Source organism: Ambystoma mexicanum, chromosome 11 (genome assembly GCF_040938575.1).
Source record: "Ambystoma mexicanum isolate Mex_15411 chromosome 11, UKY_AmexF1_1, whole genome shotgun sequence".
In the NCBI taxonomy this organism is placed as follows: Eukaryota; Metazoa; Chordata; class Amphibia; order Caudata; family Ambystomatidae; genus Ambystoma; species Ambystoma mexicanum.
Window position 1 is genome coordinate 35740973 of NC_090934.1, and position 922557 is coordinate 36663529.

The following is a 922557-nucleotide window of genomic DNA, read 5'->3' on the forward strand; positions in this document are numbered from 1 at the left end:
ACTCAAGTCATTTTCTTAACACAACGGGTGTATTGAAATGTCCAATGAAGATGAAAGAGCACTAACCCTCCACCACCCTCACCCACCACCCCCTCCCCTCCCCTCACAACTCCCCCACACACCCACACCCCACTCCCCCACAACTCCCCCACACATGTCCCAACAAGTGTCTATTGCCTTCATCAGGCTGGCCAGTCTACTTCCTGACACTCCCTGAACCTGGTGGCGGCATGTCTGGGTGGCACAGGATGAGCAACGACCTGCAGAGTGGGCTGGTCTGGGTTCAGCTGGAGGGCAATGGGGTGGCCGCCTGCTCCATCTGGGGGGCTGGACGTTCTGCCTCCATAGCATCAGCGATGCGGCCGAGGACCTGCCGCAGGGCTGATACATCCTCGCAAAGTCTACTGGTATTCTCTGCAAAGATCTTGCCCAGATAGGCAGTGTTTTCACGCCACTCCTGTCTTGGTTGGGCATTGTCAATTACAAATTGTCGCACCAGGGCAGTTAGCTCCTCCTGCCGCTGCACCCCCGCTGGTACACCTGTGGAGGTGGAGGGTGCTTGGTTGTCATGCTCAATTTCTATTGCCTCCCCTATATGTACTCCCCCCCCAGACTGCTCCATGGCGGTGGCATGGTCGGAGTCTATCGATGTGAGCTGGGGGGATGGTGCCGGACTTGGTGTGAGAGGCAGTTCGGAGGAGTTGTCCTCCACAGGCACCCACACCTCTTCCTGTGCCTCCTCCTCAGCCAGGGGTGCTGTAGCTGCCACCTCCCCGACTGAACTGGACTCTGCTGAGAGTGCAGCTTCAGCTGTGTCCTGTGCCAGAGTGACTGGAGTTGCGGGTTCTGTCTCGACGGCCCTTGGCGGCACCAGTGCCGTGGCATCCGGAGGTGGTTTCCTCTGTGGTGCATGGCGAGCCTTGTGTTGGGCTTTTGAGGTCGAAGCCCTGTTGCCCTCATCCCGGGCCCTCTTCCAGGGTGTGGTTGGCTGTAGGTGTCATGAGCAGCCGACCCTGGCGGGTATGGAGGAGGTGGAAATGGTAGACGGACACCGCCTTTGTAAACATCAGGCGCAGTCTAGTCTTTCAGCCTATAAATACCCGGAAGAAGCTAACGCGCATGCGTTGCAACTTTCCAGTGCTACGGGAAAGTTTTTCCTAACACTCCGTGTGTTTTCCTTTCTTCCCGTTTTCCGACGGGATCCCTTCCTTCTCCTTTCCCGGCTTTCATGCCCTTCCCTCCTTCTGACTTCTTCCCAGTACGTTGTTCCCTGTGTCTCGTACTTTCTACCTGTTCCGTGCTTCCTTGTTCATTTAGCCGTGTGCTATGCTTACCTTCGTCTGACCACTCCTCTGTTGGATTCTCCGCCTGCCAATCTTTGCTGTACTGTTGCTGTTCCATTTCGCCGAACTCCTGCTAATGCTCGCATTCGCATCACAGTGCATCCTGGGAATTGAAGTCTTCTGCTGGTATACGCCGTCACAACTTACCAGGGTTTTTTCGACAAGCTTTTTCCCTGGTCTGGGGTGGGCTCCCTGGGGTCCCTGCTGCCAGATTTACCCACATTTCTGGCAGAGTGGCTTCCGGTGGAGCCCATACCTGCAACTACAAGCAGAAGGGAAGAATTTACCAGAAGGAGACCAGCGAAACTTGGCGACAAAGAAGGAAAGGACTCTCCTCAGGCGAGACGGAAGAATCCTCTACGGCTCATACCAGTTCAGGTGAGGAGAGGGTCGGGGAACCTGGTGTTACCACACAGTCCATATCTGAGAGATTGCAACGCCCAAAAATGGCTTCCCTTGAACAGTTTCAGGAAATGGTAAATGCCATTCAGGCTCTGACCACAGAAGTGCAGTCCCTGAGAGCAGACAATTCCGCACTCAGACAAACAGTCCAACAAATCCAACAAGCAGGGCAGCATGCCCCACAACAAGATAACTATCGTGGAGAATTGCCTCCCATTCCATTACCTTGTGGGAAATATGACGGTAATCCCAAAAAGATTAAAGAATTCTTGGACGCTTGTATTATCCAGTTTACCTTTCGGCCTAGAACCTATGATTTAGATAAAACAAGGGTGGGATTTCTGGTTTCCAATTTGACAGGAAATGCCCTTGCATGGGCCACTCCTCTGGTGACAAGTGCAGATCCGATTCTCACTGATTATTCCGGTTTTGTCCAAAGATTCCGGAACAGATTCGAAAGACCCGAAGTAGGGTATTCGGCATATGAAAATCTGTTGGACATCCGCCAAGGTTCTTTTGATGTCCAGACATACGTCACGAGTTTTCAAAGGATAGCTGCCGAAGCTGGATGGCCATAGACGGCCCAACAAACCATCTTCAGAAGAGGACTCCGTGAGGATATCAAGGATGAACTGGCGAGAGTAGCCAGACCGAATACCTTTCAAGAATTGATTTCACTAGCTCTACAAATAGAGTTTCGCATGGCCGAAAGGAAAGCAGAAAGAAGAAGACCAAGAACCTTCATTCCAGGTCCAAACCCCTCCTCGATACCTGAAAAAGGATCCATGGAAGAGCCGATGCAAATTGGATTCACCACAAGAGGACCGCTTTCCACCAGTGAACGCAAGAGACGGAAGGACCTTGGGTTATGCATGTATTGTGGTTCAAATGGTCATCTGTTACGGGACTGTACGGAAATCCCTCTCAGAAGACAGGGAAACGAAAGACCCCAACCTTAAACAGGGAAAGGGAAGGGGTGAATAACGTAAATCCCTGTCAACCAGCACAGCCTCCGGTTTTGAACAATAACTGTTTACTGGTTATCAAGGTCCAGATCGAGTGGGTCGAACATGAACCGGTGACATGTCTAGCCATGGTTGATTGCGGAGCTGCCGGCAACTTCGTGGACGATAAATGGGCTCTGGACCAACAGATTCCTAGACACCCCAAGATACGACCTATAACCGTAGAAGGGGTAGATGGTAGCCCATTAACCTCCGGTCCCATCAGTCATGAAACTCAGGATCTTAAGATCACAATGGCTTCCCATCAAGAATATCTAACTTTCGATTTGATCAGGGCGGCACATTTTCCAGTGATACTAGGCATACCCTGGTTGAGGAAACATAACCCGTATATCGATTGGAGTCTTAACACAGTGGACTTCAGATCCCAGTATTGTGAACAACATTGTCTTACTGCAGAAAGTTCAAGGTGCGTACAAGCAGCACTACACCCTTCTAATAGTATTCACATGATCCCAGCACCCTACCAAGAGTTTGTAGATGTGTTCACTGACACACAACCCCGCCTACTACCTCCTCATCGCAAGGAAGATTGCAAGATCGACCTGATTCCAGACGCAGTTGTTCCTTTCGGAAGAATGTTTCCTTTGTCCTTACCCGAGAAAGAAGCCCTAAAGGAGTATCTTGCAACCAATTTAAAGAATGGTCTCATCAGCGAGTCGTCTTCATCAGCTGGAGCTTCACTTTTTTTTGTGTCCAAAAAAGGGACGACTGAGTTAAGACTCTGTATAGACTACAGAGGCCTGAACAGTCTTACGGTGCGGGACAGATACCCTATGCCCCTAATTAAGGACATCTTAGAAGCGGTTCAGGGAGCTCGAATATTCACGAAACTAGACCTGAGAGGGGCTTACCACCTCTTACGTCTCCGTGAAGGGGACGAGTGGAAGACTGCTTTCCGGACACCACTAGGTCATTATGAATATAGAGTTATGCCATTTGGCTTAGTCAATGCACCTGCTCAATTCCAGCGTTTTATGGACAATGTTTTTGCAGATATGCTATTCTCTTCAGTAGTAGTCTACCTAGACGATATATTGGTGTATTCTACAAACCTGGACGAACATCGCACGTTGGTTATAGAGGTTCTACACAGATTAAGAAGACACAGTCTATTAGCTAAGCCCGAAAAGTGCGTCTTTGAAGCAACCACGGTACATTATTTGGGTTTTGTTTTATCCGCTGACAATGTACAGATGGACCCAGCTAAGACTAAAGCAATCACCCAGTGGTCCGTACCCTCCAACGTGAAGGAAGTTCAAAGATTCCTAGGACTTGCGAACTTCTATAGAAAATTCATACCGAACTTCTCAATGATTGTTCTACCCATAACGAATTTGCTAAAGAAAGGAGTCAAATTTATTTGGGACACAAGCACCGAACAAGCCTTCCAAGTATTGAAAGAGGCATTTGTAAGTGCTCCTATTTTGAGACAACCGGACCAGACTAGACCGTTTATCGTGGAGACCGATGCATCCCAAGGTGCTATTGGGGCTGCTCTTCTACAGAAGGAAGAAGATGATTTGGAACACCCTGTCTCCTATTACTCACGGACGTTAAGTCCAAGTGAAAGGAACTATTCAGTCCTAGAAAAGGAGCTTCTACCTATTCGTCAGGCCTGCAAAGAATGGAGACATCTTCTCCAAGGTTCCGTGGTTCCCTTCCTAGTTCGCACCGATCATCGAAACCTTAAGGTCTTACAACAGATGGAGTGTCGTAATTCAAGACATGCCAGATGGGCCTACTACTTTTCACAGTTTGATTTTTCTATCACCTATCTTCCAGGGAAAGAGAATACTCTAGCAGATGCCCTTTCTCGCAGCTTTTGCGAAGAAGCAGAAGAGCAACACGAACAGGAACTCATACTAGCAGGAAAGACATTCATCAACACAATCAACTCTTTTCTACAGAAGGTACAGGCAGGACAACAAAGAAACCCCAGTACGGAAACAAGTCTTAACAAGAAAGGTGGCTTTCTCTTCAAATACGATGCCCTGTTTTTACCTACCCGAGACCTACAAACACAGGCGGTATCATGGTGCCATGATATCCCGTCAGCAGGACATAAGGGTCAGAGGGCCACGATAGAACTTACATCCCGTCATTTTTGGTGGCCTTCTCTGATCAAAGACGTAAAAGAATATGTAGCGACTTGTCCAGTGTGCGCTCAGAGTAAATACTCCTGCCATAAACCTTTGGGTCTTCTTCAACAAGAAGCACCTCCAGGTGGTCCATGGCAACACATTTCTACGGATTTCATTGTGGATTTACCAGACTCATGTGGATACACCGCCATAATGGTCACAGTGGACTCCTTTAGTAAACTGGCTCACTTTTCTCCACTTAAAGGACTCCCTACTGCCAGTGTTACCGCAGAAGTTTTCTTGAAGGACATAGTGAGGCTGCATGGGCTCCCCAACATTATCGTCTCCGACAGAGGGACACAATTTACATCCAAGTTCTGGACCGTTCTGTGCAACATGTTAGGAATAACGAGAGCACTTTCTTCAGGATTCCATCCAGAAAGCAACGGACAAACAGAACGTCTAAACGCCACCTTAGAACAGTATGTTAGGTGTTTTTGTAACCAGGAACAGGATAACTGGCTCCATCTTCTGCCGCTGGCTGAATTCTCATATAACAATGCCATCCATACATCCATTGGAATGAGTCCCTTTAAGTGCACCTACGGATACGAACCCAAGCATATACCACTGTCTGGTTTGCCTCCTACCAATACACCTTCAGTAGATCAATTACTGTACACGATACAAAGATTGCAGCGGGAGACGTCCACTAATCTCAAGAAGGCCCGACAAGACTGCAAGAGATGGGCGGATCTCAAAAGGAGCCCGAACCCTCAGTGGGAAATAGGAGACCGCGTATGGTTGTCTACTAAATACTTACCCAGATGGGTTCGTCCAGGAAAGTTTGCACCCAGATTTCTGGGTCCCTTCCGGATAACAGCTAAGATCAATCCAGTAGCATTCAAGCTAAATCTCCCATCAAGTCTCAAGAGGGTTCATCCAGTCTTCCATACGTCGCTTCTTAAAGCCTACCGTGAAGATCCCCATTCTAGAAAGATACAAAGACCACCGCAGAAGACCCCAGATTCTACAAAGGAATATGAAGTATCCGGCATTCTCGATTCCAGATACAAGAAGGGAGTTCTGCAGTACCTGGTCTTTTGGAAAGGGTATCCAAAGACCGAATGCACATGGGAACCACTTAGGAACATTTCTGCTCCTAAATTGCTTCGGAAGTTCCATTATCTCCATCCCGGAAAACCGGGAGGGAGAGCACTGAAGAGGGGTCATACTGTCATGAGCAGCCGACCCTGGCGGGTATGGAGAAGGTGGAAATGGTAGACGGACACCGCCTTTGTAAACATCAGGCGCATTCTAGTCTTTCAGCCTATAAATACCCGGAAGAAGCTAACGCGCATGCGTTGCAACTTTCCAGTGCTACGGGAAAGTTTTTCCTAACGCTCCGTGTGTTATCCTTTCTTCCCGTTTTCCGACGGGATCCCTTCCTTCTCCTTTCCCGGCTTTCATGCCCTTGCCTCCTTCTGACTTCTTCCCAGTACGTTGTTCCCTGTGTCTCGTACTTTCTACCTGTTCCGTGCTTCCTTGTTCATTTAGCCGTGTGCTATGCTTACCTTCGTCTGACCACTCCTCTGTTGGATTCTCCGCCTGCCAATCTTTGCTGTACTGTTGCTGTTCCATTTCGCCGAACTCCTGCTAATGCTCGCATTCGCATCACAGTGCATCCTGGGAATTGAAGTCTTCTGCTGGTATACGCCGTCACAACTTACCAGGGTTTTTTCGACAAGCTTTTTCCCTGGTCTGGGGTGGGCTCCCTGGGGTCCCCGCTGCCAGATTTACCCACATTTCTGGCAGAGTGGCTTCCGGTGGAGCCCATACCTGCAACTACAAGCAGAAGGGAAGAATTTACCAGAAGGAGACCAGCGAAACTTGGCGACAAAGAAGGAAAGGACTCTCCTCAGGCGAGACGGAAGAATCCTCTACGGCTCATACCAGTTCAGGTGAGGAGAGGGTCGGGGAACCTGGTGTTACCACACAGTCCATATCTGAGAGTAGGAGTGAGTCCCTCACCTCGCTGTCATGGTCTGAGCCTGTGGGGGTCGAAGAGAGGGACGGCATGAGTGATGGTTGATAAGCATCATGTATACATTTGTATAATTTCTCATCTACACAATAGAGGGTAATAGGCAGTGGAGTTTGGATGATCACGTTGCTTGATACATGGGTGGGTGATGCAGGCATACATCAGGGTCACTCATGTTGGGGCAGACGTATGCTATGTGACATGCATATTTGTTGTGGTCTGCATGCAGTGTGACTTATGCCATTAACATCTTAGTGTGGTTTGTGTAAGGTATGGCATTGCCTTGCTGGAGGCATCTGCATGCTTCTGTGCTGCGTACGACAACTATGCTGGGAATGTGTGTGTATTGGGCCTTGGCTTGCCTCTTTAGACAGACATATTGGTGCACTATCATCAGACTCTGCATTACAGTGCTTTCTTAGGACACTCACCCGCTTCCGCCGATGATGTAGCACCACACCATGTCTCCCACGCCTTCAATGGCCTCCATGCCGATCAGGCTTGCACATATGTCCTCCCACCGGGACATCTTTATGGGAGAGCTTGTTCCTCCGCCAGTTGCCCCGGCCTGGCTCCTGTTTGCCGAGAGGATGTTGCGGACTCGCAGGCGCAAGTCGTCCCACCTCTTCCTGCAGTCCTTGGTTGTGCAGCGGGTGTTGCCAACCACGCTTACTTTTTGTGCCCCTAGTGCCCAGATCTCCTTTTTACGGATTGCAGCCTCCCTCTTGAGGCTCAGGGCAAACACTACATCAGCATTTTCTGCCAAGGTCTCCGCGAGCATGGTTAATTTGTCTCCATTAAAGCACTCCTTGCGCTGGCGGGAGGCACCCTTTTTCACAGCCTTGGGCATAGTGGTGTTGTTGTGGATTGGATTTCACACACAGCAATATCCTACAGGTCCTGGCTGCTGAGTATGGCAATGGATTGTGTTTTTAAAGATGTCCACCGCGCTCTTTCCCGTTCCTGTGCGATGACGTTCCTTCCGGTTCCGCTTATTTACGGTGACCGTTATTAGCGGTGACCGCTGATGCCGTCTTGATTCATGCCGGTAATGCCAACTGCGCTCTAATTGATGCCGCTAAGGGCCATTTTCGGGACTTTAGCAGCATGCCGGTAATGTCGTTATCGGCATGGCGCAAAGCTTGTGCCCGCGAGGTCATAATAGCCCTCTATTAGCGGGCTCTAACCTACATGGACATGGTATTTGCTCCATGCCGGTAAGGACAGTTACTTATCTCCAACCTCGGAATTACCCCCAATGTGCTGTTTAGACATCTATTTCAACAGCTATGAAGATTTTCAACTTTCCTATGCTGTACTGCAGGAGTGCCCATATGAAGCATTCCTCCTTTGAAGTGCTTCTCCCAACTTCCTTCCCAAGTGTGCTGTGCTGTCCAGGTAATCATTTAACTCATAATTATCTTCCTGTGTGCTTCTTGTAGGTCTCATTCCTTTCATGTGAGTTCCATAATCATATCATAAAGTCTACCTACATAGCTTCTTCTTTCTGGATTATTCACAGGAACATCTATTAGTGGACGGGGTACACCTACATATGCTCCTTGAGTTGGAGAAAGTTCAGAACGTCTCATCTGCTCAGCAACCCATTAGGCATGAAAATGTTTCGCATAATCCCCATCTGGGATCTTCTTTTTAAACTGCTTTTTGGTCAATTGTCACTGTACCAGGTGTTCTTGCATGTGTTACTTGTGTAGGCTCGCCCTCTGACAAGCCCTTGTCATGCCTGGACCAGGTGTTCTTGCATGTGTTACTTGTGTAGGCTCACCCTTTAACAACCCCTGTCATGCCTGTCTTGCCAAGCCTGTCTCTGGTGTCCAAAAATAAGTTCTGAAACACTCTTTGCTTGTGAATGATTGTTAATGACATCCATCTGAAGCTCAGGCACTTTGCCATCTTTCTTTGGAACAGGAATGATTACATAGGGGCTAGGCTGCCTAGTAGTTGTCACGCATACAGTTTCCCTCTGCTCAGGAGCATGCACAGGAGTCTTAGCTCCATTTGCACCAATATAGAACGCTCTTCATACAGTCAATGGAAGCAATATAAGTAGGAATACAATGCAAGTGTAAATGACACAAAGATATATCACTCTACAACATTTACTTCTAGGACAACGTGAGCGGCTCTCTTCATGCGGTAATATGACGTTTCTGCTGAAATTCCCTATCTTGATTACCTAAGGAAGGAAAAACTCAAGCTTTAATACATCAGCAATGTGAACTGCTTCTGGAAGCTGCTGTCCTGACTCAACAACTTGTCCTTGATCAGTTGTCTGCTTACTCGATGACAAAAACAACTTTCTCTATATCTCTGGAATCAGTATTTCACCAGCCGAACTGTAGATGCCTCTTTAGTATGAAGAAAAACGACTTCAGTAAGTCTAAACGAGCCCCAATCTATGCCTCGAATCTGCTTCAGCCCAGACGAGATGTCGAATTTTTTTTAGCATGAACCAAGAGTCTTTTCACATCAGCAACCTTTCGATCTGTCCCTCGAAGGAAAGTTTCTACACCAACCTGTGATTTCGCTCAGAATAAATGCTCACTTGGATAATAATGCCTTAGAAGATCACATTCAGATTTGCAGTGTTTCTCAGATCCCTTAGAAAGGTGAGCACATCAGTGTGCCTTCCAACAAGATGTGGGTACTCCTCAATCAGACGAAAGAACACCACACTGACTAGTCTATGTGCTGCATCAGTTGATAGGGGTATTTGTACTCTCCTCACTGTACTCAGGTAGTTGCAAGAATTGTTCAATGATGACTATGAGCAATCTTCTTATAAAAGGGCCATTCTTAGGATCTCGCAAGAAAGCTGGTATGCGAGTGGTTCTCTCTACCAACGAAGGGAATGAGCGCAACAGCAACTCAAAATATGTAAGAACATGCCTACAAAGGTCATCACTGGGTAACACCACAGGTAAATCCAAACAGGAACTCAGTGTTAAACGAATCTGGGTACTGTACCCTTTTTCAAGTGCTGTATCCACGATCAATCAGAATCTGGCATAATCCTCTTCTTATCAAGGTTTAAGCATGCCTCAGTCCAAAGTCAATAAACTACTGTGGCTTCACAAATACAGATCCTCCCTTAACCCTGCAACTGATATTCACAGAGTGTTCCGATTTGCTTTCGGTAACCCTTTTATGAATGGCTTAAAAGGAGCGTCCCGAACCAATCCACAGTCCACTGAACTCTTTGTCTTTCTACTTGTCAGCTTTGGCGTCCTTCTTCCTTGTCATAGATCTCGTCTGCATGTGCTGTGGTTCTTCCGCAATGCTTGTACTTGCTTCATGTAGGGGTGCGGGCAGAGGAGTTTCGCCAGCAAATATTTTAACGTCCCCAAGGAAAATGCAAGCATGACTGCCCTGCACTTTGACAGCAGATGGCGTGACGCCTTCCACAATGAACAGACTGTTAAAACGGGGTTCATTCCACTTTTTCCTTACGTGGTTGAAGATTAGAACCATATCTCTGGGGAATAGTTGGGGAACACAACGTTTCTGAGATTGGTCTGTCGAAGCATCTCCTTCTGTGTTCTGTACTGCCCTATGCCCGTGTCGCTGCAGCTGTCCAGAAATGACAGAAATACTGGAAGTCATACAATTCAAAGAGTCATGCATTTACATTTCTAACAAATCTGCAGTTGGCTGAGCATCACTTCTAACTCTGGATGAAGGCATTCGGGGTGTTCTCATTTGCCTCCTTGTCACTATTTCGTGGGGTGTGAGATGGTGGTCAGAACCCGGTTGTTTCCTTAAAGCATATAATGCCAGTGGTAGGCAATACAACCACCCTTTCTTCAAGATAAGCTTCAACTTGGCTATTCTTTCTTTTAGCAGGCCATTGAGCCTCTCACAGATCCCATTTCCTTGTGGATGATAAGCCGAAGAAAACTTGTGCTTTATCCCAAGCAACAAGCTGATCTGTTCAAATACCTAATTCACAAAATGAGGACCATTATCTGACCTCATAACTTCACATCCTCCCCATCTAGGAAATACTTCTCGCACTAAGAATTTTGCTGCACAAGTGGAATCTGGGTGTGTACATGGACCTGCTTCTATCCATCTTGAGAAAGGACACACCATTACGATCAGGTATCTATATCCATTAAATACTTTTATCATGTCGACATAGTCGATATGCAAGTGCTGAAAAGGGTCATTAGGTCTCCTAATGACTCCTCTAACTGTGCACAGTGTATGCCCAGCCGTGAATTGTTGACACACAATACAGTTCACATGTCCTGCTAAATTTGGCATGAACCAATCCTCAGCAATAGTTGCAGCGAGATTCTCCTTAATCGTGTGCATGGGGTAGTGTAGCTGTTCCTGCGCCACCTTAATAAGGCTATAGGCATCATCGGTTTACCACTGCTGTCCTGTCACCACAATTTGTCAGAGGGGTTTAAAGAACCCCCTCTTTGCGTCCACAAATTATTTTCCTCTTGAGGTGCTTCACCCTGGACCTCCATTAACTGCGTTTTTGACAAGTGGTTGTATCCTTCAGATACAGTCATCATAACAATAATTTTTTCATTCACATCAAAAGTCTCAACATTCATCATCTCTTTATCTGTAATTGCTACGCGCTTGGCCTCAGCATCTGCTGCTTCCTTTCCACGTGAGATCAAATCTGCCCCTTTAGTGGGGGCTGCACATTTAACAACTGCTATGCCCACTGGGAATTGTAGTGCCTTAATAAGCCTATCCAATAAGGTGGCATGCTACACTGGTGTGCCATCCGCTCAGAGGTAGCCCCTCCTTTTCCAACGTGCTAACCCTGCGTGCACCGTTGACGTCACATAGGCGGAGTATCTGAACACTGTTACTTCCTGGTTTGCGTGATTCCCGATCACGAGTATCAAAGCCATTAATTCTGCAGCCTGGGCTGAATAATGAGATGGCAATCGAGTACTAATAAGCACCCGAAATTCCCCATTTGCTGTGTGCTTTACCACACCGGCATCTGTATACCTCTGTCCATCATTTTGATCGATGTTTGAAGAACCATCAATAAAAACAATCTCTCCTCCTGCTAATGCACTCTCTTTTATTTTAGGGAGTTCTTTATAGAACTCTTCATAGTTTGCGTAATCGTGTACAGGTTCTCCTTCTGTCACTGGCTCAGCTCCAAACATGGCAGGAGTCACTATTTAACATTGAACTATTTTGGTTGCTGGGTTTGATTTACTACCTTATAGGCAGAAGCCCTTTGAGAAGTCAACGTGCATTTTGGTTTTTCGAAAATGGCAAATATTGTATCATGGAGCATCCCATCACTATGCTTGCAGCTTTCTCTATGGTGAACGCGGCGGATGCTAAACTTGCACGGGTCTAAGATTCCACTGTAATATGCAGGGGGCTTGTACGCAACGTGGTTCTCTGCGTGAGCACTGCTGTCATAACAGTGCCATCTGTATGTGAGAACAAAAAGAATTCCTCAGCATAATTAGAAATCCCTAAAACTAGAGCCATGAAATTGCTTTTTTCAATTCATCAAACCCTTCTTCCATTTCCTCAGTCCACACGATTTTATCTTGTGTTGCCTGTGCTTTTTTTAGAGCCTGCAATAAAGGGCTTATATATGAGCTGTAGTCAAAGACCCATGCTCTGATATAATTACATAATCCCAAAAATCTCTGCATGTGTTTTATCATGTGTGGTTTTGCTGTTTTCAAAATAGCCTCAGCTCTCTCAGGAGTAACTTTCTTTCCCTCATGTGTTATCAATTGGCCTACATACAACACTTCTTGATGACAATATTGTAACTTTTCTTTGTCAACTTTATATCCTTTGTCAGCGAGTATAATCATCAGCTGGACAGAATCGCGCCTGCACTCTTCCTCTGAGGTGCTGAAAACTAAAATGTCATCTCTGTATTGCAAAACAACGCTTTCTAAAGCAATATCTGAAGAACTCTATTGAAAATAGATGGAGACTCACAATACCCCTGTGGTAAACGAGCGCTTTTCAGCCATATTTGTCTGAACGTAAATTACGTCAGATCCTGTGAGTCTTTGTGCAATGGGATTGAGAAAAATGCATTTTTCAAGTCAATCACCGTGAAATATCGTGCTTCAACAGGTATATTACATAGGATCGGGTTAGGAAATAGAGGACCTACATACCTACATACACAAATCTTATTCTTCAAAAACATAAGTCTGGCAAATAAAGCAGACGTCAATAAAAAAACAGAGGTAAATACTTTATAAAATTCCACTTTGGCTTCCCTCGACCAGTTTCCACCAAAGGATAAGTAAACAGCTTGATGTCTTCTGTTAGACACAATGTAAAAGAGAAATCCCCTAAAAACACATAGAATATTAAAAGAGATGAGGCATCCATGTACATCAATGATTACAATGCGATATTCGCCCTCTTGTGGAATGCAAATATAGAGATTCAATACATTGTAGACAATTCCACTGCAGTTGCAAGATATGTCACAGCCTATCTCAGCAAAGCTGATAAAACCGAGCTAAAAGACCGTTGGGATGATAAATCACCTGACAACAACCTGTGACAAAAATTGTACAGCTTTGGTATCAAAATGCTGTCACATAAAGAATGCGGGTCCTATGAAGCTGCAAACTGTTTATCCAACTTGATGGTTTTAAACGATGCCATGCCTAAGACATATAAAAAAGCACTTACGCCTTTATTGACGTGCTGTCTAGCTTCTTCCTATTTGAGGACAAAAAAAGTTTTGGCATCTATTTGATTGATTTCAGAAAAAATAATCTTCGCAGCTGGAAACAGTTCCATTAGGCTTTTCAACATGTCCTTCATGTCAAACTGCAAAGATCCGGCAGTCACATAGCCAAAACACATTGCACAATAATAATATCCCGACAAGGGGGGAAGTTGTGCTTTATGCCACAGGGAGTCTTGAAGACCCTTAAGAATAGCCAGGGTTAAGTGCATGAACCCTCCCCCCAGGTGAGCGCCAGAACCCTTTCAGCAGCAGGGTGCAAAGCTCTTTAAAGGCCACCTGCCCCCTTCCTGCAGGGCACCTCATCCTCCTCCAGTCTGGGTGGGGTGGCGAGTGGCGAACTGTGGGGTGGAAGAGAGTCTGCAAGCCAGTCCAGGAGGAAGGTGCAGTGGGGAGAGTGTCGCATAGCATTTGTGTCCAAGAGGCACAGCAAATAATCCATTAATAACCACTGAACAGGTTATCAAGTCTGTTCTTTCAAGAGAGGGGCGCCCGCTACCTTTGCAAAACTATTTTTCAAGGAACCTGGGATTGGTAACCCTAGGTCTCCTGGGGGCAACCAGACGTGGTCTCCCTCTCACTGTGCTTAGAGAGGCATCAGCTTCACCTCACTGATGATCCCCAACAAGGGTGAAACACGTGTATGGGGTTGCTGGTGGTACTCTCGTTCAGGTTGGAATTGCCATTGCATTTCGGTGCTGGACTGCCCCTGGGCAGGACAAAGATTGATATGCAAATGGGTATTTCCCATCTGTGAAAGGCACAGTGAGTAAAAGCAGTGGCTGCGAACTCTCAAGTGGTTAATAACCACTGAACAGGTTATCAAGTCTGTTCTTTCGAGAGAGGGGCGCCCGCTACCTTTGCAAAACTATTTTTCAAGGAACCTGGGATTGGTAACCCTAGGTCTCCTGGGGGCAACCAGACATGGTCTCCCTCTCACTGTGCTTAGAGAGGCATCAGCTTCACCTCACTGATGATCCCCAACAAGGGTGAAACACGTGTATGGGGTTGCTGGTGGTACTCTCGTTCAGGTTGGAATTGCCATTGCATTTCGGTGCTGGACTGCCCCTGGGCAGGACAAAGATTGATATGCAAATGGATATTTCCCATATGTGAAAGGCACAGTGAGTAAAAGCAGTGGCTGCGAACTCTCAAGTGGTTAATAACCACTGAACAGGTTATCAAGTCTGTTCTTTCGAGAGAGGGGCGCCCGCTACCTTTGCAAAACTAATCCATAACATGCCCACTGCCTCATTCCCCAAAGGCACCCATTCTGGCTGAAGACTGCTTCTCTGCTGGACTGGGGAGGGATGGGCAGTGCTACAGGACTTTGCCGGCCCTTCTCTGCGGAAATTCTATATGGGAACATGCAGACATTCTTAGAAGGGTACCTACACCTTAAATGGGGTGGTGCCAGAGGCAGCAGGGCTGCTATACATGTTTAATGGTATAGTGCTTGCACTTCTCACCAGAGCTGTTATACTATTAATTTGGCAATACTACACTTCTCAGCGGAGCTGCTCTACCCTTCATGGGCTGCACTCATCAAGGTGTCAGTACTTCTAATGGGACTGCACTGCCCTGCTCTGCTATGCATTTAATGCACTTCTCAGAAGGGCTGCTCTATGTTTCATGCACCATTAGCAGCACTTGGGCTTGGGCCTAAGCAGGGCTGATATAGGTATAATGGGCTCATGCCTGCACTTCCTGATGGGGCCTTATTGCTATTAATGGACGAGCATCTACACTGCTCTGCAGGGATGCTGTGCATTTGATGAGGTCATGCAAGCACTTCTCAGAAGGACTGCTCTATATTTCACTTGGGTCCATGCTTGCACATCTAAGCAGGACTGACATACACAGGCCTTTAAGTGGCCTGGGGCTAGCCAGAGCTCAGCGTCAGCCGTCTCTGAAAAAACACACATGAACCGACTTCCTCAACATTATTGCCAGCCAAATCAAATGAAAAGATGATGGGTGACATTATTTGTTTTTCCCAGTAGATGTCACTACCAGCCAAGTTTAGAATCACACCATCAGTTACAGACCTGTAGAATTGGATTATTTTCTATTATTATTTTTATTATTTTCTGAATGGAAAGTATAATATAGACAATAAATACATTGTTTGATTCATGCAAACTGCTTGAATATATACTGCACTGAAGTTTTGTCATTACTATTAGTTAATAAAAAAAGAAAGCAAAAGAATTGTGTATTTTCAACAGAAGATATTAGAGTCGGGTCAGTGATTGACCAGTTTTGAACACAGCTTTAACAATACATACTAGTTCCTTTAGGCATCTTCTGATGTTGCTGAGAAATAGTTTTCCCTTTTCTTGCACATGAGAGTGAGAGACCTTGTTTCCTTAAATGTGCATCCATTTTAGGGAAGTCAGTAATTTGTATCTCACTCTGGGAACTATAAGGGCTGGTGTGTTCAATTGTACTATGAAACATAGACCTACCCACCCTGGGGGCAGCTGCATGTGTGCTTTGCTACCACAAGCCCAATAGTGGTCCATCAACACTGCTGTTCCTGTTTTCATGCCTGATGCATCAAAAATACATTTACACTGGATGTTTCTCCCAGCGTTGATTGTACCATTATTTCGGAAACATTGGGGGGTGTTTTTTAGGGGTATTATTTGGATCGCCCTGCCCCCCCCATCCGTTATGCACCCATGTGACTAATTCTGTGATTTCGGGCCATAGGTTAAGACATACAGGGCCACATTATGAATATGGAGGCAGCCATGCCCTTGATACGGGCATGGCTGCCTCCATACCGGGTCCCAGTACCAGGTTCCTTCAATGAGGAATAACCGGGTCATTCCGACTTTGTAGGACCCGGTAATTCCTCCTTGAAGGAACCCATCCCCATTCCCATTTGAGCCCCCATAGGGCTCAATGGGAATGGGGAGGGAGCTAATAACGAACCGTTATTAGCGGCCCGTTATTAGCTCCCTGTTCCCCTCGCAGGACCAGCTAAGGACGTCTGGTTTTACCAGGCGTCCTTACCGAGTCCCGCAAATGGAACCTCGTAATAGGTGCTCCCGTAATGAAGGGTGACGTCTTGTACCGGCACCCTTCAATATGGGAGTGCCTAGGTTATAATGAGGCCCACAGAGTTTACATTTAGCACTATTTCTTCCCAGTGTCCGTGGAGTGCAAGGGTTCTGCTTTATTTCTTACTATGACTAATGGCATTACGAAAGCTTTCAATTTCCTTTTTTCCCCTTTTTTCTTTCTTCTTTCTTTTTTCCTTCTTTCTTTCCGTTACCACCACCTGATGCATTTACATCATAACTAACACAGTGTTTTGCTACACATTGAAACCAAGAGCGAAACGTTATAGTAGATCGTAATAAGTTATAAGCTTACTGTGAGTCTTTAATATCAGGACACAAATACTGATCCCTTGCGACCTTTCCTTACTACTTTTGAGCACTTTGAGATCCATCCGACCCCCCCGTCCTACAGTCGGCATTTTTTCAAGCACCCCTTTTCCGTGTGTTAATGGTAGATTCCACTTTCACCGACAAGCTCGCTCTGCTGTAAGCCATGGGATTTGCCACATAGTAGCATAACAACGACTCTCTTTTTTCATTTTTTTATAATATTTAGTGAAGTCAGCCAAAAGGGAGGTCCATGCATCTCTGACGATTTGAGGTTCTCATTGTTATAGGACTTAATTTTTACAGGAGAATATTGCACTTAACGAGAGAGAGTTTATTTTCATTTATTTTTTGCAATTGGTTTGCGGTAATGTTGATGGAAATTACTATTCCTTCAATATATATTATATGTTTCACTGGTATTCTAAAGAAGTCGGTTTCATTACAAAATGGCCGCCACCTTTATTCACTATTCTCCTCCTGTTCTCACGTAACCATAGCAACTTGAAATAACTTAGCTGCTTGCAAAGTAACGCGCGTCCTCGCGGTCTCACTCAGTCTTGTGATCGTTCCGAAGAGGAAAGGTATGAATGAGCATTCCTGTCAAGTTCTTTTGTTTAGCCCGAATATTCTATAGGCTAACAGCTGTCATACACATATATTTACAGAGCGTTCTGATGAGTGCTAGTTTTATGCACGTACACAAGACATCGCGCAGGGAGATTCTCCAGTCAGCTCTTTTCATGCACCGTTTCAATAAAAGGGAAACCAGGTCAGTTTTTATTGCAATAAGCTTGTAACGATCATGGAAACGTTCTTTTTTAGAGTAATGATTCATTTCCGTTCATATTGCTTTTTTCTTCTTTCTTTTTTCCAATGGTGATTCACAACTTGTAATTGCTGCGTTTTCCTGCAATTTATCCGTATGTATATATTTCTTACCTTATACACAATGCATGATTATGTATGGCTGTTTTCTCTGCTCTGTGACATACACTTATGTAATGGACAAAAAATGGTGTAAATAATGCTGGAATCCATGTGACATACTAATATTATGCGCGAAATTGATATATACAATGCGGGTCAATACTGTTTGATCGCAATGTTGTTTTACAATGGTGATGTCATTGTGCTGTATTTTTGTTATGATGACCCTTACTAGGCCCTGATGAAGGAAGTAGTATTCCGAAATGCATTGGCCACCCCTATAGGCACCTGCATGAACAGAGTTTTATTTACCTCACTATATTGTGAATTAAAGCTAACTACATGAAAAAGAATTGTAGTGCATATAATTCTTAAATTTTTGGGACTCAAATCCATTACTAACTAAAGGAATCCACTATTAAGTGGGCATAGGAGTGCAGCCCACACCGCTGGCTTCACGGCCAAGGTCTTCGAACATAGTTTTGCACACCACCCATGCCTCAATCCACCCTTCAGGTGTGAGCACACATCCCATTATTTGTAATTGACCTCTTTCCCAACACCCGGGTATTTCTTTTCCATTCTTGTCGTTATGAAGAGGAGTAGTTGGGCATGTCATCCCGAGCTCCCGCCCCCTCACCTCCATCATATTGGAACAGCAGGAGAAGAGCCCTATGTGGGACACACGGTATCATCCCAATACAGCATAGAGTGCATGAGTGATGATATGCACTCAGACAACCGTATCGAAAATGCGCATGCACGAAAGAGTGGAAGGGTGTCTGCCCTGTAAGGAAGGCATGGTATCAAACAGTGAAGACAGACACAAGGGTGTTTTTTGAACTTCATCTTGGTTTGAAACAGACCTATCTGAACCTAAATCTAAAGATGGGAGCAGGCTATGACCATCAAACAATAATAACGCTGTCCTAGTCACCTGGCCTAAGCCCTGCCCACCTAGTGCCTTCCTGCTTGCCGCTCTTTTTCAGCACTTAGCATGCGCCGCCCACCTAGTGCCTTCCGGCTTGCCGCTCATTTTCACCACTTAGCATGCCCCGTCCACCTGGTGCCTTCCTGCTTCCCGCTCTTTTTCACCATTAGCATGCCCCGCCCACCTGGTGCCTTCCTGCTTCCCGCTCTTTTTCACCACTTAGCAAGCCAAGCCCACCTGGTGCCTTCCTGCTTGCTGCTCTGTTTCCCTACTTAAGGAGCTCTCCAGCTTCTTTTCGTTTGCAGATGGGGAGCAGGTGGAAGTGGATCTAGGTCACCTGGCCTAAGCCCCGCCCACCTGGTACCTTCCTGCCTGCTGCTCTTTTTCACATCGCATAAGTCAGAGATGTTGCTTGCTAGAAACAAGTTTCGCAGGTCTCTTAATTCTGTGCAAAATAACACTAAATGAATTAGAGATTCTTCGCTTCTTTTGCACAGTCTGCATTTTGTACATATTTCCTCTTTCGTATATCTTGCTTTTGTTGTCTTGTTTTGTAGAATATTCAGTCTCAAACGTAATAACAGATCCCTTTGTTTCGAATTTGGGAACTTTTTCAAATAGTCTGGTAAGATAGACATCACACCACAATTCGATTTCAGAAGTGTATGTGTTTTTGACAAAGCTCGTTTCATTTCAGTATTCGACCAGTCCTCAGCCCAAAGCGCTCTTTTTACAGCTGTTGGTTTCTCCGCTAGTGTTTGAGTTTTAATGCCAAATTCTGTCAGGGTTTGTTCGTTTCCATATTTCCAATCTTCTACTACTTTTTCTTCATAGTTGTTGGATTTGCCCAGTATTTCGAATTGGGGAGGTGTCAAATTAATCATTGTTTTTCTATACAGCATCAATTGATTGTACCGGATGTGTATGTATATTGATGTTAGGCCTAGTTCATGGCGAATTACCGAGATTGGGATCGCTTTTGGTATAGGGAGGACGGTTTTCCAAACAAGACATTCTAGAGTGGTCCAGAATTTCTCTGGGATATTTGTACCAGTTTCTGCTCCATATATTAGTGTAGGAATTACTTTGAGCTTATAGAATGTTATCACTGGACAGAGGGAGAATTTTCTGTATCTTTTGTTGATGATGATTGCTTGGGCTGTTAGCTGTTTAATTTTAGTCTTTAGCATCTTTTTCCAGGGTTCTTCATTTTTTATTCCGCTTATTTGTAAACCCAAGTATCTCATTTCATCACATAGTTTTATCCAGATTTCGTTCACTTTCCATTCTTCATTTTTGGTCTTTTTCCATCTTTTATCACCGATTTTTAGTATTTCGGTTTTATCTGGATTTATTTCTAGGTCATTATTTTCTATGTATTTTTCAACCTGATTTAATGCACGTTGCAGACCAATTTGTGTATGGTCTAAGATTATCAGGTCGTCAGCATAGAGCAGATGGTTGACTGGTTTACAGTTTAATCTCGGTGGAAAAGTCCTGATGTTTTCAAAGCATTGTTGCAGATCTTCGATATAGAAGCAGAATAAAGTGGCTGCTAGCGGGCATCCTTGTTTAAGGCCTTTTGCTGTTTTTATATCCTCAGATAAGTTTCTGCCTTGATCTGATTTAATTCTTATTGAAGTTTCGGCGTACAGTTCTTTGATCGCTTTCAAGAGATCAGAGGGGCACCCTTTAGAGGCCAGTTTTTCCCAGAGCCGACTTCTGTTCACACTATCGAAGGCTTGTCGAAGATCTATACTGGCTATATGCAGTTTTTGTTTATTTGTGTAGGCCCTTCTTTTCATCAGACTTAGGATCAGGAGATTTAAATTGCACCCCACATTTTCGACAAAGCCTGATTGTCTTCTGTCATAGGTATTCGAGGCCTTTATCCAGGTCTTTAGTTGTTTTAGCAAAATAGTGGCAAAAATGTTCCCAACACAATCTAACAGGGCGATTGGTCGGTAATTTTTAGGATCCATTCTATTACCTTTTTTAAAAATAGGGACGATGATAGCCAACTTCCATGATCTTGGTATTTGGCCTTGCTTCACAATTCTCTTAAAGAGTCTTTCGCAGAAAGTTGCCCATTTTTCTGGATCTTCTTTTAGCACTGCATTTGACAAGCCATCTGGACCTGGAGGCTCTTGAAGAGCTTGCTCTCAAAATCAAGGACTTTATCTCTTCCTTATCAAATTCAATTTCCCAAGGACATGGTGGTTCTTCTTTAATATTGTCCTTATCCGGAGTTTCTGTCTCGTTGAATAGTTTTGTGAAATGTTCTGACCAAACATTTTCTGGTATTGGATTCGTGAGCCCTGCCATTGATTGTTTCTCATTTAGCAGGTCCCATAATGATCTACTATTTGCATTAGATATTGCTTTCTGCCTGGCTTCAGCATCTTGTTGGAGCAGTTGTGAGTTGTGGGCTTTCTGCCAGTTTTTGTATTTTTGTTTTCTTTTTTGGATCAGTTCTTTCAGGTCTTTGTTCTTTTCATTTTTTAATGAACATATGTCTTTCCTTAGAAGTTTCTTTTGTATCACTACTTCTGGGTCATATACATGTAACTTTCTGACTCTTGGTTTTATATTTTTTCCAAGGCTTTGTTTAAATATCTGTAATGATGTCTCATATTCTACGGACATTTTTTCTTTAGATTGCCACTTTTCTAGGTTCTTTAGTACAACATCAAAGTCGCTTTTTTTCAGCCTTAGGCGATTTAGGCCATGTTCTAACTCTATTTTCGTATCCCATATTTGATTTGTTCGAGTTTCCCAGTATAAAAATTCAGCAATGATTGGTTCATGATCACTGTAGTTCGAAGGTGATATCCTAAAGCTTTGTGCCTTTGCTAGTAATCGTTCGCACACAAACATATAGTCAAGTATATTACTCACATTGCCATTTGACCAAGTCTTTGCAGGTGGGATATCACCCTTCATATTACCATTAAGTCTGTGCAATCTTCTTGCTTCCATTTCTTCATTCCATATTTTCCCACGTTTACGTTTATAGTCGTTTTTGTTTGTGTCAGTTTGGGGAGCTTTGTTTTCTTCGAAGCAATTCGCATTCAGATCGCCACAGATGATAATATTTAGGTCTTTGTATGCTTCTATTTTTCCATCTAAGTATTCCGTTATTTGGTCTATGAAGTGTTCATCTTCATTTTTTGAGGGGTTCCAATAGACATTTAGTATTAACATTTTTTGGTTGGCTTTTGGAGCTTCTAGCTGAAATTGTATGACTGTTGCTTGTGTATGCGAATTAACATTTTTAGATTCAATCGCCTGTATTCCTGACCCATTTTTAATTAGGGTTAAGAGACCTGCAGATGGTCTTCCAATCGAGCTTCCTTTAGCGCGATTGCATAACACAGTGAATCCTTCCTTAAAAGGGGCTATTTTTAGCCAGAATTCCTGTATGCATATAATATCTAGCTCGTTTAGAAGAGGATTGAAATCATTAAAAAGATGTCGGAAACCTCTGGTGTTCCAGCTTCCTATTTTCCATTGGTTAGTGTGAGTTTGTTTGAGTGGCTACAGTTTTGGTTTGGTGACGAGAGAGCCTGCTAACCAATTCCAATATTTCGGATCTTCTTTTGTCGTTTGTTGCATATTTATTAGTTCACTTGTTTTTCCATTTCCTCTTATTGTTATTTTTATTTTATTTAAATGCTCTTTTTCGCGCATTTGTATTTGTTCTTTATTTCCATTTTCCATCGCTGTACTGTATGGTGATTCTATAGTCAATCCTGATTTGTTTTTATTTTCACTCATGTTACTCTGGTCATGTTGATAATTCTCTCTTTGATTTGCCTTTCTATTTTCGATTCTCGAATTGATAAGGTGCGAGCCTTCATCTCCAGAGAATGTTCTCTCAAAGTGTACGGTTTTCTTTTTTTTTTCACTAGTTCCAGGCTCTTCATATGTAATTTGAGCATCAGTTAGTTCAGAGATCGTAAATCCCAGTGCTCTGAAATTCTCGTAGGCCTCTAGCATAATCGAAGCAAGTATCGCTGAGTTTGTCACAATTTCTACCAAGTCAACACGCGCTTCGTCCGGAAAGCTTACTGACAATAGTTCTTCTGATTTTATTGTTTTTAATTGAGGGATGTATTGAAGAAGTCTCATAATTGCTGATCGGTTTAATGTCAGTCCATCCAAATTTTTTACCGTTTTTTCAATTATTACAACCGTGTTTTTCGGTGTTTTTGGTTTTTGCTTCATCCATTTGGAATTCAGGCCGGTGTTTCTAAAATTTCCTTGTTTTCCATTCAGGGGCCATGGCTCCTTTCTTATATCATTTTGTTGTGCATTTTTCGGGAAGGTGAATTGCAGTTCTTTTTGTGAAGAATATCCCTTCGGTTCTTTTGATTCGAAGTATTTAGCTGTGCATTTTTTTAGTTTATCGCTTAGGGTTAGAAAATCTTCTTCATCAAGTGCCTTGGGATCAATGCTTACTTCTTTGGCTTCGTATGCATTGAAATCCATGATCACTCGTTCCTGTATTTCATCTGTTTGGACATTTTCGTCATCGTATACCGAACAGTCTAGGAGTTCGTGTATACTTCCGTCTTGTGAACTATCTTCTTCTGGTGACACAGAGACTGTTGGGATCTTTTCAGGGATCAGCTGGGTAGGTGACTCTATGAGTTTACTGCAAGAGGCGGCGCTAAGCGGCTCTTTTTCCACTATGTCTTTTACATTTCGTAAAAAACTCCTTGATCCACATTGCTTCTTCTTTTCTTTGCTGGTCACGTTTTTTGTTTTACTTAAACTTTTTTGGCTTTTCTTTTGTGTGTTATTTGTGTTTACTACTTCTGACTTCTTATTTGCATTTGGATCGAATATTGGGAAAGCACTTGTTTTTGCTTTCTCTCCATTTTCAGTCGATTTTTCAGCAGTCTCAGATGTGGTATTTTGGCCAATTTCATTTTCAGTTTGTGTTGGAGTAAGGATTATTCTTGCATTCAGAGGCACGATGTCAGAGGCTCCTGGATGTATTGATTCAAGTCCCGTCATATGTGGAGCACATTGGGCCTCGCTCTGTTCTTCGCATGTGCGAGGCCGCATGGGGCTCAGTCTTGGTTCAGTCTTTTTTGATTGAATGGCTAAAGTTGTAACAATTTCTCGAATTCCTTCTAAGAAATGATGTTTGTCGGTTTTAGCTTCTTTTAGTAAATCAATCAAGGTTTTTAGGACCACTCCGTCCATTTCTTTCTCTCGACTTCGCTTTTCTTTAATTTGCTCCATGACTGATTCCACGTAAATCATTTTGCTATTCATTAAAGCAATCATTGTTGATTGGTCTCGTTGGTTTTCATTTAAAGCTTCATAAAGTTTTAGGAAAGGGGCCAATGTTATTGATACAGATGCTATGATTGCTTCCTGTGTCTCTTTTAACCACCTCACTTCATTTGTTGATCCATGGATAGTACTGTTTGTACGTCTTTGTAAATTTGTTCTTTTCTTTCTATCGCTCTCATTTAGACTGGACTCTGAAGAGGATGAAGAATTGTCCTCTGATGTCATGGTTTCTATTGGGCCTTTTTTGTGTGTGGTAAGAAGTTTTTAATTTGATCTTGTAATGCTTTTATTTCCAGATCACGATTTTTGTTTATCTCTCTCTCTTCAAAAGTCCGTTGTCTGTGATTTTCTAGTTCGAGCATTATTTTAGTTGCAGTGTCACTAGTCGAAGGTTCTTTATTAACAGAATATGCAGGATCCTCCGGTGTATTGTGCAGAGAGATTTTCTCTGGTGAGTAGATTCGAGGGCGCTAAGGTGCCCAAGAATCATTTACTTAATTCTCTGTGCTTCGTTTTGGAGTAGATTCTTTCTGATTTATTTTCACTGCACTTTTCTGTGCGTTAGTATTCATAGCATTCAATTTTTCTATGGTTGGGTTTATCGTCTGTGTGTCTATGATCTCTACTATATTGTTTAATAGGTCATCGTCTGTTATTTCAGTGGTCACGTTTCCTATGAGAGGTGTATGGCTTTCTTTTGGCGCGGTTCTTGCACTGGCATCTTCGTGGCTCTTTTTAGTCATTTCGATTTTGTCACTATTTGCAATTTTGCTTTTTTCCAAGGGTGCAATTTTTCCATTAAAGTGCCATCTAAGAGTGCCAATCTCTGATGTAGAATAGCACCTTTTTTTTTGTCTGCTTCTTCAGGTTTTGCATGCCGTAAGCTTCCAATCCTTTATCTTTGCCACCATCTGCACCAGTGACCAACTTTTTTATGCTGATACTTTTTTTTGGAACTTTAGGATGTGTGTTTTCGTTTGAAGATTCAGGCACTTTATTTTCGTTTAGGACATTTGTTGGAGGGGGGGGGTTGAGAGGCTGCTTGAGCTATCTCCGGAGACATTTGAAAGGTCAAGTTATTTGTTTCAGCTAGGCCTGTTTGCCTGTGCTTTTCTGTAGCTGGGAGCCTTTCATTTTGGCTTTCCTCGTCTCCGGACACGAGAGAGTTAATTCCTCTCTCTGCGTCCGCAGCACACGAAGCCAGTTCGGGCTCCTGAATGACTCCGCCCATGCCTGGTAACGAGCCGCACGGCCCCTCGCAACTACGGGGCTCAGCGTTTGCCTCTTTAGGGCTATCCGCTTTAGCTGGCCGGGAGGCCGCGGCAGAGCACAAGGGGTCCGTGCATGGCACACAGCGCGTCTCCTCTCTCCCGCGGGGAGCCACATGGACGACGCCCGCGCCAACGCTTGCCATTGACTCGGCGATCGCAGGCGGCTCTTCTACGCCCCTGACTACATCCCCCCCGGCCCGCTTCTCTCGCTGGCCGCGCCGCTCACCGACCACAGCCTCGGCGAACACCTCATCGCAGAGGGCGCCGGAGCCACGGCGACAGTCACACGCCTCTTCAAAACATGCCGGCGACCCTCCAGGCGCTGCACAAGCATCCGGAGAAGGTGGGGAGCAATTGTTTAGCGGGATTGGGGAGGTGTTTCCATTTGTGATGGTATTGCAAACTTTATTGAGGCTTGAATTAGATGGCAGTTTTTTGCATTGTTTCCCAATGCCTTTTATGCCAGTCTTTGTACTAGATGGGATAAGAATAGTGGCTAATGATGCGCTAAGAGACTGTTTTTCTGCCAAGACATCTAATGCACGTACCTTACTCCGTGTTCTTGAGTGCATGTCTCCTGATGTCTCAAGTTCCATTTGCTCGCACATCGGCGAACACTCGGCAAACACTCCGCTACGCTCCGCGTCTGTGGGTGGTTCTTAAGGGTTCCAGTTGTAGAAACAAAGAACAGACTCCAACAGAGCTTCTCCTTCTCCTTCTTTGCTGCCAAACACTCGGCAAACACTCCGCTACGCTCCGCGTCTGTGGGTGGTTCTTAAGGGTTCCAGTTGTAGAAACAAAGAACAGACTCCAACAGAGCTTCTCCTTCTCCTTCTTTGCTGCCAAACACTCGGCAAACACTCCGCTACGCTCCGCGTCTGTGGGTGGTTCTTAAGGGTTCCAGTTGTAGAAACAAAGAACAGACTCCAACAGAGCTTCTCCTTCTCCTTCTTTGCTGCCAAACACTCGGCAAACACTCCGCTACGCTCCGCGTCTGTGGGTGGTTCTTAAGGGTTCCAGTTGTAGAAACAAAGAACAGACTCCAACAGAGTTTCTCCTTCTCCTTCTTTGCTGCCAAACACTCGGCAAACACTCCGCTACGCTCCGCGTCTGTGGGTGGTTCTTAAGGGTTCCAGTTGTAGAAACAAAGAACAGACTCCAACAGAGCTTCTCCTTCTCCTTCTTTGCTGCCAAACACTCGGCAAACACTCCGCTACGCTCCGCGTCTGTGGTGGTTCTTAAGGATTCCAGTTGTAGAAACAAAGAACAGACTCCAACAGAGCTTCTCCTTCTTTGCTGCCAAACACTCGGCAAACACTCCGCTACGCTCCGCGTCTGTGGGTGGTTCTTAAGGGTTCCAGTTGTAGAAACAAAGAACAGACTCCAACAGAGCTTCTCCTTCTCCTTCTTTGCTGCCAAACACTCGGCTGATATCTTTGTATGCGTCACCTCGTCTTGTTAACCCATTAATTATTGAGTCCATAATTGGCAAGTATGTTTCTATGTGAAACTTCTGCCGTCCTTGAAGGACCGTGTCACTAGCAGCTCCTTCAAAGCCAGTTAGACGAGAGCTTTGCTGTTTCACACGTTACCTTGGTCACTGTAATCTGCCTCTGGCGCTTTTGCCTTCGCCTTGACTTCATATTCATTAAATATGTCTCTTATTTCTTGTACATACAACTTCAATGACTGAATGATATTAACTGCAACAGAGAGGTTGATATCTTCTTTCTGAACAGTTTTGCTTGTTTCATTGAAACGTAACAGAATGTCATTCCAAACAATGGTTAGAAAAATGGTTTCCAGCTTCTCCATTTTTTTAAGAAGACTTAGTGCATCGTGTGTGGTGTCTTTTGTTTGTGTGTTATCACTACTCAGTGAATCAAGAGCAGCTTGAATTCTTTCATAGCCATCACACAGAGCATTAACTGCATCTGCATGAGCTGACCATCTAGTGTCAGACAAGCGCTTCACAATCTTGTGAGCTGGACCTACAGAAGACACCAACACATTCCAGCGATGAGTAGAAGCAGAAGAAAATGTGTACAAATGTTGAACAAAGTCAAAATAAGAAACTACCTGCATGTTGCATTCGGCAGCCTTGACACCAACTAGATTCAAGGAATGTCCTGCACAGGGAACATAAACAGCAAATTTGTTGATCTCTTTTATCCTTGCCTGCAAGCCTGAGTACTGTCCTGCCATATTGGATGCATTATCGTATGACTGGCCACGGCAATCTGATATGGGGATCCCTGTCCCTTCCAAGAACTGGACGACAACATCTGCAAGGTACTCTGCTCCATGGCCATGAATTGGGAGAAACTCCAGAAATCTCTCCTTTGGAGCATCATCCTTTACATATCGCACCGTAAAAGTCAACTGGTCGATGTGACACACATCTGGAGTGGAGTCGACGCTAAGTGAATAATACTTTGCTTCTCTCAGTTCTGAAATAATAGCAGAGAAAACCTTTTTGCTCATCAGTGTGATGAATTCTTCACAAATATTTGCTGACAGATAGGATGGATTTCCCTTACCAGCATTTCCATATTTTTTGATGTGTTCAACCAGGAAGGGATCAAATTGGCTGATCAGCTCCAAAATTCCTAAATAATTTCCATTGTGCTGTGATCGTATAATCTGATTTTCTCCTCGGAATGCTAGACCCCGCGATGACATGAACTTTACAACTGCTACAACTCTTTTAAGCACATCCTGCCAGTAGGTTTGTCCATGTTTTAACTGTTCAGCTAATGCTGAGTCAATGCGGCCAGTTTCCTTTGACGTTTCCAAAGTATTACATTGCACCTTTCATGTTCAGGAGCATGTTCATGTTCATGAATGCGGGAAGATGCACGCTTCCAGTCATTACAACCAGTTGTACTGAATGCGGAATCAGTACTAGAAAACAAACGGCAGACAAAGCAGTAAACTGAACCTTGTGATGGGGAGTATACCAACCATTCGCGGTTTACAAGTTCGCCATTCCGCATTTTTCGCTTAAATAATGCTTGTGTTAAGCATCTTTTTATTCTTTTGTCACCAAGTACATAAACACGGGTTGACTTGGAAAAATTGCTGTTGAGGTTTTGACAGGCTGCCGAACCTTTTTTAATCCAATAGTACCGCAATTAGTTTGTGATAGGATCCCATAGTGCGGGATCTGTGGAAGAACATGTGACGCTTGGTTGTCATCTTCTTCTCCTCCTGGTGCAGGGGAATGCTGCTCAGCCACTATTTGTAGATGTCCACTACTGCTCACTGATGCAGTTTCCAATGTTTCTGCAGGCTGGTTGTCATCTTCTTCTCCTCCTGGTGCAGGGGAATGCTGCTCAGCCACTATTTGTAGATGACCACTACTGCTCACTGATGCAGTTTCCAATATTTCTGCAGGCTGGTTGTCATCTTCTTCTCCTCCTGGTGCAGGGGAATGCTGCTCAGCCACTATTTGTAGATGACCACTACTGCTCACTGATGCAGTTTCCAATATTTCTGCAGGCTGGTTGTCATCTTCTCCTCCTGGTGCAGGGGAATGCTGCTCAGCCACTATTTGTAGATGACCACTTCTGCTCACTGATGCAGTTTCCAATATTTCTGCAGGCTGGTTGTCATCTTCTCCTCCTGGTGCAGGGGAATGCTGCTCAGCCACTATTTGTAGATGACCACTACTGCTCACTGATGCAGTTTCCAATATTTCTGCAGGCTGGTTGTCATCTTCTTCTCCTCCTGGTGCAGGGGAATGCTGCTCAGCCACTATTTGTAGATGACCACTACTGCTCACTGATGCAGTTTCCAATATTTCTGCAGGCTGGTTGTCATCTTCTTCTCCTCCTGGTGCAGGGGAATGCTGCTCAGCCACTATTTGTAGATGACCACTACTGCTCACTGATGCAGTTTCCAATATTTCTGCAGGCTGGTTGTCATCTTCTTCTCCTCCTGGTGCAGGGGAATGCTGCTCAGCCACTATTTGTAGATGACCACTACTGCTCACTGATGCAGTTTCCAATATTTCTGCAGGCTGGTTGTCATCTTCTCCTCCTGGTGCAGGGGAATGCTGCTCAGCCACTATTTGTAGATGACCACTACTGCTCACTGATGCAGTTTCCAATATTTCTGCAGGCTGGTTGTCATCTTCTTCTCCTCCTGGTGCAGGGGAATGCTGCTCAGCCACTATTTGTAGATGACCACTACTGCTCACTGATGCAGTTTCCAATATTTCTGCAGGCTGGTTGTCATCTTCTTCTCCTCCTGGTGCAGGGGAATGCTGCTCAGCCACTATTTGTAGATGACCACTACTGCTCACTGATGCAGTTTCCAATATTTCTGCAGGCTGGTTGTCATCTTCTTCTCCTCCTGGTGCAGGGGAATGCTGCTCAGCCACTATTTGTAGATGACCACTACTGCTCACTGATGCAGTTTCCAATATTTCTGCAGGCTGGTTGTCATCTTCTTCTCCTCCTGGTGCAGGGGAATGCTGCTCAGCCACTATTTGTAGATGACCACTACTGCTCACTGATGCAGTTTCCAATATTTCTGCAGGCTGGTTGTCATCTTCTTCTCCTCCTGGTGCAGGGGAATGCTGCTCAGCCACTATTTGTAGATGACCACTACTGCTCACTGATGCAGTTTCCAATATTTCTGCAGGCTGGTTGTCATCTTCTTCTCCTCCTGGTGCAGGGGAATGCTGCTCAGCCACTATTTGTAGATGTCCACTACTGCTCACTGATGCAGTTTCCAATATTTCTGCAGGCTGGTTGTCATCTTCTTCTCCTCCTGGTGCAGGGGAATGCTGCTCAGCCACTATTTGTAGATGACCACTACTGCTCACTGATGCAGTTTCCAATATTTCTGCAGGCTGGTTGTCATCTTCTCCTCCTGGTGCAGGGGAATGCTGCTCAGCCACTATTTGTAGATGACCACTACTGCTCACTGATGCAGTTTCCAATATTTCTGCAGGCTGGTTGTCATCTTCTTCTCCTCCTGGTGCAGGGGAATGCTGCTCAGCCACTATTTGTAGATGACCACTACTGCTCACTGATGCAGTTTCCAATATTTCTGCAGGCTGGTTGTCATCTTCTTCTCCTCCTGGTGCAGGGGAATGCTGCTCAGCCACTATTTGTAGATGTCCACTGCTATGTGAAGTGGGAGCAGCAAATAACCCCTCAGTGGACTCTTCTATGGACTCAGCATGAGCCTCAGTGTGCGCACTTTCGCTTTGTGGTTGCTCCTCAATAGAAGTATCACTACTAGATGGTTTTGGCTGTACAGAGAAAAAGGAAGACAGTTTTTGTTGATTAGCATGCTTCTCTTTTCTTTCTGCTTTTTTCCTTTTGGCAGCTCCACTTTCATATGAACGCCTCATTGTGAGATCATGTATTGATTGGCTTTTTTTTCTTTGCTAAAACTTAACTTAGCAGGAGCAGAGCCTTTCATTCAGAGCATTTCATTCAGATAGACTTGAAAAACGTTGGCTTGTGGCATCCTCTTTTCGTGGATTGTGAACCTGAAAAGGCAGAGTACAAGGAAATAATTTTAGTACTGTACCTTTGAAGTTTAAAACATGCCATGAATTAGAATATGGCAATACTGCCGTACATTGGCACAGCCAGCATTACAACACCTTGAAATGGTGGTATATGCATTTTACTGAGGGGCCACTCCAAAGGCAGGGCAGACAGTGCATCAGAGCACAGGGAGGGGAGCCCTGCCTCTGTGCACTGCTAGGTGGTCAAAGGTGTGAGGCACAACCTGCGGACATCTGTTATCAAAGCAGGTACCAGCCCTGTGCATTGGCTGACATGCGGCCAATGTGGGGTATTAGCCAAGGCCCAAGTGTGGACAGGTCTGGCCAGCCACCCAAGTACAAAGATGTCCTAGGTGCCACTGTGAAATGGCCCCTCTGCGATTCCCAGAGCTTTTAATCTGACAATATATTGGGGATTAATCATGCCCTGTGATATATTGGGTGTGAAATATGTCAAATCCATGAACTCATCCCATTGCCATTAATGTATCTTTCGGGGGAGCACCGCCGAGTGCCAGCTGCAAAGAGGCACAAACACCAGAGTCACCCCCACCCCGTAGGAAAGCTTGTGGGTAAAGCCCCGTTCCCCTGCGAGAAATGTTTTGAAAAATGGTTTCCAAAATGTGCAATTTACTGACCAAACCCGGAGGACCTCTTGGCAGCCCACCCCTGTGACTGTTCAGAGCGCCCAGCAAATCCACCAGCCGGTCCATAAAACAAGCGGCGTGTGGGACCACCCAGGTTGAGACAGTAAGCGGAGAATAGTGTTTTCTCCAAACCCAAAGCACAAAAAACAGCAGCATTTTAGAGTGCTATAAAGGACTCTCTTTCAGCACGATATTCTCACTCACCGTCGTCTGAGCCTCGGAATGCTACCATACGCGCTGCCTGCTGCTGGCTTGTTCTGAAGGAGGAGGCTGCAAGCTGCGCAGCAGTGCACTGCGCACTCCAACCCAGTGGGCTGGCACGTGCCGCCCGTATTCCCTGGGGGTGGGGGAGGGGAACAAACGCACAAGCAAGAGTTGTTGTCAACAACTCTTGCTCGTGGTCCTGCGTCGTTCTCCTCCCCCTCCCCCACTGTTGTTGTTCAGAATAAAATGAATCTGGGAATCGAAACCACGGGCACGCTGCAAAAAAAAAGAACTAAAAAAAAAACACACAACTCAACTTGCTTCTGGGGGCCCCCTCCAGGGCCACCAGGATGGGGGGGCCCGGTGCACGTGCCCCGTCTGCCCCCCCATAGAGATGTCCCTGTTCCTGCCTGCCTCTCTTTTTCACCACTTAGCAAGCCCCGCCCACCTGGTGCCTTCCCGCTTCCCGCTCTTTTTCGCCACTTAGCAAGCCACGCCCACCTGGTGCCTTCCTGCTTGCCGCTCTGTTTCCCTACTTAAGGAGCCCTCCAGATTCTTTTCCTTTGCAGATGGGGAGCAGGTGCAAGTGGATCTAGGTCACCTGGCCTAAGCCCCGCCCACCTGGTACCTTCCTGCCTGCTGCTCTTTTTCACCACTTAGCAAGCCCTGCCCACCTGGTGCCTTCCTTCACCATCACTGTGGCCAATGCTGGATTTGGTTTTTATGGACTTCATTCACGGTGCGTCACTCTTTCTCAACTCTCATGCTGGACTTCCTTTGCATCTTGTACTCATGGTGGCCCTGAATCACGCTGCTCCCATCTTCATCTTGTATTCTGGTTTGCGACATTATGTGTTACTACTGACTTCTGCAATTGTATTCGCTCTCCACTCTTGCTTCTCCACTCTTTTTGACTGATTACTCTCTTTTCTCGCCTCCTTTCCCTTCTCACTTTTCCTATCTTCTCCCCTTACTTTCTTCTATGCACTTACTCTATCAGAATTGTCCCTGGAACTAATATGATAGCAACCTCGTCTGTATCCTCCACCCTCCCATTACTGTTTTTTTCCTCCCCACAACTCCTCCAGCACTATCTGAAATGTCATCAGGCCTAGTATGATAGTCGCTTGTTTTGTTCCTCCCTTCCCTTTCTGCACCCCTCTCCCTCACCTTTTGTTTTTCTCCAGCTCTACCAGAAATGTCGTCATGCCTAGTACGGTAGTCGCCTGTCTGTTTCCATTTCCTTCCCACTCTCCCCCTCCCTTCCTTATGTCTTAGCTCTTGCACTATCTGAAATGTCGTCAGGCGAGTATGATAGTTAATTTCACATCCTTACTGTTCATGGCCTGTAAGAATGTGGTTGTATTTTCCCTTGTTCCCTCCCTTGCCTTGAAGCGCTTTGAAACACATTGTGTATAGGCGCTATATAAATAAATTATCATATCATATCATAGTGGTGTCTTGTCAAAATAAAATGGCTTATATTAACAATCCTATTGCCGATCCTTACTTCTAAATACAAATAGTGTGGGAACAATGTTATAGAAAAGAAATTATATGTCAGGATATTCAAGCCGTTGGCTTCCCTTCTTCACGTTTTCAGCACAGGACAAGGCGGCACACTCGAGCTTAGCACAGTCGCTGGCTTCTCTGGCATGAGGAAGCAGTTCAAATCTCAGTATCACGGCCTTCTGTACCAAAGTCTATTTGCCATTCAAAGTCTTTTACTTCAGAGGGCCTGATACGACAAATAAACATTCAAAAGTTCCTTTCTCCTCAGGATTCTCATGTGAAACTTCTTGGGTGATTTTCGATTCTGCCCGAGTCCCCCTTCACCGGGCTCAGACCCACTTTATTACAAAACCTTCTTGGGTGATTCACTGTTCACTCCGGATCCCCCTCTGCCGGGCTCAGACTCAATGTAACACCAAATCTTCAACTGGTCTCCCTCTGCCAGGCTGGGACCAGATATGTGTATTTCTCCAAACTCTCTCTCTATTTCATCAAAATCGAAGATTTTTGATTGTGCATAGAATTTTGCTTGACCCGTCGCAGGACCACTTCGATTCACATTTATTTGTTCACTTTTAAATGATCTCTCTGTGCCGGGCTCAGATCAAATTGATCTACTTACGTTACTCCTCAGCTGGATACCTTACAGAGACCTTCGACTGAGCACGCAGGCGGTGCTGGACCACTCTCTCAAAGGTGTTGTAGCTTGTTTTAAAGTTCAATCACTCATCAGCAGTTTAACTTCACTTGCATCTCTTATCACACGCATTTTAACAATGTTCCTTCCAGCGCTCACCATACAATGTTGCTGTTTGCAACCTTGGCTTCAACAAAGACCAGCATTGTATCAATCTCCCCAACTCACTGCCTGTGTTGTTTTCACTGAAGCGACTTTGTTCTTGGAGCCAAGGAAAGTACCACGGTGGCTGGTGATTCTCCCCATCTTGATTATTGATGCAGGAGGACCCCGGATATCTCTGACACACAATGCAGGATTCCTCGGCCTGTTTTACTGGTCTTATGCTTTCCAGTTTCGAGGGCTCATGAAATCAACGGTCCCTTGTCAAAAAGTGCAAGGTTACTTCACTCCTCGTGATCCCTTGCTGTTTCGCCATCTTTCTTCTCTTGTTAAACTGCCATCTTGTAACTGCTGTTTCCTCGTGTGTTTTGCTTCGCTCAGAGTGTGCTCTCGTTCTCCGCCTTTTATCCATGTGGGGAAGTGTAATGGAAGTCAGGTGTGAGTGATAGTCGATAATTGCCTGACCTCGTCTGACCATACTATTGGGACATGTCAGGTACACGGTTCTGGTGTTAGTCTGTTTTCCCTTAGAGGTGGCTGTCAGTGAGAAAGTGTTTGTGTTGTAAAAAGGGAGTGGGGGCTGTAGAGTTCCTAAATATCCTACTTGGTAGGATGTGGTAAAGGTGTTACAGGGAAGGGGATACCACGTCTCACCATCCGAAGTCCCACTCCCACTCCCCGAAGACCCCTTACCCAGGTGATCTTCCCACATTGGTCCAGCCCCCGGAACTGGATCCAAAAGCAATGGCCGTGTCCTGGCTACCTGGATGACAGATCCCCAGGGACTAGTGGGTGAGACACCTTCGGACATTGAAGAGCTATAAGTGAAATTGGACGAGGGCAGAGTGACATCATGAAGGAAAGACACGACAACGTACTGAAACAATATGCAAATACTCGAAGAATAAAAGTGTAAGTGGAGTTACAAGAGAAACTTAATTTCATTTAAACTTCCCTTCATTTAGCAATACCTGATGGGTATGCTATGTCACATTATGACAGACTTGAGGGGAGAGGCGGCGCGTTGCTTTTATTTTTAAAAACGCACTTTCCATCTGGGAAGTGCAAGGCCAAATTATTGAAGGCAATGAGTCTATTGATATTAAAGTAGGCATGAATGCATAAACTAAAGTACATTTTTTACTGAGTCCACCATCACTGACTGCTCATTTTTCTGTGGCCCTTTCCAATTATCTGCTACCGCTGCTAAAGCCCAATTTGCAATTCATTCTCCTCAGAGATTTTAACTATTGGCTTGGCCATAATGATGACCCTTTAGCGGCTGAACTAGAACAGTCTCTCTCCGACCTTGGTTTTATACAACAGATTCATGTCCCAACTCAGTTATTAGGCCATACCCTGTATTGGGTCTCAGTGGCTAACGTTACCTGCCAAGATACCCATATCAGTCCCTGTCCATGGTCTGACCACGCCTTTGTGCGCTTTTCCATCATGGTTGCCTTCCCTCTTAAAATTAAGAATAAAACGCTTGGCGTTATTCAGGTTTGTAATTTGAAACGCCTTACTCTGGACAAAATTGAACCCCTTCTTGACCACGCAATTAATTTCTTAGAGCCGATAGCCCTTCAAGAAATTTCTAGAAGTTAAACTGCTAACCTAGACCGCATCTCTACCCCTCAAACCGTGGAATCGGGTAACATTCTTAATGAGCGTGCGGTCCACTGTGTATGCCACTAGGGGTGTCAACACTGTCACAGGATCACTTGGTTCAATGTTTTCATCTTCTTCTTAGACCACCCTGCCGGGCAGGAAGCTGCTGGGACATAAAAGTGACACTCACCATCATAGCAGTCAGATAACCCCTTAAGTGCCATGGGTATTTCTCCCCAGTGCCAGGGCCTTTTTTGGTGATTTCGGTATGTGCCCATTCAATGGCTTGTAACTTTTTTGTTACATGAGGTATCTCGGCCAAATTTGGCTCTTTTTTTTCCCACATGTAGGCGGTCGTAATGCCACCCAGGAATCCTAGGTTGCTGTAGGGGGGTGAGAGAAAATAAGCAAAAAGGGCGAAAATGTTGGGTTTTTTCAAAAAATGCCAATAAAATGATGTACAAAGAAGCCTGTGTTTTTTTCCTTGTAAGAGCTAGGAACAAATGGTTTGCTGTGCTGCATTCCCCAATTTCCTGGCTTTCAAGGACAGGTTGAGTGGAAACGAAAAGAATTTATTTTGATGTGGTTATCAACTGTTTTGTGAGTGGTAGGCGATTTTGGCCATTTTTGCCAATTGGACATGCATGGGCGGAATGGAAGAAAAGGGTAGGAAAGCCGAATTAGAGGACAGAAAGGCAAGTATTTCTGAAAAGTAGACAAAATTCCAAGTTTTGGAAGGGGTGATTTGCATAGGTCAGGCAACAACTAGGTAGGGGAAGCTGCCATAGATTGGGGGAAAAGCAGGAAAATGACCGAAAAAAAGGTATGTGTTGGACATGGTTGGCTTGGTACGGCAATGGCTTCTATGAATTTTGAGAAACGCAATGCTCCGCTACATTCCCCCGACTCTTGAAGTTAGGAGAGCACACATTTTTTGTAGTGTTTTACAAAACAAGCAATACCACAAGCCAAACACTGAGCCATGGTACACAGGAGTCTTACGCTCACGGCCTGAACAGACGCACTTAGCATGTGTAAATCGGGAAAACCAATATGGTGAGGAACGGCAAGCATACATTTTTTGAAAGAGCACAGGCAGACCTTTTTAAGGGTAGGTGACTTGTGCAGGTTACAAAAGTGTATGGTGCCTAAAGCAGTGACAAAATGTAGGTCACATTTGGGAAATGAAAGGGTTGTGTGACAAAGGCCACCAGCAAATGGGTCAAAACGTTATGAAAACCACACAAACACAACACATGGTCTAGCGTCCCGCGTTCCCACAGGTGTCTCGATGAAAACGGTACCTCACATGTGTGGGTGCACCTACCTGGCCGCCAAGGGGAAAACCTCAAACACAAGTAACCCCAAGTCTGTTTTCAGAGCGGAATTTGAGACGCTCTGCCGACCGGCACAGCATACATATATGGGCCTCAGGTGTCCAAGCCACCGATGAAAACAGGGAACTCCATGCATTTTGAAAAGAGGACACCCGTGGGAATCCGCAGAGGTATGATTTGCGCAAATCGCCCCAGAATGTATTACCCAGACACCCTCACAAAGTCCGAAATGTGGGGAAAAAAACGAATTTTTGCACATTTCGCTCGGCTCACCCATCGAAACATGCCCCCAACAACACATGGCCTACCGTCCCACGTTCCCACAGGTGTCCCGATGAAAATGGTACCTCACATGTGTGGGTGCACCTACCTGGCTGCCAAGGGAAAGCCTAAAACACAAGTAACCCCAAGTCTGTTTTCAGACCGGAATTTGAGACGCTCTGCCGACCGGCACAACATACAGATATGGGCCTCGGGTGTCCAATCACCGAGGAAAACAGGGAACTCCATGCATTTTGAAAAGAGGACACCCGTGGGAATCCGCAGAGGTATGATTTGCCCAAACCGCCCCAGAATTTATTACCCAGACACCCCCGCAAAGTCCAAAATGTGGGAAAAGAAACGCATTTTCCGCACATTTCGCTCGGCTCACCCATCGAAACACGCCCCCAACAACACATGGCCTACCGTCCCGCGTTCCCACAGGTGTCCCGATGAAAACGGTACCTCACATGTGTGGGTGCACTTACCTCGGCGCGAAGGAATAAGGCTAAACCACTACTATCCCCCCCAAAGGTTTTGGGGAGCCAACCTACAGATTTAGGCCTGGGGTGTTGCAGCCACCAAGAAAAACAGAGAACCCCATGCATTTCTGAAAATAAGACACCCGTGGGAATCCGCAGAGGTATGATTTGCGCAAATCGCCCCAGAATGTGTTACCCAGACACCCCCACAAAGTCCGAAATGTGGGGAAAAAAACGAATTTTTGCACATTTCGCTCGGCTCACCCATCGAAACATGCCCCCAACAACACATGGCCTACCGTCCCACGTTCCCACATGTGTCCCGATGAAAATGGTACCTCACATGTGTCGGTGCACCTACCTGGCCACCTAGGGGACAGCCTAAAACACAAGTAACCCCAAGTCTGTTTTCAGACCGGAATTTGAGACGCTCTGCCGACCGGCACAACATACTGATATGGGCCTCGGGTGTCCAAGCCACCGGGGAAAACAGGGAACCCCATGCATTTCCGAAAAGAGGACACCCGTGGGAATCTGCAGAGGTATGATATGCTCAAATCGCCCCAGAATTTATTACCCAGACACCCCGGCAAAGTCCGAAATGTGTGGAAAAAAATGAATTTTTTAACATTTCGCTCGGCTCACCCATCGAAACATGCCCCCAACAACACATGGCCTACCGTCCCACGTTCCCACAGGTGTCCCGATGAAAATGGTACCTCACATGTGTAGGAGCACCTACCTGGCCACCAAGGGGACAGCCTAAAACACAAGTAACCCCAAGTCTGTTTTCAGACCGGAATTTGAGACGCTCTGCCGACCGGCACAACATAAAGATATGGGCCTCGGGTGTCCAAGCCACCAGGGAAAACAGGGAACCCCATGCATTTCCGAAAAGAGGACACCCGTGGGAATCTGCAGAGGTATGATATGCCCAAATCGCCCCAGAATTTATTACCCAGACACCCCAGCAAAGTCCGAAATGTGGGAAAAGAAAAACATTTTCCACACATTCTGCTCGGGTCACCCATCGAAACATGCCCCCAACAACACATGGCCTACCGTCCCGCGTTCCCACAGGTGTCCCCGATGAAAATGGTACCTCACATGTGTAGGTGCACCTACCTGGGCGCGAAGGAATAAGGCTAAACCACTGCTATCCTCCCCTAAAGGTTTGGGGAGCGAACCTACAGATTTAGGCCTGGGGTGTTGCAGGCACCAAGAAAAACACAAACCCCATGCATTTCCGAAAAGAAGACACCCGTGGGAATCCGCAGAGGTATGATTTGCGCAAATCGCCCCAGAATTTATTACCCAGACACCCCCGCAAAGTCTGAAATGTGGGAAAATAAACGCATTTTCCGCACATTTTGCTCGGCTCACCCATCGAAACACGCCCCCAACAACACATGGCCTACTGTCACGCGTTCCCACAGGTGTCCCGATGAAGACGGTACCTCATATGTGTGGGTGCACCTACCTGGGCGCCAAGGGGAAAGCCTAAAACACAAGTAACCCCAAGTCTGTTTTCAGACCGGAATTTGAGACGCTCTGCCGACCGGCACAACATACAGATATGGGCCTCGGGTGTCCAAGCCACCGGGGAAAATAGCGAACTCTATGCATTTCCGAAAAGAGGACACCCGTGGGAATCCGCAGAGCTATGATATGTCCAAATCGCCCAGAATTTATTACCCAGACACCCCCGCAAAGTCCGAAATGGGGGAAAATAAACACATTTTCCACACATTTCGCTCGGCTCACCCATCGAAACACGCCCCCAACAACACATGTCCTACCGTCCCGCGTTCCCACAGGTGTCCCGATGAAAACGGTACCTCACATGTGTGGGTGCACCTACCTGGGCGCGAAGGAATAAGGTGAAACCACTGCTATCCCCCCAAAGGGTTTGGGGAGCCAACCTACAGATTTAGGCCTGGGGTGTTGCAGCCACCCAGAAAAACAGGGACTCCCATGCATTTCGAAACAAGGACACCCGTGGGAATCTGCAGAGGTATGATTTGCGCAAATCGCCCCAGAATTTATTACCCAGACACCCCCGCAAAGTCCGAAATGTGGGGAAAAAAACGCATTTTCCGCACATTTTGCTCGGCTCACCCATCGAAACACGCCCCCAACAAACACATGGCCTACCGTCACGCGATCCCACAGGTGTCCCGATGAAGACGGTACCTCATATGTGTGGGTGCACCTACCTGGGCGCCAAGGGGAAAGCCTAAAACACAAGTAACCCCAAGTCTGTTTTCAGACCGGAATTTGAGACGCTCTGCCGACCGGCACAACATACAGATATGGGCCTCGGGTGTCCAAGCCACCGGGGAAAATAGCGAACTCTATGCATTTCCGAAAAGAGGACACCCGTGGGAATCCGCAGAGCTATGATATGTCCAAATCGCCCCAGAATGTATTACCCAGACACCCCCGCAAAGTCCGAAATGGGGGAAAATAAACACATTTTCCGCACATTTCACTCGGCTCACCCATCGAAACACGCCCCCAACAACACATGTCCTACCGTCCCGCGTTCCCACAGGTGTCCCGATGAAAACGGTACCTCACATGTGTGGGTGCACCTACCTGGGCGCGAAGGAATAAGGTGAAACCACTGCTATCCCCCCAAAGGGTTTGGGGAGCCAACCTACAGATTTAGGCCTGGGGTGTTGCGGCCACCCAGAAAAACAGGGACCCCCCATGCATTTCGAAAAGAGGACACCCGTGGGAATCCGCAGAGGTATGATTTGCGCAAATCGCCCCAGAATGTATTACCCAGACACCCCCGCAAAGTCCGAAATGTGGGAAAATAAATGCATTTTCCGCACATTTTGCTCGGCTCACCCATCGAAACACGCCCCCAACAACACATGGCCTACCGTCACGCGTTCCCACAGGTGTCTCGATGAAGACGGTACCTCATATGTGTGGGTGCACCTACCTGGGCGTCAAGGGGAAAGCCTAAAACACAAGTAACCCCAAGTCTGTTTTCAGACCGGAATTTGAGACGCTCTGCCGACCGGCACAACATACAGATATGGGCCTCGGGTGTCCAGGCCACCAGGGAAAATAGCGAACTCTATGCATTTCCGAAAAGAGGGCACCCGTGGGAATCCGCAAAGCTATGATATGTCCAAATCGCCCCAGAATTTATTACCCAGACACCCCCGCAAAGTCCGAAATGGGGGAAAATAAACACATTTTCCGCACATTTCGCTTGGCTCACCCATCGAAACACGCCCCCAACAACACATGTCCTACCGTCCCGCGTTCCCACAGGTGTCCCGATGAAAACGGTACCTCACATGTGTGGGTGCATCTACCTGGGCGCGAAGGAATAAGGTGAAACCACTGTTATCCCCCCAAAGGGTTTGGGGAGCCAACCTACAGATTTAGGCCTGGGGTGTTGCAGCCACCCAGAAAAACAGGGACCCCCATGCATTTCCGAAAAGAAGACACCCGTGGGAATCTGCAGAGGTATGATTTGTGCAAATCGCCCCAGAATTTATTACCCAGACACCCCCGCAAAGTCCAAAATGTGGGAAAATAAACACATTTTCCGCACATTTCGCTCGGCTCACCCATCGAAACACGCCCCAAACAACACATGGCCTACCGTCACGCGTTCCCACAGGTGTCCCGATGAAGACGGTACCTCATATGTGTGGGTGCACCTACCTGGGCGCCAAGGGGAAAGCCTAAAACACAAGTAACCCCAAGTCTGTTTTCAGACCGGAATTTGAGACGCTCTGCCGACCGGCACAACATACAGATATGGGCCTCGGGTGTCCAAGCCAACAGGGAAAATAGCGAACTCTATGCATTTCCGAAAAGAGGACACCCGTGGGAATCCGCAAAGCTATGATATGTCCAAATCGCCCCAGAATTTATTACCCAGACACCCCCGCAAAGTCCGAAATGGGGGAAAATAAACACATTTTCCGCACATTTCGCTCGGCTCACCCATCGAAACACGCCCCCAACAACACATGTCCTACCGTCCCGCGTTCCCACAGGTGTCCCGATGAAAACGGTACCTCACATGTGTGGGTGCACCTACCTGGGCGCGAAGGAATAAGGTGAAACCACTGTTATCCCCCCAAAGGGTTTGGGGAGCCAACCTACAGATTTAGGCCTGGGGTGTTGCAGCCACCCAGAAAAACAGGGACCCCCATGCATTTCCGAAAAGAAGACACCCGTGGGAATCTGCAGAGGTATAATTTGTGCAAATCGCCCCAGAATTTATTACCCAGACACCCCCGCAAAGTCCAAAATGTGGGAAAATAAACACATTTTCCGCACATTTCGCTCGGCTGACCCATCGAAACACGCCCCCAACAACACATGTCCTACCGTCCCGCGTTCCCACAGGTGTCCCGATGAAAACGGTACCTCACATGTGTGGGTGCACCTACCGGGGGCGCAAAAGGAAAAGGGTAACCCACTGGTAACCCCAAGCCTTTCGCCACTGCACATTTTGTTCATGTGGGCAACCTACAGATTTGGGCCTAGGGTGTCGAAGCCAGCAAGGGAAATAGGGAACCCCATGCATTTCCCAAAAGAGGACACCCGTGGGAATCCACAGAGGTCTGCCTTGCTCAAATTACCCCAGTTTTTATTAGCCACAATCCCCGACAAAGTGTGATATTTGGTGGGGAAAAAACAAAATGTTCACTTTGTCTGGCATTCTGGGTAATAAATTCTGGGCCGATTCGCGCAAGTCAGACCTCTGTGCATTGGCTCCCTTAGCTCCCTTGGCTACCTGGCCTACAGGCGCTGTCTCTCACACCAATTTCAAGTATGTCCATAGCAAGATTTTTACAGCACTCATATGCGCAACCTTACCCACACAAAGCTAACACCCTCTAACATGCTACTCATTTCTGCAGTGCTGGGAAAGTGCATTCACAGAAATGGCATCTGCATGTTCTATGTTGCTATACCTCACTCACACACCAATCGTATCCAAGTCATTCCTACAGAAGACATTTCAGCTACACCACACATACCACAAGTTACGGTAAAACAATAAAGAGGGCAGGGTGGTACGAGGTACGCAAGACACCACTGCCATGTAGGTGTCCAAGTACCACTTTCATGACACTTCGACCTCAAGGGAGGGAGCCAAAGTGCTGTGTACTATTTCTAAAATACACCCCTTGAGTGAAGGGAACTGAAAAGGTGCTCCCATCTTCACCAACGCAGCCCTCCAGTGGAGGAAGCAGCACTAGCAATGCCCGTGAAGGCACGCTAAATGAAGTGACGTGAGGTGAAATGCTGTTGCATTTTCATTGATGGTACACCTCCAGTGCAGGGAGCAGGAGTGCTGTCCCTTTGTAAGAGGTGCACGAAATCAGAGTCCAAGAGTTCCTTTGAAGGGATGATGGCCATTTCCGGAAATCAGTCCATCTCCCAATACTTTTCCTTTGTATGATACAAAAGGAAACAAGGCTGTAGGCAGAGGCCTGGATTGGAAGGGCCTTGGAGACAGTACACTCGAGTATCCTTCCTCACTCCTTGTTTACTACACACCTTACATCTTCTGTAAGGGTCTGTCTTCATTGGTGTGGCAGGAACAACATCAGCAAAGTGTCGATCTTGCAATTTGGCCACATCTTCCAACTCTGGAACGGAGGAAATTTCTACATGGACTATAGTCAGCAATTGAACAATTTCTATTTCAAAGTTCAATAAGGACAGGTTGTTTTGTAGAGTAGCTGCACGGTACACGACATAAGCATGGAACGTTGCTATATGCATAATGCGTGTGGCCAACTTTTTGTACCAGAAGCGCGACTTGCATTCAGCCTTGTATGACTCAAGCACTTGGTCGGTTTTATCTACTCCACCCATGTACTTGTTGTAGTCCAGAAAGCAGTTGGGCTTCCACACTTGCTGAGTATGCCCGCGCTCAGTGACTGCTGAAGTACTTTCATCATGAATAGTACTCAGCATGTACACATCCCTTTTGTGGGAGAATTTTACTGCCAACAGTTCATCCCGCTGCAATGCCATACATTCTCCCTTGGCCAACTTCTTGCACACAAGTTTTCTGGGGAAGCCTTTGCGGTTACAGCGCATTGTACCGCATGCCAATGTGTCCACATTGAACAATTCCCTGAACAGTGGAATTCCTGTGTAGAAATTGTCCACATACAAATGGTGACCCTTGTGGAGCCATGGTGTGAGAAGATCCCAAACAATCTTCCCAGTTGTCCCTAAATGGGCTGGGCAGCCCGGAGGGTTTAGGGTAGAGTCTTTTCCAGTGTAGACTCTCATGTTGCTACATCCCCAGTGGTTCTTTCACACACCATGTAAAACTTGATCCCATATCATGCTCTCTTGCTAGGAATGAATGGCTTGAACACTAGCCGGCCTTTGTACAACATCAATGACTCATCAATGGATATGTTCTGGCTAGGAACATACACCTCTGTAAATCGCTGAGTCAAGTGCTTCAGAAATGGCTGAAGTTTGAACAACCTATCAAAGTTTGGGTCCGTTCTGGGTAATGCTGCCGAGTTGTCATTGAAATGCAACATACGTAGCAGTGCTTGAAAGCGATTCCTACTCATTGTAGCTGGAAAAAACGGGGTTGCATGAACTGCTACAGTAGACCAGTAAATTGAGACAGACGGCTTCGGCGATATTCCCATGTTCAGAATGAGACCCCAAAATTTTCTCATCTCAAGATCGGTTGTTAGAACCCATGCTTGTGCTCTGAAATGGGGTTTCAGAGTGGGACCCCTTGACCGCAAGAACTGTGCAGCGTACAAATTCGTTTGCCTAACCATATCTGCAATTAACCCATCATCAACAAAAAGGTTGAAAAAGTCAATAGGCTGAAACCCCTCTGTATTTACTGTGCACCCTGATATTCAAGTGAAAGGTGGCACAACAGGCTGAGCCATTGCTGGAGGCACCCACTCCGACTCATCATCCATGACAGGAACTGGCACATGCCTTGCACGTCCTGCTTGTCCCCTCCCCCTTCCAGGTCTCCTGCGTGTGGGAAGGGTGGGAATAGGTGCATGTACTCTTTCCACCTCTGCATCCTCAGATGACGAGCAGGAAGAACTACCATCCACGGAGAAATCACTTCCCCAATCACTTTCCTGCTGACCCTCAGAAGCAGTATCTGTTTCAGATTCCATATCCACCTCTGTGCCATGCTCTGAGCCAGATTCCATCAGTGCAGCTAACGCCTCTGCACCAGACAGGGATCATCGCCGAGAAGCCATGACTACTGTCGCTATGGAACCCTTCACTGTCCAAAGAACAGAAAAAGACTGAAACAATAAGTATGTGTGCTTCTCAAAGTGTGGAACCTAGTAGAGTAAGTGCTATGCAATGCCACAAACCTACACCACACAAGGACGCCAAAATGTCCAAACTCTGCTCACAAACTGTAGCAACCCTCTGCAATATGACGTACTCTGAGCACGCTACAAAAAACGGAGTACAATTTTGCAAACACTCACGTGAAATGCTAAGGACCAGCTCACTGCTTACTTACAAGTGGGTAGACAGCTACAACACACCTGCACCTAAAACAAAGACAACAAAAAATGTAAGGAAGATGTCCTCTTCCACTATACATTACAGAAATACAAGTGTGGAGACAAGGATTGCACCCACAGTACCAATTCAGAGACAGCCAACGTGCGTTGCACCCTCCCCTCCTCCATGAAATGCTGATGCATGGGAAATGGCGTTGAGAAGCAACCATGTAAAGTATTAGTGATTGGGTGACTTAAAAAGGCAGAGGCGATCAAAACTCAGACAGGGAACAAAAGGAAAGTACATGCCAGACCCTTCCAGACAATTGCTGGCACACTTTTCAACATGGCAGAGAGGCGGCCAGAGTCACACATATCAACCACAACCACCCTACATCTCTGCCTGGCCAACGCTACAGCTTTCCCCTCCAGGAAGGGATGGCGACCTTGCTGGGGCACCCTGCAACCACTGCTAAACTTGGGGGACAAAATACCCACATAGGAGACGGGCGCCCAAGGCCAGTGACATCACCCCCTGACTGTCCTGCCACTCTGGCTACCCTGCGCTACAGCTTTGCCCCCTGTGAAAGGATGGGGACTCTGGCGGGTCACACTGGGACCACTCCTGGACTTGGACGACAGAAGTTGTGACCATTACAATAAAAGAAATGAGCTCCGTACCACGTGGGCATTGCATGCTCAGAAGAAATGACCATCTGCATTACTACTGCAAGCATTTTTGTGACACTGCTGCTAGTTATCATTCCCCATTTGTATTTCTGCAAAGCGACCACCTTCCTCTATGCAAGCCACAACCATCATTGCCCCCAGGACCTCCCCACTACCCATTCCCACCCATACCACTGACACTGCAGCCACAGTTCCTCCCACCACAGTAACCATCCACCTTCACATTACAATGGATATCTACAAAAGTAATATATGCAGTACTTACATCAGTCAGCGAAAGCTTTCCAGGAGCCACAACTGCAAAGCAAACACAAAATAATTACATTCAGTACTTAGCCTACCAATAACACATCTAAACTGTCTTGGGGGTTTCTGCTAACTTTTCGATTTCTACCACCCGATACATGGCACATCCCAGTCATCTACCACCACGGAAGGCTACACTGCACACTGATAGGAAATGGAAATAAGACGAATAGGCGTATGGCTACCCCCAGCACAAAAATAAAAACATGTACAGATAGCTACGTGGCAAACTGGTCTCCCAGGGAAACAGCACTGTTTAGCTGCTCTGGGGGGAAATTTGTGACCTACCACAGCGACTGTGTCCCAGGCCACCCCAATGCCTCCCCAGAGCACCCAATCCCGTTCACACCACCAACACTACAGGGCCAGTTCCCACCCACCCGAGTAGCAATCCGCCCCCCGCATAAACAATGTACCCATAACCAAAAGTCAATACTTACATAACAAGGGAGAAGCTTGAACTGCACAAGACGAGTAAAGGGAACAAAGGAACACATAAATTATCTGTGTCAGCCCAGCCAAATACCAAACCACCCAGACAGGCCCCCCCATTGCATGGGGCAGTAGTGTTTACCCACCTTGGGGGAGATGGGCACACTAATGTGGCCATCTGCGCCAAGCGAAGTTGGGTAAACAAAGAAAATAATACAAAATCGTAGGCTGCTTTTTAGGGGGTGCTGAGGGGCACCCTACATTGCCGGCAAATGTTATACTGTAACGGGGGGTGGCCCTCTCCCCCCCACCCCAAATGGAGGTCCCCACCTCATGCATCCCTCCCTAGCATCAGATAGGGGAGGCCCCACCTCATGCATCCCTCCCTGGGGTCAGATGCCCCTTCCTAGGAGCAGATATCTGCCCCCAGGGAGGGTTGCATGAGGTGGGGCCCTCCATTTGGGGTGGAGGGGGTGAGTGCCACCCCCGTTTCAGTACAACATTTGCTGCCAATTTAGGGTGCCCCTCAGTCCCCCCTAAAATGCAGCCTACGATTTTGGATTTTTTTTTTTTACCCAAGTTCGCTTGGCGTAGATGGCCACATTAGTGTGCCAATCTGGCCCCAGGGTGCCCAAACCCTACTGCCCCATCTATTGGGGGTCCTGCCCACCTTTTGTGGTGGCCCTCTCCTCACCCACACCGAACGGAGGGGGGCACATCATGCAGTCTTTCCTAGGAGGCTCAGGGAGGGATGCATGAGGTGTCCCCCCCAGCCATTTGGGGTGGGAGGGGAGCGGGCCACCACAAAAGGTGGGGCAGGACCCCAATAGATGGGGCAGTAGGGTTTGGGCACCCTGGGGCCAGATTGGCACACTAATGTGGCCATCTGCGCCAAGCGAAGTTGGGTAAACAAAGAAAATAATACAAAATCGTAGGCTGCTTTTTAGGGGGGGCTGAGGGGCACCCTAAACTGGCAGCAAATGTTGTACTGCAATGGGGGGAGCACTCTCCCCCCCAGGACCCCAAATGGAGGTCCCCACCTCATGCATCCCTCCCTGGCATCAGATAGGGGAGGCCCCACCTCATGTATCCCTCCCTGGGGTCAGATGCCCCTTCCTAGGAGCAGATATCTGCCCCAGGGAGGGTTGCATGAGGTGGGGCCCTCCATTTGGGGTGGGGGGGTGAGTGCCACCCCCCCGTTGCAGTACAACATTCACTGCCAATTTAGGGTGCCCCTCAGCCCCCCCTAAAATGCAGCCTACGATTTTGGATTCTTTTTTTTGTTTACCCAAGTTCGCTTGGCACAGATGGCCACATTGGTGTGCCAATCTGCCCCCCAGGGTGCCCAAACCCTACTGCCCCATCTATTGGGGGTCCTGCCCCACCTTTTGTGGTGGCCCTCTCCTCACCCACACCGAACAGAGGGGGGGAACATCATGCAGTCCTTCCTAGGAGGCTCAGGGAGGGCTTCATGAGGTGTCCCACCCAGTCATTTGGGGTGGGGGGGAGAGGGCCACCACAAAAGGTGGGGCAGGACCCCCAATAGATGGGGCAGTAGGGTTTGGGCACCCTGGGGCCAGATTGGCACACTAATGTGGCCATCTGCGCCAAGCGAAGTTGGGTAAACAAAAAAAATAATACTAAATGGTAGGCTGCTTTTTAGGGGGGGCTGAGGGGCACCCTAAATTGGCAGTGAATATTGTACTGTAACAGGGGTGGCACTCCCCCCCCACCCCAAATGGAGGTCCCCACCTCATGCATCCCTCCCTGGCGTCAGATAGGGGAGGCCCCACCTCATGCATCCCTCCCTGGGGTCAGATGCCCCTTCCTAGGAGCAGATATCTGCCCACAGGGAGGATTACAAGGGTTGCCCCCCTTTCTACTTTGGTTGGGGCAAGGGCCACCCCCCCTTTCAATCAGTAAATCCATGGTGGCTAGTGGCCCCCCACCCCTACCCTCACCCCCTTTTCCCATCATTTTTATTTTTATTTTTTACATTCCCTTGGGGCAGATGGTCAGCCATCTGCCCCCAGGGTTCATGTGCATGTGCCCCCATGCTTTGTGGGCCGGGGGGGAGAGGGCTGCTTACTTGTAGCAGCCTCCCTCCCCCCAACTCACAAACAAATCAATGGTGGTCCAGTGGGTTGCTGCTGCGGGGAATTTACTTTCAGTTTCACGCCGACGTGCATTACGCACGCTGACGTGAAACTGAAGGTAATCCAGCCCCCTGGAAGTGAGGGGGGACCTCCCCCTCACATAGCCCGGGGGTTGGATTACAGTTTTGCTCAATCCCTGCTTTGCAGGGATCGAGCAAAACAGAGTGCCTAAACCGACAAGCCGGCTCGTCGGTGGCAACCTGGAGCGCCTGCCACCGACGAGCCGGCTCATCGGTGGCACTTAAGGGGATAGTCATGCATTTCAGTACTGAGAACATTTAACACATTATGGGCATCAGTTTGCGCTCGAGTGAAAGGAGCAAGAGACACACACATACAGCGTCTGAGCCGTGTTGATTATATAATGCAAATAGGGCTAAGGGTAGGCAATGGAGCCATCCTTTTTTTAGGGTCACCTTTAATTTGGCAATGTATTCTTTAAGGAGGCCATTGATGCGCTCATGTATACCATTTACTTGCGGGTGATAAGCAGAAGAGAACTTGTGCTTAATACCCAGCAGGATTGTAATGTGCTCAAAAGCTTCATTTACAAAATGTGGTCTATTGTCAGGACTGAGCAGTTTGCACACTCCACATCTCGGGAAGACCTCACATACAAGGAACTTCGCAGCACATGTGGCATCAGGATGTGTGCATGGACCATGTTAGGAAAGATTTCTCTTTACTGCACCTTTCCATCCATCTTTATGAAACCCCCAAACTGTTTGCTTTTAATTTTTAATCTGACCTTTACTTTTTACAGTTCATTGATACCCTATGTTTCACTGCACTGGCCTTTGCTCATATGTTATGGGGAAACTAATATGTCCCTAAGGCTGTCAGTACTGGGAAACATTGTTTCCCTTAGTCGTGTTACTGTGTTACTACGTTTGGTCACTTTTGTGTCACTTGTGGTAACTTTTTATCATTGTACAATGGGGTGCATTTTTGTTTTGCCCTAGACTAACACTCAGAGGATTTTTGGTTACTCTAGATGTGCTAAAAGGATAAACTGGTAGCAGCAGTGACATTTCCCCACTTTTTGGGAATTTTCATTTTAGCCTTTCCGCGTTTGGCTACTAAATGTGGCTACTGGTCAAACATGGCTGTGCCACAAGATTTTTCGCTTGTCCTTTTGCCATCTTGTTCTTTAGCCTTCTTCCTGGCCTGAGAGGGCAGGAAAATCCTTGTAAGGACTTCCAGTGCCCAGGAAAGCAGAGGCTTTTGGCGGGCTACTGAAAGGCTGTGTGTGTTTTCTGGCAGGATGTGGGCTGGGACTGTCTGATCCCAATCCACAAACTGGTTTCAGTGTGTCTGAGTGGTATGCATGAATGTTCCTACCAGTGGCCCAGATTGTACCACTGCTGGGGTGTGTGTGTGGGGGCTAGTCCTGCTATTGGCTTGTGAGGGCAGCAGCTCTTACCTGGCGTTTAGGATAAGAAGAGGACTCCTGTACCCATTCTTCAGGGATCCTGGAGAAACCTAAAGGATCCTGTCCAGCTATGAGACCCACAAAGAAACCTGAGACTTAAACTGAAGGAGGCCTGGCAACCAACTTCTGCTGCTGTCCTGGAGGAGCCTTGTCTTTCTCTTGATCTTTAGCAGTCCTGCGAAGGAGCTGCGACCCTTGGAGTGGAGGGACCATCCATTCCTGATGTCTGCTCAGTGTCCTTCGAAAGGAAGCCTTCGGAAGTACCCTGGAACTGTCCAGTGCCTGACCAGCTTTGTTTTTGGGCTACCGTGCTGCCGGTGTCACCGTACTGAGTTTTGGCATGAAACTTGAGTGATCCTCAGCTGGCCCTTCGAGACTACCTCCTTCAGAATTTCAGCATCCTAGCATTGAGGGGATCCAAGATAAGTCTGACCGCAGCTGCTGAGTACTTTTGCGTCACCATGCTGCGGTGACCACCGGCAAATTAGCTTACCTGGCCCGAGTCCATTTGTGAGAGGGGTCCTGCATCGAATTGTGCTGCATTCTTCAATCGAGAGTCCTTGCAACAGTGAAAGACACCAACCGGATATCCGCTCGAACCTGCAATCCCTGTGAATCGAGGACTGTGTCTTTTGGTGGAAAAAGCAATATTGGACCCTCTTCCTTTGTCCTGCCAAGTCTGGGGAAGAATCAGAGTATGGGGGGTACGTTACAGAACTTCTAACCTACCCCTATACTCCCATTATAAGTCAATGGGCTTATAATAAAGCTTAATTCTAACACTTTTGGCTTTGCCATTGCTTGCTTGCGCAAGACATGTGACTGTTGGGGCTACTTTTGGGCATTAGTCTAAATTGAACCCCAACCCTAAGAACCCTTCACTGGACCCCAGAGACCCTACCTGCATTTTTTCCTGCTTCATAACTTGTGAACTAAACTATTGGGCAAAAGGCCTCAGACAACTTAAAGCTGAACAATTTTAGTTAGGGAACATCTCTGTGGGCCTGGTCTGCATAATACTATTCTAGCCTTTCCTTTGCAGAAGTTTCTGGTTTGTATTATGCCCTATAACAAAGTGAATGTATATATGTGTTTAGTTTAATAGTCTTGTTTGATAACTCTACCCGCTAGTAGTAATTTTTCATAGTGTCTGTTTGGCCAATAAATAATAACTGTATTTTTATACATCCTGTCTAAGTGTAATCTGTGATTCCCATTGTGTGACCTCATCGTGGACCCTTTACAAGCTCACCACCTCTGAAGAACTTAGCCTAGACCGCCTGTCACTGCTACTAAACCTGGTTGGCTACAGCTTCCCAGAGTTCCTCCTTTCACAATATAGGTTGGCCTTCTATACATCTGTGCACCAGGCCAGAGTATAGGAAGTATAGGAAATCAGTCTTAACAGACCGGCCTCCATCCATCGAGAAATAGGACATTCGACTGCTAGCATATATCTGTAACCGTTACAAACTTGGAGCATATCTACATAATCAATGTGCAAATACTAAGGTACAGTAGGATGGGGTATTGCTCCTCTCACCGTTCGCAGTGTGTGCCCTGCAGTGTACTGTTGACAGACCAAACAATTTACAATAAAGACTCTCGCGTGTTGTACGTGCTGGGTAATGTAGTTGGTCTAATATACATTACGTAATCCAAGGGGCATTACTGGGTTCCTGGTGCTGTCCTGCCACCACATTGATTCTGTGGGGGACAATGAGCACCCCCTCCTCTTCCACAACTCCTGCTCTTCTGGTAGCGCTTGTCCCTGTAACTCGATAATTTGGGCTATGGGCAGTAAATTAAAGCCTTCTCTCATTACCATGTTTCGGATTCATACGCATTTATTTGGAGCAGTGTCAAACTTGGATATTTCAGGAAAATATGCAGGTTTTTTAACTTCTAGGTCAGTGGCCTTGTAGCCGTGGGAGACTAAATCTGTATCTTTAGTGTGGGCTGTGCACTTCACCATGCCAATGGCTGATAAGAGTTGTCTGTCCAATGGTTGAGTATGTTGCACTGGTTTGCTGTCTGTGCGTAAAAAGCCACGCCTCTCCTACCGTGACAGTCCTGCATGCGCTGTTGATATCACGTAGGCGAAGTAGAAATACAGGATTACTTCCTCATCCTCATGCATTTCAAGTGCTAAAATAAGCACTACCAATTCTGCTGCTTGTGCTGAAAACTGTGATGGCAATCTCGCCCTTGACACTCTTTCAAAGTTGGCATTCAGTTTTACTTTACCTTTACCACTGCGGTTCCCGTGTGCCTTTTGTAGTAAGGCAAGTTCCACGCACACTTAGATTACTTCCGGTAAGTTTATTGATAGTTCTTAAGTTACAGTTAGATAGACAACAACACTGGCTCCCATCACCCAGGCAGGGACAGACCAACTGTCTCAAGATAGAACACTCACATCAAGCATTTTCTCACTCACACACCAACATTCCACATGACATCATAAGTCACATCACTACATCAGCAGACTCAGATAGGCACAACACAACACATCTCCCTCCGTTACTGGAACACACATGCCCCAGCACACCAGGGACAACCACATCCTAACACATCTCCCTCCGTTACTGGAACACACATGCACAGGCACACACATGCCCTAGCACACCAGGGACAACCACATCCTAACACATTTCCCTCCGTTACTGGAACACGCATGCACAGGCACGCACATGCCCCAGCACACCAGGGACAACCACATACTAACACATCTCCCTCTGTTACTGGAACACACATGCAAAGGCACGCACATGCCCCAGCACACCAGGGACAACCACATCCTAACACATCTCCCTCCGTTACTGGAACACACATGCACAGGCACGCACATGCCCCAGCACACCAGAGACAACCACATCCTAACACATCTCCCTCCGTTACTGGAACACACATGCACAGGCACGCACATGCCCCAGCACACCAGGGACAACCACATCCTAACACATCTCCCTCCGTTACTGGAACACACATGCACAGGCACGCACATGCCCCAGCACACCAAGGACAACCACATCCTAACACATCTCCCTCCGTTACTGGAACACACATGCACAGGCACACACATGCCCTAGCACACCAGGGACAACCACATCCTAACACATCTCCCTCCGTTACTGGAACACACATGCAAAGGCACACACATGCCCCAGCACACCAGGGACAACCACATCCTAACACATCTCCCTCCGTTACTGGAACACACATGCACAGGCACACACATGCCCCAGCACACCAGGGACAACCACATCCTAACACATCTCCCTCCGTTACTGGAACACACATGCACAGGCACACACATGCCCCAGCACACCAGGGACAACCACATCCTAACACATCTCCCTCCGTTACTGGAACACACATGCACAGGCACACACATGCCCCAGCACACCAGGGACAACCACATCCTAACACATCTCCCTCCGTTACTGGAACACACATGCACAGGCACACACATGCCCCAGCACACCAGGGACAACCACATCCTAACACATCTCCCTCCGTTACTGGAACACACATGCACAGGCACACACATGCCCCAGCACACCAGGGACAACCACATCCTAACACATCTCCCTCCGTTACTGGAACGCACATGCACAGGCTCACACATGCCCCAGCACACCAGGGACAACCACATCCTAACACATCTCCCTCCGTTACTGGAACGCACATGCACAGGCTCACACATGCCCCAGCACACCAGGGACAACCACATCCTAACACATCTCCCTCCGTTACTGGAACACACATGCACAGGCACACACATGCCCCAGCACACCAGGGACAACCACATCCTAACACATCTCCCTCCGTTACTGGAACACACATGCACAGGCACACACATGCCCTAGCACACCAGGGACAACCACATCCTAACACATCTCCCTCCGTTACTGGAACACACATGCACAGGCACACACATGCCCCAGCACACCAGGGACAACCACATCCTAACACATCTCCCTCCGTTACTGGAACACACATGCACGTTACTGGAACACACATGCACAGATACACACATGCCCCAGCACACCAGGGACAACCACATCCTAACACATCTCCCTCCGTTACTGGAACACACATGCACAGGCACACACATGCCCCAGCACACCAGGGACAACCACATCCTAACACATCTCCCTCCGTTACTGGAACACACATGCACAGGCACACACATGCCCCAGCACACCAGGGACAACCGCATCCTAACACATCTCCCTCCGTTACTGGAACACACATGCACAGGCACACACATGCCCCAGCACACCAGGGACAACCGCATCCTAACACATCTCCCTCCGTTACTGGAACACACATGCACAGGCACACACATGCCCCCGCACACCGGGGACAACCGCATCCTAACACATCTCCCTCCGTTACTGGAACACACATGCACAGGCACACACATGCCCCAGCACACCAGGGACAACCACACCCTAACACATCTCCCTCCGTTACTGGAACACACATGCACAGGCATACACATGCCCCAGCACACCAGGGACAACCACATCCTAACACATCTCCCTCCGTTTCTGGAACACACATGCACAGGCACACACATGCCCCAGCACACCAGGGACAACCACATCCTAACACATCTCCCTCCGTTACTGGAACAAACATGCACAGGCTCACACATGCCCCAGCACACCAGGGACAACCACATCCTAACACATCTCCCTCCGTTACTGGAACACACATGCACAGGCACACACATGCCCCAGCACACCAGGGACAACCACATCCTAACACATCTCCCTCCGTTACTGGAACACACATGCACAGGCACACATATGCCCTAGCACAAAAGGGACAACCACATCCTAACACATCTCCCTCCGTTACTGGAACACACATCCACAGGCACACACATGCCCCAGCACACCAGGGACAACCACATACTAACACATCTCCCTCCGTTACTGGAACACACATGCAAAGGCACGCACATGCCCCAGCACACCAGGGACAACCACATCCTAACACATCTCCCTCCGTTACTGGAACACACATGCACAGGCACGCACATTCCCCAGCACACCAGGGACAACCACATCCTAACACATCTCCCTCCGTTACTGGAACACACATGCACAGGCACGCACATGCCCCAGCACACCAGGGACAACCACATCCTAACACATCTCCCTCCGTTACTGGAACACACATGCACAGGCACGCACATGCCCCAGCACACCAAGGACAACCACATCCTAACACATCTCCCTCCGTTACTGGAACACACATGCACAGGCACACACATGCCCTAGCACACCAGGGACAACCACATCCTAACACATCTCCCTCCGTTACTGGAACACACATGCAAAGGCACATACATGCCCCAGCACACCAGGGACAACCGCATCCTAACACATCTCCCTCCGTTACTGGAACACACATGCACAGGCACACACATGCCCCAGCACACCAGGGACAACCGCATCCTAACACATCTGCTTCCGTTACTGGAACACACATGCACAGGCACACACATGCCCCCGCACACCAGGGACAACCGCATCCTAACACATCTCCCTCCATTACTGGAACACACATGCACAGGCACACACATGCCCCAGCACACCAGGGACAACCACATCCTAACACATCTCCCTCCGTTACTGGAACACACATGCACAGGCACACACATGCCCCAGCACACCAGGGACAACCACATCCTAACACATCTCCCTCCGTTTCTGGAACACACATGCACAGGCACACACATGCCCCAGCACACCAGGGACAACCACATCCTAACACATCTCCCTCCGTTACTGGAACACACATGCACAGGCTCACACATGCCCCAGCACACCAGGGACAACCGCATCCTAACACATCTCCCTCCGTTACTGGAACACACATGCACAGGCACACACATGCCCCAGCACACCAGGGACAACCGCATCCTAACACATCTCCCTCCGTTACTGGAACACACATGCACAGGCACACACATGCCCCAGCACACCAGGGACAACCACATCCTAACACATCTCCCTCCGTTACTGGAACACACATGCACAGGCATACACATGCCCCAGCACACCAGGGACAACCACATCCTAACACATCTCCCTCCGTTTCTGGAACACACATGCACAGGCACACACATGCCCCAGCACACCAGGGACAACCACATCCTAACACATCTCCCTCCGTTACTGGAACACACATGCACAGGCTCACACATGCCCCAGCACACCAGGGACAACCACATCCTAACACATCTCCCTCCGTTACTGAAACACACATGCACAGGCACACACATGCCCCAGCACCCCAGGGACAACCACATCCTAACACATCTCCCTCCGTTACTGGAACACACATGCACAGGCACACATATGCCCTAGCACAAAAGGGACAACCACATCCTAACACATCTCCCTCCGTTACTGGAACACACATGCACAGGCACACACATGCCCCAGCAGACCAGGGACAACCACATCCTAACACATCTCCCTCCGTTACTGGAACACACATGCACGTTACTGGAACACACATGCACAGATACACACATGCCCCAGCACACCAGGGACAACCACATCCTAACACATCTCCCTCCGTTACTGGAACACACATGCACAGGCACACACATGCCCAAGCACACCAGGGACAACCACATCCTAACACATCTCCCTCCGTTACTGGAACACACATGCACAGGCACACACATGCCCCAGCACACCAGGGACAACCACATCCTAACACATCTCCCTCCGTTACTGGAACACACATGCACAGGCACACACATGCCCCAGCACACCAGGGACAACCACATCCTAACACATCTCCCTCCGTTACTGGAACACACATGCACAGGCACACACATGCCCCAGCACACCAGGGACAACCACATCCTAACACATCTCCCTCCGTTACTGGAACACACATGCACAGGCACACACATGCCCCAGCACACCAGGGACAACCACATCCTAACACATCTCCCTCCGTTACTGGAACACACATGCACAGGCACACACATGCCCCAGCACACCAGGGACAACCACATCCTAACACATCTCCCTCCGTTACTGGAACACACATGCACACACATGCCCCAGCACACCAGGGACAACCACATCCTAACACATCTTCCGTTACTGGAACACACATGCACAGGCACACACATGCCCCAGCACACCAGGGACAACCACATCCTAACACATCTCCCTCCGTTACTGGAACACACATGCACAGGCACACACATGCCCTAGTGTTAGGCGGAAACCTGTGCAGTTCCCTCTGGGACCACTGCAAAAGATTTAGGACTACAGGCGTTTGGCGGTGAACCCACTTGGTAGCAGTCTGCACCACACAGATTCACTTGGTAGCTGTGGCTGAGCAGTCAGACTTCTCTCAAGAAAAGTTGAGCAGTATGTGGAGTATACAAAATAGGGCAGTTCTTCACCGCAAGACAAGCAAACAGGCAACGAGGCTTAGTGTAAAGATATTAAGGTATTTATTTATAACAGAACATCTATGAAAAACACTATAGCACTATCACGGCAAACAAATCAAACACAATTACTCTACGAAGAAGAAACTATCAATCCCCCTAGCAATGTTTCGACAACTCTAGGTTCTACCGGTACCACTTCTTTTCAGACAGCGGTGTATACCTCAACCTAGATGACACTCGAATATTAGTTAGGACGGGAGAGAAAAAGATAGGCAGGTTATGAAATCAACACAGTTCAATCTTTCGTGGTTAAAATGCAAGGCAGGAAGGCAAGAATCACAATAGGTCAGAAAGTTCAGAGGCCAGGCCCACTCGGAGAGAGGCAAGGCACGATGTCCCAAAAAGTCTCTAGTGGAGATGCATTCAAGTCTTTGTAGCAAATTGTTATCGGCAGATTGAACCAGTTCAGAACAAATAAATGAGAAACGCTTAGAGGCGACCCAACGGAACGGAGAGGATTAAGACACCTCGCTCGAACCGATCGAAAGGGAAGCCAGGCGGACATGGTACCTTGTTGTGGAGGGCAGCTCCGGTGGGGGCAGTTGTTCCTGGTGGTGGATGCACGTCGGGTCTTTGCCAAGAGTAGAGATGTTCTCGTCGTCGAAGAAAAGTGAAGTCCGGTGCACCACCAGGGAAGAGACCAGCCACGGAGAGCTCCGTCATAAGGCACCACCTTTTGGTCGCGGTACAGGGGTAGTGGCTATCCGGTTGCCGAGGTGCTCTGCACGGGCAATTCGACCACTGCGTCCTGAGGCGAATAAAAAGCAAAGGGGACTGGTTGTTCCCACCAGCCAGGGGAAGAGACTCTCCGGCAGGGAGATCTCCTCTGTCATCGGGAAGTGGTGAGTCGGTTCCGCAGGGCTCCACCGGAGGTGTCGTCGTGCAGGTCGGCTCAGCATTACCCTCGTCGGATTCTTAGGTCCTGTGGCGACTTCTGAAGATCCAGTCCCAAAAGCCCTGCTTTTATGCAGAAAACCCCCATTCATTCAGCCTAGCTGTCAATCAACACACGCTAAGTGGTGAGCGGGGTGGCTCACCACTTGGGCCAATCACTCCAGAGTGCGACCGGAGTTGGCAAGGCAACTCGGTCCAGGGTGCCTAAACCCCCTCCCATACCCCTGTGGTAACCCAGACAGAATGGCACCACTTTGGAGGGTCTCTGTACAGAGCCCGCCAAAAGTGGAACAAAGGGCTCGACCTTTGGTTTAGGAGTCACAGAGACGAACACAGACGCCATTTTACAAACCGGGTTCTGGCAGAAAATACCATCCGATAAACTTATTTAAGATAAGTAGATCGGTGGTACGTTAGAGATTAACGAGAAAAAGTATCAATCTCCAACAATGGGACGAATCCCATAGGGTTATGTTCGGGGTCGAATATAACAAGTAGTTTCCACTGCCACCAGCCAAAACTCGACGGGAGGGGACGGGACAGTGCCCCCTCGAGTAACAGATCCAGGAGTAATCGAATTACCCCTACTAGTGCGTCCACAATAAGATGGTTTGCACTAGTTCTATTAGTAAATTTAGGTCTAGTAAAGCCAATGGTGACTTTACATGCCCGGGGAGACAGTAGTCAGTCCCCGGGTATGGAGTCTATGGTGGGGGTCCGCTAGGACGCCCCAGTGTTACGGCACGTAGGGTGCGGTGTAACACACATAGAAAAACATATGAGACCCTATGGAGTAAAAGACCCCATAGCCCATCGAACACATTGACCTTTCAAAGGAATTACACACATACATGTCCAAGAGGGGGAGAAAAAGAGTCTCACTCTTGGCAGGATGGAAAAAACAAACTCCAGAAATCCAGCAAAGCTGCTGGGGGACTCACTAGGTTAGGAAATTCAGCCTAAACAGAGAATTCTCCCTAACACTCGCCCCCCCCAGACTAAGGGACAGGAGGATTTAATCCACTCCTGGATGAATCTCATACCTCTAGTCGATGACATACATCCTAGAGAGACCATCAGCATTTTGGTGGTGACACCCTGACCTGTGCTCAATGGTGAAATCAAACCCTTGCAGGCAGATCGACCATCTCAATAGTTTTGGGTTTTCCCCTTTCATTTGCATTAACCATCTCAAGGGTTGGTGGTCAGTCTGAATGACGAAAGTAGAACCATACAAGTACGGCCTAAACTTCTTCAGAGCCCACACGATAGCAAAGCACACTCTTTCGATTGTTGCCCACCTTGTTTCAGGATACTTCAGCTTGCGGCTGATGAAGCAAACGGGGTGCTCCCTACCTTTCCCATCCAGTTGACTTAGTACGGCACCTATCCCTACATTGGAAGCATCTGTCTGCACAATGAAGTGTTGGCGGTAATCAGGAGCTCTGAGTACTGGGGCTTGGCATAGAGCCTTTTTTAGGTTTTCAAAAGCCTGATTGCACTCCTCGTTCCACTTAACCTTTTTAGGAAATTTGGGCGAGGAGATGACATTCAGTGGAGAAGCTATGGTCCCATAGTTCTCTATGAAATTTCTGTAATACCCAGTGAGGCCTAGGAAGGCTCTCACCTGGGTTTGAGTAGTCGGTGTTGTCCAATTTTGCACAGCTTCAATTTTACTGAGCAAAGGCCTTATTTCTCCACCGCCTACCTCATGCCCAAGATAGACTACCTTACTCTGTCCAATTTGGCATTTGCTCGCCTTTATGGTCAGATTGGCTCGTCCAAGAGCCTGCAAAACATCTCTCAGGTGGGTTACATGTTCTTCCCAGGAATTGCTGAACACTGCGATGTCATCCAAGTATGCCATGCAGAAGTCCTCCATCCCATTCAGAACCTGGTTTACCATCCGTTGAAACGTAGCAGGTGCATTTTTCAGTCCGAAAGGCATTACCTTAAACTGGTATAAGCCAACGGGGGTAGAAAATGCAGTTTTCTCCTTGGCATGGTCTGTCAGGGCTATTTGCCAATAGCCTGACGTCAAGTCAAATGTGCTGAGGAACTTGGCAGCGCCAAGTTTATCCACCAACTCATCTGTTCTTGGCAAAGGGTGGGCATCAGTCTTGGTGACTGCATTAAGAGCTCTATAATCCACGCAGAATCTAAGATCTTTAGATCCGGCCTTTGGTACTAACACAACTGGGCTAGACCATGGACTAGTAGAGGGCACTATTACCCCGAGATCGAGATTACCCCGAGATCGAGCATCTTGCTGACCTCCCCTTTGATGCGGGTTTGTACGTTTTCTGACATGCGGTATCCTCTGCTTTTGACTGGCAGACAGTCACCAGTGAGTATGTCGTGCTGGCCCCAAGGGGTCAAGCCTGGTGAAAGCGAGAACAGAGAGGCAAACTGATTCAACATAGATTTGCACTCGTCTTGTTGCTTGGGTGTCAGATTGGAGGAGAGATTTACTCCTTCAATTTTTTCGTCTAAAGGTAAGCTTCTGAGGAGATCCGGAAGAGCTTCACTCTCTTCTTCTTCCTCGGATGACTCTAGAAGCAACGCTCCTACATCAGGTCATGAGACATACGCTTTAAGTCGGTTGGTGTGGAAGACTGTCAGAGCCTCCTTGGGATTGCCCAAGTCCACCAGATAGTTAACCTCTCCGAGTTTACCCACTAATCGGAAGGGTCCCATCCACCTATCTTGCAAGGCCCTCTGCCTTGTTGGGATCATAACGAGAACGAGCTGGTCTTGAGCGAACTCAACCATGTTAGCCTTTTGTTCGTGCCAGTGCTTGACGAATGCTTGTCCAGCTTTCAAGTTATCGCTTGCTTCCGTCATCATGAGCGACATTCTCCTCCGGAGACCTATCACGTAGTCAGTCACTCTGACCGGCTTGGGGGAAGGAGCACTCTCCAACCCCTCCTTAATCAGGCCCAATGGACCTCTGACGGGATGACCATAGAGTAGTTCGAAGGGCGAGTAACCTACGCCTTCCTGAGGGACTTCTCTATAAGCAAAGAGAAGGCATGGCAGTAGAAGGTCCCACTTACGCTTAAGGGGTTCCTCTAAAGCACCTATCATGCTCTTCATGGTTCGGTTGAACCGTTCTACCAACCCATTGGTTTGTGGGTGGTAAGCCGTTGAGAACTTGTAATTAACTCCACAGGTTTTCCACATGGCTTTCATATAGTGGGACATAAAGTTTGACCCCCTGTCAGAGATTACTTCCTTAGGAAACCCGACCCTAGTAAAAATACCAACGAGGGCCTTAGCCACAGCCGGAGCTGTAACAGTCCTCATAGGAATTGCCTCAGGATACCTAGTAGCATGGTCTACTACAACAAGTATAAACCTGTTGCCTGAGGAGGTTGGAGGATCAAGGGGACCAACAATGTCAATCCCTACTCTCTCAAATGGGACTCCCACAACTGGGAGAGGCACTAAAGGTGCCACATTCTTGGAGCCAACCTTACCAGAGATCTGGCAGGTGTGGCAGCTCCTGCAGTGTTTTCTACTTCGGCCACCATCTTTGGCCAATAGAAGTAGAGAGAGAGCCTTTCCTTAGTCTTCTTGAAACTCAAGTGACCAGCCAAAGGAATCTCGTGGGCTAACTGCAAGAACTGTGGTCTGTTCTCTTGGGGTGCTACAAGTCGTTTGTAGTCTCCAGGTGCAGACTCGGTCGGTTCACTGTAGAAGAGGCCATCTTCCCAGTGCAACCTGTATTTCCCAGGCTCTTGCCCTTCAGTCTGAGCTTCTGCCTGGTGGTGAAGACCTTCCAGAGTTGGACATTCTCTCTGTCCCTTACTGAAGTCTGCCCTGCTGGGTCCACCTTCTGCCAGTAAAGACTGCAGCTCAGGATGGTCAACAGGATCCAGATCTCCAATGAGTTCCTGGCCTTCCATTAGCTCTTCCTCAGAGTCTAATTCTACCACACAGGGTTGTACCTCCCTCTCAGCCTCGGCTGGAGGGGGAGTTACGGGTGTAACGTTGGACAACCGCGGGGAAGTCCGTGTTGGCTGTACTGGAATGCTGGCTGCTGGTTTCGGGATAGAAGTCTTAGGTTTCCCTTTCACTTCTGATTTCTTGGAGACAGCGGCCGACAATTCCAGTGGAGCAGGAGTGATTTCTTTCTTCATCATCTCCTGGAGAGTACAGCGCATGGTCCTCTCTCTTGCGGGTCTGGTTAGCTCCTGTAACCATTTACTAGGAGGTCTGGGAGTATGCGATACAACTCCGAGAGTTTTTAAATCGTTACCCAACAGTACGCGTCCTGGTACCTCACTCTGTATGCTGACAGGTATCTTCACAGTCATGTCGTTACACTGGATGAGAACTGGTAATTGGGGAAGCATCTGCACAGGCCCTCCAGCTAACTTGGTGAGGCGTTTGGGTGCTTTAGCAACATCCTCAGCCTGAAAAAACGATTTATCACCACAGTTATGCTGGCCCCAGTGTCCCTAATGGCAGGAGTCTCCTGACCATTCACCTGGACACTGTCCTTATAATACTCTTTAGTATTATCGGGGATAGAATTATAGACATCTAAATTCTGTTGTTCCCACAACCCCAGAGATACTAAAGAAACACTGGCTGAGACTCCAATGGGTTCGTCAGCTAGCAGTAGAAAGTTTCCACTTGCCATTTGGACTTCCTCCTCTGGAGCGAAGGCTAAGGAGACAAACTGGACCCCTGAAGGTTTACCCTTACATCTGGGATCTTCTTTCACGTGGTCAGTCGAGCCACAAACAAAGCATTTACCGAATGCTTTCTGGAATGGTGGCTTGTTCTGACCTCCTTCCGGTTTGGCACCAGAAGAGACACTATTCTGCTGTGGCTTACCCTTCTGGTTTTGTTTGGGGCCCTCTTTGGAATGTGAGTTATTCGAATTCTCTTTTGAGTCTTTTTTAGGCTGTTTTCCCTCATCCTTTTTCTGAGTTGCCCCAGAATCCTTATGAGTAGCCCTGTTGGCAACCCACAAGTCAGCAGCCTTAGCTAGCTCCCTGGAATCCAACTCCTTCGAATCAGCCAAGTGCTGTCTGAGCTCAGGGGAACAGGCATCATAAATAGACTCCAACATAAAAAGATTTCTCATACCCTCATAAGTGTTCACTTTGTAACCCTTAATCCATCCCTCTAAGTTTTTCAACCCTTCACTCACCCAGGTAGCCCAAGGGGTACCATCATGCTTTTTGAGGGTTCTAAACCTCTTAAGATACTGGGAAGGGGTCTTCCCGAATCTAGCTATTAAAGCTAGTTTCACACTTTCGTAATCCGTCTTATCCGCCTCCCCCAACTCCATTACCACATCAGTCGCAACAGGAGGGAGCCTAGAGAACAACCAGGGAAGCAAAGCATTCCCGGTGATGTCTTGGAGCCCATGATTGTATTCAAACAGTTTCAACCAATCCAACACATCCAATCTCGGTTCATACATACCCACTAATTCCTTCGGCATCCGGGGTCTTTTGGGACTGGAGCTCCTAGAGGAACCAGAGGAGAGAGAAGCATTTTCCATAGACAACTTTTTCATCTCTAACTCGTGATTAAGTTCTATTTCTCTGAGTCTCAACTCAGCCTGCTTCTGCTCAGCCTGGGCATTCATCCGTCTGAACTCGAGCTCTTGGTTTCGTTCAGATTGAGCCAAGAACCGTTTGTATTCTAGTTCGAGCTTCATTTTTTCAAGTTCAAAATAAGCAGGGTTACTTGTGGGACCTGGTATGGGCCCCGTAGGCACAGCTGGTAAGGCAGGTAGAGGAGCAGGGGAGACAGTTTCGTTAGCCTCTCCGTCCTCGTCAGCCTCTTCATCGCTATCATCAGAATTACGATTCCGATCAACACCATCACTGTTATCTACAGTCGCTGGAGAGATTGGTTCCTCTGAACCAGTACCCAGACTTTGGTTCGCCAGCAATCTCTCAATTAGTTCTAACTTCTTGCCTCTTACAGGAAGATTCGCTTGCCTACAGAGAGCTCGCAGACTCTCAGTATTTTCACCTTACAAGGACTCTTGACTGTAAGTTTCCATCGTAGACATGTTTTTTGAAAGTTGCTTTTTGTGCAAAGTTTTGTGGTTAGTTATCCTACAGTGTCGAAAAGCACTCTAAACTGTATACTCGATACAAATCCCACCGCTGTACACCAGTGTGCAGTTCCCTCTGGGACCACTGCAAAAGATTTAGGACTACAGGCGTTTGGCGGTGAACCCACTTGGTAGCAGTCTGCACCACACAGATTCACTTGGTAGCTGTGGCTGAGCAGTCAGACTTCTCTCAAGAAAAGTTGAGCAGTATGTGGAGTATACAAAATAGGGCAGTTCTTCACCGCAAGACAAGCAAACACGCAACGAGGCTTAGTGTAAAGATACTAAGGTATTTATTTATAACAGAACATCTATGAAAAACACTATAGCACTATCACGGCAAACAAATCAAACACAATTACACTACGAAGAAGAAACCATCAATCCCCCTAGCAATGTTTCGACAACTCTAGGTTCTACCGGTACCACTTATTTTCAGACAGCGGTGTATACCTCAACCTAGATGACACTCGAATATTAGTTAGGACGGGAGAGAAAAAGATAGGAGGTTATGAAATCAACACAGTTCAATCTTTCGTGGATAAAATGCAAGGCAGGAAGGCAAGAATCACAATAGGTCAGAAAGTTCAGAGGCCAGGCCCACTCGGAGAGAGGCAAGGCGCGATGTCCCAAAAAGTCTCTAGTGGAGATGCATTCAAGTCTTTGTAGCAAATTGTTATCGGCAGATTGAACCAGTTCAGAACAAATAAATGAGAAACGCTTGGAGGCGACCCAACGGAACGGAGAGGATTAAGACACCTCGCTCGAACCGATCGAAAGGGAAGCCAGGCGGACACGGTACCTTGTTGTGGAGGGCAGCTCCGGCGGGGGCAGTTGTTCCTGGTGGTGGATGCACGTCGGGTCTTTGCCAAGAGTAGAGATGTTCTCGTCGTCGAAGAAAAGTGAAGTCCGGTGCACCACCAGGGAAGAGACCAGCCGCGTAGAGCTCCGTCACAAGGCACCACCTTTTGGTCGCGATACAGGGGTAGTGGCTATCCGGTTGCTGAGGTGCTCTGCATGGGCAATTCGACCACTGCGTCCTGAGGCGAATAAAAAGCAAAGGGGACTGGTTGTTCCCACCAGCCAGGGGAAGAGACTGTCCGGCAGGGAGATCTCCTCTGTCGTCGGGAAGTGGTGAGTCGGTTCCGCAGGGCTCCACCGGAGGTGTCGTCGTGCAGGTCGGCTCAGCGTTACCCTCGTCGGATTCTTAGGTCCTGTGGCGACTTCTGAAGATCCAGTCCCAAAAGCCCTGCTTTTATGCAGAAAACCCCCATTCATTCAGCCTAGCTGTCAATCAACACACGCTAAGTGGTGAGCGGGGTGGCTCACCACTTGGGCCAATCACTCCAGAGTGCGACCGGAGTTGGCAAGGCAACTCGGTCCAGGGTGCCTAAACCCCCTCCCACACCCCTGTGGTAACCCAGACAGAATGGCACCACTTTGGAGGGTCTCTGTATAGAGCCCGCCAAAAGTGGAACAAAGGGCTCGACCTTTGGTTTAGGAGTCACAGAGACGAACACAGACGCCATTTTACAAACCGAGTTCTGGCAGTAAATACCATCCGATAAACTTATTTAAGATAAGTAGATCGGTGGTACGTTAGAGATTAACGAGAAAAAGTATCAATCTCCAACAATGGGACGAATCCCATAGGATTATGTTCGGGGTCGAACATAACAAGTAGTTTCCACTGCCACCAGCCAAAACTCGACGAGGGGGGACGGGACAGTGCCCCCTCGAGTAACAGATCCAGGAGTAATCAAATTACCCCTACTAGTACGTCCACAATAAGATGGTTTGTACTAGTTCTGTTAGTAAATTTAGGTCTAGTAAAGCCAATGGTGACTTTACATGCCCGGGGGAGACAGTAGTCAGTCCCCGAGTATGGAGTCTATGGTGGGGGTCCGCTAGGACGCCCCAGTGTTACGGCACGTAGGGTGCGGTGTAACACACATAGAAAAACATATGAGACCCTATGGAGTAAAAGACGCCATAGCCCATCGAACACATTGACCTTTCAAAGGAATTACACACATACATGTCCAAGAGGGGGAGAAAAAGAGTCTCACTCTTGGCAGGATGGAAAAAACAAACTCCAGAAATCCAGCAAAGCTGCTGGGGGACTCACTAGGTTAGGAAATTCAGCCTAAACAGAATTCTCCCTAACACCTAGCACACCAGGGACAACCATATCCTAACAAATCTCCCTGCGTGACCGGAACACACAGGCACACACATGCCCCAGCACACCAGGGACAACCACATCCTAACCCATCTCCCTCCGTTACTGGAACACACATGCACGTTACTGGAACACACATGCACAGGCACACACATGCCCTAGCACACCAGGGACAACCACCTCCTAACACATCTCCCTCCGTTACTGGAACACACATGCACAGGCACACACATGCCCCAGCACACCAGGGACAACCACATCCTAACACATCTCCCTCCGTTACTGGAACACACATGCACAGGCACACACATGCCCCAGCACACCAGGGACAACCACATCCTAACACATCTCCCTCCGTTACTGGAACACACATGCACGTTACTGGAACACACATGCACAGGCACACACATGCCCCAGCACACCAGGGACAACCACATCCTAACACATCTCCCTCCGTTACTGGAACACACATGCACAGGCACACACATGCCCTAGCACACCAGGGACAACCACATCCTAACACATCTCCCTCCGTTACTGGAACACACATGCACAGGCACACACATGCCCTAGCACACCAGGGACAACCACATCCTAACACATCTCCCTCCCGTTACTGGAACACACATGCACAGGCACACACATGCCCCAGCACACCAGGGACAACCACATCCTAACACATCTCCCTCCGTTACTGGAACACACATGCACAGGCACACACATGCCCCAGCACACCAGGGACAACCGCATCCTAACACATCTCCCTCCGTTACTGGAACACACATGCACAGGCACACACATGCCCCAGCACACCAGGGACAACCGCATCCTAACACATCTCCCTCCGTTACTGGAACACACATGCACAGGCTCACACATGCCCCAGAAAACCAGGGACATCCGCATCCTAACACATCTCCCTCCGTTACTGGAACACACATGCACAGGCACACACATGCCCCAGCACACCAGGGGGACAACCGCATCCTAACACATCTCCCTCTGTTACTGGAACACACATGCACAGGCTCACACATGCCCCAGCACACCAGGGGGACAACCGCATCCTAACACATCTCCCTCCGTTACTGGAACACACATGCACAGGCACACACATGCCCTAGCACACCAGGGACAACCGCATCCTAACACATCTCCCTCCGTTACTGGAACACACATGCACAGGCACACACATGCCCCATCACACCAGGGACAACCACATCCTAAAACATCTCCCTCCGTTACATGAAACACACATGCACGTTACTGGAACACACATGCACAGGCACACACATGCCCCAGCACACCAGGGACAACCACATCCTAACACATCTCCCTCCGTTACTGGAACACACATGCACAGGCACACACATGCCCCAGCACACCAGGGGGACAACCACATCCTAACACATCTCCCTCCGTTACTGGAACACACATGCACAGGTACACACATGCCCCAGCACACCAGGGACAACCGCATCCTAACACATCTCCCTCCGTTACTGGAACACACATGCACAGGCACACACATGCCCCAGCACACCAAGGACAACCGCATCCTAACACATCTCCCTCCGTTACTGGAACACACATGCACAGGCTCACACATGCCCCAGAAAACCAGGGACATCCGCATCCTAACACATCTCCCTCCGTTACTGGAACACACATGCACAGGCACACACATGCCCCAGCACACCAGGGGGACAACCGCATCCTAACACATCCCCCTCTGTTACTGGAACACACATGCACAGGCTCACACATGCCCCAGCACACCAGGGGGACAACCGCATCCTAACACATCTCCCTCCGTTACTGGAACACACATGCACAGGCACACACATGCCCTAGCACACCAGGGACAACCGCATCCTAACACATCTCCCTCCGTTACTGGAACACACATGCACAGGCACACACATGCCCCATCACACCAGGGACAACCACATCCTAAAACATCTCCCTCCGTTACATGAAACACACATGCACGTTACTGGAACACACATGCACAGGCACACACATGCCCCAGCACACCAGGGACAACCACATCCTAACACATCTCCCTCCGTTACTGGAACACACATGCACAGGCACACACATGCCCCAGCACACCAGGGGGACAACCACATCCTAACACATCTCCCTCCGTTACTGGAACACACATGCACAGGTACACACATGCCCTAGCACACCAGGGACAACCACATCCTAACACATCTCCCTCCGATACTGGAACACACATGCACAGGCACACACATGCCCCAGCACACCAGGGACAACCACATCCTAACACATCTCCCTCCGTTACTGGAACACACATGCACAGGCACACACATGCCCCAGCACACCAGGGACAACCACATCCTAACACATCTCCCTCCGTTACTGGAACACACATGCACAGGCACACACATGCCCCAGCAAACCAGGGACAACCACATCCTAACACATCTCCCTCCGTTACTGGAACACACATGCACAGGCACACACATGCCCCAGCACACCAGGGACAACCACATCCTAACACATATCCCTCCGTTACTGGAACACACATGCACAGGCACACACATGCCCCAGCACACCAGGGACAACCACATCCTAACACATCTCCCTCCGTTACTGGAACACACATGCACAGGCACACACATGCCCCAGCACACCAGGGACAACTACATCCTAACACATCTCCCTCCGTTCTGGAACACACATGCACAGGCACACACATGCCCCAGCAAACCAGGGACAACCACATCCTAACACATCTCCCTCCGTTACTGGAACACACATGCACAGGCACACACATGCCCTAGCACAACAGGGACAACCACATCCTAACACATCTCCCTCCGTTACTGGAACACACATGCACAGGCACACACATGCCCTAGCACACCAGGGACAACCACATCCTAACCCATCTCCCTCCGTTACTGGAACACACATGCACAGTCACACACATGCCCCAGCACACCAGGGACAACCACATCCTAACACATCTCCCTCCGTTACTGGAACACACATGCCCAGGCACACACATGCCCCAGCACACCAGGGACAACCACATCTTAACACATCTCCCTCCGTTACTGGAACACACATGCACAGGCACACACATGCCCCAGCACACCAGGGACAACCACATCCTAACACATCTCCCTCCGTTACTGGAACACACATGCACAGGCACACATATGCCCCAGCACACCAGGGACAACCACATCCTAACACATCTCCCTCTGTTACTGGAACACACATGCACAGGCTCACACATGCCCCAGCACACCAGGGACAACCACATCCTAACACATCTCCCTCCGTTACTGGAACACACATGCACAGGCACACACATGCCCTAGCACACCAGGGGGAACACCACATCCTAACACATCTCCCTCCGTTACTGGAACACACATGCATAGGCTCACACATGCCCCAGCACACCAGGGACAACCACATCCTAACACATCTCCCTCCGTTACTGGAACACACATGCACAGGCACACACATGCCCTAGCACACCAGGGGGACAACCACATCCTAACACATCTCCCTCCGTTACTGGAACACAAATGCACAGGCAAACACATGCCCTAGCACACCAGAGGGACAACCACATCCTAACACATCTCCCTCCCTTACTGGAACACACATGCACAGGCACGCACATGCCCCAGCACACCAGGGACAACCACATCCTGACACATCTCCCTCCGTTACTGGAACACACATGCAAAGGCACGCACATGCCCCAGCACACCAGGGACAACCACATCCTAACACATCTCCCTCCGTTACTGGAACACACATGCACAGGCACGCACATGCCCCAGCACACCAGGGACAACCACATCCTAACACATCTCCCTCCGTTACTGGAACACACATGCACAGGCACACACATGCCCTAGCACACCAGGGACAACCACATCCTAACACATCTCCCTCCGTTACTGGAACACACATGCACAGGCACACACATGCCCCAGCACACCAGGGACAACCACATCCTAACACATCTCCCTCCGTTACTGGAACACACATGCACAGGCACGCACATGCCCCAGCACACCAGGGACAACCACATCCTAACACATCTCCCTCCGTTACTGGAACACACATGCACAGGCACGCACATGCCCCAGCACACCAGGGGCAACCACATCCTAACACATCTCCCTCCGTTACTGGAATACACATGCACAGGCACACACATGCCCCAGCACACCAGGGGCAACCACATCCTAACACATCTCCCTCCGTTACTGGAACACACATGCACAGGCACACACATGCCCCAGCACACCAGGGACAACCACATCCTAACACATCTCCCACCGTTACTGGAACACACATGCACAGGCACACACATGCCCTAGCACACCAGGGACAACCACATCCTAACACATCTCCCTCCGTTACTGGAACATACATGCACAGGCACGCACATGCCCCAGCACACCAGGGGCAACCACATCCTAACACATCTCCCTCCGTTACTGGAATACACATGCACAGGCACACACATGCCCCAGCACACCAGGGACAACCACATCCTAACACATCTCCCTCCGTTACTGGAACGCACATGCACAGGCACGCACATGCCCCAGCACACCAAGGACAACCACATCCTAACACATCTCCCTCCGTCACTGGAACACACATGCACGTTACTGGAACACACATGCCCCAGCACACCAGGGACAACCACATCCTAACACATCTCCCTCTGTTACTGGAATACACATGCACAGGCACGCACATGCCCCAGCACACCAGGGACAACCACATCCTAACACATCTCCCTCCGTTACTGGAACACACATGCACAGGCACACACAAGCCCTAGCACACCAGGGGGACAACCACATCCTAACACATCTCCCACCGTTACTCGAATACACATGCACAGGCACACATATGCTCCAGCACCCCAGGGACAACCACATCCTAACACATCTCCCTCCGTTACTGGAACACACATGCACAGGCACGCACATGCCCCAGCACACCAGGGACAACCACATCCTAACACATCTCCCTCCGTTACTGGAACACACATGCACAGGCACACACATGCCCTAGCACACCAGGGACAACCACATCCTAACACATCTCCCTCCGTTACTGGAACACACATGCACAGGCACACACATGCCCCAGCACACCAGGGACAACCACATCCTAACACATCTCCCTCCGTTACTGGAACACACATGCACAGGCACGCACATGCCCCAGCACACCAGGGGCAACCACATCCTAACACATCTCCCTCCGTTACTGGAATACACATGCACAGGCACACACATGCCCCAGCACACCAGGGGCAACCACATCCTAACACATCTCCCTCCGTTACTGGAATACACATGCACAGGCACACACATGCCCCAGCACACCAGGGACAACCACATCCTAACACATCTCCCTCCGTTACTGGAACACACATGCACAGGCACGCACATGCCCCAGCACACCAGGGGCAACCACATCCTAACACATCTCCCTCCGTTACTGGAACACACATGCACAGGCACACACATGCCCCAGCACACCAGGGGCAACCACATCCTAACACATCTCCCTCCGTTACTGGAATACACATGCACAGGCACACACGTTCCCCAGCACACCAGGGGCAACCACATCCTAACACATCTCCCTCCGTTACTGGAACACACATGCACAGGCACACACATGCCCCAGCACACCAGGGACAACCACATCCTAACACATCTCCCACCGTTACTGGAACACACATGCACAGGCACACACATGCCCTAGCACACCAGGGACAACCACATCCTAACACATCTCCCTCCGTTACTGGAACACACATGCACAGGCACGCACATGCCCCAGCACACCAGGGGCAACCACATCCTAACACATCTCCCTCCGTTACTGGAATACACATGCACAGGCACACACATGCCCCAGCACACCAGGGACAACCACATCCTAACACATCTCCCTCCGTTACTGGAACGCACATGCACAGGCACGCACATGCCCCAGCACACCAAGGACAACCACATCCTAACACATCTCCCTCCGTCACTGGAACACACATGCACGTTACTGGAACACACGTGCCCCAGCACACCAGGGACAACCACATCCTAACACATCTCCCTCTGTTACTGGAATACACATGCACAGGCACGCACATGCCCCAGCACACCAGGGACAACCACATCCTAACACATCTCCCTCCGTTACTGGAACACACATGCACAGGCACACACAAGCCCTAGCACACCAGGGGGACAACCACATCCTAACACATCTCCCACCGTTACTCGAATACACATGCACAGGCACACATATGCTCCAGCACCCCAGGGACAACCACATCCTAACACATCTCCCTCCGTTACTGGAACACACATGCACAGGCACACATATGCCCCAGCACACCAGGGACAACCACATCCTAACACATCTCCCTCCGTTACTCGAATACACATGCACAGGCACACATATGCCCCAGCACACCAGGGACAACCACATCCTAACACATCTCCCTCCGTTACTGGAACACACTTGCACGTTACTGGAACTCACATGCCCCAGCACACCACGGACAACCACATCATAACACATCTCCCTCTGTTACTGGAATACACATGCACAGGCACGCACATGCCCCAGCACACCAGGGACAACCACATCCTAACACATCTCCCTCCGTTACTGGAACACACATGCACAGGCACGCACATGCCCCAGCACACCAGGGACAACCACATCCTAACACATCTCCCTCCGTTACTGGAACACACATGCACAGGCACGCACATGCCCCAGCACACCAGGGACAACCACATCCTAACACATCTCGCTCTGTTACTGGAACACACATGCACAGGCACACACATGCCCCAGCACACCAGGGACAACCACATCCTAACACATCTCCCTCCGTTACTGGAACACACCTGCACAGGCACACACATGCCCTAGCACACCAGGGACAACCACATCCTAACACATCTCCCTCAGTTACTGGAACACACCTGCACAGGCACACACATGCCCCAGCACACCAGGGACAACCACATCCTAACACATCTCCCTCCGTTACTGGAAAACACATGCACAGGCACACACATGCCCCAGCACACCAGACACAACCACATCCTAACACATCTCCCTCCGTTTCTGGAACACACATGCACAGGCACACACATGCCCTAGCACACCAGGGACAACCACATCCTAACACATCTCCCTCCGTTACTGGAACACACATGCACAGGCACACACATGCCCTAGCACACCAGGGGGACAACCACATCCTAACACATCTCCCACCGTTACTCGAATACACATGCACAGGCACACATATGCCCCAGCACACCAGGGACAACCACATCCTAACACACCTCCCTCCGTTACTGGAACACACATGCACAGGCACACATATGCCCAAGCACACCAGGGACAACCACATCCTAACACATCTCCCTCCGTTACTGGAACACACATGCACAGGCACACACATGCCCCAGCACACCAGGGACAACCACATCATAACACATCTCCCTCTGTTACTGGAACACACATGCACAGGCACACACATGCCCTAGCACACCAGGGACAACCACATCCTAACACATCTCCCTCCGTTACTCGAATACACATGCACAGGCACACATATGCCCCAGCACACCAGGGACAACCATATCCTAACACATCTCCCTCCGTTACTGGAACACACATGCACGTTACTGGAACACACATGCCCCAGCACACCAGGGACAACCACATCATAACACATCTCCCTCTGTTACTGGAATACACATGCACAGGCACGCACATGCCCCAGCACACCAGGGACAACCACATCCTAACACATCTCCCTCCGTTACTGGAACACACATGCACAGGCACACACATGCCCCAGCACACCAGGGACAACCACATCCTAACACATCTCCCTCCGTTACTGGAACACACATGCACAGGCACGCACATGCCCTAGCACACCAGGGACAACCACATCCTAACTCATCTCCCTCCGTTACTTGAACACACATGCACAGGTACACACATGCACCAGCACACCAGGGACAACCACATCCTAACACATCTCCCTCCGTTACTGGAACACACATGCCCAGGAACACACATGCCCTAGCACACCAGGGACAACCACATCCTAACACACCTCCCTCCGTTACTGGAACACACATGCACAGGCACACATATGACCCAGCACACCAGGGACAACCACATCCTAACACATCTCCCTCCGTTACTGGAACACACATGCACAGGCACACACATGCCCCAGCACACCAGACACAACCACATCCTAACACATCTCCCTCCGTTTCTGGAACACACATGCACAGGCACACACATGCCCTAGCACACCAGGGACAACCACATCCTAACACATCTCCCTCCGTTACTGGAACACACATGCACAGGCACACACATGCCCTAGCACACCAGGGGGACAACCACATCCTAACACATCTCCCACCGTTACTCGAATACACATGCACAGGCACACATATGCCCCTGCACACCAGGGACAACCACATCCTAACACACCTCCCTCCGTTACTGGAACACACATGCACAGGCACACATATGCCCCAGCACACCAGGGACAACCACATCCTAACACATCTCCCTCCGTTACTGGAACACACATGCACAGGCACACACATGCCCCAGCACACCAGGGACAACCACATCATAACACATCTCCCTCTGTTACTGGAACACACATGCACAGGCACACACATGCCCTAGCACACCAGGGACAACCACATCCTAACACATCTCCCTCCGTTACTCGAATACACATGCACAGGCACACATATGCCCCAGCACACCAGGGACAACCACATCCTAACACATCTCCCTCCGTTACTGGAACACACATGCACGTTACTGGAACACACATGCCCCAGCACACCAGGGACAACCACATCATAACACATCTCCCTCTCTTACTGGAATACACATGCACAGGCATGCACATGCCCCAGCACACCAGGGACAACCACATCCTAACACATCTCCCTCCGTTACTGGAACACACATGCACAGGCACACACATGCCCCAGCACACCAGGGACAACCACATCCTAACACATCTCCCTCCGTTACTGGAACACACATGCACAGGCACGCACATGCCCTAGCACACCAGGGACAACCACATCCTAACACATCTCCCTCCGTTACTTGAACACACATGCACAGGTACACACATGAACCAGCACACCAGGGACAACCACATCCTAACACATCTCCCTCCGTTACTGGAACACACATGCTCAGGAACACACATGCCCTAGCACACCAGGGACAACCACATCCTAACACACCTCCCTCCGTTACTGGAACACACATGCACAGGCACACATATGCCCCAGCACACCAGGGACAACCACATCCTAACACATCTCCCTCCGTTACTCGAATACACATGCACAGGCACACATATGCCCCAGCACACCAGGGACAACCACATCCTAACACATCTCCCTCCGTTACTGGAACACACATGCACAGGCACACACATGCCCCAGCACACCAGGGACAACCACATCATAACACATCTCCCTCTGTTACTGGAACACACATGCACAGGCACACACATGCCCTAGCACACCAGGGACAACCACATCCTAACACATCTCCCTCCGTTACTCGAATACATATGCACAGGCACACATATGCCCCAGCACACCAGGGACAACCACATCCTAACACATCTCCCTCCGTTACTGGAACACACATGCACAGGAACACACATGCCCTAGCACACCAGGGACAACCACATCCTAACACATCTCCCTCCGTTACTGGAACACACATGCACAGGTACACATATGCCCCAGCACACCAGGGACAACCACATCCTAACACATCTCCCTCCATTACTGGAACACACATGCACAGGCACACACATGCCCTAGCACACCAGGGACAACCACATCCTAACACATCTCCCTCCGTTACTGGAACACACATGCACAGGCTCACTCATGCCCCAGCACACCAGGGACAACCACATCCTAACACATCTCCCTCCGTTACTGGAACACACATGCACAGGCACACACATGCCCTAGCACACCAGGGACAACCGCATCCTAACACATCTCCCTCCGTTACTGGAACACACATGCACAGGCACACACATGCCCCAGCACACCAGGGACAACCACATCCTAACACATCTCCCTCCGTTACTGGAACACACATGCACGTTACTGGAACACACGTGCCCCAGCACACCAGGGACAACCACATCCTAACACATCTCCCTCCGTTACTGGAACACACATGCACAGGCACGCACATGCCCCAGCACACCAGGGGCAACCACATCCTAACACATCTCCCTCCGTTACTGGAATACACATGCACAGGCACACACATGCCCCAGCACACCAGGGGCAACCACATCCTAACACATCTCCCTCCGTTACTGGAATACACATGCACAGGCACACACATGCCCCAGCACACCAGGGACAACCACATCCTAACACATCTCCCTCCGTTACTGGAACACACATGCACAGGCACGCACATGCCCCAGCACACCAGGGGCAACCACATCCTAACACATCTCCCTCCGTTACTGGAATACACATGCACAGGCACACACATGCCCCAGCACACCAGGGGCAACCACATCCTAACACATCTCCCTCCGTTACTGGAATACACATGCACAGGCACACACATTCCCCAGCACACCAGGGGCAACCACATCCTAACACATCTCCCTCCGTTACTGGAACACACATGCACAGGCACACACATGCCCCAGCACACCAGGGACAACCACATCCTAACACATCTCCCACCGTTACTGGAACACACATGCACAGGCACACACATGCCCTAGCACACCAGGGACAACCACATCCTAACACATCTCCCTCCGTTACTGGAACACACATGCACAGGCACGCACATGCCCCAGCACACCAGGGGCAACCACATCCTAACACATCTCCCTCCGTTACTGGAATACACATGCACAGGCACACACATGCCCCAGCACACCAGGGACAACCACATCCTAACACATCTCCCTCCGTTACTGGAACGCACATGCACAGGCACGCACATGCCCCAGCACACCAAGGACAACCACATCCTAACACATCTCCCTCCGTCACTGGAACACACATGCACAGGCACACACATGCCCCAGCACACCAGGGACAACCACATCCTAACACATCTCCCTCCGTTACTGGAACACACATGCACGTTACTGGAACACACGTGCCCCAGCACACCAGGGACAACCACATCCTAACACATCTCCCTCTGTTACTGGAATAAACATGCACAGGCACGCACATGCCCCAGCACACCAGGGACAACCACATCCTAACACATCTCCCTCCGTTACTGGAACACACATGCACAGGCACACACAAGCCCTAGCACACCAGGGGGACAACCACATCCTAACACATCTCCCACCGTTACTCGAATACACATGCACAGGCACACATATGCTCCAGCACCCCAGGGACAACCACATCCTAACACATCTCCCTCCGTTACTGGAACACACATGCACAGGCACACATATGCCCCAGCACACCAGGGACAACCACATCCTAACACATCTCCCTCCGTTACTCGAATACACATGCACAGGCACACATATGCCCCAGCACACCAGGGACAACCACATCCTAACACATCTCCCTCCGTTACTGGAACACACTTGCACGTTACTGGAACTCACATGCCCCAGCACACCACGGACCACCACATCATAACACATCTCCCTCTGTTACTGGAATACACATGCACAGGCACGCACATGCCCCAGCACACCAGGGACAACCACATCCTAACACATCTCCCTCCGTTACTGGAACACACATGCACAGGCACGCACATGCCCCAGCACACCAGGGACAACCACATCCTAACACATCTCCCTCCGTTACTGGAACACACATGCTCAGGCACGCACATGCCCCAGCACACCAGGGACAACCACATCCTAACACATCTCGCTCTGTTACTGGAACACACATGCACAGGCACACACATGCCCCAGCACACCAGGGACAACCACATCCTAACACATCTCCCTCCGTTACTGGAACACACATGCACAGGCACACACATGCCCCAGCACACCAGGGACAACCACATCCTAACACATCTCCCTCCGTTACTGGAACACACCTGCACAGGCACACACATGCCCTAGCACACCAGGGACAACCACATCCTAACACATCTCCCTCAGTTACTGGAACACACCTGCACAGGCACACACATGCCCCAGCACACCAGGGACAACCACATCCTAACACATCTCCCTCCGTTACTGGAACACACATGCACAGGCACACACATGCCCCAGCACACCAGACACAACCACATCCTAACACATCTCCCTCCGTTTCTGGAACACACATGCACAGGCACACAAATGCCCTAGCACACCAGGGACAACCACATCCTAACACATCTCCCTCCGTTACTGGAACACACATGCACAGGCACACACATGCCCTAGCACACCAGGGGGACAACCACATCCTAACACATCTCCCACCGTTACTCGAATACACATGCACAGGCACACATATGCCCCAGCACACCAGGGACAACCACATCCTAACACACCTCCCTCCGTTACTGGAACACACATGCACAGGCACACATATGCCCAAGCACACCAGGGACCACCACATCCTAACACATCTCCCTCCGTTACTGGAACACACATGCACAGGCACACACATGCCCCAGCACACCAGGGACAACCACATCATAACACATCTCCCTCTGTTACTGGAACACACATGCACAGGCACACACATGCCCTAGCACACCAGGGACAACCACATCCTAACACATCTCCCTCCGTTACTCGAATACACATGCACAGGCACACATATGCCCCAGCACACCAGGGACAACCACATCCTAACACATCTCCCTCCGTTACTGGAACACACATGCACGTTACTGGAACACACATGCCCCAGCACACCAGGGACAACCACATCATAACACATCTCCCTCCGTTACTGGAACACACATGCCCAGGAACACACATGCCCTAGCACACCAGGGACAACCACATCCTAACACACCTCCCTCCGTTACTGGAACACACATGCACAGGCACACATATGCCCCAGCACACCAGGGACAACCACATCCTAACACATCTCCCTCCGTTACTGGAACACACATGCACAGGCACACACATGCCCCAGCACACCAGACACAACCACATCCTAACACATCTCCCTCCGTTTCTGGAACACACATGCACAGGCACACACATGCCCTAGCACACCAGGGACAACCACATCCTAACACATCTCCCTCCGTTACTGGAACACACATGCACAGGCACACACATGCCCTAGCACACCAGGGGGACAACCACATCCTAACACATCTCCCACCGTTACTCGAATACACATGCACAGGCACACATATGCCCCAGCACACCAGGGACAACCACATCCTAACACACCTCCCTCCGTTACTGGAACACACATGCACAGGCACACATATGCCCCAGCACACCAGGGACAACCACATCCTAACACATCTCCCTCCGTTACTGGAACACACATGCACAGGCACACACATGCCCCAGCACACCAGGGACAACCACATCATAACACATCTCCCTCTGTTACTGGAACACACATGCACAGGCACACACATGCCCTAGCACACCAGGGACAACCACATCCTAACACATCTCCCTCCGTTACTCGAACACACATGCACAGGCACACATATGCCCCAGCACACCAGGGACAACCACATCCTAACACATCTCCCTCCGTTACTGGAACACACATGCACGTTACTGGAACACACATGCCCCAGCACACCAGGGACAACCACATCATAACACATCTCCCTCTCTTACTGGAATACACATGCACAGGCACGCACATGCCCCAGCACACCAGGGACAACCACATCCTAACACATCTCCCTCCGTTACTGGAACACACATGCACAGGCACACACATGCCCCAGCACACCAGGGACAACCACATCCTAACACATCTCCCTCCGTTACTGGAACACACATGCACAGGCACGCACATGCCCTAGCACACCAGGGACAACCACATCCTAACACATCTCCCTCCGTTACTTGAACACACATGCACAGGTACACACATGCACCAGCACACCAGGGACAACCACATCCTAACACATCTACCTCCGTTACTGGAACACACATGCTCAGGAACACACATGCCCTAGCACACCAGGGACAACCACATCCTAACACACCTCCCTCCGTTACTGGAACACACATGCACAGGCACACATATGCCCCAGCACACCAGGGACAACCACATCCTAACACATCTCCCTCCGTTACTCGAATACACATGCACAGGCACACATATGCCCCAGCACACCAGGGACAACCACATCCTAACACATCTCCCTCCGTTACTGGAACACACATGCACAGGCACACACATGCCCCAGCACACCAGGGACAACCACATCATAACACATCTCCCTCTGTTACTGGAACACACATGCACAGGCACACACATGCCCTAGCACACCAGGGACAACCACATCCTAACACATCTCCCTCCGTTACTCGAATACACATGCACAGGCACACATATGCCCCAGCACACCAGGGACAACCACATCCTAACACATCTCCCTCCGTTACTGGAACACACATGCACAGGAACACACATGCCCTAGCACACCAGGGACAACCACATCCTAACACATCTCCCTCCGTTACTGGAACACACATGCACAGGTACACACATGCCCCAGCACACCAGGGACAACCACATCCTAACACATCTCCCTCCATTACTGGAACACACATGCACAGGCACACACATGCCCTAGCACACCAGGGACAACCACATCCTAACACATCTCCCTCCGTTACTGGAACACACATGCACAGGCTCACTCATGCCCCAGCACACCAGGGACAACCACATCCTAACACATCTCCCTCCGTTACTGGAACACACATGCACAGGCACACACATGCCCTAGCACACCAGGGACAACCACATCCTAACACATCTCCCTCCGTTACTGGAACACACATGCACAGGCACACACATGCCCCAGCACACCAGGGACAACCACATCCTAACACATCTCCCTCCGTTACTGGAACACACATGCACGTTACTGGAACACACGTGCCCCAGCACACCAGGGACAACCACATCCTAACACATCTCCCTCTGTTACTGGAATACACATGCACAGGCACGCACATGCCCCAGCACACCAGGGACAACCACATCATAACACATCTCCCTCTGTTACTGGAACACACATGCACAGGCACACACATGCCCTAGCACACCAGGGGGACAACCACATCCTAACACATCTCCCACCGTTACTCGAATACACATGCACAGGCACACATATGCCCCATCACACCAGGGACAACCACATCCTAACACATCTCCCTCCGTTACTGGAACACACATGCACAGGCACACATATGCCCCAGCACACCAGGGACAACCACATCCTAACACATCTCCCTCCGTTACTGGAATACACATGCACAGGCACGCACATGCCCCAGCACACCAGGGACAACCACATCATAACACATCTCCCTCCGTTACTGGAACACACATGCACAGGCACACACATGCCCTAGCACACCAGGGGGACAACCACATCCTAACACATCTCCCACCGTTACTCGAATACACATGCACAGGCACACATATGCCCCAGCACACCAGGGACAACCACATCCTAACACATCTCCCTCCGTTACTGGAACACACATGCACAGGCACACATATGCCCCAGCACACCAGGGACAAACACATCCTAACACATCTCCCTCCGTTACTCGAATACACATGCACAGGCACACATATGCCCCAGCACACCAGGGACAACCACATCCTAACACATCTCCCTCCGTTACTGGAACACACTTGCACGTTACTGGAACACACATGCCCCAGCACACCAGGGACAACCACATCATAACACATCTCCCTCTGTTACTGGAATACACATGCACAGGCACGCACATGCCCCAGCACACCAGGGACAACCACATCCTAACACATCTCCCTCCGTTACTGGAACACACATGCACAGGCACACATATGCCCCAGCACACCAGGGACAACCACATCCTAACACATCTCCCTCCGTTACTCGAATACACATGCACAGGCACACATATGCCCCAGCACACCAGGGACAACCACATCCTAACACATCTCCCTTCGTTACTGGAACACACTTGCACGTTACTGGAACTCACATGCCCCAGCACACCAGGGACAACCACATCATAACACATCTCCCTCTGTTACTGGAATACACATGCACAGGCACGCACATGCCCCAGCACACCAGGGACAACCACATCCTAACACATCTCCCTCCGTTACTGGAACACACATGCACAGGCACGCACATGCCCCAGCACACCAGGGACAACCACATCCTAACACATCTCCCTCCGTTACTGGAACACACATGCACAGGCACGCACATGCCCCAGCACACCAGGGACAACCACATCCTAACACATCTCCCTCCGTTACTGGAACATACATGCACAGGCACACACATGCCCCAGCACACCAGGGACAACCACATCCTAACACATCTCCCTCCGTTACTGGAACACACATGCACAGGAACACACATGCCCTAGCACACCAGGGACAACCACATCCTAACACATCTCCCTCTGTTACTGGAACACACATGCACAGGTACACACATGCCCCAGTAAACCAGGGACAACCACATCCTAACACATCTCCCTCCGTTACTGGAACACACATGCACAGGCACACACATGCCCCAGCACACCAGGGACAACCACATACTAACACATCTCGCTCTGTTACTGGAACACACATGCACAGGCACACACATGCCCCAGCACACCAGGGACAACCACATCTTAACACATCTCCCTCCGTTACTGGAACACACATGCACAGGCACACACATGCCCCAGCACACCAGGGACAACCACATCCTAACACATCTCCCTCCGTTACTGGAACACACATGCACAGGCACACACATGCCCCAGCACACCAGGGACAACCACATCCTAACACATCTCCCTCCGTTACTGGAACACACCTGCACAGGCACACACATGCCCTAGCACACCAGGGACAACCACATCCTAACACATCTCCCTCAGTTACTGGAACACACCTGCACAGGCACACACATGTCCCAGCACACCAGGGACAACCACATCCTAACACATCTCCCTCCGTTACTGGAACACACATGCACAGGCACACACATGCCCCAGCACACCAGACACAACCACATCCTAACACATCTCCCTCCGTTTCTGGAACACACATGCACAGGCACACACATGCCCTAGCACACCAGGGACAACCACATCCTAACACATCTCCCTCCGTTACTGGAACACACATGCACAGGCACACACATGCCCTAGCACACCAGGGGGACAACCACATCCTAACACATCTCCCACCGTTACTCGAATACACATGCACAGGCACACATATGCCCCAGCACACCAGGGACAACCACATCCTAACACACCTCCCTCCGTTACTGGAACACACATGCACAGGCACACATATGCCCCAGCACACCAGGGACAACCACATCCTAACACATCTCCCTCCGTTACTGGAACACACATGCACAGGCACACACATGGCCCAGCACACCAGGGACAACCACATCATAACACATCTCCCTCTGTTACTGGAACACACATGCACAGGCACACACATGCCCTAGCACACCAGGGACAACCACATCCTAACACATCTCCCTCCGTTACTCAAATACACATGCACAGGCACACATATGCCCCAGCACACCAGGGACAACCACATCCTAACACATCTCCCTCCGTTACTGGAACACACATGCACGTTACTGGAACACACATGCCCCAGCACACCAGGGACAACCACATCATAACACATCTCCCTCTGTTACTGGAATACACATGCACAGGCACGCACATGCCCCAGCACACCAGGGACAACCACATCCTAACACATCTGCCTCCGTTACTGGAACACACATGCACAGGCACACACATGCCCTAGCACACCAGGGGGACAACCACATCCTAACACATCTCCCACCGTTACTCGAATACACATGCACAGGCACACATATGCCCCATCACACCAGGGACAACCACATCCTAACACATCTCCCTCCGTTACTGGAACACACATGCACAGGCACACATATGCCCCAGCACACCAGGGACAACCACATCCTAACACATCTCCCTCCGTTACTGGAAAACACATGCACAGGCACGCACATGCCCCAGCACACCAGGGACAACCACATCATAACACATCTCCCTCCGTTACTGGAACACACATGCACAGGCACACACATGCCCTAGCACACCAGGGGGACAACCACATCCTAACACATCTCCCACCGTTACTCGAATACACATGCACAGGCACACATATGCCCCAGCACACCAGGGACAACCACATCCTAACACATCTCCCTCCGTTACTGGAACACACATGCACAGGCACACATATGCCCCAGCACACCAGGGACAACCACATCCTAACACATCTCCCTCCGTTACTCGAATACACATGCACAGGCACACATATGCCCCAGCACACCAGGGACAACCACATCCTAACACATCTCCCTCCGTTACTGGAACACACTTGCACGTTACTGGAACACACATGCCCCAGCACACCAGGGACAACCACATCATAACACATCTCCCTCTGTTACTGGAATACACATGCACAGGCACGCACATGCCCCAGCACACCAGGGACAACCACATCCTAACACATCTCCCTCCGTTACTGGAACACACATGCACAGGCACACATATGCCCCAGCACACCAGGGACAACCACATCCTAACACATCTCCCTCCGTTACTCGAATACACATGCACAGGCACACATATGCCCCAGCACACCAGGGACAACCACATCCTAACACATCTCCCTCCGTTACTGGAACACACTTGCACGTTACTGGAACTCACATGCCCCAGCACACCAGGGACAACCACATCATAACACATCTCCCTCTGTTACTGGAATACACATGCACAGGCACGCACATGCCCCAGCACACCAGGGACAACCACATCCTAACACATCTCCCTCGGTTACTGGAACACACATGCACAGGCACGCACATGCCCCAGCACACCAGGGACAACCACATCCTAACACATCTCCCTCCGTTACTGGAACACACATGCACAGGCACGCACATGCCCCAGCACACCAGGGACAACCACATCCTAACACATCTCCCTCCGTTACTGGAACACACATGCACAGGCACGCACATGCCCCAGCACACCAGGGACAACCACATCCTAACACATCTCCCTCCGTTACTGGAACACACATGCACAGGCACACACATGCCCCAGCACACCAGGGACAACCACATCCTAACACATCTCCCTCCGTTACTGGAACACACATGCACAGGAATACACATGCCCTAGCACACCAGGGACAACCACATCCTAACACATCTCCCTCCGTTACTGGAACACACATGCACAGGTACATACATGCCCCAGTACACCAGGGACAACCACATCCTAACACATCTCCCTCCGTTACTGGAACACACATGCACAGGCACACACATGCCCCAGCACACCAGGGACAACCACATACTAACACATCTCGCTCTGTTACTGGAACACACATGCACAGGCACACACATGCCCCAGCACACCAGGGACAACCACATCTTAACACATCTCCCTCCGTTACTGGAACACACATGCACAGGCACACACATGCCCCAGCACACCAGGGACAACCACATCCTAACACATCTCCCTCCGTTACTGGAACACACATGCACAGGCACACACATGCCCCAGCACACCAGGGACAACCACATCCTAACACATCTCCCTCCGTTACTGGAACACACCTGCACAGGCACACAGATGCCCTAGCACACCAGGGACAACCACATCCTAACACATCTCCCTCAGTTACTGGAACACACCTGCACAGGCACACACATGTCCCAGCACACCAGGGACAACCACATCCTAACACATCTCCCTCCGTTACTGGAACACACATGCACAGGCACACACATGCCCCAGCACACCAGGGACAACCACATCCTAACACATCTCCCTCCGTTACTGGAACACACATGCACAGGCACACACATGCCCCAGCACACCAGGGACAACCACATCCTAACACATCTCCCTCCGTTACTGGAACACACCTGCACAGGCACACACATGCCCTAGCACACCAGGGACAACCACATCCTAACACATCTCCCTCCGTTACTGGAACACACATGCACAGGCACACACATGCCCTAGCACACCAGGGGGACAACCACATCCTAACACATCTCCCACCGTTACTCGAATACACATGCACAGGCACACATATGCCCCAGCACACCAGGGACAACCACATCCTAACACACCTCCCTCCGTTACTGGAACACACATGCACAGGCACACATATGCCCCAGCACACCAGGGACAACCACATCCTAACACATCTCCCTCCGTTACTGGAACACACATTCACAGGCACACACATGCCCCAGCACACCAGGGACAACCACATCATAACACATCTCCCTCTGTTACTGGAACACACATGCACAGGCACACACATGCCCTAGCACACCAGGGACAACCACATCCTAACACATCTCCCTCCGTTACTCAAATACACATGCACAGGCACACATATGCCCCAGCACACCAGGGACAACCACATCCTAACACATCTCCCTCCGTTACTGGAACACACATGCACGTTACTGGAACACACATGCCCCAGCACACCAGGGACAACCACATCATAACACATCTCCCTCTGTTACTGGAATACACATGCACAGGCACGCACATGCCCCAGCACACCAGGGACAACCACATCCTAACACATCTGCCTCCGTTACTGGAACACACATGCACAGGCACACACATGCCCCAGCACACCAGGGACAACCACATCCTAACACATCTCCCTCCGTTACTGGAACACACATGCACAGGCACGCACATGCCCTAGCACACCAGGGACAACCACATCCTAACACATCTCCCTCAGTTACTTGAACACACATGCACAGGTACACACATGCACCAGCACACCAGGGACAACCACATCCTAACACATCTCCCTCCGTTACTGGAACACACATGCACAGGAACACACATGCCCTAGCACACCAGGGACAACCACATCCTAACACACCTCCCTCTGTTACTGGAACACACATGGACAGGCACACACATGCCCCAGCACACCAGGGACAACCACATCCTAACACATCTCCCTCCGTTACTCGAATACACATGCACAGGCACACATATGCCCCAGCACACCAGGGACAACCACATCCTAACACATCTCCCTCCGTTACTGGAACACACATGCACAGGCACACACATGCCCCAGCACACCAGGGACAACCACATCATAACACATCTCCCTCTGTTACTGGAACACACATGCACAGGCACACACATGCCCTAGCACACCAGGGACAACCACATCCTAACACATCTCCCTCCGTTACTCGAATACACATGCACAGGCACACATATGCCCCAGCACACCAGGGACAACCACATCCTAACACATCTCCCTCCGTTACTGGAACACACATGCACAGGAACACACATGCCCTAGCACACCAGGGACAACCACATCCTAACACATCTCCCTCCGTTACTGGAACACACATGCACAGGTACACACATGCCCCAGCACACCAGGGACAACCACATCCTAACACATCTCCCTCCGTTACTGGAACACACATGCACAGGCACACACATGCCCCAGCACACCAGGGACAACCACATCCTAACACATCTCCCCCCGTTACTGGAACACACATGCACAGGAACACACATGCCCCAGCACACCAGGGACAACCACATCCTAACACATCTCCCTCCGTTACTGGAACACACATGAACAGGCACACACATGCCCCAGCACACCAGGGACAACCACATCCTAACACATCTCCCTCCGTTACTGGAACACACATGCACAGGCTCACTCATGCCCCAGCACACCAGGGACAACCACATCCTAACACATCTCCCTCCGTTACTGGAACACACATGCACAGGCACACACATGCCCTAGCACACCAGGGACAACCACATCCTAACACATCTCCCTCCGTTACTGGAACACACATGCACAGGCACACACATGCCCCAGCACACCAGGGACAACCACATCCTAACACATCTCCCTCCGTTACTGGAACACACATGCACGTTACTGGAACACACGTGCCCCAGCACACCAGGGACAACCACATCATAACACATCTCCCTCCGTTACTGGAACACACATGCACAGGCACACACATGCCCTAGGACACCAGGGGGACAACCACATCCTAACACATCTCCCACCGTTACTCGAATACACATACACAGGCACACATATGCCCCAGCACACCAGGGACAACCACATCCTAACTCATCTCCCTCTGTTACTGGAACTCACATGCACAGGCACACATATGCCCCAGCCCACCAGGGACAACCACATCCTAACACATCTCCCTCCGTTACTGGAATACACATGCACAGGCACGCACATGCCCTAGCACACCAGGAACAACCACATCATAACACATCTCCCTCCGTTACTGGAACACACATGCACAGGCACACACATGCCCTAGCACACCAGGGGGACAACCACATCCTAACACATCTTCCACCGTTACTCGAATACACATGCACAGGCACACATATGCCCCAGCACACCAGGGACAACCACATCCTAACACATCTCCCTCCGTTACTGGAACACACATGCACAGGCACACATATGCCCCAGCACACCAGGGACAACCACATCCTAACACATCTCCCTCCGTTACTCGAATACACATGCACAGGCACACATATGCCCCAGCACACCAGGGACAACCACATCCTAACACATCTCCCTCAGTTACTGGAACACACTTGCACGTTACTGGAACACACATGCCCCAGCACACCAGGGACAACCACATCATAACACATCTCCCTCTGTTACTGGAATACACATGCACAGGCACGCACATGCCCCAGCACACCAGGGACAACCACATCCGAACACATCTCCCTCCGTTACTGGAACACACATGCACAGGCACACACATGGCCCAGCACACCAGGGACAACCACATCCTAACACATCTCCCTCCGTTACTGGAACACACATGCACAGGCACGCACATGCCCTAGCACACCAGGGACAACCACATCCTGACACATCTCCCTCCGTTACTGGAACACACATGCACAGGTACACACATGCACCAGCACACCAGGGACAACCACATCCTAACACATCTCCCTCCGTTACTGGAACACACATGCACAGGCACACACATGCCCCAACACACCAGGGACAACCACATCCTAACACATCTCCCTCCGTTACTGGAACACACATGAACAGGCACACACATGCCCCAGCACACCAGGGACAACCACATCCTAACACATCTCCCTCCGTTACTGGAACACACATGCACAGGCTCACTCATTCCCCAGCACACCAGGGACAACCACATCCTAACACATCTCCCTCCGTTACTGGAACACACATGCACAGGCACACACATGCCCTAGCACACCAGGGACAACCACATCCTAACACATCTCCCTCCATTACCAGAACACACATGCACAGGCACACACATGCCCCAGCACACCAGGGACAACCACATCCTAACACATCTCCCTCCGTTACTGGAACACACATGCACGTTACTGGAACACACGTGCCCCAGCACACCAGGGACAACCACATCCTAACACATCTCCCTCTGTTACTGGAATACACATGCACAGGCACGCACATGCCCCAGCACACCAGGGACAACCACATCATAACACATCTCCCTCCGTTACTGGAACACACATGCACAGGCACACACATGCCCTAGCACACCAGGGGGACAACCACATCCTAACACATCTCCCACCGTTACTCGAATACACATACACAGGCACACATATGCCCCAGCACACCAGGGACAACCACATCCTAACACATCGTCCTCCGTTACTGGAACACACATCCACAGGCACACATATGCCCCAGCACACCAGGGACAACCACATCCTAACACATCTCCCTCCGTTACTGGAATACACATGCACAGGCACGCACATGCCCCGCACACCAGGAACAACCACATCATAACACATCTCCCTCCGTTACTGGAACACACATGCACAGGCACACACATGCCCTAGCACACCAGGGGGACAACCACATCCTAACACATCTCCCACCGTTACTCGAATACACATACACAGGCACACATATGCCCCAGCACACCAGGGACAACCACATCCTAACACATCTCCCACCGTTACTCGAATACACATGCACAGGCAAACATATGCCCCAGCACACCAGGGACAACCACATCCTAACACATCTCCCTCCGTTACTGGAACACACATGCACAGGCACACATATGCCCCAGCACCCCAGGGACAACCACATCCTAACACATCTCCCTCCGTTACTCGAATACACATGCACAGGCACACATATGCCCCAGCACACCAGGGACAACCACATCCTAACACATCTCCCTCAGTTACTGGAACACACTTGCACGTTACTGGAACACACATGCCCCAGCACACCAGGGACAACCACATCATAACACATCTCCCTCTGTTACTGGAATACACATGCACAGGCACGCACATGCCCCAGCACACCAGGGACAACCACATCCTAACACATCTCCCTCCGTTACTGGAACACACATGCACAGGCACGCACATGCCCCAGCACACCAGGGACAACCACATCCTAACACATCTCCCTCCGTTACTGGAACACACATGCACAGGCACGCACATGCCCTAGCACACCAGGGACAACCACATCCTGACACATCTCCCTCCGTTACTGGAACACACATGCACAGGTACACACATGCACCAGCACCCCAGGGACAACCACATCCTAACACTTCTCCCTCCGTTACTGGAACACACATGCACAGGAACACACATGCCCTAGCACACCAGGGACAACCACATCCTAACACATCTCCCTCCGTTACTGGAACACACATGCACAGGCACACACATGCCCCAGCACACCAGGGACAACCACATCCTAACACATCTCCCTCCGTTACTGGAACACACATGCACAGGCACACACATGCTCCAGCACACCAGGGACAACCACATCCTAACACATCTCCCTCCGTTACTGGAACACACATGCACAGGCACACACATGCCCCAGCACACCAGGGACAACCACATCCTAACACATCTCCCTCCGTTACTGGAACACACATGCACAGGCACACACATGCCCCAGCACACCAGGGACAACCACATCCTAACACATCTCCCTCCGTTACTGGAACACACATGCACAGGCACACACATGCTCCAGCACACCAGGGACAACCACATCCTAACACATCTCCCTCCGTTACTGGAACACACATGCACAGGCACACACATGCCCCAGCACACCAGGGACAACCACATCCTAACACATCTCCCTCCGTTAATGGAACACACATGCACAGGCACACACATGCCCCAGCACACCAGGGACAACCACATCCTAACACATCTCCCTCCGTTACTGGAACACACATGCACGTTACTGGAACACACATGCCCCAGCACACCAGGGACAACCACATCCTAACACATCTCCCTCCGTTACTGGAACACACATCCACAGGCACACATATGCCCCAGCACACCAGGGACAACCACATCCTAACACATCTCCCTCCGTTACTGGAATACACATGCACAGGCACGCACATGCCCCAGCACACCAGGAACAACCACATCATAACACATCTCCCTCCGTTACTGGAACACACATGCACAGGCACACACATGCCCTAGCACACCAGGGGGACAACCACATCCTAACACATCTTCCACCGTTACTCGAATACACATGCACAGGCAAACATATGCCCCAGCACACCAGGGACAACCACATCCTAACACATCTCCCTCCGTTACTGGAACACACATGCACAGGCACACATATGCCCCAGCACACCAGGGACAACCACATCCTAACACATCTCCCTCCGTTACTCGAATACACAGGCACAGGCACACATATGCCCCAGCACACCAGGGACAACCACATCCTAACACATCTCCCTCAGTTACTGGAACACACTTGCACGTTACTGGAACACACATGCCCCAGCACACCAGGGACAACCACATCATAACACATCTCCCTCTGTTACTGGAATACACATGCACAGGCACGCACATGCCCCAGCACACCAGGGACAACCACATCCTAACACATCTCCCTCCGTTACTGGAACACACATGCACAGGCACGCACATGCCCCAGCACACCAGGGACAACCACATCCTAACACATCTCCCTCCGTTACTGGAACACACATGCACAGGCACGCACATGCCCTAGCACACCAGGGACAACCACATCCTGACACATCTCCCTCCGTTACTGGAACACACATGCACAGGTACACACATGCACCAGCACCCCAGGGACAACCACATCCTAACACTTCTCCCTCCGTTACTGGAACACACATGCACAGGAACACACATGCCCTAGCACACCAGGGACAACCACATCCTAACACATCTCCCTCCGTTACTGGAACACACATGCACAGGCACACACATGCCCCAGCACACCAGGGACAACCACATCCTAACACATCTCCCTCCGTTACTGGAACACACATGCACAGGCACACACATGCTCCAGCACACCAGGGACAACCACATCCTAACACATCTCCCTCCGTTACTGGAACACACATGCACAGGCACACACATGCCCCAGCACACTAGGGACAACCACATCCTAACACATCTCCCTCCGTTACTGGAACACACATGCACAGGCACACACATGCCCCAGCACACCAGGGACAACCACATCCTAACACATCTCCCTCCGTTACTGGAACACACATGCACAGGCACACACATGCTCCAGCACACCAGGGACAACCACATCCTAACACATCTCCCTCCGTTACTGGAACACACATGCACAGGCACACACATGCCCCAGCACACCAGGGACAACCACATCCTAACACATCTCCCTCCGTTACTGGAACACACATGCACAGGCACACACATGCCCCAGCACACCAGGGACAACCACATCCTAACACATCTCCCTCCGTTACTGGAACACACATGCACAGGCACACACATGCCCCAGCACACCAGGGACAACCACATCCTAACACATCTCCCTCCGTTACTGGAACACACATGCACAGGCACACACATGCCCCAGCACACCAGGGACAACCACATCCTAACACATCTCCCTCCGTTACTGGAACACACATGCACAGGCACACACATGCCCCAGCACACCAGGGACAACCACATCCTAACACATCTCCCTCCATTACTGGAACACACATGCACAGGCACACACATGCCCTAGCACACCAGGGACAACAACATCCTAACACATCTCCGGTGTGCAACCACATCCTAACACATCTCCCTCCGTTACTGGAACACACATGCACGTTACTGGAACACACATGCCCCAGCACACCAGGGACAACCACATCCTAACACATCTCCCTCCGTTACTGGAACACACATGCACAGGCACACACATGCCCCAGCACACCAGGGACAACCACATCCTAACACATCTCCCTCCGTTACTGGAACACACATGCACAGGCACACACATGCCCTAGCACACCAGGGGGACAACCACATCCTAACACATCTCCCTACGTTACTGGAACACACATGCACAGGCACACACATGCCCTAGCACACCAGGGGGACAACCACATCCTAACACATCTCCCTCCGTTACTGGAACACACATGCACGTTACTGGAACACACATGCCCCAGCACACCAGGGACAACCACATCCTAACACATCTCCTTCCGTTACTGGAACACACATGCACAGGCACACACATGCCCCAGCACACCAGGGACAACCACATCCTAACACATCTCCCTCCGTTACTGGAATACGCATGCACAGGCACGCACATGCCCCAGCACACCAGGAACAACCACATCATAACACATCTCCCTCCGTTACTGGAACACGCATGCACAGGCACACACATGCCCTAGCACACCAGGGGGACAACCACATCCTAACACATCTTCCACCGTTACTGGAACACACATGCACAGGCACGCACATGCCCTAGCACACCAGGGACAACCACATCCTGACACATCTCCCTCCGTTACTGGAACACACATGCACAGGTACACACATGCACCAGCACCCCAGGGACAACCACATCCTAACACTTCTCCCTCCGTTACTGGAACACACATGCACAGGAACACACATGCCCTAGCACACCAGGGACAACCACATCCTAACACATCTCCCTCCGTTACTGGAACACACATGCACAGGCACACACATGCCCCAGCACACCAGGGACAACCACATCCTAACACATCTCCCTCCGTTACTGGAACACACATGCACAGGCACACACATGCTCCAGCACACCAGGGACAACCACATCCTAACACATCTCCCTCCGTTACTGGAACACACATGCACAGGCACACACATGCCCCAGCACACCAGGGACAACCACATCCTAACACATCTCCCTCCGTTACTGGAACACACATGCACAGGCACACACATGCCCCAGCACACCAGGGACAACCACATCCTAACACATCTCCCTCCGTTACTGGAACACACATGCACAGGCACACACATGCTCCAGCACACCAGGGACAACCACATCCTAACACATCTCCCTCCGTTACTGGAACACACATGCACAGGCACACACATGCCCCAGCACACCAGGGACAACCACATCCTAACACATCTCCCTCCGTTACTGGAACACACATGCACAGGCACACACATGCCCCAGCACACCAGGGACAACCACATCCTAACACATCTCCCTCCGTTACTGGAACACACATGCACAGGCACACACATGCCCCAGCACACCAGGGACAACCACATCCTAACACATCTCCCTCCGTTACTGGAGCACACATGCACAGGCACACACATGCCCCAGCACACCAGGGACAACCACATCCTAACACATCTCCCTCCGTTACTGGAACACACATGCACAGGCACACACATGCCCCAGCACACCAGGGACAACCACATCCTAACACATCTCCCTCCATTACTGGAACACACATGCACAGGCACACACATGCCCTAGCACACCAGGGACAACAACATCCTAACACATCTCCGGTGTGCAACCACATCCTAACACATCTCCCTCCGTTACTGGAACACACATGCACGTTACTGGAACACACATGCCCCAGCACACCAGGGACAACCACATCCTAACACATCTCCCTCCGTTACTGGAACACACATGCACAGGCACACACATGCCCCAGCACACCAGGGACAACCACATCCTAACACATCTCCCTCCGTTACTGGAACACACATGCACAGGCACACACATGCCCTAGCACACCAGGGGGACAACCACATCCTAACACATCTCCCTACGTTACTGGAACACACATGCACAGGCACACACATGCCCTAGCACACCAGGGGGACAACCACATCCTAACACATCTCCCTCCGTTACTGGAACACACATGCACGTTACTGGAACACACATGCCCCAGCACACCAGGGACAACCACATCCTAACACATCTCCTTCCGTTACTGGAACACACATGCACAGGCACACACATGCCCCAGCACACCAGGGACAACCACATCCTAACACATCTCCCTCCGTTACTGGAATACGCATGCACAGGCACGCACATCCCCCAGCACACCAGGAACAACCACATCATAACACATCTCCCTCCGTTACTGGAACACGCATGCACAGGCACACACATGCCCTAGCACACCAGGGGGACAACCACATCCTAACACATCTTCCACCGTTACTCGAATACACATGCACAGGCAAACATATGCCCCAGCACACCAGGGACAACCACATCCTAACACATCTCCCTCCGTTACTGGAACACACATGCACAGGCACACATATGCCCCAGGGACAACCACATCCTAACACATCTCCCTCCGTTACTCGAATACACATGCACAGGCACACATATGCCCCAGCACACCAGGGACAACCACATCCTAACACATCTCCCTCAGTTACTGGAACACACTTGCACGTTACTGGAACACACATGCCCCAGCACACCAGGGACAACCACATCATAACACATCTCCCTCTGTTACTGGAATACACATGCACAGGCACGCACATGCCCCAGCACACCAGGGACAACCACATCCTAACACATCTCCCTCCGTTACTGGAACACACATGCACAGGCTCACTCATGCCCCAGCACACCAGGGACAACCACATCCTAACACATCTCCCTCCGTTACTGGAACACACATGCACAGGCACACACATGCCCTAGCACACCAGGGACAACCACATCCTAACACATCTCCCTCCATTACCAGAACACACATGCACAGGCACACACATGCCCCAGCACACCAGGGACAACCACATCCTAACACATCTCCCTCCGTTACTGGAACACACATGCACGTTACTGGAACACACGTGCCCCAGCACACCAGGGACAACCACATCCTAACACATCTCCCTCTGTTACTGGAATACACATGCACAGGCACGCACATGCCCCAGCACACCAGGGACAACCACATCATAACACATCTCCCTCCGTTACTGGAACACACATGCACAGGCACACACATGCCCTAGCACACCAGGGGGACAACCACATCCTAACACATCTCCCACCGTTACTCGAATACACATACACAGGCACACATATGCCCCAGCACACCAGGGACAACCACATCCTAACACATCTCCCTCCGTTACTGGAACACACATCCACAGGCACACATATGCCCCAGCACACCAGGGACAACCACATCCTAACACATCTCCCTCCGTTACTGGAATACACATGCACAGGCACGCACATGCCCCAGCACACCAGGAACAACCACATCATAACACATCTCCCTCCGTTACTGGAACACACATGCACAGGCACACACATGCCCTAGCACACCAGGGGGACAACCACATCCTAACACATCTCCCACCGTTACTCGAATACACATACACAGGCACACATATGCCCCAGCACACCAGGGACAACCACATCCTAACACATCTCCCACCGTTACTCGAATACACATGCACAGGCAAACATATGCCCCAGCACACCAGGGACAACCACATCCTAACACATCTCCCTCCGTTACTGGAACACACATGCACAGGCACACATATGCCCCAGCACCCCAGGGACAACCACATCCTAACACATCTCCCTCCGTTACTCGAATACACATGCACAGGCACACATATGCCCCAGCACACCAGGGACAACCACATCCTAACACATCTCCCTCAGTTACTGGAACACACTTGCACGTTACTGGAACACACATGCCCCAGCACACCAGGGACAACCACATCATAACACATCTCCCTCTGTTACTGGAATACACATGCACAGGCACGCACATGCCCCAGCACACCAGGGACAACCACATCCTAACACATCTCCCTCCGTTACTGGAACACACATGCACAGGCACGCACATGCCCCAGCACACCAGGGACAACCACATCCTAACACATCTCCCTCCGTTACTGGAACACACATGCACAGGCACGCACATGCCCTAGCACACCAGGGACAACCACATCCTGACACATCTCCCTCCGTTACTGGAACACACATGCACAGGTACACACATGCACCAGCACCCCAGGGACAACCACATCCTAACACTTCTCCCTCCGTTACTGGAACACACATGCACAGGAACACACATGCCCTAGCACACCAGGGACAACCACATCCTAACACATCTCCCTCCGTTACTGGAACACACATGCACAGGCACACACATGCCCCAGCACACCAGGGACAACCACATCCTAACACATCTCCCTCCGTTACTGGAACACACATGCACAGGCACACACATGCTCCAGCACACCAGGGACAACCACATCCTAACACATCTCCCTCCGTTACTGGAACACACATGCACAGGCACACACATGCCCCAGCACACCAGGGACAACCACATCCTAACACATCTCCCTCCGTTACTGGAACACACATGCACAGGCACACACATGCCCCAGCACACCAGGGACAACCACATCCTAACACATCTCCCTCCGTTACTGGAACACACATGCACAGGCACACACATGCTCCAGCACACCAGGGACAACCACATCCTAACACATCTCCCTCCGTTACTGGAACACACATGCACAGGCACACACATGCCCCAGCACACCAGGGACAACCACATCCTAACACATCTCCCTCCGTTAATGGAACACACATGCACAGGCACACACATGCCCCAGCACACCAGGGACAACCACATCCTAACACATCTCCCTCCGTTACTGGAACACACATGCACGTTACTGGAACACACATGCCCCAGCACACCAGGGACAACCACATCCTAACACATCTCCCTCCGTTACTGGAACACACATCCACAGGCACACATATGCCCCAGCACACCAGGGACAACCACATCCTAACACATCTCCCTCCGTTACTGGAATACACATGCACAGGCACGCACATGCCCCAGCACACCAGGAACAACCACATCATAACACATCTCCCTCCGTTACTGGAACACACATGCACAGGCACACACATGCCCTAGCACACCAGGGGGACAACCACATCCTAACACATCTTCCACCGTTACTCGAATACACATGCACAGGCAAACATATGCCCCAGCACACCAGGGACAACCACATCCTAACACATCTCCCTCCGTTACTGGAACACACATGCACAGACACACATATGCCCCAGCACACCAGGGACAACCACATCCTAACACATCTCCCTCCGTTACTCGAATACACAGGCACAGGCACACATATGCCCCAGCACACCAGGGACAACCACATCCTAACACATCTCCCTCAGTTACTGGAACACACTTGCACGTTACTGGAACACACATGCCCCAGCACACCAGGGACAACCACATCATAACACATCTCCCTCTGTTACTGGAATACACATGCACAGGCACGCACATGCCCCAGCACACCAGGGACAACCACATCCTAACACATCTCCCTCCGTTACTGGAACACACATGCACAGGCACGCACATGCCCCAGCACACCAGGGACAACCACATCCTAACACATCTCCCTCCGTTACTGGAACACACATGCACAGGCACGCACATGCCCTAGCACACCAGGGACAACCACATCCTGACACATCTCCCTCCGTTACTGGAACACACATGCACAGGTACACACATGCACCAGCACCCCAGGGACAACCACATCCTAACACTTCTCCCTCCGTTACTGGAACACACATGCACAGGAACACACATGCCCTAGCACACCAGGGACAACCACATCCTAACACATCTCCCTCCGTTACTGGAACACACATGCACAGGCACACACATGCCCCAGCACACCAGGGACAACCACATCCTAACACATCTCCCTCCGTTACTGGAACACACATGCACAGGCACACACATGCTCCAGCACACCAGGGACAACCACATCCTAACACATCTCCCTCCGTTACTGGAACACACATGCACAGGCACACACATGCCCCAGCACACTAGGGACAACCACATCCTAACACATCTCCCTCCGTTACTGGAACACACATGCACAGGCACACACATGCCCCAGCACACCAGGGACAACCACATCCTAACACATCTCCCTCCGTTACTGGAACACACATGCACAGGCACACACATGCTCCAGCACACCAGGGACAACCACATCCTAACACATCTCCCTCCGTTACTGGAACACACATGCACAGGCACACACATGCCCCAGCACACCAGGGACAACCACATCCTAACACATCTCCCTCCGTTACTGGAACACACATGCACAGGCACACACATGCCCCAGCACACCAGGGACAACCACATCCTAACACATCTCCCTCCGTTACTGGAACACACATGCACAGGCACACACATGCCCCAGCACACCAGGGACAACCACATCCTAACACATCTCCCTCCGTTACTGGAACACACATGCACAGGCACACACATGCCCCAGCACACCAGGGACAACCACATCCTAACACATCTCCCTCCGTTACTGGAACACACATGCACAGGCACACACATGCCCCAGCACACCAGGGACAACCACATCCTAACACATCTCCCTCCATTACTGGAACACACATGCACAGGCACACACATGCCCTAGCACACCAGGGACAACAACATCCTAACACATCTCCGGTGTGCAACCACATCCTAACACATCTCCCTCCGTTACTGGAACACACATGCACGTTACTGGAACACACATGCCCCAGCACACCAGGGACAACCACATCCTAACACATCTCCCTCCGTTACTGGAACACACATGCACAGGCACACACATGCCCCAGCACACCAGGGACAACCACATCCTAACACATCTCCCTCCGTTACTGGAACACACATGCACAGGCACACACATGCCCTAGCACACCAGGGGGACAACCACATCCTAACACATCTCCCTACGTTACTGGAACACACATGCACAGGCACACACATGCCCTAGCACACCAGGGGGACAACCACATCCTAACACATCTCCCTCCGTTACTGGAACACACATGCACGTTACTGGAACACACATGCCCCAGCACACCAGGGACAACCACATCCTAACACATCTCCTTCCGTTACTGGAACACACATGCACAGGCACACACATGCCCCAGCACACCAGGGACAACCACATCCTAACACATCTCCCTCCGTTACTGGAATACGCATGCACAGGCACGCACATGCCCCAGCACACCAGGAACAACCACATCATAACACATCTCCCTCCGTTACTGGAACACGCATGCACAGGCACACACATGCCCTAGCACACCAGGGGGACAACCACATCCTAACACATCTTCCACCGTTACTCGAATACACATGCACAGGCAAACATATGCCCCAGCACACCAGGGACAACCACATCCTAAAACATCTCCCTCCGTTACTGGAACACACATGCACAGGCACACATATGCCCCAGGGACAACCACATCCTAACACATCTCCCTCCGTTACTCGAATACACATGCACAGGCACACATATGCCCCAGCACACCAGGGACAACCACATCCTAACACATCTCCCTCAGTTACTGGAACACACTTGCACGTTACTGGAACACACATGCCCCAGCACACCAGGGACAACCACATCATAACACATCTCCCTCTGTTACTGGAATACACATGCACAGGCACGCACATGCCCCAGCACACCAGGGACAACCACATCCTAACACATCTCCCTCCGTTACTGGAACACACATGCACAGGCACGCACATGCCCCAGCACACCAGGGACAACCACATCCTAACACATCTCCCTCCGTTACTGGAACACACATGCACAGGCACGCACATGCCCTAGCACACCAGGGACAACCACATCCTGACACATCTCCCTCCGTTACTGGAACACACATGCACAGGTACACACATGCACCAGCACCCCAGGGACAACCACATCCTAACACTTCTCCCTCCGTTACTGGAACACACATGCACAGGAACACACATGCCCTAGCACACCAGGGACAACCACATCCTAACACATCTCCCTCCGTTACTGGAACACACATGCACAGGCACACACATGCCCCAGCACACCAGGGACAACCACATCCTAACACATCTCCCTCCGTTACTGGAACACACATGCACAGGCACACACATGCTCCAGCACACCAGGGACAACCACATCCTAACACATCTCCCTCCGTTACTGGAACACACATGCACAGGCACACACATGCCCCAGCACACCAGGGACAACCACATCCTAACACATCTCCCTCCGTTACTGGAACACACATGCACAGGCACACACATGCCCCAGCACACCAGGGACAACCACATCCTAACACATCTCCCTCCGTTACTGGAACACACATGCACAGGCACACACATGCTCCAGCACACCAGGGACAACCACATCCTAACACATCTCCCTCTGTTACTGGAACACACATGCACAGGCACACACATGCCCCAGCACACCAGGGACAACCACATCCTAACACATCTCCCTCCGTTACTGGAACACACATGCACAGGCACACACATGCCCCAGCACACCAGGGACAACCACATCCTAACACATCTCCCTCCGTTACTGGAACACACATGCACAGGCACACACATGCCCCAGCACACCAGGGACAACCACATCCTAACACATCTCCCTCCGTTACTGGAACACACATGCACAGGCACACACATGCCCCAGCACACCAGGGACAACCACATCCTAACACATCTCCCTCCGTTACTGGAACACACATGCACAGGCACACACATGCCCCAGCACACCAGGGACAACCACATCCTAACACATCTCCCTCCGTTACTGGAACACACATGCACAGGCACACACATGCCCTAGCACACCAGGGACAACCACATCCTAACACATCTCCGGTGTGCAACCACATCCTAACACATCTCCCTCCGTTACTGGAACACACATGCACGTTACTGGAACACACATGCCCCAGCACACCAGGGACAACCACATCCTAACACATCTCCCTCCGTTACTGGAACACACATGCACAGGCACACACATGCCCCAGCACACCAGGGACAACCACATCCTAACACATCTCCCTCCGTTACTGGAACACACATGCACAGGCACACACATGCCCCAGCACACCAGGGACAACCACATCCTAACACATCTCCCTCCGTTACTGGAACACACATGCACAGGCACACACATGCTCCAGCACACCAGGGACAACCACATCCTAACACATCTCCCTCCGTTACTGGAACACACATGCACAGGCACACACATGCCCCAGCACACCAGGGACAACCACATCCTAACACATCTCCCTCCGTTAATGGAACACACATGCACAGGCACACACATGCCCCAGCACACCAGGGACAACCACATCCTAACACATCTCCCTCCGTTACTGGAACACACATGCACAGGCACACACATGCCCCAGCACACCAGGGACAACCACATCCTAACACATCTCCCTCCGTTACTGAAACACACATGCACAGGCACACACATGCCCCAGCACACCAGGGACAACCACATCCTAACACATCTCCCTCCGTTACTGGAACACACATGCACAGGCACACACATGCCCCAGCACACCAGGGACAACCACATCCTAACACATCTCCCTCCGTTACTGGAACACACATGCACAGGCACACACATGCCCTAGCACACCAGGGACAACCACATCCTAACACATCTCCGGTGTGCAACCACATCCTAACACATCTCCCTCCGTTACTGGAACACACATGCACGTTACTGGAACACACATGCCCCAGCACACCAGGGACAACCACATCCTAACACATCTCCCTCCGTTACTGGAACACACATCCACAGGCACACATATGCCCCAGCACACCAGGGACAACCACATCCTAACACATCTCCCTCCGTTACTGAAATACACATGCACAGGCACGCACATGCCCCAGCACACCAGGAACAACCACATCATAACACATCTCCCTCCGTTACTGGAACACACATGCACAGGCACACACATGCCCTAGCACACCAGGGGGACAACCACATCCTAACACATCTTCCACCGTTACTCGAATACACATGCACAGGCAAACATATGCCCCAGCACACCAGGGACAACCACATCCTAACACATCTCCCTCCGTTACTGGAACACACATGCACAGGCACACATATGCCCCAGCACACCAGGGACAACCACATCCTAACACATCTCCCTCCGTTACTCGAATACACATGCACAGGCACACATATGCCCCAGCACACCAGGGACAACCACATCCTAACACATCTCCCTCAGTTACTGGAACACACTTGCACGTTACTGGAACACACATGCCCCAGCACACCAGGGACAACCACATCATAACACATCTCCCTCTGTTACTGGAATACACATGCACAGGCACGCACATGCCCCAGCACACCAGGGACAACCACATCCTAACACATCTCCCTCCGTTACTGGAACACACATGCACAGGCACGCACATTGCCCAGCACACCAGGGACAACCACATCCTAACACATCTCCCTCCGTTACTGGAACACACATGCACAGGCACGCACATGCCCTAGCACACCAGGGACAACCACATCCTGACACATCTCCCTCCGTTACTGGAACACACATGCACAGGTACACACATGCACCAGCACCCCAGGGACAACCACATCCTAACACTTCTCCCTCCGTTACTGGAACACACATGCACAGGAACACACATGCCCTAGCACACCAGGGACAACCACATCCTAACACATCTCCCTCCGTTACTGGAACACACATGCACAGGCACACACATGCCCCAGCACACCAGGGACAACCACATCCTAACACATCTCCCTCCGTTACTGGAACACACATGCACAGGCACACACATGCTCCAGCACACCAGGGACAACCACATCCTAACACATCTCCCTCCGTTACTGGAACACACATGCACAGGCACACACATGCCCCAGCACACCAGGGACAACCACATCCTAACACATCTCCCTCCGTTACTGGAACACACATGCACAGGCACACACATGCCCCAGCACACCAGGGACAACCACATCCTAACACATCTCCCTCCGTTACTGGAACACACATGCACAGGCACACACATGCTCCAGCACACCAGGGACAACCACATCCTAACACATCTCCCTCCGTTACTGGAACACACATGCACAGGCACACACATGCCCCAGCACACCAGGGACAACCACATCCTAACACATCTCCCTCCGTTACTGGAACACACATGCACAGGCACACACATGCCCCAGCACACCAGGGACAACCACATCCTAACACATCTCCCTCCGTTACTGGAACACACATGCACAGGCACACACATGCCCCAGCACACCAGGGACAACCACATCCTAACACATCTCCCTCCGTTACTGGAACACACATGCACAGGCACACACATGCCCCAGCACACCAGGGACAACCACATCCTAACACATCTCCCTCCGTTACTGGAACACACATGCACAGGCACACACATGCCCCAGCACACCAGGGACAACCACATCCTAACACATCTCCCTCCGTTACTGGAACACACATGCACAGGCACACACATGCCCTAGCACACCAGGGACAACCACATCCTAACACATCTCCGGTGTGCAACCACATCCTAACACATCTCCCTCCGTTACTGGAACACACATGCACGTTACTGGAACACACATGCCCCAGCACACCAGGGACAACCACATCCTAACACATCTCCCTCCGTTACTGGAACACACATGCACAGGCACACACATGCCCCAGCACACCAGGGACAACCACATCCTAACACATCTCCCTCCGTTACTGGAACACACATGCACAGGCACACACATGCCCTAGCACACCAGGGGGACAACCACATCCTAACACATCTCCCTACGTTACTGGAACACACATGCACAGGCACACACATGCCCTGGCACACCAGGGGGACAACCACATCCTAACACATCTCCCTCCGTTACTGGAACACACATGCACGTTACTGGAACACACATGCCCCAGCACACCAGGGACAACCACATCCTAACACATCTCCCTCCGTTACTGGAACACACATGCACAGGCACACACATGCCCCAGCACACCAGGGACAACCACATCCTAACACATCTCCCTCCGTTACTGGAATACACATGCACAGGCACGCACATGCCCCAGCACACCAGGAACAACCACATCATAACACATCTCCCTCCGTTACTGGAACACACATGCACAGGCACACACATGCCCTAGCACACCAGGGGGACAACCACATCCTAACACATCTTCCACCGTTACTCGAATACACATGCACAGGCAAACATATGCCCCAGCACACCAGGGACAACCACATCCTAACACATCTCCCTCCGTTACTGGAACACACATGCACAGGCACACATATGCCCCACCACACCAGGGACAACCACATCCTAACACATCTCCCTCCGTTACTCGAATACACATGCACAGGCACACATATGCCCCAGCACACCAGGGACAACCACATCCTAACACATCTCCCTCAGTTACTGGAACACACTTGCACGTTACTGGAACACACATGCCCCAGCACACCAGGGACAACCACATCATAACACATCTCCCTCTGTTACTGGAATACACATGCACAGGCACGCACATGCCCCAGCACACCAGGGACAACCACATCCTAACACATCTCCCTCCGTTACTGGAACACACATGCACAGGCACGCACATGCCCCAGCACACCAGGGACAACCACATCCTGACACATCTCCCTCCGTTACTGGAACACACATGCACAGGCACGCACATGCCCTAGCACACCAGGGACAACCACATCCTGACACATCTCCCTCCGTTACTGGAACACACATGCACAGGTACACACATGCACCAGCACCCCAGGGACAACCACATCCTAACACTTCTCCCTCCGTTACTGGAACACACATGCACAGGAACACACATGCCCTAGCACACCAGGGACAACCACATCCTAACACATCTCCCTCCGTTACTGGAACACACATGCACAGGCACACACATGCCCCAGCACACCAGGGACAACCACATCCTAACACATCTCCCTCCGTTACTGGAACACACATGCACAGGCACACACATGCTCCAGCACACCAGGGACAACCACATCCTAACACATCTCCCTCCGTTACTGGAACACACATGCACAGGCACACACATGCCCCAGCACACCAGGGACAACCACATCCTAACACATCTCCCTCCGTTACTGGAACACACATGCACAGGCACACACATGCCCCAGCACACCAGGGACAACCACATCCTAACACATCTCCCTCCGTTACTGGAACACACATGCACAGGCACACACATGCTCCAGCACACCAGGGACAACCACATCCTAACACATCTCCCTCTGTTACTGGAACACACATGCACAGGCACACGCATGCCCCAGCACACCAGGGACAACCACATCCTAACACATCTCCCTCCGTTACTGGAACACACATGCACAGGCACACGCATGCCCCAGCACACCAGGGACAACCACATCCTAACACATCTCCCTCCGTTACTGGAACACACATGCACAGGCACACACATGCCCCAGCACACCAGGGACAACCACATCCTAACACATCTCCCTCCGTTACTGGAACACACATGCACAGGCACACACATGCCCCAGCACAAAAGGGACAACCACATCCTAACACATCTCCCTCCGTTACTGGAACACACATGCACAGGCACACACATGCCCCAGCACACCAGGGACAACCACATCCTAACACATCTCCCTCCGTTACTGGAACACACATGCACAGGCACACACATGCCCTAGCACACCAGGGACAACCACATCCTAACACATCTCCGGTGTGCAACCACATCCTAACACATCTCCCTCCGTTACTGGAACACACATGCACGTTACTGGAACACACATGCCCCAGCACACCAGGGACAAAGACATCCTAACACATCTCCCTCCGTTACTGGAACACACATGCACAGGCACACACATGCCCCAGCACACCAGGGACAACCACATCCTAACACATCTCCCTCCGTTACTGGAACACACATGCACAGGCACACACATGCCCTAGCACACCAGGGGGCAACCACACCCTAACACATCTCCCTACGTTACTGGAACACACATGCACAGCCACACACATGCCCTAGCACACCAGGGGGACAACCACATCCTAACACATCTCCCTCTGTTACTGGAACACACATGCACAGGCACACACATGCCCCAGCACACCAGGGACAACCACATCCTAACACATCTCCCACCGTTACTGGAACACACATGCACAGGCACACACATGCCCGAGCACACCAAGGACAACCACATCCTAACACATCTCCCTCCGTTACTGGAACACACATGCACATGCACACACATGCCCCAGCACACCAGGGGCAACCACATCCTAACACATCTCCCTCCGTTACTGGAACACACATGCACAGGCACACACATGCCCCAGCACACCAGGGACAACCACATCCTAACACATCTCCCTCCGTTACTGGAACACACATGCACAGGCACACACATGCCCCAGCACACCAGGGACAACCACATCCTAACACATCTCCCTCCGTTACTGGAAAACACATGCACAGGCACACACATGCCCTAGCACACCAGGGGGACAACCACATCCTAACACATCTCCCTCCGTTACTGGAACACACATGCACAGGCACACACATGCCCCAGCACACCAGGGACAACCACATCCTAACAAATCTCCCTGCCTGACTGGAACACACATGCACAGGCACACACATGCCCCAGCACACCAGGGACAACCACATCCTAACACATCTCCCTCCGTTACTGGAACACACACGCACAGGCACACACATGCCCCAGCACACCAGGGACAACCACATCCTAACACATCTCCCTCCGTTACTGGAACACACATGCACAGGTACACACATGCCCCAGCACACCAGGGACAACGACATCCTAACACATCTCCCTCCGTTACTGGAACACACATGCACAGGTACACACATGCCCCAGCACACCAGGGACAACCACATCCTAACACATCTCCCTCCGTTACTGGAACACACATGCACAGGCACACACATGCCCCAGCACACCAGGGACAACCACATCCTAACACATCTCCCTCTGTTACTGGAACACACATGCACAGGCACACACATGCCCCAGCACACCAGGGACAACCACATCCTAACACATCTCCCTCCGTTACTGGAACACACATGCACAGGCACACACATGCCCCAGCACACCAGGGACAACCACATCCTAACACATCTCCCTCCGTTACTGGAACACACATGCACAGGCACACACATGCCCCAGCACACCAGGGGCAACCACATCCTAACACATCTCCCTCCGTTACTGGAACACACATGCACAAGCTCACACATGCCCTAGCACACCAGGGACAACCACATCCTAACACATCTCCCTGCGTGACTGGAACACACATGCACCGGCACACACATGCCCCAGCACACCAGGGACAACCACATCCTAACACATCTCCCTCTGTTACTGGAACACACATGCACAGGCACACACATGCCCCAGCACACCAGGGACAACCACATCCTAACACATCTCCCTCCGTTACTGGAACACACATGCACGTTACTGGAACACACATGCCCCAGCACACCAGGGACAACCACATCCTAACACATCTCCCTCCGTTACTGGAACACACATGCACAGGCACACACATGCCCCAGCACACCAGGGACAACCACATCCTAACACATCTCCCTCCGTTACTGGAATACACATGCACAGGCACGCACATGCCCCAGCACACCAGGAACAACCACATCATAACACATCTCCCTCCGTTACTGGAACACACATGCACAGGCACACACATGCCCTAGCACACCAGGGGGACAACCACATCCTAACACATCTTCCACCGTTACTCGAATACACATGCACAGGCAAACATATGCCCCAGCACACCAGGGACAACCACATCCTAACACATCTCCCTCCGTTACTGGAACACACAGGCACAGGCACACATATGCCCCAGCACACCAGGGACAACCACATCCTAACACATCTCCCTCCGTTACTCGAATACACATGCACAGGCACACATATGCCCCAGCACACCAGGGACAACCACATCCTAACACATCTCCCTCAGTTACTGGAACACACTTGCACGTTACTGGAACACACATGCCCCAGCACACCAGGGACAACCACATCATAACACATCTCCCTCTGTTACTGGAATACACATGCACAGGCACGCACATGCCCCAGCACACCAGGGACAACCATATCCTAACACATCTCCCTCCGTTACTGGAACACACATGCACAGGCACACACATGCCCCAGCACACCAGGGACAACCACATCCTAACACATCTCCCTCCGTTACTGGAACACACATGCACAGGCACGAACATGCCCTAGCACACCAGGGACAACCACATCCTGACACATCTCCCTCCGTTACTGGAACACACATGCACAGGTACACACATGCACCAGCACCCCAGGGACAACCACATCCTAACACTTCTCCCTCCGTTACTGGAACACACATGCACAGGAACACACATGCCCCAGCACACCAGGGACAACCACATCCTAACACATCTCCCTCTGTTACTGGAACACACATGCACAGGCACACACATGCCCCAGCACACCAGGGACAACCACATCCTAACACATCTCCCTCCGTTACTGGAACACACATGCACAGGCACACACATGCCCTAGCACACCAGGGGGACAACCACATCCTAACACATCTTCCACCGTTACTCGAATACACATGCACAGGCAAACATATGCCCCAGCACACCAGGGACAACCACATCCTAACACATCTCCCTCCGTTACTGGAACACACAGGCACAGGCACACATATGCCCCAGCACACCAGGGACAACCACATCCTAACACATCTCCCTCCGTTACTCGAATACACATGCACAGGCACACATATGCCCCAGCACACCAGGGACAACCACATCCTAACACATCTCCCTCAGTTACTGGAACACACTTGCACGTTACTGGAACACACATGCCCCAGCACACCAGGGACAACCACATCATAACACATCTCCCTCTGTTACTGGAATACACATGCACAGGCACGCACATGCCCCAGCACACCAGGGACAACCATATCCTAACACATCTCCCTCCGTTACTGGAACACACATGCACAGGCACGCACATGCCCTAGCACACCAGGGACAACCACATCCTGACACATCTCCCTCCGTTACTGGAACACACATGCACAGGTACACACATGCTCCAGCACCCCAGGGACAACCACATCCTAACACTTCTCCCTCCGTTACTGGAACACACATGCACAGGAACACACATGCCCTAGCACACCAGGGACAACCACATCCTAACACATCTCCCTCCGTTACTGGAACACACATGCACAGGCACACACATGCCCCAGCACACCAGGGACAACCACATCCTAACACATCTCCCTCCGTTACTGGAACACACATGCACAGGCACACACATGCTCCAGCACACCAGGGACAACCACATCCTAACACATCTCCCTCCGTTACTGGAACACACATGCACAGGCACACACATGCCCCAGCACACCAGGGACAACCACATCCTAACAGATCTCCCTCCGTTACTGGAACACACATGCACAGGCACACACATGCCCCAGCACACCAGGGACAACCACATCCCAACACATCTCCCTCCGTTACTGGAACACACATGCACAGGCACACACATGCTCCAGCACACCAGGGACAACCACATCCTAACACATCTCCCTCCGTTACTGGAACACACATGCACAGGCACACACATGCCCCAGCACACCAGGGACAACCACATCCTAACACATCTCCCTCCGTTACTGGAACACACATGCACAGGCACACACATGCCCCAGCACACCAGGGACAACCACATCCTAACACATCTCCCTCCGTTACTGGAACACACATGCACAGGCACACACATGCCACAGCACACCAGGGGCAACCACATCCTAACACATCTCCCTCCGTTACTGGAACACACATGCACAGGTACACACATGCACCAGCACCCCAGGGACAACCACATCCTAACACTTCTCCCTCCGTTACTGGAACACACATGCACAGGCACACACATGCCCTAGCACACCAGGGACAACCACATCCTAACACATCTCCCTCCGTTACTGGAACACACATGCACAGGCACACACATGCCCCAGCACACCAGGGACAACCACATCCTAACACATCTCCCTCCGTTACTGGAACACACATGCACAGGCACACACATGCTCCAGCACACCAGGGACAACCACATCCTAACACATCTCCCTCCGTTACTGGAACACACATGCACAGGCACACACATGCCCCAGCACACCAGGGACAACCACATCCTAACACATCTCCCTCCGTTACTGGAACACACATGCACAGGCACACACATGCCCCAGCACACCAGGGACAACCACATCCTAACACATCTCCCTCCGTTACTGGAACACACATGCACAGGCACACACATGCTCCAGCACACCAGGGACAACCACATCCTAACACATCTCCCTCCGTTACTGGAACACACATGCACAGGCACACACATGCCCCAGCACACCAGGGACAACCACATCCTAACACATCTCCCTCCGTTACTGGAACACACATGCACAGGCACACACATGCCCCAGCACACCAGGGACAACCACATCCTAACACATCTCCCTCCGTTACTGGAACACACATGCACAGGCACACACATGCCCCAGCACACCAGGGACAACCACATCCTAACACATCTCCCTCCGTTACTGGAACACACATGCACAGGCACACACATGCCCCAGCACACCAGGGACAACCACATCCTAACACATCTCCCTCCGTTACTGGAACACACATGCACAGGCACACACATGCCCCAGCACACCAGGGACAACCACATCCTAACACATCTCCCTCCGTTACTGGAACACACATGCACAGGCACACACATGCCCTAGCACACCAGGGACAACCACATCCTAACACATCTCCGGTGTGCAACCACATCCTAACACATCTCCCTCCGTTACTGGAACACACATGCACGTTACTGGAACACACATGCCCCAGCACACCAGGGACAACCACATCCTAACACATCTCCCTCCGTTACTGGAACACACATGCACAGGCACACACATGCCCCAGCACACCAGGGACAACCACATCCTAACACATCTCCCTCCGTTACTGGAACACACATGCACAGGCACACACATGCCCTAGCACACCAGGGGGACAACCACATCCTAACACATCTCCCTACGTTACTGGAACACACATGCACAGGCACACACATGCCCTAGCACACCAGGGGGACAACCACATCCTAACACATCTCCCTCCGTTACTGGAACACACATGCACGTTACTGGAACACACATGCCCCAGCACACCAGGGACAACCACATCCTAACACATCTCCCTCCGTTACTGGAACACACATGCACAGGCACACACATGCCCCAGCACACCAGGGACAACCACATCCTAACACATCTCCCTCCGTTACTGGAATACACATGCACAGGCACGCACATGCCCCAGCACACCAGGAACAACCACATCATAACACATCTCCCTCCGTTACTGGAACACACATGCACAGGCACACACATGCCCTAGCACACCAGGGGGACAACCACATCCTAACACATCTTCCACCGTTACTCGAATACACATGCACAGGCAAACATATGCCCCAGCACACCAGGGACAACCACATCCTAACACATCTCCCTCCGTTACTGGAACACACATGCACAGGCACACATATGCCCCAGCACACCAGGGACAACCACATCCTAACACATCTCCCTCCGTTACTCGAATACACATGCACAGGCACACATATGCCCCAGCACACCAGGGACAACCACATCCTAACACATCTCCCTCAGTTACTGGAACACACTTGCACGTTACTGGAACACACATGCCCCAGCACACCAGGGACAACCACATCATAACACATCTCCCTCTGTTACTGGAATACACATGCACAGGCACGCACATGCCCCAGCACACCAGGGACAACCACATCCTAACACATCTCCCTCCGTTACTGGAACACACATGCACAGGCACACACATGCCCCAGCACACCAGGGACAACCACATCCTAACACATCTCCCTCCGTTACTGGAACACACATGCACAGGCACGCACATGCCCTAGCACACCAGGGACAACCACATCCTGACACATCTCCCTCCGTTACTGGAACACACATGCACAGGTACACACATGCACCAGCACCCCAGGGACAACCACATCCTAACACTTCTCCCTCCGTTACTGGAACACACATGCACAGGAACACACATGCCCTAGCACACCAGGGACAACCACATCCTAACATATCTCCCTCCGTTACTGGAACACACATGCACAGGCACACACATGCCCCAGCACACCAGGGACAACCACACCCTAACACATCTCCCTCCGTTACTGGAACACACATGCACAGGCACACACATGCTCCAGCACACCAGGGACAACCACATCCTAACACATCTCCCTCCGTTACTGGAACACACATGCACAGGCACACACATGCCCCAGCACACCAGGGACAACCACATCCTAACACATCTCCCTCCGTTACTGGAACACACATGCACAGGCACACACATGCCCCAGCACACCAGGGACAACCACATCCTAACACATCTCCCTCCGTTACTGGAACACACATGCACAGGCACACACATGCTCCAGCACACCAGGGACAACCACATCCTAACACATCTCCCTCTGTTACTGGAACACACATGCACAGGCACACACATGCCCCACCACACCAGGGACAACCACATCCTAACACATCTCCCTCCGTTACTGGAACACACATGCACAGGCACACACATGCCCCAGCACACCAGGGACAACCACATCCTAACACGTCTCCCTCCGTTACTGGAACACACATGCACAGGCACACACATGCCCCAGCACACCAGGGACAACCACATCCTAACACATCTCCCTCCGTTACTGGAACACACATGCACAGGCACACACATGCCCCAGCAAACCAGGGACAACCACATCCTAACACATCTCCCTCCGTTACTGGAACACACATGCACAGGCACACACATGCCCTAGCACACCAGGGACAACCACATCCTAACACATCTCCGGTGTGCAACCACATCCTAACACATCTCCCTCCGTTACTGGAACACACATGCACGTTACTGGAACACACATGCCCCAGCACACCAGGGACAACCACATCCTAACACATCTCCCTCCGTTACTGGGACACACATGCACAGGCACACACATGCCCCAGCACACCAGGGACAACCACATCCTAACACATCTCCCTCCGTTACTGGAACACACATGCACAGGCACACACATGCCCTAGCACACCAGGGGGCAACCACATCCTAACACATCTCCCTACGTTACTGGAACACACATGCACAGCCACACACATGCCCCAGCACACCAGGGGGACAACCACATCCTAACACATCTCCCTCTGTTACTGGAACACACATGCACAGGCACACACATGCCCCAGCACACCAAGGACAACCACATCCTAACACATCTCCCTCCGTTACTGGAATGTTACTGGAACACACATGCACAGGCACACACATGCCCCAGCACACCAGGGACAACCACATCCTAACACATCTCCCTCCGTTACTGGAACACACATGCACAGGCACACACATGCCCCAGCACACCAGGGGCAACCACATCCTAACACATCTCCCTGCGTGACTGGAACACACATGCACCGGCACACACATGCCCCAGCACACCAGGGACAACCACATCCTAACACATCTCCCTCTGTTACTGGAACACACATGCACAGGCACACACATGCCCCAGCACACCAGGGACAACCACATCCTAACACATCTCCCTCCGTTACTGGAACACACATGCACGTTACTGGAACACACATGCCCCAGCACACCAGGGACAACCACATCCTAACACATCTCCCTCCGTTACTGGAACACACATGCACAGGCACACACATGCCCCAGCACACCAGGGACAACCACATCCTAACACATCTCCCTCCGTTACTGGAATACACATGCACAGGCACGCACATGCCCCAGCACACCAGGAACAACCACATCATAACACATCTCCCTCCATTACTGGAACACACATGCACAGGCACACACATGCCCTAGCACACCAGGGGGACAACCACATCCTAACACATCTTCCACCGTTACTCGAATACACATGCACAGGCAAACATATGCCCCAGCACACCAGGGACAACCACATCCTAACACATCTCCCTCCGTTACTGGAACACACATGCACAGGCACACATATGCCCCAGCACACCAGGGACAACCACATCCTAACACATCTCCCTCCGTTACTCGAATACACATGCACAGGCACACATATGCCCCAGCACACCAGGGACAACCACATCCTAACACATCTCCCTCCGTTACTGGAACACACATGCACAGGCACACACATGCCCCAGCACACCAGGGACAACCACATCCTAACACATCTCCCTCAGTTACTGGAACACACTTGCACGTTACTGGAACACACATGCCCCAGCACACCAGGGACAACCACATCATAACACATCTCCCTCTGTTACTGGAATACACATGCACAGGCACGCACATGCCCCAGCACACCAGGGACAACCACATCCTAACACATCTCCCTCCGTTACTGGAACACACATGCACAGGCACACACATGCCCCAGCACACCAGGGACAACCACATCCTAACACATCTCCCTCCGTTACTGGAACACACATGCACAGGCACGCACATGCCCTAGCACACCAGGGACAACCACATCCTGACACATCTCCCTCCGTTACTGGAACACACATGCACAGGTACACACATGCACCAGCACCCCAGGGACAACCACATCCTAACACTTCTCCCTCCGTTACTGGAACACACATGCACAGGAACACACATGCCCTAGCACACCAGGGACAACCACATCCTAACACATCTCCCTCCATTACTGGAACACACATGCACAGGCACACACATGCCCCAGCACACCAGGGGGCAACCACATCCTAACACATCTCCCTACGTTACTGGAACACACATGCACAGCCACACACATGCCCTAGCACACCAGGGGGACAACCACATCCTAATACATCTCCCTCTGTTACTGGAACACACATGCACAGGCACACACATGCCCCAGCACACCAAGGACAACCACATCCTAACACATCTCCCTCCGTTACTGGAACGTTACTGGAACACACATGCACAGGCACACACATGCCCCAGCACACCAGGGACAACCACATCCTAACACATCTCCCTCCGTTACTGGAACACACATGCACAGGCACACACATGCCCCAGCACACCAGGGGCAACCACATCCTAACACATCTCCCTCCGTTACTGGAACACACATGCACAAGCTCACACATGCCCTAGCACACCAGGGACAACCACATCCTAACACATCTCCCTGCGTGACTGGAACACACATGCACCGGCACACACATGCCCCAGCACACCAGGGACAACCACATCCTAACACATCTCCCTATGTTACTGGAACACACATGCACAGGCACACACATGCCCCAGCACACCAGGGACAACCACATCCTAACACATCTCCCTCCGTTACTGGAACACACATGCACGTTACTGGAACACACATGCCCCAGCACACCAGGGACAACCACATCCTAACACATCTCCCTCCGTTACTGGAACACACATGCACAGGCACACACATGCCCCAGCACACCAGGGACAACCACATCCTAACACATCTCCCTCCGTTACTGGAATACACATGCACAGGCACGCACATGCCCCAGCACACCAGGAACAACCACATCATAACACATCTCCCTCCATTACTGGAACACACATGCACAGGCACACACATGCCCTAGCACACCAGGGGGACAACCACATCCTAACACATCTTCCACCGTTACTCGAATACACATGCACAGGCAAACATATGCCCCAGCACACCAGGGACAACCACATCCTAACACATCTCCCTCCGTTACTGGAACACACATGCACAGGCACACATATGCCCCAGCACACCAGGGACAACCACATCCTAACACATCTCCCTCCGTTACTCGAATACACATGCACAGGCACACATATGCCCCAGCACACCAGGGACAACCACATCCTAACACATCTCCCTCCGTTACTGGAACACACATGCACAGGCACACACATGCCCCAGCACACCAGGGACAACCACATCCTAACACATCTCCCTCAGTTACTGGAACACACTTGCACGTTACTGGAACACACATGCCCCAGCACACCAGGGACAACCACATCATAACACATCTCCCTCTGTTACTGGAATACACATGCACAGGCACGCACATGCCCCAGCACACCAGGGACAACCACATCCTAACACATCTCCCTCCGTTACTGGAACACACATGCACAGGCACACACATGCCCCAGCACACCAGGGACAACCACATCCTAACACATCTCCCTCCGTTACTGGAACACACATGCACAGGCACGCACATGCCCTAGCACACCAGGGACAACCACATCCTGACACATCTCCCTCCGTTACTGGAACACACATGCACAGGTACACACATGCACCAGCACCCCAGGGACAACCACATCCTAACACTTCTCCCTCCGTTACTGGAACACACATGCACAGGAACACACATGCCCTAGCACACCAGGGACAACCACATCCTAACACATCTCCCTCCATTACTGGAACACACATGCACAGGCACACACATGCCCCAGCACACCAGGGACAACCACATCCTAACACATCTCCCTCCGTTACTGGAACACACATGCACAGGCACACACATGCTCCAGCACACCAGGGACAACCACATCCTAACACATCTCCCTCCGTTACTGGAACACACATGCACAGGCACACACATGCCCCAGCACACCAGGGACAACCACATCCTAACACATCTCCCTCCGTTACTGGAACACACATGCACAGGCACACACATGCCCCAGCACACCAGGGACAACCACATCCTAACACATCTCCCTCCGTTACTGGAACACACATGCACAGGCACACACATGCTCCAGCACACCAGGGACAACCACATCCTAACACATCTCCCTCCGTTACTGGAACACACATGCACAGGCACACACATGCCCCAGCACACCAGGGACAACCACATCCTAACACATCTCCCTCCGTTACTGGAACACACATGCACAGGCACACACATGCCCCAGCACACCAGGGACAACCACATCCTAACACATCTCCCTCCGTTACTGGAACACACATGCACAGGCACACACATGCCCCAGCACACCAGGGACAACCACATCCTAACACATCTCCCTCCGTTACTGGAACACACATGCACAGGCACACACATGCCCCAGCACACCAGGGACAACCACATCCTAACACATCTCCCTCCGTTACTGGAACACACATGCACAGGCACACACATGCCCCAGCACACCAGGGACAACCACATCCTAACACATCTCCCTCCGTTACTGGAACACACATGCACAGGCACACACATGCCCTAGCACACCAGGGACAACCACATCCTAACACATCTCCGGTGTGCAACCACATCCTAACACATCTCCCTCCGTTACTGGAACACACATGCACGTTACTGGAACACACATGCCCCAGCACACCAGGGACAACCACATCCTAACACATCTCCCTCCGTTACTGGAACACACATGCACAGGCACACACATGCCCCAGCACACCAGGGACAACCACATCCTAACACATCTCCCTCCGTTACTGGAACACACATGCACAGGCACACACATGCCCTAGCACACCAGGGGGACAACCACATCCTAACACATCTCCCTACGTTACTGGAACACACATGCACAGGCACACACATGCCCTAGCACACCAGGGGGACAACCACATCCTAACACATCTCCCTCTGTTACTGGAACACACATGCACAGGCACACACATGCCCCAGCACAGCAGGGACAACCACATCCTAACACATCTCCCACCGTTACTGGAACACACATGCACAGGCACACACATGCCCGAGCACACCAAGGACAACCACATCCTAACACATCTCCCTCCGTTACTGGAACACACATGCACATGCACACACATGCCCCAGCACACCAGGGACAACCACATCCTAACACATCTCCCTCCGTTACTGGAACACACATGCACAGGCACACACATGCCCCAGCACACCAGGGACAACCACATCCTAACACATCTCCCTCCGTTACTGGAACACACATGCACAGGCACACACATGCCCCATCACACCAGGGACAACCACATCCTAACACATCTCCCTCCGTTACTGGAAAACACATGCACAGGCACACACATGCCCTAGCACACCAGGGGGACAACCACATCCTAACACATCTCCCTCCGTTACTGGAACACACATGCACAGGCACACACATGCCCCAGCACACCAGGGACAACCACATCCTAACAAATCTCCCTGCCTGACTGGAACACACATGCACAGGCACACACATGCCCCAGCACACCAGGGACAACCACATCCTAACACATCTCCCTCCGTTACTGGAACACACATGCACAGGCACACACATGCCCCAGCACACCAGGGACAACCACATCCTAACACATCTCCCTCCGTTACTGGAACACACATGCACAGGTACACACATGCCCCAGCACACCAGGGACAACCACATCCTAACACATCTCCCTCCGTTACTGGAACACACATGCACAGGTACACACATGCCCCAGCACACCAGGGACAACCACATCCTAACACATCTCCCTACGTTACTGGAACACACATGCACAGGCACACACATGCCCTAGCACACCAGGGGGACAACCACATCCTAACACATCTCCCTCCGTTACTGGAACACACATGCACGTTACTGGAACACACATGCCCCAGCACACCAGGGACAACCACATCCTAACACATCTCCCTCCGTTACTGGAACACACATGCACAGGCACACACATGCCCCAGCACACCAGGGACAACCACATCCTAACACATCTCCCTCCGTTACTGGAATACACATGCACAGGCACGCACATGCCCCAGCACACCAGGAACAACCACATCATAACACATCTCCCTCCGTTACTGGAACACACATGCACAGGCACACACATGCCCTAGCACACCAGGGGGACAACCACATCCTAACACATCTTCCACCGTTACTCGAATACACATGCACAGGCAAACATATGCCCCAGCACACCAGGGACAACCACATCCTAACACATCTCCCTCCGTTACTGGAACACACATGCACAGGCACACATATGCCCCAGCACACCAGGGACAACCACATCCTAACACATCTCCCTCCGTTACTCGAATACACATGCACAGGCACACATATGCCCCAGCACACCAGGGACAACCACATCCTAACACATCTCCCTCAGTTACTGAAACACACTTGCACGTTACTGGAACACACATGCCCCAGCACACCAGGGACAACCACATCATAACACATCTCCCTCTGTTACTGGAATACACATGCACAGGCACGCACATGCCCCAGCACACCAGGGACAACCACATCCTAACACATCTCCCTCCGTTACTGGAACACACATGCACAGGCACACACATGCCCCAGCACACCAGGGACAACCACATCCTAACACATCTCCCTCCGTTACTGGAACACACATGCACAGGCACGCACATGCCCTAGCACACCAGGGACAACCACATCCTGACACATCTCCCTCCGTTACTGGAACACACATGCACAGGTACACACATGCACCAGCACCCCAGGGACAACCACATCCTAACACTTCTCCCTCCGTTACTGGAACACACATGCACAGGAACACACATGCCCTAGCACACCAGGGACAACCACATCCTAACACATCTCCCTCCGTTACTGGAACACACATGCACAGGCACACACATGCCCCAGCACACCAGGGACAACCACATCCTAACACATCTCCCTCCGTTACTGGAACACACATGCACAGGCACACACATGCTCCAGCACACCAGGGACAACATATCCTAACACATCTCCCTCCGTTACTGGAACACACATGCACAGGCACACACATGCCCCAGCACACCAGGGACAACCACATCCTAACACATCTCCCTCCGTTACTGGAACACACATGCACAGGCACACACATGCCCCAGCACACCAGGGACAACCACATCCTAACACATCTCCTTCCGTTACTGGAACACACATGCACAGGCACACACATGCTCCAGCACACCAGGGACAACCACATCCTAACACATCTCCCTCTGTTACTGGAACACACATGCACAGGCACACACATGCCCCAGCACACCAGGGACAACCACATCCTAACACATCTCCCTCCGTTACTGGAACACACATGCACAGGCACACACATGCCCCAGCACACCAGGGACAACCACATCCTAACACATCTCCCTCCGTTACTGGAACACACATGCACAGGCACACACATGCCCCAGCACACCAGGGACAACCACATCCTAACACATCTCCCTCCGTTACTGGAACACACATGCACAGGCACACACATGCCCCAGCACACCAGGGACAACCACATCCTAACACATCTCCCTCCGTTACTGGAACACACATGCACAGGCACACACATGCCCCAGCACACCAGGGACAACCACATCCTAACACATCTCCCTCCGTTACTGGAACACACATGCACAGGCACACACATGCCCCAGCACACCAGGAACAACCACATCATAACACATCTCCCTCCGTTACTGGAACACGCATGCACAGGCACACACATGCCCTAGCACACCAGGGGGACAACCACATCCTAACACATCTTCCACCGTTACTCGAATACACATGCACAGGCAAACATATGCCCCAGCACACCAGGGACAACCACATCCTAACACATCTCCCTCCGTTACTGGAACACACATGCACAGGCACACATATGCCCCAGGGACAACCACATCCTAACACATCTCCCTCCGTTACTCGAATACACATGCACAGGCACACATATGCCCCAGCACACCAGGGACAACCACATCCTAACACATCTCCCTCAGTTACTGGAACACACTTGCACGTTACTGGAACACACATGCCCCAGCACACCAGGGACAACCACATCATAACACATCTCCCTCTGTTACTGGAATACACATGCACAGGCACGCACATGCCCCAGCACACCAGGGACAACCACATCCTAACACATCTCCCTCCGTTACTGGAACACACATGCACAGGCACACACATGCCCCAGCACACCAGGGACAACCACATCCTAACACATCTCCCTCCGTTACTGGAACACACATGCACAGGCACGCACATGCCCTAGCACACCAGGGACAACCACATCCTGACACATCTCCCTCCGTTACTGGAACACACATGCACAGGTACACACATGCACCAGCACCCCAGGGACAACCACATCCTAACACTTCTCCCTCCGTTACTGGAACACACATGCACAGGAACACACATGCCCTAGCACACCAGGGACAACCACATCCTAACACATCTCCCTCCGTTACTGGAACACACATGCACAGGCACACACATGCCCCAGCACACCAGGGACAACCACATCCTAACACATCTCCCTCCGTTACTGGAACACACATGCACAGGCACACACATGCTCCAGCACACCAGGGACAACCACATCCTAACACATCTCCCTCCGTTACTGGAACACACATGCACAGGCACACACATGCCCCAGCACACCAGGGACAACCACATCCTAACACATCTCCCTCCGTTACTGGAACACACATGCACAGGCACACACATGCCCCAGCACACCAGGGACAACCACATCCTAACACATCTCCCTCCGTTACTGGAACACACATGCACAGGCACACACATGCTCCAGCACACCAGGGACAACCACATCCTAACACATCTCCCTCTGTTACTGGAACACACATGCACAGGCACACACATGCCCCAGCACACCAGGGACAACCACATCCTAACACATCTCCCTCCGTTACTGGAACACACATGCACAGGCACACACATGCCCCAGCACACCAGGGACAACCACATCCTAACACATCTCCCTCCGTTACTGGAACACACATGCACAGGCACACACATGCCCCAGCACACCAGGGACAACCACATCCTAACACATCTCCCTCCGTTACTGGAACACACATGCACAGGCACACACATGCCCCAGCACACCAGGGACAACCACATCCTAACACATCTCCCTCCGTTACTGGAACACACATGCACAGGCACACACATGCCCTAGCACACCAGGGACAACCACATCCTAACACATCTCCGGTGTGCAACCACATCCTAACACATCTCCCTCCGTTACTGGAACACACATGCACGTTACTGGAACACACATGCCCCAGCACACCAGGGACAACCACATCCTAACACATCTCCCTCCGTTACTGGAACACACATGCACAGGCACACACATGCCCCAGCACACCAGGGACAACCACATCCTAACACATCTCCCTCCGTTACTGGAACACACATGCACAGGCACACACATGCCCCAGCACACCAGGGACAACCACATCCTAACACATCTCCCTCCGTTACTGGAACACACATGCACAGGCACACACATGCTCCAGCACACCAGGGACAACCACATCCTAACACATCTCCCTCCGTTACTGGAACACACATGCACAGGCACACACATGCCCCAGCACACCAGGGACAACCACATCCTAACACATCTCCCTCCGTTAATGGAACACACATGCACAGGCACACACATGCCCCAGCACACCAGGGACAACCACATCCTAACACATCTCCCTCCGTTACTGGAACACACATGCACAGGCACACACATGCCCCAGCACACCAGGGACAACCACATCCTAACACATCTCCCTCCGTTACTGAAACACACATGCACAGGCACACACATGCCCCAGCACACCAGGGACAACCACATCCTAACACATCTCCCTCCGTTACTGGAACACACATGCACAGGCACACACATGCCCCAGCACACCAGGGACAACCACATCCTAACACATCTCCCTCCGTTACTGGAACACACATGCACAGGCACACACATGCCCTAGCACACCAGGGACAACCACATCCTAACACATCTCCGGTGTGCAACCACATCCTAACACATCTCCCTCCGTTACTGGAACACACATGCACGTTACTGGAACACACATGCCCCAGCACACCAGGGACAACCACATCCTAACACATCTCCCTCCGTTACTGGAACACACATCCACAGGCACACATATGCCCCAGCACACCAGGGACAACCACATCCTAACACATCTCCCTCCGTTACTGGAATACACATGCACAGGCACGCACATGCCCCAGCACACCAGGAACAACCACATCATAACACATCTCCCTCCGTTACTGGAACACACATGCACAGGCACACACATGCCCTAGCACACCAGGGGGACAACCACATCCTAACACATCTTCCACCGTTACTCGAATACACATGCACAGGCAAACATATGCCCCAGCACACCAGGGACAACCACATCCTAACACATCTCCCTCCGTTACTGGAACACACATGCACAGGCACACATATGCCCCAGCACACCAGGGACAACCACATCCTAACACATCTCCCTCCGTTACTCGAATACACATGCACAGGCACACATATGCCCCAGCACACCAGGGACAACCACATCCTAACACATCTCCCTCAGTTACTGGAACACACTTGCACGTTACTGGAACACACATGCCCCAGCACACCAGGGACAACCACATCATAACACATCTCCCTCTGTTACTGGAATACACATGCACAGGCACGCACATGCCCCAGCACACCAGGGACAACCACATCCTAACACATCTCCCTCCGTTACTGGAACACACATGCACAGGCACGCACATTGCCCAGCACACCAGGGACAACCACATCCTAACACATCTCCCTCCGTTACTGGAACACACATGCACAGGCACGCACATGCCCTAGCACACCAGGGACAACCACATCCTGACACATCTCCCTCCGTTACTGGAACACACATGCACAGGTACACACATGCACCAGCACCCCAGGGACAACCACATCCTAACACTTCTCCCTCCGTTACTGGAACACACATGCACAGGAACACACATGCCCTAGCACACCAGGGACAACCACATCCTAACACATCTCCCTCCGTTACTGGAACACACATGCACAGGCACACACATGCCCCAGCACACCAGGGACAACCACATCCTAACACATCTCCCTCCGTTACTGGAACACACATGCACAGGCACACACATGCTCCAGCACACCAGGGACAACCACATCCTAACACATCTCCCTCCGTTACTGGAACACACATGCACAGGCACACACATGCCCCAGCACACCAGGGACAACCACATCCTAACACATCTCCCTCCGTTACTGGAACACACATGCACAGGCACACACATGCCCCAGCACACCAGGGACAACCACATCCTAACACATCTCCCTCCGTTACTGGAACACACATGCACAGGCACACACATGCTCCAGCACACCAGGGACAACCACATCCTAACACATCTCCCTCCGTTACTGGAACACACATGCACAGGCACACACATGCCCCAGCACACCAGGGACAACCACATCCTAACACATCTCCCTCCGTTACTGGAACACACATGCACAGGCACACACATGCCCCAGCACACCAGGGACAACCACATCCTAACACATCTCCCTCCGTTACTGGAACACACATGCACAGGCACACACATGCCCCAGCACACCAGGGACAACCACATCCTAACACATCTCCCTCCGTTACTGGAACACACATGCACAGGCACACACATGCCCCAGCACACCAGGGACAACCACATCCTAACACATCTCCCTCCGTTACTGGAACACACATGCACAGGCACACACATGCCCCAGCACACCAGGGACAACCACATCCTAACACATCTCCCTCCGTTACTGGAACACACATGCACAGGCACACACATGCCCTAGCACACCAGGGACAACCACATCCTAACACATCTCCGGTGTGCAACCACATCCTAACACATCTCCCTCCGTTACTGGAACACACATGCACGTTACTGGAACACACATGCCCCAGCACACCAGGGACAACCACATCCTAACACATCTCCCTCCGTTACTGGAACACACATGCACAGGCACACACATGCCCCAGCACACCAGGGACAACCACATCCTAACACATCTCCCTCCGTTACTGGAACACACATGCACAGGCACACACATGCCCTAGCACACCAGGGGGACAACCACATCCTAACACATCTCCCTACGTTACTGGAACACACATGCACAGGCACACACATGCCCTGGCACACCAGGGGGACAACCACATCCTAACACATCTCCCTCCGTTACTGGAACACACATGCACGTTACTGGAACACACATGCCCCAGCACACCAGGGACAACCACATCCTAACACATCCCCCTCCGTTACTGGAACACACATGCACAGGCACACACATGCCCCAGCACACCAGGGACAACCACATCCTAACACATCTCCCTCCGTTACTGGAATACACATGCACAGGCACGCACATGCCCCAGCACACCAGGAACAACAACATCATAACACATCTCCCTCCGTTACTGGAACACACATGCACAGGCACACACATGCCCTAGCACACCAGGGGGACAACCACATCCTAACACATCTTCCACCGTTACTCGAATACACATGCACAGGCAAACATATGCCCCAGCACACCAGGGACAACCACATCCTAACACATCTCCCTCCGTTACTGGAACACACATGCACAGGCACACATATGCCCCAGCACACCAGGGACAACCACATCCTAACACATCTCCCTCCGTTACTCGAATACACATGCACAGGCACACATATGCCCCAGCACACCAGGGACAACCACATCCTAACACATCTCCCTCAGTTACTGGAACACACTTGCACGTTACTGGAACACACATGCCCCAGCACACCAGGGACAACCACATCATAACACATCTCCCTCTGTTACTGGAATACACATGCACAGGCACGCACATGCCCCAGCACACCAGGGACAACCACATCCTAACACATCTCCCTCCGTTACTGGAACACACATGCACAGGCACGCACATGCCCCAGCACACCAGGGACAACCACATCCTGACACATCTCCCTCCGTTACTGGAACACACATGCACAGGCACGCACATGCCCTAGCACACCAGGGACAACCACATCCTGACACATCTCCCTCCGTTACTGGAACACACATGCACAGGTACACACATGCACCAGCACCCCAGGGACAACCACATCCTAACACTTCTCCCTCCGTTACTGGAACACACATGCACAGGAACACACATGCCCTAGCACACCAGGGACAACCACATCCTAACACATCTCCCTCCGTTACTGGAACACACATGCACAGGCACACACATGCCCCAGCACACCAGGGACAACCACATCCTAACACATCTCCCTCCGTTACTGGAACACACATGCACAGGCACACACATGCTCCAGCACACCAGGGACAACCACATCCTAACACATCTCCCTCCGTTACTGGAACACACATGCACAGGCACACACATGCCCCAGCACACCAGGGACAACCACATCCTAACACATCTCCCTCCGTTACTGGAACACACATGCACAGGCACACACATGCCCCAGCACACCAGGGACAACCACATCCTAACACATCTCCCTCCGTTACTGGAACACACATGCACAGGCACACACATGCTCCAGCACACCAGGGACAACCACATCCTAACACATCTCCCTCTGTTACTGGAACACACATGCACAGGCACACGCATGCCCCAGCACACCAGGGACAACCACATCCTAACACATCTCCCTCCGTTACTGGAACACACATGCACAGGCACACGCATGCCCCAGCACACCAGGGACAACCACATCCTAACACATCTCCCTCCGTTACTGGAACACACATGCACAGGCACACACATGCCCCAGCACACCAGGGACAACCACATCCTAACACATCTCCCTCCGTTACTGGAACACACATGCACAGGCACACACATGCCCCAGCACAAAAGGGACAACCACATCCTAACACATCTCCCTCCGTTACTGGAACACACATGCACAGGCACACACATGCCCCAGCACACCAGGGACAACCACATCCTAACACATCTCCCTCCGTTACTGGAACACACATGCACAGGCACACACATGCCCTAGCACACCAGGGACAACCACATCCTAACACATCTCCGGTGTGCAACCACATCCTAACACATCTCCCTCCGTTACTGGAACACACATGCACGTTACTGGAACACACATGCCCCAGCACACCAGGGACAAAGACATCCTAACACATCTCCCTCCGTTACTGGAACACACATGCACAGGCACACACATGCCCCAGCACACCAGGGACAACCACATCCTAACACATCTCCCTCCGTTACTGGAACACACATGCACAGGCACACACATGCCCTAGCACACCAGGGGGCAACCACATCCTAACACATCTCCCTACGTTACTGGAACACACATGCACAGCCACACAAATGCCCTAGCACACCAGGGGGACAACCACATCCTAACACATCTCCCTCTGTTACTGGAACACACATGCACAGGCTCACACATGCCCCAGCACACCAGGGACAACCACATCCTAACACATCTCCCACCGTTACTGGAACACACATGCACAGGCACACACATGCCCGAGCACACCAAGGACAACCACATCCTAACACATCTCCCTCCGTTACTGGAACACACATGCACATGCACACACATGCCCCAGCACACCAGGGGCAACCACATCCTAACACATCTCCCTCCGTTACTGGAACACACATGCACAGGCACACACATGCCCCAGCACACCAGGGACAACCACATCCTAACACATCTCCCTCCGTTACTGGAACACACATGCACAGGCACACACATGCCCCAGCACACCAGGGACAACCACATCCTAACACATCTCCCTCCGTTACTGGAAAACACATGCACAGGCACACACATGCCCTAGCACACCAGGGGGACAACCACATCCTAACACATCTCCCTCCGTTACTGGAACACACATGCACAGGCACACACATGCCCCAGCACACCAGGGACAACCACATCCTAACAAATCTCCCTGCCTGACTGGAACACACATGCACAGGCACACACATGCCCCAGCACACCAGGGACAACCACATCCTAACACATCTCCCTCCGTTACTGGAACACACACGCACAGGCACACACATGCCCCAGCACACCAGGGACAACCACATCCTAACACATCTCCCTCCGTTACTGGAACACACATGCACAGGTACACACATGCCCCAGCACACCAGGGACAACGACATCCTAACACATCTCCCTCCGTTACTGGAACACACATGCACAGGTACACACATGCCCCAGCACACCAGGGACAACCACATCCTAACACATCTCCCTCCGTTACTGGAACACACATGCACAGGCACACACATGCCCCAGCACACCAGGGACAACCACATCCTAACACATCTCCCTCTGTTACTGGAACACACATGCACAGGCACACACATGCCCCAGCACACCAGGGACAACCACATCCTAACACATCTCCCTCCGTTACTGGAACACACATGCACAGGCACACACATGCCCCAGCACACCAGGGACAACCACATCCTAACACATCTCCCTCCGTTACTGGAACACACATGCACAGGCACACACATGCCCCAGCACACCAGGGGCAACCACATCCTAACACATCTCCCTCCGTTACTGGAACACACATGCACAAGCTCACACATGCCCTAGCACACCAGGGACAACCACATCCTAACACATCTCCCTGCGTGACTGGAACACACATGCACCGGCACACACATGCCCCAGCACACCAGGGACAACCACATCCTAACACATCTCCCTCTGTTACTGGAACACACATGCACAGGCACACACATGCCCCAGCACACCAGGGACAACCACATCCTAACACATCTCCCTCCGTTACTGGAACACACATGCACGTTAATGGAACACACATGCCCCAGCACACCAGGGACAACCACATCCTAACACATCTCCCTCCGTTACTGGAACACACATGCACAGGCACACACATGCCCCAGCACACCAGGGACAACCACATCCTAACACATCTCCCTCCGTTACTGGAATACACATGCACAGGCACGCACATGCCCCAGCACACCAGGAACAACCACATCATAACACATCTCCCTCCGTTACTGGAACACACATGCACAGGCACACACATGCCCTAGCACACCAGGCGGACAACCACATCCTAACACATCTTCCACCGTTACTCGAATACACATGCACAGGCAAACATATGCCCCAGCACACCAGGGACAACCACATCCTAACACATCTCCCTCCGTTACTGGAACACACAGGCACAGGCACACATATGCCCCAGCACACCAGGGACAACCACATCCTAACACATCTCCCTCCGTTACTCGAATACACATGCACAGGCACACATATGCCCCAGCACACCAGGGACAACCACATCCTAACACATCTCCCTCAGTTACTGGAACACACTTGCACGTTACTGGAACACACATGCCCCAGCACACCAGGGACAACCACATCATAACACATCTCCCTCTGTTACTGGAATACACATGCACAGGCACGCACATGCCCCAGCACACCAGGGACAACCATATCCTAACACATCTCCCTCCGTTACTGGAACACACATGCACAGGCACACACATGCCCCAGCACACCAGGGACAACCACATCCTAACACATCTCCCTCCGTTACTGGAACACACATGCACAGGCACGCACATGCCCTAGCACACCAGGGACAACCACATCCTGACACATCTCCCTCCGTTACTGGAACACACATGCACAGGTACACACATGCACCAGCACCCCAGGGACAACCACATCCTAACACTTCTCCCTCCGTTACTGGAACACACATGCACAGGAACACACATGCCCCAGCACACCAGGGACAACCACATCCTAACACATCTCCCTCTGTTACTGGAACACACATGCACAGGCACACACATGCCCCAGCACACCAGGGACAACCACATCCTAACACATCTCCCTCCGTTACTGGAACACACATGCACAGGCACACACATGCCCTAGCACACCAGGGGGACAACCACATCCTAACACATCTTCCACCGTTACTCGAATACACATGCACAGGCAAACATATGCCCCAGCACACCAGGGACAACCACATCCTAACACATCTCCCTCCGTTACTGGAACACACAGGCACAGGCACACATATGCCCCAGCACACCAGGGACAACCACATCCTAACACATCTCCCTCCGTTACTCGAATACACATGCACAGGCACACATATGCCCCAGCACACCAGGGACAACCACATCCTAACACATCTCCCTCAGTTACTGGAACACACTTGCACGTTACTGGAACACACATGCCCCAGCACACCAGGGACAACCACATCATAACACATCTCCCTCTGTTACTGGAATACACATGCACAGGCACGCACATGCCCCAGCACACCAGGGACAACCATATCCTAACACATCTCCCTCCGTTACTGGAACACACATGCACAGGCACACACATGCCCCAGCACACCAGGGACAACCACATCCTAACACATCTCCCTCCGTTACTGGAACACACATGCACAGGCACGCACATGCCCTAGCACACCAGGGACAACCACATCCTGACACATCTCCCTCCGTTACTGGAACACACATGCACAGGTACACACATGCTCCAGCACCCCAGGGACAACCACATCCTAACACTTCTCCCTCCGTTACTGGAACACACATGCACAGGAACACACATGCCCTAGCACACCAGGGACAACCACATCCTAACACATCTCCCTCCGTTACTGGAACACACATGCACAGGCACACACATGCCCCAGCACACCAGGGACAACCACATCCTAACACATCTCCCTCCGTTACTGGAACACACATGCACAGGCACACACATGCTCCAGCACACCAGGGACAACCACATCCTAACACATCTCCCTCCGTTACTGGAACACACATGCACAGGCACACACATGCCCCAGCACACCAGGGACAACCACATCCTAACAGATCTCCCTCCGTTACTGGAACACACATGCACAGGCACACACATGCCCCAGCACACCAGGGACAACCACATCCTAACACATCTCCCTCCGTTACTGGAACACACATGCACAGGCACACACATGCTCCAGCACACCAGGGACAACCACATCCTAACACATCTCCCTCCGTTACTGGAACACACATGCACAGGCACACACATGCCCCAGCACACCAGGGACAACCACATCCTAACACATCTCCCTCCGTTACTGGAACACACATGCACAGGCACACACATGCCCCAGCACACCAGGGACAACCACATCCTAACACATCTCCCTCCGTTACTGGAACACACATGCACAGGCACACACATGCCACAGCACACCAGGGGCAACCACATCCTAACACATCTCCCTCCGTTACTGGAACACACATGCACAGGTACACACATGCACCAGCACCCCAGGGACAACCACATCCTAACACTTCTCCCTCCGTTACTGGAACACACATGCACAGGAACACACATGCCCTAGCACACCAGGGACAACCACATCCTAACACATCTCCCTCCGTTACTGGAACACACATGCACAGGCACACACATGCCCCAGCACACCAGGGACAACCACATCCTAACACATCTCCCTCCGTTACTGGAACACACATGCACAGGCACACACATGCTCCAGCACACCAGGGACAACCACATCCTAACACATCTCCCTCCGTTACTGGAACACACATGCACAGGCACACACATGCCCCAGCACACCAGGGACAACCACATCCTAACACATCTCCCTCCGTTACTGGAACACACATGCACAGGCACACACATGCCCCAGCACACCAGGGACAACCACATCCTAACACATCTCCCTCCGTTACTGGAACACACATGCACAGGCACACACATGCTCCAGCACACCAGGGACAACCACATCCTAACACATCTCCCTCCGTTACTGGAACACACATGCACAGGCACACACATGCCCCAGCACACCAGGGACAACCACATCCTAACACATCTCCCTCCGTTACTGGAACACACATGCACAGGCACACACATGCCCCAGCACACCAGGGACAACCACATCCTAACACATCTCCCTCCGTTACTGGAACACACATGCACAGGCACACACATGCCCCAGCACACCAGGGACAACCACATCCTAACACATCTCCCTCCGTTACTGGAACACACATGCACAGGCACACACATGCCCCAGCACACCAGGGACAACCACATCCTAACACATCTCCCTCCGTTACTGGAACACACATGCACAGGCACACACATGCCCCAGCACACCAGGGACAACCACATCCTAACACATCTCCCTCCGTTACTGGAACACACATGCACAGGCACACACATGCCCTAGCACACCAGGGACAACCACATCCTAACACATCTCCGGTGTGCAACCACATCCTAACACATCTCCCTCCGTTACTGGAACACACATGCACGTTACTGGAACACACATGCCCCAGCACACCAGGGACAACCACATCCTAACACATCTCCCTCCGTTACTGGAACACACATGCACAGGCACACACATGCCCCAGCACACCAGGGACAACCACATCCTAACACATCTCCCTCCGTTACTGGAACACACATGCACAGGCACACACATGCCCTAGCACACCAGGGGGACAACCACATCCTAACACATCTCCCTACGTTACTGGAACACACATGCACAGGCACACACATGCCCTAGCACACCAGGGGGACAACCACATCCTAACACATCTCCCTCCGTTACTGGAACACACATGCACGTTACTGGAACACACATGCCCCAGCACACCAGGGACAACCACATCCTAACACATCTCCCTCCGTTACTGGAACACACATGCACAGGCACACACATGCCCCAGCACACCAGGGACAACCACATCCTAACACATCTCCCTCCGTTACTGGAATACACATGCACAGGCACGCACATGCCCCAGCACACCAGGAACAACCACATCATAACACATCTCCCTCCGTTACTGGAACACACATGCACAGGCACACACATGCCCTAGCACACCAGGGGGACAACCACATCCTAACACATCTTCCACCGTTACTCGAATACACATGCACAGGCAAACATATGCCCCAGCACACCAGGGACAACCACATCCTAACACATCTCCCTCCGTTACTGGAACACACATGCACAGGCACACATATGCCCCAGCACACCAGGGACAACCACATCCTAACACATCTCCCTCCGTTACTCGAATACACATGCACAGGCACACATATGCCCCAGCACACCAGGGACAACCACATCCTAACACATCTCCCTCAGTTACTGGAACACACTTGCACGTTACTGGAACACACATGCCCCAGCACACCAGGGACAACCACATCATAACACATCTCCCTCTGTTACTGGAATACACATGCACAGGCACGCACATGCCCCAGCACACCAGGGACAACCACATCCTAACACATCTCCCTCCGTTACTGGAACACACATGCACAGGCACACACATGCCCCAGCACACCAGGGACAACCACATCCTAACACATCTCCCTCCGTTACTGGAACACACATGCACAGGCACGCACATGCCCTAGCACACCAGGGACAACCACATCCTGACACATCTCCCTCCGTTACTGGAACACACATGCACAGGTACACACATGCACCAGCACCCCAGGGACAACCACATCCTAACACTTCTCCCTCCGTTACTGGAACACACATGCACAGGAACACACATGCCCTAGCACACCAGGGACAACCACATCCTAACATATCTCCCTCCGTTACTGGAACACACATGCACAGGCACACACATGCCCCAGCACACCAGGGACAACCACACCCTAACACATCTCCCTCCGTTACTGGAACACACATGCACAGGCACACACATGCTCCAGCACACCAGGGACAACCACATCCTAACACATCTCCCTCCGTTACTGGAACACACATGCACAGGCACACACATGCCCCAGCACACCAGGGACAACCACATCCTAACACATCTCCCTCCGTTACTGGAACACACATGCACAGGCACACACATGCCCCAGCACACCAGGGACAACCACATCCTAACACATCTCCCTCCGTTACTGAAACACACATGCACAGGCACACACATGCTCCAGCACACCAGGGACAACCACATCCTAACACATCTCCCTCTGTTACTGGAACACACATGCACAGGCACACACATGCCCCACCACACCAGGGACAACCACATCCTAACACATCTCCCTCCGTTACTGGAACACACATGCACAGGCACACACATGCCCCAGCACACCAGGGACAACCACATCCTAACACGTCTCCCTCCGTTACTGGAACACACATGCACAGGCACACACATGCCCCAGCACACCAGGGACAACCACATCCTAACACATCTCCCTCCGTTACTGGAACACACATGCACAGGCACACACATGCCCCAGCACACCAGGGACAACCACATCCTAACACATCTCCCTCCGTTACTGGAACACACATGCACAGGCACACACATGCCCTAGCACACCAGGGACAACCACATCCTAACACATCTCCGGTGTGCAACCACATCCTAACACATCTCCCTCCGTTACTGGAACACACATGCACGTTACTGGAACACACATGCCCCAGCACACCAGGGACAACCACATCCTAACACATCTCCCTCCGTTACTGGAACACACATGCACAGGCACACACATGCCCCAGCACACCAGGGACAACCACATCCTAACACATCTCCCTCCGTTACTGGAACACACATGCACAGGCACACACATGCCCTAGCACACCAGGGGGCAACCACATCCTAACACATCTCCCTACGTTACTGGAACACACATGCACAGCCACACACATGCCCTAGCACACCAGGGGGACAACCACATCCTAACACATCTCCCTCTGTTACTGGAACACACATGCACAGGCACACACATGCCCCAGCACACCAAGGACAACCACATCCTAACACATCTCCCTCCGTTACTGGAACGTTACTGGAACACACATGCACAGGCACACACATGCCCCAGCACACCAGGGACAACCACATCCTAACACATCTCCCTCCGTTACTGGAACACACATGCACAGGCACACACATGCCCCAGCACACCAGGGGCAACCACATCCTAACACATCTCCCTCCGTTACTGGAACACACATGCACAAGCTCACACATGCCCAAGCACACCAGGGACAACCACATCCTAACACATCTCCCTGCGTGACTGGAACACACATGCACCGGCACACACATGCCCCAGCACACCAGGGACAACCACATCCTAACACATCTCCCTCTGTTACTGGAACACACATGCACAGGCACACACATGCCCCAGCACACCAGGGACAACCACATCCTAACACATCTCCCTCCGTTACTGGAACACACATGCACGTTACTGGAACACACATGCCCCAGCACACCAGGGACAACCACATCCTAACACATCTCCCTCCGTTACTGGAACACACATGCACAGGCACACACATGCCCCAGCACACCAGGGACAACCACATCCTAACACATCTCCCTCCGTTACTGGAATACACATGCACAGGCACGCACATGCCCCAGCACACCAGGAACAACCACATCATAACACATCTCCCTCCATTACTGGAACACACATGCACAGGCACACACATGCCCTAGCACACCAGGGGGACAACCACATCCTAACACATCTTCCACCGTTACTCGAATACACATGCACAGGCAAACATATGCCCCAGCACACCAGGGACAACCACATCCTAACACATCTCCCTCCGTTACTGGAACACACATGCACAGGCACACATATGCCCCAGCACACCAGGGACAACCACATCCTAACACATCTCCCTCCGTTACTCGAATACACATGCACAGGCACACATATGCCCCAGCACACCAGGGACAACCACATCCTAACACATCTCCCTCCGTTACTGGAACACACATGCACAGGCACACACATGCCCCAGCACACCAGGGACAACCACATCCTAACACATCTCCCTCAGTTACTGGAACACACTTGCACGTTACTGGAACACACATGCCCCAGCACACCAGGGACAACCACATCATAACACATCTCCCTCTGTTACTGGAATACACATGCACAGGCACGCACATGCCCCAGCACACCAGGGACAACCACATCCTAACACATCTCCCTCCGTTACTGGAACACACATGCACAGGCACACACATGCCCCAGCACACCAGGGACAACCACATCCTAACACATCTCCCTCCGTTACTGGAACATACATGCACAGGCACGCACATGCCCTAGCACACCAGGGACAACCACATCCTGACACATCTCCCTCCGTTACTGGAACACACATGCACAGGTACACACATGCACCAGCACCCCAGGGACAACCACATCCTAACACTTCTCCCTCCGTTACTGGAACACACATGCACAGGAACACACATGCCCTAGCACACCAGGGACAACCACATCCTAACACATCTCCCTCCATTACTGGAACACACATGCACAGGCACACACATGCCCCAGCACACCAGGGGGCAACCACATCCTAACACATCTCCCTACGTTACTGGAACACACATGCACAGCCACACACATGCCCTAGCACACCAGGGGGACAACCACATCCTAATACATCTCCCTCTGTTACTGGAACACACATGCACAGGCACACACATGCCCCAGCACACCAAGGACAACCACATCCTAACACATCTCCCTCCGTTACTGGAACGTTACTGGAACACACAATGCACAGGCACACACATGCCCCAGCACACCAGGGACAACCACATCCTAACACATCTCCCTCCGTTACTGGAACACACATGCACAGGCACACACATGCCCCAGCACACCAGGGGCAACCACATCCTAACACTTCTCCCTCCGTTACTGGAACACACATGCACAAGCTCACACATGCCCTAGCACACCAGGGACAACCACATCCTAACACATCTCCCTGCGTGACTGGAACACACATGCACCGGCACACACATGCCCCAGCACACCAGGGACAACCACATCCTAACACATCTCCCTCTGTTACTGGAACACACATGCACAGGCACACACATGCCCCAGCACACCAGGGACAACCACATCCTAACACATCTCCCTCCGTTACTGGAACACACATGCACGTTACTGGAACACACATGCCCCAGCACACCAGGGACAACCACATCCTAACACATCTCCCTCCGTTACTGGAACACACATGCACAGGCACACACATGCCCCAGCACACCAGGGACAACCACATCCTAACACATCTCCCTCCGTTACTGGAATACACATGCACAGGCACGCACATGCCCCAGCACACCAGGAACAACCACATCATAACACATCTCCCTCCATTACTGGAACACACATGCACAGGCACACACATGCCCTAGCACACCAGGGGGACAACCACATCCTAACACATCTTCCACCGTTACTCGAATACACATGCACAGGCAAACATATGCCCCAGCACACCAGGGACAACCACATCCTAACACATCTCCCTCCGTTACTGGAACACACATGCACAGGGACACATATGCCCCAGCACACCAGGGACAACCACATCCTAACACATCTCCCTCCGTTACTCGAATACACATGCACAGGCACACATATGCCCCAGCACACCAGGGACAACCACATCCTAACACATCTCCCTCCGTTACTGGAACACACATGCACAGGCACACACATGCCCCAGCACACCAGGGACAACCACATCCTAACACATCTCCCTCAGTTACTGGAACACACTTGCACGTTACTGGAACACACATGCCCCAGCACACCAGGGACAACCACATCATAACACATCTCCCTCTGTTACTGGAATACACATGCACAGGCACGCACATGCCCCAGCACACCAGGGACAACCACATCCTAACACATCTCCCTCCGTTACTGGAACACACATGCACAGGCACACACATGCCCCAGCACACCAGGGACAACCACATCCTAACACATCTCCCTCCGTTACTGGAACACACATGCACAGGCACGCACATGCCCTAGCACACCAGGGACAACCACATCCTGACACATCTCCCTCCGTTACTGGAACACACATGCACAGGTACACACATGCACCAGCACCCCAGGGACAACCACATCCTAACACTTCTCCCTCCGTTACTGGAACACACATGCACAGGAACACACATGCCCTAGCACACCAGGGACAACCACATCCTAACACATCTCCCTCCATTACTGGAACACACATGCACAGGCACACACATGCCCCAGCACACCAGGGACAACCACATCCTAACACATCTCCCTCCGTTACTGGAACACACATGCACAGGCACACACATGCTCCAGCACACCAGGGACAACCACATCCTAACACATCTCCCTCCGTTACTGGAACACACATGCACAGGCACACACATGCCCCAGCACACCAGGGACAACCACATCCTAACACATCTCCCTCCGTTACTGGAACACACATGCACAGGCACACACATGCCCCAGCACACCAGGGACAACCACATCCTAACACATCTCCCTCCGTTACTGGAACACACATGCACAGGCACACACATGCTCCAGCACACCAGGGACAACCACATCCTAACACATCTCCCTCCGTTACTGGAACACACATGCACAGGCACACACATGCCCCAGCACACCAGGGACAACCACATCCTAACACATCTCCCTCCGTTACTGGAACACACATGCACAGGCACACACATGCCCCAGCACACCAGGGACAACCACATCCTAACACATCTCCCTCCGTTACTGGAACACACATGCACAGGCACACACATGCCCCAGCACACCAGGGACAACCACATCCTAACACATCTCCCTCCGTTACTGGAACACACATGCACAGGCACACACATGCCCCAGCACACCAGGGACAACCACATCCTAACACATCTCCCTCCGTTACTGGAACACACATGCACAGGCACACACATGCCCCAGCACACCAGGGACAACCACATCCTAACACATCTCCCTCCGTTACTGGAACACACATGCACAGGCACACACATGCCCTAGCACACCAGGGACAACCACATCCTAACACATCTCCGGTGTGCAACCACATCCTAACACATCTCCCTCCGTTACTGGAACACACATGCACGTTACTGGAACACACATGCCCCAGCACACCAGGGACAACCACATCCTAACACATCTCCCTCCGTTACTGGAACACACATGCACAGGCACACACATGCCCCAGCACACCAGGGACAACCACATCCTAACACATCTCCCTCCGTTACTGGAACACACATGCACAGGCACACACATGCCCTAGCACACCAGGGGGACAACCACATCCTAACACATCTCCCTACGTTACTGGAACACACATGCACAGGCACACACATGCCCTAGCACACCAGGGGGACAACCACATCCTAACACATCTCCCTCTGTTACTGGAACACACATGCACAGGCACACACATGCCCCAGCACACCAGGGACAACCACATCCTAACACATCTCCCACCGTTACTGGAACACACATGCACAGGCACACACATGCCCGAGCACACCAAGGACAACCACATCCTAACACATCTCCCTCCGTTACTGGAACACACATGCACATGCACACACATGCCCCAGCACACCAGGGACAACCACATCCTAACACATCTCCCTCCGTTACTGGAACACACATGCACAGGCACACACATGCCCCAGCACACCAGGGACAACCACATCCTAACACATCTCCCTCCGTTACTGGAACACACATGCACAGGCACACACATGCCCCATCACACCAGGGACAACCACATCCTAACACATCTCCCTCCGTTACTGGAAAACACATGCACAGGCACACACATGCCCTAGCACACCAGGGGGACAACCACATCCTAACACATCTCCCTCCGTTACTGGAACACACATGCACAGGCACACACATGCCCCAGCACACCAGGGACAACCACATCCTAACAAATCTCCCTGCCTGACTGGAACACACATGCACAGGCACACACATGCCCCAGCACACCAGGGACAACCACATCCTAACACATCTCCCTCCGTTACTGGAACACACATGCACAGGCACACACATGCCCCAGCACACCAGGGACAACCACATCCTAACACATCTCCCTCCGTTACTGGAACACACATGCACAGGTACACACATGCCCCAGCACACCAGGGACAACCACATCCTAACACATCTCCCTCCGTTACTGGAACACACATGCACAGGTACACACATGCCCCAGCACACCAGGGACAACCACATCCTAACACATCTCCCTACGTTACTGGAACACACATGCACAGGCACACACATGCCCTAGCACACCAGGGGGACAACCACATCCTAACACATCTCCCTCCGTTACTGGAACACACATGCACGTTACTGGAACACACATGCCCCAGCACACCAGGGACAACCACATCCTAACACATCTCCCTCCGTTACTGGAACACACATGCACAGGCACACACATGCCCCAGCACACCAGGGACAACCACATCCTAACACATCTCCCTCCGTTACTGGAATACACATGCACAGGCACGCACATGCCCCAGCACACCAGGAACAACCACATCATAACACATCTCCCTCCGTTACTGGAACACACATGCACAGGCACACACATGCCCTAGCACACCAGGGGGACAACCACATCCTAACACATCTTCCACCGTTACTCGAATACACATGCACAGGCAAACATATGCCCCAGCACACCAGGGACAACCACATCCTAACACATCTCCCTCCGTTACTGGAACACACATGCACAGGCACACATATGCCCCAGCACACCAGGGACAACCACATCCTAACACATCTCCCTCCGTTACTCGAATACACATGCACAGGCACACATATGCCCCAGCACACCAGGGACAACCACATCCTAACACATCTCCCTCAGTTACTGGAACACACTTGCACGTTACTGGAACACACATGCCCCAGCACACCAGGGACAACCACATCATAACACATCTCCCTCTGTTACTGGAATACACATGCACAGGCACGCACATGCCCCAGCACACCAGGGACAACCACATCCTAACACATCTCCCTCCGTTACTGGAACACACATGCACAGGCACACATATGCCCCAGCACACCAGGGACAACCACATCCTAACACATCTCCCTCCGTTACTGGAACACACATGCACAGGCACGCACATGCCCTAGCACACCAGGGACAACCACATCCTGACACATCTCCCTCCGTTACTGGAACACACATGCACAGGTACACACATGCACCAGCACCCCAGGGACAACCACATCCTAACACTTCTCCCTCCGTTACTGGAACACACATGCACAGGAACACACATGCCCTAGCACACCAGGGACAACCACATCCTAACACATCTCCCTCCGTTACTGGAACACACATGCACAGGCACACACATGCCCCAGCACACCAGGGACAACCACATCCTAACACATCTCCCTCCGTTACTGGAACACACATGCACAGGCACACACATGCTCCAGCACACCAGGGACAACATATCCTAACACATCTCCCTCCGTTACTGGAACACACATGCACAGGCACACACATGCCCCAGCACACCAGGGACAACCACATCCTAACACATCTCCCTCCGTTACTGGAACACACATGCACAGGCACACACATGCCCCAGCACACCAGGGACAACCACATCCTAACACATCTCCTTCCGTTACTGGAACACACATGCACAGGCACACACATGCTCCAGCACACCAGGGACAACCACATCCTAACACATCTCCCTCTGTTACTGGAACACACATGCACAGGCACACACATGCCCCAGCACACCAGGGACAACCACATCCTAACACATCTCCCTCCGTTACTGGAACACACATGCACAGGCACACACATGCCCCAGCACACCAGGGACAACCACATCCTAACACATCTCCCTCCGTTACTGGAACACACATGCACAGGCACACACATGCCCCAGCACACCAGGGACAACCACATCCTAACACATCTCCCTCCGTTACTGGAACACACATGCACAGGCACACACATGCCCCAGCACACCAGGGACAACCACATCCTAACACATCTCCCTCCGTTACTGGAACACACATGCACAGGCACACACATGCCCCAGCACACCAGGGACAACCACATCCTAACACATCTCCCTCCGTTACTGGAACACACATGCACAGGCACACACATGCCCTAGCACACCAGGGACAACCACATCCTAACACATCTCCGGTGTGCAACCACATCCTAACACATCTCCCTCCGTTACTGGAACACACATGCACGTTACTGGAACACACATGCCCTAGCACACCAGGGACAACCACATACTAACACATCTCCCTCCGTTACTGGAACACACATGCACAGGCACACACATGCCCCAGCACACCAGGGACAACCACATCCTAACACATCTCCCTCCGTTACTGGAACACACATGCACAGGCACACACATGCCCTAGCACACCAGGGGGCAACCACATCCTAACACATCTCCCTACGTTACTGGAACACACATGCACAGCCACACACATGCCCTAGCACACCAGGGGGACAACCACATCCTAACACATCTCCCTCTGTTACTGGAACACACATGCACAGGCACACACATGCCCCAGCACACCAGGGACAACCACATCCTAACACATCTCCCACCGTTAATGGAACACACATGCACAGGCACACACATGCCCGAGCACACCAAGGACAACCACATCCTAACACATCTCCCTCCGTTACTGGAACACACATGCACATGCACACACATGCCCCAGCACACCAGGGACAACCACATCCTAACACATCTCCCTCCGTTACTGGAACACACATGCACAGGCACACACATGCCCCAGCACACCAGGGACAACCACATCCTAACACATCTCCCTCCGTTACTGGAACACACATGCACAGGCACACACATGCCCCAGCACACCAGGGACAACCACATCCTAACACATCTCCCTCCGTTACTGGAAAACACATGCACAGGCACACACATGCCCTAGCACACCATGGGGACAACCACATCCTAACACATCTCCCTCCGTTACTGGAACACACATGCACAGGCACACACATGCCCCAGCACACCAGGGACAACCACATCCTAACAAATCTCCCTGCCTGACTGGAACACACATGCACAGGCACACACATGCCCCAGCACACCAGGGACAACCACATCCTAACACATCTCCCTCCGTTACTGGAACACACATGCACAGGCACACACATGCCCCAGCACACCAGGGACAACCACATCCTAACACATCTCCCTCCGTTACTGGAACACACATGCACAGGTACACACATGCCCCAGCACACCAGGGACAACGACATCCTAACACATCTCCCTCCGTTACTGGAACACACATGCACAGGTACACACATGCCCCAGCACACCAGGGACAACCACATCCTAACACATCTCCCTCCGTTACTGGAACACACATGCACAGGCACACACATGCCCCAGCACACCAGGGACAACCACATCCTAACACATCTCCCTCTGTTACTGGAACACACATGCACAGGCACACACATGCCCCAGCACACCAGGGACAACCACATCCTAACACATCTCCCTCCGTTACTGGAACACACATGCACAGGCACACACATGCCCCAGCACACCAGGGACAACCACATCCTAACACATCTCCCTCCGTTACTGGAACACACATGCACAGGCACACACATGCCCCAGCACACCAGGGGCAACCACATCCTAACACATCTCCCTCCGTTACTGGAACACACATGCACAAGCTCACACATGCCCTAGCACACCAGGGACAACCACATCCTAACACATCTCCCTGCGTGACTGGAACACACATGCACCGGCACACACATGCCCCAGCACATCAGGGACAACCACATCCTAACACATCTCCCTCTGTTACTGGAACACACATGCACAGGCACACACATGCCCCAGCACACCAGGGACAACCACATCCTAACACATCTCCCTCCGTTACTGGAACACACATGCACGTTACTGGAACACACATGCCCCAGCACACCAGGGACAACCACATCCTAACACATCTCCCTCCGTTACTGGAACACACATGCACAGGCACACACATCCCCCAGCACACCAGGGACAACCACATCCTAACACATCTCCCTCCGTTACTGGAATACACATGCACAGGCACGCACATGCCACTGCACACCAGGAACAACCACATCATAACACATCTCCCTCCGTTACTGGAACACACATGCACAGGCACACACATGCCCTAGCACACCAGGGGGACAACCACATCCTAACACATCTTCCACCGTTACTCGAATACACATGCACAGGCAAACATATGCCCCAGCACACCAGGGACAACCACATCCTAACACATCTCCCTCCGTTACTGGAACACACATGCACAGGCACACATATGCCCCAGCACACCAGGGACAACCACATCCTAACACATCTCCCTCCGTTACTCGAATACACATGCACAGGCACACATATGCCCCAGCACACCAGGGACAACCACATCCTAACACATCTCCCTCAGTTACTGGAACACACTTGCACGTTACTGGAACACACATGCCCCAGCACACCAGGGACAACCACATCATAACACATCTCCCTCTGTTACTGGAATACACATGCACAGGCACGCACATGCCCCAGCACACCAGGGACAACCATATCCTAACACATCTCCCTCCGTTACTGGAACACACATGCACAGGCACACACATGCCCCAGCACACCAGGGACAACCACATCCTAACACATCTCCCTCCGTTACTGGAACACACATGCACAGGCACGCACATGCCCTAGCACACCAGGGACAACCACATCCTGACACATCTCCCTCCGTTACTGGAACACACATGCACAGGTACACACATGCACCAGCACCCCAGGGACAACCACATCCTAACACTTCTCCCTCCGTTACTGGAACACACATGCACAGGAACACACATGCCCTAGCACACCAGGGACAACCACATCCTAACACATCTCCCTCCGTTACTGGAACACACATGCACAGGCACACACATGCCCCAGCACACCAGGGACAACCACATCCTAACACATCTCCCTCCGTTACTGGAACACACATGCACAGGCACACACATGCTCCAGCACACCAGGGACAACCACATCCTAACACATCTCCCTCCGTTACTGGAACACACATGCACAGGCACACACATGCCCCAGCACACCAGGGACAACCACATCCTAACACATCTCCCTCCGTTACTGGAACACACATGCACAGGCACACACATGCCCCAGCACACCAGGGACAACCACATCCTAACACATCTCCCTCCGTTACTGGAACACACATGCACAGGCACACACATGCTCCAGCACACCAGGGACAACCACATCCTAACACATCTCCCTCCGTTACTGGAACACACATGCACAGGCACACACATGCCCCAGCACACCAGGGACAACCACATCCTAACACATCTCCCTCCGTTACTGGAACACACATGCACAGGCACACACATGCCCCAGCACACCAGGGACAACCACATCCTAACACATCTGCCTCCGTTACTGGAACACACATGCACAGGCACACACATGCCCCAGCACACCAGGGGCAACCACATCCTAACACATCTCCCTCCGTTACTGGAACACACATGCACAGGTACACACATGCACCAGCACCCCAGGGACAACCACATCCTAACACTTCTCCCTCCGTTACTGGAACACACATGCACAGGAACACACATGCCCTAGCACACCAGGGACAACCACATCCTAACACATCTCCCTCCGTTACTGGAACACACATGCACAGGCACACACATGCCCCAGCACACCAGGGACAACCACATCCTAACACATCTCCCTCCGTTACTGGAACACACATGCACAGGCACACACATGCTCCAGCACACCAGGGACAACCACATCCTAACACATCTCCCTCCGTTACTGGAACACACATGCACAGGCACACACATGCCCCAGCACACCAGGGACAACCACATCCTAACACATCTCCCTCCGTTACTGGAACACACATGCACAGGCACACACATGCCCCAGCACACCAGGGACAACCACATCCTAACACATCTCCCTCCGTTACTGGAACACACATGCACAGGCACACACATGCTCCAGCACACCAGGGACAACCACATCCTAACACATCTCCCTCCGTTACTGGAACACACATGCACAGGCACACACATGCCCCAGCACACCAGGGACAACCACATCCTAACACATCTCCCTCCGTTACTGGAACACACATGCACAGGCACACACATGCCCCAGCACACCAGGGACAACCACATCCTAACACATCTCCCTCCGTTACTGGAACACACATGCACAGGCACACACATGCCCCAGCACACCAGGGACAACCACATCCTAACACATCTCCCTCCGTTACTGGAACACACATGCACAGGCACACACATGCCCCAGCACACCAGGGACAACCACATCCTAACACATCTCCCTCCGTTACTGGAACACACATGCACAGGCACACACATGCCCCAGCACACCAGGGACAACCACATCCTAACACATCTCCCTCCGTTACTGGAACACACATGCACAGGCACACACATGCCCTAGCACACCAGGGACAACCACATCCTAACACATCTCCGGTGTGCAACCACATCCTAACACATCTCCCTCCGTTACTGGAACACACATGCACGTTACTGGAACACACATGCCCCAGCACACCAGGGACAACCACATCCTAACACATCTCCCTCCGTTACTGGAACACACATGCACAGGCACACACATGCCCCAGCACACCAGGGACAACCACATCCTAACACATCTCCCTCCGTTACTGGAACACACATGCACAGGCACACACATGCCCTAGCACACCAGGGGGACAACCACATCCTAACACATCTCCCTACGTTACTGGAACACACATGCACAGGCACACACATGCCCTAGCACACCAGGGGGACAACCACATCCTAACACATCTCCCTCCGTTACTGGAACACACATGCACGTTACTGGAACACACATGCCCCAGCACACCAGGGACAACCACATCCTAACACATCTCCCTCCGTTACTGGAACACACATGCACAGGCACACACATGCCCCAGCACACCAGGGACAACCACATCCTAACACATCTCCCTCCGTTACTGGAATACACATGCACAGGCACGCACATGCCCCAGCACACCAGGAACAACCACATCATAACACATCTCCCTCCGTTACTGGAACACACATGCACAGGCACACACATGCCCTAGCACACCAGGGGGACAAACACATCCTAACACATCTTCCACCGTTACTCGAATACACATGCACAGGCAAACATATGCCCCAGCACACCAGGGACAACCACATCCTAACACATCTCCCTCCGTTACTGGAACACACATGCACAGGCACACATATGCCCCAGCACACCAGGGACAACCACATCCTAACACATCTCCCTCCGTTACTCGAATACACATGCACAGGCACACATATGCCCCAGCACACCAGGGACAACCACATCCTAACACATCTCCCTCAGTTACTGGAACACACTTGCACGTTACTGGAACACACATGCCCCAGCACACCAGGGACAACCACATCATAACACATCTCCCTCTGTTACTGGAATACACATGCACAGGCACGCACATGCCCCAGCACACCAGGGACAACCACATCCTAACACATCTCCCTCCGTTACTGGAACACACATGCACAGGCACACACATGCCCCAGCACACCAGGGACAACCACATCCTAACACATCTCCCTCCGTTACTGGAACACACATACACAGGCACGCACATGCCCCAGCACACCAGGGACAACCACATCCTGACACATCTCCCTCCGTTACTGGAACACACATGCACAGGTACACACATGCACCAGCACCCCAGGGACAACCACATCCTAACACTTCTCCCTCCGTTACTGGAACACACATGCACAGGAACACACATGCCCTAGCACACCAGGGACAACCACATCCTAACACATCTCCCTCCGTTACTGGAACACACATGCACAGGCACACACATGCCCCAGCACACCAGGGACAACCACATCCTAACACATCTCCCTCCGTTACTGGAACACACATGCACAGGCACACACATGCTCCAGCACACCAGGGACAACCACATCCTAACACATCTCCCTCCGTTACTGGAACACACATGCACAGGCACACACATGCCCCAGCACACCAGGGACAACCACATCCTAACACATCTCCCTCCGTTACTGGAACACACATGCACAGGCACACACATGCCCCAGCACACCAGGGACAACCACATCCTAACACATCTCCCTCCGTTACTGGAACACACATGCACAGGCACACACATGCTCCAGCACACCAGGGACAACCACATCCTAACACATCTCCCTCCGTTACTGGAACACACATGCACAGGCACACACATGCCCCAGCACACCAGGGACAACCACATCCTAACACATCTCCCTCCGTTACTGGAACACACATGCACAGGCACACACATGCCCCAGCACACCAGGGACAACCACATCCTAACACATCTCCCTCCGTTACTGGAACACACATGCACAGGCACACACATGCCCCAGCACACCAGGGACAACCACATCCTAACACATCTCCCTCCGTTACTGGAACACACATGCACAGGCACACACATGCCCCAGCACACCAGGGACAACCACATCCTAACACATCTCCCTCCGTTACTGGAACACACATGCACAGGCACACACATGCCCCAGCACACCAGGGACAACCACATCCTAACACATCTCCCTCCGTTACTGGAACACACATGCACAGGCACACACATGCCCTAGCACACCAGGGACAACCACATCCTAACACATCTCCGGTGTGCAACCACATCCTAACACATCTCCCTCCGTTACTGGAACACACATGCACATTACTGGAACACACATGCCCCAGCACACCAGGGACAACCACATCCTAACACATCTCCCTCCGTTACTGGAACACACATGCACAGGCACACACATGCCCCAGCACACCAGGGACAACCACATCCTAACACATCTCCCTCCGTTACTGGAACACACATGCACAGGCACACACATGCCCTAGCACACCAGGGGGCAACCACATCCTAACACATCTCCCTACGTTACTGGAACACACATGCACAGCCACACACATGCCCTAGCACACCAGGGGGACAACCACATCCTAACACATCTCCCTCTGTTACTGGAACACACATGCACAGGCACACACATGCCCCAGCACACCAGGGACAACCACATCCTAACACATCTCCCACCGTTACTGGAACACACATGCACAGGCACACACATGCCCGAGCACACCAAGGACAACCACATCCTAACACATCTCCCTCCGTTACTGGAACACACATGCACATGCACACACATGCCCCAGCACACCAGGGACAACCACATCCTAACACATCTCCCTCCGTTACTGGAACACACATGCACAGGCACACACATGCCCCAGCACACCAGGGACAACCACATCCTAACACATCTCCCTCCGTTACTGGAACACACATGCACAGGCACACACATGCCCCAGCACAGCAGGGACAACCACATCCTAACACATCTCCCTCCGTTACTGGAAAACACATGCACAGGCACACACATGCCCTAGCACACCAGGGGGACAACCACATCCTAACACATCTCCCTCCGTTACTGGAACACACATGCACAGGCACACACATGCCCCAGCACACCAGGGACAACCACATCCTAACAAATCTCCCTGCCTGACTGGAACACACATGCACAGGCACACACATGCCCCAGCACACCAGGGACAACCACATCCTAACACATCTCCCTCCGTTACTGGAACACACATGCACAGGCACACACATGCCCCAGCACACCAGGGACAACCACATCCTAACACATCTCCCTCCGTTACTGGAACACACATGCACAGGTACACACATGCCCCAGCACACCAGGGACAACCACATCCTAACACATCTCCCTCCGTTACTGGAACACACATGCACAGGTACACACATGCCCCAGCACACCAGGGACAACCACATCCTAACACATCTCCCTCCGTTACTGGAACACACATGCACAGGCACACACATGCCCCAGCACACCAGGGACAACCACATCCTAACACATCTCCCTCTGTTACTGGAACACACATGCACAGGCACACACATGCCCCAGCACACCAGGGACAACCACATCCTAACACATCTCCCTCCGTTACTGGAACACACATGCACAGGCACACACATGCCCCAGCACACCAGGGACAACCACATCCTAACACATCTCCCTCCGTTACTGGAACACACATGCACAGGCACACACATGCCCCAGCACACCAGGGGCAACCACATCCTAACACATCTCCCTCCGTTACTGGAACACACATGCACAAGCTCACACATGCCCTAGCACACCAGGGACAACCACATCCTAACACATCTCCCTGCGTGACTGGAACACACATGCACCGGCACACACATGCCCCAGCACACCAGGGACAACCACATCCTAACACATCTCCCTCTGTTACTGGAACACACATGCACAGGCACACACATGCCCCAGCACACCAGGGACAACCACATCCTAACACATCTCCCTCCGTTACTGGAACACACATGCACGTTACTGGAACACACATGCCCCAGCACACCAGGGACAACCACATCCTAACACATCTCCCTCCGTTACTGGAACACACATGCACAGGCACACACATGCCCCAGCACACCAGGGACAACCACATCCTAACACATCTCCCTCCGTTACTGGAATACACATGCACAGGCACGCACATGCCCCAGCACACCAGGAACAACCACATCATAACACATCTCCCTCCGTTACTGGAACACACATGCACAGGCACACACATGCCCTAGCACACCAGGGGGACAACCACATCCTAACACATCTTCCACCGTTACTCGAATACACATGCACAGGCAAACATATGCCCCAGCACACCAGGGACAACCACATCCTAACACATCTCCCTCCGTTACTGGAACACACATGCACAGGCACACATATGCCCCAGCACACCAGGGACAACCACATCCTAACACATCTCCCTCCGTTACTCGAATACACATGCACAGGCACACATATGCCCCAGCACACCAGGGACAACCACATCCTAACACATCTCCCTCCGTTACTGGAACACACATGCACAGGCACACACATGCCCCAGCACACCAGGGACAACCACATCCTAACACATCTCCCTCAGTTACTGGAACACACTTGCACGTTACTGGAACACACATGCCCCAGCACACCAGGGACAACCACATCATAACACATCTCCCTCTGTTACTGGAATACACATGCACAGGCACGCACATGCCCCAGCACACCAGGGACAACCACATCCTAACACATCTCCCTCCGTTACTGGAACACACATGCACAGGCACACACATGCCCCAGCACACCAGGGACAACCACATCCTAACACATCTCCCTCCGTTACTGGAACACACATGCACAGGCACGCACATGCCCTAGCACACCAGGGACAACCACATCCTGACACATCTCCCTCCGTTACTGGAACACACATGCACAGGTACACACATGCACCAGCACCCCAGGGACAACCACATCCTAACACTTCTCCCTCCGTTACTGGAACACACATGCACAGGAACACACATGCCCTAGCACACCAGGGACAACCACATCCTAACACATCTCCCTCCGTTACTGGAACACACATGCACAGGCACACACATGCCCCAACACACCAGGGACAACCACATCCTAACACATCTCCCTCCGTTACTGGAACACACATGCACAGGCACACACATGCTCCAGCACACCAGGGACAACCACATCCTAACACATCTCCCTCCGTTACTGGAACACACATGCACAGGCACACACATGCCCCAGCACACCAGGGACAACCACATCCTAACACATCTCCCTCCGTTACTGGAACACACATGCACAGGCACACACATGCTCCAGCACACCAGGGACAACCACATCCTAACACATCTCCCTCCGTTACTGGAACACACATGCACAGGCACACACATGCCCCAGCACACCAGGGACAGCCACATCCTAACACATCTCCCTCCGTTACTGGAACACACATGCACAGGCACACACATGCCCCAGCACACCAGGGACAGCCACATCCTAACACATCTCCCTCCGTTACTGGAACACACATGCACAGGCACACACATGCCCCAGCACACCAGGGACAACCACATCCTAACACATCTCCCTCCGTTACTGGAACACACATGCACAGGCACACACATGCCCCAGCACACCAGGGACAACCACATCCTAACACATCTCCCTCCGTTACTGGAACACACATGCACAGGCACACACATGCCCCAGCACACCAGGGACAACCACATCCTAACACATCTCCCTCCGTTACTGGAACACACATGCACAGGCACACACATGCCCCAGCACACCAGGGACAACCACATCCTAACACATCTCTGGTGTGCAACCACATCCTAACACATCTCCCTCCGTTACTGGAACACACATGCACGTTACTGGAACACACATGCCCCAGCACACCAGGGACAACCACATCCTAACACATCTCCCTCCGTTACTGGAACACACATGCACAGGCACACTTATGCCCCAGCACACCAGGGACAACCACATCCTAACACATCTCCCTCCGTTACTGGAACACACATGCACAGGCACACACATGCCCTAGCACACCAGGGGGACAACCACATCCTAACACATCTCCCTACGTTACTGGAACACACATGCACAGGCACACACATGCCCTAGCACACCAGGGGGACAACCACATCCTAACACATCTCCCTCTGTTACTGGAACACACATGCACAGGCACACACATGCCCCAGCACACCAGGGACAACCACATCCTAACACATCTCCCACCGTTACTGGAACACACATGCACAGGCACACACATGCCCGAGCACACCAAGGACAACCACATCCTAACACATCTCCCTCCGTTACTGGAACACACATGCACATGCACACACATGCCCCAGCACACCAGGGACAACCACATCCTAACACATCTCCCTCCGTTACTGGAACACACATGCACAGGCACACACATGCCCCAGCACACCAGGGACAACCACATCCTAACACATCTCCCTCCGTTACTGGAACACACATGCACAGGCACACAGATGCCCCATCACACCAGGGACAACCACATCCTAACACATCTCCCTCCTTACTGGAAAACACATGCACAGGCACACACATGCCCTAGCACACCAGGGGGACAACCACATCCTAACACATCTCCCTCCGTTACTGGAACACACATGCACAGGCACACACATGCCCCAGCACACCAGGGACAACCACATCCTAACAAATCTCCCTGCCTGACTGGAACACACATGCACAGGCACACACATGCCCCAGCACACCAGGGACAACCACATCCTAACACATCTCCCTCCGTTACTGGAACACACATGCACAGGCACACACATGCCCCAGCACACCAGGGACAACCACATCCTAACACATCTCCCTCTGTTACTGGAACACACATGCACAGGTACACACATGCCCCAGCACACCAGGGACAACCACATCCTAACACATCTCCCTCCGTTACTGGAACACACATGCACAGGTACACACATGCCCCAGCACACCAGGGACAACCACATCCTAACACATCTCCCTCCGTTACTGGAACACACATGCACAGGCACACACATGCCCCAGCACACCAGGGACAACCACATCCTAACACATCTCCCTCTGTTACTGGAACACACATGCACAGGCACACACATGCCCCAGCACACCAGGGACAACCACATCCTAACACATCTCCCTCCGTTACTGGAACACACATGCACAGGCACACACATGCCCCAGCACACCAGGGACAACCACATCCTAACACATCTCCCTCCGTTACTGGAACACACATGCACAGGCACACACATGCCCCAGCACACCAGGGGCAACCACATCCTAACACATCTCCCTCCGTTACTGGAACACACATGCACAAGCTCACACATGCCCTAGCACACCAGGGACAACCACATCCTAACACATCTCCCTGCGTGACTGGAACACACATGCACCGGCACACACATGCCCCAGCACACCAGGGACAACCACATCCTAACACATCTCCCTCTGTTACTGGAACACACATGCACAGGCACACACATGCCCCAGCACACCAGGGACAACCACATCCTAACACATCTCCTTCCGTTACTGGAACACACATGCACAGGCACACACATGCCCCAGCACACCAGGGACAACCACATCCTAACACATCTCCCTCCGTTACTGGAACACACATGCACAGGCACACACATGCCCCAGCACACCAGGGGCAACCACATCCTAACACATCTCCCTCCGTTACTGGAACACACATGCACAGGCTTACACATGCCCTAGCACACCAGGGACAACCACATCCTAACACATCTCCCTCCGTTACTGGAATACACATGCACAGGCACGCACATGCCCCAGCACACCAGGAACAACCACATCATAACACATCTCCCTCCGTTACTGGAACACACATGCACAGGCACACACATGCCCTAGCACACCAGGGGGACAACCACATCCTAACACATCTTCCACCGTTACTCGAATACACATGCACAGGCTCACACATGCCCCAGCACGCCAGGGACAACCACATCCTAACACATCTCCCTCCGTTACTGGAATACACATGCACAGGCACGCACATGCCCCAGCACACCAGGAACAACCACATCATAACACATCTCCCTCTGTTACTGGAACACACATGCACAGGCACACACATGCCCTAGCACACCAGGGGGACAACCACATCCTAACACATCTTCCACCGTTACTCGAAAACACATGCACAGGCAAACATATGCCCCAGCACACCAGGGACAACCACATCCTAACACATCTCCCTCCGTTACTGGAACACACATGCACAGGCACACATATGCCCCAGCACACCAGGGACAACCACATCCTAACACATCTCCCTCCGTTACTCGAATACACATGCACAGGCACACATATGCCCCAGCACACCAGGGACAACCACATCCTAACACATCTCCCTCAGTTACTGGAACACACTTGCACGTTACTGGAACACACATGCCCCAGCACACCAGGGACAACCACATCATAACACATCTCCCTCTGTTACTGGAATACACATGCACAGGCACGCACATGCCCCAGCACACCAGGGACAACCACATCCTAACACATCTCCCTCCGTTACTGGAACACACATGCACAGGCACACACATGCCCCAGCACACCAGGGACAACCACATCCTAACACATCTCCCTCCGTTACTGGAACACACATGCACAGGCACGCACATGCCCTAGCACACCAGGGACAACCACATCCTGACACATCTCCCTCCGTTACTGGAACACACATGCACAGGTACACACATGCACCAGCACCCCAGGGACAACCACATCCTAACACTTCTCCCTCCGTTACTGGAACACACATGCACAGGAACACACATGCCCTAGCACACCAGGGACAACCACATCCTAACACATCTCCCTCCGTTACTGGAACACACATGCACAGGCACACACATGCCCCAGCACACCAGGGACAACCACATCCTAACACATCTCCCTCCGTTACTGGAACACACATGCACAGGCACACACATGCTCCAGCACACCAGGGACAACCACATCCTAACACATCTCCCTCCGTTACTGGAACACACATGCACAGGCACACACATGCCCCAGCACACCAGGGACAACCACATCCTAACACATCTCCCTCCGTTACTGGAACACACATGCACAGGCACACACATGCCCCAGCACACCAGGGACAACCACATCCTAACACATCTCCCTCCGTTACTGGAACACACATGCACAGGCACACACATGCTCCAGCACACCAGGGACAACCACATCCTAACACATCTCCCTCCGTTACTGGAACACACATGCACAGGCACACACATGCCCCAGCACACCAGGGACAACCACATCCTAACACATCTCCCTCCGTTACTGGAACACACATGCACAGGCACACACATGCCCCAGCACACCAGGGACAACCACATCCTAACACATCTCCCTCCGTTACTGGAACACACATGCACAGGCACACACATGCCCCAGCACACCAGGGACAACCACATCCTAACACATCTCCCTCCGTTACTGGAACACACATGCACAGGCACACACATGCCCCAGCACACCAGGGACAACCACATCCTAACACATCTCCCTCCGTTACTGGAACACACATGCACAGGCACACACATGCCCCAGCACACCAGGGACAACCACATCCTAACACATCTCCCTCCGTTACTGGAACACACATGCACAGGCACACACATGCCCCAGCACACCAGGGACAACCACATCCTAACACATCTCTGGTGTGCAACCACATCCTAACACATCTCCCTCCGTTACTGGAACACACATGCACGTTACTGGAACACACATGCCCCAGCACACCAGGGACAACCACATCCTAACACATCTCCCTCCGTTACTGGAACACACATGCACAGGCACACTTATGCCCCAGCACACCAGGGACAACCACATCCTAACACATCTCCCTCCGTTACTGGAACACACATGCACAGGCACACACATGCCCTAGCACACCAGGGGGACAACCACATCCTAACACATCTCCCTACGTTACTGGAACACACATGCACAGGCACACACATGCCCTAGCACACCAGGGGGACAACCACATCCTAACACATCTCCCTCTGTTACTGGAACACACATGCACAGGCACACACATGCCCCAGCACACCAGGGACAACCACATCCTAACACATCTCCCACCGTTACTGGAACACACATGCACAGGCACACACATGCCCGAGCACACCAAGGACAACCACATCCTAACACATCTCCCTCCGTTACTGGAACACACATGCACATGCACACACATGCCCCAGCACACCAGGGACAACCACATCCTAACACATCTCCCTCCGTTACTGGAACACACATGCACAGGCACACACATGCCCCAGCACACCAGGGACAACCACATCCTAACACATCTCCCTCAGTTACTGGAACACACATGCACAGGCACACAGATGCCCCATCACACCAGGGACAACCACATCCTAACACATCTCCCTCCGTTACTGGAAAACACATGCACAGGCACACACATGCCCTAGCACACCAGGGGGACAACCACATCCTAACACATCTCCCTCCGTTACTGGAACACACATGCACAGGCACACACATGCCCCAGCACACCAGGGACAACCACATCCTAACAAATCTCCCTGCCTGACTGGAACACACATGCACAGGCACACACATGCCCCAGCACACCAGGGACAACCACATCCTAACACATCTCCCTCCGTTACTGGAACACACATGCACAGGCACACACATGCCCCAGCACACCAGGGACAACCACATCCTAACACATCTCCCTCTGTTACTGGAACACACATGCACAGGTACACACATGCCCCAGCACACCAGGGACAACCACATCCTAACACATCTCCCTCCGTTACTGGAACACACATGCACAGGTACACACATGCCCCAGCACACCAGGGACAACCACATCCTAACACATCTCCCTCCGTTACTGGAACACACATGCACAGGCCCACACATGCCCCAGCACACCAGGGACAACCACATCCTAACACATCTCCCTCTGTTACTGGAACACACATGCACAGGCACACACATGCCCCAGCACACCAGGGACAACCACATCCTAACACATCTCCCTCCGTTACTGGAACACACATGCACAGGCACACACATGCCCCAGCACACCAGGGACAACCACATCCTAACACATCTCCCTCCGTTACTGGAACACACATGCACAGGCACACACATGCCCCAGCACACCAGGGGCAACCACATCCTAACACATCTCCCTCCGTTACTGGAACACACATGCACAAGCTCACACATGCCCTAGCACACCAGGGACAACCACATCCTAACACATCTCCCTGCGTGACTGGAACACACATGCACCGGCACACACATGCCCCAGCACACCAGGGACAACCACATCCTAACACATCTCCCTCTGTTACTGGAACACACATGCACAGGCACACACATGCCCCAGCACACCAGGGACAACCACATCCTAACACATCTCCTTCCGTTACTGGAACACACATGCACAGGCACACACATGCCCCAGCACACCAGGGACAACCACATCCTAACACATCTCCCTCCGTTACTGGAACACACATGCACAGGCACACACATGCCCCAGCACACCAGGGGCAACCACATCCTAACACATCTCCCTCCGTTACTGGAACACACATGCACAGGCTTACACATGCCCTAGCACACCAGGGACAACCACATCCTAACACATCTCCCTCCGTTACTGGAATACACATGCACAGGCACGCACATGCCCCAGCACACCAGGAACAACCACATCATAACACATCTCCCTCCGTTACTGGAACACACATGCACAGGCACACACATGCCCTAGCACACCAGGGGGACAACCACATCCTAACACATCTTCCACCGTTACTCGAATACACATGCACAGGCTCACACATGCCCCAGCACGCCAGGGACAACCACATCCTAACACATCTCCCTCCGTTACTGGAATACACATGCACAGGCACGCACATGCCCCAGCACACCAGGAACAACCACATCATAACACATCTCCCTCTGTTACTGGAACACACATGCACAGGCACACACATGCCCTAGCACACCAGGGGGACAACCACATCCTAACACATCTTCCACCGTTACTCGAAAACACATGCACAGGCAAACATATGCCCCAGCACACCAGGGACAACCACATCCTAACACATCTCCCTCCGTTACTGGAACACACATGCACAGGCACACATATGCCCCAGCACACCAGGGACAACCACATCCTAACACATCTCCCTCCGTTACTCGAATACACATGCACAGGCACACATATGCCCCAGCACACCAGGGACAACCACATCCTAACACATCTCCCTCAGTTACTGGAACACACTTGCACGTTACTGGAACACACATGCCCCAGCACACCAGGGACAACCACATCATAACACATCTCCCTCTGTTACTGGAATACACATGCACAGGCACGCACATGCCCCAGCACACCAGGGACAACCACATCCTAACACATCTCCCTCCGTTACTGGAACACACATGCACAGGCACACACATGCCCCAGCACACCAGGGACAACCACATCCTAACACATCTCCCTCCGTTACTGGAACACACATGCACAGGCACGCACATGCCCTAGCACACCAGGGACAACCACATCCTGACACATCTCCCTCCGTTACTGGAACACACATGCACAGGTACACACATGCACCAGCACCCCAGGGACAACCACATCCTAACACTTCTCCCTCCGTTACTGGAACACACATGCACAGGAACACACATGCCCTAGCACACCAGGGACAACCACATCCTAACACATCTCCCTCCGTTACTGGAACACACATGCACAGGCACACACATGCCCCAGCACACCAGGGACAACCACATCCTAACACATCTCCCTCCGTTACTGGAACACACATGCACAGGCACACACATGCTCCAGCACACCAGGGACAACCACATCCTAACACATCTCCCTCCGTTACTGGAACACACATGCACAGGCACACACATGCCCCAGCACACCAGGGACAACCACATCCTAACACATCTCCCTCCGTTACTGGAACACACATGCACAGGCACACACATGCCCCAGCACACCAGGGCCAACCACATCCTAACACATCTCCCTCCGTTACTGGAACACACATGCACAGGCACACACATGCTCCAGCACACCAGGGACAACCACATCCTAACACATCTCCCTCCGTTACTGGAACACACATGCACAGGCACACACATGCCCCAGCACACCAGGGACAACCACATCCTAACACATCTCCCTCCGTTACTGGAACACACATGCACAGGCACACACATGCCCCAGCACACCAGGGACAACCACATCCTAACACATCTCCCTCCGTTACTGGAACACACATGCACAGGCACACACATGCCCCAGCACACCAGGGACAACCACATCCTAACACATCTCCCTCCGTTACTGGAACACACATGCACAGGCACACACATGCCCCAGCACACCAGGGACAACCACATCCTAACACATCTCCCTCCGTTACTGGAACACACATGCACAGGCACACACATGCCCCAGCACACCAGGGACAACCACATCCTAACACATCTCCCTCCGTTACTGGAACACACATGCACAGGCACACACATGCCCTAGCACACCAGGGACAACCACATCCTAACACATCTCCGGTGTGCAACCACATCCTAACACATCTCCCTCCGTTACTGGAACACACATGCACGTTACTGGAACACACATGCCCCAGCACACCAGGGACAACCATATCCTAACACATCTCCCTCCGTTACTGGAACACACATGCACAGGCACACACATGCCCCAGCACACCAGGGACAACCACATCCTAACACATCTCCCTCCGTTACTGGAACACACATGCACAGGCACACACATGCCCTAGCACACCAGGGGGACAACCACATCCTAACACATCTCCCTACGTTACTGGAACACACATGCACAGGCACACACATGCCCTAGCACACCAGGGGGACAACCACATCCTAACACATCTCCCTCTGTTACTGGAACACACATGCACAGGCACACACATGCCCCAGCACACCAGGGACAACCACATCCTAACACATCTCCCACCGTTACTGGAACACACATGCAAAGGCACACACATGCCCGAGCACACCAAGGACAACCACATCCTAACACATCTCCCTCCGTTACTGGAACACACATGCACATGCACACACATGCCCCAGCACACCAGGGACAACCACATCCTAACACATCTCCCTCCGTTACTGGAACACACATGCACAGGCACACACATGCCCCAGCACACCAGGGACAACCACATCCTAACACATCTCCCTCCGTTACTGGAACACACATGCACAGGCACACACATGCCCCAGCACACCAGGGACAACCACATCCTAACACATCTCCCTCCGTTACTGGAAAACACATGCACAGGCACACACATGCCCTAGCACACCAGGGGGACAACCACATCCTAACACATCTCCCTCCGTTACTGGAACACACATGCACAGGCACACACATGCCCCAGCACACCAGGGACAACCACATCCTAACAAATCTCCCTGCCTGACTGGAACACACATGCACAGGCACACACATGCCCCAGCACACCAGGGACAACCACATCCTAACACATCTCCCTCCGTTACTGGAACACACATGCACAGGCACACACATGCCCCAGCACACCAGGGACAACCACATCCTAACACATCTCCCTCCGTTACTGGAACACACATGCACAGGTACACACATGCCCCAGCACACCAGGGACAACCACATCCTAACACATCTCCCTCCGTTACTGGAACACACATGCACAGGTACACACATGCCCCAGCACACCAGGGACAACCACATCCTAACACATCTCCCTCCGTTACTGGAACACACATGCACAGGCACACACATGCCCCAGCACACCAGGGACAACCACATCCTAACACATCTCGATCTGTTACTGGAACACACATGCACAGGCACACACATGCCCCAGCACACCAGGGACAACCACATCCTAACACATCTCCCTCCGTTACTGGAACACACATGCACAGGCACACACATGCCCCAGCACACCAGGGACAACCACATCCTAACACATCTCCCTCCGTTACTGGAACACACATGCACAGGCACACACATGCCCCAGCACACCAGGGGCAACCACATCCTAACACATCTCCCTCCGTTACTGGAACACACATGCACAAGCTCACACATGCCCTAGCACACCAGGGACAACCACATCCTAACACATCTCCCTGCGTGACTGGAACACACATGCACCGGCACACACATGCCCCAGCACACCAGGGACAACCACATCCTAACACATCTCCCTCTGTTACTGGAACACACATGCACAGGCACACACATGCCCCAGCACACCAGGGACAACCACATCCTAACACATCTCCCTCCGTTACTGGAACACACATGCACAGGCACACACATGCCCCAGCACACCAGGGGCAACCACATCCTAACACATCTCCCTCCGTTACTGGAACACACATGCACAAGCTCACACATGCCCTAGCACACCAGGGACAACCACATCCTAACACATCTCCCTGCGTGACTGGAACACACATGCACCGGCACACACATGCCCCAGCACACCAGGGACAACCACATCCTAACACATCTCCCTCTGTTACTGGAACACACATGCACAGGCACACACATGCCCCAGCACACCAGGGACAACCACATCCTAACACATCTCCCTCCGTTACTGGAACACACATGCACGTTACTGGAACACACATGCCCCAGCACACCAGGGACAACCACATCCTAACACATCTCCCTCCGTTACTGGAACACACATGCACAGGCACACACATGCCCCAGCACACCAGGGACAACCACATCCTAACACATCTCCCTCCGTTACTGGAATACACATGCACAGGCACGCACATGCCCCAGCACACCAGGAACAACCACATCATAACACATCTCCCTCCGTTACTGGAACACACATGCACAGGCACACACATGCCCTAGCACACCAGGGGGACAACCACATCCTAACACATCTTCCACCGTTACTCGAATACACATGCACAGGCAAACATATGCCCCAGCACACCAGGGACAACCACATCCTAACACATCTCCCTCCGTTACTGGAACACACATGCACAGGCACAAATATGCCCCAGCACACCAGGGACAACCACATCCTAACACATCTCCCTCCGTTACTGGAACACACATGCACAGGCACACATATGCCCCAGCACACCAGGGACAACCACATCCTAACACATCTCCCTCCGTTACTCGAATACACATGCACAGGCACACATATGCCCCAGCACACCAGGGACAACCACATCCTAACACATCTCCCTCAGTTACTGGAACACACTTGCACGTTACTGGAACACACATGCCCCAGCACACCAGGGACAACCACATCATAACACATCTCCCTCTGTTACTGGAATACACATGCACAGGCACGCACATGCCCCAGCACACCAGGGACAACCACATCCTAACACATCTCCCTCCGTTACTGGAACACACATGCACAGGCACACACATGCCCCAGCACACCAGGGACAACCACATCCTAACACATCTCCCTCCGTTACTGGAACACACATGCACAGGCACGCACATGCCCTAGCACACCAGGGACAACCACATCCTGACACATCTCCCTCCGTTACTGGAACACACATGCACAGGTACACACATGCACCAGCACCCCAGGGACAACCACATCCTAACACTTCTCCCTCCGTTACTGGAACACACATGCACAGGAACACACATGCCCTAGCACACCAGGGACAACCACATCCTAACACATCTCCCTCCGTTACTGGAACACACATGCACAGGCACACACATGCCCCAGCACACCAGGGACAACCACATCCTAACACATCTCCCTCCGTTACTGGAACACACATGCACAGGCACACACATGCTCCAGCACACCAGGGACAACCACATCCTAACACATCTCCCTCCGTTACTGGAACACACATGCACAGGCACACACATGCCCCAGCACACCAGGGACAACCACATCCTAACACATCTCCCTCCGTTACTGGAACACACATGCACAGGCACACACATGCCCCAGCACACCAGGGACAACCACATCCTAACACATCTCCCTCCGTTACTGGAACACACATGCACAGGCACACACATGCTCCAGCACACCAGGGACAACCACATCCTAACACATCTCCCTCCGTTACTGGAACACACATGCACAGGCACACACATGCCCCAGCACACCAGGGACAACCACATCCTAACACATCTCCCTCCGTTACTGGAACACACATGCACAGGCACACACATGCCCCAGCACACCAGGGACAACCACATCCTAACACATCTCCCTCCGTTACTGGAACACACATGCACAGGCACACACATGCCCCAGCACACCAGGGACAACCACATCCTAACACATCTCCCTCCGTTACTGGAACACACATGCACAGGCACACACATGCCCCAGCACACCAGGGACAACCACATCCTAACACATCTCCCTCCGTTACTGGAACACACATGCACAGGCACACACATGCCCCAGCACACCAGGGACAACCACATCCTAACACATCTCCCTCCGTTACTGGAACACACATGCACAGGCACACACATGCCCTAGCACACCAGGGACAACCACATCCTAACACATCTCCGGTGTGCAACCACATCCTAACACATCTCCCTCCGTTACTGGAACACACATGCACGTTACTGGAACACACATGCCCCAGCACACCAGGGACAACCACATCCTAACACATCTCCCTCCGTTACTGGAACACACATGCACAGGCACACACATGCCCCAGCACACCAGGGACAACCACATCCTAACACATCTCCCTCCGTTACTGGAACACACATGCACAGGCACACACATGCCCTAGCACACCAGGGGGACAACCACATCCTAACACATCTCCCTACGTTACTGGAACACACATGCACAGGCACACACATGCCCTAGCACACCAGGGGGACAACCACATCCTAACACATCTCCCTCTGTTACTGGAACACACATGCACAGGCACACACATGCCCCAGCACACCAGGGACAACCACATCCTAACACATCTCCCACCGTTACTGGAACACACATGCACAGGCACACACATGCCCGAGCACACCAAGGACAACCACATCCTAACACATCTCCCTCCGTTACTGGAACACACATGCACATGCACACACATGCCCCAGCACACCAGGGACAACCACATCCTAACACATCTCCCTCCGTTACTGGAACACACATGCACAGGCACACACATGCCCCAGCACACCAGGGACAACCACATCCTAACACATCTCCCTCCGTTACTGGAACACACATGCACAGGCACACACATGCCCCAGCACACCAGGGACAACCACATCCTAACACATCTCCCTCCGTTACTGAAAAACACATGCACAGGCACACACATGCCCTAGCACACCAGGGGGACAACCACATCCTAACACATCTCCCTCCGTTACTGGAACACACATGCACAGGCACACACATGCCCCAGCACACCAGGGACAACCACATCCTAACAAATCTCCCTGCCTGACTGGAACACACATGCACAGGCACACACATGCCCCAGCACACCAGGGACAACCACATCCTAACACATCTCCCTCCGTTACTGGAACACACATGCACAGGCACACACATGCCCCAGCACACCAGGGACAACCACATCCTAACACATCTCCCTCCGTTACTGGAACACACATGCACAGGTACACACATGCCCCAGCACACCAGGGACAACCACATCCTAACACATCTCCCTCCGTTACTGGAACACACATGCACAGGTACACACATGCCCCAGCACACCAGGGACAACCACATCCTAACACATCTCCCTCCGTTACTGGAACACACATGCACAGGCACACACATGCCCCAGCACACCAGGGACAACCACATCCTAACACATCTCCCTCTGTTACTGGAACACACATGCACAGGCACACACATGCCCCAGCACACCAGGGACAACCACATCCTAACACATCTCCCTCCGTTACTGGAACACACATGCACAGGCACACACATGCCCCAGCACACCAGGGACAACCACATCCTAACACATCTCCCTCCGTTACTGGAACACACATGCACAGGCACACACATGCCCCAGCACACCAGGGGCAACCACATCCTAACACATCTCCCTCCGTTACTGGAACACACATGCACAAGCTCACACATGCCCTAGCACACCAGGGACAACCACATCCTAACACATCTCCCTGCGTGACTGGAACACACATGCACCGGCACACACATGCCCCAGCACACCAGGGACAACCACATCCTAACACATCTCCCTCTGTTACTGGAACACACATGCACAGGCACACACATGCCCCAGCACACCAGGGACAACCACATCCTAACACATCTCCCTCCGTTACTGGAACACACATGCACAGGCACACACATGCCCCAGCACACCAGGGACAACCACATCCTAACACATCTCCCTCCGTTACTGGAACACACATGCACAGGCACACACATGCCCCAGCACACCAGGGGCAACCACATCCTAACACATCTCCCTCCGTTACTGGAACACACATGCACAAGCTCACACATGCCCTAGCACACCAGGGACAACCACATCCTAACACATCTCCCTGCGTGACTGGAACACACATGCACCGGCACACACATGCCCCAGCACACCAGGGACAACCACATCCTAACACATCTCCCTCTGTTACTGGAACACACATGCACAGGCACACACATGCCCCAGCACACCAGGGACAACCACATCCTAACACATCTCCCTCCGTTACTGGAACACACATGCACGTTACTGGAACACACATGCCCCAGCACACCAGGGACAACCACATCCTAACACATCTCCCTCCGTTACTGGAACACACATGCACAGGCACACACATGCCCCAGCACACCAGGGACAACCACATCCTAACACATCTCCCTCCGTTACTGGAATACACATGCACAGGCACGCACATGCCCCAGCACACCAGGAACAACCACATCATAACACATCTCCCTCCGTTACTGGAACACACATGCACAGGCACACACATGCCCTAGCACACCAGGGGGACAACCACATCCTAACACATCTTCCACCGTTACTCGAATACACATGCACAGGCAAACATATGCCCCAGCACACCAGGGACAACCACATCCTAACACATCTCCCTCCGTTACTGGAACACACATGCACAGGCACACATATGCCCCAGCACACCAGGGACAACCACATCCTAACACATCTCCCTCCGTTACTCGAATACACATGCACAGGCACACATATGCCCCAGCACACCAGGGACAACCACATCCTAACACATCTCCCTCCGTTACTGGAACACACATGCACAGGCACACACATGCCCCAGCACACCAGGGACAACCACATCCTAACACATCTCCCTCAGTTACTGGAACACACTTGCACGTTACTGGAACACACATGCCCCAGCACACCAGGGACAACCACATCATAACACATCTCCCTCTGTTACTGGAATACACATGCACAGGCACGCACATGCCCCAGCACACCAGGGACAACCACATCCTAACACATCTCCCTCCGTTACTGGAACACACATGCACAGGCACACACATGCCCCAGCACACCAGGGACAACCACATCCTAACACATCTCCCTCCGTTACTGGAACACACATGCACAGGCACGCACATGCCCTAGCACACCAGGGACAACCACATCCTGACACATCTCCCTCCGTTACTGGAACACACATGCACAGGTACACACATGCACCAGCACCCCAGGGACAACCACATCCTAACACTTCTCCCTCCGTTACTGGAACACACATGCACAGGAACACACATGCCCTAGCACACCAGGGACAACCACATCCTAACACATCTCCCTCCGTTACTGGAACACACATGCACAGGCACACACATGCCCCAGCACACCAGGGACAACCACATCCTAACACATCTCCCTCCGTTACTGGAACACACATGCACAGGCACACACGTGCTCCAGCACACCAGGGACAACCACATCCTAACACATCTCCCTCCGTTACTGGAACACACATGCACAGGCACACACATGCCCCAGCACACCAGGGACAACCACATCCTAACACATCTCCCTCCGTTACTGGAACACACATGCACAGGCACACACATGCCCCAGCACACCAGGGACAACCACATCCTAACACATCTCCCTCCGTTACTGGAACACACATGCACAGGCACACACATGCTCCAGCACACCAGGGACAACCACATCCTAACACATCTCCCTCCGTTACTGGAACACACATGCACAGGCACACACATGCCCCAGCACACCAGGGACAACCACATCCTAACACATCTCCCTCCGTTACTGGAACACACATGCACAGGCACACACATGCCCCAGCACACCAGGGACAACCACATCCTAACACATCTCCCTCCGTTACTGGAACACACATGCACAGGCACACACATGCCCCAGCACACCAGGGACAACCACATCCTAACACATCTCCCTCTGTTACTGGAACACACATGCACAGGCACACACATGCCCCAGCACACCAGGGACAACCACATCCTAACACATCTCCCTCCGTTACTGGAACACACATGCACAGGCACACACATGCCCCAGCACACCAGGGACAACCACATCCTAACACATCTCCGGTGTGCAACCACATCCTAACACATCTCCCTCCGTTACTGGAACACACATGCACGTTACTGGAACACACATGCCCCAGCACACCAGGGACAACCACATCCTAACACATCTCCCTCCGTTACTGGAACACACATGCACAGGCACACACATGCCCCAGCACACCAGGGACAACCACATCCTAACACATCTCCCTCCGTTACTGGAACACACATGCACAGGCACACACATGCCCTAGCACACCAGGGGGACAACCACATCCTAACACATCTCCCTACGTTACTGGAACACACAGGCACACACATGCCCTAGCACACCAGGGGGACAACCACATCCTAACACATCTCCCTCTGTTACTGGAACACACATGCACAGGCACACACATGCCCCAGCACACCAGGGACAACCACATCCTAACACATCTCCCACCGTTACTGGAACACACATGCACAGGCACACACATGCCCGAGCACACCAAGGACAACCACATCCTAACACATCTCCCTCCGTTACTGGAACACACATGCACATGCACACACATGCCCCAGCACACCAGGGACAACCACATCCTAACACATCTCCCTCTGTTACTGGAACACACATGCACAGGCACACACATGCCCCAGCACACCAGGGACAACCACATCCTAACACATCTCCCTCCGTTACTGGAACACACATGCACAGGCACACAGATGCCCCATCACACCAGGGACAACCACATCCTAACACATCTCCCTCCGTTACTGGAAAACACATGCACAGGCACACACATGCCCTAGCACACCAGGGGGACAACCACATCCTAACACATCTCCCTCCGTTACTGGAACACACATGCACAGGCACACACATGCCCCAGCACACCAGGGACAACCACATCCTAACAAATCTCCCTGCCTGACTGGAACACACATGCACAGGCACACACATGCCCCAGCACACCAGGGACAACCACATCCTAACACATCTCCCTCCGTTACTGGAACACACATGCACAGGCACACACATGCCCCAGCACACCAGGGACAACCACATCCTAACACATCTCCCTCTGTTACTGGAACACACATGCACAGGTACACACATGCCCCAGCACACCAGGGACAACCACATCCTAACACATCTCCCTCCGTTACTGGAACACACATGCACAGGTACACACATGCCCCAGCACACCAGGGACAACCACATCCTAACACATCTCCCTCCGTTACTGGAACACACATGCACAGGCACACACATGCCCCAGCACACCAGGGACAACCACATCCTAACACATCTCCCTCCGTTACTGGAACACACATGCACAGGCACACACATGCCCCAGCACACCAGGGGCAACCACATCCTAACACATCTCCCTCCGTTACTGGAACACACATGCACAAGCTCACACATGCCCTAGCACACCAGGGACAACCACATCCTAACACATCTCCCTGCGTGACTGGAACACACATGCACCGGCACACACATGCCCCAGCACACCAGGGACAACCACATCCTAACACATCTCCCTCTGTTACTGGAACACACATGCACAGGCACACACATGCCCCAGCACACCAGGGACAACCACATCCTAACACATCTCCCTCCGTTACTGGAACACACATGCACGTTACTGGAACACACATGCCCCAGCACACCAGGGACAACCACATCCTAACACATCTCCCTCCGTTACTGGAACACACATGCACAGGCACACACATGCCCCAGCACACCAGGGACAACCACATCCTAACACATCTCCCTCCGTTACTGGAATACACATGCACAGGCACGCACATGCCCCAGCACACCAGGAACAACCACATCATAACACATCTCCCTCCGTTACTGGAACACACATGCACAGGCACACACATGCCCTAGCACACCAGGGGGACAACCACATCCTAACACATCTTCCACCGTTACTCGAATACACATGCACAGGCAAACATATGCCCCAGCACACCAGGGACAACCACATCCTAACACATCTCCCTCCGTTACTGGAACACACATGCACAGGCACAAATATGCCCCAGCACACCAGGGACAACCACATCCTAACACATCTCCCTCCGTTACTGGAACACACATGCACAGGCACACATATGCCCCAGCACACCAGGGACAACCACATCCTAACACATCTCCCTCCGTTACTCGAATACACATGCACAGGCACACATATGCCCCAGCACACCAGGGACAACCACATCCTAACACATCTCCCTCAGTTACTGGAACACACTTGCACGTTACTGGAACACACATGCCCCAGCACACCAGGGACAACCACATCATAACACATCTCCCTCTGTTACTGGAATACACATGCACAGGCACGCACATGCCCCAGCACACCAGGGACAACCACATCCTAACACATCTCCCTCCGTTACTGGAACACACATGCACAGGCACACACATGCCCCAGCACACCAGGGACAACCACATCCTAACACATCTCCCTCCGTTACTGGAACACACATGCACAGGCACGCACATGCCCTAGCACACCAGGGACAACCACATCCTGACACATCTCCCTCCGTTACTGGAACACACATGCACAGGTACACACATGCACCAGCACCCCAGGGACAACCACATCCTAACACTTCTCCCTCCGTTACTGGAACACGCATGCACAGGAACACACATGCCCTAGCACACCAGGGACAACCACATCCTAACACATCTCCCTCCGTTACTGGAACACACATGCACAGGCACACACATGCCCCAGCACACCAGGGACAACCACATCCTAACACATCTCCCTCCGTTACTGGAACACACATGCACAGGCACACACATGCTCCAGCACACCAGGGACAACCACATCCTAACACATCTCCCTCCGTTACTGGAACACACATGCACAGGCACACACATGCCCCAGCACACCAGGGACAACCACATCCTAACACATCTCCCTCCGTTACTGGAACACACATGCACAGGCACACACATGCCCCAGCACACCAGGGACAACCACATCCTAACACATCTCCCTCCGTTACTGGAACACACATGCACAGGCACACACATGCTCCAGCACACCAGGGACAACCACATCCTAACACATCTCCCTCCGTTACTGGAACACACATGCACAGGCACACACATGCCCCAGCACACCAGGGACAACCACATCCTAACACATCTCCCTCCGTTACTGGAACACACATGCACAGGCACACACATGCCCCAGCACACCAGGGACAACCACATCCTAACACATCTCCCTCCGTTACTGGAACACACATGCACAGGCACACACATGCCCCAGCACACCAGGGACAACCACATCCTAACACATCTCCCTCCGTTACTGGAACACACATGCACAGGCACACACATGCCCCAGCACACCAGGGACAACCACATCCTAACACATCTCCCTCCGTTACTGGAACACACATGCACAGGCACACACATGCCCCAGCACACCAGGGACAACCACATCCTAACACATCTCCCTCCGTTACTGGAACACACATGCACAGGCACACACATGCCCTAGCACACCAGGGACAACCACATCCTAACACATCTCCGGTGTGCAACCACATCCTAACACATCTCCCTCCGTTACTGGAACACACATGCACGTTACTGGAACACACATGCCCCAGCACACCAGGGACAACCACATCCTAACACATCTCCCTCCGTCACTGGAACACACATGCACAGGCACACACATGCCCCAGCACACCAGGGACAACCACATCCTAACACATCTCCCTCCGTTACTGGAACACACATGCACAGGCACACACATGCCCTAGCACACCAGGGGGACAACCACATCCTAACACATCTCCCTACGTTACTGGAACACACATGCACAGGCACACACATGCCCTAGCACACCAGGGGGACAACCACATCCTAACACATCTCCCTCTGTTACTGGAACACACATGCACAGGCACACACATGCCCCAGCACACCAGGGACAACCACATCCTAACACATCTCCCACCGTTACTGGAACACACATGCACAGGCACACACATGCCCGAGCACACCAAGGACAACCACATCCTAACACATCTCCCTCCGTTACTGGAACACACATGCACATGCACACACATGCCCCAGCACACCAGGGACAACCACATCCTAACACATCTCCCTCCGTTACTGGAACACACATGCACAGGCACACACATGCCCCAGCACACCAGGGACAACCACATCCTAACACATCTCCCTCCGTTACTGGAACACACATGCACAGGCACACACATGCCCCAGCACACCAGGGACAACCACATCCTAACACATCTCCCTCCGTTACTGAAAAACACATGCACAGGCACACACATGCCCTAGCACACCAGGGGGACAACCACATCCTAACACATCTCCCTCCGTTACTGGAACACACATGCACAGGCACACACATGCCCCAGCACACCAGGGACAACCACATCCTAACAAATCTCCCTGCCTGACTGGAACACACATGCACAGGCACACACATGCCCCAGCACACCAGGGACAACCACATCCTAACACATCTCCCTCCGTTACTGGAACACACATGCACAGGCACACACATGCCCCAGCACACCAGGGACAACCACATCCTAACACATCTCCCTCCGTTACTGGAACACACATGCACAGGTACACACATGCCCCAGCACACCAGGGACAACCACATCCTAACACATCTCCCTCCGTTACTGGAACACACATGCACAGGTACACACATGCCCCAGCACACCAGGGACAACCACATCCTAACACATCTCCCTCCGTTACTGGAACACACATGCACAGGCACACACATGCCCCAGCACACCAGGGACAACCACATCCTAACACATCTCCCTCCGTTACTGGAACACACATGCACAGGCACACACATGCCCCAGCACACCAGGGACAACCACATCCTAACACATCTCCCTCCGTTACTGGAACACACATGCACAGGCACACACATGCCCCAGCACACCAGGGACAACCACATCCTAACACATCTCCCTCCGTTACTGGAACACACATGCACAGGCACACACATGCCCCAGCACACCAGGGGCAACCACATCCTAACACATCTCCCTCCGTTACTGGAACACACATGCACAAGCTCACACATGCCCCAGCACACCAGGGACAACCACATCCTAACACATCTCCCTGCGTGACTGGAACACACATGCACCGGCACACACATGCCCCAGCACACCAGGGACAACCACATCCTAACACATCTCCCTCTGTTACTGGAACACACATGCACAGGCACACACATGCCCCAGCACACCAGGGACAACCACATCCTAACACATCTCCCTCCGTTACTGGAACACACATGCACAGGCACACACATGCCCCAGCACACCAGGGACAACCACATCCTAACACATCTCCCTCCGTTACTGGAACACACATGCACAGGCACACACATGCCCCAGCACACCAGGGGCAACCACATCCTAACACATCTCCCTCCGTTACTGGAACACACATGCACAAGCTCACACATGCCCCAGCACACCAGGGACAACCACATCCTAACACATCTCCCTGCGTGACTGGAACACACATGCACCGGCACACACATGCCCCAGCACACCAGGGACAACCACATCCTAACACATCTCCCTCTGTTACTGGAACACACATGCACAGGCACACACATGCCCCAGCACACCAGGGACAACCACATCCTAACACATCTCCCTCCGTTACTGGAACACACATGCACGTTACTGGAACACACATGCCCCAGCACACCAGGGACAACCACATCCTAACACATCTCCCTCCGTTACTGGAACACACATGCACAGGCACACACATGCCCCAGCACACCAGGGACAACCACATCCTAACACATCTCCCTCCGTTACTGGAATACACATGCACAGGCACGCACATGCCCCAGCACACCAGGAACAACCACATCATAACACATCTCCCTCCGTTACTGGAACACACATGCACAGGCACACACATGCCCTAGCACACCAGGGGGACAACCACATCCTAACACATCTTCCACCGTTACTCGAATACACATGCACAGGCAAACATATGCCCCAGCACACCAGGGACAACCACATCCTAACACATCTCCCTCCGTTACTGGAACACACATGCACAGGCACACATATGCCCCAGCACACCAGGGACAACCACATCCTAACACATCTCCCTCCGTTACTCGAATACACATGCACAGGCACACATATGCCCCAGCACACCAGGGACAACCACATCCTAACACATCTCCCTCCGTTACTGGAACACACATGCACAGGCACACACATGCCCCAGCACACCAGGGACAACCACATCCTAACACATCTCCCTCAGTTACTGGAACACACTTGCACGTTACTGGAACACACATGCCCCAGCACACCAGGGACAACCACATCATAACACATCTCCCTCTGTTACTGGAATACACATGCACAGGCACGCACATGCCCCAGCACACCAGGGACAACCACATCCTAACACATCTCCCTCCGTTACTGGAACACACATGCACAGGCACACACATGCCCCAGCACACCAGGGACAACCACATCCTAACACATCTCCCTCCGTTACTGGAACACACATGCACAGGCACACACATGCTCCAGCACACCAGGGACAACCACATCCTAACACATCTCCCTCCGTTACTGGAACACACATGCACAGGCACACACATGCCCCAGCACACCAGGGACAACCACATCCTAACACATCTCCCTCCGTTACTGGAACACACATGCACAGGCACACACATGCCCCAGCACACCAGGGCCAACCACATCCTAACACATCTCCCTCCGTTACTGGAACACACATGCACAGGCACACACATGCTCCAGCACACCAGGGACAACCACATCCTAACACATCTCCCTCCGTTACTGGAACACACATGCACAGGCACACACATGCCCCAGCACACCAGGGACAACCACATCCTAACACATCTCCCTCCGTTACTGGAACACACATGCACAGGCACACACATGCCCCAGCACACCAGGGACAACCACATCCTAACACATCTCCCTCCGTTACTGGAACACACATGCACAGGCACACACATGCCCCAGCACACCAGGGACAACCACATCCTAACACATCTCCCTCCGTTACTGGAACACACATGCACAGGCACACACATGCCCCAGCACACCAGGGACAACCACATCCTAACACATCTCCCTCCGTTACTGGAACACACATGCACAGGCACACACATGCCCCAGCACACCAGGGACAACCACATCCTAACACATCTCCCTCCGTTACTGGAACACACATGCACAGGCACACACATGCCCTAGCACACCAGGGACAACCACATCCTAACACATCTCCGGTGTGCAACCACATCCTAACACATCTCCCTCCGTTACTGGAACACACATGCACGTTACTGGAACACACATGCCCCAGCACACCAGGGACAACCATATCCTAACACATCTCCCTCCGTTACTGGAACACACATGCACAGGCACACACATGCCCCAGCACACCAGGGACAACCACATCCTAACACATCTCCCTCCGTTACTGGAACACACATGCACAGGCACACACATGCCCTAGCACACCAGGGGGACAACCACATCCTAACACATCTCCCTACGTTACTGGAACACACATGCACAGGCACACACATGCCCTAGCACACCAGGGGGACAACCACATCCTAACACATCTCCCTCTGTTACTGGAACACACATGCACAGGCACACACATGCCCCAGCACACCAGGGACAACCACATCCTAACACATCTCCCACCGTTACTGGAACACACATGCAAAGGCACACACATGCCCGAGCACACCAAGGACAACCACATCCTAACACATCTCCCTCCGTTACTGGAACACACATGCACATGCACACACATGCCCCAGCACACCAGGGACAACCACATCCTAACACATCTCCCTCCGTTACTGGAACACACATGCACAGGCACACACATGCCCCAGCACACCAGGGACAACCACATCCTAACACATCTCCCTCCGTTACTGGAACACACATGCACAGGCACACACATGCCCCAGCACACCAGGGACAACCACATCCTAACACATCTCCCTCCGTTACTGGAAAACACATGCACAGGCACACACATGCCCTAGCACACCAGGGGGACAACCACATCCTAACACATCTCCCTCCGTTACTGGAACACACATGCACAGGCACACACATGCCCCAGCACACCAGGGACAACCACATCCTAACAAATCTCCCTGCCTGACTGGAACACACATGCACAGGCACACACATGCCCCAGCACACCAGGGACAACCACATCCTAACACATCTCCCTCCGTTACTGGAACACACATGCACAGGCACACACATGCCCCAGCACACCAGGGACAACCACATCCTAACACATCTCCCTCCGTTACTGGAACACACATGCACAGGTACACACATGCCCCAGCACACCAGGGACAACCACATCCTAACACATCTCCCTCCGTTACTGGAACACACATGCACAGGTACACACATGCCCCAGCACACCAGGGACAACCACATCCTAACACATCTCCCTCCGTTACTGGAACACACATGCACAGGCACACACATGCCCCAGCACACCAGGGACAACCACATCCTAACACATCTCGATCTGTTACTGGAACACACATGCACAGGCACACACATGCCCCAGCACACCAGGGACAACCACATCCTAACACATCTCCCTCCGTTACTGGAACACACATGCACAGGCACACACATGCCCCAGCACACCAGGGACAACCACATCCTAACACATCTCCCTCCGTTACTGGAACACACATGCACAGGCACACACATGCCCCAGCACACCAGGGGCAACCACATCCTAACACATCTCCCTCCGTTACTGGAACACACATGCACAAGCTCACACATGCCCTAGCACACCAGGGACAACCACATCCTAACACATCTCCCTGCGTGACTGGAACACACATGCACCGGCACACACATGCCCCAGCACACCAGGGACAACCACATCCTAACACATCTCCCTCTGTTACTGGAACACACATGCACAGGCACACACATGCCCCAGCACACCAGGGACAACCACATCCTAACACATCTCCCTCCGTTACTGGAACACACATGCACAGGCACACACATGCCCCAGCACACCAGGGGCAACCACATCCTAACACATCTCCCTCCGTTACTGGAACACACATGCACAAGCTCACACATGCCCTAGCACACCAGGGACAACCACATCCTAACACATCTCCCTGCGTGACTGGAACACACATGCACCGGCACACACATGCCCCAGCACACCAGGGACAACCACATCCTAACACATCTCCCTCTGTTACTGGAACACACATGCACAGGCACACACATGCCCCAGCACACCAGGGACAACCACATCCTAACACATCTCCCTCCGTTACTGGAACACACATGCACGTTACTGGAACACACATGCCCCAGCACACCAGGGACAACCACATCCTAACACATCTCCCTCCGTTACTGGAACACACATGCACAGGCACACACATGCCCCAGCACACCAGGGACAACCACATCCTAACACATCTCCCTCCGTTACTGGAATACACATGCACAGGCACGCACATGCCCCAGCACACCAGGAACAACCACATCATAACACATCTCCCTCCGTTACTGGAACACACATGCACAGGCACACACATGCCCTAGCACACCAGGGGGACAACCACATCCTAACACATCTTCCACCGTTACTCGAATACACATGCACAGGCAAACATATGCCCCAGCACACCAGGGACAACCACATCCTAACACATCTCCCTCCGTTACTGGAACACACATGCACAGGCACAAATATGCCCCAGCACACCAGGGACAACCACATCCTAACACATCTCCCTCCGTTACTGGAACACACATGCACAGGCACACATATGCCCCAGCACACCAGGGACAACCACATCCTAACACATCTCCCTCCGTTACTCGAATACACATGCACAGGCACACATATGCCCCAGCACACCAGGGACAACCACATCCTAACACATCTCCCTCAGTTACTGGAACACACTTGCACGTTACTGGAACACACATGCCCCAGCACACCAGGGACAACCACATCATAACACATCTCCCTCTGTTACTGGAATACACATGCACAGGCACGCACATGCCCCAGCACACCAGGGACAACCACATCCTAACACATCTCCCTCCGTTACTGGAACACACATGCACAGGCACACACATGCCCCAGCACACCAGGGACAACCACATCCTAACACATCTCCCTCCGTTACTGGAACACACATGCACAGGCACGCACATGCCCTAGCACACCAGGGACAACCACATCCTGACACATCTCCCTCCGTTACTGGAACACACATGCACAGGTACACACATGCACCAGCACCCCAGGGACAACCACATCCTAACACTTCTCCCTCCGTTACTGGAACACACATGCACAGGAACACACATGCCCTAGCACACCAGGGACAACCACATCCTAACACATCTCCCTCCGTTACTGGAACACACATGCACAGGCACACACATGCCCCAGCACACCAGGGACAACCACATCCTAACACATCTCCCTCCGTTACTGGAACACACATGCACAGGCACACACATGCTCCAGCACACCAGGGACAACCACATCCTAACACATCTCCCTCCGTTACTGGAACACACATGCACAGGCACACACATGCCCCAGCACACCAGGGACAACCACATCCTAACACATCTCCCTCCGTTACTGGAACACACATGCACAGGCACACACATGCCCCAGCACACCAGGGACAACCACATCCTAACACATCTCCCTCCGTTACTGGAACACACATGCACAGGCACACACATGCTCCAGCACACCAGGGACAACCACATCCTAACACATCTCCCTCCGTTACTGGAACACACATGCACAGGCACACACATGCCCCAGCACACCAGGGACAACCACATCCTAACACATCTCCCTCCGTTACTGGAACACACATGCACAGGCACACACATGCCCCAGCACACCAGGGACAACCACATCCTAACACATCTCCCTCCGTTACTGGAACACACATGCACAGGCACACACATGCCCCAGCACACCAGGGACAACCACATCCTAACACATCTCCCTCCGTTACTGGAACACACATGCACAGGCACACACATGCCCCAGCACACCAGGGACAACCACATCCTAACACATCTCCCTCCGTTACTGGAACACACATGCACAGGCACACACATGCCCCAGCACACCAGGGACAACCACATCCTAACACATCTCCCTCCGTTACTGGAACACACATGCACAGGCACACACATGCCCTAGCACACCAGGGACAACCACATCCTAACACATCTCCGGTGTGCAACCACATCCTAACACATCTCCCTCCGTTACTGGAACACACATGCACGTTACTGGAACACACATGCCCCAGCACACCAGGGACAACCACATCCTAACACATCTCCCTCCGTTACTGGAACACACATGCACAGGCACACACATGCCCCAGCACACCAGGGACAACCACATCCTAACACATCTCCCTCCGTTACTGGAACACACATGCACAGGCACACACATGCCCTAGCACACCAGGGGGACAACCACATCCTAACACATCTCCCTACGTTACTGGAACACACATGCACAGGCACACACATGCCCTAGCACACCAGGGGGACAACCACATCCTAACACATCTCCCTCTGTTACTGGAACACACATGCACAGGCACACACATGCCCCAGCACACCAGGGACAACCACATCCTAACACATCTCCCACCGTTACTGGAACACACATGCACAGGCACACACATGCCCGAGCACACCAAGGACAACCACATCCTAACACATCTCCCTCCGTTACTGGAACACACATGCACATGCACACACATGCCCCAGCACACCAGGGACAACCACATCCTAACACATCTCCCTCCGTTACTGGAACACACATGCACAGGCACACACATGCCCCAGCACACCAGGGACAACCACATCCTAACACATCTCCCTCCGTTACTGGAACACACATGCACAGGCACACACATGCCCCAGCACACCAGGGACAACCACATCCTAACACATCTCCCTCCGTTACTGAAAAACACATGCACAGGCACACACATGCCCTAGCACACCAGGGGGACAACCACATCCTAACACATCTCCCTCCGTTACTGGAACACACATGCACAGGCACACACATGCCCCAGCACACCAGGGACAACCACATCCTAACAAATCTCCCTGCCTGACTGGAACACACATGCACAGGCACACACATGCCCCAGCACACCAGGGACAACCACATCCTAACACATCTCCCTCCGTTACTGGAACACACATGCACAGGCACACACATGCCCCAGCACACCAGGGACAACCACATCCTAACACATCTCCCTCCGTTACTGGAACACACATGCACAGGTACACACATGCCCCAGCACACCAGGGACAACCACATCCTAACACATCTCCCTCCGTTACTGGAACACACATGCACAGGTACACACATGCCCCAGCACACCAGGGACAACCACATCCTAACACATCTCCCTCCGTTACTGGAACACACATGCACAGGCACACACATGCCCCAGCACACCAGGGACAACCACATCCTAACACATCTCCCTCTGTTACTGGAACACACATGCACAGGCACACACATGCCCCAGCACACCAGGGACAACCACATCCTAACACATCTCCCTCCGTTACTGGAACACACATGCACAGGCACACACATGCCCCAGCACACCAGGGACAACCACATCCTAACACATCTCCCTCCGTTACTGGAACACACATGCACAGGCACACACATGCCCCAGCACACCAGGGGCAACCACATCCTAACACATCTCCCTCCGTTACTGGAACACACATGCACAAGCTCACACATGCCCTAGCACACCAGGGACAACCACATCCTAACACATCTCCCTGCGTGACTGGAACACACATGCACCGGCACACACATGCCCCAGCACACCAGGGACAACCACATCCTAACACATCTCCCTCTGTTACTGGAACACACATGCACAGGCACACACATGCCCCAGCACACCAGGGACAACCACATCCTAACACATCTCCCTCCGTTACTGGAACACACATGCACAGGCACACACATGCCCCAGCACACCAGGGACAACCACATCCTAACACATCTCCCTCCGTTACTGGAACACACATGCACAGGCACACACATGCCCCAGCACACCAGGGGCAACCACATCCTAACACATCTCCCTCCGTTACTGGAACACACATGCACAAGCTCACACATGCCCTAGCACACCAGGGACAACCACATCCTAACACATCTCCCTGCGTGACTGGAACACACATGCACCGGCACACACATGCCCCAGCACACCAGGGACAACCACATCCTAACACATCTCCCTCTGTTACTGGAACACACATGCACAGGCACACACATGCCCCAGCACACCAGGGACAACCACATCCTAACACATCTCCCTCCGTTACTGGAACACACATGCACGTTACTGGAACACACATGCCCCAGCACACCAGGGACAACCACATCCTAACACATCTCCCTCCGTTACTGGAACACACATGCACAGGCACACACATGCCCCAGCACACCAGGGACAACCACATCCTAACACATCTCCCTCCGTTACTGGAATACACATGCACAGGCACGCACATGCCCCAGCACACCAGGAACAACCACATCATAACACATCTCCCTCCGTTACTGGAACACACATGCACAGGCACACACATGCCCTAGCACACCAGGGGGACAACCACATCCTAACACATCTTCCACCGTTACTCGAATACACATGCACAGGCAAACATATGCCCCAGCACACCAGGGACAACCACATCCTAACACATCTCCCTCCGTTACTGGAACACACATGCACAGGCACACATATGCCCCAGCACACCAGGGACAACCACATCCTAACACATCTCCCTCCGTTACTCGAATACACATGCACAGGCACACATATGCCCCAGCACACCAGGGACAACCACATCCTAACACATCTCCCTCCGTTACTGGAACACACATGCACAGGCACACACATGCCCCAGCACACCAGGGACAACCACATCCTAACACATCTCCCTCAGTTACTGGAACACACTTGCACGTTACTGGAACACACATGCCCCAGCACACCAGGGACAACCACATCATAACACATCTCCCTCTGTTACTGGAATACACATGCACAGGCACGCACATGCCCCAGCACACCAGGGACAACCACATCCTAACACATCTCCCTCCGTTACTGGAACACACATGCACAGGCACACACATGCCCCAGCACACCAGGGACAACCACATCCTAACACATCTCCCTCCGTTACTGGAACACACATGCACAGGCACGCACATGCCCTAGCACACCAGGGACAACCACATCCTGACACATCTCCCTCCGTTACTGGAACACACATGCACAGGTACACACATGCACCAGCACCCCAGGGACAACCACATCCTAACACTTCTCCCTCCGTTACTGGAACACACATGCACAGGAACACACATGCCCTAGCACACCAGGGACAACCACATCCTAACACATCTCCCTCCGTTACTGGAACACACATGCACAGGCACACACATGCCCCAGCACACCAGGGACAACCACATCCTAACACATCTCCCTCCGTTACTGGAACACACATGCACAGGCACACACGTGCTCCAGCACACCAGGGACAACCACATCCTAACACATCTCCCTCCGTTACTGGAACACACATGCACAGGCACACACATGCCCCAGCACACCAGGGACAACCACATCCTAACACATCTCCCTCCGTTACTGGAACACACATGCACAGGCACACACATGCCCCAGCACACCAGGGACAACCACATCCTAACACATCTCCCTCCGTTACTGGAACACACATGCACAGGCACACACATGCTCCAGCACACCAGGGACAACCACATCCTAACACATCTCCCTCCGTTACTGGAACACACATGCACAGGCACACACATGCCCCAGCACACCAGGGACAACCACATCCTAACACATCTCCCTCCGTTACTGGAACACACATGCACAGGCACACACATGCCCCAGCACACCAGGGACAACCACATCCTAACACATCTCCCTCCGTTACTGGAACACACATGCACAGGCACACACATGCCCCAGCACACCAGGGACAACCACATCCTAACACATCTCCCTCTGTTACTGGAACACACATGCACAGGCACACACATGCCCCAGCACACCAGGGACAACCACATCCTAACACATCTCCCTCCGTTACTGGAACACACATGCACAGGCACACACATGCCCCAGCACACCAGGGACAACCACATCCTAACACATCTCCGGTGTGCAACCACATCCTAACACATCTCCCTCCGTTACTGGAACACACATGCACGTTACTGGAACACACATGCCCCAGCACACCAGGGACAACCACATCCTAACACATCTCCCTCCGTTACTGGAACACACATGCACAGGCACACACATGCCCCAGCACACCAGGGACAACCACATCCTAACACATCTCCCTCCGTTACTGGAACACACATGCACAGGCACACACATGCCCTAGCACACCAGGGGGACAACCACATCCTAACACATCTCCCTACGTTACTGGAACACACAGGCACACACATGCCCTAGCACACCAGGGGGACAACCACATCCTAACACATCTCCCTCTGTTACTGGAACACACATGCACAGGCACACACATGCCCCAGCACACCAGGGACAACCACATCCTAACACATCTCCCACCGTTACTGGAACACACATGCACAGGCACACACATGCCCGAGCACACCAAGGACAACCACATCCTAACACATCTCCCTCCGTTACTGGAACACACATGCACATGCACACACATGCCCCAGCACACCAGGGACAACCACATCCTAACACATCTCCCTCTGTTACTGGAACACACATGCACAGGCACACACATGCCCCAGCACACCAGGGACAACCACATCCTAACACATCTCCCTCCGTTACTGGAACACACATGCACAGGCACACAGATGCCCCATCACACCAGGGACAACCACATCCTAACACATCTCCCTCCGTTACTGGAAAACACATGCACAGGCACACACATGCCCTAGCACACCAGGGGGACAACCACATCCTAACACATCTCCCTCCGTTACTGGAACACACATGCACAGGCACACACATGCCCCAGCACACCAGGGACAACCACATCCTAACAAATCTCCCTGCCTGACTGGAACACACATGCACAGGCACACACATGCCCCAGCACACCAGGGACAACCACATCCTAACACATCTCCCTCCGTTACTGGAACACACATGCACAGGCACACACATGCCCCAGCACACCAGGGACAACCACATCCTAACACATCTCCCTCTGTTACTGGAACACACATGCACAGGTACACACATGCCCCAGCACACCAGGGACAACCACATCCTAACACATCTCCCTCCGTTACTGGAACACACATGCACAGGTACACACATGCCCCAGCACACCAGGGACAACCACATCCTAACACATCTCCCTCCGTTACTGGAACACACATGCACAGGCACACACATGCCCCAGCACACCAGGGACAACCACATCCTAACACATCTCCCTCCGTTACTGGAACACACATGCACAGGCACACACATGCCCCAGCACACCAGGGGCAACCACATCCTAACACATCTCCCTCCGTTACTGGAACACACATGCACAAGCTCACACATGCCCTAGCACACCAGGGACAACCACATCCTAACACATCTCCCTGCGTGACTGGAACACACATGCACCGGCACACACATGCCCCAGCACACCAGGGACAACCACATCCTAACACATCTCCCTCTGTTACTGGAACACACATGCACAGGCACACACATGCCCCAGCACACCAGGGACAACCACATCCTAACACATCTCCCTCCGTTACTGGAACACACATGCACGTTACTGGAACACACATGCCCCAGCACACCAGGGACAACCACATCCTAACACATCTCCCTCCGTTACTGGAACACACATGCACAGGCACACACATGCCCCAGCACACCAGGGACAACCACATCCTAACACATCTCCCTCCGTTACTGGAATACACATGCACAGGCACGCACATGCCCCAGCACACCAGGAACAACCACATCATAACACATCTCCCTCCGTTACTGGAACACACATGCACAGGCACACACATGCCCTAGCACACCAGGGGGACAACCACATCCTAACACATCTTCCACCGTTACTCGAATACACATGCACAGGCAAACATATGCCCCAGCACACCAGGGACAACCACATCCTAACACATCTCCCTCCGTTACTGGAACACACATGCACAGGCACAAATATGCCCCAGCACACCAGGGACAACCACATCCTAACACATCTCCCTCCGTTACTGGAACACACATGCACAGGCACACATATGCCCCAGCACACCAGGGACAACCACATCCTAACACATCTCCCTCCGTTACTCGAATACACATGCACAGGCACACATATGCCCCAGCACACCAGGGACAACCACATCCTAACACATCTCCCTCAGTTACTGGAACACACTTGCACGTTACTGGAACACACATGCCCCAGCACACCAGGGACAACCACATCATAACACATCTCCCTCTGTTACTGGAATACACATGCACAGGCACGCACATGCCCCAGCACACCAGGGACAACCACATCCTAACACATCTCCCTCCGTTACTGGAACACACATGCACAGGCACACACATGCCCCAGCACACCAGGGACAACCACATCCTAACACATCTCCCTCCGTTACTGGAACACACATGCACAGGCACGCACATGCCCTAGCACACCAGGGACAACCACATCCTGACACATCTCCCTCCGTTACTGGAACACACATGCACAGGTACACACATGCACCAGCACCCCAGGGACAACCACATCCTAACACTTCTCCCTCCGTTACTGGAACACACATGCACAGGAACACACATGCCCTAGCACACCAGGGACAACCACATCCTAACACATCTCCCTCCGTTACTGGAACACACATGCACAGGCACACACATGCCCCAGCACACCAGGGACAACCACATCCTAACACATCTCCCTCCGTTACTGGAACACACATGCACAGGCACACACATGCTCCAGCACACCAGGGACAACCACATCCTAACACATCTCCCTCCGTTACTGGAACACACATGCACAGGCACACACATGCCCCAGCACACCAGGGACAACCACATCCTAACACATCTCCCTCCGTTACTGGAACACACATGCACAGGCACACACATGCCCCAGCACACCAGGGACAACCACATCCTAACACATCTCCCTCCGTTACTGGAACACACATGCACAGGCACACACATGCTCCAGCACACCAGGGACAACCACATCCTAACACATCTCCCTCCGTTACTGGAACACACATGCACAGGCACACACATGCCCCAGCACACCAGGGACAACCACATCCTAACACATCTCCCTCCGTTACTGGAACACACATGCACAGGCACACACATGCCCCAGCACACCAGGGACAACCACATCCTAACACATCTCCCTCCGTTACTGGAACACACATGCACAGGCACACACATGCCCCAGCACACCAGGGACAACCACATCCTAACACATCTCCCTCCGTTACTGGAACACACATGCACAGGCACACACATGCCCCAGCACACCAGGGACAACCACATCCTAACACATCTCCCTCCGTTACTGGAACACACATGCACAGGCACACACATGCCCCAGCACACCAGGGACAACCACATCCTAACACATCTCCCTCCGTTACTGGAACACACATGCACAGGCACACACATGCCCTAGCACACCAGGGACAACCACATCCTAACACATCTCCGGTGTGCAACCACATCCTAACACATCTCCCTCCGTTACTGGAACACACATGCACGTTACTGGAACACACATGCCCCAGCACACCAGGGACAACCACATCCTAACACATCTCCCTCCGTTACTGGAACACACATGCACAGGCACACACATGCCCCAGCACACCAGGGACAACCACATCCTAACACATCTCCCTCCGTTACTGGAACACACATGCACAGGCACACACATGCCCTAGCACACCAGGGGGACAACCACATCCTAACACATCTCCCTACGTTACTGGAACACACATGCACAGGCACACACATGCCCTAGCACACCAGGGGGACAACCACATCCTAACACATCTCCCTCTGTTACTGGAACACACATGCACAGGCACACACATGCCCCAGCACACCAGGGACAACCACATCCTAACACATCTCCCACCGTTACTGGAACACACATGCACAGGCACACACATGCCCGAGCACACCAAGGACAACCACATCCTAACACATCTCCCTCCGTTACTGGAACACACATGCACATGCACACACATGCCCCAGCACACCAGGGACAACCACATCCTAACACATCTCCCTCCGTTACTGGAACACACATGCACAGGCACACACATGCCCCAGCACACCAGGGACAACCACATCCTAACACATCTCCCTCCGTTACTGGAACACACATGCACAGGCACACACATGCCCCAGCACACCAGGGACAACCACATCCTAACACATCTCCCTCCGTTACTGAAAAACACATGCACAGGCACACACATGCCCTAGCACACCAGGGGGACAACCACATCCTAACACATCTCCCTCCGTTACTGGAACACACATGCACAGGCACACACATGCCCCAGCACACCAGGGACAACCACATCCTAACAAATCTCCCTGCCTGACTGGAACACACATGCACAGGCACACACATGCCCCAGCACACCAGGGACAACCACATCCTAACACATCTCCCTCCGTTACTGGAACACACATGCACAGGCACACACATGCCCCAGCACACCAGGGACAACCACATCCTAACACATCTCCCTCCGTTACTGGAACACACATGCACAGGTACACACATGCCCCAGCACACCAGGGACAACCACATCCTAACACATCTCCCTCCGTTACTGGAACACACATGCACAGGTACACACATGCCCCAGCACACCAGGGACAACCACATCCTAACACATCTCCCTCCGTTACTGGAACACACATGCACAGGCACACACATGCCCCAGCACACCAGGGACAACCACATCCTAACACATCTCCCTCTGTTACTGGAACACACATGCACAGGCACACACATGCCCCAGCACACCAGGGACAACCACATCCTAACACATCTCCCTCCGTTACTGGAACACACATGCACAGGCACACACATGCCCCAGCACACCAGGGACAACCACATCCTAACACATCTCCCTCCGTTACTGGAACACACATGCACAGGCACACACATGCCCCAGCACACCAGGGGCAACCACATCCTAACACATCTCCCTCCGTTACTGGAACACACATGCACAAGCTCACACATGCCCTAGCACACCAGGGACAACCACATCCTAACACATCTCCCTGCGTGACTGGAACACACATGCACCGGCACACACATGCCCCAGCACACCAGGGACAACCACATCCTAACACATCTCCCTCTGTTACTGGAACACACATGCACAGGCACACACATGCCCCAGCACACCAGGGACAACCACATCCTAACACATCTCCCTCCGTTACTGGAACACACATGCACAGGCACACACATGCCCCAGCACACCAGGGACAACCACATCCTAACACATCTCCCTCCGTTACTGGAACACACATGCACAGGCACACACATGCCCCAGCACACCAGGGGCAACCACATCCTAACACATCTCCCTCCGTTACTGGAACACACATGCACAAGCTCACACATGCCCTAGCACACCAGGGACAACCACATCCTAACACATCTCCCTGCGTGACTGGAACACACATGCACCGGCACACACATGCCCCAGCACACCAGGGACAACCACATCCTAACACATCTCCCTCTGTTACTGGAACACACATGCACAGGCACACACATGCCCCAGCACACCAGGGACAACCACATCCTAACACATCTCCCTCCGTTACTGGAACACACATGCACGTTACTGGAACACACATGCCCCAGCACACCAGGGACAACCACATCCTAACACATCTCCCTCCGTTACTGGAACACACATGCACAGGCACACACATGCCCCAGCACACCAGGGACAACCACATCCTAACACATCTCCCTCCGTTACTGGAATACACATGCACAGGCACGCACATGCCCCAGCACACCAGGAACAACCACATCATAACACATCTCCCTCCGTTACTGGAACACACATGCACAGGCACACACATGCCCTAGCACACCAGGGGGACAACCACATCCTAACACATCTTCCACCGTTACTCGAATACACATGCACAGGCAAACATATGCCCCAGCACACCAGGGACAACCACATCCTAACACATCTCCCTCCGTTACTGGAACACACATGCACAGGCACACATATGCCCCAGCACACCAGGGACAACCACATCCTAACACATCTCCCTCCGTTACTCGAATACACATGCACAGGCACACATATGCCCCAGCACACCAGGGACAACCACATCCTAACACATCTCCCTCCGTTACTGGAACACACATGCACAGGCACACACATGCCCCAGCACACCAGGGACAACCACATCCTAACACATCTCCCTCAGTTACTGGAACACACTTGCACGTTACTGGAACACACATGCCCCAGCACACCAGGGACAACCACATCATAACACATCTCCCTCTGTTACTGGAATACACATGCACAGGCACGCACATGCCCCAGCACACCAGGGACAACCACATCCTAACACATCTCCCTCCGTTACTGGAACACACATGCACAGGCACACACATGCCCCAGCACACCAGGGACAACCACATCCTAACACATCTCCCTCCGTTACTGGAACACACATGCACAGGCACGCACATGCCCTAGCACACCAGGGACAACCACATCCTGACACATCTCCCTCCGTTACTGGAACACACATGCACAGGTACACACATGCACCAGCACCCCAGGGACAACCACATCCTAACACTTCTCCCTCCGTTACTGGAACACACATGCACAGGAACACACATGCCCTAGCACACCAGGGACAACCACATCCTAACACATCTCCCTCCGTTACTGGAACACACATGCACAGGCACACACATGCCCCAGCACACCAGGGACAACCACATCCTAACACATCTCCCTCCGTTACTGGAACACACATGCACAGGCACACACGTGCTCCAGCACACCAGGGACAACCACATCCTAACACATCTCCCTCCGTTACTGGAACACACATGCACAGGCACACACATGCCCCAGCACACCAGGGACAACCACATCCTAACACATCTCCCTCCGTTACTGGAACACACATGCACAGGCACACACATGCCCCAGCACACCAGGGACAACCACATCCTAACACATCTCCCTCCGTTACTGGAACACACATGCACAGGCACACACATGCTCCAGCACACCAGGGACAACCACATCCTAACACATCTCCCTCCGTTACTGGAACACACATGCACAGGCACACACATGCCCCAGCACACCAGGGACAACCACATCCTAACACATCTCCCTCCGTTACTGGAACACACATGCACAGGCACACACATGCCCCAGCACACCAGGGACAACCACATCCTAACACATCTCCCTCCGTTACTGGAACACACATGCACAGGCACACACATGCCCCAGCACACCAGGGACAACCACATCCTAACACATCTCCCTCTGTTACTGGAACACACATGCACAGGCACACACATGCCCCAGCACACCAGGGACAACCACATCCTAACACATCTCCCTCCGTTACTGGAACACACATGCACAGGCACACACATGCCCCAGCACACCAGGGACAACCACATCCTAACACATCTCCGGTGTGCAACCACATCCTAACACATCTCCCTCCGTTACTGGAACACACATGCACGTTACTGGAACACACATGCCCCAGCACACCAGGGACAACCACATCCTAACACATCTCCCTCCGTTACTGGAACACACATGCACAGGCACACACATGCCCCAGCACACCAGGGACAACCACATCCTAACACATCTCCCTCCGTTACTGGAACACACATGCACAGGCACACACATGCCCTAGCACACCAGGGGGACAACCACATCCTAACACATCTCCCTACGTTACTGGAACACACAGGCACACACATGCCCTAGCACACCAGGGGGACAACCACATCCTAACAGATCTCCCTCTGTTACTGGAACACACATGCACAGGCACACACATGCCCCAGCACACCAGGGACAACCACATCCTAACACATCTCCCACCGTTACTGGAACACACATGCACAGGCACACACATGCCCGAGCACACCAAGGACAACCACATCCTAACACATCTCCCTCCGTTACTGGAACACACATGCACATGCACACACATGCCCCAGCACACCAGGGACAACCACATCCTAACACATCTCCCTCTGTTACTGGAACACACATGCACAGGCACACACATGCCCCAGCACACCAGGGACAACCACATCCTAACACATCTCCCTCCGTTACTGGAACACACATGCACAGGCACACAGATGCCCCATCACACCAGGGACAACCACATCCTAACACATCTCCCTCCGTTACTGGAAAACACATGCACAGGCACACACATGCCCTAGCACACCAGGGGGACAACCACATCCTAACACATCTCCCTCCGTTACTGGAACACACATGCACAGGCACACACATGCCCCAGCACACCAGGGACAACCACATCCTAACAAATCTCCCTGCCTGACTGGAACACACATGCACAGGCACACACATGCCCCAGCACACCAGGGACAACCACATCCTAACACATCTCCCTCCGTTACTGGAACACACATGCACAGGCACACACATGCCCCAGCACACCAGGGACAACCACATCCTAACACATCTCCCTCTGTTACTGGAACACACATGCACAGGTACACACATGCCCCAGCACACCAGGGACAACCACATCCTAACACATCTCCCTCCGTTACTGGAACACACATGCACAGGTACACACATGCCCCAGCACACCAGGGACAACCACATCCTAACACATCTCCCTCCGTTACTGGAACACACATGCACAGGCACACACATGCCCCAGCACACCAGGGACAACCACATCCTAACACATCTCCCTCTGTTACTGGAACACACATGCACAGGCACACACATGCCCCAGCACACCAGGGACAACCACATCCTAACACATCTCCCTCCGTTACTGGAACACACATGCACAGGCACACACATGCCCCAGCACACCAGGGACAACCACATCCTAACACATCTCCCTCCGTTACTGGAACACACATGCACAGGCACACACATGCCCCAGCACACCAGGGGCAACCACATCCTAACACATCTCCCTCCGTTACTGGAACACACATGCACAAGCTCACACATGCCCTAGCACACCAGGGACAACCACATCCTAACACATCTCCCTGCGTGACTGGAACACACATGCACCGGCAGACACATGCCCCAGCACACCAGGGACAACCACATCCTAACACATCTCCCTCTGTTACTGGAACACACATGCACAGGCACACACATGCCCCAGCACACCAGGGACAACCACATCCTAACACATCTCCTTCCGTTACTGGAACACACATGCACAGGCACACACATGCCCCAGCACACCAGGGACAACCACATCCTAACACATCTCCCTCCGTTACTGGAACACACATGCACAGGCACACACATGCCCCAGCACACCAGGGGCAGCCACATCCTAACACATCTCCCTCCGTTACTGGAACACACATGTACAGGCTTACACATGCCCTAGCACACCAGGGACAACCACATCCTAACACATCTCCCTCCGTTACTGGAATACACATGCACAGGCACGCACATGCCCCAGCACACCAGGAACAACCACATCATAACACATCTCCCTCCGTTACTGGAACACACATGCACAGGCACACACATGCCCTAGCACACCAGGGGGACAACCACATCCTAACACATCTTCCACCGTTACTCGAATACACATGCACAGGCTCACACATGCCCCAGCACACCAGGGACAACCACATCCTAACACATCTCCCTCCGTTACTGGAATACACATGCACAGGCACGCACATGCCCCAGCACACCAGGAACAACCACATCATAACACATCTCCCTCCGTTACTGGAACACACATGCACAGGCACACACATGCCCTAGCACACCAGGGGGACAACCACATCCTAACACATCTTCCACCGTTACTCGAAAACACATGCACAGGCAAACATATGCCCCAGCACACCAGGGACAACCACATCCTAACACATCTCCCTCCGTTACTGGAACACACATGCACAGGCACACATATGCCCCAGCACACCAGGGACAACCACATCCTAACACATCTCCCTCCGTTACTCGAATACACATGCACAGGCACACATATGCCCCAGCACACCAGGGACAACCACATCCTAACACATCTCCCTCAGTTACTGGAACACACTTGCACGTTACTGGAACACACATGCCCCAGCACACCAGGGACAACCACATCATAACACATCTCCCTCTGTTACTGGAATACACATGCACAGGCACGCACATGCCCCAGCACACCAGGGACAACCACATCCTAACACATCTCCCTCCGTTACTGGAACACACATGCACAGGCACACACATGCCCCAGCACACCAGGGACAACCACATCCTAACACATCTCCCTCCGTTACTGGAACACACATGCACAGGCACGCACATGCCCTAGCACACCAGGGACAACCACATCCTGACACATCTCCCTCCGTTACTGGAACACACATGCACAGGTACACACATGCACCAGCACCCCAGGGACAACCACATCCTAACACTTCTCCCTCCGTTACTGGAACACACATGCACAGGAACACACATGCCCTAGCACACCAGGGACAACCACATCCTAACACATCTCCCTCCGTTACTGGAACACACATGCACAGGCACACACATGCCCCAGCACACCAGGGACAACCACATCCTAACACATCTCCCTCCGTTACTGGAACACACATGCACAGGCACACACATGCTCCAGCACACCAGGGACAACCACATCCTAACACATCTCCCTCCGTTACTGGAACACACATGCACAGGCACACACATGCCCCAGCACACCAGGGACAACCACATCCTAACACATCTCCCTCCGTTACTGGAACACACATGCACAGGCACACACATGCCCCAGCACACCAGGGACAACCACATCCTAACACATCTCCCTCCGTTACTGGAACACACATGCACAGGCACACACATGCTCCAGCACACCAGGGACAACCACATCCTAACACATCTCCCTCCGTTACTGGAACACACATGCACAGGCACACACATGCCCCAGCACACCAGGGACAACCACATCCTAACACATCTCCCTCCGTTACTGGAACACACATGCACAGGCACACACATGCCCCAGCACACCAGGGACAACCACATCCTAACACATCTCCCTCCGTTACTGGAACACACATGCACAGGCACACACATGCCCCAGCACACCAGGGACAACCACATCCTAACACATCTCCCTCCGTTACTGGAACACACATGCACAGGCACACACATGCCCCAGCACACCAGGGACAACCACATCCTAACACATCTCCCTCCGTTACTGGAACACACATGCACAGGCACACACATGCCCCAGCACACCAGGGACAACCACATCCTAACACATCTCCCTCCGTTACTGGAACACACATGCACAGGCACACACATGCCCTAGCACACCAGGGACAACCACATCCTAACACATCTCCGGTGTGCAACCACATCCTAACACATCTCCCTCCGTTACTGGAACACACATGCACGTTACTGGAACACACATGCCCCAGCACACCAGGGACAACCACATCCTAACACATCTCCCTCCGTTACTGGAACACACATGCACAGGCACACACATGCCCCAGCACACCAGGGACAACCACATCCTAACACATCTCCCTCCGTTACTGGAACACACATGCACAGGCACACACATGCCCTAGCACACCAGGGGGACAACCACATCCTAACACATCTCCCTACGTTACTGGAACACACATGCACAGGCACACACATGCCCTAGCACACCAGGGGGACAACCACATCCTAACACATCTCCCTCTGTTACTGGAACACACATGCACAGGCACACACATGCCCCAGCACACCAGGGACAACCACATCCTAACACATCTCCCACCGTTACTGGAACACACATGCACAGGCACACACATGCCCGAGCACACCAAGGACAACCACATCCTAACACATCTCCCTCCGTTACTGGAACACACATGCACATGCACACACATGCCCCAGCACACCAGGGACAACCACATCCTAACACATCTCCCTCCGTTACTGGAACACACATGCACAGGCACACACATGCCCCAGCACACCAGGGACAACCACATCCTAACACATCTCCCTCCGTTACTGGAACACACATGCACAGGCACACACATGCCCCAGCACACCAGGGACAACCACATCCTAACACATCTCCCTCCGTTACTGGAAAACACATGCACAGGCACACACATGCCCTAGCACACCAGGGGGACAACCACATCCTAACACATCTCCCTCCGTTACTGGAACACACATGCACAGGCACACACATGCCCCAGCACACCAGGGACAACCACATCCTAACAAATCTCCCTGCCTGACTGGAACACACATGCACAGGCACACACATGCCCCAGCACACCAGGGACAACCACATCCTAACACATCTCCCTCCGTTACTGGAACACACATGCACAGGCACACACATGCCCCAGCACACCAGGGACAACCACATCCTAACACATCTCCCTCCGTTACTGGAACACACATGCACAGGTACACACATGCCCCAGCACACCAGGGACAACCACATCCTAACACATCTCCCTCCGTTACTGGAACACACATGCACAGGTACACACATGCCCCAGCACACCAGGGACAACCACATCCTAACACATCTCCCTCCGTTACTGGAACACACATGCACAGGCACACACATGCCCCAGCACACCAGGGACAACCACATCCTAACACATCTCCCTCTGTTACTGGAACACACATGCACAGGCACACACATGCCCCAGCACACCAGGGACAACCACATCCTAACACATCTCCCTCCGTTACTGGAACACAAATGCACAGGCACACACATGCCCCAGCACACCAGGGACAACCACATCCTAACACATCTCCCTCCGTTACTGGAACACACATGCACAGGCACACACATGCCCCAGCACACCAGGGGCAACCACATCCTAACACATCTCCCTCCGTTACTGGAACACACATGCACAAGCTCACACATGCCCTAGCACACCAGGGACAACCACATCCTAACACATCTCCCTGCGTGACTGGAACACACATGCACCGGCACACACATGCCCCAGCACACCAGGGACAACCACATCCTAACACATCTCCCTCTGTTACTGGAACACACATGCACAGGCACACACATGCCCCAGCACACCAGGGACAACCACATCCTAACACATCTCCTTCCGTTACTGGAACACACATGCACAGGCACACACATGCCCCAGCACACCAGGGACAACCACATCCTAACACATCTCCCTCCGTTACTGGAACACACATGCACAGGCACACACATGCCCCAGCACACCAGGGGCAACCACATCCTAACACATCTCCCTCCGTTACTGGAACACACATGCACAGGCTCACACATGCCCTAGCACACCAGGGACAACCACATCCTAACACATCTCCCTGCGTGACTGGAACACACATGCACAGGCACACACATGCCCTAGCACACCAGGGACAACCACATCCTAACACATCTCCCTCCGTTACTGGAACACACATGCACAGGCACACACATGCCCCAGCACACCAGGGACAACCACATCCTAACACATCTCCCTCCGTTACTGGAACACACATGCACAGGCACACACATGCCCCAGCACACCAGGGACAACCACATCCTAACACATCTCCCTCCGTTACTGGAACACCCATGCACAGGTACACACATGCCCCAGCACACCAGGGAGACCACATCCTAACACATCTCCCTCCGTTACTGGAACACACATGCACAGGCACACACATGCCCCAGCACACCAGGGACAACCACATCCTAACACATCTCCCTCCGTTACTGGAACACACATGCACAGGCACACACATGCCCCAGCACACCAGGGACAACCACATTCTAACACATCTCCCTCCGTTACTGGAACACACATGCACAGGCACACACATGCCCCAGCACACCAGGGACAACCACATCCTAACACATCTCCCTCCGATACTGGAACACACATGCACAGGCACACACATGCCCTAGCACACCAGGGACAACCACATCCTAACACATCTCCCTCCGTTACTGGAACACACATGCACAGACACACACATGCCCCAGAACACCAGGGACAACCACATCCTAACCCATCTCCCTCCTTAATGCATACATCATCACCAGCACCACAATCTACCGTGCTAAACCGCCACAATCACTGCATGCATCCTAATCACATACACATAAAAACACACGGATAGACTCAGCCAATCGCGCCAAGATATATAAATCCTCCAACTATTTAAAGATGCTGGCCAGCCTCTTTCTATTTCCCTGTCTTTCTTCCTCTATTTCCTTCTCTCTCTCTTTCTCTACATTCCTTTGCCTTTCTTCTTCTTCTCGTCTCTTCACCCTTTCCCGTTCTTCTCTTTGTTTTATCACCCCTTCCTTTTCTTCTTTTTGTTTTCTCACTCTTTCTCTTTTTTCGTTCTCTCTTTCCTTTTCCTCTAGTTTTCTTCTTTTCATTTTGTTTCCTCTCCTTCTCTATATCTGCCTCACATTTCCCTTTCTTCCTCATATATTCTTTCCCATCCTCTTTCTTTCTTTTCCTGCTCTCTTCTTTCTAATTCCTTTTACTCTTCATTATCTTTCGTCTGTCTTTCTCTAACTTTCCCTTCTCTTTCATTACATTCATCCATGTTTCTTCTGTCTAATTTGAGCAATATTTGTCCTCCCACCCACTGATTCGGGGTAATCGCTGTCTCTTCCCTGTTGCCCTGCCTGCCTCTTCGTCTCTGAATATCGTCTTTGCCCTCTGTCAGTTTCGCCTGCAGCTTGCAGCGTTCATTATTCTCATCGCGTGTGGAGACTTGATTTTGTTTGTTTCTCTTAGCTCCGTTTATAACATCTTCACTACTGTAGGCGGGGTCTGCATATGTGGGGAAAGTGTACCTTGCCACTGCCCTTAGTTCATTCAATGGATATAATCCTTGTATTTTGGAAGAAGGGTCAATGTTCTGGAGAGGAGGAGGATCCGAGAGTGTTGTGCCCTCCCTTCATGCTGATTATGCATTCACTCTCTCACGGGAGGCTCTTGCATCTCACCCCCATACATCTTCCACAGTTCTAGTACGGCTAATTGCTTTTGCAACCTTTTCCCTTTGTGTGCGGCATGCAGATATGTTGTCATGGGTTGCAGCACTGATCTCGAAAGGATTCCCTCCTGTGTCTAGGGCATAAACATTTTGCCTGCAGTGTTACAGACCCACTGTGAATGATACTTCAGTATGTTGCCTTTGTACCTGGGTAATGCTTTACATAAATGCATGAGGGGGGGTGTCTCCCATGATGGCATGCCACACTTTAGACTGCCGATACTTACCAGACCTTAATGTAACTTCAAACTTACGATCTCCCCACTCACTCCTCCTTCACACTCTACTTTCAACAATAGGTCCCTCTATTTCCAACACGTCCACGTCTCCTCCCAATACCTTCTTCGCTGCAACAACTATTCGGGCAGGTACCACAAACGCCGCCCTCGGTCTGGGCCCCGCCTTTTGGTCCAAACCACAGCTACACGTGCTCTACGGACTTCACCAATATACACAAGGCCTTACTTTCCACAAATTGAAACCACCATTGGTGGCCTTTTGGGGTTGCGTTTCTACGTGAATAAACTATCTGCGTATCTCGTTTGTGTTGCGATTCAGTGTATACATTGCTTGTGTTATATTCGTCATGTCTTTATGGTCATGTCTAAATGCACGTTTGACCTAGTGTCTGCATTTCTTCATGGTGAGTGCGTATTTGCTTCGTGTCTATTACAAGCGCGTATGTCAGTCTAACAGCAGGTCTGTTTATTCTTGCCCTTTTTTGGTGACATCAAGTCCATCTCTTTCTGTATTGATACGGGATAAGGCCTGTACGGTGGCCTTAGTGCATAGCGTTTCTCTCCTTTACGATATTGGGGTGAGGGAAGGGCAGTTGCCATTAATGACGTAGTCATCTTTCTTTCGACAATACCTTTAATGGGCCATGCCTCACTTGCCAGGAGGGCTGCAATATGTTTAATGTGCCGCGTCTGCCTGTCACAGCCGATCTGCTAAATAGACCAACACCTACACTTCTCAGAAGGGCTGCTATATGTTTTATGGCCCTGTGAGTGTGCTTTTGAAAGGGCTGATATACATGTAATGGCCCTGCACCAACACTTCTCAGAATGGATGGTATATGTGTCATGGGCCTGTTCCATGGGTGACCAAGCAGGCTACCTGCAGGCTAGCAGGCGTCCTGCCATCACACTACTAGGCCGGCTACCACCTGTCCACCAGACGGGCTCCGAGACAAGAAGAATAGGGTCCACACTGCTGTGAAGTTCATTTGAGAGTAGTTTTGGTAATAGTTTAATTAAGAAGTGTATCAACCTGATTTCACTAAACCAACAAATTAGTGGCTGTAGCAAACTCTGAAAGCAATCAAGATAATCTCATGGTGAAAAAGAAAAAGAAATGTGTTGCCGTGAAGATTGTATTTCAAAAAGCATAATGACAAATGAATAAAACAGTTTTGTAGATAATTAAACAAGTCTGAAGTTAAACAAAGAAGCAGAAAATCAGAGAACAATGAGTTTGAACAATCATTTTGCTCATCACAATGAAGTAAAAAACAGAAAAATGAGCCATAAATAAATAAATAACAACTCCAGGTATTGGCTTATATTCAGTCAATACTCTAATTATTAGGTTGATGAATTTTAGAATTTTTCGGTTAACAAATTTTTTCTTGTTTGTTGAATTGACAGGTCTGCCAGACGGGCTCCTACAAGGCTACTAGGCCGGCTACCACCTAACCACCAAGAAAGGAAGGTGACAGGAGGGCAGCATGCAGAGCACCACTCAGACACATCTTAATGGGAGGGCAAAAGGGGCACTTGCCCTGGGCCCCCACCTTGGAAGAGGCCCCAGAAGGCTGCCTCATCTAAAGAAGTCCGTTCCCATTATTCACCAATCGTCAATAGCCCGTGCGTGCTGCTGAGGCTCTAAATCTATTGACTCTCTGTTGTGCAGAAGTACATTCTGCTCTGATCAATCCATCCGGTGATACTTTGTGCCTTCACTAAAGCACAGCTCCTGTTGCAGCATTCTCACCTTTCTGTGGGGATTATAGTGATCATGTGCAATAGCCAAAGTTGAAATGCATATTGACAAATGTGAGTGCCGCAATGGTTCAGAAGATAGCTCAGTGTGTTAAGCACACATTGCAGAGATGTGTGTTCATATGCAAGATTACAGTACCGAATTCCAGCCAGGCCGGCTCAGCCTTTCCGATGTCTGAAGTTGATAAACCTGCATGTATATGTACTTTGTTTTGTAGCACAGCAGGTGCTATTATCAGCAGTGCACCTGCACCAGATAGTGGCTGCTATAAAAACAGACATAGCATCAGTGTGGTGAAGGTCTAGAAATTGATTTGTTCTGATGCTGAGCTGTAACACCTGGTCAGCCACCTCCAATGATGAGCATACAATGTTAGTCCAGAGAGGTGATTGGCTATCTAAATTCAAGACTGTTGAACCACCGTGTTCATGCTTGTATCCTGTCTTTGCCAGCAGAGAATACGGTGATCCTGGAAAATCCTCTTATATCACTGACGTTGTTACTGTGATGTCTTCTGTGAACAGGTTTGCCTTCTCACATGCTGGACGCATTGTCTAGCCCATTAGCAAATCTTTCTTTTGACTTCGGCCATTTGAGTGGAAGAGGTTCTAGGCAGAAGGAAGTGGACCAGATATCACAGGCCTCCCACAAACCTATTTTAAGGTCTGTTCATTTGACACAAAAAAACTGTTTGCTTTTTTGTGCAAGCCAAAGGTTTTTGTGCATGTTTACAAATAACAATTTCATAGGCCTGTGATTTGGGCGTTTTTAAATCTTTAAAATATAAAAGAGAACCCCAGATAAAATCCTTAAGGATTGCATTAATTAGTATAGTGGTACTGATATATTTCTCTTCTTGGTGGACAGAGTGAAGCCAGAATCCTTCCCATGGGCTTGCAAGCAAAGTGCGATGAACTGTTGTAGGTGGAGGTCTCTGTCACAGAGGGTCCCAGATTATGAGACATGGGGGGAGGGGGAGTGTGCATGCCTTTTGTGGGGGAAGAGATGAGCGGGGGTTGAAAATGGAAGTAAGATTCCTTCTGTCTTCGAGCCACAATCCATGATGCAGGAGAAGAGTCCAGGAGCAAAGGTGAGAAGGAGATTAAGAGTTGAGTGTAATCAGCAGAAAGACAGCACGTGACAGGGTCAAGGCCATGAAGCTGTTGGTGGGGGAGGGGCGACCGTAACCCTTCAACTTGGGACAGGAGGCTCACCAGGACGAAAGCTAGAGCCAGCACTGTCCTAGATGGGCAGAGTGGGAGTTGGTGAGGCCCCAATCCCTGAAAAATACCCATGTGCCACAAATGTCATCACTGGTGTCACTTTTGATCAACCACTGCAACCCAGTACATTTTTACCTGTCTCAATTTTTCCTAAAGTGTACCTAGGAGCAACAAAGAAAACCCGGACCGGAATCAGGAATCAGGAATCAGGATTGCAGAATCAAGCACAGCCAGGGAATGGACCTGGAAGCTCCCTGTCGAGCAGGAAGGAACACCTAGGACTGAAAATCCCAGGTAGACCCCAGGTGAACGGGGGGCCAGCAGAAAATGAACTGGGAGTGAGGAGAGACTGCAGGGGGACAGGAGAGACCCTGAATCCCTCCTAAAACCGAAATGGCAGCAACACTCACCAATGCCTGACGGGAGCTACCAGAAGAATGAGCAGCCGGAGCACAGCTAGTACCACACCAGAGTCTGTTTCCCAAACCGTGCTCGAAAAGGGGGAGGAACTCCAGAAGGGTCTTTACAGCCTCTCTCCTGTGTAACACAGTCCCTGGGGAAAGCACAGGCATGGATTGGTTCCTAGAGTCGTGTGGGCACTGCCGCCAATGGAGGGGGAGGAGGAGACAGAACCAGCAGGACCACCCTATGAAAGGAGACAGAAGCAGAGGAGGAGTGTGGGCTGCAGGGGTGAGATCAGCAAATGGGGTGAAGTTGCACCGTGAGACCAGGCAGAGGACAGACGGAGGAGCGGGGTGCCGTGGATTTGGTGGCAGAATGTAAGCAGAGTGCACGTGAGGTATTTGTGAGAGAGAATGGTCCCAGGTGTGTGTAAGAGTGGAAGACAGGAGTATAGGGACTGAGGGTAGTAGCTAGAGTGAGGGGAAGTGGGGATTGGGAGAGAGTATAGTAGAAAGGGTTGTGGGAGTGGGGTGAGAGGGCAAGGGTGTGAAGGGAAGTGAGAGGAGTTGTGAATACGTTGTGTGAGTGAGTGTATTGGGAGAGTGAGCAGGGATCTATATCCCTGGAAGGGTGAGAAGAGCAGCAAATCCCTTAGCATGGGGTGTAGTGAGACGTGAGGAGAGAAGTGCAGTGTAAGGAAGGCATGGAATCAAACAGTGAAGACAGACACAAGTGATCACAGTTCAAGGGTGTTTATTGAACTTCAATGAGTTAGTTGAACGCCTGTCTGACCCTAAATCTAAGGATGGGAGAAAGCTACAACCATCAAAAAATAATAGCGCAGTCCTGGTGCAGTCTCTGTCAAAATAAAAGGGCCTTTACTAATAAACCTATTGCCAATCTTCACATCTAAAAACAAAATGCGTGGGACAACAATGTAGACAAAAGAAAAGTGTTCAAGAAATGATATGTCAGGATAGTTGAGCAGTTGGCTTCCCTTCCCCACGTTTTCAACACGCACAAGGCGGCACGCTTGAGCTTCACACACACTCTGGCTTCTTGGCCACGAGGAAACAGTCCAAAGCGTAAGTATCAGCGCCTTCTGCCAAAGTTCCTATCCCAATGACAGTCTCTTATTGCAGAGGGCCTGACGTAACAAGCAAACACCAAAGTTCCTTTGTTATCAGGATTTTCACTTTCACAGGTTCGCAATTGGTCTCCCTCGTTGGGCTCGGACCACGGAACCCCTTAATTCAGGCTCAGGTCCCTTTAGCACAATGTTCATGATTGACCTCCCTCATTTGGGTTCGAACCACGAATCCCCCTCATTCCGACTCAGACTCCTTTGTGTAAAAAACCAAAGACTTTTGATTGTGTGATGGGTTTTGCTTAAACCATTGCAGGACCGCTTCGATTCACGCCAATTCATATTCCTTATCTTTTACTTTTGGTTCTACCAATTCTTGGCTGCACAATTGCGGTGCCAGACCACCCTGTCACGAATATTGTATCTTCCTTGCTACAGTTCAAACATCCACTTTATTTATTTATTTGTGTATATAGCGCTGAAAGCCCACAGTCATTGGAGCGCTCAAGAAGACAAAAAGGTGTAAATGAAAAAGAAAACATACAGTAAATTAAAACAGCAAGAAACAAAAAACAGAAACCAACATAAAACAAATGGCCAATATTGTTCAGTTACAATTAATCACGATCAAAACCCAAGACACACGTTTACAGTCAAGGACCTAGCCCACAATAAGGTTTAAGTTCAAAGAGCCCTTGGGCAAGTAAGTGCAGTGACTAAGAAAGAGGGGCAAGTTACTGGCCCCACATCCCACCAAAACACAGTACATACATCAGCTGTTAGGCTGTTCTCGTGTCTTTCATCACATGCGTTCAGTAATCTTTATCCTTGCTCTTTGTATACAATGCTGCTGCTTGCAACCTTGCCTTCAACACAGACCGGTCTTGCATCAGTTTCCCCAACTCACCGGCTGTGTTGATCTTTCTTTGATCTTGGAGCCAAGGATGGTACCACAGTGGCTGCTGCTTCTCTCCTACTCAATCAGCCATGCAGGAGGGCCCCGGGTATCTCTGACACACAATACAGGATTCTTCAGTCTGTTTTCTTGGCCTTATGCTCTGATATTCAAAGGTGTCTAGAAAGTAATGGCTTTCTCCCTGAAAGGTCAAGGGCATCTCCCTCTTGTGCAACCTTTGTGGTTTGCCATCTTTCTTCCCTCGTTCGGTTGCCATCTCGAAACTGCTGTTCGTTTGTGTGCTTTGCCTCCCTCAGAGTGTGCTCTCCTGCTCCACCTTTTATCCGTGTGGGGAAGTTTGATGGAAGTCAGGTGTGAATGATTATCATGAATTGCCTGACCATGGTAGTTGGACATTTCAGGTACACGGCTCGGTTGTGAGTCTGTTTTTCTCCCAGAGCGGGAGGGGGGGGGGTTGAGTTTCCATATTTCGTACTGGGTAGGATGGGATAAAGGTGTTGTAGAGAAGTGAGGGATACCACATCTTACCATTAGGTGTCTCACTCCTACTCCTCAAAGACCCTCACCCAGGTGATCCTCTCGCACTGGTCCACCCTCAGGCTCGGGATCCAAAGCCGGTGGCCGTGTCCTGGCCACCTGAGACAGAGACCCCCGGGGACCAGCGGGTGGGACGCCTTCTGGTTTCTCACAGTAGTGACTGGTGCGGGAAGAGTAGTAGTGTGGAGAGGGGAGAGCAGTAGTAGTAGTGCAGAAAGAGTAGTAGTGTTTTGAGGGGCAGCAAGTGCTTCTTGAATTTTGGAAAGCATGGAGGTGAGGTAGGAGGCAAAGTCATCAGCTCAAAGTGAGGAGGATTGGGGAGATAGTAGCTAGAGTGAGGGGAAGTGGGGATTGGGAGAGAGTAAAGATAGTAGAAAAGTTTGTGGGAGTGGGGTGAGAGCTGAAGGGTGCAGGAGGGAAGTGAGAGGAGTTGTGAAAACCTTGTGAGTGTATTGGGAGAGCGAGATGAGGCTTGGAGGGGATGAAAGAGCAGACGAGATAGTGTTGTTCAAACAGATTAGCTAGTGGTGAGCCGAAGTCTAGGAAATCCTGCTTGATGAAGCCAGGGAGGACTTGACGCCAGGGAGGTCTTGACGTTGCTGATATTTGGGGCCAATGCATTAGGTTTGAATTTGTATTTTGTGATAAAAACAAACGTCCCCCAGCCAAAAACCATGTCATCAGTTTGTAAAGGACTTGACTCACAGAGAGGTCACATGACACTCCTTTATTGCAGACTGCAGGTTAATAGCTGTGGAGGATAACGTTTTCAAATACAAAGACAAAATACATCTAGAAACATGAGGCACAGCCATGAGGGATTTACTTGCTCAAACTTTAGCCAATAACTTTGCAGCGATTTCGGAGAGGAATACATGTACCCGGATCTAGCTACAAAATTCTCTTACATAAGGGCCATGTTTCGAAGGATCTAACACTTAAGACAGTCCCCCGTACATCTCCATCCCTGCTGCATGCCCCACTTCCAAAGACCCTTATCCCTCCATCCAGCCCCCAGTCTCCTATCCCGTGCTGGCCCGACCAACGCCATCGCCAGGGAGAAGCCGAGCACACTCCTAGACATCGACCTTGGAACAATGCTCCTTTGTGAATCATGCTTCTACCAACCAACTATTCAGCCGTCCATCCATTTATGGAAAGTACACACACACCTGGGAAAGATATGTTGACGATATATCTGTTATTTGGTGTGATAGACTGAGGTCATTCCTTTTATGGCTCAATAGCATTGATCTTTTTTAAAATTTGATATGGATTACAATAAAACCTTTATGACTTGATAGATAGAAAAAGAGACAGTGATTACAAAACAAGGAACATAGGAATGCATAAAACTTGCATAAAATGTGATCCCAAAAACCAATCAATCAGATGATTCAAATACAAATATGCATAAAAATCCATTAACCAGTCTAAACATTCAAAACAGGATCACATATACCAGTTCATTGAACATATTTTTAAAAGATAGAAAACACATATAGAACAATATATTCAATTGTTAAAAGAACCTAGGCACTATATTACTTAAGAGTCATTCATCCAATACTTCTTACAGAGTTATACATCAGATATACGGACGGTTAGATGGACACCACATTAGTCTGGAAGCTAATAGACCTTAATACATTGCATAACGCCAGCTAACCCGTGAAACATCTTCAGAGATAATCTTCCATTTGGAGAGATGCTTACACTCAGAAGAAAACACACTCTCCAAGAGGATTTCTTGTAGGAGGCACTAGTGATCAAATCTCAACTAACGGAGAATGTTTATCCCACACGTCTATAAATGAGCGTGGCATTATGATAGTCAAACACTATTTACATCCAAACAGCTGGTACCCACATATGTGCCTACGCTTTCCCCTTTGAATATCAACATGAAAAATACAGTAGAAAAGGGTAAGGTATTTTTGGAAGATTTGGAAGTAGAAAAATAACTACAGGGATTTGCCTTCAAGAACAAGAAAAAACAATGTTATAATTTAGTACATGTTCGATGCTCAGAATCTACCGAAGAACCCTTCATTATAGATCTTTGGGGACTGCCTAATATCACAGGGCATTACCCTTGCAGCCTTTATAGTGAGTGTCCTTTCACAACAACAAAAAATGTGACATTCACAGAAGAGCATTTCAATGAGCACTGACAAACTATTGAAACTGGCAGACAGCCAAATGTTTGTAGTAAAAACCACTACACCCGGCCAATGCCCGAATAAATTGACATGCTCAAGAACCAAGACCAAAGATTTGCAAACAGCAATGATCACACATTATAATCAACAAGGTCCCACAGATGATCATTTTGAAAGGTTGGCTCTAGAAAAAGTTAAATCTAATGCGGAAATGACAGAAATTCTGCTTTTAAGATTAGAACAGGGCTGGATCTTAAGATGCCAAAACCATGTGCAGGGTTTAAATGAGGCTATAGAATGGCCAGTATTATTGTAAGTGATTAATCTGGCTTGCGTCTCACCAGATGATTGAGACCTAGGCCTTACATTGTTCTGCTACACCTTGTACAATCAGAGTGTCGGTCAAGCAACTTCCCTAAACACATTGATATGATATGATATGATATGATATGATATGGTATTTGTAACGCGCCTATACACAGGTGTTTCAAGGCGCGACGAGGCAGGGAGGGGAGGAACAAGGGGAGACAGACAACGATCATACTAGGCCAGGTGTCATTCAGATCGCGCAAGTTCAGGGGTAGGGGAGGGGGAAAAGTGCAAGGGGAAGGGGAGGGGGGGAAGTGCAGTACAAGGTAAGTGGCGTAAAGTAATAAATAAATAGGGCCAGCTGGTGGCAAGTGCAAGATAAGTGCAGAACAAGTGCTGGGGAAGGGGGGGGCTGTAGGGATACAGAGACAGTCCCGCAGTGCAGAGGGGTTCCAGGGCATCAGTGCAAGCGGAGAGTGGCTGGGCCCAGGACCGAGGCCGTTTAGAGCGGTCCAGTTGCAGGATCAGTGCAGTTTCAGTGAAGAATTAATTAGCTGTTCAGCAGGGGAGAGGGAGAGAGAAAGCAGAAGCAAAGAGGAAGGTTTTGAGGTGCTTCCGGAACCGGAGATGGTTCTCCTCAAGTTTCAGGGAGGCAGGAAGGCTGTTCCAGAGGGAGGCCCCTGCCGCGGAGAGAGATCTACCCCCAGCTCGTTGCTTCGAGAAGCGGCTAACCCTGAGGGAATTGGAGGCGGATGAGCGAAGGGCTCGGGAAGGAAGATATTTGGGAAGAGAGAGTTGAAGGTATTTAGGACCAAGGCCCCAGAAGGCCTTGTGGACAATGCAGAGGGTTTTGAACTTTATCCTCGCAGCCACTGGGAGCCAGTGTAGAGATTTCAGTCCTGGAGAGATACGGTCCCTGGGCTTGAGGCCAAGGACAAGTCTCGCAGTTCTGTTCTGGATGAGTTGCAGAGGGCGGAGAGTGGAGGCTGGCAGATTAAGGTAGAGGCTGTTACAGTAGTCCAGCTTTGAGAGAACCAGGGCTCGGGAGACAGTGAGCTTCTGGGGGAAGGAGAGGAAGGGAAGAATACCTCTGAGGAGGTGCAGCTGGTAGTGTGACTTCTTAGAGACGTCGGATATATGCGGAGAGAAGGAGAGTGTGGAGTCGAAGATGACCCCAAGGTTTTTTGCTTTGCAGGTAGGAGCAGGGAGGGGGCCAAGGGAGGCAGGCCAGAGAGCTGCAGGGAAGGAGGGAGTGGGAGTACCGATGAGTAGAATCTCAGTCTTACTGGCATTAAGGCAGAGATCATTGGCGGCACACCATTCTTGGATAGCAGACAGACAGTCAGAGATGAGGGAAGGAGAGGGGGAGGCTGAGGGTAGCCTGAAAATGAGCTGGGTATCGTCCGCATAGCACTGGAAATTAGGGCAGAGAGCGGCGATGCGGTGGGCAAGGAGTGCCAGATACTGGTTGAACAGCCAGGGAGAGAGATTAGATCCCTGGGGGACACCACAGGTGGAGAAAAAGATGTCGGAGAGGAAGGACCCCAGTTGGACCTGGGAGGGTCGATTTGAAAGGAAAGAGGTCAGCCACGCCAGAGCCTGACCAGTGATACCCAGGTTTTCCCGGAGACGGTTGAGCAGGATGGCATGGTTGACAGTGTCAAAGGCAGAGGAGAGATCGAGCAGAATGAGAACACACGGAGTGTTGGAATCGAGGTTCAAGAGCAGGTCTTCACGGATGTTCAGGAGAGCAGTTTCCGTGCTTCTGGCAGCTCTGAAGCCAGATTGATGGTCATGAAGACTACCAACAGATTCAGCATGGAGGTTAAGCTGGGAGATGGCCAGTTTCTCCAGGAGCTTGCCCAGGAAGGGAGTGATGGAGATAGGGCGATAGTTAGCCGGGCAGGAGGGGTCGGAAGAGGGTTTCTTGAGAAGAGGGTGCACAAGGGAGTGCTTGAGGGGGGAAGGGAAGACTCCAGAGGCGAAGGAGTGGTTGCAAAAGTCAGCCAGGGCAGGAGCCAGGGAGTCGATGTGGTCCTTGATAGTTTTGGAGGAACAGGGGTGAACCTGTTTAGACGAGATTTTCATTGATCGGACTTGTCTGGAAACCTCATCAGCAGAGAAAGGTGGAAAGGCAGAGAAAGAGGGAGGAGGGGTGACCACAGAAGGGCCAGAGGAAGGGCCGGGTAGGGAGGGAGGGAGGTGAAAGGAGGAGAGCGAGGACAGGATGTCCTGAGTTTTAGAGATGAAGTGAGAGGCCAGTGCAGTGCAGAGGGCCTGGGAGGGGACAGGAGAGGTAGAGACTGCAACAGGGTTGGCCAGCTCCTTGCAGATTTTAAAGAGTTCGGCGGAGTTGTTTGATGCCGCAGAGATGCGGGCTTGGATAAGGGCTCTCTTCTTGGTGAGAACGGAGAGCCGGTATTGCCTTTGGAGCAGGCGACAGGCCAGTTTGTCAGAGGATGAACATGAAGCACGCCATTTCCTCTCTGCCACCCTGCACTTGCGTTTTAGGGTGACGAGATCCGAGTCATACCAGGAGTTACATTTGGCTTTGGGCTTCAGGCGGATTCTCATGACGGGGGCAAGGATATCAAGAGTAGCAGATATAGCAGAGTGGAGAGGGCTGTGTCAGGGTGGGAGTCAGCCGAAGGGGGAGGAGGGGGCAAGAAGGTGGCAGCGAAAGCCTCAACTGACACGCGCTTCATGGGTCGGATGACCGAGAAGGAAGGTGGCAGTGAAGAGGGTGGCTTTGCCTGTGGGGTAGGGAGGGTGAGGTGGGAGGATAGGAGAAAGTGATCACTCCAGGAGAGAGGAGTGGAGAGAGGGACGGAGAGGGGAAGGTCAGAGGAGATCAGAGCATCAAGAGTGTGCCCAGCAGAGTGAGTAGGCCCGGATGGGAGAATAGAGGGTGAGAGAGAGTCGCAGAGGTCACGAAAGAGAGCAGTGGGGGGACAGGAGGCATCAAGGTGGATGTTGAAGTCGCCAAGAAAGAGGAGTTGAGTGGTTGAGGACAGGAGTGAGGAGGAGAGGTCCGCCCACTCAGAGAGGAAGGAGGAAATTTGACCAGGTGGCCGATAGATAGTAGCCGCGGTAAGGGAATGGCTAGGAGAGAGAGAGAGTCGGCAGACAAGACATTCAAAAGAGGAGTAGGTCTGCATAGGAGTGACAGTGGCAGGAATCCACTCAGGGAAGATAAGGGCTACACCCCCCTGCACGGTTAAGCCTGGACATGGAGAGGATCTTGTAACCGTCAGGTAGGAGTGTGTCAAAGCTGGTGGCAGAGCTGGCTGTGAACCATGTCTCAGTGAGACAGAGGACGTCGAGGTCCAGTTCCTCAAGAAGGTGACAGATATCAGAGGAGTGCTTGATGGCAGAGCGAGTGTTTAGTGTGGCAATGTGGAGAAGGTTGCCCTCCTTGAAGAACTTCCGGGGAGGGGTACAGATCAGAGGTACGCCCTGCGGAGGTATTGAAGAAGGAGGTGAAGAAGGAGCACGAGAGGGGGCAGGGAGGGAGGGTAGAGGCAAGGTAGCCGAGGACAGAGGAGGGGGGACAGCAGGAGAGGAGAGGAAGTTGATGAGGCGTGGGAAGCGTCTATCAAAGAGGAGAAGGTTGGCCTGAAGGCCTTGGACCAAGATGGTCCCATTAGCGTAGACATTAATGATGGCCTTAGAGGAGCGGAAGGGGGCCAAGAGGACATCCCAACGGGTGCCACCATTAATGGGAGAGGAGGAGAAAGGAGAGAGCACAGAGACCATATGAAGGGTCCATAGGTCAGGCGAAGGCACGAAAAAGAGGATGTCAGTGAGAGTTTCCTTAGAGCAGGCATTAGTGTAGGTGTCAGCGATAGGGAGGCCTGGGTTGGAGACCAGGATGTCCTTTTTAAACTTTTTCCTACCAGATTTAGTGAGGAGAGCAGGATAGTCAATGGAGAAGCAGTTAGAGAAGATAGGCGAGACAGAGAGCACCATGGAGTAGGAGGGAGGGGGGGGGACAGACGAAACGAGAGCACACAGACAGGAAGTGAGCGGCAAGCACAAGTTACCACAATTAGAGCAAACAAACAGTAAAGCGTATTAGGTACCGGGCCACCTAAGTTTGAGAATCCTGCGAGGGGAGAAAAGCACCCTAGTTTACCACAACTGTGAATACAGTGAGGCAAGGCCCCATGCGGATGTAACCAGGAGTAGGAGGGGTGGGCCGGGGAACGGAGAACAGGTGGAACTGGCGCCTGGCGTCCCCTGCGGACACCTGCAGACACACAGGGAGCCGCACTGTAGGAGTCGCCCTTGGCCTGGGACCCTTAGCCGCGGGGGCTGCCGGGCAGAGGGCTGCCCAGGAGGGGGGAGGTTATAGGCAGAGGGAGAGGAAAGGGGGGGGGTGTGGGCGGGCAGGGAGGGAGAGGAAGACCAGGAAGTGGGAGGGGGGAGCAGGAGCAGGCCAAACACTGCGCTAGGAGCGCGAAGAACAATTAAACTATTTTTGCAAAACAAAACACTCACAGAGGCCCAGGCAGGGCTTCCCAGGCCTGCTGTTCCCCTCAGGCCACCGGCGACCGCTCTCCACGCTCAGCTGGAGAAATGAGAGATTGTTAGGATACATTAAGCCTGTTGCAATATTATTCTAGGAATAGATGTTTTACTTGTACATTCTTGTATCTACTTGACTAAGTCATTGTTTGAATCAAAGAATTTACAAAAATATACAAGTTTTGGACATAATTAAATTGATATGAGCCAAATCATATATGTTTGTGTTGTAAAATGAATACATGTGTTTGTGTGTAAGACATACTTCTAGTAGACTCGAATATGATTACAATGGTTTATAAACTTGACATAGACAGTAGACACTCTCTTTGGTATAGTGCCTCCTTAACTGAGTCATCTGGCGATTCTGTATCCAACCATGGAAACTTCATTAAAACAGGGATCACATTGATGCAACATGCCTAGATGGCCTAGATGGCTGTTGGACACAGATAGGGTGTCCTGCGCATAATGACGTCATCACACTGTGCAATGGCCAGTTATGCTTTACGTGGCAATGTGACGTTTCCCAGCGGGTATAAATAAACCGACATGGCACCACTGCTATGAGCTGGCAGATGCTGAAGTGCCATTGGTTGGAAATTAAGCAGATGAGATGAGTCAAATACTGGCATTGCCACATAATGAACCTTGAGCCAGTGGATGTTCTGTAGGTGGTGTCCGGTTGACTCCCCTCCAAGGCTTTGACCGCCACTGGCCTATATTCTGCTTTCAAGGGCTCCCGTGGTCTGGCGTGGTGGGTGCAGGTGCCCGATCTCTGCCATGCTGGTTTCACGCCGGCACGCATTCTAGTTAATCATTTGGTTTTGCCACCCCCCACCCTCCACCCTCCACCGCCCCCACGCCGGACACGGGAGGGTGGGTCACATTTTGTTGACTGGCCCCAGGCGCTGCCAAAGCTAAGGCCGGCCCTGAACTTATGCTCTCATGGTCCGGGAAGCAGGTCCGGCTGATTGGTTCCCTGTTAGACATGGAGCACGCGCCCTCTGGCGGCAAACATAGGAACTGCATCATGTTCTCTCTGGCTGCACCTGGTTCCCACGTGTGTCACTGTCCTGCCCAGACCCCGTGCACAGGACCTCTGGGCGCTTTCCCGATGCAATGAACACTAACCCCCGTCCCCTCCCCCTGTAATGCCCAGAACCCGTGCACAGGGCCTCTGGGCGCTTTCCTGATGCAATGAACACTAACCCCCGCCCCCTCCGCCTGCAGTGCCAAGAATCACAGCATGAAGACACTGGGTGCTTGCTGCTCAGTCCCCCTGTTCCGTCCTCTCCGTGCCCCCGCCCGCCCGGGGCTCGGACTTCCCAGATTTGCACACACCACATGAAGTAGCACCACACCCTCCCGACCCCCCCCCCACCCCCTCTCAGCTCTGGGTTTCCCCATTTCTACCCTCTGAGCACTCCCAGCATGCCTCGCTGATTGGCTGATGGGAGTCCAGCTGTGCTCGGAGTCCTCCCTCGTCCTCCGGAGCCCCAGACCACAGCTGGGCTGATCTTAAGATGGAATCTTCGAGAAACAAGTAAGACGCGAGAAACGAGCCACGCTCTGTCCAAGTGGGAAGGAAGCTTGCGCGCGGGTGTCAGGGGGGTGGGGGGCTTGCACTGTTGCTGTCGGAAATGTGCCCGTTCTGAGGGTACAGTCTGATAGTCAAGGGGCGCTGCTGCTCCCACGACCACACTTGATGGATGCTTGCCATGCCGGCTGCCGCCCGGGAAGCTTGCCCTGCCTTTGCAGCCCGGGAAGCTTGCCCTGCCGCTGCTGCCCCTTACCCTGCCGCCGCAGCCCAGGAAGCTAGCCCAGAAAGCTTGCCCTGCCGCTGCAGCCCAGGAAGCTGAAGCTTGCCCTGCCGCCGCAGCCCAGGAAGCTTGCCCTGCCGCTGCAGCCCAGGAAGCTTGCCCTGCCGCTGCAGCCCAGGAAGCTGAAGCTTGCCCTGCCGCCGCAGCCCAGGAAGCTTGCCCTGCCACAGCAGCCCAGGAAGCTTGCTCTGCCGCTGCAGCCCAGGGAGCTTGCCCTGCCGCAGCAGCGCAGGAAGCTTGCCCTGCCGCAGCAGCCCAGGAAGCTTGCCCTACCGCTGCAGCCCAGGAAGCTGAAGCTTTCCCTGCCGCCGCAGCCCAGGAAGCTTGCCCTGCCGCTGCAGCCCAGAAAGCTTGCCCTGCCGCAGCAGCCCAGGACGCTTGCCCTGCCGCCTCCGCCCAGGGAGCTTGCCCTGCCGCCGCAGCCCGGGAAGAACCTCTTCTGAGGGTTTAGGAAAACTCTACTCGTGCTGTCGTCCGTGTTTCTATCATGTCTGGGCGACGCAGACTCGCATCACTGCTGCTCCCCCTCTTTGGTGTGTGTGAGGGGGGTTTGCTGAACCTGTTCTGAGTGTGAAGGAAGCTTGCTCTGTTACCTCCCATCCTGATTTTGTTGTGAGTATGAAGGAAGCTTGCTCTGGCCGCTCCCATGCTGAACCATTTCTGATTGTGAAGGAAGCTTGCTCTGTTACCTCCCATTCTGAACCTCTGATGAGTGTGAAGGAAGCTTGCTCTGTCACCTCCCATGCTGAACCTGTGCTGAGTGTGAAGGAAGCTTGCTCTGTTACCTCCCATGCTGAACCTGTTCGGAGTGTGAAGGAAGGTTGCTCTGTTTTCGCCCATGCTGAACCTGTTCAGACTGTGAAGGAAGCTTGCTCCGTTACCTCCCATGCTGAACCTGTTCGGAGTGTGAAGGACGCTTGCTCTGTTACCTCCTATGCTGAACCTGTTCAGAGTATGAATGAAGCCTGCTCTGTCACCTCCCTTGCTGAACCTGTGGTGAGTGTGAAGGAAGCTTGCTCTGTTACCTCCCATCCTGATTTTGTTGTGAGTATGAAGGAAGCGTGCTCTGGTACCTCCCATGCTGAACCTATGCTGAGTGTGAAGGACGCTTGCTCTGTTACCTCCCATGCTGAACCTGTTCGGAGTGTGAAGGAAGCTTGCTCTGTTACCTCCCAGGCTGAACCTGTTTGGAGTGTGAAGGAAGCTTGCTCTGTCCCCTTCAATGCTGAGCCTGTTCTGGGTGTGTATGAAGCTTGCTCTGGTACCTCCCAGGCTGAACCTGTGCTGAGTGTGAAGGAAGCTTGCTCTGTTACCTCCCATGCTGAACCTGTTCGGAGTGTGAAGGAAGCTTGCTCTGTTGTTGTCCATGCTGAGCCTGTTCTGAGTGTGAAGGAAGCTTGCTCTGGCCCCGCCCATGCTGAACGTGTTCTGATTGTGAAGGAAGCTTGCTCTGTTACCTCCCATGCTGAACATGTTCTGAGTGTGAAGGAAGCTTGCTCTGTTACCTCCCATCCTGATTTTGTTGTGAGTATGAAGGAAGCGTGCTCTGGTACCTCCCATGCTGAACCTATGCTGAGTGTGAAGGACGCTTGCTCTGTTACCTCCCATGCTGAACCTGTTCGGAGTGTGAAGGAAGCTTGCTCTGTTACCTCCCAGGCTGAACCTGTTTGCAGTGTGAAGGAAGCTTGCTCTGTCCCCTTCAATGCTGAGCCTGTTCTGGGTGTGTATGAAGCTTGCTCTGGTACCTCCCAGGCTGAACCTGTGCTGAGTGTGAAGGAAGCTTGCTCTGTTACCTCCCATGCTGAACCTGTTCGGAGTGTGAAGGGAGCTTGCTCTGTTGTTGTCCATGCTGAGCCTGTTCTGAGTGTGAAGGAAGCTTGCTCTGGCCCCGCCCATGCTGAACGTGTTCTGATTGTGAAGGAAGCTTGCTCTGTTACCTCCCATGCTGAACATGTTCTGAGTGTGAAGGAAGCTTGCTCTGTTACCTCCCATGCTGAACCTGTGATGAGTGTGAAGGAAGCTTGCTCTGTCACCTCCCATGCTGAACCTGTGCTGAGTGTGAAGGAAGCTTGCTCTGTTTCCTCCCATGCTGAACCTGTTCGGAGTGTGAAGGAAGCTTGCTCTGTGACCTCCTAAGCTGAACCTGTTCGGAGTGTGAAGGAAACTTGCTCTGTTACCTCCCATGCTGAACCTGTTCGGAGTGTGAAGGAAGCTTGCTCTGTTACCTCCCGTGCTGAACCTGTTCGGAGTGTGAAGGAAGCTTGCTCTGTTACCTGCTATGCGGAACCTGTTCAGACTGTGAAGGAAGCTTGGTCCGTTACCTCCCATGCTGAACCTGTTCGGAGTGTGAAGGACGCTTGCTCTGTTACCTCCTATGCTGAACCTGTTCAGAGTATGAATGAAGCTTGCTCTGTCACCTCCCTTGCTGAACCTGTGGTGAGTGTGAAGGAAGCTTGCTCTGTGCCCCCTATGCTGAAACTGTTCTGAGTATGAAGGAAGCTTGCTCTGTTACCTCCCATCATGATTTTGTTGTGAGTATGAAGGAAGCTTGCTCTGGCCGCTCCCATGCTGAACCATTTCTGATTGTGAAGGAAGCTTGCTCTGTTACCTCCCATGCTGAACCTGTGATGAGTGTGAAGGAAGCTTGCCTTGTGACCTCCCATGCTGAACCATTTCTGAGTGTGAAGGAAGCTTGCTCTGTTTCCGCCCATACTGAACCTGTCCTGAGTGTGAAGGTATCTTGCTCTGTCCCCTCCCATGCTGAATCTGTGCTGAGTGTGAAGGACGCTTGCTCTGTTACCTCCCATGCTGAACCTGTTCGGAGTGTGAAGGAAGCTTGCTCTGCTACCTCCCAGGCTGAACCTGTTCGGAGTGTGAAGGAAGCTTGCTCTGTCCCCTTCAATGCTGAGCCTGTTCTGAGTGTGAAGGAAGCTTGCTCTGTTGCCTCCCATGCTGAACGTGTTCTGAGTGTGAAGGAAGCTTGCGCTGTTACCTCCCATGCTGAACCTGTTCGGAGTGTGAAGGAAGCTTGCTCTGTTGTCGCCCATGCTGAGCCTGTTCTGAGTGTGAAGGAAGCTTGCTCTGTTGCCTCCCATGCTGAACGTGTTCTGAGTGTGAAGGAAGCTTGCTCTGTTACCTCCCATGCTAAACCTCTTCTGAGTGTGAAGGAAGCTTGCTCTGTTGACGCCCATGCTGAAACTGTTCTTAGTGTGAAGGAAGCTTGCTCTGTTACCTCCCATGCTGAACCTGTTCTGAGTGTGAAATAAGCTTGGTCTGTCACCTCCCTTGCTGAGTCTGTTCTGAGTGTGAAGGAAGCTTGCTCTGTTACCTCCCATGCTGAACCTGTTCGGAGTGTGAAGGAAGCTTGCTCTGGTACCTCCCATGCTGAACCTGTGGTGAATGTGAAGGAAGCTTGCTCTGTTACCTCCTATGCTGAACCTGTTCGGATTGTGAAGGAAGCTTGCTCTGTTACCTCCCATGCTGAACCTGTTCTGAGTGTGAAGGAAGCTTGCTCTGTTGCCTCCCATGCTGAACGGTTTCTGAGTGTGAAGGAAGCTTGCTCTGTTACCTCCCATGCTGAACCTGTTCGGAGTGTGAAGGAAGCTTGCTCTGTTGCCTCCCATGCTGAACGGTTTCTGAGTGTGAAGGAAGCTGGCTCTGTTGTCGCCCATGCTGAGCCTGTTCTGAGTGTGAAGGAAGCTTGCTCTGTCACCTCCCATGCTGAGTCTGTTCTGAGTGTGAAGGAAGCTTGCTCTGTTGTCGCCCATGCTGAGCCTGTTCTGAGTGTAAGGAAGCTTGCTCTGTTACCTCCCATGCTGAATGTGTTCTCAGTGTGAAGGAAGCTTGCTCTGTTACCCCCCCATGCTGAAACTGTTCTTAGTATGAAGGAAGCTTGCTCTGTTACCTCCTATGCTGAACCTGTTCTGATTGTGAAGGAAGCTTGCTCTGTTACCTCCCATGCTGAACCGGTGATGAGTGTGAAGGAAGCTTGCTCTGTTACCTCCCATGCTGAACCTGTTCGGAGTGTGAAGGAAGCTTGCTCTGTTACCTCCCATGCTGAACCTGTTCTGAGTGTGAAGGAAGCTTGCTCTGTTGCCTCCCATGCTGAACGTGTTCTGAGTGTGAAGGAAGCTTGCTCTGTTACCTCCCAGGCTGAGCCTGTTCTGAGTGTGAAGGAAGCTTGCTCTGTTACCTCCCATGCTGAACCTGTTCTGAGTGTGAAGGAAGCTTGCTCTGTTACCTCTTATGCTGAACCTGTTCTGAGTGTGAAGGAAGCTTGCTCTGGCCCCGCCCATGCGGAACGTGTTCTGAGTGTGAAGGAAGCTTGCTCTGTTACCTACTATGCTGAACCTGTTCTGAGTGTGAAGGAAGCTTGCTCTGTTACCTCCCATGCTGAACGTGTTCTGAGTGTGAAGGAAGCTTGCTCTGTTTCCGCCCATACTGAACCTGTCCTGAGTGTGAAGGAAGCTTGCTCTGTCCCCTTCAATGCTGAGCCTGTTCTGAGTGTGTATGAAGCTTGCTCTGGTACCTCCCATGCTGAACCTGTGCTGAGTGTGAAGGACGCTTGCTCTGTTTCCGCCCATACTGAACCTGTACTGAGTGTGAAGGAAGCTTGCTCTGTCCCCTTCAATGCTGAGCCTGTTCTGAGTGTGTATGAAGCTTGCTCTGGTACCTCCCATGCTGAACCTGTGCTGAGTGTGAAGGAGGCTTGCTCTGTTACCTCCCATGCTGAACCTGTTCGGAGTGTGAAGGAAGCTTGCTCTGTTTCCGCCCATACTGAACCTGTCCTGAGTGTGAAGGAAGCTTGCTCTGTGACCTCCTATGCTGAACCTGTTCGGAGTGTGAAGGAAGCTTGCTCTGTTACCTGCTATGCTGAACCTGTTCGGATTTTGAAGGAAGCTTGCTCTGTTACCTCCCATGCTGAACCTGTTCTGAGTGTGAAGGAAGCTTGCTCTGTTGCCTCCCATGCTGAACGGTTTCTGAGTGTGAAGGAAGCTTGCTCTGTTACCTCCCATGCTGAACCTGTTCGGAGTGTGAAGGAAGCTTGCTCTGTTGCCTCCCATGCTGAACGGTTTCTGAGTGTGAAGGAAGCTGGCTCTGTTGTCGCCCATGCTGAGCCTGTTCTGAGTGTGAAGGAAGCTTGCTCTGTCACCTCCCATGCTGAGTCTGTTCTGAGTGTGAAGGAAGCTTGCTCTGTTGTCGCCCATGCTGAGCCTGTTCTGAGTGTAAGGAAGCTTGCTCTGTTACCTCCCATGCTGAATGTGTTCTCAGTGTGAAGGAAGCTTGCTCTGTTACCCCCCCATGCTGAAACTGTTCTTAGTATGAAGGAAGCTTGCTCTGTTACCTCCTATGCTGAACCTGTTCTGATTGTGAAGGAAGCTTGCTCTGTTACCTCCCATGCTGAACCGATGATGAGTGTGAAGGAAGCTTGCTCTGTTACCTCCCATGCTGAACCTGTTCGGAGTGTGAAGGAAGCTTGCTCTGTTACCTCCCATGCTGAACCTGTTCTGAGTGTGAAGGAAGCTTGCTCTGTTGCCTCCCATGCTGAACGTGTTCTGAGTGTGAAGGAAGCTTGCTCTGTTACCTCCCAGGCTGAGCCTGTTCTGAGTGTGAAGGAAGCTTGCTCTGTTACCTCCCATGCTGAACCTGTTCTGAGTGTGAAGGAAGCTTGCTCTGTTACCTCTTATGCTGAACCTGTTCTGAGTGTGAAGGAAGCTTGCTCTGGCCCCGCCCATGCGGAACGTGTTCTGAGTGTGAAGGAAGCTTGCTCTGTTACCTACTATGCTGAACCTGTTCTGAGTGTGAAGGAAGCTTGCTCTGTTACCTCCCATGCTGAACGTGTTCTGAGTGTGAAGGAAGCTTGCTCTGTTTCCGCCCATACTGAACCTGTCCTGAGTGTGAAGGAAGCTTGCTCTGTCCCCTTCAATGCTGAGCCTGTTCTGAGTGTGTATGAAGCTTGCTCTGGTACCTCCCATGCTGAACCTGTGCTGAGTGTGAAGGACGCTTGCTCTGTTTCCGCCCATACTGAACCTGTACTGAGTGTGAAGGAAGCTTGCTCTGTCCCCTTCAATGCTGAGCCTGTTCTGAGTGTGTATGAAGCTTGCTCTGGTACCTCCCATGCTGAACCTGTGCTGAGTGTGAAGGAGGCTTGCTCTGTTACCTCCCATGCTGAACCTGTTCGGAGTGTGAAGGAAGCTTGCTCTGTTTCCGCCCATACTGAACCTGTCCTGAGTGTGAAGGAAGCTTGCTCTGTGACCTCCTATGCTGAACCTGTTCGGAGTGTGAAGGAAGCTTGCTCTGTTACCTGCTATGCTGAACCTGTTCAGACTGTGAAGGAAGCTTGCTCCGTTACATCCCATGCTGAACCTGTTCCGAGTGTGAAGGAAGCTTGCTCTGTTGTCGCCCATGCTGAGCCTGTTCTCAGTGTGAAGGAAGCTTGCTCTGGCCCCGCCCATGCTAAACCTGTTCTGAGTGTGAAGGAAGCTTGCTCTGTTGACGCCCATGCTGAAACTGTTCTTAGTGTGAAGGAAGCTTGCTCTGTTACCTCCTATGCTGAACCTGTTCTGAGTGTGAAGGAAGCTTGGTCTGTCACCTCCCTTGCTGAGTCTGTTCTGAGTGTGAAGGAAGCTTGCTCTGTTACCTCCCATGCTGAACCTGTTCGGAGTGTGAAGGAAGCTTGCTCTGTTGCCTCCCATGCTGAACGGTTTCTGAGTGTGAAGGAAGCTGGCTCTGTTGTCGCCCATGCTGAGCCTGTTCTGAGTGTGAAGGAAGCTTGCTCTGTCACCTCCCATGCTGAGTCTGTTCTGAGTGTGAAGGAAGCTTGCTCTGTTGTCGCCCATGCTGAGCCTGTTCTGAGTGTAAGGAAGCTTGCTCTGTTACCTCCCATGCTGAATGTGTTCTCAGTGTGAAGGAAGCTTGCTCTGTTACCTCCCATGCTGAAACTGTTCTTAGTATGAAGGAAGCTTGCTCTGTTACCTCCTATGCTGAACCTGTTCTGATTGTGAAGGAAGCTTGCTCTGTTACCTCCCATGCTGAACCGGTGATGAGTGTGAAGGAAGCTTGCTCTGTTACCTCCCATGCTGAACCTGTTCGGAGTGTGACGGAAGCTTGCTCTATTACCTCCCATGCTGAACCTGTTCTGAGTGTGAAGGAAGCTTGCTCTGTTGCCTCCCATGCTGAACGTGTTCTGAGTGTGAAGGAAGCTTGCTCTGTTACCTCCCAGGCTGAGCCTGTTCTGAGTGTGAAGGAAGCTTGCTCTGTTACCTCCCATGCTGAACCTGTTCTGAGTGTGAAGGAAGCTTGCTCTGTTACCTCTTATGCTGAACCTGTTCTGAGTGTGAAGGAAGCTTGCTCTGGCCCCGCCCATGCGGAACGTGTTCTGAGTGTGAAGGAAGCTTGCTCTGTTACCTCCTATGCTGAACCTGTTCTGAGTGTGAAGGAAGCTTGCTCTGTTACCTCCCATGCTGAACGTGTTCTGAGTGTGAAGGAAGCTTGCTCTGTTGCCTCCCATGCTGAACGTGTTCTGAGTGTGAAGGAAGCTTGCTCTGTTTCCGCCCATACTGAACCTGTCCTGAGTGTGAAGGAAGCTTGCTCTGTGACCTCCTATGCTGAACCTGTTCGGAGTGTGAAGGAAGCTTGCTCTGTTACCTGCTATGCTGAACCTGTTCAGACTGTGAAGGAAGCTTGCTCCGTTACATCCCATGCTGAACCTGTTCCGAGTGTGAAGGAAGCTTGCTCTGTTGTCGCCCATGCTGAGCCTGTTCTCAGTGTGAAGGAAGCTTGCTCTGGCCCCGCCCATGCTAAACCTGTTCTGAGTGTGAAGGAAGCTTGCTCTGTTGACGCCCATGCTGAAACTGTTCTTAGTGTGAAGGAAGCTTGCTCTGTTACCTCCTATGCTGAACCTGTTCTGAGTGTGAAGGAAGCTTGGTCTGTCACCTCCCTTGCTGAGTCTGTTCTGAGTGTGAAGGAAGCTTGCTCTGTTACCTCCCATGCTGAACCTGTTCGGAGTGTGAAGGAAGCTTGCTCTGTTACCTCCCATGCTGAACCTGTTCTGAGTGTGAAGGAAGCTTGCTCTGTTGCCTCCCATGCTGAACGTGTTCTGAGTGTGAAGGAAGCTTGCTCTGTTACCTCCCAGGCTGAGCCTGTTCTGAGTGTAAAGGAAGCTTGCTCTGTTACCTCCCATGCTGAACCTGTTCTGAGTGTGAAGGAAGCTTGCTCTGTTACCTCGTATGCTGAACCTGTTCTGAGTGTGAAGGAAGCTTGCTCTGGCCCCGCCCATGCTGAACGTGTTCTGAGTGTGAAGGAAGCTTGCTCTGTTACCTCACATGCTGAACGTGTTCTGAGCGTGAAGGAAGCTTGCTCTGTTACCTCTCATGCTAAACCTGTTCTGAGTGTGAAGGAAGCTTGCTCTGTTGACGCCCATGCTGAAACTGTTCTTAGTGTGAAGAAAGCTTGCTCTGTCCCCTTCAATGCTGAACCTGTTCTGAGTGTGAAGGAAGCTTGCTCTGTCCCCTTCAATGCTGAACCTGTTCTGAGTGTGAAGGAAGCTTGCTCTGTTACCTCCCATGCTGAACCGGTGATGAGTGTGAAGGAAGCTTGCTCTGTTACCTCCCATGCTGAACCTGTTCGGAGTGTGACGGAAGCTTGCTCTATTACCTCCCATGCTGAACCTGTTCTGAGTGTGAAGGAAGCTTGCTCTGTTGCCTCCCATGCTGAACGTGTTCTGAGTGTGAAGGAAGCTTGCTCTGTTACCTCCCAGGCTGAGCCTGTTCTGAGTGTGAAGGAAGCTTGCTCTGTTACCTCCCATGCTGAACCTGTTCTGAGTGTGAAGGAAGCTTGCTCTGTTACCTCTTATGCTGAACCTGTTCTGAGTGTGAAGGAAGCTTGCTCTGGCCCCGCCCATGCGGAACGTGTTCTGAGTGTGAAGGAAGCTTGCTCTGTTACCTCCTATGCTGAACCTGTTCTGAGTGTGAAGGAAGCTTGCTCTGTTACCTCCCATGCTGAACGTGTTCTGAGTGTGAAGGAAGCTTGCTCTGTTGCCTCCCATGCTGAACGTGTTCTGAGTGTGAAGGAAGCTTGCTCTGTTTTCGCCCATACTGAACCTGTCCTGAGTGTGAAGGAAGCTTGCTCTGTCCCCTTCAATGCTGAGCCTGTTCTGAGTGTGTATGAAGCTTGCTCTGGTACCTCCCATGCTGAACCTGTGCTGAGTGTGAAGGACGCTTGCTCTGTTTCCGCCCATACTGAACCTGTCCTGAGTGTGAAGGAAGCTTGCTCTGTCCCCTTCAATGCTGAGCCTGTTCTGAGTGTGTATGAAGCTTGCTCTGGTACCTCCCATGCTGAACCTGTGCTGAGTGTGAAGGAGGCTTGCTCTGTTACCTCCCATGCTGAACCTGTTCGGAGTGTGAAGGAAGCTTGCTCTGTTTCCGCCCATACTGAACCTGTCCTGAGTGTGAAGGAAGCTTGCTCTGTGACCTCCTATGCTGAACCTGTTCGGAGTGTGAAGGAAGCTTGCTCTGTTACCTGCTATGCTGAACCTGTTCAGACTGTGAAGGAAGCTTGCTCCGTTACATCCCATGCTGAACCTGTTCCGAGTGTGAAGGAAGCTTGCTCTGTTGTCGCCCATGCTGAGCCTGTTCTCAGTGTGAAGGAAGCTTGCTCTGGCCCCGCCCATGCTAAACCTGTTCTGAGTGTGAAGGAAGCTTGCTCTGTTGACGCCCATGCTGAAACTGTTCTTAGTGTGAAGGAAGCTTGCTCTGTTACCTCCTATGCTGAACCTGTTCTGAGTGTGAAGGAAGCTTGGTCTGTCACCTCCCTTGCTGAGTCTGTTCTGAGTGTGAAGGAAGCTTGCTCTGTTACCTCCCATGCTGAACCTGTTCGGAGTGTGAAGGAAGCTTGCTCTGTTACCTCCCATGCTGAACCTGTTCTGAGTGTGAAGGAAGCTTGCTCTGTTGCCTCCCATGCTGAACGTGTTCTGAGTGTGAAGGAAGCTTGCTCTGTTACCTCCCAGGCTGAGCCTGTTCTGAGTGTAAAGGAAGCTTGCTCTGTTACCTCCCATGCTGAACCTGTTCTGAGTGTGAAGGAAGCTTGCTCTGTTACCTCGTATGCTGAACCTGTTCTGAGTGTGAAGGAAGCTTGCTCTGGCCCCGCCCATGCTGAACGTGTTCTGAGTGTGAAGGAAGCTTGCTCTGTTACCTCACATGCTGAACGTGTTCTGAGCGTGAAGGAAGCTTGCTCTGTTACCTCTCATGCTAAACCTGTTCTGAGTGTGAAGGAAGCTTGCTCTGTTGACGCCCATGCTGAAACTGTTCTTAGTGTGAAGAAAGCTTGCTCTGTCCCCTTCAATGCTGAACCTGTTCTGAGTGTGAAGGAAGCTTGCTCTGTCCCCTTCAATGCTGAACCTGTTCTGAGTGTGAAGGAAGCTTGCTCTGTTACCTCCCATGCTGAGCCTGTTCTGACTGTGAAGGACGCTTGCTCTGTCCCCTTCAATGCTGAACCTGTTCTGAGTGTGAAGGAAGCTTGCTCTGTTGTCGCCCATGCTGAACCTTTTCTGAGTGTGAAGCTTGCTCTGTTACCTCCCATGCTGAACGGGTTCTGAGCGTGAAGGAAGCTTGCTCTGTTACCTCCCATGCTGAACCTGTTCTGAGTGTGAAGGAAGCTTGCTCTGTTGTCGCCCATGCTGAACCTGTTCTGAGTGTGAAGCTTGCTCTGTTACCTCCCATGCTGAACCTGTTCTGAGTGTGAAGGAAGCTTGCTCTGTTGTCGCCCATGCTGAACCTGTTCTGAGTGTGACGCAAGCTTGCACTGTTGTCGCCTATCCTGATTCTCTTGAATGTGAAGGAAGCTTGCTCTGTTGTCGCCCATGCTGATTATGTTGTGAGTGTGAAGGAAGCTTGGTCTGTCACCTCCCTTGCTGAGTCTGTTCCGAGTGTGAAGGAAGCTTGCTCTGTTACCTCTTATGCTGAACCTGTCCTGAGTGTGAAGAAATCTTGCTCTGTCCCCTTCAATGCTGAACCTGTCCTGAGTGTGAAGGAAGCTTGCTCTGTCCCCTTCAATGCTGAACCTGTTCTGAGTGTGAAGGACGCTTGCACTGTTGTCGCCTATCCTGATTCTCTTGAGTGTGAAGGAAGCTTTTATGAAATGCATATCACATTATAGTGATATCGTAACAACCATATTTTTCGTAGTGTACTTAGGAACAATGCTATGTGATGCCACTTCCTGCTTTGTCATGGAGTGAAAAGTCGTGTTCCACCGCTTCCCGCAATATCTTTTCAGGGTGGGGTCAAATGACATCACTTCCTGTGATGTCATTAGAGGTCCAGGGTCGTGTGATATCACTTCGCTCCCCCTGGCATTATGGTGAAATGACGTCCCTGCTGTTGCTACCTGTGCTTTGTCTAGTCTGTATGTGTGTGAGGGATGTGTGCTGTACCGTGTATGTGTTGCTACTCATGTGTACTTGTTCTGTGAATGAGGGAAGCTTCCCCTACTTCTGTGGGTGTTGTATTTGGGGAGGGAGGTGGGGATAGAGGGTGAGAAAAGCCTGCCCCTGCTGTCCTGTCCCGTATGATATGTGGGAAGCTTACACTGCTGCTGCTGTGTGTGTGTGTGAGAGAGAGAGAGAGAGAGAGAGAGCCTTGCACCGCTGCTGTGTGTGTGTGTGTGAGAGAGAGAGAGAGAGAGAGAGAAAGGGGGGGCTTGCACCGCTGCTGGCTGTGTGCGAGAGAGAGAGCCTTGCACTGCTGCTGGCTGTGTGTGTGAGAGAGAGAGGGGCTTGCACCGCTGCTGGCTGTGTGTGTGAGTGAGAGAGAGAGGCTTGCACCGCTGCTGGCTGTGTGTGTGAGAGAGAGAGGCTTGCACCACTGCTGGCTGTGTCTGTGTGAGAGAGAGAGAGAGAGAGAGAGAGAGAGAGAGAGGCTTGCACTGCTACTGGCTGTGCGTGAGAGAGAGGCTTGCACCGCTGCTGGCTATGCATGTGTGAGAGAGAGCCTTGCACCGCTGCTGGCTGTGTGTGTGAGAGAGAGGCTTGCACCGCTGCTGGCTGTGTGTGTGAGATAGAGGCTTGCACCACTGCTGGCTGTGTGTGTGAGAGAGAGAGGCTTGCACCGCTGCTGGCTGTGTGTGTGAGACAGAGAGAGGCTTGCACTGCTACTGGCTGTGCGTGAGAGAGCGAGAGAGGCTTGCACCGCTGCTGGCTGTGTGTGTGTGTGTGTGTGAGAGAGAGAGAGCCTTGCACCGCTGCTGGCTATGTGTGTGAGAGAGGGGCTTGCACCGCTGTTGGCAGTGTGTTTGAGTGAGAGAGGCTTGCACCGCTGCTGGGTGTGTGTGTGTGTGAGAGAGAGAGGGGCTTGCACCACTGCTGGCTGTGTGTGTGAGAGAGAGAGGCTTGCACCGCTGCTGGCTGTGTGTGTGAGACAGAGAGAGGCTTGCACTGCTACTGGCTGTGCGTGAGAGAGCGAGAGAGGCTTGCACCGCTGCTGGCTGTGTGTGTGTGTGTGTGTGAGAGAGAGAGCCTTGCACCGCTGCTGGCTATGTGTGTGAGAGAGGGGCTTGCACCGCTGTTGGCAGTGTGTTTGAGTGAGAGAGGCTTGCACCGCTGCTGGGTGTGTGTGTGTGTGAGAGAGAGAGGGGCTTGCACCGCTGCTGGCTGTGTGTGTGTGTGAGAGAGAGAGCCTTGCACCGCTGCTGGCTGTGTGTGTGAGAGAGAGGCTTGGATCGCTGCTGGCTGTGTGTGTGTGTGAGAGAGAGAGCCTTGCACCGCTACTGGCTGTGTGTGAGAGAGAGAGAGAGGGAGGCTTTCACCGCTGCTGGCTGTGTGTGTGTGAGAGAGAGAGAGCCTTGCACCGCTGCTGGCTGTGTGTGTGTGAGAGAGAGAGATCCTTGCACTGCTGCTGGCTGTGTGAGAGAGAGAGGCTTGCACCGCTGCTGGCTGTGTGTGTGTGAGAGAGAGAGAGCCTTGCACCGCTGCTGGCTGTGTGTGTGTGAGAGAGAGAGAGCCTTGCACCGCTGCTGGCTGTGTGAGAGAGAGAGGCTTGCACCGCTGCTGGCTGTGTGTGTGTGTGAGAGAGAGAGGCATGCACCGCTTTCGGCTGTGTGTGAGAGAGAGAGAGGGAGGCTTTCACCGCTGCTGGCTGTGTGTGTGTGTGAGAGAGAGAGGCTTGCACTGCTGCTGGCTGTGTGTGTGTGAGAGAGAGAGAGAGAGAGAGAGAGAATTGCACCGCTGCTGGCTGAAGGTGTGAGAGAGAGAGAGGCTTGCATCGCTGGTGCCTGTGTGTGTGAGAGAGAGAGAGGCATGCACCGCTGCTGGCTGTGTGTGTGAGAGAGAGAGAGGCTTGCACCGCTGCTAGCTGTGAGAGAGAGAGAGAGAGGGAGGCTTGCACCGCTGCTGGCTGTGTATGAGAGAGAGAGAGAGAGGCTTGCACCGCTGCTGGCTGTGTGTGAGAGAGAGAGAGGCTCGCACCGCTGCTGGCTGTGTGTGTGTGTGTGAGAGAGTGAGAGAGAGAGAGAGAGAGAGAGAGAGAGAGAGAGAGGCTTGCACCGCTGATGGCTGTGTGTGTGTGAGAGAGAGAGCCTTGCACTGCTACTGGCTGTGTGTGAGAGAGCGAGAGAGGCTTGCACCGCTGCTGGCTGTGTGTGGTGAGAGAGAGAGCTTTGCACCGCTGCTGGCTGTGTGTGTGTGAGAGAGAGAGACTTGCACTGCTGCTGGCTGTGTGCGAAAGAGAGAGAGAGGCTTGCACCGCTGCTGGCTGTGTGCGAGAGAGAGAGATGCTTGCACTGCTGCTGGCTGTGTGTGTGTGAGAGAGAGAGAGGCTTGCACTGCTGCTGGCTGTGTGTGTGCGAGAGAGAGCCATGCACCGCTGCTGGCTGCATCTGAGAGAGAGAGAGAGAGAGGCTTGCACCGCTGCTGGCTGTGTGTGTGTGTGTGTGTGTGTGTGTGTGTGTGTGTGTGTGTGTGTGTGTGTGTGTGTGAGAGAGAGAGAGAGCGAGAGAGAGAGAGAGAGACTTGCACCGCTGCTGGCTGTGTGTGTGTGTGTGAGAGAGAGAGAAGCTGGCACTGCTGCTGTCTGTGTGTGTGTGAGAGAGAGAGGCTTGCACCGCTGCTGGCTTTGTGTGTGTGTGTGAGAGAGAGAGAGAGCGAGAGAGAGAGAGAGAGAGAGGCCTGCACTGCTGCTGGCTGTGTGTGTGAGAGAGAGGCTTGCACCGCTGCTGGCTGTGTGTGTGGGAGAGAGAGGGGCTTGCACCGCTGCTGGCTGTGTGTGAGAAAGAGAGGCTTGCACCACTGCTGGCTGTGTGTGTGTGCGTGAGAGAGAGAGAGAGAGAGAGGGGGGGGGGGCTTGCTCCGCTTCTGGCTGTGTGAGAGAGAGAGAGACACTTGCACTGCTGCTGTGTGTGTGAGAGAGAGAGAGGCTTGCACCGCTGCTGGCTGTGTGCGAGAGAGAGAGAGGCTTGCACTGCTGCTGGCTGTGTGTGTGTGAGAGAGGGAGAGAGAGAGACTTGCACTGCTGCTGCCTGTGTTTGTGAGAGAGAGAGGCTTGCACTGCTGCTGGCTGTGTGTGTGTGAGAGAGAGAGAGAGAGAGAGGCTTGCACTGCTGCTGGCTGTGTGTGTGTGAGAGAGAGAGAGAGAGAGAGAGAGAGAGAGAGAGAGAGAGACTTGCACTGCTGCTGCCTGTGTGTGTGAGAGAGAAAGACTTGCACCTTTGCTGGCTGTGTGTGTGAAAGAGAGAGCCTTGCACCGCTAATGGCTGTGTGTGTGTGTGTGAGAGAGAGAGAGAGAGAGAGACTTGCACCTCTGCTGGCTGTGTGTGTGAGAGAGAGAGCCTCCATCGCTGCTGGCTGTGTGTGTGTGAGAGAGAGAGGCTTGCACTGCTGCTGGCTGTGTGTGTGTGTGTGAGAGAGAGAGAGAGAGAGAGAGAGAGAGAGAGAGAGAGAGAGACTTGCACCGCTGCTGGCTGTGTGTGTGAGAGAGAGAGTCTTGCACCGCTGCTGGCTGTGTGTGTGAGAGAGAGAGCATTGCACTGTTGCTGGCTGTGTGTGTGAGAGAGAGAGGCGTGTACTACTGCTGGATGTGTGTGTGTGTGTGAGAGGGAGAGATATGCACCGCTGCTGGCTGTGTTGTTCTGAGTATGGCTATATGGGGGGGGGCTCACCCCAGCTGTCCTGCTCTGTGTGAAGGACCCTTGCACCGCTACTGACTTTGCTGTCTTTGTTCTGTGTGTATGTTTGTGAGGGACACATTGAAGATAAGATTGACCCTGCAGCCTTGTTCTGTGTGAGAGACGCCTGTCTCTGCTATCCTGTTCTTTTCAGGGGAAGCTTGCACTGCTACTGGTTTTGCCGCGTTTGTTCTGTGAGCATGCTTGTGAGGGACATATGGAAGAGACACTTGACCCTGTTGTCCGGTTCTGTGTGAGTGAAGATTGTCTCTGATATCCAGTTTTGTGTGACGGAATCAGTGCACTCTTCCCTCACACAGACCATGACACCAAGGGCAAGCTTCCCTCACACAGACCATGACACCAGGGGCAAGCTTCCGTCACTCAGAGCAAGACAGCAGAGGCAAGCTTCCCTTACTCAGAAGATTACACCAGAGGCAAGCTTCTGTCCCTCAAAGCAGGGCAGCAGAGGCAAGCTTCCCTCACACAGACCATGACACCAGAGGCAAGCTTCCATCACTCAAAGCAGGGCAGCAGGTGCAAGCTTCCCTCAGTGTTACTCACCACTCCGAGTAGGCCGAAGGTACAGAGATAATGACCTTGGAGATGTTGGTGGTATAAGATTCCAAACTCAGCCTTCCATCCCAGCTCCCCTGAGTACAAGACTCAGGCTTCCTCAAAGAGCGGCTCTTTTCCACAATGTACCTCTCTGCTGTTTTAGTTAGAACAGACAGAGATGTCAATTGAATAAAAGAGCGGGGAGAACACACACCGCCAATACCAATGCTGCAAAAGAATACCAAAATATTAGACAGTGTTGATATTATGCAAGTAATTAGAACAGATGAAATGATGGGACAACTACCTATATAGATATTGGAGTGGAGTTGAATTTCCCCGGGAATGATCTAAATAAAGAATAACACAAATTAGTGGAATTGAACTAATTCAGTATCGGTTCCCACTATAGCTGTAGGATTGATAACCACTGACCTGAAATAAGATAGTAGAGTAAGAGGAGTCCAGGATTTTGAAAACAACGACAGGAGAAAATAACAAACAGGGAAGTTAGTACAGGTAAGTAACCCCGAACGGCACGAGGGACGCACTAGTGCCGGATTGGTGCAGTTCAGGAGGGCGTTCATGTGCACTTAAGAGCAATCACAAGAAAAGTCACTCAATGTTCCAGAATCCAACAGAAGACAATATCCTTGGAAGGCAATAGGTATGTACCTGAGTACCTGAGTATAGCTGAGTAGCTGTTGAGATGATCCAGATAGAAGACGGCAATTGAAGAGCAGAGCGGCAGCTGGGAAGAACCGCCAAAGAAGAGAGACGTATCCAGTAGCGTTCCGAGTCCAACAACCAGATCAGCACGACAGGAATAAAGGATGAGACGAACCAATCCAAAAGTCAGGCAAAGGGTCAAAACCAGGAGTTCAGAAGGATTTGTGTAAGGAAACACGAAGAGGAAACGGTACAAAAACCGCGTATAGCTGGTAACGCTAATTGGCAGCAACGAGCCCCTTGGAAGACAGTGGTTTTATAGTCGTAAGAGGGGCGTGGCTTGCTGTGCGTCTTCCACGTACAAGACGTGTCAGATGACCTGGAGTGCGTCGACGTTTGTACAGACGCCATGGTAGCTTGTACCTGGACCATAGAGGAGCCTGTAAAGAAGTTGTATTTTGCGAGGATGCCCGCGGGGAAGTCTGAAGTGTAACAGCATCCTCCCCCAAAGACACCGGCAACCCCCTGATGGAATGAAAGCTCCTCAGAAGATCCGGACAATGCAAATTGGAGAGTGGCTCCCAAGTACGATCCTCAGGCCCATACCCCTTCCAATCCACGAGGGAGAACAACGTACCCCTAGACACCCTGCAGTCCAGGATACGCGAGACCTCATATTCCTCCTCACCATCCACCAAAATCGGCGAAGGACGAGTAGGCAGACGGGTCCCAGGGATGAAAGGCTTGATCAAGGAGACGTGAAAGACTGGATGTATGCGCCAAGATCGTGGCAGAGAAAGCTTAACTGCCACAGGATTGATGACATCAGTGATGACATAGGGTCCCACAAATTTGGGCAAAAGCGAGCGTTTGCCTGCAATTCACAAATTGCGGGATGAAACCCACACATTCATGCCACTACGATAGACTGGAGCAGGTGATCGATGTACATCGGCATACTTCTTGGCACGATCTTGAGCTTGGAGTAAATGACAGCGTACATCCCGATGAATCTTATCGAGATCTCTGATGCAATCTTTTGCTGCAGGATTAATGGCCGGTAATACCGGGTCAAGTGGAAGTGCCCTAGGATGACCACCATACAGGGCAAAAAAGGGAGAAACTCCAGTTGATGTATGCATAGAGTTGTTATATGCAAATTCTGCATAAGGTAAAGAAGTAAACCAAGACTGTTGGTACTGAAGGCATAAACAGCGTAGATACTGTTCGATGGTAGCATTAGTTCTCTCAGTCTGCCCATCCGTTTGAGGATGGTAAGCCGAGGAATACCTGTCTTCAATACCCAAAGAAGTTGTAAGAGCCTTCCAGAATCGTGACGTAAATTGCGTGCCAGGATCGGAAACAATAACCGAGGGTAAGCCAAAGAAACAAAACACATTCGTCAAGAACAGTTTAGCCAATTCTGGAGCTGCAGGCAAACCTGAACAAGGTATGAACAATGCATATTTAGTAAAGTAATCAACAATTACCCAAATAGTGTCATAGCCCTGAATGTCAGGAAGTTCCACAATGAAATCCATTGACAGCATCTGCCAAGGTTTGTACGGCACAGGAAGAGGTTGCAACTCATAGCCCTGAATGTCAGGAAGTTCCACAATGAAATCCATTGACAGCATCTGCCGAGGTTTGTACGGCACAGGAAGAGGTTGCAACAATCCAACTGGTTTGGCTCTAGAAGTTTTACACTGAGTGCATATGGAACAAGTCAAAATGTAATCCTTTACATCACGAACTATGGAAGGCCACCAAGCCCAACGGCGTAAGGTTTCAAGAGTTTTTTGACTTCCTGGATGTGCAGCAATCAAGGAATCGTGAGACCACTGAAGAGCTAATTCTCTAGCTTGACCTGAGGGTATATAGACGCGCCCTTGAATGAATGGCATACCTTGAATGATTTCGAGATTGAGGTCAATGATCTCTTTTGGATGTTTTGAAACCCAATCAAGGATGATTGAACGCAAAGAGGGCTGAACCGAACAACCACAAACAACCTTGTTTGGTAGAAAAGGAAGAGCTTTGAGCTGTTGAGACTGACCATCCGCATGTAAGCGTGAGAGAGTATCAGCCGGAACTTGGGCTTTAGCTGGACGGTATGTGATAATGAATTGATATTGTGAAAAGAATAAATGCCACCGCGCCTGTCTAGTCGTAAGACATTTCATAGATTTGAAGGCTAACAGACAGCGGTGATCAGAGTATACAGTTACAAGGTGTTTGGCCCCCAAAAGATGATGCCTCCATTCCAAGAATGCGTCTCTGATGGCTAGAAGTTTGCGTTCTGTGATGGAGTAATTCTTTTCGTAAGCTGTCAATTTACGAGAGAAATAGGCAACAGGATGGATCTCTCCCGAATGCGGACAGGTTTGAGACAATACCGCCCCAATGGCATAATCTGAAGCATCAGCTTCAACAAAAAAAGGAAGCTCAGGATCAGGATGTTTGAGGACAGGAGCGGAAGTGAATGCTGATTTTAATTGCTCAAATGCTCTCTGAGCTTCTGAAGACCATACAAATGGTACTTTGGCACTTGTCAGAGAGTTAAGTGGTGCAGATATTTCAGAAAAGCCATTGATGAAGCGCCTGTAGAAATTTGCAAATTCCAGGAATGATTGTAATGATTTAAGTGAATTGGGCACAGGCCATTCCAGGATCGCACTAATTTTGGATTGACTCATGCGCACACCATTGTTAGTAAGGTCATATCCAAGAAATTCCACCTCTGAGGCATGAAATATGCACTTTTCGGCTTTAACAAACAGTCTATGTTCTCTCAGACGTTGGAGTAATGTCTTGACATGTTTTTCTTGGTCTTCCTGGTTTTGAGAGTAAATCAAAATGTCATCCAGGTAGACAACAACAAATTGATCAAGAATGTCGTAAAGCAGATCGTTCATGAAAGCTTGAAAGGTGGCCGGGGCATTACATAAGCCAAAAGGCATGACAAGATACTCAAATAGACCGTAACGTGTTTTAAATGCGGTCTTCCATTCATCCCCTTCTCTCATGCTGACGAGATTGTAAGCTCCTCTGAGATCAAGCTTAGTGAATATTTTGGAAGAACCCAATTGATCAAGAAGGACAGAAATCAGAGGAAGAGGATACTGTTTTTTTTTATGGTTGCTGCATTCAAAGCACGATAATCAATACAAGGACGTAGATCCCCTTCCTTCTTAGGAACAAAGAAAAGTGGTGATGAAATTGGTGATTTGGAAGAACAAATAAATCCCATGGTCAAAGCCTTGTCTATGTAATCTTTAAGGACTTCGTCTTCTTTGAGAGTGAGGTAGTATACTCTGCCGGATGGTATTTTTACTCCCGGAATTAGGTCTATTGGGCAATCATAAGCTCTATGTGGGGGTAGAGTCTCCGCCATCCCTTTGTCAAAAACATCTGTATAATCTGCATATTGAGAAGGTATCACAGAAGTAACGTTTTTAGAGACAGCTCCAATATGCATCCTAGGCGAAACTAGCGCCTTGACTGGACTATCATGTGTAATACCGAGTAATGTAGTACATCGAGTGTTGCACATATTGGAAGGAAACTGAATCTGAGATGTCGACCAGTCGATGGCAGGATTATGAAGTTTCAACCATGGAATGCCCAGAATGACTTTGTAAGCTGGTGCTTTAATGTTATCAAAGGATATGTCTTCAGTATGGCCTTCATCAGTACTCATATGTAGTGGAACTGTTTGGTGAGTAACCATTCCTGAGACAAGAAGTGAACCATCCACTGCATTCACTGTTTCAGGTATAGTTTTGCGAACCAGTGGTATACTTGACATGGCAGCAAAACGTTGATCAAAATAATTACCTGTTGCACCTGAATCGACCACGGCTGTTGTCTGGAATAAAACACCATGATCTAAGGAAAATGTAACTGGTAGGCGGACTAAATGACTCGGATTCTGTAATGTAGAGTCCAAGGGTGAGGTTCCCGACATAGGGACTCTCTCTACTGTCGGGATTTGGCGTTTCCCGCCTTTCTTTTAGGTTTTTTGGTACACTCAGGTAATAAGTGATCAGAGGCCCCACAATACATGCAGAGATTGTGTGATTGACGATATTCTCGTTGAGCAGGGGTAAGTGGCCCCCTAACTAGCCCAATCTGCATGGGTTCAGGCGCAGGAGATGCCGAAGACGAGGCCTCTGCTGAAACCGTGCTGAATAATGCTGTTTTCTTTTCACTGCGTCTTTCGGACTTTCGAGCATCAATCTGAAGGACTAAGTCTAGCAGTTCCCCGAATGCTGCGGGAACTACAGGAACAGTGGAGAGGATGTCCTTTAATTCGTCTGAGAGACTTTGATAGAAGACAGCTGTCTTCTTTTCTTCAGGCCAGTCAGTTTCTGCTGCCAACTGATTGAATCATGCTAAATAAACCAATAAAGAATTGTTTCCTTGTCGATGTTTTAAAAGTTCCAAATCAGTAGCTTGAGTAGTATAACGTGTATCAAATACTTTACTCATCATAGCAAGAAGGGCATCACAATTGTAAAGAACATGACTATTAGATTCCAACAACGGATTAGCCCATGCGGCTGCGGTGCCTCCCAAATGAGACAAAACAAAAGCCGCTTTGGTTGTAGATGTGGGAAATGAGGCGGGGCGACACAGAAAATGCAATTTGCATTGATTAATGAAGGTTCGGTATTGTTTAGGGACGCCTAGGAAGCGTTCAGGAGGAGCTAGAGGGAACTGGGTGGTAAGCATGATCGGGTTTCATTCCTGCTGTGGAGGTGGAAACCCTGAACCTGATGCTGTAGCTGCAGCACCAGCCATCTGTGACGCTGGTGTGGTAACCAAAGACTGAATGGCGTCCATGCATTGGCGCAGTGCTTCTTGTGCATTGGTCAAGTCGGTACGTAGATCCGTGGCCATTTGCACGATTTGATTCAAAGCATCACTGGCCTCTGTGGACATTTTTAAGGCTGCTAATTCTGTTACTCACCACTCCAAGTAGGCCGAAGGTACAGAGATAATGACCTTGGAGATGTTGGTGGTATAAGATTCCAAACTCAGCCTTCCATCCCAGCTCCCCTGAGTACAAGACTCAGGCTTCCTCAAAGAGGGGCTCTTTTCCACAATGTACCTCTCTGCTGTTTTAGTTAGAACAGACAGAGATGTCAATTGAATAAAAGAGCGGGCAGAACACACACCGCCAATACCAATGCTGCAAAAGAATACCAAAATATTAGACAGTGTTGATATTATGCAAGTAATTAGAACAGATGAAATGATGGGACAACTACCTATATAGATATTGGAGTGGAGTTGAATTTCCCCGGGAATGATCTAAATAAAGAATAACACAAATGAGTGGAATTGAACTAATTCAATATCGGTTCCCACTATAGCTGTAGGATTGATAACCACTGACCTGAAATAAGATAGTAGAGTAAGAGGAGTCCAGGATTCTGAAGACAACGACAGGAGAAAATAACAAACAGGGAAGTTAGTACAGGTAAGTAACCCCGAACGGCACGAGGGACGCACTAGTGCCGGGTTGGTGCAGTTCAGGAGGGCGTACATGTGCACTTAAGAGCAATCACAAGAAAAGTCACTCAATGTTCCAGAATCCAACAGAAGACAATATCCATGGAAGGCAATAGGTATGTACCGGAGTACACGAGTATAGCTGAGTAGCTGTTGAGATGATCCAGATAGAAGACGGCAATTGAAGAGCAGAGCGGCAGCTGGGAAGAACCGCCAAAGAAGAGAGACGTATCCAGTAGCGTTCCGAGTCCAACAACCAGATGAGCACGACAGGAATAAAGGATGAGACGAAGCAATCCAAAAGTCAGGCAAAGGGTCAAAACCAGGAGTTCAGAAGGATTTGTGTAAGGAAACACGAAGAGGAAACGGTACAAAAACCGCGTGTAGCTGGTAACGCTAATTAGCAGCAACGAGCCCCTTGGAAGACGGTGGTTTTATAGTCGTAAGAGGGGCGTGGCTTGCTGTGCGTCTTCCACGTACAAGACGTGTCAGGTGACCTGGAGTGCATCGACGTTTGTACAGACGCCATGGTAGCTTGTACCTGGACCATAGAGGAGCCTGTAAAGAAGTTGTATTTTGCGAGGATGCCCGTGGGGAAGTCTGAAGTGTAACACTCAGACAGACCATGACACCAGAGGCAAGCTTCCATCACTCAGAGCAGGACACCGGGGCAAGCTTCCCTCACACAGACCATGACACCAGAGGCAAGCTTCCATCACTCAGAGCAGGACACCGGGGCAAGCTTCCCTCACACAGACGATGACACCAGAGGCAAGCTTCCCGCACACAGACCATGACACCAGGGGAAAGCGTCCGTCACTCAGAGCAGGACAGCAGAGGCAAGCTTCCCTCACACAGACCATGACACCAGAGGCAAGCTTCCATCACTCAAAGCAGGACAGCAGGTGCAAGCTTCCCTCAGACAGACCATGACACCAGAGGCAAGCTTCCATCACTCAGACCAGGACACCGGGGCAAGCTTCCCTCACACAGACGATGACACCAGAGGTAAGCTTCCCGCACACAGACCATGACACCAGGGGAAAGCATCCGTCACTCAGAGCAGGACAGCAGAGGCAAGCTTCCCTCACACAGACCATGACACCAGAGGCAAACTTCCATCACTCAAAGCAGGACAGCAGGTGCAAGCTTCCCTCAGACAGACCATGACACCAGAGGCAAGCTTAGCTTCCGTCACTCAGAGCAGGACACCGGGGCAAGCTTCCCTCACACAGATGATGAGACCAGAGGCAAGCTTCCCGCACACAAACAATGACACCAGGGGAAAGCGTCCGTCACTCAGAGCAGGACAGCAGAGGCAAGCGTCCCTCACACAGACGATAACACCAGAGGCAAGCTTCCATCACACAGAAAATTACACCAGGGGCAAACTTCCCTAACTCAGAGCAGGACAGTAGAGGCAAGCTTCCCTCACACAGACCATGACACCAGGGGCAAGCTTCCATCACTCAGAACAAGACAGCAGGTGCAATTTTCCCTAACACAGACCATGACACCAGAGGCAAGCTTCCGTCACTTAGAGCAGGACAGCAGGGGCAAGCTTCCGTCACTCAGAGCAGGACAGCTGAGGCAAGCTTCCCTCCCACAGACCATGACACCAAAGGCAAGCTTCTGTCACTCAGAGCAGGACAGCACAGGCAAGCTTCCGTCACTCAGAACAAGACAGCAGGTGCAAGCTTCCCTCACACAGACCATGACACCAGGGGCAATCTTCCGTCACTCAGAGCAGGACAGCAAAGGCAAGCTTCCCTCACACATACCATGACACCAGGGCAAGCTTCTCTCACTCAGAGCAGGACAGCAGAGGCAAGCTTCCCTCACACAGACCATGAAACCAGAGGCAATCTTCCGTCACTCAGAGCAGGACAGCACATGCAAGCTTCCGTCACTGAGAACAAGACAGCAAGTGCAAGCTTCCCTCAAACAGACCATGACACCAGGGGCAAGCTTCCGTCACTCTGAGCAAGACAGCAGAGGCAAGCTTCCCTCACACAGACCATGACACCAGGAGCAAGCTTCCCTCACTCAGAGCAGGACAGCAGAGGCAAGCTTCCGTCACACAGACCATGACACCAGAGGCAAGCTTCCGTCACTCAGAGCAGGACAACAGAGGCAAGCTTCCCTCACACAGACATGACACCAGGAGCAAGCGTCCCTCACTCAGAGCAGGACAGCAGAGGCAAGCTTCCCTCACATAGACCATGACACCAGAGGCAAGCTTCCGTAACTCATAGCAGGACCACAGAGGCAAGCTTCCCTCACACAGACCATGACACCAGGGGTAAGCTTCCCTCACACAGACCATGACACCAGGGGCAAGCCTCCATCACTCAGAGCAGGACAGCAGAGGCAAGCTTCCGTCACTCAGAACAAGACACCAGGAGCAAGCTTCTGTCACTCAGAGCAGGACAGCAGAGACAAGCTTCCCTCACACAGACCATGACACCAGGGGCAAGCTTCCCTCACACAGACCATGATACCAGGGGCAAGCTTCCGTCACTCAGAGCAGGAGAGCAGAGACAAGATTCCCTCACACAGACCATGACACCAGAGGCAAGCTTCCGTCACTCATAGCAGGACCGCAGAGGCAAGCTTCCCTCACATAGACCATGACACCAGGGGCAAGCTTCCCTCACACAGACCATGACACCAGGGACAAGCTTCCATCACTCAGACCATGACACCAGGGGCAAGCTGCCCTCACTCAGAGCAGGACAGCAGAGGCAAGCTTCCCTCACACAGACCATGACACCGGGGGCAAGCTTCCATCACACAGACGATGACAGCAGAGGCAAGCGTCCCTCACACAGACCATGACACCAGAGGCAAGCTTCCCTCACACAGACCATGACACCAGAGGCAAGCTTCCGTCATTCAGAGCAGAACCGCAGAGGCAAGCTTCCCTCACACAGACCATGACACCAGGGGCAAGCTTCCATCACACAGACGATGACAGCAGAGGCAAGCTTCCCTCACACAGACCATGACACCAGGTGCAAGCTTCGGTCACTCAAAGCAGAACCGCAGAGGCAAGCTTCCCTCACACAGACCATGACACCAGGGGCAAGCTTCCATCACTCAGAGCAGGACAGCAGAGGCAAGCTTCTGTCACTCAGAACAAGACACCAGGGGAAAGCTTCTGTCACTCAGAGCAGGACAGCAGAGGCAAGCTTCCCTCACACAGACCATGACACCAGGTGCAAGCTTCCGTCACTCAGAGCAGGACCGCAGAGGCAAGCTTCCCTCACACAGACCATGACACCAGGGGAAAGCTTCCCTCACACAGACCATGGCGCCAGGGGAAAGCTTCCATCACTCAGAAGAGGACAGCAGAGGCAAGCTTCCGTCACTCAGAGCAGGACAGCAGAGGCAAGCTTCCCTCCCACAGACCATGACACCAGAGGCAAGCTTCCGTCACTCAGAGCAGGACAGCAAAGGCAAGCTTCCGTCACTCAGAACAACACAGCAGGGGCAAGCTTCCCTCACACCGACCATGACATCAGGGGCAATCTTCGGTCACTCAGAGCAGGACAGCACAGGCAAGCTTCCCTCACACAGACCATGACACCAGGGGCAAACTTCCGTCACTAAGAGCAGGACAGCACAGGCAAGCTTCCATCACTCAGAACAAGACAGCAGGTGCAAGCATCCCTCACACAGACCATGACACCAGGGGCAATCTTCGGTCACTCAGAGCAGGACAGCAGGTGCAAGCTTCCCTCACACAGACCATGACACCAGGGGCAAGCTTCCGTCACTCTGAGCAAGACAGGAGAGGGAAGCTTCCCTCACACAGACCATGACACCAGAGGCAAGCTTCCGTCACTCAGAGCAGGACAGCAGAGGCAAGCTTCCCTCACACAGACCATGACACCAGGGGCATGCTTCCGTCACTCTGAGCAAGACAGCAGAGGGAAGCTTCCCTCACACAGACCATGACACCAGAGGCAAGATTCCGTCACTCATAGCAGGACCGCAGAGGCAAGCTTCCCTCACAGAGACCATGGCACCAGGGGCAAGCTTCCTTCACACAGACCATGACACCAGGGGCAAGCTTCCTTCACACAGACCATGACACCAGGGGCAAGCTTTCATCACTCAGAGGAGGACAGCAGTGGCAAGCGTCCGTCACTCAGAAGAAGACACCAGGGGCAAGCTTCTGTCATTCAGAGCAGGACAGCAGAGGCAAGCTTCCCTCACACAGACCATGACACCAGGGGCAAGCTTCCATCAGTCAGAGCACGACCGCAGAGGCAACCTTCCCTCACACAACCCATTACACCAGGGGCAAGCTTCCATCACTCAGAGCAGGACAGCAGAGGCAAGCTTACGTCACTCAGAACAAGACACCAGCGGCAAGCTTCTGTCACTCGGAGCCGGACAGCAGATGCAAGCTTCCCTCACACAGACCATGACACCAGGGGCAAACTTCCATCACTCAGAGCAGGACAGCAGAGGCCAGCTTCCGTCACTCAGAACAAGACACCAGGGGCAGGCTTCTGTCACTCAGAGCAGGACAGAAGAGGCAAGCTTCCCTCACACACACCATGATACCAGGGGCAAGCTTCCGTCACTCAGAGCAGGACCGCAGAGACAAGCTTCCCTCACACAGACCATGACACCAGGGGCAAGCTTCCATCACACAGACGATGACAGCAGAGGCAAGCGTCCCTCACACAGACCATGACACAAGTGGCAAGCTTCTGTCACTCATAGCAGGACGGCAGAGGCAAGCTTCCCTCACACAGACCATGACATCAGGGGCAAGCTTCCCTCACACAGACCATGACACCAGGGGCAAGCTTTCATCACTCAGAGGAGGACAGCAGAGGCAAGCTTCCCTCACACAGACCATGACACCAGGGGCAAGCTTCCGTCACTCAGATGAAGACAGCAGATGCAAGCTTCCCTCACACAGACATGACACCAGGGGTAAGCTTCCCTCACACAGACCATGACACCAGGGGCAAGCTTCCATCACTCAGAGCAGGACAGCACAGGCAAGCTTCAGTCACTCAGATCAAGACAGCAGGTGCAAGCTTCCCTCAAACAGACCATGACACCAGGGGCAAGCTTCCCTCACACAGACAATGACAGCAGAGGCAAGCTTCCCTCACACAGACAATGACAGCAGAGGCAAGCTTCCCTCACACAGACCATGACACCAGGGGCAAGCTTCCATCAGTCAGAGCAGGACCGCAGAGGCAAGCTTCCCTCACACAGACCATGACACCAGGGGCAAGCTTCCGTCACTCAGATGAAGACAGCAGATGCAAGCTTCCCTCACACAGACATGACACCAGGGGTAAGCTTCCCTCACACAGACCATGACACCAGGGGCAAGCTTCCATCACTCAGAGCAGGACAGCAGAGGCAAGCTTCCGTCATTAAGAACAAGACACCAGGGGCAAGCTTCTGTCACTCAGAGCAGGACAGCAGATGCAAGCTTCCCTCACACAGACCATGATACCAGGGGCAAGCTTCCGTCACTCAGAGCAAGACCGCAGAGGCAAGCTTCCCTCACACAGACCATGACACCAGGGGTAATCTTCCCTCACACAGACCATGACACCAGGGGCAAGCTTCCATCACTCAGAGCAGGACAGCAGAGGCAAGCTTCCGTCACTCAGAACAAGACACCAGGGGCAAGCTTCTGTCACTCAGAGCAGGACAGAAGAGGCAAGCTTCCCTCACACACACCATGACACCAGGGGCAGGCTTCCCTCACCCAGACCATGATACCAGGGGCAAGCTTCCGTCACTCAGAGCAGGACCGCAGAGTCAAGCTTCCCTCACACAGACCATGATACCAGAGGCAATCTTCCATCACACAGACGATGATAGCAGAGGCAAGCATCCCTCACACAGACCATGACACCAGGGGCAAACCTCTGTCACTCATAGCAGGACGGCAGAGGCAAGCGTCCCTCACACAGACCATGACATCAGTGGCAAGCTTCCCTCACACAGACCATGACACCAGGGTCAAGCTTCCCTCACACAGACCATGACACCAGGGACAAGCTTCCTTCACTCAGAGCAGGACAGCACAGGCAAGCTTCAGTCACTCAGATCAATTCAGCAGGTGAAAGCTTCCCTCACACAGACAATGATACCAGGAGCAAGCTTCCCTCAAACAGACGATGAAAGCAGAGGCAGGCTTCCCTCACACAGAGCAGGATGCAGAGACAAGCTTCCTTCACACAGACCATGACACCAGGGGCAAGCTTCCATCAGTCAGAGCAGGACAGCACAGGCAAGCTTCCCTCACACAGACCATGACACCAGGGGCAAGCTTCCCTCACACAGACCATGACATCAGGGGCAAGCTTCCCTCACTCAGAGCAGGATAGCAGAGACAAGCTTCCCTCACACAGACCATGACACCAGAGGCAAGCTTCCGTCACTCATAGCAGGACCGCAGAGGCAAGCTTCCCTCACACAGACCATTACACCAGGGGCAAGCGTCCCTCACACAGACCATGACACCAGGAGCAAGCTTCCATCAGTCAGAGCAGGACCGCAGATGAAAGCTTCCCTCACCCAGACCATGACACCAGTGGCAAGCTTCGGTCACTAAGAGCAGGACAGCACAGGCAAGCTTCCGTCACTCAGAACAAGACAGCAGGTGCAAGCTTCCCTCACACAGACCATGACACCAGGGGCAATCTTCGGTCACTCAGAGCAGGACAGCAGGTGCAAGCTTCCGTCACTCATAGCAGGACCACAGAGGCAAGCTTCCCTCACACAGACCATGACACCAGGTGTAAGCTTCCCTCACACAGACCATGACACCAGGGGCAAGCTTCCATCACTCAGAGCACGACAGCAGAGGCAAGCTTCCGTCACTCAGAACAAGACACCAGGGGCAAGCTTCTGTCACTCAGAGCAGGACAGCAGAGACAAGCTTCCCTCACACAGACCATGACACCAGGGGCAAGCTTCCCTCACACAGACCATGATACCAGGGGCAAGCTTCCGTCACTCAGAGCAGGAGAGCAGAGACAAGATTCCCTCACACAGACCATGACACCAGAGGCAAGCTTCCGTCACTCATAGCAGGACCGCAGAGGCAAGCTTCCCTCACATAGACCATGACACCAGGGGCAAGCTTCCCTCACACAGACCATGACACCAGGGGCAAGCTTCCATCACACAGACCATGACACCAGGGGCAAGCTTCCATCACTCAGACCATGACACCAGGGGCAAGCTGCCCTCACTCAGAGCAGGACAGCACAGGCAAGCTTCCCTCACACAGACCATGACACCGGGGGCAAGCTTCCATCACACAGACGATGACAGCAGAGGCAAGCGTCCCTCACACAGACCATGACACCAGGGGCAAGCTTCCCTCACAAAGACCATGACACCAGGTGCAAGCTTCGGTCACTCAAAGCAGAACCGCAGAGGCAAGCTTCCCTCACACAGACCATGACACCAGGGGCAAGCTTCCATCACTCAGAGCAGGACAGCAGAGGCAAGCTTCTGTCACTCAGAACAAGACACCAGGGTCAAGCTTCTGTCACTCAGAGCAGGACCGCAGAGGCAAGCTTCCCTCACACAGACCATGACACCAGGGGCAAGCTTCCCTCACACAGACCATGACACCAGGTGCAAGTTTCCGTCACTCAGAGCAGGACCGCAGAGGCAAGCTTCCCTCACACAGACCATGACACCAGGGGCAAGCTTCCCTCACACAGACCATGGCGCCAGGGGCAAGCTTCCATCACTCAGAGGAGGACAGCAGAGGCAAGCTTCCGTCACTCAGAGCAGGACAGCAGAGGCAAGCTTCCCTCCCACAGACCATGACACCAGAGGCAAGCTTCCGTCACTCAGAGCAGGACATCAGGGGCAATCTTCGGTCACTCAGAGCAGGACAGCACAGGCAAGCTTCCCTCACACAGACCATGACACCAGGGGCACGCTTCCGTCACTAAGAGCAGGACAGCACAGGCAAGCTTCCGTCACTCAGAACAAGACAGCAGGTGCAAGCATCCCTCACACAGACCATGACACCAGGGGCAATCTTCGGTCACTCAGAGCAGGACAGCAGGTGCAAGCTTCCCTCACACAGACCATGACACCAGGGGCAAGCTTCCGTCACTCTGAGCAAGACAGGAGAGGGAAGCTTCCCTCACACAGACCATGACACCAGAGGCAAGCTTCCGTCACTCAGAGCAGGACAGCAGAGGCAAGCTTCCCTCACACAGTCCATGACACCAGGGGCAAGCTTCCTTCACACAGACCATGACACCAGGGGCAAGCTTTCATCACTCAGAGGAGGACAGCAGTGGCAAGCGTCCGTCACTCAGAAGAAGACACCAGGGGCAAGCTTCCATCAGTCAGAGCAGGACCGCAGAGGCAACCTTCCCTCACACAGAGCATGACACCAGGGGCAAGCTTCCATCAGTCAGAGCAGGACCGCAGAGGCAACCTTCCCTCACACAGAGCATGACACCAGGGGCAAGCTTCTGTCACTCAGATCAAGACAGCAGGTGCAAGCTTCCCTCACACAGACCATGACACCAGGGGTAAGCTTCCCTCACACAACCCATTACACCAGGGGCAAGCTTCCATCACTCAGAGCAGGACAGCAGAGGCAAGCTTACGTCACTCAGAACAAGACACCAGGGGCAAGCTTCTGTCACTCGGAGCCGGACAGCAGATGCAAGCTTCCCTCACACAGACCATGACACCAGGGGCAAACTTCCATCACTCAGAGCAGGACAGCAGAGGACAGCTTCCGTCACTCAGAACAAGACACCAGGGGCAAGCTTCTGTCACTCAGAGCAGGACAGAAGAGGCAAGCTTCCCTCACACACACCATGATACCAGGGGCAAGCTTCCGTCACTCAGAGCAGGACCGCAGAGACAAGCTTCCCTCACACAGACCATGACACCAGGGGCAAGCTTCCATCACACAGACGATGACAGCAGAGGCAAGCGTCCCTCACACAGACCATGACACAAGGGGCAAGCTTCTGTCACTCATAGCAGGACGGTAGAGGCAAGCTTCCCTCACACAGACCATGACATCAGGGGCAAGCTTCCCTCACACAGACCATGACACCAGGGGCAAGCTTCCTTCACTCAGAGCAGGACAGCACAGGCAAGCTTCAGTCACTCAGATCAAGACAGCAGGTGCAAGCTTCCCTCACACAGACCATGACACCAGGGGCAAGCTTCCCTCCCACAGACAATGACAGCAGAGGCAAGCTTCCCTCACACAGACCATGACACCAGGGGCAAGCTTCCGTCACTCAGATCAAGACAGCAGATGCAAGCTTCCCTCACACAGACATGACACCAGGGGTAAGCTTCCCTCACACAGACCATGACACCAGGGGCAAGCTTCCATCACTCAGAGCAGGACAGCAGAGGCAAGCTTCCGTCACTAAGAACAAGACACCAGGGGCAAGCTTCTGTCACTCAGAGCAGGACAGCAGATGCAAGCTTCCCTCACACAGACCATGATACCAGGGGCAAGCTTCCGTCACTCAGAGCAGGACCGCAGAGGCAAGCTTCCCTCACACAGACCATGACACCAGGGGTAATCTTCCCTCACACAGACCATGACACCAGGGGCAAGCTTCCATCACTCAGAGCAGGACAGCAGAGGCAAGCTTCCGTCACTCAGAACAAGACACCAGGGGCAAGCTTCTGTCACTCAGAGCAGGACAGAAGAGGCAAGCTTCCCTCACACACACCATGACACCAGGGGCAAGCTTCCCTCACCCAGACCATGATACCAGGGGCAAGCTTCCGTCACTCAGAGCAGGACCGCAGAGTCAAGCTTCCCTCACACAGACCATGATACCAGAGGCAATCTTCCATCACACAGACGATGACAGCAGAGGCAAGCGTCCCTCACACAGACCATGACACCAGGGGCAAACTTCTGTCACTCATAGCAGGACGGCAGAGGCAAGCTTCCCTCACACAGACCATGACAGCAGGGTCAAGCTTCCCTCACACAGTCCATGACACCAGGGGCAAGCTTCCTTCACTCAGAGCAGGACAGCACAGGCAAGCTTCAGTCACTCAGATCAATTCAGCAGGTGCAAGCTTCCCTCACACAGACAATGACACCAGGAGCAAGCTTCCCTCACACAGACGATGAAAGCAGAGGCAGGCTTCCCTCACACAGAGCAGGATGCAGAGACAAGCTTCCCTCACATTGACCATGACACCAGGGGCAAGCTTCCATCAGTCAGAGCAGGACAGCACAGGCAAGCTTCCCTCACACAGACCATGACACCAGGGGCAAGCTTCCCTCACACAGACCATGACATCAGGGGCAAGCTTCCCTCACTCAGAGCAGGACAGCAGAGACAAGCTTCCCTCACACAGACCATGACACCAGAGGCAAGCTTCCGTCACTCATAGCAGGACCGCAGAGGCAAGCTTCCCTCACACAGACCATTACACCAGGGGCAAGCGTCCCTCACACAGACCATGACACCAGGAGCAAGCTTCCATCACTCAGAGCAGGACAGCAGTGGCAAGCTTCGGTCACTCATAACAAGACACCAGGGGCAAGCTTCAGTCACACAGACGATGACACCAGAGGCAAGCTTCCGTCACTCAGAATAAGACAGCAGGTGCAAGCTTCCCTCACACAGACCATGACACCAGGGGCAAGCTTCAGTCACACAGACGATGACACCAGAGGCAAGCTTCCGTCACTCAGAATAAGACAGCAGGTGCAAGCTTCCCTCACAAAGACCATGACACCAGGGGCAAGCTTCCCTCACTCAGAACAAGACAGCAGGTGCAAGCTTCCCTCACACAGACCATGACACCAGGGGCAAGCTTCAGTCACACAGACGATGACACCAGAGGCAAGCTTCCGTCACTCAGAATAAGACAGCAGGTGCAAGCTTCCCTCACAAAGACCATGACACCAGAGGCAAGCTTCCGTCACTCAGAGCAGGACAGCAGAGGCAAGCTTCCCTCACACAGACCATGACACCAGGGGCAAGCTTCCCTCACTCAGAACAAGACAGCAGGTGCAAGCTTCCCTCACACAGACCATGACACTAGGGGCAAGCTTCAGTCACACAGACGATGACACCAGAGGCAAGCTTCCGTCACTCAGAATAAGACAGCAGGTGCAAGCTTCCCTCACAAAGACCATGACACCAGAGGCAAGCTTCCGTCACTCAGAGCAAGACAGCAGAGGGAAGCTTCCCTCACACAGACCATGACACCAGAGGCAAGCTTCCGTCACTCATAGCAGGACCGCAGAGGCAAGCTTCCCTCACACAGACCATGGCACCAGGGGCAAGCTTCCTTCACACAAACCATGACACCAGGGGCAAGCTTCCTTCACACAGACCATGACACCAGGGGCAAGCTTCCGTCACTCAGAACAAGACAGCAGGTGCAAGCTTCCCTCACTCAGACCATGACACCAGGGACAAGCTTCCGTCACACAGACAATGACACCAGAGGCAAGCTTCCGTCACTCAGAACAAGACAGCAGGTGCAAGCTTCCCTCACACAGACCATGACACCAGGGCAAGCTTCCATCACACAGACGATGACACCAGAGGCAAGCTTCCGTCACTCAGAACAAGACAGCAGGTGCAAGCTTCCCTCACTCAGAGCAGGACAGCAGAGACAAGCTTCCCTCACACAGACCATGACACAAGAGGCAAGCTTCCGTCACTCATAGCAGGACCGCAGAGGCAAGCTTCCCTCACACAGACCATGACACCAGGGGCAAACTTCCCTCACACAGACCATGACACCAGGGGCAAGCTTCCATCACTCAGAGCAGGACAGCAGAGGCAAGCTTCGGTCACTCATAACAAGACACCAGCGGCAAGCTTCCATCAGTCAGAGCAGGACTGCAGATGCAAGCTTCCTTCAGTCAGAGCAGGAGAGCACAGGCAAGCTACCGTCACTCAGAACAAGACAGCAGGTGCAAGCTTCCATCACAGACCATGACAGCAGGGGCAAGCTTGCGTCACTCTGAGCAAGACAGCAGAGGCAAGCTTCCCTTGCACAGTCCATGACACCAGAGGCAAGCTTCCATCACTCAGAGCAGGACAGCAGAGGCAAGCTTCCCTCACTCAGAGCAGGACAGCAGAGGCAAGCTTCCCTCACACAGACCATGACACCAGAGGCAAGCTTCCGTCACTCAGAGCAGGACCGCAGAGGCAAGCTTCTCTCACACAGACCATGGCACCAGGGTTAAGCTTCCCTCACACAGACCATGACACCAGGTGCAAGTTTCCCTCACATAGACCATGGCACCAGGGGCAAGCGTCCATCACTCAGAGTAGGACAGCAGAGGCTAGGTTCCGTCACTCAGAACAAGACACCAGGGGCAAGCTTCTGTCACTCAGAGCAGGACAGCAGAGGCAAGCTTCCCTCACACAGACCATGACACCAGGGGCAAGCTTCCCTCACACAGACCATGATACCAGGGGAAAGCTTCCGTCACCCAGAGCACGACCGCAGAGGCAAGCTTCACTCACACAGACCATGACACCAGGGACAAGCTTTGTCTCTGAGAGCAGGACAGCAGAAGCAATCTTCCCTCACACAGACCATGACATCAGGGGCAAGCTTCCCTCACTCAGAGCAAGACAGCAGAGGCAAGCTTCCCTCACACAGACCATGGCACCAGAGGCAAACTTCCCTCACACAGGCCGTGAAACCAGGGGCAATCTTCTGTCACTCAGAGCAGGACAGCACAGGCAAGCTTCCATCACTCAGAACAAGACAGAAGGTGCAAGCTTCCATCACAGACCATGATACCAGGGGCAAGCTTCTGTCACTCTGAGCAAGACAGAAGAGGCAAGCTTCCCTCGCACAGACCATGACACCAGAGGCAAGCTTCCGTCACACAGACCATGACAGCAGAGGCAAGCTTCCATCACTCAGAGCAGGACAGCAGAGGCAAGCTTCCTTCACACAGACCATGACACCAGGGGCAAGCTTCCGTCACACAGACTATGACACCAGGGGCAAGCTTCTGTCACTCAGAGAAGGACAGCAGAGACAAGCTTCCCTCACACAGACCATGACACCAGAGGCAAGCATCCGTCACTCAGAGCAGGACCGCAGAGGCAAGCTTCCCTCACACAGACCATGGCACCAGGGGCAAGCTTCCATCACTCAGAGCAGAACAGCAGAGGCAAGCTTCCGTCACTCAGAACAAGACACCAGGGGCAAGCTTCTGTCACTCAGAGCAGGACAGCAGATGCAAGCTTCCCTCACACAGACCATGATACCAGGGGCAAGCTTCCGTCACTCAGAGCAGGACCGCAGAGGCAAGCTTCCCTCACACAGACCATGACACCAGGGGCAAGCTTCCATCACTCAGAGCAGGACAGCAGAGGCAAGCTTCCGTCACTCAGAACAAGACACCAGGGGCAAGCTTCTGTCACTCAGAGCAGGACAGAAGAGGCAAGCTTCTCTCACACACACCATGACACCAGGGACAAGCTTCCCTCACCCAGACCATGATACCAGGGGCAAGCTTCTGTCACTCAGAGCAGGACTGCAGAGTCAAGCTTCCCTCACACAGACCATGACACCAGGGGCAAGCTTCCACCACACAGACGATGACAGCAGAGGCAAGCGTCCCTCACACAGACCATGACACCAGGGGCAAACTTCTGTCACTCATAGCAGGACGGCAGAGGCAAGCTTCCCTCACACAGACCATGACAACAGGGTCAAGCTTCCCTCACACAAACCATGACACCAGGGGCAAGCTTCCTTCACTCAGAGCAGGACAGCACAGGCAAGCTTCAGTCACTCAGATCAAGACAGCAGGTGCAAGCTTCCCTCACACAGACCATGACACCAGGGGCAAGCTTCCATCACTCAGAGCAGGACAGCAGAGGCAAGCTTCCGTCACTCAGAACAAGACACCAGGGGCAAGCTTCTGTCACTCAGAGCAGGACAGAAGAGGCAAGCTTCCCTCACACACACCATGACACCAGGGGCAAGCTTCCCTCACCCAGACCATGATACCAGGGGCAAGCTTCTGTCACTCAGAGCAGGACTGCAGAGGCAAGCGTCCCTCACACAGACCATGACACCAGGGGCAAACTTCTGTCACTCATAGCAAGACGGCAGAGGCAACCTTCCCTCACACAGACCATGACAACAGGGTCAAGCTTCCCTCACGCCGACCATAACACCAGGGGCAAGCTTCCTTCACTCAGAGCAGGACAGCACAGGCAAGCTTCAGTCACTCAGATCAAGACAGCAGGTGCAAGCTTCCCTCACATAGACAATGACACCAGGGGCAAGCTTCCCTCACACAGATGATGACCCCTATGTGCAAGCTAACCTCACTCAGAGCAGGACAGCAGAGACAAGCTTCCCTCACACAGACCATGACACCAGAGGCAAGCTTCCGTCACTCAGAGCAGGACCGCAGAGGCAAGCTTCCCTCACACAGACCATGACACCAGGGGCAAGCTTCCATCAGTCAGAGCAGGACAGCAAAGGCAAGCTTCCCTCACACAGACCATGACACCAGGGGCAAGCTTCCCTCACACAGACCATGACACCAGGGGCAAGCTTCCCTCACTCAGAGCAGGACAGCAGAGACAAGCTTCCCTCACACAGACCATGACACCAGAGGCAAGCTTCCGTCACTCATAGCAGGACCGCAGAGGCAAGATTCCCTCACACAGACCATGACACCAGGGGCAAGCATCCCTCACACAGACCATGACACCAGGAGCAAGCTTCCATCACTCAGAGCAGGACAGCAGTGGCAAGCTTCGGTCACTCATAACAAGATACCAGCGGCATGCTTCTGTCACTCAGAGCAGGACCGCAGAGGCAAGCTTGTCTCACACAGACCATGACACCAGGGGCAAGCTTCCATCAGCCAGAGCAGGACCGCAGATGAAAGCTTCCCTCACACAGACCATGACACCAGGGGCAAGCTTCCCTCACTCAGAACAAGACAGCAGGTGCAAGCTTCCCTCACACAGACCATGACACCAGAGGCAAGCTTCAGTCACACAGACGATGACACCAGCATCCGTCACTCAGAACAAGACAGCAGGTGCAAGCTTCCCTCACAAAGACCATGACACCAGCGGCAAGCTTCCCTCACACAGACCATGACACCAAGGGCAAGCTTCCCTCACTCAGAGCAGGACAGCAGAGACAAGCTTCCCTCACACAGACCATGACACCAGGGGCAAGCTTCCCTCACACAGACCATGACACCAGGAGCAAGCTTCCATCACTCAGAGCAGGACAGCAGTGGCAAGCTTCGGTCACTCATAACAAGACACCAGCGGCATGCTTCTGTCACTCAGAGCAGGACTGCAGAGGCAAGCTTGTCTCACACAGACCTTGACACCAGCGGCAAGCTTCCGTCGCTCATAGCAGGACAGCAGGTGCAAGCTTCCCTCACTCAGAGCAGGACAGCAGGTGCAAGCTTCCCTCACACAGACCATGACACCAGAGGCAAGCTTCAGTCACACAGACGATGACACCAGAGGCAAGCATCCGTCACTCAGAACAAGACAGCAGGTGCAAGCTTCCCTCACAAAGACCATGACACCAGCGGCAAGCTTCCGTCACACAGACGATGACACCAGAGGCAAGCTTCCGTCACTCAGAACAAGACAGCAGGTGCAAGCTTCCCTCACTCAGACCATGACACCAGGGACAAGCTTCCGTCACACAGACAATGACACCAGAGGCAAGCTTCCGTCACTCAGAACAAGACAGCAGGTGCAAGCTTCCCTCACACAGACCATGACACCAGGGGCAAGCTTCCATCACACAGACGATGACACCAGAGGCAAGCTTCCGTCACTCAGAACAAGACAGCAGGTGCAAGCTTCCCTCACTCAGAGCAGGACACCAGAGACAAGCTTCCCTCACACAGACCATGACACCAGAGGCAAGCTTCCGTCGCTCATAGCAGGACAGCAGGTGCAAGCTTCCCTCACTCAGAGAAGGACAGCAGAGACAAGCTTCGCTCACACAGACCATGACACCAGAGGCAAGCTTCCGTCGCTCAGAGCAAGACAGCAGAGGCAAGCTTCCCTCACACAGACCATGGCACCAGAGGCAAGCTTCCCTCAAACAGGCCGTGAAACCAGGGGCAATCTTCTGTCACTCAGAGCAGGACAGCACAGGCAAGCTTCCATCACTCAGAACAAGACAGAAGGTGCAAGCTTCCATCACAGACCATGATACCAGGGGCAAGCTTCTGTCACTCTGAGCAAGACAGCAGAGGCAAGCTTCCCTCGCACAGACCATGACACCAGAGGCAAGCTTCCGTCACACAGACCATGACAGCAGAGGCAAGCTTCCATCACTCAGAGCAGGACAGCAGAGGCAAGCTTCCCTCACACAGACCATGACACCAGGGGCAAGCTTCCGTCACACAGACTATGACACCAGGGGCAAGCTTCTGTCACTCAGAGAAGGACAGCAGAGACAAGCTTCCCTCACACAGACCATGACACCAGAGGCAAGCATCCGTCACTCAGAGCAGGAACGCAGAGTCAAGCTTCCCTCACACAGACCATGACACCAGGGGCAAGCTTCCACCACACAGACGATGACAGCAGAGGCAAGCGTCCCTCACACAGACCATGACAACAGGGGCAAACTTCTGTCACTCATAGCAGGACGGCAGAGGCAAGCTTCCCTCACACAGACCATGACAACAGGGTCAAGCTTTCCTCACACAGACCATGACACCAGGGGCAAGCTTCCTTCACTCAGAGCAGGACAGCACAGGCAAGCTTCTGTCACTCAGAACAAGACACCAGGGGCAAGCTTCTGTCACTCAGAGCAGGACAGAAGAGGCAAGCTTCCCTCACACACACCATGACACCAGGGACAAGCTTCCCTCACCCAGACCATGATACCAAGGGCAAGCTTCTGTCACTCAGAGCAGGACTGCAGAGTCAAGCTTCCCTCACACAGACCATGACACCAGGGGCAAGCTTCCACCACACAGACGATGACAGCAGAGGCAAGCGTCCCTCACACAGACCATGACACCAGGGGCAAACTTCTGTCACTCATAGCAGGACGGCAGAGGCAAGCTTCCCTCACACAGACCATGACAACAGGGTCAAGCTTCCCTCACGCCGACCATAACACCAGGGGCAAGATTCCTTCACTCAGAGCAGGACAGCACAGGCAAGCTTCAGTCACTCAGATCAAGACAGCAGGTGCAAGCTTCCCTCACATAGACAATGACACCAGGGGCAAGCTTCCCTCACACAGATGATGACAGCAGAGGCAAGCTAACCTCACTCAGAGCAGGACAGCAGAGACAAGCTTCCCTCACACAGACCATGACACCAGAGGCAAGCTTCCGTCACTCAGAGCAGGACCGCAGAGGTAAGCTTCCCTCACACAGACCATGACACCAGGGGCAAGCTTCCATCAGCCAGAGCAGGACCGCAGATGAAAGCTTCCCTCACACAGACCATGACACCAAGGGCAAGCTTCCCTCACTCAGAACAAGACAGCAGGTGCAAGCTTCCCTCACACAGACCATGACACCAGAGGCAAGCTTCAGTCACACAGACAATGACACCAGAGGCAAGCATCCGTCACTCAGAACAAGACAGCAGGTGCAAGCTTCCCTCACAAAGACCATGACACCAGCGGCAAGCTTCCCTCACACAGACCATGACACCAGGGGCAAGCTTCCCTCACTCAGAGCAGGACAGCAGAGACAGGCTTCCCTCACACAGACCATGACACCAGGGGCAAGCTTCCCTCACACAGACCATGACACCAGGAGCAAGCTTCCATCACTCAGAGCAGGACAGCAGTGGCAAGCTTCGGTCACTCATAACAAGACACCAGCGGCATGCTTCTGTCACTCAGAGCAGGACTGCAGAGGCAAGCTTGTCTCACACAGACCTTAACACCAGGGGCAAGCTTCCATCAGTCAGAGCAGGACCGCAGATGAAAGCTTCCCTCACACAGACCATGACACCAGAAGCAAGCTTCCCTCACTCAGAACAAGACAGCAGGTGCAAGATTCCCTCACACAGACCATGACACCAGGGGCAAGCTTCAGTCACACAGACGATGACACCAGAGGCAAGCATCCGTCACTCAGAACAAGACAGCCGGTGCAAGCTTCCCTCACAAAGACCATGACACCAGCGGCAAGCTTCCGTCACACAGACGATGACACCAGAGGCAAGCTTCCGTCACTCAGAACAAGACAGTAGGTGCAAGCTTCCCTCACTCAGACCATGACACCAGGGACAAGCTTCCGTCACACAGACAATGACACCAGAGGCAAGCTTCCGTCACTCAGAACAAGACAGCAGGTGCAAGCTTCCCTCACACAGACCATGACACCAGGGGCAAGCTTCCATCACACAGACGATGACACCAGAGGCAATCTTCCGTCGCTCAGAACAAGACAGCAGGTGCAAGCTTCCCTCACTCAGAGCAGGACAGCAGAGACAAGCTTCCCTCACACAGACCATGACACCAGAGGCAAGCTTCCGTCGCTCATAGCAGGACAGCAGGTGCAAGCTTCCCTCACTCAGAGCAGGACAGCCGAGACAAGCTTCGCTCACACAGAGAATGACACCAGAGGCAAGCTTCCGTCGCTCAGAGCAAGACAGCAGAGGCAAGCTTCCCTCACACAGACCATGGCACCAGGGGCAAGCTTCCACCACACAGACCATGACACCAGGGGCAAGCTTCCTTCACTCAGAGCAGGACAGCACAGGCAAGCTTCAGTCACGCAGATCAAGACAGCAGGTGCAAGCTTCCCTCACACAGACCATGACACCAGGGGCAAGCTTCCATCACTCAGAGCAGGACAGCAGAGGCAAGCTTCTGTCACTCAGAACAAGACACCAGGGGCAAGCTTCTGTCACTCAGAGCAGGACAGAAGAGGCAAGCTTCCCTCACACAGACCATGACACCAGGGGCAAGCTTCCACCACACAGACGATGACAGCAGAGGCAAGCGTCCCTCACACAGACCATGACACCAGGGGCAAACGTCTGTCACTCATAGCAGGACGGCAGAGGCAAGCTTCCCTCACACAGACCATGGCACCAGGGGCAAGCTTCCTTCACACAAACCATGACACCAGGGGCAAGCTTCCTTCACACAGACCATGACACCAGGGGCAAGCTTCCGTCACTCAGAACAAGACAGCAGGTGCAAGCTTCCCTCACTCAGACCATGACACCAGGGACAAGCTTCCGTCACACAGACAATGACACCAGAGGCAAGCTTCCGTCACTCAGAACAAGACAGCAGGTGCAAGCTTCCCTCGCACAGACCATGACACCAGGGCAAGTTTCCATCACACAGACGATGACACCAGAGGCAAGCTTCCGTCACTCAGAACAAGACAGCAGGTGCAAGCTTCCCTCACTCAGAGCAGGACAGCAGAGACAAGCTTCCCTCACACAGACCATGACACCAGAGGCAAGCTTCCGTCACTCATAGCAGGACCGCAGAGGCAAGCTTCCCTCACACAGACCATGACACCAGGGGCAAACTTCCCTCACACAGACCATGACACTAGGTGCAAACTTCCGTCACTCAGAGCAGGTCCGCAGAGGCAAGCTTCCCTCACACAGACCATGACACTAGGGGCAAGCTTCCCTCACACAGACCATGACACCAGGGGCAAGCTTCCATCACTCAGAGCAGGACAGCAGAGGCAAGCTTCGGTCACTCATAACAAGACACCAGCGGCAAGCTTCCATCAGTCAGAGCAGGACTGCAGATGCAAGCTTCCTTCAGTCAGAGCAGGAGAGCACAGGCAAGCTACCGTCACTCAGAACAAGACAGCAGGTGCAAGCTTCCATCACAGACCATGACAGCAGGGGCAAGCTTGCGTCACTCTGAGCAAGACAGCAGAGGCAAGCTTCCCTTGCACAGTCCATGACACCAGAGGCAAGCTTCCATCACTCAGAGCAGGACAGCAGAGGCAAGCTTCCCTCACTCAGAGCAGGACAGCAGAGGCAAGCTTCCCTCACACAGACCATGACACCAGAGGCAAGCTTCCGTCACTCAGAGCAGGACCGCAGAGGCAAGCTTCTCTCACACAGACCATGGCACCAGGGTTAAGCTTCCCTCACACAGACCATGACACCAGGTGCAAGTTTCCCTCACATAGACCATGGCACCAGGGGCAAGCGTCCATCACTCAGAGTAGGACAGCAGAGGCTAGGTTCCGTCACTCAGAACAAGACACCAGGGGCAAGCTTCTGTCACTCAGAGCAGGACAGCAGAGGCAAGCTTCCCTCACACAGACCATGACACCAGGGGCAAGCTTCCCTCACACAGACCATGATACCAGGGGAAAGCTTCCGTCACCCAGAGCACGACCGCAGAGGCAAGCTTCACTCACACAGACCATGACACCAGGGACAAGCTTTGTCTCTGAGAGCAGGACAGCAGAAGCAATCTTCCCTCACACAGACCATGACATCAGGGGCAAGCTTCCCTCACTCAGAGCAAGACAGCAGAGGCAAGCTTCCCTCACACAGACCATGGCACCAGAGGCAAACTTCCCTCACACAGGCCGTGAAACCAGGGGCAATCTTCTGTCACTCAGAGCAGGACAGCACAGGCAAGCTTCCATCACTCAGAACAAGACAGAAGGTGCAAGCTTCCATCACAGACCATGATACCAGGGGCAAGCTTCTGTCACTCTGAGCAAGACAGAAGAGGCAAGCTTCCCTCGCACAGACCATGACACCAGAGGCAAGCTTCCGTCACACAGACCATGACAGCAGAGGCAAGCTTCCATCACTCAGAGCAGGACAGCAGAGGCAAGCTTCCTTCACACAGACCATGACACCAGGGGCAAGCTTCCGTCACACAGACTATGACACCAGGGGCAAGCTTCTGTCACTCAGAGAAGGACAGCAGAGACAAGCTTCCCTCACACAGACCATGACACCAGAGGCAAGCATCCGTCACTCAGAGCAGGACCGCAGAGGCAAGCTTCCCTCACACAGACCATGGCACCAGGGGCAAGCTTCCATCACTCAGAGCAGAACAGCAGAGGCAAGCTTCCGTCACTCAGAACAAGACACCAGGGGCAAGCTTCTGTCACTCAGAGCAGGACAGCAGATGCAAGCTTCCCTCACACAGACCATGATACCAGGGGCAAGCTTCCGTCACTCAGAGCAGGACCGCAGAGGCAAGCTTCCCTCACACAGACCATGACACCAGGGGCAAGCTTCCATCACTCAGAGCAGGACAGCAGAGGCAAGCTTCCGTCACTCAGAACAAGACCTCAGGGGCAAGCTTCTGTCACTCAGAGCAGGACAGAAGAGGCAAGCTTCTCTCACACACACCATGACACCAGGGGCAAGCTTCCCTCACCCAGACCATGATACCAGGGGCAAGCTTCTGTCACTCAGAGCAGGACTGCAGAGTCAAGCTTCCCTCACACAGACCATGACACCAGGGGCAAGCTTCCACCACACAGACGATGACAGCAGAGGCAAGCGTCCCTCACACAGACCATGACACCAGGGGCAAACTTCTGTCACTCATAGCAGGACGGCAGAGGCAAGCTTCCCTCACACAGACCATGACAACAGGGTCAAGCTTCCCTCACACAGACCATGACACCAGGGGCAAGCTTCCTTCACTCAGAGCAGGACAGCACAGGCAAGCTTCAGTCACTCAGATCAAGACAGCAGGTGCAAGCTTCCCTCACACAGACCATGACACCAGGGGCAAGCTTCCATCACTCAGAGCAGGACAGCAGAGGCAAGCTTCCGTCACTCAGAACAAGACACCAGGGGCAAGCTTCTGTCACTCAGAGCAGGACAGAAGAGGCAAGCTTCCCTCACACACACCATGACACCAGGGGCAAGCTTCCCTCACCCAGACCATGATACCAGGGGCAAGCTTCTGTCACTCAGAGCAGGACTGCAGAGGCAAGCGTCCCTCACACAGACCATGACACCAGGGGCAAACTTCTGTCACTCATAGCAAGACGGCAGAGGCAACCTTCCCTCACACAGACCATGACAACAGGGTCAAGCTTCCCTCACGCCGACCATAACACCAGGGGCAAGCTTCCTTCACTCAGAGCAGGACAGCACAGGCAAGCTTCAGTCACTCAGATCAAGACAGCAGGTGCAAGCTTCCCTCACATAGACAATGACACCAGGGGCAAGCTTCCCTCACACAGATGATGACCCCTATGTGCAAGCTAACCTCACTCAGAGCAGGACAGCAGAGACAAGCTTCCCTCACACAGACCATGACACCAGAGGCAAGCTTCCGTCACTCAGAGCAGGACCGCAGAGGCAAGCTTCCCTCACACAGACCATGACACCAGGGGCAAGCTTCCATCAGTCAGAGCAGGACAGCAAAGGCAAGCTTCCCTCACACAGACCATGACACCAGGGGTAAGCTTCCCTCACACAGACCATGACACCAGGGGCAAGCTTCCCTCACTCAGAGCAGGACAGCAGAGACAAGCTTCCCTCACACAGACCATGACACCAGAGGCAAGCTTCCGTCACTCATAGCAGGACCGCAGAGGCAAGATTCCCTCACACAGACCATGACACCAGGGGCAAGCATCCCTCACACAGACCATGACACCAGGAGCAAGCTTCCATCACTCAGAGCAGGACAGCAGTGGCAAGCTTCGGTCACTCATAACAAGATACCAGCGGCATGCTTCTGTCACTCAGAGCAGGACCGCAGAGGCAAGCTTGTCTCACACAGACCATGACACCAGGGGCAAGCTTCCATCAGCCAGAGCAGGACCGCAGATGAAAGCTTCCCTCACACAGACCATGACACCAGGGGCAAGCTTCCCTCACTCAGAACAAAACAGCAGGTGCAAGCTTCCCTCACACAGACCATGACACCAGAGGCAAGCTTCAGTCACACAGACGATGACACCAGAGGCAAGCATCCGTCACTCAGAACAAGACAGCAGGTGCAAGCTTCCCTCACAAAGACCATGACACCAGCGGCAAGCTTCCCTCACACAGACCATGACACCAAGGGCAAGCTTCCCTCACTCAGAGCAGGACAGCAGAGACAAGCTTCCCTCACACAGACCATGACACCAGGGGCAAGCTTCCCTCACACAGACCATGACACCAGGAGCAAGCTTCCATCACTCAGAGCAGGACAGCAGTGGCAAGCTTCGGTCACTCATAACAAGACACCAGCGGCATGCTTCTGTCACTCAGAGCAGGACTGCAGAGGCAAGCTTGTCTCACACAGACCTTGACACCAGCGGCAAGCTTCCGTCGCTCATAGCAGGACAGCAGGTGCAAGCTTCCCTCACTCAGAGCAGGACAGCAGGTGCAAGCTTCCCTCACACAGACCATGACACCAGAGGCAAGCTTCAGTCACACAGACGATGACACCAGAGGCAAGCATCCGTCACTCAGAACAAGACAGCAGGTGCAAGCTTCCCTCACAAAGACCATGACACCAGCGGCAAGCTTCCGTCACACAGACGATGACACCAGAGGCAAGCTTCCGTCACTCAGAACAAGACAGCAGGTGCAAGCTTCCCTCACTCAGACCATGACACCAGGGACAAGCTTCCGTCACACAGACAATGACACCAGAGGCAAGCTTCCGTCACTCAGAACAAGACAGCAGGTGCAAGCTTCCCTCACACAGACCATGACACCAGAGGCAAGCTTCAGTCACACAGACGATGACACCAGAGGCAAGCATCCGTCACTCAGAACAAGACAGCAGGTGCAAGCTTCCCTCACAAAGACCATGACACCAGCGGCAAGCTTCCGTCACACAGACCATGACACCAGAGGCAAGCTTCAGTCACACAGACGATGACACCAGAGGCAAGCATCCGTCACTCAGAACAAGACAGCAGGTGCAAGCTTCCCTCACAAAGACCATGACACCAGCGGCAAGCTTCCGTCACACAGACGATGACACCAGAGGCAAGCTTCCGTCACTCAGAACAAGACAGCAGGTGCAAGCTTCCCTCACTCAGACCATGACACCAGGGACAAGCTTCCGTCACACAGACAATGACACCAGAGGCAAGCTTCCGTCACTCAGAACAAGACAGCAGGTGCAAGCTTCCCTCACACAGACCATGACACCAGGGGCAAGCTTCCATCACACAGACGATGACACCAGAGGCAAGCTTCCGTCACTCAGAACAAGACAGCAGGTGCAAGCTTCCCTCACTCAGAGCAGGACACCAGAGACAAGCTTCCCTCACACAGACCATGACACCAGAGGCAAGCTTCCGTCGCTCATAGCAGGACAGCAGGTGCAAGCTTCCCTCACTCAGAGCAGGACACCAGGGGCAAGCTTCTGTCACTCAGAGCAGGACAGAAGAGGCAAGCTTCTCTCACACACACCATGACACCAGGGGCAAGCTTCCCTCACCCAGACCATGATACCAGGGGCAAGCTTCTGTCACTCAGAGCAGGACTGCAGAGTCAAGCTTCCCTCACACAGACCATGACACCAGGGGCAAGCTTCCACCACACAGACGATGACAGCAGAGGCAAGCGTCCCTCACACAGACCATGACACCAGGGGCAAACTTCTGTCACTCATAGCAGGACGGCAGAGGCAAGCTTCCCTCACACAGACCATGACAACAGGGTCAAGCTTCCCTCACACAGACCATGACACCAGGGGCAAGCTTCCTTCACTCAGAGCAGGACAGCACAGGCAAGCTTCAGTCACTCAGATCAAGACAGCAGGTGCAAGCTTCCCTCACACAGACCATGACACCAGGGGCAAGCTTCCATCACTCAGAGCAGGACAGCAGAGGCAAGCTTCCGTCACTCAGAACAAGACACCAGGGGCAAGCTTCTGTCACTCAGAGCAGGACAGAAGAGGCAAGCTTCCCTCACACACACCATGACACCAGGGGCAAGCTTCCCTCACCCAGACCATGATACCAGGGGCAAGCTTCTGTCACTCAGAGCAGGACTGCAGAGGCAAGCGTCCCTCACACAGACCATGACACCAGGGGCAAACTTCTGTCACTCATAGCAAGACGGCAGAGGCAACCTTCCCTCACACAGACCATGACAACAGGGTCAAGCTTCCCTCACGCCGACCATAACACCAGGGGCAAGCTTCCTTCACTCAGAGCAGGACAGCACAGGCAAGCTTCAGTCACTCAGATCAAGACAGCAGGTGCAAGCTTCCCTCACATAGACAATGACACCAGGGGCAAGCTTCCCTCACACAGATGATGACCCCTATGTGCAAGCTAACCTCACTCAGAGCAGGACAGCAGAGACAAGCTTCCCTCGCACAGACCATGACACCAGAGGCAAGCTTCCGTCACTCAGAGCAGGACCGCAGAGGCAAGCTTCCCTCACACAGACCATGACACCAGGGGCAAGCTTCCATCAGTCAGAGCAGGACAGCAAAGGCAAGCTTCCCTCACACAGACCATGACACCAGGGGCAAGCTTCCCTCACACAGACCATGACACCAGGGGCAAGCTTCCCTCACTCAGAGCAGGACAGCAGAGACAAGCTTCCCTCACACAGACCATGACACCAGAGGCAAGCTTCCGTCACTCATAGCAGGACCGCAGAGGCAAGATTCCCTCACACAGACCATGACACCAGGGGCAAGCATCCCTCACACAGACCATGACACCAGGAGCAAGCTTCCATCACTCAGAGCAGGACAGCAGTGGCAAGCTTCGGTCACTCATAACAAGATACCAGCGGCATGCTTCTGTCACTCAGAGCAGGACCGCAGAGGCAAGCTTGTCTCACACAGACCATGACACCAGGGGCAAGCTTCCATCAGCCAGAGCAGGACCGCAGATGAAAGCTTCCCTCACACAGACCATGACACCAGGGGCAAGCTTCCCTCACTCAGAACAAGACAGCAGGTGCAAGCTTCCCTCACACAGACCATGACACCAGAGGCAAGCTTCAGTCACACAGACGATGACACCAGAGGCAAGCATCCGTCACTCAGAACAAGACAGCAGGTGCAAGCTTCCCTCACAAAGACCATGACACCAGCGGCAAGCTTCCCTCACACAGACCATGACACCAAGGGCAAGCTTCCCTCACTCAGAGCAGGACAGCAGAGACAAGCTTCCCTCACACAGACCATGACACCAGGGGCAAGCTTCCCTCACACAGACCATGACACCAGGAGCAAGCTTCCATCACTCAGAGCAGGACTGCAGAGGCAAGCTTGTCTCACACAGACCTTGACACCAGCGGCAAGCTTCCGTCGCTCATAGCAGGACAGCAGGTGCAAGCTTCCCTCACTCAGAGCAGGACAGCAGGTGCAAGCTTCCCTCACACAGACCATGACACCAGAGGCAAGCTTCAGTCACACAGACGATGACACCAGAGGCAAGCATCCGTCACTCAGAACAAGACAGCAGGTGCAAGCTTCCCTCACAAAGACCATGACACCAGCGGCAAGCTTCCGTCACACAGACGATGACACCAGAGGCAAGCTTCCGTCACTCAGAACAAGACAGCAGGTGCAAGCTTCCCTCACTCAGACCATGACACCAGGGACAAGCTTCCGTCACACAGACAATGACACCAGAGGCAAGCTTCCGTCACTCAGAACAAGACAGCAGGTGCAAGCTTCCCTCACACAGACCATGACACCAGGGGCAAGCTTCCATCACACAGACGATGACACCAGAGGCAAGCTTCCGTCACTCAGAACAAGACAGCAGGTGCAAGCTTCCCTCACTCAGAGCAGGACACCAGAGACAAGCTTCCCTCACACAGACCATGACACCAGAGGCAAGCTTCCGTCGCTCATAGCAGGACAGCAGGTGCAAGCTTCCCTCACTCAGAGCAGGACAGCAGAGACAAGCTTCGCTCACACAGACCATGACACCAGAGGCAAGCTTCCGTCGCTCAGAGCAAGACAGCAGAGGCAAGCTTCCCTCACACAGACCATGGCACCAGAGGCAAGCTTCCCTCAAACAGGCCGTGAAACCAGGGGCAATCTTCTGTCACTCAGAGCAGGACAGCACAGGCAAGCTTCCATCACTCAGAACAAGACAGAAGGTGCAAGCTTCCATCACAGACCATGATACCAGGGGCAAGCTTCTGTCACTCTGAGCAAGACAGCAGAGGCAAGCTTCCCTCGCACAGACCATGACACCAGAGGCAAGCTTCCGTCACACAGACCATGACAGCAGAGGCAAGCTTCCATCACTCAGAGCAGGACAGCAGAGGCAAGCTTCCCTCACACAGACCATGACACCAGGGGCAAGCTTCCGTCACACAGACTATGACACCAGGGGCAAGCTTCTGTCACTCAGAGAAGGACAGCAGAGACAAGCTTCCCTCACACAGACCATGACACCAGAGGCAAGCATCCGTCACTCAGAGCAGGAACGCAGAGTCAAGCTTCCCTCACACAGACCATGACACCAGGGGCAAGCTTCCACCACACAGACGATGACAGCAGAGGCAAGCGTCCCTCACACAGACCATGACAACAGGGGCAAACTTCTGTCACTCATAGCAGGACGGCAGAGGCAAGCTTCCCTCACACAGACCATGACAACAGGGTCAAGCTTTCCTCACACAGACCATGACACCAGGGGCAAGCTTCCTTCACTCAGAGCAGGACAGCACAGGCAAGCTTCTGTCACTCAGAACAAGACACCAGGGGCAAGCTTCTGTCACTCAGAGCAGGACAGAAGAGGCAAGCTTCCCTCACACACACCATGACACCAGGGACAAGCTTCCCTCACCCAGACCATGATACCAAGGGCAAGCTTCTGTCACTCAGAGCAGGACTGCAGAGTCAAGCTTCCCTCACACAGACCATGACACCAGGGGCAAGCTTCCACCACACAGACGATGACAGCAGAGGCAAGCGTCCCTCACACAGACCATGACACCAGGGGCAAACTTCTGTCACTCATAGCAGGACGGCAGAGGCAAGCTTCCCTCACACAGACCATGACAACAGGGTCAAGCTTCCCTCACGCCGACCATAACACCAGGGGCAAGATTCCTTCACTCAGAGCAGGACAGCACAGGCAAGCTTCAGTCACTCAGATCAAGACAGCAGGTGCAAGCTTCCCTCACATAGACAATGACACCAGGGGCAAGCTTCCCTCACACAGATGATGACAGCAGAGGCAAGCTAACCTCACTCAGAGCAGGACAGCAGAGACAAGCTTCCCTCACACAGACCATGACACCAGAGGCAAGCTTCCGTCACTCAGAGCAGGACCGCAGAGGTAAGCTTCCCTCACACAGACCATGACACCAGGGGCAAGCTTCCATCAGCCAGAGCAGGACCGCAGATGAAAGCTTCCCTCACACAGACCATGACACCAAGGGCAAGCTTCCCTCACTCAGAACAAGACAGCAGGTGCAAGCTTCCCTCACACAGACCATGACACCAGAGGCAAGCTTCAGTCACACAGACAATGACACCAGAGGCAAGCATCCGTCACTCAGAACAAGACAGCAGGTGCAAGCTTCCCTCACAAAGACCATGACACCAGCGGCAAGCTTCCCTCACACAGACCATGACACCAGGGGCAAGCTTCCCTCACTCAGAGCAGGACAGCAGAGACAGGCTTCCCTCACACAGACCATGACACCAGGGGCAAGCTTCCCTCACACAGACCATGACACCAGGGGCAAGCTAACCTCACTCAGAGCAGGACAGCAGTGGCAAGCTTCGGTCACTCATAACAAGACACCAGCGGCATGCTTCTGTCACTCAGAGCAGGACTGCAGAGGCAAGCTTGTCTCACACAGACCTTGACACCAGGGGCAAGCTTCCATCAGTCAGAGCAGGACCGCAGATGAAAGCTTCCCTCACACAGACCATGACACCAGAAGCAAGCTTCCCTCACTCAGAACAAGACAGCAGGTGCAAGATTCCCTCACACAGACCATGACACCAGGGGCAAGCTTCAGTCACACAGACGATGACACCAGAGGCAAGCATCCGTCACTCAGAACAAGACAGCCGGTGCAAGCTTCCCTCACAAAGACCATGACACCAGCGGCAAGCTTCCGTCACACAGACGATGACACCAGAGGCAAGCTTCCGTCACTCAGAACAAGACAGCAGGTGCAAGCTTCCCTCACACAGACCATGACACCAGGGGCAAGCTTCCATCACACAGACGATGACACCAGAGGCAATCTTCCGTCGCTCAGAACAAGACAGCAGGTGCAAGCTTCCCTCACTCAGAGCAGGACAGCAGAGACAAGCTTCCCTCACACAGACCATGACACCAGAGGCAAGCTTCCGTCGCTCATAGCAGGACAGCAGGTGCAAGCTTCCCTCACTCAGAGCAGGACAGCCGAGACAAGCTTCGCTCACACAGAGAATGACACCAGAGGCAAGCTTCCGTCGCTCAGAGCAAGACAGCAGAGGCAAGCTTCCCTCACACAGACCATGGCACCAGGGGCAAGCTTCCACCACACAGACCATGACACCAGGGGCAAGCTTCCTTCACTCAGAGCAGGACAGCACAGGCAAGCTTCAGTCACGCAGATCAAGACAGCAGGTGCAAGCTTCCCTCACACAGACCATGACACCAGGGGCAAGCTTCCATCACTCAGAGCAGGACAGCAGAGGCAAGCTTCTGTCACTCAGAACAAGACACCAGGGGCAAGCTTCTGTCACTCAGAGCAGGACAGAAGAGGCAAGCTTCCCTCACACAGACCATGACACCAGGGGCAAGCTTCCACCACACAGACGATGACAGCAGAGGCAAGCGTCCCTCACACAGACCATGACACCAGGGGCAAACTTCTGTCACTCATAGCAGGACGGCAGAGGCAAGCTTCCCTCACACAGACCATGGCACCAGGGGCAAGCTTCCTTCACACAAACCATGACACCAGGGGCAAGCTTCCTTCACACAGACCATGACACCAGGGGCAAGCTTCCGTCACTCAGAACAAGACAGCAGGTGCAAGCTTCCCTCACTCAGACCATGACACCAGGGACAAGCTTCCGTCACACAGACAATGACACCAGAGGCAAGCTTCCGTCACTCAGAACAAGACAGCAGGTGCAAGCTTCCCTCACACAGACCATGACACCAGGGCAAGCTTCCATCACACAGACGATGACACCAGAGGCAAGCTTCCGTCACTCAGAACAAGACAGCAGGTGCAAGCTTCCCTCACTCAGAGCAGGACAGCAGAGACAAGCTTCCCTCACACAGACCATGACACCAGAGGCAAGCTTCCGTCACTCATAGCAGGACCGCAGAGGCAAGCTTCCCTCACACAGACCATGACACCAGGGGCAAACTTCCCTCACACAGACCATGACACTAGGTGCAAACTTCCGTCACTCAGAGCAGGTCCGCAGAGGCAAGCTTCCCTCACACAGACCATGACACTAGGGGCAAGCTTCCCTCACACAGACCATGACACCAGGGGCAAGCTTCCATCACTCAGAGCAGGACAGCAGAGGCAAGCTTCGGTCACTCATAACAAGACACCAGCAGCAAGCTTCCATCAGTCAGAGCAGGACTGCAGATGCAAGCTTCCTTCAGTCAGAGCAGGAGAGCACAGGCAAGTTACCGTCACTCAGAACAAGACAGCAGGTGCAAGCTTCCATCACAGACCATGACAGCAGGGGCAAGCTTGCGTCACTCTGAGCAAGACAGCAGAGGCAAGCTTCCCTTGCACAGTCCATGACACCAGAGGCAAGCTTCCATCACTCAGAGCAGGACAGCAGAGGCAAGCTTCCCTCACTCAGAGCAGGACAGCAGAGGCAAGCTTCCCTCACACAGACCATGACACCAGAGGCAAGCTTCCGTCACTCAGAGCAGGACCGCAGAGGCAAGCTTCTCTCACACAGACCATGGCACCAGGGTTAAGCTTCCCTCACACAGACCATGACACCAGGTGCAAGTTTCCCTCACATAGACCATGGCACCAGGGGCAAGCGTCCATCACTCAGAGTAGGACAGCAGAGGCTAGGTTCCGTCACTCAGAACAAGACACCAGGGGCAAGCTTCTGTCACTCAGAGCAGGACAGCAGAGGCAAGCTTCCCTCACACAGACCATGACACCAGGGGCAAGCTTCCCTCACACAGACCATGATACCAGGGGAAAGCTTCCGTCACCCAGAGCACGACCGCAGAGGCAAGCTTCACTCACACAGACCATGACACCAGGGACAAGCTTTGTCTCTGAGAGCAGGACAGCAGAAGCAATCTTCCCTCACACAGACCATGACATCAGGGGCAAGCTTCCCTCACTCAGAGCAAGACAGCAGAGGCAAGCTTCCCTCACACAGACCATGGCACCAGAGGCAAACTTCCCTCACACAGGCCGTGAAACCAGGGGCAATCTTCTGTCACTCAGAGCAGGACAGCACAGGCAAGCTTCCATCACTCAGAACAAGACAGAAGGTGCAAGCTTCCCTCACATAGACAATGACACCAGGGGCAAGCTTCCCTCACACAGATGATGACCCCTATGTGCAAGCTAACCTCACTCAGAGCAGGACAGCAGAGACAAGCTTCCCTCGCACAGACCATGACACCAGAGGCAAGCTTCCGTCACTCAGAGCAGGACCGCAGAGGCAAGCTTCCCTCACACAGACCATGACACCAGGGGCAAGCTTCCATCAGTCAGAGCAGGACAGCAAAGGCAAGCTTCCCTCACACAGACCATGACACCAGGGGCAAGCTTCCCTCACACAGACCATGACACCAGGGGCAAGCTTCCCTCACTCAGAGCAGGACAGCAGAGACAAGCTTCCCTCACACAGACCATGACACCAGAGGCAAGCTTCCGTCACTCATAGCAGGACCGCAGAGGCAAGATTCCCTCACACAGACCATGACACCAGGGGCAAGCATCCCTCACACAGACCATGACACCAGGAGCAAGCTTCCATCACTCAGAGCAGGACAGCAGTGGCAAGCTTCGGTCACTCATAACAAGATACCAGCGGCATGCTTCTGTCACTCAGAGCAGGACCGCAGAGGCAAGCTTGTCTCACACAGACCATGACACCAGGGGCAAGCTTCCATCAGCCAGAGCAGGACCGCAGATGAAAGCTTCCCTCACACAGACCATGACACCAGGGGCAAGCTTCCCTCACTCAGAACAAGACAGCAGGTGCAAGCTTCCCTCACACAGACCATGACACCAGAGGCAAGCTTCAGTCACACAGACGATGACACCAGAGGCAAGCATCCGTCACTCAGAACAAGACAGCAGGTGCAAGCTTCCCTCACAAAGACCATGACACCAGCGGCAAGCTTCCCTCACACAGACCATGACACCAAGGGCAAGCTTCCCTCACTCAGAGCAGGACAGCAGAGACAAGCTTCCCTCACACAGACCATGACACCAGGGGCAAGCTTCCCTCACACAGACCATGACACCAGGAGCAAGCTTCCATCACTCAGAGCAGGACTGCAGAGGCAAGCTTGTCTCACACAGACCTTGACACCAGCGGCAAGCTTCCGTCGCTCATAGCAGGACAGCAGGTGCAAGCTTCCCTCACTCAGAGCAGGACAGCAGGTGCAAGCTTCCCTCACACAGACCATGACACCAGAGGCAAGCTTCAGTCACACAGACGATGACACCAGAGGCAAGCATCCGTCACTCAGAACAAGACAGCAGGTGCAAGCTTCCCTCACAAAGACCATGACACCAGCGGCAAGCTTCCGTCACACAGACGATGACACCAGAGGCAAGCTTCCGTCACTCAGAACAAGACAGCAGGTGCAAGCTTCCCTCACTCAGACCATGACACCAGGGACAAGCTTCCGTCACACAGACAATGACACCAGAGGCAAGCTTCCGTCACTCAGAACAAGACAGCAGGTGCAAGCTTCCCTCACACAGACCATGACACCAGGGGCAAGCTTCCATCACACAGACGATGACACCAGAGGCAAGCTTCCGTCACTCAGAACAAGACAGCAGGTGCAAGCTTCCCTCACTCAGAGCAGGACACCAGAGACAAGCTTCCCTCACACAGACCATGACACCAGAGGCAAGCTTCCGTCGCTCATAGCAGGACAGCAGGTGCAAGCTTCCCTCACTCAGAGCAGGACAGCAGAGACAAGCTTCGCTCACACAGACCATGACACCAGAGGCAAGCTTCCGTCGCTCAGAGCAAGACAGCAGAGGCAAGCTTCCCTCACACAGACCATGGCACCAGAGGCAAGCTTCCCTCAAACAGGCCGTGAAACCAGGGGCAATCTTCTGTCACTCAGAGCAGGACAGCACAGGCAAGCTTCCATCACTCAGAACAAGACAGAAGGTGCAAGCTTCCATCACAGACCATGATACCAGGGGCAAGCTTCTGTCACTCTGAGCAAGACAGCAGAGGCAAGCTTCCCTCGCACAGACCATGACACCAGAGGCAAGCTTCCGTCACACAGACCATGACAGCAGAGGCAAGCTTCCATCACTCAGAGCAGGACAGCAGAGGCAAGCTTCCCTCACACAGACCATGACACCAGGGGCAAGCTTCCGTCACACAGACTATGACACCAGGGGCAAGCTTCTGTCACTCAGAGAAGGACAGCAGAGACAAGCTTCCCTCACACAGACCATGACACCAGAGGCAAGCATCCGTCACTCAGAGCAGGAACGCAGAGTCAAGCTTCCCTCACACAGACCATGACACCAGGGGCAAGCTTCCACCACACAGACGATGACAGCAGAGGCAAGCGTCCCTCACACAGACCATGACAACAGGGGCAAACTTCTGTCACTCATAGCAGGACGGCAGAGGCAAGCTTCCCTCACACAGACCATGACAACAGGGTCAAGCTTTCCTCACACAGACCATGACACCAGGGGCAAGCTTCCTTCACTCAGAGCAGGACAGCACAGGCAAGCTTCTGTCACTCAGAACAAGACACCAGGGGCAAGCTTCTGTCACTCAGAGCAGGACAGAAGAGGCAAGCTTCCCTCACACACACCATGACACCAGGGACAAGCTTCCCTCACCCAGACCATGATACCAAGGGCAAGCTTCTGTCACTCAGAGCAGGACTGCAGAGTCAAGCTTCCCTCACACAGACCATGACACCAGGGGCAAGCTTCCACCACACAGACGATGACAGCAGAGGCAAGCGTCCCTCACACAGACCATGACACCAGGGGCAAACTTCTGTCACTCATAGCAGGACGGCAGAGGCAAGCTTCCCTCACACAGACCATGACAACAGGGTCAAGCTTCCCTCACGCCGACCATAACACCAGGGGCAAGATTCCGTCACTCAGAGCAGGACAGCACAGGCAAGCTTCAGTCACTCAGATCAAGACAGCAGGTGCAAGCTTCCCTCACATAGACAATGACACCAGGGGCAAGCTTCCCTCACACAGATGATGACAGCAGAGGCAAGCTAACCTCACTCAGAGCAGGACAGCAGAGACAAGCTTCCCTCACACAGACCATGACACCAGAGGCAAGCTTCCGTCACTCAGAGCAGGACCGCAGAGGTAAGCTTCCCTCACACAGACCATGACACCAGGGGCAAGCTTCCATCAGCCAGAGCAGGACCGCAGATGAAAGCTTCCCTCACACAGACCATGACACCAAGGGCAAGCTTCCCTCACTCAGAACAAGACAGCAGGTGCAAGCTTCCCTCACACAGACCATTACACCAGAGGCAAGCTTCAGTCACACAGACAATGACACCAGAGGCAAGCATCCGTCACTCAGAACAAGACAGCAGGTGCAAGCTTCCCTCACAAAGACCATGACACCAGCGGCAAGCTTCCCTCACACAGACCATGACACCAGGGGCAAGCTTCCCTCACTCAGAGCAGGACAGCAGAGACAGGCTTCCCTCACACAGACCATGACACCAGGGGCAAGCTTCCCTCACACAGACCATGACACCAGGAGCAAGCTTCCATCACTCAGAGCAGGACAGCAGTGGCAAGCTTCGGTCACTCATAACAAGACACCAGCGGCATGCTTCTGTCACTCAGAGCAGGACTGCAGAGGCAAGCTTGTCTCACACAGACCTTGACACCAGGGGCAAGCTTCCATCAGTCAGAGCAGGACCGCAGATGAAAGCTTCCCTCACACAGACCATGACACCAGAAGCAAGCTTCCCTCACTCAGAACAAGACAGCAGGTGCAAGATTCCCTCACACAGACCATGACACCAGGGGCAAGCTTCAGTCACACAGACGATGACACCAGAGGCAAGCATCCGTCACTCAGAACAAGACAGCCGGTGCAAGCTTCCCTCACAAAGACCATGACACCAGCGGCAAGCTTCCGTCACACAGACGATGACACCAGAGGCAAGCTTCCGTCACTCAGAACAAGACAGTAGGTGCAAGCTTCCCTCACTCAGACCATGACACCAGGGACAAGCTTCCGTCACACAGACAATGACACCAGAGGCAAGCTTCCGTCACTCAGAACAAGACAGCAGGTGCAAGCTTCCCTCACACAGACCATGACACCAGGGGCAAGCTTCCATCACACAGACGATGACACCAGAGGCAATCTTCCGTCGCTCAGAACAAGACAGCAGGTGCAAGCTTCCCTCACTCAGAGCAGGACAGCAGAGACAAGCTTCCCTCACACAGACCATGACACCAGAGGCAAGCTTCCGTCGCTCATAGCAGGACAGCAGGTGCAAGCTTCCCTCACTCAGAGCAGGACAGCCGAGACAAGCTTCGCTCACACAGACCATGACACCAGAGGCAAGCTTCCGTCGCTCAGAGCAAGACAGCAGAGGCAAGCTTCCCTCACACAGACCATGGCACCAGGGGCAAGCTTCCACCACACAGACCATGACACCAGGGGCAAGCTTCCTTCACTCAGAGCAGGACAGCACAGGCAAGCTTCAGTCACGCAGATCAAGACAGCAGGTGCAAGCTTCCCTCACACAGACCATGACACCAGGGGCAAGCTTCCATCACTCAGAGCAGGACAGCAGAGGCAAGCTTCTGTCACTCAGAACAAGACACCAGGGGCAAGCTTCTGTCACTCAGAGCAGGACAGAAGAGGCAAGCTTCCCTCACACAGACCATGACACCAGGGGCAAGCTTCCACCACACAGACGATGACAGCAGAGGCAAGCGTCCCTCACACAGACCATGACACCAGGGGCAAACTTCTGTCACTCATAGCAGGACGGCAGAGGCAAGCTTCCCTCACACAGACCATGACAACAGGGTCAAGCTTCCCTCACGCCGACCATAACACCAGGGGCAAGCGTCCTTCACTCAGAGCAGGACAGCACAGGCAAGCTTCAGTCACTCAGATCAAGACAGCAGGTGCAAGCTTCCCTCACATAGACAATGACACCAGGGGCAAGCTTCCCTCACACAGACAATGACACCAGGAGCAAGCTTCCCTCACACAGACGATGAAAGCAGAGGCAGGCTTCCCTCACACAGAGCAGGATGCAGAGACAAGCTTCCCTCACATTGACCATGACACCAGGGGCAAGCTTCCATCAGTCAGAGCAGGACAGCACAGGCAAGCTTCCCTCACACAGACCATGACACCAGGGGCAAGCTTCCCTCACACAGACCATGACATCAGGGGCAAGCTTCCCTCACTCAGAGCAGGACAGCAGAGACAAGCTTCCCTCACACAGACCATGACACCAGAGGCAAGCTTCCGTCACTCATAGCAGGACCGCAGAGGCAAGCTTCCCTCACACAGACCATTACACCAGGGGCAAGCGTCCCTCACACAGACCATGACACCAGGAGCAAGCTTCCATCACTCAGAGCAGGACAGCAGTGGCAAGCTTCGGTCACTCATAACAAGACACCAGGGGCAAGCTTCAGTCACACAGACCATGACACCAGAGGCAAGCTTCCGTCACTCAGAATAAGACAGCAGGTGCAAGCTTCCCTCACACAGACCATGACACCAGGGGCAAGCTTCAGTCACACAGACGATGACACCAGAGGCAAGCTTCCGTCACTCAGAATAAGACAGCAGGTGCAAGCTTCCCTCACAAAGACCATGACACCAGGGGCAAGCTTCCCTCACTCAGAACAAGACAGCAGGTGCAAGCTTCCCTCACACAGACCATGACACCAGGGGCAAGCTTCAGTCACACAGACGATGACACCAGAGGCAAGCTTCCGTCACTCAGAATAAGACAGCAGGTGCAAGCTTCCCTCACAAAGACCATGACACCAGAGGCAAGCTTCCGTCACTCAGAGCAGGACAGCAGAGGCAAGCTTCCCTCACACAGACCATGACACCAGGGGCAAGCTTCCCTCACTCAGAACAAGACAGCAGGTGCAAGCTTCCCTCACACAGACCATGACACTAGGGGCAAGCTTCAGTCACACAGACGATGACACCAGAGGCAAGCTTCCGTCACTCAGAATAAGACAGCAGGTGCAAGCTTCCCTCACAAAGACCATGACACCAGAGGCAAGCTTCCGTCACTCAGAGCAAGACAGCAGAGGGAAGCTTCCCTCACACAGACCATGACACCAGAGGCAAGCTTCCGTCACTCATAGCAGGACCGCAGAGGCAAGCTTCCCTCACACAGACCATGGCACCAGGGGCAAGCTTCCTTCACACAAACCATGACACCAGGGGCAAGCTTCCTTCACACAGACCATGACACCAGGGGCAAGCTTCCGTCACTCAGAACAAGACAGCAGGTGCAAGCTTCCCTCACTCAGACCATGACACCAGGGACAAGCTTCCGTCACACAGACAATGACACCAGAGGCAAGCTTCCGTCACTCAGAACAAGACAGCAGGTGCAAGCTTCCCTCACACAGACCATGACACCAGGGCAAGCTTCCATCACACAGACGATGACACCAGAGGCAAGCTTCCGTCACTCAGAACAAGACAGCAGGTGCAAGCTTCCCTCACTCAGAGCAGGACAGCAGAGACAAGCTTCCCTCACACAGACCATGACACCAGAGGCAAGCTTCCGTCACTCATAGCAGGACCGCAGAGGCAAGCTTCCCTCACACAGACCATGACACCAGGGGCAAACTTCCCTCACACAGACCATGACACTAGGTGCAAACTTCCGTCACTCAGAGCAGGTCCGCAGAGGCAAGCTTCCCTCACACAGACCATGACACTAGGGGCAAGCTTCCCTCACACAGACCATGACACCAGGGGCAAGCTTCCATCACTCAGAGCAGGACAGCAGAGGCAAGCTTCGGTCACTCATAACAAGACACCAGCGGCAAGCTTCCATCAGTCAGAGCAGGACTGCAGATGCAAGCTTCCTTCAGTCAGAGCAGGAGAGCACAGGCAAGCTACCGTCACTCAGAACAAGACAGCAGGTGCAAGCTTCCATCACAGACCATGACAGCAGGGGCAAGCTTGCGTCACTCTGAGCAAGACAGCAGAGGCAAGCTTCCCTTGCACAGTCCATGACACCAGAGGCAAGCTTCCATCACTCAGAGCAGGACAGCAGAGGCAAGCTTCCCTCACTCAGAGCAGGACAGCAGAGGCAAGCTTCCCTCACACAGACCATGACACCAGAGGCAAGCTTCCGTCACTCAGAGCAGGACCGCAGAGGCAAGCTTCTCTCACACAGACCATGGCACCAGGGTTAAGCTTCCCTCACACAGACCATGACACCAGGTGCAAGTTTCCCTCACATAGACCATGGCACCAGGGGCAAGCGTCCATCACTCAGAGTAGGACAGCAGAGGCTAGCTTCCGTCACTCAGAACAAGACACCAGGGGCAAGCTTCTGTCACTCAGAGCAGGACAGCAGAGGCAAGCTTCCCTCACACAGACCATGACACCAGGGGCAAGCTTCCCTCACACAGACCATGATACCAGGGGAAAGCTTCCGTCACCCAGAGCACGACCGCAGAGGCAAGCTTCACTCACACAGACCATGACACCAGGGACAAGCTTTGTCTCTGAGAGCAGGACAGCAGAAGCAATCTTCCCTCACACAGACCATGACATCAGGGGCAAGCTTCCCTCACTCAGAGCAAGACAGCAGAGGCAAGCTTCCCTCACACAGACCATGGCACCAGAGGCAAACTTCCCTCACACAGGCCGTGAAACCAGGGGCAATCTTCTGTCACTCAGAGCAGGACAGCACAGGCAAGCTTCCATCACTCAGAACAAGACAGAAGGTGCAAGCTTCCATCACAGACCATGATACCAGGGGCAAGCTTCTGTCACTCTGAGCAAGACAGAAGAGGCAAGCTTCCCTCGCACAGACCATGACACCAGAGGCAAGCTTCCGTCACACAGACCATGACAGCAGAGGCAAGCTTCCATCACTCAGAGCAGGACAGCAGAGGCAAGCTTCCTTCACACAGACCATGACACCAGGGGCAAGCTTCCGTCACACAGACTATGACACCAGGGGCAAGCTTCTGTCACTCAGAGAAGGACAGCAGAGACAAGCTTCCCTCACACAGACCATGACACCAGAGGCAAGCATCCGTCACTCAGAGCAGGACCGCAGAGGCAAGCTTCCCTCACACAGACCATGGCACCAGGGGCAAGCTTCCATCACTCAGAGCAGAACAGCAGAGGCAAGCTTCCGTCACTCAGAACAAGAAACCAGGGGCAAGCTTCTGTCACTCAGAGCAGGACAGCAGATGCAAGCTTCCCTCACACAGACCATGATACCAGGGGCAAGCTTCCGTCACTCAGAGCAGGACCGCAGAGGCAAGCTTCCCTCACACAGACCATGACACCAGGGGCTAGCTTCCATCACTCAGAGCAGGACAGCAGAGGCAAGCTTCCGTCACTCAGAACAAGACACCAGGGGCAAGCTTCTGTCACTCAGAGCAGGACAGAAGAGGCAAGATTCTCTCACACACACCATGACACCAGGGGCAAGCTTCCCTCACCCAGACCATGATACCAGGGGCAAGCTTCTGTCACTCAGAGCAGGACTGCAGAGTCAAGCTTCCCTCACACAGACCATGACACCAGGGGCAAGCTTCCACCACACAGACGATGACAGCAGAGGCAAGCGTCCCTCACACAGACCATGACACCAGGGGCAAACTTCTGTCACTCATAGCAGGACGGCAGAGGCAAGCTTCCCTCACACAGACCATGACAACAGGGTCAAGCTTCCCTCACACAGACCATGACACCAGGGGCAAGCTTCCTTCACTCAGAGCAGGACAGCACAGGCAAGCTTCAGTCACTCAGATCAAGACAGCAGGTGCAAGCTTCCCTCACACAGACCATGACACCAGGGGCAAGCTTCCATCACTCAGAGCAGGACAGCAGAGGCAAGCTTCCGTCACTCAGAACAAGACACCAGGGGCAAGCTTCTGTCACTCAGAGCAGGACAGAAGAGGCAAGCTTCCCTCACACACACCATGACACCAGGGGCAAGCTTCCCTCACCCAGACCATGATACCAGGGGCAAGCTTCTGTCACTCAGAGCAGGACTGCAGAGGCAAGCGTCCCTCACACAGACCATGACACCAGGGGCAAACTTCTGTCACTCATAGCAAGACGGCAGAGGCAACCTTCCCTCACACAGACCATGACAACAGGGTCAAGCTTCCCTCACGCCGACCATAACACCAGGGGCAAGCTTCCTTCACTCAGAGCAGGACAGCACAGGCAAGCTTCAGTCACTCAGATCAAGACAGCAGGTGCAAGCTTCCCTCACATAGACAATGACACCAGGGGCAAGCTTCCCTCACACAGATGATGACCCCTATGTGCAAGCTAACCTCACTCAGAGCAGGACAGCAGAGACAAGCTTCCCTCACACAGACCATGACACCAGAGGCAAGCTTCCGTCACTCAGAGCAGGACCGCAGAGGCAAGCTTCCCTCACACAGACCATGACACCAGGGGCAAGCTTCCATCAGTCAGAGCAGGACAGCAAAGGCAAGCTTCCCTCACACAGACCATGACACCAGGGGCAAGCTTCCCTCACACAGACCATGACACCAGGGGCAAGCTTCCCTCACTCAGAGCAGGACAGCAGAGACAAGCTTCCCTCACACAGACCATGACACCAGAGGCAAGCTTCCGTCACTCATAGCAGGACCGCAGAGGCAAGATTCCCTCACACAGACCATGACACCAGGGGCAAGCATCCCTCACACAGACCATGACACCAGGAGCAAGCTTCCATCACTCAGAGCAGGACAGCAGTGGCAAGCTTCGGTCACTCATAACAAGATACCAGCGGCATGCTTCTGTCACTCAGAGCAGGACCGCAGAGGCAAGCTTGTCTCACACAGACCATGACACCAGGGGCAAGCTTCCATCAGCCAGAGCAGGACCGCAGATGAAAGCTTCCCTCACACAGACCATGACACCAGGGGCAAGCTTCCCTCACTCAGAACAAGACAGCAGGTGCAAGCTTCCCTCACACAGACCATGACACCAGAGGCAAGCTTCAGTCACACAGACGATGACACCAGAGGCAAGCATCCGTCACTCAGAACAAGACAGCAGGTGCAAGCTTCCCTCACAAAGACCATGACACCAGCGGCAAGCTTCCCTCACACAGACCATGACACCAAGGGCAAGCTTCCCTCACTCAGAGCAGGACAGCAGAGACAAGCTTCCCTCACACAGACCATGACACCAGGGGCAAGCTTCCCTCACACAGACCATGACACCAGGAGCAAGCTTCCATCACTCAGAGCAGGACAGCAGTGGCAAGCTTCGGTCACTCATAACAAGACACCAGCGGCATGCTTCTGTCACTCAGAGCAGGACTGCAGAGGCAAGCTTGTCTCACACAGACCTTGACACCAGCGGCAAGCTTCCGTCGCTCATAGCAGGACAGCAGGTGCAAGCTTCCCTCACTCAGAGCAGGACAGCAGGTGCAAGCTTCCCTCACACAGACCATGACACCAGAGGCAAGCTTCAGTCACACAGACGATGACACCAGAGGCAAGCATCCGTCACTCAGAACAAGACAGCAGGTGCAAGCTTCCCTCACAAAGACCATGACACCAGCGGCAAGCTTCCGTCACACAGACGATGACACCAGAGGCAAGCTTCCGTCACTCAGAACAAGACAGCAGGTGCAAGCTTCCCTCACTCAGACCATGACACCAGGGACAAGCTTCCGTCACACAGACAATGACACCAGAGGCAAGCTTCCGTCACTCAGAACAAGACAGCAGGTGCAAGCTTCCCTCACACAGACCATGACACCAGGGGCAAGCTTCCATCACACAGACGATGACACCAGAGGCAAGCTTCCGTCACTCAGAACAAGACAGCAGGTGCAAGCTTCCCTCACTCAGAGCAGGACACCAGAGACAAGCTTCCCTCACACAGACCATGACACCAGAGGCAAGCTTCCGTCGCTCATAGCAGGACAGCAGGTGCAAGCTTCCCTCACTCAGAGCAGGACAGCAGAGACAAGCTTCGCTCACACAGACCATGACACCAGAGGCAAGCTTCCGTCGCTCAGAGCAAGACAGCAGAGGCAAGCTTCCCTCACACAGACCATGGCACCAGAGGCAAGCTTCCCTCAAACAGGCCGTGAAACCAGGGGCAATCTTCTGTCACTCAGAGCAGGACAGCACAGGCAAGCTTCCATCACTCAGAACAAGACAGAAGGTGCAAGCTTCCATCACAGACCATGATACCAGGGGCAAGCTTCTGTCACTCTGAGCAAGACAGCAGAGGCAAGCTTCCCTCGCACAGACCATGACACCAGAGGCAAGCTTCCGTCACACAGACCATGACAGCAGAGGCAAGCTTCCATCACTCAGAGCAGGACAGCAGAGGCAAGCTTCCCTCACACAGACCATGACACCAGGGGCAAGCTTCCGTCACACAGACTATGACACCAGGGGCAAGCTTCTGTCACTCAGAGAAGGACAGCAGAGACAAGCTTCCCTCACACAGACCATGACACCAGAGGCAAGCATCCGTCACTCAGAGCAGGAACGCAGAGTCAAGCTTCCCTCACACAGACCATGACACCAGGGGCAAGCTTCCACCACACAGACGATGACAGCAGAGGCAAGCGTCCCTCACACAGACCATGACAACAGGGGCAAACTTCTGTCACTCATAGCAGGACGGCAGAGGCAAGCTTCCCTCACACAGACCATGACAACAGGGTCAAGCTTTCCTCACACAGACCATGACACCAGGGGCAAGCTTCCTTCACTCAGAGCAGGACAGCACAGGCAAGCTTCTGTCACTCAGAACAAGACACCAGGGGCAAGCTTCTGTCACTCAGAGCAGGACAGAAGAGGCAAGCTTCCCTCACACACACCATGACACCAGGGACAAGCTTCCCTCACCCAGACCATGATACCAAGGGCAAGCTTCTGTCACTCAGAGCAGGACTGCAGAGTCAAGCTTCCCTCACACAGACCATGACACCAGGGGCAAGCTTCCACCACACAGACGATGACAGCAGAGGCAAGCGTCCCTCACACAGACCATGACACCAGGGGCAAACTTCTGTCACTCATAGCAGGACGGCAGAGGCAAGCTTCCCTCACACAGACCATGACAACAGGGTCAAGCTTCCCTCACGCCGACCATAACACCAGGGGCAAGATTCCTTCACTCAGAGCAGGACAGCACAGGCAAGCTTCAGTCACTCAGATCAAGACAGCAGGTGCAAGCTTCCCTCACATAGACAATGACACCAGGGGCAAGCTTCCCTCACACAGATGATGACAGCAGAGGCAAGCTAACCTCACTCAGAGCAGGACAGCAGAGACAAGCTTCCCTCACACAGACCATGACACCAGAGGCAAGCTTCCGTCACTCAGAGCAGGACCGCAGAGGTAAGCTTCCCTCACACAGACCATGACACCAGGGGCAAGCTTCCATCAGCCAGAGCAGGACCGCAGATGAAAGCTTCCCTCACACAGACCATGACACCAAGGGCAAGCTTCCCTCACTCAGAACAAGACAGCAGGTGCAAGCTTCCCTCACACAGACCATGACACCAGAGGCAAGCTTCAGTCACACAGACAATGACACCAGAGGCAAGCATCCGTCACTCAGAACAAGACAGCAGGTGCAAGCTTCCCTCACAAAGACCATGACACCAGCGGCAAGCTTCCCTCACACAGACCATGACACCAGGGGCAAGCTTCCCTCACTCAGAGCAGGACAGCAGAGACAGGCTTCCCTCACACAGACCATGACACCAGGGGCAAGCTTCCCTCACACAGACCATGACACCAGGAGCAAGCTTCCATCACTCAGAGCAGGACAGCAGTGGCAAGCTTCGGTCACTCATAACAAGACACCAGCGGCATGCTTCTGTCACTCAGAGCAGGACTGCAGAGGCAAGCTTGTCTCACACAGACCTTGACACCAGGGGCAAGCTTCCATCAGTCAGAGCAGGACCGCAGATGAAAGCTTCCCTCACACAGACCATGACACCAGAAGCAAGCTTCCCTCACTCAGAACAAGACAGCAGGTGCAAGATTCCCTCACACAGACCATGACACCAGGGGCAAGCTTCAGTCACACAGACGATGACACCAGAGGCAAGCATCCGTCACTCAGAACAAGACAGCCGGTGCAAGCTTCCCTCACAAAGACCATGACAACAGCGGCAAGCTTCCGTCACACAGACGATGACACCAGAGGCAAGCTTCCGTCACTCAGAACAAGACAGTAGGTGCAAGCTTCCCTCACTCAGACCATGACACCAGGGACAAGCTTCCGTCACACAGACAATGACACCAGAGGCAAGCTTCCGTCACTCAGAACAAGACAGCAGGTGCAAGCTTCCCTCACACAGACCATGACACCAGGGGCAAGCTTCCATCACACAGACGATGACACCAGAGGCAATCTTCCGTCGCTCAGAACAAGACAGCAGGTGCAAGCTTCCCTCACTCAGAGCAGGACAGCAGAGACAAGCTTCCCTCACACAGACCATGACACCAGAGGCAAGCTTCCGTCGCTCATAGCAGGACAGCAGGTGCAAGCTTCCCTCACTCAGAGCAGGACAGCCGAGACAAGCTTCGCTCACACAGACCATGACACCAGAGGCAAGCTTCCGTCGCTCAGAGCAAGACAGCAGAGGCAAGCTTCCCTCACACAGACCATGGCACCAGGGGCAAGCTTCCACCACACAGACCATGACACCAGGGGCAAGCTTCCTTCACTCAGAGCAGGACAGCACAGGCAAGCTTCAGTCACGCAGATCAAGACAGCAGGTGCAAGCTTCCCTCACACAGACCATGACACCAGGGGCAAGCTTCCATCACTCAGAGCAGGACAGCAGAGGCAAGCTTCTGTCACTCAGAACAAGACACCAGGGGCAAGCTTCTGTCACTCAGAGCAGGACAGAAGAGGCAAGCTTCCCTCACACAGACCATGACACCAGGGGCAAGCTTCCACCACACAGACGATGACAGCAGAGGCAAGCGTCCCTCACACAGACCATGACACCAGGGGCAAACTTCTGTCACTCATAGCAGGACGGCAGAGGCAAGCTTCCCTCACACAGACCATGGCACCAGGGGCAAGCTTCCTTCACACAAACCATGACACCAGGGGCAAGCTTCCTTCACACAGACCATGACACCAGGGGCAAGCTTCCGTCACTCAGAACAAGACAGCAGGTGCAAGCTTCCCTCACTCAGACCATGACACCAGGGACAAGCTTCCGTCACACAGACAATGACACCAGAGGCAAGCTTCCGTCACTCAGAACAAGACAGCAGGTGCAAGCTTCCCTCACACAGACCATGACACCAGGGCAAGCTTCCATCACACAGACGATGACACCAGAGGCAAGCTTCCGTCACTCAGAACAAGACAGCAGGTGCAAGCTTCCCTCACTCAGAGCAGGACAGCAGAGACAAGCTTCCCTCACACAGACCATGACACCAGAGGCAAGCTTCCGTCACTCATAGCAGGACCGCAGAGGCAAGCTTCCCTCACACAGACCATGACACCAGGGGCAAACTTCCCTCACACAGACCATGACACTAGGTGCAAACTTCCGTCACTCAGAGCAGGTCCGCAGAGGCAAGCTTCCCTCACACAGACCATGACACTAGGGGCAAGCTTCCCTCACACAGACCATGACACCAGGGGCAAGCTTCCATCACTCAGAGCAGGACAGCAGAGGCAAGCTTCGGTCACTCATAACAAGACACCAGCGGCAAGCTTCCATCAGTCAGAGCAGGACTGCGGATGCAAGCTTCCTTCAGTCAGAGCAGGAGAGCACAGGCAAGCTACCGTCACTCAGAACAAGACAGCAGGTGCAAGCTTCCATCACAGACCATGACAGCAGGGGCAAGCTTGCGTCACTCTGAGCAAGACAGCAGAGGCAAGCTTCCCTTGCACAGTCCATGACACCAGAGGCAAGCTTCCATCACTCAGAGCAGGACAGCAGAGGCAAGCTTCCCTCACTCAGAGCAGGACAGCAGAGGCAAGCTTCCCTCACACAGACCATGACACCAGAGGCAAGCTTCCGTCACTCAGAGCAGGACCGCAGAGGCAAGCTTCTCTCACACAGACCATGGCACCAGGGTTAAGCTTCCCTCACACAGACCATGACACCAGGTGCAAGTTTCCCTCACATAGACCATGGCACCAGGGGCAAGCGTCCATCACTCAGAGTAGGACAGCAGAGGCTAGGTTCCGTCACTCAGAACAAGACACCAGGGGCAAGCTTCTGTCACTCAGAGCAGGACAGCAGAGGCAAGCTTCCCTCACACAGACCATGACACCAGGGGCAAGCTTCCCTCACACAGACCATGATACCAGGGGAAAGCTTCCGTCACCCAGAGCACGACCGCAGAGGCAAGCTTCACTCACACAGACCATGACACCAGGGACAAGCTTTGTCTCTGAGAGCAGGACAGCAGAAGCAATCTTCCCTCACACAGACCATGACATCAGGGGCAAGCTTCCCTCACTCAGAGCAAGACAGCAGAGGCAAGCTTCCCTCACACAGACCATGGCACCAGAGGCAAACTTCCCTCACACAGGCCGTGAAACCAGGGGCAATCTTCTGTCACTCAGAGCAGGACAGCACAGGCAAGCTTCCATCACTCAGAACAAGACAGAAGGTGCAAGCTTCCATCACAGACCATGATACCAGGGGCAAGCTTCTGTCACTCTGAGCAAGACAGAAGAGGCAAGCTTCCCTCGCACAGACCATGACACCAGAGGCAAGCTTCCGTCACACAGACCATGACAGCAGAGGCAAGCTTCCATCACTCAGAGCAGGACAGCAGAGGCAAGCTTCCTTCACACAGACCATGACACCAGGGGCAAGCTTCCGTCACACAGACTATGACACCAGGGGCAAGCTTCTGTCACTCAGAGAAGGACAGCAGAGACAAGCTTCCCTCACACAGACCATGACACCAGAGGCAAGCATCCGTCACTCAGAGCAGGACCGCAGAGGCAAGCTTCCCTCACACAGACCATGGCACCAGGGGCAAGCTTCCATCACTCAGAGCAGAACAGCAGAGGCAAGCTTCCGTCACTCAGAACAAGACACCAGGGGCAAGCTTCTGTCACTCAGAGCAGGACAGCAGATGCAAGCTTCCCTCACACAGACCATGATACCAGGGGCAAGCTTCCGTCACTCAGAGCAGGACCGCAGAGGCAAGCTTCCCTCACACAGACCATGACACCAGGGGCAAGCTTCCATCACTCAGAGCAGGACAGCAGAGGCAAGCTTCCGTCACTCAGAACAAGACACCAGGGGCAAGCTTCTGTCACTCAGAGCAGGACAGAAGAGGCAAGCTTCTCTCACACACACCATGACACCAGGGGCAAGCTTCCCTCACCCAGACCATGATACCAGGGGCAAGCTTCTGTCACTCAGAGCAGGACTGCAGAGTCAAGCTTCCCTCACACAGACCATGACACCAGGGGCAAGCTTCCACCACACAGACGATGACAGCAGAGGCAAGCGTCCCTCACACAGACCATGACACCAGGGGCAAACTTCTGTCACTCATAGCAGGACGGCAGAGGCAAGCTTCCCTCACACAGACCATGACAACAGGGTCAAGCTTCCCTCACACAGACCATGACACCAGGGGCACGCTTCCTTCACTCAGAGCAGGACAGCACAGGCAAGCTTCAGTCACTCAGAACAAGACAGTAGGTGCAAGCTTCCCTCACTCAGACCATGACACCAGGGACAAGCTTCCGTCACACAGACAATGACACCAGAGGCAAGCTTCCGTCACTCAGAACAAGACAGCAGGTGCAAGCTTCCCTCACACAGACCATGACACCAGGGGCAAGCTTCCATCACACAGACGATGACACCAGAGGCAATCTTCCGTCGCTCAGAACAAGACAGCAGGTGCAAGCTTCCCTCACTCAGAGCAGGACAGCAGAGACAAGCTTCCCTCACACAGACCATGACACCAGAGGCAAGCTTCCGTCGCTCATAGCAGGACAGCAGGTGCAAGCTTCCCTCACTCAGAGCAGGACAGCCGAGACAAGCTTCGCTCACACAGACCATGACACCAGAGGCAAGCTTCCGTCGCTCAGAGCAAGACAGCAGAGGCAAGCTTCCCTCACACAGACCATGGCACCAGGGGCAAGCTTCCACCACACAGACCATGACACCAGGGGCAAGCTTCCTTCACTCAGAGCAGGACAGCACAGGCAAGCTTCAGTCACGCAGATCAAGACAGCAGGTGCAAGCTTCCCTCACACAGACCATGACACCAGGGGCAAGCTTCCATCACTCAGAGCAGGACAGCAGAGGCAAGCTTCTGTCACTCAGAACAAGACACCAGGGGCAAGCTTCTGTCACTCAGAGCAGGACAGAAGAGGCAAGCTTCCCTCACACAGACCATGACACCAGGGGCAAGCTTCCACCACACAGACGATGACAGCAGAGGCAAGCGTCCCTCACACAGACCATGACACCAGGGGCAAACTTCTGTCACTCATAGCAGGACGGCAGAGGCAAGCTTCCCTCACACAGACCATGGCACCAGGGGCAAGCTTCCTTCACACAAACCATGACACCAGGGGCAAGCTTCCTTCACACAGACCATGACACCAGGGGCAAGCTTCCGTCACTCAGAACAAGACAGCAGGTGCAAGCTTCCCTCACTCAGACCATGACACCAGGGACAAGCTTCCGTCACACAGACAATGACACCAGAGGCAAGCTTCCGTCACTCAGAACAAGACAGCAGGTGCAAGCTTCCCTCACACAGACCATGACACCAGGGCAAGCTTCCATCACACAGACGATGACACCAGAGGCAAGCTTCCGTCACTCAGAACAAGACAGCAGGTGCAAGCTTCCCTCACTCAGAGCAGGACAGCAGAGACAAGCTTCCCTCACACAGACCATGACACCAGAGGCAAGCATCCGTCACTCATAGCAGGACCGCAGAGGCAAGCTTCCCTCACACAGACCATGACACCAGGGGCAAACTTCCCTCACACAGACCATGACACTAGGTGCAAACTTCCGTCACTCAGAGCAGGTCCGCAGAGGCAAGCTTCCCTCACACAGACCATGACACTAGGGGCAAGCTTCCCTCACACAGACCATGACACCAGGGGCAAGCTTCCATCACTCAGAGCAGGACAGCAGAGGCAAGCTTCGGTCACTCATAACAAGACACCAGCGGCAAGCTTCCATCAGTCAGAGCAGGACTGCGGATGCAAGCTTCCTTCAGTCAGAGCAGGAGAGCACAGGCAAGCTACCGTCAGTCAGAACAAGACAGCAGGTGCAAGCTTCCATCACAGACCATGACAGCAGGGGCAAGCTTGCGTCACTCTAAGCAAGACAGCAGAGGCAAGCTTCCCTTGCACAGTCCATGACACCAGAGGCAAGCTTCCATCACTCAGAGCAGGACAGCAGAGGCAAGCTTCCCTCACTCAGAGCAGGACAGCAGAGGCAAGCTTCCCTCACACAGACCATGACACCAGAGGCAAGCTTCCGTCACTCAGAGCAGGACCGCAGAGGCAAGCTTCTCTCACACAGACCATGGCACCAGGGTTAAGCTTCCCTCACACAGACCATGACACCAGGTGCAAGTTTCCCTCACATAGACCATGGCACCAGGGGCAAGCGTCCATCACTCAGAGTAGGACAGCAGAGGCTAGGTTCCGTCACTCAGAACAAGACACCAGGGGCAAGCTTCTGTCACTCAGAGCAGGACAGCAGAGGCAAGCTTCCCTCACACAGACCATGACACCAGGGGCAAGCTTCCCTCACACAGACCATGATACCAGGGGAAAGCTTCCGTCACCCAGAGCACGACCGCAGAGGCAAGCTTCACTCACACAGACCATGACACCAGGGACAAGCTTTGTCTCTGAGAGCAGGACAGCAGAAGCAATCTTCCCTCACACAGACCATGACATCAGGGGCAAGCTTCCCTCACTCAGAGCAAGACAGCAGAGGCAAGCTTCCCTCACACAGACCATGGCACCAGAGGCAAACTTCCCTCACACAGGCCGTGAAACCAGGGGCAATCTTCTGTCACTCAGAGCAGGACAGCACAGGCAAGCTTCCATCACTCAGAACAAGACAGAAGGTGCAAGCTTCCATCACAGACCATGATACCAGGGGCAAGCTTCTGTCACTCTGAGCAAGACAGAAGAGGCAAGCTTCCCTCGCACAGACCATGACACCAGAGGCAAGCTTCCGTCACACAGACCATGACAGCAGAGGCAAGCTTCCATCACTCAGAGCAGGACAGCAGAGGCAAGCTTCCCTCACTCAGAGCAGGACAGCAGAGGCAAGCTTCCCTCACACAGACCATGACACCAGAGGCAAGCTTCCGTCACTCAGAGCAGGACCGCAGAGGCAAGCTTCTCTCACACAGACCATGGCACCAGGGTTAAGCTTCCCTCACACAGACCATGACACCAGGTGCAAGTTTCCCTCACATAGACCATGGCACCAGGGGCAAGCGTCCATCACTCAGAGTAGGACAGCAGAGGCTAGGTTCCGTCACTCAGAACAAGACACCAGGGGCAAGCTTCTGTCACTCAGAGCAGGACAGCAGAGGCAAGCTTCCCTCACACAGACCATGACACCAGGGGCAAGCTTCCCTCACACAGACCATGATACCAGGGGAAAGCTTCCGTCACCCAGAGCACGACCGCAGAGGCAAGCTTCACTCACACAGACCATGACACCAGGGACAAGCTTTGTCTCTGAGAGCAGGACAGCAGAAGCAATCTTCCCTCACACAGACCATGACATCAGGGGCAAGCTTCCCTCACTCAGAGCAAGACAGCAGAGGCAAGCTTCCCTCACACAGACCATGGCACCAGAGGCAAACTTCCCTCACACAGGCCGTGAAACCAGGGGCAATCTTCTGTCACTCAGAGCAGGACAGCACAGGCAAGCTTCCATCACTCAGAACAAGACAGAAGGTGCAAGCTTCCATCACAGACCATGATACCAGGGGCAAGCTTCTGTCACTCTGAGCAAGACAGAAGAGGCAAGCTTCCCTCGCACAGACCATGACACCAGAGGCAAGCTTCCGTCACACAGACCATGACAGCAGAGGCAAGCTTCCATCACTCAGAGCAGGACAGCAGAGGCAAGCTTCCTTCACACAGACCATGACACCAGGGGCAAGCTTCCGTCACACAGACTATGACACCAGGGGCAAGCTTCTGTCACTCAGAGAAGGACAGCAGAGACAAGCTTCCCTCACACAGACCATGACACCAGAGGCAAGCATCCGTCACTCAGAGCAGGACCGCAGAGGCAAGCTTCCCTCACACAGACCATGGCACCAGGGGCAAGCTTCCATCACTCAGAGCAGAACAGCAGAGGCAAGCTTCCGTCACTCAGAACAAGACACCAGGGGCAAGCTTCTGTCACTCAGAGCAGGACAGCAGATGCAAGCTTCCCTCACACAGACCATGATACCAGGGGCAAGCTTCCGTCACTCAGAGCAGGACCGCAGAGGCAAGCTTCCCTCACACAGACCATGACACCAGGGGCAAGCTTCCATCACTCAGAGCAGGACAGCAGAGGCAAGCTTCCGTCACTCAGAACAAGACACCAGGGGCAAGCTTCTGTCACTCAGAGCAGGACAGAAGAGGCAAGCTTCTCTCACACACACCATGACACCAGGGGCAAGCTTCCCTCACCCAGACCATGATACCAGGGGCAAGCTTCTGTCACTCAGAGCAGGACTGCAGAGTCAAGCTTCCCTCACACAGACCATGACACCAGGGGCAAGCTTCCACCACACAGACGATGACAGCAGAGGCAAGCGTCCCTCACACAGACCATGACACCAGGGGCAAACTTCTGTCACTCATAGCAGGACGGCAGAGGCAAGCTTCCCTCACACAGACCATGACAACAGGGTCAAGCTTCCCTCACACAGACCATGACACCAGGGGCACGCTTCCTTCACTCAGAGCAGGACAGCACAGGCAAGCTTCAGTCACTCAGAACAAGACAGTAGGTGCAAGCTTCCCTCACTCAGACCATGACACCAGGGACAAGCTTCCGTCACACAGACAATGACACCAGAGGCAAGCTTCCGTCACTCAGAACAAGACAGCAGGTGCAAGCTTCCCTCACACAGACCATGACACCAGGGGCAAGCTTCCATCACACAGACGATGACACCAGAGGCAATCTTCCGTCGCTCAGAACAAGACAGCAGGTGCAAGCTTCCCTCACTCAGAGCAGGACAGCAGAGACAAGCTTCCCTCACACAGACCATGACACCAGAGGCAAGCTTCCGTCGCTCATAGCAGGACAGCAGGTGCAAGCTTCCCTCACTCAGAGCAGGACAGCCGAGACAAGCTTCGCTCACACAGACCATGACACCAGAGGCAAGCTTCCGTCGCTCAGAGCAAGACAGCAGAGGCAAGCTTCCCTCACACAGACCATGGCACCAGGGGCAAGCTTCCACCACACAGACCATGACACCAGGGGCAAGCTTCCTTCACTCAGAGCAGGACAGCACAGGCAAGCTTCAGTCACGCAGATCAAGACAGCAGGTGCAAGCTTCCCTCACACAGACCATGACACCAGGGGCAAGCTTCCATCACTCAGAGCAGGACAGCAGAGGCAAGCTTCTGTCACTCAGAACAAGACACCAGGGGCAAGCTTCTGTCACTCAGAGCAGGACAGAAGAGGCAAGCTTCCCTCACACAGACCATGACACCAGGGGCAAGCTTCCACCACACAGACGATGACAGCAGAGGCAAGCGTCCCTCACACAGACCATGACACCAGGGGCAAACTTCTGTCACTCATAGCAGGACGGCAGAGGCAAGCTTCCCTCACACAGACCATGGCACCAGGGGCAAGCTTCCTTCACACAAACCATGACACCAGGGGCAAGCTTCCTTCACACAGACCATGACACCAGGGGCAAGCTTCCGTCACTCAGAACAAGACAGCAGGTGCAAGCTTCCCTCACTCAGACCATGACACCAGGGACAAGCTTCCGTCACACAGACAATGACACCAGAGGCAAGCTTCCGTCACTCAGAACAAGACAGCAGGTGCAAGCTTCCCTCACACAGACCATGACACCAGGGCAAGCTTCCATCACACAGACGATGACACCAGAGGCAAGCTTCCGTCACTCAGAACAAGACAGCAGGTGCAAGCTTCCCTCACTCAGAGCAGGACAGCAGAGACAAGCTTCCCTCACACAGACCATGACACCAGAGGCAAGCATCCGTCACTCATAGCAGGACCGCAGAGGCAAGCTTCCCTCACACAGACCATGACACCAGGGGCAAACTTCCCTCACACAGACCATGACACTAGGTGCAAACTTCCGTCACTCAGAGCAGGTCCGCAGAGGCAAGCTTCCCTCACACAGACCATGACACTAGGGGCAAGCTTCCCTCACACAGACCATGACACCAGGGGCAAGCTTCCATCACTCAGAGCAGGACAGCAGAGGCAAGCTTCGGTCACTCATAACAAGACACCAGCGGCAAGCTTCCATCAGTCAGAGCAGGACTGCGGATGCAAGCTTCCTTCAGTCAGAGCAGGAGAGCACAGGCAAGCTACCGTCAGTCAGAACAAGACAGCAGGTGCAAGCTTCCATCACAGACCATGACAGCAGGGGCAAGCTTGCGTCACTCTAAGCAAGACAGCAGAGGCAAGCTTCCCTTGCACAGTCCATGACACCAGAGGCAAGCTTCCATCACTCAGAGCAGGACAGCAGAGGCAAGCTTCCCTCACTCAGAGCAGGACAGCAGAGGCAAGCTTCCCTCACACAGACCATGACACCAGAGGCAAGCTTCCGTCACTCAGAGCAGGACCGCAGAGGCAAGCTTCTCTCACACAGACCATGGCACCAGGGTTAAGCTTCCCTCACACAGACCATGACACCAGGTGCAAGTTTCCCTCACATAGACCATGGCACCAGGGGCAAGCGTCCATCACTCAGAGTAGGACAGCAGAGGCTAGGTTCCGTCACTCAGAACAAGACACCAGGGGCAAGCTTCTGTCACTCAGAGCAGGACAGCAGAGGCAAGCTTCCCTCACACAGACCATGACACCAGGGGCAAGCTTCCCTCACACAGACCATGATACCAGGGGAAAGCTTCCGTCACCCAGAGCACGACCGCAGAGGCAAGCTTCACTCACACAGACCATGACACCAGGGACAAGCTTTGTCTCTGAGAGCAGGACAGCAGAAGCAATCTTCCCTCACACAGACCATGACATCAGGGGCAAGCTTCCCTCACTCAGAGCAAGACAGCAGAGGCAAGCTTCCCTCACACAGACCATGGCACCAGAGGCAAACTTCCCTCACACAGGCCGTGAAACCAGGGGCAATCTTCTGTCACTCAGAGCAGGACAGCACAGGCAAGCTTCCATCACTCAGAACAAGACAGAAGGTGCAAGCTTCCATCACAGACCATGATACCAGGGGCAAGCTTCTGTCACTCTGAGCAAGACAGAAGAGGCAAGCTTCCCTCGCACAGACCATGACACCAGAGGCAAGCTTCCGTCACACAGACCATGACAGCAGAGGCAAGCTTCCATCACTCAGAGCAGGACAGCAGAGGCAAGCTTCCTTCACACAGACCATGACACCAGGGGCAAGCTTCCGTCACACAGACTATGACACCAGGGGCAAGCTTCTGTCACTCAGAGAAGGACAGCAGAGACAAGCTTCCCTCACACAGACCATGACACCAGAGGCAAGCATCCGTCACTCAGAGCAGGACCGCAGAGGCAAGCTTCCCTCACACAGACCATGGCACCAGGGGCAAGCTTCCATCACTCAGAGCAGAACAGCAGAGGCAAGCTTCCGTCACTCAGAACAAGACACCAGGGGCAAGCTTCTGTCACTCAGAGCAGGACAGCAGATGCAAGCTTCCCTCACACAGACCATGATACCAGGGGCAAGCTTCCGTCACTCAGAGCAGGACCGCAGAGGCAAGCTTCCCTCACACAGACCATGACACCAGGGGCAAGCTTCCATCACTCAGAGCAGGACAGCAGAGGCAAGCTTCCGTCACTCAGAACAAGACACCAGGGGCAAGCTTCTGTCACTCAGAGCAGGACAGAAGAGGCAAGCTTCTCTCACACACACCATGACACCAGGGGCAAGCTTCCCTCACCCAGACCATGATACCAGGGGCAAGCTTCTGTCACTCAGAGCAGGACTGCAGAGTCAAGCTTCCCTCACACAGACCATGACACCAGGGGCAAGCTTCCACCACACAGACGATGACAGCAGAGGCAAGCGTCCCTCACACAGACCATGACACCAGGGGCAAACTTCTGTCACTCATAGCAGGACGGCAGAGGCAAGCTTCCCTCACACAGACCATGACAACAGGGTCAAGCTTCCCTCACACAGACCATGACACCAGGGGCACGCTTCCTTCACTCAGAGCAGGACAGCACAGGCAAGCTTCAGTCACTCAGATCAAGACAGCAGGTGCAAGCTTCCCTCACACAGACCATGACACCAGGGGCAAGCTTCCATCACTCAGAGCAGGACAGCAGAGGCAAGCTTCCGTCACTCAGAACAAGACACCAGGGGCAAGCTTCTGTCACTCGGAGCAGGACAGAAGAGGCAAGCTTCTCTCACACACACCATGACACCAGGGGCAAGCTTCCCTCACCCAGACCATGATACCAGGGGCAAGCTTCTGTCACTCAGAGCAGGACTGCAGAGGCAAGCGTCCCTCACACAGACCATGACACCAGGGGCAAACTTCTGTCACTCATAGCAAGACGGCAGAGGCAACCTTCCCTCACACAGACCATGACAACAGGGTCAAGCTTCCCTCACGCCGACCATAACACCAGGGGCAAGCTTCCTTCACACAGATGATGACCCCTATGTGCAAGCTAACCTCACTCAGAGCAGGACAGCAGAGACAAGCTTCCCTCACAAAGACCATGACACCAGAGGCAAGCTTCCGTCACTCAGAGCAGGACCGCAGAGGCAAGCTTCCCTCACACAGACCATGACACCAGGGGCAAGCTTCCATCACTCAGAGCAGGACAGCAGAGGCAAGCTTCCGTCACTCAGAACAAGACACCAGGGGCAAGCTTCTGTCACTCAGAGCAGGACAGAAGAGGCAAGCTTCCCTCACACACACCATGACACCAGGGGCAAGCTTCCCTCACCCAGACCATGATACCAGGGGCAAGCTTCTGTCACTCAGAGCAGGACTGCAGAGGCAAGCGTCCCTCACACAGACCATGACACCAGGGGCAAACTTCTGTCACTCATAGCAAGACGGCAGAGGCAACCTTACCTCACACAGACCATGACAACAGGGTCAAGCTTCCCTCACGCCGACCATAACACCAGGGGCAAGCTTCCTTCACACAGATGATGACCCCTATGTGCAAGCTAACCTCACTCAGAGCAGGACAGCACAGGCAAGCTTCAGTCACTCAGATCAAGACAGCAGGTGCAAGCTTCCCTCACATAGACAATGACACCAGGGGCAAGCTTCCCTCACACAGATGATGACCCCTATGTGCAAGCTAACCTCACTCAGAGCAGGACAGCAGAGACAAGCTTCCCTCACACAGACCATGACACCAGAGGCAAGCTTCCGTCACTCAGAGCAGGACCGCAGAGGCAAGCTTCCCTCACACAGACCATAACACCAGGGGCAAGCTTCCATCAGTCAGAGCAGGACAGCAAAGGCAAGCTTCCCTCACACAGACCATGACACCAGGGGCAAGCTTCCCTCACACAGACCATGACACCAGGGGCAAGCTTCCCTCACTCAGAGCAGGACAGCAGAGACAAGCTTCCCTCACACAGACCATGACACCAGAGGCAAGCTTCCGTCACTCATAGCAGGACCGCAGAGGCAAGATTCCCTCACACAGACCATGACACCAGGGGCAAGCATCCCTCACACAGACCATGACACCAGGAGCAAGCTTCCATCACTCAGAGCAGGACAGCAGTGGCAAGCTTCGGTCACTCATAACAAGATACCAGCGGCATGCTTCTGTCACTCAGAGCAGGACCGCAGAGGCAAGCTTGTCTCACACAGACCATGACACCAGGGGCAAGCTTCCATCAGCCAGAGCAGGACCGCAGATGAAAGCTTCCCTCACACAGACCATGACACCAGGGGCAAGCTTCCCTCACTCAGAACAAGACAGCAGGTGCAAGCTTCCCTCACACAGACCATGACACCAGAGGCAAGCTTCAGTCACACAGACGATGACACCAGAGGCAAGCATCCGTCACTCAGAACAAGACAGCAGGTGCAAGCTTCCCTCACAAAGACCATGACACCAGCGGCAAGCTTCCCTCACACAGACCATGACACCAAGGGCAAGCTTCCCTCACTCAGAGCAGGACAGCAGAGACAAGCTTCCCTCACACAGACCATGACACCAGGGGCAAGCTTCCCTCACACAGACCATGACACCAGGAGCAAGCTTCCATCACTCAGAGCAGGACAGCAGTGGCAAGCTTCGGTCACTCATAACAAGACACCAGCGGCATGCTTCTGTCACTCAGAGCAGGACTGCAGAGGCAAGCTTGTCTCACACAGACCTTGACACCAGCGGCAAGCTTCCGTCGCTCATAGCAGGACAGCAGGTGCAAGCTTCCCTCACTCAGAGCAGGACAGCAGGTGCAAGCTTCCCTCACACAGACCATGACACCAGAGGCAAGCTTCAGTCACACAGACGATGACACCAGAGGCAAGCATCCGTCACTCAGAACAAGACAGCAGGTGCAAGCTTCCCTCACAAAGACCATGACACCAGCGGCAAGCTTCCGTCACACAGACGATGACACCAGAGGCAAGCTTCCGTCACTCAGAACAAGACAGCAGGTGCAAGCTTCCCTCACTCAGACCATGACACCAGGGACAAGCTTCCGTCACACAGACAATGACACCAGAGGCAAGCTTCCGTCACTCAGAACAAGACAGCAGGTGCAAGCTTCCCTCACACAGACCATGACACCAGGGGCAAGCTTCCATCACACAGACGATGACACCAGAGGCAAGCTTCCGTCACTCAGAACAAGACAGCAGGTGCAAGCTTCCCTCACTCAGAGCAGGACACCAGAGACAAGCTTCCCTCACACAGACCATGACACCAGAGGCAAGCTTCCGTCGCTCATAGCAGGACAGCAGGTGCAAGCTTCCCTCACTCAGAGCAGGACAGCAGAGACAAGCTTCGCTCACACAGACCATGACACCAGAGGCAAGCTTCCGTCGCTCAGAGCAAGACAGCAGAGGCAAGCTTCCCTCACACAGACCATGGCACCAGAGGCAAGCTTCCCTCAAACAGGCCGTGAAACCAGGGGCAATCTTCTGTCACTCAGAGCAGGACAGCACAGGCAAGCTTCCATCACTCAGAACAAGACAGAAGGTGCAAGCTTCCATCACAGACCATGATACCAGGGGCAAGCTTCTGTCACTCTGAGCAAGACAGCAGAGGCAAGCTTCCCTCGCACAGACCATGACACCAGAGGCAAGCTTCCGTCACACAGACCATGACAGCAGAGGCAAGCTTCCATCACTCAGAGCAGGACAGCAGAGGCAAGCTTCCCTCACACAGACCATGACACCAGGGGCAAGCTTCCGTCACACAGACTATGACACCAGGGGCAAGCTTCTGTCACTCAGAGAAGGACAGCAGAGACAAGCTTCCCTCACACAGACCATGACACCAGAGGCAAGCATCCGTCACTCAGAGCAGGAACGCAGAGTCAAGCTTCCCTCACACAGACCATGACACCAGGGGCAAGCTTCCACCACACAGACGATGACAGCAGAGGCAAGCGTCCCTCACACAGACCATGACAACAGGGGCAAACTTCTGTCACTCATAGCAGGACGGCAGAGGCAAGCTTCCCTCACACAGACCATGACAACAGGGTCAAGCTTTCCTCACACAGACCATGACACCAGGGGCAAGCTTCCTTCACTCAGAGCAGGACAGCACAGGCAAGCTTCTGTCACTCAGAACAAGACACCAGGGGCAAGCTTCTGTCACTCAGAGCAGGACAGAAGAGGCAAGCTTCCCTCACACACACCATGACACCAGGGACAAGCTTCCCTCACCCAGACCATGATACCAAGGGCAAGCTTCTGTCACTCAGAGCAGGACTGCAGAGTCAAGCTTCCCTCACACAGACCATGACACCAGGGGCAAGCTTCCACCACACAGACGATGACAGCAGAGGCAAGCGTCCCTCACACAGACCATGACACCAGGGGCAAACTTCTGTCACTCATAGCAGGACGGCAGAGGCAAGCTTCCCTCACACAGACCATGACAACAGGGTCAAGCTTCCCTCACGCCGACCATAACACCAGGGGCAAGATTCCTTCACTCAGAGCAGGACAGCACAGGCAAGCTTCAGTCACTCAGATCAAGACAGCAGGTGCAAGCGTCCCTCACATAGACAATGACACCAGGGGCAAGCTTCCCTCACACAGATGATGACAGCAGAGGCAAGCTAACCTCACTCAGAGCAGGACAGCAGAGACAAGCTTCCCTCACACAGACCATGACACCAGAGGCAAGCTTCCGTCACTCAGAGCAGGACCGCAGAGGTAAGCTTCCCTCACACAGACCATGACACCAGGGGCAAGCTTCCATCAGCCAGAGCAGGACCGCAGATGAAAGCTTCCCTCACACAGACCATGACACCAAGGGCAAGCTTCCCTCACTCAGAACAAGACAGCAGGTGCAAGCTTCCCTCACACAGACCATGACACCAGAGGCAAGCTTCAGTCACACAGACAATGACACCAGAGGCAAGCATCGGTCACTCAGAACAAGACAGCAGGTGCAAGCTTCCCTCACAAAGACCATGACACCAGCGGCAAGCTTCCCTCACACAGACCATGACACCAGGGGCAAGCTTCCCTCACTCAGAGCAGGACAGCAGAGACAGGCTTCCCTCACACAGACCATGACACCAGGGGCAAGCTTCCCTCACACAGACCATGACACCAGGAGCAAGCGTCCATCACTCAGAGCAGGACAGCAGTGGCAAGCTTCGGTCACTCATAACAAGACACCAGCGGCATGCTTCTGTCACTCAGAGCAGGACTGCAGAGGCAAGCTTGTCTCACACAGACCTTGACACCAGGGGCAAGCTTCCATCAGTCAGAGCAGGACCGCAGATGAAAGCTTCCCTCACACAGACCATGACACCAGAAGCAAGCTTCCCTCACTCAGAACAAGACAGCAGGTGCAAGATTCCCTCACACAGACCATGACACCAGGGGCAAGCTTCAGTCACACAGACGATGACACCAGAGGCAAGCATCCGTCACTCAGAACAAGACAGCCGGTGCAAGCTTCCCTCACAAAGACCATGACACCAGCGGCAAGCTTCCGTCACACAGACGATGACACCAGAGGCAAGCTTCCGTCACTCAGAACAAGACAGTAGGTGCAAGCTTCCCTCACTCAGACCATGACACCAGGGACAAGCTTCCGTCACACAGACGATGACACCAGAGGCAATCTTCCGTCGCTCAGAACAAGACAGCAGGTGCAAGCTTCCCTCACTCAGAGCAGGACAGCAGAGACAAGCTTCCCTCACACAGACCATGACACCAGAGGCAAGCTTCCGTCGCTCATAGCAGGACAGCAGGTGCAAGCTTCCCTCACTCAGAGCAGGACAGCCGAGACAAGCTTCGCTCACACAGACCATGACACCAGAGGCAAGCTTCCGTCGCTCAGAGCAAGACAGCAGAGGCAAGCTTCCCTCACACAGACCATGGCACCAGGGGCAAGCTTCCACCACACAGACCATGACACCAGGGGCAAGCTTCCTTCACTCAGAGCAGGACAGCACAGGCAAGCTTCAGTCACGCAGATCAAGACAGCAGGTGCAAGCTTCCCTCACACAGACCATGACACCAGGGGCAAGCTTCCATCACTCAGAGCAGGACAGCAGAGGCAAGCTTCTGTCACTCAGAACAAGACACCAGGGGCAAGCTTCTGTCACTCAGAGCAGGACAGAAGAGGCAAGCTTCCCTCACACAGACCATGACACCAGGGGCAAGCTTCCACCACACAGACGATGACAGCAGAGGCAAGCGTCCCTCACACAGACCATGACACCAGGGGCAAACTTCTGTCACTCATAGCAGGACGGCAGAGGCAAGCTTCCCTCACACAGACCATGGCACCAGGGGCAAGCTTCCTTCACACAAACCATGACACCAGGGGCAAGCTTCCTTCACACAGACCATGACACCAGGGGCAAGCTTCCGTCACTCAGAACAAGACAGCAGGTGCAAGCTTCCCTCACTCAGACCATGACACCAGGGACAAGCTTCCGTCACACAGACAATGACACCAGAGGCAAGCTTCCGTCACTCAGAACAAGACAGCAGGTGCAAGCTTCCCTCACACAGACCATGACACCAGGGCAAGCTTCCATCACACAGACGATGACACCAGAGGCAAGCTTCCGTCACTCAGAACAAGACAGCAGGTGCAAGCTTCCCTCACTCAGAGCAGGACAGCAGAGACAAGCTTCCCTCACACAGACCATGACACCAGAGGCAAGCTTCCGTCACTCATAGCAGGACCGCAGAGGCAAGCTTCCCTCACACAGACCATGACACCAGGGGCAAACTTCCCTCACACAGACCATGACACTAGGTGCAAACATCCGTCACTCAGAGCAGGTCCGCAGAGGCAAGCTTCCCTCACACAGACCATGACACTAGGGGCAAGCTTCCCTCACACAGACCATGACACCAGGGGCAAGCTTCCATCACTCAGAGCAGGACAGCAGAGGCAAGCTTCGGTCACTCATAACAAGACACCAGCGGCAAGCTTCCATCAGTCAGAGCAGGACTGCAGATGCAAGCTTCCTTCAGTCAGAGCAGGAGAGCACAGGCAAGCTACCGTCACTCAGAACAAGACAGCAGGTGCAAGCTTCCATCACAGACCATGACAGCAGGGGCAAGCTTGCGTCACTCTGAGCAAGACAGCAGAGGCAAGCTTCCCTTGCACAGTCCATGACACCAGAGGCAAGCTTCCATCACTCAGAGCAGGACAGCAGAGGCAAGCTTCCCTCACTCAGAGCAGGACAGCAGAGGCAAGCTTCCCTCATACAGACCATGACACCAGAGGCAAGCTTCCGTCACTCAGAGCAGGACCGCAGAGGCAAGCTTCTCTCACACAGACCATGGCACCAGGGTTAAGCTTCCTTCACACAGACCATGACACCAGGTGCAAGTTTCCCTCACATAGACCATGGCACCAGGGGCAAGCGTCCATCACTCAGAGTAGGACAGCAGAGGCTAGGTTCCGTCACTCAGAACAAGACACCAGGGGCAAGCTTCTGTCACTCAGAGCAGGACAGCAGAGGCAAGCTTCCCTCACACAGACCATGACACCAGGGGCAAGCTTCCCTCACACAGACCATGATACCAGGGGAAAGCTTCCGTCACCCAGAGCACGACCGCAGAGGCAAGCTTCACTCACACAGACCATGACACCAGGGACAAGCTTTGTCTCTGAGAGCAGGACAGCAGAAGCAATCTTCCCTCACACAGACCATGACATCAGGGGCAAGCTTCCCTCACTCAGAGCAAGACAGCAGAGGCAAGCTTCCCTCACACAGACCATGGCACCAGAGGCAAACTTCCCTCACACAGGCCGTGAAACCAGGGGCAATCTTCTGTCACTCAGAGCAGGACAGCACAGGCAAGCTTCCATCACTCAGAACAAGACAGAAGGTGCAAGCTTCCATCACAGACCATGATACCAGGGGCAAGCTTCTGTCACTCTGAGCAAGACAGAAGAGGCAAGCTTCCCTCGCACAGACCATGACACCAGAGGCAAGCTTCCGTCACACAGACCATGACAGCAGAGGCAAGCTTCCATCACTCAGAGCAGGACAGCAGAGGCAAGCTTCCTTCACACAGACCATGACACCAGGGGCAAGCTTCCGTCACACAGACTATGACACCAGGGGCAAGCTTCTGTCACTCAGAGAAGGACAGCAGAGACAAGCTTCCCTCACACAGACCATGACACCAGAGGCAAGCATCCGTCACTCAGAGCAGGACCGCAGAGGCAAGCTTCCCTCACACAGACCATGGCACCAGGGGCAAGCTTCCATCACTCAGAGCAGAACAGCAGAGGCAAGCTTCCGTCACTCAGAACAAGACACCAGGGGCAAGCTTCTGTCACTCAGAGCAGGACAGCAGATGCAAGCTTCCCTCACACAGACCATGATACCAGGGGCAAGCTTCCGTCACTCAGAGCAGGACCGCAGAGGCAAGCTTCCCTCACACAGACCATGACACCAGGGGCAAGCTTCCATCACTCAGAGCAGGACAGCAGAGGCAAGCTTCCGTCACTCAGAACAAGACACCAGGGGCAAGCTTCTGTCACTCAGAGCAGGACAGAAGAGGCAAGCTTCTCTCACACACACCATGACACCAGGGGCAAGCTTCCCTCACCCAGACCATGATACCAGGGGCAAGCTTCTGTCACTCAGAGCAGGACTGCAGAGTCAAGCTTCCCTCACACAGACCATGACACCAGGGGCAAGCTTCCACCACACAGACGATGACAGCAGAGGCAAGCGTCCCTCACACAGACCATGACACCAGGGGCAAACTTCTGTCACTCATAGCAGGACGGCAGAGGCAAGCTTCCCTCACACAGACCATGACAACAGGGTCAAGCTTCCCTCACACAGACCATGACACCAGGGGCAAGCTTCCTTCACTCAGACAAGGACAGCACAGGCAAGCTTCAGTCACTCAGATCAAGACAGCAGGTGCAAGCTTCCCTCACACAGACCATGACACCAGGGGCAAGCTTCCATCACTCAGAGCAGGACAGCAGAGGCAAGCTTCCGTCACTCAGAACAAGACACCAGGGGCAAGCTTCTGTCACTCAGAGCAGGACAGAAGAGGCAAGCTTCCCTCACACACACCATGACACCAGGGGCAAGCTTCCCTCACCCAGACCATGATACCAGGGGCAAGCTTCTGTCACTCAGAGCAGGACTGCAGAGGCAAGCGTCCCTCACACAGACCATGACACCAGGGGCAAACTTCTGTCACTCATAGCAAGACGGCAGAGGCAACCTTCCCTCACACAGACCATGACAACAGGGTCAAGCTTCCCTCACGCCGACCATAACACCAGGGGCAAGCTTCCTTCACTCAGAGCAGGACAGCACAGGCAAGCTTCAGTCACTCAGATCAAGACAGCAGGTGCAAGCTTCCCTCACATAGACAATGACACCAGGGGCAAGCTTCCCTCACACAGATGATGACCCCTATGTGCAAGCTAACCTCACTCAGAGCAGGACAGCAGAGACAAGCTTCCCTCACACAGACCATGACACCAGAGGCAAGCTTCCGTCACTCAGAGCAGGACCGCAGAGGCAAGCTTCCCTCACACAGACCATGACACCAGGGGCAAGCTTCCATCAGTCAGAGCAGGACAGCAAAGGCAAGCTTCCCTCACACAGACCATGACACCAGGGGCAAGCTTCCCTCACACAGACCATGACACCAGGGGCAAGCTTCCCTCACTCAGAGCAGGACAGCAGAGACAAGCTTCCCTCACACAGACCATGACACCAGAGGCAAGCTTCCGTCACTCATAGCAGGACCGCAGAGGCAAGATTCCCTCACACAGACCATGACACCAGGGGCAAGCATCCCTCACACAGACCATGACACCAGGAGCAAGCTTCCATCACTCAGAGCAGGACAGCAGTGGCAAGCTTCGGTCACTCATAACAAGATACCAGCGGCATGCTTCTGTCACTCAGAGCAGGACCGCAGAGGCAAGCTTGTCTCACACAGACCATGACACCAGGGGCAAGCTTCCATCAGCCAGAGCAGGACCGCAGATGAAAGCTTCCCTCACACAGACCATGACACCAGGGGCAAGCTTCCCTCACTCAGAACAAGACAGCAGGTGCAAGCTTCCCTCACACAGACCATGACACCAGAGGCAAGCTTCAGTCACACAGACGATGACACCAGAGGCAAGCATCCGTCACTCAGAACAAGACAGCAGGTGCAAGCTTCCCTCACAAAGACCATGACACCAGCGGCAAGCTTCCCTCACACAGACCATGACACCAAGGGCAAGCTTCCCTCACTCAGAGCAGGACAGCAGAGACAAGCTTCCCTCACACAGACCATGACACCAGGGGCAAGCTTCCCTCACACAGACCATGACACCAGGAGCAAGCTTCCATCACTCAGAGCAGGACAGCAGTGGCAAGCTTCGGTCACTCATAACAAGACACCAGCGGCATGCTTCTGTCACTCAGAGCAGGACTGCAGAGGCAAGCTTGTCTCACACAGACCTTGACACCAGCGGCAAGCTTCCGTCGCTCATAGCAGGACAGCAGGTGCAAGCTTCCCTCACTCAGAGCAGGACAGCAGGTGCAAGCTTCCCTCACACAGACCATGACACCAGAGGCAAGCTTCAGTCACACAGACGATGACACCAGAGGCAAGCATCCGTCACTCAGAACAAGACAGCAGGTGCAAGCTTCCCTCACAAAGACCATGACACCAGCGGCAAGCTTCCGTCACACAGACGATGACACCAGAGGCAAGCTTCCGTCACTCAGAACAAGACAGCAGGTGCAAGCTTCCCTCACTCAGACCATGACACCAGGGACAAGCTTCCGTCACACAGACAATGACACCAGAGGCAAGCTTCCGTCACTCAGAACAAGACAGCAGGTGCAAGCTTCCCTCACACAGACCATGACACCAGGGGCAAGCTTCCATCACACAGACGATGACACCAGAGGCAAGCTTCCGTCACTCAGAACAAGACAGCAGGTGCAAGCTTCCCTCACTCAGAGCAGGACACCAGAGACAAGCTTCCCTCACACAGACCATGACACCAGAGGCAAGCTTCCGTCGCTCATAGCAGGACAGCAGGTGCAAGCTTCCCTCACTCAGAGCAGGACAGCAGAGACAAGCTTCGCTCACACAGACCATGACACCAGAGGCAAGCTTCCGTCGCTCAGAGCAAGACAGCAGAGGCAAGCTTCCCTCACACAGACCATGGCACCAGAGGCAAGCTTCCCTCAAACAGGCCGTGAAACCAGGGGCAATCTTCTGTCACTCAGAGCAGGACAGCACAGGCAAGCTTCCATCACTCAGAACAAGACAGAAGGTGCAAGCTTCCATCACAGACCATGATACCAGGGGCAAGCTTCTGTCACTCTGAGCAAGACAGCAGAGGCAAGCTTCCCTCGCACAGACCATGACACCAGAGGCAAGCTTCCGTCACACAGACCATGACAGCAGAGGCAAGCTTCCATCACTCAGAGCAGGACAGCAGAGGCAAGCTTCCCTCACACAGACCATGACACCAGGGGCAAGCTTCCGTCACACAGACTATGACACCAGGGGCAAGCTTCTGTCACTCAGAGAAGGACAGCAGAGACAAGCTTCCCTCACACAGACCATGACACCAGAGGCAAGCATCCGTCACTCAGAGCAGGAACGCAGAGTCAAGCTTCCCTCACACAGACCATGACACCAGGGGCAAGCTTCCACCACACAGACGATGACAGCAGAGGCAAGCGTCCCTCACACAGACCATGACAACAGGGGCAAACTTCTGTCACTCATAGCAGGACGGCAGAGGCAAGCTTCCCTCACACAGACCATGACAACAGGGTCAAGCTTTCCTCACACAGACCATGACACCAGGGGCAAGCTTCCTTCACTCAGAGCAGGACAGCACAGGCAAGCTTCTGTCACTCAGAACAAGACACCAGGGGCAAGCTTCTGTCACTCAGAGCAGGACAGAAGAGGCAAGCTTCCCTCACACACACCATGACACCAGGGACAAGCTTCCCTCACCCAGACCATGATACCAAGGGCAAGCTTCTGTCACTCAGAGCAGGACTGCAGAGTCAAGCTTCCCTCACACAGACCATGACACCAGGGGCAAGCTTCCACCACACAGACGATGACAGCAGAGGCAAGCGTCCCTCACACAGACCATGACACCAGGGGCAAACTTCTGTCACTCATAGCAGGACGGCAGAGGCAAGCTTCCCTCACACAGACCATGACAACAGGGTCAAGCTTCCCTCACGCCGACCATAACACCAGGGGCAAGATTCCGTCACTCAGAGCAGGACAGCACAGGCAAGCTTCAGTCACTCAGATCAAGACAGCAGGTGCAAGCTTCCCTCACATAGACAATGACACCAGGGGCAAGCTTCCCTCACACAGATGATGACAGCAGAGGCAAGCTAACCTCACTCAGAGCAGGACAGCAGAGACAAGCTTCCCTCACACAGACCATGACACCAGAGGCAAGCTTCCGTCACTCAGAGCAGGACCGCAGAGGTAAGCTTCCCTCACACAGACCATGACACCAGGGGCAAGCTTCCATCAGCCAGAGCAGGACCGCAGATGAAAGCTTCCCTCACACAGACCATGACACCAAGGGCAAGCTTCCCTCACTCAGAACAAGACAGCAGGTGCAAGCTTCCCTCACACAGACCATTACACCAGAGGCAAGCTTCAGTCACACAGACAATGACACCAGAGGCAAGCATCCGTCACTCAGAACAAGACAGCAGGTGCAAGCTTCCCTCACAAAGACCATGACACCAGCGGCAAGCTTCCCTCACACAGACCATGACACCAGGGGCAAGCTTCCCTCACTCAGAGCAGGACAGCAGAGACAGGCTTCCCTCACACAGACCATGACACCAGGGGCAAGCTTCCCTCACACAGACCATGACACCAGGAGCAAGCTTCCATCACTCAGAGCAGGACAGCAGTGGCAAGCTTCGGTCACTCATAACAAGACACCAGCGGCATGCTTCTGTCACTCAGAGCAGGACTGCAGAGGCAAGCTTGTCTCACACAGACCTTGACACCAGGGGCAAGCTTCCATCAGTCAGAGCAGGACCGCAGATGAAAGCTTCCCTCACACAGACCATGACACCAGAAGCAAGCTTCCCTCACTCAGAACAAGACAGCAGGTGCAAGATTCCCTCACACAGACCATGACACCAGGGGCAAGCTTCAGTCACACAGACGATGACACCAGAGGCAAGCATCCGTCACTCAGAACAAGACAGCCGGTGCAAGCTTCCCTCACAAAGACCATGACACCAGCGGCAAGCTTCCGTCACACAGACGATGACACCAGAGGCAAGCTTCCGTCACTCAGAACAAGACAGTAGGTGCAAGCTTCCCTCACTCAGACCATGACACCAGGGACAAGCTTCCGTCACACAGACAATGACACCAGAGGCAAGCTTCCGTCACTCAGAACAAGACAGCAGGTGCAAGCTTCCCTCACACAGACCATGACACCAGGGGCAAGCTTCCATCACACAGACGATGACACCAGAGGCAATCTTCCGTCGCTCAGAACAAGACAGCAGGTGCAAGCTTCCCTCACTCAGAGCAGGACAGCAGAGACAAGCTTCCCTCACACAGACCATGACACCAGAGGCAAGCTTCCGTCGCTCATAGCAGGACAGCAGGTGCAAGCTTCCCTCACTCAGAGCAGGACAGCCGAGACAAGCTTCGCTCACACAGACCATGACACCAGAGGCAAGCTTCCGTCGCTCAGAGCAAGACAGCAGAGGCAAGCTTCCCTCACACAGACCATGGCACCAGGGGCAAGCTTCCACCACACAGACCATGACACCAGGGGCAAGCTTCCTTCACTCAGAGCAGGACAGCACAGGCAAGCTTCAGTCACGCAGATCAAGACAGCAGGTGCAAGCTTCCCTCACACAGACCATGACACCAGGGGCAAGCTTCCATCACTCAGAGCAGGACAGCAGAGGCAAGCTTCTGTCACTCAGAACAAGACACCAGGGGCAAGCTTCTGTCACTCAGAGCAGGACAGAAGAGGCAAGCTTCCCTCACACAGACCATGACACCAGGGGCAAGCTTCCACCACACAGACGATGACAGCAGAGGCAAGCGTCCCTCACACAGACCATGACACCAGGGGCAAACTTCTGTCACTCATAGCAGGACGGCAGAGGCAAGCTTCCCTCACACAGACCATGACAACAGGGTCAAGCTTCCCTCACGCCGACCATAACACCAGGGGCAAGCGTCCTTCACTCAGAGCAGGACAGCACAGGCAAGCTTCAGTCACTCAGATCAAGACAGCAGGTGCAAGCTTCCCTCACATAGACAATGACACCAGGGGCAAGCTTCCCTCACACAGACAATGACACCAGGAGCAAGCTTCCCTCACACAGACGATGAAAGCAGAGGCAGGCTTCCCTCACACAGAGCAGGATGCAGAGACAAGCTTCCCTCACATTGACCATGACACCAGGGGCAAGCTTCCATCAGTCAGAGCAGGACAGCACAGGCAAGCTTCCCTCACACAGACCATGACACCAGGGGCAAGCTTCCCTCACACAGACCATGACATCAGGGGCAAGCTTCCCTCACTCAGAGCAGGACAGCAGAGACAAGCTTCCCTCACACAGACCATGACACCAGAGGCAAGCTTCCGTCACTCATAGCAGGACCGCAGAGGCAAGCTTCCCTCACACAGACCATTACACCAGGGGCAAGCGTCCCTCACACAGACCATGACACCAGGAGCAAGCTTCCATCACTCAGAGCAGGACAGCAGTGGCAAGCTTCGGTCACTCATAACAAGACACCAGGGGCAAGCTTCAGTCACACAGACCATGACACCAGAGGCAAGCTTCCGTCACTCAGAATAAGACAGCAGGTGCAAGCTTCCCTCACACAGACCATGACACCAGGGGCAAGCTTCAGTCACACAGACGATGACACCAGAGGCAAGCTTCCGTCACTCAGAATAAGACAGCAGGTGCAAGCTTCCCTCACAAAGACCATGACACCAGGGGCAAGCTTCCCTCACTCAGAACAAGACAGCAGGTGCAAGCTTCCCTCACACAGACCATGACACCAGGGGCAAGCTTCAGTCACACAGACGATGACACCAGAGGCAAGCTTCCGTCACTCAGAATAAGACAGCAGGTGCAAGCTTCCCTCACAAAGACCATGACACCAGAGGCAAGCTTCCGTCACTCAGAGCAGGACAGCAGAGGCAAGCTTCCCTCACACAGACCATGACACCAGGGGCAAGCTTCCCTCACTCAGAACAAGACAGCAGGTGCAAGCTTCCCTCACACAGACCATGACACTAGGGGCAAGCTTCAGTCACACAGACGATGACACCAGAGGCAAGCTTCCGTCACTCAGAATAAGACAGCAGGTGCAAGCTTCCCTCACAAAGACCATGACACCAGAGGCAAGCTTCCGTCACTCAGAGCAAGACAGCAGAGGGAAGCTTCCCTCACACAGACCATGACACCAGAGGCAAGCTTCCGTCACTCATAGCAGGACCGCAGAGGCAAGCTTCCCTCACACAGACCATGGCACCAGGGGCAAGCTTCCTTCACACAAACCATGACACCAGGGGCAAGCTTCCTTCACACAGACCATGACACCAGGGGCAAGCTTCCGTCACTCAGAACAAGACAGCAGGTGCAAGCTTCCCTCACTCAGACCATGACACCAGGGACAAGCTTCCGTCACACAGACAATGACACCAGAGGCAAGCTTCCGTCACTCAGAACAAGACAGCAGGTGCAAGCTTCCCTCACACAGACCATGACACCAGGGCAAGCTTCCATCACACAGACGATGACACCAGAGGCAAGCTTCCGTCACTCAGAACAAGACAGCAGGTGCAAGCTTCCCTCACTCAGAGCAGGACAGCAGAGACAAGCTTCCCTCACACAGACCATGACACCAGAGGCAAGCTTCCGTCACTCATAGCAGGACCGCAGAGGCAAGCTTCCCTCACACAGACCATGACACCAGGGGCAAACTTCCCTCACACAGACCATGACACTAGGTGCAAACTTCCGTCACTCAGAGCAGGTCCGCAGAGGCAAGCTTCCCTCACACAGACCATGACACTAGGGGCAAGCTTCCCTCACACAGACCATGACACCAGGGGCAAGCTTCCATCACTCAGAGCAGGACAGCAGAGGCAAGCTTCGGTCACTCATAACAAGACACCAGCGGCAAGCTTCCATCAGTCAGAGCAGGACTGCAGATGCAAGCTTCCTTCAGTCAGAGCAGGAGAGCACAGGCAAGCTACCGTCACTCAGAACAAGACAGCAGGTGCAAGCTTCCATCACAGACCATGACAGCAGGGGCAAGCTTGCGTCACTCTGAGCAAGACAGCAGAGGCAAGCTTCCCTTGCACAGTCCATGACACCAGAGGCAAGCTTCCATCACTCAGAGCAGGACAGCAGAGGCAAGCTTCCCTCACTCAGAGCAGGACAGCAGAGGCAAGCTTCCCTCACACAGACCATGACACCAGAGGCAAGCTTCCGTCACTCAGAGCAGGACCGCAGAGGCAAGCTTCTCTCACACAGACCATGGCACCAGGGTTAAGCTTCCCTCACACAGACCATGACACCAGGTGCAAGTTTCCCTCACATAGACCATGGCACCAGGGGCAAGCGTCCATCACTCAGAGTAGGACAGCAGAGGCTAGCTTCCGTCACTCAGAACAAGACACCAGGGGCAAGCTTCTGTCACTCAGAGCAGGACAGCAGAGGCAAGCTTCCCTCACACAGACCATGACACCAGGGGCAAGCTTCCCTCACACAGACCATGATACCAGGGGAAAGCTTCCGTCACCCAGAGCACGACCGCAGAGGCAAGCTTCACTCACACAGACCATGACACCAGGGACAAGCTTTGTCTCTGAGAGCAGGACAGCAGAAGCAATCTTCCCTCACACAGACCATGACATCAGGGGCAAGCTTCCCTCACTCAGAGCAAGACAGCAGAGGCAAGCTTCCCTCACACAGACCATGGCACCAGAGGCAAACTTCCCTCACACAGGCCGTGAAACCAGGGGCAATCTTCTGTCACTCAGAGCAGGACAGCACAGGCAAGCTTCCATCACTCAGAACAAGACAGAAGGTGCAAGCTTCCATCACAGACCATGATACCAGGGGCAAGCTTCTGTCACTCTGAGCAAGACAGAAGAGGCAAGCTTCCCTCGCACAGACCATGACACCAGAGGCAAGCTTCCGTCACACAGACCATGACAGCAGAGGCAAGCTTCCATCACTCAGAGCAGGACAGCAGAGGCAAGCTTCCTTCACACAGACCATGACACCAGGGGCAAGCTTCCGTCACACAGACTATGACACCAGGGGCAAGCTTCTGTCACTCAGAGAAGGACAGCAGAGACAAGCTTCCCTCACACAGACCATGACACCAGAGGCAAGCATCCGTCACTCAGAGCAGGACCGCAGAGGCAAGCTTCCCTCACACAGACCATGGCACCAGGGGCAAGCTTCCATCACTCAGAGCAGAACAGCAGAGGCAAGCTTCCGTCACTCAGAACAAGAAACCAGGGGCAAGCTTCTGTCACTCAGAGCAGGACAGCAGATGCAAGCTTCCCTCACACAGACCATGATACCAGGGGCAAGCTTCCGTCACTCAGAGCAGGACCGCAGAGGCAAGCTTCCCTCACACAGACCATGACACCAGGGGCTAGCTTCCATCACTCAGAGCAGGACAGCAGAGGCAAGCTTCCGTCACTCAGAACAAGACACCAGGGGCAAGCTTCTGTCACTCAGAGCAGGACAGAAGAGGCAAGATTCTCTCACACACACCATGACACCAGGGGCAAGCTTCCCTCACCCAGACCATGATACCAGGGGCAAGCTTCTGTCACTCAGAGCAGGACTGCAGAGTCAAGCTTCCCTCACACAGACCATGACACCAGGGGCAAGCTTCCACCACACAGACGATGACAGCAGAGGCAAGCGTCCCTCACACAGACCATGACACCAGGGGCAAACTTCTGTCACTCATAGCAGGACGGCAGAGGCAAGCTTCCCTCACACAGACCATGACAACAGGGTCAAGCTTCCCTCACACAGACCATGACACCAGGGGCAAGCTTCCTTCACTCAGAGCAGGACAGCACAGGCAAGCTTCAGTCACTCAGATCAAGACAGCAGGTGCAAGCTTCCCTCACACAGACCATGACACCAGGGGCAAGCTTCCATCACTCAGAGCAGGACAGCAGAGGCAAGCTTCCGTCACTCAGAACAAGACACCAGGGGCAAGCTTCTGTCACTCAGAGCAGGACAGAAGAGGCAAGCTTCCCTCACACACACCATGACACCAGGGGCAAGCTTCCCTCACCCAGACCATGATACCAGGGGCAAGCTTCTGTCACTCAGAGCAGGACTGCAGAGGCAAGCGTCCCTCACACAGACCATGACACCAGGGGCAAACTTCTGTCACTCATAGCAAGACGGCAGAGGCAACCTTCCCTCACACAGACCATGACAACAGGGTCAAGCTTCCCTCACGCCGACCATAACACCAGGGGCAAGCTTCCTTCACTCAGAGCAGGACAGCACAGGCAAGCTTCAGTCACTCAGATCAAGACAGCAGGTGCAAGCTTCCCTCACATAGACAATGACACCAGGGGCAAGCTTCCCTCACACAGATGATGACCCCTATGTGCAAGCTAACCTCACTCAGAGCAGGACAGCAGAGACAAGCTTCCCTCACACAGACCATGACACCAGAGGCAAGCTTCCGTCACTCAGAGCAGGACCGCAGAGGCAAGCTTCCCTCACACAGACCATGACACCAGGGGCAAGCTTCCATCAGTCAGAGCAGGACAGCAAAGGCAAGCTTCCCTCACACAGACCATGACACCAGGGGCAAGCTTCCCTCACACAGACCATGACACCAGGGGCAAGCTTCCCTCACTCAGAGCAGGACAGCAGAGACAAGCTTCCCTCACACAGACCATGACACCAGAGGCAAGCTTCCGTCACTCATAGCAGGACCGCAGAGGCAAGATTCCCTCACACAGACCATGACACCAGGGGCAAGCATCCCTCACACAGACCATGACACCAGGAGCAAGCTTCCATCACTCAGAGCAGGACAGCAGTGGCAAGCTTCGGTCACTCATAACAAGATACCAGCGGCATGCTTCTGTCACTCAGAGCAGGACCGCAGAGGCAAGCTTGTCTCACACAGACCATGACACCAGGGGCAAGCTTCCATCAGCCAGAGCAGGACCGCAGATGAAAGCTTCCCTCACACAGACCATGACACCAGGGGCAAGCTTCCCTCACTCAGAACAAGACAGCAGGTGCAAGCTTCCCTCACACAGACCATGACACCAGAGGCAAGCTTCAGTCACACAGACGATGACACCAGAGGCAAGCATCCGTCACTCAGAACAAGACAGCAGGTGCAAGCTTCCCTCACAAAGACCATGACACCAGCGGCAAGCTTCCCTCACACAGACCATGACACCAAGGGCAAGCTTCCCTCACTCAGAGCAGGACAGCAGAGACAAGCTTCCCTCACACAGACCATGACACCAGGGGCAAGCTTCCCTCACACAGACCATGACACCAGGAGCAAGCTTCCATCACTCAGAGCAGGACAGCAGTGGCAAGCTTCGGTCACTCATAACAAGACACCAGCGGCATGCTTCTGTCACTCAGAGCAGGACTGCAGAGGCAAGCTTGTCTCACACAGACCTTGACACCAGCGGCAAGCTTCCGTCGCTCATAGCAGGACAGCAGGTGCAAGCTTCCCTCACTCAGAGCAGGACAGCAGGTGCAAGCTTCCCTCACACAGACCATGACACCAGAGGCAAGCTTCAGTCACACAGACGATGACACCAGAGGCAAGCATCCGTCACTCAGAACAAGACAGCAGGTGCAAGCTTCCCTCACAAAGACCATGACACCAGCGGCAAGCTTCCGTCACACAGACGATGACACCAGAGGCAAGCTTCCGTCACTCAGAACAAGACAGCAGGTGCAAGCTTCCCTCACTCAGACCATGACACCAGGGACAAGCTTCCGTCACACAGACAATGACACCAGAGGCAAGCTTCCGTCACTCAGAACAAGACAGCAGGTGCAAGCTTCCCTCACACAGACCATGACACCAGGGGCAAGCTTCCATCACACAGACGATGACACCAGAGGCAAGCTTCCGTCACTCAGAACAAGACAGCAGGTGCAAGCTTCCCTCACTCAGAGCAGGACACCAGAGACAAGCTTCCCTCACACAGACCATGACACCAGAGGCAAGCTTCCGTCGCTCATAGCAGGACAGCAGGTGCAAGCTTCCCTCACTCAGAGCAGGACAGCAGAGACAAGCTTCGCTCACACAGACCATGGCACCAGAGGCAAGCTTCCCTCAAACAGGCCGTGAAACCAGGGGCAATCTTCTGTCACTCAGAGCAGGACAGCACAGGCAAGCTTCCATCACTCAGAACAAGACAGAAGGTGCAAGCTTCCATCACAGACCATGATACCAGGGGCAAGCTTCTGTCACTCTGAGCAAGACAGCAGAGGCAAGCTTCCCTCGCACAGACCATGACACCAGAGGCAAGCTTCCGTCACACAGACCATGACAGCAGAGGCAAGCTTCCATCACTCAGAGCAGGACAGCAGAGGCAAGCTTCCCTCACACAGACCATGACACCAGGGGCAAGCTTCCGTCACACAGACTATGACACCAGGGGCAAGCTTCTGTCACTCAGAGAAGGACAGCAGAGACAAGCTTCCCTCACACAGACCATGACACCAGAGGCAAGCATCCGTCACTCAGAGCAGGAACGCAGAGTCAAGCTTCCCTCACACAGACCATGACACCAGGGGCAAGCTTCCACCACACAGACGATGACAGCAGAGGCAAGCGTCCCTCACACAGACCATGACAACAGGGGCAAACTTCTGTCACTCATAGCAGGACGGCAGAGGCAAGCTTCCCTCACACAGACCATGACAACAGGGTCCAGCTTTCCTCACACAGACCATGACACCAGGGGCAAGCTTCCTTCACTCAGAGCAGGACAGCACAGGCAAGCTTCAGTCACTCAGATCAAGACAGCAGGTGCAAGCTTCCCTCACACAGACCATGACACCAGGGGCAAGCTTCCATCACTCAGAGCAGGACAGCAGAGGCAAGCTTCTGTCACTCAGAACAAGACACCAGGGGCAAGCTTCTGTCACTCAGAGCAGGACAGAAGAGGCAAGCTTCCCTCACACACACCATGACACCAGGGACAAGCTTCCCTCACCCAGACCATGATACCAAGGGCAAGCTTCTGTCACTCAGAGCAGGACTGCAGAGTCAAGCTTCCCTCACACAGACCATGACACCAGGGGCAAGCTTCCACCACACAGACGATGACAGCAGAGGCAAGCGTCCCTCACACAGACCATGACACCAGGGGCAAACTTCTGTCACTCATAGCAGGACGGCAGAGGCAAGCTTCCCTCACACAGACCATGACAACAGGGTCAAGCTTCCCTCACGCCGACCATAACACCAGGGGCAAGATTCCTTCACTCAGAGCAGGACAGCACAGGCAAGCTTCAGTCACTCAGATCAAGACAGCAGGTGCAAGCTTCCCTCACATAGACAATGACACCAGGGGCAAGCTTCCCTCACACAGATGATGACAGCAGAGGCAAGCTAACCTCACTCAGAGCAGGACAGCAGAGACAAGCTTCCCTCACACAGACCATGACACCAGAGGCAAGCTTCCGTCACTCAGAGCAGGACCGCAGAGGCAAGCTTCCCTCACACAGACCATGACACCAGGGGCAAGCTTCCATCAGCCAGAGCAGGACCGCAGATGAAAGCTTCCCTCACACAGACCATGACACCAAGGGCAAGCTTCCCTCACTCAGAAAAAGACAGCAGGTGCAAGCTTCCCTCACACAGACCATGACACCAGAGGCAAGCTTCAGTCACACAGACAATGACACCAGAGGCAAGCATCCGTCACTCAGAACAAGACAGCAGGTGCAAGCTTCCCTCACAAAGACCATGACACCAGCGGCAAGCTTCCCTCACACAGACCATGACACCAGGGGCAAGCTTCCCTCACTCAGAGCAGGACAGCAGAGACAGGCTTCCCTCACACAGACCATGACACCAGGGGCAAGCTTCCCTCACACAGACCATGACACCAGGAGCAAGCTTCCATCACTCAGAGCAGGACAGCAGTGGCAAGCTTCGGTTACTCATAACAAGACACCAGCGGCATGCTTCTGTCACTCAGAGCAGGACTGCAGAGGCAAGCTTGTCTCACACAGACCTTGACACCAGGGGCAAGCTTCCATCAGTCAGAGCAGGACCGCAGATGAAAGCTTCCCTCACACAGACCATGACACCAGAAGCAAGCTTCCCTCACTCAGAACAAGACAGCAGGTGCAAGATTCCCTCACACAGACCATGACACCAGGGGCAAGCTTCAGTCACACAGACGATGACACCAGAGGCAAGCATCCGTCACTCAGAACAAGACAGCCGGTGCAAGCTTCCCTCACAAAGACCATGACACCAGCGGCAAGCTTCCGTCACACAGACGATGACACCAGAGGCAAGCTTCCGTCACTCAGAACAAGACAGTAGGTGCAAGCTTCCCTCACTCAGACCATGACACCAGGGACAAGCTTCCGTCACACAGACAATGACACCAGAGGCAAGCTTCCGTCACTCAGAACAAGACAGCAGGTGCAAGCTTCCCTCACACAGACCATGACACCAGGGGCAAGCTTCCATCACACAGACGATGACACCAGAGGCAATCTTCCGTCGCTCAGAACAAGACAGCAGGTGCAAGCTTCCCTCACTCAGAGCAGGACAGCAGAGACAAGCTTCCCTCACACAGACCATGACACCAGAGGCAAGCTTCCGTCGCTCATAGCAGGACAGCAGGTGCAAGCTTCCCTCACTCAGAGCAGGACAGCCGAGACAAGCTTCGCTCACACAGACCATGACACCAGAGGCAAGCTTCCGTCGCTCAGAGCAAGACAGCAGAGGCAAGCTTCCCTCACACAGACCATGGCACCAGGGGCAAGCTTCCACCACACAGACCATGACACCAGGGGCAAGCTTCCTTCACTCAGAGCAGGACAGCACAGGCAAGCTTCAGTCACTCAGATCAAGACAGCAGGTGCAAGCTTCCCTCACACAGACCATGACACCAGGGGCAAGCTTCCATCACTCAGAGCAGGACAGCAGAGGCAAGCTTCTGTCACTCAGAACAAGACACCAGGGGCAAGCTTCTGTCACTCAGAGCAGGACAGAAGAGGCAAGCTTCCCTCACACAGACCATGACACCAGGGGCAAGCTTCCACCACACAGACGATGACAGCAGAGGCAAGCGTCCCTCACACAGACCATGACACCAGGGGCAAACTTCTGTCACTCATAGCAGGACGGCAGAGGCAAGCTTCCCTCACACAGACCATGACAACAGGGTCAAGCTTCCCTCACGCCGACCATAACACCAGGGGCAAGCTTCCTTCACTCAGAGCAGGACAGCACAGGCAAGCTTCAGTCACTCAGATCAAGACAGCAGGTGCAAGCTTCCCTCACATAGACAATGACACCAGGGGCAAGCTTCCCTCACACAGATGATGACAGCAGAGGCAAGCTAACCTCACTCAGAGCAGGACAGCAGAGACAAGCTTCCCTCACACAGACCATGACACCAGAGGCAAGCTTCCGTCACTCGGAGCAGGACCGCAGAGGCAAGCTTCCCTCACACAGACCATGACACCAGGGGCAAGCTTCCATCAGTCAGAGCAGGACAGCAAAGGCAAGCTTCCCTCACACAGACCATGACACCAGGGGCAAGCTTCCCTCACACAGACCATGACACCAGGGGCAAGCTTCCCTCACTCAGAGCAGGACAGCAGAGACAAGCTTCCCTCACACAGACCATGACACCAGAGGCAAGCTTCCGTCACTCATAGCAGGACCGCAGAGGCAAGATTCCCTCACACAGACCATGACACCAGGGGCAAGCTTCCCTCACACAGACCATGACACCAGGAGCAAGCTTCCATCACTCAGAGCAGGACAGCAGTGGCAAGCTTCGGTCACTCATAACAAGACACCAGCGACATGCTTCTGTCACTCAGAGCAGGACCGCAGAGGCAAGCTTGTCTCACACAGACCATGACACCAGGGGCAAGCTTCCATCAGCCAGAGCAGGGCCGCAGATGAAAGCGTCCCTCACACAGACCATGACACCAAGGGCAAGCTTCCCTCACTCAGAACAAGACAGCAGGTGCAAGCTTCCCTCACACAGACCATGACACCAGAGGCAAGCTTCAGTCACACAGACGATGACACCAGAGGCAAGCATCCGTCACTCAGAACAAGACAGCAGGTGCAAGCTTCCCTCACAAAGACCATGACACCAGCGGCAAGCTTCCCTCACACAGACCATGACACCAGGGGCAAGCTTCCCTCACTCAGAGCAGGACAGCAGAGACAAGCTTCCCTCACACAGACCATGACACCAGGGGCAAGCTTCCCTCACACAGACCATGACACCAGGAGCAAGCTTCCATCACTCAGAGCAGGACAGCAGTGGCAAGCTTCGGTCACTCATAACAAGACACCAGCGGCATGCTTCTGTCACTCAGAGCAGGACTGCAGAGGCAAGATTGTCTCACACAGACCTTGACACCAGGGGCAAGCTTCCATCAGTCAGAGCAGGACCGCAGATGAAAGCTTCCCTCACACAGACCATGACACCAGAAGCAAGCTTCCCTCACTCAGAACAAGACAGCAGGTGCAAGATTCCCTCACACAGACCATGACACCAGGGGCAAGCTTCAGTCACACAGACGATGACACCAGAGGCAAGCATCCGTCACTCAGAACAAGACAGCAGGTGCAAGCTTCCCTCACACAGACCATGGCACCAGAGGCAAGCTTCCCTCACACAGGCCGTGAAACCAGGGGCAATCTTCTGTCACTCAGAGCAGGACAGCACAGGCAAGCTTCCATCACTCAGAACAAGACAGAAGGTGCAAGCTTCCATCACAGACCATGATACCAGGGGCAAGCTTCTGTCACTCTGAGCAAGACAGCAGAGGCAAGCTTCCATCGCACAGACCATGACACCAGAGGCAAGCTTCCGTCACACAGACCATGACAGCAGAGGCAAGCTTCCATCACTCAGAGCAGGACAGCAGAGGCAAGCTTCCCTCACACAGACCTCGACACCAGGGGCAAGCTTCCCTCACACAGACCATGACACCAGGGGCAAGCTTCCCTCACTCAGAGCAGGACAGCAGAGACAAGCTTCCCTCACACAGACCATGACACCAGAGGCAAGCTTCCGTCACTCATAGCTGGACTGCAGAGGAAAGATTCCCTCACACAGACCATGACACCAGGGGGAAGCTTCCCTCACACAGACCATGACACCAGGAGCAAGCTTCATCACTCAGAGCAGGACAGCAGTGGCAAGCTTCGGTCACTCATAACAAGACACCAGTTGCATGCTTCTGTCACTCAGAGCAGGACCGCAGAGGCAAGCTTGTCTCACACAGACCATGACACCAGGGGCAAGCTTCCATCAGTCAGAGCAGGACCGCAGATGAAAGCTTCCCTCACACAGACCATGACACCAGGGGCAAGCTTCCCTCACACAGACGATGACACCAGAGGCAAGCATCCGTCACTCAGAACAAGACAGCAGGTGCAAGCTTCCCTCACAAAGACCATGACACCAGCGGCAAGCTTCCCTCACACAGACCATGACACCAGGGGCAAGCTTCCCTCACTCAGAGCAGGACAGCAGAGACAAGCTTCCCTCACACAGACCATGACACCAGGGACAAGCTTCCCTCACACAGACCATGACACCAGGAGCAAGCTTCCATCACTCAGAGCAGGACAGCAGTGGCAAGCTTCGGTCACTCATAACAAGACACCAGCGGCATGCTTCTGTCACTCAGAGCAGGACCGCAGAGGCAAGCTTGTCTCACACAGACCATGACACCAGGGGCAAGCTTCCATCAGTCAGAGCAGGACCGCAGATGAAAGCTTCCCTCACACAGACCATGACACCAGGGGCAAGCTTCCCTCACTCAGAACAAGACGGCATGTGCAAGCTTCCCTCACACAGACCATGACACCAGGGGCAAGCTTCAGTCACACAGACGATGACACCAGAGGCAAGCATCCGTCACTCAGAACAAGACAGCAGGTGCAAGCTTCCCTCACAAAGACCATGACACCAGCGGCAAGCTTCCGTCACACAGACGATGACACCAGAGGCAAGCTTCCGTCACTCAGAACAAGACAGCAGGTGCAAGCTTCCCTCACTCAGACCATGACACCAGGGACAAGCTTCCGTCACACAGACAATGACACCAGGGGCAAGCTTCCGTCACTCAGAACAAGACAGCAGGTGCAAGCTTCCCTCACACAGACCATGGCACCAGGGGCAAGCTTCCATCACACAGACGATGACACCAGAGGCAAGCTTCCGTCACTCAGAACAAGACAGCAGGTGCAAGCTTCCCTCACTCAGAGCAGGACAGCAGAGACAAGCTTCCCTCACACAGACCATGACACCAGAGGCAAGCTTCCGTCACTCATAGCAGGACCGCAGAGGCAAGCTTCCCTCACACAGACCATGACACCAGGGGCAAACTTCCCTCACACAGACCATGACACCAGGTGCAAACTTCCGTCACTCAGAGCAGGTCCGCAGAGGCAAGCTTCCCTCACACAGACCATGACACCAGGGGCAAGCTTCCCTCATACAGACCATGACACCAGGAGCAAGCTTCCATCACTCAGAGCAGGACAGCAGAGGCAAGCTTCGGTCACTCATAACAAGACACCAGCGGCAAGCTTCGATCAGTCAGATCAGGACAGCACAGGCAAGCTACCGTCACTCAGAAAAAGACAGCAGGTGCAAGCTTCCCTCACACAGACCATGACACCAGGGGCAACCTTCCGTCACTCAGAGCAGGACAGCACAGGCAAGCTTCCATCACTCAGAACAAGACAGCAGGTGCAAGCTTCCATCACAGACCATGACAGCAGGGGCAAGCTTGCGTCACTCTGAGCAAGACAGCAGAGGCAAGCTTCCCTCGCACAGACCATGACACCAGAGGCAAGCTTCCATCACTCAGAGCAGGACAGCAGAGGCAAGCTTCTCTCACACAGACCATGACACCAGGGGCAAGCTTCTGTCACTCAGAGAAGGACAGCAGCGGAGGCAAGCTTCCCTCACTCAGAGCAGGACAGCAGAGGCAAGCTTCCCTCACACAGACCATGACACCAGAGGCAAGCTCCCGTCACTCAGAGCAGGACCGCAGAGGCAAGCTTCTCTCACACAGACCATGGCACCAGGGTTAAGCTTCCCTCACACAGACCATGACACCAGGTGCAAGTTTCCCTCACATAGACCATGGCACCGGGGCAAGCGTCCATCACTCAGAGTAGGACAGCATAGGCAAGCTTACGTCACTCAGAACAAGACACCAGGGGCAAGCTTCTGTCACTCAGAGAAGGACAGCAGAGACAAGCTTCCCTCACACAGACCATGACACCAGAGGCAAGCTTCCGTCACTCAGAGCAGGACCACAGAGGCAAGTTTCCGCCACACAGACCATGACACCAGGGGCAAGCGTCCATCACTCAGAGCAGGACAGCAGAGGCAAGCTTCCCTCACACAGACCATGACACCAGGGGCAAGCTTCCCTCACACAGATCATGATACCAGGGGAAAGCTTCCGTCACCCAGAGCACGACCGCAGAGGCAATCTTCACTCAAACAGACCATGACACCAGGGGCAAGCTTTCATCAGTCAGAGCAGGACAGCAGAGGCAAGCTTCCCTCACACAGACCATGACACCAGGGACAAGCTTCGTCTCTGATAGCAGGACAGCAGAAGCAATCTTCCCTCACACAGACCATGACACCAGGGGCAAGCTTCCCTCACTCAGAGCAAAACAGCAGAGGCAAGCTTCCCTCACACAGACCATGGCACCAGAGGCAAGCTTCCCTCACACAGGCCGTGAAACCAGGGGCAATCTTCTGTCACTCAGAGCAGGACAGCACAGGCAAGCTTCCATCACTCAGAACAAGACAGCAGGTGCAAGCTTCCATCACAGACCATGATACCAGGGGAAAGCTTCTGTCACTCTGAGCAAGACAGCAGAGGCAAGCGTCCCTCGCACAGACCATGACACCAGAGGCAAGCTTCCGTCACACAGACCATGACAGCAGAGGCAAGCTTCCATCACTCAGAGCAGGACAGCAGAGGCAAGCTTCCCTCACACAGACCATGACACCAGGGGCAAGCTTCCGTCACACAGACTATGACACCAGGGGCAAGCTTCTGTCACTCAGAGAAGGACAGCAGAGACAAGCTTCCCTCACACAGACCATGACAGCAGAGGCAAGCATCCGTCACTCAGAGCAGGACCGCAGAGGCAAGCTTCCCTCACACAGACCATGGCACCAGGGGCAAGCTTCCCTCACACAGACCATGACACCAGGTGCAAGCTTCCCTCACACAGACCATGGCACCAGGGGCAAGCGTCCATCACTCAGAGCAGGACAGCAGAGGCAAGCTTCCGTCACTCAGAACAAGACACCAGGGGCAAGCTTCTGTCACTCAGAGCAGGACAGCAGAGGCAAGCTTCCCTCACACAGACCATGACACCAGGGGCAAGCTTCCCTCACACAGACCATGATACCAGCTGTAAGCTTCCGTCACCCAGAGCACGACTGCAGAGGCAAGCTTCACTCACACAGACCATGACACCAGGGGCAAACTTTCATCAGTCAGAGCAGGACCGCAGAGGCAAGCTTCCCTCACACAGACCATGACACCAGGGGCAAGCTTCCCTCACACAGACCATGACACCAGGGGCAAGCTTCCGTCATTCAGAGCAGGACAGCAGTGGCAAGCTTCCCTCACACAGACCATGACACCAGGGGCAAGCTTCCCTCACACAGACCATAATACCAGGGGCAAGCTTCCGTCACCCAGAGCACGACCGCAGAGGCAAGCTTCACTCACACAGACCATGACACCAGGGGCAAGCTTTCATCAGTCAGAGCAGGACAGCAGAGGCAAGCTTCCCTCACACAGACCATGACAACAGGGACACGCTTTGTCTCTGAGAGCAGGACAGCAGAAGCAATCTTCCCTCACACAGACCATGACACGAGGGGCAAGCTTCCCTCACTCAGAGCAAGACAGCAAAGGCAAGCTTCCCTCACACAGACCATGGCACCAGAGGCAAGCTTCCCTCACACAGGCCATGAAACCAGGGGCAATCTTCTGTCACTCAGAGCAGGACAGCACATGCAAGCTTCCATCACTCAGAACAAAACAGCAGGTGCAAGCTTCCATCACAGACCATGACACCAGGGGTAAGCTTCTGTCACTCTGAGCAAGACAGCAGAGGCAAGCTTCCCTCGCACAGACCATGACACCAGAGGCAAGCTTCCGTCACACAGACCATGACACCAGAGGCAAGCTTCCATCACTCAGAGCAGGACAGCAGAGGCAAGCTTCCCTCACACAGACCATGACACCAGGGGCAAGCTTCTGTCACTCAGAGAAGGACAGCAGAGGCAAGCTTCTCTCACACAGACCATGGCACCAGGGGCAAGCTTCCCTCACACAGACCATGACACCAGGGGCAAGCTTCCGTCACACAGACCATGACACCAGGGGCAAGCTTCTGTCACTCAGAGATGGACAGCAGAGACAAGCTTCCCTCACACAGACCATGACACCAGGGGCAAGCTTCCATCACACAGACCATGACACCAGGGGCAAGCTTCCGTCACACAGACCATGACACCAGGGGCAAGCTTCCGTCTCACAGACCATGACACCAGGGGCAAGCTTCTGTCACTCAGAGAAGGACAGCAGAGACAAGCTTCCCTCACACAGACCATGACACCAGAGGCAAGCATCCGTCACTCAGAGCAGGCCGCAGAGGCAAGCTTCCCTCACACAGACCAATGCACCAGGGGCAAGCTTCCCTCACACAGACCATGACACCAGGTGCAAGCTTCCCTCACACAGACCATGGCACCAGGGGCAAGCGTCTATCACTCAGAGCACGACAGCAGAGGCAAGCTTCCGTCACTCAGAACAAGACACCAGGGGCAAGCTTCTGTCACTCAGAGCAGGACAGCAGAGGCAAGCTTCCCTCACACAGACCATGACACCAGGGGCAAGCTTCCCTCACACAGATCAGGCTTCCGTCAGCCAGAGCACGACTGCAGAGGCAAGCTTCACTCACACAGACCATAACACCAGGGGCAAGCTTTCATCAGTCAGAGCAGGACCGCAGAGGCAAGCTTCCCTCACACAGACCATGACACCAGGCGCAAGCTTCCCTCACACAGACCATGACACCAGGGGCAAGCTTCCGTCATTCAGAGCAGGACTGCAGATGCAAGCTTCCTTCACTCAGAGCAGGACAGCAGAGGCAAGCTTCCCTCACTCAGACAATTACACCAGAGGCAAGCTTCCATCACTCAGACCATGACACCAGGAGCAAGCTTCCCTCACTCAGAGCAGGACCGCAGAGGCAAGCTTCCCTCACACAGAACATGACACCAGGGACAAGCTTCGTCTCTGAGAGCAGGACAGCAGAAGCAATCTTCCCTCACACAGACCATGACACCAGTGGCAAGCTTCCCTCACTCAGAGCAAGACAGCAGAGGCAAGCTTCCCTCACACAGACCATGGCACCAGAGGCAAGCTTCCCTCACACAGGCCATGAAACCAGGGACAATCTTCTGTCACTCAGAGCAAGACTACAGAGGCAAGCTTCCCTCACACAAACCATGACACCAGAGGCAAGCTTCCATCACTCAGAACAAGACAGCAGGTGCAAGCTTCCCTCACAAAGACCATGACACCAGAGGCAAGCTTCTGTCGCTCAGAACAAGACAGCAGGTGCAAGCTTCCCTCACAAAGACCCTGACACCAGGGGCAAGCTTCCGTCACTCAGAGCAGGACAGCAGAGGCAAGCTTCCCTCACACAGACCATGACACCAGAGGCAAGCTTCCCTCACACCGGTCATGAAACCAGAGGCAAGCTTCCGTCACTCAGAACAAGACAGCAGGTGAAAGCTTCCCTCACAAAGACCATGACACCAGGGGCAAGCTTCCCTCACACAGACCATGATACCAGGGGCAAGCTTCCGTCACCTAGAGCACGACCACAGAGGCAAGCTTCCCGCACACAGACCATGACACCAGAGGCAAGCTTCCCTCACTCAGAGCAAAACAGCAGAGGCAAGCTTCCCTCACACAGACCATGGCACCAGAGGCAAGCTTCCCTCACACAGGCCGTGAAACCAGGGGCAATCTTCTGTCACTCAGAGCAGGACAGCACAGGCAAGCTTCCATCACTCAGAACAAGACAGCAGGTGCAAGCTTCCATCACAGACCATGATACCAGGGGAAAGCTTCTGTCACTCTGAGCAAGACAGCAGAGGCAAGCGTCCCTCGCACAGACCATGACACCAGAGGCAAGCTTCCGTCACACAGACCATGACAGCAGAGGCAAGCTTCCATCACTCAGAGCAGGACAGCAGAGGCAAGCTTCCCTCACACAGACCATGACACCAGGGGCAAGCTTCCGTCACACAGACTATGACACCAGGGGCAAGCTTCTGTCACTCAGAGAAGGACAGCAGAGACAAGCTTCCCTCACACAGACCATGACAGCAGAGGCAAGCATCCGTCACTCAGAGCAGGACCGCAGAGGCAAGCTTCCCTCACACAGACCATGGCACCAGGGGCAAGCTTCCCTCACACAGACCATGACACCAGGTGCAAGCTTCCCTCACACAGACCATGGCACCAGGGGCAAGCGTCCATCACTCAGAGCAGGACAGCAGAGGCAAGCTTCCGTCACTCAGAACAAGACACCAGGGGCAAGCTTCTGTCACTCAGAGCAGGACAGCAGAGGCAAGCTTCCCTCACACAGACCATGACACCAGGGGCAAGCTTCCCTCACACAGACCATGATACCAGCTGTAAGCTTCCGTCACCCAGAGCACGACTGCAGAGGCAAGCTTCACTCACACAGACCATGACACCAGGGGCAAACTTTCATCAGTCAGAGCAGGACCGCAGAGGCAAGCTTCCCTCACACAGACCATGACACCAGGGGCAAGCTTCCCTCACACAGACCATGACACCAGGGGCAAGCTTCCGTCATTCAGAGCAGGACAGCAGTGGCAAGCTTCCCTCACACAGACCATGACACCAGGGGCAAGCTTCCCTCACACAGACCATAATACCAGGGGCAAGCTTCCGTCACCCAGAGCACGACCGCAGAGGCAAGCTTCACTCACACAGACCATGACACCAGGGGCAAGCTTTCATCAGTCAGAGCAGGACAGCAGAGGCAAGCTTCCCTCACACAGACCATGACAACAGGGACACGCTTTGTCTCTGAGAGCAGGACAGCAGAAGCAATCTTCCCTCACACAGACCATGACACGAGGGGCAAGCTTCCCTCACTCAGAGCAAGACAGCAAAGTCAAGCTTCCCTCACACAGACCATGGCACCAGAGGCAAGCTTCCCTCACACAGGCCATGAAACCAGGGGCAATCTTCTGTCACTCAGAGCAGGACAGCACATGCAAGCTTCCATCACTCAGAACAAAACAGCAGGTGCAAGCTTCCATCACAGACCATGACACCAGGGGTAAGCTTCTGTCACTCTGAGCAAGACAGCAGAGGCAAGCTTCCCTCGCACAGACCATGACACCAGAGGCAAGCTTCCGTCACACAGACCATGACACCAGAGGCAAGCTTCCATCACTCAGAGCAGGACAGCAGAGGCAAGCTTCCCTCACACAGACCATGACACCAGGGGCAAGCTTCTGTCACTCAGAGAAGGACAGCAGAGGCAAGCTTCTCTCACACAGACCATGGCACCAGGGGCAAGCTTCCCTCACACAGACCATGACACCAGGGGCAAGCTTCCGTCACACAGACCATGACACCAGGGGCAAGCTTCTGTCACTCAGAGATGGACAGCAGAGACAAGCTTCCCTCACACAGACCATGACACCAGGGGCAAGCTTCCATCACACAGACCATGACACCAGGGGCAAGCTTCCGTCACACAGACCATGACACCAGGGGCAAGCTTCCGTCTCACAGACCATGACACCAGGGGCAAGCTTCTGTCACTCAGAGAAGGACAGCAGAGACAAGCTTCCCTCACACAGACCATGACACCAGAGGCAAGCATCCGTCACTCAGAGCAGGCCGCAGAGGCAAGCTTCCCTCACACAGACCAATGCACCAGGGGCAAGCTTCCCTCACACAGACCATGACACCAGGTGCAAGCTTCCCTCACACAGACCATGGCACCAGGGGCAAGCGTCTATCACTCAGAGCACGACAGCAGAGGCAAGCTTCCGTCACTCAGAACAAGACACCAGGGGCAAGCTTCTGTCACTCAGAGCAGGACAGCAGAGGCAAGCTTCCCTCACACAGACCATGACACCAGGGGCAAGCTTCCCTCACACAGATCAGGCTTCCGTCAGCCAGAGCACGACTGCAGAGGCAAGCTTCACTCACACAGACCATAACACCAGGGGCAAGCTTTCATCAGTCAGAGCAGGACCGCAGAGGCAAGCTTCCCTCACACAGACCATGACACCAGGGGCAAGCTTCCCTCACACAGACCATGACACCAGGGGCAAGCTTCCGTCATTCAGAGCAGGACTGCAGATGCAAGCTTCCTTCACTCAGAGCAGGACAGCAGAGGCAAGCTTCCCTCACTCAGACAATTACACCAGAGGCAAGCTTCCATCACTCAGACCATGACACCAGGAGCAAGCTTCCCTCACTCAGAGCAGGACCGCAGAGGCAAGCTTCCCTCACACAGAACATGACACCAGGGACAAGCTTCGTCTCTGAGAGCAGGACAGCAGAAGCAATCTTCCCTCACACAGACCATGACACCAGTGGCAAGCTTCCCTCACTCAGAGCAAGACAGCAGAGGCAAGCTTCCCTCACACAGACCATGGCACCAGAGGCAAGCTTCCCTCACACAGGCCATGAAACCAGGGACAATCTTCTGTCACTCAGAGCAAGACTACAGAGGCAAGCTTCCCTCACACAAACCATGACACCAGAGGCAAGCTTCCATCACTCAGAACAAGACAGCAGGTGCAAGCTTCCCTCACAAAGACCATGACACCAGAGGCAAGCTTCTGTCGCTCAGAACAAGACAGCAGGTGCAAGCTTCCCTCACAAAGACCCTGACACCAGGGGCAAGCTTCCGTCACTCAGAGCAGGACAGCAGAGGCAAGCTTCCCTCACACAGACCATGACACCAGAGGCAAGCTTCCCTCACACCGGTCATGAAACCAGAGGCATGCTTCCGTCACTCAGAACAAGACAGCAGGTGAAAGCTTCCCTCACAAAGACCATGACACCAGGGGCAAGCTTCCCTCACACAGACCATGATACCAGGGGCAAGCTTCCGTCACCTAGAGCACGACCACAGAGGCAAGCTTCCCGCACACAGACCATGACACCAGAGGCAAGCTTCCCTCACACAGACCATGACACCAGGGTCAAGCTTCCCATGTGCCCCACAAACATACACACAGAATAGTAGAGCCAATGTAAGCTTCCCTAATACAAAACAGGACAGTTGGGGGTAAGTGTCCCTCACACAAAAAAGGACAAAAGGGGCTAGCTTTGCTCACTCAGAACAGTATAGCACAGGCAAGCTTCCCTTCCACACGCCCCTCACACACATACACACAGAACAAAGACAGCAAAGCCAGCAGCAGAAGCTTGCCTCTTTCTCTTTTTATTTTAAAAAATGTACCTGAGCAGGCCGCAGTGGTGATCTTCTCAGTAAGGCCTTCCTCCCTCTTCCTCCAGATGCATAATTTTGGAGGCAAATGGTCAGGAGGCACCCTTCCCTCCTCCTCCTGCCTATTTGTGTAGCAGGCAGAGGAGGTGTGCAGTTGCCCCTGGAGCAATCCAGGGGCCAGATGGAATTACCAATAAATGATCTCAGACCCAAATAACCGGACAGACTCAAAGAATATGGCAAATTACTGCTTTATTATCAGCTCAAATAAAGTAGGGAAACCTGGTGAGCAAACAGATTGTAGCTCACACACTCTCAGAGCATTTCCATTACACAAAGGGTTTCTATCCTGATGTACGTCAGCTATGACATCATCCTGCGTGGAAAACAGTAAAAACCTATCAAAAGGAGGGATAGGTTAAGGGAAAATATATACCTATACTTCATCTAGGTGTTAGTAACATTATTGGCTGTCCCTTATCTGGTAGGCCTTAAACTACCTCTAACTACATATAATACCTATTAATAGCAGAATAAGAGCAGTGGATTGGCCCCTGCGACAATGTATCTTACACTGCTACATAGGGCCTCATGAATGGTTGGCATTCTCTCCCAACCTTGGACGCTTGGCTCATTAGCAGTACATGAGCATAACGAAACCCAGGTGCGGGGAACCTCAGACCACTGCCCACTTTGATGATTTAGCCTACTATCTCTTATCGGTTAGGCCCTAAACCAAGGCTTCTTCTCTGTAGTTGACCTTGCTGACTGTTCTCTTCCTTTGAACTTTTAAGGGAGTGTAGTTTCATCACTGTCTTCAATTGAAGCTTAATGAATAGGCCTTGTTTTCGAGTCTTGCACCACGTGCAAGGCGACCATGATTTTGTCCATTTTGACCTTTTAGGTATTGCTATTTAATTCAATTAAGCTGGGTGCTATTTCTCCTCTTGCCTCTGGAGACTTGGTTGCTCCCTCTTGCATAAGCTTTCTGCACTTTTAATTGTCCAATACTTGGCTTTTGCAAATGCCCAAGAGAAGCATTTCCTGCATATGTAGCTTATCGTCATTGGCTCACCTTGTGCCTTGCAGTCGCCACTTGATGTGGTATCCTTGATCCCAAGCCAAAAAATTGATCTTTGCTCCTCGCACAAAGCAGGTTTCCAGCCCCTGTCAGCTCTGCAGTTCTGGTCTCTCCCTTAAAGGCGTCTTAGGTCACTATTATAAAAACTGCCGTCCATCCTTCCACCAAGGACGCTTTACCTGAGTTATATTTTCTCCTGCAGCAAGCTTCTATATGTCTCAACTACCTTGCGTTTCTGTGTATATACATTTACTACTTCCCGTCTCACTTAGCTTCTTGGTGTGTATAGTTCTTCAATTACATCATCATTCCCTAAGTATTGGCATATCGTTTCAGTGCGCCCTAGAATCTTCTCTTCAAGACGTCACTCCGGTTTGATTTCACTTATAGCTCTTCTATATTCAGTGTTGTATGCAGACATTCCTCCAGCATATCAGTGCAAGGGTACATTTTGGATACGGTTGCCTGAGTGCATAACGTCGTTCATATCCTCGATGCAGTATTGGGACGATCCCTTGTGTCGCAGATAGAGCTTTCTTGACGCAGGTGAGGAGGTGGGTACTAGAGATGACGTGTACATCTGCCTCTCAGCAGAAGGGGCGAAGAGGCCTTCAGGAAGCTGCATGCGCTGGATTTTTCAGCAGCCACAAAGCATCCTGAAGGCCAAGACGTCACCCAGGGTTTCCCTCATACCTCTCACAGAGCTTTACATGAGTGAATTCAGAGGAATTTTGTTAGCCGGCCTTCACCCATATAAAGTGCTGCGTAGGGCATAAGGGACACCACCAGTCTTTCCATTTGAAAACAATTAAAATATGTATAGATTCATCGCAAATGCAAGTACTACATTTACATTATTAAGGAGCGAGTTAAAGTCACTAGCTCCATAGTGCAAATGCATTTATTTTAGCTCTGGGTTTCTTCAGGGGACCTTGAGAATCCCGAAAATTAAGGGGACAGGTGTGCCCCCACTGCCTTACATGCTGCTTATCTGCAACATTTTATTTAATTTCCTCCAACATCAAAACCAAGTATTGGTTCAAGAGAAGCGTTACACAAAAAATGACATTTATGCAAAGCACATTTAAACAAATTGCCCCACCCCCCTGTGTGGATATGGTGCTGCGGGTTTCCAACCGATGCATGGAAATACAATACAAACAATGGTGGATGGCATTAGAGTCTACAGGAATGTGTTTAGGGACAATGCTATCAATTTAGAGCATACAGTACATTAAACATTAGAATATAGTCTTCTGATTTTCTAATAGAGGAATAAATATCCCTCCCACTTTACTTCACAGAGCAGGTCCCACTGGTGCAGTGTCCTCCCCCTATTCAGAGGCGTAGACAGGGTAGGGCCTGAGCGGGCCAGGCCCACCCAAAATCCGTAAATGCCCACTCAGCAGTGCTATTTGGGCATTTACAGATGTTCATGTCACTGCGTGGGCCCAACTACATTAGCGTCAGACCCCACTTGTTAGACAATCCTGGCTACGCCTCTGCCTATGGTGTGATGTTATGAGTGAGGAGTTAATGTTATTCACTTTGGCATAATTTTCTATAAACAGAGCAACACAGCTAAGCACCCTTTCATCCCCAATCTGTATTTTTAAATATCTATGGTTTTTACAAGTCAAATGTTATTTAATCAATCCTGGACATATAGAAATATGCATCCTTCCACAAATCCAGTGTCAGACTACACCTGTGAAAGTGTGCAGGGTCTTCTTTGTGTGGCTTTGTATTTACAAAGATGTGCTCTTTATCTGCACAGAAATGCTATCTTTTCCCAGACAAACCAACACTGGCTTGGTTATGAATCCAGTGAGAAATCAAAGTGCAATATGTATTTTACATGCTCAAACATTCTATTTGGCGTGAGCTCCCCACTAGTGAAAGTCACCTCCCAGTCCACCTTCTCCTGGCATTTAACAGAGAAAAGATTCTAGAGGGTCTGTGTCGAATTACATTGGGGGATTGTCATACTCACTTTTGAATATTTTGAAATAATTCCCAGTCAGATGGCCCCTTCTGATCTTTGTATTTTCTATATAATTTTTTGGACTTCATTTGGGAACAAGACAAGCCACATTATATTAAGATTAAAACATCCACATCATAAATATGCCTTTGATTTAGGAGCATGGGCCAGGAAAAGGGAATTGAGAAGGTGTGTTCAAGCACTTAATATGGGGTCTCTATCAACAAATGAAATTTACCAGGAGAAAAAGAAGCGTATCTCTAAATATAGGAATTGGGCTAGGTCGAATCGTTTCCAAAAGAGCCAAAGACAAGATGAGCAAATGTTGGAAACCCTGGTAACCAAAAACTCAAGATTTGTTTGGGCTTTGGTAAACCAAGATGTGGGTCCACAGGTGAATTTGCAAGGGAATTCAGTGTCTGAGGTAGCCTGGAGCGATACCTTTAGAGAGCTTGATAGGAGTCTGACAAAGGCGGCATGCGAAGGAAAAGAGAATTGACCCTGGTCGTTACAGCCCACTAGGGAATAAGAGCTCAAGACACTGCTATAAGCACAACTGACGTCGCTGGTGATGTAATTTTCATACAGTGCAATTCTACAATACTAATTGGCGTAGCCCTATACATGTTGGGACTGCTACATAGGGGATGCCAGGCCATTGGTCCATCTTCACCTGTCCATCTTCGTTCACGTGAGTACTTCTGAGCTTGTCATCCGCGGTCAGATTGGCCTAACAATGAATTAGCTACTAGGAAAAACAATGTTATTTTATCATTGTAACAGTGCAAAATGGCAGGCACAGAGATGGGCCCGGGGGGAGAACCAAGGTCACGCTAACTCACACACTTCACTCACTCCCAGACAAGTCAGCAACTGCCAAGGCCTTCCACCTTCATTTTAGACTATAATTTGAAACCGCCCTGCACTTTGCTGCGCAATTCACGTGACCCAGTTGTGAAGGCGCAATAGCCTTGCTTTCTGATCTTAGTGGTCAATCGAGGGATGTACCAATTTTATGGTTGCTGGTCTGGGTTTGGATGGTACTACTAAGAAGGGTGATCGGACTCATCCTGCAAACTATTGCCCTATAGCCCTACTGGACACAGAGAGCAAGTGTTTCGCTGGGGCAGTTCTTAGAGAGTTGGAAGGATGGATAAAGTTGATGGGTGTATTGGATTAGGCCCAGATTGGCTTCAGAAAAGGAATGTCAACCTCTCTGAATGGGCCGATTGTTAATATTCTATGAGTGATGAGAGAAAGCCTGGTCCAAGGGTTGCCCTCCTATATATGGAGCATTCATTGATCCCTCCAAAGATTCTGATACTGTCGATAGGGGGTGCCTTTGGAGCAAATTAAAACAATGGGGTCTCCCTGCTAATCTCCTGGCAATCATAATCCAATTCCATCAAAATTCATCTATACAAGTGTGATTGGATGGCCAGGAATATGCAACAAAACCAGTAGATACAGAGAGAGGTGTGAGGCAGGGGTGTATTTGGCCCCCCACTCTTTAACCTATATTTGGCAGACTTAAATGAGACTTTAAATAGACAGTAGGAAACAGATGGATAACGTATGCGGGTGACATCCCGCTTCTGGATTATACACCTCAGGGTATCCAGAGACTGCTTGCTGCTTTAAGGAACTATGCTGAAGCAAATTAATTATTTATAAATCCATCAAAGTCAAATGTAATTTGCTTCTCACTGCCAGCGGTTGGCTTTAGCCGGTCCGTTCATGGCCAGGAGATAACGCAGACTAAAGAAGCCATATATCTTTTATCATGCCCTATCCAAATATTGCCGTAGTCGAGTGGAGATTAGAGGGGAAAAGTGGATCAACTCACTTGCCAAACGAAGAAACTACTGGGCACTTATTGTAGATTCTCAATCACCCCTCTGATAAACGTCTACAAGGGCAAAGTAAATCCTACTCTTTTGTATGGGATGGACGTAGAATGTCAGTCATGGAATCGGGCAAGACTGGAGGGTAGGTTCTGGCATAAAGTCTTAAACCTACCACAATCTTTCCCGATAGCTAGCTTGCGCTATGAACTCGAATTGAGCTCCCGTAGGTCAGGTCTAGATTGGAAACTGGTGATCCATTTGGGTACCTCAAAAAGATACTTTGTACGAAGACGTAAAAGCTGCGCTGCAGGAAGGCACTAGGGTTTTCGTCAGTAAATTAGGGGGTATACTGACCTGAAAATTAGAGAACTGCTTGAAAACAGCGGATTGTCTGGTAGTAAATCCGGTAGGCGTTAGGCGGTCAATAATGAGAACTGACTGGGTCTTAACAATAAATACTATGCAGGGCTATAAAGTGCCCAATTCCTTCTCTCTTTTGGGCAAATCCAGAGGTTCCCTTAAAACTTATTTGAAACAGTTCCCTAACTCTAAGTGGCAACTCTAAGTGGCAAACTGATTGTTTGCGCTTTTGCTTAAATCTTCTACCCACGGGTGAAATCTTAAGAGCCTGAAGTGAAGCCTGTGCTATTTGTGTAGAGGAGCTCCGGCAGATGTGGCGTCGTGTTTTGATTTCTTGTACAGCAGTTCAGCACAAAAGGAAGAAATATTTGCAATGTTTTGTGGACAGGATAAGCTGGCTGAACACAGCGGAATTTTGGGGTAGATTATCCTCTGGTCATGAAGTATTTTTAATGGTTGAAGTTTTGAAACTGCTGGTTATTGTGATGATTGTGTCATACTGGTAGCCGTCTTTGTCCTCGTCTGTTTCACATTTTGTATTTGTTTCTATTTTATGAAGTTATGTTTGTTTGATTATACATGTGGAAAATCATATTGTTTGGAGTAAATCACAATAAAAAATAAAAAAAACATTCCTGGGAAAGCAGGACTGCCTCATGTAAATCTTCTTCAGGCTCCCTCGTGAGCAAGGCCTTTTCATCTCCAGATGTTATCCAAGAACAGCAGTCACCAAATTTCCTAGCTCTCTCAAGCCCTGTATGTTTCTACTTTTATAATGGGATTTGGTCCCACACTATGTCATTGTGCCGTCACGGTTTTTGATTGGTCAGGTCCTTACATTGGCTTGCTTAACAGGCAGACACTCCCTGAGAATACATGCCCTTAATTTTCATAGGTTGACCACATACGGGTTGACCATTTCATGGGTTTGGAACATATTGAAAGGTGGCGGATGTATGCTCTCAGACTTTTGAATTCAAAATCACATTTTATTCCCTATCTTCTTGTAGCAACAGGGCACATCGATGAAATGTGTATTTCTGGGTCCTGACGGTCCTCACAAATTCAGAGATATGCGACATAAATATGTGCAATAAAATATGTGACTGTTATTAATAGTTATTAATGTTTTTAATTATATCAATTTTGTATAATCCTACACATATTGGGCCTCATTACAAGTTTGCCGGTCTGGTAACAACGGTGCCAGTAAGCTACTATTTCTGCTCATGGGTGCCATTCTGCCCGCTAGGTCTGACCTGGCGGGCGGACCAGCACCCGCGAGCAGACCTTGACGGATGCACCGGTACCATTTATGAATGGTGCTGGTGCATCCGGCCTCCCCATTCCCATTGAGTACAATGGGACTCAAATGGGAATGGGGAGTAATAATTACCGGCACCCGGCAATGGGGGTTTACCGGGTCCACCGGGGATGTAATGCCCCAGTAAATTCCCATTCCCAGGTGCCGGTAAATTCATGGCTCCAGCGGTTTTTACCAGCATGGATACCGCCAGGGCCATAATTCCCCCCATTGTGTTTAGACTCATTTTCTATAATCTCTCAGTCATAACACACTATTTGTTTTGATTCTTGGTCACTATTGGGCATCTCATGGTCTTTTATTATTTGGCTGGTGTCAAAAGGTTAGACCTCAAGTGCAATAATGCTCCTTGAAGGTCAGGAGTTTGGAAAACAGGAATTCAGCTATGTGAGCGAAGCCATGTGACCAGATCAGATTTGTATCTTTGTAGAAGACTGTGGGATTTAAAGGCATGTTTCCTTAAAACATGTCCCTTGAGATGAGTCCATCTGAGTGTGAGGCCTTGAACAGATGGCCTTTGTTACATTTCTTTTAATGCGTTTCTTTGATGACTTTAATTACATTGGGCCTCGTTACAGGTCTGGCGGTAACCCTGTCGGTGCTACCGGCGTGTTGCCTCTGGTCCCGTAAAAGACTACCTTGTGCCACTGGGCTATTACAAGCCCGGCGGCCGGGAAGTCAGGCGCCAGTATTTCTGTTCATCCCTATTCCCAGAGGACTCTGTTAATGGTGCCGGTGCTTCTGTGATGGCTTTGCCTACCGTGGCCACTGTGCCCAGCAGGGTTCAGACCAGTCAGGCACAGCGGCTCCCGCAGGCAGAGCCGTAGTTTGCCGCTCGGGAAACAAGGGTGCCGGTGAACTTACTGGCTCCTTTATTTCTGGACCAGCTAACTCGGCATGAGGCCCATTGTTTTTCATAATGGGCAAGCTACTCTCTGGAATGTTAGCCCTACCCCCATGCAAGCATGTATGCAGGGCACAGACTGAATGTCCGCCAGCTTTGGTCGAGTTATATCAGAAGACCAGTGATTTCCTGTACATTTAAACAGTCATGGATTCTGTCTTTTAAAGTTGTGCATGCACTTTACACGTAGACTTCGACCTGCACTTATAAAGGCTCCCCTTTTATATTTCAGCTGACTTGCCTGGTACAACACGAGGCTGCATTTGAAGTTACATGGCAACACTTTATGACATTAACAGATTGTGCACTTTGATGCTTCATTTTGGAACGCATAACAACATTTTGGTTTATAGAATTACATAAAATAAATGAAGCTCTCTTGAAACGTATCAATATTTTCCAGGTAATGTAGGAACTGGTGCCAGGTTTTCTTTTGTGCTTGTGAATAGCTTCCAAATAACCTATAAGCAGCCTCAGCCCTTTGGCTCTCAGCATATTGTTCCGGCGCAGAGGAGTGCAGAGAGTTGCATTTTACCCCACAGGGCTTTTCAGCTTTTCTTGCTGCAGGGGTAAAGTTGGTTAGCAGCCAGTCCCTGGGCAAGTTCAAAGCAATATTCAGGTGTGTGGCATGTTGGGGGTATCCCACTGGTGAGCCCATTTCGTGGCATCTAAAGAGAATGAGGCGAGGCCCTCTTCCGACGCCCCTTCCCTTCAGATGTAGGCAGTCTTCTCTTACCCCTTTAGTCCCCCCTACAGAGAAGCTTGCTCTGCTACTGGCCTCACTCTTTCTGTGTGTATGTTTCTGAGGGGCACATGGAAGAGAAGCTTGCCTCTTTGGGAGGGTAAATAGCTCACCTCTTCTGCCCTGTTCTATGTGAGGGAAGCTTACCTCTGCTGTCCTATTATGTGTGAGGGTATCTCACCTCTGCTGTTCTGTTATATGTGAGGGGAGCTTACTTCTGTTGTCCTGTTCTATGTGAGGGTAGCTTACTTCTGCTGTCCTGTTCTATGTGAGGGTAGCTTACTTCTGCTGTCCTGTTCTATGTGAGGGTAGCTTACTTCTGCTGTCCTGTTCTATGTGAGGGAAGCTTGCCTCTGCTGTCCTGCTATGTGTGAGGGAAGCTCACCTCTTCTGCCCTGTTCTGTGTGAGGGTAGCTTACTGTTGCTGTCCTGTTCTGTGTGAGGGTATCTCACCTCTGCTGTTCTGTTATATGAGAGGGGAGCCTACCTCTGCTGTCCTGTTCTATGTGAGGGTAGCTTACTTCTGTTGTCCTGTTCTATGTGAGGGTAGCTTACTTCTGCTGTCCTGTTCTATGTGAGGGTAGCTTACTTCTGCTGTCCTGTGTGAGTGTAGCTTACTTCTGCTATCCTGTTCTATGTGAGGGAAGCTTGCCTCTGCTGTTCTGTTCTGTGTGAGGGAAGCTTGCCACTTCTGTTCTGTGTGAGGGTAGCTTACCGCTGCTGTTCTGTTATGTGAGAGGGAAGCTCACCTCTTCTGTCCTGTTCTGTGTGAGGGAAGCTCACCTCTTCTGTCCTGTTATGTGTGAGATAAGCTCACTTCTTCTGCCCTGTTATGTGTGAGGGTAGGTATCTCACCTCTGCTGTCCTGTTCTGTGTTTTTATGGAGGCTCACCTCTTCTGCCCTGTTCGTTGTGAGGGTAGCTTACCTCTGCTGTCCTGTTATGTGTGAGGGCAGCTTACCTCTGCTACCCTGTTCTGTGTGAGGGTATCTCACCTCTGCTGTCCTGTTCTGTGTGAGGGTAGCTTACTTCTGCTGTCCTGTTCTGTGTGAGGGTAGCTTACCTCTGCAGTTCTGTTCTCTGTGAAGGCATCTCACTTCTGCTGTCCTGTTATGTGTGAGGGATGCTCACCTCTTCTGCCATGTTTTATGTGAGGGTAACTTACCTGTGCGGTCCAGTTATGTGTGAGGGAAGCTCACCTCTTCTGTCCTGTTCTGTGTGAGGGTAGCTTACCTCTGCTGTCCTGTTATGTGTGAGGGTAGGTAGCTCGACCTCTATTGTCCTGTTCTGTGTGAGGAAAGCTCACCTCTTCTGCCTTGTTCTGTGTGAGGGTAACTCACTTCTGCTGTCCTGTTCTGTGTGAGGAAAGCTCACCTCTTCTGCCCTGTTCTGTATGAGTAGCTTACCTCTTCTGTCCTGTTATGTGTGAGGGTAGGTAGCTCACCTCTGCTGTACTGTTCTTTGTGAGGGTCGCATAACTCTGCTGTACTGTTATGTATGAGGGTAGCTTATCTCTGTTGTCCTGTTCTGTGTGAGGGTAACACACCTCTGCTGTCCTGTTATATGTGAGGGTAGCTTACCTCTGCTGTCCTATTCTGTGTGAGGGATGCTCACCTCTTCTGCCCTGTTTTGTGTGAGGGAAGCTCACCTCTTCTGCGCTGTTATGTGTGTGGGAAGCTCACCTCCTCTGCCCTGTTTTGTGTGAGGGTAGCTCACCTCTGCTGTCCTGTTATGTGTCAGGGTAGGTATCTCACCTCTTCTGTCCTGTTCTGTGTGAGGGAGGCTCACCTCTTCTGCCCTGTTCTGTGTGAGGGTAGCTTAACTCTGCTGTCCATTTATGTGTGAGGGTATCTCACCTCTGCTGTCCTGTTCTGTGGAAGGGTAGCTTGTCTGTTCTGCCCTGTTCTGTTTGAGGGAAGCCCAGGTCTTCTGTCCTGTTAAGTGTGAGGGAAGCACGCTCTCTTCTGTCCTGTTCTGTGTGAGGGTCGCTTACCTCTGCTGTCCTGCTATGTGTGTGGGAAGCTCACCTCTTCTGCCCTGTTATTTGTGAGGGTAGCTCACCTCTTCTGTCCTATTCTGTGTGAGGGAAGCTTACCTCTGCTGCCCTGTTATGTGTGAGGGTAGGTATCTCACCTCTGCTGTCCTGTTCTGTGGGAGGGTATCTCACCTCTTCTGCCCTGTTGTGTGTGAGGGTAGCTCACCTCTGCTGTCCTGTTATGTGTGAGGGTAGGTATCTCACCTCTTCTGTCCTGTTATGTGTGAGGGTAGGTATCTCACCTCTGCTTTCCTGTTCTGTGTTTTTAGGGAAGCTTGCCTCTTCTGCCCTGTTCTGTGTGAGGGATGCTCACCTCTTCTGTCCTGTTCTGTGTATGGGTAGCTTACCCCTGTTGTCCTGTTATGTGTGAGGGAAGCTTACCTCTGCTGTCCTGTTATGTGTGATGGAAGCTTGCCTCTTCTGTCCTGTTATGTGTGAGGGTTGTTTGCCTCTGCTGTCCTGCTATGTGTGAGGGTATCTGGCCCCTTCTGCCCTGCTATGTGTGAAGGAAGCTCACCTCTTCTTCTCTGTTCTGTGTGAGGGAAACTCACCTCTGCTGTCCTGTTATGTGTGAGGGAAGCTCACCTCTTCTGCCATGTTGTGTGAGGGTAGCTTACCTCTGCTGTCCTGTTATGTGTGAGGGAAGCTCACCTCTTCTGTCCTGCTATGTGTGAGGGAAGCTCACCTCTTCTGCCCTGTTCTCTGTGAGGGAAGCTCACCTCTTCTGCCCTGTTCTCTGTGAAGGTAGCTCACCTCTTCTGCCCTGCTATGTGTGAGAGTAACTTGGCTTTAGTATACTGGTCTGTGTCAGGGAGGCCTACCTCTGCTGCCCTGTTCTGTGTGAGGGAAGCTCACCTCTTCTGTCCTGCTATGTGTGAGGGTAGCTCACCTCTGCTGCCCTGTTCTGTGTGAGGGTAGCTCACCTCTGCTGCCTTGTTCTATGTGAGGGAAGCTCACCTCTTCTGCCCTGTTGTCTGTGAGGGAAGCGCACCTCTTCTGCCCTGTTCTCTGTGAGGGTAGCTCACCTCTTCTGTCTTGCTATGTTTGAGGGTACCTTGGCTTTAGTATACTGGTCTGTGTCAGGGAGGCTCACCTCTGCTGTCCTGTTCTGTGTGAGGGAAGCTCACCTCTTCTGTCCTGCTATGTGTAAGGGTAGCTCACCTCTGTTGCCCTGTTCTGTGTGAGGATAGCTCACCTCTGCTGCCCTGTTCTATGTGAGGGAAGCTCACCTCTTCTGCCCTGTTCTCTGTGAGGGTAGCTCACCTCTTCTGTCTTGCTATGTGTGAGGGTAACGTGGCTTTAGTATACTGGTCTGTGTCAGGGAGGCTCACCCCTGTTGTCCTGTTCTATGTGAGGATAGCTCACCTCTGCTGCCCTGTTCTGTGTAGCTCACCTCTTCTGCCCTGTTCTCTGTGAGGGTAGCTCACATCTTCCATCTTGCTATGTGTGAGGGTAACTTGGCTTTAGTATACTGGTCTGTTTCAGGGAGGCTCACCTCTGCTGCCCTGTTCTCTGTGAGGGAAGCTCACCTCTTCTGTCCTGCTATGTGTGAGGATAGCTCACCTCCTCTGCCCTGTTCTCTGTGAGGGTAGCTCACCTCTTCTGTCCTGCTATGTGTGAGGGTAGCTCACCTCTTCTGTCCTGCTATGTGTGTGGGTAGCTCGCCTCTTCTGTCCTGCTATGTGTGAGGGTAGCTGGCCTCTTCTGGCCTGTTCTGTGTGAGGGTAGCTCACCTCTTCTGTCCTGCTATGTGTGAGGGAAGTTTGCCTCTTCTGTCCTGTTCTGTGTGAGGGTAGCTCACCTCTGTTGCTCACCTCTTCTGTCCTGTTCTGTGTGAGGGAAGCTCACCTCTTCTGCCCTGTTCTCTGTGAGGGTAGCTCGCCTCTTCTGTCCTGCTATGTGTGAGGGTAGCTCTCCTCTTCTGTCCTGTTCTGTGTGAGGGTAGCTCACCTCTTCGGCCCTGTTCTCTGTGAGGGTAGCTCGCCTCTTCTGTCCTGCTATGTGTGAGGGTAGCTCTCCTCTTCTGTCCTGTTCTGTGTGAGGGTAGCTCACCTCTTCTGTCCTGCTATGTGCGAGGGAAGATCACCTCTTCTGTTCTGTGTGAGGGTAGCTCACCTCTGTTGCTCACCTCTTGTGTCCTGTTCTGTGTGAGGGAAGCTCACCTCTTCTGCCCTGTTCTCTGTGAGGGTAGCTCACCTCTTCTGTCCTGCTATGTGCGAGGGTAACTTGGCTTTAGTATACAGGTCTGTGTCAGGGAGGCTCACCCCTGTTGTCCTGTTCTGTGTGAGAGTAGCTCACCTCTGCTGCCCTGTTCTGTGTAGCTCACCTCTTCTGCCCTGCCCTGTTCTCTGTGAGGGTAGCTCACCTCTTCTGCCCTGTTCTCTGTGAGGGTAGCTCACCTCTTCTGTCCTGTTCTGTGTGAGGGTAGCTCACCTCTGTGCTGTGTGTGGGAAGCTCACCTCTTCTGTCCTGTTCTGTGTGAGGGTAGCTCACCTCTGTTGCTTACCTCTTCTGTCCTGTTCTGTGTGAGGGAAGCTCACCTCTTCTGCCCTGTTCTCTGTGAGGCTAGCTCACCTCTTCTGTCCTGCTATGTGCGAGGGTAACTTGGCTTTAGTATACAGGTCTGTGTCAGGGAGGCTCACCTCTGCTGCCCTGTTCTGTGTAGCTCACCTCTTCTGCCCTGCCCTGTTCTCTGTGAGGGTAGCTCACCTCTTCTGCCCTGTTCTCTGTGAGGGTAGCTCACCTCTTCTGTCCTGCTATGTGCGAGGGTAACTTGGCTTTAGTATACAGGTCTGTGTCAGGGAGGCTCACCCCTGTTGTCCTGTTCTGTGTGAGAGTAGCTCCCCTCTGCTGCCCTGTTCTGTGTAGCTCACCGCTTCTGCCCTGCCCTGTTCTTTGTGAGGGTAGCTCACCTCTTCTGCCCTGTTCTCTGTGAGGGTAGCTCACCTCTTCTGCCCTGTTCTGTGTGAGGGTAGCTCACCTCTGTGCTGTGTGTGGGAAGCTCACCTCTTCTGTCCTGTTCTGTGTGAGGGTAGCTCACCTCTGTTGCTTACCTCTTCTGTCCTGTTCTGTGTGAGGGAAGCTCACCTCTTCTGCCCTGTTCTCTGTGAGGCTAGCTCACCTCTTCTGTCCTGCTATGTGCGAGGGTAACTTGGCTTTAGTATACAGGTCTGTGTCAGGGAGGCTCACCTCTGCTGCCCTGTTCTGTGTAGCTCACCTCTTCTGCCCTGCCCTGTTCTCTGTGAGGGTAGCTCACCTCTTCTGCCCTGTTCTCTGTGAGGGTAGCTCACCGCTTCTGTCCTGCTATGTGTGAGGGTAGCTTGACTTTAGTATACTTGTTCTGTGTTCGGGAGGCTCCTGTTATCCGGTTCTGTTGAGGGAGGTTTACACCACTTGGTGGGGAGCGCCTTTTTTGTTCCCCGTGTGCATGTGTTTGGGGTTGGACTGGGATATGTTGGAACATGAACTAGACACTATAACGGCAACTCGTGAAGCACAAGGAGCGCCACTGCACGAGCTCCACCGTAGAGTAAATAAGGCTCATTAAACGAGTGTGCTAGCTCGCTTGGTTTACGCACTTGTTGAAGTATTTCCTGGCTAGGTACAAAGGCACTGGATTGGGCTTCTGTCCCAAGAGGCCCCCAACCCTACTGGCCTTCCTGGTGTGCCTGTAGGGCCCTGCAAGCAAGCCCGTGGCGCCTGGGTGCAGGGAGAGCCCACGTGGCTTCTGGGGGCCCTGCACTGCTGCCGGGGGGTTGGGCAACCCCACAGGAAGGGTTGGCCAACACCCGGTGCAGGCCCAGAGGCCGCTCCATTTCCGTTCGCCGGGCTGACCAAGGGCGGAAAGAGACGCCCAGATAGGGGTTAAGGAGGGGGGGGGGGTCTTTAAAGCCCACATCCTCTCTCGCCGCCCACACGTGTGCACTGCTCAATGCGTCAAGGAAGCGAGTCCTGGCCGCTTCTTCACTGGGGGGTTGGTGGGGAGGGCGAGCATCAGTAAGCAGAAGAGGGGTCTCCTTGTGAGCCAGTGTCTGGTGCCAGCATCTCCCCTCCCATCTCACCTGGCCACCCTCTCACCTCGGGCCCAGGTCCCTCCGCCGCCAGCTGCACACCTGCACTGCCACTCGGGCAGCCCCTGCACCTGGGGGCTCTTTCTGTACCCCTACCGTCCCCCCAGCTCTTGACACTTGATGCCTGCCCTTACCCCTGGACTTGCCACTAGCTGCCCGCACTTTTACCTACTGTTTTTATGTATTCTATTTATTTTGTAATCCCCCTCCCCTTGCCCACACTCCCCCCGCCTCCCCCTGCACTCACGCGATCTCAATGTCACCTGCCCTAGTAGGATTGTTTTCTCTGTCTTCCCTCTGTTCCCCTTCCATTGCCTCGTCGCGCCTTGAAACACTTGTGTATAGGCGCTTTATAAATGCCATATCATATCGGTTGTACTTCCCCCAGGCCCCAACAGACATATACCACGGTCCCGACCAATGCACAAAACAGCAAATCGATCTTGCATTTTCCTGTTTGCCCATTAGCCAAACCTGAGCCCATCTCTTTCAGATACGCCAGGGCGCCAAGAGGCCATGCAGAGTGTAGTGGTGTGCGCTATAAACATGCTCTGAATGTTTGGGCAAAGAAACGGTACACTCATTCCACAAACACCCAATAGTCATCCATGCAGCTGGTAACCCCATACTGCACACATGCGTGAGATCTGGGATTACAACATAATAACAGATGTATTCGTGCACAGAAACCCAAGCTAGAAAGGATTGCCACACCTGCCCCCGGGCTGGCAGAAGGCAGGCTGGGAAACGGGGGCAGGGCTGGCAACCTTGTGTGGGTTCCAGAACCTACACCTGCAATTCCCTCCAAGGCGTGCCTGAAAGCAAGGGGCACGGTGCGTGTGGGAGAGTCAGAATGTGTTCCCTTACACTTCGACCTCTGCCACGTCTATGGGGTTGCTTTTGGCACTCTAGTTCAGGGAGGAATTGCCACATTATTTCGGTGCTGGACTGCCCATGTGGGCGGGACAAAGACTGATATACGGGGAAATGTCTTCTCGGTGATAGGGACAGTGAGCTAAAGTGTGGCTAAGAACTCTCGAGTGGGCACCTCCCCAAAGAGCAGGTCAAGGGCCGCGTTCGTTCTCGCAGAGGGGCGCCTGTGAGTGCATTTTGATCATCCTGAAGTAAGGACTGGAATTGCCAATTTTGCTTCTAAAGTCAGGCAAGGTATTTTCTTTGAAACCTGTGGAATACCTCTCAAGTAATTATTGGTGCAGCAAGTCTTCCAAAAAATACTTTTCATGTTGTTATTTATATACTGGGCAGATGGGCCTCCTTGTGGAGGGCATCCATGCAACACGAATGTTCACAGACACTGAATCGCTGGGTGGCAAGTGCCATAGGGCTAAGCCCATCTGCAAAATCATTTTACAAACTGTGGCTCCTGTGCACCTTACGCTGTACCTCTCCTGTTCCCTGTGCCTCCTGTGCACCTTACGCTGTACCTCTCCTGTTCCCTGTCCTGTGCCTCCTGTGCACCTTACGCAGTACCTCTCCTGTCCCCCGTCCTGTGCCTCCTGTACACCTTACACTGTACCTCTCCTGTGGCTCCTTTGCACCTTACGCTGTACCTCTCCTGTTCCCTGTCCTGTGCCTCCTGTGCACCTTATGCTGTACCTCTCCTGTCCCCTGTCCTGTGGCTCATGTGCACCTTACGCAGTACCTCTCCTGTTCCCTGTGGCTCCTGTGCACCTTACGCAGTACCTCTCCTGTCCCCCGTCCTGTGGCTCCTCTGCACCTTACGCTGTACCTCTCCTGTTCCCTGTGGCTCCTGTGCACCTTACACAGTACCTCTCCTGTCCCCCGTCCTGTGACTCCCGTGTGCCTTACGCTGTACCTCTCCTGTCCCCCGTCCTGTGGCTCCTGTGCACCTTACGCTGTACCTCCCCTGTCCCCTGTCCTGTGCCTCCTGTGCACCTTACGCTGTACCTCTCCCGTCCCCTGTCTTGCAGCTTTTGTGCGCCTTACGCTGTACCTCTCCTGTTCCCTGTGCCTCCTGTGCACCTTACGCTGTACCTCTCCTGTTCCCTGCCTTGTGACTCCTGTACACCTTACACTGTACCTCTCCTGTGGCTCCTTTGCACCTTATGCTGTACCTCTCCTGTCCTGTGGCTCCTGTGCGCCTTACGCTGTATCTCTCCTGTCCCCTGTCCTGTGGCTCATGTCCCCCTTACGCTGTAACTCTCCTGTCCTGTGACTCCCGTGGGCCTTACGCTGTACCTCTCCTGTCCCCTGTCCTGTGGCTCCAGTGCACCTTACGCTGTACCTCTCCTGTCCCCTGTCCTGTGGCTCCTGTGCACCTTACGCTGTACCTCTCCTGTCCCCTGTCCTGTGACTCCTGTGTGCCTTACGCTGTACCTCTCCTGTCCCCCGTCCTGTGGCTCCTGTGCACCTTACGCTGTACCTCCCCTGTCCTCTGTCCTGTGCCTCCTGTGCACCTTACTCTGTACCTCTCCCGTCCCCTGTCTTGTGGCTTTTGTGCGCATTACGCTGTACCTCTCCTGTTCCCTGTGCCTCCTGTGCACCTTACCCTGTACCTCTCCTGTTCCCTGTCCTGTGCCTCCTGTGCACCTTATGCTGTACCTCTCCTGTCCCCTGTCCTGTGGCTCATGTGCACCTTACGCAGTACCTCTCCTGTTCCCTGTGGCTCCTGTGCACCTTACGCTTTACCTCTCCTGCCCCCCGTCCTGTGGCTCCTCTGCACCTTACGCTGTACCTCTCCTGTTCCCTGTGGCTCCTGTGCACCTTACACAGTACCTCTCCTGTCCCCCGTCCTGTGACTCCCGTGTGCCTTACGCTGTACCTCTCCTGTCCCCCGTCCTGTGGCTCCTGTGCACCTTACGCTGTACCTCTCCTGTCCTCTGTCCTGTGCCTCCTGTGCACCTTACGCTGTACCTCTCCCGTCCCCTGTCTTGTGGCTTTTGTGCGCCTTACGCTGTACCTCTCCTGTTCCCTGTGCCTCCTGTGCACCTTACGCTGTACCTCTCCTGTTCCCTGCCCTGTGACTCCTGTACACCTTACACTGTACCTCTCCTGTGGCTCCTTTGCACCTTATGCTGTACCTCTCCTGTCCTGTGGCTCCTGTGCGCCTTACGCTGTATCTCTCCTGTCCCCTGTCCTGTGGCTCATGTCCCCCTTACGCTGTAACTCTCCTGTCCTGTGACTCCCATGTGCCTTACGCTGTACCTCTCCTGTCCCCTGTCCTGTGGCTCCAGTGCACCTTACGCTGTACCTTCCTGTCCCCTGTCCTGTGGCTCCTGTGCACCTTACGCTGTACCTCTCCTGTCCTGTGACTCCCGTGTGCCTTACGCTGTACCTCTCCTGTCCCCCGTCCTGTGGCTCCTGTGCACCTTACGCTGTACCTCCCCTGTCCTCTGTCTTGTGCCTCCTGTGCACCTTACGCTGTACCTCTCCCGTCCCCTGTCTTGTGGCTTTTGTGCGCCTTACGCTGTACCTCTCCTGTTCCCTGTGCCTCCTGTGCACCTTACCCTGTACCTCTCCTGTTCCCTGCCCTGTGACTCCTGTACACCTTACACTGTACCTCTCCTGTGGCTCCTTTGCACCTTATGCTGTACCTCTCCTGTCCCCTGTCCTGTGGCTCCTGTGCGCCTTACGCTGTATCTCTCCTGTCCCCTGTCCTGTGGCTCATGTCCCCCTTACGCTGTAACTCTCCTGTCCTGTGACTCCCGTGTGCCTTACGCTGTACCTCTCCTGTCCCCTGTCCTGTGCCTCCTGTGCACCTTACGCTGTACGTCTCCCGTCCCCTGTCTTGTGGCTTTTGTGCGCCTTACGCTGTACCTCTCCTGTTCCCTGTGGCTCCTGTGCACCTTACGCTGTACCTCTCCTGTCCCCTGTCCTGTGTCTCCCGTGTGCCTTACGCTGTACCTCTCCTGTTCCCTGTCCTGTGGCTCCTGTGCGCCTTCTGCTGTACCTCTCCTGTCCAGTGGCTCCTGTGCACCTTACGCTGTACCTCTCCTGTCCCCTGTCCTGTGGCTCCTATGCACCTTACGCTGTACCTCTCCTGTTCCCTGTGGCTCCTGTGCACCTTACGCTGTACCTCTCCTGTCCACTGTCCTGTGGCTCCTATGCACCTTACGCTGTACCTCTCCTGTTCCCTGTGGCTCCTATGCACCTTACGCTGTACCTCTCCTGTTCCCTGTGGCTCCTGTGCACCTGATGCTGTACCTCTCCTGTCCCCTGTCCTGTGGCTCCTGTGCACCTTACACTGTACCTCTCCTGTCCCCTGTCCTGTGGCTCATGTGCACCTTACACTGTACCTCTCCTGTCCCCCGTCCTGTGGCTCCTGTGCACCTTACACTGTACCTCTCCTGTCCCCCGTCCTTTGGATCCTGTGCACCTTCCGCTGTACCTCTCCTGTGGCTCCTTTGCACCTTACGCTGTACCTCTCCTGTCCCCTGTCCCGTGCCTCCTTTGCACCTTACGCTGTACCTCTCCTGTCCCCTGTCCCGTGCCTCCTGTGCACCTTATGCAGTACCTCTCCTGTCCCCTGTCCTGTGGATCCTGTGCACCTTACGCAGTACCTCTCCTGTCCCCCGTCCTGTGGCTCCTCTGCACCTTACGCTGTACCTCTCCTGTGGCTCCTTTGCACCTTACGCAGTACCTCTCCTGTTCCCTGTGGCTCCTGTGCACCTTACGCAGTACCTCTCCTGCCCCCTGTCCTGTGGCTCCTGTGCGCCTTATGCTGTACCTCTCCTGTCCCCTGTCCTGTGGCTCCTGTGCACCTTACGCAGTACCTCTCCTGTCCCCCGTCCTGTGGCTCCTCTGCACCTTACGCTGTACCTCTCCTGTTCCCTGTGGCTCCTGTGCACCTTACGCAGTACCTCTCCTGTCCCCCGTCCTGTGGATCTTGTGCACCTTACGCTGTACCTCTCCTGTCCCCCGTCCTGTGGCTCCTGTGCACCTTACGCTGTACCTCCCCTGTCCTCTGTCCTGTGCCTCCTGTGCACCTTACGCTGTACCTCTCCCGTCCCCTGTCTTGTGGCTTTTGTGCGCCTTACGCTGTGCCTCTTCTGTTCCCTGTTCCTCCTGTGCACCTTACGCAGTACCTCTCCTGTCCCCCGTCCTGTGGATCTTGTGCACCTTACGCTGTACCTCTCCTGTCCCCCGTCCTGTGGCTCCTGTGCACCTTACGCTGTACCTCCCCTGTCCTCTGTCCTGTGCCTCCTGTGCACCTTACGCTGTACCTCTCCCGTCCCCTGTCTTGTGGCTTTTGTGCACCTTACGCTGTACCTCTCCTGTTCCCTGCCCTGTGACTCCTGTACACCTTACACTGTACCTCTCCTGTGGCTCCTTTGCACCTTATGCTGTACCTCTCCTGTCCCCTGTCCTGTGGCTCCTGTGCGCCTTACGCTGTATCTCTCCTGTCCCCTGTCCTGTGGCTCATGTCCCCCTTACGCTGTAAATCTCCTGTCCTGTGACTCCCGTGTGCCTTACGCTGTACCTCTCCTGTCCCCTGTCCTGTGGCTCCAGTGCACCTTACGCTGTACCTCTCCTGTCCCCTGTCCTGTGGCTCCTGTGCACCTTTATGCTGTACCTCTCCTGTCCCCTGTCCTGTGCCTCCTGTGCACCTTACGCTGTACGTCTCCCGTTCCCTGTCTTGTGGCTTTTGTGCACCTTACGCTGTACCTCTCCTGTTCCCTGTGCCTCCTGTGCACCTTACGCTGTACCTCTCCTGTTCCCTGCCCTGTGACTCCTGTACACCTTACACTGTACCTCTCCTGTGGCACCTTTGCACCTTACGCTGTACCTCTCCTGTCCCCCGTCCTGTGGCTCCTCTGCACCTTACGCTGTAACTCTCCTGTCCCCTGTCCTGTGACTCCCGTGTGCCTTACGCTGTACCTCTCCTGTCCCCTGTCCCGTGGCTCCTGTGCACCTTACGCTGTACCTCTCCTGCCCCCTGTCCTGTGTCTCCCGTGTGCCTTACGCTGTACCTCGCCTGTCCCCTGTCCTGTGGCTCCTGTGCGCCTTATGCTGTACCTCTCATGTTCCCTGTCCTGTGTCTCCTGTGCTAATTACGCTGTACCTCTGCTGTCCCTGTCTTGTGGCTCCTGCGTGCATTATGCTGTACCTCTCCTGCCCCCTGTCATGTGACTCCTGTGCACCTACCTCTCAAGTCCCCTGTCCTGTGGCTCATGTCCCCCTTACGCTGTACCTCTCCTGTTCCCTGTGGCTCCTGTGCACCTTACGCTGTACCTCTCCTGTCCCCTGTCCTGTGTCTCCTGTGCTACTTACGCTGTACCTCTCCTGTCCCCTGTCCTGTGACTCTTGTTTGCCTTACGCTGTACCTCTCCTGTCCCCTGTCCTGTGGCTCCTGTGCGCCTTCTGCTGTACCTCTCCTGTCCAGTGGCTCCTGTGCACCTTACGCTGTACCTCTCCTGTCCCCTGTCCTGTGGCTCCTATGCACCTTACGCTGTACCTCTCCTGTTCCCTGTGGCTCATGTGCACCTTACGCTGTACCTCTCCTGTTCCCTGTGGCTCCTATGCACCTTACGCTGTACCTCTCCTGTTCCCTGTGCCTCCTGTCCACCTGATGCTGTACCTCTCCTGTCCCCTGTCCTGTGGCTCCTGTGCACCTTACACTGTACCTCTCCTGTCCTCTGTCCTGTGGCTCATGTGCGCCTTATGCTGTACCTCTCCTGTCTCCTGTCCTGTGGCTCCTGTGCACCTTACACTGTACCTCTCCTGTTCCCTGTCCTGTGGCTCCTGTGCACCTTACGCTGTACCTCTCCCGTCCCCTGTCTTGTGGCTTTTGTGCGCCTTACGCTGTACCTCTCCTCTTCCCTGTGCCTTCTGTGCACCTTACGCTGTACCTCTCCTGTTCCCTGCTCTGTGACTCCTGTACACCTTACACTGTACCTCTCCTGTGGCTCCTGTGCACCTTACGCTGTATCTCTCCTGTCCCCTGTCCTGTGGCTCCTGTGCACCTTACGCTGTACCTCTCCTGTTCCCTGTGGCTCCTGTGCACCGTACGCTGTACCTCTCCTGTTCCCTGTGGCTCCTGTGCACCTTACGCTGTACCTCTCCTGTTCCCTGTGGCTCCTGCGTGCCTTATGCTGTACCTCTCCTGCCCCCTGTCATGTGACTCCTGTGCACCTACCTCTCCTGTCCCCTGTCCTGTTGCTCATGTCCCCCTTACGCTGTAACTCTCCTGTCTCCTGTCCTGTGACTCCCGTGTGCCTTACGCTGTACCTCTCCTGTCCCCTGTCCTGTGGCTCCTGTGCGCCTTCTGCTGTACCTCTCCTGTCCAGTGGCTCCTGTGCACCTTACGCTGTACCTCTCCTGTCCCCTGTCCTGTGGCTCCTATGCACCTTACGCTGTACCTCTCCTGTTCCCTCTGGCTCCTGTGCACCTTACGCAGTACCTCTCCTGTCCCCTGTCCCGTGGCTCCTATGCACCTTACGCTGTACCTCTCCTGTTCCCTGTGGCTCCTATGCACCTTACGCTGTACCTCTCCTGTTCCCTGTGGCTCCTGTGCACCTTACGCTGTACCTCTCCTGTCCCCGTCCTGTGGCTCCTATGCACCTTACGCTGTACCTCTCCTGTTCCCTGTGGCTCCTATGCACCTTACGCTGTACCTCTCCTGTTCCCTGTGCCTCCTGTGCACCTGATGCTGTACCTCTCCTGTCCCCTGTCCTGTGGCTTCTGTGCACCTTACACTGTACCTCTCCTGTCCTCTGTCCTGTGGCTCATGTGCGCCTTATGCTGTACCTCTCCTGTCCCCTGTCCTGTGGCTCCTGTGCACCTTACACTGTACCTCTCCTGTTCCCTGTCCTGTGGCTCCTGTGCACCTTACGCTGTACCTCTCCCGTCCCCTGTCTTGTGGCTTTTGTGCGCCTTACGCTGTACCTCTCCTGTTCCCTGTGCCTTCTGTGCACCTTACGCTGTACCTCTCCTGTTCCCTGCTCTGTGACTCCTGTACACCTTACACTGTACCTCTCCTGTGGCTCCTGTGCACCTTACGCTGTACCTCTCCTGTCCCCTGTCCTGTGGCTCCTGTGCACCTTACGCTGTACCTCTCCTGTTCCCTGTGGCTCCTGTGCACCTTACGCTGTACCTCTCCTGTTCCCTGTGGCTCCTGTGCACCTTACGCTGTACCTCTCCTGTTCCCTGTGGCTCCTGCGTGCCTTATGCTGTACCTCTCCTGCCCCCTGTCATGTGACTCCTGTGCACCTACCTCTCCTGTCCCCTGTCCTGTTGCTCATGTCCCCCTTACGCTGTAACTCTCCTGTCTCCTGTCCTGTGACTCCCGTGTGCCTTACGCTGTACCTCTCCTGTCCCCTGTCCTGTGGCTCCTGTGCGCCTTCTGCTGTACCTCTCCTGTCCAGTGGCTCCTGTGCACCTTACGCTGTACCTCTCCTGTCCCCTGTCCTGTGGCTCCTATGCACCTTACGCTGTACCTCTCCTGTTCCCTCTGGCTCCTGTGCACCTTACGCAGTACCTCTCCTGTCCCCTGTCCCGTGGCTCCTATGCACCTTACGCTGTACCTCTCCTGTTCCCTGTGGCTCCTATGCACCTTACGCTGTACCTCTCCTGTTCCCTGTGGCTCCTGTGCACCTGATGCTGTACCTCTCCTGTTCCCTGCCCTGTGGCTCCTGTGCACCTTACGCTGTACCTCTCCTGTTCCCTGTCCTGTGCCTCCTGTGCACCTTACGCAGTACCTCTCCTGTGGCTTCTGTGCACCTTACGCTGTACCTCTCCTGTCCCCTGTCCTGTGGCTCATGTCCCCCTTACGCTGTAACTCTCCTGTCCCCTATCCTGCGACTCCTGTGTGCCTTACGCTGTACCTCTCCCGTTCCCTGTCCTGTGGCTCCTGTGCACCTTACACTGTACCTCTCCTGTCCCCTGTCCTGTGGCTCCTGTGCGCCTTATGCTGTACCTCTCCTGTTCCCTGTCCTGTGGCTCCTGTGCACCTTACGCTGTACCTCTCCTGTCCCCTGTCCCGTCGCTCCTGTGCACCTTACGCTGTACCTCTCCTGTCCCCCGTCCTGTGGATCCTGTGCCCCTTACGCTGTACCTCTCCTGTGGCTCCTGTGCACCTTACGCTGTACCTCTCCTGTTCCCTTTCCTGTGGCTCCTGTGCACCTTACACTGTACCTCTCCTGTCCGTTGTCCTGTGGCTCCTGTGCACCTTACACTGTACCTCTCCTGTGGCTCCTGTGCACCTTACGCTGTACCTCTCCTGTCCCGAGTCGTGTGGCTCCTGTGCACCTTACGCTGTACTTCTCCTGTGGCTCCTGTGCACCTTAAGCTGCACCTCTCCTGTCCCCCGTCCTGTGGATCCTGTGCACCTTACACTGTATCTCTCCTGTGGCTCCTGTGCACCTTACGCTGTACCTCTCCTGTCCCCTGTCCTGTGGCTCCTGTGCACCTTACGCTGTACCTCTCCTGTCCCCCGTCCTGTGGATCCTGTGCACCTTACGCTGTACCTCTCCTGTGGCTCCTGTGCACCTTACGCTGTACCTCTCCTGTTCCCTTTCCTGTGGCTCCTGTGCACCTTACACTGTACCTCTCCTGTCCGTTGTCCTGTGGCTCCTGTGCACCTTACACTGTACCTCTCCTGTGGCTCCTGTGCACCTTACGCTGTACCTCTCCTGTCCCCTGTCGTGTGGCTCCTGTGCACCTTACGCTGTACTTCTCCTGTGGCTCCTGTGCACCTTACGCTGCACCTCTCCTGTCCCCCGTCCTGTGGATCCTGTGCACCTTACACTGTATCTCTCCTGTGGCTCCTGTGCACCTTACGCTGCACCTCTATTGTCCCCCGTCCTGTGGATCCTGTGCACCTTACACTGTACCTCTCCTGTCCTGTGGCTCCTGTGCACCTTACGCTGTACCTCTCCTGTGGCTCCTGTGCACCTTACACTCTACCTCTCCTGTCCCCTGTCCTGTGGCTCCTGTGCACCTTACGCTGTACCTCTCCTGTTCCCTGCGGCTCCTGTGCACCTTACGCTGTACCTCTCCTGTCCCCTGTCCTGTGGCTCCTGTGCACCTTACGCTGTACCTCCCCTGTCCTCTATCCTGTGCCTCCTGTGCACCTTACGCTGTACCTCTCCTGTTCCCTGCGACTCCTTTACACCTTACACTGTACCTCTCCTGTGGCTCCTTTGCACCTTACACTGTACCTCTCCTGTCCCCTGTCCTGTGTCTCCTTTGCACCTTACGCTGTACCTCTCCTGTCCCCTGTCCTGTGACTCCCGTGTGCCTTACGCTGTACCTCTCCTGTTCCCCGTCCTGTGTCTCCTGTACACCTTACACTGTACCTCTCCTGTGGCTCCTTTGCACCTTACACTGTATCTCTCCTGTCCCCTGTCCTGTGTCTCCTTTGCACCTTACGCTGTACCTCTCCTGTCCCCTGTCCTGTGGCTCCTGTGCGCCTTATGCTGTACCTCTCCTGTTCCCTGTCCCGTGGCTCCTGTGCACCTTACTCTGTACCTCTCCTGTCCCCTGTCCTGTGGCTCCTATGCACCTTACGCTGTACCTCTCCTGTCCCCCGTCCTGTGGATCCTGTGCACCTTACGCTGTACCTCTCCTGTCCCCCGTCCTGTGGATCCTGTGCACCTTACGCTGTACCTCTCCTGTGGCTCCTGTGCACCTTATGCTGTACCTCTCCTGTTCCCTGTCCTGTGGCTCCTGTGCATCTTAAACTGTACCTCTCCTGTCCGTTGTCCTGTGGTTCCTGTACACCTTACGCTGTACCTCTCCTGTGGCTCCTGTGCACCTTACGCTGCACCTCTCCTGTCCCCCGTCCTGTGGATCCTGTGCACCTTACACTGTACCTCTCCTGTCCTTTGGCTCCTGTGCACCTTACGCTGTACATCTCCTGTGGCTCCTTTGCACCTTACACTGTACCTCTCCTGGCCCCTGTCCTGTGGCTCCTGTGCGCCTTATGCTGTACCTCTCCTGTCCCCTGTCCTGTGGCTCCTGTGCACCTTACGCTGTACCTTTCCTGTCCCCTGTCCTGTGACTCCCGTGTGCCTTACGCTGTACCTCTCCTGTCCCCCTTCCTGTGGCTCCTGTGCACCTGACGCTGTACCTCTCCTGTTCCCTGTCCTGTGGCTCCTGTGCACCTTACAATGTACCTCTCCTGTTCCCTGTCCTGTGGCTCCTGTGCACCTTACGCTGTACCTCTCCTGTTCCCTGTCCTGTGGCTCCTGTGCGCCTTACGCTGTACCCCTCCTGTCCCCCGTCCTGTGTCTCCTGTGCACCTTACGCTGTACCTCTCCTTTCCGCTGTCCTGTGGCTCCTGTGCACCTTATGTTGTACCTCTCCTGTCCCCCGTCCGGTGGCTCCTGTGCACCTGATGCTGTACCTCTCCTGTCCCCTGTCCTGTGGCTCCTGTGCACCTTACACTGTACCTCTCCTGTTCCCTGTCCTGTGGCTCCTGTGCACCTTACGTTGTACCTCTCCTGTTCCCTGTCCTGTGTCTCCAGTGCACCTTACGCTGTACCTCTCCTGTTCCCTGTCCTGTGGCTCTTGTGCACCTTACGCTGTACCTCTCCTGTCCCATGTCCTGTGGCTCCTGTACACCTTACGCTGTACCTCTCCTGTCCCCCGTCCTGTGGATCCTGTGCACCTGAAACTGTACCTCTCCTGTCCGTTGTCCTGTGGTTCCTGTGCACCTTACGCTGTACCTCTCCTCTGGCTCCTGTGCACCTTACGCTGCACCTCTCCTGTCCCCCGTCCTTTGGATCCTGTGCACCTTACACTGTCCCTCTCCTGTCCTGTGGCTCCTGTGCACCTTATGCTGTACCTCTCCTGTGGCTCCTTTGCACCTTACACTGTACCTCTCCTGTCCCCTGTCCTGTGGCTCCTGTGCACCTTACGTTGTACCTCTCCTGTCCCCTGTCCTGTGGCTCCTGTGCACCTTACGCTGTACCTCTCCTGTCCCCCGTCCTGTGGATTCTGTGCACCTTACGCTGTACCTCTCCTGTCCCCCGTCTTGTGGATCCTGTGCACCTTACGCGGTACCTCTCCTGTGGCTCCTGTGCACCTTACGCTGTACCTCTCCTGTTCCCTGTCCTGTGGCTCCTGTGCACCTTAAACTGTACCTCTCCTGTCCGTTGTCCTGTGGTTCCTGTGCACCTTACGCTGTACCTCTCCTGTGGCTCCTGTGCACCTTACGCTGCACCTCTCCTGTCCCCCGTCCTTTGGATCCTGTGCACCTTACACTGTCCCTCTCCTGTCCTGTGGCTCCTGTGCACCTTACGCTGTACCTCTCCTGTGGCTCCTTTGCACCTTACACTGTACCTCTCCTGTCCCCTGTCCTGTGGCTCCTGTGCGCCTTATGCTGTACCTCTCCTGTACCCTGTCCTGTGGCTCCTGTGCACCTTACGCTGTACCTTTCCTGTCCCCTGTCCTGTGACTCCCGTGTGCCTTACGCTGTACCTCTCCTGTCCCCCGTCCTGTGGCTCCTGTGCACCTGACGCTGTACCTCTCCTGTTCCCTGTCCTGTGGCTCCTGTGCACCTTACAATGCACCTCTCCTGTTCCCTGTCCTGTGGCTCCTGTGCACCTTACGCTGTAACTCTCCTGTCTCCTGTCCTGTGACTCCCGTGTGCCTTACGCTGTACCTCTCCTGGCCCCTGTCCTGTGGCTCCTGTGCGCCTTCTGCTGTACCTCTCCTGTCCAGTGGCTCCTGTGCACCTTACGCTGTACCTCTCCTGTCCCCTGTCCTGTGGCTCCTATGCACCTTACGCTGTACCTCTCCTGTTCCCTCTGGCTCCTGTGCACCTTACGCTGTACCTCTCCTGTCCCCTGTCCCGTGGCTCCTATGCACCTTACGCTGTACCTCTCCTGTTCCCTGTGGCTCCTATGCACCTTACGCTGTACCTCTCCTGTTCCCTGTGGCTCCTGTGCACCTGATGCTGTACCTCTCCTGTTCCCTGCCCTGTGGCTCCTGTGCACCTTACGCTGTACCTCTCCTGTTCCCTGTCCTGTGCCTCCTGTGCACCTTACGCAGTACCTCTCCTGTGGCTTCTGTGCACCTTACGCTGTACCTCTCCTGTCCCCTGTCCTGTGGCTCATGTCCCCCTTACGCTGTAACTCTCCTGTCCCCTATCCTGCGACTCCTGTGTGCCTTACGCTGTACCTCTCCTGTTCCCTGTCCTGTGGCTCCTGTGCACCTTACACTGTACCTCTCCTGTCCCCTGTCCTGTGTCTCCTGTGACCTTATGCTGTACCTCTCCTACCCCCTGTCATGTGACTCCTGTGCACCTACCTCTCCTGTCCCCTGTCCGGTGGCTCATGTCCCCTTTACGCTTTAACTCTCCTGTCCCCTGTCCTGTGATTCCCGTGTGCCTTACGCTGTACCTCTCCTGTTCCCCGTCCTGTGTCTCCTGTACACCTTACACTGTACCTCTCCTGTGGCTCCTTTGCACCTTACACTGTACCTCTCCTGTCCCCTGTCCTGTGGCTCCTGTGCGCCTTATGCTGTACCTCTCCTGTTCCCTGTCCTGTGGCTCCTGTGCACCTTACGCTGTACCTCTCCTGTCCCCTGTCCCGTGGCTCCTGTGCACCTTACGCTGTACCTCTCCTGTCCCCCGTCCTGTGGATCCTGTGCACCTTACGCTGTACCTCTCCTGTGGCTCCTGTGCACCTTACGCTGTACCTCTCCTGTTCCCTTTCCGGTGGCTCCTGTGCACCTTACACTGTACCTCTCCTGTCCGTTGTCCTGTGGCTCCTGTGCACCTTACACTGTACCTCTCCTGTGGCTCCTGTGCACCTTACGCTGTACCTCTCCTGTCCCCTGTCGTGTGGCTCCTGTGCACCTTACGCTGTACCTCTCCTGTGGCTCTTGTGCACCTTACGCTCTACCTCTCCTGTCCCCTGCCTCCTGTGCACCTTACGCTGTACTTCTCCTGTGGCTCCTGTGCACCTTACGCTGCACCTCTCCTGTCCCCCGTCCTGTGGATCCTGTGCACCTTACACTGTATGTCTCCTGTGGCTCCTGTGCACCTTACGCTGCACCTCTATTGTCCCCCGTCCTGTGGATCCTGTGCACCTTACACTGTACCTCTCCTGTCCTGTGGCTCCTGTGCACCTTACGCTGTACCTCTCCTGTGGCTCCTGTGCACCTTACACTCTACCTCTCCTGTCCCCTGTCCTGTGGCTCCTGTGCACCTTACGCTGTACCTCTCCTGTTCCCTGCGGCTCCTGTGCACCTTACGCTGTACCTCTCCTGTTCCCTGCCCTGTGACTCCTGTACACCTTACACTGTACCTCTCCTGTGGCACCTTTGCACCTTACGCTGTACCTCTCCTGTCCCCCGTCCTGTGGCTCCTCTGCACCTTACGCTGTAACTCTCCTGTCCCCTGTCCTGTGACTCCCGTGTGCCTTACGCTGTACCTCTCCTGTCCCCTGTCCCGTGGCTCCTGTGCACCTTACGCTGTACCTCTCCTGTCCCCTGTCCTGTGGCTCCTGTGCACCTTACGCTGTACCTCTCCTGTCCCCTGTCCTGTGGCTCCTGTGCGCCTTATGCTGTACCTCTCATGTTCCCTGTCCTGTGTCTCCTGTGCTAATTACGCTGTACCTCTGCTGTCCCTGTCTTGTGGCTCCTGCGTGCATTATGCTGTACCTCTCCTGCCCCCTGTCATGTGACTCCTGTGCACCTACCTCTCAAGTCCCCTGTCCTGTGGCTCATGTCCCCCTTACGCTGTACCTCTCCTGTTCCCTGTGGCTCCTGTGCACCTTACGCTGTACCTCTCCTGTCCCCTGTCCTGTGTCTCCTGTGCTACTTACGCTGTACCTCTCCTGTCCCCTGTCCTGTGACTCTTGTTTGCCTTACGCTTTACCTCTCCTGTCCCCTGTCCTGTGGCTCCTGTGCGCCTTCTGCTGTACCTCTCCTGTCCAGTGGCTCCTGTGCACCTTACGCTGTACCTCTCCTGTCCCCTGTCCTGTGGCTCCTATGCACCTTACGCTGTACCTCTCCTGTTCCCTGTGGCTCATGTGCACCTTACGCTGTACCTCTCCTGTTCCCTGTGGCTCCTATGCACCTTACGCTGTACCTCTCCTGTTCCCTGTGCCTCCTGTCCACCTGATGCTGTACCTCTCCTGTCCCCTGTCCTGTGGCTCCTGTGCACCTTACACTGTACCTCTCCTGTCCTCTGTCCTGTGGCTCATGTGCGCCTTATGCTGTACCTCTCCTGTCTCCTGTCCTGTGGCTCCTGTGCACCTTACACTGTACCTCTCCTGTTCCCTGTCCTGTGGCTCCTGTGCACCTTACGCTGTACCTCTCCCGTCCCCTGTCTTGTGGCTTTTGTGCGCCTTACGCTGTACCTCTCCTCTTCCCTGTGCCTTCTGTGCACCTTACGCTGTACCTCCCCTGTTCCCTGCTCTGTGACTCCTGTACACCTTACACTGTACCTCTCCTGTGGCTCCTGTGCACCTTACGCTGTATCTCTCCTGTCCCCTGTCCTGTGGCTCCTGTGCACCTTACGCTGTACCTCTCCTGTTCCCTGTGGCTCCTGTGCACCGTACGCTGTACCTCTCCTGTTCCCTGTGGCTCCTGTGCACCTTACGCTGTACCTCTCCTGTTCCCTGTGGCTCCTGCGTGCCTTATGCTGTACCTCTCCTGCCCCCTGTCATGTGACTCCTGTGCACCTACCTCTCCTGTCCCCTGTCCTGTTGCTCATGTCCCCCTTACGCTGTAACTCTCCTGTCTCCTGTCCTGTGACTCCCGTGTGCCTTACGCTGTACCTCTCCTGTCCCCTGTCCTGTGGCTCCTGTGCGCCTTCTGCTGTACCTCTCCTGTCCAGTGGCTCCTGTGCACCTTACGCTGTACCTCTCCTGTCCCCTGTCCTGTGGCTCCTATGCACCTTACGCTGTACCTCTCCTGTTCCCTCTGGCTCCTGTGCACCTTACGCAGTACCTCTCCTGTCCCCTGTCCCGTGGCTCCTATGCACCTTACGCTGTACCTCTCCTGTTCCCTGTGGCTCCTATGCACCTTACGCTGTACCTCTCCTGTTCCCTGTGGCTCCTGTGCACCTTACGCTGTACCTCTCCTGTCCCCGTCCTGTGGCTCCTATGCACCTTACGCTGTACCTCTCCTGTTCCCTGTGGCTCCTATGCACCTTACGCTGTACCTCTCCTGTTCCCTGTGCCTCCTGTGCACCTGATGCTGTACCTCTCCTGTCCCCTGTCCTGTGGCTTCTGTGCACCTTACACTGTACCTCTCCTGTCCTCTGTCCTGTGGCTCATGTGCGCCTTATGCTGTACCTCTCCTGTCCCCTGTCCTGTGGCTCCTGTGCACCTTACACTGTACCTCTCCTGTTCCCTGTCCTGTGGCTCCTGTGCACCTTACGCTGTACCTCTCCCGTCCCCTGTCTTGTGGCTTTTGTGCGCCTTACGCTGTACCTCTCCTGTTCCCTGTGCCTTCTGTGCACCTTACGCTGTACCTCTCCTGTTCCCTGCTCTGTGACTCCTGTACACCTTACACTGTACCTCTCCTGTGGCTCCTGTGCACCTTACGCTGTACCTCTCCTGTCCCCTGTCCTGTGGCTCCTGTGCACCTTACGCTGTACCTCTCCTGTTCCCTGTGGCTCCTGTGCACCTTACGCTGTACCTCTCCTGTTCCCTGTGGCTCCTGTGCACCTTACGCTGTACCTCTCCTGTTCCCTGTGGCTCCTGCGTGCCTTATGCTGTACCTCTCCTGCCCCCTGTCATGTGACTCCTGTGCACCTACCTCTCCTGTCCCCTGTCCTGTTGCTCATGTCCCCCTTACGCTGTAACTCTCCTGTCTCCTGTCCTGTGACTCCCGTGTGCCTTACGCTGTACCTCTCCTGTCCCCTGTCCTGTGGCTCCTGTGCGCCTTCTGCTGTACCTCTCCTGTCCAGTGGCTCCTGTGCACCTTACGCTGTACCTCTCCTGTCCCCTGTCCTGTGGCTCCTATGCACCTTACGCTGTACCTCTCCTGTTCCCTCTGGCTCCTGTGCACCTTACGCAGTACCTCTCCTGTCCCCTGTCCCGTGGCTCCTATGCACCTTACGCTGTACCTCTCCTGTTCCCTGTGGCTCCTATGCACCTTACGCTGTACCTTTCCTGTTCCCTGTGGCTCCTGTGCACCTGATGCTGTACCTCTCCTGTTCCCTGCCCTGTGGCTCCTGTGCACCTTACGCTGTACCTCTCCTGTTCCCTGTCCTGTGCCTCCTGTGCACCTTACGCAGTACCTCTCCTGTGGCTTCTGTGCACCTTACGCTGTACCTCTCCTGTCCCCTGTCCTGTGGCTCATGTCCCCCTTACGCTGTAACTCTCCTGTCCCCTATCCTGCGACTCCTGTGTGCCTTACGCTGTACCTCTCCCGTTCCCTGTCCTGTGGCTCCTGTGCACCTTACACTGTACCTCTCCTGTCCCCTGTCCTGTGGCTCCTGTGCGCCTTATGCTGTACCTCTCCTGTTCCCTGTCCTGTGGCTCCTGTGCACCTTACGCTGTACCTCTCCTGTCCCCTGTCCCGTCGCTCCTGTGCACCTTACGCTGTACCTCTCCTGTCCCCCGTCCTGTGGATCCTGTGCCCCTTACGCTGTACCTCTCCTGTGGCTCCTGTGCACCTTACGCTGTACCTCTCCTGTTCCCTTTCCTGTGGCTCCTGTGCACCTTACACTGTACCTCTCCTGTCCGTTGTCCTGTGGCTCCTGTGCACCTTACACTGTACCTCTCCTGTGGCTCCTGTGCACCTTACGCTGTACCTCTCCTGTCCCGAGTCGTGTGGCTCCTGTGCACCTTACGCTGTACTTCTCCTGTGGCTCCTGTGCACCTTAAGCTGCACCTCTCCTGTCCCCCGTCCTGTGGATCCTGTGCACCTTACACTGTATCTCTCCTGTGGCTCCTGTGCACCTTACGCTGTACCTCTCCTGTCCCCTGTCCTGTGGCTCCTGTGCACCTTACGCTGTACCTCTCCTGTCCCCCGTCCTGTGGATCCTGTGCACCTTACGCTGTACCTCTCCTGTGGCTCCTGTGCACCTTACGCTGTACCTCTCCTGTTCCCTTTCCTGTGGCTCCTGTGCACCTTACACTGTACCTCTCCTGTCCGTTGTCCTGTGGCTCCTGTGCACCTTACACTGTACCTCTCCTGTGGCTCCTGTGCACCTTACGCTGTACCTCTCCTGTCCCCTGTCGTGTGGCTCCTGTGCACCTTACGCTGTACTTCTCCTGTGGCTCCTGTGCACCTTACGCTGCACCTCTCCTGTCCCCCGTCCTGTGGATCCTGTGCACCTTACACTGTATCTCTCCTGTGGCTCCTGTGCACCTTACGCTGCACCTCTATTGTCCCCCGTCCTGTGGATCCTGTGCACCTTACACTGTACCTCTCCTGTCCTGTGGCTCCTGTGCACCTTACGCTGTACCTCTCCTGTGGCTCCTGTGCACCTTACACTCTACCTCTCCTGTCCCCTGTCCTGTGGCTCCTGTGCACCTTACGCTGTACCTCTCCTGTTCCCTGCGGCTCCTGTGCACCTTACGCTGTACCTCTCCTGTCCCCTGTCCTGTGGCTCCTGTGCACCTTACGCTGTACCTCCCCTGTCCTCTATCCTGTGCCTCCTGTGCACCTTACGCTGTACCTCTCCTGTTCCCTGCGACTCCTTTACACCTTACACTGTACCTCTCCTGTGGCTCCTTTGCACCTTACACTGTACCTCTCCTGTCCCCTGTCCTGTGTCTCCTTTGCACCTTACGCTGTACCTCTCCTGTCCCCTGTCCTGTGACTCCCGTGTGCCTTACGCTGTACCTCTCCTGTTCCCCGTCCTGTGTCTCCTGTACACCTTACACTGTACCTCTCCTGTGGCTCCTTTGCACCTTACACTGTATCTCTCCTGTCCCCTGTCCTGTGTCTCCTTTGCACCTTACGCTGTACCTCTCCTGTCCCCTGTCCTGTGGCTCCTGTGCGCCTTATGCTGTACCTCTCCTGTTCCCTGTCCCGTGGCTCCTGTGCACCTTACTCTGTACCTCTCCTGTCCCCTGTCCTGTGGCTCCTATGCACCTTACGCTGTACCTCTCCTGTCCCCCGTCCTGTGGATCCTGTGCACCTTACGCTGTACCTCTCCTGTCCCCCGTCCTGTGGATCCTGTGCACCTTACGCTGTACCTCTCCTGTGGCTCCTGTGCACCTTATGCTGTACCTCTCCTTTTCCCTGTCCTGTGGCTCCTGTGCATCTTAAACTGTACCTCTCCTGTCCGTTGTCCTGTGGTTCCTGTACACCTTACGCTGTACCTCTCCTGTGGCTCCTGTGCACCTTACGCTGCACCTCTCCTGTCCCCCGTCCTGTGGATCCTGTGCACCTTACACTGTACCTCTCCTGTCCTTTGGCTCCTGTGCACCTTACGCTGTACATCTCCTGTGGCTCCTTTGCACCTTACACTGTACCTCTCCTGGCCCCTGTCCTGTGGCTCCTGTGCGCCTTATGCTGTACCTCTCCTGTCCCCTGTCCTGTGGCTCCTGTGCACCTTACGCTGTACCTTTCCTGTCCCCTGTCCTGTGACTCCCGTGTGCCTTACGCTGTACCTCTCCTGTCCCCCTTCCTGTGGCTCCTGTGCACCTGACGCTGTACCTCTCCTGTTCCCTGTCCTGTGGCTCCTGTGCACCTTACAATGTACCTCTCCTGTTCCCTGTCCTGTGGCTCCTGTGCACCTTACGCTGTACCTCTCCTGTTCCCTGTCCTGTGGCTCCTGTGCGCCTTACGCTGTACCCCTCCTGTCCCCCGTCCTGTGTCTCCTGTGCACCTTACGCTGTACCTCTCCTTTCCGCTGTCCTGTGGCTCCTGTGCACCTTATGTTGTACCTCTCCTGTCCCCCGTCCGGTGGCTCCTGTGCACCTGATGCTGTACCTCTCCTGTCCCCTGTCCTGTGGCTCCTGTGCACCTTACACTGTACCTCTCCTGTTCCCTGTCCTGTGGCTCCTGTGCACCTTACGTTGTACCTCTCCTGTTCCCTGTCCTGTGTCTCCAGTGCACCTTACGCTGTACCTCTCCTGTTCCCTGTCCTGTGGCTCTTGTGCACCTTACGCTGTACCTCTCCTGTCCCATGTCCTGTGGCTCCTGTACACCTTACGCTGTACCTCTCCTGTCCCCCGTCCTGTGGATCCTGTGCACCTGAAACTGTACCTCTCCTGTCCGTTGTCCTGTGGTTCCTGTGCACCTTACGCTGTACCTCTCCTCTGGCTCCTGTGCACCTTACGCTGCACCTCTCCTGTCCCCCGTCCTTTGGATCCTGTGCACCTTACACTGTCCCTCTCCTGTCCTGTGGCTCCTGTGCACCTTATGCTGTACCTCTCCTGTGGCTCCTTTGCACCTTACACTGTACCTCTCCTGTCCCCTGTCCTGTGGCTCCTGTGCACCTTACGTTGTACCTCTCCTGTCCCCTGTCCTGTGGCTCCTGTGCACCTTACGCTGTACCTCTCCTGTCCCCCGTCCTGTGGATTCTGTGCACCTTACGCTGTACCTCTCCTGTCCCCCGTCTTGTGGATCCTGTGCACCTTACGCGGTACCTCTCCTGTGGCTCCTGTGCACCTTACGCTGTACCTCTCCTGTTCCCTGTCCTGTGGCTCCTGTGCACCTTAAACTGTACCTCTCCTGTCCGTTGTCCTGTGGTTCCTGTGCACCTTACGCTGTACCTCTCCTGTGGCTCCTGTGCACCTTACGCTGCACCTCTCCTGTCCCCCGTCCTTTGGATCCTGTGCACCTTACACTGTCCCTCTCCTGTCCTGTGGCTCCTGTGCACCTTACGCTGTACCTCTCCTGTGGCTCCTTTGCACCTTACACTGTACCTCTCCTGTCCCCTGTCCTGTGGCTCCTGTGCGCCTTATGCTGTACCTCTCCTGTACCCTGTCCTGTGGCTCCTGTGCACCTTACGCTGTACCTTTCCTGTCCCCTGTCCTGTGACTCCCGTGTGCCTTACGCTGTACCTCTCCTGTCCCCCGTCCTGTGGCTCCTGTGCACCTGACGCTGTACCTCTCCTGTTCCCTGTCCTGTGGCTCCTGTGCACCTTACAATGCACCTCTCCTGTTCCCTGTCCTGTGGCTCCTGTGCACCTTACGCTGTAACTCTCCTGTCTCCTGTCCTGTGACTCCCGTGTGCCTTACGCTGTACCTCTCCTGGCCCCTGTCCTGTGGCTCCTGTGCGCCTTCTGCTGTACCTCTCCTGTCCAGTGGCTCCTGTGCACCTTACGCTGTACCTCTCCTGTCCCCTGTCCTGTGGCTCCTATGCACCTTACGCTGTACCTCTCCTGTTCCCTCTGGCTCCTGTGCACCTTACGCTGTACCTCTCCTGTCCCCTGTCCCGTGGCTCCTATGCACCTTACGCTGTACCTCTCCTGTTCCCTGTGGCTCCTATGCACCTTACGCTGTACCTCTCCTGTTCCCTGTGGCTCCTGTGCACCTGATGCTGTACCTCTCCTGTTCCCTGCCCTGTGGCTCCTGTGCACCTTACGCTGTACCTCTCCTGTTCCCTGTCCTGTGCCTCCTGTGCACCTTACGCAGTACCTCTCCTGTGGCTTCTGTGCACCTTACGCTGTACCTCTCCTGTCCCCTGTCCTGTGGCTCATGTCCCCCTTACGCTGTAACTCTCCTGTCCCCTATCCTGCGACTCCTGTGTGCCTTACGCTGTACCTCTCCTGTTCCCTGTCCTGTGGCTCCTGTGCACCTTACACTGTACCTCTCCTGTCCCCTGTCCTGTGTCTCCTGTGACCTTATGCTGTACCTCTCCTACCCCCTGTCATGTGACTCCTGTGCACCTACCTCTCCTGTCCCCTGTCCGGTGGCTCATGTCCCCTTTACGCTTTAACTCTCCTGTCCCCTGTCCTGTGATTCCCGTGTGCCTTACGCTGTACCTCTCCTGTTCCCCGTCCTGTGTCTCCTGTACACCTTACACTGTACCTCTCCTGTGGCTCCTTTGCACCTTACACTGTACCTCTCCTGTCCCCTGTCCTGTGGCTCCTGTGCGCCTTATGCTGTACCTCTCCTGTTCCCTGTCCTGTGGCTCCTGTGCACCTTACGCTGTACCTCTCCTGTCCCCTGTCCCGTGGCTCCTGTGCACCTTACGCTGTACCTCTCCTGTCCCCCGTCCTGTGGATCCTGTGCACCTTACGCTGTACCTCTCCTGTGGCTCCTGTGCACCTTACGCTGTACCTCTCCTGTTCCCTTTCCTGTGGCTCCTGTGCACCTTACACTGTACCTCTCCTGTCCGTTGTCCTGTGGCTCCTGTGCACCTTACACTGTACCTCTCCTGTGGCTCCTGTGCACCTTACGCTGTACCTCTCCTGTCCCCTGTCGTGTGGCTCCTGTGCACCTTACGCTGTACCTCTCCTGTGGCTCTTGTGCACCTTACGCTCTACCTCTCCTGTCCCCTGCCTCCTGTGCACCTTACGCTGTACTTCTCCTGTGGCTCCTGTGCACCTTACGCTGCACCTCTCCTGTCCCCCGTCCTGTGGATCCTGTGCACCTTACACTGTATCTCTCCTGTGGCTCCTGTGCACCTTACGCTGCACCTCTATTGTCCCTCGTCCTGTGGATCCTGTGCACCTTACACTGTACCTCTCCTGTCCTGTGGCTCCTGTGCACCTTACGCTGTACCTCTCCTGTGGCTCCTGTGCACCTTACACTCTACCTCTCCTGTCCCCTGTCCTGTGGCTCCTGTGCACCTTACGCTGTACCTCTCCTGTTCCCTGCGGCTCCTGTGCACCTTACGCTGTACCTCTCCTGTCCCCTGTCCTGTGGCTCCTGTGCACCTTACGCTGTACCTCCCCTGTCCTCTATCCTGTGCCTCCTGTGCACCTTACGCTGTACCTCTCCTGTTCCCCGCGACTCCTTTACACCTTACACTGTACCTCTCCTGTGGCTCCTTTGCACCTTACACTGTACCTCTCCTGTCCCCTGTCCTGTGTCTCCTTTGCACCTTACGCTGTACCTCTCCTGTCCCCTGTCCTGTGACTCCCGTGTGCCTTACGCTGTACCTCTCCTGTTCCCCGTCCTGTGTCTCCTGTACACCTTACACTGTACCTCTCCTGTGGCTCCTTTGCACCTTACACTGTATCTCTCCTGTCCCCTGTGTCTCCTTTGCACCTTACGCTGTACCTCTCCTGTCCCCTGTCCTGTGGCTCCTGTGCGCCTTATGCTGTACCTCTCCTGTTCCCTGTCCTGTGGCTCCTGTGCACCTTACTCTGTACCTCTCCTGTCCCCTGTCCTGTGGCTCCTGTGCACCTTACGCTGTACCTCTCCTGTCCCCCGTCCTGTGGATCCTGTGCACCTTACGCTGTACCTCTCCTGTCCCCCGTCCTGTGGATCCTGTGCACCTTACGCTGTACCTCTCCTGTGGCTCCTGTGCACCTTACGCTGTACCTCTCCTGTTCCCTGTCCTGTGGCTCCTGTGCATCTTAAACTGTACCTCTCCTGTCCGTTGTCCTGTGGTTCCTGTACACCTTACGCTGTACCTCTCCTGTGGCTCCTGTGCACCTTACGCTGCACCTCTCCTGTCCCTCGTCCTGTGGATCCTGTGCACCTTACACTGTACCTCTCCTGTCCTTTGGCTCCTGTGCACCTTACGCTGTACCTCTCCTGTGGCTCCTTTGCACCTTACACTGTACCTATCCTGTCCCCTGTCCTGTGGCTCCTGTGCGCCTTATGCTGTACCTCTCCTGTCCCCTGTCCTGTGGCTCCTGTGCACCTTACGCTGTACCTTTCCTGTCCCTTGTCCTGTGACTCCCGTGTGCCTTACGCTGTACCTCTCCTGTCCCCCGTCCTGTGGCTCCTGTGCACCTGACGCTGTACCTCTCCTGTTCCCTGTCCTGTGGCTCCTGTGCATCTTACAATGTACCTCTCCTGTTCCCTGTCCTGTGGCTCCTGTGCACCTTACGCTGTACCTCTCCTGTTCCCTGTCCTGTGGCTCCTGTGCGCCTTACGCTGTACCCCTCCTGTCCCCCGTCCTGTGTCTCCTGTGCACCTTACGCTGTACCTCTCCTTTCCGCTGTCCTGTGGCTCCTGTGCACCTTATGTTGTACCTCTCCTGTCCCCCGTCCGGTGGCTCCTGTGCACCTGATGCTGTACCTCTCCTGTCCCCTGTCCTGTGGCTCCTGTGCACCTTACACTGTACCTCTCCTGTTCCCTGTCCTGTGGCTCCTGTGCACCTTACGTTGTACCTCTCCTGTTCCCTGTCCTGTGTCTCCAGTGCACCTTACGCTGTACCTCTCCTGTTCCCTGTCCTGTGGCTCTTGTGCACCTTACGCTGTACCTCTCCTGTCCCATGTCCTGTGGCTCCTGTGCACCTTACGCTGTATCTCTCCTGTCCCCCGTCCTGTGGATCCTGTACACCTTAAACTGTACCTCTCCTGTCCGTTGTCCTGTGGTTCCTGTGCAACTTACGCTGTACCTCTCCTGTGGCTCCTGTGCACCTTACGCTGCACCTCTCCTGTCCCCCGTCCTTTGGATCCTGTGCACCTTACACTGTCCCTCTCCTGTGGCTCCTGTGCACCTTATGCTGTACCTCTCCTGTGGCTCCTTTGCACCTTACACTGTACCTCTCCTGTCCCCTGTCCTGTGGCTCCTGTGCACCTTACGTTGTACCTCTCCTGTCCCCTGTCCTGTGGCTCCTGTGCACCTTACGCTGTACCTCTCCTGTCCCCCGTCCTGTGGATTCTGTGCACCTTACGCTGTACCTCTCCTGTCCCCTGTCTTGTGGATCCTGTGCACCTTACGCGGTACCTCTCCTGTGACTCCTGTGCACCTTACGCTGTACCTCTCCTGTTCCCTGTCCTGTGGCTCCTGTGCACCTTAAACTGTACCTCTCCTGTCCGTTGTCCTGTGGTTCCTGTGCACCTTACGCTGTACCTCTCCTGTGGCTCCTGTGCACCTTACGCTGCACCTCTCCTGTCCCCCGTCCTTTGGATCCTGTGCACCTTACACTGTCCCTCTCCTGTCCTGTGGCTCCTGTGCACCTTACGCTGTACCTCTCCTGTGGCTCCTTTGCACCTTACACTGTACCTCTCCTGTCCCCTGTCCTGTGGCTCCTGTGCGCCTTATGCTGTACCTCTCCTGTACCCTGTCCTGTGGCTCCTGTGCACCTTACGCTGTACCTTTCCTGTCCCCTGTCCTGTGACTCCCGTGTGCCTTACGCTGTACCTCTCCTGTCCCCCGTCCTGTGGCTCCTGTGCACCTGACGCTGTACCTCTCCTGTTCCCTGTCCTGTGGCTCCTGTGCGCCTTATGCTGTACCTCTCCTGTTCCCTGTCCCGTGGCTCCTGTGCACCTTACTCTGTACCTCTCCTGTCCCCTGTCCTGTGGCTCCTATGCACCTTACGCTGTACCTCTCCTGTCCCCCGTCCTGTGGATCCTGTGCACCTTACGCTGTACCTCTCCTGTCCCCCGTCCTGTGGATCCTGTGCACCTTACGCTGTACCTCTCCTGTGGCTCCTGTGCACCTTATGCTGTACCTCTCCTGTTCCCTGTCCTGTGGCTCCTGTGCATCTTAAACTGTACCTCTCCTGTCCGTTGTCCTGTGGTTCCTGTACACCTTACGCTGTACCTCTCCTGTGGCTCCTGTGCACCTTACGCTGCACCTCTCCTGTCCCCCGTCCTGTGGATCCTGTGCACCTTACACTGTACCTCTCCTGTCCTTTGGCTCCTGTGCACCTTACGCTGTACATCTCCTGTGGCTCCTTTGCACCTTACACTGTACCTCTCCTGTCCCCTGTCCTGTGGCTCCTGTGCGCCTTATGCTGTACCTCTCCTGTCCCCTGTCCTGTGGCTCCTGTGCGCCTTACGCTGTACCCCTCCTGTCCCCCGTCCTGTGTCTCCTGTGCACCTTACGCTGTACCTCTCCTTTCCGCTGTCCTGTGGCTCCTGTGCACCTTATGTTGTACCTCTCCTGTCCCCCGTCCGGTGGCTCCTGTGCACCTGATGCTGTACCTCTCCTGTCCCCTGTCCTGTGGCTCCTGTGCACCTTACACTGTACCTCTCCTGTTCCCTGTCTTGTGGCTCCTGTGCACCTTACGCTGTACCTCTCCTGTTCCCTGTCCTGTGTCTCCTGTGCACCTTACGCTGTACCTCTCCTGTTCCCTGTCCTGTGGCTCTTGTGCACCTTACGCTGTACCTCTCCTGTTCCCTGTCCTGTGGCTCCTGTGCACCTTACGCTGTACCTCTCCTGTCCCCCGTCCTGTGTCTCCTGTGCACCTTACGCTGTACCTCTCCTTTCAGCTGTCCTGTGGCTCCTGTGCACCTTATGTTGTACCTCTCCTGTCCCCCGTCCGGTGGCTCCTGTGCACCTGATGCTGTACCTCTCCTGTCCCCTGTCCTGTGGCTCTTGTGCACCTTACGCTGTACCTCTCCTGTTCCCTGTCCTGTGGCTCCTGTGCACCTTACGCTGTACCTCTCCTGTCCCCCGTCCTGTGTCTCCTGTGCACCTTACGCTGTACCTCTCCTTTCAGCTGTCCTGTGGCTCCTGTGCACCTTATGTTGTACCTCTCCTGTCCCCCGTCCTGTGGCTCCTGTGCACCTTACGCTGTACCTCTCCTGTCCCCTGTCCTGTGGCTCCTGTGCACCTTACGCTGTACCTCTCCTGTCCCCTGTCCTGTGCCTCCTGTGCACCTTACGCGGTACGTCTCCCGTCCCCTGTCTTGTGGCTTTTGTGCGCCTTACGCTGTACCTCTCCTGTTCCCTGTGGCTCCTGTGCACCTTACGCTGTACCTCTCATGTCCCCTGTCCTGTGTCTCACGTGTGCCTTACGCTGTACCTCTCCTGTCCCCTGTCCTGTGGCTTCTGTGCACCTTCTGCTGTACCTCTCCTGTCCAGTGGCTCCTGTGCACCTTACGCTGTACCTCTCCTGTCCCCTGTCCTGTGGCTCCTATGCACCTTACGCTGTACCTCTCCTGTTCCCTGTGGCTCCTGCGTGCCTTATGCTGTATCTCTCCTGTCCCCTGTCCTGTGGCTCCAGTGCACCTTACGCTGTACCTCTCCTGCCCCCTGTCCTGTGTCTCCCGTGTGCCTTACGCTGTACCTCGCCTGTCCCCTGTCCTGTGGCTCCTGTGCACCTTACGCTGTACCTCTCCTGTCCCCTGTCCTGTGGCTCCTGTGCACCGTACGCTGTACCTCTCCTGTTCCCTGTGGCTCCAGTGCACCTTACGCTGTACCTCTCCTGCCCCCTGTCCTGTGTCTCCCGTGTGCCTTACGCTGTACCTCGCCTGTCCCCTGTCCTGTGGCTCCTGTGCGCCTTATGCTGTACCTCTCCTGTTCCCTGTCCTGTGTCTCCTGTGCTAATTACGCTGTACCTCTGCTGTCCCTGTCTTGTGGCTCCTGCGTGCCTTATGCTGTACCTCTCCTGCCCCCTGTCATGTGACTCCTGTGCACCTACCTCTCCTGTCCCCTGTCCTGTGGCTCATGTCGCCCTTACGCTGTACCTCTCCTGTTCCCTGTGGCTCCTGTGCACCTTACGCTGTACCTCTCCTGTCCCCTGTCCTGTGACTCCTGTGCTACTTACGCTGTATCTCTGCTGTCCCCTGTCCTGTGACTCCCGTGTGCCTTGCGCTGTACCTCTCCTGTCCCCTGTCCTGTGACTCTTGTGTGCCTTACGCTGTACCTCTCCTGTCCCCTGTCCTGTGGCTCCTGTGCGCCTTCTGCTGTACCTCTCCTGTCCAGTGGCTCCTGTGCACCTTACGCTGTACCTCTCCTGTCCCCTGTCCTGTGGCTCCTATGCACCTTACGCTGTACCTCTCCTGTTCCCTGTGGCTCCTGTGCACCTTACGCAGTACCTCTCCTGTCCCCCGTCCTGTGGCTCCTCTGCACCTTACGCTGTACCTCTCCTGTTCCCTGTGGCTCCTGTGCACCTTACACAGTACCTCTCCTGTCCCCCGTCCTGTGACTCCCGTGTGCCTTACGCTGTACCTCTCCTGTCCCCCGTCCTGTGGCTCCTGTGCACCTTACGCTGTACCTCCCCTGTCCCCTGTCCTGTGCCTCCTGTGCACCTTACGCTGTACCTCTCCGGTCCCCTGTCTTGCAGCTTTTGTGCGCCTTACGCTGTACCTCTCCTGTTCCCTGTGCCTCCTGTGCACCTTACGCTGTACCTCTCCTGTTCCCTGCCTTGTGACTCCTGTACACCTTACACTGTACCTCTCCTGTGGCTCCTTTGCACCTTATGCTGTACCTCTCCTGTCCTGTGGCTCCTGTGCGCCTTACGCTGTATCTCTCCTGTCCCCTGTCCTGTGGCTCATGTCCCCCTTACGCTGTAACTCTCCTGTCCTGTGACTCCCGTGGGCCTTACCTGTACCTCTCCTGTCCCCTGTCCTGTGGCTCCAGTGCACCTTACGATGTACCTCTCCTGTCCCCTGTCCTGTGGCTCCTGTGCACCTTACACTGTACCTCTCCTGTCCCCTGTCCTGTGTCTCCTGTGACCTTATGCTGTACCTCTCCTACCCCCTGTCATGTGACTCCTGTGCACCTACCGCTCCTGTCCCCTGTCCGGTGGCTCATGTCCCCTTTACGCTTTAACTCTCCTGTCCCCTGTCCTGTGATTCCCGTGTGCCTTACGCTGTACCTCTCCTGTTCCCCGTCCTGTGTCTCCTGTACACCTTACACTGTACCTCTCCTGTGGCTCCTTTGCACCTTACACTGTACCTCTCCTGTCCCCTGTCCTGTGGCTCCTGTGCGCCTTATGCTGTACCTCTCCTGTTCCCTGTCCTGTGGCTCCTGTGCACCTTACGCTGTACCTCTCCTGTCCCCTGTCCCGTGGCTCCTGTGCACCTTACGCTGTACCTCTCCTGTCCCCCGTCCTGTGGATCCTGTGCACCTTACGCTGTACCTCTCCTGTGGCTCCTGTGCACCTTACGCTGTACCTCTCCTGTTCCCTTTCCTGTGGCTCCTGTGCACCTTACACTGTACCTCTCCTGTCCGTTGTCCTGTGGCTCCTGTGCACCTTACACTGTACCTCTCCTGTGGCTCCTGTGCACCTTACGCTGTACCTCTCCTGTCCCCTGTCGTGTGGCTCCTGTGCACCTTACGCTGTACCTCTCCTGTGGCTCTTGTGCACCTTACGCTCTACCTCTCCTGTCCCCTGCCTCCTGTGCACCTTACGCTGTACTTCTCCTGTGGCTCCTGTGCACCTTACGCTGCACCTCTCCTGTCCCCCGTCCTGTGGATCCTGTGCACCTTACACTGTATCTCTCCTGTGGCTCCTGTGCACCTTACGCTGCACCTCTATTGTCCCCCGTCCTGTGGATCCTGTGCACCTTACACTGTACCTCTCCTGTCCTGTGGCTCCTGTGCACCTTACGCTGTACCTCTCCTGTGGCTCCTGTGCACCTTACACTCTACCTCTCCTGTCCCCTGTCCTGTGGCTCCTGTGCACCTTACGCTGTACCTCTCCTGTTCCCTGCGGCTCCTGTGCACCTTACGCTGTACCTCTCCTGTCCCCTGTCCTGTGGCTCCTGTGCACCTTACGCTGTACCTCCCCTGTCCTCTATCCTGTGCCTCCTGTGCACCTTACGCTGTACCTCTCCTGTTCCCCGCGACTCCTTTACACCTTACACTGTACCTCTCCTGTGGCTCCTTTGCACCTTACACTGTACCTCTCCTGTCCCCTGTCCTGTGTCTCCTTTGCACCTTACGCTGTACCTCTCCTGTCCCCTGTCCTGTGACTCCCGTGTGCCTTACGCTGTACCTCTCCTGTTCCCCGTCCTGTGTCTCCTGTACACCTTACACTGTACCTCTCCTGTGGCTCCTTTGCACCTTACACTGTATCTCTCCTGTCCCCTGTGTCTCCTTTGCACCTTACGCTGTACCTCTCCTGTCCCCTGTCCTGTGGCTCCTGTGCGCCTTATGCTGTACCTCTCCTGTTCCCTGTCCTGTGGCTCCTGTGCACCTTACTCTGTACCTCTCCTGTCCCCTGTCCTGTGGCTCCTGTGCACCTTACGGTGTACCTCTCCTGTCCCCCGTCCTGTGGATCCTGTGCACCTTACGCTGTACCTCTCCTGTCCCCCGTCCTGTGGATCCTGTGCACCTTACGCTGTACCTCTCCTGTGGCTCCTGTGCACCTTACGCTGTACCTCTCCTGTTCCCTGTCCTGTGGCTCCTGTGCATCTTAAACTGTACCTCTCCTGTCCGTTGTCCTGTGGTTCCTGTACACCTTACGCTGTACCTCTCCTGTGGCTCCTGTGCACCTTACGCTGCACCTCTCCTGTCCCCCGTCCTGTGGATCCTGTGCACCTTACACTGTACCTCTCCTGTCCTTTGGCTCCTGTGCACCTTACGCTGTACCTCTCCTGTGGCTCCTTTGCACCTTACACTGTACCTATCCTGTCCCCTGTCCTGTGGCTCCTGTGCGCCTTATGCTGTACCTCTCCTGTCCCCTGTCCTGTGGCTCCTGTGCACCTTACGCTGTACCTTTCCTGTCCCCTGTCCTGTGACTCCCGTGTGCCTTACGCTGTACCTCTCCTGTCCCCCGTCCTGTGGCTCCTGTGCACCTGACGCTGTACCTCTCCTGTTCCCTGTCCTGTGGCTCCTGTGCACCTTACAATGTACCTCTCCTGTTCCCTGTCCTGTGGCTCCTGTGCACCTTACGCTGTACCTCTCCTGTTCCCTGTCCTGTGGCTCCTGTGCGCCTTACGCTGTACCCCTCCTGTCCCCCGTCCTGTGTCTCCTGTGCACCTTACGCTGTACCTCTCCTTTCCGCTGTCCTGTGGCTCCTGTGCACCTTATGTTGTACCTCTCCTGTCCCCCGTCCGGTGGCTCCTGTGCACCTGATGCTGTACCTCTCCTGTCCCCTGTCCTGTGGCTCCTGTGCACCTTACACTGTACCTCTCCTGTTCCCTGTCCTGTGGCTCCTGTGCACCTTACGTTGTACCTCTCCTGTTCCCTGTCCTGTGTCTCCAGTGCACCTTACGCTGTACCTCTCCTGTTCCCTGTCCTGTGGCTCTTGTGCACCTTACGCTGTACCTCTCCTGTCCCATGTCCTGTGGCTCCTGTGCACCTTACGCTGTATCTCTCCTGTCCCCCGTCCTGTGGATCCTGTACACCTTAAACTGTACCTCTCCTGTCCGTTGTCCTGTGGTTCCTGTGCACCTTACGCTGTACCTCTCCTGTGGCTCCTGTGCACCTTACGCTGCACCTCTCCTGTCCCCCGTCCTTTGGATCCTGTGCACCTTACACTGTCCGTCTCCTGTGGCTCCTGTGCACCTTATGCTGTACCTCTCCTGTGGCTCCTTTGCACCTTACACTGTACCTCTCCTGTCCCCTGTCCTGTGGCTCCTGTGCACCTTACGTTGTACCTCTCCTGTCCCCTGTCCTGTGGCTCCTGTGCACCTTACGCTGTACCTCTCCTGTCCCCCGTCCTGTGGATTCTGTGCACCTTACGCTGTACCTCTCCTGTCCCCCGTCTTGTGGATCCTGTGCACCTTACGCGGTACCTCTCCTGTGGCTCCTGTGCACCTTACGCTGTACCTCTCCTGTTCCCTGTCCTGTGGCTCCTGTGCACCTTAAACTGTACCTCTCCTGTCCGTTGTCCTGTGGTTCCTGTGCACCTTACGCTGTACCTCTCCTGTGGCTCCTGTGCACCTTACGCTGCACCTCTCCTGTCCCCCGTCCTTTGGATCCTGTGCACCTTACACTGTCCCTCTCCTGTCCTGTGGCTCCTGTGCACCTTACGCTGTACCTCTCCTGTGGCTCCTTTGCACCTTACACTGTACCTCTCCTGTCCCCTGTCCTGTGGCTCCTGTGCGCCTTATGCTGTACCTCTCCTGTACCCTGTCCTGTGGCTCCTGTGCACCTTACGCTGTACCTTTCCTGTCCCCTGTCCTGTGACTCCCGTGTGCCTTACGCTGTACCTCTCCTGTCCCCCGTCCTGTGGCTCCTGTGCACCTGACGCTGTACCTCTCCTGTTCCCTGTCCTGTGGCTCCTGTGCGCCTTATGCTGTACCTCTCCTGTTCCCTGTCCCGTGGCTCCTGTGCACCTTACTCTGTACCTCTCCTGTCCCCTGTCCTGTGGCTCCTATGCACCTTACGCTGTACCTCTCCTGTCCCCCGTCCTGTGGATCCTGTGCACCTTACGCTGTACCTCTCCTGTCCCCCGTCCTGTGGATCCTGTGCACCTTACGCTGTACCTCTCCTGTGGCTCCTGTGCACCTTATGCTGTACCTCTCCTGTTCCCTGTCCTGTGGCTCCTGTGCATCTTAAACTGTACCTCTCCTGTCCGTTGTCCTGTGGTTCCTGTACACCTTACGCTGTACCTCTCCTGTGGCTCCTGTGCACCTTACGCTGCACCTCTCCTGTCCCCCGTCCTGTGGATCCTGTGCACCTTACACTGTACCTCTCCTGTCCTTTGGCTCCTGTGCACCTTACGCTGTACATCTCCTGTGGCTCCTTTGCACCTTACACTGTACCTCTCCTGTCCCCTGTCCTGTGGCTCCTGTGCGCCTTATGCTGTACCTCTCCTGTCCCCTGTCCTGTGGCTCCTGTGCACCTTACGCTGTACCTTTCCTGTCCCCTGTCCTGTGACTCCCGTGTGCCTTACGCTGTACCTCTCCTGTCCCCCTTCCTGTGGCTCCTGTGCACCTGACGCTGTACCTCTCCTGTTCCCTGTCCTGTGGCTCCTGTGCACCTTACAATGTACCTCTCCTGTTCCCTGTCCTGTGGCTCCTGTGCACCTTACGCTGTACCTCTCCTGTTCCCTGTCCTGTGGCTCCTGTGCGCCTTACGCTGTACCCCTCCTGTCCCCCGTCCTGTGTCTCCTGTGCACCTTACGCTGTACCTCTCCTTTCCGCTGTCCTGTGGCTCCTGTGCACCTTATGTTGTACCTCTCCTGTCCCCCGTCCGGTGGCTCCTGTGCACCTGATGCTGTACCTCTCCTGTCCCCTGTCCTGTGGCTCCTGTGCACCTTACACTGTACCTCTCCTGTTCCCTGTCCTGTGGCTCCTGTGCACCTTACACTGTACCTCTCCTGTTCCCTGTCCTGTGGCTCCTGTGCACCTTACGCTGTACCTCTCCTGTTCCCTGTCCTGTGGCTCCTGTGCGCCTTACGCTGTACCTCTCCTGTCCCCCGTCCTGTGTCTCCTGTGCACCTTACGCTGTACCTCTCCTTTCCGCTGTCCTGTGGCTCCTGTGCACCTTATGTTGTACCTCTCCTGTCCCCCGTCCGGTGGCTCCTGTGCACCTGATGCTGTACCTCTCCTGTCCCCTGTCCTGTGGCTCCTGTGCACCTTACACTGTACCTCTCCTGTTCCCTGTCTTGTGGCTCCTGTGCACCTTACGCTGTACCTCTCCTGTTCCCTGTCCTGTGTCTCCTGTGCACCTTACGCTGTACCTCTCCTGTTCCCTGTCCTGTGGCTCTTGTGCACCTTACGCTGTACCTCTCCTGTTCCCTGTCCTGTGGCTCCTGTGCACCTTACGCTGTACCTCTCCTGTCCCCCGTCCTGTGTCTCCTGTGCACCTTACGCTGTACCTCTCCTTTCAGCTGTCCTGTGGCTCCTGTGCACCTTATGTTGTACCTCTCCTGTCCCCCGTCCGGTGGCTCCTGTGCACCTGATGCTGTACCTCTCCTGTCCCCTGTCCTGTGGCTCTTGTGCACCTTACGCTGTACCTCTCCTGTTCCCTGTCCTGTGGCTCCTGTGCACCTTACGCTGTACCTCTCCTGTCCCCCGTCCTGTGTCTCCTGTGCACCTTACGCTGTACCTCTCCTTTCAGCTGTCCTGTGGCTCCTGTGCACCTTATGTTGTACCTCTCCTGTCCCCCGTCCTGTGGCTCCTGTGCACCTTACGCTGTACCTCTCCTGTCCCCTGTCCTGTGGCTCCTGTGCACCTTACGCTGTACCTCTCCTGTCCCCTGTCCTGTGCCTCCTGTGCACCTTACGCGGTACGTCTCCCGTCCCCTGTCTTGTGGCTTTTGTGCGCCTTACGCTGTACCTCTCCTGTTCCCTGTGGCTCCTGTGCACCTTACGCTGTACCTCTCCTGTCCCCTGTCCTGTGTCTCACGTGTGCCTTACGCTGTACCTCTCCTGTCCCCTGTCCTGTGGCTTCTGTGCACCTTCTGCTGTACCTCTCCTGTCCAGTGGCTCCTGTGCACCTTACGCTGTACCTCTCCTGTCCCCTGTCCTGTGGTTCCTATGCACCTTACGCTGTACCTCTCCTGTTCCCTGTGGCTCCTGCGTGCCTTATGCTGTATCTCTCCTGTCCCCTGTCCTGTGGCTCCAGTGCACCTTACGCTGTACCTCTCCTGCCCCCTGTCCTGTGTCTCCCGTGTGCCTTACGCTGTACCTCGCCTGTCCCCTGTCCTGTGGCTCCTGTGCACCTTACGCTGTACCTCTCCTGTCCCCTGTCCTGTGGCTCCTGTGCACCGTACGCTGTACCTCTCCTGTTCCCTGTGGCTCCAGTGCACCTTACGCTGTACCTCTCCTGCCCCCTGTCCTGTGTCTCCCGTGTGCCTTACGCTGTACCTCGCCTGTCCCCTGTCCTGTGGCTCCTGTGCGCCTTATGCTGTACCTCTCCTGTTCCCTGTCCTGTGTCTCCTGTGCTAATTACGCTGTACCTCTGCTGTCCCTGTCTTGTGGCTCCTGCGTGCCTTATGCTGTACCTCTCCTGCCCCCTGTCATGTGACTCCTGTGCACCTACCTCTCCTGTCCCCTGTCCTGTGGCTCATGTCGCCCTTACGCTGTACCTCTCCTGTTCCCTGTGGCTCCTGTGCACCTTACGCTGTACCTCTCCTGTCCCCTGTCCTGTGACTCCTGTGCTACTTACGCTGTATCTCTGCTGTCCCCTGTCCTGTGACTCCCGTGTGCCTTACGCTGTACCTCTCCTGTCCCCTGTCCTGTGACTCTTGTGTGCCTTACGCTGTACCTCTCCTGTCCCCTGTCCTGTGGCTCCTGTGCGCCTTCTGCTGTACCTCTCCTGTCCAGTGGCTCCTGTGCACCTTACGCTGTACCTCTCCTGTCCCCTGTCCTGTGGCTCCTATGCACCTTACGCTGTACCTCTCCTGTTCCCTGTGGCTCCTGTGCACCTTACGCAGTACCTCTCCTGTCCCCCGTCCTGTGGCTCCTCTGCACCTTACGCTGTACCTCTCCTGTTCCCTGTGGCTCCTGTGCACCTTACACAGTACCTCTCCTGTCCCCCGTCCTGTGACTCCCGTGTGCCTTACGCTGTACCTCTCCTGTCCCCCGTCCTGTGGCTCCTGTGCACCTTACGCTGTACCTCCCCTGTCCCCTGTCCTGTGCCTCCTGTGCACCTTACGCTGTACCTCTCCCGTCCCCTGTCTTGCAGCTTTTGTGCGCCTTACGCTGTACCTCTCCTGTTCCCTGTGCCTCCTGTGCACCTGACGCTGTACCTCTCCTGTTCCCTGCCTTGTGACTCCTGTACACCTTACACTGTACCTCTCCTGTGGCTCCTTTGCACCTTATGCTGTACCTCTCCTGTCCTGTGGCTCCTGTGCGCCTTACGCTGTATCTCTCCTGTCCCCTGTCCTGTGGCTCATGTCCCCCTTACGCTGTAACTCTCCTGTCCTGTGACTCCCGTGGGCCTTACCTGTACCTCTCCTGTCCCCTGTCCTGTGGCTCCAGTGCACCTTACGATGTACCTCTCCTGTCCCCTGTCCTGTGGCTCCTGTGCACCTTACGCTGTACCTCTCCTGTCCCCTGTCCTGTGACTCCTGTGTGCCTTACGCTGTACCTCTCCTGTCCCCCGTCCTGTGGCTCCTGTGCACCTTACGCTGTACCTCCCCTGTCCTCTGTCCTGTGCCTCCTGTGCACCTTACTCTGTACCTCTCCCGTCCCCTGTCTTGTGGCTTTTGTGCGCATTACGCTGTACCTCTCCTGTTCCCTGTGCCTCCTGTGCACCTTACCCTGTACCTCTCCTGTTCCCTGTCCTGTGCCTCCTGTGCACCTTATGCTGTACCTCTCCTGTCCCCTGTCCTGTGGCTCATGTGCACCTTACGCAGTACCTCTCCTGTTCCCTGTGGCTCCTGTGCACCTTACGCTTTACCTCTCCTGTCCCCCGTCCTGTGGCTCCTCTGCACCTTACGCTGTACCTCTCCTGTTCCCTGTGGCTCCTGTGCACCTTACACAGTACCTCTCCTGTCCCCCGTCCTGTGACTCCCGTGTGCCTTACGCTGTACCTCTCCTGTCCCCCGTCCTGTGGCTCCTGTGCACCTTACGCTGTACCTCTCCTGTCCTGTGGCTCCTGTGCGCCTTACACTGTACCTCTCCTGTTCCCTGTCCTGTGGCTCCTGTGCACCTTACGTTGTACCTCTCCTGTTCCCTGTCCTGTGTCTCCAGTGCACCTTACGCTGTACCTCTCCTGTTCCCTGTCCTGTGGCTCCTGTGCACCTTACGTTGTACCTCTCCTGTTCCCTGTCCTGTGTCTCCAGTGCACCTTACGCTGTACCTCTCCTGTTCCCTGTCCTGTGGCTCTTGTGCACCTTACGCTGTACCTCTCCTGTCCCATGTCCTGTGGCTCCTGTGCACCTTACGCTGTATCTCTCCTGTCCCCCGTCCTGTGGATCCTGTACACCTTAAACTGTACCTCTCCTGTCCGTTGTCCTGTGGTTCCTGTGCACCTTACGCTGTACCTCTCCTGTGGCTCCTGTGCACCTTACGCTGCACCTCTCCTGTCCCCCGTCCTTTGGATCCTGTGCACCTTACACTGTCCGTCTCCTGTGGCTCCTGTGCACCTTATGCTGTACCTCTCCTGTGGCTCCTTTGCACCTTACACTGTACCTCTCCTGTCCCCTGTCCTGTGGCTCCTGTGCACCTTACGTTGTACCTCTCCTGTCCCCTGTCCTGTGGCTCCTGTGCACCTTACGCTGTACCTCTCCTGTCCCCCGTCCTGTGGATTCTGTGCACCTTACGCTGTACCTCTCCTGTCCCCCGTCTTGTGGATCCTGTGCACCTTACGCGGTACCTCTCCTGTGGCTCCTGTGCACCTTACGCTGTACCTCTCCTGTTCCCTGTCCTGTGGCTCCTGTGCACCTTAAACTGTACCTCTCCTGTCCGTTGTCCTGTGGTTCCTGTGCACCTTACGCTGTACCTCTCCTGTGGCTCCTGTGCACCTTACGCTGCACCTCTCCTGTCCCCCGTCCTTTGGATCCTGTGCACCTTACACTGTCCCTCTCCTGTCCTGTGGCTCCTGTGCACCTTACGCTGTACCTCTCCTGTGGCTCCTTTGCACCTTACACTGTACCTCTCCTGTCCCCTGTCCTGTGGCTCCTGTGCGCCTTATGCTGTACCTCTCCTGTACCCTGTCCTGTGGCTCCTGTGCACCTTACGCTGTACCTTTCCTGTCCCCTGTCCTGTGACTCCCGTGTGCCTTACGCTGTACCTCTCCTGTCCCCCGTCCTGTGGCTCCTGTGCACCTTACGCTGTACCTCTCCTGTCCCCTGTCCTGTGACTCCTGTGTGCCTTACGCTGTACCTCTCCTGTCCCCCGTCCTGTGGCTCCTGTGCACCTTACGCTGTACCTCCCCTGTCCTCTGTCCTGTGCCTCCTGTGCACCTTACGCTGTACCTCTCCCGTCCCCTGTCTTGTGGCTTTTGTGCGCCTTACGCTGTACCTCTCCTGTTCCCTGTGCCTCCTGTGCACCTTACGCTGTACCTCTCCTGTTCCCTGCCCTGTGACTCCTGTACACCTTACACTGTACCTCTCCTGTGGCTCCTTTGCACCTTATGCTGTACCTCTCCTGTCCTGTGGCTCCTGTGCGCCTTACGCTGTATCTCTCCTGTCCCCTGTCCTGTGGCTCATGTCCCCCTTACGCTGTAACTCTCCTGTCCTGTGACTCCCGTGTGCCTTACGCTGTACCTCTCCTGTCCCCTGTCCTGTGGCTCCAGTGCACCTTACGCTGTACCTTCCTGTCCCCTGTCCTGTGGCTCCTGTGCACCTTACGCTGTACCTCTCCTGTCCTGTGACTCCCGTGTGCCTTACGCTGTACCTCTCCTGTCCCCCGTCCTGTGGCTCCTGTGCACCTTACGCTGTACCTACCCTGTCCTCTGTCTTGTGCCTCCTGTGCACCTTACGCTGTACCTCTCCCGTCCCCTGTCTTGTGGCTTTTGTGCACCTTACGCTGTACCTCTCCTGTTCCCTGTGCCTCCTGTGCACCTTACCCTGTACCTCTCCTGTTCCCTGCCCTGTGACTCCTGTACACCTTACACTGTACCTCTCCTGTGGCTCCTTTGCACCTTATGCTGTACCTCTCCTGTCCCCTGTCCTGTGGCTCCTGTGCGCCTTACGCTGTATCTCTCCTGTCCCCCGTCTTGTGGATCCTGTGCACCTTACGCGGTACCTCTCCTGTGGCTCCTGTGCACCTTACGCTGTACCTCTCCTGTTCCCTGTCCTGTGGCTCCTGTGCACCTTAAACTGTACCTCTCCTGTCCGTTGTCCTGTGGTTCCTGTGCACCTTACGCTGTACCTCTCCTGTGGCTCCTGTGCACCTTACGCTGCACCTCTCCTGTCCCCCGTCTTGTGGATCCTGTGCACCTTACGCGGTACCTCTCCTGTGGCTCCTGTGCACCTTACGCTGTACCTCTCCTGTTCCCTGTCCTGTGGCTCCTGTGCACCTTAAACTGTACCTCTCCTGTCCGTTGTCCTGTGGTTCCTGTGCACCTTACGCTGTACCTCTCCTGTGGCTCCTGTGCACCTTACGCTGCACCTCTCCTGTCCCCCGTCCTTTGGATCCTGTGCACCTTACACTGTCCCTCTCCTGTCCTGTGGCTCCTGTGCACCTTACGCTGTACCTCTCCTGTGGCTCCTTTGCACCTTACACTGTACCTCTCCTGTCCCCTGTCCTGTGGCTCCTGTGCGCCTTATGCTGTACCTCTCCTGTACCCTGTCCTGTGGCTCCTGTGCACCTTACGCTGTACCTTTCCTGTCCCCTGTCCTGTGACTCCCGTGTGCCTTACGCTGTACCTCTCCTGTCCCCCGTCCTGTGGCTCCTGTGCACCTTACGCTGTACCTCTCCTGTCCCCTGTCCTGTGACTCCTGTGTGCCTTACGCTGTACCTCTCCTGTCCCCCGTCCTGTGGCTCCTGTGCACCTTACGCTGTACCTCCCCTGTCCTCTGTCCTGTGCCTCCTGTGCACCTTACGCTGTACCTCTCCCGTCCCCTGTCTTGTGGCTTTTGTGCGCCTTACGCTGTACCTCTCCTGTTCCCTGTGCCTCCTGTGCACCTTACGCTGTACCTCTCCTGTTCCCTGCCCTGTGACTCCTGTACACCTTACACTGTACCTCTCCTGTGGCTCCTTTGCACCTTATGCTGTACCTCTCCTGTCCTGTGGCTCCTGTGCGCCTTACGCTGTATCTCTCCTGTCCCCTGTCCTGTGGCTCATGTCCCCCTTACGCTGTAACTCTCCTGTCCTGTGACTCCCGTGTGCCTTACGCTGTACCTCTCCTGTCCCCTGTCCTGTGGCTCCAGTGCACCTTACGCTGTACCTTCCTGTCCCCTGTCCTGTGGCTCCTGTGCACCTTACGCTGTACCTCTCCTGTCCTGTGACTCCCGTGTGCCTTACGCTGTACCTCTCCTGTCCCCCGTCCTGTGGCTCCTGTGCACCTTACGCTGTACCTACCCTGTCCTCTGTCTTGTGCCTCCTGTGCACCTTACGCTGTACCTCTCCCGTCCCCTGTCTTGTGGCTTTTGTGCACCTTACGCTGTACCTCTCCTGTTCCCTGTGCCTCCTGTGCACCTTACCCTGTACCTCTCCTGTTCCCTGCCCTGTGACTCCTGTACACCTTACACTGTACCTCTCCTGTGGCTCCTTTGCACCTTATGCTGTACCTCTCCTGTCCCCTGTCCTGTGGCTCCTGTGCGCCTTACGCTGTATCTCTCCTGTCCCCTGTCCTGTGGCTCATGTCCCCCTTACGCTGTAACTCTCCTGTCCTGTGACTCCCGTGTGCCTTACGCTGTACCTCTCCTGTCCCCTGTCCTGTGCCTCCTGTGCACCTTAAGCTGTACGTCTCCCGTCCCCTGTCTTGTGGCTTTTGTGCGCCTTACGCTGTACCTCTCCTGTTCCCTGTGGCTCCTGTGCACCTTACGCTGTACCTCTCCTGTCCCCTGTCCTGTGTCTCCCGTGTGCCTTACGCTGTACCTCTCCTGTTCCCTGTCCTGTGGCTCCTGTGCGCCTTCTGCTGTACCTCTCCTGTCCAGTGGCTCCTGTGCACCTTACGCTGTACCTCTCCTGTCCCCTGTCCTGTGGCTCCTATGCACCTTACGCTGTACCTCTCCTGTTCCCTGTGGCTCCTGCGTGCCTTATGCTGTATCTCTCCTGTCCCCTGTCCTGTGGCTCTTGTCCCCCTTATGCTGTAACTCTCTTGTCCTGTGACTCCCGTGTGCCTTACGCTGTACCTCTCCTGTCCCCTGTCCTGTGGCTCCAGTGCACCTTACGCTGTACCTCTCCTGTCCCCTGTCCTGTGTCTCACGTGTGCCTTACACTGTACCTCTCCTGTCCCCTGTCCTATGGCTCCTGTGCACCTTACGCTGTACCTCTCCTGTCCCCTGTCCTGTGGCTCCTGTGCACCTTACGCTGTCCCTCTCCTGTTCCCTGTGGCTCCTGTGCACCTTACGCTGTACCTCTCCTGTCCCCTGTCCTGTGGCTCCTGTGCGCCTTATGCTGTACCTCTCTTGTTCCCTGTCCTGTGTCTCCTGTGTTAATTACGCTGTACCTCTGCTGTCCCTGTCTTGTGGCTCCTGCGTGCCTTATGCTGTACCTCTCCTGTCCCCTGTCCTGTGGCTCCTGTGCGCCTTATGCTGCACCTCTCTTGTTCCCTGTCCTGTGTCTCCTGTGTTAATTACGCTGTACCTCTCCTGTCCCCTGTCCTGTGACTCTTGTGTGCCTTACGCTGTACCTCTCCTGTCCCCTGACCTGTGGCTCCTATGCACCTTACGCTGTACCTCTCCTGTTCCCTGTGGCTCCTGTGCACCTTACGCTGTACCTCTCCTGTCCACTGTCCTGTGGCTCCTATGCACCTTACGCTGTACCTCTCCTGTTCCCTGTGGCTCCTATGCACCTTACGCTGTACCTCTCCTGTTCCCTGTGGCTCCTGTGCACCTGATGCTGTACCTCTCCTGTCCCCTGTCCTGTGGCTCCTGTGCACCTTACACTGTACCTCTCCTGTCCCCTGTCCTGTGGCTCATGTGCACCTTACACTGTACCTCTCCTGTCCCCCGTCCTGTGGCTCCTGTGCACCTTACACTGTACCTCTCCTGTCCCCCGTCCTTTGGATACTGTGCACCTTCCGCTGTACCTCTCCTGTGGCTCCTTTGCACCTTACGCTGCACCTCTCCTGTCCCCTGTCCCGTGCCTCCTTTGCACCTTACGCTGTACCTCTCCTGTCCCCTGTCCCGTGCCTCCTGTGCACCTTATGCAGTACCTCTCCTGTCCCCCGTGCTGTGGATCCTGTGCACCTTACGCAGTACCTCTCCTGCCCCCTGTCCTGTGGCTCCTGTGCGCCTTATGCTGTACCTCTCCTGTCCCCTGTCCTGTGGCTCCTGTGCACCTTATGCAGTACCTCTCCTGTCCCCTGTCCTGTGGCTCCTGTGCACCTTACGCAGTACCTCTCCTGTCCCCCGTCCTGTGGCTCCTCTGCACCTTACGCTGTACCTCTCCTGTTCCCTGTGGCTCCTGTGCACCTTACGCAGTACCTCTCCTGTCCCCCGTCCTGTGGATCTTGTGCACCTTACGCTGTACCTCTCCTGTCCCCCGTCCTGTGGCTCCTGTGCACCTTACGCTGTACCTCCCCTGTCCTCTGTCCTGTGCCTCCTGTGCACCTTACGCTGTACCTCTCCCGTCCCCTGTCTTGTGGCTTTTGTGCGCCTTACGCTGTACCTCTTCTGTTCCCTGTTCCTCCTGTGCACCTTACGCTGTACCTCTCCTGTTCCCTGCCCTGTGACTCCTGTACACCTTACACTGTACCTCTCCTGTGGCTCCTTTGCACCTTATGCTGTACCTCTCCTGTCCCCTGTCCTGTGGCTCATGTCCCCCTTACGCTGTAAATCTCCTGTCCTGTGACTCCCGTGTGCCTTACGCTGTACCTCTCCTGTCCCCTGTCCTGTGGCTCCAGTGCACCTTACGCTGTACCTCTCCTGTCCCCTGTCCTGTGGCTCCTGTGCACCTTTATGCTGTACCTCTCCTGTCCCCTGTCCTGTGCCTCCTGTGCACCTTACGCTGTACGTCTCCCGTTCCCTGTCTTGTGGCTTTTGTGCACCTTACGCTGTACCTCTCCTGTTCCCTGTGCCTCCTGTGCACCTTACGCTGTACCTCTCCTGTTCCCTGCCCTGTGACTCCTGTACACCTTACACTGTACCTCTCCTGTGGCACCTTTGCACCTTACGCTGTACCTCTCCTGTCCCCCGTCCTGTGGCTCCTCTGCACCTTACGCTGTAACTCTCCTGTCCCCTGTCCTGTGACTCCCGTGTGCCTTACGCTGTACCTCTCCTGTCCCCTGTCCCGTGGCTCCTGTGCACCTTACGCTGTACCTCTCCTGTCCCCTGTCCTGTGGCTCCTGTGCACCTTACGCTGTACCTCTCCTGTCCCCTGTCCTGTGGCTCCTGTGCGCCTTATGCTGTACCTCTCATGTTCCCTGTCGTGTGTCTCCTGTGCTAATTACGCTGTACCTCTGCTGTCCCTGTCTTGTGGCTCCTGCGTGCATTATGCTGTACCTCTCCTGCCCCCTGTCATGTGACTCCTGTGCACCTACCTCTCAAGTCCTCTGTCCTGTGGCTCATGTCCCCCTTACGCTGTACCTCTCCTGTTCCCTGTGGCTCCTGTGCACCTTACGCTGTACCTCTCCTGTCCCCTGTCCTGTGTCTCCTGTGCTACTTACGCTGTACCTCTGCTGTCCCCTGTCCTGTGACTCCCGTGTGCCTTACGCTGTACCTCTCCTGTCCCCTGTCCTGTGACTCTTGTTTGCCTTACGCTGTACCTCTCCTGTCCCCTGTCCTGTGGCTCCTGTGCGCCTTCTGCTGTACCTCTCCTGTCCAGTGGCTCCTGTGCACCTTACGCTGTACCTCTCCTGTCCCCTGTCCTGTGGCTCCTATGCACCTTACGCTGTACCTCTCCTGTTCCCTGTGGCTCCTGTGCACCTTACGCTGTACCTCTCCTGTTCCCTGTGGCTCCTATGCACCTGATGCTGTACCTCTCCTGTCCCCTGTCCTGTGGCTCCTGTGCACCTTACACTGTACCTCTCCTGTCCTCTGTCCTGTGGCTCATGTGCGCCTTATGCTGTACCTCTCCTGTCTCCTGTCCTGTGGCTCCTGTGCACCTTACACTGTACCTCTCCTGTTCCCTGTCCTGTGGCTCCTGTGCACCTTACGCTGTACCTCTCCCGTCCCCTGTCTTGTGGCTTTTGTGCGCCTTACGCTGTACCTCTCCTGTTCCCTGTGCCTTCTGTGCACCTTACGCTGTACCTCTCCTGTTCCCTGCTCTGTGACTCCTGTACACCTTACACTGTACCTCTCCTGTGGCTCCTGTGCACCTTACGCTGTATCTCTCCTGTCCCCTGTCCTGTGGCTCCTGTGCACCTTACGCTGTACCTCTCCTGTTCCCTGTGGCTCCTGTGCACCTTACGCTGTACCTCTCCTGTTCCCTGTGGCTCCTGTGCACCTTACGCTGTACCTCTCCTGTTCCCTGTGGCTCCTGCGTGCCTTATGCTGTACCTCTCCTGCCCCCTGTCATGTGACTCCTGTGCACCTACCTCTCCTGTCCCCTGTCCTGTTGCTCATGTCCCCCTTACGCTGTAACTCTCCTGTCTCCTGTCCTGTGACTCCCGTGTGCCTTACGCTGTACCTCTCCTGTCCCCTGTCCTGTGGCTCCTGTGCGCCTTCTGCTGTACCTCTCCTGTCCAGTGGCTCCTGTGCACCTTACGCTGTACCTCTCCTGTCCCCTGTCCTGTGGCTCCTATGCACCTTACGCTGTACCTCTCCTGTTCCCTCTGGCTCCTGTGCACCTTACGCAGTACCTCTCCTGTCCCCTGTCCCGTGGCTCCTATGCACCTTACGCTGTACCTCTCCTGTTCCCTGTGGCTCCTATGCACCTTACGCTGTACCTCTCCTGTTCCCTGTGGCTCCTGTGCACCTTACGCTGTACCTCTCCTGTCCCCGTCCTGTGGCTCCTATGCACCTTACGCTGTACCTCTCCTGTTCCCTGTGGCTCCTATGCACCTTACACTGTACCTCTCCTGTTCCCTGTGCCTCCTGTGCACCTGATGCTGTACCTCTCCTGTCCCCTGTCCTGTGGCTCCTGTGCACCTTACACTGTACCTCTCCTGTCCTCTGTCCTGTGGCTCATGTGCGCCTTATGCTGTACCTCTCCTGTCCCCTGTCCTGTGGCTCCTGTGCACCTTACACTGTACCTCTCCTGTTCCCTGTCCTGTGGCTCCTGTGCACCTTACACTGTACCTCTCCCGTCCCCTGTCTTGTGGCTTTTGTGCGCCTTACGCTGTACCTCTCCTGTTCCCTGTGCCTTCTGTGCACCTTACGCTGTACCTCTCCTGTTCCCTGCTCTGTGACTCCTGTACACCTTACACTGTACCTCTCCTGTGGCTCCTGTGCACCTTACGCTGTACCTCTCCTGTCCCCTGTCCTGTGGCTCCTGTGCACCTTACGCTGTACCTCTCCTGTTCCCTGTGGCTCCTGTGCACCTTACGCTGTACCTCTCCTGTTCCCTGTGGCTCCTGTGCACCTTACGCTGTACCTCTCCTGTTCCCTGTGGCTCCTGCGTGCCTTATGCTGTACCTCTCCTGCCCCCTGTCATGTGACTCCTGTGCACCTACCTCTCCTGTCCCCTGTCCTGTTGCTCATGTCCCCCTTACGCTGTAACTCTCCTGTCTCCTGTCCTGTGACTCCCGTGTGCCTTACGCTGTACCTCTCCTGTCCCCTGTCCTGTGGCTCCTGTGCGCCTTCTGCTGTACCTCTCCTGTCCAGTGGCTCCTGTGCACCTTACGCTGTACCTCTCCTGTCCCCTGTCCTGTGGCTCCTATGCACCTTACGCTGTACCTCTCCTGTTCCCTCTGGCTCCTGTGCACCTTACGCAGTACCTCTCCTGTCCCCTGTCCCGTGGCTCCTATGCACCTTACGCTGTACCTCTCCTGTTCCCTGTGGCTCCTATGCACCTTACGCTGTACCTCTCCTGTTCCCTGTGGCTCCTGTGCACCTGATGCTGTACCTCTCCTGTTCCCTGCCCTGTGGCTCCTGTGCACCTTACGCTGTACCTCTCCTGTTCCCTGTCCTGTGCCTCCTGTGCACCTTACGCAGTACCTCTCCTGTGGCTTCTGTGCACCTTACGCTGTACCTCTCCTGTCCCCTGTCCTGTGGCTCCTGTGCGCCTTCTGCTGTACCTCTCCTGTCCAGTGGCTCCTGTGCACCTGATGCTGTACCTCTCCTGTTCCCTGCCCTGTGGCTCCTGTGCACCTTACGCTGTACCTCTCCTGTTCCCTGTCCTGTGCCTCCTGTGCACCTTACGCAGTACCTCTCCTGTGGCTTCTGTGCACCTTACGCTGTACCTCTCCTGTCCCCTGTCCTGTGGCTCCTGTGCGCCTTCTGCTGTACCTCTCCTGTCCAGTGGCTCCTGTGCACCTTACGCTGTACCTCTCCTGTCCCCTGTCCTGTGGCTCCTATGCACCTTACGCTGTACCTCTCCTGTTCCCTCTGGCTCCTGTGCACCTTACGCAGTACCTCTCCTGTTCCCTGTCCTGTGCCTCCTGTGCACCTTACGCAGTACCTCTCCTGTGGCTTCTGTGCACCTTACGCTGTACCTCTCCTGTCCCCTGTCCTGTGGCTCCTGTGCGCCTTCTGCTGTACCTCTCCTGTCCAGTGGCTCCTGTGCACCTTACGCTGTACCTCTCCTGTCCCCTGTCCTGTGGCTCCTATGCACCTTACGCTGTACCTCTCCTGTTCCCTGTGGCTCCTGTGCACCTTACGCTGTACCTCTCCTGTTCCCTGTGGCTCCTGCGTGCCTTATGCTGTACCTCTCCTGCCCCCTGTCATGTGACTCCTGTGCACCTACCTCTCCTGTCCCCTGTCCTGTTGCTCATGTCCCCCTTACGCTGTAACTCTCCTGTCTCCTGTCCTGTGACTCCCGTGTGCCTTACGCTGTACCTCTCCTGTCCCCTGTCCTGTGGCTCCTGTGCGCCTTCTGCTGTACCTCTCCTGTCCAGTGGCTCCTGTGCACCTTACGCTGTACCTCTCCTGTCCCCTGTCCTGTGGCTCCTATGCACCTTACGCTGTACCTCTCCTGTTCCCTCTGGCTCCTGTGCACCTTACGCAGTACCTCTCCTGTCCCCTGTCCCGTGGCTCCTATGCACCTTACGCTGTACCTCTCCTGTTCCCTGTGGCTCCTATGCACCTTACGCTGTACCTCTCCTGTTCCCTGTGGCTCCTGTGCACCTGATGCTGTACCTCTCCTGTTCCCTGCCCTGTGGCTCCTGTGCACCTTACGCTGTACCTCTCCTGTTCCCTGTCCTGTGCCTCCTGTGCACCTTACGCAGTACCTCTCCTGTGGCTTCTGTGCACCTTACGCTGTACCTCTCCTGTCCCCTGTCCTGTGGCTCCTGTGCGCCTTCTGCTGTAACTCTCCTGTCCCCTATCCTGCGACTCCTGTGTGCCTTACGCTGTACCTCTCCTGTTCCCTGTCCTGTGGCTCCTGTGCACCTTACACTGTACCTCTCCTGTCCCCTGTCCTGTGTCTCCTGTGACCTTATGCTGTACCTCTCCTACCCCCTGTCATGTGACTCCTGTGCACCTACCTCTCCTGTCCCCTGTCCGGTGGCTCATGTCCCCTTTACGCTTTAACTCTCCTGTCCCCTGTCCTGTGATTCCCGTGTGCCTTACGCTGTACCTCTCCTGTTCCCCGTCCTGTGTCTCCTGTACACCTTACACTGTACCTCTCCTGTGGCTCCTGTGCACCTTACACTGTACCTCTCCTGTCCCCTGTCCTGTGGCTCCTGTGCACCTTACGCTGTACCTCTCCTGTTCCCTGTCCTGTGGCTCCTGTGCACCTTACGCTGTACCTCTCCTGTCCCCTGTCCTGTGGCTCCTGTGCACCTTACGCTGTACCTCTCCTGTCCCCCGTCCTGTGGATCCTGTGCACCTTACGCTGTACCTCTCCTGTGGCTCCTGTGCACCTTACGCTGTATCTCTCCTGTTCCCTTTCCTGTGGCTCCTGTGCACCTTACACTGTACCTCTCCTGTCCGTTGTCCTGTGGCTCCTGTGCACCTTACACTGTACCTCTCCTGTGGCTCCTGTGAACCTTACGCTGTACCTCTCCTGTCCCCTGTCGTGTGGCTCCTGTGCACCTTACGCTGTACCTCTCTTGTGGCTCCTGTGCACCTTACGCTCTACCTCTCCTGTCCCCTGCCTCCTGTGCACCTTACGCTGTACTTCTCCTGTGGCTCCTGTGCACCTTACGCTGCACCTCTCCTGTCCCCCGTCCTGTGGATCCTGTGCACCTTACACTGTATCTCTCCTGTGGCTCCTGTGCACCTTACGCTGCACCTCTATTGTCCCCCGTCCTGTGGATCCTGTGCACCTTACACTGTACCTCTCCTGTCCTGTGGCTCCTGTGCACCTTACGCTGTACCTCTCCTGTGGCTCCTGTGCACCTTACACTCTACCTCTCCTGTCCCCTGTCCTGTGGCTCCTGTGCACCTTACGCTGTACCTCTCCTGTTCCCTGCGGCTCCTGTGCACCTTACGCTGTACCTCTCCTGTCCCCTGTCCTGTGGCTCCTGTGCACCTTACGCTGTACCTCCCCTGTCCTCTATCCTGTGGACCCTGTGCACCTTACGCTGTACCTCTCCTGTTCCCTGCGACTCCTTTACACCTTACACTGTACCTCTCCTGTGGCTCCTTTGCACCTTACACTGTACCTCTCCTGTCCCCTGTCCTGTGTCTCCTTTGCACCTTACGCTGTACCTCTCCTGTCCCCTGTCCTGTGACTCCCGTGTGCCTTACGCTGTACCTCTCCTGTTCCCCGTCCTGTGTCTCCTGTACACCTTACACTGTACCTCTCCTGTGGCTCCTTTGCACCTTACACTGTATCTCTCCTGTCCTGTGTCTCCTTTGCACCTTACGCTGTACCTCTCCTGTCCCCTGTCCTGTGGCTCCTGTGCACCTTATGCTGTACCTCTCCTGTTCCCTGTCCCGAGGCTCCTGTGCACCTTACTCTGTACCTCTCCTGTCCCCTGTCCTGTGGCTCCTGTGCACCTTACGCTGTACCTCTCCTGTCCCCCGTCCTGTGGATCCTGTGCACCTTACGCTGTACCTCTCCTGTCCCCGTCCTGTGGATCCTGTGCACCTTACGCTGTACCTCTCCTGTGGCTCCTGTGCACCTTATGCTGTACCTCTCCTGTTCCCTGTCCTGTGGCTCCTGTGCATCTTAAACTGTACCTCTCCTGTCCGTTGTCCTGTGGTTCCTGTACACCTTACGCTGTACCTCTCCTGTGGCTCCTGTGCACCTTACGCTGCACCTCTCCTGTCCCCCGTCCTGTGGATCCTGTGCACCTTACACTGTACCTCTCCTGTCCTTTGGCTCCTGTGCACCTTACGCTGTACATCTCCTGTGGCTCCTTTGCACCTTACACTGTACCTCTCCTGTCCCCTGTCCTGTGGCTCCTGTGCGCCTTATGCTGTACCTCTCCTGTCCCCTGTCCTGTGGCTCCTGTGCACCTTACGCTGTACCTTTACTGTCCCCTGTCCTGTGACTCCCGTGTGCCTTACGCTGTACCTCTCCTGTCCCCCTTCCTGTGGCTCCTGTGCACCTGACGCTGTACCTCTCCTGTTCCCTGTCCTGTGGCTCCTGTGCACCTTACAATGTACCTCTCCTGTTCCCTGTCCTGTGGCTCCTGTGCACCTTACGCTGTACCTCTCCTGTTCCCTGTCCTGTGGCTCCTGTGCGCCTTACGCTGTACCCCTCCTGTCCCCCGTCCTGTGTCTCCTGTGCACCTTACGCTGTACCTCTCCTTTCCGCTGTCCTGTGGCTCCTGTGCACCTTATGTTGTACCTCTCCTGTCCCCCGTCCGGTGGCTCCTGTGCACCTGATGCTGTACCTCTCCTGTCCCCTGTCCTGTGGCTCCTGTGCACCTTACACTGTACCTCTCCTGTTCCCTGTCCTGTGGCTCCTGTGCACCTTACGTTGTACCTCTCCTGTTCCCTGTCCTGTGTCTCCAGTGCACCTTACGCTGTACCTCTCCTGTTCCCTGTCCTGTGGCTCTTGTGCACCTTACGCTGTACCTCTCCTGTCCCATGTCCTGTGGCTCCTGTACACCTTACGCTGTACCTCTCCTGTCCCCCGTCCTGTGGATCCTGTGCACCTTAAACTGTACCTCTCCTGTCCGTTGTCCTGTGGTTCCTGTGCACCTTACGCTGTACCTCTCCTGTGGCTCCTGTGCACCTTACGCTGCACCTCTCCTGTCCCCCGTCCTTTGGATCCTGTGCACCTTACACTGTCCCTCTCCTGTCCTGTGGCTCCTGTGCACCTTATGCTGTACCTCTCCTGTGGCTCCTTTGCACCTTACACTGTACCTCTCCTGTCCCCTGTCCTGTGGCTCCTGTGCACCTTACGTTGTACCTCTCCTGTCCCCTGTCCTGTGGCTCCTGTGCACCTTACGCTGTACCTCTCCTGTCCCCCGTCCTGTGGATTCTGTGCACCTTACGCTGTACCTCTCCTGTCCCCCGTCTTGTGGATCCTGTGCACCTTACGCGGTACCTCTCCTGTGGCTCCTGTGCACCTTACGCTGTACCTCTCCTGTTCCCTGTCCTGTGGCTCCTGTGCACCTTAAACTGTACCTCTCCTGTCCGTTGTCCTGTGGTTCCTGTGCACCTTACGCTGTACCTCTCCTGTGGCTCCTGTGCACCTTACGCTGCACCTCTCCTGTCCCCCGTCCTTTGGATCCTGTGCACCTTACACTGTCCCTCTCCTGTCCTGTGGCTCCTGTGCACCTTACGCTGTACCACTCCTGTGGCTCCTTTGCACCTTACACTGTACCTCTCCTGTCCCCTGTCCTGTGGCTCCTGTGCGCCTTATGCTGTACCTCTCCTGTCCCCTGTCCTGTGGCTCCTGTGCACCTTACGCTGTACCTTTCCTGTCCCCTGTCCTGTGACTCCCGTGTGCCTTACGCTGTACCTCTCCTGTCCCCCGTCCTGTGGCTCCTGTGCACCTGACGCTGTACCTCTCCTGTTCCCTGTCCTGTGGCTCCTGTGCACCTTACAATGCACCTCTCCTGTTCCCTGTCCTGTGGCTCCTGTGCACCTTACGCTGTAACTCTCCTGTCTCCTGTCCTGTGACTCCCGTGTGCCTTACGCTGTACCTCTCCTGTCCCCTGTCCTGTGGCTCCTGTGCGCCTTCTGCTGTACCTCTCCTCTCCAGTGGCTCCTGTGCACCTTACGCTGTACCTCTCCTGTCCCCTGTCCTGTGGCTCCTATGCACCTTACGCTGTACCTCTCCTGTTCCCTCTGGCTCCTGTGCACCTTACGCTGTACCTCTCCTGTCCCCTGTCCCGTGGCTCCTATGCACCTTACGCTGTACCTCTCCTGTTCCCTGTGGCTCCTATGCACCTTACGCCGTACCTCTCCTGTTCCCTGTGGCTCCTGTGCACCTGATGCTGTACCTCTCCTGTTCCCTGCCCTTTGGCTCCTGTGCACCTTACGCTGTACCTCTCCTGTTCCCTGTCCTGTGCCTCCTGTGCACCTTACGCAGTACCTCTCCTGTGGCTTCTGTGCACCTTACGCTGTACCTCTCCTGTCCCCTGTCCTGTGGCTCATGTCCCCCTTACGCTGTAACTCTCCTGTCCCCTATCCTGCGACTCCTGTGTGCCTTACGCTGTACCTCTCCTGTTCCCTGTCCTGTGGCTCCTGTGCACCTTACACTGTACCTCTCCTGTGCCCTGTCCCGTGTCTCCTGTGACCTTATGCTGTACCTCTCCTACCCCCTGTCATGTGACTCCTGTGCACCTACCTCTCCTGTCCCCTGTCCGGTGGCTCATGTCCCCTTTACGCTTTAACTCTCCTGTCCCCTGTCCTGTGATTCCCGTGTGCCTTACGCTGTACCTCTCCTGTTCCCCGTCCTGTGTCTCCTGTACACCTTACACTGTACCTCTCCTGTGGCTCCTTTGCACCTTACACTGTACCTCTCCTGTCCCCTGTCCTGTGGCTCCTGTGCGCCTTATGCTGTACCTCTCCTGTTCCCTGTCCTGTGGCTCCTGTGCACCTTACGCTGTACCTCTCCTGTCCCCTGTCCCGTGGCTCCTGTGCACCTTACGCTGTACCTCTCCTGTCCCCCGTCCTGTGGATCCTGTGCACCTTACGCTGTACCTCTCCTGTGGCTCCTGTGCACCTTACGCTGTACCTCTCCTGTTCCCTTTCCTGTGGCTCCTGTGCACCTTACACTGTACCTCTCCTGTCCGTTGTCCTGTGGCTCCTGTGCACCTTACACTGTACCTCTCCTTTGGCTCCTGTGCACCTTACGCTGTACCTCTCCTGTCCCCTGTCGTGTGGCTCCTGTGCACCTTACGCTGTACCTCTCCTGTGGCTCTTGTGCACCTTACGCTCTACCTCTCCTGTCCCCTGCCTCCTGTGCACCTTACGCTGTACTTCTCCTGTGGCTCCTGTGCACCTTACGCTGCACCTCTCCTGTCCCCCGTCCTGTGGATCCTGTGCACCTTACACTGTATCTCTCCTGTGGCTCCTGTGCACCTTACGCTGCACCTCTATTGTCCCCCGTCCTGTGGATCCTGTGCACCTTACACTGTACCTCTCCTGTCCTGTGGCTCCTGTGCACCTTACGCTGTACCTCTCCTGTGGCTCCTGTGCACCTTACACTCTACCTCTCCTGTCCCCTGTACTGTGGCTCCTGTGCACCTTACGCTGTACCTCTCCTGTTCCCTGCGGCTCCTGTGCACCTTACGCTGTACCTCTCCTGTCCCCTGTCCTGTGGCTCCTGTGCACCTTACGCTGTACCTCCCCTGTCCTCTATCCTGTGCCTCCTGTGCACCTTACGCTGTACCTCTCCTGTTCCCCGCGACTCCTTTACACCTTACACTGTACCTCTCCTGTGGCTCCTTTGCACCTTACACTGTACCTCTCCTGTCCCCTGTCCTGTGTCTCCTTTGCACCTTACGCTCTACCTCTCCTGTCCCCTGTCCTGTGACTCCCGTGTGCCTTACGCTGTACCTCTCCTGTTCCCCGTCCTGTGTCTCCTGTACACCTTACACTGTACCTCTCCTGTGGCTCCTTTGCACCTTACACTGCATCTCTCCTGTCCCCTGTGTCTCCTTTGCACCTTACGCTGTACCTCTCCTGTCCCCTGTCCTGTGGCTCCTGTGCGCCTTATGCTGTACCTCTCCTGTTCCCTGTCCTGTGGCTCCTGTGCACCTTACTCTGTACCTCTCCTGTCCCCTGTCCTGTGGCTCCTGTGCACCTTACGCTGTACCTCTCCTGTCCCCCGTCCTGTGGATCCTGTGCACCTTACGCTGTACCTCTCCTGTCCCCCGTCCTGTGGATCCTGTGCACCTTACGCTGTACCTCTCCTGTGGCTCCTGTGCACCTTACGCTGTACCTCTCCTGTTCCCTGTCCTGTGGCTCCTGTGCATCTTAAACTGTACCTCTCCTGTCCGTTGTCCTGTGGTTCCTGTACACCTTACGCTGTACCTCTCCTGTGGCTCCTGTGCACCTTACGCTGCACCTCTCCTGTCCCCCGTCCTGTGGATCCTGTGCACCTTACACTGTACCTCTCCTGTCCTTTGGCTCCTGTGCACCTTACGCTGTACCTCTCCTGTGGCTCCTTTGCACCTTACACTGTACCTCTCCTGTCCCCTGTCCTGTGGCTCCTGTGCGCCTTATGCTGTACCTCTCCTGTCCCCTGTCCTGTGGCTCCTGTGCACCTTACGCTGTACCTTTCCTGTCCCCTGTCCTGTGACTCCCGTGTGCCTTACGCTGTACCTCTCCTGTCCCCCGTCCTGTGGCTCCTGTGCACCTGACGCTGTACCTCTCCTGTTCCCTGTCCTGTGGCTCCTGTGCACCTTACAATGTACCTCTCCTGTTCCCTGTCCTGTGGCTCCTGTGCACCTTACGCTGTACCTCTCCTGTTCCCTGTCCTGTGGCTCCTGTGCGCCTTACGCTGTACCCCTCCTGTCCCCCGTCCTGTGTCTCCTGTGCACCTTACGCTGTACCTCTCCTTTCCGCTGTCCTGTGGCTCCTGTGCACCTTATGTTGTACCTCTCCTGTCCCCCGTCCGGTGGCTCCTGTGCACCTGATGCTGTACCTCTCCTGTCCCCTGTCCTGTGGCTCCTGTGCACCTTACACTGTACCTCTCCTGTTCCCTGTCCTGTGGCTCCTGTGCACCTTACGTTGTACCTCTCCTGTTCCCTGTCCTGTGTCTCCAGTGCACCTTACGCTGTACCTCTCCTGTTCCCTGTCCTGTGGCTCTTGTGCACCTTACGCTGTACCTCTCCTGTCCCATGTCCTGTGGCTCCTGTGCACCTTACGCTGTATCTCTCCTGTCCCCCGTCCTGTGGATCCTGTACACCTTAAACTGTACCTCTCCTGTCCGTTGTCCTGTGGTTCCTGTGCACCTTACGCTGTACCTCTCCTGTGGCTCCTGTGCACCTTACGCTGCACCTCTCCTGTCCCCCGTCCTTTGGATCCTCTGCACCTTACACTGTCCCTCTCCTGTGGCTCCTGTGCACCTTATGCTGTACCTCTCCTGTGGCTCCTTTGCACCTTACACTGTACCTCTCCTGTCCCCTGTCCTGTGGCTCCTGTGCACCTTACGTTGTACCTCTCCTGTCCCCTGTCCTGTGGCTCCTGTGCACCTTACGCTGTACCTCTCCTGTCCCCCGTCCTGTGGATTCTGTGCACCTTACGCTGTACCTCTCCTGTCCCCCGTCTTGTGGATCCTGTGCACCTTACGCGGTACCTCTCCTGTGGCTCCTGTGCACCTTACGCTGTACCTCTCCTGTTCCCTGTCCTGTGGCTCCTGTGCACCTTAAACTGTACCTCTCCTGTCCGTTGTCCTGTGGCTCCTGTGCACCTTACGCTGTACCTCTCCTGTGGCTCCTGTGCAGCTTACGCTGCACCTCTCCTGTCCCCCGTCCTTTGGATCCTGTGCACCTTACACTGTCCCTCTCCTGTCCTGTGGCTCCTGTGCACCTTACGCTGTACCTCTCCTGTGGCTCCTTTGCACCTTACACTGTACCTCTCCTGTCCCCTGTCCTGTGGCTCCTGTGCGCCTTATGCTGTACCTCTCCTGTACCCTGTCCTGTGGCTCCTGTGCACCTTACGCTGTACCTTTCCTGTCCCCTGTCCTGTGACTCCCGTGTGCCTTACGCTGTACCTCTCCTGTCCCCCGTCCTGTGGCTCCTGTGCACCTGACGCTGTACCTCTCCTGTTCCCTGTCCTGTGGCTCCTGTGCACCTTACAATGCACCTCTCCTGTTCCCTGTCCTGTGGCTCCTGTGCACCTTACCCTGTACCTCTCCTGTTCCCTGTCCTGTGGCTCCTGTGCGCCTTACGCTGTACCTCTCCTGTCCCCCGTCCTGTGTCTCCTGTGCACCTTACGCTGTACCTCTCCTTTCCGCTGTCCTGTGGCTCCTGTGCACCTTATGTTGTACCTCTCCTGTCCCCCGTCCGGTGGCTCCTGTGCACCTGATGCTGTACCTCTCCTGTCCCCTGTCCTGTGGCTCCTGTGCACCTTACACTGTACCTTTCCTGTTCCCTGTCTTGTGGCTCCTGTGCACCTTACGCTGTACCTCTCCTGTTCCCTGTCCTGTGTCTCCTGTGCACCTTACGCTGTACCTCTCCTGTTCCCTGTCCTGTGGCTCTTGTGCACCTTACGCTGTACCTCTCCTGTTCCCTGTCCTGTGGCTCCTGTGCACCTTACGCTGTACCTCTCCTGTCCCCCGTCCTGTGTCTCCTGTGCACCTTACGCTGTACCTCTCCTTTCAGCTGTCCTGTGGCTCCTGTGCACCTTATGTTGTACCTCTCCTGTCCCCCGTCCGGTGGCTCCTGTGCACCTGATGCTGTACCTCTCCTGTCCCCTGTCCTGTGGCTCTTGTGCACCTTACGCTGTACCTCTCCTGTTCCCTGTCCTGTGGCTCCTGTGCACCTTACGCTGTACCTCTCCTGTCCCCCGTCCTGTGTCTCCTGTGCACCTTACGCTGTACCTCTCCTTTCAGCTGTCCTGTGGCTCCTGTGCACCTTATGTTGTACCTCTCCTGTCCCCCGTCCTGTGGCTCCTGTGCACCTTACGCTGTACCTCTCCTGTCCCCTGTCCTGTGGCTCCTGTGCACCTTACGCTGTACCTCTCCTGTCCCCTGTCCTGTGCCTCCTGTGCACCTTACGCGGTACGTCTCCCGTCCCCTGTCTTGTGGCTTTTGTGCGCCTTACGCTGTACCTCTCCTGTTCCCTGTGGCTCCTGTGCACCTTACGCTGTACCTCTCCTGTCCCCTGTCCTGTGTCTCACGTGTGCCTTACGCTGTACCTCTCCTGTCCCCTGTCCTGTGGCTTCTGTGCGCCTTCTGCTGTACCTCTCCTGTCCAGTGGCTCCTGTGCACCTTACGCTGTACCTCTCCTGTCCCCTGTCCTGTGGCTCCTATGCACCTTACGCTGTACCTCTCCTGTTCCCTGTGGCTCCTGCGTGCCTTATGCTGTATCTCTCCTGTCCCCTGTCCTGTGGCTCATGTCCCCCTTACGCTGTAACTCTCCTGTCCTGTGACTCCCGTGTGCCTTATGCTGTACCTCTCCTGTCCCCTGTCCTGTGGCTCCAGTGCACCTTACGCTGTACCTCTCCTGCCCCCTGTCCTGTGTCTCCCGTGTGCCTTACGCTGTACCTCTCCTGTCCCCTGTCCTGTGGCTCCTGTGCACCTTACGCTGTACCTCTCCTGTCCCCTGTCCTGTGGCTCCTGTGCACCGTACGCTGTACCTCTCCTGTTCCCTGTGGCTCCTGTGCACCTTACGCTGTACCTCTCCTGTCCCCTGTCCTGTGGCTCCTGTGCGCCTTATGCTGTACTTCTCCTGTTCCCTGTCCTGTGTCTCCTGTGCTAATTACGCTGTACCTCTGCTGTCCCTGTCTTGTGGCTCCTGCGTGCCTTATGCTGTACCTCTCCTGCCCCCTGTCATGTGACTCCTGTGCACCTACCTCTCCTGTCCCCTGTCCTGTGGCTCATGTCGCCCTTACGCTGTACCTCTCCTGTTCCCTGTGGCTCCTGTGCACCTTACGCTGTACCTCTCCTGTCCCCTGTCCTGTGTCTCCTGTGCTACTTACGCTGTATCTCTGCTGTCCCCTGTCCTGTGACTCCCGTGTGCCTTACGCTGTACCTCTCCTGTCCCCTGTCCTGTGACTCTTGTGTGCCTTACGCTGTACCTCTCCTGTCCCCTGTCCTGTGGCTCCTGTGCGCCTTCTGCTGTACCTCTCCTGTCCAGTGGCTCCTGTGCACCTTACGCTGTACCTCTCCTGTCCCCTGTCCTGTGGCTCCTATGCACCTTACGCTGTACCTCTCCTGTTCCCTGTGGCTCCTGTGCACCTTACGCTGTACCTCTCCTGTCCCCTGTCCTGTGGCTCCTGTGCGCCTTATGCTGTACCTCTCCTGTTCCCTGTCCTGTGTCTCCTGTGCACCTTACGCTGTACCTCTCCTGTTCCCTGTCCTGTGGCTCTTGTGCACCTTACGCTGTACCTCTCCTGTTCCCTGTCCTGTGGCTCCTGTGCACCTTACGCTGTACCTCTCCTGTCCCCCGTCCTGTGTCTCCTGTGCACCTTACGCTGTACCTCTCCTTTCAGCTGTCCTGTGGCTCCTGTGCACCTTATGTTGTACCTCTCCTGTCCCCCGTCCGGTGGCTCCTGTGCACCTGATGCTGTACCTCTCCTGTCCCCTGTCCTGTGGCTCTTGTGCACCTTACGCTGTACCTCTCCTGTTCCCTGTCCTGTGGCTCCTGTGCACCTTACGCTGTACCTCTCCTGTCCCCCGTCCTGTGTCTCCTGTGCACCTTACGCTGTACCTCTCCTTTCAGCTGTCCTGTGGCTCCTGTGCACCTTATGTTGTACCTCTCCTGTCCCCCGTCCTGTGGCTCCTGTGCACCTTACGCTGTACCTCTCCTGTCCCCTGTCCTGTGGCTCCTGTGCACCTTACGCTGTACCTCTCCTGTCCCCTGTCCTGTGCCTCCTGTGCACCTTACGCGGTACGTCTCCCGTCCCCTGTCTTGTGGCTTTTGTGCGCCTTACGCTGTACCTCTCCTGTTCCCTGTGGCTCCTGTGCACCTTACGCTGTACCTCTCCTATCCCCTGTCCTGTGTCTCACGTGTGCCTTACGCTGTACCTCTCCTGTCCCCTGTCCTGTGGCTTCTGTGCGCCTTCTGCTGTACCTCTCCTGTCCAGTGGCTCCTGTGCACCTTACGCTGTACCTCTCCTGTCCCCTGTCCTGTGGCTCCTATGCAACTTACGCTGTACCTCTCCTGTTCCCTGTGGCTCCTGCGTGCCTTATGCTGTATCTCTCCTGTCCCCTGTCCTGTGGCTCATGTCCCCCTTACGCTGTAACTCTCCTGTCCTGTGACTCCCGTGTGCCTTATGCTGTACCTCTCCTGTCCCCTGTCCTGTGGCTCCAGTGCACCTTACGCTGTACCTCTCCTGCCCCCTGTCCTGTGTCTCCCGTGTGCCTTACGCTGTACCTCTCCTGTCCCCTGTCCTGTGGCTCCTGTGCACCTTACGCTGTACCTCTCCTGTCCCCTGTCCTGTGGCTCCTGTGCACCGTACGCTGTACCTCTCCTGTTCCCTGTGGCTCCTGTGCACCTTACGCTGTACCTCTCCTGTCCCCTGTCCTGTGGCTCCTGTGCGCCTTATGCTGTACCTCTCCTGTTCCCTGTCCTGTGTCTCCTGTGCTAATTACGCTGTACCTCTGCTGTCCCTGTCTTGTGGCTCCTGCGTGCCTTATGCTGTACCTCTCCTGCCCCCTGTCATGTGACTCCTGTGCACCTACCTCTCCTGTCCCCTGTCCTGTGGCTCATGTCGCCCTTACGCTGTACCTCTCCTGTTCCCTGTGGCTCCTGTGCACCTTACGCTGTACCTCTCCTGTCCCCTGTCCTGTGTCTCCTGTGCTACTTACGCTGTATCTCTGCTGTCCCCTGTCCTGTGACTCCCGTGTGCCTTACGCTGTACCTCTCCTGTCCCCTGTCCTGTGACTCTTGTGTGCCTTACGCTGTACCTCTCCTGTACCCTGTCCTGTGGCTCCTGTGCGCCTTCTGCTGTACCTCTCCTGTCCAGTGGCTCCTGTGCACCTTACGCTGTACCTCTCCTGTCCCCTGTCCTGTGGCTCCTATGCACCTTACGCTGTACCTCTCCTGTTCCCTGTGGCTCCTGTGCACCTTACGCTGTACATCTCCTGTCCCTTGTCCTGTGGCTCCTATACACCTTACGCTGTACCCCTCCTGTTCCCTGTGGCTCCTATGCACCTTACGCTGTACCTCTCCTGTTCCCTGTGGCTCCTGTGCCCCTGATGCTGTACCTCTCCTGTCCCCTGTCCTGTGGCTCCTGTGCACCTTACACTGTACCTCTCCTGTCCCCTGTCCTGTGGCTCATGTGCACCTTACACTGTACCTCTCCTGTCCCCCGTCCTGTGGCTCCTGTGCACCTTACACTGTACCTCTCCTGTCCCCCGTCCTGTGGATCCTGTGCACCTTCCGCTGTACCTCTCCTGTGGCTCCTTTGCACCTTACGCTGTACCACTCCTGTCCCCTGTCCCGTGCCTCCTGTGCACCTTACGCAGTACCTCTCCTGTCCCCCGTCCTGTGGATCCTGTGCACCTTACGCTGTACCTCTCCTGTCCCCTGTCCTGTGGCTCCTATGCACCTTACGCAGTACCTCTCCTGTCCCCTGTCCTGTGGCTCCTATGCACCTTACGCTGTACCTCTCCTGTGGCTCCTTTGCACCTTACGCTGTACCTCTCCCGTCCCCTGTCCCGTGCCTCCTGTGCACCTTACGCAGTACCTCTCCTGTCCCCCGTCCTGTGGATCCTGTGCACCTTACGCAGTACCTCTCCTGTCCCCCGTCCTGTGGCTCCTCTGCACCTTACGCTGTACCTCTCCTGTTCCCTGTGGTGCCTGTGCACCTTACGCAGTACCTCTCATGTTCCCTGTGGCTCCTGTGCACCTTACGCAGTACCTCTCCTGCCCCCTGTCCTGTGGCTCCTGTGCGCCTTATGCTGTACCTCTCCTGTCCCCTGTCCTGTGGCTCCTGTGCACCTTATGCAGTACCTCTCCTGTCCCCTGTCCTGTGGCTCCTGTGCACCTTACGCTGTACCTCTCCTGTCCCCCGTCCTGTGGCTCCTCTGCACCTTATGCTGTACCTCTCCTGTTCCCTGTGGCTCCTGTGCACCTTACGCAGTACCTCTCCTGTCCCTCGTCCTGTGGATCCTATGCACCTTACGCTGTACCTCTCCTGTCCCTAGTCCTGTGGCTCCTGTGCACCTTACGCTGTACCTCCCCTGTCCTCTGTCCTGTGCCTCCTGTGCACCTTACGCTGTAACTCTCCCGTCCCCTGTCTTGTGGCTTTTGTGCGCCTTACGCTGTACCTCTCCTGTTCCCTGTGCCTCCTGTGCACCTTACGCTGTACCTCTCCTGTTCCCTGCCCTGAGACTCCTGTACACCTTACACTGTACCTCTCCTGTGGCTCCTTTGCACCTTATGCTGTACCTCTCCTGTCCCCTGTCATGTGGCTCCTGTGCGCCTTACGCTGCATCTCTCCTGTCCCCTGTCCTGTGGCTCATGTCCCCCTTACGCTGTAACTCTCCTATCCTGTGACTCCCGTTTGCCTTACGCTGTACCTCTCCTGTCCCCTGTCCTGTGGCTCCAGTGCACCTTACACTGTACCTCTCCTGTGGCTCCTTTGCACCTTACGCTGTACCTCTCCTGTCCCCCGTCCTGTGGCTCCTCTGCACCTTACGCTGTAACTCTCCTGTCCCCTGTCCTGTGACTCCCGTGTGCCTTACGCTGTACCTCTCCTGTCCCCTGTCCGTGGCTCCTGTGCACCTTACGCTGTACCTCTCCTGTCCCCTGTCCTGTGGCTCCTGTGCACCTTACGCTGTACCTCTCCTGTTCCCTGTGGCTCCTGTGCACCTTACGCTGTACCTCTCCTGTCCCCCGTCCTGTGTCTCCTGTGCGCCTTATGCTGTGCCTCTCCTGTTCCCTGTCCTGTGTCTCCTGTGCTAATTACGCTGTACCTCTGCTGTCCCTGTCTTGTGGCTCCTGCGTGCATTATGCTGTACCTCTCCTGTCCCCTGTCCTGTGGCTCATGTCCCCCTTACGCTGTACCTCTCCTGTTCCCTGTGGCTCCTGTGCACCTTACGCTGTACCTCTCCTGTCCCCTGTCCTGTGTCTCCTGTGCTACTTACGCTGTACCTCTGCTGTCCCCTGTCCTGTGACTCCCGTGTGCCTTACGCTGTACCTCTCCTGTCCCCTGTCCTGTGACTCTTGTGCGCCTTATGCTGTACCTCTCCTGTCCCCTGTCCTGTGGCTTCTGTGCGCCTTCTGCTGTACCTCTCCTGTCCAGTGGCTCCTGTGCACCTTACCCTGTACCTCTCCTGTCCCCTGTCCTGTGGCTCCTATGCACCTTACGCTGTACCTCTCCTGTTCCCTGTGGCTCCTGTGCACCTTACGCTGTACCTCTCCTGTCCCCTGTCCTGTGGCTCCTATGCACCTTACGCTGTACCTCTCCTGTTCCCTGTGGCTCCTATGCACCTTATGCTGTACCTCTCCTGTTCCCTGTGGCTCCTGTGCACCTGATGATGTACCTCTCCTGTCCCCTGTCCTGTGGCTCCTGTGCACCTTACACTGTACCTCTCCTGTCCTCTGTCCTGTGGCTCCTGTGCGCCTTATGCTGTACCTCTCCTGTCCCCTGTCCTGTGGCTCCTGTGCACCTTACACTGTACCTCTCCTGTTCCCTGTCCTGTGGCTCCTGTGCACCTTACGCTGTACCTCTCCCGTCCCCTGTCTTGTGGCTTTTGTGCGCCTTACGCTGTACCTCTCCTGTTCCCTGTGCCTCCTGTGCACCTTACGCTGTACCTCTCCTGTTCCCTGCCCTGGTACTCCTGTACACCTTACACTGTACCTCTCCTGTGGCTCCTGTGCACCTTACGCTGTACCTCTCCTGTCCCCTGTCCTGTGGCTCCTGTGCACCTTACGCTGTACCTCTCCTGTTCCCTGTGGCTCCTGTGCACCCTACGCTGTACCTCTCCTGTTCCCTGTGGCTCCTGTGCACCTTACGCTGTACCTCTCCTGTCCCCTGTCCTGTGGCTCCTGTGCACCTTACGCTGCACCTCTCCTGTTCCCTGTGGCTCCTGCGTGCCTTATGCTGTACCTCTCCTGCCCCCTGTCATGTGACTCCTGTGCACCTACCTCTCCTGTCCCCTGTCCTGTGGCTCATGTCCCCCTTACGCTGTAACTCTCCTGTCTCCTGTCCTGTGACTCCCGTGTGCCTTACGCTGTACCTCTCCTGTCCCCTGTCCTGTGGCTCCTGTGCGCCTTCTGCTGTACCTCTCCTGTCCAGTGGCTCCTGTGCACCTTACGCTGTACCTCTCCTGTCCCCTGTCCTGTGGCTCCTATGCACCTTACGCTGCACCTCTCCTGTTCCCTGTGGCTCCTGTGCACCTTACGCTGTACCTCTCCTGTCCCCTGTCCCGTGGCTCCTATGCACCTTACGCTGTACCTCTCCTGTTCCCTGTGGCTCCTATGCACCTTACGCTGTACCTGTCCTGTTCCCTGTGGCTCCTGTGCACCTGATGCTGTACCTCTCCTGTTCCCTGCCCTGAGGCTCCTGTGCACCTTACGCTGTACCTCTCCTGTTCCCTGTCCTGTGCCTCCTGTGCACCTTACGCAGTACCTCTCCTGTGGCTCCTGTGCACCTTACGCTGTACCTCTCCTGTCCCCTGTCCTGTGGCTCATGTCCCCCTTACGCTGTAACTCTCCTGTCCCCTATCCTGCGACTCCTGTGTGCCTTACGCTGTACCTCTCCTGTTCCCTGTCCTGTGGCTCCTGTGCACCTTACACTGTACCTCTCCTGTCCCCTGTCCTGTGTCTCCTGTGACCTTATGCTGTACCTCTCCTACCCCCTGTCATGTGACTCCTGTGCACCTACCTCTCCTGTCCCCTGTCCGGTGGCTCATGTCCCCCTTACGCTTTAACTCTCCTGTCCCCTGTCCTGTGACTCCCGTGTGCCTTACGCTGTACCTCTCCTGTTCCCCGTCCTGTGTCTCCTGTACACCTTACACTGTACCTCTCCTGTGGCTCCTTTGCACCATACACTGTACCTCTCCTGTCCCTGTCCTGTGGCTCCTGTGCGCCTTATGCTGTACCTCTCCTGTTCCCTGTCCTGTGGCTCCTGTGCACCTTACGCTGTACCTCTCCTGTCCCCTGTCCTGTGGCTCCTGTGCACCTTACGCTGTACCTCTCCGGTCCCCCGTCCTGTGGATCCTGTGCACCTTACGCTGTACCTCTCCTGTCCCCCGTCCTGTGGATCCTGTGCACCTTACGCTGTACCTCTCCTGTGGCTCCTGTGCACCTTACGCTGTACCTCTCCTGTTCCCTGTCCTGTGGCTCCTGTGCACCTTACGCTGTACCTCTCCTGTGGCTCCTGTGCACCTTACGCTCTACCTCTCCTGTCCCCTGCCTCCTGTGCACCTTACGCTGTACTTCTCCTGTGGCTCCTGTGCACCTTACGCTGCACCTCTCCTGTCCCCCGTCCTGTGGATCCTGTGCACCTTACACTGTATCGCTCCTGTGGCTCCTGTGCACCTTACGCTGCACCTCTCCTGTCCCCCGTCCTGTGGATCCTGTGCACCTTACACTGTACCTCTCCTGTCCTGTGGCTCCTGTGAACCTTACGCTGTACCTCTCCTGTGGCTCCTGTGCACCTTACACTCTACCTCTCCTGTCCCCTGTCCTGTTGCTCCTGTGCACCTTACGCTGTACCTCTCCTGTTCCCTGTGGCTCCTGTGCACCTTACGCTGTACCTCCCCTGTCCTCTATCCTGTGCCTCCTGTGCACCTTACGCTGTACCTCTCCTGTTCCCTGCGACTCCTTTACACCTTACACTGTACCTCTCCTGTGGCTCCTTTGCACCTTACACCGTACCTCTCCTGTCCCCTGTCCTGTGTCTCCTTTGCACCTTACGCTGTACCTCTCCTGTCCCCTGTCCTGTGACTCCCGTGTGCCTTACGCTGTACCTCTCCTGTTCCCCGTCCTGTGTCTCCTGTACACCTTACACTGTACCTCTCCTGTGGCTCCTTTGCACCTTACACTGTATCTCTCCTGTCCCTTGTCCTGTGTCTCCTTTGCACCTTACGCTTTACCTCTCCTGTCCCCTGTCCTGTGGCTCCTGTGCGCCTTATGCTGTACCTCTCCTGTTCCCTGTCCTGTGGCTCCTGTGCACCTTACTCTGTACCTCTCCTGTCCCCTGTCCTGTGGCTCCTGTGCACCTTACGCTGTACCTCTCCTGTCCCCCGTCCTGTGGATCCTGTGCACCTTACGCTGTACCTCTCCTGCGGCTCCTGTGCACCTTACGCTGTACCTCTCCTGTTCCCTGTCCTGTGGCTCCTGTGCATCTTAAACTGTACCTCTCCTGTCCGTTGTTCTGTGGTTCCTGTGCACCTTAAACTGTACCTCTCCTATGGCTCATGTGCACCTTACGCTGCACCTCTCCTGTCCCCTGTCCTGTGTTCCTGTGCACCTGACGCTGTACCTCTCCTGTTCCCTGTCCTGTGGCTCCTGTGCACCTTACAATGTACCTCTCCTGTTCCCTGTCCTGTGGCTCCTGTGCACCTTACGCTGTACCTCTCCTGTTCCCTGTCCTGTGGCTCCTGTGCGCCTTACGCTGTACCCCTCCTGTCCCCCGTCCTGTGTCTCCTGTGCACCTTACGCTGTACCTCTCCTTTCCGCTGTCCTGTGGCTCCTGTGCACCTTATGTTGTACCTCTCCTGTCCCCCGTCCGGTGGCTCCTGTGCACCTGATGCTGTACCTCTCCTGTCCCCTGTCCTGTGGCTCCTGTGCACCTTACACTGTACCTCTCCTTTTCCCTGTCCTGTGGCTCCTGTGCACCTTACGCTGTACCTCTCCTGTTCCCTGTCCTGTGTCTCCTGTGCACCTTACGCTGTACCTCTCCTGTTCCCTGTCCTGTGGCTCTTGTGCACCTTACGCTGTACCTCTCCTGTCCCCTGTCCTGTGGCTCCTGTGCACCTTACGCTGTACCTCTCCTGTCCCCCGTCCTGTGGCTCCTGTGCACCTTAAACTGTACCTCTCCTGTCCGTTGTCCTGTGGTTCCTGTGCACCTCACGCTGTACCTCTCCTGTGGCTCCTGTGCACCTTACGCTGCACCTCTCCTATCCCCCGTCCTTTGGATCCTGTGCACCTTACACTGTCCCTCTCCTGTCCTGTGGCTCCTGTGCACCTTACGCTGTACCTCTCCTGTGGCTCCTTTGCACCTTACACTGTACCTCTCCTGTCCCCTGTCCTGTGGCTCCTGTGCGCCTTATGCTGTACCTCTCCTGTACCCTGTCCTGTGGCTCCTGTGCACCTTACACTGTACCTTTCCTGTCCCCTGTCCTGTGACTCCCGTGTGCCTTACGCTGTACCTCTCCTGTCCCCCGTCCTGTGGCTCCTGTGCACCTGACGCTGTACCTCTCCTGTTCCCTGTCCTGTGGCTCCTGTGCACCTTACAATGCACCTCTCCTGTTCCCTGTCCTGTGGCTCCTGTGCACCTTACGCTGTACCTCTCCTGTTCCCTGTCCTGTGTCTCCTGTGCGCCTTACGCTGTACCTCTCCTGTCCCCCGTCCTGTGTCTCCTGTGCACCTTACGCTGTACCTCTCCTTTCCGCTGTCCTGTGGCTCCTGTGCACCTTATGTTGTACCTCTCCTGTCCCCCGTCCGGTGGCTCCTGTGCACCTGATGCTGTACCTCTCCTGTCCCCTGTCCTGTGGCTCCTGTGCACCTTACACTGTACCTCTCCTGTTCCCTGTCCTGTGGCTCCTGTGCACCTTACGCTGTACCTCTCCTGTTCCCTGTCCTGTGTCTCCTGTGCACCTTACGCTGTACCTCTCCTGTTCCCTGTCCTGTGGCTCTTGTGCACCTTACGCTGTACCTCTCCTGTTCCCTGTCCTGTGGCTCCTGTGCACCTTACGCTGTACCTCTCCTGTCCCCCGTCCTGTGTCTCCTGTGCACCTTACGCTGTACCTCTCCTTTCAGCTGTCCTGTGGCTCCTGTGCACCTTATGTTGTACCTCTCCTGTCCCCCGTCCGGTGGCTCCTGTGCACCTGATGCTGTACCCCTCCTGTCCCCTGTCCTGTGGCTCCTGTGCACCTTACACTGTACCTCTCCTGTCCCCTGTCCTGTGGCTCCTGTGCACCTTACGCTGTACCTCTCCTGTCCCCTGTCCTGTGCCTCCTGTGCACCTTACGCTGTACGTCTCCCGTCCCCTGTCTTGTGGCTTTTGTGCGCCTTACGCTGTACCTCTCCTGTTCCCTGTAGCTCCTGTGCACCTTACGCTGTACCTCTCCTGTCCCCTGTCCTGTGTCTCCCGTGTGCCTTACGCTGTACCTCTCCTGTCCCCTGTCCTGTGGCTTCTGTGCGCCTTCTGCTGTACCTCTCCTGTCCAGTGGCTCCTGTGCACCTTACGCTGTACCTCTCCTGTCCCCTGTCCTGTGGCTCCTATGCACCTTACGCTGTACCTCTCCTGTTCCCTGTGGCTCCTGCGTGCCTTATGCTGTATCTCTCCTGTCCCCTGTCCTGTGGCTCATGTCCCCCTTACGCTGTAACTCTCCTGTCCTGTGACTCCCGTGTGCCTTATGCTGTAACTCTCCTGTCCCCTGTCCTGTGGCTCCAGTGCACCTTACGCTGTACCTCTCCTGTCCCCTGTCCTGTGTCTCCCGTGTGCCTTACGCTGTACCTTTCCTGTCCCCTGTCCTGTGGCTCCTGTGCACCTTACGCTGTACCTCTCCTGTCCCCTGTCCTCTGGCTCCTGTGCACCTTACGCTGTACCTCTCCTGTTCCCTGTGGCTCCTGTGCACCTTACGCTGTACCTCTCCTGTCCCCTGTCCTGTGTCTCCTGTGCTACTTACGCTGTACCTCTGCTGTCCCCTGTCCTGTGACTCCCGTGTGCCTTACGCTGTACCTCTCCTGTCCCCTGTCCTGTGACTCTTGTGTGCCTTACGCTGTACCTCTCCTGTCCCCTGTCCTGCGGCTCCTGTGCGCCTTCTGCTGTACCTCTCCTGTCCAGTGGCTCCTGTGCACCTTACGCTGTACCTCTCCTGTCCCCTGTCCTGTGACTCCCGTGTGCCTTACGCTGTACCTCTCCTGTCCCCTGTCCTGTGGCTCCTGTGCACCTTACGCTGTACCTCTCCTGTTCCCTGTGGCTCCTGTGCACCTTACGCTGTACCTCTCCTGTCCCCTGTCCTGTGCCTCCTGTGCGCCTTATGCTGTGCCTCTCCTGTTCCCTGTCCTGTGTCTCCTGTGCTAATTACGCTGTACCTCTGCTGTCCCTGTCTTGTGGCTCCTGCGTGCATTATGCTGTACCTCTCCTGCCCCCTGTCATGTGACTCCTGTGCACCTACCTCTCCTGTCCCCTGTCCTGTGGCTCATGTCGCCCTTACGCTGTACCTCTCCTGTTCCCTGTGGCTCCTGTGCACCTTACGCTGTACCTCTCCTGTCCCCTGTCCTGTGTCTCCTGTGCTACTTACGCTGTATCTCTGCTGTCCCCTGTCCTGTGACTCCCGTGTGCCTTACGCTGTACCTCTCCTGTCCCCTGTCCTGTGACTCTTGTGTGCCTTACGCTGTACCTCTCCTGTACCCTGTCCTGTGGCTCCTGTGCGCCTTCTGCTGTACCTCTCCTGTCCAGTGGCTCCTGTGCACCTTACGCTGTACCTCTCCTGTCCCCTGTCCTGTGGCTCCTATGCACCTTACGCTGTACCTCTCCTGTTCCCTGTGGCTCCTGTGCACCTTACGCTGTACATCTCCTGTCCCTTGTCCTGTGGCTCCTATACACCTTACGCTGTACCCCTCCTGTTCCCTGTGGCTCCTATGCACCTTACGCTGTACCTCTCCTGTTCCCTGTGGCTCCTGTGCTCCTGATGCTGTACCTCTCCTGTCCCCTGTCCTGTGGCTCCTGTGCACCTTACACTGTACCTCTCCTGTCCCCTGTCCTGTGGCTCATGTGCACCTTACACTGTACCTCTCCTGTCCCCCGTCCTGTGGCTCCTGTGCACCTTACACTGTACCTCTCCTGTCCCCCGTCCTGTGGATCCTGTGCACCTTCCGCTGTACCTCTCATGTGGCTCCTTTGCACCTTACGCTGTACCACTCCTGTCCCCTGTCCCGTGCCTCCTGTGCACCTTATGCAGTACCTCTCCTGTCCCCCGTCCTGTGGATCCTGTGCACCTTACGCTGTACCTCTCCTGTCCCCTGTCCTGTGGCTCCTATGCACCTTACGCAGTACCTCTCCTGTCCCCTGTCCTGTGGCTCCTATGCACCTTACGCTGTACCTCTCCTGTGGCTCCTTTGCACCTTACGCTGTACCTCTCCCGTCCCCTGTCCCGTGCCTCCTGTGCACCTTACGCAGTACCTCTCCTGTCCCCCGTCCTGTGGATCCTGTGCACCTTACGCAGTACCTCTCCTGTCCCCCGTCCTGTGGCTCCTCTGCACCTTACGCTGTACCTCTCCTGTTCCCTGTGGTGCCTGTGCACCTTACGCAGTACCTCTCATGTTCCCTGTGGCTCCTGTGCACCTTACGCAGTACCTCTCCTGCCCCCTGTCCTGTGGCTCCTGTGCGCCTTATGCTGTACCTCTCCTGTCCCCTGTCCTGTGGCTCCTGTGCACCTTATGCAGTACCTCTCCTGTCCCCTGTCCTGTGGCTCCTGTGCACCTTACGCAGTACCTCTCCTGTCCCCCGTCCTGTGGCTCCTCTGCACCTTACGCTGTACCTCTCCTGTTCCCTGTGGCTCCTGTGCACCTTACGCAGTACCTCTCCTGTCCCTCGTCCTGTGGATCCTATGCACCTTACGCTGTACCTCTCCTGTCCCTAGTCCTGTGGCTCCTGTGCACCTTACGCTGTACCTCCCCTGTCCTCTGTCCTGTGCCTCCTGTGCACCTTACGCTGTAACTCTCCCGTCCCCTGTCTTGTGGCTTTTGTGCGCCTTACGCTGTACCTCTCCTGTTCCCTGTGCCTCCTGTGCACCTTACGCTGTACCTCTCCTGTTCCCTGCCCTGAGACTCCTGTACACCTTACACTGTACCTCTCCTGTGGCTCCTTTGCACCTTATGCTGTACCTCTCCTGTCCCCTGTCATGTGGCTCCTGTGCGCCTTACGCTGCATCTCTCCTGTCCCCTGTCCTGTGGCTCATGTCCCCCTTACGCTGTAACTCTCCTATCCTGTGACTCCCGTTTGCCTTACGCTGTACCTCTCCTGTCCCCTGTCCTGTGGCTCCAGTGCACCTTACACTGTATCTCTCCTGTGGCTCCTTTGCACCTTACGCTGTACCTCTCCTGTCCCCCGTCCTGTGGCTCCTCTGCACCTTACGCTGTAACTCTCCTGTCCCCTGTCCTGTGACTCCCGTGTGCCTTACGCTGTACCTCTCCTGTCCCCTGTCCGTGGCTCCTGTGCACCTTACGCTGTACCTCTCCTGTCCCCTGTCCTGTGGCTCCTGTGCACCTTACGCTGTACCTCTCCTGTTCCCTGTGGCTCCTGTGCACCTTACGCTGTACCTCTCCTGTCCCCCGTCCTGTGTCTCCTGTGCGCCTTATGCTGTGCCTCTCCTGTTCCCTGTCCTGTGTCTCCTGTGCTAATTACGCTGTACCTCTGCTGTCCCTGTCTTGTGGCTCCTGCGTGCATTATGCTGTACCTCTCCTGTCCCCTGTCCTGTGGCTCATGTCCCCCTTACGCTGTACCTCTCCTGTTCCCTGTGGCTCCTGTGCACCTTACGCTGTACCTCTCCTGTCCCCTGTCCTGTGTCTCCTGTGCTACTTACGCTGTACCTCTGCTGTCCCCTGTCCTGTGACTCCCGTGTGCCTTACGCTGTACCTCTCCTGTCCCCTGTCCTGTGACTCTTGTGCGCCTTATGCTGTACCTCTCCTGTCCCCTGTCCTGTGGCTTCTGTGCGCCTTCTGCTGTACCTCTCCTGTCCAGTGGCTCCTGTGCACCTTACCCTGTACCTCTCCTGTCCCCTGTCCTGTGGCTCCTATGCACCTTACGCTGTACCTCTCCTGTTCCCTGTGGCTCCTGTGCACCTTACGCTGTACCTCTCCTGTCCCCTGTCCTGTGGCTCCTATGCACCTTACGCTGTACCTCTCCTGTTCCCTGTGGCTCCTATGCACCTTATGCTGTACCTCTCCTGTTCCCTGTGGCTCCTGTGCACCTGATGATGTACCTCTCCTGTCCCCTGTCCTGTGGCTCCTGTGCACCTTACACTGTACCTCTCCTGTCCTCTGTCCTGTGGCTCCTGTGCGCCTTATGCTGTACCTCTCCTGTCCCCTGTCCTGTGGCTCCTGTGCACCTTACACTGTACCTCTCCTGTTCCCTGTCCTGTGGCTCCTGTGCACCTTACGCTGTACCTCTCCCGTCCCCTGTCTTGTGGCTTTTGTGCGCCTTACGCTGTACCTCTCCTGTTCCCTGTGCCTCCTGTGCACCTTACGCTGTACCTCTCCTGTTCCCTGCCCTGGTACTCCTGTACACCTTACACTGTACCTCTCCTGTGGCTCCTGTGCACCTTACGCTGTACCTCTCCTGTCCCCTGTCCTGTGGCTCCTGTGCACCTTACGCTGTACCTCTCCTGTTCCCTGTGGCTCCTGTGCACCCTACGCTGTACCTCTCCTGTTCCCTGTGGCTCCTGTGCACCTTACGCTGTACCTCTCCTGTCCCCTGTCCTGTGGCTCCTGTGCACCTTACGCTGCACCTCTCCTGTTCCCTGTGGCTCCTGCGTGCCTTATGCTGTACCTCTCCTGCCCCCTGTCATGTGACTCCTGTGCACCTACCTCTCCTGTCCCCTGTCCTGTGGCTCATGTCCCCCTTACGCTGTAACTCTCCTGTCTCCTGTCCTGTGACTCCCGTGTGCCTTACGCTGTACCTCTCCTGTCCCCTGTCCTGTGGCTCCTGTGCGCCTTCTGCTGTACCTCTCCTGTCCAGTGGCTCCTGTGCACCTTACGCTGTACCTCTCCTGTCCCCTGTCCTGTGGCTCCTATGCACCTTACGCTGCACCTCTCCTGTTCCCTGTGGCTCCTGTGCACCTTACGCTGTACCTCTCCTGTCCCCTGTCCCGTGGCTCCTATGCACCTTACGCTGTACCTCTCCTGTTCCCTGTGGCTCCTATGCACCTTACGCTGTACCTGTCCTGTTCCCTGTGGCTCCTGTGCACCTGATGCTGTACCTCTCCTGTTCCCTGCCCTGAGGCTCCTGTGCACCTTACGCTGTACCTCTCCTGTTCCCTTTCCTGTGCCTCCTGTGCACCTTACGCAGTACCTCTCCTGTGGCTCCTGTGCACCTTACGCTGTACCTCTCCTGTCCCCTGTCCTGTGGCTCATGTCCCCCTTACGCTGTAACTCTCCTGTCCCCTATCCTGCGACTCCTGTGTGCCTTACGCTGTACCTCTCCTGTTCCCTGTCCTGTGGCTCCTGTGCACCTTACACTGTACCTCTCCTGTCCACTGTCCTGTGTCTCCTGTGACCTTATGCTGTACCTCTCCTACCCCCTGTCATGTGACTCCTGTGCACCTACCTCTCCTGTCCCCTGTCCGGTGGCTCATGTCCCCCTTACGCTTTAACTCTCCTGTCCCCTGTCCTGTGACTCCCGTGTGCCTTACGCTGTACCTCTCCTGTTCCCCGTCCTGTGTCTCCTGTACACCTTACACTGTACCTCTCCTGTGGCTCCTTTGCACCATACACTGTACCTCTCCTGTCCCCGTCCTGTGGCTCCTGTGCGCCTTATGCTGTACCTCTCCTGTTCCCTGTCCTGTGGCTCCTGTGCACCTTACGCTGTACCTCTCCTGTCCCCTGTCCTGTGGCTCCTGTGCACCTTACGCTGTACCTCTCCGGTCCCCCGTCCTGTGGATCCTGTGCACCTTACGCTGTACCTCTCCTGTCCCCCGTCCTGTGGATCCTGTGCACCTTACGCTGTACCTCTCCTGTGGCTCCTGTGCACCTTACGCTGTACCTCTCCTGTTCCCTGTCCTGTGGCTCCTGTGCACCTTACGCTGTACCTCTCCTGTGGCTCCTGTGCACCTTACGCTCTACCTCTCCTGTCCCCTGCCTCCTGTGCACCTTACGCTGTACTTCTCCTGTGGCTCCTGTGCACCTTACGCTGCACCTCTCCTGTCCCCCGTCCTGTGGATCCTGTGCACCTTACACTGTATCGCTCCTGTGGCTCCTGTGCACCTTACGCTGCACCTCTCCTGTCCCCCGTCCTGTGGATCCTGTGCACCTTACACTGTACCTCTCCTGTCCTGTGGCTCCTGTGAACCTTACGCTGTACCTCTCCTGTGGCTCCTGTGCACCTTACACTCTACCTCTCCTGTCCCCTGTCCTGTTGCTCCTGTGCACCTTACGCTGTACCTCTCCTGTTCCCTGTGGCTCCTGTGCACCTTACGCTGTACCTCCCCTGTCCTCTATCCTGTGCCTCCTGTGCACCTTACGCTGTACCTCTCCTGTTCCCTGCGACTCCTTTACACCTTACACTGTACCTCTCCTGTGGCTCCTTTGCACCTTACACTGTACCTCTCCTGTCCCCTGTCCTGTGTCTCCTTTGCACCTTACGCTGTACCTCTCCTGTCCCCTGTCCTGTGACTCCCGTGTGCCTTACGCTGTACCTCTCCTGTTCCCCGTCCTGTGTCTCCTGTACACCTTACACTGTACCTCTCCTGTGGCTCCTTTGCACCTTACACTGTATCTCGCCTGTCCCTTGTCCTGTGTCTCCTTTGCACCTTACGCTTTACCTCTCCTGTCCCCTGTCCTGTGGCTCCTGTGCGCCTTATGCTGTACCTCTCCTGTTCCCTGTCCTGTGGCTCCTGTGCACCTTACTCTGTACCTCTCCTGTCCCCTGTCCTGTGGCTCCTGTGCACCTTACGCTGTACCTCTCCTGTCCCCCGTCCTGTGGATCCTGTGCACCTTACGCTGTACCTCTCCTGCGGCTCCTGTGCACCTTACGCTGTACCTCTCCTGTTCCCTGTCCTGTGGCTCCTGTGCATCTTAAACTGTACCTCTCCTGTCCGTTGTTCTGTGGTTCCTGTGCACCTTAAACTGTACCTCTCCTGTGGCTCCTGTGCACCTTACGCTGCACCTCTCCTGTCCCCTGTCCTGTGGCTCCTGTGCACCTGACGCTGTACCTCTCCTGTGGCTCCTGTGCACCTTACAATGTACCTCTCCTGTTCCCTGTCCTGTGGCTCCTGTGCACCTTACGCTGTACCTCTCCTGTTCCCTGTCCTGTGGCTCCTGTGCGCCTTACGCTGTACCCCTCCTGTCCCCCGTCCTGTGTCTCCTGTGCACCTTACGCTGTACCTCTCCTTTCCGCTGTCCTGTGGCTCCTGTGCACCTTATGTTGTACCTCTCCTGTCCCCCGTCCGGTGGCTCCTGTGCACCTGATGCTGTACCTCTCCTGTCCCCTGTCCTGTGGCTCCTGTGCACCTTACACTGTACCTCTCCTTTTCCCTGTCCTGTGGCTCCTGTGCACCTTACGCTGTACCTCTCCTGTTCCCTGTCCTGTGGCTCCTGTGCACCTTACGCTGTACCTCTCCTGTTCCCTGTCCTGTGGCTCTTGTGCACCTTACGCTGTACCTCTCCTGTCCCCTGTCCTGTGGCTCCTGTGCACCTTACGCTGTACCTCTCCTGTCCCCCGTCCTGTGGATCCTGTGCACCTTACGCTGTACATCTCCTGTCCCCCGTCTTGTGGATCCTGTGCACCTTACGCTGTACCTCTCCTGTGGCTCCTGTGCACCTTACGCTGTACCTCTCCTGTTCCCTGTCCTGTGGCTCCTGTGCACCTTAAACTGTACCTCTCCTGTCCGTTGTCCTGTGGTTCCTGTGCACCTCACGCTGTACCTCTCCTGTGGCTCCTGTGCACCTTACGCTGCACCTCTCCTATCCCCCGTCCTTTGGATCCTGTGCACCTTACACTGTCCCTCTCCTGTCCTGTGGCTCCTGTGCACCTTACGCTGTACCTCTCCTGTGGCTCCTTTGCACCTTACACTGTACCTCTCCTGTCCCCTGTCCTGTGGCTCCTGTGCGCCTTATGCTGTACCTCTCCTGTACCCTGTCCTGTGGCTCCTGTGCACCTTACACTGTACCTTTCCTGTCCCCTGTCCTGTGACTCCCGTGTGCCTTACGCTGTACCTCTCCTGTCCCCCGTCCTGTGGCTCCTGTGCACCTGACGCTGTACCTCTCCTGTTCCCTGTCCTGTGGCTCCTGTGCACCTTACAATGCACCTCTCCTGTTCCCTGTCCTGTGGCTCCTGTGCACCTTACGCTGTACCTCTCCTGTTCCCTGTCCTGTGTCTCCTGTGCGCCTTACGCTGTACCTCTCCTGTCCCCCGTCCTGTGTCTCCTGTGCACCTTACGCTGTACCTCTCCTTTCCGCTGTCCTGTGGCTCCTGTGCACCTTATGTTGTACCTCTCCTGTCCCCCGTCCGGTGGCTCCTGTGCACCTGATGCTGTACCTCTCCTGTTCCCTGTCCTGTGTCTCCTGTGCTAATTACGCTGTACCTCTGCTGTCCCTGTCTTGTGGCTCCTGCGTGCATTATGCTGTACCTCTCCTGTCCCCTGTCCTGTGGCTCATGTCCCCCTTACGCTGTACCTCTCCTGTTCCCTGTGGCTCCTGTGCACCTTACGCTGTACCTCTCCTGTCCCCTGTCCTGTGTCTCCTGTGCTACTTACGCTGTACCTCTGCTGTCCCCTGTCCTGTGACTCCCGTGTGCCTTACGCTGTACCTCTCCTGTCCCCTGTCCTGTGACTCTTGTGCGCCTTATGCTGTACCTCTCCTGTCCCCTGTCCTGTGGCTTCTGTGCGCCTTCTGCTGTACCTCTCCTGTCCAGTGGCTCCTGTGCACCTTACCCTGTACCTCTCCTGTCCCCTGTCCTGTGGCTCCTATGCACCTTACGCTGTACCTCTCCTGTTCCCTGTGGCTCCTGTGCACCTTACGCTGTACCTCTCCTGTCCCCTGTCCTGTGGCTCCTATGCACCTTACGCTGTACCTCTCCTGTTCCCTGTGGCTCCTATGCACCTTATGCTGTACCTCTCCTGTTCCCTGTGGCTCCTGTGCACCTGATGATGTACCTCTCCTGTCCCCTGTCCTGTGGCTCCTGTGCACCTTACACTGTACCTCTCCTGTCCTCTGTCCTGTGGCTCCTGTGCGCCTTATGCTGTACCTCTCCTGTCCCCTGTCCTGTGGCTCCTGTGCACCTTACACTGTACCTCTCCTGTTCCCTGTCCTGTGGCTCCTGTGCACCTTACGCTGTACCTCTCCCGTCCCCTGTCTTGTGGCTTTTGTGCGCCTTACGCTGTACCTCTCCTGTTCCCTGTGCCTCCTGTGCACCTTACGCTGTACCTCTCCTGTTCCCTGCCCTGGTACTCCTGTACACCTTACACTGTACCTCTCCTGTGGCTCCTGTGCACCTTACGCTGTACCTCTCCTGTCCCCTGTCCTGTGGCTCCTGTGCACCTTACGCTGTACCTCTCCTGTTCCCTGTGGCTCCTGTGCACCCTACGCTGTACCTCTCCTGTTCCCTGTGGCTCCTGTGCACCTTACGCTGTACCTCTCCTGTCCCCTGTCCTGTGGCTCCTGTGCACCTTACGCTGCACCTCTCCTGTTCCCTGTGGCTCCTGCGTGCCTTATGCTGTACCTCTCCTGCCCCCTGTCATGTGACTCCTGTGCACCTACCTCTCCTGTCCCCTGTCCTGTGGCTCATGTCCCCCTTACGCTGTAACTCTCCTGTCTCCTGTCCTGTGACTCCCGTGTGCCTTACGCTGTACCTCTCCTGTCCCCTGTCCTGTGGCTCCTGTGCGCCTTCTGCTGTACCTCTCCTGTCCAGTGGCTCCTGTGCACCTTACGCTGTACCTCTCCTGTCCCCTGTCCTGTGGCTCCTATGCACCTTACGCTGCACCTCTCCTGTTCCCTGTGGCTCCTGTGCACCTTACGCTGTACCTCTCCTGTCCCCTGTCCCGTGGCTCCTATGCACCTTACGCTGTACCTCTCCTGTTCCCTGTGGCTCCTATGCACCTTACGCTGTACCTGTCCTGTTCCCTGTGGCTCCTGTGCACCTGATGCTGTACCTCTCCTGTTCCCTGCCCTGAGGCTCCTGTGCACCTTACGCTGTACCTCTCCTGTTCCCTTTCCTGTGCCTCCTGTGCACCTTACGCAGTACCTCTCCTGTGGCTCCTGTGCACCTTACGCTGTACCTCTCCTGTCCCCTGTCCTGTGGCTCATGTCCCCCTTACGCTGTAACTCTCCTGTCCCCTATCCTGCGACTCCTGTGTGCCTTACGCTGTACCTCTCCTGTTCCCTGTCCTGTGGCTCCTGTGCACCTTACACTGTACCTCTCCTGTCCACTGTCCTGTGTCTCCTGTGACCTTATGCTGTACCTCTCCTACCCCCTGTCATGTGACTCCTGTGCACCTACCTCTCCTGTCCCCTGTCCGGTGGCTCATGTCCCCCTTACGCTTTAACTCTCCTGTCCCCTGTCCTGTGACTCCCGTGTGCCTTACGCTGTACCTCTCCTGTTCCCCGTCCTGTGTCTCCTGTACACCTTACACTGTACCTCTCCTGTGGCTCCTTTGCACCATACACTGTACCTCTCCTGTCCCCGTCCTGTGGCTCCTGTGCGCCTTATGCTGTACCTCTCCTGTTCCCTGTCCTGTGGCTCCTGTGCACCTTACGCTGTACCTCTCCTGTCCCCTGTCCTGTGGCTCCTGTGCACCTTACGCTGTACCTCTCCGGTCCCCCATCCTGTGGATCCTGTGCACCTTACGCTGTACCTCTCCTGTCCCCCGTCCTGTGGATCCTGTGCACCTTACGCTGTACCTCTCCTGTGGCTCCTGTGCACCTTACGCTGTACCTCTCCTGTTCCCTGTCCTGTGGCTCCTGTGCACCTTACGCTGTACCTCTCCTGTGGCTCCTGTGCACCTTACGCTCTACCTCTCCTGTCCCCTGCCTCCTGTGCACCTTACGCTGTACTTCTCCTGTGGCTCCTGTGCACCTTACGCTGCACCTCTCCTGTCCCCCGTCCTGTGGATCCTGTGCACCTTACACTGTATCGCTCCTGTGGCTCCTGTGCACCTTACGCTGCACCTCTCCTGTCCCCCGTCCTGTGGATCCTGTGCACCTTACACTGTACCTCTCCTGTCCTGTGGCTCCTGTGAACCTTACGCTGTACCTCTCCTGTGGCTCCTGTGCACCTTACACTCTACCTCTCCTGTCCCCTGTCCTGTTGCTCCTGTGCACCTTACGCTGTACCTCTCCTGTTCCCTGTGGCTCCTGTGCACCTTACGCTGTACCTCCCCTGTCCTCTATCCTGTGCCTCCTGTGCACCTTACGCTGTACCTCTCCTGTTCCCTGCGACTCCTTTACACCTTACACTGTACCTCTCCTGTGGCTCCTTTGCACCTTACACTGTACCTCTCCTGTCCCCTGTCCTGTGTCTCCTTTGCACCTTACGCTGTACCTCTCCTGTCCCCTGTCCTGTGACTCCCGTGTGCCTTACGCTGTACCTCTCCTGTTCCCCGTCCTGTGTCTCCTGTACACCTTACACTGTACCTCTCCTGTGGCTCCTTTGCACCTTACACTGTATCTCTCCTGTCCCTTGTCCTGTGTCTCCTTTGCACCTTACGCTTTACCTCTCCTGTCCCCTGTCCTGTGGCTCCTGTGCGCCTTATGCTGTACCTCTCCTGTTCCCTGTCCTGTGGCTCCTGTGCACCTTACTCTGTACCTCTCCTGTCCCCTGTCCTGTGGCTCCTGTGCACCTTACGCTGTACCTCTCCTGTCCCCCGTCCTGTGGATCCTGTGCACCTTACGCTGTACCTCTCCTGCGGCTCCTGTGCACCTTACGCTGTACCTCTCCTGTTCCCTGTCCTGTGGCTCCTGTGCATCTTAAACTGTACCTCTCCTGTCCGTTGTTCTGTGGTTCCTGTGCACCTTAAACTGTACCTCTCCTGTGGCTCCTGTGCACCTTACGCTGCACCTCTCCTGTCCCCTGTCCTGTGGCTCCTGTGCACCTGACGCTGTACCTCTCCTGTGGCTCCTGTCCACCTTACAATGTACCTCTCCTGTTCCCTGTCCTGTGGCTCCTGTGCACCTTACGCTGTACCTCTCCTGTTCCCTGTCCTGTGGCTCCTGTGCGCCTTACGCTGTACCCCTCCTGTCCCCCGTCCTGTGTCTCCTGTGCACCTTACGCTGTACCTCTCCTTTCCGCTGTCCTGTGGCTCCTGTGCACCTTATGTTGTACCTCTCCTGTCCCCCGTCCGGTGGCTCCTGTGCACCTGATGCTGTACCTCTCCTGTCCCCTGTCCTGTGGCTCCTGTGCACCTTACACTGTACCTCTCCTTTTCCCTGTCCTGTGGCTCCTGTGCACCTTACGCTGTACCTCTCCTGTTCCCTGTCCTGTGGCTCCTGTGCACCTTACGCTGTACCTCTCCTGTTCCCTGTCCTGTGGCTCTTGTGCACCTTACGCTGTACCTCTCCTGTCCCCTGTCCTGTGGCTCCTGTGCACCTTACGCTGTACCTCTCCTGTCCCCCGTCCTGTGGATCCTGTGCACCTTACGCTGTACATCTCCTGTCCCCCGTCTTGTGGATCCTGTGCACCTTACGCTGTACCTCTCCTGTGGCTCCTGTGCACCTTACGCTGTACCTCTCCTGTTCCCTGTCCTGTGGCTCCTGTGCACCTTAAACTGTACCTCTCCTGTCCGTTGTCCTGTGGTTCCTGTGCACCTCACGCTGTACCTCTCCTGTGGCTCCTGTGCACCTTACGCTGCACCTCTCCTATCCCCCGTCCTTTGGATCCTGTGCACCTTACACTGTCCCTCTCCTGTCCTGTGGCTCCTGTGCACCTTACGCTGTACCTCTCCTGTGGCTCCTTTGCACCTTACACTGTACCTCTCCTGTCCCCTGTCCTGTGGCTCCTGTGCGCCTTATGCTGTACCTCTCCTGTACCCTGTCCTGTGGCTCCTGTGCACCTTACACTGTACCTTTCCTGTCCCCTGTCCTGTGACTCCCGTGTGCCTTACGCTGTACCTCTCCTGTCCCCCGTCCTGTGGCTCCTGTGCACCTGACGCTGTACCTCTCCTGTTCCCTGTCCTGTGGCTCCTGTGCACCTTACAATGCACCTCTCCTGTTCCCTGTCCTGTGGCTCCTGTGCACCTTACGCTGTACCTCTCCTGTTCCCTGTCCTGTGTCTCCTGTGCGCCTTACGCTGTACCTCTCCTGTCCCCCGTCCTGTGTCTCCTGTGCACCTTACGCTGTACCTCTCCTTTCCGCTGTCCTGTGGCTCCTGTGCACCTTATGTTGTACCTCTCCTGTCCCCCGTCCGGTGGCTCCTGTGCACCTGATGCTGTACCTCTCCTGTCCCCTGTCCTGTGGCTCCTGTGCACCTTACACTGTACCTCTCCTGTTCCCTGTCCTGTGGCTCCTGTGCACCTTACGCTGTACCTCTCCTGTTCCCTGTCCTGTGTCTCCTGTGCACCTTACGCTGTACCTCTCCTGTTCCCTGTCCTGTGGCTCTTGTGCACCTTACGCTGTACCTCTCCTGTTCCCTGTCCTGTGGCTCCTGTGCACCTTACGCTGTACCTCTCCTGTCCCCCGTCCTGTGTCTCCTGTGCACCTTACGCTGTACCTCTCCTTTCAGCTGTCCTGTGGCTCCTGTGCACCTTATGTTGTACCTCTCCTGTCCCCCGTCCGGTGGCTCCTGTGCACCTGATGCTGTACCCCTCCTGTCCCCTGTCCTGTGGCTCCTGTGCACCTTACACTGTACCTCTCCTGTCCCCTGTCCTGTGGCTCCTGTGCACCTTACGCTGTACCTCTCCTGTCCCCTGTCCTGTGCCTCCTGTGCACCTTACGCTGTACGTCTCCCGTCCCCTGTCTTGTGGCTTTTGTGCGCCTTACGCTGTACCTCTCCTGTTCCCTGTGGCTCCTGTGCACCTTACGCTGTACCTCTCCTGTCCCCTGTCCCGTGTCTCCCGTGTGCCTTACGCTGTACCTCTCCTGTCCCCTGTCCTGTGGCTTCTGTGCGCCTTCTGCTGTACCTCTCCTGTCCAGTGGCTCCTGTGCACCTTACGCTGTACCTCTCCTGTCCCCTGTCCTGTGGCTCCTATGCACCTTACGCTGTACCTCTCCTGTTCCCTGTGGCTCCTGCGTGCCTTATGCTGTATCTCTCCTGTCCCCTGTCCTGTGGCTCATGTCCCCCTTACGCTGTAACTCTCCTGTCCTGTGACTCCCGTGTGCCTTATGCTGTAACTCTCCTGTCCCCTGTCCTGTGGCTCCAGTGCACCTTACGCTGTACCTCTCCTGTCCCCTGTCCTGTGTCTCCCGTGTGCCTTACGCTGTACCTTTCCTGTCCCCTGTCCTGTGGCTCCTGTGCACCTTACGCTGTACCTCTCCTGTCCCCTGTCCTCTGGCTCCTGTGCACCTTACGCTGTACCTCTCCTGTTCCCTGTGGCTCCTGTGCACCTTACGCTGTACCTCTCCTGTCCCCTGTCCTGTGTCTCCTGTGCTACTTACGCTGTACCTCTGCTGTCCCCTGTCCTGTGACTCCCGTGTGCCTTACGCTGTACCTCTCCTGTCCCCTGTCCTATGACTCTTGTGTGCCTTACGCTGTACCTCTCCTGTCCCCTGTCCTGCGGCTCCTGTGCGCCTTCTGCTGTACCTCTCCTGTCCAGTGGTTCCTGTGCACCTTACGCTGTACCTCTCCTGTCCCCTGTCCTGTGACTCCCGTGTGCCTTACGCTGTACCTCTCCTGTCCCCTGTCCTGTGGCTCCTGTGCACCTTACGCTGTACCTCTCCTGTTCCCTGTGGCTCCTGTGCACCTTACGCTGTACCTCTCCTGTCCCCTGTCCTGTGCCTCCTGTGCGCCTTATGCTGTGCCTCTCCTGTTCCCTGTCCTGTGTCTCCTGTGCTAATTACGCTGTACCTCTGCTGTCCCTGTCTTGTGGCTCCTGCGTGCATTATGCTGTACCTCTCCTGCCCCCTGTCATGTGACTCCTGTGCACCTACCTCTCCTGTCCCCTGTCCTGTGGCTCATGTCCCCCTTGCGCTGTACCTCTCCTGTTCCCTGTGGCTCCTGTGCACCTTACGCTGTACCTCTCCTGTCCCCTGTCCTGTGTCTCCTGTGCTACTTACGCTGTACCTCTGCTGTCCCCTGTCCTGTGACTCCCGTGTGCCTTACGCTGTACCTCTCCTGCCCCCTGTCCTGTGACTCTTGTGCGCCTTACGCTGTACCTCTCCTGTCCTGTGTCCTGTGGCTTCTGTGCGCCTTCTGCTGTACCTCTCCTGTCCAGTGGCTCCTGTGCACCTTACGCTGTACCTCTCCTGTCCCCTGTCCTGTGGCTCCTATACACCTTACGCTGTACCTCTCCTGTTCCCTGTGGCTCCTGTGCACCTTACGCTGTACCTCTCCTGTCCCCTGTCCTGTGGCTCCTATGCACCGTACGCTGTACCTCTCCTGTTCCCTGTGGCTCCTATGCACCTTACGCTGTACCTCTCCTGTTCCCTGTGGCTTCTGTGCACCTGAAGCTGTACCTCTCCTGTCCTCTGTCCTGTGGCTCCTGTGCGCCTTATGCTGTACCCCTCCTGTCCCCTGTCCTGTGGCTCCTGTGCACCTTACACTGTACCTCTCCTGTCCCCTGTCCTGTGGCTCCTGTGCACCTTACGCTGTACCTCTCCCGTCCCCTGTCTTGTGGCTTTTGTGCGCCTTACGCTGTACCTCTCCTGTTCCCTGTGCCTCCTGTGCACCTTACGCTGTACCTCTCCTGTTCCCTGCCCTGTGACTCCTGTACACCTTACGCTGTACCTCTCCTGTTCCCCGTGGCTCCTGTGCACCTTACGCTGTACCTCTCCTGTCCCCTGTCCTGTGGCTCCTGTGCACCTTACGCTGTACCTCTCCTGTTCCCTGTGGCTCCTGCGTGCCTTATGCTGTACCTCTCCTGCCCCCTGTCATGTGACTCCTGTGCACCTACCTCTCCTGTCCCCTGTCCTGTGGCTCATGTCCCCCTTACGCTGTAACTCTCCTGTCTCCTGTCCTGTGACTCCCGTGTGCCTTACGCTGTACCTCTCCTGTCCCCTGTCCTGTGGCTCCTGTGCGCCTTCTGCTGTACCTCTCCTGTCCAGTGGCTCCTGTGCACCTTACGCTGTACCTCTCCTGTCCCCTGTCCTGTGGCTCCTATGCACCTTACGCTGTACCTCTCCTGTTCCCTGTGGCTCCTGTGCACCTTACGCTGTACCTCTCCTGTCCCCTGTCCCGTGGCTCCTATGCACCTTACGCTGTACCTCTCCTGTTCCCTGTGGCTCCTATGCACCTTACGCTGTACCTCTCCTGTTCCCTGTGGCTCCTGTGCACCTGATGCTGTACCTCTCCTGTTCCCTGCCCTGAGGGTCCTGTGCACCTTACGCTGTACCTCTCCTGTTCCCTGTCCTGTGGCTCCTGTGCACCTTACGCTGTACCTCTCCTGTACCCTGTCCTGTGGCTCATGTCCCCCTTACGCTGTAACTCTCCTGTCCCCTATCCTGCGACTCCTGTGCACCTTACGCTGTACCTCTCCTGTTCCCTGTCCTGTGGCTCCTGTGCACTTTACGCTGTACCTCTCCTGTCCCCTGTCCTGTGGCTCCTGTGCACCTTACACTGTACCTCTCCTGTCCCCTGTCCTGTGTCTCCTGTGACCTTATGCTGTACCTCTCCTACCCCCTGTCATGTGACTCCTGTGCACCTACCTCTCCTGTCCCCTGTCCGGTGGCTCATGTCCCCCTTCCGCTTTAACTCTCCTGTCCCCTGTCCTGTGACTCCCGTGTGCCTTACGCTGTACCTCTCCTGTTCCCCGTCCTGTGTCTCCTGTACACCTTACACTGTACCTCTCCTGTGGCTCCTTTGCACCTTACACTGTACCTCTCCTGTCCCCTGTCCTGTGGCTCCTGTGCGCCTTATGCTGTACCTCTCCTGTTCCCTGTCCTGTGGCTCCTGTGCACCTTACGCTGTACCTCTCCTGTCCCCTGTCCTGTGGCTCCTGTGCACCTTACGCTGTTCCTCTCCTGTCCCCCGTCCTGTGGATCCTGTGCACCTTACGCTGTACCTCTCCTGTCCCCCGTCCTGTGGATCCTGTGCACCTTACGCTGTACCTCTCCTGTGGCTCCTGTGCACCTTACGCTGTACCTCTCCTGTTCCCTGTCCTGTGGCTCCTGTGCACCTTACACTGTACCTCTCCTGTCCGTTGTCCTGTGGTTCCTGTGCACCTTACACTTTACCTCTCCTGTGGCTCCTGTGCACCTTACGCTGTACCTCTTCTGTCCCCTGTCGTGTGGCTCCTGTGCACCTTACGCTGTACCTATCCTGTGGCTCCTGTGCACCTTACGCTCTACCTCTCCTGTCCCCTGCCTCCTGTGCACCTTACTCTGTACTTCTCCTGTGGCTCCTGTGCACCTTACGCTGCACCTCTCCTGTCCCCCGTCCTGTGGATCCTGTGCACCTTACACTGAATCTCTCCTGTGGCTCCTGTGCACCTTACGCTGCACCTCTCCTGTCCCCTGTCCTGTGGATCCTGTGCACCTTACACTGTACCTCTCCTGTCCTGTGGCTCCTGTGCACCTTACGCTGTACCTCTCCTGTGGCTCCTGTGCACCTTACACTCTACCTCTCCTGTCCCCTGTCCTGTGGCTCCTGTGCACCTTACGCTGTACCTCTCCTGTTCCCTGTGGCTCCCGTGCACCTTACGCTGTACCTCTCCTGTCCCCTGTCCTGTGGCTCCTGTGCACCTTACGCTGTACCTCCCCTGTCCTCTGTCCTGTGCCTCCTGTGCACCTTACGCTGTACCTCTCCTGTTCCCTGTGACTCCTTTACACCTTACACTGTACCTCTCCTGTGGCTCCTTTGCACCTTACACTGTACCTCTCCTGTCCCCTGTCCTGTGTCTCCTTTGCACCTTACGCTGTACCTCTCCTGTCCCCTGTCCTGTGACTCACGTGTGCCTTACGCTGTACCTCACCTGTTCCCCGTCCTGTGTCTCCTGTACACCTTACACTGTACCTCTCCTGTGGCTCCTTTGCACCTTACACTGTATCTCTCCTGTTCCCTGTCCTGTGTCTCCTTTGCACCTTATGCTGTATCTCTCCTGTTCCCTGTCCTGTGTCTCCTTTGCACCTTATGCTGTACCTCTCCTGTTCCCTGTCCTGTGGCTCCTGTGCACCTTACACTGTACCTCTCCTGTCCCCTGTCCTGTGTCTCCTGTGACCTTATGCTGTACCTCTCCTACCCCCTGTCATGTGACTCCTGTGCACCTACCTCTCCTGTCCCCTGTCCGGTGGCTCATGTCCCCCTTACGCTTTAACTCTCCTGTCCCCTGTCCTGTGACTCCCGTGTGCCTTACGCTGTACCTCTCCTGTTCCCCGTCCTGTGTCTCCTGTACACCTTACACTGTACCTCTCCTGTGGCTCCTTTGCACCTTACACTGTACCTCTCCTGTCCCCTGTCCTGTGGCTCCTGTGCGCCTTATGCTGTACCTCTCCTGTTCCCTGTCCTGTGGCTCCTGTGCACCTTACGCTGTACCTCTCCTGTCCCCTGTCCTGTGGCTCCTGTGCACCTTACGCTGTACCTCTCCTGTCCCCCGTCCTGTGGATCCTGTGCACCTTACGCTGTACCTCTCCTGTCCCCCGTCCTGTGGATCCTGTGCACCTTACGCTGTACCTCTCCTGTGGCTCCTGTGCACCTTACGCTGTACCTCTCCTGTTCCCTGTCCTGTGGCTCCTGTGCACCTTACACTGTACCTCTCCTGTCCGTTGTCCTGTGGTTCCTGTGCACCTTACACTTTACCTCTCCTGTGGCTCCTGTGCACCTTACGCTGTACCTCTTCTGTCCCCTGTCGTGTGGCTCCTGTGCACCTTACGCTGTACCTATCCTGTGGCTCCTGTGCACCTTACGCTCTACCTCTCCTGTCCCCTGCCTCCTGTGCACCTTACTCTGTACTTCTCCTGTGGCTCCTGTGCACCTTACGCTGCACCTCTCCTGTCCCCCGTCCTGTGGATCCTGTGCACCTTACACTGAATCTCTCCTGTGGCTCCTGTGCACCTTACGCTGCACCTCTCCTGTCCCCTGTCCTGTGGATCCTGTGCACCTTACACTGTACCTCTCCTGTCCTGTGGCTCCTGTGCACCTTACGCTGTACCTCTCCTGTGGCTCCTGTGCACCTTACACTCTACCTCTCCTGTCCCCTGTCCTGTGGCTCCTGTGCACCTTACGCTGTACCTCTCCTGTTCCCTGTGGCTCCCGTGCACCTTACGCTGTACCTCTCCTGTCCCCTGTCCTGTGGCTCCTGTGCACCTTACGCTGTACCTCCCCTGTCCTCTGTCCTGTGCCTCCTGTGCACCTTACGCTGTACCTCTCCTGTTCCCTGCGACTCCTTTACACCTTACACTGTACCTCTCCTGTGGCTCCTTTGCACCTTACACTGTACCTCTCCTGTCCCCTGTCCTGTGTCTCCTTTGCACCTTACGCTGTACCTCTCCTGTCCCCTGTCCTGTGACTCACGTGTGCCTTACGCTGTACCTCACCTGTTCCCCGTCCTGTGTCTCCTGTACACCTTACACTGTACCTCTCCTGTGGCTCCTTTGCACCTTACACTGTATCTCTCCTGTTCCCTGTCCTGTGTCTCCTTTGCACCTTATGCTGTATCTCTCCTGTTCCCTGTCCTGTGTCTCCTTTGCACCTTATGCTGTACCTCTCCTGTTCCCTGTCCTGTGGCTCCTGTGCACTTTACGCTGTACCTCTCCTGTCCCCTGTCCTGTGGCTCCTGTGCGCCTTATGCTGTACCTCTCCTGTTCCCTGTCCTGTGGCTCCTGTGCACCTTACGCTGTACCTCTCCTGTCCCCTGTCCTGTGGCTCCTGTGCACCTTACGCTGTACATCTCCTGTCCCCCGTCCTGTGGATCCTGTGCACCTTACGCTGTACCTCTCCTGTCCCCCGTCCTGTGGATCCTGTGCACCTTACGCTGTACCTCTCCTGTGGCTCCTGTGCACCTTACGCTGTACCTCTCCTGTTCCCTTTCATGTGGCTCCTGTGCACCTTAAACTGTACCTCTCCTGTCCGTTGTCCTGTGGTTCCTGTGCACCTTACGCTGTACCTCTCCTGTGGCTCCTGTGCACCTTACGCTGCACCTCTCCTGTCCCCCGTCCTGTGGATCCTGTGCACCTTACACTGTACCTCTCCTGTCCTTTGGCTCCTGTGGACCTTACGCTGTACCTCTCCTGTGGCTCCTTTGCACCTTACACTGTACCTCTCCTGTCCCCTGTCCTTTGGCTCCTGTGCGCCTTATGCTGTACCTCTCCTGTCCCCTGTCATGTGGCTCCTGTGCACCTTACGCTGTACCTTTCCTGTCCCCTGTCCTGTGACTCCCGTGTGCTTTACGCTGTACCTCTCCTGTTCCCTGTCCTGTGGCTCCTGTGCGCCTTACGCTGTACCCCTCCTGTCCCCCGTCCTGTGTCTCCTGTGCACCTTACGCTGTACCTCTCCTTTCCGCTGTCCTATGGCTCCTGTGCACCTTATGTTGTACCTCTCCTGTCCCCCGTCCGGTGGCTCCTGTGCACCTGATGCTGTACCTCTCCTGTCCCCTGTACTGTGGCTCCTGTGCACCTTACACTGTACCTCTCCTGTTCCCTGTCCTGTGGCTCCTGTGCACCTTACGCTGTACCTCTCCTGTTCCCTGTCCTGTGTCTCCTGTGCACCTTACGCTGTACCTCTCCTGTCCCCTGTCCTGTGGCTCCTGTGCACCTTACGCTGTACCTCTCCTGTCCCCCGTCCTGTGGATCCTGTGCACCTTACGCTGTACCTCTCCTATCCCCCGTCTTGTGGATCCTGTGCACCTTACGCTGTACCTCTCCTGTGGCTCCTGTGCACCTTACGCTGTACCTCTCCTGTTCCCTGTCCTGTGGCTCCTGTGCACCCTAAACTGTACCTCTCCTGTCCGTTGTCCTGTGGTTCCTGTGCACCTTACGCTGTACCTCTCCTGTGGCTCCTGTGCACCTTACGCTGCACCTCTCCTGTCCCCCGTCCTGTGGATCCTGTGCACCTTACAATGTACCTCTGCTGTCCTGTGGCTCCTGTGCACCTTACGCTGTACCTCTCCTGTGGCTCCTTTGCACCTTACACTGTACCTCTCCTTTCCCCTGTCCTGTGGCTCCTGTGCGCCTTATGCTGTACCTCTCCTGTCCCCTGTCCTGTGGCTCCTGTGCACCTTACGCTGTACCTTTCCTGTCCCCTGTCCTGTGACTCCCGTGTACCTTACGCTGTACCTCTCCTGTCCCCCCTCCTGTGGCTCCTGTGCACCTGACACTGTACCTCTCCTGTTCCCTGTCCTGTGGCTCCTGTGCACCTTACAATGTACCTCTCCTGTTCCCTGTCCTGTGGCTCCTGTGCACCTTACGCTGTACCTCTACTGTTCCCTGTCCTGTGGCTCCTGTGCGCCTTACGCTGTACCTCTCCTGTCCCCCGTCCTGTGTCTCCTGTGCCCCTTACGCTGTACCTCTCCTTTCCGCTGTCCTGTGGCTCCTGTGCACCTTATGTTGTACCTCTCCTGTCCCCCGTCCAGTGGTTCCTGTGCACCTGATGCTGTACCTCTCCTGTCCCCTGTCCTGTGGCTCCTGTGCACCTTACACTGTACCTCTCCTGTTCCCTGTCCTGTGGCTCCTGTGCACCTTATGCTGTACCTCTCCTGTTCCCTGTCCTGTGTCTCCTGTGCACCTTACGCTGTACCTCTCCTGTTCCCTGTCCTGTGGCTCTTGTGCACCTTACGCTGTACCTCTCTTGTTCCCTGTCCTGTGGCTCCTGTGCACCTTACTCTGTACCTCTCCTGTCCCCCGTCCTGTGTCTCCTGTGCACCTTACGCTGTACCTCTCCTTTCAGCTGTCCTGTGGCTCCTGTGCACCTTATGTTGTATGTTGTACCTCTCCTCTCCCCCATCCGGTGGCTCCTGTGCACCTGATGCTGTACTTCTCCTGTCCCCCGTCCTGTGGCTCCTGTGCACCTTACACTGTACCTCTCCTGTTCCCTGTCCTGTGTCTCCTGTGCACCTTACGCTGTACCTCTCCTGTCCCCCGTCCTGTGTCTCCTGTGCACCTTACGCTGTACCTCTCCTTTCCGCTGTCCTGTGGCTCCCGTGTGCCTTACGCTGTACCTTTCCTTTCCGCTGTCCTGTGGCTCCTGTGTGCCTTACGCTGTACCTTTCCTTTCCGCCGTCCTGTGGCTCCTGTGCACCTGACGCTGTACCTCTCCTGTCCCCTGTCCTGTGGCTCCTGTGCACCTTACACTGTACCTCTCCTGTCCCCTGTGGCTCCTGTGCACCTGACGCTGTACCTCTCCTGTTCCCTGTCCTGTGGCTCCCGTGCACCTTACAATGTACCTCTCCTGTTCCCTGTCCTGTGGCTCCTGTGCACCTTACGCTGTACCTCTCCTGTTCCCTGTCCTGTGGCTCCTGTGCACCTGACGCTGTACCTCTCCTGTCCCCTGTGGCTCCTGTGCACCTGACGCTGTACCTCTCCTGTTCCCTGTCCTGTGCTCCTGTGCACCTTACAATGTACCTCTCCTGTTCCCTGTCCTGTGGCTCCTATGCACCTTACGCTGTACCTCTCCTGTTCCCTGTCCTGTGGCTCCTGTGCGCCTTATGCTGTACCTCTCCTGTCCCCCGTCCTGTGTCTCCTCTGCACCTTACGCTGTACCTCTCCTTTCCGCTGTCCTGTGGCTCCTGTGCACCTTATGTTGTACCTCTCCTGTCCCCCGTCCGGTGGCTCCTGTGCACCTGATGCTGTACCTCTCCTGTCCCCTGTCCTTTGGCTCCTGTGCACCTTACACTGTACCTCTCCCGTTCCCTGTCCTGTGGCTCCTGTGCACCTTATGCTGTACCTCTCCTGTCCCCCGTCCTGTGTCTCCTGTGCACCTGACGCTGTACCTCTCCTGTCCCCTGTCCTGTGTCTCCTGTGCACCTTATGCTGTACTTCTCCTTTCCGCTGCCCTGTGGCTCCTGTGCACCTTAAGCTGTACCTCTCCTGTCCCCTGTCCTGTGGCTCCTGTGCACCTGACGCTATACCTCTCCTGTTCCCTGTCCTGTGGCTCCTGTGCACCTTACACAGTACCTCTCCTGTCCCCTGTCCTGTGGCTCCTATGCACCTGTCGAACGGGGAATCATATTACCATTAGCTACCACCATCAGTGTCCCTTCTTGAGAACTACTCTCAGCCAAAGTTCCCATTACCAATGCCCAAACCCTCAAAATCCATGTGATCTATCGCCCTCCAGGCCCTTTAGGCACATTCGACGAGGATCTTAACACTATTCCATCCACTAACCTAAAATATGCCACACAGGTACTCACCCTTGGAGACTTCAACATGGGTTATAACGACCCCGAAGACCAAGACGCCATCACCACATTTAACACCCTCACCGAATTAGGATGTACTCAAAGAAGCCTGAAACCCACCATGACGGGCAGAATACTTGACTGGGTGGCTGACTATAACTGCTCAGCTAACATCACTGACATTTCACCACTTGCCTGGACTGACCACCACCTGGTATCATTCTCGCTGTCCACCACTAGACCTCCTCCTACTCAGTCTAGTAGGGCCCCACCCACACTCACGAGAAACAAAAAGAGCATCACGGTGGAGAGACTTATCCCCAACCTACTCCCCACACTGAACACACTCCCTGACAACCTGCATCCTGAGACCCTGGTTGAGGAATACAAAAAAATTATGCCCACTTCCCTTGACTTAATCGCCCCTCTCAAACTCAGGCCAAGCAAGCCCAAAACGCACTTGAACAAATGGTACACCCCATTCCTCAAAAACTTAAGACAGCAAAAAGAAATTGTGAAACTATCTGGAAAAGAGACCCATCAGTAGCCAATAAAATCAAATTCACCAAACTAGCGGTCCTGTACAAAAAAGAAATCCTCCTAGCAAAACGTACCTCCTTTGACTCCCGTATCTCCCAAGCCAGTTCAAACACGAAGGAACTATTCTCTATTCTGAAAGAAGTTGAAACCCCCATAGCACCACCAGACACCTGCATTAAAGACAAAAAGTGGTGCACCGAAATCCAAAATGCCTTAGCCAACAAAATCACTACTTGACAAAATAAAATATCTTGTAAAAAAGCATCCCTGAACAACCCTGCCTTGTCCAAGCTACCTGAGAAGCAGACTACAAGCGAATATACCCGATTCAATTTCACCAAAGTGACCATACTCGAAGTTGAAAAAATCATCTTGTCCTTGAAGCCCTCTAATTGCCAGGGAGACCTATGTCCAGCACAGCTTATAAAAGACGCTGCCCGCGACCTCTCCCCATTTATCACAAAGCTAATCGATGCCTCCTTCTCCACTGGATCCATCGCAATCAATCTAAAACAATCCTGGGTACTACCATTACTAAAAAAAATTACACTTGACCCAGCTACCTCTACCAATTACAGACCCATAACAACTGTACCATTCCTCCTGAAAATCCTGGACAAGGTCGCCTATGTTGAAATACAGAAGCACCTGGAAGAACACCACCTGCTAGGAGCCAGACAATCAGGCTTCCGACCCCAACATGGGACTGAGAAAGCTCTTATCAACCTTAAAACACAGATCGACCTGCTCAGAGACAATGGCCAAGCAGCCTTACTCCTCCTCCTTGACCTCTCTGCAGCATTCGACCTGGTCGACCACTCGGTCCTATGCACTCACCTACACACGGCCGCCCACTTCTCCCCTGAGGCCATTACATGGATTAGATCGTTCCTCGATGGCAGAACCATGAGGGTTTTTTCGCCCACAGATGCTGCAGACCCCATACCCATCACCTGTGGCGTACCATAGGGTTCCTGTGTCTCCCCTACACTGTATAACATATTTACCAAGCCCCTTTTCAATGATCTGGATCATCTCGGTATCACCTACACTAACTATGCAGATGATACCCAGATCCTCCTTCTGCTTTCTGGAGATTATGGAAAGGATTTGGCCTTGGTGAATAGGGTTTACATCATCATCCAGGCATGGATGGCCACTCATGGACTATGCCTGAATGATGATAACACTGAACTTATCACCTTGGGCACCACTGCCAGCCTAAATAAATTAAGCCCAGCCTACTCATCCTTCATGATCGATGGCAACACGATCAAAGTGGGACACAAAGTCAAAACATTGGGCTTCTACCTTGATTCCAACTTCTCCTTCAACAGACAGGTGAACTCACTAGCCTCCTCCAAGGCTTACATGTGTAAATCGATCCGTGCAGCCAAACCTTTTCTATCCGAAACCAGCTGCCTGACCCTGGCCAGAGCCCTCATACTATCCCGCTTAGACTACTGTAACACGCTTTATCTTGGGTCATCCAAAGCCACCACCAGCAAACTACAAATCCTCCAGAATAATGCACTCAGAGCGGCACTGGGCATCTCCAGAAGAGACCACATCACATCACACAGCCAGCAGAACAACTGGACCCCTATCACAGACAAAATCTCCCTAAAAACTGCTTCACTCACCCACAAGTCCCTCAATAACGCAGCCTCCATCTACCTGACCGACAGATTTCACAGACAGACATCCTTGAGACTGACAAGGACAGCATATAGAGACTGCCTCTCCGTCCCTAACTACAAACACTCTACCATAGGAGGCAACAGCTTCCCAGTGAAAGCGGCTAAACTATGGAACTCCCTACCACCCACTCTTAGAATGGACTTACCCTACCAAAATTTCCGTTCCAAGATAATGTCTTGGCTGAAGACAGCCGCTGTCTAAACAAACTGATCTAGGATCTGCTCCTCCCTCTTGTCACTTGGACATACCGGACACACAATTGTTAACTGTATATATGTATACAATCCTGCTTTTCTTCCATTATTACTGTGTATATGCCATGTATATATTTTATTGTCTGCAACTAAGCTTTGCAAATTCCTGTATCTGCTGCGCCCTGTTACCCTAGGGTATTCTGGCGCATTACAAATAATAAACAAACAAACAAACAAACATTATACCCTCTAGATCGTGTGTATATAATTATATATTGGCCTAGGCCAAGTCGTTCTGCGCGGAAATCCACGTTGCAAGGTTATGACCTTAGATATGTGTAAGTCGCCATTTTAGGATAATCCGCCATTTTAGATTCTCTCTCATAAAGTCACCCTGTGTCCTAAGATGGTGGACAGTGTCATTCCGAATGTAACATGGCTGTCTTGACCTCTGTGTACAAGTTAATGTGTAAACTGCCTTCAGGCCAAATGTTAGGGTCATGTACTGAGACCTTATCCTTGGTTGACCTGTGTATAGAGGATTACCTGTACCAACAAGACTTATCCATGAATATATGTCGTGCACAATACTGTTCGAGCATCTAATGTGAACACTTGTTTACCTATATTGTTTAAGATATATGTGGAAGATTAATGTGAAATCCGAAGACACACTGTTGCTATTGTAATTTGTTGATGAATGTATTAAGGACAATCCATAAATGTATAGATGCATAAATTAAGAACGAACTCGGCATCAACCTCTAGCCCATGGAAATGGTTAACCTGCAAGTGGCCTGAACATCAGATAACATACTGAATAAAAGGTATGACTATTCTGATGTACAGCCCCACTCACTTCCCACACCGAACGGGCTGGAATTCGCTGTGGTGAACTGAGGGCCTGATAGCTATCCGATACTCTGTTTCTTTGAAAACTGTTCAGTTACTTTGAATAAAGATCTGTGTATCTTTATAACCTGCGTTTGGTGTATTTCCTTTTGAAGGTACTCAGCGTCAATATCTTCTTTGGGCTTTCACAGATGGCGCCCGAATAGGGACCCTCAAGATTGATGCCAGCTCGTTGAAGGTTGACGCGGCTATCGGACCGGGATCGGATGGTTTTAAAAGGGTCACCTTTCTGAATGAGAAGCGACACCTCAGCAGCGCTGCACGGCCCGGTCCCTGGACGGTGAGCACGTGGTCCGAGCCGGCATCTTGACGAGGGTCCACATATCGAGGCGGGCAGATTTGCCAAAATCACCAAACACAAGGTAAAATTCTTAGAAAAACTTTGTAATCCGATCGGACCTCCTTAGGCTTGATCAGGTGAGTCATGACCCGATTCTTAAGTATCCTGATAATTTGTTTTGGGGCATTGTTCTTCCAGTTACAACTATTGTCCAGGTAACACCAGTATTCTGATATGCCTTGTAAATTGTCTACCTGCTTCAGGGCGTTATTCCGCAGCAATAGACAATCTTTGGAATTTAGCCGTCTGGCGCCACCGGAGGGGTCGCCGGCTTGTACTATGTACTGTAAGCATGGCATTGGTAGTATAGTGTTTAATGATATTTGGCACAGACAAACTAGGCATGCTTCCGAACTTCAGTGGCCAATCAATGGTAGTTTTGAAATCCCTCATATTGAATACTTAGAATCCATTTTATTAAAGAAAAAGGCTAGACCTGCAGCATTTGATGTATTGCAGAATTGGAAAAAAGAAGCTTTACAGCAGCTTAAGAGTAGAGAAAAACATGCGCGCCGTCATAAGACGAACGCCGAAAAGCGTTGTTGTATGACCAAGATAAACAGTCTGAGTCAGCTAGGAATATGGATAGGGCTTTCTCACTTGGTATCCAGAAAATCTATCCTTCTAAAGACTTTCATGTTTCCGATGAACGTATCGATAAATTGTTAAATAAACGAAGGCCTGGTGCCACTGCGCCACCTCCGTATTTTCCTCTTCCTGCTGCTTTGCCTCTTCCTGCTGTTATTCCTCCTCCTGCTCCTATCGTTCCTCTTGTCGTTCCTCTTCTTCCAGTCGTTGCTCCTCCTTTTGTTACTGCTCCTCTGCCTGCTCCTCCATCTGCTCCTCCACTTTTTTCTGTTGTACCCGTGATAACGCCTCCATTGAGCATGCTTACTCTACCTCTTCCAAGTGGTTCTATACCGCTTGTAGTAGATCAGGGAGCGGGATCGAGGGTTGTCACTCGCAATACTGTACCTTCAGAGAAGAAACGTGAATTAATTGCGTGGGCTAAACATTGTATGGAGACGGATGATCAAGCTAGTGTTTTTGCCACACTTTCTAATATGGACAATTTTCCTGAGAAAAATGTTTTTATTGAGGGATTAGGGATCCATTTGTGTGTAATGTGGGAAAGATTAAACAATACAGATCTCCCACAAGGGTTGAGGGATCTGAACACCTTAGCGTTATCTAGAGACACTGCGGAGAAGGTACAAGAGCATGCTGAGAGGGTATTTGAGTATAGAAAGGAGTTGGAAAGTTTACAGAATGAGGATGAAGATGGAGATAGTATGTATGTGCAGAAACGGTTCCTTCCTTGTCGCAAATCGATATCTGAGCAAATGCGAATTTGCATGAAGGACGCTATTAGATAGATCTCAGACGCATCAATAACTCCAGTTGAAGTATATGACACGCATAGGCAGTATACGCCAGAAATGCAGAGGAAAGTGATACAGGTAATGGTAGAATACTTACAGGATGAGTGTGTAAAAAGAAAGATTAGTTGTCCCACAGAGTTATTAAGTATTTACAAGAGAGCTTTTTATTTGACACTTCTTCGGCTGCTTTAGCGTTCAATTTAGCTTTGTTGCTTAGTAAGCGTTCAGAGTCGCCTACTTCTCAGTTGCCTATGAGAGAGGTTCCTCCGACATTCGTCCCAAAAGTTGAGATTCCTGCTAACCCTGCAACGGGTGCAGCCGCTCAGGAAGTACCTGCACATTATGTGTCTCAGTTCGTTCATGTCCCGTTTTCAAGACAGGAAGTGAACACCATTAGACAATCTATCCCCGCCATTATGAAAAATCCGACAGGGTTCTATAAAGAAATAGAGTCTGTCTTACAATCCTCAGTATTCACTTTAAGTGATATTGATCTGTTATTTCCTGTACTCCTGCCCGTAGATTTGTGGAAACAGGTTAGGACTATAGACGACGTACCAGGGTTAGGAGATACATGGGCTAACATAATTAGACTCGACGGTGAAAGGCCAGCTGGCGAAAGACCGCCTCAGGTGATACTAACCTCGCCTGACAGAATAGTTGCAAAATTGAAAACTATAATTCCTGAGAAGATAATTATTTGGGACACGTTTACTACCTGTGTCCAAGGGAAGTCTGAGGGTGCTACCGAGTTCTTTAATCGGTTCGAACAGGTATTCTCGGATTTCAGTAGACAAGATTTAGGCACAGAGTCTGGGAAAAGATTATTTGTAGACAAATTTGTGCGTGGATTGCTACCTGACATCCAGTTGCAAATGATGTCTTCTGAGAGCGCTTGGCAAGTGAAGTCTCAATCAGAAGTGCTGCACATGGCTCAGTACCATGAGAATCGTGTCAATAATGAAAAGGAAAGAGTCGAAAAGAGAAAAGGTGATTTGAAGACTAAAGTATTATTACAGCAAATTGTTAGAGGCCCTAGAAGGGGTAATTCACAAATTAGAGGTCAGTATGTTCCAAAAGGAAATGTGCCCTTGGGTCCTCTAAACATTAACCAGTGTGCATATTGTAGGCAAGAGGGTCATTGGCGTGCACAATGCCCGGTCCTTCGACAGAGGTCAAATAACACATTTGGGAATATGGGTAGACGACCCAGAGGTCGCCTGGGTGTAGGGGGCCCTAGTAGAGGTCAGTTTTCACAAGATTCACAGCAACCTTTTTCACAGGATAATCAGGCACCAAGTGTGGACACTAGAAACATATTTGATCATCCTTCTGCCGCTTACTTCTCTGAAGAACTTCCTTTCGAGGATATCCTGTTTCGCTAGGATTGCCCAAAGCAGGGTTTGGAACCGACGCCTATTCCCGTGAATCAGAAAGGTCCCTAAATTGAAATGATAGTGGGAAATAGGAAACATCTATTCTTGATAGCTACAGGGACACAGAAGTGTTCCATTGATCACTCTCGGGTTCCAAACATTCCGCTGTCAGGGCAAACCAATGTTTCTGCAGGGTTTTCTGGCACACCAGTTGTTTGTCCAGTTTATTCGCCGGTACCTATTTCTTTGGGTCTGTTTACGGACCATTGTCCATTCCTTTTGACTTTGAATTATGTAGAGAATTTGCTGGGGTTGAATCTGTTGCAGGAATTAAATGCGGTAATTCATTGTTCCCCTGATGGAGTGCATTTGACGGTTTCACCACAGCAACTTTCTGTCTCTCAATTCTTGACTAGACCTTTGCCGCCAGAATTTAGTGATGTTGCGGAGTGTTTGTGGGCTATCGACGACAATGATGTTGGTGTTTTGCAAATTGAGCCTGTTAAAATTGTCTTGAAACATGGAGTAAAACTGCCACATATTCCACAATATAAGATTTCAGTTGAGGGTGAGCAGGCTTTGAAATGCATTGTCTCTGATTTTGTGCATCGAGGGGTGATTGAGGAAACTGCAGGTAGTTTGTGCAATAGTCCGATTTTCCCCGTATACAAAAAAGGTGATAATGCAATTCCATTCCATTTCATAATTGATTTACGTGCCATCAATAAGATCGTCGTTCCACAATTTCCAATTGTGCCTGATGTGACAACGATATTAACTATGATTCTGGCTTCAGCTACTCACTTTAGTGTTGTGAATCTAAAGAATGCTTTCTTTAGTATTCCTATACACAAGGACAGTAGATACCTGTTCGCGTTCACCTTAGGGGGACGCTCGTTTACCTTCACCTGTGCACCGCAAGGTTACACAGAAAGTCCTAGCATCTACAGTAGGGCCCTGAAAGAGCAGCTCGATACCCTTGATTTGCCTTCTACTTGTACAATGCTTCAATATTTTGATGACTTGCTTTTAGCTGCTGACTTAGAGAGCGCTTGTAAGGAGGGCACTGTTTTGTTGCTTATTCACCTGGCTAAACATGGACATAAAGCTTTGCTTAAGAAATTTCAATATTGTTGCCAGGAGGTCGCCTATTTGGCTATCTCCTGGCAAAGGAGGGAAGAAGATTGACGCCTGAACGGATAAAACTAATTTCTAGCATGTCTGTCCCAAATACGCAGAAAGAAGTTAGAGCCTTGATAGGAATGGCTTTTTACTGTAGGCAGTGGATCCCCAACTTTTCGTTAACGATTAAGCCGATGTTGGCTTTGACGAAGAAGGGCATTTCTTCGCCATTGCCGTGGAACATGGAGCACCAGCGTGCATTTGATTTGCTCAAGACTGCATTGTGCTCGGCACCGGTTTTGGGCACACCAAATTATGAAAAGGCCTTTGTGTTGTTTGTGCATGAATGTGATGGATGTGCTTTGGCTGTGTTAACGCAAGAACATGGAGGGAAGAATAGGCCGTGCGGTTACTTTTCTTCCGCCCTTGATCATGTAGCATGCACTTTGCCAAGATGTTTGCGACTTGTCGCTTCTGCTGCTGCGTCTGTAAAACAGAGTGAGGAAATGGTCCTAGGCCATGCGTTAACCCTAATGGTGGCTCACTCTGTAGATGTTCTATTGACCAGAACTCAAACGCAACACCTCACTTGCGCACGGTTGACAAGATATGAATTCATCTTGTTTGCACCACACACCCAAATTAAGAGGTGTTGTGTACTTAATCCGGCTGAACTCTTACCTTTCCCGCAAGGTACTGCTTGCAGTGACGAAGAGTCACATGATTGCCTTTACACTACCGAACAAGAGACAAAGGGTAGAATTGATCTAAAAGATACTCCTTTGAACAATCCACAAGGGGAGCTGTTTTGCGATGGCTCCTGCTTCAAACTTCCAGATGGTACATCCACAGCTGCTTATGCAATCACTACGTTGAGCACGGTCGTGGAAACCAAGAGAATCATGCATAACTCCGCGCAGGCCGCAGAGATTATAGCATTGACCCGAGCTTGTGAACTTTCCGAAGGGCTTACTGTGAATATATACACTGACAGTCAGTATGCCTTTGGGGTGGTTCACAACTTTAGGAGACTTTGATCAGAAAGAGGGTTCCTGACTTCACATGGTACAAAGATCCAGCATGGCTCCCTGATAGTACGACTACTCTCAGCGCTTGCACTCCCTACTCAGCTGGCTATTGTAAAATGTGCAGTGCATCAAAAGATTGTAGATGATATAGGAAAAGGGAAGGCTTTCACTGATCAGATAACTAAACAGACTGCCACTGATCTCTCTTCAGACATGTACACTTCAAGGGAAGCCACAAATGTCTGTACTATGGATGAGGCTACCGATTTTGTGAGGGATATCCAAGCCGATGCCACATTAGAAGAGTCTAACAAATGGGCTGAGGGCTTGGGGAAACTCGATGATGTTGGGTGGACAGAGTCGAAAGGAAGTGGCTACTTCCTGATGCGTACATTATGATGATGGTTGTTATGGCTCATGGTCCCACACATATATGTGCCCGCAAGATTACAAAAATGTTGGAAAATGTATGGGTGAATGACAAAATCTCTAAGGTAGCTGAACGTTTTGTCCAAAACTGCATGATCTGCCTACAGCATAATGTGGGAAAGGGCACATCAACTCCTAGGGGAAGTTTTGGTCCACCTTCTGTCCCCTTCGAGGTTATACACTTTAATTTTATTGAAATGGAACGATGTAATAACTTGAAGTATGTGTTAGTTGTCATCTGTGCCTTTAGCAAATGGGTTGAGGCTTTTCCTGTTAAAGACGCTACAGCCATGACTACTGCAAAAACTATGTTAAAGGAATATTTCCTGAGGTTCGGTTGCCAAGAGTCATTTGGTCGGACAATGGTCCACATTTTATCGCTGCTGTAATTCTGCAGATATGCACGGGATTACAGATCGATAAAGGGTTCCATTTGGCCAAACACGCTCAGAGTGCCAGACTTGTAGAAAGACACAACGGCATCATCAAAAACAAGCTCGCTAAAACGTGTGCCGGCACCAAACTAAAATGGCCGGACGCCTTACCGATCGTGTTGTTGTCAATGCGTACAACCCCTCAAAATAAGACTGGGCTCTCTCCCTTTGAGGTGGTGATGGGGAGGCCTGCTAATATCTGGAATCTTCCACAATGTCGCTCTCTGCGAAATGTAGAAAATTTACTTCTTTCAGATTACTGTAGCCAGTTGACCAAAAACTCGTATTTGATTTATCACCAGGTGCGAGAGGCTTTACCTGTATTATACAAGGGCCCTGGTCACAGCATACGCCCAGGTGACTGGGTCCTGACGAAGGTATTCGAGCGATTTTCTTGCCTTGCACCTCAGTGGCGGGGCCCCTTCCAAGTCCTGCTGGTCACGCAGACGGCGGTGTGGGTGTCAGGCAGATAAAATTGGATCCATGCGACCCACACCAAGAAGATTCCACACCCAGTGCCATACGATACAGAAGAAACAGAACCCCTCACCAGTACTACATCCAACGATCCCAAAGCAGTAAACCGCACCGAGAGTGCGTCCAAGACCCTCCCTGAGCCTGTGAGGCCTGGGGAAACAGCCATTTTGCCTCCACACTCTCCAACAGTTTTGTTTCTGGAAGCTGTTGTTCCGGATCTTGCATCCTCTCTTGTTCTTGATACGCCGCTTCCAACGGGAAGTGACCACACGTTGTTCTCAGATCACTCGGTACCAGGAAGCACGAGGTACGATCTGCGACCAAGGAAATAGACCTACTGCACGGTTCGGCTGTGCGATCAAGGAAAATCATCAAAGGCTTGCCTTTTTGCCCCGATCTATTGTCTATACAGGGATTCTGTTGGGTAGGGTTTGTGGAAGGACTAAGAAGACGCTCGGCCTGGAGGTCGCCAGCTAAAAACATTGGTGTGTTCGTTTGAAGACAACAATGCCTGCCAACGCTACCGCTCGTACAGGACTGATAAGTGAACATGTGTCCAGCTGCGAAAAACGACAGACAGTACCATGGGCCCCGAAAACATACTGCTGTTTATTGATAATGTTAATTGGTTTTATAATAATCATTGTTTTAGGATTCTGGTATATAGAAGAAGTACATCCATTGAAAATGTATTACCGACTGAAAATGTACTTACTGTTTCTACTCCTTTCGTGTATCTGCACACTCTATCTCCTAGGGATTCTCAGCATAGACAGAGATCTCACAACAATACGCTATTACTCATCATGAATGCTACACATGCCATCTTTAATAGGTCCAATTGTTGTGTTTGCTCGCATTTAACGCAACACGGGGATAAGGGACTAGGTTGGTACATTCATCCTTTACCTTTGACAACTGCATGTTATGCTTCTCTTAGAGCACTAATCTTCGGTCGCTGGAACGATAGCATCTCAGGGAACTTTGATGGGACTAATTTGAATCAGTTTGAGAAACGTGTTTGGACTCCCTTGGGATGCTCGCTTTTTGCAAATAGGAGTAAGCTCAATGTTGCTTCTATTAGGCCTTCTTATAGACTGTCTCATCCTTTCCAATCTTTGATTTCCTTTAAAATGGCTCCTATAGCCAATAAGGATGCCCTGCCTCCTTCTTACACTGTTAACCATAGCCCCGATTCAGTTTCTTTCTGCATACAGAGGAATGGTACTCGTTCAATGAGTGATTTTAAAGGTTGCACCAACTTTGCGAATTTGACTGGGGAAGACAGACCTTTGTATGTAGGCGAAACTCTCTACTTTGTTTGCGGTAATGTAGCATTTCCATGGTTACCCAGGGATTGGCAGGGAACTTGTTATTTAGGGATCCTGTTACCCGGGTATTTATAGCCAGTACTGTACAGGTTTCAAAGGCTCGTCCACGGCGGGGCGAGAATAGTGACACTCCAGTACAAGTTCTGGGAGACGTAGCGAAATCCTTTGTGTCATTTTGGGGACAAATAATGAACTCTGAGGATATCAGGAGACTAGCGAGAGTACTGGAGAGAACCATCAACCGGACCACTGACATACTCTATAATATGACTCTAGAACAAAAAGCAATAAGGTTAGTAGCACTTCAGAACCGGATGGCATTAGATGTCATCCTGGCTGAACGTGGAGGGGTATGTAAATTAGTGAGGTCCGTTTGCTGCGTTTTCGTGCCAGATTCCTCTCCAACTATATTCAAGGCAATACAGAATCTGCATGTCCTAAATTCAGAAGTGCATGTTCCCGAGGGAAACTGGCATCTTAGCGCTTGGTTCTGGGACTTCTTGCGATCTTGGGGTTGGAAGGTACTTTCGGTCTTGCTGATCATTTTGGGAGTTCTGTTGTTCCTTTATTGCTGTATACAGTGTCTTCCTGGTATACGTTCGATGCTAGGGGGATGTTGCGCACAGGCGATGGGTACGTTAGGACGCAAGGTATACGCCCCAGACAGGAACTCCAATGAATATGTTCTGACAGAAATTCTGGTAACCGATCTGATGGCAATTGATGTCTCTGATGGTGATTCAGGGTGTGTGGACATTGAGACGTGGAATTAGTAGCTTAGCGCTTGGCATAGGACAAAGGAGGGTTTGTCGAACGGGGACTCTAGATCGCGTGTTTATATTTATATATTGGCCTAGGCTCAGTCGCTCTGCGAGGAAATCCACGTTGCAAGGTCCTGACCTTAGATCTGTGGAAGCCGCCATTTTAGGTTCATCCACCATTTTAGATTCTCTCTCATAAAGTCACTCTGTGTCCTAAGATGGTGGACAGTGTCATTCCGAATGTAACATGGCCATCTTGACCTCTGTGTACAAGGTAATGTGTAAACTGTCTTCAGGCCAAATGTTAGGGTCATGTACTGAGACCTTGTCCTTTGTTGACCTGTGTATAGAGGATTACCTGTACCAACGAGACTAATCCATGAATATATATCGTGCACAATACTGTTTGAGCATCTAATGTGAACACTTGTTTACCTATATTGTTTAAGATATATGTGGAAGATTAATGTGAAATCCGAACACACACTGTTGCTATTGTAACTTGTTGATGAATGTATTAAGGACAATCCATACATGTATAGATGCATAAATTAGGAACAAACTCGGCATGAACCTTTAGCCCATGGAAATGGTTAAGCTGCAAGTGGGCTGAACATCAGATAACATACTGAATAAAAGGCATGACTATTCTGATGTACAGCCCCACTCACTTCCCACACCGAACAGGCTGGAATTCGATGTGGTGAACTGAGGGCCTGATAGCTATCCGATACTCTGTTTCTTTGAAAACTGTTCCGTTACTTTGAATAAAGATCTGTGTATCTTTATAACCTGCGTTTGGTGTATTTCATTTTGAAGGTACTCAGCCTTTTCATCTTCTTTTGCTTTCACACACCTACCACTCCTGTCCCCCGTCCTGTGGCTCCTGTGTGCCTTACGCTGCACCTCTCCTGTCCCCTGTCCTGTGCCTCCCGTGCGCCTTACGCTGTACCTCTCCTGTCCCCGTCCTGTGGCTCCTGTGCACCTTACGCTGTACCTCTCCTGTTCCCTGTCCTGTGTCTCCTGTACACCTTACGCTACACCTCTCCCGTTCCCTGTCCCGTGGATCCTGTGCACCTTACACTGTACCTCTCCTGTCCCCTGTCCTGTGGCTCCTGTGCACCTTATGCTGTACCTTTCCTGTCCCCTGTCCTGTGACTCCTGTGCACCTTATGCTGCACCTCTCCCATCCCCTTCCTGTGGCTCCTGTGCACCTTACGCTGTACCTTTCCTGTCCCCTGTCCTGTGTCTCCTGTGCGCCTTACTCTCTACCTCTCCTGTCCCGTCCTGTGGCTCCTGTGCACCTTAAACTGTACCTCTCCTGTCCCCTGTCTTGTGGCTTTTGTGCGCCTTATGCTGTACCTCTCCTGTCCCCGTCCTGTGGCTCCTGTGCACCTTATGCAGTACCTCTCCCATCCCCTTCCTGTGGCTCCTGTGCACCTTACGCGGTACCTCTCCTGTCCCCTGTCCCCTGTCCTGTGGCTCCTGTGTGCCTTACGCTGTACCTCTCCTGTCCCCTGTCTTGTGGCTCTTGCGCGCCTTATGCTGTACCTCTCCTGTCCCCTGTCCTGTGGCTCCTGTCCCCTGTCCTGTGGCTCCTGTGTGCCTTATGCTGTACCTCTCCTGTCCCCTGTCTTGTGGCTCCTGTGCACCTTATGCTGTACCTCTCCTGCCTCTTCCTGTGGCTCCTGTGCACCTTATGCTGTACCTCTCCTGTCCCCTGTCCTGTGGCTCCTGTGCACCTTATGCTCTACCTCTCCTGTCCCCCGACCTGTGGCTCCTGTGCACCTTATGCTATACCTCTCCTGTCCCCTGTCCTGTGGCTCCTGTGCACCTTATGCTGTACCTTTCCTGTCCCCCGTCCTGTGGCTCCTATGCACATTACGCTGTAACTATCCTTGGCTGCTGTCTCTGGTCTCCTGCTCTCCTCTCTTGGCTGCTGTCTATGCTCTCCTCTCTCTTGGCTGCTGTCTCCTGCTCTCCTCTCTTGTCTGCTGTCTCTGCTCTCCTCTCTTGGCTGCTGTCTCCTGCTCTCCTCTCTTAGCTGCTGTCTCTTCTCTCATCTCTTGGCTGCTGTCTCTTCTCTACTCTCTTAGCTTCTGTCTCCGATCTCCTCTCTTGGCTGCTGTCTCTGGTCTCCTGCTCTCCTCTCTTGTCTGCTGTCTATGGTCTCCTGCTCTCCTCTCTTGGCTTCTGTCTCTGCTCTCCTCTCTTGGCTGCTGTCTCTGCTCACCTCTCTTGGCTGCTGTCTCCGGTCTCCTGCTCTCCTCTCTTGGCTGCTGTATCCGGTCTCCTGCTCTCCTCTCTTGGCTGCTGTCTCTGGCCCCTGCTCTCCTCTCTTGGCTTCTGTCTCTGCTCTCCTCTCTTGTCTGCTGTCTCTGCTCTCCTCTCTTGGCTGCTGTCTCTGGTCCCCTGCTCTCCTCTCTTGGCTGCTGTCTCTGCTCTCCTCTCTTGGCTGCTGTCTCCGGTCTCCTGCTCTCCTCTCTTGGCTGCTGTCTCTGCTCTCCTCTCTTGGCTGCTGTCTCCGGTCTCCTGCTCTCCTCTCTTGGCTACTGTCTCTGCTCTCCTCTCTTGGCTGCTGTATCCGGTCTCCTGCTCTCCTCTCTTGGTTGCTGTCTCGGGTCCCGTCCTCTGCTCTCCTCTCTTGGCTGCTGTCTCTGGTCTCCTCTCTTGGCTGCTTTATCTGCTCTCCTCTCTTGTCTGCTGTCTCTGGTCTCCTGCTCTCCTCTCTTGGTTGCTGTCTCTGGTCCCCTGCTCTCCTCTCTTGGCTGCTGTCTCTGCTCTCCTCTCTTCTCTCTTGGTTGCTGTCTCTGCTCTCCTCTCTTGGCTGCTGTCTCCGGTCTCCTGCTCTCCTCTCTTGGTTGCTGTCTCTGCTCTCCTCTCTTGGCTGTTGTCTCCGGTCTCATGCTCCCCTCTCTTGGCTGCTGCTCTGATCTCCTCTCTTGGCTGCTGTCTCTGATCTACTCTCTAGGCTGCTGTCTCTGGTCTCCTGCTCTCTTCTCTTGGCTGCTGTCTCTGGTCTCCTGCTCACCTCTCTTGTCTGCTGTCTCTGGTCCCCTGCTCTCCTCTCTTGGCTGCTGTCTCTGCTCTCCTCTCTTGGCTGCTGTCTCTGGTCCCCTGCTCTCCTCTCTTGGCTGCTGTCTCTGGTCCCCTGCTCTCCTCTCTTGGCTGCTGTCTCCGGTCTCCTGCTCTCCTCTCTTGGTTGCTGTCTCTGCTCTCCTCTCTTGGCTGCTGTCTCCGGTCTCCTGCTCTCCTCTCTTGGCTGCTGTCTCCTGCTCTCCTCTCTTCTCTGCTGCCTCTGGTCTCCTGCTCTCCTCTCTTGGCTGCTGTCTCTGCTCTCCTCTCTTGGCTGCTGCCTCTGGTCTCCTGCTCTCCTCTCTTGGCTGCTGTCGATGTCTCTGGTCTCCTGCTCGCCTCTCTTGGCTGCTGTCTCTGGTCTCCTGCTCTCCTCTCTTGGCTGCTGTTTCCGGTCTCCTGCACTCCTCTCTTGGCTGCTGTCTCTACTCTCCTGCTCTCCTTTCTTGGCTGCTGTCTCTTATCTCCTACTCTCCTCTCTTGGCTGCTGTCTCTGCTCTCCTGCTCTCCTCTCGTGGCTGCTGTCTCTGGTCTACTGCTCCCCTCTCTTGGCTGCTGTCTCTGGTCTCCTGCTCTCCTCCCTTGGCTGCTGTCTCTGGTGCCCTGTTCTCCTCTCTTGGCTACTGACTCCAGGCTCCTGCTCTCCTCTCTTGGCTGTGGTCTCTGGTCTCCTGCTCTCCTCTGTTGGCTGCCATCTCTGGTGCCCTGTTTTCCTCTCTTGGCTGCTGTCTCTGATCTCCTGCTCTCCTCTCTTGGCGGCTGTTGCTGTCTCTGCTCTCCTATCGTGGCTGCTGTTTCTGCTCTCCTGCTGTCCTCTCGTGGCTGCCGTCTCTGGTCCCCTGCTCCCCTCCCTCGGCCGCTGTCTCTGGTGCCCTGTTCTCCTCTCTTGGCTGCTGTCTCCGGTCTCCTGCTCTCCTCTCTTGGCTGCTGTCTCTGGTGCTCTGATCTCCTCTCTTGGCTGCTGTCTCCGGTCTCCTGCTCTCCTCTCTTGGCTGCCGTCTCTGGTGCCCTGTTCTCCTCTCTTGGCTGCTGTCTCCGGTCTCCTGCTCTCCTCTCTTGGCTGCTGTCTCTGGTGCCCTGCTTTCCTCCCTTGGCTGCTGTCTCTGGTGCCCTGTTCTCCTCTCTTGGCTGCTGTCTCCGGTCTCCTGCTCTCCTCTCTTGGCTGATGTCTCCGGTCTCCTGCTCGCCTCTCTTGGCTGCTGTCTCCGGTCTCCTGTTATCCTCTCTTGGCTGCTATCTGTGGTCTCCTGCTCTCCTCTCTTGGCTGCTGTCTCTGGTCTCCTGCACTTCTCTCTTGGCTGCTGTCTCTGGTCTCCTGCTCTCCTCTCTTGGCTGCTGTCTCCGGTCTCCTGCTCTCCTCTCTTGGCTGATGTCTCCGGTCTCCTGCTCACCTCTCTTGGCTACTGTCTCCGGTCTCCTGCTCTCCTCTCTTGGCTACTGTCTCTGCTCTCCTCTCTTGGCTGCTGTCTCCAGTCTCCAGCTCTCCTCTCTTGACTGCTGCCTCTGGTCTCCTGCTCTCCTCTCTTGGCTGCCTCTGGTCTCCTGCTCTCATCTCTTGGCTGCTGTCTCTGGTCTCCTGCTCTCCTCTCTTTGCTGCTGTCTCCGGTCTCCTGCTCTTCTCTCTTGGCTGCTGTCTCCGGTCTCCTGCTCTCCTCTCTTGGCTGCTGTCTCCGGTCTCCTGCTCTCCTCTCTTGGCTGATGTCTCCGGTCTCCTGCTCGCCTCTCTTGGCTGCTGTCTCCGGTCTCCTGCTCTCCTCTCTTGGATACTGTCTCTGCTCTCCTCTCTTGGCTGCTGTCTCCAGTCTCCAGCTCTCCTCTCTTGACTGCTGCCTCTGGTCTCCTGCTCTCCTCTCTTGGCTGTCTCTGGTCTCCTGCTCTCCCCTCTTTGCTGCTGTCTCTGGTCTCCTGCTCTCCTCTCTTTGCTGCTGTCTCCGGTCTCCTGCTCTTCTCTCTTGGCTGCTGTCTCCGGTCTCCTGCTCTCCTCTCTTAGCTGCTGTCTCCGGTCTCCTGCTCTCCTCTCTTGGCTGCTGTCTCCGCTCTCCTGCTCTCCTCTCTTGGCTGCTGTCTCTGCTCCCCTGCTCTCCTCTTTTGGCTGCTGTCTCTGCTCCCCTGCTCTCCTCTCTTGGCTGCTGTCTCTGGTCTCCTGCTCTCCTCTCTTGGCTGCTGCCTCCGGTCTCCTGCTCTCCTCTCGTGGCTGCTGTCTCTGCTCCCCTGCTCTTCTCTCTTGCTGCTGTCTCTGCTCTCCTCTCTTGGCTGCTGTCTCTGCTCTCCTCTCTTGGCTGCTGTCTCTGGTCTCCTGCTCTTCTCTCTTGGCTGCTGTCTCTGCTCTCCTGCTCTTCTCTCTTGGCTGCTGTCTCTGGTCTCCTGCTCTCCTCTCGTGGCTGCTGTCTCTGGTCTCCTGCTCTCTACTCTCTTGGCTGTCTCTGGTCACCTGCTCTCCTCTCTTGGCTGCTGTCCCTGCTCCCCTGCTCCCCTCTCTTGGCTGCTGTCTCCGGTCTCCTGCTCTCCTCTCTTGGCTGCTGCCCCATGTCTCCTGCTCTCCTCTCTTGACTGCTGTCTCTGATCCCCTGCTCTCCTCTCTTGGCTGCTGTCTCTGCTCTCCTCTTTTGGCTGCTGTCTCTGGTCTCCTGCTCTCCTCTCTTGGCTGCTGTCTCCTGCTCTCCTCTCTTGGCTGCTGTCTCTGGTTTCCTGCTCTCCTCTCTTGGCTGCTGTCTCTGTTCTCCTTCTCTCCTCTCTTGGCTGTATCTGGTCTCCTGCTCTCCTGTCTTGGCTGCTGTCTCTGATCCCCTGCTCTCCTCTCTTGGCTGCTGTCTCTGCTCTCCTGCTCTCCTGGCTGCTGTCCTTGCTCCCCTGCTCTCCTCTCTTGGCTGTCCCTTCTCCCCTACTCTCCTCTCTTGGCTGTCTCTGGTCTCCTGCTCTCCTCTCTTGGCTGTCTCTGGTCTCCTGCTCTCCTCTCTTGGCTGCTGTCTGTGGTCTCCTGCTTTCTTCCCTTGGCTGCTGTCTGTGGTCTCCTGCTCTCCTCTCTTGGCTGCTGTCTCTGGTCTCCTGCTCTCCTCGTTTGGCTGCTGTCTGTGGTCTCCTGCTCTCCTCTCCTGGCTGTCCCTGCTCCCCTACTCTCCTCTCTTGGCTGTCTCTGGTCTCCTGCTCTCCTCTCTTGGCTGTCTCTGGTCTCCTGCTCTCCTCTCTTGGCTGCTGTCTGTGGTCTCCTGCTTTCCTCCCTTGGCTGCTGTCCCTGCTCTCCTCTCCTGGCTGTCTCTGGTCTCCTGCTCTCCTCTCTTGGCTGCTGTCTCTGGTCTCCTGCTCTCCTCGTTTGGCTGCTGTCTCTGCTCTCCTGCTCTCCTCGTTTGGCTGCTGTCTGTGGTCTTCTGCTCTCCTCTCTTGGCTGCTGTCTCTGGTCTACTGCTCTCCTCCCTTGGCTGCTGTCTCTGCTCTCCTCTCTTGGCTTCTGCCTCTGCTCTCCTGTTCTCCTCCCTTGGCTGCTGTCTCTGCTCTCCTCTCTTGGCTGCTGTCTCTGATCTCGTGCTCTCCTCTCTTGGCTGCTGTCTCTGCTCTTCTCTCTTGGCTGCTGTCTCTGCTCCCCTGCTCTTCTCTCTTGGCTGCTGTCTCTGGTCTCCTGCTCTCCTCTCTTGGCTGCTGTCTCTGATCCCCTACTCTCCTCTCTTGGCTGCTGTCTCCGGTCTCCTGCTCTCCTCTCTTGGCTGCTGCGCCATGTCTCCTGCTCTCCTCTCTTGACTGCTGTCTCTGATCCCCTGCTCTCCTCTCTTGGCTGCTGTCTCTGCTCTCCTCTCTTGGCTGCTGTCTCTGGTCTCCTGCTCTCCTCTCTTGGCTGCTGTCTCCTGCTCTCCTCTCTTGGCTGCTGTCTTTGGTCTCCTGCTCTCCTCTCTTGGCTGCTGTCTCTGCTCTCCTCTCTTGGCTGCTGTCTCTGGTCTCCTGCTCTCCTCTCTTGGCTGCTGTCTCTGCTCTCCTGCTCTCCTCTCTAGGCTGCTGTCTCCGGTCTCCTGCTCTCTCCTCTCTTGGCTGCTGTCTCTGGTCTCCTGCTCTCCTCTCTTGGCTGCTGTCTCCGCTCTCCTCTCTTGGCTGCTGCCTCTGGTCTCCTGCTCTCCTCTCTTGGCTTCTGTCTCTGCTGTCCTATCTTGGCTTTCTCTGGTCTCCTGCTCTCATCTCTTGGCTGCTGTCTCTGGTCTCCTGCTCTCCTCTCTTGGCTGCTGTCTCTGGTCTCCTGCTCTCCACTCTTGGCTACTACCTCTGATCTCCTGCTCTCCTCTCTTGGCTGCTGTCTCTGATCTCCTGCTCTCCTCTCTTGGCTGCCGTCTCTGATCTCCTGCTCTCCTTTCTTGGCTGCTGTCTCCGGTCTCCTGCTCTCCTCTCTTGGCTGCTGTCTCCGGTCTCCTTCTCTTGGCTGCTGTCTCCGGTCACCTGCTCTCCTCTCTTGGCTGCTGTCTCCGGTCTCCTGCTCTCCTCTCTTGGCTGCTGTCTCCGGTCTCCTGCTCTCCTCCCTTGGCTGCTGTCTCTGCTATCCTGCTCTCCTCTCTTGGCTGCTGTCTCTGCTCTTCTCCTGTCTCTGCTCTCCTCCCTTGGCTGCTGTCTCTGCTCTCCTGCTCTCCTCTCTTGGCTGCTGTCTCTGCTCTCCTGCTCTCCTCTCTTGGCTGCTGTCTCTGCTCTCCTGCTCTTCTCTCTTGGCTGCTGTCTCTGCTCTCCCGCTCTTCTCTCTTGTCTGCTGTCTCTGGTCTCCTGCTCTCCTCTCTTGTCTGCTGTCTCTGATCCCCTGCTCTCCTTTCTTGGCTGCTGTCTCCGGTCTCCTGCTCTCCTCTCTTGGCTGCTGCCCCATGTCTCCTGCTCTCCTCTCTTGACTGCTGTCTCTGATACCCTGCTCTCCTCTCTTGGCTGCTGTCTCTGCTCTCCTGCTCTCCTCTCTTGGCTGCTGTCTCCTGCTCTCCTCTCTTGGCTGCTGTCTCTGGTCTCCTGCTCTTCTCTCTTGGCTGCTGTCTCTGCTCTCCTGCTCTCCTCTCTTGGCTGCTGTCTCTGGTCTCCTGCTCTCCTCTCTTGGCTGTCTCTGGTCTCCTGCTCTCCTCTCTTGGCTGCTGTCTCTGCTCTCCTGCTCTCCCCTCTTGGCTGCTGTCCCTGCTCCCCTGCTCTCCCCTCTTGGCTGCTGTCCCTGCTCCCCTGCTCTCCCCTCTTGGCTGCTGTCCCTGCTCCCCTGCTCTCCCCTCTTGGCTGTCTCTGGTCTCCTGCTCTCCTCTCTTGGCTGTCTCTGGTCTCCTGCTCTCCTCTCTTGGCTGCTGTCTCTGGTCTCCTGCTCTCCTCCCTTGGCTGCTGTCCCTGCTCCCCTGCTCTCCTCTCTTGGCTGTCTCTGGTCTCCTGCTCTCCTCTCTTGGCTGCTGTCTGTGGTCTCCTGCTCTCCTTGCTTGGCTGCTGTCTCCGATCTCCTGCTCTCTCCTCTCTTGGCTGCTGTCTCTGGTCTCCTGCTCTCCTCTCTTGGCTGCTGTCTCTGCTCTCCTCTCTTGGCTGCTGTCTCCGGTCTCCTGCTCTCTCCTCTCTTGGCTGCTGTCTCTGGTCTCCTGCTCTCCTCTCTTGGCTGCTGTCTCTGCTCTCCTCTCTTGGCTGCTGCCTCTGGTCTCCTGCTCTCCTCTCTTGGCTGCTGTCTCTGCTGTCCTATATTGGCTGTCTCTGGTCTCCTACTCTCATCTCTTGGCTGCTGTCTCTGGTCTCCTGCTCTCCTCTCTTGGCTGCTGTCTCTGGTCTCCTGCTCTCCTCTCTTGGCTGCTACCTCTGGTCTCCTGCTCTCCACTCTTGGCTACTACCTCTGATCTCCTGCTCTCCTCTCTTGGCTGCTGTCTCTGATCTCATGCTCTCCTCTCTTGGCTGCTGTCTCCGATCTCCTGCTCTCCTCTCTTGGCTGCTGTCTCTGCTCTCCCGCTCTCCTCCCTTGGCTGCTGTCTCTGCTCTCCTGCTCTCCTCTCTTGGCTGCTGTCTCTGCTATCCTGCTCTCCTCTCTTGGCTGCTGTCTCTGCTATTCTCCTGTCTCTGCTCTCCTCCCTTGGCTGCTGTCTCTGCTCTCCTGCTTTCCTCTCTTGGCTGCTGTCTCTGCTCTCCTGCTCTCCTCTCTTGGCTGCTGTCTCTGCTCTCCTGCGCTTCTCTCTTGGCTGCTGTCTCTGGTCTCCTGCTCTTCTCTCTTGGCTGCTGTCTCTGCTCTCCTGCTCTTCTCTCTTGTCTGCTGTCTCTGCTCTCCTGCTCTTCTCTCTAGGCTGCTGTCTCTGGTCTCCTGCTCTTCTCTCTTGGCTGCTGTCTCTGCTCTCCTGCTCTTCTCTCTTGTCTGCTGTCTCTGCTCTCCTGCTCTTCTCTCTTGTCTGCTGTCTCTGGTCTCCTGCTCTCCTCTCTTGTCTGCTGTCTCTGATCCCCTGCTCTCCTCTCTTGGCTGCTGTCTCCGGTCTCCTGCTCTCCTCTCTTGGCTGCTGCCCCATGTCTCCTGCTCTCCTCTCTTGACTGCTGTCTCTGATACCCTGCTCTCCTCTCTTGGCTGCTGTCTCTGCTCTCCTGCTCTCCTCTCCTGGCTGCTGTCCTTGCTCCCCTGCTCTCCTCTCTTGGCTGTCCCTTCTCCCCTACTCTCCTCTCTTGGCTGTCTCTGGTCTCCTGCTCTCCTCTCTTGGCTGTCTCTGGTCTCCTGCTCTCCTCTCATGGCTGCTGTCTGTGGTCTCCTGCTTTCTTCCCTTGGCTGCTGTCTGTGGTCTCCTGCTCTCCTCTCTTGGCTGCTGTCTCTGTTCTCCTTCTCTCCTCTCTTGGCTGTCTCTGGTCTCCTGCTCTCCTGTCGTGGCTGCTGTCTCTGATCCCCTGCTCTCCTCTCTTGGCTGCTGTCTCTGCTCTCCTGCTCTCCTCTCCTGGCTGCTGTCCTTGCTCCCCTGCTCTCCTCTCTTGGCTGTCCCTTCTCCCCTACTCTCCTCTCTTGGCTGTCTCTGGTCTCCTGCTCTCCTCTCTTGGCTGTCTCTGGTCTCCTGCTCTCCTCTCTTGGCTGCTGTCTGTGGTCTCCTGCTTTCTTCCCTTGGCTGCTGTCTGTGGTCTCCTGCTCTCCTCTCTTGGCTGCTGTCTCTGGTCTCCTGCTCTCCTCGTTTGGCTGCTGTCTGTGGTCTCCTGCTCTCCTCTCCTGGCTGTCCCTGCTCCCCTACTCTCCTCTCTTGGCTGTCTCTGGTCTCCTGCTCTCCTCTCTTGGCTGTCTCTGGTCTCCTGCTCTCCTCTCTTGGCTGCTGTCTGTGGTCTCCTGCTTTCCTCCCTTGGCTGCTGTCCCTGCTCTCCTCTCCTGGCTGTCTCTGGTCTCCTGCTCTCCTCTCTTGGCTGCTGTCTGTGGTCTCCTGCTCTCCTCTCTTGGCTGCTGTCTCTGGTCTCCTGCTCTCCTCGTTTGGCTGCTGTCTCTGCTCTCCTGCTCTCCTCGTTTGGCTGCTGTCTGTGGTCTTCTGCTCTCCTCTCTTGGCTGCTGTCTCTGGTCTACTGCTCTCCTCCCTTGGCTGCTGTCTCTGCTCTCCTCTCTTGGCTTCTGCCTCTGCTCTCCTGTTCTCCTCCCTTGGCTGCTGTCTCTGCTCTCCTCTCTTGGCTGCTGTCTCTGATCTCGTGCTCTCCTCTCTTGGCTGCTGTCTCTGCTCTTCTCTCTTGGCTGCTGTCTCTGCTCCCCTGCTCTTCTCTCTTGGCTGCTGTCTCTGGTCTCCTGCTCTCCTCTCTTGGCTGCTGTCTCTGATCCCCTACTCTCCTCTCTTGGCTGCTGTCTCCGGTCTCCTGCTCTCCTCTCTTGGCTGCTGCGCCATGTCTCCTGCTCTCCTCTCTTGACTGCTGTCTCTGATCCCCTGCTCTCCTCTCTTGGCTGCTGTCTCTGCTCTCCTCTCTTGGCTGCTGTCTCTGGTCTCCTGCTCTCCTCTCTTGGCTGCTGTCTCCTGCTCTCCTCTCTTGGCTGCTGTCTTTGGTCTCCTGCTCTCCTCTCTTGGCTGCTGTCTCTGCTCTCCTCTCTTGGCTGCTGTCTCTGGTCTCCTGCTCTCCTATCTTGGCTGCTGTCTCTGCTCTCCTCTCTTGGTTACTGTCTCTGCTCTCCTCTCTTGGCTGCTCTCTCTGCTCTCCTCTCTTGGCTGCTACTTCTGGTCTCCTGCTCTTGGCGGCTGTCTCTGCTGTCCTCTCTTGGCTGTCTCTGGTCTCCTGCTCTCATCTCTTGGCTGCTGTCTCTGCTCTCCTCTCTTGGCTGCTCTCTCTGCTCTCCTCTCTTGGCTGCTGCCTCTGCTCTCCTGCTCTCCCCTCTTGGCTGCTGTCTCTGGTCTCCTGCTCTCCTCTCTTGTCTGCTGTGTCTGCTCTCATCTCTTGTCTGCTGTGTCTGCTCTCCTCTCTTGGCTGCTCTCTCTGCTGTCCTCTTCTGGCTATCTCTGGTCTCCTGCTCTCATCTCTTGGTTGCTGTCTCTGCTCTCCTCTCTTGGCTGTCTCTGGTCTCCTGCTCTCCTCTCTTGGCTGCTGTCTGTGGTCTCCTGCTTTCCTCCCTTGGCTGCTGTCCCTGCTCTCCTCTCCTGGCTGTCTCTGGTCTCCTGCTCTCCTCTCTTGGCTGCTGTCTGTGGTCTCCTGCTCTCCTCTCTTGGCTGCTGTCTCTGGTCTCCTGCTCTCCTCGTTTGGCTGCTGTCTCTGCTCTCCTGCTCTCCTCGTTTGGCTGCTGTCTGTGGTCTTCTGCTCTCCTCTCTTGGCTGCTGTCTCTGGTCTACTGCTCTCCTCCCTTGGCTGCTGTCTCTGCTCTCCTCTCTTGGCTTCTGCCTCTGCTCTCCTGTTCTCCTCCCTTGGCTGCTGTCTCTGCTCTCCTCTCTTGGCTGCTGTCTCTGATCTCGTGCTCTCCTCTCTTGGCTGCTGTCTCTGCTCTTCTCTCTTGGCTGCTGTCTCTGCTCCCCTGCTCTTCTCTCTTGGCTGCTGTCTCTGGTCTCCTGCTCTCCTCTCTTGGCTGCTGTCTCTGATCCCCTACTCTCCTCTCTTGGCTGCTGTCTCAGGTCTCCTGCTCTCCTCTCTTGGCTGCTGCGCCATGTCTCCTGCTCTCCTCTCTTGACTGCTGTCTCTGATCCCCTGCTCTCCTCTCTTGGCTGCTGTCTCTGCTCTCCTCTCTTGGCTGCTGTCTCTGGTCTCCTGCTCTCCTCTCTTGGCTGCTGTCTCCTGCTCTCCTCTCTTGGCTGCTGTCTTTGGTCTCCTACTCTCCTCTCTTGGCTGCTGTCTCTGCTCTCCTCTCTTGGCTGCTGTCTCTGGTCTCCTGCTCTCCTATCTTGGCTGCTGTCTCTGCTCTCCTCTCTTGGTTACTGTCTCTGCTCTCCTCTCTTGGCTGCTCTCTCTGCTCTCCTCTCTTGGCTGCTACTTCTGGTCTCCTGCTCTTGGCGGCTGTCTCTGCTGTCCTCTCTTGGCTGTCTCTGGTCTCCTGCTCTCATCTCTTGGCTGCTGTCTCTGCTCTCCTCTCTTGGCTGCTCTCTCTGCTCTCCTCTCTTGGCTGCTGCCTCTGCTCTCCTGCTCTCCCCTCTTGGCTGCTGTCTCTGGTCTCCTGTTCTCCTCTCTTGTCTGCTGTGTCTGCTCTCATCTCTTGTCTGCTGTGTCTGCTCTCCTCTCTTGGCTGCTCTCTCTGCTGTCCTCTTCTGGCTATCTCTGGTCTCCTGCTCTCATCTCTTGGTTGCTGTCTCTGCTCTCCTCTCTTGGCTGCACTCTCTGGTCTCCTGCTCTCCTCTCTTGGCTGCTGTCTCTGCTCTCCTATCTTGGCGGCTGTCTCTGCTGTCCTCTCTTGGCTGTCTCTGGTCTCCTGCTCTCATCTCTTGGCTGCTGTCTCTGCTCTCCTCTCTTGGCTGCTCTCTCTGCTCTCCTCTCTTGGCTGCTGCCTCTGCTCTCCTGCTCTCCCCTCTTGGCTGTTGTCTCTGGTCTCCTGCTCTCCTCTCGTCTGCTGTGTCTGCTCTCCTCTCTTGGCTGCTCTCTCTGCTGTCCTCTTCTGGCTATCTCTGGTCTCCTGCTCTCATCTCTTGGTTGCTGTCTCTGCTCTCCTCTCTTGGCTGCTCTCTCTGGTCTCCTGCTCTCCTCTCTTGGCTGCTGTCTCTGCTCTCCTATCTTGGCTGCTGTCTCTGCTCTCCTCTCTTGGCTGCTGTCTCTGTTCTCCTATCTTGGCTGCTGTCTCCGCTCTCCTCTCTTGGTTGCTGTCTCTGCTCTCCTCTCTTGGCTGCTCTCTCTGCTCTCCTCTCTTGGCTGCTGCCTCTGCTCTCCTGCTCTCCCCTCTTGGCTGCTGTCTCTGGTCTCCTGCTCTCCTCTCTTGTCTGCTGTGTGTGCTCTCCTCTCTTGTCTGCTGTGTCTGCTCTCCTCTCTTGGCTGCTCTCTCTGCTGTCCTCTTCTGGCTATCTCTGGTCTCCTGCTCTCATCTCTTGGTTGCTGTCTCTGCTCTCCTCTCTTGGCTGCACTCTCTGGTCTCCTGCTCTCCTCTCTTGGCTGCCGTCTATGCTCGCCTATCTTGGCGGCTGTCTCTGCTGTCCTCTCTTGGCTGTCTCTGGTCTCCTGCTCTCATCTCTTGGCTGCTGTCTCTGCTCTCCTCTCTTGGCTGCTCTCTCTGCTCTCCTCTCTTGGCTGCTGCCTCTGCTCTCCTGCTCTCCCCTCTTGGCTGTTGTCTCTGGTCTCCTGCTCTCCTCTCGTCTGCTGTGTCTGCTCTCCTCTCTTGGCTGCTCTCTCTGCTGTCCTCTTCTGGCTATCTCTGGTCTCCTGCTCTCATCTCTTGGTTGCTGTCTCTGCTCTCCTCTCTTGGCTGCTCTCTCTGGTCTCCTGCTCTCCTCTCTTGGCTGCTGTCTCTGCTCTCCTATCTTGGCTGCTGTCTCTGCTCTCCTCTCTTGGCTGCTGTCTCTGTTCTCCTATCTTGGCTGCTGTCTCCGCTCTCCTCTCTTGGTTGCTGTCTCTGCTCTCCTCTCTTGGCTGCTCTCTCTGCTCTCCTCTCTTTGCTGGTACCTCTGGTCTCCTGCTCTCCTCTCTTGGCTGCTGTGTCTGCTGTCCTCTCTTGGCTGTCGCTCGTCTCCTGCTCTCCTCTCTTGGCTGCTGTCTCTGCTCTCCTCTCCTGGCTGCTCTCTCTGCTCACCTCTCTTGGCTGCTGTCTCTGCTCTCCTCTCTTGGCTGCTGTTTCTGCTCTCCTCTCTTCGCTGCTGTCTCTACTCACCTCTTTTGGCTGCTCTTTCTGCTCTCCTACTCCCCTCTCTTGGCTGCTGTCTCTGTTATCCTCTCTTGGCTGCTGTCTCTGGTCTCCTGCTCTCATCTCTTGGTTGCTGTCTCTACTGTCCTCTCTTGGCTGTCTCTGGTCTCCTGCTCTCATCTCTTGGTTGCTGTCTCTGCTCTCCACTCTTGGCTGCTCTCTCTGCTCTCCTCTCTTGGCTGCTGCCTCTGGTCTCCTGCTCTACTCTCTTGGCTGCTGTCTCTGCTGTCCTCTCTTGGCTGTCTCTGGTCTCCTGCTCTCATCTCTTGGCTGCTGTCTCTGCTCTCCTCTCTTGGCTGCTGTCTCCGGTCTCCTGCTCTCTCCTCTCTTGGCTGCTGTCTCTGGTCTCCTGCTCTCCTCTCTTGGCTGCTGTCTCTGCTCTCCTCTCTTGGCTGCTGCCTCTGGTCTCCTGCTCTCCTCTCTTGGCTGCTGTCTCTGCTGTCCTATATTGGCTGTCTCTGGTCTCCTACTCTCATCTCTTGGCTGCTGTCTCTGGTCTCCTGCTCTCCTCTCTTGGCTGCTGTCTCTGGTCTCCTGCTCTCCTCTCTTGGCTGCTACCTCTGGTCTCCTGCTCTCCACTCTTGGCTACTACCTCTGATCTCCTCCTCTCCTCTCATGGCTGCTGTCTCTGATCTCATGCTCTCCTCTCTTGGCTGCTGTCTCCTATCTCCTGCTCTCCTCTCTTGGCTGCTGTCTCTGCTCTCCCGCTCTCCTCCCTTGGCTGCTGTTTCTGCTCTCCTGCTCTCCTCTCTTGGCTGCTGTCTCTGCTATCCTGCTCTCCTCTCTTGGCTGCTGTCTCTGCTCTTCTCCTGTCTCTGCTCTCCTCTCTTGGCTGCTGTCTCTGGTCTCCTGCTCTCCTCTATTGGCTGCTGTCTCTGGTCTCCTGCTCTCCTCTCTTGGCTGCTGCCTCTACTCTCCTGCTCTTCTCTCTTGGCTGCTGTGTCAGGTCTCCTGCTCTTCTCTCTTGGCTGCTGTTTCTGCTCTCCTCTCTTGGCTGCTGTCTCAGGTCTCCTGCTCTTCTCTCTTGGCTGCTGTCTCAGATCCCCTTCTCTCTTCTCTTGGCTGTCTCTGGTCTCCTGCTCTTCTCTCTTGTCTGCTGTCTGTGGTCTCCTGCTCTCCTCTCTTGGCTGCTGTGTGTGGTCTCCTGCTCTCCTCTCGTAGCGGTTGGCACTGGTTCCCGGCTCTCCTCTCTTGGCTGTCTCTGCTCTCCTCTCTTGGCTGCTGTCTCTGGTCTCCTGCCTGCTTTCTCCGGGTCTCCTGCTCTCCTCTCTTGGCTGCTGTGTCTGGTCCCCTGCTCTCCTCTCTTGGCTGCTGTCTCTGGTCCCCTGCTCTGCTCTCTTGTTTGCTGTCTCTGCTCTCCTCTCTTGGCTGCTGTCTCCGGTCTCCGGCTCTCCTCTCTTGGCTGCTGCCTCTACTTCCTGCTCTTCTCTCTTGGCTGCTGTGTCAGGTCTCCTGCTCTTCTCTCCTGGCTGCTGTTTCTGCTCTCCTCTCTTGGCTGCTGTCTCAGGTCTCCTGCTCTTCTCTCTTGGCTGCTGTCTCAGGTAACCTGCTCTCCTCTCTTGGCTGTCTCTGGTCTCCTGCTCTTCTCTCTTGTCTGCTGTCTGTGGTCTCCTGCTCTCCTCTCTTGGCTGCTGTCTGTGGTCTCCTGCTCTTCTCTCTTGGCTGCTGTCTCCGGTCTCCTGCTCTCCTCTCTTGGCTGCTGCCCCATGTCTCCTGCTCTCCTCTCTTGACTGCTGTCTCTGATCCCCTGCTCTCCTCTCTGGGCTGCTGTCTCTGCTCTCCTCTCTTGGCTGCTGTCTCTGGTCTCCTGCTCTCCTCTCTTGGCTGCTGTCTCCTGCTCTCCTCTCTTGGCTGCTGTCTCTGGTTTCCTGCTCTCCTCCCTTGGCTGCTGTCTCTGGTCTCCTTCTCTCCTCTCTTGGCTGTCTCTGGTCTCCTGCTCTCCTGTCTTGGCTGCTGTCTCTGATCCCCTGCTCTCGTCTCTTGGCTGCTGTCTCTGCTCTCCTGCTCTCCTCTCTTGGCTGCTGTCCTTGCTCCCCTGCTCTCCTCTCTTGGCTGTCCCTTCTCCCCTACTCTCCTCTCTTGGCTGTCTCTGGACTCCTGCTCTCCTCTCTTGGCTGTCTCTGGTCTCCTGCTCTCCTCTCTTGGCTGCTGTCTGTGGTCTCCTGCTTTCTTCCCTTGGCTGCTGTCTGTGGTCTCCTGCTCTCCTCTCTTGGCTGCTGTCTCTGGTCTCCTGCTCTCCTCTCTTGGCTGCTGTCTCTGGTCTCCTGCTCTCCTCGTTTGGCTGCTGTCTGTGGTCTCCTGCTCTCCTCTCTTGGCTGTCCCTGCTCCCCTACTCTCCTCTCTTGGCTGTCTCTGGTCTCCTGCTCTCCTCTCTTGGCTGCTGTCTGTGGTCTCCTGCTTTCCTCCCTTGGCTGCTGTCCCTGCTCTCCTCTCCTGGCTGTCTCTGGTCTCCTGCTCTCCTCTCTTGGCTGCTGTCTGTGGTCTCCTGCTCTCCTCTCTTGGCTGCTGTCTCTGGTCTCCTGCTCTCCTCGTTTGGCTGCTGTCTCTGTTCTCCTGCTCTCCTTGTTTGGCTGCTCTCGGTGGTCTTCTGCTCTCCTCTCTTGGCTGCTGTCTCTGGTCTACTGCTCTCCTCCCTTGGCTGCTGTCTCTGCTCTCCTCTCTTGGCTTCTGTCTCTGCTCTCCTGTTCTCCTCCCTTGGCTGCTGTCTCTGCTCTCCTCTCTTGGCTGCTGTCTCTGCTCTCGTGCTCTCCTCTCTTGGCTGCTGTCTCTGCTCTTCTCTCTTGGCTGCTGTCTCTGCTCTCCTGCTCTTCTCTCTTGGCTGCTGTCTCTGGCCTCCTGCTCTCCTCTCTTGGCTGCTGTCTCTGATCCCCTACTCTCCTCTCTTGGCTGCTGTCTCCAGTCTCCTGCTCTCCTCTCTTGGCTGCTGCCCCATGTCTCCTGCTCTCCTCTCTTGACTGCTGTCTCTGATCCCCTGCTCTCCTCTCTTGGCTGCTGTCTCTGCTCTCCTCTCTTGGCTGCTGTCTCTGGCCTCCTGCTCTCCTCTCTTGGCTGCTGTCTCCTGCTCTCCTCTCTTGGCTGCTGTCTTTGGTCTCCTGCTCTCCTCTCTTGGCTGCTGTCTCTGCTCTCCTCTCTTGGCTGCTGTCTCTGGTCTCCTGCTCTCCTATCTTGGCTACTGTCTCTGCTCTCCTCTCTTGGCTGCTCTCTCTGCTCTCCTCTCTTGGCTGCTACTTCTGGTCTCCTGCTCTTGGCGGCTGTCTCTGCTGTCCTCTCTTGGCTGTCTCTGGTCTCCTGCTCTCATCTCTTGGCTGCTGTCTCTGCTCTCCTCTCTTGGCTGCTCTCTCTGCTCTCCTCTCTTGGCTGCTGCCTCTGCTCTCCTGCTCTCCCCTCTTGGCTGCTGTCTCTGTTCTCCTGCTCTCCTCTCTTGTCTGCTGTGTCCGCTCTCCTCTCTTGTCTGCTGTGTCTGCTCTCCTCTCTTGGCTGCTCTCTCTGCTGTCCTCTTCTGGCTATCTCTGGTCTCCTGCTCTCATCTCTTGGTTGCTGTCTCTGCTCTCCTCTCTTGGCTGCACTCTCTGGTCTCCTGCTCTCCTCTCTTGGCTGCTGTCTCTGCTCTCCTATCTTGGCGGCTGTCTCTGCTGTCCTCTCTTGGCTGTCTCTGGTCTCCTGCTCTCATCTCTTGGCTGCTGTCTCTGCTCTCCTCTCTTGGCTGCTCTCTCTGCTCTCCTCTCTTGGCTGCTGCCTCTGCTCTCCTGCTCTCCTCTCTTGGCTGTTGTCTCTGGTCTCCTGCTCTCCGCTCGTCTGCTGTGTCTGCTCTCCTCTCTTGGCTGCTCTCTCTGCTGTCCTCTTCTGGCTATCTCTGGTCTCCTGCTCTCATCTCTTGGTTGCTGTCTCTGCTCTCCTCTCTTGGCTGCTCTCTCTGGTCTCCTGCTCTCCTCTCTTGGCTGCTGTCTCTGCTCTCCTATCTTGGCTGCTGTCTCTGCTCTCCTCTCTTGGCTGCTGTCTCTGTTCTCCTATCTTGGCTGCTGTCTCCGCTCTCCTCTCTTGGTTGCTGTCTCTGCTCTCCTCTCTTGGCTGCTCTCTCTGCTCTCCTCTCTTTGCTGGTACCTCTGGTCTCCTGCTCTCCTCTCTTGGCTGCTGTGTCTGCTGTCCTCTCTTGGCTGTCGCTCGTCTCCTGCTCTCCTCTCTTGGCTGCTGTCTCTGCTCTCCTAACCTGGCTGCTCTCTCTGCTCACCTCTCTTGGCTGCTGTCTCTGCTCTCCTCTCTTGGCTGCTGTTTCTGCTCTCCTGTCTTCGCTGCTGTCTCTACTCACCTCTTTTGGCTGCTCTTTCTGCTCTCCTACTCCCCTCTCTTGGCTGCTGTCTCTGCTCTCTCTCTTGGTTGCTGTCTCTGTTATCCTCTCTTGGCTGCTGTCTCTGGTCTCCTGCTCTCATCTCTTGGTTGCTGTCTCTACTGTCCTCTCTTGGCTGTCTCTGGTCTCCTGCTCTCATCTCTTGGTTGCTGTCTCTGCTCTCCACTCTTGGCTGCTCTCTCTGCTCTCCTCTCTTGGCTGCTGCCTCTGGTCTCCTGCTCTACTCTCTTGGCTGCTGTCTCTGCTGTCCTCTCTTGGCTGTCTCTGGTCTCCTGCTCTCATCTCTTGGTTGCTGTCTCTGCTCTCCTCTCTTGGCTACTCACTCGCCTCTCCTCTCTTGGCTGCTGCCGCCGGTCTTCTGCTCTCCTCTCTTGGCTGCTGTCTCTGCTCTCCCCTCTTGGCTGCTGCCTCCGGTCTTCTGCTCTCCTCTTTTGGCTGCTGTCTCTGGTTTCCTTGTCTCATCTCTTGGCTACTGTCATTGTCTCTGGTCTCCTTTCTTGGTTGCTGTCTCTTGTCTCTTCCTCTCTTGGCTGCTGCCTCCGGTCTCCTGCTCTCATCTCTTGGCTGCTGTCTCTGGTCTCCTGCCTGCTTTCTCTGGGTCTCCTGCTCTCCTCTCTTGGCTGCTGTGTCTGGTCTCCTCCTCTCCCCTCTTGGCTGCTGTCTCTGGTCTCCTGCTCTCCCCTCTTGGCTGCTGCCTCTGCTCCTATCTCTTGGCTGCTGTCTCTGGTCCCCTGCTCTGCTCTCTTGTTTGCTGTCTCTGCTCCCCTGCTGTTCTCTCTTGGCTGTTGCCTCCGGTCTCCTGCTGTCCTCTCTTGGCTGCTGTCTCTGCTCTCCTGCTCTTCTCTCTTGGCTGCTGTCTCTGCTCCCCTGTTCTCCTCTCTTGGCTGTCTCTGGTCGCCTGCTCTTCTCTCTTGGCTGCTGTCTCTGGTCTCCTGCTCTTCTCTCTTGGCTGCTGTCTCTGCTCCCCTGCTGTTCTCTCTTGGCTGCTGTCTCTGGTCTCCTGCTCTTCTCTTTTGGCTGCTGTCTCTGCTCTCCTCTCTTGGCTGCTGTCTCTGCTCCCCTGCTCTCCTCTCTTGGCTGTCTCTGGTCGCCTGCTCTTCTCTCTTGGCTGCTGTCTCTGGTCTCCTGCTCTTCTCTCTTGGCTGCTGTCTCTGCTCCCCTGCTGTTCTCTCTTGGCTGCTGCCTCCGGTCTCCTGCTGTCCTCTCTTGGCTGCTGTCTCTGGTCTCCTGCTCCTCTCTCTTGGCTGCTGCCTCTGCTCTCCTGCTCTCCTCTCTTGGCTGCTGTCTCTGGTCTCCTGCTCTTCTCTTTTGGCTGCTGTCTCTGCTCTCCTGCTCTTCTCTCTTGGCTGCTGTCTCTGCTCCCCTGTTCTCCTCTCTTGACTGTCTCTGGTCGCCTGCTCTTCTCTCTTGGCTGCTGTCTCTGGTCTCCTGCTCTTCTCTCTTGGCTGCTGTCTCTGCTCCCCTGCTGTTCTCTCTTGGCTGCTGCCTCCGGTCTCCTGCTGTCCTCTCTTGGCTGCTGTCTCTGCTCTCCTGCTGTTCTCTCTTGGCTGCTGCCTCCGGTCTCCTGCTGTCCTCTCTTGGCTGCTGTCTCTGCTCTCCTGCTCTTCTCTCTTGCTGCTGTCTCTGCTCTCCTCTCTTGGCTGCTGTCTCTGTTCTCCTCTCTTGGCTGCTGTCTTTGGGCTCCTGCTCTTCTCTCTTGGCTGCTGTCTCTGGTCTCCTGCTCTTCTCTCTTGGCTGCTGCCTCTGCTCTCCTCTCGTGGCTGCTGCCTCTGCTCTCCTGCTCTCCCCTCTTGGCTGCTGTCTCTGGTCTCCTGCTCTCCTCTCTTGTCTGCTGTGTCTGCTCTCCTCTCTTGGCTGCTCTCTCTGCTGTCCTCTTCTGGCTATCTCTGGTCTCCTGCTCTCATCTCTTGGTTGCTGTCTCTGCTCTCCTCTCTTGGCTGCTCTCTCTGGTCTCCTGCTCTCCTCTCTTGGCTGCTGTCTCTGGTCTCCTATCTTGGCGGCTGTCTCTGCTGTCCTCTCTTGGCTGTCTCTGGTCTCCTGCTCTCATCTCTTGGCTGCTGTCTCTGCTCTCCTCTCTTGGCTGCTCTCTCTGCTCTCCTCTCTTGGCTGCTGCCTCTGCTCTCCTGCTCTCCCCTCTTGGCTGCTGTCTCTGGTCTCCTGCTCTCCTCTCGTGTCTGCTGTGTCTGCTCTCCTCTCTTGGCTGCTCTCTCTGCTGTCCTCTTCTGGCTATCTCTGGTCTCCTGCTCTCATCTCTTGGTTGCTGTCTCTGCTCTCCTCTCTTGGCTGCTCTCTCTGGTCTCCTGCTCTCCTATCTTGGCTGCTGTCTCTGCTCTCCTCTCTTGGCTGTTGTCTCTGTTCTCCTATCTTGGCTGCTGTCTCTGCTCTCCTCTCTTGGTTGCTGTCTCTGCTCTCCTCTCTTGGTTGCTGTCTCTGCTCTCCTCTCTTGGCTGCTCTCTCTGCTCTCCTCTCTTTGCTGGTACCTCTGGTCTCCTGCTCTCCTCTCCTGGCTGCTGTGTCTGCTGTCCTCTCTTGGCTGTCTCTTGTCTCCTGCTCTCCTCTCTTGGCTGCTGTCTCTGCTCTCCTCTCCTGGCTGCTCTCTCTGCTCACCTCTCTTGGCTGCTGTCTCTGCTCTCCTCTCTTGGCTGCTGTTTCTGCTCTCCTCTCTTCGCTGCTGTCTCTACTCACCTCTTTTGGCTGCTCTTTCTGCTCTCCTACTCCCCTCTCTTGGCTGCTGTCTCTGCTCTCCTCTCTTGGTTGCTGTCTCTGTTATCCTCTCTTGGCTGCTGTCTCTGGTCTCCTGCTCTCATCTCTTGGTTGCTGTCTCTACTGTCCTCTCTTGGCTGTCTCTGGTCTCCTGCTCTCATCTCTTGGTTGCTGTCTCTGCTCTCCACTCTTGGCTGCTCTCTCTGCTCTCCTCTCTTGGCTGCTGCCTCTGGTCTCCTGCTCTACTCTCTTGGCTGCTGTCTCTGCTGTCCTCTCTTGGCTGTCTCTGGTCTCCTGCTCTCATCTCTTGGTTGCTGTCTCTGCTCTCCTCTCTTGGCTACTCACTCGCCTCTCCTCTCTTGGCTGCTGCCTCCGGTCTTCTGCTCTCCTCTCTTGGCTGCTGTCTCTGCTCTCCCCTCTTGGCTGCTGCCTCCGGTCTTCTGCTCTCCTCTTTTGGCTGCTGTCTCTGGTTTCCTTCTCTCATCTCTTGGCTACTGTCACTGTCTCTGGTCTCCTCTCTTGGTTGCTGTCTCTGGTCTCTTCCTCTCTTGGCTGCTGCCTCCGGTCTCCTGCTCTCATCTCTTGGCTGCTGTCTCTGGTCTCCTGCCTGCTTTCTCCGGGTCTCCTGCTCTCCTCTCTTGGCTGCTGTGTCTGGTCTCCTGCTCTCCCCTCTTGGCTGCTGTCTCTGGTCTCCTGCTCTCCCCTCTTGGCTGCTGCCTCTGCTCTCATCTCTTGGCTGCTGTCTCTGGTCCCCTGCTCTGCTCTCTTGTTTGCTGTCTCTCCTCTCCTCTCTTGGCTGCTGTCTCTGGTCTCCTTCTCTCCTCTCTTGGCTGCTGTCTCCGGTCTCCTGCTCTCCTCTCTTGGCTGCTGCCTCTACTCTCCTGCTCTTCTCTCTTGGCTGCTGTGTCAGGTCTCCTGCTCTTCTCTCTTGGCTGCTGTCTCAGGTTCCCCGCTCTCCTCTCTTGGCTGTCTCTGGTCTCCTGCTCTTCTCTCTTGTCTGCTGTCTGTGGTCTCCTGCTCTCCTCTCTTGGCTGCTGTCTGTGGTCTCCTGCTCTCCTCTCGTAGCGGTTGCCACTGGTCCCCGGCTCTCCTCTCTTGGCTGTCTCTGCTCTCCTCTCTTGGCTGCTATCTCTGGTCTATTGCTCTCCTCCCTTGGCTGCTGTCCCTGCTCCCCTGCTCTCCTCTCTTGGCTGTCTCTGGTTTCCTGCTCTTCTCTCTTGGCTGCTGTCTCTGCTCTCCTGCTCTCCTCTCTTGGCTGCTGTCTCTGGTCTCCTGCTCTTCTCTTTTGGCTGCTGTCTCTGCTCTCCTCTCTTGGCTGCTGTCTCTGCTCCCCTGCTCTCCTCTCTTGGCTGTCTCTGGTCGCCTGCTCTTCTCTCTTGGCTGCTGTCTCTGGTCTCCTGCTCTTCTCTCTTTTGGCCGCTGTCTCTGCTCCCCTGCTGTTCTCTCTTGGCTGCTGTCTCTGCTCTCCTGCTCTTCTCTCTTGGATGCTGCCTCTGCTCTCCTGCTCTTCTCTCTTGCTGCTGTCTCTGCTCTTCTCTCTTGGCTGCTGTCTCTGCTCTCCTCTCTTGGCTGCTGTCTCTGGGCTCCTGCTCTTCTCTCTTGGCTGCTGTCTCTGGTCTCCTGCTCTTCTCTCTTGGCTGCTGCCTCTGCTCTCCTCTCGTGGCTGCTGTCTCTGCTCTCCTGCTCTCTCCTCTCTTGGCTGCTGTCTCCGGTCTCCTGCTCTCTCCTCTCTTGGCTGCTGTTTCCAGTCTCCTGCTCTCCTCTCTTGGCTGCTGTCTCCGGTCTCCTGCTCTCCTCTCTTGGCTACTGTCTCTGCTCTCCTCTCTTGGCGGCTGCCTCTGGTCTCCTGCTCTCCTCTCTTGGCTGCTGTCTCTGTTGTCCTATTTTGGCTGTCTCTGGTCTCCTGCTCTCATCTCTTGGCTGCTGTCTCCTGTCTCCTGCTTTCCTCTCTTGGCTGCTGTCTCTGGTCTCCTGCTCTCCACTCTTGGCTGCTAACTCTGGTCTCCTGCTCTCCTCTCTTGGCTGCTGTCTCCGATCCCCTGCTCTCCTCTCTTGGCTGCTGTCTCCGATCCCCTGCTCTCCTCTCTTGGCTGCTGAATCTGCTCTCCTGCTCTCCTCTCTTGGCTGCTGTCTCCGGTCTCCTGCTCTCTCCTCTCTTGGCTGCTGTTTCCAGTCTCCTGCTCTCCTCTCTTGGCTGCTGACTCCGGTCTCCTGCTCTCCTCTCTTGGCTACTGTCTCTGCTCTCCGCTCTTGGCGGCTGCCTCTGGTCTCCTGCTCTCCTCTCTTGGCTGCTGTCTCTGTTGTCCTATTTTGGCTGTCTCTGGTCTCCTGCTCTCATCTCTTGGCTGCTGTCTCCTGTCTCCTGCTTTCCTCTCTTGGCTGCTGTCTCTGGTCTCCTGCTCTCCACTCTTGGCTGCTACCTCTGGTCTCCTGCTCTCCTCTCTTGGCTGCTGTCTCCGATCCCCTGCTCTCCTCTCTTGGCTGCTGTCTCCGATCCCCTGCTCTCCTCTCTTGGCTGCTGAATCTGCTCTCCTGCTCTCCTCTCTTGGCTGCTGTCTCCGGTCTCCTGCTCTCCTCTCTTGCCTGCTGTCTCTGCTCTCCTCTCTTGGCTGCTGTCTCTGGTCTCCTGCTCTCCCCTCTTGGCTGCTGTCCATGCTCTCCTGCTCTCCTCTCTTGGCTGTCTCTGGTCTCATGCTCTCCTCTCTTGGCTGCTGTCTCTGATCCCCTGCTCTCCTCTCTTGGCTGCTGTCTCCGGTCTCCTGCTCTCCTCTCTTGGCTGCTGCCCCATGTCTCCTGCTCTCCTCTCTTGACTGCTGTCTCTGATCCCCTGCTCTCCTCTCTTGGCTGCTGTCTCTGCTCTCCTCTCTTGGCTGCTGTCTCTGGTCTCCTGCTCTCCTCTCTTGGCTGCTGTATCCTGCTCTACTCTCTTGGCTGCTGTCTCTGGTCTCCTGCTCTCCTCTCTCTCTCTTGGCTGCTGTCTCTGGTCTCCTGCTCTCCTCTCTTGGCTGCTGTCTCTGCTCTCCTGCTCTCCTCTCTTGGCTGCTGTCTCTGATCCCCTGCTCTCCTCTCTTGGCTGCTGTCTCTGCTCCCCTGCTCTCCTCTCTTGGCTGCTGTCCTTGCTCCCCTGCTCTCCTCTCTTGGCTGTCCCTGCTCCCCTGCTCTCCTCTCTTGGCTGTCTCTGGTCTCCTGCTCTCCTCTCTTGGCTGTCTCTGGTCTCCTGCTCTCCTCTCTTGGCTGCTGTCTCTGGTCTCCTGCTCTCCTCCCTTGGCTGCTGTCCCTGCTCCCCTGCTCTCCTCTCCTGGCTGTCTCTGGTCTCCTGCTCTCCTCTCCTGGCTGCTCTCTGTGGTCTCCTGCTCTCCTCTCTTGGTTGCTGTCTCTGGTCTCCTGCTCTCCTCGTTTGGCTGCTGTCTCTGGTCTCCTGCTCTCCTCTCTTGGCTGCTGTCTGTGGTCTCCTGCTCTCCTCTCTTGGCTGCTGTCTCTGGTCTCCTGCTCTCCTCCCCTGGCTGCTGTCTCTGCTCTCCTGCTCTCCTCTCTTGGCTGCTGTCTCTGCTCTCCTGTTCTCCTCCCTTGGCTGCTGTCTCTGCTCGCCTCTCTTGGCTGCTGTCTCTGCTCTCCTGCTCTCCTCTCTTGGCTGCTGTCTCTGGTCTCCTGCTCTTCTCTCTTGGCTGCTGTCTCCGGTCTCCTGCTCTCCTCTCTTGGCTGCTGTCTCCGGTCTCCTGCTCTCCTCTCTTGGCTGCTGCCCCATGTCTCCTGCTCTCCTCTCTTGACTGCTGTCTTTGATCCCCTGCTCCCCTCTCTTGGCTGCTGTCTCTGCTCTCATCTCTTGGCTGCTGTCTCTGGTCTCCTGCTCTCCTCTCTTGGCTGCTGTCTCTGCTCTCCTGCTCTCCTCTCTTGGCTGCTGTCTCTGGTCTCCTGCTCTCCTCTCTTGGCTGCTGTCTCTGCTCTCCTGCTCTCCTCCCTTGGCTGCTGTCTCTGCTCTCCTGCTTTCCTCTCTTGGCTGCTGTCTCCGCTCTCCTGCTCTCCTCTCTTGGCTGCTGTCTCTGCTCTTGTGCTCTCCTCTCTTGGCTGCTGTCTCTGCTCTTCTCTCTTGGCTGCTGTCTCTGCTCTCCTGCTCTTCTCTCTTGGCTGCTGTCTCTGGTCTCCTGCTCTTCTCGCTTGGCTGCTGTCTCTGCTCTCCTGCTCTTCTCTCTTGTCTGCTGTCTCTGCTCTCCTGCTCTTCTCTCTTGTCTGCTGTCTCTGGTCTCCTGCTCTCCTCTCTTGTCTGCTTTCTCTGATCCCCTGCACTCCTCTCTTGGCTGCTGTCTCCGGTCTCCTGCTCTCCTCTCTTGGCTGCTGCCCCATGTCTCCTGCTCTCCTCTCTTGACTGCTGTCTCTGATACCCTGCTCTCCTCTCTTGGCTGCTGTCTCTGCTCTCCTGCTCTCCTCTCTTGGCTGGTGTCTTTGGTCTCCTGCTCTCCTCTCGTGGCTGCTGTCTCCTGCTCTCCTCTCTTGGCTGCTGTCTCTGGTCTCCTGCTCTTCTCTCTTGGCTGCTGTCTCTGCTCTCCTGCTCTCCTCTCTTGGCTGCTGTCTCTGGTCTCCTGCTCTCCTCTCTTGGCTGTCTCTGGTCTCCTGCTCTCCTCTCTTGGCTGCTGTCTCTGATCCCCTGCTCTCCTCTCTTGGCTGCTGTCTCTGCTCTCCTGCTCTCCCCTCTTGGCTGTCCCTGCTCTCCCCCTCTTGGCTGTCTCTGGTCTCCTGCTCTCCTCTCTTGGCTGTCTCTGGTCTCCTGCTCTCCTCTCTTGGCTGTCTCTGGTCTCCTGCTCTCCTCTTTTGGCTGCTGTCTGTGGTCTCCTGCTCTCCTCTCTTGGCTGCTGTCTCTGGGCTCCTGCTCTTCTCTCTTGGCTGCTGTCTCTGGTCTCCTGCTCTTCTCTCTTGGCTGCTGCCTCTGCTCTCCTCTCGTGGCTGCTGTCTCTGCTCTCCTGCTCTCTTCTCTCTTGGCTGCTGTCTCCGGTCTCCTGCTCTCTCCTCTCTTGGCTGCTGTTTCCAGTCTCCTGCTCTCCTCTCTTGGCTGCTGTCTCCGGTCCCCTGCTCTCCTCTCTTGGCTACTGTCTCTGCTCTCCTCTCTTGGCTGCTGCCTCTGGTCTCCTGCTCTCCTCTCTTGGCTGCTGTCTCTGCTGTCCTATTTTGGCTGTCTCTGGTCTCCTGCTCTCATCTCTTGGCTGCTGTCTCCTGTCTCCTGCTTTCCTCTCTTGGCTGCTGTCTCTGGTCTCCTGCTCTCCACTCTTGGCTGCTACCTCTGGTCTCCTGCTCTCCTCTCTTGGCTGCTGTCTCCGATCCCCTGCTCTCCTCTCTTGGCTGCTGTCTCCGATCCCCTGCTCTCCTCTCTTGGCTGCTGAATCTGCTCTCCTGCTCTCCTCTCTTGGCTGCTGTCTCCGGTCTCCTGCTCTCCTCTCTTGCCTGCTGTCTCTGCTCTCCTCTCTTGGCTGCTGTCTCTGGTCTCCTGCTCTCCTCTCTTGGCTGCTGTCCATGCTCTCCTGCTCTCCTCTCTTGGCTGTCTCTGGTCTCCTGCTTCCTCTCTTGGCTGCTGTCTCTGATCCCCTGCTCTCCTCTCTTGGCTGCTGTCTCCGGTCTCCTGCTCTCCTCTCTTGGCTGCTGCCCCATGTCTCCTGCTCTCCTCTCTTGACTGCTGTCTCTGATCCCCTGCTCTCCTCTCTTGGCTGCTGTCTCTGCTCTCCTCTCTTGGCTGCTGTCTCTGGTCTCCTGCTATCCTCTCTTGGCTGCTGTATCCTGCTCTACTCTCTTGGCTGCTGTCTCTGGTCTCCTGCTCTCCTCTCTCTCTCTTGGCTGCTGTCTCTGATCTCCTGCTCTCCTCTCTTGGCTGCTGTCTCTGCTCTCCTGCTCTCCTCTCTTGGCTGCTGTCTCTGATCCCCTGCTCTCCTCTCTTGGCTGCTGTCTCTGCTCCCCTGCTCTCCTCTCTTGGCTGCTGTCTCTGGTCTCCTGCTCTCCTCTCTCTCTCTTGGCTGCTGTCTCTGGTCTCCTGCTCTCCTCTCTTGGCTGCTGTCTCTGCTCTCCTGCTCTCCTCTCTTGGCTGCTGTCTCTGATCCCCTGCTCTCCTCTCTTGGCTGCTGTCTCTGCTCCCCTGCTCTCCTCTCTTGGCTGCTGTCCTTGCTCCCCTGCTCTCCTCTCTTGGCTGTCCCTGCTCCCCTGCTCTCCTCTCTTGGCTGTCTCTGGTCTCCTGCTCTCCTCTCTTGGCTGTCTCTGTTCTCCTGCTCTCCTCTCTTGGCTGCTGTCTCTGGTCTCCTGCTCTCCTCCCTTGGCTGCTGTCCCTGCTCCCCTGCTCTCCTCTCTTGGCTGTCTCTGGTCTCCTGCTCTCCTCTCCTGGCTGCTCTCTGTGGTCTCCTGCTCTCCTCTCTTGGTTGCTGTCTCTGGTCTCCTGCTCTCCTCGTTTGGCTGCTGTCTCTGGTCTCCTGCTCTCCTCTCTTGGCTGCTGTCTGTGGTCTCCTGCTCTCCTCTCTTGGCTGCTGTCTCTGGCCTCCTGCTCTCCTCCCTTGGCTGCTGTCTCTGCTCTCCTGCTCTCCTCTCTTGGCTGCTGTCTCTGCTCTCCTGTTCTCCTCCCTTGGCTGCTGTCTCTGCTCTCCTCTCTTGGCTGCTGTCTCTGCTCTCCTGCTCTCCTCTCTTGGCTGCTGTCTCTGGTCTCCTGCTCTTCTCTCTTGGCTGCTGTCTCCGGTCTCCTGCTCTCCTCTCTTGGCTGCTGTCTCCGGTCTCCTGCTCTCCTTTCTTGGCTGCTGCCCCATGTCTCCTGCTCTCCTCTCTTGACTGCTGTCTTTGATCCCCTGCTCCCCTCTCTTGGCTGCTGTCTCTGCTCTCATCTCTTGGCTGCTGTCTCTGGTCTCCTGCTCTCCTCTCTTGGCTGCTGTCTCTGCTCTCCTGCTCTCCTCTCTTGGCTGCTGTCTCTGGTCTCCTGCTCTCCTCTCTTGGCTGCTGTCTCTGCTCTCCTGCTCTCCTCCCTTGGCTGCTGTCTCTGCTCTCCTGCTCTCCTCTCTTGGCTGCTGTCTCTGCTATCCTGCTCTCCTCTCTTGGCTGCTGTCTCTGCTCTTCTCCTGTCTCTGCTCTCCTCCCTTGGCTGCTGTCTCTGCTCTCCTGCTTTCCTCTCTTGGCTGCTGTCTCCGCTCTCCTGCTCTCCTCTCTTGGCTGCTGTCTCTGCTCTTGTGCTCTCCTCTCTTGGCTGCTGTCTCTGCTCTTCTCTCTTGGCTGCTGTCTCTGCTCTCCTGCTCTTCTCTCTTGGCTGCTGTCTCTGGTCTCCTGCTCTTCTCGCTTGGCTGCTGTCTCTGCTCTCCTGCTCTTCTCTCTTGTCTGCTGTCTCTGCTCTCCTGCTCTTCTCTCTTGTCTGCTGTCTCTGGTCTCCTGCTCTCCTCTCTTGCCTGCTGTCTCTGCTCTCCTCTCTTGGCTGCTGTCTCTGGTCTCCTGCTCTCCCCTCTTGGCTGCTGTCCATGCTCTCCTGCTCTCCTCTCTTGGCTGTCTCTGGTCTCATGCTCTCCTCTCTTGGCTGCTGTCTCTGATCCCCTGCTCTCCTCTCTTGGCTGCTGTCTCCGGTCTCCTGCTCTCCTCTCTTGGCTGCTGCCCCATGTCTCCTGCTCTCCTCTCTTGACTGCTGTCTCTGATCCCCTGCTCTCCTCTCTTGGCTGCTGTCTCGGCTCTCCTCTCTTGGCTGCTGTCTCTGGTCTCCTGCTCTCCTCTCTTGGCTGCTGTATCCTGCTCTACTCTCTTGGCTGCTGTCTCTGGTCTCCTGCTCTCCTCTCTCTCTCTTGGCTGCTGTCTCTGGTCTCCTGCTCTCCTCTCTTGGCTGCTGTCTCTGCTCTCCTGCTCTCCTCTCTTGGCTGCTGTCTCTGATCCCCTGCTCTCCTCTCTTGGCTGCTGTCTCTGCTCCCCTGGTCTCCTCTCTTGGCTGCTGTCCTTGCTCCCCTGCTCTCCTCTCTTGGCTGTCCCTGCTCCCCTGCTCTCCTCTCTTGGCTGTCTCTGGTCTCCTGCTCTCCTCTCTTGGCTGTCTCTGGTCTCCTGCTCTCCTCTCTTGGCTGCTGTCTCTGGTCTCCTGCTCTCCTCCCTTGGCTGCTGTCCCTGCTCCCCTGCTCTCCTCTCCTGGCTGTCTCTGGTCTCCTGCTCTCCTCTCCTGGCTGCTCTCTGTGGTCTCCTGCTCTCCTCTCTTGGTTGCTGTCTCTGGTCTCCTGCTCTCCTCGTTTGGCTGCTGTCTCTGGTCTCCTGCTCTCCTCTCGTGGCTGCTGTCTCCTGCTCTCCTCTCTTGGCTGCTGTCTCTGCTCTCCTGCTCTCCTCTCTTGGCTGCTGTCTCTGATCCCCTGCTCTCCTCTCTTGGCTGCTGTCTCTGCTCCCCTGCTCTCCTCTCTTGGCTGCTGTCCTTGCTCCCCTGCTCTCCTCTCTTGGCTGTCCCTGCTCCCCTGCTCTCCTCTCTTGGCTGTCTCTGGTCTCCTGCTCTCCTCTCTTGGCTGTCTCTGGTCTCCTGCTCTCCTCTCTTGGCTGCTGTCTCTGGTCTCCTGCTCTCCTCCCTTGGCTGCTGTCCCTGCTCCCCTGCTCTCCTCTCCTGGCTGTCTCTGGTCTCCTGCTCTCCTCTCCTGGCTGCTCTCTGTGGTCTCCTGCTCTCCTCTCTTGGTTGCTGTCTCTGGTCTCCTGCTCTCCTCGTTTGGCTGCTGTCTCTGGTCTCCTGCTCTCCTCTCTTGGCTGCTGTCTGTGGTCTCCTGCTCTCCTCTCTTGGCTGCTGTCTCTGGTCTCCTGCTCTCCTCCCCTGGCTGCTGTCTCTGCTCTCCTGCTCTCCTCTCTTGGCTGCTGTCTCTGCTCTCCTGTTCTCCTCCCTTGGCTGCTGTCTCTGCTCGCCTCTCTTGGCTGCTGTCTCTGCTCTCCTGCTCTCCTCTCTTGGCTGCTGTCTCTGGTCTCCTGCTCTTCTCTCTTGGCTGCTGTCTCCGGTCTCCTGCTCTCCTCTCTTGGCTGCTGTCTCCGGTCTCCTGCTCTCCTCTCTTGGCTGCTGCCCCATGTCTCCTGCTCTCCTCTCTTGACTGCTGTCTTTGATCCCCTGCTCCCCTCTCTTGGCTGCTGTCTCTGCTCTCATCTCTTGGCTGCTGTCTCTGGTCTCCTGCTCTCCTCTCTTGGCTGCTGTCTCTGCTCTCCTGCTCTCCTCTCTTGGCTGCTGTCTCTGGTCTCCTGCTCTCCTCTCTTGGCTGCTGTCTCTGCTCTCCTGCTCTCCTCCCTTGGCTGCTGTCTCTGCTCTCCTGCTTTCCTCTCTTGGCTGCTGTCTCCGCTCTCCTGCTCTCCTCTCTTGGCTGCTGTCTCTGCTCTTGTGCTCTCCTCTCTTGGCTGCTGTCTCTGCTCTTCTCTCTTGGCTGCTGTCTCTGCTCTCCTGCTCTTCTCTCTTGGCTGCTGTCTCTGGTCTCCTGCTCTTCTCGCTTGGCTGCTGTCTCTGCTCTCCTGCTCTTCTCTCTTGTCTGCTGTCTCTGCTCTCCTGCTCTTCTCTCTTGTCTGCTGTCTCTGGTCTCCTGCTCTCCTCTCTTGTCTGCTTTCTCTGATCCCCTGCACTCCTCTCTTGGCTGCTGTCTCCGGTCTCCTGCTCTCCTCTCTTGGCTGCTGCCCCATGTCTCCTGCTCTCCTCTCTTGACTGCTGTCTCTGATACCCTGCTCTCCTCTCTTGGCTGCTGTCTCTGCTCTCCTGCTCTCCTCTCTTGGCTGGTGTCTTTGGTCTCCTGCTCTCCTCTCGTGGCTGCTGTCTCCTGCTCTCCTCTCTTGGCTGCTGTCTCTGGTCTCCTGCTCTTCTCTCTTGGCTGCTGTCTCTGCTCTCCTGCTCTCCTCTCTTGGCTGCTGTCTCTGGTCTCCTGCTCTCCTCTCTTGGCTGTCTCTGGTCTCCTGCTCTCCTCTCTTGGCTGCTGTCTCTGATCCCCTGCTCTCCTCTCTTGGCTGCTGTCTCTGCTCTCCTGCTCTCCCCTCTTGGCTGTCCCTGCTCTCCCCCTCTTGGCTGTCTCTGGTCTCCTGCTCTCCTCTCTTGGCTGTCTCTGGTCTCCTGCTCTCCTCTCTTGGCTGTCTCTGGTCTCCTGCTCTCCTCTTTTGGCTGCTGTCTGTGGTCTCCTGCTCTCCTCTCTTGGCTGCTGTCTCTGGGCTCCTGCTCTTCTCTCTTGGCTGCTGTCTCTGGTCTCCTGCTCTTCTCTCTTGGCTGCTGCCTCTGCTCTCCTCTCGTGGCTGCTGTCTCTGCTCTCCTGCTCTCTTCTCTCTTGGCTGCTGTCTCCGGTCTCCTGCTCTCTCCTCTCTTGGCTGCTGTTTCCAGTCTCCTGCTCTCCTCTCTTGGCTGCTGTCTCCGGTCCCCTGCTCTCCTCTCTTGGCTACTGTCTCTGCTCTCCTCTCTTGGCTGCTGCCTCTGGTCTCCTGCTCTCCTCTCTTGGCTGCTGTCTCTGCTGTCCTATTTTGGCTGTCTCTGGTCTCCTGCTCTCATCTCTTGGCTGCTGTCTCCTGTCTCCTGCTTTCCTCTCTTGGCTGCTGTCTCTGGTCTCCTGCTCTCCACTCTTGGCTGCTACCTCTGGTCTCCTGCTCTCCTCTCTTGGCTGCTGTCTCCGATCCCCTGCTCTCCTCTCTTGGCTGCTGTCTCCGATCCCCTGCTCTCCTCTCTTGGCTGCTGAATCTGCTCTCCTGCTCTCCTCTCTTGGCTGCTGTCTCCGGTCTCCTGCTCTCCTCTCTTGCCTGCTGTCTCTGCTCTCCTCTCTTGGCTGCTGTCTCTGGTCTCCTGCTCTCCTCTCTTGGCTGCTGTCCATGCTCTCCTGCTCTCCTCTCTTGGCTGTCTCTGGTCTCCTGCTTCCTCTCTTGGCTGCTGTCTCTGATCCCCTGCTCTCCTCTCTTGGCTGCTGTCTCCGGTCTCCTGCTCTCCTCTCTTGGCTGCTGCCCCATGTCTCCTGCTCTCCTCTCTTGACTGCTGTCTCTGATCCCCTGCTCTCCTCTCTTGGCTGCTGTCTCTGCTCTCCTCTCTTGGCTGCTGTCTCTGGTCTCCTGCTATCCTCTCTTGGCTGCTGTATCCTGCTCTACTCTCTTGGCTGCTGTCTCTGGTCTCCTGCTCTCCTCTCTCTCTCTTGGCTGCTGTCTCTGATCTCCTGCTCTCCTCTCTTGGCTGCTGTCTCTGCTCTCCTGCTCTCCTCTCTTGGCTGCTGTCTCTGATCCCCTGCTCTCCTCTCTTGGCTGCTGTCTCTGCTCCCCTGCTCTCCTCTCTTGGCTGCTGTCTCTGGTCTCCTGCTCTCCTCTCTCTCTCTTGGCTGCTGTCTCTGGTCTCCTGCTCTCCTCTCTTGGCTGCTGTCTCTGCTCTCCTGCTCTCCTCTCTTGGCTGCTGTCTCTGATCCCCTGCTCTCCTCTCTTGGCTGCTGTCTCTGCTCCCCTGCTCTCCTCTCTTGGCTGCTGTCCTTGCTCCCCTGCTCTCCTCTCTTGGCTGTCCCTGCTCCCCTGCTCTCCTCTCTTGGCTGTCTCTGGTCTCCTGCTCTCCTCTCTTGGCTGTCTCTGTTCTCCTGCTCTCCTCTCTTGGCTGCTGTCTCTGGTCTCCTGCTCTCCTCCCTTGGCTGCTGTCCCTGCTCCCCTGCTCTCCTCTCTTGGCTGTCTCTGGTCTCCTGCTCTCCTCTCCTGGCTGCTCTCTGTGGTCTCCTGCTCTCCTCTCTTGGTTGCTGTCTCTGGTCTCCTGCTCTCCTCGTTTGGCTGCTGTCTCTGGTCTCCTGCTCTCCTCTCTTGGCTGCTGTCTGTGGTCTCCTGCTCTCCTCTCTTGGCTGCTGTCTCTGGCCTCCTGCTCTCCTCCCTTGGCTGCTGTCTCTGCTCTCCTGCTCTCCTCTCTTGGCTGCTGTCTCTGCTCTCCTGTTCTCCTCCCTTGGCTGCTGTCTCTGCTCTCCTCTCTTGGCTGCTGTCTCTGCTCTCCTGCTCTCCTCTCTTGGCTGCTGTCTCTGGTCTCCTGCTCTTCTCTCTTGGCTGCTGTCTCCGGTCTCCTGCTCTCCTCTCTTGGCTGCTGTCTCCGGTCTCCTGCTCTCCTTTCTTGGCTGCTGCCCCATGTCTCCTGCTCTCCTCTCTTGACTGCTGTCTTTGATCCCCTGCTCCCCTCTCTTGGCTGCTGTCTCTGCTCTCATCTCTTGGCTGCTGTCTCTGGTCTCCTGCTCTCCTCTCTTGGCTGCTGTCTCTGCTCTCCTGCTCTCCTCTCTTGGCTGCTGTCTCTGGTCTCCTGCTCTCCTCTCTTGGCTGCTGTCTCTGCTCTCCTGCTCTCCTCCCTTGGCTGCTGTCTCTGCTCTCCTGCTCTCCTCTCTTGGCTGCTGTCTCTGCTATCCTGCTCTCCTCTCTTGGCTGCTGTCTCTGCTCTTCTCCTGTCTCTGCTCTCCTCCCTTGGCTGCTGTCTCTGCTCTCCTGCTTTCCTCTCTTGGCTGCTGTCTCCGCTCTCCTGCTCTCCTCTCTTGGCTGCTGTCTCTGCTCTTGTGCTCTCCTCTCTTGGCTGCTGTCTCTGCTCTTCTCTCTTGGCTGCTGTCTCTGCTCTCCTGCTCTTCTCTCTTGGCTGCTGTCTCTGGTCTCCTGCTCTTCTCGCTTGGCTGCTGTCTCTGCTCTCCTGCTCTTCTCTCTTGTCTGCTGTCTCTGCTCTCCTGCTCTTCTCTCTTGTCTGCTGTCTCTGGTCTCCTGCTCTCCTCTCTTGCCTGCTGTCTCTGCTCTCCTCTCTTGGCTGCTGTCTCTGGTCTCCTGCTCTCCCCTCTTGGCTGCTGTCCATGCTCTCCTGCTCTCCTCTCTTGGCTGTCTCTGGTCTCATGCTCTCCTCTCTTGGCTGCTGTCTCTGATCCCCTGCTCTCCTCTCTTGGCTGCTGTCTCCGGTCTCCTGCTCTCCTCTCTTGGCTGCTGCCCCATGTCTCCTGCTCTCCTCTCTTGACTGCTGTCTCTGATCCCCTGCTCTCCTCTCTTGGCTGCTGTCTCGGCTCTCCTCTCTTGGCTGCTGTCTCTGGTCTCCTGCTCTCCTCTCTTGGCTGCTGTATCCTGCTCTACTCTCTTGGCTGCTGTCTCTGGTCTCCTGCTCTCCTCTCTCTCTCTTGGCTGCTGTCTCTGGTCTCCTGCTCTCCTCTCTTGGCTGCTGTCTCTGCTCTCCTGCTCTCCTCTCTTGGCTGCTGTCTCTGATCCCCTGCTCTCCTCTCTTGGCTGCTGTCTCTGCTCCCCTGGTCTCCTCTCTTGGCTGCTGTCCTTGCTCCCCTGCTCTCCTCTCTTGGCTGTCCCTGCTCCCCTGCTCTCCTCTCTTGGCTGTCTCTGGTCTCCTGCTCTCCTCTCTTGGCTGTCTCTGGTCTCCTGCTCTCCTCTCTTGGCTGCTGTCTCTGGTCTCCTGCTCTCCTCCCTTGGCTGCTGTCCCTGCTCCCCTGCTCTCCTCTCCTGGCTGTCTCTGGTCTCCTGCTCTCCTCTCCTGGCTGCTCTCTGTGGTCTCCTGCTCTCCTCTCTTGGTTGCTGTCTCTGGTCTCCTGCTCTCCTCGTTTGGCTGCTGTCTCTGGTCTCCTGCTCTCCTCTCGTGGCTGCTGTCTCCTGCTCTCCTCTCTTGGCTGCTGTCTCTGCTCTCCTGCTCTCCTCTCTTGGCTGCTGTCTCTGATCCCCTGCTCTCCTCTCTTGGCTGCTGTCTCTGCTCCCCTGCTCTCCTCTCTTGGCTGCTGTCCTTGCTCCCCTGCTCTCCTCTCTTGGCTGTCCCTGCTCCCCTGCTCTCCTCTCTTGGCTGTCTCTGGTCTCCTGCTCTCCTCTCTTGGCTGTCTCTGGTCTCCTGCTCTCCTCTCTTGGCTGCTGTCTCTGGTCTCCTGCTCTCCTCCCTTGGCTGCTGTCCCTGCTCCCCTGCTCTCCTCTCTTGGCTGTCTCTGGTCTCCTGCTCTCCTCTCCTGGCTGCTCTCTGTGGTCTCCTGCTCTCCTCTCTTGGTTGCTGTCTCTGGCCTCCTGCTCTCCTCGTTTGGCTGCTGTCTCTGGTCTCCTGCTCTCCTCTCTTGGCTGCTGTCTGTGGTCTCCTGCTCTCCTCTCTTGGCTGCTGTCTCTGGCCTCCTGCTCTCCTCCCTTGGCTGCTGTCTCTGCTCTCCTGCTCTCCTCTCTTGGCTGCTGTCTCTGCTCTCCTGTTCTCCTCCCTTGGCTGCTGTCTCTGCTCTCCTCTCTTGGCTGCTGTCTCTGCTCTCCTGCTCTCCTCTCTTGGCTGCTGTCTCTGGTCTCCTGCTCTTCTCTCTTGGCTGCTGTCTCCGGTCTCCTGCTCTCCTCTCTTGGCTGCTGTCTCCGGTCTCCTGCTCTCCTTTCTTGGCTGCTGCCCCATGTCTCCTGCTCTCCTCTCTTGACTGCTGTCTTTGATCCCCTGCTCCCCTCTCTTGGCTGCTGTCTCTGCTCTCATCTCTTGGCTGCTGTCTCTGGTCTCCTGCTCTCCTCTCTTGGCTGCTGTCTCTGCTCTCCTGCTCTCCTCTCTTGGCTGCTGTCTCTGGTCTCCTGCTCTCCTCTCTTGGCTGCTGTCTCTGCTCTCCTGCTCTCCTCCCTTGGCTGCTGTCTCTGCTCTCCTGCTCTCCTCTCTTGGCTGCTGTCTCTGCTATCCTGCTCTCCTCTCTTGGCTGCTGTCTCTGCTCTTCTCCTGTCTCTGCTCTCCTCCCTTGGCTGCTGTCTCTGCTCTCCTGCTTTCCTCTCTTGGCTGCTGTCTCCGCTCTCCTGATCTCCTCTCTTGGCTGCTGTCTCTGCTCTTGTGCTCTCCTCTCTTGGCTGCTGTCTCTGCTCTTCTCTCTTGGCTGCTGTCTCTGCTCTCCTGCTCTTCTCTCTTGGCTGCTGTCTCTGGTCTCCTGCTCTTCTCGCTTGGCTGCTGTCTCTGCTCTCCTGCTCTTCTCTCTTGTCTGCTGTCTCTGCTCTCCTGCTCTTCTCTCTTGTCTGCTGTCTCTGGTCTCCTGCTCTCCTCTCTTGCCTGCTGTCTCTGCTCTCCTCTCTTGGCTGCTGTCTCTGGTCTCCTGCTCTCCCCTCTTGGCTGCTGTCCATGCTCTCCTGCTCTCCTCTCTTGGCTGTCTCTGGTCTCATGCTCTCCTCTCTTGGCTGCTGTCTCTGATCCCCTGCTCTCCTCTCTTGGCTGCTGTCTCCGGTCTCCTGCTCTCCTCTCTTGGCTGCTGCCCCATGTCTCCTGCTCTCCTCTCTTGACTGCTGTCTCTGATCCCCTGCTCTCCTCTCTTGGCTGCTGTCTCTGCTCTCCTCTCTTGGCTGCTGTCTCTGGTCTCCTGCTCTCCTCTCTTGGCTGCTGTATCCTGCTCTACTCTCTTGGCTGCTGTCTCTGGTCTCCTGCTCTCCTCTCTCTCTCTTGGCTGCTGTCTCTGGTCTCCTGCTCTCCTCTCTTGGCTGCTGTCTCTGCTCTCCTGCTCTCCTCTCTTGGCTGCTGTCTCTGATCCCCTGCTCTCCTCTCTTGGCTGCTGTCTCTGCTCCCCTGCTCTCCTCTCTTGGCTGCTGTCCTTGCTCCCCTGCTCTCCTCTCTTGGCTGTCCCTGCTCCCCTGCTCTCCTCTCTTGGCTGTCTCTGGTCTCCTGCTCTCCTCTCTTGGCTGTCTCTGGTCTCCTGCTCTCCTCTCTTGGCTGCTGTCTCTGGTCTCCTGCTCTCCTCCCTTGGCTGCTGTCCCTGCTCCCCTGCTCTCCTCTCCTGGCTGTCTCTGGTCTCCTGCTCTCCTCTCCTGGCTGCTCTCTGTGGTCTCCTGCTCTCCTCTCTTGGTTGCTGTCTCTGGTCTCCTGCTCTCCTCGTTTGGCTGCTGTCTCTGGTCTCCTGCTCTCCTCTCTTGGCTGCTGTCTGTGGTCTCCTGCTCTCCTCTCTTGGCTGCTGTCTCTGGTCTCCTGCTCTCCTCCCCTGGCTGCTGTCTCTGCTCTCCTGCTCTCCTCTCTTGGCTGTTGTCTCTGCTCTCCTGTTCTCCTCCCTTGGCTGCTGTCTCTGCTCGCCTCTCTTGGCTGCTGTCTCTGCTCTCCTGCTCTCCTCTCTTGGCTGCTGTCTCTGGTCTCCTGCTCTTCTCTCTTGGCTGCTGTCTCCGGTCTCCTGCTCTCCTCTCTTGGCTGCTGTCTCCGGTCTCCTGCTCTCCTCTCTTGGCTGCTGCCCCATGTCTCCTGCTCTCCTCTCTTGACTGCTGTCTTTGATCCCCTGCTCCCCTCTCTTGGCTGCTGCCTCTGCTCTCATCTCTTGGCTGCTGTCTCTGGTCTCCTGCTCTCCTCTCTTGGCTGCTGTCTCTGCTCTCCTGCTCTCCTCTCTTGGCTGCTGTCTCTGGTCTCCTGCTCTCCTCTCTTGGCTGCTGTCTCTGCTCTCCTGCTCTCCTCCCTTGGCTGCTGTCTCTGCTCTCCTGCTTTCCTCTCTTGGCTGCTGTCTCCGCTCTCCTGCTCTCCTCTCTTGGCTGCTGTCTCTGCTCTTGTGCTCTCCTCTCTTGGCTGCTGTCTCTGCTCTTCTCTCTTGGCTGCTGTCTCTGCTCTCCTGCTCTTCTCTCTTGGCTGCTGTCTCTGGTCTCCTGCTCTTCTCGCTTGGCTGCTGTCTCTGCTCTCCTGCTCTTCTCTCTTGTCTGCTGTCTCTGCTCTCCTGCTCTTCTCTCTTGTCTGCTGTCTCTGGTCTCCTGCTCTCCTCTCTTGTCTGCTTTCTCTGATCCCCTGCACTCCTCTCTTGGCTGCTGTCTCCGGTCTCCTGCTCTCCTCTCTTGGCTGCTGCCCCATGTCTCCTGCTCTCCTCTCTTGACTGCTGTCTCTGATACCTTGCTCTCCTCTCTTGGCTGCTGTCTCTGCTCTCCTGCTCTCCTCTCTTGGCTGGTGTCTTTGGTCTCCTGCTCTCCTCTCGTGGCTGCTGTCTCCTGCTCTCCTCTCTTGGCTGCTGTCTCTGGTCTCCTGCTCTTCTCTCTTGGCTGCTGTCTCTGCTCTCCTGCTCTCCTCTCTTGGCTGCTGTCTCTGGTCTCCTGCTCTCCTCTCTTGGCTGTCTCTGGTCTCCTGCTCTCCTCTCTTGGCTGCTGTCTCTGATCCCCTGCTCTCCTCTCTTGGCTGCTGTCTCTGCTCTCCTGCTCTCCTCTCTTGGCTGTCCCTGCTCCCCTGCTCTCCCCCTCTTGGCTGTCTCTGGTCTCCTGCTCTCCTCTCTTGGCTGTCTCTGGTCTCCTGCTCTCCTCTCTTGGCTGCTGTCTCTGGTCTCCTGCTCTCCTCCCTTGGCTGCTGTCCCTGCTCCCCTGCTCTCCTCTCTTGGCTGTCTCTGGTCTCCTGCTCTCCTCTTTTGGCTGCTGTCTGTGGTCTCCTGCTCTCCTCTCTTGGCTGCTGTCTCTGGGCTCCTGCTCTTCTCTCTTGGCTGCTGTCTCTGGTCTCCTGCTCTTCTCTCTTGGCTGCTGCCTCTGCTCTCCTCTCGTGGCTGCTGTCTCTGCTCTCCTGCTCTCTTCTCTCTTGGCTGCTGTCTCCGGTCTCCTGCTCTCTCCTCTCTTGGCTGCTGTTTCCAGTCTCCTGCTCTCCTCTCTTGGCTGCTGTCTCCGGTCCCCTGCTCTCCTCTCTTGGCTACTGTCTCTGCTCTCCTCTCTTGGCTGCTGCCTCTGGTCTCCTGCTCTCCTCTCTTGGCTGCTGTCTCTGCTGTCCTATTTTGGCTGTCTCTGGTCTCCTGCTCTCATCTCTTGGCTGCTGTCTCCTGTCTCCTGCTTTCCTCTCTTGGCTGCTGTCTCTGGTCTCCTGCTCTCCACTCTTGGCTGCTACCTCTGGTCTCCTGCTCTCCTCTCTTGGCTGCTGTCTCCGATCCCCTGCTCTCCTCTCTTGGCTGCTGTCTCCGATCCCCTGCTCTCCTCTCTTGGCTGCTGAATCTGCTCTCCTGCTCTCCTCTCTTGGCTGCTGTCTCCGGTCTCCTGCTCTCCTCTCTTGCCTGCTGTCTCTGCTCTCCTCTCTTGGCTGCTGTCTCTGGTCTCCTGCTCTCCTCTCTTGGCTGCTGTCCATGCTCTCCTGCTCTCCTCTCTTGGCTGTCTCTGGTCTCCTGCTCTCCTCTCTTGGCTGCTGTCTCTGATCCCCTGCTCTCCTCTCTTGGCTGCTGTCTCCGGTCTCCTGCTCTCCTCTCTTGGCTGCTGCCCCATGTCTCCTGCTCTCCTCTCTTGACTGCTGTCTCTGATCCCCTGCTCTCCTCTCTTGGCTGCTGTCTCTGCTCTCCTCTCTTGGCTGCTGTCTCTGGTCTCCTGCTCTCCTCTCTTGGCTGCTGTATCCTGCTCTACTCTCTTGGCTGCTGTCTCTGGTCTCCTGCTCTCCTCTCTCTCTCTTGGCTGCTGTCTCTGGTCTCCTGCTCTCCTCTCTTGGCTGCTGTCTCTGCTCTCCTGCTCTCCTCTCTTGGCTGCTGTCTCTGATCCCCTGCTCTCCTCTCTTGGCTGCTGTCTCTGCTCCCCTGCTCTCCTCTCTTGGCTGCTGTCTCTGGTCTCCTGCTCTCCTCTCTCTCTCTTGGCTGCTGTCTCTGGTCTCCTGCTCTCCTCTCTTGGCTGCTGTCTCTGCTCTCCTGCTCTCCTCTCTTGGCTGCTGTCTCTGATCCCCTGCTCTCCTCTCTTGGCTGCTGTCTCTGCTCCCCTGCTCTCCTCTCTTGGCTGCTGTCCTTGCTCCCCTGCTCTGCTCTCTTGGCTGTCCCTGCTCCCCTGCTCTCCTCTCTTGGCTGTCTCTGGTCTCCTGCTCTCCTCTCTTGGCTGTCTCTGGTCTCCTGCTCTCCTCTCTTGGCTGCTGTCTCTGGTCTCCTGCTCTCCTCCCTTGGCTGCTGTCCCTGCTCCCCTGCTCTCCTCTCTTGGCTGTCTCTGGTCTCCTGCTCTCCTCTCCTGGCTGCTCTCTGTGGTCTCCTGCTCTCCTCTCTTGGTTGCTGTCTCTGGTCTCCTGCTCTCCTCGTTTGGCTGCTGTCTCTGGTCTCCTGCTCTCCTCTCTTGGCTGCTGTCTGTGGTCTCCTGCTCTCCTCTCTTGGCTGCTGTCTCTGGCCTCCTGCTCTCCTCCCTTGGCTGCTGTCTCTGCTCTCCTGCTCTCCTCTCTTGGCTGCTGTCTCTGCTCTCCTGTTCTCCTCCCTTGGCTGCTGTCTCTGCTCTCCTCTCTTGGCTGCTGTCTCTGCTCTCCTGCTCTCCTCTCTTGGCTGCTGTCTCTGGTCTCCTGCTCTTCTCTCTTGGCTGCTGTCTCCGGTCTCCTGCTCTCCTCTCTTGGCTGCTGTCTCCGGTCTCCTGCTCTCCTTTCTTGGCTGCTGCCCCATGTCTCCTGCTCTCCTCTCTTGACTGCTGTCTTTGATCCCCTGCTCCCCTCTCTTGGCTGCTGTCTCTGCTCTCATCTCTTGGCTGCTGTCTCTGGTCTCCTGCTCTCCTCTCTTGGCTGCTGTCTCTGCTCTCCTGCTCTCCTCTCTTGGCTGCTGTCTCTGGTCTCCTGCTCTCCTCTCTTGGCTGCTGTCTCTGCTCTCCTGCTCTCCTCCCTTGGCTGCTGTCTCTGCTCTCCTGCTCTCCTCTCTTGGCTGCTGTCTCTGCTATCCTGCTCTCCTCTCTTGGCTGCTGTCTCTGCTCTTCTCCTGTGTCTGCTCTCCTCCCTTGGCTGCTGTCTCTGCTCTCCTGCTTTCCTCTCTTGGCTGCTGTCTCCGCTCTCCTGCTCTCCTCTCTTGGCTGCTGTCTCTGCTCTTGTGCTCTCCTCTCTTGGCTGCTGTCTCTGCTCTTCTCTCTTGGCTCCTGTCTCTGCTCTCCTGCTCTTCTCTCTTGGCTGCTGTCTCTGGTCTCCTGCTCTTCTCGCTTGGCTGCTGTCTCTGCTCTCCTGCTCTTCTCTCTTGTCTGCTGTCTCTGCTCTCCTGCTCTTCTCTCTTGTCTGCTGTCTCTGGTCTCCTGCTCTCCTCTCTTGTCTGCTTTCTCTGATCCCCTGCACTCCTCTCTTGGCTGCTGTCTCCGGTCTCCTGCTCTCCTCTCTTGGCTGCTGCCCCATGTCTCCTGCTCTCCTCTCTTGACTGCTGTCTCTGATACCCTGCTCTCCTCTCTTGGCTGCTGTCTCTGCTCTCCTGCTCTCCTCTCTTGGCTGGTGTCTTTGGTCTCCTGCTCTCCTCTCGTGGCTGCTGTCTCCTGCTCTCCTCTCTTGGCTGCTGTCTCTGGTCTCCTGCTCTTCTCTCTTGGCTGCTGTCTCTGCTCTCCATCTCTCCTCTCTTGGCTGCTGTCTCTGGTCTCCTGCTCTTCTCTCTTGGCTGTCTCTGCTCTCCTGCTCTCCTCTCTTGGCTGCTGTCTCTGATCCCCTGCTCTCCTCTCTTGGCTGCTGTCTCTGCTCTCCTGCTCTCCCCTCTTGGCTGCTGTCCCTGCTCCCCTGCTCTCCCCTCTTGGCTGTCCCTGCTCCCCTGCTCTCCCCCTCTTGGCTGTCTCTGGTCTCCTGCTCTCCTCTCTTGGCTGTCTCTGGTCTCCTGCTCTCCTCTCTTGGCTGCTGTCTCTGGTCTCCTGCTCTCCTCCCTTGGCTGCTGTCCCTGCTCCCCTGCTCTCCTCTCTTGGCTGTCTCTGGTCTCCTGCTCTCCTCTTTTGGCTGCTGTCTGTGGTCTCCTGCTCTCCTCGCTTGGCTGCTGTCTCTGGTCTCCTGCTCTCCTCCCTTGGCTGCTGTCTCTGGTCTCCTGCTCTCCTCTCTTGGCTGCTGTCTCTGCTCTCCTGCTCTCCTCTCTTGGCTGCTGTCTCTGCTCTCCTGCTCTCCTCTCTTGGCTGCTGTCTCTGGTCTCCTGCTCTCCTCTCTTGGCTGCTGTCTCCAGTCTCCTGCTCTCTCCTCTCTTGGCTGCTGTCTCCGGTCTCCTGCTGTCCTCTCTTGGCTGCTGTCTCTGCTCTCCTCTCTTGGCTGCTGCCTCTGGTCTCCTGCTCTTCTCTCTTGGCTGCTGTCTCCGGTCTCCTGCTCTCCTCTCTTGGCTGCTGTCTCCGGTCTCCTGCTCTCCTCTCTTGGCTGCTGCCCCATGTCTCCTGCTCTCCTCTCTTGACTGCTGTCTTTGATCCCCTGCTCCCCTCTCTTGGCTGCTGTCTCTGCTCTCATCTCTTGGCTGCTGTCTCTGGTCTCCTGCTCTCCTCTCTTGTCTGCTTTCTCTGATCCCCTGCACTCCTCTCTTGGCTGCTGTCTCCGGTCTCCTGCTCTCCTCTCTTGGCTGCTGCCCCATGTCTCCTGCTCTCCTCTCTTGACTGCTGTCTCTGATACCCTGCTCTCCTCTCTTGGCTGCTGTCTCTGCTCTCCTGCTCTCCTCTCTTGGCTGGTGTCTTTGGTCTCCTGCTCTCCTCTCGTGGCTGCTGTCTCCTGCTCTCCTCTCTTGGCTGCTGTCTCTGGTCTCCTGCTCTTCTCTCTTGGCTGCTGTCTCTGCTCTCCATCTCTCCTCTCTTGGCTGCTGTCTCTGGTCTCCTGCTCTTCTCTCTTGGCTGTCTCTGCTCTCCTGCTCTCCTCTCTTGGCTGCTGTCTCTGATCCCCTGCTCTCCTCTCTTGGCTGCTGTCTCTGCTCTCCTGCTCTCCCCTCTTGGCTGCTGTCCCTGCTCCCCTGCTCTCCCCTCTTGGCTGTCCCTGCTCCCCTGCTCTCCCCCTCTTGGCTGTCTCTGGTCTCCTGCTCTCCTCTCTTGGCTGTCTCTGGTCTCCTGCTCTCCTCTCTTGGCTGCTGTCTCTGGTCTCCTGCTCTCCTCCCTTGGCTGCTGTCCCTGCTCCCCTGCTCTCCTCTCTTGGCTGTCTCTGGTCTCCTGCTCTCCTCTTTTGGCTGCTGTCTGTGGTCTCCTGCTCTCCTCGCTTGGCTGCTGTCTCTGGTCTCCTGCTCTCCTCCCTTGGCTGCTGTCTCTGGTCTCCTGCTCTCCTCTCTTGGCTGCTGTCTCTGCTCTCCTGCTCTCCTCTCTTGGCTGCTGTCTCTGCTCTCCTGCTCTCCTCTCTTGGCTGCTGTCTCTGGTCTCCTGCTCTCCTCTCTTGGCTGCTGTCTCCAGTCTCCTGCTCTCTCCTCTCTTGGCTGCTGTCTCCGGTCTCCTGCTGTCCTCTATTGGCTGCTGTCTCTGCTCTCCTCTCTTGGCTGCTGCCTCTGGTCTCCTGCTCTTCTCTCTTGGCTGCTGTCTCCGGTCTCCTGCTCTCCTCTCTTGGCTGCTGTCTCCGGTCTCCTGCTCTCCTCTCTTGGCTGCTGCCCCATGTCTCCTGCTCTCCTCTCTTGACTGCTGTCTTTGATCCCCTGCTCCCCTCTCTTGGCTGCTGTCTCTGCTCTCATCTCTTGGCTGCTGTCTCTGGTCTCCTGCTCTCCTCTCTTGGCTGCTGTCTCTGTTCTCCTGCTCTCCTCTCTTGGCTGCTGTCTCTGCTATCCTGCTCTCCTCTCTTGGCTGCTGTCTCTGCTCTTCTCCTGTCTCTGCTCTCCTCCCTTGGCTGCTGTCTCTGCTCTCCTGCTTTCCTCTCTTGGCTGCTGTCTCCCCTCTCCTGCTCTCCTCTCTTGGCTGCTGTCTCTGCTCTTGTGCTCTCCTCTTTTGGCTGCTGTCTCTGCTCTCCTGCTCTTCTCTCTTGGCTGCTGTCTCTGGTCTCCTGCTCTTCTCGCTTGGCTGCTGTCTCTGCTCTCCTGCTCTTCTCTCTTGTCTGCTGTCTCTGGTCTCCTGCTCTCCTCTCTTGTCTGCTTTCTCTGATCCCCTGCACTCCTCTCTTGGCTGCTGTCTCCGGTCTCCTGCTCTCCTATCTTGGCTGCTGCCCCATGTCTCCTGCTCTCCTCTCTTGACTGCTGTCTCTGATACCCTGCTCTCCTCTCTTGGCTGCTGTCTCTGCTCTCCTGCTCTCCTCTCTTGGGTGGTGTCTTTGGTCTCCTGCTCTCCTCTCGTGGCTGCTGTCTCCTGCTCTCCTCTCTTGGCTGCTGTCTCTGGTCTCCTGCTCTCCTCTCTTGGCTGCTGTCTCTGGTCTCTGGTCTCCTGCTCTCCTCTCTTGGCTGCTGTCTCTGGTCTCCTGCTCTTCTCTCTTGGCCGCTGTCTCTGCTCTCCTCTCTTGGCTGTCTCTGGTCTCCTGCTCTCCTCTCTTGGCTGCTGTCTCTGATCCCCTGCTCTCCTCTCTTGGCTGCTGTCTCTGCTCTCCTGCTCTCCCCTCTTGGCTGCTGTCCCTGCTCCCCTGCTCTCCCCTCTTGGCTGTCCCTGCTCCCCTGCTCTCCCCCTCTTGGCTCTCTCTGGTCTCCTGCTCTCCTCTCTTGGCTGTCTCTGGTCTCCTGCTCTCCTCTCTTGGCTGCTGTCTCTGGTCTCCTGCTCTCCTCCCTTGGCTGCTGTCCCTGCTCCCCTGCTCTCTTCTCTTGGCTGTCTCTGGTCTCCTGCTCTCCTCTTTTGGCTGCTGTCTGTGGTCTCCTGCTCTCCTCGCTTGGCTGCTGTCTCTGGTCTCCTGCTCTCCTCTCTTGGCTGCTGTCTCTGGTCTCCTGCTCTCCTCCCTTGGCTGCTGTCTCTGCTCCCCTGCTCTCCTTTCTTGGCTGCTGTCTCTGCTCTCCTGCTCTTCTCTCTTGGCTGCTGTCTCTGCTCTCCTGCTCTCCTCTCTTGGCTGCTGTCTCTGCTCTCCTGCTTTCCTCTCTTGGCTGCTGTCTCCAGTCTCCTGCTCTCTCCTCTCTTGGCTGCTGTCTCTGCTCTCCTGCTCTCCTCTCTTGGCTGGTGTCTTTGGTCTCCTGCTCCCCTCTCGTGGCTGCTGTCTCCTGCTCTCCTCTCTTGGCTGCTGTCTCTGGTCTCCTGCTCTTCTCTCTTGGCTGCTGTCTCTGCTCTCCTGCTCTCCTCTCTTGGCTGCTGTCTCTGCTCTCCTGCTCTCCTCTCTTGGCTGCTGTCTCTGATCCCCTGCTCTCCTCTCTTGGCTGCTGTCTCTGCTCTCCTGCTCTCCCCTCTTGGCTGTCCCTGCTCTCCTGCTCTCCCCTCTTGGCTGTCCCTGCTCCCCTGCTCTCCCCCTCTTGGCTGTCTCTGGTCTCCTGCTCTCCTCTCTTGGCTGTCTCTGGTCTCCTGCTCTCCTCTCTTGGCTGCTGTCTCTGGTGTCCTGCTCTCCTCCCTTGGCTGCTGTCCCTGCTCCCCTGCTCTCCTCTCTTGGCTGTCTCTGGTCTCCTGCTCTCCTCTTTTGGCTGCTGTCTCTGCTCTCCTGCTTTCCTCTCTTGGCTGCTGTCTCCAGTCTCCTGCTCTCTCCTCTCTTGGCTGCTGTCTCTGCTCTCCTGCTCTCCTCTCTTGGCTGGTGTCTTTGGTCTCCTGCTCCCCTCTCGTGGCTGCTGTCTCCTGCTCTCCTCTCTTGGCTGCTGTCTCTGGTCTCCTGCTCTTCTCTCTTGGCTGCTGTCTCTGCTCTCCTGCTCTCCTCTCTTGGCTGCTGTCTCTGCTCTCCTGCTCTCCTCTCTTGGCTGCTGTCTCTGATCCCCTGCTCTCCTCTCTTGGCTGCTGTCTCTGCTCTCCTGCTCTCCCCTCTTGGCTGTCCCTGCTCCCCTGCTCTCCCCCTCTTGGCTGTCTCTGGTCTCCTGCTCTCCTCTCTTGGCTGTCTCTGGTCTCCTGCTCTCCTCTCTTGGCTGCTGTCTCTGGTGTCCTGCTCTCCTCCCTTGGCTGCTGTCCCTGCTCCCCTGCTCTCCTCTCTTGGCTGTCTCTGGTCTCCTGCTCTCCTCTTTTGGCTGCTGTCTGTGGTCTCCTGCTCTCCTCGCTTGGCTGCTGTCTCTGGTCTCCTGCTCTCCTCTCTTGGCTGCTGTCTCTGGTCTCCTGCTCTCCTCCCTTGGCTGCTGTCTCTGCTCCCCTGCTCTCCTTTCTTGGCTGCTGTCTCTGCTCTCCTGCTCTTCTATCTTGGCTGCTGTCTCTGCTCTCCTGCTCTCCTCTCTTGGCTGCTGTCTCTGCTCTTCTGCTCTTCTCTCTTGGCTGCTGCCTCTGGTCTCCTGCTCTCCTCTCTTGGCTGCTGTCTCCAGTCTCCTGCTCTCTCCTCTCTTGGCTGCTGTCTCTGGTCTCCTGCTCTCCTCTCTTGGCTGCTGTCTCTGCTCTCCTCTCTTGGCTGCTGCCTCTGGTCTCCTGCTCTCCTCTCTTGGCTGCTGTCTCTGCTGTCCTATCTTGGCTGTCTCTGGTCTCCTGCACTTCTCTCTTGGCTGCTGTCTCTGGTCTCCTGCTCTCCACTCTTGGCTGCTGCTGTCTCCAGTCTCCTGCTCTCCTCTCTAGGCTGCTGTCTCTGGTCTCCTGCTCTCCTCTCTTGGCTGCTGTCTCTGGTCTCCTGCTGTCCTCTCTTGACTGCTGTCTCTGCTCTCCTGCTCTCCTCTCTTGGCTGCTGTCTCTGCTCTCCTGCTCTCCCCTCTTGGCTGCTGCCCCTGCTCCCCTGCTCTCCCCTCTTGGCTGTCTCTGGTCTCCTGCTCTCCACTCTTGGCTGTCTCGGGTCTCCTGCTCTCCTCTCTTGGCTGCTGTGTCTGGTCTCCTGCTCTCCTCCCTTGGCTGCTGTCTCTGCTCTCCTCTCTTGGCTGCTGTCTCTGCTCTCCTGCTCTCCTCTCTTGGCTGCTGCCTCTGCTCTCCTGCTCTTCTCTCTTGGCTGCTGCCTCTGGTCTCCTGCTCTCCTCTCTTGGCTGCTGTTTCCAGTCTCGTGCTCTCTCCTCTCTTGGCTGCTGTCTCTGGTCTCCTGCTCTCCTCTCTTGGCTGCTGTCTCTGCTCTCCTCTCTTGGCTGCTGCCTCTGGTCTCCTGCTCTCCTCTCTTGGCTGCTGTCTCTGCTGTCCTATCTTGGCTGTCTCTGGTCTCCTGCTCTTCTCTCTTGGCTGCTGTCTCTAGTCTCCTGCTCTCCACTCTTGGCTGCTGCTGTCTCCGGTCTCCTGCTCTCCTCTTTAGGCTGCTGTCTCTGGTCTCCTGCTCTCCTCTCTTGGCTGCTGTCTCTGGTCTCCTGCTGTCCTCTCTTGACTGCTGTCTCTGCTCTCCTGCTGTCCTCTCTTGGCTGCTGTCTCTGCTCTCCTGCTCTCCTCTCTTGGCTGCTGTCTCTGCTCTCCTGCTCTTCTCTCTTGGCTGCTGTCTCTGGTCTCCTGCTCTTCTCGCTTGGCTGCTGTCTCTGCTCTCCTGCTCTTCTCTCTTGTCTGCTGTCTCTGGTCTCCTGCTCTCCTCTCTTGTCTGCTTTCTCTGATCCCCTGCACTCCTCTCTTGGCTGCTGTCTCCGGTCTCCTGCTCTCCTCTCTTGGCTGCTGCCCCATGTCTCCTGCTCTCCTCTCTTGACTGCTGTCTCTGATACCCTGCTCTCCTCTCTTGGCTGCTGTCTCTGCTCTCCTGCTCTCCTCTCTTGGCTGGTGTCTTTGGTCTCCTGCTCTCCTCTCGTGGCTGCTGTCTCTGATCCCCTGCTCTCCTCTCTTGGCTGCTGTCTCTGCTCTCCTGCTCTCCCCTCTTGGCTGCTGTCCCTGCTCCCCTGCTCTCCCCTCTTGGCTGTCCCTGCTCCCCTGCTCTCCCCCTCTTGGCTGTCTCTGGTCTCCTGCTCTCCTCTCTTGGCTGTCTCTGGTCTCCTGCTCTCCTCTCTTGGCTGCTGTCTCTGGTCTCCTGCTCTCCTCGCTTGGCTGCTGTCTCTGGTCTCCTGCTTTCCTCTGTTGGCTGCTGTCTCTGGTCTCCTGCTCTCCTCCCTTGGCTGCTGTCTCTGCTCCCCTGCTCTCCTTTCTTGGCTGCTGTCTCTGCTCTCCTGCTCTTCTCTCTTGGCTGCTGTCTCTGCTCTCCTGCTCTCCTCTCTTGGCTGCTGTCTCTGCTCTCCTGCTCTTCTCTCTTGGCTGCTGCCTCTGGTCTCCTGCTCTCCTCTCTTGGCTGCTGTCTCCAGTCTCCTGCTCTCTCCTCTCTTGGCTGCTGTCTCTGGTCTCCTGCTCTCCTCTCTTGGCTGCTGTCTCTGCTCTCCTCTCTTGGCTGCTGCCTCTGGTCTCCTGCTCTCCTCTCTTGGCTGCTGTCTCTGCTGTCCTATCTTGGCTGTCTCTGGTCTCCTGCTCTTCTCTCTTGGCTGCTGTCTCTGCTCTCCTCTCTTGGCTGCTGCCTCTGGTCTCCTGCTCTCCTCTCTTGGCTGTCTCTGGTCTCCTGCTCTCCTCTCTTGGCTGCTGTCTCTGGTCTCCTGCTCTCCTCCCTTGGCTGCTGTCCCTGCTCCCCTGCTCTCCTCTCTTGGCTGTCTCTGGTCTCCTGCTCTCCTCTTTTGGCTGCTGTCTGTGGTCTCCTGCTCTCCTCGCTTGGCTGCTGTCTCTGGTCTCCTGCTCTCCTCTCTTGGCTGCTGTCTCTGCTCTCCTGCTCTCCACTCTTGGCTGCTGCTGTCTCCGGTCTCCTGCTCTCCTCTCTAGGCTGCTGTCTCTGGTCTCCTGCTCCCCTCTCTTGGCTGCTGTCTCTGCTGTCCTATCTTGGCTGTCTCTGGTCTCCTGCTTTTCTCTCTTGGCTGCTGTCTCTGGTCTCCTGCTCTCCACTCTTGGCTGCTGCTGTCTCCGGTCTGCTGTCTCTGGTCTCCTGCTCTCCTCTCTTGGCTGCTGTCTCTGGTCTCCTGCTCTCCTCTCTTGGCTGCTGTCTCTGCTCTCCTGCTCTCCTCTCTTGGCTGCTGTCTCTGCTATCCTGCTCTCCTCTCTTGGCTGCTGTCTCTGCTCTTCTCCTGTCTCTGCTCTCCTCCCTTGGCTGCTGTCTCTGCTCTCCTGCTTTCCTCTCTTGGCTGCTTTCTCTGCTCTCCTGCTCTCCTCTCTTGGCTGCTGTCTCTGCTCTTGTGCTCTCCTCTCTTGGCTGCTGTCTCTGCTCTTCTCTCTTGGCTGCTGTCTCTGCTCTCCTGCTCTTCTCTCTTGTCTGCTGTCTCTGGTCTCCTGCTCTCCTCTCTTGTCTGCTTTCTCTGATCCCCTGCACTCCTCTCTTGGCTGCTGTCTCCGGTCTCCTGCTCTCCTCTCTTGTCTGCTGCCCCATGTCTCCTGCTCTCCTCTCTTGACTGCTGTCTCTGATACCCTGCTCTCCTCTCTTGGCTGCTGTCTCTGCTCTCCTGCTCTCCTCTCTTGTCTGGTGTCTTTGGTCTCCTGCTCTCCTCTCGTGGCTGCTGTCTCCTGCTCTCCTCTCTTGGCTGCTGTCTCTGGTCTCCTGCTCTTCTCTCTTGGCTGCTGTCTCTGCTCTCCTGCTCTCCTCTCTTGGCTGCTGTCTCTGGTCTCCTGCTCTCCTCTCTTGGCTGTCTCTGGTCTCCTGCTCTAATCTCTTGGCTGCTGTCTCTGATCCCCTGCTCTCCTCTCTTGGCTGCTGTCTCTGCTCTCCTGCTCTCCCCTCTTGGCTGCTGTCCCTGCTGCCCTGCTCTCCCCTCTTGGCTGTCCCTGCTCCCCTGGTCTCCCCCTCTTGGCTGTCTCTGGTCTCCTGCTCTCCTCTCTTGGCTGTCTCTGGTCTCCTGCTCTCCTCTCTTGGCTGCTGTCTCTGGTCTCCTGCTCTCCTCCCTTGGCTGCTGTCTCTGGTCTCCTGCTCTCCTCGCTTGGCTGCTGTCTCTGGTCTCCTGCTCTCCTCTCTTGGCTGCTGTCTCTGGTCTCCTGCTCTCCTCCCTTGGCTGCTGTCTCTGCTCCCCTGCTCTCCTCTCTTGGCTGTCTCTGGTCTCCTGCTCTCCTCTTTTGGCTGCTGTCTCTGGTCTCCTGCTCTCCTCGCTTGGCTGCTGTCTCTGGTCTCCTGTTCTCCTCTCTTGGCTGCTGTCTCTGGTCTCCTGCTCTCCTCCCTTGGCTGCTGTCTCTGCTCCCCTGCTCTCATCTCTTGGCTGTCTCTGGTCTCCTGCTCTCCTCTTTTGGCTGCTGTCTCTGGTCTCCTGCTCTCCTCGCTTGGCTGCTGTCTCTGGTCTCCTGCTCTCCTCTCTTGGCTGCTGTCTCTGGTCTCCTGCTCTCCTCCCTTGGCTGCTGTCTCTGCTCCCCTGCTCTCCTTTCTTGGCTACTGTCTCTGCTCTCCTGCTCTTCTTTCTTGGCTGCTGTCTCTGCTCTCCTCTCTTGGCTGCAGCCTCTGGTCTCCTGCTCTCCTCTCTTGGCTGCTGTCTCCAGTCTCCTGCTCTCTCCTCTCTTGGCTGCTGTCTCTGGCCTCCTGCTCTCCTCTCTTTGCTGCTGTCTCTGCTCTCCTCCCTTGGCTGCTGTCTCTGCTCTCCTGCTTTCCTCTCTTGGCTGCTGTCTCTGCTCTCCTGCTCTCCTCTCTTGGCTGCTGTCTCTGCTCTTGTGCTCTCCTCTCTTGGCTGCTGTCTCTGCTCTTCTCTCTTGGCTGCTGTCTCTGCTCTCCTGCTCTTCTCTCTTGTCTGCTGTCTCTGGTCTCCTGCTCTCCTCTCTTGTCTGCTTTCTCTGATCCCCTGCACTCCTCTCTTGGCTGCTGTATCCGGTCTCCTGCTCTCCTCTCTTGTCTGCTGCCCCATGTCTCCTGCTCTCCTCTCTTGACTGCTGTCTCTGATACCCTGCTCTCCTCTCTTGGCTGCTGTCTCTGCTCTCCTGCTCTCCTCTCTTGGCTGGTGTCTTTGGTCTCCTGCTCTCCTCTCGTGGCTGCTGTCTCCTGCTCTCCTCTCTTGGCTGCTGTCTCTGGTCTCCTGCTCTTCTCTCTTGGCTGCTGTCTCTGCTCTCCTGCTCTCCTCTCTTGGCTGCTGTCTCTGGTCTCCTGCTCTCCTCTCTTGGCTGTCTCTGGTCTCCTGCTCTCCTCTCTTGGCTGCTGTCTCTGATCCCCTGCTCTCCTCTCTTGGCTGCTGTCTCTGCTCTCCTGCTCTCCCCTCTTGGCTGCTGTCCCTGCTGTCCTGCTCTCCCCTCTTGGCTGTCCCTGCTCCCCTGGTCTCCCCCTCTTGGCTGTCTCTGGTCTCCTGCTCTCCTCTCTTGGCTGTCTCTGGTCTCCTGCTCTCCTCTCTTGGCTGCTGTCTCTGGTCTCCTGCTCTCCTCCCTTGGCTGCTGTCCCTGCTCCCCTGCTCTCCTCTCTTGGCTGTCTCTGGTCTCCTGCTCTCGTCTTTTGGCTGCTGTCTGTGGTCTCCTGCTCTCCTCGCTTGGCTGCTGTCTCTGGTCTCCTGCTCTCCTCTCTTGGCTGCTGTCTCTGGTCTCCTGCTCTCCTCCCTTGGCTGCTGTCTCTGCTCCCCTGCTCTCCTTTCTTGGCTACTGTCTCTGCTCTCCTGCTCTTCTCTCTTGGCTGCTGTCTCTGCTCTCCTGCTCTCCTCTCTTGGCTGCTGTCTCTGCTCTCCTGCTCTTCTCTCTTGGCTGCTGCCTCTGGTCTCCTGCTCTCCTCTCTTGGCTGCTGTCTCCAGTCTCCTGCTCTCTCCTCTCTTGGCTGCTGTCTCTGGTCTCCTGCTCTCCTCTCTTTGCTGCTGTCTCTGCTCTCCTCTCTTGGCTGCTGCCTCTGCTCTCCTGCTCTCCTCTCTTGTCTGCTGTCTCTGCTGTCCTATCTTGGCTGTTTCTTGTCTCCTGCTCTTCTCTCTTGGCTGCTGTCTCTGGTCTCCTGCTCTCCACTCTTGGCTGCTGCTGTCTCCGGTCTCCTGCTCTCCTCTCTAGGCTGCTGTCTCTGGTCTCCTGCTCTCCTCTCTTGGCTGCTGTCTCTGGTCTCCTGCTGTCCTCTCTTGACTGCTGTCTCTGCTCTCCTGCTCTCCTCTCTTGGCTGCTGTCTCTGCTCTCCTGCTCTCCCCTCTTGGCTGTCCCTGCTCCCCTGCTCTCCCCCTCTTGGCTGTCTCTGGTCTCCTGCTCTCCTCTCTTGGCTGTCTCTGGTCTCCTGCTCTCCTCTCTTGGCTGCTGTGTCTGGTCTCCTGCTCTCCTCCCTTGGCTGCTGTCTCTGCTCTTCTCTCTTGGCTGCTGTCTCTGCTCTCCTGCTCTTCTCTCTTGGCTGCTGTCTCTGGTCTCCTGCTCTTCTCGCTTGGCTGCTGTCTCTGGTCTCCTGCTCTTCTCTCTTGGCCGCTGTCTCTGCTCTCCTCTCTTGGCTGTCTCTGGTCTCCTGCTCTCCTCTCTTGGCTGCTGTCTCTGCTCTTCTCTCTTGGCTGCTGTCTCTGCTCTCCTGCTCTCCTCTCTTGGCTGCAGCCTCTGGTCTCCTGCTCTCCTCTCTTGGCTGCTGTCTCCAGTCTCCTGCTCTCTCCTCTCTTGGCTGCTGTCTCTGGTCTCCTGCTCTCCTCTCTTTGCTGCTGTCTCTGCTCTCCTCCCTTGGCTGCTGTCTCTGCTCTCTTGCTTTCCTCTCTTGGCTGCTGTCTCTGCTCTCCTGCTCTCCTCTCTTGGCTGCTGTCTCTGCTCTTGTGCTCTCCTCTCTTGGCTGCTGTCTCTGCTCTTCTCTCTTGGCTGCTGTCTCTGCTCTCCTGCTCTTCTCTCTTGTCTGCTGTCTCTGGTCTCCTGCTCTCCTCTCTTGTCTGCTTTCTCTGATCCCCTGCACTCCTCTCTTGGCTGCTGTCTCCGGTCTCCTGCTCTCCTCTCTTGTCTGCTGCCCCATGTCTCCTGCTCTCCTCTCTTGACTGCTGTCTCTGATACCCTGCTCTCCTCTCTTGGCTGCTGTCTCTGCTCTCCTGCTCTCCTCTCTTGGCTGGTGTCTTTGGTCTCCTGCTCTCCTCTCGTGGCTGCTGTCTCCTGCTCTCCTCTCTTGGCTGCTGTCTCTGGTCTCCTGCTCTTCTCTCTTGGCTGCTGTCTCTGCTCTCCTGCTCTCCTCTCTTGGCTGCTGTCTCTGGTCTCCTGCTCTCCTCTCTTGGCTGTCTCTGGTCTCCTGCTCTCCTCTCTTGGCTGCTGTCTCTGATCCCCTGCTCTCCTCTCTTGGCTGCTGTCTCTGCTCTCCTGCTCTCCCCTCTTGGCTGCTGTCCCTGCTGTCCTGCTCTCCCCTCTTGGCTGTCCCTGCTCCCCTGGTCTCCCCCTCTTGGCTGTCTCTGGTCTCCTGCTCTCCTCTCTTGGCTGTCTCTGGTCTCCTGCTCTCCTCTCTTGGCTGCTGTCTCTGGTCTCCGGCTCTCCTCCCTTGGCTGCTGTCCCTGCTCCCCTGCTCTCCTCTCTTGGCTGTCTCTGGTCTCCTGCTCTCCTCTTTTGGCTGCTGTCTGTGGTCTCCTGCTCTCCTCGCTTGGCTGCTGTCTCTGGTCTCCTGCTCTCCTCTCTTGGCTGCTGTCTCTGGTCTCCTGCTCTCCTCCCTTGGCTGCTGTCTCTGCTCCCCTGCTCTCCTTTCTTGGCTACTGTCTCTGCTCTCCTGCTCTTCTCTCTTGGCTGCTGTCTCTGCTCTCCTGCTCTCCTCTCTTGGCTGCTGTCTCTGCTCTCCTGCTCTTCTCTCTTGGCTGCTGCCTCTGGTCTCCTGCTCTCCTCTCTTGGCTGCTGTCTCCAGTCTCCTGCTCTCTCCTCTCTTGGCTGCTGTCTCTGGTCTCCTGCTCTCCTCTCTTTGCTGCTGTCTCTGCTCTCCTGCTCTTCTCTCTTGGCTGCTGTCTCTGCTCTCCTGCTCTCCTCTCTTGGCTGCTGTCTCTGCTCTCCTGCTCTCCTCTCTTGGCTGCTGTCTCCAGTCTCCTGCTCTCTCCTCTCTTGGCTGCTGTCTCTGCTCTCCTGCTCTCCTCTCTTGGCTGGTGTCTTTGGTCTCCTGCTCCCCTCTCGTGGCTGCTGTCTCCTGCTCTCCTCTCTTGGCTGCTGTCTCTGGTCTCCTGCTCTTCTCTCTTGGCTGCTGTCTCTGCTCTCCTGCTCTCCTCTCTTGGCTGCTGTCTCTGATCCCCTGCTCTCCTCTCTTGGCTGCTGTCTCTGCTCTCCTGCTCTCCCCTCTTGGCTGCTGTCCCTGCTCCCCTGCTCTCCCCTCTTGGCTGTCCCTGCTCCCCTGCTCTCCCCCTCTTGGCTGTCTCTGGTCTCCTGCTCTCCTCTCTTGGCTGTCTCTGGTCTCCTGCTCTCCTCTCTTGGCTGCTGTCTCTGGTCTCCTGCTCTCCTCCCTTGGCTGCTGTCCCTGCTCCCCTGCTCTCCTCTCTTGGCTGTCTCTGGTCTCCTGCTCTCCTCTTTTGGCTGCTGTCTGTGGTCTCCTGCTCTCCTCGCTTGGCTGCTGTCTCTGGTCTCCTGCTCTCCTCTCTTGGCTGCTGTCTCTGGTCTCCTGCTCTCCTCCCTTGGCTGCTGTCTCTGCTCCCCTGCTCTCCTTTCTTGGCTGCTGTCTCTGCTCTCCTGCTCTTCTCTCTTGGCTGCTGTCTCTGCTCTCCTGCTCTCCTCTCTTGGCTGCTGTCTCTGCTCTCCTGCTCTCCTCTCTTGGCTGCTGTCTCCAGTCTCCTGCTCTCTCCTCTCTTGGCTGCTGTCTCTGCTCTCCTGCTCTCCTCTCTTGGCTGGTGTCTTTGGTCTCCTGCTCCCCTCTCGTGGCTGCTGTCTCCTGCTCTCCTCTCTTGGCTGCTGTCTCTGGTCTCCTGCTCTTCTCTCTTGGCTGCTGTCTCTGCTCTCCTGCTCTCCTCTCTTGGCTGCTGTCTCTGATCCCCTGCTCTCCTCTCTTGGCTGCTGTCTCTGCTCTCCTGCTCTCCCCTCTTGGCTGCTGTCCCTGCTCCCCTGCTCTCCCCTCTTGGCTGTCCCTGCTCCCCTGCTCTCCCCCTCTTGGCTGTCTCTGGTCTCCTGCTCTCCTCTCTTGGCTGTCTCTGGTCTCCTGCTCTCCTCTCTTGGCTGCTGTCTCTGGTCTCCTGCTCTCCTCCCTTGGCTGCTGTCCCTGCTCCCCTGCTCTCCTCTCTTGGCTGTCTCTGGTCTCCTGCTCTCCTCTTTTGGCTGCTGTCTGTGGTCTCCTGCTCTCCTCGCTTGGCTGCTGTCTCTGGTCTCCTGCTCTCCTCTCTTGGCTGCTGTCTCTGGTCTCCTGCTCTCCTCCCTTGGCTGCTGTCTCTGCTCCCCTGCTCTCCTTTCTTGGCTGCTGTCTCTGCTCTCCTGCTCTTCTATCTTGGCTGCTGTCTCTGCTCTCCTGCTCTCCTCTCTTGGCTGCTGTCTCTGCTCTTCTGCTCTTCTCTCTTGGCTGCTGCCTCTGGTCTCCTGCTCTCCTCTCTTGGCTGCTGTCTCCAGTCTCCTGCTCTCTCCTCTCTTGGCTGCTGTCTCTGGTCTCCTGCTCTCCTCTCTTGGCTGCTGTCTCTGCTCTCCTCTCTTGGCTGCTGCCTCTGGTCTCCTGCTCTCCTCTCTTGGCTGCTGTCTCTGCTGTCCTATCTTGGCTGTCTCTGGTCTCCTGCTCTTCTCTCTTGGCTGCTGTCTCTGGTCTCCTGCTCTCCACTCTTGGCTGCTGCTGTCTCCAGTCTCCTGCTCTCCTCTCTAGGCTGCTGTCTCTGGTCTCCTGCTCTCCTCTCTTGGCTGCTGTCTCTGGTCTCCTGCTGTCCTCTCTTGACTGCTGTCTCTGCTCTCCTGCTCTCCTCTCTTGGCTGCTGTCTCTGCTCTCCTGCTCTCCCCTCTTGGCTGCTGCCCCTGCTCCCCTGCTCTCCCCTCTTGGCTGTCTCTGGTCTCCTGCTCTCCACTCTTGGCTGTCTCGGGTCTCCTGCTCTCCTCTCTTGGCTGCTGTGTCTGGTCTCCTGCTCTCCTCCCTTGGCTGCTGTCTCTGCTCTCCTCTCTTGGCTGCTGTCTCTGCTCTCCTGCTCTCCTCTCTTGGCTGCTGCCTCTGCTCTCCTGCTCTTCTCTCTTGGCTGCTGCCTCTGGTCTCCTGCTCTCCTCTCTTGGCTGCTGTTTCCAATCTCCTGCTCTCTCCTCTCTTGGCTGCTGTCTCTGGTCTCCTGCTCTCCTCTCTTGGCTGCTGTCTCTGCTCTCCTCTCTTGGCTGCTGCCTCTGGTCTCCTGCTCTCCTCTCTTGGCTGCTGTCTCTGCTGTCCTATCTTGGCTGTCTCTGGTCTCCTGCTCTTCTCTCTTGGCTGCTGTCTCTAGTCTCCTGCTCTCCACTCTTGGCTGCTGCTGTCTCCGGTCTCCTGCTCTCCTCTTTAGGCTGCTGTCTCTGGTCTCCTGCTCTCCTCTCTTGGCTGCTGTCTCTGGTCTCCTGCTGTCCTCTCTTGACTGCTGTCTCTGCTCTCCTGCTGTCCTCTCTTGGCTGCTGTCTCTGCTCTCCTGCTCTCCTCTCTTGGCTGCTGTCTCTGCTCTCCTGCTCTTCTCTCTTGGCTGCTGTCTCTGGTCTCCTGCTCTTCTCGCTTGGCTGCTGTCTCTGCTCTCCTGCTCTTCTCTCTTGTCTGCTGTCTCTGGTCTCCTGCTCTCCTCTCTTGTCTGCTTTCTCTGATCCCCTGCACTCCTCTCTTGGCTGCTGTCTCCGGTCTCCTGCTCTCCTCTCTTGGCTGCTGCCCCATGTCTCCTGCTCTCCTCTCTTGACTGCTGTCTCTGATACCCTGCTCTCCTCTCTTGGCTGCTGTCTCTGCTCTCCTGCTCTCCTCTCTTGGCTGGTGTCTTTGGTCTCCTGCTCTCCTCTCGTGGCTGCTGTCTCTGATCCCCTGCTCTCCTCTCTTGGCTGCTGTCTCTGCTCTCCTGCTCTCCCCTCTTGGCTGCTGTCCCTGCTCCCCTGCTCTCCCCTCTTGGCTGTCCCTGCTCCCCTGCTCTCCCCCTCTTGGCTGTCTCTGGTCTCCTGCTCTCCTCTCTTGGCTGTCTCTGGTCTCCTGCTCTCCTCTCTTGGCTGCTGTCTCTGGTCTCCTGCTCTCCTCCCTCGGCTGCTGTCCCTGCTCCCCTGCTCTCCTCTCTTGGCTGTCTCTGGTCTCCTGCTCTCCTCTCTTGGCTGCTGTCTGTGGTCTCCTGCTCTCCTCGCTTGGCTGCTGTCTCTGGTCTCCTGCTCTCCTCTGTTGGCTGCTGTCTCTGGTCTCCTGCTCTCCTCCCTTGGCTGCTGTCTCTGCTCCCCTGCTCTCCTTTCTTGGCTGCTGTCTCTGCTCTCCTGCTCTTCTCTCTTGGCTGCTGTCTCTGCTCTCCTGCTCTCCTCTCTTGGCTGCTGTCTCTGCTCTCCTGCTCTTCTCTCTTGGCTGCTGCCTCTGGTCTCCTGCTCTCCTCTCTTGGCTGCTGTCTCCAGTCTCCTGCTCTCTCCTCTCTTGGCTGCTGTCTCTGGTCTCCTGCTCTCCTCTCTTGGCTGCTGTCTCTGCTCTCCTCTCTTGGCTGCTGCCTCTGGTCTCCTGCTCTCCTCTCTTGGCTGCTGTCTCTGCTGTCCTATCTTGGCTGTCTCTGGTCTCCTGCTCTTCTCTCTTGGCTGCTGTCTCTGGTCTCCTGCTCTCCACTCTTGGCTGCTGCTGTCTCCGGTCTCCTGCTCTCCTCTCTATGCTGCTGTCTCTGGTCTCCTGCTCTCCTCTCTTGGCTGCTGTTTCTGGTCTCCTGCTGTCCTCTCTTGACTGCTGTCTCTGCTCTCCTGCTCTCCTCTCTTGGCTGCTGTCTCTGCTCTCCTGCTCTCCCCTCTTGGCTGCTGTCCCTGCTCCCCTGCTCTCCCCTCTTGGCTGTCCCTGCTCCCCTGCTCTCCCCCTCTTGGCTGTCTCTGGTCTCCTGCTCTCCTCTCTTGGCTGTCTCTGGTCTCCTGCTCTCCTCTCTTGGCTGCTGTCTCTGGTCTCCTGCTCTCCTCCCTTGGCTGCTGTCCCTGCTCCCCTGCTCTCCTCTCTTGGCTGTCTCTGGTCTCCTGCTCTCCTCTTTTGGCTGCTGTCTGTGGTCTCCTGCTCTCCTCGCTTGGCTGCTGTCTCTGGTCTCCTGCTCTCCTCTCTTGGCTGCTGTCTCTGCTCTCCTGCTCTCCACTCTTGGCTGCTGCTGTCTCCGGTCTCCTGCTCTCCTCTCTAGGCTGCTGTCTCTGGTCTCCTGCTCCCCTCTCTTGGCTGCTGTCTCTGCTGTCCTATCTTGGCTGTCTCTGGTCTCCTGCTCTTCTCTCTTGGCTGCTGTCTCTGGTCTCCTGCTCTCCACTCTTGGCTGCTGCTGTCTCCGGTCTGCTGTCTCTGGTCTCCTGCTCTCCTCTCTTGGCTGCTGTCTCTGGTCTCCTGCTCTCCTCTCTTGGCTGCTGTCTCTGCTCTCCTGCTCTCCTCTCTTGGCTGCTGTCTCTGCTATCCTGCTCTCCTCTCTTGGCTGCTGTCTCTGCTCTTCTCCTGTCTCTGCTCTCCTCCCTTGGCTGCTGTCTCTGCTCTCCTGCTTTCCTCTCTTGGCTGCTTTCTCTGCTCTCCTGCTCTCCTCTCTTGGCTGCTGTCTCTGCTCTTGTGCTCTCCTCTCTTGGCTGCTGTCTCTGCTCTTCTCTCTTGGCTGCTGTCTCTGCTCTCCTGCTCTTCTCTCTTGTCTGCTGTCTCTGGTCTCCTGCTCTCCTCTCTTGTCTGCTTTCTCTGATCCCCTGCACTCCTCTCTTGGCTGCTGTCTCCGGTCTCCTGCTCTCCTCTCTTGTCTGCTGCCCCATGTCTCCTGCTCTCCTCTCTTGACTGCTGTCTCTGATACCCTGCTCTCCTCTCTTGGCTGCTGTCTCTGCTCTCCTGCTCTCCTCTCTTGTCTGGTGTCTTTGGTCTCCTGCTCTCCTCTCGTGGCTGCTGTCTCCTGCTCTCCTCTCTTGGCTGCTGTCTCTGGTCTCCTGCTCTTCTCTCTTGGCTGCTGTCTCTGCTCTCCTGCTCTCCTCTCTTGGCTGCTGTCTCTGGTCTCCTGCTCTCCTCTCTTGGCTGTCTCTGGTCTCCTGCTCTAATCTCTTGGCTGCTGTCTCTGATCCCCTGCTCTCCTCTCTTGGCTGCTGTCTCTGCTCTCCTGCTCTCCCCTCTTGGCTGCTGTCCCTGCTGCCCTGCTCTCCCCTCTTGGCTGTCCCTGCTCCCCTGGTCTCCCCCTCTTGGCTGTCTCTGGTCTCCTGCTCTCCTCTCTTGGCTGTCTCTGGTCTCCTGCTCTCCTCTCTTGGCTGCTGTCTCTGGTCTCCTGCTCTCCTCCCTTGGCTGCTGTCCCTGCTCCCCTGCTCTCCTCTCTTGGCTGTCTCTGGTCTCCTGCTCTCCTCTTTTGGCTGCTGTCTCTGGTCTCCTGCTCTCCTCGCTTGGCTGCTGTCTCTGGTCTCCTGCTCTCCTCTCTTGGCTGCTGTCTCTGGTCTCCTGCTCTCCTCCCTTGGCTGCTGTCTCTGCTCCCCTGCTCTCCTTTCTTGGCTACTGTCTCTGCTCTCCTGCTCTTCTTTCTTGGCTGCTGTCTCTGCTCTCCTGCTCTCCTCTCTTGGCTGCAGCCTCTGGTCTCCTGCTCTCCTCTCTTGGCTGCTGTCTCCAGTCTCCTGCTCTCTCCTCTCTTGGCTGCTGTCTCTGGTCTCCTGCTCTCCTCTCTTTGCTGCTGTCTCTGCTCTCCTCCCTTGGCTGCTGTCTCTGCTCTCCTGCTTTCCTCTCTTGGCTGCTGTCTCTGCTCTCCTGCTCTCCTCTCTTGGCTGCTGTCTCTGCTCTTGTGCTCTCCTCTCTTGGCTGCTGTCTCTGCTCTTCTCTCTTGGCTGCTGTCTCTGCTCTCCTGCTCTTCTCTCTTGTCTGCTGTCTCTGGTCTCCTGCTCTCCTCTCTTGTCTGCTTTCTCTGATCCCCTGCACTCCTCTCTTGGCTGCTGTATCCGGTCTCCTGCTCTCCTCTCTTGTCTGCTGCCCCATGTCTCCTGCTCTCCTCTCTTGACTGCTGTCTCTGATACCCTGCTCTCCTCTCTTGGCTGCTGTCTCTGCTCTCCTGCTCTCCTCTCTTGGCTGGTGTCTTTGGTCTCCTGCTCTCCTCTCGTGGCTGCTGTCTCCTGCTCTCCTCTCTTGGCTGCTGTCTCTGGTCTCCTGCTCTTCTCTCCTGGCTGCTGTCTCTGCTCTCCTGCTCTCCTCTCTTGGCTGCTGTCTCTGGTCTCCTGCTCTCCTCTCTTGGCTGTCTCTGGTCTCCTGCTCTCCTCTCTTGGCTGCTGTCTCTGATCCCCTGCTCTCCTCTCTTGGCTGCTGTCTCTGCTCTCCTGCTCTCCCCTCTTGGCTGCTGTCCCTGCTGTCCTGCTCTCCCCTCTTGGCTGTCCCTGCTCCCCTGGTCTCCCCCTCTTGGCTGTCTCTGGTCTCCTGCTCTCCAATCTTGGCTGTCTCTGGTCTCCTGCTCTCCTCTCTTGGCTACTGTCTCTGGTCTCCTGCTCTCCTCCCTTGGCTGCTGTCCCTGCTCCCCTGCTCTCCTCTCTTGGCTGTCTCTGGTCTCCTGCTCTCGTCTTTTGGCTGCTGTCTGTGGTCTCCTGCTCTCCTCGCTTGGCTGCTGTCTCTGGTCTCCTGCTCTCCTCTCTTGGCTGCTGTCTCTGGTCTCCTGCTCTCCTCCCTTGGCTGCTGTCTCTGCTCCCCTGCTCTCCTTTCTTGGCTACTGTCTCTGCTCTCCTGCTCTTCTCTCTTGGCTGCTGTCTCTGCTCTCCTGCTCTCCTCTCTTGGCTGCTGTCTCTGCTCTCCTGCTCTTCTCTCTTGGCTGCTGCCTCTGGTCTCCTGCTCTCCTCTCTTGGCTGCTGTCTCCAGTCTCCTGCTCTCTCCTCTCTTGGCTGCTGTCTCTGGTCTCCTGCTCTCCTCTCTTTGCTGCTGTCTCTGCTCTCCTCTCTTGGCTGCTGCCTCTGCTCTCCTGCTCTCCTCTCTTGTCTGCTGTCTCTGCTGTCCTATCTTGGCTGTTTCTTGTCTCCTGCTCTTCTCTCTTGGCTGCTGTCTCTGGTCTCCTGCTCTCCACTCTTGGCTGCTGCTGTCTCCGGTCTCCTGCTCTCCTCTCTAGGCTGCTGTCTCTGGTCTCCTGCTCTCCTCTCTTGGCTGCTGTCTCTGGTCTCCTGCTGTCCTCTCTTGACTGCTGTCTCTGCTCTCCTGCTCTCCTCTCTTGGCTGCTGTCTCTGCTCTCCTGCTCTCCCCTCTTGGCTGTCCCTGCTCCCCTGCTCTCCTCTCTTGGCTGTCTCTGGTCTCCTGCTCTCCTCTCTTGGCTGCTGTGTCTGGTCTCCTGCTCTCCTCCCTTGGCTGCTGTCTCTGCTCTTCTCCCTTGGCTGCTGTCTCTGCTCTCCTGCTCTTCTCTCTTGGCTGCTGTCTCTGGTCTCCTGCTCTTCTCGCTTGGCTGCTGTCTCTGGTCTCCTGCTCTTCTCTCTTGGCCGCTGTCTCTGCTCTCCTCTCTTGGCTGTCTCTGGCCTCCTGCTCTCCTCTCTTGGCTGCTGTCTCTGCTCTTCTCTCTTGGCTGCTGTCTCTGCTCTCCTGCTCTCCTCTCTTGGCTGCAGCCTCTGGTCTCCTGCTCTCCTCTCTTGGCTGCTGTCTCCAGTCTCCTGCTCTCTCCTCTCTTGGCTGCTGTCTCTGGTCTCCTGCTCTCCTCTCTTTGCTGCTGTCTCTGCTCTCCTCCCTTGGCTGCTGTCTCTGCTCTCTTGCTTTCCTCTCTTGGCTGCTGTCTCTGCTCTCCTGCTCTCCTCTCTTGGCTGCTGTCTCTGCTCTTGTGCTCTCCTCTCTTGGCTGCTGTCTCTGCTCTTCTCTCTTGGCTGCTGTCTCTGCTCTCCTGCTCTTCTCTCTTGTCTGCTGTCTCTGGTCTCCTGCTCTCCTCTCTTGTCTGCTTTCTCTGATCCCCTGCACTCCTCTCTTGGCTGCTGTCTCCGGTCTCCTGCTCTCCTCTCTTGTCTGCTGCCCCATGTCTCCTGCTCTCCTCTCTTGACTGCTGTCTCTGATACCCTGCTCTCCTCTCTTGGCTGCTGTCTCTGCTCTCCTGCTCTCCTCTCTTGGCTGGTGTCTTTGGTCTCCTGCTCTCCTCTCGTGGCTGCTGTCTCCTGCTCTCCTCTCTTGGCTGCTGTCTCTGGTCTCCTGCTCTTCTCTCTTGGCTGCTGTCTCTGCTCTCCTGCTCTCCTCTCTTGGCTGCTGTCTCTGGTCTCCTGCTCTCCTCTCTTGGCTGTCTCTGGTCTCCTGCTCTCCTCTCTTGGCTGCTGTCTCTGATCCCCTGCTCTCCTCTCTTGGCTGCTGTCTCTGCTCTCCTGCTCTCCCCTCTTGGCTGCTGTCCCTGCTGTCCTGCTCTCCCCTCTTGGCTGTCCCTGCTCCCCTGGTCTCCCCCTCTTGGCTGTCTCTGGTCTCCTGCTCTCCTCTCTTGGCTGTCTCTGGTCTCCTGCTCTCCTCTCTTGGCTGCTGTCTCTGGTCTCCTGCTCTCCTCCCTTGGCTGCTGTCCCTGCTCCCCTGCTCTCCTCTCTTGGCTGTCTCTGGTCTCCTGCTCTCCTCTTTTGGCTGCTGTCTGTGGTCTCCTGCTCTCCTCGCTTGGCTGCTGTCTCTGGTCTCCTGCTCTCCTCTCTTGGCTGCTGTCTCTGGTCTCCTGCTCTCCTCCCTTGGCTGCTGTCTCTGCTCCCCTGCTCTCCTTTCTTGGCTACTGTCTCTGCTCTCCTGCTCTTCTCTCTTGGCTGCTGTCTCTGCTCTCCTGCTCTCCTCTCTTGGCTGCTGTCTCTGCTCTCCTGCTCTTCTCTCTTGGCTGCTGCCTCTGGTCTCCTGCTCTCCTCTCTTGGCTGCTGTCTCCAGTCTCCTGCTCTCTCCTCTCTTGGCTGCTGTCTCTGGTCTCCTGCTCTCCTCTCTTTGCTGCTGTCTCTGCTCTCCTCTCTTGGCTGCTGCCTCTGCTCTCCTGCTCTCCTCTCTTGTCTGCTGTCTCTGCTGTCCTATCTTGGCTGTTTCTTGTCTCCTGCTCTTCTCTCTTGGCTGCTGTCTCTGGTCTCCTGCTCTCCACTCTTGGCTGCTGCTGTCTCCGGTCTCCTGCTCTCCTCTCTAGGCTGCTGTCTCTGGTCTCCTGCTCTCCTCTCTTGGCTGCTGTCTCTGGTCTCCTGCTGTCCTCTCTTGACTGCTGTCTCCGGTCTCCTGCACTCCTCTCTTGCCTGCTGTCTCTGCTCTCCTGCTCTTCTCTCTTGGCTGCTGTCTCTGGTCTCCTGCTCTCCTCTCTTGGCTGTCTCTGGTCTCCTGCTCTCCTCTCTTGGCTGCTGTCTCTGATCCCCTTCTCTCCTCTCTTGGCTGCTGTCTCTGCTCTCCTGCTCTCCCCTCTTGGCTGCTGTCCCTGCTCCCCTGCTCTCCCCTCTTGGCTGTCCCTGCTCCCCTGCTCTCCCCCTCTTGGCTGTCTCTGGTCTCCTGCTCTCCTCTCTTGGCTGTCTCTGGTCTCCTGCTCTCCTCTCTTGGCTGCTGTCTCTGGTCTCCTGCTCTCCTCCCTTGGCTGCTGTCCCTTCTCCCCTGCTCTCCTCTCTTGGCTGTCTCTGGTCTCCTGCTCTCCTCTTTGTGCTGCTGTCTGTGGTCTCCTGCTCTCCTCGCTTGGCTGCTGTCTCTGGTCTCCTGCTCTCCTCTCTTGGCTGCTGTCTCTGGTCTCCTGCTCTCCTCCCTTGGCTGCTGTCTCTGCTCCCCTGCTCTCCTTTCTTGGCTGCTGTCTCTGCTCTCCTCTCTTGGCTGCTGTCTCTGCTCTCCTGCTCTTCTCTCTTGGCTGCTGCCTCTGGTCTCCTGCTCTCCTCTCTTGGCTGCTGTCTCCAGTCTCCTGCTCTCTCCTCTTTTGGCTGCTGTCTCTGGTCTCCTGCTCTCCTCTCTTGGCTGCTGTCTCTGCTCTCCTCTCTTGGCTGCTGCCTCTGGTCTCCTGCTCTCCTCTCTTGGCTGCTGTCTCTGCTGGGTATATCTGTTGAGCTACGGGGGACCACTTTTTTGATAGGGGCTTGTGGGATGTGGTCAGAACATGATAAGAAGAACAATTTCCCAAAAAAACAAGCTACCTATTGGTGTCACACATTAAGCGTCAGGGTCTAGACGAGGATTTGGCACATTTCAAACATGATCTTGTGTTGGAACAAATATCACAAGATATACACAAAAGCTAGTATTTGGCCCATACTATATATGGTTTTATTTAACTTCATAAAACATTGAGCCCAATGGGTCCAATTATTAAAAGAACACACGGAACGGCAAAGATAAATCACAATCCTGTTGGACAGAAAGAAAAATTTGTGTAAAGATGATTGTGTAAGTCAACTTGCTTCATTCTAATCATATATCGAACCTCTATTATTTTTAAAGGTGATGTTAGTAATTCTATAGGTGACTTTACAACACAGATATTTACATAATGAAACTATTGCAAAGGCCCCAGTTGGTACAGTGTGTGGGCATAAGCCCATCTATAAACAGTGTCGACAGGATGGCTCTGTTTCCAGCCTTATAAGCAAAAGAACAGTCTTTTCAACTTTTATAAATGACTGTTATCCATTCGATGAGTGTAGGACCAAATAAGACTTTCATCAGGACACGTTAGGGCGATGTTTGTAACCCAAACATCAGAATCTTCACAATGGGTTTAAGATGTCAACTGATGTATCTATCTTTGCAGTCTTCTTTGGTGCAGCTAGTCTTCATACGAGTATCAAACCACCTGACAGTGCCATCTTCTCCACATGAAAGGAAGGTATTTGGATCATTTGGCACAGTCATTATCTCATAGGCCGTTCCATAATGGCATGTAAACTGGCTTTGTCTGTTGTTTTCTGCCACTTGTTCAACATGAGTGTAATAAATGACACCATCTCCTGAGCAAGACACAATCTGTTTGTCGTTGGTTTGTGGCATAAATTTTGCACTAAAGATATTTGCTCTGTGCCCTGAGCGAATTGTTGTCAAAATCTTTTTATTGTATGGATTACTAATCACAAGATTCGTGTCATCGGAACCTGACAAAATATATTCCCCTGTGTCATTCCAAGAAATAGAATTCACACAACCATCATGAACACTCAATGTGGCTTCAAGTTTTAGTTTTTGGATAAATTCTCTTCTTCCTCCAACATGTATCTTGGAGGTTGTCCAAAACTGTGGGCAAAATCCTAAATGTTCAGGCAATTTGATCACTTCTAGGCTGAACTGCTATGCAGAGTGCTGGCAGTCGGTATCACTTTCTATTCTTAATGGAAATGCCATGGTTGCAATGCTTTTAAGAGCCACGACAAAAATCACCAGGGCAAACCTCTGGCCGACCAAATGATCAGGGCACAGACGAGTGACAACTTAGTCACATGCGTGGTCCTATTCCAGATAGTTGATACGGAGCTCGGACGGGTCCCCCAACCCAAGTGAGCGTTTCCGAACGTCCCAGAGCAGGTTGCCAGCGCCGTGGGACATGGCGACCTAGGGACACTGCCCAGCCTTGAAGCGCAAGATCCGCGGCTGCTAAAGGCGCAGTGAGTTCCCAGGTCCCGTTCAAGCACTCTGCCTCTCTCAGCGGCCCCGGCTCTGGGACGTTCGGAAACGCTCACTTGGGTTGGGGGACCCGTCCGAGCTCCGTATCAACTATCTGGAATAGGACCACGCATGTGACTAAGTTGTCACTCGTCTGTGCCCTGATCATTTGGTCGGCCAGAGGTTTGCCCTGGTGATTTTGTCGTGGCTCTTAAAAGCATTGCAACCATGGCATTTCCATTAAGAATAGAAAGTGATACCGACTGCCAGCACTCTGCATAGCAGCTCAGCCTAGAAGTGATCAAATTGCCTGAACATTTAGGATTTGGCCCACAGTTTTGGACAACCTCCAAGATACATGTTGGAGGAAGAAGAGAATTTATCCAAAAACTAAAACTTGAAGCCACATTGAGTGTTCATTATGGTTGTGTGAATTCTATTTCTTGGAATGACACAGGGGAATATATTTTGTCAGGTTCCGATGACACGAATCTTGTGATTAGTAATCCATACAATAAAAAGATTTTGACAACAATTCGCTCAGGGCACAGAGCAAATATCTTTAGTGCAAAATTTATGCCACAAACCAACGACAAACAGATTGTGTCTTGCTCAGGAGATGGTGTCATTTATTACACTCATGTTGAACAAGTGGCAGAAAACAACAGACAAAGCCAGTTTACATGCCATTATGGAACGGCCTATGAGATAATGACTGTGCGTAATGATCCAAATACCTTCCTTTCATGTGGAGAAGATGGCACTGTCAGGTGGTTTGATACTCGTATGAAGACTAGCTGCACCAAAGAAGACTGCAAAGATAGATACATCAGTTGACATCTTAAACCCATTGTGAAGATTCTGATGTTTGGGTTACAAACATCGCCCTAACGTGTCCTGATGAAAGTCTTATTTGGTCCTACACTCATCGAATGGATAACAGTCATTTATAAAAGTTGAAAAGACTGTTCTTTTGCTTATAAGGCTGGAAACAGAGCCATCCTGTCGACACTGTTTATAGATGGGCTTATGCCCACACACTGTACCAACTGGGGCCTTTGCAATAGTTTCATTATGTAAATATCTGTGTTGTAAAGTCACCTATAGAATTACTAACATCACCTTTAAAAATAATAGAGGTTCGATATATGATTAGAATGAAGAAAGTTGACTTACACAATCATCTTTACACAAATTTTTCTTTCTGTCCAACAGGATTGTGATTTATCTTTGCCGTTCCGTGTGTTCTTTTAATAATTGGACCCATTGGGCTCAATGTTTTATGAAGTTAAATAAAACCATATATAGTATGGGCCAAATACTAGCTTTTGTGTATATCTTGTGATATTTGTTCCAACACAAGATCATGTTTGAAATGTGCCAAATCCTCGTCTAGACCCTGACGCTTAATGTGTGACACCAATAGGTAGCTTGTTGTTTTGGGAAATTGTTCTTCTTATGCTGTCTCTGCTGTCCTATCTTGGCTGTCTCTGGTCTCCTGCTCTTCTCTCTTGGCTGCTGTCTCTGGTCTCCTGCTCTCCACTCTTGGCTGCTGCTGTCTCCGGTCTCCTGCTCTCCTCTCTAGGCTGCTGTCTCTGCTCTCCTGCTCTCCTCTCTTGGCTGCTGTCTCTGCTCTCCTGCTCTCCCCTCTTGGCTGCTGTCCCTGCTCTCCACTCTTGGCTGTCCCTGCTCCCCTGCTCTCCCCCTCTTTGCTGTCTCTGGTCTCCTGCTCTCCTCTCTTGGCTGTCTCTGGTCTCCTGCTCTCCTCTCTAGGCTGCTGTCTCTGGTCTCCTGCTCTCCTCTCTTGGCTGCTGTCTCTGGTCTCCTGCTGTCCTCTCTTGGCTGCTGTCCCTGCTCCCCTGCGCTCCCCTCTTGGCTGCTGTCCCTGCTCCCCTGCTCTCCCCTCTTGGCTGTCCCTGCTCCCCTGCTCTCCCCCTCTTGGCTGTCTCTGGTCTCCTGCTCTCCTCGCTTGGCTGTCTCTGGTCTCCTGCTCTCCTCTCTTGGCTGCTGTCTCTGGTCTCCTGCTCTCCTCTCTTGGCTGCTGTCTCTTGTCTCCTGCTCTCCTCCCTTGGCTGCTGTCCCTGCTCCCCTGCTCTCCTCTCTTGGCTGTCTCTGGTCTCCTGCTCTCCTCTTTTGGCTGCTGTCCGTGGTCTCCTGCTCTCCTCTCTTGGCTGCTGTCTCTGCTCTCCTGCTTTCCTCCCTTGGCTGCTGTCTCTGCTCCCCTGCTCTCCTTTCTTGGCTGCTGTCTCTTCTCTCCTGCTCACCTCTCTTGGCTGCTGTCTCTGCTCTCCTGCTCTCCTCTCTTGGCTGCTGTCTCTGCTCTCCTGCTCTTCTCTCTTGGCTGCTGCCTCTGGTCTCCTGCTCTCCTCTCTTGGCTGCTGTATCCAGTCTCCTGCTCTCTCCTCTCTTGGCTGCTGTCTCTGGTCTCCTGCTCTCCTCTCTTGGCTGCTGTCTCTGCTCTCCTCTCTTGGCTGCTGTCTCTGCTGTCCTATCTTGGCTGTCTCTGGTCTCCTGCTCTTCTCTCTTGGCTGTTGTCTCTGGTCTCCTGCTCTCCACTCTTGGCTGCTGCTGTCTCCGGTCTCCTGCTCTCCTCTCTAGGCTGCTGTCTCTGGTCTCCTGCTCCCCTCTCTTGGCTGCTGTCTCTGGTCTCCTGCTGTCCTCTCTTGGCTGCTGTCACTGCTCTCCTGCTCTCCTCTCTTGGCTGCTGTCTCCGGTCTCCTGCACTCCTCTCTTGCCTGCTGTCTCTGCTCTCCTCTCTTGGCTGCTGTCTCCGGTCTCTCTTGGCTGTTGTCTCTGGTCTCCTGCTGTCCTCTCTTGGCTGCTGTCACTGCTCTCCTCTCTTGGCTGCTGTCTCTGGTCTCCTGCTCTCCTCTCTTGCCTGCTGTCTCTGCTCTCCTCTCTTGGCTGCTGTCTCCGGTCTCCTGCTCTCCTCTCTTGGCTTCTCTCTCTTGGCTGTCCCTGCTCCCCTCACTTGGCTGTCTCTGGTCTCCTGCTCTCCTCTCTTGGCTGCTGTCTCTGCTCTCCTGCTCTCCTCTCTTGGCTGTCCCTGCTCTCCTCTCTTGGCTGTCTCTGGTCCCCTGCTCTCCTCTCTTGGCTGCTGTCTGTGGTCTCCTGCTCTCCTCCCTTGGCTGCTGTCTGTGGTCTCCTGCTCTCCTCCCTTGGCTGCTGTCCCTGCTCCCCTGCTCTCCTCTCTTGGCTGTCTCTGGTCTCCTGCTCTCCTCTCTTGGCTGCTGTCTGTGGTCTCCTGCTCTCCTCTCTTGGCTGCTGTCTCTGGTCTCCTGCTCTCCTCACTTGGCTGCTGTCTCTGGTTTCCTGCTCTCCTCTCTTGGCTGCTGTCTCTGGTCTGCTGCTCTCCTCTCTTGGCTGCTGTCTCTGGTCTCCTGCTCTCTTCTCTTGGCTGCTGTCTCTGCTCTCCTCTCTTGGCTGCTGTCTCTGGTCCCCTGCTCTCTTCTCTTGGCTGCTGTCTCTGCTCTCCTCTCTTGGCTGCTGTCTCTGATCCCCTGCTCTCCTCTCTTGGCTGCTCTCTCTGCTCTCCTGCTCTCCTCTCTTGGCTGTCCCTGCTCCCCTGCTCTCCTCACTTGGCTGTCTCTGGTCTCCTGCTCTCCTCTCTTGGCTGCTGTCTATGGTCTCCTGCTCTCCTCCCTTGGCTTCTGTCTGTGGTTTCCTGCTCTCCTCTCTTGGCTGCTGTCTGTGGTCACCTGCTATCCTCTCTTGGCTGCTGTCTCTGGTCTCCTGCTCTCCTCCCTTGGCTGCTGTCTCTGGTCTGCTGCTCTCCTCTCTTGGCTGCTGTCTCTGGTCTCCTGCTCTCCTCTCTTGTCTGCTGTCTGTGGTCTCCTGCTCGCCTCTCTTGGCTGCTGTCTCTGGTCTCCTGCTGTCCTCTCTTGGCTGCTGTCTCTGCTCTCCTCTCTTGGCTGTCTCTGGTCTCCTGCTCTCCTCTCTTGGCTGCTGTCTCTGGTCTCCTGCTCTCCTCCCTTGGCTGCTGTCCCTGCTCCCCTCTCTTGGCTGCTGTCTCCGGTCTCCTGCTCTCCTCTCTTAGCTGCTGCCCCATGTCTCCTGCTCTCCTCTCTTGACTGCTGTCTCTGATCCCCTGCTGTCCTCTCTTGGCTGCTGTCTCTGCTCTCCTCTCTTGGCTGCTGTCTCTGGTCTCCTGCTCTCCTCTCTTGGCTGCTGTCTCTGCTCTCCTCTCTTGGCTGCTGTCTCTGATCCCCTGCTCTCCTCTCTTGGCTGCTGTCTCTGCTCTCCTCTCTTGGCTGTCCCTGCTCCCCTGCTCTCCTCACTTGGCTGTCTCTGGTCTCCTGCTCTCCTCTCTTGGCTGCTTTCTCTGGTATCCTGCTCTCCTCCCTTGGCTGCTGTCCCTGCTCCCCTGCTCTCCTCTCTTGGCTGTCTCTGGTCCCCTGCTCTCCTCTCTTGGCTGCTGTCTGTGGTCTCCTGCTCTCCTCCCTTGGCTGCTGTCTGTGGTCTCCTGCTCTACTCGCTTGGCTGCTGTCTCTGGTCTATTGCTCTCCTCCCTTGGCTGCTGTCTCTGCTCCCCTGCTCTCCTCTCTTGGCTGTCTCTGGTCTCCTGCTCTCCTCTCTTGGCTGCTGTCTCTGGTCTCCTGCTCTCTCCTCGCCTTGCTGCTGTCTCTGGTCTCCTGCTCTCCTCTCTTGGCTGCTGTCTCTGATCCCCTGCTCTCCTCTCTTGGCTGCTGTCTCTGCTCTCCTCTCTTGGCTGTCCCTGCTCCCCTGTTCTCCTCACTTGGCTGTCTCTGGTCTCCTGCTCTCCTCTCTTGGCTGCTGTCTCTGGTCTCCTGCTCTCCTCCCTTGGCTGCTGTCCCTGCTTCCCTGCTCTCCTCTCTTGGCTGTCTCTGGTCTCCTGCTCTCCTCTCTTGGCTGCTGTCTGTGGTCTCCTGCTCTCCTCCCTTGGCTGCTGTCTGTGGTGTCCTGCTCTCCTCTCTTGGCTGCTGTCTCTGGTCTATTGTTCTCCTCCCTTGGCTGCTGTCTCTGCTCCCCTGCTCTCCTCTCTTGGCTGTCTCTGGTCTCCTGCTCGTGCTCTCCTCTCTTGGCTGCTGTCTCTGGTCTCCTGCTCTCCTCTCTTGGCTGCTGTCTCTGGTCTCCTGCTCTCCTTCCTTGGCTGCTGTCCCTACTCCCCTGCTCTCCTCTCTTGGCTGTCTCTGGTCTCCTGCTGTCCTCCCTTGGCTGCTGTCTGTGGTCTCCTGCTCTCCTCCCTTGGCTGCTGTCTGTGGTCTCCTGCTCTCCTCTCTTGGCTGTTGTCTCTGGTCTATTGCTCTCCTCCCTTGGCTGCTGTCTCTGCTCCCCTGCTCTCCTCCTCTCTTGGCTGCTGTCTCTGGTCTCCCGCTCTCTCCTCTCTTTGCTGCTGTCTCTGGTCTCCTGCTCTCCTCTCTTGGCTGCTGTCTCTGATCCCCTGCTCTCCTCTCTTGGCTGCTGTCTCTGCTCTCCTCTCTTGGCTGTCCCTGCTCCCCTGCTCTCTTCACTTGGCTGTCTCTGGTCTCCTGCTCTCCTCTCTTGGCTGCTGTCTCTGGTCTCCTGCTCTCCTCCCTTGGCTGCTGTCCCTGCTCCCCTGCTCTCCTCTCTTGGCTGTCTCTGGTCTCCTGCTCTCCTCTCTTGGATGCTGTCTGTGGTCTCCTGCTCTCCTCCCTTGGCTGCTTTCTCTGCTCCCCTGCTCTCCTCTCTTGGCTGCTGTCTCTGGTCTCCTGCTCTCCTCTCTTGGCTGCTGTCTGTGGTCTCCTGCTCTCCTCCCTTGGCTGCTGTCTCTGCTCCCCTGCTCTCCTCTCTTGGCTGCTGTCTCTGGTCTCCTGCTCTCCTCTCTTGTCTGCTGTCTGTGGTCTCCTGCTCGCCTCTCTTGGCTGCTGTCTGTGGTCTCCTGCTCTCCTCCCTTGGCTGCTGTCTGTGGTCTCCTGCTCTCCTCTCTTGGCTTCTGTCTCTGCTCCCCTGCTCTCCTCTCTTGGCTGTCTCTGGTCTCCTGCTCTCCTCTCTTGTCTGCTATCTCTGGTCTCCTGCTCTCTCCTCTCTTGTCTGCTGTCTGTGGTCTCCTGCTCTCCTCTCTTTGCTGCTGTCTGTGGTCTCCTGCTCTCCTCTCTTGGCTGCCGTCTGTGGTCTCCTGCTCGCCTCTCTTGGCTGCTGTCTGTGGTCTCCTGCTCTCCTCTCTTTGCTGCTTTCTGTGGTCTCCTGCTCTCCTCTCTTGGCTGCTGTCTGTGGTCTCCTGCTCTGCTCTCTTGTCTGCTGTCTCTGGTCTCCTGCTCTCTCCTCTCTTTGCTGCTGTCTGTGGTCTCCTGCTCGCCTCTCTTGGCTGCTGTCTGTGGTCTCCTGCTCTCCTCACTTGGCTGCTGTCTCTGCTCTCCTCTCTTGGCTGTCCCTGCTCCCCTGCTCTCCTCACTTGGCTGTCTCTGGTCTCCTGCTCTCCTCTCTTGGCTGCTGTCTCTGGTCTCCTGCTCTCCTCCCTTGGCTGCTGTCCCTGCTCCCCTGCTCTCCTCTCTTGGCTGTCTCTGGTCTCCTGCTCTCCTCTCTTGGCTGCTGTCTGTGGTCTCCTGCTCTCCTCCCTTGGCTGCTGTCTGTGGTCTCCTGCTCTCCTCTCTTGGCTGCTGTCTCTGGTCTATTGCTCTCCTCCCTTGGCTGCTGTCTCTGCTCCCCTGCTCTCCTCTCTTGGCTGTCTCTGGTCTCCTGCTCTCCTCTCTTGGCTGCTGTCTCTGGTCTCCTGCTCTCTCCTCTCCTTGCTGCTGTCTCTGGTCTCCTGCTCTCCTCTCTTGGCTGCTGTCTCTGATCCCCTGCTCTCCTCTCTTGGCTGCTGTCTCTGCTCTCCTCTCTTGGCTGCTGTCTCTGCTCTCCTCTCTTGGCTGTCCCTGCTCCCCTGTTCTCCTCACTTGGCTGTCTCTGGTCTCCTGCTCTCCTCTCTTGGCTGCTGTCTCTGGTCTCCTGCTCTCCTCCCTTGGCTGCTGTCCCTGCTCCCCTGCTCTCCTCTCTTGGCTGTCTCTGGTCTCCTGCTCTCCTCTCTTGGCTGCTGTCTGTGGTCTCCTGCTCTCCTCCCTTGGCTGCTGTCTGTGGTCTCCTGCTCTCCTCTCTTGGCTGCTGTCTCTGGTCTATTGCTCTCCTCCCTTGGCTGCTGTCTCTGCTCCCCTGCTCTCCTCTCTTGGCTGTCTCTGGTCTCCTGCTCGTGCTCTCCTCTCTTGGCTGCTGTCTCTGGTCTCCTGCTCTCCTCTCTTGGCTGCTGTCTCTGGTCTCCTGCTCTCCTTCCTTGGCTGCTGTCCCTACTCCCCTGCTCTCCTCTCTTGGCTGTCTCTGGTCTCCTGCTGTCCTCCCTTGGCTGCTGTCTGTGGTCTCCTGCTCTCCTCCCTTGGCTGTTGTCTGTGGTCTCCTGCTCTCCTCTCTTTGCTGTTGTCTCTGGTCTATTGCTCTCCTCCCTTGGCTGCTGTCTCTGCTCCCCTGCTCTCCTCTCTTGGCTGTCTCTGGTCTCCTGCTCTCCTCCTCTCTTGGCTGCTGTCTCTGGTCTCCCGCTCTCTCCTCTCTTTGCTGCTGTCTCTGGTCTCCTGCTCTCCTCTCTTGGCTGCTGTCTCTGATCCCCTGCTCTCCTCTCTTGGCTGCTGTCTCTGCTCTCCTCTCTTGGCTGTCCCTGCTCCCCTGCTCTCCTCACTTGGCTGTCTCTGGTCTCCTGCTCTCCTCTCTTGGCTGCTGTCTCTGGTCTCCTGCTCTCCTCCCTTGGCTGCTGTCCCTGCTCCCCTGCTCTCCTCTCTTGGCTGTCTCTGGTCTCCTGCTCTCCTCTCTTGGCTGCTGTCTGTGGTCTCCTGCTCTCCTCCCTTGGCTGCTTTCTCTGCTCCCCTGCTCTCCTCTCTTGGCTGCTGTCTCTGGTCTCCTGCTCTCCTCTCTTGTCTGCTGTCTGTGGTCTCCTGCTCGCCTCTCTTGGCTGCTGTCTCTGCTCCCCTGCTCTCCTCTCTTGGCTGCTGTCTCTGGTCTCCTGCTATCCTCTCTTGTCTGCTGTCTGTGGTCTCCTGCTCGCCTCTCTTGGCTGCTGTCTGTGGTCTCCTGCTCTCCTCCCTTGGCTGCTGTCTGTGGTCTCCTGCTCTCCTCTCTTGGCTTCTGTCTCTGCTCCCCTGCTCTCCTCTCTTGGCTGTCTCTGGTCTCCTGCTCTCCTCTCTTGTCTGCTATCTCTGGTCTCCTGCTCTCTCCTCTCTTGTCTGCTGTCTGTGGTCTCCTGCTCTCCTCTCTTTGCTGCTGTCTGTGGTCTCCTGCTCTCCTCTCTTGGCTGCTGTCTGTGGTCTCCTGCTCGCCTCTCTTGGCTGCTGTCTGTGGTCTCCTGCTCTCCTCTCTTTGCTGCTGTCTGTGGTCTCCTGCTCTCCTCTCTTGGCTGCTGTTTGTGGTCTCCTGCTCTGCTCTCTTGTCTGCTGTCTCTGGTCTCCTGCTCTCTCCTCTCTTTGCTGCTGTCTGTGGTCTCCTGCTCGCCTCTCTTGGCTGCTGTCTGTGGTCTCCTGCTCTCCTCTCTTATCTGCTGTCTGTGGTCTCCTGCTCGCCTCTCTTGGCTGCTGTCTGTGGTCTCCTGCTCTCCTCTCTTGGCTGCTGTCTCTGCTCCCCTGCTCTCCTCTCTTGGCTGCTGTCTCTGCTCCCCTGCTCTCCTCTCTTGTCTGCTGTCTCTGGTCTCCTGCTCTCCTCTCTTGGCTGCTGTCTCTGGTCTCCTGCTCTCTCCTCTCTTTGCTGCTGTCTGTGGTCTCCTGCTCTCCTCGCCTGGCTGTCCCTGCTCTCCTCTCTTGGCTGTCTCTGCTCTCCTCTCTTGGCTGCTGTCTGTGGTCTCCTGCTCTCCTCGTTTGGCTGCTGTCTCTGGTCTCCTGCTGTCCTCTCTTGGCTGTCTCTGGTCTCCTGCTCTTCTCTCTTGGCTGCTGTCTCTGGTCTCCTGCTCTCCACTCTTGGCTGCTGCTGTCTCCGGTCTCCTGCTCTCCTCTCTAGGCTGCTGTCTCTGCTCTCCTGCTCTCCTCTCTTGGCTGCTGTCTCTGCTCTCCTGCTCTCCCCTCTTGGCTGCTGTCCCTGCTCTCCACTCTTGGCTGTCCCTGCTCCCCTGCTCTCCCCCTCTTTGCTGTCTCTGGTCTCCTGCTCTCCTCTCTTGGCTGTCTCTGGTCTCCTGCTCTCCTCTCTAGGCTGCTGTCTCTGGTCTCCTGCTCTCCTCTCTTGGCTGCTGTCTCTGGTCTCCTGCTGTCCTCTCTTGGCTGCTGTCCCTGCTCCCCTGCGCTCCCCTCTTGGCTGCTGTCCCTGCTCCCCTGCTCTCCCCTCTTGGCTGTCCCTGCTCCCCTGCTCTCCCCCTCTTGGCTGTCTCTGGTCTCCTGCTCTCCTCTCTTGGCTGTCTCTGGTCTCCTGCTCTCCTCTCTTGGCTGCTGTCTCTGGTCTCCTGCTCTCCTCTCTTGGCTGCTGTCTCTTGTCTCCTGCTCTCCTCCCTTGGCTGCTGTCCCTGCTCCCCTGCTCTCCTCTCTTGGCTGTCTCTGGTCTCCTGCTCTCCTCTTTTGGCTGCTGTCCGTGGTCTCCTGCTCTCCTCTCTTGGCTGCTGTCTCTGCTCTCCTGCTTTCCTCCCTTGGCTGCTGTCTCTGCTCCCCTGCTCTCCTTTCTTGGCTGCTGTCTCTTCTCTCCTGCTCACCTCTCTTGGCTGCTGTCTCTGCTCTCCTGCTCTCCTCTCTTGGCTGCTGTCTCTGCTCTCCTGCTCTTCTCTCTTGGCTGCTGCCTCTGGTCTCCTGCTCTCCTCTCTTGGCTGCTGTCTCCAGTCTCCTGCTCTCTCCTCTCTTGGCTGCTGTCTCTGGTCTCCTGCTCTCCTCTCTTGGCTGCTGTCTCTGCTCTCCTCTCTTGGCTGCTGTCTCTGCTGTCCTATCTTGGCTGTCTCTGGTCTCCTGCTCTTCTCTCTTGGCTGTTGTCTCTGGTCTCCTGCTCTCCACTCTTGGCTGCTGCTGTCTCCGGTCTCCTGCTCTCCTCTCTAGGCTGCTGTCTCTGGTCTCCTGCTCCCCTCTCTTGGCTGCTGTCTCTGGTCTCCTGCTGTCCTCTCTTGGCTGCTGTCACTGCTCTCCTGCTCTCCTCTCTTGGCTGCTGTCTCCGGTCTCCTGCACTCCTCTCTTGCCTGCTGTCTCTGCTCTCCTCTCTTGGCTGCTGTCTCCGGTCTCTCTTGGCTGTTGTCTCTGGTCTCCTGCTGTCCTCTCTTGGCTGCTGTCACTGCTCTCCTCTCTTGGCTGCTGTCTCTGGTCTCCTGCTCTCCTCTCTTGCCTGCTGTCTCTGCTCTCCTCTCTTGGCTGCTGTCTCCGGTCTCCTGCTCTCCTCTCTTGGCTGTCCCTGCTCTCCTCTTTTGGCTGTCTCTGGTCCCCTGCTCTCCTCTCTTGGCTGCTGTCTGTGGTCTCCTGCTCTCCTCCCTTGGCTGCTGTCTGTGGTCTCCTGCTCTCCTCCCTTGGCTGCTGTCCCTGCTCCCCTGCTCTCCTCTCTTGGCTGTCTCTGGTCTCCTGCTCTCCTCTCTTGGCTGCTGTCTGTGGTCTCCTGCTCTCCTCTCTTGGCTGCTGTCTCTGGTCTCCTGCTCTCCTCACTTGGCTGCTGTCTCTGGTTTCCTGCTCTCCTCTCTTGGCTGCTGTCTCTGGTCTGCTGCTCTCCTCTCTTGGCTGCTGTCTCTGGTCTCCTGCTCTCTTCTCTTGGCTGTCCCTGCTCTCCTCTTTTGGCTGTCTCTGGTCTCCTGCTCTCCTCTCTTGGCTGCTGTCTCTGCTCTCCTGCTCTCCTCTCTTGGCTGTCCCTGCTCTCCTCTTTTGGCTGTCTCTGGTCCCCTGCTCTCCTCTCTTGGCTGCTGTCTGTGGTCTCCTGCTCTCCTCCCTTGGCTGCTGTCTGTGGTCTCCTGCTCTCCTCCCTTGGCTGCTGTCCCTGCTCCCCTGCTCTCCTCTCTTGGCTGTCTCTGGTCTCCTGCTCTCCTCTCTTGGCTGCTGTCTGTGGTCTCCTGCTCTCCTCTCTTGGCTGCTGTCTCTGGTCTCCTGCTCTCCTCACTTGGCTGCTGTCTCTGGTTTCCTGCTCTCCTCTCTTGGCTGCTGTCTCTGGTCTGCTGCTCTCCTCTCTTGGCTGCTGTCTCTGGTCTCCTGCTCTCTTCTCTTGGCTGCTGTCTCTGCTCTCCTCTCTTGGCTGCTGTCTCTGGTCCCCTGCTCTCTTCTCTTGGCTGCTGTCTCTGCTCTCCTCTCTTGGCTGCTGTCTCTGATCCCCTGCTCTCCTCTCTTGGCTGCTCTCTCTGCTCTCCTGCTCTCCTCTCTTGGCTGTCCCTGCTCCCCTGCTCTCCTCACTTGGCTGTCTCTGGTCTCCTGCTCTCCTCTCTTGGCTGCTGTCTATGGTCTCCTGCTCTCCTCCCTTGGCTTCTGTCTGTGGTTTCCTGCTCTCCTCTCTTGGCTGCTGTCTGTGGTCACCTGCTATCCTCTCTTGGCTGCTGTCTCTGGTCTCCTGCTCTCCTCCCTTGGCTGCTGTCTCTGGTCTGCTGCTCTCCTCTCTTGGCTGCTGTCTCTGGTCTCCTGCTCTCCTCTCTTGTCTGCTGTCTGTGGTCTCCTGCTCGCCTCTCTTGGCTGCTGTCTCTGGTCTCCTGCTGTCCTCTCTTGGCTGCTGTCTCTGCTCTCCTCTCTTGGCTGTCTCTGGTCTCCTGCTCTCCTCTCTTGGCTGCTGTCTCTGGTCTCCTGCTCTCCTCCCTTGGCTGCTGTCCCTGCTCCCCTCTCTTGGCTGCTGTCTCCGGTCTCCTGCTCTCCTCTCTTAGCTGCTGCCCCATGTCTCCTGCTCTCCTCTCTTGACTGCTGTCTCTGATCCCCTGCTGTCCTCTCTTGGCTGCTGTCTCTGCTCTCCTCTCTTGGCTGCTGTCTCTGGTCTCCTGCTCTCCTCTCTTGGCTGCTGTCTCTGCTCTCCTCTCTTGGCTGCTGTCTCTGATCCCCTGCTCTCCTCTCTTGGCTGCTGTCTCTGCTCTCCTCTCTTGGCTGTCCCTGCTCCCCTGCTCTCCTCACTTGGCTGTCTCTGGTCTCCTGCTCTCCTCTCTTGGCTGCTTTCTCTGGTATCCTGCTCTCCTCCCTTGGCTGCTGTCCCTGCTCCCCTGCTCTCCTCTCTTGGCTGTCTCTGGTCCCCTGCTCTCCTCTCTTGGCTGCTGTCTGTGGTCTCCTGCTCTCCTCCCTTGGCTGCTGTCTGTGGTCTCCTGCTCTCCTCGCTTGGCTGCTGTCTCTGGTCTATTGCTCTCCTCCCTTGGCTGCTGTCTCTGCTCCCCTGCTCTCCTCTCTTGGCTGTCTCTGGTCTCCTGCTCTCCTCTCTTGGCTGCTGTCTCTGGTCTCCTGCTCTCTCCTCTCCTTGCTGCTGTCTCTGGTCTCCTGCTCTCCTCTCTTGGCTGCTGTCTCTGATCCCCTGCTCTCCTCTCTTGGCTGCTGTCTCTGCTCTCCTCTCTTGGCTGTCCCTGCTCCCCTGTTCTCCTCACTTGGCTGTCTCTGGTCTCCTGCTCTCCTCTCTTGGCTGCTGTCTCTGGTCTCCTGCTCTCCTCCCTTGGCTGCTGTCCCTGCTCCCCTGCTCTCCTCTCTTGGCTGTCTCTGGTCTCCTGCTCTCCTCTCTTGGCTGCTGTCTGTGGTCTCCTGCTCTCCTCCCTTGGCTGCTGTCTGTGGTGTCCTGCTCTCCTCTCTTGGCTGCTGTCTCTGGTCTATTGTTCTCCTCCCTTGGCTGCTGTCTCTGCTCCCCTGCTCTCCTCTCTTGGCTGTCTCTGGTCTCCTGCTCGTGCTCTCCTCTCTTGGGTGCTGTCTCTGGTCTCCTGCTCTCCTCTCTTGGCTGCTGTCTCTGGTCTCCTGCTCTCCTTCCTTGGCTGCTGTCCCTACTCCCCTGCTCTCCTCTCTTGGCTGTCTCTGGTCTCCTGCTGTCCTCCCTTGGCTGCTGTCTGTGGTCTCCTGCTCTCCTCCCTTGGCTGCTGTCTGTGGTCTCCTGCTCTGTTGTCTCTGGTCTATTGCTCTCCTCCCTTGGCTGCTGTCTCTGCTCCCCTGCTCTCCTCCTCTCTTGGCTGCTGTCTCTGGTCTCCCGCTCTCTCCTCTCTTTGCTGCTGTCTCTGGTCTCCTGCTCTCCTCTCTTGGCTGCTGTCTCTGATCCCCTGCTCTCCTCTCTTGGCTGCTGTCTCTGCTCTCCTCTCTTGGCTGTCCCTGCTCCCCTGCTCTCTTCACTTGGCTGTCTCTGGTCTCCTGCTCTCCTCTCTTGGCTGCTGTCTCTGGTCTCCTGCTCTCCTCCCTTGGCTGCTGTCCCTGCTCCCCTGCTCTCCTCTCTTGGCTGTCTCTGGTCTCCTGCTCTCCTCTCTTGGCTGCTGTCTGTGGTCTCCTGCTCTCCTCCCTTGGCTGCTTTCTCTGCTCCCCTGCTCTCCTCTCTTGGCTGCTGTCTCTGGTCTCCTGCTCTCCTCTCTTGGCTGCTGTCTGTGGTCTCCTGCTCTCCTCCCTTGGCTGCTGTCTCTGCTCCCCTGCTCTCCTCTCTTGGCTGCTGTCTCTGGTCTCCTGCTCTCCTCTCTTGTCTGCTGTCTGTGGTCTCCTGCTCGCCTCTCTTGGCTGCTGTCTGTGGTCTCCTGCTCTCCTCCCTTGGCTGCTGTCTGTGGTCTCCTGCTCTCCTCTCTTGGCTTCTGTCTCTGCTCCCCTGCTCTCCTCTCTTGGCTGTCTCTGGTCTCCTGCTCTCCTCTCTTGTCTGCTATCTCTGGTCTCCTGCTCTCTCCTCTCTTGTCTGCTGTCTGTGGTCTCCTGCTCTCCTCTCTTTGCTGCTGTCCGTGGTCTCCTGCTCTCCTCTCTTGGCTGCCGTCTGTGGTCTCCTGCTCGCCTCTCTTGGCTGCTGTCTGTGGTCTCCTGCTCTCCTCTCTTTGCTGCTTTCTGTGGTCTCCTGCTCTCCTCTCTTGGCTGCTGTCTGTGGTCTCCTGCTCTGCTCTCTTGTCTGCTGTCTCTGGTCTCCTGCTCTCTCCTCTCTTTGCTGCTGTCTGTGGTCTCCTGCTCGCCTCTCTTGGCTGCTGTCTGTGGTCTCCTGCTCTCCTCCCTTGGCTGCTGTCTGTGGTCTCCTGCTCTCCTCTCTTGGCTGTTGTCTCTGGTCTATTGCTCTCCTCCCTTGGCTGCTGTCTCTGCTCCCCTGCTCTCCTCCTCTCTTGGCTGCTGTCTCTGGTCTCCCGCTCTCTCCTCTCTTTGCTGCTGTCTCTGGTCTCCTGCTCTCCTCTCTTGGCTGCTGTCTCTGATCCCCTGCTCTCCTCTCTTGGCTGCTGTCTCTGCTCTCCTCTCTTGGCTGTCCCTGCTCCCCTGCTCTCTTCACTTGGCTGTCTCTGGTCTCCTGCTCTCCTCTCTTGGCTGCTGTCTCTGGTCTCCTGCTCTCCTCCCTTGGCTGCTGTCCCTGCTCCCCTGCTCTCCTCTCTTGGCTGTCTCTGGTCTCCTGCTCTCCTCTCTTGGCTGCTGTCTGTGGTCTCCTGCTCTCATCCCTTGGCTGCTTTCTCTGCTCCCCTGCTCTCCTCTCTTGGCTGCTGTCTCTGGTCTCCTGCTCTCCTCTCTTGGCTGCTGTCTGTGGTCTCCTGCTCTCCTCCCTTGGCTGCTGTCTCTGCTCCCCTGCTCTCCTCTCTTGGCTGCTGTCTCTGGTCTCCTGCTCTCCTCTCTTGTCTGCTGTCTGTGGTCTCCTGCTCGCCTCTCTTGGCTGCTGTCTGTGGTCTCCTGCTCTCCTCCCTTGGCTGCTGTCTGTGGTCTCCTGCTCTCCTCTCTTGGCTTCTGTCTCTGCTCCCCTGCTCTCCTCTCTTGGCTGTCTCTGGTCTCCTGCTCTCCTCTCTTGTCTGCTATCTCTGGTCTCCTGCTCTCTCCTCTCTTGTCTGCTGTCTGTGGTCTCCTGCTCTCCTCTCTTTGCTGCTGTCTGTGGTCTCCTGCTCTCCTCTCTTGGCTGCCGTCTGTGGTCTCCTGCTCGCCTCTCTTGGCTGCTGTCTGTGGTCTCCTGCTCTCCTCTCTTTGCTGCTTTCTGTGGTCTCCTGCTCTCCTCTCTTGGCTGCTGTCTGTGGTCTCCTGCTCTGCTCTCTTGTCTGCTGTCTCTGGTCTCCTGCTCTCTCCTCTCTTTGCTGCTGTCTGTGGTCTCCTGCTCGCCTCTCTTGGCTGCTGTCTGTGGTCTCCTGCTCTCCTCTCTTGGCTGCTGTCTCTGCTCTCCTCTCTTGGCTGTCCCTGCTCCCCTGCTCTCCTCACTTGGCTGTCTCTGGTCTCCTGCTCTCCTCTCTTGGCTGCTGTCTCTGGTCTCCTGCTCTCCTCCCTTGGCTGCTGTCCCTGCTCCCCTGCTCTCCTCTCTTGGCTGTCTCTGGTCTCCTGCTCTCCTCTCTTGGCTGCTGTCTGTGGTCTCCTGCTCTCCTCCCTTGGCTGCTGTCTGTGGTCTCCTGCTCTCCTCTCTTGGCTGCTGTCTCTGGTCTATTGCTCTCCTCCCTTGGCTGCTGTCTCTGCTCCCCTGCTCTCCTCTCTTGGCTGTCTCTGGTCTCCTGCTCTCCTCTCTTGGCTGCTGTCTCTGGTCTCCTGCTCTCTCCTCTCCTTGCTGCTGTCTCTGGTCTCCTGCTCTCCTCTCTTGGCTGCTGTCTCTGATCCCCTGCTCTCCTCTCTTGGCTGCTGTCTCTGCTCTCCTCTCTTGGCTGCTGTCTCTGCTCTCCTCTCTTGGCTGTCCCTGCTCCCCTGTTCTCCTCACTTGGCTGTCTCTGGTCTCCTGCTCTCCTCTCTTGGCTGCTGTCTCTGGTCTCCTGCTCTCCTCCCTTGGCTGCTGTCCCTGCTCCCCTGCTCTCCTCTCTTGGCTGTCTCTGGTCTCCTGCTCTCCTCTCTTGGCTGCTGTCTGTGGTCTCCTGCTCTCCTCCCTTGGCTGCTGTCTGTGGTCTCCTGCTCTCCTCTCTTGGCTGCTGTCTCTGGTCTATTGCTCTCCTCCCTTGGCTGCTGTCTCTGCTCCCCTGCTCTCCTCTCTTGGCTGTCTCTGGTCTCCTGCTCGTGCTCTCCTCTCTTGGCTGCTGTCTCTGGTCTCCTGCTCTCCTCTCTTGGCTGCTGTCTCTGGTCTCCTGCTCTCCTTCCTTGGCTGCTGTCCCTACTCCCCTGCTCTCCTCTCTTGGCTGTCTCTGGTCTCCTGCTGTCCTCCCTTGGCTGCTGTCTGTGGTCTCCTGCTCTCCTCCCTTGGCTGTTGTCTGTGGTCTCCTGCTCTCCTCTCTTGGCTGTTGTCTCTGGTCTATTGCTCTCCTCCCTTGGCTGCTGTCTCTGCTCCCCTGCTCTCCTCTCTTGGCTGTCTCTGGTCTCCTGCTCTCCTCCTCTCTTGGCTGCTGTCTCTGGTCTCCCGCTCTCTCCTCTCTTTGCTGCTGTCTCTGGTCTCCTGCTCTCCTCTCTTGGCTGCTGTCTCTGATCCCCTGCTCTCCTCTCTTGGCTGCTGTCTCTGCTCTCCTCTCTTGGCTGTCCCTGCTCCCCTGCTCTCCTCACTTGGCTGTCTCTGGTCTCCTGCTCTCCTCTCTTGGCTGCTGTCTCTGGTCTCCTGCTCTCCTCCCTTGGCTGCTGTCCCTGCTCCCCTGCTCTCCTCTCTTGGCTGTCTCTGGTCTCCTGCTCTCCTCTCTTGGCTGCTGTCTGTGGTCTCCTGCTCTCCTCCCTTGGCTGCTTTCTCTGCTCCCCTGCTCTCCTCTCTTGGCTGCTGTCTCTGGTCTCCTGCTCTCCTCTCTTGTCTGCTGTCTGTGGTCTCCTGCTCGCCTCTCTTGGCTGCTGTCTCTGCTCCCCTGCTCTCCTCTCTTGGCTGCTGTCTCTGGTCTCCTGCTATCCTCTCTTGTCTGCTGTCTGTGGTCTCCTGCTCGCCTCTCTTGGCTGCTGTCTGTGGTCTCCTGCTCTCCTCCCTTGGCTGCTGTCTGTGGTCTCCTGCTCTCCTCTCTTGGCTTCTGTCTCTGCTCCCCTGCTCTCCTCTCTTGGCTGTCTCTGGTCTCCTGCTCTCCTCTCTTGTCTGCTATCTCTGGTCTCCTGCTCTCTCCTCTCTTGTCTGCTGTCTGTGGTCTCCTGCTCTCCTCTCTTTGCTGCTGTCTGTGGTCTCCTGCTCTCCTCTCTTGGCTGCTGTCTGTGGTCTCCTGCTCGCCTCTCTTGGCTGCTGTCTGTGGTCTCCTGCTCTCCTCTCTTATCTGCTGTCTGTGGTCTCCTGCTCGCCTCTCTTGGCTGCTGTCTGTGGTCTCCTGCTCTCCTCTCTTGGCTGCTGTCTCTGCTCCCCTGCTCTCCTCTCTTGGCTGCTGTCTCTGCTCCCCTGCTCTCCTCTCTTGTCTGCTGTCTCTGGTCTCCTGCTCTCCTCTCTTGGCTGCTGTCTCTGGTCTCCTGCTCTCTCCTCTCTTTGCTGCTGTCTGTGGTCTCCTGCTCTCCTCGCCTGGCTGTCCCTGCTCTCCTCTCTTGGCTGTCTCTGCTCTCCTCTCTTGGCTGCTGTCTGTGGTCTCCTGCTCTCCTCGTTTGGCTGCTGTCTGTGGTCTCCCGCTCTCCTCCCTTGTCTGCTGTCTCTGCTCCCCTGCTCTCCTCTCTTGTCTGCTGTCTCTGGTCTCCTGCTCTCCTCTCTTGGCTGCTGTCTCTGGTCTCCTGCTCTCTCCTCTCTTTGCTGCTGTCTGTGGTCTCCTGCTCTCCTCTCTTGGCTGTCTCTGCTCTCCTCTCTTGGCTGCTGTCTCCGGTCTCCTGCTCTCCTCTCTTGGCTGTCTCTGCTCTCCTCTCTTGGCTGCTGTCTCTGCTCTCCTGCTCTCCTCTCTTGGCTGCTGTCTCTGCTCTCCTCTCTTGGCTGCTGTCTCCGGTCTCCTGCTCTCCTCTCTTGGCTGTCCCTGCTCTCCTCTCTTGGCTGCTGTCTCTGGTCTCCTGCTCTCCTCTCTTGGCTGCTGTCTCTGGTCTCCTGCTCTCTCCTCTCTTTGCTGCTGTCTGTGGTCTCCTGCTCGCCTCTCTTGGCTGCTGTCTGTGGTCTCCTGCTCTCCTCTCTTGGCTGCTGTCTCTGCTCTCCTCTCTTGGCTGTCCCTGCTCCCCTGCTCTCCTCACTTGGCTGTCTCTGGTCTCCTGCTCTCCTCTCTTGGCTGCTGTCTCTGGTCTCCTGCTCTCCTCCCTTGGCTGCTGTCCCTGCTCCCCTGCTCTCCTCTCTTGGCTGTCTCTGGTCTCCTGCTCTCCTCTCTTGGCTGCTGTCTGTGGTCTCCTGCTCTCCTCCCTTGGCTGCTGTCTGTGGTCTCCTGCTCTCCTCTCTTGGCTGCTGTCTCTGGTCTATTGCTCTCCTCCCTTGGCTGCTGTCTCTGCTCCCCTGCTCTCCTCTCTTGGCTGTCTCTGGTCTCCTGCTCTCCTCTCTTGGCTGCTGTCTCTGGTCTCCTGCTCTCTCCTCTCCTTGCTGCTGTCTCTGGTCTCCTGCTCTCCTCTCTTGGCTGCTGTCTCTGATCCCCTGCTCTCCTCTCTTGGCTGCTGTCTCTGCTCTCCTCTCTTGGCTGCTGTCTCTGCTCTCCTCTCTTGGCTGTCCCTGCTCCCCTGTTCTCCTCACTTGGCTGTCTCTGGTCTCCTGCTCTCCTCTCTTGGCTGCTGTCTCTGGTCTCCTGCTCTCCTCCCTTGGCTGCTGTCCCTGCTCCCCTGCTCTCCTCTCTTGGCTGTCTCTGGTCTCCTGCTCTCCTCTCTTGGCTGCTGTCTGTGGTCTCCTGCTCTCCTCCCTTGGCTGCTGTCTGTGGTCTCCTGCTCTCCTCTCTTGGCTGCTGTCTCTGGTCTATTGCTCTCCTCCCTTGGCTGCTGTCTCTGCTCCCCTGCTCTCCTCTCTTGGCTGTCTCTGGTCTCCTGCTCGTGCTCTCCTCTCTTGGCTGCTGTCTCTGGTCTCCTGCTCTCCTCTCTTGGCTGCTGTCTCTGGTCTCCTGCTCTCCTTCCTTGGCTGCTGTCCCTACTCCCCTGCTCTCCTCTCTTGGCTGTCTCTGGTCTCCTGCTGTCCTCCCTTGGCTGCTGTCTGTGGTCTCCTGCTCTCCTCCCTTGGCTGTTGTCTGTGGTCTCCTGCTCTCCTCTCTTGGCTGTTGTCTCTGGTCTATTGCTCTCCTCCCTTGGCTGCTGTCTCTGCTCCCCTGCTCTCCTCTCTTGGCTGTCTCTGGTCTCCTGCTCTCCTCCTCTCTTGGCTGCTGTCTCTGGTCTCCCGCTCTCTCCTCTCTTTGCTGCTGTCTCTGGTCTCCTGCTCTCCTCTCTTGGCTGCTGTCTCTGATCCCCTGCTCTCCTCTCTTGGCTGCTGTCTCTGCTCTCCTCTCTTGGCTGTCCCTGCTCCCCTGCTCTCCTCACTTGGCTGTCTCTGGTCTCCTGCTCTCCTCTCTTGGCTGCTGTCTCTGGTCTCCTGCTCTCCTCCCTTGGCTGCTGTCCCTGCTCCCCTGCTCTCCTCTCTTGGCTGTCTCTGGTCTCCTGCTCTCCTCTCTTGGCTGCTGTCTGTGGTCTCCTGCTCTCCTCCCTTGGCTGCTTTCTCTGCTCCCCTGCTCTCCTCTCTTGGCTGCTGTCTCTGGTCTCCTGCTCTCCTCTCTTGTCTGCTGTCTGTGGTCTCCTGCTCGCCTCTCTTGGCTGCTGTCTCTGCTCCCCTGCTCTCCTCTCTTGGCTGCTGTCTCTGGTCTCCTGCTATCCTCTCTTGTCTGCTGTCTGTGGTCTCCTGCTCGCCTCTCTTGGCTGCTGTCTGTGGTCTCCTGCTCTCCTCCCTTGGCTGCTGTCTGTGGTCTCCTGCTCTCCTCTCTTGGCTTCTGTCTCTGCTCCCCTGCTCTCCTCTCTTGGCTGTCTCTGGTCTCCTGCTCTCCTCTCTTGTCTGCTATCTCTGGTCTCCTGCTCTCTCCTCTCTTGTCTGCTGTCTGTGGTCTCCTGCTCTCCTCTCTTTGCTGCTGTCTGTGGTCTCCTGCTCTCCTCTCTTGGCTGCTGTCTGTGGTCTCCTGCTCGCCTCTCTTGGCTGCTGTCTGTGGTCTCCTGCTCTCCTCTCTTATCTGCTGTCTGTGGTCTCCTGCTCGCCTCTCTTGGCTGCTGTCTGTGGTCTCCTGCTCTCCTCTCTTGGCTGCTGTCTCTGCTCCCCTGCTCTCCTCTCTTGGCTGCTGTCTCTGCTCCCCTGCTCTCCTCTCTTGTCTGCTGTCTCTGGTCTCCTGCTCTCCTCTCTTGGCTGCTGTCTCTGGTCTCCTGCTCTCTCCTCTCTTTGCTGTTGTCTGTGGTCTCCTGCTCTCCTCGCCTGGCTGTCCCTGCTCTCCTCTCTTGGCTGTCTCTGCTCTCCTCTCTTGGCTGCTGTCTGTGGTCTCCTGCTCTCCTCGTTTGGCTGCTGTCTGTGGTCTCCCGCTCTCCTCCCTTGTCTGCTGTCTCTGCTCCCCTGCTCTCCTCTCTTGTCTGCTGTCTCTGGTCTCCTGCTCTCCTCTCTTGGCTGCTGTCTCTGGTCTCCTGCTCTCTCCTCTCTTTGCTGCTGTCTGTGGTCTCCTGCTCTCCTCTCTTGGCTGTCTCTGCTCTCCTCTCTTGGCTGCTGTCTCCGGTCTCCTGCTCTCCTCTCTTGGCTGTCTCTGCTCTCCTCTCTTGGCTGCTGTCTCTGCTCTCCTGCTCTCCTCTCTTGGCTGCTGTCTCTGCTCTCCTCTCTTGGCTGCTGTCTCCGGTCTCCTGCTCTCCTCTCTTGGCTGTCCCTGCTCTCCTCTCTTGGCTGCTGTCTCTGGTCTCCTGCTCTCCTCTCTTGGCTGCTGTCTCTGGTCTCCTGCTCTCTCCTTTCTTGGCTGCTGTCTCCGGTCTCCTGCTCTCCTCTCTTGGCTGTCCCTGCTCTCCTCTCTTGGCTGTCTCTGCTCTCCTCTCTTGGCTGCTGTCTCTGGTCTCCTGCTCTCCTCTCTTGGCTGCTGTCTCTGGTCTCCTGCTCTCCTCTCTTGGCTGTCCCTGCTCTCCTCTCTTGGCTGTCTCTGCTCTCCTCTCTTGGCTGCTGTCTCTGGTCTCCTGCTCTCCTCTCTTGGCTGCTGTCTCCGGTCTCCTGCTCTCCTCTCTTGGCTGTCCCTGCTCTCCTCTCTTGCCTGCTGTCTCTGCTCTCCTCTCTTGGCTGCTGTCTCTGCTCTCCTGCTCTCCTCTCTTGGCTGCTGTCTCTGCTCTCCTCTCTTGGCTGCTGTCTCCGGTCTCCTGCTCTCCTCTCTTGGCTGTCCCTGCTCTCCTCTCTTGGCTGTCTCTGCTCTCCTCTCTTGGCTGCTGTCTCTGGTCTCCTGCTCTCCTCTCTTGGCTGCTGTCTCTGGTCTCCTGCTCTCTCCTCTCTTGGCTGCTGTCTCCGGTCTCCTGCTCTCCTCTCTTGGCTGTCCCTGCTCTCCTCTCTTGGCTGTCTCTGCTCTCCTCTCTTGGCTGCTGTCTCTGGTCTCCTGCTCTCCTCTCTTGGCTGCTGTCTCTGGTCTCCTGCTCTCCTCTCTTGGCTGTCCCTGCTCTCCTCTCTTGGCTGTCTCTGCTCTCCTCTCTTGGCTGCTGTCTCTGGTCTCCTGCTCTCCTCTCTTGGCTGCTGTCTCTGGTCTCCTGCTCTCCTCTCTTGGCTGTCCCTGCTCTCCTCTCTTGGCTGTCTCTGCTCTCCTCTCTTGGCTGCTGTCTCTGGTCTCCTGCTCTCCTCTCTTGGCTGCTGTCTCTGGTCTCCTGCTCTCCTCTCTTGGCTGCTGTCTCTGGTCTTCTGCTCTCCTCTCTTGGCTGCTGTCTCTGGTTTCCTTCTCTCTTCTCTTGGCTACTGTCACTGTCTCTGGTCTCCTGCTCTCCTCTCTTGGCTGCTGTCTCTGGTTTCCTTCTCTCTTCTCTTGGCTACTGTCACTGTCTCTGGTCTCCTGCTCTCCTCTCTTGGCTGCTGTCTCTGGTCTCCTGCTCTCCTCTCTTGGCTGCTGTCTCCGGTCTCCTGCTCTCCTCTCTTGGCTGCTGTCTCTGGTCTCCTGCTCTCCTCTCTTGGCTGCTGTCTCTGGTCTCCTGCTCTCCTCTCTTGGCTGTCCCTGCTCTCCTCTCTTGGCTGTCTCTGCTCTCCTCTCTTGGCTGCTGTCTCTGGTCTCCTGCTCTCCTCTCTTGGCTGCTGCCTCTGGTCTTCTGCTCTCCTCTCTTGGCTGCTGTCTCTGGTTTCCTTCTCTCTTCTCTTGGCTACTGCCACTGTCTCTGGTCTCCTGCTCTCCTCTCTTGGCTGCTGTCTCTGGTTTCCTTCTCTCTTCTCTTGGCTACTGTCACTGTCTCTGGTCTCCTGCTCTCCTCTCTTGGCTGCTGTCTCTGGTCTCCTGCTCTCCTCTCTTGGCTGTCCCTGCTCTCCTCTCTTGGCTGTCTCTGCTCTCCTCTCTTGGCTGCTGTCTCTGGTCTCCTGCTCTCCTCTCTTGGCTGCTGCCTCTGGTCTTCTGCTCTCCTCTCTTGGCTGCTGTCTCTGGTTTCCTTCTCTCTTCTCTTGGCTACTGCCACTGTCTCTGGTCTCCTGCTCTCCTCTCTTGGCTGCTGTCTCTGGTTTCCTTCTCTCTTCTCTTGGCTACTGTTACTGTCTCTGGTCTCCTGCTCTCCTCTCTTGGCTGCTGTCTCTGGTTTCCTTCTCTCTTCTCTTGGCTACTGTCACTGTCTCTGGTCTCCTGCTCTCTCCTCTCTTGGCTGCTGTCTCTGGTCTCCTGCTCTCCTCTCTTGGCTGCTGCCTCTGGTCTTCTGCTCTCCTCTCTTGGCTGCTGTCTCTGGTTTCCTTCTCTCTTCTCTTGGCTACTGCCACTGTCTCTGGTCTCCTGCTCTCCTCTCTTGGCTGCTGTCTCTGGTTTCCTTCTCTCTTCTCTTGGCTACTGTCACTGTCTCTGGTCTCCTGCTCTCCTCTCTTGGCTGCTGTCTCTGGTCTCCTGCTCTCCTCTCTTGGCTGTCCCTGCTCTCCTCTCTTGGCTGTCTCTGCTCTCCTCTCTTGGCTGCTGTCTCTGGTCTCCTGCTCTCCTCTCTTGGCTGCTGCCTCTGGTCTTCTGCTCTCCTCTCTTGGCTGCTGTCTCTGGTTTCCTTCTCTCTTCTCTTGGCTACTGCCACTGTCTCTGGTCTCCTGCTCTCCTCTCTTGGCTGCTGTCTCTGGTTTCCTTCTCTCTTCTCTTGGCTACTGTTACTGTCTCTGGTCTCCTGCTCTCCTCTCTTGGCTGCTGTCTCTGGTTTCCTTCTCTCTTCTCTTGGCTACTGTCACTGTCTCTGGTCTCCTGCTCTCTCCTCTCTTGGCTGCTGTCTCTGGTCTCCTGCTCTCCTCTCTTGGCTGCTGCCTCTGGTCTTCTGCTCTCCTCTCTTGGCTGCTGTCTCTGGTTTCCTTCTCTCTTCTCTTGGCTACTGCCACTGTCTCTGGTCTCCTGCTCTCTCCTCTCTTGGCTGCTGTCTCTGGTCTCCTGCTCTCCTCTCTTGGCTGTCCCTGCTCTCCTCTCTTGGCTGTCTCTGCTCTCCTCTCTTGGCTGCTGTCTCCAGTCTCCTGCTCTCCTCTCTTGGCTGTCCCTGCTCTCCTCTCTTGGCTGTCTCTACTCTCCTCTCTTGGCTGCTGTCTCTGGTCTCCTGCTCTCCTCTCTTGGTTGCTGTCTCTGTTCTCCTCTCTTGGCTGCTGTCTCTGGTCTCCTGCTCTCATCTCTTGGTTGCTGTCTCTGCTCTCCACTCTTGGCTGCTCTCTCTGCTCTCCTCTCTTGGCTGTTGCCTCTGGTCTCCTGCTCTCCTCTCTTGGCTGCTGCCTCTGGTCTTCTGCTCTCCTCTCTTGGCTGCTGTCTCTGGTTTCCTTCTCTCTTCTCTTGGCTACTGTCACTGTCTCTGGTCTCCTGCTCTCCTCTCTTGGCTGCTGTCTTTGGTCTCCTGCTCTCCTCTCTTGGCTGTCCCTGCTCTCCTCTCTTGGCTGTCTCTGCTCTCCTCTCTTGGCTGCTGTCTCTGGTCTCCTGCTCTCTCCTCTCTTTGCTGCTGTCTCTGGTCTCCTGCTCTCTCCTCTCTTTGCTGCTGTCTCTGGTCTCCTGCTCTCCTCTCTTGGCTGCTGTCTCTGGTCTCCTGCTCTCCTCTCTTGGCTGCTGCCTCTGGTCTTCTGCTCTCCTCTCTTGGCTGCTGTCTCTGGTTTCCTTCTCTCTTCTCTTGGCTACTGTCACTGTCTCTGGTCTCCTGCTCTCCTCTCTTGGCTGCTGCCTCTGGTCTTCTGCTCTCCTCTCTTGGCTGCTGTCTCTGGTTTCCTTCTCTCTTCTCTTGGCTACTGTCACTGTCTCTGGTCTCCTGCTCTCCTCTCTTGGCTGCTGTCTCTGGTTTCCTTCTCTCTTCTCTTGGCTACTGTCACTGTCTCTGGTCTCCTGCTCTCCTCTCTTGGCTGCTGTCTCTGGTTTCCTTCTCTCTTCTCTTGGCTACTGTCACTGTCTCTGGTCTCCTGCTCTCTCCTCTCTTGGCTGCTGTCTCTGGTCTCCTGCTCTCCTCTCTTGGCTGCTGTCTCTGGTCTCCTGCTCTCCTCTCTTGGCTGCTGTCTCTGCTCCCCTGCTCTCCTCTCTTGGCTGTCTCTGGTCTCCTGCTCTTCTCTCTTGGCTGCTGTCTCTGGTCTCCTGCTCTCTCCTCTCTTGGCTGCTGTCTCCGGTCTCCTGCTCTCCTCTCTTGGCTGTCCAGTGCTCTCCTCTCTTGGCTGTCCCTGCTCTCCTCTCTTGGCTGCTGCCTCTGGTTTCCTTCTCTCTTCTCTTGGCTACTGTCACTGTCTCTGGTCTCCTGCTCTCCTCTCTTGGCTGCTGTCTCTGGTCTCCTGCTCTCTCCTCTCTTGGCTGCTGTCTCCGGTCTCCTGCTCTCCTCTCTTGGCTGTCCAGTGCTCTCCTCTCTTGGCTGTCCCTGCTCTCCTCTCTTGGCTGCTGTCTCTGGTCTCCTGCTCTCCTCTCTTGGCTGCTGTCTCTGCTCTCCTGCTCTCCTCTCTTGGCTGCTGTCTCTGGTTTCCTTCTCTCTTCTCTTGGCTACTGTCACTGTCTCTGGTCTCCTGCTCTCCTCTCTTGGCTGCTGTCTTTGGTCTCCTGCTCTCCTCTCTTGGCTGTCCCTGCTCTCCTCTCTTGGCTGTCTCTGCTCTCCTCTCTTGGCTGCTGTCTCTGGTCTCCTGCTCTCTCCTCTCTTTGCTGCTGTCTCTGGTCTCCTGCTCTCTCCTCTCTTTGCTGCTGTCTCTGGTCTCCTGCTCTCCTCTCTTGGCTGCTGTCTCTGGTCTCCTGCTCTCCTCTCTTGGCTGCTGCCTCTGGTCTTCTGCTCTCCTCTCTTGGCTGCTGTCTCTGGTTTCCTTCTCTCTTCTCTTGGCTACTGTCACTGTCTCTGGTCTCCTGCTCTCCTCTCTTGGCTGCTGCCTCTGGTCTTCTGCTCTCCTCTCTTGGCTGCTGTCTCTGGTTTCCTTCTCTCTTCTCTTGGCTACTGTCACTGTCTCTGGTCTCCTGCTCTCCTCTCTTGGCTGCTGTCTCTGGTTTCCTTCTCTCTTCTCTTGGCTACTGTCACTGTCTCTGGTCTCCTGCTCTCCTCTCTTGGCTGCTGTCTCTGGTTTCCTTCTCTCTTCTCTTGGCTACTGTCACTGTCTCTGGTCTCCTGCTCTCTCCTCTCTTGGCTGCTGTCTCTGGTCTCCTGCTCTCCTCTCTTGGCTGCTGTCTCTGGTCTCCTGCTCTCCTCTCTTGGCTGCTGTCTCTGCTCCCCTGCTCTCCTCTCTTGGCTGTCTCTGGTCTCCTGCTCTTCTCTCTTGGCTGCTGTCTCTGGTCTCCTGCTCTCTCCTCTCTTGGCTGCTGTCTCCGGTCTCCTGCTCTCCTCTCTTGGCTGTCCAGTGCTCTCCTCTCTTGGCTGTCCCTGCTCTCCTCTCTTGGCTGCTGCCTCTGGTTTCCTTCTCTCTTCTCTTGGCTACTGTCACTGTCTCTGGTCTCCTGCTCTCCTCTCTTGGCTGCTGTCTCTGGTCTCCTGCTCTCTCCTCTCTTGGCTGCTGTCTCCGGTCTCCTGCTCTCCTCTCTTGGCTGTCCAGTGCTCTCCTCTCTTGGCTGTCCCTGCTCTCCTCTCTTGGCTGCTGTCTCTGGTCTCCTGCTCTCCTCTCTTGGCTGCTGTCTCTGCTCTCCTGCTCTCCTCTCTTGGCTGCTGTCTCTGGTTTCCTTCTCTCTTCTCTTGGCTACTGTCACTGTCTCTGGTCTCCTGCTCTCCTCTCTTGGCTGCTGTCTCTGGTCTCCTGCTCTCCTCTCTTGGCTGCTGTCTCTGGTCTCCTGCTCTCTCCTCTCTTGGCTGCTGTCTCTGGTCCCCGGCTCTCCCCCTCTGCTGGCGGATATCCTGCATGCGGTGCCTCACTCTGCCGCGCTCCGCAGGCACCAGAGTTCTCTTATACTGCTATGCCTTCTACAGGACGCCTTCAGGTGGCCCCTGGGGGCCTGGAGGAGCCCGCCCGGGTGGCAGGTACGTCGCTTTCACTAGAGCCACGTACGCAGCACCAGCGCGTCACAGCACAACTGTGCAACTAACTACTAATCAGGCACCCCAAGTTCACAGCCCCCTTGTCTCGGCACTTTCTTGTTGGCCTGCCCCCAGCAGCCCCCAGCAGCGCCACTGTCACTTGCCAGAAGCTGCAGGCCGAGGGGGTGGGACTGGAGGGCAGGAGGGTGCCATCGGAAGAGCCACACTGTGTGTCAGGGGCGTGTTTGGGCTGTGATTGGAGGCTGGCAGCTTTTACCAGAAGCGCACTGTGTGCGGTGCACAGCTCTATCCGGGATGGGCGTGGCTGGCGGGCAGGATTTCTGTCGCAGAGCAGGTGGGGTGGGGGGGTCAGAGGGGGTCCTCCACTATCCTGCACGGGTGGATGCGAGCGCACAGCGTGTGCCAGAAGCACGTGTGCACACGTCGGCACTGTCGCCACCCCGCTGGGCTGCAGAGAGAGACATGGGCGTGAGACCTCGCCCCGGGCATCTCTACTCACCGCACGAGTCCAGTGGCTGCAACTAACGTAGGTACCGGGTCCCGCGCTCTGCTGCAACGTGGTGGTGGGGCGTACACGCTGACCTCGCACCCAAGACGCCGCCACTCGTGGAACATGGCTTGGGGGTCGGGGCGAGGTTCAATGTTTGAATGCGTTTACATTGTGGATTTTCAAGTGAGTTATTGACTAGATTTCGAATGACAAGCCATATATGTTTGCAGACAGTCTTGTGGGATCCATGAAATAGTTCAATAGTTGGGTGGGACCTGTCCCAGTACCCGACTGGCACTCTCGCTGCCCACCGCTGTGTCACTTGGCTCTCATTGACTTCAGTCCTGCCCCTATGTCACCCCATGGCCCCAGTTCTGCCTCATGCCACCCCCATGGCCCCAGTCCTGCCTCATGCCACTCTCACTGCCTCCAGTTCTGCCCCATGTCACCCCCATTGCCCAGTTCTGCCTCATGCCCTCTCACTGCCTCCTGTCCTGCCCCAGGTCACCCCTATTGCCCCAGTACTGCCTCATGCCACTCTCACTGCCTCCAGTCCTGCCCCATGTCACCCCTATTGCCCCAGTACTGCCTCATGCCACTCTCATTGCCTCCAGTCCTGCCCCATGTCACCCCTATTGCCCCAGTACTGCCTCATGCCACTATCACTGCCTCCAGTTCTGCCCCATGTCACCCCTATTGCCCCAGTACTGCCTCATGCCACTCTCACTGCCTCCAGTCCTGCCCCATGTCACCCCTATTGCCCCAGTACTGCCTCATGCCACTCTCACTGCCTCCAGTCCTGCCCCATGTCACCCCCATTGCCCCAGATCTGCCTCATGCCACTCTCACTGCCTCCTGTCCTGCCCCATGCACCCCATTGCCCCAGTTCTGCCTCATGCCACTCTCACTCCCTCCAGTCCAGCCCCATGTCACCGCCCCATTGCCCCAGTTCTGCCTCATGCCACTCTCACTGCTTCCAGTCCTGATACATGTCATCCCCATTACCCCAGTTCTGCCTCATGCCACTCTCACTACCCCCAGTCTTGCCCCATGTCAACTCCCATTGCCCCGGTTCTGCCTCATGACACTCTCACTGCCTCCAGTCCTGCCCATGTCACCCCATTGCCCCAGTTCTGACTCATGCCACGCTCACTGCCTCCAGTCCTGCCCCATGTCACCCCCATTGCCCCAGTTCTGCCTCATGACATTCTTACTGCCTCCCGTCCTGCCCCATGTCACCCCATTGCCCCAGTTCTGCCTCATGCCACTCTCACTGCCTCCAGTCCTGCCACATGGCACCCCCATTTCCCCAGTTCTGCCTCATGCCACCCCCATTGCCCCATTTCTGCCTCATGCCACTCTCACTGCTGTTAGGCAGAATCAACGGCCTTACCCTTGGGGAACACTACAGGCAATTAAGACTACAAGTGTCAGTACAGTTTCACCTTTGGTACAAGCCTGTACTACACAGTTATGTGGTAGCAGTGGCTGAGCAGCCAGATCTATCTCAAGAATGTAAGTGAGCAGTGGAACAAGTTACACAAAGGACCAACCAATACAGTGATTCAAATATACACTTACTCAAGGTTTCTTGGTAAAGGAATATACATTTATTTACTCAGTTAGTTAGAAAACATTACACTAGCATAAGCAGCTCAATATCACACACTAATAAACCCCAAAAATCCAACCGTTAAGTAAATGAACAAGTTTAGCTCCAAAATGAAGTGGGAGCAAAATGGCACTTCAGATACTTAATAAAGGGGGGGAAAAGACAAGGTTATAAGAATAGACAGCCCAAATATGTTCATAGGCAGGGCAAAGGGCTTCAGTTACATACAACCAGCAATTCTTCTCTATAGGCCTGGGCCAAAGTCAATGGTTCAGAGTCCGTTGAATAGGATAGCACAGTTCTGGTATATAACGGTTAAGTCTTTGCCACAGAGATTAAAAGAATTTGGCTAGGTGAAAAGTTTGACGAAATGTTTAGGGAAGGACAAGCTTTCGTAGTTGAGGAAAGTTTCACGCACTTTCTCGATGGCCGAAAAGATTTCCGGACCGCGTTTGCACAGTAACTTGTTAATGATGAAAGCTGTAGCTGAGGCAATTGTTTCTGGCTGTTCGAGCAGATCTCGCTGTACTGCCCAGGGAAGAGGCCAAAAGCTGTAGCAAGATGTCGGTTTAAGGTGTGAGTGCCATAAAGTCCACAAGCTGGTTTCCTTCCCTATGGCTATCCGGTTTTCAACAGCACTCTGATGAACATTTGACCAGATGGGGATGGTGTCCAGGTGGCTTATGAGTTGGTTGTTCCCACCAAACTCAAGGGAAGAAGTTAACCTTGAGGGCTTCTCTGTCGTCAGAGTTTCAAGCAATTCGGACCTGCAGCAGGGCTTCACTGGTCGTCCAGGAGTTGCAGCTGTCTTCCTTCCTCTCCTCTTCGGTTCTTTCGTTCCAGTGGTCAACCCTGCTTTCCAAGTCCCGGAGACCTGCTTTTAAACAGTTTTCCCCCATTCATTCCAGCTTGACTGTCACTCGCACAGCAGGGTGGCTGTCCTTGCCAGAAAGCCAGCTGGCCATTCACGCCAGAGTGCATTCAGGTCTCCTAGGAGACTAAGCACAGGGAGTTTCGGGCACCTCCCTCACAGCCTGTCCACCCCAGACACTCAGGCGCCAGAGGAGGGCTTCAGCACTGAAGCCCGCCAAAGGCCAATGAACAAAGGGACCAAACCTGGTTTGGCACACATAGACAAACACAAGAAGGACCTTTCCTAAAAGAACTGCCCAAAAAAGATGACTGGAGTCTGTTTTTACAGATAGGTCTTGAGCGCCATATTGAAAAACATGGCTGACCCGATTTTTAGCTACCGTTGTTAGCGGTCAGGAAAAATCATGGTAGTTTGATCTAAACCACTGCCACCAGCCATTTAAAGTTGGAAAGGGTAACATTTGACTGTTACATGAGTGTTTTGACTCAGGTGAACCTAGGCAACCCCTCCAGCACTCTATAGGAAGATAGTGTGTGCTGGGTCAGTAAATTTAAAAAGACCAGTAAAGTCAATTTAACTTTACATGCTCTGGGAGACGGTAGTCAGTCCCAAAGAAGGTGTTTAAACCTTGGGAAGTCTGAAAGACAACCCTGTGCCACTGCACTGAAGGTGCTGTGTGACACACAGAAAAATATGATGCCTATGGAGTTGCTTTAAAACTCCATAACCAAAGAACACAAAAGTAAGACACACATCAAAATACATGAGAGTGGGGAAAAAGGCTCACACTCTTTCCAGGTAAAAAATCAAATCTTAGAAATCCAGCAAAGTTGCTGTGGGTCTCAAAAGGTAAGGGAAATTAGCACATATTGAGAATTCTCCCTAAAACTCGTCACCCCCAGACTAAGGGACAGGAGGATTTAATCCACTCCTGGTTGAATCTCCTTACTCCAGTCAGTCAAACATCCTGGCAAAACCATCAGCATTTTGGTGGTGACACCATGACCTGTGTTCAATGGTAACATCAAACCCTTGCAGGCTGATTGAGCATCTCAGTAGTTTTGGGTTTTTCCCTTTCATTTGAATCAACCATCTTAAGGGTTGGTGGTCAGTCTGAATCACAAAAGTAGATCCATACAAGTATGGTCTAAACTTCTTCAATGACCACACAATAGCAACACACTCATGCTCTATTGTTGCCCACCCTGTTTCCGGTTCCTTCAGCTTCCTGCTGATGAAGCAAATGGGGTGCTCCCTACCTTTCTCATCCAGTTGACTAAGTTCTGCACCTATACCTGTATTCAAAGCATCCATTTGCACAATGAAGGTTTGGTTATAGTCAGGAGCTTTTAGGACTGGAGCTTGACAAAGGACTTTCTTTAGGCCTTCAAATTCTTGAGTGCACACCTCATTCTACCTGACCTTTTTAGGGAATTTGGGAGAGGAGATGACATTCAAGGGAGAAGCTATGGTCCCATAGTTCTCTATGAAGTTCCTATAGAACCCAGTGAGGCCTAGGAAGGCTTTCACTTGGGTTTGAGTAGCAGGGGTGGCCCGTTCTTGTACAGCTTGCACTATGCTAGGCAATGGCATAATTTCACCTCCTCCTACCTCATGTCCAAGGTAGATCACTTTACTCCGAACAATTTGACATTTACTGGCCTTTATGGTCAGCTGGGCCTGCACAAGAGCCTGCAAAACATATCCTAAGTGGTCAACATGTTCTTTCCAAATAGGGCTGAACACTGCAACGTCATCCAAGTATGCCATGCAGAAGTCCTCCATCCCATTCAGAACTTGATTAACCATCCTTTGGAATGTAGCAGGTGCATTCTTTAGTCCAAAAGGCATTACCTTAAACTGGTAGAGGCCTGCTTGGGTTGAGAATGCAATTTCCTCTTTGGCAGAGTCTGTCAATGCTTTTTACCAATAGCCTGAAGTGAGATCAAATGTACTGAGGTACTTGGCTGAACCAAGTTTATCCACCAGTTCATCTGTCCTTGGTAAAGGGTGGGCATCAGTCTTGGTGACTGCATTAAGAGCTCTATAGTCCACACAGAATCTCAACTCCTTGGGTCCTGCCTTTGGTACTAGAACAACTGGACTAGACCATGGACTGGTAGAGGGCTCTATTACCCCGAGATCAAGCATCTTGTTGACCTCCTCCTTTATGTGGGATCTTACATGATCTGACATCCTGTAACCTCTGTTTTTGACAGGTAAACAGTCACCAGTTTGAATGTCATGCTAGCTCCAAGGGGACAAGCCTGGTGATAGTGAAAACAGGGAGGCAAAAGGATTTAACAGAAACCTGCACTCCTCCTGTTGTTCAGGTGTCAACTTAGAAGAGAGATTGACTCCTTCCACTTTCTCATCTAAAGGCTGGCCTCTGAGTAAGTCAGGTAGAGGTTCACTCCCCTCTTGGGCTGAAGCTAGAGGCAAAGCTACCACTTCTGGTCTTGAGACAAAAGCTTTTAGACGGTTGGTCTAAAGACTGGTGAAAGACTCTGGGGGGCTCCTTAGGATTGCCTAAATCCACCAGATAGTTGACCTCTCCAAGTTTACCGACAACCTTGAAGGGTCCTATCCATTTGTCCTTTAAGGCCCTCTGCCTTGTAGGTACCATAACTAGACCTTGCTGGTCTTTAGCAAACTCAACCATGTTGGCCTTCTGGTCATGCCAATGCTTCACCAGAACCTGACCTGCTTTCAAGTTATCTGATGCTTCTGCCATCATGTGTGACATTCTCATCCGGAGACTTATCACATAGTCAGTGACTCTCACTGGCTTGGGGGAAGGAGCACTCTCCAGCCCCTCCTTAATTAGGGCCAAGGGGCCTCTAACTGGATGGCCATAAAGATGTTCAAAGGGACTAAATCCTACTCCCTGCTGAGGGACTTCTCTATATTCAAAGAGAAGGCATGGCAGTAGAAGGTCCCACTTTGTTCTAAGGGGTTCCTCTAAAGAACCTATCATGCTCTTCATTGTACGGTTAAACCTCTCTACAAATCAATTTGTCGGAGGATGATAGGCAGTTGAGAACTTGTAACTTACTCCACAGGTTTTCCACATGGCCTGCATGTAGTGTGACATAAAATTGGACCCCCCTTTCAGAGATAACCTCCTTAGGAAAACCTACTCTGATAAAAATACCAAGTAGGGCATTAGCTACAGCCTGAGCTGTAACAGTTTTCATAAGTATTGCTTCAGGATACCTAGTAGCATGGTCTATTACAACCAGGATAAACCTGTTTCCTGAAGATGTTGGAGGGCCTAAGGGACCAACAATGTTGATTCCTACTCTCTCAAAAGGGACTCCCACCACTGGGAGAGGCACCAAGGGTGCCACGTTCGTGGCTCCACTCTTGCCAGAGGTTTGGCAAGTGTGAGAGCTCCTACAGTAATTATCTACATCAGCCCCTAATTTAGGCCAGTAGAAGTACAAAGAGAGCCTTTCTTTGGTCTTCTTGAAACTCAAGTAACCAGCCAAAGGTATCTCATGGGCTAACTGTACAAACTGGAGTCTGCTTTCAAGAGGCACTACAAGTCTTCTGTAGTCCCCTGGGATAGACTCAGTTGGTTCACTGTAGAAGAGGCCATCTTCCCAGTACAACCTATGCTTCCCTGGCTCTTGCCCGTCCAGCTGGGAAGCTGCCTGTTGTCGAAGACCTTCAAGAGTAGGACACTCTCTTTGACCTCTGCTGAAGTCTGCCCTGCAGGGCCCACCTTCGGCCAGTAAAGACTGCAGCTCAGGATGGTCTGCAGGATCCAGATCTCCAACAGGAGCAAGGTCCTCTTCCAGCTCTGATTCCTCAGCAGCTGATTCAACCACACAAGATTGTTCCACACATTCAGCCTCAGCTGGTGGAGAGATCACAGGTGTGATCTTGGACAGTCGTCTAGGGGATGTCCTTGTGGGTAGCACAGGAGTGCTGGCTGTTTTCTTCCTGGAGGTGTTAGGTTTCCCCTTTTCCTCCTTCTTCTTTGAAATTGCAGTCAGTAAGTCCTGTGGACTGGGAGTTATAGTTTCCTCTATAATCTCCTCTGGAGAGCCCCTTAAGGTACTCTCGCTGCCCTTCCTAGTCTGCTCCTGTTTCCTTTTGCTGGGAGGCCTGGGGGTGCTTGATACAACTCCAAGAGTTTTTAAGTCATTCCCCAACAGGACTCTCCCAGGTACTTCACTCTGCACACTTACAGGTATATTGACAGTCATATCATTACACTGGTTGAGAGCTGGTAACTGTGGAAGCATTTGGACAGGACCTCCAGCAAGCTTAGTTAGGAATTTGGGTGCCTTAGCAACATCCTCTTCCTTGAAAAATGATTAATCAACTACAGTTATGCTGGCCCCAGTGTCTCTGATGACAGGGGTCTCCTGACCATTCACAAGAACACTGTCTTTGTAATACTCTTTAGTATTGTCTGGAATAGAGTTATACACATCCAAGTTCTTTTGTTCCCATTGACTCAGGGATACTAAAGAAACACTGGCTGAGACTTTCATGGGTTCCTCAGCCAGTAAGTGAAAGTTTCCACTTGCCATTGGTACTTCATCCACTGGGGAGAAGGCTAAGGAGACAGTTTGGACCCCTGAAGGTTTACCCTTACATCCATCTGGGATCCCCTTTCACATGGTCAGTTGACCCACAAGCATAACATTTACCAAATTTCTTTATGAATGGGGGTTTGTTCTGACCTCCTTCTGGTTTGTCCCCAGAAGGTACACTAGCCTGATTTGGTTTCCCTTGTGGCTTACCCTTGTTATGTTTGTGACCCTCTTTTGGAGTGGAAGTATTTGAATTCTCTTTGGTAATTTTCTTGTGCTGCTTCCCCTCATCCTTCTTCTGAGTTACCCCAGAATCCTTGTGAGTAGCCCTGTTGGCAACCCACAAGTCAGCAGCCCTTGCTAACTTCTTGTGATCAATTTCCTTAGAGTCAGCCAAGTGCTGTCTCAGCTCAGGAGAGCAGGCCTCATAAATAGATTCCAACATAAACATATTTCTCATAACTTCATAAGTGTTCACTCTGTAACCATTAACCCATCCATCTAAGTTTTTCAAACATTCAGTCACCTAGGTAGCCCAAGGGGTACCATCATGCTTTTAGAGGGTTCTAAACCTCTTAAGATACTGATAAGGGGTCTTCCCAAATCTAGCTATCAAAGCTAGCTTCACAGTTTCATACTCCTTTCTGTCTATATCCCCCAACTCCATTTCCACATCAGTTGCAACAGGGGGTAGCCTAGAAAAATCCAAGGAATCAACTGATTCCCTGTAATGTCTTGAAGCCCATTGTTATATTCAAAAGCAGCCAAACAATCCAAAATATCAAGCTTAACCTCATACATTCCTACTGCATCTTTGGGCATGCAAGGCCTCTTAGCATTAAAAGACCTAGAGGACTCTGGGAGAGAACCATTTTTAAGAGACAACTGTTTCATTTCAAGTGCATGATTCAATTCCATTTCTCTGAGTCTAAGCTCTTGATGCTTTGTTTCAGTTTGAGCTTGGATTCTTTTAAATTATAACTCCAGTCTCATCTTTTCAAGTGAGACAAATTCAGGACATACGTTTGAACCTGATGGGGTCCATGTGGTCAAAGGTTGAGGCCTATGAGCAGGTAGAGGTAAGACAGGGCCTACATTCCGAGACTCTTCTGCCTCATCTAACTCATCCACAATATTAGAGCTGGGGGCTCTGACATGTTATCATCCTCATCAACATTTTCCACATTTGCTGTAGGTGTGGGGGTTTCAGACCCACTCCTCAGACTTTGGTATTCTAACAACTTTTCTATCAATTCACCCTTTTTGCCTTTAACAGTGAGATTCCTAGCTTTACACATATCTCTCAATTGATCAACAGTTAAAGTCACTGGGGTCTCCTGTCTGTAGCTTTCCATATCAGTAATGATACAACAATTGCTTTACTAGTGTTGTTTAGACTTGGGAGGATTATTTGAACAAAGGTAAAAGTAGCACTCTAAATGTAACAAGTATACTTTATCCCACCGCTGCCACCAGCGTTAGGCAGAATCACCTGCAGTACCCTTGGGGAACACTACAGGCAATTAAGGCTACAAGTGTCAGTACAGTTTCACCTTTGGTACAAGCCTGTACTACACAGTTATCTGGTAGCAGTGGCTGAGCAGCTAGACTTATCTCGAGAGTTGAGTGAGCAGTGGAACAAGTTACACAAAGGACCAACTAATACAGTGATTAAAATATACACTTACTCAAGGTTTCTTGGTAAAATAATATACATTTATTTACTCAGTCAGTTAGAAAATATTACACTAGCATAAGCAGCTCAATATCACACACTAATAAACCACAAAAATCCAACCGGTACGTACATGAACAAGTTTACCTCCAAAATGAAGTGGGAGCAAAATGGCACTTCAGATACTTAATAAATGGGGGAAAAGACAAGGTTATAAGAATAGACAGCCCAAATATGTTCATAGGTAGGGCAAAGGGTTTCAGTTACATACAACCAGCAATTCTTCTCAATAGGCCTGGGTCAAAGTCAATGGTTCAGAGTCTTTTGTATAGGATAGCACAGTTCTGGTATATAATGTTTAAGTCTTTGCCACGGAAATTACAAGAATTTAGCTAGGTGAAAAGTTTGACGAATGTTTAGGGAAGGACAAGCCTTCGTAGTTGAGGAAAGTTTCACGCACTTTCTAAATGGCCGAAAAGATTTCCAGACCGCGTTTGCACAGTACCTTGTTAATGAAGTAAGTTGTAGCTGAGGCAGTTGTTCCTGGCAGTTAGAGCAGATCTTGCAGTTCCTGAGCTTCAGTCGTGGGGACAAGAAGGAGGACGTCGGGAGGTTCCTGCACTGCCCAGGGAAGAGGCCAAAAGCTGTAGCAAGATGTCGGTTTAAGGTGTGAGTGCCTTAAAGTCCACAAGCTGGTTTCCTTCCCTCTGGCTATCCTGTTTTCAACAGCACTCTGATGAAAATTCGACCAGATGGGGACGGTGTTCAGGTAGCTTGCGAGTTGGTTGTTCCCACCAAACTCAAGGGAAGAAGTTAACCTTGAAGGGCTTCTCTGTCATCGGAGTATCAGGCAATTCGGAAATGCAGCAGGGCTTCACCGGTCGTCCAGGAGTTGCAGCAGTCCTCTTCCTTCCTCTCCTCTTCGGTTCTTTCATTCCAGTGGTTGACTCTGCTTTCCAAGTACCAGAGACCTGCTTTTAAACAGTTTTCCCCCATTCATTCCAGCCTGGCTGTCACTCGCACAGCAGGTTGGTTGTCCTTGTCGGACAGCCAGCCGGCCAATCACGCCAGAGTGCATTCAGGTCACTTAGGAGACTAAGCACAGGGAGTTTCGGGCACCTCCCTCACATCCTGTCCACCCCCGACCTTCAGGTGCCAGAAGAGGGCTTCAGCAGTGAAGCCCGCCAAAGAACAAAGAACAAAGGGACCAAACCTGATGTGGCACACAGAGACAAACACAAGAAGGACCTTTCCTAAAAGAAATGGCGAGAAAAGATGACCGGAGTCTGTTTTTACAGATAGGTGTTTTGCGCCATATTGAAAAACATGGCAGACCCGATTTTTAGCTACCATTGTTAACGGTAGCGAAAAATCATGGTAGTTTGATCTAAACCACCCTCACCAGCCATTTAAAGTAGAAAAGGGTAACATTTGACTGTTACATGAGTGTTTTGACTCGGGAGAAGCTAGGCAACCCCTCCAGCAGTCTATAGGAAGATACTATGTGCTGGGTCAGTAAATTTAAAGAGACTAGTAAAGTCAATTTAACTTTACACGCTCTAGGAGACGGTAGTCAGTTCCAGAGAAGGTGTTTAAACCTTGGGAAGTCTGAAAGACAACCCTGTGCCACTGCTCTGAAGGGGCTGCGTGACACACAAAAAAATATGATGCCTCTGGAGTTGCTTTAAACATATAATATATATATATTATATAAACTAACCCAAGAACACGTAGAAAAACACCACCTGCTAGACCAAGCTCAAATCGGTTTCAGACCAGCGAGAGGAACAGAAACACTACTATCCATCTGGGACAACCTCAAAACTAACGCAGACTCAAACACTACCTCCGCCCTTTCTGCTCGACCTCTCCGCAGCCTTTGACACAGTTAACCACGACACCCTGACCAAAAGACTAGAAAACATAGGCATAACAGACACAGCACTACGCTGGACCAAATCATTCCTAGCAGACAGAATAGAAACCGTATGGATCAAACCTTTCAAATCCACTCCACAAGTTAACGAAACTGGAGTGCCACAAGGATCCTCACTATCTCTACTATATTTCAACATCTACCAGACTCTGGTCATCAGAATCTTCAAAAAATACATTACATGTTACAACTACGCAGATGACACTCGGATCATCTACAAAATCAAAGACACCGATGCCGACCATTCAACCCTTACCGACTGTCTAAAAGAAGTCTTCGACTGGATGGATGCCAACAACCTGAAAATCAACCCAGGAAAGACAGAAATCATGATCGTATCCAAAGACCATGAGAACGAAACCACCATCCCGTGGCCTACAGAAATGGGAAACGCACCAACACCATCGAAGGTAGTAAAAAATCTGGGAGTCCTAATGGACAACAACCTAACCCTGGAGCCACAAATAAATGCAACAGTGAAGAAATGCTTTTTCCTCCTCCGAACGGCAAGAAGAATTCTACCTTTCCTCTCCTTCGCGCACAAAACACTCACTATCGTCGCCCTAATCATGTCTAAAGTAGACTATGCAAACAGCCTCTACCTCGGAATACCTGAATACCTCTTGAAGAAACTGCAACGGATCCAAAATGCAGCAGCAAGACTACTCCTCAAACTATCCAGAAGAGATCGCATCACTCCAGCCCTAAAAACCCTACACTGGCTCCCAGTTAAACATCGCATCACCTTCAAAACAATGTGCATAACGCACAGGGCAATCAGCGGACAAGGAGCAGAATTCTTACAAAAGAAAATAACAGTCTACAAACCAACAAGACCCCTCCGATCGAGCAACGAAATCTGCCTGGAACTCAAACCATACCTCAAGAAAAAACTTGGAGGTACCTCCTTCTACCACTTAGCCGCAAAAACCTGGAATAACATCCCAAAGGAAATAAGAAACACTGAAGACCACCTAAAATTCAGGAAATCACTAAAAACCTGGCTCTACAACACCACAGACTAAACCTGGAAAACGAAACTGGTAAAAAGGATAACTAAACTGGAAAGACACGGACATCCCTGACCGGGGAGAGTAAAGCCCACGGCAGCTGGACGGGTGACATCGGATAGACAGGAACACAGGCGACACGAGACTGAGTCGACTAACCCCGACAATCCCACCAACACTTTTGCCCGCTCCTTAATTTAAATTACCGCCAGGTACCACATTGGTGTGGAATTATCGAGACACTGGCAACCTCCCCCACTAACCGAGAGGTTGTCATTGGCAGGCCCACTAGAGTCTAAATGGAGGATAAGGGGAGCTATCAGAGAGCATATTTGAGGCGGGGACTAGAGGAGTATGGAACCTGCATGCCAATCAGACCCAGATCAGGACAGAGCCGCAACAGGGGAGACTACGCAAGCCGAGCGCTTCAATTCAGGATATAGACGCAAACTAACCAACCCTACTAACAATTTCCCTTTCTGCATACACCTCTCAAACTCCAAACCAAACACAACCAAAACCTACAACACAACAAACCGCACAAACTTCACTACATGGCAACAACAAAACAAAAACACACATAGCCTTGCACAACAGTACACAACGACTACCGGCCGCAAACACCCCAGGCCCAGCCAACGGACCCACCGGGCTGAGGCCGCCAACAGCACATCACTGCTCCCTTGCACTTTTCCTGCTTCCTCCCACTAACTCATCCTCCCCTCCTCTTTCAGAGCACCAAGGGACCACTACGGTGGTGATAGTGCGCGGTACAAATGTCCTTTAACATTAACATTTAAATCTCCATAAGCAAAGAACACAAAAGTAAAACACACATCAAAATACATGAAAGTGTGGGAAAAAAGGCTCACACTCTTTCCAGGTAAAAAAATCAAATCCTAGAAATCCAGCAAAGTTGCTGGGGGTCTCAAAAGGTAAGGGAAATGAGCACATTTGGAGAATTCTCCCTAACAACTGCCTCCTGTCCTGCCCCATGTCACCCCCATCGCCCGGGTTATGCATCATGCCACTCTCACTGCCTCCAGTCCTACCTCACGTAACCCCTTTTGCCCCAGTTCTGCCTCATGCCACTCTCACTGCCTCCAGTCCTACCCCATGTCACTCCTATTGCCCAAGTTCTGCCTCATGCCACTCTCACCGCATCCAGTCCTGCCCCATGTCACCCCCATTGCCCCAGGTCTGCCTCATGCCACTCTCACTGCCTCCAGTCCTGCCCCATGTCACCCCATTGCACCAGTTCTGCCTCATGCCACTCTCACCGCCTCCAGTCCTGCTCCATGTCACCCCATTACCCCAGTTCTGCCTCATGCCACTCTCACCGCCTCCAGTCTTGCTCCATGTCACCCCCATTGCCCCAGGTCTGCCTCATGCCACTCTCACTGCCTCCAGTCCTGCTCCATGTCACCCCATTATCCCAGTTCTGCCTCATGCCACTCTCACTGCCTCCAGTCCTGCTCCATGTCACCCCCATTACCCTAGTTCTGCCTCATGCCACTCTCACTGCCTCCAGTCCTGCTCCATGTCACCCCCATTACCCTAGTTCTGCCTCATGCACTCTCACTGCCTCCAGTCCTGCTCCATGTCACCCCCATTGCCCCAGTTCTGCGTCATGCCACTCTCACTGCCTCCAGTCCTGCCACATGTCACCCCCATTGCCCCAGTTCTGCCTCATGACACTCTCACTAAGAACAATTACTAGCTTTTCAGTGGACATTTAGTGTTTCTGTTCCCATCTGTTGCCCTGCCCCGTGATATTTATTTATTCGCATTTGTATAGCGCACTTGCAGCCCATGGACATCGAGGCGCTGTTACAAGTAAGTGTTGGATTCTTAATTCAGCAGATATGCATGAGACCAGAGGTCTTATGGATACACAATTACAGGCATAGTTGCAGGTGAGGCATGATATTCATAATACAGTGACAGAATGCATTCAGGTACGTTTCATACAAAGAGCTTGGTTTTAACAGCTTTGCGGAAGGCTTGGTGGGATTCAATCATTCTGATGTGAGGTGGCAGTGCGTTCCAGTGGGTGGCGGCCCGAGTGGGAAAGCTGGCGCCGCCAGCGCGCACCTTGCGTGATTTGGGCGTGACAATCGTGTTGGAATAGCACGTTCTTAATGGTCTGGTGGCAGAATGCTTGGAGATTCTTTGGGTCAAGTATGGTGGAGCAAGTTCATGGAGGCATTTGTGGGTGAGGGCGAGTGTTTTGAAGACAATCCTCTCTTTCACCGGGAGCCAATGTGCCTGTCTTCTGACTTCTGAGATGTGGTCTTTTCTAGCGGTACCTGTGGCCGCCCTAAGTGCATTATTTTGAACTAGCTGAAGTTTGGCCAGGTTCTTGTTGGAGGTCCCAACGAGTAGGGCATTACAGTAGTCCAGCCTGGATCCAATTATTGCCCTAGCAATGGTGAGGCAATTCTGGCGTGACAGGAAAGGTCTGGCAGCGTTGAGGACTTTCGAGTAATAGGCTGAGGAGGAGGCAATAGCATTGACCTGTCTATCCATTGACAAGTCGGAGTCTAGGTAGACTCCGAGTGTCTTCACATGTTTGGAGACCTTGATGGGAATGTTATCAATAGTGAAGGAAGTGTACTGTTCACCGAGGTTCCCCAGCGTGGAAGGTGCTCCTATGAGGAGGAGTTCGGTTTTTTCACTATTAAGGCATAGCCAGTTATCTGCCATCCATGATTGGATAGTGATATTCTGCAGCAGTTAACCTCCTTGCTGCATTCTTTTGTATCCATTATTATTAGTTTGGGCTATTAGGTGGATTGTCATGCTGGTGCAAATGCTGTAGAATTATATGGAGTCCACCTGCTTTTTACACCAGCAAAAAGCAGGCGGACACCATAGGAATCAATTGAAAACACCACCTACCAGGCGTACATGGCAGGCCACGTTCAGTGGAGTAACTTTGCTGAAAAAGTTGGGGGGGACATGACATCTGAAGAAAAGTTTCCCCAGCTAAATGAATGGGGACAAAATGGTGTGCCATGAAAGTTGGGGGGGGGCAAACACCCCTGTCCCCCCCTAAAATTACGCCATAGCCACGTTTCCTTAATTTGCATGGTGAGGTGCAAAAGGGCAGCGTACAAGTGTGTACCCCACCTTTTTACCCTCCACTTCTGCACTCAGCTGTGAAAATTAGAAAATGTGGGCCTCTGTGTGTAAAAGTGTAAATGTAACAGGACCCCGCCAGCGAATTATAGGGAATTAAAAAATGAGCCCCGCAGTGAGCGACCTTTCAACATAGTGTGAACACTGCAAGTGAGACAGGCAGGCGGTGAATGACGAGCTGCGAGTGCACCCGAGGACTCACCTCACAGGGTATTAGGCGAAAGATTGTGGTCCCCCAAGCAAAAGCTCAAATAGCACAGGTCAGGCATCACATCCCTGTCGCCATTGCCATGTGGTGAGTGGGGGCTCAGGTCAGGCATTGCATCCTTGTCGTCATTGCCATGCGGTGATTGGGGGCTCAGGTCAGGCATCGCATCCTTGTTGCCATTGTTTGTTTGTTTATTTTATTTATATAGCGCTCCAGACCCAGAGGTAAAAGGGCGCTTTTGGACAGGTTACAAAAAACAATATATATAAAATGTACAGTTATACATTTGTGCAATATGTACAGTAAATACAGTTTGCAATGAACATTGTTATAGTTGGCGTAAAGGCAGTGTCGTCAGGCATAGGAGATGGAAATGGTAGAATTAGTCTTTCTCCAGTAACCACCCAATGACTTGTTTCCTGAAGGGTTGAAAGGTTTCAATCGATTTGATGTTAAGTTGTAAGGTGTTCCAGAGTTGAGAGGCCAGGACCGTGAAGCTAGAACCTCCAGCTCTTTTTAAGGTGAATCTGGGCACTGTAAGGCATAGAGTATTGGAGGATCTGGTAACAATAGTAGCCGATTTCAGGGTGAATTTGTTGGAGAGATATGGTTTTTAGGTCAATTTTTTGTTGTATAGAGAGCCATTTGCAGGATATTCTGGTGGCGGAAATGTGCTCTCGCCTGGGGATGTTTAATGCTGCTCGCAGCGCATTGTTTTGGAGTACCTGTAGTTTGTTGATTACAGATTGGTTATCACCTAGGTAAAGGCTATTGCAATAGTCCAATTTGGACTGTATGAGAGCCCTAGCCAGCGTGAGGCAGCTATTGGTGGATAAGAAAGGTCTACAGGCCCTGATTAGTTTCCCAGTGTAGGCAGTGGCTGAGGCAGTCCTATTAACTTGTTTGGAGAGGTTGGTATTGGCGTTGAGATAAAAGCCGAGGGTTTTCACCTTTTCAACAATGGGGATTGTATTTCCGTCGATGATGATTTTGTTGTAATTGGGGCTGAGTTTCTGCAGGTTATTAGATGAGCCGACAAGGAGGAGCTCAGTCTTCTCATTGTTCAGCCAGAGGCCGTGTATGGCCATCCATGCCTGAATGATGAAGAAGATTTAGTTAATCCTGACGACGTCAGCACTGCAGTTACCTGAGATGGTGAGGAGTATCTGGGTGTCATCTGCGTAGTTGGTGTAGGTGACACCCAGATGGTCCAGTTTGTCAAATAGAGGCTTTGTAAAAATGTTATACAAAGTGGGGGAAACACAGGAGCATTGTGGGACACAGCAAGTGATGGGGATAGGGTCTGCTGCTGCCGTTGATGAAAAAACCCTCATGGTTCTGTTAGCCAAGAAGGATTGTATCCACATGACAGCAGAGGAGGAAAAATGAGCTGCAGATGAGAGGTGGTTGCAGAGTATTTTATGGTCGACCAAGTCGAAGGCTGCTGAGAGATCTAAGAGGAGTAGGATGGCAGCCTTGCCCTTATCTTTCATATCATCAATCTGACTTTTGTCGTCACCAAGGGCAGTTTCTGTCCTGTGTTGAGGTCGGAAGCCAGATTGACGTATTCCTAACAATTGGTTGGTCTCTAAATATTCCTGAATTTGCAAATAGACAACTCTATCAAGGATTTTTAGCAAAAATGGAACCGTAATGATGGGTCTGTAATTAGTGGGAATGCCCGGATCTAGTGATTGTTTTTTTAGAAGTGGGAGAACCCATGATTGTTTCAGGTTGTTGGGTACTGAGTTAGCAGAAAATGATAGATTTATTAGTTTAGAGATGAAGGGGGATAGATATCTTGCTGCATCTTTAATGATCTGGGCAGGGCAACTGTCCCCTTTGCAGTTTGAGGGTTTTAGGGCAGTTATGATTTTTTGGACTTCTGGTATAGTTACCTTTTTGAACGTGAAGCCAGTGTTAGTGTTTGTAGGAGGTGGTGGAGTTACTGCTAGAGAGTTGTTGTCATTTGTCCTCAATTTTGGTTTGGAGCCATGTGATTTTGTTGGTGATAGTGTTTTGGATGCTAGTGCACCAGGGTTTGTCTTTCACACAAGTGTCCATCAGTGGGTTAGGACTTTCTAATTACTTTAGAATGGTGAAAAGTTTTTTAGCGCAGGAACCTGCCTGGTTTATTCTAACATTATGGGCTGCCTTCTCAGTACGGATTATCTCCTTTTTGCAAAGGGAGGAGATAATCGTGAGATTAGTTTTATTTTCAGCCGGTGGAGTCGTTTTCCAAAGAGTTTCAATCTTGGCTTTCTTTTTTCTCAGTATTTTGAGTTCAGGTGTGTACCAGGTGTTCAAATGAGCTCTAGGTTTACCTTTGCGCAGCTTTAGTGTGGCGACGGTGTCAATGGCGTTGGTCATGGTGTTGTTGTAAGTGTTGACCAGTGGATGGGAGCGTGTTTAGAATGGGGAGGACCAAGGGTATTAGGTTTTCCGCAGTAATGTTGTGCTTATTTCTGGTCGGGCAGGCTGGTGCGTGGAGGCACTGTTTGGGATTTGGGTTGTTAGTGTTAATGTCAAGTGATATGAGGTAGTGGTCAGTCCATATGAGAGGTTGGGGGGGCTTTGCAGGTGATATTGCAGTTGAGAGCTGCAACCCAATCAATGATTCTGCCTTTCTGATGGGTAGGTAGAGAACTGAGTTGGGTGAAGTCATGCTCAGCTAGAGCGTAGGCCAGGGAGGATGCTTGGGTGTCGTTAGGGTCGTTGTACCCTAGGTTAAAATCTCCAAGAATTATATTTTGTGCTGGGGATTTGGAGTTCTCGGCTACTAGAGAGGTGATGTCTTTCTCAAAGGTTCCTGGAGGACCTGGGGGTCTATATATTAATTGAATGGTAATCATACTCTTGGGGGTGGTTTGTAGTTTAATAGTAAGGTATTCGCATGATTTAAGTGGAGGGGAGGTAACTGATCTAAGGTCAAGCGAGGATTTAAATATGATAGCTACACCTCCTCCGCGAGCATTAGGTCTGTCAGCTCTGAGGATGGAATATTTGTCGGGGACAGCTAGGGTTAGGTAGGGTCCTGCTGCCTCATGGAACCAAGTTTCTGTTATGGCGAGGAAGTCGAGATCTTCTGAAAGGATGATATCAGCGACTTCTGTGGGATGAGCAACAAGGGACCTGACATTAAGTTGAGCTCCTTCTAAGGAGGAGGACTTACGTTTGTTAGCGGCAGTGTCCTTGTTGGTAGCCTTAGTTTTGGGTGTTGCAGACGACTTACTGGGCGTGACGTGGAGTCTAGTGCCTAGTCTACTGTTGTGGGTAGCGAGGTTAGGGTTGACTGAGGGAGAGTAACCTGGTAGTATGTTATGTTTGAGGAGGTTAGGCTTGATGTTGGTGTCGTCATCCTTAGTCAAGTGTGGAGCGTTAGGTCTGGGTGGCTCAGAGGTCTATCAAGGATAGTGTTGACTGAGGTGTCAACTGAGTGGGCACTGTCTTTAGCGGAGTGGTATGAGTGGCAGCTGTGAGGGAAGGGTGGCAGGGTGGGCAGGAAAGGTGTGGGGCAAGGCATGGGGTAGTGTCTTGGGCATCCGAGTTTTGCTAATCCATTACTGAAGTATAAGTAATTATTACCGCTACATGGTACGTTATTGTGCATGAAACAGAAAGGGAACATGATGAGAGTGAGCCAGGTGAGCATAGATATAACTACGAGGTGAGCTAGGCTGTAGAACTATGATGGGCAAGAGTGATTTAGGCTGGGTGCATACGGGTGGGCACAGTTAGCATTTGCAGGTGTAAAGATATAGGCGGATTCGACTAGTCTAAGGGCATGCAGGCTAGGTAGTACCAATAGCCTTATCACAATAGGACAGCTGGGTATATGGGCGCTGATGTATACCTACTGGTATAGGTGTTAGGGTCATTGTGATCACAGAGTAAGACTCATATAGGTGCTCATATATGTCATACGGCAGTATTATCTAGCAGTGGTACATAGTACCTAGTAGGGCAAGAGTTAGGCATTGAGATTTTTAGGCAATTTCAGGCACAATGCGGCAAAAAATCTGAAGCAGTAGATCAGTGATACAGGATAAGGAAGTAGTGAGTAGGGGAGTTACATAGCACAGTTAGGCATAGACCAGTGGGTTTAGCATTTAACTTAATGCAGTAAGGTGCAATGCAATTAGTTATTTTCCTCTAGAACATGTGATCAACTTGTAATACCTAAGCTTGTGTACATAGGTGGCTATAGAGGTCAGGTGGCTGTGACAATTGATGAGATGAGAGTTTGTGCAATGGCTGGGAGGCAGGTTCGAGTGTGGCAAGGCTTAGTGTTAATGGGATGAGCAGAAGTGCAGTAGAAGTCAGAGGAGAGCTCGTGTTGGCAGCTGCTAAGGAGAGGCTGTATGATGGAATAACAGCATGCTTACCCCGTTAGGTAGAAGGTCGTCGTGGAAGAGGCAGGGGTCGTGTCCCTAGGCTTGACGGCTTAGACAGGCTCGCAAGGTGCCTTTGTTGTGTGCCTTGGTTTGTGAGCCGGCTCCAAGCCTGCCGGCTTGCGGTTGGCTGCCAAGTAGTGGCGAGTAACCAATCAGATCACTCGTGGTGTTGTAGGGCCGGATGGGAGGTCCTAGAAGTGAGGTAATGTCATGCAGTGAGTGGGGGCTCAGGTCAGGCATCACATCCTTGTCGCCATTGCCACGCGGTGAATGGGGGCTCAGGTCAGGCATCGCATCCTTGTCACCATTGTCATGAAGGGAGTGGGGGCTCAGGTCAGGCATCACATCCTTGTCGCCATTGCCATGCGGTGAATGGGGGCTCAGGTCAGGCATCCCATCCTTGTCCCTATTGCCATGCGGTGAGTGGGGGCTCAGGTCAGGCATCGCATCCTTGTCGCCATTGTCATGCGGTGAGTGGGGGCTCAGGTCAGGCATCGCATCCTTGTCACCATTGTCATGAAGGGAGTGGGGGCTCAGGTCAGGCATCACATCCCTGTAGCCATTGTCATGTGGTGAGTGGGGGCTCAGGTCAGGCATCACATCCTTGTCGCCATTGCCATGCAGTGAATGGGGGCTCAGGTCAGGCATCCCATCGTTGTCCCTATTGCCATGCGGTGAGTGGGGGCTCAGGTCAGGCATCGCATCCTTGTCGCCATTGTCATGCGGTGAGTGGGGGCTCAGGTCAGGCATCGCATCCTTGTCACCATTGTCATGCAGTGAATGGGGCTCAGGTCAGGCAGCGCGTCCTTGTCGCCATTGTAATGCAGTGAGTGGGGCTCACGTCAGGCATCACATCCCTGTCGGCATTGTCATGCGGTGGGTGGGGCTCAGGTCTGGCATTGCATCCCTGTCGCCATTGTCATGCGGTGAGTGGGGGCTCAGGTCAGGCATCCCATCCTTGTCGCCATTGTCATGTGGTGAGTGGGGGCTCAGGTAGGTCAGGCATCGCGTCCTTGTCGCGATTGTCATGCGGTGAGTGGGGGCTCAGGTCAGGCATCGCATCCTTGTCGCCATTGTCATGAGGGGAGTGGGGGCTAAGGTCAGGCATCGCATCCCTGTAGCCATTGTCATGCGATGAGCGGGGGCTCAGGTCAGGCATCACATCCCTGTCACTATTGTCATGTGGTGAGTGGGGTCTCAGGTCAGGCATCACATCCCTATCACCATTGTCATGTGGTGAGTGGGGGCACAGGTCAGGCATCACATCCTTGTCGCTATTGTCATGTGGTGAGTGGGGGTTCAGGTCAGGCATCGCATCCTTGTCACCATTGTCATGCGGTGAGTGGGGGCACAGGTCAGGCATCACATCCTTGTCACCATTGTCATGCAGTGAGTGGTGGCTCAGGTCAGGCATCGCATCCATGTCGCCATTGTCATGCAGTGAGTGGGAGCTCAGGTCAGGCATCACATCCTTGTCGCCACTGTCATGCAGTGAGTGGGGGCTCAGGTCAGGCATCGCATCCTTGTCGCCATTGTCATGCAGTGAGTGGGGGCTCAGGTCAGGCATCGCATCCTTGTCGCCATTGTCATGCAGTGAGTGGGGGCTCAGTTCAGGCATCGCATCCTTGTCGTCATTGTCATGCGGTGAGTGGGGGCTCAGGTTAGGCATTGCATCCTTGTCGCCATTGTCATGCGGTGAGTGGGGGCTCAGGTCAGGCATCACATCCTTGTCGCCATTGTCATGCGGTGAGTGGGGGCTCAGGTCAGGCATCGCATCCTTGTCACCATTCTAATGCAGTGAGTGGGGGTTCAGGTCAGGCATTGCATCCTTGTCGCCATTGTCATGAGGTAAGTAGGGGCTCAGGTCAGGCATCGCATCCTTGTCGCAATTGTCATGAGGGGAGTGGGGGCTCAGGTCAGGCATCGCATCCCTGTAGCCATTGTCATGCAGTGAGTGGGGACTCAGGTCAGGCATCGCATCCTTGTCGCCATTTTCATGCAGTGAGTGGGGGCTCAGGTCAGGCATCGCACCCTTGTCGCCATTGTCATGCAGTGAGTCAGGGCTCAGTTCAGGCATTGCATCCTTGTTGCCATTGTCATGCAGTGAGTGGGGGCTCAGGTCAGGCATCGCATCTTTGTCACCATTCTAATGCAATGAGTGGGGGCTCAGATCAGGCATTGCATCCTTGTCGCCATTGTCATGAGGTAAGTAGGGGCTCAGGTCAGGCATTGCATCCTTGTCACCATTGTCATGAAGGGAGTGGGGGCTCAGGTCAGGCATCACATTCCTGTAGCCATTGTCATGCAGTGAGTGGGGGCTCAGGTCAGGCATTGCATCCTTGTCGCCATTGTCATGCAGTGAGTCAGGGCTCAGGTCAGGCATCGCATCCTTGTCACCATTCTAATGCAGTGAGTGGGGGCTCAGATCAGGCATTGCATCCTTGACGCCATTGTCATGTGTGAGTGGGGGCTCAAGTCAGGCATCCCATCCTTGTCGCCATTGTCATGTGGTGAGTGGGGGGTCAGGCATCACATCCTTGTCACCATTGTCATGCAGTGAGTGAGGGCTCAGGTCAGGCATTGCATCCTTTTGCCATTGTCATGCAGTGAGTGGGGGCTCAGGTCAGGGATTGCATCCTTGTCGCCATTGTCATATGGTGAGTGGAGGCTCAGGTCAGGCATTGCATCCTTGTCACCATTGTAATGCGGTGAGTGGGAGCTCAGGTCAGGCATCGCATCCCTGTCGCCATTGTCATGAGGTAAGTAGGGGCTCAGGCCAGGCATCGCATCCTTGTCGCAATTGTCATGAGGGGAGTGGGGGCTCAGGTCAGGCATCGCATCCCTGTAGCCATTGTCATGCAGTGAGTGGGGACTCAGGTCAGGCATCGCATCCTTGTCGCCATTTTCATGCAGTGAGTGGGGGCTCAGGTCAGGCATCGCACCCTTGTCGCCATTGTCATGCAGTGAGTCAGGGCTCAGTTCAGGCATTGCATCCTTGTTGCCATTGTCATGCAGTGAGTGGGGGCTCAGGTCAGGCATCGCATCCTTGTCACCATTCTAATGCAATGAGTGGGGGCTCAGATCAGGCATTGCATCCTTGTCCCCATTGTCATGAGGTAAGTAGGGGCTCAGGTCAGGCATTGCATCCTTGTCACCATTGTCATGAAGGGAGTGGGGGCTCAGGTCAGGCATCACATTCCTGTAGCCATTGTCATGCAGTGAGTGGGGGCTCAGGTCAGGCATTGCATCCTTGTCGCCATTGTCATGCGGTGAGTAGGGGCTCAGGTCAGGCATCGCATCCTTGTCACCATTGTCATGAAGGGAGTGGGGCCTCAGGTCAGGCATCACATTCCTGTAGCCATTGTCATGCAGTGAGTGGGGGCTCAGGTCAGGCATTGCATCCTTGTCGCCATTGTCATGCGGTGAGTCAGGGCTCAGGTTAGGCATTGCATCCTTGTCACCATTCTAATGCAGTGAGTGGGGGCTCAGATCAGGCATTGCATCCTTGTTGTCATTTTCATGCGGTATGTGGGGGCTCAGGTTAGGCATCGCATCCTTGTCGCAATTGTCATGAGGGGAGTGGGGGCTCAGGTCAGGCATCGCATCCCTGTAGCCATTGTCATGCAGTGAGTGGGGACTCAGGTCAGGCATCGCATCCTTGTCGCCATTTTTATGCAGTGAGTGGGGGCTCAGGTCAGGCATCGCATCCTTGTCGCCATTGTCATGCAGTGAGTCAGGGCTCAGGTCAGGCATCGCATCCTTGTCACCATTCTAATGCAGTGAGTGGGGGCTCAGATCAGGCATTGCATCCTTGACGCCATTGTCATGTGTGAGTGGGGGCTCAAGTCAGGCATCCCATCCTCCATTGTCATGCAGTGAGTGAGGGCTTAGGTCAGGCATTGCATCCTTTTGCCATTGTCATGCAGTGAGTGGGGGCTCAGTTCAGGCATTGCATCCTTGTCGCCATTGTCATATGGTGAGTGGGGGCTCAGATCAGGCATTGCATCCTTGTCGCCATTGTAATGCGGTGAAAGGGGGCTCAGGTCAGGCATCCCATCCTTGTCCCTATTGCCATGCAGTGAGTGGGGGCTCAGGTCAGGCATCGCATCCTTGTCGCCATTGTCATGCGGTGAGTGGGGGCTCAGGTCAGGCATCGCATCCTTGACGCCATTGTCATGAGGTAAGTAGGGGCTCAGGTCAGGCATCCCATCCTTGTCGCAATTGTCATGAGGTAAGTAGGTGCTCAGGTCAGGCATCGCATCCTTGTCGCAATTGTCATGAGGGGAGTGGGGGCTCAGGTCAGGCATCGCATCCTTGTCGCAATTGTCATGAGGGGAGTGGGGGCTCAGGTCAGGCATCGCATCCCTGTAGCCATTGTCATGCAGTGAGTGGGGGCTCAGGTCAGGCATTGCGTCCTTGTCGCCATTGTCATATGGTGAGTCGGGGCTCAGGTCAGGCATTGCATCCTTGTCGCCATTCTAATGCGGTGAGTGGGAGCTCAGGTCAGGCATCGCATCCTTTTCGCCATTGTCATGAGGTAAGTAGGGGCTCAGGTCAGGCATCGCATCCTTGTCGCAATTGTCATGAGGGGAGTGGGGGCTCAGGTCAGGCATCGCATCCCTGTAGCCATTGTCATGCAGTGAGTGGGGGCTCAGGTCAGGCATTGCATCCTTGTCACCATTGCCATGCAGTGAGTGGGGGCTCAAGTCAGGTATCCCATCCTCGTCGCCATTGTCATGTGGTGAGTGGGGGGTCAGGCATCGCATCCTTGTCACCATTGTCATGCAGTGAGTGAGGGCTCAGGTCAGGCATTGCATCCTTTTGCCATTGTCCTGCAGTGAGTGGGGGCTCAGGTCAGGCATTGCATCCTTGTCGCCATTGTAATGCGGTGAGTGGGAGCTCAGGTCAGGCATCGCATCCTTGTCGCCATTGTCATGAGGTAAGTAGGGGCTCAGGTCAGGCATCGCATCCTTGTCGCAATTGTCATGAGAGGAGTGGGGGCTCAGGTCAGGCATCGCATCCCTGTAACCATTGTCATGCAGTGAGTGGGGACTTAGGTCAGGCATTGCATCCTTGTCGCCATTTTCATGCAGTGAGTGGGGGCTCAGGCCAGGCATCGCATCCTTGTCGCCATTGTCATGCAGTGAGTCAGAGCTCAGGTCAGGCATCGCATCCTTGTCACCATTCTAATGCAGTGAGGGGGGCTCAGATCAGGCATTGCATCCTTGACGCCATTGTCATGTGTGAGTGGGGGCTCAAGTCAGGCATCCCATCCTTGTCGCCATTGTCATGTGGTGAGTGGGGGGTCAGGCATCACATCCTTGTCACCATTGTCATGCAGTGAGTGAGGGCTCAGGTCAGGCATTGCATCCTTTTGCCATTGTCATGCAGTGAGTGGGGGCTCAGGTCAGGGATTGCATCCTTGTCGCCATTGTCATATGGTGAGTGGAGGCTCAGGTCAGGCATTGCATCCTTGTCACCATTGTAATGCGGTGAGTGGGAGCTCAGGTCAGGCATCGCATCCCTGTCGCCATTGTCATGAGGTAAGTAGGGGCTCAGGCCAGGCATCGCATCCTTGTCGCAATTGTCATGAGGGGAGTGGGGGCTCAGGTCAGGCATCGCATCCCTGTAGCCATTGTCATGCAGTGAGTGGGGACTCAGGTCAGGCATCGCATCCTTGTCGCCATTTTCATGCAGTGAGTGGGGGCTCAGGTCAGGCATCGCACCCTTGTCGCCATTGTCATGCAGTGAGTCAGGGCTCAGTTCAGGCATTGCATCCTTGTTGCCATTGTCATGCAGTGAGTGGGGGCTCAGGTCAGGCATCGCATCTTTGTCACCATTCTAATGCAATGAGTGGGGGCTCAGATCAGGCATTGCATCCTTGTCGCCATTGTCATGAGGTAAGTAGGGGCTCAGGTCAGGCATTGCATCCTTGTCACCATTGTCATGAAGGGAGTGGGGGCTCAGGTCAGGCATCACATTCCTGTAGCCATTGTCATGCAGTGAGTGGGGGCTCAGGTCAGGCATTGCATCCTTGTCGCCATTGTCATGCGGTGAGTAGGGGCTCAGGTCAGGCATCGCATCCTTGTCACCATTGTCATGAAGGGAGTGGGGCCTCAGGTCAGGCATCACATTCCTGTAGCCATTGTCATGCAGTGAGTGGGGGCTCAGGTCAGGCATTGCATCCTTGTCGCCATTGTCATGCGGTGAGTCAGGGCTCAGGTTAGGCATTGCATCCTTGTCACCATTCTAATGCAGTGAGTGGGGGCTCAGATCAGGCATCGCATCCTTGTTGTCATTTTCATGCGGTATGTGGGGACTCAGGTTAGGCATTGCATCCTTGTCGCAATTGTCATGCGGTGAGTGGGGGATCAGGTCAGTCATCAAGTCCTTGTCGCCATTGTCATGCGGTGAGTGGGGGCTCGGGTCACGGCATCGCATCCTTGTCACCATTCTAATGCAGTGAGTGGGGGCTCAGGTCAGGCTCGCATCCTTGTCGCAATTGTCATGAGGTAAGTAGGTGCTCAGGTCAGGCATCGCATCCTTGTCGCAATTGTCATGAGGGGAGTGGGGGCTCAGGTCAGGCATCGCATCCCTGTAGCCATTGTCATGCAGTGAGTGGGGACTCAGGTCAGGCATCGCATCCTTGTCGCCATTTTTATGCAGTGAGTGGGGGCTCAGGTCAGGCATCGCATCCTTGTCGCCATTGTCATGCAGTGAGTCAGGGCTCAGGTCAGGCATCGCATCCTTGTCACCATTCAAATGCAGTGAGCGGGGGCTCAGATCAGGCATTGCATCCTTGACGCCATTGTCATGTGTGAGTGGGGGCTCAAGTCAGGCATCCCTTCCTTCTCGCCATTGTCATGTGGTGAGTGGGGGGTCAGGCATTGCATCCTTGTCACCATTGTCATGCAGTGAGTGAGGGCTTAGGTCAGGCATTGCATCCTTTTGCCATTGTCATGCAGTGAGTGGGGGCTCAGTTCAGGCATTGCATCCTTGTCGCCATTGTCATATGGTGAGTGGGGGCTCAGATCAGGCATTGCATCCTTGTCGCCATTGTAATGCGTTGAATGGGGGCTCAGGTCAGGCATCCCATCCTTGTCCCTATTGCCATGCGGTGAGTGGGGGCTCAGGTCAGGCATCGCATCCTTGTCGCCATTGTCATGCGGTGAGTGGGGGCTCAGGTCAGGCATCGCATCCTTGACGCCATTGTCATGAGGTAAGTAGGGGCTCAGGTCAGGCATCCCATCCTTGTCGCAATTGTCATGAGGTAAGTAGGTGCTCAGGTCAGGCATCGCATCCTTGTCGCAATTGTCATGAGGGGAGTGGGGGCTCAGGTCAGGCATTGCATCCTTGTCACAATTGTCATGAGGGGAGTGGGGGCTCAGGTCAGGCATCGCATCCCTGTAGCCATTGTCATGCAGTGAGTGGGGGCTCAGGTCAGGCATTGCGTCCTTGTCGCCATTGTCATATGGTGAGTCGGGGCTCAGGTCAGGCATTGCATCCTTGTCGCCATTCTAATGCGGTGAGTGGGAGCTCAGGTCAGGCATCGCATCCTTTTCGCCATTGTCATGAGGTAAGTAGGGGCTCAGGTCAGGCATCGCATCCTTGTCGCAATTGTCATGAGGGGAGTGGGGGCTCAGGTCAGGCATCGCATCCCTGTAGCCATTGTCATGCAGTGAGTGGGGGCTCAGGTCAGGCATTGCATCCTTGTCACCATTGCCATGCGGTGAGTGGGGGCTCAAGTCAGGTATCCCATCCTCGTTGCCATTGTCATGTGGTGAGTGGGGGGTCAGGCATCGCATCCTTGTCACCATTGTCATGCAGTGAGTGAGGGCTCAGGTCAGGCATTGCATCCTTTTGCCATTGTCCTGCAGTGAGTGGGGGCTCAGGTCAGGCATTGCATCCTTGTCGCCATTGTCATATGGTGAGTGGGGGCTCAGGTCAGGCATTGCATCCTTGACGCCATTGCCATGCGGTGAGTGGGTGCTCAGGTCAGGCATCACATCCTTGTCATTGCCATGCGGTGAGTGGGGGCTCAGGTCAGGCATTGCATCCTTGTAGTCATTGTCATGCGGTGATTGGGTGCTCAGGTCAGGCATCGCATCCTTGTCGCCATTGTCATGCGGCGAGAGGGGGCTAAGGTCAGGCATTGCATCCTTGTCGCCATTGTCATGCGGTGAGTGGGTGCTCAGGTCAGGCATCGCATCCTTGTCGTCATTGCCATGCGGTGAGTGAGAGCTCAGGTCAGGCATTGTATCCTTGTAGTCATTGTCATGCGGTTAGTGGGAGCTCAGGTCAGGCATCGCATCCTTGTCGCCATTGTCATGTGGTGAGTAGGGGCTAAGGTCAGACATTGCATCCTTGTCGCCATTGCCATGCGGTGAGTGGGGGCTCAGGTCAGCAATCGCATCCTTGTCTCCATTGCCATTGCGTGAGCGGGGGCTCAGGTCAGGCATTGCATCCTTGTCACCATTGTGGTGAGTGGGGGCTCTGTGCGGGTGTTGGCATCTTTTTAATTCCAACTCTTTACACATGCGCTTTCCTTTTTCTGAAACCCCTTCTGGTTCTGTGCCTCTACCTCCCACTTACCCGCAGACTCTTCCTCTGGCTATGACGGGGAATACTACAAGATGTGTTATCTTGCATTTGTGTAGCTCATCCTGCCATAGTTTATGGCATCAAATCACTTTTGTCTGTCAGCGAGGCAATGGAGGAGTGTGATAAAACTGTCATTAGTGGTAGGAAGGAGCAAATTCAGGAAGATATTTGGGAAGCGGGTGGGGGATAGCTAAGATGCCCCGGAAGACATGAGAAGGAAAAGGTGGAGGCGCTATGTGTCATGTATTCTATGGGGCGCAGCGCCAAGAGGAGAGATAGCTGCAGAACAGGTGTTCACTGCTCCAGCCGGTATGTCTGGAACCTACTCACTGCATGGTGAGCTGTAGAATGTTGAAGCCATGCCCAAGAAAACACATGTAGCATAGCCCTTCTTCTTACTTCCTTAGGCCCCCCACAACATCTAGCTGGGGTTGTATGACAGAAATCCAAATTTGCCAAGTTTGGAAAAGCTCCCTGAAAGGTGAGCAAAATAAACTCACATTTTTGGATTTCCTCATTTATGTTATGATTACTAAAACCCTAGGCTTGCGCTTTTGTGCAAAGTGCCTAGGGACACAAAGCCAGTCTATGGCTTAGCCATAGTGAGCCGGCATGTAGAAACCGTGCCCAAGAAAACACAGCGTTCAAAGCCCCTCTACTTGCTCGCCGAATGGCCCCAAATGGCCAGATTCTATAGATGGGAAAGCTGGAAGAAAAGATGGGCTCATGGATTTCGACCACAGCTTCCCTGGGAGCAGAAGCCCTGTTCCGGCTTTCCTGGAGGTTCCAGGGTCTTTACGGTAATGGTTATATTGGTGTGTGAGGCAGGAATCCTCTTAGACAAGGTAGTGTGACATACAGTAACACACACACACGCACACACACTGTGCACCAGACTCACCGTTTCTGGGTTTTTAGTATTCTGCTGCTCTTGGGGTTCACTCACATAGTATTTTACCATGAAGCTTAATTTAATGGGTGCACGTGTTCCATCTGAATACATGTGAAATGTCAGGTTTGATATTTTGCAAATAGTGAGATAATACTTTCAGGGGTTTTGATGTACATATTAGTGACTTTAGATAATTCAGGGTTTCACAGAATCTATATATATATATATAAAACGCTTAGGTATGTTTCCGTACTCAGCTGATGCAATTTATCAGTGTTAGGTTGCCCTCTGCTGTCTAAATGAAACAGTGCACCTCTGTGTGCCCTTCCAATTTAATAACAGCTACCATTTTAACAAACAGAAGGAGCATGGACCTGTAGTAAGTGATGCCCTGAGGTTTTATTGAGGGTTTATTGAGGCCCCTGAGTCAGTAACCTGCTGATAGTTTATTAAGACCTGGACTGTGAAGCATTGATGCCCTGGGCGTTTATGGAGACATGGGGTGAGTCAGCGATGCCCTGAGGGTTTATTGAGGCCACGAGGCAATCAGTAATGCCCGTTTTCTTTAGGCTAATGTATGAATGAATGGTGCCCTGAAGGTTTATTGAGCTCTAGGGGTGAATCAGTGATGCGCTGAGGGTTTATTGTGACCTGGAGTGTGAATCATTGATGCGCTGAGGGTTCATTGAGGTACTGGGGTGGGTCAGTGGTTCCATGAGGGTTTATGGAGGCCCTGGGGTGAGTCAGTGATGCCGTGGGGCTTTATGGAGACCCTGGGGTGGGTCAGTGATGCACTGAGGGTTCATTAAGACACTAGGGTGGGTCCGTGATTCCATGAGGGTTTATGGAGACCCTGGGGTGGGTCCGTGATGCACTGAGGGTTCATTGAGGCACTGGGGCGGGTCAGTGATTCCATGAGGGATTATGGAGACCCTGGGGTGAGACAGTGAAGCCATGGGGCTTTATGGAGGCCCTGGGGTGGGTCAGTGATGCACTGAGGGTTCATTGAGGCACTGGGGTGGGTCAGTGATTCCATGATGGTTTGTGGAGCCCCTGGGGTGAGTCAGTGAAGCCGTAGGGGTTTATGGGGGCCCTGGTGTGAGTCAGCGATGCCCTGGGGGTTTATGGGGTCCATGGGGTGAGTCAGTGATGTCCTAAGGGTTCATTGAGGCCTATGGGTGAACCAATAATGCGCTGACGGTTTATTGTGACCTGGAGTGTGAATCAGTGATGGCTGAGGGTTTATTGAGGCCCTTACATGAATCAGTGATGCCCTGAGGGTTTATTGGGGCCATTTCACTGTTAGATCACTGTGGTCAAGCTGAGAAATGTTCCTTGCTTATTTTAGAAGAGGCATGCACAGCCTCGGCCGACTTATTGGCTCATATGATATTATCAAATCAAAGGTGCCGCCCTTCCGAACCATGGTTTACTTCGGAACTTAGAGCTCTTAAACTCCAGTGTAGACAAACTGAGAGGTAATGGCGTGTCACCTACTCCTGCGAAGCAAAAACGTGCTTCCGTACTATTCTTACACGTACCACACATCCATCTTCAATGCTAAGAAAGCCTACTTCAGCCACACGGTAGACGAGGCACTTAACAAGTCCAAGGCACTATTCGATTTAGTTCAATCTCTTTCTACCTCAATATCGAGTCGTCCCTCGGTGCCTCTCTCCCAGGCACTATGTGACTCCCTGTCCATGAGGAGGCTAGGACCCAGATGCCTCCCAATAAGATGCTTGTTGAACCCCCACACTGCTTCTGCATCTTGTTCCACCTTCCCTGTCTTTTCACACTCTGAGATTATTTTAGTTATTAGGCACTTAAAATCTGCTTCTCCTACAGATGCCATACCTCTGGCTCTCATGAAGGAAACCCCAGGTGACCTTATTGCCCATATCACCCCTGCTGTTAATCTTTATTCCTCGCTCAAACATGCCTTGGTCATTTCGTTGTTGAAGAAGCCCTCGTCAGACCCTGAGGTGCTCGCCAGCTATCGGCCTATCTCTTTATTGCCATTTCTTATGAAGGTCTTGGAAGTCTTGCTATCTCTCCTCCTCTCTAATTTTCCAGAGTCTTCTCAATATTTCGACGAGTTTCAATCTGGCTTTCTCCCGGGAAGAGGGACGGAATCCATTCTGAACTCTGTATTTGATGACCTTACATGTTTGGTTGATCAGGGTGGCGTTGGAGCCGTCTTGTTATTAGATCTTTCGGTGGCATTCGACACTGTTGATCACTCTACCTTGATCTCCCGACTATCTGCTGCTGGCTTGTCTGGCCAAGTTCTCAACTGGTTTTCCACCTTCCTGGCTGACTGGTCTCAATCGGTATCTCTTCCCCCTTTTCATTCAGTCCCTGTCCCTATTCTATTTGGGGTCCCCCAGGGCTCTGCACTGTCGCCCATTTTGTTTGATGTGTACATTAGACTTCTTCTGGTCCTCCTTCAATCTCATGGGTTCCGCTTTTATTCGTATGCAGACGATACCCAGATCCTGGTGCATCTGGACCTATCACAGGATGATACTGCAGCCCGTTTAAGAAAGTGCTTGGAGGAGCTAGGAGGTGGAGGGCCTCTAACTGGCTCAAGCTTAATGCCAGCAAGACCGAGGTCCTGGTTGTGGGCACCACCTCTCCCCACTTCTTCTGGACAAATTATTCCTGGCCATCTTCTTTGGGCCCTCTCCCTCCCCCTGTTCTCTCAGTAAGAAACTTGGGGATAAAAATCTCCTCTTCCTTGACTAGGGACGAACAGGTGGCAGCAGTCTGTAGGACTGGCCACTTTAAACTTCGGTTTTACGGAAGGTCCTTCCATATATCCTCACTGCTTCTCAGGGACCTGTGGTGGCTGCCCTCATTTTGAGTGGAGTTGACTACTGCAACTCACTTTACTTGGGCCAGCCTCTGTATCTACTCAGGCGGCTGTCACTTCTCCAAAATGCTGCTGCAAGAGCTGATCTTTGCCCACCATTTGGCACCCACATGTCCCCTCTGTTGGGAAAACTCCACTGGCTCCCTGTGTCAGCTCTGATTATGTTTACCTCCATTTGTTTAGTTCATCAAGCCTACTACGGCAGGGGAGCAGAGTATTTGCAGTCAAAATGTGTGCACTATGTTCTGGACCGTGCCCTTCGTTCCCTCTCTGCCCTTTTGATAGTTGTCCCCCGGTTTAGGCGTACCCGTACCGGGGGTCGTGTATTCTCCGTGGTGGCAACTAGGGCCTGGAATGAGCTACCCCTCGATCTCCGGAGGGTGACTGATCACCTTGCCTTCCGGCGTAAATTGAAAACTCTGCTATTCTAACGCACTCTCCTCCGGTACTAAACTGTTCTGGTTTCCTCAGCGCCATGATGCCTGCGGGCATTCACAGGCTCTATTAATTCCGCTAACATAACATAACATAACATAACATAACATAACATGAGGGAATCACTAATGCCCTGAGGGTTTATTGAGGTTAATGGGTGAACCAGCGATGCACTGAGGGTTTATTGAGACCTGGAGTGTGAGGCAGTGATGCCCTGAGGGTTTATGAAGGTCCTGGGGTGGGCCAGTGATGCCCTGAGGGTTTATGGAGACCCTGGGGTGAGTCAGTGGAGCCATGGGGGGTTTTTGAAGGCCCTGGAGTGGTTCAATGATGTCCTGAGGGTTTATAGAGAACCTGGGGTGAGTCAGTGAAGCCATGGGGGGCTTTGAAGGCCCTGGAGTGGTTCAGTGATGTCCTGAGGGTTTATAGAGAACCTGGGGTGTGTCAGTGAAGCCATGGGGGTTTATAGAGAACCTGGGGTGTGTCAGTGAAGCCTTGGGGGTTTATGGAGACCCTGCAGTGAATCAATGATGCCCCAATGGTTTATAGAGGCCCTGGAGTGTGAATCAGTGATGTGCTGAGGGTTTATTGAGACCGGGAGTGTGAATCAGTGATGCGCTGAGGGTTTATTGAGATCGGGAGTGTGAATCAGTGATGCGCTGAGGGTTTATTGAGACCTGGAGTGTGAATCAGTGATGCGTTGAGGGTTTATTGAGACCTGGAGTGTGAATCAATGATGCACTGAGGGTTTATTGAGACCGGGAGTGTGAATCAGTGATGCGCTGAGAGTTTATTGAGACCTGGAGTGTGCATCAGTGATGCGCTGAGGGTTTATTGAGACCTGGAGGGTGCATCAGTGGTGCACTGAGGGTTTGAGACCTGGAGTGTGAATCAGTGATGCACTGAGGGTTTATTGAGACCTGGAGTGTGAATCAGTAATGCACTGAGGGTTTATGGAGGCCCTGGAGTGTGAATCAGTGGTGCACTGAGTGTGAATCAGTAATGCACTGAGGGTTTATGGAGGCTCTGGAGTGTGAATCAGTGATGCACTGAGGGTTTATTGAGACCTGGAGTGTGAATCAGTGATGCACTGAGGGTTTATTGAGACCTGGAATGTGAATCAGTGATGTGCTGAGGGTATATTGAGACCTGGAGTGTGAATCAGTGATGCGCTGAGCGTTTATTGAGACCTGGAGTGTGAATCAGTGATGCACTGAGGGTTTATTGAGACCTGAAGTGTGAATCAGTAATGCACTGAGGGTTTATGGAGGCTCTGGAGCGTGAATCAGTGATGCACTGAGGGTTTATTGAGACCTGGATTGTGAATCAGTGAAGCGCTGAGGGTTTATTGAGAACTGGAGTGTGAATCAGTGATGCACTGAGGGTTTATTGAGACCGAAGTGTGAACCAGTGATGCACTGAGGGTTTATTGAGGTCAAGGGGATTAGTGAGAAATGCTGTGAGTGTTAATTAAGGACTGGGGTGAATCAGTGAGTGATTCCCTGAGAGTTTATTGAGGCCCTGGGGTGAGTCAGTGATGCACTCAGGGTTTATGGAGGCCAAGTGGATTAGTGAGGTATGCTGTGAGTGTTTAGTTAGGACTGGGGTGAAGCAGTGAGTGATTCCCTGGAGCTTTATTGAGGCCATGGGATAAATCCACAGATGTCTGTGGCCTTGTGGGTAGAGCGGGCAGGGCGTCTGTTCAATTCAATGTTTTTTTTTTTGTGGTGTTGAAAATATATCCTCTGTTTAAATGGGAATTACAACCTCCTCTCTTTGCCCCCCCACAGGTGCCTCTTCTGAAAGGCTTGGGACCTCAAGGCCTTGGCTCTTCCGGGCGCCATGGAACTGTCAGAGCTGATCAAAACCTCCCGGGTGGACAATGTCCAGCTGTCCTGCCCACTCCGGCCCTCCATCAGGGGGACCCTGTGTATCACCAGCCACCACCTGCTGCTCTCGCCCCGGGCCAGCGGAAGTGAGGAGGGAAGAAAAGGTGAGGTGGTCTTGTGGCTGCTGCACCGGAATGTGGATGCCATTGAGAAAAGGTGAGTCAGCGGGGGAGCCGGGAGTGGGGCCGGGGGCGATGAAATGACACCTCTTTCAAGCTCTGTATTAGGCTTGTTGAAGTTACACATATATGCTGGGGGAGACCCCCCAGAACCACTGTCCCCCCCCACCTTAATCATTACCCTTACCCGAAGGGTCTGGGGTCTGAGCTCAAGGGTGAGCCGCAGATGAAATGCTAGGAAGGTTGAGTGCTATACGGGCTGGAGTCGCAAGGGATTTAAGTGCGAGCCACCAGGCCGGAGGGTGTAAGTGCAGAAAGACAGGAGCTGGGCCGATTGGGTGAGGGAGGTCAGGGCCCTGAGGATCCCTGAGGGACCAGCACACCAATCACAGCAGCTGTGAAAATTAGCAGAGGAGAGATGAAGGGAAGGAGGAGGTAAAGAGGAAAGTCTTAAGGGGCTTCCGGAATTTGAGAAGATCCTGCTCAAGGCGCATGGGGAGGGGGAGGCTGTTCCATAGGAGGGAGCCCGCTGAGGAAAGTGTATGACCACCTGCCCTCTGTTTAGCAAAACACTTTACGCACAGATAGTTGGAGCCAGAGGAGCTTAGTGGTCTAGAGAGGGGGTAAGGTACAGTTGAAGATAGTGTGGTCCCGGGCCCAGGCGGCCAGACCCTGACCTTCTGGGGACTTCTTGCTCTTCTGAATACTCATGCCCGTTGGTCCATCTGGTCCATCATGTCCTGTGCAAGAGTTTTTGAGAGAGGTGGAGCGGCGCGTGGAGTGGGCGTTCTTTTGGAAAGACCAATATCGCCCAACCAAAGTGGGATCCACTCCTTTCGCAGGCAGGGGGGGTCTCAAGATACAAGAAATCTTCTACTTTCATTACTGCATCCACCAGTGCCCCTGCCCTCGTCCTCCTCCTAGCCTGGGTGGCAAAGTCTTCTGCCGGATTCCAGGGGTTTCAAGGAGGGCCGGTTGCCGCCCCAGAACAGCCGATGATGGGTCCGAGGTTGGTAGGGGGAGTATCCCCCTTGCCACGCACCCGTGCCTCCCATTGCATAGCAGGGGCAGTCACGTGAGACAGCAAAACAGTCCCAATCCCAAGTGAAAGAGAATGAAGGTTTCAATAGCCCGATCCAAATTCCCGAGACAAGGGCACTGCTTGTTGCAGTCTGTTACAAAAAGCATGTTTGTGAAAATTCTGCCTCTCTCGTGGCCGGGAATGCAGCATTGAGAATTGGCCAACCTTGAGTCTTGGAAAGGTTGCTTCCAAGTCCGGAGTCCCCCCATGGCACACTTCGTTATTGCAAAAAACAAGGGGGGTCCTGGGAGTCTCTCGGGCAGACATTAGTCCTGGTTACGAGAGACTTACCCAGAGTCTTTAGCTCACTATCTTTCACAAGGAAGAAATATCCAAAACATATCAGTCTTTGTCCTGCCCTGGGGCAGTCCAGCACCGAAATGCTAGGCAATTCTCCTCTGAACAAGAGTACCAGCAGCAGTCCCAGACACAAGTTTCGGTCTGGTTGGACCTCACCAGTAGGGTGGAGCTGTGCCTCTTTAAGAATAGTGAGCAAGGGGTCCACGTCTGGATTCGCCTAGTAACTTAGGGTGTGACCCAAAGCTACTTAAATTATGCAAAAAACAAGGGGGTTCCTGGGAAGTCCCTCTGCCAGCCATTAGTCCTGGTTACAGGAGCCTTACCGCCCTTGTTATTTGCATATTTAAGTAACTTTGGGTCTCACCCTAAGTTAGTAGGGGAATCCAGACGTGGACCCCTGGATCACTATTCTTAGAGAGGCACAGCTCCACCCTAATGATGAGGTCCAACCAGACAGAAACATGTGTCTGGGGTTGCTGTTGGTACTCTTGTTCAGAGGAGAATTGTCTAGAATTTGGGTGCTGGACTGCCCCAGGGCAGGACAAAGACTGATATATGTGGACATGTATCCTCTGTGAAAGATAGTGAGATAAATAATCTGTGTAAGGCTCTAGTCCCCAGGACTAATGTCTGGCAGAGGGACCCCCAGGACCCCCCCCTTGTTATTTACACTTCGTTATTGGCAACATTTCCCCCGCACAAGTAAACCTGCCCGCAGAATTCTGCCTTAGACAAGCATTACCTGTGTATTTAGAGTAAGGTAACATCTTATTAAAGGATTTCTTAACACAGAGGGTACACTTGCTCTGGACTCACTGGGCTAAGGGAATGGATTCCAAGATGGCGGACAGGCCACATAAAGGCTTGCCCCGGCTCTACATGAACTTGTGATGCGCAATGCATCCAGCCCCTGATAAACACCAAGACACAGGTCCATTTCCTCACCAAAGACCTAGCCCAGGGGAAGTGAGCACTGGGCTTTAAAAACCCACGTACATGGCAGAGGAAGCCCTCCTCCTCCCACCGTCTTTGCCTCTGGGAACCAAATACAACCTTCCAGAATCCTGGCACACGTGAACAGAGGGTCCCAGGAACTTCTGCCTACCTACTGCTGCTTATAGTGTATGGGGCACCTTCCCTTTACCCTCAAAATACCACGGGGGCCCACACCTGCTCAAACCCCACTTCCAGAGGTACTCAACACCATTCCTGGGGCGCCCCGGCAAACCCAACGACCCTCTGTCCCTCCACCAAGGAGATTCCCGGCATTTCTTCTCTGCCCTCAAAACACCTGTGGCCCCCCACCTGTTCATCTGTTCCACCCTGGTTCATGGAATAATTAAGAAACTCTCCTAAAGTCAGGCTCTGCATTCCTGCCGAGGAGAGGGGGCATTATGACCAAGCAACCTAAACCCACGAAGAACGCAGACATTCCCACGATGCTGCTGACGGCAGACAAAGGGAAGAAGCAGGCCCCTCCCAACTCTACACCACAGATGGACCAGGAGGGCAAAGAGACCCTCGCAACCAGAAGCGACCTACTGGCCTTTATGGGCGACATTAAATCTGAAATTAGGTCCTGCATGGCCGAACTTTCTACAAAATTGTAGCACACTGACCAGAGGGTGACGGAAGTGGAGCAAAGATTGGGAGAAGTCGAGGACCAAGCCCAAGACCACACCACGGCTATAGATGGAATCCAACACTCCATCAGAGCTCTACAAGATAGATGCAAAATCCTGGAATTTAAACAGGAGGACTTAGAAAATAGGGCCCGGCGTAATAACTTACGAATTCAAGGTATCACTGCCTCAGTCCCGGATCAAAAACTAACGGAATACGTGGGGGACTTCTTCCAGTGCCTCCTCCCAGACCTAGATAAGGTGTCAATTGGCTCGCGTTCTAGTTCTTCCGCCTCTATGTCGGACAATACCCCCTCCTCCTCACCTGTTTCTTCAGACGTGCTTTCCTGTCGATAGTCCTTTCTTTGTCGTCCTCTTCGTTTCCTTTTGAATAGATAGGGTCTTCCCCAGAGCGAAGCCACAATGGTACCCTTATTAAGAGGGCAGCAATGGGCCCCACTCCGGGACATCTCTTTGGAGAGGAAAAAGCCAGGAAGGTGGAAAAAACCTCTCAAGAAGATTGATTGGCAGGACAAGCAGAGTGGTGACTCAGCGGTTGATGGTCTCCTTAAGGTATTGGAAGAGTGGGCTGTTCCAAGCTTTTTGAAGGTCTCCAAGGCCCACAGGCGGTCCTTTCAGTAAGTATGGGAAGTGGAACAGTAATATTCCGAGGGAAATGCAGCAAAACCCAGGTAGACTGGTTCCACGAGGAAAAGTATGCAGAATACGTGGCAAGAAAGGGAAAAAGAAAGAACGAGTGCCGAAAAATGGGACGGACCCAACTCGGCGAAGGAAAGGGGAAGCCGGGTAAAAAACCAGAAAAGGGGGAGAAAGGCAAATAGCGGAGGAAACCGCAGGGAAAAGGGAAGTGGGGAAACCGCAGAGGAACGGGAGAGGGAGCAAGCAGGAAGAGAAAACAAACACAGCAGGTAAACCCAAAAGCGGAAGCGAAAGGGTTGCAACGCGACGCGTCACAGGAAGGGGAGTGGTTAAAAAGGGCCGGAGAGAGGACAGGTAAGAAAAAACAACTAGACCCACAAACCCGGAAGTAGTGAAGAGAAAGAACGGCACACCCTAATGGCCGGAAAACCTCCAAGCCCTCCATAGCCTCCATGAGGGCAGGCGCCCAAGGCGCGTGACATAAGGCCCAACTCCTATTAGATCGCACTCACAGATTACACCCACGCCGTGGAGTGGAGTTGGATTCTCCCCCCGATCTCATTACCAGGGTACACTTTTTCACCACTAAAGAAGCCATCTCATCGATCTGCCGGACCCGGGACGAGCTAATCTTTCAGGGCTCCCCACTCCAAATTTATCAGGACTTCTCCCTCCTCACTCTGCAAAAAAGGAGAGCCCTCCGACCATTGGCTCTTTTGCTCCAGGCCCAACAGGTCCGCTACAGGTGGCTCTTACCAACAGCACTACAATTCACCTACAAGGGCACCTTAAGGAGAATCAGCCACCTCGAGGACGCCGCACAAATTATGCATCCATTCTCGCCCGGGACCACTTCTCCAGGGGCTTCTGAGACTACCACAGATGGGGATCCTATGCCCACGCCAAAAGAAAAGCGAAATACATGGATGAAGGTCCCAAGGGTCAAGAGGAAGAAATGACCAAAGGCTACAAGGAGGCACATAGGCAAGAGACCAGGAAGCCATCACTTCATATACAGATATCCCGCAACCCCCGCTCAGCCGGGGCCCGAATTTGCGTGACTCTATTCTCCTTCGGACCCGGATCTCCTCGACCCTGACACCATACACTGAAACACTGCACAAGACCCGTCTTACGTATATAGCAGCGCCCCCCCCCCGACGGCTCCTGCCCACTTCCGAGGTATGTTACACCTACAAATCCTTGGAATGCCAGACACAGTCTGGCTGCAAGTTCTAGCCATGTTGGCTGACCACAGTTGCCTGGCCCAGTTGGCCTGGGGTGGTGCCGGCCCCACAAAGCTTCCCGCCCCCCCCCCCCGCGCTAGTTAACTCCCGGCCTCCCTGTTGGAGGCAGGGACTAAAAGCCCAAGCGCAGGATAATAATAATAATAATAATAATAATAATAATAATTAGGCATTTATATAGCTCTACGAACCCTCAGGTATCTGAGCGCTGCTTATTATTACCCACGGTGTGTGGTGCTCATTTATCGACCTCAGAAGGATGAAAGGTTGAGTTTGGCCCTGCCGGGATTCAAACCTGCGTTAACAGGCTCTGCACGGATGTCAAAGCGAGCGCTCTACTCGCTGTGCCACTTGACCGGCATAACAAGCAACCACGCCTATTCGAGCAATGGCTGACTCCAACCCGACCCACGCCTCTCACCTGAACCCACCAGTGGCCTCTCCCCCCACCTGGGATCATGGCATCCTGAGAGTTATTTCCCTTAACGTCAGGGGGCTGCATTCCCCCAGCACAAACGTAAATCTATTCTACAGAAGCTCCAGGATGAGGAAGCAGCTGTCAAGGAGTTCCCCCCTTCTCACCTGGGTCCGGTGTTTGCCGGTGTCTTCGATCGCTGCCTTCTTGCGAACGCTCCTGGTCTTGAACAGCGCTGCTCGAGTCTCCTCTGGTTCCAGGTTGCGTTTAGTTCCGGGATCGCGAAGTCCAGGAATCCGGGAGTCTGGGAAAGGCTAGAAATGCTCGGAACCAGGAAGGGGGAAAGGGACAGGAGCGGGTAATAGCACTGGGACAAAGGAAACAATACCGCGAGCTACGAACACACGTCTGGGCTACTCTGCAATAGCATTGAGACGCGCAGAGCCACGGAAGGCGTGGTCTATAAATAGATCACGCCGCGTTCAGCGCATGGAGCGACCAAGGGCTTCAGCTCTGGACGGCCATGTTGGAAGTAGTACGGAATGTAAGCCCCGTTGAGACAAGGACCAGGAGGTCCAAAAGGGGCGTGATCTGAAGTTCATGACAGCAGCAGTCGCCCTGCTCCAGGAAACCCACTTACTACCAGCAGACTTTGGGCGCCTGTGCTCACAACAATTCCCAAAGCAATTCATTGCTTCGGGTGGTAACAAGAAAGGGGGCACGGCAATTCTATTTTGGAAGGGGTTAAACCCCCATATCCTGGATACCAAACACTGCCTGGAGGGAAGATTTGTGGCAGTGAAATGTCTCCTGCTGGACCAGCTGTATACCTTCATCTCGGTTTACGCTCCAAATACAGGACAAATCGCATTCTATGAAACCTTGAGCGCCACCCTGGTTCCCTTCATTGAGTGCCAGACCCCACGAAGGACAGGTCACACCGGCCTCCTCTGGAGACGTAGCCCTAGCCCTCGGTCTGCTACGGTTATTCAGAACCCTGGAGGTGGTCGACTCATGGTGGGTACTCCACCCCTCAGAAAAGGACTTCACCTTCTACTCCTATGTCCACAGAACTTTCTCGAGGATTGACCTCCTCTTGACATCACCTCAGGTCCTTGCCTTCACCAACGAGGTCTCTATTGGATCGAGAATACTGTCCGATCATGCTCCAATAACCCTGGAAATCCGCATTCATAACCCGACCCCCGCTGCACGTGGTCATTGTACGACCCAATATTAAACGATATGCCAACACGGGATGCCATAGCAGCGTCAATCGCGAACATCTTCCGGGAGAACCCCAACAAAGACACCTCCCCAGCCAATACCAGGGACGCCATGAAGGCGGTCATTCAGGGGGAACTGATAGCCCGTGGAGTGGCATACCATAGGAATAAGAGGCAGACTCGTATATCCCTTGAGGAAGAGCTTCAGGAAGCGGAAGCTATCCATAAGGAGAAAGGTTGGTCTCCCAAAATACAACGAGCGCCCCGGACGGCACGGAAGAAAATCGAGGCACACTACGCCGAACATACGGCACAACTATTATCAAAGGCCAAACAATTCTACTACGTCTGGAATAATAAAGCGAACAAGCTGATGGTAGCAAAACTCGCCAAAATCAAGAGGAATAACACCATTATTGGACTACGAGACCCCCAGGGCACTATCCAATACTCTGAGCCCGAAAAACTACGACTAGCGACCGAGCATCTTATGCAAGTAATGTCCGCGCCACCACAAAACCTGCAGGAACCGACATAATACCTACAGAAGGCCACCCTCTCTCAGCTGAAGTCCTCAGCCCGAGACATCCTGGATGCACCAATCTCAGGAGAAGAGGTGGAAGAGGCTATAAAAACCCGTAAATGTAGAGCCCCCGGACCAGACGGATATACCACCAAATTCAACAGAATCTTTGGACATCAATTATTACCACCGTTGGTGAATCTCTTCAACTCCTTCCGGAGCACGGGCACTATAACCCCCTCCATGCAAGAATCTATCACAGTCCTCTTGCCTAAACCTGGAGGGGACCCAGCGAACCCAGCATCCTACAGACCTATTGCATTGCTGAATATTGATGCCAATATCTATTCTAAGGTCCTGGCGACACGCCTCTCCCTCATTCTGCCTGACATAATCTACCCAGACCAGACCGGATTAATCAAAAACAGAGCAACAAGTGATAATATTCGCAGAACACTGGACCTGGTGGACCTGGCCACCCGAGACTCACAAGGCCTGGCGCTTCTAGCTCTCGACGCCACCAAAGCATTCGATAAGGTGGACTGGACCTTCATGAACCTCACCCTAGAAGCCTTTGGCTTCGGACCGGAGTTCTGAGCCATGGTCCTGGCGAATTACAAATCACCAAAGACCCTTCTGAGAATCAACGGCACCCTTTCCACTCCAATCCCCCTGACCAGTGGGACCAGGCAGGGATGCCCGCTATCACCACTTCTATTCGCCTTGATCATGGAAACCTTCGCCCAAAGAATCAGACTAAATGACTCCATCAAGGGGCTCCAGGTCGGGCCCTCTCAACACAAAGTAGTTCTTTATGCAGACGATGTCCTACTTACCATCTCACAGCCCTGCCACTCACTGAAACACGCCCTGGCCGAGATAAGAGATTACAGAAGAGTTACTGGCTTCTCCATCAACTTCAACAAATCCCCAGCTCTTGGGATAGGCCTGACCCAGTCGGAAAAGGAAATCTTGACCCTGTTATGCCCCATTCAGTGGAAAGCCACGCCAATTCCCTACCTGGGGGTTCAAATCCCGGCAAACCCAAAGGATGTCTACCGTGTAAACTTTCCCCCTCTCTTTAAGGAACTGGCAGATGACTTGAAGCAATGGAAATTACAGGAAATCTCACTGATGGGCCGCATCACTGCCTGTAAGATGAACCTTCTTCCCAGATTCCTATATGCCTGCTCATCACTCCCAGTGCCTATCCCACTGCTGGCTCTTCGGGACCTCCAGAGGAATATGTTGTGATTTATTTGGAGGGGGGAAAAACCTGGAATCCCCCTAAGAACGATGCTAGGGAATGCCAGATTGGGCGGCCTAGGAGTGCCCGACCTACAAGGATACTAGTTGGCAGCGCAACTGGCGAACACCCAGGCATGGCGGATATCCTCTGACCGCCCGAGATGGGTGGAACTTGAACAGTCTCGTCTATCCTTCCCCCTACGTTTTCTCCCACACATTCCACCACCTATGCGGCAGAGAGAGAGACGGCTGCTCGCCACCGGGCACACTGTAGACACATGGGACAGAGTGCTAAGGAAAAAAGGGGTCCCGAGAGGACTGAGCCCCTCATCACCGGTATTCCATAACCCAATGGTACGAACCCCCGGAACTTTAAGAACTGGATTGCAGGGGGCTTGGAGTCACTGGGGCAACTGTTCGTGAGGGGGAACCATGCACCTTCATTCAATGCAAAAAAGCCTTTCAACTTCGCGGGACAGACAGGTTTTCCTACATCCAGCTTCGCCACTGGTGCTCCCACCCACAAACTTGTCTCACAGCAGCTCGCCCTCCTACAGCACTGGAATTAACCTTGATGGACCTCCCGTCCCGAGGTAAGATCTCTGCCTTATATAAATGTTTCCAGGGGGACTTCCTCGCTTCTAAAACCCATGCTATGGCGCAAAGGGAGGCAGACCTAGGCCATGCCATAGAGGACCAGACCTGGGCGGACATTTGGTCTCGGGCCCATTTATCCTCAGCCTGCATCACCAACAGGGAATGCGCTTATAAAATATTGCTACACTGGTACTACTCCCCCCTGAGGCTCCACCACATGAACCAATCCCTGGACCCGGCATGTTGGAGACAATGCGGACACACGGGGTCCTTCCTCCACATGTGGTGGACGTGCCCACACGCCCAACAGTTTTGGAGACAGTGCCTGAGTATCACTGAAGATAATTCCCAAACGACGCTCCCCCTAGAGCCTGAACCTATTCTGCTGGGTGTTCCGTTCCCTGGAATATACTCGAGGTCTGGAGCTAAAGCCAAGCTCCTCTCCTAATGCCTTCTAGCAGGAAGAATAACAATTGCCCACTCCTGGAAAGCTAGGGAAGGACCACTCCTACCCCTCTGGTGGACCAAAATATGGGGTATCCTCATCGCAGAGAAGGTGACAGCGGCTAAGGCAGGGACTCTGCACCGCTTCCAAAACATTTGGGGCCCATTTCTTGATTACAACCAAAAATTCCCAGCCCTCATATACAAGCCCCAGCAGGCCAAGCGGATCCTGTGCAGCGGGAGTACACCCAACGAGGGGGGCGAAGCATAAGAATGGAGGGGAGGGAGCCCCAACCCTCAGGACCCTAACGGGACAGACATTCATAGTGGGGGGTGGGGGAGGGAGGGAGGGGGATGTGACTGGAATGTTGAAGTTATGCATAACTATACTTGTTTCCTGCCTTGTTTCAAAATAAACATTAAAAAAAAACACGTACAGTCTGGTACTCTCAGTGTTCCAAGAAAGAAGGCTAGAGAGTGAAGACTAAAGAAGTGTGGGAAGTACAAAGAGCAGACAGATGAAGATGGGGAGAGGTTGGAGATAAGAGAGGAGAGAAGGAGGTTGGTGATGGAGATCAGGTGGTTGGTGATCTAGATCAGGTGGTTGGAGTACAGCAAGAAGTTGGCAGAGGTGCTTAAGAGGTTGGTGCACTGCGGAAGGAGGTTGGATGGGAGAACAGCAGGTAGTTGATAAACATCAGAAGGTTGGTGGAGAATGGTAGGAGGTTGCTGTAGAACGGAAGGTAGTTGGTAAACATCAGAAGGTTGGTGGAGAATGGTAGGAGGTTGGTGGAGAACAGCAGGTAGTTGGTAACCATCAGAAGGTTGCTGGAGAATGGTAGGAAGTTGGTAGAGAATAGCAGGTAGTTGGTAAACATCGGAAGGTTGGTGGAGAATGGTAGGAGGTTGGTAGAGAACAGCAGATAGTTGGAAAACATCAGAATGTTGGTGGAGAATGGTAGGAGGTTGGGGGGGAACAGCAGGCAGATGGTAAACATTAGAAGGTTGGTGGAGAATGGTAGGAGGTTGGGGGAAACCGCAGGAAGTTGGTAAACATCAGAAGGTTGGTGGAGAATGGTAGGAGGTTGGTGGAGAACAGCAGGTAGTTGGTAAACATCAGAAGGTTGGTGGAGAATGGTAGGAGGTTGGTGGAGAACAGCAGGTAGTTGGTAAACATCAGAAGGTTGGTGGAGAATGGTAGGAGGTTGGTGGAGACCAGCAGGCAGATGGTAAACATCAGAAGGTTGGTGGAGAATGGTAGGAGGTTGGGGGGAACCGCAGGAAGTTGGTAAACATCAGAAGGTTGGTGGAGAATGGTAGGAGGTTGGGGGGAACAGCAGGAGGTTGGTGGAAAACACAGAGGTTGGTGGAGAGACAGCAGGTGGCTGGAGAAGGTTGCAGCGTTGATGGGAGTTTTGGAAGAAGGTGATTGGAGGAATTAAAGAAGAGGGAAACACAGCTTGCTGGAGACTGGCACATCTCGAGTTATCAGAGGAAGCAAGGAGGGGGCTTGGGAAACAGGGGGAGACACCAAGGCCTATACATTAAGACCTGGCAGCCAGACTGAACAGGAAAGCGCAAGGAGGCTTAGTTGCCCAAGGCGGGCATTAGAGGAGGCAGAAGGAACAAGTACCCACCGGGGAGTATTGCACAGGTTAAGAGAGACAAGGGGGGAGTCCCCAGGCAAGGAGCAGAAAGTCAAGGGGCCTCTCTGTGATGGTGGGTGCTCACCTCCTCCAAGAGCCTGGGAGTACCTAGACGGACATTTAAGAAGAAGGGTTGGGGAGGATCCTGCCCAGCTGCAAGAGAAGGGGGTTCGGGAACCCCGCGGGTGCGCAAGGCAGGCCCTGTCAAGGAGAGATGTGAGGGACTGGGCACTACAGCCGGGGGGGGGGGCACTACAGCCGGGGGGACACAGACTCGGGGCTGACATTCACTGATCAGGCATCTCTGATGATGGCAAGCTGCAGGGGTGCTTGTAATGATGATTGAGCGTGAGAGTCACTGATGATGGCGAGCTGCAGGGGTGCCTGTAATGATGATTGAACGTGAGAGTCTCTGATGATGACGAGCGGCAGGGGTGTTTGTAATGATGATTGAGTGTAAGAGTCTCTTTGATGAAGGCGAGCTGCAGGCGTGCTTGTAATGATGATTGAGCATGAGAGTCTCTCTGATGAGGGCGAGCTGCAGGAGTGCTTGCAATGATGATTGAGCGTAAGAGTCTCTGATGATGGTGACCTGCAGGGGTGCTTGTAATGATGATTGAGCGTGAGAGTCTCTCTGATGATGGCGAGCGGCAGGGGTGCCTGTAATGATGATTGAGTGTGAGAGTCTCTCTGATGATGGCGAGCTGCAGGGGTGCTTGCAATGATGCTTGAGCGTGAGAGTCTCTGATGATGGCGAGCTGCAGGTATGTCTGTAATGATGATTGAGCATGAGAGTCTCTGATGATGGCGAGCTGCAGGGGTGCTTGCAATGATGCCTGAGCGTGAGAGTCTCTGATGATGGCGAGCTGTAGGTGTGCCTGTAATGATGATTGAGCATGAGAGTCTCTGATGATGATGAGCTGCGGTGGTGCCTGTAATGATGATTGAGCGTGAGAGTCTCTGATGATGGTGAGCTGCAGGGGTGCCTGTAATGATGATTGAGTGTGAGAGTCTCTGATGAAGGCGAGCTGCAGGGGTGCTTGCAATGATGAATGAGCGTGAGAGTCTCTGATGATGGCGAGCTGCAGGCGTGCTTGTAATGATGATTGGGCGTGAGAGTCTCTGATGAAGGCAAGCTGCAGGAGTGCTTGTAAGGATGATTGAGCGTGAGAGTCTCTGATGATGGCGAGCTGCAGGGGTGCTTGTAGTGATGATTGAGCGTGAGAGTCTCTGATGATGGCGAACCGCAGGGGTGCTTGTAGTGATGATTGAGCGTGAGAGTCTCTGATGATGGCGAGCTGCAGGGGTGCTTGTAATGATGATTGAGCATGAGAGTCTCTGATTATGGCGAGCTGCAGGGGTGCTTTCAATGATGTTTGAGAGTCTCTGATGGCAAGCTGCAGGAGTGCTTGTAAGGATGATTGAGCGTGAGAGTCTCTGATGATAGCGAACTGCAGGGGTACTTGTAGTGATGATTGAGCGTGAGAGTCTCTGATAATGGCAAGCTGCAGGGGTGCTTGTAGTGATGATTGAGCGTGAGAGTCTCTGATGATGGCGAGCTGCAGGGGTGCTTGTAATGATGATTGAGCGTGAGAGTCTCTGATGATGGCGAGCTGGAGGGGTGCTTGTAATGATGATTGAGACGTGAGAGTCTCGGATGATGGCGAGCTGCACGGGTGCTTGTAATGATGATTGAGCGTGAGAGTCTCTGATGATGACGAGCTGCAGGGGTGCTTGTAATGATGATTGAGCATGATAGTCTCTGTGGATGATGAGCTGCAAGGGTGCTTGTAATGATTGAGCGTGATAGTCTCTGATGATGAGGAGCTGCAGGGGTGCTTGTAATGATGATTGAGCGTGAGAGTCTCTGATGATGGTGAGCTGCAGGGGTGCTTGTAATGATGATTGAGCATGAGAGTCTCTGATGAAGGCAAGCTGTAGGAGTGCTTGTAAGGATGATGGAGCGTGAGAGTCTCTGATGATGGCGAGCTGCAGGGGTGCTTGTAGTGATGATTGAGCGTGAGAGTCTCTGATGATGGCGAGCTGCAGGGGTGCTTGTAGTGATGATTGAGCGTGAGAGTCTCTGATGATGGCGAGCTGCAGGGGTGCTTGTAATGATGATTGAGCGTGAGAGTCTCTGATGATGGCGAGCTGCAGGGGTGCTTGCAATGATGCTTGAGAGTCTCTGATGATGGCAAGCTGCAAGAGTGCTTGTAAGGATGATTGAGCGTGAGAGTCTCTGATGATGGCGAACTGCAGGGGTACTTGTAGTGATGATTGAGCGTGAGAGTCTCTGATAATGGCAAGCTGCAGGGGTGCTTGTAGTGATGATTGAGCGTGAGAGTCTCTGATGATGGCGAGCTGCAGGGGTGCTTGTAATGATGATTGAGCGTGAGAGTCTCTGATGATGGCGAGCTGGAGGGGTGCTTGTAATGAGGATTGAGACGTGAGAGTCTCGGATGATGGCGAGCTGCACGGGTGATTGTAATGATGATTGAGCGTGAGAGTCTCTGATGATGACGAGCTGCAGGGGTGCTTGTAATGATGATTGAGCGTGATAGTCTCTGTGGATGATGAGCTGCAGGGGTGCTTGTAATGATTGAGGGTGATAGTCTCTGATGATGACGAGCTGCAGGGGTGCTTGTAATGATGATTGAGCGTGAGAGTCTCTGATGATGGTGAGCTGCAGGGGTGCTTGTAATGATGATTGAGCATGAGAGTCTCTGATGATGGCGAGCTGCAGGGGTGCTTGTAATGATGATTGAGCATGATAGTCTCTGATGATGGCGAGCTGCAGGGGCACCTCTAATGATGATTGAGCGTGAGAGTCTCTGATGATGGCGAGCTGCAGGGGTGCTTGTAATGATGATTGAGCGTGAGTTTCTCTATGATGATGGCGAGCTGCAGGGGTGCTTGTACTGATTATTGAGTGTGAGAGTCTCTGATGATGGCGAGCTGTAGGGGGGCTTGTAATGATGATTGAGTGTGAGAATCTCTGATGATGATGAGCTGCAGGGGTGCTTGTAATGATGATTGAGTGTGAAAGTCTCTGATGATGACGAGCTGCAGGGGTGCTTGTAATGATGATTGGGCGTGAGAGTCTCTGATGATGGCGAGCTGCAGGGGTGCTGGTAATGATGATTGAGCGTGAGAGTCTCTGATGATGGCGAGCTGCAGGGGTGCTTGTAGTGATGATTGAGCATGAGAGTCTCTGATGATGGCGAGCTGCAGGGATGCTTGTAATGATGATTGAGGGTGAGAGTCTCTGATGATGGCGAGCTGCAGGGGTGCCTGTAATGTTGATTGAGCATGAGAGTCTCTGATGATGGCGAGCTGCAGGGGTGCTTGTAATGATGATTGAGCGTAGGGGTCTCTCTGATGATGGTGAGCGGCAGGGGTGCTTGTAATGATGATTGAGCGTGAGAGTCTCTGATGATGGCGAGCTGCAGGGGTGCTTGTAATTGTGATTGAGTGTGAGAGTCTCTGATGATGGCGAGCTGCAGGGGCACCTGTAATGATGAATGAGCATGAGAGTCTCTGATGATGGCGAGCTGCAGGGGTGCTTGTAATGATGATTGAGCGTGAGAGTCTCTGATGATGGCGAGCTGCAGGGGTGCTTGTAATGATGATTGAGCGTGAGAGTCTCTGATGATGGCGAGCTGCAGGGGCACCTGTAATGATGATTGAGCGTGAGAGTCTCCGATGATGACGAGCTGCAGGGGTGCTTGTAATGATGATTGAGCGTGAGAGTCTCTGATGATGATGAGCTGCAGAGGTGCTTGTAATGATGATTGAGCGTGAGAGTCTCTGATGATGATGAACTGCAGGGGTGCTTGTAATGATGATTGAGCGTGAGAGTCTCTGATGATGGCGAGCTGGCGGGGTGCTTGTAATGATGATTGAGCGTGAGAGTCTCTGATGATGGCGAGCTGCAGGGGTGCTTGTAATGATGATTGAGCGTGAGAGTCTCTGATGATGGTGAGCTGCAGGTATGTCTGTAATGATGATTGAGCATGAGAGTCTCTGATGATGGCGAGCTGCAGGGGTGCTTGCAATGATGCCTGAGCGTGAGAGTCTCTGATGATGGCGAGCTGTAGGTGTGCCTGTAATGATGATTGAGCATGAGAGTCTCTGATGATGATGAGCTGCGGTGGTGCCTGTAATGATGATTGAGCGTGAGAGTCTCTGATGATGGTGAGCTGCAGGGGTGTCTGTAATGATGATTGAGTGTGAGAGTCTCTGATGAAGGCGAGCTGCAGGGGTGCTTGCAATGATGAATGAGCGTGAGAGTCTCTGATGATGGCGAGCTGCAGGCGTGCTTGTAATGATGATTGGGCGTGAGAGTCTCTGATGAAGGCAAGCTGCAGGAGTGCTTGTAAGGATGATTGAGCGTGAGAGTCTCTGATGATGGCGAGCTGCAGGGGTGCTTGTAGTGATGATTGAGTGTGAGAGTCTCTGATGATGGCGAACTGCAGGGGTGCTTGTAGTGATGATTGAGCGTGAGAGTCTCTGATGATGGCGAGCTGCAGGGGTGCTTGTAATGATGATTGAGCATGAGAGTCTCTGATTATGGCGAGCTGCAGGGGTGCTTTCAATGATGCTTGAGAGTCTCTGATGGCAAGCTGCAGGAGTGCTTGTAAGGATGATTGAGCGTGAGAGTCTCTGATGATGGCGAACTGCAGGGGTACTTGTAGTGATGATTGAGCGTGAGAGTCTCTGATAATGGCAAGCTGCAGGGGTGCTTGTAGTGATGATTGAGCGTGAGAGTCTCTGATGATGGCGAGCTGCAGGGGTGCTTGTAATGATGATTGAGCGTGAGAGTCTCTGATGATGGCGAGCTGGAGGGGTGCTTGTAATGATGATTGAGACGTGAGAGTCTCGGATGATGGCGAGCTGCACGGGTGCTTGTAATGATGATTGAGCGTGAGAGTCTCTGATGATGACGAGCTGCAGGGGTGCTTGTAATGATGATTGAGCATGATAGTCTCTGTGGATGATGAGCTGCAGGGGTGCTTGTAATGATTGAGCGTGATAGTCTCTGATGATGAGGAGCTGCAGGGGTGCTTGTAATGATGATTGAGCGTGAGAGTCTCTGATGATGGTGAGCTGCAGGGGTGCTTGTAATGATGATTGAGCATGAGAGTCTCTGATGAAGGCAAGCTGCAGGAGTGCTTGTAAGGATGATGGAGCGTGAGAGTCTCTGATGATGGCGAGCTGCAGGGGTGCTTGTAGTGATGATTGAGCGTGAGAGTCTCTGATGATGGCGAGCTGCAGGGGTGCTTGTAGTGATGATTGAGCGTGAGAGTCTCTGATGATGGCGAGCTGCAGGGGTGCTTGTAATGATGATTGAGCGTGAGAGTCTCTGATGATGGCGAGCTGCAGGGGTGCTTGCAATGATGCTTGAGAGTCTCTGATGATGGCAAGCTGCAGGAGTGCTTGTAAGGATGATTGAGCGTGAGAGTCTCTGATGATGGCGAACTGCAGGGGTACTTGTAGTGATGATTGAGCGTGAGAGTCTCTGATAATGGCAAGCTGCAGGGGTGCTTGTAGTGATGATTGAGCGTGAGAGTCTCTGATGATGGCGAGCTGCAGGGGTGCTTGTAATGATGATTGAGCGTGAGAGTCTCTGATGATGGCGAGCTGGAGGGGTGCTTGTAATGAGGATTGAGACGTGAGAGTCTCGGATGATGGCGAGCTGCACGGGTGATTGTAATGATGATTGAGCGTGAGAGTCTCTGATGATGACGAGCTGCAGGGGTGCTTGTAATGATGATTGAGCGTGATAGTCTCTGTGGATGATGAGCTGCAGGGGTGCTTGTAATGATTGAGCGTGATAGTCTCTGATGATGACGAGCTGCAGGGGTGCTTGTAATGATGATTGAGCGTGAGAGTCTCTGATGATGGTGAGCTGCAGGGGTGCTTGTAATGATGATTGAGCATGAGAGTCTCTGATGATGGCGAGCTGCAGGGGTGCTTGTACTGATTATTGAGTGTGAGAGTCTCTGATAATGGCGAGCTGTAGGGGGGCTTGTAATGATGATTGAGTGTGAGAGTCTCTGATGATGATGAGCTGCAGGGGTGCTTGTAATGATGATTGAGTGTGAAAGTCTCTGATGATGACGAGCTGCAGGGGTGCTTGTAATGATGATTGGGCGTGAGAGTCTCTGATGATGGTGAGCTGCAGGGGCACCTGTAATGATGATTGAGCGTGAGAGTCTCTTATGATGGCGAGCTGTAGGGGCGCTTGTAATGATGATTGAGCGTGAGAGTCTCTGATGTTGGCGAACTGCAGGGGTGCTTGTAATGATGATTGAGCGTGAGAGTCTCTGATGATGGCGAGCTGCAGAGGTGCGTGTAATGATGATTGAGCATGAGAGTCTCTGATGATGACGAGCTGCAGGGGTGCTTGTAATGATGATTGAGCGTGAGTTTCTCTATGATGATGGCGAGCTGCAGGGGTGCTTGTACTGATTATTGAGTGTGAGAGTCTCTGATAATGGCGAGCTGTAGGGGGGCTTGTAATGATGATTGAGTGTGAGAGTCTCTGATGATGATGAGCTGCAGGGGTGCTTGTAATGATGATTGAGTGTGAAAGTCTCTGATGATGACGAGCTGCAGGGGTGCTTGTAATGATGATTGGGCGTGAGAGTCTCTGATGATGGCGAGCTGCAGGGGTGCTGGTAATGATGATTGAGCGTGAGAGTCTCTGATGATGGCGAGCTGCAGGGGTGCTTGTAGTGATGATTGAGCATGAGAGTCTCTGATGATGGCGAGCTGCAGGGATGCTTGTAATGATGATTGAGGGTGAGAGTCTCTGATGATGGCGAGCTGCAGGGGTGCCTGTAATGTTGATTGAGCATGAGAGTCTCTGATGATGGCGAGCTGCAGGGGGGCTTGTAATGATGATTGAGCGTGAGAGTCTCTGATGATGGTGAGCTGCAGGGGCACCTGTAATGATGATTGAGCGTGAGAGTCTCTTATGATGGCGAGCTGTAGGGGCGCTTGTAATGATGATTGAGCGTGAGAGTCTCTGATGTTGGCGAACTGCAGGGGTGCTTGTAATGATGATTGAGCATGAGAGTCTCTGATGATGGCGAGCCGCAGGGGTGCTTTTAATGCTGATTGAGTGTGAGTGTCTCTGATGATGACGAGCTGCAGGGGTGCTTGTAATGATGATTGAGCGTGAGAGTCTCTGATGATGGCGAGCTGCAGAGGTGCGTGTAATGATGATTGAGCATGAGAGTCTCTGATGATGATGAGCTGCAGGGGTGCTTGTAATGATGATTGAGCGCGAGAATCTCTGATGATGGTGAGCTGCAGGGGTGCTTGTAATTGTGATTGAGCGTGAGAGTCTCTGATGATGGCGAGCTGCAGGGGCACCTGTAATGATGAATGAGCATGAGAGTCTCTGATGATGGCGAGCTGCAGGGGTGCTTGTAATGATGATTGAGCGTGAGAGTCTCTGATGATGGCGAGCTGCAGGGGTGCTTGTAATGATGATTGAGCGTGAGAGTCTCTGATGATGGCGAGCTGCAGGGGCACCTGTAATGATGATTGAGCGTGAGAGTCTCCGATGATGACGAGCTGCAGGGGTGCTTGTAATGATGATTGAGTGTGAGAGTCTCTGATGATGATGAGCTGCAGAGGTGCTTGTAATGATGATTGAGCGTGAGAGTCTCTGATGATGATGAACTGCAGGGGTGCTTGTAATGATGATTGAGCGTGAGAGTCTCTGATGATGGCGAGCTGCCGGGGTGCTTGTAATGATGATTGAGCGTGAGAGTCTCTGATGATGGCGAGCTGCCGGGGTGCTTGTAATGATGATTGAGCGTGAGAGTCTCTGATGATGGCGAACTGTAGGGGAACCTGGAATGATGATTGAGTGTGAGAGTCTCTAATGATGGCGAGCTGCAGAGGTGCTTGTAATGATGATAGAGTGTGAGAGTCTCTGATGATGACGAGCTGCAGGAGTGCTTGTAATGATGATTGAGCGTGAGAGTCTTTCTGATGATGTTGAGCTGGCGGGGTGCTTGTAATTATGATTGAGCGTGAGAGTGTCTGATGATAGTGACCTGCAGAGGTGCTTGTAATGATGATTGAGCGTGAGAGTCTCTGATGATGGCGAGCTGCAGGGGTGCTGGTAATGATGATTGAGTGAGAGAGTCTCTGATCAGGGCGAGTTGCAGGGGTGCTTGTAATGATGATTGAGCATGAGAGTCTCTGATGGTGAGCTGCATGGGTGCTTGTAATGATGATTGAGCGTGAGAATCTCTGATTATGGTGAGCTGCAGGGGTGCTTGTAATGATGATTGAGCATGAGAGTCTCTGATGATGGCGAGCTGCAGGGGTGCTTGTAATGATAATTGAGGGTGAGAGTCTCTGATGATGGCGAGCTGCAGGGGTGCTTGTACTGATGATTGAGCATGAGAGTCTCTGATGATGACGAGCTGCAAGGCGTGCTTGTAATGAAGATTGAGCGTGGCAGTCTCTGATGATGGCGAGCTGCAGGGGCACCTGTAATGATGATTGAGCGTGAGAGTCTCTGATGATGACAAGCTGCAGGGGTGCTTGTAATGATGATTGAGCGCGAGAATCTCTGATGATGGCGAGCTGCAGAGGTGCTTGTAATGATAATTGAGTGTGAGAGTCTCTCTGAATGATGGCGAGCTGCAGAGGTGCTTGTAATGATGATTGAGCGTGAGAGTCTCTGATGATGGCGAGCTGCAGGGGTGCTTGTAATGATGATTGAGCATGAGAGACTCTGATGATGACAAGCTGCAGGGGTGCGTGTAATGATGATTGAGCGCGAGAATCTCTGATGATGGTGAGCTGCAGGGGTGCCTGTAATGGTGACTCAGCATGAGAGTCTCTGATGATGACGAGCTGCAGGGATGCTTGTGATGACAATTGAGCGTGAGAGTCTCTCTGATGATGGCGAGCTGCAGAGGTGCTTGTAATGATGATTGAGCGTGAGAGTCTCTGATGATGGCGAGCCGCAGGGGTGCTTGTAATGATGATTGAGCATGAGAGTCTCTGATGATGGTGAGCTGCAGGGGTGCTTGTACTGATGATTGAGCGAGAGAATCTCTGATGATGGTGAGCTGCAGAGGCACCTGTAATGGTGATTGAGCATGTAAGTCTCTGTTGATGACGAGCTGCAGGGGTGCTTGTAATGATGATTGAGTGTGAGAGTCTCTCTGATGATGGCCAGCTGCAGAGGTGCTTGTAATGATGATTGAGCGTGAGAGTCTCTGATGATGATGAGCTGCAGGGGTGCTTGTGATGATGATTGAGCGCGAGAATCTCTGATGATGGCGAACTGCAGGGGTGCCTGTAACGGTGATTGAGCATGAGAGTCTCTGATGATGACAAGCTGCAGGGGTGCTTGTAATGATGCTTGAACCTGAGAGTCTCTGATGATGATGAGCTGCAGGGGTGCTTGTAGTGAAGATTGAGCGTGAGAGTCTCTCTGATGATGGCGAGCTGCAGAGGTGCTTGTTATGATGATTGAGCGTGAGAGTCTCTGATGATGATGAGCTGCAGGGGTGCTTGTAATGGTGATTGAGTGTGAGTGTCTCTGATGTTCATGAGCTGCAGGGGTTCTTGTAATGATGATTGAGTGTGAGAGTCTCTCTGATGATGGCGAGCTGCAGAGGTGCTTGTAATGATGATTGAGCGTGAGAGTCTCTGATTATGATGAGCTGCAGGGGTGCTTGTAATGATGATTGAGCGCGAGAATCTCTGATGATGGCAAGCTGCAGGTGTGCCTGTAATGGTGATTAAGCATGAGAGTCTCTGATGATGACAAGCTGCAGGGGTGCTTGTAATGATGATTGAGCTTGATAGTCTCTCTGATGATGGTGAGCTGCAGTGGTGCTTGTAATGATGATTGAGCGTGAGAGTCTCTGATGTTGGCGAACTGCAGGGCTGCTTGTAATGATGATTGAGCGTGAGAGTCTATGATGATGGCGAGCTGCAGGGGTGCTTGTAATGATGATTGAGCATAGGGGTCTCTCTGATGATGCCAAGCTGCAGGGGTGCTTGTAATGATGATTGAGCGTAAGAGTCTCTGATGATGGCGAGCTGCAGGGTCGTTTGTAATGATGATTGAGCATGAGAGTCTCTGATGATGGCGAGCTGCAGGGGTGCTTGTAATGATGATTGAGCATGAGAGTCTCTGATGATGGTAAGCTGCAGGGGTGCTTGTACTGATGATTGAGCGAGAGAATCTCTGATGATGGTGAGCTGCAGAGGCACCTGTAATGGTGATTGAGCATGTCAGTCTCTGTTGATGACGAGCTGCAGGGGTGCTTGTAATGATGATTGAGTGTGAGATTCTCTCTGATGATGGCGAGCTGCAGAGGTGCTTGTAATGATGATTGAGCGTGAGAGTCTCTGATGATGATGAGCTGCAGGGGTGCTTGTAATGATGATTGAGCGTAAAAGTCTCTGATGATGGCGAGCTGCAGGGTCGTTTGTAATGATGATTGAGCGTGAGAGTCTCTGATGATGGCGAGCTGCAGGTGTGCTTGTAATGATGATTGAGCGTGAGAGTCTCTGATGATTGCGAGCTGCAGGGGTGCTTGTAATGATGATTGAGCGAGAAAGTCTCTGATGATGGTGAGCTGCAGGGTTGCTTGTAATGATGATTGAGCATAAGAGTCTCTCATGATGACAGGCTGCAGGGTCGTTTGTAATGATGATTGAGCGTGAGAGTCTCTGATGATGGCGAGCTGCAGGGGTGCTTGTAATGATGATTGAGTGTGAGAGTCTCTGCTGATTGCGAGCTGCAGGGGGGCTTGTAATGATGATTGAGCGTGAGAGTCTCTGATGATGGTGAGCTGCAGGGGCACCTGTAATGATGATTGAGCGTGAGAGTCTCTTATGATGGCGAGCTGTAGGGGCGCTTGTAATGATGATTGAGCGTGAGAGTCTCTGATGTTGGCGAACTGCAGGGGTGCTTGTAATGATGATTGAGCATGAGAGTCTCTGATGATGGCGAGCCGCAGGGGTGCTTTTAATGGTGATTGAGTGTGAGTGTCTCTGATGATGACGAGCTGCAGGGGTGCTTGTAATGATGATTGAGCGTGAGAGTCTCTGATGATGGCGAGCTGCAGAGGTGCGTGTAATGATGATTGAGCATGAGAGTCTCTGATGATGATGAGCTGCAGGGGTGCTTGTAATGATGATTGAGCGCGAGAATCTCTGATGATGGTGAGCTGCAGGGGTGCCTGTAATGGTGATTAAGCATGAGAGTCTCTGATGATGACTAGCTGCAGGGGTGCTTGTAATGATGATTGAGCTTGAGAGTCTCTCTGATGATGGCGAGCTGCAGGGGTGCTTGTAATGATGATTGAGCGTGAGAGTCTCTGATGTTGGCAAACTGCAGGGGTGCGTGTAATGATGATTGAGCGTGAGAGTCTCTGATGATGGTGAGCTGCAGGGGTGCTTGTAATGATGATTGAGCATAGGGGTCTCTCTGATGATGCCGAGCTGCAGGGGTGCTTGTAATGATGATTGAGCGTGAGAGTCTCTGATGTTGGCAAACTGCAGGGGTGCGTGTAATGATGATTGAGCGTAAGAGTCTCTGATGATGGCGAGCTGCGGGGTCGTTTGTAATGATGATTGAGCGTTAGAGTCTCTGATGATGGCGAGCTGCAGGGGTGCTTGTAATTATGATTGAGCGTGAGAGTCTCTGTTGATTGCGAGCTGCAGGGGTGCTTGTAATGATCATTGAGCGAGAAAGTCTCTGATGATGGTGAGCTGCAGGGTTGCTTGTAATGATGATTGAGCGTGAGAGTCTCTGATGATGGTGAGCTGCAGGGGCACCTGTAATGATGACTGAGCGTGAGAGTCTCTGATGATGGCGAGCTGTAGGGGCGCTTGTAATTATGATTGAGCGTGAGAGTCTCTGATGTTGGCGAACTGCAGGGGTGCTTGTAATGATGATTGAGCATGAGAGTCTCTGATGATGGCGAGCTGCAGGGGTGCTTATAATGATGATTGAGCGTAGGGGTCTCTCTGATGATGCCGAGCTGCAGTGGTGATTGTAATGATGATTGAGCGTAAGAGTCTCTGATGATGGCGAGCTGCAGGGTCGTTTGTAATGATGATTGAGCGTGAGAGTCTCTGATAATGGCGAGCTGCAGGGGTGCTTGTAATGATGATTGAGTGTGAGAGACTCTGATGATTGCGAGCTGCAGGGGTGCTTGTAATGATGATTGAGCGAGAGAGTCTCTGATGATGGTGAGCTGCAGGGTTGCTTGTAATGATGATTGAGCGTGACAGTCTCTGATGTTGGCAAGCTGCAGGGGTGCTTGTAAAGATGATTGAGTGTAGGGGTCTCTCTGATGATGGCGAGCTGCAGGTGCACCTGTAAGGATGATTGAGCGTGAGAGTCTCTGATGATGGCGAGCTGTAGGGGCGCCTGTAATGATGATTGAGCATGAGAGTCTCTGATGATTGCGAGCTGCAGGGGTGCTTGTATTGATAATTGAGCGAGAGAGTCTCTGATGATGGTGAGCTGCAGGGTTGCTTGTAATGATGATTGAGCGTGACAGTCTCTGATGTTGGCGAGCTTCAGGGGTGCTTGTAAAGATGATTGAGCGTAGGGGTCTCTCTGATGATGGTGAGCTGCAGGGCTGCTTGTAATGATGATTGAGCGTGACAGTCTCTGATGTTGGCGTGCTGCAGGGGTGCTTGTAAAGATGATTGAGCGTAGGGGTCTCTTTGATGATGGCGAGCTGCAGGGGCGCTTGTAATGATTATTGAGTGTGAGAGTCTCTGATGATGGTGAGCTGTAGGGGTGCTTGTAATGGAGAGAGTCTCTGATGATGGCGAGCTGCACGGGTGCTTGTAATGATGATTGAGCGTGAGAGTCTCTGATGATGGCGAGCTGCAGGGGTGCTTGTAATGATGATTGAGCATGAGAGTCTCTGATGATGGCGAGCTGCAAGGGTGCTTGTAATGATGATTGAGCGTGAGAGTCTCTGATGATGGCGATCTGCAGGGGTGCTTGTAATGATTATTGAGCGTGAGTCTCTGATGATAGCGAGCTGCAGGGGTGCTTGTAATGATGATTGAGCATGAGAGTCTCTGATAATAACAAGCTGCATTGGTGCCTGGAATGATGATTGAGCATGACAGTCTCTGATGATGGCGAGCTGCAGGGGTGCTTGTAATGATTATTGAGCGTGAGAGTCTCTGATGATGGCGAGCTGCGGGGGTGCTTGTAATGATGATGGCTGAGCTCCACAAGGGTCTCTCTGATGATGGCGAGCAGCAGGGGTACTTGTAATGATGATTGAGCATGACAGTCTCTCTGATGATGGCGAGCTCCAGCGGTGCTTGTAATTATGATTGAGCGCGAGAGTCTCTGATGATGGCGAGCTGCAGGGGTGCTTGTAATGATGATTGAGCATAGGGGTCTCTCTGATGATGCCAAGCTGCAGGGGTGCTTGTAATGATGATTGAGCGTGAGAGTCTCTGATGATTGCGAGCTGCAGGGGTGCTTGTAATGGTGATTGAGCGAGAAAGTCTCTGATGATGGTGAGCTGCAGGGTTGCTTGTAATGATGATTGAGCGTAAGAGTCTCTGATGATGACGAGCTGCAGGGTCGTTTGTAATGGTGATTGAGCATGAGAGTCTCTGATGATGGCGAGCTGCAGGGGTGCTTGTAATGATGATTGAGTGTGAGAGTCTCTGCTGATTGCGAGCTGCAGGGGTGCTTGTAATGATGATTGAGCGTGAGAGTCTCTGATGATGGTGAGCTGCAGGGGCACCTGTAATGATGATTGAGCGTGATAGTCTCTTATGATGGCGAGCTGTAGGGGCGCTTGTAATGATGAATGAGCGTGAGAGTCTCTGATGTTGGCGAACTGCAGGGGTGCTTGTAATGATGATTGAGCGTGAGAGTCTCTGATGATGGCGAGCTGCAGGGGTGCTTGTAATGATGATTGAGCGTAGGGGTCTCTCTGATGATGCCGAGCTGCAGGGGTGCTTGTAATGATGATTGAGCGTAAGAGTCTCTGATGATGGCGAGCTGCAGGGTCGTTTGTAATGATGATTGAGCGTGAGAGTCTCTGATGATGGCGAGCTGCAGGGGTGCTTGTAATGATGCTTGAGCGTGAGAGTCTCTGATGATGATGAGCTGCAGGTGTGCTTGTAGTGATGATTGAGTGTGATAGGCTCTGATGATGACGAGCTGCAGGGGTGCTGGTAATGAAGATTGAGCGTGAGAGTCTCTCTGATGATGGCGAGCTGCAGAGGTGCTTGTAATGATGATTGAGCGTGAGAGTCTCTGATGATGATGAGCTGCAGGGGTGCTTGTAATGGTGATTGAGTGTGAGTGTCTCTGATGATGACGAGCTGCAGGGGTGCTTGTAATGATGATTGAACGTGAGAGTCTCTCTGATGATGGCGAGCTGCAGAGGTGCTTGTAATGATGATTGAGCGTGAGAGTCTCTGATGATGATGAGCTGCAGGGGTGCTTGTAATGATGATTGAGCGTGAGAATCTCTGATGATGGTGAGCTGCAGGGGTGCCTGTAATGGTGATTAAGCATGAGAGTCTCTGATGATGACGAGCTGCAGGGGTGCTTGTAATGATGATTGAGCTTGAGAGTCTCTCTGATGATGGCGAGCTGCAGGGTTGCTTGTAATGATGATTGAGCGTGAGAGTCTCTGATGTTGGCAAACTGCAGGGGTGCGTGTAATGATGATTGAGCGTGAGAGTCTCTGATGATGGTGAGCTGCAGGGGTGCTTGTAATGATGATTGAGCATAGGGGTCTCTCTGATGATGCCGAGCTGCAGGGGTGCTTGTAATGATGATTGAGCGTAAGAGTCTCTGATGATGGCGAGCTGCGGGGTCGTTTGTAATGATGATTGAGCGTGAGAGTCTCTGATGATGGCGAGCTGCAGGGGTGCTTGTAATTATGATTGAGCGTGAGAGTCTCTGTTGATTGCGAGCTGCATGGGTGCTTGTAATGATGATTGAGCGAGAAAGTCTCTGATGATATTGAGCTGCAGGGTTGCTTGTAATGATGATTGAGCGTGAGAGTCTCTGATGATGGTGAGCTGCAGGGGCACCTGTAATGATGATTGAGCGTGAGAGTCTCTGATGATGGCGAGCTGTAGGGGCGCTTGTAATTATGATTGAGCGTGAGAGTCTCTGATGTTGGCGAACTGCAGGGGTGCTTGTAATGATGATTGAGTGTGAGAGTCTCTGATGATGGCGAGCTGCAGTGTCGTTTGTAATGATGATTGAGCGTGAGAGTCTCTGATGATGGCGAGCTGCAGGTGTGCTTGTAATGATGATTGAGCGTGAGAGTCTCTGATGATTGCGAGCTGCAGGGGTGCTTGTAATGGTGATTGAGCGAGAAAGTCTCTGATGATGGTGAGCTGCAGGGTTGCTTGTAATGATGATTGAGCGTAAGAGTCTCTGATGATGACGAGCTGCAGGGTCGTTTGTAATGGTGATTGAGCATGAGAGTCTCTGATGATGGCGAGCTGCAGGGGTGCTTGTAATGATGATTGAGTGTGAGAGTCTCTGCTGATTGCGAGCTGCAGGGGTGCTTGTAATGATGATTGAGCGTGAGAGTCTCTGATGATGGTGAGCTGCAGGGGCACCTGTAATGATGATTGAGCGTGATAGTCTCTGATGATGGCGAGCTGTAGGGGCGCTTGTAATGATGAATGAGCGTGAGAGTCTCTGATGTTGGCGAACTGCAGGGGTGCTTGTAATGATGATTGAGCGTGAGAGTCTCTGATGATGGCGAGCTGCAGGGGTGCTTGTAATGATGATTGAGCGTAGGGGTCTCTCTGATGATGCCGAGCTGCAGGGGTGCTTGTAATGATGATTGAGCGTAAGAGTCTCTGATGATGGCGAGCTGCAGGGTCGTTTGTAATGATGATTGAGCGTGAGAGTCTCTGATGATGGCGAGCTGCAGGGGTGCTTGTAATGATGCTTGAGCGTGAGAGTCTCTGATGATGATGAGCTGCAGGTGTGCTTGTAGTGATGATTGAGTGTGATAGGCTCTGATGATGACGAGCTGCAGGGGTGCTGGTAATGAAGATTGAGGGTGAGAGTCTCTCTGATGATGGCGAGCTGCAGAGGTGCTTGTAATGATGATTGAGCGTGAGAGTCTCTGATGATGATGAGCTGCAGGGGTGCTTGTAATGGTGATTGAGTGTGAGTGTCTCTGATGATGACGAGCTGCAGGGGTGCTTGTAATGATGATTGAACGTGAGAGTCTCTCTGATGATGGCGAGCTGCAGAGGTGCTTGTAATGATGATTGAGCGTGAGAGTCTCTGATGATGATGAGCTGCAGGGGTGCTTGTAATGATGATTGAGCGTGAGAATCTCTGATGATGGTGAGCTGCAGGGGTGCCTGTAATGGTGATTAAGCATGAGAGTCTCTGATGATGACGAGCTGCAGGGGTGCTTGTAATGATGATTGAGCTTGAGAGTCTCTCTGATGATGGCGAGCTGCAGGGTTGCTTGTAATGATGATTGAGCGTGAGAGTCTCTGATGTTGGCAAACTGCAGGGGTGCGTGTAATGATGATTGAGCGTGAGAGTCTCTGATGATGGTGAGCTGCAGGGGTGCTTGTAATGATGATTGAGCATAGGGGTCTCTCTGATGATGCCGAGCTGCAGGGGTGCTTGTAATGATGATTGAGCGTAAGAGTCTCTGATGATGGCGAGCTGCGGGGTCGTTTGTAATGATGATTGAGCGTGAGAGTCTCTGATGATGGCGAGCTGCAGGGGTGCTTGTAATTATGATTGAGCGTGAGAGTCTCTGTTGATTGCGAGCTGCATGGGTGCTTGTAATGATGATTGAGCGAGAAAGTCTCTGATGATATTGAGCTGCAGGGTTGCTTGTAATGATGATTGAGCGTGAGAGTCTCTGATGATGGTGAGCTGCAGGGGCACCTGTAATGATGATTGAGCGTGAGAGTCTCTGATGATGGCGAGCTGTAGGGGCGCTTGTAATTATGATTGAGCGTGAGAGTCTCTGATGTTGGCGAACTGCAGGGGTGCTTGTAATGATGATTGAGCGTGAGAGTCTCTGATGATGGCGAGCTGCAGGGGTGCTTATAATGATGATTGAGCGTAGGGGTCTCTCTGATGATGCCGAGCTGCAGTGGTGCTTGTAATGATGATTGAGCGTAAGAGTCTCTGATGATGGCGAGCTGCAGGGTCGTTTGTAATGATGATTGAGCGTGAGAGTCTCTGATGATGGCGAGCTGCAGGGGTGCTTGTAATGATGATTGAGTGTGAGAGACTCTGATGATTGCAAGCTGCAGGGGTGCTTGTAATGATGATTGAGCGAGAGAGTCTCTGATGATGGCGAGCTGTAGGGGTGCTTGTAATGGAGAGAGTCTCTGATGATGGCGAGCTGCACGGGTGCTTGTAATGATGATTGAGCGTGAGAGTCTCTGATGATGGCGAGCTGCAGGTGCACCTGTAAGGATGATTGAGAGTGAGAGTCTCTGATGATGGCGAGCTGTAGGGGCGCCTGTAATGATGATTGAGCATGAGAGTCTCTGATGATTGCGAGCTGCAGGGGTGCTTGTATTGATGATTGAGCGAGAGAGTCTCTGATGATGGTGAGCTGCAGGGTTGCTTGTAATGATGATTGAGCGTGACAGTCTCTGATGTTGGCGAGCTTCAGGGGTGCTTGTAAAGATGATTGAGCTTAGGGGTCTCTCTGATGATGGTGAGCTGCAGGGCTGCTTGTAATGATGATTGAGCGTGACAGTCTCTGATGTTGGCGTGCTGCAGGGGTGCTTGTAAAGATGATTGAGTGTGAGAGTCTCTGATGATAGTGAGCTGTAGGGGTGCTTGTAATGGAGAGAGTCTCTGATGATGGCGAGCTGCACGGGTGCTTGTAATGATGATTGAGCGTGAGAGTCTCTGATGATGGCGAGCTGCAGGGGTTCTTGTAATGATGATTGAGCATGAGAGTCTCTGATGATGGTGAGCTGCAGGGGTGCTTGTAATGATGATTGAGCGTGAGAGTCTCTGATGATGGCGATCTGCAGGGGTGCTTGTAATGATTATTGAGCGTGAGAGTCTCTGATGATAGCGAGCTGCAGGGGTGCTTGTAATGATGATTGAGCGTGAGAGTCTCTGATGATAACTAGCTGCAGGGGTGCGTGGAATGATGATTGAGCATGACAGACTCTGATGATGGCGAGCTGCAGGGGTGCTTGTAATGATTATTGAGCGTGAGAGTCTCTGATGATGGCGAGCTGCGGGGGTGCTTGTAATGATGATGGCTGAGCTCCACAAGGGTCTCTCTGATGATGGCGAGCAGCAGGGGTACTTGTAATGATGATTGAGCATTACAGTCTCTCTGATGATGGCGAGCTGCAGCGGTGCTTGTAATTATGATTGAGCGCGAGAGTCTCTGATGATGGCGAGCTGCAGGGGTGCTTGTAATGATGATTGAGGGTGAGAGTCTCTGATGATGACGAGCTGCAAGGGTGCTTGTAATGATGATTGAGCGTAGGGGTCTCTCTGATGATGGCGAGCTGCAGGGGTGCTTGTAATGAATATTGTGCGTGAGATTCTCTGATGATGGCGAGCTGCAGGGGTGCTTGTAATGATGATTGAGCATGAGAGTCTCTGATGATGGCGAGCTGCAGGGGTGCATGTATTGATGATTGAGCGTGAGAGTCTCTGATGATGATGAGTTGCAGGGGTGCTTGTAATGATGATTGAGCGTGAGAGTCTCTGAGGATGGCGAGCTGCAGGGGTGCTTGTAGTGATGATTGAGCGTGAGAGTCGCTGATGATGATGAGTTGCAGGGGTGCTTGTAATGATGATTGAGCGTGAGAGTCTCTGAGGATGGCGAGCTGCAGGGGTGCTTGTAGTGATGATTGAGCGTGAGAGTTTCTGATGATGGCGAGCTGCAGGGGTGCTTGTAGTGATGATTGAGCGTGAGAGTCTCTGATGATGGCGAGCTGCAGGGGTGCTTGTACTGATGATTGAGCGTCAGAGTCTCTAATGATGGCGAGCTGCAGGGGTGCTTGTAATGATGATTGAGCGTGAGAGTCTCTGATGATGGCGAGCTGTAGGGGTGCTTGTAATGGAGAGAGTCTCTGATGATGGCGAGCTGCATGGGTGCTTGTAATGATGATTGAGCGTGAGAGTTTCTGATGATGGCGAGCTGCAGGGCTACTTGTAATGAAGATTGAGCATGAGAGTCTCTGATGATAGCGAGCTGTAGAGGTGCTTGTAATGATGATTGAGCGTGAGAGTCTCTCTGATGATGGCGAGCTGCAGGGGTGCTTGTAATGATTATTGAGCGTGAGAGTCTCTGATGATGGCGAGCTGCAGGGGTGCTTGTAATCATGATTGAGCGTGAGAGTCTCTGATGATGACGAGCTGCAGGGGTGCCTGGAATGATGATTGAGCATGACAGTCTCTGATGATGGCGAGCTGCAGGGGTGCTTATAATGATTATTGAGCGTGAGAGTCTCTGATGATGGCGAGCTGCGGGGGTGCTTGTAATGATAATGGCTGAGCTCCACAAGGGTCTCTCTGATGATGGCGAGCTGCAGGGGTACTTGTAATGATGATTGAGCATGCAAGTCTCTCTGATGATGGCGAGCTACAGCGGTCCTTGTAATGAAGATTGAGCGTGAGAGTCTCTGATGATGGCGAGCTGCAGGGGTGCTTGTAATGATGATTGAGGGTGAGAGTCTCTCTGATGATGGCGAGCTGAAGGGGTGCTTGTAATGATGATTGAGCGTGAGAGACTCTGATGATGACGAGCTGCAGGGGTGCTTGGTAAGATGATTGAGCGTGAGAGTCTCTGATGATGACAAGCTGCAAGGGTGCTTGTAATGATGATTGAGCGTAGGGGTCTCTCTGATGATGGCGAGCTGCAGCAGTGCTTGTAATGAATATTGTGCGTGAGATTCTCTGATGATGGCGACTGCAGGGGTGCTTGTAATGATGATTGAGCGTGAGAGTCTCTGATGATGGCGAGCTGCAGGGGTGCGTGTATTGATGATTGAGCGTGAGAGTCTCTAATGATGACGAGCTGCAGGGGTGCTTGTAATGATGATTGAGCATGAGAGTCTCTGATGATGGCGAGCTGTAGGGGTGCTTGTAATGATTATTGAGCATGAGAGTCTCTGATGATGGCGAGCTGTAGGGGTGCTTGTAATGATTATTGAGCGTGAGAGTCTCTGATGATGGCGAGCTGCAGGGGTGCTTGTAATGATGTTGAGCGCGAGAATCTCTGATGATGGCGAGCTGCAGGAGTGCTTGTAATGATGATTGAGCGTGAGAGTCTCTTTGATGATGGCGAGCTGCAGGGGTGCTTGTAATGATGATTGAGCGTGAGAGTCTCTGATGATGACGAGCTGCAGGGGTGCTTGTAAAGATAATTGAGCGTGAGAGTCTCTGATGATGACGAGCTACAAGGGTGCTTGTAATGATGATTGAGCGTAGGGGTCTCTCTGATGATGGCGAGCTGCAGGGGTGCTTGTAATGATGATTGAGCGTGAGAGTCTCTCTGATGATGGCGAGCTGCAGCAGTGCTTGTAATGATGATTGAGCGTGAGAGTCTCTGATGATGGCGAGCTACAGGGGTGCTTGTAATGATGATTGAGCGTGAGAGTCTCTCTGATGATGGCGAGCTGCTGGAGTGCTTGTAATGATGATTGAGCGTGAGAGTCTCTGATGATGACTAGCTGCAGGGGTGCTTGTAAAGATGATTGAGCGTGACAGTCTCTGATGATGACGAGCTGCAAGGGTGCTTGTAATGATGATTGAGCGTAGGGATCTCTCTGATGATGGCGAGCTGCAAGGGTGCTTGTAATGAATATTGTGCGTGAGAGTCTCTGATGATGGCGAACTGCAGGTGTGCTTGTAATGATGATTGAGCGTGAGAGTCTCTGATGATGGCGAGCTGCAGGGGTGCATGTATTGATGATTGAGCGTGAGAGTCTCTGATGATGACGAGCTGCAGGGGTGCTTGTAATGATGATTGAGCGTGAGAGTCTCTGATGATGGCGAGCTGCAGGGGTGCTTGTAATGATGATTGAGCGTGAGAGTCTCTGATGATGGCGAGCTGCAGGGGTGCTTGTAGTGATGATTGAGCGTGAGAGTTTCTAATGATGACGAGCTGCAGGCGTGCTTGTAATGATGATTGAGCGTGAGAGTCTCTGATGATGGCGAGCTGCATGGATGCTTGTATTGATGATTGAGCGTAGGGGTCTCTCTGATGATGGCGTGCTGCAGGGGTACTTGTAATGAATATTGTGTGTGACAGTCTCTGATGATGGCGAACTGCAGGGGTGCTTGTAATGATGATTGAGCGTGAGAGTCTCTGATGATGGCGAGCTGCAGGGGTGTTAGTATTGATGATTGAGCGTGAGAGTCTCTGATGATGACGAGCTGCAGGGGTGCTTGTAATGATGATTGAGCGTGAGAGTCTCTGATGATGGCGAGCTGCAGGGGTGCTTGTAATGATGATTGAGCGTGAGAGTCTCTGATGATGGCGAGCTGCAGGGGTGCTTGTAGTGATGATTGAGCGTGAGAGTCTCTGATGATGGCGAGCTGCAGGGGTGCTTGTACTGATGATTGAGCGTGAGAGTCTCTAATGATGACGAGCTGCAGGGGTGCTTGTAATGATGATTGAGCGTGAGTTTCTGATGATGGCGAGCTGCAGGGGTGCTTTTAATGATGATTGAGCGTGAGAGTCTCTGATGATGGCGAGCTGCAGCGGTGCTTGTAATGAAGATTGAGCGTGAGAGTCTCTGATGATGACGAGCTGCAGGGGTGCTTGGAAAGATGATTGAGCGTGAGAGTCTCTGATGATGACGAGCTGCAAGGGTGCTTGTAATGATGATTGAGCGTAGGGGTCTCTCTGATGATGGCGAGCTGCAGGGGTGCTTGTAATGAATATTGTGCGTGAGATTCTCTGATGATGGCGAGCTGCAGGGGTGCTTGTAATGATGATTGAGCGTGAGAGTCTCTGATGATGGCGAGCTGCAGGGGTGCGTGTATTGATGATTGAGCGTGAGAGTCTCTGATGATGACGAGCTGCAGGGGTGCTTGTAATGATGATTGAGTGTGAGAGTCTCTGATGATGGTGAGCTGCAGGGGTGCTTGTAATGATGATTGAGCGTGAGAGTCTCTGATGATGGTGAGCTGCAGGGGTGCTTGTAGTGATGATTGAGCGTGAGAGTCTCTGATGATGGCGAGCTGCGGGGGTGCTTGTAGTGATGATTGAGCGTGAGAGTCTCTGATGATGGCGAGCTGCAGGGGTGCTTTTAATGATGATTGAGCGTGAGAGTCTCTGATGATGGCGAGCTGCAGCGGTGCTTGTAATGAAGATTGAGCGTGAGAGTCTCTGATGATGACGAGCTGCAGGGGTGCTTGGAAAGATGATTGAGCGTGAGAGTGTCTGATGATGATGAGCTGCAAGGGTGCTTGTAATGATGATTGAGCGTAGGGGTCTCTCTGATGATGGCGAGCTGCAGGGGTGCTTGTAATGAATATTGTGCGTGAGATTCTCTGATGATGGCGAGCTGCAGGGGTGCTTGTAATGATGATTGAGCGTGAGAGTCTCTGATGATGGCGAGTTGCTGGGGTGCTTGTAGTGATGATTGAGCGTGAGAGTTTCTAATGATGACGAGCTGCAGGCGTGCTTGTAATGATGATTGAGCGTGAGAGTCTCTGATGATGGCGAGCTGCATGGGTGCTTGTAATGATGATTGAGCGTAGGGGTCTCTATGATGGCGAGCTGCAGGGGTACTTGTAATTAATATTGTGTGTGAGAGTCTCTGATGATGGCGAACTGCAGGGGTGCTTGTAATGATGATTGAGCGTGAGAGTCTCTGATAATGGCGAGCTGCAGGGGTGTTTGTATTGATGATTGAGCGTGAGAGTCTCTGATGATGACGAGCTACAGGGGTGCTTGTAATGATGATTGAGCGTGAGAGTCTCTGATGATGGCGAGCTGCAGGGGTGCTTGTAATGATGATTGAGCGTGAGAGTCTCTGATGATGGCGAGCTGCAGGGGTGCTTGTAGTGATGATTGAGCGTGAGAGTCTCTGATGATGGCGAGCTGCAGGGGTGCTTGTACTGATGATTGAGCGTGAGAGTCTCTAATGATGACGAGCTGCAGGGGTGCTTGTAATGATGATTGAGCGTGAGAGTCTCTGATGATGGCGAGCTGCAGGGGTGCTTGTAATGATGATTGAGAGTGAGAGTCTCTGATGATGGTGAGCTGCAGGGGTGCTTGTAATGATGTTGAGCGCGAGAATCTCTGATGATGGAAAGCACAGGGGTGCTTGTAATGAATATTGTGCGTGAGAGTCTCTGATGATGGTGAACTGCAGGGGTGCTTGTAATGATGATTGAGCGTGAGAGTCTCTGATGATGGCGAGCTGCAGGGGTGCATGTATTGATGATTGAGCGTGAGAGTCTCTGATGATGACGAGCTGCAGGGGTGCTTGTAATGATGATTGAGCGTGAGAGTCTCTGATGATGGCGAGCTGCAGGGGTGCTTGTAATGATGATTGAGCATGAGAGTCTCTGATGATGGCGAGCTGCAGGGGTGCTTGTAGTGATGATTGAGCGTGAGAGTTTCTAATGATGACGAGCTGCAGGCGTGCTTGTAATGATGATTGATCGTTAGAGTCTCTGATGATGGCGAGCTGCATGGGTGCTTGTAATGATGATTGAGCGTAGGGGTCTCTCTGATGATGGCGAGCTGCAGGGCTACTTGTAATGAATATTGTGTGTAAGAGTCTCTGATGATGGCGAACTGCAGGGGTGCTTGTAATGATGATTGAGCGTGAGAGTCTCTGATGATGGCGAGCTGCAGGGGTGTTTGTATTGATGATTGAGCGTGAGAGTCTCTGATGATGACGAGCTGCAGGGGTGCTTGTAATGATGATTGAGCGTGAGAGTCTCTGATGATGGCGAGCTGCAGGGGTGCTTGTAATGATGATTGAGCGTGAGAGTCTCTGATGATGGCGAGCTGCAGGGGTGCTTGTAGTGATGATTGAGCGTGAGAGTCTCTGATGATGGTTAGCTGCAGGGGTGCTTGTACTGATGATTGAGCGTGAGAGTCTCTAATGATGACGAGCTGCAGGGGTGCTTGTAATGATGATTGAGCGTGAGAGTCTCTGATGATGGCGAGCTGCAGGGGTGCTTGTAATGATGATTGAGCGTGAGAGTTTCTGATGATGGCGAGCTGCAGGGGTGCTTTTAATGATGATTGAGCGTGAGAGTCTCTGATGATGGCGAGCTGCAGGGATGCGTGTAATGATGATTGAGCGTGAGAGTCTCCGATGATGGCGAGCTGCAGGGGTGCTTGTAATGATGTTGAGCGCGAGAATCTCTGATGATGGCGAGCTGCAGGGGTGCTTGTAATGATGATGGCTGAGCTCCGTGACTTACATCCAGGGGGCGCTTGTATTGATGATGACTGAGCTCCACAGGGGTCTCTCTGAGGATGGCGAACCTCCGTGGGCGCTTTTTGACTAACCCTGTGTTTTATTTCCCGGCCCCTAGTGTTCAGAACCTGGGGCACTTCCAGGGCAGTCGGACTAGGGGTCTGCAGCAGGAGGACAGGTTGGGAATCTCCTGCTCACTGTTGCTTTGCCCTCCTGTGCTGCCCCTTTCAACCTTGCAACTGACAGCGAGTCTCGCTTTCATTGTCTCGAGCCACAGTCTGGCTTGCTGCTCCCCTGCCTTCGCCAGCATTGACGTGTCTTCTCAGCACTGTGGGTGCACTCACTAGGTGCACACAGGGTGTATACACGTGCTCACACACACACACACACACACCTGTGCTTCGGGCCTATTGTCACTCGTGCTACCCAGTGTGCACACACGTGTCTCCACTACACCAGCTCCCCGTCTCCTGCACGTAGCCATGCACTCTCGGCCACACAGCTTGCTGTTGCGTTCTTTTGTTTGTGAAGCTTCAAGCCGCTAAACATCGGACGGGCCTCTTGTCACACTCAGGCCTCGCCTCGCCTCAGTCTCCTCCCTCTGCTAGTCTGTCCTTACGCGCACCAGCCCCCCCACCCTCCCAGCCACCCCTGAGAGGTCCACAAGACCTGCCTTCAAGCAGTCATACACGTCTGAATGCCTTGCTGACACTCGCATGTCCATACTGACATGTGTTATCGCAGGAACTTGCAGGTGCACACACCTAATCTGTTGTCAGGTGTGTGTGGGGTCATGCTCTAACATAAACAGCACAAGTCTTCACCTGTCATAAATAGCACATACGGTGACACGTGGTACATGTAACAAAGGGCAGTGTTTGTAATGACACTAAAACTAGCCACACATGCACATAGTGACACATAGACCTGTTCGCAGTGACACTAGTGCACCGAATGTGTTCGGGTTTACAGCAGTGGGGGATGGGTAGACAGGTGTCGCAAGAGCTGTGCTTTCAACCTTAGTGCCTTCACAAGCAGGTTGTCATGTAGGGGCGGTCCTGGGGGTCCAAGCCTGACCAGGAGACGGCTGTAGGAGGACGGGGCCCTTTCCTAGTAAGACAGGGTCTCCAGGTGGCAGGTACAGGTAGGCAGGGTGGGGACAGAGATGTCTGGCATCCGCACTCTAGAGAAGAAAGCTCACTGCCTCAACTAACCAGCATGGACCACACAGGAAAGACCACCTGGGGAACAGGCCAACAGGCCACAGAGAAGGCAGGCACCCAAGGACCATCCATTTCTGCAGAGAAGACACAGGACAGACCACCCGGGGAACAGGCCAACAGGCCACAGAGAAGGCAGGCACCCGAGGACCATCCATTCCTGCAGAAAAGACACAGGACAGACCACCCGGGGAACAGGCCAACAGGCCACAGAGAAGGCAGGCACCCAAGGACCATCCATTTCTGCAGAGAAGACACAGGACAGACCACCCGGGGAACAGGCCAACAGGCCACATAGAAGGCAGCCACCCAAGGACCATACATTCCTGCAGAGAAGACACAGGACAGACCACCCGGGGAACAGGCCAACAGGCCACAGAGAAGGCAGCCACCCAAGGACCATCCATTCCTGCAGAGAAGACACAGGACAGACCACCCGGGGTACAGGCCAACAGGCCACAGAGAAGGCAGGCACCCAAGGACCATCCATTCCTGCAGAGAAGACACAGGACAGACCACCCGGGGAACAGGCCAACAGGCCACAGAGAAGGCAGCCCCCCAAGGACCATCCATTCCTGCAGAGAAGACACAGGACAGACCACCCGGGGAACAGGCCAACAGGCCACAGAGAAGGCAGCCACCCAAGGACCATCCATTCCTGCAGAGAAGACACAGGACAGACCACCCGGGGAACAGGCCAACAGGCCACAGAGAAGGCAGCCACCCAAGGACCATCCATTCCTGCAGAGAAGACACAGGACAAACCACCCGGGGAACAGGCCAACAGGCCACAGAGAAGGCAGCCACCCAAGGACCACCCATTCCTGCAGAGAAGACACAGGACAGACCACCCGTGGTACAGGCCAACAGGCCACAGAGAAGGCAGGCACCCAAGGACCATCCATTCCTGCAGAGAAGACACAGGACAGACCACCCGGGGAACAGGCCAACAGGCCACAGAGAAGGCAGCCACCCAAGGACCATCCATTCCTGCAGAGAAGACACAGGACAGACCACCCGGGGAACAGGCCAACAGGCCACAGAGAAGGCAGGCACCCAAGGAACATCCATTCATGCAGAGAAGACACAGGACAGACCACCCGGGAAACAGGCCAACAGGCCACAGAGAAGGCAGGCACCCAAGAAACATCCATTCATGCAGAGAAGACACAGGACAGACCACTCGGGACAGGCCAACAGGCCACAGAGAAGGCAGGCACCAAAGGACCATCCATTCATGCAGAGAAGGCACAGGACAGACCACCCGGGAAACAGGCCAACAGGCCACAAAGAAGGCAGGCACCCAAGGAACATCCATTCATGCAGAGAAGACACAGGACAGACCACTCGGGGAACAGGCCAACAGGCCACAGAGAAGGCAGGCACCCAAGGAACATCCATTCATGCAGAGAAGACACAGGACAGACCACCCGGGAAACAGGCCAACAGGCCACAGAGAAGGCAGGCACCCAAGAAACATCCATTCATGCAGAGAAGACACAGGACAGACCACTCGGGGTACAAGCCACAGAGAAGGCAGGCACCCAAGGACCATCCATTCATGCAGAGAAGACACAGGAGAGAGCACTCGGGGAACAGGCCAACAGGCCACAGAGAAGGCAGGCACCCAAGGAACATCCATTCATGCAGAGAAGACACAGGACAGACCACCCGGGAAACAGGCCAACAGGCCACAGAGAAGGCAGGCACCCAAGGACCATCCATTCATGCAGAGAAGACACAGGACAGACCACCCGGGGTACAAGCCACAGAGAAGGCAGGCACCCAAGGACCATCCATTCATGCAGAGAAGACACAGGAGAGAGCACTCGGGGAACAGGCTAACAGGCCACAGAGAAGGCAGGCACCCAAGCACCATCCATTCATGCAGAGAAGACACAGGACAGACCACCCGGGAAACAGGCCAAAAGGCCACAAAGAAGGCAGGCACCCAAGGAACATCCATTCATGCAGAGAAGACACAGGACAGACCACTCAGGAACAGGCCAACAGGCCACAGAGAAGGCAGCCACCCAAGGACCATCCATTCATGCAGAGAAGACACAGGACAGGCCACTCGGGAACAGGCCACAGAGAAGGCAGGCACCCAAGGACCATCCATTCTTGCAGAGAAGACACAGGACACACCACTCGGGGAACAGGCCGACAGGCCACAGAGAAGGCAGGCACCCAAGGACAATCTATTCCTGCAGAGAAGACACAGGACAGACCACTCGGGAACAGGCCAACAGGCCACAGAGAAGGCAGGCACCCAAGGACCAGCCATTCATGCAGAGAAGACACAGGACAGACCACTCGCAGAACAGGCCACAGAGAAGGCAGGCACCCAAGGACCATCCATTCTTGCAGAGAAGACACAGGACACACCACTCGGGGAACAGGCCAACAGGCCACAGAGAAGGCAGGCAACCAAGGACCATCCATTCTTGCAGAGAAGACACAGGACAGACCACCCGGGGAACAGGCCAACAGGCCACAGAGAAGGCAGGCACCCAAGGACCATCCATTCATGCAGAGAAGACACAGGACAGACCACTCGGGAACAGGCCAACAGGCCACAGAGAAGGCAGGCACCCAAGGACCATCCATTCATGCAGAGAAGACACAGGACAGACCACTCGGGGAACAGGCCAACAGGCCACAGAGAAGGCAGGCACCCAAGGACCATCCATTCATGCAGAGAAGACACAGGACAGGCCACTCGGGAACAGGCCACAGAGAAGGCAGGCACCCAAGGAACATCCATTCATGCAGAGAAGACACAGGACAGACCACCCGGGAAACAGGCCAACAGGCCACAGAGAAGGCAGGCACCCAAGGACCGTCCGTTCCTGCAGAGAAGACACAGGACAGACCACCCGGGGAACAGGCAAACAGGCCACAGAGAAGGCAGGCACCCAAGGACCATCCATTCCTGCAGAGAAGGCACAGGACAGACCACCCGGGGAACAGGCCACAGAGAAGGCAGCCACCCAAGGACCATCCATTCATGCAGAAAAGACACAGGACAGACCACTCGGGGGAACAGGCCAACAGGCCACAGACAAGGCAGGCACCCAAGGACCATCTATTCATGCAGAGAAGACACAGGACAGACCACCCGGGGAACAGGCCACAGAGAAGGCAGCCACCCAAGGACCATCCATTCATGCAGAAAAGACACAGGACAGACCACTCGGGGGAACAGGCCAACAGGCCACAGACAAGGCAGGCACCCAAGGACCATCTATTCATGCAGAGAAGACACAGGACAGACCACCCGGGGAACAGGCCACAGAGAAGGCAGGCACCCAAGGACCATCCATTCATGCAGAGACGACACAGGACAGACCACCCGGGGAACAGGCCAACAGGCCACAGAGAAGGCAGGCACCCAAGGACCATCCATTCATGCAGAGAAGACACAGGACACACCACTCGGGGAACAGGCCAACAGGCCACAGAGAAGGCAGGCACCCAAGGACCATCCATTCATGCAGAGAAGACACAGGACAGACCACTCAGGAACAGGCAAACAGGCCACAGAGAAGGCAGGCACCCAAGGACCATCCATTCATGCAGAGAAGACACAGGACAGGCCACTCGGGGAACAGGCCAACAGGCCACAGAGAAGGCAGGCACCCAAGGACCATCCATTCCTGCAGAGAAGACACAGGACAGACCACTCGGGGAACAGGCCACAGAGAAGGCTGGCACCCAAGGACCATCCATTCATGCAGAGACGACACAGGACAGACCACCCGGGGAACAGGCCAACAGGCCACAGAGAAGGCAGGCACCCAAGGACCATCCATTCCTGCAGAGAAGACACAGGACAGACCACCCGGGGAACAGGCCAACAGGCCACAGAGAAGGCAGGCACCCAAGGACCATCCATTCCTGCAGAGAAGACACAGGACAGACCACCCGGGGAACAGGCCAACAGGCCACAGAGAAGGCAGGCACCCAGCACCATCCATTCATTCAGAGAAGACACAGGACAGACCACTCGGGGGAACAGGCCAACAGGCCACAGACAAGGCAGGCACCCAAGGACCATCTATTCATGCAGAGAAGACACAGGACAGACCACCCGGGGAACAGGCCACAGGGAAGGCAGGCACCCAAGGACCATCCATTCATGCAGAGAAGACACAGGACAGACCACCCGGGGAACAGGCCAACAGGCCACAGAGAAGGCAGGCACTCAGGGACCATCCATTCATGCAGAGAAGACACAGGACAGACCACCCGGGGAACAGGCCAACAGGCCACGGAGAAGGCAGGCACCCAAGGAACATCCATTCATGCAGAGAAGACACAGGACAGACCACTCGGGGAACAGGCCAACAGGCCACAGAGAAGGCAGGCACCCAAGGAACATCCATTCATGCAGAGAAGACACAGGACAGACCACCCGGGAAACAGGCCAACAGGCCACAGAGAAGGCAGGCACCCAAGAAACATCCATTCATGCAGAGAAGACACAGGACAGACCACTCGGGGACAGGCCAACAGGCCACAGAGAAGGCAGGCACCCAGCACCATCCATTCATGCAGAGAAGACACAGGACAGACCACTTGGGAACAGGCCAACAGGCCACAGAGAAGGCAGGCACCCAAGGACCATCCATTCATGCAGAGAAGACACAGGACAGACCACCCGGGGTACAAGCCACAGAGAAGGCAGGCACCCAAGGACCATCCATTCATGCAGAGAAGACACAGGAGAGAGCACTCGGGGAACAGGCTAACAGGCCACAGAGAAGGCAGGCACCCAAGCACCATCCATTCATGCAGAGAAGACACAGGACAGACCACCCGGGAAACAGGCCAACAGGCCACAAAGAAGGCAGGCACCCAAGGAACATCCATTCATGCAGAGAAGACACAGGACAGACCACTCAGGAACAGGCCAACAGGCCACAGAGAAGGCAGCCACCCAAGGACCATCCATTCATGCAGAGAAGACACAGGACAGGCCACTCGGGAACAGGCCACAGAGAAGGCAGGCACCCAAGGACCATCCATTCTTGCAGAGAAGACACAGGACACACCACTCGGGGAACAGGCCAACAGGCCACAGAGAAGGCAGGCACCCAAGGACAATCTATTCCTGCAGAGAAGACACAGGACAGACAACTCGGGAACAGGCCAACAGGCCACAGAGAAGGTAGGCACCCAAGGACCAGCCATTCATGCAGAGAAGACACAGGACAGACCACTCGCAGAACAGGCCACAGAGAAGGCAGGCACCCAAGGACCATCCATTCTTGCAGAGAAGACACAGGACACACCACTCGGGGAACAGGCCAACAGGCCACAGAGAAGGCAGGCAACCAAAGACCATCCATTCTTGCAGAGAAGACACAGGACAGACCACCCGGGGAACAGGCCAACAGGCCACAGAGAAGGCAGGCACCCAAGGACCATCCATTCATGCAGAGAAGACACAGGACAGACCACTCGGGAACAGGCCAACAGGCCACAGAGAAGGCAGGCACCCAAGGACCATCCATTCATGCAGAGAAGACACAGGACAGACCACTCGGGGAACAGGCCAACAGGCCACAGAGAAGGCAGGCACCCAAGGACCATCCATTCATGCAGAGAAGACACAGGACAGGCCACTCGGGAACAGGCCACAGAGAAGGCAGGCACCCAAGGAACATCCATTCATGCAGAGAAGACACAGGACAGACCACCCGGGAAACAGGCCAACAGGCCACAGAGAAGGCAGGCACCCAAGGACCATCCATTCCTGCAGAGAAGACACAGGACAGACCACCCGGGGAACAGGCCACAGAGAAGGCAGCCACCCAAGGACCATCCATTCATGCAGAAAAGACACAGGACAGACCACTCGGGGGAACAGGCCAACAGGCCACAGACAAGGCAGGCACCCAAGGACCATCTATTCATGCAGAGAAGACACAGGACAGACCACCCGGGGAACAGGCCACAGAGAAGGCAGCCACCCAAGGACCATCCATTCATGCAGAAAAGACACAGGACAGACCACTCGGGGGAACAGGCCAACAGGCCACAGACAAGGCAGGCACCCAAGGACCATCTATTCATGCAGAGAAGACACAGGACAGACCACCCGGGGAACAGGCCACAGAGAAGGCAGGCACCCAAGGACCATCCATTCATGCAGAGAAGACACAGGACAGACCACCCGGGGAACAGGCCAACAGGCCACAGAGAAGGCAGGCACCCAGCACCACCCATTCATGCAGAGAAGACACAGGACACACCACTCGGGGAACAGGCCAACAGGCCACAGAGAAGGCAGGCACCCAAGGACCATCCATTCATGCAGAGAAGACACAGGACAGACCACTCAGGAACAGGCAAACAGGCCACAGAGAAGGCAGGCACCCAAGGACAATCCATTCATGCAGAGAAGACACAGGACAGGCCACTCGGGGAACAGGCCAACAGGCCACAGAGAAGGCAGGCACCCAAGGACCATCCATTCCTGCAGAGAAGACACAGGACAGACCACTCGGGGAACAGGCCACAGAGAAGGCTGGCACCCAAGGACCATCCAATCATGCAGAGACGACACAGGACAGACCACCCGGGGAACAGGCCAACAGGCCACAGAGAAGGCAGGCACCCAAGGACCATCCATTCCTGCAGAGAAGACACAGGACAGACCACCCGGGGAACAGGCCAACAGGCCACAGAGAAGGCAGGCACCCAAGGACCATCCATTCCTGCAGAGAAGACACAGGACAGACCACCCGGGGAACAGGCCAACAGGCCACAGAGAAGGCAGGCACCCAGCACCATCCATTCATTCAGAGAAGACACAGGACAGACCACTCGGGGGAACAGGCCAACAGGCCACAGACAAGGCAGGCACCCAAGGACCATCTATTCATGCAGAGAAGACACAGGACAGACCACCCGGGGAACAGGCCACAGGGAAGGCAGGCACCCAAGGACCATCCATTCATGCAGAGAAGACACAGGACAGACCACCCGGGGAACAGGCCAACATGCCACAGAGAAGGCAGGCACCCAGCACCACCCATTCATGCAGAGAAGACACAGGACACACCACTCGGGGAACAGGCCAACAGGCCACAGAGAAGGCAGGCACCCAAGGACCATCCATTCATGCAGAGAAGACACAGGACAGGCCACTCGGGGAACAGGCCAACAGGCCACAGAGAAGGCAGGCACCCAAGGACCATCCATCCATGCAGAGAAGACACAGGACAGGCCACTCGGGGAACAGGCCAACAGGCCACAGAGAAGGCAGGCACCCAAGGACAATCCATTCATGCAGAAAAGACACAGGACAGGCCACTCGGGGAACAGGCCAACAGGCCACAGAGAAGACAGGCACACAAGGACCAGCCAGTCATGCAGAGAAGACACAGGACAGACCACTCGGGGAACAGGCCAACAGGCCACAGACAAGGCAGGCACCCAAGGACCATCCATTCATGCAGAGAAGATACAGGACAGAGCACTCGGGAACAGGCCAACAGGCCACAGAGAAGGCAGGTGCCCAAGGACCAGCCATTCATGCAGAGAAGACACAGGACAGACCACCCGGGGAACAGGCCAACAGGCCACAGAGAAGGCAGGCACCCAGCACCATCCATTCATGCAGAGAAGACACAGGACACACCACTCGGGCAACAGGCCAACAGGCCACAGAGAAGGCAGGCACCCAAGGACCATCCATTCATGCAGAGAAGACACAGGACAGGCCACTCGGGGAACAGGCCAACAGGCCACAGAGAAGGCAGGCAACCAAGGACCATCCATTCATGCAGAGAAGACACAGGACAGGCCACTCGGGGAACAGGCCAACAGGCCACAGAGAAGGCAGGCACCCAAGGACCATCCATTCCTGCAGAGAAGACACAGGACAGACCACCCGGGGAACAGGCCAACAGGCCACAGAGAAGGCAGGCACCCAAGGACCATCCATTCCTGCAGAGAAGACACAGGACAGACCACCCGGGGAACAGGCCAACAGGCCACAGAGAAGGCAGGCACCCAGCACCATCCATTCATTCAGAGAAGACACAGGACAGACCACTCGGGGGAACAGGCCAACAGGCCACAGACAAGGCAGGCACCCAAGGACCATCTATTCATGCAGAGAAGACACAGGACAGACCACCCGGGGAACAGGCCACAGGGAAGGCAGGCACCCAAGGACCATCCATTCATGCAGAGAAGACACAGGACAGACCACCCGGGGAACAGGCCAACAGGCCACAGAGAAGGCAGGCACTCAGGGACCATCCATTCATGCAGAGAAGACACAGGACAGACCACCCGGGGAACAGGCCAACAGGCCACGGAGAAGGCAGGCACCCAAGGAACATCCATTCATGCAGAGAAGACACAGGACAGACCACTCGGGGAACAGGCCAACAGGCCACAGAGAAGGCAGGCACCCAAGGAACATCCATTCATGCAGAGAAGACACAGGACAGACCACCCGGGAAACAGGCCAACAGGCCACAGAGAAGGCAGGCACCCAAGAAACATCCATTCATGCAGAGAAGACACAGGACAGACCACTCGGGGACAGGCCAACAGGCCACAGAGAAGGCAGGCACCCAGCACCATCCATTCATGCAGAGAAGACACAGGACAGACCACTTGGGAACAGGCCAACAGGCCACAGAGAAGGCAGGCACCCAAGGACCATCCATTCATGCAGAGAAGACACAGGACAGACCACCCGGGGTACAAGCCACAGAGAAGGCAGGCACCCAAGGACCATCCATTCATGCAGAGAAGACACAGGAGAGAGCACTCGGGGAACAGGCTAACAGGCCACAGAGAAGGCAGGCACCCAAGCACCATCCATTCATGCAGAGAAGACACAGGACAGACCACCCGGGAAACAGGCCAACAGGCCACAAAGAAGGCAGGCACCCAAGGAACATCCATTCATGCAGAGAAGACACAGGACAGACCACTCAGGAACAGGCCAACAGGCCACAGAGAAGGCAGCCACCCAAGGACCATCCATTCATGCAGAGAAGACACAGGACAGGCCACTCGGGAACAGGCCACAGAGAAGGCAGGCACCCAAGGACCATCCATTCTTGCAGAGAAGACACAGGACACACCACTCGGGGAACAGGCCAACAGGCCACAGAGAAGGCAGGCACCCAAGGACAATCTATTCCTGCAGAGAAGACACAGGACAGACAACTCGGGAACAGGCCAACAGGCCACAGAGAAGGTAGGCACCCAAGGACCAGCCATTCATGCAGAGAAGACACAGGACAGACCACTCGCAGAACAGGCCACAGAGAAGGCAGGCACCCAAGGACCATCCATTCTTGCAGAGAAGACACAGGACACACCACTCGGGGAACAGGCCAACAGGCCACAGAGAAGGCAGGCAACCAAAGACCATCCATTCTTGCAGAGAAGACACAGGACAGACCACCCGGGGAACAGGCCAACAGGCCACAGAGAAGGCAGGCACCCAAGGACCATCCATTCATGCAGAGAAGACACAGGACAGACCACTCGGGAACAGGCCAACAGGCCACAGAGAAGGCAGGCACCCAAGGACCATCCATTCATGCAGAGAAGACACAGGACAGACCACTCGGGGAACAGGCCAACAGGCCACAGAGAAGGCAGGCACCCAAGGACCATCCATTCATGCAGAGAAGACACAGGACAGGCCACTCGGGAACAGGCCACAGAGAAGGCAGGCACCCAAGGAACATCCATTCATGCAGAGAAGACACAGGACAGACCACCCGGGAAACAGGCCAACAGGCCACAGAGAAGGCAGGCACCCAAGGACCATCCATTCCTGCAGAGAAGACACAGGACAGACCACCCGGGGAACAGGCCACAGAGAAGGCAGCCACCCAAGGACCATCCATTCATGCAGAAAAGACACAGGACAGACCACTCGGGGGAACAGGCCAACAGGCCACAGACAAGGCAGGCACCCAAGGACCATCTATTCATGCAGAGAAGACACAGGACAGACCACCCGGGGAACAGGCCACAGAGAAGGCAGCCACCCAAGGACCATCCATTCATGCAGAAAAGACACAGGACAGACCACTCGGGGGAACAGGCCAACAGGCCACAGACAAGGCAGGCACCCAAGGACCATCTATTCATGCAGAGAAGACACAGGACAGACCACCCGGGGAACAGGCCACAGAGAAGGCAGGCACCCAAGGACCATCCATTCATGCAGAGAAGACACAGGACAGACCACCCGGGGAACAGGCCAACAGGCCACAGAGAAGGCAGGCACCCAGCACCACCCATTCATGCAGAGAAGACACAGGACACACCACTCGGGGAACAGGCCAACAGGCCACAGAGAAGGCAGGCACCCAAGGACCATCCATTCATGCAGAGAAGACACAGGACAGACCACTCAGGAACAGGCAAACAGGCCACAGAGAAGGCAGGCACCCAAGGACAATCCATTCATGCAGAGAAGACACAGGACAGGCCACTCGGGGAACAGGCCAACAGGCCACAGAGAAGGCAGGCACCCAAGGACCATCCATTCCTGCAGAGAAGACACAGGACAGACCACTCGGGGAACAGGCCACAGAGAAGGCTGGCACCCAAGGACCATCCATTCATGCAGAGACGACACAGGACAGACCACCCGGGGAACAGGCCAACAGGCCACAGAGAAGGCAGGCACCCAAGGACCATCCATTCCTGCAGAGAAGACACAGGACAGACCACCCGGGGAACAGGCCAACAGGCCACAGAGAAGGCAGGCACCCAAGGACCATCCATTCCTGCAGAGAAGACACAGGACAGACCACCCGGGGAACAGGCCAACAGGCCACAGAGAAGGCAGGCACCCAGCACCATCCATTCATTCAGAGAAGACACAGGACAGACCACTCGGGGGAACAGGCCACAGACAAGGCAGGCACCCAAGGACCATCTATTCATGCAGAGAAGACACAGGACAGACCACCCGGGGAACAGGCCACAGGGAAGGCAGGCACCCAAGGACCATCCATTCATGCAGAGAAGACACAGGACAGACCACCCGGGGAACAGGCCAACATGCCACAGAGAAGGCAGGCACCCAGCACCACCCATTCATGCAGAGAAGACACAGGACACACCACTCGGGGAACAGGCCAACAGGCCACAGAGAAGGCAGGCACCCAAGGACCATCCATTCATGCAGAGAAGACACAGGACAGGCCACTCGGGGAACAGGCCAACAGGCCACAGAGAAGGCAGGCACCCAAGGACCATCCATCCATGCAGAGAAGACACAGGACAGGCCACTCGGGGAACAGGCCAACAGGCCACAGAGAAGGCAGGCACCCAAGGACAATCCATTCATGCAGAAAAGACACAGGACAGGCCACTCGGGGAACAGGCCAACAGGCCACAGAGAAGACAGGCACACAAGGACCAGCCAGTCATGCAGAGAAGACACAGGACAGACCACTCGGGGAACAGGCCAACAGGCCACAGACAAGGCAGGCACCCAAGGACCATCCATTCATGCAGAGAAGATACAGGACAGAGCACTCGGGAACAGGCCAACAGGCCACAGAGAAGGCAGGTGCCCAAGGACCAGCCATTCATGCAGAGAAGACACAGGACAGACCACCCGGGGAACAGGCCAACAGGCCACAGAGAAGGCAGGCACCCAGCACCATCCATTCATGCAGAGAAGACACAGGACACACCACTCGGGCAACAGGCCACAGAGAAGGCAGGCACCCAAGGACCATCCATTCATGCAGAGAAGACACAGGACAGGCCACTCGGGGAACAGGCCAACAGGCCACAGAGAAGGCAGGCAACCAAGGACCATCCATTCATGCAGAGAAGACACAGGACAGGCCACTCGGGGAACAGGCCAACAGGCCACAGAGAAGGCAGGCACCCAAGGACCATCCATTCATGCAGAGAAGACACAGGACAGGCCACTCGGGGAACAGGCCAACAGGCCACAGAGAAGGCAGGCACCCAAGGACCATCCATTCATGCAGAGAAGACACAGGACAGGCCACTCGGGGAACAGGCCAACAGGCCACAGAGAAGGCAGGCACCCAAGGACAATCCATGCATGCAGAAAAGACACAGGACAGGCCACTCGGGGAACAGGCCAACAGGCCACAGAGAAGACAGGCACACAAGAACCAGCCAGTCATGCAGAGAAGACACAGGACAGACCACTCGGGGAACAGGCCAACAGGCCACAGACAAGGCAGGCACCCAAGGACCATCCATTCATGCAGAGAAGACACAGGACAGAGCACTCGGGAACAGGCCAACAGGCCACAGAGAAGGCAGGTGCCCAAGGACCAGCCATTCATGCAGAGACGACACAGAACAGACCACTCGGGGAACAGACCACGGAGAAGGCAGGCACTCAAGGACCATCCATTCATGCAGAGAAGACACAGGACAGGCCACTCGGGAACAGGCCAATAGGCCACAGATAAGGCAGGCACCCAAGCACCATCCAGTCATGCAGAGAAGAAACAGAACAGACCACTCGGGGAACAGGCCAACAGGCCACAGAGAAGGCAGATCCCAAGGACCATCCATTCATGCAGTGAAGACACAGGACAGACCACCTGGGGAACAGGCCAACAGACCACAGAGAAGGCAGGAACCCAAGGACCATCCATTCATGCAGAGAAGACACAGGACAGACCACTCGGGAACAGGCCAACAGGCCACAGAGAAGGCAGGAACCCAAGGACCATCCATTCATGCAGAGAAGACACAGGACAGACCACCCAGGGAACAGGCCAACAGACCACAGATACGGCAGGCAACCAAGGACCATCCATTCATGCAGAGAAGACACAGGACAGACCACTCAGGAAGAGGCAAACAGGCCACAGAGAAGGCAGGCACCCAAGGACCAGCCATTCATGCAGAGAAGACACAGGACAGACCACCCGGGGAACAGGCCAACAGGCCACAGAGAAGGCAGGCACCCAAGGAACAGCCATTCATGCCGAGAAGACACAGGACAGGCCACTCGGGGAACAGGCCACAGAGAAGGCAGGCACCCAAGGACCATCCATTCATGCAGAGAAGACACAGGACAGACCACCCGGGGAACAGGCCAACAGGCCACAGAGAAGGCAGACACCCAAGGACCATCCATTCATGCAGAGAAGACACAGGACAGACCACCCGGGGAACAGGCCAACAGGCCACAGAGAAGGCAGGCACCCAAGGAACATCCATTCATGCAGAGAAGACACAGGACAGACCACCCGTGGTACAGGCCAACAGGCCACAGAGAAGGCAGGCACCCAAGGACCATCCATTCCTGCAGAGAAGACACAGGACTAACCATTCAGGAACAGGCCACAGAGAAGGCAGGCACCCAAGCACCATCCATTCATGCAGAGAAGACACAGGACAGACCACCCGGGGAACAGGCCAACAGGCCACAGAGAAGGCAGGCACCCAAGGACCATCCATTCATGCAGAGAAGACACAGGACAGACCACTCGGGAACAGCCCAACAGGCCACAGAGAAGGCAGGCACCCAAGGACAATCCATTCTTGCAGAGAAGACACAGGACAGACCACCCGGGGACCAGGCCAACAGGCCACAGAGAAGGCAGGCACCCAAGGACCAGCCATTCATGCAGAGGAGACACAGGACAGACCACCCGGGGACCAGGCCAACAGGCCACAGAGAAGGCAGGCACCCAAGGACCATCCATTCATGCAGAGAAGACACAGGACAGACCACTCGGGAACAGGCCAACAGGCCACAGAGAAGGCAGGCACCCAAGGACAATCCATTCATGCAGAGAAGACACAGGACAGACCACCCAGGGAACAGGCCAACAGACCACAGATACGGCAGGCACCCAAGGACCAGCCATTTATGCAGAGAAGACACAGGACAGGCCACTCTGGGAACAGGCCACAGAGAAGGCAGGCACCCAAGGACCAGCCATTCATGCAGAGAAGACACAGGATAGACCACCCGGGGAACAGGCCAACAGGCCACAGAGAAGGCAGACACCCAAGGACCATCCATTCATGCAGAGAAGACACAGGACAGACCACCCGGGGAACAGGCCAACAGGCCACAGAGAAGGCAGGCAACCAAGGACCATCCATTCATGCAGAGAAGACACAGGACAGACCACCCGGGGAACAGGCCAACAGGCCACAGAGAAGGCAGGCACCCAAGCACCATCCATTCATGCAGAGAAGACACAGGACAGACCACCCGGGGAACAGGCCAACAGGCCACAGAGAAGGCAGGCACCCAAGGACCATCCATTCCTGCAGAGAAGACACAGGACTAACCACTCGAGAACAGGCCAACAGGCCACAGAGAAGGCAGGCACCCAAGGACCATCCATTCATGCAGAGAAGACACAGGACAGACCACTCGGGAACAGCCCAACAGGCCACAGAGAAGGCAGGCACCCGACGGCCATCCATTCATGCAGAGAAGACACAGGACAGACCACTCGGGAACAGGCCAACAGGCCACAGAGAAGGCAGGCACCCAAGGACAATCCATCCCTGCAGAGAAGACACAGGACAGACCACCCGGGGACCAGGCCAACAGGCCACAGAGAAGGCAGGCACCCAAGGACCAGCCATTCATGCAGAGGAGACACAGGACAGACCACTCGGAGAACAGGCCACAGAGAAGGCAGGCACCCAAGGACCATCCATTCATGCAGAGAAGACACAGGACAGACCACTCGGGGAACAGGCTAACAGGCCACCGAGAAGGCAGGAACCCAAGGACCATCCATTCATGCAGAGAAGACACAGGACAGACCACTCGGGGAACAGGCCAACAGGCCACAGAGAAGGCAGGCACCCAACGGCCATCCATTCATGCAGAAAAGACACAGGACAGGCCATTCGGGGAACAGGCCAACAGGCCACAGAGAAGGCAGGCACCCAAGGACCATCCATTCATGCAGAGAAGACACAGGACAGACCACCCGGGGAACAGGCCAACAGGCCACAGAGAAGGCAGGCACCCAAGGACTATCCATTCATGCAGAGAAGACACAGGACAGACCACTCGGGGAACAGGCCAACAGGCCACAGAGAAGGCAGGTACCCAAGGACAATCCATTCATGCAGAGAAGACACAGGACAGGCCACTCGGGGAACAGGCCACAGAGAAGGCAGGCACCCAAGGACCATCCATTCATGCAGAGAAGGCACAGAACAGACCACTCGGGGAACAGGCCACAGAGAAGGCAGGCACCCAAGGACCATCCATTCCTGCAGAGAAGACACAGGACACACCACTCGGGAACAGGCCAACAGGCCACAGAGAAGGCAGGCACCCAAGGACCATCCATTCATGCAGAGAAGACACAGGACAGATCACTTGGGAACAGGCCAACAGGCCACAGAGAAGGCAGGCACCCAAGGACCATCCATTCCTGCAGAGAAGACACAGGACTAACCACCCAGGAACAGGCCACAGAGAAGGCAGGCACCCAACGGCCATCCATTCATGCAGAGAAGACACAGGACAGACCACTCTGGAACAGGCCAACAGGCCACAGAGAAGGCAGGTACCCAAGGACCATCCATTCATGCAGAGAAGACACAGGACAGACCACCCGGGGAACAGGCCACAGAGAAGGCAGCCACCCAAGGACCATCCATTCATGCAGAAAAGACACAGGACAGACAACTCAGGAACAGGCAAACAGGCCACAGAGAAGGCAGGCACCCAAGGACCATCCATTCATGCAGAGAAGACACAGGACAGACCACCCGGGAAACAGGCCAACAGGCCACAGAGAAGGCAGGCACCCAAGGACCATCCATTCCTGCAGAGAAGACACAGGACAGACCACCCGGGGAACAGGCCAACAGGCCACAGAGAAGGCAGGCACCCAAGGACCATCCATTCATGCAGAGAAGACACAGGACAGACCACCCGGGAAACAGGCCAACAGGCCACAGAGAAGGCAGGCACCCAAGGACCATCCATTCCTGCAGAGAAGACACAGCACAGACCACCCGGGGAACAGGCCAACAGGCCACAGAGAAGGCAGGCACCCAAGAAACATCCATTCATGCAGAGAAGACACAGGACAGACCACCCGGGGAACAGGCCAACAGGCCACAGAGAAGGCAGGCACCCAAGGACCATCCATTCCTGCAGAGAAGACACAGGACAGACCACCCGGGGAACAGGCCAACAGGCCACAGAGAAAGCAGGCACCCAAGGACCATCCATTCCTGCAGAGAAGACACAGGACAGACCACCCGGGAAACAGGCCAACAGGCCACAGAGAAGGCAGGCACCCAAGGAACATCCATTCATGCAGAGAAGACACAGGACAGACCACCCGGGGAACAGGCCAACAGGCCACAGAGAAGGCAGGCACCCAAGGACCATCCATTCCTGCAGAGAAGACACAGGACAGACCACTCAGGAACAGGGCAACAGGCCACAGAGAAGGCAGACACCCAAGGACCATCCATTCATGCAGAGAAGACACAGGACAGACCACCTGGGCAACAGGCCAACAGGCCACAGAGAAGGCAGGCACCCAAGGACCATCCATTCATGCAGGGAAGACACAGGACAGACCACCCGGGGTACAGGCCACAGAGAAGGCAGGCACCCAAGGACCATCCATTCATGCAGTAAAGACACAGGACAGACCACCCGGGGAACAGGCCAACAGGCCACAGAGAAGGCAGGCAACCAAGGACCATCCATTCATGCAGAGAAGACACAGGACAGGCCACTCGGGGAACAGGCCAACAGGCCACAGAGAAGGCAGGCACCCGACGGCCATCCATTCATGCAGAAAAGACACAGGACAGGCCACCCGGGGAACAGGCCAACAGGCCACAGAGAAGGCAGGCACCCAAGGACCATCCATTCATGCAGAGAAGACACAGGACAGACACTCGGGAACAGGCCAACAGGCCACAGAGAAGGCAGGCACCCAAGGACCATCCATTCCTGCAGAGAAGACACAGGACAGACCACTCGGGGAACAGGCCACAGAGAAGGCAGGCACCCAAGGACCATCCATTCATGCAGAGACGACACAGGACAGACCACTCGGGAACAGGCCAACAGGCCACAGAGAAGGCAGGCACCCAAGGACCATCCATTCCTGCAGAGAAGACACAGGACAGACCACTCGGGGAACAGGCCACAGAGAAGGCTGGCACCCAAGGACCATCCATTCATGCAGAGACGACACAGGACAGACCACCCGGGGTACAGGCCAATAGACTACAGAGAAGGCAGGCACCCAAGGACCATCCATTCATGCAGAGAAGACACAGGACAGACCACCCGTGGTACAGGCCAACAGGCCACAGAGAAGGCAGCCACCCAAGGACCATCCATTCATGCAGAGAAGACACAGGACAGACCACTTGGGAACAGGCCAACAGGCCACAGAGAAGGCAGGCACCCAAGGACCATCCAATCATGCAGAGACGACACAGGACAGACCACCCGTGGTACAGGCCAACAGGCCACAGAGAAGGCAGCCACCCAAGGACCATCCATTCCTGCAGAGAAGACACAGGGCAGACCACTTGGGAACAGGCCAAGAGGCCACAGAGAAGGCAGGCACCCAAGGACAATCCATTCATGCAGAGAAGACACAGGACAGACCACCCGGGGAACAGGTCAACAGGCCACAGAGAAGGCAGGCACCCAAGGACCATCCATTCCTGCAGAGAAGACACAGGACAGACCACCCGGGGAACAGGCCAACAGGCCACAGAGAAGGCAGGTACCCAAGGACAATCCATTCATGCAGAGAAGACACAGGTCAGACCATTCGAGGACAGGCCACAGAGAAGGCAGGCACCCAAGGACCATCCACTCCTGCAGAGAAGACACAGGACAGACCACCCGGGGAACAGGCCAACAGGCCACAGAGAAGGCAGGCACCCAAGGACCATCCATTCCTGCAGAGAAGACACAGGACAGACCACCCTGGGAACAGGCCAACAGGCCACAGAGAAGGCAGGCACCCAAGGAACATCCATTCATGCAGAGAAGACACAGGACAGACCACCCGGGGAACAGGCCAATAGGCCACAGAGAAGGCAGGCACCCAAGGACCATCCATTCCTGCAGAGAAGACACAACTGTGTACTCAAACTACCAGAGCATGTCACACTTCCACACGAATTCACAGCGATGCACAGAAGTAGCCACCTGCTCATACCAGCAGCAGCAACTAGCAGAGCACACAGTCCGGCTCACACCGACACTCTGACCTGCCCATGCTCCCGTGTCCTGGGCCTGGGGTGCCTGCTGTCTGTGCCGCACCGTCTGTGTTCGGCCTGCTTTGTCCCTGCGACACTGTGCGGCCGGGTAGTGCAGCTCGGAGCCGCGGACCCTTGTTAGTGCTTGGCCAGAGTCAGTGCTGCTTTAACCGTTGCACAAGTCACAGTCTCGTGGCGAGTCACACTGTCTGTGTTCGGTCAGTGGTCTGACTCTTGCACTTGTCACGTGTTGGTGTGTGTGTGTGTGTGTGTGTGTGTGTGTGTGTGTGTGTCCAGTCCCCTTACACGTGTTGCGCAGTGAGTGTGCGGCCAATGGTCACGTTCTAATTCTTGCACATTTTGCACCTTTTGCACAGGTTGGGCAGCTCCTCTGGCACCATTACACTGAAGTGCAAAGACCTGCGCGTGATCCAGCTGGAGATACCGGGGATGGAAGAGACTCTGAACATCGCCAACTCAATCGAGGTGCGTGTGGCGATTTGCGCCTTTCTTTGTTCTGCCATGCAGAAGCCAATACACACGTCCCGTGATAATCTGCAGAGCGCACATACACCCTGCACTGCTCTAGCTCTGATTCTCCCACAGGGTGAGGATGTGGGCGTGAAGAAGGCGCCCGCTTATCACTATGTTCTTCTAGAAGATGCGCAATCCAGCATGGAAGAGGTTAAAGCAAGCAAAACGGTCAATTTCCCAAAAATTGTTCCCATTCCTGATTCTAAATCTATATTGTGCCATTGTGCCCGTGCATGCATAGTTAAGACGAAGTCTCCATGGAGCTTCAGAAAATAACATTTATCAATAACTTTCTAATCCCTCCACGAACACACCAGAGAAACGTCTGCAGTATTATTTCGAGGTAGACGCCTGCGCTGCACAATTTCAGAATTCTTCCTTCAAGGCTTCATAAGTTACACAATGTTTCCTTTGATTGCGTTTTGAACAGCTTTTGACATTGGGTTTTCTGATAATTGGCGGCTTCAGTGTTCCCAATTTCTGGCATGCACCTGGGTTTCATTAGGAATTGGTGCACTTAAAAAAAAAAGTTTGAAAATCAACTTGGCCACCACGCCATGTTTCACATATTAACAATTTAAAATGACGCTACATGAGCAATAACAGTTACACTTATTTAATTAAAATAAAGTGACAATGTACGCCAACTATACAAACCACAGGCATACACACCCTAACTGCGTACACACTACAAGAACAACATACCCCATATACCAAACTGCACCAAACCATACGCACACACCACAACTGCACACACAGTACAACACACAGGAAAGCAAGACAATGCAGACAACACAAACAGCACAGGCACACACTACACATTAAACATACATTACACGCCACATATCAAACGCCTACGACACATGCCCTTCAGACACGGCTATCTACGACATGAGCACCTATGACAGGCACACCTGCGACATGTGAACCTACGACATGTAAACCTACAACACGTGTACCTACAAAACACAGTCCTACAAGACAGAGTCTTATGACACACTCTACTATGATTCGCTGCCTTACAACACTCGCTCCTACAACACGCACACATTTGACACACTTTTACAGCATAAACTGTTACAACACACCCTCCTAAAACACATGCTCCTATATTGCAACTCCTGAAAACTGACATCAAAGCCAGGGCTCACTTTGATGTCAGTTTCCATGTAGCCTATGTGTATTACCCACGCTCAGAATACATGTATACAATATGTACACAGACATGTAGTGTTTATATATTACACAACACATAAAAAAAGAATATAGTTTTTTAAAGTTTTTTTTATTGTGAATTGTTTTGCAAAAAACCTTACACAATTAAAAATCATACATACAAACATAGAATGCATACATTTGAAAACAAATTATACATTTAAAAAAACATTATTTTTTTTTTTATATTGGTTAGACAAAGTTAAACCTTTAACATTCCTTTAGCAATCCCTCCTCAAAGAGGTGGTGGCCCCCCAAAAATAGGGTAGAGTTCAAAGGGGTTCAAAGGGTCTCTGAATGATCACCCCTAGGCCAGATTCACCAACTGTTTAGGAGGCGTCCACCTCCGACTCTCCCTCCTCCCACTCTAGGTTCAAGGATTCAACAAATTTCAGTGCGTCCAAGGTACGGCCCACTTTCTCAGCTGTGATGAGCCTTTCCCAATACTCTTCTTCATTCTCCTCCGTGATCAGACTCGTATAATTTCCCATATACATCAGACAAATCAATTTCAGGTTCGGACAAATTAGCATAACATGCCTTATAGTTTCCAGTTGGCCCTTCTTTCTGCAGAATCTACAGTATGCTTGTGATTTGTCAATTTGCCTTCTACGCCACCTTATTTCTCTCGACTGCCAGATGTTAAATCTACAGCGCATAACCAGATCTCGATAGTGCTGAGAGGGAAATTTCATCAGATATGGCGGTAGCAGATTCAGGACTTTGCGTTCCCAGATGATGTTGTGACATAGATCACGTGCTAATTTCTTTTCCTGAGTTTCCTCCCAATCTTTTTTCCGATTTATTCTTTTAGCCTTTTCTGGATTATTTTTCAGAGTGTCATCGGAAATTGTCAGGTGTTTTAAAATTTCTTCACAGCTCTTTTTCCAGTCTTGAAGAATTGAGTCACAATAGAAAACGCCTGGCTTTGCTAGGATTCTGAATGGTACAGGCGGATTGTCTAAAATGCACTTTCTATAGAGTGATAGTGATTTCCACGTTGTAATTGAAGAAATAGATTGCAGTCTTAATTCCATTCTTATAAGATCCAAAGGTAGCGAATTTGGTAGGCGTAAGATCTTTCGCCAAAAATAGGCTTCGCAGTGGTTCCAGACCTCCCATTTTAGGGCTAAAAGGGCCTCGGCTCCATATGTGATGACAGCTATTACCTTTTGCTTATAGAAGGTTATAATCGGCAATAGAGAAAATTTTCCGTATCTGCGGTGTACAAGTAGCCCTTGATTAACCAGACTTTTTAGTTTTTCTCTGATCAAGGTATAGTGATCCTGCTCATTCTTGCTTCTATTAATTCTTATCCCGAGGTAGATCGTAGTATCGACCACTGCCAATTTTTCTTTATCTAATGACCAAGACGGTATTTTCCCTGCCGATTTCTTTCCGCGAGATGATTTCAGGGTCAAAATCATAGATTTTTTTGCATTTACTTTCATATCATTGGCTTTCAGATATTCATTGAAGGCCTCGATCCTGCGCTGAAGACCTATCGGCGTCTGGTCTAAAAGCACTGTGTCATCCGCATATAGCATCCATGGTATTTCTATGCCATTTACCTTCGGAGGGAAGGCCCGGATCCGATCTTGTGAGGATTTCATGTCAGCCATATAAAGTATGAAGAGAAAAGGGGCGAGGGCACATCCCTGCTTAATACCTCGGGATGTCTTGATCCTCCTTGATAGACCACCATCTGCATTGATCTGAACTTGGATTGAGGTACCGGTGTATAGTGCCTGGATTGCCTCCAATAGGTCCACAGGGCATCCCCAATTGCTCAGTTTGGCCCATAGCCGTTCTCTATTTATTCCATCAAACGCCTGTTCTAGATCTATAAAGGCCAGGTAGATAGGTGTTTTTCCTTTTAAGGCCTTCGCTTTTAATATATTGATCAGGAACAGGTTAAGGCTAGTGCCCACTCCACTCACGAAGGCAGTCTGTCTCTCGTCTAGAATTCCAGCTTGAACTGCCCAATTCTTTAAATCCCGTAGGAGAATGGATGCAAAAAGCTTGCCAATGGAGTCAAGTAGCGCAATCGGCCTGTAATTTCTAGGATTGCCGCGGTCACCTTTTTTAAAAATAGGCACGATGTAGGCCTCCGTCCATGAACTTGGTATTTGTTTGGTTCTCGCTACTTGCTTGAAGAGTGCGTAAATTAGGTCAGACCAACCTTCCATGCTTGCTTTCAGCATTTTATTGGAAATGCCGTCTGGGCCGGCAGCCCTGGAAGAGCTTAATTTTTTAATCAACATTTGAATGTCTTCTTTATCAAAGTTCAATGACCACATAGCGTTTCCTGGTTTTTTTTCCAATAATCTTTGTCTCAGTTTTTCCTTTAAACAGGGCAGTGTAATGGTCGAACCAGTTTTTCTCGGAGACTTGGTTAATACCTATGGCCGACTGATTAGAGTCTCTGTTGTTGATTAGATCCCAGGTACTTTTTGTGTTATTTGCTGCTAAGGCTGCCATCATGTGTTCTGCGTCACTTTGAGTTCGTTGATATCTGGTTGATTTTAGCCAATTCTTGTAAGTTTGACGACATTTCCTTTCCAGATCGCGTTTGTCCAGGCTATGGGATTTTTTAATACGCCTAAGGTCGGCTCTGTATCTTTTTCGTCTGGCGACTACAAATTCGTTGAAGGCGTGTTTCTTTTTTATCTGCTTCAGCTTAGATGGATCATACTGAACCTCATAGGCTTTGAACAGCCATTTGTAATCGACCACCTCCTCTCCCTTTTCTACAGCTTCCTGGAAGTTTTTCACCAGTGTAGGTATGATCTGATCTTTCAGTCGCAGTCTGTTTCTTCCCCATGATATCTCAGTTTCCATCACCTTTCCTCCCTTAGGGAGAGTTCTTGAATCCCATACAAGTTCAGTTTCCAGAAGAGAGTGGTCACTATTTGCTTGCTTGATAACTCGAAACGAGTTTATCCAGGCCAGCGTATCTCTTCCCACAAAACAGTAGTCCAAGCAGGCTCTCAATTTTCCACTATGCCAAGTATCAGCCCCCAATAGGTCACCCTTTGTTTGGCTATTTAACATCATCATATCCCGTATGCCCATTTCCGTCATCCATTGGCTTTCTTTTCCTGTAAGATTTTCAAACTCTTTAATTTTGCCCCTTTTGTCTAGGAGCTTGATGTTTAAATCACCATTCAGCAGTATAAGCTGATCATCTTCCTCCGTCATGGACTTGTCAATAGCGTTCGTGATTGATTTTAAGTATGACCCTGGGTTTGGCATGTTTTCCCTCCAGTATGTATTAATCAATAGCAATTTAGTCGGCTCCTCCTGATTTTCTGTTGTAGAGATAATTTTCAATATTTGGACGTAAGGATTTGGAGTTTCGTGCTTGAGTATTTGTAAGTTGCTATCGATTTTTTTTAGTACCATTAGGCCAGCAAACGGTCGGCCTCTCAGCCCCTTCTTTGCCGGATTGAAATAGACTTCAAATCCTTTGCATATTGGAGGATCACACAGCCAAGATTCTTGGATACAAATGAGATCGTATTTGGTCAAGAAAGCGCTTTCCGTCGAGAACAGGTGATGGAATCCTCTGGTGTTCCATGAGGCACAGCGAACTGATCCATGCCCAGTTTCCTTATTCTATTGTTTCTTTTTTGAGTTATGGTCATTTGACATAGGGGTCCAAACATTTGATTTATTTTCAAATTTGTTTTTCGTTATTGTATCCTTCCTTGGGTTTTGTGAATTATCAACCGTGAACCTCAAGGATTTTAAGTTATCGACATTTCCTTTGGTACTGTGTAAATAAGTTTCAGGGTTCTTGTTGCCTTCTTTTAAGTTTTCTTTTGGAATCTTCCTATTGTTTCCTTCTTTTTCTTGACCATTATTTTCCCACCTTTTCCCCCTAGACTCTTCTTCGGTACGGGATGAGGGCTCATTATTTCCTTTTCTTCTGTCCTTTGAGGGTATATTGATATTATCATGCTTAATATCATCCTCCAATTCTGTCAGGCGGAATCCCTTTTTTTTTAGGATGTCAGTTGCTTTCAGAAATTTCTGCTTAATATCATTTGAGTTGAGATGCAATATAACTTTGTCCATTCTTAGTTCTCTTGGGAATTCCACAACTTTGATGTCCTCGGTAGATATCGTGCGTAGAGCTGATGTTTGGTTACAAAGCGAGACGATGTATCTCCTATTGAGCAAAGCCCTTCTTGGTCCATTTATTGTCGTCTCTAATTTCAAACGGCATTCTTTTGATGGAGCTGGCCTCAGGGGAGGGGCGGACACTTTCGTTCCTTTATTGCTCTTCTGTGTTTCTTTAATTCTTTTCTTTCCATCCTGTTTTAGGTGAGAGTTTTCGAGTTGAAATTGTACCCTCCTTTCTTTAGCAGCCAGCTCTAATCTTTTTTGCTCTAGGGTTTTGAAGTTAGCAAAGTTGTCATCAGCCTCACTGAATTCTTCCATTTCAAGTGGGTCGAGTCGGCTTTTTGTCTCCTTTAAGATAATCAGCGGGGTATCTCGTTGGGGATTCTTACAATTAGAGGGATTAGAGCTCCTCTCCACCATCTCCCAGTTGTCCAGAGTTTCCCATTCTGATGGGCTGATGCATTGCCATTCTTCATCCTCCCTATATTCTTCCATCATGTCAATCAGATCACTTAGATCTGCTCGTTGGTCTGATTCATCGACATTGGCCTTCGGGGCGGGAGTGGGGTGGATCCCCCCTCCCACATCCTTAGCATCAGTATCCATCAAAATGTTCGTGTCTCTCATTGCCAGTTCTAACCTCGGCTTCTTTGCCTGTTGGGAGTTTTCTCTTCTTGGAGGCGTTCTTAGATTCCTTAAGAATGCCCTAGAGCCATTTGTCTTCCGTTTTAATCCTTCATTTTTAGTTTTTTTACCGTTTTCGTTAGGTTTATCCTTCAGTTCATTTTTCTTGTCTGAGAGCAGATCCTTGGATGCCCCACCTCTAAAGATGGCAAAGTTTGTTTTTTTTGGTTGAAGTTTAGAGTCAAAAGTTCCCGTCCCCTTACAGCCAGGAGAGATCAATATTACCTCTTCGGTCATTTGCTCAGTTTGCAAAGGTTGATGTGGCTTGTTTTGACTTAGTTTCATGGGACCTTTGCCTCGACGCGGATTTTCAACCAAGCTTATCTCCTCTTTTCTCTGTTTTTTTTTTTTTTTTTTTATTTCAAACCGTTGTTTAATTAGTTCGATCAACAAACTTTTACAACTTTTTATAAAAATATTTTCTATGTTGCACAATTTAACACATAATCTATTACAAAATTTCATTTCAATTACATTATTCATTTCTTATACGATTTTTGCTTTGCCTAATAAAGGCAATTTTATATAAACAGAATTTTGAAGCTCATGCTATATAATTATTGATACATTCTAATGTAGTCTTATCTCATCTACTTCATTTCCTTTTGCTAAACCAATAGACTTTGCGAAGAGACATTAACCACAATGCTTCATTTCATGTCTTCAAGATAATAATAAAAATGCATCACCATATTAAATCTGACTAAGAGACATCTTTGTGGATTTAGGCATATATGTCACAGCTAGTCTATATACTTTATCTGGTCAGCAGATTTGCAGCCGCGATAAAAATAGCATCAACAAGTTTATTACGCCATTTTGTTATTGAACATCCTCACCAATTCACTGTTTATTACCAATAAAAATCTACACAAGGCTATTATGAGGCTCGTTCGAGTCCCCCACATACAGGCTAACCATATCCATTCCCTAGTCGCCTCAGTTAGTGAACAATCACTTGCAATTGTTAGTGCACGTATTGACTCAAAGTGAGCGCAAAATATTACTAGATGTTTAAGGGTTTCTTGAGTTGCACTATCTTTACAAAACCTACACCCTAATCCCGCCTGTGCCTTCCAATGCTGGCTCCAGCCACTAATTCTTTCTAGGGTCAGGGATTGGTTCATTTTGAAGCGTAAGTAAACTTCCCTAGCTTTATTACAAGGAAACTGGATTACATAAGGTTTATGCGGTCGTCTTGAGGAGCAGAAGCATGCTGCTTCCTTGTAGCCCTTGAGATCTGCCATCGCAGAAACCGTTTTACACCAATCATTTTCTATGATACGATGTTTGACAAGGTTAGACCTGAATTCCAAATCTGCTGGTGTAAGTGCAATCTCATCCAATAGTTGAAGCATTTGTGCATGATAAGTCGTCAAAGATGATCGTTCCGGTGCAATCATTAGTTGTCCCAAATCTTCATATAGGCAGTTGGCGGGTGGATATAACATTCTGGCAAAGTTAGCTAGCATGTGCCAGTTACGGCGTGCAGATAGAGAAGTGAGACCCAATTCCTGCCGTAACACAGTATTTGGTGTTGCTTTGGCTAACCTCAGGGCCCCCTTCCACATGCAGCCTTGTAGTTGATCAAGGTAAGTACTTATATTTATAAGGCACATGTCCAAAGCAAAAAGAATAACTGACTCTACTTTTAAGATGTAAAATTCTATAAGTGGCAACAATGAAAATTTACAGAACTTCAGGTATACTAGTCGCATTTGCGTAGCGAGCGGTGCAGCCTTTTTCTGTAGAACCTCTCTCCACATCGCCATCGAGTTGGAATCAGTTATGGTATATCCGAGATAACGAATTTGAGTAACTGTGGTTAGAGGAAAGTTATCAAGACTCCACTTTCGTGTGATATTACCCTTTTTGAGATTCCTGTACACTACTATGTTAGATTTTTCAACATTGCATTTTAGATTATGTGTCAAGCAGTAGGACGCAAATAGATCTAATTTGATTTGCATACCTTTGGGCGTTCGATCAAATAATACAATGTCATCCGCAAAGGCTAACCAGTGGATCTTCAAATGGCCAAGCCTTGCTGGATAGGAGATATAGGTATTCCAAATCTCATTGATACCACATAGGTAAAGATTGAAAAGCGTGGCTGCTAAATTACAACCCTGCTTGACACCTATGCCAATGTTTATTGGGTGAGTTGTTGCTCCTTCATTGTTTACCCTTACTAAGTAAGCTGTATTTGTATGGAGCTTTGATATTAATTGTATAATATAAAGAGGTATCTTCATCTCAACCATTTTTTTCCACAGCAGTGCTCGTATAACTGAGTCAAAAGCAGAAGTAAGATCGATCGAGGCCATATACAAGGGACCTGAGTCCCTAATTTTATGCTTGGCTAAAAGATGCGCCATAATTGACGCATTTAGAGGTGTACCCATCCTTGAACGGAAGCCAATTTGAAACTTGGATAAGATCTTGAGCTCGCCAATAACCGCTTGTAGTTCACCTAGGAGCAAAATGGCAAATACCTTTGCCGCTGTATCGATGAGCGCTATCGGTCGAAAATTACTTGGATCAGACCTTAATCCTTTTTTGTAAATGGGGACAATGATCGAATTTAGTCAAGACGATGGAGTAAATGTAGTTGTCAGCATGTTGTCAAACAGTTTCTTCAGTATACCGGCCCACATAGTGGGGTATCGTTTAAATACACAGGATGGAATCCCATCCGGGCCAGCTGCCTTTGAATATTTAAGGGCAGATAAAGTGGCTTCAATAGTACGAATCTCCCATAATGGGAAGGAAGCAGGAGCCAAATGGGTCCATTTGAATTCCAGATTTTCAAATGTTACTGGGAGAGCAAATTTTTTTTCAAAATAAGTTCTCCATGTGTGTGCTGAAATCGATGATGACTGGTCGGAGGTGAGTACAGAGGTTCCTGCCCTAAGTAAGCCCCAAGTAGACTTTCTGTCCCTGTGACAAAGTGTGTTAAACATGTTTTGATTCAGCTGGTTATGGATGAAGTGCGTGTGATCCCTACATTGGTTCCGATAGGTATTTAATATCCTTTTTTTTTCTATGCAGTAGCTCGCCCAATTTGGAGCCATTTTAAGAATCTGCCTCAGGGCCACTCTCTTTGCTCTTTTAGCTTTCACAATAAAGTTGGAATAATGCGGGGGAGAGCCAAAAACAGGGCTCGTTGCCTTGGCACGCAAAGATTGAATTATCTTGGTTGTTATGTTAAATAACACATCAAGCTCTCGGTTTGACGTGGGGAGATGAGAGGTAGATCTTTGATATAGTTGGAATTGTGCGTAGATCATGTCATTGACCTTATCGCAGAGGATAGTAGTCCAGCGAAGCGATAGGCCAGGCTGATCTCCTACTAGAAACCCTTGTTGATTATCAATGGGTAATTTCGCAGCATGTAATTGAAGGTTGAAATGAATCATATAATGGTCGCTGAGCCCAGGATCGTATATTGTTGTATTGCTAGAAACGGACTGCAGTCCGCGCGAAAGAGCAAAATAATCAATACAAGTCGATCTCTCACCTCTTCTCCAGGTATTGCACCCATCATTGGTGCTAAACGGGAGGATATCAAGCTCCCAGGATTCCAAATAATCCAACCATAATTTACCTCTATACCCAGGCTGGTGCATACCTCCACAATTTGCAGAGACTGATTTAGTTATTGTGCAATAGGCATTGAAGTCCCCTCCTAATATAATATTACAATTGGGATGGAGTGTCAATATATCATCAAATAGCGTGTCCAACTCTTGAAAAACACCCGTTAGGGAGATCATTGTGGGATTGTGATATAGAGATACCAGGAGAAGAGGCGTGGGATCTACTTCCTTAAGTACAATCAAAGCAGCCAACGTTGCCTTGGCTTTGAAAACATTCAATAACAGTATATTTAATGAGGTATTTATGCATATCGCCAAACCCCCATACGGTCGACCACTAGATCCGCGTTGAGCGTTTGCTTGCAAGACAGTGTAACCAGATATCAGGAGTTCATGTGTACACATGGTTTCTTGGCATAACATAATATCACATTCCATTTCACCGTGCAAATTTCTAAACCATGCTGACAAATTGCTAAAACCGCAAGAATTCCAGGATACAATCGATAAAGGAGCATGGTATCTAATTAGGAATATTGTTCATGGCAGAGTTGCGAGTATTTTGCAAAGCAACCAGCCATGACCAATCCTTACTGGAGTTAGATAGCGTTACTAATTGAGCAATCACCTCAGAGCTTACCCCACTCTGCAATTCACCAGGGACCAGTTTAGGAGGTTGATCAGGAGGGGGGTGCCAGGGGTGTTTCATTGAAGGATACGGCATCATCGATTGAGTCAAACGGATACGGCATTAGGCCAATAAACCGTAACTCCTCAGTATATTGCAAGAGGAGGTTAGTTATGATGGCAGATTGCACCTTGCACACCATACGATTGTTTTGGATAGGTGGTAATGTTATCCATTCTATGTCATGTGTGGTCAGTGTGCGAAGACCCAGTATCCGATTGAAAGCTTGCATCAAAGCAGATCGATTTAATCGCTTTATGCCATTTTTAAATGATATAATTTCCCATCCTATAATGGTAGTAGATAACTTTGAAGGTTCCCCTAGTGATTCATGATCCCCCCCCAAGTGATTTGAAGGTGCCCCCTGTCGATTTTGATTCTTATCTATACCCTTTGCCTTGCAAGCAGGTGAAACTTTCTTGTCAATCTCTCGACTTGGGCCTGGCCGAGGTGCCAAAGGGGATTCATGATTTGCTGAAACCAACACATCTGGAGTTGTAGTGTACACGTCTTTCTCGCTGTTACATGGCAGAGGTCCAGCACGCCTGCCTATTTGGGTGATTTTATTGTCTATTGGTTTAAAGAAATTAGGTAAGTGCGTTTGAGATGCAGAGTGACCACAGTCTTCATTCATCGGATGCTTCATTTGGTTGTACTGTTTTTTTTGGTTTTTGTTGGAGAGTAGTTCCCCAGGTTCCCCATCATTGGAATGCAATTGCAGTACTGTAGCATTTGTCTGTGCTGCAGGAGCACTAGAGTTCCCTAACTCTAATTTAGTTTTTTTATTACCATTTACAGGTGAGATCAAGTCCTGTTGCAATGATTTAGAAACTTTTGCCCGAGTGGCTTTTCTTTTCAAGGCATGGAAAAATAGCCTTTTTTCCTTCCTTGATATGAAGGATCGCTCTTCAGGTTTTGAGGGGCTTTTAGCAGTCAGAACTTGCGTGATGGGAATTGTAGACGGAATGCTTGTGGGCACACTAACCATTTGAGTGTCTAACTTAAATAAATTGGTTAGTGCCGAAGGACTATCAGGATAAAGTGAATGGGCATCCTCCTTGGTGGACACAGGTGGACCCACTCTTTCCTCCCCTAAATTGGGTTGGAGAAAGAAAAAAAGCTGGTCCAACTTTTCAGCATGTAAAGCTACTTTACTACATAGTTGGCCGTATGTGAGGATCTGGCATGTATCAGAGGGTCTAGGGGCCATCAATGTTTGAGCAAAGGATTGAGGAAATGCATACGTGATAGGAGGGGGATTCATATCATTAAATTCGTTAGCAGGTAGGTGTGAAAAATCTGTTTGGGTGGTTACTGAGGTCCCAGTAAGAAGTCCCTTTAGCAATGGTTTAGGCCCATCAGGAACCAATCGAAGGGTATCTGCAAATATAAAGCCCTCAAGTTTGGTAATTTTTAATAAAATTTCTGTGAGAGCTGTTTTACAATCTCTTAGTTCGTAGTGGGTGTATTCATGACCACGGTCTAATAAATTGAGTATCCTTGTGAGGACCGGGTAAGATGCCTCAAGAGATTGTATATCTCCTGTAGGTTCCAAGATGTCAAAACCCAGGGGATGCTCCGATATCTTTTTTACAGGTGAATAAGGGGGATCTGTGTCTAGGTGATTGGTTGCACAAGGCTGCCTGTTAGAAGAAGATAAACGGGTCGGGGAGGATTGCCACGAGCTGGAGACAGGCATCTTGGTGGATTGAAGTGTATTATCAAGCCGAGGGGGAGAAATCTTCAAATCCTCCATTAGTAATTCCTCTTTACAGTGCATATGGACGTCAGCTCTTTTTCGAAGGACCCACTGATAACCTCACCCGTTTCTCTAAAGCAGCAAGTACCACAGGCGCTAGTATAGAATTATCAGAAGGGGAGGACGGGGTGTCTTCATTAGGGTGCGCAGACTCCAGGGCAGCAGTATCCATGCGCATACTAAGAAAGCTTTTTCGAGATGATTTAGGTGACAACTTTCCAGGGTGCAATTTGCACTCAGCGGTGGATGATTCATTTTTAGGTGGAGCTTGTGCCTGGGGTCGAGCATAACCCAAAGCCACCTCATGTTTTATTAGGTCTTGGTCAGTGATTGGCCCCCAGTGAGGTACTAGAGTAGAGCTCTCAGTCTCCCTACAAGCGCCTGAATTTTCCATAACTTTAGGAAGAAATTTTTTTTTATTTTTTTGGACGAAGATTTTAAGAGGTGCCCACTTCGCAAGCTTCCAACCATTTGTCACAACCTTCAATGTCAAAAGCAATTAATGAGGTATTAAGATACTTACTTGCCCCGCACACCCCGCCTCACTGCCTAACAGCCCAACAGTCCACTTGGAGCCCACTTCGATGCGCGCGCGCGATGCGCGTGCGCGAGGGCTAAATAGGACGTCGGCGTCAGCAGGGGGCCGAGCAGCAGAGGCGGGGGCGGAGCAAGCGTATGAGTGACTGTGAAGGAATAGAAAAGGGGCCAAGTTAGGCACTGGAAAAGAAACAAGCAAGTAGATAAAATTGGAAGACTCCAATGAGGTGCCGCGGCAAAGCCGCGGCAATTCTTATTAAGAAACTATAAGTTAGTTCACTGAATAACCAAGTTCATTACTTGTTGTTGTTCCCAGTACGATGTTTCGCCTTCTAGGGACTTCCTCTCGCAGACGGCGCTGTGGAAAACGAGAATAAGTCCAATGTAAGTCTGGTGCCTTCAGATGGCAAACTTCCTTCACAAATTTCCGGACAGCCCAACAGTCCACTTGGAGCCCACTTCGATGCGCGCGTGCGATGCGCGTGCGCGAGGGCTAAATAGGACGTCGGCGTCAGCAGGGGGCCGAGCAGCAGAGGCGGGGGCGGAGCAAGCGTATGAGTGATTGTTGTTGTTCCCAGTACGATGTTTCGCCTTCTAGGGACTTCCTCTCGCAGACGGCGCTGTGGAAAACGAGAATAAGTCCAATGTAAGTCTGGTGCCTTCAGATGGCAAACTTCCTTCACAAATTTCCGGACAGCCCAACAGTCCACTTGGAGCCCACTTCGATGCGCTTTCTCTGTTTACATTGGTTTCGCATCCACTTGCAGTCTTCCAGAACCGCCTCCATCAATAGGGACTTATCATTGGCATCTCTCCTTGCCAGATCCGTGAGGCGATTTTGCCATGTGAGAGATTTTTCGGCTTCTTTGTCCATTCGTACATTCAAGTTCCTCAGGGACAGATCTGTTTGTATATTTGCCTCTTTAATTTGTATATTAGTAGCAGTCATTTCTTTCACAAAGTCATTTATCATCTCATACAATTTTAGGTATGGAGCCAGTGTGATGTTCAGCGAGGTCATGATCATTTGCTGAAGGTGATTCATATCCTTTTCTCTGTCCATTTGGTACGTGTCTTTAATTAGCTGTATAGTTTGGTCTTTCGTAAGAGTTTTACAACACTGCTCTTGGCCATCCAACACAGGCGTCTGAGTTATCTTTGTTGTCACTTGAGGTTCTACAAAATGGCCTTGTGGTTTTGAGCTTAGGAGTCTATCTTCGAGAGATCTTTGTGATAGGGTCAGTGGCTGGGGTCTCTTTGAGTTTTTGTTACGAGGAGCTCGGCCCCCACAACCTCCAACTCCACGGCACTCCCTTTGGTTTGGTCCTTTTCAAGTTCAGCCATTTTCTCGCTTATTATCGAGAAACTCCTCCTTTTTTCTCTCTCAATTTTCCCCGTCAAAAGGGTGAGGTCTTGCATGATTTTGCTAGCTAAATTTGAGTTACTCAGTTTAGCTAGAGGCAGCATAGTCGTTCCTTCAGTGCCTGTAGTTTTTAGCGGAGTTTCGCTTCCAAAATTCCACAGGGTTTTCTTTTCTAGTCTGGCCTTTGGGGGGAGCGTCCCCTTAGGGTAGGGTGTCTCCGGTATATCTTTATGGAGGTTCCAAGGAGGGGATTGATGGGCCGTTGGGTCATTAGGTAACAGGGCAGTAGTCCTCTGCTGGTTGTTATTTTGGGGGCTCTTGTCCTTGGGCCACTGACCTCTGTTCTCTTCCCTGTATGGCTGGAAGGTTTCGCTTATCGTTGTGGATTCCTCCATCTCTCTTAGGTGCTGCTTTTTTTTCTCTGTTTCCTTGTTTGATTCCAGCGAAGCTTTCTCCCATAGTTCTAAATCATTTGTGACCCATTGATCCTCCTTTTCCTCTGTAGACTCACACAGTAAAGATCTGTTTGTAGTATCCATTAAAGTCAAAGTAGGGGAGGCCAATGCCGCGTCCCGACTAGTATTTTCGTCCAGAATGCTTTCACACATGTTCCGTATAGGTGCAATTCCACAATTGGCTACCTCAAAAATTGGCATGTTTACAGAGTCAATTTCTTTTCTTGGGGAAATTACAGGTGAAATCGGACCTCGTGAGTCTCTCCAATTATCAGGGTTTCTAGGTTGGTCTTGTGTATCCGTCTTCTTTTCAAGGCTCGGATTAGCCGAGAGAACTGGACCTTTCTCGGATGGCACTCCTACCGTCTGATTAACTTCAATTAAACTTTTTCCTTTGTCTCCTGGGGACACAGTTTTGATCATTTTGCTCAGATAGCCTTCACCAGGAGTGAGATCTAAATTCTTAGCCTGATCGGCGCCCTCCTCATACAAGTTCGATGTTTCAGGGGAGGGGGGGGAGTGGCTTATAGGTGCTTCGAGAGTGGAAACTGTACAAGCCTTAGGTAGAGCAGGTGTTTTTGGAACTAATCGCACGGGGTCTTCTGTAGCCATACTCAACCTTTTTCCACTACCTGTATCGATCGTAGTGGCCCCCGTAGATGAGCTTTCCCGCTTCTTAGGGCAAAAGGGTAGACAAGATTGTTTCAATGACGACATGGTCTGTACACACTCAGGGCTACCATTTGCTTCTGGGAGTGATGTAAATTTTTGCCTTACCTGCAGGCGAGTTCGCACAGCTGTTCCTGATGAGTCCATGTGCACAGCCGTGGATTTCATCTTGTAGTGCAGCTCCTCGGTCTGTGCTTTTATTTCCTCAGCTCTGCCTGTCGTAGCAGGTGGCTTTTATAGTGTAATACTTGCTTACGCAGCCCAGCAGCCAAACAGCACAACAGCAGGATAGTCTGTATGGTCGATGCCCTTTGCGCGCTCGGGCTTAGCGCCGCAAGGGTGCTTGGGAAGAACCTTTATGGCACTTCCTGGAGGCGGTGCCCGGGGGCGGGCAAGGGGCGGAGCTAGGACCGCACTTCCCTCTCCTTCAATGCGCCGCTCCTCGCTCTCCTCGTACTCGTTCTCCTCACTCCTCCCAACAGTAGATGCAGCCACAGCACAACAGCAGGATAATCCGTATGGTCGATGCCCTTTGCGCGCTCGGGCTTAGCGCCGCAAGGGTGCTTGGGAAGAACCTTTATGGCACTTCCTGGAGGCCTGGAGGCGGTGCCCGGGGGCGGGCAAGGGGCGGAGCTAGGACCGCACTTCCCTCTCCTTCAATGCGCCGCTCCTCGCTCTCCTCGTACTCGTTCTCCTCACTCCTCCCAACAGTAGATGCAGCCACAGCACAACAGCAGGATAGTCCGTATGGTCGATGCCCTTTGTGCGCTCGGGCTTAGCATTAACATTAAGAAAAGTCTTTTTTTTCTAAAATTGACTCAATTTCATAGAAAAAACGAACTAAAGAAATAGTCAAAGACAATTTGTCTCCCCACATAAATCTTGCCCACAACAATTCCTTTGAATGGTCACATGAAAAGCAGTCCAGGGGCCAGATTACAGAAACTTTGCGCAAAGGCAAGGGCAAAGTTGCATGGTATCAGCACTAGGGCAAAGTTTGCCCTATTTTTAAAAACAGTGGCACACACTAGAAAACTACTACACCATGACAAGAGCAGTTTGGCATATTAAAAGCACCAAGGCAAAAATTGCCCTAGTACAAAAAAAAGATGCATTTCTACTGCATTTTTGCACCAGGGCAAAGTTTCTGTAATCTGGCCCCAACAAAAGAGGTCGATCTTATCAGATTCAGAAATTGGCAGTGCGGGATCCAGTGTTTAAGCCTTTCAGCTCCCTTTGGCGATGTTCAACGACGGGACACTGCATCCTTAGACTGAGGAGAGGACCCGTTTTTCTGTCTCTCTTGTGTGTGGAGTTGATGCAGTTTCAATCTCATGTACATTTTCCGACTCTTTGGACAAGGGAAACATTTTAGGTTTGTTGACCTGTGATCTCTCCCGTGGGGAACCCTAGCATATTCGCAATGTGCAGCTTCTTTACAAAATCTACAATGATCTGTAGAGTATGTACATTATGCAAACTCACAATGAATGTACACACTCTGTGCAAAATGTACACAGGTCTGTAGAGTATGTACATTACGCAAACTCACAATGAATGTACACCTGTTCAAAATGTACACAGATCTGTAGAGTATGTACATTACGCAAACTCACAATGAATGTACACACTCTGTGCAAAATGTACACAGGTCTGTAGAGTATGTACATTACGCAAACTCACAATGAATGTACACCTGTGCAAAATGTACACAGATCTGTAGAGTATGTACATTACGCAAACTCACAATGAATCTACCTTCAGTACAAAATGTACACAGATCTGTAGAGTATTTACATTACGCAAACTCACAATGAATGTACACCTGTGCAAAATGTACACAGATCTGTAGAGTATGTACATTACACAAACTCACAATGAATGTACACCTTCTGTGCAAAATGTACACAGATCTGTAGAGTATGTACATTACGCAAACTCACAATGAATGTACCTTCTGTGCAAAATGTACACAGATCTGTAGAGTATGTACATTACGCAAACTCACAATGAATGTACACCTTCTGTAAAAAATGTACACAGATATGTAAAGTATGTACATTGCACAAGCTCAGAATGTATGCACAGATTCTGTACAAAGTGTGCACGAACATGTTGACTGTGTACATTACACAACTATAAATATAAACGCTCACTCCATACTACTACAAAACAAAAACAATCTCATAAACTGAAATCAAGTTTATATTGTTACCTTAACATTATTATTTCTGATGTCTGTAGACTTTAAGTTTCTGATGGTTTAACCTTAACTCTTTTGTAAAACAAGTTTTCAGTATGTGGGTGTATATAAATACAATTCTCTAAGGATCTCTGTGCATAAGAAAGGACATCTTTTTCCTGAAACCCCATCTTCTCCCCTCAGCCTTGCCCTCCTAAAATCCGGACTTGAACCCAAATGGAGTGGCAGATGTCACAACCATTTTACCCTCACATTCTTACACTGGGGCTGTCTGAATCAATATGTATGGTTCATGTTTACATGCATTTGACTGTTAGGGTAAGTGTTAAAAATGAAATAAGCACCAAGCCCAGTGTGCATCATGTGGTCAGTGGCTCAAGCATACAACCCTTTTAACATAGACATATTTGTCAAACACAAATATATGGGGTCATTCTAATGTTCTGAAATGCTCTTTTAGTTTATGCAAAGCAGCCAGGAACCCTCACTGGTTCTATTTGTGGTATTCCCCTTTCTCAAAGTGTATTTTCAAAGAATACAAAAAGGAGAGCAGCAGACTGAGCATAGAACCCTTTGGGTAATCGGCATGCAATGGATGGGGATGCAGAATAACTCCAAAGCCAAATAATCAAACCAACTCTAGAAAATGGCAAGGTTTGCTGTTTTATTACCAATTGTCTAAAACAGAGAGTTACAACAGATATCAACAGGCGTAAATTTCACATCAAAACACTTTTATATACTAAAAACCTGTCATTGGTGACGTCACACTATGTGGCAAATGAGAAAAAGCAACAAAGGGTTGTGATTGGCTCAAGGGGAACATCTAAGTATACTATAAGTGGTGGGATTGTGATTGGATGTCTACTATCAGGTGGACAACTCATTCCTACCTCTAAAACATGTCATCTTCCACACTATTAAGTACACAGTATATCATTGGCTGTCAAGCTATAAGGCCCCTCGTCATACGGCCCTCTATAATTGGTTGGCACGCTCATACCATGTCTGGAACATTCGGTCCATTTAGCAGCACGTAAGCTCGGACCCAGGTGCCAGGAGGTGGACATGACTTTACCTCCCCGCTCAATTAGCCCAACGTCTCTCATCACCCAAGCCTTCTGCCATGCAGATTGTCTTTGAACTTGTCCTTGCAAAGTATTCTTGTCTCTGGGAATATATGGGAGTGTGAGCACTCACTATCGCTGTTCTAGAACTCCACGCTCAACTCTATTTCCATCCTTGGCTCACGTGACAAGCGACCACGATTTGGTCAATTTTTCTGCATTTAAATGCCTGAAATGAATAAAACCTGGCACTATTGCTGTTCTTTCTTTGCACATTAAGAAGGGATGGTTCAGCTTCTCACATTTGCGCCTTTGAGAATAGATAACCGGCCTTGGCTGCTTTGACTTTGACACCAGGCCAAACAGCCTCGCCATTCGTCTGCAAGATCTCAGCTAATTCTTGCTGCGACACAGTTCTCGGCCTCTCTCTCCACGGGTTCTAGCATACTAAATTCATGACGCCCGATGTCCAGCTCCTATACAATGCAGTCTACTCACTACATATAGCCAGCTTCCATGATCACTTAGCCTTTCTGTAGCACTTCGCACATGTGCAATCTTCTGTTCTGCATATGTAAGTTTACTCGATTCTTACTTCGTCATCCGTTTCTATAAGGTCCATGCATTCTCTTCAGACGTTCGTCTCTTGTGACGTCACCAGCTCCTCATTTAGTCGTTCTCATATTCCTTCAGGGAGTTGCTCCCTCAGGTTGTCGTCTCTTTGGGGATACATTTGATAGGCTTTTCTCAGTGGGTATCTTCTTTTGACTATTCGCCATGGTGTGGTCACAAGTGCTGGTGTCAAGCATGGCACAATCCCAGGCCTCCAACATACAGGAGGTAGGGGGGTGTAACTGCTCCTCTACAGGACTGTCAGTCTTGGAATGCTAACCTCTGGAAGAGGATGAACTAGACAGATAGACACACAGAGGGAGAGAACAAGTGATGGGGAGAGAGAGAAAGAGACACAGAGAAATGAAGGCAGGCAGAGAGAAAGACAGGAGGGGGCGAAGGAGTGAGAGGTGCTAATGCATTTTTGTCACTGACACCTGGAGGTGGGCTTACTCACCTGAAGGTCAGGGGGCAGCAGACTGCATTTTGAAATGTGCCCCACGCATAGTCAACTGGCCGTGGGTGGTGCCAATTGGGCTGGGTGGAGGGACAGCCGGTCTGTGGTGCACAGGCTGTCCCTCACTAGTACCCAGACTGTAATTCTACCCATGAGAGTGAGAAGAGACCAGGATAAAAGGTGTGACAGGAAGAGGATGAGTGGTCCGGAGAGTAGACAGCTGCTGAAGCCCCCTGCAGAGGCATGTCTCTGGGCCAATCCCTGAACCCCGCGCCCCCTTCACGGCAGCGCTCCAGTGTTCATAGGTTTGGACGTTCGCCACATGGACCCATGATGCTAGTACAGGAGCAGGCTCTCCGTGCATTGTCAATATTAGTAGAAGAGCACACCCTGCCTCAGGAGCTGTGCTGGGCCTTATTGGTAACACAGCGCCTGTTTATCCGCTAGTCTGTGTCTCCATCCCTTTCTTCCTTCCTCCACACAAGCAGCAGAGTGACCCCCGGCCCCCCATGGACGGGTGACAAATTATGCCATGCAGCTGAGGCAGCACTTTCCAAGTGATTTGGTTTTATTTCATAAACACGTGCATTCTGGGAGTTGTAGTCTACAGCACCTATGTACCTCTTAGCCTAGCCCAGTTTTTAATTTTTGGAAATGTGGTCACCCATCCCCTTCCTTTCCAATAGTCAGTCAGACTCTCTGGCCCATACCCCACGCTCCAAACCCAGAGAGGCTTTTTGGGCAGCTACAGCCCAGCTCACCCCCCTCCCCCCCGCCCCTTCCCCGGCATGCTAGAACACTTTCTATTATCATATATTGTTATAGCGCGAGCCCAGCTGCACAGGCCACGCAGCAAGACATTGGCAGCGAGCATTTTACAAGTCATCCAGTAAAGATTCCTGATGTATTATGGTCACAGTAAACATGCGGACGAGGTGTGCACAAGATGGCGGAACCCAGGTGACACTAAGCTCTGGTTGCAGGAGCCAGGTCTTTGGTGCTTTCCTTGATGGAACGAAACCTAGAGCGAATGGGGTGGCCACCAGGATGGAGTGCCCAGCTTCCTCCTGGCGATGGACTCACTGCCAGGTGCCCATGTGCCTTTCAATGGTTTCGTTTGGCCGCCTGCTAGGCCGGCGCACCAGCCCTGCTTGCCTGGTAGGTAGGTCTGCCCTGTGGTTTAAAACCAGATCCCAGCCAGGGTGGGAAGTCAGTGTAATTCACGCAAGGTGGGGGTAGTGTGGTCACATTGCCTAGAGCCGGTGAGGAGGCGAGCCACGGCGTAGTGGGCTGCTTTGGTAGAGCCGGTGATGAGGCGAGCCACGGTGTGGGGGGCTGCTTTGGTAGAGCTGGTGATGAGGAGAGCCACAGCGTGTTGGGCTGCTTTGGTAGAGCTGGTGATTGCGCGAGCCACGGCGTGGTGGGCTGCTTTGGTAGAACCGATGATGAGGCGAGCCACGGTGTGAGGGGGCTGCTTTGGTAGAGCCGGTGATGAGGCAAGCCACGGGGTCGGGGGCTTCTTTGGTAGAGCAGGTAATGAGGCGAGCCACGGGGTGGTGGGCTGCTTTGATAGAGCCAGTGATGAGGCGAGCCACGGGGTGGGGGGCTGCTTTGGTAGAACCGATGATGAGGCGAGCCACGGTGTGGGGGGCTGCTTTGATAGAGCCAGTGAGGAGGCGAGCCACGGCGTGGTGGGCTGCTTTGGTAGAACCGATGATGAGGCGAGCCACGGTGTGGGGGTCTGCTTTGGTAGAGCCGGTGATGAGGCGAGCCACGGTGTGGGGGGCTGCTTTGGTAGAGCCGGTGATGAGGCGAGCCACGGTGTGGGGGGCTGCTTTGGTAGAACTGGTGATGAGGAGAGCCACGGCGTGTTGGGCTGCTTTGGTAGAGCTGGTGATTGCGCGAGCCACGGTGTGGTGGGCTGCTTTGGTAGAACCGATGATGAGGCGAGCCACGGTGTGGGGGGCTGCTTCGGTAGAGCTGGTGATGAGGAGAGCCAGGGCGTGTTGGGCTGCTTTGGTAGAGCTGGTGATTGCGCAAGTCACGGCGTGGTGGGCTGCTTTGGTAGAGCCGGTGATGAGGCAAGTCACGGGATGGAGGGCTGCTTTGGTAGAGCCGGTAATGAGGCGAGCCACGGGGTGGTGGGCTGCTTTGATAGAGCCAGTAATGAGGCGAGCCACAGCGTGGTGGGCTGCTTTGGTAGAGCCGGTGATGAGGCGAGCCACGGTGTGGGGGGCTGCTTTGGTAGAGCTGGTGATGAGGAGAGCCACGGCGTGTTGGGCTGCTTTGGTAGAGCTGGTGATTGCGCGAGCCACGGTGTGGTGGGCTGCTTTGGTAGAACCGATGATGAGGCGAGCCACGGTGTGGGGGGCTGCTTCGGTAGAGCTGGTGATGAGGAGAGCCAGGGCGTGTTGGGCTGCTTTGGTAGAACTGGTGATTGCGCAAGTCACGGCGTGGTGGGCTGCTTTGGTAGAGCCGGTGATGAGGCAAGTCACGGGATGGAGGGCTGCTTTGGTAGAGCCGGTAATGAGGCGAGCCACGGGGTGGTGGGCTGCTTTGATAGAGCCAGTAATGAGGCGAGCCACAGCGTGGTGGGCTGCTTTGGTAGAACCGATGATGAGGCGAGCCACGGTGTAGGGGGCTGCTTTGGTAGAGCCGGTGATGAGGCGAGCCACGGTGTGGTGGGCTGCTTTGGTAGAGCTGGTGATGAGGCAAGCCACGGCTTGTTGGGCTGCTTTGGTAGAGCTGGTAATGAGGCGAGCCACGGCGTGTTGGGCTGCTTCGGTAGAGGTGGTGATGAGGCGAGCCACGGGTTGGGGGGGCTGCTTTGGTAGAGCCAGTGATGAGACGAGCCACGTGGTGGTGGGCTGCTTTGGTAGAGCCGATGATGAGGCGAGCCACGGGGTGGTGGGCTGCTTTGATAGAGCCAGTGATGAGGCGAGCCACGGCGTGGTGGGCTGCTTTAGTAGAGCCGGTGATGAGGCGAGCCACGGGGTGGGAGGCTGCTTTGGTAGAGCCAGTGATAAGGCGAGCCACGTTGTGGGGGGCTGCTTTGGTAGAGCCAGTGATGAGGCGAGCCACAGCGTGTTGGGCTGCTTTGGTAGATCTGGTGATGGCGCGAGCCACAGCGTGGTGGGCTGCTTTGGTAGAGCCGGTGATGAGGCGAGCCACAGCGTGGTGGGCTGCTTTGGTAGAGCCGGTGATGGCGCGAGCCACGGCGTGGTGGGATGCTTTGGTAGAGCCGGTGATGAGGCGAGCCACGGTATGGGGGGCTGCTTTGGTAGAGCTGGTGATGAGGCGAGCCACGGCGTGTTGGGCGGCTTTGGTAGAGCCGGTGATGGCGCGAGCCACAGCGTGGTGGGCTGCTTTGGTAGAGCCGGTGATGGCGCGAGCCACGGCGTGGTGGGCTGCTTTGGTAGAGCCAGTGATGAGGCGAGCCACGGCGTGTTGGGCTGCTTTGGTAGAGCCGGTGATGGCCCGAGCCACGGCGTGGTGGGCTGCTTTGGTAGAGCCGGTGATGGCGCGAGCCACGGCGTGGTGGGCTGTTTTGGTAGAGCCGGTGATGGCGCGAGCCACGGTGTGGGGGGCTGCTTTGGTAGAGCTGGTAATGAGGAGAGCCACAGCGTGGTGGGTTGCTTTGATAGAGCCAGTGAGGAGGCGAGCCACGGCGTGGTGGGCTGCTTTGATAGAGCCAGTGAGGAGGCGAGCCACGGCGTGGTGGGCTGCTTTGGTAGAACCGATGATGAGGCGAGCCACGGTGTGGGGGGCTGCTTTGGTAGAGCCGGTGATGAGGCGAGCCACGGTGTGGGGGGCTACTTTGGTAGAGCTGGTGATGAGGCGAGCCACGGTGTGGGGGGCTGCTTTGGTAGAGCTGGTGATGAGGAGAGCCACGGCGTGTTGGGCTGCTTTGGTAGAGCCGGTGATGGCGCGAGCCACGGCGTGGTGGGCTGCTTTGGTAGAGCCGGTGATGGCGCGAGCCACGGTGTGGGGGGCTGCTTTGGTAGAGCTGGTAATGAGGAGAGCCACAGCGTGGTGGGCTGCTTTGATAGAGCCAGTGAGGAGGCGAGCCACGGCGTGGTGGGCTGCTTTGATAGAGCCAGTGAGGAGGCGAGCCACGGCGTGGTGGGCTGCTTTGGTAGAACCGATGATGAGGCGAGCCACGGTGTGGGGGGCTGCTTTGGTAGAGCCGGTGATGAGGCGAGCCACGGTGTGGGGGGCTACTTTGGTAGAGCTGGTGATGAGGCGAGCCACGGTGTGGGGGGCTGCTTTGGTAGAGCTGGTGATGAGGAGAGCCACGGCGTGTTGGGCTGCTTTGGTAGAGCTGGTGATTGCGCGAGCCACGGCGTGGTGGGCTGCTTTGGTAGAACCGATGATGAGGCGAGCCACGGTGTGGGGGGCTGCTTTGGTAGAGCTGGTGATGAGGAGAGCCACAGCGTGTTGGGCTTCTTTGGTAGAGCTAGTGATTGCGTGAGCCACGGCGTGGTCGGCTGCTTTGGTAGAACCGATGATGAGGCGAGCCACGGTGTGGGGGGGCTGCTTTGGTAGAGCCGGTGATGAGGCAAGCCACGGGGTCGGGGGCTGCTTTGGTAGAGCCGGTAATGAGGCGAGTCACGGGGTGGTGGGCTGCTTTGATAGAGCCAGTGATGAGGCGAGCCACGGGGTGGGGGGCTGCTTTGGTAGAACCGATGATGAGGCGAGCCACGGCGTGGGGGGCTGCTTTGGTAGAGCCGGTGATGGCGCGAGCCACGGCATGGTGGGCTGCTTTGGTAGAGCCAGTGATGAGGCGAGCCACGGCGTGTTGGGCTGCTTTGGTAGAGCCGGTGATGGCGTGAGCCACGGCGTGGTGGGCTGCTTTGGTAGAGCCAGTGATGAGGCGAGCCACGGGGTGGTGGGCTGCTTTTAGGGTGGGTCAGGTGAGCGGCCCAGAGAGGTGCGAGCGAGGAGGGTATTACCCTCTCGATGTGTGGGATCACGAGAGAGCTCTGATAAGAAGCCACTTGGGCATTCTTCGTGATGTGGTGTTGGAAGGATAGATCGCGATCCACAATGAAGCCGAGGGAATTTGCTGAGTGGGTGAGGTTCGAGGGGAGCCTGCCCACGTGCAGTTCATCCAGCCACCTGTGAGCGGGCTCCTGCTTGGAGCGGAGGTCCCGGGGTACACATTTGGTCATGCTTTGGGTTAAGCTTTAAGTAGGCACTTGCCACCCACCTACTTGGTGAATGGGTGCTGAGCGGTGCCCCGCGAGGCTCTCGCACTTACACAGAGGAAAAGATACAGGGAAGGAGAGAGAGGTCGCGCGAGAGCCACGGAGTATACGTCGAGTAGCGCCCTGAAACGGCCCTCAGGTATATATTCCCTTCTCCTTCGGACACCTTAGAATTTACCTTCCTAATTTTGCAAATCCTGATCTAAGATCGCCTTCGACTGGTTGGAAAGTCACTGAAGCGATCACAAACAGAACCCTCTTCGTTGACCCCGGCTCCCTTCTGTTTGAGCCCCTGCTTGTTTTATATTCCGTTTCTTTCCAGCACCCCGCACCACTTTCCTTTTCCTTCCCTCTCCAGACTAGGCACCCCGAGGTGGGGCCTCTATGCACTATGCTTGGAGGCCACTACAGAGGCGATTTGGCATAGTATATCAGATTGCTAACATAACACGAGAGACACGTGGGGTAACCTGTTTTGGGGATGAAATAAGAACATTGTACAAAGTTGTTGCAGTTCTGCAATCTTCAACTGATGTTCAACTTACTTCAGTGATGTTTCAATAAAAAAAATATAGGTATTGTTATTTATTTGAAGAACAGGGATGTCAACTTCAATCAGAAATGCCACTAGCACATTTACAGATGTCGGACGCATTTCCACAGAGGGTGTCTGCACAATAGCACAAAGATGAGAACAAGAGGGGAGCCAGTGTATGAGGGTGTGGACCAGGTGGGGCACACTAATAATATAACTAGAGGGGGGAGGGGGGTGGGGGCAAGGGCTACAAACTAAAGAGGAGTACTGCACACAGATACAGAATTACAATGATCACGCAGCACTGGAGGGAGAGGAGGGGGCAGGTGGGAGGGTGGGGGATGGAGGAAGGGGAGCTCACTTTTTGGCCAGTAGGTGAAGTGTCATCTGAGCCTGAAAGAGATCACAGTCCGGCTGGCTTTGATTCTGATGGGCAGCGGGTTCCAAAGGAGCGGGGCAGGTAAGGAGAAGGCGTGGAAGCGAGAGGATGCCAGGAACGGCACTGGACAGTGAGGCTGAGTGCAGAGGCGGGGCGGGTAAGTAGGAGGCGTGGATGCGAGAGGATGCCAGGAACGGCACGGGACAGTGAGGCTGAGTGCAGAGGCGGGGCAGGTAAGGAGAAGGCGTGGAAGCAGAGGATGCCAGGGACGGCACGGGACAGTGAGGCTGAGTGCAGAGGCGGGGCAGGTAAGGAGAAGGCGTGGAAGCGGGAGGATGCCAGGGACGGCACGGGACAGTGAGGCTGAGTGCAGAGGCGGGGCAGGTAAGGAGAAGGCGTGGAAGCGGGAGGATGCCAGGGACGGCACGGGACAGTGAGGCTGAGTGCAGAGGCGGGGCAGGTAAGGAGAACGCGTGGAAGCGAGGGGATGCCAGGGGCGGCACAGGATAGTGAGGCTGAGTGCAGAGGCGGGGCGGGTAAGGAGAAGGCGTGGAGGCGAGAGGATGCCAGGAACGGCACGGAACAGTGAGGCTGAGTGCAGAGGCGGGGCGGGTAAGGAGAAGGCGTGGAAGCGAGAGGATGCCAGGGGCGGCACGGGACAGTGAGGCTGAGTGCAGAGGCGGGACAGGTAAGGAGAACGCGTGGAAGCGAGAGGATGCCAGGGACGGCACGGGACAGTGAGGCTGAGTGCAGAGGCGGGGCAGGTAAGGAGAACGCGTGGAAGCGAGAGGATGCCAGGGACGGCACGGGACAGTGAGGCTGAGTGCAGAGGCGGGGCAGGTAAGGAGAACGCGTGGAAGCGAGAGGATGCCAGCGGCGGCACGGGACAGTGAAGCTGAGTGCAGAGGCGGGACAGGTAAGGAGAACGCGTGGAAGCGAGAGGATGCCAGGGACGGCACGGAACAGTGAGGCTGAGTGCAGAGGCGGGGCAGGTAAGGAGAATGCGTGGAAGCGAGAGGATGCCAGGGACGGCACGGGACAGTGAGGCTGAGTGCAGAGGCGGGGCGGGTAAGGAGGAGGCGTGGAAGCGAGAGGATGCCAGGAACGGCACAGGACAGTGAGGCTGAGTTCAGAGGCGGGGCGAGTAAGGAGAAGGCGTGGAAGCGAGAGGATGCCAGGGGCGGCACGGGACAGTGAGGCTGAGTGCAGAGGCGGGGCGGGTAAGGAGAAGGCGTGGAAGCGAGAGGATGCCAGGGGCGGCACGGGACAGTGAGGCCGAGTGCAGAGGCGGGGCAGGTAAGGAGAACGCGTGGAAGCGAGAGGATGCCAGGGACGGCACGGGACAGTGAGGCTGAGTGCAGAGGCAGGGCAGGTGAGGAGAAGGCGTGGAAGCGGGAGGATGCCAGGGACGGCACGGGACAGTGAGGCTGAGTGCAGAGGCAGGCAGGTAAGGAGAAGGCGTGGAAGCGAGAGGATGCCAGGGGCGGCACGGGACAGCGAGGCTGAGTGCAGAGGCGGGGCAGGTAAGGAGAAGGCGTGGAAGCGAGAGGATGCCAGGGACGGCACGGGACAGCGAGGCTGAGTGCAGAGGCGGGGCAGGTAAGGAGAACGTGAGGCTGAGTGCAGAGGCAGAGCAGGTAAGGAGAACGCGTGGAAGCGAGAGGATGCCAGGGACGGCTCTGGACAGTGAGGATGAGTGCAGAGGCGGGGCAGGTAACGAGAACGCATGGAAGCAAGAGGATGCCAGGGGAGGCTCTGGACAGTGAGGATGAATGCAGAGGCGGGGCAGGTAAGGAGAACGCGTGGAAGAGAGAGGATGCCAGGGGCGGCACGGGACAGTGAGGCTGAGTGCAGAGGCGGGGCAGGTAAGGAGAACGCGTGGAAGCGAGAGGATGCCAGGGGCGGCACGGGACAGTGAAGCTGAGTGCAGAGGCGGGGCAGGTAAGGAGAAGGCGTGGAAGCGAGAGGATGCCAGGGACGGCACAGGACAGTGAGGCTGAGTGCAGGGGTGGGGCAGGTAAGGAGAACGCGTGGAAGCGAGAGGATGCCAGGGACGGCTCTGGACAGTGAGGATGAGTGCAGAGGCGGGGCAGGTAAGGAGAAGGCGTGGTAGCGAGAGGATGCCAGGGACGGCACGGGACAGTGAGGCTGAGTGCAGAGGCGGGGCAGGTAAGGAGAAGGCGTGGAAGCGGGAGGATGCCAGGGACGGCACGGGACAGTGAGGCTGAGTGCAGAGGCAGGCAGGTAAGGAGAAGGCGTGGAAGCGAGAGGATGCCAGGGGCGTACGGGACAGTGAAGCTGAGTGCAGAGGCGTGGCAGGTAAGGAGAAGGCGTGGAAGCGAGAGGATGCCAGGGACGGCACAGGACAGTGAGGCTGAGTGCAGAGGCGGGGCAGGTAAGGAGAACATGTGGAAGCGAGAAGATGCCAGGGACGGCACGAGACAGTGAGGCTGAGTGCAGAGGCGGGGCAGGTAAGGAGGAGGCGTGGAAGCGAGAGGATGCCAGGGGCGGCACGGGACAGTGAGGCTGAGTGCAGAAGCGGGGCAGGTAAGGAGAAGGCGTGGAAGCGGGAGGATGCCAGGGACGGCACGGGACAGTGAGGCTGAGTGCAGAGGCAGGCAGGTAAGGAGAAGGCGTGGAAGCGAGAGGATGCAAGGGACGTCTCTGGACAGTGAGGCTGAGTGCAGAGGCAGGCAGGTAAGGAGAACGCGTGGAAGCGAGAGGATGCCAGGGGCGGCACGGGACAGTGAGTCTGAGTGCAGAGGCGGGGCAGGTAAGGAGAAGGCGTGGAAGCGAGAGGATGCCAGGGACGGCACGGGACAGTGAGGCTGACTGCAGAGGCGGGGCAGGTAAGGAGAACGTGAGGCTGAGTGCAGAGGCAGGGCAGGTAAGGAGAACTCGTGGAAGCGAGAGGATGCCAGGGACGGCTCTGGACAGTGAGGATGAGTGCAGAGGCGGGGCAGGTAAGGAGAACGCGTGGAAGAGAGAGGATGCCAGGGCGGCACGGGACAGTGAGGCTGAGTGCAGAGGCGGGGCAGGTAAGGAGAACGTGTGGAAGCGAGAGGATGCCAGGGACGGCACGGGACAGTGAGGCTGAGTGCAGAGGCGGGGCAGGTAAGAAGGAGGCGTGGAAGCGAGAGGATGCCAGGGGCGGCACGGGACAGTGAGGCTGAGTGCAGAGGCAGGGCAGGTAAGGAGAAGGCGTGGAAGCAGAGGATGCCAGGGACGGCACGGGACAGTGAGGCTGAGTGCAGAGGCGGGGCAGGTAAAGAGAAGGCTTGGAAGCAAGAGGATACCAGGGGCGGCACGGGACAGTGAGGCTGAGTGCAGAGGCGGGGCAGGTAAGGAGAACGCTTGGAAGCAAGAGGATGCCAGGGACGGCACGGGACAGTGAGGCTGAGTGCAGAGGCGGGGCAGGTAAGGAGGAGGCATGGAAGCGAGAGGATGCCAGGAACGGCACGGGACAGTGAGGCTGAGTGCAGAGGCGGGGCGGGTAAGGAGGAGGCGTGGAAGCGAGAGGATGCCAGGAACGGCACGGGACAGTGAGGCTGAGTTCAGAGGCGGGGCGGGTAAGGAGAAGGCGTGGAAGCGAGAGGATGCCGGGGCGGCACGGGACAGTGAGGCTGAGTGCAGAGGCGGGGCAGGTAAGGAGAACGCGTGGAAGCGAGAGGATGCCAGGGACGGCACGGGACAGTGAGGCTGAGTTCAGAGGCGGGGCAGGTGAGGAGAAGGCGTGGAAGCGGGAGGATGCCAGGGACGGCATGGGACAGTGAGGCTGAGTGCAGAGGCAGGCAGGTAAGGAGAAGACGTGGAAGCGAGAGGATGCCTGGGGCGGCACGGGACAGTGAAGCTGAGTGCAGAGGCGGGCAGGTAAGGAGAAGGTGTGGAAGCGAGAGGATGCCAGGGACGGCACAGGACAGTGAGGCTGAGTGCAGAGGCGGAGCGTGTAAGGAGAACGCGTGGAAGCGAGAAGATGCCAGGGACGGCATGAGACAGTGAGGCTGAGTGCAGAGCGGGGCAGGTAAGGAGAACGCGTGGAAGCGAGAAGATGCCAGGGACGGCATGAGACAGTGAGGCTGAGTGCAGAGGCGGGGCAGGTAAGGAGAACGCGTGGAAGCGAGAAGATGCCAGGGACGGCATGAGACAGTGAGGCTGAGTGCAGAGGCGGTACAGGTAAGGAGGAGGCGTGGAAGCGAGAGGATGCCAGGGACGGCTCTGGACAGTGAGGATGAGTGCAGAGGCGGGACAGGTAAGGAGAAGACGTGGAAGCGAGAGGATGCCAGGGACGGCACGGGACAGTGAGGCTGAGTGCAGAGGCGGGGCAGGTAAGGAGAAGGCGTGGAAGCGGGAGGATGCCAGGGACGGCACGGGACAGTGAGGCTGAGTGCAGAGGCAGGCAGGTAAGGAGAAGGCGTGGAAGCGAGAGGATGCCAGGGGCGCACGGGACAGTGAAGCTGAGTGCAGAGGCGGGGCAGGTAAGGAGAAGGCGTGGAAGCGAGAGGATGCCAGGGACGGCACAGGACAGTGAGGCTGAGTGCAGAGGCGGGGCAGGTAAGGAGAACGCGTGGAAGCGAGAAGATGCCAGGGACGGCACGAGACAGTGAGGCTGAGTGCAGAGGCGGGGCAGGTAAGGAGGAGGCGTGGAAGCGAGAGGATGCCAGGGGCGGCACGGGACAGTGAGGCTGAGTGCAGAAGCGGGGCAGGTAAGGAGAAGGCGTGGAAGCGGGAGGATGCCAGGGACGGCACGGGACAGTGAGGCTGAGTGCAGAGGCAGGCAGGTAAGGAGAAGGTGTGGAAGCGAGAGGATGCAAGGGACGTCTCTGGACAGTGAGGCTGAGTGCAGAGGCAGGCAGGTAAGGAGAACGCGTGGAAGCGAGAGGATGCCAGGGGCGGCACGGGACAGTGAGTCTGAGTGCAGAGGCGGGGCAGGTAAGGAGAAGGCGTGGAAGCGAGAGGATGCCAGGGACCGCACGGGACAGTGAGGCTGACTGCAGAGGCGGGGTAGGTAAGGAGAACGTGAGGCTGAGTGCAGAGGCAGGGCAGGTAAGGAGATCTCGTGGAAGCGAGAGGATGCCAGGGACGGCTCTGGACAGTGAGGATGAGTGCAGAGGCGGGGCAGGTAAGGAGAACGCGTGGAAGAGAGAGGATGCCAGGGGCGGCACGGGACAGTGAGGCTGAGTGCAGAGGCGGGGCAGGTAAGGAGAACGTGTGGAAGCGAGAGGATGCCAGGGACGGCACGGGACAGTGAGGCTGAGTGCAGAGGCGGGGCAGGTAAGAAGGAGGCGTGGAAGCGAGAGGATGCCAGGGGCGGCACGGGACAGTGAGGCTGAGTGCAGAGGCAGGGCAGGTAAGGAGAAGGCGTGAAAGCAGAGGATGCCAGGGACGGCACGGGACAGTGAGGCTGAGTGCAGAGGTGGGGCAGGTAAAGAGAAGGCTTGGAAGCAAGAGGATACCATGGGCGGCACGGGACAGTGAGGCTGAGTGCAGAGGCGGGGCAGGTAAGGAGAACGCTTGGAAGCAAGAGGATGCCAGGGACGGCACGGGACAGTGAGGCTGAGTGCAGAGGCGGGGCAGGTAAGGAGGAGGCATGGAAGCGAGAGGATGCCAGGAACGGCACGGGACAGTGAGGCTGAGTGCAGAGGCGGGGCAGGTAAGGAGAAGGCGTGGAAGCGAGAGGATGCTAGGGGCGGCACGGGACAGTGAGGCTGAGTGCAGAGGCAGGCAGGTGAGGAGAAGACGTGGAAGCGAGAGGATGCCAGGGACTGCACGGGACAGTGGGGCTGAGTGCAGAGGCAGGCAGGTGAGGAGAAGGCGTGGAAGCGAGAGGATGCAAGGGACGTCTCTGGACAGTGAGGCTGAGTGCAGAGGCAGGCAGGAAAGAAGAACGTGTGGAAGCGAGAGGATGCCAGGGGCGGCACGGGACAGTGAGGCTGAGTGCAGAGGCGGGGCAGGTAAGGAGAACGCGTGGAAGCGAGAGGATGCCAGGGATGGCACGGGACAGTGAGGCTGAGTGCAGAGGCAGGGCAGGTAAGGAGAACGCGTGGAAGCGAGAGGATGCCAGGGGCGGCACGGGACAGTGAGGCTGAGAGCAGAGGCGGGGCAGGTAAGGAGAAGGCGTGGACGCGAGAGGATGCCAGGAGCGGCACGGGACAGTGAGGCTGAGTGCAGAGGTGGGGGCAGTTAAGGAGAAGGCGTGGAAGCGAGAGGATGCCAGGGACGGCACAGGACAGTGAGGCTGAGTGAAGAGGCGGGGCAGGTAAGGAGAAGGCGTGGAAGCAAGAGGATGCCAGGACGGCACGGGACAGTGAGGCTGAGTGCAGAGGTGGGGCAGGTAAGGAGAAGGCGTGGAAGCGAGAGGATGCCGGGGGCGGCACGGGACAGTGAGGCTGAGTGCAGAAGCGGGGCAGGTAAGGAGAAGGCGTGGAAGCGGGAGGATGCCAGGGACGGCACGGGACAGTGAGGCTGAGTGCAGAGGCAGGCAGGTAAGGAGAAGGCGTGGAAGCGAGAGGATGCAAGGGACGTCTCTGGACAGTGAGGCTGAGTGCAGAGGCAGGCAGGTAAGGAGAACGCGTGGAAGCGAGAGGATGCCAGGGGCGGCACGGGACAGTGAGTCTGAGTGCAGAGGCGGGGCAGGTAAGGAGAACATGTGGAAGCGAGAAGATGCCAGGGACGGCACGAGACAGTGAGGCTGAGTGCAGAGGCGGGGCAGGTAAGGAGGAGGCGTGGAAGCGAGAGGATGCCAGGGGCGGCACGGGACAGTGAGGCTGAGTGCAGAAGCGGGGCAGGTAAGGAGAAGGCGTGGAAGCGGGAGGATGCCAGGGACGGCACGGGACAGTGAGGCTGAGTGCAGAGGCAGGCAGGTAAGGAGAAGGCGTGGAAGCGAGAGGATGCAAGGGACGTCTCTGGACAGTGAGGCTGAGTGCAGAGGCAGGCAGGTAAGGAGAACGCGTGGAAGCGAGAGGATGCCAGGGGCGGCACGGGACAGTGAGTCTGAGTGCAGAGGCGGGGCAGGTAAGGAGAAGGCGTGGAAGCGAGAGGATGCCAGGGACGGCACGGGACAGTGAGGCTGACTGCAGAGGCGGGGCAGGTAAGGAGAACGTGAGGCTGAGTGCAGAGGCAGGGCAGGTAAGGAGAACTCGTGGAAGCGAGAGGATGCCAGGGACGGCTCTGGACAGTGAGGATGAGTGCAGAGGCGGGGCAGGTAAGGAGAACGCGTGGAAGAGAGAGGATGCCAGGGCGGCACGGGACAGTGAGGCTGAGTGCAGAGGCGGGGCAGGTAAGGAGAACGTGTGGAAGCGAGAGGATGCCAGGGACGGCACGGGACAGTGAGGCTGAGTGCAGAGGCGGGGCAGGTAAGAAGGAGGCGTGGAAGCGAGAGGATGCCAGGGGCGGCACGGGACAGTGAGGCTGAGTGCAGAGGCAGGGCAGGTAAGGAGAAGGCGTGGAAGCAGAGGATGCCAGGGACGGCACGGGACAGTGAGGCTGAGTGCAGAGGCGGGGCAGGTAAAGAGAAGGCTTGGAAGCAAGAGGATACCAGGGGCGGCACGGGACAGTGAGGCTGAGTGCAGAGGCGGGGCAGGTAAGGAGAACGCTTGGAAGCAAGAGGATGCCAGGGACGGCACGGGACAGTGAGGCTGAGTGCAGAGGCGGGGCAGGTAAGGAGGAGGCATGGAAGCGAGAGGATGCCAGGAACGGCACGGGACAGTGAGGCTGAGTGCAGAGGCGGGGCGGGTAAGGAGGAGGCGTGGAAGCGAGAGGATGCCAGGAACGGCACGGGACAGTGAGGCTGAGTTCAGAGGCGGGGCGGGTAAGGAGAAGGTGTGGAAGCGAGAGGATGCCGGGGCGGCACGGGACAGTGAGGCTGAGTGCAGAGGCGGGGCAGGTAAGGAGAACGCGTGGAAGCGAGAGGATGCCAGGGACGGCACGGGACAGTGAGGCTGAGTTCAGAGGCGGGGCAGGTGAGGAGAAGGCGTGGAAGCGGGAGGATGCCAGGGACGGCATGGGACAGTGAGGCTGAGTGCAGAGGCAGGCAGGTAAGGAGAAGACGTGGAAGCGAGAGGATGCCTGGGGCGGCACGGGACAGTGAAGCTGAGTGCAGAGGCGGGCAGGTAAGGAGAAGGTGTGGAAGCGAGAGGATGCCAGGGACGGCACAGGACAGTGAGGCTGAGTGCAGAGGCGGAGCGGGTAAGGAGAACGCGTGGAAGCGAGAAGATGCCAGGGACGGCATGAGACAGTGAGGCTGAGTGCAGAGCGGGGCAGGTAAGGAGAACGCGTGGAAGCGAGAAGATGCCAGGGACGGCATGAGACAGTGAGGCTGAGTGCAGAGGCGGGGCAGGTAAGGAGAACGCGTGGAAGCGAGAAGATGCCAGGGACGGCATGAGACAGTGAGGCTGAGTGCAGAGGCGGTACAGGTAAGGAGGAGGCGTGGAAGCGAGAGGATGCCAGGGACGGCTCTGGACAGTGAGGATGAGTGCAGAGGCGGGACAGGTAAGGAGAAGACGTGGAAGCGAGAGGATGCCAGGGACGGCACGGGACAGTGAGGCTGAGTGCAGAGGCGGGGCAGGTAAGGAGAAGGCGTGGAAGCGGGAGGATGCCAGGGACGGCACGGGACAGTGAGGCTGAGTGCAGAGGCAGGCAGGTAAGGAGAAGGCGTGGAAGCGAGAGGATGCCAGGGGCGCACGGGACAGTGAAGCTGAGTGCAGAGGCGGGGCAGGTAAGGAGAAGGCGTGGAAGCGAGAGGATGCCAGGGACGGCACAGGACAGTGAGGCTGAGTGCAGAGGCGGGGCAGGTAAGGAGAACGCGTGGAAGCGAGAAGATGCCAGGGACGGCACGAGACAGTGAGGCTGAGTGCAGAGGCGGGGCAGGTAAGGAGGAGGCGTGGAAGCGAGAGGATGCCAGGGGCGGCACGGGACAGTGAGGCTGAGTGCAGAAGCGGGGCAGGTAAGGAGAAGGCGTGGAAGCGGGAGGATGCCAGGGACGGCACGGGACAGTGAGGCTGAGTGCAGAGGCAGGCAGGTAAGGAGAAGGTGTGGAAGCGAGAGGATGCAAGGGACGTCTCTGGACAGTGAGGCTGAGTGCAGAGGCAGGCAGGTAAGGAGAACGCGTGGAAGCGAGAGGATGCCAGGGGCGGCACGGGACAGTGAGTCTGAGTGCAGAGGCGGGGCAGGTAAGGAGAAGGCGTGGAAGCGAGAGGATGCCAGGGACCGCACGGGACAGTGAGGCTGACTGCAGAGGCGGGGTAGGTAAGGAGAACGTGAGGCTGAGTGCAGAGGCAGGGCAGGTAAGGAGATCTCGTGGAAGCGAGAGGATGCCAGGGACGGCTCTGGACAGTGAGGATGAGTGCAGAGGCGGGGCAGGTAAGGAGAACGCGTGGAAGAGAGAGGATGCCAGGGGCGGCACGGGACAGTGAGGCTGAGTGCAGAGGCGGGGCAGGTAAGGAGAACGTGTGGAAGCGAGAGGATGCCAGGGACGGCACGGGACAGTGAGGCTGAGTGCAGAGGCGGGGCAGGTAAGAAGGAGGCGTGGAAGCGAGAGGATGCCAGGGGCGGCACGGGACAGTGAGGCTGAGTGCAGAGGCAGGGCAGGTAAGGAGAAGGCGTGAAAGCAGAGGATGCCAGGGACGGCACGGGACAGTGAGGCTGAGTGCAGAGGTGGGGCAGGTAAAGAGAAGGCTTGGAAGCAAGAGGATACCATGGGCGGCACGGGACAGTGAGGCTGAGTGCAGAGGCGGGGCAGGTAAGGAGAACGCTTGGAAGCAAGAGGATGCCAGGGACGGCACGGGACAGTGAGGCTGAGTGCAGAGGCGGGGCAGGTAAGGAGGAGGCATGGAAGCGAGAGGATGCCAGGAACGGCACGGGACAGTGAGGCTGAGTGCAGAGGCGGGGCAGGTAAGGAGAAGGCGTGGAAGCGAGAGGATGCTAGGGGCGGCACGGGACAGTAAGGCTGAGTGCAGAGGCAGGCAGGTGAGGAGAAGACGTGGAAGCGAGAGGATGCCAGGGACTGCACGGGACAGTGGGGCTGAGTGCAGAGGCAGGCAGGTGAGGAGAAGGCGTGGAAGCGAGAGGATGCAAGGGACGTCTCTGGACAGTGAGGCTGAGTGCAGAGGCAGGCAGGAAAGAAGAACGTGTGGAAGCGAGAGGATGCCAGGGGCGGCACGGGACAGTGAGGCTGAGTGCAGAGGCGGGGCAGGTAAGGAGAACGCGTGGAAGCGAGAGGATGCCAGGGATGGCACGGGACAGTGAGGCTGAGTGCAGAGGCAGGGCAGGTAAGGAGAACGCGTGGAAGCGAGAGGATGCCAGGGGCGGCACGGGACAGTGAGGCTGAGAGCAGAGGCGGGGCAGGTAAGGAGAAGGCGTGGACGCGAGAGGATGCCAGGAGCGGCACGGGACAGTGAGGCTGAGTGCAGAGGTGGGGGCAGTTAAGGAGAAGGCGTGGAAGCGAGAGGATGCCAGGGACGGCACAGGACAGTGAGGCTGAGTGAAGAGGCGGGGCAGGTAAGGAGAAGGCGTGGAAGCAAGAGGATGCCAGGACGGCACGGGACAGTGAGGCTGAGTGCAGAGGTGGGGCAGGTAAGGAGAAGGCGTGGAAGCGAGAGGATGCCGGGGCGGCACGGGACAGTGAGGCTGAGTGCAGAGGCGGGGCAGGTAAGGAGAACGCGTGGAAGCGAGAGGATGCCAGGGACGGCACGGGACAGTGAGGCTGAGTGCAGAGGCGGGGCAGGTAAGAAGGAGGCGTGGAAGCGAGAGGATGCCAGGGGCGGCACGGGACAGTGAGGCTGAGTGCAGAGGCAGGGCAGGTAAGGAGAAGGCGTGGAAGCAGAGGATGCCAGGGACGGCACGGGACAGTGAGGCTGAGTGCAGAGGCGGGGCAGGTAAAGAGAAGGCTTGGAAGCAAGAGGATACCAGGGGCGGCACGGGACAGTGAGGCTGAGTGCAGAGGCGGGGCAGGTAAGGAGAACGCTTGGAAGCAAGAGGATGCCAGGGACGGCACGGGACAGTGAGGCTGAGTGCAGAGGCGGGGCAGGTAAGGAGGAGGCATGGAAGCGAGAGGATGACAGGAATGGCACGGGACAGTGAGGCTGAGTGCAGAGGCGGGGCAGGTAAGGAGAAGGCGTGGAAGCGAGAGGATGCTAGGGGCGGCACGGGACAGTGAGGCTGAGTGCAGAGGCAGGCAGGTGAGGAGAAGACATGGAAGCGAGAGGATGCCAGGGACTGCACGGGACAGTGCGGCTGAGTGCAGAGGCAGGCAGGTGAGGAGAAGGCGTGGAAGCGAGAGGATGCAAGGGACGTCTCTGGACAGTGAGGCTGAGTGCAGAGGCAGGCAGGAAAGAAGAACGCGTGGAAGCGAGAGGATGCCAGGGGCGGCACGGGACAGTGAGGCTGAGTGCAGAGGCGGGGCAGGTAAGGAGAACGCGTGGAAGCGAGAGGATGCCAGGGATGGCACGGGACAGTGAGGCTGAGTGCAGAGGCAGGGCAGGTAAGGAGAACGCGTGGAAGCGAGAGGATGCCAGGGGCGGCACGGGACAGTGAGGCTGAGAGCAGAGGCGGGGCAGGTAAGGAGAAGGCGTGGACGCAAGAGGATGCCAGGAGCGGCACGGGACAGTGAGGCTGAGTGCAGAGGTGGGGGCAGTTAAGGAGAAGGCGTGGAAGCGAGAGGATGCCAGGGACGGCACAGGACAGTGAGGCTGAGTGAAGCGGCGGGGCAGGTAAGGAGAAGGCGTGGAAGCAAGAGGATGCCAGGACGGCACGGGACAGTGAGGCTGAGTGCAGAGGTGGGGCAGGTAAGGAGAAGGCGTGGAAGCGAGAGGATGCCGGAGCGGCACGGGACAGTGAGGCTGAGTGCAGAGGCGGGGCAGGTAAGGAGAACGCGTGGAAGCGAGAAGATGCCAGGGACGGCACGAGACAGTGAGGCTGAGTGCAGAGGCGGGGCGGGTAAGGAGAAGGCGTGGAAGCGAGAGGATGCCAGGGGCGGCACGGGACAGTGAGGCTGAGTGCAGAGGCGGGGCGGGTAAGGAGAAGGCGTGGAAGCGAGAGGATGCCTGGGGCGGCACGGGACAGTGAGGCTGAGTGCAGAGGCGGGGCAGGTAAGGAGAACGCGTGGAAGCGAGAGGATGCCAGGGACGGCACGGGACAGTGAGGCTGAGTGCAGAGGCGGGGCAGGTGAGGAGAAGGCGTGGAAGCGGGAGGATGCCAGGGACGGCACGGGACAGTGAGGCTGAGTGCAGAGGCAGGCAGGTAAGGAGAAGACGTGGAAACGAGAGGATGCCAGGGGCGGCACGGGACAGTGAAGCTGAGTGCAGAGGCGGGGCAGGTAAGGAGAAGGTGTGGAAGCGAGAGGATGCCACGGACGGCACAGGACAGTGAGGCTGAGTGCAGGGGTGGGGCAGGTAAGGAGAACGCGTAGAAGCGAGAAGATGCCAGGGACGGCATGAGACAGTGAGGCTGAGTGCAGAGGCGGTACAGGTAAGGAGGAGGCATGGAAGCGAGAGGATGCCAGGGACGGCTCTGGCAGTGAGGATGAGTGCAGAGGCGGGGCAGGTAAGGAGAAGGCGTGGAAGCGAGAGGATGCCAGGGACGGCACGGGACAGTGAGGCTGAGTGCAGAGGCGGGGCAGGTAAGGAGAAGGCGTGGAAGCGGGAGGATGCCAGGGACGGCACGGAACAGTGAGGCTGAGTGCAGAGGCAGGCAGGTAAGGAGAAGGCGTGGAAGCGGGAGGATGCCAGGGACGGCACGGAACAGTGAGGCTGAGTGCAGAGGCAGGCAGGTAAGGAGAAGGTGTGGAAGCGAGAGGATGCCAGGGGCGCACGGGACAGTGAAGATGAGTGCAGAGGCGTGGCAGGTAAGGAGAAGGCGTGGAAGCGAGAGGATGCCAGGGACGGCATAGGACAGTGAGGCTGAGTGCAGAGGCGGGGCAGGTAAGGAGAACGCGTGGAAGCGAGAAGATGCCAGGGACGGCACGGGACAGTGAGGCTGAGTGCAGAGGCGGGGCAGGTAAGGAGGAGGCGTGGAAGCGAGAGGATGCCAGGAACGGCACGGGACAGTGAGGCTGAGTTCAGAGGCGGGGCGGGTAAGGAGAAGGCGTGGAAGCGAGAGGATGCCAGGGGCAGCACGGAACAGTGAGGCTGAGTGCAGAGGCGGGGCAGGTAAGGAGAATGCGTGGAAGCGAGAGGATGCCAGGGGCGGCACGGGACAGTGAGGCTGAGTGCAGAGGTGGGGCAGGTAAGGAGAAGGCGTGGAAGCGAGAGGATGCCGGGGCGGCACGGGACAGTGAGGCTGAGTGCAGAGGCGGGGCAGGTAAGGAGAACGCGTGGAAGCGAGAAGATGCCAGGGACGGCACGAGACAGTGAGGCTGAGTGCAGAGGTGGGGCGGGTAAGGAGAAGGCGTGGAAGCGAGAGGATGCCAGGGGCGGCATGGGACAGTGAGGCTGAGTGCAGAGGCGGGGCGGGTAAGGAGAAGGCGTGGAAGCGAGAGGATGCCAGGGGCGGCACGGAACAGTGAGGCTGAGTGCAGAGGCGGGGCAGGTAAGGAGAACGCGTGGAAGCGAGAGGTTGCCAGGGACGGCACGGGACAGTGAGGCTGAGTGCAGAGGCGGGGCAGGTGAGGAGAAGGCGTGGAAGCGGGAGGATGCCAGGGACGGCACGGGACAGTGAGGCTGAGTGCAGAGGCAGGCAGGTAAGAAGAAGACGTGGAAGCGAGAGGATGCCAGGGGCGGCACGGGACAGTGAAGCTGAGTGCAGAGGCGGGGCAGGTAAGGAGAAGGTGTGGAAGCGAGAGGATGCCAGGGACGGCACAGGACAGTGAGGCTGAGTGCAGGGGTGGGGCAGGTAAGGAGAACGCGTGGAAGCGAGAAGATGCCAGGGACGGCATGAGACAGTGAGGCTGAGTGCAGAGGCGGTACAGGTAAGGAGGAGGCGTGGAAGCGAGAGGATGCCAGGGACGGCTCTGGACAGTGAGGATGAGTGCAGAGGCGGGGCAGGTAAGGAGAAGGCGTGGAAGCGAGAGGATGCCAGGGACGGCACGGGACAGTGAGGCTGAGTGCAGAGGCGGGGCAGGCAAGGAGAAGGCGTGGAAGCGGGAGGATGCCAGGGACAGCACGGGACAGTGAGGCTGAGTGCAGAGGCAGGCAGGTAAGGAGAAGGCGTGGAAGCGAGAGGATGCCAGGGACGGCACAGGACAGTGAGGCTGAGTGCAGAGGCGGGGCAGGTAAGGAGAACGCGTGGAAGCGAGAAGATGCCAGGGACGGCACGAGACAGTGAGGCTGAGTGCAGAGGCGGGGCAGGTAAGGAGGAGGCGTGGAAGCGAGAGGATGCCAGGCGCGGCACGGGACAGTGAGGCTGAGTGCAGAAGCAGGGCAGGTAAGGAGAAGGCGTGGAAGTGGGAGGATGCCAGGGACGGCATGGGACAGTGAGGCTGAGTGCAGAGGCAGGCAGGTAAGGAGAAGGCGTGGAAGCAAGAGGATGCAAGGGACGTCTCTGGACAGTGAGGCTGAGTGCAGAGGCAGGCAGGTAAGGAGAACGCGTGGAAGCGAGAGGATGCCAGGGGCGGCACGGGACAGTGAGTCTGAGTGCAGAGGCGGGGCAGGTAAGGAGAAGGCGTGGAAGCGAGAGGATGCCAGGGACGGCACGGGACAGTGAGGCTGACTGCAGAGGCGGGGCAGGTAAGGAGAACGTGAGGCTGAGTGCAGAGGCAGGGCAGGTAAGGAGAACTCGTGGAAGCGAGAGGATGCCAGGGACGGCTCTGGACAGTGAGGATGAGTGCAGAGGCGGGGCAGGTAAGGAGAACGCGTGGAAGAGAGAGGATGCCAGGGGCGGCACGGGACAGTGAGGCTGAGTGCAGAGGCGGGGCAGGTAAGGAGAACGTGTGGAAGCGAGAGGATGCCAGGGACGGCACGGGACAGTGAGGCTGAGTGCAGAGGCGGGGCAGGTAAGAAGGAGGCGTGGAAGCGAGAGGATGCCAGGGGCGGCACGGGACAGTGAGGCTGAGTGCAGAGGCAGGGCAGGTAAGGAGAAGGCGTGGAAGCAGAGGATGCCAGGGACGGCACGGGACAGTGAGGCTGAGTGCAGAGGCGGGGCAGGTAAGGAGGAGGCGTGGAAGCGAGAGGATGCCAGGGGCGCCACGGGACAGTGAGGCTGAGTGCAGAAGCGGGGCAGGTAAGGAGAAGGCGTGGAAGCGGGAGGATGCCAGGGACAGCACGGGACAGTGAGGCTGAGTGCAAACACAGGCAGGTAAGGAGAAGGCGTGGAAGCGAGAGGATGCCAGGGACGGCACGGGACAGTGAGGCTGAGTGCAGAGGCAGGCAGGTAAGGAGAAGGCGTGGAAGCGAGAGGATGCAAGGGACGTCTCTGGACAGTGAGGCTGAGTGCAGAGGCAGGCAGGTAAGGAGAACGCGTGGAAGCGAGAGGATGCCAGGGGCGGCACGGGACAGTGAGTCTGAGTGCAGAGGCGGGGCAGGTAAGGAGAAGGCGTGGAAGCGAGAGGATGCCAGGGACGGCACGGGACAGTGAGGCTGAGTGCAGAGGCAGGCAGGTAAGGAGAAGGCGTGGAAGCGAGAGGATGCCAGGGGCGGCACGGGACAGTGAGGCTGAGTGCAGAGGCGGGGCGGGTAAGGAGAAGGCGTGGAAGCGAGAGGATGCCGGGGGCGGCACGGGACAGTGAAGCTGAGTGCAGAGGCGGGGCAGGTAAGGAGAAGGCGTGGAAACGAGAGGATGCCAGGGACGGCACAGGACAGTGAGGCTGAGTGCAGAGGCGGGGCAGGTAAGGAGAACGCGTGGAAGCGAGAAGATGCCAGGGACGGCACGAGACAGTGAGGCTGAGTGCAGAGGCGGGGCAGGTAAGGAGGAGGCGTGGAAGCGAGACGATGCCAGGGGCGGCACGGGACAGGGAGGCTGAGTGCAGAAGCGGGGCAGGTAAGGAGAAGGCATGGAAGCGGGAGGATGCCAGGGACGGCACGGGACAGTGAGGCTGAGTGCAGAGGCAGGCAGGTAAGGAGAAGGCGTGGAAGCGAGAGGATGCAAGGGACGTCTCTGGACAGTGAGGCTGAGTGCAGAGGCAGGCAGGTAAGGAGAACGCGTGGAAGCGAGAGGATGCCAGGGGCGGCACGGGACAGTGAGTCTGAGTGCAGAGGCGGGGCAGGTAAGGAGAAGGCGTGGAAGCGAGAGGATGCCAGGGACGGCACGGGACAGTGAGGCTGACTGCAGAGGCGGGGCAGGTAAGGAGAACGTGAGGCTGAGTGCAGAGGCAGGGCAGGTAAGGAGAACTCGTGGAAGCGAGAGGATGCCAGGGACGGCTCTGGACAGTGAGGATGAGTGCAGAGGCGGGGCAGGTAAGGAGAACGCGTGGAAGAGAGAGGATGCCAGGGGCGGCACGGGACAGTGAGGCTGAGTGCAGAGGCGGGGCAGGTAAGGAGAACGTGTGGAAGCGAGAGGATGCCAGGGACGGCACTGGACAGTGAGGCTGAGTGCAAAGGCGGGGCAGGTAAGAAGGAGGCGTGGAAGCGAGAGGATGCCAGGGGCGGCACGGGACAGTGAGGCTGAGTGCAGAGGCAGGGCAGGTAAGGAGAAGGCGTGGAAGCAGAGGATGCCAGGGACGGCACCGGACAGTGAGGCGGAGTGCAGAGGCGGGGCAGGTAAGGAGAACGCTTTGAAGCAAGAGGATGCCAGGGACGGCATGGGACAGTGAGGCTGAGTGCAGAGGCGGGGCAGGTAAGGAGGAGGCATGGAAGCGAGAGGATGCCAGGAACGGCACGGGACAGTGAGGCTGAGTGCAGAGGCGGGGCAGGTAAGGAGAAGGCGTGGAAGCGAGAGGATGCTAGGGGTGACACGGGACAGTGAGGCTGAGTGCAGAGGCAGGCAGGTGAGGAGAAGACGTGGAAGCGAGAGGATGCCAGGGACTGCACGGGACAGTGCGGCTGAGTGCAGAGGCAGGCAGGTGAGGAGAAGGCGTGGAAGCGAGAGGATGCAAGGGACGTCTCTGGACAGTGAGGCTGAGTGCAGAGGCAGGCAGGAAAGAAGAGCGCGTGGAAGCGAGAGGATGCCAGGGGCGGCACGGGACAGTGAGGCTGAGTGCAGAGGCGGGGCAGGTAAGGAGAACCCGTGGAAGCGAGAGGATGCCAGGGGCGGCACGGGACAGTGAGGCTGAGTGCAGAGGCGGGGCAGGTAAGGAGAAGGCGTGGACGCGAGAAGATGCCAGGAGCGGCACGGGACAGTGAGGTTGAGTGCAGAGGCGGGGCAGGTAAGGAGGAGGCGTGGAAGCGAGACGATGCCAGGGGCGGCACGGGACAGGGAGGCTGAGTGCAGAAGCGGGGCAGGTAAGGAGAAGGCATGGAAGCGGGAGGATGCCAGGGACGGCACGGGACAGTGAGGCTGAGTGCAGAGGCAGGCAGGTAAGGAGAACCCGTGGAAGCGAGACGATGCCAGGGGCGGCACGGGACAGTGAGGCTGAGTGCAGAGGCGGGGCAGGTAAGGAGAAGGCGTGGACGCGAGAAGATGCCAGGAGCGGCACGGGACAGTGAGGCTGAGTGCAGAGGTGGGGGCAGTTAAGGAGAAGGCGTGGAAGCGAGAGGATGCCAGGGACGGCACAGGACAGTGAGGCTGAGTGAAGAGGCAGGCAGGTAAGGAGAAGGCGTGGAAGCAAGAGGATGCCAGGACGGCACGGGACAGTGAGGCTGAGTGCAGAGGCGGGGCAGGTAAAGGGAAGGCATGGAAGCGAGAGGATGCTAGGGGCGGCACGGGACAGTGAAGCTGAGTGCAGAGGCAGGGCAGGTAAGGAGAACGCGTGGAAGCGAGAGGATGCCAGGGACGATTCTGGACAGTGAGGATGAGTGCAGAGGCGGGGCAGGTAAGGAGAAGGCGTGGAAGCGGGAGGATGCCAGGGGCAGCACGGGACAGTGAGGCTGAGTGCAGAGGCGGGGCAGGTAAGGAGAAGGCGTGGAAGCGAGAGGATGCCAGGGACGGCACGGGACAGTGAGGCTGAGTGCAGAGGCGGGGCAGGTAAGGAGAAGGCGTGGAAGCGGGAGGATGCCAGGGGCAGCACGGGACAGTGAGGCTGAGTGCAGAGGCGGGGCAGGTAAGGAGAAGGTGTGGAAGCGAGAGGATGCCAGGGGCGGCACAAGACAGTGAAGCTGAGTGCAGAGGCGGGGCAGGTAAGGAGAAGGCGTGGAAGCGAGAGGATGCCAGGGGCGTCACGGGACAGTGAGGCTGAGTGCAGAGGCGGGGCGGGTAAGGAGAAGGCGTGGAAGCGAGAGGATGCCAGGGACGGCACAGGACAGTGAGGCTGAGTGCAGAGGCGGGGCAGGTAAGCAGAAGGCGTGGAAGCGAGAGGATGCCAGGAACGGCACGGGACAGTGAGGCTGAGTGCAGAGGCGGGGCGGGTAAGGAGAAGGCGTGGAAGCGAGAGGATGCCAGGAACGGCACGGGACAGTGAGGCTGAGTGCAGAGGCGGGGCGGGTAAGGAGAAGGCGTGGAAGCGAGAGGATGCCAGGGACGGCACGGGACAGTGAGGCTGAGTGCAGAGGCGGGGCAGGTAAGGAGAACGCGTGGAAGCGAGAGGATGCCAGGAACGGCACGGGACTTTGAGGATGAGTGCAGAGGCGGGGCAGGTAAGGAGAAGGCGTGGAAGCGAGAGGATGCCAGGGACGGCACGGGACAGTGAGGCTGAGAGCAGAGGCGGGGCAGGTAAGGAGAACGCGTGGAAGCGAGAGGATGCCAGGGATGGTTGTGGACAGTGAGGCTGAGTGCAGAGGCGGGGCAGGTAAGGAGAAGGCGTGGAAGCGGGAGGATGCCAGGGGCGGCACGGGACAGTGAGGGTGAGTGCAGAGGCGGGGCAGGTAAGGAGAAGGCATGGAAGCGAGAGGATGCCAGGGGCGGCACGGGACAGTGAGGCTGAGTGCAGAGGCGGGGCAGGTAAGGAGAACGCGTGGAAGCGAGGGGATGCCAGGGTCGCCACGGGACAGTGAGGATGAGTGCAGAGGCGGGGCAGGTAAGGATAACGCGTGGAAGAGAGAGGATGCCAGGGGCGGCACGGGACAGTGAGGCTGAGTGCAGAGGCGGGGCAGGTAAGGAGAACGCGTGGAAGCGAGGGGATGCCAGGGACGGTTGTGGACAGTGAGGCTGAGTGCAGAGGCGGGGCAGGTAAGGAGAAGGCGTGGAAGCGAGGGGATGCCAGGGGCGGCACGGGACAGTGAGGCTGAGTGCAGAGGAAGCGGGAACTGAGGTACAATTGGACAGGTACTGAGGGGTGAGACCATGGAGAGCCCACCTGTGGGTGGAAGTGGGGAAGGGTCTGTGTAGGTTTTAGAGAGTGTGGTTAGCCATGTTAAGGAGTTTTTCTAGAGCAGTGGTATGCCAACATTTTAAGCTGTGCCACCCACCCCTGAGCAAGAACTATTGCCCCCGCCCATGACCCCCCACCAGATGCCAGAACGACTTATATCTTCTACTAGACACAGTTACCATCTTCCTACTTGAAAGAGCCTCACCCCCGCACATGCCTGGGGCCCACAGTTTGAAGATCACTGGTCTAGAGGGAGGAAGGCCCAGCCCAGGAGTAGGCACGAGCAGAAGTCAAGGTTGCTGAGCAGGGGAGTGGAGAGTAGAATTCCCGTAGAGCGGTATGAAATTGATAAATGTTCAGAATGTTGAGGAGATTAAAACGAGAAGCAGTGCTGTAGATGAAGTGTGGCAGTCAGGGGTGTAGATGAAGTGTGGCAGTCAGGGGTGTAGATGAAGTGTGGCATTCAGGGGTGTAGATGAAGTGTGGCAGTCGGGGGGGTAGATGAAGTGTGGCAGTCGGGTGTAGATGAAGTGTGGCAGTCAGGGGTGTAGATGACGTGTGGCAGTCTGGGGTGTAGATGAAGTGTGGCAGTCGGGTGTAGATGAAGTGTGGCAGTCAGGGGTGTAGATGAAGTGTGGCAGTCAGGGGTGTAGATGAAGTGTGGCAGTCGGGTGTAGATGAAGTGTGGCAGTCAGGGGTGTAGATGAAGTGTGGCAGTCAGGGGTGTAGATGAAGTGTGGCAGTCGGGTGTAGATGAAGTGTGGCAGTCAGGGGTGTTGAAGTGTGGCAGTCATGGGCGTTGATGAAGTGTGGCAGTCAGGGGTGTGTTGATGAAGTGCGGCAGTCATGGGCGTTGATGAAGTGTGGCAGTCAGGGGCGTTGATGAAGTGTGGCAGTCAGGGGTTTTGATGAAGTGTGGGAGTCATGGGCATTGATGAAGTGTGGCAGTCATGGGCATTGATGAAGTGTGGCAGTCAGGGGTGTTGATGAAGTGTGGCAGTCAGGGGTGTTGATGAAGTGTGGCAGTCAGGGATGTTGATGAAGTGTGGCAGTCAGGGTTCATGATCAAAGAGGGCCCTGGTTTGAGAGATTTGGACAAGGGAGCAAGAATGTCAGGCAGGAAGGAGGTAGGAGAGGGCAGAAGCGGGATGGCATGTATACGCATAGGAGGAGAGGGGACACGCGAGATGGCATATATATGCAGAGGGGGAAAGGGGAGAAGCGGGATGGCACATATATGCATAGGGGGAAAGGTGAGAAGCGGGATGGCACATATATGCATAGGAGGGGAGAAGCAGGATGGCACATATATGCATAGGAGGGGAGGGGAGAAGTGGGAGGGCATATATATGCATAGGAGGGGAGGGGAGAAGCGGGATGGCACATATAAGCATGGGAGGGGAGGGGAGAAGCAGGATGGCAAATTTATGCATATGAGTGGAGGGGCGAAGCGGGATGGCACATATATGCAGAGGAGGGGAGGGGAGAAGCAGGTTGGCACATATATGCAGGGGAGGGGAGGGGAGAAGCGGGTTGGCACATATATGCAGGGGAGGGGAGGGGAGAAGCGGGTTGGCACATATATGCATAGGAGGGGAGGGGAGAAGCGGGATGGCACATATATGCATAGGAGGGGAGGGGAGAAGCAGGATGGCACATATATGCATAGGAGGGGAGGGGAGAAGGGGGATGGCACATATATGCATAGGAGGGGAGGGGAGAAGCGGGATGGCACATATATGCATAGGGGGAAAGGGGAGAAGCGGGATGGCACATATATGCATAGGGGGAAAGGGGAGAAGCGGGATGGCACATATATGCATGGGAGGGGAGAAGCGGGATGGCATATATATATATGCATAGGAGGGGAGGGGAGAAGCGGGATGGCACATATATGCATAGGGGGAAAGGGGAGAAGCGGGATGGCATATATATGCATAGGACGGAATGGGAGGGGAGAAGCGGCCTCTTTAAAAACCTTTCAATTCAACAGTTTTAGGCACCCTTTCCACCTCTTTACTTGGCCTTGGCAGATGAACCAAAAGATGGCCCATCCGCTGGCACTCAGTAGCCATCAGACACACCCCTACTGGAGCAACACCTTGCAGCTTCCCCCTCTTTCCCAAGGGGTGTCTTCGTGTTCATTCCATGGCATGCCCTTGCTGTTTATCCTTGTACCCAAGTGGTCTCCTTTTTTAATGACTACCCACTCCCCCCCCCCCACACCCCTCAAACTGGCTCTTGCCATGGTTCAGGGGCCATGTGGCTCCTGGTTCTGGTCTCCCCTTATTTGACATTTATATAGCACACAAAGCCCAGGTGCACCTAGGCGCTTTAGACTTAAGAATGTGGTTACAGATAAGTGCTTGCGATAACAATTTACTGAAGTAAAAATATCGGCATACATCAAGAGTGCATCCACTCTCAGAAGAGCTCACCTCATGTTGCGGGGAGCTTTGTCTAGATTACATACCAAGGGCATAGTAGGGAAGGCAAAGCACAATCTAGAAAGGTCACCTCATGTTGCGGGGAGCCACATCTAGATTACATGCCAAGGGCATAGTAGGGAAGGCAAAGCACAATCTAGAAAGGTCACCTCATGTTGCGGGGAGCCACATCTAGATTACATGCCAAGGGCATAGTAGGGAAGGCAAAGCACAATCTAGAAAGGTCACCTCATGTTGCGGGGAGCTTTGTCTAGATTACATACCAAGGGCATAGTAGGGAAGGCAAAGCACGATCTAGAAAGGTCACCTCATGTTGCGGGGAGCCACATCTAGATTACATGCCAAGGGCATAGTAGGGAAGGCAAAGCACAATCTAGAAAGGTCACCTCATGTTGCGGGGAGCCACATCTAGATTACATGCCAAGGGCATAGTAGGGAAGGCAAAGCACAATCTAGAAAGGTCACCTCATGTTGCCGTGAGCCACATCTAGATTACATACCAAGGGCATAGTAGGGAAGGCAAAGCACAATCTAGAAAGGTCACCTCTTGTTGCGGGAGCCACATCTAGATTACATACAAAGGGCATAGTAGGGAAGGCAAAGCACAATCTAGAAAGGTCACCTCTTGTTGCGGGAGCTACATCTAGATTACATACCAAGGGCATAGTAGGGAAGGTAAAGCACAATCTAGAAAGGTCACCTCATGTTGCGGGGAGCCACATCTAGATTACATACCAAGGGCATAGTAGGGAAGGCAAAGCACAATCTAGAAAGGTCACCTCTTGTTGCGGGAGCTACATCTAGATTACATACCAAGGGCATAGTAGGGAAGGTAAAGCACAATCTAGAAAGGTCACTTCTTGTTGCGGGAGCTACATCTAGATTACATACCAAGGGCATAGTAGGGAAGGTAAAGCACAATCTAGAAAGGTCACCTCTTGTTGCGGGAGCTACATCTAGATTACATACCAAGGGCATAGCAGGGAAGGTAAAGCACAATCTAGAAAGGTCACCTCTTGTTGCGGGAGCTACATCTAGATTACATACCAAGGGCATAGCAGGGAAGGTAAAGCACAATCTAGAAAGGTCACCTCTTGTTGCGGGAGCTACATCTAGATTACATACCAAGGGCATAGCAGGGAAGGTAAAGCACAATCTAGAAAGGTCACCTCTTGTTGCGGGAGCTACATCTAGATTACATACCAAGGGCATAGCAGGGAAGGTAAAGCACAATCTAGAAAGGTCACCTCTTGTTGCGGGAGCTACATCTAGATTACATACCAAGGGCATAGCAGGGAAGGTAAAGCACAATCTAGAAAGGTCACCTCTTGTTGCGGGAGCTACATCTAGATTACATACCAAGGGCATAGCAGGGAAGGTAAAGCACAATCTAGAAAGGTCACCTCTTGTTGCGGGAGCTACATCTAGATTACATACCAAGGGCATAGCAGGGAAGGTAAAGCACAATCTAGAAAGGTCACCTCTTGTTGCGGGAGCTACATCTAGATTACATACCAAGGGCATAGCAGGGAAGGTAAAGCACAATCTAGAAAGGTCACCTCATGTTGCGGGAGCTACATCTAGATTACATACAAAGGGCATAGCAGGGAAGGCAAAGCACAATCTAGAAAGGTCACCTCATGTTGCGGGAGGTACATCTAGATTACATACAAAGGGCATAGCAGGGAAGGCAAAGCACAATCTAGAAAGGTCACCTCATGTTGCGGGAGCCACATCTAGATTACATACAAAGGGCATAGCAGGGAAGGTAAAGCACAATCTAGAAAGGTCACCTCTTCAAGCCATAACTCTATCACAGGGTGGTCTGTTTAACTTGGTCACCCCCTGATCTCTCACCCTGTGCCCCCTGTTCTTCTCACTTCTACAACGCCAACTCTGGAATGCCACCCTTACTCGCACACTACGGCTTGCTTCAGCATTGCCGCGCCGCATCGCACTACATGCAGCTGGAAGCGGCCAGAAACCCAACTCAGTGCTGTCGGGCATCTGTAGAACGATAAAAAGGTGCATATACGTGGTTCTGTGCCCCTGCCCTCGTTCTATGGGCTCTAGTGGCATTTAAGACCCAATATCATATCCTAAAGACTATTCTCTTGCACTTGTTTACACGACCCTTCACTCACGCACCCCTGTGCTTCAGTTCCCAGAGTGCCCCGGTCTCCCAAAGTCTGCATTCTCTGCGAATCTCATTACAGGGTGCCTTGTTCACTTTATGCTTGAGATCACTGCTGGTTTAGTAGTAGTGTTGGTCTGAGTACTACTTTTCATTGTCGCAAGATGGAGGAAGAGAGTAAACAGAGAGTAAAGTGGATTGATTGAAATGACCTTCTTATTGCGAAAAGACCTGCTTTAATGAGCACACCTGACGCGTGCTACTCCCACTCAACCTTAGCTGTGTGGGGGGGACCCTGCCCACTCCAAGTTGCAGCCCACGGAGACTAAGCACGGGTGTCCTCTTTCCGCAGGCCTTGTCCTCCTTGGAGTCTGTCACGCTGAGCTACCCCTTCTTCTTCCGGCCCGGGGGCAGGAGACTGGACGAGGGCTGGCACCTCTACCCCCTGCAGGGCTACTACCAGCAGATCCTGGCAGATGTGAGTACCAGCAGCTGGCAGAGCAACACAGGGAAATCTCCTGCCAGGGGTGGATGGAGTGGGTCTGCAGGGGGCAGGCGTATGTTCACATCTTCGCCACCGTGTGCTGCTTATATTCCTAGAGATTTACCACCCTCCTTCCACTCCCCAGACTGACGCATGGCGATGGAGTGAAGTGAATGACGATTTCGCAGTGTGTGCGAGTTACCCGCCTGGCGCCATAGTGCCTAGATCCATGGACGACGAAGCGCTGAAGAAGAGCGCCAAGTTCCGCCAGGGGGGCAGATTCCCAACTCTCAGCTATTACCATCGAAAGAACGGCACTGTGAGTACCATCTGCATGTCCCCAACCTCAGCTCAATAGTCTAACAAACGTTATCTTTTCAACAGAACTGTGGGGTGAGGGTACACGCATTGGCTGTCTTGGTAGAGTGGCCATATACCAGTATGGGTTTATCCAGTGGGGCAGCTGTAGAGTAAGGGAAGGCTTCTCTTACTGGGGAATAATCTGACCTTGCCCTGGGAATTCCTTATCAATAAAGACAGAGCAGCCAGAGCCACGGAGACCGCTCTCTGACCTTGATTCTAGCATTCCTTCTGTCCTCATCCTCCTTGATCTTTCCTCTGCTTTCGAAATGGTCAACCACGCCATCCTGCTCAATCGTCTCTGTGAGAATCTGGCCATCATCGATCAGGCCCTCGCTTGGTTGACTTCCTTCCTCCTGGACCATCCCTCTCGGGTCCAACTGTGGTCCTTTCTCACCGCCACCTCTCTCTCCACATGGGGTGTTCCCCAGGGATCCAACCTCTCTCCCTGGCTTTTCAACCTCTACGTGGCCTCTTTAGCCCATCTCATCTCTACCTTCTCCTCTAACTTTCATTGTTATGCGGATGACACTCAGCGCTCCTTCAGGCTCCCCTGTCTCCTCTCTTGCTCATTCCTGTCTCTCCACAATTCAGCATTGGTGTGTCTCCAACGACCTCTGCCTCAATGCCAGCAAGACAGAAATCCTCCTCATTGGGACCCCTGCTCCCGATTTCCCTCTTTCACTCTGGCCCACCTCCTTGGGCCCTCTCCCTGCGCCTTCCTGCGAGGCAAAATACCTTGCGGTCATGTTCGACTCCACTCTCTCCTTCTCCCTTCACATCACAAAGCTCACGAAGAAGTCTCACTATCAGCTGCACCTCCTCAGAGGTATTCTTCCTTTTGTCACTTTCCCCCAGAAGCTCAGCATCTCCAGAGCACTGGTTCTCTCTACGCGTGGCTACTGCAACTGCCTCTTTCTCAACCTGCCTTCCTCTACTCTCCGCCCTCTTCAACTAATCCAGAACAGGACTGCAAGACTTGTCCTTGTCCTCAAGCCCAGGGATCGTATCTTTCCAGCCCTGAAATCTCTCCACTGGCTCCCGGTGGCTGCAAGCATTAAGTTCAAGACCCTCTGCATTGTCCACAAGGCTGTCTGGGGCCAGGGCCCGCACTACATCCAACACTCTCTCCACGAACATCTACCTTCCCGAGCCCTTCGCTCAGCCACCTCTAACTCTGTGAGGGTCAGATGCTTCTCTAGGCAGAGAGTGGGGGGTAGACCTCTCTCCTTCGCAGGGGCCTCTCTCTGGAATGGCCTCCCTGCCGCTCTCAAACTCGAGCAGGACCATCTAAGGTTCCAGAAGGAGCTCAAGACCTTCCTTTTCACTTCTGCTTTCTCTCTTACTCTCCCTTGCTGACCACCTGTCTGCTGCGCTAGCTGGTCACCTGGCTACCCTCTAAACTCAAGGGCACCAGGCTTCCTCCACGACCTGCCCCGGGCATGTGCACACTTAGGGGCTGTATCTGTAACCCTACCATCCCCCCACCCCTTTTTACACCTCCCTAGCTGGCTCCCCTGGCTGCACTTACTCAGCAACTGCTGCCCTGACCGCAATTCTCTTCTCCCTACCCCTGGCACTTCTCCTCTCCCCCCCCACACTTGCACAATCTGAATGACACAAGGCCTAGTAAGATAGTTTTGTTTCGTCCTCCATATGTCTCCCTACTGTGTCTTGTCTACCTAGATACACTTGTGTACAGGCACATTATTAATAACTCATCATATCATATATCTCTAGGGAAAAGTTCTGGGTTGAAGGGATTCCCAGTCTTGTCCAAGCTGGAAAGAGACAGAGAAAGGCTCTACTTTTTAGGGGATGGGGTACAACGTTACCCAGATGACTTTGGTTCACTGGTGATGCCCATTCCCAGGCCTGGGCTTTGCTTTTGCTTTAGTCAAATTTGGTTCAGTTGAAGTGACCCAAGACTGCAACTCCCATAATGCAATGGATGAGTAATTGGAACAAGACTGGGATATGGTGGCCAGGATGAGATGGGGAATGATGCCCAGATGACATGGGGAATGGAGCCCGTGGTGAGATTGGGCATGGTGGCCCTGATGAGTTGGGGCATGGTGGCCCTGGTGAGATGAGGCATGGTGGCCCTGGTGAGATGGGGCATGGTGGCCCTGGTGAATTGGGGAACGGTTGCTCTGGTGAGTTGGGGCACAGTGGCCCTGGTTAGATGGGGCATGGTGGCCCTGGTGACATGGGGAGGGTGGCACTGCTGAAATGGGACATGGTGGTGCTGGTGAGATGGGGCATGGTTGCTCTGGTGAGATGGGGAGGGTGGCCCTGGTGAGATGGGGCATGGTGGCCCTGGTGAGATGGGGCATGGTGGCCGTGGTGAGAAAGGGCATGGTGGCCCTGGTGAGATGGGGCATGGGGGCCGTGGTGAGAAAGGGCATGGTTGCTCTGGTGAGATGGGGCGTGGTGGCCCTGGTGAGATGGGGCGTGGTGGCCGTGATGAGATGGGGCATGGTTGCTCTGGTGAGATGGGGCGTGGTGGCCCTGTTGAGTTGGGGCATGGTGGCCCTGGTGAGATGGGGCATAGTGGCCCTGGTCAGTTGGGGCATGATGGCCATGGTGAGATGCAACATGGTGGCCCTGGTGAGATGGGGAATTGTGCCTGTGGTGAGATGGGGGATGGTGTCCCTGGTGACATGGGGCATGGTGGCCCTGGTGGATTGGGGCACGGTTGCTCTGGTGAGTTGGGGCACAGTGGCCCTGGTGAGATGGGGCACGGTGGCCCTGGTGACATGGGGAGGGTGGCACTGCTGAGATGGGACATGGTGGTGCTGGTGAGATGGGGCATGGTTGCTCTGGTGAGATGGGGCGTGGTGGCCCTGGTGAGATGGGGCATGGTGGCCCTGGTGAGATGGGGCATGGTGGCCCTGGTGAGATGGGGCATGGTGGCCGTGGTGAGATGAGGCGTGGTGGCCCTGGTGAAATGGGGCATGGTGGCCCTGGTGAGATGGGGCATGGTGGCCGTGGTGAGAAAGGGCATGGTGGCCCTGGTGAGATGGGGCATGGGGGCCGTGATGAGATGGGGCATGCTTGCTCTGGTGAGATGGGGCATGGTGGCCCTGGTGAGTTGGGGCATGGTGGCCCTGGTGAGATGGGGCATAGTGGCCCTGGTCAGTTGGGGCATGATGGCCATGGTGAGATGCAACATGGTGGCCCTGGTGAGATGGGGCATGGTGGCCGTGGTGAGATGAGGCGTGGTGGCCCTGGTGAAATGGGGCATGGTGGCCCTGGTGAGATGGGGCATGGTGGCCGTGGTGAGAAAGGGCATGGTGGCCCTGGTGAGATGGGGCATGGGGGCCGTGATGAGATGGGGCATGCTTGCTCTGGTGAGATGGGGCGTGGTGGCACTGGTGAGTTGGGGCATGGTGGCCGTGGTGACGGGGCATGGTGGCCGTGGTGATTTGGGCCATGGTGGCCGTGGTGAGATGGGGAATTGTGCCTGTGGTGAGATGGGGCATGGTGGCCCTGGTGACATGGGGCATGGTGTCCCTGGTAAGATGGGGCATGGTGGCACTGGTGAGATGGGGATGGTGGCCATGGTGACATGTGGCATGGTGCCTGTGGTGAGTTGGGGCATGATGGCCCTGGTGAGATGGAGCATCATGGTCCCGCTGAGTTGGGGCATGGTGGCCCGGGTGAGATGGGGCATAGTGGCCCTGGTCAGTTGGGGCATGATGGCCATGGTGAGATGCAACATGGTGGCCCTGGTGAGATGGGGCATGGTGGCCGTGGTGAGATGAGGCATGGTGGCCCTGGTGAAATGGGGCGTGGTGGCCCTGGTGAGATGGGGCATAGTGGCCGTGGTGAGAAAGGGCATGGTGGCCCTGGTGAGATGGGGCATGGGGGCCGTGATGAGATGGGGCATGCTTGCTCTGGTGAGATGGGGCGTGGTTGCACTGGTGAGTTGGGGCATGGTGGCCGTGGTGACATGGGGCATGGTGGCCGTGGTGATTTGGGCCATGGTGGCCCTGGTGAGATGGGGAATTGTGCCTGTGGTGAGGTGGGGCATGGTGGCCCTGGTGACATGGGGCATGGTGGCCCTGGTAAGATGCGGCATGGTGGCCCTGGTGACATGGGGCATGGTGTCCCTGGTGACATGGGGCATGGTGGCCCTGGTAAGATGGGGCATGGTGGCACTGGTGAGATGGGGATGGTGGCCATGGTAACATGTGGCATGGTGCCTGTGGTGAGTTGGGGCATGGTGGCCGTGGTGACATGGGGCATGGTGGCCGTGGTGATTTGGGCCATGGTGGCCCTGGTGACATGGGGAATTGTGCCTGTGGTGAGATGGGGCATGGTGGCCCGGATGGCATCGGGTATGGTGGTCTGGATGGCATGGGGCCATCTGTTGACCTTAGGAATGAAAGAATGAATGACTCCACCGTGCGCCTCTTGGCTCCAGGATACTGTAAGGCAGCGAGGCAGTCTGTGCGCCGCCTCCGAGGTCTGCATTGCTAGTGGAAGGCAATACTGAGCAGAACTGAACCGCACACACCTCAAACACACGTCCATCAAATCCACTGGAAGTGGTAAGCGGCCCTCTGTGTATGGCGCTGCACGTCTGCCCTGTGTGCATGTCTGGTGCCCGCGTCACGTGTCTGGGCCCCTAGACATCGTCTAGGCCGGGCTCTGCCCCTGTGGGTGGGGCCTGGCAGCAGCAAGGGGGCGCCTGATCAGTAGAAGATGTTCTGACCAGCTGGCTACTCTTCCACCCTGTGCCTTCCAGGTGATGCTACGCAGTGCGCAGCCGCAAACCGGCCCCAACGTCAAGCGCTGCCATGAGGATGAGATGCTTCTTGGCGCTGTGCTGGAGGGCGGGGAGCGAGGCTTCATCATTGACACGCGCACGGCGCAGACGGCGAAGCAGGCCCGCATGCTGGGCGGGGGCTTCGAGTCCAAAGGGAACTACCCACAGTGGAGGAGGCTGCACCGACCCCTGGAGAGGTAACCCGGCCCGGGCGAAGCCCCCTCGCACAGCACTTGCATATCCGGACCCTCACATCCCAGCACCCCCTCAGCAACTCCCCTGCAGTACACCACCCTGCCACAAAACCACCCAAGCAACAATGAACCCCTTGCAGCTAGCCTGAGGCATTGCACGCTGGCACTGCATGGCACCATGGCGTGCTGCACCCTCACATACCAGCAGTCCCACACCAACCCTTCTACAGTATACCACCCTCCCACAAAACCACCCAAAGAGCAATGTACCCCTTGCAGCAGGGAACCCCAATTTAGCAGCTGGCCTCTGGCATTGCACACAGGCACTGCGTGGCACCATGGCGTGCTGCACCCTCACATACCAGCACCCCACAGCAACTGCCCGACAGCAAAACACCCTGCAATCATGAACACCACACAATGCAATGGACCCCGACATAAGCCCCATACTGCATGGAACCCCGATTTAACAACCCTGACATAATGGGAAGTATTTTCGCACGACACCCTGGCACATCATGAAAGCATTTTCGTATGGCACATGGGCACAGCATGGCACCCTGGCACAGCATGAACGCTTGGCATAATAGCAAGCATTTTCGTATGACACATGGGCACAGCATGGCACCCTGGCACAGCATGAACGCTTGGCATAATGGCAAGCATTTTCGTATGGCACATGGGCACAGCATGGCACCCTGGCACAGCATGAAAGCTTGGCATAAAAGCAAGCATTTTCGTATGGCACATGGGCACAGCATGGCACCCTGGCACAGCATGAAAGCTTGGCATAATGGCAAGCATTTTCGTATGGCACATGGGCACAGCATGGCACCCTGGCACAGCATGAACGCTTGGCTTAATGGCAAGCATTTTCGTATGGCACATGGGCACAGCATCGCACCCTGGCACAGCATGAACGCTTGGCATAATAGCCAGCATTTTCCTATGGCACATGGGCACAGCATGGCACCCTGGCACAGCATGAAAGCTTGGCATAATAGCAAGCATTTTCGTATGGCACCCTGGCACAGTATGGCACCCTGGCACATCATTAAAGCTTGGCATAATAGCAAGCATGTTCGTATGACACATGGGCACAGCATGGCACCCTGGCACAGCATGAACGCTTGGCATAATGGCAAGCATTTTCGTATGGCACATGGGCACAGCATGGCACCCTGGCAGAACATGGTGTCCTGAGTTAATGGCAAACGTGTACACATTCAGTGCACGCTGAACAGTGCAGATGTGTGCAGTGACCTGCTGTCTCTCCCACCCCACAGGGGCCGTGTGCTGCAGGACAGCTTCGTCCGGCTGGTGGAGGCCTGCAACGACCCCTCTCTCACCGTGGACCGCTGGCTGAGCAGGCTGGAGGGCTGCAAGTGGCTGTCACATGTGAAGGAGGCGCTGAGCACCGCCTGCATGGCCGCGCAATGCATGGAGAGGTAAGCCCGAGCGACTGCCCCTGCACCTGAGTGCTAGGGCCTTATGTCATGCCCCCATATACCTGTGCAGTCATTCTGAGGCTCTGCACACATCCCTGAGCAGGTCTCGCTGTGTGGTCCGTTCCTCTTAGACCAGACATCGTTCTGGGGTCCTGCGAGGCCCAGTGTCACGGTGGGGTCTTGTGAGATTTGTTATCACTGGGGTTTTGCCTTGCGAGACCCAGGATCTGTGTGGGGTGCTATTCTGTGAGACCCAGTGTCACAGTGGGGTCCTGTCCTGTGAGATCCATTATCACTCAGGGGTGAGGGGGCGGGGGGCGTTATCCTGCGACACCCAGTGCCAAGTGGGGTCCTGTCCTGTCCTGTGAGATCCATTATCACTCTAGGGTTGGGGTCGGGGGTGCTATCATGCGAGAAACAGTGTCACAGGGGGGTCCTGTCCTGTGAGATTCATTGTCACTCTAGTGTTGGGCAGGGGGCTATCCTGTGAGACCCAGGGTTTCTGTGGGGTCCCTTCCTGTGAGACCAGGTATCACTCTGGGGTTCTGTCCTGTGAGATCTAGTATCCCTGTTGCGTCCTATCCTTTGAGACCAAGGGTTTCTGTGGGGCCCCTTCCTGTGAGACCAGGTATCACTCTGGGGTTCTGTCCTGTGAGAACTGGTATCACATGGGTTACATCCTGTGAGATCCAGTATGCCTGTTGTGTCCTATCCTGTGAGACCCAGTGTTTCTGTGGCGTTCCTTCCTGTGAGACCCGGGTTCCGTCTTGTGAGAACTGGTATCACATGGGTTACATCTGGTGAGATGCAGTATCCCTGTTGCGTCCTATCCTGTGAGACCCAGGGTTTCTGTGGGGTCCCTTCCTGTGAGACCCAGTATCATTCTCGGGTTCTGTCCTGTGAGATCTAGTAACCCTGTTGCGTCCTATACTGTGAGACCCAGGGTTTCCGTGGGGTCCCTTCCTGTGAGACCAGGTATCACTATGGGGTTCTGTCCTGTGAGATATGGTATCACAAGGGTTATATCCTGTGAGATCCAGTAATCCTATTGCGTTCTATCTTGTGAGACCCAGGGTTTCTGTGGGGTCCCTTCCTGTGAGACCCGGTATCACTCTGGGGTTCTGTCCTGTGAGAACTGGTATCACATAGGTTATATACTGTGAGATCCAGTATCCCTGTTGCGTCCTATCCTGTGAGACCCATGGTTTCTGTGGGGTCCCTTCCTGTGAGACCCGGTATCCATCTGAGGTTCTGTCCTGTGAGAACTGGTATCACACGGGTTATATCCTGTGAAATACAGTATCCCTGTTGTGTCATATCCTGTGAGACCCAGGGTTTCTGTGGGGTTCCTTCCTGTGAGACCAGGTATCACTCTGGGGTTCTTTCCTGTGAGAACTAGTATCACATGGGTTATATCCTGTGAAATACAGTATCCCTGTTGTGTCATATCCTGTGAGACCCAGGGTTTCTGTGGGGTTCCTTCCTGTGAGACCAGGTATCACTCTGGGGTTCTGTCCTGTGAGATCTAGTATCCAAGTTGCGTCTTATCCTTTGAGACCAAGGGTTTCTCTGGGGGCTCCCTTCCTGTGAGACCCGGTATCACTCTGGGGTTCTGTCCTGTGAGAACTGGTATCACATGGGTTATATCCTGTGAGATCTTTCTTTAGCTGAGCGTGGAGAGCGGTCGCCGGTAGCCCAAGGGGAACAGCAGGCCTGGGAAGCCCTGCCTGGGCCTCCGTGAGTGTTTTTGATTGTAAAATATATAATAATTGCTTTTCGCGCTCTGAGCGCGGTGCTTGGCCTGCTCCTGCTCCCCCCTCCCACTTCCTGGTACTCCTCTCCCTCCCCGCCTCCCTGCCCGCCCACTCCCCCCCTTCCTCTCCCTCTGCCTATAACCTCCCCCCTCCTGGGCAGCCCCAGGCCAAGGGCGACTCCTACAGTGCGGCTCCCTGTGTGTCTGCAGGTGTCCGCAGGGGACGCCAGGCGCCAGTTCCACCTGTTCTCCGTTCCCCGGCCCACCCCTCCTACTCCTGGTTACATCCGCATGGGGCCTTGCCTCACTGTATTCACAGTTGAGGTAAACTAGGGTGTTTTTTCTCCCCTCGCAGGATTCTCAAACTTAGGTGGCCCGGTACCTAATACGCATTACTGTTTGCTCTGAACTGTGGGAAAACTAGGGTGTTTTTCTCCCCTCGCAGGATTCTCAAACTTAGGTGGCCCGGTACCTAATACGCATTACTGTTTTCTCTGAACTGTGGGAAAACTAGGGTGTTTTTTCTCCCCTCACAGGATTCTCAAACTTAGGTGGCACGGTACCTAATACGCATTACTGTTTGTTCTGAACTGTGGTAAACTAGGGTGTTTTTCTCCCCTCGCAGGTTTTTCAAACTTAGGTGGCCCGGTACCTAATACGCATTACTGTTTGCTCTGAACTGTGGGAAAACTAGGGTGTTTTTTCTCCCCTCGCAGGATTCTCAAACTTAGGTGGCCCGGTACCTAATACGCATTACTGTTTGTTTGCTCTAATTGTGGTAACTTGTGCTTGCCGCTCACTTCCTGTCTGCGTACTCTCGTTTCGTCTGTCTCCCCCCCCTCCCTCCTACTCCATGGTGCTCTCCGTCTCACCTATCTTCTCTAACTGCTTCTCCATTGACTATCCTGCTCTCTTCACTAAATCTGGTAGGAAAAAGTTTAAAAAGGACATCCTGGTCTCCAACCCAGGCCTCCCTATCGCTGACACCTACACTAGTGCCTGCTCCAAGGAAACTCTCACTGACATCCTCTTTTTCGTGCCTTCGCCTGACCTATGGACCCTTCATATGGTCTCTGTGCTCTCTCCTTTTTCCTCTTCTCCCATTAATGGTGGCACCCGTTGGGATGTCCTATTGGCCCCCTTCCGCTCCTCTAAGGCCATCATTAATGCCTACGCTAATGGGACCATCTTGGTCCAAGGCCCTCAGGCCAACCTTCACCTCTTTGATAGACGCTTCCCACGCCTCATCAACTTCCTCTCCTCTCCTGCTGTCCCCCCTCCTCTATCCTTGGCTACCTTGCCTCTACCCTCCCTCCCTGCCCCCTCTCGCACTCCCTCTTCACCTCCTTCTTCTTCACCTCCGCAGGGCGTACCTCTGATCTGTACCCCTCCCCGGAAGTTCTTCAAGGAGGGCAACCTTCTCCACATTGCCACTCTAAATTCTCGCTCTGCCATCAATGATCTCCTCTGATATCTGTCACCTTCTTGAGGAACTGGACCTCGACGTCCTCAGTCTCACTGAGACTTGGTTCACTGCCAGCTCTGCCACCAGCTTTGACACACTCCTACCTGACGGTTACAAGATCATCTCCATGCCCAGGCCTAACCGTGCGGGGGGGGTGTAGCCCTTATCTTCCCTGAGTGGATTCCTGCCACTGTCACTCCTACGCAGACCTACTCCTCTTTTGAATGTCTTGTCTGCCGACTCTCTCTCTCTCCGAGCCATTCCCTTACCGTGGCTACTATCTATCGGCCACCTGGTCAAATTTCCTCCTTCCTCTCTGAGTGGGCTGACCTCTCCTCCTCACTCCTGTCCTCAACCACTCAACTCCTCTTACTTGGCGACTTCAACATCCACCTGGATGCCTCCAGTCCCCCCACTGGTCTCTTTCGTGACCTCTGCGACTCTCTCTCACTCTCTATTCTCCCGTCTGGGCCTACTCATTCTGCTGGGCACACTCTTGATGCTCTGATCTCTTCTGACCTTCCCCTCTCCGTCCCTCTCTCCACTCCTCTCTCCTGGAGTGATCACTTTCTCCTATCCTCCCACCTCACCCTCCCTACTCCACAGGCAAAGCCACCCTCTTCACTGCCACCCACCTTCTCGGTCATCCGACCCATGAAGCGTGTGTCAGTTGAGGCTTTCGCTGCTACCTTCTCGCCCCCCCCTTGCCCCTTCGGCTGACTCCCACCCTGACACAGCCCTCTCCATGCTCCACTCTGCTATATCTGTTACTCTTGATATCCTTGCCCCCGTCATGAGAATCCGCCTGAAGCCCAAAGCCAAATGTAACTCCTGGTATGACTCGGATCTCGTCACCCTTAAACCCAAGTGCAGGGTTGCCGAGAGGAAATGGCGTGCTTCATGTTCATCCTCTGACAAACTGGCCTGTCGCCTGCTCCAAAGGCAATACCGTCTCTCCGTTCTCACCAAGAAGAGAGCCCTTATCCAAGCCCGCATCTCTGCGGCATCTAACAACTCCGCCGAACTCTTTAAAATCTGCAAGGAGCTTGCCAACCCTGCTGCAGTCTCTACCTCTCCTGTCCCCTCCCAGGCCCTCTGCACTGCACCGGCCTCTCACTTCATCTCTAAAACTCAGGACATCCTGTCCTCGCTCTCCTCCTTTCACCTCCCTCCCTCCCCGCCTCTTCCTCTTGCCCTTCTGCAGTCACCCCTCCTCCCTCTTTCTCTGCTTTTCCACTTTTCTCTGCTGACGAGGTTTCCAGACAAGTCCGATCTATGAAAGTCTCGTCTAAACAGGTTCACCCCTGTTCCTCCAAAACTATCAAGGACCACATCGACTCCCTGGCTCCTGCCCTGGCTAACTTTTGCAACCACTCCTTCGCCTCTGGAGTCTTCCCTTCCCCCCTCAAGCACTCCCTTGTGCACCCTCTTCTCAAGAAACCCTCTTCCGACCCCTCCTGCCCGGCTAACTATCGCCCTATCTCCATCACTCCCTTCCTGGGCAAGCTCCTGGAGAAACTGGCCATCTCCCAGCTTAACCTCCATGCTGAATCTGTTGGTAGTCTTCATGACCATCAATCTGGCTTCAGAGCTGCCAGAAGCACGGAAACTGCTCTCCTGAACATCCGTGAAGACCTGCTCTTGAACCTTGATTCCAACACTCCGTGTGTTCTCATTCTGCTCGATCTCTCCTCTGCCTTTGACACTGTCAACCATGCTATCCTACTCAACCGTCTCAGTGAAAACCTGGGTATCACTGGTCAGGCTCTGGCGTGGCTAACCTCTTTCCTTTCAAATCGACCCTCCCAGGTCCAACTGGTGCCCTTCCTCTCCGACATCTTTTTCTCCACCTGTGGTGTCCCCCAGGGATCTAATCTCTCTCCCTGGCTGTTCAACCAGTATCTGGCACTCCTTGCCCACCGCATCGCCGCTCCTGCCCTAATTTCCAGTACTATGCGGACGATACCCAGCTCATTTTCAGGCTACCCTCAGCCTCCCCCTCTCCTTCCCTCATCTCTGACTGTCTGTCTGCTATCCAGGAATGGTGTGCCGCCAATGACCTCTGCCTTAATGCCAGTAAGACTGAGATTCTACCCATCGGTACACCCACTCCCTCCTTCCCTGCAGCTCTCTGGCCTGCCTCCCTTGGCCCCCTCCCTGCTCCTACCTGCAAGGCAAAAAACCTTGGGGTCATCTTCGACTCCACACTCTCCTTCTCTCCTCATATTTCTGACGTCTCTAAGAAGTCACACTACCAGCTGCACCTCCTCAGAGGTATTCTTCCCTTCCTCTCCTTCCCCCAGAAGCTCACTGTCTCCCGAGCCCTGGTTTCTCGAAGCTGGATTACTGTAACAGCCTCTATCTTAATCTGCCTGCCTCCACTCTCCGCCCTCTGCAACTCGTCCAGAACAGAACTGCGAGACTTGTCCTTGGCCTCAAGCCCAGGGACCGTATCTCTCCAGGACTGAAATCTCTACACTGGCTCCCAGTGGCTGCGAGGATAAAGTTCAAAACCCTCTGCATTGTCCACAAGGCCTTCTGGGGCCTGGGTCCTAAATACCTTCAACTCTCTCTTCCCAAATATCTTCCTTCCCGAGCCCTTCGCTCATCCGCCTCCAACTCCCTCAGGGTCAGCCGCTTCTCGAAGCAACAAGCTGGGGGTAGATCTCTCTCCGCGGCAGGGGCCTCCCTCTGGAACAGCCTTCCTGCCTCCCTGAAACTCGAGGAGAACCATCTCCGGTTCTGGAAGCACCTCAAAACCTTCCTCTTTGCTTCTGCTTTCTCTCTCCCTCTCCCCTGCTGAACAGCTAATATTCTTCACTGAAACTGCACTGATTCTGCAACTGGACCACTCTTAACGGCCTCGGTCCTGGGCCCAGCCACTCTCCACTTGCACTGATGCCCTGGAACCCCTCTGCACTGCGGGACTGTCTCTGTATCCCTACAGCCCCCCCCCCTTTCCCAGCACTTGTTCTGCACTTACCTTGCACTTGCCACCAGCTGGCCCTATTTATTTATTACTTTACGCCACTTACCTTGTACTGCACTTCCCCCCCTCCCCTTCCCCTTGCACCTTTCCCCCTCCCCCACCCCTGCACTTGCGCAATCTGAATGACACCTGGCCTAGTAGGATCGTTGTCTGTCTCCCCTTGTTCCTCCCCTCCCCGCCTCGTCGCGCCTTGAAACACCTGTGTATAGGCGCGTTACAAATGCCATATCATATCATATCATATATCCTGTGAAATCCAGTATCCCTGTTGTGTCATATCCTGTGAGACCCAGGGTTTCTGTGGGGTCCCTTCCTGTGAGACCAGGTATCACTCCAGAGTTCTGTCCTGTGAGATTCAGTATCCCCGTTGTGTTCTATCTTGTGAGACCCAGGGTTTCTGTGGGGTCCCTTCCTGTGAGACCCGGTATCACTCTGGGGTTCTGTCCTGTGAGAACTGGTATCACATGGGTTATGTCTGGTGAGATCCAATATCCCTGTTGCATCGTATCCTGTGAGACCCAGGGTTTCTGTGGGGTCCCTTATGTGAGACCCGGTATCCATCTGAGGTTCTGTCCTGTGAGAACTGGTATCACACGGGTTATATCCTGTGTGATCCAGTATCCCTGTTGCGTGCTATCCCTTGAGACCCAGGGTTTCTGTGGGGTCTCTTCCTGTGAGACCCGGTATCACTCTGGGGTTCTGTCCTTCTAGAACTGGTATCACATGGGTTGTATCCTGTGAAATCCAGTATCCCTGTTGTGTCATATCCTGTGAGACCCAGGGTTTCTGTCGGGTCCCTTCCTGTGGGACCCGGTTTCACTCTGGGGTTCTGTCCTGTGAGAACTGGTATCACATGGGTTATATCCTGTGAAATCCAGTATCCCCGTTGTGTCAGGTCCTGTGAGACCCAGGGTTTCTGTGGGGTCCCTTCCTGTGAGACCCGGCATCACTCTGGGGTTCTGTCCTGTGAGAACTGGTATCACATAGGTTATATACTCTGAGATCCAGTATCCCTGTTGCGTCCTATCCTGTGAGACCCAGGGTTTCTGTGGGGTCCCTTCCTGTGAGACCCGGTATCCTTCTAAGGTTCTGTCCTGTGAGAACTGTTATCACACAGGTTATGTCCTGTGTGATCCAGTATCCCTGTTGAGTCCTATCCCTTGAGACCCAGGGTTTCTGTGGGGTCCTTTCCTGTGAGACCAGGTATCACTCTGGGGTTCTGTCCTGTGAGAACTGGTATCACATGGGTTGTATCCTGTGAGATCCAGTATCCCTGTTCCATCTTATCTTGTGAGACCCAAGGTTTCTGTGGGTCCCTTCCTGTGAGACCCAGTAGCACGCTGGGGTTCTGTCCTGTGAGAACTGGTATCACATGGGTTATATCCTGTGAGATCCAGTATCCCAGTTGCGTCCTATCTTGTGCGCTAAAATTGACAGAATCCTCTGTAATTGGCGTGCACAATTAGAATCTTTGAGGAAAGTTACTACTGCAATTTCATTATTACTTGCACATGAGTTTAATAGGTAACCCATACCTTGTGTTGGTCATTGTACCAAGATCTGGCATATGTCAAGTCACTCGAATCATACAGCTTGTGGTTCCTGGCCACATACACTCTCTAATGCCTCTAATGCCAACATTTACCAACTGGTGCACGTGCAAATGTTTTGCCATGTGTTAAGGTGGATTTCTAAACTCTGGCCTGGTGGCCAGACGTTTAGGAGATCACCCCTGGTTTAGTTAAACAGGGGAGCCTTCTGGACAAGCCCGAAGTTTAGGAGGTCACCCTCGGTTTAGTGAAACAGTGGAGCCTTCTGGACAAGCCCGACCAATCTAGGTAGCTTGGCAGGTGGTCAAGACTAAGTCTCAGGAGAGGTGAGAGTAATTGGAGGCCCACAATGAGCACACACAGCAACAAACCACAGATTACTCTTAGACAAGTGTATATGAAAAATATCTATACATTTATTGTTCGCCAGATCAATAGACACTAGTAAACTTTAGTTTCCTAATGCGACACAGAAGAAACACACATCCACAACCTGTGAAGAGAGGGTTGAGTTAACACACTAGGCGCATTAAGCATTTCTTCAGAATCGTTCCCTAACTTTGGAGTCCAGCCCTAAAAAGAGGGGAGCCTTGTGCTCAACAGTATAGCTATATGTAAAACCGCACTATCACACAAACAGCACTAAAATCGGGGCTTCTTGGGAGGGCTTTTGCAGGTCAGGAAGGGGCTTAAGGCGATGAAGAATTGGTTCCCACTATTCGAGTAGGATCTGCCCTTGACGGCAGAGCAGTTTTCAAAAGGCGAGAATAGCTAGGGAGCGCAGGCTAACCCAGCCAACTTTGAATACCTTTTAAGGGGTATTCGTGCGTAAAAGTGATCAGTTGTGCCAGAGGGCCACCAGTAAGTGATGTAAGTACCCACCGACCCTCGGCACAGTCTGGACCAAACATTGCCAGTTTAGTCGAGGTCGCTAGTAGGTTCGAGTCCTGAAGTTTAGTGGTGCTCTGGCTCTCAGCAGTTGTGGGGTAGAACGATCGTCTGTGACGGAACAGTTGCTTTTTCCCAGCTTCCGAAGGAGGTATGAAGAAAATTCCAGTGCATCAGGCTTCAGGGCGCAGGAGAGCAAAACAGCAAGGCACCTATAGCGACCGTCACCAACAGCTAGTGACGCGGGAATCACAGATGCAGTCAGTGTTACGCACTCTCCTAATTCGGGATCTAGAGGAGCTAGGCCTGCACAATTTTGCGGGATAATGCACAGGACCACAAGCAAATGATGTCACAAGTCTCGGGTGCAACTTCGAGACGGCAGCAGTTCTGCGGAATACCCATAGGTAAAGCTGGACAGTTCACTGGATGGCCCAGGAACACTTCCAAAAGGACTTGTTCGGTGGGTAAGCAGGGGGCGCTGATAGTAGTTGTTCCCACTACTCCAAAGGGGTGAAGTGCCTTGGCAAAAAAGAAAGAAGGGGACCAACAGGACAGCAGAGGGGGAAGGGTGCCAGAACCTTCCAAAGCATCTCCGGTGGTTTCACAAGTCTGTTTCTCCATGCAAGAGGCTTGGCTCCTTCGGTAATTCAGTGAAAACTCTGGTGATTGACCTGGAATGGATGCAGAGTCCCTTCTCTTATCCAAGATTAACTTTGTGCCAAAATCGAGGACTTCCAAACGACGATCTGCTCTCATGCAGGCATCCCAGCCATGGTCCAATCAAGGTCCACAGAGGTCTCAGTTATTCAGGCACTCCAGACATTCGGGCACCAGTAGTGTGGATTAGGACCACACAGTCCAACCCGCTTCCTGTGCACACACAAGTGACAGGCAGAAGCTTGAGAAAGAGATCAGTTTTCGTGGGAGGCTGCATGCCCAAATAAGGAAAACCGGGTTACTCAACATGGGTGAAGGCAAGGGACAAAATGGCCAGGGGACAGAATAAAAGACTTTGTGGCTCAGCCATTTTTTTCGGGCCTGGCCACAGTCTTGAACCAAAAGCGGTAAACGCAATATGATTCCGTAAAAAGAAGTAAACCATTTATGAAAAGTAACTGCTGCCACAGGTTCATCCCAGGCACACTCGTACATTACCAAAAAATCCTTTCATGGTGCCTAGGATCATAAAACAAACAGGACCCCAGTGCACGGTACTGAAAGGTACATTGGGCACTGTTCAAAAGTTACCAAGAAATGGCAACATAGTCAAAGACTAAGGGAAACATAGGACATTTTCCTTTAAGATCAAGACTTTTCCCCAATGTTTCAAGGTCTCCTGGGAGTTTGCTGTAACTCACAATCCTCACCGATGTGTAACAGAGTTAATGAGTGGAGGTCTTGGGTTCCACGGAACGCTGCTCCATTTTGAAAGAATAGTGAACTGTCCTAGCAGGACAAGATGGGAGCATATCTAGACTTATAAAGAGGCAAGCAGGCACGAGCCAGAAATAAATAAAAAGCATTTCTATGGCAATGTGCATTGGAAACAAGCACGTAAGGGGACTGGAAACTGCATATATGGTAACTAAAAAGATTGCTCAAGCCCTGGATTAACAAGGAATCCAAGACCTCCACTCATTAACACTGTTACAAATCAGTGAGGATTGTGAGTTACAATGTCCTCCTAACCTCGCTCAAATGGAAAATCAGAGCCTCCCTGATCAAGCTGCAATGTCCTTGTAACCTCGCTCGACTGGATCATCAATGCCTGCCAGATCAAAGTGCAATATCCTCCTGACCTCGCTCGACTGAATGATCGGAGCCTGCCAGAGCAAGCTGCAACGTCCTCCTGATCTTGCTCCACTGGATCATCAGAGCCTGTCAGATCAATCTGCACTGTCTGCCTGACCTTGCTTGACTGAATCATCAGAAGCCTGCCAGATCAAGATGCAATGTCTTCCTGCTCTCACTCTACTGGATCATCAATACCTGCCAGATCAAGCTGCAATGTCCTCCTGACCTCACTCGACTGGATCATCAATGCCTGCCAGATCAAGATGCAATGTCCTCCTGACCTCACTCGACTGGAAAATCAGAGCCTGCCAGATCAAGCTGCAATGTCCTCCTGACCTCACTCGACTGGATCATCAATACCTGCCAGATCAAGCTGCAATGTCCTCCTGACCTCACTCGACTGGATCATCAATGCCTGCCAGATCAAGATGCAATGTCCTCCTGACCTCACTCGACTGGAAAATCAGAGCCTGCCAGATCAAGCTGCAATGTCCTCCTGACCTCACTCGACTGGATCATCAATACCTGCCAGATCAAGCTGCAATGTCCTCCTGACCTCACTCGACTGGATCATCAATACCTGCCAGATCAAGCTGCAATGTCCTCCTGACCTCACTCGACTGGATCATCAATGCCTGCCAGATCAAGCTGCAATGTCCTCCTGACCTCACTCGACTGGATCATCAATGCCTGCCAGATCAAGATGCAATGTCCACCAGACCTCGCTCGACATGTTTCTGCTCCAAGGCCCATTATTTTGCAAGGGGATCTCAGAGGAAGTCAAACTTGTACTAAAATGAGACATCATGTAAATCCATTTGTTTGCATACTTGGAGATGACAAGCCTGTGAATTCTGGCACTTGATGTCCTGAATGTAAAAAGGGAAATGCAAAAGTACAAGGTCTAGAATGCAAAGAATATACTCGGGACTGTATGACATGCCCACCCATGCAGATGGGGAAACCTGAGTACTCTACCCAAACCAAAGAAAGTCAGGTTTTTAAGAGGCTCACAGCGTGTGAGGAAAGCAATATAGCAACACTGGAAGACATCTGCAGACCCAAATGCAGACAGCTGGATTATTACATTGATAACTCAAGCAATCGAAAAACCCAGGAGTGATATGAGACTCTTTCTTGGATATGTGCGGCTAGACCCTATGACTAAGTCAACAGGGAGTGATTTATGGATCTCATGGTTCACCTTACCTAGGTGAACTTGTCTCCCTGCCATCACCACCCGCTCACCCCTTTTGTCACTTTGTCCTGCAATTACTGGTTCTTGGCATCTACTGTAGACTTGTACTATGCTGTGACCACCATGAGTCGGTAAGAATCGTATGTCAATTACATGTCCTCAATCACTTGTTTATTTGATACCTGATATCATTTTTATGCTATTGTTATTACTCTGGCCAACTATCGGCCCATCCCGCATCTACCATTACTCGGGGAAGTGATTGAGAACGTCGCTATCCACTTGCACCAAAGGATCCCTCAGCACAATATGCTACAGGACTAACAATCCTGATTCCAACCAGGATGCAGCACAGAGACTGCTACCACCCAAGTAAGTTAAATGACAGGCTACACACCCTACACAGGAGACCCCTGCGTACTCATCTTACTCGACCTCTCGGCTGCCTTTGATGATCAATAAGCGCAACTCAACATCCTCACCAAGTGCCGGGGTTTCTTCTATGGATCAGTCCTGGAGCTGTTTACCTCCTTCCTCTCAAGCTCCGACCAACTCCTCCAGATAAACCCCCACAGATCCCAGCCCTGCCCGGCAACCTTCAGAGTTGCAAAAGGCCGGACATCTTTACCCTCTACATGAAACCCCTGGGGTAACTCCTTACCAGCACTGACATCGGGATACACCAACGCACAGATCAGGCGCAGCCAGCCCTACAGATTAGGGCTGTATCGCCCACTTCTACTCACAAAAAAAATGGCAAATACTGCCAAAAAATACAAACAGGGAGTACAAATACTCCCAACAAATTAGAAAACGGACACATAGGAGCTGGTCTCGTAGCTTGTACCCACAAACCTCAATGAGCATAGTTGGACCAGTTGTACAGGCAGTGCTACATGACCAAACTCCTATTATCACTGCCTGGTATGAAGCTGCAAACATGTATCTTTGCCTATGAATAACTAGGCGCAAAGAAATATTTATGACTAATACATTTGTTTTATAGTTAAAACATATTTTTACTCGCTTACGAAAAATACTCGGGCGTGGGGCTTACTTTTTTACTCCCTAAAAATTCATTTTACTCCCAACTTTGAAAAATAGGGAGCAAAATACTTCAGCTTATCTGGAGCACTGTGTGCAGCTGTACCTAAAGATGTATTGTCTGCCTGTCGCTCATCCATGCCTGGATGTCAAGCACCTACCTGGATGTCAAGCACCTGCCTGGATGTCAAGCACCTGCCTAGATGTCAAGCACCTGCCTGGATGTCAAGCACCTACCTGGATGTCAAGCACCTGCCTAGATGCCAAGCACCTGCCTGGATGTCAAGCACCTGCCTGGATGTTAAGCACCTATCTAGATTTCAAGCACCTGCCTGGATGTTAAGCACCTACCTGAAGCTCAAACTGACAAAGACAAAATCCCTTTGTCCTTGAAACCACACCAAGCATGTCCAAGTCCAGAATGAGCTGACTGACACAAAGCTCGATGGATTCCCAACTCAACTCTCTCCCAGTGCAAAATCTCTCAGCTTTACTATCGACTGTGACCACTAATTCAAGACGCACGTCGCGTCGGCAGGAAGACCCAAGCAGCATGGCACTAGCGTGCGCTCCTCTGCAAACTCAAGCCTTTCCCTCCCTGCCGCGAGGTTTAGACAACACCTGTGCACAGGAGTCCCAGATGCCACGGTGCTTCTTCTGAAAGCCGTCACGCGCACTCCACCACTCATCACAGAACGGACAAAATTCCACTAGATCACCTCCATCCTAAAATCGCGGCTCTTTGTGTAAACCTGAGCGTGGACCCCTGACTGAGACGCCCCCTATGTGTAACAGCTCCTTCATGCCCGCGGGTTAAGTGCGCTTCATAAATTGAAAAAGAAATTAATAAAATAAATACATCCTCGAGGAGCTGCACTGGCTTCCCTGTCAAGCCAGCATCACGTGCGAGACAGCAGGCATCCACTACCAAGCACCACTTGCACTGGCCGTAAAATTCACCTTCTCCAGAGGCCAGCGCACCACCAGAAGTGGCAACATCGCCAGGCTGGAAAAAAAGAAACTGCAAGGGAGAAAAACAGGAAACAGGCCTTGACTGACCCCCTCCAACCTACACTGAAGACCCCACTTTTCAAAAAACATCTCACCAATCGCACCACTCAAATCTAATTCTCCCCCACTTCCTCTGTTGCTACCCCTGCACCCTCACTTGTAACTACCTGGGTGCATACCCAGCACCCCTTCATGTGCATCGCTCCAGTGCGCCCCCGCTAGGCTCAGGCTTTGTAGATCCCATGCCTTCGCACAGTCTCACCGCCTTGAGGTTGTATGCATATGTCTATTCTAAGGTTATACTCAAACATCAGCAGGTTAGCAATGAAACATGGGGAGCTGTGTATTCCCAATCTTAGGGGCTCACTTTAAAGGGACCCTTGCAACACATCTTTGCAGCTGGGCAACCCTTCCCTTGCACTCATCAGACACCATCTACACTGGTCTTACTTCAACCTGTGTGTGAGTGTATGGAGCGTTGAGATATGAGCCTTTTATATAGGACAGATCACTCTGGAGCCCCAAGTGACAGGAAGAACTGTCCTGGGTTCACAGGTTCAGGTAAGTACATTAGGAAATGAGTACAGCACATGTAGGTCAAGTTTATACTTAGTGAAGCATCCACCGGTTCCCCCCACTCACACAAGCTCCAGGTCCCCACTGACACTAGGTGGAATCCCCAGGAGTCTTACAGCACAACATTCCACATCAAGCCCAACGCTCCACACACCGTGTAGATCACAACAAAGAGCCCGTTCCACCAGGGGGTCAATGGCGGTGCCTTGAGCTGACCGATGGTTCAACTCTTGCTTCCAGGCAGCGTGCCAGCCTGGCATTCCGTTTTTTAAAAACTTTGGCTCCAGAGAACGTGCAATGTGAAAGCCCTCCGCTTCAGCTACTGGGGGGGGAGGGGGGAGCCCGGCATGGCAGGTGTCCTGGGGGTGAACATGGTGGGCATGAAACTAGCTCAAGATTGTGGGCTGCTTCCCAAGCAGTTAATGTACCTTCAAAGCGTCAAGGGGTGTCAAGCATTAGGGCCAGGCCCTAGTACCTCCCATCACATGGTTGGCGTTGCGCCATGCCAGGTCATGCCCGGCCTCGGGTAGGTGCTTCCTTCCAGGTCTCTCTCAGGGAGTGTGGAGAGACTGGGTTGGGATCATGTCTGTCTTGGGAAGGAGGGTGGTAGAAGGATTGGTGAGGAGTGGCCCGCACTTCCTCTGCACTCACTCTGTGTTCTCTTTCTCCCATGACTACAGGGAAGAAGCCTGCGTCCTGGTGCACGGAGGGGAGGGCCTGGACACCACCCTGCTGGTGACGGCTCTCGCCCAACTCATCCTCGACCCTGAGAGCAGGACCATCGCAGGATTCCAGGCCCTGATCGAGCGTGAGTGGCTGCAGGTAAGTACCTCCTGCGGCGGGTACATGGCACAGTCCTTGCCTGGGCGCCAGGGCACTGATGCCAGAATGTCTTCTGGCAAGACTGCTTGACAGCAGAATCAGCCAATCACTTAAGGAGGGGCACCATGCATCATGTTGCTGTTAAAACATTGAAGTAATGATCAGAGGCACATTGGCACATAGAAATGTTACATATAAATATGTAAATGAGCCCTCAAAATGACTCAGCTGTTTCCAGGTCGGTTCACCATGGCGTACTGAGCCACCAGCAGCTGCCTCCAGTACTGTGCCTGGATCTAGTGATATCACAGCCATTTCCCGCCGAGACAGCAAGACACAGATACGATCCTTCCTTTTATTTATTTATTTTATTTTGTATTTGTAGAGCGCACTACAGCCCACAGGCAACGAGGCGCTTTAGGACGTTTAAGGAGGCTTGTTTGCGGGTTACAATAGGCGGCCCAAGAAAGTAGGCTTAGATACATTTGTTAGGTTACAGTTGTTACACTTTGAAACGTTACAGTTGTTCACTCATACTCTTATCCAGGAAACAGAATGCAAAACAGATAGATTTCATATACATGGTGACAACGCCTGTGACCAATTGGACATGAGCACATTGGCTAATTCATCCTTGCTGATCACGGCAGCGCACCTGACCAAACTACAGACACGGCCCTCCGCCAAGCATGCACCACTGTGACTGACCCCAAGCACAGTTACCAAGCAGCCCAGATCCCTCCTGGATTGTGATTCAAGTCTACAGTATCACACAGCCCCGCTACAGAAGGATTTGCTGCGACCAGCACCGCTGCGCATCGATGAGCGTAATTCACTTCACCCACCCTTGCCACCCCTGACCTGAGCACAAGGTCGACACAATCCTGAGGACCGGAAGAAGGCACCACATTTGGGAGCCGAACGTCCAAAGACATGGCTCCACGGCAGCCCGTCCACAATAAATTCAGGGAATCCCACTCCCGACGTAGACCTAGGATTGGTCAATATTGTTTTGCTGCAGCTAGACCTATACTAGGCTGGGTCTTTTTTGAGGACACACACTATTCCTTTCTCCACAAAGATATCGTTGTTAGCTTATAGCCCCAAGATTATGTTGATTTTGGACGTGTGTTTGTTCACTGTGGTACTCAATTGTATTTTGTTTAAATATGGAGTTTTAAATCGTTGGTTTTCTAAAAATATTGTTTACTAACATTATGAGACTTATGCTCTATATCACTTGTTTAAACATGTAAACCACGATGTATCCCCTTAAATTTTTTACATCCAGGACTGAAAAAGATGAGAAAAATATGTGATAAATCTTAGACTATAGCCAATGAAACCAGGCTGGTTTAACCTTGCAATTGTTACAGACCGCTTGATTTCTTTGCTCTTACTTTGCTCTGTTACATCTACCCCAGACCATAGTACAGGGTCTTTGGCAAGTATTTCAATGCCAATACATCCTTTATGAATAGGAAATCATACACAACTAACAGTGTGATCAAATCAATACTGGCGGCTACCTCTCTTGTGTTATACAACTCTTGCTCCCAGGCAGTGTGCCAACCTGGCGTTCCTTGGCTCCAGAGAACGTGCAATATGAATGCCCTCCGCATTAGCTATTGGGGAGGCTGCGCCTAGCATGGCCGGTGTCCTGGGGGCGACCATGGTGGGCATGGAACTAGCTGGGGTCATTAATGTAAAGCGTCACTAAAGATTGTGGGCTGATAAATGAGCCCTCAAAATGACTCCTTAGGGCGGCCATTTTAGGAAAAACTACAAAGTAAAAAGAATAGATTGGGATGAAGTGAAGCGGCCTCAACTTGGTGAATGACGTAATACAATGGCCTTCTGGGTAATGCAGTGATACAGTGAAAGCCTGTGTTACCTTCAGGCAGGACAAAGCCTCAAAAGAACACTGTCCAGTCATCCTTCAAGTGGTGTTACTTTGCAACCATTGCTGCACAGCGGCAAAGAGTCATTATAAAATGGATGCCCACACAGTCAATTTGAGGGCTTGTTTACATATAATATTCGGTTGCTCTTCTCCCAGGTGATGATCCACTCTTATCAGCCACTTGCTCTTACTTTACTTTATTTGTACTTATTTAATATACCTTTAGCCCAGCCGACTTTGTATATATGCACGTCATTACAGTATAAAACATTATTGCACAGCAGAGGCGTTGCTAGGGGGGGGCTAAGGGGGCTATAGCCCCTGGTCTTTTGGTTGTAGCCCCGGACAGAATCTCAGGAGCTACAACCAAAATGCTAGCTAGCCCCCAGTCCCGACAGTTCTGACATTAGCGTAGCCCCGGGTCTTTTCCAGACCTAGCAACACCCCTGCTGCACAGACATCAGTACTTAAGACAGTCAACCCGTGGCATTACACTTCGTCAAGCGGACACATTCACTATTCGTTAAAAACGAACCTTAATCAACAACCTACATCATCACTTTAACAATATAAATAGTTAATCAATATACACCTTTTAAAATATTAAAACGTCTTTAAAACTTTAGAATAGCATGTCTCTCTGCAGGTCTTCTAATATCGCTTGACATTGCATACAACATCTCACCTGGAAATGCATCAAGTTAATGTTCTTTTTGCCATGGATTAACTGTCGCAATTGGGTCCCACTTATTGTTAATCTGCTCTGATATAATTCAAGCTTTCACATTCAGTTAATAAGTGCTCGAAACTTTCAACTGTATTATTACCACATAACCCACATAACCGTGCAGCCCGACTTATGTGAAGCTGTGCACCCATCGAGGCAAGCACCGCACATCTATTAAATTTCATCAATAGATACTGTCTGGCTATCCCATTACTAGTATAGGCCATCGCGTACATCAGCAATAAGTCTCGCGTCATAATGTAAGATATAGTTCGACCGCTGTTACCATTAGTTGCTGGGTTAATTAGGTCCATTTCATAACTGTAGGACGTTGTTTTCTCTTTCATCCAATGTTTACTTGGACCACAATTAGAAACATGTTGTTCTCTTCTAAAGCCTCTAAACCATGGTGTATGGATCTTCCAGACTTTAGCAATAGTACCCATATACTCAAATGATTCTATTAGTGCGTATGCTTTCAGAGAGCTCTCTATAACAGTACCATTGTTTAACAATAATAACTTTTCATACCATAGGCTTACTCTTGATATGTTCTTAACTTTGAACTCTAAGCGGAGGAATTCGACTGGCAGACTCCTAGCTTACGTGGAACAATATTCTCAGCATTTTGCTTCAACACTGTTAATTTCCTCTATTAGATTGTGACCCCGCACTTCCACCCCATACATGAGGACCGGAGTGATTTTCGCTGAATACATCAACAATACTGTTTGTATTGAAATTCCCCCGTTGCGGCGAATGAATGCACTTCTTGCATTGATTATTTTCAGGCATTTATCTTTGATATCATTCCAGGGGCTTCCAGGTTAGACTTTCCTCGACTGCGTCACCTGGGCATTTGTATTGTTTTACCCATTCCATTGGCAGAGAGTCATATATCCATTGATACACAGGCCCTGCCCAATGCCATCTACCTCTAAAAGACATTGTTTGGGATTTATTAATATTGACTATGAGCCATTATCCTTTGTGCAGTTATCAAGACATTCCAACAGGGTCTGCAGAACGACCTGCGTTTGATCTGACAACAGCAGGTCATCTGCATAACCTAACCAATTTATATACTGGTTGCCTATCTTAACTGGGCAAGACCTAGATTTTAGAAATTTAGAAATGCTCCTGGCAGGTCAGCTAAATGTAGGTTAAACAAGGTTGCAGCCAGGATGCAACCCTGTTTAACTCCTCAGCTAGTCGGAAGAGATTCAGATAGTTTACCCTGAATGTTCAGTCAAATGTTTATGCTAGTATCACGATAGAGCAGGGTATTCATGTGCAAGAGTCCACCAGGAATACCCCTTATCCAATAGCTTAGACCACAGCCTATTGCACATGACAGTATAAAAGGCTGTGCTGAAATCAATGTACGCTCCGTATAAAGCCGATTGTTTTATTTGATTCATATATTCGACGGCTGACACCAATATCAATGAGTTATGGGTAATATTGGAGTTTGATCTGAATCCTATTTGATTTGGAGGGAGAATCTTATTGGTGGAGATCCATTCAGTTAGATCGATCAGTATAATTTTTTCGAACAGTTTTGAACTTAACAGGAGACGAGACCGAGGACGCCCCAAATACCATCTTCCTTCCTTTCTTATCATCTATCATCCCCAAGGTCACTAGGTTCATTCTGTGATGACATTGATCTTCTCCTCTATCACATCTTGCCCAGCCCAACTCCAGTGGTATTGCTTGGAGACTTTAATCTTCATCTCTCTTCTGCTCACCCGACCTCTACTTTTCTTTCTATTCCTGACTCTCACCTGCTCCTACCTCTCCCCACTCCTTCTACTCTCATATCTGGTTCTTCACTTGACTTAATCTTTCTTTCCACGTTCAATTCTTCTTCTGTGTTCGCTCTACCTGTTTATCTGTCCAACCACCACCTACTGTCGGTTTCACTCTTGCCTTCTGCTCCCCAGATTTCATCTACCACTCATTCGCCCGATTTACGCAGCTTCAACTCTTCACTTTTCATTGACTTTTGCACTACTATTCCCCCCCCTTAATAAACTTTTCTTCTCTTACTGCTGGTGAGGCTTCCTCTATTCTCTCATCATCTCTCTCTCTTGGTCTCGACCAACTTTACCTTCTTTCTGCTTTTCAGCCTACCCGTAAACCTTCTCAACCCTGGCTTTCAACTCATCTTCGTGCTATGAGACATCTTGTACGTAGGCTAGAGAGTTGTTGGCTCAAAACCAGATCCTTATCTAATCCCTCTGCTTATTTCTCTTATCATGTCCTCTATGACAGTTTTCTTACCTCTGCTAAACGTGACTATTTTTCTGATCTTCTTCACACGCAATCTACTCACCGTAGACGTCTCTTTCAAACTTTAACACTGCTCCTTTCTCGCCCTTCTTCTGATAACTAATTCTACTTTGTCCGCTTCTGAGTTTGCTCATTTCTTTTCTTCTAAAGTTCAGTATCTTCGTCAAGACAATTTAAATTCCTCTTCCCCAACTTTTGTACCTCCTCCTCATTCTACTCCATCTGCTTTAATCTCTAATTTCTCTCCTGTCCCTGATGTAGTACTTGTTAGCTAAAGCACACCCTACTGCTACTTCCACTGACCCAATCTCACCTGCTCTTATTCCTAAAGTCGATCCTCTTCTCCTACCTTATCTTGTTTCTTTTTTCAACACCTGTTTTAGCACTTCTGTCTTTCCCACTGCTTTTAAACATGCTACAAATATTCCTATTCTGAAAAAGCCTATGGCCAACCCTCTTATTGTCTTTAATTTTCTGCCTGTTTCTCTCTTACCATATCTTTCGGAACTCCTTGAACATCTTGTTTATTCTCAGATTTCATCTTTCGTCACTGACCTATCATTTCGTCCTTGTTTCCAGCCCGGCTTTCGACCTCGTCACTCCACTGAAACTGCTTTGATCTGTGTACTTAACTCTCTTCTATCAATTTGTTACTCTAAACACTCCTTTTTCCTTATTCTGCTTCATTTATCTGCTGCTTTTGACACCATGGACCATTCTTTGCTTTTGGAATCTCTTTCCTCTTTCGGTTTTAGGGGTACTTTTCTTTCTTGGTTCTCTTCCTATCTTTCAAATCGAACTTTTACTATCTCCTGGGCGGGTCAGACCTCTTTGCTCTCTCCCCTCGATCATGGGTTTCCCCAAGGGTCAGTCTTGGGTCCCTTTCTTTTTTCTCTTTATACCTCTGAACTCTCACCTATAATTCTTCTTTTGGTCTTTCTCATCACTTTTACGCCGATGACGCACAACTTTTTCTTTCCTTCTCCTCTTTTACTCATGAAATACACCACACCCTCATAGCTTGTCTCGATGCTTTCAAATCCTGGATGGCTTCCCATTTCCTCACCTTAAATGCAGGGAAGACTGAGGTGCTATTCGTCCCTGCTAACACTATTCCACCTCATCCTCCACCTCCTTCCATATCTTTTCCACCTTCTAGTCTTACTATTTCTCGCCCAGCTCAGAATCTTGATCTTTACCTTGACTCTATCTTTCCTTTGTTCACCCTATTTCTCTTACTCCCCATTGCTGTCTCTTCCATCTACACAATATTGGTAAAGTCTGTCCTTTTCTCACCTTTCAGGATACCCAAACATCTTATCTCGTCCCTCATCTTTTCACGACTCTTCTATTGCTCCAACACTCTCTTTGGCCTTCCAAGTTCCTGTCTTACTCCTCTGAAATCAATCTATAACTCTTCTGCCATCTTTCCTCTTGCGACTCTATTTCTTCATCACTTGCCTCACTTGCTGGCTACCTTTGCACTCTCAGCTCAAATTCCAGTTTCTATGTTTAGTCTTCAGATCACTTTACCAGCTTGCACCTGACTATCTGGCTTCACTTCTTTCTTTTTGCCTTCCATCTCACCCCTTACGTTCCTCCGGTCGTTTTAGACTGAATGTCCCGTGCCCACCATGTGCCCAGTCCCGTTTCCACTCTTTCCAGCTTCTTGCCCCCCATCACTGGAATGCCCTTCCTGTGGCTATTCGTTCTATCACTGACTATCCTACCTTTCGCTCGTCCTTGAAATCTCACCTTATAAATTGTTCTTGATTGTCAGCTACCAGCATTGATGCACTGATGTTTTGATGTCTATTTACCACTATTTTGAACTGCACTCTGTTTTCGACTGTACAGCGCTTTGGACAAAAGCGCTATATAAAACACAAGGGGCCTCATTACGACCCAGGTGCTCGACCATGGTGCTATTAGCTAGTGCAGGTTCCCAGCTACCCTCAGTGCTGCTGGGTCCTGATTCCTCCCATCCCCCAGAGCAGCTCCATTCTGGTTCCTGAGATGCCCCAGTACATCCTAGTGCAGATTCCCAGCTACCCTCAGTGCCGCCAGGTCCTGATTCCTCCATCCCCCAGAGCAGCCCCATTCTGGTTCCCATTCTGAGAAGCCCCAGTGCATCCTAGTGTAGGTTCAAAACTACCCTTAGTGCTGCCGGGTCTTGATTCCTCCCATCCCCCGGAGCAGCTCCCTTCTGGTTCCTGAGAAGCCCCAGTGCATCCTAGGGTAGGTACCTAGCTACCCTCAGTGCCGCCGGGTCACGATTCCACCCCTCCCCCAGAGCAGCCCCATTCTGGTTCCCAAGAAGCCCCACTGCATCCTAGTGGAGGTTCCCAGCTACCCTTAGTGCTGCCGGGTCTTGATTCCTCCCATCCTGAGCAGCCCTATTCTGGTTCCTGAGAAGCCTCGGTACATCCTAGTATAGGTTCCCCGCTACCCTCAGGGCTGCCGTGTCCCGATTCCTCCCATTCTCCAGAGCAGCCCATTCTGGTTCCTGAGAAGCCCCAGTGCATCCTAGTGCAGGTTCCCAGCTACCCTTAGTGCTGCCGGGTCTTGATTCCTCCCATCCTGAGCAGCCCTATTCTGGTTCCTGAGAAGCCTCGGTACATCCTAGTATAGGTTCCCCGCTACCCTCAGGGCTGCCGTGTCCCGATTCCTCCCATTCTCCAGAGCAGCCCATTCTGGTTCCTGAGAAGCCCCAGTGCATCCTAGTGCAGGTTCCCAGCTACCCTCAGTTCTGCCGGTTGCCGATTCCTCCCATCCCCAAGAGTAACTCCATTCTGGTTCCTGAGAAGCCCCAGTGCATCCTAGGGTAGGTTCCCAGATAGCCTCAGTGCCGCCGGGTCCCGATTCCTCCCATCCCCCAGAGCAGCCCCATTGTGGTTCCTGAGAAGCCCCAGTGTATCCTAGTGTAGGTTCCCAGCTACCCTCAGTGCCGCTGGGTCCCGATTCCTTCCATCCACCAGATCAGCCCTATTCTGGCTCCTGAGAAGCCCCAGTGCATCCTAGTGCAGATTCCCAGCTACCCTAAGTGGCGCTGGGTCCCGATTCCTCCCATCCCCCAGAGCAGCCCTATTCTGGTTCCTGAGAAGCACCAGTGCATCCTAGTGCAGATTCCCAGCTACCCTAAGTGGCGCTGGGTCCCGATTCCTCCCATCCCCCAGAGCAGCCCTATTCTGGTTCCTAAGAAGCCCCAGTGAATCCTAGTATAGGTTCCCAGCTACCCTCTTTGCTGCCGGGTCCCGATTCCTCCCATCCCCCAGAGCAGCCCCATTCTGGTTCCTGAGAAGCCCCAGTGCATCCTAGTGTAGATAACCAGATAGCCTCAGTGCCGCCGGGTCCCGATTCCTACCATCCCCCAGAGCAGCCCCATTCTGGTTCCTAAGATGCCCCAGTGCATCCTAGTGCAGGTTCCCAGCTACCCTCAGTGCCGCAGGGTTTTGTTTACACGCATCCCCCAAAGCAGCCCCATTCTGTTTCCTGAGAAGCCCCAGTGCATCCTAGTGTAGGTACCCAGCTACCCTCAGTGCCCCCTGGTCACGATTCCACCCCTTTGCCAGAGCAGCCCCATTCTTTTTCCCGAGACGCCCCACTGCATCCTAGTGTAGGTTCCCAGCTACCTTTAGTGCTGCCGGGTCTTGATTCCTCCCATCCCCCGGAGCAGCCCCATTCTGGTTCCTGAGAAGCCACAGTGCATCCTAGTGTAGGTACCTAGCTACCCTCAGTGCCGCCGGGTACGATTCCACCCCTCCCCCAGAGCAGCCCCATTCTGGTTCCCAAGAAGCCCCACTGCATCCTAGTGTAGGTTCCCAGCTACCCTTCGTGCTGCCGGGTCTTGATTCCTCCCAGCCTGAGAAGCCCCAGTCTGGTTCTTGAGAAGCCCCAGTGCATCCTAGTGTAGGTTCCCAGCTACCCTCTGTGCCGCCGGTTCCTGATTCCTCCCATCCCCCATAGCAGTCCCATTCTGGTTCCCGAGAAGCCCCAGTGCATCCTAGTGTAGGGGTGCCGATTCCTCCCATCCCCCAGAGCAGCACCATTCTGGTTCCTGAGAAGCCCCAGTGCATCCTAGTGTATGTTCCGAGCTACCCTCAGAGCTACCGGGTCCTGATACCTCCCATCCCACAGAGCAGACCCATTCTGGTTCCTGAGAAGCCCCAGTGCATCCTAGTGCAGGTTCCCAGCTACCCTCAGAGCTGCCGGTTCCCGATTCCTCCCATCACCCAGAGCAGCTCCATTCTGGTTCCTGAGAAGCCCCAGTGCATACCAGTGTAGGTTCCCAGCTACCCTCTGTGCCGCCGGGTCTCCATTCCTCCCATCCACCAGAGCAGCCCCATTCTGGTTCCTGAGAAGACCAGGTCCATCCTAGTGCAGGTTCCCAGCTACCCTCAGTGCTGCTGGGTCCTGATTCCTCCCATCCCCCAGAGCAGCTCCATTCTGGTTCCTGAGATGCCCCAGTGCACCTAGTGCAGATTCCCAGCTACCCTCAGTGCCGCCAGGTCCTGATTCCTCCATCCCACAGAGCAGCCCCATTCTGGTTCCTGAGAAGCCCCAGTGCATCCTAGTGTAGGTTCCCAACTACCCTTAGTGCTGCCGGGTCTTGATTCCTCCCATCCCCCGGAGCAGCCTCCTTCTGGTTCCTGAGAAGCCCCAGTGCATCCTAGGATAGGTACCTAGCTACCCTCAGTGCCGCCGGGTCACGATTCCACCCCTCCCCCAGAGCAGCCCCATTCTGGTTCCTGAGCAGCCCCACTGCATCCTAGTGTAGGTTCCCAGCTACCCTTAGTGCTGCCGGGTCTTCATTCCTCCCGTCCTGAGCAGCCCCATTCTGGTTCCTGAGAAGCCCCAGTGCATCCTAGTGTAGGTTCCGAGTTACCCTCAGTGTCGCCGGGTCTCGATCCCTCCCATCCCCCAGAGCAGCCCCATTCTGGTTCCTGAGAAGCCCCAGTGCATCCTAGTGCAGGTTCCCAGCTACCCTCAGTTCTGCCGGTTGCCGATTCCTCCCATCCCCCAGAGCAGCCCCATTCTGGTTCCTGAGAAGCCCCAGTGCATCCTAGTGCAGGTTCCCAGCTACCTTCAGTGCCTCCAGGTCCCGATTCCTCCCATTCTCCAGAGCAGCCCCATTCCGGTTCCGAGAAGCACCAGTGCATCCTAGTGTAGATTCCGAGCTACCCTCAGTGGCGCCGGGTCCCGATTCCTCCCATCCCCCAGAGCAGCCCCATTCTGGTTCCTGAGAAGCCCCAGTGCATCCTAGTGCAGGTTCCCAGCTACCCTCAGTGCTGCCGGGTCTTGATTCCTCCCCTCCTCCGGAGCAGCCCCATTCTGGTTCCTGAGAAGCATCAGTGCATCCTAGTGTAGGTAACTAGCTACCCTCAGTGCCGCCGGTTCACGATTCCACCCCTCCCCCAGAGCAGCCCCATTCTGGTTCCCAAGAAGCCTCAGTGCATCCTAATGTAGGTTCCCAGCTACCCTCAGTGCCACCGGGTACCGATTCCTCCCGTTCTCCAGAGCAGCTCCATTCTGGTTCCTGAGAAGCCCCAGTGCATCCTAGTGCAGGTTCCGAGCTACCATCAGTGCTGACGGGTCCTGATTCCTTCCATCTACCAGAGCAGGCCCAGTGCATCCTAGTGCAGGTTCCGAGCTACCCTCAGTGCTGCCGGGTCCTGACTCCTCTCATCCCTCAGAGCAGCTCCATTCTGGTTCCTGAGAAGCCCCAGTGCATTCTAGTGTAGGTTCCCAGCTACCCTCAGTGCTGCCGGGTCCCGATTCCTCCCGTTCTCCAGAGCAACTCCATTCTGGTTCCTGAAAAGCCCCAGTGCATCCTAGTGCAGGTTCCCAGCTACCCCTCAGTGCTGCCGGGTCTTGATTCCTCCCCTCCCCCGGAGCAGCCCCATTCTGGTTCCTGAGAAGCCCCAGTGCATCCTAGTGTAGGTTCCCAGCTACCCTCAGTGCCATCGGGGCCCGATTCCTCCCATCCCCCAGAGCAGCTCCATTCTGGTTCCTGAGAAGCCCCAGTGCATCCTAGTGTAGGTTCCCAGCTACCCTCAGTGCCGTCGGGGCCCGATTCCTCCCATCCCCCAGAGCAGCTCCATTCTGGTTCCTGAGAAGCCCCAGTGCATCCTAGTGTAGGTTCCCAGCTACCTTCAGTGCTGCCGGGTCTTGATTCCTCCCATCCCCCAGAGCAGCCCCATTCTGGCTCCTGAGAAGCCCCAGTGCATCCTAATGCAGGTTCCCAGCTACCCTCAGTGCTGCCGGGTCCTGATTCCTCCCATCCCTCAGAGCAGCTCCATTCTGATTTGTGAGAATTTCTAGTGCATCCTAATGTCGGGCACGTGGTCCCCTCAGTGCTGCCTGGCCCTCATTTCCCCCAACCCCAGCCAAGCCCTGCTCTGGTTCCTGGGAGTCCACGTCCTAGTGTATTGTCCCTGGCTACCCTGAGTGTAGCCTTTTCTAGAGTCCCGACTCCCCACCGAGGTAAGGACAGCCCGTTTATGTCCTCGACTACCCTCGGGCTTGTCTGGGCCAGACTCACTCTACTGTCAATACAGTCGGCTCCTGCTTCCGGGCTACCCTCGGTGTAGCCTCCCCTGGTTTCTGGGAACCCTCGTCCCATCTCCTCCTGGTTCCTGACTGTATCCATGGGACCGGATTATGGAATACTCAGTGCAGCCTGGTCCAAGTTCCAGACCATGTCCGGTGCCGCACTACCCTCCTTATGGTTCCCAAGTACACTGGGCTCCAGACTACCCGCAGTAAAGCCTGGCTTTGGTCTCAGTCCATTGCCAATTATTATGGGTTCCTGGCCACAGTGCCAGGGGCGGCACCAGGCATGGGCTTGGGAGGGCTAAAGCCACCCCCCACCCCCACTTCAAGGCAGAAGGCATCACTATGATATTACTCCAGCCAGCCTGCCACGTGGAACGGGTCACACTTCTCACCTGGAGAGCTGTGTATTTACTTAAGCAAATGCACCCCTCTCCGAGGTGAGAAAACAGGCAGTGAAGTGAAGGCAGAGGCAGAGGGCAAACGCCTGCCATGGGGATATCAGTAACCCCCTCCCCCACCCCCATGTTGCCGCTAAAGGCTTAACTGCTGGCTCAGCTTTTGCATGGCCCATGCTTTCAATAATTACCATGAACTAACATAAAGTGCATTTGCCTGCATGCAGGGATTGTATGTATGCATGTAGGCGTGCATGTATGCGGGGGAGTGTTTAAGTGGGCATGCGTGCATGAATGTATGTAGGCGTGCATGCATGCGGGGGAGTGTGTAAGTGGGCATGCGTGCATGAATGTATGTAGGCGTGCATGCATGCGGGGGAGTGTGTAAGTGGGCATGTGTGCATGAATGTATGTAGGTGTGCATGCATGCGGGGGAGTGTGTAAGTGGGCATGTGTGCATGAATGTATGTAGGTGTGCATGCATGCGGGGGAGTGTGTAAGTGGGCATGCGTGCAGCATGCATGCGGGGGAGTGTGTAAGTGGGCATGCGTGCATGAATGTATGTAGGCGTGCATGCATGCGGAGGAGTGTGTAAGTGGGCATGCATGCATGAATATATGTAGGCGTGCATGCATGAGGGGGAGTGTGTAAGTGGGCATGCGTGCATGAATGTATGCAGGCGTGCATGCATGTGGGGGAGTGTTTAAGTGGGCATGCGTGCATGAATGTATGTAGGCGTGCATGCATGCGGGGGAGTGTGTAAGTGGGCATGCGTGCATGAATGTATGTAGGCGTGCATGCATGCGGGGGAGTGTGTAAGTGGGCATGTGTGCATGAATGTATGTAGGTGTGCATGCATGCGGGGGAGTGTGTAAGTGGGCATGCGTGCAGCATGCATGCGGGGGAGTGTGTAAGTGGGCATGCGTGCATGAATGTATGTAGGTGTGCATGCATGCGGAGGAGTGTGTAAGTGGGCATGCATGCATGAATATATGTAGGCGTGCATGCATGAGGGGGAGTGTGTAAGTGGGCATGCATGTATGTATGCATGTAGGCGTGCATGCATGCGGGGGAGTGTGTAAGTGGGCATGCATGTAGGCGTGCATGCATGCGGGGGAGTGTGTAAGTGGGCATGTATGTATGTATTCATGTAAGCGTGCATGCATGCAGGGGAGTGTGTAAGTGGGCATGTATGCATGAATGTATGTAGGGGTGCATGCATGCGGGGGAGTGTGTAAGTGGGCGCATGTTTGTATGCTAGGAGGTGTCTGCAAGTGCACACCTATGAATGAATGCAGTGTGAATGGTGTACACTGCACCAATTAATGAGCGCACAGACCAAATGTTATGGGTGCTCCAGTGAATGACAGATCAGCTGTGTGGGTGTGCGACTAGTGGGTGTATCTGTGTGTATGCACGCTGGGACTTGGGAAGGAACATTGGAGCATGAACATTTTTTCACACAAGCATGCCATGTTTTACGGCCGTTTCTGGACAAAGGAAAGCTATCTTGAGTGTTTTTATGTTAATGTTAATGTTAAAGGACATTTGTACCGCGCACTATCACCACCCGAGTGGTATGTGATGGTGGGGTTGGAGGGGTGTTGGGAGAAATACTGCAGTGGGGCTGGCCTGGCTGGGTCTTACTGTGGCATGGAATGTTGTACTCGCATTAAGGGCAAAGGCAACATAAATATTCTTACATGGGGAATATAACATGATTAGTGTCACATAAGTGTTCTTATATGGGGGGATTTGTGTAATGATATGTCATTTATACAGTGCTTTCGGCAAAGCGCCGTACAAAGAACATAGTTACATAAATTGTATCACCCAGCCGAAGTTTGCACTCATTTAATGAGCTTTGTTTATTTATTGATTGTATTTATTGACAGCGCCCGAACCCATAAGTACTACGGTGCTGGTACAACTTGGTGAGCAGGTAAAACACAGTACAGTACAGAGTAAGAGAGAGGTAACAAGGTGCAAAAGCAACACAATAGTATGTGGTCCATAGAGGAGGGTAGAGTTCAGGGAGGTCACTTTGAAGTATGAAAAGCTGAGTTGGTCTTGCCAGGATTTGAACCTGCGAATCACACTCAGATTACACTGGCATGCACTCAGCCCGCTGAGCTATCTTACCGGCTAGCCAGCAAGAGCAGGTTTTCTTACTATGGCATTGCAGTTTATTACTGGTATCAATGCCAAAGGCAACATACGTATTCTTACATTGGGGTGGGGGCATTTGTGCAGCCTGCAAGGCAATGTTTTGTTTTTACTGTGGCATGACATTTTGTACTGGTGTTAGGGAGAAAATACATCATGATGAGAGTTCTCTCTGGGTGGTGGGGGATTTGTGTAGCCAGCAAGGATATGTTTTCTTACTGCGGCATGGCTTTTTTTCACTGGCATTAATGTTATTACACGGGGATACTGGCATGTATTGGCAGAGCCGGCATAAACATGCTTTCTTATAGTATCCTTACTGGCATTATGGACAAAGCAAACGGGAGTATTTTCCTATGTGGGACTAGTGGCATATATAGGTGCACCAGAATGGACATGTGTGAGCACAATCGATATGAACATGCTTTTTCACACTTGCTGAGTCCTGGCATATAGTGGGCAAAGGCATTATGAAAATGCTCCTGTGCATTGTTGGTGGCTTGGCATCTAATGGGCTTTTATTGTCTTACCCTACAAAACCGATTGTAAACTGTGTGGCTGTTTACCTAATTTATCACAGAAAGTATACTGAAAAATGCACTATTTTAACCCATTATTTAAAACCATTTCTCAAGGGGAGAACCCCCGCCCCCTTGATTGGTTTGCCCTGCCTCACTACTCCCACTACTCTCTGCCACTCCTGTGCATTTGGCCAGGGGCAGAACAAGTGCCCTTCCTTCTGCGGGCTCTTCTTAGTGTGGCCCTACTATATTAGCTCCAGGCCCCACTTGTTACAGAATCCTGGCTACGCCTCTGGTGAGGAGGAGTGAAAGACGGATCTAATGAAGGTGACGACGGAAAGACAATGCAAGATGGAAGAGGCACCCCGACAACCGGAGCGGGGTCCTCCTCCACCTCCCTCTCCCCTGGGTTAGGGGGAGAGATAAGTCCAAGCGTGTCAAAGTGCTCGGAAAGCCTGCGAAGGGGCAACAAAAGAAAGGGGCGGGACAAGCCCTGTATAAGTGGCGGGCGCCGGCCGCACAGGACTTCCAGCTGGCAGCAGAAGGACGAACACCAACACCAAAAGGGATTTTTGTTTTGTTCGTGTGTCCAGGTAGAAAGTTTCCAGTTTTGGTGCTGGTCGGGATGCCGTGCAGTTCCTGACCCAGGTGAAGAAGGTTTCCAGTTTTGTTGCTGATCGGGATGCCGTGCAGAGTTCTCGACGCAGAGGAAGAGGGTTTCCAGTTTTGGTGCGGGTTCCAACAAGGAGGAAGTTCGCGGCAGCCAGGAATGGGTGTCGGGTAAGTAGTAGGGTTAGGAGAGAGGGGAAAGTGGGGCTCGGCACTGGCGGGCCAGAAACGAGGTACTCCAAGGGCCAGAACAAGCGCTAGAAATGGTTTGCACTTGCGCCTTCTGTTTTAAAAGTTTAGAGGGTGTTTTGCAGTGGTCGCAGCTTTTTGCTCAGGCGGCGGGTTTTTCTGTTAGTCATCCAGGTGGAGTGGCGGTTACCCAGGGGGCTGGTTGGTGGCAGCAGGATCCGCCATTTCGGGCGTCCTGTGATATCAGAGGGGCAGCAAAACGAGTTGGCCCGGCGGCGGCCTCCTGCTGTTCAGTGTTAGCGAGGTATACATCGGCGGATTTGGAAAGCTAACCCAAGGGGGCAGGTGGCGGCAGCCTGGTTCTGCCCTTTTCCTGCGCGCATTGTGTTAAATAACTGTAATAGTAATGATTTTGCGGAAAATGGTGTTAGAGGCTGGCACGTCGCATGCATTGGGAACAGATATCAGGGCGGATGCCGTCTAGAATGCAATTAAACGTGTGCAACTGTAGTCGTGCTGGTCTTGGGTGACTCCGAATATGAGGATGTCATCGCTGTAATTGAATGCATTGGTGACTGGACTGATCAATCTGTGGATAGTTTCCTGGAAGATTTCGCCAGCGGATGAGATGCCGAAGTTCAGCCATTTGTAGCGGAACAGGCCCTCGTGGGTCGTGAATGTTGTGATGGGTCTTGATTCAGGATCGATAACCAGCAGGTGGTATCCTTGGTTGAGGTCTAATTTTGAGAATTTTGTGGCTTGGTTGAGTCTTATTAGCATATCTTCAATGTTTGGTCCCGGATGTCTTTCCCGTAGGATGGCTGTATTGGGGATTCTCATATCGACGCAGAGGCGGAGGCGTCCATCTGCTTTGGGGACAACTACAAGTGGGGACACCCACGGTGTGGGTCCTGTCGCTCTCTCAATGATGTCGTTGTTTAGTAGTGTTTGCAGCTCATGGGTGACTTTGGCTTGTAGATGAAACCCTATCCATCTGGGATGTTGCGGCACTGGTCGTACCGCCGGGTTGATGTGCAGTTTGATGACGTTGCCCTTCAGCATGCCCACCCCTTTGAACAATCCCGGGTAGGCGGTTTTTAGTGTCTCGATGTTTAGGGGTTTCTGGTCAATGGACTGTATGTGTTGGACATTGGGTGGGAGTCCTTGAATTGGTTCCGATTCATCGTAGTGGATGTCAACAAGGCGTAGGGCAACAGCGGTTTTGTGGCTGAGCAGGCACCTTCCCGTTGCTGGGCTATGGATGACGTGTATCACTGTCTGGATTCTCTTACCCCTGTGAATGAGGTCACATGTGAACTGTCCTTTGGAGGTTAGCGATTGTGTTGCGCCCCATTGGAAGATGCGGGCGTGTGACGGTTGTAGCGGGAACTTGACTGCTAGATGTTCATTTGTTTGGTGGCTCATGACATTGACAGTGGCTCCCGTGTCTACTAGGAACGGTGTGTTGATTCCTCCTAGGTGAACTGTCACCCGAGGTGCAGTGCTGTCGTCTGAGGCGTCAGATATAAGGCGGACATACTCTCTGCTGTAGCGGTCATATTCCGTGTATTATTCCTTTTCCAGCGGCTGTTCTTCGAGTGGTGGGTTCTCGTAAGGGTCTCTGGTGCCGCTTTCCCTTTGGAGTTCCTCCTCTGGATATGCCTGCATGCGGTATATTTGCTCCTGGTTGGCATAGGTCTCATTTGCCTGTTCTACTTGCAGGTTTTCTACAGCTCTGATGAACCCTGAGTTGGCCGTAGGTCTGGGGTTAGCGGCAGTTTTAGTATATTCCCGTTCAGGGTACGGTTGTGGGTTGAAGGGTCTCGGTGCTTCAAATGGCCTTACTGGTGTTTGTTGGTTAGGCGGCCGATAAGCAGGTAGTGGGGGTGCCTTTTCCCGGCACATGCTTTGGAAATGATTTTCCTGGCCGCACCTCATGCACATTTGGCCTATGGTGGGGCATTGACCTTTGTGTGGGAATTCAAAGCCACAATGGTAGCATTGTCTATCGGTGGTGTTCGTCTCATGGGGTTCCACTGGTCCTGTCTGTATGTGTTGCCGGGTTGGCGACTTGGTTGACTGCTGGTAATGGCCGCTATAGAGTCTGTCTTCTTTGGATTCTCTATGTGGGCGGCCTGGATGTCTACCCTTTCATATACTCTGGCTAGTTCAGCTATCTCCTTGAGGGGTAGCGGCTTCTTTAGCAGGTGTTTGCGGAATATTGAGGACAGGCATCCCTCGATAACTCTCAGGCGGATGGTATCATCGTCATTAAAGTTGGCGAAGTAACAATATGTGATTTTCCTTTGAAGGCGTAGTATGAAATTTCTGATTGTTTCTTGGGGCATCTGGGTGCACTGATTGAAAATATAGCGTTTGTAGTCTCTGTTCAGAACCACTACTAGACAACTGTTGATGGCTTCAATGAGTTTCGGGTATGTCGTCCTCTCTGCTTGCGGGATGGTCTTGATGACGCTCTTGATGTCTTTCCCGACAAGGTTTGTGAAGATGTCTAATTTGTTCGGTGCGTCCTGGTTTCCTACTACTCTCATGAATTCTTCGAACTCATCCATCCATACCTGCCATCTCTGGCCTTGATTGTCCTGCGGTTCTAGTGCGAATGGGTTCGGGCAGCGTAGGAATGATACAGGGTTGGTGGGCATTACCCCTGGTGTTAGAGGCGCTGTGGTGTCTACTGCTGAGCTACCTGACTGTGACATGTCGACGGTGCTTGGGCGTGGTTGTTTTGCAGCACTCAGAGTCTTCTTTCCCACGTGTTGCGGCTGTATTGGTGTTTGTGTTTACACATGGTTTTCACTATGACTGGCGCGTGCCCTTGTTCCCTCGCTTTCAAATGGTTTATGACTTTGGTTACAGTATCACTGTTGTGCCACTCATTGCCTGTGCCAGGCCCTCTTTTCTCCGTACCTGCGTGCTTGTTACAGACCTTCTCAGGCCTCCTCTGCTTCGGCGTCGATGCGCTTCGTTTCTTTCTTGTGCCCAGGACTTTTCTCGGACGCGGGCAGCGTCTCCTTGCTTCTTGGTGGGCGATGTGCACCCGGCTCCTCTTCGCGTGCTCTTACGCATCTAGTCTCCTCCTCCGTATGGCTCAGTAGTCCTCTGGTCGTCCCGCCAGGTCGCACCTCCTCGGCTCCTCCCACGCCACACGTCTCCTTCGCGCGGGGTGCCGGGTCCCTCCTCGACTCCGGCTATTCTCCGCGCCTCTCCTCCTGCGCCACAAGTCTTCTTCACGGTGGGGCGCCGAGTCCCTCCTCGACTCCGGCTGCTTCATGCATCTCTCCTCGCTCCGCTCTCCTCTGGGTGGGGCCGCCGGACCTCCTCACCGGCATCGCTGTCTGTCGCCTGCGGCGTTGAGTCGCTCCTGGACGCCGCTGTGCATCGCGGTCCTTCTCCTTGAAGGCGGGTTCCTCCGTGCTCGTCGCCAGTTGTTGTGGGCTTAATTAGGCCAGAATGAGACGAGGACTCGGGGGTGCGTCTTAACTGCAACTTTATAATCTACCAACTGCCCCTCTTCCCTTTCCCGCCTCCCCTCCTCCCTACCCCGCCCCCTCGTGTCCCTTCTGCTTTCACTTTTTCTTAAAGGGCCCGCGCCCTTTTCCCTCACAACACCCATATCCATATTGCATGTGGAAGAGGAATCGGGGTCTACGCGTGTAGTGCGTTAAATGGGTGTAATAAAATAGCGTTACCCTTCCCTGGACTTAGAAAATAAAAATGTCGAGGTCTGTCATTAAGTGCGTTCTTGTTAGGCGTGGAAGTGGCGCGAACTGTTGGTGAACCGTAAGCGGGTTTACGAGCCCGTGGAGCAGCACGCATGTGGCCGCATCTAACGGCATAGTCTCCACGCAAGGGACTAGTGAGCAATTGGTTGCAAGTTGGGATGCATGCGGGAGTGGTACTGGGATGCCGCAAGTGGGATGTGCTGGTTGTGCCCAAGGTCGGGGGATGCGGCAGAGACGCTCCATCATGGAAGCAACAGGACGAAAGTATTATCCGGCTACCATAGGGTGGCATGCTGGTAGGCGCCTTAGAAGTGGCAATGAGGCAATTGGGGTACTGAGCAGCGAGATAAAGGTTTGTACACATAGCTTCCTTGGGCTTATCGATTGGCACATACCATGGAAGCAAGACGACACGGAGCAACAGAGCGCAGGGGGAAATAGGGCACTGTTGGGCATAAATGGGATCATATTTTATAAGGTGTCCGGTCAAAGGGTCGACACCAAAGGACCGAAAACAAAAGGATAAAAAAATGTTAAAAAAATGTCGATCCTTTTGTTTTCGTTCCTTTGGTGTCGACCCTTTGACCATTCGATCCTTTGGTTGTCGACCCTTTGACCTACAACCATCTTATAAATGGTACGGGTTGCTCGCAACCATGCCACTAGCGCAGAGATGGCCCACTCTGGGTAAATATATCCGACTGGTAGCCAGGAGGATTCAGCCTTCGCTACCAAACGTTTAAAGCAGGGGAGTGGCCGCAGGAGATGAAAGATTAGCTGAGGGCAACCGAAGTCGCTTGGAGCAAGCGGAGAGGGTTGCGGGTATCTGTCTGGCCAGCTGCACTAGCATAAAAGCCATATGCGCTTTCAGTAAGCGCATGGGGTAGGGGTGGCCGAGAAGAGGGCGCCCCTTTCACCTGCAATTCTAAAATTCGTTTGGGGGAGGTTACTGGTCGGGGGTGTTAGTGGCCTTTCTGCACTCCGGTGTGGCTCGCCGTGGGGTGAGGCAGTGCGGGGCACACGTCTATCACGCGCAATCCAGAGGGGCACTTGGGTGACCTGTTAGCAACCGGAAGAATGTACTTTTGGGATTCAATGGGAGTTATTTCTCCTGCCATGCCGCGGTACCAGTATTATAAATTCAGGTAAGGGGGCATGGATGGTGAACACGCTGAGGTGGTGGTCATGTCCCCAGTGAGGCGGGTGTCAACTCAAGCCGTGAAAGGGCTTGGCATGGGGCGGCTAGCAAGGGTGAGAGGGAGAGGGCCCATCGGGGCAGTATATGGGAGCTTGCGAATAAGGTTAGTTGGGCATGGAATCGGGTGAACTGTTATGTTGGGTGTGCTTGGCGTATTGGCGGTACCAGATGGCAGTTTGCCACCGCAGCCAATCTCGGCCCAGTCAGAGGCTGCAGAGGGCGATGGCAAGCGGTATCCATTTTGCAGGGTCCAAGCCCGACACGGGCCCGGGCAGCACGGCCGAACTTGGAATACATGAGTTGAGGCATTACGGGCGCTAGAACTCCTCGGACCCCCCCCCCCTCCCCCATGCTGTGATACAGGACGGCGTGAGGGGGCACAAAGAGTACATTTGTTGGGAGGACATGTTTGGCGGGCACAGGAGAGCAAGGGGCGGAGAAACGACAATACAGGCGCCTGTATGATTAGGCAGAGGTTCAGTGCGCTGCACGTTATGTTAGGATATGGAAGTGATAACGGGAGGTTCCTTGCTAGGACATTGCTTGCAGCAGTGTGCTTATGGTAGTTCCGGCGGGCACGCAGCCCTCATAGGTTCGTGCCCACGTTGGGCATGATATGGCAGTTATACCGCTCCTATATACAAGTGTTTCAGAGCGCACTGTCGGCCCACGTTCAGCAGCTCAAGGGGTTGCCAGGCATGTTTCAGTTGTGATGTAAGTGCCTAGCACAGCAAGGAGAGCTGTGTACGTAAGGGCGCCATTCAATGGGGAAGGAACTTGACAATTATCGCTGATGGGGCAGGTGGCTGGAGCCCTGAGACAGCGAGGGGTGTCAAAGGGGGCACATGCGCCGGGTATGGTTAAGGCACTATAGTGGGAAGAGGGGCGAAGAGAGGGCCACGGCGCCCCAAGCTGGGATTAACAGTAGAGTAGGAGAAGGGTGCCTCTGGGGAAATGGCTAAAGAGATTTGCTGGGATACAAAGGACTGCACTGAGGGGATGGCACATTAAGGGTGCGTTGCTTTAGACAGCAGTTAGAGGGACACCCACGACAGCCTTGTCATAAGTTTAAAGGCTTTCGGCAAGGAACACACAGGGGGAGGCCCGGTTGCAACGGTCAGCAGCGATACCGCAGTTAGAATACCCTGGGGAAAGGGTTTTGCGCCAAAGGGTGAGGGCAAACTCAGCCGTTTCATCCCACACGCTGTGGGAGTAATGAGCAACGCTCTGAGACCCGAGAGTTCGCAGCTCATATATAGAGGCAGAGTTAGTACATGAATTAAAGGGGTTTTCTCCAGGGATATCACAGGTGGCACGCCGGCTGGGGATCCCCGATTAGACATGGGAAGCTGGTAAGGGTCGGCTATTCAGCAGCAGGGGACGGAAGCTCACAGTAGGGGTTGGAGCAGAGTTTGGGGGACAGTAGTGGGTACGTGCTTCATTGATCAAAGAAGGTGGTGGGGTGTACAGTTGGGTTAGTACGCATGTTCTCACTACAAGTACAGAGGAAGGCGCAGCTCTTCAGGGGATCAAGCGGCACTCCTCCGGCCCAGTAGGACATCTGCAAGGGCAGACAATACACCTGGATTTGGATGGGGGAACTTTGGCCCAACATTAGGAAGGAGAAGGGAAATGAGAGTTCCCCTTTTAAGCCCATAAGGGCTTGTAAGAAGGGGAGTAAAGGGCAGCTTCTCCCGTCAGAAACGGCGCTCAACCAGCACAAGAGCTCCGGCAGGGGCACACAGACCTAAGAGTCTTGTGGTTGGCGAGTTTTAGCCTAATGGAGTATGGAAAGGGCTGATGCAAGCGGGAAGTGAAGGCAGAGTTGGTTCAAGGTAACTCCTGCAAGGGCAGGCAGAGCAATGAGAGAGTGGCAGAGGAGAGTTAGCCTAATAAGACTCACAGCTGGGGGAAACCAGGGACCGGTGGTCCGAGATCATTCCAAAGTAAGAATGAAAGGTGGCAGGAGCAGAAGTGTTCCCCAGAACAGGCCCGGCCTGGCGAAGGCGGAGTCCCAAGCAGACAGTGCAAGGGACGGAGTTGGACCAGCGCCTCTTGGGAGCCTAAGCGGCGGGGGCGTCTGATCGTGGCAATGAGTGCTCAGATTCCCCCGAACAAACTGCGCTCTCCCAGCCCAGGAACACCTGCAGGGGCAGGCTGGTCTCAAGCACGAAGGATTGGGAAAGTTGTGCCTACTAAGGACGTGGTTGGAAAAATGGGGGAGGCACTTGACCCCACGGCTGGAGTAAACCAGGAGCTGGTTGTCTGAGAGCAGGCCAAGGCAAGGAGGAAATGGGGAAGGGGCAAAAGTGTTCCCCAGATCAGGCACGGCCTGGTCAAGAGGTGAAGTCCCAGGTTGAATATGCAAAGGACAGAGTGAACTGGCCAGCATGGGGCTTGGAGGCTTCACAAAAAATTGTGCACAAAGCTACTGGAATTGGGAAGGAGGAAAGGGGGGAGCCGCGGTGGGTGGTAACCCACCTTCGGCGTGACGGTGTTTTGGCGACCAGTGACAAGAAACAGACTCTGAATGAGCCATGGGAAAGCCGGAAGGGTCTTCGCTCTTCTCGGACCAGCGCCTCTTGGGAGCCTAAGCGGCAGGGGCGCCTGGTTGTAGCAATGAGGGCTCAGCTTCCCCCGAAGAAACGGCACTCCCCCAGCCCAGGAACACCAGCAAGGGCAGGCGGAGCTCAGACACTAAGGGTTGGGGGAGTTGGGCCTACTGTGGACCTTGTTGGGAAAAGGGGGAAGCAGGTTTTGGACACAGAGCAGTCTCTGCACCTTCGGAACTATTTTCACAATTGTTTGTTGTGTTTTCTATGATGTGTGAAAATAAATCTGCTGCCTTTTTATGCCAAAAAGACGAAATGTCTCATTCTGCACCTTACTGGGGGGGAGAAGAAAGGGGCTGAGAGGAAAGAGCAAGAGTGATGTATATTGGTATAAGAACGGACAAATGCCCAGGTTATGGCCCAATGGAAAGCGTAATATCCTGGGCTTGAGTCGGGGCGGTAGGAGGGGGGTTGGGGCGTAATGAGTAGGGCAATAGGTTTAATGTCCCATCTCACTAACAGTTTGCCACCCAGACCCAAAAAAATGTTGAGTCTGGCTCTGCCCCTGTACAGAGCAGCCTGCCTTTAGTAACTTACAATTCCCCTCCCCCAAACACAACCCGTGGGCCTAGTTTCTGTCCCTCCCTGGGGCAGCCGAGCTTCACTTTAGCCCTTGAGTACCCTCAGGGTGGCCTGGCTGCAGTGCAGTCCCTCACTGCCTTCAGTGTAGTCACAAGACATCCACGCTGCTCGCCCGCTTCCTACCGCTTCTAAGCGCTGTGGTAATGTGAGTTAGTATGCTCTGGACTGCGGTTACCCTCGGTGCGGCTTGATGTTTGTGCCTGACTTTCCTCATTTCTCTCTCCTTCTCTCCAGGCCGGACACCCGTTCCAGCTCCGCTGTGCCCGCTCGGCCTACGCCCACTCCCGGGTGAAGCAGGAGGCGCCCACTTTCCTCCTCTTCCTGGACTGCTGCTGGCAGCTGGGGCGCCAGTTCCCCTTCTCGCTGGAGTTCAGCGAGAGCTTGCTGTGGACCTTCTTCCAGCATGCCAACGCCTCGGAGTACGGGACCTTCCTGTGCAACAACGAGAAGGAGAGGTAGGGCTGCGTCTCATGGCACAGAGGGCACGGGGGATGACTGGCATTGTGTGGTATAGACTGGGAAGTGGTATATGCCTAGACGGTGGATAGCAGGGGGTGCTGGCAGGAGGTGGCACTGTATCTGCAAACAGGGTGGCAGCAGGGGGCACACGGTCTAGACACAGCAAGTAGCATGCATGTAGGTGGGTAGCAAGGGGCATCATTGGTACGGGTACCCAGAGCCGGCCTTAGGGCAGGACGGAGCGTGCGGCCGCCCAGGGAGCCCTGCCATTGGACCACCGAGAAAGATTTGGCTGTCCCTCCATCCCCTGCCCCATGACTAGGGGCATGCGGGCAAATTGTTATTTTTCTGCATGGGGTGTTGCGGCTTCTAAGGCGGCCCTGGCCATACCACTAGTTTGTTTGTTTTTTACAGAGCGTCCCTTTAGTTCAAAGGCTCAAGAAACACGTCCTTGACGCTTTGTCTTTCTTCCAGATCTAGAACCGTCCCAGGACGGACATTCAAGCACTGCCATTTTCCCAGGTCACAGCGACACAGTCTCAGTCTCAGTCTCAGTCTCAGTCTCCCTCTCTCTCTCTCTCTCTCTCTCTCTCTCTCTCAGTCTCTCTCTCAGTCTCTCTCTCTGCAATTTGTATTTTGTAAGTAAACTCTGTAAGACCTTGAAATCCAACTATTTGAGCCAAGGTTGGTGTTCCTGGTCCCCTTCCACCCACCCCCACCCCCACTCGACACCCGTACCACACCATCTGTCTGCCCACCCCACTCCCTCCTTTTTGATTGCTGTCAGAGTACCACTAATTCGTTTATTCAATTTCCACCCCTGCTCTGCATCCGCACAGAGGGTAGCAGCTGGCACTAGGCTTTATACAGGGGGTAGCACGTGTGTTTGTCATGGAGTAGGAGGTAGAGAGTGGTGGGCAGAGGATAACAGGTGCTATCTGAACAGAGGGTAGTGCGTGTGTAGGTCATGGTGTAGCAGGTAGAGGGTGGTGGGCACAGGATAACAGGTGCTATCTGAACAGAGGGTAGCATGGCTGTTGGCCATGGTGTAGCAGGTAGAGGGTGGTGGGCACAGGATAACAGGTGCTATCTGAACAGAGGGTAGCATGGCTGTTGGCCATGGTGTAGCAGGTAAGGGTGGTGTGCAGAGGATAACAGGTGCTATCTGAACAGAGGGTAGCACAAGTGTTGGTCATGGACAGAGGGTAGTGCGTGTGTAGGTCATGGTGTAGCAGGTAAGGGGTGTGTGCAGAGGATAACAGGTGCTATCTGAACAGAGGGTAGCACGTGTGTTCGTCATGGTGTAGCAGGCAGAGGGGGGTGTGCAGAGGATAACAGGTGCTATCTGAACAGAGGGTAGCACAAGTGTTGGTCATGGTGTAGCAGTTAGGGGGTGGGCAGAGGATAACTGGTGCTATCTGAAAAGAGGGTAGTGCGTGTGTAGGTCATGGTGTAGCAGGTGGGGGTGTGCAGAGGATAACAGGTGCTATCTGAACAGAGGGTAGCACGTGTGTTCGTCATGGTGTAGCAGGCAGAGGGTGGTGTGCAGAGGATAACAGGTGCTATCTGAACAGAGGGTAGCACATGTGTTCATCATGGTGTAGCAGGTAGAGGGTGGTGTGCAGAGGATAACAGGTGCTATCTGAACAGAGGGTAGCACGTGTGTTCGTCATGGTGTAGCAGGCAGAGGGTGGTGTGCAGAGGATAACAGGTGCTATCTGAACAGAGGGTAGCACGTGTGTTCGTCATGGTGTAGCAGGCAGAGGGTGGTGTGCAGAGGATAACAGGTGCTATCTGAACAGAGGGTAGCACGTGTGTTCGTCATGGTGTAGCAGGCAGAGGGTGGTGTGCAGAGGATAACAGGTGCTATCTGAACAGAGGGTAGCACGTGTGTTCGTCATGGTGTAGCAGGCAGAGGGTGGTGTGCAGAGGATAACAGGTGCTATCTGAACAGAGGGTAGCACGTGTGTTCGTCATGGTGTAGCAGGCAGAGGGTGGTGTGCAGAGGATAACAGGTGCTATCTGAACAGAGGGTAGCACGTGTGTTCGTCATGGTGTAGCAGTTAGGGGGTGGGCAGAGGATAACTGGTGCTATCTGAAAAGAGGGTAGTGCGTGTGTAGGTCATGGTGTAGCAGGCAGAGGGTGGTGTGCAGAGGATAACAGGTGCTATCTGAACAGAGGGTAGCATGGCTGTTGGCCATGGTGTAGCAGGTAAGGGTGGTGTGCAGAGGATAACAGGTGCTATCTGAACAGAGGGTAGCACAAGTGTTGGTCATGGACAGAGGGTAGTGCGTGTGTAGGTCATGGTGTAGCAGGTAAGGGGTGTGTGCAGAGGATAACAGGTGCTATCTGAACAGAGGGTAGCACGTGTGTTCGTCATGGTGTAGCAGGCAGAGGGGGGTGTGCAGAGGATAACAGGTGCTATCTGAACAGAGGGTAGCACAAGTGTTGGTCATGGTGTAGCAGTTAGGGGGTGGGCAGAGGATAACTGGTGCTATCTGAAAAGAGGGTAGTGCGTGTGTAGGTCATGGTGTAGCAGGTGGGGGTGTGCAGAGGATAACAGGTGCTATCTGAACAGAGGGTAGCACGTGTGTTCGTCATGGTGTAGCAGGCAGAGGGTGGTGTGCAGAGGATAACAGGTGCTATCTGAACAGAGGGTAGCACATGTGTTCATCATGGTGTAGCAGGTAGAGGGTGGTGTGCAGAGGATAACAGGTGCTATCTGAACAGAGGGTAGCACGTGTGTTCGTCATGGTGTAGCAGGCAGAGGGTGGTGTGCAGAGGATAACAGGTGCTATCTGAACAGAGGGTAGCACGTGTGTTCGTCATGGTGTAGCAGGCAGAGGGTGGTGTGCAGAGGATAACAGGTGCTATCTGAACAGAGGGTAGCACGTGTGTTCGTCATGGTGTAGCAGGCAGAGGGTGGTGTGCAGAGGATAACAGGTGCTATCTGAACAGAGGGTAGCACGTGTGTTCGTCATGGTGTAGCAGGCAGAGGGTGGTGTGCAGAGGATAACAGGTGCTATCTGAACAGAGGGTAGCACGTGTGTTCGTCATGGTGTAGCAGTTAGGGGGTGGGCAGAGGATAACTGGTGCTATCTGAAAAGAGGGTAGTGCGTGTGTAGGTCATGGTGTAGCAGGCAGAGGGTGGTGTGCAGAGGATAACAGGTGCTATCTGAACATAGGGTAGCGGAAGTGTTGGTCATGGTGTAGTATGGATGTTCCCGTGGTGGGATGGTGCAGTGGATATAGGGGGGCACTGCACTATCGAGGATGTGGCACGGATGTTCCCGTGGTTAGAAGGTGAAGTGAACCTGGGAGGGCACTGCACCATCTCGATGTGGCATGGATGTGAAGTGGACATGGGAGGGCACTGCACTATTGATGGTGTAACATAGATGCTCCCATGGTGGGATGTGAAGTGGACCTTGGAGGGTGATGCACTATCGAGGATGTGGCATGGATGTAAAGTGGACCTTGGAGGGTGCTGCACTATCGAGGCTGTGCCACGGATGTGAAGTGGACATTGTTACAGGCTCGTCCTGCTCCACACGATACCAGGGCTCATCCAGCTACTCCACGACACCTCAGGCACAGCAGGCACTCGGCACTTAGACACAAATAATACACAGGCGACCAACAGTAAAGAGAAATGGGCTATAATGCAAACGCACACCAGTGGATAGGGGGCTGCATTCTGTTCTGCCCCTCCCTGGCCTGGCTCATCCTTGTGTACAATGGAGTAGCTAAATCTAGTCTCCACCCATAAGCCAGCACGTATAATGCCCATATGATAACAAACAGGCCATTTTGCAGAACACGAGGCTAAAAGTACTTTTCACAAGTGCAAGTTGTTTCTGCAAGGCAGGCTCTGGCAGCCTTGGGATTTGAGCCAGCAGCGTCATCAATGTTTACTTCTCTGGAGGGGCTCTTCATGCCCGGCAGTCTGAGGCATCACAGCGTTCCACAGCTGTGCTGTGCTGTGCTCTACTCTGCGACATCGCTTGGCACGGGGGTTCAGCTGTTAGGCCAGTCTCTTAGGTAAGCCTTTAGGCCAGTCCATTTGCATCAGATGTACCTCAAATAAATGAAAACAAAGTGCAGTATCAGAGAGGTAACAGACATGGTAGGGCACACTGCACCATCAATGATGTGGCATGGATGTGAAGTGGTCCTTGGAGGGTGCTGCACTATCGAGGATGCAACGTGGATGTGAAGTGGTCCTTGGAGGCTGCTGCACTATCGAGGATGTAGTATGGATGCTTCTGTGGTGGGATGGTGAAGTGGACCTTGGAGGGTCATGCACTATTGAGGATGCGGCGTGGATGCTTCCGTGGTGGGATGGTGAAGTGGAACTTGGAGGGTGCGGTGCTATCGAGGATGCGGCATGGATGCTCCCGGGGTGGGTGGGATGGTGAAGTGGCCCTTGGAGGGTGATGTACTATGGAGGATGCAGCGTGGATGCTCCGGTGGTGGGATGGTGAAGTGGACCTTGGAGGGTGCGGCACTATAAAGGATGCGGCATGGATGCTCCCGCAGTGGGTGGGATGGTGAAGTGGACCTCGGAGGGTGGTGCACTATTGAGGATGTGGCGTGGATGTGAAGTGGTCCTTGGAGGGTGCATTACTATCGAGGATGTGGCGTGGATGCTCCCGCGGTGGGTGGGATGGTTAAGTGGACCTTGGAGGGTGGTGCACTATCGAGGAAGAGGCGTGGATGCTCCTGCAGTGGGATGGTGACGTGGACCTTGGAGGATGGTGCACTATCTAGGATGCGGCGTGGAGGTGAAGTGGTCCTTGGAGGGTGAAGCACTATTGAGGATGCGGCGTGGATGCTCCCACGGTGGGTGAGATGGTGAAGTGGACCTTGGAGGGTGTTGCACTATTGAGGATGCGGCTTGGATACTCCTGCAGTGGGATGGTGAAGTGGACCTTGGAGGGTGGTGCACTATCGAGGATGCAGCGTGGATGCTCCTGCAGTGGGATGGTGAAGTGGACCTTGGAGGGTTGTGCACTATCGAGGATGCAGCGTGGATGTGAAGTGGTCTTTGGAGTGTGCAGCACTATCGAGGATGAAGCATGGATGTGAAGTGGACCTTGGAGGATGCAACACTATCGAGGATGCCGCGTGGATGCTCCCGCGGTGTGTGGGATGGTGAAGTGGACCTTGGAGGGTGGTGCACTATCGAGGATGCGGCATGGATGCTTCCGTGGTGGGATGGTGAAGTGGACCTTGGAGGGTGCTGCACTATCGAGGATGTAGTGTGGATGCTCGCGTGGTGGGATGTTGAAGTGGACCTTGGAAGGTGGTGCACTATCGAGGATGTAGCGTGGATGCTCCCACGGAGGGTGGGATGGTGAAGTGGACCTTGGAAGGTGGTGCACTATCGAGGATGTAGCGTGGATGCTCCCACGGAGGGTGGGATGGTGAAGTGGACCTTGGAGGGTGCTGCATTATCGAGGATATAGCGTGGATGCTCGCATGGTGGGATGGTGAAGTGGATCTTGGAGAGTGATGCACTATCGAGGATGTAGTGTGGATGCTCTCATGGTGGTAAGGTTTAGTGGACATGGGAGGGCAAACTTCCCTATCGAACTTCACTATCGAGGATGCAGCGTGGATGGGGAGTAGACCTTGGAGGGTGCTGCTGCACTATAGAGGATGCGGCGTGGATGAGGAGTGGACCTTGGAGGGTTATGCTGCACTATCGAGGATGTGGCGTGGATGCTCACGTGGTGGGATGGTGAAGTGGACCTTGGAGAGTACTGCACTATCAAGGATGTAGCGTGGATGCTCGGGTGGTGGGATGGTGGAGTGGACCTTGGAGGGTGATGCACTATCGAGGATGCGGAGTGGATGTGAAGTGGTCCTTGGATGGTGCTGCACTATCAAGGATGCAGCGTGGATGTGAAGTGGTCCTTGGAGGGAGCTGCACTATCGAGGATGCGGTGTGGATGTGAAGTGGACCTTGGCAGGTGCTGTACTATCAAGGATGCGGTGTGGATGTGAAGTGAACCTTGGAGGGTGCTAAACTATCGAGGATGCGGCGTGGATGTGAAGTGGACCTTGGAGGGTGCTGCACTATCGATGATGCTGCGTGGATGGGGAATGGACCTTGGAGGGTGCTGCTGCACTATCGAGGATGCAGCGTGGATGGGGCGTGGACCTTGGAGGGTGCTGCACTATTGAGGATGTGGTGTGGATGTGAAGTGGACCTTGGCAGGTGCTGTACTATCGAGGATGCGGTGTGGATGTGAAGTAGACCTTGGAGGGTGCTGCACTATCGAGGATGCGGCGTGGATGGGGCATGGACCTTGGAGCGTGCTGCTGCACTATCGAGGATGCGGCATGGATGCTCCCATGGTGGATGGAATGGTAAAGTGGTCCTTAGAGGGTGCTGCACTATCGAGGATGCGGCGTGGATGTGAAGTGGTCCTTGGACGGCGCTGCACTATCGAGGATGCGGCGTGGATGTGAAGTGGTCCTTGGAGGGTGCTGCACTATCGAGGATGCAGCCGTGGTGGGATGGTAAAGTGGACTGTCGAGGGCACTGCACTATCGAGGATGTAGCATGGATGCTCCTGTGGTGGGATGGTGAAGTGGACCTTGGAGGGTGCTGCACTATCGAGGATGCGGCGTGGATGTGAAGTGGTCCTTGGACGGTGCTGAACTATCAAGGATGCGGCGTGGATGTGAAGTGGTCCTTGGAGGGTGCTGCACTATCAAGGATGCGGCGTGGATGTGAAGTGGTCCTTGGTCGGTGCTGCACTATGAAGGATGCAGCGTGGATTTGAAGTGGTCCTTGGAGGGTGCTGCACTATCGAGGATGCGTGGATGTGAAGTGGACCTTGGAGGGTGCTGCACTATCGAGGATGCGGCGTGGATGTGAAGTGGTCCTTGGAGGGTGCTGCACTATCGAGGATGCGGCGTGGATGTGAAGTGGTCCTTGGAGGGTGCTGCACTATCGAGGATGCAGCGTGGATGTGAAGTGGACCTTGGAGGGTGCTGCACTATCGAGGATGCGGCGTGGATGTGAAGTGGCCTTTGGAGGGTGCTGCACTATCGAGGATGCAGCGTGGATGTTCCGTGATGGAGGGGCTGGGACTCACTGGAGGAGGTAGGGTGTGCACACTCTGACCTAAAGGAGGTATGTGCTCAACTGTGACTGCGAGGAGGTGCAGTTGAGGGTCTGAGGCATAGGGGGCGTGTTTGGCTTTCTTCTACACTGAGGGGGATTGGCACGGTACAGCGTCGGTGCATGTATTTAATGCTATGGACTCGCGGAAAAGTGCAGGCGGTGGCTCTGGAGTGTGGAGACACTGAGAAGATGCGATCAGACCATCGCTGGGGCTCTGGGGTTCCAGCACATAGCGTGAACTGCGCTGCCTCTGGGCGCTGTATTCCCATACTGCCGTGGTGAGAATTTTGGGGGGCGGGGAGTGACACACAAAGACGCCATAGATGCAGCTTTGGCGTGCTGGGACTGGGGGGAGGGCATAACCCGTGCATCCGACCCATTACATAGTAATTGCTCATTCCACTTTCCTTTCTCCCCCAGAAATGTGTAGAATGAGTCTTGTTTTTTTTTGGCATAAACAGGCTGCAGATTTATTTTCCACAACATCATAAAAACCACATTTGCACACATTAGTGGAAATAACTCCGGAGATGCGGCGACTGCTCCGTGTCCAACAACCTGCTTCCCCCTTTCCTTCCAAAAGTCCATCATAGGCCCAACTCTCCCAGCCCTTTGCGCCTGAGCCTCGCCTGCCCATGCAGGTGTTCCTGGGCGGGGAGAGCGCCGTTTCCTTGGGGGAAGCTGAGCCCTTGTTGTTCTTCCCCAGACGCCCCTGCCGCTTAGGCTCCCAAGGGGTGCTGGTCTGAGAAGAGCAAAGACCCTTCTGGCTTTCTGTGGGTCTTCCGGAGTCTGTCTCTTGTGCTTGGTCGACCAAACACCGCCACACCACAGGTGGGTACTGCCCACCGTGGCTCCCCTTTATTCTCCCTCACATTTCCAGGATTTTGGTGCCGAGATTCCAGTAAAATGCTCCATCCCCATTGGTGCCAAGTGCACCCCATCCCTGAGATAATACGCTGGGGATTTTAAGTTAATCAGGCCGTGCTTGATCTGGCCAAATCCTCTGCCCCTTGCAGAATTTGACCATTGCGCAATTCAACTTCCGCCTGGATCTGGCTGCGTGATTATCCGTGCCCCTCCATTCTGGTTTCGGGATTATCTCTGACCAGATGATTTCCGTTTCTCCCAGGTGTCCTGCCAGCTCCTGTAATGAGAACATCATTTCCCGCATTACCCCCCAGGTGTATGACCAAACATCCGGCTTTTGCTGCTTCCGAGCAATTTGCGCACCTGCCCCTGCAGTTGCGCCCAATTCATTCTGTGCCACCCCGTGCCACCCAATCCTGAACTCGCCGGCCGTCAACGCCTCCTGCTCCGCCGTCCAGCTTGCCCCTGGTTTAGACCCAAATGAGTGTCCTATCACCCAGACAGATCTCCTTCTCCTCCGGGCTGGTGCTAATGGGATGAAAAGGCAGCACGTCAACCTTACAGTTTTTCTGGTTGTGCCTGATCTAGGGGATACTTCAGTCCCATCCACATTTTCGTCCTACCTTCACCTGCTCTTGCACCACCAGCTCCCGATTCTACCATAGCTTTGCCATCTTCTTAGTAGGCACAACTCTCCCAACCCTCAGTGCCTGATACCCGCCTGCCCCTGCAGGTGTTATTGGGCTGAGAGAGTGCCATTTGGTCGAGGAAGCTGAGCCCTCGTTACCACCACCAGCTGCCACTGCCGTTTTTAGGCTCCCAAGAGGCGCTGGTCCGACTCTGCCCCTTGCATTGTTGGCTTGGGACTCTGCCTTCACCAGGGCAACGCTGCTCTGAGGAACACATCTGCCCCTGCCACCTTTAACAGCTTCCACGCACCAAGCTCAATAGCTCCCCTCTGCCCCTGAAATTCCTCCTGAGTTAGTGTCGACTAAACACGAGGCTACTGCACATACTGACTTGTATTCTGGCACTACCGAGAGGTACGGGATAGTGGTTCATACGGCAGTGTGCAAAACTGCTGACCAACCGCCTCCTTCTACTCCTGCTCCTTTGCTCCCAACAGGACCCTCTTGATTGAAAATTACGAGTGAAGGTGAAAAGTCCCTTTTCGATACTGCGAGTTTCGGGGAAAACATTTGTATTGGTTCTTGGAGGTTAAAAATGTACACCTTTTAATGTTTTCAAAACACTATTAGACGAAAATATCCTCTCTTGGTTTTGTGTGTGGGGATTTTATGAAAGGCAAATGCCATTTGTCCCATTTAATTTGGGTGGTTATGCAAAAGCACATAAATGAAATGTGCACATTTCACCTTGACATGCTCATTTCTGGCGATGTCACCTCCTATTGTATTTGATGATGAGTCCCCCCACTTTAATTATTAGGACTTGACCATGGCAGCAAATTGAACCGCTGTGTGCCCAAACTGGGCACAGCAACAGTCCACCTCACCTCACCTTTCCTTCACCCCAAATGTGCTGGTTTACCCCAAAATTGGGCACCTCACCGGTCCACCTAACCTTCACCCCAAAGGTACAGGTTTACCCAACACGTGTTGTATGCAATAGCCCTGACACGCAGAGTTGTCTTATAGAGCTACCCCACCTACCAGGCGCTTCACCTTGCGTTATGTGGCTCTGGCCGAGAGAAAAGGAGGAGGAGGGAGGGTCGTGCGAGCTTGGCCCACCAGTCTCCATTTGGCACGCTGAGGTTACCAGCGTACTACAGTTATGCTGAATAAGGAGAGTGGACTAGTTTACCGTGTCCCTGACCCGCAGACAGATAGGTTTATAGTGGCATGTAACGGGGAATGGGCAGGCAGCCTGGGTGCAAGCACCGCGGACAATCTTAGAGGCCTCTTGGTATCAAGCGCCTTCTAAATAACAAATGAAATAACGGGGCAGACTAGCCTAGGCATGCCGTGGGCACCCCCAATGTCTCCACTCCAGTATTGCCCCCTCACACAGCCTGTAAATCGTCTGCTTCTGCCCCCTCCCCTACCGACCCCTTATCTCCTTCATGTTAGTGACATTCCCTGGATTTAACCCTGCAAAATTCGATACCCTTACACGTGCACACCATTCGTTCACACATGGCCCCGTCTTGGGAGCTGCCCCTTTGAACATACCCCTCGGCCATGCGCTGCCTACCTCCTACATTTTATCGCACACCGCGCGGCGGCTGGTCCTGGAGAGAGTGCTGTACCTCTGGGTACTGCAAAGGGTCAGGCCATAATGTTCACAGTGCCGTTATGTCATGCCCTCCTCATGGCGCTCCTCCTTATCATGGAAACTTAATGCAATCATGCTTATCGCGCCATTCATCTATACCCACCTACAGTGTAAAGAGACATGCAACACTGCTTATCGCGCAATTTACTACCACAGGCCTCATGGCGTTCCCACCTTTAATGGAAAAGGTCCTGCAATACTGCCTATAGCGCCATTCTGTAATAATTTCCTTGTGGCGCTCCCACACCCTCTGGAAAGAGTCACGCCATAATGCCTTTTGTAATACCGTCCTCGTGGGAAGCTTAATGCAATTATGCTTATAGTCCATTCCGTCATACTCCGCCTATCATGGAAGCCCATTCCGTCATACTCTGCCCACGATGGAAGCCCATTCCGTCATACTCCGCCCTCCATGGAAGATTAATGCAATAATGCTTATAGCGCCGGTTACCAGTCATTTGGTCGAAAACCAAATGGTCGAATGACCATTTGATCGAAGTAAAATGGTTGAAAAAAAAGGTCGAATTTTTTTTTTAATTTTTTTATTTTATGGGGGGGTTCCCCCCCAAGCCCCCTTTTTCTTTATTAAAAAATATTTTTTAAGCAACCAAAACTAAAAATATATATATAAATAAATAAATTCGACCTTTTTTTCCGACCATTTTGATTCGATCAAATGGTCATTCGACCATTTATTTCCGACCAAATGACCGGACACCTATAGCGCCCTTATAAATCATTGCCTCGTGGCGCTCCCACACCCAAATCGTAAGAGTCATGCCATAATGCTCCTAGCGCAGTTTGTCATACCCGCCTCGTGGCGCTACCATGCCCAAATGGAAAGAGGCATGCAATAAAGTTCCTAGCGAGGCGATCCCCAAAACCAAATGGAAAGAGCCGTGCAATAATGCGCACCCCCACCCAAAGAAAGAGTCAATTCACCATCTTTCATCAATTGACCTTGCAGTTTCCAAGATACTAATTCCAAAGGCAGGTAAGGCTCTTTTATTACAACCCTTTACACGGTAGACACGTTGTCCATGACTCCCTTCCTCTTCCTTAAAAGGGGGCGCGAGCGCCCCCTTCCATTCTCCAGTTGCACTTGTTAGAGACATGTTTAGCAGGCATCCGCCTTGCTGTATAGACCTATTGCCCGAGACGTGCCAGGCTTCCCGCCCCTTGTGCAAACCCTTACTATTCGAGACATTTTGCAACTGGCACCGGGTTCAAGTCGCGTAAACGTACTCAGTGCATAGTGCAACCCCTGTGGGCCGCGCATGCTTCCTCGCCCCTCCGACGGCTTGAGGCACGTGTGATAATAACCGGACAGGTAAAGGCAGCATCTGGCGCCGCCAGTCTGTCCCCTTGGGTATCCATAGCCCAGTCATGCTGCGACTGCCGTGGCCCCCCTAGACCTTGTGCTAGCACTCCAACTGTTGCACCAGCGTTATAACTACAGCTATATCCCCATCTGTCCCCGTACCGGCAATATCCTCCACCAGCAGCCCTTCGCGAGGCAAAAGTCCCGGCATCGGTGGCCGTACTAAGCGCCCCCATGATATGACTGCATGCAATTGCTCGGAGTACCTGCACCCGCATGCACCTTAAATGCACCTAACATGCCTCCTCGTGTTGCTCCCCTGGGTCTAACCCATCCCGAGAGGATTATATGTAAGGCCTGCTAGCTGGTTTTTGCGCTTTTCCTCCTCTTGCTACCCATTCTTTCAAATGGCCTCTTGGCTGGCGCGCGGGCGCCCAGCTGATCGCCACACTAGGCAGCACTATTTCATAATATGTCTACTAAAACCTGCCCGCCTCTGCCATTACTTTCCATGCCCAATACGGTGCACTCCACATTACCCCTTCACCTTTCTTACTGCACCTAGCCCCCTATTTGTAGCACATGCCTCGCGGCTCTCACCTGCCCCCTCTGCATACCCCGCCGTTCCTAGACCACGGGGCAGGGGAGTTGCTAGGTCTGGGAAAGACCCGGGGCTAGGCTGATGTCGGTACTGTCGGGACTGGGGGGTAGCTAGCCTTTTGGCTGTAGCTCCTGAGATTCTATCCGGGGCTACAACCAAAAGATCAGGGGCTATAGCCCCCGTAGCCCCCCCTAGCAACGCCCCTGCCACGGGGTAAATCAAATACCTGCATCTCAAAACATGAATCGATACGTAACACGTGCCTGCTTCAGCAAACAGAGGAAATGAAAGGGGTGCTTCCACCTTATTCCTTTCCTTTCCATGACGAGAATGTTATATGCACAACGGGCAACATAATGTTTACATTGTAGTGGCCTACCTTCCGATGGGGGCATCTCTGACATTCCATGCACACAGTACCGCCACTGGCTAGTCCTTGTGTCATGTTGACGTCTCCAGGACAACAAGGGCGCGAGGGAGAGAGGGAGCGGGGAGGAACGGGAAGTGACGCGGGAGGGCGGGGTAAATTAGTAGAAGTTTGGAGTTTAATAATGACGCATACAGTTTAAGGCAGCCCGGCGTCCGCCTCTTATTTCCTGCGCCACGCACCCTGCACCCGCGCCCAGATCTAACAATGGTGACGAGCGCGGAAGCATCAGCGGAGTGACTCTCAGGCTGAGAGTACCGTGGTCTGCCCCATCCCACCACGCGACGGAAGACGTAGCTTCCAGAGGCGCAGGCCCACTGAGCAGGCCCATGACATATGCAGGCTGAGGTGCAGGCAGCCCCGCCCGCAGCCCTGAAAGCAGCCCGGGTCGCGGTGGTGATTCCAGACCGATGCAGAGGAGCCGGGAGACCGCTCATAAAACTGAAGGCAAGCGGGAAACATGGACTGCACTTGGTGTACGTGCCTTCGGGGGGGGGGAGCACCCGCACAGCTCCAGGCCCACAGGGAAGGGAGGAAGCGGGCCCACTAAACACGTGGGCCCAGAATAATAAAAGAGGAAAGCCTGTGTGGCACCCCGGGCCCGCGCGAAGACAAGGGAAGCTGCATGACATGGGGAACACCCAAGAAAGTGCATATCTGGGTGCCCCAAGAACAGGGACCTCAGCACGTGGTGCTGTAAATACCCCAAAGGGTGGGGACCAATCTGATGCTGCTCGTGCCTCACGAGGCGGCCATCCAACGTCTGTACATAGTACATAGACCCGGTAGAGATGATAAACAATCTATACCAAAAAATATTCAAAGGAATTGGAAGACTCAAGAACAGGCAAATCAAACTCCAAGTAGACAGCTCCATCCGCCCTGTAGCTCAGCCATACCGCGGAATTCCAGTCAATATTCAAAAGAAGGTTGAGGACGAGCTCCAGAAACTACTGGAACAAGACATTATTGAGAAAGCCACTGGCCCCACCACATGGGTATCTCCAATCATCCCAGTCCCCAAGAAAGGATCCAAGGCCATCAGACTATGTGTGGACATGCAACGCCCTAATGGCCTTTTCAGGTACAAGAGACTAAGTTTCGGGATGTCCTGGGCAGCGGAAACATTCCAGGCAGAGGTCCACAATATCATAAAGCATATTCCGAACTGTTTCAACTATTCAGACGATATTCTAGTATTCGGATCCGACGTGAACAAACATGATGAGACTCTCATGAAAGTCTGCAAGGCCCTACATGATGCAAATCTCACGCTAAACAGGGACAAATGTGAGTTCCACAAGAACACACTAAAATTCTTTGGCCATGTCTTTTCGGAATCAGGCATGACCCCAGACCCGGACAAAGTGTCAGCCCTAAATGACACTTCTGCCCCAACGAATGTGCCTGAACTTCGATCGTTTCTGGGCCTAGCGAGCTACTGCAACCGATATATCCGGGACTTCACGTCTGTCAGCGAGCCGTTAAGGAGGTTGACACATCAGGATGAAAAATTTGAGTGGACCAGCGACTGTCAATTGGCCTTCGAAACAATCAGGGAAAGAGTTGCACAAGCGGAGAACATGTCATACTACGACCCCAACAGGAAGATGGAGCTGACGGTGGACGCCAGCCCTGGGGGCCTGGGTGCCATCCTGGCGCAACTCGATCCGCAAGACCCCGCTCAGAAACATATAGTGGATTACGCCAGCCGTAGCCTATCCACCACTGAACAGGCGTACTCTCAAGCAGAGAAGGAGGGACTAGCCGTAGTGTGGGCGTGCGAACATTTCCATTTGTTTCTAAATGGGAAACCATTCCAAGTCGTCACTGATCATCAAGCCCTACTGTTCTTGTACGGCAATCCACAAGCAAAAATGCCTCTGTGAATCGCCCGGTGGGGGCTCAGACTACAGGACTATGCATTCGAGATCAACCACAGACCAGGAAAAGGTGAGAACCCCGCCAACTTCCTGTCAAGAAGGCCACGGAGAGAGAGCACACCAGAACCATCGGTAGCTGACAGATACCTAAGATACCTCATCCACCAGACCACACCGTAGGGTGTCAATATGGAAGGACTTGTCAGAGAGACGGAGAACAACCCAGCCTGTTGCATCATCCACGAAGGACTAGAGTCCGGACAGTGGCGCCGAGCCAAAGAAAGGGGGAGAGCTACAGGAGGCCAAATAAAAGAAGACGTGGAACGACTCATACTAGTGAAAGAGGAGCTGGCAGTGTCGGAAGACCACCTGTTGCTCAAAGACTGCAAACTAGTGATCCCCGAAGCTATGAGGGCGAAAGTCAATCTAGCTCACGAGACCCACAGGGGCATGGTATCCAACAAACGCATGCTCCGCCAAAAGGTATGGTTTCCTCACATGGACGCCCTAGTAGAGGCAGCACTAAAAGCGTGTCCCACATGCTGTCTCATCACTCCGAATCGGCACCCAGAACCTCTAGTCATGTCAGAGCTTCCACAGAGAATATGGGAGGCCGTTGCAGCCGACTTCTTTGGATCCATCGATGGAGGAAAGTACGTCCTGGCTGTGATGTATGAATACTCACGATATCTGGACGCACGGCTTATATCATCCACAGTGGCCCATCATGTCATTCCGGCCCTTGACCACATGTTCTCAGCTTACGGAGTACCTAAAGTGCTCAAGACGGATAACCGAGCCCCGTTTTGCGGACATCAATTCACTCAATTTGCAGACTACCTCGGATTCCATCACAGAAAGATCACTCCCCTGTGGCCTCCAGCCAATGGGATGATCGAGCGATTCGTGGCTAATCTCAAGCGAGCCCTGCAGGTTGCACGACTAACAGGACAGCTATATGAACAGGTACTGAACCAGAAAGAAAAGTTGCAAACACTGTTTGATAGGCGCTTCACACTGTTTTTTATTTATTGAATTGTTAGAAGATACATTTTGAAGAAAAAAAAACTTGATTTGTTATCCTCTACACGTGTTTCCCCACTTATTTTCAGTGGTTCATCAGGAGGCAAGTAAACATGTTAAGTTGGTCAGCAATGATTAAAGTACTTCTTTGTTATATTTGGAAACATACATTTCATCTGTTGCTTGATAAGTGTATCTTAATCAAAGCAGGAGTGTTCCTTAGTAAGTGGTCATGGGCAGTCCCTAAGGGTATAGGAAAGCAAAATAACAATTATGAGTGATGGTAGATTCCCCATTTTGGGTTTAAAAAAATGATCCTATTTTTAGAGAGCTAAGGCTGCCAACATTGATTCGTGTATTTAAAATCATACCTGAATTTCTCCTTGAAGTTAGATTGCACTGGATTCTGTTGGGACGCGGGAACTGCTTGTTTTTTTAAAATCTAAAATGGCTGCTATTTAAACGCGGTAGAAAAAGTCGTGACGTCACGCGTGAGGTCACGTGATTACCTGATAAACAATGTTATATACGCAACGCCATATTGGAATGGTTTTTCGAGCCGTTACGATTAGTGCAATTCCTTATTTTTATTTTTATTTGTTGAGTAATGTCTTCAAGTGGAGGTAACTCATAAATGCTTGTAACGCTCTCCTTTATGTGAAAAGTCTACAAAAAAAGTCCTGTGTTCGCATATAGTGCGCGAATTTGTAAAGTCCTCTAAAATGGATTGGTTTGGCTATCTGTCATGTACAAGACATTAAATGTTATTTAAAAAGAATTAGGTTTGAAGGAGCTATGATTCCCCTCTTTTAGGATAGAGTCTACAGATAACAGATGTCACGTGATCATGTTTTGTGCGCGATCACATATAGCAAACCATTTTGGACTGATTTGTAAGAGCTGTAGTTGATTTAATACGTGCAGTTTTGAATGAAATGAAAGCTGCATGTGTATATTGTAAAAACTGAAACGACAGTTAGAGCTAAAGTCATAACAGGTACGGTTGTTGATTTATTTCGTAAAATGAAGGGTACTAAATATTTCAGCCGGCTCTTTCTTAAAGTGATATGCCGTTTTGCTATAAAGTCTGATGTAAAGTCAATTGTTAAGTCATGTAAAGGTCACTAAATTCCAAAGCTGTAGAAAGTGTCACGTTTTTTAAATTAGATTAGATTATCAGAAGAATGCTGTAAAATGTGGCATTCTATAGACAACATCGGGTGCTGTCAACATGTAAAGGTCACTAAATTCCAAAGCTGTAGAAAGTGTCATGTTTTCTAAATTAGATTAGACTATCAGAAGAATGCTGTAAAATGTGGAATTCTATAGACAACATAGGATGCTGTCAAGGGGTACTCATGTGTTTGGTGTAAAGACTGATTGTGGTGGCACAGGTTCATTTGGGAAGATATCCTTTTATATGACGTTTTCGGTGGATTCCTTCTGTTAGGGATTAACCTGCCCTTGGGAAGTTCATATATTGTTTAAATAGTATCTGTTAATGTAGATAAAAGGAATGGTGTTGATAAGAACATACTATGAAGAGATTATAGAACACATGATGTACAGTCGTAAATGCTCACTGAAACATTCACTGTGCAGGTAAGGAAAAACTGTACGAATAACTGGTGAGACACAGAAGAGAGAGATGGTTACACAGATGAATAATTATAAAAAATGACATAGTTCATGGTCTGCGTTCAGATCAGTATTGGTACTGTCCATACAGAAAATCCAATGTGCGTCCCTTTTGCGTTGTTGTTTTTCCCTGTTGCCCCTTCTATTTGAGAGGGTTACTTGTTCTAGACCAAAGAATCTAATCATGGAGATGTCTTCCGCTCTGTGTTTCTCAAGGAAATGTTTGCTCAAAGGATATATATTTCGTAATTTTATTGTCCGAATATGTTCGTAAATCCTAATCTTGAGGGGTCTGATGGTGCTTCCGATGTAAGTTTTAGCACATGTGCACTTGATGGCGTACACTATGAATTTGAAGTTGCAGTTTAGGAAGTTTTTGATTTTATAGCTTGAGCCATCTGCTTTTAAACATTCCTTGAGTCTATTTGTAGCATAGTTGCACATGTTGCATGTTCCGCATTTGTAGAAGCCTAGTAGGTTTTCTGTTGCCCATAGTTGATGTTGCCCTTTAGTTTTTTGAAGCTCAACAAAATGGGATGGACTTAACCTATTTTTCAGATTAGGTGCCTTTCTGTAGGTGAGGCATGGATATGTAGATAGATATGGTTTCAAATCTTGATCGGTGGTCAAAATGTTCCAGTGTTTGTTAAACATTTTCCTTAGAGAGGTTACCTTTGTATTGTAAGTTGTGATGAATCAAAGTTTGTGTGTTTGAATTGCATGTTTTATTTAGTTTTCGGGATTTGTAGTTCAAAAAGATCCATTCTGTTGCGTATTTGGCTTTTGTTGCTGCTTTTAAGAGAGCGTTTTTATAGCCGCTTTCCAGAAATTTCTTTGGGCTGCTTTCTGATGTTTTAACATTTCATGATTTTCTGTGCAGTTTCGTTTTATTCTTAAGAACTCCCCATAAGGTATATTGTTTTGACACGCGGTGGATGATGGCTTGCTGCATGTAGGATGCTGTTTCCTGCAGTTGGTTTCGTATATAGAGTTGTATTGATCTTGTTGTTGCAGATATAGAGTTCTAGATCCAAAAAATGAATATTAGTGACACTTTCTTCCATCGTCAGTTGTAGGTTATACTGATTGTTGTTAAGGAAGTGGTGGTATTCACACAATGGGCCTCATTCCGGGTTCGGAGCTAACCATGGAGTAATTAGCTCCATGGTTGCCTCCGAAACCGTCCCAAATCCGGCATGGTGAATGGAGTAATTACCGATCCATTCCAGGGTTGGAGGGACCGGTAATTCCCCATTCACCTTTTGCCCTTCCCCATTCCCATTTCTGCCCCATAGTGCTCAATGGGAATGGGGAAGGAGTTAATTATGGCACCGTAAATTACGGTACTGTAATTACCTCCGAGGTACCTTTGCGGGTCCCGTACTTAACTCCTGCTAAAAGCAGGATGTAAGGAAGGACCCGCAAAGGGAACTCGGAAAACGGAGGTAAGGGATTGCCGGCATCGACACCCTTACCGGTGCCGGTAATCCCTTACCTCCAACCTCGTAATGACCCCCAATGATTGTTTGTCACCTTTCCATATAACTAAAATGTCGTCTATGAATCTGCTCCAATAGACAATCTGATTTAATTCACAGAAGGATTTATGTTGCCATGCATGGTGTAGTTCAAATGCACCCATATCTAAGTTTGCATAGGCAGGGGCAAATTTGGCCCCCATTCCTGTTCCTCTTTTTTGCTTGTATATATCTCCATTGAATAGAAAAATATTGTTGGTCAACGTAAAGTTCAGACTACAGGACTATGCATTCGAGATCATCCACAGGCCAGGAAAAGGTGAGAACCCCGCCAACTTCCTGTCAAGAAGGCCATGGGGATAGAGCACACCAGAACCATCGGTAGCTGACAGATACCTAAGATACCTCGTCCACCAGACCACACCGGAGGGTGTCAATATGGAAGAACTTGTCAGAGAGACGGAGAACGACCTAGCCTGTCGCATCATCCACGAAGGACTAGAGTCCGGACAGTGGCGGCGAGCCAAAGAAAGGGGGAGAGCTGCAGGAGGCCAAATAAAAGAAGACGTGGAACGACTCGTACTAGTGAAAGAGGAGCTGGCAGTGTCGGAAGAGCACCTGTTGCTCAAAGACTGCAAACTAGTGATCCCCGAAGCTATGAGGGCGAATGTCATCAATCTAGCTCACGAGACCCACAGGGGCATGGTATCCCCCAAACGCATGCTCCACCAAAAGGTATGGTTTCCTCACATGGACGCCCTAGTAGAGGCAGCACTAAAAGCGTGTCCCACATGCTGTCTCATCACTCCGAATCGGCACCCAGAACCTCTAGTCATATCAGAGCTTCCACAGAGAATATGGGAGGCCGTCGCAGCCGACTTCTTTGGACCCATCGACGGAGGAAAGTACGTCCTGGCTGTGATGGATGAGTACTCGCGATATCCGGACACGCGGTTTATATCATCCACGGTGGCCCATCATGTCATTACGGCCCTTGACCACATGTTCTCAGCTTATGGAGTACCTAAAGTGCTCAAGACAGATGACGGAGCCCCATTTGTGGACATCAATTCACTCAATTTGCAGACTACCTCGGATTGCATCACAGAAAGATCACTCCCCTGTGGCCTCAAGCCAATGGGATGATTGAGCGATTAATGGCTAATCTCAAGCGAGCCTTGAAGTTTGCCGACTAACAGGACAGCCATATGAACAGGTACTGAACCAGCTTCTGAGGGACTATCGAGGGACTCCTCACAGCACGACGGGGGAAGACTCCCGCCGAGCTAATGTTCAGGCGAAACACGCAAACACTCCTTCCCCAAGCCAAAGCCAACAGCCCATGGCCTGCTCTGGAGCCGGAAGTCAGAGAGCGAGATGAAGCAGCCAAGGCCCAAATGAAAGAGTACGCCGACACCCGCAGGCAGGCGCAGACATCCCAAATCGAGGTAGGAGACGTAGTGGCAGTACGTCAACCATTAACCCACAAGCACACAGCTGCTTTTCGAGAAGAGCCCCTCTTGTCACACAAAAGAAAGGGTTGATGGTCACCGCCCACGGGTCAGGGGGATCAGTAACGTGAAACTCGTCCCATTTCAAAGAACTTACACAACCCGGAACTCGACGTCTGAGTGGGAGAGTACAGGCTCACCTGAACTCTTAATCTGACGACCCTTACTTCGGGGACCAGTGGGACTCGGATGAACCTGGACCAGACGAAAGACCAGAACACCCTGAAGGTGAGGTGTCACTGAGGTCAAACCCAGCACGGCCGCAACGAGCTCGAGACAGACCTCGTCGATGGATTGAGGAAATGGACTAGAGCCTCATCAGACTGCCGCCTGTTGCGAAGAGTCTGGTAACTGTTTAAAAAGGGGGGAGATGTCATGTTGATGTCTCCAGGACAACATGGGCGGGAGGGAGAGAGGGAGCGGGGAGGAACGGGAAGTGACGCGGGAGGGCGGGGTAAATTAGTAGAAGTTTGGAGTTTAATAAAGACGCACGCAGTTTAAGGCCCAGATTTAACACCTCACTTCCAGAACAGGCACAATGGGGGCATTATAATTACTGGCAATAACCCAGCTGCATGTCGACACAACACGCCATAGCTTGCCAGGAGATCCTGGACATTTAACTAGAAACTCAGGTCTCCCGTTTCCCAATACTAGGAATTACCCACTCTCGCCACGGGCCATTTCAGCCACAATATTTTGCAGTCTGTGCACAAACCATTAATGTTTCAACAACTATTGCCATCATGGCGAGTGCCCCACAGCATATCTTAGAATACTCGAAAATAATGGCAGTGGACAACAATAGTGCCATGTAATGCCTTTGAAACCTTGGCCAACTGCTCCGCCGCCCAATAGGGGAAAAACACCCCGGCCCATTACCCCGGACCCGAGATCCCACAGTGCCGCAACCATCCTGGTCTTGCTGCCCACCTCCCTTACCATACCTCAGCGCACCCGGCAACCCTAAAGATGCTCTAACAACTGTAAAATAACGCCACAACCCAGTGATTTAAACTTAGTTCAATACCTTGGTTTGCCCCTGCCCTCGGAACTGCAAACCAACGTGAATGAGATAAATACGAAGAGGATTCATCCTAGGAACCCTCCCGTCCCCTGCACACTTTCAGGTTTCAGGTGTTTGGCCAAAGTCCACTACTGTATTTTGCTATTAATACGAAGAAAATATAAACCAGGAAACCTAGTTTTGTAATTTTAGAATAAAAATGTATATCTTGAACATCAAGAGCATATTATTTCAAAGGAAGAACATTACAAATTCAAGAAGCAAACAGTGCATAAATAGGTCACAACAAATTTGAAGAGATGGTGGAATCCAGTTCATGTGGCGACGTGTTTCGAGGATACTTTCCTCGTCTTCATATGGCCAAAATTGAATTCTTGATACACAAAGAAAAAAAGAAGAACATTTGTACATATTTACATTTTTACCTTAGAATAGTTCATATCACATATGCTCTACATTCCGATATCATGAGTTAACAAATCTGTGTCATTATTTGAATAAAAACAAACCAAAGTAAGTACAATCGACCCTGTACCCATGGGGCAAATTAATTAATATTTCAATTCCATGTACTAGATTTGTGTCCATTTTGTTAACCTCTAAAGTTATGTAATATGTAGATTAGCCTTTAAGCTACCAAAATATCCTTTCCTTTGGCTGCTCGGAGGTTGGAGTATCTTTCATCCCGACGTTTCGACTAACAGTGACACATTCTTATCTGTCCTTATCTCTATTGGGTAGTGTTATCCTCACTCTGTAGGATTGCATACACCGCCATTTGAATCTTACTCAGGTAACACCTTCGTGTACCATTCTTTAATATCTCTTCTTATTTTTGCCACTCTATTGTTACTATATCTTTACAAAACCTTTCTTTGTTACGTTTTAAGTCAATTATTGAAGGCTACACCTCAATTACCTAGTCCTTTCAAAGATGGCCGAACCTTGAGGTGACTTTATCAGTCCCTTTTCTATTTTCATGTCTGTAATCAGATCCCTGAGAACTTGCGCCGTTTCCATAGTTGCAATGTTAGGAGGCGATGACCGGCGGCAGTAGTCGTTCAGAACAGTCTCCCCCCATGCAGGTAAGCGCTAATAGCACTGTATTCTATACCCTCCAGGGATACTACATTGATTTATGATCTTACCCTCGAGCCGGGTTAACTTTTCGTTTTACTCTTACAGGCTCCCACTTGTGCATTTGGGCATGCCGTGAGTCATTGTATCTAGCTCCTTTACGCCCGAGCCATTTTTCACCTTGATCGGCATCCCCTGAGCCGCTTGACCAAGAATCCGCATTTTCAGCCCGTTGTGCATGACAGTCTGCGCATCATAGTTTCAAGGCGAAAACTATAAGGTATTCCACTTTCTAGTAATTATCTTAGATCAGGGTTGCATTGTTTATATACATGCTCCTCATATATACCTCTGATTCCTGTCATTATATTTTCAGAGTTTTTTTCTACCTATGTAGATCGTAGATCAGAATTGCATAGATTGACGAGTGGTTGATCCCGAGACCATCCGACTCTCACGTTCTCCGAATATTGGGTTACCCCATTTGCTACTTTCTTCCTGCACACTCCACAGGTATATTATTTGAACTAGCGCTAATTGTTGGATGCCTATTTAAAATTAGCTTTCTTTAGATTTACATGTTTCTATCTCCCTCTATGTCTCCTATGACGGCAGTGATTTAATATACTCCAGTTGGAGGATCTTACCCGCGTAGGGTCCTCACATTGCCTGAATTTCTATTCACGATCTCTTTTGCACTCAGTGTTCTGGAATACACTGCTTTCTGGTAATCTATTTTGCTCAGACTTTCTCTTCTGTATTGTGCCTCACATGGTATTTTAAATCAAATAATTTTCTTTTTAAACACTTTGAGTCACTGCTCTATCTACACTGTTGTCGAACCGTGGGCCTGAACCTCCCCCCATCACCTAGAATTGAAATATGAATTAATGTGCCCTTTGGTTTGTTTTTATTCAAATAATGACACGGATTTGTTAACTCATGATATCGGAATGTAGAGCATATGTAATATGAACTATTCTAAGGTAAAAATGTAAATATGTACAAATGTTCTTCTTTTTTTCTTTGTGTATCAAGAATTCGATTTTGGTCATATGAGGAAGAGGAAAGTATCCTCGAAACGCGTCGCCACATGAACTGGATTCCACCATCTCTTCAAATTTGTTGTGACCTATTTATGCACTGTTTGCTTCTTGAATTTGTAATGTTCTTCCTTTGAAATAATATGCACTTGATGTTCAAGATATACATTTTTATTCTAAAATTACAAACCTAGGTTTCCTGGTTTATATTTTCTTCGTATTAATACCAAAATACAGTAGTGGACTTTGTCCAAACACCTAAAAGTGTGCAGGGGACGGGAGGGTTCCTAGGCTGAATCCTCTTCCTATTTGTCTCTTATATGTTGGGGTCCTGTGCCATGGCCCCAGTTCCTCCCCCGCACCTAAAATCAACTCTAAACATTTTTCGAATGAGTTCATAATTTTCATTGATTTCGAGGTGTGCATCAATAATCAACCTTCTAACCAACGTGAATGAACCTTCCGATGGAAATCGCCATGCCAGCCTTCCTATCTGACACAGCGCTAACTCGGCATTAGCGCAATTAAGGCGCCCTGTTCCCACACAGCACTCTACTTACCCATACTTACATAGCACACCTTACCAACACAACCCAAACTCCGGTGGCATGACGCCCCTTCCCAAGTACCGTATCCGCTGTAACCTCGCCTGGGCAGGAAAACTTCCTTCGCTCGAACGTGCCCTTTCCTTGTCTGCCACAGGAACCTGATCAGGAGCTTCGCGAACGTCCTACTCCACACAAACGAAAAACAAAATCCTCTTCCTGGTTACTGCGGGCGGGCGTCCTTCTGCCAAGGCTGGATGGATGCTGCCTGCAGTAAGGAGCCCACCCGTTATAAAGGGGTAGCTCCGCCCCTTTCCTTTGTAGCTCTTCGCTGGCTTTTCCATTTTCTGCCTCGCTTTCCACCAGCGCCTCCCCTTTGTCCCAAGGGAGAAGGGGAGGACAGGAGGAGGACACCGCCCGGGTTACCGGGTTTCGTCCTCACTGTCATGTCACTGTGCTGCCACCAGTGCTTCATTTGCAAACTAAACACATTAACCCCTTAAGTGCCAGGCTATTATGCAAGTCTATGCAAAAAGGACGAGCACACTCGTTTAATAAATAAGTTCCCAAAATATGTTCTAGCACACCTGTGACTCACCAGCACGAGCAGCTCCCCAGGGCTGTTGCAGCCCCCACGGCTTCTCCCCACAGTGGTGACATATTTGGGGTTAAGGTTGCAACTCCCACCAGCTCACTGGGGCCGAGGTGCCATTTACAAATATCCATCAACGCAGCATTACATCTGACACCCCTCGTCTTAAAATGAGGCAAATAGTTCAGTACTGTCTTAAGCACACAATCAAACCTTCTGCTTGGGTTGTGTATGTGGAAAGTGCAACGTGTTGGCCACAGCGCTTCCCTCCTCGGACAGATGCAGGAAAGCAAACACTGCACTGGTGAACCCTCTGGCTAACACTGCAGCCAGACCTGCCCGGGACTGGCCTCTTCCCTGGCAGTGCCCGTGCCATGCCGAGAATGGCACTGGTGACAGTCATCACACCAGCAGCAGGTTGCACCAATGCCGTGCAGGCTGGCGGCCCAGTGTGTTGGCGTGGCCTGCACGGGCACCCAGCGGGGAAATGGATAGACCAGTGTGGGCATCGGCTCTATGAGTAAGAGTGGCCCTGCCCAGTAGCCAGTGCACACTGTTCTGTATAATACAATTGCCAAACAACCACACCACACCACACTGAAACAGTCTGAGAGTAAGTCCTTGGCCTCAGAAGTTAGTGCCAGGGCTGAGCACAGGCAAACACCCCCACAAATTAAGCACCCCTGCAAATAGGTGCAGTTTATGTCCTCCATTTGACAAGGGGTGGACAGGCGAGTGGGGAGGGAGGAAAAAGCCCGGTAGCGTTGTAGTTGTGTTCATACATGCAGTCAGGCCATATGTGGGCACTGTGGCGGGCGAGTCCGTGACCACAGCAGTGCCACGTGTGCAGGCGTGCATTGGACGGGCTCTGGCACATTTGCTGGCTTGAGAGCTGTAGAGTTCTGATATATATTTTTTTATTTATTTATTGTCTTTTGGTTGATAAATAACCTTAACAATGTTATCCTATTTAACAATGCAAGATAAGACAGTTAACAAAAACCAGTTATACCCTTTCACAAAATAAAACACCCGAATAAAAACACACTCTTAAAAAAACATGCAAATTCATACAGCTAACAAACAGCTAAAAACTCTCAATTTCTAACTAACTACAGCTAATGCAATCAACGTGGAGTTATCAGCGAGACAGTTAGCCCAAGAAGCTTCACACTCTGCAGAAATATTAGAGTATACTTATTTCTTTTTTTAAAATGGAAGGTTTGACAGAAAAGTGCCGGACAATGGACCAACACATGTTTTAGTCTCAGGCTCGCCACAAAATCTACAGGTGACCTTCTGCCCTGTAATCAAACCGTACCTCACTAAAATGTGCTTTGTGTGCAGTAAGTTCCACCTAAACCTTAAAAAAAGACTCGGGCACAAATCTGTTTGGATAAATACAAGAGGCCAACTGGCCAAGGATCCACGTTTTTATGCTCCAGACTCAAGTGTCCAAGGAACTCACGACTATGGAGTCCTTCCGTCATAATGATCCGTCCCGTCCATACAACACATGTTTTGCTTTCCCAGGATCACCCATAAAACCAGTCTCAGGCTCATGAATGGACCTCAACAAGTTATTACAGAAAACCTTGAGGGACGTCAGAGATGTGCCCCCCATTCAGTTTCACACTGTCAACCAAGTCAGGAAATAGGGACTCTTGAAAGGGACTTAGTATTTTATAATAAAAGGATCAGAGTGTCCAGTGAGAGCTGCTAACAAGAGAGGCGACCCCAAGCAGGCAACTTGACCAACCCCAACCATGGTGGAGTTTGTGGTTTATTAAGAGGGGGCACTAATTCTTGTGTAATTTTTGCATCAACACAAGACAATAAATTCACCTGCAACAAGTAAGTAGCCCCCCTCACTGTTCCAACTCCAGTCATTAATGAAATCAGTAAGATGGCTGAGATGATCAAGTGTGCAGATACCCATATCCCAATAGACATTCAATCTTAGCACAAGTTCAGTGCCCCCATCATAGGATGCCATACCTGAGTGGCCAGGACACCCGTGCAGACACTAAAATGTGGCACTACATCAAGCTCCCTACAAGATCTCACCACATTCAGCAAACTCTCAAACCGCTGCCCAAGGATGCCATTAGAACCTGGCTGAAACGCGGTAACATACCCATCAAATGAGGGGCAGTCCATCATCCATGTCTCCTGCAATAATAGGAAGTTACGCAGTACCTATATTGACCCTACGGCGGGCTTTGTAAGTACGTGTTGGCTTCCTCGTGAGTTCCAGGAGAGCAATGTAAACAAACCCTCATTACTAAAGATGGTATGGGGGTCACAAATTCTTCATCAAGTCAGTATGGTGGAGAGCTCCCGGGGGTTGCAAATTCTTCATCAGGTCAGCACAGCGGAGAGCTCCAGCAAGCCATGACCAGCCGTGATTGACTCCTGCTGAGACTGGTCTGTTCTGGGCAAGCTGAATCTCCCTGAGGCGGAGGAACCTGTATCTATCGAAATGATAATATCCGTAGATGGAAATCGCTCAGGTACATTTGCCTCATAGGGGCCCGAAGAAACACCCTCGGGCGCGTACGGCAGAAGATTATAACCAACCTGTTTCAATAACTGAGACTCCTTCAGAATTAATTCAAAGACAATTTTGGATCCAATGTCCATTACAGGCCAAGTCCAGTCGATCAATATCCCTAGTTGAAATGGCTCTCAAATTTGATACTTCTGTCAACAGCCTAAGGATATTTGAACGCTTCATCACAAAGTCTCTTCAGGTAACAGACTTTCCACCAAGACTTTGTAGGGCGTCCTAGCGCAGTAACGCAAGGGGCCCTCCAAGCTCCTATTAGGTTCCATAACAAACGTGGAATCCTTAGGAGGTCTATTCTCTGAAGGTCGAGCTTTGCTTTACTCTGACGTTTATAATGTGCAGGGCATGGACCCGTAGGCTTAAGGGCGCAACAGGACACAACATGAAACAAAGGAGATCCGATGGCATGAACATGTAACCCAGTGAAATAACAGGGTCTACATTTCCTTAGGTAAAAAGGAGTGTCTTCAATTTTCTTTTAAAGACATCGGTAGAGTCAATAGGCCTCATTACGAGTCTGGCGGTAACCGTGGCGGTAAACCTGCCTGGTTACCGCCGGACTCGTATTACCATTCCGCCTACGTGACTCCCGGAATTACCAGGGCATTACAGCCCCGGTGTCCCGGGAGTCACGGAGGCGGAATGGTGTAAATCCCCATTCCCATTGAGTCCGATAGGACTCAATGGGAATGGGGAAGTGGAAACACCGGCACCATCTCGTGATGGTGCTGGTGTTTCCACGTCCGCCTGCAGGCGGGCGGTGTTAAACCCGCCAGGTCAGACCTGGCGGGAAGATCACCTCCCGCCTGCAGGAGTCGGGATCGGGCGGTCCGGAATTAACAGTGGCAGCGGGTTTACCGCCACTGTTAATTCTGGACCGCCCGAATGCCTCTCAACTCTAGTGGAAGATCGTTCCAAGCCCTGGGGGCAGCAGCAACGAAGGCTTCCTTTGAGGCCTTCATGGTTCTGCATCTGGGGATCATCAAAAGGTTCTGATCACTGGCCCTAAAAGCTCTTCCATGTGTTTTATTAGCTAAGAGAGCCTGTAGATACACAGGCATACTTCCCTGCCTACATTTCTGAGTTATTACCAGCAATCTAAAAAGAATTCTAGACTCAATCGGTAGCCAATGAAGCGCTCGCCTTGCTACCGATACACGGTCTCTCCTAGCGAGTCCGGTCACTACTCTTGCTGCTCTGTTTTGGTTAACCTGCAGCCTGTTGCAGATGGATTTATTAATACCTACAAGTAGGCTGGAGCAATGACAGAACAGCAAAGACAGAAGCAGGGGCACAGTAACCAGGCCGTGATCAGTCATGGAGCACAAACAGAAACAAGGGCAACAGGAATCACAGCAATACAGCCTAACGGCGTAACAACAAAACCGTGTCGGCAGAAATCCGTAATCAGAAGCACCTTGGTCAGAAACTGGACGGATTAAATAGAGGCACACTTGCAGCCTACTGCGATGCAACAGGATGCACGTCACGTGATCAGAACGCTTGTCTGGAACTGCAGCGTCACCACGCTGCATGCTGGTGTAGCATAGCATCTCGATGGCAACAAACCGTGCCAGCGCTTCCATTGAAAGAAAAACAGTCTCGCAGCCATTCTTTGGTCAAATGGAAGACTTGTCCGTTTTCTGACGCCGGGCATGTTTCCAACGGATGCTCGTGAATCAACAGGCATTAAAGGTGCTCGTGAACCAGCAGGCATTAACGGATGCTCGTGAACCAGCAGGCATTAACGGATGCTCGTGAGCCAGCAGGCATTAAAGGTGCTCGTGAGCCAGCAGGCATTAAAGGTGCTCGTGAGCCAGCAGGCATTAACGGGTGCTCGTGAGCCAGCAGGCATTAAAGGTGCTCGTGAGCCAGCAGGCATGACGACACTGCAGTGGTATCCGGTAGAGTACTGGGGCAGCAGAGGTGCTGGAATGGGTAGGAGTGGGGGAGGAAGAAGGTTATCGGCTCTATCAGTGACCGGAGAGATGTTCTTTGAAGAGTAGGGTCCTCCGGTCCACCCTGAAGTGTAGGATGGAGTGCCCACTCTTACCTGCACTGGGAACTTGTTCCAGAGACAGGGTGTATAGCAGGAACAAGCCAGCTTCCTATTTTGAAATGTTTGTTTCCAGTCTGGAAATGTCAGGGCTTCTGGTGGGGGGCTGTCCTCCAGCCATGGCGAGTTTCTCCACCAGGTAGAGTGGCGTTTTGGTTGCGACTGCTTCTTAGGTGATGCAGACTCCCTAACATGCATGAATGAAGGGGTAGCCAGTGCAGCTCCTTGAGGATGGAGGCGACGTGGCCAAATGTTAGTTCGGTAATAAGGCAAGCTGGACAGCTTTGTGGGGCTAAGGTGGCAGCTGGGAGTAGGGTGTACCCCACTCAGATGGGAGGTGATCAGGGCTTGGGCACGGTTCTGAAACTTGGGGCAGGGATGAAAGGCTCACTGTGCGAATAAGTGTATGCTCGACCCTTGCTGTTGGATTCTTCTTGGCAATGCGCGTATTCGATGAGAAGCCATAACCAATGGTAAAGTCGAGAGTTTGCACTGGGTGAAAGTCGAACTTCGTACTTGAGGACCTTCCCCTACTCTGTGCCGGACTGGGGAAACATTGTAAGTTATAACACAAGGGGTTGTCCCGGCAGGAAAGTTATTTCAATCAAATTATTTCTGAGGTGCGCTAGTTTGGGGTGTACTCTAAATTTGACGCCTGTCTGACGAGAACCTGGAAACTGGAAATGTCTCAGTCGTATATCACTATATTGAAGCATTTTTCATTTTTTTGTAATATATAACATTTCATTTAGCTTTTGGTACGGCACACATTTAATCTAACATAGAGCAACAGACAGTGCAGGGATACAAAACTGATGTGCACCATATACAGAGTATAAGCTAAAGAGGTTACATTCAACCAATTCTTTACATTGAAAATATATTTTCGCAAATGAAACACTAGTGTGTAACGACAGAGAGGATTGGAGGTGGGTATGGATTGTGAGGAAATTAGAAAATAAAACAATATGAAACACCATTAGTAAAACAACCTGTAACTTGGTCAGTATTCAAAAATTAGTTGCAAGTGATATATAACTTTGCTGAACACATTCCATTAGAAATATAACCCATGGCATGGTCAGTCATCCACTTAATTCAAATCACCTTTAATATTGCACATCATTGCAATTCAAAGTCATCTAATGTTGTGACAAAAATGGTTGTGAATCAGTAATTATTATGTAATCACAAATAAAGGGTATTACTCACCCCAAAGGTTGAAAGAATATACTCTATAAAGTTGTTGAAGCTGTTCTTGCTGGATCGTGAAGTACCGGGATAATCCCTGTTCCTAAAATAGGAATATTATACATGAAAACCACCTGACAGTTAACAACTCGCTTTACTGGATCTATTGTTATACATATGTGATAACTGGATCCAAACTGTGACTGACCACTGTAATGCATGTATCTTTTGGCCCCAGTTGAAATTGAGTCTGTTTGTATTTGTTGGCATATCATCACTCTATAAAAATATGTCTCCAAGGGCTCGTGCTTCCCCCACTCACCACATTAGTACATGCAGAGTGAGAACCCATTAAAGAGCTAATCAACCTTTATTAACCAGTTTAAATTGAGTCCCTATATCAGCAGTCCCTAAACACTAGTTTGGGTATTAGGACTACGATTGATTTACTGTTTGAATACTGTTAGGCTCCTAAAAATAATGCCAACATGTTCATAGTCTTTAGAGCTCTTTAACCTGAAATTCTCTGCAGAAGCAGTATTATACCCGATTAATGCGCAATTGTTCCGCGATTCATAAATAGCAAAACCTCCCATCTAAACACTGAGAATGCTGTGCAGTGTAGTGCTGTATTATTTAGATATACCATTATCTAATCAGCAGAGATCCTGTGGTTCCCATTTGCGTCCTACATGCTTTAACAACATGGTAATATATCTGTCAGGAATGGCACTCTGTCAAGAGTGGCACAGGGTACCCAGGTAGGGTTTGGGTAGCTGTGCTGAAGTAAGGTAGCAGATAAGCACACACAGCAGGAAGTTCAACAAGAAAGAAGAGTAGGAAACAGTAGCTGTGAGCCAAAAGGGGCAAAAGATACAAGGTACAAACAAACTGGATTCCCTCTTGGGGTGTATGCTGAAATGGGAAAGAGTGTTCCACAAACCTTAGGAAACTCCAGCCTTCTGCACAGATTGCTATAACAGAGGCCCACGCTGTATGCTCATGGCTGGGAGCAACAGCAGTGGGTGTCTGTAACACTGAAAACGCGACAAGGTAAGGGGCAGAGGTTGCCTGCCGGAAACCAACAGGCAAGCTCTGTACAAAGGGATTACATAAGACACATGAGAAGACAAGAACAGAAATATCCAGCGAAAAGGAAGTCAATGAGCAATCTAGCAGAAGGAAATGAAGGAAAGGCAGTTAGACTGAAGTAGATAACCTAAGGTGGAGTACAGAAGACTCAAGGAAGAGAACAATGGAGCAGCAGTCAGGAAAACAGAAGGGCTGCAAAGTAGGAAGCAGGTCTGCAGTCAAGAGTGGCAATAGGTGCAGGCAAACTGTAGTGGACTGCGGAGGACTGTAGTAGGCTGCAAGGCAGGGAGTCCAGAAGAACAGGACAGAGAGAGATTAGTAGTAAGCGGCAGACAGAGAGCCCAAAAGAATAGGGCCGCAAGGTAGGGAGCCCAGAGGAGCAGGGCAGTAGGTAGCTAAGTGTATAACAGGCTGTAAGGCAGAGGAGTGTAGCAAGCCGCAAGGCAGGGAGCCCAGAGGACAAGGGCTGTAGGCAGCAGAGGGAGACAGGCTGCAAGGAAGGAGCCCAGAGGATGAGGGCTGTAGGCAGCTAAAAGGTGCAGGCTGCAAGGTAGGGAGCCCAGAGGAAAAGGGCTTGGAGACAGCAGAGAGTTGCAAGCTGCAAGGTAGGGAGCCCAGAGGACAAGGGCTGTAGGCAGCCGGAGTGAGGCAGGCTGCAGGGCAGGGAGCCCAGAGGACAAGGACTGTAGGCAGCCGGAGTGAGGCAGGCTGCAGGGCAGGGAGCCCAGAGGACAAAGACTGTAGGCAGCCGGAGTGAGGCAGGCTGCAGGGCAGGGAGTCCAGAGGACAAGAACTATAGGCAGCCGGAGTGAGGCAGGCTGCAAGGCAAGGAGCCCAGAAGAGCAGGGCAGCAAGGAGTGAGCACAGAGGAGCAGGGCCGCTGACTGTAGAGGTCTGCAGAAGACTGTAGTAGGCTGCAAGGCAGGAAGCCCAGAGGACAAGGGCTGTAGGTAGAAGGCAGCGGAGCGTGATCAGCTGCAAGGCAGGGAGCCCGGAAAGGGCACTGGATCAAAACAGGATAATGCAGCAACAGGAAAAGTATACAAAGTAAAGGGTCAAGGCAAACAGGAGCGGGGAGATCTCAAGATGCAAGACACTGTGCTCCTGCAGGCAGCTGCTTATATACAGCCCTGCCCAGTTCTGAGGCAGGCTAATTGACAGCACCTGGAGCAGCACACCTGAAGACAATCTGCCTTCTCCCTCTCTGGTCCTGAGCAGGTGGAAGCAGCACTGGCCGCTAGGGCTTCTGGGGATTGTGGTCCCAATAGCGATGAATGAGAATAGCCAGGAATTGAGGACTGTAGCCAGGTGCATTATGGTAAATGTAGTTAATTGAATAAAATAAGAAAGAACCAAAGTTGAGCAAATGGAAATAAAAGTCCAAGGCGTGAATAGGAGTTGTTCAAAGAGTACTAGGAGGATAAATGAGTACCAAGTAGTCCATGATGGTTGCCAATGCGTGCGCCAGCGGCGCGGGCTTGACAATATCTGAATCCACGATACGTGAGATCAGGTGATTCTGCCCCGTAATGGGACATATCTATAGGGCTCCCCATTAGCAAATATTCAGCTGTAGGTTGGTACATTTACATTTTAAACTCTTACCTATATATTTGGAGCTAAAATATCCTTGCGGCTGCGTTGTTACAAAAAAACCGCGGCCGCTATTTTACTTTTCTTTTATAGTGATCATCTGGGGTAAGCCCAGCCCCCTCACGATTCAAACCAAATCACAGGGTTTGTTGTAAATCTTAAAAGCTGCCTGATTTACTGTATTTTAGGGCATACCATCAGTTGCTCTGACAGACAAGATAATTATGCAACAGAAAGTAAATAGTGCTTGTGCGTTCTGTTGCAAATCATTTTAGATAGAAATATTAACTTTTTGCAAATCATTTTAGATTGAGATATTAACTTATGTTGTTGTATAGATAAGATTGATGAAAAATAGGAAATGTAACAACCTAGTTTTTACCTTGTCTTCAAAACAGGTTGATTACTAAAAGATCAAGTTAACAAATTAGTATTTGCAAATACATCTTGCCCCATATATTTAAAATTACAAACATGTTTCTTTATAGATACCATTTCCGAATCTAAATTAGGTTCATATTTTTGCTATCCTGCAATTACATTTTTTGTTATATTTAACAAATAGGATCTTATCCTAAAGTGTATAGTAGGTCTCAAATAAAATGAGGTAGTATGTAATTGGGTACTTCTGTATTTTTGTTTTCGGGGGACCAGTACAGTTGCGGGAAGAATGCAGAACATGTACGAAAATAAAGCTGGACTGGTTACCCCTCCCTGCATCCACTTGATGGCTTTTTTCACCACCAATTATACTTTGTGCTTTCTCACTGTATACCAACAAACACATTCCTTACAAAAACAATGTATTGTTAAATACTTTAAAAAGAACAAATAAAAACAATTAGGACATATATGCGGGGAAGCCCCCTGCTACCCCCCACCCAATCCAAAACACCCTGCAACCCCTCACCCAATCCCTTATATTATTTAAAATCCAAAACCAACCCAATATGTATATAAAATAACTAAAATAATATAAAGGTCTATTGTGCAGAAGGTCAATTAGGACAAAAGGTCAATTGTAAAAGGTCAATTTGGGTAATACCATCCCTCGGATAACATCTTTGCAGAAATCTTTCAGAGAGCAATTGGCATTCACTTTGAAATATCTTGAGTCATAACAATTCCTTTTGGCCCTGATCAATTTGGGATGTTGCGTATCACTCTGTTGTGGTGACAGCTCATAGCATACCAAAAGACATTTTTATAATGAACAAATAAACAAAGGTGAAAATTCTACAAGCAGATTGTTCGAGATATTAAAATGAATAGAAAAACCCAAGGCATTAGCTCCTCCTTTCACCCCGTCCAAGGAGGATTGTGATGAGGTACAATCAGCTTTCACTGCCAAAGTTAACAGAGCCAGGACTCTGCCTCAGAAGGCTCAGCAAGAACAGTCAGACCAAATAGATCACTCACTGGGTGCCTCGATCCCATGCAAACAGGAGCCGTTCCAATAAAAACATTTTACTACGGAGGAAACACTGAGAACCATGAGCCAAATGAGACCCACCACATGTGCAGAAAATGCCATCCCCCCAAAACTCATCTCGGAAAATGCAACAATCTTTGCTCCTTTTTTAACCAAAATGGTGAACGCATCCTTCCATGACGGACATGTCCCAGAAAGCATCAAATCAGTCACCTCACACCATTAGCAAAAAAACAGGTCTAGACCAGAGAGACCCTAGCAACTTAACACCAATAACAAACTGCTAATTTTTGCTTAAAGTACTCGACAGGATAGCCTCCGTCCAACTTCAAATGTATGTCAAAACTAACAATGTACTGCATCGTCAGCAGTCCGGATTTCGTACAGCCCGTAGTACTGAAACTGCAATGCTGGACCTGCAGTCGCATATGTTAAGCATTGTGGGAAAGGGGAATACCGGGCTCCTCATGCTGCTCGACCTCAGCGCTGCTTTCGATCTCTTAGATCACAATCAACTTAAAACTGTGCTAGCAAAGTCACAAACTGGTCCACAGAAGCAATTATCTGGTTAGTTTCTTTCCTGTCGGACAGAAAATCTAAGGTCCACTGGGGCAACAACTTCTCATTCGAGGAGACCATTATCTATGGCATGCCTCAAGGAGCCAGCCTATCCCCACTGCTCTTTAATCTGTATATAAGATTCTTATGTCTGGTCCTAGACAAACTGGGAGCCTTTTTCACCAACTATGCTGATGACACTCCGCTAGTGGCAGAATTGAGCGGGGACTACAAACAGGACAGCGAAAGGGTGGTCAAAATCTATAAATCCATTGAGAAGTGGATGAATAACAACTGGCTTTGTTTGAATGCAAATAAGACAGAGCTGATAGTCTTCGGCTCCAATCACGCCAAGGCTAAATTAAATAGCTCAGATCAATCATTTCTCATTAACAACGCCCAAATCACGGTGGTAGACAAAGTAGAAACATTGGGCATGTACATGGATTCGCCCTTAAGTGCAGAAGCCCATGTCCTTCAATTAAATAAGAATTGCCCATACCACCTTCGTCTGCTCCAAAAAAATCCACCCCTACCTAAATGAAGCCAACTGCTCAACAATAGCTAGAGCTACCATTTTATCAAGGCTAGATTATGGTAATGCCCTTAAGTTTGGAGCAAATAGGGGCTACATCGTCAAATGCCAAACCATCCAAAATAATGCGGTTAGGATCATAAATGGGAAATACAAAATGGACCACATTAGTGACGGCAGAAGGAATCTTCACTGGCTAGCTGTCGAGGAAAGGATCACATTCAAGGCTTTGACGCTGATGCACAGATTCTTCCATGGGAATGCCCCATCCTATCTTGAAAGCAAACTGGCCACGTACGCACCAAGATGGGCACTTAGGTCCAACTCAAAAGGCCAAATTGAAATAGCCAGATTTAAGAACGCCAACAGGCTTGGAAAAGCATTCCACATCAGATCAGCTGTGATGTGGAATGCTCTGCCCATCTCCTTAAGACTTGAACAGAAATACACAAGCTTTCGGAAAAAACTCAAGACACACCTCTTCAAATAATAATTCGGACCCAAGAGAGACACACCCCGAAATGACTAGACCGTGCGCCTTGCCCTGTAACTTATTGTTACGTCTTACAGTCTGTATGTCATCGCCCCGATGCTTGCGAGCTGTTGGCGCTTTATAAATAAATAAATAAATACAACGTACAGTTGACCTCCGTTGGTTTTTTGAACATACGTGGGTATAACACATTGTCAGACACAGACATTTCTAGATCTAGAAAATTGATTTTAAATGCAACTTAGTTTCCTGTGAATGTTATGCCATAGTCATTCTTGTTAATTTTATTGATGAACTCTATCTGGATTGTATTACCGTTCATGATTAGAAACACATCATCGATATACCTTGGCCATAAAATCACATGCCTCTGGTACTTAGGATTGGTATAGATAACCACGTCCTCAAAAAGCCCCATGCAGAGACTGGCCAGTGCAGGCGTGTATTTGGTGCCCATGGCAGTATACTGGGCCTCATTACGACCCTGCCGGTCCGGAAAGAACGGTGGTGGTAAATCCGCCACCACCGTTCTTTCCAGACCGGCTGATTAAGAGTCCTGCAGGTGGGAGGTGTCACTCCGGCCAGGTCTGACCTGGCGGGTTTAACACCACCCAGCTGCAGGCAGACATGGAAACACCGGCTCTGTCATAGACGGAGCTGGTGTTTCCATGGTCCCCATCCCCATGGAGTCGGGAATGGGGATTTACCGATTTCCGCTTCCGGAATTACCGGGTCACCGGGGTTGTAATGCCCCGGTGATTCCGGCAATCACGGAGGCGGAATGGTAATACGAGTCCCGCGGTAACCTGCCGGAATTTCCGGCACGGTTACCGCCAGACTCGTAATAAGGCCCACTGTGTCTGTTGATAATATGTGTTGTGAAAGATGAATTTGTTGTGTTCCAATGTCTTCCCCAGCATTTCCATTAACATATTACGATGGTGGTAATGAGAAGCAGAGCTATCCCTGTATACATATTCAATGGTTTTCATTGCTAGCTCATGTCTTATTGAGGTATAATGCGGCCAAAAGTCAAAGGTAGCCAACAGCCATGCTTTCCCCCATGTGTAGTCTTTCACTTTGCTCAATACACTGGCGTGGGGCATGCAGAGATAATAATGCATCAATGTGTTCCGATAATGGCTCCGTGGCCCACCCAATCCCGCGGAGAATGGGTCTGGCCTCTGGTGTATTTTTTCAACCTTTGGGGTGAGTAATACCCTGTATTTGTGATTACATAACAATTACTGATTCAGAAACATTTTTGCCACAGCATTAGATGACTTTGAATTGCAATGATGTGCAATATTAAAAGTGATTTGACTGACCATGCCATGGGTTATATTTCTAATGGAATGTGTTCAGCAATATTATATATCACTTGCAACACATTTTTGAATACTGACCAAGTTATAGGTTGTTTTACTAATGGTGTTCTTTGTTGTTTTATTTTCTCATTTCCTCTCAATCCATAAACACCTCTAACCCCCCTAACTCTCTGCCGTTACACATTTTTTAAAATATATTTTCAATTTAGCAAATTGTCCGGTTTTGAAAAAGGCTAGGGCCGAAACGCATGTAAACCATATGATGCATAACTGATTAAAATCTTTTCTTGTGAAGTGGCAAATCTTGCTTCCCTATTTTGAAGAGAGTAGTGGGTCTGCTTACAGTCAGCTCACAATGCGACAGGCCACTTAACTTGAAGATATTTTGTTACATGCTACGTTTTGATTCCAAGTCGCAGAAAGATTCACCTTAACCAGCCCGCCTTGCACAGAGTTTAATATTCTTTATGTTCAAAGTCGTTCTAAAGCGTCAATCAAAACACATAGATCGTACTTGTAACCTAACTTGGAACAATTACGGCGCAGCCGTAGAAACATCCCATAAGGGAGATTGCGTAAAAGACTTTTGGGATGTTGACTTTTGAACTGTAACGTCATATTCCTTTCTGTGGGTTTTCTGCAGAGCTCAGTCTGCAGGACCCCATCCTCATTATAAATGGATAGATCGAGGAAAGCAATAAGAGAGGTGGAGTATTCCAAAGTGAATTTGATGTTAATATCAACTTGATTGAGCCATCGAACAAAAAGTTCCAATGTGGCAATGTCACCCTCCCACAGTACTAAGATGTCATCAATATACCGACGGTATAACTTAATGTTGGTAATATAAGGATTGCCGTCATTCAGGACTAAATTCTCTTCAAACAAGGCCATAAAAATAATAACCAAATTCGGGGCAAACGCACAGCCCGTGGCCGTCCCTTTCGTTTGCAGAAAGAACTCATCTTTGAACTTAAAGAAACTGTTGGAGAGGACTAAATCCACACATGTAGTCAAAAAGTTAGTAGGGACCTCGTGTACAGGAGGCCGGCGATCCAACATAATTTGCAAACACTGAATAGCCTTTTCTTGGGGGATGTTTGTGTAGAGAGCCTCTATATCTAAGGCCACCAAGATCTGTTTAGAGGGGTCAAATGGGAGGCCTTCAACCAAGTTGATAGCATTCCTAGAATCTAACAAGAATGTCGAGGTTCCCATCGCCAAAGGTTTAATGAACACGTCTATATATTTGGATAACGGTTCTAAAATAGAGCCGCACCCCGAAACTATAGGGCGTCCAGGCGGGTTAGATGTATCTTTATGGATCTTGGGGATGATATAAAAAAGGGGAGTTCTTTCCTCTGAGAAATTGACAAACTCAAATTCTTTTTTCGACAAAATGCTCTCCTCAAGTGCTTTTTCAGAAAGGCAAAGGATCTTCTTTTTGATCGAAGCAGTTGGGTCGCCAATGATTTTACGGGAATGGCCGGGAATACTAAGAAGTCGAATAACTTCCTGATCGTACAGCCCAGAATCCCAAACCACTATGCCGCCGCCTTTATCGGCACTCTTGATCACAATGGAAGGGTCTTGCGAAAGGGAATCAATAGCCTGAAATTCAGCTAATTGAAGATTAGGCCTCATGGTGTTCCTAGGAAGCTCAAGACATTTAGCTAGTTCATTAAGAACAATTTTTTCAAAAACAAGAACTTCAGCTGGAAGTTCCGCTATATTGGGAGTAAAAGAGGAATGTCTGGCTAACCCTGACTTATTGGGCTCTGAGGTGTCTTCTTTGTCAGAAAAAAAGGCTCTAAGCCTAATCTTGCGGAGGAATTGTTGAACCTCATTGGTAAGGTGCATACCACTCGGGGTTTGTGAGAGGACAAAAGAAAGACCTCGTTTCAGAATCGCCAGTTCGGGTTCTGTAATGGAGCGAGATGACAAATTGAAAATGGGTAGTACGTCATTTACCACCGGTACGAGCGGTTGTGTGTCTGGAAGTCGCGGTGTCCCTGCCCTTGGGGGGGGGGCATTTGACGCCTGCAGGTACTGCGGCCTGTGTGGGCCTCTTCCCTGTTGAAAATTCCTGCGGCCTCTGTGGCCGCCCCTTCCTCGAAAAGGACGATTCCCCAAGTTAGAATTAGGATTAGTGGGATCATCATTACTTGAGGAACTGGAAGATGTATCAGAGAAAGTGACCCCACGTCTTCTATTTGGCCACATATTCTGGGTACCAGATTGTTTCCAGAAAGTTTAAAAGTTGAAGTCCTCAGCCAAATAAGGATATACAACCTCTTTTTTTAACATCGAGATGTCTTTTTTGAGTTTGTTGGTCTTTTTTTCAATAGTGATGTTTTTAAATTCTTGAAAAGATTTCTCAACTTGTTCAAGTTTGAGTTTGGCTTCAGAAATAAGAGGATTCAACAAAAAAGCTTTCTCTTGTTCAAGGACTGTCTCCACAATTTTCTGGCTGACTCGCTGGGCAGTAGTAATCGTGAGAACTAAAAGGTCACGACTGCATTTAGTGGCAACCTGGCTAAATGCTACTTTATATTCTGTATCGTCCAAAAACAGGCACGGGATAATTTTAACTTGTAAACCCTGTGGAATAATACTGGATTTAAGGTATTGTTTTAAAACATGGCCGTGCATTTCAGTGCGGAATTGCTTCTTTTTGAGTATAAGGACCGGATCCCGCGAAATATTATTCTCTTGGTTAGGAAGTTGTAAATTGTCAAAAAATGAAGGCCCCTCTATAAGCTCAGCTATTTGGGCTTCCGTAAATGAGGTAGTGTCCGATTCCGCCATGGTCTATCTGGTTCACACCACTCGGGATGTCACAGGTCTAGCTCTGAAAATATAAGGCTGTAGCAGATTATAAAAACGTTTAAAAAAAGAATACAAAGAAGACAATTTCTTAACAAACAGGAAAACCTGCACAGCCGTGGGCTGAAGTGAACAAAAAATCAGAAAAGGGCAGGGAAGCTCTAACCGCTGGACCAGAGTATTACAATTGCATAGAACAACAGAAAAAGATTGTCCAGAGAAACAAATCAATTTGAAAAAATGTGTATCAATATTTACTGAAAGTGATACCAACAATTTAAACAATGGTGAGTCAATCACAAATAATTAAACACTGATCACTTTAATACAGCAAAACAGCAGCAACCGTATGCCTAAAGTCGGCTAAAACATTGTCACACATACTTGCCATTCATAGAGCACTCATTCAAACCCAACTCAACATACCGTGACATACATCCAAAAGCTTAAAAGACAAAAGAATCATGCTGTGGCGGGGAGTTACCTGCCAACGTAAATACAAAGAAGTGTAAGAGCATTACTAGAGAGCTGATAGAAGAAATCTAGCTTCAGAAAGTGGACATATTTGTTAGCGCAATTGTGTAGTGGGTTACCTCTGTCTGCTGCGCAATCTTAAAGAGATGATCCAAGTGTAATTCCAAAGTTGGCGCACAAAGAGTAGCGTTATTCGTCGCAATCCATTGCTTGTTGGGCCGGCGGTGCAATAAGTCACCTATATGATTAGAAACAAAGTGTGTCAGTTGAATCACCAGTTGTTTTTCCACGTCAAACTAAAAGGTCTGCTAGCCCAGAGGCTGACTTACCTTCCTGGAAGGGCCCACAGTGAGATAACGTTTTAGTCTATGTGTCACGCTACGGTGAGAACCGGGTCTATCATTCCTCAATAAAGTCACGTGACTGCTGGTCGCGTGTGGGGAAATCGTATTCCTGTGGGCTAAGCTGGAAAAGCTGGCGGCCATCTTGAGGTGGCACTGCTATAGTAACACGGTAGGGGACCTAATTAATAGGAAATATAACATGCACTATTAGGGTGTAACACTGCTCTCATTTCGAGTATGAGCACTTGGTGGGAAAAGTACTGAAGGACAATGTAAATCGGAGGTAATAGATCCATGGTTGGTTCATGTAGCTATCAAATATCCAGTAAGTATCAAACTCCAAAATATGTAGGTCCTTAGTTGGTTCATGTAGCCGTCAATTGTCCAATAAGAGGCGGAGGGCTGAAGACAGAAATGCCACTCTCATATCAAGTTGGGGGCCTAATTAATATAGCGTGCAGTGGGCACTATTGGAATATGATTCTGTAAGGCCACGCCCTTGCTAGGGCACCTGGCTATCGTAAATTACATTTGAATGAATCTATTAAATGGCACACAATAGAATGTAAAAAAAAATGATTTATTCAGTAGGCCCATGGATCCTACAAACATACACCTGATAAGTATAATCTGTTTCAAATTACACAGATAAAGCAAATGAATAAATGAATAGCAAAACAATAAAACCCCACCTAAAGCCTGTTGTCCAGACCAATAGTGCATGCTAGCAGACCTGTAACGCAGTCAATGACATGTGTACATGATTTGTTATCAAATATGAAGAACAAAGGAAACACGTCTTCTTTGTTGACAACAGGTTAGAGTGAGAATTTTCAAACACAGGGTTGGCTGTAGATGAGTCTATCAAATTATCACAACTGTACAGACCCTGTCCTGAACTACTGACCCTATCTAACTACTTTCAACAGAGTACATACATGCCAAGAGATAGGTCCATAGTTGTGTCATGTAGTGCTCACATGGCCAATAAGTAGTACAATCCAAGATAAACAGGTCCATGGTTGGATCAGGTAACTGTCCCCTAGCCCGATAGAGCCATAAGGCTGGAAGAGACAATGAAGCAGGTTAAGTCAACTGGCAGGCACAACGGGTGAAGTGTGGTTGGCTGGTAGCGTTTACGTCATGAGTCATGTCAAGGGAATGGTTTGTACTCTGAATCCTTTGCTTGGAGTACATTGTTCTCGTCACTCTGCCTCTTTACCCAAATGTTGACATTTCTTCATTCAAGCCTCTCTCCACGCTGTTCAGGCAATGTATCCATCGTGCCTCGTTATTACGTAAGGCCCTATGGGGGTTCAGTGTCTGTTTGACTGTGTTCAATACCCACCATTTGAGATCCTCTGATTTATGTTGTTTTTCCAGGAAATGGGAAAACAGAGGTGCGGAAATGTTCTTACATCGAATTCTCGATCTATGTTCATTTATCCACATGTGGACTGCTCTCGAGGTTTGTCCTACATACCCTAAGCCACACGGGTTTTCTATGCAGTAAACCACATTGGAAGTCTTACAATTGGACAAACCTGTAGCTCCCATTCTTTTCCATTAACCATGAATAATGCAACTTTTGGTTGTATATTTACATGCTTGGCATTTCCCACATGGAAAGTGGCCCTTTAACGGCCATAGGCCCCAGTTTGAGGTGGTTACACTGTTTTCTTTTTGCTTTTGAGTGAACTAATTTGTCCCTCAGATTCTTTGACCGCTTAAATGGGTAGAGGAGTGCCAATATATTGGGCATACATGTCTTAATCATAGGCCAGTATTTTTGTATCATCTTTTCAAAATGGAAGGAGTTGGTGTTGTATGTCGTGACACATGTGAGTCTCTCTCCCTGACCTCCCTTGTTCTTGGGTTCCAAAAGTGTCTCCCTTGGCCCTCTTAAGGGCATGAGCTACTAGATTCTTAGGATAACTTCTGTCTTGTAGGTTTGAGCTTAGGTTCCTGGCATGTTCGTAGTAGTCCTCAAGGGATGTACAATTTCATCTCAATCGTAAAAATTGACTAAAAGGTAAATTATCCTTTAATGACCTTGGGTGGAAGCTGTCATAATGGAGAATGGTGTTGCTATCTGTGTTTTTTAAAGAGTGGACATTTCAACTGTTTAGTTCAGTTTCTGTATTTGTATCGCACACCAAACCCTGAAGCAACTAGGCGCCAGAGCTTAGACAATTGTTACAGGGAAATAACAGATTTTACAACAAACAATAAGTGCAGGTCGACCAGTGGTTACAGGCTGGTCAAAAGGTTGATACAATATGGAAAGGAATACAAGTATGCCAAAGGATGAATCGCCAGGGGTTACGGTGGGGGCGATAGTGCCAGGCTGACAGTTTTACAAGTAGACATACAGAAGTATTAAGCAGGCACATAGGTTTTGGAGAGCAAGTTAGCCGACGTTTAGTGTTTCTAATCGAAGAGCCAACTCTTTACTTTGGCTCTGAAGGTCCAAAATGAAGGTTCTGTTCTGATGGTGAGGGGTAGGGCGTTCCAATATTTAGTGGCTAGTACAGGGAAGCTAGCTCCTCCAGCTCTTTTTAGATTGAACCTCGGGATGGTAAGGAAATGTGACTACAGGGCCCTTGTGGGTCTGGCTGATTGGTGTTTGTTGAATTTGTCTGGTAGGTACTTAGGTGCAGAATTTGTCAGACATTTGTGGGTTATGACTAGAGTACGGAAGGATATTCTATCACGTACCGGGAGCCAGTGGGCATCCTGTCTGTGGCTGTTAATATGGTTGGATCTAGGTATGTTGAATGCAGGTCTCAGGGTGTTATTTTGTAAGATCTGGAGTCTGTTAAGATTCCGTTCAGAGGTGCTGTCCAACCTCTCCTTTAATGATTAAGTCAAGAAAGTGTATTTGTTTTTTATTTGCCTCCATAGTGAATTTTATGGTAGAATGGCAGCCATTCAGGCAGGTTAGAAAGTCATTCAAAGATTCCCTCATGCCATTCCAGATAAAGATTATATTGTCTATATATCGATATCAGTTGGTAATATGTGCTTTATAGGGGTTCCTTTCTCTGATGACCTACTCCTCAACGAAAGCTGCCATATATATATAATCGCTAGGCTTGGAGCAAATGCAGCTTCCATTGCTGTACCTCGTATCTGTAGGTAGAATTGGTTTTCGTATTCAAAGAAGTTTTTCTTTAGGGCAATGCAAATCAGATCTATAATACGTTGTGTTGGAACTCTTTGTTGGGTAGCTCTGTGTGTTAGGGCTACTGTGATCATATCTATGGCTTCTTCCTGGGGGATATCTGTATAGAGAGATTGTATATCCACTGTTACTAAGATGTTCTGGGCTGGATCAAATGGCAAACCCTCATAGAGTTTAATGTTAGCCATAGTGTCTCTTAGATATGTTGCTGTATTCCTGCTGATGGGTTGTAGAAAGATATCGATAAATTTACAGAGTGGCTCAAGAATTAAACCACTCCCTGACACTACGGGTCTGTCTGGTAGTGTCACATAGTTATTATGGCTCTTTTGTAAAGCATAGAAAGTGGGGATTTGTTGTTCCGAATTGTTGAGATATTCAAATTCTTCTTTGGAGATCCACCTTCTGTCCACCCCAAATTGGGTGGTTTCCAAAATATCTTAGTGTATTTCCTGGGATGGGTCCTTTCGGAGTGGCTTATAGCTTTGCAAATCATGCAATAGATTCAGTGCCATGAAATTGTATTGTTCATTCTTGAAAAACACTATTCCTCCTCCTCCCTTGTCAGTGGGTTTTATTATTAGCCTGTGGTCCAACATCAGGGTTTGAAATGCCTCTCGTTCTCCATTCGATAAATTGTGTCTGGTTCTCTGTTTCTGACAGCTCAGTCTCTTCAGTCTCTTAAGATCTCCTGCAACACAAGCCTCAAATAGCAGTATTTCTTTGGGTACTGAAAGTTGAGGCATGAATCCGTGGAGTTTCATTTCCTCGAGCCAATTCTGGACTTGGTCATGCATGCGGAGGTTTCTTTTACTGCGTCCTTGTTGGGTTGAGCTCCAGGTGGGTGCTTTACATCAAGGTCTGGGTGAGGTACGGTCAGTGCATGGGTTGATGGCTATTGTGGGTGCAACTCATTTTTAGGTAAAGTTGCATCTCATTTGCTTATTATTATTATCATTATTATTATTCTATTTATTGAGCTCAAACCTAGCTTTGAAAAGCAACCGAGCGCTTTACAGAGGTGTACATCACAGGTGCACAACCGAGCGCTTTACAGAGGTGTACATCACAGATGCATAACGGAGCGCTTTACAGAGGTAATAACAGAACAAATATAGAGCGAGGGGTGGGATATAGATGGGCACAGAAGGGGGGTACAGCGGTAGCGGGGATGCGAGGGTTGGGCGGCGTCTAGCCAGTTAGGTGGCACGAGAGGCGACGTGATGGATTAAGTGTTGAGGAAGAGAGACTCCTTTTAGGTTAGATTAGCAATGGGGCATGAGTTGGCCAGGTTGAGTGTGGGTTCCTTCAGCAGGGGGAGGATCTCTCCGGTTTCCAATGCATCTGGAATGTTGCTTTGCGTGAGGGATGTGTGAATGACGTCGAGAATTGGCACAAGTACTTCACCAGTGATTGCATTCACAATGGGGGAAGGAAGGATGTCGCCTGTGCAGGGCTGCGAGAGTGTGGGCCAGGTCTTCTGGAGTAAATTGTCCTGAATTCAGTCCATTTTGATATATTGCGTGCTGGTGTGGCTGGGACATCTGAAGTGTTTGGAACGGTCATTGTGTTGCTGTATGTTGATGGCACTGCATTTGTCAGTAGATTACAGTATTGCAGGGGAATCATGCAATTCTTCACAGCTTGGAAGATCAATCTGCTCGCTAAATGCTTGCATGCCCGAGGCCACAGAACACACCCACAGCCTGCCCAAACGTCCAGTTCTCCCCCTCCCAGGTCCGACTCGAGGGCTCAGGACACCATCAGGCTGACATTCATTCATAGGAACCACAGACTGCGCTCCTGTTTTTGCAGCAAACTAACACAAGCACTTCCACAAACAACGAAATTGAGGAATTCTCGCCACAGGCTGCGCACTAGTGCTACCGCATCCGGGGCTCACGCTGCAACCCTCAGCCCAGCCGCAGCCTCCATGGATACAAAGGCGAGTGCACAGCTACCACCCCATTATCAGTTCCAAATATGCCCAGAATTGTATTGTGGGAGCGACCCCAAGTTTCTCATGCTCTGCTGTCAGCCTTGTAGCTAGCCTAATGATGATTCCCAACCAGAGCTCGCCTCCCCAAACCACTCACTAGTACTGGCAACCAGAAGGTTAGCCCTAAGCCCACACACAGAATGCAAAGCCCTCCCCACTATATGACCCCCAAGCGCTTACTGGCTCCAATCATCCTCTCAACAATGGGAAGGAGGCAGCTGCACCACGCAGTAGCCATCCCAACCACCCCTCATCCAGACACCAGCCACTTCCCATCCTAATTCGCCAAGCCATTCCCAAACAGGGCACACCCTTAGACTTAATTGGCCTGATCCCAGACACTCAGCCCCTCCTGACCTGCGCCCTCATCAATGCTCACTCCCTACCAGCCCATGCACTGGATATCAATGATCTGATCACCAACCACAACCTTGACGCACTAGCCTATGAGACCTGGCTTCATGAGGCCTCTGGCCCTGCCCTCTCCCTAGCCATACCCACCGGATATACCATCTTCCGGAATGACAGACCCACTTCCAGGGGAGGTGGCGTCGCCCTGATAGCTAGAGACTCCCTCCCACTCGGTTTAACACATCCATCGATGGCAACATCGACCTACTGTCACTCAAACTCTCACCGTCCCCCACACGCACAATCACCATCCATCTCATCTACTGCCCACCTGCCCTTCTCAGAACTTTGAGGTTAACCTACTTCATAACCTTCAGGATAATATAAAAGCCCCCTCCAAAATTATCTTGTTAGGAGACTTAATTTGGGCCTTCATGACGCCAACGACACACTAGCAACATCGCTATCCGATGCCCTTGACACGCTAGGCTTCAGTCAGTGCATCACCAATCCCACCCACAGGAAAGGACGCACACTAGACTGAATTGGGGACCACAACTGCCAGGTCTCTACCAGTGCCAACACGTCCTGTCCCTGGTCGAATAACCACATTATCTACTTCTCCATCCCACAGCCCAAAAAACCCAAAACACACCATTCCACGACCTCCTGCAGTTACACAGGGCTCACGGAAACTCACCACAGACAACATCTTGCCTCTGCTCGACACCCCTGGCCTCCTGCCCCCGTTCTCCACCAACCCCATTGCATTAGCAGATATAGACACCTCAACCCTCTCGAAAGCAGGGAACACCATAGCCCCCCTTCATCACACCCTTCATGAACGCCTCCTTCGCCAAAAGCACCGTTCCAGCCAGCCTCATAGAAGCATGGATATTCCCACTCCTAAAAAAAAGCATCTCTAGATCCAGCTATTCACTCCAACTACAGGCCAATCACTACTGCCCCCTTCTTACTAAACATTCTGGACCAAGCAGCCTACCTGCAAGTTCAGCAGTTCCTGGGGACATTCAAATCCTAGGGATGCGGCAATCGGGTTTCCTGTCACTATCATGTCACTGATTCTGCCCTTCTCGACCGAAGAAATCAGCTGGACGAGATTAGGGATGAGAGAAACTCTGCCCTGCTCCTCCCCCTAGACTTATCTGCAGCATTTGACCTGGTCAACCACCAAAACCTTTGCGACCACCTCACCACCTACGCCAATTTCTCCCCATCAGCCACTGCCTGGATCACATCCTTCCTGGAAGGAAGAGTCATAAGGGTCTTCTCAGAGAACGCTAATGCCTCTCCCTCACCCATCAGATGTGGTGTACCACAAGGGTCTTGTATCTCACCGACAATATCTTTACCAGGCCCCTATTCAATATTTTAGACTCGCTCGGCATAGTCTACCCCAACTATGCCGATGACACCCATATCATGATCCCACTCTCAGGCAACTACGCAGATGATTCCGACACCCTCAATAATATCTACTCCACAATACATGCCTGGATGGCAGCCAATCATCTATGTCTCAACAGCGACAAAACGGAAATTCTAGTTGTCGGTCCACCAAATGCCCTGAAGAATCTTAACATCCAATACGCTGCCTTCCAAAATGACAATTGCTCAATTCCTGTCTCTACCACAGAAAAGACTCTATGGGTTTACCTTTACGCCTCACTCACCATGTCCATGCAGGTGAGCGCCATTGGCTCCTCAGCAGCCTACGCCACTAAGGTCCTCAATGTGGCCAGACCCTTTCTCGCTAAAAACAGCTGCCCAACCATCGTCTGCACAATCATTGGTTCCAAGATCGATTACTGCGATGTCCTATTCACAGGCACCTCCACTGGAAACATTAACAAACTTCAAGTCATCCAAAATAACGCCCTTAGAGCAGCCCTTAATATCCCTAAAAGAGAACACATCTTGAGCGCAAGACGAGAAGAACATTGGCTCCCCATCCCGGAGCGTATCACCTTCAAAACGCTATCCATTGCCCACAAGTGCCTCTCTAAAACAGCTCCCATTCCTCTCCCAAACAATTACCAAAGCTCCCTCCTCAAGACCCACCAGGACCCCCACACTAATCGTTCCCAAAGTAAAGAGATGCAAAGCTGGTGGTTCCAGCTTCTCCTACCTTGCTGCTAAACTCTGGAGTGGCCTCCCCCGTCCCTGAGGGCTAAAAATTCCTACTGGGTCTTCTGCAAAGCGCTCAAAACTCAGCTCTTCTCCTAACCCTTAACTCCCCCTTCCCTCTACTCTTACTTGCCAGAAAATGAACCCTGCTACACTACTTTACTGTATGATAATATGTATGATAATGCCACTTAGTTCATATGTACCTGAGTTACCCTTGGTATTGCATGACGTAAACATGATTGTATGACGAAAGCATTATTAGATTTGTACCTGTAACAGCGCCTCAATGCCTCTGGGTTGTATGCGTGCTATACAAATGAAATAAATAAATAAATAAATAAAGGCTGTTGTGTAGTTGGCTTTGGTGAGGAGTGTCCATCCTTAATAGAGTGTTCTCAGGGTAATAAGGGCTTCTTGTAGTTGGGAATTTGCCAAACCTTTCCTCGTCTGCAGGGAATGTGCTTGCTGTCAATTAGTTCCTGTGTGCACAAAGGTGTGGAGGGCTTATGTTTGTTGAGTCAAACTTCAGTGGTACATGAGTGTTGGTGGTCTCAAATAGGGTGCCGTTGAGTGCTAGGACATTCTACAAGGAGTCAGACACAGAGGCTAAGGTGATGAGATGTTTCTTCCAGTGCAACCATGTGGAAGGTCTTGAAGAAGCGGATGAACGTCTTGGTTGGGCTTGCATGGGTGGGGGAGAGGTATGTGGTGGAGCAGGATGGGTAAGGCTCCGTGCTCTATCCATTCCAAAGGTAGGGGAGAAGAGAAGGGGTGAATACCAGGTGGAGAGAGAGGCCTTTGATGTGGGTTGGTTCTGTAATGAGTTGTTTGATGTCCTTTGGATCGCGCAGTTCAAGTCAGGTAGCAACAAGGCATCCAAGATATGTGAAAAGGTGGGGATGAGCATGTGTGTGTCTTAAAGAGTGCACCTAGGTCGTGAGAGGCGATGGGGGGTCAGCAATGTCGGCTGAATGTAGTATTGTGGCGTGAGCATGAAGTTGCATGCTTGCTGTGGAGTGTTGGTGGTGGTCAGGACGTGTTGGTGGTGGTCAGGACGTGAAAGAGGTGCATGCACTGGGAGGTTGCATGTGTGGGTGGGAAGGGGTGAGTGCAGGGTAATGCACAGGCCTAGCCACGAAGCACAGAACATGGTTCTGTCCCTTTTCAATTCCAGGAACTAACAGGAGTTGCACGTGTCCCATCTACCCTTTGTTTCAGACGCTGGGACAAGAGGCACCTTGGGGGTCTAAGGGTTAAGAAGGGGAAGAAAGGGGCATGGCAGACAAAAGCAATGGAAGCAGATTAGTAATGATAACACGTGGGTGGCACAGAGATCACGTGTCCTTGATCCACTCAAACAAGCTCAGCGTGGATTGAAGTGATGTTGAGTGGCGGGAAACAGTCATGTATCAACATGTCCTGAACTATGACAGTGCAGTATTAACATGTCTGGTGTATTTACAGAAGCCTGTGTGCTGTCAAGGAGAAGACACACTCTCTCTGGCCTTTCCTGAACCAGCCCAGTGAGAAGAACCAGCACCGGAACCCACTCTATGAGCGGAATCCCCTGGCGATTTGGCCCTCCGTGGAGCCACAGAGTCTGCAACTGTGGCAGGGTATGCATGGCACACACCTCTTACACCCCAATGTGGGCATCCCATGAAGGGAGACTTAGAAACACTGTAGGCACCACAGAGGGTATGCATGCCACACACATCTTAGAAACCAGTGTGGGAATCCTATGAAGGAAAGCCTAAGAAAACTCTAGGCACCACAGAGAGTATGCATGCCACAAACATCTTACACTCCAGTGTTGGCATCCTGTGAATGTAAGGCTATGAACGCTCTAGGCACCACAGAGGGTATGCATGGTACACAAATCGTACACCCCAGTGTGGGCATCTTCCCAGTGTGAGCATCCTGTGAAGGGAGACTTAGAAACACTGTAGGCGCCACAGGGGTATGCATGGCACACACATCTTAACCCCCAGCGTGGGCATCCTGTGAAGGCATACTTTGAAACACTCTAGGCTCTGCAGAGGGTATGCATGCCACACACATCTTACACTCCACTGTGAGCATCCTGTGAAGGAAGACTTAGAAACACTGTAGGCGCCACAGGCGTAAGCATGGCACACACATCTTACACCCCAATGTTGGCATCCTGTCAAGGGAAGCCTAGGAACACTCTAGGCTCTGAATATGGTATGCATGGCACACACATCTCACACTCCAGTCTGGGCATCCTGTGAAGGGATACTTTGAAACACTCTAGGCTCTGCAGAGGGTATGCATGCCACACACAACTTACATGCCAGTGCGGGTACCCTGTGAAGGGAGACTTAGAAACACTGTAGGCGCCACAAGGGTATGCATGGCATACACATCTTACCCCCCAGCGTGGGGATCCTGTGAAGGGAGACTTAGAAACACTCTAGGCTCTGCAGAGGGTATGCATGGCACACACATCTCACACCCCAGTGTGGGCATCCTGTGAAGGGAGACTTAGAAACACTCTAGGCTCTGCAGAGGGTAAGCATGGCACACACATCTCACACCCCAGTGTGGGCATCCTGTGAAGGGAGACTTAGAAACACTCTAGGCTCTGCAGAGGGTATGCATGGCACACACATCTCACACCCCAGTGTGGGCATCCTGTGAAGGGAGACTTGGGAATACTCTAGGCTCTGCAGAGGGTATACATGACACAGACATCTTACAACCCAGTGTGGGCATCCTGTGAAGGAATACTTAGAAACACTCTAGGCTCTGCCGAGGGTATGCATGGCACACACATCGTACATGCCAGTGTGGGCATTCTGTGAAGGGAGATTTAGAAACACTGTAGACAACACAGGGGTATGCATGGCACACACATCTTACACCCCAGTGTGGGCATCCTGTGAAGGGAGACTTAGAAACACTCTAGGCTCTGCAGAGGGTATGCATGGCACACACATCTCACACCCCAGTGTGGGCATCCTGTGAAGGGAGACTTAGAAATCTCTAGGCTCTGCAGAGGGTAAGCATGGCACACACATCTCACACCCCAGTGTGGGCATCCTGTGAAGGGAGACTTAGAAACACTCTAGGCTCTGCAGAGGGTATGCATGGCACACACATCTCACACCCCAGTGTGGGCATCCTGTGAAGGGAGACTTGGGAACACTCTAGGCTCTGCAGAGGGTATACATGACACAGACATCTCACACCCCAGTGTGGGCATCCTGTGAAGGGAGACTTAGAAACACTCTAGGCTCTGCAGAGGGTATGCATGGCACACACATCTCACACCCCAGTGTGGGCATCCTGTGAAGGGAGACTTGGGAACACTCTAGGCTCTGCAGAGGGTATACATGACACAGACATTTTACAACCCAGTGTGGGCATCCTGTGAAGGAATACTTAGAAACACTCTAGGCTCTGCCGAGGGTATGCATGGCACACACATCGTGCATGCCAGTGTGGGCATTCTGTGAAGGGAGATTTAGAAACACTGTAGACACCACAGGGGTATGCATGGCACACACATCTTACACCCCAGTGTGGGCATCCTGTGAAGGGAAAGCTAGGGACACTATAGGGACCGCAGAGGGCATGTATGGTGCACACATCTTACAACGCAGTATGGGCATCCTGTGAAGGGAAACCTAGGGACACGCTAGGCACTGCAGAGTGCATGCATGGCACACGCATTGTAGACCCCAGTGTGGGTATCCCAGGAAGGGAGACTTAGAAACACTCTAGGCTCTGCAGAGGGTATGCATGGCACACACATCTCACACCCCAGTGTGGGCATCCTGTGAAGGGAGACTTGGGAACACTCTAGGCTCTGCAGAGGGTATACATGACACAGACATCTCACACCCCAGTGTGGGCATCCTGTGAAGGGAGACTTAGAAACACTCTAGGCTCTGCAGAGGGTATGCATGGCACACACATCTCACACCCCAGTGTGGGCATCCTGTGAAGGGAGACTTGGGAACACTCTAGGCTCTGCAGGGGGTATACATGACACAGACATCTCACACCCCAGTGTGGGCATCCTGTGAAGGGAGACTTAGAAACACTCTAGGCTCTGCAGAGGGTATACATGACACACACATCTCACACCCCAGTGTGGGCATCCTGTGAAGGGAGACTTAGAAACACTCTAGGCTCTGCAGAGGGTATACATGACACACACATCTCACACCCCAATGTGGGCATCCTGTGAAGGGAGACTTGGGAACACTCTAGGCTCTGCAGAGGGTATGCATGGCACACACATCTCACACCCCAGTGTGGGCATCCTGTGAAGGGAGACTTGGGAACACTCTAGGCTCTGCAGAGGGTATACATGACACAGACATCTCACAACCCAGTGTGGGCATCCTGTGAAGGAATACTTAGAAACACTCTAGGCTCTGCCGAGGGTATGCATGGCACACACATCGTACATGCCAGTGTTGGCATTCTGTGAAGGGAGATTTAGAAACACTGTAGACACCACAGGGGTATGCATGGCACACACATCTTACACCCCAGTGTGGGTATCCCAGGAAGGGAGACTTAGAAACACTCTAGGCTCTGCAGAGGGTATACATGACACAGACATCTCACACCCCAGTGTGGGCATCCTGTGAAGGGAGACTTGGAAACACTCTAGGCATTTTCTAAACCCCAAATCGACATGTCAGGCTGGAGGGTCCGGCTCATATTAGTCTCAGGCTTTCCATACATTCTAGTCTTATTTATAGATTTCATAATCTAGTGGCAACTTCACACCAACGCACTCCTTGCTTTGCTTTCAGGAGAAGTCGCTGTTGCTACTGTAGGTAGCTTTGATTGAAGGCTGCTCTAAGCTTGGCCAAACCAAATCTGGGCTTCTAACTCCTAGCACTCAAATAATAAAATGCATGTACCGCATTTAATATACTAATCCATCATCATCATCAGAAATGAAAGGTCACCTCATCTTCTGCCCTCAAGGGACCCTCAAACTCTTCTTCTCTTACCATGACATTATTAATCGAAGCTCTCTCTCCCGGCATAATCATGGGTGATCGAACCTAACATGCGTGCCCAAAGCGCAACACCTAAGCATGGACTCCACTCTCTCAAACCCCTCCAAGGTCCGCACTCACAACCTCCATACTTACGCTGTTGCCAACTTGTATCGCGGCCCCTTCGTGTCATGTCCTCTGCTCTGGAGACCCCTCTCTCGTCCACTTCACCTCTACTTCTACCAAAGGCAGCTTTAAACCTGGCCTAAAGGTCCCCTACCTCAGCCACGCCCAGACCTCCCTCCAAGCCCTCGCTCGCCTTCCCTGCCCTACATCACAGAATGCGATGGGCACCGGCTATGCGGTGCTGGTTACCCTTCTGTCTCCCGCCATGGGTCTGGCTTGCATCTCACAGGAAAGACCACCATCCATTTGCACCTTCATGGCTGGCTGCAAATCTACAGTCTTGCTCTCCTTACATCATACAAAGGACTCCCCCCCCCACCCTCTCTCCTTACCCTCCCTCACTACTGGCATTGATGCAGTGAAATCTTCCAATGATATCAGTCTCATGTTCTTTATCTGTCCACAAACTGTCCCCGACTCCTACGGCCCTGCTTGACTCTAGACACCCACGACCAATTCCTGTTGAAAATCTCCCGCACTCGCCGCTGATGGCTTTACTTCCTACCTCTCCACAAAGATGACCTAAATAGGTGATGCTTTATTCCCTGCTTCCCAACACCCTTCTCTCCTCCTCCCCCCCCTCACTCCATCTCACTCCATTCCCACTTGCCCAAAAGACCTGTCACCTGTTCTCTGCTCAGCCAGCGCATCCTGCGCCCTCCCCGACTCCTTTGCACACTAAGGGCCAGATTCGTGGACATTTTGTGCATGGTTCAAAGTGACTCTGCCCTGCTGACACAAACCCTGATTCATGGAACTGTGCAAAGTGCATTTTTGCATTGCAAAGTTAGTGCATAGTCATTTTTGCAGTACAAAATTACTTTGCACTGCAAAAATACCCTATATCCCCGATTCATGGAACTGTGCAAAGTGTATTTTTGCAGTGCAAAGTCCATGCAAAGTCATTTTGCACTGCAAAAATACACGTTGCACATTTCCATGAATCAGAGTTTGTGTCGGCCGTGCAAAGCCCCTTTTCAGCAGAGCAGTCACTTTCGACGGTGCAAATAATTCCATGAATCGTGCCCCAAGTGATAGAAAAAATATGTCCCCCTTGCCTCCACTCCTCTGCCCTCGCTCTTTTCAACCTGGCATCTTCCCCGATTCATAGAATGTGGCTATGGTCACAATATCCAGAGGCACAGTAACTGTTCTTCTGAACACCTGTGAAGAAATGCTTGCATCACTGCACTCCAACTCCCCAGCTGTCCTTATCCTTCTCAATCTCTCTTCTGCCTTTGACACAGTCCACCATTCCCTCATCGGAACGGGCACTAGACTGGCACATTCTCATCTCCTACTTCCCTCTCCACCTGTGGTGTCCCCCAGGGCTCAATACTCTCCCCCTGTCTCTTTAACTTCATCCACACGATCTTCAACTTTATCTCACTAAATACTCTCCCTCTAGACCGCTATGTACCTCTGGCACGAACTCTTTGTGTGTAAAGCGGTTTGCTAAACAGTGAGTAGGCGGTCGTTCACTCTCCTCTGCAGGCTCCCTTCTATGTGAAAGCCTCCCCTTCTCTCCCTGTGCCTGGAGCAGGATCTTCTCAAATTCTGGAAGCTCCTTAAGGCTTTCCTCTTTTCCTCCTCCTTCCCTTCTCTCCTCTGCAAATCTCACAGTTGCTGCGATTGGTGTCCTGGGCCCTTATGAATCCTCGGGGCCCTGACATCCCACACTAATTCTACCCAGCTCCTGTCTATCCACTGCACTTCCATCTGCTCACCCTCCGCCCAGGAGGTTAAAACTTACACCTCCTGCGGCCTCAGTCCAGGTAGCACTCATCATTCCAAGCACTTCATCTATGGTTCACCCATGAGCTCAGACTCCCCAGCACTTACCACCTTTCCCTCTTCCTTGCTGCACTTGCACGTTCTGAATATTCACAAGGTACCTTCTACCCCCCCCTTCTGCTCTTAAATATTCTCTTTTCAATGTATTTCCCACCCTTGCTTTCTCCCTGCCCTGTGGGCGCTTTGAAACAGTATTTTCTTATTACATAAGTGCCTAACAAAAAAATAATTAAACAAAAATAATCCTGATATCATTTTTTTAAAACTTTCATTGATACTTACAATTGCTCTTTGTGCAGACCTTTCCCTTTGCCCCCAGCAGCCTGAAAGTTTTGAGAGAGGGCTGTTCAACCGCGTGGTGAACTACCCCTACTAACACTTACGAACCATCGCACTCCAATCTGGTTTCTGCTGTGAACACTCCCGTAAAATATCTCTCACCCCCATATCCCACTTTGTAACCACTGCCCACCTCTCTCCCAGGTACGTTCTGCTCGATCTCAGGGTTCCCTTTAACATGACAGATCAACACTCCACACTCTTTCCTCTTTTGATTTCAAGGACACTGCACTGGGTGACCCCCTCTCTTCATCTGCTTCCTCTCTCTAGCTTCTCTTTCTCTATCTCTTGCAATGCCAAAACCTCCCTCCTCTCCACCCTCCCTCCAGTTGGCGCCCCCCAAGGGTCAGTCCTAAGGCCACTCCTCTTCGTCTTCTATGCTCCATCCCAACGGAGACTCCCAGATTCCATTATGACCTCTTTGCAGAAAACACCCAAATCATTATCCCACCCGAGTTCTTCGCTCTTCACTCCTCCACCTCCAACTCCCTCTGGGTCAGTCGCTTCTCCAAGTTAACGAGTTAGGGGTAGATCTCTTTCTTCGGCGGGGGCCTCCCTCTGGAACAGCCTCCCTACCTCACTGAAACTTGAGGAGAACCATCTTCGGTTCCAGAAGAACCTGACTACCTTCCTCTTTGCTTCTGCCGTCTCTCTCCCCCTCCTTCCTGATCTCTGTCTGTTTCGGCACTGGGCACCTGGCTACCCTCTGATTTCAGGCCCAGATCCCTGGCCACCCAGCCGCATACCCGCACTGCCTCCTGGCAACCCTTGCACTTGAGTCTGTATCTGCAACCCTACAGTCCCCCCTCCTGCACTTATTAAACACCCGTTTGTCTGTGCCTCATTCTTGCACTTGCTACCTGCTGGCCGACTACCTGTGGTTGTTTTGATCACTTGTTCAGCACTTTCCACTCCTCACCTGCCCCTCGCACTTTCCCCCTTCCCTCTCCCCTGCACTTGTGTGATCTCAATGTCACTGGGCCTAGTAAGATCGTTGTTTTTGTCCTCCGTTGCCTTGTCGCGGCCTGAAACACTTGTGTATGGGTGCAATATAAATAAAATATTATTTCATATCTCAATCTCTCACCATGAATATCTCAGACTGTCACTAAAAGCCCCTTCACCATCGGGCACTGGGTGGCCCTTTGCTGCCCGATGCTTTCCTCCTCCAAGACAGAAGTCCTCCTTCTCCCAGCCTCCAAGGCCAACCCAGCTCCGTTTCGCCAATCACCTTGCCTCTAAAGCGCCTCACTCCATCACCATAGGCAGGCAGCTATCTTCTCCTCTTTGATGGCAATCTCAAAGTCTCTCGCGTCAGCCCTGCTACTCTGGCCAGAATTAACCTTCTAAACATTAGTAAAATCTCTGCACTTCACTGGCCACTCAGGGCAAAGCTCAAACGTCTTCTCTTGCTTTTAGTAAGCGCAACCACTGCTCCAGCCTGCTCTGGGCCTTGCCCGGTACTCCTCCACACACCTCAAAGTACTGACCTTTGCCAGAGGCACAGCCCTCAATCTAGCCATCTCCCCCTTCCACCACCACACAGGGTGCCTTGCAATGCACACACCCTCCCTCTAAGTTTCTACTGCTCCCCTTTCCACCACGGTAACTCCTCTCCCACACTCTATGCTCCTCAACTCTCAATGACCTTTCGGCCCGCCCTTCACGCCTGCACCGCCTTGCACTGCTTCACACAACTGCCCCTTGGCCCCCAAATACACAGCAGCCATCAGAGCAATCTATTCTACAGGGCTTTAGGGGCAGGCTCCATTTGCCAGCCTGTAAAGGGGTGCCCTTAACCCCCTCCGCCCTCTCACTCTCCAATCTGACTGCTCTAACTGGATGCAATACAACCACACACATGAATGGTGCACATATAACGAATGGGCACGGCGTATATGTTTATTATATTTAGAGATTTACCCTGAATTTTCCCAAGTGTCCCCTCTCATCCATAAGATGGACCCGACCTGGGACTACTTACGACCCCTGCATTGTACCCTACTATACAGCATTTCTGGGAGAAATGTCTCCTAAACTAACAGAAAAATAGCAAAAAGGCATCCTAGGTCTGGGGGGGGGATAAAAGCCTGCGCCCTGCAGTTCACACCCACAGGTGGCTGCAGCCGGGCAGCCTATAAGCATGCGTCTGCATCTCACTAGAAGCAGTGCCACGGCCACCTGTGCATGATAGCGGGTCAGTGAGGCGGCGCATGCGCAATCTCTTCACCCGGCGCCAGGCAGTGGGCACGCGCCTCAGCGCAGCGACCGCGCATGCGCGGCATTGCGCGCGCGCGCATTTCACGCTGACCTCTGGCTTCCTCTCCGCAGGTTTCTTCCCCCGCTGGATCTGCCCCAAGGACCCGGCGGCCGAGACCAGCTTGACGATCCAGCGGCTGCTGGATATTCAGTGCCCCTCCCGGGAGCCCCCGGGGGACTGCGTGTGCAACCTGCTCCGGATCTCAGACCTGACTCCGTGATCCCTGCCCTGGGGGGGTCGGGGCCTCGGGGGGGGGAGGTCGGGGGACCCCCCAGGCGGCCCAGAGAGCTCGTGCAGAATACCTCCGGGCTGCAGAGAGAACCCACACAGGGACACTGGAAGCCTGGCGGGGCTATACACCCAGAAGAACGCGCCACAGAGAACCCAACACTGGCACCGTCTCTGGACCACGGAGATGGCACCCCTCCCTCCACCAAGGACGCAGGACCCCAGGTCACTACCAAGGTCTACAGGCTGTGGACAGAGGACCCCACACAGGAATCTGGATTCTGAGCCAGTGGGGGCCTGCCAGACTCCTGCAATCCCCACGCTGGTGAACCGGTGGCACGCTGGGCCTTGGCAGCCCCTTATTCTCCAAGCTCCGCTCCTGCAAGTGACCTTCCCACCTATGAAAGCACACATGACCATGAAGGCTCATCCTCACAACATCCAAGCTAGGCGTGCAGAAGCAGTCATGCGCCCAGAAGTACCTACCGCCTTGCGCATTGTGGGAAGGGGGTGGGGGATTAGTCTTTCTCTTAAGGGTCCACCTCCCCATTTTTCTGTGATGAAGCTCTTGCAACCCCGCAAATGACTGGCTCCAGAACAAAAGAACAGCGAATGGCCATGTGTGTGCGATGCAGCGCTCTGCTTGCTGAGAAGCCTCATCCATTTCGCTGATGAGAAACTAGGCCTAGTATTGGTCCCAGGTGCCCAAGATCACAGTGTCTGCCATAGCTGGTGCCTAGGCCTCAGGGACACAGACTCATTGGAGAAGCCTCTTCCACGGGACAGCGTGCAGTACACCCTCTAATGGTAAGAGGGGCCTATGGGTGCACACCTGATGTTCAGACAACTCCCTGGCGACTGCCATCGACTATGCAACCTGAAGACTCAATTCTTATCCGCTTGACCACATAGGGAACCACCACCTCACACTGGGGTGCTGCCCTCTTTGGGTTGGGGGGGACACTTCATTTGCCTGCCACTTGTCATATGGAGATGATGGACATAGACATTTTATTACATGTCTTTCTTTGGGGATCAACAAACACCCCCCTGTAACAGAGGACTAACGCCGCCTCAACCACTGCTCTAGCACCGTCCTACGATTCTCAAGCAAGATTATTATTAAAGTTGATAAGCAGAAAATGCCTATAAAAAAGGAATCCAGCAGAGAACAATGACAGGCTCCTGCTTTATGGTGGAACTTGTGCTCTAGCACCTTGAAGCATCTCTTGTACTAGATTGAATTACCAATAAAGGTATCAGACCAAATAACCGGACAGACTGAAAGAATATGCAAAATACTACTTTGTTTGTTTGTTTATTTATTTATTTATTTATAGTGCGCTCCAAACCCAGAGGTATCAGGGCGCGTTGCAAGAATATACAGTTACTTAGTTACAAAAAAAAGGCAGTGTTACAGGAATATACAAGTTCTTAATTATGGTACATAGTAATACACAATTTCCTAGTTGCAATACATAGGAATACAGCGTTATAGTACATGATAGGAATGTACAGAAGAAAGGGATGCAGGACATCAAGAGACATAGACAATATACAGGAAGGTATTACACAACAAGCTAGAGACGGCACGTGTTGCTATGCACGGTTTCTAGTTAAAAGACAACTAACAGTCTACTGTGGAACATCTTTGGAGATGAGCCAACGTTTGGTATTTTTCCTGAATTTGTAGAAGGATTGGTCAGCTCTTAAGGAGGGGGGTAGGGAGTTCCAGAGTTGAGCAGCCATGACCGGGAAGCTGCTCCCACCTGCTTTTTTTTTTACCTTGAACCTGGGGACTCTTAGGCAGTCAGAATTAGCTGTCCTAGTGGGTTGAGTGGGGTTGTTTTTGATGAATTATTCAGTGAGCTATGGAAGGGGCTAAATTGTTGAGACTTGTAGGTCAGGGAGACTGTTTTAAGTTGTATTCTGTCCTTAATGGATAGCCAGTTATTGACACGTCTGAGAATTGAGATGTGTTGTCTTCTGGATATGCCTTAGGCAGTTCTGAGAGCGTTGTTCTGCAGAATCTGGTGTTTATTAACAATATATTTGCTAGCACCTAGGTACAATGCATTGCAATAGTCAATTTTTGACAGAATTAGAGCTCTGGCCAAAGTGGTACAGCCTTCAGTGGAGAGAAAGGGTTTACAGGCGTGGATGAGCTTACATGTGTATGCTGTCGCCGAGGCCATAGCACTGACCTGCTTGCACAGACTCAGGGAGGAATCTAAGTAAAAACCTAAGGTTTTTACCTCTTTAGCCACTTTGTCATTACCATCAATATTGATGGAAAGGTATTGATTGCTCCGTTTTTTCAGATCGGCAGGTGTGGCTAGGAGGAGTAGCTTGGTGTTCTCATCATTCAGGCACAGACCATGTGTGGCCATCCAGGCCTGAATGATGAGGTAGATTTTGTTGATCAGAGCTAATTCTTTGTCGTAGTCCCCTATCAAGGGTAAGAGGATCTGGGTGTCATCTGCATAGTTGGTGTAGGTGACACCCAGATGGTCTAGGTCATCAAACAATGGTTTGGTGAACACCTTATACATAGTGGGCGATACACAAGATCCGTGTGGGACTCCGCAGGATATAGGGATAGGATCAGCTGCTGCCGATGTTGTGAAACCGCTCATCGATCTGTTATTTCAAAAGGACTGGATCCATGCCGTTGCTTCTACTGAGAAATGGGCCGCTGTGGAGAGATGCTTACACAGCACCTTGTGATCCACCAGATCAAAGGCGGCTGACAAATCCAGCAGGAGCAAAAGGGCGGATTTCCCTTTATCTTTCAGGTCGTCAATCTGGATTTTCAAGTCGATCAAGGCTGTTTCCAATAGTAGCCTATTGGTCTCCAGATAAGATTGTATCTGAATGTAGGCTGCTTTAGCAATGATCTTTAATAGAAAATGGACTGTAGTAATGGGTCTAAAGTTGGTGGGCATGGTAGGGTCCAAAGATGATTTTTTTTAGAAGTGGGAGTACCCATGAATTCTTCACGTTAGTGGGGACAGAAAATGTGCTGGAAGAGGATTTGATATGCGTGGTGATGAATGGGGCAAGTTCACTGGCAGCTTCTTTAATTGCAGATGCTGGGCAAGTGTCTCCTTGGCAATTGGAGGGTGTGAGTGAGGCTATAATGTGTTCTACTTCTCGGGTAGGCACTGGGGTAAATTTAAATTGCAGAGGCGGTTTGGGGAGACTGGGGCAGTGTTTTGGGCTATTGGCTTGAGTTGGAAGGTTACGTTTTTTTTCAGTTATTTTATTTTGGAGCAGAGTGATCTTGTTAGCTAGAGCCTCTTGGATCTTGGTGCACCAAATGTTGTCCTTGATGCAGTTCTCTGTTGGAGGGGTGGGTGATTCCAGTTCTCTTAGTATGGAGAAATGTTCTCTAGTACTTGAAGTGGCTTTATCAATCCTATCGTCATAAGTGTCACGTTTTGCTAAGAGAAGTTCAGCATTGTAGTTAGCTGAAATGTTAAGTAGATTGTCTTTGTTGGTTGAGGTTGGGTTGTTTTTCCCGGTCGTTTCCCCTTTCCTTTTTCATTGCGTAGGGCTTTAAGTTTGGGTGTGAACCAAGTGTTCAGATATGCTTTAGGTTTTCCTTTACGCAGTTTTAGAGGTGCAGTGCTATCAAGGGCTGAGGTGATAGTTTTGTTACAGAGTTCCACTAGTTCAGCTGGATCAGAGGAGGCAGGTAAGGGATTAAGTAGTGGTTGGAGAAAAGGCTTGAGTTTGTCCACTGTGATATTCTTTTTTATTCCTGGTCAGAATGGGTGGAGCAATAAGGTTTTTTTTATTAGGGAGTACACCATCTTGAATGTTAAACTTGAGTAGATAATGGTCAGTCCAAGGGTGAGGTTCGATGGATGTTATGGTCGTTACGCAGTTAAGATCAGTTACCCAATCTAGGAGTCTTCCTTTTTCATAAGTGGGGAGAAGAACTCTCTGCGTGAGGCTTAGTTCTGCCAAGGAATTAGCCAGAGCCATAGCAGGTTGATCAGTGGGGTAATTAAAACCTAGATTAAAGTCACCTAGTATAAGGATTTGCAGAGAGGGCTTGGTGTTGGTAGATAGAAGGGTAATGATCTCTTCTTCAAAAGAGCCCATGGGTCCATGGGGTCTGTAAATCAGATTCATCATTAAAGTACGTGAGTTGGTAAGGGGAAGTTTAATTGTATCAATTCGCAGGAATTGGTATGGGAGTATGAAGCAATTCTAAGTCTCAAGGAGGATTTGGCGATAAAGGCTATTCCGCCTCCTCTAGAAGAATATCTATCTGATCTAAGGCTCATGTAGTTGTCTGGAGTAGCAATAAGGAGGGATGGGCCTGCTGCTGCATGTAGCCAGGTCTCAGCGATTGCTAGGAAGTCCAGTTTTTGTCTATGATCAAATCAGCAATGTCTACTGCATGGGCAACCAAGGATCTGGCGTTGATCAATGCACCACAGATGGATGTAGGGCTATTGCTTTGGGTGAAGCTGTCAGTTGTGGTAGTTAATGTCTAGCTATCTTAAAAGCTTTATGACTTTTAGGTAAGGCTTTCTTCAGGCTCTGTGGTTGACTATTAGCGGGCGGGGCGTAGGGTATTATGTACAATTTGCCTAGTCTAGCGCCAAGCCTGGTGTTTCTCGCTACTGTAAGGCATGGGAGATTGTGGGTCGGTATGAGGGAGACAGTCTGGGATATTAGCAAGGTGTCAAGGATACTAGGCATTTCATCTAGTGGGTTGCCAACTGGATAGCTGTGGTTGTTAAGGGCATTTGCTTCTAGCGGCTGTGGGGAGGCTTTAGCAAGTCAGCGATTGGTCATGGGCTTCAGCGTAGGCAGGAATAAGGTAGGCTTAATCCGGGCTGGGAGAATCAGAGGTGGAAGAAACTTGGTAGGATTGATGCAGCATTCGTTATTGATATGCTTAGACATGGTGCTAGGCACTCTGTAAGTTTGGGTCAGCATCCTAACACCTACGAGCTGGGACTTGGGTAGGCCAATGATATCCCTTGGAAGGGAGACAAAGGCATAGAGGCAAATCAGATGTAAAGCGCTGAGGTTGCTAGTAGTGGCATGCATAGTTACAAACATCAGGGTGGGTAAATGCAGGTTTCCAACAAGGGTTACACTAGGCTTCTCTGGGTTTGTACAACAATATGTGCGGTACTAAGGTGGATATAAGGCAGTAGGTATAATGTACAGCTATTAGATGCAGGTTATTCTAACAGGCCCCCTCACCATAGCTGAGGTGGTAGTACACAATAGAGATCAGCACATAATCAGAGGTGGGGGTACGTACACAGTGTCAATGCATTTATATCAAAAACAAGCCTAGCAGTTAATAACCAAATGACCACAAAAGTTATTCTATAAAACCAAAAGAGCAATCATTCGTTCTGAATATAGCGGTAGGTTGGGTAGCTGGTCGCTGGCAGAGATGCTTAACATATCAGACAATAAGGTATTAATTGGGAGGGCTGCCGGCGTGACTGTGGGTTTGCCGGGCTGCACACAAATATGCATACGGAAGACTTGGAGTATAATTCTCAATTTAATAAAGCAGGGTCAACTGGCAAACGTCAGACAGATGCTTGCACACTCACACACAAACTTGATTACAAAGAGGTCTTATACCCCAACATGCATCATCTATGACATCATCCTACGTGGCAAACTGCAAAACATTTAGCGGGAGGGATTGTTCAAGGGAGCATGTCTACTTATAGAATACATAGGAGTTAGTACGTCATTGGCTTTCTCTTATTTGTGAGTCAAGCCTCAAACTACCTCTAAATATGTGTAATACAGTTTATAGCGAACAAAATGTCAGTGGATTGGTCTATGCAACATTGTATAGCAGGTTGCCCCATAGACCCACTGATTGGTTGGCATTCTCACCCAACTTTGGACTTTCAACTCAGCTAGCAGCACGAAAGGAAACCGAAGCCTGGGTGCTTGAATCATGTCAGATTACTCCTTACTTTCCCAATTAGTCCATCATCTTTCATCATGAGCCAAAGTTTCCCGTCTGTAGTTCACCTTGTAGCATGTTCTCTGTCCTAGGACATTGAAGGGAGTGAAAGCATATCACATTCTTCATTCGAGGCTTAATGAATAGCCCTTGTTTTTTCGACTTCTGAGTCGCATGTGAAGAGACCACAAATTTGTCCATTTCAGTCTCTTATTTACTGCTATTTGTTTAATTATACTGAGTGTCATTGCTCCTCGTGTCTTCTATATACTTGCTCACACTATCTTGCATAGACTTTATGCACTTTTAAATGTCCAATACTTGGTTCTTGTAAATGTTGTATTCTTCTTTAATCTTAGAGAAATATGTCTTATGTCATTTGTATTTGTATTTATTGATTTATAAAGCGCCTTACACCAAAGCGCTGTACAATGGAACATAATACATAAAACATACAATATAACGGTGGAAGCAATTACAATATGAATCAATCAACAAAACAGTGAGAAGAGCAATTAACTGAAGGGGATAGGGAGAAAAGGGGAGTGGGACTGTATAGGGGGGAGTGGTGGAGATGAGTAGGAGGAGGGAAGGGGAAGGGTGAGAGAGGGGAGGCAGGGGACGGGGGAGATAGTCAAGGGGAAAGAATAAGGGGGGAGCAGAAGGGGGAGGGGGTTTCAAGGAAGAGAATGGAGGAGGAGAAATTTAAGGTAAGTGCAGAATAAGGCAAAGTTGGGGGTAGAACGGATAGCAAGAGGAAGGGAGTTCCAGTGTAGAGGTGCTAGGAGTTGGAAGGAGCGGAAACGGGAGGAGGCACAGTGGGACGGAGGTACAGTGAGAAGGAAATGGTCAGCGTACCGAAGGGAACAGGAGGGGGAGTAGAAGGAGAGAAGGGAGGAGAGATAAGGGGAAGCGAGACCATGGAGAGATTTGAAGATAAGGCAGAAAAAGTGAAATTTAAGTTGGGAGTGAAATGGAAGCCAACCAAGGTAAGAGAGAGAGGTAGAGATGGAGTCACGGGAGGTAAGGAGACAGAGGGTATGAACAGCAGAGTGGTAGATGGATTTAAGAGAGGCAAGATGAGAAGTAGGACGTCCAAAGAGTAGGCAAGAGCAGTTGAAGAGGCGGGAGAAGATGAGGGAGGAGATTAAGAGTTTGGTAGCGTAGAAAGTGAGAGAAGGACAGATTTTGTGAATATTGAAGAGGTGGTAGCGACAGGTGCGAGAAGTGAGGGAAATATGTTGGGAGAAGGAGAGAGAGGAGTCAAAGAGAATGCCTAAATTACGAGCTTGGAGAGGGATAGGGAGATTAGAGGGCAGAAAGTGAATGAATGGGGGAGGAGAGGAAGGGGGAAGAGAGTTCGAGGGAACGAATACGACTTCGGTCTTGTCAGTGTTAAGAGAGAGAAAGGGGGAAGACATACAGTTCTTAATGGCAGTAAGGCAGGAAGAGAGTTTTAGGTGAAGGTCAGTTGAGAAGGAGGAGAAAGAGAGAAAGAGTTGAGTGTCGTCAGCATAGAAATGGTGGGAGATGCCATGTCCATGACTCATCCGTCTGACTCCCTTCGTGCTTTGCAGCTATTCCTTAAAAATAGCGTGTCCTGACTCTTCAACCCTGATTTGTTTCTGAGGTCCCTGAATTCTATCTTAACACAATCCGGCGTCCATTTTCCAATTATGCCGTCCTAACCATGTTATATATTCCTCTATAGCAAACTTCTATATGTTTTTTTTTTTACTTTGCATTACTGCATATTTACACTCATTGGTCAGCAAGTTACTTGGTCTTATTTTGCATTCATAATTACTTTATCATTTCGTACATGTTTCTCGTGTTACTACAGTCACTTCGTCTCTCAAGTATTTTCATATCGTTTCAGTATGGCTTTGTATATTTGCTTAATGACATCATTCTGCCCTCATCAGGTTTCACCAAGCGCTCCACGATGTCCAATGGTGCGTGCTGACATCCTTCCACACTTTTAGTGCAAGGGTACATTCTGAGTGCATATCGTCTCTCGTAAACTCGATGTGGTATAGGAACAACACATGGGGTTCCGTACAGAGCTCTTCTCCTACTGTTCGAGTAAGAAGGCGGTGAGGGGGCAAGATTTAGGGATAGTGGGTCCAACTGCTACTCTACATTCTTCCCTGTGGTCGAGTCCTCAACCATGTTCTTCTCTTCATTCTCTTTTATCTCTTCATACTGTTGTTTCTTTGGGACCCATATCTGTCATCCCCCTCCAGTGACCTGCATTCTTTATATGTTCATCCATACTCCAGGTCATGTTGCAGCCATCTCCTGATGGGGGACAGAATATCCATCACATATTTTTTATGATCCTTAGGGTAGTAGAACTTCGTTCCTGGAGGTGCAAGGGTACTTCCCTCAATTTACATCTGCTCACCAGTTCCAGCATTATATCAATCACGGTCTTCATCCCAATAGCTTTGTTGGCTGTCTTCTGGCATTGTTCCAAGATGATCCTTATGAGACAAAATCCTAACAATACCAACACTAGTACTGCTCCAAGTAATTTTAAGACATTTACCAACCAAATTGGAATCCATGAAAACAGAGACGAAAAATAGCCGTCCTCCTCAGTCTTGGCTACTTCATCCATCATTTCTGTGTGCAAGGTTGACAACAACGTTATTGCTTTTGTCAAAGTCCCATTCACTTCATCATGGGCAGGTTTAAATGTACAGCAAGAAGGCCCAATCTAGGCACTCATACCTCCTTCCATTGCTGTAATTAGGTCCAGGACATACCTGTTCTGGAAGGCCATGAGCCCGATTGCCCCCAACTCTTCTCTGAGTGCATTAAATCATTTTATTGTCATATTGATCGTTTGCAGCAGCTCCCATCTGGTTATCTGTAACCCTGGTCATTTACTGCAGTCTGAATTCCTGACAGGAATATTGCGGTGAAAATCACTGTGTTGTAATAAAAAAAAGGTAGCAGGCGCCCCTCTCTAGAACGAACATGGCATGATAACCTGTTCAGTGGTTTTTACCCACTTCGTGTCTGCAGCCATCGCTTTTTGCTCACTGCACTTTTCACAAAGGAGGATTACCTATTTGCATATTAGTCTTTGTCCCGCCCACAAAGGCATTCAATCACCGAAATGCCAGGTAAACCTCCTTTGAAAAAGAGTACCAACAGCAACCCCAGACACGTGTTTCAGCCTTGTTGGGCCTCATCAGTGAGGTGGTGCTGTGCTTCTCTGAGCACAGTGAACAAGGGGTCTACATCTGGGTTCTGCTGAACAACTTATGCTCATCTGAAATGTCATAATAGGCTTCTATTGATTTTGCTAATAAGTGATTACCTCTCCTCTGTCTGCTTTGTTGAAATGATCTTTTCTTCCTCAGGTGAATGTCCATTTTTCTGGAAGTCTGTAATCTGCAGGTCACTTTGTGTTACTACTAAAGCTGGTATGCTTATCAGCACCAATGAACACACTCCTCTCCCATTGTGGTGGCAACTTTATATATGCTCTTGATCCACAAGTCAAGTAATGGTCCATCAGGACTGCTGCTCCTTCCTTCACGGCTGGTACATAAAAACTCGGCCACACTTGCGTTTTTCTCCAACTTTCCCTGTGCCATTATTTCTGAAGCATAAAGACGCATTCTTCAGGGGTAGTTTCTGCAATGGTCCCCCCTCAATGTCAACAATCTTAGGCCATTGGTTTTGCATTCCTTTTCTGCATTTGTCACAACTACATTGTCTGGTTAATGTCTTTGCTTTATGCACAACCAATCCTTCAGCCCACCCTTCAGGAGTAAGCACTGTTCCTTTAATTTGTAGTTGACCTCTTTCCCAGAAGTCTTGTATTTCCTTCCCTTTCTTATTTTTGCATTGCAGCATCTTTTTTTCTTCAATCTTAGTTCCTGCTGCATTTATTCCAGGCTGTTTGTATTTTATTATTTGGTGCTTTGTTTCTGGCTTTTCGCTTGACTTTAAATCTTGCACATAATTGTCTTCTCTTTCAGATGTCGCTTTATCCATCCACACTATGGATGCTGTTCTACCTTGGAACTGTCCTCTGGTTTGGGAAAGTGCAAGGTGCTTCAGGCTTTGTGCCTTTTTCACTAATACCTCTAATGCTATGACTATTTCAGAGGTTCCCAAAGTATAAAGTTTAAGGGAGCACACATAGCAGCTTTCATCTGATGTTCTTCTTCTCCCCAACTGCTTCATGTGCAGAATCCACAGGTTATTCTTTCCATGAGCCAAATTATCAAGATACATATTTGTACCTTCAGGATTTTCCCCAACATCCCTTTTAAATCGAAATAAACACCTAGTAATGTCATAAAAGATGCTGTTTGTGATTCCATCAGGGGCAACAGTAAATGTTTCATTGTCACCCATCATATCTGTATTGTTTCTGGTTGTATGCAAATTGACCTTTTTACAACTGACCTTTTCACAACTGACCGAATTTAAAATGTCAATTAGGACATATATGCGGGGGACACCCCCTGCAACCCTCCCATTCCAAACCCCCAGCAACCCCCACCCAATCCCCTTATATTAATATAAACCAAAACCAACCGTATATATATACATATATATATATATATAATAACTGAACAGTCAATTGTACAGAAGGTCAATTAATACCACTGTAATTCAGTCAATTAGGTCAAAAGGTCAATTGTTATCGGCCAATTTGTTTGTTTGTTTGTTTGTTTATTTTATTTATATAGCGCAAACCAGGCCCTGAGGCAACCGGGCGCATATCTTGGCAGAAGGTTACAGGTAAAACATATCATCACATTGGTATCAACAGATTGCGAACGACATATACAATATATACAAAATATAAGATATACAGATTATACAATTGACGTTACCAAATACAGTTGACGTTACAAAACAGGGCAAAAGCGGCACAAAGGTGCCGGGGCAAAGCAAAGCTAAGTCGCAGCTAGCCCGTCAGGGTCAGAGGGCAGTTATTAGTGAGAAGTAACTAGCCAAAGCTTGGCTTTGTGTTTGAATAGGTTAAATGATGGTAAGGATCTGATGGTGAGTGGTACAGTGTTCCAAAGCTTGGCTGCCAGGACAGGGAAGCTTGCACCCCCAGCTGTATGAAGCTTGAATCTGGGGATTTCGAGACCGTGGGACTGTGCGGATCTGAGTACTCGCGTTGGAATATGTTGAGTGAATCGAGAGGCTAGATATGAGGGGGCCTGGTGATTAACACATTTGTATGTAAGGGTGAGTGCTTTCAGTGAAATCCTTTGGGCGACTGAGAGCCAGTTGAGGTTCTTTCTGGTTTCTGAGATGTGGGCAGATCGGGGGATATTGAGAGCCGCTCTAATGGCGTTGTTCTGGGTAGTCTGTAATTTGTTAAGGTTACTCTGGTTAGTGCCTTGGTACAATGCATTACAATAGTCCAGTTTAGACATGACCAAGGTCCTGGCCAAGGTGATGCAATTCTGGGCGGTAAGGAATGGGCGACAGGCTGAGATCAATTTGCAGGTGTAGGCAGATGCAGCAGCCACTGCATTGGTTTGTCGGGTGAGATTCAAGGAGGCATCCAGGTAAATACCCAAAGTTTTGGTGTCTTTAGATACTTTAACTAGATTGTCGTCAATGTTAAAGGATCCGAAGAGGGGACTTAGTTTGTTAAGTCTCTGTTGCGTGCCTAGGATGAGAAGCTCAGTCTTGTCATCATTGAGGCACAACTCGTGCTGGGCCATCCAAGCTTGAATGACAAGGTAAATGTCATTAAGGGCTTTGGAGTCAACAATGTAGTCACCAGTAATAGGTATGAGTATCTGGGTGTCATCGGCATAGTTCGTGTAGGTGACGCCGAGATAGTCAAGCACATCAAATAGTGGTTTGGTGAAGACATTATAGAGAGTAGGGGAGACACAGGACCCTTGCGGGACTCCACACGGGACTGGTGTAGGGTCGGCCGATGCGGTATGAGAAAACTCTCATGTGCCTGTTGTCGAGGAATGACCTGATCCAGTTGGATGCATTGTCAGAGAAGTGAGCAGTGGACTTTAGGTGCCGACATAGTATTTGGTGGTTGACCAAGTCGAAAGCGGCGGATAAGTCCAGTAGTAGAAGAAGGGCCAGTTTACCGTTGTCTTTAAGGTCCTCAATTTGAGTTTTGAGGTCAAGAAGAGCTGTTTCGGTCCCATGTTTGGGTCTGAAGCCAGATTGTCTTGAGCCGAGGAGGTTATTAGTTTCTAGGTAGTTCTGAATCTGCAGGTATGCTGCTCTGTCAAGTATTTTAAGTAAGAAAGGTACAGTGGTAATAGGTCTGTAGTTAGTTGGTATTTCAGGGTCCAGATTCGTTTTATTTAGGAGAGGGATAACCCAAGCGTCTTTTAAATTGTTGGGTACCGTTCCTGTTAGGAATGAAGAGTTGATGAAGGTGGTTATAAAAGGAGCAAGGTCCTGTGCCGCTTCCTTAATGATAGGTGCTGGGCAGGAGTCACCTTGGCAGTTCGAGGGTTTTAGGTTGCGAATGATGTTTTCGACCTCGAGGATGGGGAGAGGGGTGAAGCTGAAAGGGGTATGAGTAAAGGAGGCCGTTGGCGTAGTGGGGGGTTTAATGGGGGGGTTGGTGAGTAGAGTAGTTTGTTTGGCGTTAATTTTTGATTGCAGGGTGGTGATTTTGTTGAGGAGAGCGTTTTGGATGTTATTGCACCATTGGCTGTCTTTAGTGCAGGTATCAGGGATGGGGGAGGGGGCTTCCAATTCTTTAAGGATTTTAAACAGCTCCTTAGTGTTGGATTCTGCTTATGTGATACGTTGGTTGTAAGTCTCCTTTTTTGCCTGTAGGATTGCTTCCTTGTAGTTATGGGTGGAGATGATGAGGCGTTCTTTGTTGGGGTCGCAAGGGTGGCTCATCCAGAGTGATTCAGCCTTGCGTTTTTCTTTGCGTAAGGCTCGTAACTGCGGGGTGAACCAGGAATTCAAATGGGCTTGTTGTTTAGCTTTCCGTAATTTAAGCGGAGCTATATTATCAATGGCTTTGAGAAGTGTTTGATTGAAGATGTCTACTAAGACTGTAGGGTCGTTGTGTTGTGACACACATTTGTTCAATAAAGGAAGGATGAGTGGGAGAAGTTTATCCCTGGTGATGTCTTTTTTGTTCCTTGTGGGAATGGCTGGAGCTATCGTGGGAGTGGTGAGAGGGTTGGTCGCTGGAAGGTGGAAAATGATGATGTGGTGGTCGGACCAGGCACAAGCGTGGTTGGAGCTTATGGTAGTGTTGCAATTGAGATCAGAAATCCAATCGAGCGTTCTACCTTTGATATGGGTAGGTTTGTCAATGCGCTGTTGGAGTCCAAAGTTAGCTAATGTGACAGCGAGTTCAGAGGCCAAATGATCCTTAGTGTCATGTAAACCAAGGTTGAAGTCACCTAGAAGCAGTACCTGAGAGTTGGGTTTCGTATTGACAGTCAGAATGGCTGTGATCTCATCTATGAAGGAGCTGAGTGGTCCTGGGGGTCTATAGATGAGGTGGAGGGTAGCAGTGTTGGTTGGAGATAAGGTGAGTTTCACGGAGAGGGATTCTGCACAGCTGAGCTCTGTGTTGGGGATGATTCTAAGTGTGATGTTATTTCTATGTATGAATGCGACTCCACCTCCTTTGGATGTTGATTGTCGGTCAGCTCTGAGGATAGAGTAACCGTTGGGGATAGCGAGGGAGAGAAGTGGGCCGGAGGCTGCGTGTAACCATGTTTCGGTGATGGCCACAAAATCGAGGTTATGAGTGGTGATGAGGTCAGAGATGTCCAGTGCGTGGGCCGTAATAGATCTGGCGTTAATGAGGGCACCCTTGAGTTCTTTGGCAGCGATAGAGCTGTGGGATGACGGTGACTTCTGTGAGGTAGTGGTGACGTGAGTGTGCTGAGTGCAGTGGGCACGAGGAAGTCTGGATCCAAGTCTAAGATTCCTGACTTGGAGTGTGCAAGGTTGGTTGGGAATGGGTTTAGTGGCAAAGTGATGTAGCCAGAGGGCAGGGTCATTGAGGTATGGGTTACTCAGGGGCATTGCAGTATGGTGAAAAGTAGGGTGATGAGGGTCGGTCATAACGGTGCTGGGACGAGTGGAGGGGTAGAGGGTTATGGCAATGAAGAACCCTCCGTCGGTGCGGTTGTGAAAGTGCACACTGGAGTGGACGTGGAGGAGTTGTAGGCTAGGCGGAGGTAGAATCGGCCAAGAAGTGGCAGTCCAAGTACAGCTTGTTAGGTAAGTGCATGTATGATTGTGCAATCAATGACTCAAAAGGCAGAAGCTCAGCTACAGGGTAAGTACATGTGCAATTATGCAATCAATGACTCAGAAGGCAGAAGTTCAGCTACGAGGTAAGTACATGTGCAATTATGCAATCAATGACTCAGAAGGCAGAAGCTCAGCTACAGGGTAAGTACATGTGCAATTATGCAATCAATGACTCAGAAGGCAGAAGTTCAGCTACAGGGTAAGTACATGTGCAATTATGCAATCAATGACTCAGAAGGCAGAAGCTCAGCTACAGGGTAAGTACATGTGCAATTATGCAATCAATGACTCAGAAGGCAGAAGTTCAGCTACGAGGTAAGTACATGTGCAATTATGCAATCAATGACTCAGAAGGCAGAAGCTCAGCTACAGGGTAAGTACATGTGCAATTATGCAATCAATGACTCAAAAGGCAGAGGCTCAGCTACAGGGTAAGTACAAACGCTAAGCGACTACAGAATATAGAGGACGGAGTGAAGCGTGCATATAGGAATTACAATAGGCGGTGAATCGTGAATCAAGTGGAGAAGAGAGAAGTGGCCCACGTAGAGAAGGCGCTCCCGAATGAAAGAGGGGAAAGACCTTAATAACCAGACGGGGTAACAAAGGCTGACATGCTAGGTAAATTGACCATGCTAGGTTCAGCTAGGTTAGGTCCACGAGGAGTCTTACCGCCTTTCTAGACGTCGTTCCGTGTGTGTCCTGAAGGAGCAAGAGTGCGACAACAACTGGGGATGAAAGTACTGCGGAACGGTGACCACCACCGTGGCGGGCCGGTGTCAAATCTGGGGGATCACCATAAGGCGCTCCCTCACGCTCCACGGCGCGAACAGGGAGCAAACAGGGGCCTTAGTATGGGCCTTCGTGTGGCCGCCGGCGCTTCCGCCTGCCGGCGGATGTAGGTGGAAGAAAAGGCTGCTAGTCGCTTAGCAGCGAGGCATCAGCCTCGGTTTCATGCCGCGCTGCGCCCGGCATTAGACGGTCAGGCAGGGTAGGTCAGGCAGAGCGTGCTCGATGCTCGATGGCATCTAGATAGGGATTTAGTAGTGCAGATCGTAGTGCGGGCAGGTGTATCTGCTCCTTACCGCAAGGATGGCTCTAGGTGGGCTTTCAGTGTGTCTGGGCTCCAAGGATGGCGGTGCCCGCGGCACGTGGAATGCTCCTGCTGCTGCTGGATGGTGGCTGCTGCAGGGGAGGAGGGGCTCCTGCCCTCTCCTCAAGGAGGCTGCTGGCGATGGAGAATGGGTAATTGGGTAATACCTTGTTTCTTATAACTTGTCTAAATGTCATAATCAGGAGGAAAACACAAATCATAATGCAGAATGACACCACAAATATTATTCCATGGAAACTCATCTATTTTCTTGATGGCAAAGAGCCGCTTATATTCTGAAACTTCCTAATTTTTCCTCAAATTTCTAATATGCAACTCTATAAATCTCTATGAATCACATCTTTATATCAAGAACTGCAAGATGATTTCAATAATTCTAAAAATAATATAATTGTTCTTAGGATTTCCCAAAAATGTCATGACGTCGAAGTATCTTATTAGAGTTGGATAAGACTACTATGTAGGTAAAAACAGCATACAAGAATGCGTGTAATGTTATTGCAATAGGTAACATAGATGAAGTGTGCTTTTCTTCTTTTAGCTCCGGTACTTCAATGAATTGGGCCTCATGAGTCCGGTGGTAGACGTGCCGGTAAATACCGGCATGGCTATCGCCAGAGTCATTTTTTTACGGTGCCCAGCAATGGGGACCTACCGGGGCATTACAGCCCCGGCGCTCCCGGTAATTCCCTATTGCCGGGTGCCGGAAATAATTACTCCCCATTCCCATTCGAGTCCCATTGGACTCAATGGGAATTGGGAGGATAGATGCACCGGCACCATTCATGAATCCATCAAGATCTGCAAGCGGGTGAAGCTCCGCCCACCAGGTCAGACCTATCGGGCGCAAAGGCACCTGCCCACAGACCTTGTAGTTTGCCGGTCCGGTAACAACAGTCCCAGTAGCTTACCGGAACTGTTGTTAATGGACCAGCAAACTTGTAATGAGGCCCATTGTCTCTTAAGCCTATCTAAAAAAAATTCCAGGTTAACTGCAAGTCTGTTTACTCCTTGTCAAATGTTAAAAGACATTGGCCTTTAGTCTGGGGTGCTGCTGTGTTCTTCAATTTCCTTGTCTTTACTCTTGGCGTCAGAACGAGTCTGCATATGCAGAACCTCTTCTCTTGCTTCACTGTGGGTAGTTGCAGGAGGGGTCGGGGTTTCACCTTTATATGGCTTGATATCATGCAAATGAAGCCAGGGTCTTCGTCCTTATAACTTGGCTGCTGTGGGTGTGACGTCTTCAATCTTGTATGTACCTTCAAAGCGGGTAGTACTCCCAAGTGCGTACAAACTTTAATACCAGCACCTGGTCTCATGGGTATAGACAGGGTTGTTGTAAAAAATACTCTGCTTCATTGGGTTGATTGTCTTTGTAGCTTCTCTTTGATCTCTCCCTTCAATTCTCGACCTGTTGAGACATGAAGGAAACAATTCCTGTCATTGTTGTTAGGTAATCATGCATCTCATCACCTAATGTCTTTGCTACACTATGGGCATGCGTTTTTAACACAGTTGGAGGTGTAAAGGGAGAGGAGGGTTCTCATGCGGCTTCCAGTCACAAACTCATGATGAGTAAGATGGTGATCTGAGCCAGGCTGGTTTCTTAGAATGTATAAGGCTAGGGGAAGGCAATGTAACCATCCCTTCTATAGGGTCATCTTGATCTTCACAGTCCTTTCCTTCAATAATCTGTTTAATCGTTCAGAGACACCATTCGCCTGTGGGTGATAGGCATTAAGCATAGGTTTTTTTCTGCTTAATAGGAGAACTATTTGTTCGAACAACACATTTACAAAATATGATCCATTGTCAGAACGCAAAACCTCACATACACTTCACACACAAGGAACGTGGCAGTGCACATGGCATCAGGGCGTGTGCATGGACCTGCCCAATCCATCTAGAAGAAGAACATACCATGACCAGCATATATCTGTAACCATTGCATGTCTGCAGCATATCTAAATAGTCTATATGTAGGTGCTGAAATGGTCCATTGAGTCTTGGGATTGCTCCTCTCACTGTTCGCAAAGTGTGCCCTGTAGTACATTTCTGGAACATGATGCAATTTACAATAAACTGTGCCACATGCTCCAACATGTTTGGTGAAAACCACTCTTCTGCTATTGTTGCAGATAGACTCTCTTGAGTCATATGCACGGGGTAGAGGAGCTGCTCCAGCACTATCCTCAATAATGCTAGAGGCATAACTGCCTTTCCAGTGCTATCCTGTCTCCAAATTGCCTCAAAGGGGGATAAAGAACACCCCTCCTTTTCCATAAATACTTCCCTTCTTGTGGTGCTCGCCATTGTATCTCAAGTAACTAGGCAATAGACAGCATGTTAAAGCCCTCCTTTACCAACATACATCGTCCTGTCATTTGTTCAACACTTTCTATTAAAAAATGAGAAATGGTTGGGAAATAGGCTGCCTCTTTTGCTTCTAAATCTGCAGCTTCATTTCCGCAAGAAATTAAATCTGTCCTTTTAGAATGCACTGCTCATTTTAAGACGGCTAGATTCAATCGGAGTGCTACTACTTCAATATGTTTATCCAATAGGGCTGCAAGTTGCACTGGAGTGCCGTCTGCGCGGAGGAAGCCCCTCCTTTTCCAGCATGACATACCTGCTTGTACGGTTGACATCACTTAGGGGGAGTGAGAGTACACCGTCACTTCCTCCTCTTTAACTTTCTGAAGCACAGCAATAAGCGCCACTAGTTCTGCAGCCTGTGCTGAATAAATGCAAAGGCAATCTCGCACTTGTCACTACTTCAAATGTACCCTCTTGGTTCAGCTTTACTACTGCTTATCTTGTATGCCTTTCACCCGTCGTTTGATCAATCACTGAAGACCCATCAATGAAAACAACTTCCCACTCTCCTTAGGGCATTTTCTCTAGCTTGGGGCATTATTATAGTTTTCAGTATACGTTGTGCAATCATGTACATAGTCAGCCTCCCCTACTGGGTAAGCTATAAACATTACTGGATTCACTGTATTACATCTGACAATTTTAATCGTAGGATTTGATATTATTACCTCACATCCTGATGCTATTTGTGTGGTCAATCAACTTTGGTGTTTGTCTAAAATCACAAATATTCCATGCTCAAAAAAATAATGTTACTGAACACCCCCATTGTTATACTTGAAGCTTTTTCGTGAATGAAGCAGCTGCTAAAGTCTGCTCACAAGTATAATGCCCTATTATGAAAGGAATTAAAATCCAACTATAATAGGCTAATGGTTTGTGTCCATGTCCTTTTTTCTGTGTCTGCTGTCATGACTTCTCTATTTGAAGGAGAAAATAAGTAAAACTCTTCATGATAATCTGGAATTCCCAACACAGGGCCTGTACCGATTCCATTTTTTTATTTTTCATAATTTTCAGTCCTTTCATCTGTCCATATTATTTTACTCTTGCCCACCTGTCCTTCGTGAAGCTTTTTTAAAAGTGGTCGAATATAGGTACTGTAATCAAAAACCCAGACCATGTAATAATTACATATGCCTATAAATGGTTGTATTTCCCTCACTGTTTTAGGTTCTGAAGCCTTCATAATTGCTTCTGCTCTTTCACCTGTCACTTTCCTCCCCTTAATGTTAATGTTACCGTGCACTATCACCACCGTAGTGGTCTCATGGCGCTCTGGCGGCTCTGAAAAAAGGGGAGGAGAGTGGGTGGGTTAGTGGGAAAAAGCTGGAAAAGTGCAAGAGAGCAGTGATGAGCTGGGCGTGGGGTGTTTTATGGTCCATAGTCGTCGTGTGCTGTTGTGCAAGTCTATGTGTGGTTTGTTTTGTTGTTGCATTGTTGTGAAGTTTGTGCGGATTGCTGCGTTTTAGGCTTGTGGTTGTGTTTGGTTATAGTTTGAGAAGTGTATACAGAGGGATGGAATTGTTAGTTGGTTAGTTGGCATTGCTGTCCTTGCAATTGTAGGATTCCATCTAGGTGCGGTACATGCTAACAGTCCCATTTCTATCTAGATGCCGCGTAAGCTAATGTTCAGAATTCCATACTAGAGTGGCACATGCTAACGTCACATTTCTATCTAGTTTCGACGCAAGCTAGGTTCAGAATTCTAAGTGTGGCGCATGCTAAGAATCACATATGCTAACAATCACATTTCTGAAATTCCATCAAAGTGTGGCTCATGCTAGCAATCACATTTCTGTCTAGATTTGGTGCAGACTAGACTTGAGAGTTCGTCAAGGTGTGGCATATGCTAACAATCACATTTCTATCTAGATGCCGCATAAGCTAAATTTCAGAATTCCATACTAGAGTGGCACATGCTAACAGTCACATTTCTGTCTAGATGCGACGCAAGCTAGGGTTCAGAATCCTGAGTGTGGTGCATGCTGACAGTTACATTTCTGTCTAGATGCAACGCAAGCTAGGTTCAGAATTCTAAGTGTGGTGCATGCTAAGAATCACATATGCTAACAATCACATTTCTGAAATTCCATCTAGGTGTGACTTATGCTAGCAATAACATTTCTGTCTAGATTGGCGCAGGCTAGTCTTTGTGGTTCTCTCGGGGTATGGTACTAGTTAACATTATACTGCAGGCATTGTTTGCTGTTCAGCCATGAATGGGTTTAGGCTGGTTGTCACATCTCTCTCTAATAATGCATGGCGTAGGTCTGTAGCCGTCTAGGCCATTCAAAGGTAAGTTAGAGTGGCAGGAGCTTTCTGGAGTGGAGTAATTTAAGAGGAATCAACTGTCCTATATGCAACATCTCTTCCTGACAGTATTGTAGCTTCTCTTTGTCCTTTTTTTTATTATTTCTCTGAGAGGATAGTACTTAATTGAATCTTCTCTACATCTTTCTTCTGTCTCACTGCACACCAAAATGTCATCCACATATTGAACTATTAAGTCCACCTGGAGGACTCTATTAAAGACTGAAGAGGACTCACAGTACCCCTGGGGCAATCGGGTATGTTTCAGGCGGAGCGTTCTATATAAAAAGGAAGTCAAATCCTGCGAGTCTTCCTGGAGGAGAATTGAAAAGAATGCATTCCTTAAATCTATGACTAAAATATTTGGCCTTAGATGGGATGTTGCACAATATTGTTGCAGGATTTGGAAACTCAGCTTCGACTATATTGTTTAGAGGGCAAAGGTCCGGAATAAATCTCCACGACCCCCCACCATCAATATTCTCACTGGGTACACTACACAGCCGTGTTACATGTAGAATTGGATGGCACCAATATTCCTTGCTTCATCAAAGCGGAAATGTCTCGAATATACCTTCATCCACCTCTCTAGTCATGGGGCAATGCTTTGCACATGGCAAAAGTGCTCCTGGTTCAAGCTTGATTTTAACTGCTCCTACTCCTTTTAATAGACCCATATCATATGGTCTTGTAGTGCATAAAACCTTTGGCACGTTCACTAAATCTTCCTGTGCAATAATGGTTTCTTTTTTACCAACGCCATTCTCTGCAGTATTTCTATATTCTCTACTTTTATCCAATAAGTAAGACTTATGGAAAATGCTAATTCATCATCTGTATACTCATCCTTAAACAACTCCTCGTGTGCCGAATCTGTCAGCCTATATCCTTCACTGAGGGCTATCACTTTCCTCCATCCACTTCCCACATTATCCGCCCCATGAAGACCTCTTTCCTGTCTAACCACTGCTGCTTCTAACTCCAAAGGATTATCTGCCCTTCTTCATCATCCACAGGGATTTCTGGTCTGAACAAAAACTCATCAGGTATTCTTAATAGTTTACCTATAAATCTCGGCAACCACGATAATAAAACAGTGACTACATAGAAAAATACTTCTGGGTCCAAAGGGACCCCTCATTATGCCTTCTGGCCTGTAAAAGCTAATATAAACTCTCTAAGACATATTTAGTACCCGTGGGAAAAGATTGGTAATTTAAGGCTTATACTGTTAAGTGTTAAAGGCAAATACCCAAATGAAAAATTGTAATTGTAAATATGGAAAGTTTTCAATTATCTCTCTTTTAAAATTGTATAAATACAAAATTGTACTGATTTTGATCTATGGCCTAGACATCCATGACAGCTTGCTGGACATGGAATTTTACCACTTAGGATTCTTATGGAAGAGAGTACGAGATTTACGCCAGGCTATACCCATCTGTGTTATCAGATTTTAATTGGGCCCATTATCTTTTGAAAATCAGATTGCATGGAAGACAATTTTACTGTGCTATAAATTTAAAGTCCCTGTAAAGACTGGAAGGGGTGTCTGTACTCCTGCTCTCTATATGGTAGAGGAGAGGCACAGAGGACCCCAGCCAGGATTCTCTGTTTGGTAGCTAGAGTCGAGCAATCAAGGCCTAGCTTCTCAGGAGGTGATGCAGGCTGGTTCTTAAGTACAGTGTAGTCCCCACAAAGGAATGTCCACTCACTGTATTAGTTAAAACACAGTCTTTATATAATTAAGGTTCAAGGTTACATACGCAATCACAATAACTCACTTTGTGCTCAGTAAATCTAAAATGGCAAATATATACAGTTATAAGTAGTACCACAATTATTACCAGATTCCATTAAAGTGCATCAACTGTACTCTGGATAAATGTCACACAAATCACTTAATAAAGGTAACTAACAATAGATATAGGAGGGAAAGCAGTTGGTTAGAACAATTGCCAGAATACTGGCCCCTACCACTAGACACAGTTCTGTCGGGAGATCCCCCACCTGGGCAACATGTAAAAGTAAAGATACACTACAAGCCCAGTCCATATATTGTTCAATAAGTCTTATTTCCTTCTACAATGTTTCTACCAACCCAATGTACCTGGAATAGCAGAGTTTGATGACGAGTCGTCGATGGATCCTTCTTGAGCAGCTCCCTTTAAAGCAGGAGCCACGGATTGTCGAGATCCCTCGAAGAGAGTTAAATTCGGGTCGAGGCGGCAGCTTCAGTCCAAGCGGTGCTCAGCGACGATGGAGCAAAGACGTCCTGCAAGGAAGAGGCGTGAGGGGTATGTCGGTGTCGATAGTTCAGGACTGCAAAGAGTTTGTGAAGAACTGTGGCCCAGCAAGGGCGTCGAGTCATCCAGCGTCTCTACGGTCTTTGGGTGGCGGGAAACCCACTGGCGGATGCTCCTCGGCGCGTCGACGGCCTGGCCTTCTCCGACGGGATAAGGTGGGTGGCGGAGCAGAAAAGCGCAACCATTAATCAAAAGGTCTTAGGCAAAGGAGCATTGTGGCTCCGGTCGTCGATGATACAGTGTCAAGCGGTCCCCTCTACTGCGCAACACGGCTTCGACAGGCCTCCAGCGGTAATAGCAAACATGCCAACCCTGGTCGGCGACGGTGGACGGACTGTCCGGTGCTTTATTCGTTCTACTCGGCGGTCCCCATCTCCGGTCAGCAGTCTGTCGAGGGTCTGACTTCTAGGGAGCTTCGGCGAGGGTTAGCAGTGCTCAATGGTCCCCCGGAGCACGGGAAGAGGGCCCCTAACCCAGGTCCTCTCTTGGATCAGTCTCGACGGCTCGGCGGCTTTCAGATTTCAGCAAAGGGAGACAACATTCAACCTTCTTCTTCAGGCTCGGCTTCGAGATTCAGCTTCAGTTTCAATGTCAGTTTCAACTCCAGCTTCTGAATGAATTCTAGCAGTGAGAGGCCCCCAGATATACTAGTTGATCTCTCATTCATTCGTCTGGGTCACACTCAGGCAACCAATCACTCAGAAGGGCATTCAGCAGTCAGTCAGCCAATCAGGCGCACAGTGCATTCAGGCCATTCTCCTCCCTCTCAGACACTCACAACAAGGAATGTGTATTGGGACAAGTACGCAGCCATTCAACACTACACACTGCATTCATAACAGTTTCGGGCAAGGCTGTCTCAGTCATTGTGTCATACACCAGAAACCAGACATCCACAACAAGAAGTGCATATTGGTCACATACTCCATTCACCCGGGTCCCATCCACAGGGTGTACCCACAACATACAGTCACTGGGAAGGCTTGGACTTCACAACAATACCATATATGAAACTTCCACCCAACAGTCAGTCAGGGGGAAGGGACAGAGTCAGGGCTCCCCAGGACTTTGGGAAAACAAGGTAACAGGCGATAGAAAGCAAGAGGCCACAGGGCCATCTTGTTTCTGTGAGGCAGAATTATATGCAGTACCCTTTGGGAACAGCACACATAAAAGACTACAAGTGACAGTACAAATTCACCTTTGGTACAAGCCTGTACTACACAGTTAAAGTGGTAGCGATGGCTGAGCAGCCAGATTTATCTCAAGAGTAAGTGAGAAGTATCAAATAGTTACATAAAGGACGACAGCAATTACTATGATTCAGGCAAACACTGACTCAAGGTTTTCAAGTAAAAGAATATACACTTATTTTACTATTCAGTTGTATAACATTACACTATTATAAGCACTCTTAATACACCACACCACTTCCCTTAAATTCCAGACAAGTTAAGCTCACAAAATGAAGTTGGAGGAAAATGGCACTCCAGCAATTTAAAAGGGAGGGAAAGACAAAGTTAATAGAAATTTGAACCACTCCAACTGGTAAGTACTCAGGGCAATAGAGCAAGTGGAACTACAGTGATAGAATCAGGTAGAAAAGGCTTAGGGCCAATGTCAATAGGACAAAAGTCTTTTGCTCAAGATCACACGGTTCAGGGTAGTTCGTGGTAAATTTTGTGCCACGGATTCCGGATGAGGTTGGTTGGTAGAAAAGTTAGTTCAAAGAGAATAGAAGGACAAGCCCTTGGATTGGAGAAAGATTTCAAACAATTTCACCGCGGCTGAACGAAACGAATAACCGGATTTGCACAGTACCTTAAAACGGAGAGGAAGCTGTAGCTGAGGCGGACGTTCCTGGTAGTTCCTGCAGGCTCACGGTTCCTGAAGCGACTGGCAGACTGACAAGAAGTAGGAAGACTGGAGGGTCCTGCACTACCCAGGGAAGAAACCAGCAGCAGAGCAAAGCAACAAATAAAAGGTGCGCTCCTTAAAACCCAAGCAGGGTCTGACTTTCCTGGCTATCCAGCCCACTGTAGCTCTGTTCAGCGAATTCGACCATAGGAGGGGTCCTGGCTTGCAGTTTGGCCAAACTGGTTGGTCCTACCAGCTCAAGGGAAAACGTTTCCTGGAGGATCTTCTCTGTCGTCGGATTCTGAAGATTCGGACCTGCAGCAGGGTTTCACCGGGCGGTTCAGTCATTGAAGGGGTCCTCTTCCATCAGCTCCTCATTGGTTCTTTCGTTCCATTGGCAACTCTGCCTTTCCAGTCCCAGAGACATGCTTTTTATGAAGTTTTCCCCCATTCATGCAGCCTGGCTGTCAATCACACAGCAGGGGGGCTGTCCTGGCAATCAGTAGTGCGACCTGGGTTACCAAAGGAACCCATGGCAGCGGTCCCCTCCCTCACATCATGCCTACCCAGACTTTCAGGCGCCTTAAGGAGGGCTTCTGTGGTGAAGCCCACGAAAAGACGATGAACCAAGGAATCAACCCCGGTTTGGCGCGCAGAGAGAAACACGAGAAAGACTAACAAAAAGAAATTGCAAATACACCCAGCCAGAGCCAAAATAAAATGTATTTGGTCAAGCGGGTTTATGTTTGAGGCCAATATAATAGCCTAAAACAACACCATGGTTATATAAGATAACCGTGGTAGAAAAATTAGGGTAGTTACCACTGCCACCAGCCAAGTAAAGGGAGCGAAACAGTGCTCCAAGAGGAACAGACAAAAAGGGATAGGAATTAACCCTTTCCAATACTCCATGTACGATGGGGTGTACTGCGTCTGAAGTTTAAAGAGACTACATAAAGTTAATGGCAACTTTACATGTTTCTGGGAGACAGTAGTCAGTACCCGAACAATGGAGTCAGTGGGAAGTCTAAAAGACAACTCTGTCACAGCACTTAAGGTGCTGCGTAACACACACAAAAATGATGCTCATGGAGTAGGTGAGGCACCAGAGCCCAAGATCAAACAAATGGTAAAAACACACACAGCAAAACACATGTAAGAGTGGGAAAAAGGCTCACACTCTTACCAGGTGAAAAAATTAATTCCTAGAAAACCAGCAACGCTGCTGAGGGACTCATTAGGTAAGGGAAATTAGCCATTTATGAGAATTCTCCCTAACAGTCTCCGATCAGGAATCAACTGATTCCAATGCCAGGGCCTGGGTATCCCAAAATGGAGGATACTCAGAACTCAAATTCAGCATGGAGCTGCCACTAGCCCATACCCTGCTCTGGGGGCCACACACAGGTGCCCAAAACATACACTAGGGGCACAGGGTTGCACCCTCACCCATGGGTGCTATAAGGGTATTCCATGGGTCTGTACACCAAACCAAAAAACAGGAAGAGCTGCACTGCCAGGAGTCCCACATGGACTTCTGGGGAGAAAACAATGCAGAACACAAATGAAAAAGGACTACAGGACAAGGACAGGGAGGCCCTATCCCTCCAAAGCATTTTCAGCATCACAGTCGCTCCCCCTAGACTGAGTTTAGGGTACCTAATCTCCCCCGATATAGACACCCTCATCCAGACGGTCAACATACCTTCTGGAAAGGCCATCTGCATTATCGTGACTCTTCCCTGCTCTATGCTCTATGATGAAGTCTAGCCCTTGCAGGCTAATGGACCACCTGAGCAGTTTTGGGTTCTCACCCTTCATCTGCATAAGCCACTTCAGGGCTTATGATCTGTTTGGACCTTGAAGGTAGACCCCTTAAAGTAGGGCCAAAAATGCCTAAGGCTCCAAACAATGCAGAAACATTCCTTTTGAACAGTAGCCCACCTACATTCTCTACCCTTGAGTTGTCTATTGATGAATATGATAGGATGTTCTCTCCCTTTGTCATCTAACTGGGACAAGACAGCTCTAAACCCGGTGTCGCAGGCATCCGTCTGGACGATAAAGGGTCGGCTGTAGTCAGGCGCACACAACACAGGTGCCCTACACAGACTTTCTTTCAAGCCATTAAAGGCCCTCTGACAGTCTTCGGTCCAATTAACCTTCCTAGGTTGTTTGCATGAAGTCAGAGCTGTCAGTGGTGCAGCTATGGTTCCATAGTCCGCCATGAAATTGTGATAATACCCAGTGACACCCAAAAAGGCTCTCACCTGGGTTTGAGTAGTGGGAGTCTCCCAGTCATGTACATCCTGTACTTTACTGGGGAGAGGTTGGATTTGACCCCCTCCTACCTCATGACCAAGATACGTGACTTTCTTCTGAGTTACCTGGCACTTGGTGGCCTTGATAGTGAGGTTAGCCTGTTTCAAGGCCTGCAACACCTCATACGGATGTGTCAAATGCTCTTCCCAGGTGGAACTGTAGATGGCAATGTCGTCTAAGTAGGCCACACAAAAGGCCGCCAGCCCACTGAGCGCATGATTGACCAATCTCTGGAAGGTGGCAGGGGCATTCTTCAACCCAAACTGGTAGAGTCCCTCAGGTGTTGAGAATGCCGTCTTTTCCTTGGCATGGTCCGTCAGAGCTATTTGCCAATAGCCTGAGGTAAGGTCAAAGGTGCTAACAAATTTGGCAGCACCTACGGTGTCCACGAGCTCATCAGCCCTGGGCAATGGGTGCGCGTCAGTTTTGGTGATGGCATTGACTCCTCGGTAGTCCACACAGAACCTCCAATCCTTGGTAACTGCCTGGGAACTTGCCTTGGGGACAAGGACCGATGGACTGGACCAGGGACTGGTTGAGGGTTCAATAACACCCAGATCCAACATCTTGGTGACGTCAGCCTGGATGTGGTTCTTAACGGTATCTGACATACGGTAGCACCTGCTTTTGACAAGCACACTGTCACCAGTGTCAATTTCGTGCCTACACCACAGTGTAAGTCCTGGTGTCAGTGAGAACAGAGAGTCATACTGCCGGAGTAAAGCCCTGCAGGCCCTCTGCTGCTCTGTCGTCCGATCTGGAGAGAGATGTACTCCCTCCGCTGAGTCATCCTGAGGGTTGCTATGCAGCAAATCAGAAAGGGGCTCACTCTTATCCTCTTCTTGCTCTGAAGCTAGCAAGAGACTGAGACTTCTGCTCGCATGTGGAAAGGTTTGAGCTTGTTAACATGGAATACCTGAGGGGCTATACCAGTGACTCCCATGTCAACCAGATAATTGACTTCGCCCATCTTGGAGATGATCCTGAAGGGTCCAGTCCACTTGTCTGCCAAAGCTCTAGGCTTGGTAGGCTCCATCACAAGGATTTCCTGTCCCAGAGTCCAATCCACTTGTGAGGCTTTAAGGTCATGCCAGTACTTATTCAATCCCTGGCTGGCCTTGAGATTCGCTGTCACTTGACCCATCATCTGTGTCATCCTCCATATGAGGCCTAACACATAGTCCCCCACTTGCTTGGCGGGACCTGGAGAGATGGCTTCCAAACCTCCTCTGATCAAGGCAAGGGATCCTTCACGGGATGTCCAAAGAGTAACTTAAAGGGGCTGAAACCAACACCCTCTTGAGGTACCTCTCTGTAAGCGAACAGCAGGCATGGCAGGAGGAGATCCCATTTCCTCCTTAGGGCTCTTCCAAAGCACCCAGCATGCCCTTGAGAGTTTTATTAAATATCTCAACCAGACCATTGGTCTGGAGATAGTAAGAGGTGGAGAACTTGTAGGTTACCCCGCACTCTTTCCACATGGTTTTCATGTACCTAGACATGAAGTTGGATCCTCTGTCAGAGACAACCTCAGGGACTCCAACCCGGGTGAAAATGCCCAGGAGAGCCCTGTCAACCACCTTGGCAGTAACAGTCCGAAGGGGTATAGCCTCAGGGTACCTGGTGGCATGATCAACCAAGACCAGGATGAACTGATGTCTACCTGAAGTGGGAGGGTAAAGGGGACATACAATGTTGATGCCCACCCTCTCAAGCGGTGTGCAAACCACTGGCAATGGCACTGCCTCCAGTCTTGCCAGACAACTGACAAGTAGGGCAGGTCCTGCAGTGGTACTCCACTACTACTCCCATCCAGGGCCAGTAGAAATGGGCAGAGAGCCTCCGCTTAGTCTTCTTGGTACCAAGATGACCAGCTAAGGGCACCTCATGCGCCAACTGTAGCAAGAAGTGCCTGTAAACCTGAGGTACCACCAATCTCTTGAGGGCACCAGGTTCAGGCTTAGTGGGCTCACGAAAAAGGAGCTCACCCTCCCAATAGACTCGGAATGTCCTAGGCACTTCTCCTTGTGCCTGGGACAGGACCCGTTTCCTCAGACCCTCGAGAGAGTGGCACTCTCTCTGACCCTTACAGACGTCTGCCCAGGAGGGTACCCCTTCAGCCAACAGGCATTGAAGATTGGGGTGGTCCTTCCGGGTTGAGAACCTCTCCCACAGGAGAGTCTTCTGTCTCTTCTCCCTCAGGAGTTGAGTTTGGGTTTTCCACTGGACCCAGCCCGTCGGGAGCATGGATCCCAATGGGTGCTGTAGGAACAGCAGGAAGAGAAGGAGTCCCCTTCACAGAGGTGACCTTCTTGTTCTTCCGTCTTCTTGCCTTAGGCCTCGCCTTTGGCTCGGGGACCTGACTCACAACCAGACTCAGTGTCCCTGTGACCTACTGACTGCAGTCATGGGTAGACCATCCGAGATCAACCCTAACTCTACTAGATCATTTCCTAACATTATGTTAGCAGGGGCATTGTCCTCAACCAGGACAGGAAGCTTTGCTGTCTTGTCTCCAATCATGAGTGTAACTAAGGCTACAGGTGATAATTTGGGAGGCCCACCAGCTAACCTGGTGGTTCTCAGAGGAGCACCTACATAGTCCTCTGGCTTGAGCAGGGTCCTGTCCACCACTGCCATGCTTGCCCCAGTGTCTCTCAAACCAGTAGAAGGCTGGCCATTCAAGAGGACACTTCTCAAAAACCTACGGGTGTTCTGTGGGAAAGTCGACAGTATTTCTGCATACTGGTCCCATGCCCCAAGGGAAACTAAGGAAATATCTACAGGAGCACCAAATGTGATCCCTGTAAAGGAGGGGAGGGCAGTGGCCTCCACCTCAGCCATGGGGTAAGGGTAGGTCAGGCTGCCAGCCTGCACTCCAAGTGCCTTACCTTTACACTTGGGGTCACCCTTCTTTTGATCCAGAGCCCCACAGTCCCAACAAGGGCCAGGAATGCGGGGTACGGTACTGGAACCACTGGGAGCCTGCTTCACAGCAGGTGGACCACTACTCTTACTCCCACCCACATAGGAATTATCCCCACTAGATTTGTGGGTCTTAGGAGAGGAAGGTTTTGATTTACCCGACTGATTGCTTTTGGCACTCCTCAGCTTTCTGAGAGGTCCCCATATTTTTTGTCCTTGTCCTTCCCACTGGAGTCCTTAGGGGACACCCGGTGGGAGACCCACTTGTCAGCCAGCCTTGCCAGTTAAAGGGATCCAAAATGTTCTGGTCAGCAACATATTGACGCAGCTCCGGTGAACAGGCATCAGAAAAATTCTCAAAAAACAAAAGGTGGGACAATTCAACAAAAGTTTTCACCTTGTATCCATCAATCCACCCCATCATGTTCATATGTGCAGCACTCACCCAATCAACACAAGACACATTCTCTCTTTTCTTGAAATCCCTGAACCTTTCAAGGTATTGGGTAGGTGTCTTGCCAAACTTGGCAATCAAAGCAGACTTCATGCACTCATACTGACCCCTTTCTTCCACACTCAGTTTCAGAATACAGTCACACCCAGTTTGAGGCACTCTGCTTAACAAACACTTAGCCCAATCTCTCTTATCAACATCATGAATTGTACAATCCATTTCAAACGCTTCAATCCAATGGAGGATATCAGAACCCTCCACATACACATCAACCAAACCTTTCATAAACCTTGTGGCTGGGGACCTGACACTCTAAACTGGCTTAGCTGAAGTCTCAACTCTAGCTTTCTCTAGCTGGATTCACTGACATTCAGTGTCCTTGTCTTTGAGTTCAAGATCCCTTTTCTTGAGTTCCACTTGCTGTGCCAACTCCTCTTTCTTAAACTCAGCTTCTATTTCCAACTTGTGGTATTCAAAGGCCTATTTCATCCTTAATAACTCAAGTTCCACAGAATTCCCTGGAGAAACATTGCTGGAGGCCGGAACAGAGGCAGCAGGAGTGGTGGCATTTCCAGAAACAGATTCGTAACAACCCCAGGGGCGGAGCCCTCATTGGTTGCATTCCCCCCTTCATCAAGAGCTTCACAATCAGTCTCGTATTTCACCAGGGCAGCTATCAGCTCAGCCCTAGACTTATCCTCAAAGTCCAACTCCCTGGCTTCACAAGCACTCTGGAGAGCCTCTAAGCTCATCCTAGTTAATTTACCATTTGCAATAGACTCCATTGCTTGTAAAGCAGTTATCCTGTACACAACTAAACCTCAATTTAACAAAGTGCAGATATTTTGTAAGTGGCACGGTTATACACTGATTCTTAAAACCACAAGCATCCCACCGCTGCCACCAGTGTAAAGACTGGAGGGGGGTGTCTGTACTCCTGCTCTCTATATGGTAGAGGAGAGGCACAGAGGACCCCAGCCAAGATTCTCTATTTGGCAGCTATGGTCAAGCAATCAAGGCCTAGCTTCTCAGGAGGTAATGCAGGCTGGTTCTTAAGAACAGTGTTGTCCCCAAGCACCCACAAAGGACTGTCCACACACTGTATTAGTTAAAATACAGTCTTTATATAATTAAGGTTCAAGGTTACATACACAATCACAATTACTCACTTTGTGCTCAGTAAATCTAAAATGGCAAATATAAACAGTTCTACGTGGTACCACAATTATTATCAGATTCCATTAAAGTGCATCAACTGTACTCTGGTTAGATGTCGCATAAATCACTTAATAAAAGGTAACCAACAATATATATAGGAGGGAAAGCAGTTGGTTAGAACAATTGGCAGAATACTGGCCCCTACCACTAGACACAGTTCTGTGTGGAGATCCCCCCACCTGGGCAACCTGTAAAAGTAAACATACACTACAAGCCCAGTCCATATATTGTTAGTCTTATTTCCTTCTACAATGTTTCTACCACCCCAATGTACCTGGAATAGCAGAGTTCGACGACGAGTCGGCGACGGATCCTTCTTGAGCGGCTCCCTTTAAAGCAGGAGCCACGGATCGTCAAGATCCCTCTAAGAAAGTGAACTCAGCGTTGATGCGGCAGCTTCGGTCCCAGCGGTGTTTGTCAACGATGGAGCGAAGACGTCCTGCAAGGAAGAGGCGTGCAGGGCACCTCAGTGTTGATAGATCAGGACCGCAAAGAGTTTGTGAAGATCTGTGGTCCAGCAAGTGCATCGAGTCGTCCGGTTTCTCCACGGTGTTTGGGTAGTGGGAAACCCACCGGCGGATGCTCCTCGGCGTGTCAACGGCCTGGCCTTGTCTGGCGGGATAAGGTGGGCGGCGGTGTGGATGTGAATCAAAAAGTCTTAGGCAAAGGAGCGTTGCAGCTTCAGTCATCGATGGCACAGCATTAAGCGGTCCCCTCTTCTGGGCAACACGGCTTCGACAGGCCTCCAGTGGTTATAGCAAACCTGTGAACCCTGGTCGACGACGGTGGACGGAATGTCCGGTGCTTATCTTCGTTCTCATCGGCAGTCTCCGTCTCTGGTCGGCCGCCTGTCGTGGGTCTGATTTCCAGAGAGCTTCGTCAAAGGTCAGCAGTGCTCGATGGTCCCTCGGAGCAAGGGAAGAGGGCGCCTAACCAGGTCCTCTCTTGGATCAGTCTCGACAGCTCGCCAGCTTTCGGATTTCGGCAAAGGGAGACAGCAGTCAACCTTCTTCTTCAGGCTTGGAAAGATTCAGCTTCAGTTTCAATGTCAGTTTCAACTCCAGCTTCTGAACGAATTCTAGCAGTGAGAGGCCCCCAGATATACTAGTTGATCTCTCATTCATTCGGCTGGGTCACACTCAGGCAGCCAATCATTCAGACAGTCATTCAGCAGTCAGTCAGCCAATCAGGCATACAGTGCATTCAGGCCATTCTCCTCCCTCTCAGACACTCACAGGGAATGTGTATTGGGACACGTACCCAGCCATTCAACACTACACACTGCATTCTTACCAGTTTTGGGCAGGGCTGTCTCAGTCATTGTGTCAAACACCAGAAACTAGACATCCACAACAAGAAGTGCACATTGGTCACACACTCCATTCACCCAGGTCCCACCCACAGAGTGTACCCACAATATACAGTCACTGGGAAGGCTCCAGCCAGTCTGGCCTGGGCTTCACAACAACACCATATATGGAACTTCCACCCAACAGCCAGTCAGGGGGAAGGGACAGAGTCGGGACTTCCCAGGACTTTGGGGAAACAAGGTAACAGGCTACAGAAAGCAAGAGGCCACAGGGGCCATCTTGTTTCTTTTCAGGAATCAGCTGATTCCTATAGCAGGGCCTTGGGTATCCCAAAATGGAGGATACTCAGAGCACCTGTCAAATTCAGCATGGAGCTGCTTCCAGCCCATACTCTGCTCTGTGGGTCACACACAGGTGCCCAAAGACATACACTAGGGGCACAGGGTTGCACCCCCACCCATGGGTGCCATAAGGGCATCCCATGGGACTGTACACCAAACCAAAAAACAGGAAGAGCTGCACTGCCAGGAGTCCCACATTGACTCCTGGACAGAAAACAATACAGAACACAAATGAAAAAGGACTACAGGACAATGACAGGGAGGCCCTGTCCCTCCAATGCATTTCCAGCATCACAGTCCCGCCCCCCCTGCTAACACGTTGTTTGTGGATTTTAAAGAAGACGTTGATCATTTAGACAATATTTTAGTAATTAAAGCTGCAGAAAAATTGCAACAGTGGGGATTTGACAGGGACCTTTTAAAGGAAATGCCAGGAGTATATAAACAAAGATTACGGCACACAGATTGGTGTAGAACCCGCGATACAGTGAGACAATATGAGAGGTATCAGAATTTAATCATGGGGCACAATGTATGGTAAGTCTGCGCATAATACCTCTGTTAATGTTCCTCCTGGGAAATTGGGCATACACTGCGGAGGTTCAGGCGTGACACCCTGTCCACTAGGGCGACTTGCTTCAAGTGGGGAAGCGTGATGGTCAGTCTGACAGGTGTAGATTCTGTTCAGAAGATAGTGAATCACTCCAACACCTTCTTTTATATTGTGAAGCTTTAAGGAGCCAACGAGTTGCCTGCTTTAGAGCACTTACCAATCTTAATGGACATAACACAGGAGGAGGTATTTGGGAATTGTGCTTGTCTAAGATGCCTTATCAGCTGAGTAAGTCTTTGTTTCAATGTTTGTCCATTATCAAATAGGTAGACTTGGAATAGGGTGTTAATAGATGTAGGTCATGGGCTAATTTATATGAATTGTGTGTTGGAGTTTTGATGGTGCATGTTTTATTCTCATAATAAGACATGTTTTTAATGTTTTTTATGTTATGTAATGTATTATTGTGATGAAAAGTTTGTATTGTAGTAGATGGTAATGAATATGCGTAAGGTTTTAATTTGGTTTTTAAAACTGAATGCACAATAAATAAATAATGTAAACTCACTCACATTCATATAGTGTATCCCTGGAGTAGAGCACACTAATTCTTCATCAGTAAAAGATATTGTCATGTTAAGTTTCATCATTAAGTCACGCCCTAATATGTTAACTGGTGTTTGTTTACCCAGAATATAATAATGGCATAGAGATGTCATGTTCTCCTATAGAGATTGGCAATTTGTCTGTAAAAGGAACTCAACACATCAACCCAGAGAATCCCTGCACATTCATGGCAAATACCTGATATTGGGTATTTCCCTCACAGACACATGAACAAGCTGCTCCTGTCTTGTCTCCTATCGTTACTTTGACCCTTGGGTCCTCTTGAGGCTCTGGTATCACTGATAGCACTGAACACATCAGGTGGCTCTGTGGGCTTTCCTATTGTGGATATAAATGCACCCCTGTACCTGTGAATGGATTTCCTCCTACCACAGTCACACTCCCTAATTTGGGCGCAGGTGCTTGCTGGATTCCAGTAGTTATATTCCATTGTGGTACCATGCCCTGTTGTGTCTGTGCTTGCTGCGTTTGTACCTGTTGTGCTTGCATGGGTACTTATTGTGATTAACCTTGTGGCTATTGCATTTGTAATAGGGCTTCCTGCATTTGGTGTGGTTGCAGAGCATATGACTGAACCTGCATGTGATCTTGGGCATAATATTCCTGAGAGTCTATTATAATGCAGAGCATAGCCCATCTTCCCTCCTGGAGCTTGCCAATTTTGATGCATGCCTCCTCTTCTTCTACATGTTTTGACTATGTGTCCTATTCTTCCTCAATCCAGCATCTTTGTGGTTTTCTGCCATTAAATCCTCCTCTTGCCTGAGGGTTTTGAAATCCACCTTGTTGTCCTCTCCGCCCATTTCCTCTTCCACTTGGCCAACAATTGTACCCACTCTGATCTGTGGGATACACTACGTTATTTTGCTGCATTGATTGCATCTCCTGTATCACCCGACTTTCATTATTCGTCAATACTGCTCCCTCCATGGCTATTTTTGACAACTTCTTTTGGACTAACTTTGCTTCCTCCTTCTTTCTACTCTCAGCTTTCTTATTTTTCTCCTGCATTAATCAGCAGCGATGCACGATTGTCAATTGTATTTCTGGCCATGGCTTTGCTTCCATTCCCACATGTTTCGTCAATTGACGTTGCACTGGCTCGGGCAACCCCTGACACAAAATGTGTTAAAATAATGCTACCGTTTTATCCCAAGGTTCCTGTGTCTCCATTTGCCAGCGTTCTTGAATATGTTTAATGTAAGCATTAGGGTCTTCATCCTCCCCTATTTTCCTAGTCATAATTGCACCCATGTCTGATGTATTGGGGTATTGAACCCTGAGTGCCTGCCATACATCTGCTCGGCAAATATTAAATGGTGCTCCATCGTGTCGTGTTTTGTGTAGTCACGCCTGCATATCCAGCTCTCTCCTCATAAGCCTTTTATGTCATTCCTGATGTCATTCTCTCTAGCTCATAAATCAATTTTCCCGTACCAGAAGTTGAACTCGCCAATTTACATCTTAAATTATCTTTATCCATTCGTGGCCACAGAATGTAGTGTGGTCGTCCTCCCCCTTTCTCTAACAATGGGAATTGTGAAAATCCTGGTCTATAATCATACCTGCCTACACTTCTTGTCTTCCAGGCGGGCCTAGTCTCGCCCGTTTGTCTCCATCCTGGTAGTGCCCTTAATCTGCTTACATAAGGCAGGGATCCCCTGCATTGCGCGATCGTGCTTGTGGTCGCTCAGTATATGTTGTCGATTCCGGTGTTCTGCCTATGGGGTTCCCTAAATCTGTCCATTGTACCCTTTTTTCTATACTCAATTCTTTTGAAAATCTGCATCCGCTCTCCCTTCACGCTCTTTCGTTTTCTTCAATTTCTTCGTATGACTTTATTATGCCCCAGCTTGTATGACGGTTATCCTTTTACGCATCATCAAGATCTAGTCTACTTAAAGACATCGTTCGGTGCTCATCTGTTATGTCATCTGACCTACCTCCAGTCTCCCTTGATAGAGATCCTTCCATGTTCCCTTAGGTTTTATACCCTTCTTTATCCTGCATGTGCCTATATAAATCCCCAAGTAGTTTCTCTATGCCCTCTGTACCTCGCACATCAGCCCATGATGGTATTCTTGGTCCCCCTTGCAGTGCCTGGTGGGGCTGTTTTGACCCTCTCTCTTCCTTAAGTCGTTCTTGTGCTTCGATCACCATCATGCCTCCATGACATAGATAATCTATCTAGTCATCTTTTAGTCCCCCACTTCTGTTCATTTCTTTTTCCCTTCTCCTCTCCCTCAATTCATATTCCCCTCACCTTCTTTGCAACCCATGTTCTTGCATTCTTTGCGCTTCTACCTCCTCTCGTCTCTCCTTTTCTTTCCTTGGCTTGTACCTTCTTCGTTCTTCCCTTCACCTGCATTCTTTCTTTCTCTTCTATATGCTCTCTTCTTCCTTTTCCGACTCTTCTCTCTCCTCTTTCTCAACCCCCATCAATGGCCTTATCATCCAGCTTGAGTAATATCTGTCCTCCCAACCATTTGTTCTGTACTATTTGTATTCCCTTAGCTATGTCCTTTATTTATTGCTGCTCCTTTGCTTCTTCCTCTGTTTATCTTGTCTGTCCTTCATCTTATCACGCGGTTTTCATAGCGTGTCAAGATATATTTCCGTTCTCTGCTTTTACTCTCTTCCGCATTGTCCTCACTGTTATAAGCGCGGGGCTCAGATGTCAGATTAACATACCACGCAGCTGCTTTCAATTCCTTTAAATGATAACATCCCTTCTCCTCTATGTCTGTGCTCTTATCTTCAGGAGGGAAAGGGGATCCGAAGGCATTTTATCCTCCCCTTCATGCTGATTAAGCATCCACTCTTTCTCCGCTGGATCTTCTATCTCTCTCTGTTACATCTTCCATAGCTCTCAAACAGCCAACCTTGTCTGTAACTTCTTTCCCTTATATGAAGCATGCAAATATGTTGTCATATGTTGCAGTACTGTTTTTGACAACAAACCATCTGAGTGTCTTATTAGTCATGCCCCGGATCCATTCAGAATGATACTTCCTTATCTTGGCTGTGTATTGCATAAGTGTAAATGAGGAGAGTCTCCCATGGTGACAAGTAGATATCGGCTGTCTATACGACCCGATTTTTATTCTTCTCTTTATGTAATCAAATAAACCACAGTGATGCATTTGAGCTGACACCATCAAATGGAACTTAATTATCTGAAAATCAAGATAGTGTATCTGCTTTTAAAACTTGATGTTCTTTTTGTTCCTTTGTTCTATCATTCATTATTTAAGAGTCACTTCTTTATTCGTTTCCTTTGATTTTTATCCTTCTGATTGACTTCAATCTCTTGATCAAAAAATCACCTTAATTTTTTACTATAGTTTTACATCTACTATTATAAACACAATAAAAGCTTTACCCTGACATATTTATAACCCCACACTCGTGTACTTAAATACATTTTTCTGCGTACATCTTCATTTACTATCTTTAGTAAATGTATCTCCTCATTTTTTCCCCATTTTAGAGCTTGATACAACTGTTCCTGTTGGCTTTGCCTCAGGAATCCTTAGAACCCCTATTTGGAGTGTTTTTAGTGCATGGCTTTCCGTCCCTTTGAAACCGGGAATCAAAAGTATCTACTTTTCTTCTTTATAATCCCCCAAAAATCCAGTTCCTTTTAAACATATATATGTATATATATATATATATATATATATATATATATACACACACACACACACACATTATTTACAACACAGTCCCTCCCCCTATTTTTGCCACTTTCAATGTTCTACTTACAGCCGTAGCTCAGCTCAAGTCCCTCAGCATTGACGCTCCCTCAACTGACCAGTTCAGCTTCCGTTCTCGGGGCACCTGCAGGGACCGGCCAGGAATTTCATCAAAGATGGACCTGCCAACCTTATCTTTTACACGTGTATTGTTGCATGCCATTCTCCACGGGAAGCTCAGCGGTCTTCTGGCTAATGAATGAAGCAGCCAGAAGTCTGAAGATCTGGATCTGGGCTTAGGTTGACTAGACCTGAACCATCCCCTGCTACCAACATGTGCTCTAGCACCTGGAAGCATCTCTTGTGCTAGATGAAATTACCAATAAAGATCTCAGACCAAATACCCAGACAGACTCAGAGGCTCGGGAGGATAGCTCAGGAGCAACATGCTCTCCTTGGAAGCAAGACAACACGGAGCAACACAGGTTCGATCCCCGGGTCCACTCTTAGAAACCTCTGGGTATTAAGCGCATTATAAATAACCTATCATATCATATGGCAAAGTACTACTTTATTCTCAGTTTAATAAAGCAGGGTCAACTGGCAAACATCGGACAGATGCTTTCACACTCGCACACAAACTTGATTACACAGGTCTTATACCACAACATGCATCATATATGACGTCATCCTACGTGGCAAACCATAAAACCTATAAGCAGAGGGATTGGTTAGGGGAACATATCTACTTCTAGAATAGATACGGCTTAGTACTTTATTGGCTGTCTCTTATCTGTAAGACACACCTCTGTGTTATGTTACGTTATGTTATGTTATGTTAAACCATTTGTAATGCGCACCTGGTACCCGTAGGCTGATGGGCGCAGACTCACAAACAGAGACAGGACAAAAAACAATCACAGATAAGATGACATAGCAAATGAACCCAGGATTTTAAGCGAAAAGCAATGTCTTCAACAGTTTCTTGAAGTGTTCTGTTGACGCCATTGTTCGGAGGGTGGGCAACAAGGCATTCCATGCAATGGGAGCCGCTACTTGAAACAAGCCCATTCTTGCTTTGTTAAAGTTACTCCAAGGGACTCTAAGAATATTGGTGTGATCAGATCTTAAAGTCCTCACATTGTCTTTTAGAACAATTACCTCCTTCAGATACAAAGGCATTTGACCCATAATGCATTTGTGTGTGATAAGAAAGAGCCTAAACAGGACTCTTGCTGCAATCTGCAGCCAATGAAGGCTCCTATAAGCCTCGGAGACATGGTCCCTTTTACCTAAGCCCTTTATCACTCTTACCGCCTGTGACAATGTGGATAGCTCTGTGCCTGGATATTATAGATTTCATGCCTATGATCACAAATACAGGAAGTAAATACAGGAAATCATTCATGTATGGACTTTCCTCTAATGGTGACTCTTCTCTTGGTTGCCTAGGGAACAAGCGTCGTTGAGGGAGAGTCCTAAAACGACGGTTGCAGCTCGGCTTATTAGAGACGCTTGCCTGGAGGAGTTAAGCTGCCATCCTGATGATGCGTGATGAAGAGACTTTTGTAAACACAGAACTACCGAGTAAACGTTAATAATATCTGGTACCGTTCTCGGATGTCATTCCGCTCATTGAGAGAGAGATAGAGAGGGAGAGAGAGAGAAGACAAGGCGGTTGTCATCGCCACAAGAAGTCGGACGGCTTCCTCAAGCGGAGGAAAGTGAGTTCGGAAATAACGCACTTCTACGCGTCTGAAACAAAAGGAAAATATATCGTCGAGAAGTCGAAGGGTCTGCTATAAGGTACTTTTTCTCCCGCTTGCTATGAGAGACTGTCTTACACGGCTGTACCAAGAGAAAGGTGAAGTGTGGCTTAGCCGATCTAGTTGCCTTATGAAAGTAATGAAATTGACGCCGTAGCGTCTTTAGGAGAAAGCGATCATAATCGCTACATGGAACTGAATGAAACTGATGCAGACGTGTTTTTATACATAACGAGGTTCACTAGAAGAAAAGCAAACGTTGTCGCTGTCGGGACCTCTTCTGAAACCTACACCGTTGTGTCAATAGATAAGGAAGCTTGTTATACGAGAACGACCGTTGTCGCTGTTTAAAGTTAAATGAGGAAGCGCTGTTGCGCAGTCGAGTTCGTACAATGGAAAATAAGCCAGAAGCAACAGTTGCTTGAAGGAAAGGAAATACCTTTGAGAGACTGCCATTCAGAATAAAGTCAAGTCAATAGAACCCCACAAAAGGTTTCACCAATTTAGAAACTGTTCAAACGTCCTCACTGATAGTAAAGGAAACTGTACAAAGGCTAAAAGGACGTTCATACCGAGGTTAAAAGTTTTAAGTATAAGAGGCAGAAGGATATTTCTGACAAGAGATACACAGTTGTTTAAGAAAATAAAGAATGTTAACAGCACAGAAATAAAGAAGAAGAGCAGAGAAATACCGAAAAGAAAGAACAGATACAAAGACTGTTCTAGTAATGGGAAAAGAACAAAAAAAGTAAAAGATGAGAAAAGAAAGAGACATTAGGGAACAACAATATTCTCCTGATCTTACTTTGAAAGAATAATAACAACACTTACCTGAACTTACCATTTGGAAAACATCTAGATCCAGGAACGAAACCGGAAGAAAAGAAGAAGACATATCCTTTACCAGTAAACCTAAAAAAGAAAAAATAAGTTAATAAAAGAAATGGATTCTCTTGTAATCTACACCATCTACTTAATAGCTCTGTCTGTTATTTATGTTATCTATTTGACAATTTCCACACCGCCCCATTCTGAATCACTTGGAGACGTTGAATCTCTACTTTCGGAATACCTACTAGGAGACTGCAGACATAATCCAATTTTGAACCAATAATGGCTCTAGCCAGAGTTTCTGCGTTTTTCGCCGAGATCAACGGTCGAAGGTAGCGAAAGAGTTTGATAATATGGGATGAAGATGATACGAGATTGTTCACTTGGGCCTTCATATTAAAGTGTTTATCCAGATAAAAAGGACATGCACTTGCCTCGTTCTAAACAACAATAATAATACTAAACAACTCAAGTCCAAAGGTGCACTTCACCACTAACTTGCAATTCCGCAAAAGGTTAATTCGACATGCATTAAAACACAGTCATCAACTACTCCACACACGGTGCGCAGTCATCCACATTACCATCAATAGCCACACCAAATTACATGCAATTTATTTGAAAATGCCTACATGTTTAACCCAACACGGCTTAATAAAAACACCTCATTTTCTTCTTACAATATAGCAATTTACCAGTCCTCTTGTTATAGTATTACACATTTTACAGTTTGCAACGTGGTGCGTGTTATATCCGCCCTTTCCCCCACTACGCAGTGACGTAGGGCGTCTGAATAAAAGCCCCGCCCCCGCACGAGGGAGGCAGTTCCGGGCACAGACCCTAGCAGCGTGTGTCGTGTCGTTCTTTCTCGCTCTGGCTGGAGCTGCGTCATTGAGGCCTATTGCTGCGGCCTACCACGCTATGCCTCTGCGCGGGGCAGGAACATAACACTGGCGACGAGGGAAACGGGACCCAGCACAGGCGCTCGGCGCCCAACCATCTCCTCCCTCCTGCATCGTACGACTGACACCTCCTTCCAGCGTGCCGATGGCACCGAATGTCGACATGTGGGCCGGCCGCGCACGAAACACGCACGTGCGGTCACGGCTGTAGACTGTGGAGGACAGGCGCGCCCTATTCGCATACAGATCTCAAAGGGCAGCCTTAACTGGAACCGTCAGGGCACATCGTCACACAATATGGCGACTGGCACGTCCACTCCCGGCCCTGGCACGCCGTCCAGAATCGCAGCGAACCTGCCACTGTCGCCACCGCCGGTATGCCCACAAAGCAACTCGACCACGATGATTCAACCTTTCGATCCTTTCACGGATCCATCATCAGTTGGCCCCCGCTGGCAGCTATGGCTCCAAAAATTTGAGATGGCCATCGAGTGCAAGGATGTGACATTGTCGAGGAAGATCAGATCGCACCTACTTCTGAACTTAGGGGACAAGGTGCTACGCATTTTCAACACGCTCACCATTGCGGATGGCCTAGACGTCTACCAGCGAGCGAAGGACGCCTTGACGTCCACTTCCTCCCGCAACTAAATCCCGATTACGAGATATTCATATTCTGCACCACTTTTCAGGTGGAAGAGGAGACGTTGGATGCGTTTCACACCCGGCTCAGGAAGTTAGCGATTTCATGTGAGTTCACGGATGTTGAGCAGGAGATCCGAAGACAAATTATCAATGGCATCCATTCCGAGAAACTACGGAGACTGGTGCTGGGTGAGAGGGGCATCTCCTTGACGCGCATTTTGGAGTTAGGCCGGCAGAGAGAGCTAGCGCACACCAGGGCTGCCAACATGGGCGTGACTCTGCACAAACTACAGCCGGCTCTCGCGTCGTCCGTGGTGGCCCAGGTCACAAACAGTCAATCCACAAGGAATGAATACAGTGGAAACTACACACCGCCCAGATGGCAACCACGGACCCCAGGGCCCACAGAGTGTGGATGGTGCGGTGGACCGCATCACGGACGGCGAAATTGCCCGGCATAAGGCACAACGTGCAGGGCATGTGGCAGAAAGGACCACTATGCAAAGGTGTGCCGCTCCTCAGGCGCTCCATTACCGCCCCCGCCAAATCCTCAGGAGAGAAGTAGTACAAAGAAGAAGAAACAGGGAGTCACGAGGCGCGTTGAAGCAAACAGCTCCTCGACTGAGGAAGACGGTGACAACATCACAGGGACTCCATTAGACCCTGGCAGAGAGCAGTGGACCAAAGGTAGAAAAGTCTACCTAGTGTCAGCCCTAGATCGAAGACGAGGCACGCAGAAGAGAGGGCTCCGGAGGCGGAAATGTCTGGTCACCATCCAAAAACAACAGATATGGATGACCATTGACACAGGGGCCTCGGTGAATGTCATGCCCACGTCCATGTTCACGTTCAAGACACTACGGCTGCAACCGTCCCTCAAAAACACTGACACCCTCCTGTTCGCATATGGCTGCAAGAAGCCGCTACCGGCTGTCGGCAGGTTCCGTACGACCCTCAGCCATGGGGAGAACTACCTGTCGGAATTGAAACAATATTATGCCTCCTATCGCAACAATTGTATGTGTATTGGCCTACGCCAAGTTGTCTAAACATCATATGCGAACAAACTCCACGGCAAGGTCTTGACCTTAGAGAAAAGTAATGTAAGTCGCCATCTTGGATTAAACCGCCATTTTAGGTTCTCTTATGATATGGAAGTCTCCCTGAACATCAAAATGGAGGCCGAATGTCATTCTGAGTAAGATTCTGGCCGTAGTGACGTCCGTACACATGAATAATTAATATGCCTGCAGGCCACTTGTCGGGGTCGCGAACTGAGACCTTGTCCTACTGTTGACCTATGTGTAAATGTACAACTATATCAGCGGAACTAATCAAAATGCATATATTATAGGATTGACCTGGCAAGGAACCCATAGGCCCGACTTCTAGAATGGTTAACCCGCGAGAGGGTTGGCCAAGGGCTGGACAAATAGTATAAAAGACCCAAGTATTCCAATGTACGGTCTCTCTCACTAATGCATCGAACCTTCGTTGAAGTTCGTTACGTTACTCTGAGAGCCGAATAGCTATCCGTTTGTCAATTGACTTTGGTAACTGTTGTAGCTTTAAAATAAAGCACTTGTATGTTCTTTGTAACCTGTGTTGGTGTGTTTCTTTTGGGCTTCCCAGCCTCATATTATTTTTCTGTTTCCACAGTTGGCGCCCGAATAGGGACCATCAAGATTGATGCCGGATCATTGAAGGTTGACGCAGACTATCGAACCGGGATCGGACGGTGTGATACTGCGGGCCCGACCGAACGAGACGCAATACCTCGGCAGCGCTGCACGATCCGATCCTTGGACGATAGTCGTGTGGTCTGACACGGCATCTTGACGAGGGTCCATTTTTGAGGCGGGCAGATTTGTCGAAACCACCAAACACAAGGTAAAATTCGTTAGGTAAGTTCTTTGGTAAACCGTACGGTCCTCCTTAGGTTTGGTCAGGTGCAGTCGTGACCCGGCTCTTAATTTAACCCTGACAATTTGAATTTGGCATATTGTATCTGCAGACACAATTATTGACCAGGTAACACCAATTTTTTGTGAAATGCCTGGGAAATTGTCTAGCTGCTTTAGGGCTCTGTTCCGCAGCGATCGACAATCTTTGGAATTTAGCCGCCCGGCACCACAAGAGGGGTCGCCGGCATGTACTATGTACTGTAAGTATGGCATTGGAAGTATAGTATTTAATGATATTTGGCACAGACAAACCAGACATGCCTCCAAATTTCAGTGGCCAATCAATGGTAGTTTCGAGATCCCCCGTATTGAATACCTAGAATCGTTCTTGCTAAAACAGAAGGCCAGACCTGCAGCATTTGATGTTTTGCAGAATTGGAAAAAAGAAGCGTTGCAGCAGCTTAAAAGTAGGGATAAACATGCACGCCGTCATAAAACAAATGCCGAAAAGGCGTTGTTATATGATAAAGAAAAACATTCGGAGTCAGTTAGAAATACGGATAGAGCTTTCTCACTAGGTATCCAGAAAATGTATCCCTCTAAAGATTTCCATGTTTCTGAAGAATTTATTGAAAAATTATTAAACGAACGCAGGCCTGGTGCCTCTGCGCCACCTCCGTATGAACCTCTCCCGGGTGCTCTGCCCATTCCTGCTGTTATTCCTGTTCCCCCTGTGCAACCTATCGTTCCTATTCCTCTGGTTGTTGTTCCTCCACCTATCCCCCCCACCCCTTCCTCTTGCGCCGATAGTTGCACCCTCATTGAATTTTCCCACACCTCCGCTCCCGAGTGGTTCTGTATTGACTGAAGTTGATCAGGGTGCGGGGTCAAAGATTGTCACTCGTAATACTGTTTCTGCAGACAAGAAACGGGAATTATTTGCATGGGCTAAGCACTGTATGGAGAAAGGTGATCAAGTTAACGTTTTTTCCACATTATCAAGTATGGGCAATTTTCCCGAGAAAAATGTTTTTATCGAAGGTTTGGGGACTCATTTATGTGTAATGTGGGGTAAATTACATAATACGGATCTCCCACAAGGAGTGAGGGATCTAAATACTTTAGCACTTTCGAGGGACACAGAGGAGAAAGTACATGGTCATGTTGAGAGATTGAGTATAGGAGGGACTTTGAAAATTTACGAGGTGAGGATGATGAAGACGACAGTATGTATGTACAGAAACGGTTCCTTCCGTGTCGTACATCGGCACCTGAGGAAGTACGAATTTGTACCAAATATGCGATTCGATGGATTTCGGATTCATCGATACCGCCAGATGAAGTATATGACACGTATAGTCAGTATACAGTAGAAATGCAGAGGAAGGTGATTCAGGTGATGGTACAGTACCTGCAAGATGAATGTGTAAGGAAGAAGGTTAGTTGTCCTATAGAATTATTGGGTATTTGTAAGAGGGCTTTTTCGCCCGACACTTCTTCAGCTCGCTTAGCGCTCGACCTGGCTCTGTTGCTTAGTAAGCGGTCAGAGTTACCTACATCTCAGTTGCCTATGAGAGAGGTTCCTCCGACATTTGTCCCTAAGGTTGAGATTCCCGCTAACGCTGGGACTGGTGCACCCGCTGTGGACATCCCGGCACACTATGTATCGCAATTTGTTCACGTCCCGTTTTCACGACAAGAAGTGAACACTATTAGACAATCAATTCCCGATATTAGGAAAAACCGGATTCTACAAAGAGATAGAGTCTGTTTTGTAGTCCTCTGTGTTCACCTTAAGTGACATTGACTTGCTATTCCCTGTACTCCTGCCCGTAGATTTATGGAAGCAGGTTCGAACAATAGACGATGTGCCAGGGTTAGGAGATACGTGGGCTAACATGACTAGGTTTGATGGGGAAAGACCAGCTGGTGAGAAACCAGCTCAGGTAATACTTACTTTGCCTGATAGAATTGTCGCAAAATTGAAAACCATAATTCCTGAGAAAGAATTATTTGGGACAAGCTTACGGCCTGTGTTCAAGGAAAAACTGAAGGTGCCACCGAGTTCTTTAATAGATTCGAACAGGTATTCTCTGATTTCAGTGGACAACACTTGGGCACAGAGTCTGGGAAAAGGTTGTTTGTGGACACATTTGTACGTGGGTTGTTGCCCGACATCCAGTCACAGATTATGTTCTCTGAGAGCGCTTGGCAGGCGAAATCCCAATCTGAAGTTTTGCACATGGCTCAGTATTATGAGAACCGTGTTAATAATGAAAAAGAGAAAATAGAGAAGAGGAAAGGAGATTGGAAGACTAAAGTATTGTTACAACAAATTGTTAGAAATCCCAGAGGAGGTATGTCACAGACCAGAGGTCAGTATGTCCCGAAAGGAAACGCTCCTTTGGGTCCTGTGAATGTTAATCAATGTGCCTATTGCTGCCAGGAAGGTCATTGGCGAGCACAGTGCCCCGTCCTTCGCCAAAGGTCAAACAATGCATTTGGGAGCATGGGTAGACGACGTAGAGGTCGCCCCGGAGCGGGGGGCCCTGATAGAGGTCAGTTTTCGCAAGATCCTCAGCAACCTTTTTCACGGGAAAATCAGATTCCGAGTGTTGACACAAGAAACATATTTGATCACCCTTCTGCTGCCTACCTTTCTGAAGAGCTTCCTTCCGATGACATTTTATTTCGTTAGGACTGCCCGAAGCAGGGTTTGGAACCTTTACCTATTCCCGTTAATCAGAAAGGTCCCTACGTTGAATTGTTAGTGGGGAATAGGAAACATCAGTTTTTGATAGACACTGGAGCACAGAAGTGCTCCATTGATCATTCCCGGGTTCCAAACATTCCACTGTCAGGGCAAATAAATGTTTCTGAAGGGTTTTCTGGTATACCAATTGTTTGTCTGGTTTATTCGCCGGTGTCTGTTTCTTTGGGTCCCTTTACGAACCATTGTCCCTTCCTTCTGACTTTGAACTGTGGAGAGAATTTGCTGGGGTTAAATCTGTTGAAGAAATTGAATGCAGTAATTCATTGTTCCTCTGATGGAGTACGACTGACGGTTTCACCACAGCAATTTCCCAGTTCCCAGTTTCTGACTCGACCATTGCCTCCTGAGTTTAGTGTTGTTCCGGAATGTTTATGGGCGGTTGACGACAATGATGTCGGGGTACTACAGATTGAGCCCGTTAGAATAGTTTTGAAACATGGAGTTAAACTACCACGCATTCCGCAATATAAAATATCAGTTGAGGGCGAGCGTGCTCTGAAGTGCATTGTCTCCGATTTTGTTCATCGAGGGGTGATTGAAGAGATTGCAGGTAGTTTATGTAACAGCCCGATTTTGCCTGTATACAAGAAAGGCGACAATGCAATCCCATACCGTTTTATAATTGATCTTCGTGCTATTAACAAAGTTGTCGCCCCACAATTTCCAATTGTGCCTGATGTAACAACGATACTAACAATGATCCCTGCTACAGCTACTCACTTTAGTGTTGTGGATTTAAAGAATGCTTTCTTTAGCATTCCTATACACAAGGAGAGTAGATATTTCTTCGTGTTCACCTTGGGAGGACGTTCATTTACATTTACTCGGGCACCTCAAGGGTATACTGAAAGTCCAAGCATTTATAGTCGAGCTTTGAAAGAGCAGCTTGACACCCTTGAATTGCCACCTACTTGTACACTACTTCAGTATGTCGATGATTTGCTTTTGGCTGCAGATTCTGAAAGTGCTTGTAAAGAAGGCACTGTATTGTTACTTATTCATCTGGCCGAAAACGGTCATAAAGCTTCGCTCAAGAAATTTCAATATTGTTGCCAGGAGGTCGCCTATTTAGGCTACCTCCTGTCAAAGGAGGGGAGAAGATTGACACCTGAAAGAATAAAACACATTTCTGGCATGTCTGTTCCAAATACACAGAAGGAAGTCAGGGCCTTAATAGGTATGGCTTCTTACTGTAGGTTGTGGATCCCGAACTTTTCACTAGTGATAAAACCGATGTTGGTTTTGACAAAGAAGGGCATTTCTCTGCCGCTGCCATGGAAATCGGAACATCAACGATCATTTGAGCTTCTCAAAACCGCGTTATGCTCTGCACCGGTTCTGGGTACTCCAAATTATGACAAGGCCTTTGTGTTGTTTGTGCATGAATGTGATGGATGTGCTTTGGCTGTGTTAACACAGGAACACGGACGGAAGAATAGGCCGTGCGGCTACTACTCTTCCGCCCTTGATCCTGTCGCATGCGCTTTGCCAAGATGTTTGCGAGCTGTCGCTGCTGCTGCCGCGTCTGTAAAAAAGAGTGAGGGGATGGTCCTAGGCCATGATTTAATTCTGATGGTACCTCACTCTGTAGATGTCCTATTGAATAAAACCCAAACGCAACACCTCACCTCTGCACGGCTGACAAGGTATGAATTAATTCTGTTCGCCCCTCACATTCAAATTAAGAGGTGTTGTGTTCTTGATCTGGCTGAACTCCTACCTTTCCCGCAAAATACTGTTTGCGGTGACGAAGAATTACATGACTGCCTGTATACCACTGAACAGGAAACGAAGGGCAGGATAGACCTTATAGATACTCCTTTGGGCAATGCAGAAGGGGAGCTGTTTTGTGATGGCTCCTGCTTCAAACTTCCAGATGGTACATCTACAGCTGCTTACGCAGTTACTACGTTGAGTACGGTTGTTGAAACTAAGAGAATTCCGCATAACTCCGCGCAGGCCGCAGAGATTATAGCGTTGACCCGAGCTTGTGAACTCTCCGAAGGGCATATAGTAAACGTATATACTGATAGCCAGTACGCCTTTGGGGTGGCTCACAACCTCGGGAGGCTCTGGTCGGAAAGAAGGTTCCTAACCTCACATGGGACCAAGATCCAGCATGGTCCCCTGATAGTGCAATTGCTCTCTGCACTTTCACTCCAGAGGCAGTTAGCGATCATGAAATGTGCAGCACATCATGAGGTCATAGATGATGTGGGAAAAGGGAACGCTTTTGCTGACCAGATAGCCAGGCAAACGGCTACAGACCTTAGCGCAGACATGTATGCTCTAAGGGAAACAAAAGATGCCTATGTAATGGATGAGGGTATCGGGGCTGTGCGAGATATCCAAACTGATGCCACAATAGAAGAGTCTAAAAAGTGGGCCGAAGGAATGGGGAAACTGGATGACGATGGGTGTTGGGTGGATACATCTGAAGGAAAATGGTTGCTCCCTGATTCATATGTGCTGGCAATGGTTACGATGGCACACGGTCCTACGCATGTGTGTGCTCAGCAGATCACGAAAATGTTAGAACAAGTATGGGTGAATGATACAATTTCGAAGATTGCACAGCGCCATGTTCAGAATTGTATGATTTGCTTACAGCACAATGTGGGGAAGGGGACAGTAACTCCAAGGGGAAGCTTTGGGCCCCCTTCTGTTCCCTTCAAGGTCATCCACTTTGATTTTATTGAGATGGAACGGTGTAACAATCTAAAATATGTTCTTGTGATTATTTGTGCTTTTAGGAAATGGGTTAAGGCTTTCCCCGTTAAAGATGCTACTGCCATGACCACTGCAAAGACTATGGTAAAAGAATTCTTTCCACGATTTGGGCTTCCAAGGGTAATTTGGTCGGACAATGGTCCCCATTTTGTTGCAGCAGTAATTTTGCAGATATGCACAGCGTTACACATTGAAAATGATTTCACTCAGCTAGACATCCTCAAAGTGCTGGGTTGGTAGAGAGACATAATGGCATTCTAAAGAATAAGCTTGCAAAAACATGTGCTGACACCAAACTGAAATGGCCAGATGCCTTACCTATTGTATTGTTAGCTATGCGTACCACACCTCAAACTAAGACTGGGCTCTCCCCATTTGAGGTAGTGATGGGGAGACCTGCTAACATTTGGGGCCTTCCGAAGCCCAAAACCTTAAGGGAGGTCGAGGATGTATTGCTTGTAGACTACTGTAACCAGTTGACTAAAAATCTGTATCTCATTTATCATCAGGTCCAATCAGCTTTACCTGTACGGTTTACGGGCCCAGGACACGATATTCAGCCTGGAAGTTGGGTCCTAGTGAAGGACTACGAAAGGTCTTCCTGTCTCGCTCCTCGCTGGAGGGGACCCTATCAGGTACTGTTGGTCACCCAAACAGCAGTGCGGGTGGCTGGAAAGAAGCATTGGATCCACGCGACGCATGTCAAGAAACTTCCTCACCCGCGCCACACGTTACAGAAGAAGCAGAATCCCTCGCTGATGCTACAATCTCTGATCCTGGAGTAGCAAACAGCACTGTGAGTGCGTCGGAGAATTTCTCTGAGCCCGTGGAGCTTGGGGAACAGCCCATTTCGTCTCCGCACTCTTTGAAAAAGTCACTTCCGGAAAACATTGTTTCAAGTTCTGCGACTTCCGTCGATTCCGATACGTCGCTTCCCTCAGGAAGTGACGTTACCTTGTTTCCGGATCAAACAGTTCTGGGTACCACCAGGTTTGACCTTCGACGAAGAAAATAGAACTACGGCACGGGTCTTTTCCGTGCATCTGGAAAGAAGAAGTGATTGAAAGTTTTCTCTTGTAAAAGAAAGTTCCTTTCAAACAAAAGGAAAAAAAAGGGATTCTGCTGGCTAGGGTTGGGAAGGACTAAGAAGTTGCGCGACCGTAGTGTCGCCAGCAACGAACATTGGGGTCGTCGATTGAGAAACTACGATGCCTGCCACCTCCACCGCTGCTCCCCGCATTGGACTTGTAAATAAGGGGGTGACCAACTCAGACAACGAACAATGTGCCTGGGCCCCGAAAACGTATTGCTGTGTTGTGTTAATAATAATTGGAACTTGTGTAATTACTGCTGTGGGACTTTGGTACTTCGAAGAAAATTTACCCTCTAAAACCTCTACTGCCAATTGAGATTGTACCTACTGCTTTGACTCCCTCTGTACACCTTCACACCTTGTCACCTAGAGACTCCCAGCATAGACGAAAGTATCATAATAACACTTTAATGATAGTAATGAATGCAACGCATGCCATTTTTAATAAGAGTAATTGCTGTATTTGCACCCATTTACCGCAACATGGGAACAAGGGGCTAGGATGGTATATTCACCTTTTACCTTTAACAACTGCTTGCTATGCTTCTCTTAGAGCACTATTCTTTGGCCGTTGGAATGATAGCATCTCAGGGAACTTTGATGGAACTAATTTAAATGATTTTGAGAAACGTGAATTGACTCCCCTGGGATGCTCGCTTTTTGCAAATATAAGTAGACCTAATGTTGCTTCTATTAGGCTATCTGATAAACTATCTCTTCCTTTCCAAACTCTAATTTCCTTTAAAATGGCTCCGATAGGCAGTAAGGACGCTGTGCCCCCTTCCTACTCTATTAATCATAGCCCCGATTCAGTCCCCTTTTGTGTACAAAGAAATGGCACTCGACCAATGGGAGATATTGAAGGTTGTGTGAACATTGTAAATGGAGAACAGGCCTCTGTATGTAGGGGGGCGTGTTTATTTTGTTTGTGGTAGTTCAGCATTCCCCTGGTTGCCCAAGGATTGGCAGGGAACCTGGTTATTTTGGGAATCCTGCTATTCCTTTGTTGCTGTTTCCAATGTCTACCTAGTATATGTGCAATGCTAGGGGGATGTTGTGCTCAAGCGGTGAGCACAGTGGGGCACAAAATGTATGCCCCAGACACAGCATCTAAAGAGGTTGTGTTACAAGAGGTTCTGATGAACGACCTAATGGCCATAGACATTACAGATAATGATTCAGGATGTATGGACGACAATGCATGGAGTTATTTACAGAAGTATTAGAAATGATATTAGCACTTGTCATAGGCCAAAAGGAGGGTTTGTCGGAATTGAAACAATATTATGCCTCCTATCACAACAATTGTATGTGTATTGGCCTACGCCAAGTTGTCAAAACATCATATGCGAACAAACTCCACGACAAGGTCTTGACCTTAGAGAAAAGTAATGTAAGTCGCCATCTTGGATTAAACCGCCATTTTAGGTTCTCTTGTAATATGGAAGTCACCCTGAACATCAAAATGGAGGCGGAATGTCATTCTGAGTAAGATTCTGGCCGTAGTGACCTCCGTACACATGAATAATTAATATGCCTGCAGGCCACTTGTCGGGGTGGCGAACTGAGACCTTGTCCTACTGTTGACCTATGTGTAAATGTACAACTATATCAGCGAAACTAATCAAAATGCATATATTATAGGATTGACCTGGCAAGGAACTCATGGGCCCGGCTCGTAGAATGGTTAACCCGCGAGAGGGATGGCCAAGGGCTGGACAAATAGTATAAAAGACCCAAGTATTCCAATGTACGGTCTCTCTCACTAATGCATCGAACCTTCGTTGAAGTTCGTTACGTTACTCTGAGAGCCGAATAGCTATCCGTTTGTCAATTGACTTTGGTAACTGTTGTAGCTTTTAAATAAAGCACTTGTATGTTCTTTGTAACCTGTGTTGGTGTGTTTCTTTTGGGCTTCCCGGCCTCATATTATTTTTCTGTTTCCACATACCTACCGTCAAAAGTCTACGTGGTGGACGCCGGTATCGAAGGTCTCCTGAGCGGCGATGCGACGGAAGACTTAGGGCTCATACAATTCGTCAATCAAATTGGGGAAGCCCACGAGGTCGAGAAGCTCCTGGCGCGACATCCGAACCTGCTGAACGGGATTGGGTGCCTGAAGGGAAAGACAATTAAACTCCACATCGACAAGTCGGTTCAGCCAAGGGCCGTCAGGCACCGGAGGACCCCCTTCCACATGCACGAGCAGGTCGAGCTAGAACTGAAAGCGCTGGAAAAAGCCGGCATCATCGAGGAGGTAACAGGGCCGACACCATGGGTGTCCCCGATGGTGGTCACCCGGAAACCCAAACAGCCGGGGAAGGTCCGCATTTGCATAGATATGCGCCTCCTGAATACCGCCATCAAGAGGGAGCGCCATATTACGCCAACCCTCGACAAGATCGTGGCTGATCTCACGGGATCCAGAGTCTTCTCAAAAGTTGACCTGAAGGCAGGATACCACCAGCTGAAGCTACACAAAGACTCCCGGTACATAACGACGTTCTCCACGCACTTGGGCCTGCGGAGATACAAGCGTCTGAGCTTCGGGATATCGTCAGCAGCCGAAGTCTTCCAACAGACTATACAGGAAGTCATCCGGGACATCCCAGGTGTCCTCAATGTCAGTGATGACATCCTGATCCACGCCCAGGACAAGGAGGAACACACGAGGAGGTTGGAGATGCTGCTGGACCGGTTAGAGGCGGCGGGCCTAACCATCCTTCAAGACGGACATAGATTTTTTCGGCTATAAGTTCAGCAGTTCTGGCATCTCGCTGGACCCCCAAAAGGTCGCTGACATTCAGGCCGCAAGCCCACCCAAGACTCCCACTGACGTCCACAGCTTTATGGGGATGGCCACATAATGTGGAAGATTCATTCGAAACCTGGCCACACTGTCAGAACCCCTCCGTGAACTCACGAAGCTCAACGCGAAGTGGGAGTGGGGAAAAGCTTGCCAAGATGCTTTCGAGAGCATAAAAGAGTCGCTGTCCGTAGAGACGAGAATGGCGTACTATAACACTGCCCTTCCGACAGAGCTCTATGTCGATGCCAGCCCAGTCGGCCTGGGGGCCATCCTCATGCAGGTCACCAACGAAGGCGAGAAGAGACCCATCGCCTATGCTGTAGTGATAAACAGTACCCGCACCTTCCTGGGATTCAGCCCTTTGTGCAAAGTAAATCACTCCTAATTACCTTCCCACACAAATAAGGTTTAAGACGCACGATGAACTCAATCTGGAAAAAAGCCAATCACACAGAATATATGATGCTTGCATTTATTATCTACAATGTCTAATGAGAACTAAGCAGCAATTTACAATAATGTGGAAATAGAAAGTGCAAGCTATATAATGCCAATTATCAATCACAGATGAATATGCAATTATTTGGTCTTCCGCTCCTAATGAAATGTAGATGAAGGTACGATCTGATCACACCCAGGACCCTCGCCGCTACAGGTGCCTGGCACTCCTCGGAAGAGGAGGGAAGGACTGGCCAAGCCCCCACAGTCCTACACCAGAGCGGGGATGTGATGCTAGGAGTCTCGGCCCAGATAGTGCACAGCTGGTCGTCCAGGCACTGTTCTTCTTGATACGCGCGTCTTTCCAACAGCCCAGGATGAGTCCCCCCTTCCCTGGTCCAAGTATAGTTCTCTTATTAGGAGCTGCACGTCGATCATCATGACGTGTCAGCTCTTCGAGAAGCTTCTAGGCTCACCCTTCCCGGCAGTAAACATGTTTTCGCTTGGAAAGTTACAAGACTGGAAACAGCCAGTCTTGGCTCCCAGGCTTCGGGCACTGTGTTTTGAGAAGATCAGACATTCTTGCCTTATCAGTGCACCTGACTCGCAGAGCGAAGACGAGCAAAGCTGTGCCTGGCTCCCAAGGGCTGCATAGAGCCTCTTGCAAATGCTAGATGTTTTATGTCTTCAGAAAAGGCCTTTGCAATTAACCCCTTGCAAGCATGCAGGCTCACCCAGTTCGAGAGGCCTGGTTGATGTCAGCATTTTCCTCCACGCTTCGAATAGGCTCTAATACACACAAGATAGCTCAGTGGGTTAGTGCAAATGCAGGTTACTGCAAGCGCCTAGCAGTTTATCACGACATATGCGTCGAGTGCTCTCACAGCGACGGAGCAGAGGTACTCGCACATCGAGAAAGAGGCAATCGCCGTACTATGGGGGTGCCGCCACTTCCACCTGTACCTATATGGCCGAAAGTTCACAGCCATTACGGACCACAAGCCCCTCCTCCCCATCTTCATGGGCACCTCATCACAGTCACCGGCCAGAATAGCCAAATGGCTGCTACACCTTCAGCAGTACAACTTTGAGCTCCAGTATCAACCGGGATGTGGCAACCCGGCAGACTTCCTCTCCAGGCACCCGAGAGAGGCAACGCCGCAGGAAGTCCAGGTGGTCGAAGAGGCCGAAGAGCACATCTGCCAGGTGGTGCGAGCAATGAGGCCGAAGGCGGTCAGCACTGAGGACATCGCGGAGGAGACATGCAGTGACCCGTGCTGCGATCTGGTGAAAGACGCCATCATTTTGGGCGACTGGCGGTAATTCATGAGCAACACGCATAAACGGACGGAGGAGGCAAAAGCGTTCCTCACAGGAATGTTCACCGTCCGCCAAGACTTATCGATAACAGACCAGGGGTTGTTGCTCCGCGGAGATCGCATCGTCATCCCACCAGGCCTGCATGACCGGATAGTGGCACTCGCCCATGAGGGCCACCAAGGGATGGCTCGAACGAAGGCGCGCATCCAACACCGAGTGTGGTTCCCTCGCATTGACGGAAAAAGTCGAAACTCTGGTCAACACCTGCCTGCCGTGCCTCATAACCGGAGCCCCACCAGACCTGGAACCCATTTTATCGGCGGAAAGGGGCTCTGGCAGGTGGGACGCGATAAGCATTGACTTTTGCAAACTACGGGAGGGCCTGTACCTCCTGGTGGCAATCGATGACCACTCTCGATACCCCGCTATGCTTCAGCGCGGGGCAGGAACATAACAGTGCGTAACACCACATCCAAATACACACCTTACACGTGCTCCTCCTCACTGCACCGGAGCTAAATGAAACAAGCACCTCTGTTTAGCCGTGACCCTCTGATCAGCTGTGCCTTCACATTCCGCCAATCGCTTTGACCCATTTTTAACATCGGATCCTGTCACAAACCGCTGCACGCAAAGCAGAAAAAGTGGGCACCAGACTTGGTTACACATATAGTCCAAAGTAATCGTATTGCTTTAGTTTATCAAAATATTTTCTAGGAGCTGACTGAAACAAGTATAGAGACAGTCACCCAGACTCAAATTTACAGTGAGGCAGAAAGCTAGGTGAAAGGACCCAGACGCTGCACAGTCTACCACAGATCTGTCCCTCACTTCCTTGGGGATTTGCACCATGCGAGCGGTACTATTGCTATTTTTTCATAGTCAGTCTCAGGCGCCGACAGCACGCTACAGGGTCCTTTTCTCTGGCCTCCTATATGCGGCAAATGCTGCGTGCATGCCGTCACATGAAGGCACATGGCTCATGAAGGCACAGGGCTTATGAAGGCACATGGTTTATGAAGGCACAGCAGGGTTTATGAAGGCACAGGGCGTATGAAGGCACAGGGCTTGGGCACCAGGCAGTCCCTTCTTCTAACCTTGGAACACGAGTGGGCACTCACACTGTTCGTCAGGTCCGCCTGTTGGATCCACTGCATTCCACCATCGCCATCATGTGTGTGACCCGACGCCATCACTGGCTTCCCTCACACAGCCGGTACCACATCTCCCCAGAGGAGCTTGCCAGCCGGGCTACTGCCACCATTTTAACAGTGCTAGTGGAGTAACGGGTGACATGACATCTGAAGAAAAGGTGCCCCAGCCAAATGAATGGGGACAACATAGTGTGCCATTAAAGTTGGGGGGACAAACATCCCTGTCCCCCCTAAAATTACGCCCACGAACAGAGCCACAGTCCTCCAGCATTCCACTCCAATGGCACAATTCTCACGCCCTGTGGTCAATGGACCACAACAAGCTGAGGCTGTTCTTTGCTGCAGACTTCATCTGTCCACAGATCCATCTATAAGTGTCACAGGGCAACTTCTTGTTGGGACTCAACTCACTTTTTTTTTTTTTCTTTTCTCTCTCTCTCTCGCTCTCTCTCTCTCTCTCTCTCTCTCGCTCTCTCTCTCTCTCTCTCTCTCTCTCTCTCTCTCTCTCTCTCTCTCTCTCTCTCTCTCTCTCTCTATCTCTCTCTCCCTCTCTCTCTACCGCATCCTTTACATGATTGTGGTGGCAAAACCACAGCATTTTTGCCACAATATTTTGTATCCACTGCCATTATTTTGTATTCAACGCCAGTTTTGCTACGATTTTAAGACATGGAACCCTCCAACCATGTGGGACATCATATCCACATTTGGAAAGCACGACTCTCCAACCTTGTGGGACACACCATTCCCATCTACTACATCATCCAACTTTTCATGGGGCATTGTCAAAACACAAAATTCAACATGCCCCCACATAAAAATGAACATTGCACTTTTTAATTGTCCAATACTTGGCTCTTGCAGATGTTTTCACCTTTAATCTAAGCAAAATGTTTCTCATCCATGGCTTATCCATATGTCTTCCTTTGTGTTTTGCAGCTATTCCTGAAAAATAGCATCCTTGATCTCAAGCCAACATAGACTTCTTTTTGTTTTCCACACAAAGCTTTTCTTCCAGTGTCTCCCGATTCTGAAACTGTGATCTGTTTCTGAGGTAGTGGAATTGAATATTTACACGAGCCGGTGTCCATTTTCCAACTGTGGCCATCCTAGCCACGGTATATACTCCTCTAGAGCAAGCTTCTATGTATCTTTTCTACCTTGTGTTACTGCGTATTTACACTTATTGGACAGCAAGTTACTTTATCTTTTTGCATTCATGATTACATCGTCGCTTCATACATGCTAATCTTATCGCTTCAGTTACAATGTCACTTCAATATTTTCATATCGTTTCAGTATAGCTTCTTTATGACATCACTCTATCCACATCACATTTCACTCAGTGGTCCATGATGTCCAATGGTGCGTACTGACATCCTGACATGCTTCCACACTTTCAGTGCGAAGATACATTCTACAAGGTTGTCTAAGTGCATATCGTCTCTCATACACTTGATGCGGCATAGGCATAACACATGGAGTCTCACATAGGGCCCTTCTCCTGCTGTTCCAGTATGACGGCATGAGGGGACAGGAGTTAGGGAAAATGCATCTACCTGCTCCTCTACAATGCCACTCTCTGTACGCACCCGATATACACCATGCACTCCCTCTCTACTCACTCGATATACACCATACCCTGCTTTCAAGTCATGTGGGAGGGTGTTCCACAGGGTTGCAGCTACTGTAGGGAAGCTGACCCCTTCTGCTCGCACTCTTTTCACCTTTGGTAGGGGCAGACAGTGTGCCTGGGCGGCTCTTTCTGGTCTGGTGGATTTGGATCTTTCAATTTTACGGGATAGGTATAGAGGGCTCTGTTTGAGAGACACTTGTGTGTGATGGAGAGCATTTTGAAGATGATCCTTTCTCGGACGGGGAGCCAATGGGCTTTTCTACAGGCGGTAGAGATGTGGTCTCCTTTGGAGATGTTCAGGGCTGTTCATAGGGCATTGTATTGAATAACCTGCAATTTGGGCAGGTTCTGTTTGGAGGTACCTGCAAATAGGGTGTTACAATAATCCATTCTTCCTCCAATGATAGCTCTGGCCATAGTTAAGCAGTTCATTGGAGAGAGGAAGTGTCTAGCTGCATTGATGAGTTTTGTTGTATATGCAGATGGAAATCACGCATTTGGACATTTAAATTCGGTCTTTTGGGCCGAAACCTGCTTTCACTTGTTTGGTAAGGGAGAGAGTGGCATTCAGGTGGACGCCTAGCGTTTTTACAGTTGAAGAGACGGGGTTCTGGATTCCATCTACGGTGAAGGAGGAGAAATCTGTGCTGAGTTACTTAAGCATGGTCGGTGTCCAGACTAGAAGGATCTCGGTTTTATCATCATTCAGGTATAGGTGGTTCGAGGCCATCTATGTCTGAATGATGGCAAATATTTTGGTGATGGGGTCTTCTCGGAAGGAACCTGTCAGTGGGAGGAGTATTTGGGTGTTGTTGGCGTAGTTGGTGTAGGAGATGCTGTGAGAGTCCAGGAGGTCAAAAAGGGGTTTGCTGAACATATTGTAGAGTGAAGGGGAGACACAGGAGCCTTTAGGCACGCGTCAGGGTAGGGTATAGGGATCGGCAGGCATTGGCAGTCTCAGAGAAGACTCTCATGGTCCTATTTTCTAGGAATGATGCTATCCAAGAGGTTGCTTTGTGGGACAAGTTGGCTCAGTCTGTGAGGTGATGGCATAGTGGGTTATGGCCTACCAGATCAAAGGCGGCATATAGGTCAAGAAGGAGAAGAAGGGCCAGCTTGCCCTCGTCTTTGAATGAGTCGAGTTAGATTTTGAGGTCCAAGAGCTGATTCTGTGCCATGACCAGGGCGAAAGCCAGATTGACGCATGCCTAATATATGGTAGGTTTCTAGATAGGCTTGTATTTGTAAGTATGCAGCCCTGTCCAGAATCATTAGGATGAATTGAACTGTGGTAATGGGTCTGTAGTTGTTGGGTGCCCTGGGGTCTAAGGAGGTTTTTTAGCAATGGGAGAACCCACGACTCTTTTAGACTGACAGGGACATGGCTGGCTGAGGAGGCAGCGTTAATAAATCTTATGAACAGAGTTATAGTTTCAGCGCATTCCTTGATAATAAATGTTGGGCAGATGTTACCTTTGCATTTCTCAGGTTTTAAGTTTTTGAGGATGTTAGATACTTCTCTTTCAGAAACGTCTTCGAAGGTAGAAGCTGGCGTGGAGTGGCTTGTTATTGAGTTGACTGGGAGGTTGTTGGATGTAATAGCTGCTAGTTTCTTTTCAATTTTCTGCTGCAGGGAGATTTCTCCCACATAGCATTTTGAATGCTGATACACCAGGCCTCACACTTGGAGACGGTATTTGGTGGCTGGGAAGGGGTCTCTAGTTCCATGAGGATTATGAAGAGCTCCTGCAACTTGGAGTTGGCTTTGGCTATCTTAGAGCTGTAGACTGCAGCTTTAGCGTGGATGATGGCCTTTTTCTTCCTTAGCTAGAGCGGTGAATGTCATTTTGGTAAGGTGGGTGGGGTCTTTCTTCCACATATTACTGCCTGTCATTTTTGGGAGCGCAAGACCGACAGGTCAGGGGAGAACAATGAGCTAATATGAGCTTTAAGATTGTCCTTTCTAAGGCGGAGTGATGGTACTAGGTTCACATTACTGGGGTAAAGGTCTGCAAGGATCGTTGGGTCCACTGAACTGGGATGTTCAAGGTCCAGGGGCGAGAGAGGTGGGGAGAAAGTCTTTGGTGATGTTTCTGGCGCTACAGTTTAGCGATGGTGGTAGGCTCATGCTGCCAGGTGGGTATGAATTAATTGAAGGAAATGAGAAGCAAATGATGTGATGATCTGACCAAGGGCAAAGGGTATTAGAAATGATTGTGATTTGAGTGTCCATGTCTGCTACCCAATCCAAATATGTTCCTTTGATGTGCGTTGGGTCCATAACTCTGTGTGTAAAGCTAAGATCTGTGAGGGCATTTGCTACTGCCGCTGCAGTTGTGTCCAGCGGGTCATGTAGTCCCAGATTAAGGTCTCCTAAGAGTATAACTCTAGAGGAGGGTTGATGTTGTCTGTGATTAAGTGTGTGATTTCTTCCTTGAGGGCCTGGATGCCTGTACAAGAGGTGAAGTGGGACAAAGGTGTAAGAGAAGATGTGAGTTGAGCTGACAGAACCTCACAGTTGGATTCAATAGAGCCATTTATCGGTCTGATCTGTAATGATTCTCTATAAATGAGGGCAACACCACTGCCTTTGGAATCAAATCTGTCACATCTAAGTAGTGTGAACCCTTCTGGTAAGAAAAGGGAAAGTGCAGGGCCTGTGGCTTGGTGAAGCCAAGTTTCCGAGATGGCCAGAAGGTCAAGTTGATTGTATATGATAAGGTCATTTATCTTCAGTCTATGTGCAAAGATGGATCTGGCGTTAATCAAGGCTCCATGGAGGAGGAAAGGGGCAGGGGCACTGGTGGAAGGAATGCTTGCATCTGGCTTGGTTGAGGGTGGGGTGGTTTTCTGCTTTCTGAGAATCCTGCTGGTTGTGGGGGCTGCATTGTTGCTAGCCGGTGGTGTGTGGCAGTCAGGACTGAAGTGTTAGTTGGATGGTGTATCATTTTGTGGGTGCTGAGATGGTGTGAGGTGGCCCGTGTCCCTCTGTCGGATAGCTGGCGAGTATCTGCTATTCAGAGTGAGCTTGGAACGTGGATCAGGTTGAGAGCACATGGTATGAGTTCTGGCTCCAAGATGACGGTATCTTCTAATAGTGGTGGCAGGACGGTATTGTAATCTTGATTTCGGTAATCCCATGCCCAGGCTATTGTTCCAGAGTGTTGTTGTTTCGGGGGTAGAGTAGGCGAAAGGCATTTGCTGCTTGGTGATACGTGGAGCTGTGGTTACGGGTTTTGAGTAGGCGAGTGAGTAGGTGGCTGTTGAATGAATGGGACTCTGGAGCTAGGGTAATGGTGGGATTGTACTTTGTTTTTTAGTGAGTATCATGCCCGCCCTCTCTACTAACCCGATATATACACCATGCCCTCTCTGCCTACTCACCCGATATACACCATGCCTTCTCTACCATGCCCTCCCTCTCTACTCACCCATACACCATGCCCTCCCTCTCTACTCACTCGAAATACACCATGCCCTCTCTCTGTACTCACCCGATATACACCATGCCCTCCCTCTGTGCTCACCCGATATACACTGTGCCCTCCCTCTCTACTCACCCGATATACACCATGCCCTCCCTCTCTACTCACCGGATATACACCTGGCCCTCCCTCTCTACTCACTCAATATACACCATGCCCTCTCTCTGTACTCACCGGATATACACCATGACCTCCCGCTCTACTCACCCGATATACACGGTGCCCTCCCTCTCTACTCACCCGATATACACCATGCCTTCTCTCTGTACTCACTGGATATACACCATGCTCTCCCTCTCCACTCAGCTGAATTACACAATGCCCTTCCTTTATACTCACCTGAAATACACCCTGCTCTTCCTCTCTACACACCCGATATACACCATGCCCTCCCTCTCTACTCACCTGATATACACCATGCCCTCCCGCTCTACTCACCTGATATACACCAAGCCCTCCCTCTCTACTCACCTGATACACACCATGCCCGGCCTCTCTACTCACTCGATATACACCATGCCCTCTCTCTGTACTCACCTGATATACACCATGCCCTCCCTCTCTACTCACATTATATACACTGTGCCCGCCCTCTCTACTCACCCGATATACACCATGCCCTCTCTACTCACCCGATATAGACCATGCCCTCCCTCTCTACTCAGATGAATTACACCATGCCCTTCCTTTCTACTCACCCGATATACGCCATGCCCTCCCTCTGTACTCACCCAATATACACCATGCCCTCCCTCTCTATTCACCCAATATACACCATGCCCTCCCTCTGTATTCACCCGATATACACCATGCCCTGCCTCTCTACTCACCCATACATCATACCCTCCCTCTCTACTCACTCAATATACACCATGCCCTCCCTCTCTACTCGCCTGATATACACCATGCCCCCCTCTCTACTTGTCCGATATACACCAAACCCCCTGCTCTACTTGTCTGATATACACCATGCCCTCCCTCTCTACTCGCCTGATATACACCATGCCCCCCTCTCTACTTGTCCGATATACACCAAACCCCCTGCTCTACTTGTCTGATATACACCATGCCCTCCCTCTCTAAACACCAGATATACACCATGTCCTCCCTCTGCACTCGCTGGATATACAACATGCCCTCGCTCTGTACTCACCCGATATATACACCATGACCTCCCTCTGTACTCGCTGGATATACAACATGCCCTCGCTCTGTACTCACCCGATATATACACCATGACCTCCCTCCGTACTCACCCAATATATACACCATGCCCTCCCTCTCTACTCACCCGATATATACACCATGACCTCCCTCTGTATTCACCCGATATATACACCATGACCTCCCTCTCTACTCACCCGATATATACACCATGACCTCCCTCCGTACTCACCCAATATATACACCATGACCTCCCTCCTGTAGTCACCTGATATACACCATGCCCTTCCTCTGTACTTGCTGAATATACACCATGCCCTCCCTCCCTACTCGCCAGATATACACCATGCCCTCCCTCTCTACCTGTCCGATATACACAGTGTCCCCCGCTCTACTTGTCTGATATATACCATGCCCTACCTCTCTACTTGACCGATATACACCATGCCCTCCATCTGTACTCGCTGGATATACACCATGCCATCCCTCCTTACTTGTCCGATATACACCATGCCCCCCACTCTACTTGTCCGATATACACCATGCCCTCCCTCTCTACTCGCCCGATATACACCATGCCCTCCTGTCGAACGGGAAATCATATCGTGCCTCCTATACTGTATGAATGTATGTGTATTGGCCTGAGCCAAATCGCTTTGCGAAGAAATCCGCGCTGCAAGGTCCTGACCTTAAATCTGTATAAGCCGCCATTTTAGGTTTGTCTGCCATTTTTGATCCTTACTCTAAAGTCACCCTGTATTCTAAAATGGTGGACAGTGTCATTCAGAATATAACATGGCCGTCTTGACCTCTGTGTACAAGCTAATATGTAACTTGCCTGCAGGCCAAATGTTAAGGTCATGAACTGAGACCTTGTCCTTCGTTGATCTGTGTATAGAGGATTACCTGCGCCAACGAAGCTAATCTGCGAACACATGTTAAACATAATATATTCAAACACTGAACTGTGAACACTTGTTTAACTGCATTGTATAAAGATGTATGAGAAGGCTCAACGTGAAATCCGAAGACACAATGTTGCTATTGTAGCATTTAATGGTAAACCCTAAATGTATAGATGCATGAACCCTAGATCCGTGATGTATTAACTTGCAGGTGGGCTGGACATCATGTTTCATACTGTATAAAAGGTGTGACCATTCTAATGTACAGTCCCACTCACTGAGCACACCGAATAGGGGTGGTGTTCGCTGTGTTGTACTGAGGGCCCGATAGCTATCTGTTGCTTTGTCCTTTGAAACTGTTCAGTATAGAATAAAGATCTCTGTATCTTTCTTTGTAACCCACGTTTGGTGTATTTCGTTTTGGGGTACTCAGCCTCGATATCTTCTGTTTTATTTATTTATTTATTTATTTATTTATTTGTAACGCGCCGAAGCTCGCAAGCATCAGGGCGCGACAAGGACACAAGGACGAAGAAGAACGGGACAACACATAGAGAGCATAGAGAGGGAGGAAGCAGAACGATGGCAACTAGAAGCGGTGTGGAGGTTGTCTAATTATATGAAGAGAAAGGTCTTCAATTGTTTCCTAAAGCGTTGGAGGTTGTTTTCCAATCTGAGGCTGCAAGGCAGTTTGTTCCAGTGGAAAGTCGCCAGGTTCGGAAAGGCTCGGCCGAGACCAGTGGCTTTACCTGGAGGGCTGGGATTGATCAATCCTTGTTTTGCAGATCTCAAGCTACGGCTCGGCTCGTACCAGCTGAATTTATTCTTAAGGTATGCAGGTGCCGTGCCATATAGGCATCGGTGGGTTAGGATCAGTGATTTAAACTTGATCCGTTCCTTTACAGCCAACCAATGAAGATCTTTTCTGTCCTTGGTGATGTGTTCACGTTTGGATTTATTAGTGATGGACCTAACAGCATTATTCTGGATAATCTGACATTGTTTCAGGCAGTTGTTGCTGGCGCCGAGCATTAGCGCGTTCCCATAATCTAAGCGGGATAGTATGGTGGCTCTCCCTATCGTGGTGCTGTTCTTGGTATTAAGAAAAGGTCTTATCTGACATAGAAGCCTTTGGTAGTATTGACAGTTTCGCTTTAAATAAGCGGTTTGGGCTTCTGCACCTAAGGAGGATTGTAAGTAAATACCTAGTGTTTTAACCTTATTAGATACCTTAATGGTAGAATCTTTTATGGTGAATGTGGAGTAATCCGAACCAAGATTGTTTAAGGCTTTAGCGCTTCCGAAGGTCATGAGTTCCGTTTTGGAGCTATTAAGACACATCCAGTGTGCAATCATCCAGTTTTCGATGATGTCGTAAATAGCCGATAGCTTCTCGTTATCTGCGTGATGGTCTCCGCTCAGCTCTAGAATGAGCTGTGTATCGTCAGCGAAGTTGGTGAAAAAAATTCCGAGCTGAGATAAAAGAGTACAAAGGCAGCGGATATATAAGTTGAAGAGCAAGGGTGAGAAACTGGCTCCCTGGGGGACGCCGCAATCTACAGGTTTGGGTGAGGTGGAATGACCTGCCCAATTGATTTTTGAGTTCCTGTCTTCTAAAAATGAAGACACCCAATCTATTGCATCATGGGAGCAGTTACCAGCTGCGCCTAGGGCCTCTCGGAGCTTTCCGTGATCTAACAAATCGAATGCCGCCGAGAGGTCCAAGAGGATTAACAGCCCTGTTTTACCTCTGTCCAGGATGCTCAACATTTCTGTCTGTAAGTCCAGCAATGCTGACTCAGTGCTGTGGGCACTTCTAAAGCCCGATTGTTGGGGGTGTAGCAAGCTGTGATGATCTACACACACTTTCACACTCCCTCTCTACTTGCCCGATATACACCATGCGCCGTTCGACTTGTCTAATATACACCATGCCCTCCCTCCCTACTCACCTGATATATGCACCATGACCTCCCTCCTGTACTCGCCTGATATACACCATGCCCTTCCTCTGTACTCGCTGGATATACACCATGCCCTCCCTCCCTACTCGCCAGAAATACACCATGGCCCCCACTCTACTTGTCTGATATACACCATGCCCTCCCTCTCTACTCGCAGGATATACACCATGCCCTCCCTCTCTACTCGCAGGATATACACCATGCCCTCTACTCGCCCGTTATACATTATGCCACCCCGCTCTACTTGTCCAATATACACCATGCCCTCCCTCTGTACTCGCTGGATATACACCATTCCTTCCCTACTTGATCGATATACACCATGGCCTCCCACCCTACTCACCCGATATACACCATGCCCTCCCTACTCGCCCGATATACATCATGCCCACCCGCTCTACTTGTCCGATATACACCATGCCCTCCATCTCTACACGCCTGATATACACCATGCCGTCCCTCTCTACTCGACCGATATACACCATGCCCTCCCTCTGTACTCGCTGGATATACACCATGCCCTCCCTTTCTATTCGCCCGATGTACACCATGCTCTCCCTCTCTACTTGCCCGATATACACCATGCCCTCCCTCTGTACTCGCTGGATACACACCATGCCCTCCCTACTCGCCCGATATACACCATGCCCTCCCTCTCTACCCGCCCGACATACATCATGCCCACCGCTCTACTTGTCCAATATACACCATGCCCTCCCTCTCTACTTGTCTGATATACACCATGCCCTCCCTCTCTACCCGCCCGACATACATCATGCCCACCGCTCTACTTGTCCGATATACACCATGCCCTCCCTCTCTACTTGTCTGATATACACCATGCCCTCCCTCTGTACTTGCTGGACATACATCATGCCCTCCCTTTCTATTCACCTGATATACACCATGCCCTCCCTCTCTACTCGCCCGATATACAGCATGCCCTCCCTCTCTACTTGCCCAATATACACCATGCCCTCCCTCTGTTCTTACCAGTGTTATAACTCTGTGCTTTTTTTTTAAACTGTCTATTATTTTCATATATCAACAATCATCAAACATTATAACAACCGCCCCCCCGCCCCCAACTACCCCCTCCAGGGACACATGAGTTTTGATTCGGGGATTACATCATGCATTGAAAATGTCCGTGACTTTGATGTTGTGTGGGCACCATTGTTCCATAAAGTCTGACTGGAGATACTCCAGAGCTCCTCCCTATTCCTTAACAAACCTGTCCCTCGTTCCTTGGATTGTGTGTGTGACTTTTTCCATAGCCAGCTGCGCCCAGACATTTTGAAGCCATGTAAAAATCAGAGGAGTGTCTTTATTTTTCCAATTATGGGCTATAGTTGTCCATGCCGCTATGAGGAGTCCCATAAAGCTTCTCCATTGTGCTTTTTTATATCTTTTTGCCGTGTCAGCTCTCATTCCACACAACCAGACACCCTCTCCCAATTGTCCCACGTCAGGAATATTTTGCCCATTTCTCCCTTAACCTCTTCCCAGAACGGCACTATTCCCCTGCAGGCCCACCAGATGTGTTTCCATGTCCCCACCTCTTCACATTCCCTCCAGCAAAGGTTTGATGTTTTTGGGAACATTGTGTGGAGTTTCTCTGGGGTGTAGTGCCACTGCGTCACAATTTTAATCCACATTTCTCTTATTTGAGCTGATCTTGTCATTTTGGGAATCAATATCCATAGATCCTCCCACTGTTGTCTCGTTAGTTCCTTTCCCAAAGTTCTGTTCCATTTGATCATGTATGACCATTTAATTTCTTCATCTTGGGTGTTTATAAAAGAATATAGAGTCGATATCCATTTCTTTGCCCCCGTGTTTGTTGTAATGTATTTCTCGAAGGGTGTGAGGGTTCTCGTTGCTGCCTTCTCAATATCAGGGGATTTTAACCAGTGTTTAAGTTGTTCATATCTATATTTATCCCGTGCAGATCGTGTTGGAAGTGGGAGGCATGATTCGTATGATCTAATTTCCTTGTTGATGAACATTTCCCCAATTTTGGTTATACCAGCCTCCTCCCAACTTTCATATGTACCCTGCTCCAACCCCGGCGGAAACTGTGGGTTCCTACATATGGGAGTAAATGGGCCCAATGTGGTGGTCATTATACCCTTACGTGTTTGGATGTCCCACGCCTCCATCGTTGTTCTCATTATTTCGCTGATCCCTATGTTGGGGTGTCTATGTTGTTTCTGTTTCCAGAGTAGTTCCACGAGCGGGGTTCTAGCCACTGCCCTGTCTTGTACTGCCCAGATTGGTTGTGGATCGTCGCCCAGCCACTCCCTTAGCACTTTTAACTGGGCCGCTTGGTAGTATTTTTGAAAATGAGGGAGCGCCAACCCACCCTCCCTGATTGGTGAGGTTAAGACCGCCCTAGCCAGTCTTGGTGTTTTCCCCTTCCACACAAAGGTTGTGATTACCTTCAACAGAGTTTTAAAGAAAGAGCGGGGGACCCCCACCGGGAGGGCTTGGAAAAAGTAAAGTAGTCTTGGGAGGATGGTCATTTTAACCGCTTGAATCCTACCCCACCATGAGATCATCAGGGGGTTCCATCTTTCCAAATCTCTGCGCACCCTCATAAGGAGCTGCGGATAGTTTTTACAATATAGCTGTTCCACCCTGTGTGTCAGTGTTATTCCCAGGTATTTAATACCCTCCGCGGCTATCCTGAGATTAAGGGCTTTTGCTTCGCTCTCCATCTCCCCCCTGTCACACGCCAATATTAGAATTTCCGATTTGTTTCTATTAATTTTTAGACCTGAGATGGCCCCGAAGGCTTCCAACTCACCAACTGCAGCCGCTAACGTTCGGCCCGGCTCCTCTAATGCTAGCAACATGTCATCCGCGTATGCGGTTACCTTATGTTGCGTGCCTGCCATCTCAATCCCATTAATATGTGTGGCTTCTCTAAGTTTCATTAGAAGGGGTTCTAGAAAGATGGCGTATAAAAGTGGGGAAAGCGGGCATCCCTGTTTTGTCCCTCTGGATATGCATACTTTTTCAGTGACTTCCCCATTGATGGCCACTCTGCAAGTTGGAGCTTTATAGTTCGCTCTAATCCTTGCAATAAAGTGCTCCCCGAATCCCATGGCTTGCAGGGTCTTAAATAGCATGGACCATTCAACCCGGTCTAAGGCTTTCTCTGCATCCAGCGCAAGTAGAACTGCCGGGGTTTGCTTTATGCCAATCTTTTCCACCAGGTGAATGATCCTTTAAGGTAGTCGTGGGTTTGTCTTCCTGGGATAAAGCCCGATTGATCTAGATGGATTAGCTTTGGTAGAGGCTAGCTGCTAATATCTTAGTGTGTATTTTGGCATCAATATTAATGAGATTGGTCTATATGAATCCGGGTGTGTAGGGTCCTTCCCTGGTCTGTGAAATACTAGGACCTTTGCTTTGTTCATCGTGGGGGTCACATTGCCACATTCTCTAAAAGAGTTTAGGAGTCTGGTTAGGACAGGGATCAACTGATCTGCATATTTTTTATAAAATGGGGCCGTGTAGCCATCCGGACCTGGGGCTTTATTTTTTGGGAGTTCGTTTATTGCTTTTCTGACTTCCTCTTCCTTAATGGGGTCCTCTAAGGCCTGCCTGTCTAGCAATGAGATCTGCGGAAGGTGAGGGATTTCAAATATGTGTCCTGTGCGTCTGCCTCAGGGTGGTCAGAGGAGTACAGTTTCTGGTAGTATTCTCTGAACACTTCCCCTATGTCTTGTGTGCGCGTGAGCTGTTCCCCTTTCGTGTCTATGATATTTTTGATCGTTATATCTTTCTGTTTGACTCAGAGTTGTCTCGCTAGTAGCCTATCTGTTTTATTCTCTTTATGTAGTACCTTTGTCTAAGGTACAGCAGGCTCCTTTCCGCTCCCTTTGAGCACAGCAGTTCTAGTTGGCCTTGAGTGTGTCTGAGCGTCCTCTTAAGATCCCTAGAGGGTTGAGTCAGGATCTTCCCTTGCAGCTCTGTTATTGACCTTTCCAGTTCCTTTTCCCACATATACCTCTGTTTCTCCCTCGTGATTTTCAGTGCCATTAAAACTCTGTGCTTTTAACAGGGATAGAAAATACCACTCAATGTGTACTCACCAGGATAGAACATTTTCTGTGTACGCATCGGGCAGAGCAATAGGTTGTTCGTGTACTCGCCAGGACTCTATCATGACACTTTCTTGTGGATTCACCAGGGCTGAGACACCCCACTCTGAACTCTCCTCAATGACCAGAGCTACCACTTAGCATGGTCTGTGCACAGTTTATGGACACTAGTCACTATTTTGTTTGTATGCACCAACATGCCTGGCACGGACCAGGCGTGTGTGGCCTGTACACTCATCACGGTGCGCACAGACCACCCAGCGCCCTTTTACACTATGTGCACTGAGCATGGCTAGCATGGATTGTGCACTTACAGAACTAGCACTGACACTGACAAGCGTGAACTTTGCACACTTTGTGCACGGACCAGGGCCAGCACCACCCATCTCCAAGGCCTGAGACCCTCGCTTAGGGGTGAGCTCCCTCTTGGCGGTCACTAAAAACAAAGACACCATACACTGGACATCTACAGCAGAAGCATTTAATTCAGCTCTTCTTAAACATGCATAATTTAATCAAACATGTTACCCATCTCTACACTGGGCAATAAACAGAAAAACAGTTAAAAAAAAAACGGGACAAAAAAAGGACTGTGCTGCAGAGAGAAGACAAGGTGGCACAGGACATGGTTGAACAGAAGTGGGAGGGGCAACATAAGTGAGGGGCCAACATAAGTGGGAGGGGCCAATAGAAGGGGTTGAATCAGCAACAGAAACAGTTGGGATTGTGACAAAAAGTGCAATATCTTAAGTGCCGTTTCGCAGCCTGTGGTACATCTGATGTACTTGGCTACCTGCGTGTACCAGCCCTTTTGTCCTCACCCCCCATCCCTCCGCCGAGCCTACCTAATCTAAATGTGGCAAGGTTGTGAAGATCAGTTCCTCCCCTCCCTTTTTACACTTGTGATGCAACAGAGGGCCCCATAGACCGCAACAATAAAATAAATAAATAGGCGATGGAACGGCCTTGCACAATTGAGAATCTGCCCCAATTGGTTCTAAAGAATGAGAATGACTGCCCTTCTACACTAGCAGGAGATCCCACCCCCTAGCCCCCTCCTTAAATAGGGCATACATTTGAAAAATACTCAAACTTCTAGAGTGTTCCAACACCAAGTGTCAGGAAAAGAAGTAATCTTGTTCTAGTTATGCAGAATTGGGTGGAGTTGGATTCTGGGAATTGCAAGCTCATGAACTTATTGCGCCAATACAAATAGTGCGCCCATGCCATCTTCAGGGCTCAAAATCTGCACTCGCCCATAGCCGTCTCTTACTCACCAAGAGTCCATTTGCCACAATGGCGAGTGACTTTATGACTGGCTAGTAGCTTCTAACTTGAAATGGGTACCACTACTATCAGGAACCGCTACCCTTTACTATTATTAGAACCCTGGGCAGGGGAATAACTCTTTCCTATTGGTCAATTTGCGGGCTATAAGAAACGGTATAGCTTGCAAGTGAAAATTACATTTTACAGCAAATACCGTGCTTTTTTTGTTTGATAGTTTGTTAGTGAAAAGAATAACTTACTATAAATAAGCATGACTTATATTTGTGTCGTGTTATTTTTCATGATTTTTTTAAACTTAACTATTCCACATGAAATATTTAAGTCACCAAAAAACAATATAATACAAAAAATAATAATTTTAATGAACTTTTTTGTCTTTGACCATTGGTTCCAATAGTTTTTTGTTGTTATTTTAAACTTAAATATTCAATAGGGAACATTCAAGTCCCCAAAAAAAAATATAATTGTTTTAAGTATATTTTTTAATGAACTTTTTTCTCTTTGGCCATGGGTTCTAATAGCTTTCTTTGACCTTGCCCTCGGGCCGTACCATTGTTATGCGCCCTCATACCTCGTTAAAGGCCCTCGGGCGAGGTCTATAAAGTGATAATATCAGCCCTGGTGGATTATTTGAGAGCAGAGAACTTGTTTCCAAAGTTTGATTTGAGAGGTGCTTCTATCAAAAGACGTTGAGTGGATAACTGCTTCAATGCACGTCACAGTTATTTTGAGTGCCTGGTGATGCAGTCTGGGCTGTACGATGCACCTTCAACATGTGGACACCCGGTCAATGATGTATTGGTAGATCTACTGGCTACCTCTGTGAAAACAAGGTCGTCTCAGCAAGCTAGGATGAACATCGCAAACACATACAGGTGATCTTAAAGAGGCTATGGGATCACCAGTTATTTGTACAACTTGGAAACTTTGAAGCCAATAATGACATTTTCAGTTTGCAATAGAACCTCAGAAGGAATTGAGCTAAATCGAGAGAAAGAAGAAGCAGTGCTCCGATGACCAGCACTGGAGTCAGAGTCCAGAGATTTTCAGGGTTCTCCAATTTCTGTAGGTTGCTCATAATGTTCCAGCTATGCAGAGGGCCCATTAGGAAGCTTACTAGGAAAAATACAACATTTATATGAGTAACAAAAGGCACAAGCATTTTAAAGATGTGAAGGCAGGCGCTCTGTTACCAGTCTTTAGCTTCTCCTCCTAACGCACGTTTTCATGACTTCATCAATCTTCAGGGAGGCTGAGTTTCTGTGTTTTTTCAGGCAGGTCTGCATTTCTGTTTCAGGTGTAACAAATTAATTAGCTCTGAGGATTCTGGTACTTGTATTTTTCACACTTGATTTTGCTGGCAGGTGACTGGAAACAACTCCCTCCATAGCACAAATCTTCCCCTTGATGGGGGGAGGGGGAAAGCCATGGTTGTGGCTCTCCAATGTAAGGCATGATGGCCCTGCTGCACTGCCTTGTGAGCCCGGGACTCCTGTAACAATGTTTAAAGATGTGAAGGCAGGCGCTCTGTTACCAGTCTTTAGCTTCTCCTCCTAACGCACGTTTTCATGACTTCATCAATCTTCAGGGAGGCTGAGTTTCTGTGTTTTTTCAGGCAGGTCTGCATTTCTGTTTCAGGTGTAACAAATTAATTAGCTCTGAGGATTCTGGTACTTGTATTTTTCACACTTGATTTTGCTGGCAGGTGACTGGAAACAACTCCCTCCATAGCACAAATCTTCCCCTTGATGGGGGGAGGGGGAAAGCCATGGTTGTGGCTCTCCAATGTAAGGCATGATGGCCCTGCTGCACTGCCTTGTGAGCCCGGGACTCCTGTAACAATGTTTAAAGATGTGAAGGCAGGCGCTCTGTTACCAGTCTTTAGCTTCTCCTCCTAACGCACGTTTTCATGACTTCATCAATCTTCAGGGAGGCTGAGTTTCTGTGTTTTTTCAGGCAGGTCTGCATTTCTGTTTCAGGTGTAACAAATTAATTAGCTCTGAGGATTCTGGTACTTGTATTTTTCACACTTGATTTTGCTGGCAGGTGACTGGAAACAACTCCCTCCATAGCACAAATCTTCCCCTTGATGGGGGGAGGGGGAAAGCCATGGTTGTGGCTCTCCAATGTAAGGCATGATGGCCCTGCTGCACTGCCTTGTGAGCCCGGGACTCCTGTAACAATGTTTAAAGATGTGAAGGCAGGCGCTCTGTTACCAGTCTTTAGCTTCTCCTCCTAACGCACGTTTTCATGACTTCATCAATCTTCAGGGAGGCTGAGTTTCTGTGTTTTTTCAGGCAGGTCTGCATTTCTGTTTCAGGTGTAACAAATTAATTAGCTCTGAGGATTCTGGTACTTGTATTTTTCACACTTGATTTTGCTGGCAGGTGACTGGAAACAACTCCCTCCATAGCACAAATCTTCCCCTTGATGGGGGGAGGGGGAAAGCCATGGTTGTGGCTCTCCAATGTAAGGCATGATGGCCCTGCTGCACTGCCTTGTGAGCCCGGGACTCCTGTAACAATGTTTAAAGATGTGAAGGCAGGCGCTCTGTTACCAGTCTTTAGCTTCTCCTCCTAACGCACGTTTTCATGACTTCATCAATCTTCAGGGAGGCTGAGTTTCTGTGTTTTTTCAGGCAGGTCTGCATTTCTGTTTCAGGTGTAACAAATTAATTAGCTCTGAGGATTCTGGTACTTGTATTTTTCACACTTGATTTTGCTGGCAGGTGACTGGAAACAACTCCCTCCATAGCACAAATCTTCCCCTTGATGGGGGGAGGGGGAAAGCCATGGTTGTGGCTCTCCAATGTAAGGCATGATGGCCCTGCTGCACTGCCTTGTGAGCCCGGGACTCCTGTAACAATGTTTAAAGATGTGAAGGCAGGCGCTCTGTTACCAGTCTTTAGCTTCTCCTCCTAACGCACGTTTTCATGACTTCATCAATCTTCAGGGAGGCTGAGTTTCTGTGTTTTTTCAGGCAGGTCTGCATTTCTGTTTCAGGTGTAACAAATTAATTAGCTCTGAGGATTCTGGTACTTGTATTTTTCACACTTGATTTTGCTGGCAGGTGACTGGAAACAACTCCCTCCATAGCACAAATCTTCCCCTTGATGGGGGGAGGGGGAAAGCCATGGTTGTGGCTCTCCAATGTAAGGCATGATGGCCCTGCTGCACTGCCTTGTGAGCCCGGGACTCCTGTAACAATGTTTAAAGATGTGAAGGCAGGCGCTCTGTTACCAGTCTTTAGCTTCTCCTCCTAACGCACGTTTTCATGACTTCATCAATCTTCAGGGAGGCTGAGTTTCTGTGTTTTTTCAGGCAGGTCTGCATTTCTGTTTCAGGTGTAACAAATTAATTAGCTCTGAGGATTCTGGTACTTGTATTTTTCACACTTGATTTTGCTGGCAGGTGACTGGAAACAACTCCCTCCATAGCACAAATCTTCCCCTTGATGGGGGGAGGGGGAAAGCCATGGTTGTGGCTCTCCAATGTAAGGCATGATGGCCCTGCTGCACTGCCTTGTGAGCCCGGGACTCCTGTAACGGGAAAGGCAGTGCAGCAGGGCCATCATGCCTTACATTGGAGAGCCACAACCATGGCTTTCCCCCTCCCCCCATCAAGGGGAAGATTTGTGCTATGGAGGGAGTTGTTTCCAGTCACCTGCCAGCAAATTCAAATGCGAAAAATACAAGTACCAGAATTCTCTGAGCTAATTAACTTGTCACACCTGAAACAGAAATGCAGACCTGCTTGAAAAAACAAAGTAACTCAGCCTCCCTGAAGATTGATGAAGTCATGAAAACGTGCGTTAGGAGGAGAAGCTAAAGACTGGTAACAGAGCGCCTGCCTTTACATCTTTAAACATTGTTACAGAAATCCCGGGAAAGGCAGTGCAGCAGGGCCATCATGCCTTACATTGGAGAGCCACAACCATGGCTTTCCCCCTCCCCCCATCAAGGGGAAGATTTGTGCTATGGAGGGAGTTGTTTCCAGTCACCTGCCAGCAAATTCAAATGCGAAAAATACAAGTACCAGAATTCTCTGAGCTAATTAACTTGTCACACCTGAAACAGAAATGCAGACCTGCTTGAAAAAACAAAGTAACTCAGCCTCCCTGAAGATTGATGAAGTCATGAAAACGTGCGTTAGGAGGAGAAGCTAAAGACTGGTAACAGAGCGCCTGCCTTTACATCTTTAAACATTGTTACAGAAATCCCGGGAAAGGCAGTGCAGCAGGGCCATCATGCCTTACATTGGAGAGCCACAACCATGGCTTTCCCCCTCCCCCCATCAAGGGGAAGATTTGTGCTATGGAGGGAGTTGTTTCCAGTCACCTGCCAGCAAATTCAAATGCGAAAAATACAAGTACCAGAATTCTCTGAGCTAATTAACTTGTCACACCTGAAACAGAAATGCAGACCTGCTTGAAAAAACAAAGTAACTCAGCCTCCCTGAAGATTGATGAAGTCATGAAAACGTGCGTTAGGAGGAGAAGCTAAAGACTGGTAACAGAGCGCCTGCCTTTACATCTTTAAACATTGTTACAGAAATCCCGGGAAAGGCAGTGCAGCAGGGCCATCATGCCTTACATTGGAGAGCCACAACCATGGCTTTCCCCCTCCCCCATCAAGGGGAAGATTTGTGCTATGGAGGGAGTTGTTTCCAGTCACCTGCCAGCAAATTCAAATGCGAAAAATACAAGTACCAGAATTCTCTGAGCTAATTAACTTGTCACACCTGAAACAGAAATGCAGACCTGCTTGAAAAAACAAAGTAACTCAGCCTCCCTGAAGATTGATGAAGTCATGAAAACGTGCGTTAGGAGGAGAAGCTAAAGACTGGTAACAGAGCGCCTGCCTTTACATCTTTAAACATTGTTACAGAAATCCCGGGAAAGGCAGTGCAGCAGGGCCATCATGCCTTACATTGGAGAGCCACAACCATGGCTTTCCCCCTCCCCCCATCAAGGGGAAGATTTGTGCTATGGAGGGAGTTGTTTCCAGTCACCTGCCAGCAAATTCAAATGCGAAAAATACAAGTACCAGAATTCTCTGAGCTAATTAACTTGTCACACCTGAAACAGAAATGCAGACCTGCTTGAAAAAACAAAGTAACTCAGCCTCCCTGAAGATTGATGAAGTCATGAAAACGTGCGTTAGGAGGAGAAGCTAAAGACTGGTAACAGAGCGCCTGCCTTTACATCTTTAAACATTGTTACAGAAATCCCGGGAAAGGCAGTGCAGCAGGGCCATCATGCCTTACATTGGAGAGCCACAACCATGGCTTTCCCCCTCCCCCCATCAAGGGGAAGATTTGTGCTATGGAGGGAGTTGTTTCCAGTCACCTGCCAGCAAATTCAAATGCGAAAAATACAAGTACCAGAATTCTCTGAGCTAATTAACTTGTCACACCTGAAACAGAAATGCAGACCTGCTTGAAAAAACAAAGTAACTCAGCCTCCCTGAAGATTGATGAAGTCATGAAAACGTGCGTTAGGAGGAGAAGCTAAAGACTGGTAACAGAGCGCCTGCCTTTACATCTTTAAACATTGCACAAGCATTTTACTTGGTTGAAAATCCTTTGCACCGGCACCTGTTCTCTGGTACCCCGACTTAGAGATGTAATTTGTACTGGAAATGGATGCATTAGCAATGGCACAACACCATCAAAGAAACAGAATATTACAAAGGATGACTATTCTCGACAGGTCTGTAACAATTTAATACAATCTAGGACAGGGAATTATTGGCCATAAATCAAGGATTCATGCAATGGAGACATTACCTAGAAAAAGATTCACAGGGCATAGACAGACCATAGGACTCTCGGATTCTGTGAAACCATGACATGTTCTAACCATCGCCATGTGTGATGGATGCTTTTCTTCCTCCGTCTCAATTCATGGTAGATCACACTACCCAGGAAATAGGCATGGCAAGGCAATGGTCTTTCAAGTGCAAGCTTTGAAGTGACTGAATGTACTGACAGGCAACTCAATATACATGCTTAGGAAACATTGGTGTACTAAGGTGGGACCAATGACGACTGCACATTTTTTAGCAATGTTAACATTGAAGGTTGGCTAGCCTAAGAAATGTACAGTCATCAAATGCACAATAGACACTTCAGGGATAAAGCCTTATTCTTTGCAGGGATTGGCCCCAGCATTTTGCTCAATTATGGTGTCATGGTGCGCAATAATCTACAGATAGGACAATATTGGTTTATTTTTTTTTTAAGAGATGCTTATCATAAATATACAATGCCACTAAGAGGCGAGGCTTGCATTGTTCAGACGCCGTATGGATCTTTGAAGAGGGGTCACGCTTACGAGCATATAGATCAACATTGAAAAGCGTTTTAAAAAAATCCTTGTGGAATCAACAAACAAGGAAGATTGATTGAGGACTGATACCCACTAGTGTGAAAAATAAGAGACTGATACCACAGCACACAGAATAAATTATACAGAGCGTGCGAGAGGTGGTCATTCCTGACTTGGAGCAGGACGACAATAACCCTCAAGACTCTTTTGAAGATGTGTTGGACTTAAAAATCACATCCCTTCTACCTCCGCCAGGAATATAGGAGATGGTGTGGCTCTAGCAGATATGTGCAAGAAAATTGGTTCTTTTGTCTGAAGAAGTTTGCGATACCAAGAGAGCACTAGTGATGATGCTTGACTAGAGCAACTGAAACATGTGTCGACATAGAAATCTGTGGGAACAACAACATACAGACTTTTTGTTACCTTGAACCAACATCAGGACTTTTTGTCAACCCTTAATGATTAGAAACGTAACAGATTTATGACTGTTACTTGATATGTTTAAACCAATTTTTGACAGTGTGTTGAAGAGAGTATGAATGAGTGAAAGTGAATGAGCTACTGTTGATTATAATCTTGTTTAAGAATCTTTTTTAAGAAAAGGTTTTTTGAATAAAATGAAATACAAACCAAGTTACAAAATATCTGTGTGCTCTGTCATCTTCTGTTTACTAGTCCAAAACCCCATATTGTTACTATTTCATGACCTGTAGGACTAGGGACTTATCACAGGTACCCCTTAGTTTTTTGCATTGGTTAAGTATCTGCCAAGAGTTAATCGTAACATGCCAATTCAGCAAGCTATCGCCCTCAGTCGGATGGCCAGACTGAACTGGTTAATCAAGCAATGGAACAATGTCTCTGCTGCTTTGTGGTGCCTCTTTGGGATGATTGGGCAAATGCATCAAAAGCAGAATTTGCATATACTTTCAGTAATTCCTGCATGAAATAGTCACCGTTTGTTTTTCGCTACATTTGGTTAGCATCCTAGAATGTTAATATAAATTATAGAACGCGCCTGGCTGCCAGGGCACATTCACATGTACAGATGATCTAAGAAATTCTTAAAAAGGTCATTGTACATGTTAGGACAGCAAAAGAGGATTAAAAGAAGTTTCCAGATGGGGCACATAGACTAAAGTATTGCTGTCAGCAAGGCATTTGAAGGTGTACGTTTTCTTCCACCGTTTGTCCCAAGAATTGTGGGTTCATGCAAAATTGTAGAAAGAGAATAATGCAGTAATGCACATAGAATTACCTGAAAATCTGTGTTTAGATCTTGTTTTCATGTTTCTTTATTAAAACCGGGGGGTTTACTTAAACCAGCCCACACCCTTGATGATAGAAGAGAACGTTCTTGATGCCGGCTTCTGTAGAAATCAGTCAGTAACAATACTTCATACAATGGAAGGGGCACGGGATGGAAGATCACTCATTAGGGTCAGGAAGGTTCATTCAAGCTCCAAGTTTGGTTAAACATTCCTTAAGAAATTGCTTTTCAAAGCGTATCCAGCAAGGGTGGCGGGGCACGGGGTTTGGTGGGGGGGCTTTAGAAGAGATATTGTCAGGATCTGAAGAAAGACTACAAGGAGGAATATTGCCAATACATGAACGATTCCGGTTCCATGGAAACTCTGGTCTGAATGGAAGTGGAGATTATGAATGTAAAAGGAGGGAGGGAGTGTGAAGTAGAGTCTTGAGTGAGACAGGAGTAGATTCCAAGATGGCACCCAAGAATGAAAACATGAAACGGACGTTTGTGGTGGTCCATGTTTACTGCTGTCTTTAGGACATCATTATTCCAGGCCCTTTCCCTCTAAAGGTCACTTCCCTGTACCATTCTTTCCCCGTCTCGTTCCCATGGAGTCCCCTCTCCTGTGGCTCTAGCAGGAACTCAATGTCCCATCTTTTCTCTTTGTGTTTATGAGGGTGACGAGTGCAGCTGAACCCAGATTTTTTCTTTCAGGGTTTTTGTAGGCTTTTCACTTTGGTTTATGCAAGCGTGTACTCATTTTCCCGACAGTTGTGCCTCCAACCCTGGCAGCTCAACCAAATCTCAGCTCCCTTTGGTGAGGCCCAATGGTGGTGTCGGCATTGCCACATCCGACTGTTGTATTCGTCCCTCAAAGGCCCCCTGGGTCCATCATTTGGAAGGAGGGACGGGCAAATTCCAGCTGGCTGAGGCAGCCAGTAGCCATCACACAGAAAAGCTGAAATGTCTATCCATTTTCAGGACTCTTGTTTTGCTGCCTAGCAAGGCGCAGATTGGTTCAAGGTACGATTTCCAATTTCAGGTAATCTCCGAAGAACCTGCAGCCCATCTTGCCCTTGTCTGGCAATCAGGATCCAGGTCTTTGCCACTATTCCACAGTGCCAAGGTTCAGGAGAATAAGAGGTTGGCACCTGTGCTCAATCTTGTTAGTCTGAAAACAAGATGATCATTTCCTGCTCTGCGACTTCACTGGGATATGGCATGGGTCAGGTCGCAAAAACGGGCTACTACCCTTAGTTTGACTAAATGAATTCCAAAGAACTCTCTTGCTTCTATCAGATTAATATAGAGACTGGGTCAAAAGTGAGCCTTGGCAAATAGCGCTGGGCAGGTCCAAGGCTGATGAGGCTCAGCCTGACATGTAGAAAATCTGAATGCTAAACATGTGACATTCACATGAGCCTTACCTAGGAAAAGAGTGCCTTTGGATAATGATTTCAAGAACTGGCTTCTGCAAGCAAGTGTTGATGGATAAACCAGTTTATCTGGGGTCAGCTTTATTCTATCTATGGCCTATTTTGGTGCCTTCTTCTAAGGTTTAGATTTGTGCACCAGAAGCACTTTTGGTTTTTGACACTGGTATCTGCACCAGTAAGCCAAACACTTTACATACTAATGCACTTGTTAAACAGTGTTACCCTTGGCAATCAGAAAATGAGGTCAAGACCCTCACCAGGAGCCAGAGGATGAGTCGACATGGTCGAAACAAGCACCCCTTCATTATTCAAGTTCTGCACCAATGGGGAACTGTTCACCAGTCCTGTTAATAATCTATCTGCAATCTTCACCAGAGCCGCCAAACCCTCCTTAACACTGCACAACCACATTGGAATCTGAGTGAATATCCTCGGCGGGTTCACCTTCTACCTCAAAGACGTCAATCGGTTTGTCCATATGGATACCTCCAGATCACTGCCTATTCCCATAAACTGTGGAGTCCCGCAGGGGTCCGTCATCTCCTCCATGAGCTTCAACCTCTAGATGGAACCCTGCCTCTCCAGCCTCAACCTTCAAATCCACCCATCAACTCTACCTGAAAAAGATAGTCAGAAACATCAACTCCAGGCCCATCTCCTCCTGATCCAGATGTGGATGTCAAGCACCTAACTCAAACTGAACTCCATTGAGAAGGAATTTCTGCTCCTGCGCAAAATCGAAACCTGGTGGTGTTCCATGAACCTCGTATTTCATCCTCCAGTGGACACATAGTGCCCAACTCTGTGATTCTAGATAGATAAATGCCTCTTTTTTCAAAACTCACTTATCGAAGATAGCTTAGACAACTTCGTACCAACTATCCCTCCTGCCAGGAATGAAGCCCTTCCTACCAGACACCAGTTTCCAGCCCACCTTTATAGGGCCTGGTCCTGTTTCTGATGATTGGAGCAAACACCCTGCTCAGTGACCGACCAACCACTACCTTAGTATTATTCTGCACACTGCTTCCCGCTTCATGGAAGATCTCTGCCAATATATAATCCATTCCATCTCCAACTTCCCTGGCATAGAACGCATCAGCATCAACGCCAGCTGCATCCTATACAATGCAAGACCCATACAAACTGGCAACTGGCAACAAGAAATGCAAAAAAGATCAAACATGGAACCAAGCATTTGAGATCTAAATGCTCATACTGATCCATCATGATAATCTTCCATCATTGGCTCTGGGCGAGGTCCTGGGTATTTCATCTGTTATCACCCCTTATTGAGACAAGCCTCTTTAGACGCATCAGTGCTAAACAATTTTTGTCCGCTCGCTGGTTTATAATGAGATCTTGTTGATCAATGTGATGACTTCCTACAAGAAGCAGATAATGGTGCACTTCCAATCCCGATGAGGGTGGAGCTCACCAGCTTTCGACACTGTATGGCACCTTACTAGTCGAACACCTTGGCTCGGTTGACTGAGTTTGAGGAGTCCCAGACTGGCTCTGCTCGTTCTTGGTGAGCAGAGGCAAACTTTTGACTTTTACCTCTAGTCCTATTTTAGCATTGTGCAGGGGCGCACACAGCTTTTCTTTGCTGTTCCCTCACCTCCCCATTAGATGTTTATTTCCTTTATCTGGACTTGGTCAAGAACAATGGTCTTTGTTTTCATTCGACTGCGGTAGAAACATCTGCTTATTCATAGCACACTTGATCATATTTTTAATGTCTGAGTCCTTAAGGAAGCCTAGTATGTGGATTGGAGCTAGTCGTAGTCCTCAACATAATGCTGGGAAGACCAAAGTCCTATTACTTAGCCCTTTCAGTTAATTAAACCAACCTGAGAAAATTCCATCTCCTCCGAGGCTGGTTGGGTTTAGCACTCCTTTGCTTGAGTAAAAAATCTGGAAGTGGTTTAGGAATCAAATGGAAGCCTCAACTCTGTGTCATCGCTCGAGCTGCTTAATTGATTAGCCTTAATGGACCTTTAACTATAATTCACCAGACACCCACCAAGTGGTTGTGGGTTTCATTAACAACTCCTCGTTGGATTAAGTCACTGCCCTATATGTTGGGCTACTTTCACGCGTTCTGGATTGCTTCCAAGAAGGTCAAATTGCGGCCGGTCATCTGGTTTAAGGAAACCTAGGAGAGATTTGGTTAGTCCTCGATGCTGCGCACTATATTGCCTGCCTGTATGCTGTAGAATGAATTTGAAGATCTGGCGCCTCATATTTAAATGTACTCTCAAACACTCTAACCCCTCAGTCAAAGCCCCGGTCACCTACGTTCTTGGTCATTCTGCCCATGAAGTGTGTCAGTGGATGCCATTGCCTCTACTTTCTCTCCTACTCCTGCGGCTGACTCACACCCTGACACAGCCTTTTCTAATCTGCATCTTTCTATTTCCAACACACTGGACATCCCTTGCCCCTGTCGTGAGAATCTGGCTGAAGCCTACCTCCAAGTGCAACTCTTGGTATGATTCCGACCTTGCCGTCCTGAAACGCAAGTGCAGGGTGGCTGAGAGGAAGTGGAGGGCTTTGGGCGCATCCTCTGACAAACTGGTCTGCGCCTGCTCCAAAGGCAATACAGCCTCTCTGTTGTGTCCAAGAAGAGAGAACGCATTCAAGCCGTAAGGCTCGAACAACATGGCTGAACTCTTTAAACTCTGCAAGGAACTGGCCAATCCTGTTGCAGTCTCTACCTCTCCTGTTCCCTCCCAGGCCCTCTGTGCGGCTCTGGCCTCTCACTACGCCGCTAAAACTCAGGACATCCTTTTCTCTATCTCCTCTTCCTCTCTCGGGCCCCCCTTTGGTCATCTCTTCCTTCCTCCTCTGTCTGACACCGGACAAGGTTTCTAGACAAGTCCGGTCTATGAAAGTGTCGTCCAAACAGGTGCTCCCCTGTCCCTCCAGAACCATCAAGGACCATATTGACACTTCGCTCCAGCCTATCCTCTTACCCTGGGTTTTCATCCTCTACTTGGGCCCCTTTGGCCCACCTGATCTCGAACTTTCAGTGTTATGCGGATGACACTCCCTTCAGGCTCCCCACAGCCTCTTCTCTCGCTCATTCCTGACTGACTGTCCATGATTCAGGGTTGGTGCGCCTCCAACAATCTCTGCCTTCATGCCAGCAAGATGGAGATCCTTCTCATTTTTTTTAATAGTTTTATTTAGTTTCAATTGCAATTGAACTTTTACAATTTACATTATAAAATTCATCTTTCCATAAAAATATTTATTTGAGCATTTAAATATATATATATATATATATAAAACACATTAGATTGTATGAATCTATAACTTAACAATATGAAATAAAGATACTTTCATCATTTCATTTACTCTTTAACATGATTTTTTTTTTTTAAAAGCATTGACATTTTCCTATACTCTAAAGTGCAATGTGCATCGCTCCTGAATCAGTGTTCAAACAATATTGCCAAAAATCTATAGTTTTGATCGTCATAGTGATGTACAAAGCGAGTATATAGCGTCAAATAGATTGAACCCAACCTCGGGCACTCTGTAAGTATGTATTTTGCTGTTTCTAAATTGGTATTACTTTTGCACATGCAACAAAATCTTTGTCCTTTGGGTAATTTCCATTTCGCTCCCCTAGTGCTCTTCTGGAAGTTGGGTTTGTGCTCAGAAGCAATCTAAATTTGCGGTCAGCTCGATCTGGGCACTTCTGTAATCATCTTTAGCCACTGGAACTTCCCCTCTCCCATTATTATTATTAATACAATTTATAGAGTGCAGCATTCATCCGGGGGTATCTTGGTGCTGGAGAGGGAGGAGAGAGATCAGGAGCCTAGCAAGCAGATTGGAACAAACATGTTTAATGCTCTCCTGAAACTCAGATGGTCAGACAGATTCTTTACTGTCAGAGGTAGGTCATTCCACAGACGGGCGGATACGATCAAAAAAGCGTGCCCACCAGTGTGAAACCTATGAAACATGGGGACTGACAGCAGGCCGGCGGAAGCTGAACGGAGGGAACGGGTGGGGACATAACCAATACATTTCTCCTGGAGCTACTCAGCCCCCTGTCCATGCAGCGCCCGATGTACTGTACAAAGAGCCTTAAACTCAATCGGCTGCATGACTGTGAGCCAATGGAGAGCACGTAGCACAGGGGAAATATGGGCCCCATACAGAGATCCTGTCGCTAACCTGGCAGCACGATGTTGTAAGCGCTGCAGCCGTTGGATCGTGCCCTTGGATTGAGCCAGGTATAGGGAATAGCAATAATCAAGTCTGCTCAGCACAAGGACAGCGACCACTGGGGGATGAAGAGCGGTGGGTAGCATGGGCAGGACCTTCCTTAAAGTTTTTAAGTGAAAATGACCCATCTTACAAACAGAAGACACTTGGTCATTCATGGAAAGGGAGGAGGAAAGGATCACTCCCAAATTTCTCACCTTGGTCACAGGAACCAGAAGGGTGCCTAAAGAAACAGACCAAAAGGAAGAGGCCCAGAGAGTCTGATCTGGGGGGGCTCCAACCACCAGTACCTCGGTCTTATCCCCATTCAATCTTAACCAATTCTGGCTTATCCACTCCCCAACAGCACTCGGGAACTGATGGAGACCCGACGACACCTCAGTTTGATTAAGATATAACTGTAATCAAGAACTGGGTGTTGTCGGTGTAAGAATAGCACCAGACGCCGAGGGAGCGGATGAGACAGATCAGTGGCCAGATATAAATGTTAAAAAGAATGGGTGGCAAGGCAGATCCCTGCGGAACACCACAAGACGAACGGAAGGAGCCCGAAAGAAAAGAGGCAAGAGACAGCACCTGAGTGCGATCCGCCAAAAAAGATAAAAACCATGCCAGGACCTGGCCCGAAATACTGATTTGTGACAGGCGGGTGAGCAGAGTGGGGTGGTCTATGGTGTCAAATGCCGCTGACGGATCTAGTAGAATCAGGGCACCTATCCTACCTGCATCAACCAGTCGGACCATGTCATCGAGCACGGATACAAAAACACTTTCGGTCCCTCGACAAGGCCTAAAACTGGATTGCGCCAGGTCAAGAAGTTTGGAGGGTTCCAGAAATGAAGACCGAAGAGGAGAGACCAAAGACTCCAACAACTTCATAGAAAAGGGGAGCTGAGAGATAGGCTGAAACTTGGAGAGAACAGATGGATCCAAGGTGGGCTTTTTCAGAAGGGGGATGACAGTGGCGATCTTCAGTGCCGAAGGAATCGCCCCCGTTTGACAAAATACATTAATGGCCAAAGTGAAATCCATTAGAAGATCTCCAAAGATCTATTTTTATGACAACGAAAGGTACCACATCCTGGGGAGAACCCGAACGAATGTGTTGCGGGTGGCCAGTACCATCTCCTCAGTAAATAGTGGAAAGGAGGACAATTTTTCCACTGTGGATACATTCCTTGGGCCCAACAGTTTCCTAGCTGGGACAGGGACAGATAGAGAAGCAAGAATACTGTTACGAATGATCTCTATTTTAGATATAAAGAGCACTCCCTTGTGCACCCCTCTTCAAGAAGCAGTTTGCCGTTTACCTGCCCCGCAAACTATCGCCCAATCTCCATCACCCCTTTCCTGGCAAACTCTTGGAAGAGCTGGCCATCTCCCAGCTTAATCTCAACACTGAATCTGTTGGTTGTCTCCATCTCCATCAGTCTGGCTTCAGAGCTGCCAGAGGCACGCTGACTGCTCTCCTGAACACCCATGAAGACCTGCTCTCTAACCTTGATTCCAGCATTCCTTGTGTCCTCATCCTCCTTGATCTTTCCTCTGTTTTCGACACGGTCAACCACGCCATCCTGATCAGTCGACTCTGTGAAAACCTGGGCATCACGGATCAGGCCCTGGAGTGGCTCACCTCCTTCCTCTTGGACCATCTCTCCCAGGTCCAACTTGTTTTTTTTTTCTCCGCCACCTCTCTCTCGACTTGTGCCGTTCCCTAGGACTCTATCCTCTCACCCTGGGTTTTCAACCTCTTCTTGGCCCCTTTGACCCACCTGATCTGTACCTTCTCTAACTTTTAGTGTTCTGCGGATGACACTCTGCTTTCCTTCAGGCTCCCTGCAGCCTCCTCTCCTCTCTCGCTGCTTCCTGACTGTCTATACGCGATTCAGGGTTGGTGCGCCTCCAACAATCTCTGCCTTAATGCCAGTAAGACAGAGACGCTTCTCATTTTTTTTTTATTTTTTATAGTAGTATTTAGTTCCAATTGAACTTTTACAACTTACATTTTAAAAATCAGATTTCCATTAAAATATTGATTTGAGCATTTAAATATGTAAATACATTAGATCGTATGAATCTATAACTGAAATATATGAAATAAAGAATTTAAAAATCATAGGTTTTTCATTTTTACATTTCATCATTTTATTTACTCTAACATTTTTTGTAAAAAGCATTGACATTTTGCCATATGCTAAAAAGTGCAATGTGCATCGCTCCCGAATCAGTGTGCAAACAATATTGCCAAACATCTGCAGTTTTGAACATGTCATAGTGAAGTACAAATCGAGCATATAGCGTCATATAGATTGAACCCAAACTCGGGCATGCGAAGTACGTATTTTGCTGTTTCTAAGTTGGTTAAACCTTTGCACATACGACAAAACCTTTGTCCTTTGGGTAATTTCCATTTCGCTCCCCCGAGTGCTCTTACTGGAAGTTGGGTTTGTGCGCAGAAGCAATCTCAATTTGCAGACAGCAGGAGCTGGGCACTTTAATAGATAGTTTGGAGAAGAAATGGGCATGTGCAATTCCGTCTGTTTGTGTATAGTTGTGGAGGTTGCTCAGATGATCATAATTATTTACCCAATCCCACCTCTTGAGTCTTCTTATAAATGCACCTTTCAAGATGTTATCATTTCCGCAACGGGCTAAGTCCGTAGACCAGTGCAATTCTGAATACAGGTCATTTACTAGTTCTTTATATGGGTCTGTCCACTTTGTAGGCTGATGACATTATTTCACAGTACTTTTAGTACTGGACATGCGGTTACTGCTTACAAGGAGAGGTGACCTCCCTGCGTTTTTATCGTAGCTTTAAGTGAAAGCAACCCCAGTTCCATTCTGACATACTGGATCGAACAGGTGCAAGAAACTGTACAATAGGGTGCCAGAAAAAACCTTCAATGCGGACTAGCCATCATAGATCGCTAATAGCTAGAGCCTCTAGCCCAGGAGATATGACCAGGATGCACCATTGTCTATAAAGCATTGCTATGCCTGCCAATGTGTACCCCGCGAAACCAATTACAAATCTGCGTATCAACACTGTGATTCATCCTGAATTCAGTCCTTATATAACCACGTTGTCTGGGATCAAAGTCTGATGAAATGGTTGTGTAGCCTGGGTAGTGGCCCTTTGAAAGGATAGGATGATTATGGACTCAGGAAACAATAAATGATGCAGGTTATGTGACGGTTTTCTTTGTCCCTAGTTCTGGCTGTGACTCTGCTTCAACCTGGCTTCTGATCTACCGTCTGGGAGTGTCTAAGACTCACTGCCTTCTTTTGTTTTCTCGTTGCAGCTACAGCAGTGGCGGTGAAGAGGGCTATGTCCGCATCCACCATTTTGACCCCCAATACTTTGAATTCGAGTTTGAAGTGTGATGCTGCTGGGTTCCTAATGTCCTCAAGTTTCAGTGTCATGTGCTTCATCTCCAAGCTTGGCAAAATCCACTGCGTGTCACCGGCCGCACTGAACACCTTATGCAGCCATTAAGTCCACCTGCTTCTCCTCTTGAGATCTTGTCTAAGTTTAGCAACTCCTTTCTCCCGTTTTGCACACCTGGAGTATTCCAGAAGTCCTGTAGGTTCACTGCTGAAGTTCCTGATCACAGGCGGCCATCTACGAAACTGAGACACGTGCAATGGAAGCGTCCTGCAGACCACCAAACCCTGCACTGAAAGATCTCCTTGTGTCACCAGACATATGCAAGAAAAACTGCTGGCTATTCCAAAATATGCACAGAACGATGTGTCCTAGGACCAGGTGGTAACTACTCTTGGCTGCCTCTAGAGCCAGCTGCATTGATCACCTGGATGCTGATAACGAGGCTGGACGTGGCTGAGCTGCTTATTTCTGGGTCTGAAGACATGGACGCCGGTGGACTATTTATCGCTGAGCATTGCTCGCTTGGATGTTCACCTTGGAGTGTTGGTGTTAGCTCTGCATTCAGATGGTGCTCATTAGAATGTCTCTTAATTGCTCCCTAGAGCATTGTGTGCCTTGTCTGTGTACATCATCCCCATCCCGTGCTCTCGGCACCACCCTGGATTTATCAAGGGTCTCAACTAGGAAAGAAAGGTGTGTAATGGTGCAGTAGTTGCTGGGATCATTAGCGTCCAACCTTGGGTCCACAGTTGGGACTGCTTAAAAAAGACAGATATTGTCAGTTGTGTCATAATACACTATACCCATAGACAGCTAAACATATTCTCACCGAATGCAGGTCATCGGGTCCAGAATATATGTTTTGGTTGGGACCACTTGTTTATAACTTGGAATACATTAAGAGGGAGCATTTCTGGGCCTATTGTCTCAAAACAGACAGCCAAAAAGTTCATATTGCCATTTATCATCTGTGGCTAATTATTAAAAAAATGTCTAGATAGTGCAAAATAGCACTAATGAATTGACTGAATGAAATGAAATGTGGTTAATGTATTGTGTGGATTTTAAAGCCCTGGCAAATGAATGATGTTTTACTGTATGATACTCCTATTTGTTTTTATGGTATAATGGATTTGATACACGGTTTTATTGTTGTGATTTTAGTGTTTTGTAAAGTTTCTTTGAAACTAAACAAATAAATAAATACTATTTATTAAGAGGGAGGATTTATCCAGTTTTGAGAATGGTGGAGCAGGTGCCCTGAGAAAGGAATTCAAAGATTTCCAGGATGGGGTTGAGCACATACTTGGGAAGACATGAGGCTAGAGGCAAGCAAGGGGTCATGCTGGTAGGGTATTGTTTGGGATGCTATAGTCTTTGTCAGTTCTTCCATGGAGAATGTTTCAAAGGTAGTCCATGTCGTTTTGATTGGGGGAGGAGCATGGCATTGTCTGCTTTGGCATTAGTCCTTGTTCCCTCTAAAGCCCCTGGTGACCATGCAGATGGCAGTGGTGCACTGAGGAACTCCCAGTAACATGACATTACATTAGTGTCAATGTTTCAGCGGATCCAAGAAGTTGTTGACGACTGTGGATTTCTCAATGGAGTGAGGTTAGAGGTGGGGGTTAAAGCACTATTAGAGACTTCCTTGAAAACAACGGTGGACGAAGTAAGCAATAAAGTGATCGGTAATCCGGCCATTACATCAGTGGCAAGAGTCAACCTTCTGCAAATAGGATCTTCCCAGGGATGTATGTCCGGTATTAAGGTCCTGGTAGGGTGATTCCACAGGGCCCACCACTTGGGAGATGGATTATTGTGAATTGATCGAACAAAATTGACCTACTGTAGAATTGACAGAATAATGTAGGGGAAACCCTAGAGCCCCTCCCCCACATCCCGCTACCTTAACCTATTCTTTTACCCCACATCTATATTTAATAAAAAAATTAACCCAAATACCTAACAAATTCGACCAACAAAATTTGGTAAACTCTGAGTAGGTCAATTTGGGATTCGATCGATTTGGGTAATACGCTTGGACACAGCGCATTGCATTTGCTCTTTGGCGCAGGGCCACCACTCTGAGGTAGCTTTGCATTTGCTCTTTGGCACTTGACTAGTCGGGAGTTATAGCATTAGGTTAAGAGACCGATTTGCCAGGAGGGGCAAGCACAGTCAATTGGGTACACCATCGATGCACCCAGTGCAGAAGAGCGGAGCTGTTAATTTGCCGACCTCTGTCTAGTCACAAGGGTCTAAATGAGGGCGTTCCATAGAAGGGATCCCTCTGCATGAAGAATAAAACCTCAAAAACATTCATAACTTGTTTGGTGAACGTGGCGTTGTTCAGTGTCAGGGTGGGGGGTTGCATTAGCACTTTGAGACCTACTGTTCTTTGGATGTTAGCCATTTAAAATATTTGGAGTAAATATTTCCAAGACCGCTGTACTATTTGTACTTAGCCTCTGGCTTGACATCCCCATGCACTCCAGTTTCCCTTTTAACACAATAAATGTAATTCAATATTTCCTGCTTTTGTCAGGTAGAAGCCAACTGCATTCTCTATGGCATGTCGCATGCTGAAATTAATTAAAAGAACTTTTTTTACTGCATTTTATGCCCCAAAAGAACAAGTTACTTACCAACTGTAACTTTCTTTCGATTGGATGTTCCTCCCACGTATTCCTCATCTTAGAAATCTTGTTTCCCAGCTTTGCTGCTTCGAAAAAAAAATTCACCAGAGGGTGCTGTGTTCGTGACTGCAGAGTCTTCGTCCCCCGGGGACCACCGACAAGCGTCAACATCATCCGCTGTATAAAGGGCTCGAGCCACGCCCGTTACCTCAGTTCTGTTTTTACGGTGCTCACGGTCGCATCAGTTGATCAGGCTTTTAAGTACTCAGGCTCTTAAGGAAGTTTGAGTGCAACTGGCGCAAACTGTACAGAGGGGTAGGTTGGGAGGGTCGATGAGGAATACGTGGGAGGAACATCCAATTGAAAGAATGGTCCAGTTGGTAAGTAACTAGTTCTTGGAATGGATTGTGTCCTCCCACATATTCCTCATCTTATATAGGCTCCCAAAGCAGTAAGAATTTGGAGGAGGGAGTACCAGAAAATTCAATCATGGACTGAATGAAGGACGGCTTTTACAAAGAGTCCTCCTTGATATGAAGTACAGTTCAAGCAGTAATGCTTCACAAAGGTGTGTATGGACGACCAGGTGGCCGCAGCACAAATATCCTGCACCGGGACACCCCTCTGAAGAGCTGTGGAAGTTGCCATGCCCCTGGTTGAATGAGCCCTTAACCCATCCGGAGGCTCTTTTCCAGCAAATTTATAGCACTCCGAGATAGCTAGAATTATCTATCTGGATAGAGTTTGTTTAGACACTCCAAAGCCCAATTTGTGTTCAGTATACCCAACAAATAGTTGGTCACATTGTCGAAGATTTTCCAACCTGGAAATGTAGAAACAGAGCCCTTTTTGGGTCCACTCTGTGCAATCTTTCCTCTTCCTTACTAACGTGAGGAGGAGGGTAAAAAGAAGGTAAGGTGATTTTCTGTGACAGATGGAAATCAGAGATTATTTTAGGCAAGAAAGATGGTTTGACTTTTAGAATAACTTGGTCCCTATGGAAAATGGTGTGAGGAAGCTTACAAGAAAAGCGTATGAAACTCACCCTGCGGGCTGATGTTATAGCCACTAACAAAATTGAGAAGTCTTAATGGGCAAGAATGTAAAGGTTCGAAAGGGGCACACAAGAAACTTTAAGACTGAATTCAAATCCCAGATTGGCACCTGAAAAGGTGTCAAAGGGTACACATTTGTCAGCCCTTTCAAGAATTGAATGACTAAGGGCATTTTAAAATGGGACACCTCTTCCGAGGAACGCTTAAAGATAGTATAGCGCTGCCAAATATCCTTTTATAGTGCCAACTTGGAGCTCCAAATTGGCCAAGTGTAAGAGGAAAGAAAGTACTGTAGGAGTATTACATAAAAATGGATCCACTTTCTTATTCCTGCACCAGTTACTAAACTTGTTCCAACGACACTGATACAAGGATTTTGTTGCTGGCCGCCTGGCCGTAATAAGATCTCCATTACGTCATCCGGGAGGTCCCAATCGTTATATCTCAGCCTCTCAGAAACCATGCGTGAAGACAGAGTGTCTTGACCTCTGGATGGAGAACCCGACCTTCCTCTTGCGAGAGGAGATCCTCTTTGTGGAAGACGTATTGTAGGGCATATGGACATGTCCAGAAGGTTCGGGTACCACGTCCTCTAGGACCAATCCGGGGCAATTAGGATCATGGTTTTCCTGAACTTTCTCAACCTCCTGATTACATGAGGAATCACGGGGCCTGGAGGAAACGCGTATAGGAGTGGAAATACCCAGTCCGCCACGAACGCGTCCTTTAGAGCTCCTCTTGGGGGATATTCCCTTGAGCAGTACAGTTCGCACTTCCGGTTGGCACCAGTCGCAAACAGATCCACTTGAGGGGTTCCCCAAAGGGCGAAGATCTCTTGAAGGACTTCCTGAGCTAGCTCCCACTCATGGGAGACTGATCTGCCTGCTCAGAGCGTCCACCGCCGTGTTCAGCTCTCCAGCTAGGTGAACTGTTGATAGAGAGATTCCTTCTTGCATTGCCCAGACCCAGAGATGCATTGCCTCTCTGCACAGTGGGACTGATCCTACGCCTCCTCGTTTGTTGAAATAGTACATGGTCACTGTGTTGTCCGTCATTATAAGGACATTATTTCCCTGTACAGAGGCCAGAAAAGCCTTCAGCACTAATCTGATTGCCCTCAGCTCCAAAAGGTTGATGTGTAGTTTGGACTTCGATGGAGACCAATGACTGCTGATTGTCAGATCATTGGTGTGGGCTCCCCAACCCGTGAGTGAGGCATCCGTCACTACCGTTATCCTCGGCCATGGTGCCAAAAATGTTCTCCCTTGGGGATATTTTCCTTGCTAGTCCACCATAGATGATCTTGAGCCAGTCTGGCCGGGACTTGCAGAAGATCTGACATCTCCCCCGAAAATTGGGACCATTGAGTTCTGAGGGCCCATTGAAGGGATCTCATCCACAATCTGGCCTTTGGCACCAGAATAATGCAGGATGCCATGAGGCCTAGCAACCTTAGAAAATCGAATGCCGGCAGATGTTGGGCATTTTGAAACTTTGTTACCATCTGCAGAATGTGGTGAGCTCTATCCTCGGGAGGCGAGGCTTTCCCTGAGGAAGTATCCAGGACTGCTCCGATGAATTGGAGTCTGGCTTGGAATCATTTGTGACTTCTTGTAATTGAGGGAGAAACCCAGTCTGTGTAAGAAGTGGCAGGGCATGGGAAGATGTTCCTGGGCTCGTTCGGGTGAACTTGCCTTGATTAGCCAATCGTCCAGGTAAGGGTAGACATGAATCCCCCTTCTCCCGATACTCTCTGCCACTACATCCATCAGCATGGTGAAAACACTTGGGGTGGAGGTCAGCCCAAATGGTAGAACCCGAAACTGATCATGAGAACCGCCAACTGCGAACCTCAGGTACTTTCTGTGCTTGAGATGGATTGGCACATGAAAGTAAACATCCTGATGGTCCAATGAAACCAGCCAGTCCTGAAGCTGAAGTGCCTGAAGGATCTGAGAAAGGGTTACCATCTTGAACTTGTCCTTCCTGAGGAACTTGTTCAAGTGTTATAAGGCCAAGATGGGTCTCAATCCTCCGTCCTTCTTTGGGATGAGAAAGTAAGGGGAGTACCAACCCTTGTTCCTCTCTGCTACAGGTACATGTTCTATTGCACCTTTCGCCAGCAGAGTTGAAATCTCCTGCACAAGGAGTGGGTTGGGAATGTTTACAGAGTTGGCTCCCGATGGATGATTTTGAGGTCTCTGATGAAAAGGAAGGCAATAACCATGGGTCATTATCTCTAGCGCACAGGCATATGACGTAATGCCCCGCCATTCGTTCAGATACCGAGTGATTCTGCCTCCCACCGGGTCTTGTGGGTGGAGACCTCAAAGTGCCTTTGCAGTGGCTGCAGCAGTGGCTGAGCAGGTAGTAGCCGCTGCTGGGGCTGATCTAGTACCTCTCCCTTTTCCATCACAAAAGGGTTTTCTCTGTTGGCCTCTGTGACTGGCCTGCCCCCTCCCTCTTCCAAAAGAGGAGCAGGAACAAAAGCTGCGTCTCCTCCAGGAACATGAGCCTGCATAGGAGTGTTGTTGAGGCTGTCTTATAGCAGCGCTGAGTGATTTTGCTGCCGCTTTCGAGGTCTACAGCTTCTCCAAGCTCTCATCTGCCTTGCAAATCTGCGTAAAACCATGCTAGATGCCATGGACCTGCTTACACTATCAGCAGTGTCCAGTCCTGACTGAAGGCATTCCTCCATAGCCTCTTTCCTATCTTTCATTATCGCCAGGAAACCATCCCGTTCCTCAACTTCCGGGATGTGTTCAGCTGCTGATGACATGCAGTCACACAGGGTATATGTAAATCTTGCTAATTGCAAGTGACAGTCGATTTAAGGGCCATGCTGCCCGAAGAAAAAACCTTCCGCGCCCAAGCATCAACTTTTTTATCATCCCTGTCTGGTGGTATTGAGGGGTAAGCCGACTGCCTAGTCGAGGTTGCAGCTTGTACCACTAGACTTTCAGGGGAGGGATGTTTAGATCGGTATTCCGCATCTGATAAAGATGGCCTGTATATTGCTACACTTTTTTTGTTTACTGCTTAAAACGAATCAGCAGTATTCCAATTTACCATCACCCTTTTTTGTAGTGCCTCATGGAAAGGAAGGACAGGACCTTTTAGAAGACCCTCACTCAGGATGTCTGTCATATCATCCTGGTCGAAATTTGGGGAAGCTGCCTCCCAAGCCATGAAATCAATGACCCTTCCCATGAGATTTCTATAACTAGGATCTGCATGATACGTAGGGTCTGGTCTCTCAAATTCCACTTCAGGGGAATTGTCTAGGCCACTGGCATTTTGGAGACAGTCAGATCGGTTATCTTGGTATTGGGGTCCACTGGCTCTTCAGGGATCTCTCTGGCTCCAAACCTAACTCCAGCTGAAGTAACGTCCTCTTCAGAGGATTGTTCTTCAAAGACGGATGACATGGATCTGAAAAATTCCTGTCTGGGTTGAGGATGGAAAACTATTTCAGGTAAAGGGGGTGGTATTGATTTAGGCATGGGCAATTGCGTCGACTTAGGTATCGGGATTAAAGAATGTCTCGATAAAGGCGTCAAAGGTGTCGATAAAGAAGATGCTGGCTTCGACGTTTTTGAAGGAGGCTTCAATACGGTTGAAAAAGGCTTCGATACAGTCAAGGGTGTCAACGCCACATTCGTAGGCGGTTTAGACGTTGTAGTCGTCGACTGTCGAGTTGAGTTTCGACTTAGACGCCGATGTCGTTTCCGCTACCACCGATTTATGCACCGGGGGGTTTTGCTTTATTACCAGGCGTCAGAGAACTTTCCCCTGATGACACTCTTGACTCTTTTTCGGCTTTCGCGTGTTTAGTCTTTGATCTCCCTCTGTCACTTTTAGAGTGGGCAGGGGCATGATCTCCACGCAGTATCTTTGAGGGGGTGTGGACTGCTTTCTCGAATATTTTAAGGATCGAAGCCCCTAATTTTTCAGGGGAATCGTGCTTGGATGGATAAGTCACTCTCCTCTCAGAGGAGGAAGAGGAGGAATAAGACGAAGACAAGGAGGATTTCCTCAAGCGACTCTTCGATCTCGACCTCCTCGACCCATGTTGAGATTTTTGACTCAATTCGCCCGAATCTTTTTGTCTTTTAGAAGACTTTTAAGTTTCCTCCCCCACCACCAGCTTAACTCTCCGTTCCCCAAGAGCCTTATTGGACATGGCCTGACAGGAACTGCACTCGTCAACCCGATGGTCTGGGCTGAGACACCAGAGGCAATTCAGATGGGCGTTGGTTATTGATATTTTCCTACCACACTTCTGACATTTTCTTAACCCTGTCTTGGGTGTGGTGGGAGTAGATGACGAGGACATGAGATCATGCCTTGCCTGACACCAGCTATCGAACCAATACCGCAGCGAGTCTTTGGAAGGAGATACCCATTGAGACAACCCTATCGAATGTACCCCTGAAGTGATGACAACCTGCAGTAAGAACTCCTTGAAGGAATATGAGAAGGGGCTAAGTACATGTACGGATGACATCATAAGAAAGTGTGCACAACGTCCCGAGATAGTGACTAAGGACAATGACTCAGTAAAGAATTGAGTTAACTTATCAACGTGGAAAAGCAGCTTACACATTAACAAACTGCTGCAGAAAACAGAAGTTCAATAAACGTACAGATGCTGAAACGCAAGGTAGATCAAGTCATCATAGAGGCTAGCTACGAGTAGCAAATAGAATGCAGGCAAAACCGCCATTGTATAGAAACTAGACATTGGTATCATGCTTTCCTGTAGCTCTCTGGCTGGCCTCTCTTGGCCCTCTACCTGCTCCCACCTGCAAGGCTAAAAACCTTGGGGTCATCTTCTACTCCACACTTTCTTTCTCACCTCACATCTGACATCTCTAAGAAGTCACACTACCAGCTGCACCTCCTCAGCGGTATTCTTCCTTTCCTCTCCTTCCCCCAGAAGCTCATTTTCTCCAGAGCTCTGGTTCTCTCCAGGCTGGACTATTCCAACAGCCTCTTTCTAAACCTGCCTGCTTCTACTCTACGCCCTCTGCAACTCATCCAGAACAGGACTGCAAGACTTGTCCTTGGCCTCAAGCCCAGGGATCATATCTCTCCAGGACTGAAGTCTCTGCACTGGCTCAGTGGCTGCAAAGATTCAGTTCAAAACCCTCTGCATCGTTCACAAGGCCTTCTGGGGCCTGGGGCCTCAATACCTTCAACTCTCTCTCCCTAAATATCTTGCCTCTCGACCTCTTCGCTCATCTGGTTTCTACTCCCTCAGGGTCATTTGCTTCTCCAAGCAACAAGTTGATGGTAGATCTCTTTCTTTGGCTGGGGTCTCCCTCTGGAACAGTCTCCTACCTTCCCTGAAACTTGAGAACCATCTCCGGTTCTGGAAGCACCTCAAAACCATCCTCTTTGCTTCTGCTTTCTCTCCTCCTGTCCCCTACTGAACTGACTGAAACTGCACTGGCCACCTGGCTAGGTGGAACGATATGATGCAGAAAATATTAGCGATAGGATTGACAAACAGGACAGCAAGTATGGGACTGGAGGGAGCAGTAGCCAATCCCTGGTACCTCAACCACGGGATGAGGAGAATAATATGTTTAGTGACGTACGCCGAGCACTGTCTTTGAGCAGATTACATTTAGACAGAGAAGATGATAGTCCTACTAGTTGGGGTCTAGCAATGTCAGGGGAAGAAAGCCAGGTCATGAGACAGAGGGAGGGGGGTGTGTGCACCCCCTGGGAAGTCAACTGATGGATAAAGAGGTAAGATGGTCAGATCTGGAACATCCCAAGGAAAGGACACCAGATCCTATACCATATTCTGAACTTCTGTGAAGGCGATTGAGTAGTGGGAGAGGCGAGTCTCCACCTTATGTGAGCAGGCTGAGATCGCTACCAGCACAAAGGCAAATAGGGATGATTACCCCTGCATTGGGTAAATGAATAGTGGGATCCGATTATGGGATGGGGTTCTCACAGTTCCTCTTGTTAGAGAAGAGGGGAGCAAGAAAGCAATATATTCCATGACCCCAGATGGAAAAGGATCACTTGAAATGCAAGCTCCCTAGGTTTGACTTCGGGGGCTGGGAAATGGATATACAAATCAGAGAAAATGACAGGAGGAAACACGCTGGCCATAGGAGACATAAAAAAGGGCTACTGGCAGCTATCCTTGGAAAGAGAGCAGACATATGGAGGCGAGCAGGATAAGCAGGCGTGACAGCACAAAACAGTGCATGATGGGGCACCATTTCATAATTGCAGGGCAGATGTATGGAGGGCTCTCAGGGTACAGTATCCCAATACATCTGATTTGGGTGCAATTATGACACGTAAAAGACCCTATTGCTTACATTCAGGATATTAAGAAGAAATAGCAGCTTGAAACGCGTGAACCGTGGAGAAGAGAAAAGAAGGAAAAAAAGCAGCAAGAACAGCAGCACTATTTTATCATATTCTATGTCAGAGATGCCAGAACCGGTAAAGAGACAGATGGGGATGGATGCAAAGCCATGGGCTGGGATACAGTTAACTATTGTGGATTATTGCCGGTTATTACAAGAGAAGAACAAAAAGAAAGATGAGAACAGGAAGATTGAGGAAGGTAAGTTAGTTCAGAAGAAATTGTCAAAGTTTGCTATAGAAAGGGCAGTATTGACAAGTGGAGAAGGAGTGGGAACGCAAGAAATAAGGGGTACATCACAGGTGAATAATGCACATCGAATGGATCAAAGTAGGTATGGGTTTTGGCCACGAGGTAGAGGTGTAGGTTTCAGAGGAAGAGGAGGCGGACTTCAGAAAGCCCAAGGTGAATTTCGAAATGCTCAGAATGGAAGTACTGAAGGAGAGTTTGGCCAGAGAGCCACCCCCAGTATGTTGTAATTGTGGGATGACGGGGCAAATTGCGTGTGTATTTAGGAACCGAGGGAATGAGCAACAAAACTGACACATTTCAAGAGGAGTGGCAGCTTACCCACAGCCAGTTTATACTGGCATTTACAGGGCAAGTGGCTCAAAGAGGAGTCAGGATAGATCCTGTCTTTATGTATGGGGTGAGCATTTTATTAACATGGCTAGCTGGATTAGTAGGGAAGAGTGTGAATACCCGATGAGTTCTTATTTAGACCACAACTACCTATGGATGAGGAAGGACGACAGACTATTCCTATAGAATTGGAAACAGATATAGTATGAGGAGAAATACAAATGCTTGAAGGAGCACATGACGATGGCAGAGCATGGAGGACAGTGCTAGCTCTTGAAGAGGCATACAGACTAACTGACATAAACAGATGAAGATATGTTCAGAGATGAACGGATCAATGATGTGGTAATGTTTTTTATAAGCATTAAATATTGGATGAAGATTGAGAAAAGTGAAGTCCCACAGCAAATGGTGATAATGTGGTAACGACAAGCATTTTTTCAGGAAGACCTAGAAAAGGTGCCAAGTGTCCTTTGGACTACGAGCCCATATGATGTAAGCCTATTGAAGAGAATAGGAGATGTTAAAATTAAACTCAAGACAGGAGCAATTTTGCCACAAGCAAAACAGTAACTCATGTCTCAAGAAGCTGATGAAGACAGATTTAAGACTATTTCAGCACTAACGAATCAGGGAATACTAATGCCATGGGAAATCCTCATGCAATACAGCGGTGTACCAAATAAAAAAATCTAAAGGGGGGGTCGTGGCGGTTTATCCAGGACTTGTGCACTCTTAATCAGATTGTAGTGGCCGAGTTGTCATTAGTTCGATCTGAAAATTGAGTTTCCTCGATCCCGTTGCATAAGGACTCGCAAGACCTTACTTCCTTCAAGTTCAGACAAAAGAGAATATAACATACTCGTTTACCTCACAGGTATTGTGAGTCGTCATCGATCTTTAACAGGGTGCTACATATGGATCTAGGTAACTTTGAACTCAAGAGTGCTGTAATTCAGTACGTAGATGACATATCGATTTGCAGTGAAACAGAAGACTAATGCAGACAAGACTCTGTTTAGTTAATGACTATATTGGCAAACAAGGGGTATCAGGTGGACAAGGAGAAATGACAGTATTGTCAGGAAGAGGTGCTGTACATAGGCCAGTTAATTTTACATGAAGGAAAGAAAGCGACACAAGAAAGAGCTGGGGCTATCATGAAGACACCAAAGCCAAACACAGTGAGGCAAATGCAACAGTTTCTGGGTTTATGCAATTATTGCAGGGCCTGGGATTTTGACTACAGCACGTATAGCAAGCCACTTCTGCAAGCACAGGTTGGTAAGGAAAAGAAAGAATGGACTGAACAAGTGGAGGAAGGATTTGAAGAGTTAAAAAACCATTTGTACCGCTCCAGTTTTGGCAATCCCCAATTATAGTGAAGAATTGTATATGTTTTCACACTAATGGGTCAGTAATGACAGCAGTACTCACAAAGGACAACATTAGGGTATAAACCTTTGGCATATTACAGTGGGATTTTAGAACCAGTTATGAGGGGACACTTACCATGAGAACAATCTTTGGCTGCTGAAGAATTTGCAATTGAGAAGTTCACAAGTATTAGCATGGGCTGCACCATGACTCTACATGAGCCATGCCTTATTTATTTTTTTTTTTTTAATGATTTAGTTTGATCACAAACTTTTCATTATGTTACTTTACAGAGTAAAAACAGAAGACAAAAAGGACAAAGTCAGGTGAAAGTATATAATCACACAGAAACAAGTCTCGTTTTTCCTCCAATTATTTTTTAATCACTTCTATTCTCAAGAGTTAATTCGAGGCTCCTGATCATTTGTCAACTCAATCTTCTCTTTGTGATTTGTTTGTCGATAGGCATTATTGTGTCCCAGAATTGTATTATTCCGTATGTTAGTACTTTGTCGTTTCCCTAGATAATGTATGCCCATTTCTCGTTGCTATCCATTTGTTTCGCCATTGGTGGTAAAATGTTTGCAAAAATCTGGCATTTCTCGTTCAGAGCTGCACACTCCATGATGAGGTGAAAAAGTGTTTCTCTTTGATCTCGTTCTTTACGTCTGCAGTATGCATCATTCAGAGTTATTTGTTTAGTAGTCATGAGGTATTTACACGTTGGCAGTACATTTAATCTGAGTCTTAAGAACATGTCTTTCATATGTTGTTTGGAAAACGCATTAGATATTCAGGAAGTTTATTCAGTGCTTTTTTCCACATTCGAATGGATGTTCATTTGGTACTGGGCTTTTTTGGTTATGGTGTTTATCCAGTCGATGCATTGTATTTTTATCTTTGATTTGACAGGCCGATTAGTTAGCAACTCAGCTGTTATATCTGCGTTCTCCATTATTTGGGTACCTCTTTTGTCCCATGTTATTACCATGTCATTTATTGCAAGTGGTTTTTCTTGCAGAATGTCAATTGCTGGAATCTTCTCCTTTGTAATAGTTTTTCTGTATAGGTCTAAGAATTTCCAGTTGACTATTGTTTCTAGTGATTGTAGTGCTAGTTCGAATCTTATAAGCGGTATTGGAAAGGCCATCGGTAATGATAAGATTTTCTTCCAGAAGATGGCCTCGATGTGAGTCCATGTTTGTCGGGGTATGTTCAACACTGCTTCACTCCCATATGTGAAGATGGGTACTACTTTTTGACAATTAAGGACAGAACCGGCATGAGGGAGTATTTTACACATTTTTTATGCATGGCTAGCACTTGTCTGGCTAGTGATAAGGACTTGATCTTTAGGTGTTCGGTCCAACCTAGCTCTGTTGCGGATTGATTCACCCAGACGCCTAAATATTTAACTGTTTTCACTGGGGCTATTTTTTCCCCTTTGATGTATATCGCCAGTGGTTTCTTCTGTGGGTTGGGTCGCTGTGCTGGATCCAACCCATTCGAGTTTTCATTACATGAATTCTTAGGTTGATTAGCTCCATATAATGTACTAGTGCTGTTAGTCTGTTCTGGAGGCCCTTTTCAGTCTTGTTAAGCAGAACAATGTCATCTGCAAATAACATGTATGGGATTTTAGTAATGTTAGTTTTGGTGGGTCTCCTGTTGTAGCTACCTTGCTCATTCCTAGATCTGCTATGTATAGAATGAACAATGTAGGTGCCAGAGAACATCCCTGCTTTAATCTGTTGGTTGTCGGAATCTTGGTTGACATTCCACCTTCTTGAGATAACCACACCTTTATCGATGTCTGAGAGTACAGTGCTTTGATTGGTTCAATTATATCTTTGGGACAGTTCCAAGAGGTCAATTTTCCCCATAACTTGTGCCAGTTTACTGTACCAAAGGCTAATTTCAAGTCTACAAATTGCATAGATTGAGATGTTAGTCCTCTGAGCTTCATGTTTTAATATGTTCAACAGAATTAAGTTTGTGCCAATGTTTTTTGTAAAACTGGTTTGTCTTTGGTCTAATAGCTCGTTTTCATAGGACCATTTAGTCAATTTCTTTTGTATGAATCCTGTAAAGATTATTCCTAATGGGTCCAACAAAGCAATTGGGTGGTAATTAGATTGTGTATTCCTGCATCCCAGCTTGTAAATGGAGATCAATGTGGCAGTAAATGGAGATCAATGTGGAAGTTTTCCACGTTTGTGGTACTTCAGCATATGTATTGATGATGTTAAATAGATTAAGGCAGATGTCTGCCCAATGCTCTGGATGTTTGATGGTTTCATTACTGAAGCCATCAGGCCATGGGGCTCTTGATCCATTTAGGTGTTCTAAGTGATGCAGGATTTCTATCTTGTCCCATTGTAAATCCCAAGTAGTTGTTTGTATTCTTCCTCTTTCGTTCTATCATTTGGCTGATTATATAGGTTTGTGAAGTGTGTTATCCAGGCTTCTTCTGTCACACCGTAAATCAGTTTTGTATTTTGATCATCAAAGTTGTTTATTAATTTCCATAGTTCTTTGGTGTTCCTTTGATTCAGTGCTTTGAGCATCTTCTCTGCATCATTTTGTGTTATCTGGGCTTGGTTGTTTTTGGTCCAGTTTCTGTATTGTTGTTTCAATTGTTGAATGACTAGTACGATTTTCTGGGGGAATAATTCGAACAGCTTTGATGTTACTTCTCAATTCTTTTGTGCAATCTGTGGATTATATGTGTGCGCATGTTTCAGTATTCGTGTCTGCGTTCCTCCTTTGTTATATCTGAATGGAATTAATAACCAGGGATAGTTCCGTTTTTCTTTGTCCACTAGGTTTGTATCTAAAAATGAGTTCTTTAAATTTCTCACTTGTTGATCGGAAATGCACAATCTATGAGCACCACTGGTAAGTGTAAAATTCAGCAATTGTTGCACTTGTGAACTCTCGTGGAGTGAATTCCAGTGAATCGTCACTTTGTGATGGTCACTTTGTTTGGTTGGGATCACTTCCACTTTTTGAATTTTTGTACTCATGCTTTCCGTTATATAAATATAATCCAAAAGAGCAGTTGCGCTTTGGCCAACCCAAGTGGGAGTTGTTTTTGAATCTTTTCTACATACGTGGTTAGCAAGTATTATGTTTCTTTTCTTCATTTCCTTTCTCTATACTTTAGCCTTCAATGCTTGCTGTAACAGCAATTTTCAAGCCGTCTGGATTGAATAAGTGTATGTTTAGATCACCACAGATAACTATTTCAATTTGATTGCGTTGTAACTGGATATCAATCTGTGTTAACACTGTCTATGAATACCATTTCTTGGATTCCAACTGTAGTCCAAGTTTATTAGAGCAATTTTAACATGAGTTTCAATGGATGGAATGGGCATCATAGTTAGCTCTTGTATTGTAACTTGTGTAAAGGCGTTATGGTTGTTGGATTCTATAATTTTCATGTTTCTAGTTCATCAGAATACAACACTATACAGAGTTCATTAGAATAGAACTGGGAGTGGGATGCACTAAAAAGCCTAAATTTCTGTCAGGCGTAGGCCTCGCTCTCCCTATACAGGACAGACCCACTAATCTAGCTGTGTTTTAAGATTGCAGTCAACTGTTTCAAATCCAGTGAAATATGGTATTATACTCAATTGCCCCATTGGGCTTGGGCCTCTCTCCCACTGTATGGGACTCGCAAATCTAGCTTTTTTCTCACCATGCAGGATTCCCGAAATCTAGGCCTTCAGCCACACTGTGAAGATTAGCTGCATAGCATATAACCCACTAACCAAAAGAGCTCACATTTTCTGCATACTTAACTCACTCACAAAACTAACACTACCACCTCTCGCACCACATGCCGTATTCACTTCACCACACCGTAACAACACAAACCGCACCAATTGCACACAAGGACTGACATCGCTACGATACTTGCACCAAAGCTCAACGCACAGTGTATACCGAGATGAAGCTGCCAACAGAACACCACTCCTCTCACTATCCTACTCCCTGTTCACCCGACTAACCCATCCCGCCTTCTCGCTTGCAGATCCGCCAGAGCGCCTGGGGACCAACTCTGTTGGTGACGGTGCGCAGTACAAACATTTAACATGTTTGCGTCTAGTTTGATCAATGTTAACAGACCTGTTGATGGGCGGCCTGTTTCTCTTACAATCACAGGATTGATCAATGTTGTAAATCCATCACATGTAGAAGTCAAAGGCCTGTAGATCTTGGTTATTGTTTCTGAAGAGGTGTGAAGAGCCTCTCGTGTTCCATGAACAGAGATATTAAACATTTTTGTCTTCAATGTAATCATTATTGAAGAGAGTTTCTCAATGTGTGTCAGTTCTTCTCTCTTACTTTGCGCTCCCAGTTTGTGTTCCTTCGTCTTTCAGATTCTCTTATCATTAGGGACTCATGTGTCGCTTCTGTAGATTTTTTCTCGCTAACCTCTGTGGAAGACCTTTGTTGTGAGATGTTTATCGTCATTTGGGATCTTCAGTTGGCTTTGGATTCTTGGTGGGTAATTGTTTTTTTTCTGTAGTTGGAATTGCAGCGAAACCCCAATTTTCGAAATTGGTCATTGCTGGACATCACTTGATCATGTAGCTATTGAGTTGTAAGGTGAATATCCACTATGTCTGTTTCATCGTCAATTGGAAATTCTACTACTAGAGCATGCCTCATTTGCTATTTTAGAGAAGAGAAACCCAAGGGTACATTGGCGCCACAAAGAGCTTCAGTTTACATGGTAATGATTTCCAACCCAGCCATAAAAGTAGTGAGGTGTAAAATAGTGAACCCAGCCACATTTGTAGCTGAATCTATAGATGGTGGTAATCATGTGCATGATTGTTAATGTTCAAATTATGTCAAATTCTATGTTGATATATCCGAGTGAAAGAAACTGCTTTAGCGGGAGGGGAGATTCTCTATTGATGGTTCTTCAAAAACTTAGCAAACTAGTGGGGAGAGGAATTCAGGCTCCGCAGTTGTAAGAGACGGATTAAATGGTGAGTTTGACGTAGTGACGAGTGCAAGACTACCGTCAACTTTTTCAGCACAAGTCGCAGAATTGGTAGCACATACTGTTGCGCTCGAAAAACACAAAGGGCAGGAAGTGGCAGTGTACAGTGACTCCACCTACGTGATGTCAACCGTACACGCAGGGCTGTCACGCTGGAAAAGGAGGGGGTTACCTCAGCACAGTTGGCACTCCATTGCAACATGCGTCTTTATTGGACAGGCTCATAAAGGCACTACAACTCCCAGTAGCCATATCGGTCGTAAAATGCGCAGCACATACTAAACAGACTACCTCCCGCAGAAAAGAAGCCACAACGTAGAAGTCAAACGAGTTGCATATTCTTCAGAAATTCCAAGTTTTGATACTGAAGACACTAAAGAAAATTTCAATAGAAGCATGCTCGTACGGATGTGGGGGGAGGGGGTTTAATATGCTGACAATTACACAACTAATAGAGATTCAGGGTAGAGCCCCACAAGAAGAGCAAGAGCTACGGAAATGTACAAGGTGTTTGTTATCCCCCAGAGAAGCCTTATGGAGACAGGAAATCATTGGAAAGCCAGTGATGCCAGTGGCATTGCTGTAGGTGGCACTTAAGCAGCTGCATTACCCCACGCATAACCAGAGAAAGTCTTGCCACCACAATTGCAGAAGACTGGTTTGTTCCGAATCTACTGGAACACGTTGCACAGTTCATGGTGAATTGCATCGTGTCAAATGTTTACTGCTGGGCATACACTGAGGACAATTAGAGTAATAATACCCTGACCAACTGGTCAGTTTCAACATTTGCATATCGATTACGTTGATATGCTGCAGACACATAATGGACACATAATGGATACCAGCATCTATTAGTGGTGGTATGTCCCTTCTCCAGATGGATAAAAGCCAGTACGTGTAAGCACCCTGATGCCACTTGCGCAGCAACGTTTTTAGTGCAAAAAGTATTTCCAAGTTGGGATGTGTGAACTACTAAGATCTGATAATGGACCACACTTTGTTAATGAGCTATTTTAACAAACAGGACATGTATTGTGCATAAAGCAAACATTTCTTTCTGCTCATCATCCACAAGCAAATGGGATATGTGAGAGACTCAACAGCCTTCTCAAAGAGAGGATATCCAAGATCAAATAAACTTTGAATAACCAATGGCTATATTGCCTACCCTTAGCCTTATAGGCCCTTCAAAATCAGCCAGGTCCAGACTACCATCTTACTCACCATGAGTTAATGACAGGGTTGCATGAGGACACCTCTTATGCCTCCATCTAGGCTAGAGTCAGGAGTGATGCCCAGAGTGCATCAAAGGCTCTAGGTCAGGCTTGTCCAACCTTTCTGAATATGGGGCTGAAACATTAATTTTTTGTCACCCAGTGGGCCGGCGAGCCAAAAGTCAACCACCTCACCCAAAGCAGTATATTAAAAAGCGATATTGTGTGACCTTTGACACAATAGCATCACAGGCAGTGATCGCCATGCAGTCCCAAAGATAGCTTTTGGTGTCATGGGCAGTGATCAAAGGTTAGTTGCTTGTGATTTCTTTCAGTGTCTATGTGTTAATATTTTTCTGAAATAGTGGGGGCTACTGAGCGTAGCGAGGGAGCTATAAGGTTCTAGGGAGTGTTTGGGGGGGGGAGGTGTGCCCACCACAAGACCCCCCCCCCCAAGAATTTTCTTTCAAATATGAGGTTGAAATGGTGCATTTTAGAGCAAAAAAGGTGACTAAAAAGCCATAAGTTTACAATCAGTTCTAAAGGGGAACATGAAGATTCCAGGTCACCAACAGCAGAAAAGAACATTTTACAACACAACACATTTTAATGATCAATGTGCCCACAGTATAAGACAGCACTGTCACTGATGTAACACATTGTCTTGCTGGTTGTACCCAAAATATGCCTCTGTAGCAACAGGTCTATACTGGCTGGTCCCAATTTAGGCCAGCATTGTCCTGTACAAAGCATGATTGATGCTGCTTGAGTATTCGCAGTGTGCCCAATACATATGGCAGCGTATCTCTGTAATACACATTACTTCTGTGGTGATGAAAGAACAAAATTCAATTCAACAGATAAAATGTGGAAAAGCGATCACCCAAAGGTGAACCCAATTGAAGAAACGCAATGTGAGCAGAATCTTAAAGTATGCAACCTAGCAGGCCTAGTGCACACTTTACCTTTTCTTTCACCAATAAATCGGGGGTAGAGCGTGAACGCAGTCCCCCACTACCAGAAATGCAGTTGTGTATCCCGCATTTGGGAACATAGCAGGGGTCAGCAAATCCGATGTGCAATGGGTAAGCCGCACCCTGGGAGATCTGCTCTTGAGATCAGATTCTCCCCTGCCAGCTAACTATGAGTTGCATGCAAGAGGGCAGGGGTTGGGTCAGTTCTGGGAAGCCCTGCTAAGCGAGGGTGAGAAGGCAGGCCCTGACCCAGCCCCCAACCCCCCAATCCCCGGAAGCTCTGAGCGTCTGCAGCTGCCTGTCCCGCGTGTAGGGGGAAACTCCACCAGGCACAGCACAGCAGAAGAGCAGATTGTAGCGCAGTTTCTTTCTCCCATCAGGCCCTGCTCGGCCCGAGATTTGTATAAATAGCAGGATGGCTCGAGCAGATCTGTTGCAGTCTGCCCACTGGCCTGTCGGCCGCACACGGGCCCATGGCCCTCCTGAGCAGAGCTGCACAGCGCTGGCCCCATTGACACAATCATAATCATCCTGGACCTCGACGCTCCACCACCCCTGAATCTCAGAGTTCTGCTCAATGACAATGCTGAAGCTTCGACACCTTTGCCGTAACCATATGCTGTGTTGTGTCAGCCGAGCCTGCACAGCGCCAAAGGCAAGTATTCCCTTGTCCGGGCCCAGAGGTCACCAAGTCTTCCAGTGCCATCCACTTGGCATGGCCTACTGTTCCCAGCGTTTTCTACCCGCAAATCAGCACCACTGCCAAACAGAACTGCATCATTGGGGCCCATCGCTGCTGATCTCCGACTTGAGCCCAGCGCAAAGGCACCCATGCTTCTGGTCTGATGCTGAAAAGCCTGGCTCTGCTGAGATCCGAAAGACAAGAACTAAGGTATTTTGGGAACCTAGTACTATTGTTTTTTGTGTTGCAACTGTATCAGCTCACACCTCTCCTGAAGGGTATAGGCTGCCCTCAGACTGCGCTACCAAAAGAGTGAAAATATGTTATACCTGTTGGGCTTGCCTGTTTCACTTTTATGATTGGGATCACTGCTGCATGGGTATTAAGCGCATTATAAATAACCTATCAGATCATATCATAGATCACATATCAAGATCATAAGCAACTTCCAGAAACCTTGGCAGGTGGTCCACTGAGGCCCATTTGCAGGTTGCAGTGTGTTATTGGGGCACTACTAGGGTAACATATTGTGCTGTACATGTGGTATTTGCCATGCTTTGATACCCCACTGGCCACATCTATAATGTACAATGTACTTGGTATAATGCATGGACATTTTCATCAATCCGCACTGTGCTTCGAGGTAAACGTAACTGAGCTCCCACTGTTGTTCTTTGTCTCAAGATGTGGGGGGGGGGGAAGCACTGCAAAGGTTACGTTTCTCAGCTGATAAAGGTTCATCTTCGGTGACATTCGCAATTCAAAAGAACGATTTTTCGGGCAGAGAGGCTGTGTCGCTGCAACCCCTGCTAAACATATGTCCAGAGATGACAAACATTGAAAGTAACTCCGCACAATGGCCCTCTGAGCAGCGGCCCACGGCTAATCAGGGGTTCAGGAATCCGCTGTGCTGCCCATGCCGAGAGGAACTCCTGCACAGCACCTGTCCACATAATTCTTCGCCCGGGCCAGCACTCTTCTCCTCACCTCGCCACCTCCTCCCTTCATCTCGGCTCGCCTTTTGCCCCTGGGAGCACCATGCAAGAGAGGACGGGCATGTCTGGGCCGGAGCCCGTTCCTCTCTTGCATGGTGGGTCCTACTTGCCTGAAATGGGATATTTAAATGCAAAGTAATTGCTACTATATTAATCTTATTGTTCATAGTTTGTGGGAGTACTGGACAAGTGTATGGACCCGCGCTCACTGAAAATGATGGTATTCCCGAGGTAATCCTCACTATGCCGCGACACAAATTAGTCTCTCCTTCCTCCATCAAGTCCCAAGATCTTCTTGAAGAAATTATTTATTTATGCAACGTTTGTCAGATATCTGACAAACATTGCATAAATAAACGCTTCGTGGCTGAGGACTGTAACTACCTCTGTTGACCCCATGGTCTACTCAAGAGTTGTCCAACATACGGCCTCGCAGGCCACATAAAAAGTCCAGGCGGGCCGCATTGTGGCCTGCGGGCCGTATGTTGGACAACCTTGCTCTAGGTGATTAAATGCACGATTATTTGACATGTATGATTACCAGTATTTCTTTCATTGCAGATCAAGTCAAGCATCAGAGGGAGGGGTCAAGGAACACGGAAGAGGACAATCCAGTAACCAATCCTAGTGAACTATTGCCACCACCAAAGTTAAATGTTGGCGACCAAATCCTTATCAAGAATTTTACCTGCAAGTGGCACAAGCCTAGGTTTAATGGTTCCTTTTGTGTTGAGGGAAGTCTCCACTTCTGCAGCTAAGTTATCGGGAAGAAGAGCTTGGCTGCATTTAGGAGATGTGAAAATCTACAAAAGGCCAGACCCTCCCTCCAGCGCCCATTGACCAAGAAGCAAGACAAGAAGAATTGCTGCATGTGCAGACTCAATCGATGACCAAGAAGAAGGGCGATAAAACACTGTTCGGTTAACACACATTTCTTTTGGACTGGAATTCATTGGACACTCCTTAAAAGTTAAAAACATACTTTAGAATTTGCTTGAAGTAGTAAAAATTGCATTAATAGTATGCCTAAACGTCAGTTCCTGATGAGAAATTGGAAGAGATATCAATACCCAGATTTATTTTTAAGAGAATATCTGTTTCAATGATAAATATATGATACCCGTCGACAGTGATACACATCGGCTTGTAGTTGCTATTTTTGTGTTTATACTTCAAGTCCTACCCTGCTTGTTAGGAGAGATGTTAATATTCACACCTTTCTACACAACTCTAAAAATAGTCCTGTGCTATGAAGGCTCAAATGCGATTTCCGAGCAGATTGTTCAACTACGAATGCAAAATTGAACTCCTGTATTAAAAATGATTTGTGAAGAGGATAATGCCATCATAAAAAGAGCACAAGTTCATCAAGTACTGGGATGGCACACCTAATGTTTATTCAGACATCTATGCCTGATATAGATGACTGTATTTTCTGTATCTTACATTTCAAAGTCCTCATTACCCTAATGGTCACATTGAAAAAAGAGCTCCTATGGTTTTCCAAGTATGAGTACAAATGATGGTATCTTTATCATCTATGGGCGTGTCAGGTGACACAAGAGGGACACAGAAGATAACCAGTGGATAAATACCTATCTAGATAATGCAGCTCTCCTGGGGATTATGTGGTATCAGCACATGAACAAAGTGGGGGAGAGAGCATTTGATGAAAAATGCTATGTCTGCTCTCTCATCCCCTATGCCATGAATACAGTAAAGACCTTAATTTGAAAAATGCCAGCACATGATGCAAAGGGCCACAGTCCAGTCATCTAGCAGCATGCACTCCTAGAGGACAGTTTCAAGGGAGCTGGGCAACCTTGCGACGGAGATCAAGACAATCGTTTCAGTGCCAGGATGATTATATCAAGACAACACAAAAGGAGAAACAGACTGGATGGTCAGACAGGATGCTTGTGTATCCTGCTGCAGGAAAAGGTGATTGTTCAGTGGAATGCCTGGATGCTGGGAACGTTCACAACTGCTGATCTATGGACGAGCAAGTACCAATAAAGGATGGAAGATGGAAAGATGTTTTGTGCAGCTCATCTGCTGAGGAAGGAAGCAGTGCAAAGAGTACAGAAAGGGAATGAGTGTCTGAAGTCTTGACCAATTACTCCAAACTGCTGACATGGGTAGAAGATGAATCATGCCCGGTGTTTGTAATCCCATTGGTTAATGTGACAACGTGCTTTCAAAGCAAAGGAAAAAATGACGCTGGATCGAAGGGGTGCAAAAACACCATTGACATTCCAGGAATGAGGAGAGGGACAGCTGTCCTAATGGATCGATAATGGGCCTCCGGATTCAGAGCATATATAAAGCTACACAGGAATTGGGGTGGAGCGTGTTCCTTGGTATAAATCCATGTTCTAGCAATGGCGATTCCACAGAGTGAGCCAACGATCGAAGAATTTCCAAAAGTGGACGATCACCCGAGAAGGAAAAGACCAATAGAACTTTGGCGGATGAAGAGCTCAAATAATTTCTCACAACAATCACTAACGGCTTCTGAAGACATTACTGACAAGCACAAACTGTTCAGCAGAACTGCAGTGATACTCACAGCCATGTTCATGCCTGGAATCCAAACAGTGTTGAATATCAAAATGGCTACAGATCACCAGATGGGCGCTGTTGCAAACTATCAATGCCACTATAAAAGGATTTAACGCTATAAAAGAAGATCTGAGGGCCATAAGGCTGATGACCCTTCAGAAAAGATATGTCCTCGACATGATTACTGCAACGGAAGGAGGTGTTTGCGCCAAGATTAGGTCATCATGTTGCTCATTCATACGATCTCATGACGGCGAGAATGGGACCTTGACAGAGGCCATATAGATGTTGACAGATCTACACATACAAATGGTGGATGAGACAGAGGCCATTGGAGATTAACTGTTGGTTTGCACTCTGTTCTCATGGATTCCTTGTTGGATGGCCAATCTATTCAAGTTCCTTGGGGCAATATTGGTAATAATCATATTTGGATTCTGTATGATAAGAAGAAGAATTGGACAATGTAAGAAAACTGGCAAGAAAGCAGTAGGAACAAAGATTAGGATTGACGCAAAGGATGAACCAGAAGACGAGGTGCTGACTGATGATGCCACCAGAGATTACATAAAAGCTAGTATTGTGGCACCTGAAAGAAAAGAAAAGAATTCTGGTATCCAAAGGATTATAAGAATTATGTGGGACGTTGGATCTATTGTACCCCGAATGGACAATGCAGCTACATGACCTGGAGTGTAGATGAACATGTTAAAACAGCAGGCACCCTGTGGGGGGCGGGGGTGTGAATGAAGATATGGAAGCCCAAGAAATACTTCGAGAAGATACAAAGAAGCAGAAATAATTGACGTGGTGGTCGAGGACTTGACCAGATGGGAGGGGAAATGTAGAGGAGCAGCTGTATACATCTGCAGGAGATCCCCCGCCCCCCAACCTCACATGTATTGGAGGCACGAGACCAGGCCTTGCCTGACACCAGCTATCAAACCAATACCGCAGCAAGTCTTTGGACGGAGATAACCACTGAGAGAATCCTATCGAATGCACTCCTGAAGTGACAACAACCTGCAGGAAGAACTCCCTGAAAGAATATGAGAAGGGGCTAAGTACATGAACTGGTGATGTCATAAGAAAGTGTGCATGACGTCCCGAGATACTGACTAAACTCAATGTATGGATCCTAGAGGACGAATGATGAAGTAAAGAATCGAGCAAACTAATCAACATGGAAAACAAGATTATACGTTAAAGTTCTGCAGAAAACAGAAGTTCAATAAATGTACAGAAGCTAAAACGCAAGGTAGATCAAGTCAGCATAGAGGCTAGCTAGGAGTAGTAAATGGAATGCAGGTGAAGCACTGTATAGAAACTGGACATTGGTATCATGAATTAAAATAAGCCAGAAACCATGAAGGGGGAATGGAAAAGCTGTGTCGCAGCTGAATAGCAGGCTCAGGAACTGCGTGGAGAGGCTGTCTGGCCTAAAGACAAGTTCGTAGAAATCGAGGTCAGCTATCTACTCTGAAGAAGAACGAGTGTGCAGAGAATGAATCATCTCAAGTTAAGGCACAAGAAAGAACACAAAGGAGGCCAAGTTTTAATTCATTTAGAGCTTTTAAAGGAGGCAAAACAGACCAGATCGTGGTCTCCTGTCACATGAGACAAGGGTGGAAATAGAGCTTGAAGTTCCAGACACGATAGCAAGTGCCCTCACTCCAGTGCATACTCAAAGATGAAAATTCTCTACAAGGCCAAGTACAAAGACAATTTTATGGCATAAGGCATGGGTGATGAGATACTGGGCTAATAAGGTGCTGGATAGCTTCATGTCCTATCTCCCTGCACCTGGGTCTGGGCTTACGTGCTGCTAAATTAACCGAATGTTTCAGACATGGTACAAGCGCACCAACCAATTGTATTAGTCCATATAACGAAGGAGCTTATAGCTTGTAAGACCAATGAGAAACTGCACCAAATGTTTCTAAAATGACATGTTTTAAGAGGTAGACATAAGTTGTCCACCTGATAAATGACAGCCAATAACAATCCTAGCCCCTATATAAGTGCATCTAGATGTTTCCTTTAACCAATCTCGACCCTTGATAGGTTTTTCACTATTGCCATGTAGTATGACATCACTCTGGTGCATAATTGAGTATATGAAGTGTATTTTTTGTGAAGATCTTTGACAGACTGAGCGCACGCTCGTTGATGTTCGTTGTAACCTCCTTGTTTTAGATAATTGTTAAAACAGTAACTTGCCATCTTCTTGAGTTTGTCCGGTTATTTGGACTCTGGATTATTCTGGTGTAATCCCATCCATTACATGTACATTCCAAAGGGCCATAAACTCAATTGCATCACTCATCATTTTTCTCTATTGCATATACATTAAAATCTATTTATATTTTGAATATAAGCCAAAACTATTGCACTGGACTAAAGCTAGGATGGACTAACAACTTGTGTACCATAACCTTCATGGCAATTACCACTCTTTTCCTTCCCCTCCCCACCAAAACCATATCCCCCTGTGACGCCTTTGAGATAATGCTATCAAGGAGTAACATCACATTTTGACCTGCCATTGTGCAGTTCTAAGCAGTCAGAGTTAATGGCTTAACTGCAGTGGTAAAATATAATAAAAATGTCTTAACCAACTATTATTAGCATATATATTTTTTTTATAGGGCAAACTTTCCTCGGTAGCAACAAAGCGTTGTACGGATCATAGAGCAAAACATTGCTAGCAAGAATTTACCAAGTCATTCATTGCACAGTAATAATGATCACTGCACAATATACCAGTGAGGTGTGCACAAGATGGCCAGAATCTAGGTTAAGCAAAGGTGCTCTTGGAAGAGGCAGGTCTTCAGTTCTTTCCTAAACTAAAGGCAGTCCTTATTACCCCAGGATAGTAAGACCGAGCAGTCCTCATTACCTCAGGGATGGAGTTTCAGAGCTTAGCATGAGATGGGATGTTTCCTTGCTGCCTGCTGATGGTCTTACTGCTCGGTGACCACGTGCTGCCCAATGGGTTTAGTGTGCCCATCAAGCAGGCCAGCGTACTGGCAGTGGTTGCCTTGTAGGTGAGGCACTTTGTTCTAAACCAGATCTAAGCTGGGGTGGTTGTGACCAATCTGATTCTGCCATGCAGGAGTACAAGGATGAGTAGAGGCCAAAGCACCTACTCAGCCCCACACTTCTACAAACCACAAACTAACACAATCATAAAGGCAAAACAGGCACAATTAAAAGATATACCTGCTTTGGCCATTGTGGTACAGTTTCCAGGAGGGTTGGCATTGGTGCAGTGTGTAAGTGATCTGCTCCTAGTCACCCTCTCGTTGGAAGCATGTGAGGAATTCTCACTCATTCTGTGAAAAGCACCTGCTGAAAAGGGGCACAAGGCATCCAAGCAGCGATTACAGTTGTGTCTGCCCGTGTGCGATATCTAGGCCATGGTATTTCTGCTGGGGAAAGACATCTATCCCAGGATTGGATTGCAGAGATCAACCCCAGATGCAGATGGGGATGCGGGAGGGGGGGGGGGGGGGGGAGGTGGTCGGGGGCTCTCTCCTCCTCCCCCTCCCCTTAGAACTGTCATATGCTCTATCTCGCATGCATCTCTGCCCCCGGCACGTTGTACAAGGAATGATCAACTCTGCTCACGCACCAGACCATCCCTGCCCAGCTCTTTCATCCTTAACCCATCCGAATGTAACAAGCGGTTGGGAATGAGATTCTCACAAAATGTTCATCTCAGACTAAGCAAAGTAACCTTTGCACACGATGTGTTTGCCCATGTATACCATGCTACGACCAACACTTCCCCATTAGTTGCCTCCCTCCACCGGTCCTCCAAAGTACTCACACTACCTACCTATCCGGGCCGAAGTAATCTGTCCATATCCCCCACCTTCCATAGCTCTAAATGCTGTGCGCATACAACACTGCACAAGGAGGGCTCACCCATACTCAACGAGCGCAGGCGCCTCGCGTGACAACAGCAACTTCCTCAGAGAGACCTTTCACAAAGTACAGGCTCACTAATTATAACACTATCTTGCCTAATGCCTGCAACAAAAACACTCGTTCTCCTACAACTAACACTTATTGCATGCAGTTACCTGCTGTCAATAGTCTATCACAGCCTACGGCTGTTGCGACATGCCCACCTGTACATGCCTATGAAGCATTGACTCTGCCTGTACACTTACGTACTGTTGCGCCTTCGCAAGTACCCGTTAGTTTGTTTATTCATTTGTTATGCGCACCAGACTCTTAAGTAAAAGGGCGCAGCAGTATGAAGATGCAAAGCTTACAAAGTCACGCAATACTCGCCAGATACAATACTTATATACTTACGGAATATACAAAATGTGCAGGTAGGATCAAAAACTAAAAGTGGCCCATGTAATTACAGACCTAAACAGTACATAATGTACAAGTACAGGTTACAAGGTGATACCCTCCGTGTATCACAACAGGTAAGCTAGATCACACATGGCCTTTCAGGTATTAACACAATATGACAATGTTGATGCAGTGTGAGGAGGACTCTTCAGATGCGGACAGATCCGATATGGGTGTTGGAAGATTAGGGGTCAATAGTGATGATGTTTTATTACATTTTTTTTCTGAAGTGTAGATAAGGTTGGTCGGCTCTCAGATCTTGTGGCAGTGAGTTTCAGAATGTAGCTGCCTTTACAGGGAAGCTATTACCACCGATAGTAGTGAGCTTGTATTCAGGAATGGTCAGACGGACAGTCACAATGTTAACATTCTTACTGCTGTACCTATGCCACCACTCACTTGTGCCACTGATGGAATGCCTATGATATCTGTGCCCACTGCCATACTTATGCCACCACTTGCCTGTGCCACTGATGGAATGCCTGTGCCTAAGCTATACCTATGCCGCCTCCAGCATGTGACTGATTGCATTCCTATTATTCCGGTGGTTGTGCCCAATGCTGTACCTATGCCTCAAGATGTAATTTCCCACCTCTTGCCTGCACTTACGACCATTGGTGCGCCGTCATCTCTACCTTCCTCATACGACATCTCAATTATGTCCTCTGTCTGTGCCCGCAACCATTGCCAACCCAATCCCATCGCCTGCGCAGTGCCAGCCAGCCTTGTCCATACCTGAACCACAGGAGAAAGCCCCAGCCACTGATGGCTCTAAGCTCACACCACCAGACACCGCACGGGGTGCAGCCCGATCGACGGCGATATTCCACTGCGCGCTTATTAACGCCCGCTCATTACCAGCACATGCACTAGATGTTCATGACCTTATTACCAAGGACAAGCTTGACTTCCTCATAATCACAGAAACTTGGCTGAATGACACCTCAGGCCCTGCCCTCTCACTTGCTATCTCAGCCGGCTACCTGATCTTTAGACACGACCGCACTCACCAAAGGGGGAGTGGAGTGGCACTTATTGCCAGAAAAACCTATGCCATCAGGGAAGTCGAAGCAGAGCACAGCCAAAACTATGACTACCTCCTACTCAAAATTAACTTCTCACACAACTGCACCATCTCCATGCATATTGTCTACCAACCACCGTGGCCCATTGCAGAATTCCACAAGACCCTCATGTTTTCCTTATCTGATAACCTTAAAAAGTCCTCCCAAGTCCTGCTCTTGGGTGATCTAAACCTAGGCCTCAATGACCCAAAGGATCTCCCTGCCTCCTCCCTGCATTTAAATTGACCATCACCCAAGCGGTAGATGCCATCGCCCCACTCACCATCAAAAAAGCTAAAAAAAGTCAGCCATGACAACACGTGGTTCTCCCAGGAACTAATGGAACTTCGCTCCTAGAAGAGGCTTGCACTCAGCCTGGAAAATGAACCCTACGGATGCCACTAGTAGGGCCTTTAAAGCCATGGCCAAAGAATACAAATCCAAAATAATCCAGGCTAAAGCCACCTCCTTCAGCTCCAGGATTGACGACGCTAAATCAGGGTAAAAAGAAATGTTCACTATCTTTAGACAGCTTTCAAAATCATCCACTCCGCCCCTCCACGCTGCTCAAGGATGAAAAGTGGTGCAATAACATTCAATCCGCCATGCTGGAAAAGTTTAACACCCTACAAGCTAAAGTTCTAGGCCATCAAAAGGCCTTGATGCACCTCATTGCTAATTTGCATAGCAACCCCTCCATGGCCCCTAAAACAGATCCTTCAACAACGTTCGACTTTAAAGATATGACTGAAGTTGAAGTCCCTGCCCTGCTCAAATCAATTAAGCCCTCAACTGCAAGGAGGACGCTTGACCAGCCCAACTCAAAGACTTGGGCCCCCATCCTCGTTCCTTTCCTGACAGCCTTCATCAATGCATCCTTCCAGTCTGGCCACGTCCCAACGGGACTTAAGGAAGCCTGGGTATGCCCGCTCCTTAAAAAAACCATCCCTTGACCCTACGGTTCCAGGGAACTACAGACCCATAACCACCGTCCCATTCCTACTAACATTTTTGGACAAAGCAGCGTACCTGCAAGTCCAAAAGTTCCTTGAAGACACCAGTCTCCTCTGCCTTCGACAGTCTGGCTTCCGCCCGCGACATGGTACGGAAACAGCTCTCCTAGACCTTAAAAACCAAATGGATGACTTGATACGCAGGAAAACCAGGGCTCCTCTTGCTCCTCGATTTATCCGCAGCTTTCGACCAGGTGGATCATAACACACTGCCACCATCTCTACTGCGGCTAACTTCTCCCCAAAGGAGTGCGCCTGGATCGCATCCTTTCTCCAAGAGAGCCATGAAAGTCTTCTCCAACTCAGCATGTGCCATGCCTAGCCACCTCAAATGTGGAGTACCTTAGCGTTTGTGTATCGCTCACACTTTATATAACCTGTTCACCAGGCCCCTGTTCAGCATCATTGACGCCCTGGGTATCTCATACAGCAATTACGCTGATGACAGGTGCTTATCCCACTCACAGGGGACTATGATGCCGACTTGAAAACTTTCACTAGGATATACTCCACGATCCAATCCTGGATGGCAGATAACTGGTTATGCTTTAACAGTGACAAAACCAAGCTTCCGTTAATTGGATCCCCCCACTATCTTGAACAACTTGGATAAGAAATACAGGGCCTTCACCATTGACTACATACCCATCAAGGTTTCTAACAATGTCAAGACCCTTGGCGTCTACCTCGATTCCAACCAGACTATGGACAGACAGGTCAATACCATTTCATCCTCGTCGGCATACTACTCCAAAGTTCTCAATGCAGCCAGGCCCTTCTCATCTCAACTTAATTGCCTCATCATTACGAGGGCAATTATAGGATCAAGGTTGGATTACTGCAATGCCCTCCTTGTTGGGACATCTAAGGAAAACCTCACTAAACTCCAGTTCATAACAATGCCCTTCGGGCAGTCACAGGAACCTCAAGAAAGGAGCACATCTCTGCAGTTAGAACGGAGGCTCATTGGCTCCCTATCAAGGAGAAGATTATCTTTAAAACTCGCGCATAAATGCCTGCACAATCTGACACCCCCATATCTGACACCCCCATATCTGGTCCAAAGAATTGTCAAACACTTTTCTTCCAGACCTCTGAGGAAAGAATACACCAACCTGATCACCATGCCCAAGACACAATGAATCTGTGCTGGCGGTTCTAGCTTCCACGCTATGGCAGCTTCACACTGGAATGCTCTTCCTACTCACCTACGTATGATTGACTCCCATTTAGCATTCCGCAAAGCTATCAAAACTACACTCTTTGTTTAGTGAGTACAGAACCCGCCTAAATGTCTTGCCTTCCTTGCAATGCATGTGCACCGTTGTTTGCTCACCTTTTTTGTAACCAAGCCTGCTACTGCTCTTCTTTTTTGAATCAAGTCTTCTTACAATTTCTTGTAATAGCGCCTCGATGCCTTTGGGCTACTAGTGCGCTAAACAAATGCAAATAAATAAATGGTTCCAGGAAGCATGAGATGCCGTCACCATTAAGCAAGCACTAGCAATGGCACCGGCTTTAGGTAGACAAAATGGCCTACTCACGAATACAAAAATATCTGGAATCTAACCTTCTGCTAGGAGCACAGCAGTCTGATTTTCGGCCTCAGCATGGGACCGAAACAGCTCTAATAGATCTGAAGGCCCAGATTTTCGAATTTAGAGATAAAGGGAAATCAGCCCGTCTTCTGCTCTTGGACTTATCGGCCGCATTTGACGGACCACGGGGTCTTATACAGCCACTTGGACTCCGCAGTGCATTTTTCAGCAGAAACTATAGCGTGGATACAATCCTTTCTAAGTAATCGGACTATGAGAGTCTTCTCACCTACTGCAGCTGCAGACCCTATCCCCATCACTTGTGGAGTGACTCAAGGATCTTTAGTCTCACCTACCTGTCGTGATATACAAAATGCAAATGTGCCAATCAGGGCTTTAGATGACAGCATTAGCCGTTGAAAGCCAATAGTTTATTCAAAGTATGTGCTAAATGCTGAAAGTAATGCTGACAGTAATCCGTTGTAGCACCTCCATTACGCAGTAGTGAGCTACAAGGAATATGCAGGCCTAGTAGGGGTGGTAGGTCACATTATGCATTGTAGATAGACAGGCAGGGCGGAGGCCCCAGTTCTGTAGCTAATAGAGACGTTATCGGAGTGTTTGGAGCATTATGGCACTTATATAGCGCTTAGATAGCCAATCTTAAGCGTTATGGACACTAAGCTATGAGTGCATGCCTTTTAGAGCTTGCTCACATGGGGTTAATTCATCTCGGCTTCTGTTAGAATATTCTGCTTTTCTAACTGTAGCCCTGCATGGCTTTGTAAACAAATCCTGTTCCCCTGAGAAGGCCTGGTACGGCCTTGCCCACAAGCTGATAAGGACATTCCAGTGCTTTCGCGGAGGGGGCTCCAAGGGAGGGGTAGGAGCGAGCAGGGAGCATCTCAGAGAGAGTGGGGTTTTTCCATGAGCAAGCCTATATTTTGCACAGGGAAAGTTCTGGAACTATGCGTCATGGTGACTGACAGCACGAGATTACAAAAAATGCATGCCCACATGACTCAGGTGGTAGATCAATCCGTGGACTTGGTTCAAGCAAGATAGAGTGTCCGGAACCTGATGCTCTGTCGGCACCCTGCAGGGCTGTCATCTGAGCGGGGCTGGCAACAGCCAGCTTAGGAGGGCCAGGTTCTCCCAGCGCTGATTGAAGGGGCGTAAGACTGTGTTTCTCTATGTTTCTCTAAGTTCTATGTTTCTCTATATTTTGTATTTCTCCAAGTTTTGTAATCTTCTCTAACTTGAATCCCAAAGTGCTGCTAAATTTTACTGTTTATGCTTTTGTCTAATAAATGGTAAACATTTTGTTGGTGTCACTTGTCAATAGCATGATTTCACTGCTCGGCACAATAGAACCTGTATTTTGGGCTGAATTGGGTAATTTTTGCTCTCAAGGGCTGGTCCCGAGGAAGATTTTCCCCTTTTCAAGACATTTCGTGGCAGTGGTGGGATTTGTGCAGAGCAGTGCCTTGCTATGAAATGACAAATTGTGTGAGACCACAGTGCAGAGTGAGGAGCAGGCTTTTGCATTCCCTTGGTGGTCTCACTGCAGCTCTAAGACGTCAAATAGGCAGCCCTTTTGTATTGGCTTGCCGCGGGCGATAGCTTGTGTGGTTAAGACTTTCCCCTTCAGTTAATCAGTCTTGGCTGACTTACTGCTTGGGAACGGAGCCAGGGAGCACAAGGCGATAAACAAGCAGAAAATGGCCATGTTTAAAGCGCTCCGATGAATGGTGAAGAAAGATTTATGTTCAATTAGGAAAGAATTTTTTTTTCATGCGGTTTCCCCAGTTAAAGTTGTAATTTGGATTGCAAATTGAGACGGAGTTCTCACTCTATTTTGTCATGAGGGCAGGAAAATAGTTGCAAGGATTTGACATGCAAATTGTGAATAGTTATTTAAACATTGAGATCCAGCCCCAGTGTGCTAGCGAGTGGGGGGCTGTAATGTAAGGAGGCGAAGGTTCTCTTTTATAATGTATGCTTTTGAAGTGTTGACATTCCTGAAGATAACGTGGGAATGAGAGGAGTTTAGGAGAAAGAGTAACATCTGTTTTGAGAGCCTAAAGGGTTTGTTTTTTGGCAACTGTAAATTCCATGTGCTGGTGGTGCATTCTTTTTAAAGAAACACTAAAAGGGCTACATTGCATTTTAGCTGTGCCATGCTACAATGGGTGAGAGACTCACTTAAAAAAGTAAGTGAGTGAACGGTGTTTGGATTTTCGATTTTTGTGTATTGATTTGAAATTGCAGAATCAATTTGCAATGGTTTGGGGGGGAAAAGACAATTTATATTTTCTAAATTGCCCCTAAATTGCCCCTAGAGTATTTTGACTGTTCCCACACTATGCCATGGGATTGTTGCCAATGGCAAAAATACTGTTGCTATTAAGGGATGTATGTTTTACACAAGACAAGGACAAGTTCATTGTGATATATAGTGATACTGTTCACACATTAACAGCCCACAATCAATATAGAATGTGGGTTGCTCTTGCAGACAACGTGCAGGGAGCTGCACTACACATGACATGTTTTAAATGTACTGAAATAAGTGGGTACATTCTGGCAATGGTACAACAGAATGGAAAATCTGTGTGAGAAGACAGCACAAAGATTCAGTGGGTTGAGGGTTCATTAAAGATCGCACATTGCATTGGAGTGAGTTTGTGAAGTCAAACTGCAAAGTCACCAGAAAGAAACATGATTTTACATGGGACATTGATCAGTAGCCTGCTTTTAAACAGGCTAAAATACACTTTGCAGATTTAAAGAATTACATGGAGTTGAATCTGATGACATGAAAAAGTGCCTCTTTTGAAAATAAGAGTCTTGCTGTGCAGAGCTTGTGGCTTGAAGATAACTTGCACAGAAATTCCTGTCATGGGCTGGCTGCATGAAATGGCTATTAGTGGAAGAAGTGAGAAAAGCAGAATGCCACGCTCCTGTTCAGTAAAATGGTGTTTATAGAAGCTGGCAGATATGGGAGCTTTTCTGAGTTGCTGAAGCAGTGCAGAAAACAGTTAATCTGGGTGAACTGTCTGAAATGAGTGCCTTCCATTGACGCTGCCCCATCTTATGAGTTATAGGCAAAGAGACAAGCTTGCCGTGTGTGTGTGCATGGCGCTGCCATGTGCACAGGAAAGATAAACAATGACATTCCTGCATTCCATCCCCTGTGAGAGACACTGTCAGTGTGAGCAAAGACTGATGTGGGGCTGCAAAGCCAGAATGCTGAAACTGAACTGAAGGCAATAATTGCTGTGAGTGAGGAGATGAAAAAGAGCGCAATCTACCTTACACATGCTGATGTACGCATGCTTTTTGACACTGGCATGCAATAACAGAGCTGATCAGAAGTAAAGAATTTGCCCAGTATCAACAATGGAAGGAAAATAAATGCTGCATGCAGATGGCAGGCTGGGCGCATCGCGCATCTGGGGGGAAACTGTGCATCTGTGAATGGGCTAAGAAAAGACAGCTGCCCATTTCAAGAGACATTGCCATACAAGCTGCATCCCAGTACTCCATGTGATGTGAACTGAAGTAAAGCGGTGTGCACTGGAGAAGAAGCCTCTAGGCGCTTTAAGAAGTGAAAATACACAGACAGCAAAATGTAAGCTACATTGCCAGGGCTGGAGTAACTGACAGACATTATGGCGTTCCAGATGGAAGCAAAACTGACAAAGGTAGACGTTTTGCAAGAAACATGCAGAACTGTGTATAACAGGAAGACTGCACATTAGCCATGATCCAGAAGCCTCACGGCTTAGTGTAAGAATGAATGATTTGTTGAAGCAAATAAAGAAACGGACTTAGACTATCGCGCTCAAAGGGGTGGCCCAAGAAATCAGCAGACACCCTTTGGGAAAATGACAAGTGGAAAACCAGAGGCTTGAAAGACACTAGCTGTGTGGAGAAAAATAAACAAAGCTGCTTGTGCAACTGCAGGCAGTATTGGACTGAAGGACTTTACCTATGGAGTGATGCCAGCAGGGCAACCAAATCAAGATCATGAAACACTGGCAGCAAGTTGGCGCCTGGCATTCGTTATCGCTTTGGTGACAAAGAAAAGCATTGATCCATTGAGAAGTGCGACCTGGGTACTTATTATATGGCATTTGTAAAATCACAGATCAGTCTGAAGTACCATTGACCAACTATGATCGCATTGCACAAATGGGTTGGCGATTAGGCACTTACACCCCTTATGGTTGAGTGTAAATAAGCCCCCAGTAGCAGTAGCTACAGTAGCAATGATAAAGTGTGTACTTATCTGATGAGACTTCTGAAGGTGGGGGTGGTGTTAAGGGAAGGGGTGGATAACAATGATATTGTACTTTTGATGAAATTCTAACATTTCTGTTTGTATTTTGCCTAGGCAAAAAACCAAGACAGTTGCGTGCCATGATTGAGGTAGATGTGTGCAATTTACGATCAGTCAAGCAGACGCATTCTCAGAGAAAGCGAGTCACTGCGGGGTGATATGTGAACCTTGAACCTGTCCTGCACCGCACTCAATGCTGCCAACGTGCGTGACGTATGAGAACATTTGTTCTGCAACCTGCGAGAAGTGCCCAACAAAGTAATAAACTTTTGTTGAACTATCACGGTGCAGACTTGGCATATTGTCAAATATTTGATGCTGCACATTCAAATGATTCAGTTGCTGGAAATAACCTGGTTGGTATGTTTTGCCTTTCTTGTTTAAAGGACTGTGGACAAAGCAACTGTAATGGGTTGTGGACTGTGACATCATGCACCACAAACAGCTGTGTGACGCAGCACGTGAATGCTAATACATTGAAAAATGGTTTTTAAATGCATTTTTTAGATGAATCTGAAAAAGCGAAATGTTTTGCTCTTCCAATTGAATTGCTTTAACCAGAGATGCTTTGCTTTTTAAAAAAAAACAAACTACTACGTTGCACGTAGGCAGGAAAATGATTTATGAATTGTTGGGGCAGCAGGGTTATGCAAGCAGGAACGTAATATATTTTGAGATAAAATGAGTGTGCACACCAAAGTTAGATGTGCGTAGGTTAAGGTTCTTAATTTGTAGTAATGCTGCTAAGAGTATATGAGCTCTAATTTGAGATGGTAACCTTTGAAACACTGGATACCTTTACAGCCAGCCTTAAGGCGGGTAAATGATACCAAGACTGATTTGATATTTGATTTTATGGACACACTGTGTGCACAAGGTTTTTGTTAAACCAACAAGTTTCATGTTTTTATGGGGACGGCTGTCTCCAGCACACTGATGCAAGGAGTCACATTTTCATTGTAGACATTTAGAGCAATTCATTAGAAAAGCGCTACAATGAGTATCCACATGAAACTGCTAACATACTGGCCTGGCACATTGTCGGGCATCTTTTGTCACTGACTCATATGACTGGTGCTTATGAAATCCTAGGCCCAAATGTTTCAGTGAATGGATCTGACCAAAGAACAGCAGCGAGTGTTCTCACCAAGATTTTATGGACTATAACTTGACTAAATGCATTTCATACAATGGTACGATGAAACAGCCACTGCCGGATGGTAGTATGGTGTTTGTATCTAAAACTAATATTGTTTATGAAGTCACACAAGGCAGAAACTGTGAACATGCTAGATTTTTCAGTAGTAAGGCAACATTTAAATTGTAGGCTGGTAATGCACACCTCTATTATCACAGTGATACACTTAGACATAGATTTATCACGAGGCAATGTTTCCTTAGTACTACCAAGCTGCTACAAATGGAGTCAATTTCTATGGCCCATCTCCAGAGGGCGCGTAGCTAGGGAGCTAGATTCATTAATTGCGGGAGCAACGGGTGGTAACGGGAGCTTTAAACGCTTTTGACTTAGAAACTGTGCGCATTAAGCTAGCCACTATGGGTTCTGATGCCAGCTCTGCTACAAAACTTCTGGCCTAGTGGGGCCCATTGATGAGCCCTACCCTGCGCAACACTGCTAGAAGTATTGGCAACCAATGGAAATGGCAAAAACCTTAGCTATGAAGACATTTTTTCTGCCATAGGGCAGGTCAACAAGACCGCTAAATACACACGATGCATTTTATGGCAAACATTGTTAAATCAGCAGGTGTTGGCTTTTCGCTCCGAGTGGGGACGACTATCCTCAACCCACTGGCACACAGAGCTACAGCTACCAGCAAACATATGGATTAAACCACTTGCTTTTGATTGCATGAATAACACATGCCATGCTTTAATGCAAATTAGTAGAATTGTTTTTATTTAGATTGGTTTTTGGTTGGGTTCCACATACATGGGGGAAGTGTCTAATCACACAGCCCATAGTCACGTTTGAATGCCCTGGGATCAGGGGGAGGGTAGGCCCCTAGAGTGAAAGGCTGCCAGGTTCAGAATTGGTAACCATACATAAATGCAATAGTGCATTGTAGATTAGACTACACCGGTTTGCCTTGATATTCTAACTACATGCTGCTTTTTAACTGACAATCAGTTATATGATAATTTTTTTAGGTATTTTTGTGTAGGCCAGGTTTTGGCAAGGGTATATGTCCCTACTCACTTTGTGTACATTTTTGTTTAGGTAGTGTTTTTACTAACCTTGCATGCCATGCTGACTAACCGCTAGAAGATAGTTTACACGAGTTTACGTGAGGAAGAAAGGAAGCCTGCTGCCGTACTCCTTTGTTTGGGACTTACATGGCCACGCCCCCAACAACTGCTAATCTTTAAAATCAGCTGCGTGCGCGCGCCCATGCGAAGTGGCCTTGGAAGTGGCCTGTTGTGTCTGTTGCTCACGCTGCACGAGTTTACGTGAGGAAGAAAGGAAGCCTACTGCCGTACTCCTTTGTTTGGGACTTACATGGCCACGCCCCCAACAACTGCTAATCTTTAAAATCAGCTGCGTGCGCGCCCATGCGCGCGCGCCCATGCGAAGTGGCCTTGGAAGTGGCCTGTTGTGTCTGTTGCTCACGCTGCACGAGTTTACGTGAGGAAGAAAGGAAGCCTGCTGCCGTACTCCTTTGTTTGGGACTTACATGGCCACGCCCCCAACAACTGCTAATCTTTAAAATCAGCTGCGTGCGCGCCCATGCGCGCGCGCCCATGCGAAGTGGCCTTGGAAGTGGCCTGTTGTGTCTGTTGCTCACGCTGCACGAGTTTACGTGAGGAAGAAAGGAAGCCTGCTGCCGTACTCCTTTGTTTGGGACTAACATGGTGATTATACTCCTTACGGAATACAAACAGCCTGCATACTTATATTATATGCTGGTAATATGTAAAGGATATATATTCACGTTATCTCCTTATCTTCTTAGGCCACGCCCCCAACAACTGCTAATCTTTAAAATCAGCTGCGCGCGCGCCCATGCGAAGTGGCCTTGGAAGTGGCCTGTTGTGTCTGTTTGGTCTGGTAGGGCTGCGGGGTGGCGGCCTAACTCTTCGCATTTTAGGTAACTTTACATTTACCTGTTCTACTACGGTACCTGCCATAATCTCTTTTTCTTTCTGGTAATATGGTGGTTGGAGCCTCATTATAGATGTAGTATAATGAGCCATGAGCCCGAAAAAATCTGTTAAAGTAGGTGTAAATAAATCTGCTAAAACGAAGTGTCGTCTCACTAGCGTGTCTAAGCCTTATATGGCTACTAGAATGAGTATTGCTCGTGCAATGGCCCTATCTGCCTCTGACCTAACTAATTCTGAAAGGGAGATGGTGGACTGTGCACAATCTTGTTCTATGGAACAAAGACTTACAACTAGCCCTAAAGCATTAATTAATGATGCTCATTTATCGGAAAGTTCGCAATCTTTATTTGCTGAGGAGGGCTCAATTGCTGATATTGATGTAAACAGGGTAATTGAACCTGACAGCAATAAAGATAGATTGAACGAGAGCTTAACTTATGATGATACTCCACCAATCTTTAGCTTAGGAATAACCTCTATGTTGGACGTATCACAACATCTGGTCCAAGATTCAAGCTATGACACCACCACAGTATTGGAAATAAACAATGCAAATTCAGTCATGGCCACTGGATCATGTTGTAAAGAGTATCAAGCAACGGTACTATCTGAATTAAAGAATCATACTAGACTGCTAAATGAGATGGTGTTGGCTCTTACAGCTTTACCTGAAATGTTAACACGATTGATTACAAAATATGGTACTGAGCCCAATTGCATGAAAAAGCACCTAGATAATAGTGGTATTATAGAGATAAAAGAATTGGCCTTAAATGCAATCCCCCTAAAGACCCCGCAGGGATTGTCTCCTGGTATGATTGAGACCAACATTGTAAAAACAGGTTTAAATGATCCCGCGACTGTTATTGAAGGTACAACCATTATTAGTGATGACGATAATGGTGCTTTTATTGAAAAAATTTCGAAAAAAAAGGAGAAAAAAATAGAAAAAAACAGGCAAAACAAGCGAAGGCTAGCCTTACTACATCTCGTAAATTTATGAGAACTCTTGATATACGTGAGGCTTGGCTAGACAAGAAAGATAACAATAACACCGACAAGGTGGTGGACAATAATAATATATTAGAACCAACTCCACCAGTTTTATCAGCCAAATTGGCTGCCCTACCATTGGTCGCCACACGAAGCCCAGATAAATCAGAGTATACAGAAGGCCCTTCTACGCTGTCGGCGGTACTTAAAAATAAAGTTACTTCTGACAGGATTGATAGTAATCTTCGTGCCTTAGAAAGGGGGGTTCAAGACATTTTTGACATCTTTAAGAACCCGGATGCCTTATCTAGATTAAATACTCCCACATTTATAGATTGTTCCCCCACCGCCTGCTCCCTATCCTCAGTAGCACAAGATAAAGAAAATATAGTGGCTTACCAAATTGACAATGAAAGTAGTGGGGTCAATTTACGTGGCAATTCTAATAAGGGCATGCAGGAGAAAAAGTATCCCGATATCAATGCAAAAGACAAACTTTGAGTCTCCCCAGATAAAAAATGTTGAAACTATTACATTAGAAATGGACAAATCTGTGAAACAGAATACAGGCATTATTGCACACCCTAATCTATCTAGGGAAGAAGTTAGTAGCATTATTGAAGATATTCTGAATCACAAACTAAGCGAAGCAAAAACAAATTTTCCAAGCATAGTGGGCCCCTCCTAGGGTAAATATGTTAATTCTATCATGGAAAGTGGCGTAAGCAGAAACAACTGGTTGCCTGATCCAATATCAAGCCAAAACACAGGTATAGGGCTGAATCAAGGTAGACAGGAACGCTATCAAGAGTCTGTCCATATGGTCAATACAATCAAGAGAAATGAGTCTCATAATTTAAGGCGCCCTGTGTATCCAAATGAACCAAGTCTGGTGCTTTATTATGTTTTTGATGATGGGGGACCCTGGTCCTTAAATAGGCAGTATATTCTAAGCTTATTTAATGACATTGATGAACTACGCCTAATAACCTCTTCAGATATTCAACTTGTAGATTTTATCCACTAAGAGAGATATGATTATGTTAGATTAATAATTAATTCTCCCTTGGTCAGAACACTTATATTAAAAGAAGCGGGTGCCCTCCAAAAAAGAGGATTTGATGTGATGGAATATCAGGAGTCATATAAAATTGACGGAAATTTGGCCTCAAATGAAGGATATATGAAGCACTACTCAAATCAAGGTACTTATCCACAAGAGGTTAGGTGCTTAACCGGTAAAGAAGGTGATAAGCCGATAATGACGGAAGTCAAATCCCATCTCTCCGACATACAAGAATGGAGATGGCTAGCCCTATCTCTCAAGGAATCCATAGATAAGCTGAAATCTATGAAGGATCCACTTTAGCGTAGATACAGCTTTTAATCTTGCATCATGGAATACTAGGGGATGTTCACACTTGATTACTAATGCTAAAATTGTTGAAATGTTAAAGTGTTATGACTTTGTCTTGTTGCAAGAGACCTGGGCTACAGGCATTTTATTATGGGATGGCTATGGCATAATTAATATGAAGGCGTCTAAAGGTCTGCAAGGCCGTCCAAGTGGTGGCCTTGTATTGGGTTATCGCTCAGAGACTAATATAAAGATGGTTTCTGAACAGCTGGTTATGGATTGTGCAATTGTTGGTACTTTTAAATTGGCCACAGATAAGGGCAATGTTTCCATAATGCTGTTAAATGTCTACTGGAATACTGCCACTCATACAAACACAGAGCTTTTAAAGCTATTTGCCATGTTTAATCAAATACTACATGATTGGTTGGATTCTAACATAGGTGGTGCTTTGCTGCTTGCAGGAGATCTGAATGCAGACTGCAGCATAGAATATGATGATGCAACCTGGATTATCGCATCTACAGATTTGGAGGCTTCAGGGGCTTGCAATAAAGTGTACAGAGGTAGTATGTGGGTGGTTTTCATGTATAGCTGGGGAATGCAGCCTTTGTTTAATATCACTCCAACTTGGCAAGCACGGGGCCTTAGTTCCATATTGGACTACATCTTTGTAAGCAACAATTTTCAAGATTACTCTTGCTCACTAAAGGTGACTAGTCTGTTGGAAAGTGATCATGCATTGCTATCTACAGTTTTACCCTGGAGGAAGGTAAATTCAGATGTAGTGCAAAATATGGGGAACATCATAGTTAATGCTGCTGGTACTAAGGTAAAATGGACCCCTGAAAATATAACCAAGTTAAATACACTGATGTTACATGATTACTTGTCTTCGTCAATTGAGTGGAAACTTGAAACTTACTCAGGTGACTGTTTTAAAACATATGTAGCACATATGCTGGCAAAAGGCAATATTATAAAATCATCTCCGCAAATACTCAATAAAAAATGTTTACATGTATTTGATACTGAAGTACAAAATAGGAAGGCTTTGTTAAGGAAAGAACTGCGTATAGCAAAAAAGGAAACATCAAATCAGACAGAATTGATCTGTAAAACAAAACAGATCAAGCAGAAATATAAAAACTGGTTACTGTCTTATAGAGCACATATGGCACAAAAGGATGGGGAAGCAATGATTAATGCCCTAGATCATGGCAACTCTAGGAACATATGGTCTATAATTAATGGAACTGAAGTGTCTCAGCAACAACTGACAACAAATCCAATTGCTGGGCACATTTGGGTAGACCACTTTGAGAAGTTGTACCAACAATCAGACACCCTATTCTTAACCCAACATATTAATGACTGTGGTCGCTGAACATATCATTAAACAACATCTCCAGGCACATAAACAAAGTTAAGTCTACATGCACCCCTGGTCCTAATAATCTTTCCTACATTACAATGAAAAACAATGTAACACTATGGGCAGATCTATTGAATTGCCTGTTTAGTTCCATTATATATGAGAGGAATATTCCTAAATCTTGGAAGCTGTCATATGTAATACTGATACACAAAAAGGGTAACCGCCTAAGTCCCTTGAATTACCGGCCAATCATGTTAACAGATGTAGAATCTAAGATTTTTGCAGCAATTGTTTTGGATGAGTTGAATCTATGGATAAAAAATATGAACATATTAGACATAAAACAAATAGGTTTTAGAGAAGGGATGGGCACAGACATGGGTGGATCAATTGTTACAAATTTGTTGAGTATGGCTAGAACAAAAAACAAGCCGCCATTATATTTAGCATCCATGGATTTATCCATGGCTTTCGACATGGTAGACAGGAAAACCCTTTGGACAACCTTACTTGAGCTTGGTATTGAAAAAAATTTGCTAGATGTAATAATAGCTCTGTATTCGAACACTGTGCTTAGGGTGAGACTTAACAATAGTGGCCTATTATCTGATCAAATTTCTACCCATAATGGTCTAAAACAAGGTTGCAGATTGGCAGCAACACTGTTCAATCTTTATGTCTCAAAAGCAGGGAGCTTTTTAGATGACAGTGGTTTAGTTTCACCTAAATTGGGCAAAATAAGATTGAACTGGATTGCATATGCGGATGACTTTTTGTTGTTTGACGGTACTAAGGTGGGTCTGCAAAGGCTGATTGTAGCATTTGAGAAATTCATTTTGAATAGAAAGTTACTGATAAACCCTAATAAAACAATAATATTTTACACAGGTGTGAAAAATATAAAACAAGATTCTTTTTCGATTTTATGTGGTGGTCTAAAATTAAAAAACAAATCAATGCTAAAATATTTGGGTTATATATATCACCTTACTCGTTAGGTTTTATAAAAAGTCATCTTCGTATAAAAGCCTCTGCTATTGCCAATCAGATATCAGCAGTGGAGAGAAGATATGGCAGATTCACAATGATGCCCTGTATTCTGTTTTATCGGTTGAAAGCTATTCCACGATTGACATACGGTCTTGAGTTTTACTCTGAAGAACTGGTACTTTATCTGAAAACAGTTGAAGCACAAGTGTGGCGAAAGGTTTTAAGGTATCTACCAAAATGTTTGCCCATGGAACTCCTATGTTATGAGTTAGGTTTGTCCTCCTTAAAGTGTACAGTACATTGGAAAAAATTATCTCTACTTCGTAAGTGTATGATGTCTGAGGATAACACATTGTATTACTTCTTGGGAGTTGACACGCTTGGGGATTTCATTTGTGAGTTAAAAAGAGATTGTGTGAAAATTCTAAGTGACTTAGGCCTCACATTAGAAATTCTAAAAAGGAATCCTCTTAAAGTGAAAGAATTATTAAAAGCCTCAGACTGGCTGGAGAACAATGTGGTAATACTAAACTCCTCGCTATATTCACAAGCTATATCATTTTGGAAATGGAAACCTTATCCTGAGAAATACCCAGAAAAATATCCATCCAGAGTATATAGAAATCAATTCATGAGATTTCGTTTTAACGTCTTAAATACTCATGAAATTCAGAATATAAGGTGCAGGAATGTGGTAAAGCAATCCTGCAGACACTGTGCTGGTACCAGGGTTAATGAATCATTAATGCATTTGTTGCTAGTCTGTCCCGCTTTACTGACACAAAGAATAGAATACTTTGCTATGTTTGTCCATGACATATCGAATGTAAATAGATACAACTTGTGGTTCGAAATGCTTCATGGTAATTCGACGGTTTTAAAAATACGTATTAATGAATTTTTGCGAATTATCTGTGAATTATCATGAATTTGATAACGACTGTCTGAGTGTTTAAATACTCAGGAAGCTTTTAAGAAACATCGAGTTGAAGTCTCAGATTATTAATAATGTCTCAGCTACTTGGCACAATTATTATATATACTAAGAAGTACTAGACTCTAAGAGTTTTATTATGTATTGTCTGTTTTTAGCTGTTTATAATGAATTGTTGATTCGGAATTGTATTAGACAAATGTGTTTTAAAAAGTGCTCTTTTTTTCGTTTTTGTATCTTTTTGTAAACTTTTAAAATATTCGATTGTATTATGAAAAGAATTCATTTTGTAAAGGTTTGTATAAACCAAAAACAAGATAATAATAATAATAAGATAGTTTCCTTAAACCTCTTGCAAAGCCCCAAGGTCTTTAACCACCTCATTTATCACTGCACTACATACTATGTTGATGGGTATTAGCCAGCATTGTCGCCCACACTTTGAAAAGAGGTGGAATGTCGTGATATACAAAATGCAAATTTGCCAATCAGGGCTTTAGATGACAGCATTAGCCGCTGAAAGCCAATAGTTTATTCAAAGTATGTGCTAAATGCTGAAAGTAATGCTGACAGTAATCTGTTGTAGCATCTCCATTACGCAGTAGAGAGCTACAAGGAATATGCAGGCCAAGTAGGGGCGGTAGGTCACATTATGCATTATAGACAGACAGGCAGGGTGGAGGCCCCAGTTCTGTAGCCAATAGAGACATTATTGGAGTGTTTGGAGCATTATGGCACCTATATAGCGCTTAGATAGCCAATCTTAAGCGCTATGGACACTAAGCTATGAGTGCATGCCTTTTAGAGCTTGCTCACATGGGGTTAATTCATCTCAGCTTCTGTTAGAATATTCTGCTTTTCTAACTGTAGCCCTACATGGCTTTGTAAACAAATCCTGTTTCCCTGAGAAGGCCTGGTACGGCCTTGCCCACACACTGATAAGGACATTCCAGTGCTTTCGCGGAGAGGGCTTCAAGGGAGGGGTAGGAGCGAGCAGGGAGCATCTCAGAGAGAGTTGGGTTTTTCCATGAGCAAGCCTATATTTTGCACAGGGAAAGTTCTGGAACTATGCGTCATGGTGACTGACAGCACGAGATTACAAAAATGCATGCCCACATGACTCAGGTGGGAGATCGATCCGTGGACTTGGTTCGAGCAAGATCAAGTGTCCGGAACCTGATGCTCTGTGGGCACCCTGCAGCGCCGTCACCTGAGCGTTGCTGGCAACAGCTAGTTTAGGAGGGCCAGGGTCTCCCAGCGCTGATTGAAGGGGCATAAGACTGTTTCCCTAAGTTCTATGTTTCTCTATATTTTGTATTTCTCTAAGTTTTGTGTTTTGTAATCTTCTCTAACTTGAATCCCAAAGTGCTGCTAAATTTTACTGTTTATGCTTTTGTCTAATAAATGGTAGACATTTTGAAGGCGTCATCTGTCAACAGCATGAGTTCACTGCTCGGCACAATAGAACCTGTATTTTGGGCTGAATTGGGTAATTCTTGCTCTCAAGGGCTGGTCCCGAGGAAGATTTTCCCCTTTTCAAGACACTACCCTATATAATATTTTCATGAAGCCCCTTTTCGATGATCTGGATCATCTTGGTATTACCTACACCAACTATGCAGATGATACTCAGATCCTCCTACCACTTACTGGGGATTATGACAAGGATTTGGCCTTGGTGAATAGGGTATATCTCATCATCCAGGCATGGATGGACACCCATGGACTATGCCTGAATGATGACAAGACCGAGATCATCATCCTGGGCACGACCTCAATCCTCAATAAATTGTGCCCCAATTACTCTGCCTTCAACATGTACAACAATATTATCACTGTCGCCAAGGAGGTGAAAACTCTTGGCTTCTACTTGGACTCAACCCTATCTTTCAATAAGCAGGTCAATGCCATGGCCTCAGCTACAGCATATACCTGTAAATTGATTAGAGCAGGTAAACGTCTAACAGCAGAATTACCCTTGCCAGGGTGCTCATTCTATCAAAGCTTGATTACTGTAACGCGATGTACATAGGAGCAAACAAATTATTATGAAAATTCAACTCCTTCAAAATAATGCCCTTAGTAGCAGTACCTGTTGCCAGTGCATGTGAATTTGGGTAAACTAGAAGTTATCCTAACATTAATTAGAAGTTCCAAACCTCCCCCCCAATCTATGACTGACCATGTATTCAATCTTTTCCAGGCCACAGACCATACTTACTTTGTGATGGATTGGTGCGCGTGGCCCTGCAGTGAAACAATTCACACAATTGTGTGTTAACAAGCAGAACGCCATTGCGGAGCTTCTTCCCGCTTTTTATATTGGTTATAATGATCTAAAATCATTCACATCAGATTACTCTCTAGCAGGGCAAAACCCTACTAAATGAAGGAGGATGGGGAAATAGTGAGAGAGGTGAAGCAGTGGGCACAAACATGGCCAGATGTATGGGAGCGTTGCGACCGTGCTGGATGAGTAATTTAGCCGCATCACTTCTGCAAAGTGCATTGCTTTCTATGACGACAGTGGTTCCGGCGCTGCAGCCAATGGCGGATGGCATACTCTCTGGCCATCAATGGTTCAGATTCCAGTAAAACTGCTCAGTGAAAGAGGTAATGTTACCAAATGGTGCAGATTTCTGGGATAGACATGCATAAAGCAGGTATGTTAATACTTTGCTTTGTCTATTCATTAGTTGAATATACTGTTATGTTTTAATGCTTTGCAAATGCTATGCAAATGCTATGCGCAGGCCTTTATAATTAATTGGGCAGAATATGGAAAGTATTGTATACTACCACCCCCTCCCCCCCTCCACATCCACGTCAAGGAAAGGAAGGCATGGCACCGTCTACGGTGAGCAGCTGCTCAGGGCACAACTCATGGAAGGAACAAGTTACTTTCCTGTAACTGTTGTTCTCCAGCATGGGTCTGGCATGGATTCACATGCTCATGAATATTCCCCGTCAGGCGGGGAATCCTCGGTAAAGAAAAATCAGTTTAGTTTCTGAACTGTCTTTCTACTAGTAACCAATCACTGGTCTCTGGGTCATACTGCCCCCAGCCAATGACTGCCCTCTGCCAATGACTGCCCTCTACCTAAGCCCCTCCTCTGGCAGCCATCTTCAGATTTGGTAGCACGTAAAGTGGCAGTAGGACCAAGAGAAGAGCCACAGAAGGGTAAGAGGGAGGGTTTGCATGTGAATCTATGCCAGACCCATGCTGGAGAACAGTTACAGGTAAGTAACTTGTTCCTTCTCCAGCATGGGGTCTGGCATGGATTCACATGCTCATGAATACAAGAATATAGCAGTACACACATGCACAACCACGGGAGGTGGCAAGGCTCAACATTAAGCATTTCATCAACTCAACATTAAGCAACTCTTACCTCCTCACCAGGCCCACCTTCAGGCGAACAGGTTGCGCAGCACTGCCTGGCCGACCCTGGAGTCCTCCCTGGAATCCCGGTCTACGCAGTAGAATCTCGTGAAGGTGTGCGTCGACCTCCATGTAGCAGCCCTGCAGATGTCCAGCAAGGGCAAACCAGACAAGAACGCCGTGGTAGCAGCAATCGCCCTGGTCGAATGGGCTCTCGGACGGCCGGGCAACGGTTCATTTGCCAACCGGTGACAGTGCATGAAGCAGCCGGAGAGCCATCTGGAAATGGAAGCCTTCGAGAGGGCCTTCCCTTGGTTCACAGGTCCAAAGTTCACAAACCGTCGTCTTCCGATAGCTCTTTGTGCGGTCCACGTAGAACTTCAGCGCTCTAGCTACATCCAGCGAGTGCAAAGTCCTCACTGCCGGCGACGAAGGGAAGAAAACAGGTAACACCAAGGGCTCATTGAGATGCAAGTCCGATGGCACCTTGGGCATAAAGGAGGGGTGTGTTTTCAGCACCACCCTTGTCTCGTGAAATGTCAGGTATGGAGGTTTACAGGAGAGGGCCTGGATCTCTCCCACTCGGTCGTGCGGAGGTGATGGCCACAAGAAACGCTGTCTTCCACAACAGGAACCTCAACGGTGCCGAATGCAGCAGCTCGAATGGCGGCCCCATGAGCCTGGTCAGCACCACGTTGAGGTCCCACACCGGGGCCGGGGCCTTCACCAGCGGGAACGATCGGAACAGTCCTTTCATTAACTCCTTCACCAGGCAATGGGACCATAGCGACGAGCGCCCCATAGTTCTGGTGTAGCGGGAGATAGCTGCCAGATGGATCTTGATGGAGGAATGCGCCAGTCCCGCCTTGGCCAGCGATAGCAAGTAATCCGCAGAGGGTTAATCTTCTGTGCACGGCACCAGACAGAGAACCTCTTCCATTTGTGTCCATAGCACTTGAGAGTCGAGGACGCCCTGGCCTTTGCAAGCACCTCCTTGCAGTCCGCCGGGATATCATACCCTCCGAACGCTAGTGCTGCAGGGGCCAGGCCTGCAAGTTCAGTGACCCCGGGTCGTGGTGGAGGATGGTGCTTCCTTCTCTGGTGAGAAGATCTGTATTAGTCGGTAGTTTGACTGGTGGGGGGGGGGGGGACGGACGCTGACATGTCCGGGAACCAAATCCGCCTCGGCCACGCCGGTGCGACAAGGTTCATCCTGCACCAGGACCGTCTGAGTTGACTGAGAGTCACAGCAGCAATGGTGGGAACGCATACAGGAATAGGCCGCCCCAGGGGAATGAGAAGGCATCGCCCATTCTCCCCGGCTGGGGAAACCTGCTGGCGAACATCCGGCACGTGGCGTTCGTCGCTGTCGCAAATAGGTCGATCTGGGGATTGCCCCATCGTCGGAATAGGAGATCCACTTGATCCTGCTGCAGCTCCCACTCGTGGCACAAGCGCAGTTCTGTGCTGAGTGAGTCGGCGATGGTGTTCTTTATTCCTGCCAGATGGAAGGGTACCAGAAACATTCATTGGGCTACGGCCCAATGCCACAGATCCGTCCCTCCAGGGAGGTGTCCATCGTCACAGTTTCCTGATGTACCGGGGTCTGGAAGTCCATGCCTGCCGCTAGATGCGCGCAGTTGCCCCACCACCGGATCGCTTGGCGGAAAGTCTCGTTGAGTGATATCCTGTCCTCGAAACTGCCCGCCGCTTGCATCCGCAAACTGCATAGGCGCACAAGGTAGATGCACGATGACATCATGCCGAGTAGGGACTTGATGGACCTCACCTTGGCCACCTCCATGCTCAACAGCCGTTGTGCCTTGCCCATAATGGCCTTTGTCCTTTCCTCCGATGGGAAGGCCAATTGCGCCGAGTCTGGCTCCCAGGAACAGGGCGACGGTACCAAGTGGGATTTCGCGAAGTTGATCGAGAATCCCACATCCATGAGCAGATGGACGGTCTTTGCTGTGTGATCGACGGCAAGTTCTCTTGACTTTGCTCTGATGAGCCAATCGTCCAGGTAGGGGTAGACGTGAACCCCTGAAGGAGCAGCCACGCCACCACTGGTGCCAGGCACTTGGTGAATACCCTGGGCGCCAACTTCAATCCGAAGGGAAGGGCCTTGAACTGGTAGTGCCACCCCTGGACCACGAATCGTAGGAATTTGCGATGTCCCTTTAGAATGGGGATGTGGAAGTAGGCATCCTCCAAGTCCAGCGACGATAGGAAATAGCCTCCCTCCAGCTGTCCCAGCACGTGCTGGAGGGTGACCATCCAGAATTTCTGAGACTTGATGTACTTGTTTAGACGAGGAAGGTCCAGGATGGGTCGCCAACCGCTGGTCTTCTTCCGGACGAGTAAGTGCCGCAAGTACACTCCAGAGCCCCGGAGCCTTCTTGGGACGAGTTCTATGGCTCCCTTGCTTAGCATCGCCCGTACCTCTAGAAGTAGTTGTGGGACGTGGAGATGGACTCCCACACACTGATGAATTTCGCCAGGCGGCCTCCCACCGGGGTGCCTGGGTGGGGGCCCGACACCACAGCCAGTACAGTCCTGCTTGGCCGTGGCCACCTTGACCTCTTTGGCGACAACGAGATCCTCCGGTCTTGCCACGTCCTCTGTAGGCTTCCTGCGACGAGGAGCGGGCCCTTTGGCGGTAGGACGAGGAACCGCCATCAAATCCTTTGGAGACACCTTGCTTGCCTCCGAAGTTCCGAAAGGACGGCCGTCGTTGTTGAAGAACACCAAAGGCCCGAGCCGTCTGGGTGTCCGCCTTGATGGCCTGCAGTGACTCGTCCACTGTCTTGCCGAACAGTTTGTTCCCGTCGAAGGGCATGTCCAAAACCCTGGTCTGCACGTCTTGGCGGAAGTCGGTGGTCTTGAGCCAGCCGCGCCGAAGGCAAATGCAGTTGCCCATGTCCGTGGCCACCGTAATGACGTGGTCCGAAGCCACCTCGCCTTCCTGTAGGATTTCCAGGGCCTCAGCCCTCTTGTCGTCCGGAAGGAAGTCCAGCAGGGCAGCAATCTAAAACCACAGCTCCCTGTGCCACAATCGCGAGGGTGTTGGCCGCTTTCATAGTCGTTGCCGACGAGATGACCCGCCGTCCCATGGCATCCAGTTTCTTCCACTCACTGTCCGGCGGGAAGTTGAAGCCGTCGCCCCCGCCTCTTTCTTCTTGGCTGCCACGGAGACGACTGAATCCGGGGACGGCTGTGCCCTGAGGCACATGGGGGCAGAGTCTGGGTTCTTCAGGAGCACCAGCCCCTCGTCCCAGATGTCCTCCAGTAATGGGACTGAGAGGCCAGTCTTCCTCTTGGCCTCCCGCCGTTGGTAGAAGAATCCTTCCTTCTTCTGCTCTTTGGGGCAGAGCAGGAAGAGCTAAGATGCCCTGGCGATCTTGGCGTGGAAGTAGCCAATTTCGTCGGGAGGGGAGGCCCGAGAGGGTGGTGATGGAAGGTCCATTCAGTTGTCACCACCGTCATCCGTCCCCATCGTCTCTGTTCCCGTCTCATCCCTCGGAAGAGGGGAAGAAGGTGAAGGCTGTAAAGGCTGGAAAGGAGGAGGGGGGATGAGTTCTCCTCCGCTTGCTTGGTGGGCTTCCCGACGGTCCAGGCTCTGCTGGATCATCCACTGGGGGTAAAGGCAACCTTGTCCTTATCTCCGTACACAAGGCCTGAATAGCCATCAAGATCGCTCCAGAGTTGTCTTGCGGCATAGGCACCGGTTGCGACGGGGAACAACGGTTGGGGAGTAGGATCTCCATCCCCTACACGGCCCGCGGCTCCTCGTCAGCACCAGCGTCGCTTTTTTAGTCCACCACCACCCTCCAGTAGGACCGGACCGCCTCGAACTTCTTGTCCAGGATCTTTGCGACGCCAGCCCGCTCATCTTCAGAGGTGGCATCTGTGTCCGTAATGGCCACCGCGCCTCCCCTCTTTCTCCATCCGGGGTTTCACAGGGGTCTTATCGATAGGTTGAAAAGAGGATTCCCTCCGTGGTGGCAGGGAAACTCTAGGCCCAGAGGTCAACTCCACTGGGATAGTCTCCGCAGGCTTTGGCAGGGCCGTCACGACTCCCTCTATCAAGGCCTTAGCCGGGTTAATCAGGGCCTTTGTGACTTTGGGTGCGCCTGAGGCCTTCACCTTAGGGGGAAGGTCAATGCCACGCTCCCCCTCGGCTGTCTCCGTCGGGTTCGACCGGGACTTCTCCCGAAGCTTACCCGGGTTCTCAGATTTCCTCTTCCCCGAGCCAGAGCGTTGGCTCGTGGTTGATGGAGTCAGTGATCATGTGCCCTGTCTGGAAGCCGAGGAGCCCAACCGATCGGCGCTCCCGGACTTTCAGTGCTTTGCCTTTAGTGGGGCTCCCGTCACCGGAGCGCTCTCAAAGTTCTTAGAAGACCGCTCAGACTTTTTCCTCTTCTCACCTGCTGCTGGGCTCTTCCCCTCCAGCCAGTTGGCGAGTCGAGTAAGACGATCCCTCATTGTCCGTTCGGACATGTTCTTACAAAACGCACAGTCCTTCTCCACGCACGATTTGTCGTTGTGAAGGCAGTAGAGGCACCGAGAGTGCTCATCCCCCTTAAAGACATTCTGTAACCCACATCCAGGGCAGCTTGGGTCCAGCAGGCGTCATGCTTCCTTCGTCAGGGGCCATGACCACGCGAGGTAGGCCTCAAAGATCTTCTGGAATCCTCTGAGAAGTGGAAACTCGATGAAGATGCCCTTGAGGGGCGTAGAAAGTTCCGAAAACGGGTCCCCGTTGATCGGAAGTAGAATCGGTGGAGCTTGAGGCTCGATTGACTGAAAATACAAGAGTAAAATCTTTGAAAAAGTGCAGTAAAAGCTTGAGAGCTAAAGCATGAGGACTCCCAACACTAGAACGTGCTGTAAAAATCTGAAGATGGCTGCCAGAGGAGGCGCTTAAGTAGAGGGCAGTCATTGGCTGGGGGCAGTATGACCCAGAGACAGTAATTGGTTACTAGTAGAAAGACAGTTCAGAAACTGATTTTTCTTTACCGAGGATTCCCAGACTGACGGGGAATATTCATGATCATGTGAATCCATGCCAGACCCCATGCTGGAGAAAGATATGCACTTCTTTACAATCACAATCCAATACTCCGTTTCCGTTTTATCAGCTCACCTGGGCGGATCAGTACAGCTTATCTTCCTCGTCCTGTTTGGTTTAGATCATTCGGGGCCCGACATGTTTTAGAGCTAAAGCATCGGTCATAACCGCTACTTTTACCAAACCAGTCTTTTTGCAAATGTATATTAAAGAATGTGGTGTCAATCATTTCAAACATTCTGAATGAATGTGTATTCCTAGAACGGTCTCTTTAGGCTACCAAGCAGAGAGGGGCACATGAAAAGCTGCGTACTGCAGGGGAGATCTGGTAAACGTCACATGCATCTGCTGTAGGTCCGGCAGGTGGTTTCCAGCTTGTATGAAACTGCCTGCAACAATTAAAAGGCTGAAACATTTCAATGAGGGTTCTGTGGCGAATCGCATGGGTTCACCAAGGGGAAGCCCGCCGACGTTGTGTCGTTAGCCCACTAAGCAAAACCCTGCCTAGGGGTTGAGACAAGTGGGTCCTCACCAGGAGAGACTCCCCATTTGTGGTCAAGGAACCGCCCCCCCCCCCCATTCCTCTGATTAACTACCAACAAATGTAATTTGCATACATGGGACAACCTGGTAAGCTAACAAATGTGGCATCCTTATATTTGGCTGAAGGCAATGCAAGAGTAATCCCAGTGGCACAAGAAAAGGAAGATGTCTAATACGAGCTGCATATTTAACTGGGACGAGGAGGAAGAGAAGTGAGGAGCCTGAAGCACAGGGGAAAACCCCCCTGACATCACGCCACCTGGAGGTCGGAGCGCAAGCTAGTAGCGCAACCTGTGACGTGGAAAGAGAGAGAACACGAGTACTGAGGGGGAGGAGGGGGACAGGGAAGAACCATCCCAAGAGAGGTGAGCCCAACCACCAAGAAAGGTACCTGGTGGACTGGGAGAAGCGTGATATTCTCAATCATAGAAAACATGTCCCAGTCACAAGAACAAGAAAGCAGGTCTACAATTATGTGATAGGGGGTTGGAAGAAAATGAGGAGTAATCCAGAGAGGGATGAGAGAGATTGCAAGAAGCTGGAACCTCGCCCCAGTACGCAGGGAGAGTTATCAAATAAGCAACACGTCAACCAAAAAGTTAAAAGCCTTGAAGAGGAGCTGAATACACATCAGTAAATGAAGAGGCACTTTAAGAATAACTTATGAGAAAACGGTGACGGAAAACCCTGTTTGAGTATTCCTGGAGGGGAGGCCTGGAAGGAAACTACAATTAACAATCAGATTATCAAGAAATATTACTGTGGAAGACATTCTAAAAAGGGGGCAACAAAGTACGAGAGAAAAGGATTCTTGAGGCGTTACAAGAATTGATTGCAGGGACTAATCTTGTTAGAACTGATATAATATTGTTTCGTCCTCATTGTATATGTTGGCCTATGCCTAGCCGCTTTGCGAGGAAATCCGTATTGCAAGGTAGTGACCTTAAGTGAATCAAGCCTCCATTTTAGGTTAAAGCCGCCATTTTAGTTTATTGTGCAAAGTCACCCTGTGGCCTAAAATGTCCGACCTGTGTTCTCTTGTTCTTGCTTCAACCTCTGCAACCTCTGTAGGAGAGTTAATGTCCAACCTGCCTGCAGTCTACATGTTAGGGTCATGCAGACCTTGTCCTTTGTTGACCTCGGGATCAGGGGATTACTTGAATCGGCGATGTTAACCTACAAGTATATAAGAACAATAACGCTAAACACGACATGTGAAACATCTGTTTGACCTATATTAAAGCAATATGTAAAGAGTGTAAAGCTAAACCTAGAGAATAATAGTGTTTGTTAGTGAAAGAATTAAAAGTAAACCGCATGCACGAGATATGTAAATTAGGAACGAACCTGGCACGGCCCTAGCCCAGTACATGATTAACTTGTAAGAGGCTGGACATCGTTATAACAAAACTGTATAAATACGCTGATGTCCAGCCAGCAATTCCTGTTCACTGCTCACATTGAACCCCGCTGGTGGTCTCGGATGTATTGACGGCCAAATAGCTATTTGTGTACTTTGTTTTGTAAACTGTACAGAATTGCAATAAAGATTCTGGGAATCTTTACAAGCCTGTGTCGGTGGATTTCTCTTTGCATGGTGTAAATGCCTTAATATTGTATTTTCGGATTCCACAATCTGTCCCACTATGAGGTGTCACGATTCAGGAGACTATTGAATGAACCGGAGGAGAGGCCAGGGGAAGACAAAGCATTCCCTTGGCCTATTGTGAAGTTCATTAGAATTAGTGCCAGGGCCAGACAGGGCAGTTTGGACAGAGGACATATTTTCTTTTGGTTTTCATGACAACGGACAAGCACCTTTAGTTTCTTTAGATAGGTAGGATTTTCCTTTACATTACAAGAACCCTAACCAGGTCTTCCAGGTATGCGACTCACCACAGGTCAGGTCCTTCACGGCAATGGGTACAAAAGGAGTGCAGCACCCTGAAAATAAGGCTCACCTGTGAGCTATATGAACGATTATTTTTAAATGGGTATGCTATACCGCCAAGTCACAAAGGTGTGCATATGTTGGGAACAACTGTCAAATGCCTATACAAAAGCCAAAACTATTGGCATCGCCAATGCTTGTTCTATGTAAGTTTGTACTTTGATGTACGTTCGAAGAAATGTTTTTTGTTCTAGTGATTGGTTGCCCATTCCACTTTGTAATTAATGACCATTAATG

At 52.1% G+C, this 922557-nt stretch overlaps 1 protein-coding gene and 1 non-coding gene across 5 annotated transcripts; one reads left to right on the plus strand and one right to left on the minus strand.

Moving 5' to 3' along the window:
- Positions 1-216469: 216469 nt before the first annotated feature.
- Positions 216470-780855, plus strand: LOC138503040 (myotubularin-related protein 9-like). 4 transcript variants are annotated; one of them, XM_069622476.1, is made up of 12 exons: positions 216470-216876; positions 569761-570015; positions 605532-605591; positions 625248-625356; positions 675165-675290; positions 675442-675615; positions 680410-680627; positions 681911-682072; positions 697024-697165; positions 720895-721115; positions 771227-771378; positions 779398-780855. In XM_069622476.1, exons 2-12 carry the CDS (start codon positions 569813-569815, stop codon positions 779544-779546), a joined length of 1716 nt encoding a protein of 571 aa, XP_069478577.1. In that variant the 5' UTR covers positions 216470-216876; positions 569761-569812; the 3' UTR covers positions 779547-780855. The 4 variants fall into 4 exon arrangements, with proteins under 4 accessions (XP_069478577.1, XP_069478580.1, XP_069478579.1 ...); XM_069622478.1 differs by lacking the exon at positions 216470-216876 and adding an exon at positions 535162-535262; XM_069622477.1 differs by lacking the exon at positions 216470-216876 and adding an exon at positions 535613-535806.
- Positions 780856-886034: 105179 nt separating this feature from the next.
- On the minus strand, positions 886035-886193 carry LOC138505319 (U1 spliceosomal RNA). Its single transcript, XR_011280130.1, has one exon. It is a non-coding gene; the product is annotated as a U1 spliceosomal RNA (small nuclear RNA).
- Positions 886194-922557: the final 36364 nt, after the last annotated feature.

Coding starts and splice junctions, on each gene's coding strand:
- LOC138503040 (XM_069622476.1), top strand. CDS start 569,813: ATGGAACTGTCAGAGCTGATCAAAACCTCCCGGGTGGACAATGTCCAG. Junction 605,592..625,247: donor GGTCTGCAGCAGGAGGACAG/GTTGGGAATCTC, acceptor CCTTTTGCACAG/GTTGGGCAGCTCCTCTGGCA. Junction 675,291..675,441: donor ACCAGCAGATCCTGGCAGAT/GTGAGTACCAGC, acceptor TCCACTCCCCAG/ACTGACGCATGGCGATGGAG.